General features: G+C 44.5%; 5 protein-coding genes across 9 annotated transcripts; 4 read left to right on the forward strand and 1 right to left on the reverse strand.

Moving 5' to 3' along the window:
• The first annotated feature begins 23212 nt into the window (after positions 1 to 23212).
• Positions 23213 to 34167, forward strand: LOC141051027 (protein kinase C-like). Of its 3 annotated transcripts, XM_073547825.1 has the most exons (9): positions 24844 to 24942; positions 31536 to 31741; positions 31814 to 31926; positions 31999 to 32092; positions 32178 to 32249; positions 32365 to 32448; positions 32537 to 32750; positions 32829 to 32988; positions 33103 to 34167. In XM_073547825.1, exons 2-9 carry the CDS (start codon positions 31544 to 31546, stop codon positions 33536 to 33538), a joined length of 1371 nt encoding a protein of 456 aa, XP_073403926.1. In that variant the 5' UTR covers positions 24844 to 24942; positions 31536 to 31543; the 3' UTR covers positions 33539 to 34167. The 3 variants fall into 3 exon arrangements, with proteins under 3 accessions (XP_073403935.1, XP_073403942.1, XP_073403926.1); XM_073547834.1 differs by lacking the exons at positions 31536 to 31741; positions 31814 to 31926; positions 31999 to 32092; ... (3 more) ...; positions 32829 to 32988; positions 33103 to 34167 and adding exons at positions 23213 to 23666; positions 23844 to 24094; positions 24270 to 24332; ... (1 more) ...; positions 25363 to 25491; positions 25636 to 26551 and having other exon boundaries at positions 24751 to 24942; XM_073547841.1 differs by lacking the exons at positions 31999 to 32092; positions 32178 to 32249; positions 32365 to 32448; ... (1 more) ...; positions 32829 to 32988; positions 33103 to 34167 and adding exons at positions 23213 to 23666; positions 23844 to 24094; positions 24270 to 24332; positions 24456 to 24594 and having other exon boundaries at positions 24751 to 24942; positions 31536 to 31916.
• Positions 34168 to 151672: 117505 nt separating this feature from the next.
• On the forward strand, positions 151673 to 309231 carry INSR (insulin receptor). The gene is made up of 21 exons (XM_073547866.1): positions 151673 to 152463; positions 230869 to 231420; positions 257590 to 257911; positions 259003 to 259148; positions 263232 to 263376; positions 264523 to 264737; positions 275223 to 275349; positions 283904 to 284157; positions 284262 to 284429; positions 286706 to 286907; positions 288081 to 288355; positions 288651 to 288793; positions 288878 to 289037; positions 289213 to 289312; positions 291188 to 291255; positions 292748 to 292977; positions 294305 to 294415; positions 294667 to 294826; positions 295305 to 295434; positions 295762 to 295896; positions 296491 to 309231. Exons 1-21 carry the CDS (start codon positions 152334 to 152336, stop codon positions 296816 to 296818), a joined length of 4101 nt encoding a protein of 1366 aa, XP_073403967.1. The 5' UTR covers positions 151673 to 152333; the 3' UTR covers positions 296819 to 309231.
• A 30278-nt stretch (positions 309232 to 339509) lies between these two features.
• BABAM1 (BRISC and BRCA1 A complex member 1) lies at positions 339510 to 369110 on the reverse strand. The gene is made up of 9 exons (XM_073547880.1): positions 368955 to 369110; positions 364779 to 365119; positions 363913 to 363971; positions 363621 to 363741; positions 356952 to 357030; positions 348729 to 348753; positions 348327 to 348456; positions 343283 to 343363; positions 339510 to 339885 (listed from the first exon to the last, which is right to left on the reverse strand). Exons 2-9 carry the CDS (start codon positions 365031 to 365033, stop codon positions 339682 to 339684), a joined length of 954 nt encoding a protein of 317 aa, XP_073403981.1. The 5' UTR covers positions 365034 to 365119; positions 368955 to 369110; the 3' UTR covers positions 339510 to 339681.
• Positions 369111 to 369803: 693 nt separating this feature from the next.
• On the forward strand, positions 369804 to 544109 carry USHBP1 (USH1 protein network component harmonin binding protein 1). 3 transcript variants are annotated; one of them, XM_073547902.1, is made up of 15 exons: positions 369804 to 369869; positions 403957 to 404008; positions 412973 to 413121; positions 418706 to 418875; positions 448564 to 448722; positions 466860 to 467000; positions 474244 to 474371; positions 474502 to 474642; positions 489674 to 489774; positions 490659 to 490791; positions 491301 to 491559; positions 511431 to 511613; positions 518787 to 518878; positions 521813 to 521935; positions 543754 to 544109. In XM_073547902.1, the coding sequence occupies exons 3-15, from the start codon at positions 413058 to 413060 to the stop codon at positions 543932 to 543934; spliced, it is 1875 nt and encodes a 624-aa protein (XP_073404003.1). In that variant the 5' UTR covers positions 369804 to 369869; positions 403957 to 404008; positions 412973 to 413057; the 3' UTR covers positions 543935 to 544109. The 3 variants fall into 3 exon arrangements, with proteins under 3 accessions (XP_073404003.1, XP_073403994.1, XP_073404013.1); XM_073547893.1 differs by lacking the exon at positions 369804 to 369869 and adding an exon at positions 373688 to 373816; XM_073547912.1 differs by lacking the exon at positions 369804 to 369869 and adding an exon at positions 373688 to 373816 and having other exon boundaries at positions 448612 to 448722.
• Positions 544110 to 555917: 11808 nt separating this feature from the next.
• CACNA1S (calcium voltage-gated channel subunit alpha1 S) lies at positions 555918 to 942935 on the forward strand. Its single transcript, XM_073547926.1, has 42 exons — positions 555918 to 556084; positions 601109 to 601317; positions 611933 to 612038; positions 625999 to 626138; positions 643892 to 644031; positions 647984 to 648136; positions 650611 to 650810; positions 673344 to 673447; positions 673542 to 673690; positions 673770 to 673851; positions 673939 to 674099; positions 698446 to 698671; positions 702025 to 702232; positions 709967 to 710087; positions 712885 to 712999; positions 715534 to 715627; positions 723859 to 723928; positions 745851 to 745983; positions 746170 to 746299; positions 750022 to 750081; positions 750208 to 750314; positions 779118 to 779205; positions 779319 to 779426; positions 805223 to 805275; positions 805397 to 805543; positions 806833 to 807034; positions 807134 to 807292; positions 822363 to 822473; positions 823653 to 823736; positions 833443 to 833595; positions 849741 to 849806; positions 871399 to 871490; positions 875173 to 875332; positions 875409 to 875536; positions 879413 to 879509; positions 885128 to 885230; positions 895313 to 895414; positions 926152 to 926276; positions 926351 to 926482; positions 933193 to 933392; positions 941584 to 941674; positions 942747 to 942935. The coding sequence occupies exons 2-42, from the start codon at positions 601166 to 601168 to the stop codon at positions 942774 to 942776; spliced, it is 5082 nt and encodes a 1693-aa protein (XP_073404027.1). The 5' UTR covers positions 555918 to 556084; positions 601109 to 601165; the 3' UTR covers positions 942777 to 942935.
• Positions 942936 to 995182: the final 52247 nt, after the last annotated feature.

A 995182-nucleotide genomic window follows, 5' to 3' on the forward strand; every position in this document is an offset into this window, starting at 1 on the left:
CTTCTGCGCAAGTATTCTGTAATCACTGAACAGAGCCCTCAGCCCCGGGACACCCCGAGTCCAGGCGAGAAAACTGACCAAAATGAGGACTGAACCCATAATTGATCAAAAAAGGAGTCATACCCGTGGATTGACTCACCCGACTATTGAAGGCAAATTCAGCCAATGGCAGTGCATCGCACCAGTCATTCTGTCTAGCAGAGGTTAGACACCTGAAGATCTGTTCCAGGGACTGGTTAGTGCGCTCCATCTGACCATTGCTCTCAGGATGGTATGCAGACGAAAAAGAAAGAGACATCCCTAATTTTTTGCAGAAAGCACACCAAGACTTAGCCACAAACTGCACACCACGATCAGACACCACATTCAGGGGTACCCCATGCAACCGGATCACATGCTGCACAAACAACCTGGACAACATCTCAGCTGACGGTAGTGCGGACAGGGGTACAAAATGAGCCTGCTTAGAAAACCTGTCCACCACTACACATACCACTGTATTACCCTTAGATGGAGGGAGATTGGTAACAAAATCCAAGGATAAGTGAGTCCATGGTCTTTCGGGCACTGCCAAGGGCATCAGCTCCCCTGCCGGCCGGCTATAAGAGCTTTTAGAACGAGCGCAGACCCCACAACCAGCAATGAATTTTTTTATGTCCGAACCAAGGGTAGGCCACCAAAAGATCCTAGCCACCGCCAGACGTGTGGCTGAAATTCCAGGGTGAGCACTCAGCTTGGATTCATGGAACTCCTGCAAGAGTTTCAGGCGAAGTTGCTCTGGGACAAACAACTTCCCCTCCAGCTTGGCCGCTGGGGCCCGCGACTGGGCCCCCTGAATCTCCCGTTCCAATTCAGATGAGACCTCTGCTATCACAACCCCAGGATGAAGAATGGAGGACGGTGGCTCTGGGGGCGACACCGGCTGAAAACTGTGCGATAAGGCGTCAGCCTTGACATTCTTAGACACTGGACGAAATGTAATCGTAAACTGAAAACGAGAAAAAAAAAGTGACCAACGGGCCTGTCTGGGTGTTAGTCTTTTAGCAGACTTAATGTATGACAAATTTTTGTGATTCGTGATCACCGTAACCGGGTGACTGGCCCCCTCCAAAAAGTACCTCCATTCTTCAAACGCCAATTTGACCGCAAGAAGCTCTCTATTGCCTACGTCGTAATTTCTTTCCGCAGCAGAGAACTTCTTGGAAAAGAAAGCACATGGCCTGAGGTTGGTTAGAGTGGCAGGCCCTTGGGACAACACCGCCCCCACCCCCACCTCAGAGGCGTCCACTTCCACGACAAATGGTTTGGACGGATCTGGCTGTACTAACACAGGAGCAGACATAAAGCTTCTTTTCAGGGTTGCAAAGGCCTCTTTTGCGAGCGAGGACCAGTTTCTCACATCCGCACCTTTACATGTAAGATCTGTGAGTGGTTTGACCACCTGTGAAAACCCCCGAATAAATTTGCGGTAATAATTGGCGAACCCCAAGAAGCGCTGAAGACCCTTAAGGTCTTGGGGTTGCACCCAATCCGCAATGGCCTGCACCTTCTTGGGGTCCATGCAAAAACCCTCACAGGACACAATCCCAAAAAAGACAATTCTTGAACAAAAAACACACATTTCTCCAATTTGGCATGCAGATGATTTTCCCTCAGTCTTTGGAGAACGGTTCGTACATGATTCAGATGAGATTGACTGTCGTGTGAGTATATCAGAATATCGTCTAAGTAAATGACAAAACGACCAATGAGATCCGAGAATACCATGTTGATGAAATTCTGAAATATGGCTGGGGCATTGGTAAGACCAAACGGCATGACTAAATTTTCAAACAGTCCCTCGGTCGTGAGGAACGCGGTTTTCCATTCATCCCCCTCCCGGACCCTTATCAAATTATATGCCCCCCGAAGATCCAGTTTGGAGAACCATTTTGCCCCTGAAAGTTGGTTACACAAGTCGGGAATCAACGGAAGGGGGTACGTATTTCCTACAGTAATCTTGTTCAGCTCACGAAAATCGAGGCAGGGACGTAAACCACCATCTTTTTTCTTAAAAAAAAACCTTGCCGCCACAGGTGAGACTGAGGGACGTATGTGTCCTTTGCAAAGACTCTCAGCAATGTAATCTTTCATGGCCAAGCGCTCAGGGCCAGATAAATTAAACAGAAGGGCTTTAGGCAATTTAGCCCCTGGGACTGACTCAATAGCGCAGTCAAAGGGTCTATGTGGTGGCAACGTCTCGGCCTCGCTTTCAGAGAACACATCTTCGAATTCTTCCAGGTACTCCGGAATACCTTCCAGCGCGACAGATGACACAGATACAGATTTAACAGGTTCAACCAATAGTGCAGACTTATCACAACATCGAATCATTAAACCCCCACTGAACAATCTCCCCCGTTTTCCAGTTAATGACTGGGTTATGGCGTTGTAACCAGGGCATGCCCAACACCAATCCTGCTGGTAGATTGTCCAGAACCAAACAACTTAATTTTTCCACATGGGTAGCGCCCACTTTGAGTGAAAACAAGTCAGACATAAAGAGAATTCCCTCTTTAGTGATGGGGGAGGAGTCAATGGCCACCACTTTGATCGGAACCTTAAGTCTAACTATCCCTATCTTACAGCGTGTGACCAACTGGGAATCAATGAGATTGATGGATGATCCGCAGTCCACGAAAGCTGTAGAGGGAAAACAACAATCGTCCACTAACAGTTCCACATGAAGCAACACCTTAGAAAACGAGGAAAAGGGTACCTGAGGGTCTGAGTAGTCTCCCCGCTGACTACCCAGACCTAGTCGTTTCCCGTCGACCGGGTTGAGGATGGACGATCAGGACACTCCCTTTTCCAATGTCCCGTTTTACCACAGTAGAAGCATAGCTGCTTTTCTCTCCGGCGTTGTCTCTCCTTTTCCTTCAGGGAGAGAGCCCCGACGTCCATGGGTACAGAAACAGTCTCTTTTCCACTAGGGAACAATGGAGTCTCCGCCTGCATCACCCCACCGGCCCGCAGCCTGCGGTCCATCCGGACGGCCTGGGTCATGGTGTCCTCGAGAGAGTTAGGTGGGGGATGTAATGTCAAGGCATCCTGTAACCGCTCGGACAAGCCTCTGCGAAAGAGTCCTCGGAGTGCGGCGGCGTCCCAAGAGACCTCTGCGGCCCAGCGGCGGAATTCTGTGCAAAACCACTCAGCCGAGTGTTTCCCCTGACAGACACTCATCACCATGTCCTCTGCCAATCGCACTCGGTCCGGCTCATCATATATGTGCCCGAGGGCCTCAAAAAAGCATTCACAGACACTCTCTCAGGGGCAGTGGGAGGAAGGGAAAAAGCCCAAGCTTGTGGGGACCCTCTTAACAGAGACATAATGACCCCTACCTTCTGACTTTCATCCCCAGAGGAACGTGGCCTCAAACTAAAGAAGAGTTTGCACCCCTCCATGAAGACCCTGAACTCCTTTTTGTTCCCAGAAAAAAAATCAGGCAGTTTAACAGGTGGTTCTAGGGACACCAAAACAACATCACTCGCCCCAGCCCCCAGAGACCCAGCAGCTAAAGCCCCCCGCACTGTCTCAGAAACCTGCTGCTGAGAACGAGCCACAGCTTGCTGCTCCAGAGATAAACCCTGAAACATCTGACTCAGATTTTTAATTTGCTCAGCAAGAGATTATATGGGATCCATATTTCTCAGCAGAGAAAAAAATAAAAAAATAAAAAAAAAACTTAATGGTCAGTTATAATGTCAGGAACACCGCACTGTACTTGCTCACTGAGCCAGTGCGCGTGTCCTGAGTGTCAGGATCCTGTCAGCGCCGGCGTGCAGCCTCCGCTGAGCAGGGATTCACCCGCACTTTAGGGGTACCGGGGTCAGGTACAGCCAGAAAGTACCGATGCACAGGACCTGTGGATGCTGAAGTTTAGCAAGCAGACACGGGACCTACGGTCATGTGACTGCAAGGGGGCGGGGCTTAGCATCCTGCTGAGGGAGATGGAAAGACACTATACAGAATTACTCAGAGTCAGGCAAAACGGGGTTCATACACAGAGATAGCCGTAACGTACCAAGGATGAGACAGAGCGGATCGTCAAGGCCAAGCAGCAGTCAAAACCAAACAGACATAGAAGGTACCAAGCAGAATCCAAAGCAATATCCAGAGAACAGACCGAGTCATACACAGATTATCAAGCAACCAGAACACAGCAAAAACACACTCAGGGGTCACCACACTATGCCAAGGGCAAGAGTATAACTGACAGGAATGGGAGCGTCCTGAGGCTAGCCTCTCCCAGAACCAGGGAGAGGCCACAATCATAGCCCCAGGTGTGCAGGTAAGCCTGCATTGGGATCACAACCTTTAACCCCAGAAATGCCAGTCATCAGCACTGGTTCCAGACATTAACCCCACGTGTGGGAGTCAAACACGCACTGAGATCATGACATTAGGAATTTAAAAGGGTTAGTTGACCAGCGATTTCTAATTTTTCCAACAAAATTTACAAAATCATTTTTTTTTAGGGACCACAGCTCATTTGAAGTGACTTTGAGGGGTCAATATGACAAAAAATACCCAAAAGTGACACCATTCTAAAAACTGCACCCCTCAAAGTCCTCAAAACCTCATTCAAGAAGTTTAACCCTTCACGTGCTTCACAGGAATTAATGCAAATTGAAAGGAAGAAATTAACATTTTATTTTCTTACGCAAAAATTTGACTTTAGCCCCAATTTTTTTATTTTTACAAAGGTAAGAGATGAAAATGGACCCCAAAATTTGTTGTGCAATCGGACACATGGCAGAGCTCAGAATGGAAGAAGCCTTTTTAAACGCAAAATAGGCTGGAATCATTAGTAGATGTCATGTTGGATTTGGAAATCCCATGATGTACCCAAGAGGAAAAACAATGGAAACCCCCACAAATAACCGTATTTTGGAAACTAAACAGTAAAAATACAAACAAAATCACTTTTTTTCCACAAAAATGTGCTTTTAACCCTATTTTTTTATTTTCAGAAGGGTAACAGGAGAAAATGGACTTCAGTAATTGTTGTTCAATTTCTCCTGAGTACACCAATACCCCATATGTAGTGGAAAACTACTGTTTGGGTGTACGGCATGGCTTGGAAAGGAAGGAGAGACGTTTTGGAGCGCAGACTTTCATAAACTGGTCGGCGCTTGCCATGTCGCGTTTGGAGAGCCCCTGATATGCCTAAACAGTGGAAATCCCCCACAATTGACCCTATTTTGGAAATGACACCCCTCAAGGCAAAGTTATAGTAATGATTACAGTATAATGCTTTTGGTTTTACTGGTGTATTAATTTATAATGTGGTGGTATGTGTAAGTTGTGCGGAGTACATCAGATTATAAAAGTGTGTTGTGTCAACAGGGTAAAATGAAATTTTATTACAGTATATACTCGTGTATAAGCTGACCTGAGTATAAGCTGAGGCATCTAATTTTGCAACGAAAGACTGGGAAAACTTATTGACTTGAGTACAATCTAGTTATGCATTGTCCCCTCATCCCTATCCAGGTATGCATGACTCCTTATCACCATCCTTGCCTGCATGGCTCCTTATCCCCATCCATGTCTGCATGGCTCCTCATCCTTATCCTTGTATGCATGTTTCTTCATTCCTAAGCTTGTATGCATGGTTCCCCATCCTTGTATGCATGGCCCCCATGAGAATAGCATTTTTTTTAAAAATCCTACTTACCTTCCCTGTGCACCCTCGCTGCATCTTGTTCTGGTGCCACAGCTTCAGTGGCCAGGTTAGCACATGTCCCTGCTCATTAAGGTAATGAATATTCATGCCACTACATGCCTATGGAAGTGGAGAGAGGTGAATATTCATAACTCTAAAGTAGCACGCACCCGTGATAGTCTGGCAGCTGTTGGAAGCCGGCGGCTGACACTGTGTGCTCTATAAGAGAAATGAATATTCACTGCCAATACAGTGAATATTCATTTCTCTTTAGCAGCGGACACAGGACTTAGCCGCAGCTGCCGGCTCCTGCCCCTGTGACCCGCTGCTCTGCTGCTCCCCCCTTCCCTTCGGTCTTCTGGGACTTCAGTATATGCTGTGGGGGGCATTTTCAGCAAAAAAAGGGCTGAAAAACTCGGCTTATACTCAAGTATATATGGTAATTTATGGATGTGTGGTCAGGGCTGCCACTGGGAATTTCTGCAAATTTTTTTAGGCCCCCTTGAGATTCTGAACAGGCACCACTCTAGCCCAGGCCCAGATTGGTAACTTACCCAACTGGGCAATTTCCCGCTGGCTGCTATTTATCATCCAATTGTGGGCCGCGCCGCCGCTGGCTGGTGGCACCCGCTCCTCTGGCCGCTTGCCAGATAATGCGGCGGCCACCGGCCTCTTTTTTCCTGCCGCCGGCCCTTTAAATTTGCTGGCACGGCGGCAGCGGTTCCAAAGGTTTTGGGGGTGGCACCCTAGAGGTTAAGAACGTGCCGCGAGGTGACGCTGCATGTCGTCAGACGTTCTTTGAGGGCGGAGAGCCGGAAAGAGCGCGCCTCTGCTCTGCTCTTCCGTCACTGGCAGCCAGCAAGCAGCATTGCTGCCAGGCACAGACACTGGCCTATCATCGGCGTCGCCGCGTTCACCGACCCAAACCAGGAAGCAGGAATCTATCCAGAGGAGGCAGGGCAGTGGGAGCTGCTGTGTAACTCGACTCCTACCCCCACGCGCCGGGCTCAGGGCAGGCTGAAGTTCATTCAAAGCAGTGTGGGCCTGAGTGAGTTAAAAGTGGCTGGGGGGGGCTATCTGCCTGCAGTCAGTGCACTGATGTGGATGTATATACAGGGCAGGGCTGGGGGGGCTGCTATCTGCCTGCACTGATGTGGATGTATATACAGGGCAGGACTGGGGGGGCTGCCATCTGCCTGCACTGATGTGGATGTATATACAGGGCCAGGGGGGTCGCCATCTGCCTGCACTGATGTGGATGTATATACAGGGCAGGACTGGGAGGGCCGCCATCTGCCTGCGCTGATGTGGATGTATATATAGGGACTGGGGGGGCCGCCATCTGCCTGCGCTGATGTGGATGTATATACAGGGCAGGACTGGGGGGCCGCCGTCTGCCTGCACTGATGTGGATGTATATACAGGGACTAGGGGGCCGCCATCTGCCTGCACTGATGTGGATGTATATACAGGGACTGGGGGGGTCGCCATCTGCCTGCACTGATGTGGATGTATATACAGGGACTGGGGGGCCGCCATCTACCTGCACTGATGTGGATGTATATACAGGGACTGGGGGGCCACCATCTGCCTGCACTGATGTGGATGTATATACAGGGACTGGGGGGGCCGCCATCTGCCTGCACTGATGTGGATGTATACACAGGGACTGGAGGGGCGCCATCTGCCTGCACTGATGTGGATGTATATACAGGGACTGGGGGGCCGCTATCTGCCTGCACTGATGTGCATGTATATACAGGGCAGGACTGGGGGGCCCCCATCTGCCTGCACTGATGTGGATGTATATACAGGGCAGGACTGGGGGGGCCACCATCTGCCTGCGCTGATGTGGATGTATATACAGGGACTGGGGGGCTGCTGCCATCTGCCTGCACTGATGTGGATGTATATACAGGGACTGGGGGGCCACCATCTGCCTGCGCTGATGTTGATCATGATGTATATACAGGGCAGGGCTGGGGGGGAAGGGGCATGTAAATATGAGTCGGGGGGAGGAGGAGGTACATAGTGGGGGGCGTTGAGTATGCAGTCACTGGTAATGAATTGGGGGAAAGAGTACAGATGCTAATTAATTTATATATTTATTAGGTGGGAAAAGTGGCTATGTATAGCTAGAAGGGGCTCAGTGGCAGATTCTAATTTATATTTGGAATGGTGGGTTGCATAATAACCAATTATGTATTACTGGTGGGTGCATATCTTTATTCAGATGTGTAGTGTAGATGAAAGAAAAAAGTGGGAAATGTGCTCTGGAAGCCATGCTATAGGTAACTATGTGTTATTTTATGCAGGATGAGTCCTGGCTGGAACAAGTGATGGTGGTCTGCGCTGCATGAAAAAGAAAAGCAAAGATGAAGGATTTCAGCTAGAGACGTCACTGGTGAGTCAGTGCGTTACCTGTACACTAACGCTATACACTGTATACTCTGTACAGAGCTCCTATGTATAATGTCACCAGTGATCACTATATTATCTGTACACTGACACTGTATGCAGAGCTCCTGTGCATAATGTTACTGGTGATCACTGTATTACCTGTACAATATATACAGAGCTCCTGTGTATAATGTCACCAGTGATCACTGTATTACCTGTACACTGACACCGTATACTATGTACAGAGTTTCTGTGTATAATGTCACTGGTGATCACCATATTACCTGTACACTGATAGTAAATACAGAATTCCTGTGTATAATTTCACTTAGTATTGTGTTTTTGTTTTATTAATGATCAGTATTGTAGTATTCAGTCACTATGTGGTGATACTATGTGGTCTGGTCATAGTGTGGTAATATTTGTTCCTTGTATGTGGTATTATTTGGTCTTTATGTGGTCTGGTCCTGGTGTGATGGCATTTGTCCCTTGTATGTGGTATTATAGGTCACTATGTGGTGGTATTATGTGGTCTGGTCATGGTGTGACGGTATTTGTTCTTTGTATGTTGTATTAATGGTCATTTTAAAAAAATGTATGTGACTCATTCCCTTTAACAAAAATACATAAAAAAAAATTTATATTTAATAAGTTAGAATAGAGTAGGGTCCGGCCAAAAGAGTCTACCGTGTCGTGGTGGCGGCCTAAAAAATCTTTTGGCCAGAACAAAATCTGCTGGCTATGTACGTGATCTGGTGTTTGATGACAACTGTTAATATCTGATTGATAAGGACATGGTGGAGAAGTTGAGTTTTTCCAAGAGTGAGGGGTGGGACTGTGGAAGGTTCGAAGGGTGGAGGCGGAGCTGGGGTAGAGCCTGGGTGGAGTCTCAAGGAGGCCCCAAAATTTTGCCAGTATAGGGCCCCAAAATTCCTAGTGGCAGCTCTGCTGCTCAGTACCACTTTTCCTGTCCTGTATATATACACTGCACAGTACCACTCCTTTCCTGTTGTTGGAGAGGTGACATTGGTCTTTGGGAGGGTTAGGACAGATTGATTACCCAGGAGCAGATTGAGATCTCGGCAACGATATCTCAGAGCCGAGATCTCAATCTGCACATGCGCCGCCTCCAGTGGCCATTTTCCTGGAGGCCACAGCATCGAGGCAATAGAAGAGCAGGGGCTTCGGGCTTCCACAAAATGTCACCGGAAGCCCCCCGCACTACCGAGCACCGCCGAAACTGCCGCAGCAGGCTGGGATGAGAGCGAGATCACTGTAGACTTATAGCACAAGAGAGAAGACCATCAGAGAAGTGTCACCTTGTCGCGGTTCATGGGCTCACATGAATTGGCCAATTTATGCACTAAGAATCTTCACTTTTGTAAGTAATATTTTAAAAAAAATTTAATTTTTATTAGTTTACTCAGCAATTATGATAGATTTTGTGTTTGCAGTTATATTGGTCTCTGCAGAATGCTGCTGAGTTCCTTCTTCTTGCAAGTTATGTATTCATTACAGTAGGCATCTATTTAAACTATATGGAGGTGCTGGTCAGGATTTTTGTTCCATGCACTTAGCCATGTTACAGGATTATGGAGCAGGATGGAGACAGATAGGGCAGGATGGAGACACATGGTCCATGTGTCTCCATCCTACCATCGAAACATACTGCGGCTTGCCACTTTCAATAAAAAAAACACTTTCTCCTTACACCATGCAGCATGGGTCTCCATCCTGCCCCATCTGTCCGGAGCGCCTGCTGGGGCCCGCAGGGTACTCTGTACCGGGCCGTTCACTCCTTAAAGGGGATGTCGCGGAGGCAGTGACCCGGTCCGTGGTCACGGGTGTCCATGCAAGAATGGTGTAAATGAAATTAAAGGAAAAGGGGATTTTTAAAGGGCAAATGTTTGTGACGCTACCTGTGGTTTCTGGTCAGAGGTGACCAGCGCTGCAGAGCAGATCCTCTGGGACTGGTGATAATGCAGTAGAGTTGGTACAGCTCTCCACAGGCAGAGCTTAGTCCCAGGGCAGATGTAATATATTGAAGATGGTAATGATGTTGTATTTGGCAAGGGATGTAGCAGTGCTGAGTGGGTGTTGCTTGAAGAACTTGAAAGGATACAGTCAGGTGCAGTTTCCAAAGCTTTACTCATAGTTCTGCAGGTAAAGTGTCCAGGGCACTGACTACAGATGGTGCTGGAGATATGATTGCCTGGAAACAATTTGGGCTCCACCTTGCCAAGAGGATTCTGAGGCCTTCCTGCTGTGCTCTCTGTTCCTGGCCTCTGCTGCTTATAACTATGCTGTGGCCCTCTTCTCTGTGTTGTTTTTCCAACCTGTATAGCAGGCAGAGTGAGCCTATCAAGGGCTCCGTGCCTTCTCACTGGCAACCCAGGCTCTTGTGTTACTGCTGTGCTGGCAGGTGTCAGTGTGAACAGAGAAATTGCAATTCTCTGTTCTCCAGATGCGACTGTCGGGCTTCGAGTCCCCAACTGGTCCAGGACTCTGGCATCCTCTTTAATCAAAGCTCTGCTCTGGTTGAGCTGTAGCATACAGCTCCTCTCCCACGAGCTTCTCTACACACGTCCTCTCTCGTCCCTGTCTACAGACAGACTCCTCTAACTCCTCCCCAAGCCAGAATGTTCCAAGGAAGCTCCCCTAAAATCAGGTGTTAGAGCTCCCCTTTCTGGTCTGGATGCCAGGCGTGGCATCACCCCCTGTGGAGGAAGCAACGCCACTGTGGCAACCAGACCCCTGGGGTGCCACATGTCTCCATCCTGCCACATGATACTTGCACTATGTGTCTCCATCCTGCCTCATGATCCTGCCCCATCTGTCTCCATCCCGCCCCATCTTTTAACTATTGCCGTGCGGGCCCTCAAATCAGCAGCTTCTCCCATCACGCCACTCCTCAGCAGCTTCTCCCACCACTGCTCTCCTCAGCAGCTTCTCCCACCACCCATCTCCTCAGCATCTTCTCCCATCACTCCTCCCTCTCATCAGCAGCTTCTCCCATCACCCCTCCCTCTCCTCATACCTGGCCCAGCTGACCTCTTCCCTTTCTTTCTAGTTTCCATGGACTCTGAAGCTGCTGTGCACACACAGGAAAACCTCTCCTGTCACTGGCGCAGAAAAGGAGGTCCAGGAAGCAGTGAGGAGAAGCTTCACAGCCAATCACAGACACACACCATGCAGGGCTATGTTTAATCATCCTGCACATGTGTGTGGCTGTTAGCAAATAATGATGACTGACAGGCGCTGACTCTGGGACCCGGTGAGGAGAAGCAAAATAAGAGGGGCCCCGACTCGGACACAAACTCTACCAGCGTGTCTCAGGCGCGACGAGTCCTTCCTCTTTTGCTTCTGCTTAGCGGGCCCCATACACCAGTAAGGCAGGGGCGGACCTACCGCCCGTGCAGCCCATGCATTGCACGGGGGCCCCGGGGGAGAGGGGGCCCCTCCAGCCTCCAGCACCGCATGGCTAATTATTCAAATTAGCCATGTGGAGCGCCAGGCGCAAGGAGGAGAGGAGCCAGCCCTGAGGTGGCAGTAAGGGTAGTAACGCCCTGATGTTGGCCCTGCATATGGTATGCTTTAGAGAAATCCTTAATGCAAAGACCAGGTTTCTCAGGGCAGGTTTCACAATGATAAATTGTGTCTTTTCGTATTCCCTTCTTGGAGTATACCCTACACGTTGTAAGCTCGCTGGATAAGGTGAAATCCCGGAGTGGACCCTCTGGACCGTGGCACCGAGGGACCCTGGACGAGCAACCAGGTGGACCCGACCCCTATACAGGGACCGTTAGGAGCAGGTCCAGGGGTTCCAATGCCACGGCAGCCGGAACCAAGAGGGGCGGCTTGGAATTGGTACAAGAGCTTAACACAGGAAGGCGGGACTGGAGTCAGGAAGCAGGTACGGGCACAGGAGGACGGGATCGGAGTCAGACAGCTGGTACGGACACAGGCAGTCAGGGCTGGAGTCAGGTAGCAGATACGGACACAGGCAGGCAGGACTGGCTGGCGTTGGGTAGCGGGCACGGACACAGGCAGGCAGGACTGGAGTCAGGTAGTGGGTACAGACACAGGCAGGCAGGACTGGATTCAGGTAGCGGGTACGGACACAGGCAGGACTGGAGTCAGGTAGCGGGTACGGACACAGGCAGGCAGGACTGGAGTCAGGTAGCGGTACGGACACAGGCAGGCAGGTGCTGGAGACAGAGGAAGAGGCTGCAAGGAAACACAGAACCGTCAGGGGGAAGCAGGCTCAGTGCAGGACAGGATAGGAACCTAGAGCTGCTGTGTAACAACAACGATCAGGCGCCTCCATTATGGGAGGGCGGCCTGATATACATGTAGCTGTGCCCCCATTGGTCCGGCGGTGCTACCGGGTCAGGGCACCGCCGGCGATGACATCAAAGATGGAGGCTCGGGCGCGACCTACTGCGCAGGTGCAGAGCCTGTAATGACGTCACCGGCCGGGGACCAGAGAGGAGGACGCCGGCGCCGGAGCAGAGGGAGGAGAGGCTGCAGCGTGGTGTCAGCGTGAGCACGCGTGGAGGAGGAAGGCCCGGGAAGGTGAGCGTCTGGAGGCACGGGGACCATGACAGTACCCTCCCCCTTAAGCCGCCCCCTGCTGCGATTGGCAAAAAAATCTCCTGAGGATGTGAGGAGCGTTGATGTTACCCCGGGGCTCCCAGGACCTCTCCTCATGACCAAACCCTTTCCAGTCAATAAGGAAAAAGGTCCTGCCTCTAACTCTCCTCATGGCGAGGATATCTCTTACCTCGAAGGTGTCGTCAGACCCCACTGGCCGAGGAGCAGAACTAGGCGAGGAATGGAACTGATTCAGTACCACGGGTTTCAGGAGAGAGACGTGGAAGGTGTTCGGGATGCAGAGCGAAGCAGGCAACCTCAACTTGTAGGCGACTTCATTGACATGTTCCAGGACCTCAAAAGGGCCAATGTACCGGGGGCCCAGCTTGTAGGAGGGTAATTTTAGTCGGATGTACTTGGACGAGAGCCAGACCTTATCCCCAATGTGAAACGGTGGAGGATCTAACCTCCTCTTGTCTGCGTAATTCTTCATCCGCTCGCTGGCCCTCTTGAGAGCCGAGTTAGTTTTGGACCAGATTTCAGAGAACTCTTGGGACAGGGAGTTGGCTGCTGGTACCTCGGAGGTCGGGGTTTTAGGAAGAGGTATATTGGGATGTTTGCCGAAGACCACAAAAAAGGGCGATTTGGCCGAAGATTCGCTGGAATGATTATTATAGGCGAACTCCGCCCAAGGAAGTAGATCCACCCAGTCATTCTGATGAGCGTTGGAGAAATGCTGAAGGTATGCCGTCAACGTTTGGTTGGTTCGCTCCACTTGCCCATTGGTCTGCGGATGATAGGCAGATGAAAAATCCAGAGATATATCCAGAAGTTTGCAAAGCGCCCTCCAAAACGTAGAGGTGAACTGGACTCCACGATCAGAGACAATCCGTCGAGGTAGTCCGTGGAGCCTGAAAATCTGATGGACGAAAATCTTGGTAATCCAGGTGCGGCAGGAAGGCCGCCCAAAGGAATAAAATGTGCCATTTTGGAAAAGCGGTCCTCAACCACAAGAATCACCGTACAGCCAGCAGAGCGAGGCAGATCCGTGATAAAGTCCATGGCAATATTCTCCCAAGGAGAAGTAGGCACCAGCAACGGAAGCAGCAACCCAGACGGGGACCGACGAGGAGTCTTATTCCTAGCGCAGGAGGAACAGGAGGCAACGAAGTCTACCACGTCTTGGCGGAGAGAGGGCCACCAATAATACCGAGATATGAGAGCAAGGGTCTTCCTAACTCCGGCATGACCAGCCAACTTGGAAGAATGACCAAATAACAGCACTCTCCTCTTGGCATCTCCCGGGACGAGTGTCTTGCCTGGAGGTGGAGAAAGCAGCGTCACTGGTGCCACAGTGATAATCCTGGTAGGCTCAATGATGTGGGAAGGTTCCTCCCCAACCTCAGTCGGTTGAAAGACTCTGGAAAGAGCGTCGGCCTTGGTGTTTCTGTCCCCTGGACGAAAGTGAAGCTCAAAATCAAAGCGAGCAAAGAATAAGGACCATCTGGCCTGTCGAGGATTAAGTCTCTGGGCGGACTGGAGGTAGGCTAAGTTCTTGTGGTCCGAGTAAATCAGAAACAGATGGACAGCTCCCTCCAAAAGATGACGCCACTCCTCCAATGCCAACTTGATGGCCAAAAGCTCGCGGTCGCCAATCGAGTAATTGCACTCGGAAGGAGAGAAGGCTTTGGAGAAGAATCCACAAGGGCGCAGGCGACCCGTAGAGGTCTTCTGGGATAAGACAGCCCCAGCTCCGGTCGAGGAGGCGTCTACCTCGAGCACGAAGGGTTTACTGCTCTCAGGACGGGACAAAACCGGAGCCGTGGAGAAAGCCCGTTTTAGCGACAAGAAGGCCTCCTCAGCCTCTGGCGTCCAGGAGTTTGAAGCAGTCCCTTTACGAGTAAGGACGGAGATTGGCTTGGAGAGTGAGGAAAAATGCGGAATACTGCCTGTAGTAGTTAGCGAATCTGAGGAAACGCTGGATGGCCTTTAGGCCGACGGGGCAGGGCCATTTGAGAATGGCGGACAGTTTCTCGGGATCCATCTGCAGTCCGGTGTCAGAGACTATGTAGCCCAGAAATGGTAGTGAGGTTTGCTCGAAGATGCATTTCTCCATCTTGGCATACAAACGATTCTCCCGAAGACGTTGAAGAACCAGGCGGACAGTTCTTCTATGAGATGGGAGATCTGAGGAGAAGACAAGAATGTCATCCAAGTACACTACCACACAGGAGTACAGGAGGTCCCGGAAGATCTCATTGATGAACTCCTGGAACACAGCTGGAGCATTGCACAGGCCGAAAGGCATCACCAGGTACTCATAGTGACCGTCACGGGTGTTGAAGGCGGTCTTCCATTCATCGCCAGCACGGATGCGGATGAGGTTGTACGCCCCTCTGAGGTCCAATTTGGAGAAGATCCCTGCCCCTTTAAGACTGTCGAACAACTCCGGAATGAGTGGGAGAGGGTACCGGTTTTTGACAGTGATGTTGTTTAACCCTCTATAGTCGATGCAGGGGCGCAGCGAACTGTCCTTCTTTTTGACAAAGAAAAAACGGCTCCTGTGGGGGAGGAAGACTTCCGAATAAATCCCTTGGCGAGGTTCTCCTTGACGTACTCAGACATGGCTGTGGTTTCAGCGGAAGACAGAGGGTAGATCCTACCCCTAGGAGGCATGGAACCAGGAATTAACTCGATGGGACAATCAAAGGACTGGTGTGGTGGAAGGACCTCCGCCTCCTTTTTATCAAAGACGTCTGCATAGGACCAATAGGCTGAAGGAAGCCCCGGGAGCTCCCGAGGTGGGCGTGCTGGAACGGCCAGATGAATAGGATTCAGACACCGACCTTGATATGAGTCTCCCCAGTGCAAAACCTCCCCAGATGACCAATTGAGCATCGGCTGATGAGTCCGTAGCCACGGAAGGCCAAGTAGAATGGCGTGAGACTGATCGGGCAGGACGTAGAAGGCCACTCTCTCTCTGTGGAGAGCGCCAATTTGCAGAACCACCTCCTCCGTGACCGCGGTGATGGGTTCCTGTAGGGGTCTGCCGTCAACGGAAGCAATCACTCGGGGGTGCTTCAGGGTAGCCACAGGAATCCTATACTTGTCCACCACTTCACGCGGGATGAAATTGCCTGCTGAGCCCGAATCCACGTAGGCCACCTCGGACCCACATCTCTCTCCTGAAAGTAAAAGAACAGATAACGTGAGTGCTAGAGAGGAGTCATTAACACCTAGGGAGGCCTCTCTTACCTGACCTAGGTGGAAGAGTTTCCCGGTCTCTCAGGGCAAGAGCGGATGAAGTGAGATGCTCCTCCGCAATAAAGACAGAGACCCTGCTCCCGTCTTTCTCTCTGACGTCTCTCCGTTATCCGGACCCAATCTACCTGCATGGGCTCAGGGGACGGAGTGTGAACAGAACTGGCTGGTCGAGTACTAAAGGACCGATTAACAGTCGGGACTGGCCTAATGGGCCTCCTGTCTCTAGCTGACTCCCGGGCGCGTTCCTGGAACCGAAGGTCTATTCGAGTGGCCAGGGAGATGAGGTCCTCAAGGGTAGTGGGAGTATCCCGACCCGCCAATTCATCTTTTATCCTGCTCGACAACCCACGCCAAAAGGCTCCGACCAATGCCGCATTATCCCCACCCAATTCGGAAGACATGGTACGGAACCGAATGGCATATTGACCAACTGTCAGGGCGCCCTGGTGAAGATTAAAAAGTGACTCCGTCAGGGAAGCTACTCGTCCTGGCTCATCAAACACATTACGAAAGGTGTCCAAGAAAACCAAAATGTTGGAGACCATGGGATCATCCCTCTCCCAGAGAGGATTTAGCCAGGATAAGGCCTCCCCCTCCAGGTGGGACATGATAAAGGCCACCTTGGCTCTATCGGAGGGGTACTGGTGAGGCTGAAGCTCGAAATGCAAACTACACTGGTTTAGGAACCCTCTACACTGTTTGGGGTCACCAGTGTACCGGGGTGGTTTGGCAAGGCGAGGAGAGGGAAATGAGGCAGAACCTGGAATGGCGGCGGCGGACTGGAGGTCCCCCAAATGGCTGTCTACCGATGCCATATACGACAGAATATGGGACTGGGCGTCACGCTGCTGACCCAGTTCCTGCTGGAGACTGGCCAGTTGGGCAGCATTCCCAGGGTCGGCAGCCTGAAGAGCGGACAGACGAGACTCCGTGAACTTCATCACTGACATGATGCGCCCCTGATTCTCCTGCAAAAAGAGCAACTCTTTCTGACACGGAGCGGAAATGCCGGCGGGATCCATGGCCTGATCGTACTGTAAGCTCGCTGGATAAGGTGAAATCCCGGAGTGGACCCTCTGGACCGTGGCACCGAGGGACCCCGGACGAGCAACCAGGTGGACCCGACCCCTATACAGGGACCGTTAGGAGCAGGTCCAGGGGTTCCAATGCCACGGCAGCCGGAACCAAGATGGGCGGCTTGGAATGGGTACAAGAGCTTAACACAGGAAGGCGGGACTGGAGTCAGGAAGCAGGTACGGGCACAGGAGGACGGGATCGGAGTCAGACAGCTGGTACGGACACAGGCAGGCAGGGCTGGAGTCAGGTAGCGGGTACGGACACAGGCAGGCAGGACTGGAGTCAGGTAGCGGGTACGGACACAGGCAGGCAGGTGCTGGAGACAGAGGAAGAGGCTGCAAGGAAACACAGAACCGTCAAGGGGGAAGCAGGCTCAGTACAGGACAGGATAGGAACCTAGAGCTGCTGTGTAACAACAACATTATGTGAGGGCGGCCTGATATACATGTAGCTGTGCCCCCATTGGTCCGGCGGTGCTACCGGGTCAGGGCACAGCCGGCGATGACGTCAGAGATGGAGGCTCGGGCGCGACCTACTGCGCAGGCGCAGAGCCTGTAATGACGTCACCGGCCGGGGACCAGACAGAGGAGGACGCCGGAGCAGAGGGAGGAGAGGCTGCAGCGTGGTGTCAGCGTGAGCGCGCGTGGAGGAGGAAGGCCCGGGAAGGTGAGCGTCGGGAGGCACGGGGACCGTGACACACGTTTTTTGTGATCTTCCCTTCTTCGCTGTTTGGGGAACCTCTCCAGAAAAGTGTTTACTTGGCACAATATAGGCATCATCAATTTCAGAAGTACTGCGTCCCTCATCTTCCTGAGTGCCAAACATTAGGAACTTGATGATTGCCTCCTGAAACTGAAGGAAGGTCCCCGTATTGCCTGCATATCAAAACAGCACAAAAGCATTATACAATGCCATCTTTTTGCATGGCATTGTATAGTTTAAGGACCTGATCTAAGAGATATACACCCCCCATGAACTTATTATAATCCAGGATACAATCTGGCTTTGTGATTACCATTGTGGTATCTCGGACAGTGACATGGGAGCTGTTGTCACAGAGTATGGTGGGCATCCCTTTTGTCCTTATAATTGACTACCAGCATGTTGTCACTGCATTGAACTCTGCTGTCGCCCTTTCACAGTTGCAGCAGGGTGCCGCATGCAACTGTACTCCTGACAGAGAGGGTCTTGAAGAGTGGGATGCTGGTGCAAAAGTTATCTATATAGAGGGAATAACCTTTATCCAGCAGTTGGTGCAGCAACTTCTAAAACATTTTCCCACTCACCCCCAGGACAGGGCGGCATTCTAGGGGGTCAATCTGGGTGCCCTAAATCTGTGGGTATACTCTGAGGTACATATATGTATGTACCCCCCTGGTATATAACACAGCCGCATAGTATATAGCCCAGCACCACATGGTATATACCCCAGCACCACATGGTATACACCCCAGCCCACCATGGTATACAGCACAGCATGGTATATAGCCCACCATGGTATAATACGGCCCACCATGGTATAATACAGCCCAGCATCGTATAATACAGCCCAGCATCGTATAATACAGCCCTGCATTGCATATAGCCCCCCAGAATTGTATAATACAGCCCAGCATGGTCTAATACAGCCCAGCAGGGTATATAGCCCCCAGAATGGAATATTACAGTCCAGTATAGTATAATACAGCCCAGCATGGTATATAGCCCCCCCAGCATGGCATAATACAGCCCAGCATGGTATATAGCCCCCCATAATGGTATAATACAGCCCAGCATGGTATATAGCCCACCAGAATGGTATAATACAGCCCAGCATGGTATAATACAGCTCAGCATAGTATATAGCCCCCCCAGAATGGTATCATGCAGCCCAGCATAGTATGATACAGCCCAACATGGTATATAGCCCCCCAGAATGATATAATACAGCCCAGCATGGTATATAGCCCCCCAGAATGGTATAATACAGTCCAGCATGGTATAATAAATCCCAGCATGGTATATAGCCCCCCAGATGGTATAGTAAAGCCCAGCACGGTATGATACAGCCCAGCATGGTATATAGCCCCCAATAATGGTATAATACAGCCCAGCATGGTTTAATACAGCCCAGCATGGTATATAGCCCCCCAAAATGGTATAATACAGCCCAGCACGGTATAATACAGCCCAGCATGGTATATAGCCCCCTCAGAATGGTATAATACAACCTAGCATGGTGTAATACAGCCCAGCATGGTATATAGCCCCCCAGAATGGTAATATGCAGCCCAGCATTGTATAATACAGCCCAGTATGGTATATAGCCCCCCCCCAGAATGGTATAATACAGCCAAGAATGGTATAATACAGCCCAGCATGGTGTAATACAGCCCAGCATGGTATATAGCCCCCCAAAATGGTATAATGCAGCCCAGAATTGTATAATACAGCCCAGCATGGTGTATAGCACCCCAGAATGATATAATACAGCCAAGCACGGTATAATACAGCCCAGCATGGTATATAGCCCCCCAGAATGGTATAATACAGCCCAGCATGGTATAATACAGCCCAGCATGGTATATAGCCCCCCCCAGAATGGTATAATACAGCCCAGCATGGTATATAGCCCCCCCTGAATGGTATAATACAGCCCAGCATGGTGTAATACAGCCAAGCACGGTATAATACAGCCCAGCATGGTATAATACAGCCCAGCATGGTGTTATACAGCCCAGCATGGTATAATACAGCCCAGCATGGTATATAGCCCCCCCGAGAATGGTATAATACAGCCCAGCACGGTATAATACAGCCCAGCATGGTATATAGCCCCACCCCGAAAGGTGTAATATAGCCCAGCATTGTATATAGCCCCCCCAGCATGGTACAATACAGCCCAGCATGGTAGATAGCCCCCCCAGAATGGTATAATACAACCCAGCGATGGTATATAGCCCCCCCAGAATGGTATAATACAACCCAGCGATGGTATATAGCCCCCCCAGCATGGTATATAGTCCCCCCAGAATGACATAATACAGCCCAGCATGGTATATAGCCCCCCGAGCATGGTATAATACAGCCCAGCATGGTATATAGTCCCCCAAAGTGGCCCCACAGTCCAGTACTCACACTGATTAAAAAAAAAAAACACTCCTCACCTTCTCCTCGTGCCTGCACTGCTGGCTACTTCTGTCTCCTCCTGCTCTGTCTGGCACACAGTGAGAGCGCGATGATGTCATCGCGACGCCGCTGTGTCAGAGGCAGAGCGGGGAAAGATGGGAGAGGGAGCATCAGCTGACGCTCTCTCCTCCATCACTGCCTCCTTCAATGCAGCGGCGGGAGTCGGTGCTGGAGGCAGGCAGGCCCCCCTGGCTCACAGGGGCCCCATAGCGGCTGTGTGATGTGCCGCTGGCTGGGGGCCCCTGGAGGAGTGGGAGCCCTAGGCAGCTGCCTGGTCTGCCTGCCCCTAACACCGGTCCTGTGAGTCCATGATCCCCATACCCAGGAGCAGACCTGGTGCAACTTGTACAGCCACACAGGGGTCCAAGAGGTTGGGGGCCACTATCACCTCCAAAACAGGCCCAGACCTGAATCCAATTGGGAACCTCTAAAACATTATGTATCAATGCATCTAATACCAGGGTCTGGGAGGCTGTGGTTGGTGTTGCTCAAAAAGCTGATTGCAATAGACTCCATGGATGAGCGGTTTATGTCTATTTATGAAAAGAAGGGCGGCTATATTGGGCACTGATATATATTTTTTAAAAGTCAGAAATTTATTTTTTAACTTTTGAGTTCCTTGATTATTATTCTCACTGTAAGAGGAAAATAAACAAATGAGATGAGAAAATGTTTTTCATTTAGTTGCATAATAATTCTGCACAATAATAGTTACTCAATACTTCTGCGCACAGAGATATTCTCCTAAGAAAGAAAAAACTTTATTTTTAATTTCCTAAATATTCAGGTTTCAGATTTATTAACATTTTGAATCAATCAGCAGCACAGTAGTTGTTCAATAATAAAATAAATCAAAAATACAAATTGTGCACACAGTTTATATATGTAGTGTACATGCATACATCTGCAAAAATTTGGTTCATCATCCTTTAAATTTCATTTCAATCTATTATCTATCTATCTGTCTATCTATCTCTATCATCACTCTTATGGTGACATCACAATAAAACCAATGTCACAAGTGATGTGATGACATCATCACATTCTATATTCCATTGCTGCAGCCTAAGGGAAATCACTGCCTTACAGACTCCCAAGGGTGAGGCAACCCTGTTTTTCGTGACAAACGAAGCAAAAATGCATTTTAAAATGGATAAAGAGAGAAGAGCCCAAAGAGATTGGGTTCTGAGAGAGAAGAGAGGAATAAATGAAGAGCAGGTACCATTGTTCGCTTTAGGGCGAAAAGACTCTATATTACTGGACATGGACACTGAAGCCTCAGAAATGGCTTTCAAACGACAAAATCTGGAGAAAATGAGAAAGACCAAAAGACATGAGATCCTTACAGAGAAAAGGAAAATGGAGACCCTCATGGATTCTCACTCTGCAGCCTCCGCTGAGCTTCAGAGGGCCTTTCTTATCTCATTGAAAAAAATCGGAGATCTGGTCCCTGAAATACGGAGGAGGAACAAAGAAGACATCCTCAATAAGCGTAGAAACATCAGCGCAGAGTTAGAGCTGGAAGAGGTTCTCCAAGAAACACCGAGACATGTCACATTCTCCAGATCTGAAAGTCTGGTGACACCAAACCTACAAAGAGCGGCAGCCCAGAAGAGGATCAGGAACAGCAGAGACTGGGTTTTCCAATGTAGAAGACGTCTCATCTATGCTAAAGCCATTATAAATGGGAATGGTGCATCACGGAGGTCCAGGACATCAGCTGTGAACATCTCCATCCCAGATAACAAACAGCTGAGTGATTCTCCACCAAACACCTCACTGGATAAAGAGGGACCAGGTAAGATGGACACTGCTCAGTATAATAAGACTGGGGTGAGTGGGATTATGCTCCTAATATTATGTACTGGCCACAATTATCGAAAGTGCAGAAAAACTGTCCTTGTTGTCCATAGCAACCAATCACAATGCGCTTTCATTGTTCTATAGAATGTTAAGAAATAGAATCTGTGCTGTGATTCGTTGCTATCGGCAACAGGAACTTTTTGCTAATGGACAGTTTTGATGAATGGGAGCCCAAATATTAGACATTTCCTGCTCATTTACATAATGCTGTATAAAATTGTAATATTTCTTCTGGAGCTATATTTGTTAACCCCTTCTTGAGCTGGTAACTGTCCGTTTTTTTTTCTTACTCCTTATAAAACCAATAACTATTTTTAATTTGTCTGCCAAAGTAGCCATATGTGGACTTGTTTTTTTAGTGGACCGAGCTGTAGTTTTGAACATTATTTATTTTACCATTCAATGTTCTGGAAAATAGGGAAAAAGATTTAAAGTGTGGGTAAAAAAAAGTGGTAAAAATGACCTCACAAAATATTTCTCCACGTCAGTGACAACTGTGATAATGCTGAATATACATAGGGGTTTTCATTTTACTTGATGTTGAAAGAAAACTGTGAATTTAAAAAAAAAAATTGGTTTGTGTCCCCATATTTTGAGACATTGTATCTTTTTAATTTTGATAGCTTGATGGAGCTGTGTGAGGACTTTTCTTTCCGTGTCGAGTTGTAGCTTTTATTGATACCTTTCTTGGGTAGAGCGGACATTGTGATATCTCTTCATTACAATTGTTTAAGTGGATACGGCACTCTCAAAAAATCAATTTTCATTTTTTTTCTCATTTCAGTGTTTACGGTTTGCGTTAATAATAATAAATATTGCATTTTTGTGTATCGGACCAATATAGATACGGTGATAATACAGATGCATATTATTATTATAATTATTATTGCTATTATTATTAAAGTTTTTACATTTTCTGTTTTCTTCTGTAGCAATTTTTTCAGTTACTTCTTTTCTTTAGTCTCCTTAGGGGACTTGAACCTGTGATTTTCTGATTGCTTGTACTGTGATAGAACTGTATATAGCTAAATTAATGTTCTCATATGAAATTAAGCCAGGCTGGTCTTCACAGGAGAAGGGAAGTGAGAGTCAGGGGCTTTCAGCAGGCCCAGGTAGTCATTTTAAACAACCAACCCCCAGCAATTATGTCCTGCAATTGCGTAGGCAGAAATTGGAAGTCACTTAGTTTAAATACAATTGTCAGCATTGAAATGGATAAACTACAGTAATCGGAGAACGCTCTGGTCGCTGACGTTATAGGCAGGTGGCAGCTATGTAATACAGCAGGCATTGGTACGATGCATGCTCAGCTCCTGAGCCCGCTCCATACATTTACTACACAACCTGACAAACATTTCCACCATGTGTTCGCTAAGGGGCTAATCTTGTATCATCTCTTGCAGATGGAATGGATAAGATGTCCATCGATGGAGTGGAAATGATGTCCATCGACACACCATACATGCCGGCACGACGCCTTGGTGATGCCAGTGTTCAGATTTCTCCACACAGAGGACTGGTCCACACAGACCAACCTATGGACCTTTACAGTCTTGAGTTCCTGAAAGATCTTGGAAAAGGAGGCTATGGAAAAGTAAGTGTCAATTTATATTTGTCCGTGACCCTCAATGTATCCTGCACAGATACACAGGAGGGATGGACTTATTTATTACAGGATGTTCATATGTAATGATACTTGGAATAAACCAGTGACATGTTATACAGAGTAATAGATGGGAGTTTGGTCTGATCTGTTGTGATTTTTCTCCAGGTCAGCTTGGCATCAGATCCGGTCAGTGAAGGACTGCTGGCCATTAAGATCATGGACAAGAAATCTTGTGAGCACATAATCTCTACAGAGGTAGAAGTCCTGAGACTGGCTGCCGGGTGCCCCTACCTAATGTCTATGAGGGCGTTTATGGAGACACCTACGGAATATGCAATAGCCATGGACTATATGGCCGGAGGAGACCTGTTTCACCACATGAAAGATTCAATGATGTTTAACACAAAGACAACAAGGTAAATGTCTTATAGCGAATCTTAATTATCCGCTGCCCGCACAATGTAGTCCTGGAGCAATGGAGAATGACAGCAAGAGCAAATAATGAGGTGAAAAGGACACGTGCGTGATCTCATGTTCTCCGTATGATTGTGTATATAACCACTGATCCATCTTTTACTTTCATCTCCACAGACTCTTTGCGGCAGAGATGGTGTGCGGACTACAATACCTGCATGAACACGGCGTCATACATAGGTAATCATTTCACTTCCATAAATCTGTCACCTGTGACTCTCTGTTGTCTCCTTACATATCTATTGTAGAAAGTTATTTTCATGAATAATCCTCACAATCAGTGTCTGCTCCTTCTCCCTGCAGTGACCTGAAGCCAGATAACATCCTCCTTCAAGACACCGGACATATCAAAATCTCCGACTTTGGCTTATCAGTCATGAATGTGTCTGAGGGTGCCATAGTGAGGTGGAATGCTGGCACTAAGGGTTACGTAGCGCCTGAGGTAAGGAACATCAGTGTGTGATTGGTGCCGATAGCAGGAGGGATAATCTGATCCCAATGTATCCTGCTCACATCTAATCACAGACCGGTACTCATATTCTCTGTGTGTCATTTTTCCCGTTATATTCAGCTTCTCTCCAATCTCTTGTTCCCACAGATAATGAATGAGGAAGGATACAACCATCTGGCAGACTCCTTTTCCTTCGGAGTCATCCTATATATGATGAGTGTAGGTGACTGGCCATTTTACAGCAAAGGCTCACTGGACGAATACCACCAGTCTCTGCGTGAGCACATCCCTTATTTTCCACCAGGGATATGCACTAATACCATTGACATCATAAAAGGGGTGAGTAGTATCAGATAATAATAAATCTTTATTTTTATATAGCGCTAACATATTCCACAGCGCTTTACAGTTTTGCACACATTATCATCACTGTCCCTGATGGGGCTCACAATCTAAATTCCCTATCAGTATGCTTTTGGAATGTGGGAGGAAACCGGAGTACCCGGAGGAAACCCACACAAACACAGGGAGAACATACAAATTCCTTGCAGATGTTGTCCTTGGTGGGATTTGAACCCCGGACTCCAGCGCTGCAAGGCTGCGGCGCTAATCACTTAGCCACCGTGCTGCCCAGATGGATAAAGATGACGGTGGACTACAAGGATAGAAGATAAGATGTGGACAGTCCATAGACATTGTGTAATAACTTATCAGTAATAATACATAATCTAATGACTAATGGTCTCATTCATTTTCTAGCTTCTCTGCAAAACTCCATCTGCCCGATTTGCCATAACAACATCCATCAGGTCCCACCCGTTCTTCCACTCCATAGACTGGAGCGATGTGGAGTGCGGCAGATCCGACCCACCATTCCCATATTACTATGTAAGTATAACACATACGGACATCCATAATGTTACCCAGTAACGCACTTACCCACTATACCCCTTATTGTTATATCCCCCAGTAAACTGTATAGACTGAATGTGAGGAGCTGATTCTCAGACGTGTATATTTCTCTTCTTACAGCAAGACTATTAAGCTGATAACAATCAGCCCCATTCCAGTAACATCCAGGATTGAAGATTTACATTAATCCGATGAGACGACAAAACTGGACTTTCGCATTAACCGGACTGTGACAAACCTACCGAGCTTCCACCACATAACACCCACGTAGATTTGAGCACCAAACATCCAGGGATTTATTCCGATCGCCATATTTGGGATCAGGAAGGAATTTTTTTCCCTTGATATGAGGACAATCCATCAACGAGTCCTCAGGGTTATTTTTCGCCTTCCTCTGGAGCAACATAGCAAGTAATTAAAGGTTGAAATTGAAGGACTTCTTTCAGCAATACTTGCTATGTCACCATCTGGACGACTCATCAACAATGTGGTGGTAAGGAGAAGACTTCCGAATATGGACAGACAGAAGGCAGCGGCTGCTCCTTCACCTACCGGATATTTACAGAAAGAAGGCAGTGGCTGCTCCTTCACTTACCGGATATTACAGAAAGAAGGAAGCGGCTGCTCCTTCACCTACCGGATATTACAGAAAGAAGGAAGCGGCTGCTCCTTCACCTACCGGATATTTACAGAAAGAAGGCAGCGGCTGCTCCTTCACCTACCGGATATTACAGAAAGAAGGAAGCGGCTGCTCCTTCACCTACTTGGTCATGTACAGACAGAAGGAAGCGGCTGCTCCTTCTTCTACTTGGCCATGTACATACAGAAGGAAGTGGCTGCTCCTTCACCTAAAAGGCCATGGACAGATGGAAGGAAGCGGCTGCTCCTTCACCTTACTGCCCATGGTCAGACAGAAGGCCATATGGTTGATCACAATGCTGTAGGAATCCAGGAAAACTTCAACTACACAGATCTCGTCTCTGTCATGTGTGATCCAGACCTGGATGTCCAAAATCAGCATAAGTGCAAACCAAGGCCCAAGAAGTGGAATCATCATCATCTGCTCCTTTATACAGAAAGTCACTGTATCTACACACTTTCTTTTTCATATTTGCATAATACTTTTATGCACAAATATATATATATATAAAACATCTATGTTGCTTTTGGTTAGATTCTTTTCATATACAGACCTGCTTTTTGGTATCTTTAGCAATATGATCAGGGTCAGGACAAGGTATTTTGAAGCCTTAGGCAGATGAAGCCAATGGCATCCTTCCAAGCAAAGTAATGGGTCAGAAACTATACTAACAGGACCCCTAACGCAGCACCACCACCCTCCAAACAGTCAGGAAATACGCTTTGATGACCACTTCCACTAAAATTGTTTCCTTTTTCACCAAAAATACCAGCAAAAGTGAAAAAAGTGGCGTACTTTTAGTTGTGAGGCTTAACGGAGCACATTTTCAAAGTTTTATGTAGAACCAATCATTGTAGATCATTTACGCAATACAAAGGTCAAATAATAATATTCATCCCTGACATCTCATATTTTAGATGTCAAACCCAATAATGGTCATGGGAACTATCATAGCTTAACTATAATGGGGGCTGTTTGGTTTCAATTAATGTCATGCTGTAATAGTGTGGACTGTATTGCATGTATTGTGTCATGCATTATATTTATAATGTAAACGGAGATGTGTCCTTGTGACTGAAGACTTGACAGCTGCGCAGTGTTGGGTCGGGAGCAGTGCATGCGCATACTGCACTGCAGCACCATTTTATTGAAGAGTGCCTTCGATGAAATGATGCCGTAGTGCGGACGCCGCCGACGCCAGTCCCTAATTCAGCTGAACGTGGGTAATTGGATGCACATCCAGCTGAAGTGTATGGCAGCTCAGGAACGTGCCGGTCCGTGCTCCGCAATATAAGTTGCCGGACAATCAGAGGTCAGCAGTTGATGTCGGTGTGCACGTGACTGGGAGCTTGGCAGCGATGTCATGCGTCTCCTTGACTTGGACGCTGAAGCCAGGAACTGGCTTCAGAAGACAACGCTTTGCAAGAGAAAAATTAGTAGGAGTGCAGGCAGTGTGAAGGAACATATGTAGAAATCACAGGTACGCGGTGTGGGGAATATACAGTATATATAAATCTCAGCTGGGAATTTCAGGAACACCGCACTGAACTTGCTCACTGAGCCAGTGCGTGTGTCCTGAGTAAAGCGAACTGTGCTCAAAGATACCTGTGAAGCGGGCAGCAGTCGAGTAGATGCGTACTTCAGAGCCGCAGGACCTGAAGCACGTGACTGCTGGGGCGTGGCCGAAACTCCAGAGAGCAAGGAGCTGCAAGAGAACTCCTAGCAGGGTAACTGCGAGACAAAGTTACCAAGGGGCATAGACAGGGAGAATAGTCAGACGTAGCCAATAAGTCAACACACAGAGATAGCTGTAAGGTACAAGAGGGGCGAGCAGAGAGTAGTCAGGTCACAGGCAATGAGTCATACACAGAGATAATACGCAGAACAAAATCAGCAGGCAAACTCACAATGGGAAACAGAATCGGGTCAGAACCATATAAACAAGCTATAACAACAAACAGGCACACAGGGGTCAGCACACTAGGCCAAAGGCAAAAGTATAACTGGCAGGGATTGAAGCTTCCCAGGGGTTTAAGAAGCTCTCGCAGAACCAGAAAGAGGCCACAATCATTAACCCCAGGTGTGCAGGTCAAAACCTGCACCGGGATCATGACAGGGATCTTTGCTTTGGCACAAGGGGGTGGCTATGGAGTCACATCAGCAGTCTAGCGAGTTCCACACGGATAAGGGCATGGCGTATTTTATTGTGCATTGGTCATTTAATGTTACACATGCCAAACATGAAATAAAATATCTATGGCCGTCTGGCCTCTAACTAACAATAGAAGGCTAACTACAAAATAAACCTATACAATAACAAAGAAGTCCATGTAGTCTTACTGTGTCAGCTCACAGCCCAGCAGACGAGAGAGAGAGCCCAGCTCCTCCTGATTATATCAGCTGGACATGTCAGGAATCAAAACCAGGATTGAACGTGTGGACGGGGAACCACCAGTCTTTTCCATGCTGATCACTAAAGAAACCAGGACCAGATTACAGTGAAATAAATTGGCTTCACTATCAGTACAGGGAGACATATGAAATGAAACGGGGGGAAATATATCAGTTTTCTAGTACCTCTCCCCTTGGCACCTCACACACCCCCTCCTCTGTTCGAGCCTGTGGGGTCGGACACGAGTCACCAAGCAGTGCGTTCTAGACAACGCAACTGCATTTCTGTGCGCTGTGCCCAACGGAAAATTTAAACCCTTGTAATGCTAAGAACCAGCGTGTCACCCGCGCATTGCCCTCTTTTGCCTGGGACATTCACGTTAGGGGCGAATGGTCTGTCACTAGCCTAAATTGGCAACCTAGTAAATAATAGCGCAAGGTGTACAGGGCCCATTTCACAGCCAGGGCTTCCCGCTCAACCTCATTGTAGTTATTTTCTGCCCTCGTAAGGCCTCTTTCACACTTCAGTTTTTTGCCATCAGTCAAAATCTGCCAAAATTTGAAAATGGCGGATCCGCTTTTTCTTGTTGCGGATCCGCCTTTTCCCTCATTGGGATACATTAGTGGCGGATTTTGATGGATGGTCGTCCGTTGCGTCCGGTATTCGACGGATCCGCAAAATTCCTTGCGGATTCTGTCTGAGGGGGACGGAGCTTGCAATGTTTTTTTTCGCCGTCAAAATGGCGGGTGGCGGCGGATCCGCCGTCATCCACCATGCGGTAGAATGGGCGCCTATGGGAGGCGGATCCGCCAGGACCCGCGATTTTGCGGAATCCGCCGGCAGGATCCGCAAAATCGCACTGCGCATGCCCAGAAAAAAAGATACTTTTCCAGACAGTCCCAAAACTATATAAGGTGGGCAAATTGGGCCCAGACATGCAGTAGCAGTCAGCCAGCAAGCCAGCCAGGAACCAAGCCTGCCAGACAGCCACCAAGCCTGCAGACACCCACCAAGCTGCCACACATATCAGCTATCAAGAGGCCTGCCAGTACCAGCTCGCCTACAAGTGTGAGTATACCTATTTATGACATTTCTGTGTGTGTGTGTGTGTGTGTATGGCCTGCTAGTGTGTAGCCTGCCTGTGTGTGTGTGTGTGTGTGGTCTGCGAGTGTTGCATGTCTGGTTTTTTTCATACTTTTTTTTCTGTTGCTTGTGTACTGCATTTTATTTTCATACAACTGTAATTATATTGTATTTTTTATGCTGTGATTGCTGTGATTATGTGGTGTAATTGGGCCCAGACAATCCGGCACCAGCAACACTGAAGACACCAAGCAAGACATCCGACTGCAGCCTGACTGATAGAAGATTGAACTAGAGTTATAAAACCTGCCTGCCCAGCTGCAAGTCTCCCACCTGCAAGACCCCTGGAGTGTGTGTGTGTGTGTGTGTGTGTGTGTGGTCTGTGTGTGTGTGTGTGTGTGTGTGTGTGTGTGTGTGTGCGGTCTGTGTGTGTGTAATGCATTTTTTTTTCCATCCTTTTTTTTTTTCTGTTGCATGTGTACTGCATTTTATTTTCATACAACTGTAATATTGTATTTCTTATGCTGTGATTGTGTGGTGTAAGGCCGGTTTCATATTTGCACTTTATAGAGCAGCGATAACCTGCACACGGCCGCCGCTAATCCCCGCCCCATCCGGTCATCGCCGCCTACTAGCGCACATGAACGCTTGCGATTGTGCGCTGGCAGGATTTTACTGTGTGCTGCGCACTTTTGAAGGTGTGCCCTTGTGCGCCAAACGCAGCATGTTGCATTTTGGCGTGCACGGCACACCTTCAAAAGTGCGCAGCACACGGTAAAATCCTGCCAGCGCACGATCTGCGCACCCCATACTAAAGATAGGGTGCGCAGATCGCAAGCGTCTATGTGTGTTAGTAGGCGGTGATGACCGGATGGGGCGGTGATTAGCGGCGGCAGTGTGCAGGTCATCGCTGCGCTATAAAGTGCAAATGTGAAACCGACCTAACTGGTATTGTATGTGGTGTAATTGGGCCGAGACATCTGGCAACAGCCACACTGAAGACACCGAGCCAGACATCAAACACCAGCCTGACTGATAGAAGACGTCTACTCAGCTGCAAATCTTCCTCCTGCAAGACCCCTGGAGTGTGTGTGTGTGTGGCCTGGCTGTGCTATGCGTGTTTGTGTGGGTTTTTTTTTAAATATTTTAATTGTTTTTCTTTTGCATGTTTATTGGATTTTATTTTCATATTTGTAATTGTGGTGTGATTAATTTGTTGTAAATCTGTGTTTTTTTTATTTTTCATTTATTGTGGTATTTAAAATAAAGAGCAGAGTAGCTCCTATTTGTTGGGAAAAAAAATTAGACAAAAAAAAAAACTGTTTTTAAAAAATCTCCTTAGTATCATTTAAAAAAAAGGTAAAATTAAGTTACCATAAAGGTACATTAGATTTTTTGGTATACAAGTGTGGTTAAAAGTGAGAGATTGCAACATACCATGAAAAAAATCTGGGTATACACAGCAATTACACACCTTCAATCACAGGTTAAACTCTCGGTGAGAGTTTTTCAGGGAATTGAAAAACATGCAAACACAGTGTGGGTATACACAGAAATTAAAAACCTTCAATCACTGGTTACACTCTCGGTGAGACCTTCAATCACTGGTTACACTCTCGTTGAGAGTTTTTGAGGGATGCAAACACTGGTATACACAGTAATTACACACCTTCAATCACTGGTACACTTTTTCAGGGAATTCAAACACATGCAAAGATAAAGTGTGGGTTTACACAAAATATTACACACTTTCAATCACTGTGGTTACACTCGGTGAGAGATAAGGGAATTTAGACATGCAAACACTTAAAATTGTGTATACTTAGTTTCAGGGAATTACACAAATTATATACAAATGAAGATTTTTTTTTTAAAATTTTCATATCATTTTCTTTATACTTGCAGATCACTTCATGAAGCGCCACCAGAAAGGCAGCAGCAGACACGGCCAGCCAGGCCGCAGCACGGATGGTGAACGAGACCGCAGCAGAGACAAACAGCGAGAACGCAGCAAAGATGACCGACCAGGCCGCAGCAGAGACTGTCAGCCTGACCGCAGCAGAGACGGCCAGCCAGGCCGCAGCAGAGTACAGGCAACCATTTGTTTCCCTGTAAGTATAAAGGCCTGAAAGCTTATTATGATCCTTTGTATAGTAGCTTAACAATTGTCTTTATACTTGCAGATCACTTCAGCAAGCACCACCAGCCAGGCCGCAGCGGAGAAGGTCAGCCAGGCCGCAGCAGAGACTGTCAGCCAGGCCGCAGCAGAGACAGCCAGCCAACCATTAGCTTCCCTGTAAGTATAAAGGCCTGAAAGCTTATTATGATCCTTTGTATAGTAGCTTAACAAGTGTCTTTATACTTGCAGATCACTGCAGGAAGCAACGCAGCTGCCAACGCAGCTGCCCCAAACCGTAATGTCTTCTCCTGAAAGCTCCCCCTCACATCATCAGCGAGCTGAGGTAAAAAAAAATTTTTTTTTTTTTTTATTTAAACTAATTTTTTTTTTTTGGTTAAAAACACTATCCATGTATTATGTTTTGGCAGGAAGCTGATTCAGAGGAGCTTCCAGGAGGAGACGTGCAAGGTGGAGAGACACAAGGAGGGGGTGCACAGAGTGTAAGTTTAGCACATACACACATACATAATGCTACACCCAACACAAACATTCATCACAGTGCACACACAATAACTACGCATCCATCAAAACAAATTTTTTTTTTTTTTCCCACAGTCTTCAGAATCCGGTGCCCGCACTAGAGTGACTCCCAGGACATCCCAGGGTCGTCAAGGTGATGCATCTGTTGGTCGGCAAACGGTAAGTAACCCTATTTGGATAATTGTTTAAATGAACATCATGTGTTTGAATAGAACGTAATTTTTTGTTTTGTTTTTTATCTTCACAGGTTTCACAGCGTGCTCCCCGGAGACATCTGGAGGAGGGTGTCATGATTGATACAGATGAACTCATCCGTGAGGTGGAAAACCGGGAGCCGCTGTGGAACATGGCAAACCGTCTACACGCCGACCAACCAACCACCCGACGGCTCTGGGATGAGGTCTGTTCTTCAGTTATTGAGAACTGGGAGGAACTCAATGCGAGGGCCAGGGATTTTGTGCGTAAGTATTACAACTTCAGTAACTTATATTCCAGCATGTGAAGTGTTGAATACTAAACCCCTTTTTTTTGCTTCACAGGTGACAGGGTTATCACACGGCGGCGGTCGCTCCGGGATCGCTTCAAGAGGGACTACAACAAGGAGATGCAGACCCCGAGTGGATCGGGAGGACGCCGGGGACCCCAGTACAAGAACTACCGAGCCCTGGCGTTCCTGCGATCAACAATGGTGTGCAGAAGGTAAATATTCCCCAAACCATTTCTGTAGTAGAAATGTTTAACCAAATTTTTTTTCAGCAGACTTAAATTAAATATCAGTATTTTTAATATACATTTTTTCTCCTTTTTTTTTAGCACCTTCTGCAGCACTCGGGAGTCTGCATCAGAGTTGCGTCCCTCTGGAGTGATCCCTAGTGAGACCGCCCCCGGTGACCACATCGAGGTATCCGACCCCTATGTACCTACCCTCTTGTCTCATCCCTCTATCCCCTCCACCAGCACTGGAGCAGCAGGGCAGACTTCATCACATGAAGCTGCTGGTGACGACTTGTTCCCTGTTCCCCACCCCTCAGACACTGCCGCAACATCTCGACCAACTTTTGGTTCTGGCCGGCAGCGTCTGAGGAGTCAGGAAAGGATGACCTTGTCTGACTGTTTGAGTCTAAACTCATCTGTCCAGCATGGTTTCCACACTTATGGAGAACGGTTATCTTCTGGGTTGACCATGATCAATCAAAGTATCATGGAACTCAGAAGATACATGGAACAGATGAATTTAGAATCAAACTAGACACCGAGACATACCTTTTTTCAATCTGTTGTCCGGCAAATGGAAGGTTTAAGTACTCACCAGCAGATGCTTGTGATGCAAGCCTGTCAGAATGCTCTAGTGGAAGTACTTGCTGAAGCATCCCATCCTCCCCCTGTCCATCCTCCCCCTGTCCATCCTCCCCCTGTCCATCCTTCCCCTGTCCATCCTTCCCCTGTCTATCCTTCCACAGTCCATCCTTCCCCCGTCCATCCTTCCACCACCATCCATCATACAGCCGTCCCTCCTCCTACCACTCCCTCTCCTTTCTCTAGTTCCCCATTCCATTCTTCCCAGTACCTTCCTTCCCCATTGCATTATACCCCAATGCCCTCACCATACCCACCCCCACATACACCTTCAATGTACCCACAAACCTCGTCTGTCCATCCACTCCCATCCCAACCACATGTGTTAAACCCCCCTTCCACTTCTGGTCCTCACCAACTCCCTCCCCAGTCCTCTACCCCCCCCTCGATGTGGTCAACCCTGTTAACCCCTCCAATACTATCTCCACCCAACATTATCACACTTTATAATGTTTTTTCTGTTTTCAAAAAAAAGGAAATAAATACCAAAAAAAAAAATAATTTACAAAAAAGGTAATATATACAAAAAAAAAGTTACAAAAAAGGTTTAAGATACCAAAGAAAAAAAAAAAAAAAAAAAATCAACAAAAATTTTTAAAAAAATACAGTTATTAGGCCGGTTTCACATTAGCGCATTTTATGCGCACGCACGGCCGGGGGTAGCTCCGCCCCCGAGCCGGCTCTCTGCCCGGCGTGCCCGCCCCTTCCTTGTAGCGCCGCCTCATAGCGCACAGCGGCGCCTGCGATCGGCGCACCCTATCTTTAGCATAGGGTGCGCCGATCGTGCGCAGGTCGTGCGCTAGTTGCGCTTTGACCTGCGCTGCGCACTTTTGACGGTGCGCCGTGCGCGCCAAAATCGAACTTTTCGGATTTTGGCGCGCACGGCGCACCGTCATAAGTGCGCAGCGCAGGTCAAAGCGCAACTAGCGCACGACCTGCGCACGATCGGCGCACCCTATGCTAAAGATAGGGTGTGCCGATCGCAGGCGCCGCTGTCCGCTAGGAGGCGGCGCTACAAGGAAGGGGCGGGCACGCCGGGCAGAGAGCCGGATCGGGGGCGGAGCTACCCCCGGCCGTGCGCGCGCTGAAAATGCGCTAATGTGAAACCAGCCTTACAAATTCAGAAATAAACTATGTTTTTTTTCAAAAAACTTTGTGTTTCTTTTTTGTTTCTTTCTTTGGAAATATTCAAATTACACCAGTGGTGTAAAAGGTAAACACAACACTTGGTAACACAACACTGGGTAATATTTCACAGTACACCGGTGGTGTGCAAGGTACAAAAAACCAACACTTGGTAACACAACACTGGGTAATATTTCACAGTACACCGGTGGTGTACAAGGTACAAAAAACCAACACTTGGTAGCACAACATTTGGTACCCAACACTTGTTAACATTTCAAAGTGTAAAACGCTTGGTACACAACACTTGGTAAAACTTTACGCTTGGTACCCAACAATTGGTAACACTGCAAAGTGTAAAACTTAAAAAAATTGGTAAACCAAATCACATGGTAACACAATGCTTGGGAAAACCAAACACTTGGTAAAATTTCAGTTAAAAAAAACAAAAAAAAAAAAATGTTACTCACAATTGGTATGAAGAAAATTATATCATGTCATCTTGCCAGTCCACTTGTCCCTCTGGTGTCACAAAATAGTCTGCAAAGGTGTCCCTTATTCTTGCCACTGAGCCAGTACTCCGAAAAGTTTGCTGCTCATAATCCCACAAGGTGGTTTCAGACAGATTTTCATCGATGGAAACTGGTTCCTTTGAAAGGACAAAATTGTGCAGGATTACACAGGCCTTAACCACCTCATCCACAGTCTCTGTTTTCATTTTCATGGCCGTTAACAGGACTCTCCATTTGGCAGTTAAAATTCCAAACGCACACTCCACCACTCTGCGCGCTCTGGTTAACCGATAGTTATAGATTCTTTTCCGGTGTGTTAATCCACGACTACCATATGGTTTGAGTAGGTGTTTAGAAAGCTGAAAAGCATCGGCGCCAACGCACACAAAAGGCATTGGTGGGCCTGTTGTTCCAGGGAGTGGTCTTGGAGGTGGGAAGTCAAAATTGTCTCCATACAAGCGACGGCCCATGGTGGACATCTTGAATACCTGAGAGTCATTAGAATGACCGTATGCACCAATGTCCACGGCAATGAATTTGCAGTTTGCATCCGAAATGGCCATAAGCACAATAGAAAAGTATTTCTTATAGTTGTAAAACTGTGAACCAGATCCCATGGGTTTCACAATCCTGATATGCTTGCCATCCACGGCACTGATGCAGTTTGGAAACTGGCAGATTTCTTGAAACTTGTCGGCAATCTCCAGCCACCTCTCCTGTGTTGGCTCTGGGATGTATTCCTCCTGTAGAGAATCCCACAATACCCGGCAGGTCTGTTGTACAATTCCAGCAATAGTTGAAATCCCAATCCGGAACTGGAAATGGAGGGAGGTGAAGGATTCTCCAGTTGCCAGGAATCTGTTAAAAAGTGGAAAAAAGAGTAAAATTAATACAAACTACAAGCCATAACATAACAATAAAAGCCTGCAGAATCTGAAACATTTTAAAAAGTAGATAACTTACCGAAGGGTCACCATCAAACGCTCCGCCGGTGATATAGAAAACCGCATTTGTGTGTCCCTTCTCAGGATTTGTTCTCCAACACGATCCACCAATATCTCAAAGAATTCCAGCCTCATGCGCACGTAGTTGAAGAACTTGTCCGGATTATCCCTCAATTCCAGGTACAGTGTGGAAAAAACGCCACGGGTGAACCTCTGCGCATTAATGGGATGAATCTACTGGCGCCGTCTCCTCATACGCAGGATTCGCAATCTTCTTTTCTCCCTCTCGAGAGCAATAATTGCCAACCGATTCAAGTGAAGATCCAATTCCACACAGAAGCTGTCAATACTCGCAATAACTCCTTCCAGACTCGCACTAACTCCTTCCATCGCTGCCACTAGCTCTAAAACCTTTCAAAGAAATTGTATCTCAACACCCTAGATATATTTCTCCCTAGTTTCCAGTATCCAATCACATTTGAGAGCATTCTCCAAGAGCGAATCATATTTGGGAACATCCCATTTTGGAGGTGTGGAAAAACGGATCCGCAAGAAAACGGATCCAACGGATGTGAAAAACGGATGCCAACGGATGGTACTGATCTGTTTTGTTGAGGATCCGCACTTAAATCGGTATAGCGGATCCTTAAAAAAACGGATCCGTTCCATCAGCTGGCATCCCTTTTTATACATATTTTTGCGGATCCGCTATTTTCAAATTTTGGCAGATTTTGACTGATGGCAAAAAACTGAAGTGTGAAAGAGGCCTAAGCTTTCTGCTAAGGCCTCTTTCACACTTCAGTTTTTTGTGTCAGTTACAATCCGCCAAAAAGGTGGAGAAGCGGATCCGTTCTTAACTGATGTGAACGGATGCCACAGGATCCGTTTTTTGACGGATCCGCAAAATGAGTAAATTTACAGGAACCGCTGGCCGGGGAAGGGAGAGAGAGTTTTTTTTGGTCCGGCACCCAGACAGAATTTGGGGTTAAATCAGTGTCTGGAGGATCCGCCGGCCAAAAAAACGTTGCAAGCTCCGTTTGGAAATCTTTGAGGATGTTAACGGACAGCAACATTATGGCGGATCCTCACAAAAACGGATGCAACGGACGGCAATCCGTCAAAATCCGCCGATAATGGAAGTCAATGGGGAAAAAAAACGGATCCGCAAAAAAAATTTGCGGATCCGTTTTTTTCAAAACCTGGCGGATTTTGACTGATTGTAAAAAACGGAAGTGTGAAAGAGGCCTTAGATAGGCCACAGGGTGTTCCTTGCCATTCACTTCTTGAGACAAAACTGCGCCGAGGCCCACACCAGAGGCGTCCGTTTGGACAATAAACTCCCTTTTAAAGTCTGGCGCAACCAACACTGGTTGGTCACAGAGGACCATTTTCAATCGTTGAAAGGCCTCCTCTGCTTCTGCGTTCCACTTTATTGTGACAGATTTCGACCCCTTAGTAAGATCTGTGAGAGGGGCTGCGATGGTCGCAAAATGTTTGATGAACCGCCTGTAATAACCAACGATCCCTAAAACAGCTCCAACCTGTTTTTTGTTACCGGTTGTGGCCAATTCTGAATAGCATCCACTTTTTTGGCCTGAGGCTTTACAACCCTTCTCCCTATGCTATATCCCAGATAGCGAGCCTCTTCCAATCCCAACGTACATTTTTGGGGATTGGCAGTCAACCCAGATGTTTTTAGAGAGTCCAAGACGGCTTGTACTTTTGAAAAATGCGTGTCTCAGTCATCACTAAAGATAATAATATCGTCCAAGTATGCGGACGCATACTGGACCTGGGGTTTTAGAACAATATCCATTAGACATTGAAAGGTGGCTGTGGCACCGTGCAACCCAAAGGGCATATCTAGGTACTGGAACAATCCCTGGGGAGTAACAAAGGCAGTTTTCTCTTTGGCTGATTCTGTGAGGGGAATTTGCCAATAACCTTTTGTTACGTCAATAGTGGATATGTACCTAGCCGAACCCAGTCTCTCTATCAGTTCATTGACTCTTGGCATCGGGTAGGCATCGAATTTCGATACTTCATTTAATATCCGAAAATCATTACAAAACCGGATAGTCCCATCGGCTTTGGGTACCAGTACGATAGGGCTAGCCCAATCACTCCGGGACTCCTCAATGACTCCAAGCTCTAATACTTTTTTAGCTTCCTGGGCAATGACTTGTCTCCGAGCCTCCGGAATTTGATATGGTTTCAGCTGTACCCGCGCCTTTGGATCAGTAACAATGTCATGTTTAATTAGGTGAGTACGGCCAGGAAGTTCTGAGAAAACATCTGCGCTCCTCTGTATGAACTCCCTGGTCTCTTGTTTTTGGCTTTCTGATAGCGTGTCTGCAATACCCACTTCTGGCGGAGCTAGCTGGGGGTCATTTACCTTAGATGGTGGTGGCCCTCAGGGCCCATCCTCAAGGGCAGCTCCTGCCACCAGACTCTCCCTGTCCCGCCAGGCCTTAAGTAAGTTTATGCAGTATATTTGTTCGGGTTTTCTCTTGTCTGGTTGGTGTATCTTATAATTTACTTCACCTATTCTGTCCAGTACTTCGTATGGGCCCTGCCATTTCGCAAGAAATTTATTTTCTACGGTAGGTACCAACACTAACACCCTGTCTTCGGGTTGAAAGACTCATGTTTTAGCTGCTCGGTTGTATACCGTGTTTTGGGCATGTTGTGCGCGCTCTAAACATTCTTTAACTATTGGCATAACTGCCTCAATTCTGTCCTGCATAAGTGTTATGTGTTCAATTACACTGCGATAAAGAGTCACCTCTTGTTCCCAAGTCTTCTCGGCAATATCTAACAGGCCTCTGGGACACCGCCCATAAACCAACTCAAATGGCAAAAAGCCTGTGGAGGAATGGGGTACTTCACATATAGCGAACAGGAGATATGGTAGGAGGTGTCATGATCTCAGTGCGGGTTTTACTCGCACATGTGGGGTTAATGTCTGGAACCAGTGCTGATGACAGGCATTTCTGGGTTTAAAGGTTGTGATCCCAGTACAGGCTTACCTGCACACCTGGGGCTTATGATTGTGGCCTCTCCCTGGTTCTGGGAAAGCTTCTTATAGCCTCAGGATGCACCCATCCCCGTCAGTTATACTTTCGCCCTTGGCATTGTGTGGTGACCCCTGAGTGTGTTGGTGCTGTGTTTTTGTTTATCTGATACTCTGTGTACGACTCGGTCTGTTCTCTGGACACTGCTTGTTGGATTCTGCTTGGTACCTTCTATGTCTCTTTGGCTTTGACCACTGCCTGTCCCCGACTATCCGTTCTGTCTCATCCCTGGTACTTTATTGTTATCTCTGTGTTTGACCCGGTTTGTCTGACTTTGAATATTCCTATATAGTATTTTGCCTATCTCTGACAGCAGGGCGCTAAGCCCCGCCCCCTTGCGGTCACATGACCGTAGGTCCTTCACTGCTCACTGACTTAAGCTTCTCCAGGTCCTGTTTGCTTGAACTATCCAGCCGTGTCTTACCCCGGGCCCCTCTGCAGTGTGGGTGAGCCCATGCTCCGCGGTGACTGCACGCTGGCGCTGACAGGACCGTGACATTATAACTGACCGTTAAGTTTTTGTTTTTTTTTTCTCTGCTGAGAAATAAGGATCCCATACAATCTCTGGTAGAGCAAATGAGAAATCTGAGTCAGATGTTTCAGGGTTTATCTCTGGAGCAGCAAGCTCTGGCTCATTCTCAGCAGCAGGTTTCTGAGACAGTGCGGGGGGCTTTAGCTGCTGGGTCTCTGGGGGCTGGGGCGAGTCATGTTGTTTTGGTGTCCCCAGAACTACCTGTTAAACTGCCTGATTTCTTTTCTGGGAACAAAAAGGAGTTCAGGGTCTTCATGGAGGGGTGCAAACTTCTTTAGTTTGAGGCCACGTTCCTCTGGGGACGAAAGTCAGAAGGTTGGCGTCATTATGTCTCTATTAAGAGGGTCCCCACAAGCTTGGACTTTCTCCCTTCCTCCCACTGCCCCAGAGTGTCTGTGAATGCGTTTTTTGAGGCCCTCGGGCACATATATGATGAGCCGGACCGAGTGCGATTGGCAGAGGACATGGTGATGAGTGTCTGTCAGGGGAAACATTCGGCTGAGTGGTTTTGTACAGAACTCCGCCGCTGGGCCGCAGAGGTCTCTTGGGACGACGACGCACTCCGAGGTCTCTTTCGCAGAGGCTTGTCCGAGCGGTTACAGGATGCCTTGGCATTATATCCCCCACCTAACTCACTCGAGGACACTATGACCCATGCCGTCCGAATGGACCGCAGGCTGCGGGCCAGGGGGTGATGCAGGCGGAGACTCCATTGTTCCATAGTGGAAAAGAGACTGTTTCTGTGCCCATGGACGTAGGGGCTCTCTCCCTGAAGGAAAAGGCTAGACAACGCCGGAGAAAAAGCAGTTATGCTTCTACTGTGGTAAAACGGGACATTGGAAAAGGGAGTGTCCTGATTGTCCATCCTCAACCCGGTCGACAGGAAACGACTAGGTCTGGGTAGTCAGTGGGGAGACTACTCAGACCCTCAGGTACCCTTTTCCTCATTTTCTAAGGTGTTGCTTCATGTGGAACTGTTAGTGGATGGTTGTTGTTTTCCCTCTACAGCTTTCGTGGACTGCGGATCATCCATCAATCTTATTGATTCCCAATTGGTCACACGCTGTAAGATAGGGAAAGTTAGGCCATGTGCACACGATGCAGATTTCCAGCGGATCCACAGCGGATTTTACCACGCAGAAACGCTGCATATCCGCATTGTGATGTACAGTAGCATGTAAATCAATTAAAAAAAAAACGCTGTGCACACGCTGCGGTTTTTTCCACGCGGTTTTCTTGAGGTCCAAAATATGCAGCATGTCACTTCTTTTGTGCGGTTTTCCACCTGCTCCATTCTCCAAATCCACAGGGGGAAAACCGCAGGGGAAAACCGCACAAAAGCCGCAAGAAAACCGCAATAAAAAAGGAAGAAATCAGCAGGAAAAATGCAGGTCATTTGACCTGCGGATTTCTTCAATTCTGCGCGGAAAAATCCGCAGGGCTAAAAAGTATGTGTGCACTTAGCCTAAGACTTAAGGTTCCAATCAAAGTGGTGGCCATTGACTCCTCCCCCCTCACTAAAGAGGAAATTCTCTTTATGTCTGACTTGTTTTCGCTCAAAGTGGGCGATACCCATGTGGAAAACTTAAGTTGTTTGGTTCTGGACAATCTACCACCAGGATTGGTGTTGGGCATGCCCTGGTACAACGCCATAACCCAGTCATTAACTGGAAAACGGGGGAGATTGTTCAGTGGGGGTTTAATGATTCGATGTTATGTGATAAGTCTGCACTATTGGTTGATCCTGTTAAATCTGTATCTGTGTCATCTGTCAAGCTGGAAGGTATTCCGGAGTACCTGGAAGAATTCGAAGATGTCTTCTCTGAAAGCAAGGCCGAGACGTTGCCGCCACATAGACCCTTTGACTGCGCTATCGAGTTAGTCCCGGGGGCTAAATTGCCTAAAGCCCGTCTGTTTAATTTATCTGGCCCTGAGCGCTTGGCCATGAAAGATTACATTGCTGAGAGTCTTCGCAAAGGACACATATGTCCCTCAGTCTCACCTGTGGCGGCAGGGTTTTTTTTTGTAAAGAAAAAAGATGGCGGTTTACGTCCCTGCCTCGATTTTCGTGAGCTCAACAAGATTACTGTACGAAATACGTACCCCCTTCCGTTGATTCCCGATTTGTGTAACCAACTTTCAGGGGCAAAATGGTTCTCCAAACTGGATCTTCGGGGGGCATATAATTTGATAAGGGTCCGGGAGGGGGATAATAATAATAATAAATTTTATTTCTATAGCGCCGACATATTCCTCAGCACTTTACATTTCAGAGGGGGTTTGTACAGACAATAGACATTACAGCATAACAATAATCACATAGATTATAACAAATACCAAGAGGAATGAGGGCCCTGCTCGCAAGCTTACAGTCTATGAGGAAAGAGGTAGACACGAAAGGTGGGTGGTAACAGTTGCCCTGATTGTATGGACCAGCCATAATGTTAAGTGTGTAACAGTACAGACACAGAGGGCTAATGGATGCATAAAGCATGTGGGAACATGATGCGGGGAAACCTGGTTATGGTAAAACTTTTGGCTGTGCCACACCGGGATAGATTAGGTTAATGTGTTGAGGCGATAGGCCAGTCTGAATAAATGCATTTTCAGGGCACGCTTAAAATTGTGGAGATTGGGGACTAATCGTATTGACCTGGGAAGTGCATTCCAAAGAATTGGCACAGCATGTGTAAAGTCTTGGAGACGGGAGTGGGAGGTTCTGATTATTGAGGATGTTAACCTCACGTCATCAGCAGAGCGAAGGGCACGGGTAGGGTGGTATACTGAAACAAGGGAGGAGATGTAGGGTGGTGCTGAGCCATGGAGGGCTTTGTGGGTGAGGGTAATAAGTTTATACTGAATTCTGGGGTGGATGGGTAGCCAGTGTAATGACTGGCACAAGGTAGAGGCATCGGTGTAACGATTGGTGAGGAATATGATCCTGGCTGCAGCATTCAAGACAGATTGGAGAGGGGAGAGTTTGGTAAGAGGGAGACCGATTAGGAGAGAGTTACAATAGTCGAGACAAGAATGAATAAGAGAAACAGTAAGAGTTTTTGCAGAGTCAAAAGTAAGAAAAGGTCGAATTCTAGAGATGTTTTTGAGGTGCAGATGACAAGAGCGAGCCAGTGATCGAATGTGGGGGGCAAAGGAAAGCTCAGAGTCAAGTATGACCCCAAGACAGCGGGCATGTTGCTGGGGAGTAATAGTGGAACCACACACAGTAATGACAACGTCAGGTATAGGTACATTTGTAGAGGGAGGAAACACGAGGAGTTCAGTCTTTGACAGGTTCAGTTTCAGATATAGTGAGGACATGATGTTGGACACACAGTTTAGACAATTGCTGGTGTTTTCTAGAAAGGCTGGCGTGATGTCAGGGGAAGAAGCGTATAATTGGGTGTCTGTTATGAGCTCATTTTCTCCTTCACCTTTGAGGTCCGATGAACTCCCTCTGCTGGTGAAAGGAGGTAGTGAAACTGATTTGGATGGGAAAAACCTGTCATCTGAACAGGTGGAGTGTGATTGGACATCTGGAATCTCTGAGTGGATATAAGGCCGCCGACGCCCTGTAGGGTTGCTGGTGATCCTTTCTGCTCTGAGATCTGGCCTCCAGTTTAGTTCCTGTCTACTAAAGCTAAGTTTTTGCTTTGCTGTTATTCCATGAGATTTTGTCTGGTTTACTTAGTGTTTGTGCTCAGCCAGCCCTGGCTGGGACTGGCTGAATTCCATTTTTGTCTCTGATCAGTTGATCTCTTTGCTCTGTTTTCAGAATATACCTGAGTGCTGATACAGTGATTTTGAAGTCTAGCAACTTCAGGGCCTTTTTCTATCAGACGTGTTGGACATTATTTTTGGCAGGGTTTTTGCGTGATTTTTTAATCCCAAAAAAAAATTGTCTTTTTTGGGATTAATTGTGTCCTGTGAGGGTTTTCGCATGGACCCCAAGAAGGTGCAGGCCATTGCGGACTGGGTGCAACCCTGAGACCTTAAGGGTCGTCAGCGCTTGTTGGGGCTCGCTAATTCTTACCGCAAATTTATTCGGGGGGGTTTTCACAGGTGGTCAAACCACTCACAGATCTTACATGTAAAGGTGCAGATGTGAGAAACTGGTCCTCGCTCGCAAAAGAGGCCTTTGCGACCCTGAAAAGAAGCTTTATGTATGCTCCCGTGTTAGTACAGCCAGATCCGTCCAAACCATTCGTCGTGGAAGTGGACGCCTCTGAGGTGGGGGTGGGGCGGTGTTGTCCCAAGGGCCTGCCTCTCTAACCAACCTCAGGCCATGTGCTTTCTTTTCCAAGAAGTTCTCTGCTGCAGAAAGAAATTACGACGTAGGCAATAGAGAGCTTCTTGCGGTCAAATTAGCGTTTGAAGAATGGAGGCACTTTTTGGAGGGGGCCAGTCACCCTGTTACGGTGATCACAGATCACAAAAATTTGTCATACATTGAGTCTGTTAAAAGACTAACGCCCAGACAGGCCCGTTGGTCACTTTTTTTTCCCATCTTCAGTTTACGATTACATTTCGTCCAGGGTCTAAGAATGTCAAGGCTGACGCCTTGTCACGCAGTTTTCAGCCGGTGTCTCCCCCCGAGCCACCGTCCTCCATTCTTCACCCTGGAGTTGTGTTAGCAGAGGTCTCGTCTAAATTGGAACGGGAGATTCAGGGGGACCAGTCGCGGGCTCTGGCGGCCAAGCCGGGGGGTAAGTTGTTTGTTCTAGAGCCACTTCGCCTGAAACTCTTGCAGGAGTTCCACGAATCCAAGCTGAGTGCTCACCCTGGTATTTCAGCCACGCGTCTGGCGGTGGCTAGGATCTTTTGGTGGCCTACCCTTGGTTCGGACATAAAAAAATTAATTGCTGGTTGTGGGGTCTGCCCTCGTTCCAAAAGCTCTCATAGCCGGCCGGCAGTGGAGCTGATGCCCTTGGCAGTGCCCGAAAGACCATGGACTCACTTATCCATGGATTTTGTTACCAATCTCCCTCCATCTAAGGGTAATACGGTGGTATGGGTAGTGGTGGACAGGTTTTCTAAGCAGGCTCATTTTGTACCCCTGTCGGCACTACCATCAGCTGAGACGTTGTCCAGGTTGTTTGTGCAGCATGTGATCCGGTTGCATGGGGTACCCCTGAATGTGGTGTCTGATCGTGGTGTGCAGTTTGTGGCTAAGTTTTGGCGTGCTTTCTGCAAAAAATTAGGGATGTCGCTGTCCTTTTCGTCTGCATACCATCCTGAGAGCAATGGTCAGATGGAACGCACTAACCAGTCCCTGGAACAGATCCTCAGGTGTCTAACCTCTGCTAGTCAGAATGACTGGTGCGATGCACTGCCGATGGCTGAAATTGCCTTCAATACTCGGGTGAGTCAATCCTCGGGTATGACTCCTTTTTTGATCAATTATGGGTTCAGTCCTCATTTTGGTGAGCTTTCTCGTCTGGGCTCGGGGTGTCCCGGGGCTGAGGGCTCTGTTCAGCGATTACAGAATATGTGGGCAGAAGTCCAGCGGAGTATATCTAGGTCTCAGGGCAGGTATAAGTTTTTTGCGGACAGGAAACGAACACCAGGGCCCACGTTTCAGGTTGGAGACAAGGTTTGGCTCTCCACGTGAAACATTAAGTTGAAGGTTCCTTCAGCCAAGTTGGGACCCTTGCTTGTTGGATTCTGCTTGGTACCTTCTATGTCTGTTTGGCTTTGACCACTGCCTGTCCCCGACTATCCGTTCGGTCTCATTCCTGGTACTTTATTGTTATCTCTGTGTATGACCCCGTTTTTCTGACTTTGAGTATTCCTGTATAGTATTTTGCCTATCTCTGACAGCACGGTGCTAAGCCCCGCCCCCTTGCGGTCACATGACCGTAGGTCCTTCACTGTTCACTGACTTTAGCTTCTCCAGGTCCTGTTTGCTTGAACTATCCGGCCGTGTCTGACCCCGGGCCCCTCTGCAGTGTGGGTGAGTCCATGCTCCGCGGTGACTGCACGCCGGCGCTGACAGGACCGTGACAGGAGGGCATCCCAATCTCTCCCGTCCTTATCCACCACCCTTTTCAACATTCCCTTTAGGATTTTATTAAAGCGCTCCACCAATCCGTCAGTCTGAGGGTGATATACTGAGGTACGCAAGTGGGAGATTTTTAGTAGTTTACATAAGTCCTTAAGTATACGAGACATAAAAGGGGTCCCTTGATCCGTAAGTATCTCTTTCGGAATGCCGGTGCGAGAAAACATATTAACCAGCTCCTTTGAAATCGATTTCGCATTGGCATTCCGCAAGGGTACTGCTTCGGGATAGCGAGTGGCATAATCTAGTACTACTAAAATGTACTGATGACCCCTGGCAGATTTAACTAATGGACCGACTATATCCATTGCTATCCTCTCGAAGGGCACCTCTATTATTGGAAAGGGCACTAAGGGGTTTCTAAAATGTGATGTAGGTGCGGTCAACTGACATGTAGGACAGGACTGACAGTACTGGGTCACGTCTCCCACTAGACCTGGCCAAAAGAAATGTTGCAGAATACGGTGTTTTGTTTTTTCTCCAGCCAGGTGTCCTCCCAAGGGATGTTTATGTGCCAAGTGCAAAACTACTTGGTGAAAGGACTTAGGTACCACTAGCTGTCCTACCACCACTCCTCGCACCTTGTCTATGTGATACAGCATACCCTGTTGCACTGCCACGTGTGGGAACTCGTTTTGAACCCCCGGGTACAATGGTCTTCCCTCAGAGACCTTTACATTTTCCCATGCCCTTGCTAGAGTAGGATCTTGGTGCTGAGCGGTCCCGAACTTACCACAGGCCCCCTCAAGACCTGGCATTTCTAAAACATCCTCTAGGTCATCTGCCTCGCCTGCATACACAGCCAGAGGAGAGTCTACAGATTCTGGTGGTTCCTCTAAGATGGGTTCCCAGTCATCTTGCCGCAATGGCCCAGGGGCTAGCCCCAGAGCACCGTCCTCCACTAGAGTGTTCATGCCATTTTTAAAGCTCCACAAGTCCCAAAATAAGGGAAAGTCTCTCCCCAGGATTACATTATGTCCCATAGACTTCACGACTGCCGCCTGATGTCTTTTGGTCCCTACTGGCATGGCAAGGGTAACCCAAGCAGTGGGGTAGTTCTTAGTATCACCATGGATGCAACTAATGCCCTTGGTTAAGTTCGTTAGGGCCCTAGGGTCCACGAAACTGGCATGTACCAAAGTTACTTGACTTCCTGAATCCAAGACGGCATTCACACTATAGCTGTTGACCTCCACGCCACACACGTGTTGTTCCTTTCCCGTGAGGGTCTCCACCACACAGACTGACAGTACATATAACGAAAGACACCTCATAGCGTTACAGTCCATTGGCTCTGTAGTCATTGGGCAGTTAGCTGCTACATGGCCAAGCCAACACTGATGTAGTGGAAATATGTATTTGTAGGCGATGTATGGCCAGCAGTTATCTAGCATCTGTCCTTAGGCTGCAGGTCTCACAAAGGTGATAACATATGTTATCCTGAGAAAAGGCAGTTTTCCTTGTCTCCGACCCCAGGGTGCTTTCCTAGGAACACACAGAATTGGAAGAGTTAAGTTTTTTTTCCTTTCTAATGATGTAATATATCCTTCACATTTTATCCTTCTGAGCTTACCATATGTGAGCTGTTTTACTAATGCACTTTTACTCACATATTCAGAATGTGGAGTTCAAATTCTCTCCAGCTCTTCTCAATCTTTTGAGGCACATTTTTGTTTTTCCCCACAGATTATCTTTTCTACGCCTTTATTCTATGGAATGACCGTAACAAAGATGACGACCTGTAGGTTTGAGCTTGCAATGTGGCATCTATACCAATTTTCCTCCAATTTTTATTATTAACGTCCTTCAGCTCCAGCTTGAGCCTTGGCAAATTTATGGATGAACGCTTGGTAGGAAGATCAATCCTGTGCAAACCTAGATAGGTCCACCAATGTCTTCTCCACCGTTATCTTGATAGTATCAATCCATCGGGTTGCTGGTCTTTCTCTACACCTTGTTCCTTCTTTTCTTCTGACCATGAAGTCTTTCTCCAGTGATTGCTCTCTTTGTATGTGTCCAATGTAGGCAAGTTGTAGCTTGGTGATCCTTATTTCGAGTGACATTTCTGGCTTGATTAGTTCCAAAACTGATTTGTTTTCTTTCTTGCCATCCATGGTATTGATAACATCCTTCTCTAACACCACATTTCAAAGGTGTTGATTCTTCTGCCTTGTGTCTTTATCGTCCAGGTTTTGCATCCATATGTTACTACAGAAAAGACCAGACTATGTACGAGCTATGTCCTCATCGCCAGTGAAATGTTCCTCGATTTGAAGACCTTGTCCAATGACTTCATTGTTGATTTGCCTATAGCTATTCTCCTATTGACTTCCACTGTTCGCATGTTGAGTTGTCATTGATCCGAGTAGGTTGAAATCCTTTACAACTTCTAGTTTGCTGCTGTCCATCTCAAATGTGTACCTGTCGTAACTGGCAGTGGTCTATATCTTTGTGTTCCTTGTATTGAGTAAGAGACCCATGCTCAAGCTTTCCATCTTGACACTCTGTAATAAGTCCTTCATTCCATCTACGCTTGTTGCTATAAATAATATGAATTAACAATATTCTGTATAATTTGAGATTCACAGGTAAATATTCTATGCTGTCAGTACATTTTTAGATTTGACACAGAAACAAGGAATGGATTCTCGCAAGTTCACTATATGCTTCAAAAAGTAAAAAAATTTTTGCTTTCTAGGGTCACATCTGAAAAAGAGATTCTGCGTTTGTCCTGGTTTTTAAACAGTTTCAGTGATGCTAGGAGAATCTTTTATAAATGTTTGTTTCTTTTTTTGTATGAGAATTCATGTAATAGTTTACAAAAATGAGCCATTAAGCAGATTAAATTACTGGTAAATATATTTTATTCCAAGATGTTTATTAGTTCGTCTGGTTTTCAGAACAAGGCTTTATTTCATAGGTAGGGGCATGAGATGTCAAGATGTAACATGCACAATTTGCGTTTATCAGGAATATTTTCCACTTTTGCAGCAAATTGGTATGCAAAATTACTATAAATTATTCATTCATTTTGATCAACATGTTGTTTATTTTTTTTAAGGCAATGTGGAATATACCCTGACTTACTGTATGGGGATTTACAGTGAGAAAAGAAAAGACAAAGAAAATCTCCAATTCATCAGTGTCTGACAATATTTCATTGCTCATAATTGGGGTAACATAAATTAGATTTTTTTTAGAATTGAAAAAACCTAAACTACAAAAGATTGATGATTGGCCACACTAAGTCCTTAAAGAGGACTGTCATCAGATCAAAAAAGGCCAGTTTTTGCACTTGTTTTATTCCAGCTGTTCCCGTGTATTCTGTTTTGCTTGTTTTTTTGTTTTCTTTTTATATAGTCCTAATTATATGGTCTTCACCAAAGGGGACGTGGCTCACTGAATCCTCTAGGGTGTGTATTTAGGCTGCTCTGCATCACTACACTGTTAGCTACACCCTCTTGGTAAAGACCACAGAAATTATCATCGGTTTACCCTGATAGCTGAATACAATAGTAGCAAGATGCTAAAAGTATTTGTCTTGTGTGGCACCCCAGGAGTCCGGTTGCCACAGTGACATTGCCTCCCTCCCAGGGAGTGATGACATGCTTGGAAGCAGAGAAGAGTTCCCTGGTCAGGTAACTACAACACACAACACTTTCTCTACTTCAGACCAGAAGGGGGAGCTCTAAACCCTATTTGTGGGAGCTTCCCTGAAGGTTGTGGGCTGGAGGAGGGGGAGAGAGTCTGAGTCTGGGAGTGAGAGAAGCAGGAAGCAGGAGTAGCTGCTCCCCAGACTAGAGCAGAGAACAAGAGAGAGGGAGAGAAGTTGAGGAAAGCCTGGGGCAGTGGAGCTGTAAGGAAGCTCACCCCAGTTCTGAGTGCTTGATACTGGACACTGGAGTCTGTGGCTGTCTGGGAATGACAGGCCCAATAGCCGAATCCAGAGGGCAGGTGACTGCACGGCCTCCTGGTCCCACTAAAACCCCGAAGGCACAGTAGCATATGAGAGCCTGGAGCCACCGCAGAGAAGTAACATCTGTAAAAGGCTCAAGCTACTACTAAAGGCTTTAGAGAACAGAGAACTGAGCATAGCTTCATGCTGCAGAGACCTCAGAAACTAGCGCAGAAAGGAGGCCTCCAACACCACTTGACTCAGGGGACTCTGATCTGCTTTCAGGTTGCCGGACCTCCAATTCCATCTGTAAAAGTGCTCCGGTCTGCACCTCAAGCCTTGAGTAAAGGTAAAGGAAACAGCAATCGGTGTCTCTGCAGTTTTTAACCCTATACACAGTCCTGCACCTCCATTATCCCCTTGATCTAACAACTGCCCTGGGGACTAGCTCCACCTGTGGGGAGTTGAACCAACTCTGCTGCATTGCCTTTATCACCAGCGGTCTGAACTGCAGCGTCGGCCTACACCTAAATTGCCAAACACCACAGGTGGCGTCATGAACTTATGCCCACATACAGTAAACTTTATTCCTCATAAAACCTTATTTCACTGGACACTAGGGCCACGGACTAGGTCCCTGCTACTGTGACACTTCCCCTTTAAGCACCGACCCGGTACCGAGTATCCCACGGCCCTAAGAGTGCTCCAGTTTGGCATCACGAAGTTGATGTTCGTAAGGGGAGAGTACCAATACGCATCTTGAATTGTGGGGAAAGAGAGGTCTATTTACCTCGGTATGCCACCCTTGCTAAGCTGTTCACTGTTGGTAACAACACAATAGAGGCAGCAGAGCCCTTGCATCCTTTTGATCAAGTGGAGGGCAATGGCTCTGAGGGGCAGCTGGAGGATTTGTGTCAGCAGCTACACGTAGGCACTGATTCCACTCCTTCACACCAAAAACATGAGGCTTACCGAGTGGCTCGAGAGTACAAGTGGGTATTCAGCAAACATCCTCTAGACTTTGGGCAGGCAAAAGGGGTGCACACTATATCCCCACAGAAGATCATCCACCCATTAAAGAGAGATATGGGCCTATACCCCCAGCACACTATCAATGTGCCAATACTATGTTGCGGAAGATGAAGGAGGCTGGGGTGATCAGAGATAGTTGTAGCCCCTGGGCAGCTCCAATAGTCTTTGTTAAAAAGAAAGATGGTACTGTTATGAATGGGTCACCGAGGAGGATAGCAGGCCCAGGCTAAGCCACAGAAAACCAGAGAGGTTGGTAACTAAGCGGATTTCAGACCCCTAATCCTGTCCACGCAACTAGCAGTAGCCGTGGAGCATACCTACGATGATCCTAGATGCCTCGGCACAGCCGGAGAGCTAACTAAGCCTAAAGCAAGAAAGGGGAAATCTAAGCTGCCCCGGAGCAGACACCAAAGTAATAAATAGCCCCCAAACATATATTGTCGGTGAGACAGGATGAAAACACAAGCGCAGGCAGAAAAATAGACTGAGCAAATGATGGGCCCACACTGACTAGACAGGAAAGGAAAGACACTGTCTGCAATCACGCAAAAAACCCTGCAAAAAGTCCAACACGTCTGATGCACAAAAACACCGAAGTCGCATGACTTTGCCCCCTCTATATCAGCACTCTGGTATATTCTGAAAGCAAATCAAAAAGAGACCAACATGACAGGGGACAAAACAAACTGGCACATGCAGTAACATATGGGCGGTGATTCAGCACAGCCCCAGCTGGAGCTGTCTGACCCGCACAAAGCAGAGATAGACAAAACCAGATCAAATGCAAACAGAATAGCAAATGAACCACTTAGCTGAACATGCAGGGAAAGAGCAGGAGACATCAGACCTCAGGAGGCACAGGAAGAAAATAAATCACCAGCAGGGATAGAGGGAGTCAGCTGTCTTAAATCCCAATCAGAAACCCCAGATCTCCAATCGTCTTCCTCATTATCGGGTGGCAAGCCTCTGTCAATCAGATCAGCTCCACTACCCCCAGTAACCACCAGAGGGAGCCCAGAAAGAGAACTCTCAATCTGACCAGCTCCACTATCTTCAGTAATCACCAGAGGGAAGCCAGAGAGAGAATTCACAACATGGTACCATGAGGATGTGTGTTGATTACAGGCGGATTAACAGTATTACACATAAGGACGCCTACCCATTACCTAGAATTGAAGAATCATTAGCTGCACTGAGAACTGCTAACTATTTTTCTACCCTGGATCTCACCAGTGGGTATTGGCAGGTTCCCGTGACAGAGGCAGACAAAGAGAAGAGAGTGTTTACAACACCAATGGGCCTCTGCGAGGTTAACTACATGCCGTTCGGGCTCAGTACTGCCCCAGGGACATTTCAATGGCTAACGGAATGCTGCCTAGGACATAAAAATTTCGAAACTGTCCTGCTGCACCTGGATGACATCATTGTCTTCCCTAAAACCTATGAAGACCACTTGGAGCACCTGGGTGAGGTGTTCGAGGCCCTGTCTAACTTTGGCTTGAAAGTAAAGCCGTCCAAATGCCACCATTTGAAATCCAAGGTGCAGTACCTAGGCCATGTGGTGAGTGTGGAAGGCGTGGCACCAGACCCTGACAAAGTCACCTTTATCCAGGATTGGACGAAACCCAGCAATATTCATAAAGTACGACAGTTTCTTGGGCTGATAGGCTACTACCGGAGATTCATCAAGGGCTTCACCAAAATAGCAGCCCCTCTGCAAGACTTGCTAGTGGGACAATCCAAAAAAGCCAAGAGCAAGAATCTTCAGTTTGAATGGAATAACAAACTGGAAGACTCCTTCACGCGGTTGAAGGTGGCTCTCACGGGAGATGAAGTACTGGCCTATCCTGGCTATGACCAACCATTTGTACTCTACACAGACGTCAGCAAAGTGGGATTGGGAGCAGTGCTCTCACACGTGCAGAACGGCAGAGAAAGAGTGATTGCCTAAACCAGCAGGAAGCTTCATCCCACACTGAAAGGAACCCTGACAACTATAGTTCCTTTAAGCTGGAATTCCTCGCCATTGTCTGGGCAGTGACAGATCGCTTCAAGCACTACCTAGCTTCCGCAAAGTTTACTATCTACACGGACAATAATCCGCTAACCCACCTGGAAACGGCAAAATTGGGTGCACTGGAGCAGCGATGGATGGCCCAGCTGTCCAACTATGAGTTCACCATCAAGTATCGAGCGGGGCAGAAGAATGCCAATGCGCATGCGTTGTCCAGGATGCCCAATCCATCCGAGGGGGAAGAAGACCTAGAAGAGCTCGAAGAAGTTCAGTTACCAACCTTCCACCGTCCAGCTGCAGCCCAACGCTCCCAAGGAGTCAGAACTAAGCGCTACGTCATGCAACAGGCCACATTTAGTCCATTGCCCCATCATGACTGGGCAGAGAAGCAGGATGGCCTGGTAAAGGAGTTCCTGATGCAGGCTGATTCACACCCTGGCCCAGACGCTCCACAGGACGCACGACAGTTATGGAAAGAAAAAGGCAAGCTGTTCATCTATGAGGGTAAGCTGTGTTGGAGGAGCATCAACTCACGAACCCATGAGCTATTTTGGCAAGTTGTGGTTCCGAGGAGGGATGCACCTATGGTTCTGGAAGCATATCATAATGGAGCCGGTCATTTCAGTTGGAAAAAGTTGGAGGTCCTGCTCCGGGAAAGATTTTACTGGATCGGCATGCGAGGAGCCATCGAGAGGTGGTGTTGAGAGTGTGGTCCGCGCAATTTGCGAAGAAAGGACCGCAAAAACCTGCGAGCCCTATTGCAACCAGTCATTAAAAAGCAGCCATTGGAGCTAGTGGCATTAGGCCACGTGAAATTGACACCCAGCAGGTTGGGCTACACATACGCTTTAACCATTGTCGATCACTACTCCAGGTTTCTGGTCATTGTGCCTGTTAAGGATCAAACAGCGAGAACAGCAGCCAAAGCATTTCAGAAGTACTTTTGTCGACCGTACGGCTACCCCAAACGAGTGCTCACTGATCAGGGCCCCGCTTTTGAAGCAGAAGTGTTCCAGGAGTTTTGTAACCTGTACGGCTGCAAGAAGATCAGGACGACGCCCTACAATCCACAGACAAATGGCATATGTGAGAAGATGAACCAGGTGGTAATTGACCTATTGAAGACTTTGCCCCTGGAAGAGCGGAATCTATGGCTGGAAAAGGTGCCGGATCTGGTGGATCTATACAACCATGTCCCAGTAAACACCAATTGCAGCCCAGCCTCTCTGATGAGACCAAGACCTGGCAAGTTACCCATTGATTTGGATATGGGAGTTCTGACACCTGAGACAACATCTCCACACGCAGACTGGGATACAGAGTGGCAGCAGCAATACCGCAAAGTGCAAGATTCTGTAGAACGAAGCTTGTCTCAAGCAAGACAGAAGCAAAAAAGAAACTATAATCAGCACGCCCCTGCAGTTCCCTTGTCACCGGGAGAAAAGGTCCTCAAGATAAAGTAAGATGCACAAATTAAATGACCAATGGGAGGCTGGACCCTACACCGTCCTGCCTTCAAGTTTCGATAATACCAAAGTCTGCCTCATATGTAAAGATGGGGGAGAAACCTCAGTGGTAGTGTCAAGGGATCATCTAAAGCCATGCCATGACCAACTAAAAGAAGGAATAGAAGATCAAGACATTCTTCAGCCCATGGAAGAAGAGGAGAAGAAGATCAGCACAGTACTCGGAGAGTTCCCTTCAAATTGGACACGAGTGAATCAGGCAATAGTTGTGCCTGTCTTGCTCTTTCCACAGCCAGTAGTGCCAGAAGGAGAAACCACTCAGGACCAGCCTGAAGACTAGCAAGCTCTGGCAGCGGACACCACCCCAGCAGAGGAGAAACAGAATTTGACCCTCGCTAGCGGCGAATCTGTCATGCACATGGTGAGCATGAGTAATAGTAGAAAGTCGGGTATACCTGTCCTACATAGAGTCACCAGTAGCGTAGCTGAAAAAGAACGTACTATACCAGTGGTAGCAAGCACAGTGAATCAGAGTAGGTCACCAGCAATACCAGTGCTACTCAGGTCTACATGTAGTACCCAAGGTCAAACTCCTATCAGGTTTTGTATGTAAGCAGATCATGCAAATAAAATACGTGAATGTGTAATGTAAATATGTAATCTAAATAAGTAACCGTTAAGCATATGTGACTACAGAGACTCTGTAAGAACTTTTGAGCTATTCTATTTGACTTGCTTTAATGGACGATGGGTCACTGGACTTGTTGTGACCAAAACACTGCTTGTAAATAGTCAACAATATGCCTCACGAATAACCAAGGGACAACGAAGCATGGACTAATCATCAGCAAGACTATTTTTGAGCTTAGTTTTTGTAGTTTTTGTGTTTGAGACGCTGTAAATGGTTATTATGGTTCACATGTTGTAATGATAACACTTAGTTAAAATTAGCACACGGGACTATGGAAACAAAGGGGAATATGGCACTCCAGAAATCCGGTTGCCACAGTGACCTTGACTCCCTCCCAGGGGGTGATGACTTGCCTGGAAGCAGAGAAGAGTTCCCTGGTCAGGTAACTACAACACACACTTTCCCTACTCCAGACCAGAAGAGGGAGCTCTAAACCCTGTTATGGGGGCGCTTCCATGAAGTTTCTGGGCTGGAGGAGGGTGAGAGAGTCTGAGTCTGAGAGTGAGAGAAGCCTATACACAGTCCTGCACCTCCATTATCCCCATCTTTTATCTTTGGACACACTGCTCAAAAAGATAAAGGGAACACTTAAACAACAGAATATAACTCCAAGTAAAATCAAACTGTCCACTTAGGAAGCAACACTGATTGACAATCAATTTCACATGCTATTTTGCAAATGGAATAGACAACAGATGGAAATTATTGGCAATTATCAAGACACCCTCAATAAAGGAGTGTGTTATGAATGAGTCACCGTAGGAGGCAAAAGCAGAAATACAAGCTAAGTCCAGAAAACCAGAGAAGTTGGCAACTATCAGATTGCAGACCCCTGAACCTATCAACACAACTAGCAGTAGCCGTGGGGGGTTCCTACGAAGCCCTAGACCCCTCAATCACAGCCGGAGAATTACATAGGCCTAAAGAAAGAAAGGGGAAATCTAAACTGCCCCAGAGCAGACCCCAAAGCAATAGGCAGCCCCCAACATATAATGACGGTGAAGCAAGATGAAAATACTAACACAGACAGAAAGATAGACTGAGCAAAGAGGGGGCCCGCAACTATCTAGATAGGAAAGGACAGGAAGGCTGCTGTCTGCAATCTGCCAAAACCCTATCAAAGACATAAGCCAACAAGCTGATATGAAAAAGGCCCTGAAGCAGCTAGGCTTCAAAAACTAAATCAGCACTCAGGTATTTTCAGAAGACAGAGCTAAATGAATTCAGCACACCCCAGCAGGGAATGGCAGAAATCCAGAAAAACAAAGCAACACAAAGTCAAAGCACAAAAGCAAAAGGCCGAGCAGCAAACTTAACTTTAGAGGAGCAGGAATTCAGACTGGTCTCCAAGGATCCCACAGAGAAATCACCCGCAGGGCAGAAGGGCGTCGGCAGCCTTATATCCAGTCCGCAACTCCACTCAGCCAGTCATCATCATCAGCCTCAGGTGTTTGATAATCAGACTCACTACCTTTCTTTACCAGAAGAAGGAGTTCCTCGGGCCTCAGTAATGAAGGGGAAAATGAACTCACAACAGGAGTGGTTCTAAAGGTGGGGACCACAGACCACATCTCAGTACCAATGCTTTCTGGCTGATGTTTTGGTCACTTTTGAATGTTGGTTGTGTTTTCACACTCGTGGTAGCATGAGACGGACTCTACAACCCACACAAGTGGCTCAGGTAGTGCAGCTCATCCAGGATGGCACATCAGTGTGAGCTGTGGCAAGAAGGTTTGCTGTGTCTGTCAGCGTAGTGTCCAGAGGCTGGAGGCGCTACCAGGAGACAGGCCAGTACACCAGGAGATGTGGAGGGGGTCGTAGGAGGGCAACAACCCAGCAGCAGGACCGCTACCTCAGCCTTTGTGCAAGGAGGAACAGGAAGAGCACTGCCAGAGCCCTGCAAAATGAGCTCCATCAGGCCACAAATGTGCATGTGTCTGCACAAACGGTTAGAAACAGACTCCATGAGGATGGTCTGAGTGCCCAACGTCCACAGATGTGGACATCCTCTCCTTTATCTTTAAATTGTGCCCTCTGGAATGACAGATCAGGGTGCAACAAACTCCCCTACGTCCATGACTTTTCCTTTCCAATTCCCTTAACCTTCTGGCTCTCACTGAGATCTGGATCCAGCAGTTTGACACCACCACCGCTGCTGCTCTTTCATTTGGTGAACTACAATTTTCTAATACCCCTACAGGGTGGAGGTGATAGGCTGCTCCTTTCATCGTAATGTGCTTTCCAGGTTATACCCCTGGTACCCTCGCTTCTGTTTCCTTCCTTTGAAGTCCACACTGCTAGACTCCTCAAAACCTTCTCCCTGTGAGTGGCGATTGTCTATCGCTCTCTAGGCAAAACTCACCAATTCCTCAATAACTTTGCCACCTGGCTTCTCCACTTTCTCTCTTGAGACATTCCCACTGTCATAATAGGGGACTTTAAGATCTCCATTGATGATCTGCTCTCCACATCTGCCATTCATCTTTCTCTACCCGCCTCCTTCAGACTTTCACAGTTTACTAACTCTCCTACACATGAAGATGGGAATACTATAAAGATGGGTATATTATGGACTTCTCCTGGCTCTGCTCAGTGTATGACCTTACTATCTCCCCTCTCTGACCACAACCTTCTTTCCTTCTCTGTTAACCACTTTCGCCATGCCCAGGATACCCACCCCCACTTATCACACTTATGAACAATCTGCAGTCATCTTTATCCCCGATCTCCTCCCTCTCCTGTGAAGACTCAGCATTGTCACATTATAATAAAACATTGCAGAATGCCCAGCACCAGCCTAGGCACATGCTGCAAACATGTTTTTTTCCAGCATTGCTCAAGGTGTGCTAAGTGTCATTGGAGAAAATCACGATCTGCAGAAGACTTCATTCACTATAAGTTTAAGCTCAAAAACTCTGCTCTCTATCTGGCCAAACAAGTCTACTTTATCATCTTCATCACGTTACTACACTTGTGGACAAAAGTATTGACATCCCTGCAATTCTGTCAGATAATACGCAGTTTCTTCCTGAAAATGATTGCAAACACAAATTCTTTGGTATTATCTTCATTTAATTTGTCTTAAATGAAAAAACACAAAAGAGAATGAAGCAAAAAGCAAAACCTTGATCATTTCACACAAAACTCCAAAAATGGGTCAGACAAAAGTATTTGCACCCTCAGCCTAATACTTGGTTGCACAACCTTTAGCCAAAATAACTGCGACCAACTGCTTCTGGTAACCATCAATGAGGTTCTTACAATGCTCTGCTGGAATTTCAGACCATTCTTCTTTGGCAAACTGCTTCAGGTCCCTGATATTTGAAGGGTGCCTTCTCCAAACTGCCATTTTTAGATCTCTCCACAGGTGTTCTATGGGATTCAGGTCTGGACTCATTGCTGGCCACCTTAGAAGTCTCCAGTGCTTTCTCTCAAACCATTTTCTAGTGCTTTTTGAAGTGTGTTTTGGGTCATTGTCCTGCTGGAAGACCCATGACCTCTGAGGGAGACCCAGCTTTCTCACACTGGGCCCTACATTATGCTGCAAAATTTTTTGGTAGTCTTCAGACTTCATAATGCCATGCACACAGTCAAGCAGTCCAGTGCCAGAGGCAGCAAAGCAACCCCAAAACATCAGGGAACCTCCGCCATGTTTGACTGTAGGGACTGTGTTTTTTCTTTGAATGCCTCTTTTTTTCTCCTGTAAACTCTATGTTGATGCCTTTGCCCTAAAAGCTCTATTTTGTCTCATCTGACCAGAGAACATTCTTCCAAAACGTTTTAGGCTTTTTCAGGTAAGTTTTGGCAAACTCCAGCCTGGCTTTTTTATGTCTCGGGGTAAGAAGTGTGGTCTTCCTGGGTCTCATACCATACAGTCCCTTTTCATTCAGACGCCGACGGATAGTACGGGTTGACACTGTTGTACCCTTGGACTGCAGGGCAGCTTGAACTTGTTTGGATGTTAGTCGAGGTTCTTTATCCAACATCCGCACAATCTTGCGTTGAAATCTCTTGTCAATTTTTCTTTTCCGTCCACATCTAGGGAGGTTAGCCACAGTGCCATGGTCTTTAAACTTCTTGCACTGGTAGACACAGGAACATTCAGGTCTTTGGAGATGGACTTGTAGCCTTGAGATTGCTCATGCTTCCTCACAATTTGGTTTCTCAAGTCCTCAGACAGTTCTTTGGTCTTCTTTCTTTTCTCCATGCTCAATGTGGTACACACAAGGACACAGGACAGAGGTTGAGTCAACTTTAATCCATGTCAACTGGCTGCAAGTGTGATTTAGTTATTGCCAACACCTTTTAGGTGCCACAGGTAAGTTACAGGTGCTGTTAATTACACAAATTAGAGAAGCATCACATGATTTTTCGAACAGTGCCAAAACTTTTGTCCACCCTCTTTTTTATGTTTGGAGTGGAATTATATCCAATTTGGCTTTAGGACAATTCTTTTTGTGCTTTTTTCATTTAAGACAAATTAAATGAAGATAATAATACCAAAGAATTTGTGTTTGCAATCATTTTCAGGAAGAAACTGAGTATTATCTGACAGAATTGCAGGGGTGTCAATACTTTTGGCCACAACTGTATCTGACAGTCCAAAACAACTCTTTGAAACTTTCCAACCCCTCCTGAACCCTAAAGTACAGATCCCAGTCACGAACCTCAGCGGTGACAATCTATGTTCCATTGTGATGTCTTTATTCTTTGCACACGTATCAGTCCTTGTGGGATGCACTGATATAGGATATAATAGTATGTGCATCAACAATAGGTTGTAAGCCAGACACTGTGCCTCACATGCATCTGTGCGACTGGTGTCCTATGCAAGCTCCATCAGGGTTCATGTTTAATACTACACAGCCACCCTTTCTATGAATTGATAGGTTTGTGAGTGGCTGTTTGCATCACTATTTTGCACTTGTGCTGCCACCGCATTTATCATGGGAGTCTGCTGCATCCTGCTAGTGCATTGGTAATCTGACCTGGTGTTGGTAAGGCTGTATATTTTTCTGTGATTTTTTTTAAATTTTGTTCTGTTAGCCATTTTTAAATTTATTGTTAGGACTTGTAAGTATGAGGACCCTTGACGTGGGTTGCGAGCTTACCTATTTTGGCTGAAAAATCAACCAATACATCAGGCCTATTCTCCACTGTTCCCTCTTTCTAAATTTTACTCAGAATCTGGTCCCTTCAATTCATCTGTGTCCACTTCTTCCTTTAACCCAATAGCACTTGGTAACTGCTTTTAGGTATGTACTGGCTGGTGACTGGATCAAGCAGCTTATTTGAAATGCCGTGTTTAATATAATGATGGCTGGACCATACATGACGAGCACTTTTACCTATTGTATCTCCCCTATTTCCTCATAGATTGTAAGCTTGCGTGTAGGGCCATCACTCCTCCTGTAACTGTTGAACTGCGTTACTTTGTGTTGTCTTTATTCTTTGTACATGGCCCTTCTTACTAGTAAAGTACTGCAGAATATGATGGTGATATATAAAATTATTAATTATTATTATTATTATTATTATTATTAAGAGTACATACAACAAAAAAGCTTTTATGTTGGTTACCCACTTTTTATAACCTCCTATTCATAAAGAAGACTGTGGGAAAATCTTTCTGCCAGGAACCCTTCAATCCATATGAATGAAGAGTCTGAGGTATAATGTTTATGCAAGTTTTCCTGGTAGTGCTACCGCAGGAAACATAATAATAAAAAGAATATTTTGTATCTAAACAATGCAAGCATATAATTGATGTGTTTTTGCCGGATAATATTCTCTTAAACATCAACCAATAGGCATTAAAATTTAAAGGGGGTATCTATGAAGACAACACGTTTATTCTTAATCATGTATGACTTTTACACAGCGCTCAGACTGTTGGCACCAGCAGGGATCATGGACCCATTGTGCCACAGACCAAACTTACCCTGAACGGGCATAACTAAGCAGCTACCTTGGTGTTCGCTGGAGCCTCTACTGGTGAGGTCAGGCTTGTGTGGCAGGTAACTGCCAGGTACCACTCCAGGGCGGAGTACGGCAGTAGCAGTTGACCCCCAAAGGGAAACAACAGAGGCTGGCAGGAATAGCAGGGATACTGGGGGGCATGGCAAGTGCAGGCGGGTGCAACAGGTATACTGACTAGCAGGGCTGATTCAAAGACAGACATTTGCCGCCAGGCATGGGTGACAGGCAGGCGCTGGTGGGCATAGCTGACACACAAGCGGGCATGGCTGACACACAGGCACAACTAGGATCCAGTTTATACTGGATGAACAGGAACAGTTTCAGGAAAAACTGGGTCACTGGCAGGTACGGCTGGAATACAGGAACAGGTAGGACCCAGTTCAGATAAGGAACCGCAAATGCAACCATGAAGGGAATTGCAAGTGTGGACAGGAAGGCACCCGCAGGTGAATACAAGAAGGGAACCGCAGGTGCGGACAAGCAGTGAACTGCAGATGTGTGCAGGTACGGAGACGCAAGTTCCCACAGGAGAGATAGGACTCAGTTCACATGGAACAGACAGGGTTAGGTTAGCACAGAACAATTACAAGGATAAATACACACAGGACAGACAAGTACAGATACACACAGGATCACACAAGGTACTTACAATGAATTAGCAAATGTATACACAAATCACTAATGTTGCACATCGACAACAGATTAGAGATAGAAAAGGTACAGGTTCTAACAGCAGGTTAAAGGAAGGGTACAGAGACAGACACAGAAGATTTAGGGAGAGATGCAGACTAGATACAAACAGGTTCAGGGATAGATGCTAATACAGACAAAAATGGACGCAGGTAGAGGTTCGGGGTACAGGCCGGGACCCACAGACCAAGAGACACAGGAACAGGCAAGATCAGATACTGACACAGGTTTCAGGGAACAGGCCTGGCCATACAGATCCAGGCAAACAGGTTCAGGCAAGATAAGAAGCAGGACAGGACCTGGCAACTCAGTTGTTGCACACACACTGAAAGAGAATATTGCTCAAGCACCTCCCAACAGGTGTAGGTGCCTTAAGTACCAAGTGCCTCCCAGCAATAGACTGGGGACATTTAGGAATGTGTGCACTTTTTATTTAAGAATCAGGAAGTGCACACGTGGCTGCCTTAAGCATGCAGCCAGGAAATATGCACAGCAAGCAGAGGATCAGGAGCTCAATGCACACAGCAAGCAGAGGACAATGAGCTCACTGCACAGTCTGGAGTGGCGAGTACGTCGGTGTCTCTGGATGGTGGAGGATGGGAAGCCATGCAGGAACACAGACAGTGGTGTTATATAGACGTATTATTCAGTAGGCCTGGGACATGAGCTATTGTTCATATGAACCGGAATATTTACTCTTGTTGTAGGTTCAATTACATATTTTGTCTCAGCCCCTACAGTTTAATGTTCTGCTATCCTTGAGGGAAAAAGACAGATTAATTGAGAAATTGATGTTTGTTAATATCTTGATTACTCATTGTATCAGTCCATGCAGCTTGTTGTTGTGCAAACATTAAAGCACAAAATATGCAGGTTAATTAAACACTCAAAAAATGCAAGATGACCTTCCCCCAATTCTGTTGAAAAATGCATGAATAAGAGCTGTGAACTACAAAAGCGGTATCTGCCTCTGTTTCCAGAGAGACTCTACAGAACAGAAGCACGGGAACCATGGCACCAACTGGAAGAATATAGATCTGCTCCATTGACCATCACTGAACCATCAAAGACATTTGGAGAACCGAGGTTGAGACAATCAAGTGACCTGGCTACATACATCAATGTACTCTGTCAGCTTCCTAAGTTTGCGGCTTCCTCCTCTTTGTGGGTGCATACCAAAAGCGGGGTGCCACTGGTTGGGGTAGTTGGCTCTGGAAGACCCGAAGTCACAAATGTTCTAATTCCTCGCAAGCCAGCAGAAGGGTGAGACTGTCAGTTGCATCTCTGATAGTGGCATTTAACATGCATGAGCCGAGAGTATGTCGCAGACCCCACCAATAGGTGACCAAGTCACATGCATGAGGGTCGCCACCCCTGTGGTTGTCACAGCCAGATTGCTATGAGCGCCACACAGCAGGGGGCGCTCATAGCAAATGAGCATTTCAGCTATATAGCGCACGGCTGAAGTTCTTCTGTGTAACACAGGCAATCTGATGATCGCAGCTTCCAGTCACTCATGGAGACTATTGAAGCAAGTAAAAAAAAAAAAATAATAAAAAAAAATTAACCCGTTCATGACCAGAGTTATTTTTAGTTTTTGATCCCTTCTTCCCAGAACCATCACTTTTTTATTTTTTGGTCAATATGGCCAAGTGAGGGTTTGTTTTTTTCAGGATTAGATGTACTTTTGGACGAAAAAAAATCCAAGTACAATGAAATTGCAAAAAAAGTGCAATCCCACAATTATTTTTTGTTTAGCTTTTTTACTATGTTCACTAAATGCTAAAACTGGCCTGCCAATATGATTCTCCAGGTCATTACAAGTTCTTAGACACCAAACATGTCTAGGTCCTTTTTAACTAACTGGTAAAAAAAAATTCCAAAGTTTGTTAAAAATAAAAAAAATAGCTCCATTTTCAGATACCCGTAGCGTCTCCATTTTTCATGATCTCAGGTTGGGTGAGGACTTATTTTTTGTCTGCCAAGTTGATGTTTTTAAATATACCATTTTGGTACAGATATGATCTTTTGATTGCCCGTTATTGCAATGTTGCGGTGACCAAAAAAACGTAATTCTGGAATTTTGACTGTTTTCTTGTTACACTGTTTTGAGATTTTTTTTTTTATATTGATAGATGGGGCGATTCTGAACGTGGTGATACCAGATATGTGTATGTCTGATTTTTCTATGGTTTTATTTTGAATGGGGCAAAAGTATCTGCACCAAAATGGTATCAATAAAAATGTCAAGTCAGCATGCAAAAAATAAGCCCTCACCCAATTACAGATCACGAAAAATGGAGACGCTATGGGTCTCGGAAAGATTTTTTTTTTAACTAGTTACCATAAATAAAAAAAGAACCTATACATGTTTGTATCCACAAACTCGTAATGGCCTGGAGAATGATTTGTGTCATTCAAAAGTACAAATTGTGCCACAAAAAAAACAAGCCCTCACTTGGCCATATTGATGGAAAAATAAAAAAGTTATGGCTCTGGGAAGAAGGGGAACGAAAAATGGAAACTCAAAAATGGAAGGGGTTAAGGTCCTGAAGGGGTTAATAAAAGTGATGCATAATCCTTCAATTTGAATAAGAACACCTTGAGGTCAGTACTTATAAAAGGTTAGTCACATGTACAGTATAAGGCAGCACTCAACATACAGGAAATGCGAAGGAGGCGAACATATCATTGGTGCAACCTGCACAGGTACCCAGAAGGTAAGGGGTCAAGTTCTGCCCCCAAAGCAGGTGTAATTGTGCTTTAGGCTATGTGCACACGTTGTGGAATTCCCACGATAACTTCCGCGGGAATTCCGGAATTCCATTCCACGGGAAAATCACATTTTAAATTCCTGCGATTTTCCCGCAGAAAAACTAGCGATTTGCAAGCGTAATTAGCTTGCAGAATGCTAGCGTTTTCCAAGCGATCTATAGCATCGCTTGGAGAACTGATTGACAGGTTGGTCACACTCGTCAAACACAGTGTTTGACTAGTGTGACCAACTTTTTACTATTGAGGCTGCCTATGCAGCATCAGTAGTAAAAAGATCTAATGTTAAAAATAATTTTAAAAAAATAAAAAAATCGGGTTATATTCACCTTCCGGCGTCCCGCGCAGCCTTCCCGGGCCTCAGCGATGCTTCCGTTCCCAGTAATGCCTTGCGAGACCTTTGATGACGTTTCGGTCTCGCGATACTGTAGCGATCTCGCGAGGATTAGGGACCGCTACAGTAATCGCGAGACCGCGACGTCATCAAAGGTCTTGCAAGGCATTACTGGGAACGGGAGCATCACTGAGGCCCGGGAAGACTGCGTGGGACGTCGGAAAGTGAATATAACCCTATTTTTTTATTTTTTCTTCTTTCTTTTAAAGGGATATGGTACCCAGAGTCCGGAGGACAGTCTCCTCTCCTCCGGACCGTGGGTACTATCCGCAAATGTTCTGCTTACTTTTCGCATGGTGGACACAGCCACATGCGGAAAGTAAGCAGAACAATGCATTCCTATGTGGGCAGAATCCCTGCAATTCTGCAAATTTAATGAGCATGCTGCGTATTTTTCCGTGATGCGATTCTGCCGCGGGAAAATGAGCATCATTAGCACAGCATTGCAGAATCCCATAGGAATGCGTGGAATGCTGTTTTCTTGCGTTTTCGCGGCGAAAACGCGAAAAAACCACGACGTGTGAACGCAGCCTTACAATAAGCCATTGGACTGCAAAGGGTCCATATATTGTTCAATAAATGAAAAAAGTTCATTTTTTTTCAAATATAAACTCTTGGTTATAAAATGTGAAATATTACCGTATTTAGAAAGGTTTGGTATTTACACTTTTAAACACTAGGGGGAGCAGCTGCTGAAATTTAACATGACAACTTAGTGTACTGATTGCTCACATTACGGCTGCAGTAAAAGTGGGGGGATCTGCTAACGTGTGTGACTGTGGTGTCTCTCCTCTCCTCCCCCTTCTGGCCATTTGCAAAAGGATATGGAAGAATGAAGTCTAGAATCACAGTGCAGAGCAATTTTGTTAGTGACTGCAAAGTGATACAGGAAAGATATATATCTTTGTACCGTGTGTCCTCAGTGGTTGATACCTTTTAATGGCTAACTGAAAACATGGTAACACATTGCAAGCTTTCGAGACTACTCAGGTCTCTTCATCAGGCTGGACTAATGCAGCATCTGAAGAATCACATTTATACACAAAAACGTATAAATATGTGACTCTTCAGATTTTGTATTAGTCTAGCCTGATGAAGAGCCCTGAGTAGTCTCGAAAGCTTGCAATGTGTTACCATGTTTTCAGTTAGCCATTAAAAGTTATCAACCACTGAGGACTCTCAATTCTGAATATTTTGCGAAGTGATAGTGGACAGCATTACTGAGGACGGACGGCAGCACCGATTCTGTTAGTTGGTGCTAATCACTGTATCATGCGCTGGGATTTGATTTGTGGACTTTATTATCCACTAGGATTAGATATGTGGAGAGTATCCCATGATGGGATTCAGATGCAGAGCTCAGTGGAGTGTATCACACAGGATGGGATTAAATAAGCAGACTGTATAGAACGCTGAGATTAGGCACATGGAGTATACCACATAGCATGGGTTTAGATACACAGAGCGTATCCCACAGGATGGGGTTAGATAGACGGAGCGTATCACACAGGATGGGGTCAGATACTCACAGCGTACCACACAGGATGGGTCAAGGACACAGAGTGTACCACACACGATGGGGTTAGATACACAGTGTGCCACATAGGATGGGATTAGATACATAGTATACCACACGTGATGGTCCGCTGGGCCGTGCATCTCTTGCCATAATGTGTGACATGGTCTGCTGTCATGAGATGCACGGCCCAGTGGACTGTGTCACTCATGATGAGAGGAGATGCACGACCCAGCGGACAGTGTCACCAGGGCTGCCACCAGTAATTTCAGGGTGCCATACTGGCAAAATATTCGGGCTCCCTTGAGACTCCACCCAGGCTCCACCCCCAGCTCTGCCTCCACCCCTCAAACCTTTCACAGTCCCGCCTCCCATACTTAGAAAAACTCCTCTTCTGCACCACGTCCTCACCAATCACATATTATCAATTCCCATCTAGCACCAGTTCACATACATAGCCAGCAGCTTTTGTTTTGGCCAAAAGATTTTTTTAAGCCACCACCATGACAAGATAAACTATTTTGTCTGAGTACTTCTCTACACTAACCTATTAAATATTTGTTAAAATATCCAATACTCATTTTAGGTATATTTTTAAAATGACCAATAATATCACATACAAGGGACAAATACCGTCACACCATGACCAGACCACATATTACCACCACATAGTGACCAAATAATACCACATTCAAGGAACAAATACCGCCACACCATAACCAGATCACATATTTCCACCACATTGTGTCCGAAAACTACAACACTGATCATTAATAAAAGAAAACAAAACAAAACAAGTAACACATGATAAGATGGAATGCAAGGCCCAGTGGACTCTGTCCTTCATGGTGGGATTATATACATGGCTGTGTTCATTCAGTGTAACGCCTCATTTAGATGTCCTGTTGGCAGCGAATTATTCAGGATACTCTCCAAGCATGTGACAACAGAGCTTCTCTATTCAGGAACAATATGCTTAATAGGTCAGGAATAAATAATTTTTGTGTTTCTGTGCAGTATCTACAGCAGGCTGCTTCTCTCAGACACAGACAGGAAACAAAACAGGAAATACAGTCACATGTTCTCTCTATGTGTGCTTCTGGGAGTTTGTTTTTTAAGCTTTACACACAGCATACAAATCTAGCAACTAAACACTTAGACAGGAATGGAGTTGTTGCACCAAACATATTCCAACACCCCCACTCAACAGCTACTTATCCTGTTAGTCCCATTGCGGTTCTAAAGTCCACAAATTTGGCTCTTGATAATAGCTTTGTCATACCATCAGCTATCATCTTGTCGCAATAAACAAACTTGAGTTCACCACGTTCCACCAAGTCATGTAAGTGGTGATGTTTTACATCAATGTGCTTAGTCCTTGCACTGATCTTCTCACTGCTGGCAACTTTAATGCATCCTTAGTTGTCCTCATAGATAACTGTTGGTTGAGCTAATGGCTTGCCGAAATCTTCCAAAAGTTGTTTCAACCAAATTACTTCTTGACTTGCATAAGCAGCAGACATACAGTATATTCTGCTTCTGTAGAAGATAATGCAACTGACACTTGTTTTCTGCTGGACCAATAAATTTAATTTTCTACTAACTTGAACAAGTATCCACTTGTTGATTTCTGATCACTTGAATCTCCAGCCCAATCTGCATCCACATAACCTCTGAGAGTGAGATCTCCTGATGCAGATATCTTAAGATTTAGCCTTTGACTTTAAGATATTGAAGAATTCTCTTAATTGCATTCCAGTCTCTTTGTCGTGGCTTGCTTACACGTCGGCAGAGAATTCCAACTCTGGCTGTGATATCCGGACGAGATGTGGTTGCTATGTACAAAAGCATCCCCACTGCTTGTCTGTCACTCTCATTGCTGGGTAGCAGATCTTCTCCTTCCAACTTTAAGTAGGCTGGATCCATTGGTGTTGATGCACCTTTGGCTTCTGACATTCCAAACTGGTTTAGAATGGCGGAAATTTTTGAACTTTGGTTGAGAAGAAAACTCCCATCTCCCCCTCTCTGAATTTGGATTCCCAAATAATATGTCACATTTCCAAGGTCCTTAGTCTCAAAGCACTGGTTGAGAATTTCACCTAGCTTTGCAATTTCCTTTTCATCTTGAGACATGATTACATCGTCTACATATAGGAGAACATACATCCACTCCTTCTCTACATTTTTCATATACAAACATGGATCAGCGTAAGATCTGTTAAATCCTTCATCCATTAAAACTTTGTTCATGTTCAAGTTCCAAGCTCTTGCCAACTGCTTAAGTCCATAGAGAGATTTTTGCATTTTACAAACATGGTGCTCTTCACCCTTTTTAATATATCCCTCAGGTTGACTCATGTGCAACTCTTCTAAAACGTCACCATGTAGGAAGGCTTTTTTGATATCAAAATGTCTCACTCATCTGTTGAACTGCAGCTATGGACATTAAAGTTCGGAATGTGGTTTACTTCGCAACTGGATAAAATGTTGCATCATCATTTTCACCATACTTGTGCGAGTACCTTTTGCGACCAATCTTGCCTTAAACCAGTGAACTTTACCTTCTTAGTCGTATTTGTTTTTGAAGACCCACTTACATCCGATAGCTCTTTTTCCTTGTGGTAGCTCAGTAAGCTCCCATGTTTGGAGTTGATGAAGGGATTCCATCTCTTCATTAGCAGCATTTATCCACTTGTGTTTCTCATGAACAGGCAGTTTTTGCATCTCTTGCCATGACTGTGGCTCTGGTTCAGGAAGTGTTCTGGCCATATAAGAAAGGTGTCTAGCTGGGATACCTTTGTTTGGCCTTTCTTATCTCCTGACTGGAGGTTGACTCTTCTGTGTCTTCCTTGGTGGCTTCAGAGCTTATTCACACTTCAGTGTTTTCTTTTTCGGCATCTGGGTTTGGAGATTGAGATTCTTGTTCTTGCTTCTTAGGTTGAATAACTGGTGAAACTTCATGGAATTTGAGCGATACAGAGTTTTCATCAATCACTACATCTCTGCTGATTGTTACTCTGTTGGTCTCTGGGTGCAGGATTCTGTATCCCTTTTGAATTTTGCTATAGCCCACCAGGGCCCTTTGGTTTGCATGTGATTCCCACTTGGAATGTTTTTCTTTGGGAACATACACAAACGTTTTGCTTCCAAATATCCTGAGCTGCTTCAAGTTAGGCTTCTCGCTGTTCCACAGCTCATATGGAGTTTTATTTGAGGCTTTACCTGGCACTCTGTTTTCAAAATAGCAAGCTGTCATGATGGATTCTCCCAAATATGTTGTATGTAGATTCGCATCAAACAACGTACTTCCACTTTCACAAAGAGTACGGTTCTTTCTCTCTGCTATGCCATTTTGTTCCGGGTTGTATGGAATGGTAGCCTGGAACACGATTCCTTCCTTTTTCAAAATGGTTTGCACCTTACCACTTGTATATTTGGTTCCATTATCTGCATGCAGGACTTTTGGCATTCTTCCAAATTTGCTAAACACTGCAGTAAGATATTCTTCAAGTTTCTGTGGAACGTCATCCATACTGTGAAGCAGGTAGGTGACTGTATATCTGGAGTAGTAATCAATAAATGTGAGAAAATATATGTGAGAAAATATCTCTTCTTGCTAGGAGTTTGAACACTCATTGGACCGCATACATCTGTATGTATCAGATCCAGAGGCTGTGCAGATCTAGTGGTGCTTATTTTAGGAAAGGATTTTCTGGACATTTTCCCTTTAAGACAGCTATAGCACTTCATTATTTGACTATACTGGTTGATTTCAATACCATTTGCAAGTTGAGCTAGCTTCCTTACTGTTGTGGGTCTCTGTGCCCATGATGTATGTGCCATACATGGATACAGTTCTTATGTAGATCTTGTCTAGCACTGTACACGCTTTATTTGCATGTTAGCTAATAAAGTTCATCTTGGATTTTTCCTTCTGAAAGTGTGTGACCCTTCTTTGAGATGATGCAGCTGTTATCTCTAAAAGTAACTACATTTCCCTTTTGCATGAGCTTCTTTACTGACAGAAGATTGCTTTCAAGGCAACATCCTTTATTGGGATCTTTCTTCTTTGTGCTGAGGAAACTGGACAGTGGAGGTAGCCGTCTCCTATTCCTTCTGACGTCATATAGTGACCGTTAGCTAATATGACCTTTTCTGACTTGCTTTAATTAAGGTCAGTGAAGAAATCCTTGTTATTTGTCATATGACTGCTTGCACCAGAATCTATACACCATATATGCTTTGCAGATGGGCCTGTACTGGCATTAAATACAGTTTGAACACATGCAGAATCTTCCTTTACAGCTGTTTTAACCCTTTGATGACTGTTCTGCTTTTTAAGCTGACTCATTCCTGCTTTCCAAATTCTGTAGTCTGCTTTAAGGTGGTTGGACTTTTTTCAGACAAAACATTCATGAGTTTCTCTTAGATTCCTCTTATATTTAGGGAAATACTGTGTTTTAACACTGTTTCTGCTCTGTATTCATTACTGCTGCTTACATGCTGCATTTTTCTCTTGAATTCATCTACAAGTTTGCCTTTAACATACTATAATGTCAGCTCATCATCTGGCCGTGCATTTAGTGCAGTCACAAGTGTGTCATAACTCTCTGGAAGACCACGTAATATAAGTGCAGCAACATGAAAATCTTTAATTTCTTCTACAATACCCCTGATACGCTCCACAATCTCTAGGGTGTTTCTTACATATTCCTGCATATTCTGTCCATCACTTAGCTTAGACTAATAGAGCTTTCTCATGAGAAAGCTCTTATTGCTGAGATTTGATCTTTCATGCACTTTCTGTAACTCATTCCACATCTCCTTTGCAGTTGCTGACTTGCATATATGCACAATCTGATTATCATCTACACTGAGGGAGGTCGTGCTTTGTGCTTTCTGATCCTTCTCTAGCCAATCATCTGATAATGGATGAGGCACTTGTTCCTGAGTATATTTCCACGTACCTTCTCTTATGAGCAGCATTTTCACTGAATTTCCAGGACTGGTAGTTCTGGTTAGTGAGGCTTGGCACTGAGAACTTGATAGGATTGCTGCTAGTGGACATCTTCTCTGTTGCTCTGTGCTGCTTTTGCTCTGGGCTTCTGTTGTGTTACTCTGGGGTTCTGTGTAACTCTGGGCCCATAACCTGTTGGCAGGGGATTATTCAGGATACTCTCCAAGCGTGTGACAACATAGCTTCAGGAACAAACAGGAACAATATGCTTAATAGATCAGGAATATATCATTTGTGTGTCTCTATCTGTGCAGTATCCACAGCAGGTTGCTTCTCTCATACACAGACACAGGAAAAATAGGAAATACAGTCACATGCTCTCACTGTGTGAGCCTAGCCTCTGGGAGTTTTTTTTTTACTTTATAATCAACATACAAATCTAGCAACTAATCATTCATAGTCAGGAATGGAGTTGTTGCACCAAACATATTCCAACATGTCCAGATGTCTGTAATGCACGGATGTCTGAATGAGGCTTTTCTGACATCACTGCACACACGGATGTCTGAATATGGCATTACACTGACAGAGCAGAGCTGAGTCAGTGTTCACAGCAGAGCAGTGCAATGATTACAGGGTTGTGCTCTGAACATTACAATCACAGCAGCAGTGAGCATAGGTCGGCAACATTGCTCTCATCATTCAGAGCAGGGTTGCGGTGGTTATTTTTTGAAAAATAAGGAGAAAGAGGGAGTATTGCTGTTTAAAATAGTATAATTTTATTAGAAATACATTCAGTAGATACATACATCTCCTTGAGAATGCACCTTATGAAAAATTCAAAGCGTGCGTTGGGGTATATAGGATCCCTTCCGGTGGCTTCAACTCCCTATTTACTGCGGTAAACGCTGCTCCAAGCAACCTTTACATGTTATGATTTACTATCAGCTGATATTTTGATTGAACAAAGCTGCGTCTTGCTTCTTCACACTATAGGATTTAGGTTGTTGAATGGCATCGGTGGTCCTTTTTGCTGTCATTGTGCACTTTACTACCATCTTTTGCATTTTGTAATTTTTTTTGGATCACTTGTTTCTAATAAAATTATACTAATTTAAACCGCAATACTCCCTCTTTCTCCTTGTTTTTCAGCCTACTTGGAGTTGGTTATTCCCCTTTTTCTGGGTTTTTCTTGCACAATTTGAGTGCAATTTATTTGCAGTTAAAATGCAATCTGGTATTGTTCCCATGGTGGTAATTTTTTGCAGCAGTGAGAACAATCTGTTATTAGCAGTACAATATTACGTGACTGACCTGTACTTACTGCCACATCCCTGATGCTTTTGACACTACCTCAATTTTTCCTGTACAAGCCGAAACTATCCCTTCACCTCTCACCGCTCGCCACAGAATACTGTGAGCAATGACAGGGGGAAATAGTACAGCACAGCTCCGGACTACAACTAAAGGCCCCATCACACACAGCAATCTCGCCAGCGAGATCGCTGATTTTGTGACGCCACAGCGATCTCGCCAGCGATATTGCTGTGTGTGACATGGATCAGCGACCGGCCCCCCTGCCGGGTATCGCTGATCGTGCAGGATCGTCCTGGGCCATTTTTTGATCGTTGGTCTCCCGCTGGCCAGCACGCATCGCTGCGTGTGGCAGTGGGAGAGCAGCGATCAGCGACGCTGCTCGTTGGTTTCCAATGTAAACAGCGGGTATCTAGGAGCCGCGCAGCTCTTAGATACCCGCTGTTTATATTGGAAACCAGCTTGCTCGCTAGTCCTGATCGCTGGAGGGGCTGTCTATGTGACAGCTCACCAGCGATCAGCCTAACGATGTCCCAGCGATCCCATCCATGTCGGATCGTTGGTGGGATCGCTGGGACATCGTTATGTGTAATGGGGCCTATAATGGAGCCCAAATCCTCCCACAGCTGTGGACTAGACAGCCCAGTTGACAGCTGAGGCAGCCACAATTGAGATGCGGTCTCCTATGCCAATGGTTTGCCATATTTTAATAAATAAAAACAACTTTAAAACACATTTCATTTTGTATTAAAAATAATTGCTTATGATGTAATCAATAATAATACAAAATGAAAATCGAGACACATTTCCTCTAAATAGCACCTTTCACCGCTCTTCATCTTAAAATGGGTACCTTGTGAAAAAAGGGCTGAATGGCTGAATTAAGCATAATTTTTTATTTATTTCTCGTCACCATTGAATAGATATTGGCGTCTAGAGCTTAAGGCTAATTTCCTCTTCAGCCAAAGGGATGTAAGCAGAGATTCTTCCCTGGGGGCATTTACTTTTCCCCCTTATTACGTTGCTCAATCATAAGAAGGCAACATCATACGGGGGAAAAAAGCAAACAGCCATAGAGAAGGTCAGGGCAGACTTTATCAATCTGATCTGGGGACAATAGTGTGTGTAACCTTATCACACTTAGATCTCCTTACTCCCAGGGCTTAGTTTCTTTATGATGCTAAATTCTTATGATTTTTTATGGGCAACGTCATATAGGAGAAAAAGTGACCACTGCCAGAGAAGAATCTCTGTTAACCTTCCCTTGGTTGAAGGGGAAATTAGCATATTTTGTGCCCTAAACATCAAGACAGCGATATTTTTGCCAGTCTTGATAAGTGGGCAGGGTTGAGTGCGGGGCTCCCGATTCATCAAGAGGTCCACGTCTTAAAGAATAAGGCAAGACACGAAGTGGTGTGTGCCTCACCAAAAAAATCTTACTCTAGTCCCTACTGGAGTAAGATTTGTGGTGTAACCAGTGCTGCTGCTCATCATGACGCCCTCGTTCTGCTCTATCTACACTCATTTTGTCAGAACTGAGCCAAAAATAGCATGAGAATGCCGAACATTTTAACATTTTAACATAGCTTTAGTGAGTTGGACTAAAATTTAGAAACTTTTCAAAGGAATTCATAAATCTGCAGCCACACACATAGTACCTGCAGACTTATCGATATGGAGTGGACAACCTTTTTAAGTATTTGACATCATTATGTAAGCCAAAACCAGGAGTGGAGGGTTAAAATAATGCCTTTTATTTATATATGGTAATTAAAACTTCATAATTCAAGTCAAAACGATCGCTGGAAAAAAAAAAAACAAGTAGTTTCGGCTGCAACCAAGCACCCTAATCGTGGCATAAAAGTGAGTAAAGACAGGGTGGGTTATATATATGGGTTACCATCTATAAAGACGAAAAAAACAGGTGTGAACTTAACCCTTTCAATACTCTAATTAGAAATATTTAAAAAAAAAACTAAAATATCAGAAATGTGAAGATATATCTATATTCTCACTATTACACTATAGTCTCTATAAATGTTTAATGGTATTATGTGTTGGAGCCAGATGAATTTAAAAAGTAATTGATCCAGTATCTCATCATTTGAAGACGAGATACTGGATAAATTACTGTCGGGGGATATTTAGCAGCTAAAAAAGCACAATCGTTAAGAAATATGCTCTCACTTAGTCATTTGCTCAAATCCCAAAAGATATAATAAAACTTGGTTAAAAAAAAATAAAAGTTTTTATAAATGTGGTGCCATTCACTGCAATACTTGCTCCTATGGAACATTTTTGATTCATCAGGGACCAATACATGTTCCATTAAACAGTTTATTGCGGTAATTGTAATAGTGAGAATGTAGTATACGTAATTACATGCATACCAGGGCATAAATAGATTGTTGGTTGCACAAGTAGAAAATGAAAAGTGCACATTATAGAATGACACATATAATATGAATTCAAATAGACACGTTTCATCAGCAGCAGATCGTTTTATTTCAACAGCCGTAGATTGTCTCATCCGAGAGAATCGGTCCAATTATGCGCATGGGCCCGTAGACTAACATCGGTCCGAGTGCAATCTGATGTTTTGTCGGATCACACTCGTACAGCAAATACGCTCATCCGCACCTGCCCTAACAGAAGTACGTCAGCTTTTTTGGTGTTGAGAAAACGAACAATTCACCTAGTAGTGGGAATAAAAAAGAAAGCTTCTGGATAGAGAGGCACTCTGGATGTTCACAATTGATCCAAAAGGTATGAATTCACAAAGAAAACTGATGTTCCATTATAAAGTATCAGTGATGTCTTACTACTAATAGTGGGGCTTTATTTCTGATATCTTTGTGTCTGATGAAAAATCTTGTTTTTAAAAATCAGCATTGATAGGTTTAAACGCACACCAGATAGAAAATATATATATATATATATATATATATATATATAAAACCCTGTCTTTACTTACTTTTATGCCAAAATTAAGTATACTTGCTTGCATCTGTATTTTTTTCCACTAGTTTTTCACTTGGATTAAGACGTTTTAATTAGTTCAATAAAAAGCATCATTTTAACCCTTTGGAACTGGAACAATCTTTGTGGATTGAAATGGAGCCTACTTTTGCTTATATTGGACCTTATAACTATGTGTTATGAGTGACAGTTTGTAATGTTTGTAGCATTTGCAGCAGGAGTGGAGCTCGTTAAAGAAAACCCAATCACCGGGTCAAAAGTGGCCAGTTTTCGCTCATTTTATTTCTGCTGCTCCCCTTGGTATTCTGTTTTTTTATTTTGTTTGTTTGAAATTGGAATTATGGTTTCAGCGATACAGGCTTTTTATTTAGTGCTATTTTTTTTCCTGTGGTTACAAAGGGGCGCTGCTCACAGGATTCTCTAGGGGGTCTGTCTTTATGATCTTTACCAAGGAGGCAGAGCTCAAAAGGTAGAAATGCAGAGCAGCATAAAGATTAACACTAAATAAAAAAAAGCCAGTATCTCTTAAACACATTAGATTTAAAAAAAAAAAAAATACTAAAAAAAACAAAAAACAACTTTATAATTGGGGAAGCAGTAGAATAAAAGAAAGGAGTAAAAATTAAATACTTTTAAAATGGTGGAAGGTCATCTTTAAGTCTTGTAACGTATAGAATAAACCTTGCTGGATGTCATAATATAAACATACTTCTCTAAAGCCCCTTTCATCATGCCCTGTACAATTAATTAAAAATAAAGAGCATAAAAAATAAACCCAGGTAGGGCAAAGTCACTGTGACCAGCAATGCCTCAGGATATACAAACAATCGGATTCTGTGTTCGTTTGTTTGCTAAACATCAGGAAAATGATTTCACTTTGCAGTAATTGCTTCCTAAGTACAGCGAAAACATCATAAAATTCACTTGGAACTAGCGTGCAAAAAGTCCGGCAAGCGGTCCTGTGCGCGGATTACACTACTCACCGATACACCTTCATTCTATACTGATACAACGCAGATGGATGGTAGACACATAGCTTAGAGTGGATAGATTAAAATAAATGCATTAACAAGTATCAACATTTTTGTGCCCCATGTTACTCAAATAGTAAAATGTTACTTTTAGCACTGTATCTACGCTCGAAGATCAAAAGCTATAAGGTGAGTAAAAAATGTTACAAAAAAAATATATATATATATTCCCCCCTCCAATATTAGTTCTTTTTCTCGTTACTGAAAATAGCTGTAGTGTAGAAGATTTTATCCACATGCATGTTCACTAGAACATTCATCCCTAGTTTTATAATTTTTTTGGGTCCCATGGTTAGAATTTAGCAAGTTTCCTAAGAAATATTAATACATAATATTAGAAAGCAGTTTGCTATTAACTACATGCTGAGCTGAAACATATGGAAAAGTGTAGGGACGCATATACCCCTTAGTGCAAAATGACATCCCAGTGCTGAGTTCCACCAGTGTAGAGTGGGTTCGGTAAAAATGTTATGACTCTTAGCAGAAGGGGACGAAAATAAAGTAAAACGAATGGAAATTAAAAATCGCTCGGTCTTTAAAGGGGTTAAACATTATCATTGGAGAGAAAAAAATGCAGCAAACATTATGCTTTATGGCATGTGATGTTACTGTGCTTGCTGCAGGTTTGCCGCAAGGTAGCAGTTTTAGGAAATGTATCTATAACTGCTCTTATGCCAAAATGCCACTTGCCCTAGAATTTTGCTGTAAAATGGCGCATCTCTGTTAGAGGTGGGTTATGTAGTAATAACGCATGAAAGCCTTTTTGAAAAAAGGCAAAAAAAAAACACAAAACAGATAAACAATTGATACATTAATTTGAGACAGAATTCTGGGACATTTTGAATAGAAAAATTTCCTTCCGTATCCGCTGACTCACCCAACTGGTATCTAGACCTGCTATTTATCATACAGTGCATGTCATTGTCCGCTAAATTGCATGCCAGCTTGTCAACCGTTGTATTCACTAGTGTATGGCTCTCATTACCATAATCAAAACGTATCCCTTATCATCAATAGGTGTCCAATCATTGAGAGTCCAGCCACCGGGACCCCACTGTTCAAGAGCACAGGAGTCCCCGAGTCCCCTGTGTATATGCAACAGTAGGGTAAATGCATGAGACTGTCGAAGACAGCCGATTACAGAGCTAGGTTATCTTGGTCAGTCTCGTGGAATAGTGGCCATGATTGCACACTATAGCTCCATTTACATAATGGACTTTGAGACCCTTAGGGCTCCGTCACACATAGCGACTCACCAGCGATCCCGACAATGATATCAACGTGTCAGGATCGCTGGTGAGTCGCTACATGATCACTGGTGAGCTGTCAGACAGCTTCACCAGCGATCAGCACCAGCGTGTAATGTTTTCGGACTTTTATGCTAGATCCGTTATCTTCGCATTTAGTGTGTCGGCCATCTTGTTTCCTGGACTGTGCATTGACTTTTGCCCTCAACCAATATGGAGTACTCAGCTTGTCGTTGGCCATCTTGTTTCCTGGCATGTGCAGTGACTTTGCCCTCAAATAACATGGAGTACTCAGCTATGATGTCCCTGCCCTGTTTCCTGCCAATTGTCCTTTTAATCAGCTCCAGCTGATTCACCTGTGCTCCTGAATCAGCTCTATTCCCAGTTTGTGACTTGGTCTGTGAAGCCTGGATCTCCTCTGCTTGGAACCATTTGTGGACACAGAACCCTTCTGCTTGCCAGCTACTTCTGACAGGAAAGTAATAGACTCTGAATATCATTGGTTGTTTGCCTAACTCTGCAACTATCCTGCTACTGCACTACTTGTATGAAGTAATACAAGAAATGCTTAAGAAGCTTATGTCTCATGTGTCTTATTATACCCATGCGTTAGACTCTAGATAGACTGTATACCATATGACAGATTCAGGAGCCATGATAGAGTCTGCTGGGTCTGAGACACCGCTGCAACCTGTATAGAGATTTTTTATTATTATTATTATTTTTTTTTTTTTTTTTTGGATCTTTGCCGTTGGGGAGCCGCTGCAGGCTGTGGATCCAAGATATCGATATATGTGATAGTGGTTGTGGCTTCTCACAACCTTTCCAGGTGAGCACATTCCCTTCTTTTAAGTCAGGAGTGTTACCACAGGTAAACACTATTGTGCTCCTTTTCTTTCTTTCCAGCCTCTCTGCCATACATCTTCGGGGAATATGGAGGACTCTATTAAACATCTGTGCGAAGTAACCAATTCAATCCTTGCCGATCTACAGGCAGTAAAGGACAGCTTTGCAAGTCTGCGGGATCGGAGTGATCATAATCTACAGGTGTTCGGACAAACCACTCAGGACTTACGAACCCGGATTGAGGTTCTGGAGCGACAAGTCCAAACCCAAACTTCCACCCCGGCAATGGGAATCCCCAAGCTACCACCATTCCGCTTTGGCGGTGAACGGGAAAGATTCAGAGGATTCATTAATCAATGCGAACTGTTCTTTGCGGCTCATGCGCCTCAGTTCCTTACTGAGCGATCTAAAGTATTAACAATAATTATGCTGCTCTCCAACAAAGCTCTCGCATGGGCAAACCCTCTAATTGAGACTGACGACGACTGTCTAAATAACCTTGATGCTTTCATTTCAGCTATGGGGAAGGCATTCGATGATCCGAACCGCGGTGCTACAGCGGAATCAGCTATGTTGACTTTAAGCCAAGGTAAGCGCTCAGTAGCAGAATATGCTCTGGATTTCCGGAGATGGGCCCTCGACACCACTTGGGATAGCTCCGCTAAAAGATCGGTTTTTCGGAGAGGATTATCCTCTGTAATTAAGGACGAACTTGCTCGTGTCGACCCACCTACAGCATTAGGAGATTTTATCAACTACTGTATTCGGATCGATGCTCGGCTTACTGAACGCAGACAGGAGAGGTGGTCGGAGCTAAGGCACTCTAATCATTTATTCTCTCCCTCTCCAGCCAAGGAGTCCTTGAGCAGGATTATACGAGAACCAAGACCCGAGCCTATGCAGGTGGACTCTTTACAGAGACGGGTCAGTGATGCACGTAAGGAACAGCGACTAAAGGAAAATCTGTGTTTCTATTGCGGTAAGTCAGGACATTTCATCATCAACTGCCCCAGTCGTTCTCGTAAGACAACTGCAGCCATCATACACTGCGAGTGCTGTGAGAGGGGTTCTGTCAGGTCCGCACTACAGACCCCAGAGGGAGTAGAAGATACAGACATTGATTACTCGGACTTGAACTCCGTTATCTCTGAGCCCGATGCAGGTGTTACTGCAGCAGTTTTTCCGGTCCTCTCAGCGGTTTCCCAGCTGAGCTGCAAAAACAACAATTCTCATTGCTTCATTCCCCTCAAACTCAGGGTTCACTCCGTTTTGGTATCTACCTCCGCTATGATTGATTCAGGGGCAAGCGGCAATTTTATGGACATCTCCTTTGCCCAGAGACATAACGTACATTCAGTAAAGAAGGCTACTCCTGTACAGATGGAGACCGTGGATGGCTCACTGTTAAACTCGGGACCAGTGGACCAGGAGACGGAACCCCTGAAGGTCCTCATGGGTAATGACCATCAAGAGAGTCTGTCCTTTATGCTCATCTCTTCTCCTCATTTCCCTATTATTCTAGGACTGCCTTGGCTGCAGGCTCAGAATCCTACGATTAATTGGGAGACTAAAGAACTGCACTTTCCGAAGACACAGATAAGTCCAGAAGCTTCAGTCTGCTCCATCCCTAAGGGACCACCATCAGTCTCAGAGCTACCAGCAATATACCGTGAGTATGCTGATGTGTGCGACAAAAAGAACGCAGACCTACTACCCCCTCACCGTCCATATGACTGTCCAATAGACCTATTACCAGGTGAAGTGATACCATTTGGCAAGATTTACCCTTTGGCAGGGCCAGAGCTAAAGGCGCTAAAGGACTATATAGATGAACAGCTAGCCAAGGGCTTCATACGCCATTCTTCATCTCCCGCTGGTGCACCAATCTTCTTTGTGAAGAAGAAAGACGGATCTCTTAGGCCCTGCATAGATTATCGGGAGCTCAATAAGATCACGATCAGAAACCGTTACCCACTACCTTTGATTCCGGAATTATTGGAGAGAGTACGGCATGCAAAGCTCTTTACTAAGTTGGATCTCCGTGGGGCCTATAACTTGGTCCGCATTAGACCTGGGGATGAATGGAAGACTGCTTTCAGGTCACGCTACGGACACTTTGAATACCTGGTAATGCCATTCGGTTTATGTAATGCCCCAGCAACTTTCCAACATTTGGTGAATGACATTTTTAGAGATCTCCTGGATACATTCATTGTAATTTATTTGGATGATATCTTGATTTTTTCTAACTCCACAGAGGAACATCACAGACATGTGAAGATGGTCTTAGAACGCCTTCGACAAAACCATCTGTATATCAAACTAGAAAAGTGCGAATTCCATCGGACGGAGATCCAATTTCTGGGGTATGTAATGACGTCACGAGGAATTAGTATGGATGAGAGTAAGATCCAAGCCATTAAAGACTGGCCGGTCCCCAAGAATGTAAAGGAGGTCCAGCGCTTTATAGGGTTTGCTAATTTTTATAGGCGTTTTATCAGGAACTTTTCTGAGGTAGTGTCTCCCATCACACGGCTTACCCGCAAGAACTCTGCTTTTACCTGGACCCCCCAGGCTCAAGAAGCATTTTCCCGCCTGAAACAGAAATTCACCACGGCACCTATTCTGGTGCATCCTAACCCTGAACGTGCCTTCATAATAGAGGTGGATGCCTCAGACAGTGCCATTGGAGCTATCCTCTCCCAGAGGACAGGCGAGAAAGAAGTCTTACATCCCTGTGCTTTCTTTTCTCGGCGGTTGTCTCCTGCAGAACGAAACTATGACGTGGGTAATAGAGAATTGTTGGCCATCATCGCAGCCTTCAAAGAATGGAGACACCACCTTCAGGGAGCTGCACAGCAGATAATCGTCTTGACTGACCACCGCAATCTCGAGTTTATCAGATCGGCTAAGTGTTTGACTCCTCGCCAGGCTCGTTGGAGTCTTTTCTTAAACCAATTAAATTTTGTTATCTCTTATAGACCAGGATCGCGTAATGGAAAGGCCGATGCGTTGTCTAGACTCTACTCAGATGAAACTATCCCACTCACGTTTCATAAGACTGTTATCTCTGATTCCAGGTTCCTGGGGGTGATCCATAATCAAGACTTGCTTAACGATATCAAGGAAGCATACCATACGGATCCTTGGTTGGCACAACCATCTTGTGAAGTAAGTCTTGTATATAAGAATGGTGTATGGATTCAGGGGCAACGCCTGTATATTCCTGAAGCGGCCAGAGGGGAAGTACTGCAACTCGTCCACGATTCTAAAATAGAGGGGCATAGAGGAGTTCTGAAGACTCAAGAATTCCTGTCTCGCTTCTTTTGGTGGCCCACGTACAGAAGAGACGTTCTGGATTATGTCACTTCTTGTGAAGTCTGTGCTAGATGCAAGACTCCACGTTCGTCGCCTACAGGTCTTTTACAACCCCTACCCATTCCCACCCGTCCATGGGGATCCATATCAATGGACTTCATTGTGGAGCTGCCAACCTCTCAAGGGAAGAACACAGTTCTAGTGGTGGTGGATCGGTTAACAAAGGCAGCCCATTTTATTCCGTGTGTGGGTTTACCCACTGCGAAACACACATCGGACTTGATCATCCAAAATGTGTTTCGTCTGCATGGCGTACCGGATGAGGTTGTATCTGATCGAGGGGTGCAATTCACTTCAAAGTTTTGGCAGCACTTCTGTGCTGCGTTAAACATCAAAGTTAATCTAGCTTCTGCCTTTCATCCGCAGACAAATGGACAGACTGAGCGGACTAACCAGACCCTAGAACAGTATCTCCGCTGTTTTATCTGCCACCTACAAGATGACTGAGTGGATTTGCTCCCACTGGCTGAATTCTCTTACAACAATTCGCAGAGCGCTTCCACTAAGCTGTCACCCTTTTATGCCAATTTGGGTTATCATCCTAACATCCTTCCTCGATTTCCCATAGACACACTTCTCCCAGCTGTAGCCGACAGAATCACATCTCTACAACAGAACCTTGATCTACTTAAGAGGAACCTGGAATCCGCTCAGGACAGGTATAAAAAATCGGCAGATAGGTTTCGTAAACCTGCACCAACCTTCAAGGTAGGAGATTTGGTTTGGCTGTCAACTAAGAACCTTAAGATGAGAGTACCATCATCCAAATTGGGTCATAAGTACATCGGGCCTTATAAGATTACTAAGCTTGTCAGTAACGTTGCCTGTCGCCTTCAACTGCCGAGATCTATGAGGATTCACCCTGTGTTTCATGTTTCTCTACTGAAGGCTGCAACTCCCAATTCTTTCCCTGGTCGTTCTTCTTCCCCTCCTGCTCCGGTCCTCATCGATGGCCAGGAGGAGTTTGTCGTGGAAAGGATCCTGGACTCCAGGTTGCGTAGAAACGGGGTGCAATACCTGGTACAGTGGCAAGGCTATTCTTCTGAGGACAACTCGTGGGAACCAGCCTCCAATCTCCATGCGCCTCGTTTACTCCGCCAGTTCCATCAGAGGTACCCGGGAAAGCCTGGACTGGGGCCATCCGGAGGCTGTCCTTAAGGGGGGAGTAATGTAATGTTTTCGGACTTTTATGCTAGATCCGTTATCTTCGCATTTAGTGTGTCGGCCATCTTGTTTCCTGGACTGTGCATTGACTTTTGCCCTCAACCAATATGGAGTCCTCAGCTTGTCGTTGGCCATCTTGTTTCCTGGCATGTGCAGTGACTTTGCCCTCAAATAACATGGAGTACTCAGCTATGATGTCCCTGCCCTGTTTCCTGCCAATTGTCCTTTTAATCAGCTCCAGCTGATTCACCTGTGCTCCTGAATCAGCTCTATTCCCAGTTTGTGACTTGGTCTGTGAAGCCTGGATCTCCTCTGCTTGGAACCATTTGTGGACACAGAACCCTTCTGCTTGCCAGCTACTTCTGACAGGAAAGTAATAGACTCTGAATATCGTTGGTTGTTTGCCTAACTCTGCAACTATCCTGCTACTGCACTACTTGTATGAAGTAATACAAGAAATGCTTAAGAAGCTTATGTCTCATGTGTCTTATTATACCCATGCGTTAGACTCTAGATAGACTGTATACCATATGACACAGCGACGCCGAGCGCGCGGCATCGCTGTGTACTTAGTTACCAGTGCGCTGATGCAGGGAGCTGGTAACTAAGGTACACATCGGGTTTCTAAGGGACGTGCATCACTTAGAAACCCGATGTGTACCTTGGTTACCAGCTCCCTGCATCAGCGCGCTGGTAACTAAGGTACACATCGGGTTTCTAAGCACAGCGCCGTGCTTAGAAACCCTGCGTTTACCTTAGTTACCAGCTGATCGCTGGTATCCCGCTTGTCACAGAGAGACCAGCGACCAAAAAAATGTCCAGGGCTTTCCAACAGTGATCAGCGATACCGGCAGGGGGGCCGGTCGCTGATCCCCGTCACACACAGCGATCTCACTGGTGAGATTGCTGTTGCATCACAAAACTTGTGACTCAGCAGCGATCTCGCTAGTGAGATCGCTATGTGTGACAGGGCCCTTATTCTCATGATCTCCATCCTCCTAGATCAGGCATTAATAATATTACCTAATAGATAGGTGATAAGTTTTCATTTTGGGAAAACACATTTATTGAGTGTGTGTGTTTGTGTGTTTGTTTGTGTGTGTATATATATATATATACACATATACACGCTGTATATATACAGTATATATATCTATATATACATACACACACGTGCAATTTTAGTGAATTTCCACAGAAGAAACGCACCAAAAGCGCATGTAATCTGCACATGACTGTATCAGTAACGTTTTTTCAAAGCTAAATATTAGAAGGTAAAAACCAAAACAAAGCAGCTTAATTTAAAACATTTGAAAGAGACAAAAATCACAAAAAAAAGTTATTTGTGTCTGCTTAATAAAGTGGATGACATATTTGGGGTGATATTTAAAAAAATATCCATTTGTATTGTGGTGCAGTTAATAACTGCAGCATTTCTGAAAAATAGTCCCATCAGGTCATCTCTTGTCTATATTCGCTTCTTAGAGGTGTGTGATCTGTTTCATGGTAAAACATAGCCTTTTTTGCCAACAGCAGCTAATTGGTGGACAGCTGCAATCTGTAATGAACAACCTCCCTGAGGGCTCATTCATATGTCCGGTATCCTCATGCGAGTGCTATCTGTGGCTTTCATCGATAGCACTTGTATCTGTGATAGTCTATGTGGCCATTGATGGGTGGATAAAAATCAGCAATGCAAGGCTATGGGTCAATGAAAAAAAATAGGACAGTCCTCAGAACATTTTTCATGGAAGGAGAAAGTGGAGGAACCTTTCCTTTTGCTTCCCTGTACGAGAAAAACTGATGACGCTGATTAAGCTTTCTGATCAAATTCTCTGATCCAAAAAATTGGTCCGTTTCTCCTGTAAAATACTGACATCTGAATGAGCCCTAGTAATGAGTCATCTGAATGATCTGTCGGGAACTCAGTCTGACAGATCTTTTTGGACTATTTTTGACAGTATTTACTTCTTTATAAGTTGAAAAATTATCTAATGTTAAATTGACACCATGCTTGTGGTGTACTGCCAGCATGAATCATGAGAGCATTTTCCAAAGTATAAGCCAACATGCTTATAGATTTCAGTGGGCAAAACTAGATGCCTAAAAGATATCTTGAGAGAAGGTAGCCTAAAGTTTATTGAAGAGTGCTTTGGACCACACTTTAATACAACTGAGTATATACAGTATACAAGCAGTACATTATTTTGTTTTAATGAAAATATTGAACTGTATAACTGCAGATATCTGTACAAAAAATGATGCATGTTAACCATTTCAAGTAAATTGGTTTATAGAGGCTCAAGTATTGGTTGTCTGTTAGAGAGTTTGCAGATATTATTTCAAAAACATTGTTTTCATGTCATACTTAGTAGAACTATTTTCATTGCCCCCACATTGCCCCACACGTACGTTACTTGTACAGTCCAAGCATATTTCCAATGCTTGGAATTACAAACTGTAACAATTATTGTTGACAAACATAAGACACGTCTTCTTATTATCCCATTTTTTCACATTTGAGGATTTTAATCCCTATCTTCCAAGAGTCACTATTTAATGGTTGACAAAGCTGTTTTTTTTGTGGACAAGTTGTATTTTCAACCAACTAACTTAACATACAGTGGGAAATAAGTATTTGATACACTTCCAATTTAGCAAGTTTTCCCACCTACAGAGAATGGAGAGGTCTGTAATTTATATCGTAGGTACACTTCATCAGTAAGAGACAGAATCTAAAAATAAAATCCAGAAAATCACATTGTATGATTTTTACATAATTAACTTGCATTTTATTGCATGAAATAAGTATTTGATACAATAGAAAAGCAGAACTTTATATTTGGTACAGAAACCTTTGTTTGCAATTACAGAGGTCCGCCATGTCCTGTAGTTGTTGACCAAGTTTGCACACACTGCAGCAGGAATTTTCGCCCACTCCTCCATGCAAATCTTCAGATCTTTCAAGTTTCTGGGCTGTCACTGGGTAACATTGAGTTTCAGCTCCCTCCAAAGATTTTGTATTGGTTTCAGGTCTGGAGACTGGCTAGTCCACTCCAGGACATTGAAATGTTTCTTACAGAGCCACTCCTTAGTTGCCCTGACTGTGTGTTTTGGGTCATTGTCATGCTGGAAGACCCAGCGACGACCCAGCGACGACCCATCTTCAATGCTCTTACTGAGAGAAGGAGGTTGTTAGCCAAAATCTTTCGATACATGACCCCATCCATCCTTCCTTCAATATGGTGTAGTCGTCCTATCCCCCTTCAGAAAAGCACCAACAAAGTATGATGCTTCCCCCACCATGCTTCATGATTGGGACAGTGTTTTGAGGGTTGTACACATCCTTCTTCCTCCAAACATGGCGTGTGTAGTTGATACCAAAATGTTCTATTTTGATGTCATCTGACCACATGACCTTATCCCATGCGTCCTCTGGATCATCCAGATATTCACTGGTGAACTTTAAACGGGCTTGGACATGTTCTGGCGTGAGCAGGGGGTCCTTGCATGCCCTCCAGAATTTAAACCCATTCATGACCGGAGGTATTTTCGTTTTTTGCTCCCCTTCTTCCCAGAGCCATAACTTTTTTATTTTCCAGTCAAAATAGCCATGTGAGGGCTTGTTTTTTGCAGGACAAGTTTTCTTTTGAGCGATACCATTGGTTTTAACATATCGTGTACTAGAAAACAGTAAAAAAATTCCAAGTGCGGTGAAATTGCAAAAAAAAAGTGCAATTCCGCAGGTTTTTTTTTTTTTTTTTTTTTTTACCTTTTTCACTAAATGCTAAATCTGACCTGTCACTATGATTCTCCAGGTCATTATGAGTTTGTAGATACCAAACATGTCTAGGTTCTTTTTTATTTAAGTGGTAAAAAAAAAATCCAAACTTTGTTTAAAAAAAATAAAAAATTGCGCCATTTTCCGAGACCTGTGGTGTCTCTATTTTCAGTGATTTGAATCTGGGTGAGGGTTTTTTTTTTTGCACCAAGTTGATGTTTGTATTGATACCATTTTGGTGCAGATTTGATCTTTTGATCGCCTATTATTGCATTTTATTGCATTGTAGCAGCAACCAAAAAAACGTAATTCTGGTGTTTTGAATTTTTTTCTCGTTACGCCGTTTACGATAGGATTGCATCTTTTTTATATTGATAGATCGGGCGATTCTGAACATGGTGATACCAAATATGTGTATGGTTGATTTTTTTTTATTGTTTTATTTTGAATAGAGCTTTATAAAGGGGGGTGATTTGAACTTTTATATTTTTTTTAATATTTTTAAAAACATTTTTTTTACTTTTGGTATGCTTCAATAGTATACATGGGAGACTAGAAGCTGCAATTGTCTGATCAGCTCTGCTACATACAGGCGATCAGATCGCGACGGGTCACCGATGGGCAGGATTTCCAGCGCAGTCACCGGAAGCGCAAATTAAATTCTGCTGTCAGAGATTGACAGAGGCATTTAACAGATTAACAGCTGTGGGTGGATCGTGATTACGCCCACAGCTGTTAGAGGAACATGTCAGCTGTTCAAAAAGCTGACATGTGCCAGGAATGTTGCTCAGCACCGGAGCCCAAATCAAAGGGATGGATTCCGACGTGGGCGTACTATTATGTCCAACATCGGAAAGGGGTTAATACATCAAAGCATAATGTGTTACTAACGGTAATGTTTGAGACTGCCATCCCAGCCCTCATCAGGTCATTTACCAGGTTCTCCCATGTAGTTCTGGTCCGATTCCTGACCTTTCTCAGAATTATCCTTACCCCACGAGGCGAGACCTTGCATGGAGCCCCAGACTGAGGAAGATTGACAGTCATCTTGTGTTTCTTCCATTTTCTAATAATTGTGCCAACAGTTGTTGCCTTCTCACCAAGCTGCTTGCCTATTGTCCTGTAACCTATATCAGCCTTTTGCAAGTCTACAATTTTGTCCTTGGTGTCCTCAGACAGCTACGGTATTTGGTCATGGTGGAGAGGATGCAGCGTGATTGATTCAGTGTGTAGACACGTGTCTTTTATATTGGTAACAAGTTCAAACTGGTGCAATTAATACAGGTAATGAGTGCAGAGGTGGAGGACTTCTTAAAGAAAAAAATAGGTCTGTGAGAGCCGGAATTCTTGCTATTTGGTAGCTGATCAAATACTTATTTCATGCAATAAAATGCAATTTAATTTAAAAATCATACAATGTATTTTTTGTTGTTTTAGTTTTAGATCCTGTCTCTGACAGTTGAAGCATACCTACGATGGAAATTACAGATGTCTCCATTCTTTGTATGTGGGAAAACTTGCAAATCATTAGTGTATCAAATACTTTTGTTCACCATAACCATTTTATTAATACACAAAAACCATATTTGTGGATGGAACAGACATTAGGTTACCAATCCCACATCACTGTTAAACAGAATAAGTAACTAGTGTTTTTAAAGGGATTACTAACTTTGGGGCAGTGACACATCAGAGACACACACATAGGGATGTCCTGCATTAAAGTAGGCAAATGAACAATTTTCACAGATTTAAATAAATAACTGGTGTTTTAAAAGTTTGGGCTATTAATATAATTCTGCAAAAATATAGATTCCCTTGTCAAAAACAGCTCAATCCTTGCTGGCCTAAATGAGTTTGTCATTAATCAAAAAGGACAGCCGCCATTGTGTAGTGATCTGAATATATTTGAATATATATTTTTAAAGGATTTTAAAACTATCTTAAATATTAAGGTTTTCCCTATCTATAGAATAGGGGCCAACTTAATTGTCCCCTGGAGTCGAACCATCGTGAACCCCACTTGATACCAAGATTTGGTCTTTGGAAACTGAAAACTGTTATCTGCAGTACAGTGTTCAATGGAGTAGAGGTGCGCATGCTTGATCCCAACTCCATTTGTTATCTATGGGACTGCCAAAGAAAGTCAAGCACAACGAACAGTATTTATTGAGTCTAAGGCTATGTTCACATATTGCGTTTTTGCAGTGTTTTTTGCTGCATTTTAATGCAAATTAAAAGATGCTTTTTACAATATTCTATGTTTGCATTTTTTCATGCAACAACTGATAAAACATCAGTTCACAACAATAGTCACTATTTTTGCTAACATGAAAAAAAAAGTTTTAAATCAATCCTTTTGTTTCTACCCACTCTAAGGATAGTTTAATTGCATTTGTGATAAAAAAAAACTGAGCCACTTTGTACCTTAACCTCTTCACGACCGCCCACAGTAGATAAACGTTGGCACTTGCTGGGCTTTGTGCAGTGCCGACGTTTATCTACTGTCGGCGGTTTTGTGCCCCCCGGGACCCCCACATACCTTACAACGCGGGGATCCCGGTGCGCAATGCATGCTGGGACCCCCGACGTCATCGAGACCTGATTGGTTCAGGTCCCGATGACGTCAGCGTCACAGCAGCCAATGGGAGCGATCGCTGGGAAAGCTGCTTATTTCCCGGCGATCTCCCTCATTGTAACGCGGCTTCTCCCTCTGATCTCACACTGACAGCTGATCAGAGGTGAAGCAGCGTTATTGTGTGACTAGATCGCTGCCTGGCACAGCTGATCGCTGCCTGGCACAGCTGTGCCAGGCAGCGATCTTGTCACACAGTAACGCTGCTTCACCTCTGATCATCTGTCATTGTGAGATCAGAGGAGAAGTCGCGTTATGTGCCAGGCAGCGATCTTGTCACATAGTAATGCTGCTTCTCCTCTGATCTCACACTGACAGATGATCAGAGGTGAAGTGGCGTTACTATGAGTCAGATCGCAGGGCAGCGATCTTGTGACAAAAATAAAAAAAAGTAAAAAAAAAAATGCAGGGGTTAGGGTTAGGGCTAGGGCTGGGATTAAGGTTATGGGTGTGTTGGTGTTAGGTTTATGGTTAGGGTTATGGTTAGGGCTGAGATTAGGGTTAGGGGTGTGTTGGGGTTAGGGTTGGAATTAGAATTGGGGGTTTCCACTGTTTAGGTACATCAGGGGCTCTGTAAATGCAATATGACGCCCGCAGACCATTCCATCAAAGTCTGCATTTCAGAACGTCACTACTTCCCTTCCGAGCCCCACCGTGTGCCCAAACAGTAGTTTTCTCCCACATATGGGGTACCAGCGTACTCAGGACAAATTGGACAACAACTCTTAGGGTCCAATTTCTCCCGTTACCCTTGTGAAAATAAAAATTGGGGGCTAAAAGATCATTTTTGTGGAAAAAAAATGATTTTTTTATTTTCACGCCTCTACATTATAAACTTTACTGAAACACTTGGAGGTTCAAAGTGCTCACCACACATCTATATAAGTTCCTTGGGGGGTCTAGTTTCCAAAATAGGGTCACTTGTGGGGGGTTTCCACTGGTTAGGTACATCAGGGGCTCTGCAAACGCGACATGACACCCACAGACCATTCCATCAAAGTCTGCATTTCAGAACGTCACTACTTCCCTTCCGAGCCCCACCGTGTGCCCAAACAGTAGTTTTCTCCAACATATGGCGTACCAGCGTACTCAGGACAAATTGGACAACAACTCTTAGTGTCCAATTTCTCCTGTTACCCTTGTGAAAATAAAAATTGGGGGCTAAAAGATCATTTTTGTGGAAAAAAAAATGATTTTTTTATTTTCACGCCTCTACATTATAAACTTTACTGAAACACTTGGGGGTTCAAAGTGCTCACCACACATCTAGATAAGTTCCTTGGGGGGTCTAGTTTCCAAAATGGGGTCACTTGTGGGGGGTTTCCACTGTTTAGGTACATCAGGGGCTCTGCAAACGCGACATGACACCCACAGACCATTCCATCAAAGTCTGCATTTCAGAACGTCACTACTTCCCTTCCGAGCCCCACCGTGTGCCCAAACAGTAGTTTTCTCCAACATATGGCGTACCAGCATACTCAGGACAAATTGGACAACAACTCTTCGGGTCCAATTTCTCCTGTTACCCTTGTGAAAATAAAAATTGGGGGCTAAAAGATCATTTTTGTGGAAAAAAAATGATTTTTTTTATTTTCACGCCTCTACATTATAAACTTTACTGAAACACTTGGGGGTTCAAAGTGCTCACCACACATCTTTATAAGTTCCTTGGGGGGTCTAGTTTCCAAAATGGGGTCACTTGTGGGGGGTTGCCACTGTTTAGGTACATCAGGGGCTCTGCAAACGCGACATGACACCCACAGACCATTCCATCAAAGTCTGCATTTCAGAACGTCACTACTTCCCTTCCGAGCCCCACCGTGTGCCCAAACAGTAGTTTTCTCCAACATATGGCGTACCAGCATACTCAGGACAAATTGGACAACAACTCTTAGGGTCCAATTTCTCCTGTTACCTTTGTGAAAATAAAAATTGGGGGCTAAAAGATCATTTTTGTGGAAAAAAAATGATTTTTTTATTTTCACGCCTCTACATTATAAACTTTACTGAAACACTTGGGGGTTCAAAGTGCTCACCACACATCTATATAAGTTCCTTGGGGGGTCTAGTTTCCAAAATGGGGTCACTTGTGGGGGGTTGCCACTGTTTAGGTACATCAGGGGCTCTGCAAACGCGACATGACACCCGCAGACCATTCCACCAAAGTCTGCATTTCAGAACGTCACTACTTCCCTTCCGAGCCCCACCGTGTGCCCAAACAGTAGTTTTCTCCAACATATGGCGTACCAGCGTACTCAGGACAAATTGGACAACAACTCTTAGGGTCCAATTTCTCCTGTTACCCTTGTGAAAATAAAAATTGGGGGCTAAAAGATCATTTTTGTGGAAAAAAAATGATTTTTTTTATTTTCACGGCTCTACATTATAAACTTTAGTGAAACACTTGGGGGTTCAAAGTGCTCACCACACATCTAGATAAGTCCCTTGGGGGGGGTCTAATTTCCAAAATGGGGTCACTTGTGGGGGGTTTCCACTGTTTAGGTACATCAGGGGCTCTCCAAATGCGACATGGCATCCGATCTCAATTCCAGCCAATTCTGCATTGAAAAAGTCAAACGGCACTCCTTCCGTTCTGAGCTCTGCCGTGTGCTCAAACAGTGGTTTAGCCCCACATACAGGGTATTGGCGTATTCGGGAGAAATTGCACAAAAAATTTAGTGGTTCATTTTCTCTTTTTACACTTGTGAAAATAAAAAAAAAATGGTTTTGAAGTAAAATGTTTGTGAAAAAAAGTTAAATGTTTATTTTTTCCTTCCATATTCCATTCATTCATGTGAAGCACCTGAAGGGTTAATAAACTTCTTGAATGTGGTTTTGAGTACATTGAGAGGTGCAGTTTTTAGAATGGTGTCAATTTTGGGTATTTTCTGTCATATTGACCCCCCAAACTCACTTCAAATGTGAGGTGGTCCCTAAAAAAAATGGTGTTGCAAATTTTGTTGTAAAAATGAGAAATCGCTTGTCAACTTTTAACCCTTATAACTTCCTAAAAAAAAAAAATTATGTTTCCAAAATTGTGCAGATGTAAAGTAGACATGTGGGAAATGTTATTTATTAACTATTTTGTGTGATATCACTCTCTGATTTAAGGGCATAAAAATTAAAAGTTTGAAAATTGCAAAATTTTCTAAATTTTTGCCAAATTTTGATTTTTTTAACAAATAAGTGCAGATCATATCTAAAAAATTTTACCACCATCATGAAGTACAATATGTCATGAGAAAACAATGTCAGAATCAGTAGGATCCGTTGAAGCGTTCTAGAGTTATGACCTCATAAAGTGACACTGGTCAGAATTGAAAAAATTGGCCCGGTCACGAAGGCAAAAACAGGCTCGGGTGCGAAGGGGTTAAAGAAGTTGCCCACTACTTGGACAACTCCCTGTCACACCCCGTGCTTGGCCCCGATAAAATACAAAAGTTAGCACTCACCTCCTGTGCTGGCACTGTTCTCGCAGTGTCGGCACACGCTTTCCCTGGGGCTCCCTTGCTGTTGTGACACGTGAGCCCAGCACCCAATCAGCAATGCTGGCGTCACTGTCCCCGCGTCCTGTCGAATTGAACATTAAGAGAAAGGGAGAGAGTAGCCCAGTTCAGACTTCCTCTTCATGTTCAATTTGTACGAAGGCGAGGACAGTGACTCCAGCCCTAATTGGGCGCCGGAATCACGTGTCATAACAGTGTACGAGAGACCCGGGGACTGCAAATACTGATACCGCTAGAACGGTGCCAGCACGGGAGGCGAGTATAAGGTTCTTTAATGACCAAGCCTCATTTTTCTCATTTTTTGGGAATTTTTTTCCTTATGTGCGCTTTTAAGGGGGTATACAGAAAAGAAGGGGGATATAAAATGTAAACTTACAAAACTATAACAAAATAAACATGATTTATGCGACAAGCCTTAGAGACAAAACAGCAACATATTCATGTAGACTAGAGAATGGGTGCACATTGTGCAAACTGTGGCATTGTAATAAAGGCCGTGGCTATATACTGTATGTGGTAATTAGGAGAAAAAGAAACTGAAAAAGGATACAGGAACGTCAAGATGTGATCTGAGGAGAGGTTCCAGCTGATGCCTCTGGGTAGTGACAAGTCCATACAGGAGACATTTGGGTACAGAAATATGGATGATTCAAGCTATGATGTGCAGACATCCAGACTAAGAAGTGCGATAGGAATGAGCCATTGGTGATACCTGAGGAGATTAAGAGTCAGTTAGCAATATATAGAGGGAACTTCGTAAGAGACAAGATCAGAGAGGGATGTGGTAAAAGAGCCCTCTTGTATTTCATTGTGGAGTCAGACATACAAAATTTATATAAGTAATTAGTAAGCACCTCTCCAAAGCGACGGATGTCGCATACAACAGCGCGACTGTATGTAAGTTCCCTTAATATCCTCCAGCAATCAGGTAACATTACTTACATCATAGCTTGAATCAGTACTTCCATATTTCTGCAAAACAAGCCCCAAATGTCTCCTGTATCTTCTTGTCACTACCCAGAGGCTTCCACTGGAACCTCTCCTCAGGCCCCCACCTTGACGTTCCTGTATCCTTTCTCAGTTTCTTTTTCTCCTAATTACCACATATATAGCCACGGCCTTTATTACAATGCAACAATTTGCATGGTTTACACCCATTCTCTACATGAATATGCTGCTGTTTTGTGCCGTTTTTTTACAGTGCTATTTACGAGCTGGATACCCTACTTGTGCAGCGATTTCTCCGATCAGAAGTGAGTGCCATATATTTCCCTTCATCACTGCTATTCCTTTACACGAACATCCACTATCTATTATGCCCCATAAGGTTTGTTCGTATAACGCCTCAGACGCAGCAGAGATTATCTCCAAAGTCATGGCTTCTAGCGATTTTCTCCAAGTTCCAACACAGGAATTAAGGTCCAGGGATCTAGAGAGGGAGACCAGAAGATCACTGAACTTAGAACTTCACTCTGTCACCATCTCCAAATATCTACGCGTCCAAAGGATACCAAGGAGGTTGCGTGTACCACTCCACCCGACCTTCATCAAGGAAGATGAAGACTACCGCACCAGGTTTGAATAAATCTTAAAAAAATGTTCCATTGACCTAATGACTCTTACCTTCTCCTTCTTACAAAAAAATACAGAGATGGTCAATACCCAGATAACATCAGTAGAATCCCTACTTTCAAATACTATGGCTTCAGAGGAATTTCAGGAAATTAAAAGCAAAAACCAAGACTCTCTACAATCATATTGCCAGGAGTTGGAAAAGAAAAAGAGATCAAAGTTACTCAGAGATGCAGAGGACTACCTCCACCACCAATTCTGTACATGAAGATGCGGCTGTTTTAAGTACCTCAAAAATACGCTTATAGAGGATACGGATTCAAATGTTATAACAGTTTGTCTCTAAGGCATGTCGCATAAATCATGTTTATTTCGCCACAGTTTTGTAAGTTTACTTTTTAAAAACCACCCCCGTTTTTTCCTGTATAACCCCCTCCCCCACAGTTCTGATGAAGGTCTGAGTACAAGACCGATAAGATTCAATAACAAAAGGAACTTTATTTTACCAATCATCCATTTGAGTGCCAAGTTGTTGGGTTTTTTTTGTTTTTTTTTTTTACAGTGCTATATATGGGCTGGATGTCTCTACTTGGGCACCTATATCTCCACTCAGAAGTGCCGTATATTTCCATTCAACATTGTATTTTATGTTCGCAGTAAATATAGGTTGATAGTTTTTATTTTTTTTGTGTGAAAATATCTGAAATTTGATGAAACGTCAGAAAAATTATGGATTTTCAAACTTTCAATGCTTACATCATTAAACCAGATAGTCATACCATGCAAAACAGTTAATAAATAACATTTCTTATATGTCTACTTTATGTCAGCATCATTTTTCAAACGTCCTTTTATTTTTTACGATGTTAAAACGGTTAAAAATTTAGCAGCAATTTCATTTTTTTTGCAAGGAAATTTACAAATCCAATTTTTTAGAGACCTATTCAGTTTTGAAGGGGCTTTAAGGGACCCATTTAATGAAAAAAAAAAAAAAAATAACAACAGAAGTTATACCATCTGTACCCCTAGTATAGTTATTCTAAACTTCTGTTTATTTGTTAACCCAAGTTATATACAGAAATAAAAGAAAAGTTAAATAAAAAAAAATACGTTTTTTCCACAGATATATTACTTACGCTGCACGTTTCATTTTCACAAGGGGTAATAGGAGAAAATGGACCCTAAACTGTATTATATCATTTCTCCCAAACGTGGCAATATACCATATTTGGGACATGACTGGTCTCAGAAGACAAAAGGCGCTATTTGGTATTTGGAGTGTAAATTTGACTGAAATAGATTACACCATGTTGACCGCTACGTCATCAGAGGTCATTCGCGCAATGCATCCCTGGGAACGGAAGTTGCCGGCAGCGCTGATGAGGACTGGGAGGACTCCAAGGGCCAACAGAGGGTAAGTATATCTCTATTTTTTATTATTATTTTTAACATTCTATCTTTTACTATTGATTCAGCCTCAATAGTAAAAAGTTAGTCACACTTGTCAAGCACTATGCTTGACAAGTGTGACCAACCTGTCAATCACTTTTCCAAGCGATGCTTCAAATCGCGTCGAAAAGCGCAAGCATTCTGCAAGCTAAAAACGCTTGCAAAACGCTTGAGTTTTGCGGGAAAACGCATGCGAATTCCACATGCGTTTTACCCGCGACGGGGAGTTGTGGAAATGCTGCAGACAATTCCGCAGCATTTCTGCAACGAGGGCACATAGCAATATAGTTCCGGTGACAGATGGCTCAGTCGGGGTTTTTACGTAATCACATTTTCTGTGAATTTACACAGAAACGCCACTATAAGTTTACAGCGCAGATCACTGGATAAATGTGAACCAAGCCTAATTCTGTTTCTTGGGAGGCCGAATGAACAAATTAATGGCAGTTCAACAAGAGTTATTATATTTTTGCGATTCACCATATGGTATAAGCGATTATTCTTTGGGTCGGTAAGATTACAGCGATACCAGATTTATATAATTTTTTTTTCTGTACTGCTACCATCACAAAGTAAAAATGATTTTTTAATAAAAAAAAAAAAATTTTCATCGCCATATTCTGGGAGCTGTAACAGTTTTTGGGTTTTTTTTGGCCAACATAGCTGTATCAGGGTTTGTTTTTTGTGAGAAGATTTGAAGACTTTTTTTTAGTACCATTATGAGATACATAAAGTTTTTTTTTTCAGATTATTCAGATGTGCAATAAACAAAAACCAGCAATACACTAATTGTTATAATTTATTTTTTTTTGTTCCGTAAAAGTGGCAAGACTGATTTCTTCTTCGGGTCAATATGATTATAGCAATACCACATGTATATATCTTTTTTTATGCTTTGCTGTTTTTATACACTGAAAGTAATATTTTACAAAAATAAATTTGTTTTTGCATTGCTGTGACATTTTCTTATTTTTTCCCCCCGAATGAGCCATTTTAAAGCTTGATTTTGGGGGCCGATTTCACATGTTCATTGATACCATTTTTTTCACTTTTTTTTTTTTATCCTTTTTTCAATTTTTTAGTGAATAAGATGATATGGTGATATGAATACAATCAATAAGCGGCATTTTTTTTTTAACTTTTTTTTTATTTCTCCGTACAGAATAAATAATGTGACACTTTTATAATTCGGGTCATTCCGAATGTGATGATACCAGTTATGTGTTAGTCTTTTGTTTAATTTTGTTTTTAGAAAAAGCTGTGTTTTTAGTGGCGAAAGAGTATTTAATGATTTTGTTCGCTTATTTTTGGTTTTTTTTATACAATTTGTTTTTTACATATTTTAGATAACTTTTTTTTTCACAATTTTTTTTAATAAGCCCCACTATAGGACATGTACAGTATATTTTTTACTTTTCTCTCTGGTCTCATACACTGCAGAGTTCTTCACTAACTAAGCCTGTTCTATCAGGATCTAACAGACCACCTTATCCTGAGATCATCAGATGACTTTGAGATGTGATAGCAACTATCAGCACCTGTGATTATAATCGCAGGGAAAAATAGTATTAAAGAGTCCTCACCATCTTTTAAGCATTTAGATGCTGCTGGACCCTTTGATGCCAGCACTGATACCCAGAACCCAGTTCGGTCAGGCTGGAGTGACCTGAATTTGATGCAGGGGATCCCTATATTTGTAAGGGTGGTGTGATATCAGTGCCCCAAAGTCATTTAACCCCTATTGAGAAACCAGTTACTTATTCAAATTTGTGAAAATTGGTCATCTGCCCACTTTGATGCCAGTTCTGATGCCCAGAACCCGTTTGGGCCAGGTTGGAGTGACCTGTGTTTGATAACAAGGCATGCCTACCTGTATACCAGTGATATGAGATCAGTGGCCCAAAGTCATTTAACCCTGTAAGAACAACAGTTGCTTTTTCAAATCTGTGAAAATTGGTCATCTGCCCACTTTGATGCCAGTTCTGATGCCCTGAACCCATTTTGGCCAGGCTGGAGTGACATGCGTTTGATGAAGTTTGTCTGTTTTATTAGTTGATTTTTTTGCACTTATGTATTGTTAGCAACAATTGTTTGCCATTCTAGGAGTAGTCCTGGATGCAGGGCATTGCCTTTTAAGCATTTGTCTGTGACATACAAATAGAGCAGAGATCTCTCTGTATGGTTTATATTGGTGAATAGTTTACTAATACGTGGTGCGCAGATGCTTATAGTCAGGGCTGCCACTAAGAATTTCAGGGCCCCATACTGGCAAATTTTTAGGGCCCCCTTGAGACTAGTGTGAGCAGCAGCCACACTTCAGGAGTTCCCTTGCCTGTTTCACCCCAGACTTGAGGCATCTGCCAATGTAGTAAGCTGCCACATTTTAGAGCGTGTAAGTTCTGCTGTACTTCTGGCCCCCTGGCTCTGGACGGCTGAGCTCCCCACTTCCCAACGTTAAGGAGTCATCCGCCTTGTCCGGGCTCTGTACCTGTCATGATCCAGGTTGGATCTGACAGTTTAAATGCACAAGTGAACTTTTTTCCCTTTGGCTGTGTGCCAAAGTGGTGTGACTGCCCCCGGTGGCCATTAGAATTATTACACATGGTGTCGTTTATTCTAAGTTGCCTTGGTGGTTGGGAGTGGTATCGCACTTTAGTTCTTTGGTTTAATGTGCACGCAATTACAAATCAGGTGTGAGGCTCTATAAAAGAGTGTCAGGTGTATCAATCACTGTTGGTGATAGGTCTTCAGTTAGTCATTCACAAGTAAGCCTGGGTGTAAGATGGAGCTGAACAAAAGTCCTGAGCAGCCCAGCCAGAGGGGACGAGTGGCAGCTATGGAGTCTGCAAGGAGTGCTGGCATGGATTGGTGGAGTCCAACGATGTGGTCTGCAAGAAGGGCTGGCATGGTGTGGTGGAGTCGCAGTTTATGGTGTCAGCAGGAAGTGCTTGCATGGCTTGGTGGAATGGCGACTATGGTGAGAGTTGCACTCAGCATGCTGGACTTGGTTGCTGAAAGCTGGACTTTTTGGCAGAAAAGTTGGACTCAAGCATGCTGGATTTTTTGGCAGAAGCTGGATTCATCTTTGGGACTCTGTTTACTGGGCAGCTGCAACTGGTGGTGGACTCTGCTCCAAGGCTGCACTATGGTGATGGATCCTGTTGGAGGAGAAGATGTACACAGGTGGTGGGCTCTGTTGCTGGGAGCGTAAGCAACAGAGCAAAGCTAAGTGGTGTTCCCCCTGTATTGTCATTTTCCCTTATGTGTGTTTAGTGCAGTGGTGGGATTAGTTTCCGCACCGACCTATTCCATAGTGGGGGTTTAGGTGCAGGGCGAGTCAGGGTTTTAAGTGTCGTTCGCGAATGATCCGACACAAAGAGCCGGCTCCCTGCTGTGAACGATGTACAGATAACACACTGACCCACCAGTGATCTCTTTAGTTGAAGTCCTTCATCTTTCTTTTCTTCTTTATCCAGAGCAGGCGCCATCACTTTTTCCAGCCAGGACTCGTCTCTGCATATAATAATACATAGTTATCTAGAGCCCTGCTTCAAGAGCACATTCCCCACTTTTTCCCTTTCTTCTACACTACACAATTGAACACAGACGTGAGCCCATAATTAATATATAATTAGCTATTATGCAACCCACCATTCCAAATATAAAATTTAATCCACCACTGTGCCCCCACCAACTATAAATAGCCACTTTCCCCACCTAATAAACATATAAATTAATTAGCCTCTACACTTTTTCTTCCAATTCAATAGCAGTCACTGCATCCTCAACGGCCCTCACTATGCACCTCTTGCTCCCCTGATTCATTATATTTACATGCCCCTTCTGCCCCAATTCATTATGTCATGTCTTCTCTCTCCCACTCCCACTCTCTAATTCATTATCAACTGCTCTCCTCTACATTCAATACATAATCTACTCTCCTCCACCCTCAATTTATCATTATTTGCTGCCCCACCCCAATTCTTCATCATTTGTTGTCCCCCCGCTCTAAATTCATAATTTAGTGTCCCCCATCCACCAGTCTCAATACATCATCATTTACTCCCCCACACTCAAAATTCATCATTATTTGCTTTCTCCCATCTCATTTGCTCTCCCCACCCCCCACCTTCAATTCATCACTTGTTCTCCCCACCTCTGATTTATTATTTGCATTCCCCCCCGTACCTTTTTTTATAATAATCTTTATTTTTATATAGCGCTAACATATTCCACAGCACTTTACAGTTTGCACACATCATCATCACTGTCCCCGATGGGGCTCACAATCTAAATTCCCTATTAGTACCTCACCCTTAATTCATCATTTGCAGTCCCCCATACCTCACTGTCAATTCGTTATTTGCTGTCCCCCATCTCCCACCCTCAATTCATGAATTGCACATACTCTCGGTCAAGCGGGTATTTCCTGTGTACAGGGGTGTCAAAAAGATTTTCTTTGTCTAGATGCCTTATGCAGTAAGAGACACTAATATCCATGTCCTTTATTCATTAGTAGTGTGAATGTTTGTGTACAAATCACGCTACATTGGCCCCTCCATTGCGGTGAGGGATTGTCCTGTTTACCCCCTCACTTCATCATTTGCAGTCCCCCTTCACTTCATCATGTGCAGTCCCCCTCTCATTTCATCATTTGCAGTCTCCTTCCCCCTCACTTCATCATGTGCAGTCCCCCTCCACTCACTTAATCATTTGCAGTCCACCTCCCCCCTCACTTCATAATGTGCAGTCCCCTTCACCCACTTCATCATTTGCAGTCCCCCTCCATCCACTTACTTCATCATGTGCAGTCCCCTCCCCCCACTTCATCATTTGCAGTCCCCGTCCCCTCCCTCACTTCATCATTTGCAGTCCCCCTCCCCCACTCACGTATTCATTAGAAGGTGTCGATGTTCATGTACAAATCATGCTCCATTGGTCCCTCCATTGCGGTGATGTTTGCCCTGTTTCCCCACTCACGTCATCATTTGCAGTCCCCTTCCCCCACATTTCATTTGCAGTCCCCCCATTCACTTGATCATGTGCAGTCACCTTCTCCACTCACTTCATCATTTGCAGTCCCCCACCCTCACTTCATTATTTGCAGTCCCCCTCCCTCTCACGTCATCATTTGCAGTAGCCCTCCCCTCACTCACTTCATCATTTGCAGTCCCCCCTCACTTCATCATTTGCAGTCCACCTCACTCTCACTTCATTTGCAGTACCCCTGCCTCCCTCACTTTATCATGTGTGGTCCCACTCCCCCACGTCATCATTTGCAATCCCCCCACTTCCCCCCCATTTGCAGTTCCCCGTCCCCTCCCTCATTTCATCATTTGCATCATCACTCCATCACGTATAGTCTCCCACCACCTCCCTCCCTCACCCATTTAAATTCATTTTATAAAGAAAAGAAGAGAAAAAAACAAAACGCTTACCTCACTGGCTGCGCAGCTGTGCTTCAGGTGTCTTACACAGGATGGTGCATACGTGATGACATAATCGCTTACGCACTGTCACTTGACCGGAAATCCAGAGACCGGAGGGAACGACAGCGGCACACCTGTCCACGTTAGACGGCTGTGGAGCACTGAGAAAAACTACTGGGCCCCCTCTGTACTGCTGCTCCCCGGGCAAAATACTGGCAGTAATGTCCTGATGGCGACCCTGTGTATAATATTTAGAACAGCTAGAGGTGCAATTAGTATGATAGATTTAGGAGTAATGGTGTAATTACTATTCAAATATACAATTTCATCAAGGTCATTTTTTTCTGATCCTTATTAAATATGTAAAAGAAAATATTGCAAAAAAGGGAGTGCAGAATAAGGGAACAACTCCTGCCAGGCTCTTTGTACTGTGCGAGGACAGGAGCAACTCCAGCCAGGCCCTATGCACTGTGCGAGGACAGGAACAACTCCAGCCAGGCCCTATGCACTGTGCGAGGACAGGAGCAACTCCAGCATGGCCCTATGCACTGTGCGAGGACAGGAGCAACTCCAGCATGGCCCTATGCACTGTGCGAGGACAGGAGCAACTCCAGCATGGCCCTATGTACTGTGCGAGGACGGGAGCAACTCCAGCATGGCCGTATGTATTGTGTCCGAGGACAGGAGCAACTCCAGCATGGCCCTATGTACTGAGCGAGGACAGGAGCAACTCCAGCACGGCCCTATGTATTGTGTCCGAGGACAGGAGCAACTCCAGCATGGCCGTATGTATTGTGTCCGAGGACAGGAGCAACTCCAGCATGGCCCTATGTACTGAGCGAGGACAGGAGCAACTCCAGCACGGTCCTATGTATTGTGTCCGAGGACAGGAGCAACTCCAGCATGGCCGTATGTATTGTGTCCGAGGACAGGAGCAACTCCAGCATGGCCCTATGTACTGAGCGAGGACAGGAGCAACTCCAGCACGGCCCTATGTATTGTGTCCGAGGACAGGAGCAACTCCAGCATGGCCTTATGTATTGTGTCCGAGGACAGGAGCAACTCCAGCATGGCCCTATGTACTGTGCGAGGACAGGAGCAACTCCAGCATGGCCCCATGTACTGTGAGAGGGCAAGAGCAACTCCAGCATGGCCGTATGTACGGTGCGAGGACAGGAGCAACTGCCAGCATGGCCCTATGTACTGTGCGAGGACAAGAGCAACTGCAGCATGGCCCTATGTACTGTGCGAGGACAGGAGCAACTGCCAGCATGGCCCTATGTACTGTGCGAGGACAGGAGCAACTCCAGCATGGCTCTAGGTACTGTGTGAGGACAGGAGCAACTCCAGCATGGCCCTATGTACTGTGCGAGGACAGGAGCAACTGCCAGCATGGCCCTATGTACTGTGCGAGGGCAGGAGCAACTCCAGCATGGCTCTATGTACTGTGTGAGGAAAGGAGCAACTCCACCATGGCCCTATGTACTGTGAGGGGACAGCAACCATTCCACCATGGCCCTATGTACTGTGAGAGGACAGCAGCCATTCCACCATGGCCCTATGTACTGTGAGAGGACAGCAGCCATTCCACCATGGCACTATGTACAGTGTGAGGACAGCAGCCATTCCACCATGGCCCTATGTACAGTGAGAAGACAGCAACCATTCCACCATGGCCCTAAGTACAGTGAGAGGACAGCAGCCATTCCACCACGGCCCTATGTACAGTGAGAAGACAGCAGCCATTCGAGCACGGCCCTATGTACAGTGAGAGGACAGCAGCCATTCCACCATGTCCCTATGTACAGTGAGAGGACAGCAACCTGTTGTGAGTTCATTTTCTGGTCTACCAGTTGTGAGTTCTCCTTCCAGGCTCCCTCTGGTGGTAACAGGAGGTAGTGAGGCTGATTTAATCAGTAGAGATCTGCCACCTGATAATGAGGATGACGATTGGACCTCAGGAATCTCAGATTGGATTTAAGACAGCCAACGCCCTACTCTGGTGCTGGTGATTCCTTCTGCTTGTCAGGTCTAGGTTCTCAGCTCTGTTCCAGTCAGCTCAAGCTAAGTTTTTCTGCTAATGTTCACACTTGATTTTGTTGTTCTATTCAGCTTTTTGTGTGGTCAGACAGCCCCGGCTGGGGCTGTGCTGAATTTCCACTCTTATTTATCTGTATTTGCCAGTTTGCTTTTTGTCCTTTATTAGATTGGCCTCTTTTTGCTTAGTGCTGATATAGTGGGAGAAATCTAGTGACTTCAGGGTTAATTTTATCAGAAGTGTTGGACATTATTTTGTAGGGTTTTGGGCAGATTACAGACAGTGTCTTTCCTTTCCTCTCCTTTCTAGTTAGTTTGGGCCCCATCGTTTGCTCAGCCCATTTTCCTGCCTGTGTTTGTTTTCATCTTGTTTCACTGTCAATACATGTGTGGGGGCTGTCTATTCCTTTGGGGTCTGCTCTGGGGCAGTTAGTTTTCCCCTTTTCTTGCTTTAGGCTTATTTAGTCCTCCGGCCGTGACGAGGCATCTAGGCTCATCGTAGGTACGCTCCACGGCTGCTGCTAGTTGTGTGGTTAGGATCAGGGATCTGCAATCTGCATAGTTACCAACCTCTCTGGTTTTTCTGGGGCTTAGCTTGTTTTAGGTTTTTTCCTCCTTGGTGACCCATTCATAACAGAATCACCAGCCATACCGCAGATTCTAGGGTACTCAAAAGCAGGAAAAAGTTGTTAAAAAAAAAAAAAAAGTGTCAGAATTTTTTTTTATGTATTTTTTCCTCTTTTTCTCTGGGGCCGTAGGAGGATTTTATTTTTCATAATGGAGATTAAGCAATTGTCTGATCGTGTGGAGCAACTTGCTGCTGAAGTGCAGGGAATTTCCACCTACCTCATTCAGTCACATGCTGCTGAACCTAAGATCCCTACTCCTGATGTGTTTTCTGGGGATCAGTCTAAATTTCTGAATTTTAAGAATAATTGTAAATTATTTCTTGCCTTGAAGCCTATCTCATCGGGGAGCTCTGCTCAGCAGGTTAAAATTGTCATCTCCTTGCTGCGCGGCGATCCCCAGGATTGGGCTTTTTCTCTGACACTTGAAAATCCCATTCTGACTAATGTGGATGCATTTTTTTCAAGCCTTGGGGTTGTTGTATGATGAACCTAATGCTGTTGATCAAGCTGAGAGAACCCTGTTGGCATTAAACCAGGGTCAGGATTCTGCAGTTATACTGTCAAAAATTCCGAAAGTGGGCGGTCCTTACTACATGGAATGATAGTGCTTTGGCAGCTCTCTTTCGGAAGGGTTTATCAGAGACCGTAAAAGATGTTATGGTGGGATTTCCTGTTCCCCCTGGTCTGGATGATTCTATGTCATTGGCCATTCAAGTTGATCGGCGTTTACGTGAACATAAAACTACACGGGAGGCGCTGCCACCTTTTGAACAAATGTCTGAACCTATGCAATGTGATGGGGTTTTGTCTAGGGCGCAACGTCAGGAGTTTAGAAGGCGTAATAAGCTGTGTTTTTTCTGTGGAGACGCCTCTCATACCATTTCTGTCTGCCCTAAACGAGAGAAACATTTTGCACACACATTTGCTGTGGGTGGCGTACAACCTAAGTTCCTTTTGGCAGTTACTCTGATCTGCTCCTTATCCACGTTTTCCACTAAGGCTTTTGTGGATTCAGGAGCAGCATTGAATCTGATGGATTTGGACTTTGCTAAACGTTGTGGTTTTTCCATGACGCCTCTGCGGACGCCTATTCCTTTGAGGGGTATTGATGCTACTCCTTTGGCGGAGAATAAACCTCAGTTTTGGACCCAGGAGATAATGCGAGTTGCCACAGACCACCAAGAAAATTGTAAATTTTTGGTGCTGCATAATTTGCATGATACTATTGTTCTGGGTTGCATACTCATAATTCAGTTTTGGATTGGAAATCTGGGACTGTGGTGAGTTGGGGTTGTCAGTGTGTTCTTAGGGACGCTCCTGTTTTCTCCACCTCTCCTCAGTCTCATGATATTCTGGATTATCTGGCCGATTTTTCTGATGTATTTAGTGAGAGTAAGTCTGCATCTTTTCCTCCTCATAGGAGTTATGACTGTGCAATTGAGTTGATGCCTGGGTGTAAATTTCCCAAGGGTCGGCTTTTCAACTTATCAGTACCCGAACATGATGCTATGAGATCCTATATTAAGGAGTCGTTGGAGAAAGGTCATATTAGACCATCCTCGTCACCTTTAGGTGCTGGGTTTTTTTTTGTGGCCAAGAAAGATGGTTCATTAAGACCATGTATTGATTATCGTTCCCTTAACAAGATGACGGTTAAATATCAGTACCCGTTACCTCTGATGTCTGATTTATTCTCCAGAGTTAAGCGTGCCTGCTGGTTTACTAAGCTTGACCTCAGGGGGGCGTATAATCTTATTCGCATCAAGCACGGGGATGAATGGAAGACGGCGTTTAATACTCCGGAGGGACATTTTGAGTACCTGGTGATGCCTTTTGGGCTCACTAATGCCCCTTCTGTCTTCCAGTCCTTTATGAATATTTTCCGTGACTTTGTGGATAAGTTTTTGATCATCTATCTGGATGATATTTTGATCTTTTCTAGTGATTGGGATTCTCAGGTGGAACACGTCCGGACTGTGTTCCGGATTTTGAGGGAGAATTCTGTTTGATAAGGGATCGAAATGCCTCTTTGGTGTACAGAGGATTTCATTTTTGGGGTTTTTCTTGTCTCCATCGACTATTGAAATGGACCCGGCCAGGGTACAGGCCATTTATGATTGGGTTCAGCCTACTTCTTTGAAGGCCCTCCAGAAGTTTTTGGGTTTTGCTAATTTCTATCGTAAATTTATAGGTAATTTTTCTGGTATTGTCAAACCACTGACTGATCTGACCAAGAAGGGCGCTGATGTGCTGAATTTGTCTCCTGAGGCTGTCTCAGCATTTCAGGAGCTTAAGCGGAGATTTACTTCAGCTCCGGTTTTACGGCAACCTGATGTCTCACTTCCATTTCAGGTGGAGGTAGATGCTTCTGAGATTGGTGCAGGAGCTGTTTTGTCCCAAAAAGACCCTGTAACTTCTAAGATGAATCCCTGTGCCTTCTTTTCTCGAAAGTTCTCCCCATCTGAATGCAACTATGACGTGGGGAATCGGGAATTGTTGGCCATGAAATGGGCATTTGAGGAGTGGAGACATTGGTTGGAGGGAGCTAGACATCAAGTTGTGGTCCTCACCGATCACAAGAATTTGATTTATCTGGAGTCAGCCAAACGCTTGAATCCTAGACAGACTAGATGGGCCTTGTTTTTCACGTGTTTTAATTTTGTGGTCTCTTTTCTTCCGGGCACTAAGAATGTTAAGGCAGACGCCCTTTCTAGGAGTTTCTTTGCCGATTCTCTTAATATGACCGAGCCTACTACCATCCTAGGTGAGGGGGTAGTTCTTTCTGTCATTTCGCCCGATTTGAGACGCGCCCTGGAGGAATTTCAGGAGGATAAACCGGAGCGTTGCCCTATGGGAAAATTGTATGCTCCTGACCAGTGGAGAAAGAGAGTGATGTCTGAAATTCATTGCTCCGCATTGGCTGGTCATCCAGGTATTTTTGGTACCAGAGATTTGGTCAGTCGGTCCTTTTGGTGGCCTGCCTTATCTCGTGATGTCAGGAACTTTATACAGTCCTGTGGGACTTGTTCTCGTTCTAGTGGGTTGCTGATGCCCCTGCCGGTGCCCAAGAGGCCATGGACCCATATCTCAATGGATTTTATTTCTGATCTTACTGTCTCTCAGAGAATGACTGTTATCTGGGTGATTTGTGATAGATTTTCGAAGATGGTCCATCTGGTACCACTCCCAAAGTTGCCATCTTCCGCTGAGTTGGTGCCCTTGTTTTTACAACAGGTGGTTCGGTTACATGGGATTCCTGAGAACATTGTGTCCGACAGAGGAGTTAAGTTTGTTTCCAGATTCTGGAAAGCCTTTTGTTCCAGTCTGGGAATTCAGTTATCCTTCTCCACCGCCTTTCATCCCCAGTCCAATGGACAGACTGAGAGAACAAACCAGACCTTGGAGTCTTATTTAAGATGTTTTATATCTGCTGATCAGGATGATTGGGTCTCATTTTTGCCCTTGGCCGAATTCGCGCTGAACAATAGAGCTAGTTCTGCCACTTTGATGTCACCCTTTTTCTGTAATTTTGGGTTTCATCCTCGATTCTCTTCAGGGCAAGTGGAATCTTCGTCCTGCCCAGGTGTGGACACTGTGGTTGAGAGAATGCAGCCGATATGGGACCAAGTGGTGGATAAGTTGTCACTCTCTCAGGAAAAGGCCCAGCGATTTTCCAACCGGCATAGGACCATTGGTCCCCGGTTTAAAGTGGGTGATATGGTTTGGTTGACGTCTAAGAATATTCCTATGAAGGTTGCATCTCCAAAATTTAAGCCAAGATTTATTGGACCTTATAAGATTTTGGAGATTTGTAATCCTGTTTCTTTTCGATTGGCTCTTCCAGTTACGTTCAAGATCCATAACGTATTTCACAAATCTCTGTTGAAGAGGTTTGTTGAGCCAGTGGTTCCTATGGCAGCACCTCCTGACCCTGTGTTGGTTGAAGGCAATGTGGAATATGAGTTAGAGAAAATATTGGATTCTCGTTTGGTTAGACTGAGACTCCAGTATTTGGTCAAATGGAAGGGTTAGGGCCAGGAGGATAATTCTTGGGTCTCTGCCTCTCATATTCATGCCAATAGATTGGTTCATGCTTTTCACCGGGCCCATCTTGATCTGCCTGGTGGCGTGGATGAGGGTTCAGTGACCCCTCCTCAAGGGGGGGTACTACTGTTGTGAGTTCATTTTCTTGTCTACCAGTTGTGAGTTCTCCTTCTAGGCTCCCTCTGGTGGTAACAGGAGGTAGTGAGGCTGATTTAATCAGTAGAGATCTGCCACCTGATAATGAGGATGACGATTGGACCTCAGGAATCTCAGATTGGATTTAAGACAGCCGACGCCCTACTCTGGTGCTGGTGAATTCTTCTGCTTTTCAGGTCTTGGTTCTCAGCTCTGTTCCAGTCAGCTCAAGCTAAGTTTTTCTGCTAATGTTCACACTTGATTTTGTTGTTTTATTCAGTTTTTTGTGTGGTCAGCCAGCCCCGGCTGGGGCTGTGCTGAATTTCCACTCTTATTTATCTGTATTTGCCAGTTTGCTTTTTGTCCCTTATTAGATTGGCCTCTTTTTGCTCTGTCTCAGAATATTTCAGAGTGCTGATATAGTGGGAGAAATCTAGTGACTTCAGGGTTAATTTTGTTATCAGAAGTGTTGGACATTATTTTGTAGGGTTTTGGGCAGATTGCAGACAGTGTCTTTCCTTTCCTCTCCTTTCTAGATAGTTTGGGCCCCATCGTTTGCTCAGCCTATGTTTGTGTTTTCATCTTGTTTCACCGTCAATACATGTGTGGGGGCTGTCTATTCCTTTGGGGTCTGCTCTGGGGCAGTTAGTTTTCCCCCTTTCTTGCTTTGGGCTTATTTAGTCGTAGGTACGCTCCACGGCTGCTGCTAGTTGTGTGGTTAGGATCAGGGATAATAATAATAATACATTTTATTTCTATAGCGCTGACATATTCCGCAGCACTTTACATTTCAGAGGGGACTTGTACAGACAATATACATTATAGCATAACAATAATCACATAGATCATAACAGATACCAAGAGGAATGAGGGCCCTGCTCGCAAGCTTACAATCTATGAGGAAAAAAGGGGAGACACGAAAGGTGGGTGGTAACAGTTGCCCTGATTGTATGGACCAGCCATAATGTTAAGTGTGTAACAGTACGGATGCAGAGGGCTAATGGATGCATAAAGCATGTGGGAACATGATGCAGGGAACCTGGTTATGGTAAAAAACTTTTGGCTGTGCCACACAGGGATAGATTAGGTTATGTTGAGGTGATAGGCCAGTCTGAAAAAATGCGTTTTCAGGGCACGCTTAAAATTGTGGGGATTGGGGACTAATCATATTGACTTGGGAAGTGCATTCCAAAGAATTGGCGCAGCACGTGTATAGTCTTGAAGACGGGAGTGGGAGGTTCTGATTATTGAGGATGCTAACCTCAGGTCATCAGCAGAACGGAGGGCGCGGGTAGGATGGTATACTGAAAAAAGGGAGGAGATGTAGGGTGGTGCTGAGCCATGGAGGGCTTTGTGGGTGAGGGTAATAAATTTGGACTGGATTCTGGAGTGGATGGGTAGCCAGTGTAATGACTGGCACAAGGTAGAGGCATCGGTGTAACGATTGGCGAGGAATATGATCCTGGCAGCTGCATTCAAGACAGATTGGAGGGGGGAGAGTTTGGTAAGAGGGAGACCGATTAGGAGAGAGTTACAATAGTCGAGACGAGAATGAATAAGAGATACAGTAAGAGTTTTTGCAGAGTCAAAAGTAAGAATAGGTCGAATTCTAGAAATGTTTTTGAGGTGAAGAGCGAGCCAGTGATCGGAAGTGGGGGACAAAGAAAAGCTCATGTCAGGAACACCGCACTGCACTTGCTCACTGTGCCAGTGCGGGTGTCCTGAGTACAAAGACAGTACTCACAGATACCTGTGGAGCAGGGCAGCAGCGGTGACGATGCGTGCTTCAGAGTATCAGGACCTGAAGCACATGACTGCTGGGGGCGTGGCCTAAGCTCCACAGATCTAGGAGCTGCAGGGAAACTCCTAGAAAGGTAACTACGGGGCAATGTTACCAAGGGGCATAGACAGATACAGAAACCAGACGAAGCCAGGGTCAAAGCACCAGATAGCAATACAGTACCACGGGGTTTAGACAGAAAGGATAGTCAGGACGTAGCAATAGGTCAGAAAACCAGAACGGGCAATAGACGGTACAATAGGGACAAACTGTAACGGAGTAACGATAGCCAAGCCAGGAGGTCAGAACCGGAGAAGACAGTAGTACCAAAGCGAGAGACGGAGTACAGAGTAAGGGAACAGGCCGGGTCATACACGGGAATCAAACAAGCAACGCAGAATACACGCACACCAGGGGTCAGACACACCAGAACAACAGTATAGCTGACAGAGAACCCTCGTAAAGAGTGAGTATAAATACCCCTCCCAGATCCAGAAAGAGGCCACGAACACTTAACCCTGTGAGTGCAGGGCAAGAACCCTGTTCAAACCATGACAGTACCCCCCTCTTAATGGGGGGCCACTGGACCCCCAGGCTTGTCTGGGTATCTGGCGTGGAAAGCCCGCACCAGACGATCGGCATGCACCGAACTGGCTGGAACCCATGACCGATCCTCCAGAGAGTACCCCTTCCAGTGTATCAGATACTGGAGTCTCCGGCGCACCCACCGGGAGTCAACAATGCGCCCTACTTCATACTCCAGCTGCCCCTCTACCAGCACTGGCGGAGCATTTGATGAGGGATCCTCTCTCACCGTCCCCACAGGCTTTAACAGGGACCTGTGGAAGACATTAGAAATTTTAAAGGAGGTGGGCAGCTGCAGTCGGTAGGCTACTGGGTTAACAACCTCCACAACTTTGTATGGGCCAATAAACTTGGGGCCCAGCTTTATAGAAGGTATCTTAAGCTTGATATTGCGGGTGGATAGCCACACCTTCTCCCCTACTGCAAATGCTGGACCTGGCCCCCTCCTCCTGTCAGCAAACCGCTTATAGTTTTCCTGGGCCTTGGAAATATTCCTCTGAACCTCCCTCCAAAGAATTCTAAGACGTTGTGTCACATCCTCAGCACCAGGACAACCTGAATCCATACGGGAAAACTCTCCAAAATGTGGGTTAAAGCCATAGTTGACCTGAAAAGGAGACTTCCCAGTAGACTGACTCACACGACCGTTGAATGCAAACTCTGCCATGGGCAATACCTCACACCAGTCCTCCTGCCTGGAAGAGGCCAAGCATCTCAGAATCTGCTCCAACGATTGGTTCGTGTGCTCCGTCTGTCCATTAGACTCTGGGTGGTAGGCAGAGGAGAAGGACAACGAAATCCCCAGCTTTTTGCAAAAAGCCCTCCAGAACCTGGCTACAAACTGTACCCCTCTGTCTGACACCACATTCATAGGCACTCCATGTAACCTAATTATATGCTGCATAAATAAGCGGGCCAGGGTTTCAGCAGATGGTAACGCGGGGAGAGGTACAAAGTGAGCTTGTTTTGAAAACCTATCCACCACCACCCATATCACCGAGTTGCCCCTGGAAGGGGGAAGATTTGTGATAAAATCCATGGACAAATGTGTCCATGGTCTATCCGGAATTGGCAAAGGCACCAATTCCCCGACCGGCCGGACCTGAGAACTTTTAGAACGAGCGCACACCCCACATGCAGTCAAACTTTTTAATATATGTTACCATAGAGGGCCACCAGAAATCCCTCGCAATTGCCCCCCGGGTAGCTGCAATCCCAGGATGAGCACTCAACACAGAATCATGAAATTCCTGCATAAGTCCGAGAGGGAAACGTTCCGGTACAAACAATTTACCCGGGGGTTTACCACCAGGAGCCCGAGCCTGGGCCTCCAAAATCCCTCTGTGTAACTCAGATGAGATTTCGGCCACCACTACTCCTGGCTGAAGAATGGAGGAGGGAGGTTCTGGAGGGGACACCGAATCAAAGCTTCCGGATAAGGCATCAGCCTTGATGTTTTTAGATCCCGGGCGGAATGTGATGGTAAACTGAAAACGAGAAAAAAAAAGTGCCCACCGAGCCTGTCTGGGGGTCAATCTCTTGGCAGACTCGATATAGGCCAAATTTTTGTGATCAGTGATGACTGTAATGGGATGAACAGACCCCTCCAGGAAGTGCCTCCATTCTTCAAAAGCCAACTTTACCGCCAACAACTCTCTATTGCCGACATCGTAATTTCTCTCAGCAGAGGAAATTTTTTTAGAGAAGAAGGCGCAAGGCCTCAGGTTAGTAAGGGTAGGAGGGCCCTGAGACAAAACTGCCCCCACCCCCACTTCCGAGGCGTCAACCTCCATGACAAAAGGTCTTGACGGGTCGGGTTGTACCAATACAGGGGCTGAAGGAAAGCACTTTTTTAATGTCATGAAAGAGTTTTTTGCAGCTACAGACCAATTTTTTACATCAGCTCCCTTGAGAGTGAGGTCCGTTAGAGGCTTTACCACCTGCGAAAAGCCCTTAATAAATTTCCTATAAAAGTTGGCAAAGCCCAAAAATCGTTGCAACCCTTTCAAGTCATGAGGTTGCACCCACTCCGTAACAGCCTGGACTTTCTTAGGATCCATGCGGAACCCCTCTCCTGACACAATCAACCCCAGAAAGGATACTTCTTGCATGAAAAATGAGCATTTTTCCAGCTTAGCATACAAATGATTCTCCCTCAGTCTCATGAGAACCATCCGCAAATGGTGCAAGTGAGATTGACTATTCACCGAGTACACCAGAATGTCATCCAAATAGATAACCACAAAACGACCGATTAAATCAGAGAAAATTACATTAATAAAATTCTGAAAAACAGCAGGAGCGTTGGTGAGACCAAAGGGCATAACCAAGTTTTCGAACAGCCCTTCAGTCGTCAGGAATGCTGTTTTCCATTCGTCCCCTTCACGGACTCTTATAAGGTTATATGCCCCACGTAAATCCAGTTTAGAGAACCACTTGGCCCCGGTGAGTTGGCTACATAAATCAGGAATTAGGGGGAGAGGGTATGTATTTTTCACAGTAATTTTGTTTAATTCCCAAAAGTCGAGGCACGGCCGCAAACCACCATCTTTTTTCTTAACAAAAAAGAAGCCCGCTGCCACAGGTGAAACAGAAGGCCTAATATGCCCTTTGCGGAGACTCTCAGTAATGTACTCCTTCATGGCTAGACGTTCGGGCCCGGACAAATTGAACAGGCGAGCCTTTGGTAACTTGGCTCCAGGGACTAGATTAATGGCACAATCAAAGGGTCTATGTGGTGGTAGTGCCTCAGCCTCACTTTCAGAAAATACGTCTTGAAAATCTTTCAGGCACTCCGGAATACCTTCCAGATCGACAGACGACACTGACACAGATTTTACTGGGGTGACAAGGGTTGTCAAGTTACAACATAGACCATTAGCCATACAACCCCACTGAATGATCTCCCCTGTGACCCAGTCAATAGTAGGATTGTGACGTTGAAGCCAAGGCATACCCAGTATCAGTCCAGCCGGCAGATTATTTATGACAAAACATCTTAATTTTTCCACGTGAGTGGAACCCACTTTCAGAGAAAAGGTATCAGTCATGAAACAAATTCCCTCCTGGGTGATAGGAGAAGAATCAATTGCCACGATTTTAACAGGATCTTTTAACCTGACTGTCCCTGTCTTATGAAAAGTCACAACTTTGGCATCGATCAGATTAATAGAAGAACCACAGTCAACAAAGGCGGTAGTTCCAACCGGGCCGCCTGTAAGTTCCAGTTCCACCGGAAGCAGAATTTTAGTAAGCGAGTAAAAGGGTACCTGGGAGTCTGGGCAACCTCCTCGATTGTTACCCAGACTCAGTCGTTTTCCTGACGGCTTCACTGAAGAAGGGCAAGAAGGACAGTTCCTTCTCCAATGTCCAGCGGATCCACAGTAAAAGCACAATTGGTTGTTTCTTCGGTGTCTCCTCTCTTTTTCCTCCAATGACGTGGCACCAACCTCCATGGGCTCAGGACTAGATGCAGAGTCTCTCAGATTGGAGAATAAAGGGGTCTCCTGCAGCATGACCCCTCTTGCCCGCAGCCTACGGTCCATGCGGACAGCCTGGATCATAGCGTCCTCCAAAGAATCCGGTGGAGGATGAAGGGCTAGGGCAGCTTTCAAACGTTCGGACAGGCCTCTACAGAACAAACCCCGGAGGGCAGCGTCATCCCAGGAGACCTCCGCTGCCCAGCGTCTGAACTCAGAGCAGAACCATTCAGCAGAGTTCCTTCCCTGTGTCACACTCATCACCATATCCTCTGCCAGACGCACTCTATCAGGCTCATCATAAATGTGCCCCAGAGCCTCAAAGAACAAATTCACAGACATGCATTCAGGAGCAGAGGAAGAGAGAGAGAAAGCCCATGCCTGTGGAGCCCCCCGAAGTAGGGAAATGACGACCCCCACCCTCTGGAACTCATCCCCGCAAGAGCGGGGCCTCAGAGAAAAAAAAAGCTTGCATCCTTCTCTGAAAGACCTGAAGTCCTTTTTATCCCCTGAGAAAAGGTCTGGCAATTTGACCGGAGATTCTGGGAATGCCAATGACACATCTCTATCCCCAGCACAAGAATCCCCTGTAGAGGCAGCCCCCTGTACCGTATCCACCAACTGTTGCTGGGTCTGGGCCATCATGCGCTGTTCCACATTAAGTTTGTGGAACATTTGGGTCAGGTGCTTGACCTGATCAGCCAAGGCTTGTATGGGATCCATGAGGATAACACACTTTTTTTTTTTTTTCTCAGAGGGGAAAAAAAAACCCCTGAAATGGTCAGCTATAATGTCAGGAACACCGCACTGCACTTGCTCACTGTGCCAGTGCGGGTGTCCTGAGTACAAAGACAGTACTCACAGATACCTGTGGAGCAGGGCAGCAGCGGTGACGATGCGTGCTTCAGAGTATCAGGACCTGAAGCACATGACTGCTGGGGGCGTGGCCTAAGCTCCACAGATCTAGGAGCTGCAGGGAAACTCCTAGAAAGGTAACTACGGGGCAATGTTACCAAGGGGCATAGACAGAGACAGAAACCAGACGAAGCCAGGGTCAAAGCACCAGATAGCAATACAGTACCACAGGGTTTAGACAGTCAGGACGTAGCAATAGGTCAGAAAACCAGAATGGGCAATAGACGGTACAATAGGGACAAACTGTAACGGAGTAACGATAGCCAAGCCAGGAGGTCAGAACTGGAGAAGACAGTAGTACCAAAGCGAGAGACGGAGTACAGAGTGAGGGAACAGGCCGGGTCATACACGGGAATCAAACAAGCAACGCAGAATACACGCACACCAGGGGTCAGACACACCAGAACAACAGTATAGCTGACAGAGAACCCTGGTAAAGAGTGAGTATAAATACGCCTCCCAGATCCAGAAAGAGGCCACGAACACTTAACCCTGTGAGTGCAGGGCAAGAACCCTGTTCAAACCATGACAGCTCAGAGTCAAGTATGACCCCAAGACAGCGGGCATGTTGCTGGGGAGTAATAGTAGAACCACACACGGAAATGGAAATGTCGGGTATAGGTACATTAGTAGCGGGAGGAAACACAAGGAGTTCAGTCTATGAGAGGTTCAGTTTCAGATATAGTGAGGACATGATGTTAGACACAGCGTTTAGACAATTGCCGGTGTTTTCTATAAAGGCTGACGTGATGTCAGGAGAAGACGCGTATAATTGGGTGTCGTCAGCATAGAGATGGTACTGGAAACCAAATCTACTGATTGTTTGACCAATAGGGGCAGTATACAAAGAGAAGAGGAGGGGCCTAGAACCGATCCTTGAGGAACCCCAACAGTAAGGGGAAGATGAGAGGAGGAGGAGCCAGCAAAAGATACAGTAAAGGAGCGGTCAGAGAGATAGGAGGAGAACCAGGAGAGAACGGTGTCCTTGAGGCCAATGGAACGGAGCATAGTGAGGAGGAGCTGATGATCCACAGTGTCGAATGCTGCAGAGAGATCCAAGAGAATTAGCATTGAGTAATTACCATTTGATTTAGCTGTTAGTAGATCAATAGAGACTTTAGTGAGGGCAGTTTCAGTAAAATGTAAAGAGCGGAAACTGGATTGGAGAGGGTCGAGAAGAGAGTTTTCTGAGAGATAGCGGATAAGACGGGAGTGGACCAGGCGTTCCAGGAGTTTAGAGATGAAGGGAAGATTAGAAATAGGTCTATAGTTAGCGGCACAGTTTTGGTCGAGGGATGTTTTTTTAAGTAGTGTATGTATGATGGCATGCTTAAATGAGGAGGGAAAGATACCAGAAGAGAGAGAGAGGTTAAATATTTTAGTTAGGTGAGGGGTGACAGCAGGGGAAAGGGTCTGGAGTAGATGTGACGGAAATGGGTCACTGGTGCAAGTGGTTGGGCGAGAAGATGCAAGGAGCCTGCTTACTTCTTCTGTGACTGGTTCAAAGTCAGAGAGTGAGCTAGATGCAGTGTGGGAGGGAGGACAGGGCATGGTATGAGGTGATTGGGAGATAATTTCCTGTCGGATCTGGTCAATTTTTTCTTTGAAGTAATTGGCCAGATCGTCAGCTCGGAGCTCCGTGGTTGGGGCCTGTACTCTTGGGTTGAGTAGAGAATGAAAAGTGTCAAAGAGACGTTTAGGGTTATTGGACAGTGAGGTGATGAGGGTGTTGAAATAGGTTTGTTTTGAGAGGTGAAGGGCAGTGTTGTATGTTCTAAGCATATACTTATAATGGATGAAATCTTCGTGTAGATTGGATTTTCTCCACAGACGTTCGGCGCACCTGGAGCACCGCTGCAGGAAACGTGTTTGCAGGGTGTGCCAGGGATCTGCAATCTGCATAGTTACCAACCTCTCTGGTTTTTCTGGGGCTTAGCTTGTTTTAGGTTTTTTTCCTCCTCGGTGGCCCATTCATAACAGCAACCATTCCACCATGGCCCTATGTACAGTGAGAGGACAGCAGCCATTCCAGCATGGCCCTATGTCCAGTGAGAGGACAGCAGCCATTCCAGCACGGACCTATGCACAGTGAGAGGACAGCAGCCATTCCAGCACGGCCCTATGTACAGTGAGAGGACAGGAGTCATTCCAGCACTGCCCTATGTACAGTGTGAGGACAGCAGCCATTCCAGCACGGCCCTATGTACAGTGTGAGGACAGCAGCCATTCCACCACGGCCCTATGTACAGTGTGAGGACAGCAGCCATTCCACCACGGCCCTATGTACAGTGAGAGGACAGCAGCCATTCCAGCAGGGCCCTATACACAGTGAGAGGACAGCAGCCATTCCACCATGGCCCTATGTACAGTGAGAGGACAGCAGCCATTCCAGCAGGGCCCTATGTACAGTGTGAGGACAGCAGCCATTCCACCACGGCCCTATGTACAGTGAGAGGACAGCAGCCATTCCAGCAGGGCCCTATGCACAGTGAGAGGACAGCAGCCATTCCAGCACTGCCCTATGTACAGTGAGAGGACAGAAGCCATTCCAGCACGGCCCTATGTACAATGAGAAGACAGCAGCCATTCCAGCATGGCCCTATGCACAGTGAGAGGACAGCAGCCATTCCAGCATGGCCCTATGTACAGTAAGAGGACAGCAGCCATTCCAGCATGGCCCTATGTACTGTGAGAGGAAAGGAGCCAATCCAGCCTGGTCATGCGTATAGTGAGATGACAGGAGTCATTCCAGCATGGCCATATGTACTGTGTTAGGACAGCAGCTATTCTAGTCTGGTCATGCGTATAGTGAGAGGACAGTAGCCATTCCTCCATGGCCCTATGTACAGTGAGAGTACAGCAGCCATTCCAGCACGGCCCTATGTACTGTGAGAGGACAGCAACCATTCCACCATGACCCTATGTATTGTGAAAGGACAGCAGCCATTCCAGCACGGCCCTATGTACAGTGAGAGGACAGCAGCCATTCCAGCATGGCCCTATGTACAGTGAGAGGACAGCAGCCATTCCTCCATGGCCCTATGTACAGTGAGAGGACAGCAGCCATTCCAGCATGGCCCTATGTACTGTGAGAGGACAGCAGCCATTCCACCATGGCCCTATGTACAGTGAGAGGACAGCAGCCATTCCAGCATGGCCCTATGTACAGTGAGAGGACAGCAACCATTCCACCATGGCCCTATGTACTGTGAGAGGACAGCAGCCATTCCACCATGGCCCTATGTACAGTGAGAGGACAGCAGCCATTGCACCATGACCTTATGTATTGTGAGAGGACAGCAGCCATTCCACCATGACCCTATGTATTGTGAGAGGACAGCAGCCATTCCAGCAGGGCCATATGTACAGTGAGAGGACAGCAGCCATTCCACCATGGCCCTATGTACAGTGAGAGGACAGCAGCCATTCCACCATGGCCCTAAGTACAGTGAGAGGACAGCAGCCATTCCACCACGGCCCTATGTACAGTGAGAGGACAGCAGCCATTCCAGCAGGGCCCTATGTACAGTGAGAGGACAGCGGCCATTCCACCATGGCCCTATGCACAGTGAGAGGACAGCAGCCATTCCAGCAGGGCCCTATGCACAGTGAGAGGACAGCAGCCATTCCAGCAGGGCCCTATGCACAGTGAGAGGACAGCAGCCATTCCAGCAGGGCCCTATGCACAGTGAGAGGACAGCAAACATTCCACCATGGCCCTATGTACAGTGAGAGGACAGCAGCCATTCCACCATGGCCCTAAGTACAGTGAGAGGACAGCAGCCATTCCACCATGGCCTTAAGTACAGTGAGAAGACAGCAGCCATTCCAGCAGGGCCCTATGTACAGTGAGAGGACAGCGGCCATTCCAGCAGGGCCCTATGTACAGTGAGAGGACAGCGGCCATTCCAGCAGGGCCCTATGTACAGTGTGAGGACAGCAGCCATACCAGCAGGGCCCTATGTATAGTGAGAGGACAGCAGCCATTCCAGCACGGCCCTATGCACAGTGAGAGGACAGCAGCCATTCCAGCAGGGCCCTATGCACAGTGAGAGGACAGCAGCCATTCCAGCAGGGCCCTATGTACAGTGAGAGGACAGCAGCCATTCCAGCAGGGCCCTATGTACAGTGAGAGGACAGCAGCCATTCCAGCAGGGCCCTATGTACACTGAGAGGACAGCAGCCATTCCAGCACGGCCCTATGCACAGTGAGAGGACAGCAGCCATTCCAGCAGGGCCCTATGTACAGTGAGAGGACAGCAGCCATTCCAGCAGGGCCCTATGTACAGTGAGAGGACAGCAGCCATTCCAGCAGGGCCCTATGCACAGTGAGAGGACAGCAGCCATTCCAGCACGGCCCTATGCACAGTGAGAGGACAGCAGCCATTCCAGCAGGGCCCTATGTACAGTGAGAGGACAGCAGCCATTCCAGCACGGCCCTATGCACAGTGAGAGGACAGCAGCCATTCCAGCAGGGCCCTATGCACAGTGAGAGGACAGCAGCCATTCCAGCAGGGCCCTATGTACAGTGAGAGGACAGCAGCCATTCCAGCAGGGCCCTATGTACAGTGAGAGGACAGCAGCCATTCCAGCAGGGCCCTATGTACAGTGAGAGGACAGCAGCCATTCCAGCAGGGCCCTATGTACACTGAGAGGACAGCAGCCATTCCAGCACGGCTCTATGTACAGTGTGAGGACAGCAGCCATTCCACCACGGCCCTATGTACAGTGTGAGGACAGCAGCCATTCCACCACGGCCCTATGTACAGTGAGAGGACAGCAGCCATTCCAGCAGGGCCCTATGCACAGTGAGAGGACAGCAGCCATTCCAGCACTGCTCTATGTACAGTGAGAGGACAGCAGCCATTCCAGCACGGCCCTATGTACAGTGAGAGGACAGCAGCCATTCCAGCACGGCCCTATGTACAGTGTGAGGACAGCAGCCATTCCACCATGGCCCTATGTACAGTGAGAGGACAGCAGCCATTCCAGCAGGGCCCTATGTACAGTGTGAGGACAGCAGCCATTCCAGCACGGCCCTATGTACAGTGAGAGGACAGCAGCCATTCCACCATGGCCCTATGTACAGTGTGAGGACAGCAGCCATTCCAGCAGGGCCCTATGTACTGTGAGAGGACAGCAACCATTCCACCATGACCCTATGTATTGTGAGAGGACAGCAGCCATTCCAGCACGGCCCTATGTACAGTGAGAGGACAGCAGCCATTCCAGCATGGCCCTATGTACAGTGAGAGGACAGCAGCCATTCCTCCATGGCCCGATGTACAGTGAGAGGACAGCAGCCATTCCAGCATGGCCCTATGTACTGTGAGAGGACAGCAGCCATTCCAGCATGGCCCTATGTACTGTGAGAGGACAGCAGCCATTCCAGCATGGCCCTATGTACAGTGAGAGTACAGCAGCCATTCCACCATGGCCCTATGTACAGTGAGTGGACAGCAGCCATTCCACCATGACCCTATGTATTGTGAGAGGACAGCAGCCATTCCACCATGACCCTATGTATTGTGAGAGGACAGCAGCCATTCCAGCAGGGCCCTATGTACAGTGAGAGGACAGCAGCCATTCCAGCATGGCCCTATGTACAGTAAGAGGACAGCAGCCATTCCAGCATGGCCCTATGTACTGTGAGAGGAAAGGAGCCAATCCAGCCTGGTCATGCGTATAGTGAGATGACAGGAGTCATTCCAGCATGGCCATATGTACTGTGTTAGGACAGCAGCTATTCTAGTCTGGTCATGCGTATAGTGAGAGGACAGTAGCCATTCCTCCATGGCCCTATGTACAGTGAGAGTACAGCAGCCATTCCAGCACGGCCCTATGTACTGTGAGAGGACAGCAACCATTCCACCATGACCCTATGTATTGTGAGAGGACAGCAGCCATTCCAGCACGGCCCTATGTACAGTGAGAGGACAGCAGCCATTCCAGCATGGCCCTATGTACAGTGAGAGGACAGCAGCCATTCCACCATGGCCCTAAGTACAGTGAGAGGACAGCAGCCTTTCCACCACGGCCCTATGTACAGTGAGAGGACAGCAGCCATTCCAGCATGGCCCTATGTACAGTGAGAGGACAGCAGCCATTCCTCCATGGCCCTATGTACAGTGAGAGGACAGCAGCCATTCCAGCATGGCCCTATGTACTGTGAGAGGACAGCAGCCATTCCACCATGGCCCTATGTACAGTGAGAGGACAGCAACCATTCCACCATGACCCTATGTATTGTGAGAGGACAGCAGCCATTCCAGCACGGCCCTATGTACTGTGAGAGGACAGCAACCATTCCACCATGACCCTATGTATTGTGAGAGGACAGCAGCCATTCCAGCACGGCCCTATGTACAGTGAGAGGACAGCAGCCATTCCAGCATGGCCCTATGTACAGTGAGAGGACAGCAGCCATTCCTCCATGGCCCGATGTACAGTGAGAGGACAGCAGCCATTCCAGCATGGCCCTATGTACTGTGAGAGGACAGCAGCCATTCCAGCATGGCCCTATGTACTGTGAGAGGACAGCAGCCATTCCAGCATGGCCCTATGTACAGTGAGAGTACAGCAGCCATTCCACCATGGCCCTATGTACAGTGAGTGGACAGCAGCCATTCCACCATGACCCTATGTATTGTGAGAGGACAGCAGCCATTCCACCATGACCCTATGTATTGTGAGAGGACAGCAGCCATTCCAGCAGGGCCCTATGTACAGTGAGAGGACAGCAGCCATTCCAGCATGGCCCTATGTACAGTAAGAGGACAGCAGCCATTCCAGCATGGCCCTATGTACTGTGAGAGGAAAGGAGCCAATCCAGCCTGGTCATGCGTATAGTGAGATGACAGGAGTCATTCCAGCATGGCCATATGTACTGTGTTAGGACAGCAGCTATTCTAGTCTGGTCATGCGTATAGTGAGAGGACAGTAGCCATTCCAGCAGGGCCCTATGTACAGTGAGAGGACAGCAGCCATTCCAGCAGGGCCCTATGTACAGTGAGAGGACAGCAGCCATTCCAGCAGGGCCCTATGTACACTGAGAGGACAGCAGCCATTCCAGCAGGGCCCTATGTACACTGAGAGGACAGCAGCCATTCCAGCACGGCCCTATGCACAGTGAGAGGACAGCAGCCATTCCAGCAGGGCCCTATGTACAGTGAGAGGACAGCAGCCATTCCAGCACGGCCCTATGCACAGTGAGAGGACAGCAGCCATTCCAGCAGGGCCCTATGCACAGTGAGAGGACAGCAGCCATTCCAGCAGGGCCCTATGCACAGTGAGAGGACAGCAGCCATTCCAGCAGGGCCCTATGTACAGTGAGAGGACAGCAGCCATTCCAGCAGGGCCCTATGTACAGTGAGAGGACAGCAACCATTCCACCATGACCCTATGTATTGTGAGAGGACAGCAGCCATTCCAGCACGGCCCTATGTACAGTGAGAGGACAGCAGCCATTCCAGCATGGCCCTATGTACAGTGAGAGGACAGCAGCCATTCCTCCATGGCCCTATGTACAGTGAGAGGACAGCAGCCATTCCAGCATGGCCCTATGTACTGTGAGAGGACAGCAGCCATTCCACCATGGCCCTATGTACAGTGAGAGGACAGCAGCCATTCCAGCATGGCCCTATGTACAGTGAGAGGACAGCAACCATTCCACCATGGCCCTATGTACTGTGAGAGGACAGCAGCCATTCCACCATGGCCCTATGTACAGTGAGAGGACATCAGCCATTGCACCATGACCTTATGTATTGTGAGAGGACAGCAGCCATTCCACCATGACCCTATGTATTGTGAGAGGACAGCAGCCATTCCAGCAGGGCCATATGTACAGTGAGAGGACAGCAGCCATTCCACCATGGCCCTATGTACAGTGAGAGGACAGCAGCCATTCCACCATGGCCCTAAGTACAGTGAGAGGACAGCAGCCATTCCACCACGGCCCTATGTACAGTGAGAGGACAGCAGCCATTCCAGCAGGGCCCTATGTACAGTGAGAGGACAGCGGCCATTCCACCATGGCCCTATGCACAGTGAGAGGACAGCAGCCATTCCAGCAGGGCCCTATGCACAGTGAGAGGACAGCAGCCATTCCAGCAGGGCCCTATGCACAGTGAGAGGACAGCAAACATTCCACCATGGCCCTATGTACAGTGAGAGGACAGCAGCCATTCCACCATGGCCCTAAGTACAGTGAGAGGACAGCAGCCATTCCACCATGGCCTTAAGTACAGTGAGAAGACAGCAGCCATTCCAGCAGGGCCCTATGTACAGTGAGAGGACAGCGGCCATTCCAGCAGGGCCCTATGTACAGTGAGAGGACAGCGGCCATTCCAGCAGGGCCCTATGTACAGTGTGAGGACAGCAGCCATACCAGCAGGGCCCTATGTATAGTGAGAGGACAGCAGCCATTCCAGCACGGCCCTATGCACAGTGAGAGGACAGCAGCCATTCCAGCAGGGCCCTATGTACAGTGAGAGGACAGCAGCCATTCCAGCAGGGCCCTATGTACAGTGAGAGGACAGCAGCCATTCCAGCAGGGCCCTATGTACAGTGAGAGGACAGCAGCCATTCCAGCAGGGCCCTATGTACACTGAGAGGACAGCAGCCATTCCAGCAGGGCCCTATGTACACTGAGAGGACAGCAGCCATTCCAGCACGGCCCTATGCACAGTGAGAGGACAGCAGCCATTCCAGCAGGGCCCTATGTACAGTGAGAGGACAGCAGCCATTCCAGCACGGCCCTATGCACAGTGAGAGGACAGCAGCCATTCCAGCAGGGCCCTATGCACAGTGAGAGGACAGCAGCCATTCCAGCAGGGCCCTATGCACAGTGAGAGGACAGCAGCCATTCCAGCAGGGCCCTATGTACAGTGAGAGGACAGCAGCCATTCCAGCAGGGCCCTATGTACAGTGAGAGGACAGCAGCCATTCCAGCAGGGCCCTATGTACACTGAGAGGACAGCAGCCATTCCAGCACGGCCCTATGCACAGTGAGAGGACAGCAGCCATTCCAGCAGGGCCCTATGTACAGTGAGAGGACAGCAGCCATTCCAGCACGGCTCTATGTACAGTGTGAGGACAGCAGCCATTCCACCACGGCCCTATGTACAGTGTGAGGACAGCAGCCATTCCACCACGGCCCTATGTACAGTGAGAGGACAGCAGCCATTCCAGCAGGGCCCTATGCACAGTGAGAGGACAGCAGCCATTCCAGCACGGCTCTATGTACAGTGAGAGGACAGCAGCCATTCCAGCACGGCCCTATGTACAGTGAGAGGACAGCAGCCATTCCAGCACGGCCCTATGTACAGTGTGAGGACAGCAGCCATTCCACCATGGCCCTATGTACAGTGAGAGGACAGCAGCCATTCCAGCACGGCCCTATGTACAGTGTGAGGACAGCAGCCATTCCAGCACGGCCCTATGTACAGTGAGAGGACAGCAGCCATTCCACCATGGCCCTATGTACAGTGTGAGGACAGCAGCCATTCCAGCAGGGCCCTATGTACTGTGAGAGGACAGCAACCATTCCACCATGACCCTATGTATTGTGAGAGGACAGCAGCCATTCCAGCACGGCCCTATGTACAGTGAGAGGACAGCAGCCATTCCAGCATGGCCCTATGTACAGTGAGAGGACAGCAGCCATTCCTCCATGGCCCTATGTACAGTGAGAGGACAGCAGCCATTCCAGCATGGCCCTATGTACTGTGAGAGGACAGCAGCCATTCCACCATGGCCCTATGTACAGTGAGAGGACAGCAGCCATTCCAGCATGGCCCTATGTACAGTGAGAGTACAGCAGCCATTCCACCATGGCCCTATGTACAGTGAGTGGACAGCAGCCATTCCACCATGACCCTATGTATTGTGAGAGGACAGCAGCCATTCCACCATGACCCTATGTATTGTGAGAGGACAGCAGCCATTCCAGCAGGGCCCTATGTACAGTGAGAGGACAGCAGCCATTCCACCATGGCCCTATGTACAGTGAGAGGACAGCAGCCATTCCACCATGGCCCTAAGTACAGTGAGAGGACAGCAGCCATTCCACCACGCCCTATGTACAGTGAGAGGACAGCAGCCATTCCAGCAGGGCCCTATTTACAGTGAGAGGACAGCGGCCATTCCACCATGGCCCTATGCACAGTGAGAGGACAGCAGCCATTCCAGCAGGGCCCTATGCACAGTGAGAGGACAGCAGCCATTCCAGCAGGGCCCTATGCACAATGAGAGGACAGCAAACATTCCACCATGGCCCTATGTACAGTGAGAGGACAGCAGCCATTCCAGCATGGCCCTATGTACAGTGAGAGGACAGCAACCATTCCACCATGGCCCTATGTACTGTGAGAGGACAGCAGCCATTCCTCCATGGCCCTATGTACAGTGAGAGTACAGCAGCCATTCCACCATGGCCCTATGAACAGTGAGAGGACAGCAGCCATTCCACCATGACCCTATGTATTGTGAGAGGACAGCAGCCATTCCACCATGACCCTATGTATTGTGAGAGGACAGCAGCCATTCCAGCAGGGCCCTATGTACAGTGAGAGGACAGCAGCCATTCCACCAAGGCCCTATGTACAGTGAGAGGACAGCAGCCATTCCACCATGGCCCTAAGTACAGTGAGAGGACAGCAGCCATTCCACCACGGCCCTATGTACAGTGAGAGGACAGCAGCCATTCCAGCAGGGCCCTATGTACAGTGAGAGGACAGCGGCCATTCCACCATGGCCCTATGCACAGTGAGAGGACAGCAGCCATTCCAGCAGGGCCCTATGCACAGTGAGAGGACAGCAGCCATTCCAGCAGGGCCCTATGTACAGTGAGAGGACAGCAGCCATTCCAGCAGGGCCCTATGTACAGTGAGAGGACAGCAGCCATTCCAGCAGGGCCCTATGTACAGTGAGAGGACAGCAGCCATTCCAGCACGCGGCCCTATGCACAGTGAGAGGACAGCAGCCATTCCAGAACGGCCCTATGCACAGTGAGAGGACAGCAGCCATTCCAGCAGGGCCCTATGTACAGTGAGAGGACAGCAGCCATTCCAGCACGGCTCTATGTACAGTGTGAGGACAGCAGCCATTCCACCACGGCCTTATGTACAGTGTGAGGACAGCAGCCATTCCACCACGGCCCTATGTACAGTGACAGGACAGCAGCCATTCCAGCAGGGCCCTATGCACAGTGAGAGGACAGCAGCCATTCCAGCACGGCCCTATGTACAGTGAGAGGACAGCAGCCATTCCAGCACGGCCCTATGTACAGTGTGAGGACAGCAGCCATTCCACCACGCCCTATGTACAGTGAGAGGACAGCAGCCATTCCACCATGGCCCTATGTACAGTGTGAGGACAGCAGTCATTCCAGCACGGCCCTATATACAGTGTGAGGACAGCAGCCATTCCACCACGGCCCTATGTACAGTGTGAGGACAGCAGCCATTCCAGCACGGCCCTATGTACAGTGAGAGGACAGCAGCCATTCCAGCACGGCCCTATGTACAGTGAGAGGACAGCAGCCATTCCAGCACGGCCCTATGTACAGTGAGAGGACAGCAGCCATTCCAGCACGGCCCTATGTACAGTGTGAGGACAGCAGCCATTCCACCATGGCCCTATGTACAGTGAGAGGACAGCAGCCATTCCACCACGGCCTTATGTACAGTGTGAGGACACCAGCCATTCCAGCACGGCCCTATGTACAGTGAGAGGACAGCAGCCATTCCACCATGGCCCTATGTACAGTGTGAGGACAGCAGCCATTCCAGCAGGGCCCTATGTACTGTGAGAGGACAGCAACCATTCCACCATGACCCTATGTATTGTGAGAGGACAGCAGCCATTCCAGCACGGCCCTATGTACAGTGAGAGGACAGCAGCCATTCCAGCATGGCCCTATGTACAGTGAGAGGACAGCAGCCATTCCTCCATGGCCCTATGTACAGTGAGAGGACAGCAGCCATTCCAGCATGGCCCTATGTACTGTGAGAGGACAGCAGCCATTCCACCATGGCCCTATGTACAGTGAGAGGACAGCAGCCATTCCACCATGGCCCTATGTACAGTGAGAGTACAGCAGCCATTCCACCATGGCCCTATGTACAGTGAGAGGACAGCAGCCATTCCACCATGACCCTATGTATTGTGAGAGGACAGCAGCCATTCCAACATGACCCTACGTATTGTGAGAGGACAGCAGCCATTCCAGCAGGGCCCTATGTACAGTGAGAGGACAGCAGCCATTCCACCATGGCCCTATGTACAGTGAGAGGACAGCAGCCATTCCACCATGGACCTAAGTACAGTGAGAGGACAGCAGCCATTCCACCACGCCCTATGTACAGTGAGAGGACAGCAGCCATTCCAGCAGGGCCCTATGCACAGTGAGAGGACAGCGGCCATTCCACCATGGCCCTATGCACAGTGAGAGGACAGCAGCCATTCCAGCAGGGCCCTATGCACAGTGAGAGGACAGCAGCCATTCCAGCAGGGCCCTATGCACAGTGAGAGGACAGCAAACATTCCACCATGGCCCTATGTACAGTGAGAGGACAGCAGCCATTCCAGCATGGCCCTATGTACAGTGAGAGGACAGCAACCATTCCACCATGGCCCTATGTACTGTGAGAGGACAGCAGCCATTCCTCCATGGCCCTATGTACAGTGAGAGTACAGCAGCCATTCCACCATGGCCCTATGTACAGTGAGAGGACAGCAGCCATTCCACCATGACCCTATGTATTGTGAGAGGACAGCAGCCATTCCAGCAGGGCCCTATGTACAGTGAGAGGACAGCAGCCATTCCACCATGGCCCTATGTACAGTGAGAGGACAGCAGCTATTCCACCATGTCCCTAAGTACAGTGAGAGGACAGCAGCCATTCCAGCAGGGCCCTATGTACAGTGAGAGGACAGCGGCCATTCCACCATGGCCCTATGCACAGTGAGAGGACAGCAGCCATTCCAGCAGGGCCCTATGCACAGTGAGAGGACATCAGCCATTCCAGCAGGGCCCTATGTACAGTGAGAGGACAGCAGCCATTCCAGCAGGGCCCTATGTACAGTGAGAGGACAGCAGCCATTCCACCATGGCCCTAAGTACAGTGAGAGGACAGCAGCCATTCCACCATGGCCCTAAGTACAGTGAGAGGACAGCAGCCATTCCACCATGGCCCTAAGTACAGTGAGAAGACAGCAGCCATTCCACCATGGCCCTAAGTACAGTGAGAAGACAGCAGCCATTCCAGCACGGCCCTATGTACAGTGAGAGGACAGCGGCCATTCCAGCAGGGCCCTATGTACAGTGAGAGGACAGCGGCCATTCCAGCAGGGCCCTATGTACAGTGTGAGGACAGCAGCCATTCCAGCAGGGCCCTATGAATAGTGAGAGGACAGCAGCCATTCCAGCACGGCCCTATGCACAGTGAGAGGACAGCAGCCATTCCACCATGGCCCTATGTACAGTGAGAGGACAGCAGCCATTCCAGCATGGCCCTATGTACAGTGAGAGTACAGCAGCCATTCCACCATGGCCCTATGTACAGTGAGAGGACAGCAGCCATTCCACCATGACCCTATGTATTGTGAGAGGACAGCAGCCATTCCACCATGACCCTACGTATTGTGAGAGGACAGCAGCCATTCCAGCAGGGCCCTATGTACAGTGAGAGGACAGCAGCCATTCCACCATGGCCCTATGTACAGTGAGAGGACAGCAGCCATTCCACCATGGACCTAAGTACAGTGAGAGGACAGCAGCCATTCCACCACGCCCTATGTACAGTGAGAGGACAGCAGCCATTCCAGCAGGGCCCTATGTACAGTGAGAGGACAGCGGCCATTCCACCATGTCCCTATGCACAGTGAGAGGACAGCAGCCATTCCAGCAGGGCCCTATGCACAGTGAGAGGACAGCAGCCATTCCAGCAGGGCCCTATGCACAGTGAGAGGACAGCAAACATTCCACCATGGCCCTATGTACAGTGAGAGGACAGCAGCCATTCCAGCATGGCCCTATGTACAGTGAGAGGACAGCAACCATTCCACCATGGCCCTATGTACTGTGAGAGGACAGCAGCCATTCCTCCATGGCCCTATGTACAGTGAGAGTACAGCAGCCATTCCACCATGGCCCTATGTACAGTGAGAGGACAGCAGCCATTCCACCATGACCCTATGTATTGTGAGAGGACAGCAGCCATTCCAGCAGGGCCCTATGTACAGTGAGAGGACAGCAGCCATTCCACCATGGCCCTATGTACAGTGAGAGGACAGCAGCTATTCCACCATGGCCCTAAGTACAGTGAGAGGACAGCAGCCATTCCACCATGGCCCTATGTACAGTGAGAGGACAGCAGCCATTCCACCATGGCCCTATGTACAGTGAGAGGACAGCGGCCATTCCACCATGGCCCTATGCACAGTGAGAGGACAGCAGCCATTCCAGCAGGGCCCTATGCACAGTGAGAGGACATCAGCCATTCCAGCAGGGCCCTATGCACAGTGAGAGGACAGCAAACATTCCACCATGGCCCTATGTACAGTGAGAGGACAGCAGCCATTCCACCATGGCCCTAAGTACAGTGAGAGGACAGCAGCCATTCCACCATGGCCCTAAGTACAGTGAGAAGACAGCAGCCATTCCAGCACGGCCCTATGTACAGTGAGAGGACAGCGGCCATTCCAGCAGGGCCCTATGTACAGTGTGAGGACAGCGGCCATTCCAGCAGGGCCCTATGTACAGTGAGAGGACAGCGGCCATTCCAGCAGGGCCCTATGTACAGTGTGAGGACAGCAGCCATTCCAGCAGGGCCCTATGAATAGTGAGAGGACAGCAGCCATTCCAGCACGGCCCTATGCACAGTGAGAGGACAGCAGCAATTCCAGCAGGGCCCTATGCACAGTGAGAGGACAGCAGCCATTCCAGCAGGGCCCTATGTACAGTGAGAGGACAGCAGCCATTCCAGCACGGCCCTATGCACAGTGAGAGGACAGCAGCCATTCCAGCACGGCCCTATGCACAGTGAGAGGACAGCAGCCATTCCAGCAGGGCCCTATGTACAGTGAGAGGACAGCAGCCATTCCAGCACGGCCCTATGCACAGTGAGAGGACAGCAGCCATTCCAGCAGGGCCCTATTCACAGTGAGAGGACAGCAGCCATTCCAGCAGGGCCCTATGTACAGTGAGAGGACAGCAGCCATTCCAGCAGGGCCCTATGTACAGTGAGAGGACAGCAGCCATTCCAGCAGGGCCCTATGTACAGTGAGAGGACAGCAGCCATTCCAGCAGGGCCCTATGTACAGTGAGAGGACAGCAGACATTCCAGCACGGCCCTATGCACAGTGAGAGGACAGCAGCCATTCCAGCACGGCCCTATGCACAGTGAGAGGACAGCAGCCATTCCAGCAGGGCCCTATGTACAGTGAGAGGACAGCAGCCATTCCAGCACGGCCCTATGTACAGTGTGAGGACAGCAACCATTCCACCATGGCCCTATGTACTGTGAGAGGACAGCAGCCATTCCTCCATGGCCCTATGTACAGTGAGAGTACAGCAGCCATTCCACCATGGCCCTATGTACAGTGAGAGGACAGCAGCCATTCCACCATGGCCCTATGTACAGTGAGAGGACAGCAGCTATTCCACCATGTCCCTAAGTACAGTGAGAGGACAGCAGCCATTCCAGCAGGGCCCTATGTACAGTGAGAGGACAGCGGCCATTCCACCATGGCCCTATGCACAGTGAGAGGACAGCAGCCATTCCAGCAGGGCCCTATGCACAGTGAGAGGACAGCAGCCATTCCAGCAGGGCCCTATGTACAGTGAGAGGACAGCAGCCATTCCAGCAGGGCCCTATGTACAGTGAGAGGACAGCAGCCATTCCACCATGGCCCTAAGTACAGTGAGAGGACAGCAGCCATTCCACCATGGCCCTAAGTACAGTGAGAGGACAGCAGCCATTCCACCATGGCCCTAAGTACAGTGAGAAGACAGCAGCCATTCCAGCACGGCCCTATGTACAGTGAGAGGACAGCGGCCATTCCAGCAGGGCCCTATGTACAGTGAGAGGACAGCGGCCATTCCAGCAGGGCCCTATGTACAGTGTGAGGACAGCAGCCATTCCAGCAGGGCCCTATGAATAGTGAGAGGACAGCAGCCATTCCAGCACGGCCCTATGCACAGTGAGAGGACAGCAGCCATTCCACCATGGCCCTATGTACAGTGAGAGGACAGCAGCCATTCCAGCATGGCCCTATGTACAGTGAGAGTACAGCAGCCATTCCACCATGGCCCTATGTACAGTGAGAGGACAGCAGCCATTCCACCATGACCCTATGTATTGTGAGAGGACAGCAGCCATTCCACCATGACCCTACGTATTGTGAGAGGACAGCAGCCATTCCAGCAGGGCCCTATGTACAGTGAGAGGACAGCAGCCATTCCACCATGGCCCTATGTACAGTGAGAGGACAGCAGCCATTCCACCATGGACCTAAGTACAGTGAGAGGACAGCAGCCATTCCACCACGCCCTATGTACAGTGAGAGGACAGCAGCCATTCCAGCAGGGCCCTATGTACAGTGAGAGGACAGCGGCCATTCCACCATGTCCCTATGCACAGTGAGAGGACAGCAGCCATTCCAGCAGGGCCCTATGCACAGTGAGAGGACAGCAGCCATTCCAGAAGGGCCCTATGCACAGTGAGAGGACAGCAAACATTCCACCATGGCCCTATGTACAGTGAGAGGACAGCAACCATTCCACCATGGCCCTATGTACTGTGAGAGGACAGCAGCCATTCCTCCATGGCCCTATGTACAGTGAGAGTACAGCAGCCATTCCACCATGGCCCTATGTACAGTGAGAGGACAGCAGCCATTCCACCATGACCCTATGTATTGTGAGAGGACAGCAGCCATTCCAGCAGGGCCCTATGTACAGTGAGAGGACAGCAGCCATTCCACCATGGCCCTATGTACAGTGAGAGGACAGCAGCTATTCCACCATGGCCCTAAGTACAGTGAGAGGACAGCAGCCATTCCACCACGTCCCTATGTACAGTGAGAGGACAGCAGCCATTCCAGCAGGGCCCTATGTACAGTGAGAGGACAGCGGCCATTCCACCATGGCCCTATGCACAGTGAGAGGACAGCAGCCATTCCAGCAGGGCCCTATGCACAGTGAGAGGACATCAGCCATTCCAGCAGGGCCCTATGCACAGTGAGAGGACAGCAAACATTCCACCATGGCCCTATGTACAGTGAGAGGACAGCAGCCATTCCACCATGGCCCTAAGTACAGTGAGAGGACAGCAGCCATTCCACCATGGCCCTAAGTACAGTGAGAAGACAGCAGCCATTCCAGCACGGCCCTATGTACAGTGAGAGGACAGCGGCCATTCCAGCAGGGCCCTATGTACAGTGTGAGGACAGCGGCCATTCCAGCAGGGCCCTATGTACAGTGAGAGGACAGCGGCCATTCCAGCAGGGCCCTATGTACAGTGTGAGGACAGCAGCCATTCCAGCAGGGCCCTATGAATAGTGAGAGGACAGCAGCCATTCCAGCACGGCCCTATGCACAGTGAGAGGACAGCAGCCATTCCAGCAGGGCCCTATGCACAGTGAGAGGACAGCAGCCATTCCAGCAGGGCCCTATGTACAGTGAGAGGACAGCAGCCATTCCAGCACGGCCCTATGCACAGTGAGAGGACAGCAGCCATTCCAGCACGGCCCTATGCACAGTGAGAGGACAGCAGCCATTCCAGCAGGGCCCTATGTACAGTGAGAGGACAGCAGCCATTCCAGCACGGCCCTATGCACAGTGAGAGGACAGCAGCCATTCCAGCAGGGCCCTATTCACAGTGAGAGGACAGCAGCCATTCCAGCAGGGCCCTATGTACAGTGAGAGGACAGCAGCCATTCCAGCAGGGCCCTATGTACAGTGAGAGGACAGCAGCCATTCCAGCAGGGCCCTATGTACAGTGAGAGGACAGCAGCCATTCCAGCAGGGCCCTATGTACAGTGAGAGGACAGCAGCCATTCCAGCACGGCCCTATGCACAGTGAGAGGACAGCAGCCATTCCAGCACGGCCCTATGCACAGTGAGAGGACAGCAGCCATTCCAGCACGGCCCTATGCACAGTGAGAGGACAGCAGCCATTCCAGCAGGGCCCTATGTACAGTGAGAGGACAGCAGCCATTCCAGCACGGCCCTATGTACAGTGTGAGGACAGCAGACATTCCACCACGGCCCTATGTACAGTGTGAGGACAGCAGCCATTCCACCACGGCCCTATGTACAGTGAGAGGACAGCAGCCATTCCAGCAGGGCCCTATGCACAGTGAGAGGACAGCAGCCATTCCAGCACGGCCCTATGCACAGTGAGAGGACAGCAGCCATTCCAGCAGGGCCCTATGCACAGTGAGAGGACAGCAGCCATTCCAGCACGGCCCTATGTACAGTGAGAGGACAGCAGCCATTCCACCACGGCCCTATGTACAGTGAGAGGACAGCAGCCATTCCACCACGGCCCTATGTACAGTGTGAGGACAGCAGCCATTCCAGCACGGCCCTATGTACAGTGTGAGGACAGCAGCCATTCCACCACGGCCCTATGTACAGTGTGAGGACAGCAGCCATTCCAGCACGGCCCTATGTACAGTGAGAGGACAGCAGCCATTCCATCACGGCCCTATGTACAGTGTGAGGACAGCAGCCATTCCAGCACGGCCCTATGTACAGTGAGAGGACAGCAGCCATTCCAGCACGGCCCTATGTACAGTGTGAGGACAGCAGCCATTCCACCATGGCCCTATGTACAGTGAGAGGACAGCAGCCATTCCAGCAGGTCCCTATGTACAGTGTGAGGACAGCAGCCATTCCAGTACGGCCCTATGTACAGTGAGAGGACAGCAGCCATTCCACCATGGCCCTATGTACAGTGTGAGGACAGCAGCCATTCCAGCAGGGCCCTATGTACTGTGAGAGGACAGCAACCATTCCACCATGACCCTATGTATTGTGAGAGGACAGCAGCCATTCCAGCAGGGCCCTATGCACAGTGAGAGGACAGCAGCCATTCCAGCATGGCCCTATGTACAGTGAGAGGACCGCAGCCATTCCAGCATGGCCCTATGTACAGTGAGAGGACAGCAACCATTCCACCATGGCCCTATGTACTGTGAGAGGACAGCAGCCATTCCAGCATGGCCCTATGTACAGTGAGAGGACAGCAGCCATTCCACCATGACCCTATGTATTGTGAGAGGACAGCAGCCATTCCACCATGACCCTATGTATTGTGAGAGGACAGCAGCCATTCCAGCAGGGCCCTATGTACAGTGAGAGGACAGCAGCCATTCCACCATGGCCCTATGTACAGTGAGAGGACAGCAGCCATTCCACCATGGCCCTAAGTACAGTGAGAGGACAGCAGCCATTCCACCACGCCCTATGTACAGTGAGAGGACAGCAGCCATTCCAGCAGGGCCCTATGTACAGTGAGAGGACAGCGGCCATTCTACCATGGCCCTATGCACAGTGAGAGGACAGCAGCCATTCCAGCAGGGCCCTATGCACAGTGAGAGGACAGCAGTCATTCCAGCAGGGCCCTATGCACAGTGAGAGGACAGCAAACATTCCACCATGGCCCTATGTACAGTGAGAGGACAGCAGCCATTCCAGCATGGCCCTATGTACAGTGAGAGGACAGCAACCATTCCACCATGGCCCTATGTACTGTGAGAGGACAGCAGCCATTCCTCCATGGCCCTATGTACAGTGAGAGTACAGCAGCCATTCCACCATGGCCCTATGTACAGTGAGAGGACAGCAGCCATTCCACCATGACCCTATGTATTGTGAGAGGACAGCAGCCATTCCACCATGACCCTATGTACAGTGAGAGGACAGCAGCCATTCCAGCATGGCCCTATGTACAGTGAGAGGACAGCAACCATTCCACCATGGCCCTATGTACTGTGAGAGGACAGCAGCCATTCCTCCATGGCCCTATGTACAGTGAGAGTACAGCAGCCATTCCACCATGGCCCTATGTACAGTGAGAGGACAGCAGCCATTCCACCATGACCCTATGTACAGTGAGAGGACAGCAGCCATTCCAGCATGGCCCTATGTACAGTGAGAGGACAGCAACCATTCCAGCAGGGCCCTATGTACAGTGAGAGGACAGCAGCAATTCCACCATGGCCCTATGTACAGTGAGAGGACAGCAGCCATTCCACCATGGCCCTAAGTACAGTGAGAGGACAGCAGCCATTCCACCACGGCCCTATGTACAGTGAGAGGACAGCAGCCATTCCAGCAGGGCCCTATGTACAGTGAGAGGACAGCGGCCATTCCACCATGGCCCTATGCACAGTGAGAGGACAGCAGCCATTCCAGCAGGGCCCTATGCACAGTGAGAGGACAGCAGCCATTCCACCATGGCCCTAAGTACAGTGAGAAGACAGCAGCCATTCCAGCACGGCCCTATGTACAGTGAGAGGACAGCGGCCATTCCAGCAGGGCCCTATGTACAGTGAGAGGACAGCGGCCATTCCAGCAGGGCCCTATGTACAGTGTGAGGACAGCAGCCATTCCACCACGGCCCTATGTACAGTGTGAGGACAGCAGCCATTCCAGCACGGCCCTATGTACAGTGTGAGGACAGCAGCCATTCCACCACGGCCCTATGTACAGTGTGAGGACAGCAGCCATTCCACCACGGCCCTATGTACAGTGAGAGGACAGCAGCCATTCCACCACGGCCCTATGTACAGTGAGAGGACAGCAGCCATTCCAGCACGGCCCTATGTACAGTGTGAGGACAGCAGCCATTCCAGCACGGCCCTATGTACAGTGTGAGGACAGCAGCCATTCCACCATGGCCCTATGTACAGTGAGAGGACAGCAGCCATTCCAGCAGGGCCCTATGTACAGTGTGAGGACAGCAGCCATTCCAGCACGGCCCTATGTACAGTTAGAGGACAGCAGCCATTCCACCATGGCCCTATGTACAGTGAGAGGACAGCAGCCATTCCACCATGGCCCTATGTACAGTGTGAGGACAGCAGCCATTCCAGAAGGGCCCTATGTACAGTGAGAGGACAGCAGCCATTCCAGCACGGCCCTATGTACAGTGAGAGGACAGCAGCCATTCCACCATGGCCCTATGTACAGTGAGAGGACAGCAGCCATTCCAGCAGGGCCCTATGTACAGTGTGAGGACAGCAGCCATTCCAGCACGGCCCTATGTACAGTGAGAGGACAGCAGCCATTCCAGCACGGCCCTATGTACAGTGTGAGGACAGCAGCCATTCCACCATGGCCCTATGTACAGTGAGAGGACAGCAGCCATTCCAGCAGGGCCCTATGTACAGTGTGAGGACAGCAGCCATTCCAGCACGGCCCTATGTACAGTGAGAGGACAGCAGCCATTCCACCATGGCCCTATGTACAGTGTGAGGACAGCAGCCATTCCAGCAGGGCCCTATGTACTGTGAGAGGACAGCAACCATTCCACCATGACCCTATGTATTGTGAGAGGACAGCAGCCATTCCAGCACGGCCCTATGTACAGTGAGAGGACAGCAGCCATTCCAGCATGGCCCTATGTACAGTGAGAGGACCGCAGCCATTCCTCCATGGCCCTATGTACAGTGAGAGGACAGCAGCCATTCCAGCATGGCCCTATGTACTGTGAGAGGACAGCAGCCATTCCACCATGGCCCTATGTACAGTGAGAGGACAGCAGCCATTCCAGCATGGCCCTATGTACAGTGAGAGGACAGCAACCATTCCACCATGGCCCTATGTACTGTGAGAGGACAGCAGCCATTCCAGCATGGCCCTATGTACAGTGAGAGTACAGCAGCCATTCCACCATGGCCCTATGTACAGTGAGAGGACAGCAGCCATTCCACCATGACCCTATGTATTGTGAGAGGACAGCAGCCATTCCAGCAGGGCCCTATGTACAGTGAGAGGACAGCAGCCATTCCACCATGGCCCTATGTACAGTGATAGGACAGCAGCCATTCCACCATGGCCCTAAGTACAGTGAGAGGACAGCAGCCATTCCACCACGGCCCTATGTACAGTGAGAGGACAGCAGCCATTCCAGCAGGGCCCTATGTACAGTGAGAGGACAGCGGCCATTCCACCATGGCCCTATGCACAGTGAGAGGACAGCAGCCATTCCAGCAGGGCCCTATGCACAGTGAGAGGACAGCAGTCATTCCAGCAGGGCCCTATGCACAGTGAGAGGACAGCAAACATTCCACCATGGCCCTATGTACAGTGAGAGGACAGCAGCCATTCCAGCATGGCCCTATGTACAGAGAGAGGACAGCAACCATTCCACCATGGCCCTATGTACTGTGAGAGGACAGCAGCCATTCCTCCATGGCCCTATGTACAGTGAGAGTACAGCAGCCATTCCACCATGGCCCTATGTACAGTGAGAGGACAGCAGCCATTCCACCATGACCCTATGTATTGTGAGAGGACAGCAGCCATTCCAACATGACCCTATGTATTGTGAGAGGACAGCAGCCATTCCAGCAGGGCCCTATGTACAGTGAGAGGACAGCAGCCATTCCACCATGGCCCTATGTACAGTGAGAGGACAGCAGCCATTCCACCACGGCCCTATGCACAGTGTGAGGACAGCAGCCATTCCAGCACGGCCCTATGTACAGTGTGAGGACAGCGGCCATTCCAGCAGGGCCCTATGTACAGTGAGAGGACAGCAGCCATTCCAGCACGGCCCTATGCACAGTGTGAGGACAGCAGCCATTCCAGCACGGCCCTATGTACAGTGTGAGGACAGCAGCCATTCCACCACGGCCCTATGTACAGTGTGAGGACAGCAGCCATTCCAGCATGGCCCTATGTACAGTGAGAGGACAGCAGCCATTTCACCACGGCCCTATGTACAGTGTGAGGACAGCAGCCATTCCACCACGGCCCTATGTACAGTGAGAGGACAGCAGCCATTCCACCACGGCCCTATGTACAGTGAGAAGACAGCAGCCATTCCACCACGGCCCTATGCACAGTGAGAGGACAGCAGCCATTCCAGCAGGGCCCTATGTACAGTGAGAGGACAGCAGCCATTCCAGCAGGGCCCTATGCACAGTGAGAGGACAGCAGCCATTCCAGCAGGGCCCTATGCACAGTGAGAGGACAGCAGCCATTCCAGCAGGGCCCTATGTACAGTGAGAGGACAGCAGCCATTCCAGCAGGGCCCTATGTACAGTGAGAGGACAGCAGCCATTCCAGCAGGGCCCTATGTACAGTGAGAGGACAGCAGCCATTCCAGCAGGGCCCTATGTACAGTGAGAGGACAGCAGCCATTCCAGCAGGGCCCTATGTACAGTGAGAGGACAGCAGCCATTCCAGCAGGGCCCTATGTACAGTGAGAGGACAGCAGCCATTCCAGCAGGGCCCTATGTACAGTGAGAGGACAGCAGCCATTCCAGCAGGGCCCTATGTACAGTGAGAGGACAGCAGCCATTCCAGCAGGGCCCTATGTACAGTGAGAGGACAGCAGCCATTCCAGCATGGCCCTATGTACAGTGAGAGGACAGCAGCCATTCCACCACGGCCCTATGTACAGTGAGAGGACAGCAGCCATTCCACCACGGCCCTATGTACAGTGAGAGGACAGCAGCCATTCCAGCACGGCCCTATGTACAGTGAGAGGACAGCAGACATTCCACCATGGCCCTATGTACAGTGAGAGGACAGCAGCCATTCCACCATGGCCCTATGCACAGTGAGAGGACAGCAGCCATTCCAGCACGGCCCTATGCACAGTGAGAGGACAGCAGCCATTCCAGCACGGCCCTATGTACAGTGAGAGGACAGCAGCCATTCCAGCAGGGCCCTATGTACAGTGAGAGGACAGCAGCCATTCCAGCAGGGCCTTATGTACAGTGAGAGGACAGCAGCCATTCCAGCAGGGCCCTATGTACAGTGAGAGGACAGCAGCCATTCCAGCAGGGCCCTATGTACAGTGAGAGGACAGCAGCCATTCCAGCAGGGCCCTATGCACAGTGAGAGGACAGCAGCCATTCCAGCAGGGCCCTATGTACAGTGAGAGGACAGCAGCCATTCCAGCAGGGCCCTATGTATAGTGAGAGGACAGCAGCCATTCCAGCAGGGCCCTATGTACAGTGAGAGGACAGCAGCCATTCCAGCAGGCCCCTATGTACAGTGAGAGGACAGCAGCCATTCCAGCATGGCCCTATGTACAGTGAGAGGACAGCAACCATTCCACCATGGCCCTATGTACTGTGAGAGGACAGCAGCCATTCCAGCATGGCCCTATGTACAGTGAGAGTACAGCAGCCATTCCACCATGGCCCTATGTACAGTGAGAGGACAGCAGCCATTCCACCATGACCCTATGTATTGTGAGAGGACAGCAGCCATTCCACCATGACCCTATGTATTGTGAGAGGACAGCAGCCATTCCAGCAGGGCCCTATGTACAGTGAGAGGACAGCAGCCATTCCACCATGGCCCTATGTACAGTGAGAGGACAGCAGCCATTCCACCATGGCCCTAAGTACAGTGAGAGGACAGCAGCCATTCCACCACGGCCCTATGTACAGTGAGAGGACAGCAGCCATTCCACCACGGCCCTATGTACAGTGAGAGGACAGCAGCCATTCCAGCAGGGCCCTATGTACAGTGAGAGGACAGCGGCCATTCCACCATGGCCCTATGCACAGTGAGAGGACAGCAGCCATTCCAGCAGGGCCCTATGCACAGTGAGAGGACAGCAGTCATTCCAGCAGGGCCCTATGCACAGTGAGAGGACAGCAGCCATTCCAGCAGGGCCCTATGCACAGTGAGAGGACAGCAGCCATTCCAGCAGGGCCCTATGTATAGTGAGAGGACAGCAGCCATTCCAGCACGGCCCTATGCACAGTGAGAGGACAGCAGCCATTCCAGCAGGGCCCTATGTACAGTGAGAGGACAGCAGCCATTCCAGCACGGCCCTATGCACAGTGTGAGGACAGCAGCCATTCCAGCACGGCCCTATGTACAGTGTGAGGACAGCAGCCATTCCACCACGGCCCTATGTACAGTGTGAGGACAGCAGCCATTCCAGCATGGCCCTATGTACAGTGAGAGGACAGCAGCCATTCCACCACGGCCCTATGTACAGTGTGAGGACAGCAGCCATTCCACCACGGCCCTATGTACAGTGAGAGGACAGCAGCCATTCCACCACGGCCCTATGTACAGTGAGAAGACAGCAGCCATTCCACCACGGCCCTATGCACAGTGAGAGGACAGCAGCCATTCCAGCAGGGCCCTATGTACAGTGAGAGGACAGCAGCCATTCCAGCAGGGCCCTATGCACAGTGAGAGGACAGCAGCCATTCCAGCAGGGCCCTATGCACAGTGAGAGGACAGCAGCCATTCCAGCAGGGCCCTATGTACAGTGAGAGGACAGCAGCCATTCCAGCAGGGCCCTATGTACAGTGAGAGGACAGCAGCCATTCCAGCAGGGCCCTATGTACAGTGAGAGGACAGCAGCCATTCCAGCAGGGCCCTATGTACAGTGAGAGGACAGCAGCCATTCCAGCAGGGCCCTATGTACAGTGAGAGGACAGCAGCCATTGCAGCAGGGCCCTATGTACAGTGAGAGGACAGCAGCCATTCCAGCAGGGCCCTATGTACAGTGAGAGGACAGCAGCCATTCCAGCAGGGCCCTATGTACAGTGAGAGGACAGCAGCCATTCCAGCATGGCCCTATGTACAGTGAGAGGACAGCAGCCATTCCACCACGGCCCTATGTACAGTGAGAGGACAGCAGCCATTCCACCACGGCCCTATGTACAGTGAGAGGACAGCAGCCATTCCAGCACGTCCCTATGTACAGTGAGAGGACAGCAGACATTCCACCATGGCCCTATGTACAGTGAGAGGACAGCAGCCATTCCACCATGGCCCTATGCACAGTGAGAGGACAGCAGCCATTCCAGCACGGCCCTATGCACAGTGAGAGGACAGCAGCCATTCCAGCAGGGCCCTATGTACAGTGAGAGGACAGCAGCCATTCCAGCAGGGCCCTATGTACAGTGAGAGGACAGCAGCCATTCCAGCAGGGCCTTATGTACAGTGAGAGGACAGCAGCCATTCCAGCAGGGCCCTATGTACAGTGAGAGGACAGCAGCCATTCCAGCAGGGCCCTATGTACAGTGAGAGGACAGCAGCCATTCCAGCAGGGCCCTATGCACAGTGAGAGGACAGCAGCCATTCCAGCAGGGCCCTATGCACAGTGAGAGGACAGCAGCCATTCCAGCAGGGCCCTATGTACAGTGAGAGGACAGCAGCCATTCCAGCAGGGCCCTATGTATAGTGAGAGGACAGCAGCCATTCCAGCAGGGCCCTATGTACAGTGAGAGGACAGCAGCCATTCCAGCAGGGCCCTATGTACAGTGAGAGGACAGCAGCCATTCCAGCATGGCCCTATGTACAGTGAGAGGACAGCAACCATTCCACCATGGCCCTATGTACTGTGAGAGGACAGCAGCCATTCCAGCATGGCCCTATGTACAGTGAGAGTACAGCAGCCATTCCACCATGGCCCTATGTACAGTGAGAGGACAGCAGCCATTCCACCATGACCCTATGTATTGTGAGAGGACAGCAGCCATTCCACCATGACCCTATGTATTGTGAGAGGACAGCAGCCATTCCAGCAGGGCCCTATGTACAGTGAGAGGACAGCAGCCATTCCACCATGGCCCTATGTACAGTGAGAGGACAGCAGCCATTCCACCATGGCCCTAAGTACAGTGAGAGGACAGCAGCCATTCCACCACGGCCCTATGTACAGTGAGAGGACAGCAGCCATTCCACCACGGCCCTATGTACAGTGAGAGGACAGCAGCCATTCCAGCAGGGCCCTATGTACAGTGAGAGGACAGCGGCCATTCCACCATGGCCCTATGCACAGTGAGAGGACAGCAGCCATTCCAGCAGGGCCCTATGCACAGTGAGAGGACAGCAGTCATTCCAGCAGGGCCCTATGCACAGTGAGAGGACAGCAGCCATTCCAGCAGGGCCCTATGCACAGTGAGAGGACAGCAGCCATTCCAGCAGGGCCCTATGTACAGTGAGAGGACAGCAGCCATTCCAGCAGGGCCCTATGTACAGTGAGAGGACAGCAGCCATTCCAGCAGGGCCCTATGTACAGTGAGAGGACAGCAGCCATTCCAGCAGGGCCCTATGTACAGTGAGAGGACAGCAGCCATTCCAGCAGGGCCCTATGTACAGTGAGAGGACAGCAGCCATTCCAGCAGGGCCCTATGTACAGTGAGAGGACAGCAGCCATTCCAGCACGGCCCTATGTACAGTGAAAGGACAGCAGCCATTCCAGCACGGCCCTATGTACAGTGAGAGGACAGCAGCCATTCCAGCACGGCCCTATGTACAGTGAGAGGACAGCAGCCATTCCAGCAGGGCCCTATGTACAGTGTGAGGACAGCAGCCATTCCAGCAGGGCCCTATGTACAGTGAGAGGACAGCAGCCATTCCAGCAGGGCCCTATGCACAGTGAGAGGACAGCAGCCATTCCAGCAGGGCCCTATGCACAGTGAGAGGACAGCAGCCATTCCAGCAGGGCCCTATGCACAGTGAGAGGACAGCAGCCATTCCAGCAGGGCCCTATGTACAGTGAGAGGACAGCAGCCATTCCAGCAGGGCCCTATGTACAGTGAGAGGACAGCAGCCATTCCAGCAGGGCCCTATGTACAGTGAGAGGACAGCAGCCATTCCAGCAGGGCCCTATGTACAGTGAGAGGACAGCAGCCATTCCAGCAGGGCCCTATGTACAGTGAGAGGACAGCAGCCATTCCAGCAGGGCCCTATGTACAGTGAGAGGACAGCAGCCATTCCAGCAGGGCCCTATGTACAGTGAGAGGACAGCAGCCATTCCAGCAGGGCCCTATGTACAGTGAGAGGACAGCAGCCATTCCAGCATGGCCCTATGTACAGTGAGAGGACAGCAGCCATTCCACCACGGCCCTATGTACAGTGAGAGGACAGCAGCCATTCCACCACGGCCCTATGTACAGTGAGAGGACAGCAGCCATTCCAGCACGGCCCTATGTACAGTGAGAGGACAGCAGCCATTCCAGCAGGGCCCTATGTACAGTGAGAGGACAGCAGCCATTCCAGCAGGGCCCTATGTACAGTGAGAGGACAGCAGCCATTCCACCATGGCCCTATGTACAGTGAGAGGACAGCAGCCATTCCACCATGGCCCTATGCACAGTGAGAGGACAGCAGCCATTCCAGCACGGCCCTATGCACAGTGAGAGGACAGCAGCCATTCCAGCAGGGCCCTATGTACAGTGAGAGGACAGCAGCCATTCCAGCAGGGCCCTATGTACAGTGAGAGGACAGCAGCCATTCCAGCAGGGCCTTATGTACAGTGAGAGGACAGCAGCCATTCCAGCAGGGCCCTATGTACAGTGAGAGGACAGCAGCCATTCCAGCAGGGCCCTATGTACAGTGAGAGGACAGCAGCCATTCCAGCAGGGCCCTATGCACAGTGAGAGGACAGCAGCCATTCCAGCAGGGCCCTATGCACAGTGAGAGGACAGCAGCCATTCCAGCAGGGCCCTATGTACAGTGAGAGGACAGCAGCCATTCCAGCAGGGCCCTATGTACAGTGAGAGGACAGCAGCCATTCCAGCAGGGCCCTATGTACAGTGAGAGGACAGCAGCCATTCCAGCAGGGCCCTATGTACAGTGAGAGGACAGCAGCCATTCCAGCAGGGCCCTATGTACAGTGAGAGGACAGCAGCCATTCCAGCAGGGCCCTATGTACAGTGAGAGGACAGCAGCCATTCCAGCAGGGCCCTATGTACAGTGAGAGGACAGCAGCCATTCCAGCAGGGCCCTATGTACAGTGAGAGGACAGCAGCCATTCCAGCATGGCCCTATGTACAGTGAGAGGACAGCAGCCATTCCACCACGGCCCTATGTACAGTGAGAGGACAGCAGCCATTCCACCACGGCCCTATGTACAGTGAGAGGACAGCAGCCATTCCAGCACGGCCCTATGTACAGTGAGAGGACAGCAGCCATTCCAGCAGGGCCCTATGTACAGTGAGAGGACAGCAGCCATTCCAGCAGGGCCCTATGTACAGTGAGAGGACAGCAGCCATTCCACCATGGCCCTATGCACAGTGAGAGGACAGCAGCCATTCCACCATGGCCCTATGCACAGTGAGAGGACAGCAGCCATTCCAGCACGGCCCTATGTACAGTGAGAGGACAGCAGCCATTCCACCATGGCCCTATGTACAGTGAGAGGACAGCAGCCATTCCACCATGGCCCTATGCACAGTGAGAGGACAGCAGCCATTCCAGCACGGCCCTATGCACAGTGAGAGGACAGCAGCCATTCCAGCAGGGCCCTATGTACAGTGAGAGGACAGCAGCCATTCCAGCAGGGCCCTATGTACAGTGAGAGGACAGCAGCCATTCCAGCAGGGCCTTATGTACAGTGAGAGGACAGCAGCCATTCCAGCAGGGCCCTATGTACAGTGAGAGGACAGCAGCCATTCCAGCAGGGCCCTATGTACAGTGAGAGGACAGCAGCCATTCCAGCAGGGCCCTATGTACAGTGAGAGGACAGCAGCCATTCCAGCAGGGCCCTATGCACAGTGAGAGGACAGCAGCCATTCCAGCAGGGCCCTATGTACAGTGAGAGGACAGCAGCCATTCCAGCAGGGCCCTATGTATAGTGAGAGGACAGCAGCCATTCCAGCAGGGCCCTATGTACAGTGAGAGGACAGCAGCCATTCCAGCATGGCCCTATGTACAGTGAGAGGACAGCAACCATTCCACCATGGCCCTATGTACTGTGAGAGGACAGCAGCCATTCCAGCATGGCCCTATGTACAGTGAGAGTAGAGCAGCCATTCCACCATGGCCCTATGTACAGTGAGAGGACAGCAGCCATTCCACCATGACCCTATGTATTGTGAGAGGACAGCAGCCATTCCACCATGACCCTATGTATTGTGAGAGGACAGCAGCCATTCCAGCAGGGCCCTATGTACATTGAGAGGACAGCAGCCATTCCACCATGGCCCTATGTACAGTGAGAGGACAGCAGCCATTCCACCATGGCCCTAAGTACAGTGAGAGGACAGCAGCCATTCCACCATGGCCCTATGTACAGTGAGAGGACAGCAGCCATTCCAGCAGGGCCCTATGTACAGTGAGAGGACAGCGGCCATTCCACCATGGCCCTATGCACAGTGAGAGGACAGCAGCCATTCCAGCAGGGCCCTATGCACAGTGAGAGGACAGCAGTCATTCCAGCAGGGCCCCATGCACAGTGAGAGGACAGCAAACATTCCACCATGGCCCTATGTACAGTGAGAGGACAGCAGCCATTCCAGCATGGCCCTATGTACAGTGAGAGGACAGCAACCATTCCACCATGGCCCTATATACTGTGAGAGGACAGCAGCCATTCCTCCATGGCCCTATGTACAGTGAGAGTACAGCAGCCATTCCACCATGGCCCTATGTACAGTGAGAGGACAGCAGCCATTCCACCATGACCCTATGTATTGTGAGAGGACAGCAGCCATTCCACCATGACCCTATGTATTGTGAGAGGACAGCAGCCATTCCAGCAGGGCCCTATGTACAGTGAGAGGACAGCAGCCATTCCACCATGGCCCTATGTACAGTGAGAGGACAGCAGCCATTCCACCATGGCCCTAAGTACAGTGAGAGGACAGCAGCCATTCCACCACGGCCCTATGTACAGTGAGAGGACAGCAGCCATTCCAGCAGGGCCCTATGTACAGTGAGAGGACAGCGGCCATTCCACCATGGCCCTATGCACAGTGAGAGGACAGCAGCCATTCCAGCAGGGCCCTATGCACAGTGAGAGGACAGCAGCCATTCCAGCAGGGCCCTATGCACAGTGAGAGGACAGCAAACATTCCACCATGGCCCTATGTACAGTGAGAGGACAGCAGCCATTCCACTATGGCCCTAAGTACAGTGAGAGGACAGCAGCCATTCCACCATGGCCCTAAGTACAGTGAGAAGACAGCAGCCATTCCAGCACGGCCCTATGTACAGTGAGAGGACAGCGGCCATTCCAGCAGGGCCCTATGTACAGTGAGAGGACAGCGGCCATTCCAGCAGGGCCCTATGTACAGTGTGAGGACAGCCAGCAGCCATTCCAGCAGGGCCCTATGTATAGTGAGAGGACAGCAGCCATTCCAGCACGGCCCTATGCACATTGAGAGGACAGCAGCCATTCCAGCAGGGCCCTATGTACAGTGAGAGGACAGCAGCCATTCCAGCACGGCCCTATGCACAGTGTGAGGACAGCAGCCATTCCAGCAGAGCCCTATGTACAGTGTGAGGACAGCAGCCATTCCACCACGGCCCTATGTACAGTGTGAGGACAGCAGCCATTCCAGCACGGCCCTATGTACAGTGAGAGGACAGCAGCCATTCCACCACGGCCCTATGTACAGTGTGAGGACAGCAGCCATTCCACCACGGCCCTATGTACAGTGAGAGGACAGCAGCCATTCCACCACGGCCCTATGTACAGTGAGAGGACAGCAGCCATTCCAGCACGGCCCTATGTACAGTGTGAGGACAGCAGCCATTCCAGCACGGCCCTATGTACAGTGTGAGGACAGCAGCCATTCCACCATGGCCCTATGTACAGTGAGAGGACAGCAGCCATTCCAGCAGGGCCCTATGTACAGTGTGAGGACAGCAGCCATTCCAGCACGGCCCTATGTACAGTGAGAGGACAGCAGCCATTCCACCATGGCCCTATGTACAGTGTGAGGACAGCAGCCATTCCAGCAGGGCCCTATGTACAGTGAGAGGACAGCAGCCATTCCAGCACGGCCCTATGTACAGTGTGAGGACAGCAGCCATTCCAGCACTACCCTATGTACAGTGAGAGGACAGCAGCCATTCCACAATGGCCCTATGTACAGTGAGAGGACAGCAGCCATTCCACCATGGCCCTATGTACAGTGAGAGGACAGCAGGCATTCCAGCAGGGCCCTATGTACAGTGTGAGGACAGCAGCCATTCCAGCAGGGCCCTATGTACAGTGAGAGGACAGCAGCCATTCCAGCATGGCCCTATGTACAGTGAGAGGACAGCAGCCATTCCAGCATGGCCCTATGTACAGTGAGAGGACAGCAGCCATTCCACCACGGCCCTATGTACAGTGAGAGGACAGCAGCCATTCCACCACGGCCCTATGTACAGTGAGAGGACAGCAGCCATTCCAGCACGGCCCTATGTACAGTGAGAGGACAGCAGCCATTCCAGCAGGGCCCTATGTACAGTGAGAGGACAGCAGCCATTCCACCATGGCCCTATGTACAGTGAGAGGACAGCAGCCATTCCACCATGGCCCTATGTACAGTGAGAGGACAGCAGCCATTCCAGCACGGCCCTATGTACAGTGAGAGGACAGCAGCCATTCCAGCAGGGCCCAATGTACAGTGAGAGGACAGCAGCCATTCCACCATGGCCCTATGCACAGTGAGAGGACAGCAGCCATTCCAGCACGGCCCTATGTACAGTGAGAGGACAGCAGCCATTCCAGCAGGGCCCTATGTACAGTGAGAGGACAGCAGCCATTCCAGCAGGGCCCTATGTACAGTGAGAGGACAGCAGCCATTCCAGCAGGGCCCTATGTACAGTGAGAGGACAGCAGCCATTCCAGCAGGGCCCTATGTACAGTGAGAGGACAGCAGCCATTCCAGCAGGGCCCTATGTACAGTGAGAGGACAGCAGCCATTCCAGCAGGGCCCTATGCACAGTGAGAGGACAGCAGCCATTCCAGCAGGGCCCTATGTACAGTGAGAGGACAGCAGCCATTCCAGCAGGGCCCTATGTACAGTGAGAGGACAGCAGCCATTCCAGCAGGGCCATATGTACAGTGAGAGGACAGCAGCCATTCCAGCACGGCCCTATGTACAGTGAGAGGACAGCAGCCATTCCAGCAGGGCCCTATGTACAGTGTGAGGACAGCAGCCATTCCAGCAGGGCCCTATGTACAGTGAGAGGACAGGAGCCATTCCAGCAGGGCCCTATGCACAGTGAGAGGACAGCAGCCATTCCAGCAGGGCCCTATGTACAGTGAGAGGACAGCAGCCATTCCAGCAGGGCCCTATGTACAGTGAGAGGACAGCAGCCATTCCAGCAGGGCCCTATGTACAGTGAGAGGACAGCAGCCATTCCAGCAGGGCCCTATGTACAGTGAGAGGACAGCAGCCATTCCAGCAGGGCCCTATGTACAGTGAGAGGACAGCAGCCATTCCAGCAGGGCCCTATGTACAGTGAGAGGACAGCAGCCATTCCAGCAGGGCCCTATGTACAGTGAGAGGACAGCAGCCATTCCAGCAAGGCCCTATGTACAGTGAGAGGACAGCAGCCATTCCAGCAGGGCCCTATGTACAGTGAGAGGACAGCAGCCATTCCAGCAGGGCCCTATGCACAGTGAGAGGACAGCAGCCATTCCAGCAGGGCCCTATGCACAGTGAGAGGACAGCAGCCATTCCAGCAGGGCCCTATGCACAGTGAGAGGACAGCAGCCATTCCAGCAGGGCCCTATGCACAGTGAGAGGACAGCAGCCATTCCAGCAGGGCCCTATGTACAGTGAGAGGACAGCAGCCATTCCAGCACGGCCCTATGTACAGTGAGAGGACAGCAGCCATTCCAGCAGGGCCCTATGTACAGTGAGAGGACAGCAGCCATTCCAGCAGGGCCCTATGTACAGTGAGAGGACAGGAGCCATTCCAGCAGGGACCTATGCACAGTGAGAGGACAGCAGCCATTCCAGCACGGCCCTATGTACAGTGAGAGGACAGCAGCCATTCCAGAAGGGCCCTATGTACAGTGAGAGGACAGCAGCCATTCCAGCAGGGCCCTATGCACAGTGAGAGGACAGGAGCCATTCCAGCAGGGCCCTATGCACAGTGAGAGGACAGCAGCCATTCCAGCAGGGCCCTATGTACAGTGAGAGGACAGCAGCCATTCCAGCAGGGCCCTATGTACAGTGAGAGGACAGCAGCCATTCCAGCAGGGCCCTATGTACAGTGAGAGGACAGCAGCCATTCCAGCAGGGCCCTATGTACAGTGTGAGGACAGCAGCCATTCCAGCAGGGCCCTATGTACAGTGTGAGGACAGCAGCCATTCCAGCAGGGCCCTATGTACAGTGAGAGGACAGCAGCCATTCCAGCAGGGCCCTATGTACAGTGTGAGGACAGCAGCCATTCCAGCAGGGCCCTATGTACAGTGAGAGGACAGCAGCCATTCCAGCAGGGCCCTATGTACAGTGAGAGGACAGGAGCCATTCCAGCAGGGCCCTATGCACAGTGAGAGGACAGCAGCCATTCCAGCACGGCCCTATGCACAGTGAGAGGACAGCAGCCATTCCAGCAGGGCCCTATGCACAGTGTGAGGACAGCAGCCATTCCAGCAGGGCCCTATGCACAGTGAGAGGACAGGAGCCATTCCAGCAGGGCCCTATGCACAGTGAGAGGACAGCAGCCATTCCAGCAGGGCCCTATGCACAGTGAGAGGACAGCAGCCATTCCAGCAGGGCCCTATGCACAGTGAGAGGACAGCAGCCATTCCAGCAGGGCCCTATGTACAGTGAGAGGACAGCAGCCATTCCAGCAGGGCCCTATGTACAGTGAGAGGACAGCAGCCATTCCAGCAGGGCCCTATGTACAGTGAGAGGACAGCAGCCATTCCAGCAGGGCCCTATGTACAGTGAGAGGACAGCAGCCATTCCAGCAGGGCCCTATGTACAGTGAGAGGACAGCAGCCATTCCAGCAGGGCCCTATGTACAGTGAGAGGACAGCAGCCATTCCAGCAGGGCCCTATGTACAGTGAGAGGACAGCAGCCATTCCAGCAAGGCCCTATGTACAGTGAGAGGACAGCAGCCATTCCAGCAGGGCCCTATGTACAGTGAGAGGACAGCAGCCATTCCAGCAGGGCCCTATGTACAGTGAGAGGACAGCAGCCATTCCAGCAGGGCCCTATGCACAGTGAGAGGACAGCAGCCATTCCAGCAGGGCCCTATGCACAGTGAGAGGACAGCAGCCATTCCAGCAGGGCCCTATGTACAGTGAGAGGACAGCAGCCATTCCAGCACGGCCCTATGTACAGTGAGAGGACAGCAGCCATTCCAGCAGGGCCCTATGTACAGTGAGAGGACAGCAGCCATTCCAGCAGGGCCCTATGTACAGTGAGAGGACAGGAGCCATTCCAGCAGGGACCTATGCACAGTGAGAGGACAGCAGCCATTCCAGCACGGCCCTATGTACAGTGAGAGGACAGCAGCCATTCCAGCACGGCCCTATGTACAGTGAGAGGACAGCAGCCATTCCAGCAGGGCCCTATGTACAGTGTGAGGACAGCAGCCATTCCAGCAGGGCCCTATGTACAGTGAGAGGACAGCAGCCATTCCAGCAGGGCCCTATGCACAGTGAGAGGACAGCAGCCATTCCAGCAGGGCCCTATGCACAGTGAGAGGACAGCAGCCATTCCAGCAGGGCCCTATGTACAGTGAGAGGACAGCAGCCATTCCAGCAGGGCCCTATGTACAGTGAGAGGACAGGAGCCATTCCAGCAGGGACCTATGCACAGTGAGAGGACAGCAGCCATTCCAGCACGGCCCTATGCACAGTGAGAGGACAGCAGCCATTCCAGCAGGGCCCTATGTACAGTGAGAGGACAGCAGCCATTCCAGCAGGGCCCTATGCACAGTGAGAGGACAGCAGCCATTTCAGCAGGGCCCTATGTACAGTGAGAGGACAGCAGCCATTCCAGCAGGGCCCTATGTACAGTGAGAGGACAGCAGCCATTCCAGCAGGGCCCTATGTACAGTGAGAGGACAGCAGCCATTCCAGCAGGGCCCTATGCACAGTGAGAGGACAGCAGCCATTCCAGCAGGGCCCTATGCACAGTGAGAGGACAGCAGCCATTCCAGCACGGCCCTATGTACAGTGAGAGGACAGCAGCCATTCCAGCAGGGCCCTATGCACAGTGAGAGGACAGCAGCCATTCCAGCAGGGCCCTATGCACAGTGAGAGGACAGCAGCCATTCCAGCAGGGCCCTATGCACAGTGAGAGGACAGCAGCCATTCCAGCAGGGCCCTATGCACAGTGAGAGGACAGCAGCCATTCCAGCAGGGCCCTATGCACAGTGAGAGGACAGCAGCCATTCCAGCAGGGCCCTATGCACAGTGAGAGGACAGCAGCCATTCCAGCAGGGCCCTATGCACAGTGAGAGGACAGCAGCCATTCCACCATGGCCCTATGTACAGTGAGAGGACAGCAGCCATTCCAGCAGGGCCCTATGTACAGTGAGAGGACAGCAGCCATTCCAGCAGGGGCGGCTCCACGCCACATGTTCCACCAGCTCCCTCCTCTCCCAGCTGACTAACAGGTCTTGTTTACTGGTTGGATACTGGCTGGAAGGAGGGGGGCGAGAGACTTTGTAAGAACTAGTAATGCATGTCTAGCTTGGGAGCCAATTTCCTCGGTTAGGACGCCTTTTGCTGGTGTTTTGCCTGCTGTGGAGCGAGAGGAGGGCACGCAGGGTGGCAGCGGGCACGTCCTGCCTGGCTGGGGACACTTCGGGAGACCGTGCCTTCAGGACCCTGCACCAGGCCCCGCATTGTTGATGTGACCGTCTTCCCTCACACCCTCTGCTAATTTCGGCCTCGGAGACGAATACTAATAAATCGCAGCATTTCGCTTTCCTGCTCCAGGAAGTAATTTTTCTGCCATATTTTTTGGATTGTTAGAAAGCTGTATTTTCAGGAAGGAAAGAAAACAACGTGACTGCTCATCAGAGGGGAAGGCGATATAAGGGGAGGCCGCAGGACCTGATCATGCGAAGCATCACCTCCTAGAGTAGAAGCCCCTCTCCGAGCCATCTATCAGGGGCGCACAGTGACCGCTGGAGCCAGGACCACCCGCTGGGAGCACCGTGCTGCACAGGGAGCAGGATCGGCATGGGACAGGATGTCATGGGGGGTGTGGGGCACCCCAATAATAACCCCGCACGTAGAAAACCAAGCTACTCCATCCTCTTGGCAGTCTTCACCGTCATTCTGATTCTGTGCGGTCAAAGCGGTGGAAAAAGTGAGTAGGATGTGAGCTGTCATGTGCCTGTGCTGTGGGCAGTTGTTATGGGAGCGTATGGTATGGCGGGGTTTAGCATCCTCGTGTAGAGTAATGGCCGAGCCTTGATACAATACACATCTGCTGTTGCTCGTATATCCCTGCTGCCTGGCTTATACTCCGCACACCGCTGCCTGGCATACGACTATGAGGCGGCCAACATGGAGGCTGCGTGTGAGGCGCTCGGCACCAGGCCGCACTGCTACCAGTTTCGGTCGAGATGGTAAACAGCGGGGGAGGGGTCGGGGCCTCTGCTGCCGGGGAGGGACGCTACCGACAGTCACTGCGGACGGCCGCAGCTTGTTTACTCCCCTGGCCTCGTTAATGATTACATTGCGCTATGTGCATGACCGAGAACGGTTCCCAGTCGGAAATGGAGGGCAGTAGCGCTGTCACTGCCCAGTCAGTAATGGCGCGCTGTCACTGCCAGCCTGTAGTCATCTGTGTCACTGCCCAGTCAGTAATGGCGCGCTGTCACTGCCAGCCTGTAGTCATCTGTGTCACTGCCCAGTCAGTAATGGCGCGCTGTCACTGCCAGCCTGTAGTCATGTGTGTCACTGCCCAGTTAGTAATGGCGCGCTGTCACTGCCAGCCTGTGGTCATGTGTCACTGCCCAGTCAGTAATGGCGCGCTGTCACTGCCAGCCTGTGGTCATGTGTGTCACTGCCCAGTCAGTAATGGCGCGCTGTCACTGCCAGCCTGTGGTCATGTGTGTCACTGCCCAGTCAGTAATGGCGCGCTGTCACTGCCAGCCTGTGGTCATGTGTGTCACTGCCAGCCTGTGCTTATGTGTGTCACTGCCCAGTCAGTAATGGAGCACTGTCTGTGGTCATGCGTGTCGCTGCCCAGTCAGTAATGGAGCACTGTCTGTGGTCATGCGTGTCGCTGCCCAGTCAGTAATGGAGCACTGTCTGTGGTCATGCGTGTCGCTGCCCAGTCAGTAATGGAGCACTGTCTGTGGTCATGCGTGTCGCTGCCCAGTCAGTAATGGAGCACTGTCTGTGGTCATGCGTGTCGCTGCCCAGTCAGTAATGGAGCACTGTCTGTGGTCATGCGTGTCGCTGCCCAGTCAGTAATGGAGCACTGTCTGTGGTCATGCGTGTCGCTGCCCAGTCAGTAATGGAGCACTGTCTGTGGTCATGCGTGTCACTGCCCAGTCAGTAATGGAGCACTTTCTGTGGTCATGCGTGTCACTGCCCAGTCAGTAATGGAGCACTTTCTGTGGTCATGTGTGTCACTGCCCAGTCAGTAATGGAGCACTGTCTGTGGTCATGCGTGTCACTGCCCAGTCAGTAATGGAGCACTGTCTGTGGTCATGCGTGTCACTGCCCAGTCAGTAATGGAGCACTGTCTGTGGTCATGCGTGTCACTGCCCAGTCAGTAATGGAGCACTGTCTGTGGTCATGCGTGTCACTGCCCAGTCAGTAATGAATCGCTGTCACTGCAAGCCTGTGCTTATGTGTGTCGCTGCCCAGTCAGTAATGGAGCACTGTCTGTGGTCATGCGTGTCGCTGCCCAGTCAGTAATGGAGCACTTTCTGTGGTCATGCGTGTCACTGCCCAGTCAGTAATGGAGCACTTTCTGTGGTCATGCGTGTCACTGCCCAGTCAGTAATGGAGCACTGTCTGTGGTCATGCGTGTCACTGCCCAGTCAGTAATGGAGCACTGTCTGTGGTCATGCGTGTCACTGCCCAGTCAGTAATGGAGCACTGTCTGTGGTCATGCGTGTCACTGCCCAGTCAGTAATGAATCGCTGTCACTGCAAGCCTGTGCTTATGTGTGTCGCTGCCCAGTCAGTAATGGAGCACTGTCTGTGGTCATGCGTGTCACTGCCCAGTCAGTAATGGAGCACTGTCTGTGGTCATGCGTGTCACTGCCCAGTCAGTAATGGAGCACTGTCTGTGGTCATGCGTGTCACTGCCCAGTCAGTAATGGAGCACTGTCTGTGGTCATGCGTGTCGCTGCCCAGTCAGTAATGGAGCACTTTCTGTGGTCATGCGTGTCACTGCCCAGTCAGTAATGGAGCACTTTCTGTGGTCATGCGTGTCACTGCCCAGTCAGTAATGGAGCACTGTCTGTGGTCATGCGTGTCACTGCCCAGTCAGTAATGGAGCACTGTCTGTGGTCATGCGTGTCACTGCCCAGTCAGTAATGGAGCACTGTCTGTGGTCATGCGTGTCACTGCCCAGTCAGTAATGGAGCACTGTCTGTGGTCATGCGTGTCACTGCCCAGTCAGTAATGGAGCACTGTCTGTGGTCATGCGTGTCACTGCCCAGTCAGTAATGAATCGCTGTCACTGCAAGCCTGTGCTTATGTGTGTCGCTGCCCAGTCAGTAATGGAGCACTGTCTGTGGTCATGCGTGTCGCTGCCCAGTCAGTAATGGAGCACTTTCTGTGGTCATGCGTGTCACTGCCCAGTCAGTAATGGAGCACTTTCTGTGGTCATGCGTGTCACTGCCCAGTCAGTAATGGAGCACTGTCTGTGGTCATGCGTGTCACTGCCCAGTCAGTAATGGAGCACTGTCTGTGGTCATGCGTGTCACTGCCCAGTCAGTAATGGAGCACTGTCTGTGGTCATGCGTGTCACTGCCCAGTCAGTAATGAATCGCTGTCACTGCAAGCCTGTGCTTATGTGTGTCGCTGCCCAGTCAGTAATGGAGCACTGTCTGTGGTCATGCGTGTCACTGCCCAGTCAGTAATGGAGCACTGTCTGTGGTCATGTGTGTCGCTGCCCAGTCAGTAATGGAGCACTGTCTGTGGTCATGCGTGTCACTGCCCAGTCAGTAATGGAGCACTGTCTGTGGTCATGCGTGTCGCTGCCCAGTCAGTAATGGAGCACTGTCTGTGGTCATGTGTGTCACTGCCCAGTCAGTAATGGAGCACTGTCTGTGGTCATGCGTGTCACTGCCCAGTCAGTAATGGAGCACTGTCTGTGGTCATGCGTGTCGCTGCCCAGTCAGTAATGGAGCACTGTCTGTGGTCATGTGTGTCACTGCCCAGTCAGTAATGGAGCACTGTCTGTGGTCATGTGTGTCGCTGCCCAGTCAGTAATGGAGCACTGTCTGTGGTCATGTGTGTCGCTGCCCAGTCAGTAATGGAGCACTTTCTGTGGTCATGCGTGTCGCTGCCCAGTCAGTAATGGAGCACTGTCTGTGGTCATGCGTGTCGCTGCCCAGTCAGTAATGGAGCACTGTCTGTGGTCATGCGTGTCGCTGCCCAGTCAGTAATGGAGCACTGTCTGTGGTCATGTGTGTCGCTGCCCAGTCAGTAATGGAGCACTGTCTGTGGTCATGTGTGTCACTGCCCAGTCAGTAATGGAGCACTGTCTGTGGTCACGCGTGTCACTGTCCAATCTGTAAGGAAACACTGTGGTCATGCGTGTCGCTGCCCAGTTGGTAAGGGAGCACTGTGAGCTTGTGGTCATGCATGTCACTGCCCAGTCAGTAATGGAGCGCTGTCTGTGGTCATGCGTGTCACTGCCCAGTCTTTGATGGGCCACTGTCACTTCCAGCCTGTGCTCATGCTTGTCGCTGCCCAGTCGGTGATGGAGCGCTGTCACTGCCAGCCTGTGGTCATGCATAGTACTGTCAGGTGTGTCCTTGAAAATGTGACTTAGGCCTCTTTCACACCTCAGTTTTTTGCATCAGTCAAAATCCGCCAAAAGGACGGATGGCGGATCCGTTTTAGTACTGATGACAACGGATGACACCCGTCCGTTTTTTTGACGGATCCGAATGAGTGTCTGGAGCATCCGCCAGAAAAAAAAATGTTACAAGCTCCGTTTTGAAATCTTTGAGGATGGTGACGGACAGCAACTTTTGGCGAATCCTCAAAAAAAACGGATGCAACGGACAGCAATCCGTCACAATCCGCCATTAATGAAAGTCAATGGTGAAAAAAAACGGATCCTCAAAAGAAAATTGAGGATCCGTTTTTTTCAAAACCTGGCGGATTGTGACTGATTGTAAAAAACTGAAGTGTGAAAGAGGCCTTAGGGTAAAGTAGGTGGACAGTATGTGTAATAGGGTAATGAAGGGGGAGATTTATCAAACATGGTGTAAAGTGAAAGTGACTCAGTTGCCCTTAGCAACCAATCAGATTCCACGTTTCATTCTTCACAGACTCTTTGGAAAATGAAAGGTGGAAACTGGTTGCTAAGGGCAACTGAGTCAATTTCACAGATCCAGTTTTAAAGAGAAGGCTGGTAGTGCAATAAGAGACTGGGCTGCTGTGGTACAATTCAAGATATCTTTTTCACCAATGAGACTTTTAATAAAGGCATCATTTTATACAGAAGATACATTGATGACCTGTTCTTAATCTGGGACAATGACGTTTTAGATATGGGTGTTCTTATTTGTTCCTTCCAGAATAATCCATGGGGCTTGACTTTAAGGCAATAAAGATATCTTGATTTCTACCACAGCAGCGCAGTCTCTTATTGCACTACGAGCCTTCTCTTTGTACCAAGTCTTTGGACCTCGTGCAGACTGCTGCAGCTGTTTTATGCGATTATAGGTGTTGTGACTCTCACAACCCTATCAGGTGAGCCTAACATTTGCTGTGCACTCATCTACTTTCCATACAGACCTACGCATTGGAAGCGCCCTGTCTCCCCCTTTTTCTTTCCACAGATCCAGTTTTCACAGATAAATCTCCCCCAAATCTGTTTTTCTTTTCAGATAATTCAGATAACCTATAATGTCAAATAATTTAAATACAGATCAACAAAATGGATTTTAAAAAAGTATTGGAAATCTCAAAATACTGAAACAGGTAGAGCAAATTGGGTTGAAACATTTGGTACTCAAGTCCCAAAGAGACAACTCATTTACCACATTCGTGACAAATTCGATGCCACTGGCTCAATCCTTAGGCTATGTGAACACGTACTTTTGAGAGCTGTGGATTTGTCCCCGTGGATTTGTAAAAAACCGCAGGTAAATCCACAAGTCAAAAGTCCTGCGGTTTAGCCTGCGGTTTAACACCTCATAATGGATAAGGTGTGAAACCGCAGCGGATTCCGCACAAAGAATTGACATGCTTTGGATTGTAACCCGCAGCAAATCCGCGTGGAAAAATCCGCAGCATGTGCACAGCGTTTTTGGTTTCACCGTTGAAAACAATGGTACTGTACAACGCAGCAGAAACTGCTGCGGATCCGCAACGTGTGCACATAGCCTTAATCAGGGCTGTGGAGTCGGTAAGCCAAACCTGCGACTCCGACTCCTCAATTTCCCTTACACCGACTCCGACTCCACGACTCCGACTCCCACACATATTGCTTATATTTAAGTGAAAAATTTATTGTAGTACAATGTGAACCTCAGACATTTAATCATTTTTATGATCCAATAATCAAGATATTTAGATAGAACAGAATATATATTGGTGTACTACCCGGTTTTCATTCTTTTTGGTACAGATACGATATGGATAAATGGATAGATAGAGCAGATTTCTAATCTGCTTTTGCTATTGAAAACATTATCTATGAGCTCAAAAACCTTTCAGGTGATGCAGTTTTTTAAAAAGATGATCAGCTTTTGCAGCTGAAAAACGTATCCTCAAAAAACACAGGAAAAACGCTGTGTGTGAATGTAGCCTTAGATCAGGAATATAACAGCCATTTATAGGACATTTCATAACTTTCCCAAACTCCTATGAAAAAATATTCAGCATATTCTGCATTGAATTACTGTACCCAATTTATTATATATTTTAGGAGTCGGTCCATTTTATACCGACTCCAACTCCGACTCCACCAAAATGAGCACCGACTCCGACTCCACGACTCCGACTCCACAGCCCTGGCCTTAATGCTCCAAAAACTAGTCGACCCAAAACAGCCTGTACAGAACATAATAAACAACTTGTTGCTGAAACATTTGTTCAGCGTCCAAAAAAGTATACCAGAAGAGTCTCTTTAGAATTGGGAATTTCATGAGCTTCCATCATGCGAATCCTGAAATCTATTGGGTGGAAAGTTCATTGTCTAATTCATGGCTTTATTGGAGGATGGTCCAGACAGGCGGCTGCAATTTAGTGAGATTATGCTTAACGAAATTGAAGAAAATCCAATAATTTTAGATAACATTATGTGGAGTGATGAAGCTTCTTTCTGGCCATATTAGAGCAAAAACTAAATGATCCTTGTGGCAATGTTTGGGGTGGTATTTCAAGTTTTGGTGTTTTTGGACCATTTTTTTTTTTGATAGAACAGTCACAGGAGATAAGTATCTCGAAATTCTAATGAATAAAGTTGTTCCCCAGTTACAGCAACAGCCTAAAGGTCCTGTCACACTAGGCGATATCGCTAGCAATATCGCTATAACGTCACTGGTTTTTGTGACGTTATAGCGATATTGCTAGCGAAATCGCTGTGTCTGATACTTACCACCGATGGCTCCCCGCTGGTTATCGCTGATCGCGCGAGAACGTCCTGGGCCATTTCTCATCGTCAGCTTCCTGCTGTGGAGACGAGCGACGCATGGACGCGGGCGGGAGGATGTCAGGATCGCCTCGTCTGACGGTAAGTAGCGACCCCCGACCGCTGCTATGTCACTGGTGAGATCTGCCTCTGTGGCAGCTCACTAGCGACCACTTAGCGATGCACCAGCGATCCTGACTGCGTCATATCGCTGGTTGGGATCGCTGGTGCATCGCTAAGTGTGACAGCACCATAATTCAAATGACCTTTATTTCCAACACGATGGGGCCCCTCCACATTATTCAAGAGTAGTCCACGAGTATCTTGATGAAACATTTCCTAATAAATGGATTGGCCGAAGAGGCCCACTTGATTGGCCGGCACGTTCACCAGACTTGACCCCAATGGATTTTTTCTTTTGGGGAGTACTCAAGGACAAAGTTTATAGTCGAAAACCAAAAAGTCTCAGTGATTTGAAAAATTACATAAGAGATGCATTTCAAGAAGTTAATACCCAAAGAGACTTGTGCAAAAATGTTTGTTGAAGCTAAGAGGCAGACTTCAAAGCTGGGCAAATTATGATAATAATAATAATAATCTTTATTTTTATATAATAATCTTTATTTTTATATAGCGCTAACATATTCCGCAGCGCTTTACAGTTTGCACACATTATCATCACTGTCCCCGATGGGGCTCACAATCTAAATTCCTTGTCTTTGGAATGTGGGAGGAAACCCACGCAAACACGGGGAGAACATACAAACTCCTTGCAGATGTTGTCCTTGGTGGGATTCAAACCTAACCACTGAGCCACCGTGCTGCCCATATTGTGATGGAAGTTTGAGCACCTGCGTTGATACAAAAGCCCTTAAATTTTATCATTGTTCAGAATAAAATTTAATTGTCAATGTTATGCTTGTGTTAGTAAATATAATTTTATATACAAGTCAAAATAAGTTATTTTCTGTCCACCTACTTTTGGACCACCCTGAATATATACACACACTGATCAAAAAAATAAAGGGAACACTAAGATCCCTCATCGTAGATATCACTGAATATAATATCACAGCGGCAAATCTTTATTCATTACATAGTGGTATGCGGTGAGAACAAGAAAACATAAAAATGATCAATGTAAGTCAAAATTAATATTCCATGGAGGCCTGGATTTGGAAGGATACTCAAAATCAAAGTGGAAAATCAAATTACAGGCTGATCCAACTTCAGTGGAAATGCCTCAAGACAAGGAAATGATGCTCAGTAGTGTGTGTGGCCTCCACATGCCTGTTTGACGTCCCTAAGACACCTGGGCATGCTCCTGATGAGTCGGCGGATGTTGTCATGAGGGATCTCCTCCCAGACCTAGACTAAAGCATCCGCCAACTCCTGGACACATGCACATTTGTGGCTTGCTTGAGGTCATTTGCAGGGCTCTGGCAGTGCTCCTCCTGTTCCTCCTTGCACAAAGGCTGAGGTAGTGGTCCTGCTGCTGGGTTGTTACGGCCCCCTTCACGTCTCCTGGTGTACTGGCCTGACTCCAGGTAGTGCCTCCAGCCTCTGGACACTACACTGACAGACACATCAAACCTTCTTGCCACAGCTCTCATTGATGTGCCATACTGGATGAGCTGCACTACCTGAGCCACTTGTGTAGGTTGTAGAGTCGGTCTCATGCTACCACGAGTGTGAAAGCACAACCAACATTCAAAAGTAACCAAATTTTTTATTTATTTAGCACCATTAATTCCATGGTGATGTACATGAGACAGGGTTACATCACAATACAAATATCACTTACAGTAAACAAAACTAACAATGACAGACTGTTACAGAGGGAAGAGGACCCTGCCCTTGTGGTCTTAAGGCCCCGTCTCGCGTAGCGAGATCGCTAATGCGTCACCGATCTTGTGACACAACAGTGATCTCGCCTGTGATCTCGCTACATGTGACACACAGCAGCGACCGGCCCCCCTGCTGAATATCACTGATCGTGCAGGAATGTCCTGGGCCATTTTTCGTCATCGGTGTCCCGTTGGCCAGCGCGCATCGCTGTGTTTGATCGCTGGATCGTTGCTGCGTCGCTGAAGAGATCTGCCTGTTTGGCAGCTTACTAGCGATCATTTAGCGACGCACCAGCCATCCCTACCAGGTCGTATCGTTCTCGGGATCGCTGTTGCGTCGCTAAATGAAACTGGACCCTTACATTCTACAGCAGGGGTGGGGAACCTCCGGCCCCAGGGCCATAATGGCCCTCGATGACCTTTAATCGGGCCCCCGAGCAGATTCTCAGGGACTGCATTCTTGGGCAGGGAGCTGTATTTTGATTGCAGCCAGCTCATTAATTTCTTCTTGGTCTGTTAGCACACACACGCAGTGTTTATTACTGAACAGTGAAGATCATACAATGAAAGATTACGTCCTGACACCAGTGCCTGAGTCAGTATGTACTTTGTGGGCGGAGTTTGTACGCCCCCGAAGGATGGTATAAATCTCCAAATGGCCCTTGGCAGAAAAACTATTCCCCACCCCTGTGCTACAAGATTACAGGGAAGGAGACCGTAGGTCGGGGGTTGCAGTAGCTCCGATCATGTTAAGGTGGCCGTGTGGTCATTACAGGTTGTAAAGCTTTTTTGAAGAGATGGGTTCAGGTTCCGTTTGAAAGATCCAAATGTGGTGGATAAGGCCTGTTTCACACTTCAATCTTTTAGAATCAGTCACAATCCGTCAAACTGTTGAAAAAACGGATCCTGTGCAGATTGTAAAAAACTGATGCACCGGATCCGTTTTTGTGTCGGATCCGTCAAAGCAGCATTTGGTGGAATTTGAAGGGACAGGATGAGAGAGAGATTTTTTTCAGTGCCAGAACGGCTTTTGGGATTAAATGAAGAGAAATTGTTCTGGGCATGCTCACTGTCAGGCTTTTCGACGGACACCTATTTTCCGACGCATCCGTCGCACGACCGACGAAACGGATGGCCATCCGTCGCTAATACAAGCCTATGGGGAAAAAGACGGATCCACCAGGCAAATCTGTTGGAATCGTTTTTTTCTGCTAACGACTGATTTTAACTGATGCGAGAAAACTGAAGCGTGAAACAGGCCTTACTGGACGTGTTGGGGCACAGAATTCCAGAGGATGGGGGATATTCGGGAGTAGTCTTGGAGACGACCGGGTGAGGAGTGAATAAGCGTGGAGGAGAGAATGAGGTCTTGGGAGGACTGGAGATTACATGAGGGAAGATATTGAGAGATTAGTTCGGAAATATACGAAGGAGAAAGCGTATGGATGGCTTTGTAGGTCAGTGTTAGTAATTTAAACTGGATACGCTGGGAAATTGGGAGCCAGTGAAGGGATTTGCAAGGGGGGGGCAGGAGTGTAGCAAGGAGAGAGATTAATTAGTTGGACAGACGAGTTAAGGATGGACTGGAGGGGTGCGAGAGTGTTAGAAGGTAGGCCACAGAAAAGGATGTTTCTTTAGTCGAGGCGAGAGATGATTAGGGCATGCACAAGCATTTTGGTAGAGTGAGGGTTGAAGAAAGGACGGATTCTGCAGATATTTTTGAGGTGGTGGCTAGAGCTTGGATGTGCGGTTTTAAGGACAGGGCAGAGTCAAGGGTTACTCCAAGGCAGCGTATTACCGGCACAGGGGAAAGTGTGAGTTCATTTATTGTGATGGATCAGGTAGGGAAAGTATGCGAGATGGAGGAAAAGATAATTAGTTCAGATTTGTCCACATTGAGTTTGAGGAAGCGAGAGGAGAAGGAGCATATGGCTGATGGACACTCTGGTATTCTGGAGAGCAGAGAGGTGACATATGGGCCAGAGAGGTAGATCTGAGTGTCATCAGCATATAGATGGTACTGGAAGCCATAAGACTTCTTGAGTTGTCCCAGGCCAAGGGTATAGATTGAGAAGAGAAGGGGTCCTAGGACAGAGCCTTGAGGGACACCAACAGAGAGGGCGAGGTGAAGAGGTGGTATTGGAGTAGGAAACGCTAAATGTGCGGTTGGTAAGGTATGAAGAGATCCTGGATAGGGTAAGGTCTTTGACACCATAGGAAGAGCAGATCTGTAGTAGGAGGCAGTGGTAAACTGTCTCGAAGGCAGAGGACAGGTCTAGAAGGAGGAGTGTAGAGAATTGTCTTAGTTTTGGCTGTAAGTAAGTCGTTAGTAAGTTTGGTCAGGGCAGACTCAGTGGAATGGTGGGGATGGAAGCCAGATTGTCGGTTGTCGAAGAGCGAGTTAGATGCAAATTTGAGCGGAAAGTTCAGCTTGGACGTGCTGCTCATGGAGTTTGGAAGCAAATGGGAGCAAAGATATGGGGCGATAGCTGGACATAGCGCTCGGGTCAAGCGATGGCTTTTTAAGGATAGGTGTGAGGATGTTGGTGGCTCATACTGTATATAGAGGATATGTGGCTGCTCATATTGTGTTTATATGGGGGACCATACGGTATATAGAGGGGTTTTGTGGGGGATTATACGGCGTATATAGGGGGATGTCAACATGCTTAAAGAAGTTGTCCACTTCTTGGACAACTTCTCGGCCTACCCTGCACTTGGCCCAATAAAATAAAAAAGCTTAGGATCGCCACCCGTGCTGGCGCAGTTCCGTGGTGTTGCCACTCACTATTTAGGGGGTGGCTGTGCTGTTGTTGTGACATGTGACCCCGGGACCCAATCAGCGCTGATGTCACTGTCCCCACCTCCTGTCAAGTTGAACATTAAGAGAAAGGGAGAGAGTAGCTGCAGCCCTGGCTTCCTCTTCATATTTGACTTGTCAGAAGCCTGGGACAGTGATGTCAGCGCTGATTGGGCACCAGGGTCACGTGTCACAACAACCGCACGAAAGGTGAGAATAAAAAAAAGCTTATTGGCCTCAAACATTAAGATCAAGAAGGGGTTTCCCTAGTAGTGGACAACCCCTTTAATTTAGCTCAATATTAAGTGATACAATATTAATACAAAATAATTATAATTAACATTGGGCACAGATATCTTCAGCCTATTGGTTCGGCCCTCCACAACAGTCAGTGTCTCTCTTGTGGCCCCTCAGGAAAATTAACCACACACACTCACTCCATGGACAGTCTCAGAGAATTCCATCATAGTGATTGGTGTTCATGGGCTCCAAACCCTGCCAAGAGCCGTGTACAAACAACAAATATAGCAGATATCTGCAGAGATGATTTCCCAACTTGTTGATAAATTATTTCAACACATTGTCATTTGAGACCAATGTTATTGAGGCAATCATTTCTCCATTGCCTTAAATTTGCTGTAGCTTGTGTAAGGCTGGAATTACACATGCACTTTTTCTAGCAGCTTTTTGAGCCAAAGCTACAAGTAGATACATCAAGAAGATTTTTGTATATTTTTTTTTTTTTTCCCTGTTTTTTTTTTTCCACCCCAGGCTTTGTCTCCATAATTTTCCCCTAAAATTACATGGGTGATGCCAGCCTAAGTTTGTAGTGCGTGATCTGTTCGTAGTAGCTCCTAATCAAAGATCTTTAACCAAATTTCTGTCTGGACTCATTAATTGCTCATTTTGATATCCAAGAGGTAAACATTCAGAAATGATTATACAGAGCCTTTCTGACAGTTACGCGCAAAGTAAGTACACCAGTGTCTTTAAGTTCAGGGATCTATTTAATAATGTATGAGGTTTATATTGCCTGGTGACAGGTCTGCTTTGTAGGGAAACTGTCATCTCCAGAAACATTTACCTGTGGATGTGAGGTTCAGCTGCATGTAAATGGCGTTTAAATCCTGTGTAGCCAGCTTACCAGCGCTGATGATTTTGTGTTCACGTATTGTTTTGTTGTAAACTTGCATCAATAAGGCTAGTTTCACATTTGCGCCTTTTTGCGCAGCGTTTCGTGCGCAATGGAAATGCATGCAAAGCAATCATCATGCATTTGCGTTTTTAGGCGCATGCGTTTTAACCAGTTTCTAGCCATATTAACTCTTAAAACGCATGCGTTTTGTAACGCAGGCGTGCGCATGTCTATGCGCACGCCTGCTTTCCCATAGACTGTAATGCGTTATTTTGTCGCATTCCGTGCGCTAGTAAGCGCATGCGGTTTTTTTAACGCCGTTGGACGGACTTAAAAATGCAACAGGTTGCGTCTGGTGCGCCTAGGCGCACACCTTTTAAAAAAAAACAAAAAAAAAAAAACACACGAAAACGCATACAAGACCATGAGCCCCCCATGTTAAACATAGGTGCGCACGATGCGCTGCGCTAAAAAACGCTAATGTGAAACCAGCCTAAAGAATATTAAATTTTATAAAAAATGTTTTTGGAGGGGTTTCCTTGTAGTGAGTGGAGACTGTACTGTCCCCCTACATTGCTCTGATATTGGAAGGCGAGCAGTTGCATGGAGAAAAAAAAAATGTTGGTACAGTAAGCCCGCCTTGTATGATTAAAATTCAATTTACCAACAAATTACTAATATTTCTCAAGGTTAGTGGTGTGTTTTTGGTGGTCGGCACTCATAGCAAGTGAGCAATTCTGCTATATATAGGTGATCTGATCATCGCCTGTAATTTTTTTTTTTTAAATATAAAAAAAAAATAAAATAATTAATTAATTTACGCCCAAGGGTGGTTTGCATGTTAATGACCGGGCCAGTTTTTACAATTCTGTTCCTTTATGCTGGAACGCTTCCATGGATCCCGGTGATTCTGACATTGTTTTCTCGTGACATATTGTACTTAAAATTTCTTTGATATGACTTGTGTTTGTGAAAAAAGCTGAAATTTGGCGGAAATTTAAATTTCGCAATTCTCTAACTTGCCCTTAAATCAGATAGATGTGTTACATAAAATACTTTAGAAATAACTTTTCCTACATGTCTACTTTACATGAGCACAATATTGGAACTAAAAATTTTTTTTTTGCTAGGAAGTTATAAGGGTTAAAAGTTGACTAGCGATTTCTCATTTTTACAACACCGTTTTTTTTTTTTTTTTTTTTTTTTTTTCTTAGGGACCACATCACATTTGAAGACACATTGAGGGGTCTATATGATACAAAATACCCCAAAGTGACACCATTCTAAAAACTGCACCCCTCAAGGTGCTCAAAACCATATTTAAGAAGTTTATTAACCCTTCAGGTGCTTCAGGAATTTTTGGAATGTTGGGGAAAAAAAAAAAAAAAAAAAAAACTTTTTTCGCAAAAACTGTACTTCAGATCCAATTTTTTTAATTTTACCAAGGGTAACAGGAGAAATTGGACCCCGAAAGTTGCGTGCTGGGCAGCGTGAGACCAGCGATGTAAAAACGGCCCAGTCCACTCGAGCACGATCAGCGATTACCGGCAGGGGGGGGGCGGTCGCTGATTCCTGTCCCACACAGCGATCTTGCTGATGTGTCACACAATCAGCGATCTCGCTAGCGAGATCGCTGTGTGTGACGGGACCTTAAGAGACACTTTGAAAACTGCTCCGAATAGGCGATTACTAAAGTACTGAGACATCACTATCGTTTTATTGACCTATGTATAGAAAGGGTTAATTACATTTTATTTTGCTCACATATAACTGTTCATACCTGCGTATACTCTTAGTCTGTGTTAGTGACAGTATCTGGTATCGTTGTATTTATTTATTTATACACTGTTTACCTCCCATCCATTCTTTTGTTTTATATTAAACTGGTTAGTAAATATTCATAATTTTTGTGCGTGTCTGCTGATTGCTGCTGTACCCCTTTTCCTGTGATCGTCCCTCGACCACGTTTCATTGTTGCTATTCCACAGATGTCGGCATTGGCTCTCCCGGCCGCTAATCATCACTGGCTTCGCTCTTGCTCTTTTAGATAAATCTGACATTCAGTGGAAGTGAAAGAGAAGTTACAGCTCTTTCTTCCTCTGGATGTCAATTCAGTCCGAAGTAGGGCACAGTGACATAACTGCTGATTGTTTCACATGATGATCTCACGTGATCCCTGGGAGAATCAGGGTTGACACCGCTGGAACAGCATCGGCGGTAAGTGTTGTTTTACAAGGTGGAAGGAAAAAAAAAATAAAAATAAAAAATAATCTTTAACCCTTTCACAACCTTGAATGTATCCATACGTCCAGGTTGGTAGGTACTTATCGCCCTAGGACGTATCCATACTCGACTGTCTGGTTTGTATCTGAATTTTTTGGAGGATTTTTTCCTCTTTTTGAGGTTTTCATGTTAGAGTAGGACTGGCAAGTGTAAGGAACTTCTTTAATGCAGTTTGCCAGCTTCTGTATTAAGGCCTTAATATCAACCAATACCTTACATATATTGATATGTTTTTTTGTGCATTTTTTATATTTCTTTCAGGGTGCAGTTGGGCCCAAATTGTTCTGCAAACTTATGGCCTCTGTTCACATGGGATGCATTCTAGTTGGCACTGGGCAGCCCCCCTATCTGGTGTTACTAAGAGGTTGTGAACCAGAAGCCCTGCATTACCTGTGTGAACACTGCCACATGCGGATTATTTCTTCTGCACTGGTGTACCACACTGCCAATCCCTGATTGTAGGCTGGCTGTTTCATTTGGTATTTATGCACCTGTGCAGCTGAAATTTTACTTGGGTCCGCTGCACCCTGTATTAGTGCAGATGCATTTAGGCCTGTCTGGTTTGTATCTGAATTTTTTGGAGGATTTTTTCTTCTTTTAGAATGGACATCGGGACTACTCTATGCCTTTCCATCGGTATGCCTTATACTGTTGGTCTTAAGGAAGATCCGAGAAGACAGAGCCATGGTTGTCCTAATAGCTCCGTTTTGGCCGAAGAGGCCTTGGTTTTACTGGGTGAAGGCGATGTCATTATCATCCGTGGGTACTTCCGAAAGACCGGGATCTCCTATCCCAGGGGCCTTTCTCCATCCTCGGATGTTCGGGCTGCATTTAACATCCTGGAATTTGAGAGGTCCGTTTTAGAGAAGAAAGGATTCTCGGCTAGGTTAATTTCCAGAAAATAGGGGGGGGAAGCCAGCACTGCTTAAGGTTAGAACGCATAAATTGAAGTGCATATGCACATAATATCCAGCTGTATTCAAAAATGAGATATTTGGCAAAAAAATTGATCAATTCAATTGAGCCACCCCGCCGCGCCAAGGCAGTCTCATGTGACCACCACTTTTGCCGTGCGCGCTGGGTTATGTTCGCCATTTTTTCTGTGTTCACTGTGATGGATCTAGGCTGCTGTGCACACACACACAGCAGCCCCACCCTGCCCCAAGCTTTATTTAATTGTGCACCTGTGTTTGAACCTGCATCGCCCTTCATCTATGTTTCCTGGTTGGGCAATGTGTGGAGGCTAAACCTGACATGTCTACATTCAGACCTGGTTGGCCTTCATCTGCACTTGCTTTATCTGGCTTCATGGGAGCGATCAAGATATGCTCAGGTACGGATTGCACTTAATGTGGTCTTGCTTTTAATGTATTTAGGAGGCCGTATGGCACAGTATTTATTAAAAACGTAGAGTAGGACCCCCCACATGAGATTGCCTTGGCGCGGCGGGGTGGCGTGGCTCAATTAAATTGATCAATTTTTTTGCCAAATATCTCATTTTGAATACAGTTAGATATTATGTGCATATGCACTTCATGCTATGCGTTCTAGCCTTAAGCGGCGCTGGCCTCTCTCTCTTTTTTTTTTTTTTTTGGTAGGTTAATTTCCACCCTGCTCCGTAGCAGGAAACCAGTGACCACCAAAATGTATGGGAGGACCTGGAGAAAATCCCTATCCTTTTCAGGGGCAGTGCGGGAAGGGGAAGTGCTGTTACCATCTATACTGGAGTTCCTTCAGAAGGGAATGGAGCTTGGCCTTGCTCTTGACACTCTTAAGGTACAGGTTTCAGCCTTGGGGGGGCCCTAAACAATTGTGACCTGACAAGTAATAGGTGGTTGACAAGATTCATTAGGACCTGTGGTAAATCCAGCTCAGTTACGTCCCTTAGCCCCCCTCTGTGGTATCTAAATTTGGTATTGTCCGCATTAACAGAAAGCCCCTTCGAACCATTATTCTCTGTCTCGGAAAAAGTAATCTCGTTAACAGCCCTACTGGTAGCACTTACTTCAGCCCATAGGATAGGCGACATGCAGGCTTTGTCAGCAGACCCTCCTTACACGCAGATCATGGAGGATAGGATAGTCTTGAGGTTAGATCCAGTTTACCTCCCTAAGGTGGTTACAAAACTTCATAGAGCTCAGGAAATAGTGTTACCATCTTTCTGTCCTAACCCCAGCAACCAGAAGGAGGAAGAAAGTCTACATACCCTAGATGTTAGGAGGTGCCTTCTGCGGTATTTAGAGGTGACAGAGCCCTGGAGAAAGCAGAGGGCCCTGTTTGTGTCCTTTCAAGGGACTAGGAGGGGCCTTAGTGTCTAAACAAACTATAGCAAGGTGGGTTAGAGAGGCCATCAAGCTAGCTTATGTAAGTGCAGGTAGGACCATTCCTGAAGATCTGAAGGGCCATTCCACAAGAGCCATAGCGACATCCTGGGCAGAAAGAGCAGATGCCTCCTTCGACCAGATTTGTAAGGCGGCAACATGGTCCTCTCCCTTCACCTTCTTCAAACACTATAGGCTAGATTTGTCTGCCTCCTCTGACCTCACATTCTTGAAAAGGGTTCTACAAGCAGTGTTCCCTCCCTAAGAATATAAGTGTCTGAAATTCTCTCGTGGTGCCATCATGGGTGACTGAAAAAAAAACGGGTATTACTTTTACTTACCGGTAATGTTTTTGTTTTTTTTTCGTAACCCATGATGGCTCTCTTATATTCCCTCCCTATTTGATCACTGCTATTTGTTCGGTAAATCTTCATTTTGTTAAACACTCCTTTGGGTGTTGGTGGTCAGAATTAATATTAATATATAAATATGGATGTATTTTTTGTATGTACACTAATCTGGGAGTTCCTCTCATACTCTGTAAAACAACTGATGTGGAGAGAGGAGCCGCGCCGCCCCTTTTATCTTGAAGGTTTCCGGTCTTTGAAGGACGGATGCCCTCTCTTGTGGTGTCGTCATGGGTTACGAAAAAGCACATTACCGGTAAGTAATCATGTTTTTCTCTTCTAAATAAAAAAAAGTTTACACCAAAAACAAACATCTTAAAAAATTTGGTACACACAAATGCTGCATATGTGAAAAAATGTACCGCTCTTGCCAATCACTGTATTCAGCGGAGGAGGCATATGCTTTCTTTGTCTCCAACACTGATGGTGATGAAGGGGATGCCACCTTTTATTGCCACCTTTTATTTTTCAACCTCCTCTTCAAGTGATACTGAACAGCCACGCAGATACCCCAGGACAGAAAATATACCAGCGCCCACTGTTACTGACCCCGTATGGACCTCCCCTCCCGAAGATTGAGCCACTGATTCCTGATTTTGTGGCGCAATCAGGAATCCAATTTGCCACTACTTGCCTCACAGAAATAGACAGTTTCAAAGTCTTTTTCTCTAAGGATTTTGTAAATCTCATGGTGGCCCACACAAATTTGAACGCCCAGCAATTTTTGGCATAAAAGTGCCCTTCATCATTTTCTAACTGGACCCCTGTGGACACAATAAAAATTGACGATTTGGGGCACTGCCTTTCACATGGGGTTAGTGAAGAAGCCAGAGCTTTGGCAATATTGGAGTTTTGACATTTTGTATAACGCTGCAATTCCACATAGCTGTGACTGGTAAATGATTTGAGGCAACCCACAAATTTTTGTATTACAGTGATAATCCACAATGTCCTCCCGAGATGACATAAACTTTGACTTTTCAAGGTTCAACCAGTCATTGATCACTTAAGCAAGAAGTTTGAGGTGTACGTTCCCCAAAGGGACATCTGCGTGGATGAATCTCCAATACGTTTCAGAAAGAGGCTCAAATTCCAGCAAAACCTGCCCAGTAAGAGGGCTAGGTACAGAATTAAGCTCTACAAACAGTGAAAGTACCTCGGGGTACACTCATAAGTTTAGAGTTTATGAAGGGAAGGACACACTGATTAAACCCCATGTCCTGCCAGTCAGTTGGAATATAGTGGGGGATTTGGTGCACCCACTGCTCTATCAAGGTTGACCTCTATGTAGATAACTTTTATACCAGGGTCCCACTCATCAGGTCTCTCTGCTTGAGCTCCCGCAGCATGCGGTGCTGTCTGCAAAATCAGAGAGGCCTCCCTAAGAAGCTAATTGGGCAGCTGCTCAGAAAGGGTGAGAGCAGAGCACAATGTAGTGGCAACATGCTTGTGGGCAAGTACAAGGACAAAAGGGATGTCCATTTCTTTACCATAATAAATGGTGATGGCAGCACCTGCACCGCTGTACAAGGTTCCTCTACATGGGTCACCAAACCAGACTGTACTGGGGTATAAAAACAACATTAGGGGGGGTTGAGTTCTCCAGTCGCACAGTTTATGCCATGAGAAAAGCCAAGGTATAGTACAAGAAGCTGGCCGTGCACATCATGCAGATGGCAGTGTACAACGCTTTCGTGTTCTCATGATGTGCAGGCCAGACGGGTACATACCTTTTAGTTCCAGGAGGTAATCAAGGCCCTAATCCAGTACTTCCGGAATGGAGGGTGCTTGTATCGTACCAGACCAACATTTCCCTGGTGAGGTTCCTCAAACCACAAAGGAAGGTCGCAAAACAGGTGCCAATTGTGTTACAAAGGTGGGATACACAAGGACCCCACTTATCAATGAGACACCTGCCCCGACAAACCTGGCTTGTGTATAAAAGAATGCATCAAACTGTACCACACATCCATGGACTACTAAATTCATTCCCGACTCGCGTATGCCAACCTGACGTACACTACTTGGCTCGCGTACGCCATCCTGATGCACTCTACACTACTCGCGTATTCCATTACATTAGAAAATAAACATACCAGGAAACACTAGATCAATTCCAACATGGGGTCACGTGTGGGAGGTTTCTATTGTTTATGCACATCAGGGGCTCTTCAAACGCAATAGTACGCTCGCATATTATTCCATCAAAGTCTGCATTCCAAAATGTCACTCCTTCCCTTCCAAGCACTGCCATGCTCCAGAACAGTAGATTTCCCCCTGTGTATGCAGAAGAAATTGCACAACAATTTTTGGGGTCCATTTTGTCCTGTTACCCTTGTGAAAATAAAAAAAAATTGGGGCTAAAAACATTTTTGTGGAGAAAAATGAATTTTTTTTTTTTTACATTTTCCACTGTTTAGGCACATCAGGGGCTCATCAAACCCATCATGGCATCTGCTTTCGATTCCAGCCAATTTTGAGTTTTAAAAAAGTCAAACTGTGCTCTTTCCCTTCCGAGTGTAACAATTATGTGGGTACTACGGAATCTGATAGCGTGGGATAAAACGAATCTGAGACCAAAGCTGAGGCAAATAAGTCAGTAAGAAGTGGAAACAAAACTAACAGATCTTCCTGCAATTATAACAAAGTGCACAGCACAATATAGAAATGGTCAAGAAACTGAATAGCGGGGCGTGACCGCTAATACTTACAAGTCCAGCAGTAATATGACGGAGTGCACATGGCACTTAAACATAAAAGTTCAGCAATAATATGATTGTGATTGCACCCAGTACTTAAACATGGAAGTCCAGCAATAATATGAGTGAGAATGCACACAGCACTTAAATGTGGGAGTCCAGCAATACACAGGTGGAGCCTTAGCAGGAGAAGGCCTATAAATGTTCCTTTTGGGCTGAAAAGTCCCACCCAAGTCCACCACCACATCCCAACAGACACAGTCCAGGAAGAAATAATGGTCTCAGAATTTCTTACTGACCACAGCAGTTCCAGAGGCGAGTAGCTCCACACAAGAAGTCCAGACAATAGGTAATCAGGAGCAAGGAGCAGCACAGAGGACTGAAGGCAGCAGAACGTGGAGAGGTAGTGCACCGAGTAATGAGCAGCAGCAAGGAGTCAAGAAGAAACGGGCAGAAACTCAGGAGCCAACAGCAACAAAATACTCAGGCCTAAAATGGCAGGACAGACAAGGGCGAAACGGGCTCCAAGGAACATCCGGAACCCTTACACTGAGACCTACCGTGCGCCCAAACAGTAGACTTCCCACATATGGGGTAGCTGAGTGCTCAGGAGAAATCGCACAACAAATTTTGTGGTACATTTTTTTTTTTTTTCTTGTTACCCTTGTGAAAATGAAAAAATTTGGGTCTAACTTTAAATGTTCATTTTTTTCATTGCACATGGCTTCAGTTCCTGTGAAGCAACTGAAGTGTTAATAAACTTCTTGAATGTGGTTTTGAGCACCCTGAGGGGTGTAGTTTTTTTGGAATTTGTCACTTTTGGGTATGTTCTGTCATGTAGACCCCCCCCCTCAAAGTCACTTCAAATGTGACATGCGCCCTAAAAAAATCAAAAAAGATGGTTTTATAAATTTTATTGGAAAAAAGAGAAATCGTTGGTTAACTTTTAACCCTTCTAACTTCCGGACATTTTTTTTTTTTCAAAAATTCTGCTGATTTAAAGTAGACATGTGGGAAATTTTTATTTAGTAAATATTGTGTGTTGCTTAACTCTGATTTAAGCATAAGGCCATGTGCACACGATGCAGATTTGCAGCGTTTCCGCAGCAGATTTTACCGCGCAGAAACGTTGCATATCCGCATTGTGATGTACAGTACCTTTAAAATGAATGAAAAAAAACGCTGTGCAGACGCTGCGGATTTTTTCGCGCGGTTTTCCTGCGGTACAAAATCCGCAGCATGTTACTTCTTTTGTGCGGTTTTCTATCTCCCCTGTTACCAAATCCGCAGGGGGAAGACCGCAATGGAAAACCGCACAAAAACCGCATGAAAACCGCGTGAAAAATGGAAGAAATCCGCAGGAAAAATGCAGGTCATTTGACCTGCGGTTTTCTTCCATTCTGCACGGAAAAATCCGCAGGGCTCAAAACTCCGTCTGCACTCAGCCTAAGAATAAATTTTTGGAAATTGCTACATTTTCACAGTTTTGCTAAATTTAAAAAAAAAAATATTTTTTTTCCCCCACAATTTAAACACAAGTCACATCTAACAAATTTTACCACTATGATGATGTATCATATGTCTCAAGAAAACAATCTCAGAATCAGTGGGTTACATTGAAGTGTTACAGAGTTATTACCTTATAAATAGAAAAACAGGCTTGGGGGTGAAAGGGTTGAAGGCAAATTCTTATTCCGCAAAAATAAACTGGTGCAAAGTAGTTGCTGTTTTCTTTTTTTCTTCGTAGAAATACATTGATGTGTGTTAAAGCAGCCGTAATATTTCTCTCAGTCAGACATACCAGGAGCACATTCAGTTGCTAGTGGCTCAGTTCCTAATATAAGGGTAGGGCTGCTACATGTGACATTTGAAACATCGCTGTCACCTGACATATTGTCACTGCCAACTGATGTTGTGACCTATCACTGGGCTATATGGCAGACTGCTACAACAACCGGACAAAATTTTGAATAGGAATGCAGGCAGTTGCCATCACATAGAAAACTTCAGAACTGACATATAAGGGTAAGTTCACAATAGGTGTGGTTTTTTTTTTTTGCTACATTTTTCCTGAGCTAAAAAACACCGTTTTACAGTACCAGCAAAGTGAATGAGCTTTCTGAAATATGCACATGCTTATTTTTAAATGCAGATTTGAAGCGTCACAGTGTTGTTTCAAATCAGCAGCATGTCAATTTTTTCAGCATTTTTCATGAAATTGTATAGACATGTGAGTTACAGAGATTGTCCGTTACATTTGCATTGATAACCTATCCTTAGTATAGGTCATCAATGTCTGGCTGGGGTCAGACACCCGCCACCCCCACCGATTAGCTGTTACCGGTGTCGGCAACAGCCAGCAGGAAGTGCTCACTTGCCGAGCTGCTCCGTCTTCTGGTAGTGGCAGGGAACGTTTTTTGCAGATGCCGGACAGGCATTTTTTGCCGTATCCGGCAAAACCCGGACACGCCGCATGGCCATCAGGCGCAATGCGGCGATAATGCTAGTCTATGGGGAAAAAAGCCGGATCCGGTGGCAACCGGTGCTGGATCCAGCTTTTACATTTTTCGCCGCATCGCGCCTGATGCTTAAAAACTGATGTGTGAAAGTAGTCTAACAGAGGTAGCGGTGCCTATGCAGCAGCAGAGGAGGTGCGCAGGGGAACTAAAGCTGTGATCCACCTAACTTCAGAGCTTTCTCTTATGAGCTGTACAGCAAAAAGCCTGCAGAGGCCAGTATGTATATGTGTATATATATACCGTATTTTTCGGACCATAAGACGCACTTTTTCCCCAAAAATTTTTTTGGGAAAGTGGGGGGTGCGTCTTATGGTCGCAATATACTTACATCCGTCCATGGCTGGTGCGGGTGCCGCGGGGCTCTGTGGTGTGGTGGCAGCGGTCTGTGCTCTAGTGCAGGGGTAGCGGCTCTCTGTGCTCCATGGGGGGCTCTCCCGGCATTTCCTCGAAGCCCGGAGGCCCCCGCACATCCGTTGCTGGCTGCTGCTATGTTGCGGTGGCCTCCGGGAACATGGCCGCCGGTCCGGGGAAGGCGCATGCGCAGGTTCAGATCTCGTCCTGAGATTTGAATCTCGTCTCCCGAGATCTCATGTTCCTGGAGGCCGCAGCAGCCAGCAACGGATGTGCGGGGGCCTCTGGGCTTCGAGGAAATGCCGGCGGAGCCGCCGCCCCTGCACCGGAGCACAGTCGGCCGCCACCCTCGCCCCATAGAGCCCAGCTGCCCCAGCCCAGCCCACCTGCCCCAGCACAGCTAGCCCAGCCAGCCCAACCCAGCACAGCCCACCTGCCCCAGCATAGCCCAGCTGCCCCAGCACAGCCCACCTGCCCCAGCACAAAGCCGCCGCCATCCCACCAGCCTGGACCACTGAATAACCCCTGTGACACCACTCCTCCACCTGTGCCGGATCCCTTCCCAGGTAAGCTGAATTCGGACTGTAAGACGGACCCCCATTTGACACATTATTTTTTTTCCCCTATTTTCCCTCTAAAAATTGGGGTGCGTCTTATAGTCCGAAAAATACGGGGGTGTGTGTGTGTGTGTGTGTGTGTGTGTAAAGTAAAAAAAAAAAAAAAAGAGATTATATATATATATATATATATATATATATATATATATATATATAATCTCTGTGTTCCAAATTATTATGTAAAAAGAGTTTAAGAGTGATAAGGTTAGAATTTTTTTGTTTGTCATTTAAACTCATTGATGGTGATGTGTGTCAGGGCTCTTTATATCACTGAAAGCAATTGCAGATACCTGTGCAAATTAGTTTGGCAGGTGTGCGTGCTGATAAGGAAAATTGAGGACTCTTTCCAACAGGCAATTGCGTCAGGTTAAAAGAGTAGCTACAAAAATGCCTTGTCATAGCAGCAGACAAGTTTTTGAAGCTGCTGGTGCCTCCAACGTCCCCCGAACAACAAGATGCAGGGTCCTTCAGAGGTTTGCAGCTGTGCGCAAGCCAACCTGTCAACCACCTCTATCCACTGCACACAAGCAGAAACGGCTCCAGTGGGCCAAACAATACGTGAAGACTGACTTCCAAACTGTTTTGTTCACCGATGAGTGCCGTGCAACGCTCGATGGTCCAGATGGAGTGGAGTGGAGGATGGCTGGTTGTTGGACACCCCATGAAAACACGGCTAAGGCGCCAACAAGGAGGAGGTGGAGTAATGTTTTGGGCTGGAATCATGGGGAGAGAGATTGTCGGCCCCTTTAGGATCCCTGAAGGGGTAAAGATGAACTCCATAATCTATGTGGAGTTTCTAAAACAGCACTTCCTGCCATGGTTCAAGAGGAAGAACCGTGCTTTCCGCAGCAAGATCATTTTCATGCATGATAATGCACCGTCTCATGCTGCAAATAACACATCTGCATCTCTGGCTGCTATGGGCATAAAAGAGGACAAACTTATGGTGTGGCCACCATCTTCCCCTGACCTCAACCCCATTGAGAACCTCTGGAGCATCATCAAAAGGAGTGTCTATGATGGCGGGAGGCAGTTCACGTCTAAGCAACAGCTCTGGGAGGGTATTCTGTCCACATGCAAAACAATTGAAGCACAAACCATCCAAAAACTGACAAATTCAATGGACGAGAGAGTTCAGAAGCTTCTTTCCAACAAGGGGTCCTATGTGCAAATGTAACATCACCTAGAATAAAGTTTTGACTTGAAAACTGTTTGATTTCATTTTGTAATAAGCTGATAATGCTTATAATTTCACAATTGACCATTTTTTTGTTCAAAATAAAAAGGTTAAACTCTGCTGTGCATAATAATTTGGAACATGCATTTTGAGTGTTTCTTATTTTTAAAAATATACTGTTTTCATAGGCAGTTTGTTGAAAAACATTGCAATTATGCTAGAATATTAGATGACTGGAAAATAACAATGACTGCAATTCATATAGGTAATTTAGAGAAAATACGAGGAAATATTTTTTGCATAATAATTTGGAACACTGTGTGTGTTTGTGTGTATAATGTATAATATATATATATATATATATATATATATAATAAAGTTAAAAAGCAGCACAAAGGAAAAAAGTGGGTGCACGCTTCCAGGCATATACCAAACCTCAGAAATATCCATCAGAAATGAAAGCAGCACGCTTTGGAGGATTCAATTTGATGTTTATTAGCCCATCCGGCTATGTGCCCATTCAGTGCGACGTTTCGGATATATATATATAATCTCTCTATCTGTGTATCAAGCCCCGCCCACTCCACATAGCCACATTCCACATTCAAAGCCCTGCATAATAAATGTCTAATAAATAAGAGACCACTTCCAAATGTTGAGTTTGTCTGATTTTTCTCTTTTATAAGTATATTTTTGAATAAAATGTAAATTGTTCTTTTAGTCTACAAACTTCTGACATGTCTCCGAATTTCCAAGCAATGAATTTTTTTTTTTTTTTCTGAAAAGGAGAAATGGTCTAGACTAAAAAAAAATCACACACACAAAAACCCATTGCTTTCAGACCTCAAATAATGCAAAGAAAACAAGTTCATAATCATTTAGAAACAATGTTTTAACTCTGGAAGAGTTCAGAAATCAATATTTTGTGGAATAACCATGATTTTTAAAAACAGCTTTAATGCATCTTGGCATGCTTGCCACCAGTCTTTTACACTGCTTCTGCTGCAAAAATTTAAGCAGTTCTTTGTTTGATGGCTTGTGACTCTTCATCAACCTCTTAAGTCCGGATGTTTTCAACTAGGTTCAGGTCTGGAGAATGGGCTGCCCATGACAGGGTTTTGATGTGGTGGTCTCATAAGTTTTACCAGAGCTGTGTGTGTGTGTGTGTGTGTGTGTGTGTGTGTGTGTGTGTGTATATGTAATTATATATAATCTAATCGAATATATATTTCATAGGCACATCTTCTTGACCACAGCAGGTTACACTGCCTGTGTTGCCCGTAGCAACCTATTACTAAGCTTCTTTCATTTCACCAGAGCTGTTTAAAAGATGAACGCTGAGCTGTGATTGGTTGCTATGAGACAGTTGTAACTGAGGCCTATTATTCTTATAATTTCTGTGGTGTCATCGTCCTGGAAATAAATTGTGTTATTACTGTGCTGACACAGACCACCGTGTGACCCAGACTGCAGGGGGAGCCCAGAATCAGAAACTTCTTTGTCTGGCATGAAGCATCTCATTAACTTAAAACTTCAAACACAGGTTAAAAAAAACCTGACGGATTTCTCCAACCCAGGTATCATTTTAATCGGTGTAACAGCGCCAACCTGACAATGCCTGGTTTGCTTTATTAAACTTATTTATACAGCTACAACTAATGCCACTCTAAATTAGTACTTCTTCACAATTTCTAACTAAATGGTATTACACTCAAAGGGCAGAGTCGCCGCACTGAAATGCCCTGTGCTGGGGGACACTGCGCCGCCACCATCTACAGACGTGAGGGAACATGGAGATGACATGCAGGTATATATTATATACAGAGGGAGATGACATACAGGTATATACTATATACAGGGGAGATGACGTACAGGTATGTGCTACATACTGGAGGAGATGACATACAGGTATATACTATATACAGGGGAGATGACATACAGGTGCCGTATTTTACACATTATAAGATGCAATTCTTTCCTCCCAAATTTGGGGGGAAAATGGAGGTGTGCCTTATAATGCGGATATACCTTATCGGCGCACTGTGTCCCTGGTACTGCGGGGGGCGCTATGCCGACATTTTGTGGAAGGCCAGTGCCGTGGCAGTTCTTCCATGGTTTCCTGTGCGGTGGGCTCTGGGGAAAATGGCCGCCAGGAGGCGGCACATTTGCAGATGGAGATCTTGGCTCCATGATCTCGGGAGATGAAATTACAGCGCTGAGATCTTGATGCTGAGATCGCCATCTGCGCGTGTGCCGCCTCCCGGCGGCAATTTTCCCAGAGTTCTGATCGGCGCAGCGCTCAATGTGCGGATGGTACCCAGGGTCCAAAGGAGAGGAGACTCTCCTCCAGACCCTGGGTACCAAAAACCTGTAAAAAGTAGAATTAAAATAAAAAATAGTGATATTCTCACCTTCCAACGGCCCCCGGACTCTTTCCCTCCTCTCACTATGCGCCCGGCATCTTCCGGTCCCAGTAATGCTTTGCGTGAAAGACCGCTGATGACGTCACGCTCTCTCGAGAGTGATGTCATCTCTGGTCCTTTGCGCTATGCATTACTGGGACCGGAAGATGCCGGGGGCGTGGAGAGGAGATCGGGGGCTGTCGGAAGGTGAGTATATCTCTCTGCTTGTAACGGAAATCCCGCGTGCAGAGCACTGTGCCCTCCCGATGCGATAGCATCGGGCCTCCATCTAGTGATATATTCAATCATCACTAATATATATATAATTTTTTTTTTTTTATTTTTTTTCCTAAATATTCTTTGCCTGTAGGTTTTCATGTTTTATCTTCTGATCCAGCTAATAGATTTAAAGAATGACATGTTGCTCGTCTTTTCAGCTATTTAATTTAACAAGGGGAAAGTGCCCAAAAAAAAACAAGTAGAGTTCATTGCTGCTTGAAGTCCAAAGTTCTTCTGTTCCCTGCTGTCAACAAACAGTAGGAAAATGCATACTCACTGTGCTGGTGAGAGGGAGGGGAAAAGCTTGGTAAAATATTAAAAAAAAAAAAGTATCTGCAGATTGGGGTCATGCTGTTTTAGCATTAACAGATTAGGGGGAGAAGTATCAATTAACACCTTTTGATTTATGACCTCTTGTGGTTTAATGTTTTTGTTGGAGTTGTGTGAAAGTTGGACTCCTACAAAGGTCAATGAGTTTGTGTGTGTTCACTCCCTGGAACTGGACTGTGGGGTGTATGGAGTACAGAGTAAGAAGAGCCACTGAGGTCAACGACAAACTGGTTCCTTAATTCTTGTCATGAGAAGCTTGCAGCTATTATCAGCTCACCAGCTCCAGCTTCAACTCTCTTTATGATGCCCTCTTTTTATTTTTATTTTTTTTTTTTCTGGAGCAGGGAAATTATCATAGCTCCTGTAGTTTTAATTAAAACTAGGGTATATAAAAGCATGGTCGCAGACTGAATCAATTTTTATTTATTTTTAAACATTTACAAGATTTTCTCAGCACAGGTTCCAAGCTGTGGAACTTATTATAATGTTGTTCATGGGAAAACCTTTTAACGTGTCAGATTTATTAGTAATGCAAAGTAGCATTTCAATGTTGTAAGGGTAAGCAGTCTTGAGCTGGCATACGGAGGAAAAGTGTTTTCTAAAGGTTTTTTTTTTTTTTTTTTTAATTTTTTAGTGTAAACCAGCCCTGCAATCAAATGATAAGATTAGAAACTACTTGTTTGTCCTTGTCTGCATTTTTTTTTTTATACAGCCATAAAAAAGTTGCTGGCAGCACATCCTTTTGTGTCGTGTAAACCAGAGGTGTGCTGCCAACAATAATGTAAGGCGTTTCATGTGAACCCTCCTAATAACGGCAACATGTTACTATACTGACGTCCTTGCTGCGTCATCAGTCATTGCTTATTTGGGGTAATTTCACTACTACTGTACAAGATACAGCAAATCTGTTGCACCACTTTGATATATTTTGACGCGTTGATTTTTTTTTTTTTTTTTACTTTCTGGTTTATTTTTACGCTTCCTAAATAGTAGATAGCATTAGTAGATCTGTCCCAGTGTGCGGTTCTTTTTCTTTTCTTTGTTGAAGTTGCAGCTGTGATTACCTTTTTTTACAGTGCTGCATGCTCTGGCGATAGACTTTTTCATGAAAAATACATGTGGGTTTGTACTATCCAGATACCCATAAACTTTATTGGGAAATATCTAGGTGTGCCAGCTACCTGGGATTTATCCAGCCTTGGATCGAGATTTCACTAATTACTATATTGGAACTTGACATTGCATTACAAATTCCCTGTTACAGAGTATCCTTCCATTGTAATATATGCATTCAGGATAAATTGTCTGCGCTAATCTCAAAAAGATGACCAGTGCTGGGAGAAAGACCAGTCGAAGTCCATAGTGACTCAGTTAGGCTGGGATCACACTACTGTGTGTGATGCGATTAACTCGCACGAGTCTCTCACATCAACACCCGGCACTCAGGACCGGAGCTGCGGCTTCATGTATTTCTATTCAGCCACAGCTCCGGTCCTGAGTGCCGGCGGCAGCGCCGGGTGTTGATGCGAGAGACTCGTTCGAGTTTCTCGCATCACACGCGGTAGTGTGATCCTGGCCTTAGCGTCAAAATGGCCAATGGCTCTGTCTGGGTTCTGTTGGGGGTTTCCATCAGAATCCTGTTATTTGGGGTGGGAAAACATAACACGGTGCGCAGCCTAGAGCAAGACATAATAATCTTTATTTTTATATAGCGCTAACATATTCCGCAGCGCTTTACAGTTTGCAAGACATGTGTGTGAACCTAAGCTGGCCATGTGTAGACCACTGACTTGGGCTTGATGAGTAGACCTGAATGTCAAATCACTTCCCAACGAGCCTAGATTTTAGGCTTAGGTGCTGCATTCATGACCTGCCGACCTCGTATGTGATTAATATAGTCTTTACATTATTTTTTCAATCCGTTTGATAAAAGGAATAAAAATGTAAAAACTGTGAAATTATACTGCATAAATATTTGCTGTGTAAGGATCTCCCTCATTGTAAAAATATCTAGTGTTTTCTACTTATTGTCTTTTCTTTGGGAGCTGCCGTTTCATTATTCCTCATGGTCTCCTGGTCCTCTCTAGCTGTGGTTTTATCAGCTAGCAGATGCCTGGCCTATGGTATAAGGAGTGTGTATGTGTCCTGATTTAATTCATCTACTACCCTGGTATATGTTTAGAAGACTTTGGAGTGTGATGGTGTTGCTTATCCCAGAGGTCCAACCTGTCCCATCCTTCTCTGACGGCAAACCTCCAGGAGTGTAAAGCCCAGATACCCCGCATGTTCTGCACGACTAAGCTGTCTGTAGTAAAGCACAAGTCTTAGGGCTTTGATTTTAATAAGGCCTCTTTGACTTCAGTTTTTTTGCATCAGTTCAAATCCGCCAAAAAGTCATACAAGCGGATCCGTTGTTAACTGATGTGAATGGATGGCACAGGATCCGTTTTTAGACGGATCCTGAAAATTTAAAGGAAATGCTGGCGAGAGAGAGAGAGAGAGAGAGATTTTTGTTTTGTCCTCCACCCAGAAATAATTTCGGGTTAAATTAGTGTCTGGAGGATCCGCCAGAGAAAAAAACGTTACAAGGTCCGTTTTGAAATCTTTGAGGATGGTGACGGACAGCAACTTTTGGCGGATCCTCAAAAAAAACCGGATGCAACGGACAGCAATCCGCCATTAATGCAAGTCAATGGGGAAAAAACGGATCCTCAAAAAAAATTTGAGGATCCGTTTTTTTCAAAACCTGGCGGATTGTGACTGATTGTAAAAAAACGGAAGTGTGAAAGAGGCCTAAGGCTCTGCACTGAAATTTGTGATGTTTTGAGACCATGGGGGTAATATTCATGCTGAAAAGCAGTGGTATGTATGAAGGACAGGAATGCACCTTAACCTGTTTGTAATGGGTATATAACAAAAGGTCGCTTGTGTAACATCTGAAAAAACCCAAGTATGCTACAAAAAGTCCACACACCAGGTGGATGTATCAAAATATAGATAATCCTTATTAAAGTCACACACCATTCATACGAGATTAAAGGGGGTATTAGCGCAGAAGCATTTAGTTGCTTTTAATCTTCTGTATGCCTTTTAATAAATCTTTTCTGCTGGTGCACTAGCATTTTATGGAGAATAAGTGGATTAGGTTCCGTTCACACTAGATGTAAAAACGAAAGCCATGATGGATCTTGTAATGTTATGTCAATGGGTAACATTTTGTGACTGCAGAGAAATAAACAACTGGGCTGCGACTCGGCAGGCCTCCTAAGTTCATTACTGGCATGGGTTATGGTAGCCTTTCTGTTGCAAACAGTGTGTTAATAGGAAATGAAGAAATGGTCACCAGCATGTTACCACAATGGATGTTATTCCCGGATTAGGCTCTGGAACCCGTAATAGGTCTCGTTTGTCAATCCTGATTCTGTATGGCCCTACAATATTCACATTCAGCATGGAAAGCTAACCTGCTGTGGGATCTAGGCAATCTACGCATGCTGTAAATGTTCTGATCTGCTGTGGAGCTTTGCCCTGCATTCCAGCCATAGCATTGAAGTGGGTGGAATCCATACTGAAATTCACATGTGCTACTCAGCCTGCAGCCTCACGTATACAGTAGTCATGTGCGGGAGGTTATGGGGGCGCGCAGAGTGGAACTACAGACCTGCAGGGTCTCCCATACCCTGCTCCTATGGGAGATATTCCCTTCTGAAAGTGTTGTAGAATGGCACAAAACTAATATATAAAATGTTCTATTGATCATACACTTTACTTTTCCTCTAGAGGCAATCTTGGTCTCTATTAAATTGGAATCGGATAGCTGAACTTCCCTTGTGCTTCCCCCACTCGGGCATGGGGGCCTGTAAGACGATCCATCTGTGGTTACGTGTGTGCATCTCATGTTTGATGCTTGTGTGACTTCTGCGATGAGGTCATGACTTACTGCAACGTGGAATCCAATATGCAGTGGTGAGATTAATATGGGGACCATTCCTGAGAGCATTTTTAGGTTACCGTGTATGTATATGTAAAGGGTGGAAAATTACCAAGTGACTACTTGGTGTGCTTACTGAGTTCTGGTATCAGAAATGATCAGAATCTTCTAATGTCATGCCTCCATGAGAGCAATATACCGTAGGTTGACAATTTGCCTTTTTAATACCCAGCAACAAGAACCCCCAATAAATCAAATTATTATTTCTACAGTGGCTACCTGGCTGCTGGGGTTTGTTCAGCCTTCAATAGGATCATTAGATTATTGCAGATTATTGATGAGTGGTTCAGCAAGCACAAGGTGGCTGTACACATTGGATCCACATCGGTTGATTTTTCACAGTACCAGCCAGTCTAACTGGACATACAAGCTAAGTTTCATAAGTCAAAGAGTGATCAGTCTTTCACTGAAAGATCATTTGTGGTCTGGCAACTAGAATTAAGTGAAAAAATTCACCGGACTCTGGTACAGCAGCCACTTTGCTAGCTTGTGGATGCCCAACAGGAGCTCTGCCGGTGTCCTCCTACTTGTTGGCTCCTGCCACCTCTTCTGATTAGTAGATCCAGCATGATGTCATCATTGCATGGGCCTGCTTATCAGAAGAGGCACTGGTAGCAAGTAGGAGGTTTGGTTTTGTTGCCACAGACTACTGATGTGGCTGCTGGACCATGTTCCTGCTGATGTTTTTGCCCAACTCTAAAATTTTTAGCAAATATTTCTAGTAACCGTGGCTCACTGCTTTATAGATGACGACAGTCTGTTGCTGGTTGATTCACTTTTCATTTTTTAAAGGGGTTATGTGCTTTTGTGGGAATGTTGAGCAACTGATGATTTACTATTTGGACCAGTAGCATGGCTGCTCCACTGATACAAGCTGTGCGCTCTCCGCTATTGCAAGCAGAGGCCATTTTGCTTTTCATTGAATCTGGCCGGTCCAGTGATCCAACCATCTTCAAAGCAAAACTTACAAGCTGTATAATAGAGCTTGCAAGTACTGCTTTCCTTACCAAGGAAACACCTGATAGACTGCAGAGGTAGCCTATAATTTATGCAGTCAGCTGTAAATTATAAAATTACAAATTCCTCTGTTCTTAGGGAGATGGAGTGTGTAGGGGGTGACAATGATAGGCACAGTTTTTCAAACTTTGTGAGATCTCTATGAAGATGTGCGCACATCTTCATAGTTGAATAGAAGTCTTGGAACTGACTATAGTCAAAATTAACCTTCGGGGAAGCAGCTCTTCCCTGTAGCAAGTCATTGAAGAGGAGCAGTGAAGTATTGGAGATGACATGAGAAAAGAGTGTCGGATGAGATTTGTTTGAACCGAGAAATCTATTTGCAGATGGGCCTGGTGGGAATGGAATAGTTTTTTTAAAGTTACCTTTAATAATAGACACTTAAGTCATGAAATACAAAATGTACAAAAAAAAAGTCAATTGAAGTAACAAACGTGATATATACAGTGGGGCAAAAAAGTATTTAGTCAGTCAGCAATAGTGCAAGTTCCACCACTTAAAAAGATGAGAGGCGTCTGTAATTTACATCATAGGTAGACCTCAACTATGGGAGACAAACTGAGAAAAAAAAATCCAGAAAATCACATTGTCTGTTTTTTTTTTTCATTTTATTTGCATATTATGGTGGAAAATAAGTATTTGGTCAGAAACAAAATTTCATCTCAATACTTTGTGATATATCCTTTGTTGGCAATGACATAGGTCAAACGTTTTCTGTAAGTCTTCACAAGGTTGCCACACACTGTTGTTGGTATGTTGGCCCATTCCTCCATGCAGATCTCCTCTAGAGCAGTGATGTTTTTGGCTTTTCGCTTGGCAACACGGACTTTCAACTCCCTCCAAAGGTTTTCTATAGGGTTGAGATTTGGAGACTGGCTAGGCCACTCCAGGACCTTGAAATGCTTCTTACGAAGCCACTCCTTCGTTGCCCTGGCGGTGTGCTTTGGATCATTGTCATGTTGAAAGACCCAGCCACGTTTCATCTTCAATGCCCTTGCTGATGGAAGGAGGTTTGCACTCAAAATCTCACGATACATGGCCCCATTCATTCTTTCATGTACCCGGATCAGTCGTCCTGGCCCCTTTGCAGAGAAACAGCCCCAAAGCATGATGTTTCCACCACCATGCTTTACAGTAGGTATGGTGTTTGATGGATGCAACTCAGTATTCTTTTTACTCCAAACACGACAAGTTGTGTTTCTACCAAACAGTTCCAGTTTGGTTTCATCAGACCATAGGACATTCTCCCAAAACTCCTCTGGATCATCCAAATGCTCTCTAGCAAACTTCAGACAGGCCCGGACATGTACAGGCTTAAGCAGTGGGACACGTCTGGCACTGCAGGATCTGAGTCCATGGTGGCGTAGTGTGTTACTTATGGTAGGCCTTGTTACATTGGTCCCAGCTCTCTGCAGTTCATTCACTAGGTCCCCCCGCGTGGTTCTGGGATTTTTGCTCACCGTTCTTGTGATCATTCTGACCCCACGGGGTGGGATTTTGCGTGGAGCACCAGATCGAGGGAGATTATCAGTGGTCTTGTATGTCTTCCATTTTCTAATTATTGCTCCCACAGTTGATTTCTTCACTCCAAGCTGGTTGGCTATTGCAGATTCAGTCTTCACAGCCTGGTGCAGGGCTACAATTTTGTTTCTGGTGTCCTTTGACAGCTCTTTTGTCTTCACCATAGTGGAGTTTGGAGTCAGACTGTTTGAGGGTGTGCACAGGTGTCTTTTTATACTGATAACAAGTTTAAACAGGTGCCATTACTACAGGTAATGAGTGGAGGAAAGAGGAGACTCTTAAAGAAGAAGTTACAGGTCTGTGAGAGCCAGAAATCTTGATTGCTTGTTTCTGACCAAATACTTATTTTCCACCATAATATGCAAATAAAATGAAAAAAAAACAGACAATGTGATTTTCTGGATTTTTTTTTCTCAGTTTGTCTCCCATAGTTGAGGTCTACCTATGATGTAAATTACAGACGCCTCTCATCTTTTTAAGTGGTGGAACTTGCACTATTGCTGACTGACTAAATACTTTTTTGCCCCACTGTATATAATTTTTTTATTTCTTTTTTTTAGGGGGTTCCCCATTTTAATAGCCAGTAAAGGCTAAGTATACATCTGTGAGCAGATATTAATAGACAGTGAAGCTCCATGGGTATTACCACCTTCCCAGGCTGTAAACATCTGCCCCCCAGCTGTCTGCTTTACCTATGCTGGTTAAGAAAATTTTTCAGAAAGTAATTTCTGTAGAAAAGTACATATACAGTAAGCTGCACACACACTGTACTAATTATATATGTGACTGATATCTTTATGTATCTATTCTGTCTATTCTAACTCGTCATGCTGTGATTTTTTTTATTTTTTTTTTTATCACCCCCATTGACTTGTATTGGCAAGTTTCATCCGAGATATGAGGACACTCGCAGCGTGCAGAGATTTTTTTTCTCAGTCCGATTTCAGCTGAGATTCAGACTAACATTGGTCAGCGTGCAATCCGATTTTTTTTTTTTTTTTTTTTTTTTTTTTTCTCTCGTCCATTTTCCTCGCAGATAAGTATGAGCCCTTACAGACCTGCATGCTGTAGTCGCAGGTCACTTGCTTTATGGCAGGAGCAAAGGCTTTGAAAGTTGAATATTTACTTCTCCTTTGATAAACTGACTCTTTTGTAGGCTCCAGGCCACCAGTCCTAATAAAATGCTACATATAATTCCACAAGTCTATTTAGAAGTTCGGGTATAGTGCAGTATGGCACCAAACTCAAGTCTGTGGAAGATGTATATTCATACAACATCATGTGTCTGCAGTTTTGTGTTGATATACACCCCTGCCGATTATGACATGCGTTAGTGATGCGCTCGTCAATAGCAGTCTATGGGCGCATTAACGCATCCGTTATATAGTGTTAATGCCGCTATGTAACGGATGCGTTAAAGGCAGCCCCCTAACGCAATGTGAACCCAGCCTAAAAATTAGCATTCTTGGCTACCTATGTGTGAAATATTTATTGTACCCATTTATTTTGAAACCACTTGTAACACGTACAGTATATTATCTCATTGTATAGACCCAGAACTATCAGAATGAATTTTTATTAGTCTAAGGCTTGTGCTTATAAAAACTTTGTGCACGCTCAGCATACAGTCAGACACCGCCTGACAATGGTAAATGCCATTGTATAATTGTGTTTATTGAAGATCAGTGCTAGATTTTCCAGTAGGTATGTCTAGATCATGGCAGTGCTGTATATATAAATAGCAAGAAAAGTCAACTTATAACCACCAATTACTGCTCAAATGTCCTAATAGGTCAGATTTTGTGAAAATGTAGGTCCGAGGTCTATGGTGGTATAGTGAATCAGAAGTATGGAGGGGAAATCCTGTCTATGGAAAAAGGGCATATAAAGATACGGTAATCCGGTGAGCTTGTCTCCTAATACTTGAAGGCCAGTGTAAAGTTAAGTAATCCTGTGAGCATAGACCCCCTGACCTACATCTTCCTAAAACCTGACTTATTAGGACATTAGGCAGTAATTGATTGGGGTTTGCTATGCTGACTTCTTTTGTTTATATGTACAGTACTACTATGCTCTAGATGTACTTACCCGAAAATCTTCAATTGCCACGAGTTGCCTGGCTCCTCAGAATCTATGTGCTATTATCGCACCCCTTGTAATGGGATGTATGCTTTAGAAACATTGTCTGTTACATTATACAGTGGCCTTTACCATTGACAAGAGGTGGTCACTTTTTTGTTTTTCAGGCTTTGGGACCAAAACGTTATTGTTTTCTGAATTTCCTAAGATAACATTCTGCATGTGCCTACTCATCGTGTCAAGTACCTAGATTTATTATAATGGCGTGAAACACCTTGTATTTTTTTATGCTTGCAATGTGGAAGCAAAGCCGAACTTTGGGATCCTGAAAACAGCAGCAAACCCTGTGCTTTGGCTGCACCTCTTTTATTACCAAGAGATCAGGTTTTGGCTGCAGCCAAAATGCAATGTGTGAACATGGAAGGTATTCTAACACACAGGGCTTCTCTGTGATCGGATGTGTATGTTTGGAATACTCCTTTTCCCTCAGACTTACTTGCCATCAGATGGGGGAACCTAGACTGGATCTTTTCTCACTGGTACTGAAGTGTTACTATTGCAAAATATGTCACACTCAGGAGCCAGACAGATTTTTAAATATTCGACTGCACCATATATTTACTGAACTATTCTGGAACACGCCTGGGATCTTATTGGCAATTTATTTTTTCAATGACTTTTGATATCTAACACATTAAACCTCAAAATAAGCTTTCTCTCACTTCCCCAAGCAGAGATCTTAGGGACCATATAATATGGGAGCCTAAAGAAAATATTTTATCTGAAAATCAGTCATTTTAAAAGGGTTGCCTTGGATTGCAAAAACATGGCTGCTTACTTCTAAAACATGTCCATTGGTTGTGGTTTACACTCTTTGACACTGAAATTGAAGGAAAAGTCATGGAGTTATGGCAAAGCTCCCGCCCGGGACGCTATTTTTCCCACATTGCACTGAGCTGCCACGCCCCCCCATGCACCGACCCCATCCTCGCTGTCCCAGAGAGCCTCTGCAGCCTGCCATGATGTCCTCGGTTGTTCTGTGGCTGTGCGGATAGGACCTGTGATGAGGTCACAGGAGGGGAGGAGTCAGGGGTCACATGATCAGGGGCCTCCGTGTTTGCACTCTGCAGGACTCTGCTGTGCTGGTTGTCATGGTGCTGGATGAGGTAAAGTTTGTGTGGGGTCAGGAGGGGTTTACAGTGTGGATGTAGCAGAGCTGTGTGTGTATGAGGTGTACGGAGCAGAGCCGTGTGTGTACGGAGCGGAGCAGTGTGTGTGCGAGGTGTACAGAGAGGAGCCGCGTGTGTATGAGGTGTACGGAGGTGTGTGCAGCCACGTGTGTATGAAGTGTACGGAACGGAGCCGTGTGTATATTAGGTGTATGACGTGTACGGAGCCGTGTGTATACGAGGTGTACGATACAGAGCGGAGCCGTGTGTGTACGAGGTGTACGGAGCGGAGCCGTGTGTGTACGAGGTGTACAGAGCAGAGCCACGTGTGTACGAGGTGTGCAGAGCCACGTATGTACGAGGTGTGTGCAGCCACGTATGTATGAGGTATGGAGCGGAGCCACCTGTGTACTTGGTGTACGGAGCGGAGCCGCATGTGTATGAGGGGAGTGGAGCCATGTGTGCACAGTATGTGCAGAGCCAAGTGTGTACGAGGCATACAAAGCGGGCTTTTCCGCGGACACAGGAGTATGCGGCGGAGCACATTAAAACTCACACATGACATTCTACCTGAAGTTATGTGCTGGAAGCTGACCGGAAATGAGGTAATTTCATGAGGAGTTTGTGATGGAACCATGGAGGCACTTCAGGGAATGCTTCAGATCCATCACCATGTCCTCCTCCGACAGTGCGGACAGCGGGATCGCCTTGGAATCGGGGATGTCGGCCATGTGAGCAGATCATGATATGTCCTGCATCGGGAGGCTCGCTCAAGTGGGCATTACAATGGGAGCCGGGCTGCTATAGTATCTTTATAGAATCTTTCTTTATTTCTTTCTCTCTCTGTTTCTTTGTCTGTTCTTTCCTTCTCTTTCTTTCTCTGTTTCTTTCTTTCCCTCTCTGTTCTCTCTCCTTTCTTTCTCTCTGTTCTTTCTCTTTCTTTCCTTCTTTCTCTCTCTGCTCGCTCTTTCCCCTCTTTCTTTCTGTTTTCTTTTTTCCCCCCTCTTTCTTTCTCTGTTCTTTTTTCACATTCTTTCTCTCTCTATTCTTTCTTTCCCCATCCCTCTGTTCTTTTTTCTGTCCCCTCTTTCTTTCTGTTCTTTCTTTACCCTCATTCTTTGTTTTCTCTTTCTTTTCCTCAGTACCTGTCAGTGTGCCCACAGTACCAGCCACTGTGCCCTCATTACCAGTCAGTGTGATCAGCGGTGCTAAATGGGTGCGGTTGGCCGTGGACATGAGTGTGACTAGTTGTGAAATGGGTGTGGTTGGGGGCGTGGCCTAAGATGTGTCCCTCTTTCCCTTCAAAAGTTGGGAGGTATGGTTATAGAAATCATAGGGTGGGTAGACATGGCAATGATATGCAAATTATGTAGAAAATGGAATAAAAATTTCCAAAGGATCTTTATTCAGTATCGAGTATGACCCTGCTGTGTAGAAATACATGCACTTTCACGTCTTGGTATAATATTATCTGTAGGTTTATTAACCTCTTCATGACCTATGACGTGTGTATATACATCATAGGTCGTGTCACTGCATTCTATGCGGGCTTTGGCACTGAGCCCAGGTTTTCCGGAACATGTCAGCTGACATGTGCCCCTAACAGCCATGGGTGGAATCACAATCCATTCATGGCTGTTAACATGTTAAATTTCACTGTCAGTCTCCGACAGCGGTATTTTAACATGGCTGTGCTGGAAGCAGGGCTGTGGAGTCGGTAAGCCAAACCTGCGACTCCGACTCCTCAATTTCCCTTACACCGACTCCACGACTCCGACTCCGACTCCCACACATATTGCTTATGTTTAAATGAAAAATTTATTGTAGTACAATGTGAACCTCAGACATTTAATCATTTTTATGATCCAATAATCAAGATATTTAGATAGAACAGAATATATATTGGTGTACTACCCGGTTTTCATTCTTTTTGGTACAGATACGATATGGATAGACAGATATGGATAAATGGATAGAGCAGATTTCTAATCTGCTTTTGCTATTGAAAACATTATCTATGAGCTCAAAAACCTTTCAGGTGATGCAGTTTTTTAAAAAGATGATCAGCTTTTGCAGCTGAAAAACGTATCCTCAAAAAACACAGGAAAAACGCTGTGTGTGAATGTAGCCTTAGATCAGGAATAGAACAGCCATTTATAGGACATTTCATAACTTTCCCAAACTCCTATGAAAAAATATTCAGCACATCCTGCATTGAATTACTGTACCCAATTTATTATATATTTTAGGAGTCGGAGTCGGTCCATTTTATACCGACTCCAACTCCGACTCCGACTCCACCAAAATGAGCTCCGACTCCGACTCCACGACTCCGACTCCACAGCCCTGGCTGGAAGCATGTCATTAATCCCATTCATCGGCGCCCGTGTCACATGACTGTGGGGCGTCGATTGGTTGGCATGCAGGAGACCCCTGTGGTTGACATTGCTGATCTACTATGAGCGCCGCCCTGTAGCTGAAGCCCTGCTATGTGTAGCACAGGCGATCGGATATATATGCGCACACATTTGGTATCGCCTCGTTCAGAAACCTCCAATCTATCAAATTATAAAAATTAATCCGATTGATAAAACAGCATAACGATAAAACAAATAAAAATGCCAGAATTACGTTTATTTTGGTTGCCATGACAATGCAATAACGGGCAATTAAAACATCTCATCTACCCCAAAATGGTATAAATAAAAACTTCAGCTTGACACGCAAAAAATAAGCCTACACCCAGCCTCAGATCCCGAGAAATGGAATGGGTCTTGGAAAATGGCGACTTGTTTTGGGGCATTTTTTTTTCCACAGCTTAAATAAAAAAAATAAAAAAAAAACCTAGACATGTTTGGTTTCTGTGATTGGCAGCCCCCTGTGTATATTGTGAATTGTCAGCAAGCTGCCAATTGGTGGTGGGGAAGGAGTTACACAGATTAGTCTGATTGTTCTGCACCTAGACCTAGTCCTCTAGTGATAATCTCCTGCTGATAAAACATTGATTGTATTGAAACTACAACACACAACCTAATAACTGACTCATCCCTGCAATCAGGCTCTCAGCTCCTATATTATGCTGCGCTCAGATTAAATAGCAAAAACTCGGTGACACATTTCCTGCTAATTGATTTAAAATAAATGAGGCGTTAAGGTATTAAATTTGATATTCCATTAAAGGCAACAATAAGAGGATCTACTCTACAACCTGACTCCACTCCCTCCCCACACCCCTCAAAAAAATATAAGAATTAGCTTGGCACTGTAATATGTCAACCACAAATCAGAAGAAAGATCCGGACACTGGCAGACAGGGCTGGGGTTCTTTTGTTTCAGTGGCCATCTTTTTAAATGGGTTGTCAATTATGTTGATATTGATGATAGGATATCAATGTCAGATTGATGGTGGTCCAACTCTGGCATCCCCCTCAACCAGCTGTTTTTTGCATCCAACCACTGCCAGAGTTAAGTGTTGGGAACCAAGCACTGTTTAGTGACACTCTTGGGTAATGCGGTTCATCCCGTATTGAGGTTGCTGTACCCATGAGCCGTGTACAGCGCTGTGCTGGTCTGGCTCCGTATACTGTTTACAACTGACCGGTGGACGTGTCAAGCTCCCACTTATTTGATATTGATGACTTTTCTCAAGGAAAAAAAAAGTTTAGTGCAGCATGCTTCTAGTAAAAATGCTGGAATTTGTGATGGCGGCTCTGAACAGTGTGAACCTAGCCTTAGATGGTTTTGGCATCCAGTGACTGTATATCAAAGACCTTGTCATCTTGCCATAAGCAGAAATAATGTAGAGAAGTTGTTTTATAACCTTCCATGTGCGTTTTGTCTTACCTTGGCCCCTGACTTTCATGACTCTAGGTAAATTTTTGCAGTTTTTTTTTTTACTCACATGCACATAACGAGTTCTTCTGTGCCTAAGCAGTGAAAATCCCCCACAAGTGACCCCATTTTGGAAACTATACCCCTCAGGGAACTGATCTAGATGTGTGGTGAGCACCATGAACCCCCAGGTGCTTCACAGACATTTATAACGTTGAGCCGTGAAAATAAAATACAATTTTTCTGGGGAAAATGTGATTTTTATTTTAGCTCTAACTTTTTTTATTTTCTCAAGGATAACAGGAGAAATTGCAGCATACAATTTGTTGTGCAATTTCTCATGAGTACGCCGATACCCCATATGTAGGGGAATACTATTTTTGAGGCACAGTGCAAAGCTCAGAAGGGAAGAGGCGCCATATTGGAGTTCAGATTTTGCTGGCAAAGGTTTGAGGGTGCCATGTCACATTGAAAGAGCCCCTGAGGTGCCTGAACAATAGAAACCTCCTATATGTGAACTCATTTTACAAACTACACTCCCTAATGAATTCATCTAAGGGTGCAGTGATCATGTTGACCACATGTGCCTCACAGAATTTTATACCACTGAGCGGTGAAGAATAAATTACACTTTTACCACTAATATGTTTTTAGCCCCAAGATTTTAATTTTTCTAAGGGCTAATAGGAATTTTTTTTTTACAACAAACTGAGGTCCGTTTTTTCCTGAGTGCCCCAATACCCTACATGTAATCAGGAAATATTTTCCAGGCACAGTGCAAAGCTGAGAAGGGAAAGAGCGCCAGATTTTACTGTTATGGTCTGTGGGTGGCATGGCCCACTGGGAGAGCCCACGAGTTGCCAGAACAGCAGAACCATAATAGTTGACCAGAATGCTGTCACGACAACGTGTTACCATGGCATAAATATTAGGGGTGCTTTTATCGCTGTACATGCTGTTTCTTCTTTGAAATTGCAACATATAAGTTGATAAACAATGTTTTATTGTTTCGCCCCCGGAAGCAGCTCAGGGAAAAACGTGTGTTGGGGTGAGGGGGGGATGCCTTACCTACCCTTATTCCTTGGTCCAGTGACTGATTTGTGCTAAGGTACAGCGCTGTATATTCTCAGTATCATTGCATGGAGACATTTAACTACCTTATCTACTATATAATCGTCTAATTCTGTCTCTGTTTGTAACGGAAATCACAACCAATCAGCGACAGGCGCAGTCCAGCCGCAAGTTGGCATGGAATTCGAACGACGCACGCCACCCCTACTGTCGGGAGTTCTGCGGCGCTAGCCGCTGATCTCCCGACTGTTGCCGCGGGTCATCTTCTGCCGCACGGAGGTCAGCAGCAACGCAGCCGGGAGATGACCGGCGCTAGCCTGATTGGTCGCAGCCGGCTGCGACCAATCAGCAACAGGTGCAGTCCACCTGCGAATTGCCGCGGTATTTGAACCACGCTTTTCTGATTGGTCGCGCCTGGCGACCAATCAGCGATATTGGCGCGGAATCTAACACTCACTCATGGCGCAACGTAGTTCTCATCTTTACTGAACAAGTTCTGTCTTAAATCTTCATAAATAAACTACATACTTATACTAGAATACCCGATGCGTTAGAATCGGGCCACCATCTAGTCTATATATAACACACTGCTGTGTATAATTTGTGCATTCCCTGTGGTGATGTGGGATGATTTAAGCACCCATCTAATTAGATCTACATGAAGCTACTGTTTCTGTACATTTGTATTGTTAATCTGCATAATACTCCTGCACATCACCCTGACCACTTTAAGTATACTTCAGCATTTGGGCAACATGGGTATTAAACCCATGTATCTTATTGTATTACCCCTATTTAATGCCATTGTTGTATATAATAATTTTGGGGAGAAATTTCTGATAACAGTGACAGCAGGTGCCGCTGATGGTAGGTGTAGACTCAACTGCCGGCACCTGTGCTCACAGTTAAAAATTACATACATATAAAAATAAAAAAATTTGTACTTGCCTAACCAAATCCCGCCACTGTTGTCTGCTAGAGAAATGTAAAATAATAAACAACGTATACTCATCTATCTGCCGTAGTCCAGGTAATCCAGAGTGTCCTACGGCAATCTCACGTGTAGAACAGTCACATCAGGAGATGTGACTGCTCTACCCAGCCGCTGGCGATACACTACGGGAGCGATTACCTCCTGTCAGTGTATCACTGAGCTGCTGTCAGAGTTCACCATAGTTCATCAGCTCCTGTGCTCTCTCTTATGGCACCGCTGCATGAGAACTTTCCCACGCAGCAGTGGTGCCGTAAGGGAGATTACCGGAGCTGATCAGCTGACAAACTCTGGTGAACTCTCTCATGGCAGCTCAGTGCTATACACTGCGGGAGCAATTACCTCCTATCAGTGTATCGCAGGCTGTCTTTGAGCGCAGTGACATCACTGATGTGACTGCGCTCAAAGTCATCAGGATCGTCATGGGGCATTATGGATTATCTTTTTGGGTGAGGAATATTATTATTTATTTACATAGCGCCATTAATTCCATGGTGCTGTACATGAAGTTAAGGGCCTGTCACACTAAGCGATATCGCTGTAACGTCACTGGTTTTTGTGACGTAGCAGCGATATTGCTAGCGATATCGCTATGTCTGATACTTACCTCCGACCGGCTCCCCCGCTGATTATCGCTGATCACGCGAGAACGTCCTGGACCGTTTCTCGTCGTCAGCTTCCTGCTGGTCTTCCTGTGGCACCGACGAGCGCCGCGTGGACGCGGGCGGGAGGACGTCAGGATCGCCTCGTCTGACAGGTAAGTAGCCACCCCCGACCCCTGCTATGTCACTGGTGAGATCTGCCTGTGTGGCAGCTCACTAGCGACCACTTGGCGATGCACCAGCGATCCTGACCGCGTCATATCGCTGGTCGGGATCGCTGGTGCATCGCTAAGTGTGACAGTACCTTTACATACAAAGTTATAGATATCGTTAACATTAAGCAAATTTACAATGACAGACTGGTACAGAGGGGAGAGGACCCTCTCCTTGCAGACTTACATTCTATGGGATTGTGGGGAAGAGACAAAAGGTCGGGGGTGCAGCAACTCTGGTGGTGGTGAGGTGGCAGAATGGTCATTGCAGGCTGTAAGCTTTCCTGAAAAGATGGGTTTTCAGGTTCCATTTGAAGGATCCGTGGGTGGTGGATAATCGGACGTGTTGAGACATGGAATTCCAGAGAAATCTTGGAGGCGGTTGTATGAGGAACGAATAAGTGGAGGAGAGTAGGAGGTCTTGGGAGGATCGAAGATTACGTGAGGGACGATATTGGAGATAAGTTCAGAGATATAGGGAGGGGAAAGGTTGTGGATGGCTTTGTAGGTCAGTGTTAGTAGTTTGAACTGGATTCGTTGGGGAATTGGGAGCCAATGGAGCAGCAAGGAGAGAGGAGGATTAGTTGGGCAGCAGAATTGAGGACAGACTGGAGTGGTGCAAGAGAGTTAGCAGGGAGGCCACAGAGGAGAGTGTTGCAGTAGTCAAGGCGGGAGATGATGAGGGCATGTACAAGAGTTTTAGTAGATTGAGAACTGAGGAAGGGACGGATTCTGGAAATATTTTTGAGTTGGAGGTGGCAAGAGATTGGATGTGTGGTTTGAAGGACAGGGCAGAGTCGAGAGTTACTCTGAGGCAGCGGATTTCGCGTGCTGGAGAGAGCATGATGCAGTTTACCATAATAGATAGATCGGGGAGGAAAGATAATGAGTTGTTTTGTCTACGTTGAGTTTTAGGAAGCGAGAGGTGAAAAAGGAGGATATGGCTGATACACTCCAGGATTCTGGACAGCAGAGAGGTGACATCTGGGCCAGAGAAGTAGATCTGAGTGTCATCTGTATACAGGTGGTACTGGAAGCCATGGGACTTTGAGTTGTTCTAGAGTATAGATGAAAAAAAGTAGGGGCCCCAGGACAGAGCCTTGGGGGACTCCAACAGAGAGGGGGCAGGATGAGAAAGTAGTGTGGGAAATGCTGAATGTGCGGTCAGAAAGGTATGAGGAAATCCAGGACAGGGCAAGGTCTTTGATGCTAAGGGAAGAAAGAATCTGTAGCAGTAGGCAGTGGTCAACTGTGTCAAAGGCAGAGGACAGGTCAAGAAGGAGGAGGATGGAGTACTGTCTGTTAGCTTTGGTTATGAGTAAGTCATTAGTAATTTTGATCAGGGCAGTTTCAGTGGAGTGGTGGGGGCGGAAGCCAGATTGCAGGATGTCAAGGAGGGAGTTAGATGAGAGGTGGGAGGAAAGTTGAGCATGGACATGCTGTTCATGGAGTTTGGAAGCAAACGGGAGCAGTGATATGGGGCGATAGCTGGGCATAGCAGTTGGGTCAAGGTTTGATTTTTTTGAGGATGGGTGTTATGGTGGCATGTTTGAAGGAAGAGGGGAGGTACCAGAAGTTAGGGATAGGTTGATGGGTTAGGGCTGGAATGATCATGTTAGTGAGGTTGGGGAGCAGGTGGTAAGGGATGGGGTCAAGTGCACAGGTGGTGAGGCATGATTTGGAAAGGAGATTAGTAAGCTCTCCTTCAGTGATGTTGGAGAGGGAGATTGTTAGGGAAGGGCAGAGGTTTGGTATGTGGAGCGGTTGGGGTGGTGGAACTGTAAAGGATTTGCCTTGTTTGCCACCTACTTCAAAAACAAGATTGACCAAAGTCCTCAGCAGAGATGAGGGGAGGTGGCGCAGTGGTGGGTGGACGAGAGAGTTGAATGTGCTGAACAGATGTTGTGGGATAATGAAGATACAAGGTTTGTGAAATAGGTCTGTTCAGCAGAGGTGAGGGCTGATTTTAAAGGCAAGTGTAGCTTGTTTGAAAGCAGTGAAGTCGTCTGGCAGGCGTGTTTTCTTCCAACGCCGCTCTGTGACCCTGGATGCTTGTCGAAGTTTTTTGGTGAGTTTGTTGTGCCAGGGTTGCCTATTGGTTTGTCGCACTTTGCCATGCATGAGAGGGGCGACTGAGTCTATGGCTGATGTGAGGGTGGCATTGTAGAAAGAGGTGGCACTGTCCGTGTTGTGGAGTGAAGATATGGAGGACAGAGTTGGAAGAGAGTCTGAGAGTCTGTGGATGTCTAGGTGTGCGAGGTTTCTGCGAGTTTGTGCTAGTGGCTGGACATGGGCAGGTGAGAAGGACAAGGATGAGAAGGTGAGTAGATGGTGGTCAGATGGGGGAAAGGGAGAGGTTGTGAGATTAGATAGGGAACAGAGGCGGGTGAAAATGAAGTCTACTGTATGTCCATCTGTGGGTGGCTGTGGAGGGCCACTGAGTATGTCCAAAGGATGAGGTAAGTGACAGGAGTTTGGAGGCTGCTGGCTGGTGGGTGTTATTGGGGATGTTGAAGTCCCTCATGATGAAAATGGAGGAGCCAGGTGGAGAATTGGTCGATGAAGGCAGTGGCTGAGCCCGGTGTTCGGTATATGACAGCCATTTGGAGATTAGAGGGAGAGTAAATACGGACAGAGTGAACCTCGAAAGAAGGGAGGATAAGGGAGGGTGGGGGTTGGATAGGGTTGTAGGAGCAGATTTTAGAAAGGAGGAAACCCACTCCACCTTGTCTGTTGCCAGGGCGAGGAGTGTGGGTAAAGTGGAGGCTGCCATAACTCAGTGCAGCTGGGGAGGCCGTGTCATGGGGTGTCAGCCAGGTGTCAGTGAGGGCCAGGAAGGAAAGGTTGTGCGAGGTAGAGGTCGTGGATCACGTGGAGCTTGTTGCAGATGGAGCGAGCATTCCAAAGTGCTCCAGAAAGAGGGTGCGGGAGGGAGGGGGTCAGCGCCACAGGTTTTAAGTGTGAGGGATTGCGGGAGTTTCTCTGAGTGTGAGAAAGATAGGGGTGAGGATTAGTGGGATGTATGAGGCGGGGGGGGGGCAGGATTGGGGGATATGTCACCAGCAGTGAGAAGCAGAGAAAGGGAAAGCAGGTGGGTGAAGGAGGGTGATCGTCTTGTATTGTATGTTAGTAGGAGTGGTCTGAGGTTAAGGAGTATGTCTGCAGATAAAGCGAGGTGGGGGCATAATAGAGAGGGGGAGATAGTTATTTGGTTCGTGGATAGCGAAGGAGAGTGAAGATTATTGGAGCAAAAACAGTGATGAGAGCATGGTTAAAGAGCAGAGAAAAAAAAACAAATAAAGTAAGAAAGCAGTGGTTAGTCTTACCGTCTGACCTATTTCTGGTATATTTCTTATGTATCACTTTAAATATGTCATATCTGACCTTCTCTGTTCAACTTATACCATTCAAATGTCCATGAAATGAAGCCAGGTGAGTGAGGGAGGGAGGAGGCGGGAGGTTGGAGGACTGTTCACAGCAGGGGGCAATTAACAGAATGCAGTTAATGGGACATTTGACTAGCATCAAAGTTGAAGAAAAAGGTCGGATAAGATGGAAGGTGTGAGGAGCATGGGTATATCAATATGCATACAGTCAATTTGCAGTATGATACATGGAATTAAAGTCAGGGGAAAAACAGTACAGACATACCAATTATAAAACAGAGGGTGAACAATGCATGAGGGTTCAGTGAGTATTCTGAAAGCGGGTTCAGCAGACATAATATTGTGGTTTATTTTATTTTTGTTGCAGGAGACGCTGGCGTTGATGGATTAGGCGTTCGGCAAGTATGATTTAATTTAGATTATTAAAGGAGTCTGTGTCATTATTTTAAATAAAGTCTTCATTCTGGGTGTCTTTGTTTTCATACAATATCACTGTGGGGTTAGTAATGGATAGGTGTCTTATAGCCGCCTCTCCATTACTAACCTGTGGGCTTGATGTTACCTGATAATACAAAGATGACATCAACCCCACAAATATGAACACCACCAGCCATTGCTACAGGGCAAGTGGGAGGAGCGAGGCTAAGCACCAGATTTGGCACATCTTATAGTTGTGCCTTTTCTGCGACGACTGAGAGCTGATGTTTTTAGTCTAGGAGGGGCCAATATACATGGCCCTTTCCTAGGCTATTAATAACAGCATGCAGTTGTCTGCCTAGCCTTTGCTGTTTAGATTTTATAGGGGGACCCTATGTAAGGTTTTTTTTTTCTGGGGTCCCCTTGTAAACTAGCCAGTAAAGTCTAAGCAAACAGCTGTGAACTGATATTAATAGCCTGGGAACCTTTGTCTATTGGCTCCTTCCCAGAATATTAACAACAGCTCTCAGCCGTTGACTATCCCTCTGCAGGTTATTAAATTTTTCCGGGAGCCCACACAATTTTTTTTTTTCTTTAAAATTAACAGTTTCTGTCAAGTTACAGCCTATGTAAGTTCATACTGTTAATGCTCCTACATAGGCAGGTGACAATGTGTGTTTGTGTTTACTTATCAGTTTAGTAATGAGGGTGTCTGGTTGATACCTCTTCATTACTAAGCCTAGAGCTAGGTGTCCATGACAGCTGCTGACACCAAGCCCTAATCCCATTACCCTGATGCCACTGCACCAACATGAAAAAGGTGGTTTGAATCAAGAAATTGCATCACACTTTTTTTCATAAGTTTTTTTTTTTTTTTTTAGCTAAATAAAAATATTTAGATTACTGTACCAAAATGCATACAAAAACACACATTTTTTTCTGCAGCGTTTTTCCTGCCAAGAGATGCAGAAATTTCTGCAAGCAAATACTCAGTGTGCGCACATAGCCCACTGCTAGGGATCAAAGTGGGAACATGCTAAGCGTGGAAAGATTTCCTCCTGGATATGGAGCATAAGAAAGAAAAACATTCTTTTTTTTTTTTACTTCCCCCTAAATGAACTACAGCCTAGCTGTGTCAAAGGTTGGTCAGCAGGAAAGAATTTCACCCTCCTCTTCCAGAAGGAAATGGGGTTACATTTTGCTTTATCATTCTGTGTAGCAAACATGTTGTTCTTGGGCTTCTCCACTCCCCTCCTCCAATACTCCTGCCATCCACCCACACATTCATTCCCTCCCTACTTACATAAAGTCCATTCTCTACCCTTTCCTTTCATCTAGTCACATCTTTCTCCTAAATCACTGGACGCACACATGTGTCTTGTGTACATTTTATTGTGTGTGTATATATAGGGTTATTTGGCTTAATCTTATTTAATAAATAAAAACACACATATATATATATATATATATATATATATATATATATATATATATATATATGTGTGTGTGTTTTTATTTACTAAATAAGGTTAAGCCAAATAACTATATATATATATATATATATATATATATATACAGTGCCTACAAGTAGTATTCAACCCCCTGCAGATTTAGCAGGTTTGATAAGATGCAAATAAGTTAGAGCCTTCAAACTTCAAACAAGAGCAGGATTTATTAACAGATGCATAAATCTTAAAAAACTAAAAATTATGTGGCTCAGTTAAATTTTAATAAATTTTAAACATAAAAGTGTGGGTCAATTATTATTCAACCCCTAGGTTTAATATTTTGTGGAATAACCCTTGTTTGCAATTAAAGCTAATAATCGTCTTTTATATGACCTGATTAGGCCGGCACAGGTCTCTGGAGTTATCTTGGCCCACTCCTCCATGCAGATCTTCTCCAAGTTATCTAGGTTCTTTAGGTGTCTCATGTGGACTTTAATCTTGAGCTCCTTCCACAAGTTTTCAATTGGGTTAAGGTCAGGAGACTGACTAGGCCACTGCAACACCTTGATTTTTTCCCTCTGGAACCAGGCCTTGGTTTTCTTGGCTGTGTGCTTTGGGTCGTTGTCTTGTTGGAAGATGAAATGACGACCCATCTTAAGATTCTTGATGGAGGAGCGGAGGTTCTTGGCCAAAATCTCCAGGTAGCCCGTGCTATCCATCTTCCCATGGATGCGGACCAGATGGCTAGGCCCCTTGGCTGAGAAACAGCCCCACAGCATGATGCTGCCACCACCATGCTTGACTGTAGGGATGGTATTCTTGGGGTTGTATGCAGTGCCATCCAGTCTCCAAACGTCACGTGTGTGGTTGGCACCAAAGATCTCGATCTTGGTCTCATCTGACCAGAGAACCTTGAACCAGTCTGTCTCAGAGTCCTCCAAGTGATCATGAGCAAACTGTAGACGAGCCTTGACATGATGCTTTGAAAGTAAAGGTACCTTACGGGCTCGTCTGGAACGGAGATCATTGCGGTGGAGTACGTTACTTATGGTATTGACTGAAACCAATGTCCCCACTGCCATGAGATCTTCCCGGAGCTCCTTCCTTGTTGTCCTTGGGTTAGCCTTGACTCTTCGGACAAGCCTGGCCTCGGCACGGGAGGAAACTTTCAAAGGCTGTCCAGGCCGTGGAAGGCTAACAGTAGTTCCATAAGCCTTCCACTTCCGGATGATGCTCGCAACAGTGGAGACAGGTAGGCCCAACTTCTTGGAAAGGGTTTTGTACCCCTTGCCAGCCCTGTGACCCTCCACGATCTTGTCTCTGATGGCCTTGGAATGCTCCTTTGTCTATCCCATGTTGACCATGTATGAGTGCTGTTCACAAGTTTGGGGAGGGTCTTAAATAGTCAGCAAAGGCTGGAAAAAGAGATAATTAATCCAAACATGTGAAGCTCATTGTTCTTTGTGCCTGAAATACTTCCTAATACTTTAGGGGAACCAAACAGAATTCTGGTGGTTTGAGGGGTTGAATAATATATGACCCTCTGAATAAACTTTTCACAATTTAAAAAAAAATTAAACAAAGAAATAACATTCTTTTTTGCTGCAGTGCATTTCACACTTCCAGGCTGATCTACAGTCCAAATGTCACAATGCCAAGTTAATTCCGAATGTGTAAACCTGCTAAATCTGCAGGGGGTTGAATACTACTTGTAGGTACTGTGTGTATATATTATTTATTATACGCCAAATAACCCCCAGTTCTGAACCAGGATCTGAAGTTGTGCTTAATATTGGCACCAGATACAGCCATCCTCAAGGCAACACTGAATTACACAATCTTCTACTGTATGGCAACTTCTGAGGCCGGGATGACACATGCGAGCAACATAGCCGAGTCTCGCATTTTAATACCTGGCACTGCCGCCGGCACTCGGGAGCGGAGCCTGTGGCTGCATGTATTTCTATGTGGCGGCGCGCTCCGATCCGAGTGACTGCGGCAGTGTCGGGTATTAACATGTGAGACTCTGCTGTGTTGCTTGCATGTGTCATCCTGGCCTTTTGCTGAGACACACAGATCTGATGCAGATTTTTACCCATTCTTCTGCAGATTAAACCGCTGGCCTGGAATTTTGTTCTTTTTTTCAATGGAAAAAGGACATGAGAACTCATGAATAAGGGCAGAAATGCTGTAGATTTCAGTTTAGAGACCAGTGGGCCATATAAACACTGGAATTGCATGCAGAATATCCTTTGTGAGATTTCCTCCAATCGAATCCACATGCAGTGGAGAAAATTTGCAAAGTGTATTGACCAGTGCTTCAGTTTCAAAATGCAAATGCTGCTTCACTTTTGCAATGAAAACTGGAATTTGCATTGGAAAGATCCTGAAGCATCCTCTAAGGACGCAGTCAGACGGCCATATAAATTGGCTGAGATTGGAAAGCAGTGCAGGGATTGGCTGGCAGCTCTCCCGACCTGAGCGTTAGAGCTGCATAGAAAAATATGAAGCTAGCTCACTTGGTTTGGGAGAGACGCAGGCTAGTCCATACGCTGTCTTTTGCTCATGGTCCGATTTATATGGCTGGCCGACTGCTCCCCTGAGGACCCTCCTGCTCCCTCATCCCAAGGCTGGGATGGCAGTAATGACTATTTGCTGATATGACCTTTGCACAGGCGTTTTTCCCCCCCCCCCCGATTTGAAGGCTTTGTTCACATGCAGCATTTTTGATGTGTTTTTTTTTTTTTTTTTTTTTTTTTTTACCTGTAGCCAAAACCCGCTCTGTTGGCAGTAAGAATAGCTGCCTTCAAAACACTATTATTTTTTTTTCTTTTTTATTTTTTGGGTGCGTCAACAGTACATGTTTAATATAGTTAGGTTTTTTCACCCAAAAATTAATATAGTTAGTTTTTTTTTCACCAAAAATGCCACAAAAACGTTTGTTGCATTCTTTCACTTTCATTTCTTACTGTGGATGAAAAACACTGAAAGAACTGACATGCTGCAGAGTCCATAGTTAACCATGCCATTCAATGTACATGTTCACTTAGAATTTCATGACATTTTGCTAAATTGAATGGGATTCTTTCTAGGGTTTGGTCAATGCAAAATATGGCTAGGGCTACACGGCAAGTGGTATGTGAGGTCACATTACGACCTGCAGCTTCCACCAACAGAATTAATCAGAAATCCAAACCTTCTGGACTTTAGCAGATTTTAGATTCACTATCAGATGCATTTTTATAGCAGCACAAAATTGCTGCAAATTGCTGTGTTCCCAGTATAAATTTAGAGGCTCAGATCTTTGATGTATTTTTTCTTCTTTGAATTGAAGTACTATTTCTGTGCATCAGCCGCATTGAGTTGGAGACTGTCTGCAGGGAAGTGCTGTGGCAGATTTCTAGCTTGGCAGCCAGACTCTTCTGGATGCTGGGAGACCTATCACACAATGCTACTGATAGGCTGGTCAGATGCCTGCACACATAAATGCAGCCGCCCGCCCCTTCCGGGAGAAATTAACATGCCAAAGTAATCTAATTAATATTGAAATGCCTGGATTTGTATTTTGTCCCGAACAGTGGATCCTAGACAACCTATTGCTACGTGGAAATGCTGCAGTCTGGTGATTTGTAAATACAATCCTTGTCTGAGTTAAAGGGAACCTGTCATGTGAAAAAAAAAAAAAAAGCTATTGACCTGCAGATATGGGGTTAATCTGCAGGTTAATAGTGTTCTGAGCCTGCTTGGTGCCTAATAGAAGTTTATTCCTCCTGGTAGTGTTTAGGTTTCAGTCATGGAGGCGGCAACGCTGCGGGTTCAGTCACCACTCTGAGAATAGAGAGCAGCGGCTGTAACCGCGCCTCCGGCACTGACTGACAGCAGCTCAGCATTAGAGTCGGCTGTCAGTGCCGGGGGCGTGGTTACAGCCGACACTCTATATACACAGAGCGGCGACTGAAACCCAAACAATGTCGGGAGGAATAAAGTTATTTTCCTCCTAGCAGTGGGGTCTAAGTGCGGGCGCCGGGCAGGTTGAGAACACTATTAACTTGCAGATTAACCCCATATCTGTAGGTTAATGGCGTTTTTTTTCACGTGACAGGTTATCTTTAAGCTGTAATGAAAGCTGTACATTTCTACAGTGTGATGATGAGGTCAGGGAGTGGTGTTATTAGTGACTCATCATTAAAGGGAATCTGTCAGTAGTGTCGACTCTTTTAAAGAGGTAGTCTAGGACAATCCCTTTTTAAAATAAATGTTCGGCCCCGATAAAATAATAAAGCCTATACTCCCCTCCCGTGCCGGTGCCATTCCCGTGGAGTCTGCACTCCCTCTCCCCGGGCCTGTGTTATGACATGTGACGACGGCACCCAGTCAGAGCTGGCGCACTGTCTCCGCCTTCGGGCAAACTGAATATGAAGAGGAAGCCAGGGCTGCAGCTCATCCCGGACTGCTTCATGTTCAGTTTGCCCGAAGCCGCTGATTATTGGGCGCTGGGCATCATGTGTCATCCAACTGCATTAGAGTACGATCAGCGAAACCTGGCGGGGCGGGTCGCTGATACCTGTCACACACAGCGAGATCGCTGGTGCGTTACAAAACTTGTGACTCAGCAGCGATCTCGCTGTGTGTGACGGGGGCTTGAGAGACCTTGTGTGTATATGGAGTTACAGGGTGCTTCTAACAACCTGGCAGTCTTACACAAAGGTGAAAAATGCCATAAATCAGATTCAGCGTACACTGGAAGATAGTTGATTGCGTAAGGGCCGTTTGACACTGCGCTTTCTCGCGTTCGGTGGCCTAGTGGGGATAACATCTGAACCCCCAACAAAACAGGATTTGGACGTATGCGCTGACGGGGCCATAGACTTTAATGGTGCCAGCAGAGTGGACGTGCGCTCTGTCGTGCATAACTTATTCACGCGCGTGGTTATGCGGACCATGTCCGCCCACCTATAGGCAGTGTCTGCATTTATCTTCTGCGCAGGTGCGGTGGAGTCACTGTGCAGCAGCAGAGACTTGCCTGCGTGTGCATAGCGCATGTGCGGGATTACAGCAACGAACAAGGCAATGTGACGCTGATAACCATTATAATTAAGTCCGGAGCCTGAAAGAAATCATTACCATAAAACATTATAACTGAATAACTAACCCATTCTATTACCTGTATGCCCATAGTAATAGATCAAAATTGTCCAGGGAGTGACAGATTCCCTTTAAAAAGAAAATAAAAACTGATATACAGTTGGAGAAACCTGGGTGTTTCTTCAGATGAGACGAATCAAGTACGAATATATATCTTGTACCGCTATACCTGTAATTTAGAGAAATATTCGAAGACGACACATTGTTTATTTGCTTGTATAGTAATTGTGGGGCTGGCTGAGTTGGAATTTTAACTAAAAGAACAAGGGGTCCCAGTTTCTGTCCAGAGAGGCGAGTGCCTGTGTGCAGCACTCAGTTCAGAAATGAACGGGAGCAGCGGAAAAAGCCGGATGCTCTAATGTCCATATTGATAGGATAAAGGACTGTGTATAATTGTTGCTTTTATTTAACCATTGTGAAAAAAATCTTCCTGCGTGTACCATTGTGCTTTTGTGCCCCGGTTTCTTTGTGTTTGGAGGAACGCTGTGTACTTGTGCACTTTCCTTGTTAGAACAAATAAACCAGTAGAAATGTACACAGTAACGCGGAGTGCCAGGCACATCTGAAGGGCGGCCTTATGTTCCTAAACATTTCACTTCTATGTTGACTGCTGGTTTTATATTTTGGGCTTAAGTATTAGGGTATGTGCACACGATCAGAAACGGCTCCGTATTTGCTCAGGATTTTATGCAGGTGAAATCTGCATCTGAGGTCACTGGCAGGTCACTTTGTTTTCGATGCATTTTTTAAATGAGTTTTTGATGCGTTGTTACCGCATGCAATTTGATGCATTTTATCATTGCATGCTTTTTTTTTTGTCACTTGAAATAAAGCTAATTGAAAGTTGGCTTCTGGGAAGGGGAAAAAAAGTAATTTCCGGTTTGCAGATGTATTGGGGTATGTTCACACGGTCAGTAAACGCTGCGGGTTAGACGCTGTGTACATCTGCAGCGTCCAGATGTTACAGCATAGTGGATGGGATTTCAAGAAATCCCATCTCCACTATGCGTTCAGTGACACCTCCGGCTTCCCTGTGTAAACGGACATGCGGCGCGTCATTCCAGACCGCAGCATGTCTATTTATGTAGCTGCGTAAATTGCCCATACACTTTCATTAGATGGGTAAAATCTTCCTAGTGACATGCATATTAAGTGCGGGAATGCAGCTTACTACACGTGTACTAATTTACATAATGTTTAAATGCAAAAACCTCAGTGACATTATACCTATGTCAAAGAATAGGGTCTAAGGCTATAGATAGCCACCCTAAATCAGGAGAAACACCTGAAACACCCACTCCAATGAGTATGCATGCAAAGAGAAAGATTGAGTAACTAGGTGAATATGATAAAAATACGTCTTTATTAATTAACATATATATTATTCAATACAAAAATACAGAAATTAAAATGACACCACAAGATGAAAGAACAGAATAGCCCGGGAAAAACATCCTGTCACAGAATATCAGGTAATATAGCAGTATATATAGAGAATAACCACATCTATATAGATAGCCAATGTCTGCTAATTCCCCATACCCCCAAAATGGGGGTCACTGCGCCACATTATCAAATTATAACCACCTAGTGTGCACAGATAAATTTAGCGTGGCCAGTTAAGAAGATACATCTTACCAGATATACGTGAAGGCTAGGTGAGCCCAGGACCAGGTAGGGAAAACACCCGACGCGCGTTTCGCGTGACTACAAGCACGCTTTCTCAAGGGCAGTGTACCAGAAAGTGCGCACAGGACCTTCTTAAGCCCATGTGACGAGTCACATGGTTTCCAATTGGCCAATCAAGACAGTTTGGCACGGCACATGCGCACTGTCCACCCGAATAAGTGCGCACAGGACCTTCATGCGCCCATGTGACGAGTCACATGGTATACAGTCGGCCAATCGAAGCGGTTTGGCGCGGCGCATGCGCACTGTCCACCCGCCGGGCAGACAATGCAGCGAGAGCGTCATGCGTTGCCCCGGGCAACAGGGGAAAAAATCCCCGGGAGCCCGGAGAAAGGCAGAGAGACACTCCTCCACATATCCGCCACAAACAGGGACAGCGGGCATGCGCACAACCACTGACGCCAATGGATGTAAATAAGCATCATATAAACAAGGAGCACTGGGTATAGGTCATAAGTAAAAATAAAGATAAACAAAGATGTAAAAAAGCAACTGTAAATAGAAGATGCTCGACAATAAGATATAACATCACAATACATGTTGCTCTCTTCAAGTTAAGACGTCCCAGAGTCATCCATGGACACCGATGTCTACAGTTGATGAGCATCCGATATAGATATTGAAATTAGGGCCAGTGGAATCGCCACACATAGTGGAACAAATAAGTCCAATTGATGAATAAAGAAGAAGTCTCACATGGACTAAGAGGGAAAATAAGTAAAACATATATCAAAGACACACATATACAATACAAATTAAAAAAAATTTTTTAAAAATTAAAACACTTCCCACTACCCGGAAGATGAAGAAATAAGTAGGAAAAAGGGGCAAAAAAGCATATATAGATATCTAAAAAGACCAAAAAAGGTCCAATATATATTTTTCAGAATTTCCTACAAAAAAGAAGCAAAGGATAATGATTCATTAAGTCCTTTAGGGGCCATTGTATCAAGTGTAATAATCCATTTGGTCTCAATTTGGGCCAGCCTCCGTTTATAGTTCCCCCCTCTTAGCCCCAGATGTACTTGATCAATCCCTCTAATTTTAAGGGAAGTTGATTCCCCATTGTGATGTTGTCGAAAATGGCGGGGCAGGGTTTTCAGGAGGGAAATGTCGGCCACTGTCTTGGATGCGCAGATGTCCCGCACATGTTCACGCACCCTCATCCTAAGCTCCCTCGATGTAAGTCCAATATAGATTTTTGGACAGTCGCATGTAGCATAATAAATCACATTCGTACTGCCACAAGAAATTCGGTGGCGTATATTGAACTGTTTCTTTCCATCTGATGTCCTAAAGGTGGTGCAGCGCAGGACATTTGTGCATGCAAGACAGTGGCCGCAAGGTATAGAACCAGGTGTAGGGCCCCTAGAGCCAAATGGATTAACTTGTGCATGTCGATAATGACTCTGCACAAGGAGGTCTTTAAGATTTTTAGATCTCCTTGGAGTCATTGACGGACATGGACCCAAAGTTGCTCCCAGGGAGGGTTCAGTACCCAAAACAGGCCAGTGTTTCATAAGGATCTGTCTCATATCTTCCCATTGATGGTTAAAAGTAGATATAAATCTAATAGGTGCCTCCTTATTTAAATAAGGGGACCTCTTCGAGGATCCCAAAAGACTGCCGCGTGGTGTTGCCCTTGCTCTTAAATAACCTTTTTTAATGCTTCTATTTGAGTATCCACGGTTCTGGAATCGCTTCTTTAAATCAGCCGATTGGATCTCAAATCTAGCATCCGAAGAACAGATCCGCCTCGCCCGTAGGAACTGTCCGACCGGGACAGCCCCTATGGTGGAAGGGTTGTGGGCAGAGGACGCATGAACCAAAGAATTGACGGATGTCGGTTTACGGTAGACATCCGTCTGGATATAACCAGAGTGATCAACACTCATGGCAATATCCAGGAAACTGATCTCAGTGGCATCATAAGAGTAAGTCAGATGGATGTTAAATTCATTATGGTTCAGCGTCCTCATAAACTCCCCGAGCTGCTGCACCGATCCATCCCACAAAAAGAAAATATCATCTATATATCTATGCCAACACAACACATGGGAAGCGGCCTGCACGCCTGCATCGCCAGGCTATTTTCCCGGGCTATTCTGTTCTTTCATCTTGTGGTGTCATTTTAATTTCTGTATTTTTGTATTGAATAATATATATGTTAATTAATAAAGACGTATTTTTATCATATTCACCTAGTTACTCAATCTTTCTCTTTGCATGCATAATTTACATAATGGTAGAGAAAAACAAGAGAATGCTTGAGTCCAAGTCTATCTAAAGCAATGCAAAATGTTATTAGCAAAAAACAGGCATATGTGGAGAAACAAGACAGTCATGGCATTTCAGTAGGCAATTGATTTTTGCCTGGAGCCCTATGAAAACGACGAATCAGCAGCCAATGCATAGAATTTAGAGTAAAAAGCACTCAGGCATAAGAGCAGAAAAAATATATATACAAGTGCAGATAGTAAATAACGGCACTGGAAGGTTTATGCTAAGGGTGGTCAATCCCATTATTTATTGTACTTAGCCCTAATAAAGTGACTCCATGGCACTGCAGTGGTGAATAGTAACCCCCATAGTAACCCCCATAGTAACCCCTATCAATGTGAGGTTCAATATAGTATACAGTTATCTACTAATCTAATTTGTAATGAACAGGGCAATAAATCACACCGCAGAGCCATTATTCACACAGTGACTGATGCATTGTAAAATATAACAGCAGCCCTCCAGCGCTACATATATTGTATTATTGCACGTTAGCCCATAGGAAAGATGGGAAGGAAAAGGTAACATCATGTTGGCATACCCATCATGTCCTGGTGCAGGGGAGGCGCTGATCCGTGTACCCCAACGCGCGTTTCGCGGTGAAAATACCACTTTCTCGGGGGCGTGGCTAAAGATGTAAATAGACCCTGATTAAATATCCGGCCAGAGGTGGTCACCTCATCCAGGGGACCAATCTCAGAGCGTATGTCGGGCATGCGCCCTGCCAGGGAGTGAGAGCGCTCATGTGAATTAATTGCAAGCTGTGCTGACGTCACCCGGGAGGCGGCCGGCACCAAGACGACACCCAGGCAACAGACTAAACAGGGGAGGGGAATGCAAGGAACCAATGCCACGTGTGAGTGGCCGGCGCTAGACCACCCCCCAGGCAGCACCAGATCCCGCCCAACCTCAGTATTCACTATGTATAGCCGCTCACAAATAATAACACATCACCCAGCAGGGCACAAAACTATGGCTAAACTCAACAGGACCAAAGGAGGTCCAAAAGGGGACCAATGCAGGGGATGAATGAACATGAATAGGATGGAATAATCATTCCTCTAAACTATAAATATATGCGGAAATGTGTCTCAGACATAGTTATAAATTCCACAAATGAGAGACGTGAAACACTGTCAAATGGCCAACATATTAACAACAATATTCAGCCTATTGCAAAAAGTATGACAAAAATACCATACATATGAAAGGTCCATAATCAGATGACAGTATAATTATTCAACATCAGTCTTGATTAGTTCATCTCCATGGTTCTTCATTTATCCTCATGGTCCTGGTGGGCGAAGCCACTGGAGAACCGAAATCGCAGCTCAAACGATGTACGCCAGTATGTCTAAGGCCAGATAAAATAAAATGCCGTGAGAACAAATATACAACAAAAAACATGATAAAAATGATTTTAAAAATAAAAGAATAAAAAGGGAGAAGGGGAGACCTTTTTTGGAGAACAGAACTAGTTGTTTTATAAAAATGGTGAAAAGCTCAGTGATTCGTTTAAACCATGTGGAGTCATGGTCCCTAGGACCATGATCCACCTGCATTCCTTCTGAGCGAGGAGGCGTTTGATATCTCCTCCCCGTATGCCGCTTTTGACATGTTGGACCTAGGGTCACAACTGTGCACCATCTTATAGTGCCTGGGTATTGTCTTTAACTGTGTCAGGTTGGAAACTGCTTTTGCTGCAGTGATGTTGCGCACGTGTTCTCGAACACGTATTTTAAATTGGCGGCTTGTTAAACCGACATAAACTTTAGAGCAACCACAGGTTGCATAGTAAATCACCTGACTGGTGTTGCATGTTATGTGTTGACGTATACTAAAAGTTTTTGTGCCGTCAGCTGATTGAAAAGATGATGACCGCACAACATTTCTGCATGCCACGTAGTTTCCGCAGGGGAAACATCCTAAAGGGGGGCCACGAGAGTCAAATAGATTCCTAATGGATGGAACATAATGGGAGTGTACCAACATATCCCTCAAATTAGGGCTCCTCCGATATGTCATGAGGGGACGCTCTGAAACCACATTGGCCAATGTTGGTTCTGTTCTAAGAATGCTCCAGTGTCTGTTGAGGATATCCCTCATCGTGTCCCATTCTCCATTGAAAGTCGAAATGAACCTAACATTACTCAATTGCTGTTGTTTTTTCGAATTTGGGCGTAAGAGGGATTGCCGATTAGTCCTCCTGGCTCTATCTAGACCCCTCTTCACACAACGACGGCTGTATCCCTGATTTACAAAACGGTCCCCAAGCTTACTCGCCTGGTGTTGAAATTTCATTTCTGATGAGCAGATGCGCAGAAATTGCCCAACCGGGATGGCCCTAATAGTTGTCTGTGGGAGGCAGGATTGAGCGTGAAGGAGAGCATTCACCGAGGTGGGCTTTCTGTACACATCAGTCTGCAGGTATGATTGTTAATCAACCTGAATCTTGATATCCAGAAAGTCCACCTCGGTGTTGCTGGAAGTATAAGTTAATTTGATGTTGAATCTATTACAATTTAAACTCTCCATGAACTCATGTAGTTGTTGTTGTGATCCCTGCCACACCACGATCAGATCATCTATATAACGCAGCCAGCAATGCACACGGTCCACGGCCTGCCCCCCCTCCCCCGCAAAGACCTCCCGCTCCCAGTAGCCCAGGAAGAGGCCGCGCCCATGGCAGTGCCGCACTGCTGCAAATAAAACACATGCCTAAACACAAAAAAGTTATGTGTTAGTATGTATTCAAGAAGTTCCAATACCAGATCACATATAGGGCCATCCCAGTTGCTGCTCCTAAGAAAAAACCTACATGTATCAATACCATCTTGATGGCGAATGCATGTATATAGTGACTCAATGTCTGCAGTGACAAGGAGCATATCTGGTTCCAAGGACATACCATCAATCATCGCCAGGATGTCTGTCGTGTCACGGGCATATGAGGGAAGTGCCTCACCAAAAGGTTTGAGGTAGTGGTCAATGAATTGACAGATGGGTTCACACAATCCCCCAATGCCCGACACGATGGGACGTCCGGGCGGATCAAGGGGGTCCTTTTGTATTTTTGGTACAAAATATATAGTAGGGATCCTGGGAAATTTAGTCATAAGACCATCAAAGATTTGTTTAGGGATAATACCCTGCTCTAGGGCTCTAAATAGAATCTCCTCCAAGGTGTCAGAAAATATCCTCAATGGGTTATGATCCAGCCTCTGATATGTCACCCTATCTCGTAGCTGTCGATTGGCCTCCCTTTCATACATCTCCTGGGGCCATATCACTATGTTTCCCCTCTTGTCCGCAGGTTTTATCACGATGTCTGAATATGATTTTAATTCATCAATTGCTTTACGTTGTTGGGCTGTTAAGTTGTCAAAATTCCGTCTGGTGGAAACTGCCCGAAAATCCTCCATAACCAACTTTGTGAAAATTTCCACCGCGGGACATGGGGACAAGGGATGAAACCCAGTAGATTTTGGACGTATGGACAAGGGAAACATACGTGAAGGGCTAGGATCCTGTTCACTCAATAGTTCCTCTAGTGCATGTAGGGCCTCCTCCTCCAGCTGAGTGTTGCCAGGTTGTTCTTGTTTATTGCCATTGTGAAGTTTTTTGAGGACCAGTTTACGAGAAAATAAATGTAAGTCTTTTATGGCTGTAAATAAATCGAAAGCATGAGTAGGAGAAAAAGTTAATCCTTTAGATAATACATCAGTCTGAACTGCAGACTGATGTGTACAGAAAGCCCAACTCGGTGAATGCTCTCCTTCACGCTCAATCCTGCCACCCACGGACAACTAGTAGAGCCATCCCGGTTGGGCAATTTCTGCGCATCTGCTCATCAGAAATGAAATTTCAACACAAGGCGAGTGAGCTTGGGGACCGTTTTGTAAATCGGGGATACAGCCGTCATTGTGTGAAGAGTGGTCTAGATAGAGCCAGGAGGACTAATCGGCAATCCCTCTTACGCCCAAATTCGAAATAACAACAGCAATTGAGTAATGTTAAATTCATTTAGACTTTCAATGGAGAATGGGACACGATGAGGGATATCTTCAACAGACATTGGAGCATTCTTAGAACAGAACCAACATTGGCCAATGTGGTTTCAGAGCGTCCCTCATGACATATCGGAGGAGCCCTAATTTGAGGGATATGTTGGTACACTCCCATTATGTTCCATCCATTAGGAATCTATTTGACTCTCGTGGCCCCCCTTTAGGATGTTTCCCCTGCGGAAACTGCGTGGCATGCAGAAATGTTGTGCGGTCATCATCTTTTCAATCAGCTGACGGCACAAAAACTTTTAGTATACGTCAACACATAACATGCAACACCAGTCAGGTGATTTACTATGCAACCTGTGGTTGCTCTAAAATTTATGTCGGTTTAAGAAGCCGCTAATTTAAAATACGTGTTCGAGAACACGTTCGCGACATCTCTGCAGCAAAAGCAGTTTCCGACCTGACACAGTTAAAGACAATACCCAGGCACTATAAGATGGTGCACAATTGTGACCCTAGGTCGTTTTTTGTAAGGGGCATCCAACATGTCAAAAGCAGCATACGGGGAGGAGATATCAAACGCCTCCTCGCTCAGAAGGAATGCAGGTGGATCATGGTCCTAGGGACCATGACTCCACATGGTTTAAGCGAATCACTGAGTTTTTCACCATTTTTATAAAACAACTAATTCTGTTCTCCAAAAAAGGTCTCCCCTTCTCCCTTTTTATTCTTATTTTTAAAATCATTTTTATCATGTTTTTTGTTGTATATTTGTTCTAACGGCATTTTATTTTATCTGGCCTTAGACATACTGGCGTACATCGTTTGAGCTGCGATTTCGGTTCTCCAGTGGCTTCGCCCACCAGGACCATGAGGATAAATGAAGAACCATGGAGATGAACTAATCAAGACTGATGTTGAATAATTATACTGTCATCTGATTATGGACCTTTTATATGTATGGTATTTTTGTCATACTTTTTGCAATAGGCTGAATATTGTTGTTAATATGTTGGCCATTTGACTGTGTTTCACGTCTCTCATTTGTGGAATTTATAACTATGTCTGAGACACATTTCCGCATATATTTATAGTTTAGAGGAATGATTATTCCATCCTATTCATGTTCATTCATCCCGTGCATTGGTCCCCTTTTGGACCTCCTTTGGTCCTGTTGAGTTTAGCCATAGTTTTGTGCCCTGCTGGGTGATGTGTTATTATTTGTGAGTGGCTATACATGGTGAATACTGAGGTTGGGTGGGATCTGGTGCTGCCTGGGGGGTGGTCAAGCGCCGGCCACTCACACGCGGCATTGGTTCCTTGCATTCCCCTCCCCCCCCCCCCCCTGTGTTTAGTCTGTTGCATGGGTGACGTCTTGGTGACGGCCGCTTCCCGGGTGACGTCGGCTTCACAAGAGCGCTCTCACTCCCTGGCGGGGCGCAAGCCCAACATACGCTCTGTGATTGGTCCCCTGGATGAGGTGACCACCTCTGGCCGGATATTTAATCAGGGTCTATTTCCATCTTTAGCCACGCCCCTCGAGGAATTGGTATTTTCATTGCGAAACGCGCGTTGGGGTACACGGATCAGCGCCTCCCCTGCACCAGGACATGATGGGTATGCCAACATGTTACCTTTTTTCTTCCCATCTTTCCTATGGGCTAATGTGCAATAATACAATATATGTAGCGCTGGAGGGCTGCTGTTATATTTTACAATGCATCAGTCACTGTGTGAATAATGGCCCTGCGGTGTGATTTATTGCCCCGTTCATTACAAATTAGATTGATAGATAACTGTATACTATATTGAACCTTGTTTCTCCACATATGCCTGTTTTTTGCTAATAAAATTTTGCATTGATTTTGATAGACTTGGACTCAAGCATTCTCTTGTTTTTCTCTAGTTCTATGAGAGTTGTCTCTATCGAACGAGACTGTACGAGGCACAACTGTTACATTTACAGTAATGAATCAATGCTTATTTGGAGGTTCTTTTTTTATAATTTACATAATGGTGTATCTTATGACACAGCTGGAAGTACTTGACACAGGAAGTGGAGGAAAGCACAGAGAGATCCCCTCCTTTTTAATAAATTAAAAAATGGCGTGTGGTCCCCCTATATTTGTTAACCAGCCAGAGTAAAGCAGACTACTGGAACTCGTGTTTCAGGCTGGTAAGGATCCAATATCCATGAACTTTACCAGCCTGAAAATACCAGGCCGCAACAGTCTGCTTACCTTGGATGGCTAGCAAAAATAGTGGGATCCCCTCCAAAAAAAAATGGCGTGGGGTCCCCTTATTTTTGTTTACCAGCCAAGGAAAAAGCAGACCGCTGCGGCCTAGTATTCTCAGGCTGGCGAGGCCCATGGATTTTGGCCCTCATCATACTAAAAATAGCAGCCCCCCACAATTGGCGCATACAAAGATGCGCTAATTGTGGCACTTTACCCAGCTCTTCCCACTTGCCCTGTAGTGGTGGCAAGTGGGGTTGATGTCACCTTTTGTATTGTCAGGTGACATCAAGCCCACAGCTTAGTAATGGAGAGGTAACTAATCCTATAGTTATATGTTAAATAAAGACACAGTCAGAATAAAGTCTTTTAATTGAAATAATGACAGATTCCTTTAATAGATTTTAATTAAACCATACTTACTGCATCACCTAATTCCAACGAAGGCCTCAATCTCCTGGAAGAAAAATAAGCTCTGCTACTTCTGAATGCCTTTGGCTAAACGGTGGCATTATGCCACCACTCAGCCTTACATCCAGACGCAGCTGAGCTTGAAGCTGATCACTGGAGATGTCTCCGCCGGTCACCTGCACTGCAGTTCTCGTGGACAGCTGATCGTGAGAACTTGGCAAGTGCCCGGAGATGACCCTTTACCCGGCAGTCACGTGCACGCCTGTCAGCTCAGCTCATCGTGAGAACTGCAGTGGACGCGAACTTCCGGCTGTGGCACAAGGTACACCTTTATTTAAGTTAGTTCACATGCGTAGTAAGCTGCATTCCCGCACTTAATACGCATGTGACTATAAAGATAATGCGGTTTTACCGCATCTAATTAAATCCTATGGGTAATTTACGCTACAGAGACTGAGCGTCTCCGCAACATAAATGGAAATACTGCGGTCTGGAAAGACGCGCCCCCATGTCCATTTACGCAGGGATGCCGTGGGCGTCTCTGAACGCATAGTGGGCATGGGATATCTTGAAATCCCATCCACTATGCTGTAACATCTGTCCGCTGTGGGTTTGACGCTGCAGATGTATGCAGCTTCAAACCCGCAGTGTTTACTGACCCTTAGGCAGGTTTCACACTTGCGTTTTTTAGCGCTGCGTTTTTGCGCATAAATGCACTTAGTTTTTTTCCTATACTCAACATGGGTGCGCATTGTCGTGCCTTTGTACGCGTTTGTATGCGCATGCTTTTTTTGTAGTGTGCGCCCGGGCGCACAAAATGCATCCTCTTGCATTTTTTGTGCATCCGACCGGTCTAAAAAAAAAACCGCATGCGCACAAAATGAGCACGAAATTCACCAAAAAACACATTAAGTCTATGGGAACGCTGACATGCGCATGGTCATGCGCACGTCAGCGTTTAAAAACGCATGCTTTTTTTGCAAAAACCATGCGCACAAAAAACGCATAAAAACGCATTATGCGCGTTTGCACTGCGCACGCAGCACAGCGCACAAAAATGCAAGTGTGAAAGTAGCTTTAGACGTGCAGGCATTCCATGTGCTAGTGCCTCCATTTAGCATCGGAAGCCATGTATCTAGTGGAGAAAGTCTCAGTAATATGGTATGCAGTGGTGTATGCCATGATTTATTTTCTTAGTGAAAAACTCAAGGCAAAAAGTGCATTTGTGCCCATTTGGAGATGCACCAATCTACAGTGTGAGCCCATAGCTGTTATACATACAGTATGAGTGCCTATGGCTATGATTTATAAAGATTACAAAGATATCTACTTCATATTCTATTAACTGATTCTTGAGAGACACATACATGCATGTGCATGTTTTTATTTGATTATTGTTTGGGGGTATGGCCAGACATGGCTGTATTGCCACAAATTTGTCATGTGGCTTTTGCATACCTTAAGCCCCAAGCAGTTTACAGTAGAAAACACAATGGAATTTTCAAAAGCCGGTTTGAATGTGAGAGACTTAGATAATTCCGTGTGTTTGACAACATATGTGTGACTGTGCGTTTATGGGAACTCTTATTTGTTATGGCCCATTTAGACGGGCCAATTGTGAAACAAGTGCACATAGTCGGGAACAATCATTCCTATCGGCCCTTAACAGGCCAGTAATCAACCTATGTAGGAGCAAAACTCACATTTTGCTGGATGCAATAATTTCTAAACTGGCTTAAAAATCACTGTTTGAAGCACATTCTCCTGTGTAAAGGTGCTGTCAATATATCATTACATTTTGCGGGGGCAGAATAATCGTATTTGCAATGTTTGGCCTGTGTAAGCAGTGCATTAAAAGACTACCAGTAGGCTTAAATGTAGAAAATTGGCATTTGTGTAATGGCCTGGTCTGTGCCATGTAAAAGGCATTGCTGTTCTGTAAAATTGATACAATGAGACTCCGCTACTGGAAGATGGTGCCCTTGAATGTGTTTTTTTTTTTTTTTTTGTTTGTTTGTTTTTAAACCTATTTTAATTTATGTTCCCCAACAAGGTTAGCATAATTCGTGGTGGGGAATAGATGCTGGCTGCACCGCCACATTATACAATAAGCTGTTAAGAGGCTTATAAAAGCATCACATATAAAGGAGACTAGTAAAATTGGCTCATTCCAACATACTAACCCTACATAGATAATTTTTTATGTTTTGCTTTTTTTTTTTTTCATTTTTGCAAACTATGCAAATTCCAATAAATGTTTCACTCCACTAATGGCTTTTCTCACATTAAAGGGATTGTTCACTACTCAGACAACCCCAGCTTAATCCCTAGGTTCCCCCCCCCAGTAAAATAACACTTGGGCCGGAGTCACATAGCGTGGAATATGGACATGTGCTATGCAAGTCATTCACTAGGTCCCCCTTGTGTGGTTCTGGGATTTTGGCTCACCATTCTTGTGATCATTTTGACCCCATGGGGTGAGATCTTGCGTGGAGCCCCAGATTGAGGGAGATTATCAGTGGTCTTGTAGGTCTTCCATTTTCTTATTATTGCCCCCACAGTTGATTTCATCACACCAAGCTGCTTGCCTATTGCAGATTCAGTCTTCCCAGCCTGGTGCAGGGCTACAATTTTGTTTCTGGTGTCCTTCGACAGCTCTTTGGTCTTCACCATAGTGGAGTTTGGAGTGTTGACTGTTTGAGGCTGTGGACAGGTGTCTTTTATACTGATAACAAGGTCAAACAGGTGCCATTACTACAGGTAATGAGTGGAGGATAGAGGAGCCTCTTAACCCCTTCACCCCCAAGGGTGGTTTGCACGTTCATGACCGGGCCAATTTTTACAATTCTGACCACTGTACATTTATGAGGTCATAACTCTGGAACGCTTCCATGGATCCCGGTGATTCTGACATTGTTTTCTCGTGACATATTGTACTTCATGTTAGTGGTAAAATTTCATTCAAATAACTTGCGTTTATTTGTGAGAAAAACGGAAATTTGGCGAAAATTGCTCAATTTTCCAACTTTGAATTTTTATGCCCTTAAATCACAGAGATACGGCACACAAAAAACTTGATAACTAACATTTCCCACATGTTTACTTTACATCAGCACAATTTTGGAACCAAAATTTTTTTTTTGTTAGGAAGTTATAAGGGTTAAAAGTTGACCAGCGATTTCTCATTTTTACAACACCATTTTATTTTTAGGACCACATCACATTTGAAGCCACTTTGAGGGGTCTATATGATAGAAAATACCCAAAAGTGACACCATTCTAAAAACTGCACCCCTTAAAGTGCTCAAAACCACATTCAAGAAGTTTATTAACCCTTTAGGTGCGTCACAGGAATTTTTTTGAATATTTAAAAAAAAATGAACATCTAACTTTTTTTCATAAAAAAAATACTTCAGGTTCAATTTTTTTTATTTTACCAAGGGTAACAGGAGAAATTGGACTGCAAAAGTTATTGTGCAATTTGTCCTGAGTACGCAGATACCTGATATGTGGGGGGGAACCACTGTTTTGGTGCATGGCAGAGCTCAGAATGGAAGGAGCGCCGTTTGACTTTTTCAATGCAAAATTGGCTGGAATAAAGATTGGACGCCATGTCACGTTTGGAGAGTCCCTGATGTACCTAAACAGTGGAAACCCCCTACAAGTGACCCCATTTTGGAAACTAGACCCCCCAAGGAACTTATCTAGATATGTGGTGAGAACTTTGAACCCCCATGGGCTTCACAGAAGTTTATAACATAAAGCCATACAATTAAAAAATCATATTTTTTCCACAAAAATGATCTTTTCACCCTCAATTCTTATTTTTCCAAGGGTAACAGGACCGTAAAAGTTATTGTGCAATTTGTCCTGAGTACGCTGATACCCCACATGTGGGGGTAAACCACTATTTGGGCGCATGGCAGAGCTCGGAAGGGAAGCAGCGCCATTTGACGTTTTTGGCTGGAATTGAGATTGGACACCATGTCGCGTTTGGAAAACTCCTGATGTACCAAAACAGTGGAAACCCCCCCACAAATGACACCATTTTGGAAACTAGACCCCCTACGGAACTTATCTAGATGTGTGGTGAGCACTTTGACCCCCCCAGTGCTTCACAGAAGTTTATAATGCCCGGGCGTGAAAATAAAAAATTCGTATTTTTTCCACAAACATGATCTTTTAGTCACCATTTTTTTATTTTTCCAAGGGTACCAGGAGAAATTGGACCCCAAAAGTTGTTGTCCAATTTGTCCTGAGTATGCTGATACCCCATATGTGGGAGAAAACTACTGTATGGGCACACGTCGGGGCTCGGAAGGGAAGTAGTGACGTTTTGGAATGCAGACTTTGATGGAATGGTCTGCGGGTGTCATGTTGCCTTTGGAGAGCCCCTAATGTACCTAAACAGTGGAAACCCCCCACAAATGACACCATTTTGTAAACTAGACCCCCCAAGGAACTTATCTAGATGTGTGGTGAGCACTTTGAACCCCCCAGTGCTTCACAGAAGTTTATAACGCCCGGGCGTGAAAATAAAAAATTCGTATTTTTTCCACAAACATGATCTTTTAGTCACCATTTTTTTATTTTCCCAAGGGTACCAGGAGAAATTGGACCCCAAAAGTTGTTGTCCAATTTGTCCTGAGTATGCTGATACCCCATATGTGGGAGAGAACTACTGTATGGGCACACATCGGGGCTCGGAAGGGAAGTAGTGACGTTTTGGAATGCAGACTTTGATGGAATGGTCTGCGGGTGTCATGTTGCCTTTGGAGAGCCCCTAATGTACCTAAACAGTGGAAACCCCCCACAAATGACCCCATTTTGAAAACTAGACCCACTAAGGAACTTATCTAGATGTGAGGTGAGCACTTTGAACCCCCAAGAGCTTCACAGAAGTTTATAATGCCAGGGCATGAAAATAAAAAAATCGTATTTTTTCCAGAAACATGATCAATTAGTCCCCAATTTTTTCATTTTCCCAAGGGTAACAGGAGAAATTGGACCCCCAAAAGTTGTCCAATTTGGCCTGAGTACGCTGACACCCCATATGTGGGAGAAAACTACTGTATGGACACACGTCGGGGCTCGGAAGGGAAGCAGTGACGTTTTGGAATGCAGACTTTGATGGAATGGTCTGCGGGTGTCATGTGCGTTTGGAGAGCCCCTGATGTACCTAAACTATTGAAACTCCCCACAAGTGACCCCATTTTGGACACTAGACCCCCCACAGAACTTATCTAGATGTGTGGTGAGCACTTTGAACCCCCAAGTGCTTCACAGAAGTTTATAACACTCGGACGTGAAAATAAAAAAATCATTTTTTTCCACAAAAATGATATTTTTGCCCCCAATTTTTTATTTTCCTAAGGGTAACAGGAGAAATTGGACCCCAAAAATTGTTTTGCAATTTGTCCTGAGTAGGTTGATACCCTACATGTGGGGTAAAACACTGTTTGGGCGCATGGCAGAGCTTGGAAGGGAAGGAGCAACATTTGACTTTTTCAACTCAGAATTGGCTGGAATTGAGATCAGACGCCATGTTACATTTGGAGAGCCCCTGATGTGCCCAAACAGTGGAAACCCCCCAATTATAACTCCATCCCTAACCCCAACACACCCCTAACCCTAGCCCTAACCCTAGCCCTAACCCTAGCCTTAACCCTAGCCCTAACCCGAAAATGGAGATAAATACTTTTTTTTTTATTTTATTAGTTTTCCCTAACTTAGGGGTTGATGACGGGGGGTTTGATTTACTATTTATGGCGGTTTTTATATTTGGCAGCTGTCGCACGCTAAAAGACGCTTTTTATTGTAAAAATAGTTTTTGCATCACCACATATTGAGCGCTATAATTTTTCCGTATTTTGACCCACCGAGTCATGTGAGGTCTTATTTTTTGCTGGACGAGTTGACGTTTTTATTGGTACCATTTTCGGGCACGTGACATTTTTTGATCGCTTTTTATTCCTATTTTTGGGACACAGAATGAACAAAAACCAGCGTTTCATGAATTTCTTTTGGGGGGGTGCGTTTACACCATTCCGCGTGCGGTAAAATTGATAAAGCGGTTTTATTCTTCGGGTCAGTACGGTTACAGCGATACCTCATTTAGGTCTTTTTTTATGTTTTTGTCGGTTTTATGCAATGAAAACTATTTTATATAAAAAATAATTATTTTTGCATCGCTTTATTCTGTGAGCTATAACTTTTTTATTTTTTCGCTGATGATGCTGTGTGGCGGCTCGTTTTTTGCGGGACAAGATGACGTTTTCAGCGGTACCATGGATATTTATATGCGTCTTTTTGATCGCGCGTTATTACTCCTTTTGTTTGGCGGTATGATAATAAATCATTATTTTTTGCTTCGTTTTTTATTTTTATTTTTTAAGGGGTTCGCTAAAGGGGTTAACTAATGGGACAGTTTTATAGGGCGGGTCGTTACGGACGCGGCGATACCTAATGTGTACTTTTATTGTTTTGTTTTTTTATTTCCAAAAAATGGATTTATTGGGGGAATATTTTTTTTTTTTTTCTAATTTATTTGGCGATTTTTTAAAATTATTTTAACACTTTTTTTTATTTTTTTTTTTTACTTTATTAAATAGTCCCAGGTGGGACATCACTGTCCTGTGACAGATCGCTGATCTGTCACATCACAGATCACTGTGACAGATCAGCGATCTGACACAGGCACTGCAGAAGGCTTCCTCATGCCTGCGCTTTGCAGGCACTGAGGAAGCCAGCTTCCTCAGGCCCCCGAAGGCCCCCGTCGCCATCTTGGATCCGGGGGCCTGGAGGAAAGGAGTCCCCCGCAGTAGCGCTGCACATTGCGCTGCCGTGGGGGGCTCAGGGAAGCACGGAGGGAGCCCCCTCCCTGCCGATGCTTCCCTTTAACCCCCGGTACACCGCGATCATGTTTGATCGCGGTGTGCAAGGGGTTAACGTGTCGGGGGCGGTCCGTGACCGCCCCTGACACATTGTGCTTGGTGTCAGCTGTGATAATCAGCTGACACCCGGCCGCGATCAGCGGCGCTCACCACGTGGGCGCCGCTGATCGCGCTAGACGTACTATCCCGTCCATGGGCATAGGGGCCCGGGTTCCATGGACAGGATAGTACGTCTCATGTCAGGAAGGGGTTAAAGAAGAAGTTACAGGTCTGTGAGAGCCAGAAATCTTGCATGTTTTTAGGTGAACAATTACTTATTTTCCACCATAATTTGCAAAATAAATCTTTCCAAATCAGACAAGGTGATTTTCTGGTTTTGTTTTCTCATTTTGACTCTCATAGTTGTGGTCTACCTATGATGTCAATTACAGGCCTCTCTCGTCTTTTTAAGTGGGAGAACTTGCACAATTGGTGGCTGACTAAATACTGTATATACTTGAGTAGAAGCCGAGATTTTCAGCCCATATTTTTAGGCTGGCAGTGCCCCTCTCGGCTTATACCCGAGTCATTGTCCCAAGGGTCGGCGGGGGAGCGCGGCTGTCAGATCATACTCACCCCCTCCTGGCGTGTTCTCTGCAGTCAGTGCTTCTCAGATCGTCTCCAGCACTGCAGCTCTTCCTGTGTTCAGCGGTCACGTGGTACTGCTCATTAAACTAATGAATATTTTTATTAGTGCCATTTTGGGACAGATGTGAACTTTTGATCGCTAATTTACAGTGTTTACTGATCTGGTTAAAAGTGTATTTTTCAATATCTTTATTTTCACTGGAGGGAAAGGGAGGTAATTTGAACTTGTATTTATTTTTTGTAACTTTGCTGATGTTAGGGCTGATGCGATCACTTGTACTATATGCATAGGAGACATAGTTTGTCTCCTTTTGCAGCCCATAAGGAGTTCCGTAATGACAGGAATGGGGTCATCATCTGACCCCCGGCTGTCATGATTGCGATCACGTTATGGGTGCTCCAATGGGCGCGAGTTAAATGCCGCTGTCAGAGATTGACAGCGGCAGTTACCAGATGCTGGCTGTAAGGCTATGTGCACACGTTGCGGATTCTGCTGCGTTTCCGCAGCGGTTTTGGCCCTGCGGAAACGCAGCAGTTCCGCAGACATGGTACAGTACCATGTTATCCTATGGCATTTCAAAACAGCTGTGCTCACGCTGCGTTTTTTTCCGCGCAGTTTTGCTGAGGTTTACAAACCGCAGCATGTCAATTGTTTGGGCGGATTCCGCAGCGGTTTCACACCTTTAACATAGTAGAGGTGTGAAACCGCAGGGCAAAGCCGCAGGAAAACCGCAGGTCACTTTACCTGCGGTTTTACCTGCGGATCCGCGCGGAAAAACCCGCAGTTGAATCCGCAGTGTGTGCACATAGGCTAATACACAGCCACCCCCTGTCGGGCATGGGGCGGGCTCCGACTTGCGCTGTGTATATATACGGTGCATGTCGTGAAAGGGTTAAGGAGGGCCTGTCATCAGTTCAAAAGTGCAGGTCTGTGATGTTTATCAGATAGCACTTTGGCCCAATGTTATACTATGTGGCAGTACAGATCTGTGATGTATCAGATAGCACTCGGCCCAATATTGTACAATGGGGCAGTGCAGATATGCGATTATTTTCTCATGCCGATTCGGCATGAGAAAACAATTACAGCATGCTGTGAGTGCATCCAATTGGATCAGAGGTACCCAAGTAAGTTTATGAACATCATACTGCACTTGGATGTGATCGGAATGTAGTCTAATTACCGCAAATACAGAGAATGGAGAAATTAAGTTATCTGTCTTCTCCGCACCTCTCATGTGAAAGAATCGGATCACACTACGGTGAAACTTGGCCCAAACTTTGACATAGTTTGATCTGAATGTTATTCGCATACGTCCCGATTCTCTCACATGAGAGAATATACGCCAGTGTGACCCTGGCTTTAGGCTGAAGAGAAAGGTGTCAAGCAAGGAGAGAAGACTACGTAAAGAGAAAAAGGGTTGAGTGAATCAGTTTCTTGTATTCAAGAAATAAGCTGGTTTTATATGACTTGCCTGGCCATATTGGGATGCTACTAAAGGCTTTGGCTGCTGGGATAAAATCCCACCACAAGTGTAAACAATGCTGGATAAAGTGGACAACGCTGATGGGGGTCGTGATTAGTAATATAAGGTGTGCTGCTGTGGTACCATACAGCCAAATGAATGAATGAAAGAGTCTGTCCCCAGCAGGAAACACCAGTAGGGGAAGGTATTTTAAAGCTGCACCTGAAAGGTGATAGGACAGAGAAACAGTAAGACCTGACAGAAACAAATATAACCGAACTAAAACTCCCAAAGAAAAGATGTATCTGTGTGGGAAGAGACACTGAGCACAGGATCAAGACACATGACAATAGGAACCTTATCTCCTATGGAAGCCAGTTTTTTTTTTTTCATATTGAACTCCTATATGTCTGTCTCTGTCAGGGAAATGGTGAGGGGCTCCCATACACTTTAGCTTGTTAGGTTAGACTAAAGTTGCTACACTCTATATCATTGCCACTGATTGTGTGTTACCTGCCTCCAGCTTTATAATAGAATGGATGTAAATGGGAACCAGGTAGCAGTTTGATACTGCCTAATCTATAGGCAGCTTAAAAACCTAGACCGGCTCCCTCATTACACAGCGTATGGCATTTCAGACAAAACAGATTGAAAAGCAAGCTGGGCGTAGAGAGAATATTCTGCTGGGTGGCTCCCACCAAATTCTCCTGCCCCATTCAGTTGATTGACCGCTATCGCCCACATTGTTTCAGAGTAATGTGTGTCCTGGCTCGTGCATGACATTAGATGTCAGGGGAAATAATGGATTTCAAGAAAAATGTGACATTGCATAGTAGTAAACTACCGCACATGGCTCCATGAGGCAGATGGGGTGTACCGGGCAGGCATGCACCAAAACTAAATGACGTTAATCTTTATGATCATTTGGTTGCAAGTGCACTTGCTGTTTTCCCATAAAACATTAAGGGGTTGTTAGTGTACTACACAGCCAGAATTTAACATGGAGAAATCTGCAGGCAGACTCCAACTAAGGACTTAAGAAAAGAACATTACAAAAGTGACACGTGCCTGATTTTAAGACAGATGCACTATATGGCGGTTGGTGTGGTAATGTGTAACACATACCGTAGGTTTGTGGACAAGGTGTTAACAAAGCCAAAAAGGCTGAGCGTACGTGGCAAGTGTCTGAATAACAGACACGCTTCCACCCGGCCCCCTTTGTTTGTGGGAAGGAAACCCAAGACTTTTCTGTTCTGTTTTTTCCTTTATTCTTGGAATAACATTCTTGCTCCTGAACCATATGGGTTAACCCAAACGCTTCCAGGTTTTGTATGTTTAACAGCAATTGCATACATTATTGGAGAAATGTTACATGAGTAGTATGAATGAGACTACGCGTTGTAATTGATGTTTTGTGCTAGTATGACTAGCTATGACTAATGGATCGGCTTTGATCTATTAGTAGGTCATACAGGGTCACATTATGTGTTATCGTATGTGACAGTCTGCACCATCCTGTACATAAGAACCTGCAGACTCCTTAGTAAAGGCCTAAATCTGGGAGCCGATGACCTGTGAAGATATGTAATGTCAGCTGGCCATCATCTGGATGATTTGTACCTTGTCTGGCCATTTTTAGCACAATTAAAAGGTTCTTTTGTATTTACCGTAAGTACATAAAATAATGCATGCATATTTCCCACTAATTGCCATAATTTTAAGATGCGGTTTTTGGCATTGTGGTTTTACCAGGTGAAACATATTTTTGAAATATGTTTGACTTGAGAAAACAGGATGGTAAAACCAATGCAATATGTGGTTAAAAAAAAAAAGTGCATGCGTTTACATTCTTATATTTGTGCATTTTAAATCATCTGTCATTTCAATAAACTTTATATAACTCAAAGTAAGATATCTTCGAGAAATGCTTTGCTCCTCCCCTTACAAGAATTAGCTGGATTTACAGCAACACTGCTCTGTAGTGCTGCGGCCTCTCAAAATGTGGCCAGACGTGACCGCTTATTCTGAAGAGAGCTGACCCGAAAAGTCTAAAATAAACTCTGCATGTGCTAAAGATGAGATGACCAGCGAGAACTTCTCTGCAGAATATTAAATCTTAGCCTAATGTGAGCCCCTGAGTCAATGACATGAAAACACCTAGATTTTAGAATTTTGATTAAAGTATACCTAGTGAGATGGAATTAAAAATCATCACCAAAAATGTTTGCATTTAAACAATGTATGATAAATGTAACTGTAAGCCTTTTTCTGATGACACGTTCCCTTGAAATTTACAACATGGTAAATGTGATATTACACAGTGTGTTGGCCAATCAGTAGTCTGCTGTCAATTGTATCCTAGACATATGTTATCGGGTTGGGGGGTACAGGAGAAATGATTGACCACTGATTAGCCTCTGCATGTTAGTTTTGTGTTGTAATCCTAGTGGCATATTTGCAGCCATGTATCCAGCAGACACCTGCAGTTTAATAGCGTTTTTTTCACATGACAGGTTCCCTTTAAGATGTACAGTACAGTTCCTTGTTTGTTTTTGTATACCCATTTAATACTTGGTATATATAGTCCTAAACTTAGTTTGGACCGTTGGACATAAGAGAACAAACTCTGCCCCTATGGTGAAGTCTTATTGATGTGACCTGTTAGGCATGGCTATGATGGTTGCAGGAGTTGCTTTTGCACCCAGGCACCGGAGCCTGTGGGGGCCACAAAGGACCCTTCTGACCACTGATAAGACCAATCCTATTAAAGAATCACAATAGTTGGGACCCTGTTGGAGATTTTGTATTTGGGGTCCGCATGCTTTAAGTTACGCAAAAGGTGATTGAAGTTCAACATTATGCGTATAAGGGTATGTGCACACGCTGCGGATTACTCTGCGGATGTTTCCATGCAGATTTGGCTAAATCCGCAGGTCAAATGAGATTTTGTGCAGTTTTCCCCTGCGTTTTTCTATAGTGGAGCAGGTGTAAAAACATTGCAGAGCCGCAAAAAGAATTGACATGCTTCGTATTTGAACCCGCAGCTAATCCGCGTGGAAAAATCTGCAGCAAGTGCACAGCGTTTTTGAAAATAGGTTGACATGAATGGAACTGTAAACGCAGGAGACTCTGCTGCATGGCCAAATACACTGCGGATCCGCAGCAGAATCCGCAACGTGTGCACATACCCTAATGGTTCTAAAAGGATTCGAGCTTTTAGTATTAAGGTGACCTATTTATATTATACCATATAAAAGAAAATGTAACTAGGGGAGGTCCGACCCCCAGTACTCCCACCGATCAGCCTATTTTTGGCTCTGGCGGCTGAATAAAAAAGTGAAGTGAGCCAAAACAACCACTTTTAGCCCCAAGAGCATTCAATACCACCTACCTAATTCCCCTGAACACCCATTTGAAAGGTGAACGGATGCACGCAGCGAACAGAAAACATTTATATGAAGACTTTACAAAGCTATTACCATTTCTTATATAGCAGCCGATGAGCTTGACTCGTGTTTTACTAATTACCGTAGTCAAGAAGGACCACAACAGTTATAGAAGCAGTCATGCCATTTTTTTCCTTCCCTGAACCCCCCCCACCCAATAGTCTATTACACTCTGAACTTGTTATACAGGGTGTACTTACCTGTATTCAGGCGCTTTTTTTTTCTTCAGCTTCCATCTTGATTCCCAGATTTCAAACTTCATTTTATTCTGCTATGCTCTGCTCTATACCGTATCTCATGATGCATCAGTACAGCATCACTTGCCCAGCTAGAGTTAAGAGGTGTTATCACTGCAAGATCATTTTGAACAAAGTGTTCGTTTTCCGACTATCTTGCAGTGTAAAACAGGCTGCTAAATCACCATATAAATGAGCAAACGCTTGTTCATCAGGTAAAATAATCTTTTGCAAAGTGTAAGAGATGATCTTTCTCGGCAATGCATCATCGTGTGTAAGCAGGACTCGCTCTTTCGACAACTATGGCAGCTTATGTGTATCGAGCGATCTAGTATATTCCAGGAGCTGTCAAGTAATCAGTAGTATCTGTGATAAGAGTTTCTGTCCCCTTTTCTCCACTCCACTACCACCATATTTGATTTCACCAGGGCTGTGGAGTCGGTATAAAATGGACAGACACGTTCTGTGTGGCATTTTATTTATTACAACATACAGCAGTTTATGTAGTAAGGTAAACTGAAAAAGGTTGAAATTGTATAATGTATTGAAATTGCGTGTACATTTTTAGTTATTTATCTTTTTTTATTCCTTAGTTTGTCCAGGTATGGATTTCCGAAATAACTTGACAAGATTTGATGCGCTAGAAGACTGCACTGTTATCGAAGGTTCTCTACAAATTTTGCTTATGTTCAACACCCAACGCGAAAACTTTAAAGGATTGAGTTTTCCCAAACTTACAATGATAACGGACTATCTCCTTCTCTTTCGCGTTTCCGGTCTGGAAAGCCTAAAAGACCTTTTTCCAAACCTCACTGTCATCCGAGGTAGGCGACTCTTTTTCAACTATGCCCTTGTTATTTTTGAGATGATTCATTTGAAGGAGATTGGGCTACACAGCCTGATGCATATAAACAGGGGCTCTGTAAGAATTGAAAAGAACAATGAACTTTGTTACCTCTCTACTATTGACTGGTCGAAAATTCTCGACTCGGTGGAGGACAACTACATCCAGCTCAATAAAGATGACAAAGAAGAATGTGGGGATGCATGCCCAGGTGCTTTAAAAGGAAAGAACAGCTGTCCGTCTACTGTAATAAATTCTGTTTTTGGTGCACGGTGCTGGACACAGGATCACTGTCAGAAAAGTAAGATTTTTCTCTGTTTTAATAATTGAAAGTTTTATTGACCTTTTGATGTTTTTCTTTCAGACCATGGTTTAAACTGTAGGTAGAACATTCGTACACGTTCTGGATCAACCTTTTAATTTTGTTAAGAATGTCCATTTGTTTTTGCTTTTTTTTCTTTTACATCGGATCCATTGGGGGACTTTACATTTGACACATGGAAAAATTTATGTATGACTGTCATTAGAAATCCCTTAACCCCTGGGCCATTTTACATTTTCATTTTTTGCACCCCTTTTTCCCAGAGCCATAACCTTTTTATTTTTCGGTAAATATTGCCATGCGAGGGCTCTTTTTTTTATTTTTTATTGCGTGACCAGTTGTACTTTTGAACGGCATCATTGGTTTTAATATATTGTGTCCTGGAAAACTGAGGAAAAAAATTCCAAGTGCAGTGAAATTGCAATTCTAAATTTTTTTTTTTCACCATGTTCACTAAATACTAAGGCTGTGTGCACACGTTGCAAATTTTTACCGTTTTTGCCGCGTTTTTCGCCACGAAAACGCTGCGTAAACGCAAAAAATCCGCAACCCATTGTAGTCAATAGCATTCCGCACATGCTGTGCTAATGCTGCATATTTTTCCGCGGCGGAATCGCATCGCGGAAAAATACGCAGCATGCGCATTCTTTTTGAGAAATTGCGGGGATTCCGCACACATAGGAATGCATTGTTCCACTTACTTTCCGCATGTGGCTCTGCCCAACATGTGCAAAGTAAGCAGAAAAGGTGCGGATGGTACCCAGGGTCTGGAAGAGAGGAGATTCTCCTCCAGGCCCTGGGTACCATATCCCTGTTAAAAAAAAAAAAAAAAAAAAAAGAATTAAAATAAAAAATCGTGATATTTTCACCTTCTGTTCCCCCGCAGCCTTCCCGCCTGTCAGCCTCGCTCCCGGCATCTTCTGATCCCAGTGATGCCTTGCGACAATGACCTGTAATGACGTAGCAGTCTCGCGAGATGCTACGTCATCTGGGGTCATTGTTGCAAGGCATCGCTGGGAACGGGACTTGCCGGGAGCATCGCTGAGGCCTGGGAAAGCTTCGGGTGATGCTGGAAGGTGAGAATATCACGATTTTTTTTTTCTTATTATTTTTAACATTATATCTTTTTACTACTGACGCCGCATAGGCAGCCTCAATAGTAAAAAGTTGCTCACACTTGTCAAACACTATGTTTGACAAGTGTGACCAACCTGTCAGTCAGTTTTCCAAGCGATGCTACAGATCGCTTGGAAAACGCTAGCATTCTGCAAGCTAATTACGCTTGCAAAATGCTAGTTTTTCGCAGGAATTCCGCATGCGGAAATTTCCGCAGCAATTCTACACGTGTGCACATAGCCTAAAACTGACCTACCCCTATGATTCTCATGAGGTCATTACGAGTTCACAGACGCCAGACATGTCATAGGTTTTTTTTTTCTATTTAAGTGGTGAAAAAAAAATCCAAAATTTGTTTAAAAAAATAAATAAAAAATAGTGCTATAGTCTAAAACCTGTAGCGTCTCCATTTTTCGTGATCTCTGGTTGGGTGAGGACTTATTTTTTTGCGCGTCAAGCTGACGTTTTTATTGATACAATTTTGGTGTGGATACAATGTTTTGATCACCCATTATTGCATTTTTTTTTAAACCAACTTTTTATTGATTTTCTTACATAAAATATACAAATTATAGAATAAAAAGGATAAGTATTAGCATACAAAAATATATCAAACGTCGTAATAGTTATCAAGGAATCTCAATACATTCACATAATCCTTCCAATTTGCCTTCTTCACCTCCTCCTTATATATTCTTCATTCCGGTTTTCCTCCTCCCATCCTTCAACAGTTTCTTATGTCTTAAATCCAAACTTACTTAACAACCCCATCCCTTCCCCCCCTTCCCTCCCACTCCCCATGCGACTCAGCCTCGGAACCTCCCCCTATAATTTCAGCTTACCTAGGGATCCTAACAGATCTTCCTTCATATACCATTCAGTAGATACAAATGTTAACATTATTTGCCTTATTTCTTATCCTGAGCATGTACCACTTATGAACTTTCTCCATTTACTGAAAAAAATTGCTGTCGATCTTTCCTTGCGCCTCTCCACCACCACTTTCTCCAGCATGAGCGTTTTTTTCAGCTGGCTTTTCACCTCTTCTCTCGAGGGAATTTCTCTCACCAACCATTTCTGGATAATTGCCCTTTTACTTATCATGACTATATCGTGGAAGAGAGATGGTATTGTACCCCCTTCTTTATCCCCTCCCTCCTGATGATGATAATGGAATCGCCAAGCCATTGGTTCCAGCTCCAAGTTTCTATTCCAGATTGGTCGAACCAACCCCTGAACTTGCTTCCAAAATCCCTCAATTTTTCCGCACTGCCAAATCCCATGGTATAAGTCCGTTCTTTCCGTATCACATTTCACCAGTTTGTCTTGTTGTCTAATATTCAAAAAAATTGAAACCATATATGGCCCTATGTATAAGTCTGTATTGAGTGTCTCTCCAGATTTCGTTTACTATCTTCTTCCTCATCTCCATCCACCCTTTCAAGATTTTTTTCTTCCCCTTCTTGGTCTCCCAACTGCTTTGCCCATCCCTCTAAAATTTTCCCTGGTATGTTGGGAACTAATGCTTCTCGCAAGTCCCTATAGAGACCCGAAATGGTAATCTCATGAATGTCCTTCTAATAAAATCGTGTCCAAGTGGTTTACCTCATATTCATTGTTTACGTTGAGTAATTTCCTCATTATCCCTTGCTTTATCTGTTCATACTGGAGAGTCTGGAATGGGTGCAAGTCATATTTCTCTCCTATTTCCCCACACTTCATCCATCTCCGCTCTGTATCATGCATCAAGTCCTTATCCCCTTCTCCCTCCATTCTCTAAACAAGTCATTTTTCCTCCCCTGTGGGAAACCTGGGCTAGCCCAGATGTCAATGAATTTTGAAATATTCCATGCTAGCCCAAACTTTTTTCTAACCGCTTTCCAGGTCATTACTGTGTCCCTACATATCAATGAGTGTTTAATATTGGGTGGTAAATTTGGTATGGATGTATGTAATATTGAACTCCGGTCCCATGGCCTACAGAATTGGGCTTCTAAAGTCCAGTCAGAGTGTCTACTTGTTTGTCTAATCCAGTCAACTGCATGTCTCAAAATGCAAGCCAGGTTATAGCCTCTAATATTTGGTAGTTTGACCCCCCCCCCCCCCTCCGTTGGTAGCATTAACTTATTAGCGCTAATCCTTGGTCTCCTTCCCTTCCACAAAAAGTGAGAGAATGCCTTTGTCAATCTTTTTATGTCTGTATGTTTGAGAAGTAATGGGATTGTCTGCATGAGGTAAAGGAGCCTAGAGAAGCTCATCATTTTTATCAGATGATTTCTTCCCAAAAGGGTCAGCAGAAGATTAGCGCATCCCTGCAGTTCTTTCTCTATACGTTCGATTAGTGGGGAATAATTTAAGGAAAATAAGGATTTTGGATCCATTATTGCATTTGCGGCGACCAAAAAAAGCGCAATTCTGGCGTTTTGAAATTTTTTCTTGTTACGCCATTTAGTGATTGGATTAATTTTTTTTTTTTAATATTAATCGGGCGATTCTCAACACGGCGATGCTAAATATGTGAATATTTGATTTTTTTATTGTTTAGTTTTGAATGGAGTGAAAGGGGATGATTTGAACTTTTTATATATTTTTTTTTTTTTATATTATTTTTTTTTTATTTTTTTATTTTTTACTGTTTGCATGCTCCAATAGTCTCCATGGGAGACTAGAAGCTGCAGTACTTTGATCGCTTCTGCTACACACAGGCGATGATCAGATCGCCTGTGTGTAGCAGAAATGCTCACCTGCTATGAGCACCGACCACAGGGTGACCACAGCCCTGTGGTCTGCGCTCATAGCAATCTGGCAATGATAACCACAGAGGTCTGCTGCAAACCACTGGTTGTCATGCCGGCGCATCGGTGACCTGTGATCATGTGACTGAGTCACCGATGGGCGGAGCCAGTGATGCGCTTCCTGTCAGCCCGAGTTAAATGCTGCTGTCAGAGATTGACTGCGGCTTTTAACTAGTTAACAGCCACGGGTGGATCACACTTCCATCCGCGGCTGTTGCTGGCATATCAGCTGTATAGATCAGCTGTTATATGCCCTGAATGGTGCGGGTGCTGCGCCGGAGCCCGCACCAAACAGGGAGAGTCCGACGTGTGTACTATTACGGCACATGTTGGAAAGGGGTTAGCAGACGTTTTATTTTTACAATTTTTTTTAAAGGTTGTCTAGGCAGTAAAAGTAAAGATGGTTATCTTCCATTTCTCAGGATTAAAACCTGGCTGCATTGTGCTGGGCTTCTCAGCCTGCAATATAATAATACAATTATTTTTTTATTTTTTTAACTATAATCTGCAAGGTAAGATTAGCAAGGTAAAAATCTTGGTGAAAGTGTGTTTGTCTTCTAGTCCAAAGGCAGCTTTTTGCGTTCAAGGAGAATGTTGACTTCTTGTCCTTCCTGATCACTGAGAGAGCTCTTCTCTCTCCTCCTGCCAAACAATGAGCTATCTGATTGCTGCAGGGAAGGAGAGAAAGTGACTGGGAGCTGCACATCCTAAGCAGTTAAGAGTAAGGTGCTTCCTATATTAAAAAAGGTAATTTAATTTCTTATAATTTAATTCACTATAGGAATTAAATTTATGGGAACTATAGGATGCAGCCAGCATTAGAAGACAGAAAATGGGGAAAAATGTTTTTGTATTAACTAAATATTTTCTAACTAGATTATGGCCCGATGCTATTGCATCGGGAGGATGCGATAGCATCACACCTCTTGCCATGTTAACCCTCAACACACACACTCCTCAACACACACTCCTCTCACCTTTCACCATCTCCACTCACTCTTTCACTCCACATACGACCCCTTCTCTCACTCCGTCTCTCATACTCACGCCGTCATCGCCGCTGCTCCACGATCCCCGACATCATCTTCCGCCGGCGCCATCCTGGATCCAGACGTTGTCCACGCCGACGACATGTTCTTGCGGCGACGCCATCTTGAGTATCGTGAAATCCTGCGATAGTCAAGATGGCGTCGCCGGAAGAACATGTCGCCGGCGTGGATGGCGTCGGCGAAATCTCGCGAGTTTTCGCCGACGCCATTTTGGATCCCGACGTCGTCCTCGCCGGCGACATGTTCTTGCGGCGACGCCATCTTGACTATCGCGGCATTTCGCCGATCCAAAATGGCGTCGCCGCAAGAACATGTCGCCGACGTGGAGGACGTCTGGATCCAGGATGGCGCCGGCGGAAGATGATGTCGGGGATCGTGGATCAGCGGCGATGACGGCGTGAGTATGAGAGACGGCGTGAGAGAAAGGGTCGTATGTGGAGTGAAAGAGTGAGTGGACGTAAGTGGAGATGGTGAAAGGTGAGTGGAGTGTGTGTGTTGAGGGTTAACATGGAAAGAGGTGTGCGGTGACGTCACCGGTTACAACTGGACGGAAGTTGTTACAACCGGAAGTTGCTTAGGGCATTTATTATTATAGAAGATCAGCAAAGCGTTCTGTCCATGGTGTAGAGTTAGAATAGAAGCTTACTTATAGATTCCTAGAGTACTAGCTGTTCTGTATATGTCAGGGGAATACAGAACTGGGAAGCCATGAATCCCTTTACAGTTCTGTCCATGAGTGTAAACTGTTCATCTAGTCTTAAGCCCCCGTCACACATAGCGATCTCGCTAGCGAGATCGCTGCTGAGTCACAGGTTTTGTGACGCAACAGTGATCGACTCCCCTGCCGGTATCGCTGTGGAAACCTCTGGGCATTTTTGGGGTCGCTGGTCTCCCGCTGGCCAGCACGCATCGCTGTGTGTGACAGGCGGGAGACCAGCGAGCAGGAGCTGGTAACTAGGGTGAACGCAGGGCTTCTAAGGGGCGCGCAGCGCCTAGAAACCCGATGTGTACCTTAGTTACCAGCGCGCCGATGCAGGGAACTGGTAACCAAGGTACACATCGGGTTTCTAAGTGACGCACGCCCCTTAGAAACCCGATGTGTACCTTAGTTGCCAGCTCCCTGCATCAGTGCGCTGGTAACTAAAGTACACAGCGACGCCGCACGCTCGGCGTCGCTGGTGCTGATCGCTGGTGAAGCTGTCTGTTGGAAAGCTCACCAGCGATCATGTAGCGACTCGCCAGCGATCCTGACTCGTTGATATCGTTGTCGGGATCGCTGGTGAGTCGCTATGTGTGACGGGGCCCTTACAGCTGTGCCATGATCAGATCAGTAGCGGGTGGGCGAGGGAGAACTGTGCAGCTGTGAACAACTGCATGCTTCTCTCAATAATTGGGCAGAAGTTTTGATAAACGCCGTCCCCAATCGGTGAAGCACTCATCCAATTTACAATGAAAATTGCACAATACGGTAAATGCCTAATGAATAGCTAAAAATCCTATATTATTCATATAGGGGGTATATAGTTCACTAAGAAAGCGGTGGCCACCAAGGGACAAACTCCAATATGTGGTTTTCAAAACTGATAATCAACCCTGTTATCCAGAAAATTCCTGCTGATTTACCGTAAAAACAAATGAGATCACAGACTTTCGCTACTACCAAAGACGTCAGCAATCTATTCCGACCAAATTTCAAATACAAAGTAACGCTCCTATTCTGAGCCCTGCCGCGTACCCAAACAGAATTTTCTGAACATATATGGAGTTTTGCATCTTTCGAGAGAAATGGCGTAGCAAATTATTATTTTTCTCCTATTAACCTTTGTGAAAATTAGAGGGTTCAGGCTAAAGCAAAATTATAGGGGTAAAAATGTAATTTTTAGTTTTTACGGCCAACTGTTAAGATTCCACGAATCTTCTTTGGTTTAAAAATGCTCATCGTGCCACTAGATGAATTCCTAGAGGGGTTTAGTTTTCCAAAATGGTGCCATTTTTGGGGGTCTCTGTTGTTTTAGCATCTTTGGAGCTCTGCAGATGCAACATGGCATTCATAATCTCTTCCAACCAAAAGTCAAATAGTGCTCTTTCCTTTCCAAGCCCTGCCTCGTGTCCAAACAGTAGTTTCTGAACATGTATGGGGTTAGGCGTATTCAGGAGAAATCACACAACAGGTTGCGCAGTCCATTTTTCTCCTGGTACTCTTGAGAAAATTTGGGTCGAAATTGACATTTTAGATACATTTGAAAAATTGTGTTTTTTTTCCTTTCTACTTTGCATTGATTTCTGTAAAGCGGCTGAAGGGTTACATTTTTGAATGCTTTGAGGGGTACAGTGTTTAAAATGGGGGGCCTTGCTTGAGAAGCCTATACGTAAGAAAACCCGCAGTGTCACTTCAAAAGTGAGAAAGGCCCATAAAAAAACAACAAAAAAAGTTTCTGCAAATTTGATGAAAAAAATACAGCTAAAATTTTAACCTTTCTGACATTCAAATACAAATAAAAGTTTCAAAAATTATGCTGATGTAAAGTAGACGCACAGTAAATGTTATTTATCTATTTTATGTGGTATGACTATCCGCACACTGCCCTTTTCAGCCTCCAAATTTTTCCCAGGTGAATCCGCTACAGGAAAATGCCAGGAGTCGTTTTCCTAAAGTGCTGTTGTCCTTACGGCGCTCCACTGCCGTCATCTTTTACTCCTATACCGTGGAGTATACATTGGACGGCTTCTGAACCACCCAAACAATGAGCAAGTCTCTTCTACTAACCTCTTCAGAGTCTGTGAACTTGTAAGCAGGTAAAAGTCGTGACCTAAGATGGAACATGTGCACAGCAATGTCGTTTTGACATTGCTGTGCATTATGTTCATTTTATGGGGGGCTTTTGCAGGTCTTTCTCAGGCTGAATCCACATTGGATTTGAAAAATTTTTGTGACAGCTGGCATCTGTGGTGGAACCCCAGTTCATACAGTATGGTGGAAGATATAGCCAAAGCGAAGTCTGAGGGGAGGTGCATACGGTCAGTAATTGGCAGCGCTTTGGACTCAGAACTGAACCGTGTGGAATCACTGCTTCCAATACATTGTATGGGTGAGATTTATCTTGCAGTGACTCGCGTTTCCACTAGATAAATTGACATGCTGCGGTCTGGAGAGACGCGCTCCCCATGTCCGTCTCCACGGGTGAGCCGCAGGCATCTCATTACGCATAGTTAGTGGGCATGGGGTTTCTTGACATCCCATCCACTATGCTGTAACATCGGGACGTTGCGGATGTACGCAGCCGCCAACCCGCAGCGTTTACTGCCGTGTGCTACCTACCCTGAACAACCCAAATGTTTTCCCAATCCAATAAATTGGGATTTAATTCCCAGCTTATTGTTCACGCAAAAAAGTGGAAACCTTGAGACAATCATGATGTCTGAATGCCCCTAAATTAGTTGTTTTTCTCAAAATGAATAACCCTGTACCATATAGTGCTCCCTGAGGACCTCTGCAATGTGAACATTTGAACTTCCTCTAGTTGACTATTGTGATCACATCGCGCTATCTACACTGGTCTCCAGGAGACTGTAGCCTTTAAATATAGCCTCATTCAATGGAGCTGCGTAGTATGTACAGGGCCAGTTTCCTGTTTGGGTTTTGTGATATCCTATTAATGACTTCCTATATGAGCATTACGCCTTTGGGAACAAAACATCTTTCACTAAGCAGCGGTTATGCTTCAATTTTCAAAAACTGTTAAAATTGCAGCAAGTTTTATTTTGTGCTTTTTTTTTTTTTTTTTTTTGTGGGGGGGGGGGGGGATATTGCACAAAGCAGAAGACCCTAGACAGGAATGGTGCATTGACATTCCACTACAAAGTACAATATAATGCAAGTGAGCAGAGTTTCAGTATCTAATTCAAGGTCACGCTGTGGGTTTTAAAGTCTCTGCATGCCCTCAAATCCACACAACAATTTTTATTTTCTGTGTTTCTAAACTCCATTTCCTTGCATTATTGAGTGCACTATATGTGGATTTAACTTTACATGTCTAGTAATCTTTAGTCTACAAAATAGTACACGCTAAGGTAAGTAAGGCTAGTTTCACACTAGCGTATCGCCAAGGTGCGGAGGGCTGCAGACTTCCTCTGTGAAGCTCCGCCCACGGCCGCACCTTCTCCCGTCAGCTCAGCCTACCTCGGCATGCAGCGTGCGTACCTTATCTTTAGCATTGGGTACGCAGGCCATGCCGATGTATGCGGATGCCTCCGCATGCGCCGTTTTGACGGTGCGGCGACCGCACCAAAATGCAACACGTAGCATTCGGCGCAGGTCGCCGCATCGTCAAAACGGCGCATGCAGAGGCATCTTCATACATCAGCACGGCCTGCGTACCCAATGCTAAAGATTGGGTACGCTCGACGCATGCTGACGTAGGTGGAGCTAATGGGAGGAGGTGCGGCTGTGAGCGGAGCTTCACAGAGGAAGTCTGCAGCCCTCCGCACCTCGGCCATACGCTAGTGTGAAACTAACCTAATGAAAATCCACCACCTCCTCCAGTCCCTTTTAATACACTGGTCAAAAAAATGAAGGGAACACTAAAATGCCACATCCTAGATGTCACTGAATGAAATATTTCAGTTATAAATCTTTATTCATTACACAGTGGAATGCATTGAGAGTGCTAAAGCATAAACATGATCAATGAAAATCAAAATTAATATTCCATAGAGGTCTGGATTTGGAATGATACTCAGTCAAAGTGGAAAATCAAATTACAGGCTGATGTGTGGCCTCCACGTGCCTGTACGACCTCCTTTCAATGCCTGGGCATGCTCCTGATGAGGCAGCGGATGTTCTCCTGAGGGATCTCCTCCCAGACCTGGATTAAAGCAACAGACAACTCCTGGACAGTCTGTGGTGCACAGTGGCGTCTGGCGGACGGAACGAGTCATTATGTCCCTGATGTGCTTGATTGGATTCAGGTCTGGGGAAAAGGCAGGCCAGTCCATAGCATCAATGCCTTCATCATGCAGGAACTGCTGACACACTTCAGCCACATGAGGTTTAGCATTGTCATGCATCAGAAGGAACCCAGAGCCCAGTGCACCTGCATGTGGTTTCAAAATAGGTCTGAGGATCTCATCCTGGTACCTAAAGCAGCCTTCTTTGCTTCGCCTCCCGAAGAAGCAAAGAAGCGAAACGCGCGTTGGGGTCTTCCTGCCCACATTTCAGCAAGGTTGGTCTTTGGCACTATATGCATTCATCACTTTACTTACCTCCATATACCTCCTCTATGTATTCTTATGGCCGGTATTACTGAACGCTACTTTCGCTGTCAGGCTATATTTTCTCTTATGCACTATTATTTGTAGGTCCGTATTTTGGACCACTTATATTGCACTTTATACTTAATAATTGAGAGATATTTGCTTATTTAACTACTTCTTATCTGGCAGCAATTGTTTGTTTACTTATATTGCTGTTCTCTTATGGCCAATTGTATATATTTTTTTGAGTATATGTTGTATATGGACTTTACCTACTAACTTGCCTTTCATATACCAAACCTAGTCTGAATGGGGAATCTAGGTGTCGCTGATTCCCTTTTTCATATTGTTATATACCGTATATTACTTATTTTATTCAATTTTTGTAAACCATGAAATTTACTATTTTATTTATTGCTCTTTGGTCCTATTTTCTCTTTTTGGATTTTTCCTCTGCATTGGAGCATGGTTTAAGCCACCTGAGCCCTCTTTTTCAATGGGAGATGGGTAGTGGCAGTTGTGCACGTCTGCTGCTTTTATATCTGTACATTTACACGTGCCACCAGCTGACATGTACATGTTTCTCTATAGGGCAATTGAGTCATCTCACAGTTCTCTTAATAGAAGGCTTGGGCTCCGAAAACTTCTAATATCATTAGCAATTATGTACTGAAATACATAGCTGTAAATAAAGTAGTGATATTTTTCTCTAATATCATTAGCAATTATGTACTGAAATACATAGCTGTAGATAAAGTAGTGATATTTTTCATCACTTGCTATCTGTATTGTGACTAAGATGGCTGATAACCGGGAACAGAGGATGCATTTAAAGGGCTTGTTTACAACTCTGAAAAAACTCTTCTTAAATGCTGTACCCCACAGTGTAAAATATACATAACAGATACTTGCCACTCTCACGGGTGCTAGGATCCTTGATGCTCACCTGACACTGGCTGCAGTGCTCCCGTGGCATAATATTGTCATGCGAATGCCACTAGACCCAGCACCGATCAAGCTAGAACGGCGCTGATGTAGGAGGTGAGTAGTTTACACCGGGGAATGTAGCATTTAAGAAGGACTTGTCAGAGTGGTAGACAACCCCATTAACAGCAAAAGGAATAACAGCTCTGATCTCATTGCAGAACTATTAAAAGTTCAGCACAACAGACATAAGTGTGACTACTGATACATCTCCGGGCAGGCAATGTGGGGGAAGGAGCCTTATAGCAGAGCTGAAAATGCTAATAGAGGAGAAGAGCTGATAGAACTTGGAGGAGTGTTTGAAATGTGGCAGAGCTAAATTCAGTCGCACTGCTTCTCTGCACACTGAGACATTATCTGAAAGGTCATCTGTGCTTTCTAATCATGCAGGAAGTTAGACCAGGAAATCTGGCTGACTGCCATACATCTCATACACTGAGAAACCTGCTCTAAGCTGTGGTGGAGGGGATGTTATTTTTTTTCCTTTTGAGGGTTGTTCCCTTTTATGATTGGTCAGGAACATACAGGGAAAGGACGTACATGAAAACTCTGATAACACCCACTTGAGCTTAAAAAAAAAACCTCATTAGGTGCCAAACACTTTGTTTACCAATATTTCTGCAACAGAGGGGTGAAATAAAAAAAAAGCAGATTTGGGGCTCATGCTAATGTCCATTGTTCTCAGTCTAATCCCCGCAGTGGACGGTCTGGCCGCAGGTCTCCCGACCTGAGCAGGATGGGTTCATATATTTCTACGAGGCTGTCATGCTTTGGTTGGGAGACCTGCGGACAGTCCGTGCAATGCAGTCCGTGATTGGATCCACATTTGTCTGCATCAGCCCTTATTCTGCTCTGTAGCCACTATTACATAGTGTCCAGTGCAATATGAAAAGTTTGGTGAAAGGGCCTTTTTGAGCTTCACTAAAAAAAGTAATGTTTTTGCCGCAAATCTGCATCTGCTCAGGTATGGATTTAATTTTGTGATTCCAGGACAGTTTAAAACATCACCTTTTTACTTTGGTGCAGTTTACTCCAATTATCTTTTTTTTTTCTTTTAAATGAATCTGCCCCACAATTTCGTGGTAATCCCTTTGTACAGTTTACCCTTTGTGCCAGTGCTCGAGGAGTTAAGTGAACAGGAATGCAGAGGTGACTCACAATTCACAACATACTTCTAAGGTATACTCCACCTTTTTCAACTTTTTCCCACAGCTTACCTGGCACTTGCTTAAAAGGATGTATTTAAATGTTGTCGTGTGTGTCCTTTTATTCATTTTCAATTACTAGAACCCTAATGTACAGCAATCTGCCTCAAAGGGGGATATACCGTAAATTCAGATAATCCCCAGTCCAAAGCATTGGTGATGATTTGCGCATCACTGGGATCCAATCCCGAGAATAGAGCTCTGATTGGCCTGTCTCTCCTCTTGAGGGTTCTATTCTTCTATGGGCATTGGCTTTCCGTAGCTTCTGCATGAGTCATTGGCACTTCCAGTCCCCAGTGATCTCCTGAACAGGTGCACTTCCGACTTCCTTCCTCCCTCCCTGGACTATAAGAATGTCATTTCCAATGCCAATAGAAGGGCGGGGCACTGAAGAGGAGCGACGGCAGCCGTAACGCGCAGGCAAGTGATTTCCGGACCCGCACCTGAAGTCACAGGGACAGAGTGACATTGTGGGAGAAAAAAGATAGGATAATGAATCAAGCAGCTCATTTACATAAAGCAATAAAAGCTGATTTTTCCACAAGACATCTGATATGAGACCCACAGGTGGGACTATTTCAGCAGTCTATAGCCTGAAGTCTATAGCCTGGGATGATTTAGCGAATCCTGCTTTGAGCAGGGGGTTGGACCAGATGGCCCAGGAGGTCCCTTCCAACTCTACGATTCTATTATTCTGTATGCCATATTAATAAGTTAGATAGCTCAAATAGATTCCCTTTACAGGGAACCTGTCAGGTCCCCCATGCCCTCCAACCTTGCAGCACTCACCTATGTATGACTAAATTCCCTGCCTAACCAGCCCTGTATAAGGTTATTGAGTGAAATCAAGGTATACAAATAGCATGTATAATGTCCCCTTTTCCTAAGCTAATGAGGGAGTTAGTTGCCCCAGACTAGTTAGACCCCTTTCCATGTTATCATGAGCCAGCATCATCCCCAGCTCCTGCAAATCTTGCGCACGTGTGCAGCTCATTTCGGCAGCGTCGCTGCTCCTCTGTAGCCAAGTGTACACGTTCCAACTTCAGAAGGGGACCTGAGCATGACCGGAAGTTAACTTCACTTGCTGGATTCCTTCTGTTCGGCACCTCACTGTACGTGAGCCATATTCTGAGGTTCCAGTTCGACTACCCCCATCAACTAGTCAAAGCACTAATTGGCTAAAGAAAAGCGGACCTTATAAATGCTTCTTTTAAACATTGATTTAACTCAATAACATTATACAGGGTTGGTTTGCCAAAGAATTTGGTCATACATATGTGAATGTTGCTGGGTTGAAGGGCATGGCGGACCTAACTGATTCCCTTTAACTGCTGATGCATAGACAGGCTTCAAGAGGTGGTCCAGTATCTTAAATGTCCTTTTTAAATATATATCTTTACAACCGCTTTTATAATCGGCTCTATTTTAAAATGCCCTCCCTGTCTCCCCTTTCTATATAATCCCTAAATGTGTTTTTTTTTTTTTTATTTTTAATTTCACTTCTCAAAAAGAAGAGTCTCAAATGGGAAGTCACAGGAGGCTGGGGCTGCACGCGCTTATCTGTAGCATCTATCGCCCCCCTTGGAACATGACGCCATCGGGGGAGGGGGGGGGCTACAGTTTCTTGCATTGCAGCTCTTTGAAGATGGCCTGGATCCATGGAGATAGAAGCCAGTGCAGGACTCGGCACTCCAACAGATTCTATCTTCACCAACCCTGCTTCTAACTGTAAAACAAGATGTTGTGGAGAAGGGGGATGGGAGCACAGATAGAAGCAATGAGTGACAACAGCGCCGCCCCACAGCTCTTAGCGCCATACTAAAACGAATTATAGTGTTGTAATGGCACTTGTGTCACTCACCACTTCTATCTCTGCCCTAAGACATCTTGTTTCTCAGAAGCAGTGGAGACGGAAACCAAGTGCAAGCGCTGCACTCACGTCTCCAGTAGCTTCTGTCACAATAGATCTAGGACATCTTCAGCGGGCAGAGACTACTTAGGGAAAGTATAGAGAAACAATGACAGTGGAACATACTGGACTATAATAATAATAATAAATTTTATTTTTATAGCGCCGACATATTCCGCAGCACTTTACATTTCAGAGGGGATTTGTACAGACAATAGACATTACAGCATAACAATAATCACATACAGTAGATTATAACACATACCAAGAGGAAAGAGGGCCCTGCTCGCAAGCTTACAGTCTATGAGGAAAGAGGGAGACACGAAAGGTAGGTGGTAACAGTTGCCCTGATTGTATGGACCAGCCATAATGTTAAGTGTGTAACAGTACAGACACAGAGGGCTAATGGAGGCATAAAGCATGTGGGAACATGATGCGGGGAACCTGGTTATGGTAAAACTTTTGGCTCTGCCACACAGGGATAGATTAGGTTAATGTGTTGGGATGGTAGGCCAGTCTGAATAAATGCGTTTTCAGGACTAGATGTTAAACAGTATTTTGAGATCTTTCTCTTTCCACGGGTTGTCAGGGAACATTAGAAAGCAGGGTATATGGTATATGTTATGCTTGACATATACTGTACTTAACAATTTGTACAAAAGTTAGGCAGGTAGAGGTAGTTACTATTTGACTTAGATACTCAGTTTTGATCTCTTTAACCTTTTTAATCAGTCATGGCTGTACTGATGGTTTCAATACTTGCTACAGTAATATACTATCTTGCTCATTATTGAGATGTCAACTGTTGGTGTATTTTAGTGTTATATACAATAAAGTTGACATTTTATATGCTTAAGCCTAACATCGATACTTGGGAGGATCAGTTCTGTGATTGATATTGAAATAATAAGTCAGCCAGCCCCCTCCGTACACTGCTCCATTCACATGCCGCCATAGAAAACACTGTCCCACAGAATGAAAAACAGATCGGCCGTGACCCGGGTTGGCGAGGTTAGGAGAGGATCTGGGCACCTGAATTAATTGGTATGGATTATTAGGAAGTTCTATAATTGAGTGGCGGCTCTTCATGCCATCAGAAAAGCTCATTCTTAAGGCATTGATTATACAAAACCTTTCACTGTTTTCGGTGGTGTCTTGCAGTAAAATACTAGGCTTTAGGAGTTGGGCCACAATGTCATTGTCAATTCTTCATTTGCTGTCCTACCTTGTACTACGATTTAATAGTACAATACAATGCACACCGAGAACTCGCCACAAGACCCATTTTGCACCTTGGGCCATCTCCTGTCCAGTTAAGAGGTGAATGGGCTCTTTGGCCTGCCTTGGACACCACCACATTAGCTTTTCCATTAGTCTGTGCTACAGTAGCTTTTCTGTGTGATCAAACCTGGCAGGATCATTGAGCCTTGGGTGCCCACAACCCTGACACCTTTTTAACAGTTGTCTTTTCTTGGACCACTTTTGGCAAGTACTAACCAACTTCTGCTGGAAACTCCCCAAGATGTGGTATTTTGGAGCTGCTCTGACTTGGTCTTGTAGCCATCACAGTTTGGCATTCTGGTCCTCACACTTTTCTGTTTCCAACACCTCACCTTCGAGAGCTGACTGTTCAATTACTACCAGATACATTGCACCCAGTTTCCAGTGCCTTAATCGCTTCTATTAGGCTGGACTTGCACATTTTCCAGCAGCTTTGGATTGTGGTATTTGGCAGAATATTTTTTTTACAGCTGAAACGTAACAAAGAAGGAAAATTTTCCACCCTGGGGCCAATAACCAGGGTCTGGGTTGACAACCGTCCAAAATTCCAAGACAGTCCGTAAAAATAGGCCTCTTTTTTGCCATGTCTGCAAAAAAAAAATTTATGAACAAGCCATAACCCTAAGAACAGGCTAATTAAGGTCAGAAACCTTGATGAAAGTTATCGGAGCACACACATCTCCAAAGGTGTCCAAACTTTTGCCTAAAATGCAAAGGAAATGGGTCATCTTAAACTTTAGGCCTTTTAGAGATCATTTCATCTTCAGCTTGCTTAACTGTTCGCAATACCAGTATTTTGGCAGTTTACAGTGAATGCTGCAGATGTCTTCATAGCGGAATTTAGGATTGCAGACATGGATCACTGATAATCATAATGATTTATGATGGTTTTCCAATGTGTCCATAAACAATATTGTCGGTGATTTTTTTTTTTCAATAAGCTGTCTAGAATAAATATAAAGTCAAGTTGCCAACCCTGACTAGGTTTCACAACTGTTTGGCTGTACGGCACACTGTTACAATGTGTTTTGCCAATCTGACTAATCTTTGGAATAAGCCAGGATTCTTACTCTATCACTACATAGGTCATCAATAGCAGGGATGTCAAGCTCAAATACACAGGGGGCCAAAATTAAAAGCTTGGACAAAGTCCTAGCCCAACCTTGATATTTATTCGAAAAATGTATACAATTGAGGAAGTGTTTCCTTATCAAATATAACGATGAACATTTTCATATGGAAACAAACTTGATGGGGTTGTCCCATGAACAAAGTACATTTTAATTACGGTAATAATATTCTAAAATCTATGTTATGTAGGAGCAGTAAAAGGCATGTGAATAATAATAATAATCTTTATTTTTATATAGCGCTAACAAATTCCGCAGCGCTTTACAGTTTTGAACAATGGAACCATTGGCCTAATTTAGATATATAATAACAAAGGATAAAAAAAACTTGAATAATACAGATGATAAAGTATGATGCCAACAAAAGTGCTCCTAACCACATTATGATACCCCCAGAGCAAACTCTTCCAGAGTACCCTGCACGCAAACGGTATGATTAACCTACTGTACCCCCCCCCCTCGATCACCCCTGCAAAGTATGGTGATCCCATCACAGAATGATTTTCCAACTGTAATCCCCACACAACTCTCCATAAAGTATAATAGACCTGTTATAGTGCTCCATAAAATATAATAGGCCGCATAGTGCTCCATACTGTATAATAGCCCCACATAGTGCTCCATACTGTGTAGTGAGCCCCACATAGTGCTCCATACAATATAATAGCCCCACATAGTATTCAATACTGTATAATGGGCTACACATAGTGCTCCATACTGTGCTCTATACTGTATAATGGCCCCACATAGTGCTCCATACAATATAATGGCCCCACATAGTATTCAATACTGTATAATGGGCTACACATAGTGCTCCATACTGTATAATGGCCCCACATAGTGCTCCATACAATATAATGGCCCCACATAGTATTCAATACTGTATAATGGGCTGTAGTGCTCCATACTGTATAATGGCCCCACATAGTGCTCCATACAATATAATAGCCCCACATAGTATTCAATACTGTATAATGGGCCCCACATAGTGCTTTATACAATATAATAGCCCCACATAGTATTCAATACTGTATAATGGGCCCCACATAGTGCTTCATACAATATAATAGCCCCACATAGTATTCAATACTGTATAATGGGCCCCACATAGTTTTCCATACTGTATAATGGCCCCACATAGTGCTCCATACAATATAATAGCCCCACATAGTATTCAATACTGTATAATGGGCTCCACATAGTGCTCCATACCGTATAATGGACTTTACATAGTGCTCCATACCGTATAATGGACTCTACATAGTGCTTACTGTATAATGGGCCCCACATAGTGCATCATACAGTATAATAGACTCCATAGTGCTCCATACTGTATAATGACCTCACATAGTACTCGATACTGTATAATTGGCTCCACATAGTGCTCCATACTGTATAATAAGCTCCACATAGTGCTCCATACTGTAATGTTCCCACATAGTACTCAATACTGTTTAATGGGCTCCACATAGTGCTCCATACTGTATAATGGGCCCCACATAGTACTCAATACTGTGGAGCCCATTATACATAGTGCTTCATACTGTATAATGGGCTCCACATAATGCTTCATACTGTATAATGGACCCCACATAGTGCTCCATACTGTATAATGGGCCCCACATAGTACTCAATACTGTGGAGCCCATTATACATAGTGCTTCATACTGTATAATGGGCTCCACATAATGCTTCATACTGTATAATGGACCCCACATAGTGCTCCATACTGTATAATGGGCCCCACATAGTACTCAATACTGTGGAGCCCATTATACATAGTGCTTCATACTGTATAATGGGCTCCAGATAATGCTTCATACTGTGTAATGGACCCCACATAGTGTTCCATACTGTATAAAGGACCCCACATAGTGCTCCATACTGTATAAAGGACCCCACATAGTGCTCCATACTGTATAAGGACCCCACATAGTGCTCCATACTTTATAATGGACCCCACATAGTGCTCCATACTTTATAATGGACCCCACATAGTGCTCCATACTTTATAATGGACCCCACATAGTGCTCCATACTTTATAATGGACCCCACATAGTGCTTCATACTGTATAATGGACACCACATAGTGCTTCATACTGTATAATGGACCCCACATAGTGCTTCATACTGTATAATGGACACCACATAGTGCTTCATACTGTATAATGGACACCACATAGTGCTTCATAATGTATAATGGACCCCACATAGTGCTCCATACTGTATAATGGACCCCACATAGTGCTCCATACTGTATAATGGACCCCACATAGTGCTCCATACTGTATAATGGACCCCACATAGTGCTCCATACTGTATAATGGACCCCACATAGTGCTCCATACTGTATAATGACCCCACATAGTGCTCCATACTGTATAATGGACCCCACATAGTACTCAATACTGTATAAGGGGCTCCACATAGTGCTTTATACTGTATAATAGGCGCCACATAGTGCTCCATGCAGTATGATGGGGCCCCACATAGTCTTCCCACAGTTTAATGGGTCCCACAAAGTCCTCCATAGAGTATAACTTTCCCTATAGTAAATAAATAAATCCTCGCCCCTGCTCGTTTCCAGTCTTGGCAGGGAGTGCTCTAAAGCTCTTCACTGCTCGGTACAGCTGGCGCATTGTAATGACGTAATCGCGCCCACTGCGCTGAGACCTCAGATGCAGAGGAATAATGATACCTCCAGGATGCCGATACAGTGGAAAGTGCGATGGGGGTTGGAGGGCATGCTCCGGGATGAGGCCAGATATATTCACCCTGTGATGGCCCAGAGGCCAGAGTTTGACATATGTGATCTATAGCAAGTAATTTGTCAGACTTTTCTCTGACTAGAAAAAAGCAATGTCCCTGTTTTCTACAGTGCGTCTCTGCCTCTTGTGAAGTGGCTGATAACAGGGAGCAATAGTGTGCATTTGCCTGTACAGTAAATGGAGCTCAGCCTTCACTGTAAAACATGCAATCATTTCTCCTGACACTGAAAGGGTTACTGACCTTTCCTGAAGCAACAATTCTAAGCATGGAATGTTTGCAGCTGTGATAAGTTCTTTCCTCCTCCCTCCATTTCTGGTGTCTCTCCATTACTGAACCTCTGTGCTCTCCTTCACCTTTTCCCTGACCTCTGGCTCTTACTGATGTGCTGTGATGGAAGGAAGCCTGGACAGGCGGACATAAGTGCCTATTCTCCGTCCTAAAGACACCAGATTATGGCAGGTCCCTGGTAGCTTCCCATAGTTACCCACATGTGTACATTTCTAGGGAGAACGCTCCTGAGAGCTGTCAGAGAAACAAGTTACCGCATGCCTGTAACGCTATTGCTTCTTCCTTTCTCAGCTGGTATATTCACACACTGCGTTTTTTTGCTAAATTGCAGGTTGTGTAACACTGACAGAATTTCGTTATTGTTCTGTCTCCATTTCTGAACTGACTCTGTCAACAGGTTTTTGCTACCCCATCTGAGAGCAGTGTTGTGTAGGGACAGAGACCCTGATTCCCACAAAGTGTCACTGACTGGTCTGATAAAATCAGTGCAGATTTCTCTGAATGCTGAGACCTGTGTAACCCCGCCCACACCACTGATTGGCAGCTTTTGTGTATACTGTGCTTAGGCAGGTAGTAGGTTGTGGATAGAAAGAGTTTATGAATATGCAGTAATACAGGGCAGCTGTTTAATTAGTCCTCAAGAAGTACTGTAATTTTCTGCTGATTTAGAACAGTGATTTTATAAAAACCACAGCAAGCAAGAGACCTATTGCTGGAATCATGGTCTAAGCCCCTACACCATGCTGCTCTCCGATAAGGTGGCAAAAACCTGGTGACAGATTCTCTTTAAGTACGTAAATACCTGTATTTGAAATGCTATAACAATTCCAAATAATATTTTGTTAACATTCTTCCTCTTGGAAAAGCACAAGAATTAGGAGTCGGCGTGCCTCTTGTCAAAATGCTGTGTCGCCATGTGGGCCGATATTGATTGGATGGCGTCTGTGTAATCTCCCACCCCCAACTAGGATCCATCATATGTCCGTTTATCATCTCCAGGAGGAATAACTGAGGAACAGCACAAGTCCGATGTAAAGCCAGGTTCACAACGCCGTCTGCCATGTATGGTGGCAGCAAACAGGCCGCCTTTCAGGAGCTGCAGTGTTAGGCTTCCTTTCCCTAATTGCGCTGACATTTCTGTAGAAATACAAGCCAGGTGACCATAACCTGCACGTGTAAAATAGCTTCATTCCTTCTCGCTTTGCAGCGAGGGCTCCATCTTGTAATTGACAGTCAGGCACCCATGCCTTTGGTATGCAGTATGGCTGGAATTACCGGCCTTGTCAGAGGCCCCCCGATCAGATTACTGGAAAAAGAGGGTTTCTTCTTCTTTTGACCAGCTTATAGCTATAGGACTTTAGCATAAAGGCTCTTGGGTGCTGCTGCATCGCCTCTTCTATTGTGCCACACATTTGCTGCAATTTTGATAAACCTGTAGCAATAAAAAGAAAAAAAAATCCTCATGGTTCTGGATCTTTTTTTTTTACATTTGACAAAAAGTTGTAGTTAACTTCAGCTCCAGTAAAGACTCCCATTTTATGGCTCTGTTCAGACTCCTCTTGGCGTCTGTCGGGGTGGCATAGTTTTTTTCTCTTCTCACCTTCATGGCTAGTGGGCAATCTATGGTTTATGGCCTTGTTGGAGCTCTATAGCCAAGTTTTCTGTTCTACAGCCAGAACGTATTTTCTGCTGCAGCCAGGTGTTGGTCTACGCTGGTGCACTTATGTTCCTGGAGAGAGGCGCGACTTACGGTGTCGTGTGCTGGCAGCAGACAGTGAGTGGCCACTCCGACTGCAGCTCATGAGTAGGCTCAGAGTGGACTTCTAAACAATGCATGTAGTTTGCTTACAAGCCAAAAAAACCCCACAAAATTGATGTGTAAAGGAGACATTTTTTTTCTGCAGGCAAAACCTGCTCTTTTGGCAGTAAAGAAATCTGCTTACAAAGTGTTCTGTTTTTGGCGCTTACTATATGTATCACTTGTCTACAGTATATGTTTAATAAACTTTGTTTTATTCCCCCAATAAAGCAGCAATGTGCAGGGTTTTTTGTTCTTACTCTTTGCTTTCTATGGTGCAAAAAAATGCTGAAAAAGTGATATGCTGCAGATTTCCCATTCACTCTGGGGAAAAAAACAATGTGTGCATGAACGTTGTGACATTTCATAGCTTTTACTAGTGTGAGGCAGTGACCCCTGTTACAGCTAGGGGGCGCTCTGTGTTCTCCCCAGGATACGCATGGAGGCATATTGAGGCTATGGTAATGCATTGTGGTCACAAGCGTAGCTGGGATTGCAATGGTGAAGCAGTGACCGATGTCACAGGTAGGGGTCGCTGTGTAGTCTCCCCAGGATATGCACGGAGGTGTATGAAGGCCATAGATGTGCATGGCAGTCACGCGCGTAGCTGTGACTGCAATGCAAACTGATAATAAAAGTGTTAGTCTTGGACATGTTAATGTCCAAGGCAGAGGTAGGGAAAACCTGCTCTGGATGTTGTTTGAAACAGATTACCGTATGATAGTGTTGCAGTCTGTTCAATTCCAGACCCAGGTTTTCCATGTGGCTGAGAACCACAGGTAAAAGCCCTGCAGGAGAGATCTGAGTAATTCAGAGTGAGTTGGTGCTTAGTGAGTCTCGGGTGTGTCAGGGCCAGAGTGAGGCCTGGCAACCTGCACTGTATACAGAGATGCCAGTTATCCACAGTGACTGGTCTTGGATGTGGACAGTCCTGTGCCCGAAAGAAGGCTAGCGTGTGTAATGATTGCAAAACAGGTGGATATGGTGCCCGGCTGCGATGCGAAGGATATCCTGGACTGTGTACGGCTGTGTGAGCAAAGAGACTGTGATGCAGCGGTGCCAGACACCCACAGGAACTAGTCAAAGGAGGACTAGCGTGTGTAGTGCCTGCAACATGTAATGCTGTGTAAATAGAGTCTTGGATATAGCGCATAGACACCCACAAGAACTAGTCAGAGGAAGACTGGCGTGTGTAGTGCCTGCAACATGTAATGCTGTGTGAATAGTGTCTTGGATATGGTACATAGACACCCACGGGAACTAGTCAGAGGAAGACTGGCGAGTGTAGTGCTTGCAACATGTAATGCTGTGTGAATAGAGTCTTGGATATGGTACATAGACACCCACGGGAACTAGTCAGAGGAAGACTGGCGTGTGTAGTGCCTGCAACATGTAATGCTGTGTGAATAGAGTCTTGGATATGGTACATAGACACCCACGGGAACTAGTCAGAGGAAGACTGGCGTGTGTAGTGCCTGCAACATGTAATGCTGTGTGAATAGAGTCTTGGATATGGTACATAGACACCCACGGGAACTAGTCAGAGGAAGACTGGCGTGTGTAGTACCTGCAACATGTAATGCTGTGTGAATAGAGTCTTGGATATAGCGCATAGACACCCACAAGAACTAGTCAGAGGAAGACTGGCGTGTGTAGTGCCTGCAACATGTAATGCTGTGTGAATAGAGTCTTGGATATAGCGCATAGACACCCACGGGAACTAGTCAGAGGAAGACTGGCGTGTTTAGTGTCTGTAAAATGAAGGCTGCCTTTTAATATACTGTATATTCTGTAAATGGTGAAATGGATACTAAATATATGCACTGAAGTTATATACCCTTGTGTGGATTAGACTTTTATGTGTGAAGATAACAGATTAAAGTCTTTTGTGTTTGAATTTTGTGGGTCACTGCCTCTTCACTGCGTACGGTGCTACCGCTGCCTTACACTAGGTTTTAATTTTCATAAAAAATACACTCAGCAACATAGCATAAGCGACTGTGGCTTCTGCTGTGCGTCTCTGGACTTGTAGTGTGGCAGACTTATTCTAGCCGTAGTGTACAGTATTGTGTGCTCATATTTATGCTCCCCTTGATCTCTCGGTGTGCATCTTGTACATTTTGCTCCTTTTCTAGTAAAGCCATGACCATGCCTATTAGGACACTATTGATAATCCTCTCCATTGTGTTGTGTGTTTGTAGAAATGTGTCCGATGACGTGTGCCGGGCTGCAGATCTGCCATATTCTTGCTGGCTGCATCTGATGGATTTGTTGTGCTGTGTAGAAATCCCTGTATTTATTGGGCCTCTATTCCTAATCTAGTATATGTCCTTCCTTTTCCCCAGCACAGATCATGCTCTGTGCCACCGCCGCACCGTCCTGTATGGCATCGCTGTACAGCTATGGTCCTCACTGTCCCCATTGGTCCTCTATTCCTAATCTAGTATATCTCCTTCCTTTTCCCCAGCGCATATCACACTCTGTGCCTCTGCCGCTCCTTCCTGTATGGCATTTCTGTACAGCTATCGCCCTCACTGTCCCCATTGGTCCTCTATTCCTAATCTAGTATATGTCCTTCCTTTTCCCCAGCGCATATCACACTCTGTGCCTCTGTCGCTCCTTCCTGTATGGCATTGCTGTACGGTCATCGCCCTCACTGTCCCCATTGGTCCTCTATTCCTAATCTAGTATATCTCCTTCCTTTTCCCCAGCACATATCACACTCTGTGCCTCTGCCGCTCCTTCCTGTATGGCATCGCTGTACAGTCATCGCCCTCACTGTCCCCATTGGTCCTCTATTCCTAATCTAGTATATGGCCTTCCTTTTCCCCAGCGCATATCACACTCTGTGCCTCTGCCGCTCCTTCCTGTATGGCATTTCTGTACAGCTATCGTCCTCACTGTCCCCATTGGGCCTCTATTCCTAATCTAGTATATCTCCTTCCTTTTCCCAAGCGCATATCACACTCTGTGCCTCTGCCGCTCCTTCCTGTATGGCATTGCAGTACAGCCATGGTCCTCCCTGTCCCTATTGGGCCTCTATTCCTAATCTAGTATATCTCCTTCCTTTTCCCCAGCGCATATCACACTCTGTGCCTCTGCCGCTCCTTCCTGTATGGCATTGCTTGCTCCTTATTACCCTGCAGCAATGTACACAATCATTTGTGCTGTGCACTTCCCCATTCACTTGTTAGCCACACCTAGCATTGAAAGGGTTATTCAAGTTCTGTCGTTCCTTTTTACACAAGCATATCAAGGCTTTAGGGTAGAGGGAAGCTTTGGAAGAGAAAGGGGTGTTACGGAAAAAAGAAGGGCAGATCCCAGGCTGGGCTGTTTCCAGCAGCCTGGTGATTGGTCCTGTCCAAGGGCGGCACTTTGGTGGATGTGGAGTCCTGGAGTGGAGTGTCAGGAGCTGGAGCAGATGCAGCCCAGTGCTGTCCTCTGCTGTGCTCAGTGACCTGATCTGCTTGTGTCCTCATTCACATGTGCACTGCCAGCAGTACCCTGTGTGGAGGCTTTGGCTGTAAGCACCTCTGCTTTTTTGCTTCATAATAAGGATGTAGATGTGCTCCGTGCCTTCAGCAGGAATCTGAGTCTATGGACTTTTTTTTTTTTTTTTTTTTAATAAATCTTTTGCATTCCTTATAAAATCCCACAGTAGCCACCCACCTGGAAGTACATACACTTGTATATGAAATGTCTTACAAATCACACGCAAACACTTCATATATTCTTAGGCTTTGTGATCCATTAGAACAGATCCAGTAAGCAGGAAAAACTGGTCTGTTAGAAATGAAAAGGAATTCATATGGCTGACGAACGGATCCGGTTTTTCATAGGCTTCAGTGTTAAAGAACGGATCCGGCAGGGGTCAGACCAAAAAGTTGTCTGGCCAAGTATTTTGGCAACAGATTGCTGCCGGATCCTTCCTAATGGCTCACTAGTGGACATGTGAGCATACAATACAATTAAATACGGTAGGTAAGGCTAGCCGAAAGCTGCGAGTACAATAAAGCAAGCTTAAAGCCCAGCGTTTGGGGCACATCTGAAGGGGGTCTACACTGAACGGTCCTCGGAGAATTGCTGGGACTTGTGATCGGATTAGTGGCAGCAGGCCTCCGCTCACTAGTGGACCACACGGTTTACGATGGATGTGTCCGCGAGTGTGATACATGCTCAGGGTCATTAGTGCCATCCGTTGCTTCCAGTGAGGGCTCATACTCACATACGAGAAACTCGGACGAGTCTCGCACGTCAGTACCCGACACTAACGCCGGCACTCTGATCGGAGCGTTGAGCTGCATAGAAATTCCGATCCGAGTGCCGGGTATTGACGTGCGAGACTCGTCCGAGTTTCTCGCATGTGAGTATGAGCCCTTATCCTGATACTTTTATATCCATAGTTCTGAAGCTGAAGGACGGATCAGATGGCTGCTCTGCAATCCAGAACCGCGGCATCAGCCATCGGTCTCCCTGACGTAGGGTAATTTGAAGAAAAGGGAAGACCAAAGTGATTTTCAGGAACCTTTTTCCTTCCTTAAGATGAATTTTTTTTTTTTTCTTTCGACAGTTTGCCCAGCTGCATGCAAGTACCACGGCTGTACATCCGATGACCGATGTTGTCACAGCGAGTGCCTGGGGCGCTGCCTGGAGCCGAACGATCCCACTAAGTGTGTGGCATGTCGTAACTTCCTTCACGAGGGGACATGTGTCGAGTCTTGCCCACCAGGCTCCTACAGTTTGCTAGGATGGCGTTGCATCAGTTTCAATGAATGTCGGATACTTCACAATAGATGTCAGAACTCCACGGATAGCTCCTGCCCCCGGTATGTCATTCACAAGGGCGAGTGCATAGCGGAGTGCCCGTCCGGGTACACCTCCAACTCTACCACGTGAGTACCTCATTATCTCCATTATTTTGGATTTCTAGATGATTGCTACAGTATCTACGGCGAAGATGTGTATAGAGCACAGTGGCTAAACGTGTACACCATAATATGGGGCAGCACATGAGACAGGAGTTTTAATTGATTGGCATCTATAGGGTAAATTAGCACCTTCACCCCTGGACGAATTTATTATTTTTTTTTTAAGCTTTCATCTCCATTTTTCTAAGACCTGTAACGTTTTCATTTTTCAGGATCTGGGTCTGGGTGATGGTGTTTTTTTTTTTTTTTTTTTTACACCCTGCACTGACGTTTTTGATGAAAACATCATATCTACCCCAAAAATGGTTTCATCGCCTCTTATTGCATTTTACTGCAATGTTGAGGAGACCAAAAAAAAACCTATTTCTGGTGTTTTGATTTTTTTTTTTTCTCATTATAACGATTACCTGTTGGATTAATTTATCTTAGATTTTGATCTGACATGTCTGAACACAGCGATACCAAATAGGTGTATTTTTTTTAAAAAGGGGTGATGTGAACTTTAGTTTTTTTTTCCTAATATTTTTTAAAACTTTTTTCCTTCCTTACCATAATAGTCCCCTTAGGAGACTTGAAGTTGCAATCGTCCAATCGCCTGTACTACACGCATAGCTATGCAGAAGCTCTGCTAGGTATACCAGAAATCATGATTTCTTATGAACACTGGCCACAGCAGACCCCCAGCTGTTATGACAACCCATCGGGTGGGGTCAATAATTCATTTCCTGTCGGTAAAAGCCATCAATTTCATGGAAGGATGCAGGCTCAGCGTGTGAGCCCGCATCAAAGTTAGGACACGGCCGATGATGTTCATGTCCGTCAATGGTTGTGAAGGGGATAAATGACTGCATATGAATCCAGTTAACTGCCCCTCAAACAGAAGTGTTGGGCGGGGTCACATTATTTATGTTCATTTGTGGTATACTTATTGAGATTTGATCAGAAAATATTAATATATCGCGGTATTATATATTCATCCATATGGTGAACTTTTATAAAGCTTTTCTTACCTCAGACAGATTTCTATGCGTAAATCTTATTTCTTGTTCCTACAGTCTGACTTGTGAACCATGTGAAGGTCCTTGTCCGAAGGTTTGCATAGTGAAAGAGGAGAAAGTTATCGACTCTGTGACTTCTGCTCAAGATCTCAGAGGATGCACAGTTATCAGTGGGAGTTTAGCCATCAATATCCGGGGTGGCAGTAAGTATATATTCCTGGGATTTCTCGTAGCAAATGTTATATTATGGACTTGCTGTGGATACACAGTGCTGTGTATCTAATCCCCATCATTAATGATACAACCCTCAGAGCCTCCCATCTAATGCTCATTATGTGTGATACAGTTCGCAGTGCTGTGTATCTAATCCCCATCATGTATGATACAACCCACAGAACCTCATATCTAATGCTTATCATGTGTGATACAGCTCGCAGTGCCGTGTATCTAATGCTCATAATGTGTGATACAGCTCGCAGTGCTGAGTATCTAATACCATCATGTGTGATACAGCTCGCAGTGCTGAGTATCTAAACCCAACCTGTGATACGCTCTGTGTATCTAATCCCATTCAGTATGATAGCCTCTGCATATCTAATCCCATCCTGTGATATGCTCTGCGTATCTACTCCCATTCTCGTGATACGTTCTGTGTATCCAATCACGTTCTATGATCCTGTGTGATACGCTCTGCGTATCTAATCCCATCCTGTGTGATACGCCCTGCGTATCTAATCCCACCCTATGTTAAGACTTTGCGTATCTAATCCCATCCTGTGTGATGTGCTCTGTGTATCTAGTCCCATTCTGTGATATGCTCTGCATATCTAATCCCATCCTGTGATACGCTCTGTGTATCTAATCCCATTCTGTGTGATACATTCTGTGTATCTAATCCCATCCTGTGTGATGCACTCTGGGTATCTAATCCCATCCTGTGTAATGCGCTCTGCGTATCCAATCCCGTCCTGTGTGATGCGCTCTGTGTATCTAATCCCATCCTGTGTGATACGCTCTGCGTATTGAATCCCATCCTGTGTGATACGCTCTGTGTATCTAATCCCATCCTGTGTGATGCGCTCTGCGTATCTAATCCCATCCTGTGGGATATGCTCTGTGTATCTAATCCCATTCTGTGTGATATGTTCTGTGTATCTAATCCCATCCTGTGTGATGCGCTCTGCGTATCTAATCCCATCCTCTGTAATGCGCTCTGCGTATCCAATCCTATCCTGTGATACGCTCTGCGTATCTAATCCCATCCTGTGTGATGCGCTCTGCGTATCTAATCCCATCCTCTGTAATGCGCTCTGCGTATCCAATCCCATCCTGTGATACGCTCTGCGTATCTAATCCCATCCTGTGATACGCTCTGCGTATCTAATCCCATCCTGTGATACGCTCTGCGTATCTAATCCCATCCTGTGATACGCTCTGCGTATCTAATCCCATCCTGTGATACGCTCTGCGTATCTAATCCCATCCTGTGATACGCTCTGCGTATCTAATCCCATCCTGTGATACGCTCTGCGTATCTAATCCCATCCTGTGATACGCTCTGCGTATCTAATCCCATCCTGTGATACGCTCTGCGTATCTAATCCCATCCTGTGATACGCTCTGCGTATCTAATCCCATCCTGTGATACGCTCTGCGTATCTAATCCCATCCTGTGATACGCTCTGCGTATCTAATCCCATCCTGTGATGCGCTCTGCGTATCTAATCCCATCCTGTGATGCGCTCTGCGTATCTAATCCCATCCTGTGATGCGCTCTGCGTATCTAATCCCATCCTGTGATGCGCTCTGCGTATCTAATCCCATCCTGTGATGCGCTCTGCGTATCTAATCCCATCCTGTGATGCGCTCTGCGTATCTAATCCCATCCTGTGATACGCTCTGCGTATCTAATCCCATCCTGTGATACGCTCTGCGTATCTAATCCCATCCTGTGATACGCTCTGCGTATCTAATCCCATCCTGTGTGATGCGCTCTGCGTATCTAATCCCATCCTGTGTGATGCGCTCTGCGTATCTAATCCCATCCTGTGTGATGCGCTCTGCGTATCTAATCCCATCCTGTGTGATGCGCTCTGCGTATCTAATCCCATCCTGTGTGATGCGCTCTGCGTATCTAATCCCATCCTGTGTGATGCGCTCTGCGTATCTAATCCCATCCTGTGTGATGCGCTCTGCGTATCTAATCCCATCCTGTGTGATGCGCTCTGCGTATCTAATCCCATCCTGTGTGATGCGCTCTGCGTATCTAATCCCATCCTGTATGGTACACACTGCGTATTGAATTCTAGGTTTTGAGGGTAAATATCATCAGCTCCCCCTATAGTTTAAAAGTGAAAAATGTCAAATTTAAAAAATAAATCATATTTTATACCATTTAAAAAAATCTATCAATACTTTACATTTTTTACATTGCTGAAAAAATAGTTTTTCTTTCATGGCAGATTCCCTTTACAGAACTCTTGCACAGTCGCGAGGTAGATCATAGTTACCTTTTCTGTTGTGTTTTCCACAAATGTCGAGATTCCATAAAGCTGAGAAGTATTAGATTAGAAGGCCTCATACGCAATAGATTAAAGTTGGTGAAAATTAACAATTTAAACCAAAAGATTATTTGTTAAGTTAAAACATAAGAAGGAAAGATCGATTTGGCCGAATGATTGCAGGCCTGAAGTTTCCGGTGTTTTGATTATTTATTTTTTTTCTTCTGCCAGCCGTCAATGATCATTTACCAATGTCCAATTTTCTTTTGGAGGAATATTTCCAGAAAGATTGTTCTTGGCCCATTGTCACTGAGCATGTATGGCCTGGTTGAACAACTTGCACATTAAGTGTATATGGCTGTGCCGACATTAGGTCTGTTGGTTAAAGGGGACCTGTCAGCAGGATTAACCTACACTCAGTGTCAGGTCGGCGCCGTTACATATTCATTATGTAAACTAGGGGGCAATCACTGAGGGATCAGAGATCAGTGACCAGTCAGAAGCCATAATGGTGAATATCTAAGCAGAGCACCACATGAAGACCACCCCCCAGAGCACGAGCATATCATTAACTCGCAACTGAACATAAAGATTACACAGGAACCACAAGACGGATTTCATCACCAGGTATCATTGTGATCAGTATAACGGCGCCGACCTGACACTGTCTGTAGTCACTGAGCAGACTCCTGCTGACAGGTTCCCTTTAAACAATTGAATGTGTATGGGGGCCTTAAACTTGGCCAATACTATGCCTTTACCCATCATGCATATTAGGTGGGTGTATGGCGCGAGGTCAGGAACTGCCAGCACCTGCTTCTAAGGTGCTATTAAAAACGCATCCGATTTTCAGCCAGAAAAAGAACAACTTTTTAACTGTGCTGTCATCCATTTGACATCTGTAATGATATTTTGTATTTATACATCAATAGTGAATTTAAAAAAAACTGGCCTGTGTTAATAATGGCAATATGTCCATAAAAAACTGATGTCATACAGTTGGGATTCTTGGATTCCAATTTTTTTCTTTTTTTTGTTGCGCCCAATAAACTTTTGAATAGGCGAGTATAATCCAAAATACAGAAGAGACTTAAGTTGTGTGAATGCAGTCTAACCATAGCGACCGGCGCTGTCTGATTGCTGCCATTTATCCATGTAAATGCCAGTGTCGGCCACCAGCTGCATGCTGTTGTCAGTGATTAAGGGGCTGCATGCCTGTTCAAGGTACCCGTGTCATCAACCTCCAAAATCCCTCCTCTGGGAGGTGTGATACAGTGGCATCTGGGGGCTTTCTGAACACCCCCATTCTCACCACCTCACAAATTTTGCCACAGCCTGAGCTTCCTATGAGATTGTTATTTTGACTATTTGAAGTATTGCAGTATATATTTTAGGCAGTCGATTGCAGATTCACGTCCCCTAGTCAAATGTAATGTAAAATCTGATCTTGCCTTTCTTTTCCCCATCCTACAATAAATCAATAAATTACATCGGATATCGCCATGTCCGTACTAGTCAAATCTATACGAATACAAAATGATGCCACAAAGTAAATGGCTTAAAGAAAACAAAAATAGAAACGTCATAATTGCTATTTTGTATTTGGCCATAAAAGCCATCAAAACATCATATGGATCACAGATAAAGACGCCAGCTTGTCACAGGGACTGTAATCCTCTACACATGACATCACCAACGGAAAGTGAAGTCAGCATTTTATCAGTGGGTATGGCTGTTTTTCTGGTTGTGTAATCCACGGGCTGTTTTTTTTCTTTTCTTCTTCAGATAATATTGCCGCTGAGCTGGAGGCAAACCTTGGTCTCATAGAAGAGATTACCGGATACCTCAAGATAAGGCGATCTTATGCTTTGGTATCTCTGTCATTTTTCCGGAAGCTGCGTTTAATTCGTGGAGATGTCCTTGAAGCAAAGTAAGTGCGCGCTGGAGATTAGTGGTGTCATTACACGCTCTCTTACTGAAAAACATATAGACTTCTAGGCTAATCGGGATATGCTACGCATCTACAGTGCTATCCTGACCGCGGTGCTCAGGGACCAGTGGTAGTTTTATAGGGGTACTCTCAAGTTTGGAAGTTATCTCCCATCTATCAGAGAGGAGATAATTTCCCAACTTCTGAGACCTCCACTGCTTCCAAGAAGCGGGACTCTGAAGAGACCTATGACAGAAGATCGTGTGAATTGCTGCTCCATTCATTCTTATGGGCGTGCCGAAGACCAGCCAAGCACAGCGCTCTATCTGCCGGTGAATGGAATGGCAGTGCGCATGATCTATCACCACTCCATTCTGAAGAGCCCTGGATCAGTGGTGGTCCCAACAGTCAGACCCCCAGCAATCGGGGAGTTATACTCTAAACTTGAGAATAGCCCTTTACTTTTCCTTGCCAAGTGCAGTAGATAATCATTAGTTACCTGTGGTAGTGGACAACGATGCCCACAATCCCCGGTCACAGCTTTGTACCCCAAATAGAAAATGACAAATGAAAATGTGGAGAATACAACGGTGACCTCCCTACAGTTTGGTGCCCTACATTCTTCTACATTTCAATAAAATGAGCATATGTAAAGCGGAAAAAAAACCCTGAGTACTGGTACACTTCATGCCACAGGCTTAAAGTACCACTCCTGTGTTTTTTTTATTCACCACTGGATAGCTAGCAGTATTGTATGTCTTCTGCTGCTCCAGTCCTCTTCTGCACCCCATGACCACAGTTCTGACCTGCCAGTGTTACTGTGAGGTCCGGAAGTCACTTCTCAATGTAATTCTATGAGCCTATCTCTCATAGACATACATTAAGAGGGATGGTAACTGTTAGCAGGGGCTTCCAGCCAGTCAGAGCTGCGGTCACAAGATGGCAGAGAAGGACCAGAGTGGCGCTGAAAATGGTGATAGATGGCGACCGGCAAGTATTTCCCTACAGACAAGGAACACACCTTACTGATACCTATAGTGGTGAAGAAAAAACAATAAAACATTTTTTGGAAGTCAGTGCTGTAGCCTTGTTAAAAATGCAATATTTTGTTTTTTTGGAGAATAATTATTAACTTTTTAATTGCAGTGAATACTCCTTTTATGCTCTGGATAATGCCAATCTGCGTCAGCTATGGGACTGGCATAAGCACAATTTAACAATTCCGAAAGGGAGGCTCTTTTTTCACTACAACCCACGGCTTTGCTTGAAAGAAATTCGTGAAATGGTGAAGATAGTGGGAGCAGAAAGTCGCCAGGACAAAAGTGATGTTGCAACCAAGACTAATGGGGACCAGGCATCCTGTAAGTATTTGAAGAAAAATGATCAAATTTAACATGTACAAGAAATACATATATATTTATTTTTATTTATATTAGGTATAATTATGTATAATAGGTGTACTATCTATTTTACTACTTCACTGCACCTTAAAAAAAAAGCACTCCCATCAAAATTGTTATCCATTTATTGTAATCATCCTATTATATAGCACTATGTACTTAGAGTTGCTCATTTCACCCTTCTACCCAGATAATTCTTCTCTTTTTTTCCATTAAACCCTTTCGGAATGTGCTGTAATAATACGCACATGTTACATTCCCCCTGTTTGGTACGGGCTCCGGCACTGAGCTCGCAACAGCCGCGGGTGGAAGCGTGATCCCCCCGTGGCTGTTAACTAGTTAAATGCCGAAGTCAATCTCTGACAGCAGCATTTAACTCTTGCATTCAAGAAGCCCATCAGTGACCCCGTCACATGATCGTGGGTCACCGATGGGTTGGCAAGACAACCAAAGGTTTGCAGCAGACCTCTCTAGTTGTAATTGCCAGATTTGCTATGAGCGCCCCGTAGTCAGTGCTCATAGCAGGTGAGCATTTCTGCTACACACAGGCGATCTGATAATCGCCTGTCTGTAGCAGAGGTGATCAAAGTATTGTAGCTTCTAGTCTCCCTTGGAGACTATTGAAGCGTGCTGCAAAAAGTAAAAAAAACAAAAACAAAAACGTTTTAAAAACTAGAAACACAAAAGTTCAAGTCACCCCCCCCGCCCTTTTGCCCCATTCCAAATAAAATAGTAAAAAAAATCAAAGGTACACATATATGACCTGATCGCTGAACGGCGTAACGAGAAAAAAAATTCAAAACGCCAGAATTACATATTTTTTGTTACCTCCATATTGCAATAAACGGGCGATTCAAAAGATCTTATCTGCACCAAAATTGTGTCAATCAAAGAGTCAGCTCGGCATGCAAAAAATAAGCCCTCACCCAAGCCGATATCATGCAAAATGGAGACACTACAGGTCTCGGAAAATGGTGTTGTTTTTTTTAATTTTGGATTTTTTTTCACCTCTTAAAAAACAGAACCTAGACATGTTTGGTGTCTGTCAACTCATAATGACCTGGAGAATCATAATGGCAGGTCAGTTTTAGCATTTGGTGAACATGGTAAAAAAAACAAACTGCGGAATTGCACTTTTTTTGCAATTTCACTGCATTTTGAATTTTTTTCCTGTTTTCCAGTACACGATATGTTAAAACATATGGTGTCGTTCAAAAGGACAACTCGTTCCGCAAAAAAACAAACTCTCACATGGCCATATTGACCAAAAAATAAAAAAGTTATGTCTCTGGGAAGAAGGGGAGCAAAAAACAAAAATGAAAAATGGCCTGGGGGGGAGGAGGGAGCAGCTGGGTCAGGAGTTGAAGAGGGAATCCTTTTTGCTGGGACAAGAGACATCTTATTTCTACATGGAGCAGAGAAAAGAGAAGAATTACTGGGTAGAAAGGCAGAATGAGCAATTGTAAGTACACAATGCTATCTAATATCATGACTACAATATATTGGGCTAAAAAAATTTGATGTGACCCCTTCTTTAAGGGGTTTTTCCTTAGTGTCCTAGTAAGTTATAAAAACAGCAAAAGTTAGTCTGAAGCACACTTCTGTCTTATGAAAGAGTTCGGCTGCAGCTTGGTCTTTCACTCAAACATACATTCACCTTTATATACACACCTACTGTAAAATCTATTTAGAAGAGCATACATGAAATAGGAAATGTTGTAATCTATATTATTAGAGAAATTCTTTTTCTCCTCCTCGTCTGGTCAATTATTTTAGTTCTCATTTCACAGGTAAAATCTGTCTTCAGTAAATACAGATTTTGCCATTACTGAGAGAGGACAGTTGGTGCTCATAAAGTTATATGGAGGGGGTGTGGCCTGAAGCCGGAGGAGCTGGACGTGCTTGAGAGAACTCTGAGCTCAACAGACTAGATCTCCTCAATACACCCAGTTTCCCACGTCCTGAGTGGTGGTTGCCCCCTTCACACCACCGGAGAGACCAAGGGGAATGGCTGGGAGTCAGAACTCTGTCCCCACAGTGTTTTCCTGCCCTAGACAGGCATCTTGCAGGCACCCCAGTGTGATAGTAGCTGAGGATGTCTTCACCTGCTAGAGACAGACACAGACCTATTTCTCTTTTTATAAAGCTAGAGGCTCAGCACAGCCTCCTCTTGCAATTTTTACTCTTCAGTACAGGGACTGCAATAGTGGGCCACTATCCATTTTTACAAATATATAGTTTTCACATCCATCTATCTTATTCATAACCTTCTACTGACATCTGGTGACGATTTCCTGTAATACACGAGACTCGCCATAAAACAAGCATTTTATGTGCTCTATTGCCGTCTAATGGTCACAACGGAATAGAACAGGCTCTAGAATCCTACCACCAGTTAAACATTATTCAATAAGAAGGTTTTGTGGAATTCAGATGCAACTGATACCTAAAGGTGATAGCCACAACAGCTTTGTGCCTATGTGTACGAGTTATCAGTCTCAGCCCAACCGTATGCAACTTGGAAATAATTGGGTTGATGCAAACTAAGCATGATGAAATGAGAACATAATTCACCTATGCCCTAAGGTTCCAGACACCTGATGAGGACTAATTCTTTTATTTACACTTCCGAGGATGCCCGAAAAACGCAAAGACATAAAATCTCCTATATTAATCACACTCTATTAAGAAGCACAGAACCATGCCATTGGGCGTTTTTTTCACACTTGCCAGCCCATCTTTGTCTAAAATGGCACCAATGCCCAACCCATCAGTCAACTCACAGAGAACCACCAAGCATCGCAGGGACACTCACCGCAAGGCCTCGAACGATATTCACATGGTCACCCTCCGTCTCTCCATCTCTGGATGACTCTGCGCACCCCTATGACACCGAGGGCCTAGAGACATCACAGTCTGTACAAATGAGTTAGCAATACCATACAACTCAACATGCACACACATCTCCATCTGGACCTTCAAGCATTACAGGAACTATTACAGGCCCTTCCAACAATACAAGATATAGATTCCTTGGCACAGAGGATTGAAACTTCACACCAACAGGCCATTGACTCTTTACGAGAGGGAATCAGCCTTCTGGCCTCCAGAGCAACAGTTATGGAGGGTGTCTCAAGGAACCTTTCAGATCTGATCCAAACCTTGCAAAGTAAACACTAAACCTTCAAGTCCCAGGTACAAAACAAGACCCTTCTTGGTAACCAAGAAAATAGTGGAAGAAGAAACCATATTCGTATTAAGGTATTGCTGGTGGGTAGAGGACAGGAAGACCTCAAATCTTTGGTAACCACCATATTCAGCAAGGTGTCACTAGAATGATACTAACAATCCAAGCGATATCTTATGCAGACTCCACTTAGTTTAAGGAAAAGGAGCACCTAGCTCACTAACCCTATAGCCATAGATCATAGCTGTGATCAAGCTCTTCTCAGGTGTATTAGATCATACTGTCTATCATCCGTGAATACCCACTGAAATGAACTTTGGGTATTCTACATAGGTTTACAACTTCAATTTTAAGAGTAGTAACAAAAGACATAAAACACCAGGGGGAAAATGGGAAGATGGAAAAACTGGGGGAAAATATTAGGAAGATGGAGATAAAGGCTTAGACAACTTGATGAGGTCAATAATAATCCCACGGGGTCCACATTACTTCAAACAAGTCTAACTTTGCATTTCGAGTAGCAGTTAAATATTCCATTCCACACACATCACACCACCCGGCTGCAGAGCTCTTGTGATGGAGGAGAAGTCTTCCTCCAGCAACACGCAATCATAAATCTAGCTGCCGTTAACAAAAGGGAACTATGCTCCCACAGGTGTAGAAAATGTGTGGTAAGGTTCCTATTGAGGAGACGCAACGCCAGCAAAGATTTGAAAACATGAGAATCTTGTATTGGTTTTCTTTGTCCATAGAACAAATTGAGGTCTTCGCCGCTTTAGCCCAAATTATCTGCCAAGTTTGGTGAGTGAGGTTCTTTCCCACTTTGCCATTATATGAGTGTTGTAAAAGGGTAACCCCCAGTGTCGGACTGGGGTGCCAAGGGCCCACCAGTAACAATGACTTTGGAGGTCCCACTTTTCACCTGCATACAAATACTACACTACCCTCATTCACAAATTTACCTATAATCTCTATATAATAATAAACTAGGCAGTTTGGTTAATGAATGATGAGATGTTGCTTTTTTCTGTACAGAGTAAAACGTGTATTATGCCAAGTAGTGCCATTACAGTGGGGTTGGGGCCCTTATCTACACAGGTACCCACCGGGGGATTCCCCTGGTCCCCTATGGGCCAGTCCGAGCCTGGTAACCCCCCTGGGAAAATTCCTTATTTTATAGATAGCTGAGATCCCCTTAAGTAGTGTAGCCCTTTTTACATAGGATTTCAAAATCAGTAGGACTCAAGACTCTGTAGGAACCTTCAGATTTTACCAGATGCTTAATCTGTAAATATTGGAGAAATTCACGATCAGATATCCGATAATTTGACTTTAAGAATTCAAACCAAAAAATGTCAATGTATTCCTGTCAATTATGTCGGCAAACATAAATAACCCAGCAGATGTCCATGGAAGAACCATTGAAGCCTCTAGCTTACTTTCCAACAGGTGCTGGTTTATGAATTAAATCATAGGAGAATGCTGAGAAGCGCAAATCTGCAGGAGAGCCAGACAACTCTGGTAAACTGCATTGGGCCCAATAGTTAAGTTTGAATCTTAGTCGAGGTCTCCGACCACAGCAGAGAATTCGGGTGGATCGGAACCAGCCACAATTTCTCGATTTCTGTCCACTGATTGTAGGCCCATAAATAGGCCCAAGACTGAATCCTCCTCAGGTGTGTAACCTAGACGTATTTTGTGACATGGGGCACAGATATCCCTTCATTCTGCCAGAGACTAGTATTTGTTTAGATATTCTGTCTCATATTGTTCCATATAAATCTCATTATGAATGCTTGGAGAGCCCTAAGTTCCCCTAATGGAACCATAACAGGAAGCGTCTCAAAATAATATAGCAATTTAGGATCATTTAACTAAAAACCTTTTCTGATGCTTTAAAGGGCAGGGAAGCTGTGGGAGAAAAGGGTTCTGTAACAGAAGGTCATGTTAACCCCTAAATATGTTATAACATCTGTCTTCCATCAAAATGTATAGTTCAACTTGAGGTGATATGATTCCTTATAGGGAAAGTTCAAGAGCAACGTTTCCATTTTTGGTGAATTAATCTTATACCCTGAAACTCCTTAAGGACAGATTTGAGATTGGGTAGAGTAATCTGCAGATTAGTTGAGAGTAAGGAAAACATCATCCACAAATAATGAGATTTTGAAAGCTCTGTCTCTTGCCTCTATTTCCGATATTTCCATATAATGCTGAATGGCTGCAGCAAGAGACTCTATACATAGCGCAGTCAAAAGTGGAGACAAAGGGCAGTCCTACCTGGTTCGACTGGAAAGATCTTTTAGTGTATCCCTCATGGCCAACAGTTTCCTTAAAGGGAATCTGTCACCCCTTTTTTCGAATATGAGCTGCTGGCACCGCCATCAGAGGGTTATCTACAGAATTCTGTAATGCTGTAGATAAGCCCCCGATGTAACCTGAAAGATAAGAAAAACAAGTTACTTCTCCCGGAGCCTGCGCACTGCAGGACTCTGCTCTGCGCCTGCGCAGGAGCCACGACAGGAAGGAAAAAAGAGGACAGCATTGTATGAAGATGGGAGGCGCCGGACCGAACGCCAGGGTGAGTATAATCTAACTCTTTTCTTATCTTTAAGGTTACATCGGGAGCTTATCTACAGCATTACAGAATGCTGTAGATAAGCCCCTGATGTCGGTGCCGGCAGCTCATATTCTAAAAAAGGGGTGACAGATTCCCTTTAATATTCCAGTAGACGGGGAAGATGCCAATCTATGCTCCAGATGCTTGAGCTGTGAGGAGATGACTTGAGTTTTTCTTTAGTCTAGCCTCCTCTGCAATGCAACAGCCCCTCATCACTGACCTAATGAGAATCCCACAACATGGCTGGGGAAGATCCAGATCCAGAATTAATTTGAAAATATTGACTCAAATGTTCAAAGAACTCCTAATGCTACGGTCCTTAACTAGAAATTTGTTTAGACGCCAGTGGCAAGATCTAGTAGAGGGATGTTTTGACTTTAGCTTTAGGATCACAGGGGCATGATCTTTCCATCATTCTAAGAATACTAATGTTGGCAAAGGCCTAGTCAATTCTCATATGTGTATGACGGTAGGGTGGTCAATTCTCCAAAGTTCATATAAGGAGTGAGCTTTCTTTCTAAACTCTAAAGACAGACGTTTCAGACTAGGAGATGGAGTCCCCTTTTCCGATAGACTTTCTGAAATTGTTGAAATGGAATATTAAAGTCCTTGCCCATTAAAAGAGCTGTTGGTAACAATTTTTGGAGGACAGCGAAGACTCTACTGATAAAGGGACTTTGGCCCAAGTTTGGGGAATATACGTTACAGAGAATGATTGGTTTTCCCCAGAGAAGGCCCTCTAGTATTAGGAATCTACCCCCAGGATCAATGTGAGTTTTAACAATTTGGAGTGGAAATAGAGATGAGATCAAAAAGCCACCCTTCCTTTTTATTTTTACTTTAAGCAGAAAAGGCAGACGTGTAATGGTGCTCTGCAGCATGTTCCTGTTTTGGTCATAATGCGTTTCCTGCAGGAAAGCAATATCCGCCCTCTGGGCTCTCAACGCTTGTAAAGCGAGTCTTTTTCCCGGAGTTGAGTCCCTTGACATTAAGAAATATTAATTAGTTAGATCATTGTGAATTGTAATGAACTATCACTTTTGTTTATACTACTAATATATGAAATCTCTCATGTCTCCTATACTAAATCAATGACAGAAAGCATCTTTCTTGATCCATTATAGAGGGCATGAACTCCTGAGAGCGAGAAAAAAGAAAAGAGGGAGAGGGGAAGAAACAGTAGGGGTAAGGATAGACAAAAGCTCGTCCAAAAAAAACTGAACAAAAGCACAATTAGAAACCAATATAGCTGCATTCCCAAGAAAAAGTGGATTGGGATCAATCATGTGGCACAAAGTGAGCCCACTATATTGATAAAAGTATTGTCAGCTAATTAAGAGGATGACCATAGTAATCCCATTGCTTAGCGACCCCAGTAAAACTATACCGGGGAGAATCCAAAAAACAACCCACTTAAACCGAGATAAAACAATACCCTAGTATGCAGATCCACCGAGCTTAGAAAACTTAAGAATTACATTGTATTTTCTCTAAACGAGAGTAACGGCAAATTCAAATTACCCTTAAAATATAAAATTCTGGCCATCACTATTCAAAAAGGAAGGTACACCATAAAAGGAGAATAAAAAACATCATATTATTCCCAGAGTCATCCTGGAATTTATTTATTTTTCTCACTTATATAGCGCCATTAATTCCACAGCGCTTTACAGACATCATCACTGTCCCCATTGGAGCTCACAATCTAGATTCCCTTTCTGTATGTCTTTGGGGTGTGGGAGAAAACTGAAGAACATGGATGAACCATACGCGCACACAGGGAGAACATACAAACTTCCTTGCAGATGTTGTCCTTGGTGGGATTTGAACCCAGGACTACAACGCTGCAAGACTAGATTGTGAGCTCCAATGGGGACAGTGCCGATTAATATCTGTAGAGCACTGTGGAATTAATTGCATTGTATAAGTGAGTAAAATAAAAAAAAATTAATTCCAGGATGATACTGGGAATAATGGTGCGCAAGAGAAATAAATAAATAGTCTGTCACCCGTAATGGAATTGAAGATCTCCTGGAACGTTGCCTTTAGATCCTCTCGATCGTTTGGCTCAGAGAGGCCTCTTAGCCTAATATTACATCTTCTGCCTCTATTGTCTAGGTCTTCAATATGAAAGGGCAGATCCTGTAATGTGTTTGTTTTTTTTATGAGTGACAATTTGCTGTAGATTAGTCACTTGGCATCTTGTAGTGTCATGATCCCCCTCCAAAGTATCAATACGTCCTGATAACTGATGAAGGTCCTTTCTTACACATGCTATTTTAGACCTACAGGTTTGTTTTACTTTTGCTATTAGATTCTAAGAGGACAAGTACCCCAAATATTTCTTCCAGGATGGGGTATAAGATGGAGAGCCCTGTTTACCCCATTCATCTTCTGTGCAGAAGAGGACCATCCGTCCATCTCTGAGTGGCTAATTGGGAGATGGATAGCCTCTGCCCCAGTTCCCCCATATCAAGGAATACCGATGCTTAACAAATTTTTTTTTCTTTTTTTTTTTTTTTTTTTTTTGTCCTTGGCGGGAGCTGTGAGTGTGCTTCAGGGTTCAGAGACTTATGGAAAGATGCTTGTTTGCCTGACATGGTGCGAGATGCAGGAGGTTCTGACAGGCTCCTGGATTGTGATGTGGACCTCACTGCCTGGGAGGCACCTGTGCTGCCTTTTGTTTGATTCCACCAGCAGAAGGACCCACCTGTTAGTCCCGATCACTGCTATTTAGTACCAGGGGATATACCAGCTGATCTTCCCTGCCATGGACTAGAGAAGGCTGCGAAGACGCCATCGGCAGTGTTTTTAAGATGGCGCTGAGACCCCATGAGGAGCAAAGTCTTTCTGTGGGAACGTGTCCAGGGCCATTGTCGTTTCTGGTCCTGAGCCTGTCGCAGGGATCTTGGGCTTACGTGGACCCAGTTGGCTGGTATTTGCCTATTTAATGCAGTGAAATAACTGTGCTCGGCGGGAGCACCTGACCGTCACATCCTCTTGCATCCAGTTGCTGGACACGCCACTAGAAGCGCAATCTTTAAGATGGATATTCTCCCTCGTATCCTATATGTCATTAAAGCTCTTCCAATTTGCATTTCCTTGTCCTTCTTTCTTTAGGAGTCTCGCTGAGGTCCAAACTAAGTTTATATGGTCTAGCAAACCTCCGCATATTGGAAGAACCACGTTATACCAGCCAAAGTCCTTGGGGTATAGTGCTACCTGTTTTCAGATCATATTACATTGTCGCTCACCTCTCTGGAATTCTAAATTAGTGTAGGGAATGGTTCTGGAAAAGCCTAGGTTGGGATTGAACAAAGCTTTTCAAACATCCCTCTAATAACCACTCCCTGGTTAGACCTGTCTACTGTTTCTACGCTCAAAACTCATCCCTTGATTGGGGCAACTTTTGCATGTTATAATAATCTCACTGTTCCTTCATCAATCATACCACAATCGTCCTCTATGTACCCTATCCAGTTTTCCCCCCAGGAATAGAGAATGAAATTTTTTGCTCCTGATTAAACAGTGGCTATTTTAAAGTAACACATTTTGGACAGGCAAACTGGACAGGCATTCAAACTTACACCTTCAGGGTCTCTTGATGCCTTCACCCTTAGGACCCTGGACTACTTTCTTATTTTCTTCAATCATCTATCATTTTATAAAAATGATAAAACAATTTTTGAAGTGGACTGTTCGAACACTGGCCCCTTAAGGCATACTTTGTCATTCTCATATTCCCTTCTGATCAATCCCCCTGGACCAGTCTAAAGCCCACTTTCAGACCCTATGGGAAAGGGATCTGAGAAAGAGCAATAGAGTCTTGACTTCTTGACTCTGACTCCTAAATCATCCACTACGATTTTTAGGAGGCCGGCTATAAACCACTGTCTCTGTGCTATCGGGTCCCAACCCACCTACACTTTGTATATTACCAAATGCCAATACCATGTGTTGGAAATGCGGGGAAGAAGAATGTGACTTATTACATATTTTATGGTCTTGCAAACTTCTCTCTTCTTTCTGGAGAAAAGTACAACTAGTGATACTTTGTGTGTGGCTCTGTTTATGGTTTTAGCTTCCTCTCCTGCGTTTTCTTTCTTATACCCCCTTGCTCATGTTTAAGTCCCTATGCAGGTAATACTATATAGCAAGTTGAACCAATGTACAACCAATACTGTTCATTGTTATTTCCATGTGGTCTAGTTTGACCTGCTATTTCAGACACAATTTATATTTTTCTTTGGAAACTTAATAAAGATAAACTTATTAAAAAAAAAAAAAGTTATATGGAGAATTAGAACTGTCATTTTAATAAAAGGACGCGCCGCAGAATGTCTGTGTCCTCTAACTCTCCACTCCCTCCTCACATTTCCATGCCATCTCAGTAATGTGAAATCTGTCTTCACTGAATACAGATTTTACCCCGGAATCAATCTAAGAGGAGAAAGAAGCATATTTCTCTGATATATTACAAAGTTGCTTATTTTAATATGTACTATTGATTTATGAAATTGAAATGTAAACTGCTATTACTCTAAGTTCTCACTACCATGTGAGCGTTATTTAGCGACCCCCTCATTTCATCCTCTACAGTAGTTCATCAGTTCTTATGAATTTATCAATCCTTTTACAGGTGAAACCGATATGCTGCGCTTCAACTTTATAAAGTCAAGCTACGATAAGGTGCTGGTCAAATGGGACCCATATTGGCCGCCGGACTTTCGAGATTTGCTGGGATTCATGTTTCATTACAAGGAAGCGTAAGTCATGTTTTGTCCTCCTGAAGACCATTGTTATTTTTCTGAAATCCAAAGTATGTCATTTGCTTACGATTGCAGGCGGTTTCCAGCAGCTTTCTGTTAGTTTTTAGGAGGGAACGTAACACTTCTTTGCTTCACTGAAGCGGGAACATTGTTATGTACACATGAATATGACAGTGCAGTGGGTGACTGGGTAACAAAAAAGGTCTTGTGGAAAACTACACCTAATCTAGATGAATTCCAGATAGAATTTAGAATGAGAACTTTGCAAGAAACTTTTAATATGCGTTTGCTTCCATTCAGTTGGTTGGCTTTAAGACCGACCGAGATGGCGAGTACAGCGCTCGGCAGTTTTCATCAGTCCCATAACCAATAAATAATGTGAACGTAGACCTATGTAACCATCACTGAATGCAACCGGAAACAGAGGACCACAGTCCCTTTATCTTTGATTCCCGTGATGGATTCCAAAGATTGCTGCTGATAGCTGCTAAGCTGTAATTTGGGGACAAATGCCTTGTAGAGATGGTGGCTATGAGCGAACATTGCACGCACTAGTTTTGCTTCTTACTGCCATCTGAGGGAAAATCAGTGGTTATTGGATAAGGTAGTGGATAGTTCCTGAACTATGCAAATAGTTCTCATATTCTCAACTTGAGGGGTTGGGGGGTTCAAATTTTAAAGGGGTTATCCAGGACTAGTTTATTTATTTTTTACTATGTGCGCAAGAACTAACCTGAAGGTAGTTGGCAACTACCTGCTTGTACTGTGTGGCACCACCTCAGAGTGATCACACACCTCTCTTTTTGGCAATTTAGCTGCTCCATGTCTACAGAACAATTCTTCTTCCAGGCTGTTTTGTTGATGGGGCATGTTTGGCGACGTCTTGCCGTTTGATATCCGTCTCCCCTCTGCATAACTGTAGGAAGCCGGCTGTCAATCGACATGGCATCGGCAGTCATACCCGTCAGCAAAGCAGAGCGGAATAGAGGCTGCTTCTCTACTCACAGAGGCTCACTGGTCTGAGCCAGCAGACCTCGGCAGCTGTCAGAACAAGCAGGGAGTTGGAAACAACCTTCCTGCTAGTTTTTAGCCCCTTAGTTAAAAGTAAATTTTTTCAGGATATCCTCTTTAAAGGCCCCCCAGACACAGTAGACTAATGTTGGCTGAAAACCACCTTAATGTATGGGTTCACCTGACAATGTAATGTGTATGGGGGCACCAGCTGACTGATGGTTGGGAGAGATGTTGATTGTGCATGTTAAATTTCAGAAACCAAATGAGTGTTCCTTTATAAGATGATCGTAGAGATGGCTGCCTGCCGGACGATCGGCCAAAACATTGTTCTGCTAGAAACCATCTAATATGTGTAGACAGATTTAAACGGTTTTCCGGTCCTCTGCTAAAAGTCTGCAGTCACCCTATGTGACTGCAGACTTTGGAATCCTTACATCAAATGTTGTCTGGATTCTCTGGTGTTGCTGCTGAAATCAGGTGAGCATGTGACCGCAAGTACGCAGTTTGGCATGCAGTCAAGCACATCTAGTAGGAATGTGGCCGGAAGTATGCAAATCACATACTTGCAGTGGTGACTGCTCATTCTTGGCAGCAACACTGGAGAATCCAGACAGCGCGCAGTGCGCACGCTGTAAGAATTCAGAAGTCTGCAGTCATTTAAAATGATTCAAGCTTTTAGCAGAAGACCAGACAACCCCTTTAACCCCTTCCTGACATGAGACGTACTATCCCGTCCATGGGACCCGGACCCCTATGCCCATGGACGGGATAGTACGTCTAGCGCGATCAGCGGCGCCCACGTGGTGAGCGCCGCTGATCGCGGCCGGGTGTCAGCTGATTATCACAGCTGACACCCGGCACAATGTGTCAGGGGCAGTCACGGACCGCCCCCGACACGTTAACCCCTTGCACACCGCGATCAAACATGATCGCGGTGTACCGGGGGTTAAAGGGAAGCATCGGCAGGGAGGGGGCTCCCTCCGTGCTTCCCTGAGCCCCCCACGGCAGCGCAATGTGCAGCGCTGCTGCGGGGGGCTCCTTTCCTCCAGGCCCCCGAATCCAAGATGGCGACGGGGGCCTGAGGAAGCTGGCTTCCTCAGTGCCTGCAAAGCGCAGGCATGAGGAAGCCTTCTGCAGTGCCTGTGTCAGATCGCTGATCTGTCACAGTGATCTGTGATGTGACAGATCAGCGATCTGTCACAGGACAGTGATGTCCCACCTGGGACTATTTTAATAAAGTAAAAAAAAAAAATAAAAAAAAGTGTTAAAATAATTAAAAAAAAATCGCCAAATAAATTAGGAAAAAAAAAAAAAATATTCCCCCAATAAATCCATTTTTTGGAAATAATAAAAAAAAACCAATAAAAGTACACATATTAGGTATCGCCGCGTCCGTAATGACCCGCCCTATAAAACTGTCCCATTAGTTAACCCCTTTAGCGAACCCCTTAAAAAATAAAAATAAAAAACGAAGCAAAAAATAATGATTTATTATCATACCGCCAAACAAAAAGTGTAATAACGCCCGATCAAAAAGACGCATATAAATATCCATGGTACCGCTGAAAACGTCACCTTGTCCCGCAAAAAACGAGCCGCCACACAGCATCATCAGCGAAAAAATAAAAAAGTTATAGCTCGCAGAATAAAGCGATGCAAAAATAATTATTTTTTATATAAAATAGTTTTCATTGCATAAAACCGACAAAAACATAAAAAAATGACATAAATGAGGTATCGCTGTAACCGTACTGACCCGAAGAATAAAACCGCTTTATCAATTTTACCGCACGCGGAACGGTGTAAACGCACCCCCCCAAAAGAAATTCATGAAACGCTGGTTTTTGTTCATTCTGTGTCCCAAAAATAGGAATAAAAAGCGATCAAAAAATGTCACATGCCCGAAAATGGTACCAATAAAAACGTCAACTCGTCCCGCAAAAAATAAGACCTCACATGACTCGGTGGGTCAAAATACGGAAAAATTATAGCTCTCAATATGTGGTGATGCAAAAACTATTTTTACAATAAAAAGCGTCTTTTAGCGTGCGACAGCTGCCAAATATAAAAACCGCCATAAATAGTAAATCAAACCCCCCGTTATCACCCCCTTAGTTAGGGAAAAATAATAAAATAATAAAAAAAGTATTTATCTCCATTTTCCCGTTAGGGTTAGGGCTAGGGTTAGGGTTAGGGCTCAGATTAGGGTTAGGGGTGTGTTGGGGTTAGGGTTGGAGTTATAATTGGGGGGTTTCCACTGTTTGGGCACATCAGGGGCTCTCCAAATGCAACATGGCGTCTGATCTCAATTCCAGCCAATTCTGAGTTAAAAAAGTCAAATGGTGCTCCTTCCCTTCCAAGCTCTGCCATGCGCCCAAACAGTGTTTTACCCCACATGTAGGGTATCAACCTACTCAGGACAAATTGCAAAACAATTTTTGGGGTCCAATTTCTCCTGTTACCCTTAGGAAAATAAAAAATTGGGGGCAAAAATATCATTTTTGTGGAAAAAAATGATTTTTTTATTTTCACGTCCGAGTGTTATAAACTTCTGTGAAGCACTTGGGGGTTCAAAGTGCTCACCACACATCTAGATAAGTTCCGTGGGGGGTCTAGTGTCCAAAATGGGGTCACTTGTGGGGAGTTTCAATAGTTTAGGTACATCAGGGGCTCTCCAAACGCACATGACACCCGCAGACCATTCCATCAAAGTCTGCATTCCAAAACGTCACTGCTTCCCTTCCGAGCCCCGACGTGTGTCCATACAGTAGTTTTCTCCCACATATGGGGTGTCAGCGTACTCAGGCCAAATTGGACAACAACTTTTGGGGGTCCAATTTCTCCTGTAAGGCTAGTTTCACACTTGCTTTTTTTTGCAGCGCGTTTTTCCCGCAAAAAAACGCATTGAAAAAACGCATACATAAGCATACAACTGCTGCGTTTTTTTCAAGCATTTTTATGAGCATGCATGAAAAAAACGCAGCGTTTTTATGCGTTTGTATGCGTTTTTAGCGCGTTTTTACCGCGTTTGCGTTTTTTTCCAACATTTTTAGGTGGCCCCTCACACTACCCAAACCATGACTTTACTAACCCTGACCCTAACCCTGACCCTAACCCTAACCCTGACCCTAACCCTTAACCAAATCATACTTAACCCTAACCCAAACCCTAAACCCTAACTAACCCTGACCCTAACCCTGACCCTAACCCTGACCCTAACCCTGACCCTAACCCTTAACAAAACCATACTTAACCCTAACCCTGACCCTAACCCTAACCCTGACCCTAACCCTTAACCAAACCATACTTAACCCTAATCCTGACCCTAACCCTGACCCTAACCCTAACCCTGACCCTAACCCTTAACAAAACCATACTTAACCCTAATCCTGACCCTAACCCTGACCCTAATCCTTAACAAAACCATACTTAACCCTAATCCTGACCCTAACCCTGACCCTAACCCTAACCCTGACCCTAACCCTTAACAAAACCATACTTAACCCTAATCCTGACCCTAACCCTGACCCTAATCCTTAACAAAACCATACTTAACCCTAATCCTGACCCTAACCCTGACCCTAACCCTAACCCTAACCCTAACCCTGACCCTAACCCTTAACAAAACCATACTTAACCCTAATCCTGACCCTAACCATGACCCTAATCCTTAACAAAACCATACTTAACCCTAATCCTGACCCTAACCCTGACCCTAACCCTGACCCTAACCCTAACCCTGACCCTAACCCTTAACAAAACCATACTTAACCCTAATCCTGACCCTAACCATGACCCTAATCCTTAACAAAACCATACTTAACCCTGACCCTGACCATAACCCTAACCCTAAACCCCCTTAACTAACCCTAACTCTAACCCAAACCCCTAAATTCCATGGTTTAAAAAAAAAAACGCATATGCAAAAAAACGCATACATGAGCATGCCAGTGCGCACATATGCGCATCCATAGGCTATAATGGCCATTTTTAGCGCAAAACGTGCGCATATGTGCGCATGCGCTTTTTTGCAGGGCCAAAAAATGCAACATGCTGCGTCTGGAAAATCCCAACGCACACCCCAAAAAAACGCAGCGCATGAAAATCGCATACATGCGCTGACCAGTGCGCAGGTATGCGCACCCATGTTAAATATAGGGGAAAAAACGCATGCGCAGGTGTGCGTTTTTTTCCAGCGCTAAAAAACGCAAATGTGAAACCAGCCTTACCCTTGGGAAAATGAAAAAATTGGGGACTAATTGATCATGTTTCTGGAAAAAATACGATTTTTTTATTTTCATGCCCTGGCATTATAAACTTCTGTGAAGCTCTTGGGGGTTCAAAGTGCTCACCTCACATCTAGATAAGTTCCTTAGGGCAGCACGGTGGCTCAGTGGTTAGCGCTGCAGCCTTGCAGCGCTGGGGTCCTGGGTTCGAATCCCACCAAGGACAACATCTGCAAGGAGTTTGTATGTTCTCCCCGTGTTTGCGTGGGTTTCCTCTGGGTACTCGGTTTCCTCCCACACTCCAAAGACATACTGAAAGGGAATTTAGATTGTGAGCCCCATCGGGGACAGTGATGATAATGTGTGCAAACTGTAAAGCGCTGCGGAATATGTTAGCGCTATATAAAAATAAAGATTATTATTATTATTATTATTATTATTATTAGTGGGTCTAGTTTTCAAAATGGGGTCACTTGTGGGGGGTTTCCACTGTTTAGGTACATTAGGGGCTCTCCAAAGGCAACATGACACCCGCAGACCATTCCATCAAAGTCTGCATTCCAAAACGTCACTACTTCCCTTCCGAGCCCCGACGTGTGCCCATACAGTAGTTTTCTCCCACATATGGGGTATCAGCATACTCAGGATAAATTGGACAACAACTTTTGGGGTCCAATTTCTCCTGGTACCCTTGGGAAAATAAAAAAATGGTGACTAAAAGATCATGTTTGTGGAAAAAATACGAATTTTTTATTTTCACGCCCGGGCGTTATAAACTTCTGTGAAGCACTGGGGGGTTCAAAGTGCTCACCACACATCTAGATAAGTTCCTTGGGGGGTCTAGTTTACAAAATGGTGTCATTTGTGGGGGGTTTCCACTGTTTTGGTACATCAGGGGTTTTCCAAACGCGACATGGTGTCCGATCTCAATTCCAGCCAAAAACGTCAAATGGCGCTGCTTCCCTTCCGAGCTTTGCCATGCGCCCAAATAGTGGTTTACCCCCACATGTGGGGTATCAGCGTACTCAGGACAAATTGCACAATAACTTTTAGGGTCCTGTTACCCTTGGGAAAATAAAAATTGGGGTGAAAAGATCATTTTTGTGGAAAAAATATGATTTTTTAATTGTACCGCTGTACGTTATAAACTTCTGTAAAGCCCTTGTGGGTTCAAAGTTCTCACCACATATCTAGATAAGTTCCTTGGGGGGTCTAGTTTCCAAAATGGGGTCACTTGTAGGGGGTTTCCACTGTTTAGGTACATCAGGGACTCTCCAAACGTGACATGGCGTCCAATCTGAATTCCAGCCAATTTTGCATTGAAAAAGTCAAACGGCGCTCCTTCCATTCTGAGCTCTGCCATGCACCGAAACAGTGGTTCCCCCCCACATATCAGGTATCTGCGTACTCAGGACAAATTGCACAATAACTTTTGCAGTCCAATTTCTCCTGTTACCCTTGGTAAAATAAAAAAAATTGAACCTGAAGTATTTTTTTTATGAAAAAAAGTTAGATGTTCATTTTTTTTTAAATATTCAAAAAAATTCCTGTGACGCACCTAAAGGGTTAATAAACTTCTTGAATGTGGTTTTGAGCACTTTAAGGGGTGCAGTTTTTAGAATGGTGTCACTTTTGGGTATTTTCTATCATATAGTCCCCCTCAAAGTGGCTTCAAATGTGATGTGGTCCTAAAAATAAAATGGTGTTGTAAAAATGTGAAATCGCTGGTCAACTTTTAACCCTTATAACTTCCTAACAAAAAAAAAAATTTTGGTTCCAAAATTGTGCTGATGTAAAGTAAACATGTGGGAAATGTTAGTTATCAAGTTTTTTGTGTGCCGTATCTCTGTGATTTAAGGGCATAAAAATTCAAAGTTAGAAAATTGCGAAATTTTCGCCAAATTTCCGTTTTTCTCACAAATAAACGCAAGTTATTTGAATGAAATTTTACCACTAACATGAAGTACAATATGTCACGAGAAAACAATGTCAGAATCACCAGGATCCATGGAAGCGTTCCAGAGTTATGACCTCATAAAGGTACAGTGGTCAGAATTGTAAAAATTGGCCCGGTCATGAACGTGCAAACCACCCTTGGGGGTGAAGGGGTTAAGAATCCAGGCTGTGATGTCGAACCCTGTATTCCATAACCTGTAGAGTATATCTGGGTTGTCACGGTGTAGCTATATAAAGCTTTTTAAAGGAAGTGTCATGGTAATTTTAGCTATATATTAAAGGGATTTTCTATACAAAAACATTTTGAGTGTGAAGAATGGTTAAAAATAATAAGTGTCAGTGATCCCGCACAGGCCTCATTCCAGGGCTTTCCTGATATACGCTGCTGTATGCTTCCTGGTCTCCCCTCTGACATGCCAAGTGTCAGCTAGTGATTGGCGGATTGAACGTTTTCAGCCATTTCTTAATTGTTGAGGACAGGACCAGGAAGCTCACACCAAAGGGACTGAGTAATTACCGTATTGGGGCATGCAGTGGATCGCTGGGGAAAGTAGAATTTATGTTGTTTTAACTTATCTGAGCCTTTTATGAATGCGTCTTTGGCAACAACTGTTAGATTTGAATTCTCCGTAAAAGATCCTGAAATTTGCTATAACAGAGAGGGTTGTAGTTAAAGGGAACATGTCACCAGGAACAATGCTGTTAACCTGCAGATATGCATTTAATCTGCAGGCTAGGAGCATTGTTATTCTAATGCAGCGAGAGAAAATGAACTTTACTCTCCACGCCAGCATCCGGTATTCAGTCATGAGGCGAGGGCACCGCCGATTCAGTCATTGCTCTGCTGTTGTGACCGTGCCCTCGGCCCAGACTGACAGACGGCCACTATGTAGAGTTAGTATCAGTCAGGGCCGGGGGGTGCAGTTACAGCAGCTTCTCTGTATGCTCAGAGCGGTGATTGAACCAGCGGCCGCGACTGAATACCGAATGTTGGGGGGGTAAAGTTCATTTTCTCCCTACTGCATTCAGCCATGTTCAGGCGCCAGGCAGAATAATAACATTATTAACCTGCAGATTAACCCCATATCTGCAGGTTAACAGTGTTATTCATGGTGACGGGTTTCCTTTAACTGGTAAAGATATGATTGCCAATAGCCACAAACAGACATATACTAAAACAAGCAAATTGCCAATTGTCACGTTTTCACTATACATTTTGTATGAAAGTGTAAATGTTATCTACCAATCATTATTTCTCAGTTACTAGATCAGTCCGCACCTCTGTACTGTAGTAGATTAAAACCATCAACATCTGAATTGTTTACATATGAATCTCTGCTTCCTCCATTGTCAAGACCCTACCAAAATGTCACAGAGTTTGATGGTCAAGATGCATGTGGATCCAATAGCTGGACAGTGGTGGATGTGGATCCTCCGCAACGTACTACAGATGGCAAGACCCCGAGCCCTCCAGGACATCTCTTGCGTAATCTGAAGCCTTGGACACAGTACGCTGTATTTGTGAAGACTTTAGTGTCTTCTTCAGATGAAAGAGCACGAACGTATGGGGCAAAGAGTGAGATCATCTATATAAGAACAAATGAAACCAGTAAGTTCTGGCCTATAGGATATTGATTCCTTTAAACTCTTTAACTTGTAGCAATGCTCTGTTTAGCTATGGGTAGAAGCCTCTAATGCTTTCTTTAATTTCAGCACCTTCTGTTCCACTCGACCCATTTTCTATATCCAATGCATCATCTCAGATTATACTGAAATGGAAGGCACCATCAGAACCCAATGGGAATGTCACTCATTACTTGGTGTACTGGCAGGAACAACCTGAGGACAGTGAACTATTTGAACTAGATTATTGTATGAAGGGTAAGTGTTGTAAGATTTGGGACAAACCAAAATTTTGGCCGCCCTTTCTACATGCTGATTTATCTATAGAACTTAAAGGGTTGTCCGATCGTAAACTACAACCCTGTAGTCACTCTGTGACTAAGAAGAATCCTCTGCACTCTCAAGAAGCAACACTGCAAGTGTTTTATGATAAAAACACGCAAAAAATTTACGTGAGAAAAAGGATGTAAAATTGACCGAATTTTTGATGTTCCGTCTTGTCCCAAAGCTGTATCGCAGACTTCCTAAAAAGATAAAGGAGAATAATGAGGGGTGTTGTGTACAATATAATATGTGAAAAATACATGCATTATGTATATATTATTTGTATAAATTATGTACATGAAAACTCCATATAGTATTAAGGGAATACATAGTCAACAGAAATGCATTAGATTCAAGAGTGACACGTGGTGCTAATCATCTGGATTCGTAGAAAAGGACCATATATGACATTAGGAGAGTTACAGTGTGTTGAAAAATATATTGAAAAACAGTCGCAGGTAACTTATATGGTATGACACAGAAAGTAAACACATAAATCATCAAGAAAATACCTAATGAGACATCATCTGTATGTAATTAACAGATGTAGGTGCACCGGTTAGAACTAAGGACGGTGTTCAGCAGGTGTCAGAATTCGGTAACATGGAATGATGTTGAGAGGGTGAATGAGTAGAAAAGGATAGGTATAGACAAGTATAAGTCAATAGAGGCAAATGACATGAATGAACAAAATGAGAAAGATGTGAGAAATAGGATGAAATAAGGTAATACAAGAGAACCTATAATATACAGTTGCTTCTCACAAAAGTAGAATATCATCAAAAAGATAATTTATTTCAGTCCTTCAGTACAAAAAGTGAAACTCTTATAAAGTCATTACAAACAGAGTGATCTCTTTCAAGTGTTTATTTCTGTTAATGTTGATGATTATGGCTTACAGCCAATGAAAACCCAAAAGTCATTATCTCAGTAAATTAGAATAATTAACAAAAAACACCTGCAAAGGCTTCCTAAGTGTTTAAAAAGGTCCCTTAGTCTGTTTCAGTAGGCTCCACAGTCATGGGGAAGACTGCTGACTTGACAGATGTTCAGAAGGCAGTCATTGACACAATGCACAAGGAAAGTAAATTTTGCATTTCATTTGGAAATCAAGGTCCCAGAGTCTGGAGGAAGAGTAGAAAGGCACAAAATCCAAGCTGCTTGAGGTCTAGTGTGAAGTTTCCACAATCAGTGATGGTTTGGGGAGCCATGTCATCTGCTGGTGTAGGTCCACTGTGTTTTATCAAGACCAAAGTCAGCGCAGCCGTCTACCAGGAAATTTTAGAGCACTTCATGCTTCCCTCTGCCAAGAAGCTTTTTGGAAATGGAAATTTCATTCTCCAGCAGGACTTGGCACCTGTCCACACTGCCAAAAGTACCAATACCTAGTTTAAAAACAACAGTATCACTGAGCTTGATTGGCCAGCAAACTCATCTCACCTTAACCCCATAGAAAATCTATGGGATATTGTCAAGAGGAAGATGAGAGACACCAGATCCAACAATGCAGACGAGCTGAAGGCTGCTATCAAAGCAACCTGGGTTATCGTAACACCTCAGCAGTGCCACAGGCTGATCACCTCCATGCCACACCGCATTGATGCAGTAATTGATGCAAAAGGAGCCCTGACCAAGTATTGAGTGCATTTACTGAACATATATTTCAGTAGGCCAACATTTCGGATTTTAAAATCATTTTTCAAGCTGGTGTTATAAAGTATTCTAATTTACTGAGATAATGACTTTTGGGTTTTCATTGGCTGTAAGCCATAATCATCAACATTAGCAGAAATAAACACATTAAATAGATAACTCTGTAATGACTCTATAATATGAGATTCACTTTTTGTATTGAAGAACTGAAATAAATCACACTAACTTTTTGATGATATTCTAGTTTTGTGCGAAGCACCTGTAGGTGTTCTTATCTGCACTAGCAGCTGGAGATGGCCTTGGTACTCCCACTTTAATATGTCTCTGAGATTTAGGTGTCAAGGGATGCATTACAATGCAGAGCTAAGGATAGAAAGTGCATTCAGACACAATAATTACACCATTCGAAACCGTTCAGACCAATTTTTTCATGGTAACAGATTTTCTTAAATAGAAATCTAATTTGTGCAAAAAAAAAGTAAACAAAAAATTAGTATCTTTGTTGGGACTGTGACATAATTTTCTGAATGCTTTTCAACTAACCCATGCCTTCACAGGAATAAAGTTGCCCACCAGGACATGGTCACCTCCACAAGAAGCAGATGATGCTGTGAAACCCAATGGAACAGACACTGAAGATTCTAATGAAGCTTGCTGTTCCTGCCCAAAAAGTGAAGCTCAGATTATGAATGAGCACACTGAGCTGGCATTCCGGAAAACATTTGAGAATTATCTGCACAATGTGGTCTTCATACCAAGGTAAGAACTGATTGGAATCAGCTTGGTGTTTGGGTGTATTTACCCGGCTGGGAAAACTGTGAGACAATAGGGCATGTGGTTTGTTATGTGGATTTCAGCATTGTGACTCATATGGGTGAAGCACATTGTTGGAATGTGTTTTACCTGGACAAGCCAGATTCAGCTAAGTTGTATTTTGTTTTGCCACATTATTTCTGGCTCTGTGGCACACTACCTGCCCGTGTGAGTATGCATCCCAAAAATTCATAAATCTCACAGCAGGTGGTGCAAACGGCAAGCTCCTCACCTTGGTTGCTTAGTGAGGAGGGGCTGAGGACTCTCCTCTACTAATCAGTGGATGGTCCAACATACCTTGTGAATAGAGTTTGAATGCATATTTGTGTTTAAACCCCTTGATAAGGCCTTGTCTGAAAGTTGTAAAGGCCCCTATAAACATTAGACTAATGTTAGACAAACTCATTAATATCAACAGGTTTAGCCAATGGTCTAATGTAGAGGGGGAGCTGGCTGACTGATGATCAGGTGAGATGTTAAGGGCCTGTCACACTAAGCGATATCGCTAGCAATATCGCTGTGACGTTATAGCGATATTGCTAGCGATATCGCTATGTATGATACTTGCCTCCGACGGCTCCCCCACTGATTATCGCTGATCGCGCGAGAACGTCCTGGGCCGTTTCTCGTAGTCCGCTTCCTGCTGTGGAGACGAGCGACGGGTGGATGCGGGCGGGAGGACGTCAGGATCACCTCGTCTGACAGGTAAGTAGCGACCCCCGACCCCTGCTATGTCGCTGGTGAGATCTGCCTGTGTGGCAGCTGACTAGCGACTACTCAGCAATGCACCAGCGATCCTGACCGCGTCATATCGCTGGTCGGGATTGCTGGTGCATCGCTAAGTGTGACCGTACCTTTACTCAAGCATGTTGAGCTGGCTGCCAATAACATTGTTTTCTTGGAGATAAGCAGCCAGACAATGTCAACCAGCAGTTTCCTTGTAGAGAAACAGGAGTGCATGGCCGAGCGAGTTCTTCTGTGTATGGGAGGGTCAGCTGAGATGGTTGTCAGGCAAACGATCGTCTGACAGTCATCTGTGTTTATGGCAAGCTTAGGTTTAGGGAACAAAATAAACTTTACAGAATTTCTGTTTTACTTTTTTTTTTTTTTTTTTTATAGACCTTCTAGAAAACGCAGAGATACATTTGGTGTTGCAAATGGTACAGTGTCAAATCAAGTAACACCCAATCCTTTATCCAATGCGACTTCAACTGGAGCACCTGATGGCCTCGAGCCAAAGAAGTTTTCTCAGAAGGTTTGGTTCAAGGAGTCATTTGTCATTTCCGGACTGAAGCATTTCACTGCATATCGAATTGAAATCCATGCCTGCAACCATGAAGTTTCACTTGGCTGTAGTGTAGCCGCATATGTCAGTGCCAGAACCATGCCAGAAGGTGAGCCCACCCATATGGGTACAGTTGTTTGTCAGAGTGTACAAATCCAAAAAAGTGATGCTATTATTACATAACAAATTACAGCTGCATTGAAATTATTGCATATTTACTAGATAGATGTTAGAAAACCACCATATAAAGATGGCTGCACATTACTACCTTTTCTGTGTGGCCCCCTTCTTAATATTAAGTGGCCTCTTTTTCTCTACCATAGCATGTTTATTAACATAAAGAAAATCACTTTTCAATATTGTAAACCTAGTTGCTGAATTTTTAAATAATTGACTATTCACAGCTAAAGCCGATAACATTGAGGGACCAGTGACGTATGAGTATGAGCCACCTTACATCATCCACCTTATGTGGAATGAGCCAAGTGAGCCCAATGGCTTCACTTTACTGTACGAGGTCCAGTACTCCCGGCTTGGAGACACACAGGTAATTGTTCTGTACATTTTTAGTTCTTTTCCTGATGACATATTACATCTTGTAGCAAGTGATCATATTGTTATCACTTTCCAGGAGGACAATATCTGTGTTTCCCAGAAACAGTATCTCCAGGATAAAGGAGCAAAGCTGCGATCTCTTCCCCCAGGAAACTACAGTGTGCGAGTTCGGGCCACTTCTTTGGCTGGAAATGGTTCTTGGACTCCGACTACTTATTTTTATGTACGAGATGTAGGTGAGTGTTCACTTATTTGTAGGCAAAAATAAACTTTGCAGTAGTTTGTCAACATCCTGGTAACTTCAAGGTAAAAAAATAAACATTTAATCATTTTACCTTTACACCATTTTGCTTATTTTATATGTGCAAAGATCTCTGTTCCTATATAATTTTTTTTTATCTGCTTTTTCAGATATCTCTCCAAGAAACATCTTGAACATTGTCATAGGTCCAGTCATACTATTGGTTGCTTTCCTTGTCATTTTGATAGTATGCATGATCCAGAAAAAGAAGTGAGTGGCTCTGAAGATTCTAAGTACAGCCATTTTTAAAGGGTTATTATCATTCTTGATCCTCAGGAGCTCACAGTTTTGCTTGCAGTGGTGGGGTTTTGGGGGACTGCCCTAGTGAAGATTGACAGTTTGGGCTGTTGGCATGGCTAAAGCTGAGTGCTTTCCCATGCTGCAAACAAAGTTCTGCCTCTGCAGTATTGGAAGAGCACAGGGACACTAAAGCTAGCCAGATCAAGCAATACGAACAGCTTCAGAGCAGCGCTCACAAGCTCTATAGCATAGCACATGCAAACCTTGCCTACGTGACTTGTCATTTCAAGGTAATTTGCAACAGTATGTCTGTTTGCCTCCTCCCCCTTCCTTTTTGTTTAAATCTATGTGCAAGACATTGATGTCCCTGGGTCTCTGCCTCTAGAGCTTATTTTTGTTGAAAGAGGGTGTTACTTGTGTGAGAAATGTAGATGAGGGCAGGCTGTCAGTCATTACATGTCTCAAACTGGTAACTCCCCCTTGCATTCAAAATAATCTCTGGAGGCAGATTATCAGGGAGATCTATGTCTGGCCCATAGATTTGAACATCTCATTTAGATAATAAGAAAAACATGGATTTCTCTGGAATAAGATGTATTCTGGTGTCCGACTGTTCAGAGAGTGCATTTTTATGGAGCCTTTGCCACTTCTCTCAGTATAAACAAAAATATATAAAATTACAGCAGTGTTTCCTAAAATATTTGCTTACTAAATTATACACCATTCATTTTTTCCAGTATATTTACTAAATTATTAGCACATCATAACTTGTACCTTTACAAGGCGCATTTCTTAAAGGAGAGGCTATTGAGTAATTAAAGCCCATACAATAACAATGTTTGTATGGAGACGTTTGAAAATGTTGGACCTCTTAAAACTTTACTGCTGCTATCCACACCCTTAAAGGGAACCATATTATAGGAGAGGGGGGCGAGCATATTGATTATATAATTTTGTGAGAAAAGATTTAGTATAACCTTTGTTTTTATCATTTTACCATGAGCAAAGGATTGACCAGCTTCGCAAAATTAAAAATATTAGATAACTAAATGGGACTCTTGTGCCACATACCAGAAATAGCAAATAAGAACAAAAAAAGCAAATATACCTGGCACCAACAAGCTCAAAAAGAGTAATAATCGTCATATACAGGCATTTATGAGAGGCAAATAGTGTGAAACTGAAACTTTGTTGTTTGTAAAGTGCTAAAATAACCCCATTAAGAGCTCTTAACAAAGTGGAAAAGTAGGGGAAAACTAGACCACCTGTACAGAGTCCATATTATGATACGAAACTGGACAAAACAATCTCCCACAAAATCCAGCAATGTGGAACAATATATAAGAATTATAAGATGTATATAGAATACTATGAATACAATAGATGGTAACTAGAGAAACACATGTATCTCTGCCAGGGCTCACATGTAAGTAAATATAACATTAATGTCAAAGGGTAATCCTGTCCTACAAAGATTAAGCCAGTGGTCCAAGGAAATGAAAAGGAAGATCCCTAAAATACGGGTCAGATCAAGGAACTGATCTATGACCATTGGTCACAGCTCAGTAGAGACATAAAAAAAATACCATCTGCCTTCTTTTTTTTTATTTGGAATTTCAGGTCCAGTGGGCAGTCCTAATAGTGATTGACAGTTTTTTTTTGTATAAGTGTGCATACAGAGCTATCACTCACTGGACCGAAAATCTCAGAAAAAGCAGGGGTACAATAAACCTTTAATGTTCTTCGCCTGTCATATGAAGATACTCTTGACCTCATTCAATATGTTATAAAATTACAATAGATCACTTCCTAAAACACTATAATCTGTAAACTATTTTTCCACAGGGAAGCAGAAGGCCCAACAGGACCATTGTATGCATCCTCTAATCCTGAATATTTAAGTGCTAGCGAAGGTGAGTTGCTCTGAGAACAATGGCACCCGGTTAGGGTGCATTTACTCTGCATTCCAAGGAACGCTCGTTTCAAGATAAACATGCAGTGTAACCAGGCGGCAGATTACCCAACAAATTAGCTAAATGCTCGTTTGTTGGGTGGAAGGATCTTTTGGTTTGCACAAAAGATCAACGTTTTCAGCTGCACATCGTCCAACATAAACAGGACCTACGCTGCAAAGAGGAATGGTAGCCTATGTGCTTGAATGATTTTCTCCAGAGCTGAAGAGTGTAAGCCTATTAAACCACCGCTGATTGGTAATTATCTACTGGTCGGCAGCCATTGAAATGGAATCTGTCAGCAGGATTTCTCACCCCAAACAATTTGTATGAGCATGTAGCGCATTCAAAGTCAGGTTCAGAAGTACCTTTACATGGCTGGTCTGTTCCTCCATTATTGAGAAATCAGTGTTAGAATTGCTGTGCAAACGAGGCTGAAGGACTATACCACTGAAGCCTCTTTCATTGCAGCTCTATTTCCCGCCCAGTGTCGCCTCCTCCTGCTTGACTGACCACACATGTTCCTGACATTGCATGTTATTGAGGCTATCAGTCATGCAGGAGGGAGTCGGTGCTGGGTGGGGAATAGAGCTGGAGTGACAGAGGCTTCCGATCTACAGCCTCATTTGCACCTCATTTCAAACGGTGATTTCTCAGTAATGGAGGAACAGACTGGCCATGTAGAGGTTTCGTTGGGCTTGCCTTTGAAAGAGCTACATGCACACACAAATGGTTTCTGGAGTGAAATCTTGCTGGCAGATTACCTGTAACGCCGTAAAGTCGGCTAATGTAAGCACACCATAAGGAGCCTTATTTGAATGGTAAAAAGTTGCAGGCTTTTCCAGAGATCGGTTTAAAGGGGGGATTGCTCACTAAAAACATGAATTCCCTACTGCACAGATTAGGCATTACATTTATCACCTTGTCTTTGGATAGGCAATTGATGTAGGAAAATTATCATTCCTTTATGAACCATAATGTAACATTTATGTCAAAATGTTTAAAATGTTTGCGCCAAATTAAGAAATGATCTCCTATCCATAGGATGAGGGGTAGGAAAACTTATCACTTGGGGTCTGACAACTGTGACCTCCACCGATCCCAAGAACGAGGCTGTCTAGAGTAAGGGGCACTTCCATTCCATTTTCCCCTCTGGGACTTCGGGAGATAGCAGAGCTCTCTGCTCGGCTGTGTCTTGAAGTTTTGCAGACAGTGAATGATATGGAGTTGGGCACGCTTAGCCTCCGCTCTCTTCATTCAGTATCATCGTGCATCCCACAGTGTTATAATTTTTTTCTTATTTATTTATGCATTGGGGCAAAAAAAACCCGAATGCTGCAAACAAGTACCTTTTCTGTTATGACAATTGGAGTATGATAAACATATGGTCTCTCTTATGTATTTGTGACCTCTAAATCACTAATGTCCTTTTTTTTTTTTCTTTTTGTTCTAGTGTACATTCCGGATGAGTGGGAAGTACCAAGAGATAAGATCAACTTGATCCGAGAACTAGGGCAGGGTTCCTTTGGAATGGTTTATGAAGGAATTGCCAAGGACATCATAAAAGGAGAGCCAGAAGTTCGTGTGGCTGTGAAAACTGTTAACGAGTCAGCTAGTCTGCGAGAGAGGATAGAGTTCCTGAACGAGGCTTCCGTCATGAAGGGCTTTAGCTGCCACCATGTGGTAGGAATTTATATTAATACGCAAAATGTTTGTTACCGCTTCATATTAATATTCAATAATATTGGTGCCTCATTTTCAATAACTGTAGCCAGAATTTAAAGGGAATCTGTCACCCCATTTTAGCCCTATCAGCTGCCGTCACCGCCATCAGGGGCTTATCTACAGCATTCTGTAATGCTGTAGATAAGCTCCCGATGTAACCTAAAAGATAAGAAAAACGAGTTAGATTATACTCATCTGGGGGTCCGGTCCGATGAATGTCGCGGTCCGGTCCGGCGCTTCCCATCTTCATACGATGATGTCCTCCTCCTTGCTTCTCCTTCAGCTCCTGCACAGGCGTACTTTATTTGCCCTGTCGAGGGCAGAGTAAAGTACTGCAGTGCGCAGGCTTGAGACCTCTCTGACCTTTACCAGCGCCTGCGCACTGCAGTACTTTATCTGCTCTGTTGAGGGCAGAGTAAAGTATGCCTGCGCAGGAGCCAAGGGAGAAGTAAGAAGTAGGACGGCACGGCATTGTATGAAGATGGGAGGCGCCGGACCGGACCGCGACACCCACGGCACCATACCGCGCCCCCCGGTGAGTATAATCTAACTTGTTTTTCTTATCTTTCAGGTTTCATCGGGGGCTTATCTACAGCATTACAGAATGCTGTAAATAAGCCCCTGATGGCGGTGGCCGCAGCTGATAGGCCGAAAATGGGGTGACAGATTCCCTTTAAAGGGATCTACCTGGATCTTGTTTTGTTCCAGAATTAGGCTGAAAATGTATGTCACATCACATAGTCAAATGCCATTTATCGACCTGGGTTTTCACCCCCACCATCCTTCCTACCCCCCCAAGAGGGAACCTTGATAAGTTCCTTCTTATTTTACTGTAAAGGCATTATTCTTCTCAACATTTTGCAGATCAGTACAAGCTCAGTAGTAAGGGCTCATGCAGATGTCTGTGGATCTCAGACCGCAGTGCGCCGACTGGCCACCGGTCTCTTGACTCGAGCGTGACCGCTTCATAAATTTGTATGAATCCGTGCTCGGACCAATTTGCCTGGTCATTTGCTGGAGCTGGGTCCATGAGCAGGTGCTGAGTGCTGCTGCTGGCTTAACTGCTTGCGCACTGCTTTTAATGGGATTAACATGCACAGGTAAAATCATAGGTACACTTTAGGGCGTCAGCTCTTGAGATACCAACATCTTATTCAATATATCCAATTTCTGAAAATGTTAATCTATGGCATTCCCTGGTAAGCATTTCTCAGCAGTTATTGAAGCAAAGGTATTGTTTCTGTTCTCTGATTGTGGTCAGATCAGATATTATTGACTTTTTCAGGTGCGGTTGATAGGTGTTGTCTCTAAAGGGCAACCTACACTGGTGATTATGGAGCTAATGGGACATGGTGACCTGAAGAGCTACTTGCGCTCACTGCGACCCGATGCAGAGGTGGGTTTGTCTTTGCTTTACTTGTGAAATTACTGTAATAAATAAGGCAAGCTTTGCACAATCTTATCCAGAAAAAATATATCTCAAAGGCTTTCCACTGTTAGAACAAGGTAGAGTTTGAACTAATTTTTCCTCTCCATGTATTTTTTTTTACTTTATTCTCAAGCTTTATTATTATTATTATTATTATTATCATCTGAATTAATACTATGTGATGGAATATTGTCTGATTGCACCTTTCTTCCTTCCAGAATAATCCTGGTCGGCCAGCCCCAACAATTCAGGAAATGATTCAGATGGCGGCAGAGATTTCTGATGGGATGGCTTACCTCAATGCTAAGAAGTTTGTACACCGTGATTTAGCTGCCCGCAATTGCATGGTTGCTGAGGATTTCACAGTCAAAATTGGAGGTATATTATCTATCATATGTTATATTTCATTTAATCTTCACTTTGTGAATGGAGTTAAAAGGATTACAAGTCTTATTGCTCCATATCTCAAGGTGAGCTGCCTAAAGTTGTCAGATCATGTTGTCAGCTGACGTTTTGCAACAGCAGGAGCTACTGGATGGAGACCGCTGTGGTAGAAAGTCCATTAGAAATTCTAAATCAACTTTGCCTTTCATCTTCGCATTAAACGTTTCCCTGTGTTTGTGCGGCTTTCCTCCCACACTCAAGAGTTACTGAAAAGGAATTTAGATATTGATCCCCAGTAGTGACAGTAAAGCGCTGTAGAATACAACAGCACTATATAAGCACATCAACTAAATTAAAGATATTTTAAAATTTCTTGACTTAGTTTTTTTTCCTGCTCCTTTTTTCATAATGCATTTTTGGTTGGTAATTGTCTAGCTTGCTAATTATTGTCATTTTTTTTCTTTCTTGTTAGATTTTGGGATGACCCGTGATATCTATGAAACTGATTATTACCGTAAAGGAGGAAAGGGTCTGCTACCGGTGAGGTGGATGTCCCCCGAGTCTCTCAAAGACGGTGTATTCACCACATTTTCAGATGTCTGGTATGAGTCTCACAGTCAGCACTTTGTTTCTTCTATTGTTTTTTTCTCTTGCTAAGGTTTTGGGATATTCCATATGTCACTATTTTTTTTATAGTGCTGTATAATCATATATTTATTAAATATTTTAATATTTTACTTATTATTTTTTTTTTAGTTTTTCTTGTATGTTTTTACAGTGTGATGTGGCCCATGTTCATTAAAAGTTGACATTGCTAGTAATGCCCTAGTTCCTAGTAAGAATTTATTATTTTGCATTTTTCTCTATAGCCATGGCACATAAAAAATAACATATTTATAACTAATCCCAACCATTTTCCTTTCTTTCAGGTCGTTTGGTGTAGTACTGTGGGAAATCACAAGTTTGGCTGAGCAGCCATATCAGGGGTTATCCAATGAGCAAGTGCTCAAATTTGTTATGGATGGAGGCTCCCTTGAACAGCCAGAAAACTGTCACCCTAGACTGTAAGTTTTAAAGACAGGCTGTTAAAGAAACCTATGTACTTGTGTGACACATTCACACTTACCATTTGTCAACTGGCAGAATTTTCAGCTTGTTCCTAATACTGTTAAAATCTTGAAGAACATATAGGTTCTGTAGCTGACCTGTTCCATTTTTGCCTGGTGAACGACTAAGGAGGTGGAACTCTGTCAAGGGGATGGGGCTGCTGACAGCAGAGAGATGTTTCTGCTGCAGTCAGTTGTCGTACGGCTAGACCTAGAATATTCACGAGAAGGAGGGAGGATACAGCTGTAGGAATGAATGGAGATTGTTGCCCATGTAAAAAATGCTGGCTGCACGGGTCGGAGATAGAAATTAAAGTATGGTTTCTTCCCCCTTTCTTTAAAACTTACATAGATAAAGGTAAACCCTTCAAGTAAGTCTCTGTAATAAAGCTGAAGTTATAGATCACCAATTAGTGAAATTATGTCAGTCATGTAAAATATTAGCAGTAAGTAGCATGGGTAACCTGTAGAGAGTAGACTCTGGTCTTCTACATGTGACCTGAACAGAACTCGTGCATGTTTTTCATTATAAGTCTGGCTTCTGTTTTTCAGTCACAGTCTGATGCAGATGTGCTGGCAATATAACCCCAAGATGCGCCCCACTTTCTTGGAGATCATTCAAATGCTAAAAGACGACCTCCATGCTAGTTTCCAAGAGGTGTCCTTTTACCACAGTGAGGAGAACAAGCCACCGGAGACTGATGACCTTGAGATTGATTTTGAAAATATGGAAAGCACCCCTCTGGACCCATCTTCATGTTCACTACGGGATGAGGGACAGCGAGGAAACCTCTATGAGGAACACATACCCTACACCCACATGAACGGGAGTAGGAAAAATGGACGCATTCTTTCCCTCCCACGTTCCAGCCCATCCTAACACACAGAGCTCTGCCCTCTGAAAGTTAACTACCCTCCGTCAAATCTCAGGACAGAACTGTACCCATGGCTAGAACATCAAAACACCAACGCCCTTTTCAGGTTTTGAATGTTTCATCATCCCATTGGGTTATTGACTGTATGTTCCCGTGTGCTTTTTTCCCCATTTTTTTCTTTAAATCACTTGACAGGCTGATTATTGGGCGAAACCGAAACTGTGAACATACATATCAGAAGGAAACTCCATTCTTTTCACCTACAATTCATTGCCTATTTATTTCCAGTGGCTTCTTATACAAGCATGGTAAATGTGTGCAATGCTAACAAGTGGGAGAGAAGTAAATGCTTTTGGATGACTAAAGCACACACACCTACCATAATATAACGGATTCTAAAGAAGAAGTCAACGTTTAAGCTATATCTTTACCTGTTCTGGATTAAGGGTGGCAAAACCTCAGTGGAGGTCTTTAAACTCAGGTCTCCACATTGAGAGTCTCTAATTCAGGTTTCCCATACAAATCAATGGGAAATAACTTGCAGAAAGGAGTGAAGATATTCTGGATATAGACCAGCCAGATTTACCTCACATGAAACATCCAATATGGTGAAGTTCATGTACCTTACATGTTACCCCATCTCCACATTTTCCTGACCTGCTGAATTGTCACTACAGTAAACATATCACTTGTACATGAGCTGCATAAACTCTGCCCCTGCGCCCATGTTCCTTCTGCTAAGAACGAGTCTACCTTCTTGTCGTTCACCTTGTGGTCAAGAATCTGGAAGGTGCTGATGGGGTGATTTTTGCTTGTATAGCTGAAACAAACCCTTTGGGATGGTTGCGATTTGTACGTCAGATATGTTGTTAATCAGACCAAAAAGGGAGCAGTATCTAACCATCCCTTTTCCTCTGCATCACGGCCTTAATTGTTAGTGTGCCGCACAACAAAGATTGGGTAGTCATTGCGTTAGCCCGAAAATAAGAAGCCAACGTTTTCGTACTCCCCATTTTGCAGCCGACCGATCTTCATAATTTAATGTAAGGGTTTTATTTATACCAGTAAGCAAGGTAACTGGTCACAGCGTCTGTGGTTTGTGTAAAAGCTTCATAAGTCAGCTCTTGCCTGATGTGAACTTCAAGTAATATATAGCAGTTGCTTATTTTCATGTATACGCGATACATATATGTATTTCTTTTTTTATATGTAACCTCTGATGGTGAAAAAAATCCCTATTACGTGCTCTAATTATTGGTTAAATTGATTTCAAATTTATGATCAGAGCACAAAGTTTATATTAATTTTTTTCTGTCTTATTTTCAAAGACAAGAATTCGGATCAGAAACTTTTACAGAATGCATTTTACACGTTTGAGCTGTTCCTGGAGATTTTTTATTTTATTTTAGGCACTCTGGAATTTATTGGGAATGTTTTTAACTGAACACACAATATTGTGTTTATCGATAAGAGCTGCACCGTGTATTAATGTGAGACAAAAGGGCAGTCGTAATATTCACTCTTTAAGCTCATTCATTGTCATAGCTCCTCGGGTTTACTAACGTCATTACTATGCTGTGTGAAAAATTTGCCTGTACACATTAGAGCAAAGTTGTCCGAACACAGCAATTTTGGCAAAACCGTCTGGCTCTCCTAATATAGGGAAGCCATTGACTCCCCTCTACCTGATTGTGTCAGGGGAAATAAGGATCAGGCATGTTAAATTTTAATGGCGATCCTTTGTTTTCACGGGAGAGAAGCTGCCGATGGAGGTGTCTGACCGTGGTTCACTTCCCTCTACCAGCTTGAATACACATGCACCCTGCCTAACTGAGCTTGCATGTGTTTTTGGATGAGGTGGGAAGAAAAGCTTTTGAGGCTGTATGAGCACCTTTAAGTCACATTTTTATAAAAAAAGACAGTTTAAACTAATGAGATTGTAAGCATGCCGGTGCTATTAGTGTAGCACGGTGTATTAGAAAGCCACTTCTCATAGCTTCTTCAGTAGTACTAGAGCAGACTCTTTGTATTTGTCCATTCTCACATCACTGTGTATAGTCTTTAGTAGTAGTCATGACGTGCACGCACCTGAATTTGGTGATGTCCTCTTAATCGTTCATGTATGGCTTTTTGCGCATTCCGACCTTTGTTTTTGTACCGTAAAGTCCTCTAGAGCTCTACTTCATCATTAGATCTCTCTTTAAACTTGTATGTAATCTAGTCTCTGTATGTTTCCTTGCTCCTACTACTAATGCTGTCATGTTGTACTCTAGATCTGTGCTGCTTGAAACATTTGCTGGATAACGTATGTCCGTAAGTCCCCCATACAGTTTTAGCATACTGGGTAGTGCAAGATTGTGTTTTGCTGTTCTACCTGAATTCCCTAGAAAAGTAATTTAGACAAACCTCCATTGGGGTCATAAACTACAGTGACGTGAACAGAGCTCAACTTTGTTAAGACAGGCACAGAAACCTATAATAATCTTTATTTTTATATAGCGCTAACATATTCCGCACCACTTTACAGTTTTCACACATTATCATCGCTGTCCCCGATGGAGCTCACAATCTAGATTCCCTATCAGTATGTCTTTGGAATGTGGGAGGAAACTCACCCAAACACGGGGAGAACATACAAATTCCTTGGTGCGATTAGAACCCAGGATCCAGCGCTTCAAGGCTGCAGTGCTAACCACTGAGCCACTGAGAACACTTTTTCTTCGCCAGTCTCAGCAATCGGACACTTTTTTAGAAATTGACCTCCATTCAAGCTATCGCAGTTTCTGTTTTTGGATGGAATTGAGTTCAGGTGGAAGCCCCGCAGAAAACACTGCGTGAGCAGGGCCTAACCTTACCTTATCCTTTATTTCCTATAGCTGACTTATAAATGCTGGTATTTCAGTCTATACAAAGTCCAATTGTGGAAATGACGTGAGAAATTTCTAATGTACATAGAACAGAACTTCACCATCCGGTTGAACTTGGCACCACCAATTGTTTGGAGTGTTAAAAATTGAGGTGTGCCGTTTGTCATACTCTCCTTAACTACTTTTATTGTAGAACTGGTTTATACTCCTTCCAACAATGGAAGACAAATCTATCTGTAAGTAGGTGGCTGAGGTATGCTGCTTTCTGTTCAAAGTTGTATAATGTGTTTTACATCATTGTCTTGTCTTTTGTAGGGACTTTTGTGAGGAATAACGGTCTTCTTTCCACTAATGTAGTTTGTACTACAAAAATAAGAAATCCCTCAACTGTTCTTTAACACTACCACACTTCACGTTGCAGCCGATATATACTTAACAAGTCGCCTACTAGACAATCTTACAGTTAATACTCAAGAAATCAGATTCAACTTTCCTAGAGCTGATCTGTTGTCCTCCTTAAATTGTCTTTCGTGAAATCAGTTTTTCTACTTCCGTCTTTCATTCTTTTATTCTAAAAGTCCCAATATTTCATTGTAACATTCAGCCTATTTTACAGTGCCTATCAATTCTATATTAAGCCCTAATTTATGGAAGAATCCATCCCCCTTGCCCTATCAAAAATGAAACACAAAAAAAATCCTTGTAGTAAAAAAGTAAAATGAAGAAAAAAAAAAATTAAAAGGTAAAATAAAAATCACAAAAAAATACACTACACTTTTAGTGGAAATGGCAGAAATCTTAGTATATATTGTCAAGTTCCTTTTTGTAATTCTACAGATTTTTCTTATGAGAAAATTGTATTTATTTTAATATAATGAAGATCACTGTACAGAAATTAATTAGCTTTGATAGTAAAAAAATAAAAAATATCTTGTTTTCTCTCTATACATATATATGTGATAAGCGCATGTACATTTTTTTTTATTAATGGATGTGAGAGGCTGGAGGAGTGTAATTTTATTTTTAATCTGTGTTTGTGTTAGCACACTATCTACCTCAATATATTGTACATCGATAAAGTTAACCCCTGTTGAGCTGGAAGACAAGGGTATTTATTAAAGCACCTCAAGGTTTTTTTTTGTTTTGTTTTGTTTTTTTGGTGTGTTCTTTTTTTTTTTTTTTTTTTTTTTTTTTTACATTAACAACCCTGTAGTCTGAGAGACTAAAATGGTTGAAAAAATCAGTCTAGGCTGTGAGCACTCCAGCATGCAACACCTTCTAGGATTTGGCAATCTTGAAGATGTCTCTTTTATGGATGAGTAACTTAAACATTTCAATGATAAGTTTGTAAATTGATTTTGAAAATCTAATATATTGATTTGGTTTGATAAAAAGAAAATGTCAAGATGTTATCTCTGTACACGACAAATCCCCCCAGACAGAAGTTCTGTATAGCTTTTTAGCTTGTTTGTTATTTTTTTGAGGAGCCGGTGGAGATCGCCATGCTTCTATTCGCCAGTGTGAACCAGTATGTGTGCGTAAATTTTTGCAAATGCATTCTACTTTTTTTTTTTTTTTTCTTTTTGCTGTTGTGTAGTTTTCTATGACTGATCACATTATCCAATTTGCCTTATATTCTTGGAATAAAAATGAGACATGTGGCAAACTGTATCGGTCCTGCATTGGCTGCTTGCCAATAATTTAGGGTTATTACCGTACTGTGACCCCCAATGTAAAACAGGTGCTGGGCAAAATCTGTTTTTTGTATAATGTTCTTGTGTTTTTGAAAATTTTAAGAAGCCTAGTACTTCTACTGCTAATCATAAGTTTAGCTATGAAGTCTTCACATGACTTTAGATTCTGGGGAGACCAATTCATCTTTTGTGGGGTTTTTAAAAAATTTTTTTACTTGTGGCATTTGTTGATCTTCTTTGCACCAAAGTTTTCAAAACGGCACGCGTGGTTCATGAATTTTGTGCAAAATAAAAATGCTCTTCATTTTGCCTCTTTGGAACAAAATGTTACCTGTTCAACTAAAATGATGCAAAACCTTGAAAATCAGTCAACACATTTGGAAGCCCCAAGCTATGTCCATAATAAACGTAAAGAAAAAGTAGGTGAACACAAAGGCACAAAGTAAAAGAAGAATAAGGCGCAAAAGAAGAAAACGGGCGAAAACCATTTAAAAAAAAAAAGCTAGATAAAAAAATTTGCAAATGCATTAATGAATCGAGCCCATAGTGTTTTAACTGAGGTTTTCACCTTGCAGTTTTTGTTTTTTCTTTTATCTTGAATTGGCTTAAAAAAAGGGTATGCACCAGTGCTGTTTTTTTCTTCTTTGTGTTTATCTTTTTAGATTGTTTAAATCGAAAAGCCACCCATAGATGCAAGTCACAATTTCGCATTGTGAACTGACATTTCCCAGAGATTTTATTTTGAAGGGGTTGTGTACTACTTGTGCAATCCCTTCTTAAATCCTGAATTGCCCTGTTTTAAAATAAAGAAAAAAAACAGGCACTCTCCTTCCCCACCAGTACCATTCCCGAAATGTTGGCTCCATGGTCATCCATGCTCGCTTGACAATGGTTATGACTGGTGATGAGCAAATATGTTTGGAAAACGATCACCGAATCCAAATTTGCCATATTTGTGCCGAATTTGTTTGACGATCGTTTCCGAACATATTTTGCTCATCTGTACTCCCATTGACTCCAATGGAGTTCGGCGAATATTGCAAATGCGGCGATCGTAATCCAAACCGAATGTTGAAATATTTGCTCATCTCTAGTTATGACATGTGAGTGCTGTAGCCAATCAGCGGCCACTAATGGATTACAGTGCACATATTTTGATGAAACTTGGAGGTCAAGGGCGATGTAGTTGCTGAAGCTGTAGTTGATGCAGCCCATTTCCAGACCCTGATTTGGCTGCAGCGCTCACATGTAATAGCAATGTCACATGAGCCTCAGGAGACCCTGAAGACAACATTTCTGGAATAGTGCTGGTGGGGGAAAACCAGTGCCATAAACTCTAAAACCGTGTCGGAGGGGGAGTTGAGTACCTGTTGTAGTTTGTTTTGGGTTTTTTTGTTTTTTTTTTTTAAATGAGGGCTATAGCATTTATGAAGGGGTTGTCCAAGAAGTGGGCAAACCCTTTTAATTGTGTAACTGCAATTCTGTGAGCAACTTATTTATTCTGGAACTTGGTGCTGATCTGGGCCTACAGATTCCACTTATGCGATTTTGTCCCCCTTACCCATCCGCTGACCTGTCCTCAGAGCATAACATAAGGCATTAGACATTTTTCACGGTCCTTCATGCTAATATCCAGAACCCACCCACAGCTAAAGTGTGATTCCTACTCGATTTTTCAAGGTTACTGTCGAATGATGTAATAAATTAGCCATTGTTTTACACTTAAGTTAGATCCATAATAAAGACAAATCTTTCTTTTATAGGGTAAAAAAAAACTTGTTGGGTTGCAAATATATTGTGTATTGTCCTAGAACAACTCACCCCCCCGCCCCTCTTTAGTAATAAAGTACAATAATGTGTAAAAGTTTTGGCACCCCTGGTAAAAATTACTGATGTGAACAGTTAAGCAAGTTGAAGATGAAAGGATCTCTAAAAGGCCTAAATATAAAAATTACACATCTCTTTTGTATTTTAGGCAAAAAAAAAAATTGCCGGATTAACATTTTAGGAATAGCACAAAGGAAAATGTGCCAGTGCATATATTTGGGCACTCTTGGAGATTTGTGTACTCGGATAACTTTGACCAAGGTGTCAGACCTTCATTAGCCTGTTAGGGTTATGGCTTATTCACTATCATCGCTAGGAAAGGCATGGTGATGCAAAATTCCCAGCTGTATAAAAACCCAGCCTCCTCTAACCTTGTGCCATAAAACAGCAGCCATGGGTTTTTCTAAGCAGCTGCCTAGCACTCTGAAAATGGTGAAGGCTAGAAGAAGATGGCAACGCATTTTCAAGTTGCCCTTTTATCAGTTCAAAATGTAACTAACACAGGGCAATTAACAGGAACAGTGGAGGTCAAGATGAGGTCTGGAAGACCAAGGAAATTTCAGTGAGAGCTGCTCGTAGGCTTGCTAGAGAGGCAAATCAGAACCCCCACTTGACTGCAACAGACATTCAGAAAGATTTAGTAGTCTCTGGAGTTGTGGTACATTGTTTTACTCTTCAGCAACATACACAATATGGCCTTCATGGAAGAGTCTTCAGAACAAAACCTCTCCTGAATCTTCACCATAAAATTCAGTGTCAGAATTATACAAAAGAACATCTGAACAAGCCTGATGCATTTTGGAAACAAGTTATGTGACTCAATGAGGTTTAAATAGATCTCTCTAGCCACAATGCTCAAAGTATGTTTGGAGAAAAAAGGGCACAGAATTTCAGGAAAAAATTTCTCGCTGACCATTTAAGCATGTTGGAGGATCAATCATGCTTTGGGTTGTGTTGCAGCCAATGGCATGGGGAACATTTTATGGGTAGAGGGAAGAATGGATTCAATGAAATTTCAACAAATTGTTGATGCATACAAAAAACATGTAAAAAAGCGAAAGTTGAACAGAGGATGGCTCCTACGATCCTAAACACACGTCAAAATCCACAATCGAAGGTTTTACAATAGCCCTCACAGTCCCCTGAGCTGAAGATCATTCAAAATCTGTGACTACACCTCAAAATAGCAGTGCATGCAAGACGACACAGGAATCTCACAGAAATGGAAGAATTTTCCCAGGAAGAATGGATGAAAATCCCTCAAAAAAAAATTGCAAGACTCTTGGCTGGCTACAAAAAGCGTTTATAAGCTGTGATGCTTCCAAAAAGGGGTGCTACCAGGAGAGAGTGAGAGAGAGATATAGAGATATATTCCTCAAGTTCAAAGCAAATGTGTAAACTTTAACTTTAGGCCTTTTAGAGATCATTTCATCTTTAACTTGCTTAACTGTTCACAGTAACAGTAATTTTGGCCAGGGGTGCACCAACTTTTAGATGCCACTGCATATCTTACATTAAACCTCCCACCCCTGTCCCCTTCCAATAAGTCTCACTTTCCCCAGAGTCTATTCCACTTCTTTCCTTATTACATGGAAATAAACAGGGAGTACTGCAATTAAATCAGCATGGTCACTTTAATTTACAGATGATCTTTTTGATCACGAATGGATTGGAGTCTGTTAGAATTCTGCATGCCTAGCTACAGAATCTTTTCCAAAAAAGCAGCCCACATAATTGCCAATGGTCAGATTTTTGACATATAATTGATATTCATATATATTTTAATATTTTTTGCACAAGTATTAGCATATATGTATACCAAGCCTGACTCTTCCAGAATGGTCTATTGTCGTTGTGAGATAACGAACTAGTATGGTAATGAGAACGTATGAAGAATACAGTGCTGATAAACGGTTTATGAGACACATACACTGCAGGCCAATGAATCGGCACTGTGGCAGTATAGCAATACATGCACCGTTAGGGTGATGGGGCTATATCAAATAGTTCACGTGAGTTTCCCATAACAGATGTGAAAAGATATTTTTTTTTTTATACAACAAAGGAAAAACAACTAGCAGTCCCTTTTTATAATTATTACTCTTTAGTTGCTACTGGAGGTCCCGTTGCAGCATAACATAAAACTTTAAAGTGAAAGTCAAGTTTTGTTTGTTTTTTTTTTCCCTACACTTTCTGACTGTCGTTTTATGTTCATGAGCTGCTTACTCAAACTGAAATGTTCTTGCTGAGGGAAATCTGTAATCCTTTTTGATCACATAGGTGGCCATATTGTATAAAAATGGCAGATACCATCTATAATGTTTTTTGAAATTGCTACATTATGGGAGGGCGATTAAAATAAGATGCATGTTACATTCCCTCTAAATGTTTCACAGTTGCTGTGATCAGAAATTGGTTCCTCATTTTTACTATTGTGTTCTTACAACCATGGTATGCGATGATTTTTTTTTTTTTTTTTTCCCTAATTTTTCTTCTCAGTTTTTTTTTTATTAGTATTATGTATTACATGCTGTGTACCTTTTTTAAGCTCTTCGCCATAAATCCGTAAGTACACCATTTTTAGGGTAAGAACAGGAAATAAGTTGGGTGTTTCTGGAGGCCAAAATTGTGGGTTTTAATTAGAAGAAATATTCTTTGCCAAGAAGCTGTACTGTCACATTATTTTATCATAGTGAAGATAACAGCCGCTATTTAGTTTTTACTTAAAAAAAAAAAATAACGCCAGTGATGACCTAAAACACCTATTGGAATTGGCTATACCAACTTTTATGCATTTTTCTGTTTCTTTGCAAGCCAACCAGGATTAAAAGTTGAGCTAACCAATGAGCACAGTCTGAATTGTTTAAAGCATTTGCTTTTTATTTTTTTGTAATGTTGTATGTCACAATCCACAATGTTGTGGTATTGGGTGTGAAGAGTTTTTCCTTCGCAGTACTGCAGCTTTTTAACTGATTGCATGTGGTACCCGGGAGCATCTTTCTTGCAAAGTTGTGTTAAGTGCTTGTATTGTTGCAGTATAATTAATGTGAATGTAATTAGATTTTTAATGTTTTGTTTTTTTCCACCAATTGATATTAGCTTATTAGAAAACAGAAAAAAAAAAATACAGATTACCTCTTGGATCTTTAATTGAACTTTAATAAGTTGCTAGTTGTGCTTTTTTTCCTAGTGTAGCCGAAGTCACCTCTTCTTCCCATATGCTCTTGTGAAAGTGAGGCACGTGGCTGATTTAATCTGTTCACGCTCACATTATATACCCTATCGGAGTATGTTAATATTTTACTTTTGTGTTGCCTCCTGAAGTAGGCCTTAACTGTCCTTTCCTAAGACTTGTATGGAAAGTTTGGCTTTAGGCTGGGTTTCTTCCCCCCCAAAAGGAGAGCTTTGAATATCTGTCTGTGTGATGAATACCTTGTTTCTATGTATATCTATTATATCTGTGTTCAAGGAAAACTCTGAGCAAACTGATCCAATGTGTTACCAGTGCAGGGCCCGAGGGGTTGGTGCATGACTCAGGAATTTTCTTTTTGGTGTCCTCTGAATCCTTATAATGCTCTGCCCGTCTGGTCTTGCACTGGTCATAAGTAGAGATGAGCGAATTTGTTTGGATTCGCTTCCGAATACGATCAGGATCAAATATTGTTTTTGCAATATTCGTCGAACACTGCCGAACGTCAATGGGAGTAGAAATTACCGAATATGTTCGGAACCGATCATAAGACAAGCATTTGGCACGAATAGTGTTCGAATATGTCACAATCAGATTCTGGGACAAAATCTGAACAAATTCGCTCATCTCCATTAGTGTATCGGTTTCCTTTAAACATAATAATAAAGTCTAATGCAACATTTTGTGTTAACTGTATTCCCCTTTTTGCCATAATTCTATTTATTTAATGTTGCGCCTTATGAGAAATGTTCCGCTTTCTCGCTTACACCAATCTTCCACCAGGGACATAAAATGAACTTTTTTTTCACGTCTGTTACTGGAAAGGAGTTACATCATTTAAGGAGGTTCTGCTAAAGCCCGGTGTAAATTGTTTGAAAAATGGGAACATGACGGGCCCCCACTTCCATGCTACCGGCTAATTGATCGTGAAGAATAGACTGCATTTGCCAAGATTTTGAGGATAGCTAAATTATATTAGACTTAGATTCCTTAAAATCGGTAAAACTAGTGGTCTCAATGGGGAAAAACAATGGTCAATATGGAATAATGTAAAACTCTGTAGGGCGTAATGTGCCGATTGTACCCTATAAAGTTGAACTGTAGCCAAAATACACTTGCCTTCATAGCCTATCTTTCTGTCACATGGACAACTGATGTTTGTTCGTTAACATGTATTTTTTAACGAAATTTGTTGACGATTTTTTGAATACAACTAAGGAGATATATACTACCTATTAAATAATCCCTTCTATTTCATACAAACCAGATCATAATTACATAATGGTCTCTACAGACATGTTTTTAATTATGTACCTTTTGGTTTCCTTTTTTTTCTGTCATTGTTCCTGAGTACATCTTCCAAGTGACCAAATATGTGCCATTTTTGGATATTTTGTGTAACGCCACAGATTATGCTCCCCCACGCGACAAAATGTTTCTATTATGAGGAGCCTCCAGCACTTTGAATGAGAACTGCTAAGGTCAAAGCTGTGTATTATTTGGCTATATCTCATCTAATGCCTGTAGGTACCGTCGGGTTCATAATCATATTACATTGTTCATGCATGGATGTCTCAGTTCCCTGGTTTCTATATAAAAATACAGTTTTTTCTTTATTTTTAGCGTCATAAAAAAATCAACCGGATATTATTACTTTTACTTCCTTATAAGAACTTTGTGATATTAAAGTGTAGGAAAAGCTCCATTGAATTACTTTATTTTTATTGCATTTTCTTTATAATCAATAAAACTTTAAAATGAGGGGAACAAAGGTATAAGGCGGAATGACTTGGTGTGGATGTAGCTCTGATCTCCCAACAGTTTCTTTTGGCTCATTTCTCATTGTGCTTCACTGAATCATCACTACTATTTATCTGTGTGCTGCTATCAGTCCAAGTACCTATAAACCGTGGACACTTTGATATTATTTATAATCATCCTTGGATGTAAACTAGAAATCTTGTCTTGTGAATTAATGGCTTTTGGCCTCATCTCACTCACTGCCTTTCTTAATTCTGCATCTTTAATGCCTATTAATGTGATCTGTGTAAATTAGGCATTGGGGATATTATTTTTTATTTAATATTTCATGTCAAAGGCCTGTAGCATTTGACTTGGAATTCGATGTTCTAAGACATTTTGCATGGCTGTAATGCTGCTGCATTTTGGCATTCATATTAAAGTTGCATCCCTATGGGTCTAATGAAATTTAATTACCTTGAAATATTGTTTTTTGTAAACCCGATGAATGGATTTGATGTATTACAGATGCCAAATACAACTGTATTACAAAAGTGTGAAACCAGCTTGACTCTGCAATGTTCCTGCCAATCACATTTAATGTATTGTCACTTTCTGTTTAGCCTGGTCACTACTTTTCTAGTATTTTTTGTTTGTTTGCTGCTTGTTTGTGCTTCAACCCTGAGAAAATGTTTGTTTTTTACCTTCTTTTCCTCTCTACCCACCCTCATCAAATACCTCATTTTAACTCTTCCTAAGCTACAAGAGGAGACTTGTCAGGTCTAACCTTTCTCTCTCTGGCAGGGGAGTAGTTAAAATTAAATGTAAGGATCAAAAAAAAAAAGTATGTCTATGTGCCATGGTTTATGAAAAGGAAATTGAAAAAAAATTCTAGACATAATGCATAATATAAAAAAATGTAAAAAAAAATGAAAAGGAAAATAAAAAAGCGGTTTATTTTTTCAATGTTTTCATATTAGAGCTAAAACCGTCATGTACAGAAAATATCTTTGACTATTAAAAGGAAATGTGCGGAGTGTAAATTATTCAACAATTAACTGTTTATATAAAAATTATGAAATAAATTTATCCAAGAGTAACTTTGCCTGATGTGACTTATTGCTTTGGATATTTACTGAGTACAAATGCTTCTAATACTGCCAATTCAGACAATATTTGTAGGGGCGAAGTAAGATTGCTGGACTGGCCAGTGGCTCTCCCTACCCGACCATGATAGCTGCATAAAAATTACTCACAAAAATAAAGGGAACACTAAAAGACCACATCCTAGGTGTGTCACTGAATGAAGTATTCCAGTTGCAAATCTTTATTCATTACATATTGGAATGTGTTGAGAACAATAAAACATAAATATGATCAATGTAAATCAAAATTAATCTCCCATGGAGGTCTGGATTTGGAATGATACTGAAAATAAAGGTGAAAAATCAAATAGACTGGTCTAATTTGAGTGGAAATTCCTCAAGACAAGGATCTGATGCTCAGTAGTGCGTGTGGCCTCCACGTGCCTGTATGACCTGCCTACAACCCCTGCCCATGGTCTTTATGAGGTGGCTGATGTTCTCCTTAAAGCATGCGTAAACTCCTGGACAATCTGTGGTGCGACGTGGCATTCGTGGACAGAACGAGATATGTCCTAGATGTTCTCAATTGGATTCGGGTCTGAGGAACAGGCAGGCCAGTCCATAGCATCAATGCCTTCATCATGCAAGAATTGCTGACACACTTCAGCCACATGAGACCATTGTCATGCATCAGAAGGAACCCATGGCCCAGTGCACCTGCATGTGGTCTCCCAATGGGTCTGGGGATCTCATCCCGGTACCTATTGGCAATCACGGTACCTCTGGCTAGCACAGGGAGAGCTCTGCAGCCCTCCATAGAAATGCCTTCACACACCATTACTGACCCACTGCCAAATCGGTCATGCTGGAGGATGTTGCAGGCTGTTGATCTGGTATTTTGCACCTGTGTTGCTAACATCTTGCTTTATGGGCTGGCTGCACCCTGTAGTGTATTTGTTTCAAGATCTTTGGCAGGTAAGTGTTGCTGCCTTTTTGTCTGCTGTTTAAATTGAATTTTTGGAGACTTTGAGTCTTCTTTTAGTGGCTTTGATAATTAGTTTAGTGTAGGATATTGCGGGCAGTAGAACGTTCTCCACGGGGTCTCCAGACTCTCGTCTGTCACATGTGCTCATTGTGAACCTGCTCTTATCCGTGAAGAGCACAGGGCGCTAATGTCCAGTCTGCCAATCTTGGTGCTCTCTGGCAAATGCCAATCGCCCTGCACTGTGTTGACCTCTAAGCACAACAACATATAATGAAAGGGGAGAGAGGTAAGCTCACCAACTTGAATCCTCCAGGTGCAGGGAACTCCATGTAACAAAGAGGAAAAAAAAACGTTCCAGCTCCAGGAGGAGTTAAAAGGATTTCCTTGTTTGTTTAGTACAGAAAAAAAAGCAACGCATTGCAACTGCAGTCTTTTCCTCAGTTCAGATAAAAATTGCAGTTGCAATTTAAACACATCGCTTTTTTCTCTTACTATGCCTACAGCCATGCTATTTTAGCACTTAATAAACAAGTCCTTTTCACTCATCCTGGAGCTAGAACGTTTTTTCTCTCTAAGCACAACACCCACTTGTGGACGTTGGGCCCTCATACCAGCCTCGTGTATTCTGTTTCTGACAGTTTGAGCAGACACATGGATGTTATTTGCCTGCTGGAGGTCATTTTTCAGAGCTCTGGCACTTCTCCTGTTCCTCCTTGCATAAACGAGGAGGTAGCGGTTCTGCTGCTGGGTTGTTGCCCTACTACAGCCCCTCCACGTCTCCTGGTGTACTGGCCTGTCTCCTGGTATCTGCTCTGTGGTCTGGATACTGTACTGACATACACAGCTACCCTTCTTGCCGCAGCTTGCATTGATGTGCCATCCTGGATGAGCTGCACTACCCGACCAACTTTTGTGGGATGCTACTATACCTCCAGGGGTGAGTGCAATGACAAAATGCAAAATTGACCAAAACAGTCAAAAAGGATGAGAACGGGGGGCGTGGTGATGTAGTGGAGCAGAGAGGACGTGTCTAGGAAGAGCTCATAATCCTGATCTAAAACTTGCTATTATATCACCCAAGAGGACCTACCCGGATGTTGCTGTGATCCCCTGGGCATATTACACAGGGAGAAATGGAGTACGAGTCCAATATCATAAAAAATGACAAAATTTATTGAACATATAGTACTGACAAATTACTTACATATATGACAAAACTGAAGGATCAGATAATGTCCGCTGCTTATTAGTCCTACAGATTACAATATAAAGTGCATAGTGCTTATAATGGATATGGGCAATACTTAAGGGATAAAAACGTAAGGAGAGATCCTAACAGGTGCGCATCCTGAAAAAAATCCCACTATCCCATGCAATAGTGCTTACCCATATTAAACACCAGGACAACAAGCAGCGCCGCCACCGACGCGCGTTTCGCCTCTTTCGCAAGGTGCCGTGATGTGTTGTGTAAGGGACCGGGTTATATATCCTGTTAACAGGTGCTCAATCATGCGGCGCGTGTGTCCGGTGTCCTGCCCCGGAAGCTGCATCACCACTGGCGACAGCGTGGCGTCGCGCATCAGACGACGTCACTGTGACGTCACTGACCCGCAAGCGTCACTGGTGCGTATCAGCAATGCTCCACGGGCACGCACCGCAGACATGCGCACTAGAGCTACAGTCTAGGCAATACATCTAAGGAGGAGGAAATGGATCCTAAGAATGGTGGCTGTGCAAAATGAATACGTGTGTGAACGAATGCTAAAAAATTACATGAATGCAATCTAATGACATCTATATCATTATTAGTAAATGTGAACATTAGTGATAGAATATTAATCCATTATAATAGACATTTATGTGCTTACACTATCCGCTGTCATCTTTTTATATATATAAAAAAAAAAGTGCATGTGAAGTACTTCAAAGAAGTACACACATGATAAAACAAGAAATATGTGACATATATATAAGAATAATATGATACACCAACGTGATTATGAATATTATTTATCTTTTCTTTTTTTCTTCTTTTTTCTTTGTTATTGACTTATAGTCCCATTCACCCAACTTGATATGATGTTCTTGAGCCAAGGATATAACACTGGGGGTCCCTCCAGATCTTCCCCACTCAAACGTCCTAGAAATTGCGGTGTCCAATTAGAGACAACTGAATAGGGAAACAAAGTCTTCTAGGGCTGATCTCTTGGGAAACAGGTGGAAAAAATCCAAGCCTAAAACGGATGGAGAAGTAAGATATATATCAACGTACAATCATAAATGGGACCTGATGAGATCCATTTTGAATCGACATTGGGCGGTTCTGAGGACTGATCCAATTCTACGTGAGTGCCTTTCTGAACGCCCCCTTATGACTGCGCGGAGGTGTAACACCCTTAAGATTATGTTAGTTAGAAGTCATTATACCACTAAAAGCACAGATTTCTTTCAGGCTGGCACACCCAGAAATGGATTTTTTCCATGTGGTGGGTGCCTAGCATGCAGGAATCTTCGGAGATCATTATCGTTCACGTCATCGGATGGCTGTCGAGAATTTAAAATCAGAGGTTATATCACGTGTAATACCACATATGTGGTTTATTATGCAGTTTGCCCGTGTGGGCTAATATATGTTGGATTAACTACACGTGAACTACGTGTCCGCATAAGAGAACATGTGAGAGATATAATGGCCGCCCGTGAAGTGGAGGATGTTAATGTTCTCAAACCCATTCCGAGACATTTTCGGTTGAAACACAAATGTGATCCGAGTGGACTACAAGCGTGGGGTATTGACAGGATCCGTGCGGGAATAAGAGGGGGTGACACGAAACGTGTTTTAGCTCAAAGGGAATGCCGGTGGATTACGGTTCTTGATACCATCACACCGGCTGGACTCAATGAGCAGTTGAGTTTCAGCTCATTTTTGTAAATTTTGTGTTGTGATATTCGTTTTTTTGTGTTTTTTATTCATATATGTATGTATGTTTATTGTATTGTTTTGTTTCCCTATTCAGTTATCTCTAATTGGACACCGCAATTTCTAGGACGTTTGAGTGGGGAAGATCTGGAGGGACCCCCAGTGTTATATCCTTGGCTCAAGAACATCATATCAAGTTGGGTGAATGGGACTATAAGTCAATAAAAAAGTAAAAAGAAGAAAAAAAGACAAAAAAAGAAAAGATAAATAATATTCATGTTGGTGTATCATATTATTCTTATATATATGTCACATATTTCTTGTTTTATCATGTGTGTACTTCTTTGAAGTACTTCACATGCACTTTTTTTTTTTTTTATATATATAAAAAGATGACATAGTGGATAGTGTAATCACATAAATGTCTATTATAATGGATTAATATTTTATCTATCACTAATGTTCACATTTACTAATAATGATATAGATGTCATTAGATTGCATTCATGTAATTTTTTAGCATTCATTCACACACGTATTCATTTTGCACAGCCACCATTCTTAGGATCCATTTCCCCCTCCTTAGATGTATTGCCTAGACTGTGGCTCTAGTGCGCATGTCTGCAGTGCGTGCCCGTGGAGCATTGCTGAGGCGCACCAGTGACGCTTGCGGGTCAGTGACGTCACAGTGACGTCGTCTGATGCGCGACGCCACGCTGTCGCCGGTGGTGATGCAGCTTCCGGGGCAGGACTCTGGACACACGCGCCGCATGATTGAGCACCTGTTAACAGGATATATAACCCGATCCCTTACACAACACATCACGGCACCTTGAGAAAGAGGCGAAACGCACGTCGGTGGCGGCGCTGCTTGTTGTCCTGGTGGAGTTTAATATGGGTAAGCACTATTGCATGGGATAGTGGGATTTTTTTCAGGATGCGCACCTGTTAGGATCTCTCCTTACCTTTTTATCCCTTAAGTATGGCCCATATCCATTATAAGCACTAAGCACTTTATATTGTAATCTGTAGGACTAATAAGCAGCGGACATTATCTGATCCTTCAGTTTTGTCATATATGTATGTAATTTGTCAGTACTATTTGTTCAATAAATTTTGTCATTTTTTATGATATTGGACTCGTACTCCATTTCTCCCTGTGTAATATGTTATGCTGGAGTGTCCATTCCTCATTCCCATTGAGTCGGCACCAAAAAGTGGGCGACTCTATTGGGATATATATTTGGTTCCGTATGGTGTTGTTTTATATGTGATCCCCTGGGCGCCTGGAGACGTCCAGCTCTTGAGGAGGTGGAGAGTGGCTCCGGTCAGATTGGATTTGGGAAAGCCCAAGTGGAGGACAGTCAGCAAGAGACGGCGGCCATTTTCGTTGCTGCGTGCTTCGTTGGTGGAGAGCACGGTGTGAGGACATCCGTCTCAGGAGGAACTGGCTGGACAGTGCGTGGAACTCCCGGAGGTACGCGAGGGAGTTTGTGCAGTGTGAGCCCTGAGAAACTGGCCCCGTGCTCTCTCCCTCAATGACATACTGTAGAACGCCAGCCGGCCCCAGCATCTGCACTAATACTAGTGCTTTTCCCTCTGCTCCCACTACCCAGTTGAGGCTGCAGAAGCTGCAGCAATTAGCTGGTAGTCTGATCTATTGGTTAACACGCTGAGGTCTGCTGTAAGACTTTTATTATAATTATCTATTACTCAGAAGGAGAGACTGCAGTCATGGTAACAAGTTACAAGTAGGGAGGTGTGCATAACAGATTGCCTGCTGAGCTCTCTCTACTCTCACTTTCACTTCCCTGGCCCTCCCCCCTCTGAGGCCACAGCTGCAAGTGTCCTAGCAAAATACTGGCACTGCAATACATTCTGTACAGCTACTCAGCACAGAACAGTTTTTATTGCTTGAACCAGGCAAATGACGCCTGCACCTTACTAAAGTGCTGTTGTGGCTGAAAACAAAGGGATAAGAAATCTACTTAATCAGTCTATCATAATTTATAAAACATCAACCATGTACCGCTCAAGAAAATAGGGTGCGGCTGAAAAGATAAAGTATGTAAGATCTGACCCCCCTGATAACCCACGGCCACAGAGAGATAACCCATCAGGGGTTAAAGTCACAGCCCCACGAAAAAAATCATGATTCTGATAGTGGGGATCAAGACGATCTAACTTTGAAACAGGTATCCGAACAGTTAATGCAAGCTCTAACTAGGACATCCCTGACTGGGAAAATAGAAGAGATGCATTCTGAGGTGGTGCGTCTCTGACATGATATGCAGTCCATCATAGGTTGAATCAAGGGTGTCCCATCTAGAAGATAAAATTGTACCTATGGAGACTAAACTGACAAAAGTGGCTGGTTCCATAAATGCTTGGAGGCAGAAGGCGGATGACTTGAAGAATAGACTACGCCGGAACAATATCCGCATTATTGGGCTACCAGAGCGTTCAGAGGGTCAGCGGCCAGAGCAGTTCCTGGAGAGCTGGCTCAAAGATACACTAGGGCAGGGTTCCCCAACTCCAGTCCTCAAGGCCCACCAACAGGTCATGTTTTCAGGATTTCCTTAGTATTGCACAGGTGAAGCAATTATCACCTGAGCAATACTAAGGAAATCCTGAAAACATGATCTGTTGGCGGGCCTTGAGCACTGGAGTTGGGGAACCCTGCTCTAGGGGATATATTCTCTGGGCGCCCCACCGAGACCTTTCCTGGCATGCTTCTTAAATTGTAGAGACAGAGATACTATACTCCGCATGGCAAGGCAAAAAGTAGAAAAAGTTCTGCTCACCGTTACACGCATCTTGATGATCGGAGCACAGATCCGTTGTGTTAGATGTGCAGTAATACGAAAAGGAAAATATCCAGCTCTGCGATATAGTGAAACCAATATTTTATTCACCATGCAAACTGACAAGTTGAGGATAAAAGCATCAGCATAATTCAAGATGGAAATGCGATATCAACGCGTTTCTGATGGACTAGCGTCATGATTAAGGGTGCTAGTCCACCAGAAACGCGTTGATATCGCATTTCCATCTTGAATTATGCTGATGTTTTTATTCTCTACTTGTCACTTTGCATGGTGAATAAAATATTGGTTTCACTATATCGTTGAGCTGGATATCTTCCTTTTTGTAAGGCAAAAAAGCCCCATCAAATTCAATAATGCTACTATTTCAATATTCCTGGATGTTTCTATGGAGCTTCAGAAGCAGCGGGCTCAATTCATGGAGATAAAGAAACAACTCAGAGAAAGGAATATTTTATACTCCATGATCTATCCTGCTCGACTTTGAATTGTTTACGAGGGCTCTTCCTTTTTTTTTTACGGTCCCAGCGAATGCGGTCCCACGTGGGAAAAAATCCTGATCTGTTTGCTGCCGTCTATATATGGGTGTATAGGAAATGGAACGCTTTCATTGTTTTTTATGATAAGAGCTCTTTCCGCCAACATCCAAGATAACAACCATACCGGACTCTGTTCAGTGATGGTACCGTCTTTTTTGGACTGCGACAGGAGCATGAAAATAAGCTCCCTTTTGAAGCATATTTTGTTTTTTCATGTTTTAGTTTTGTTGTCTATATAGAAACTACTGCCATGATATTATTCATTATACATGGAAAATGTGATCTGTGTGACAATGTATATCATATTTGGATGAGGGGGCATGGAATCCGATATTATATATATGACCTGGAATATGAGAGGTCTTAGAACGTCCCGAAAGAGAGTTAAGGTCTTTTCCCAAATACGACATTATCATCCTCACATTGTAGCCCTGGTTGAAACGCACTTGACCAGAGATTCATAGAATCATAGAGTTGGAAGGGACTTCCTGGGTCATCTGGTCCAACCCCCTGCTCAAAAGCAGGATTCGCTAAATCATCCCAGACAAAAGTCTGTCCAGCCTCTGTTTGAAGACTTCTATTGAAGGACAACTCACCACCTCTCGTGGCAGCCTGTTCCAATCATTGATCACTCTGTCAAAAAAAAATTCTAATATCTAATCTGTCTCCTCCCATTCAGTTTCATCCCATTGCTTTTAGTCATTCTTTCTGCAAATGAGAATAAAGATGATCCTTCTACAATGTGACAGCCCTTGAGATATTTGTAGACAGCTATTAAGTCTCCTCTCAGTCTTCTATTCTGCAAGATAAACATTCCCAAATCCTGCAACCTTTTCTCATAAGACAGGGTTTGCAGACCGGTCACCATTCTGGTCGCTCTTTTCTGAACTTGCTTCAGTTTGTTGATGTCTTTTTTAAAATGTGGTGCCCAAAACTGGACACAGTATTCCAGATGAGGTCTGACCAAAGAGGAGTAGAGGGCAATAATGACTTCACGTGATCTAGACTGTATGCTTCTGTTAATACATCCTAGAATTGCATTTGCCTTTTTTGCTGCTGCATCACACTGTTGGCTCATATTCAGTCTGTGATCTATTAGTATACCCAAGTCTTTTTCACATGTGCTGTTGCTTAGCCCTATTCCTCCCATTCTGTATATGCTTTTTTTCATTTTTATTGCCCAGATGTACTACTTTGCATTTTTCCATGTTAAAAACAATTATGTTAGTTGCTGCTCACTGCTCCAGTTTATTTATATATTTTTGAATCCTCTCTCTTCTCTAGTATTAGCTATCCCTCCTAGCTTTGTGTCATCAGCAAATTTAATCAATTTATCTTCAATTCCTTCATCTAAATCGTTGCTAAAGATGTTGAACCATACAGGGCCCAGGACAGAGCCCTGTGGTACTCCACTTGAGACATTATTCCAACTGGATGTGCAGCCATTTACGACCACTCTTTGGGTCCGATCACTAAGCCAGTCATGAATCCACCTAACAGTTGCCTTGTCCATTCCATACTTAGCCATTTTTTCAATAAGGATTGTATGAGATAGTTTGTCAAATGCTTTGCTGAAGTCAAGATATACTAGATTCGGTCCATTGTGTGCAGAAGCCATGGGTGCAATGGTCCGTACATTAATTCCACACTAGCTACTCTAGAGGGGTGTCTCTATTAATACACAAAGATGTTAGTTGGGAGGTTAGAGAGGTTCGGAGAGATCCTGAGGGGCGCTTTGTCTTTGTACATGCATCGGTGAACTTGAAAGACTACGTTATAATGTGTATATACAATACCCCGCAGGTAATATGTCAATTATAAAAAAGGCTGTAAGTTTCGCTTTAAATTATCCAGATGCGCATGTTATGTGCATGGGGGATTTCAATCTAGTTATAGATAATAGCCTTGATAGGCTCAGATTGGATGGCGGGGTTTGGGGGTGAGCCCCTCTCCGTCTCAATTATCAATATTCATGGAAGGTAGTGGTTGGTTAGATCTGTGGAGGATGCACCATCCTGACACGAGAGAATAAACCTGTCATTCATCCGTTAGACGTACTCAGTCCCGATTGGACTATAAATTTGGATCTAGTAACCTAGCGATATGGGTGGGGGAGGTGACACATGGGAGCAGGGGTATTTCAGATCATAGCCTGGTAATACTTAAACTTAGATTCGGCCAAGCAAAACAAAACAGTTTGGAAACTCAACCCATTCTGGCTGAATCTGATAGGCCCCAATGACAGGACCATAGACCAATTGGAGTACTTTGTCTCATCCCATCCTGAGCCACAAAATATTAATATGTTTTGGGATGCCCTCAAAGCATACTTGAGAGGGTGTCTATTCTCCACAATATCTTACATTAAACGAGTGACCTCACAAGAGGATGATGACATGGAAAAGCGTTTGAGGGACTCAGAAGCAGCTTACATAGCTAATCAAACAAATGAGAACAGAGCTGAGTGGTTGAACTCTTATAGATTATATAATCAACTAGCCGAAGAGCCCGGGGCTGCCTGGGCATAGTAACTAACTGTGGTTAGTTATAGCAAATTATAATTATCCTCCATTCCATAGTCCCGTGCCCATATACCCATCATACATATCCACGGTCCCATAGTCCCATGCCCATATACCCATCATACATCCTCCATCCCATAGTCCCATGCCCATATACCCATCACACATCCTCCATCCCATAGTCCCATACCCATCATACATATTCGCCATCCCATAGTCGAGTGCCCATATACCCATCACACATCCTTCATCTCATAGTACCATGCCCATATACCCATCATACATATCCTCCATCCCATAGTCCCGTGCCCATATACCCGTCATACATATCCTTCATCCCATAGTCCCGTGCCCATATACCCGTCATACATATCCTCCATCCCATAGTCCTGTGCCCATATACCCATCACACATCCTCCATCCCATAGCCAACCATTATGACATCATAATGAGTGGCGGGGCTTGCAACCTATGATGACATCAGCGTCGCCATGGCAACCTATGATGACATCATAATGAGGGGCGGGACTTGATACGCACACACTTTTTCCCCATTATGTAGATAGGGGCAAAATTGGTGAATTGGAACACGCAGGGTTAAAATTTCACCTCACAACATAGCTTAGGACACTCTCGGGGTGCAGACGTGTGACTGTGCCAAATTTTGTGGCTGTAGCTGCGACGGTGCAGATGCCTATCCCGTACATACATACATACACACACTTGAGCTTTATATATTAGATATGCAGTCACTAAATCTAAGCGTAAACTGTTCTTTATTCGAGCCTACTGAAACAGACTGTGACCTTTTTAAATGCTTAGGAAGCCTTTGCAGGTGTGTTTTGCTAATTATAATTTACTGAGATAATGACTTTTGAGTTTTCATTGACTGTAAGCCATAATCATTAACATTAAGAGAAATAAACACGAAGTAGATCTCTCTGTTTGTAATGACTCTATATAATATATGGGTTTCACTTTTTGTACTGAACATAGTAACATAGTTATTAAGGTTGAAGGGAGACTTTGAGTCCATCTAGTTCAACCCATATCCTATCCTAACTTGCCCTAACATGTTGATCCAGAGGAAGGCAAAAAAACCCCATGTGGCAACAGTAAGCTTCACATTGGGGAAAAAAATTCCTTCCCGACTCCACATACGGCAATCAGACTAGCTCCCTGGATCAACGCAATATTAAGGAGACTAGTGTATATACCCTGTAATATTATACTTTTCAAGAAAGGCATCCAGTCCCTTCTTAAATTTTTGTAGTGAATCACTCATTACAACATCATATGGCAGAGAGTTCCATAGCCTCACTGCTCTTACAGTAAAGAATCCGCGTCTGTGAGTATGCTTAAACCTTCTTTCCTCCAGACGTAGAGGATGCCCCCTTGTCCCCGTCACAGGTCTAAGAGTAAAAAGATCATTAGAAAGGTCTTTGTATTGTCCCCACATATATTTATACATTGTAATAAGATCACCCCTAAGCCTTCGATTCTCCAAACTAAATAACCCCAAGTGTAATAACCTGTCTTGGTATTGCAGACCCCCTAGTTCCCTAATAACCTTGGTCGCTCTTCTCTGCACCCGCTCCAGTTCAGCTATGTCTTTCTTATACACCGGAGACCAGAACTGTACACAGTATTCCAAGTGTGGTCGCACTAGTGACTTATATAGAGGTAAAATTATGTTCTCCTCATGAGCATCTATGCCTCTTTTAATGCATCCCATTATTTTATTTGCCTTTGCAGCAGCTACTTGACTCTGGCCACTAAATGTGAGTTTGTCGTCCACCCATACACCCAGGTCTTTTTCAGTGACTGTTTTGCCCAGTGTTTTACAATTAAGCACATAATTATACAACTTGTTCGTTCTACCCAAGTGCATGACCTTACATTTATCCCCATTAAAGCTCATTTGCCATTTATCAGCCCAAGCTTCTAGTTTACATAAATCCTCCTGTAATATAAAATTGTCCTCCTCTGTATTAATTACCCTGCAGAGTTTAGTGTCATCTGCAAATATTGAAATTCTACTCTCTATGCCCCCTACAAGGTCATTAATAAATATGTTAAAAAGAAGCGGGCCCAAAACTGACCCCTGTGGTACCCCACTGCTAACCGTGACCCAGTCCGAGTGTGCTCCATTAATAACCACCCTTTGTTTCCTATCCCTGAGCCAGCTCTTAACCCACCTACACATATTTTCCCCTATCCCCATTGTTCTCATTTTATGTATCAACCTTTTGTGTGGCACCGTATCAAAAGCTTTTGAAAAGTCCATGTACACCACGTCCACTGCATTCCCTTGGTCCAGTCCGGAACTTACCTCTTCATAAAAGCTTATCAGATTAGTCTGACAGGAACGGTCTCTTGTAAACCCATGTTGATATTGGGTCATAAGGTTATTCTTCTCCAGATACTCCAGTATAGTATCTCTTAGAAAACCCTCCAGGATTTTACCCACAGTTGAGGTTAAACTTACTGGCCTATAATTTCCAAGTTCAGTTTTTGTCCCCTTTTTGAATATTGGCACCACATTTGCTATACGCCAGTCCTGTGGTACAGACCCTGTTATTATGGAATCTTTAAAGATTAAAAATAGTGGTCTATCTATGACTGTGCTTAATTCCTGCAGTACTCGTGGGTGTATCCCATCCGGGCCCGGGGATTTGTCAATTTTAGTGATTTGTAGACGCCGCCGTACTTCCTGCTGGGTTAAGCAGGTGACATTTAATGGAGAATTTTTATCCCTGATCATGTTATCTGTCATGGGATTTTCTTGTGTAAATACTGTTGAAAAAAAGTCATTTAGCATATTGGCTTTTTCCTCATCCTCATCCACCATTTCACCCAGACTATTTTTAAGGGGACCAACACTATCATTTTTTAGTTTCTTACTATTTATGTAGTTAAAGAATATTTTGGGATTATTTTTACTTTCTCTGGCAATGAGTCTCTCTGTCTCAATCTTTGCTGTCTTGATTTGCTTTTTACAGAATTTATTTAATCTTCTGTATTTATTTAATGCCTCATCACTACCTACTTGCTTTAATTCTCTAAATGCTTTATTTTTATCTCTTATTGCGCCCCTTACAGCTCTATTTAGCCATAGTGGTTTCCTCCTATTTCTCGCATGTTTATTCCCATACGGTATATATTGTGCACAGGTCCTATTCAGGATGCTAATAAACGTCTCCCATTTTCTTTGTGTATTTTTATGTCTCAGGATATCGTCCCAGTTAATTACACCAAGATCATCTCTTATCCGTTGGAAATTTGCCTTCCTGAAGTTTAGTGTCCTTGTAACCCCTCTACTACACATCTTATTAAAGGATACATGAAAACTTATTAATTTGTGATCACTATTACCCAAGTGTCCCTCAACCCTTACATTTGATATGCGGTCTGGCCTGCTGGTTAATATTAGGTCTAGCAGCGCCCCCCCCTCTTGTTGGGTCCTGAACCAGTTGTGAAAGGTAATTGTCTCTCATCGTTGTCAGAAACCTGTCACCTTTGCTGGAACTGCAGGTTTCGGTTCCCCAATGTATTTCAGGGTAGTTGAAGTCCCCCATAATAATGACTTCTCCTTAAGTCGCTGCTTCATCTATTTGCTTAATGAGGATATTCTCTGTAGCTTCCATTATTTTTGGAGATTTATAACAAACCCCTATCAGTAATTTATTATTTTTCCCCCCTCCCCTTATCTCTACCCACAGGGACTCTACATTTTCATTAGATTCATATATATTATCACGAAGGATGGGTGTTAAGGATGATTTTACATATAAACACACGCCTCCCCCTCGCTTATTTGTACGGTCATTTCTGAACAGACTATAGCCCTGTAAATTAACAGCCCAGTCATGGCTCTCATCCAGCCATGTCTCAGATATCCCCACCATGTCATAATTATGCTCCAACAACATTAACTCCAATTCCTCCATTTTGTTGGCGAGACTTCTGGCATTAGTATACATGCACTTTATGTATCTCTCTGTACCTCTATTCTTTCTTAAATTATTAACTGTTCTAACCCCACCCCCCATGCCACCCCCACCCCCAATGTCATTATTTGTGCCCAGGTCTCTATCTGCACTGTCTTCCCCTCCTATAAAAGGAATACCCTCCCCCCCCCGTCCCTAGTTTAAACACTCCTCCAACCTTCTAGCCATTTTCTCCCCCAGCACAGCTGCACCCTCCCCATTGAGGTGCAGCCCGTCCCTAGCGTAGAACCTGTAGCCAACTGAGAAGTTGGCCCAGTTCTGCAGGAACCCAAACCCCTCCTTCCTACACCAATTCCTGAGCCACTTATTAACCTCCCTAATCTCCCGTTGCCTCTCTGGCGTGGCACGTGGTACAGGAAGTATTTCTGAAAATACCACCTTGGAGGTCCTTGCTTTAAGCTTACAGCCTAATTCCCTGAAATCATCTTTAAGGACCTTCCACCTACCTCTAACTTTGTCATTTGTGCCAATATGCACCATGACCGCTGGATCCTCTCCAGCCCCTCCCAGTAATCTGTCAACCCGATCAGCGATGTGTCGGACTCGAGCGCCAGGTAGGCAGCACACCGTTCGACGATCCCTGTGTTTGTGACAGATTGCCCTATCTGTTCCCCTAATAATTGAGTCTCCCACTACCAGAACCTGTCTGGCCTGCCCTGCTCTCCTATTTCCCCCCTTACTGGAGCAGACACTCCTCCGGCTTTCAGAGGACATGCCTTGCTGCAGCAGTGCTACTCCTGCACTAACACTCCCCTCATCTGCCAACTTAGCAAACTTATTGGGGTGTGCCAGATCAGGACTAGCCTCCCTGGTGCTCTTCCCTCTACCCCGCCTTCTAACTGTCACCCAGCTAGCTGCTCCATTGTCCTGCAGCTCCAACCTAGCATCCCCCCCCTCATCTATCCCATTGAGCGTCTGCTCAGTGAGCAGAAGACTCCTTTCCATATTGTCTATGGATCTCAGTGTTGCCAGCTGCACATTTAGATCCAGTATCTGGGCTTCCAAATGCACAACGTGCTCACATCTTGCACAGCAGTACGCACCCTCGACCGACTGTTCAAGGATTTCATACATGCGGCAAGACGTGCACTGGATGGCATTGGCAATAGTGGAGCACATCCTAATGGGGATTGCACCAGACAATAAGATAAGCAAAAATAAATTAAAAAAAAAAAAAAAAAAGTATTAATATAACAGCAATTCAGTAAGACCTCCCTTGGAAACGCCCTGAATCTAAAGTCACTGAATTTCAAGTCACACACTTACCACAGTTCGCACTTACGCTCAGGTCACACTCAGCAGCTTGTTCACACTCGCTCAGGAAGAAGATTTAAAAGAGTTTTTTTTTTTTTTCCCATTTTACCAGCACACCACCTTGCTGCTCAATGCACTTCCAAAAGGAGTTAAGCCCCAACCAGCTGCCCCTTATAAACCCTTAATTACTGTATGAACTCCCACCCTTAATTAACCCCTTGTGAATATAGTTACACCTCAAGATTTAAATGCAATATAGTTTACCCTTAAAAACACAGATAGTAAAATAAGAGATTAACCCTGAAGAGAGAAAATATAGGTTAAACAAGCCCCCAAAGCCCCACAAAAATTGAACAGGTAGAAAGCACTCAGCAACTTACAATTCAGCAACTCACACAGGTATTTGTTATAGGTTTTCCAAATACCTCTTCACTGAATTTCAAGTCACACACTTACGCTCAGTTCACACTCGCTCAGGAAGAAGATTTAAAATTTTTTTTTTGTTTTTTTTTCCCCTTTTACCAGCACACCACCTTGCTGCTCAATGCACTTCCAAAAGGGAAACTGAAATAAATAATAAATAAATAAATTTTTTGATAATATTCTAATTTTGTGAGAAGCATAGAATCATAGAATCGTAGAGTTGGAAGGGACCTCCTGGGCCATCTGGTCCAACCCCCTGCTCAAAGCAGGATTCGCTAAATCATCCCAGTCAGATGTCTGTCCAGCCTCTGTTTGAAGACTTCCATTGAAGGAGAACTCACCACTTCTCGTGGCAGCCTGTTCCACTCATTGATCACTCTAACTGTCAAAAAGTTTTTTCTAATATCTAATCTGTGTCTCCTCCCATTCAGTTTCATCCCATTGCTTCTAGTCTTTCCTTGTGCAAATGAGAATAAAGTTGATCCTTCTACAATGTGACAGCCCTTTAGATATTTGTAGACAGCAATTAAGTCTCCTCTCAGTCTTCTCTTTTGCAAACTAAACATTCCCAAATCCTGCAACCTTTCCTCATAAGACAGGGTTTGCAGATCGGTCACCATTCTGGTCGCTCTTTTCTGAACTTGCTCCAGTTTGTTGATGTCTTTTTTAAAATGTGGTGCCCAAAACTGGACACAATATTCCAGATGAGGTCTGACCAAAGAGGAGTAGAGGGAAATAATGACTTCACGTGATCTAGACTGTATGCTTCTGTTAATACATCCTAGAACTGCATTTGCCTTTTTTGCTGCTGCATCACACTGTTGACTCATATTCAGTCTGTGATCTATTAGTATACCCAAGTCTTTTTCACATGTGCTGTCACTTAGCCCTATTCCTCCCATTCTATATATGCTTTTTTCATTTTTATTGCCCAGATGTAGTACTTTGCATTTCTCCCTGTTAAAAACCATTCTGTTAGTTACTGCCCACTTCTCCAGTTTATTTAAATCTTTTTGAATCCTCTCTCTCTCTTCTCTAGTATTAGCTATCCCTCCTAGCTTTGTGTCATCAGCAAATTTAATCAGTTTACCCTCAATTCCTTCATCTAAATCGTTGATAAAGATGTTGAACAATACAGGGCCCAGGACAGAGCCCTGTGGTACCCCACTTGAGACATTCTTCCAACTGGATGTGCAGCCATTTACGACCACTCTTTGGGTCCGATCACTAAGCCAGCTATGAATCCACCTAACAGTTGCCTTGTCCATTCCATACTTAGTCATTTTTTCAATAAGGATTGTATGAGAGACTTTGTCAAATGCTTTGCTGAAGTCAAGATATACTATATCTACAGCATTTCCTTGATCCACCCAATCAGTGATACCGTCATAGAAGGAAATTAAGTTAGTCTGACATGACTTATTAGTTACAAACCCATGCTGACTCTGTTTGATCACTTCATTCTTATCCAGGTATTGACTTACATGTTGTTTAATAATTTGTTCAAAGATCTTTCCTGGTATAGAAGTCAGACTCACCGGCCTATAGTTGCCTGGGTCCACCTTCTTCCCCTTTTTGAAGATAGGAACAACATTTGCTCTTCTCCAGTCTTCTGGCACTTCTCCTGTTCTCCAAGAATTTTCAAAGATTATGGAGAGTGGTTCAGAAATTTCTTCTGCTATCTCCTTCAGTACTCTGGGGTGTAATTCATCTGGACCTGGAGACTTGAATTCATTTAGGTTAGCTAAGTGTTTCCTCACTATCTTTCTGTTTATAGATATCCTGGATTCTTCTATTCCCTTAATAGGACAGTGAATAACAGTTGGTGTTACATTTCCTTTCTGAGAGAAAACAGATGCAAAATAGGAATTTAAAAGTTCAGCCTTCTCAACATCCTGTCTTACCATTTCATCATTTTCATCCTGTAAAAATCCTATAGCATCTTTGACTTTTCTTTTACTTTTGACATATCCCCAAAATCCTTTATTATTGCTTTTGACATCTCTTGCAAGCCTCAATTCATTTTCAGCTTTAGCTAATCTGATTTGTGCCCTGCAGATTCTGCAGACAGCATTATATTCTTCTTTAGATATGCCTCCCTCTTTCCATTTTATAAACATTTTTTTCTTCCTTTTTAGCATGTGCTTAAGTTCTGTGTTCACCCATCCTGGTTTCCTTAAATGCTTCCTATTCTTCCCTCTTTTCGGAATTGTTAACAACTGTGCTTTGAGAATTTCATTTTTCAAGATTTCCCATCCTTCCTGGACATTTTTGTCTTTAAGGATATCCAGCCATTGGATCCCTCCAATTATCTTTCTGAATCCCTTAAAATCTGCCTTTCTGAAATCTAACCTTGACGTCTGAGTCTTCACAGGTCTTCCGCCTCTAGTTATCCAAAATTCTAAAATAGCATGGTCTCTACCTCCTAGGGTTCCAGCCACTTTTACCTCCTCAACCATTTCCTCCCTGTTTATAAGGATTAGATCCAAGGTAGCAGTTCCCCTTGTTTTCTCCCCTACCTTTTGGAAGATAAAGTTGTCAGCAAGAGAGGATAAGAATTTCCTTGACCTGTTAGTTTTGCCTGAGATTCCCAACAAATGTCTGGATAGTTGAAATCTCCCATGACAACTATGTCATATTTTTTGGAGAACTTGGCCATTTGATGCATAAAGAGTTCATCCATATCTTCAGCTTGCACAGGCGGCCTGTAGTAAATGCCTACAATGGTGTCCTTTCCATTGTTCTGTCCTTGTATTCTTACCCAAACAGTTTCCACAGAACTCCCAGTCTCTGAAGCTTCAATCTCTGTGCAGATATACGCGTTTCTAACATACAATGCAACACCTCCTCCTCGTTTATCAAGTCTGTTTCTTGCAAATAAGTTGTATCCTTCTAGTCTTGTATTCCAATCATGTGTATCATCCCACCAAGTTTCAGTGATTCCAATGACATCATATTTCTTTTCCTGTGTTAGTAGTTCCAATTCTCCTTGTTTGTTGCCCATGCTTTGTGCATTAGTATAGAAACATTTTAGTTTGTGATTGGTTTCTCTTTCTCCAATATTTTTATTAATTAGATTCTTTCGTCTTTGTTCTTCCTTTCCACTTCTATTAGCAGAGTTCTCAATAGCATCTGTCAGGTGTATGGCTTTTTCTGGTCTTTTGCTTCCCTTCCCATGTTGTTCTAGTCCATGCAACAAAACTAGAGCATCCATGGATGTGATTCTATTATCAAAGAAAACTGTAAGGATTCTGGACTTTCCTTTGTGCCTGTTCGCCCTTATCCAAGATGGAGTCTTGTATCTCGCCTTGGCGTGAAACTTCCTGTCTGTTCTGATTATTTAAGTCCGGGCCATGTGTTCCTCTTTGCCTGAGTATTTTGTTGCTGTTGGCTCCCGAGCGCCTGCCTGCCTACTGGTGGACTCCATGCTGTTGCTGCTCGTTATGTTGCCTACAGTCCTCTGTGTGTCTCCCTGATGCTATCTGTGCTTAACTACTGTCTGGACTTCTAGTGTAAAACTTTTCGCCTCTGGATCTGCTGTTGCCTGTAAAGAATCCTGACATCACCATCTCCTGTAGGCCTGGGTTTTTAGGGCTGCGGTGCTGGACTTGTGCGGGACTTTCAGCCCAAAAAGGTACATATAGTGACCTCCTGTTAATGCCACTCCCGTATAATGCTAGTCTTCTACGTTTAAGTGCCGTGTGCATTTCCACCCATATGATTGCTGGACTTCTACACTTTAGTGCTGTGTGCGTGCTCATTCATAATATAGCTGGACTTCCTTATTAAATGTGGTGTGCTTACTCTCATACTTGCTGCTGGACTCCCACGTTTAGTGCCTTGTGCACACCTGCGTCATATTACTGTTGGACTGGTTCATATTAGCGGTCGCGCCCTGCTCTTCAGTTACACTGGACATTTCCATATTATGCTGTGTTTTCGTTACTTTTAAAGGAAGTGCTCTGTTAGTTTTCTTTCACTTGTTAATGTACTCATTTGCATCAACTTTGGTCTCAGTTTCATATTATCCCATGCAATCAGATTCCGTAGTACCCATATAATTGTTGCAGAAACAGAAAAAAACATTATTACCCTTAATAAAACTAAACAAACTAAGGTACACTGTTTTTAGTTGCATCCTGCATCAAGTTTTAAACAAAACCAACTTCAAGGTCTAAGCACACAGTATTGCACAACACTCCATCGTGTATGTCCGTTATCTGTCCATGATTCTCTGCCTGTCTTAGCTCACGTAACAACACCAGCCAATCCAAAATGCACAGAAAACTAAAAAAAAAACATTTTAAAACAAACAAACAATTACCTGCCTGAACTTCAAGCCCTAGGTGCACCCACACATCTCTACCTTAGTCCATGTAACAAAACCAGCGCATCCATGGATGTGTTTCTTTTATACTGCGATCTGTGCTACTGTTATCCGTATGAATTCTATGAAAAAACTGGAGCTAAGAATAAAGTACCAGCAAATAAACCTCATTTACTTCCCAAGGGGTCTGATAGAAAAACGAAAACTACCAGCATACTTAGAAATCCTGTTATAACTGCATTCACATTGAACCTCAAATAAAACTTTTCTGCCACCTGTCTGAATCTCACAGGTCTAACAATATATTTAAATTGTAAAGCGCAAACCTAGTAAAATAAACTAAAATAAAATAAACTAATAAGACAAAACAACCATACACATAACGAAACACTAGAGGCCTGTTAGAAATTCTGATAAACTGAGTTTAAATCAAGGCCTCACTAGCCTTCCTGGTTGTAATCGGCCATTTTGAGGAGTCTGCACATGGTGGGGCACATGAGACTGAGAGAAAATGCTATTCTGTTCAGTGTAAATGCCTGTTCTCCATGACAATTTTGCTAGACCCATCACAATTACTTGTGCAATAACAATCCCTTGCACTATGTCCAAAGTGGCCACATTTATAACATTTAATAGAGCAATATTTCCTCTCTTTTTGCACCTGACAATTTGCAGTATCTGGCAATATGACCTGAGCCAGCACAAGCATATCATCCAACAGATGCCATGCTTGATTTAGACCCCCTAACAGAACATACTTCCTTCGGTCTGGATGTCACGGGTGTGCCAAGTGTGACAGTCATCCTGAATCCGGCTGTAGAAGGTGTTTGCGATTAGCTCAAGCACCTTCTTGATTTTTGCATCTCTGTTATGGAGTGATATCCTTCTCGCTCTAGGACTCAACAGTTACCTCCACCCTCTGCCGCCAATTACACACCTTTGCTGAATATTTAAATACATTAATTTTCTGCAGCATGGTGCTGATGCTAGCTCAAATTTTCCTCTGTCTTGTTGTACGTACTAGCAGTCGATTAGCGTATTCTCAGAGGTCTCTTGGAGAATTGCTGGCGTGATATCTCGGTGGTCTTCTCAAGCTAAGTGTATCACCCCGTTCATCCACCCTCTCTCTCTTTTGTTGTAGTCAGGGTTGACTAGTGCTTACCCTGTCCCCTCCCTATCCAGGGCCTATTGCTAGGGTCAGGCAGGGATTAGGTTCCTGCTCGGCGATAAGTGTAGAACCTAAATAGGGACTTTTAGGGCAGACAGGGTGATTTTAGATCTTCCTAGGGGTCTCCACTCCCCCCTTCCCTAGTGTTTGGGCTTCCCCCTCTCTGTCCCCATTGTTGTGCAGTTAATTCTCCCTCATCCAGCGTGACATTAACACCAGCTGTACACTTTTATAAAAGAAAAAAAAGTTTTTTCAAGGCTTTAGCCCTTATATATGATTATCCTGATCATATTTCCTTGGCTGAAGCCAGGCTGCATCGCCTTCAGCAAGGGAATCGTTGAGTCGAGACTTATTGCTCTGAATTCAGCAGGTGGGCAACTGATACCAAATGGAATGACCCAGCTCTTAGAAGCCAATTTTGTCAAGGTCTTACTGAAAGGTTAAAGATGCTTTGGAAAGTGTATTAAAACCCAGAATCATTGGAGGCTGCCATGTTATTGGCTATACGGGTGAGTAGACGCCTGCGGGATAGATGGGTAAGACCACCCTCTCCTGTGTCCCCTTTCTGGGAAAATTCCCCTGTGCCAGGGGGACGGCCCGGGGGGGTGATCCTATACTTGTGGAGTTAGAGAAACCCATGTAGTTAGGAGGTGCATCCTTGTCCTATGTCGCCCCTTATATTCGCAAGAAAATGGCGTGTTTTTTTTTTTATGGGAGGAAGGGACATTTTATTGGGGCCTGTCCATTGATTCCTAAACAAAAAGAGACTCCATTAACCCTTGGGAGTCTGGAGTTTGATAATCAAGGGGTATGTTCGTCTTCAACCTGTAATTCTCGGTTTGACCTGACAGCAGAGGACTGAGAGAATTTTTGTGATTGTAGTCAGTGGAGCTGGAGTCAGCATGGTTGATACTGAGTTTGCTATAACTCATGGGATTGCTTGCTCTATCTTAGCTAAGCCCATTCCTATCTACGCCATCAACTCAGCACCACCTGCACAGAGAGCTTTGATGCAGATTGCACATAACTTAAGACTGAGGGTGGGTCTTTTCATTATGAGGTAATTCCTTGTTATGTCCTGTAGGGTCTCCCCACTCCAATTGTTCTTGGTTTTCCCTGGTTGGGGAAACACATAATCCGATTGTGGATTAGAAATACCGAGAAATTGTGGCGTGAGGAGATTACTGTCATGATAACTGGTGTCAGGATTTGCCCCCCTCATCATGCATAAGACTGTATTATTAACCTGTCTCTCGGAGCTAAAAATAACCAAGTCCAGACTGTACAATGTGTCCGGCCTTGAGAAACAAGCCATGAAATATTTTATTGCTGAGAGTCTTGAGAAGGGACATATCAGACCTTCATCTTTGTCCAAGGTGGCAGGGTTCTTTTTCGTGAAAAAGAAAGTTGGCGGTTTCCTTCCCTGTTTAGATTTTTTTGGGAATTGAATCTAAGTACTATCCGAGATCCATATACTCTTCCTCTGATTCCTGATTTATTAAACCAGGTGGTGGGAGCTAAGGTTTTCTCCAAGTTGGATTTAAGGGGGGCCTATAGCCTGGTTAAAATCAGGGAAGGGGATGAAAGGAAAACAGCGTTCAATACCCCTGAGGGACATTTCGAGAGCCTTGTTATGACTTTCGGTTATGACCAATACACCAGCGATGATCCAGCATTTCATAAATTATATTTTCCATCATTTGGTGGGCAGATTTGTGGTGGTCTATCTGGATGATATTTTGGTTTATTGAACTGATTTGGAGACACATCGGGGCATGTGAGACAGGTCCTTCAGATATTAAGGGATAAGTTTTATTCCAAACTAGAGAAATGTGTTATCGCCTTCCAGGAGGTGCAGTTTTGCGGTATCTGTTGTCATCTTCGGGTTTTTGGATGCATCCGGAGAAGGTACGTTCTGTACTCGATTGGGAGTGTCCTGAGAATCTGAAGGCATTATACCGTTTTCTGGGCGTTACTAATTTTTACCCGAAGTTTATTCAAAAGTATTCGGTAATGGTGAAACCCCTTACAAACATGACAAGGGTCTGATTTTTTAAAATGGTCGGATGCTGCTCACAAGCCGTTTTCCTCAAAGAGTTGGTTTGACACTGCACCTATACTCAGTCAACCAGATGTTTCTCAATCTATTATTGTAGAAGTGGATGCATCGGAGGTGGGGGTTGGGGCTGTGTTCTCTCAGGGTCCGTCCCCAGCTAAATGGCATTCATGTGCCTTCTTTTCCAAAAAAATTATTCTCAGCTGAGAGAAGTCGTGACGTGGGTAATAGCTAGTGTCAAAATAACTCTCTAACCTCTGTCCGACCGACATCGGGCGAAATAGTACGCAGACGTCGGACACCCTCCTTTTGATGTGGGCTCCGGTGCTGAGCCCACATTTTTTTCCAGCTTATGTCAGCTGTATTGAACAGCTAACATGTGCCTCTAACAGCCGCGGGTGGAATCGCAATCCATCCGCAGCTGTTAACTAGTTAAATGCCACTGTCAAACCGACAGTGGCATTTAACATGCGCTTCCGGGAAGCGGAGGAAATCCTGTCCATCAGCGCCCGTGTCACATGACCGCAGGTCGCCGATGGGTTGGCATGCTAACCAGAGGTCTCCAGCAGACCTCTATGGTTGTCACTGCTGGATTGCTATGAGCGGTGGTCGGTGCTCATAGCAAGTCAGCAATTCTTCTACATACAGGCGATCTGATCATAGCCTGTATGTAGCAGAGGTGATCGGGTGATGGCAGCTTTTAGTCTCCAGTGGAGACTATTGAAGCATGCCAAAAGTTAAAAAAAATAAAATAAAAAAAAAAAAGTTCAAATCACCATCCTTTCGCCCCATTCAAAATAAAAAAAAAAAAATCAAACATACACATATTTGGTATCGCTGCATTCAGAATCGCCCGATCTGTCAATATAATAAAAAAAATTAACCCGATCGCTAAACTGTGTAATGACGAAAAAAAAAGTAAAAACGCCAGAATTATGTTTTTTTGATCGCCGCAATATTGCATTAAAATGCAATAACGGACGATAAAAAGTTAGTATCTGCAGCAAAATGGTATCTTTAAAAGCGTCAATTCGGCGCGCGGCCCTCACCCAATCCAAGATAACGAAAAATGGAGACGCTACAGGTATTGGAAAATGGCGCAATTTTTTTTTTTTAACAAAGTTTTGAATTTTTTTTCACCACTTAGAAAAAAAGAGAACCTAGAGATGTTTGGTGTTTATGAACTCATAATGACCTTTGTTTTAGCATTTCGTGAATGTGGTAAAAAAAACCAAACTGTGGGATTGCACCTTTTTTGCAATTTCACCGCACTTGACTTTTTTTTTTCCCTTTTTCCAGTACATGACTTGTTAAAAACAATGGTGTCGTTCAAAAGTACAACTTGTCCTGCAAAACACAAGCTCTCACATGGCCATATTGACCAAAAAATAAAAAGAAGTTATGGCTCTGGGAAGAAGGGGACCAAAAAACAAAAATGAAAATACCTCCGGGGGTTAAGGAGGAAAAAGCCTGCTGAGCAGCATCCAGCCATTTAGAAAAATCAGACCCCGTCCTTGTCATGTCAGTAAGGGTACCGTTACACTAAGCGATGCACCAGCGATCCCGACAACGATATGGATCGCTGGTCCATCGCTAAGTGGTTGCTAGTGAGCTGCCACACAGGCAGATCTCACCAGCGACATAGCAGCGGTCGGGGGTCGCTACTTACCTGTCAGACACGGCGATCCTGACGTCCTCCACCCACGTCCACGCGTCGGCGCCACAGGAAGCCCAGTAGGAAGCGCCCGACGAGAAATGGTCCAGGACGCTCTTGCGCGATCAGCGGCAGACAACGGGGGAGCTTGTCGGAGGTATCACATGTAGCGATATCGCTAGCAATATCACTGCTGCGTCACAAAACCAGTGACGTTACAGCGATATTGCTAGTGATATCGCTGTGTGTAACGGGCCTTAAGGGATTTCACCATTGCCGAATAATTTTGAATAAACTTCCAGTAAAAATTAATAAAGGCCAGAAAATGCTGTAATGCCTTAAGGTTCAAGGGGCGGTCCCAATCGAGTACAGCACGAAGCTTTTCCAGATCCATCCGAAAACCCAAAGATGACAACAGGTAACCCCAAAAACTACACCTCCTGGATGGCAAAAACAAATTTCTCTAGTCTGACATAAAGCTTGCTATCCCTTACTATCTGAAGCACCTGAAAACCTGTTCGGGAGGGCAATTTTGGGTTCAAGCTGGACCGGCCTACCTGCAGTCCACCACAGTAGGAGTCTGCAGCTGCTGCTGAACCTCATAACGAAGGTTAGTCAAAACAAGTGTCAGGTTTTTTTTTCTTTTACAAAAGTGTACGGCTGGTATTCATGAGAAAATGGTTGCACTCAATTGCATTAAGGCATGCCAATGTGAAATACATGAAGTGTGAATAGAATAATGGCTTTTGAAATTTAGGAAAAACACGAACAAACAATATTTGGCCAAAAAATTTGGCTGGTATTAATGTCACGCTGGGTGAAGGATAAGTAAGTGCAAAACAACGGGTAGAGGGACTAGGAGCCCAAACACTAGGGAAGTGGGGAGTGGAGACCCCTAGGCAGATCTAAAATCACCCTGTCTGCCCTAAATGTCCCTATATAGGTTCTGCACCTATCGCCGAGCTGCAACCTAATCCCTGCCTGACCCTAACAATAGGCCCTGGACAGGGAGGGGACGGGATAAGCACTAGTCAGCCCCCCACTACAACTAAAGAATACAACCGAGATGTCACGCCAGCAATCCTTCAAGAGTCCTCTGAGAATACGCTAACCGACTGCTAGTATTTCCAACAAGACAGAGGAAAATATGAGCCAACACATCACCATTCTACAGAAGCTGAATGTATTTAAACCTTCAGCAAAGGTATGTAATTAGCGGCAGAAGGTGGAGGTAACTGTTGGGTTATCGCGCAGTAACAGATATCGCTCAGTAACAGAGCTGCAAAAGTCAAGAAGGTGCTAGAACTAATTGCAAAGACTTTCTACAGCCGGATTCAGGATGAGTGTCAGTCACCCCTGAAACAACCATGACAGTTGGTTCAGGGGTTTCAAGTTTATTATTCGGTGTGGCCTACTTCTTTTTTTATAAAAAAAAAAAAAAAGAAGTAGTGTCCCCTGTTTTTCTCTATCTCCGGAACTAGGGAGATTACCATGAAGATAGTTTTTTTTTTTTGGGGAACGGAACATAAGGCATTTTTGTGACGAGTAGGGTTGTTCTCACTCTCTGCGGGGGATAGGAGGCAAACTCTATTTTTACCAATTCTTGGATGAATTTTAGGATCCACGTGATTGTACACAATTTGTGCCATTGGGGAAGGAATCCTAAAATGCGACCCCCCCCACTTTCCTCTCGTCATTGTTTGTTCTGACATTGGACCTGGGAGAAAAATAAATTTCTGTCCCTGCCGCTTTTTGGGTAGTTCCACCTCTCCAACTTCCTTTCCTCTAAACTGAGGAGGCTGTTCCTTAGGGATCCAAAAGGACCTATTCCTAGAGCCTCTCGGCTCAGGCAGGGATTTCTTTTTGTTCAAAGCCTTCTCTAGTAAGTCATCTAGACCTGGTCTAAACATGTACCTTTTCCTTAAAGGGAATCTGTCACCCCATTTTAGCCCTATAAGCTGCCGGCACCGCCATCAGGGGCTTATCTACAGCAATCTGTAATGCTGTAGATAAGCCCCCGATGAAACCTGAAAGATAAGAAAAACACGTTAGATCATACTCACTGGGGGGAGGAGTCGGGTACGGTGGGTGTCGCGGTCCGGCGCCTCCCATCTTCATACGATGATGTCCTCCTCCTTGCTTCTCCCTCGGCTCCTGTGCAGGCGTACTTTATCTGCCCTGTTGAGGGCAGAGTAAAGTACTGCAGTGCGCAGGCACCGGGAAAGGTCAGGTCTGCGCACTGCAGTACTCTGCTCTGCCCTCAACAGGGCAGAGTAAGTATGCCTGCGCAGGAGCCGAGGGAGAAGCGAGGAAGACATCATCGTATGAAGATGGGAGGCGCCGGATGGGACGGCGACACCCATGGGACTGGACCGAACGCTGGGGTGAGTATAACTCTTTTTTCTTATCTTTCAGGTTACATCAGGGGCTTATCTACAGCATTACAGAATGCTGTAGATAAGCCCCTGATGGCGGTGCCGGCAGCTGATAGGGCTAAAATGGGGTGACAGACTCCCTTTAAAGGGAACAGAACACGGATTCATTTTTGAAATTACATCACCACCCCATGACTTTAACCAGAGTGCACGTCTCACTGATTTTGATAAGGCTGACGATCTTGCTGCCACCCTTATCGATTCCACCGATGCGTCTGCTAGAAATTCTGTAGATTTTTGGAGAAGAGGCAAAGATGATAGAATGTCTTCTCTGGGAGTACCCATAGAAAGATGTTCCTCTAGCTGAACAAGCCAACGAGACATTAATCTAGCTACGCACACATGGAGACAGCATTAGTGTTCTTAACTACATGTGCAACCTGAAGATCTATCTTTGGTACCTCAGACCAGCATCCTGGAGTTTCCTCATCCACTGGAAAGCTGTCTCTTAGTTCAGCAGGAGTGCTCTTTTCCGGAGAATCCCATTCTTCCAAGACTAAGCCCCAGATATTCTTATGTATAGGGAACACTAGTTTCCTACTTGACCAGAGACCGCCGAACATCTCCTCTTGTACTGTACGGGTAAGTATTTTCCTCTTCTACCACCATGGTTCTCCTTACTGGCATAAGGAACTCTTCCATATTTTCAGAGGAGAAATAGTATTTTCTATCCTGGAGGGCTTCAGGGCCTGGCTTGTGCTCTTCTAGATGTTAATCTGGTATGGACATTTCCTCTTAAGAGTCCGAGTTCTCTTCCTGATAAACCTTCTTTTTAGGTGCTGGAGGGATATTGGGGGCAGGTGCTGACTGGCAGAAAGAGGCCAGGGATGACTGAATTTCCTGGCGGATGATCCCTTTAATCTCCTCCATTAGGGAGGGTTGCTCCTCTCTGACAATTTTCACAGTGCACTCTTGACATAAAGCCTTTCTATTGGAAGATATAATTTTTTTGCATATGTTGCACACTTGCAGCTTGAGATCTTAGATTTGCTATTCTTTTATTTACATAAATAAATGCATTTATTGGTAAAATATTTATTTTATTTCTTTATTTGGGGATTTAAAATTTTTTTATTTATTTTTTTTTTTTTTACACATTATATATAATTTTTAACTTTATTACATTGTCCCAATACATTGTCGCTGGATCTGACACTCTGCACAGAAGAGTATCAAATCAGTATCTGACAGGCAGGGAAAGAGGCATGCCAAGTGCAGGACCCGGAAAGACCCCACGGCCATCTTGGAGCCAGAGGTCTCCATGGAGACCATCAGAACAACGATATCACATCGCACTGTTCTGATGGAAGTGCGCAGGGAGACCCCTCCCTGCATGATGCGTCGTGGGTTAAATGCCCACGATTGGTGCTAGCACCGATCGTGAGCGTTGCTGCGGGGTGTCAGCTGTCACCCGCACATGATCGCGGCGGCGCTTAGCGTGAGGTCGCGCGATCGCGGCGCTGTACTAGTACTGCTCTGCGCAAATGCACCTTCCGCAGAGCAGTACTAGTATGGTGCATGTCGCAAAGGGGTTAAGCTCAAAATCAGCTCGGTTACTAAGGGGTTAAAGATCCAACTGGGGACCATAGCAGAGACAATACTAGTCTAGTGCTCCATGTGGCCAACTCTTAGCACTACTGCAGGTCTCTCACTCACCTCTAGCACCGCTTGGCATGCATAGCTCCAGCCAGCAGTGTAACCATCCTCATGGTTTTAAATGTCAGACATCAAGAGAACACCACCCACAGGCAAGCAGGGAGGCTGGGATGCAATGCACTACTGAACAAAGATCTTCAGACAGACCTAGTGTCCCTCTCAAAGAATATGACAGTTGGGAACCATAGCTTTGTCACTCATTGATATTAGGCATTTTGAATTTACTCTTTTGTTGTTACTTATAGTAACAACACACCATTTCTTCGTAATTATGCCAGACAAATTGAGAAGGCCCAGAATCATAAACTGTTGTCTGAAGTATTGACTCTTATTGTAGGACGAATATTTAAAATACCTCTAATATTATCTCCTACAGTTTATTTTCTATTATCTTTGCAAAACAGTAATGCGGATGGCCACTGAACAATGATGTTTGCTGATATGCCAATTATGCACTGTGTTATGGAGCCAGTTTGTTGACTTCGAAAGAAGAGAGGGAAAACTAAGCAAATAGATTAAATAATCAAGTAATGCTACTTGATCTCTTTACTATTATTCCCCTTATCTGTGATGCTGAACTGAAGGACACTTTTTAGATCTAAAAATAGGTTACATTCTTCTGTATAAAGAGACGTAGAGACAGAGAGACTGGGAGGGACAGCCAGAGGTTCTCCCAAGACATCCATACATCCAAAGGACAAGAGACAGGACAGCAGCCAATTCATCATGGCATCATCACAAGAGACATGGATCTATCATTCTACAGGAAACAACCTAGGTGATTTCGGCTCTGGTTGGAAGAATACAGATCTGGTCCATTGACCATCGCTGAACCATGGATACTTTGCAGAAAGCCAGAATTGGGACCCGCTGGAAGTCTGGCTGCATGGAAATGTTCAGAGAAGCCAGGTTGTGACTCTCCGGTCAAATGGCCTTGTACCTGAATGGACTGTCATCTCCCTACACTTGTCATTACCTCCTGTCTGTGTGCGTTCCACAGGTGGGGTAGCCGACCCTGGGAGATCTGAAGTAACAGCTGCCATTATCCTGGTGAGTCAGCGGAAGGGTGAGACTATTGTGCACCATCGTGGGGTATTTTGCTGGGACTGTTGTACATGTTATCTGCCTATTTTGTGGTTCAATAAAGCATTACCACACAGTTTTACCCTCACCCTGTGTTGTCTGAGTAGCATTATGCCCATGTTAAAAGGAGAGCGGGCGTTCGGTGGGACGAGCCGTGGTCCATGAGGTTTCGGCTAGTGGACTAGGGCTCCTGACGACCCCCCGGGTCTCCACACTTATTCAATGAAATTTACTTTCTTAGACCGCCAGATATGTTTTAGGTAGTATGAATTTTTTTTTATATTTCCTATAGTCTAAATCTAAAGGAAGGTCTATGGTCAGGTATGTCTTTTAGCCTAATATTTTAAATACCCCACTATTAGTCCACACACACATACTTAGTGAAGCCACATTAATAAAAAGCAAGCTATAAAATTATTATTTAACCCATAGTAAAAGCAGTTTAAAAAAAAAGTTGTATTTTCTTTGTTTAGAAAACAAGCAAACAATAATAAAATGAATCAAGTCAGCAACAATTATACCTAGTGCAAGACTGATGCATCACTATGTAACTTATATATAATGTGATAATTTAATATTACCACTAAAATGATTTAAATCAATTTGTTTTAGACTGTCAGATCACTCTCTGCAGACTCCTCTTCTTCATCTAGAAGGCTGTAGGAAGCATGACTCTGAAACGGGCGCTGAAGAGGGTGGGCTAGAAGCCTGGCCATACAGTTGTGAAGTTCCAGAGCAGGGCCTGTTATTGACACCTCATATTTATAACTTGTGCCTTTAGTATCCAAACTACTAAAGAAGTCAAAAGCATCCTGTTCAATAGAGAAAAGAAAAGAAGACATTGATATTTGCAAGGTAAAAATAAAAAAGGGCTAACAAGTTATAAGACATATTAGGTGTAAACATTGTAATTTGCTAAATTCAAAAGCAGTCAGAATAAGAATATGTAGTTTTATATTGTACATGTATAGCTGCAGGAAACTACAGGGTAGCAATACATCAACACCATTAAAAGCTTTCACCATATGGACAGATACAATAATCAACTGTAACAATAAAACCACTTCCGTAAGAGTGCGTGGGTTCCCCTGGTGCTTCTAAAACAGCACTGATTCTTTGAGGCATGGGCACCAAACGACATTTAAAGACTTCCCAGGAATATTTTTGTTAAAAATCTGTGTTTATGTGTATGTAATCTAGTGTGTATATTCATTTAACATTGACTTTTCCAGGATCCAGTGGCATCACCAATCTGCAGACTTTCTAGGTCACGCTGAGCTCCGCATGATCCAGGAAGAGGCTTTTAGCCTATGGTTCCACAGACTAACATTTTAAAAGAGACTTCCAACTTTTTTCTGTAATGTCTATTGTCTGTACAAGTACCTTCTAAAATGTAAAGTGCTGCAGAGTAAGCTGGTGCTATAGAAATGAAAATTATTAATAACCCTGACTCTTGCACGAGCTGCAGAGTCTGAAGATCGGTGAGGTTACCGAGCAGTGGAGCATAACAGTGTTGGATCCAGGAGACGGCGGCAGTAGGCGACTATTGTAAACTCACGCTACAATACATGTACATATACACAGATTTATATACTGTATGTATAAAAAAAAATATTTGTGAGAGGGTATGTTCACACTGATTCACAGAGATTTTGAAGCCGTAACTCTCCAACTCGACAATCAAAACTAGTGGATTTTGAATGGCTCATGGATCTGGAGTTTGGAGGCGAAGTCAACAATTTGAATACTTTTCCGTTCTCCTGATCTATTTATGCAGAGTGACAAGACCTTATTGTACAGAAAAAGTATACTGCCCTTAAAAAAATGTGTCTGCCATGAAGGCAAGGCATACTTAATGTACAACAATGTTTAGGTAGGTGGTACATGTCAAAGCAATATTCCCAGGACCCAACCGAATATAGACACCACAAAATGCTAAAATACTGTAGGACAGACAGTCTTAAGGTACTGTCACACTTAGCGATGTACCAGCGATCCCGACCAGTGATATGACGCGGTCAGGATCGCTGGTACATCGCTAAGTGGTCGCTAGTGAGCTGCCACACAGGCAGATCTCACTAGCGACATCGCTGGGGACGGGGGTCGCTACTTACCTGTCACACTAGGCGAACCTGCGTTCTCCCGCCCGGCTCCACGCTCGTCGTCACAGCAGGAGGCGCCGCAGGAAGCTGACGACGAGAAACAGTCCAGGACGTTCTCGCGCGATCAGCGATAAGCAGCGGGGGAGCGGGTCGTAGGTAAGTATCAGACACAGCGATATCGCTAGCAATATCGCTAAAACGTCACAAGTTATAGCGATATTGCTAGCGATATCGCTTAGTGTGACAGTACCTTTAGAATGAGGGCGAGCTGGTGGACAAAGGCTTCTCCTGCAGACATGACTTTACCATGAGCATACAGTACATACATATGAATCTGGCTACATTTTTGTACACGGGCTGACATCCTTCCAGAGGTCAGTCTTCTCTTGGCTTATATGGTTATTGATTGTATTTTACTTAATGCACCGATCAAGGTGCTATTATGAATTAGGCTATGTGCACACGATGCGTTTTTTTACGCGCATAAATGGTCCAAAAATGCAATGGAATTCTTATGTAAGGTAATTAAATGACAATTATGAAGTGTTGTGCATATGATCAGTAAATTTCCATCCGTATTTGCAGCGTTTTATTTTCTGCAGCATGTCAATTCTTTTTGCGTTTCTGCAGCGTTTTTGACTCATTGACTTCAATTGAGTCAGTCAAATCTTCAGCAAAAACGCAGATGTAAAAAGGTTTGCGTCTTTGTTGCGTATTTACTGCAGATTTGCTGCCAAAAATGCTGGGAATTGTCAAAGGAAATTATGTCAGAAGGAGGAAGAGTGTGTGGGCGGAGAATGTGTGTGTGGGCGGAGAATATGTGTGTCTGTGTGTACCCATGTGACAAACAGCACATAGTGACTGTACTTAGGCTCCCGAAGTGTATCACTGCGCGTCTGTGAGAGATCACTGGAGTTCATCAGCTCCGGTGCTCTCACTTATGGCACCGCTGCGTGAGAACCGAAGCTGATCAACTGATGAACTGCGGTGAACTCTCACAGCTGTGCAGTGATACACTGCAGGAGTGATTACCTCCTGTCAGTGTATCACCGGAGGCAAGGTAGAGCAGTCACATATTCCGATGTGACTGTTTTACACGCGAGGTCACTATGGGACACTCGGTAATAAATGGACTACGTCGGACAGGATAGTATTATATGCTTTTTTTATTATTTTTTGTTTTGTTACAGCATATGTAGGTTAATTATGTTAATGGTTAATGCTCCTACATAAGTTGGTGAGAGTGTGAGTGAAAAAGAAGAGGCTGAACGAGGAGATGACATCACAATTTTTTTTTTATATATTTAGCTCTATGAATTTACAAAAACGCATGGAAAGACGCATCAAAAACGTCTAAAAAAAAGTGCATATTTTCCACTTCGATTTTCTGCCAAGAAAAGCAGAAACCTTGCCGAATTTTCTGCAAGCAAATGCACAACGTGCATACATAGCCTCAGGGTTATGACAGGAACAATGCTTCCAGGAAAAAATAATTGGCATGAAAACATTCCATATTTTATTTTTCATTGGATTTACACAGAAATCAGCAGGGAAAGAAACTAGAAGTATAAGGCTAAGTGCACACATTGCAGAAAATTTCTGCACAAAAACCTGAATCCCTTCCCAGAAACCGCACCTATTTTTCCGTGGCGGTTTTTGCGCGGTTTTGATGCGTTTTTGATGTGTTTTTTACCGCAGCGGTTTCTAAACGCATGGGAGAAGCCAAAACCGCGGAAAAATCCGCAAAATTAATGAGCATGCTGCGTTTTTTACCGCGATGCGTTTTTTTCGCGGTAAAAAACGCATCAATGTGCACAAAAAGTGCAAAATGCATAGAAATGACTGTGCAGCTTATTTTTAGCGGTTTTATAGTGAAAACCGCGGTAAAAACCGCTAAAAAAACGCTGTGTGTGAACACAGCCTAAGGGTGCCTTATTACAGCACTTGGGCGTGTAAACAAAGTCAAAACATGGCCAAGTGCATAAGGCCTTACAAATACTTAAGCGTAGACTTTACAAATTAGTGACAGATTAAATACATTAAAGAGGGAAATGTAGTTCATTGCAAACAAAATATGAAATTAGTAATATGCTGATTACACACTTACTTTCCAGGTTATATCTTCCTCATCAGACCCATTATGGATGTAAACAACATCAAAGAAAAAATAAGGGCACTGCAGCATTTTCTGTAGATAAAATGCAAGATTGCAATTATATTTAATGGCTTTTAACTGAGAACATAAGCAACAACAACAAAAATAAAATAGTTTTCATCTAGTGGAAAACAGAAAAAAAAAAAAGGGCGCTGCTGGAATATATGTAGAGAGGGGTGCTACAAAAATCCTGTAAAAATAACTGTCAATTGAGACGAAAAAGACAGGGAAGAAAATGTGTGCACACCCAATAAAAAAGAAAATATTTGATTTTATTAGGGACAATATATAGCAAAAACAACAGACAAAAAAAACAACAACAAAAAGAGGATTTTCGGTTACTCACCAATCTGTTTCTCAGAGGCTTCATTGGGGGCCACAGGAAGTCATAGGGTGTATGCTGCTGACACTATGCACAAAAAATTAGCTCCTCCCCAGCAGTATATACCCCACTGACTAGCACTAAGATAATCAGTTAGTGAGAAAGCAGTATGAGAAGTAAAAGAAGAATACACAAATTCACACTGTAACAATATAAAAAACAGTAACAAAGTTGTCAAACATGAGAGGGTGTTGTGTCCCCCAATGAAGGCTCCAAAAAACAGATTTTACAGTGAGTAACCAAAAATCCTGTTTTCTCTCTATCACTTCTTTGGGAGACACAGGAAACCATGGGATGTCCCAAGGAAGTCCCTAGGGAGGGAAATAGCACAGACTCCATTCATGCCAAGAAACTAACCACCGCCACCTGGAAAGTTCTCCTGCCTAGGTTGGTATCAGCAAAAGCATAGGTATGGACCTTGTAAAATTTGGCGAACACGTGAATAGGAGACCAGGTTGCCGCTTTGCAAAGTTGTAGAGGTGATGCCCTATGATGAACAGCCCAGGAACTCCCACTGCTCAGTTAGAGTGGGCCTTAATCCCAGGGGGAGGCGCTTTGTTCTTAATCTGGTATGCCTCCAAGACTGCCGAATGGATCCAGCGAGCAATCATAGCATTAGAAGCTGGAAGGCTTCTACGTGCACCCTCAGGGACAATTGAGAGAATCTGTCCTCCAGAAGGGGGCAGTTCTAGCAAGGTAAAAGCGAATCATGCTTACTAAGTCCAACCTGTTCAGTGAACGCTCCAGAGGATGCACTGGAGATGGACAGAAAGAGGGGAGGAAAATGTCCTCAGTGAGATGAAAGGAGGAGACTACCTTGGGTAGGAAAGGAGGCACCGGTTGCAAAACCAACTTTTCTTGGTGGAGAACAAGGAAAGGTGAGCGACAAGAAACAGCCACCAGATGCGAAACATGCCTGATGGAAGTAATGACCACTATAAATTACCTTCCACTAAAAAAAGGTAGAGAGACTTCTCGTAGCAGTTCAAAGGGGAGCACCTGAGGGTCTCCAGAACCATTCCATGAAGAAAATTTGTGACCTGTGAATGAGTAGCCAAGTTATTTTAGAAAAGGATCGATAGCACAGAAACTTTGCCCTTCAGGGAGCTGAGGACTAGACCTGTGTCAAGTCCTGCTTGAAGAAAAGCCAGAATAGTAGGTAGAAATTCATAGATGCGGTGTGATTAGTCATATAACAATAGAAAAAAGCTTTCCAACTATGATAATAGACTCAAGACGATGCCAACTTCCGGGCCCGAATCATTGTCTGAATCACTGGCCCTGAGAACCCAGACACTCTTAGAACCGCGGTCTCAACAGCCACGCCATCAAATTAAGAAACAAAGATTTCCTGTGGAAGATGGGACCTTGGGAAAGCAGGTCTGGTCGCTCCCAAGGGGCGTCTGTGAGCAGATTGACGATCTTTGCATACCGGGACCTCCTGTACCAATCAGGTGTTATTAGGATGACCGGTACACCTTCTACTTTGATCTTCTGGAGAGCTTCTTTTCCCCTTGGGGAGGAAGACCCTCGCTAAGTGGGTGTTGAAAAGCATGCCCAGGAATATCAGACACTGGGAAGGGACTAGACAGGATTTCGACCTGTTGACTATCCCAGGTGAGTAGAGACAAGTTTTCGAGTGATAGACTTTCCTGGGCTAGGGAAAAAGATGGAGCTTTGACAAGGATTTCGTTAAGGTACGATCACTGATCCGTAGGATGGCCTTCACCGCTGCCATTATCTTTGTGAAGATCCTGGGAGCGGTTGCGAGACCGAAAGGTCGGGCGACAAACTGTCTTGCAGTACCGCAGAATGCAAGAATCTCTGATGACCGGAAAAAGCCAGGACATGGAGATAGGAGTCATGGATATCCACTGAGCACAGGGACTCCTGTGATTCCATGGAAGCTATTACTAAGCGCAGCGATTCCATCCTGAAAAGGCGATGAACCCATTCGTTCAGTAACTTGAGAACCAGAATGGGCCGAACTGACCCATCCTTCTTTGGAACCACAATGAGGTTTGAACAGAAATCTGCAGAACATTCCAGAGGTGGAAAGGGGACTATGACACCTGAATTGATGAGAGAGGGGATTGCTGCGAAAAAATATGGAACCAGAGAGAGGTCCCTCAAAGGACGGGATTTGAAGAACCAATTTCGGGGCCATGAGATGAATTCTATTTTGTATCCTGAAGATACTACCTCTCTGACCCAGGCGTCTTCGACAAAGGCGAGTCAAGCATCCCTGAAAGATAGAGGATGAAGTCCACCCAGGGAGAATCCCTGGGTGGTGGAAAAACGTCATGCGGAGGAGAACCAGGAGGAGGTTGTCTGTTTAAAAGAGGCCCTTCTAACCTGTCGTGCCTGTGGCCTCTCGTGGCATGAGAAGTCTTTCACAGACGTGAAGAGCCGAAAAGGCCGAAATTTATACTTCAGGTGAGGGCATCGAGGTTTCGCCTGAGGAAGGAGAAAACTCGTCCCACCGGTGGCCTCTAACTATCATACTTGTACATTTGTCATATTGATTATATAGATGTCTCTATTAATGTGTTTATACAATGCTCAAAAAAATAAAGGGAACACTTAAACAATAGAATATAACTCCAAGTAAATCAAACTTCTGTGAAATCAAACTGTCCACTTACTTAGGAAGCAACACTGATTGGCAATCAATTTCACATGCTGTTGTGCAAATGGAACAGATGGAAAATATTGGCAATTATCAAGATACTCAATAAAGGAGTGGTTCTGCAGGTGGAGACCACAGACCACATCTCAGTACCAATGCTTTCTGGCTGATGATTTGGTCACTTTTGAATGTCGGTTCTGTTTTGACACTTGAGGTAGAATGAGACGGACTCTACAACCCACACAGTGGCTCAGGTAGTGCAGCTCATCCAGGATGGCACATCAATGCGAGCTGTGGCAAGGAGGTTTGCTGTGTCTGTCAGCGTAGTGTCCAGAGGCGCTACCAGGAGACAGGTCAGGACACCAGGAGAAGTGGAGGGGGCTGTAGGAGGGCAACAACCCAGCAGCAGGACCGCTACCTCAGCCTTTGTGCAAGGAGGAACAGGAAGAGCACTGCCAGAGCCCTGCAAAATGATCTCCAGCAGACCACAAATGTGCATGTGTCTGCACAAACGGTTAGAAACCGACTCCATGAGGATGGTCTGAGTGCCCAACATCCACAGTGAGGGTTGTGCTCACAGCCCAACACTGTGCAGAATGCTTGGCATTTGCCGCAGAACACCAGGATTGGCAAATTCGCCACTAGCGTCCTGTGCTCTTCACAGATGAAAGCAGGTTCACACTAAGCACGCAACAGAGTCTGGAGACGCAGTGGAGAGCGATCTGCTGTGGGGTGGCATTTCTTTGGAGGGCCGCACAGCCCTCCATGCGCTTGCCAGAGGTAGCCTGACTGCCATTAGGTACCGAGATGAGATCCTCAGACCCCTTGTGAGACCCCATGCTGGTGCGGTTGGTCATGGGTTCCTCCTAATGCAGGACAATGCCAGACCTCATGTGGTTGGAGTGTGTCAGCAGTTCCTGCAAGATGAAGGCATTGAAGCTATGGACTGGCCCGCCCGTTCCCCAGACCTGAATCCGATTGAACACATCTGGGACATCATGTCTCGCTCCATCCACCAACGTCACGTTGCACCACAGACTGTTCGGAGTTGGTGGATGCTTTAGTCCAGGTCTGGGAGGAGATCCCTCATGACAACATCCACCAATTCATCAGGAGCATGCCCAGGTGTAGTAGGGAGGTCAAACAGGCACGTAGAGGCCACACACACTACTGAGCATCATTTCCTTGTCTTGAGGCATTTCTACTGAAGTTGGATCAGCCTGTAATTTGATTTTCCACTTTGATTTTGAGTATCCTTCCATATCCAGACCTCCATGGGATATTAGTTTTGATTTACATTGATCATTTTTATGTTTTCTTGTTCTCAACGCATGCCACTATGTAATGAATAAAGATGTGCAGCTGCGATATTACATTCAGTAATATCTACGATGTGGTATCTGAGTGTTCCCTTTATTTTTTTGAGCAGTGTATATTGGTTCCATGACAATTGTGTACAAGATAATTGTGTACGGACAATTGTGTACAGAAAATTGTGTACAGGCCAATTGTGTCCAAGGACAATTGTGTACAAGGACAATTGTGTACAGGGCAATCGCCTTGTACACAATTGCCTTGTACACAATTGTCATTGTACACAATTGGCCTGTACACAATTGTCTGTACACAATTATCTTGTACACAATTGTCCTGCAGCGGTGTATATTACCTATATGAATTGACATGATTTTTTTTTTATATACACATTTTTTGACAATCATGTCCAACATATCTTCTTTTGAACCAGGATTGCGATACCACTTTATTTACAGTGTTACTTGTCCGAGTGAGTATTTTTGGACTATTTTATCCAAAGTTTGTCTAGCCTTGTTATGCATGTACATGTTTAACCATGTTTTTATTGGGCTTTTTTTCTATATATTGTCCCTCATAAAATCAAATATTTTCTATTTATTGAGTGTTCACACATTTTCTTCCCTTTTTCTTCTCAATTGACAGTTTTCATATAGTGCACATATCGTTACCTTCATGGTCTCTGTCAGAGTAAGTGATGGCTGGGAAGCTGGCCGGCTGTAGATCAAGATTGTCCTTACAACATAAGGAGGAGGAATAGTCTGCACATTATCTGTAACTGGGAATTCCGTTCTCTGTTGTCTGCATTAAAAAATAGACAAGGATACAGTCATAAAAATGTAATCCAAACACATCTCAAGCACCTTCAGATCACAGTAATACAGGCTAAACTAAGCTATAAGAAAAAAAAAAACAACATAAATAATTCATTTGTCTATTGCTTAAGATGACCTTGCACATTACATGTATATTGGAAGAACTAGTCAAGCCTCAGTCCAGTTTTTTGAACATTTGTTAGTGTTAATTCATCCCGGTAGTCATTTTAATAACTTTACATCAATTTAATAACTTACATCAAGTTAAAGAGGCCTTCAAGGTCTGTACAATTGCATTAAGGAAAAGTATATATTGGAATTAAGCTCTGCTCACATTCATGCTGTGGCTACTTGTTCCAATGGAAGCTACAATGCCACAGACTTCACACAATGGACACCACCCAACAGATGCATCTGTTTTCATAGGAAAATAAGACCAGCTTGAAAAAAAATGGGGGAGCCTGCAACGGAGACTGTTATGCAGATGTGAACAAAGATGCAATTTCGAAATGTAATTTTTAGAACAATTCTTTACCCAAAAGTGTAGAATGTCTAATAATTAAAAACAAAATATTCCACTGACATTTCTTCATACTATGAGGGGACATCATATTGTGTTGAGAGCTGTTAATCAAGGTACAAGGGCTGAATCACATGAGCAGCATGATTTACTGCTTTATATAAGCTTCATAAAAAGCAGTATACTATATGGTTTTGATTAGCCACTACAGGTAAGACTACATGTTACAGTCAGCCCTATTGTAACATGTATTAACAGCAGCAGGTTACAGTTACCGACCAATTGATTGGGTGAACCATTGTTCAGCTGACAGTCATATAAAGTGTATCTAGGGTGAGGAGGGGCCCTTAGTGCTATTGCAGGTAAACACCATTTCAAAACACATGCACCAATCGGATTGGATGTTTGTGAAAAACTGGTATCAGACCTACCAGTAATTATGTTACCAGGAGTCTATCCTGACAGCACCATGGAGGTCGTCCTTCTCATCCTTACAGGGACAGAGAACACACAGAGAGGTTAAAAGACCCCTCCCACCCACCTAGCTCTGTGCTTTTCCAAGTACCACACCAGGATTGATGCAACTAAATTTTATTAACTTCTCATACAATGTTAAGAAACAATAGCAATAGGAACTTTATCAGGGAGGGAACTAACCGTGCTGTCAGGATGGACTCCTGGAAACATAATTACCGGTAGGTCTAATACCAGTTTCCCAAGATGTCCCTCCTGTCAGCACCATGGAGAATACCAAACTTGCCTTCCAAAAGCAGTCTGATTATTTGACAACACATCCAACTTATAATGCTTACAAAACGTGTTCACTCTGGCCTAGGTGGCGGTCCTACAGATCTGCTCAACTGGTGCCCCAGCCCTCTCAGCCAAGGAGGTGGAGACTGCTCTAGTAGAGTGAGCCTTCGACTTTTCTGGAGGGGAAATCCCTTTTGAACTGTATGCAAGGAATATTGCTGAAATCATCCACCTTGCTATAGTGTGATTGGAAGCTTTCTTTGGCTACTTTCAGACATCAGTTTTTTAGCATCAGGCGCGATGCGGCGAAAAATGTGAAAGCCGGATCCAGCGCCAGTTGCCACCGGATCTGGCATTTATCCCATAGACTAGCATTATCGTCGCATTGCGCATGATGGCCATGCGGCGTGTCCGGCTTTTGCCGGATACGGCAAAAAATGCCTGTCCGGCGTCTGCAAAAAACGTTCCCTGCAACATTTTTTTGCAGCGCCGGAACGGCTTTTTACACAGCGCATGCCCGGACACTGTGAGTGTTAACCCCACAAGTGCCCGGCAAGAGAGAGATCTCTCTCTCTCACCCAGACACTTGTAAGAGATCTCTCTCGCCGGGCACTTGTGGGTTAACACTCAGTGTCCGGACGAGAGAGAGAGAGAGAGATCTCTCTCGCCCGGACACTGAGTGTTAACCCCACGTGTCTCTCTCTCTAACCGCCACCCCCTCCCCTCATACCCTTCGGCGGCTGTCTCTCTCGTCCCCGATGTATCTTCCTCCTGCGGCTCCTTTAAATCCTGTCCGAGCCGTATCAGACGCCGCATACACATCCGGTGTCACCACTGCAGGCCGGATCCGGCGGCTCGGCTTTTCTCCGCATGCCACCAGACCCCACACACCGGATGTCAGAAAGTAGCCTTCCCCCTATTTTTGCCGCTGTACTGAACAAACAGATTAGAATCCTGCCTCCAACTGCGAGCGGTCTCTAAGTATAGGATGACTGCCTGCCTAACATCCATAGCAGGGAAGTGGTATTCCTTCTTATTTGCCGGATGTACACAAAAATAGGGTAGCACTATCTCCCAGTTTAGGTTCTGGACAGACACCATCTTTGGCAGAAAAGTCGGGTCTAATTTAAAGTGCACCTGTCAGCAGTTTTGGCCGATATAAGATGCGGCCATCACCTTTCAGGGCTTAGCTACAGCATTCTATAATGCTGTATATAAAGCCCCCAACCTGACCTGTGTTACGGCTGGGCGAGGCAAGCCTCCAGGAATGGACCCTCTGGATCGTGGCACCGAGGGGCCCCCGGGCGAGCAACCAGGTGGAGCCGACCCCTATACAGGGATCGTTAGGAGCAGGCCCCGGGGTTCGGGTACCACGATAGCCGGTACCAACAGGGGCGACTCTTAGGGGCGACTCTTAAGGGAAGCAGAGAAGGCACTAGACAGACAGAATACTGGGCACCAGGACGGAGCTGTAGAGGAAGGAACTGGAGTAGGGCTGCAGAGGGACCACGGAAAAGCAGGACAGAGCAGGGACACGGGGACAGGACAGGAATGCAGGTGTAAGGCACGGGTAGCAGGACGGAGCCAGGACACAGGAGACGGGTCAGTAGCAGGGCTGCAGGAACACAAGCCAGAAAGTGTGTCAGGGCAGGAGACCATGGAGAGAGGGCCTAACATGAAATGAAACACAAGGATCAGGCGCATCCATTACAGGAGGGCGGCCTGATATACCCGGGTATCGCCTCCCATTGGTCCGGCGGTGCTTCCGGGTCAGGGCACTGCCGGAGCTCAAGGAGGGAGAAGACGTGGCCGCGGCCTACGGCACATGCGCACAGCATGCAGTGACGCTGTCAGCCGCGGACACGTCAGGACAGGAGCAGGATGCCGCGGCCGTCTACCGGAGAGACGCCGCGGCACTGGAGCGGGGAGGTGAGTATGTGGAGGCAGGACGGCGGCCGTGATAACCTGGAATAACTGAAAAATAAATTTTATTATACTCACCTGCCGGGCGGTCCGATCCAATGGGTGTCGCTGGTCTTGGCCCGGCACCTCCCATCTTATGATCGCCACCCTACTGCTTGCTTCTTGTGGATGATGTGACCCTGCATCATCCACACAGGCTCCCCGGCATTACGCTCCTGTGCAGGTGTACTTCTCTGTCCTGTTGAGGGCAGAGCAAAGTACTACAGTGCGCAGGTGCCAGAAAAAGGTCAAAGGCAAGCAGGAGGTCGGGGATCATAACAAGATGGGAAGTGCTGGACCAAGACCAGAAACACCCATCTAACTGGACCGCCCCACAGGCGAAAGGTGATGGCCGCATCTTATATTGGCCAAAACTGCTGACAGGTGCACTTTAAGGACACCCGTTGTCCAGAATCTGGAGATAAGGATCATGGATAGACAGGGCCTGGATCTCCCCAACTCTTTTAGCGGAGGTAATTGCCACTTAAAATGCTGTTTTGAAGGGGAGTCTCATAAGACTTGTGTTCTACGGGCACGTAATGGGTCTTACAAAGGGCATTAAGGACAAAGTTTAAATCCCAAGGGGACACAGATAGCCTTATAGTAGGTCTTAACCTCTGCATCACTTTAATAAATCTAGTTCTTCCAGGGCCATGGTCTTTAGCAGTGGGAACTAACTTCTTGGCCAGAATGGAGCGATTAAAAGTAATTTCGCCAGATCCCCCTTAATCTTCCTTAGCACTCTTGGAACAAGCGCTACTGGAGGAAAGACGTATGACAGCTTCCAGTTCCACCTCCAGCAGGACCCACAAGAAAATCTTCCTGGTTCTCGGCACCAAGTCTGATTTCTTCAGATTCAGGATCCAACCCAGATGCTCCAAAGTTGCTATCGTCCTCTCTTTGTGCGCCTGAAGTTGTTCCCCCGAGTTGGCTCCCAGCAGGAAGTCGTCCAGGTATGGGATTATAATTATCTGTCTTAAAAAGGCTACGATTTCTGCAACCAGCTTCGTGAAGACCCGGGGAGCCAAGGCCAGACCAAAAAGGAAGGCACTGGAATTGGAAGTGAACCGAAGGAATTTCTGAGAAGAGGGATGTTCTGGCACCTGATAATTTTCAAATCTAGTGTGTACATGACTGCCTCTTTGTTTATTAGGGGAATTGTTGATCTTATAGATTCCATTCTGAACCTCTTGTATTTTACCCAGAAATTCAACGGTTTTAAGTTTACTATGGTGCGAGCTTTGCCTGAGAGTTTCCTGATAGTGAACAAGCTTGAGTAGTGACCTTGGTCTTCCTCTGACCGAGGAACTGGTATTATTACTGCTCTATCCACTAGTTCTCCTATGTCTGAGCACACAAGGGAACTGGCAGCCAGGGAACGAGTAGCTGTGACGTTTTCAGGAGGGGCCCTCGAAAACCCCATTATATTATGCATCCTTCTGCAGTAGTTCTCAGTGTCCATTGGTCCTGGGTAATGTGTCGCCAATTCTCCGCGAACTGCTTGAGTCTTGGTCCTGATCCTAAAAGGAAGCCTCGACCCCTCCCCCTTTGGGGTAACTCCACTTACTCAACTTCCCTTTGGTTCTATAGTCCTGCATCTCGGATGGCCTATGTCTCTGAATGGACTCAAACTTTCTAGTTCTGTCCTCAGGGAACCCCATCTATTTATCCGACGCTTTCTCCAGAATTTCACCTAGGGCTGGCCCGAATACTCTCAGCTCGGAGAAGGGAATAAAGCATATTTTTAGGGGAGTTATCCCCTGACCAAGTCTTCATCTAAATGGCCCTGCGGGCCGCGTTGTGTGAGCAGCTGTTCCTGGTTGCGAACCTGACCAACTTGGTGGAGGCATTTGCCATAAACCCCGTGGCGGACTTCATTGAGAAGGGATGCTAAAACGTCTTCCCTAGGCATTTTGGTATTTAGATGTTCCTGTAGTTGCTTAATCAACAAACACATGGATCTAGCAAAAGAGGTGGGAGCTATATTGGCCTTCATTATTGCTGCAACACTTCCCAGGCGCTCTTAAGAAGCTTTTCCACCTTCCTTTACATTGGCTCTCTCAAGCTGTTAGTCCTCAAAAGGGTACGGAAGTCTCTTTAGCCTACTTAGCCACAGGAACTTCAATCTTGGGGACTTCTTCCCACAGCTTGTCATCCTCAGGTTCAAAGGGCAGCCACATGCTGAAGTCCCAGGGTATTACCACAAGTTTCTCTGCGTCATCCCAGTCCTCGAGGATCATAGCCTGGACTGTTCACTGAAAACACTTGTTTTTGGGATCTGAGACCCCCCAAACATCTCGTCCTGGATTTTTTCTACTTGCATTGTACTTCTTACTGCCTGGATAAGCTAGTCAGTATCCTCCGAGGTAAAAAAAATATCTCTTGCCCCCATCCGGACTGTCTGCAACAACCTCTCCTTCCTCATCCTGATACGATCCCAAGAACTAGAGATCTTCCTCCGAGCTCGGCTCCATTCCCCAACGTGGTCTCTTAGCTCGAGGGCCTGGGTTGGTAGTCTGGAGTGGAGTGAGGTTAGAGATGGAGGCCTGGTCCTCTTCTTGTATCATGGACCATATTTCTGAAAGAAAGGACAGCTGTTCGTCTCTAAATCTTCGTGGTGCAGCTTTCACAAAGCAGTTTCCATAAGCCTCCGGTAATTTCATATTACAGACAAGGCACCTCTTGGATTTCATAGTGGCCTTGCCCGACATATTAGGGGTAGGGAGTGCCGTTGAAGGGGGTTCCCTTATCCTGATTCAGTATAGAAGGGGAAGCATAATCAGGATCCTGCATTGACAGTGAGACTGTGCAGACAACACTCACATTGCAGTCCTGCTCTCCGCCATCTTCGTCAATCGCTATTTAGCCGTATAGAGTGCGAGTCCCATAGACAAAGGTAATCCTTATATTAGCTTGTGTTCAATCTTCCGCATTCCACCGTGGAACACACACTGAATCTGGAAGTCAGATGCTGGTGTCATCGGATGTGTGCTTGTCCCTCATTCCTCGCGTCTGCCTGGAAGAAGCTGTACATTGCCGGCTGGCGTCTGAGTCGAGAGCCCCCCATCAGAGTGAAGCGGCTCTACCCAGGAGCTTGTCCGTTCGACTGGTCTCTGTGGCAGAGGGACCTCCCTTCGGGGAGTGTCGACCGTGGGCTTCTTGTTATGAGTTCATTTTCTCCTTCACCTCTGATGTCTGATGAACTCCCTCTGCTGGTGAAAGGAGGTAGTGAAATTGATCTGGATGGGAAGAACCTGTCATCTGAACAGGTGGAGTGTGATTGGACATCCGGAATTTCTGAGTGGATATAAGGCAGCCGACGCCCTGCAGGGTTGCTGGTGATCCTTTCTGCTCTGAGCTCTGGCATCCAGTTTAGTTCCTGTCTACTAAAAGCTAAGTTTTTGCTCAGCTATTTTTCCATGAGATTTTGTCTGTTTACTTAGTGTTTGTGTTCAGCCTGCCCTGGTTGGGACGGGCTGAATTCCATTTTTGTCTCTGATCAGTTGATCTCTTTGCTCTGTCTTCAGAATATACCTGAGTGCTGATATAGTGATTTTGAAGTCTAGTGACTTCAGGGCCTTTTCTATCAGACGTGTTGGACATTATTTTTGGCAGGGTTTTTTGCGGATTGCAGCCAGCATCTTTTCTGTCCTTTCCTATCTAGCTAGTTGGGCCCCATCGCTTGCTCAGCCTGTCTGTGTTTGTGTTTTCATCTGTTTTTCACCGACAATACATGTTGGGGGCTGTCTATTGCTTTGGGGTCTGCTCTGGGGCAGTTTAGATTTCCCCTTTCTTTCTTTAGGCTTATTTAGCTCTCCGGCTGTGACAAGGGGTCTTGGGCACCGTAGGAACCCCCCACGGCTACTGTTAGTTGTGGTGAATAGGATCAGGGGTCTGCAATCCGCTAGCTACCAACCTCTCCGGTTTTCTGGACTTAGCTTGTGTTTTTGTTTTTTCCTCCTCCGGTGACTCATTCATAACAGCTTCTTGACAGGGGAAGGAGAAGCAGAGCCGCACGATTTCCCTGAGACCTGATCCGGTAAGCTCTGCTCTCTCTTCTGCTTCCCTCTATGCAGGGACAGGAAAAAATGTTGAGGGGAGGTGGGTGGGAGGAGCCTTTTAACCCATCCGTGTGTTTCCTGTCCCTGTAAAATAAGAAGAATGACCTCCATGGTGCTGTCAGGAGGGACGTCCTGGGAAAATTATGCTATATCCTTCCCTTAGCAGCTCGGCTGGTATCATCTGGGTTGAGCCAGTAACAATGAGCAATTATTGCTCTTTACACATGGCTGTAAACATGCCAACTAAGGGTCCCCTCACACCAAACGATGCACCAGCGATCCCGACAACGATACGACCTGGTCAGGATTGCTGGTGCATCGCTACATGATCGCTGGTGAGCTGTCAAACAGGCAGCTCTCACCAGCGATCAGGACCAGCGAGGACGCCGGTATCCAAGGTAAATATCGGGTAACTAAGCGTGCGCGCATCGCTTAGTTACCCGCTGTGTACCTTGGATACCAGCGTGCTTGCGCTGGGAGCTGGTATCCAAGGTAAATATCGAGTAACTAAGCGTGCACAGCACTTAGTTACCCGCTGTTTACCTTGGATACCAGCTCCCAGCGCGAGCAAGCTGGTATCCAAGGTACACAGCGGGTAACTAAGCGCCGCGTGCACTTAGTTACCCGATATTTACCTTGGATACCAGCTCCCAGGGTCTGCTTACAGCGCTGGGAGCTGGCTGATCGTTGGTCTCCCGCTGCCACACGCAATGCGTGCTGGCCAGCGGGAGACCAGCAATCAAAATATGGCCCAGGACGTTCCTGCACGATCAGTGATACCCGGCGGGGGGGGCCAGTCGCTGATGTGTGCCACACACAGCAAGATCGCTAGCAAGATCGCTGATGCGTCACAAAATCAGCCATTTCGCTAGCGATCTCGCTGTGTGTGACGGGGCCTTAATCCTTAATTAACATCCTGCTTTGAAGCATGTGTGCATAGCAGGGTGTCAGTCAATGATCAGTGGGTGTAGATGCATTGCTGGCCCTGAGTGCAGAGCGCTGACTGTTCAAAGTCCCACCACCGCCCAGTTGGCTGGAAGCAAGCGGTTGTAGAGAGACTATAACTGCAAAGTAGCACTGTAACGGCAGGAAAATGCAATATTTTCTGATGATCACTTCCCTTTAAGGTGTTTTTTTTTAGAGCATCTGCATTAACCACCAAGTCATTCACGAAAATGGAAAGGATACTGAATGATTCACAGATGTTGGTCTCCAGATCATAAAGGCAGCTACAGACTTCCCGGGGATCTGATGTAAATCCTGACAGCTTAAAGATATTAAAGTTTAGAAACTGTTTAGTAGTAGAATATAATAAAACCGAATGCTAAATCTGAGAACACAGACATATTTTACCAACCATGAGGGTCAGTGAAACAAAATGTATTTTTTTGTTAATTTATTTCAGGCTTACATAGATGTTAAAAATACAACTACGAGTACAAGATTTATTTTAAAGTAAAAAAAAATAAATTGGGGGATGAGTAATAGATCACTATGACAACTGAAAAATGACTTTTTTAAATCTCTTGACAATAGTGAATAGTTAACAAAAGAAGAAAGGAGGATCCAATGAAAAATTATATACTTACATTTCACAAAAAATTATTTTTGGCACAAGGTAAAGTAACTCTAGTTATTTTTTGTTGTACAAAAGCATTTCCAAATAGCGCTTACGACGTAACGTCAGATCACAAGCGCTGGAGCTTTCAAAAGCTTTTCACGCCATGTCCTTTTTAACAGATGCCATTACGATATTTACGGTCATAGAAATGGCACACAGGCCGCTCAACAAGAAGCCTGGCATTCTCATGATCAAAAATGACTCCTAGGAAACATTGGAGAAATGGCAGTACTGCAAGTGACGTTGGACATCACGTAGCAAGCCTAAGGCGTCAAATATTCAGAAGGCATTTGTTTGCCATTGGGCTGCAAACCAGATGTCCAGCTACAATTGGTCCATTGACCTCAAGACTATCATGGTGCAATTAAAAACAGCAATGAAGGCTGGAATGGACGTCTATTCTTTTGCGAAGAGTCCCGCTTTTGTCTTGAAAGCTGGAGATCACATGGGTAATGCAATGAATTGGTCTTTATAAGCAGGGCTGTGGAGTCGGTAAGCCAAACCTGCGACTCCGACTCCTCAATTTCCCTTACACCGACTCCAACTCCACGACTCCGACTCCCACATATATTGCTTATATTTAAGTGAAAAATTTATTGTAGTACAATGCGAACATCAGACATTTAATCATTTCTATGATCCAATAATCAAGATATTTAGATAGAACATAATATCTATTTATTGGAATACAACTTTAGAACACAAAAAAACTGTAATAAATTGTAAATATATAATACCGATTACATACATATGGTACAGACCAAAGTTTGGACACACCTTCTCATTCAAAGAGATTTCTTTATTTTCATGACTATGAAAATTGTAAATTCACTCTGAAGGCATCAAAACAATGAATTAACACATGTGGAATTATATAATTAACAAAAAATATGTCTTATATTCTAGGTTCTTCAAAGTAGCCACCTTTTGCTTTAATTACTGCTTTGCACACTCTTGGCATTCTCTTGATGAGCTTCCAGAGGTAGTCACTGGAAATGGTCTTCCAACAGTCTTGAAGGAGTTCCCAGAGATGCTTAGCACTTGTTGGCCCTTTTGCCTTCACTCTGCGGTCCAGCTCACCCCAAACCATCTCGATTGGGTTCAGGTCTGGTGTCTGTGGAGGCCAGGTCATCTGGCGTAGCACCCCATCACTCTCCCTTCTTGGACCCTTACACAGCCTGGAGGTGTGTTTGAGGTCATTGTCCTGTTGAAAAATAAATGATGATCCAACTAAACACAAACCAGATGGAATAGCATGCCGCTGCAAGATGCTGTGGTAGCCATGCTGGTTCAGTATGTTGTAGAGATGTGTCTGCTGCTAGAACTCTGTGTAGCATTGACCTGGTCTCTAATCTGAGCTGCTGTTAACCTGCGATTTCTGAGGCTGGTGACTCGGATGAACTTATCCTCCACAGCAGAGGTGACTCTTGGTCTTCCTTTCCTGGGCTGGTCCTCATGTGAGCCAGTTTCTTTGTAGCGCTTGATGTTTTTTGCCACTGCACTTGGGGACACTTTCAAAGTTTTCCCAATTTTTCGGACTGACTGACCTTCATTTCTTTAAAGTAATGATGGCCACTCGTTTTTCTTTACTTAGAATTTGTATTATGGCAAGAAAAAAGCAGTTAACAGTCTATTCAGTAGGACTATCAGCTGTGTATCCACCAGACTTCTGCACAACACAACTGATGGTCCCAACCTCATTTATAAGGCAAGAAATCCCACTTTTTAAACCTGACAGGGCATACCTGTGAAGTGAAAACCATTTCCGGTGACTACCTCTTGAAGCTCATCAAGAGAATGCCAAGAGTGTGCAAAGCAGAAATCAAAGCAAAAGGTGGCTACTTTGAAGAACCTAGAATATAAGACATACAGTATTTTCAGTTGTTTCACACTTTTTTGTTAATTATATAATTCCACATTCATAGTTTTGATGCCTTCAGAGTGAATCTACAATTTTCATAGTCATGAAAATAAAGAAAACGCTATATATATATATATATATATATACATATATATATATATATATATATATATACATACATATACATATATATATACATACATATACACACACACACACATACACTATGACTTATCTCGGCTAAGATAAAGCCTAGAATCTCAGGCTACATTCACACTATGGGCATAGCCAGGATCAAACCTGGGGGGGGGGGGGGGCAGAACCTCATACTGTTCTGCAGAATTTCATACTGCAGACCTCAGCTGCTGCAGAACCTCATACTGCACACCCCTACACTTGAAAATAAAGCCTGCACCTTAAGAAGATGTGGTGGTGAATGCAGTCTATTTATCCCAACTATCAATTGATGTTGATGTGTTACTGAAGACGAGCAATGCCTGTCCTGGGCGTCCTTTTGGGCAGCTATGAGGTGTACCTGACTGGTTCTAAATAAAAGGAGTGTTAGTCTGTGTGCTACCCGGCTTTCATTCTTTTTGGTACAGATATGATATGGATAGACAGATATGGATATATGGATAGACAGAGCAGATTTCTAATCTGCTTTTGCTATTGAAAACATTATCTATGAGCGTAAAAACCTTTCAGGTGATGCAGTTTTTTTAAAAAGCTGATCTGCTTTTGCAATTGAAAAACATATACTCAAAAAACGCAGGAAAAACGCTGTGTGTGAGTGTAGCCTTAGATCAAGAATAGAACAGTCATTTATAGGACATTTCATAATTTTCCCAAATTCCTATGAAAAAATATTCAGCACATTCTACATTGAACTACTGTACCCAATTTATTACATATTTTAGGAGTCGGAGTCGGTCCTACCGACTCCAACTCCACCAAAATGAGCACCGACTCCGACTCCACGACTCCGCAGCCCTGTTTATAAGGAAACCTCAAACGTTCTTAGTCCCAGGATTACGGCATGGAGTTGAATAATGTACCCTGGACCCTACTAGTCTTCATTTCAGTTACACTAACAGCTAGGGGTTACATTAATCAGGTAACAAGTAGTATGACCATTTCTTCAAACTGACCCAGGAGCTATTTTTCAACACGATTTCACCAGGCCTCATGTCGCTTGTACTACTGTGAGCAGCTTGAGTGGCCTAAACCTTTTTCCAGGGCCTGCAGTGCCTCCAGGTTTGCACCTCATCGAGCACATCTAGGACATTGGCTGGCAATTGCCAAGGGAGCTGAAAGCAGCGCATCTTGAGGATCTGAGTAGCAAGAACATTTAGCATGGTAGAAAAATCTTCAGACAACCATTAATAATCTAAATGATTGCAGTCAAGGCGTGTAGTGTGTGTGCTTCTCTGCATTTGGTGCTTATATGCTATTAGATTTTTGTTTCCATTTTTTCCTCAATTTGCATACCATTAACATGTCTATCCATCCATCCTTGAATTTCCATAATTCCACGTCATTTGTTTTTGTAACAGTATGACCTGACCAAGAGCATAATCAAAGCTTTGGACCATTACTTTTATTTTACCTATTAATCCCTTCACGACATGCGCCGTATATGTACTGCTCTGCGAGAGCTGCGTTCCCGCAAACAGCAGTACAGGTACGGCGCACAGCTCATGCGACCTCACGTTGAGCTCCTCTGCAACCGGGTGCGGGTGTCAGCTGTGTGAGAGCTGACACCCTGCAGCAACACCCATGATCGGTGCTAGCAGTAGTGACAGTGACATAGCGGCCTCACGCTGAGCGCCTCGGCAACCGGGTGTGGGTGTCAGCTGTGTGAAAGCTGACACCCTGCAGCAACGCCCATGATCGGTGCTAGCAGTAGTGACAGAGGAGAATCGAGCAGGGAGCCCCCTGCAATTGCGTTGTCCTGATGGTTTACATGGAGACAATCGGCCGCGAGATGGCCGCAGGGACCTTCAGGGAAGGTGACTTTGCAGTGCCTGCAGAGAACAGGACCTGAGATACATCCTTCCCTGCCTGTCAGTCGCTGCTCCAATGTCTTTAAAGCAACTACCCGGTCCGGGACATGTGAAATACAGGCTTTCCACATTCATCAACCTACTCTAGGATATCTCTTGAACAATACCTTCCAGACTTAACATATCGCACCTCTAGGGAAGAGAAATGCCTGTCTAGAAGAGAAAACCTACCGAGTGCAACTGTCTTGAAAAAGGCCTATCTGGCTGAAACGCATTGACATTCAAAGGTTGCTCATGTTTTGAACTTTAATAAAGGAAATCTTGTTTGCATTCAAAATGAGTGTGCAATTGACATTTTATTCTATATGATCTCACCAATCCCCTCAATTGACACCATCTTTAGGGACACTCAGAGTGCACGCCAATATCTATTTTTCATGAAAACATCATCTTGTCCCCCAAAAAACAAGCCGTCATACAGCTCCATCAGCAGAAAAATAAAAAAAAAATTTCATTCTGCCTCCCAAAGATCGCAGTAAGGCTTGGCGCACATTTATCCTGAGCTCAGCGCTGAGCGCTTACACCAGGGTTTCCGTGTAAATCTGAAATACGTGATTCAGATGGAACCCCTGGTGGAAAATTCCCTCCTATAATGAGACAGATAGAGGTACTGTGAACACCATAGGACCTGTGATCCGGCGGTGTCCATCTTTTTAGGATTGCAATAGAAGTGCCGTCAGCCAGTTTTGTGCACTTCTGAAAAGAAGAAAAGCACTGAAGAGAGGCCAGACAGAGTCCAGAGTAAATCTGCTGCCTCATTATAGTGAATGGATCCATAGGGGGTTTCATCTAAAACACGTCACTCAGAGATTTAGATGGAAACCCCAAAGTAAGTGGTCAGCGTAGAGCACCGTATAAATGTGATCATAAATGTTATGTAAAATGTTCCCAATAAAAGCTTTAATTCAATCCACAAAAACGTCCCCACTCAAGTGTGTCATCTGTTAACGGAAATACAGGGGCTTCCACGTTACTGGTAGCACAAAAACTCTGGAAAAGCGAAATGGCTCCTTGCTCCCCCAAAAGAAATTCAGCAAATCATCCTCTCTCAAATCCAAATGCCTCTCCCCGCCTTCTGAGCCCCAGTGTTCCTAAATCACATTTAGCGCCCACATGTTTGACATTTCTGTAGCGATGAGAGCCCGCCTAACTTACAGGTGCGTGTCTCCAGAAGCATAGGCTGGGCATAATGTACTGGTCACTACAACGGTAGTTTGCAATTTTCTCTCAACAACATCCACTGCTGCTTGTTTCTGGAAAACACCCATGGAGTCAAAATCGTCACTACATCTGTAGATAAATTCCCAAAGGGTTATAATTTCCAAAATGTGGTCACTTGAGGGGGGATTCTGCTTTTCTAGCACTTAGGGCTCTTTATATGGAATCTGCAAACTATTCTAGGGAAATCTGCATTCCAGGAGGCAAATCCCTCCCGAGTCTCTCTGTATGGCTAAGCAGTACTGCACAGCCACATATGGGGTATTGACACGTTCAGTAGAAATAGTGGGACCAGTTTTGGTGCCATTTTTACCCATTTCCCAGTATGGAAATGTAAAACTTGGTGCTAATACACAATCTTGGTGGTAAAAATGTAAATTATTTTATCTTCACTGCTCACTGGTATAAAAGTTTGTGATAAACCTGTGTTGTCAATATTGGGAAATGTTATTAACCATTTTGTGCGATATGACTCTGATTTAAGGGTATAAAAATGAAAAAGTTTGAAAATTTTCGCCAAATTTCTGTTTTTCTACAAATCATGTCAAAGAAATTTTACCACTAGTATGAAGTCCAATATGTCACAAGAAAACGATCTAAGAATCACCGGGATCCGTTGAAGCGTTCCTGAGTTATGACTTCATAAAGTGACAGTGGTCAGAATTGTAAAAATTGGCCTGGTCAGGAAGGTGAAAACAGGTTTCGAGGCAAAGGGGTAAAATAAAACTTTTGCCCGATTCCTGAAGAGGTTTTTGCCAGAATAGGTATAAAAAAATGTTGCAAATTTGAGAATTTTGGAGTTTTCACACCCCAGTTTTGGCTAACGCAGCCAAAAAGGTGAGAGCTACGGGCCTTGCAAAGCCCACCCATTAAATTCATCAAAAGTTGTAGTGTAACTTACACCAGAAATGTTACTCCAGTCCTGAAGTGGAGTTGCATTCCTAGTGAGGCGCACATCAGTGATGTGTCTAGTCCACTACATGGCCTTTTAGTGAATTAGGAGCATCTTACTTCTGGAATTCCATCATTATGTACACTAGTCTTAACGGCAGTGATAATGAATCAAACCCTTAGTCTTCGTTGCTCTGACTTACCCACATAGCTTCATTATTTGCAACCACAAGTGCAAACTCATGTCTCTTGTCAATCTTGTGCTTGGTGCGTACAAACATTTCTATCATTTTCTGTGACGAATTTAGGGCATTGGTTTTGGACCTAGGAAACAGAAATATAGTAGGATTTTATTTACAGCTACTAGAAATTTAAAAGTCTTTAATAAACAGAAACACAAAAGCACAAACAAAGAAAAAGAAAACAATAAGAAATTCCAACATTCTGAGACCACATGTACAGTATATGGTGTGGGCTTTTCCACAGAATACCTACCCATTGAACGATTCTAGTTTCTGAGAGGACATTTCTTCTGACAAATCCAGGCAAATTATCTGAAGGAGATAAAAATAGTGATAGTTTCCTGTAGGGTGACATATCATCCTGAAATGGACAAAGTGAGAAAGTGAAGCATATCAGCAAATTCTCCTCCACACTGCCCAATCCACATTTCCCTGAACACATGAACCCTGCTGATAATAGACATGAAGCTCCCTGGTCTTACCAAACTGTACAATGCACAACACAACTGCCAATAACATTTCTTGAGAAGAGTAAGGGAAGCCCCATGAAAGCAACACACATGTTCCCCCTTTATTTTTACAAAATAGTCTGCAGCAGTTGAGGAGGACATATTGGCAACCTATAGAGTAGAAAATACAACCCCCATATGTACATGATCAGTAACTTCTTTTGCTATGTAATCTGAGAGCAGACACTGATTCCAACACTTACTTGTCCTCTTGGTGCAGTTTTGATAAAATCATGGTTTTCTCTGCTGAAGGTCACACAATTCTCTGAATGCTATATATGTATAATGTGCATTGGTCAAAAGCTGACAGTCAGTGGTGGGACTACATGGCATGACACAAACAGTCCTCTAGTAATAATCTACTGCTGATAAAACAGTTTTAATGAAACAAGAATACATATCACAGTGACATCCCTAGAGATCAGGTTCTCTGATCATGCTGCTGTCTGATTACAGTGAAGAAACCTGTTGACAGATTCTCATTAAAACAATGCAAAAGAGCCTCACAACAATCTATTCTTGTCTTTATTGTTTTCTAATATGCTCCACTGGAATTTCACATCCTAATAAATATAGGACCTTTTCTTTTTTTTCTTTATATAATACGCACCACTTTTTCTGGGCAATTTACCCTTGGTGTTTTAACTTGGAATTCCACAGGGGACGGAAACACACAACTGGGGGGAGCAGTGATTGGTTGGGAAGGCTCCTCTGCCTGTGCTGCTTCACCCTCTCCTTCACTTCGGCTGCCCACTATAGGCTGTGGCGGCACTCCCCTGTCTTCAGCACCCTCCGGGTTGGAACGTGTATGAGGCCTCTGTTCCAGCGTTCTTTCGCCATCTTCCACAGGCTCCGAGGTATCCATATTGCATGTCTCCTCTGTAGGGCTATCCAGCTTTGTGGTGGGGTGTCCAACCAATAAAGGATAGAGGAACAGCTGGGATATTGATCCTGTAACGTAATGATGACTGCATTAACTCATTGTGTAATCCACAAAATATAAATCACATGTAACTACAGATTACCATAACTCGACAACACCTTTCTATACCTTACTATAGTTGTACATCAGCAACGGGAGGAAATAAGCAAAAATCCACATTCTTTGTATTTCTATTTCACTACACTTGTGCAAAGCAAGAGCCGGACCTTTTAACCCCTTCATGACCAGAGCTTTTTCCAGTTTTGCGCTTTTGTTTTTTGCTCCCCTTCTTTCCAGAGCCATAACTTTTTTACTTTTCCGTCAATATGGCCATGTGTGGGCTTATTTTTTGCGGGATGAGTTGTACTTTTGGACGACATCATTGGTTTTAGCATGAAATGTTTTTGCTTGGCTTTTTTTTTAGTTAGGTTCACTAAATGCTACAACTGACCTGCCAATATCATTCTCCAGGTAATTACGAGTTCATAGACACCAAACATGTCTAGGTTCTCTTTTATCTAAGTGGTGACAAAAAATTCCAAACTTTACCTAAAAACCAAAAAATTAAAAATTGAGCAATTTTCTGTGACCCGTAGCGTCTCCATTTTTCGTGATCTCGGGTTGGTTAAGGGCTTATTTCTTGCGCGCCGAGCTGACGTTTTTAATGACACCACGTTTGTGCAAAAATACGTTCTTTTGATCGCCCGTTATTGCATTTTAATGCAATGTCGCGGCGACCAAAATAACGTAATTCTGGTGCTTTGATTTTTTTTTATCGCTATGCTGTTTAGCGATCAGGTTAATCCATTTTTTATTGATAGATCGGGTGATTCTGAATTTGGCAATACCAGATATGTGTAGGTTTGATTTTTTTTTTTTTTTCAATTGTTTTATTTTGAATGGGGTGAAAGGGGGTGATTTAAACTTTTATTTTTTCTTTATATTTTTAAAACTGTTTTTCTTCAACTTTTGGCATGCTTCAATAGTCTCCATGGGAGGCTAGAAGCTGCCACAACTTGATCGGCTATGCTACATAGAGACAATGCTCAGATCGGCTCTATGTAGCAGAATTACTGCATTGCTATGAGCGCCGACCACAGGGTGGCACTCATAGCAATCTGGCATCAACAACCATAGAGGTTTCAAGGAGACCACTGGTCGTTATGCCGACGAACTGATGACCCCCCAATCACGTGACGGGGGTCAGCAGTGCGCGTATTTCCAGCCCGATGGCCGGAAGCGCGTGTTAAATGCCGCTGTCAGCGTTTGATAGGTTAGTTAATAGGTGCGGGTGGATCGCGATTCCACCCGCGCCTATTGCAGGCACATGTCAGCTGTTGAAAACAACTGCCAAGTCCCGGTTTTGATGCGGGCTCACCGCCGGAGCCCACATCAAAGCGGTGGTACTGCCATTGAACATTTGATGGTGCGGTGACCTGCGCCAAACACGTGTTGCATTTTGGTGCGTTCGCCGCACCGTCAAAACGACGCATGCGGTGGCAAAAGCATACCTGCGCACGACCTGCATACCCAATGCTAATGATAGGGTACGCAGGCTGCTGCATGCCGATGGAGGAGGAGCTTCACGGAGGAGTTTTGGCTTTGGGCGGAGCTTCACGGAGGACGTACGCTTCCCTCCGCAGCTCCAAAGAACGCAAGTGTGAAACTAGCCTTAGATGCGCCAATTCTGGTGCTTTGCCTGGCTCTTCCAACTTGCCCTGTAGCGGTGGCAAGTGGGGTTCATATTTATAGGGTTGATATCACGTTTGTATTGTCAGGTGAAAATTTCTCATTGTGATCTGCGGTGACTTCATGACTGACTTTTTCCCACGGTGCTGAGGTCACCGCAGTTCAGACCTGCTGAGAATGCTGCCTCACTGACTGGCAGGAGCCACGATGACGTCATCGCTAGTCACTGATGCTGTGCTTGCAGCAGCTCATTCACCAACACCATCCAGGTTGAAAACTATATATACCCCAGACATGGATTAGATCAGGGATATTGCTTTTTTTGTTTTAATTACAGGAGACGAGGGATTCAGTGGAATTAGGTGTTCGGTAAGTATAACGGTGTTTGATATTTTTAAATTAAAATGGAAAACTGTTTTGTTTTATTTCACGTAAAAGACTTTATTCTGGTTGTGTTTTTATTGACCATATAGGTATAGGATTAGTAATGGATAGGTGTCTTATAGACACCTCTCCATTACTGAAATGGGCTTGATGTCACCTGACAATAAAAAGGTGACATCAACCCCACAAATATGAACCCCACTTTCCACCGCTACAGAGCAAGTGGGAAGAGCCGGTCAAAGTGCCAGAATTGATGCATCTAATAAATGTGCCTTTTCTGTGCAGCTGGGGGCTGCTATTTTTAAGCTGGGGGGCTATATCACTGGCCCCTTACCAGCCTGAGAATACCATCCCCCACCTATCAGCTTTAGCAAGGCTGGTTGTCAAAAATGGGGGGGGGACCCCACGCAGTTTTCTTTTAAATTATTTCAATAACTAAAAAAAAACACTGTGGGGACCCCTCTATTCTTGATAACCAACCTTGCTGAAGCTGACAGCTGAGGGTTGCGGTCCCCAGCTGTGAGTTTTGCCTGGCTGGTTATAGAAAATAGAGGAAAACCAAGCCGGGTTTTTCATTTATTTATAGCGCAGGCGGCGGCTGATAAATACTCCCATCAGCCGCTCCTGCTGTCACTGTTATTAGCAGCAGCAGATGTAGGCTGATGGGAGTAATAGTCCCATCAGCCACCGACTGCTATCACTGGTCTCGCCTGAATGCAACTCATCATTTTCCCGTGCTCTGCTGGAGATCAGCATGAGCAGGGGAGAATGATAAGAGCCGTGTTCAACACCTGGTGGCGGGAAAGAACTCTTACTGTAGCGCTGCTTCTCAGGCATCTGGACGTGTCACAGTGTGCGGGACGTTTTGAGGCGTGTGCTGCTGGTAAACATGGACACAAGGTCCGTGGAAACACAGTGACATGTGCACAGCAACATAGTTTTCAATGTCAGTGTGAAACCGGTCACGACACGTAATGGAGACACGGATGTGTGAAAGAGCCGTAAGACATCTGAAGAGAAGTCTACTACGTGCGAGTGTCCACCTCCGGTAGGTGTACACTCCCGGAACCGATTCACGACAGAGCGCACGTTTACTCCCTCAGCAACATTAGTCTATGGCCTCGACGATGCATACGCCCGAATCCCGTTCTCTGAGGGGGTCTGGACGTAAGCCCTGAAGGGGCCACTGAACGCAATGTGAAAGCACCCCACGAGAACTCCATGGCGGTTTGCAGAAGACTAAGTACTGTACTCACTCACAGCGTGCTTGACAAGCTGTGGAGTGCCTACATCTCCCGATACGGCCGCGGTGTGGTGGGAATATCTAACCGTACGCTAGTGCTCAGTTACTATGTGGTGGGAATATGTGGACATGGGGTGGCAGCATTATTTGGTAAGGTTAGTTCTGCACAGAGGGGCTTGATTGCCTCATCTTTCAATACCCTAATGAAGCGCTGACCACCAGAGAGCGGCACTGTGCACACCGCCTTCTGAACACTATAGGCATGGTCCAACATTACAGACTTTGGACTCTACTTTCAATTTTTCCTAGGGACCACCCATGAAGCCAGTGCCTAAGACAGTTCCATATTTTCATAGCCTCTACAGCCACACGTGTATTGAAAGGTTGCGGTTTGTTTTGCATCACGTATCTATGGCCTCCTACATAATCACTGTTTTTACACTGACTACTACAAAGGCAGGCTGACCAGTGCTAGGACTTGTAGTCCCTCAGCGGCCGCAGTTCCCGTAGTAACATGCACCTCCGCGGCACTACTTTCTCGGGCTCACCTTACTGCGGCAGCGGCTGAGGTTCTTCTGTCTCTCTTCAGTATTTTTTGATACACCAGGTAGACATGTCTGACCAGGAAGTACTTGCCGGAGCGGTGCATTCTGGGAAGTGTAGTTTAGCGCTCCTTGACAACATGTGACGTGTGGAAGAGACATGTAGTAGTCACGGCTCACGAGCAATGTTATCTAGAATTGTCGGCATATAATGCATAGCTATGGGGAAGCCTATTAGCCGAATGGGCAGAGCTGAGTAGATTTGTGAGGTGATTTCAGCTGCTCGTCATGGAGACTAGGAGCTGCCCTGGATATTCTGGGAGAGTGCAAGTGTGGCGCGATTTCCATGTTGATGTACTGTAATGTGGTTTTCCATGGAAGCAGTTAGTGTAGTATAGCACAAGCCTGCAACACCTAGTAAGAAAAGTACAGCCAGCCTGCGGGTCACTGTAACTTGACGTATACATGCGCTGCGGGCCCTTACAAACAGCGGAGGGGTGGATCGCCCCTATAAGCAGAGGCTGGGTACCCCATTGTATGGTATTGTAAGAGTTGGATATGGCGATACGTATGAGGTATAAACCTTTATGGTCTCATTAAAAATGATATTTCCAGTACTGGAAGGGCCAGCATTAGCAGCAGGCAGACTAGGCAACTGCTTCCCCAGGGCCCCCAGCCAGTGGTGTGCTGCTAATAGCAGCACAGAACACAGCGATGAGTAAGGAGAGCCCACCCGGCGCCAGTCACTGCCCCCCACATGTGCAGCATTCAACTGTATCAGCATAATCGTCATGTGACACCCACTCTCACATCATTCCCCTTTGCCTCTGACACAGCAGGTGTGCGATTACATCACTTCATCGTGTGCCTGCCGGGCAGTGCAGCTGCTGAGACCCGAGCAGCGCATGGAACAAGAAGGATGTGAGGAGTGTGTTTTTTTTTTTTTCACTTTATCAGTGAGTGAGTACTGGACTGTATTACATTCTGTTAGGTGTCAGGTTCCTGTCGCTGCACAGCGGGAATCCCGAGCCTTGCTTCCAGCAGTCTTCCATTCCTCTCTGGCCGCAGAGGAGGTTGCTCAGCAAACTCGTTAGTCCCGGCGCTCTGCCCAGACGAGCTCTGTGGGTTTGTTTGCTGCTGCCACCTCTGGCAGAGCTATGGCAGTACATGCTGCTCAGCAGCGAGATTCTCCAGGGACTAAGTCCCCATGTTGGGCCAGTGAGCATGCCCGTGGAGTGATCTCCCATTGGAGATCGAAGGTCACGTGCTCAGGTCCTGCTCCTGTTCGGATTGGCCCATCCTAGAAGCCAGGAAGGTCCCGGACGCTCACGGCTATAAAAGGTTTGCATGGCCGCTCGGCCATGCGCTAGGATAGACTGTATTTTCAGACTATATGGAGTGAGTGATGTATGCACGTATGAATGTCTCTGGTGACTGACTCATTATGAAACCCCTACTCTTGGTACGCATGTGTTGTGCAGCCTAGCCTGCTAGCGCCCAGGCTTAGGCGTAGGTAGGCCAGAGTTTGAGTCAGGCTTTAGTCTTCATCAGTGACTCGGCACGCCTCAGTGCAAGTGCTCCACACTCCATAGCCAGCGTCTATAGCGGCGTTCGTGGTAGCGACGCCGCGCGCTCAGTGGGCCTAGAGGGACTCTAACCCCGTGTCCTTGGGGTAGAGTTCTGTGGCCGTTTGCTGTGCGCTCTTTGGCTGGGCTCTGTGAGCTAAACAGGCTCCGGCATCCACGTTCAGTGGTTGTGCGGCTCTGTGAATTAACAGAGTCCGCTCCTGCTCACACTGGGTGACGTAACCCACGTGTGACTGTTTTCACGCCGCTCTATTCTTCCGCCATTGTCTAGCAGCAGTGTACCACCTCTGCACGGTGGACCCCGGGCTGCGAACGCACCTACCACTATATAATTTGCTGCATTCCGCCAGCCCTAGCACATTCTATGAGTGGGGCTGCATCATACTCTATGAGGGGGTTGCATCATACTTTATGAGGGAGCTACATTATACTATATGGGGGCTACATTGTATTTTATGGGAGGCTGCATTATACTATATGAGGGGAGCTGCATTATATTCTATAGGGGGTCTGCATTATTCTATATGAGGGGTGCTGCATTACATTCTAAGGGGGAGCTGCATTATACCTTATGAGGGTGCTACATTATTGTGGGGCTACATTATATTCTATGTGGAGCTACATTATATTGTATGGGGGAACTGCATTATACTCTAAGAGGGGGCTACATTATATTCAATGGGGTGGTCTGCATTATGCTCTATGAGGGGGCTACATTATATTCTGTGGGGTGGCTGCATTATAGACTTTGAGGGGGCCACATATTCTGTATGAGGACTACATTATATTGTATGGGGGACTGCATTATACTCTATGAGGGGGCTACATTATATTCTACGGGGGGTCTGCATTATACTCTATGAGGGGGCTACATTATATTTTGTGGGGTGGCTACATTATACTCTATTGGACTATGGGCAGTGCATTATACTATATGTACTATATGGGATCTGCATTATACCTTATCGAGGACTATGGGGAATACATTATACTATGGGGTGCATTATGCTATACAACTGAACTGTACTACATGAAGGACTATGGAGGTTGTGAGGCAGTAACCCCTTACAGATAGGGGGCGCTGTATGTTCTCCCCGGTATGTGCATGGAGGCGTACGAAGTCCATAGGTGTGCATGGCAGTTACGGGCATACCTCCCAACTTTTGAAGAAGGGAAATAGACAAAGGCTGCTGCAAATTGTAGACCATGCCCCGACCACACCCATTTCACAACTTGTCACACCCATGTACATGCCCCAACCACACCCATTTAGCACTGCTGATCACACTGACTCGTACTGAGGGCACAGTGGCTGGCATTATGGGCACACTGGTACTGAGAAAAAGAACAGAGAGAGAGAAAGAACAGAGAGAGAACAGAGAGAAAGAAAGCGAACAGAGAAAGAAAGAGGGGAAAGAAAGAACAGCGAAAGAACAGAGAGAAAAAGAAAACAAAGAAAAGAGAGAGAATGGAAGAACAGAAAGAACAGAGAAAGAAAGAACAGAGAAAGAAAGAGCAGAAAAAGAACAGAGAGAAAGAAAGAACGAACAAAAAGAGAAAGAAAGAACAGAGAGAAAGCAAGGAAGAACAGAGAGAGAAAGAAAGATGGGAAGGAAGAACAGAGAGAGAGAAAGAGGGGAAAAAAAGAAAAAACAGAGAGGGAAAGAAAGAACAGAGAGAGAAAGAAAAAAAGAACAGGGAGAGAGAAAGAAAGAGGGGGAAGAAAGAGAACAGAAAGAAAGAACAGAGAGAAAAGAAAGAAAGATTCTATAAAGATACTATAGCAGCCCGGCTCCCATTGTAATGCCCACCTGAGCCATCCCCAATTCCAAGGCGATCCCGCTGTCCGCACTGTCGGAGGAGGACACGGTGGTGGATCTGAAGCATTCCCTTAAGTGCCTCCAAGGTTCCGTCACGATCTCCCAAAATTACCTCATTTCCAGTCAGCTTCCAGCACATCACTTCCAGTGGAACGTCACATGCAAGTTTTAAAGTGCTCCTCGGGGCTCCACCGTGTACTCCTGTGTCTGCGCGAAAAGTAAGCTCCCGTCCGGGACAACGGGGCAGACTGTCAAAATCGGGACTGTCCGCTGGATCCGGGATGGTTGGGAGGTATGAATGCTCCCCATCATACACCTTGTACACGCACGGCTCCGCGCACCTCATACACACGGCTCCGCTTTGTATGACTTGTACATACAAGGCTCCGCTTCATATACCTCGCACATACACGGCTCCTCTCAGTACACACATGGCTCAACTCCGTAAACCCCATACACATGTGGCTCTGTGTTCTGCTCCGTACACACACGGCTCTGTTTTGTACACCTCGTACACGTGCGACTAAATTCCATACACGCGGCTCCGCTCTGCGCACCTCGTACACACGTGGCTCCGCTCCACGCACCTCGTACACACGCAGCTCTGCTCCGCACACCTCGTACGCACACGGCTCCGCTCCGTAGACCTTGTACACACACAGCTCCACTCTGCACACCCCATACACATGGCTCCATTCCATACATCTCGTACACACACGGCTCTGCTACATTCACCCTGTATACCCCTCCTGACCCCACTCATAAACTTCCCCTCATCCAGCACCATGACAACCAGCACAGCAGAGTCCTGCATACACTGAGGTCCCTGATCATGTGACCCCTGATTCCTCTCTCCTGTGACCTCATCACTGGTCCTTTGTGCACAGAGCAGCCGAGCAACGTCATTGCTTTGATTTTTCAGTGAGGGGCTGCGGTGGGTCTCTGGGAGGGCGAGGAATGGATGGGTCGGTGCATTGGGGGCGTTGCGGCTCAGTGCAGTGCTGGAAAATAAGCTCCCACCCGGGACAGTGGGGCAGGCAGTCAAAATCGGGACTGTGCCGCTAGATTGAGGACGGTTGGGAGGCTTGGTCATGGGTGTAGCAGTGACTGCAATGCAGACAAGAAATGATAGAAATAATTGTAAACTTGGACATGCTATTGTCCAATACATATTTAGGGAAAACCTGCTCTCGATGTGGTGTGTGAAACAGATTTCAGTATGATGGTGTTGCAGTCTGTTCCATTCCGGACCCAGGTTTTCCATGTGGCTGAAAGCCACAGGTTTCTGTGATAAAAGTCCTGCAGGAAAGAGTGAGATCTGAGTAGGTCTGAGGGAGTCTCAGGTGTGTCAGGGCCAGAGTGAGTTGGTGCTTGTTGCTGTGCAGAGCAGTGCCAATAGGCCTGACACCTACAGCGTGTTTAACGGCTGCAACCCGGAGGATATCAAGGACTGTGTACGGCTGTGAGTAGAGACTGTGATACCGTGGTGCAGGACACCCATGGGAACTAGTCAGTGGAGGACTAGTGTGTGTAGTGACTGCAATTTAAAGGATGCCTTGTACTATGTAGTGCTTTGATCTGGTGTGAATTGAACACTGATAATATGCACTGAAGTAATATGCACTGAAGTTTTATGCATTTGCGTGGATTGCAACCTTTTCTGTGTGAAGATAACACATTAAACAGACTTTTATGTTTGAACTTTGTGGGTCACTGCCTCATCACTGTGTACAGTGCTACCGCTGCCTTACAAGGTGCATTTTACTATGGGAAGTAAACTGTACTACATGAAGAACTATTTAGTGCATTATACTATGGGAAGTGAACTGTACTACATGAAGGACTAAGGGGGTTGCATTATGCTATATGGTGAACTATGTTGAGAGTATTATACTATATGGAGGACTGAGGAGTGTTTTATACTATATGGAGGACTGAGGAACATATTTTAATATATGGAGGACTATGAGGAGTGTATTTTAATATATGGAAGACTTTGAGGAGTGTATTATACTATATGGAGAACTATGGGGAGATTATTATACTATATGGAGGACTATGGGGCACATTATATTATATGGAGGACTACGGCGTGTGCATTATACTCTATGGAGGACTGTGGGTTGCACTATACTAAACAAGCAAAATGCTGCTTACTCATCAAGTAAGTGGCTTCTCTATGCCAGAACAAAAATCATTGTTCTCGGCAGCACATTGCCTGGTGAAAACTGCAGATATGCTGCTGATAACATGATGATACTGTATGGGGACAGATTGATCTACTAGTGATTGTTCTGTCCCATCATAATTAGCTGGTGGAAAGAGGCCAGGAAACAAGCGTCGAACGACTTCAATATTGTCGATCACGCTCGTTTAGCGGCCTGAACTCGGCGCATGTAAATACAACCGAAATGCTTTTGTGTGATGTGCAATATATGAGCATTTCGGGCCCCATTTTAAACTTTTGCCCCGGGCCCCACTCTGCCTAAAACTGGCCCTGTGTATAATACATGTGGCAACTGTATGCCGCATCAGTACCACACGTACCAGCGCCTGTGAAGCAGCAGTAATGTTCACTCTGTTCCCCAGTGCCAGGTGCTGAAGACAGCTCACATCATTGGCCCCTGCTCACGCAATGAACAGGGAAAAATGTTGAAAGATGTATTCAATTGATAACAGCAAGAGCAAATGGCGGCTGATGGAACTACTTTCATCGCCTACACCTGCTGCCGCTAATAACAACGAGAATATACATCAGTCAGTGCCTGCATTATAAATAAATAATATAAAAAAAGATGTGGGATTCCTCTGTATTTTTGATAACCTGCCATGCAAAACTGTCATCAAACTGCAACCCTCAGCTGTCAGCTTTAGCAAGGCAGGTTATAAAGAACAGAGGGGCCCCCACGCTGTTTTTTTTAAATTCTTTAAATAAATAGTTTAAAAAACAACATGTGGTTCCCCCCTATTTTTTGACAACCAGCCAAGCTAAAGCAGACAGCTAGGAGCTGGTATTCTCAGGCTGGTAAGGGGCAATGGATATTGCCCCCCACAGCCTAAAAATATCAGCCCACATCCAGAAAAGGCACATCTATTAGATTCGCCAATTCTGGTGCTTTGCCCAGCTCTTCCCACTTGCCCTGGTGCGATGGCAAGTGGGGTTCATATTTGTTGGGTTGATTTCACCTTTGTATTCTCCAGTGACATCAAGCCCACGACTTGGAGAGGCATCTATAAGACACCTATCCATTACTAATCCTATAGTGGTATGGTAAATAAACACACAGCCATAATAAAGTCCTTTATTTGAAATAAAAGCAAAGCATATTGTTACTTTTGTATTTAAAAATAACAAACACAGTTATACTCACCTAATCCATCATCTCCTGTAAAAAAAAAAAAAAATCAAAAACAACCATATCCCTCACCTGTTCGAAGTTCTGTCCCACGCTGCAATCCATGTCTGGGGATAAACAGTTTTCAACCTGGACGGTGCAGAGATGCTGTTTTCTCGGATCGCACTTGGACCAAAAATATGGCTTTCTGCTCGAGCCCTAATGCTGAGACAGCTGTCAGTCAGGGCGTTTTTTATAGTCACCACTCACTATGTACTGAGCAGAGACAAGCCACGGCGGCCAAACCCCTATTACTGAAAGCCCACGGTTGGTGGGATGAATAAAGTTAATTTTCTCCCTGCAGTGGGGCTCTCAGTGCGGGTGCCAAGCATCTTCAGAATGAGGGTGGTTTGCATGTTAATGACTGGGCCAATTTTTACAATTCTGACCACTGTCCCTTTATGAGGTAATAACTCTGGAACGCTTCAACAGATCTTGGCGATTCTGAGTTTGTGTTTTTGTGACATATTGTACTTCATGTTAGTGGTAAAATTTCTTCGATATAACTTGTGTTTATTTGTGAAAAAAATGGCAATTTGATGAAAATTTGGAAAATTTTGCAATTTTCAAACATTACATTTTTATGTCCTTAAAACAGAGAAATATGTCACACAAAATAGTTAATAAATTCCATTTTCCCACATGTCTACTTTACATCAGCACAATTTTTGAAACAATTTTTTTGTCAGGAAGTTATAAGGGTTAAAAGTTGATCAGCGATTTCTCCTTTTTACTACAAAATTTACAATACCATTATTTTTAGGGACCACCTCACATTTGAAATCGCTTTGAGGGGTCTATATGGCAGAAAATACCCAAAAATGACACCATGCTAAAAACTGCACCCCTCAAGCTGATCAAAACCATACTCAAGAAGTTTATTAACCCTTCAGGTGTTTCACAGGAGCAGAAGCAACGTGGAAGGAAAAAAATGAACTTTAACTTTATAGTCACAAAAATTATCTTTTAGCAACTTTTTTAATTTTCACAAGGGTAGAAGGAGAAAATGAACAGATAAAGTTGTTGTGCAATTTCTCCTGAGTACGCCGATACCCCATATGTGGGGAAAACCACTGTTTAGGTGCACGGCAGGGCTCGGAAGGGAAGGAGCGCCGTTTTACTTTTTCAAACCAAAATTGGCTGGAATTGAGATCAGATGCCATGTCACATTTGGAGAGCCCCTGATGTGCCTAAACAGTGGAAACCCCCCACAAGTGACCCTATTTTGGAAACTAGACCCCCTAAGAAACTTATCTACATGTGTGTTGAGCACTTTGAACCCCCAAGTGTTTCACTAAAGTTTATAACGCCCGGGTGTGAAACTAACAAATCATATTTTTTCTACAAACATGATTGTTTAGTCCCCAATTTTTTATCTTTCCAAGGGTAACAGGAGAAATTGCACCCTAAAAGTTGTCCAATTTGTCCTGAGTATGCTGATATCCCATTTGTGGGGGGGAAACCCCATTTTGGAAACTAGACCCAATAAGGAACTTATCTAGATGTGTGGTGAGCACTTTGAATCCCCAAGTGTTTCACTAAAGTTTATAATGCCCGGGCGTGAAAAAAAATAAAATGTCCACAAAAATGATTTTTTAGTCCCCAATTTTTTTATTTTCCCAAGGGTAACGGGAGAAATTGGACCTCAAAAGTCATTTTCCAATTTGTCCTAGTACGCTGGTACCCCATATGTGGGAGAAAACTACTGTTTGGGCACACGTCGGAACTCGGAAGGGAAGTAGTGACGTTTTGGAATGCAGGCTTTAATGGAATGGTCTACGGTCGTCATGTTCTTTTTGCAGAGCCCCTGATGTGCCTAAACAGTAGAAACCCCCCACAAGTGACCCTATTTTGGAAACTAAGCCCCCTAAGGAACTTATCTAGATGTGTGGTGAGAATTTTGAACCCCAAGTGTTTCACTAAAGTTTATAATGCCTGGGCGTGAAAATAAAAATTTCTATTTTATTTCCCACAAAAATGATCTTTTAGTCCCCAATTTTTAATTTTCCCAAGGGTAACAGGGGAAATTGGACCCCAAAAGTTGTTGTCCAATTTGTCCTGAGTATGATGGCACCCCATATGTGGTAGAAAACTACTGTTTGGGCACACATCGGGGCTCGGGAGGGAAGTAGTGACGTTTTGGAATGCAGACTTTGATTGAATGGTCTGGGGGGGTGTCATGTTTCATTTGCAGAGCCCCTGATGTGCCTAAACGGTAAAAAAAAAAAACACAAGTGACATCATTTTGGAAACTAGACCCCCCAAGGAACTTATCTACATGTGCCCTCTTTTTGGAACTAATCTACTGTTTCCTGTAAATCTTAGTAAATTAGTGGTGCATGGAGGTGTGGCACAATTTGAAGCAATCTTTCATACACAGGCCAGGTTTTTCGAGGCAGGTGTCACATTGATAAATGGTAATTAGAAAGAGAAAGGTGTGCTTACTGCAATATGATAGGTGCTTTGGAGAAAAATAAATCATACAATATATATACTCCGTCACTCTAAAAAATCCAGTTTATTGTGGATAAAGATTGTTGTATACAGTAGACCTCCCCCCCAAAAAAAAGGTAATATAGGCAAGAATAAATCTCAACGTTTTGGCAGAAGTTGCCTTTTACAAGAGAGTCTGTTTCTGCTCAGGTGAGGGTCTTCGGTAAGGCTCCGTGGTTGGCATGCATGTCCTTGCATATTCCCCTTTTGCAACACACTCAGCTCCTTTTTTGCCACTTACCTACAGTTGTGGCCAAAAGTATTAACACCCCTGCAATTTTGTCATATAATACTCAGTTTCTTCCTGAAAATGATTGCAAACACAAATTCTTTGGTATTATTATCTTCATTTAATTTGTCTTAAATGAAAAAACACAAAAGAGAATGAAGCAAAAAGCAAAACATTGATCATTTCACACAAAACTCCAAAAATGGGCCAGACAAAAGTATTGGCCCCCTCAGCCTAATACTTGGTTGCACAACCTTTAGCCAAAATAACTGCGACCAACCGCTTCTATCTATCAATGAGTTTCTTACAATTCTCTGCTGAAATTTTAGACCATTCTTCTTTGGCAAACTGCTCCAGGTCCCTGATATTTGAAGGGTGCCTTCTCCAAACTGCCATTTTTAGATCTCTCCACAGGTGTTCTATGGGATTCAGGTCTGGACTCATTGCTGGCCACCTTAGAAGTCTCCAGTGCTTTCTCTCAAACCATTTTCTAGTGCTTTTTGAAGTGTGTTTTGGGTCATTGTCCTGCTGGAAGACCCATGACCTCTGAGGGAGACCCAGCTTTCTCACACTGGGCCCTACATTATGCTGCAAAATTTGTTGGTAGTCTTCAGACTTCATAATGCCATGCACACGGTCAAGCAGTCCAGTGCCAGAGGCAGCAAAGCAACCCCAAAACATCAGGGAACCTCCGCCATGTTTGACTGTAGGTACCGTGTTTTTTTCTTTGAATGCCTCTTTTTTCTCCTGTAAACTCTACAGTATGTTGATGCCTTTGCCCAAAATGCTCTACTTTTGTCTCATCTGACCAGAGAACATTCTTCCAAAACGTTTTAGGCTTTTTCAGGTAAGTTTTGGCAAACTCCAGCCTATAAGAGCACGGATCCTAGGCCAGGGCCTGGGAAAGGCCTAGCATGGCCTGCAGCTGATGATTGGTGCAATCAATGTAATTGTCAATCGCTCCAATCACAGGGCACAGCCATGGTGTGACCGCGTGGTGTCCTGCTGGTGCCCTGCCTAGGATCGGATCTTTGAGCTCCGACCCTAGGCCGGTGTCTAGCAACACCGGCATCAACAGGGTCAGCTCTGATTGGAGGGATCACAGGTTTAGAGCTTACGAAGGCAAGAACACCAGGATTGAACCCCTTGAATATCCTCCTTGTCCTGGGAGCGAATGGGAAAATTGTATGGGATTTGGTGTACCCACTGCTGGATAAAGGTTATCACTAGAGTTGAGCGACTTTTGGTTTTTTATGGTCGAGTTTCGTTTCGTGAAACCCGACTTTTCCAAAAGTCGGGTCGAGCAAGATCGGCCGATTATAGGGTAAAGTCGGGGTCGTCCCGAAACACGAAACCCAATGTAAGTCAATGGGGAATAAAAGTCGGCAGTGAGAGGAGGACAGGAAACACACCTACAGTGCTCATTTGAATGCCAAAAGCATCAATTCTTCTTACTTAAGCTGGTCAACCTTAATTAACTTCATAATACAAGTTACGCACTGAAAAATGGGGGTTATTTGGCTAAAGTTGTGGGGGGGTAGGGCTGGCTCCAGGTTTTCATGTGCCCTGGGCGAAAGAGCGCCCCTTTAACACATAATACCACAACTCATCATGCTCCGATACGGCAGAGAAATAGCGGTATAGTACAATGAAAAATACTTCACTTTTTACATCTCATGACGAGGCCCATCTATTTCTCCATACAGAATCATTGGTCCCATATAATGTTTGAAACAGTATATGATGAGCTCCACATAATGCTACAGTATATGTTGGTCCCCATGGATGAAGCTCCACTGTCTTATGGGCCCAAATAATGCTCCAAACATAATGGGCCCCATTTTCAATGCTCTAGTGTATAATGGGCCCTGTAAATGCTGCTCCAGTGTCTGATGTCCACCTTTGGAATGTTCCAGTGTATGGTGGGCCCCATCTATCATTCTCCAGAGTATAGTGCTCCCCAAAAATTGCTGTCCCAACATTGAAAACAATCAAATAAGTCTCCTCGCTAGGGAATCCCTGTACTAGTCTGGACTCCTCGTCGTCCCCATCTTCCATCTCACTGCACAGTATTTCAACCTTGCAAGTGCTGTGATCCTGAGCAAGCAGGGGGGGCCCACTCGTTGGCGACGGCACTGGCACAGGGCCCCTGATAGTACGGTGGTGTGTCTGATGGCGGGTGGGCCGAACCTGCACTTTCATCTGCAGCTTCCTCTTTGTCACCGTGTAAGATGGAACTGTATATGGGAAGGGTAACCTGAGTTTCATCAAGGTCAGATTCAGGCCATGTAGCGTGCGAGGGGAATGTAGTGGTCTGGGTCATTGTACCAGCAGATTCATCGAGCAGTGGCTGGGCATCAGTGCACTTGTGTCGCCCCCAGGAGTACGGTCGCCACAGTGGCATTACCTTCCTCCTAGGGAGTGTGATGTCATGCTTGGGAGCAACGAAGGATCTCTCTAGCAGGTTAACTGATTGGGCGGCGTTATTCCCACGAGTCATGACCCTCCAAACAGCGTTCATGAAGGCAAAGTGTTTGTTTTACGTGGGCAGTATGGTTGCAAAGCTGAACCTTAAAGGAATGTCCAGAAGGGCACCACCAGGAGTGGAGCCTACGGCGTAATTTGACTCAACACGGGCAACCTCAACCATGCCAGCTACAGAACAGATGCACACATATTTGCAAGCTTAATTCCGTTAATGAACGAGACTCCGTCATGCCCCGCGGTCCGAGTCTGGCTTACTAGAGGGACACGTGAGGCTCTGGCACATGAGATTGGCCAATAACTGGTGTGTCATGCCCTTACATGTCCGTGTGCTGCATGTGCGCTACACTGAAAAGGCCAGCGTTTGTCGCTTACAGGTGCAGATAACCCGCTGAACAACGTTAGTGATGGGGATCACTGATTACAATTATTACTCGCGAACGATGATTTCCCAGTAAGTGCAGGTCAACCGCAGTTCCGGAATTAGGCCTAACCGTCATTCCTGAAAAAAATGAAAAACTTACGTGTGCAAACCACAGGTGCTGTAGCTTGCTTAACAGCTCGCCAGCCGTTCTCACGCCCAGAATGGGTTACACGTGATTGCACAAAGGTGAGAAAGGGTACCGTATCCCCGGATAACATGTATGGATAGCGTACACTTTCAAAATATATGTCTATACATCAGGAGGCAGGCTCAGACGGTGTTAGGCCCAGTATGGCTTGCACGTGATTGCACAAAGGTGAGAAAGGGTACCGTATCCCCGGATAACATGTATGGATAGCGTACACATTCAAAATATATGTCTATACATCAGGAGGCAGGCTCAGACGGTGTTAGGCCCAGTATGGCTTGCAAGTGATTGCACAAAGGTGAGAAAGGGTACCGTATCCCCGGATAACATGTATGGATAGCGTACACATTCAAAAGATATGTCTATACATCAGGAGGCAGGCTCAGACGGTGTAAGGCACAGTATGGCTTGCAAGTGATTGCACAAAGGTGAGAAAGGGTACCGTATCCCCGGATAACATGTATGGATAGCGTACACATTCAAAATATATGTCTATACATCAGGAGGCAGGCTCAGACGGTGTTAGGCCCAGTATGGATTGCACATGATTGCACAAAGGTGAGAAAGGGTACCGTATCCCCGGATAACATGTATGGATAGCGTACACATTCAAAAGATATGTCTATACATCAGGAGGCAGGCTCAGACGGTGTCAGGCACAGTATGGCTTGCAAGTGATTGCACAAAGGTGAGAAAGGGTACCGTATCCCCAGATAACATGTATGGATAGCGTACACATTCAAAAGATATGTCTATACATCAGGAGGCAGGCTCAGACGGTGTAAGGCCCAGTATGGCTTGCAAGTGATTGCACAAAGGTGAGAAAGGGTACCGTATCCCCGGATAACATGTATGGATAGCGTACACATTCAAAAGATATGTCTATACATCAGGAGGCAGGCTCAGACGGTGTTAGGCCCAGTATGGATTGCACGTGATTGCACAAAGGTGAGAAAGGGTACCGTATCCCCGGATAACATGCATGGATAGCGTACACATTCAAAATATATGTCAATACACCAGGAGGCAGGCTCAGACGGTGTCAGGCACAGTATGGATTTGACGGCCCAGACTACACAGCGGAGGAGCAGGGAGAGGTAAAGATTGCAAATGCTGGCGCCCTGCCCAAGCAAGGGGGGCCCACTCGTGGGCGTCGGTACTGGCACTGGGCCCCTCATAGTACGGCGGTGTGTCTGACGGCGGGTGTGCACCACCACCGTCAGAGACACTTGATTGCACTATGAGGGACCCTGTGCCAGTGCCCGCGCCCAAGAGTCGGCCTACCCACCTGTCCAGGGCAACGGCACTCACACGGTGTCATGCGCTAGGTGGTGACCCCGGCCATGGGGGGGGGGAGGCAGCACAGTTAGGGAGTTTTAGAAAGTGGCATATGTTGATGTTGGACATTCAGCTGATGCAAAAGGCGAAATAGGTCAAGTCCCAGGAAGAGGTGGACCAAAGCAAGCCATTTTTCTGTCACCCTATGTGTCATCAGGGGAAGGTGGGACAAAATCCTTGGAAACCCATGCATGGTTCATTTTAATTATTGTTAGATCATCCACATTTTGGGTTGACAGACGGGTCCTTTTTTCTGTCAGGATTGATCCAGCTGCACTGAAGACTCTTTCCGATAGCACACTTGCAGCTGGGCAAGCGAGCTCCTGTAAGGCATATTGTGCCAATTCAGGCCAGGTGTCCAGTTTAGCAGCCCAATAGTCAAAGGGGAATGACCTGTGTGGGAGAACATCGATATGGGAGGAAAAGTAGTTTGTAACCATAGTTGACAACTGCTGTCTCCTGTCACTTTCCATCGATGCTGTATTACCAGTTGTGTGAGCGGTACTTGAAAAATTAGTCCACAACATTGTCATGAAACCCCTGTCTCCAACGCCACTTCTGCTGTGTGCACCATGAACACCTCTGCCAAGCTGCCCCCGGCCCGTACGGCTCGTGTGAGAACCATCACCGCTGCTGTGTGCTGGGAATGCCTCAAGCAACCGATTTACCAGAGTTGCTTGTTTATTAGCCAATATTAGGTCAAGGTTCTCCTGTGGCATGATGTTTTGTAATTTGCCTTTATAGCGTGGATCCAGGATGCTCGCCAACCAGTAGTCGTCATCGTTCATCATTTTGGCAATGCGGGGGTCCCTTTTTAGGATCCGCAAGACATAATCTGACGTGGGCCAATGTTCCCGGTGTCAATGATGCACTGCGAGTGCTGGTTGGAGGAGCACTTTCTGGCAAATCCACATCCCTCCAGTCACGCACAAACCCTGTACCAGACCTTGCCACGCCAACATTTTCACTTGCCCCACGAGATGCATCCTCCTCCCCTAAGTAATCATCCCCATCATCATCCTCCTCTTCTTCCTCCAACTCGTCCAGGAGAGGTCCCTGAGCAGACAATGGCTGAATGTCATCAAGGATTCCCTCCACCTCTTCCTCCTCGTCAACATTGGCTGCAGACGCCTGCTCCTTAAGGTGCGTCAAAGTTTGCATGAGCAGACGCATAAGTGGGATGCTCATGCTTAGGATGGCGTCGTCTGCGCTTACCAGCCGTGTGCATTCCTCAAAACACTGAAGGACTTTACAGAGGTCTTTCAGCTTCGACCACTGCACACCTGTCAACTCCATGTCTGCTCTCAAAGTGCCTGGCCGTGTATCCTCCCACAAATGCATTAGGGCCTGCCTCTGCTCGCACAGCCGCTCCACCATGTGCAGGGTAGAGTTCCACCTTGTTGCAATGTCGATAATGAGGCGGTGGTTGGGAAGGTGGAGCAATCGCTGCAGCTTCTGCATACGAACGGAGTGTACAGGCGACCGGCGGATGTGCGCGCACAGTCTTCGCACCTTATGGAGCAGGGCTGTTAACTCCGGATAATTGTTGAGGAAGCACTGCACCACCAGGTTCAAGGTGTGAGCCAAGCAAGGTATGTGGCTGAGTTTTGAAAGGGCTATGGCTGCCACAAAATTACGGCCGTTATCACTAACTACCTTGCCTGCCTCAAGATGTACACTGCCCAGCCATGACTCAGTTTGTCGCTTCAAGTACTCGGCCAGCACCTCGGCGGTGTGTCTGTCGCCCAAACACATCATCTGCAACACAGCCTGCTGACGCTTTCCACTAGCTGCTCGATAGGGGGACACCTCGTGTGCAACAGTGGCAGCTGCAGATGGAGTGCTCGTACGACTGCGCTCTGTGGACGAGCTTTCGCTTCTGGAGGAGGAGGAGGAGGAGGGTGGAACGCCTACAGCCAACTGTTTCCTATACCGTGGGCTAGGCAGCACTGTCCCACCACCACTGTCCCCTGTGGACCCTGCATCCACCACATTAACCCAGTGCGCAGTGATGGACACGTAACGGCCCTGGCCATGCCGACTGGACCATGCATCAGTTGTGAGGTGCACCTTTCCACTCACTGACTGCTTGAGTGCATGGACAATGCGGTCTTTCACATGATGGTGGAGGGCTGGGATGGCTTTGCGAGAGAAGAAGTGGCGACTGGGTAGGTCATAGCGTGGTACTGCATAGGCCATGAGTTCGCGGAAAGCTGCGCTTTCCACCAACCGATAGGGCATCATCTCAAACGAGATTAGTTTGGCAATGTGGGCGTTCAAACCCAGTGTACGCGGATGAGAGACTGAGTACTTTCTTGACCTACTCATAGTGTCTGGGAGGGTGAGCTGGACTTGAGAGCTGCATATGGTAGAAGTAGCGGTGGACAGGGCGGACTGAGAGAGGGTTGATGATGGTGATGGAGTTGGTGTTCTTTCTGATGGCCTAGATTCAGTATTTCGTTGATATAACAGTGGGATTCCCTGACTGCTGTGGCCTTGCAACGACACCTCAACATTTGCTGCTGTGCTAACCGGTGGGCTTACAGTGGGGGAAACAATGTAGCGTTGCTGACTACCTTCTTTGTGATCAGTTGCACATGTGGCACTTGAGGTTTGGTGTTGTGTCCACGCTTGCAAGTGCATGCTGGTTAAATGTCTAAGCATGCAACTGGTATTCAAATTTTTCAGATTTTTCCCTCGGCTAAAGGTCTTTGCGCACTTCTTACAGATAACCTTGGCCTGATCATGAGGATTTTGTTCAAAAAAGTGCCACACTGCACTCTTCCTACTTTGGCAGACATTTTGCGGCCTAGCACGCTGTGATCTTTTGACCCTCTGGACAAGCTGTCCAGCAACTCTTTTGATTTTTGGAACTTGTCTTTGGAGTGCTCCGGGCCTGCCAGATAACAGCTGTTGCGATGTTGATGTCTGCTGTGGATGCTCCTCATCTGAGCTATTGGAAGCAGCACCCTCTTCCCCCAATGGATGCCAATCTGGGTCAACAACTGGGTCATCCATCACCTCCTCTTCAATGTCATGTGCACCTTCCTCTGTGTCACCGTGTATGGTGGTATAGTGTGCGGGAAGGGGCACCTGAGTCTCATCAGGGTCAGAATCTGGCTCTGTACACTGCGAGGACAATGTAGTGCTCTGAGTGAATGTACCAGCAGAATCATCTATCAGCGGCTGTGCATCATTGCACTCCATGTCAGATTCATCTTGGCCTGGGTAATTCACCATTTCACTTGATAATCCAGGCATGGTATGTGAAAACAGCTCCATGGAGTAATCAGTAGTATGGCCTGCGTCATCCTTCAATCTTGGTTGTGGTGAAGGACACAAGGAAAGGTGTGGTTCATGAACATGAGCCTCCAATGACGACTCAGTGCTTTTACTTTTTACAACTTCAGAAGAGGAGGCGATAGAGCTGGAGGCTGAGTCAGCAATGTAAGACAAAACTTTTTCCTGATGCTCTGGCGTTAAAAGCGGTTTGCCAACTCCTAGAAAACTAAGCCTTCGAAGCCTTATGGAGCCAGACGATGACGCAGGCTCAACACCTCCTGCATTCGGTCCTATTTTGCTTTTGCCACTACCATCAGATCCACCACCACCACCATCATTACCAGCTGCCAACCCCCCGCCCAATTCCACGGCCTCTTCCACCAGCCTTCCTCATTTTTGGTAGAAATGTAGACAAAATCCAACAAACTATATAGTAATGTAAAACAAGGTACAAGGTGTCTATAGGACAGGGGAGATTTAGATTTTCTGCACACACTAGTGGACACTGGACACTTTTGGATTGTGTGAGGCCCACTGAATATCAGAGCGCTATGTCACAGGCTCGATGGCACAGGTGTGAAAAAAGTGACTACAGGATAAGGGAGATTTTGAATTTCTGTGAGATTTTGAATTTCTGCAGACACTTGTGGACACTGGACACTTGGATTGTGTGAGGCCCACTGAATATCACAGTGCTATGTCACAGGCTCGATGGCACAGGTGTGAAAAAAGTGACTACAGGATAAGGGAGATTTTGAATTTCTGGGAGATTTTGAATTTCTGCAGACACTTGTGGACACTGGACACTTGGATTGTGTGAGGCCCACTGAATATCACAGCGCTATGTCACAGGCTCGATGGCACAGGTGTGAAAAAAGTGACTACAGGATAAGGGAGATTTAGATTTTCTGCAGACACTTGTGGACACTGGACACTTGGATTGTGTGAGGCCCACTGAATATCACAGCGCTATGTCACAGGCTCGATGCAGCAGGTGTGAAAAAAGTGAATACAGGATAAGGGAGATTTTGAATTTCTGCAGACACTTGTGAACACTGGACACTTGGATTGTGTGAGGCCCACTGAATATCACAGCGCTATGTCACAGGCTCGATGCAGCAGGTGTGAAAAAAGTGACTACAGGATAAGGGAGATTTTGAATTTCTGCAGACACTTGTGGACACTGGACACTTGGATTGTGTGAGGCCCACTGAATATCACAGTGCTATGTCACAGGCTCGATGGCACAGGTGTGAAAAAAGTGACTACAGGATAAGGGAGATTTTGAATTTCTGCAGACACTTGTGGACACTGGACACTTGGATTGTGTGAGGCCCACTGAATATCAGAGCGCTATGTCACAGGCTCGATGGCACAGGTGTGAAAAAAGTGACTACAGGATAAGGGAGATTTTGAATTTCTGTGAGATTTTGAATTTCTGCAGACACTTGTGGACACTGGACACTTGGATTGTGTGAGGCCCACTGAATATCACAGCGCTATGTCACAGGCTCGATGGCACAGGTGTGAAAAAAGTGACTACAGGATAAGGGAGATTTTGAATTTCTGCACACACTTGTGGACACTGGACACTTTTGGATTGTGTGAGGCCCAATGAATATCAGAGCGCTATGTCACTGGCTCGATGGCACAGGTGTGAAAAAAGTGACTACAGGATAAGGGAGATTTTGAATTTCTGCAGACACTGGACACTTTTGGATTGTGTGAGGCCCAATGAATATCAGAGCGCTATGTCACAGGCTCGATGCAGCAGGTGTGAAAAAAGTGACTACAGGATAAGGGAGATTTTGAATTTCTGCAGACACTTGTGGACACTGGACACTTTTGGATTGTGTGAGTCCCACTGAATATCAGAGCGCTATGTCACAGGCTCGATGGCACAGGTGTGAAAAAAGTGAATTGTAGAATTGGGCAGAATAGGAATCTCCCTAGAGTGTAGGTCTGTAAGAACGGAACAAGTCCTCCACAGTGACACACAGATAGCTTCACTGTGGCTGTGATAACAGCCGTTACACGGTACTGTGTGAGGAGCGTACACCGCTGTATGGTGTGAATAAATGCACGCTCAGTACCTTAGCAGGACAAAAAAAAAATTGGGATTGCTTTTAAAAAAGCAGTTTGCAGAGCAGTGGGGAAACAGCAATGCAGCTGTCAGGAAGCCTTAGAAGGCAGCCTAACAACCAACACCGCTGATCCACCACAATATAGCCTCCCCTTGCACTGCACACACAGTGACTGGTGTGTTGCACAGGCAAAATCGCTAGCAGCAGAAGCAGTTTTTTTTTCTTCCCTGCCTAACGCTCTCCCTACAGAATCAGCAACCTCTCCCTATGCTAAGATCAGCAGAAGTAAGATGGTGGTCGGCGTGCACGCCCTTTTATAACCCCTGTGACGCCCACCAAAGCAAGCCAATCATTGCATGCCCTTCTGAAAGGTGGTGACGACCCCTGCCTATGTCATCACGTTGCCCACAGTGTCCGTGGATCCTGATTGGCTGAAAAAGAGCGCTAAACAAACTTTTGAAACGCAACTTTGGTGCGTAAGTCGCCGACCTCGTGGCCGACCTCATCCTAGGGTCGGGTTTCGTTTCATGAAACCCGACTTTGCCAAAAGTCGGCGACTTTTGAAATTGTTCGACCCGTTTCGCTCAACTCTAGTTATCACCTCTACACCGATAACTTTTTTACCAGCATCCCACTCTTCAAATCCATCTCTGCGCGAGGTACCGCAGCCTGTGGTACTGTCTGCAAAATTCAGAGAGGCCTCCCAAAAACACTACTTGGGCAAATACTCAGAAGGGGTGAAAGCAGAGCCCAATGTAGTGACCACCTGCTGGTGGTCAAGTACAAGAGGATTGTCCTTCTCTTGACCACCATATATGGTGATGATAGCACCCTCAGCACTGTACGAGGTACCTCTACACAGGTCTGCAAACCGGACTGTGTACTGGGGTACAACAAAAACATGGGGGGTGTTGATCTCTCTCATCAACTCCTCCAACCGTACATTGCTTTGAGAAAGGCCAGGGTGTGGTGCAAAAAGCAGGCCGTGCACATCCTACAAATGGCAATAATAATAATCTTTATATAGCGCTAACATATTCCGCAGCGCTTTACAGTTTGCACACATTATCATCACTGTCCCCGATGGGGCTCACAATAGAAATTCCCTATCAGTATGCCTTTGGAATGTGGGAGGAAACCGGAGTACCCGGAGGAAACCCACGCAAACATGGGGAGAACATACAAACTCCTTGCAGTTGTTGTCTTGAGTGGGATTCAAACCCAGGACTCAAGCGCTGCAAGGCTACAGTGCTATCCACTGAGCCACCGTGCTGCCTTCTCAATGCTTTCCTGCTGTCACGATGTGCACGCCACACCGATACGTCGTACCTTCAGTTTCAGGAGGTAGTTGTCACGGTGTGACTGGCCCTGCGTGACGACCCGCCGATTGGTCAGTCTAAAGACCAACCAACAAGGGAACACCGGGGACACAATTACAACTGTGGGCCCTATGATAGGGAACAGGGAAGTGGACACCTCCTGCACTCTCCTAAGGAAGAGCCCTGACTCTCCTCACGTTCCCTATACAGGTTCTTTCAACCTGTTGCCGACCAAGATACCTCAGTCTCTCACTTACCCTGCACCTATCCCTTACTAGGGAACTGGCAAGTGCGGACTCTGGTCCTCACCGCTGTACTAATAAACACCAGGGAAAGCAACAGACAGGGAAAAATAAACAACTTAGCTTTCTCTGCTGCCAATGCTCCTGAGGCAGCAGAGTACAGTGCCTGAACTCAGCTTTCAGCAGGATAACCACTGCTACAGATCAGCTGCAAACAGCACTGCTCAAGATAGCTTCTCTCTTCAGCATGGTAGGCTCCCAAATGACCAATATTACCAACAAGGAGCTAAGCACCTGACCTCCTTTTATAGGAAGGAGGGGGTTGGTTGCCACCTGCTGGCTAATTTACATGTAGTAACACCAGGGGCCACCGGGGGCAAAATCAGCACCAAAGCAACTACAGTTGTAGTAACCCCAGCGGCCACCAGGGGCAAAAGGAAAAAGGTTTCTATACGAATCCAGACTCTGCCATGGATCCAAAAATAGATTGTGACAGTAGAAGTAAAGGCCCTCATATTTGGCACTCAGGAAGGAGAGGGCCCCAGTACTTCCGGAACTGAAGGTGCTCGTATTGTACCAGGTCAGCATTTCCCGAGGGAGTTCCCGCAAACTGGAAAAATACAGTTGTGGCCAAAAGTATTGACACCCCTGCAATTTTGTCAGATAATACTCAGTTTCTTCCTGAAAATGATTGCAAACACAAATTCTTTGGTATTATTATCTTCATTTAATTTGTCTTAAATGAAAAAACACAAAAGAGAATGAAGCAAAAAGCAAAACATTGATCATTTCACACAAAACTCCAAAAATGGGCCAGCCAAAAGTATTGGCACCCTCAGCCTCATACTTGGTTGCCCAACCTTTAGCCAAAATAACTGCAACCAACCGCTTCCGGTAACTATCAATGAGTTTCTTACAATGCTCTGCTGGAATTTTAGACCATTCTTCTTTGGCAAACTGCTCCAGGTCCCTGATATTTGAAGGGTGCCTTCTCCAAACTGCCATTTTTAGATCTCTCCACAGGTGTTCTATGGGATTCAGGTCTGGACTCATTGCTGGCCACCTTAGAAGTCTCCAGTGCTTTCTCTCAAACCATTTTCTAGTGCTTTTTGAAGTGTGTTTTGGGTCATTGTCCTGCTGGAAGACCCATGACCTCTGAGGGAGACCCAGCTTTCTCACACTGGGCCCTACATTATGCTGCAAAATTTGTTGGTAGTCTTCAGACTTCATAATGCCATGCACACGGTCAAGCAGTCCAGTGCCAGAGGCAGCAAAGCAACCCCAAAACATCAGGGAACCTCCGCCATGTTTGACTGTAGGTACCGTGTTTTTTTCTTTGAATGCCTCTTTTTTCTCCTGTAAACTCTACAGTATGTTGATGCCTTTGCCCAAAATGCTCTACTTTTGTCTCATCTGACCAGAGAACATTCTTCCAAAACGTTTTAGGCTTTTTCAGGTAAGTTTTGGCAAACTCCAGCCTATAAGAGCACGGATCCTAGGCCAGGGCCTGGGAAAGGCCTAGCATGGCCTGCAGCTGATGATTGGTGCAATCAATGTAATTGTCAATCGCTCCAATCACAGGGCACAGCCATGGTGTGACCGCGTGGTGTCCTGCTGGTGCCCTGCCTAGGATCGGATCTTTGAGCTTCGACCCTAGGCCGGTGTCTAGCAACACCGGCATCAACAGGGTCAGCTCTGATTGGAGGGATCACAGGTTTAGAGTTTACGAAGGCAAGAACACCAGGATTGAACCCCTTGAATATCCTCCTTGTCCTGGGAGCGAATGGGAATATTGTATGGGATTTGGTGTACCCACTGCTGGATAAAGGTTATCACCTCTACACCGATAACTTTTATACCAGTATCCCACTCTTCAAATCCATCTCTGCGCGAGGTACCGCAGCCTGCGGTACTGTCTGCAAAATTCAGAGAGGCCTCCCAAAAACACTACTTGGGCAAATACTCAGAAGGGGTGAAAGCAGAGCCCAATGTAGTGACCACCTGCTGGTGGTCAAGTACAAGAGGATTGTCCTTCTCTTGACCACCATATATGGTGATGAAAGCGCCCTCAGCACTGTACGAGGTACCTCTACACAAATCTGCAAACCGGACTGTGTACTGGGGTACAACAAAAATATGGGGGGTGTTGATCTCTCTCATCAACTCCTCCAACCGTACAGTGCTTTGAGAAAGGCCAGGGTGTGGTGCAAAAAGCAGGCCATGCACATCCTACAAATGGCAATAATAATAATCTTTATATAGCGCTAACATATTCCGCAGCGCTTTACAGTTTGCACACATTATCATCACTGTCCCCGATGGGGCTCACAATAGAAATTCCCTATCAGTATGCCTTTGGAATGTGGGAGGAAACCAGAGTACCCGGAGGAAACCCACGCAAACACGGGGAGAACATACAAACTCCTTGCAGTTGTTGTCTTGAGTGGGATTCAAACCCAGGACTCAAGCGCTGCAAGGCTACAGTGCTATCCACTGAGCCACCGTGCTGCCTTCTCAATGCTTTCCTGCTGTCACGATGTGCACGCCACACCGATACGTCGTACCTTCAGTTTCAGGAGGTAGTTGTCACGGTGTGACTGGCCCTGCGTGACGACCCGCCGATTGGTCAGTCTAAAGACCAACCAACAAGGGAACACCGGGGACACAATTACAACTGTGGGCCCTATGATAGGGAACAGGGAAGTGGACACCTCCTGCACTCTCCTAAGGAAGAGCACTGACTCTCCTCACGTTCCCTATACAGGTTCTTTCAACCTGTTGCCGACCAGGATACCTCAGTCTCTCACTTACCCTGCACCTATCCCTTACTAGGGAACTGGCAAGTGCGGACTCTGGTCCTCACCGCTGTACTAATAAACACCAGGGAAAGCAACAGACAGGGAAAAATAAACAACTTAGCTTTCTCTGCTGCCAATGCTCTTGAGGCAGCAGAGTACAGTGCCTGAACTCAGCTTTCAGCAGGATAACCACTGCTACAGATTAGCTGCAAACAGCACTGCTCAAGATAGCTTCTCTCTTCAGCATGGTAGGCTCCCAAATGACCAATATTACCAACAAGGAACTAAGCACCTGACCTCCTTTTATAGGAAGGAGGGGGTTGGTTGCCACCTGCTGACTAATTTACATGTAGTAACACCAGCGGCCACCGGGGGCAAAATCAGCACCAAAGCAACTACAGTTGTAGTAACCCCAGCGGCCACCAGGGGCAAAAGGAAAAAGGTTTCTATACGAATCCAGACTCTGCCATGGATCCAAAAATAGATTGTGACAGTAGAAGTAAAGGCCCTCATATTTGGCACTCAGGAAGGAGAGGGCCCCAGTACTTCCGGAACTGAAGGTGCTCGTATTGTACCAGGTCAGCATTTCCCGAGGGAGTTCCTGCAAACTGGAAAAATACAGTTGTGGCCAAAAGTATTGACACCCCTGCAATTTTGTCAGATAATACTCAGTTTCTTCCTGAAAATGATTGCAAACACAAATTCTTTGGTATTATTATCTTCATTTAATTTGTCTTAAATGAAAAAACACAAAAGAGAATGAAGCAAAAAGCAAAACATTGATCATTTCACACAAAACTCCAAAAATGGGCCAGACAAAAGTATTGGCCCCCTCAGCCTAATACTTGGTTGCACAACCTTTAGCCAAAATAACTGCGACCAACCGCTTCTAGTAACTATCAATGAGTTTCTTACAATGCTCTGCTGGAATTTTAGACCATTCTTCTTTGGCAAACTGCTCCAGGTCCCTGATATTTGAAGGGTGCCTTTTCCAAACTGCCATTTTTAGATCTCTCCACAGGTGTTCTATGAGATTCAGGTCTGGACTCATTGCTGGTCACCTTAGAAGTCTCCAGTGCTTTCTCTCAAACCATTTTCTAGTGCTTTTTGAAGTGTGTTTTGGGTCATTGTCCTGCTGGAAGACCCATGACCTCTGAGGGAGACCCAGCTTTCTCACACTGGGCCCTACATTGTGCTGCAAAATTTGTTGGCAGTCTTCAGACTTCATAATGCCATGCACACGGTCAAGCAGTCCAGTGTCAGAGGCAGCAAAGCAACCCCAAAACATCAGGGAACCTCCGCCATGTTTGACTGTAGGTACTGTGTTTTTTTCTTTGAATGCCTCTTTTTTCTCCTGTAAACTCCACAGTATGTTGATGCCTTTGCCCAAAACGCTCTACTTTTGTCTCATCTGACCAGAGAACATTCTTCCAAAACATTTTAGGCTTTTTCAGGTAAGTTTTGGCAAACTTCAGCCTGGCTTTTTAATGTCTTGGGGTAAGAAGTGGGGTCTTCCTGGGTCTCCTACCATACAGTCCCTTTTCATTCAGACGCCGACGGATAGTACGGGTTGACACTGTTGTACCCTCCGGACTGCAGGGCAGCTTGAACTTGTTTGGATGTTAGTCGAGGTTCTTTATCCAACATCCGCACAATCTTGCGTTGAAATCTCTTGTCAATTTTTCTTTTCCGTCCACATCTAGGGAGGTTAGCCACAGTGCCACGGGCTTTAAACTTCTTGATGACACTGCGCACGGTAGACACAGGAACATTCAGGTCTTTGGAGATGGACTTGTAACCTTGAGATTGCTCATGCTTCCTCACAATTTGGTTTCTCAAGTCCTCAGACAGTTCTTTGGTCTTCTTTCTTTTCTCCATTCTCAATGTGGTACACACAAGGACACAGGACAGAGGTTGAGTCAACTTTAATCCATGTCAACTGGCTGCAAGTGTGATTTAGTTATTGCCAACACCTGTTAGGTGCCACAGGTAAGTTACAGGTGCTGTTAATTACACAAATTAGAGAAGCATCACATGATTTTTCGAACAGTGCCAATACTTTTGTCCACCCTCTTTTTTATGTTTGGTGTGGAATTATATCCAATTTGGCTTTAGGACAATTCTTTTTGTGTTTTTTTCATTTAAGACAAATTAAATGAAGATAATAATACCAAAGAATTTGTGTTTGCAATCATTTTCAGGAAGAAACTGAGTATTATCTGACAAAATTGCAGGGGTGTCAATACTTTTGGCCACAACTGTACATATCGGAGCCCTGTGTGTACAAAGTGTACGGAGCTGAGCCGTGTGTGTACAGGGTGTACGGAGCAGAGTCGCGTGTGTATGGAGCAGAGCCACGTGTGTACGAGGTGTATGGAGCGGAGCCGCGTGTGTACGAGGTGTACAGAGCAGAGACATGTCTGTATGAGACATACAAAGCTGAGTCGTTAGTGTATGAGGCGTACGGAGTGGAGGCGTGTGTGTATGAGGCGTACGGAGCAGAGCCACGTGTGTATGAGGTGTATGTAGTGGAGCCACATGAATACGAGGTGTTCGGAGCGGAGCCACGTGTGTACGAGGTGTACGGAGCGTGGCTGCATGTGTACAAGATGCGTGGAGCAGAGCCGCATGTGTATGAGGTTTACGGAGTGGAGCCATGTGTGCACTGATTGGAGCCATGTGTGTGCGAGGTGTACAGAGCAGAGCTGTGTGTGTACGAGGCATACAAAGCGGAACTGTGTGTGTATGAGGTGTGCGGAGCCGTGCGTGTACGAAGTGCATGGGGGGAGCATTCATACCTCTCAACCATCCCGGATCCAGCGGGACAGTTCCGATTTTGAGAGTCTGCCCCGCTGTCCTGGCCGGGAGCTTACTTTTCCTGCCGACACAGGAGTACATGGTGGAGTCCCGAGGAGCACTTTAAAACTTGCACGTGACGTTCCACCGGAAGTGACGTGCTGAGAGCTGACCGGAAATTAGGTAATTTCGGGAGGAGATTGTGACGGAACCATGGAGGCACTTCAGGGAATGCTTCAGATCCATCACTGTGTCCTCCTCTGACAGCACGGACAGCGGGATTGCCTTGGAATCTCTCTCTGTTCTTTCTTTCTTTTCCTCAGTACCAGCCACTGTGCCCATAATGCTAGCTATTGTGCCCTCAGTACCAGTCAGTGTGATCAGCAGTGCTAAATGGATGCGGTTGGGGCATGGATATGGGTATGACTATTTGTGAAATGGGTGTAGTCAGGGGCATGGCCTAAAATTTGCCCCTCTGTCCCTTCAAAAGTTGGGAAGTATGGTTAAAGCTGCGAGCCAATCGGAGGCTGGCAGCTGACGTCAGTGCGCACGTCACCGGCGGATGACGTCATTATTTGCCGGCGAGTGAGCGCTTGAAAAGCATGGAGGCCGGGAGCATCGCCGCAGGAGCGCGGCCAGGTAAGGAGGTAAGGAGAAAGTTTTTTTTAAATTGAAAGCGACAAACCGCAATGTTTTTCACCGGCAGGATGGAGACACATGGACCATGTGTCTCCATCCTGCCCAGAGCAGAATGGAGACACGGGGGCAGGATTGGCGATGCGTGGGTCAGGACTGAAGACAAATGGGGCATGATTGGAGACAGATGGGGCATGTTTGGAGACGCAAGGGTCAGGATTGGAGATGCAGGGGGCAGGATTGGAGACGCAGGGGACAGGATCATGGGGCAGGATGGAGACAGATGGGGCAGGATCATGGGGCAATATAGAGACAGATGGGGCAGGATCATGGGGTAGGATGGGGCAGGATCTTAGGGCAGGATAGAGACAGATGGGGCAGGATCATGAAACAGGATTGGAGACAGATGGGGCAGGATGGAGACAGATGGGGCAGGATGGAGACAGATGGGGCAGGACGGATATGATGGAGACAGATAGGGCAGGAAAATGGGACAGGATGGAGTAGAATGGGACACATCATGGGCGAAGAATGAATATTCATGATGGCAGGATGGGAGAACATATGGCTGGAGCCAGGAATTTGACACACAGGGGCCAGGATGGGGGATATTATTACCATAGGGGCTAATTAAGGGATTAACTGTGTAGAAAGGTGGATATTAAAACTTAACCTTTATTAGGTAAAATTGTAAAAAGCCAAATTAGTCAAACAACAAAAACAAAGGGGTACCACAGTGAAGGAAGTGCTCTATAACCGATGAACAGAAAAGGTGGAGTTGTTAAAAAGGTACTACTGGCCTCTCAGATCCTCAATATTAATCTGACCTGATGGCAAAATGACTATAATTGACCATAGAATGAATAGTATATACATAATCTCGTTTATATGGTACAAATAAGTGGTGCTTATAAGAAAAGGATGTTATACCCATACATGTTATTGTGACTTACTTGGGCAAGTGGATGACATATCCTATGGGCAACTATAGTCATTTTGCTATCACGTCAGACTAATATTGAAGATCTGAGAGGCCAGTTGTACCTTTTTAACAACCCCCCTTTTTCTGTTCGTTGGTTATAGGGCACTTCCTTCACTGTGGTAACCCTTTGTTTAATTGTTGTTTGACTAATTTGGCTTTTCACAATTTTGCCTAATAAGGGTTAAGTTTTAATATCCACCTTGCTACACAGATCTATTCTGTGGCTTGTTCTATTCCTGGTTTATATGGTAATTGAGGGATATTATTACTGCAGTGATGTATTTATTTTATTTTTTGAGGATACTGTTTTAAATGGGGGAGGCGGTCCTGTTGCTGTGCAGAACGTCACTGTCACTTTTTTCTTCATCTGGTGTAGTTTAGAATATGGGATAAAATGAAGTAATGTGTTCTGCAAGCGGTACTCTAGAGAACTGTGTTATTTCCTGCAAAGATGATCCCTGGCTGGAAGAAGTGATGGCGGTCTGTGCTGGATGAAAGATGAAAATCAAAGATGAAGGACTTCACCTAGAGACGACACTGGTGAGTCAGTGTGTTACCTGTACACTGACACTATACACTGCATACTATATACAGCGGTCCAGTGTATAATGTGACCGGTGATCACTGTATTACCTGTACACTGACAGTATATACAGAGCTCCTGTGTATAATGTCACCAGTGATCACGGTATTTTCTGTACACTGACACTATATACAGAGCTCCTATTTATAATGTCACCGGTGATCACCGTATTACCTGTACACTTACTCTATATACAGAGCTCCTGTGTATGTCACTGGTGATCACTGTATTACCTATACACTATATACAGAGCTCCTGTGTATAATGTCACCAGTGATCACTGTATTACCTGTACACAGACACTGCATATTAAGTACAGATCTCCTGTGTATAATGGCACTTATGGTGATATTAGTATTGTGTTTTTTTGTTAATGATCAATATTGTAGTATTCAGTCATTATGTGGTGGTAATATGTTGTCCTGCCATGGTGTGGCGATATTTTTCCTTATATGTGGTGTTACTGGTCATCATGTGGTGGTAATATGTGGTCTGGCCATGGTGTGGTGGTATTTGTTCCTTGTATGTGGTATTATTCGGTCACTGTGGTGGTAATATGATGTCTGGACATGGTATGGTGTTATTTGTTCCTTGTATGTCGTATTATAGGTCACTATGTGGTGGTAATATGGTGTCTGAGCATGGTGTGGTGTTATTTTTCCTTGTATGTGGTATTATATGTCACTATGTGGTGGTAATATGGTGTCTGGACATGGTGCGGTGGTATTTGTCCCTTGTATGTGATATTATTGATCATTTAAAAAATTTAAAAATAAATACAAATATACAGAAATTGTATTGGATATTTTAACAAATGTTTAATAGGTTACAGTAGAGTCTGGCCCTGCCAAAAGAGTCTACCTTGTTGTAGTGGCGGCTTAAAAAATCTTTTGGCTAAAACAAAAGCTGCTGGCCAGTAAGGTAGCTATTGGGGGGGGGCAGAGGGGGCGGTGGCCCCGCGCTCTGAGGGGGCCCACCCGGAGCTACGCTACTGTAACTGTATCGGCGTTCGCAGGTGCTTCCTTAGATTACTGTCTGCCTATAGGTGGGGGGTTGTGCTGCCTTACAATACTGTCTGCCTATAGGTGGGGGGTGTGTGCTGCCTTACATTACTTTCTGTCTATAGGTGTGTGTGTGCTGCCTTACATTACTGTCTGTCTATAGGTGTGTGTGTGTGTGGGGTGCTGCCTTACATTGCTGTCTGCCTATAGGTATGTGTGTGTGGGGTGTGCTGCCTTACATTACAGTCTGCCTATAGGTGGGGGGTGCTGCCTTACATTGCAGTCTGCCTATAGGGGGGTGCTGCCTTACATTACACTTTGCCCATGGGGGGGCTGCCTCATATTAGAGTCTGCCTGGGGCTGCATTATATTACAGTCTGTCTATGGGGGGCTTCATTATATTACAGTCTGCTTATGGGGCTGCCTTATATTATAGTCTGCCGCTGGGTGCATTATATTTGTCTGTATATGGCCTTATTATATTACAGTCTGCCTATGGGGGATGCCTTTTATTACAGTCTGTCTATGGGGGGCTTTAGTATATTACAGTCTGCCTATGGGGGGCTGCCTTACATTAGTCTGCTTATGGGGGCTGCCTTATATTATAGAGTCTCCTTATGGGGACTGCCTTACATTACAATCTGCTTATGGGAGGCTGCATCATACTATAGAGTCTGCTTATGGGGAGTTGCATTATACTTTATAGAGTCTGCCTATGGGGGCTGCATTATACTATATTGAGGACTATCTAGTGTATTATACTATATGGAGGCTACCTAAGGGGCCATCATACAGTGTGGAGATTACAATTAGGGGGCCATCATACAGTGTTGGAGCCATCAAACAGTTTGGGGGATACTAAGAGGTCAGTATGCATACATTGAGGGGGCATCATACTGTATATAGGGGAGCTGTACAGGGGGGAGACTCAGGACATTATTAAATGTAAAGTGGATACTTATTGTTATAGGGGAACTCAGCTTACTGTGACTGTCAAAGGGGCACACAGGGCACTATTACTTTCTAGGGGCAAAATATGGACACTGTTTTCTAGGGGGTTGCTTTAGAATTTAATTTTGAAATGTTTTTTATTGAAATTTTCATAATTCAAATGAACATTACACTGTAAATCATATTCCCTCGCAGGGGAATTTTAACTTGTCATGACATACATATAATCTAAGGGGGAAAGACAATACAATTACAACAGTAGGGAAATACAATAGGCAAAAGAAGCATTGAATCCACGGTGTGGATGAAAACATCATTGGTTTGCTTTTGATAGCCCAGTGTCAATGATTATTCCAGTCCCATCTCTTCTATATTATTGTCCCAGACCCAACAAGAAAACAGATTTGCAAAAATACTCTGCAGTAAAATATATGACAGTAATCAGCAAGTGCTGGATAACAAATACAGGGTATTTAGTCGATACGTTTTTTTGCAAAAAAAAGTATACCAAGCTGCTTCACCGCGTCAAGGTAACCCGTATTGAAGCAGTCCCTATCTAATGTATTTAAAACCTGAACAGTGTCTAAAATGAACAGGATTCGGACAGGCGCTTCTTAGTATGGGCTTGTGGTGCAAGACAGCTCTTTTGTGCATGCCACACAGGAGAGGGGTGGGGTCTCTCAAACCATGCTAGGCAAGGAAAAAACGGATTAAAAACACATGTGACATGCACAAGTGTGAACAAGTTGGTAAGACAACATTCACACCACCCACTAACTGAGACACAACAAGAAAACAGATTTGCAAAAATACTCTGCAGTAAAATATATGACAGTAATCAGCAAGTGCTGGATAACAAATACAGGGTATTTAGTCGATATGTTTTTTTGCAAAAAAATGTATACCAAGCTGCTTCACCGCTTCAAGGTAACCCGTATTGAAGCAGTCCCTATCTAATGTATTTAAAACCTGAACATCTGAACAGTGTCTAAAATGAACAGGATTCGGACAGGCGCTTCTTAGTATGGGCTTGTGGTGCAAGACAGCTCTTTTGTGCATGCCACACAGGAGAGGGGTGGGGTCTCTCAAACCATGCTAGGCAAGGAAAAAACAGATTAAAAACACATGTGACATGCACAAGTGTGAACAAGTCGGTAAGACAACGTTCACACCACCCACTAACTGAGACACAACAAGAAAACAGATTTGCAAAAATACTCTGCAGTAAAATATATGACAGTAATCAGCAAGTGCTGGATAACAAATACAGGGTATTTAGTCGATACTTTATTTGCAAAAAAAGTATACCAAGCTGCTTCACCGCGTCAAGGTAACCCGTATTGAAGCAGTCCCTATCTAATGTATTTAAAACCTGAACATCTGAACAGTGTCTAAAATTAACAGGATTCGGACAGGCGCTACTTAGTATGGGCTTGTGGTGCAAGACAGCTCTTTTGTGCATGCCACACAAGAGAGGGGAGGGGTCTCTCAAACCATGCTTGTTGTGTCTCAGGTAGTGGGTGGTGTGAACGTTGTCTTACCGACTTGTTCACACTTGTGCATGTCACGTGTTTTTCATTATTGTTCCAGAGCAAATACACAGCGGTTATGTACTGCATTTCCAGGTCCTAATCTCAACTCCCCATCCCCATAGTTCGGAGGTATTATGGTGATATGCGCAGGATCTGGTCTAATTGCATATTTGATTCCACCTCCATCCATGGCTCCCAAATCTTAAAGAACTGATCCCACTTGTCGTTTCTGGTTGCTTCAATGGGTTCATATAGCATAATATTATTCATCCTTTCCTTAACAAGCAATAGTGACAATGTTGGGGATTTCCATTTTGCTGCTATATGGATTTTGGTAGCCATGAAAAGATAATTTACCTATCTGTAGTGGCCTCTAGGCAGGGATGGGTGTTTCACCCCAAGGAGGAAAACCGAGGGATTTTCCTGCCTGTTAAGTGATCCACAATGAGTCCCACTCTGCGCCAAAGACCCCCGAACATGTCCACCAGATGTGTTTCATGTCCCCCAGTTGTCCACAACCTCTATAACACATAGCTGATATATTTGGGTATATACTATGAAGTTTGGTTAGGACCAGGTAGGTTCTGTGGAGAACTTTCAATGAAGTCTCCACCAGGAATGACTGGTGGCTTCCCCTGGACAACGTGTCGCAGCAGAACCTCCAATCCTTGTTGCTTTAGAATTTAAAGGGCACACAGAACCACACTGCAGGTGCAGTAGTAGGGACACATATGGCAGCAGCGCCTCAGTATTGAGGTATCAGCAGGATAAGAAGTTTGTGCAGGTTGGGGATACATGGTGATGGGGCTGGAATATGAGAAGTGCAACGAGTCTTTGTTGTATTCTCTGTAGCCAAGTCCTGGCTGGAGGAATTGTCATGTCGGTCTGGGCCAGATGGAAAAGATGGGAAAAATTATGATTCCATCAGAAAGAACGTCAGCGGTAACTCACCAACTATAACTGTGCAGTAATCACTTATATGTTTTGCAGGACTGGTATTTACCACTGACCATATGGCGGTAATATCCATGTTGGTCTTTATATAGAGATTATTTTCAGTAACAGCGCAGTCACCTCCTACGCCCACTATTAGGGTGCGTCACTGAGTTGTAATCAAAGTTACCTGGTTAGAGGCCCACTTAGAAGTTTCGCCCCCCTCTGAACCAAAACCCTACCCTACGCTACGCCTCTGCTGCTGGCTATATGTGTGATGTGGTGATGGGAACTGTTAATGTATGATTGGTGAGAAGTGGAGTTTTTCCAAGAGAGCGGTGGGACTGTGGACAGTTCGAGGGGTGGAGGCAGGGCTAGGGTGGAGCCTGGGCGGAGTCTCAAGGGGGCCCCCAAAATTTTGCCAGTATGGGGCCCCGAAATTCCTAGTGGCAGCGCTACCTGTGTGCACACGGGCAATGTTTGCTCCCAGGAAGGTACTGAGCCGGGACAAAGTAGGAGGAAACTCCATTGTTGTTACAGCATTTGTTACACTAATAGTAAGCACTAATTTATAAGATTCATCACCAGTTTTATTCACAAATAATTTGTGTCAGCAAAATGGCCCCAAATCCTATACCCTGGGTGCTGCTGATATATCCAGGTTGTCTGCCCCCTGTTCCATGGTCCTAAATGCAGAAACACTGCGTTTCTCCACATTTCGCCTTTAATATATCTATATATTTTGTTTATTTTGACCCAATTTGCTCCCATTATTGGGTCTTTGCTGTATTTTTTAGGTTCCCCAGTGTATGTATTTAGGTGTAGATTTATTGCTGGGCTTCTGCACTCTAAGCACCACTTTGTGTTTTTTTTTTTTGGGGGGGGTTGCCCTGGAGTGGTGCTTCTAACTAAAGGTCCCTGCCCTGCTCCTATACTTCCTGCTGCCATCTTCAACTTTTATTGACACCATTTTGTGACTGCAACTTCTGTCTGCGGGAAGTCAGAAGTAACAGAAACACGCTATCAGACCACGTTCACACGTTCAGTATTTTACCTCAGTATTTGTAAGGCAAAATCAGGAGAGGAACAATCAGAGGAAAAGTATAATAGAAACACGTCACCACTTCTGGATTTCTCACCCACTCCTGATTTGGCTTACAAATACTGATGTAAAATACTGATCAAATACTGAACGTGTGAATGTGGCTTTAGGCTGGTTTCACACATCCTGATATTTCCGCTACCGGAAAAACCGGTACTGGAGATATCCGTGTCCATGTGTGTAATGCATGAGGCAACTATGTGCCACCTGTGTGCCGCATCAGTACAACATTTACATCTGCCGGGGAAGAAACACTACAGTAAGCACTGTTCCCCTGCCAGGGGCGCACCTATAATGAAGCAAGTTGATCACTTTGGCGGCATTGAGTCCCTTAAGAAGTGTAGAGATCGATGTTTCAAATATATTCCTATTTAAAAGTGTATGTATTTTACATGTGCGTCAGGTTAGGCTAGTAAAGAGTAAACCAGATTTATTTGTACTGATTTTACTACTCGGGGGGCGCCATTTTGCAGTTCGCCTCAGGCAGCAGAGAGGCTAGGTTCACCCCTGGTGACCAGTCTTCTTTAAAGACCCACTCTCATGTTCATTGGAAGTCCACGCAAACAGCAAGTTATCACCTATTTAATGGACATCCATTAAGGACTTCAGAGAGGATAATACAAAAATGGTCACAATTCCTAAAAAAATAAAAGATGCTAGAAGTTGTTATGACGTTTAGCTTTTTAATTTAATTTTATATTTGCATGTTGCTAAAAACACATGTGAGAATATTTCAAATTAAAAAAAATACTAACTCCCTGCAACAGTTTACCTTGTCTTTTCCCTCAGGAAGCCCCTGGCTATGAAATGAATGTCCCTGACTCTATATCACGTCCTGTTTCCTCTTTAGTTTCCAGTGTGTTACATGTTCCTGGCTACGTTGGATGCTCTGGGTAGTAGTGGTAAGTGCATGCGTTCATATGTCTTGTTGAAACACACTCAATAGATCGACAGTTATCAACCTGCAACACTTATCTACTGTTTTTTTTTTTTACTATGATAGGTATAGTAGCGGTAGAACTTTGGAATGGCAGTACTTTTACAGCTCTATGCCTGTTTATAGGTCTTCATATAAAAATACACTATTTTGTTTCTTTAATATATGCTTCCTATTGGTGCATAAATAATAGTAAAACACAGCAGTTGATATATTTTATGTTTCATTTCTGCCTATTATAGTAGAACAGTGTGGTTATATGAAGTTGATTGTCTGACTCACTGTTAATTCTGTTGTAACAAAGCAGGATATTTGATTTTCCTGTTTCTTGTGTTCTTTAACCACTCCCTACAAACCTCATCTTGACCTCACAAATGTCTGCTCTGTCTGTCGTTTTATGTAGAGAACAAGCTTGAATGTAGAAAATAATAAATACTAATGATGTGTAAATACGGGTGCTTCTCACAAAATTAGAATATCATCAAAATAATTTATTATAGTTCTTCAATACAAAAAGTGAACTCATTTTGTGAGGTAAAATATTGTTTTAAAACATTCAGTGAAATATTTTACCTCACAAAATGAATCCTCTGTGATCCCCTGCTGTAATGTCAGTATTGTCTTTTGCTTCCTCCCCTGCCCAGGAGATGCGGTATGCTCCATACTCGGTCAGACACAGACAATTTTTAAAATGAACTTTCGTTCGTGGGAAAGACCTTAGTTAGCCTGTTAGGGTTATGGCTTGTTCACTATCATTGTTAGGAAAGATGATGCAAATTTCCCAGCTTTAAAAAACCCCAGCCTCCTCTAACCTTGTGCCAAAAAACAGCAGCCATAGATACTTCTAAGCAGCTGCCTAGCACTCTGAAAATGAAAATGATGGAGGCCCACAAAGCAGGAGAAGGCTATAAGAAGATAGCAAAGCATTTTCAAGTTGCCCTTTCCTCAGTTCGAAATGGAATTAAGAAATGGCAGTTAACAGGAACAGTAGAGGTCATGATAAGGTCTGGAGACCAAGCAGTGTTATCTGCTTGTAGGATTGCTAGAGAGGCAAATCAGAACCGCTGCTTGACTGCCAAAGACCTTCACAAAGATTTTGCAGATTCTGAAGTTGTGGTACAATGTTCTTCTGATCAGAGACATCTGAACATATATGACCTTCATGGAAGAGTCATCAGAAGAAAACCCTCTCCTGAGTCCTCTTCATAAAATTCAGTGTCTGAAGTATACAAGAACATCTAAACAAGCCTGATGCATTTTTGAAACAAGTCCTGTGGACAGATGAGGTTATAATATAACTCTTTGGCCAAAATGATCAAAGGTATGTGTGGAGAAAAAAAGTGAAAATAATTTCAGGAGAAGAACAGCGGAGAAGGAGTGGATCAGTAATGCTTTGTGGTTGTGATTTCAGCCAATGGCATGGAAACATTTCACGGGTAGAAAGAACACTGAATTCAATGAAATTTCAACAGATTCTTGATGCAAACTTAACACCATTTGTAAAAAAAAGCTGACGTTGATAAGAGGATGTCTTCTACAAATGGATAATGATCCTAGACACACGTCAAAATCCATAATAGACTACCTCACAATGTGAAAGCTGAAGGTTTTACAATGGCCCTCACAGTCCCCAGATGTGAACTTCATTGAAAAACATAGACCTCAAAATAGTGCATGCAAGACAACCCAGGAATTTCACAGAACTGTAAGAATTTTCCAAGGAAGAATGGATGAAAATCCCTCAAACAAGAATTGAAAAAGTGTTTATAAGCTGTGATACTTGCAAAAAGGGATGCTACTAGGTACTGACCATGCAGGGTGCCCAAACTTTAGCATTGGCCCATTTTCCTTTTTGTAATTTTTAAAATGTAAAAGATGAAAATATATATTTTTTTGGCCTAAAGTACAAAGGAAATGTGTCTTCTTTAACTTTAGCCCTTTTAGAGATCATTTAATCTTCATCTTGCTTAACTGTTCACAATAACAGTAATATAGTATATATATATATATATATATATATACATATATATATACTACTAGCTGAAGAGCCCGGCGTTGCCCGGGCATAGTAACCAACTGTGGTTAGTTATAATAAATAATGGCGGCAGTTAAGGGGCTTTATTCTTCCTGCACCTCAAGCTCCTTTTTTGTACACAGCCTCCTCCTGCACCTCACGCTCCTCCTTTATACATAGCATTTTTCTGCAGCACAGCTTTTATATACAGACAGTGGCAAACAGTGTCACCGGGCAGACATCGCTGCCCCGTCCCCTCTATGCCAACACTGCCCCGTACCCTACATGGCAGCACTGGCGAGTCCCCTCTATGCCAGCAGCACTGGCCCATCCCCTCCATGCCAGCACTGGCCCGTCCCCTCCATGCCAGCACTGCCCTGTCCCCTCCATGCAATCAGTGGCCGTCCGCCTCTCTCAGGTCGTTCCCGTTAACCCCTATTGGGCTTGCGGGGACGAGTGTGACTTATGCCTTCTACACGGGTTAGCGCCTCTTCATGTTGGCGTACATGATGTTGGGATTTATGTCACTGCTCTTCTCCAACGCAGACTGACAGCGGGTGATCTGCCTGTGTGTGGTGGGTTTATTCTTTCCTCCATCCTGCCAGGACAGCAGCTGGTGCACAGATCCCATCCCAGGTCAGGAGAGTTTCTGGGCTTTATGTCCCAATCAGCACCTTGGTGGCGGCGTGCAGCGCAGACAGTGAAACTCCGGAGAGGGGCCGTCATTGCTGCCGGAGAGGATGGCACCGCCCTGCGCCGCCTGCTGCTGGTTTTTTTCCTCTCGTCCCTGCCTAAACTCTTGGTAGATGCGAGATTCTGGGCAGCTAAAGGACCTGTGATGATGTCACGACCATGTGACTAGTCACGTGCTTGTGAGGAGGATTCAGACACAGGGCTATGCTGGTGCTGGAGTAGAAGTGTCAGCTCCTGTTGCAGAGCAGGGTGTTATATCACATCACTGGAGGAAATATAGTAACCCCGTATACTGTACATGGGATCAGAGCATAGGCGCACCCAGGATCAAAACTAGGGGGGGGCAAGCCATGGTTGTTCAGATTGTAAAATTTTGAACGAAAAAGGTGAATGAAACTGCTCCATACAGTATGAGCCCCATACCTGTATATACATCATCACCAGCCCACTAAGCCCAGCACCTGTATATATCATCACCATCCCCAGCCCACTGAGCCCAGCACCACCTGTATATATCTTCACAGGCCCAGCCTACTGAGCATAGCACCACCTGTGTCATGATCCAGGACGGGGTTTCGCTTTGGCCCGTCCTGATCAGACTGGGGGTTAATTGTTCCGCCTCTCTCTGGCAGAGGGCAGCTATTTAATGCTCACTGGACCTAGGTCCGGTGTCAGTTATACTCCTGCCCTCGGCTGAGTTAGTTGATCTTGTGCGTACGTGTGCCTTGTGCCTGATATCTTGCTTGCTTGTTTGGTTTTGATCCGGTTCTGTCCCTGTTACGAGTTCTGCCTGTCCCTCTTGTACTGCGCTACCTCTCGTGTATGACTCTCTGCTTGTGACCTGACTTCTCTCTGCTCGTCCCCTTGGTACCACGTCGCCCTCTTGTGTATGACCTTTGGCTTTGTCTGACCACCCGTCTGTTTGTCCCTCCTGTGCCTCGTTTGCCCATACTGTGTGTGACCTCCGTTTTGCCTGACTCTGAGTTGTTATATGGTGTCCTGTCATCTCTGAAAGCAGGACGCTAAGCCCCTCTCCCTTGCAGTCACATGACCAGGTCCTGTGCCAGCTTGCTAACTTCAGCGTCCACAGGTCCTGTGCATCTTTACTTTCCGGCGCTGACAGGATCCTGACACTGATAGTCTGAAGCACGCATTGTCACCTCTGCTGCCCTGCTCCACAGGTATCTTTTAGCACTGTTTCTGTACTCAGGACACGTGCACTGGCTCAGTGAGCGAGTGTAGTGCGGTGTTCCTGACATTATAACTGACCATTACCATTTTTTTTTCTCTGCTCCCCTTCTCCTGTGTATGTGATGGATCCTATGCACGCTCTTTCTGAGAAGGTAAAGCAGCTGACTCAGATGTCTCAGAAACTCCTTGGAGAACAACGAGTCCTGGCTCAGTCTCCGCAGCTGATCGCTGACACTGTGCAGGGGGTATTCTCATCGGGGGCTCGGGATGTTACATTAGTTTCCCCTGAGTCTCCGGTTAAGTTACCGGATACCTTTTCTGGAGATAAAAAGAAGTTCAGAGTTTTCAAGGAGGGCTATAAGCTTTTTTTCATTGAGACCACACTCTTCTGGGGATGAAGGTCAGAGAGTGGGGGTCATTATGTCTCTGTTAAGGGGAACCCCCCAAGCTTGGGCTTTCTCCCTTTCGACCACGGCCCCTGAGCTTATGAATGTGGATGCATTTTTTGAGGCCCTGGGGCATATTTATGATGAGCCTGATCAGATGCGTATGGCTGAGGACATGGTGATGAGTGTGTGCCAGGGGAAGCACTCAGCTGAGTGGTTTTGTTCAAAATTCAGGCGCTGGACTGCTGAGGTCTGCTGGAATGATGCCGCCCTCCAGGGTTTGTTCCGTAGAGGCCTGTCTGAACATCTGAAAGACGCCTTGGCTCTCCACCCTCCGCCTGATTCCTTGGAGGAGGCTATGAAACAGCCCGTCCGAATGGATCGCAGGCTACGGACGAGGGGAGTGATGCAATTTGAGACACCGTTATTCTCCCAAAGAATGGGAGTCTGTCCTATATTGGAAACCATGGAGATGGGAACCATCGACCTCAAAGGGAATGAAAGGAGACAATGGCGCGTGGGAAAATGTTGTTTTCACTGTGGCGATGCTGGACATTGGAAAAAGGATTGCCTCTCCCGTCCACTGACCAACAAGCAACTGAGCCCGGGTGATTGTCGTGGAGGTCACCCAGGCTCTCAGGTACCCTTTTCTGCCTTTTCAAAAATGTTGTTGCAAGTGGAACTTTGTTGTGGGAGTGTCTCTACATCCACTTCTGCCTTCGTGGATTGCGGATCATCATTGAACTTTATTGACTCTGACTTGGTGGCCAGGTGTAAGTTAGGGACAGTTAGGTTGGAGACTCCTATTCACATTGTTGCCATTGACAAAACAACACTGGCTAAGAATAACGTTATGTTTTGTACTGAAGAGTTTCTCCTTAAAGTGAGTTCCTTACACCAGGAACACATTTCATGTTTTGTGATGGACAACCTGCCTGCGGGACTGGTGTTGGGGTTCCCCTGGTTACAATTGCATAATCCAGTGATTAATTGGGAATCTCGGGACATTGTTAAATGGGGTCCCTATTGTTCTGAAAAATGTCTTGTTACGGTGTCTGTGTCATCCGTGGGTCTGGAAGGTATTCCGGAGTGCCTGAAAGACTATACGGACGTTTTCTCCGAAAAAGAGGCTGAGGTTTTACCACCACACCGCCCATTTGATTGTGCCGTTGACCTGGTTCCAGGTGCTAAATTGCCCAAAGCCCGCTTGTATAACCTTTCGGGTCCAGAACGGGCCGCGATGAAAGAATTTATTTCCGAGAGTCTCCGTAAGGGACACATTCGTCCTTCTGTTTCTCCCGTGGCGGCGGGGTTCTTTTTTGTAAAGAAAAAAGATGGTGGTTTACGCCCATGCCTCGATTTTCGTGAGTTGAAAAAGATACCTGTGGAGCAGGGCAGCAGAGGTGACAATGCGTGCTTCAGACTATCAGTGTCAAGATCTTGTCAGCGCCGGAAAGTAAAGATGCACAGGACCTGTGGACACTGAAGTTAGCAAGCTGGCACAGGACCTATGGTCATGTGACTGCAAGGGAGAGGGGCTTAGCGTCCTGCTTTCAGAGATGACAGGACACCATATAACAACTCAGAGTCAGGCAAAACGGAGGTCACACACAGTATGGGCAAACGAGGCACAGGAGGGACAAACAGACGGGTGGTCAGACAAAGCCAAAGGTCATACACAAGAGGGCGACGTGGTACCAAGGGGACGAGCAGAGAGAAGTCAGGTCACAAGCAGAGAGTCATACACGAGAGGTAGCGCAGTACAAGAGGGACAGGCAGAACTCGTAACAGGGACAGAACCGGATCAAAACCAAACAAGCAAGCAAGATATCAGGCACAAGGCACACGTACGCACAAGGTCAACTAACTCAGCTGAGGGCAGGAGTGTAACTGACACCGGACCTAGGTCCAGTGAGCATTAAATAGCCGCCCTCTGCTAGAAAGAGGTGGAACAATTAGCCCCCAGTCTGATCAGGACGGGCCAAAGCGAAACCCCGTCCTGGATCATGACAACCTGTATATACATCAACAGGTCCAGCCCCAGCCCACTGAGCCTGGCACCTCCTGTATATACATCATCACCAGGTCCAGCCAACTGAGCCCAGCACTACCTGTATATATCATCACCAGCCCCAGCCCACTGAGCCCAGCACCACCTGTATATACATCATCACCAGGTCCAGCCGCAGCCCACTGAGTCTGGCATCACCTGTAAATACATCATCACCAAGTCCGGCCCCAGCCCACTGAGCCTAGCACCACCTATATATACATCATCAAGCAGGCCCAGCCCCAGGCCACTGAGCCCAGCACCACCTGTATATACATCATCACCAGGTCTAGCCCCAGTCCACTGAGCCTAGCACCACCTGTATAAACATCATCACCAGGTCCAACCCCAGCCCACTGAGCCCAGTACAACCTGTATATTCATCATCACCAGGTCCAGCCCAAGCCCACTGAGCCCAGCACCACCTGTATATACATCAGTCCAATCCCTGTATATACATCAGCCCAGCCAGCCTCCAGCCTCTGTATATACATCAGCCCAGCCAGCCCCTGTATATACATCAGCCAGCCAGCCCCAGCCCCTGTATATACATCAGTCACAGCCAGCCCTCAGCCCCTGTATGTACATCAGCCCAGAAACAGCCAGCCCCTGTATATACATCAGCCCAGCCACAGCCAGCCCCCAGCCCCTGTATATACATCAGCCACTGACAGCCCCTAGCCCCTGTATATACATCTGCCCAGCCACAGCCAGCCCCTGTATATACATCAGCCACAGCCAGCCCCTGTATATGCATCAGCCCAGCCACAGCCAGTCCCCAGTCCCTACATATACATCAGCCCAGCCATAGCCAGCCCTAAGCACCTGTATATACATCAGTCCAGCCAGCACTCACTCACTCAGACCCGGCGTGACATCACTGACTGAATGGAATAACAGCGATTGCCTCAGGAGCGCGCAGGTACTAGGAGCTCCTTTGGATGCCTGACCTGATACGTTCAGCGGCGCGCCTCAGCCAGGGGCAGGAAACGGGGAGAACAGAGCGCTCTCTCTCCTCCCACAAAGAACTTCCTGATGTTCAACATCAGGCATTCTTAACCCCTATGTGCAGGGCACCCGGCCACTGACTCACTGATGCTTGCGCGAGCGCTCGCACCTGTAAAGCTGCTGTGCCCGAAGATTTAAAGGGCTGGCGGCAGGAAAAACAGGTGGCATCATCATGATAGGTGCACGTCCCTGCTTCTAGGGGGGGCAGCTGCCCCCCTCCTGCCCCATGGTGGGTACGCCCATGGATCAGAGGGTCCCTGCTGTTAGAATCTGTTCAGTTTGTGACTATCCGCCATTTTCCTGTAGTGTTCTGGCTGCTGGTCTTTTTCCCCTGGTGCTGGGTTTGTCTTGGGTCAGGTGATTGTATCACCCTTTATTATCCTGCACCTGTCTCCCATTCCTTGCTGGACAGCAGTGTTAATCTGCTTGTATGCTTGTATCCTGGCTTGGAGCTTTGCTTTACCTTCTGTGTGTTTAATTAGTGCAGTGCTGGGATCTCTGGTTCTGCTAGTCTTAGTTTCTGTTTTCAGTTTGTTTCTGCAGCCTTCTCTTTGTTTTCTATTAGGAGGTGACCTGTTTTTGTACCCAGTCCTTAGATCTCTCAGGGACCCCCTTCACCCTATCTATTGGTCTTCACTGGAGATTATCCTAGGATCGTCGGTGGGTCTATTTACAAGGAATGGGTCGCCCACTCCATCGTAAGGTATCAGCCTAGTCGTAGTGCAGGGTCAGTTTTCTCCCTCTTACCCTAGTCCTGTGCTGCAGAATCGTAACACCTGCAGCAGAGCTGTGTGTGCAATGTATGTGAGGGCAAGCTATGTGACACAACTATTGTCAGGTGTCCCTGGACCAGGGGATCTTTTCCTGTGTATATGCGGAGTGGGCATGGCTTGATACATACACACACACATACATACACTCAGCTTTATATATAGATTCTAAGGATAATAATTTAAAAAAAAGTTTTATCTGGTAATACTCCTTTAATCGGACAGGTTTAAAGCGAACTGGGGTGCAGGGACAACCATTGAAACTGTGGAACTTAGTATTAACACCTTGTGGGAACATGATCTATCAAGCTACATAACAAGGAAAAATTATACTGAGACGTTGATGCAATGGTGTTATGACTTCTAAGTGTATAAAAATGATTTCTAAGTATCTGCATGTGATGTCACTTGCAGATAATCATAAAGTGCATGTAAAACTATTAAGTCCGCCATACACATTAGACTAAAGTAGGAGAAACATGCTGATATAGGTGGTATCGGCTGATAGTGTATTGTGTATGGCAGTCTCTCGAATATCTCTTGAAGAGAAATATCCAGCCTGTTGGATTTCCAAAATCTGCTTCTTTTGTTCTGCTGATGATAACACTTCCCCAGACGAGTCTGGCAGCAGTTCTCTTGTAGAGGACACAGGAACGCTAATTATAATAGTAGTTTATAATAGGGTTTTTGTTCAGGGTTCTTAGACAATTCTACAAAGATAGCAAATTTGTGAAAACTAGTGGCTCATCATTGTCCCCATAAAATAATTATTTGCGCTATGTTGATTAAATACATGATAATATGGCTTCTTTTACAGAAAGTAGAAGAACTATAGTATTTGCATTACTTTTGCCAGCAAGTAGACGTGATGGAATGAGAAGTGACCAATATAGTATAAAGATATGGAGGAATCTTCCAAATCAGAAAACGAAAGCCAGCCACCAGTGTTAAATGCTGGTGATAAAGGTACCACTATGAAATTCAAATCATATTTATTTTTTTCTGTTATGTAATGGAAGTAGTGATTTCTGGTCGCATATTTAGTGACTGTAAATCTTCTAGCCAGTATATCTTAACAATGAAAAAAATGTATATCAGAATCAAATTATCACTACTTAAAACAAAAACATGTATCTGTTATCTGGGAACTTAACCCCTTCTTTAAGAAATAGATTAAATGGATATTTCCTTGTAAATTCATTGTTTATTTAACCCCTTTACCTCCAACAGTGGTTTGCACGTTAATGACCTGACCAATTTTTGCAATTCTGACAACCATCACTTTTAGGTTATAACTCTAGAACGCTTCAACAGATCTGAGAATGTTTATTCGTGACATATTATATTTCATGATAGTGGTAACATTTCTTCAATATGACTTGTGTTTATTCGTGGAAAAATTGGAAATTTGGTGAAAATTTCGCAATTTTTCAAACTTTGAATTTTCATGCCCTTAAATCAGGGAGATATGCCATTCATGTTGCGTTTTGGTGAGCCGTAAAAATAAAAAAAAATCTAATTTTCCCCACAAATAAGTTTCAGCACAAAATATTACATTTTCATGAGGGTAAGAGGAAAAATTGCACCATACAATTTGTTGTGCAATTTCTCCTGAGTACGCCGATACACCATATGAGGGAGAAAACTACTGTTTGCAGAGCTCGGAAGGGAAGGAGCGCCAATTGACTTTTTTTAATGCAAAATTTACTGGAACAGTTTGTGAACGTCAAGTTGCGTTTGGAGAGCCTCTGATGTGCCTAAACAGTGAAAATCCCCCACAACTGACACCATTTTGGAAAATAGACCCCCTCAGGGAATGTTTTCAGCGCAAAGTATTGCATTTTCATAAGGGTAACAGGAGAAATTGCACCATACAATTTGTTGTGCAATTTCTCCTGAGTGCGCTGGTACCTAATATGAGAGCAAAAACTACTGTTTGGGTGCATGGCAGGGCTCGGAAGGAAAGGAACGCCATTTTACTTTTTGAATGCAAAATTTGCTGGAACAATTGGAGGACGCAATGTCACGTTTGGAGAGCCCCTAATGTGCCTAAACAGTGAAAATCCCCCACAAGTGACACCATTTTGGAAAATAGACCCCTCTGACAACTGATATAGATGTGTGGTGAGCACATTGAACCCTCAGGTGGTTCACAGAAGTTTACAACGTTGAGCCATAAAAATAAAAAAAAATCAAATTTTACCCACAAATATGTTTTCAGCACAAAATATTGCATTTTCATAAGGGTAACAGGTGAAATTGCACCTTACAATTTGTTGTGCAATTTGTCCTGAGTATGCTGATACCCAATATGAGAGAGAAAACTACTGTTTGGGCACACGGCGGGGCTCAGAAGCGAAGGAGCATCATTTGAGGACTGAAGATAAAATAACTAAATTTTTGCCATCAAAAATTTTTTTTGCTTCAGATTTTACATTTTCACACAAGAAGTGGGTAAAAATGGCACCAAAATTTGTCCCACAATTTCTACTGAAAGTGTAAATACCCCATATATGACTGTACAGTGCTGCTTAGCCATACGGAGAGACTCGGGAGGAACGGAGCACTATTTGCCTCCTGGAGCTCACATTTTCCTAGAAGAGTTTGCGGACTCCATATACAGAGCCCCTAATTGCTATAAGAGTTTTCACCCTCAATTGACCCCATTTTGGAAATTATACCCCCTTAGGAATTTATCTACAGTGTAGTGCTGATTTTGACTCCATGGGTATTGTCCAGAAACAATCATCAATGGATGTTGTCAAGTAAAAATTGCAAACTGCCGCAATAGTGACCAGTATGCTGTAGTGACCAGTATGTGCAGTCACTAGTACGTTATGCCCAACCCGTGCTTCTGAAGGCATTCACCCGTAAGTTAGGCGGACTCTCATCGCTTCAGAAATGCCAAACGTGGACGCTATAAGTGATTTAGGTACACTGTGGGGCTTATAAGGGAGGGGGCATTTGGATTTGAGAGTACAGAATTTGCTGAACTTTTTTTGGAGGGTTATGGAGCCATTTTGCTTTTCCAGAGCCTTTGTACTACCAGTAATGTGGAAACCACCTATATTTCCGTTAACAGATGACAGACCCGAGTGAGGACTTGCTTTTTTTGTGGATTGAGTTGAAGCTTTTATTGGGAACATTTTACATAACGTTTGGGATCACATTTATCCGGCACTCTACACTGAGCAATTACTTTGGGGTTTCTATCTAAATCTCTGAGTGACGTGATTCAGATGAAACTCCGTTTGGACTCTTTTTAGTGTTGTCCTTCTTTTCAGAAGTGCACAAAACTGTGGCCGAATGAACTATTATGTAATCCTATAAAGATCGACACCGTCGGATCACAGGTCAGACGGCATCCACAGTGCTTCCATTTGCCTCTTTATGGGGAATCTTCCGCCAGAGGTTCCGTGTGAATCATGTATTTCAGAGATTTACATGGAAACTCCGGTGTAAGCCCTAAGCGCAGAATGCAGGATAAATGTGCACCGCGCCTACTGCGATCTTTGGGAGGCAGATTGAAAAAAATGAACAGTAGGTGAAGAATTGGTTTTATTTATTTTTTTATGCAGTTCCTCATGCGGTATAAGTGATTAGGCGACTTTATTCTTCGAGTCGGTGCGATTACAGCGATATCAGATTTATATCTGGTTTTATATTGTCACACACTAAAAGACACTTTTTATTGCAAAAAATAGTTTTTGCATCACTACATTTTGAGAGCTTTAATTTTTCCATATTTCGGCCGACAGAGTTATGTTTTGGCTTGTTTTTTTGCGGGACGAGTTGATGTTTTTATTGCTACCATTTTCGGGCACATGACATTATTTAATCACTTTCTATTCCGATTTTTGGGAGGCAGAATGAACAAAAAAGAGCTATTCAGGAATTTCTTTTTTCAAGAGGGGTTTATGCCGTTCCTTTTGTGGTAAAATTGATAAGGCAGTTTTATTCTTTGGGTCAGTACTATTAAAGCGATACGTCATTTATATTGTTTTCATATGTTTTGGCACTTTTACACAATAAAAACTATTTTTTATAGAAAAAATGATTATTTTTGCATCCCTTTCTTATGAGAGTTATACGTTTTCAGCGGTACCATGATTATTTATATCCGTCTTCTTGATCGCGTTTTATTCCACTTTTTGTTTAGCAGTATGAGGCTAAAGCATTGTTTTTTGCCTTATTTTTTAATTTTTATGGTGTTCACTAAAGGGGTTAACTAGTTGGGCAGTTTTATAGGTTGGGTCGTTGCGGAAGTGGCAATTTCAAATATGTGTACTTTTATTGTTTATATATTTTTTTTTTCATTCAAATATGTATTTACAGATACAATATCTTTAGATTTTTTTTCATTATTATTTTTTATTTTTACAATTATTTAAACAATTTTTTTTACTTCTTTTAACTTTTTTTTTACTTTGTACCACTATTGGACAATCATTTTTTGCAGGCTGATCGCCTCTACAGCATGGGGATGCTGCACTGTCAGCTCTGCACTGACAGAGAGACTTGCTGATCATGCACTGTGCATGATCAGCATGTTTCCTCGCTCTGGTGACCCGGATGTCATCTTGAGGACATCGGTCACCATGGCAATGATTGGGACCGTGCGTCACGCTGTGGGGTCTCCGATTCAAAGGAAGAGAGGCTGTCAGCCCTTTGCTGGCACCCGGAATGCTGCTATCATGCTTGATTGCAGCATTTTGGTGGGTTAAAGTGCCGAGAGCAGTGTGTGACCGCTCCTGGCACTTAGTGCTAGGTGTCAGCTATTAGAATCAGCTGACACCTGGCAGCAATCGCCTGCACACGATCCGTGTGCGCGGCCAATCACACAGATGTAATAATCTATCCATGGTCAAATAGGCCCAGATCACATGGACAAATTATTATGTCAGCTGTCATAAAGGGGTTAATAGGGTTAATCTGGTGAGGTGAATTCACTAAAGGACCTGTTACACATAACGATGTCCCAGCGATCCCACAACAATCCGACATGGATGGGATCACTGGGACATCGTTAGGCTGATCGCTGGTGAGCTGTCACATAGACAGCCCCTCCAGCCATCAGGACCAGCGAGCACGCTGGTTTCCAAGGTAAACAGCAGGTATCTAAGAGCCGCACGGCTCTTAGATACCCGCTGTTTACCCTGGAAACCAGCGTGCATGCTGGTTTCCAAGGTAAACAGTGGGTAACTAGGAGCCGCGCGGCTCCTAGATACCCGCTGTTTACCTTGGAAACCAGCGTGCAGCATCGCTGATCGTTGCTCTCACGCTGCCACACGCAGCAATGCATGCTGGCCAGCAGGAGACCAACGATCAAAAAATGGCCCAGGACGATCCTGCACAATCAGCGATACCCGGCAGGGGGCCCAGTCGCTGATCCATGTCACACACAGCGATATCGCTGGCGAGATCACTGTGGCTTCACAAAATCAGCGATCTCGCTGGCGATATCGCTGTGTGTGACGGGGCCTTTACCCTCAGATCAGGGTGAACACATGCTTTAAGTGTGAACAAGTTCAGATAGCAGTTCTTTATGCATGCAGCTGACAAACGGTTAATTAGCAGGTTTGAGCCAGGAAGTATATGTAGGTTGTAGAAACCACATGAGTTTGCAGAGATGATTGCAGCTGAGAGTACTAGATGGTGGCAAACTTTAAAGCACATGGTAACTGGACACGAAGCGTACCTATTCAATTACTCAGATCCACTTGAGTATCTAAGTTGACCTTAAAAGGCCCTGGATTATGATGTCGTTGAGGTTTTCCAAGCTACTTGTGAAACCTGACATGGAGCACAGCATTGAGTAGTGGCCATAGATAGGGGAAGGAAGTATGGCCTGGTCGTATAGCCAAAATACTTTTGAAACATTTGTGAGACTGAATAAAAAGGACAGCAGCAAAATTTAGACACAAAATCATTTAAAAAAATATTCCAGTCATGTGTCGGGAAAGTCAAGGAGTCCGAGGTCAATAGCTAGGAGAGCAGAGACGAAGGCGTAGTCAGGTAATGGTCCGAGGTCAGAATACCAGAAAGCAGATCAGAGCAAAAGGGGTAATACAAAATAGTATTCAATAGGAAAATTGAGGGTCTGTCAACAAAGTATCAGAAAATCAGAATGCTGAGAACAAAGCACAGAAGAACAAGCCACACAAAGCCGAAAGCTGTGACCAGCAGCTATCTGGCCAGACAGCTCAGTTAAGTGGCTAAGTAATCACTGGAACAGGGATCACAGAAGGAAGCTCAGCATGTTCCAGTCTTCGATTGGACGGCCAAGGTGTCAACAAAAACACAGACAGCTCAGCATGCCCCTACACCAGACTGGATAAAGGAGCTGTCAATCCCTGTACAGACATCTCAGCACTCCACTGCACCAGACAGGATGACTGAGATGTCAATCACTGCTTCCTAAGACACTGAAGGGTGGAATCATTACACTAACAATAGAGCAACCGCTTTAAGTGAAAAGATTTTGTAGCATTTTTTGTTGTTATATACTGATCCATTGATATTAGTTTATTTTTTTAATCTTTTTCTTCAGCATATCAGAATGACTTGTTCTTACAGCTGCAGGAAGTGATCTCCTCCCTGGAAACATGTGCCTTCTCCTGGAGGAATCCACCTGTAAACAGGTCAAGGGAAGAAAGCATGACATTCCCCCTTGATCTCTGCTCTCATGAAAATACAGAAATCATGCATGGATGTAATCAGGTATGAAATTATTATATATCTAAAATGTATTCTATAATTTTATCCATAAAGCCAACTTGTTGTGAAATGAAAAATAAGTGACTATGTTACATAAACCTGATTCATGTTGACAATCATTTCCCAGTTTTCTGAATGCTGCCAGCTCTCATGATGTAAGGAAGAGGACCTAAAACTGTCCCTGGAACTGGGACCCTAAATATCACTGTCCCAGGGATACTTTTGATGGTAGAGATATACCACAATTCCCATATACCGCTATATAGGACAATGAAGAGATCCCAAAACACAATAAAAATATTGTTATCAATATTAAGATTAAAATACATACACTAAAAAAGCAAAAATGCCGTATAGGGGATGCTAGAGCACTCAATAATACAAGAATACAAAAAGATCCATACAGCTATATCAGTACAAGGTGCAACATCTTATGGAGCATGTACAATGATAATTATGATATGCAGGTATAGAGGCACATTTACAAAATATATATATTCAATATTAAGATGCTCAAATGAGCTATCATATACAAGTAAAAAATGTCAATACACTTATATGTCATATGAGTCATTATACACTGGTATAAAGGCACATTATTCAATATTAAATATTAATAAATGCTCCAATGAGCTATAATGGTATGAAAGAAGGGAAAAAACCTAGGTATATAGTATCATAACCGGGTCTCCATCGGGAAGGGAATTCCCAACTCCGTAGGTAATCTATCTACTGATATAGCTGTATGGATCTTTTTGTATTCTTGTATTATTGAGTGCTCTAGTGTCCCCTATACGGCATTTTTACTTTTTTATTGCATGTATTTTAATCTTAATATTAATAAAAATATTTTTATTGTGGGAATTGTGGTATATCATTATGTGAAGTACCCTGTGTATTTTTTGGACACTTGTTGACTTCTTGATGGTAGAGGCCTGGATCTCCAACCTTACTATGCTCCTGTTAAACCCTAATCTGTCCCCTTCCCCACCCCATGAGGCATGGGACAGAAATGTAAGGGAAATACAGCACAAAGACAAACAGGGGTAACTGAAAGCCACTATCATACAAAACACTCACCAAAAATAGGGAGGAGGATATGAAAAGGGAGGAATAAACAAACTAAATAGCAATAAGGATTAGGAGATATACACTCATGAAACCACTCAAAAACACTCAAGCAACTATTCCAACTCCAACACTACATAGCCCAACGCTGCCAGGAAGATTATTTCACCAGCAAAGAAGAAACACACAGAGCTAGTATTTGTAAGGAGAGGAAGCTATATCTGCAGCTGAGAGCAATAAGACTGTATGCTCTCAGCTAGTATGGAATGAGTCCTTAACCCTTTCAGCACTGATGGAAAGGAAATCCATTCAAAATAGAACATGAATCATACCGTCTCTAAAGAGGACCTGCGATTCATTAGCTGTTACGACTTTCTAAAGGCCCCATCACACATAGCGATCTCACTAGCGAGATCGCTGATCTTGTGACGCCACAGCGATCTGGCGTTCAGGAACAGCCGTGCAAAGAAAAAAAAAATCTCTCTCTCTCGCTCTCTCTCCTTTCCAGGCTGCTGTTCCTTTAAATTTCCCCTCCAGCGGATCCGTACACAATACGGATCCTGTAGCATCCGTTTAACCCATGATGGAGGCGGATCTGTTTTTAACCGCTCTGGCGGATTTGCCTCCTGTCAAAATAACGGAAATGTGAAACAGGCCTTAGGGTTATGGCTTGTTCACTATCATCGTTAGGAGAGGCCAGGTGATGCAAATTTCCCAGCTTTAAAAAACCCCTGCCTCCTTTAACCTTATGCCAAAAAACAGCAGAAATGGATTCTTCTATGCAGCTGCTTAGCACTCTGAAAATGAAAATGGTGGAGGCCCACAAAGCAGGAGAAGGCTATAAGAAGATAGCAAAGCATTTTCAAGTTGCCCTTTCCTCAGTTTGAAATAGAATTAAGAAATGGCAGTTAACAGGAACAGTGGAGGTCAAGATAAAATCTGGAAGACCAAGATAAATTTCAGTAAGATCTGCTTGTAGGATTGCTAGAGAGGCAAATCAGAACCCCCACTTGACTGCAAAAGACCTTCACAAAGATTTTACAGATTCTGAAGTTGTGGTACAATGTTCTTCTGATCAGAGACACCTGCACAAATATGGCCTTCTCAGACAGGTGTCTGTTCAGCCTCTGTTTGAAGACTCCCTTTGTTAGGCTGGAGTCAAACACAACCATTAAAAAATCGGTCCGATTTTTACGGTACGAAATCGCCCAAAGATTTCTTTTCCGGGGATCCGTCTATCATCCCATTTTCCGGCGATGAACCGATTTTATTTGCATCTAAGCATCAAATTGACATCCAATGCCAATGCCTGATGCTCTTTCCTGTTGACCAGGAGAAGTCTTGCGATTTAATCGCAAGTCACACGTGTGGTGCGTTTTCAATGCGATTTTTAATCGCATCCATAGACTTGCATTGGCGAATCCGATCCGAAAATCGGTGACAATCGCAGCATGCTGCGATTGTCTCGGTCCGAGGAACGGATCCGATAAAAAAGCGCATGATGGGAGCAGCACCATAGAATAACATTGGGACAAATGCAATGCGATTTTTTTATCGCATTGCATTCGTCCGATTTAATCGCTAGTGTGACTCCGGCCTTATGCGTCAGGTTTCTTCGTCTGCTCTGCAGGAATCCAGAACCTCACATTCTGCGGTCTCCTGCTGTCTATCTACAGCAGGGAAGATTACTTTGCAGCAGACCGCTCCAGATACTAAGTTCCTCTGTGCTCCTACTGGGCATGCTCACGAGATGATCTCCCATTGGAGATCGGGAGTCATGTGCCCAGGTCCTGCTCCAGATCTCATTGGTCCATCTTGGAGATCTGTAAGGTCCCGCACGGCTAAAAAAAAGCACGCATGACCGTTCGGCCATGCGCTAGTATAGACTTTTCAAGCTAAATTTGTGAATGGTGACGGATGTATGACTCTAGTGACAGACTCATTTGAAACCCCTTCCCTCTGATATTACGCATGTGGAAAGGGAATTAGTGCAGCAGTCAGCGCAAGTCAGGGGCAAGCCTTAGGCCACTGTGCACACCGCACCTCTTCTCTAGCGTCCGACATTGCGTCTGCTTCCTAGCTTTGTCGACTAGCGGCAGTGTCCTACGTCACACTGCAGTTGCAGTCCTCCTTGGTGTCCGCAGTAGCGACGCTGCACACACGGTAGGTCTAGACGGACGCAGCTCCTCTGCCTTGGGTCCTGCTCCTGTGACCTGATACCGTGTGTGCATTTCCCTGTGGTCTGTGACACTAACAGGCTCAGCGTTTTTGTGTGTTTTTGTTGCGGCGCCTCTGTGTGTGAACAGAGCCTGCTTTGCGCACTTCGGGTGAAGTTGAACCCGTGTGCATTATAGCGCCATTTTGCTCATCTGTCATTACCTAACAGCGGTGTAACACCTACTGCACGGTGGACCCCAAGCGGCGAACGCACTTTATTATTTATTTTTATTTAGTGCGTTCCGCTGTTCCTAACATTATACTAGCGCCAGGGTCTGGCTAGTAATGGCAGATCAGCAGCAACTCCTTCAGTGCCAGCTAGAGGGCCGGTTGGCTACTCTTGAGAGTGTTATCTCAGTGGCGAAGTCTTCGGAGGCTGCTGTACAGGTGATCGCAGAAGCGGTTTCACGTATGTCCACGTCCTCCCCTGCGCTGACAGTTTCCTGCCTCCCGTTGCCCGATAAATTTTCTGGCGATTGTGCCTCCTGTAGGGGTTTCGTGAGCCAGTGCTCTATCCAGCTGGAGTTACTGGCTGCGCGATTCCCTACGGAATGGGCTAAGGTTGGGGTTTATTATTTCTCGTCTGTGGGGAAGGGCGTTGGAGTGGGCCACGCCACTGTGGGAGCGTGGTGACCCTGAGGTTCAGACCGCTGCTCAGTTCTTAACATCTATCAAGCAGGTTTTCCTGGGACCACGGGTCACGCACGATACCTCTCTTCAGCTCCTTGCATTAACTCAGGGATCCATCTCGGTCAGCCAGTATGCCATTCGTTTTCGGACACTGGCTTCCGAGCTGGAGTGGTCTGATAGAGCCCTCATCCCTGTGTTTTGGAGAGGTTTAGCTGAGCATGTTAAGGATACTCTATCTACCAGTGAGTTTCCTGCAAGTCTGGAGGAGCTGATTGCCACTGCCACCTGCATTGATGTCTGTTTCTCGGAGCACGGGCTGGAGCGTGCTCAATCCAGACGGAGGGTTACTCCGGCTCCCAACCTCTTTGAACCTCTGGAATGTTCACTCCCAGAGCCCATGGAGGTGTCTCGCGCCAGTCTCGAGGCGCGTCCGGCACTAAGCTCTACTTGCGGCTACCACTGTCAGCACTCTGTTCCCCAGGATAACGGTGCCCCGCAATGGCCAAACTCTGTGCCGCCGGGCAAGACCTTTGTCCCCCCTCGCCTTCAGCCAAAGGTTCTCGCGTGGGCACACGCGTCCAGGGCGGGTGGTCACTGTGGCTACATGCAGACCACAAAACTCCTGGCAGGGTTGTATTGGTGGCCGCACAGGGCTCGGGACATTAAAAAATATATTCGGGCATGCGCCTCATGTGCTCGGGATTGCCTCCTTAAACAGAGAGTGGAAACGTCCTCCGACACACCGCGGCATTCCACTTCAACCTATGCTCCGGGCGGTTTTGCCGCTCCCGTTGTCTCCCACGTGTCCCTTCTTAAACCTGGCGATCTTGCCGCTTCTGATACCTTCCGCGTGTCCTGGTTTTCCGTGTCATCTACGGGGACATCAGACTTGCCTTCGGACGAGTCTGAGGCCTATGCCTCTGATGGGCACAAGGTGGTGGATTGGAAGGCTCAGAGGGGAGGGGGCCCTAGGAGGGGGGTAATGTTAGGCGTCAGGTTTCTGCGTCTGCTCTGCAGGAATCCAGAGCCTCACATTGTGCGGTCTCCTGCTGTCTATCTACTGCAGAGAAGATTACTTTGCAGCAGACCGCTCCAGAGACTAAGTTCCTCTGTGCTCCTACTGGGCATGCTCACGAGACGATCTCCCATTGGAGATCGGGAGTCATGTGCCCAGGTCCTGCTCCAGATCTCATTGGTCCATCTTGGAGATCTGGAAGGTCCCGCACGGCTATAAAAAGCGCGCATGACCGTTCGGCCATGCACTAGTATAGACTTTTCAAGCTAAATGTGTGAATGGTGACGGCTGTATGACTCTGGTGACTGACTCATTTGAAACCCCTTTCCTCTGATATTACGCATGTGGAAAGGGAATTAGTGCAGCAGTCAGCGCCAGTCAGTGGCAAGCCTTAGGCCACTGTGCACACCACACCTCTTCTCTAGCGTCTGACATTGCACCTGCTTCCTAGCTTTGTCAACTAACGGCATTGTCCTACGCCGCGCTGCAGTTGCAGTCCTCCTTGGCGTCCGCAGTAGCGACGCCGCACACATGGTGGGTCTAGACGGACGCAGCTCCTCTGCCTTGGGTCCTGCTCCTGTGACCTGATACCGTGTGTGCATTTCCCTGTGGTCTGTGACACTAACAGGCTCAGCGATTTTTTGTGTGTTTTTGTTGCGGCGCCTTTGTTTGTGAACAGAGCCCGCTTTGCGCACTTCGGGTGAAGTCGAACCCGTGCGCATTATACCGCCATATTGCTCGTCTGTCATTACCTAACAGCGGTGTAACACCTACTGCACAGTGGACCCCGAGCGGCGAACGCACTTTATTATTTATTTTTATTTAGTGCGTTCCGCCGTTCCTAACACCCTTTGAAGGAGAACACTTCACCTCTCGTAGCAGCCTGTTCCACTCATTGATCACCCTCACTGTCAGAAAGTGTTACAAGTACAATGATTATTCAGGAGTGTGTAAAATTACATTTATCTTCAATTATACCGCTCTGGTGGGCTGACACACATCTCACAGGATGATACACATGTTTGGAATACAAAGCTTGAAGGTTACAATATATTTATTAGAAACAGGATTAACAAGAGGGGATTAGATGTTGCATTGTATGTTAGGTAAGCATATATCTCCACTCTCCACAGAGATCCAAACTTCAGAGAATGGTAGCTCTGTAGAAACTGTTTGGGTAAGAATATAAGGAGAGAAGAAAAAAAAGGAGACTGTTGTAGGTGTTTACTATAGACCAACTGGACAGACTGAATATATTGATGAACTCTTTTTACATCAGATGTGTCTGTTCTGCAAAAAAGTATGACATAGTGATCATGGAAGATTTTAATTATCCAGATATTTGTTGGGAATCTCTCTCAGGCAAAAACAATAGATCTTGAAAATTCTTATCTTCCCTTGATGGCAATTTTATGTTTCAAAGGTAGAAGAGAGAACAAGAGGATCTGAAATCTTGGAACAAATGCTTACCAGCAGAAAGGAAATGGTTGGGGAAGTAAAGGTGGCGGGAATTTAGGAGGCAATTATCATGCTAGCCTCGAATTTTGGATTACAAGAGGAGGAAGACCAGCGAGGACTCAGACTTTAAGGTTGGACTTCAAAGAGGCAGAATTTAATGGACCCAGAAAGAGGGTAGGCATGGTCCAACGGCTGGATGTTCTAAAGGACAGAAATGTCCAAGAAGGATGGGAGATTTTGCTAAGTTAAATACTCACTGCATAATCTGTAAGAATCAAGAAAAGAAAGAACATTTGGAAGCATTTAAAGAGACCAGGATGGATGAACACAGAACTTAATCACTTGATAAAAAGTAAAAAAAAGAAATGTATATTAAGTGGAAAGAGACGGGCATATCTAACCAAGAATATAATATTTGCAGGGAATGCAGGGCAAGCGTTAGAAGAGCTAAGGGCATGAAGTGAGGCTTGCAAAGGAGACCAAAAACATTTAAAAAAGATTTTGGGGGTATGTCAACAGCAATAGAAAAGTCAAAGATGCTATAGTGTTTTTACAGAATGAAAAGTGTGAAGTGGTCAAAAATGATGTTGAGAAGGCCAAACTTTTAAATTTCTATTTTGCATCTGTGTTCTCTAAGAAAGCAATTGTAACATCAACTGATATTCACAGTGCCATAGAAGGAATAATATAATCCACGCTACCTCTAAACATAGAGATGTGAGGGAACACTTTGCTAATTTAAATGAATTTAAATCTCTTAGTCCAGATGAATTACATCCCAGGGTACTGAAACAGTTGGCAGGGGAAATTTCAGAACCACTAGCCAGAATCTTTGAAAACTCCTGGAGAACAGGAGAAGTCAAAGAAGATTGGAGAAGGGCAAATGTTGTCCCTATCTTCAAAAAAGCTAAGAAGATATAACCATGAAATTACAGGCCAGTGAGCCTTACTTCTATACCAAGAACAAATTATTAAACAGCATATATGTAAGTACTTGGATAAAAACACAGTAATTAACCAGAGGCCGCATGGGTTTGTAGCAAAGAAGTCATGTCAAAATAATCTCATTTCCTTCTATGATGGAATCACTGACTGGGTGGATCAGGGAAATGCAGTAGATATTGTATATCTCGACTTCAGCAAAGCATTTGATACAGTATCTCATACTATCCTTATTGAAAAAATGACCAAGTATGGGATTGATAAGGCTACGGTTAGGTGGATCCATAACTGGCTCAGTGATTATACTGTTCTTCACAAGTACCCAGGTTGCAAAAGAACTGAATAAGATCAAAGTTTTGAAGGCTGCAGGTCCTGACGGCATCAGTGCAAGGCTAATCAAAACCTGCGGGCACCAGCTGAGTGAGATCATAACATATCTGTTCAATATGAGCCTGAGAATGGGTATAATACCACAACTGTGGAAATTATCGTGTGTGGTACCAGTTCCGAAGAAACCTTATCCGAAAGACCTTAATGACTATAGACCTGTAGCATTGACATCACACCTGATGAAGGTATTAGAGAGATTGGTTCTCACACGTCTCCGTCCTCTAGTGAGCTCGGATATGGACCTTCTCCAGTTTGCCTACAGGTCGGGCATTGGTGTGGATGATGCCATTATCCACCTTCTAGATAGGACTCTCTCTCACCTGGAGAAACCTGGGAACACTGTGAGAATAATGTTCTTCGATTTCTCTAGTGCTTTTAACACCATACAGCCAGGTCTACTGAGAGACAAGCTGGGCCTTGTTGGTGTGGACCTCCAACTCTCCACCTGGATCCTTAACTACCTCACGAACCGACCTCAGTTTGTAAAGGTTCGGGACAGTGTGTCAGACACAGTGATCTGCAATACAGGGGCACCTCAAGGTACAGTTCTTGCCCCTTTTCTCTTCACACTGTACACTGCGGATTTTAGGTGCAACTCATCTAGCTGCTACTTGCAGAAGTATTCTGATGACTCTGCAATAGTAGGCATCATCACAGGAGGAGAAGAAAGAGAGTACAGAGATACTAACCAAGCTTTTGTGGAGTGGTGTCAGAGGAACCACCTTAGGATTAATTCTGGGAAGACCAAGGAATTGGTGGTGGACTTTCGCAAGGGCAAAAATCCACCAGTAGTGGTGAACATTCAGGGAAATGACATTGAGATAGTCGACACCTATAAGTACCTTGGTGTGATCCTCAATAATAAGCTTGACTGGACCCATCACTTGGATGCAGTGTACAGGAAGGGCCAAAGCAGGCTTTATCTGCTCAGAAGGCTGAGAGCCTTCGGAGTTAGAGGGGCACTCCTTGCATCCTTCTTCAACTCTGTTGTGGCATCAGTCATCTTCTTTGGTGTGGCGTGCTGGGGTAGTGGCAGGAACCAGGGACAGGAATAGGCTGGACAAACTGATTAGAAGGGCCAGCTCTGTCCTGGGATGCCCCCTTTACCCAGTTCAGGAAGTAGGTGACAGGAGGATACTGGCCAAGGTGAGCTACATGGTGCAGAATGATTCCCATCCCATGCATGAGACCGTGACAAAGATGTGCAGTACTGTCAGTGACCGGCTACTTCATCCTAAATGTGAGAGGGAGCGCTATCGAAAGTCCTTCCTTCCTGCTGTAGTTAGGCTGTATAACCAGCACTGTCCAAAATGGAGAACGACCCAAACAGAGAACTGATAGATCCAAAGTTGTGACAGTCCGGTTACATTTTTTTTTTTTTTCGTATATGTACCTACCTACTGTCAATGTAACGCGTTTATGCATCTGTATCTGTACTTGTTCCTGCCTTGCTGCTGTAATGCTCTGAATTTCCCCATGGTGGGACGATTAAAGGATTATCTTATCTTATCTTATGAAAGAGTGGTAATAAATGGTTGCACATCCAATTGGATGAGTGTTTCAAATGGGGTACCACAAGGATCTTTCCTGGCCCCATTGTTGTTCACTGTTGACACTGTTGACACTGTTGACCATCCTCTCCTACTCTCTAGGCTCCAGTCACTAGGCATTAAGGACACTGCTCTTTCCTGGTTCTCCTCCTATCTTTCCGACCGCTCCTTCAGTGTTCAGTTTTCTGGCTCCACTTCATCTCCTCTTCCTCTCACTGTTGGGGTACCTCAGGGCTCAGTCCTTGGCCCCCTTCTCTTCTCTCTCTATACGGCCCCAATTGGACAGACCATCAGCAGATTTGGCTTTCAGTACCATCTTTATGCTGATGACACACAACTGTACACATCATCCCCTGACCTTACCTCCGCTGTACTACAGAACGCCACTGACTGTCTGTCTGCAGTCTCCAACATCATGTCTGCTCTCTATCTGAAACTCAACCTCTCCAAAACTGAACTTCTTCTGCTCCCACCATCTACTAACCTCCCTAAATCTGACATTTCCCTCTCTGTGGGTGGCACCATAATAACACCCCGACAGCAGGCACGCTGTCTGGGTGTTATGTTCGACTCCGATCTCTCCTTCACCTCCCATATACAATCTCTTGCCCGCTCATGCCGCTTACACCTAAAGAACATCTCTAGAATCCGCCCTTTTCTCACCATGGAAACAACAAAAACTCTCACTGTCGCCCTGATCCACTCCCTCCTGGACTACTGTAATGCTCTATTAATTGGCCTCCCTCTCACTCGACTCTCCCCTCTCCAGTCTATCCTTAATGCAGCAGCCAGGGTTGTCCATCTGGCTAATCGTTACTCAGACGCGTCCGCTCTTCGCCAGTCGTTACACTGGCTGCCAATTCATTACAGGGTACAATTCAAAGTACTTGTGCTCACCCACAAAGCTCTCCACAGTGCGGCACCCCCTTACATCTCCTCCCTCATTTCTGTCTATCGGCCTAACCGACCGCTGCACTCTGCAAATGACTTTCGACTAACCTCTGCCCTAATCCGTACCTCCCACTCCCGACTCCAAGACTTCTCCCGTGCTGCGCCAATCCTCTGGAATGCTCTACCCCAAGATATTAGGATCATCCACAATTTGCATAGTTTTAGGCGCTCGCTCAAAACACATTTGTTCAGAGCGGCCTATCACATTCAGTAATCAAAGTCATGTTATGTTTGTGTGTGTGTAGCCCATTCACTATCTCCATCTAACCCCCACCCCCTGAAGATGGCTGGACCGTCATTGTAAATACATCATTGTAAATACAAACCTATGCTTTGTATCTCCCCCACCTCATTGTAGATTGCAAGCTCCACAAGCAGGGTCGTCTTATTTCGCTTTAATTATTGTATTGTTAACGTTGTTACTTATGACTGTTGTGTTTGAAACTGTTCAACTGTAAAGCGCTGCGGAATATGTTGGCGCTATATAAATAAAGATTATTATTATTATTATTATTATTGTTCAACATTTTTATAAATGATCTAGATAAAGGAACTGAAGGTAAACTGATCAACTTTGCAGACAATACAAAGCTAAGAGTCATAACTAAAGCCCCCGTTACACACTGCGATATCGCTAGCAATATCGCTGTAAAGTCACCGATGTTGTGACGTTACAGCGATATTACTAGCGATATCGCTGCTTGTGATACTTACCTCCGACCGGCTCCCCCGCTGGTTATCGCTGATCGCGCGAGAAGCTGCTGGACCATTCCTCGTCGTCCACTTCCTGCGGCGCTTCCTGTGGCGCCGACGAGCGACGCGTGGAGCCGGGCGGGAGGACGCAGGATCGCCGCGTCTGACAGGTAAGTAGTGATCCCCGTCCCCAGCGATGTCGCTGGTGAGATCTGCCTGAGTGGCAGCTCACTAGCGACCACCTAGCGATTCACCAGCGATCCTGACAGCGTCATATCGCTGGTCGGGATCGCTGGTGAGTCGCTAGGTGTAACGGTACCCTTACACTAGAAAAGATAGAGAAAGGATTAAGAAGGATCTAAATAAGCTTAAACAATGGGCAGCGACTAATCAAATGGTATTTAACAGGGAGAAATGCAAGGTTCTACATCTGGGCAATGTGATAAAACACTCCGGGATCGCCTTTGCTGGGGTCAAAGGTCACGTGCATTCAGCATGAAACTCAGGCGCAGAGCGGGGTTTCGTGTATAACTGACCCTGGGTCAGGTTTATTAATGGTGAAAGCAATGCAAAAGGAAATAAAACATAAAACAAATCCTTGCCTGTCCGGCACTAACTAAACAATGGACAACCTAACTACCAACTGGCGGGCTTCTCCCGTCCAGCCAAACCACAGTTGCAGTGGGCACTGCTTCCACTCACGTGTGTGTCTCTCACACAGACAAGCTCTCTGTGTTCCCAGGCTGAGACACTCACACAACCACCTGGCATCCTTATATATCCACCTCCCATTATCCATTAGTAAGCAGGTGCGATACTGACCAGACTAGGCCACATAGGAGAGGAATCTGGGCGAGATATACCTGCCCTCACCCACTATTCCCACATGATTCTCACATATCCCCCCCTTCTGCTCAGACCACTCTGGTCGAGCAATGACACCTGCTAAACAGTGCACTCGGGACAGGGCATCTGCATTCCCCATCTGTACCCCTGGGCGGTGCTCCACCGTAAAAGTGTAGGCCTGCAGGGCAAGGAACCACCGGGTCACCCGGCTATTCCGTTCCTTGTTCAAGTGCATCCACTTGAGAGGGGCATGGTCAGTGATCAGCCTGAACTTTCGGCCCACCAGGTAATATTTGAGGGCCTCTAGAGCCCACTTAATGGCTAGGCACTCTTTTTCCACGACTGCATACCTTTGCTCGTGTTTATTCAGCTTCCTGCTGAGATAGAGGACTGGGTGTTCCACTCCGTCCCTCACTTGTGAGAGTACGGCCCCGATACCGGTATCAGAGGCATCCGTTTGTACCACAAACTCGCTGCGGAAGTCTGGAGTCACCAGTACGGGCTGAGAGCAAAGTTCCCGTTTTAGGCTATGGAAGGCTTCTTCAGCCGCTAAACTCCATTTAATCATGACGGAGTCTTTCCCTTTTGTAAGATCCGTCAGGGGGGTAGCGATGGCTGCAAAATTGGGTATGAACCAGCGATAATAACCGGCGATCCCCAGGAAGGCTTGCACCTGCTTCTTGTTGACAGGTTGTGGCCAGTCCTGAACCGCCTGAATCTTATCAACCTGGGGTTTAACAACACCCCTCCCAATTACATACCCCAAATACCGGGCTTCTTCTAGCCCGATGTGACATTTCTTGGGGTTCGCGGTTAGACCTGCCTCCCACAGGTCGTCAATCACAGCTTGTACTTTCTGGAGATGAGTCTCCCAGTCCAAGCTGTAAATGACAATGTCGTCCAAATAGGCCGAAGCGTACCGCCTAGGTGGCCTCAGGACTCAATCCATCAGTCTCTGGAAGGTCGCTGGTGCTCCGTGCAGTCCAAACGGCATATACACATACTGAAATAGACCTTCTGGGGTAGCAAATGCTGTCTTTTCTCTTGCAGCCTCCACCAGAGGGATCTGCCAATACCCCTTTGTTAGGTCTAGGGTCATAATATACCGGGCTTTTCCTAACCGATCTATTAACTCATCGACCCGGGGCATAGGGTAGGCATCAAATTTTGAGACTGCATTCAGTTTCCTGAAGTCATTGCAGAACCGGATGGTGCCGTCCGGTTTAGGAATTAGCACAATCGGGCTGGACCACGCACTGTGCGATTCCTCAATGACTCCTAACTCTAACATTGCCTTCACTTCTCGGGAAACGGCTTCATGGCGCGCTTCCGGGATTCGGTAGGGCTTTACGTGAACTGTGACACCAGGTTCCGTTACGATGTCATGTTTCATTAGCATAGTCTGCCCGGGTTTTTCTGAGAAAAACTTTTGGTTGTGAAGTAGAAACTGCCTGACTTCCGTCTTTTGCCGCTCCGAGAGAGTCTCTGCAACCCGTACCTCCGGTACGGTATGCGAGCAGACAGGACGGGCCAGCTCCGCTGACAAGGCAGACCAATCCTTCCAGGGCTTTATCAGATTTACATGATAAATCTGCTCAGGTTTCCGTTTACCTGCCTGGTATACTTTGTAGTTTACTTCACCAACTCTTTCCTTGATCTCAAAGGGGCCCTGCCACTTTGCCAGGAACTTACTGTCCACCGTGGGGACCAGGATCAACACCCTATCTCCGGGTGCAAACGTACGGATCTTGGCGCCCCTATCATAGATTCTTTTTTGGGCTCCTTGAGCCTGTATCATGTGTTCTTTGACGATAGGCATACAGCCGCAATACGGTCCTGCATTTGTGTGACGTGATCTATCACTGTTTTAAATGGAGTGACCTGACCCTCCCAGGTTTCTTTTGCAACGTCTAACAGTCCGCGAGGACGTCGGGCGTACAATAACTCGAAAGGCGAGAATCCCGTGGAAGACTGGGGTACTTCCCTGATGGCAAAAAGCAAATACGGAAGTAAATAGTCCCAGTTCTTCCCATCCTTGTCTATCACCTTTCTCAGCATCTGCTTCAGAGTTTTATTGAACCGTTCGACCAACCCGTCTGTTTGAGGGTGATACACGGATGTGCGTAACGGTTCGATTTGTAACAATCGGCAGAGCTCCTTCATTATCCTGGACATAAAGGGGGTCCCCTGGTCGGTGAGTATCTGTTTTGGTATACCGACCCGACTAAACACATGCACCAGCTCCTTGGCAATCGTCTTGGTGGCCGTGTTACGCAAAGGGATGGCCTCCGGGTAACGAGTGGCATAATCCAAGATGACCAGGATATGTTGGTGTCCACGTGCAGACCGTGGAAGGGGCCCAACTAAATCCATCCCAATCCTCTCAAACGGGACTTCAATAATAGGTAGGGGTACCAAAGGGCTACAGAACCGGGGCTTAGGTGCAGAGCCTTGGCAGTCAGGACAAGACTCGCAATATACACGAATATCGTGATGCATGCCTGGCCAAACAAAACAGTGTAATATCCTTTCGGTGGTTTTCTGGACTCCCAGGTGACCTCCCATCACATGTCCGTGGGCCAGGTCCAGGACCTGCCGCCGGTAGGGTTTTGGCACGACTAATAGTTGCACCGTATCTTCCCCCTTTTTCTCTATCTGATAGAGTAATTCATTCTCCAGAACCATGTAAGGATATGCCAGCCTAGAGCCAGGTTCTACGGGCACCCCATTTATCACTTTCACATTTGTCCTAGCCTGAGAAAGGGTAGGATCCTTTATTTGCTCGCTTTGGAAGTCATCTTTCTGAACTTCTAAATCCGGCAAACGGGGAGGTGGACGGCTGTTAGCCTCCTCCTCTTCCCCGGTCTCCTCATTATCACCCGCCATGACTGAAAACGGGAACTGCAGGTCATTTCCCGCAGACTCTTCCCCCGAGTCTTCCAGGGAGACCTCTTCCAGGGGTTCGGGACCCACACGCTCCCTGGGAGAAGAATCATGTACACTATTACCCGAGGGCATCAACTGATTCTCCCACAATTGCCAGAAGTGGGGAAAATCCCGGCCCAGGATAACATCATGCAATAACGCCGGGACGAGTCCCACTTTATGTTGCACAGACCCATAGGAAGTTGTAATGCATATGACTGTGGTGAGGTACGAACAGGTGTCTCCATGCACACACGTTACAGAGAATTTGTCTGATGGCCCAGTCGGGGCTGGCACCAGACTGGCCTTCACCAGAGTCACCACACTTCCCGAGTCTAACAATGCCACCACATTTTTGCCATCAACAGTTAAATCACACAAGTGTTTTTCCACATCCTTTTGACCGGCATTCACACTCACTACCCGTGCAACCATAGACATGCGGTTTTTAGAGTCTGTGACGTCGCACTGCATGGGTTCAGTAGTGACCGGACAGTTCGCAGCAATATGTCCCATCTCTTGGCAGCGGAAACACCTAATGGGCCCCTTGCTTAGACCATAGTTCGTTACTCTCGGCCTCGCAGTGCGGGCAGTCCCGTTTTCCTCCCCCACTGTCTTAGGGATTTTTCCATCTCCCCTACTCCCTGGAACAGTCTTACCGGTTCCACGTGGAGACGATGAAGAATGAGGTGGGGTAGCGTCGTCTCGGAGTCCTTCCGCCACGGAGTAACGTTCAACCAGATCCACCAGTTGATCTGCCGTCGTAGGATTTCCATGGCTTACCCACTTCCTCAGGGCTGGCGGTAGAGCTCTCAGGTACTTGTCCAGGACGACTCTCTGGATTATCTCTGGCGCTGTCAACACCTCGGGTTGTAGCCACTTCTTCGTCACGTGGATCAGGTCGAACATCTGGGACCGCGGTGGTTTATCCGGCTGATAAGTCCATTGATGCACTCTCTGTGCCCGGACAGCGGTCGTCACTCCCAGCCAGGCCAAGATCTCGGCTTTCAATTTGTCAAAGTCCTGCGCAGCTTCAGGTTCCAGGTCATAATACGCCTTTTGGGCCTCACCGGAAAGAAACGGGGCAATCAGGCCGGCCCATCGTGCCTTCGGCCATTTTACTCGCACCGCCGTCCGTTCAAACGTGGTCAGGTATGCCTCGACGTCATCATCAGGCGTCATTTTCTGCCAGTACCGACTCACGTGAATCACTCTCGACTCGGCTTCCAGGTTAAGCTCAGGTAAGCTTGCCAAGCGCTGCGCCACCTGCTGGAGAAGCGAACGATCGGTAGCTGTCATGTCCACCAACTCCTTCAGCTGGGCCATCATCACCCGATTTGCTTCTTGCTGGACGGCGGTGGACTGTACCAGCGCTTTCACCACGTCCTCCATGCTCATGCTTGCAACGTGATGCCCGCGTTCTCCACCACAATGTGATAAAACACTCCGGGATCGCCTTTGCTGGGGTCAAAGGTCACGTGCATTCAGCATGAAACTCAGGCGCAGAGCGGGGATTCGTGTATAACTGACCCTGGGTCAGGTTTATTAACGGTGAAAGCAATGCAAAAGGAAATAAAACATAAAACAAATCCTTGCCTGTCCGGCACTAACTAAACAATGGACAACCTAACTACCAACTGGCGGGCTTCTCCCGTCCAGCCAAACCACAGTTGCAGTGGGCACTGCTTCCACTCACGTGTGTGTCTCTCACACAGACAGGCTCTCTGTGTTCCCAGGCTGAGACACTCACACAACCACCTGGCATCCTTATATATCCACCTCCCATTATCCATTAGTAAGCAGGTGCGATACTGACCAGACTAGGCCACATAGGAGAGGAATCTGGGCGAGATATACCTGCCCTCATCCACTATTCCCACATGATTCTCACAGCAAGAAAAAAGAAAATTACATCTACGGAATGGGGGAATAGAACTAAGCAACACGTGTGAAAAAGACTTGGGTATACTAATAGATCACAGACTACACATGAGTCAACAGTGTGATGCAGCAGCAAACAGACAAACAGAGTTCTAGGAAATATTAAGAAAAGCATATAGTCTAGATCACATTAAGTAGTTATCCCCCTCTACTCCTTCTTGGTCAGACCATATATGGAATACTGTGTCCAGTTCTGGACACCACATTTTAAAAAAGACATTGAAAAACTGGAGCAGATTCAGAGAAGAGCTACCAGGATGGTGAGTGGACTGCAAAGTATGTCCTACGAGGAACAGTTATAGGATCTGGGAATATTTTGCTTGCAAAAAGAAGACTACGAGGAGACTTAATAGCTGTGTACAAATAGCGACGTCACAGTGTAGACGGATAATCCTTATTCTCATTTGCACATGGAAATTGGAATAGCAATGGAAATTAAACTGAAAGGCAGAAGATACAGGTTAGATATTAGAAAACATAGAACTCTTTGGCCACAATTCCTGGTTTGACATTTTCCTCCAAGCAGCTCGATCCAGTTACACCCAAAGATCCTCAGACTCGCTGCGACTATTCACTCTTCCCAGACTGCACCAAGAATATGCAAAATTTTTCCCTCGAGCTTCAATTCCTGGTTCATATGGCAGTTAACAGGTACAGTGGAGGTCAAGATAAAGGCCTGGAAGACCAAGAAAAATTTAAATGAGAACCTCTTGCAAGATTCCTAGTGAGACAAATCAGAAATCCCGTGTGACTGCAACAGACCTTCAGAAGGATTTAGCAGACTCTGGAGTTGTGGTACAATGTTCTACTACTGGTCACAGACACCTGCACAAATATGACCTTCATGGAATAGTCATCAGAAGAAAGCCTCTCCTGCATCCTTACTATAAAATTCAGCGTCAGAAGTATACAAAAGAACATCTAAACAAGCCTGATGCATTTTGGAAACAAGTCCTGTGGACCTATGAAGTTATAATACAGTTTTTGGCCACAATAATCAAGGTTATGTGTGGAGAAAAAAGGGCACAGAATTTCAGGATAAGATCATCTCACCAATCATTAAGCACACAGGTGGATCAATCATGCTTTGGGGTTGTGTTGCAGCAACATTTCACTGGTAAAGGAAAGAATAGATTTAATGAAGTTTTAACAAATTCTTGATGCAAATTTAACACAATCTGTAAAAAAGCTGAAAGTGAAAAGAGGATGGTTTCAACAAATCGATAATGATCCTAAACACATGTCAAAATCCACAATAGACAACCTCAAAAAGCGCAAGCTGAAGGTCTTACAATTGCCCTCCCAGTCCCATGATCTCAACATAATTGAAAATCCATGGCTAGAACTCAAAATAGCAGTGCATGCAAGACGACTCAGGAATCTCACAGAACTGGAAGAATTTTCCAAGGAAAATGGATGAAAATCCCTCAAACAAGAAATGAAATACTCTTGCCTGCCTCCAAAGACTGTTTACAAGCTGTGATACTGTCAAAAGGGGGTGCCCTTTCGAAAGTATGAGAGTGTCATGAACAAAGAGAGTCATGCCAGCTCAGATGTCACCCAAGTTAACAAGATGAAATGCTACTATAACAGCAGCTCAAATAAGAGAGGATATATGAAGCGTATGAGGAAACTCTGGATGGATATAAGACCTGCATGTCCACTGACTGAGTAACAACTAGTCATCCAAGGTTTCAATGTCATAAAGAGAAAGCTATTATCACAACTTGAGATGGATCAACTGCACTGCAGATCCACCGCACATGAAGACCTGGAAGAACAACATGTGCAACCCCCTGAAAATCCAATCCTGCAAATAGAGAGCACTGCAGCTGATCTAAAACAGAAGATCTTAGATAAACTAAATACCTTCAATACCAGAGCTTGAGTGCCAAGACTCAACAAGGAAACACCACCAGGCAGTATTCTAGAAGATGCCCTTGCATGATTACCTACCACCACCATAACGCTAACTAATAAACTGATCTATGCTACCGCCTCAGGAATCATGAAAATGCTTGGTTATACAACCAGCAAGAACAACAGAAGAACGTGCCCTCCTTGGAAAAGAAGACTGGAGACAAAGATCTAGGTGACACGAAGGGAAGTCAGCCAACTAACATAAATACAGAAGGGTGTAAATATCAAGAATAAGACCAAGCTGGACAAGTACAAAGGCCTGACTCCAACTGAAGCCCCAGAGAATGCTAAACAAAGGTTCACAGGACTCGCTGCAAGACTAGAGAGATACACTAGAGAAGCTGAGGCCAAGAAGATAAATCCACTGTTTTCCAAAGAACGATCCAAGGTGTTCTTCCAACTACAGAGTAACAGCAAAAAGGCAGAAACTCCACCACTAGCAGAGGCTGAATATTACTGGCGGAAGATATTGGAGAAGGAAAAAACACACAACACCATGGCAATGTGGATGCAAGATCTGAGAATGAAACACATCAACCAGCTAGAGCAAGAACCAGTCATTACAGAAGCAGACATCCAACAGCGGGTCAAGAACATGAAGAGCTGGACAGCACCTGGGTCACACATGATTCACACCTACTGGCTAAAGAAACTAACAGTGGTACATTAACGCATGGCAAAGCAGATGAACCAACTGCTAGAAGTAGGCCACCACCCAGCTTAGCCAACACAAGGAAAAACAGTGCTTATCATGAAGGATCCTCCCAAGGAACAGTTCCATCCAACTACCGCCCAATAACCTGTCTTACAGAAAAATGGAAACTCCTGTCAGGCATCATAGCCACCATGCTACAGAACCAAATGAACCAGTACATGAATCCAGCTCAGAAAGGCATTGGGACCAACACCAGAGGCTATAAGCACCAGCTCCTAGTACGGTAGATAGAGCAGTCGCTCAAGACTCAAGATCCAGACAGACCAATATCAGCATAGCCTGGATTGACTACAGGAAAGCCAAATAATAATAATAATAATTTTTATTTATATAGCGCCAACATATTCCGCAGCACTTTACAATTAAGCGGGGACATGTACAGACAATAAATTCAATACAAGTTAAGACAATTCAAACAGTGACATTAGGAGTGAGGTCCCTGCTCGCAAGCTTACAATCTACAAGGAAATGGGGGGACACAGTAGGTGAGAAGTGCTTGTTAATTCAGGTCTGGCAATTATAATAAATATGGATTTTCATATAAAGCTGCATGATCCGGTCATCAGCCCGTGTGTTTAAGTGCAATAGACAAGTATCAAGTGCAGTTATCGTGTGCATGGAGGGTGTGGAGACAGATGAATAGTAGGGTGGAGATTCAGAATAATATTTGGAAGGAGGGAACAGGGCAAAGTTAGTTTGCTGAGTAGTTGATGTGGTAGGCTTGTTTGAAGAGATGGGTTTTCAAAGTGCGCTTGAATAGGTCAGGGCTAGGTATCAGTCTGATCGTCTGGGGAAGTGCATTCCAGAGAGCTGGAGCAGCACGAGAGAAGTCTTGGAGACGGAGGTGCGAGGTTCGGATTACGGGGGGATGTTAGTCTTAGGTCATTTGTAGAACGGAGGGCACGTGTAGGGCGATAGACCGAGATGAGAGAGGAGATATAAGGCGGTGCAGAACAGTGGAGAGCTTTGTGGGTGAGAGAGATGAGTTTATACTGGACCCTGTAGCGAATAGGTAGCCAGTGTAGTGACTGGCACAAGATGGAGGCATCGGTGAAGCGGCTGGACAGAAATATGACCCTGGCTGCCGCGTTCAAGATGGATTGGAGAGGAGAAAGTTTGGTAAGAGGGAGACCGATCAGAAGAGAGTTGCAGTAGTCCAGACGAGAATGAATAAGAGCGACAGTAAGAGTCTTAGCAGTTTCAAAGGTGAGAAAAGGTCGGATTCTGGAGATGTTTTTAAGATGCAGGTGACAAGAGCGACTGAGTGATCGGATGTAGGGAGTAAAGGAAAGTTCAGTGTTGAATATGACCCCAAGACAGCGGGCATGCTGCTTGGGAGTTATGGTTGAACCCTCCAGGGTTATTTCGATGTTAGGTAGAGTGAGGTTAGTAGAGGGGAGAAACACAAGAAGTTCAGTTTTGGAGAGATTTAGTTTCAGATAGAGGGAGGACATGATGCTAGAGACAGCAGACAGACAATCCTTGGTATTTTGAATTAGGGTAGGGGTGATGTCAGGGGAAGAAGTGTATAATTGGGTGTCATCAGCATAGAGATGATACTGGAACCCAAATCTGCTGATTGTTTGTCCAATAGGGGCAGTGTATAAAGAGAAGAGGAGGGGGCCTAGGACTGAGCCCTGCGGGACCCCGATAGTAAGGGGACGAGGAGAGGAAGAGGAGCCGGAAAAAGATACAGTGAAGGAGCGGTCAGAGAGGTAGGAGGAGAACCAGGAGAGGGCTGTGTCCTTGAGGCCTATAGAGCGGAGCATAGTGAGGAGGAGCTGGTGATCCACAGTGTCAAATGCGGCAGAGAGATCCAGGAGAATCAGCAGGGAGCAATGACCTTTCAATTTAGCTGTTATTAGATCATTAGAGACTTTAGTGAGGGCAGTTTCAGTAGAGTGTAAAGAGCGGAAACCAGATTGTAAGGGGTCGAGAAGAGAGTTATCCGAGAGATAGCGGATTAGACAGGAGTGGACCAAGCGTTCCAGGAGTTTAGAGATGAAGGAAAGGTTAGAGACAGGTCTGTAGTTAGCAGTGCAGTTCTGGTCCAGGGATGGCTTTTTAAGTAAAGGGGTTATGATGGCATGTTTAAATGAGGAGGGAAATATACCTGAAGAAAGAGAGAGGTTAAATATTTTAGTCAGGTGAGTGGTGACCACTGGTGAGAGAGACTGCAGGAGCTGTGAAGGAATGGGGTCACTGTTGCAGGTTGTAGGCCAAGCAGAAGCGAGGAGCTTGGAAACTTCTTCTTCTGAAACAGGCTCAAAGATGTCTAGTGAGCTTGAGGTGCGGCAGGGAAGGGGATCCAGGCACTGAGGAGATTGGGCTGAGATATCCTGATGGATGTGGTTGATTTTTTCTAGGAAATAAGTGGCCAGATCCTCACCACTGAGGTTGGTGATGGGGGCCTGTACTTTAGGTTTCAGGAGGGAGTTTAAGGTTTCAAAAAGTCGTCTTGGGTTGTTGGATTGTGAGGTGATGAGGGCGGTGAAGTAGGATTGTTTGGCCAGATGAAGGGCAGAGTTATAGGTTTTGAGCATGAACCTATAGTGGGTGAAGTCTTCTGCTATGAGAGATTTTCTCCACAGGGCTGCCGTTGTCTGTGTCGGGTCTTTCTGCGTATAGAAGGTGCTGCTTCATCTAGGGCATTCTTCAGTGTATTATTGAAGTGTGACAATGCTATGTCTGGACAGCAGAGGGAGGAGATGGGGGCTAAAGATGTGTGGAGATTGTCCATAAGCTGTTGGGTATTAATGGTACGTGTATTCCGATAAGTGTGGTAAGTGGGGGTGTCCCGGGTGAGGAGACAATTCTTGACTGAGAAGGAAAGAAGGTTGTGGTCCGAGAGCGGGAGAGGTGAGTTAGTAAAGTCGTGCAGTGAGCCGGGACGGGAGAAAACCAGGTCCAGAGTATTCCCGTCCTCATGTGTAGGAGAATTAGTAAACTGTGAGAGGCCGAATGAAGAAGATAGAGAAAGAAGATGAGAGGCAGACTGGGAGAGCGGATCATTGATGGGGATGTTAAAGTCTCCCATGATGAGGGTGGGGATGTCACAGGATAGAAAGTGAGTAAGCCAGGTGGAGAAGTGGTCTAGAAACTGGCGGGAGGAGCCTGGAGGGCGATAAACAACCGCCACTCGTAAGGAGAAGGGCTTAAAGAGTCTGACGGCGTGGACTTCAAAGGAAGGAAATGTAAGTGAGGGAACCGGGGGGATGACCTGGAAAGCACATTGTGATGAAAGGAGCAAACCAACACCTCCACCCTGTCTGTTCTCAGGTCTGGTGGTATGTGAAAATTTCAGCCCACCAAATGAGAGAGCGGCAGCAGCGGTGGTGTCTGAATGCTGGATCCAGGTTTCTGTAATAGCCAGAAGGTGAAGGGAATTAGAGAGAAAAAGATCGTGAATGTAAGTCATTTTGTTACATACAGACCGTGCATTCCAGAGAGCACATTGGAAAGTGATAGGAGAAGGCATGCACTGAATGTTAATAAGATTAGCAGGGTTTCTATATGCAGCTGGAGGAGAGTAACGTATGCTGGTGGAGGGAGGCCCAGGGTTGGGGGAGATGTCACCTGCAACTAGTAAAAAGAGAAAAAACAGAAAAAGCAGGTGGTGGGATGATTTGTATGAATGTTTTGAGTGCTGCTTGGAGGTTTTGGATGGTTTGGTGTGGGTAAGAAATGTCAATAGAGCCTCAGAGTTATACATGGGAGAGGGGAAAAGGGAGGGGTGGATATGCAGAGAGTGCACAGAATGTGTAAAATGGCAGGCGAGTTGTTAAAAAGCAGAAGTGAAGACAAATAAGCAGCAGGTTGATATGATCAATGCATATGTAGTACGACTGACCAAGAAGCAAGCATGCATGAAAAACTTATGCACCTTACCTGTCTCCTGCCCTGTCCAACTGCATTGTCTAACTGCAAAACACTTGATCCTGTTGCACTTAATATCTGTTGCACGCGTGAGCCCGCACGCGTGCTATCCCAGCCAGAGCTAAATATATATGAAATGAAATGTCTGCTAGCTTCAGCCACCTATGACTCAATGCCACACACATGGATCTGTGAATGCTTGGCTCTCTACAATGTCAACAGGAAATTAAGAAACTTCCTCAGAAACTTAATGGGGCTATGGAGAACAACATTGGAAGTCAACTCAAGACAGCTAGCACAAGTGACCCTCAAATGTGGCATATACCAAGGTGATGCACTGTCCCCATTGCTGTTCTGCATAGGCTTGAACCCCCTCAGCTAGATAATGACAAAGTCTGGCTATGGCTACAAGTTCCAGAGTAGACGCACCATCAGCCACCTCCTTTACATGGATGACATCAAGCTGTATGCAAAAAACGAACAAGACAGCAATTCATTGATCCACCTGACAAGGATCTACAGCAAAGAAATTGGGATGTCCTTTGGACTGGAGAAGTGCAGCCGGTTGGTAATAAGGAGAGGCAAGGTAGTCAAGACTGATGGAGTGGATTTACCAGTAGGGCACATAGCGGATATACAGACTTGCTACAAGTTACCTCAGCATCCCACAGTGATACGGTAACCATAATGAGGAGGCAATGAAACCAGCAACATTCAAATATCATCAAAGGGTAAGACAAGTCTTGAAGCGCTAGCTCAATGGGAAGAATAATATCCGGGCCATCAATATATATGCCCTACTAGTTATCAGATATCCTGCTGGCATAGTGTGTTGGCCAAAAGAAGAGGTGCAAGCTGCAGATGTGAAGACACGAAAGCTCCTCACAATGCATGGAGGTCTCCACCCTAAGTCTATCACCCAAAAGTGTATACCAATAGAAAGGAGGGTGGTTGAGGCTTGATAAGCACCCAAGCCACCATCACGGATGAAACAAGGAGTATCCAGAAATACATCAGAAAAATGACACCAAAAGATGAGATGCTGAGAAAAAGCCTAAGGCAGCAACAACAATAGATCTGGAAGGAAGAACGGGAATATGAAGCGCCATGGCAAGACAAGTCGCTACATGGGATGTAACATCAACAGATAATGGAGGTGGCTGACATGGAGAAATCTTACCAATGGCTGGAGAAAGTTGGACTCCGAGACCCCCCCAAGACGAAGCTAACGCGAAATGTGTGTCGGGGAACCTGTCTTCACAAGGTTGTATGCTTTCCTTCTGTTTTACTCTGCAATTTCTATGGTAGCAGCGGTGACCTGACCAGCATGGGTCTTTTTTGTGACTGCTTTGCGGTACGTGACATGATAGTTACAGAGCCATTTTGGTCATATCCCTATTTGCTATTTTTGACCTTTGCAATATGTATTAGCCCTATGTATGAACTGATTTGTATGTATTTTTTGTGTCTATCACATGCTACATATATTTATAATGGGCACTGGCTCACTTTATAATTATTGAGGTTATGCACACTATCTTGCAAATTTCTCTTCTCAGATTTTTTCATCAATACTTACTATTTGTATTTTTACATTTAGGGCTTATTTTGCAGAGTACATATTAGGCACATCTGTGTTTCTTCATAATAGACACTTGTCTGGATATTGTGCTTATATGCCTCTTTAATACATGGGCAATTTTATATGCTTTTTGATATATGTTTAGGCGTTTAATATACATATGAATATTTATATTTGCATACGTACCTTGTGTAAGCATATTGGACATATATCTCCTTTTATGTATTTTAAAGGGAATCTGTCACCTTCCCTATGGCGGGCGATGAAAATGAGGTCGGTCCGGTCCGATGGGCGGTGTTCCCGATTTGTGCCGCCTCCCCATCCTTGCCCGCCATCGACAGGTTATTGCTGAATTGGAGTAGGTGTACGCCCTTTTTTGCGTGTGCGCTAACCATTCATAGCTAGCGCATGCGCAGTATGCTTTGCCCAACTGCGGGCAAAGCCGAAAAGTTGGACTGCGCATGCGCCAGTTAATTAAGCCCCTGAACACAGCAAAATACTTCCGGGGCTTAGCTAACTGGTGCATGCGCAGTCCGGCTTTTCGGCTTTGCCCGCAGTTGGGCAAAGCATACTGCTCGTGCGCTAGCTATGAATGCTTAGCGCAAGCGCAAAAAATGGCGTACACCTACTCCAATTCAGCAATAACCTGCGGATGACGGGCAAGGATGGGGAGGCGGCACACATCGGGAGCACCGCCCATCGGACCGGACCGACCTCGTTTTCATCGCCCGCCAAAGGGTAGGTGACAGATTCCCTTTAAATGTTTTGTCACTATACTTTAATAAAAGCTATCTATTTTATGGCTATATACTTCCTGAGTCTTGTTTGATGTCATAGTTGATTGGAAGTGTCATTTATTTAGGTCCAATAGTTTGGATATATATCAAAATTGTATACCAATAGAAAGGAGGGTGGTTGAGGCTTGATAAGCACCCAAGTCACCATCACGGATGAAACAAGGAGTATCCAGAAATACATCAGAAAAATGGCACCAAAAGATGAGATGCTGAGAGAAAGCCTAAGGCAGCAACAACAATAGATCTGGAAGGAAGAACGGGAACATGAAGCGCCATGGCAAGACAAGCCGCTACGTGGGATGTAACATCGACAGATAATGGAGGTGGCTGACATGGAGAAATCTTACCAATGGCTGGAGAAAGCTGGACTCCGAGACAGCACAGAGGCACTAATGATAGCGGTACAAGAGCAAGCACTGAGTACCAGATTCAAAGAAGCATGAATCTACCACACAACACAAGACCCACGGTGCAGACAATGCAAAAGAAACCTCAGAAACAGTCCAACACATAGTGGCAGGATGCAAAATGCAAGCAGGAACAGAGTATACCGAACGCCACAACCAAGTAGTGGAAATTGTATTCAGGAACATCTCCACAGCATATGGGCTAAGTCCCCCTAAGTCCGGAGACCCCAGAGAAAATCTTGTGGGACTTCAAGATCCAGATGGCTAAGCAGGTGTTGGCTAACCAACCAGACATTCTGATAGTAGACAAGGATCAGAAGACAGCAATGATAATAGCTGTGGCAGTGCCAAGTGACAGCAACATCATAAAGAAGTAATATGAGAAGCTGGTGAAATACCACGGCCTCAAAGGAGAACTGGAGAAGATGAGGAAGGTGAAGGCAACAGTGATTCCAGTGGTGATAGGAGCACTTGGAGCAATGATCCCTAAGTTGGGAAAAAGGCTACAACAGATCCCAGGAGCAATATCTGAAGTCTCTGTCCAGAAAAGCGCAATGCTGGGAACAACTAAGATCCTGCGCAGAACCCTCAAACTCCCAGGCCTCTGGTAGAGGACTCGAGAATGAGAAAGGACAAAAAACACCATCCCCCAGTGGGGGCGAAAAGGAATTTTTTATTTATTTCTTGCCTAAAAGAGCAAAGGAAATGTGTAATCTTCATGTCTTTCAGAGGTGATTTCACCTTCAAGTTTCTTAACTGTTCACAATACCAGTGATTTTGACAAAACTTTTACATGCCACTGTATGGTTATTAAATCTATGAGGTTTTGAGTATAATTTATAATTTTTTATTCTGGTAAACTGAAATGGCCAGCAGATTTTTACATATGGAAGCGGTGGTATGGCTGTGTGGGCTCTTGTTCTCCAATAAAAATTATACCTGTTTTTGTAGAGTATGAATGTTTAAGTCATGACTCATGAGTACTGTAGTTTAGAAGGATATGGAAATCAGGCTGGGAGAATGCACTGGGGGTGTGTCATGTGGAAGAAGCGTATCAGTAGATTTACACCCCCCCAGTGCACTTTCAGTCTGATTTACATATTGCTTCCATGCTATATTCCTCATGACTGAGACATCTGCGATAAAAGAGTACCATTTTTATTGGAGGACAAGCACCTATAATACAGCCATACCACTACTTCCAAACGTAAAAATATGCTGACTGGTTCTCTTTAAGTATTCTTTTTTATTCAGCTGCTAAATTCATGTAAAAGTCTTTAGTGTGCAATCCATGTTCTACATAATTTTTTATTAAAAATTATTTGTGGCAATACAATATCGAGAGGTATGGCCACCACTGTGAAGCAGGAGCGGTAGGTTATCTTGCTTGCACAGTATCTCACATCTAATTTCCACTGAGGATGGCTGAGATCACTGGAGCACATGTAAGGGAAGAACAGGGCGGTAGTCATGGTTGAAAGCATTTGCGTTAGCGCGCGCTGCCCTCCTAACACATAATGTCCATAGCTCTGCATACCTGTAGCTCCTTCACCGGCACTATCAGGGTCCTCATTACGTTTCTGAAGGCTTCCTAGGTCCGGTTTAGTACAAAATGAGCCACAGTCCAATTCAACTTTCAAACAGGTAACTTTACGGATTCTGGTACACAGCATATTCGTATTCTTCCCAGCATCAACATCAGGTCTCACAATGTTCAACTCCTCCTCTGTCCCTGTCCTTCTCTCCCTGTCACTAAGCTCGCTTCCAGGACAGACCGTACCTTTTGATCCCTCAACATCCTCTCTGTTCAGCATTATTCTGTTCGGGGACTTGTTAGCAAGAGATGCTGGACTTTACAACCCCTTACACACACATTCTGTCTCATGCATGTTAGGCCCTTGCCAAGTCACTGGTCATCAGCTCTATTGAGTTCTATAGGACAGCTCTTGAACACACAGTAGCTTAGGAACTGCACTCAGTCAAGAAATTCTGCAGCACTCCCTGATTAAGGAAGTAGCCTGCAATGGAGCTGGAGGTGAGGTGACACAGCAAGGAGAGACAACCCATTTAAGTACCTGTTTTAGTAACTGCAAATTGAAAGAAAATACTTATCATTTTAAGCCAAGTCTAGGAGTAAATCCCATTTAATCCTAGTATGGTCAACATACTGTCGCAATATTGACTTAACAATCTTTAGACAACTTTCAGATGGCTATAATTTGAATTTTATTTTGTGCTCATATTCCAGATACAATAGCCACAACTGTGGTTCATGAGTTGGCTAGATACACATTACATTTGTGGCCATTGTCAGGTGCATATGCTCAGTTGATATGCGCCCAACAGTGGCTACAGTTAGGATGGATGCCAAGGCATCCTTCCACCATAAGGACCCATTGGAAAAAAAGTATACTTCTGTATAGGAAAGGGCAGTATTAAACAGTTAAAGAAATGGTGTGCAAGTGTATATGGTAGGCTAAGGCTGGTTTCACATTTGCGTTTTTTAGCGCTGGAAAAAAACGCTAACCTGCGCATGCGTTTTTTCCCCTATATTTAACATGGGTGCGCATACCTGCGCGCTGCCATGCGCATGTATGCGATTTTCATGCGCTGCGTTTTTTTGGGGTATGCGTTGGTATTTTCCAGACGCAGCATGTTGCATTTTTTGGCCCTGCAAAAAAGCGCATGCGCACATATGCGCACGTTTTGCGCTAAAAATGGCCATTATAGCCTATGGGTGCGCATATGTGCGCATTGGCATGCTTATGTATGCGTTTTTTTGCACAAGCGTTTTTTAACCATGGAATTTAGGGGTTTGGGTTAGAGTTAGGGTTAGTTAAAGGGGTTTAGGGTTAGGGTTAGGGTCAGGGTCAGGGTTAGGGTTGGGGTTAGGGTCAGGGTTAGGGTTAAGTATGGTTTGGTTAAGGGTTAGGGTCAGGGTTAGGGTTAGGGTTAGGGTTAGGGTTAGGGTCAGGGTTAGGGTTAAGTATGGTTTGGTTAAGGGTTAGGGTCAGGGTTAGGGTTAGGGTTAGGGTCAGGGTTATGGTTAAGTATGGTTTGGTTAAGGGTTAGGGTCAGGGTTAGGGTCAGGGTTAGGGTTAGGGTTAGGGTTAGTTAGGGTTAGGGTTAGGGTTAGGGTCAGGGTTAGGGTTAGGGTTAGTTAGGGTTAGGGTTAGGGTTAGGGTCAGGGTTAGGGTTAGGGTTAGTTAGGGTTAGGGTTAGGGTTAGTTAGGGTTAGGGTTAGGGTTAGGGTCAGGGTCAGGGTTAGGGTTAGTAAAGTCTTGGTTTGGGTTAGTGTGAGGGGCCACCTAATGTTGGAAAAAAACGCAAACGCGGTAAAAACGCACTAAAAACGCTTACAAACGCATAAAAACGCTGCGTTTTTTTCATGCATGCTCATAAAAATGCTTGAAAAAAACGCAGCAGTTGTATGCTTTTGTATGCGTTTTTTTAATGCGTTTTTTTGCGGGAAAAACGCGCTGCAAAAAAAAGCAAGTGTGAAACTAGCCTAAGTTCACAAAAGCCATATCTACCTAACTTTAGTGCATTAAAGGCTTCTAGGAGATTCGGTTGTTGTGTTCATAATAAAGGTGATAGAAAGCACACACATTATAACTGCCTAAAAGCGGCCTTAGCTTTTGTTCAACTTGGAATCTTAGTGTGCAAGTCTGAATGAGGCCTTGTGCTTGAATTTAAGCAGTAGTTCAATAAGCAGTGAAATCAGTATATAAAGGCTATTGGCACTAATAACACACTCTTTTCATATAGAGTTCTGTTGATGATAAGGTTTTACAGTCTGAAATTACACAATTCCAGGAGAATAATGCAACATTAAGGGTCAAACTGGGGCTTGCAGACAAGGAGCTCAGTAGGTCAAGAGCCACACTCAGTGTCTTCAAGGAGGAAAAGGACAAACTACAAATCAAGGTGATTACTTTTGTTAATATAATTATAAGGATGCATCCCATGGTATGCTGTGATCGAAGAACAAACACAATGAGGCTGTCTCAGTGCTAGTGGTGAATCTCTGTGCCCCTATAGTATTTTTAGAAATTTGTTGCTTCATTCTTCTATTTTTCTTTGTTTATATTCAATGTTGAAACTATCACTCTTAAGTAAATAGTTTCTGTTGCTTTATGCAAACGACCTATTAAAGTGAATCTGCCACCAGGTTTATGCTACCCCATCTGAGAACAGCATTGTGTAGAGACAGAGACCCAGATTCCAAGGCCATTTCACTTACTGAGCTGTTTACTGTAGTTTTATAAGACCACTGTTTTATCTGCTGCAGATCAATCAGTTCACTGAAAGCTGAGCTCTGTATCACCCAGCCTACACACCTGATTGACAGCTTTTTGTGAATAACTTGCTTAAGCAAAAGCAGCCAATCAGTGGTGGAGCAAAGTTATGCAGAGCACATAAATATGGGAGACTACATGGTTGCAATAGGAGATTACCACTAGTCCTCCGTGCAGCATGTTGGAAGAAACAAGAAATAACTGGTACCACACCTCCCATGTGGTTGCCAACATCCAATGGCCGAACAGCAAGCTGGTAACTGACTATGTATCATCTGCTTATGCTTTTGAACTACCTCCTATATTTGCATATCTGACCAATGTTTATGTATAACTATTGTGTATGCAGTGCGTTATCTTGTGTGCCCTTTAGGCGATGAAATATATAATTTAACTTTGGGCTGCTCTTTTATCTCTGTCCACAAATCCACATGTGCATGTTCTCGGTTTTTAACTTCATATGCTACCGAGGAAGGTTTCTTGCTCCATATAATCCCGTTAATGGACCGGGCTTATGTCTAATAAGGAACCGGTGGTAGTCCTACCAGGCTGGCAGCGCTCTGTTTCACTGTTGCTAGTGAAAGGGACCTCTCAGCCTGTCAGAGTTGTGAGCGAGTGTGGTGCCACATCAGCGGCTGCATGGGCCACTTTCTTTCATACACTGGGCCTCTGTAGACAAGGGGTGTCTGTGTAAAACTGTGCCAAGCTGACCTTACTTGTCCCCAGGGGGTGCGGAACGTCACGTTGGTGCATGTGCGGATACCGTACTGCATGATCTCTCAGACGTAATAGTGACGTCAGGCGGGGTGGCGAGGTGCGGGTTCATCACAAAGGTAATTAAAGGGAACCTGTCACCAGAAAAAATGCTATTAATCTGCAGATCTGGGGTTAATCTGCAGGTTAATAGTGCTATAATGCTGGTCGGCACCTGCACTGATTCAGCCGCCCCGTGACTGAAACCACGCCCCTGGCTCTGCATTGGGGCTCAGCTGTCAGGTGTTGTCCTGATGGTCTCCATGGAGACCCCCAGCCTCAAGATATATATATATATATATATATATATATATATATATATATTTTTTTTTTTTTTTTTTTTTTTAAAGTGTAAAAATATTTTTTTTTAAAATCCCAAAATAAAAAAAAAATATATATTTTTCCAATAAATACATTTATTTATGTAAATAAAAAATTAAAAAATACAATAAAAGTACACATATGTGGTATTGCTGCATTGGTAACGACCCGCTCTATAAAACTGTCCCACTAGTTAACACCGTAATAAAAAAAATTAACCAGACAAAAAGCAATGCTTTATCATCATACGGCCGAACATAAAGTGCAATAAAACGCGGTCAAAAAGACAAATGTAAATAAATATTATACCGCTGAAAACATCATCTTGCCCCGAAAAAAAAACAAGCCATCGTACAGGTCCATCAGCAGAAAAATAAAAAAGTTATAGCTCTCAGAATAAAGTGATGCAAAAATAATTATTTTTTTCTATAAAATAGTTTTTATTGTGTAAAAGCGCCAAAACATAAAAAAGATATAAATTGGGTATCACTGTAATCATACTGTCAAGCTGTCTTAACAATTTTACCACACGCGGACCGATATTAAAAAAAACAAAACAAAAAACAATTACTGAATTGCTGGTTTTTGTTAATTCTGTTTCCCAAAAATAGAAATAAAAAGCGATCAAAAAATGTTATGTGCGCCATAATGGTAACAATAAAAATGTCAGCTCGTCTCGCAAAAAACAAGCCATCACATGATTCTGTTGGCCGAAATATGGAAAAGTTATACCTCTCAAAATGTGTTGATGCAAAAACTAGTTTTCACAATAGAAACCGTCTTTTAGTATGTGATAGAAGCCAAACATAAAAACCCGACATAACTCTTGTATCGCTGCAATCACACTGACCCAAAGTATAAAGTTATCTAATCACTTATGCCGCACGAGGAACGGCGTGAAAAATAAATAAAACCAATTCTTCACCTGCTGTTGATTTTTTCATTCTGCCTCCCAAAGATGGCAATAAGGCTTGGTGCACATTTATCCTGCGCTCTGCGCTGAGTGCTTACATTGGGGGTTCCGTGTAAATCTCTGAAATACGTGATTCAGACGGAACCTCTGGAGGAAGATTCCCTATAATGAGGCAGATGGAGGCACTGTGAACGCCATAGGATCTGTGATACGGCAGTGTTCTTCGGTTTAGGATTGCATAAAAGTGCTGTCGGCCACAGTTTTGTGCACTTCTGAAAAGAAGGACACTGCTGAATAGAGGCTAGACGGAGTCCAGAGTAACTCTGCTGCCTCGTTATACTGAATGGATCCATAGGGGGTTTCATCTGTCATGTCACTCAGAGATTTAGATGTAAAACCCAATGTAAGTGCTCAGCATAGAGCGCCGGATAAATGTGATCATAAATATTATGTAAAATGTTCCCAATAAAAGCTGCAACTCAATCCACAAAAAGCAAGCCCTCGCTCAAGTCAGTCATCTGTTAATGGAAATATAGGGGCTTCCATGTTACTGGTAGTACAAAGGCTCTGGAAAAGCGAATTGGCTCCTCACCCTCCAAAAGAAACTCAGCAAATTCTCCATTCCCAAATCCAAATGCCCACCCTCCCTTCTGAGCCCCAGTGTGTCTAAACCACATTTAGCACCCATATGTTTGGCATTTCTGTAGTGGTGAGTATAGATGAGCGAATTTGTTCAGCTCCTTCCTTATTCGGCAAGCTATAGCGCTTACCGAATAAGCTGCAGAGGGATCCTGGATACCTGGTCTGCTACTGCTGATCAGCTGTCCGTCACTGCAGCTGCATGTGTTGCATCTATTTCACTGTCACAACACATGCATGAAGAGCCCAACAAACAGGCTCTCCATGCATGTGTTGTGACAGTGAAAGAGCCGTTACACATGCAGCTGCGGCGCATGTTTTATACGATATATACAGCTGACTTGTGCCCACAACAGCAGCGGGTAAAATTGCGATCCACCGGCGACTGTTCACTATTTAAATGCAGCTGTCAATTTCTGACAGCGGTATTGAAAGGGAATCTCTCACCCCATTTTTCGAGTATCAGCTGCCGGCACCGCCATCAGGGGATTATCTACAGCATTCTGTAGTGCTGTAGATAAGCCCCCGATGTAACCTGAAAGATTATTATTATTATTATACATTTATATAGCGCCATTTATTCCATGGCGCTTTACAGGGAAAAGGGGAAATATAGACAAGTACAATAAAAATGTGCAAGACAAGGGAAACACAAGTACAGAAGGAGAGAGGACCCTGCCCGCGAGGGCTCAGTCTACAGGGATGGGTGAGGATACACTAGGAGGGGGTAGAGCTAGTTGTGCGGTGGTTCAGTAGACCGAGGATCATTGCAGGCTGTAGGCTTGTCGGAACAGGTGGGTCTTCAGGTTCTTCTTGAAGGTAAAGATAAGAAAAATGAATTATATTATACTCACCAGGGGGCGGTCTGGCGCCTCCCATCTTCTAATGATGACGTCCTCTTCTTTGCTGACTGTCGTGGCTCCAGCGCAGGTGCACTGCTCTGCCCTGTTGAGGGCAGAGCAGAAAACTGCAGTATGCAGGCGTCGGACCTCTCCAGGCGCCTGCACACTGCAGGACTCTGCTCTGCCCTCAACAGGGCAGAGCATTGTGCCTGTGCAGGAGGCACGACAGGCAGCAAAGAAGAGGACGTCACCGTTAGAAGATGGGAGGCACCGGACCGGACCGCGACACCCATCAGACCAAAACCGGACCTGGACCGACCGTGGGTGAGTATAACTCATTTTTCTTATCTTTCAGGTTACATCAATGGCTTATCTACAGCATTACAGAATGCTGTAGATAAGCCCCTGATGGCGGTGCCGGCGGCTGATACTCGAAAAATGGGGTGACAGATTCCCTTTAACTTGTGCTTCTGGTGAGCACGCCGGAAATCCTGCCCATCGGTGACCCAGTCACGTGATCGCTTGTCATCAATGGGTTGGCATGACAACTAGAGTTCTCCAGCAGACATCTATGGTTGTTACTGCCGGAGATAGCAAGTAACATAGATAAGAAAGCATAGCAAGTGAGCATTTCTGCTACATACAGGTGATCTGATCATCGTCTGTATGTAGCAGAGCCAATCGGATTATGGCAGCTTCTAGTTTCCCATGGAGATTATTGAAGCATGCCAAAAGTAAAAAAAAAATGTTTTTAAAAATATAAAAAAAATAAAAAAAATATAAAAGATCAAATCACCCCCCTTTCGCCCCATTCAAAATAAAGCAATAAAAAAATTCAACCATACACATATTTAATATTGCCACATTCAGAATCGCCCAGTCTAACAATATAAAAAAAGAATTAACCCGATCGCTAAATGGCGTAATGTGAAAAAAAGTCAAAACGCCAGAATTAAGTTTGTTTGGTCACTGCAACATTGCATTAAAATGCAATAACATGCGATCAAAAGATCATATCTGCACCAAAATGGTATCATTAAAAACATCAGCTTGGCACGCAAAAAATCAGCAATCACTCAACCCAAGATCACGAAAAATGGAGACACCACGGGTAACGGAAAATGTCACAATTTTTTTTTTTTAACAGACAAGAGGATTATATAATAAATAATATAGCAGGTGAATAGAGTAAAATCAAACATAAATTTTATTAAATATCACATTAAGGAAAAAAGGTTTACAAAATACAGTATCAAGGCGGAAGGGTGACCCTGTACCCGATGGCAGGACCCCGATGCAACTTTTGCGTGTTCAAGACACCGCTTTATCAGGGCAAAACGTGCGTCGGGGTCCTGCCATCCGTTACAGGGCCATCCTTCCAACCTCCGCTAAGCTCTGCCCCTTTTTATTACTTATTATTGTGTTACTTGTTGCTGTATGCTCTCTCAAACCTTGGGATTGATCTCACCTGAGTGTGTCATCTGGCTTATAGTTACTCCTTATACTCTACTAATAAGAACATATATACAGTGCCTTGTAAAAGTATTCGGCCCCCTGGAACTTTTCAACCTTTTCCCACATATCATGATTCAAACATAAAGATGCCAAATGTAAATGTTTGGTGAACAATCAACAACAAGTGGGACACAATTGTGAAGTTGAATGAAATTTATTGGTTATTTTAAATTTTTGTGGAAATTCAAAAACTGAAAAGTGGGGCGTGCAATATTATTCGGCCGCTTTAACTTAATATTTTGTTGCGATTACAGCTGCAAGTCGCTTACGGGCTGGCGGAATGCACCAAATAATATAATGATATTAGGTGTGTTCCCAGCCCGGGGTCCACCGTGCAGAGGTGGTAAACTGCTGCTTAGTATAGCGGATGTATATAGTGGTATACAAAGGTCATATGCGGGTTAACGTCCCCCGGTGTGAACAGGAGCGGTCTCTGTTACATCACAGAGCCGCAGTACCATGAAACTTAAATGACGGAGTCTGTTAGCACTCACAGAGCTCGGCAAGGGGGCGCTCAGAATGTGGTCACGGAACTCTGCCCCAAGGACACGGGGTCAGACTCCCTCTAGACCTTCTGAGCACGTGGCGTCGCACCTGCGGACACCACTATAGACGCTGACCTTGGAGAAGTGTCGAGCACGTGCACCGTGGCGTGTAGAGCCAGCACTGATACTAGTCTCTGACTCAGCCTCTACCTACACCTAGACCTGGGTGCTTGACAGGCTAGGCTGCACAACACATGCGTACCAAGGATAGGGGTTTCCAATGAGTCATTCACCAGAGACATTCATACATGCATACACCACTCACTCCACATGGTCTAATCTTTGTCTATACTAGCGCATGGCCATGCGACTCTTTTATAGCAGCGTCCTCCGGGACCTTCCTGACCTTCCTGATGGTTCAATCCGACCTGGAGAAGGACCTGAGCATGTGACCTCTGATTTCCAATGAGAGATCGTCCCACGGGCATGCTCAGTAGACCGAAAGGAGGACTTAGTCCCTGGAGTAGCTCGCTGCTGACCAGTCTGCGTTGCTATAGCTGAACCAGAGGTGGCAGCAGCAACTAAACCTACAGAGCTGGTCTGAGCAGAGCGCCTGGATTGACGAGTCTGCTGAGCAGCCTCCTGTGCGGCCGGAGAGGAATGGGAGACTGCTGAATGCAAGGCTCGAGATTCCTGCTGTGCAGCGACCTGAACCCGACGCCTAACAATGTCTCTGTCAGTTTTAGGAATAATCGAAGTGGATCCAGCTCACTCACAGGGCTTATTTAAAAATTAGAAAATTTTTATTGGATGATCCTTAAAAAATTCAAAATGACAAAACAGACATCTCAGATGGCACAGCAATGACAGGGGGTGGTGTGTAATGAGACTATACGCATTTCGAGCAACACAGCTCTTGAACACTGGTTACCGTGTTGCTCAAAATGCGTATGGTCTCATTACACACCATCCCGTCATTGCTGTGCCATCTGAGATGTCTGTTTTGTCATTTTGAATTTTTTAAGGATCCAATAAAAATGTTCTAATTTTTAAATAAGCCCTGTGAGTGAGCTGGATCCACTTCTATTTTTCCTATTGCCTTGGACGCTGTGCAGCAGTGAGGAAGCCGTGCTCCTTCTTGTGCTTGGAATTACATCTCAGGGGTGAGCTGAATGTTCTCTTTTGTTTTTGCCTCTATCAGTTTTGTACATCGAGAGACTGAAATTCTTGCCCTTTCTTCCTTGGCAATCAGCTCGAGCTCAGTGAGGTTTGATGGAGATCGTTTGTGAACATCAGTTTTCAGCTCTTTCCACAGATTCTCAATTGGATTCAGGTCTGGACTTTGACTTGGCCATTCTAACACCTGGATACGTTTATTTGTGAACCATTTCATTGTAGATTTTGCTTTATGTTTGGGATCATTGTCATTGTCATTGTCTTGTTGGAAGAGAAATCTCCATCCCAGCTCATGTCTTTTGCAGACTCCAGCAGGTTTTCTTCAAGAATGGTCCTGTATTTGACCCCATCCATCTTCCCATCAATTTTAACCATCTTCCCTGTCCTTGCTGAAGAAAAGCAGGTGCAAACCATGATGCTGCCACCACCATGTTTGACAGTGGGGATGGTGTGTTCAGGGTGATGAGCTGTGTTGCCAAAAAGTTCGATTTTGGTTTCATCTGACCAGAGCATCTTCTTCCACATGTTTGGTGTGTCTCCCAGGTGGCTTGTTGCAAACTTTAACCCCTTCACCCCTAAGGGTGGTTTGCACGTTCATGACCGGGCCAATTTTTACAATTCTGACCACTGTCCCTTTATGAGGTTATAACTCTGGAACGCTTCAACGGATCTAGGCGATTCTGAGATTGTTTTCTCGTGACATATTGTACTTCACTTTAGTGGTAAAAAATTTTCGCTATAACGTTCGTTTTTATTTATGAAAAAAACAGAAATATGGCAAAAATTTTGAAAATTTTGCAATTTTCAACTTTGAATTTGTATGCCCTTAAAACAGAGAAATATGTGACACAAAATAGTTACTAAATAACATTTCCCACATGTCTACTTTACATCAGCACAATTTGGGAAACAACATTTTTTTTTGTTAGGAAGTTATAAGGGTTAAAATTTGACAAGCGATTTCTAATTTTTACAACAAAACTTACAAAACCATTTTTTTTAGGGACCACCTCACATTTGAAGTCACTTTGAGGGGTCTATATGGCAGAAAATATCCAAAAGTGACACCATTCTAAAAACTGCACCCCTGAAGCTACTCAAAACTACATTCAAGAAGATTATTAACCCTTCAGGTGCTTCACAGGAGCAGAAGCAACGTGGAAGGAAAAAATGAACATTTAACTTTTTAGTCACAAAAATAATATTTTAGCAACAATTTTTTTATTTTCCCAAGGGTAACAGGAGAAATTGGACCCCAAAAGTTGTTGTCAAATGTGTCCTGAGTACGCTGATACCCAATATATGGGGGGGAACCACTGTTTGGGCACAAGGCAGGGCTCAGAAGGGAAGGAGCTCCGTTTGACTTTTTCAACCTAAAATTGGCTGGAATTGAGATCGGACGCCATGTCGCGTTTGACGAGTGTCTGATGTGCCTAAACAGTGGAAACCCCCCACAAGTTACCCCATTTTGGAAACTAGACCCCCTAAGGAACTTATCTAGATGTGTGGTGACCACTTTGAACCCCCAAGGGCTTCACAGAAGTTTATAACACCCGGGCGTGAAAATAAAAAATCATATTTTTTCCACAAACATGATCATTTAGTCCCCAATATTTTGTTTTCCCAAGGGTAACAGGAGAAATTGGACCCCAAATGTTGTTGTCAAATTTGTCCTGAGTACGCTGATACCCAATATGTGGGGGGGAACCACTGTTTAGGCACATGGCAGGGCTCAGAAGGGAAGGAGCCCCGTTTGCCTTTTTCAACCTAAAATTGGCTGGAATTGAGATCGGACGCCATGTCACGTTTGACGAGTGTCTGATGTGCCTAAACAGTGGAAACCCCCCACAAGTGACCCCATTTTGGAAACTAGACCCCCTAAGGAACTTATCTAGATGTGTGGTGAGCACTTTGAACCCCCAAGGGCTTCACAGAAGTTTATAACACCCGGGCGTGAAAATAAAAAATCATATTTTTTCCACAAACATGATCATTTAGTCCCCAATATTTTGTTTTCCCAAGGGTAACAGGAGAAATTGGACTCCAAAGGTTGTTGTCAAATTTGTCCTGAGTACGCTGATACCCAATATGTGGGGGGGAACCACTGTTTAGGCACATGGCAGGGCTCAGAAGGGAAGGAGGCCCGTTTGACTTTTTCAACCTAAAATTGGCTGGAATTGAGATCGGACGCCATGTCACGTTTGACGAGCGTCTGATGTGCCTAAACAGTGGAAACTCCCCACAAGTGACCCCATTTTGGAAACTAGACCCCCTAAGGAACTTATCTAGATGTGTGGTGACCACTTTGAACCCCCAAGGGCTTCACAGAAGTTTATAACACCCGGGCGTGAAAACAAAAAATCATATTTTTTCCACAAACATGATCATTTAGTCCCCAATATTTTGTTTTCCCAAGGGTAACAGGAGAAATTGGACCCCAAAGGTTGTTGTCAAATTTGTCCTGAGTATGCTGATACCCAATATGTGGGGGGGAACCACTGTTTAGGCACATGGCAGGGCTCACAAGGGAAGGAGCCCCGTTTGACTTTTTCAACCTAAAATTGGCTGGAATTGAGATCGTACGCCATGTCACGTTTGACGAGCATCTGATGTGCCTAAACAGTGGAAACCCCCCACAAGTGACCCCATTTTGGAAACTAGACCCCCTAATGAACTTATCTAGATGTGTGGTGACCACTTTGAACCCCCAAGGGCTTCACAGAAGTTTATAACACCCGGGCGTGAAAATAAAAAATCATATTTTTTCCACAAACATGATCATTTTGTCCCCAATATTTTGTTTTCCCAAGGGTAACAGGAGAAATTGGACCCCAAAGGTTGTTGTCAAATTTGTCCTGAGTACGCTGATACCCAATATGTGGGGGGGAACCACTGTTTAGGCACATGGCAGGGCTCAGAAGGGAAGGAGCCCCGTTTGACTTTTTCAACCTAAAATTGGCTGGAATTGAGATCGGACGCCATGTCACGTTTGACGAGCGTCTGATGTGCCTAAACAGTGGAAACCCCCCACAAGTGACCCCATTTTGGAAACTAGACCCCCTAAGGAACTTATCTAGATGTGTGGTGAGCACTTTGAACCCCCAAGGGCTTCACAGAAGTTTATAACACCCGGGCGTGAAAATATAAAATCCTGTTTTGTTCCCACATAAATGATCATTTAGTCCCCAATTTTTAATTTTCCCAAGAGTAACAGGAGAAATTGGACCCCAAAAGTTGTTGTTCAATTTGTCCTGAGTACCCTGATACCCCACATGTGGGAGAAAACTACTGTTTGGGCACACGTCAGGGCTCGAAAGGGAAGTAATGACGTTTTGGAAAGCAGACTTTGATGGAATGGTCTGCGGGCGTCATGTTCCATTTGCAGAGCCCTTGATGTTCCTAAACAGTAGAAACCCCCAATAAGTGACCCCATTTTGGAAACTAGACCCCCTAAGGAACTTATCTAGATGTGTGGTGAGCACTTTGAACCCCCAAGTGTTTCACTAAAGATTATAATGCCCAGGCGTGAAAATATAAAATCCTGTTTTGTTCCCACATAAATGATCATTTAGTCCCCAATTTTTAATTTTCCCAAGAGTAACAGGAGAAATTGGACCCCAAAAGTTGTTGTCCAATTTGTCCTGAGTACTCTGATACCCCACATGTGGGAGAAAACTACTGTTTGGGCACACGTCAGGGCTCGAAAGGGAAGTAATGACGTTTTGGAAAGCAGACTTTGATGGAATGGTCTGCGGGCGTCATGTTCCATTTGCAGAGCCCTTGATGTTCCTAAACAGTAGAAACCCCCAATAAGTGACCCCATTTTGGAAACTAGACCCCCTAAGGAACTTATCTAGATGTGTGGTGAGCACTTTGAACCCCCAAGTGTTTCACTAAAGATTATAATGCCCAGGCGTGAAAATATAAAATCCTGTTTTGTTCCCACATAAATGATCATTTAGTCCCCAATTTTTAATTTTCCCAAGAGTAACAGGAGAAATTGGACCCCAAAAGTTGTTGTCCAATTTGTCCTGAGTACCCTGATACCCCACATGTGGGAGAAAACTACTGTTTGGGCACACGTCAGGGCTCGAAAGGGAAGTAATGACGTTTTGGAAAGCAGACTTTGATGGAATGGTCTGCGGGCGTCATGTTCCATTTGCAGAGCCCTTGATGTTCCTAAACAGTAGAAACCCCCAATAAGTGACCCCATTTTGGAAACTAGACCCCCTAAGGAACTTATCTAGATGTGTGGTGAGCACTTTGAACCCCCAAGTGTTTCACTAAAGATTATAATGCCCAGGCGTGAAAATATAAAATCCTGTTTTGTTCCCACATAAATGATCATTTAGTCCCCAATTTTTAATTTTCCCAAGAGTAACAGGAGAAATTGGACCCCAAAAGTTGTTGTCCAATTTGTCCTGAGTACCCTGATACCCCACATGTGGGAGAAAACTACTGTTTGGGCACACGTCAGGGCTCGAAAGGGAAGTAATGACGTTTTGGAAAGCAGACTTTGATGGAATGGTCTGCGGGCGTCATGTTCCATTTGCAGAGCCCTTGATGTTCCTAAACAGTAGAAACCCCCAATAAGTGACCCCATTTTGGAAACTAGACCCCCTAAGGAACTTATCTAGATGTGTGGTGAGCACTTTGAACCCCCAAGTGTTTCACTAAAGATTATAATGCCCAGGCGTGAAAATATAAAATCCTGTTTTGTTCCCACATAAATGATCATTTAGTCCCCAATTTTTAATTTTCCCAAGAGTAACAGGAGAAATTGGACCCCAAAAGTCGTTGTCCAATTTGTCCTGGGTACTCTGGTACCCCACATGTGGGAAAAAACTGTTTAGGCACACATTGGGGCTCGAAAGGGAAGTAGTGTTGTTTTGGAATGCAGACTTTGATGGTCTGCTGGCGTCATGTTCCATTTGCAGAGTCCCTGATGTGCCTAAACAGGAAAAAACCCCACATATGACATCATTTTGGATACTAGACCCCCAATGAACAAATCTAGATGTGCCCCCAACTAATCTAATGTAAATTAGTAGTGCATGGAGGTGTGGTACAATTTGAAGCAATCCTTCATGCACAGGCCAGGTTTTTCGGGGCAGGTGTCGCACTGGTAAGTGGTGTCCCTGCGTATTCCTTTTTTGTAACACACTCGACACCTTTTTTGCGGCTTACCTTTTCTTGGGGTTGGCGGGACCACCCCCGGAAAATGCTGACCTGGGACAATACGAGCACCTTCAGTTCCTGAAGTACTGGGGCCCGCTCCTTCCTGAGCGCCAAACATCATGGCCTTAACCACTACCGTGTTTCCCCGAAAGTAAGACCCTGTCTTACATTAATTTTACCCCAAAAAGTCCCACCCTGTCTTACTTTCGGGGGAGGTCTTACATTAGCCGAAAAAAAATGACAATTTCTTTTTAACCAATAAATTAACATTTATTAACATGCTGTTATACCCCATAACAGTGCCGTATCCCACTGCACACAGCCCCACACCCCATAACAGTGCCGTATCCCACTGCACACAGCCCCACACCCCATAACAGTGCCGTATCCCACTGCACACAGCCCCACACCCCATAACAGTGCCGTATCCCACTGCACACAGCCCCATACCCTATACAGTACATGTTTCCCTACTTGGTTTTTAAATGCTGGACGTTTTCCTCTGCGGTGCGGCTGTGGGTGTGGAAGGCCTGTGCTGCAGGGAACGCTGTGCCAATCAGCAGGGAAACAGCGGTGACGTGGGGCTGGGGCGGCCAATTACAGCCCGAGCTGCTGGACCAATCAGTGCTCGAGCCGGGGGCCGGCGGTGACGTGGGGAATGGGCGGCCAATGAGCTGTTGAGCTGGGCAGATTGCGGGGTTAACACGGCGAGTTAACCCCATGAGCGCTGGACCCGCCCAGCTGCACCTGAGGACACCTCTGGAGCCTGGGGACCCAATGGGGGACAGCGGCGGCCCAAAGGTAAGGGCCTTACATTTCACAGCGGCCCCCAACCCTGCCTTACATTCGGGGGAGGCCTTACATTGAAGGACCCCCCCGTAACCCCCACCCTGTCTTACTTTCGGGGGGGTCCTACTTTCGGGGAAACACGGTACCTCCTGGAAATGAAGGTACGCCGTATCGCTGGGGCATGCACATTGTGACAGCAGGAATGCGTTGAGCATTGCCATTTGGACGATGTGCACGGCCAGCTTTTTGTACCACACCTTGGCCTTCCTCAGTGCATTGTACGGTTGGAGGAGTTGATCGGAGAGATCAACTCCCCCCATTTTTTTGTTGTACCCCACTACACATGTCGGTTTGAGGACCTGTGTAGAGGTACCCTGTACAGTGCAGAGGGTACTGCCATCACCGTGTATGGTGGTCAAGAGATGGACATCTCTCTTGTCCTTGTACTTGACCACCAGCAGGTGGTCGCTACATTGGGCTCTGCTCTCACCTTTTCGGAGCATCTGCCCAAGTAGCGTCTTCGGGAGGCCTCTCTGATTTTTGCGGACAGTACCGCAGGCTGCGGTACGTCGCTCAGAGAGGGATTTGTAGAGTGGGATGCTGGTATAAAAGTTATCAGTGTAGAGGTGATAACCTTTATCCAGCAGTGGGTGCACCAAATCCCACACAATTTTCCCACTCACTCCCAGGAAAGGAGGACACTCAGGGGGTTCAATCCGGGTGTCCTTCCCTTCGTAAACTCTAAACTTGTGGGTGTACCCTGAGGTACTCTCACACAACTTATAGAGTTTGATTCCGTACCTGGCCCTCTTACTGGGCAGGTATTGACGGAATCGCAGCCTTCCCTTGAAGTGAACCAAGGACTCATCCATCCACGCAGATGTCCCTTTGGGGCACGTACACTTCAGCAAACTTTTTGTTGAAGTGTTCGATGACCGGCCGAACTTTGAACAGACGGTCAAAGTTGGGGTCATCTTGTGCGGGACACGCTGCATTATCAGTATAATGCAGAAACTTGTGAATGGCCTCAAAACGCGTCCGGGCCATGACCATTCGGAACACTGGAGTGTTGTATAAAATATCAACACTCCAATATTGCCGAATTTCCGGCTTCTTCAGTATCCCCATATGGAGGACCAGGCCCCAAAACTGCATCATTTCAACTGCGTCTACAGGAGACCAGTTTGAAAATGTTGAACGCGGGTTTTGCTCCAAAAATTTACGAGTGTACAAATTAGTTTGCTCCACCATGAGGTTAACAAAATCCTCAGAGAAAAAGACTTTGAAAAAGTCAATTTCTGTGAGGCCGGTGGTGTCAAACTTGATTCCTGATTCTGCCACAAAATCAGGAATCAGTGGCTCGTAATTTTCGGGGGGCGAGGTCCATACGGGGAGCACTGGGTCAGCTGCGGGCATGGTGGGTGCTGCCTCATCTTCTGTCCTGGAGCGTCTGCGTGGCGGTTCCGCAGGACCCGAGGAGGAAGATGAGGAGGGGGAAGAGGAAGAAGAAGAGGATGAAGAATCCGAAAAATAAAGAAAAGTCGGATCGTCATCCAAATCGCTATCAGTTTTGGAGGCAAGTAAAGCATATGCCTCCTCCACTGAATAGCGCTGTTGGGATGAATTTGATGACATTTTTGTGTAAATATGGTGCTTGGGTGTACACTTTATTGAAAACTGTATGTGTACGTGAGGGGGGGGAGTGATTGGTGTAAACTTTCTGTAAAGAAAAAGCTGTGGAAAAAAGTCTAAAACAGCAGGCCCTAGCTGATAAGTGTCACTTATCAAAACTAGGCTGCTGGATGTGCGCACGGGGTGGCGCAAGGGGGTGGTGGAAAAAAAAAAAAAGGAAACGGCAAACTCTGATAAGTGAACTGTGTCACTTATCCAAGTTTCGCAGCTGCGGGATGTGTGTACGGAGGGGCTAAGGAAAAAAAAGCGAGCTCAAGTGTTGATCGGTGAACTGCGTCACCAATCAACGCTCGGCGGCCGCGCACGGAGGTGGCGCAAAAGTGGGGTGGAGGGGGGTAAAAATAGGGGGAAGGGGGATGGGGGGATTGGGGTGGATGAAGAGAGATTGGGCAGGGATCAACAGTTAGGGTTGTAGTTAGGTGGCACAAAGGGGGGTGAAAAAAATGAAAAGCGGCAGGCACAAGCTTGGATAAGTGACGTGTGTCACTTATCCAACTTTTGCGGCTGCGGGATGTGTGTACGGAAGTGGCGCAAAGGGGGCTAAGGAAAAAAAACGAGCTCAAGTGTTGATCGGTGAACTGCGTCACCAATCAACGCTCGGCAGCTGCGCACGGAGGTGGCGCAAAAGTGGGGTGGAGGGGGGTAAAAATAGGGGGAAGGGGGATGGGGGGATTGGGGTGGATGAAGATAGATTGGGCAGGGATCAACAGTTAGGGTTGTAGTTAGGTGGCACAAAGGGGGGTGAAAAAAATGAAAAACGGCAGGCACAAGCTTGGATAAGAGACGTGTGTCACTTATCCAACTTTTGCGGCTGCGGAATGTGTGAACGGAAGTGGCGCAAAGGGGGCTAAGGAAAAAAAAGCGAGCGCGAGTGTTGATCGGTGAACTGCGTCACCGATCAACGCTCGCCGGCTGCGCACGGAGGTGGCGCAAAAGTGGAGTGGAGGGGGGTAAAAGGGGGGTGAAGGGGGGTAAGAGGGGGGATGAAGATAGATTGGGGGGGTGAAGATAGATTGGGCAGGGGATCAGGGATCAATTAACACTTACAATTGTAGTTTTCTTTCTTCTTCTTCTTCTTTCTTCTGCAGGGATTGTGATGCTACAAGCTGTGGCACCACAATACCCAGCACAGGAGCTCTAGCTGCGTCCGACCTCTCTGCAGGAATCCTCAGCTAGATTGAGGACCCCTGCAGACAGGTCAGACAGGTCAGAGGCAGGTCAGGGGGCAGGTCACAGAGCGGTCACATCGCTGCTGTGACCTGTCATTGGTGGGATCGAATGATTACATCGATCCCACCAATCCCTGATCTGCCTGGTGACCATGGCAACTGCCTAGAATCGGAGCTCACAGCTCCGATTACTAGGCAGGTCATGCCCAGGTCACCAGCAGGGCACAGAGCGGTCACATGGTGACCGCAGCTGTGCCCTGTGGTTGGCGCGATCGCCGATCTAATCGATCGCGCCAGCCAACTCCTGCAGGCCCTGCTGGGCCTGCATCAGGCTCCAGCACGATCGGTGCTAATATAGCACCGATCCTGGCCGGTACTGGCAGGGCACAGTGGCGATATAGCGCCGCTGTGCACTGCGATTGGCGCGATCGATCAGATCGGCGATCGCGCCAATCCGGGTGCTTTTTGCCGGTGCCTGGCGTTGCCAGGCACCGGCTCTAGGATCGAGTACATCGGTACTCGATCCCCGCCTAGGACATCATTGTTTCAGCCAAGCTGATTGGCTGAAACAATGAGAAATGCTGCGATTGGCTGTTCAGAATTGAACAGCCAATCACAGCACTCTGGATGCCGGGGGGGCGGGATCGCAGCCCGGGATGCCGACGCCATCTTTTCTAAGGTGAGATGGCGTCGGAATTTTAATGCGATCACCGCGACTTTAGTCGCGGTATCGCATTAAAGGGCCCGACGTACTATCCCGTCCACGGTCATACGGGCCCGGGTACCGTGGACGGGATAGTACGTCGGATGTCAGGAAGGGGTTAAATGGCACTTTTTATGGATATCTTTGAGAAATGGCTTTCTTCTTGCCATTCTTCTATAAAGGCCAGATTTGTGCAGTGTACAACTGATTGTTGTTCTATGGACAGACTGTCCCACCTCAGTTGTAGATCTCTGTAGTTCATCCAGAGTGATCATCGGCCTCTTGGTTGTATCTCTGATCAGTCTTCTTCTTGTTTGAGATGAAAGTTTAGAGGGATGGCTGGGTATTGGTAGATTTGCAGTGGTATGATACTCCTTACATTTCAATATGATCGCTTGCACAGTGCTCCTTGGGATGTTTAAAGTTTTGGAAATCATTTTGTATCCAAATCAGGCTTTAAACTTCTCCACAACAGTATCCCGCACCTGCCTGTTGTGCTCCTTGGTCTTCATGATGCTCTCTGTGCATCAAACAGAACCCTGAGACTATCACAGAGCAGGTGCATTTATACGGAGACTTGATTACACACAGTTGGATTATATTTATCATCATTATTCATTTAGGACAACATTGGATCATTCAGAGATCCACAATGAACTTCTGGAGTGAGTTTGCTGCACTGAAAGTAAAGGGGCCGAATAATATTGCCACTTTTCAGTTTTTGACTTTCCACAAAAATTTAAAATAACCAATAAATTTCGTTCAACTTCACAATTGTGTCCCACTTGTTGTTGATTCTTCACCAAAAATTTACATTTGGTATCTTTATGTTTGAAGCATGATATGTGGGAAAAGGTTGAAAAGTTCCAGGGGGCCGAATACTTTTGCAAGGCACTGTAATACCTGACTATATTCTCACCTATGATGGGTGACCCTGCTGTATTTGTGTTGTCTTGGTATCTTGTTACTGTATTTTGTAAACCTTCTTTTTTAATGTGATATTTAATAAAATTTATATTTGATTTTGCTCTATTCACGTGCTACTGCTTATTCTCCTCTTTGTTTTGATGCCTCTTGGAGTTTGTTTTCTATAGGGTGGGCCACTACTAGTGTCACCACCCTGACATCCAATATGCAGCTGGGATTTTTGCTACTACATGTTTAGTGTCTGTGAACTCGTAATGACCTGGAGACTCATAAGGGCAGGTCAGTTTTAGCATTTAGTGAACATGGTAAAAAAATCAAAACAAAAAACAACTGTGGGATTGCACTTTTTTGCATTTTCAGTGCACTTGGATTTTTTTTTCCGTTTTCCAGTACAGGATATGTTAAAACCAATGGTGTTGTTCAAAAGTAGAACTTGTCCCACAAAAAAAAACCCCACACATGGCTATTTTGACCAAAAATTAAAAAAGTTATGACTTTGGGAAGAAGGTGATTAAAAAACCAAAACTTAAAAACAGAAAATGGCCCGGGGTTAAGGGGTTAATAATATTGAAGGTGAAGAGTTACTTTACTTTTTAGAACATTTTACAACAGGAAAATAATATAGCTTTCATGGATTTTTTTATTTTATTTTTTATTTTTCTAGATAAATCATTTACAAGACATTTTGCAAGATAAAGGTCTTTCTCCTGCAACTGTGTCGTCCCCTGGTAGTCCTGAATTAGAAGACCTAAATAGTTTTACATCTGAGCATCATCACATACTGAGTGAGTTTAAGCTCCATCAGGTAAGAGAACTGTAACCAAGAAGTCCAAAAGTCCAAGATATAAGTAAAGAAAAAACGAAAAATGTGAAAATTACATTTAATAATTAAAATAATTGTTTTGCATAAATCAATAGCATATGTGAATATATGAACATTTGTGATATATCTTATTAGATAACATAAAGTTGCATCTTCCTTACGTTCTAGCAGCCAGTAATTCCCCTCTCTATTGGCATTCAGTGGCATAACTAGAGTCCGATGTGCCCCGGTGCTAAATTTGGACCTGGCCCCCAACTCTGTATGTTGGTCAGATATATCGGCTCTTGTAGCGTTCTAAATCCTACAAGGACATATGTATTGCCCCCCTCCCCCTTTACATAGCAATGTCCTCCATCTTGGGCCCCTTCCAGGTATATATGTCCCCCTTCCTGAGCTTATCATGGTGTATTTGTCCCCCATCCTGGATCCCTTCCTGGTATATACAGTCATGGCCAAAAGTATTGACACCCCTGCAATTATGTCAGATAATACTCAGTTTCTTCCTGAAAATGATTGCAAACACAAATTCTTTGGTATTATTATCTTCATTTAATTTGTCTTAAATGAAAAAACACAAAAAGAATTGTCCTAAAGCCAAATTGGATATAATTCCACACCAAACATAACAAAGAGGGTGGACAAAAGTATTGGCACTGTTCGAAAAATCATGTGATGCTTCTCTAATTTCTGTAATTAACAGCACCTATAACTTACCTGTGGCACCTAACAGGTGTTGGCAATAACTAAATCACACTTGCAGCCAGTTGACATGGATTAAAGTTGACTCAACCTCTGTCCTGTGTCCTTGTGTGTACCACATTGAGCACGGAGAAAAGAAAGAAGACCAAAGAACTGTCTGAGGACTTGAGAAACCAAATTGTGAGGAAGCATGAGCAATCTCAAGGCTACAAGTCCATCTCCAAAGACCTGAATGTTCCTGTGTCTACCGTGCGCAGTGTCATCAAGAAGTTTAAAGCCCATGGCACTGTGGCTAACCTCCCTAGATGTGGCCGGAAAAGAAAAATTGACAAGAGATTTCAACGCAAGATTGTGCGGATGTTGGATAAAGAACCTCCACTAACATCCAAACAAGTTCAAGCTGCCCTGCAGTCCGAGGGTACAACGGTGTCAACCCGTACTATCCGTCGGCATCTGAATGAAAAGGGACTGTATGGTAGGAGACCCAGGAAGACTCCACTTCTTACCCCGAGACATAAAAAAGCCAGGCTGGAGTTTGCCAAAACTTACCTGAAAAAGCCTAAAACATTTTGGAAGAATGTTCTCTGGTCAGATGAGACAAAAGTAGAGCTTTTAGGGCAAAAGCATCAACATAGAGTTTACAGAAGAAAAAAGAGGCATTCAAAGAAAAGTACACGGTCCCTACAGTCAAACATGGCGGAGGTTACCTGATGTTTTGGGGTTGCTTTGCTGCCTCTGGCACTGGACTGCTTGACCGTGTGCATGGCATTATGAAGTCAGAAGACTACCAACAAATTTTGCAGCATAATTTAGGGCCCAGTGTGAGAAAGCTGGGTCTACCTCAGAGGTCATGGGTCTTCCAGCAGGATAATAACCCAAAACACACTTCAAAAAGCACTAGAAAATGGTTTGAGAGAAAGCACTGTAGACTTCTAAGGTGGCCAGCAATGAGTCCAGACCTGAATCCCATAGAACACCTGTGGAGAGATCTAAAAATGGCAGTTTGGAGAAGGCACCCTTCAAATATCAGGGACCTGGAGTAGTTTGCCAAAGAAGAATGGTCTAAAATTCCAGCAGAGCATTGTAAGAAACTCATTGATGGTTACCGGAAGCGGTTGGTCGCAGTTATTTTGGCTAAAGGTTGTGCAACCAAGTATTAGGCTGAGGGTGCCAATACTTTTGTCCGGCCCATTTTTGGAGTTTTGTGTGAAATGATCAATGTTTTGCTTTTTGCTTCATTCTCTTTTGTGTTTTTTCATTTAAGACAAATTAAATGAAGATAATAATACCAAAGAATTTGTGTTTGCAATCATTTTCAGGAAGAAACTGAATATTATCTGACAGAATTGCAGGAGTGTCAATACTTTTGGCCATGACTGTATGTCCTCCAACCTGGTACATCTTGGGGTCCTTCTTTACTTCTCTTACCAAGGCTCTTCTCCCACGATTGCTCAGTTTGGCTGGACGGCCAGGTCTAGGAAGACTTCTGGTGGTCCCAAACTACTTCCATTTAGGGATTATGGAGGTCACTGTGCTCTTATGAACCTTGAGTACTTCAGAAATTCTTTTGTAGCATTGATAAAACCAGGGGAAGAGGAAGAGTCTTGAGGAGATCATTTGCATATTCCCAGTGCCTTCTGGGATAAGTGAAGAGTCTCCGCGAGCTCAACGATCACTGGGTTTTGGCCGTTGCAGCTGAAAAGAGGAAATCGGAAAACCAGGGGAAGAGTCTTGAGGAGATCATTTGCATATTCCCAGTGCCTTCTGGGATAAGTGAAGAGTCTCCGCGAGCTCAACGATCACTGGGTTTTGGCCATTGCAGCTGAAAAGAGGAAATCGGAAAACCAGGGGAAGAGTCTTGAAGAGATCATTTGCATATTCCCAGTGCCTTCTGGGATAAGTGAAGAGTCTCCGTGAGCTCAACGATCACTGGGTTTTGGCCGTTGCAGCTGAAAAGAGGAAATCGGAAAACCAGGGGAAGAGTCTTGAGGAGATAATTTGCATATTCCCAGTGCCTTCTGGGATAAGTGAAGAGTCTCCGCGAGCTCAACGATCACTGGGTTTTGGCCATTGCAGCTGAAAAGAGGAAATCGGAAAACCGTGCGCCGATAGGCGCGCAAATTTTGGCTCATCTTTCATCGTTTTTAAGAAATCTCAATATGGAAGAGGCCAGGAGCCATTTGGTGAGCTGCATTTCTTGCTACATGTTCACAGACTTACCAGTGGAAAAGCCAAACTTCAAATGCCACAAATGCAAGCTTGTGTCCCTGTTAGAGGAAAAGTTGCAAAATCTCGAAGAGAGGTTAGCTACGTTGAAGATCATTAAGGAAGGTGAAGAGTTCTTGGACAGAGCAGAATTATCTCTTCATGTTACAGAAAGAGAAGAAATTCGAAGTGCACCTGAAGAAACAGGAATGGAGACATGTGACCCAGAGAAGCAGGAGGATCAGGAGGCAGTCAGCACCCATACTGCTCAGGAACCAGTACCAGGCTCTCACGCAGGAAAACGATGAAGAAATACATCAGGATAAGACTTTGCCAACAAACAGCAACCTTGTACGCCTTCAGAGTCCTCCTGGATGGAGAAAGAAAAATGTTGTGAAGAAGAAAGAGAGTGGTGGTCATGGGTGATTCCCTGTTGAGAGGAACAGAGGCCGCTATCTGCAGACCGGATATAACTTCAAGAGAAATGTGCTGTCTTCCAGGTGCAAAAATTAAAGATGTGTCTGATAGGATATCAGGACTCTTCAGACCTACAGATGACTACCCATTCCTGCTACTACATGTGGGGACAAATGACACTGCAAGAAATGACCTGGAAACCATCTGCAGAGACTTTGAAGACTTAGGCAAGAAAGTGAAAGAACTGGGAGCGCAGGTGGTCTTCTCTTCCATCCTCCCAGTGGATGGCCATGGAACAAGGAGGTGGAATAAGATTCTGCAGGTGAACAACTGGCTACGTCGATGGTGCCGTCAGCAAAGATTTGGATTTCTGGATCACGATGTGAATTACTTATACGATGGACTACTTGCTAGAGATGGGGTGCACCTTACGAAGACTGGAAAACATGTATTTGGAAGTCGCCTTGCTACATTTGTAAGGAGAGCTTTAAACTAGATCAACATGGGAAGGGAAGCAAAAGACCAGAAAAAGCCATACACCTGACAAATGCTATTGAGAACTCTGCTATTAGAAGTGGAAAGGAAGAACAAAGACAAAAGAATCTAATTAATAAAAATATTGGAGAAAGAGAAACCAATCACAAACTAAAATGATTCTATACTAATGCACAAAGCATGGGCAACAAACAAGGAGAATTGGAACTACTAACACAGGAAAAGAAATATGATGTCATTGGAATCACTGAAACTTGGTGGGACAATACACATGATTGGAATACAAGACTAGAAGGATACAACTTATTTGCAGGAAACAGACTTGATAAGCGAGGAGGAGGTGTTGCATTGTATATTAGAAACGCGTATATCTGCACAGAGATTGAAGCTTCAGAGACTGGGAGTTCTGTGGAAACTGTTTGGGTAAGAATACAAGGACAGAACAATGGAAAGGACACCATTGTAGGCAGTTACTACAGGCCGCCTGTGCAAGCTGAAGATATGGATGAGCTCTTTATGCATCAAATGGCCAAGTTCTCCAAAAAATATGACATAGTTGTCATGGGAGATTTCAACTATCCAGACATTTGTTGGGAATCTCTCTCAGGCAAAACTAACAGGTCAAGGAAATTCTTATCCTCTCTTGCTGACAACTTTATCTTCCAAAAGGTAGGGGAGAAAACAAGGGGAACTGCTACCTTGGATCTAATCCTTATAAACAGGGAGGAAATGGTTGAGGAGGTAAAAGTGGCTGGGACCCTAGGAGGTAGCGACCATGCTATTTTAGAATTTTGGATAACTAGAGGAGGAAGACCTGTGAAGACTCAGTCATCAAGGTTAGATTTCAGAAAGGCAGATTTTAAGGGATTCAGAAAGAGAATTGGAGGGATCCAATAGCTGGATATCCTTAAAGACAAAAATGTCCAGGAAGGATGGGAAATCTTGAAAAATGAAATTCTCAAAGCACAATTGTTAACAATTCCGAAAAGAGGGAAGAATAGGAAGCATTTAAGGAAACCAGGATGGATGAACACAGAACTTAAGCACATGCTAAAAAGGAAGAAAAAAATGTTTATAAAATGGAAAGAGGTAGGCATATCTAAAGAAGAATATAATGCTGTCTGCAGAACCTGCAGGGCACAAATCAGATTATCTAAAGCTGAAAATGAATTGAGGCTTGCAAGAGATGTCAAAAGCAATAATAAAGGATTTTGGGGATATGTCAAAAGTAAAAGAAAAGTCAAAGATGCTATAGGATTTTTACAGGATGAAAATGATGAAATGGTAAGACAGGATGTTGAGAAGGCCGAACTTTTAAATTACTATTTTGCATCTGTTTTCTCTCAGAAAGGAAATGTAACATCAACTGTTCTTCACTGTCCTATTAAGGGAATAGAAGAATCCAGGATATCTATAAACAGAAAGATAGTGAGGAAATACTTAGCTAACCTAAATGAATTCAAGTCTCCAGGTCCAGATGAATTACACCCCAGAGTACTGAAGGAGATAGGAGAAGATATTTTTGAACCCCTCTCCATAATCCTTGAAAATTCTTGGAGAACAGGAGAAGTGCCAGAAGACTGGAGAAGAGCAAATGTTGTTCCTATCTTCCAAAAGGGGAAGAAGGTGGACCCAGGCAACTATAGGCCGGTGAGTCTGACTTCTATACCAGGAAAGATCTTTGAACAAATTATTAAACAACATGTATGTCAGTACCTGGATAAGAATGAAGTGATTAAACAGAGTCAGCATGGGTTTGTAACTAATAAGTCATGTCAGACTAACTTAATTTCCTTCTATGACGGAATCACTGATTGGGTGGATCAAGGAAATGCTGTAGATATAGTATATCTTGACTTCAGCAAAGCATTTGACAAAGTATCTCATACAATCCTTATTGAAAAAATGACTAAGTATGGAATGGACAAGGCAACTGTTAGGTGGATTCATAACTGGCTTAGTGATTGGACCCAAAGAGTGGTCGTAAATGGCTGCACATCCAGTTGGAAGAATGTCTCAAGTGGGGTACCACAGGGCTGTGTCCTGGCCCTGTATTGTTCAACATCTTTATCAACGATTTAGATGAAGGAATTGAGGGTAAACTGATTAAATTTGCTGATGTATTAACAGAAGCATACAGTCTAGATCACGTGAAGTCATTATTTCCCTCTACTCCTCTTTGGCCAGACCTCATCTGGAATATTGTGTCCAGTTTTGGGCACCACATTTTAAAAAAGACATCAACAAACTGGAGCAAGTTCAGAAAAGAGCGACCAGAATGGTGACCGGTCTGCAAACCCTGTCTTATGAGGAAAGGTTGCAGGATTTGGGAATGTTTAGTTTGCAAAAGAGAAGACTGAGAGGAGACTTAATAGCTGTAAACAAATATCTAAAGGGCTGTCACATTGTAGAAGGATCAACTTTATTCTCATTTGCACAAGGAAAGACTAGAATCAATGGGATGAAACTGAATGGGAGGAGACACAGATTAGATATTAGAAAAAACTTTTTGACAGTTAGAGTGATCAATGAGTGGAACAAGCTGCCATGAGAAGTGGTGAGTTCTCCTTCAATGGAAGTCTTCAAACAGAGGCTGGACAGACATCTGACTGGGATGATTTCGCGAATCCTGCTTTGAGCAGGGAGTTGGACCAGATGGCCCAGGAGGTCCCTTCCAACTCTACGATTCTATGATTCTATGATTCTATCATAAGATCTGTGCCCTGCCACAATTCTGTCTCTGAGCTCCTTGGCCAGTTCCTTTGACCTCATGATTCTCATTTCGTCTGACATGCACTGTGAGCTGTGAGGTTTTATATACAAAGGTGTGTGCCTTTACAAATTTACAAATCAAGTCCTATCAGTTTAATTTAACACAGCTGGACTCCAATGAAGGAGTAGAACCATCTCAAGGAGGATCACAAGGAAATGGACAACATGTGACTTAAATATGAGTGTCTGAGCAAAGTGTCTGAATACTTATGACCATGTGATATTTCATTTTTTCTTTTTTAATAAATTTGCAAAAATTTCTACATTTGTTTTTTTTTTTTCAGTCAAGATGGGGTGCAGAGTGTACATTAATGAGAAAAACAATGAACTTTTTTGAATTTACCATATGGCTGCATTGAAACAAAGAGTGAAATATTTAAAGGGGTCTGAATGCTTTCCGTACCCACTGTAGATTCATAAATATAGTCTATGTGGCAGTAATGCAAGTCCAACTTGTTAGACTCATTGTTTGTATATAACTTGGCGCTCTCAGAAGGCAGTAGCATAAGTTTGTTCATGTAAGTAAATCTGATAGGTAGCGCAGGTGGCAAAGGGTTTTCTTTTACTATTATGCATTCAAACACACTTTTACATTTTTGTATGATTGGGATGTGTAATTTTTTTTCCTTGCTAATAGACTCCTATTCCAACAATACAAAGTATCATAAAATACATTCAGAGTCTCCCTGGATGCCAGACTTCAGTATCATGTCTTCCTGAAATACATCCAAGCAACATGGAGTCTGAGATAAAGTGGTTAAAAGTGTAAGTAGAAAAATGCGCATCAGAAAATCAATCTTGTGCATGATTGCATAGTTATGCTTGACAGAGCAAGAAATATTACATTACCTTTCTGATTTCTAAGATCCAATGCTTTGTTCCATATGTATTTCAGGCAACTTGATCGTGTAAAACAGTTGAACGAACAGCTCAGTGTAACCCTAGAAGAGTGTAAGACTGATTCTGAAAAACTCAGTATGCACCTTGGAAAACTGGAATCTACCTGCACAGCAGTGCGTCTCGCCCTGCAATCCAGGTAACAGTCTATTTGCAATAAAAAATATAAAAAGCCACATTTCACTCCAAATTAATATTGAGATTAATTCAATAACCCCTTCCAGATTTAGGATGTAATAGTTGATCCTATGTCGGGCCCCCATTTATGGAACAGGCTCAGGAGCTGAACCTGCATCTTACCCAACAGATGAAGTCTGTCTTAGGAAAAAAGAAATGTGTCAAGGGAAAATTAATGTACAGATTAAAAAATGGTGAAAAATAGCAGTAAAATGGGGGAAGGCATAAAAAGAATTAACAGATCCTAATTCACAACACTCAGTATAAGAATTTTTTATCTGGCCAAAGATATTTTTGTTAAGCAAGTAAACCAAGAAATATGATGTCCTCAAAACAAGAACATAACTCTTATCACCTAATTAAAACAGAGTTGGCATTACTCTTGATGAAGAATGAATTAGGAGAGAATTTGAACCTAGATTGGAGGTTTACTGCTCTGCTCATAAGATTACTGTTTTAGAGATAGAAGCCTTTGTCTGAGTAATCCCAGGATTATCTGACGCACTGAGCTCTGTTTGAAGCCCCTATTACAAAAAAGGATCTTAGAAATACAGTTAAATCTGGAAACTTCGCTCCTGAAGCAGATGGAATTCCATTTCCAGTTTATAGAAGATAAAGGAAGGTCCTTCTGCCCCTACATTTGGAAGTATTTAATAAATCATTTGAGTCAAATCATCTTCTGCTTTAAAAAGGGAAACAACCCTGTGGGTAAAGAGGTTTATAGACCTATTACATTATTGAATACAGATGTAAAAGTATTAACCAAGGTACTGGTTGATATATTAACTAAGGGACTGGTTGTGATATTAAAGAAATTAGTGGATACAATCAAACCTCATGATCAAAATGGGTTTATGCTAAATTGGATGAACAAGACTGAACCTTAGTATTGTAAGCATTCCTGTGGGTGATGGGGGTCACCTCTTCATTATGTCGAGTGACGCAGCTGGGTCGCCCTCCCAGGGCCGTGGGGTACTTGGTACCGGGTCGGTGTCAGGGGGATGTGTCACAGCAGCGGTGACCTGATCCATGGCCCTGGGCGCCCAAGTAATCAGAGGTGTTGAATTGTGGTTTGTAGTTAATGGAATAGTTCGTGACGCCACTTGTGGTGTTCGGCAAGTGGGATATTGGGCCACGGGATATTGCACGACGCTGCGTGCAGATCCTCTGGGGCTTGTGGTGTGTTGCAGCCAAGATGGTGAATCTCCCCACAGGTGGAGCTGTAGCCCCAGGGCAGTGTAGATGTCGGGGCAGAGGAGAGGTGCAGGCGGTGTAGAAGCTGATACCCAGATGTAGTGGTACCGGGTGTGTTGGCCCAGGAATAATTGGAGGACGACACCAGGGCGTGCAGTTCCAAAGCTGTACTCACAGTCTGTAGCATACACAGATGCCTGCCTCCGTGCTGTGTCCTCCGGGTCAGGGACTCAGTCAACCTCCAGATCAGATGGAATGCTCCCTTCCAACACTCCGCCAAAATGTGCCTTTCTGAACGTCTCCTCTTATAGCGCCTTTAAGTGTGAAGTACTCCTAGTACTGAGTTACACTGGAGTGCCTCCCGACAGATGTTCTCAAGAACTCTACTTGTACGGCAGACAGCTGTAGCCTGCTACGGGGACTCCTCTCTCCTGAGTCCCGGCTCACTATTCACGTTGCTGTTGTGTGCCCCAAGTCTTAGATGGGAGTAGTGCATTTACAGCCCACTACTCCACCGGTGTCTGCTGCAGGACCTTCAGTATCCATACAACCTCGGGGACCGGGCCCCGGCCTTGCGCTTAGAACTTCTAGGCAGGGTTCTCCTCTAACCCACGTCCTCTCTGTTCCCTTTTACTCCTTCGTTCCGTACTAATCCTTCTCTCTCATAGAAGATCAGGTTTCAGTCCAATGTCTTTCTCCTTCTTTCCCTTCCTGTGCCAGCTGGCTCAGATCACTGAGGCAGCTGCAGCACTCCCTCCTCCATCCCTCTTCCAGGGATCCTCACTCCTCTCTGAGTGACTCTCTCTGACTCACTGACTGACTGACTGACTACCTAAACTTTCCCGCTCTTTATGTATTCTAAACTCCACCCGCCTCCCAGCACGTTTCGTGTTCCAAGCAGGGAGCCACCAAAGGTGCTCTGCTACACTCCAAGCAGGGAGCCGCAATGTGGCTTTGCTGAATTACTATGTTGTGTGGGATGCGAGTGTTGGAGCGTGGTTAGGAGCCTCCAACTCACCTGGATGGTGGGGTACCACACCTCAGGGGGAGGTGCAGTACCTCTGTGGCAACTGAATCCTCAGGGGTGCCACCCAACTAAGGTGTTTGACATGGTGGACTTGATATTAATCTGGAAGGTTATGGAAATATATGGTTTTGTGTGTTATTTCTTTCACTTGGTGTAACTGAATGACTCTCCCAGGGTCAGGGTGGAACTTTATGAAATACTATCTGATGTTATAAATCTCACAAGAGGCACATTGCAAGGATTACCCCTCTCCCCACTGCTACGTGCCATGATTATAAAACCTCTTGCCATTCGTGTAAAACATGATGACAGTATTATGGTCTTTGGCTGTTCAGAAGTTGGGAATAAAATATTACTGTAACAAATCCACTTCTCAGTGCTGAGCTGTCTGTGCAGTGATTGACAACTTAGTTGTCCAGTCTGGTACAGGAGCGTCCTGAGCTGTCTGTGTAGTGATTGACAGCTCAGTTATCCATCCTGGTGCAGGGGCATGCTGAGCTGTCTGTGTTTTGATTGACAGCTCTGCCATCCAATTTGACACTGATACTGATAGTGATAATTTGATACTGAGCGCTTGTCAGGGGCTATCAGTTTTCATAATTGCTCAGCTATTTATCTGAGCTGGCAGTCCCAGATAGCTGTCAGCCGTAGCTTCGACTAAGTGTGTTGGTTTACGCTATGCCTCATATTTTTCTCATTGATCTGTCGATGCCTGACCTTGCACCTCGTTTTGCCCTGACGACTGTTTAACCCCTATACTCTGATCCGCTATTCTCCTGGTATTTTGACCTTGGACAGTTACCTGACTACGCCTTTATCTCTTCCTTCTGTTTATGACACACCCTCCTGGCTATTGACCTCGGACTACTCTGCTATCCTGACCTATGGCTTGTTCGTGAGAAGTGACTTAGCATCACAATTACTATTTGGAGACAAATTATTTTCTGATGAGGGTGGTGGCTTGTTTTTGCTCCCACTTTGGCCTAGAGATTTTCATCCCATCACAGAGTCTAGTTTCCATAACCTGTAATATTATGTCTTTCAAGAAAGTCATCTATGCCCTCCTCGTACTTTTGTAGTGAATAAACCATTACAATATATTGTGGCATAGAGCTCCATAGTCTCATTGCTCTTACAGTAAAGAACCGCATCCTGTGATTATGATTTAACCTTCTTTCCTGTTGATCAGGGCTGGGGAATTCTTTATTTTGCAACAAATTTATAACATCTTTCAGGGGCTTTACAAATTGCTCTCTAACGTTGTCCACAAAGTACGACCTGATGCTGGCACTGCTTTAAGGATGTAATCTTTCATTCAGTTCAGTAGTGAAAGCTGTGTGAGCGTGCTCACAGAGCAAGAAGAAATTAATGGGCCAGCAGCTGTCAAAATACAGCTGCTGGCCCAAGCACTGTGATCCCCGAGAATCTGCCCGGGGGCAGGATAAAAGGTCATCAAGGCCCATAAATTGAGGCTCCTGCTGTAGATGTAGAGGATGCATCATTGACATTGCAGGCCTAGGTGTAAAAACATCATTAGAAAGATGTCACGGGTGTGTCAGAGGGAATGTGAGATAGCAGGTACGCGGGATGCAGTGATGGACAGGAGGCAGACCAAGGATTAACAGGTTTAATAACAGGGGAATACTCCACGCAAGGAGGCAAAGGGTCAAACAGGAGATTAAACAGTTCAAAAGGTAAAGGATATGGTGAGTGGGAGGACAGCGATTCAGATAACGGCAGTTCTGATGAAAGTCAGTGGTTCCAAAGTCCACGAAGTGAATAGCGCCAACAACGGCTGGCGCGGTGTCTTTTCCAACGCGGTCCTGTAGGCAACAATATCCTGTCTTCTGGCAGCAGTGGTCGGTCTCCGGTACCTTCCACTGGGCCTAGTCCATATACTGTAGTAGATGATAAGGGTATGGCCACAGTACTGTACGAGCCCAACGTGGCTCTGCAAATAGACACTAATGAAGTCAGGGCACAGGTGTCTGGGCAAATATTCTCTGGCAGCGTCAGGGTGTAAGTGTTAGTCTCGTATGTCGTCACTCTTATGTGGCACGTGTACTGTACTCACGGACATGGAGCATACGGCACCTTGTTCTCTGGTTGCTACTGGGCACGCTGCACTTTCCTCCTTATGCTGCGAGCTGTCTGTTCGTGCCAAGACTCAAGCGTCGACAACCACTCTGGTCTGGTCTCTGGTCCCCGCTGCTGGCGGCGGGAGATGGTGGACGCTGGCCTACACAATGCTGGCGTTCCCCGGCTGCTGCTGCTGGACACACAGCTCCCCTCAGCGCAGCGGTCCCTGTCCTTCTCATCTGCTCGTGTTCACGGCTCTGTCCTGTGTGCACAGCTCTGCTCTATGTGCGCGGCTATGCTCTGCTGTATGTACATGGCCCTGCTCTGTTCCATGTGGCCTGTCACAGCGCTGATAATCTGGGGTGAGGGAAGGGAAATCAGAGCGCGCCTCTCACCGCTCTGCACACTGCACTCCGCTGGCGCCAAACTGCCACACTGTGCACGCTTTCTCTTCTTTCTCCGCCCCCTCAGTCAGCAGGAAAGTCCGCCTCCTCAGGGCTTCCCCCAGGCAACAGGGGCAGGTCCGCCCCACTAAAGCTTCCCCACAGGAACAGGAGAAGCAGCCTCTCTAGTTCCAGACCCGGCACACAGGTACCCGCGGTCTTATCGTCCCCCTTACAGCAACAGTCGCTCTGCATCTGGCTGCAGAAGGTCTATGCGTTTGGCATGTAAGATGCAATCTTCATCCTTCTGACTTTTGGATCCAGTTGCAACCTCCCTCAGTCTGCTTCAGGGAGCCGCCTTTGATATTCACATTTTACCTTGTGAAGGCATGGAGCTATTGCAGGTGGCTTACTTCCTCTCTGGTGCTTTTGGAGGTCATTTGGTGTTACCTCTCTGGAGTCTGCTCAAGCTAAGTTTCTTCCCCCTTGTTTCTAGTGTACAGTGGGGACTGACCAGTGCTCATACACCCCTTCCCTCTTCAGGGCCTAGCTCTAGGGATATACAGAGCTTAGGTTTCCTGCTCGACAATTGGTGTAGATCCAATATAGGGATGGTAGGGTAGGCCTGGTGCTATTAGATCTGCCTAAGGGTCTCGACTTCCCCTTTCCTTGGGCTTCCTTCCCCTCATCCCCTCATTTTGCACTTAGTCTTCCCATACTGTGTGTGACAAAAGATCTTTGTACTGTTCCCTCATACGTTATATTTGTACATTGTAATAACATGACCCCTAAGCTTTTTGGGCGTACGGCAGGGATTGGAACGGAAGGAGCTCCGTTTGACTTTTCCAACGCAGAATTGGCTGGATTTGATATCTGACACCATGTTGCGTTTAGAGAGCCTTTGATGTGCCTAAACAGTGGAAACCCCCCCAAATTGACACCATTTTGGAAACTAGACCCCCTAAGGAACTTATCTAGTTCTGCATTGACCACTTGCAACCCCCAAGTGCTTCACAGAAGTTTATAACGTACAGCCGTAAAAATAAAAAATCATTTTTTTTTCACAAAAATGATCTTTTTGCCCCCAATTTTATATTTTATCAAGGGTAGCAAGAGGAATTGGACCCCAAAAGTTGTTATGCAGTTTGTCCTGAGTATGCTGATACCCCATATGTCAGGGTAAACCACTTTTTGGGCGCACGGCAGGGATTGGAACGGAAGGAGCGCCGTTTGACTTTTCCAACCCTGAATTGGCTGGATTTGAGATCTGACGCCATGTTGCGTTTAGAGAGCCTCTGATGTGCCTAAACAGTGGAAACCCCCCACAAGTGACACCATTTTGGAACTAGACCCCCTAAGGAACTTATCTAGATGTACGGTGACCACTTGCAACCCCCAAGTGCTTCACAGAAGTTTATAACGTACAGCCGTAAAAATAAAAAATCATTTTTTTTTCTTCACAAAAATGATCTTCTTGCTCCCAATTTTTTATTTTACCAAGGGTAGTAAGAGGAATTGGACCCCAAAAGTTGTGGTGCAGTTTTTCCTGAGTATGCTGATACCCCATATGTCAGGGTAAACCACTTTTTGGGCGCACGGCAGGGATTGGAACAGAAGGAGCGCCGTTTGACTTTTCCAACGCAGAATTGGCTGGATTTGAGATCTGATGCCATGTTGCGTTTAGAGAGCCTCTGATGTGCCTAAACAGTGGAAACCCCCCACAAGTGACACAATTTTGGAAACTAGACCCCCTAAGGAACTTATCTAGATGTGCGGTGACCACTTGCAACCCCCCAAGTGCTTCACAGAAGTTTATAACGTACAGCCATAAAAATAAAAAATCATTTTTTTTTCACAAAAATGATCTTTTTGCCCCCAATTTTTAATTTTACCAAGGGTAGCAAGAGGAATTGGACCCCAATGGTTGTTGTGAAATTTGTCCTGAGAATGCCGATACCCCATATGTGGGGGTAAACCTCAGTTTCGGTGCACGGTAGAGCCAGGAAGGGAAGGAGCACCGTTTGAATTGTAATCTCAAAATTGTGAGACCGGATGCCATGTCGGGTTTGAACATGTGCCTAAACAGCAGAAACCCCCCAAAACTGACCCCATTTTGGAAACTACACCCCTCAAAGATTTTATCCAGGGGTATATTGAGCAATTTGAACCCACAGGTGCGACACAGAATTTGATAACATTAGGTCGTCATATTGAAAAAGTTCATTTTTTCCACAAAAATCTTGGTTTAGACCTGAATTTCTCACTTTTGTCAGAGATTACACCAGAAAGTGGACCCCACAATTTGTTATCCACTTTCTTATGAGCGTGGCGATATCCCATATGTAGTCAAAAAGGACTGTTTGGACAAACTGCAGGGCTTGGACAGGAAGGGGCACAATGTGACTTTATTTCAAAATCCTTTCAGGAATTATTACTCACAGAGGGAGGCATGCTCCTAAAAATACATTGGCTGATTATAAAACTTGGTCTTGCTAACAAAACAGTTGTCCCACATTTGCGTTTATTGTAGCAGGAAGAATAAACTGTATGGAATGAAGGGCAAAATGTGGAGGAAAATGCAGCCAACTCTGTGGCAAAGCTGAGTTTGTTCCAAAGATGAAAGAACACCAGCTGGACTAGAATTGCACAGACTTTCAGGGACCGGTCATACAGCGTCCTTTTAGCTCCATCAATCCCTATATGAGAGACGAATGTGCCAATAGACGTGGTGCACCATAGCAAGCTCCCACCCGCCAAGGTCAGAACCGCTATATGCACAAAACAACTAATCCTCTACAGAATCTGTATTGTCTGGTACCAGAGGTTCGGCAAGAACCTTACGGTAAAGTCCATAGTGTATAAGTACGGAACTTCCTCATTTTTAGAAATCCTCCAATAAAATGATTATACCCGTATCACCAACATAAATATAAGTAATATAAATGGAAGCCAAAGTTTTGTGTAGCAAGACAGTCGTAAAACAGTCAAAGTTAGGTAAATGGTAAAAAATGTTTGTGAGTAATCAGGTTCTAGAATTTTCAAATGACTTGACTTTTCAGGAACATTTGTGGGGTCCATACTCGAGCGTACAGACGTGGGTACGTGGACGAGTATTTGTTGGAATAGCAGTTTGGTATGGGATTGGTCAAGCCCTAGAATTTTCAGATGACCTGACTTTTCAAGAACATTTGTGGGGTCCACACTCTGGGTTGTACAGACGTGGGTACGTGGATGAGAATTTGTTGGAATAGTAGTTTGGTATGGGATTGATCAAGCCCTAGAATTTTCAGATGACCTGACTTTTCAAGAACATTTGTGGGGTCCACACTCTGGGTTGTACAGACGTGGGTACGTGGACGAGAATTTGTTGGAATAGTAGTTTGGTATGGGATTGATCAAGCCCTAGAATTTTCAGATGACCTGACTTTTCAAGAACATTTGTGGGGTCCACACTCTGGGTTGTACAGACGTGGGTACGTGGATGAGAATTTGTTGGAATAGTAGTTTGGTATGGGATTGATCAAGTGTTGGAATTGTGGAATGGGGTAAAATGGGAACTACTAATGAAAATTTCTCTATTTCTTGTTACAAATTACTCTACTGGGGCCAATAGGCAGAAAATAAAACTTATATAAAAAAAACTAATAATTGTAAGTGGTGTGGTAGGTCTCAAAGCATGGGGAGATACAAAGGCCTGGTTGGGATGGGCATGTGGGGCAATAGTACCGGGAATCACTCCGTTTGCCATGCTTCCTGCAAACCCGGCATAGTTTTTGAGGATACCTTTGGGTGGGAGTGACAGGGACAGAGTGAGGAAAATGGCGCTCTATAAGTCTCTGGGAATCCTCAGACTCAAAGGCTTCCCCCCGGTGCCATTGACTGAAACAGGAGGCCCTCAACAATTTTTTCCTGAAACTGGAGGAATGTAAGGGGTCCTTGGGCTTTTTTATATAGTACGAAACTGTTGTACGTGGCAATTTGAATAAGGTAGATGGCCACCTTTTTGTACCAGGCCCTGGTCTTCTGCTTGACCAGGTATGGTTGCAGAACCTGGTCTGATAAGTCAACGCCACCCATAAATTTATTATATTCTGTGACGCAGACCGGTTTTTCCTTGTCCCTGGTGGCACCCCTCTCTCTGACTGTCACAGTGGTGTCCAAATGCAGTGTGGTAAGCATGTAAACATCCTTCATGTCCTTCCACTTCACTGCAAGGAGTTAGTCATTTGCAAGTGAGAAAGACGCCCCCTGCTCCAAACGTCTGGACACCAACTGTGACGGAAACCCCACTCTATTTTTCCTGATTGTCCCACAGGCCCCTGTATTTGCAGCGTGGAGGGATTTATATAGGGGGACACTTGTATTGTATAATAATTGTCCATATACACATGGTACTCTTGATGAAGAAAGGGTGTCATTAGCTCCCAGAAAATTTTGCCTGGGATGCCAATTGTCTGAGGGCAGTTTGGAGGGTTTATTTGGCGGTCCCTACCTTCATAAATTAGGAAGGTGGAAGTGTACCCTGATGAGCTCTCACAAGTTTTGTATAATTTTATGCCATATTTGGCACGCTTGGAGGGGATAAATTGGCGGAATGACAGACGGCCTTTGTAGCTCATCAAGGACTCGTCGACTGCCACATTTTTCTCTGGGGTATAGGAATTTAGAAATGAATTTTGAAGGAGGGAAATTAGGCGTCCCAATTTATTTAGCTGATCATAATTGAGGTCAGTTCTTGGGGGGGGCTTGGGAATTGTCACTGAAGTGGAGGAATCTCATCAGGGCTTCATAACGGACTCGGGACATGACGGCTGCAAATACAGGGGTGCTGTGGACAGCTTTTGTTGCCCAGTAAGAGCGGAGTGAGGTTTTTTTTTACTAAACCCATATTCAGGGTAAGGCCTAAAATTTTTTTATTTCAGGGACATTGGTGGGCATCCAGGAACGGGAATGAAAGGCAGTGGGTTTTTGGGAAATATAGTATATTGTCGGGCATATAGGTTTGACTGGTGGACGATCAATTCTAAGACTTCGGGGCTAATGAAAATTTGGAAATAATCAATGGGGGTAAAATTAGTGACATCTACTCTTATTCCAGGGACAGCAGAAAAAGGAGGAATTTGAGGGGAAAATGAGGTGTCATTATACAACAGCGATGAGGGGACTGTGGTACTTGGCCCTGCCTCTGAAGCTTCAGCAGTGCCGACCGACTCCGCTACCATCGGGCTGAGGGATCCTGTGGAGGAAGAGTCACCGTCACGGTCTGAAAACTGCTCAGCTTCAGAGGCAGATTCTGTTTCACTGCCGGAGCTGCCGGAGCAAAGCAGGCTGTAAGCTAGCTTCGTGCTGTACGTTTTCCGCACCATTTCTTTTCCCTGCCTAATGAATACTAACCCTAATCTAACCCTTTTTTTCCTCCTAACCCTAATATGTGTAACCCTAACCCTAGTAGCACGTATACCCTAACCCTAGTAGCACGTATACCCTAACCCTAGTAGCACGTATACCCTAACCCTAGCACGCATAACCCTACCCCTAGTAGCACGTATACCCTAACCCTAGAGGCACGTATACCCTAACCCTAGTAGCACGTATACCCTAACCCTAGTAGCACGTATACCCTAACCCTAGCACGTATAACCCTACCCCTAGTAGCACGTATACCCTAACCCTAGAGGCACGTATACCCTAACCCTAGTAGCATGTATACCCCAACCCTAGTAGCACGTATAACCCTTACCCTGGTGGCACATATAACCCTAACCCTGGTAGCACGTATAACTCTAGCACGTATAACCCAGCACTAACCCTAACCCTAGCACGTATAACCCTAAAAATTATTTTTTTTTTTCTTTAATAAAAAAAAAATTGTAAAAAAAAATAAATTTTTTTTTATTATCCCCTGACAATGGGGATGGGGATGCGGGGGATTTGGAGAGGTAACCTGATTTTTATGACGCTGCGGACGCAGCAAAATCAGATTTCACTTCGCTGACAGGGCAGCACTTGAGCTGTAGTTTCTCTCTTCTCTCCCAGAACAACTACAAGGAGAGAAGATAATCAAATATATAAAAGAAAAAAGGCGAAAAAAAGTCCAATACAAGAAATGTATACAAAAATACAAAAATAACTTTATTAGCATAAATCCAAGGTACAAGAAGCAGTGAGATAAGAGTCAATATGACCATAAAAAGCACATGGGCAAAAAATGGGGCACATACAGGTATATGACCACAGGGATAATAGTGAATACAGCAATAAGCAATACAAAATTAGAAGATCCTACATCATCCCTTAGTAATACAAACAGCCAGTCATAATGTATATTGAGGCCCATAGGCATCATTACCCCCTGTGGTGGAACCTACCACCACACATACTATGCACTGAACATGTCAACATCCAGAGAAAAAATTTAAACTACATAATATTACCTCAGACTGGTCGATAGTAAAGGTCCTACCTGGTTGTACCCCCCCCAACGCACGTTTCGGCCGGATAGCCTTTGACACCGGAGAAAATCCGACTGTGGGGGGAGCTGTTTCCTTTCTCCACAGCGCCTTTAATTAAAGGCGCTGTGGTTTAAGTACCCTTAGTGACTGCCGTTAAAAGGCGTATCGGCGGTCGCTAAGTGGTTAATAACCTTGGTTGCTGTTGCTCTAATTCATCTATGTCTTTCTTATACTGTACACAGGAGACCAAAATTGTACACAGCATTCTAAGTGTGGCTGCACTAATGACTTGTATAGAAACTATGTTTTTGTCATTAGCATCTATGCCTCTTTTAATTCATCACATGATTTTATTGTAAACAGTGTTTTACCATTTACTAAAATCCCTGTGGCCGGCTTCAAACAAGACCCCAAATTATACTACATGCAACAATACTATGGTATTGCAGTATATACAGTTAGGTCCATATATATTTGGACAGAGACATTTTTCTAATTTTGGTTCTAGACATTACAACAATGAATTTTAAACAAAACAATTCAGATGCAGTTGAAGTTCAGACTTTCAGCTTCCATTTGAGGGAATCCACATTAAAATTGGAAGAAGGGTTTAGGAGTTTCAGCTCCTTAACATGTGCCACCCTGTTTTTAAAGAGACCAAAAGTAATTGGACAATTGACTCCAAGGCTATTTCATGGACAGGTGTGGGCAATCCCTTCGTTATGTCATTCTCAATTAAGCAGATAAAAGGCCTGGCGTTGATTTGAGGTGTGGTGCTTGCATTTGGAAGGTTTTGCTGTGAAGGAAACATGCGGTTAAAGGAGCTCTCCATGCAGGTGAAACAAGCCATCCTTAAGCTGCAAAAGCAGAAAAAACCCATCCGAGAAATTGCTACAACATTAGGAGTGGCAAAATCTAAAGTTTGGTACATCCTGAGAAAGAAAGAAAGCACTGGTGAACTCATCAATGCAAAAAGACCTGGGCCCACGGAAGACAACAGTGGTGGATGATCGCAGAATAGTCTCCATGGTGAAGAGAAACCCCTTCACAACAGCCAACCAAGTGAACAACACTCTCCAGGAGGTTGGCGTATCAATATCCAAATCTACCATAAAGAGAAGACTGCATGAAAGTAAATACAGAGGGTTCACTGCATGGTGCAAGCCACTCATAAGCATCAAGAATCAAAAGGCTAGACTGGACTTTGCTAAAAAAACATCTAAAAAAGCCATCACAGTTCTGGAAGAACATTCTTTGGACAGATGAAACCAAGATCAACCTCTACCAGAATGATGAAAAGAGAAAAGTATGGCGAAGGCGTGGTACAGCTCATGATCCAAAGCATACCACATCATCTGTAAAACACGGCGGAGGCAGTGTGATGGCTTGGGCATGCATGGCTGCCAGTGGCACTGGGTCACTAGTGTTTATTGATGATGTGACACAGGACAGAAGCAGCCGAATTAATTCTGAGGTATTCAGAGCCATACTGTGTGCTCAAATCCAGCCAAATGCAGCCAAACTGATTGGTCGTCATTTCATACTACAGATGGACAATGACCCAATACATAAAGCCAAAGCAACCCAGGAGTTTATTAAAGCAAAGAAGTGGAATATTCTTGAATGACCAAGTCAGTCACCTGATCTCAACCCAATTGAGCATGCATTTCACTTGTTAAAGACTAAACTTCAGACAGAAAGGTCCACAAACAAACAGCAGCTGAAAACCACCGCAGTGAAGGCCTGGCAGAGCATCAAAAAGGAGGAAAGACAGCGTCTGGTGATGTCCATGAGTTCAAGACTTCAGGCAGTCATTGCCAGCAAAGGGTTTTCAACCAAGTACTAGAAATGAACATTTTATTTACAATTATTTAATCTTTCCAATTACTTTTGGTCCCTTTAAAAACAGGGTGGCACATGTTAAGGAGCTGAAACTCCTAAACCATTCTTCCAATTTTAATGTGGATACCCTCAAAAGAAACCTGAAAGTCTGAACGTCAACTGCATCTGAATTGTTTTGTTTAAAATTCAATGTGGTAATGTCTAGAACCAAAATTAGAAAAATGTTGTCTCTGTCCAAATATATATGGACCTAACTGTAGTACAAGCGATGAGATGTTTGCAGGTTCCAGTTACAAATACAGTGAAAAGATAAAAAACAGTTTTTAAAAATCTGAAAAAAATAAAACATAAAATGTTTAATTAACTCCCTTTTCCTCCATTAAAAATAAAGATAATAAAACATTTTTAAAAGTATACATATGTGGCATCGCCGTGTCAAGAACAGTCCAATCTATCAAAATATGAAAATAATTAACTATATCGGTTAAAAAATTAACCCAAACTTACAAAAACGCCTAAATTGCTTTTTTTTTTTTTGGTCGCAAGAACACAAAAATGTCATTTCTATCCTAAAATGGTATCAATAATAACATTGGCTCACCCCACAAAACGATAGCGCAAATGACAGAAAATAAAAGTGGTATGGGTGTTGGAAAATGACGACACTATCAAACATTTTTTTTTTTTTTACAAATTTTGGATTTCTTTTTCACCACTTAAATAAATAAAAATCTGGATAAATTTGATATTACTGTAAAGGTACAGTTGAGACGAATCATATTACCATGTTATTTTTACCACATAATGTATGCTGTAAAAACAATTCCTAAAAAAACAACGTCAGGTTGCATGTTGTGATGGGCGAATAGCATTGTTGCTGGGGTCTCCTCGAGCATGCTCGGGTGGTCTCCGAGTATTTTGCCGTGCTCGGAGATTTAGTTTTCGGCGCCTCAGCTGCATGATTTGCGGCTGCTAGACAGGCTGAATACATGTGGAGATTTCCTAACAAACAGGCATTCCACACATGTACTCAGCCTGTCCAGCAGCCACATATCATGCAGCTGAGGCGACGAAAACTAAATTTCCAAGCACGTCAAAATACTCGTAGACCACCTGAGCAACGAGTATACTCGCTCATCACTAGTTGCATCTTTTTCATCGGATTTCGACTTGAAATTTTTTTCCTGTTTTTAAGTACACTATTTAGTTAAATGAATGTTGTCATTCAAAAGTACAACTCATCCATCAAAAACCAAGCCCTCATATGTCCATTTACTATATTGAAGAAATATAAAAAGTAATGGCTCTTAGAAGAAGAGTTGGAATAAAACAAAAAACTGAAATTGGCCATGTCAGGAAGTATTTAAAATATACACCAATTAGTACACATTATAGCATTTTGTTATACATGCATTTCTTTGATGGACATTACCTTCATGAAGCTGGTATGGGCAGGATGGGTTATTGGTAATGTTATAATTATTGTAATTTTATAATTGTGTTGAAAGAGTTAAAAATAAAACAGGGCATCAACACCAGATCGATAGGGGCCTGACAGCTGATACTCACACTGATTATATGCTATTTGCTCAGACCCCCAACGGAAAAAGAGAAAAGGAGTACCCAATTTATACCGGTGACGGAGGCTGGAGCAAATAAGAGCTGATCTGGAAGGGTGCCGGGTGTTGGACCCCACTGATCTGATATTGATGAACTATGCAGTGGATAGGTTAGTATATTGTGCCCAGACAAGCCCTTTAATTTTATTCCACATACATTATTTAAAAACAAAAAATCCAAACATATTTAGTGACTACTCTTCCCATAGGTTATTTAGTGTATAATGTGATTGGCACAAGAAAAAAAATCAGTGTCAACATCGTTTTATATTTGCTTTGAAATAAATGTATAGAAGTTACGTAAATGATTTTTATGTAGCCCTAAATGGTGCTGAAAACAGTTAAGTGGTTAAAGACTGACTTGTATGTTGTGATTCCTCCTTCTTGTCATTTATAGTGAGAAATGTCTGAAGACATACAGTGTGTTGTTGGCTCTTGCAGAAGCAAAGCAGGAAATCATGCTTGGTCAGGTGTCATCAGGGGACATTTTGAACTCAGGTACTAATTCAGTAATGCTTTTTGCAATAAGTTAGTTCTATCCTCATAAGATAAGAGTAGGTTCACACAACCTTACTTTCCGTCCAGGGAAAAATGGACAGCACTCGGACCAATTTATTCAAAGGGGCAGTGCAATTTTTTTTTCACAGACCGAATGAATCTGCATGTTGAAAAAAAAAATCACGGCATGCATTGTTTCTGCAAATTGGATGAGACTCACCTATTCTAATGAGTGCGCAAAAAAAAAATCACACAGTTTAGCATTTTATTTATTTGTATACATTGCAAACTGTAAATGGTCTGGTAAATTATTGATAGCTGCTGCTTTATAAATATGGATTCCATACGGATGACAAACATGAAAAAAATTGTACTATTTTTCGGGATGAAGCTCAGATGATTTTGTAGATGATTGTGGGACCTGGCCTAAAAAGAAATGAAAATTCAACTTGATTAGCAATGTCAATAAAAAATGACCGGATGGTGGAACTTGTGATTTGTTGCAGGTATGAGGCTGTTACATAGATATCATATACAGTAGCATACGCAAGCAGTGTGTGCCTATAGACTTTAATAGGAAGCATGCCATATGACAATACTGTCTTTTACGGTTTACATACCATATAGAAAACATGGTGGTGGAACAATAGCCAACAAATATAATGGCAACAAGCAGTCTTGCAGCTGAGGATTCTGATGTTATCTTTAATAGCATGGCTTTTAGCCCAGCTGTCTATTCACTGCACCTGCGTTATTACATTCTGTACATCTTTTATGCGACAACACAACTTAACACTTGCAGTAATATTTTTTATGTACTGAATGTATATGCTTGAAACTTTTACTTGACTATAACTATATTGTTTCATATGTTATAAAATAAGGCTGGAGGCTGCTGCCAAAAGACTTGGAGATTAAAACCAAACTATTCTTGATGGAGGTAAAAAAGATATTTAGGAGAGAAGAAAAAATATCAGACTTAGAATCAAAGAAAATGCCTGGGCAAACAATAAACAGGTAAGAAAATAATATCAGTTTCCCTACTATACTTCATGTTAACGGTCTATTTTCTTTGGTAGAAGGATCTCAGACTAAGGGTATGTGCACATGTTGCGGATTGGCCTGCTGAATTTTCTGCACAGAATCTGCATCTCTTGGCAGAAAACGCAGTCCAAAATGCTTGCGTAATTGATGCGGATTTCTTGCAGATTGTCATGCGTTTTTGACGTGCAGATTTGCCTCACTCAATGTATAGTCAATGGGTGCAGAAATGCTGCGGATCCGCACAAAGAATTGACATGCTGCGGGAAAAAAAGCTGCAAATCCGCGCTGATTTTTATGCAGCATGTGCACACCAATTCTCACATTCCCTTTGACTATCGTTGGTACTGTCCTACACTGCGGATTTGAGGCAATTCTACACGTCCAAAAACACTGCGGAAACGCCTCAAAATCCGCAACGTGTGCACACAGCCTAGACTTATAAACTTAGCTAAAAAAATTCTCATTTCATGTGATTTTAACAGCCCCTATGCCCCATGGCTCAGTGATGAAGAAGAGCAGATGCTAAAAGATTACATTCAGTCTCTAAAGTGGGACTTATCTTCCATTACAATGTCAGACCACTTCATACCTGGTACATCACATGCAGAGGAAGTAACTGAGTGTGCTGAAGAGATCAAAGCTAAAGTGGATGGTGCCATTAAAAATTCAACAGACGCTTCATCTTGTCTCTCAGAGAAACCTGCTAGAGCTCAAATCATGCAGGATCTGATGCATAGTAAGGTAATGTAAACTTTCCTTGTGAGAGGAGATTTATCAGTTATCAAATTTGTGCAAACAATGTATGATAATGTCATTTTTTTCTGTATGATAATTACTGCATGATAAATGTAGTACAAGTAATTAGATTAGCCATATAGGCAGTGCACATGTGGAGCCAAAGGAATCTCATCTATACCGATCTAAATAGCATTTCACGCTATGTGCTGAGTTGCCTTTACTTAAAGGGGTTGTCCGGGCATAGATATTTGATGACCTATTTTACCTACAGAATAGGTCCTCACTAAATAGCAGATCGGTTGGGGTCTACCCCCGTCTGCACCATCAATCAGCTGTTTTTTGTTTCTGCGGCAGGTGGATGTACCAACTTTGCATGGATCTGCTAAGTGCAGCCATTACTGGCTACTGAAGAAAAGTTCCTACTTTTTCTAAATTGAAGCTGTACTGTAGTAGTCGACATCGGCTGCTAAGCTGTGAGTGGAGCTGCAAACACTAAAAAAACCAGCTGATCGGTAGAGGCGCTGGATGTCGGAATCCCATTGTTCTGCTAGAAAAATATTCAGAATTGAGAGTCCTCAGTGGTTGATACCTTTTAATGGCTAACTGAAAAGATGGTAATACATTGCAAGCTTTCGAGACTACTCAGGTCTCTTCTTCAGGCTAGACTAATACAAAATCTGAAGAGTCACATATTTATGCACAATACAACGCAGAAAAAATGCAATGGATAAGACAAGTGACGTGAAGCAGAACTATCAATATGGGAGAGGGAGAAACATAAATATTGGACCAGTACATAGATAAGGAATCTGGATGTTTTATAGTCCTCTGATTGGGGTCTCCTATTGTGTTGTGATGCCCCCACCAGGTTTTGAAAGCAAATTCCTTAATTGATGTAAAAAGACATAAATCCATGCGACACATTCATTCCAGGACTGAGAGTGTCAAAGGTCGTCATAAATTTATACTCCCAAACACGTCTCTCTCTGCTATTGATGATCTATCATGCAGCTAGTTCATCAAATACCTGTGACTCTACAACTCCTTGAACCCCTTAATGACTGCAAATACGCATTAAAACAGCGGCCATTAATGGGCTTTGTTCACTCATCGAATCTGGAATAAGTGAATAACGCATCCCCCACAGGCGAAATTCCCACCGGTGAGAGCTATACAAGACAGGTGACACCCTGCAGCATTGGCCTCGGATGGTGTTGGAACCGGGGCCAATTAACCCCTTAAATACTGCTGTCAATCGTGACAGCTGCGTCAAAGTGGTTAAAAGACTCATTTGACAAGATCGACCACCCTCGATCGTAATCGCAGGTGCCAATGGTTGCCATGGTACTGTGAGGTCGTCTGATGACCCCAGCGTATGGTAGCCTATTAGATCCTGCTATTAGCAGAGTCTAACAAGCTCTGTCAGTGAAAAACTGACAAGTCTCATGTACTGCAGTACATGATCAAAGTACTGCAGATCAAAGTAAAAAATATACATGTCCCACTGGGACTAAGTGAAAAAGTAACTAAAAGTTAAATGAAATATATTAAAAAAGTAAAAAAACACAAAAAAAACACAGAGTCATTTCACCTCTAAAAATGTAGCCTTTTTGTAAGAAAAGAAAAATAAACAAATAAAGTACACATAATTGGTATCGCCACATCCGGAACGGCCCAATCTATAAAAATGTAATGTTATTTATTATGTAAATTGTACACTATAAAAAAATAATAAAATCCAGGCCAAAAATAATGCTTTTTCACCATTATGACACAAAAGGAATAAAAAGACAAAAAGTCATATGTAAAAAAAAATTGGACAAAATAAAACGCAAAACCGTCATACAAAAAACAAGCCCTAATATGGCTCATGTCGCAAAAATAAATGAGTTACAACTCAGAATATAATGATGCAAAAACAAATTAATTTTTGTGAAATATAGTTTTTAATGTGTAAAAGTAGCAAAACATAAAAGAAACTATATAAATATGTTACTGCTGTAATTGCACTTAACCGAAGAATAAATCGGTTTTATCGTTTTTACTGCACGGTGAACCGCAAAAAAGTAAATAAATGAAAACAATGGCTGAATTTCTATTTTTTTAATTCTGTGTCTGAAAAATATGAGTAAAAAGAAATAAAAAATGTTTCCCAAAATAGTTCCAAAGAAAATCTCTGTCTCATCGCGCAAAACATACTGTAAGCCTTTTTACAGTCTCTTCATTCTGCCTCCCAATAATCGGAGTAAGGGCTCAAACTCACTGGCGATAAAATCGTATTGCACTCTGACCCATGTTAGTCAATGGGTGACATCTCACTTGCGATTTTTTCCCATCCAAAATTGGACTGAGAAAAAAATCGCAGCACGCTGCGATTTGCTGCGACTTTCGCCAATGCAAGTCAATGGGTGCGATTAAAAAAATGGACCAAAAACGGACCATCCATTTTCCATCCGTTTTAAACGGATACATCACCATTATGTGTCATAGAACACTGTAAATGGTCCTGTAAATGACTGTAGAAAAATAGTTGCTGCGAAAAAAAAACGGATTGCAAACGGATGTAAAACGGATGCAAAACGGATAGAGAACGGATGGAAAGATTAAAAATTGCATAGAAATCGCATGACACTTGCATAGCACTCCACCCTTTTCTACAGTCCAGAATTCGGACCGTTTTTTAAATCGCCAGTGAGTATGAGGCCTAAGGCTTTATCCTGCAGTCTCTGCTGAGTACTTACGACGGGGTTTTTCCATGTAAATCTTAAAACTGCGATTCAGACAAAACCCCTGATGGACCCAGTCATTTATGTATTCCGGTAGCTTCACATTTTTTTAGGTATCTTTTTAGAGCACAAGTGTGGACAACCACAATTCTGTGCACACCCTAAAAGATGGACACCGCCAGAACAGATGCCAAGTGGACTCCAAAATGTCTCCATCTTCCTCATTATAGTGAGGGGTTCTTTTGGGGTTTTTGTCTAAATAACATTTTTGTGGGCTTTACATGAAAACCTTGTCATAAGTGGTAAGGGTAGAACTCAAGAATGTGATCCCAGCCTCATTCTGAATTTTATAAAAAAAAATATTATGTATACCAAATTGTTATTAATAAAACCCCTACTTTATCCTGCAGAAAACCAGTCCCCACCGTCCATCATCTGTCACTGGAATTAAAGGGGTTCCCATGCTACTTGTAGGACAGAGACTGTGGAAAAGCAACACGGCTCCCAACCCCCCCAGATAAAATCCAATGAAATCTCCGTTCCCAAATCTAAATGCCCCCTCCTTTTGAGCTCCCCGTGCCTAAACACCAGTAACCGGTCACTTTTGGTATTATTGTAGTGGGAAGGGCTCAGTTAATAATTTATGGGGTTTGTGTCACCGGAAGCACAAGCTCTGCATAGTGTACTGGGGCACCACAATATATGGGGGGCACTACACTATATGGGGGAACAATTTATGGGCAATGAACTGGCAGATTTGCAATTCCCCAGAATAAAGCCTGGTATGGTTATAACAAGGTAGCGCGGGGTGGTAGTCCCAACAGAGTCAATTAAGCCACAGTCAGTGTACAGACTTGCACAGAAATAGGTAGGACAGACGCAATCCAGACACAGCTGCAGTCCAACAGGGAGAACAACTTTAATAACCGAGATGAATAACGCACAAACACTGGCTACCTTTTCTCTCCCTAACTTCGGCCACGGCCGTACCCATAACAGCCATGGCGGCCGAGAAAGGCAGTAGTCATTATGCCGGAATATTTACGCTTGAAGACCCTTTCGTAGGGGCCCTGACGGAATCCTGGGGCCCGTGTTGATGCCCTTAAGTCCAGGGCAACAGATTCTATCCCCCCAGGGTCTGGCAAGGCCCGTGTTAATGTCCTTCAGTCTGGGGCAGCAGATTCTATCCCCTCCTGGGGTCTGGCAATGTCCCGGCTGTTGCTGCACACCTGCCCAGAGCAAACATGCCTGGGCTACTGAGCTCCCCACAGGAACTCCTGTCCTCATGGGGCTGTTAGCCCAGCCCACTCTTTAACTCCTTGCTGTCCCTGCCTCTAGAAGGTGCAAGCACATGATAATGCAATACAATAAGAATATATAACATACATTACAAGGGTTGTCATACACAATAAGAGCGCACATATTACAGTAATTGCACATGAGACATGGCAAAAAAAAGGGCTGTATAGGTCCCGTGTGGGGGAGGGGCAAACAAGGGTCTCCGCCACCTCCTTAAATGGTTGTTACAGAATAGTCACTGCAGCCATAGATGAATTCATGGAGAGGTGCAATTTCTACAATAGGGTCACTTTTGGGCTCTAGTAATCTTCTACTGTGGCACTTTATTTAGTCAGGTAAAAACTTTCCATTCACTTTTTCATGATCTCAAAAAAGGCTAAAATCGCTATGACCCTAAAACTTTTTCATTCTTATAACTAACTTATCAAACTTTATGGCTGATTATTGAATACATAGTGGGTCTGTTTCAATGATTGATGTTTTCCTGATATTTTGTGCTCACTATGAGAGATAGAATTAGGGTACCGTTACACCTAGCGATGCACCAGCGATCCCGACTAGCGATATGACGCGGTCAGGATCGCTGGTGCATCGCTAGGTGGTCGCTAGTGAGCTGCCACTCAGGCAGATCTCACTAGCGACATCGCTGGGGACGGGGATCGCTACTTACCTGTCAGACGAGGCGATCCTGCGTCCTCCCGCCCAGCTCCACGTGTCGCTCGTCGTCACAGCAGGAAGAGCCGCAGGAAGTGACCGACGAGAAATGATCCAGCAGCTTCTCGTGCGATCAGCGATAACCAGCGGGGGAGCCGGTCGGAGGTAAGTATCACATGCAGCGATATCGCTAGTAATATCGCTGCAACGTCACAAAATCGGTGACTTTGCAGCGATATTGCTAGCGATATCGCAGTGTGTAACGGGGGCTTTATTGTATTTTCTGTTATGAAATTTTTCTTATAGCTGAGTCTTTATGATGGCAACGCTATCTAGTGGTACATATTAAATAGTGCACAGGCTTTAATATAGACTAGCTAAAATAGTCACATGTATTAAATTCTAATTTATTTTGCACTAAGCACTTTGTTTTGTACTTGTTTACAGCTCTAGAACTTTTTCTAATGATTGTAAAGAATTTAGCTTGAGTCAGATTTTTTTCGGGAAAAAAAATATATTTCATCACTATTTATGTGGATTCTTATTTTTGCCTCCATTTTTTTGTGCCTAATATTTCTGTAAAATTCTGATTAAATATATTTTTATGGTGATCAATAAAATTCAATATTCTAAATCTTTAAATATTTTGTTTAATCACTTCATTTATTTTTGTTCCCAAATATGTATTGGGGTAAACAAAAATAATTGTGTCAAAACCATATGGGGCATCACTGCTTTCAGGAGAAGTTGTGTATTAAATTGTGGAGTCCAGTTTCACTTATTAACTAGTGATGAGTGAGCATGCTTGGTAATGCTCGTTACTTGCCCAAGTATCTCTTTAATTTCTGGGTTTGCTCAGCGGGAGCTCGGGTCCCCGCCCTGCATGTTTGGCGCTCTTTAGAGAGCCAATCAACATGCAGGGATTGTCTGCCATGCACTGAAATGCCTTAGCGATCTTGGTTGGTGTATTACAGTGGTTGGCTGGCCACACAGCATCCTCAGGTCTATAAGAGACCTGCCGCCGCCCTGCTCATCGCATTCAACTCCAAATTCAGACAGTGTAGGAAGAGTTGCTGCCGAAATAGGGTCAGATTTGAGGGTTTATAAGTTAGTGTGGGTATACCATCATAGAATCCCCAGATCCAGCTAAACCAACAGTCCTTCTAAGGACTAATTACGGGCTATATAGATTTGAGTGCTAGGTAGGCAGGGGAGTGTATGTGGCTATATACATATCAGTGCAAGACATGCAGGCATTGTACATGCTGCTGCCTATTACATATATTGACTGTATATACCTAGCCCCAGGTTTCAGTGGCTAGGAATAATTTTTTTTGCATATTAATCCTGAATTTTTTCATTCCAAAGCAATCCAGAGCCCCCTTTTTTTTCCATTTGCTTGTTGACACTGCAGACTACAGCCAGATCCTTTTCATAGTACATCGTGAAAATCCAACAATTTTAAACGGGTTTACCCGTCCCAGCCATCACATCTGAGTGCGCAGAAAATTCTGCTATTTTTTGTGGTACTGTAGAATTTTTTTGGAGTGTCTTATACAATTTTTTGACACCAATTTGCTGCCCAAAAAAATACTTAGCTGCCAAAAAAATATTTAGCTACAGGGCAGGTATTTTATACTGGGTTTTGTCCGCCACACGAATTGCATATCATTATGCTCAAAATTGTGCCATTTCAGGTCTCCATAGCATGTTTTTTACTGTGTCATAGCCTACTTATTGACACAATTTTGCTCACCAAAACAAAAAAGCACAGGCCACATATTTAACAATGTGGTATCTCCATCAGACGCCTCTTCTATCTGTGGGCTAAAAATTTTAGCATTTGATGGCTCCATTCAACTGTTTTTGCTCTTTTACTCTATTTCTATACACTATTTTGCTGTAAACAAAAAACAAAAATTCAGGTCACATATTTAACAGTGTGGTATCTCTGTCAGAAGCCTCATCTGTCTGTGGGCTACAAATTTGGGCATTTCAGGCCTACATTCACCTTTTTTTTGCTGTGTCTTACTCTAGTTCTATACACTATTTTGTGGTAAAAACAAAAAAAAAATACAGGCCACATATTGAACAGTGTGGTATCTTCGTCAGACGTCTCTTCTATCTGTGGGCAAAAAATTGTGGCATTTGAGGGCTCCATTCAACTGCTTTTGCTGTGTCCTTCCCTATTTGTATACACTATTTTGCTGTAAACAAAGCAAAAATACAGGCCATATTTAACAGTGTGGTATCTCCGTCAAACTTCTTATCAACAAATTTGGGCATTTCAGACATACATTCAACATTTTTGGCTGTGTCTTACCCTATTTGTATACAATATTTTGTGGTAAAAAAAAAAAAAAAATACAGGCCACATATTGAACAGTATGGTATCTCGGTAAAAATACTTCTGTTTCAAATTATTATGGCTACTTCATGACTGGGTCTCAAATGCACCAACTGCTACTACCACCACCATCATCATCTTCTGCCGAGAGGCAGTTACTGCGCACATAGAAAGTCTAAGGAACAGAGGGTGAACGCTTGGGCAGTGTTGTACTCTGTCAGCGGATTACAATGGCGAAAGCTTCGTGACTAAATCATGACTGGAAGAGACAGAGCAAGAGCACGTGGGCCAGGACTCACAGCTACCCAAGCCTGGTGTTCCTGGGCTGGATTCTGACAATCCATCACCTTCTAATACTGAACTTGATGGGCGAGGACGTCAAAAAGGAGCCCTGCAGTTTCTAGAACAGAAGCTAGAGATTTTGACATTTCAGCTGGATTTCAAGATGTGTCAATTAGAGAGCGTGGTGGTCGTAGACGTGACTTCCATGATATGGGTGTTTTCCAACATGTCATTGAATCAAAATCTGTTTTTCTCACAATTCTATTCAGATGTGCACAAACTATATTAAATTGATAGGTAGACCCCAGTGGGTGTTGTCACAGTACCATGTTGACTACAGTCCACAGATGTTATCTAGATCCCTAATGTCACCTCTGCTTTACCAGAATGATGAATTAATAGGAAAAGCACGTGGTTTTGATGGAGCTGTTCTTTTCTTGCCAAAGAAACTAAATAAGATCAATGAGGTGGTTAGCCACACACGCAATGGAGAAATAGTAAAGATTACAATTACTTTCACAAATGACTTACCAACAACTTCACCAACTTGCTTTCACTTTTACAATATTATATTCCAAAGGCTTCTGAAGATGATGAATATGAAGCTAATAAGTATGAATTATCAACCAAATGATGTTACAGAAGTCCGAAAACACAGGACAGATCCTCTATATACTACACCGCACAGGACAGATCCTCTAAATACTGTGTAAGCAGGTGCTGAGATGCAGTACGCAGGGATTGCAGAGCAGTATGGTATAACAAAATAATTTAATATAACAGTCAAATTAAGGGATGATCCGGCAGGGAGTTAATAAACAATGAATCAGAGTTAAAGGAACAGGCAGAATTAAAGCAACAGTCCTATATTCAAATAACACTTATCATGGCTCCCGCTGATGCTCTTTAAGCCATAGTCCGATGGGGGTAGTAGTGCCGGCAATGGCTGGTGTAGAGTCCTCTGATGGGGTCCGAGAATAGCAATCTATCTTCTAGAGGCAGTGGGCGGTCTCCAGTTTTACCCACTAAGCCCCAGTACATGAGCTTGATCAGTGAGGGCCAAAGAAATAGCAGAAGTCTCAGTAGCGCACCTGAGCTGATGTCCGCTGGGGTAGACACACCCCAGAGTCTTGCAGCTGACACACTCCTCCCTATGAACACCGCCCAACGCTTATCCAGACGCACGGCGCTCTCCTTAGGCCCAGTCCCGCTATAACGTGCGGGTAAGTCTTGACGCTGCCCGGCTTGGCACTGCGGAGCTGGGTGCATAACACGCTACTCACTCTACTGCACTATCCGGCGGCCGGCAACTAACTGTCCCTTTGCACACTTTCTGATCTGAGTTTCCTGTGTACACACCCCCTCTCCCCACATCATGGGGTTTGTCCAGCCCCCTATTCCTTCACCCAGGAAACATAGGACGCAGCCCCTACAGTTGCGGCCCCAGCTAAGTGCAAGTACCTGCAGCCCGGTCTTCCTCCTTACATTTTCCCCTCCTTTAACTCGCCATTCCACGGGCGAGAGTTCCTTCATCAGGCATTCACACTCTTCCATTTCTCAAACAATACGCTGCCAAATAAACTGGTCTTGATCATATCGAATGGGAGGTACTCCAGCTGTTGTCCGTTCAGTAAAGCGTAGTTGAGGTTGAGTGGTGGAGTCAGGCTGCGTGGTAGAAGACGGAAGCACGTCTGGGTTCACTGGATCAGTCGATTCTGGAGTTTCAGGCCTACACACTTCCCTTGGACTGGCTGGTGACGAACTTTCTAATTCTGGGAGTAAGCCAAGTGGTTATTCCTCATCACAATCTAGGAACGTGGGGGTGAACGATTCGGTAGCGTCCGGCACTCTCTCCTCTTCTGGATCCCGTGACAGGCAAGGACTATCCGAGTAGTTGTCCCTTCTTCCCCTTTGGGTTGTACTTCATATACTGGACCACCGGATCTAACTCGGTGTTTACCCTGATACGGCTCTTTTCCCACCGATGTTCTAACTAGCCCCGAGGCCGCTTGTCTGACCAACACCTCCGGCCTTGGGAGCTGTCCGTCGAAGAGGCATCACTTTATGGTGTCGGAGTTCCTGGAACTTGGTCTGCACCAGCCGATGAAGAATCTGCAGCTGATTACGATGCTCTAGGACCCAGGAACACCCCCCCGTCCGTGGATAGTCTTCTCCAGGATCCAACTCCAGCTGTGTGATTTCTTGTCCTTTTCGCCCGAACAGCAGAGTATATGGAGTGTATCCTGTTGAACTGTGCACTCGATTGTTATATACCCAAAATAATTCTGCCACGTATTCAGGCCACTGTATTTTCCGATCTTCCTTCAATGTTTGGAGCATCTGAATCAGAATCTGATTGAAGTGTTCACAAGCTCCATTCCCCTGAGGATGATAGGTGTTGTCCTTGACTTGTCGATCTTGTACAGGCGATGTAACTATTCCATGACTCGGTCTTAGAAGCAAGCGCCCTGGTCAGAGTGGATCATCTTTGAGGAACCGTACACCCGTATGAAGTCTCGGCAGATAACCTGTGCCGCTGACTCGGCAGTCTGATCCCGAGTTGGAGTCACCACAGCGAACTTAGTGAAGTGATCAGTCATCACCAGACAATGTTCATATCCGAGATGAGCCGGACCCACAGTCAAGTAGTCGATCATCAACAGCTCTAGGGGGACGGAAGTCATGATGGTTTGCGTTGGGGTCTCTTGCTCTAGAGGTTTGGCTAGTTCACAGCTCTGACATCGCTGGCATGCCTCCTCTACTGCAGCCCTCAACCGGGGATGAAATACCAGCTTCTGTAGCCACTGGAACGTCTTCTCCGGGCCAAAGTGAGCCCCTCTCTCATGGTCCTCCGTAGCCACGACTCGGATCAACTTCTCCGGAAGTACCACTTGCCAGGTGACCCCCAGCTCCCGTACCAACTGTACTCTTCGATATAGCAAGCCATCTTCCAGCTGGAGTCTTTCCCACTGCCTTAGAATCTGCAGAGTTCCCGGGGACAGAACGTATTTTGCACCGGCTGGGGAGTTGCTTCAGGGCCACCCACTGTCTTAGCTGCGCTAGCTCCTTATCCTCCTGCTGGTTTCGCACCCAGTCATCCCTGGGTTGCCCCAGAACCTGGTCTCCAGACGCCTCTCCGATCTGTCCCTGCGTCGCCGTAAACAACCCGACAAAGTTCCAGAAACCAGGAATCTCTTCTGCTTCCAAATCTTCATCCTTGTTGCGTTCAGGTCACTCACGAGTCACTCTCGACAGATCATCAGCATGTGTGTTCTCAGCTCCGGCCCGGTATGCGATTTTGTACCGGTATTTTGCCTTCCCGGCCACCCACCGTTGCTCTAAGGCCCCCAGTTTGCCATTTTCCAGGTGGGCTAATGGATTGTTGTCGGTACGCACTAGGACTTCGGATCCGGACAGGTATTCGGCGAACTTCTCGGTCAGCGCCCACACTAATGCCGGCAGTTCCAGCTGGAATGAGCTTGAATTGTCTGGGTTTCATTCCGAGTCATGGAGGGACCGACTCGCATAGGCGATTACTCATTCTTTCCCGTTTTGCATCTGTGACAGCACGGACCCCAGTCCATGCAGACTCCCATCTGTGTGAAGGATGAAGGGCTGGGATAAGTTGGCGTAAGGCCATCTTCAGGGTTCGAAAGACTTCTTCTTGACGGCTTCCCCACTGGATAACCCGATTCTTCGAACCCGACGGCACTCCATTTAGTAGTTCCAGCAGTGGATTAGCTTTGTGGGTGAAATTCTTCATGAACTTCCGGTAGTACCCAGTCAGTCCCAGAAAGGCCCGAATGTCCTTCCCTGTCTTCAAGGTAGGCCAGTCCTGTACCACCGCTATCTTTTCACATTCCGGTCTCACTCCTTCAGCTGACACAACGTGTCTCAGGTACTCAATCTGCTTACGGAAGAGATGACATTTTTGGGGTTTCATCTTCAGGCCATGCTTCTGTAAACGACTCAATACTTGTTCCATCCGCCGGAGGTGTCCTTCAAAGGTGGCTGAATAGTCGATGATGTCGTCCAGGTAGATCAGGGTGACTTCAAAGTTCGGGTCCCCTAGACACCTTTCCATCAATTGCTGGAATGTCCCAGGAGCGTTAGTCAGGCCGAAGGGCATCCGCTTGAATTCAAACAATCCCATGGGCAATATGAATGCTGTCTTTGGCTGGTCATGTTTAACCATGGCCACCTGCCAGTATCCGCTGGCCAGATCCAGAGACAAGAAATACTTCACCTTTCCCAGGGCAGAAAACGACTCTTCAATTCGGGGTAAAGTATAAGAGTCCCGCACCATACAAGCATTCATTCGCCTATAGTCCGCACAAAAACGCAGAGTCCCATCTGTTGTGAGCTCTCTTGATCCAACTTTTGAGGCAAGGCTCCCTCTGGTGGATACTGCTGGTAGTGGTGCTGGTCAACATGATGTTAACCCAACAGCTGCAGAAGATAATTGGAGGAGTGGTGGTAGTGACTGGGATTACATAAGCGAGCAGACTTCTCTCAGTGACTGCCGGTGATACTCCTTTCTTTGCTTACTGAGGATTTCTGTCTGCTGCCTGATCCTGCATTTTTTCAGCTAAGTGTCATTTGCTAAACCCTTTGCATCTCTTTTTGCCTTGCTGTCAGGGGTCAGCTTGCTCCTGCCCTGTATTTTTGTATCTTGTGTTTGTTTGCTCAGTCCCCTGCTGTATTAGCCTGTTGCTAGCCGCCAGTTCACACCTGAGTGCTGATATGGTGGGGGCGAGGTTGTTCAAACCTCAGTATTTTTGTACATCAGTTGTGTTGGAATTATTAGGGTTTTTGCGTGATTGCAGACAGTGCCTTTTCTGTCCTGTCCTATCTAGTCAGTGTGGGCCCCATCATTTGCTCAGTCTATTTTTTGTCTGTGTTTGTGCTTCATCTTGTCTCACCGACAGTATATGTTTGGGGGCTGTCTATTCCTTTGGGGATCTGCTCCGGGGCAGTTTAGATTTCACCTTTCTGTCTTTAGGCTTAGTTAGTCCTCCGGCTGTGATGAGGCATCTAGGGCAACGTAGGAATGCTCCACGGCTACTGCTAGTTGTGTTGTTAAGATCAGGGGTCTGCAATCCGCTGAGCGACCAGCCTCTCTGGTGTTCTGGTGGCATAGCCTATTGCGCTCTCCTCCTCGGTGACCCATTCATAACACACCCATCTTTCTTCCGGACGAGGACAATGGGAGCTGCCCACGGGCTCTGGCTCTCCGATATGACCCCACTATGCAGCATGTGTGCCAACATTTCTTTTCCCTCTTTCTGCATTTGAGGCGGTATCTGCCATTACCGCTCCCGGATTGGTGCGGCATTCCCCATGGCTATCTCATGAGTTATAGCTGTTGTGCAACCAAAGTCATCCTCATGACGGGCGAACACATCCTGATAGCGTTCCAGTACAGCCTCCACCTGTTGCACCTGCTGCGGTGAGAGTCCTTTTAATTCAACCCTGCATTCGCTCCAGGATTCCGCTCCCCTGCTTGATGCTTTCAGGTGGGTGCTCTGGCGTCAGGGTGATGGCTACAGTCCATGGGTCCCCTTGCTTCACTGCCAGCTGTATGGCCTCCGGTGGTATCAATTCCGCCGGCATGCCCAGCACCTGTGCCACTTCATTCTTAGGCGGGACCGTAAGATTTTCCTCTCCTAGGTTCATGCACCGCACCACAAGTTACCATCGCGGACGACGGCTAGTGTCCAGGCAATAAGGAGCCCCGAGGGTATTTGGTCCATTATGGCTGGTTCAATCTGGACTTCCACCCCTTCAAGGCGCGTACAGGCTCGTACGAGCAAGGTGAGCACAGTCTGGCCAGGCGGGAGGACGACTTAAGCATCTGCAGGGACCAGCACTTTTCCTAGCATTTCCTTGGCCTGAGCGGCCCGTATGAGCTGTTGAAACGCCTTCCTCTGGGGGTTCATGGGCCCCACCTGTTCAGAAACACATCCAGGGACTTGCTGATCCGGAGGGTTCCGAGTTCTTTTTGCACGTTCACTGGAGGGCTATTACTGTTTTCTCTGGTGGTCAGCATGACTCCTTTTCGGCCCACATCTTTGCCGCACTGTTATGATTGAGTCACCGTAGGAGGCAAAAACAGAAATGCTAGCTAAGTCCAGAAAACCAGAGAAGTTGGCAGCTATCGGATTGCAGACCCCTGAACCTATCAACACAACTAGCAGTAGCCGTGGGGGGTTCCTACGATGCCCTAGACCCCTCGATCACAGCCGGAGAATTAAATAGGCCTAAAGAAAGAAAGGGGAAATCTAAACTGCCCCAGAGCAGACCCCAAAGCATATAATGATGGTGAAGCAAGATGAAAATACTAACACAGACAGAAAGATAGACTGAGCAAAGACGGGGCCCAAGCTAACTTAGATAGAAAAGGACAGGAAGGCTGCTGTCTGCAATCCGTGAAAAACCCTATGAAAATGAGAGCCAACAGACTGACAGTGAAAAAAGGCCCTGAAGACGCTAGGCTTCAAAAAAGCTATGTCAGTACTCAGGAATATTCTGAAGACAGAGCTACAGGCAAAAGGAGATTCAGCTCACCCCAGAAGGGAATGGCAGAATACAGAAAAGCAAGGAAAACAAAAAACAAAACAAAAAAGCTAACAGGCAAAACAGAAAACTTAGCTGTAGAGGAGCAGGAATCAGACTGGTGTCCTAGAAGTCCACAGAGAAATCACCCGCAGGGCAGAAGGTCGTCGGCAGCCTTATATCCAGTCCGTGACTCCACTCAGCCAGTCATCCTCATTAGACTCAGGTGCCTGATAATAAGGCTCATTACCTTCCTTTACCAGAATAGGGAGTTCACCAGACCTCAGTGACGAAGGGGAAAATGAACTCACAACAGTTCCTCCCCCTTGAGGAGGGGTCACCGAACCCTCAACCACGCCACCAGGGCGATCAGGGTGAGCCCGATGAAATGCACGCACCAATCTTTTGGCATGAATATCAGAGGCAGAGACCCAGGAATTATCCTCCTGACCATAACCCTTCAACTTAACCAAATACTGGAGTCTCCGTCTAGCCAGACGGGAATCCAGTATTTTCTCTACCTCATATTCCATGTTACCTTCAACCAATACAGGGTCAGGAGGTGCCACTCCAGGAACAACTGGTTCAACAAACCTCTTCAACAAGGACTTATGGAACACATTATGGATTTTAAATGTGACAGGAAGAGCCAAACGAAAAGAGACCGGATTAATAATCTCCAAAATCTTGTAAGGTCCAATAAATCTAGGCTTAAACTTATGAGAAGCCACCTTCATAGCAATATTTTTTGATGATAACCACACCATATCACCAATCTTAAACTGGGGACCAATGGTCCTATGTCGATTGGAAAACCGCTGGGTCTTTTCCTGGGAGAGAGATAACTTATCCACCACTTGGTCCCAGATCTGGTGCATTCTCTCCACCACAGTGTCAACACCTGGGCAGGCAGAAGGCTCCACCTGCCCTGAAGAAAATCGAGGATGAAACCCAAAGTTACAAAAAAAAGGTGACATCAAAGTGGCAGAACTAGCTCTATTATTTAAAGCAAATTCGGCCAAGGGCAAAAATGAAACCCAATCATCCTGATCAGCGGAAATAAAACATCTCAAATACGACTCCAAGGTCTGGTTTGTTCTCTCTGTCTGTCCATTGGTCTGAGGGTGAAAAGCAGAGGAGAAGGACAGCTGAATTCCCAGCTTGGATCAGAAGGTCCTCCAAAATCTAGACACAAACTGAACTCCTCTGTCAGATACAATGTTCTCAGGAATCCCGTGTAAGCGAACCACCTATTGCAAAAACAGGGGCACCAACTCAGAGGAAGATGGCAACTTAGGGAGTACTACAAGATGAACCATCTTAGAGAACCTATCACAAATCACCCAAATAACAGTCATTCTTTGAGAGACCGGCATATCAGAGATGAAATCCATTGAAATATGGGTCCATGGCCTCCTGGGGACCAGCAAAGGCATCACCAACCCACTAGAGCGAGAACAAGATTTAGACCGGGAGCAAGTCCCACAGGACTGCACAAAATTCCTGACATCATGAGACAAGGCGGGCCACCAAAAAGACCGACTCACCAGATCTCTAGTACCAAAAATACCTGGATGACCAGCCAATGCAGAGCAATGAACTTCAGACATCACTCTCTTCTTCCACTGGTCAGGAACATACAACTTTCCACTGGGACAACGCTCAGGTTTGTCCTCCTGGAACTCTTGCAGAGCAAGTCTCAAATCGGGCAAGATGGCAGAAAGAACTACCCCTTCACCTAAGATGGTAGCAGGCTTGGTCACCACAGGAGAATCAGCAAAGAAACTCCTAGAGAGGGCGTCTGCCTTGACATTCTTAGTTCCAGGAAGAAAAGAGACCACAAAATCAAAACGTGTAAAAAACAAGGCCCACCTAGCCTGTCTAGGGTTCAAACGTTTAGCCGACTCTAGGTAAATCAAATTCTTGTGGTCAGTGAGGACCACAACTTGATGTTTGGCTCCCTCCAACCAATGTCTCCACTCCTCAAATGCCCATTTCATGGCCAACAGTTCCCGATTCCCCACATCATAGTTACGTTCAGATGGAGAGAACTTTCGGGAAAAGAAAGCACAGGGATTCATTTTAGATGTTACAGGATCCTTTTGGGACAAAACAGCTCCTGCACCAATCTCAGAAGCATCCACCTCTACCTGGAACGGGAGTGAGACATCAGGTTGCCGCAAAACCGGGGCGGAGGTAAATCTTCGCTTCAGCTCCTGAAAGGAAGCAACAGCCTCAGGAGACCAATTCAACACATCAGCACCCTTCTTAGTCAGGTCAGTCAATGGCTTGGCAATACTAGAAAATTTTGCTATAAATTTCCGATAAAAATTAGCAAAACCCAAAAACTTCTGGAGGGCCTCCAAAGAAATGGGCTGAACCCAATCATAAATGGCCTGTACCTTGGCCGGGTCCATTTCAATAGTTGACGGAGACAAAATAAATCCCAAAAATGAAATCCTCTGTACTCCAAAAAGGCATTTCGATCCTTTGACATACAGGGAATTCTCCCTCAAGATCCGGAACACAGTCCGAATATGTTCCACATGAGAATCCCAGTCCTTGGAGAAGATCAAAATATCATCCAGATAGATAATCAAAAATTTATCGACAAAGTCTCGGAAAATATCGTTCATGAAGCACTGGAAGACAGAAGGGGCATTAGTGAGCCCAAAAGGCATCACCAGGTACTCAAAATGTCCCTCCGGAGTATTAAACGCCGTCTTCCATTCATCCCCCTGCTTAATGCGGATAAGATTATACGCCTCCCTGAGGTCAAGCTTGGTAAACCAGCAAGCACCTCTAACTCTAGAGAATAGATCCGAAATCAGGGGTAACGGATACTGATATTTAATAGTAATTTTATTGAGGGCACGATAATCAATACAAGGCCTTAAAGAACCATCCTTTTTGGCCACAAAAAAAAAAACGGCACCTAAGGGTGAAGAGGATGGTCTAATATGACCCTTCTCCAACGCCTCCTTAATATATTACCGCATAGCCTCGTGCTCGGGTACAGATAAATTGAAGAGCCGACCCTTGGGAAATTTACACCCCGGGCTTAGTTCAATTGCACAGTCATAACTCCTATGAGGAGGCAAGGACGCAGACTCATTCTCACTAAATACATCATAAAAGTCCGCCAAATAGTCAGGAACATCATGCGACTGAGGAGAGGTGGAAAAAACCGGAGCCTCACTAAAGGCACACCGACAACCCCAACTCACCACAGACACAGATTTCCAATCCAAAACTGGATTATGAATTTGCAACCAGGGAAACCCCAGAACAACGGCATCATGCAGACCATGCAATACCAAAAATCTGCAATTTTCTTGATGGTCTGGGGCGACCCGCATGACCACCTGGGTCCTAAACTGAGGTTTATTTTTAGCCAAAGGAGTAGCATCAATCCCCCTCAAAGGGATAGGTGTCTGCAGAGGTGTCATCGGAAATCCACAACGTTTAGCAAAATCCAAGTCCATTAGGTTTAGCGCTGCTCCCGAATCCACAAAAGCCTTGGCGGAAAATGTGGACAGGGAGCAGATCAGAGTAATTGCCAGAAGAAACTTAGGTTGAACACCACCAACTGAAAACGTGTGTGCAAAGCGTTTCTCTCGTTTAGGACAAACAGAAATAATATGCGAGGCATCTCCACAGAAAAAACACAGCTTATTACGCCTTCTGAACTCCTGACATTGCGCCTTAGACAAAACTCTATCACATTGCATAGGTTCAGACGTCTGTTCAACCGGTGGCAACACCTCTCGTGCAATCCTGCGTTCACGTAAACGCCGATCAACCTGAATGGCTAATGACATAGAATCGTCCAGACCAGAGGGAACAGGAAATCCCACCATAGTATCTTTTACGGCTTCTGACAAACCCTTCCGAAAGAGAGCAGCCAAGGCATTATCATTCCAGGTAGTAAGGACCGCCCACTTTCAGAACTTTTGACAGTACAACTCTGCAGAATCTCGACCCTGGTTCAATGCCAACAGGGTCTTTTCAGCCTGATCAATAGCATTAGGTTCGTCATACAACAACCCCAAAGCTTGAAAGAATGCGTTCACATTAGTCAGAATAGGATCATCTGGTTTCAAAGAAAACGCCCAATCCTGGGGATCGCCATGCAGCAAAGAGATGACAATTTTAACCTGCTGCGCGGAGCTCCCTGACGAGTTAGGCTTCAAGGCAAAAAATAATTTACAATTATTTTTGAAACTCAAAAATTTAGATCGATCCCCAAAAAATACATCAGGTGTAGGGATCTTTGGTTCAACAGCATGCGAACGAGCAAGGTAGGCGGAAATACCCCGCACTTCCGCAGCGAGCTGCTCCACACGATCAGACAATTGCTTTATCTCCATTGAGAGAGAAAAAAAAAATTCCCCCTACGGCCTCAGAGATATAGAGGAAAGAATATACACACACACCTTTTTTTTTTTTTTTTAAACACAATTCTTTCCTGCTATTGAGTACCCTAGGAGCTGCGGTATGGCGGGTGATTCTGTTATGATTGAGTCACCGTAGGAGGCAAAAACAGAAATGCTAGCTAAGTCCAGAAAACCAGAGAAGTTGGCAGCTATCGGATTGCAGACCCCTGAACCTATCAACACAACTAGCAGTAGCCGTGGGGGGTTCCTACGATGCCCTAGACCCCTCGATCACAGCCGGAGAATTAAATAGGCCTAAAGAAAGAAAGGGGAAATCTAAACTGCCCCAGAGCAGACCCCAAAGCAATAGGCAGCCCCCAACATATAATGACGGTGAAGCAAGATGAAAATACTAACACAGACAGAAAGATAGACTGAGCAAAGACGGGGCCCAAGCTAACTTAGATAGAAAAGGACAGGAAGGCTGCTGTCTGCAATCCGTGAAAAACCCTATGAAAATAAGAGCCAACAGACTGACAGTGAAAAAAGGCCCTGAAGACGCTAGGCTTCAAAAAAGCTATGTCAGTACTCAGGAATATTCTGAAGACAGAGCTACAGGCAAAAGGAGATTCAGCTCACCCCAGAAGGGAATGGCAGAATACAGAAAAGCAAGGAAAACAAAAAACAAAACAAAAAAGCTAACAGGCAAAACAGAAAACTTAGCTGTAGAGGAGCAGGAATCAGACTGGTGTCCTAGAAGTCCACAGAGAAATCACCCGCAGGGCAGAAGGGCGTCGGCAGCCTTATATCCAGTCCGTGACTCCACTCAGCCAGTCATCCTCATTAGACTCAGGTGCCTGATAATAAGGCTCATTACCTTCCTTTACCAGAATAGGGAGTTCACCAGACCTCAGTGACGAAGGGGAAAATGAACTTACAACACCGCACACTGTAAGTGCAATTTTCCTTTAGTGCGCTCCTAGTCAATCGCTTCTGTTTCCTATACATATCCCCCTTCCAGTTTTTCACAATTCAAAAGAGTAACATACAACTCTCACAGCTACGTACTCTCCTGTATATAGCTTCAAACCAACTACATAGAGAAAAAGTCTCATCGTGTATAGGATGGCTTGAGCTACAACAGGATTACTGGAGTAACGTCCCAGTGACCTGTTTCCAGTCTCATTAGTAAGGAAAGGCGTTCTTCCTGCCCATCCCTGGATACCATTCTGCTTTTGGCAGCAATTTTATAGCTTGAGTTGCTGTGAGACAGGGACCACTTGTTCTGGGTTTGTGAAGTTATGAATTTCTGACCAGCAGCAACTGACGTCAGAGAAAGTTATAATATTGTATCGGCAAGTATTAGTTTTTTGTATCTGGGTTTAAGTAAACCAAGTCTTGAATTGTACCAACGCTGTGGTTCTACTTTCAAGGCTAGGAATGCTGGGTCTGGACTAGTCCTGTCTGCTCCTCATCTTGGATACGGAGGTAGGACAAAGATCTCTCAGCACCTATTCAGTCAGCTATACCTTCATTCGCCTTATGTAGAGACAGAACACACGCTCATTGACTGACTTTTATCAGTAAAAACAGTTAATTCACGGAAAGAACTTTACATTTATTTTTCTTCTTTAGAAAAAGCTATTTGAACTGAAAGCCAATCTGCAACTACTTCAGACCGAGAAACGTGCCTTAGAGTTGCAATGTTTAACTCAGCAAGAGCAAGAGAAAGCCTACATGCTTATAAGAGACCACCTGCAGATGGAGCAGAACGAATGGACAATGGAAGGATCTGAAAAACATAAGGCAGACAAAAAGGTAATACACACCTCTATCTAGTTAATGGGGTTCCGTCAAACATGACACTTGTGACATATCAAAAAAAAAATAGTTTGGGTACTACATCTGCAAACATCACAATTCTCAAGAATGAAGCGGTTCTTGTCTGTGTTTTTACCCAAAGATTTTAATAACTCATAATGATTTCTAATGTAAAACCACCTCTGCAGTGAAAATCTAGACTGTGTCCTCACCGTTGTAGAGTTCAATGAAGTCCAACAGCTTTGGGCCTCTTATTAATTTGACACTTAAAACATATCTGATTAAAATATCAAATCAAAATTGGAACATTTCCCTATTACAATGCGTTCGTTATCCTTCTTATTCTGAGAAACACATCCAGTTGTCTGGCCACTTTGCTTTAACCCCTTACCTACAATTGACGTAATATTCCGTCCATGTGACCATGGACCTAATTACCATGGACGGAATATTACGTCATCGCGATCAGCGGCGCCCACGTGGTGAGCGCCGCTGATCGCGGCCGAGTGTCAGCTAATTATCATAGCTGACACCCGGCACAATGTGTCAGGGGCGGTCACGGACCGCCCCCGACACGTTAACCCCTTGCACACCGCGATCAAACGCGATCGCGGTGTACCGGGGGTTAAAGGGAAGCATCGGCAGGGAGGGGGCTCCCTCCGTGCTTCCCTGAGCCCCCCACGGCAGCGCAATGTGCAGCGCTGCTGCGGGGGACTCCCTTCCTCCAGGCCCCCGAATCCAAGATGGCGACGGGGGCCTTCGGGGGCCTGAGGAAGCTGGCTTCCTCAGTGCCTGCAAAGCGCAGGCATGAGGAAGTCTGCAGCAGTGCCTGTGACAGATCGCTGATCTGTCACAGTGATCTGTGATGTGACAGATCAGCGATCTGTCACAGGACAGTGATGTCCCACCTGGGACAAGGTAATAAAGTAAAAAAAAAAAAAAAAAAGTGTTAAAAATAATTTTAAAAAAATCGCTAAATAAATTAGTTAAAAAAAAAAAAAATATTCCCCAATAAATCCATTTTTTGAAAATAAAAAAAAAACAAAACAATAAAAGTACACATATTTGGTATCGCCGCGTCCGTAATGACCTGCCCTATAAAACTGTCCCATTAGTTAACCCCTTTAGCGAACCCCTTAAAAAATAAAAATAAAAAACGAAGCAAAAAATAATGATTTATTATCATACCACCGAACAAAAAGTGCAATAACGCGCGATCAAAAAGACGCATATAAATATCCATGGTACCGCTGAAAACGTCATCTTGTCCCGCAAAAAACGAGCCACCATACAGCATCATCCGCAAAAAAATAAAAAAGTTATAGCTCGCAGAATAAAGCGATACAAAAATAATTATTTTTTATATAAAATTGTTTTCATTGCAAAAAACCGACAAAACATAAAAAAACGACCTAAATGAGGTATCGCTGTAACCGTACTGACCCGAAGAATAAAAACGCGTTATCAATTTTACCGCACGCGGAACGGTGTAAACGCACCCCCCAAAAGAAATTCATGAAAAGCTGGTTTTTGTTCATTCTGCATCCCAAAAATCGGAATAAAAAGCGATCAAAAAATGTCACGTGCCCGAAAATGGTACCAATAAAAACGACAACTCGTCCCGCAAAAAATAAGACCTCACATGACTCGGTGGGTCAAAATATGGAAAAATTATAGCTCACAATATGTGGTGATGCAAAAACTATTTTTACAATAAAAAGCGTCTTTTAGCGTGCGACAGCTGCCAAACATAAAAACCGCCATAAATCGTAAATCAAACCCCCCGTTATCACCCCCTTAGTTAGAGAAAAATAATAAAACTAAAAGAAAATGTATTTATTTCCATTTTCCCGCTAGGGTTAGGGTAGGGTTAGGGCTAGGGTTAGGGTTAGGGCTAGGGTTAGGGCTAGGGTTAAGGCTAGGGTTAGGGTTAGGGCTAGGGTTAGGGCTAGGGTTAGGGTTAGGGATAGGGTTAGGGATAGGGCTCAGAATAGGGTGTGTTGAGGTTAGGGTTGGAGTTATAATTGGGGGTTTCCACTGTTTGTGCACATCAGGTGCTCTCCAAAGGCAACATGGCGTCTGATCTCAATTCCAGCCAATTCTGCGTTGAAAAAGTCAAATGGTGCTCCTTCCCTTCCAAGCTCTGCCATGTGCCCAAACAGTGTTTTACCCCCACATGTAGGGTATCAGCCTACTCAGGACAAATTACAAAACAACTTTTGGGGTCCAATTTCTCCTGTTACCCTTAGGAAAATAAAAAATTGGGGGCAAAAATATAATTTTGCGGAAAAAAATGTTTTTTTTATTTTCACGCCCAGGCGTTATAAACTTCTGTGAAGCACTTGGGGGTTCAAAGTGCTCTCCACACATCTAGATAAGCTCCGTGGGGGGTCTAGTTTCCAAAATGGGGTCACTTGTGGGGAGTTTCAATAGTTTAGGTACATCAGGGGCTCTCCAAACGCACATGACACCCGCATACCAATCCATCAAAGTCTGCATTCCAAAACGTCACTACTTCCCTTCCGAGCCCCGACGTGTGCCCATACAGTAGTTTTCTCCCACATATGAGATATCAGCGTACTCAGGACAAATTGGACAACAACTTTTGGGGTCCAATTTCTCCTGTTACCCTTGGGAAAATAAAAAAAATGGGGACTAAAAGATGATGTTTGTTGAAAAAATACGATATTTTTATTTTCACGCCCGGTCGTTATAAACTTCTGTGAAGCACTGGGGGGTTCAAAGTGCTCACCACACATCTAGATAAGTTCATTAGGGGGTCTAGTTTCCAAAATGGGGTCACTTGTGGGGGGTTTCCACTGTTTAGGTACATCAGGGGCTCTCCAAACGCAACATGACACCCGCAGACCATTCCATCAAAGTCTGCATTCCAAAACGTCACTACTTCCCTTCCGAGCCCCGACGTGTGCCCATACAGTAGTTTTCTCCCACATATGAGGTATCAGCGTACTCAGGACAAATTGGACAACAACTTTTGGGGTCCAATTTCTCCTGTTACCCTTGGGAAAATAAAAAAATGGGGACTAAAAGATCATGTTTGTGGAAAAAATACGATTTTTTTATTTTCACGCCCGGTCGTTATAAACTTCTGTGAAGCACTGGGGGGTTCAAAGTGCTCACCACACATCTAGATAAGTTCATTAGGGGGTCTAGTTTCCAAAATGGGGTCACTTGTGGGGGGTTTCCACTGTTTAGGTACATCAGGGGCTCTCCAAACGCAACATGACACCCGCAGACCATTCCATCAAAGTCTGCATTCCAAAACGTCACTACTTCCCTTCCGAGCCCCGACGTGTGCCCATACAGTAGTTTTCTCCCACATATGAGGTATCAGCGTACTCAGGACAAATTGGACAACAACTTTTGGGGTCCAATTTCTCCTGTTACCCTTGGGAAAATAAAAAAATGGGGACTAAAAGATCATGTTTGTGGAAAAAATACGATTTTTTTATTTTCACGCCCGGACGTTATAAACTTCAGTGAAGCACTGGGGGGTTCAAAGTGCTCACCACACATCTAGATAAGTTCCTTGGGGGGTCTAGTTTCCAAAATGGTGTCATTTGTGGGGGGTTTCTACTGTTTTGGTACATCAGGGGCTTTCCTAATGCGACATGGTGTCCGATCTCAATTCCAGCCAAAAACGTCAAATGGCGCTGCTTCCCTTCCGAGCTCTGCCATACGCCCAAATAGTGGTTTACACCCACATGTGGGGTATCAGCGTACTCAGGATAAATTGCACAATATCTTTTAGGGTCCTGTTACTTTTGGAAAAATAAGAATTGAGGGTGAAAAGATCATTTTTGTGGAAAAAATATGATTTTTTAATTGTACTGCTGTACGTTATAAACTTCTGTGAAGCCCTTGGGGGTTCAAAGTTCTCACCACACATCTAGATAAGTTCCTTGGGGGGTCTAGATTCCAAAATGGTGTCATTTGTGGGGGGTTTCCACTGTTTTGGTACATCAGGGGTTTTCCAATCGCGACATGGTGTCCGATCTCAATTCTAGCCAAAAACGTCAAATGGCGCTGCTTCCCTTCCGAGCTCTGCTATGCGCCCAAATAGTCATTTACACCCACATATGGGGTATCAGCGTACTCAGGACAAATTGCACAATAACTTTTAGGGTCCTGTTACCCTTGGAAAAATAAAAATTGTGGGTGAAAAGATCATTTTTGTGGAAAAAATATGATTTTTTAATTGTACCGCTGTACGTTATAAACTTCTGTGAAGCCCTTGTGGGTTCAAAGTTCTCACCACATATCTAGATAAGTTCCTTGGGGGGTCTAGTTTCCAAAATGGGGTCACTTGGGGGGGTTTCCACTGTTTAGGTACATCAGGGGCTCGCCAAACGTGACATGGCGTCCGATCTGAATTCCAGCCAATTTTGCATTGAAAAAGTCAAACGGCGCTCCTTCCATTCTGAGCTCTGCCATGCGCCGAAACAGTGGTTCCCCCCCACATATCAGGTATCAGCGTAGTCAGGACAAATTGCACAATAACTTTTGCAGTCCAATTTCTCCTGTTACCCTTGGTAAAATAAAGAAAATTGAACCTGAAGTATTTTTTTTGTGAAAAAAAGTTAAATGTTCATTTTTTTTTTAATATTCAAAAAATTCCTGTGACGCACCTAAAGGGTTAATAAACTTCTTGAATGTGGTTTTAAGCACCTTGAGGGGTGCAGTTTTTAGAATGGTGTCACTTTTGGGTATTTTCTATCATATAGACCCCTCAAAGTGGCTTCAAATGTGAAGTGGTCCCTAAAAATAAAATGGTGTTGCAAAAATGAGAAATCGCTGGTCAATTTTTAACCCTTATAACTTCCTAGCAAAAAAAAATTTTGGTTGCAAAATTGTGCTGATGTAAAGTAAACATGTGGGAAATGTTATGTATTAAGTTTTTTGTGTGCCGTATCGCTGTGATTTAAGGGCATAAAAATTCAAAGTTGGAAAATTGCGAAATTTTCAAAATTTTCGCCAAATTTCCGTTTTTTTCACAAATAAACGCAAGTTATTTGAATGCAATTTTACCACTAACATGAAGTACAATATGTCACGAAAAAACAATGTCAGAATCACCAGGATCCATGAAAGCGTTCCAGAGTTATGACCTCATAAAGGTACAGTGGTCAGAATTGTAAAAATTGGCCCGGTAGTTAACGTGCAAACCACCCTTGGTAGTGAAGGGGTTAAATATTACCAGTCTCTATTAGAGGAGAGAATTAGGATTTACACACAGCCGAAACACCAAGCAACTGTCACAGATTAACACTCCAAATGCCTCTACCAACAACCGATTCCTCCATTCCACACCAGGCAGTACAAGACTAACACTGGCAATCCAGATTGCCAAAGGCGAGTATATATAGCAGAGAGGAGTGGCCAGTACTGAACAGCTCATCCAAGCAGGAAGGCTTCAGACTCTAAGGGTGTGTGCACATGCTGCGGATTCTGCTGCGGTTCCGCAGCGGATTTGGCCGCTGCGGGTCCACAGCAGTTTTTGCTGCGGTGTACAGTACCATTATTCCCTATGGGAATAAAAAACCGCAGTGCAGACGGTGTGGATTCTTCCACGCGATTTTCCTGCGGTTTTGAAACCGCAGAAAGAATTGACATGTCATTTCTTTCTGCGGATTCCACTGTGGTTTGCCATCTCCTCCATTGTGGAGATGAAAAACTGCAGGGCAAAACCGCAGAGCAATCCGCAGGTAAAACTGCAGGTCTTTTGCCCTGCAGATTTACCTGCAGATTTTACAAAATCCGTGCGGCCAAATCTGCACCCCAATCCGCAGCGTGTAAGTTGAACAGTTTAACCCCTGCACTGCTAACAGAAACCTGCACCGTTTAATATGAAGATGTGCTTCTAATCATTGTAGGAGTACATAAAATCAGACGCTGCGATCTTCTGCCCCCTCTCTGTTGTGGTAAACCCGTGACAGATATACTGAATAATTTCAAAGCCAAGACAATTTGTCTCCAAAGAGCTGGAAAACAATCTCTTGCTGGATTCACCTGCAGGCGTACCACAGGCCATGTTAACATTTTGTAAGGTTCGGCCAGAACCGTAGTCATGGCCGAGGACACCTGGGCTTTTGTGTCCTGGCCTCCCCTCACAGAAAAACAATGTTCACTAGTCAGCATACCTGTGTCTTCAGGTCCAGCTCCTTCAGGATCTTCCCTATGCTGCAGGGGACCCTCTCCAGGTGGATTTGCATTAACTGAGACACAGTCCATTTCAACTTTAACAAGAACATCTTTACTGGACTCTCTACACAGCACATCCATAGTCTTCACAGCATTAACAACAGGTTTCACACTGCATTGTTCATTCTCTTTCCCTGCACTTCTCTCACGGTTACACAGCACATACCCGGGTCGGACCATCCCAGATGAGTCCTCAGCATCCTCCCTGTTCAGCTCTGCTACGGCTAGACATTCACCTGTCTGTTTCGCCCCAGACATAAGATCATCAGCTCCCGAATTCAGTTGCCTCATGGCGAGCGACCTGCCCATCCTTGCTGCTATGTCCACAATTAGAGCACTGGCTTCTCCTTGCACTGACACTACTTTCACTGCTGTCACTGCTGCAGTCTTCTTCGCACTGGCCCTGGATGGCTGGGCTTCAGCTTCAAACATTACGGGGCCACTGCGTTGTCCCTAGGGTATTAGCCCCCTGGACGGTGAGGGGCTCTGTGACCCCAACTGAGCTCCTTCTGCTCCCTAGCCCGACTACTGGAAAACAGGAAATCTTCCTCCCTTACCTCACAGCAAGCCCCTCCTAAATTAAATATTTCCTATACTATATTGCTAAATCTCTATCTTATACTACACATCTAACTGGGAACTACATATCCTATAATGCCCCCATCTAGTGGCCAATAATAGTAACTACACTTACCCTATTATATGAAAATAACAGCACACCAATGTACATTATATACAGTTAGTAATATGGTAATACACTTGACTGTGTAGCAGTACCAATAAAGCAACTAATGGTAATACACCTAATGGTGTAGCAATACCAATACATATTTTACATACGTATTTTCCATCCTCTTACAATTTGACATTTTAATTTCCTTTTTTTTCCTGCAGTTTTCCTAGTCAGTATTAAATACTATATATTTTCTTTTTATCCATTTTACAAAGAAATCACCAGATGGAGAAAGAGAACCTCTTAGCCAAAGTAAGAAATCAACTTCATCTCCTACCATGCAGAGACTGCTAGATTCCTTGAAAACGTAGGTGTTCTTTCTTTATCTGCATAGTTTATAAGCATCAGGTAATGTCTGTCTATATATATTTTTATATTCCAAAGGCCTATGACTATAATAATAGCTAATTCTACAATAAAGCCATTGATTAACCTTTTAGACCACAGTCCTGGATTGTTGAGATCTTTTAAGTGAAATAACAGATGCATGAATAATGGTAATACATATATTTTGATCAGTCATTCCTTAGGAAATGGCTCTTCTATTAACGAAAATCTGTCAGCTTGTTTTTGCTACCTCATCTGACAGCAGCATGATGTAGGCGAAGAGAAGCTGAATCCAATGATGTATCACTTAGTTTACTGGGTGCAGCCGTTCTGATGCAATCAGAGCTTTTAGATTTAGAATGAACAAGAGCTGAGAAAGCTAACCCCACCCCCACCCCCACCAGGCTTTCCATGTACAGAATGCTTAGTTGATGGACTAGACCAGCGGTGTTAATTTCTTATTGATAAATCCTTCACAGTTAGTAAACAACAGCATACACTTTAACAAGTGACACATCCCTGAATTCTGTGTTTCAGCCTCTATCTCCTGCTATCTTCAGATCATATAGCAAAAACCTGCTGACAAATTCCCTTTAACCCCTTAATGACCAGCTTTTTTTTGGCTTTGCATTTTCATTTTATGCTGCCCTCCTTCCCAGAGCCATAACTTCTTTATCTTTTGGTCAAAATGGCCATGTACTCGAAAACGGGAAAAAAATTCCAAGTGCGGTGAAATTGAAAAAAAAGTGCAACCCCACACTGGTGTTTTGTTTTCCTTTTTTACTAGGCTCACTAAATGCTAAAACTGAGCTGCCACTATGATTCTCCAGGTCATTACGAGTTCATAGACACCAAATATGTCTAGGTTCTTTTTTATCTGAGGCTGGTTTCACATTAGCGCTTTTTAAGCGCACGCACGGCCGGGGGTAGCTCCGCCCCCGAGCTGGCTCTCTGCCCGGCGTGCCCGCCCCTTGCTTGTAGCTCCGCTTCCTAGCGCACAGCGGCCCCTGCGATCGGCGCACCCTATCTTTAGCATAGGGTGCGCAGATCGTGCGCAGGCCGTGCGCTAGTTGCGCTTTGACCTGCGCTGCGCACTTTTGACGGTGCGCCATGTGGGCCAAAATCAAACTTTTCGGATTTTGGCGCGCACGGCGCACCGTCAAAAGTGCGCAGCGCAGGTCAAAGCGCAACTAGCGCACGGCCTGCGCACGATCTGCGCACCCTATGCTAAAGATAGGGTGCGCCGATCGCAGGGGCCGCTGTGCGATAGGAGGCGGCGCTACAAGCAAGGGGCGGGCACGCCGGGCAGAGAGCCGGCTCGGGGGCGGAGCTACCCCCGGCCGTGCGTGTGCTTAAAAAGCGCTAATGTGAAACCAGCCTAAGTTGTGAAAAAAATTCCAAACTTGGTTAATAAAAAATTTAAATTTTCCGAGAATCGTAGCGTCTCCATTTTTCGTGATCTCGGTTGAGTAAGGGATTATTTTTTGCGCGCTAAGATGACGTTTTTAATTATATCATTTTGGTGCAATTACATATGTAGTTTCCCAGCACATGTCAGCTGATCAAATGCTTCATTATAGAAGCATTTTTTCTAGGAAAATCTGCACGCCAGGAGGCAAATAACTCTCTATTCCTCTCGAGTCTCTCCGTATGGCTAAATAGTACTGTACAGCCAGCCACATATGGGGTATTTCCACGTGCAGTAGAAATTGTGGGACAAATTTTGGTGCCATTTTTACCCACTTCTTCTGTGAAAATATAAAATCTTTGGCTAAAACTAAATTTTGGTGGTAAAAATGTAGTTATTTCGTCTTTACTGACCAATGGTATAAAGTTCTGTGACACAACCGTGGTGTCGATATGATCACTGCACCCCTAGATGAATTCATTGAGAGGTGTAGTTCGTAAAGTAGGGTCACTTAAGGGGAGTTCTGCTGTTCTGGCACCTCATGGACTCTCCCAGTGGGTCATGGCACCTGCAAACCATAACAGTAAAATCTGGGCTCCGTGCCTTCTGTTTATGACCTGCTGACTTGTCTGTAGCCTCTAGCTCATTTGTGCATATGGATGGTACAGTACGTCTGTCGGGTCTGCATGTGTGTAGGGAACTCATAAGTTGAGCCCGCTCTACATGCAGCCTATGCTATTTGTGTAATACACTTACACTGCTCTGACTTGTGACAGCGCCATTTACATGTGATGGGGTCCTGATGTGTTAGCATAAAAGACGGGGGCCTGCTCAAGGACCCGATGGCTACCGTCTTGGTTATGAAGCCATCATTTACACTATATGCTGCAATACTGTATAGAATACAATACGCCTCCTGAAGAAGTTGCCACACAACATGTGTTGGGGCGGCAGGGATCAACTCTACAGTCTTATCTTACTTCTAAGTTTTCCTATTTATAAATCTATTGTATGTGCTTTTCATTGGCTTACTTTAGGATGTTTACCTATGGTACTTTGTCATTACTTAGAGAGCACATCTTCTAACAGAAATCTAGCATTGTGTATTTTTATTGTTTTCATTTGATCCCTGCAGCATTGCTTGACAGACTCTGTTTTTGCATGCAGTTTTTACCATGTCTGTTTTTATTTGTGAATTAAAATAAAATTGTTATTTAAGGCTTATATACTCCTTGAATTTATTTACCCCTTTTTGTTGGTCTAATATGCCTAATATGTTTGTTTGAGTTTTTGCCCAATTTATAATTATTTTCTACTAATGGGTGTCTATTGTAAATACTGGAGTATTGCAGTTTATAAATAAGTGATCAAAGGTTCAAGTCCTACAGCACTTTATTCAAGAATGTTTTGTAGGTAGTAAATGATTGTGTATTTAAATAGGGTTTTCATTAGATAAATAAATGCCATCTTTTGCAAAGTAATATTCTTTATTTCTTTTAATTTTAGGAGCAGTGAAATGAAAGTAAGAATTGAAGGTCTCATTTCAGAAGTGGACCAATTATCTTCTAAAGTCTGTGGAGAGAATGTGATATCTGCACAGATGATCAAAGATTTCTTCAAGGCTCATAGGTATACAGATCATAGAGATTTTAGCATACACACATTGCTTTGAAAAAGTATTCATGCTTTTGAATTTTTCTGCATTTTTTTCGTATTACACTTCACTGTTCAATCCATCATCCAAAAAAAGAAGGAGTATGGCACAGGTGCAAACCTACCAGGAATGGTCATCCAACTAAATGGACTTCCCATGCAAAGAGAGCACTAATTAGAGAAGCATATGGTGGTAAAAGCATCATTCTGTGGGAATGCTTTCCTTTAGTAGGGACAGGAAAGCTAGTCAGAGTTGATAAGAAGATGGAGCTAAATACAGGGCAACAACGTTAGAGGCTGTGGAAGACTTGAGACTGGGGTGTAGGTTCACCTTCCAGTAGGACAATAAACATACTGCCAGAGCTACAAAGGAATGGTTTAGATCAGGGGTCTCACACTCAGCTGAATATATGGGCCACGTATAGAAAAAATTTGAATTTGGGGGCCTGCATTCCTTGAAGGAAAAAGTGACATTTTTATGCCGGCAACACTTTTAGTAAAAAGTGTATCCTTGGACATATATTTAATTGAAATGTATTGGCCCGCAGAGACACTCTGCATAGTAATACCAATGCAAGGTGCCGGCCAATCAGTTGCAGCTGACTTCTGCATGCTGGCGCATGACAGCTGAGGTGTATCTAGGTTTTCTGGCACCCGGGGCAAGAACCCCCCCAAGCACATATGCGATTTGCACACTTAGTCACGTGCCAATGAACTGCTCTTCCTAATTCAATGTTCACTGAAAAACAGAGAAGCAGGAAGAGAAGCTCGTTGTCTCCTGAACGTAAGTATGATATTCGCATGAGTGACGCGGCCATGTGATGACTGTTGGAACCTGCAGATATGAATCCTGACATTGAGTTTGTTACACGCTGTTAGGATTGGCATGCTACAAGGCTACATTTTATTATTAAAGGGCTCATGCAGGTTGCAGATGAACGTCTTCAAGAGGGCACTGCAGTTCATGCTCAGTGTATTCACAGCAGATCACCGTGAAAATTTTCTCACAGTGATCTGCTGTGAATACACCGAGCATGAACTGCGGTCATCTCATCCCTGGAATTTTCCCACGGTCCATAGGTTACCACAGTTAAGGCTGTGAAGGAGCGTAGACTTGGTGACGTCACCGCTAGTCACTGAAGCTCCACTCCCAGCATCTCCTCATTCACTAGTGGTTTTCAGCCGGGGTGGTCGTATCTTGGCACCGGCCAGGTTGAAAACTATATGTCCCTGTTATGATTGAGTCACCATAGGAGGCAAAAACAGAAATGCTAGCTAAGTCCTGAAAACCAGAGAAGTTGGCAACTATCAGATTGCAGACCCCTGAACCTATCATCACAACTAGCAGTAGCCGTGGGGGGTTCCTACGATGACCTAGACCCCTCGATCACAGCCGGAGAGATACATAGGCCTAAAGAAGGAAAGGGGAAATCTAACTGCCCCAGAGCAGACCCCAAAGCAATAGGCAGCCCCCCACATATAATGACGGTGAAGCAAGATGAAAACACTTACACAGACAGAAAGACAGGCTGAGCAAAGACGGGGCCCAAAAACTACCTAGATAGGAACGGATAGGAAGGCTGCTGTCTGCAATCTGCCAAAACCCTATCAGAGACAAAAGCCAACAAGCTGATATAAAAATGGCCCTGAAGCAACTAAGCTTCAAAAACTAAATCAGCACTCAGGTACATTCAGAAGACAGAGCTCAAGAAACACTGCACACTCCAGCAGGGAGTGGCAGAATCCAAAAAGCAAGAAAAACAAAAACAAATCTTAGATGCAAAAAGGCAAAACAGAAAACTTAGCTTTAGGAGAGCAGGAATCAGACTGGTGTCCAAGAGTTCACAGAGAAATCACCCGCAGGGCAGAAAGGGCGTAGGCTGCCTTAAATCCAGTCCGTGACTCCACTCAGCCAATCGTCTTCATTAGTCCCAGGTGCCTGATAATCAGGCTCACTACCTTCCTTCACTAGAATAGGGAGTTCACCAGGCCTCAGTGACGGAGGGGAAAATGAACTCACAACAGTACCCCCCCTTGAGGAGGGGTCACCGAACCCTCAACAACGCTACCAGGGCGATCAGGGTGAGCCCGATGAAAGGCACGCACCAATCTTTTGGCATGAATATCAGAGGCAGAGACCCAGGAATTATCCTCCTGACCATAACCCTTCCACTTAACCAAATACTGGAGTCTCCGTCTAGCCAGACGGGAATCCAGAATTTTCTCTACCTCATATTCCAAGTTACCTTCAACCAATACAGGGTCCGGAGGTGCCACCTCAGGCACAACTGGCTCAACAAACCTCTTCAACAAGGACTTATGGAACACATTATGGATCTTAAATGTGACAGGAAGAGCCAAACGAAAAGAGACCGGATTAATAATCTCCAAAATCTTGTAAGGTCCAATAAATCTAGGCTTAAACTTAGGAGAAGCCACCTTCATAGCAATATTTTTTGATGATAACCACACCATATCACCAATCTTAAACTGGGGACCAATGGTCCTATGTCGATTGGAAAACCGCCGGGCCTTTTCCTGGGAGAGAGATAACTTATCCACCACTTGGTCCCAGATCTGGTGCATTCTCTCCACCACAGTGTCAACACCTGGGCAGGCAGAAGGCTCCACCTGCCCTGAAGAAAATCGAGGGTGAAAACCAAAGTTACAAAAAAAAGGTGACATCAAAGTGGCAGAACTAGCTCTATTATTTAAAGCAAATTCGGCCAAGGGCAAAAATGAAACCCAATCATCCTGATCAGCGGAAATAAAACATCTCAAATACGACTCCAAGGTCTGGTTTGTTCTCTCTGTCTGCCCATTGGTCTGAGGGTGAAAAGCAGAGGAGAAGGACAACTGAATTCCCAACTTGGAACAGAACGTCCTCCAAAATTTAGACACAAATTGAACTCCTCTGTCAGATACAATGTTCTCAGGAATCCCGTGCAAGCGAACCACCTGTTGCAAAAACAGAGGCACCAACTCAGAGGAAGATGGCAACTTAGGGAGTGGTACAAGATGAACCATCTTAGAGAACCTATCACAAATCACCCAAATAACAGTCATTCTTTGAGAGATCGGCATATCAGAGATGAAATCCATTGAAATATGGGTCCATGGCCTCCTGGGGACCAGCAAAGGCATCAACAACCCACTAGAGCGAGAACAAGATTTAGACCTGGAGCAAGTCCCACAGGACTGCACAAAATTCCTGACATCATGAGACAAGGCGGGCCACCAAAAAGACCGACTCACCAGATCTCTAGAACCAAAAATACCTGGATGACCAACCAATGCAGAGCAATGAACTTCAGACATCACTCTCTTCTTCCACTGGTCAGGAACATACAACTTTCCACTGGGGCAACGCTCAGGTTTGTTCTCCTGGAACTCTTGCAGAGCAAGTCTCAAATCGGGCGAGATGGCAGAAAGAACTACCCCTTCGCCTAAGATGGTGGCAGGCTTGGTCACCACAGGAGAATCAGCAAAGAAACTCCTAGAGAGGGCGTCTGCCTTGACATTCTTAGTTCCAGGAAGGAAAGAGACCACAAAATCAAAACGTGTAAAAAACAAGGCCCACCTAGCCTGTCTAGGGTTCAAGCGTATAGCCGACTCTAGGTAAATCAAATTTTTGTGGTCAGTGAGGACCACAACTTGATGTTTGGCTCCCTCCAACCAATGTCTCCACTCTTCAAATGCCCATTTCATGGCCAACAGTTCCCGATTCCCCACATCATAGTTACGTTCAGATGAAGAGAACTTACGGGAAAAGAAAGCACAGGGATTCATTTTAGATGTTACCGGATCCTTTTGGGACAACACCGCTCCTGCACCAATCTCAGAAGCATCCACCTCTACCTGGAATGGGAGTGAGACATCAGGTTGCCGCAGAACCGGGGCGGAGGTAAATCTACGCTTCAGCTCCTGAAAGGAAGCAACCGCCTCCGGAGACCAATTCAACACATCCGCACCCTTCCTGGTCAGGTCAGTCAATGGTTTGGCAATACTAGAAAATTTTGCTATAAATTTCCGATAAAAATTAGCAAAACCCAAAAACTTCTGGAGGGCCTTCAAAGAAGTGGGCTGAACCCAATCATAAATGGCCTGTACCTTGGCCGGGTCCATTTCAATAGTTGACGGAGACAAAATAAATCCCAAAAAAGAAATTCTCTGTACTCCAAAAAGGCATTTTGATCCTTTGACATACAGAGAATTCTCTCTCAAGATCCGGAACACAGTCCGAATATGTTCCACATGAGAATCCCAATCCTTGGAGAAGATCAAAATATCATCCATATAGATAATCAAAAATTTATCGACAAAGTCTCGGAAAATATCGTTCATGAAGCACTGGAAGACAGAAGGGGCATTAGTGAGCCCAAAAGGCATCACCAGGTACTCAAAATGTCTCTCCGGAGTATTAAACGCCGTCTTCCATTCATCCCCCTGCTTAATGCGGATAATATTATACGCCTCCCTGAGGTCAAGCTTGGTAAACCAGCAAGCACCTCTGACTCTAGAGAATAGATCCGAAATCAGGGGTAACGGATACTGATATTTAATAGTAATTTTATTGAGGGCACGATAATCAATACAAGGCCTTAAAGAACCATCCTTCTTGGCCACAAAAAAAAACCGGCACCTAAGGGTGAAGAGGATGGTCTAATATGACCCTTCTCCAACGCCTCCTTAATATAGGACCGCATAGCCTCGTGCTCGGGTACAGATAAATTGAAGAGCCGACCCTTAGGAAATTTACACCCTGGGTTTAGTTCAATTGCACAGTCATAACTCCTATGAGGAGGCAAGGACGCAGACTCATTCTCACTAAATACATCATAGTAGTCCGCCAAATAGTCAGGAACCTCATGCGACTGAGGAGAGGTGGAAAAAACCGGAGCCTCACTAAAGGTACACCGGCAACCCCAACTCACCACAGACACAGACTTCCAATCCAAAACTGGATCATGAATCTGCAACCAGGGAAACCCCAGAACAACGGCATCATGCAGACCATGCAACACCAAAAATCTGCAATTTTCTTGGTGGTCTGGGGCGACCCGCATGACCAACTGGGTCCAAAACTGAGGTTTATTTTTAGCCAGAGGGGTAGCATCAATCCCCCTCAAAGGGATAGGCGTCTGCAGAGGTGTCAACGGAAATCCACAATGTTTAGCAAAATCCAAGTCCATTAGGTTTAGCGCTGCTCCCGAATCCACAAAAGCCTTGGCGGAAAATGTGGACAGGGAACAGATCAGAGTAATCGCCAAAAGAAACTTAGGCTGAACCCCACCAACAGAAAACGTGTGTGCAAAGCGTTTCTCACGTTTAGGACAAACAGAAATGACATGTGAGGCATCTCCACAGAAAAAACACAGCCTATTACGCCTTCTGAATTCCTGACGTTGCGCCTTAGACAAAACTCTATCACATTGCATAGGTTCAGACGTCTGTTCAACCGGTGGCAACACCTCTCGTGTAATCCTGCGTTCACGTAAACGCCGATCAACCTGAATGGCTGAAGACATAGAGTCGTCCAGACCAGAGGGAACAGGAAATCCCACCATAGTATCTTTTACGGCTTCTGACAAACCCTTCCGAAAGAGAGCAGCCAAGGCATTATCATTCCAGGTAGTAAGGACCGCCCACTTTCGGAAGTTTTGACAGTACAACTCTGCAGATTCTCGACCCTGGTTCAATGCTAACAGGGTCTTTTCAGCCTGATCAATAGCATTAGGTTCGTCGTACAGAAACCCCAAGGCTTGAAAAAATGCGTTCACATTAGTCAGAATAGGGTCATCTGGATTCAAAGAAAACTCCCAATCCTGGGGATCGCCGCGCAGCAAAGAGATGACAATTTTAACCTGCTGCGCGGGGCTCCCTGATGAGTTAGGCTTCAAAGCAAAAAATAATTTACAATTATTTTTGAAACTCAAAAATTTAGATCGATCCCCAAAAAATACATCAGGTGTGGGGATCTTTGGTTCAACAGCATGTGAACGAGCAAGGTAGGCGGAAATTCCCCGCACTTCAGCAGCGAGCTGTTCCACACGATCATACACTTGCTTTATCTCCATTGAGAGAAAAAAAAAAAACTCCCCCTACGGCCTCAGAGATATAGAGGAAAGAATATACACACGCTTTTTTTTTTTTTTTTTAAACACAATTCCTTCCTGCTATTGAGTACCCCAGGATCTGCGGTTGTGCGGGTGATTCTGTTATGATTGAGTCACCGTAGGAGGCAAAAACAGAAATGCTAGCTAAGTCCTGAAAACCAGAGAAGTTGGCAACTATCAGATTGCAGACCCCTGAACCTATCAACACAACTAGCAGTAGCCGTGGGGGGTTCCTATGATGACCTAGACCCCTCGATCACAGCCGGAGAGATACATAGGCCTAAAGAAGGAAAGGGGAAATCTAACTGCCCCAGAGCAGACCCCAAAGCAATAGGCAGCCCCCCACATATAATGACGGTGAAGCAAGATGAAAACACTTACACAGACAGAAAGACAGGCTGAGCAAAGACGGGGCCCAAAAACTACCTAGATAGGAACGGATAGGAAGGCTGCTGTCTGCAATCTGCCAAAACCCTATCAGAGACAAAAGCCAACAAGCTGATATAAAAATGGCCCTGAAGCAACTAAGCTTCAAAAACTAAATCAGCACTCAGGTACATTCAGAAGACAGAGCTCAAGGAACACTGCACACTCCAGCAGGGAGTGGCAGAATCCAAAAAGCAAGAAAAACAAAAACAAATCTTAGATGCAAAAAGGCAAAACAGAAAACTTAGCTTTAGGAGAGCAGGAATCAGACTGGTGTCCAAGAGTCCACAGAGAATTCACCCGCAGGGCAGAAAGGGCGTAGGCTGCCTTAAATCCAGTCCATGACTCCACTCAGCCAATCGTCTTCATTAGTCCCAGGTGCCTGATAATCAGGCTCACTACCTTCCTTCACTAGAATAGGGAGTTCACCAGGCCTCAGTGACGGAGGGGAAAATGAACTCACAACATGTCCCCCAGATATGGATTACTGCGTGGGACACAACGAGGGACAGGTATGATATATTGTTGGTTTATTATTTTACTTTAATTACAGGAGATCTAGGGCTTCGCAGGAATTAGGTGAGGTTGTGAGTATGGTTTAATTAAGAATATTAAAGGAGTCTTCTGTGTCTTTATTTCAATTAAAGGATTTTTTACTGGGTGTCTGTGTTTTCTTTACAATTTGACTATGGGGTTAGTAATAGGGGCGTCTTATTGACACCTCTCCATTACTAACCTCGGGGCTTGATGTCACAAAGGTGACATCACCCCCCCAACTATTTCAACACTTGCCACCGCTACAGTGCAAGTGGGAAGAGCAAGGCTAAGTGCCAGAATTGTAGCATTTTAGAGATGCGTCTTTTCTGGGGCGGCTGAGAGCTGATGTTTTTAGCCAGAGGGGCCAGTATCCATAGCCCATTCCTAAGCTATTTATATCAGCCTGCAGCTGTCTGCATAGCCTTTGCTGGCTATTAATTATAGGGGGACCCCACGCCATTTTGTTTGCAAAAATAATCTTTTATTAATTAAATGCATGTCCAGTAATTTGCATACACACTGTACTAATTGTATTTGTCACTTACATCTATATATATATACCTATTCCATTTGTCTTTACTGTATGTAAATCATCTCTTCTATCCTGTCGGCTCTTGCAGTGATTTTACAGAACCCGGCAGATGATTTACCGGCTTTTCTTCTATCTCTCTATTATGCAATATAAATACATATATATACACATAGTCAAAATTGTTGGTACCCCTCGTTTAATGACATAAAACCCCACAATGGTCACAGAAATAACGAATCTGACAAAAGTAATAATACATAAAAAAATCTATGAAAATGAACAAATGAAAATCAGACATTGCTTTTCAACCATGCTTCCACAGAATAAAAAAAAATCATGAAATAGGCCTGGACAGAAATGATGGTACCCTTGAAAATAATTTTTACAAAGGGGGCATGTTAAATCAAGGTGTGTCCACTAAATAGCATCACAGGTGTCTACAATCTTGGAATCAGTGCTGTCTATAGGGCTACAGATACACACCATGTCATCAAACAGCACAGTGAGTATCACACTCAACATGGACCAGAGGAAGCGAAGGAAAGATTTGTCTCAGCAGATTAGAAAGAAAATTATTGACAAACATGTTAAAGGTAAAAGTTACAAGACCATGTCGAAGCAACTTGATGTTCCTGTGACTACAGTTGCACATATTATTCAGAAATTTAAGCTTCATGGGACTGTAGCCAACCTCCCTGGACGTGGCTGCAGCAGGAAAATTAATGACAAATCAAAGAGACGAATAATACGAATGGTAACAAAAGAGCCCAGAAAAACTTCTAAACAGATTAAGGCTGGAGTCACCCACAACGTATAAAAATACGGTCCGTTTTACATGGACGAGAATCGCAGAAATGTTCCCTGAACAGTGATCTGTATGTCATCCGTGTGCAATGCGAGGATACGATTTTCTCGCATCTAAGCATCCGTGTGACATCCGTACGGCGAGATTTTCTTGCTGGCTTGAAAAATGGACTTATAATGGATCCATGGCCTCAAATATTCGTGAAAACATATACAGTCTATAAATATATATATATATATATATATATATATATATATATATCAGTGAGACACACATACAGTGCCTTGCGAAAGTATTCGGCCTCCCTGGAACTTTTCAACCTTTTCTCACATATCATGCTTCAAACATAAAGATACCAAATGTAAATTTTTGGTGAAGAATCAACAACAAGTGGGACACAATTGTGAAGTTGAACAAAATTTATTGGTTATTTTAAATTTTTTTGGTAATACAAAAACTGAATAGTGGGGCGTGCAATATTATTCGGCCCATTTAACTTAATACTTTGTTGTGCCACCTTTTGCTGCGATTACAGCTGCAAGTCACTTGGGGTATGTCTCTATCAGTTTTGTACATCAAGAGACTGAAATTCTTGCCAATTCTTCCTTGGCAAACAGGTCGAGCTCATCGAGGTTTGATGGAGATTGTTTGTGAACAGCAGTTTTCAGCTCTTTCCACAGATTCTCAATTGGATTCAGGTCTGGACTTTGACTTGGCCATTCTAACACCTGGATACTTTTATTTGTGAACCATTCCATTGTAGATTTTGCTTTATGTTTGGGATCATTGTCTTGTTGGAAGACAAATCTCCGTCCCAGTCTCAGGTCTTTTGCAGACTACAACAGGTTTTCTTCAAGAATGGTCCTGTATTTGACTCCATGCATCTTCCATCAATTTTAACCATCTTCCCTGTCCCTGCTGAAGAAAAGCAGGCACAAACCATGATGCTGCCACCACCATGTTTGACAGTGGGGATGGTGTGTTCAGGGTGATGAGCTGTGTTGCCTTTGCGCCAAACATATCGTTTGGCATTGCTGCCAAAAAGTTTGATTTTAGTTTCATCTGACCAGAGCACCTTCTTCCAAATGTTTGGTGTGTCTCCCAGGTGGCTTGTTGCAAACTTTAAACAACACTTTTTATGGATATCTTTGAGAAATGGCTTTCTTCTTGCCACTCTTCCATAAAGGCCATATTTGTGCAGTGTACGACTGATTGTTGTCCTATGGACAGACTGTCCCACCTCAGCTGTAGATCCCTGCAGTTCATGCAGAGTGATCATGGTCCTCTTGGCTGCATCTCTGATCAGTCTTCTCCTTGTTTGAGATGAAAGTTTAGAGGGACGGCCGGGTCTTGGTAGATTTGCAGTGGTATGATACACCTTCCATTTCAATATGATCGCTTGCACAGTGCACCTTGGGATGTTTAAAGTTTTGGAAATAATTTTGTATCCAAATCCGGCTTTAAACTTCTCCACAACAGTATCACGGACCTGCCTGTTGTGTTCCTTGGTCTTCATGATGCTCTCTGTGCTTCAAACAGAACCCTGAGACTATCACAGAGCAGGTGCATTTATATGAAGACTTGATTAGACAGGTGGATTATATTTATCATCATTATTCATTTAGGACAACATTGGATCATTCAGAGATCCACACTGAACTTCTGGAGTGAGTTTGCTGCACTGAAACTAAAGGGACCAAATAATATTGCACTTTTCAGTTTTTGAATTTCCACAAAAATTTAAAATAGCCAATAAATTTCGTTCAACTTCACAATTGTGTCCCACGTGTTGTTGATTCTTCATCAAAAACTTACATTTGGTATCTTTATGTTTGAAGCATGATATGTTGGAAAAGGTTGAAAAGTTCCAGGGGGCCGAATACTTTCATAAAGCACTGTATATATATATATATTTATATTTCATACAGAGCTAGATAGCAGAATGGCCGATAATTCAATTGTCGGCTTCTGTAAAATCATTACAGAACCTGACAGGATATGAGACATGGTTTACATACAGAAACCATTGCACATCCGTTAGATTTATATATGTCCCTCACTAATAATGTTAGTAGTGTGTGTGTGTAAAATTTTGGAGCTGTAGGTGTTAAATTAAAGGATTAATTCACGGAAAAACCTTGTGTGGGTTCCAGCGCAATTTTCTCCACCAGAGAGGGAAAACCAGTGACTGAGAGCAGATATTACTAGCCTGTAGTGGGACCATGGTTATTGCCCCCCCGGCTAAAAACATCTACCCCCAGCCACCCCAGAAAAGGCGCATCTGTAAGATGCGCCTATTTCAGCACTTACCCTCTCTCTTCCCATTGCCCTGTAGCGAGTGGCATATGGGGTAGTAAGGGGTTAATATCACCTTGATTATTGTAAGGTGACATTAAGCCTGGTTAATAATGGAGAGGTGTCAATAAGACACCTATCCATTATTAATCCAATAGTCTGAAAGGGATAAAAAAACACACATTAAGAATAAAGACTTTTAATGAAATAATTAAACACACATTTTTGCCATCTTTATTAAACTCCCAATCCAATCGAAGCCCTTGTCCTCCTGTAAAAAATCCAAAATAAAAAAGCAACAATATCCCATACCTATCCGCCGTACAGTCATGACCACGCTGCAATCCATCTTAAGGGGTTAAATAGTTTACAACCGTGAGCGGTGCTAATGCGACCGGTCTGACTGTAAACCACAGAGGAATGAATGAAAAGCTGCCTGCGCAGTTCACCGCGGGTCAGGTGGGGAGTCTGCGCAGCCTCAGTGACTACCGCTGCCGTCACGCAGCCTCAGTGACTACCGCTGCCGTCATGTGTGTATGTGTTTGTGTCACCGACATATATATATATATGTATTCTGTATGTATACACCTATTCTATCTATTCTATCCTGTCAGTGTGATTTTACTGTACGCGCACACGAATTGATGACTTTTCTTCTATTATATAAATATATATATATATATATATATATATATATATATATACATACAGCTCTGGCAAAAATTAAGAGACCACCACATCAAATCCCTGTCATGGGCATCTCATTCTCCAGAGCTTAACCCCATTAAAAGCCTCTGGAATGTAATCAAGAGGATGATGGATAGTCACAAGCCATCAAACAAAGAAGAACTGCTTAATTTTTTGAGCCAGAAGCAGTGTGAAAGACTGGTGGCAAGCATGCCAAGACGCATGAAAGCTATTTTTAAAAATCATGGTTATTCTATAAAATATAGATTTCAGAACTCTTCCTGAGTTAAAACATTAGTATTGTTGTTTCTAAGTGTTTATGAACTTGTTTTCGTTGCATTATTTGAGGTCTGAAAGCACTGTTTTTTTTGTTTGTTTTTTAAATTTTGACCATTTTCCTTTGTCAGAAAAAAAATACAAAATTTATTGTATATATATATACAGTCATATGTAAAAGTTTGGGCACCCCTATTAATGTTAACCTTTTTTCTTTATAACAATTTTGGTTTTTGCAACAGGTATTTCAGTTTCATATATCTAATAACTGATGGACTCAGTTATATTTCTGGATTCAAATGAGGTTTATTGTACTAACAGAAAATGTGCAATCTGCATTTAAACAAAATTTGACTGGTGCAAAAGTATGGGCACCCTTATCATTTTCTTGATTTGAACACTCCTAACTACTTTTTACTGACTTCCTGAAGCACTAAATTGGTTTTGTAACCTCATTGAGCTTTGAACTTCATAGCCAGGTGTATCAAATCATGAGAAAAGGTATTTAAGGTGGCCACTTGCAAGTAGTTCTCCTATTTGATTCTCCTATGAAGAGTGGCATCATGGGCTCCTCAAAACAACTCTCAAATGATCTGAAAACAAAGATTATTCAACATAGCTTTTCAGGGGAAGGATACAAAAAGTTGTCTCAGAGATTTAACCAGTCAGTTTCCACTGTGAGGAACATAGTAAGGAAATGGAAGAACACAGGTACAGTTTTTGTTAAGCCCAGAAGTGGCAGGCCAAGAAAAATATCAGAAAGGCAGAGAAGAAGAATGGTGAGAACAGTCAAGGACAATCCACAGACCACCTCCAAAGACCTGCAGCATCATCTTGCTGCAGATGGTGTCACTGTGCATCGGTCAACAATACAGCACACTTTGCACAAGGAGAAGCTGTATGGGAGAGTGATGCGAAAGAAGCCGTTTCTGCAAGCACGCCACAAACAGAGTCGCCTGAGGTATGCAAAAGCACATTTGGACAAGCCAGTTACATTTTGGAAGAAGGTCCTGTGAACTGATGAAACAAAGATTGAGTTGTTTGGTCATACAAAAAGGCGTTATGCATGCGCTGTATTGTTGACCGATGCACAGTGACACCATCTGCAGCAAGATGATGCTGCAGGTCTTTGGAGGTGGCCTGTGGATTGTCCTTGACTGTTCTCACCATTCTTCTTCTCTGCCTTTCTGATATTTTTCTTGGCCTGCCACTTCTGGGCTTAACAAGAACTGTACCTGTGTTCTTCCATTTCCTTACTATGTTCCTCACAGTGGAAACTGACTGGTTAAATCTCTGAGACAACTTTTTGTATCCTTCCCCTGAAAAGCTATGTTGAATAATCTTTGTTTTCAGATCATTTGAGAGTTGTTTTGAGGAGCCCATGATGCCACTCTTCATAGGAGAATCAAATAGGAGAACTACTTGCAAGTGGCCACTTTAAATACCTTTTCTCATGATTTGATACACCTGGCTATGAAGTTCAAAGCTCAATGAGGTTACAAAACCAATTTAGTGCTTCAGGAAGTCAGTAAAAAGTAGTTAGGAGTGTTCAAATCAAGAAAATGATAAGGGTGCCCATACTTTTGCACCGGTCAAATTTTGTTTAAATGCAGATTGCGCATTTTCTGTTAGTACAATAAACCTCATTTGAATCCAGAAATATAACTGAGTCCATCAGTTATTAGATATATGAAACTGAAATACCTGTTGCAAAAACCAAAATTGTTATAAAGAAAAAAGGTTAACATTAATAGGAGTGCCCAAACTTTTACATATGACTTGTATATATATATTTATATATATATATATATATATACCGTATATATTCGTGTATAAGTCGAGATTTGCAGCCCATTTTTTGGGGCTGAAAGTCCCCCTCTCGGCTTATACACGAGTCATATACCGGGGGGATCGGCAGGGGAGGGGGAGTGGGGGTGTCAGATCATACTCACCCTTCTCTGCAGCTCCCCTGCTTGTTCCATGTTGTCGGCGCTGCTCTCTTCCTGCTTCAGCTGTCAAATGGTACCCGCTCATTAAATATGCGCATATTTAATGAGCGGGTACCACGTGACCGCTGAACCAGGAAGAGAGCAGCGCCGACAACATGGAACAACAAGCAGGGGAGCTGCAGAGACAAGCACCAGGACCTGGTGAGTATGAATGCGGGGGTTGGGAGGCACAGTCACCTGTCCCTGCGCTCTGCTGTCTTGTGTCTTCTGCAGTGACATTCAGGTCAGAGGGCGCTATCGCGCTCTCTGCCTGCACAGTCACTGCAGAACGCAACGCTGATGAGCAGGGGGCAGCGATTAAGGTGAGCATACAGGTTTTTGTTTTTTTTTGTAAGGGAGGCAGCGGCAGCAGCAACATGATGGGGCCACTCACTGTGCAGAAAAGCTGGGGCCACTCATTGTGCAGAAAAGCTGGGGCCACTCACTGTGCAGAAAAGCTGGGGCCACTCACTGTGCAGAAAAGCTGGGGCCACTCACTGTGCAGAAAAGCTGGGGCCACTCACAGTGCAGAAAAGCTGGGGCCACTCACTGTGCAGAAAAGCTGGTGCCACTCACTGTGCAGATAACTGGGGCCACTCACTGTGCATCATAACTGGGGCCGCACACTGCAGATAACTGAGGCCACTCACTGTACACCCTCGGCTTATACACGAGTCAATAAGTTTTCCCAGTTTTTTGTGGCAAAAATAGGGGGGGTCGGCTTATACTCGGATCGGCTTATACTCGAGTATATACGGTATATATATTTATATATATGTGTGTGTGTATTAAGAGACCACTGCAACATTTTCAGTTTGTCTGATTTTTCTCTTTTTAGGAATATTTTTGAGTAAAATGTAAATTGCTCTTTTATTCTATAGTAGATGCATGCCCGATGCTATCGCATCGGGAGGGCAGTGTCATGATCCATAATGGATCATGACAGATAGAAAGCGCTGGCGACCTCTTTTTTTTCCTTAAGCTGTGTGCTTAATGATAGTTTTGCCCCCGGTGGCCGTTAGGGTCATTGCACTTGATGCTTTCTTTGCTTGCTTTTTGCCCCCAGTGGTCAGTGGGGTTATAGCATCTTTTTACCCCTGATCATTTGACCATCCCCTTTTCCTATATAGGGTCACATGGTCTATGAGCAGGTGTTGGTGATAGTGGCCATTTCCAACCATCTTTGGTGGAGAAAGGAGCTAGAGAGAGTTCCTTGCAGCACAGTCAGAGCCCTGTTGTGGAAGGAGTCAGAGGGGATTTCCTTGCAGCTCTGACAGAGCTTGGTGACAGCTATTGAGGAGGAAAGCTGCATTCTGGTGATGGACTCTGTTGCTGGGATCAAAGCAACAGAGCAAAGCTAAGTTGTGTTTCCCTGTTTGTATTTTTCCCTGGTGTGTATTAGTACAGCGGTGGGGCCAGTGTCTGCACCACCCAGCTCCCTAGCAAGGGATAGGTGTAGGGTGTGCTAGGGTGACAGGTATCCTGATCGGCGCCCGGTGCGGATCCGGCCCAGGGAACGTTTGGAATGTGAGGGACACTGACTCAGGGGAGTGCAGGAGGTCTCCACGTCCCCGTTCCCTATCGCAGGGCCCACCATTGTAACTGTTTTCCCCTTCCCCTGTGTCTTGTTGTTTTAGTTACCGGCCTGCGGGTCGTGTCACACAGGACCGTTACACGTGCCGTGTCTTGTCTGAGTTACCGGCCTGCGGGTTGTGTCACACAGGACGGGTCACCGTGACATTATCACCAACCATAATATTTTTTTCTGCTGAGCCATGGACCCAATGCAGCCCTTTGCCCAAATGCTGCAGATCCTTACTGATGATATTAGGGGGGCTGTGCGGTGAGTTTGTGCAGCAGCTGCAGCTGTTAGTGGGCTTTGGGGGTCTGGTTCAGGCACAGGCTCAGCCAGAAACCAAGATATCCCTCCCTGACAGGTTTTCTGGAGGGAGAGATCAATTCTTGGTATTTCAGCAAGCCTGTAAACTATCCTTCAGGCTGCGCCCTCGTTCATCAGGGAGTGAAGAGCAACGGGTGGGAATCATTATGTCCCTTCTTAAGGGAGATCCTCAATCCTGGGCCTTCTCCCTGCCAGATGATTCACCATCATTAGAGTCCGTGGACGAGTTTTTTGCGGCTTTGGCGCTAGTGTATGGGGATCCTGATGGCGTCACCCGGGCGGAATCCCGACTCAGTAGGTGTAAACAGCGAGCCCGGGTTGCTACGGAGTACTGCTCAGAGTTTAGGAGGTGGGCCACTAACACTCAGTGGAATGACCCTGCACTTAGGAGTCAATTTGTGCAGGGTCTGTCTCCAAAGTTGCAGAATACTCTGGTGCAGTACGCTGCCACCAGGTCGCTGGAAGCCGCCATGTCCCTTGCCATCCAGGTGGATAGACACCCTATGGAGAGACATACACAAAATGTGCCCCCTGATGTCCTCACTAGGGAGGAGGACCCACCAGTGCGGACGGAGGAACCCAGACAGCCCGGTGTTGTTGGTACAAAAAGGGGGTGTTTGCGGCTCGTCGTGGTGGGGGGTATACTTTTCCTGTGGGAAGCCAGGCCATTTTATGAGAGCCTGCCCAGTTCGTGCCAAGTCTCCAGATGAACCTATGCAAGTAGGAGGAGCTAGTGTGTGTTCAGGCCTGCCTACGGTTCAGGGAGTGGTGTTGGCATGTTGTTACTGTGGGCAGAATGGTCATGTCCTTAAGGCTTGCCCAATGCGCCAAATTATCCGTGTCATCTCAGAAGCCGCCTTCCTCTGGTCGTTTGGAGGGAGATGACCAGGGAGTGTATATTTCCTCCATTTTGCCCTCCCAAGGTACTATGTCAGCAGAGGTGATACCGGTGCTTGTGGACAGCGGAGCAGGAGTCAGTCTGGTGGATGCTCGCTTTGTCCAGACTCATGGCCTGAGGTGTAGGTTGCTAGCCCAACCTATAAGCGTCCAGGCCATAAACTCTGGTCCACTGAGCCAGTGGAGCTTGACCCAAGTTGTAGAAAATATCCATCTATGTATAGGACATCATGAGGAGTCCTTGTCTTGCTACGTCTTGGAGGGAATGCCAGTACCTATCATTTTAGGCCTCCCTTGGCTGAAAAAACACAACCCGGTAATAGATTGGCGGGCGAGGGAAGTGGTCAGCTGGGGGCAGTCGTGTGAGGGCTGCTGCCTAGAGACTACTGTCTCTGCCATCTCTCTTCAACCCACCCCTTTCTCTTCCGTGAGAGCAGCAGATGTTCTGCAGGAGAGTAGGGGCAAGGCTCAACCCTCGCCATTAGCCAACCCTGGGAGGCGCAGACCTCGTGGTGGAAGGGGTTGGAGGGTGGTGTACCCCGTGGTGAATTGTGGGGTGTGAGTGTGGTGACACAGGGGGACGCCTCTGTTGTCAATCCCAGAAAGAGTTCACCGAATTGTGACATACGAATGTGTGGCAATAAACGTTCAGGTCCGGACCTGTGTGTGAACGAGCACGTATGGGTGGCCACCAAAAAACATCCAGTGGAAGTGTGTTGCGGAGTCTTACCAGCTCACGTTAACCTCAAACATACACAACTCGTTCCCCAGGTCGGCGCTTCGGAGATGTGTGGTTCCTCCAGAACATACATTGCCAATACCAGCGGTGCTCGTTTGTCATCAACCTGACGTGCAGGTAGTTGCAGGGGTGAACTCTGAATCTGGGCGTCACCTCTGTAGGTGGTTCCCTGATGAGGAGCGGTCTTGAGGGTCCTGAGGCCCCTCATTAAGGGGATGGTACTGTCATGATCCATGCTGGATCATGACAGATAGAAAGCGCTGGTAACCTCTTTTTTTTCCTTAAGCTGTGTGCTTAATGATAGTTTTGCCCCCGATGGCCGTTAGGGTCATTGCACTTGATGTTTTCTTTGCTTGCCTTTTGCCCCCCGGTGGTCAGTGGGGTTACAGCAGCTTTTTGCCCCTGAACATTTGACCATCCCCTTTTCCTATATAGGGTCACATGGTCTATGAGCAGGTGTTGGTGATAGTGGTCATTTCCAACCATCTTTGGTGGAGAAAGGAGCTAGAGAGAGTTCCTTGCAACACAGTCAAAGTTCTGTTGTGGAAGGAGTCAGAGGGGATTTCCTTGCAGCTCTGACAGAGCTTGGTGACAGCTATTGAGGAGGAAAGCTGCATTCTGGTGGTGGACTCTGTTGCTGGGATCAAGAGCAACAGAGCAAAGCTAAGTTGTGTTTCCCTGTTTGTATTTTTCCCTGGTGTGTATTAGTACAGCGGTGGGGCCAGTGCCTGCACCACCCAGCTCCCTAGCAAGGGATAGTTGGTCACCCTCCCAGGGCTGTGGGGTACTCGGTACCAGGCCGGTGTCAGGGGGATGTGTCACAGCAGCGGTGACCCGGTCCGTGGCCCTGGGCGCCCAAGCAATGGGGAGATGTAGTTAATGGTAGAATAGTTTGTGACACCACCCGTGGTGTTTGGCAAATATGGTGTTAGGCCAACGCTGCATACAGATCCGCTGGGACTGATGGTATGTGCAGCTTAGATGGTAAAGCTCCCCACAGGTGGAGCTGTAGTCCCAGGGCAGTGTAGATGTAACCAGCACGGGGATTAGCAGTGCCGAAAGCGTAAGGAACAGACAAGACACAGCGGTTGTAGTTTCTGTACCTTTACTGAGTATATGCAGTCCAGAGTCCTGATTACAGATGGTATTGGAGCAGGTTAGCCTGGAAGCAGATCAGGATTCTCTCTCAGCAGAAGGGCTGTGCAGTCTCCTTCCAAGCGCTTTTAAGTGTGAAGCACTCCAGTGCTTAGTTACTCTGAAATGCCTCTCTTCAGATGTTCCTAGAACTTTACTTGTATGACAGACAGGTGTAGCCTCTCTCGGGGACTCCTCTCCTGAGTCCTGGCTCTCTATTCAATTGCTGTTGTGTCCCATGTCTTTGGTGAGAGCAGGGCATTTACAGCCTCCTACTCCTCTGGTATCTGTGGCAGGACCGTTAGTATCCATACCACCGTGGAGACCAGGCTCCAGTCTTTGCGCTCTAGCGGTGAGGGAGCTCTCCTCCCGGAGCTCAACCTCCACCCCGCTCCAAACGTCTGCACACGTGGACCTCCTCACACTATCTGATCCTTCTTCCTCCTGGCCCTCAGAGGACACTCCTCTCCAGAATCCTAGTTCAGAGTTCCCCCTGCTGGCCCGGAGTGGAACTGTGTTGCATGCATTAGGTTAACTGCTGGAGACACCCATCACTGCTTTCAAGCCTGGCATTACCCTCCCCTGGAGGAAGGCAAAGCCAGTGTGGCGACCATACTCCTGGGGGCGCCATAATAGGTGTAGGGTGTGCTAGGGTGACAGGTATCCTGATCGGCGCCCGGTGCGGAACCTGCCTAGGGAACGTTAGGAGTGTGAGGGACACTGACTCAGGGGAGTGCAGGAGGTCTCCACGTCCCCATTCCCTATCGCAGGGCTCACCATTGTAACTGTTTTCCCCTTCCCCCGTGTCTTGTTGTTTTAGTTACCGGCATGTGGGTCGTGTCACACAGGACAGTTACACGTGCCGTGTATTGTTGTCTGAGTTACCGGCCTGCGGATCGTGTCAAACAGGACGGGTCACCGTGACAGGCAGTAACATCACGATGGGGGCAGCTTTATGGCGCTGGAGGTGGCGGCCCACCCACTTCTGTGCAGTCACAACCAGCAGGAAAAACGGTGTTTTGCGGCCTGTGCTGGAGACGGTGTGCGGCGCCACCGGAGGGTGGCTGCACCCAATCTCCAGCACAGGCCTCAAGCCACGGTCTTTCCTGCCGGCTGTTATTGCATGGAGGTAGGTGGGCAGGCAGCGGCGGGATCCGGCGTGTGTAGTCAGGCGGTGGGTCCTGGCGGGCGTCCAGCTTGCGGCATCCCTCTCATTACTCCCCCCTCATTACACCCTCTCATTACACCCCCTCATTACACCCTCTCATTATACCCCCTTCATTACACCCCTCTCGTTATACCCCCTAGTTACACCCCTTTCATAGCCTCGTGATTGCAGCGGCGGCCTGTATCCGAGCGGCCTCACTTGGGTGTTCCAAAATGGCGGTCGGCGTACTTCCAGTGCGGCGCGGTGGATTGTGGGATTCGGGGACATCCAGATGGAAGTGGATGATGGACAATTTAAGGCAATTATATATATAGAAACTACTTACAACATGTCTTCAAATTTCCAAGCACTAAATTTTGTACTTTTTGTATTTATTAATGAGAAATGGTCAAAATAACAAAAAAATGTAGTGCTTGCAGACCTCAAATAATGCTAAGAAATCAAGTCCGTAATCATTTAGAAACAACAATACTAATGTTTTACAATTCTGACCACTATCACTTATGAGGTAAGAACTCCAGAATGCTTCAACATGTCCCACTGATCCTAAGGGTATATGCGCACGTTGCAGATTTGCTGTTGTAAAAATCTGCATGGATTTTTCCTCTCTTGGAAAATATAGTTGAAAATATGATTGATGCGTTTTTTATGCAGATTTGATGCGAATTTTCATGCGGGTTTGTATGCGTTTTTGTAAGCTAAATAAAGTATATTATCTAACAAACAAAAAATGTTTTAACTCTGGAAGAGTTCAGAAATCAATATTTTGTGGAATAACCATGATTTTTAATCACAGCTTTCATGCGTCTTGGTATGCTTTCCACCAGTCTTTCACACTGCTTTTGGGTGACCTTATGCCACTCCTGGTACAAAAATTTTAGCAGTTCTTCTTTGTTTGATGGCTTGTCCATCTTTCTCTTGATTACATTCCAGAAGTTTTCTATGGGGTTCAGGTCTTGAGATTGGGCTGGCCATGACAAAGATTTGATGTGGGGGTTCTTCATCCACACATTGATTGATCTAACTGTGTGGCATGGCGCATTGTCCTGCTGGAAAAACCAGTCCTCAGAGTTGAGGAACATTGCCTGAGCAGAAGGAATACCTTGTATGCGGCTTGATTCATATGTCCTTCGCAAAGATTAACCTGCTCAATTCCAGCCTTGCTGAAGCATCCCCAGATCATCACTGATCCTCCACCAAATTTCACAGTCGGTGCAAGACACTGTGGCTTCTACGCCTCTCCAGGTCTCCATCTAACTATTAGATGACCAGGTGTTGGGCAAAGCTGAAAATTAGACTCATCAGAGAAGATTACCTTACTCCAGTCCTCTATGGTCCAATCCTTATGGTCTTTGACAAACTTCAGCCTGGCTCTCCTTTGCTTTTCAGTGATGAAAGGCTTTTTTCTAGCTTTACTTGTCTTGAGCCCTGCTTCTAGGAGCCTGTTACGAACTGTTCTTGCCATGCACTTCACCCCAGCTGCCATTTGCTGAGTGACAGTCTAATAAGATGACGGTCATCCTGATCAGCGGAGTGTCGTTTTCGCCCTCTGCCTGTCTGTAGCTTTGTTGTCCCCAATGTCTGCTACTTGACCTTGTTGTAATGGACTGCAATCTTAAAAATTTTAAGGATGTAGGCAACATGATGCTCACTGTAGCCTTTCTTTTCCTAACTCAAGACTTTTCTTTTCAATTCCTTTGGCATGGTTAAAAGATACTTTTTCATTCCTATTACTTTTGAGATATTACTAGCACTTGTTTTGCCATCCAGCTTGTCCTATTGCAAGAGGATTGTGAACACCACAGCAGGGTTTTTTATACTTTCCTTTGTTAAATAAGATTTAGTCCAGGTGATCACCTAATCAAAAGCACATTAAGTAGAATGAGGTGTACTCTGGTTGGAATTCAACTGACACTGGAATGGAATGGTTGTCAGACATGTAGAGAAGCTGATTTTTATAAAACTGTGCAGTGGTCTCTTAATTTTTGCCAGAGTTGTATATGTGTGTGTGTATGTTGACGAATATTTCATTTGAAAACGATGTATAAATGACATAGAGAACTGCTGTATGTAAAAACTCATGTTAAAATCGCATTGCACTCGGATAGCAATTGCAATGCACTCGGATGTTAAAAGGATGCTAGGTGTGAAAATCGCATTGTACTCGCATGTCACTCGCATGACACTCGTCCGGTTTTTTTGGTCCAGTTTACGGACCATTTTGTTTCTCACATATGGGTATGAGCCCTTACTATGTCTATACTTAGCTGTCTTCCACTTCCACTTCATTGCAGGAATCTTTTTCTGACATATCAGAATGCTTGCAGGAAGTACCAAGAGCAACAGCATAAACTGGAGTCTCAGGCTGATCTAATGTCGCAACAGCAACAACGACAACTACAAAAACTTGGGCAAAGTATCCAAAGTCTGCAAAAGAAAAAGATTGACAAGGACAAGGGGGAAACATCCCTGTAAATGAAAAAAAGACATTTTGTGCTTCGTGTAAAGGGAATTATTGGATGATATTATAAAGTATACACAATAACACTTACATAGTAATGAAGATTGACTTACCTTTGTTGTGCAGTGTTTTCCTTATAGTCGTTAATTTGCCTCTTTAATAAAGTAACACAACTCTTTACGTCAACTATTTTATGTATTTTTTTTCTTTTAAAACATGTTATAGAACACATACTGCTTTCTAATAAATATTTCTAATTTGCGTGGTGTACTTTCCTAAGAAGCTAGCATATCAGCTGTGTTAGGGGCCTATCTTTGCCTAAGGTTAACTGTGTATTTACTGGCCGAACAAAACAATGACATTTGACATGTAACCATTTCCCATTGTGGCCACTTTTCATTTTGTTTCTCCCTTTCTTCCAAGAACCACAGCTCTTTTATTTTTCTATCAACAAAGTCATATGACACCATGTTTTTTGCTGGAAGAGTTGTTTTGAATGACAATGCAGCAGTGTGCGCGCTTGTTTTTTGTGTGGCAAGTTGATGTTTTTATTAATGCCATATGAAAAATCCCAATTCTGATGTTAGTTTTTTTTCTTTACAGAGTTTACCATACTATTTATTCATTGTACATTTTGGTATATCAAAGTTTTAGGCATCATGCGATACCAAATATACTATTTTTGCAATTTCTTTCAAATCATTATTTTTATATTTTTTAAACATATTTTTTTTTACTTCATTGTTTAGCCTCTGTTCTATATAATGCAATACTGAAGTATTGGATTATACAGGGAATGGTTGGTGATATCAACTGCCTGTTTATGGCACATTAGTATATGGGGGGGAAACTTTTCAAGATGGGTGGTGACCATGGCAGCCATTTTGAAGTCGGCCATTTTGGACCCAACTTTATTTTTTCCAATGGGAAGAGGGTCATGTGACACATCAAACTTATTGAGAATTTCACAAGAAAAACAATGGTGTGCTTGGTTTTAATGTAACTTTATTTTCTCATGAGTTATTTACAAGTTTATAGTTTATAACCACTTTTAAAATGTGTTCAAAGTGCTGACCATTGTGTTGGATTGTCAATTCAACCCTCTTCTCCCACTTCTGACACACTGATAGCAACACCTCAGGAAATGCAGGAAAGCCTCCAGAGTCCCATGAGTCTCAAAGTGTAGGAACCTCTAGAGGCTTGCAGTTGTACATGAACCTTCTATTCAGCCACCACTAAACAGTGATCACAAGAAGAGACGGTTGCAGTGGGCCCAGACATATATAAAGACTGATTTTAATACAGTCTTGTTTACTGATGAGTGCAGTGCAATCCTGGATGGTTCAAATGGTTGGTTGGTGGATGGCTACCATGTCACACCAAGGCTGCAACGTTAGTAAGGTGGTGGTGGAGTCATATTTTAGTCTGGAATCATGGGGATAGAGCTGATAGGCTCTTTTAGGGTCTAGAAAGGTGTGAAAATTACCTCAGCAAAGTGTTTGGAGTTTCTGAAGACCACGTTCTTCCATGATACAAAAATAAGGAAGCTCTCCACGGTTCTGCATTACCCTATATCTCCTCCCTCATCTCTATCTATATCCTGTACTCTGTTCTGCAACTGATCTAAGAATACATTCCTCCATAATCTGAACCTTGCACCTTGGTTTTCAAGACTTCTCTTTTGTGGCGCCAGTTTTTTGCAATGCCTCCATGTTTTTAAAGGTACCCTTTGAAAACATCTCTATAGACAAGCCTATCACCGCATTTCACTGACCTAACTTTCCTATTTCCTTCTTTCTATAATTTACTCAGAATCTGGTCCCTCCTATTCATCTGTGTCGACATCCCCCTAGCAATTTACAAGAGTCCCATCCTCTCACCCTCTTTTTCAGGAAATTGAGAAATGTATTATTGAAATGTATATACAAGTGCTTCTCACTAAATTAGAATATCAAAAAGTTAATTTATTTCATTTCTTCAATGCAAAAAGTGAATATATAGTCATTATAGTGATCTATTTCAAGTGTTTATTACTGTTAATGTTGATGATTATGGCTTACAGCCAATGAGAAGTCATTATCTCAGTAAATTAGAATAATTAACAAAAAACACCTACAAAGGCTTCCTAAGCAATTAAAAAGGTCCCTTTATTCTGTTTCAGTAGGCTCCACAATCATAAGGAGGACTACTGACTTAACAGATGTCCAGAAAGCAGTCATTGACACACTCCACAAGGAGGGTAAGCCACAAAAGGTCATTGCTAAAGAAGCTGGCTGTTCACAGAGTGCTGTATCCAAGCATATTAATGGAAAGTTGAGTGGATGGAAAAAGTGTGGTAGAAAAAGGTGTGCACAAGCAATCGGGATAATAGCTGCCTTGAAAGGATTGTTAAGAAAAGACCATTCAAAAATTTGAGGGTGTGAAGTTGGTGGAGTCGCCCGATAGAACGATCGATCAGTTGCATTGCTTCATCTCATCCCACCCTGAACCCCAGAATATTAATTTATTTTGGGATGCCCTTAAGGCATATTTGAGGGGTTGCTTATTCTCTACAATCTCTTATATCAAACAGGTGACATCAAGGGAGGAGATGGAGCAACGATTGAAAGATGCGGAGGCTGCATACGTATCTGATCAAACTAGTGGCAATAGGGTGGAGTGCTTGGCTGCTGAAAGGTTATATACCCAACACATAGACACTAAGTTCAAGCGTAAATTATTTTTTGCCCGTCAATCCTATTTTGAGTTGGGGAACCAGGCAAGTAAATTCTTGGCCTATTTGGTGCGTCAACAAAATACTTCTAATACAATATTACAGATTCGCAGCTTGGATGGTACTTTGGTGTCCTCAACTGACCTGCTTTCATGATTACTACAGATCATTGTACAACTCTAAAAGTGGCGTTGATGGTTTGGGGTGTCTGGAATACCTGTCAGATATAACATTTCCCACATTAAGCCCTTCCCAGCGGGCCTTTATGGATGCTGAGTTCACTTTGGAGGAGATAGAGAACGCCATGACGGACATGGCCTCTGGGAAGGCCCCTGGACCAGATGGGTTTCCCATCGAATTATACAGGAAATATCGGGATATATTGGCGCCACTTTTGTTGATGGTGTTTCGGGGGATTTGGGAGGGGGGATCCATGCCGAAGTCCTACGAGGCTAATATAATAGTGCTTAAAAAGGAGGGGAAGGACCCTTTAGACTGTGGATCTATATCGTTAGTGAATGTGGACTATAAGATTTTTATGAAGATCCTGGCCACCAGATTGAACTCAATTATACTGGAACTTATACACCCTGACCAGACTGGTTTTATGCCTGCTAAGAGCACTTCCATTAATATTAGACGAGTCCAGTCGGTGGTCCAATATAGCTCTCTGGTACCAGACAACAAATGGGCATTGGCATCGCTGGATGCGGCCAAGGCCTTCGACTCCCTTGAGTGGCCTTTCCTCTATGCATGTTTACAGAAATATGGATTTGATGATAAGTTTCTAAAATGGGTTAATATATTATATATGAAACCCAAAGCCCGTGTCATTGTAAATAGTTCCATATCTGAGTCCTTTTCATTACATGGGGGAACCCATCAGGGGTGTCCCCTCTCCCCAGCCCTTTTTGCTTTTGCGATCGAGGCATTGGCAATTCGCATAAGATTTTCCCCTAATATTGAGGGTATAGAAATAGCAGGTCGGGTAGACACCATAGGCTTATATGCTGATGATATTGTGATATTTATGGATAGAGCGGAGGAAACATTGACACGGGTGATTGCCACTATAAATAAATTCAGTAAATATTCCAGCTTGTATATATATTGGGAGAAATCTGCCCTGTTACCCCTCTCCCATGCCCCGATGCCACGACTTGAGACTCTCTCCTCATTGCCTATTGTAGCTTTAAATATCTGGGTGTCCACATATCTCAAAGCAGTACGCTTGATTTGCGGCTTAACATACACCCATTGCTGGAAATGGTTAAAGTTAAATTTGCAACTTGGAGTAAACTCCCACTATCTGTAGCTGGACGCATTAACTTAATCAAAATGATATTACTCCCTAAGCTCAGCTATTCTCTTCAACACAGTGCTGTGATGGTACCTGTCACGGTCACGTGTGTCTGGACGCAGCGAGTACCGCAAGGCGAACCCATATGACACACGTGACCCTGGATACATCGCCTCCTGTTGGGCAAATTTAAATAATACGACATGCAGCTTGGATACACCGCCTCCAACTGGCGAATTTAGCTGTTACACGTATACATACAGTAGTCTGGAAACCCCGCCTCCAGTAAGGCAAATTTAAATAATAAAGGGGGAACCTGGGTAACATTAACAAAGGTGGGCCCTGCAAAAGGGAATAGGGAAGTGGAGACCTCCTGTACTCCCCTGAGCCAGTGTCCCTGCACTACTAACGTTCCCTATGCCAGTTCCGCACCGGACGAAGCACAGGAACCTGTTGCGTACGCTCCTAGCAACAGAGCCCATCAACTGTGTGCATCTTCTCCTCCCGGATCCATCACCATAACTGGATCCTTCACCATAGTGCAGCCTTGGAGCAGAGACCACCACCAGTTGCAGAAGTCCAGTAACAGAGTCCCAAAGATGAGTTCAGCTCCTGCCCAAAAAGTCAAGCATGCTTGAGTCCAGCTCTCAGCAACCAAGTCCCGCATGCTGAGTGCAACTCTCTCCATAGTCGCCACTCCACCAAGCCATGCAAGAGCTTCCTGCCGACACCATAAACTGTGACTCCACCACGCCATGCCAGCCCTTCTTGCAGACAACATAGCTGCCACTCGTCCCCTCTGGCTGGGCTGCGCAGGACTCATGTTCAGCTCCTTCCTCACCCAGGCTTCCTTCCCAAATGACGAACACAATATCACCAACAGTCATCAAACCCACCTGAACTCTTTTAAAGAGCCTCACACCTGATTTATAATTACGTGCACTAAACCAAAGAAACTAAAGTGCACTACCACTCATCACCACCGGGGCAACTTAGAATGAACGACACCACGTGTAATAATTCTAATGGCCACCGGGGGCAATCACATCACTTTGGCACCTAGCCAAAGGAAAAAAAGTTCACTTATCCATTTAAACTGTCAGATCCACGCTGAATCATGACAGTACCCAAGTCCTTCTTTGCGAATTTGAACTCCCAAATTACATCTTATTTGGGGGAAAACTAGACCCAAACTCAGGCTGTCCACCCTGCAGAGACCTAAAAAGGGGGGTAGGGCAGCGTTACCAGACTTTTTTCTATATTATCTGGCTGGGCAGGCCAGAGCTATAAGTAAGTGGATGCCCGGTAATTATCTCCCTAACTCTGAAAGTCACCTGCTCCATGCTGCACAAGCTAATTGCCTACTGGGCTTTCTGGATTTAGAAAAAATTAGTGTCCCCCATTTGTTGCCCCTGCTTTGTCTGGCGCGATCAGTGTGGAGACAGATTAAGAGGGTGATTGGATTTGGGGGCATTGTAGCTGAAATGCCCTTGTGGAATAATAGTTGTCTCTGGTTCAACTTGACCACCCGTCCGATGAATTTTGGACTCAACATAATGTCTCCTCGATAGGTGATTTGCATGATCATCGAACCCTGATGTCTTTAGAACAATTGCAGGTTAAATACGATGTTCCGAGATCCCAATTCTTCCGCTATTTGCAGTTGATGTCGGCCTTTCAGTCACACATGAGATATGTGGGTGTAAACAATGCTATTTCATCTCTACCTTTGATAGAAATCCTTAAATCGCAGGGTCCCCAGGGTCTCATCTCCTCTTTGTATACATACATGCTGTCGGTAGGTGTGGAATCCGCCATAAACTTGGTTAAAGGGAAATGGGAAAGGCTCATCCCCGATATACAGGGAGAGGAGTGGGAAGAAATTCTGGAGTCTCCGATCGGGGTGTCTCCGTCTATTAATAACAGAATGATACGGTTATATATCATAAACCAATCATATCTGACTCTGACACGACTCTTTAAGATGGGCCGATTCCAATCATCGGAATGTTTAAGATGTCACTCATTAGATGCAGACTTTATCCACATGATCTGGCAGTGTCCTATTATCACACAATATGGAAGGAGGTGACGTCATTATTAACTTCCCTGGTACAAGCTCCTGTTCCCCTTGAGCCACTGGTTTGTTTGTTTGGGGTATGGGATGAGGAGATATGGGGTCATTATGCTGGGATTTTTCTGCGGGAGACGCTATTTACAGTACAAAAGGTACTGGCGCTGCGGTGGATAGGAGGCTCATGTCCCTCCCTTACAATCGGGGTTGATTTGGTGAACTCGATTATCCCATATGAACGTACACTGTATCGAAACAGGGGATGTCCGGGTAAATTTGAAAAGATCTGGGAGAGGTGGAATTCCTCTCATCTTACTCTGTACAGTGGAGGCATCGCATAACAAATAATTTATTGTATGATATCAGGCTGCAAAATAGTAGTTCTTGTAGTTGTAGTTTAGGAAGTTAAATAGGCTTTATTACTTGTGCAATAATATAAAGGCTTGTACAATTTAACTGACATGAACATTTTATGAAAAGTGGCCTATTGCCCTTCGTATATATTTAATAGGCTGAGTACGTTTTATCCCGTATGTAAACCGAATGCACATTTTGCTTTGCATTTAACAATATGTAGAAATGTATATATTTTATACAGTGCTTATTACCATATGCAAGTATGTATGCTGTATATTTTGTTTGAGGTTCAATAAACGAATTAAAAAAAAAATTTGAGGGAGATTCACTAGGAGTGGACTGCTGCTGGAGTCATTGTTTCAAGAGCCACCACACACAGACATATCCAGGACATGGGCTACAAGTGTTGCATTCCTTGTATCAAACCACTAATGACCAATACATTAGACAATGCCAGAAGCGTCTTACCTGGGCCAAGGAGAAAAATAACTGGATGGTTGCTCAGTGGTCCAAGATGTTATTTTCAGATGAAAGTAAATTTTGCGTTTCATTTGGAAATCAAGGTCCCAGAGTCTGGGGGAAGAGTGGAGAGGCACACAATCCAAGCTGCTAGGTCTAGTTTGAAGTTTCCACAATCAGTGATGGTTTAGGGAGCCATGTTATCTGCTGGTGTAGATCTGTAGGGGTGCAGCAGGTTCAAGGATGCAGTGGCGAGACACGAGACTGAGTGTGGTTTGTAAAATTAACTTTTATAAATTGTAGCCGCTGGCTATATTGAGCAAACAAAAGGGGTTAACAACAACTGGTCCACGCAGGGACCCAACAATATTAACAACACTTTTCCTATTATAAATGCAACTAACCTGGTTTGCCCGGATGATATAGGCCACGTATGGCCAAACTATGGTTCCTTATTTCCTATAGTAAACTTTTCCTTCCAGGGGTCTTTCAGGAACAGAATCGTGGCCGCGTAGAGGTCGTTGATGCGGCTGCCCTGGCACCTCGATATCCAGGGATGATTGGGCTTGACAGGCCCTGAAGGATCATTGCCACTGGGGCACAACAGGCCCAGAGGGATCTGTGCCGTCGGGGCTTAACAGGCCCTGAAGAATCTATGCCGTTGGGGCGCAACAGGCCCGGAAGAATCTGTGCTGTTGGGGCACAACGGGCCCTGAAGAATCTGTGCTGTTGGGGCGCAACAGGCCTTGAAGGATCTGTGCTGTTGGGGTGCAACAGGCCCTGAAGAATCTGTGCTGTTGGGGCGCAACAGGCCCTGAAGGATCTGTACTGTTGGGGCGCAACAGGCCCTGAAGAATCTCAGTCGGCTTCCGCCCTCAGTGTGCAGGAATGTCGCAGTCTCTCAGGTGACTGTTGACCAACCTTTGCTCAGGGTCCCCTTTGTGGACGGGGCGTGGGCCCCTGCTGTTGCCGACTGTGAGAAGGTGTCCACTGAGGCCGATGATGGAAGGGCCACAGCCATGGGCGGAGACAGGGAGGTAGTGTCCAGGCCGCCGACGCCTGTCGGTGCGCAGTTACAGCAGCGGCTGGGGGTCGCGGTCCAGCCATGACGTGGCGAGGGATAGAGGGTCCGGATGTTTCTGGACGTGAATCACGGGCGGCTCCCGGTGAGGGTCGGGCACACGTAACTTGGCGGTCAGTCAGTCGCCTACCCTTCACAGGCCCCTGCTGGTCTCTCCACACCACTTCGCCCATTACACCATTTTCCTCTGTCAAGCATGGAGTCTTGTCCCTTGTCAGCCTCTCTGCCAACTGCCTCCTGAGCGCGCCCCCTGCTCCTTTTATCCTTGCCCCGCCCTCAGTCGCCCGGCAACCTTCAGTCGTCTCTCTTCCATTGTTGCCCCCCCAATGTCGTTTCTTCAGGAACCCTGATGGCGGTCCCCTTAGTTCCGGCCCAGTCACCCTATGGAAGTCCTCCTCCCCACAGATCCATTGTGTTTTATCAAGACCAAAGTCAGCGCAACCGTCTGTCAGGAAATTTTAGAGCACTTCATGCTTCCCTCTGCCGACAAGTTTTTTGGAAATGGAAATGTAATTCTCCAGCAGGACATGGCACACACTGTCCACGCTGCCAAAAGTACCAAGACCAGGTTTAAAAAGAACAGTATCACTGTGCTTGATTGGCCAGCAAAGTCGCCTGTCCTTAACCCCATAGAGAATCTATGGATTATTGTCAAGACGAAGATGAGAGCGACACCAGACTTAACAATGCGGACGAACATGAAGGCTGCTAAGCAACCTGGGCTTCCATAACACCTCAGCAGTGTCAAAGGCTGATCGCCTCCATGCCATGCTGCATTGATGCAGTAATTGATGCAAAAGGAGCCCCGACCAAGTATTGAGTGCAGTTACTGAACGTACATTTCAGCAGGCTAACATTTTGGATTTTAAAATTATTTTTCAAGCTGGTGTTATAAAGTATTCTAATTTATTGAGATAATGACTTTTGGGTTTTCATTGGCTGTAAGCCATAATCATCAACATTAACAGAAATAAACACTCTGTATGTAATTACGCTATATAATATGAGTTTCACCTTTTGTATTGAAGAACTGAAATAAATTAACTTTTTTATGATATTCTAATTTAGTGAGAAGCAGTTGTATTTTGTAATATTGTTGGGTGATTTGGACTTACCTGTATATACTCGAGTATAAGCCGACCCAACTATTAGCTGAGACACCTAATTTTGCCACGGAAAATTGGGTAAGCTTATTGACTAGAGTATTTATTATTATTATTATTATTATTATTATTATTTATTTATAAAGCACCATTGGTTCCATGGTGCTATACATGAGAAGGGGTTACATACAGATTACAGATATCACTTACAGCAAACAAACTAACAATCACAGACTGATATAGAGGGGAGAGAGGACCCTGCCCTTTCGGGCTTACATGCTACAGGATGGTGGGGAAGGAGACAGTAGGTTGGGGGGTTGCAGCAGCTCCAGTGATGGTGAGGCGGTAGCTCCAGTAGTGGTGAGGAGGCAGCGGGGATCATTACAGGCTGTAGGCTTTCCTGAAGAGGTGGGTTTTCAGGTTCCGTCTGAAGGATCCGAGTGTGGTTGATAGCTGGACGTGTTGGGGCAGGGAATTCCAGAGGATGGGGGCTATTCGGGAGAAGTCTTGGAGGCGGTTGGGTGAGGCGCGAATAAGTGTGGAGGAGAAAAGGAGGTCTTGGGAAGACCGGAGATTACGTGAGGGAAGGTATCGGGAGATTAGTTCAGAGATGTATGGAGGAGACAGGTTGTAGATGGCTTTGTAGGTCAGTATTAGTGATTTAAACTGAATACTCTGAGGGAATGGGAGCCAGTGAAGAGATTTGCAGAGGGGAGAAGTGGATGAGTAGCGAGGAGAGAGATGAATTAGTTGGGCGGCAGAGTTGAGGATGGACTGGAGAGGTGCAAGGGTGTTAGCAGGGAGGCCACAGAAAAGAATGTTGCAATAGTCGAGGCGGGAGATGATGAGGGCATGTACAAGCATTTTAGTAGATTGAGGGTTGAGGAAGGGACGGATTCTGGAAATATTTTTGAGCTGGAGGCGACAGGAGGTGGAGAGAGCTTGGATGTGCGGTTTGAAGGACAGGGCAGAATCAAGGGTTACCCTAAGGCAGCGGATCTCCGGTACGGGGGAAAGCGTGATGTTGTCAATTGTTATAGAAAGGTCGGGTAAGAAAGATCTGTGAGATGGGGGAAAGATGATCAGTTCAGATTTGTCCACATTGAGTTTGAGGAAGCGAGAGGAGAAGAAGGAGGATATGGCTGATAGACACTCTGGGATTCTGGGGAGCAGAGAGATGATGTCTGGGCCAGAGAGGTAGATCTGAGTATCATCGGCATAAAGGTGGTACTGGAATCCGTGGGACTTTATGAGTTGCCCCAGACCAAGTGTGTAGATTAAGAAGAGTAGGGGTCCTAGAACAGAGCCTTGGGGGACTCCAACAGAGAGAGGGTGGGATGAGGAGGTAGTGTGGGAGTGGGAGACGCTGAATGTGCAGTTGGAAAGGTATGAGGAGATCCAGGATAGGGCAAGGTCTTTGATGCCAAAGGAGGAGAGGATCTGTAGTAGGAGGCAGTGGTCAACTGTGTCAAAAGCTGTGGACAGGTCTAGAAGCAGGATTATAGAGTATTGTCTGTTAGCTTTGGCTGTATGTAGGTCTCTCTCCTGTGCTCCTAAGACCGTTTTCCATTTTCTCTTTGTTGCAATCTCTGCAGACGAGTCCTGGCTGGAGAAATTTTCATGTTCTGCAGGATTTGTATCTACCACTGACCTTATGGCAGTAATATTAATGGTGTTTTTTCTATATTTATATGTAGCAGCTCAGTCATCTGCTGAGATTCTTGTAGATTAACTATTGTGTTTTTTTCGAGTTTTTCCCGCGGATTTACCAAAAAATCCGCTCAAAAAACGCTTAAAAGAAGCTTCCCATTCATTTTAATGCATTTTGCACTTTTTGTGCATATTGAGGCGTTTTTTTTACCGCGAAAAAACGCTTCGCGGTAAAAAACGCAGCATGCTCATTAATTTAGCGGTAAATTCCGCATTTCTGCATTTCCGGGGACGCGTGGAAAAAATCACGGCAAAAACGTGCAAAAATCGTGGGAAAAACACGCGTTTTCTGGGAAGGAGTCCTGTTTTTATGCATACATGTGCACATAGCCTTAGGGTATGTGCCCACGATCAGGAACTGCTGCAGGTTGAACACTGCGTACTTATGCAGTATCAAAACGCAGCAGCCAGAGTTTACAGAATAGTGGATGGAATTTCTAGAAATCCCCTGTCTGCTATGCGTGCATAGTCGCCTGCGTTTCATGCGCGGACACTAGCTACGCCTCTGCAGGCAGTGAAATGTTTTGCCTCATAAAAAGAATCAGCTGTGATACCCTACTGTAATGTCTGTATATTTTCTTCTCCCCCCCGGCCCAGGAGCTGTGGTATGATGAGACATGTTACTGTAAGGTCAGACAGCCATTAGGCAGTACACACTAGGGGCACATTTATAAGACTCTCAGCACAAAAACATTTTATTTAACGCATCTATATATGAAACTTGTTTTTATTCCAAGATCTATTAATTAAAATATACTTTGTTCTTGGGAACATTTTTACCAAGTACAGCAATATTGGAGGTATATTTATTAAACGCACTGTGCTGTCACCTAGTGTATGTACAGTATAATGGCCACATAGCGTATTTGTTCACCTGTACATTAATTTAATACTAAATGGTGTGGGTCTCTATTTTTTGCTCTTTTATGAGTGATAAGAGACACTTGAGAAACTTCCATCAGTTTCGTTTTTTTCACCCAAGAAAAACTGATACAGGGGGTGCTGTCTGTCTACATATTGTCTTATAAATCTTTGTGGAAAGGTGGACACTAAGCACACTTTACGAAAGTTTCCCACGTCTCCTCTCCTCCCCCATGCCGGTTGAATTTGAGCTTTGCAGCTGTCGCAAGATGTTTTCGGGTCTAAATTTAATCGTGGTTTGTGTGTGAGGAATGTCACTCCAGAGCCACAGGCGCTCAGGCAAGGCCACCTGTTGCCACTTCTAAACCTCTCATTCTCAGTTTTTAGAACATGTCTCTATCAATACAATGTACTGAACTTTGATGGGATTTTATTTACCTTTAAGAAAGCTTTCTGCAAAGAAGACGGACAGAGAGGAGCAGTGGAGCACCTTATAAGAGAACAAGGTAACTGTTCGCCTGTTGTGTGCGTTACCATGTCGGTAGAAAAATATTCAAAATTGAGAGTCCTCAGCGGTTGATACCCTTTAATGGCTAACTGAAAAGATGGTAACACATTGCAAGCTTTTGAGACTACTCACGTCTCTTCATCAGGCTACACTAATACAAAATCTGAAGAGTCACATATTTATACACAAAACAGCACAGAAAAAACGCAATAGATAAGACCATTGATGTGAAGCAGAATTGTCATTATGGGAGAGGGATAAACATAAATATTGGAACAAATCATAGATAAGAGTGTGAAAGTTTTATTGCCCTCTTATTGGGGTCTGGTTCTGTGTTGTGTGATGCCCCCAGAAGGTCTTAAGAGCAAACTCCTACCATGTCGGTAGGAATTAATACATTTTTCTTTTTTCTTTGGCATCTTTAGGCACAAAATACTTACAATACAAATGCTATTTGAATTCATGGTACGTAGCTTACAAATCCCTTGTGATTATTAGATATGTACTAAGCAGGTTATATTTAACATTCTAGAAATAATCCTTGCTGCCGAATGTACATGTGATTGGCCAGTATCCACTGGTAATGGTACAATAACTTTGTTACCTAAGAAGAGGTACCCAGGATGTTCACCGTGAACTGGATTGTTCAATTTGTGGTTATCAGCTTGTATCATGGGGAGCACAGGGCCATTCCGCTTAGTACTGGAGCTGTTCAACTATCTTCTTCGTCAGTTACTCACTTCTGAAATAAATTATATTCTAGTTGCCCCCCGAAGCTTTTATCCATCTCGAGCAGGTCTATAAAGAATAAATGGAGTGCGCCATGCAGACGTGTTCTTCAGTGGATTGAAACTGTTATTTAAATGGTCTCTGTTGTTACTGAACAAATTCAGTACTATGACTGCGTTAAAAGATGATTTGACCCTTAAGGGTCTCTAACGCATCCTATCAGCAAGATTTACACCTGTCTACAACATTGCCTACTGTTGGCCCAAATTGTATCTACTGATATTGTACCTACTGGGAAGATCTGGTTGCTGTAAAATATTCACAAATACATTTGTGGCAGAATTTCTGTGCTAATCCCATTTGCCAGCACACGTACACTGAAACTCAGACTTGTCATGGTGTCCTCAGGCTGGGTTTTTACAGGGAGTTTTAATTGAGATATTAATCTATTTTTTTGTCAAGTACATGAAAACAAGTGTTTTAAGCTGAAATTTGCAATGTGGTTTTCATGGTTCAATAAGTTTTTATTAATCACTTTGTGACTGGGACTTTTTTTTGTAATGTGAAAAAAATAGTATTTACTGTATTTGTTATTTATCAAAAAAAGATCCAAAAAAGCATGATTCTTTAGGCAGCACAATTGTGGGAAGACTAAACTTAAGGTTTCTTTATAAGTGGTGGGAAATTCAGAAATTTGAAGTAAAAAAAAACCCTCAACACAAACTTGTTAATTTGTTTTGTGTCACTGTTTTCTGAGACCCAGACTCTTTTTTTTCCATTGCTTGAGCTGTATAAGGGCTTTTTTTTGCAGAGTGAGCTGACTTTTTTATTGGTAACAATTTGGGATACAAAGTACATCTTGATCACTTTGCATTTTTGGTGGAGTTGCAGCAACCAAACCCCCCCCCCCACAATTGTAGGTTATAAATTTTGTTTCTCTTTACGATTTTCACCGTAACAGTGAGTTCATTTTACATATTTTTAAAAAAGTGGCATACAAACAATGGCGCCTTGGCAGGTTGGAGAGAGCGAGGGGGTTGTGGCCCCACTGTGCCACAAACCAGACTACACTGGAAGGGGCATGACTATGACAGCTACCTCGGTCTTTGCTGGAGCCTTTGATAGTGAGGTCAGGCTTGTGCAGCAGGTAGGTGCCAGGTGCCACTCCAGGGTGGTGTTTGGCTGTGGCTGCTGAGCCCACTGGGGAACACTGGGGCGCTAGGACAGGTGCAACTGACAGACAGGCAGGTGAGCACGGCAGGCACAACTGGTACTCTGGCAGGCAGGCATGGCTGAGACAATGACAGGCGGGTATGGCTGAGACACTGGCAGGCAGGCACGGCTGAGACACTGGCAGGTGGGCACGGCTGAGACACTGGCAGGTGGGCATGGCTGAGACACTGGCAGGTGGGCACGCCTGACTGGGAAGGCACAGGGACACGGACAGGAAGGAGTGGTGTATGGAATAGGTAGAGGCATGTTCACACAGGAGGTGCTGGTACTGGTACGGGAGGGATGGAAATATATACGGGTATAAAGGAACAGGTTTGGACCTGTTCACACTGGAGAAGAACCACAAGGCTGCGGTGAGGAGCTGCAGTTAGCAGCAAGAGATTCTGCAGAAGCAGAAGCAGAACTAAGCAGAACTACAGGAGTGCGGAGCACAAGCAGAGCCACAAATGTGCGGAGCATAGGCAGAGCCGCAAGGCCTGGAGCAGTGAGTAAGTTGGTGTGTGGGGGATGGGAGGCGATGCAGTGATGCCGGCAGGGTTGTTACAGTGGCATAGGAAAAACAGTTAAGAGAGCCTTGATGCAAATCATTATTATTTATTATTATAGTGCCATTTAGTCCATGGCGCTTTACATGTGAAAAGGGATATACATAATAAAAAAGTATAATAATCTTAAACAATACAACACAGTGACTGGAACAGGTGGAGAGAGGAACCTGCCCACGTGGTCTCACAGTCTACAAGGGATGGGGGAGGATAGAGTATGTGGGGGTAGAGATGGTCATGTAGCAATATAATGAAGCGATAGTTAAATCGGGGGCCTTCATTAAGGGATGACCATGAAAACCAAATTTTAGAGTATAGGTCCCACCTGTCATGGTCATGTGCCATAAGCAATTCCATACATTCTATATGATTAAGCTCGTTTATCCATTTTCTAGTAGTGGAGATTATGGAAGATTTCAAATGTCTAGGGATGATGGAGCAAGCAGCAGTGAGAAATAACCGCAGTATGTCTTTCTTGATTGAGGAAATGGATCCAGGAAATAGGGAGAGAAGCGCAATATGAAACATTTCCTGCCAAAATAGCTGTAGGAGGGGATATGACCACCAGATATGGGTCATAGTGCCAACTTTGATCCCACATCTCCAGCACAACTTGGAGGATTTTGGGAAGATTTTATGCAGAAGCTCTGGACATCTTTACCAGCTTAAAGTTTTTTTTTCTTGAGCCAGACAGGAAGTTAACATCCTTTGAGTTCCCTCTCTGACAGAGTAATCTAAAGTTCCTTTTGCTAATTGTCAAGGTACCAATACACATCATCTGAAAGAGCATCAGTGAGGATGCAATACAAGAGAGAAATGAGATGTGAAGAAGGAGCAGGTAATAGAAGAAGAGATTCAAAGAAGGACGGGATAGGGGAGGATAGGCCACGTGGGAAAGTGGTTCAAAGGAAGGCATTAAGCAACAATACTGAAACCAGGAAAGAGACATTCCTGACTGGCCCCCTGGAAGGCAGCAAAAGAGGGAATCTTGGACAAATGAGCTTACATTCGTCCCAATCCAACCCGGTCAGAAGAATGCTAGCTCAAAAAGGAATCGTTCCCTGTGGCTGGGGGGAATGTAGGGTTTTCAAAAACGGGACTCATTAGACCTGGTCTGTGGGAGAGTTTCAGTCTATCTTGTGATTTGTCCCAAAATGTCAGTAGAGCTTGAGTCAAAGGTGAGAATTCATAGATTGGTGGTCTCAGGGAAGGAGGGACCTATGGCAGGGGGTTTAAGGAAATGGGAGAGGTAAGTCTTTCAATTATTACTTATTATTACCATTGTTTATTGATTTCATTATATATCCACTCTATGATTCAAGAGAAAAGGACTCCTTGATAATAACATTCAATGTTAAGCATTCCTGCTCCTCTTTTCAGTTTAGGCCTTGTTAGAGTATTAAAGTTAATCTGTGGTTTGAATGATCCCAAAACTTCTTTAATGATTTTGTAGTAATACTTAGGGTACTATGTGTATTGGTACTCTTTGGAAAAGGTAGAAAAAATGTGGTAACATATCAATTTTCACTGCATTTATTCTGATCTTTGAGATTCTGTTGGAGCTGTGCTGCATAGTTAGAAGAAAAAGGGTCTGCAGGATTAGCCGATACTTGAATTCTTGAATATTTAATTGTTTTGTGTTGCCATTTGAAATGAGAATTGAAGACTATTAAGAAGGGTGTGTAATTCACTTTAAAATTTGAGACCGCACCGAAACATTCGACCTCTTTGATTAGACCGTAAAAGAATTGCTAGAATTGGTCAGGTACAATAGTAGGTCACTCGAGTATAGAGCTAGTTTAAAGTGTTTCCAGTCAATCTGAGGACCTGTGATATCAGGAGATTTACAAAGTGCAACTCCTAAGTGCTCCATGACCAAGATGTATAGTAGTGGAGACAAGGGACAACCTTGTCTTGTCCCATTGTGATTTGGAAGGGTGAGGAATAGTGATGAGCGAGTATACTCGTTACTTGAGATTTTCCAAGCATGCTAGAGTGATCTCCGAGTATTTGGATGTGCTCGGAGATTTAGTTTCTGTCTCTGTAGCTGCATGATTTGCGGCTGGTAGCCAGCCTGAATACATGTAGGGATTGCATGTTTGTTAGGAAATCCCCACATGTATTCAGGCTATCTAGCAGCCGCAAATCATGCAGCTACAGTGATAGAAACTAAATCTCTGAGCACAACCAAATACCCGGAGATCACCCGAGCATGCTCGGGAAATCTCGAGTAACGAGTATACTTGCTCATCACTAGTGAAGAAAGGACACCATTTGTGTATGCGGGCTGTGGTTTTGTGGTAGAGTGAAAAAATTCTCCCCTTCATACAATCTTTTAAGCCTGGTTGTTCCAAGGTTGTGAGTAGAGATGGGCAAATATTTCAATGTTCGGTTTACGTTCGCCGAGTTTGCAATTTTCGCTGGATAATTCGTCGAACATTCGCCGAACATAACCGAACGCCATTCACCTGGGAGGCAAAAACAAACGCATGCACAACACTTATAACAGCCCCAAACACATCAAATGAGGGACAGACACCAGGAAAGTGGCCTCAATTCACCGACAGTACAGATTTTAGCATGGCACTGCAGCAATCAGCCAGGCACAAGGTATCGGGGTCTAGGACAGCATTTACAGCTTTCAATTGAATGTCACAGTAAGATGAGGTGGGTGAGTAATCAGTGTAGGGCCCATTTTCTGGGAGCCCTGATACCACATGCAACACCTCTACATGCTTTCATGCTGAGCCACACTCAGGTGGCACAAATATCAGTTTTGTAGACTACCATTGTCAAAAAAATGTAAAGATACTAACACAGGTAGTTGAGTCTAAGGAAGTGGAGGCCTGACGGTCTCGGAGACCTACTACTGACAGCACATGTGAAAAAGACTTGGGTATACTAATAGATCACAGACTGAATATGAGTCAACAGTGTGATGCAGCAGCAAAAAAGGCAAATGCAATTCTAGGATGTATTAACAGAAGCATACAGTCTAGATCACGTGAAGTCATTATTTCCCTCTACTCCTCTTTGGTCAGACCTCATCTGGAATATTGTGTCCAGTTTTGGGCACCACATTTTAAAAAAGACATCAACAAACTGGAGCAAGTTCAGAAAAGAGCGACCAGAATGGTGACCGGTCTGCAAACCCTGTCTTATGAGGAAAGGTTGCAGGATTTGGGAATGTTTAGTTTGCAAAAGAGAAGACTGAGAGGAGACTTAATAGCTGTCTACAAATATCTAAAGGGCTGTCACATTGTAGAAGGATCAACTTTATTCTCATTTGCACAAGGAAAGACTAGAAGCAATGGGATGAAACTGAATGGGAAGAGACACAGATTAGATATTAGAAAAAACTTTTTGACAGTTAGAGTGATCAATGAGTGGAACAGGCTGCCACGAGAAGTGGTGAGTTCTCCTTCAATGGAAGTCTTCAAACAGAGGCTGGACAGACATCTGACTGGGATGATTTAGCGAATCCTGCTTTGAGCAGGGGGTTGGACCAGATGGCCCAGGAGGTCCCTTCCAACTCTACGATTCTATGATTCTATGATTCTACTACAGGCAACAGGTATGAAGGAGACCCAACCAGGAGTCTACACATTTACAAAAATTTGTGGCAAGCACCAACACAGTGTCATTAATTGCAATAAAGTAGGATTAGCATAGCGGGGACCGACACTTCTTCCACTACAGGCAACCCAGCAGAAAGAGATTGTAACGGGCAAGATGGTGGAATCAGTGTTCCGTATCCCTCTGAAATTCTGGGAGGGGTGTAACTAGGTGGCCTACCAATCCCTATTTGGACAAGTGGCAGCAGGCGAAAACTGTTACCCGATGAGGCACAAAGAGGTGACACCAGGTGCTACTCCATGGCTGACCTACATATTGTGGCAGCTGACGGCCTATAGCGAGTAAGCTGAAAAGGCCCAAAGGAGGGATGAAAAATGCAGGCAGGCACTGTAGGGACTCTGGAACCAAAGGTGCAGATGGGACCAGCTGAGGAACAGAAAAGCACTGGCTGGTGCGGGCTGGACCGGGTGTTAGACAGATGGGTGCTGGCAGGTGCGATCTGGACCGACTGATGGACAGAAGGGTACAGACTGGTAAGAGCAGATGGGTACAGGGTAAACAAGCAGGCAGGCGGACCTGAGGAATCTGACAACTAGCAAGCATGCAAGGCAAACTAACAATGTAGCTCAGGCACCTCCATATTGGAGAAGAAGCCTTAAATAGAAGGTGTCACCCAGCTATAGGTTGGGAATACCTTAGGTTGATGCGGGTGGTCCCTTTAAGAGGGAGGGAGCTCACAAGTGCACCCTCTAAGCATAATTCCCAGTCCGACAACTGAACCTTGGTGGACACCAGCACATAGGGGGCAAGATGAGGAGGTGGTGTGTGAGTGGGAGACACTGAATCTCCTGTCTGTTAGGTACAAGGAGGTCTAACAAAGGGCCAAGCCTGAAATGTCAACAGATCAGAAAGTCTGTGGTAAGAGGGAGTGGTCCACTGTGTCAAAGACAGATGCCAGGTCCAGGAAAAGGAGGAGGACAATCTCGCGTCGCTTTCATTTGGCGGTTAGTAGGTCGTTGGTGACTTTAGTCAGGGCAGTTTCAGTGGAATGGTGCGGTCTGAAGTCAGATTGTATGCAGTCAAAGAGGGAGCAAGAGAAGAGGTAGGAGGACTGTTCAAAATGGACATGTTGTTCTAGTAGTTTGTTGGCATAGGGGAGAAATGATATGGGGTGATAGGTAGATACAGATGATGGGTCAAGGGTGGGCTTTTTGAGGATCTGTGTGACCAAGGTATGTTTCAATCAGGATGGAAGACACCAGTTGTTAGTGACAGGCTGAAGAGGTGTGGTAAAGTTATAATGAGGTGGGATGCTATTGTGTCAAATTCACAGGTGGTGAGGCAAAGTATTCAGCTGAGATGAGAGGAGAGGGAGGGAGAACTGGTGGACGCAGGAAAGAATTGAAAGTACTGAATAAATGTTTAGGGTTGTGAGACAGGTATGATATGAGGGATGAGAAGTCGGTTTGTTTTGCTACAGTCAGAATTTGCACAGCATTTTTACAACTTCTGTTACTGGAGGGGCAACTCTGCTCCCTTTCTTTGGCAGCCATACAACGGTTTGCTTTGTAGATGAGGGCCAGAAAGAACATGTGCTCCAGTAGATGGCAAGCGCTGCTTCAAGTGGCCTCTGCTCTTATTCCTCCACTTTAACATTACACACTGTACAGTGCTCAGTGGTGGCACCCCAATTAACCTTTATTCCCCCCACATCTAAACTCTCCAAGCACCCAATTGTCTGTTGGGAACCACGGATACTGTATCTGCAGATCTCTTCACACATTGTATGCCATGGTCATAAGAGGTGTACTCTAAAGATTCACAGAGTCAAGAGGAGGATGTTGTGAGCTCATTTTCGAGTTTGCCTCTGGCTTCTGATGAGGGTTATGGAGCTGGCTGTGCTGACAGAGGAGTAGTGAGTTCTCTATCTGGACTCCCTCTGTTGGTGAAGGGAGGTAATGGAGCTAATCTAAATGGCAGAGACCGGCCACCTGAGGAAGAGGACTGTGATTGGACATCAGGAATTTCTGATTGGATTTAAGGCAGCCGACTCCCTAGTTTCTTGCTGGTGATTTCTCCTGACTGTGGTTTCTGGTTTCCAGTTTGGTTCCTGCCTTCTTAAAGCTAAGTTTTCTCTGCTATTGTTCATATGAGTTTTCGTCTGGTTTACTTAGTTTTTGTGTTCAGCCAGCCCTGGCTGGGACTGGGCTGAATCTCCATTTTGTCTCTGATCAGTTGATCTCTTTTGCTCTGTCTTCAGAATATACCTGAGTGCTGATATAGGGAATTTTTTCTATCAGACGTGTTGGACATTTTTTGGCAGGGTATTTTGCGAGATTGCAGACAGCAGCTTTTCTTTCCTGTCCTTTCTAGTTAGTGAGGGCCCCATCGTTTACTCAGCCTATCTTTCTATCTGTGTTTGTGTTTTCATCTTGCTTCACCAACAATACATGTTGGGGGCTGTCTATTGCTTTGGGGTCTGCTCTGGGGCAGTTTAGATTTTCCTTTTCTTTCTTAAGGCTTATTTAGTTCTCCGGCCGTGACGAGGCGTCTAGGACCACCGTAGGCACGTAGTTGTGTGTATAGGATCAGGGGTCTGCAATCCGCTAGTTACCAACCTCTCCGGTTTCCTGGGCTTAGCTTGCTTTTTGTTTTTTCCTCCTCGGTGACTCATTCATAACAGGAGGAAATCATCTGCACCGATGGCCAAATTTTTTCTCACTTTGATCCAGGGCCGGACGAAATTTTGTCTGAGCATAAACCAAACCCTCATCAATAGACTTTAACTCCATTGGGTGAATGTGATCCATTTGTGATGAGACTCAGATATTTGAGGTGCCCACGGACAGTACTGTGGTGTCAAGGCAGGAAGAGGAGGAGGGTGACTCTCAGGGCGAGGAATGGGAGAACAGAGAGGATGACGATGAGGTAGTAGATCACACTTGATGTAAACCCAGAGGCATGCAGCTGAGTAGCTTAGCAGAGGAAGAGGAGGAGGAAGACTAGTAGGTTACGTAATTATAATGTTTTTCATCTGCCTTAGGTCTGCACACAGTTTCATATCACCACAGCACTAAATGACAAGGTGGGAAACAGCAGGACATTTTGCAACAGAAAAAATTAGAATTTTTTTTAATGCGCGTTAGGTCTGTAGACAGGTTCATATCACTGCCACAACATGAGAAAGTGGGATATGGCGGGCTGTATGACATTCAGCAACAGAAAAAATTATACTTTTTTTAATGTTCCTTAGGTCTGCAGACAATTTCATATCACCACAGCACTAAATGACAAGGTGGGATTTTTTTCACATATATCTATTGAAAAAATATTATTTAGCATGCTATATTTGTACATGTAGCACAATGAATAAGTGCACAACACAGTTGTAGGTCATGCACCGGGATTCTTCCACTGCACTGGATGGATCCCAAGCTGTGTCACCCTCTGCGGTCTCCCATTCAGCTTCAGTCCCAGCATTTTGCTCAGACTCGTGCTGTTTGCTTGGTTATTTTTGGCTCTCCAGCCAAAGCTATAGTAAATAGCAATATGCTGTGGCGAACAGACGTTCCTGGGGCTAAGTCCAGAAATCACTCTATTGAGCATGCTCGTGAGGCGACCTCTCATTGGTGGTTGGTCGTCAGCTGCTCAAGTGACGTGGCAGTTCCGGATTGGTCCACGAGCAAAGTCCTGTCTGACTGGACTTGAACAGGAACATATAAAAGGTCCTCTGGAGCACGAGTCGGTGTGCTAAGATCATATGTGTTATGTGTGTTGGTGGACTCTTACAACCGTGCGTGCACGTGTGCCGCTAATAGCAATACAAGTGTTGGTCTAGACAGGCAGTGTAGGGTGGGAACTCCCGCTTGAACTTAGCATCTGCACCAGGCGTCCTCAGGTGTACATGCTAAAGCACACCGTGTGTCAGAGCAGGGTCAACTACCAGCTTAGTCTTCTCTGGGGGGTTAAGTTATAGGGACCCCACTAGCGTCAATACTTGCTGTACACCTGTGACGCCTAACAGAGTATAGCTCCGAGTGCTCTGTCGTTGTACCGCTCTGTGGAGCAACCGAGCAGGTACTTTGCACTCTTTCTACATGGAATGACATTTAACTCTGTGTGTGTCTATGGTGCTTGCACGCAGAATTGCGCCGCCATTATTTACGAGCTGCGGTTCCTCCATCACCGCACGGTGGACCCCAGGTGGAGAACGCACCTTATTATTATATTTTATTTGGTGCGTTCTGCCAACCCTAACATGTGCCCTGCTGGCTTTGTCTGTGAACCTGACTGATATACAACTGCCTAACTAGCTAGCTAAAATCTTGCTGTTAACAGTGGCAGTATCAGGAGCAGTCCTCTCTGCACTATATCAGTGGCAAAATGGCACTAAAACCACATGTCAGATATTTATATGGAGAGGGACATGTGATTCCAGCAGCCAATGACACAAGCATTTGTGGGTGTTTCCTGCGCCCTGATTGGGTAGCTGCAATGTGTGACACATAAAGTTAGGGGAAAAAAAATGACTGCTGTGCTGTGCTTACAAGAGCGCCGTGCCTCTGAGCTCTGAAAACCCCCTGCCATCACCAAACTCATGCCAAACGCTCATGATACATCACCATTATTGTTGCTAAAGTGCTGAAAATATTTTTGTGGCAACGCAAATATTTTCCCGCACGTTTACCGAATGTTACCGATTTTATAAAATTTTACTTGGGTTTCCGATCACGAATCCGAATGTGCCATATTCTTGCTGAATCTATGTTTGCCGATTGTTTTCCGAACAAATTCGCTCATCACTAATGCTTAAACAAAACTAATATTGTAAATGTGTAGTCAGAAAGACCACTACCATTAAAGTGGCATGTAAAAGTTTGGGCATACCTGGTCAAAATTACTATTAGGGCTCATATTCACTTGCAAGAGACTCGCACGATTCTGGTGCAAGTCTCTCGCATGAAAACCTGGCACTGCTGCCGGCACTGGGACCAGAGCGTGCGGCTGCATAGAGTATGAGCCCCTATTGTGAACAGTTAAGCAAGATGAAGATTAAAAGATCTCTAAAAAGGGGTTAAAATTAAAGATGACACATTTCCTTTGTATTTTAGGCAAAAAAAGCCATATTTTTACGTTTCAAGAATTGCAAATGGAAATCTGAAGATACAACAGTTTGGGCACTCTTGGGGATTTGCCTTCTCAGATAACTTTGACCAAGGTTTCAGACCTTAATTAGCCCGTTAGGGTTATGGCTTGTTCACTATCGTCATTAGGAAAGGGCCGGTGATGCAAATTTCCCAATGTATATAATAAAATGCATAAACCCCCAAGCCTAACAATATAAAGTAAAATATAAACATATAAAAACCGTTTAAGGATAGTAGAATAGAATAATACATTTACATACTTACTTCATGTGCAAGCTGCGTCCGCTGCACCTTTGCGTGGCACTACCTCAAAGGAGCAATATTGCATACATCAAGTCCCGTATATTAAAAGGATATTCCCATCTCCAAGATCCTTTTCCAATATTTGGTAGGTGTAATAATAATAAAAGCAAATACCTCCAATTAGGCCAGGGTCACATTTGTGTGTGTAATGCGAGGACCGGAGCGACCAGATGCATAGAAAGACATGCAAGTGCCGGGGGCAGTGCCGGGTATTGATGCGAGAGACTCGCTTGAGTTTCTCGCATTACACACACGCAAGTGTCACCCCGGCCTTAGAAATGTAGTATAGTTTTTCTGATTCACTTTGTCTCTTCCTCATGTGCAGGCATTGCGTGTCATTAGGTATCCATGGTTATGACCACTAGCAACTAGCTAACTGTCACTTTATCAGTGGTTGTAACCATGGACACTAAGGACAATGCCTGCAAAAGGGGAAAGAGACATAGTGAATCAGAAAAACTATACTACATTTCTAATTGGAAGTATTTACTAATATTATTATTAATTCGCTATGAACCCATTCTACGCCCGGGTGGCGAGCATTTTTATTGGTATATGGTCTCCCATCCTGGTCTGTGCTGCCCCCCTCCTATCCTGGTGTGCATGGCACCCCTTATTCCTATCCTGGGATGCATGGTACCCTCACCCCCCCAATCCTGGTAAGCATGGCACCCTATTCCTCATCCTGCTTTGCATGGTCCCCTCACCCCCCAATCCTGGTATGCATGGTACCCCCTAATCCCTATCCTGGTATGTATAGTCCCCTCACCCCATATCCTGGTATGCATGGCCCCCTCACCCCTCAATCCTGGCATGCATGGTCCTCTCATCCCCCAATCCTGGTATGCATGGTCCCCTCACCCCCCCTATCCTGGTATGCATGGTGCGCTCACACCCGTATCCTGGTATGCATGTCCTCTTACCCCCTTATCCTGGTATGCATGGTCCTCTCACCCCCTATCCTGGTATGCATGGTCCTCTCACCCCCTTATCCTGGTAAGCATGGTCCTCTAACTCCCCCTATCCTGGTATGCATGGTCCTCTCACCCCCCTTTTCCTGGTATGCATGGTCCTCTCACCCCCCCCAATCTTGGTATGCATGGTCCTCTCACCCCCCCTATCCTGGTATGCATGGTCCTCTCACCCCCCAATCCTGGTATCATGGTCCCCTCACCCCCGAAATCCTGGTATGCATGCTACCCCTCACCCCCCAATCCTGGTATACATGGTCCCCTCACCCCCCCAATCCTGGTATACATGGTCCCCTCACTCCCCTTTTCATGGTATGCATGGTCCTCTCACCCCCCTTTCGTGGTATGCATGGTCCCCTCACCCCCTTTCGTGGTATGCATGGTCCCCTCACCACCCTTTCATGGTATGCATGGTCCCCTCACCCCCCTTTCATGGTATGCATGGTCCCCTCACCCCCCTTTCGTGGTATGCATGGTCCCCTCACCCTCCTTTCATGGTATGCATGGTCCCCTTACCCCCCTTTCCTGGTATGCATGGTCCCCTCAACCCCCTTTCGTGGTATGCATGGTCCCCACTCCCCTTTCGTGGTATGTATGCTACCCCTCACCTTCCTTTCGTAGTATGCATGGTCCCCTCACCCCCCTTTCCTGGTATGCATGGTCCCCTCACCCCCCTTATCCTGATATGTATGGTCCCTCTTACCCCTATTAAACTACACACACAAAAAAAAACATTTATACTCACTCCAGTGCTGTCACGTTCTACTGGAGGCCGGGGGAGGAGTGTGGCACTGGAGTACGCGCACGCCCATAGCTCTGTCCAGCGCCATATTGCTGAAGACACACTGCAAATGTGTCTTCAGTAAAATGGTGCCGGATCGCGCTATGCGCATGCGCGATTCCGGCCGAACTCCTTCCCCGGTCTCCGGCCGAAGAGAAGTGCCGCGGCAACTCTCCTCCCGGTCAGGTAAGTATGTAAGTATGGCGCCAAAAATAGCGGTATGCAGTGTGTACGCGCACCGCCATTTCCCGTGGCAAACACACTCCTCATCGCTGGATGCCTCATTCTGTCTGGAGCCAGACTGCGCAGGTGCGTCGTGCTTGCGCAGTCTATAAAGGCTTCGGACAGAGTGACGCTTAGCGCGTTATATTATAGATACACCTAATACATATTGGGATAGGATCTTAGAGATGGGAATACCCTTTAACTTGCCTTGCACCAATAAGGAACATATATCAACAGGTAAAGCCATTAGTACCCCTGTACCAACCTTTAATATCCCACATGTAAATGGGCACATAACTCACTGCTGAAATGCTAGTAGCCAGAGCCCCGAGATTGCACCAAGGAGGGAATTGAGGTGGGAGGCGGGTGTCATCGTGCACTTCATTGTCCAATGCATTGTTGTTAGATATAGCTGAATAATGTCATTTTCACATTGTCCACTGAAGCTCAGACTGCAGAAGAGTGTTCTCTACAGTAGTTCTGCTTAATTCTAAGCTAATGTAGATTAAATTGCACTGGTAGCTCACACTATACATCAGAACCATAATATTATAGGATATTGAATGTGTAATGTTGTACAAATTTTCAACTGAAGAATTTGGAAAATAGGAAGCACGTCCAATATTTGCACAGACCAACATGTGCCACAGGAGTGGCAATCCCTACTTGGACTTTTTGAGTTGCAGCATTTTGAAGGGACAAATTCTGATTGACGACTTTTGTCAATGTTGATAAATAAGTTAGATTTGAGGGAAGATATCCACGTAAGCTAATGTCAAGATGGAGAATATCGCAGTATTCGCTCAAAGCTATTCCCATTTCCTGTCATCTAAAGTAAAAAAAATAAATATATTTCCTCACCTTATATTTCATAAGTCTTCCTTCCTTCAGGAATGCAACAGATCTATGCATTTTTGCATTTTAGCCTATTCTGATGGCCTTTGGGTTGCACCCCCTCTTTAAAAAGCATGTTTGCAAATCTGTGACATGCATACAAGAGAATCAGGATGATTATGCTAATGACACTTGGCTCAAACTCAGTCAGAGTTTGACCCAAGTGTCATCTGAGTGTAATCCGATTCTCTGCATGAGAGAATCGCATTACAGGTGCGGAAATGATGGAGAATGTACAATAATCTTAATACAAGTCACGACTGGTACAGGAGGAGAAAGGACCTTGCCCGCGAGGGCTCACAATCTACAAGGGATGGGTGAGGATACAGTAGGTGATGGTAGAGCTGGTCGTTTGGTGGTTACTGCAGGTTTTAGGCTTGTTGGAAGAGGTAGGTCTTTAGTTTCCTTTTGAAGGTTTCCATGGTAGGCAATAGTCTGATATATTGTGGTACAGAGTTCCAGAATAGGTGGGATACTCGGGAGAAATCTTATATGTGATTGTGGGAATAGGAGATAAGAGAAGTAGAGAAGGAGATCTTGTGAGGATCGGAGGTTGCGTACAGGTAAGTACCAGGAGACTAGGTCACAGATGTATGGAGGAGACAGGTTGTGAATGGCTTTGTATGTCATGGTTGGGGTTTTGAACTGGAGTCTCAGGATAATGAAGAACGAGTGCAGGGCCTGACAGAGGGGAGAGGCTGGGGAATAGGGGGGACAGATGGATTAGTCGGGCAACAAAGTTTAGAATAATTTGGAGGGGTGCGAGAGTGTTAGAGGGGAGGCCACTGAGCAGGAGGTTGCAGTAGTCAAGGTGGGAGATGATGAGTACATGGACTAGGATTTTTGCAGATTCTTGGTTGAGCAATGTACAGATCGGGGAAATATTTTTGAGTTGAAGTCAGCAGGAGGTGGAATGGACTTGGATATGTGGTTTGAAGGAGAGATCAGAGTCTAGGATTACCCCAAGGGAGCGAGCTTGTGGGAATGAGGAGAGAGACCAGCCATTTAATTTAATGGATAGGTCCTTTGGCTGGGTCGAGTGACATGGGGAAAATATGATGAATTCTGTTTTGTCCATATTAAGTTTTAGAAATGTAGAGGAGAAGAACAATGAAATAGCAGACAGACTGTTATGATCCCAGTGCAGGTTTTGACCTGCACATCAGGGGTTAATGTCTTGGGCTCAGTGCAGGCTTGACCTGCATGCCAGGGGTTAATTATTGTAGTCTCTCTTTGGCTCAAGGAGGGCTTCTTATAGCCCTGGGAGACTCCAATCCCTGTCAGTTATACTTTTGCCCTTGGCCGAGTGTGGTGACCCCTGTGTGCCTGTGCCTTCTGATTGTCTTCTAGCTTGCTTACATGGTTCTAACCCGGTTCTGTCCCCTGTTGTGAGTTTGTTTCTTGATTCTGTACTGTTTATCTGATTCTCTGGTTTCTGACTCATTGCCTATGTCCTGACTAGTCTCTGATTGCCCCTCTTGTACCCCTGTTTGTCTGATTTGAGGATCCCTGTAGCAGAATCCTGCACTTATCTCCAGCAGCAGGACGCTAAGCCCCGCCTCCTGCAGTCACATGATCGTAGGTCCTTCACTGCTTTCTACCTTCTGTGACACAGGTCCTGTGAGCCTGGAGCACGCATTGTCACCACTGCTGCCCCGCTCCACAGGTATCTTTGGGCACAGGTTTGTACTCAGGACATGCGCACTGGCTCAGTGAGCAAGTGCAGTGCGGTGTTCCTGACATTATAACTGACCGTGAACTTTTTTTTCTCTCATTTCTGCAGCATGGACACAATGTATGCTTTATCTGAGCAGGTGAAGTGCTTGACTCTGTCACTGCGGAAACTAAGTTTAGAACACCAAACTCTGACCCAGTCCCAATGGCAGGTTGCGGACTTTGTTCAGGGGATGCTTTCCGATGAGTTTCAGCAGGTGGGGACTAGAGATGTCATTTTAATCTCACCCGAACCTCCGGTTAAGTTACCAGATTCGTTTGCTGGTAACAAAAATGAATTTAGAGCGTTTAAGGAGGGCTGTAAGCTCTTTTTCTCCTTGACATCCCGCACCTCTGAGGATGAGAAACAGAGGGTGGGGGTGATTATTTCCCTGCTTAGAGGGGCCCCTGGAGACAGGATTGTATGCTGTGGAACAGATCTGAGGAAGAGGTGAGATGGATGGGGAGGTTTGATGGGAGAGATGACCAGTTCCTTGAAAGGTGTTGGAATTAGGGAGGTTAGTAGAAAGTGAAGGATTATAGGGGTGAGAGTGAAAACAAACAGAAACATTGTTTACATTGATTATGTATCTAGTTACCTTCAGTGCCCTTCAGGTTCAATTCTGGATTAATTCATAGCTCCACACTTCTATGTTGCATTTGTATGGTCGACTTTGCAGACTGACATCTTTGAAGATGTATTGTTTGCATATATCGAACTGCACACAGATGACATCCAAGTGCATTCTGATGTTTCACATGCACCATTAGACTTATATGGGTGCACATGATCTGATCATTGGAGGAATATGATTTTTTTCGAATTTTGTTGAATATAAAACCCTATTGTGACAGGGTAACTGACGCTGTATGTTAGGGGAAATATGTGTCTCAAAGATTGCTTTCTTTTGTGACATGAAACCCATATGTTTCTATCCAGAATGCTATGTGCTGAAGGGGTTAACCAGCCAGTACAAGGATTTGGGTTTTTGGCAGGTAGATGAGAGATGGGTGGGACACCTACTCGCCATATCTCCACCTCAAGGTATGGTTGGGGAAGTTAAATGTGCAGCCACTGTTTTTTTCTCTGTTGTGTATTAGGAGAGGAAGGTCTCCAGGAGGAGCTGAAGACATATGGTGGTCTGAGCGGGCAAATCTCGCAAAGATAAGGGCTTTGCTATACTTTATCTTATGTTTTATCCTTATTCCAGAAAGGCCATGTTTATTTTGTTAAACCCTGCCAGGGTTTATGCTGTGCTATAATAAACCAGCAGGTGATTTACCTAAGAAGTGTTCCTGTGTCTCTGACTGAAAGTCACTGAGTGAGTCAATCCCTCACACTATATAAAACCCGATGATGCTGCATAGAAATATATGCTGTGATATTCGGGTTAGGAGAGCTGCCAGCCAGTCTGAGCATTGCGATGTGATCGTCGTCCATTGTATATGGTCTTCTGACTGTGCCTTTTGACCGAACATATGATATTGAGGTGGCCCCACCTGTTGTATAGTGCAATACAGAATAAAGTAGTGTATCTGTAATCTATCTAATAATAGAAGTGATGACATTGTGCGTAACCACATGCTAAAGGGATCTAACTTGGTAATTGACAAGCTGCAATTTCTTAATTTAGAAGACTATTTTTAAATGAGCCATTTCTACAGGTTTGTGATTAATGGTCAGATAAATAAGACAAAATTATACCGAAAATCCAGCACCATACAGCCAGGAAGATTTACAAAATCGAATCAATGGGAGGTGGTTTATGTAAGCATGCCATAAGGAAATTTTGAATGTAAAAAACAAGAAAATATATCTAGTCTCAAGAAACCTGACACCAATGCATCAGGATGATAAGGAAATATGCATCAGGATGGTTCAGTAACAATGTTTACTAAAAGAATTAATGCGTACCAAAAAGAAGAACAACCGCACACACCAAATCCTATCATTAAGTCCTTTAACCCCTTTAACCCCCGAGGCTGTTTGCATCTTCATGACCAAGCCAAATTTTACAATTCTGACCACTGTCAATTTATGTGGTAGTAACTGTGAAATTCTTAAACGTATCCCACTGATTCTGAGACTGTTTTTTGTGACATATTGTACTTCATAATAGTGATAAAGTTTCTTCGATAAGACTTGTGAGAAAAAAAACAGAAACTTGGTGATAATTTAGCAATTTTCAAAATTTTAATTGTTATTGATATGTCACACAAAATAGTTCATTAATAACATTTTCCACATGTCTACTTTACATCAGCACAAATTTTTAAACATAACTTCCTAAAAAAATTATAAGGGTTAAAAGTGTGGAAAAAAAGATGCCCAAGCAACTGGGATAACCGCAGCCTTGAAAGGATTGTTAAGAAAAGGCCATTCAAAAATTTTGGGGGAGATTCACAAGGAGTGGACCGCTGCTGGAGCCACAAAACACATATCCAGGACAAGTGTTGCATTCCTTGTGTCAAGCCACACATGACCAATACATAACGCCAGAAGTGTCTTACCATGGAGAAAAAGAACTGGACTGTTGCTCAGTGGTCCAAGGTGTTGTTTTCAGATGAAAGTAAATTTTGCATTTCATTTGGAAATCAAGGTCCCAGAGTCTGGAGGAAGAGTGGAGAGGCCACAATCCAAGCTGCTTGAGGTCTAGTATGAAGTTTCCACAATCAGTAATGGTTTGGGGAGCCATGTCATCTGCTGGTGTAGGTCCACTGTGTTTTATAAAGACCAAAAAGTCAGCGCAGCCGTCTACCAGGAAATTTTAGAGCATTTCATGCTTCCCTCTGCCGACAAACTTTTTGGAGATAGAAAATTCATACTCCAGCAGGACTTGACACCTGTCCACACTGCCAAAAGTACCAATACCTGGTTTAAAACAATATCACTGTGCTGGAGGATATGTGATGGGTGTATGGGCACAGGAGGGGGTGATTCATTTCTGTCATGTGCTCTCTGTTCCTTTCTGGCGAGCAGACAATGGCTGGGAGCTTATGTTCCCGGGGATGCTAGATTTCTCCCACCCGGTCAGTGTCTGCTGAGGTGTTTTCTGGAGTGGGAAAACTGTTGCTCATAGCAACCAATCTCAGCTCAGCTTCTTTAAAACAGCTCTGGTGAAATGAAAGATGCTTAGTGATTGGGTGGTGATACACACACACATTCAATTTTATATATAGAGATAATAATATTAACTGACTGGCCCTTTTTAGATTGAAATGATCAAAGACCTGAGCTTCAGAAACACGTCTGTCTATCATCTCTCCAAGCCTGGGCTGTGACTACAATGCTGTTGTCTTATTTATAACCCCATTCTGACATCAGACGTACTATCCCGTCCACGGTACCCGGGCCTGTCTGACCGGGAACGGGATCGTACGTCTAAGTGATCAGCAGCGCCCCCGGAGATTATCACAGCTGACACCTGGCACTATGTGTCAGGGGCGGTCATGGACCGACCCCGGCACTTTAACCCCTAGCACACTGCGATCAAAAGGCAGTTCCCTTGTGTGAACGGCACCATATGCGGGCCTTTATTGTGCAATTGTATACTGGGCAGTCACCCCCTCCAGGAATGGGTAGGTGGAGAGTGGCTGTTAATCTGGTATTTTGCACCTGTGTTGCTAACATCTTGCTTTATGGGCTAGCTGCACCCTGCAGTGCATTTGTTCCTAGATCTGGGCAGGTAAGTGTTGCTGCCTTTTTGTCTGCTGTTTAAAAATGAATTTTTGGAGACCTTGAGTCTTCTTTAGTGGCTTTGCTATTTGGGACACTGCAATCAAACATGAAGCAAAAACTATTTTTACAAAAAAAAGCATCTTTTAGCGTATGACAGCTGTCAAACATAAAAACCCACCATAAATAGTAAATCAAACCCCCCTTTATCACCCCCTTAGTTAGGGAAAAATAATAAAATTCTGCGTTGAAAAAGTAAAACGGTGCTCCTTCCCTTCCAAGCTCTACCATGCGCCCAAATACTGGTTTACCCCCACATATGCGGTATCAGCCTACTCAGGACAAATTGCACAACAACGTTTGGGGTCCAATTTCTCCTGTTACCCTAGGGAAAATAAGAAATTGGGGGCAAAAATATAATTTTTGTGAAAAAAAATATGATTTTTTTATTTTTATGGCTCTATGTTATAAACTTCTGTGAAGAACTTGGGGGTTCAAAGTGCTCACCACACATCTAGATAAGTTCCTTGGGGGGTCTAGTTTCCAAAATGGGGTCACTTGTGGGGGTTTCCACAGTTTAGGCACATCAGGGGCTCGCCAAAGACAACATGACACCTGCAGACCATTCCATCAAAGTCTGCATTCCAAAACGTCACTACTTCCCTTTCGAGCCAGGACGTGAGCCCATACAGTAGCTTTCTCCCACATATGGGATATCAGCGTTCTCAGGACAAATTGGACAACAACTTTTGGGGTCCAATTTCTCCTGTTACCCTTGGGAAAATAAAAAAATTGGGGACTAAAAGATCATGTTTGTGGAAAAAATATGATTTTTTTATTTTCACGCCCGGGCGTGAAGTCCTTGGGGGTTCAAAGTTCTCACCACACATCTAGATAAGTTCCTTGGGGGGGACTAGTTTCCAAAATGTTGTAATTTGTTGGGGGTTTCCACTGTTTTGGCACATCAGGGGCTTTCCAAACGCGACATGGCGTCCAATCTCAATTCCAGCCAAAAAAAGTCAAATGGCGCTGCTTCCCTTCTGAGCTCTGCCATGAGCCCAAATAGTCGTTTAACCCCACATATGGGGTATCAGCATGCTCAGGACAAATTGCACAATAACTTTTGGGGTCCTGTTACCCTTGGGAAATTACAAATTGGGGGTGAAAAGATTATTTTTGTGGAAAAAAATAAGATTTTTTAATTGTACGGCTGTACATTATAAACTTCTGTGAAGCCCTTGGGGGTTCAACGTTCTCACCACATATCTAGATAAGTTCCTTGGGCGGTCTAGTTTCCAAAAAGGGGTCACTTGTGGGGGGTTTCCACTGTTTAGGCCCATCAGGGGCTCTCCAAACGAGACATGGCATCCAATCTGAATTCCAGCCAATTTTACGTTGAAAAAGTCAAACGGCGCTCCTTCCCTTTTGAGCTCTGTCATGCGCCGAAACAGTGGTTCCCCCCACATATCAGGTATCAGCGTACTCAGGACAAATTGCACAATAACTTTTTCCGTCCAATTTCTCCTGTTACCATTGGTAAAATAAAAAAAATTGGACCTGAGGTAATTTTTTTGTGAAAAAAAGCTAAATGTTAATTTTTTTTTTAAACATTCAAAATTTTTTTTTGAAGCACCTGAAGGGTTAATAAACTTCTTGAATGTGGTTTTGAGCACCTTGGGGGTGCAGTTTTTAGAATGGTGTCACTTTTGGGTATTTTCTATCGTATAGACCCCTCAAACTGACTTAAAATGTGATGTGGTCCCTAAAAATGAAATGGTGTTGTAAAATGAGAAATCGCTGGTCAACTTTTAACCCTTATAACTTCCTAAAAAAAAGTTTCGGTTCCCAAATTGTGCTGATGTAAAGTAAACTTGTGGAAAATGTTATTTATTAAGTTTTTTGCCTGCTATATCTCTGTGATTTAAGGGCATAAAAATTCAAAGTTGGAAAATTGCGAAATGTTCAAAATTTTTGCCAAATTTCCGCTTTTTTTCACAAATAAACGCAGATTATATGAATGAAATTTTGCCACTAAAATGAAGTACAATATGTCACGAGAAAACAATGTCAGAATCACCGGGATCCATGGAAGCGTTCTAAAGTTATTACCTCATAAAGGGACAGTGGTCAGAATTGTAAAAATTGGCCAGGTCATGAACGTGCAAACCATCCTTGGGGGCAAAGGGGTTAACATACTCACCTGGGGGACAGTCCAGTCTGATGGGTGTTGTGGGTCCAGGTCTGGCGCCTCCCATCTTCTTGCGATGCCACCCTCCTGCTTGTGGAGCGCCCCACCCAGGGCTAGCGGGGTACTCGGTACCAGGCACGTTGATCTCAATGGGAGCGGTCACGTAAGCTGTGACCTGGTCCGTGGCCCTGGGGCTCCATGGCATAAAGGGGTGAATAGAGTTTATGAATAGTTTGTGACTCCACCTGTGGTGTTCGGCAAGTCAGATGTTAGGCCAACGCTGCATGCAGATTCTCTGGGACTGGTGGTGTCTTGCAGCCAAGATGGTGAAGCTCCCCACAGGTGGAGCTGTAGACCCAGGGCAGTGTAGATGTAGGGGTAGCTGAGAGGCGCAGGCAGTGTAGAAGCTGGTACCCAGATGTAGCGGTATCAGGGGTGTTGGCTCAGGAATGAATGGAGGACACCAGGGCTTGTAGTTCCGAAGCTCTACTCACAGTCTGTAGTACACACAGGTGCCTGCCTCCGTGCTGTGTCCTCTGGGTCAGGGGCTCAGTCGACCTCCAGGCAAGATAGGACGCTCCCTTCCAACACTCCGCCAACATGTGCCTTTCTGAACGTCTCCTCTATAGCGCCCTTAAGTGTGAAGATCTCCTAGTACTAAGTTACACTGGAGTTCCTCCTGACAGATGTTCCCAAGAACTCTACTTGTACAGCAGACAGCTGTAGCCTGCTTCGGGGACTCCTTACTCCTGAGTCCTGGCTCACTATCAATGTTGCTGTTGTGCCCCCAAGTCTTAGATAGGAGTAGTGCATTTATAGCCCACTACTCCACCGGTGTCTGCTGCAGAACCATTCGTGTCCATACAACCTCGGGGACTGGGCCCCGGCCTTGCGCTTAGAACTTCTAGGCAGGGTTCTTCCTCTAACCCACGTCCTCTGTTCCCTTTTACTCCTACGTTCCGTACTATTCTTTCCTTCTTATGGAAGATCAGGTTTCAGTTCAATGTCTTTCTCTTTCTTTCCTTTCCCATGCCAGCAGACCCAGGTCACTGAGATCTGCTGCAGCACTCCTTCCTCCATCCCTCTTCCAGGGATCCTCTTTCCTCACTCCTCTCCGAGTGACTCTCTCCGACTCACTCCTTGACTGACCCGAAATCCTACACCTTCCCGCTCTTTTATGTATTCTAAACTCCACCCACCTGTCAGCACGTTTAGTGTTCCAAGCAGGGAGCCACCAAAGGTGCTCTGCTACACTCCAAGCAGGGAGCCGCAATGTGGCTTTGCTGAACTACTATGTTGTGTGGGATGCGAGTGTTGGAGCATGGTCAGGAGTTCCCACCTTACCTGGATGGTGGGGCACTACACCTCAGGAGGCGGTGCAGTACCTCTGTGGCAACTGAACCCTCAGGGGCGCCACACTCCCCCCGTTAAACAAAGCACGTCCGCGGGCTGCAAGTTAAACAGAGTTAACAATACAGGAACATACAAAATTTTGTAATGCTGAATAAACATGTCTTATACTAAACTTCCTTATATAGGAGGCACGGTTTCTTGAACGTTGCAAACAGTTTTAACTCGCTATCTAAATCTTAAATTATGCTACCTAATTTAAAGTGCTGTATAAGCAAACTCAATATCAATCCACATTTGCTAGCAACACATTTTCTTTCCGCTATCTTCCTCTTTCTACTGTCTCTTCTAGAGGTAGGACGACAACCGTGGATACCTGGTTCGTCACCTGTACTTTCAATTCTATATTCACATCCTCAACATCTCTATTCAAAGTTCTGTAAACATTCACTATGTCTTTTTCTCAAGATACTTCCATAAAATCTGTCAATAATACTTTCATTATATCAATTTTCTCATTTCTATTCAAAGAATGACATTAAGCATTATCAATAAGTGCAATTGTAGACACTGGTCCTGCCATCGTGTCTGGAAGTGTCCCTATAACGAGGTAGGTCTTCTTTCACGAAGAGAGGGTCCTATGTAAATCCAAGAGAGAGCACCTAAAGAGGTGCAATCTATGTACAAATTACAGTTCTGGACCATTCAGTGCTCATGATCTCCACAGTTCAGGTGTGAAGGCTGCCAACAAAACAGGGCAACACTGGAAAACTAAAACATAATAGAAAGCAAAGCACAACTGTGCAAATACCCTCCTGGGTAACGAGAGTTATTTCCAGAAGCATCTTGACTAATGGTTATCCCCTCCTGGAGTTTCTGGACTGGAACTGCTTCCAGGGGTGAAACTTTGGGTGTCGTCTTGTTGCCGGTTGCTTGCCAAAGGGCATTGGAGCTGTGGTAAAGGGAACCCATGGTGCATATCAATGCCCATCAACTGTCCCTCATCGACGGGTGGTTCCGCTGCTCTGGTACAAGGCCTGACATCTGGGGAAGCCATTGCCTGTTGGCGCTGGTAAGCGGCTACGCGGGGGCTTTGCAGCCAAGGGATCCCGAGGTCACTATTCCAAAGCGACCTAGATTCCTCCAATCCCCAAAGATGCCGAATCGTGCGCGCCTGTTCCTGCCGTACCCTTCTCAGTAAGGACCTCTTCCACCTCCCCATTTCCGACAGTCTAGTGCCTCCAGCTCACTCTTCCAACTGCCCCATTTCGAGTTCCCGCAAGCCAGCCTCTGACAACGTGAACTCGGGGGGCAACCCATTAGGAGGGCCGGGGTGTATACCTGGTGCCTCCCAGCGGTGCGGTCTCTGCTCCGGTACAGGCATAGTGATGGTGGACACTGTTCGGTGGGACACCGGGGACGGCGGTGGAGCTAATGGCAGCTACGGGTCCGCAGGGGTCTCTGGTGGGACCTCTGCGGCCTTGTCAGGTCCGGGCGGGAGCTCCTCTTCCTCTGCTTCGGCTCCCGGGGCCTCATACAATTCCTCCTGTGGCGGCAGTGAAGGGGTTCCGGATGCTGCCGGTGGTGTGATGGCGGCTGCAGGCTCCGTGGAGTCTGGCTGGGGACGCTCCGGTGCAGCAGCGGTGGTTACCGCAGGTGTAGGCCCCTCCCGGGCGTGCTGCCAGTTCAGCCTCCACAAGGCCTTCTGCCTCAGACGCAAGCATTGGGTCAGCCAGGCAATCTCCTCCTCCAGCTGCCGTCGAATCGGCCTAGAAGTAGGGTCTGAGCCTTCAGCCATGGCGCTGGGGAGATCCAGCTCAACCTCCCCGCGCTCCGCAGGCCTCCTTCCCTCTTCTTCCATCATGGTGTTCTGGCGTTCTTCTTCCTGTCTCAGCTTCCTTCCCACCACTAGCTTCCGCTCCTCCTTCTTGGGGCGGCGTCTTCTTCTAACTCCTCCATACCAAGCCAGTACACGAACCCCTCGGGGGGTGGGCCATGTTGCTGTCGCATAGAAGTTTAGACAGGGGAGGCCCAGGACAGTCCGCGCTCTTTTCTTAGGACCACCCATATGATCACGCCCTTCTTCTACAGGCTGTCGGCCATTTTTAGTAATCATTTCACAGTCTATCAAATTGGGTCTTCTGCACATTCTCAAAAGTTTTAAGTCCAACAAATCTTAGGCACACAGAACCCGATGGCATCGGGTCTTGTCATCCTGTTCGTGATGCCAGAATGGAGCGCCCGACCAGGGCCAGCGGGGTACTCGGTACCGGGCCCGTTGATCTCAATGGGAGTTGTCACGGAAGCTGTGACCTGGTCCTTGGCCCTGGGGCTCCATGGCAAAAAGAGGTGAATAGAGTTTATGAATAGTTCGTGACGCCACCTGTGGTGTTCGGCAAGTGAGATGTTAGGCCGACGCTGCATGCAGATCCTCTGGGACTAGTGGTGTGTTGCAGCCAAGATGGTGAAGCTCCCCACAGGTGGAGCTGTAGTCCTAGGGCAGTGTACATGTAGGGGTAGCTGAGAGGCGCAGGCAGTGTAGAAGCTGGTACCCAGATGTAGCGGTACCAGGGGTGTTGGCTCAGGAATGAATGGAGGACACCAGGGCTTGTAGTTCCAAAGCTGTACTCACAGTCTGTAGTAGACACAGGTGCCTGCCTCCGTGCTGGGTCCTCTGGGTCAGGGGCTCAGTCGACCTCCAGGCAAGATAGGACGCTCCCTTCCAACTCTCCGCCAACATGTGCCTTTCTGAACGTCTCCTCTATAGCGCCCTTAAGTGTGAAGATCTCCTAGTACTGAGTTACACTGGAGTTCCTCCTGACAGATGTTCCCAAGAACTCTACTTGTACGGCAGACAGCTTTAGCCTGCTTCGGGGACTCCTTACTCCTGAGTCCTGGCTCACTATCAATGTTGCTGTTGTGCCCCCAAGTCTTAGATGGGAGTAGTGCATTTATAGCCCACTACTCCACCGGTGTCTGCTGCAAAACCATTAGTGTCCATGCAACCTCGGGGACCGGGCCCCGGCATTGCGCTTAGAACTTCTAGGCAGGGTTCTTCCTCTAACCCACGTCCTCTGTTCCCTTTTACTCCTACGTTCCGTACTATTCTTTCCTTCCTATGGAAGATCAGGTTTCAGTTCAATGTCTTTCTCCTTCTTTCCTTTCCTGTGCCAGCAGACCCAGGTCACTGAGGTCTGCTGCAGCACTCCTTCCTCCATCCTTCTTCCAGGGATCCTCTTTCCTCACTCCTCTTCGAGTGACTCTCTCCGACTCACTCCATGACTGACCTGAAATCCTACACCTTCCCGCTCTTTTATGTATTCTAAACTCCACCCACCTGTCAGCACGTTTAGTGTTCCAAGCAGGGAGCCACCAAAGGTGCTCTGCTACACTCCAAGCAGGGAGCCGCAATGTGGCTTTGCTGAACTACTGTGTTGTGTGGGATGCGAGTGTTGGAGCGTGGTCAGGAGTTCCCACCTTACCTGCTATGAACTCATTTTCGGCTCCACCAGTTGAGAGTTCCCCTCCCGTTCTCCCTCTGGTGGTGACAGGAGGTACTGAGGTTGGTTTAAGTGTTAGTGATCGGCCACCTGATGAGGAAGATAACGATTGGATCTCTGGAGTATCAGACTGGATATAAGACAGCCGACGCCCTATCCTAGTGCTGGTGATTCAGTCTGCTTCTCAGGTCCTGGACTTCAGCTCTCTTCCAGTCTTCTCAAGTTAAGTTTGTTTGTTGCTATTGTTCACACTTGCGCTTGTTGGTCAGTTCAGTTTCTTGTGTGGTCAGCCTGCCCCTGCTGGGGCTATGCTGAATTTCCACTCCTATGTATCAGTATTTGCAAGCTGCTTTTTGTCCCTTATTGGATTGGCCTCTTTTTGCTCTGTCTCAGAATAATTCAGAGTGCTGATATAGGTGTAGAAGTCTAGTGACTTCAGGGTTAATTTTGTTATCAGAAGTGTTGGACAATATTTTTGTAGGGTTTTTTTGGCAGATTGCAGACCGTGTCTTTCCTTTCCTGTTTAGTTAGCCGGGCCCCATCGTTTGCTCAGCCTATTTTCCTGCCTTTGTTTGTAATTTCATCTTGTTTCACCGTCAATACATGTGGGGGGCTGTCTTTCCTTTGGGGTCTGCTCTGGGGCAGTTAGTTTTCCTCTTTTCCTGCTTTAGGCTTATGTAGCTCTCCGGTTGTGAAGAGGTGTCTAGGACCATCGTAGAAACGCTCCACGACTGCTGCTAGTTGTGCGGTTAGGTTCAGGGATCTGCAATCTGCATAGTTACCAACTTCTCTGGTTTTCTGAGACTAAGGCCGGTTTCACATTTGCGCTTTATAGCGCACGGCCACCGCTAAGCCCCACCCCCTCCCGGCTCCCTGCCCTCCCCATCCGGTCATCGCCGCCTACTAGCGCTCATGGACGCTTGCGATCTGCGCACCCTATCTTTAGCATAGGGTGCGCAGATCGTGCGCTGGCCGTGCGCTAGCAGGATTTTGCCGTGTGCTGCACACTTTTGAAGGTGCGCCCGTGTGCGCCGAACGCAGCATGTTGCATTTCGGCGCGCACGGTGCACCTTCAAAAGTGCGCAGCGCACGGCAAAATCCTGCTAGCGCACGGCCAGCGCACGATCTGCGCACCCTATGCTAAAGATAGGGTGCACAGATCGCAAGCGTCCATGTGCGCTAGTAGGCGGCGATGACCGGATGGGGCGGGCAGGGAGCCAGGAGGGGGCGGGGCTTAGCGGCGGCCATGTGCAGGCCGTCGCTGCGCTATAAACCGCAAATGTGAAACTGGCCTTAGCTTGTTGTTTATTTTTTCCTCCTCGGTGACTCATTCATAACATTACCTGGGTGGTGGGGCACAACACCTCAGGAGGAGGTGCAGTACCTCTGTGTCAACTGAACCCTCAGGGGCCCCACATTTGTTTCATGACTACCCGGCATCGCGCTCCTGTGCAGGTGTACTTCTCTGCCCTGTTGAGAGCAGAGCAAAGTACTGGAGTGCGCAGGCATCGGGAAAGGTCAGAGAGGCCCAGCGCCTGCGCACTGCAGGTATTTGCTCTGCCCTCAACAGGGCAGAGAAGTACACCTGCGCAGGAGCGCGATGTCGGGGAACCAAGTTAATATTTTATTAACTTAAAGGCAACAGAGTCTCTAATGGCTGTAAAGACCCCAGCTTTTTCAACAGCAGAAGATGCTCTAAATGTAGTTGGAAAATTCCTGTGATTGAAATTTGGGGGATTATTATCTGCAAATTTAGCTTTGTGAAATGATATGCCTTAGATTTTTTAGTTTCCCTCCACGCGAAGAACCTTTTAATAGGACTGTTGAGTCCTTTGACATTCAATTAAAGAACTTTTAACCCCTTCCCGACACGTGCCGTACTAGTACTGTTCTGCAGGAGGTGCATTTCTGCAAACAGCAATACTAGTACAGCGCACTGAGTGCCGCGGCGATCGGGTGCGGCTCTCAGCTGTATGTGACAGATGACCCCTCGTAGCAATGCCCATGATCGGTGCAAGCATCAATCACGGGCATTTAATCCCTCTGATGCAGTAGACAGTAGTGACAGCGACATAGAAGGGCATCACGCAGGGAGGGAGCTCCCTGCGTGCTTCCAACAGCTCAACGCAATACAATCGTGTTGTTCTGATGGTTTCCATGGAGACCCCCAGCACCAAGATGGCCAGGTCCTGCAGGGAAGGTGGTTTGTGAGTGCCTGCTGAGAGCAGGCGCTCGCATGCCTCCTTCCCTGCCTGTCAGATCCTGATCTGATATTCCGCAGTGCAGCGTCTCAGATCAGCAATGTGTAAAATAGTAATGTCCCATCCTGGGACAATGTAAAAAAGTGAAAAGAAAAAATAATAGCATGTGTAAAAATATTTTTTTTAAAAATCCCTAAAGAAAAAATAAATAAATATTTTTCCGATAAATACATTTTTTTATGTAAATAAAAAAACAAGCAATAAAAGTACACATATTTGGTATCACCGCATCCGTAACAACCCGTTCTATAAAACTATCCCACTAGTTAACCCCTTCAGTGAACACCATAAAAAAATTAAAAAAGATTAAAAAAACAATGCTTTATCTTCATACTGCCGAACAAAAAGTGTAATAAAACGCAATCAAAAAGACCAATGTAAATAAAAATGCTACCACTGAAAACATAGTCTTGTCCCGCAAAAAAACAAGCCACCATACAGATCCATCAAAAGAAAAATAAAAAAGTTATAGCTCTCAGAATAAAGTGATGAAAAAAATTATTATTTTTCTATAAAAAAGTTTTTATTGTGTAAAAGCGACAAAACATAAAAAAATGTATAACTGTGGTATCGCTGTAATCGCACTGACCCGAAGAATAAAGCTGTCTTACCAATTTTACCACACACGGAACGGTATAAAACACAAAATAGAATAGAAATCGACCCAAAAATGTCATATGCCTGAAAATGGTACCAATAGAAACATCAGCTCCTCCCGCAAAAAACAAGCCCTCTCATGACTGTCGGCTGAAATATGGAAAAATTATAGCTCTCAAAATATGGTGACGCAAAAACTAGTTTTCACAATAAAAAGCGTCTTTTAGTGTGTGACTGCAGCCAAACATTAAAACCCGTTATAAATCTGGTATCGCTGTAATTACACCGATCTGAAGAATAAAGTCGCCCAATCACTTATACCACATGAGGAACGGCGTAAAAAATAAATAAAACCAATTCTTCACATGCTGTTGATTTTTGACTCCCAAGGATTGCAGTAAGGCTTGGTGCACATGTGCTCTGCTGAGCGCTTACACCAGGGTTTCCATGTAAATCTCTGAAATACATGATTCAGACTGAACCTCTGGTGGAAGATTCCCTATAATGAGGCAGACGGAGGCACTATGGATGCCATAGGACCTGTGATCTGGTGGTATCCGTCTTTTTAGGATTGCATAAAATTGCCGTCGGCCACAGTTTTGTGCACTTATGAAAAGGACACCACTGAACCAAGGCCAGACGGAGTCCAGAGTAAATCTGCTGCCTCATTATAGTGAATGATTTCATCTGTAACAACACTGGGAGATTTAGATGGAAACCCCAAACTAAGTGCTCAGTGTAGAGGGCCGGATAAATGTGATCTCAAATGTTATGTAAAATGTTCCCAATAAAAGCTTTCAGCTCAATCCACAGAAAAAGCAAGTCCCCACTCAGGTCTGTCATCTCTTAACAGAAATATAGGAGCCTTCCACTTTACTGGTAGCATAAGGCTCTGGAAAAGCGAAATGGCTTCTCGCTCCCAAAAAGATATTCAGCAAATTCTCCGTTCCCAAATCCGAATGCCACCCTCCCCTCTGAGCCCCAGTGTGCCTAAACAACATTTAGAGCCCATATGCTTGGCATTTCTGTAGTGATGAAAGCTCACCTAATTTACGGGTGCATGTCTCCAGAAGTATGAGCTGGGCATAACGTACTGGTCACTACAATGGCAATTTGCAATTTTCACTCAGCAACATCCACTGCTGCCTGTTTCTGGAAAACACCCATGGAGTCAAAATCATCACTACATCTGTAGATAAATTCCCAAAGGCTTATAATTTCTAAAATGTGGTCACTTGAGGGGTATTCTGCTTTTCTAGCACTTAGGGGCTCTATATATGGAATCCGCAAACTATTCTAGGAAAATCTGCGCTCCAGGAGGCAAATAGCTCTCTGTCCCTCACGAGTCTCTCCATATGGCAAAGTAGTACTGTACAGCCACATATGGGGTATTTTTACATTCAGTAGAAATTTTGGGACAAATTCTGGTGCCATTTTTACCTATTTCCCAGTGTAAAAATGTAAAACTTGAGGCTAACACACTATCTTGGTGGTAAAAATGTAAATTATTTTTTCTTCACTGCCCAATGGTATAAAAGTTTGTGACACACCTGTGTTGTCAATGTAATCACTAAACCCCTAGATGAAATCATTGAGAGATTTAATTGGTAAAATGGGGTCACTCATGGGGGGTTCTGCTGTTCTGGCACCTCAGGGGCTCTGACAATGTAACATGGCACATTCAAACAAGTTCAGCAAAATCTGCACTCTATTATGGTGCTGGGCTATCTGAGAAATTGCACAACAAACTTTGGGGTCCATTTTTTTCTTTTGCCCTTGTGAAAATACAAAATTTGTAGCTAAAAAAGATTTTTGTGGGAAAAATGTGGTTTTATTTTCACGGCTTAATGTTATAAAGTTCTCTGAAGCACTTAGGGGTTCAAGGTGCACAATATACATCTAGATAAGGTCCCAAAGTGGTCTAGTTTTCAAAATAGTATCACATGTGGGGGTTTCCACTGTTTAGGCACATCAGGGGCGACATGGCAACCGCTAATTATTACAGCATATTTTACATTCAAAAAGTCAAATGGCACTCCTTTCCTTCCAAGCCCTGCCGTGCACCCAAACAGTTGTATTCCTACACATGGGGTATCTGCGCACACAGGAGAAATTGGAAAACAAATTTTATGGAGCAATTTCTCTTGTCACCTTTATGAAAATGCAAAATTTGGAGCTAAAAAATATTTATCTGGGAAAAATGTGATTTTTTTTATTTTCACGGCTTAACGATATAAACCTCTGTGATGTACCTGGGGGTTCAAGGTGCTTAATACACATCTAGATAAGTTACCTAAGGGGTCTAGTTTCCAAAATGATGTCACTTGTTGGGGGTTTCTACTGTTTAGGTACATCAGGGGCTCTCCATACCCGACATGGCGACTGCTAATTACGCCAGCATATTTTACATTCAAAAAGCGAAATAGCGCTCCTTCCCTTCAGAGCCCTGCTGTATGCCCAAACAATAGATTTCCCCACATGGGGTATCAGCATGCTCAGGAGAAATTGCAAAACAAAATGTATGGTCCATTTTCTCCTGTTATCCTTGCAAAAGTAAAAAAAAAAATTAGGTCTAAAGGAAAATTTTTGTGAAAGAATAGTAAATGCTTATCTTTTTCTTCCACATTCCAAAAAATCCTGTGAAGCACCTGAAGAGTTAATAAACTTCTTGATTGTGGTTTTGAGTACTTTGAGGGGTGCAGTTTTTAAATGGTGTCACTTTTGGATATTTTCTGTCACATATAGGCCCCTCAAAGTCACTTCAAATGTGAGGTGGTCCCTAAAAAATGGTTTTTCAAATTTTGTTGCAAAAATGAGAAATCGCTGGTCAACTTTTAACCCTTATAAGTTCCTAACAAAAAAATATGTTTCCAAAATTGTGCTGATGTAAAGTAGACATGTGAGAAATGTTATTTATTTACTATTTTGTGTGATATGACTCTCTGATTTAAGGGCATAAAAATTAAAAGTTTGAAAATTGTGACATTTTCAAAATTTTCGCCAATTTTTGTTTTTTCTTTAACAAATAAACACAAGTTATATCAAAGAAATTTTTCCACTAGCATAAAGTATAATATGTCGTGAGAAAACATTCTCAGAATCACTGGGATCCATTGAAGCGTTCCAGAGTTATTACCTCATAAAGTGACAGTGGTCAGAATGGTAAAAATTGGCCTGGTCAGGAAGGTGAAAACAGGCTTCGAGGTGAAAGGGTTAAAGCCATAAATAATAATCAAGAGTCAAGTATAGCGTGGCACAACCACAGGGTGCACAAGTAGGTTACCCAGACCAACGTGAAATAATACAGTAACTTGGCACTCAACTGAATGATCCTTTCAAAGATGAAATTTTATTTTGATGCAGTCACAGAGACGTTTCGGCCTACAATTGGCCTTCGTCAGTACATTTTCAATGACGTGTCTAAACGTGCAATACAATACAACAGATAATTGCGTGGATAAATCTTTATATACATAATAGTAGTATATCCGGAGAACCAGGTGAAAAAGGAGAGGGAAAAATGAGAAAATAACCTACCCGACTGCTAGTAAATTATAATGACCAGATAGAGAATAAAGCGTCGTGTGAACTCCTATAATAGATGAAATAAGGTAATTCAGGAACACTATAGGAATTGGTAGCTGAGAGATAAAAAAGGTTTTCTTACAGTTATACCTGTTTTCAGAATATAGTGCGGATATATGTTGCATTGTCCAGCTGTCCCCAGGACGTACTGTGCTATATCAGGAAAAATGTAGAGCCAGATAAGCATATAGTGTATAGTAATTGTTTGTGGAAACGTGACCAAGCAAAAACCTATACCTGGTAAGTCAGAAGATATTATGGACACTGAGTGTGGAGTCCGTACCCCTGTGATAATAAAGCTATGTGCCTGTAAATGATATTGGTATAAGAATCAATTTGAAAAGCCACACAGTGTAAAATGAAAGAAGGGTTAATACCTGTTAGTGCCAGGTATGTGTGGCGCTGAGATTTAGGCCCTTGCAAGGCTGTAAAAAAGGAAATTACTGAACGGTAATGACTGTAAGGGTATAAATGTAAGTAAGGAGAAAAAAAATCGGGGAAAACCCCTGTGCATATGCTTACCATGTGTGCGCATACCCTTACGGTCATTACCGTGGCTTTTCAAATTGATTCTTATACCAATATCATTTACAGGCATATAGTGTTCCTGAATTACCTTATTTCATCTATTATAGGAGTTCACACAGCGCTTTATTCTCTATCTGGTCATTATAATTTACTAGCAGTCGGGTAGGTTATTTTCTCATTTTTCCCTCTCCTTTTTCACCTGGTTCTCCGGATATACTACTATTATGTATATAAAGATTTATCCATGCAATTATCTGTTGTATTGTATTGCACGTTTAGACACGTCATTGAAAATGTACACTGGATATTATTGTATCAATTATGAGGATTTATTATATTTTTTGCTTTCTGTGTTTGCATTTAATTTATTGTAGCAGACTGACGAAGGCCAATTGTAGGCCGAAACGTCTCTGTGACTGCATCAAAATAAAATTTCATCTTTGAAAGGATCATTCAGTTGAGTGCCAAGTTACTGTATTATTATACATAATAATGAAAACATAAAAGGTCTTTAGCGAGAATAACCAAATATAAACACATTTTTTTAAATATTCCTAGTAAAAAACGTAAAAGAATGAAACATGGTATAAACATTTGTTAAATTGAGCAGAGATATGCATAAAAAAGTAAAAGAAAAGAAAAATAAAGACTCAGACATTGATAATTTCTCAGAAGAACTGAGTGGAAAGGATGGGAAAAACTTATTCCCCCAAAAAAACATTCCCAATGTCTGGGGGGGAAAAAAGGAATTTGGCAATAGCTCTACAAGCGAGTCCTGGAAATAAAATCAATGTAGTTCTACAAGCATCTATCAGAAGAAAATCAGAGAAAATAATGCAATGTCAGTTATAATGACACTAAAGTACAGATGATAAAAATGGCCTTCCTTGTGGTGAGTCAGAGCTTTTCAAGTGGGTTCACATTGGATCTTTTTTGTCTCCAAGATTATTCCTCTTCAGGAAGTCCCAGCATTCCCGTAAATCCATAATAATAACAACAAATTTTCCGTTAAAGGAAGCTATTAGTTTGACTGTGAATCCCCATTTATAAACCATATTATTATGCGTTTGTATTGTCAGAAAAAGATTTCCTGGCCCTTAGGCCTTTCACACATCAGTTTTTTGCCATCAGTCACAATCCGTCTTTTTATCAAAAAAAGGGATCCAGTGAATGATGCCACTGGATCCGTTTTTTTCTCATAGACTTAAATTGGCGACGGATTGTGACGGATGGCCGTCTGTTTCATCCATTTGACGGATCCGTCGTAAATTCTTTGCCCGTCGGCCAGAGACAACAGACAAAGGAACGTTTTTTGTGTACGTCGAAAAGTCGGACAGCGACGGATCCAGCGCCATCCACCGTTAGCTATAATGGAAGCCTATGGGCACAGGATCTGTCGCTGTCCGTCAAAAGACGGAATGCAGCGACAGATTCCTTTTTTTTTAAACTGAACTTGCCCGGAGTAATTTCTCTTCCTTTAATTTAACCCCAGCAGCTGCTTTTTCCATTCTGGCACATAAAAATCTCTCTCTCAGTTATTTACAATCTGCACAGGATCTGTCTTTTCAACACTTTGACGGATTGTGACTGATTCTAAAAAACTGATGTGTGAACGAGGCCTTATCTGGGAAGATCCTTATAGATTCATAGGGGGCAGGAAGATTCTTATGGTTTCTTAAATAACCTAAGCTGCGTTCCTTTGTTTCATAGAAGTGAAATCTGGTGATTGGCTCCCTAGGAACTTCTCTAGGGAGAGATTTAGGTTTCTGTAACCTACAGTATGTGTTCTGTCCAACATTGATTCCAAATTGGAAATAGTAGGGAAAACTTTTTGAAGGATATTTTTTTATGTATGAAGACTGATCTGCAGGGGGGATGTTTTCAGGGATTTCCCAAAATTTTAAATTATTTCTTCTATTCCTGTCTTCTTGATCTGTGATTTTTAGTTCAAGCAACTTTATTTAGTTTTTTAATAGGGAATTTGACTCTTCTAAATTTGTTTGTCTGGAAGAGATATTTTCTACCTTTTTGTCCATATTAATGATTTTTTGATTAATTTCAGTTATGGAATTTTGAAGAGCATCAAATCTTTTATTTAAGTTATTATCCAATTGTGTGATGGTAGATCTGAAATAGTCACATAAGTATTTTTCAGATAGTAACAGATTTATTGGCTGTCCCTCTGAGTATATTGGTTGAAACTCCATATTAATATATTGTATAGATTGGTCAGGGTTCACTTCAACAGGTGGACTGTATGAATCCAAACTAGGGCGTTGTTTAAATGGGGTCATGTTTGGGGACAAATCATCTGATACCTCTTCTGTGTCAGATGTATATGTAAGGGGGTGACATAGGATTACTGCCTTGCTCTGCTTCCCTAATGGTTCTTAATGTGTGACTGTTTACATATGTTAGTTACTGTAATGTCCTTAATACTCGGTGGTACTGCTACATGTAAAATATGTATTACCCCGCATAGTCAATGGTACTGCCACACTCTTTTCAGTGTTACCATTTTATCTACAATGTTGTATATGCGTTATGTTCCTGTAATATAATACTGTGTAAGATAGGGAAAGTAAAGTGCACCCTTCGGACATTAGAGGGGGGCACCTTAGTGTTATATTTCTCATAGATAAAGGTAAGTGTAGTTTCTTTGTGGGCCACTAGATGGGGACATACTAGTGTGCACAGTTAGAATAGGTCATAGCCAGTTTGTAGGGGGTTAAAATAGGAGGGGCTGCCAGGTGGTAAGACAGGAGCTCTAGGAAGTTAAGTCAGACGGGGCCAGGGTGCCCGAAGTGTCCACTTGAGCTATAGGGCCCGGATGGATCGGCAGCCACGCAACATTAGGTAGCTGCAGCCCACGTTATCCACGGTCACTGGGCATCATCGCAGTGGGCCAGTACAGGAGAAGGAAGATGTGGCAACTCATAGTCTGGGCAGACGCCTTTTGGGGCGGGAGTTGGTTCGAGTGAGGAGCTGAAGGAAGTTGGAGCTTCAAAGGGAACGGTACAGACAGGCCGGATGCTTTTTCCAGAGGCAACCAAACCGGGTGGCTGATGATTTTGAGTCTGGAGCGAAACAGGCAGAAGGAATTGTCATCATGATGAGGTTAGGCCAGGAAGGATCTCTAGAGCAGTCTAAGATGGGCCGGTCCGGATGTGTTCCACACAGAAGCATTAGCGAAGTAGGGAAAGATGAGGAAACAAGTGAATTTCATGATGTGCCAACTGTGGATGTAACGTGTGAAGTTCTAAGAGAATTTTCAAGTTATCCTGGATTGTGTCTCCATTACTGGGGACGCCTGGAGGAGGGGCCATCGCCGCCTAGGAACTACCCAGGGGGACCTGAAACTGGAGACACAGGTACGCAGAGAAGTGGAATACAGTTTTCTGTGAGGGAAGGCTGGGACACAGATGCTTCAGTGTCTCTGGCCATGACTACAGTCCTGGCCTCCTCTTACATATATAGGGAGCATATTTGTTAGTAAAAAATGTAATTCCAATCTTTTCTTTTGTTCATTCGTGTTGTTTCCTCTATTAAGACAGACTTATCTATATCTGTGGGATGGCTATTTTTATTATTTCCCCCTTTTTATTAATATCTTTGAAAGGCACTTCCTTCTGTGCCTGTGGTTTTTTAAGAGTTGCTGAATCTGACCCTTGTGAGTGATTTGTCTGTGGGGGACTAGGATTTTTGCCTCTGGGAGGATTTCTTATTCTTGGCGAAGCTTTGGGACTAAAAGGAGAAGTTCTCTTATGAATGGTGCCCATAGAAGGGGCAAAATCTGTGTGTCTGCAAGGAAGGAATAGCCGTCATAGCTGAGTCCACACTGTTGTGCGATAGCGACGCGCTGACAGCTTTCCCTTTAGGAATTATCCCTGTATGAAGAGTCCCCCCAGGGCCAGGAGGAATGTACCACACCTGTGGGGAGGTCACCTCTCTCCTCTTCGGTACATGGATGCAGTATGCTGCTCTGTGGAAGCAGAGAGCACTCACTGTGATCTCTTTATTTACTATGGCCAGGATAGGAAACTTGCTTTGAGGCGGGACCCTCCCCCTGACCACAGCTGAGAGTCCCGGGGACAGGATGATGGGTCCACTCTTCGATGTCCAGGGGGTTCATGGACCTTGGTCTTGACATTGCAGGTGCCAGAGGGGAGATGGTATTCACATTGCTATGGATACCCACCATCTGTGTCTGAGGCGGCTGCAGCTGCTTCAGCTGAGGAATGGCAGTTTCTTCGGTCCAGGTTTGGGCATTTTGAAATCCTAGAGTTTCCCAGTGAGTTTAAAAGGATCCAAGGATGATGAGGGTGGTCTTCTGGTACTTTTAAGTCCATCAAGGTCTTATTTATATGTGATAAATCAAGATTCCAGGCTCATATGCAGGAGAGCTCAGGAAAGCACAGCCATCTCGGTGCACGTCTTTGTCGATCTCCGAGAGCTGCTACTGCTCAGGTGTGGGTGGCACCATCTTGGAGGCACCATTTTCAAATTGATTTTATTTTTTTACTTCTCAATAACATCAAGAATAGTTATTTCTAGGCCACTAAACATGTGATTATGCTGCAGCGCAGGTGCTACGGCTGGCACCTTCCTGCAAAAGCATTTTTTTTTCTTCAGTATGTACAGGTATTCATTATGCAAACTAGGGGGCAGGTCAGTGAGGGATCAGTGACTTGTCTGCAGTCTGCTTCATGAATAGCTAAGTAGAGCACCACATGCAGACCCCCCCCCACAGGTCGCCACAAGGCGGACTTCATCAACCAAGGTATCATTTTAATCAGTATAATGGTGCCAACCTGACACTGTCTGTAGGTTACTGTGCACAATCCTGCTGACAGGTTCCCTTTAATGAATTTTGGACCAAATCCCATCTCCCCCAGCACCGCCCGCATATACTCCGACTTCACACTATCAAACGCCTTAGCAGCATCAAGGGAGACAATAGATCAATAGATTTAGTGGATGGGTTTTCTTGTGTCACTTGCAGGTTTAAAAATACCCTTCGCAGGTTAATGGCTGTTGATTTTGAAGGCATGAACCTGGTGTGATCAGAGTGGATAACTGAGGAGTTGGCCAAGTTCAATAGGGTGACCAGGATTTTTGCTAGAATCTTGAGATCGGATGTCAGCATTTATATAGGCCTATTTGAATCCAGGATATCTTTCTCCTTCCCCTCTTTTGGAATTCCTACGATTATTGCTTCCCGTTAACAGTTTGGCAGGCTGCCTGACTGGAATGCATTGTTAATCATATCTAGATATTTTTGCCCCAGCACTTCTTCAAACCGCTTACAGTTCTATTGGCAGGCCATCTGACCATGGGGCCTTGTCATTACATATTAACAGTTATTAAGGTTGAAGGAAGACTTTAAGTCCATCTAGTTCAACCCAAATCCTAACCTACATGGCCTAACATGTTGATCCAGAGGAAGACAAAAAAAACCCATGTGGCAAACAGTAAGCTTCACATTGGAGAAAAAAATTCCTTCCCGACTCCACATACGGCAATCAGACTAGTTCCCGGGATAAACGCAATATCAAGGAAACTAGTGTATATAACCTGTAATATTATGCTTTTCAAGAAAGGCATCCAGGCCCTTCTTAAAATTTAGTAGGGAATCACTCATTACAACATCATACGGCAGAGAGTTCCATAGTCTCACTGCTCTTACAGTAAAGAATCTGCATCTGTGATTATGCTTAAACTTTCTTTCCTCCAGACGTAGAGGATGCCCCCTTGTCCATGTCTCAGGTCTATGAGTAAAAAGGTCATTAGAAAGGTCTTCGTACTGTTCCCTCATATATTTATACATTAAAATAAGATCACCCCTTAGCCTTCGTTTTTCCAAACTAAATAACCCCAAGTGTAATAACCTGTCTTGGTAATGCAGACTCCCCAGTTCCCTAATAACCTTGGACGCTCTTCTCTGCACCCTCTCTAGTTCAGCTATGTCTTTCTTATACACCGGAGACCAGAGCTGTACACAGTATTCTAAGGCCGGGGTCAGATTGCGTTATGGCAGTCCGTTAGACGGACTGCGCTACACCGCGGCATAACGCGGTGTAACGCAGTCCATTAACGCTGCCATTGACCCCCATTATTGGGCGCATCGCGACTCATGCCGTAAAGCGGCATGTGCTTGCGATGTGCCGTCATTCAGTGACAGAGCCTCAGACGCGGGCTGCAACGTCTGAGGCTCCGTCATTGCTAGCACAGATGAATCATATAAGATGCGCCTTTTCTGGCACTTAGCCTCTCTATTCCCATTGCCTTTAGAGGTGGCTCATGGGTTAATAAGGGGTTAATGTCACCTTGCTATTTAAAGGTGACATTAAGCCGGCTTAATAATGAAGAGGTGTCAATAAGACACCTATCCATTATTAATCCTATAGTAGTAATGGGTACAAAAAATACACACAGACATTAATTAAAAATTATATTAGTGAAATAATTACACAAAGTTTTTGACCAAATTTATTATTCTACTAATCCAACTGAATCCCTTGTTCTCCTGTAAAAAAAAAATAAAATAAAAAACCAACAATATCCATACCTCTCCGCCGTTCAGTCAGGTCCCCCGCTGCAATCCATCACAAGGGGTTAACTAGTTTACAAAAGGGAGCAGTGCTAATGCTACCGGTCCTGCTGAAAACCACTGCAGAATGAATGAAATCATGTCTGCGCAGATGCCCCGGCTGACCAGAGATGAACTGATTAGAGTGGGAAAGTTTCTGAAGTCACCATCTTGGAGCCAAAATGGAGGGCTATGACTGGATGGATTTTCCCTGACTTCCATACCAATGATCCCTTTAAGAGATCCTGGGGTCAGAACCACAGTGCTGAGTGGAACGGTCCTAACTTCCATACCTAGGATCCCTTTAAGAGAGGTCTGGGGTCAAAACCAAAGCACTGGATGAATTTGCACTGACTTCCATACCAATGATTCCTTTAATAGAAGCCTGGGGTCAGAATCAGAGCGCTGAGGGATTTGCCCTAACTTCCATACCGGAGATCCCTATAAGAGGAAAAATGTGCCTATGGGACTATGGGATGTAGGATGTGTGATGGGTATATGGGCACTTGACTGTGGGAAGGAAAATAATCATTATAATTTGTTCTAACAAAACACACTTAGTAAATAGAAAACACAAAGCACATGAAATTAACAATCATAATTTTTTTATTAAAGAAAAATATAGATTAACATTTTTTTGAGAAAAAAAATACATTTTGATAATGATCTTGGGTTCTTCTTTTGGGTCGGTCAATCCATCCTTCTCTGCTGTTCAGGCTGCACAACACCAACACAGTAGTTTTGTCAGTGCACGGCACGGCACATTCAAAACTCATAAAACAGTCAGTAAAGGTTTCTCCTACACGCACACCAGAGTTGGTTGACCTTCCCAGACCCACATTGCGCACTGTATTAAATTCTGGCTGCTGGTACTCCACATCTACCTCTGAGCTGTACTCACAAGCATAGTTATGGAGTACACAGCATGCCTTAATAACAGCGTCAACGGTGTCTGTATCCAACTGGATGGGTGTGTGAAAGATCCTCCACTGACTAGTCATGATTCCGAAGGTGCATTCCACATATTTGCGTGCACGATTCAGCCAGGCATCCAGTTACCTTCGTAGGTATGGGCGCAGCAGTGTGGTCATTAAGGGAAATGCCTCATCCAATACCATTACAAAGGGCACTGGATGTGTGGAACCTGGCAAAGGTCGTGGGGCTGGAAGTGTTCTGCAATCTCGAAGAATTTGCAAACCAATCTGTGATGTTCGCAACACCCGAGACTCCCCAGTACGGCCATAGGCACCAACATCAATGGCAACAAATTTGTAAAGTGCATCAGCCACCGCCATCAGGACCACAGAAAAATATTTCCTTCAATTAAAGAAACATGATCCTGACCGTGGTGGTTGCTGAACCCTTACATGTTTACCATCAATTTATGCAGTTTGGGAAATTGGCCACAGACTGAAAGCCTGCTGCAACCTGTAGCCAAGTTTCCTCGGTTGGGCTGCAACTTCTGACAGATCACGTTACATGTGCACCTCACAATTTTAGAGATGGTAGACTTACGAACTCAAAATTGGAGGTGTAGTGATGTATAGCTCTCTCCTGTGGCCAGAAATCTGCAAAGAAAAAGAAAAGATTATTAGAAATATCACACAAAAATGTAAGGGAACCTGTCAGCAGTTATGGCCGGTATAAGATGCGGCCATCGCCTTTCAGGTCTTATCTGAAGCATTCTATAATGCTGTCGATAACCCCCTGGTCCAACACGAAAGCTAAAAATAAAAAATAATACAAAAAATTATATACAACTGTGTGGGGCGGTCATGTCAGATGGGAGTTGCAGGTCCGTGTCCGGCCACTCCAATCTTTTCGTGCCGCCGCCCTCCTGCTTGCTTCAACGTTCTACTGCTCAGCCGTACTTATCTGGCCTGTTGAGGGCAGAACAAATTCATGCAGTGAGCAAGCGCCAGGAAAGGCCTGAGAGGCCCAGCACATGCACACCTCCGGACTTTGGTCTATCCTCATTAGGACACAAAAGTACGCCTGCGCAGTAGAGCGATGAAGCAAGAAGGAGAGTGGTATCGCAAGAAGAAGGGAGGAGCCAGACCTGCGACACCTATCGTTTCAGATCACACCATAGTGCCCCACGGGCAATTATAATCCAAATTTTTTTCCAATTTTTCTTGTCCTTCACCTCTGACCCGGGAGGGTTAATTATAGAATGCTGAAAGGCAATGGTCACATCTTATAGCAGCAAAAATTACTGACGGGTTCCAGGCTGGTTTTTCCGGTACCGTAAAACACTGTAACAAAGATATCCATGTCCATGAGTCTGTGTGTGTGCGGCACACATGTGGCAGCCGTATGCCACCCATGTGCTGCATCATTCCCACACAGATGGCTAGCAGGGAAAAAGATCTACAGTAAGCGCCTTTACATGGTGGCAGGTGCTGAAGACAAATCCCATTCTTCCCTGATTGCGCTGAAATCCGGCAGAGCAGGGCAGAATGATGCCAGCATCTTAATCACCTGCTGCCAGGGAACAGCGCTTCCTGTAGCGCTTCTTCACCAGTGCAATGCATGTCACACAGAGGACATCAATGTGTGTTCTCCGTGTGCACGTGTGTGTGACACTTTGTGGACTGTGCAACTGGTAAAAATCAAACATGTCAGCGTGTTTTGCCCACAGACACACGGTCCTTGAAAACACACTGACAAGTGCATAGACCCATTAATTTGCGTGGGTCTAAGTGTGTTAGTGTCTCTGGGACATGTGAAAACTTTCACCACACGTACCGGACACACTGACATGTGAAAGAGGCCTAATGACATACAAACAAAAAATTAGTTACTTACCGCAAAGTGATGAGCAGCCTTTCCTCAGCAGAGATTGCCTTCCTCATGACCGTATCGGACAATGTTAGATGGGGTGACAATATTCCCAGCAGTCGGTCAAATGCCGGGATCGTTAGACGGCAGAACGATACGAATTTGTCTGGAAATCTGTAAGAAAATTTGACATGACAAAAAATGGTTAGTTAATATATGATTATAGTTTTTTGGACACATTTTAATTAGGATATTATCTTTAGATATTTGGTAACTTACCTTCTCACATAAAAGTGCCCCTGCACCCACATTTTTCGTGCTCGCCTTCTCCTTTTGTGCTGCTGCGTCTAAAATAAATATATTGCTTAATACACAACACAGTGAAAAACACAAAGACATGTCAATATTTTTACATCTACTTTAGCTTACCTGCTCTCTGTGAAGATTGATGATTTGCAGCAGTAACCCCAACATCATTATTCTATATGGCCTGCTGAGCCGTAAACGCTGTGCGCTCTGATGTTGGGTCCGCTGGGCGCTCTGCTCTTCGAGCAACTGTCCACTCATATTGGTTTGTTTTTGCAAAATGGAGAATGGAAGAAGAGGGTTGGACAAGGAAATGACATCACAATTATTTTTTCCTTAGTCAAGTTTGTGAAAGTTCAGATATCTTTATTTCTGTCAAAAATGCAGACAAATCCGCAGTCAAAACCGCAATGAAAAACCACATAAAAAACGCACCTGCATTTTCTGCCAAGCGATGCGGATTCTGTGCTGAAAAATCCACAGACAAATCTGCAACGTGTGCACATACCCTTAGGATCAGTGGTATACTTTGAAGCATTCCAGAGATATTACCACACAAAGTGACACAGGTCAGAATTGTAAAATTTGGCCTAGTCACCTGGTCAGGAAGGTGAAAACAGGCTTGGGGGTAAAAGGGTTAAAATACTACTCAGACAACCCCTTTTCAATTGGTATATTTCCCCATGTAACATAAAAACAGTCTATACTGTCTCCGATGCCGGCACCGTTCCAGTTATCTGTACGTAACCAATCTGAGGCCCGTTTCCTCTAACTTCTGGCTTTGTCTGAAGGAAGTGAGAGATACAGTAAGTGGCTGTTAATTGGCTACAGAGCTCACGTGACAGCAATCATATGATCAGGGCACACATCATAGTGGATAACCTCTTTTAAGAATTTTGATTAAATACGTCTTAAACAATCTCACAGTGGCACAAACATGGTAACGTGAGAATGAATTTTTTGTAAGCACGTGCAATTACAATGATAATGCCAGGACTACTGGATAGGCAGTCCAGATGCAAATAAGATGGCATTCTGGCAGAATATAGTGGTCCTACATTACTGCTTTTTGGACTCTTTTGGATTCTTTAAAAAAATGTTAAAAGCTTCAAAAGTGTCACAATGAAAAGTATAGCAACAAAATCCACAAGGTGCATATATGCCAAACTATATGTAGTACAGCTGTGCTCCCTCCCAATGCGAGCTCTCTTTTTTTATTGTAATCGCATAGGAAAACTTGTCCTTATTTTTTAGCTTCCAGCATCTCTAGTCTTGCCAACTTATTAGACTGACTCACAAATATCTGACAGGATAATAGTATAACACAAATTATGCTGATAAAATTGTTGTAGGGCACCTTTATACACCAACATATAACATATCTAATAAAGCGATAGGAAAAAAAGCTTGAAAAATATAAAAAAATACCTCCAATAAATCAGGTGATGTTGATGTAAATAAAATTATTTTGATTGCTTGTTGATATTGATATAAATGTTGCTGCAGAACTTTAAATAATAGAATTTGATTTTTATGTGTTCTAGAATCCGGCTGTGTAAGGGATAAAACCAGCTAGAGAGCCTAAAGGTACTGCCGAAAATATGGATCTTAAGGGAGGAGCTGCCGAAGAGGGACCACAGAAGAAAAAGAAGAAACCTTTGGTACCACCATCTCCACGTCCTCTTCGCTCATTGTTTTGTTTGGGCCTTCAGAATCCATTCAGAAAAAGCTGCATAAACATTGTAGAATGGAAGTATCCTTTAAGAAGTGAAATATTGAGTGATTATTAACAATGCAGACCTATTTTTGTTAAAGCAAATATTTTGTTGGCTTTCCTTTTTCATTAGGGTATTTTAATGCCAGAGATAATTGTTCAACGAAGATGCAAGTGTGCAATAAACTAAGCAATAAACTAAACAAGCTAGTTTACAAACTATTCAGAAAAAAACGTTTTTAGCTGAAAATATATTACTATTACCTTCACTGACAACATTAAAAGAAGGAATCTAAGAAGTGCAGAAATGTTAGCATAGTGGTTAGTCATAAAACCAGTTAAAGCACTATTGAGGCAAGCAAAAAATAAATGCTTTAATAAATGATGAACAGATTAATGCAAGTTCTAGTGCACTGCCATATACAAAGTAGTACAGTAGAATAAGGAAGCCATGAGGTGAGAGTTTTTCAATGATATCTAAGGTATATGGCCAAGAGGTTTGGCTGTGAACACACGTCAGGGGTGCTTTGCCTTTCTTTTTCACTTATCTCAAGGGAAGCTGGAAAAAAGTGGGCATGACTACCGCCAGCACATTGAAATGGGGCATAATCCTAGTTTGTACACTTTGAGAATTCCAATGTTAAACTTGGGCTGGAAAACCCTTTAAATATTGTGAGCGTTCAACTTCTGGATTTTAGTCATATCTGGAAAATAAGGGTCCCCTGCTCCCCATTGGCTCTTCATAAAAAATTAAGGTAGCCAGGCTTAAGCACAACTATCTTCATTGTAGGCTAAGACACTACCAGGAGGACGCCGGGATGGACACACTGTTGGCTTGTCCCACTTTAAAAAGGTAAGACCACCAGGAGAACATTGTACTATAGCTCCAGCGGTCCTTCCAGGCAAAAAGTAGGTTGAGTCACAGGAGCCAGAACAACAGCAGTAGCAGCGGCAGAAGCAACACAAGTAGCAGCGAAATGTGCCGCAGCATGAAGATTCTCAGATGACTTCAAGGCGTTGTTAGCGTGGCAGCGGCAACAGTGGATGTTCGGATGAAAGAAGCAGCAGGTCCACTCAGCAGAGCAGAGGCTCCAGCAAGGTGGTCGAATCTCTGGCCTCCAAAGGAGATCTATCAACTGATATGATCCCGCCTCCAAATCCGGGAAGAAAGTGCATAGTGAAGGTCAAGCACAGGGATTGTGCTCTCTGTGGGAAAGAGTAGCACGTTACCTAGGAGATAAAGCTCTATCAGTCATGTATTGAACAGATGATATGGGAACAGACCCCTATCTTCGCCTCCAAATTAAGATCTATTATTAGAACAGAGGTTAGGCTATGGGCACACGTTGTGGAGTAACCCGCGGATTTTTCTGCAAAAAAAACGGAGTTCTTGGCAGAAGACGCATGTGCGGTTTTGCCGCGGATTTGATGCAGTTTTTCAGTGTGGTTTTTCCTGCGGATTTGTATGCGGTTTTGTAAGCTAAATAAAGATATATTATTTAACAAAAAAAAAAAGATTTGTGATGTCATTTCTGTCCAACCTCCTCATTTACATTGGTTCAACCCACACTGCATTACACACATAGATAGATAGATAGATAGATAGACAGAAGGATAGATAGATGGAAGGATAGAAGGATAGATAGATGGAAGGATAGAGGGATAGATAGATGGAAGGATAGATGGATAGATAGAAGGATTGATAGATGGATCGATAGATGGAAGGACGATAGATGGAAGGATAGATGGATGGAAGGATAGATGGATGGAAGGATAGATGGATAGATAGATAGATAGATAGATAGATAGATAGGGTTAGGTCTAGGGCTAGGGTTAGGGCTAGGGTTAGGGCTAGGGCTAAGGTTAGGGTTAGGGTTAGGGTTACAGGACCTCTTTCCCGGCGGAGGGATATACATCGCGGAGGATTACCTCCGCCTGTCATTTCAGTGCTGGAGCCCCTGGAGAGCGGTCGCATCAGCTGACGCGGCTGTTCTCCATGGGAGATAGTCGTGGGACCCTCGATAATAATTGGACTACGACGGAGAGGTAAGTATAGGTTGGTTTATTATTTTATATTTATTACAGGAGATCGATGGCTTCGGGGACCTAGGTGTGTGCGGTGAGTATGTACTCTATGTTATGTGTTGTATGTTATATGTTCTGTATGTTACATGTATATTCTGTATGTTGTATGTATGTTCTGTATGTTATATGTTGTATGTTCTTTATGTTATATGCATGTTCCGTATGTTATATGTTCTGTATGTTGTATGTTCTGTATCTTATATGTTGTATGTTCTGTATGTTATATGTATGTTCTGTATCTTATATGTACTGTGCCTTATATGTTGTATGTTATATGTTCTGTATGTTATATGTATGTTCTGTGTGTTATATGTTGTACAGTCATGGCCAAAAGTATTGACACCCCTGCAATTCTGTCAGATAATATTCAGTTTCTTCCTGAAAATGATTGCAAACACAAATTCTTTGGTATTATTATCTTCATTTAATTTGTCTTAAATGAAAAAACACAAAAGAGAATGAAGCAAAAAGCAAAACATTGATCATTTCACACAAAACTCCAAAAATGGGCCGGACAAAAGTATTGGCACCCACAGCCTAATACTTGGTTGCACAACCTTTAGCCAAAATAACTGCGACCAACTGCTTCCAGTAACCATCAATGAGTTTCTTACAATGCTCTGCTGGAATTTTAGACCATTCTTCTTTGGCAAACCACTCCAGGTCCCTGATATTTGAAGGGTGCCTTCTCCAAACTGCCATTTTTAGATCTCTCCACAGGTGTTCTATGGGATTCAGGTCTGGACTCATTGCTGGCCACCTTAGAAGTCTCCAGTGCTTTCTCTCAAACTATTTTCTAGTGCTTTTTGAAGTGTGTTTTGGGTTATTGTCCTGCTGGAAGACCCATGACCTCTGAGGTAGACCCAGCTTTCTCACACTGGGCCCTATATTATGCTGCAAAATTTGTTGGTAGTCTTCTGACTTCATAATGCCAAGCACACGGTCAAGCAGTCCAGTGCCAGAGGCAGCAAAGCAACCCCAAAACATCAGGGAACCTCCGCCATGTTTGACTGTAGGGACCGTGTACTCTTCTTTGAATGCCTCTTTTTTCTCCTGTAAACTCTATGTTGATGCTTTTGCCCTAAAAGCTCTACTTTTGTCTCATCTGACCAGAGAACATTCTTCCAAAATGTTTTAGGCTTTTTCAGGTAAGTTTTGGCAAACTCCAGCCTGGCTTTTTTATGTCTCGGGGTAAGAAGTGGAGTCTTCCTGGGTCTCCTACCATACAGTCCCTTTTCATTCAGATGCCGACGGATAGTACAGGTTGACACCGTTGTACCCTCGGACTGCAGGGCAGCTTGAACTTGTTTGGATGTTAGTGGAGGTTCTTTATCCAACATCCGCACAATCTTGCATTGAAATCTCTTGTCAATTTTTCTTTTCCGGCCACATCTAGAGAGGTTAGCCACAGTGCCATGGGCTTTAAACTTCTTGATGACACTGCGCACGGTAGACACAGGAACATTCAGGTCTTTGGAGATGGACTTGTAGCCTTGATATTGCTCATGCTTCCTCACAATTTGGTTTCTCAAGTCCTCAGACAGTTCTTTGGTCTTCTTTCTTTTCTCCATGCTCAATGTGGTACACACAAGGACACAGGACAGAGGTTGAGTCAACTTTAATCCATGTCAACTGGCTGCAAGTGTGATTTAGTTATTGCCAACACCTGTTAGGTGCCACAGGTAAGTTATAGGTGCTGTTAATTACAGAAATTAGAGAAGCATCACATGATTTTTCGAACAGTGCCAATACTTTTGTCCACCCTCTTTGTTATGTTTGGTGTGGAATTATATCCAATTTGGCTTTAGGACAATTCTTTTTGTGTTTTTTCATTTAAGACAAATTAAATGAAGATAATAATACCAAAGAATTTGTGTTTGCAATCATTTTCAGGAAGAAACTGAGTATTATCTGACAGAATTGCAGGGGTGTCAATACTTTTGGCCATGACTGTATGTTCTGTATGTTATATGTATGTTTTGTATGTTATATGTTGTATGTTCTGTATGTTGTATGTTCTGTATCTTATATGTTGTATGTTCTGTATGTTATATGTATGTTCTGTATGTTGTATGTTCTGTATCTTATATGTGTGTTCTGTATGTTATATGTATGTTCTGTGTGTTATATATTGTATGTTCTGTATGTTATATGTATGTTTTGTATGTTATATGTTCTGTATCTTATATGTTGTATGTTCTGTATGTTATATGTATGTTCTGTATCTTATATGTATGTTCTGTGTGTTATATGTTGTATGTTCTGTATGCTATATGTATGTTCTATATGTTGTATGTTCTGTATGTTGTATGTTCTGTATCTTATATGTTGTATGTTCTGTATGTTATATGTATGTTCTGTGTGTTCTATGTTGTATGTTCTGTATGTTATATTTATGTTCTGTATGTTATATGTTGTATGTTGTTTGTTTGTTTGTTTGTTTTTTTACATTCAACGCATTAGCCGGATGATGGGACCACTACTGTCCCATCATTGGCTGATGTGTCAATCACTGTCAGGGTAGCAGGCATTGCCGGATGGGACTTGTAGTCCCATCGGACGATGCCTGCATACACATACACACACATACATGCATGCATACATACACAGCCCCGCACCCCCACCAGACAGACCGATGCCCCGCAGCCCCCTTACAGCCCCGCACAGTCCTCTGACAGCCCCGCATGGACCTCCGACAGCCCTGCACAGACCTCTGACAGCCCCACACAGACCTCCGACAGCCCCGCACAGACCTCCGACAGCCCGATGACCATCGCACAGGCCCCACCAGACCCCCCGCCAGTGGATTACTGCACCCATGTGACTATGGCAATCAGGTATTTCATAAGGCAGTGTCACTGTGTAAGCCACGCCCCCTGAGGAAGCGGTTCCACCGCGAAATGCGCATTGGGGTCTCCCTGGACAGCAGCACCTTCTCTGGCTGACATGATGGGTATGTTATAATTCCTGTTACTTTTATATCAGGCAATTGTGCAATATTTCATTAGATGGTTTCTGCTCTCCTAACATTACTATTTAGGAGTATCACATTCCCTGTGAATTAATGTCATTGAATTTTAGAGAGACTCTTTTTTCTTTTTGCCTCTTGCCAGTATCACAAATGAGACAACCATCTGTGTTTATTCACCCTCTGGAGCTATTGATTGTGCCGCACAGGGTTTTCATTTTGTATCCGGCTATTCATGACACTGGTTTTTGTACTCTGTTTTAACTTCCGTCACTCATGATTCTGCTCCCTCTTTTTGCCTTTTCAACACAATAAAGATGTTTATTTGCATGTAGTTTGGACTCAGCTTTCTCCTTTTTTCAAGAGACAGATAAGCTTGTTAAGGGCATTAGATCCACAATAGTGGTGTTAGATCCAAAAACGGAAAGGTCTGTACAAGATGTAATGTTAGTGGTCAAGAGCAAAGAAAGCATCAATCTTTTCCCTGAATGAGAAAATTCAGTTACTAATTATCAGACAATTGGAAAAAAACAGAAAAAATCCCTCTCTCTCATCTTTCGAAAGGAAGTATCCTTGTGATGGTTCATCCCCGTCTTCCTGGGAGAAAGCCTCGAAGTTAGATGTGCAATAGCTAAGGTTTTAAAAAGTTTGCCCTACCATTTGAGGACATAGGGGTGCTTAGAGATCCCCTGGATAAAAAGGCAGATACCTTCCTTATGGGTTCCGGGAAGCTTCAGGTGGGGGTTTGAAGCCAAGTGTAGCGGCAACATGCTTGACAAGATCATTAATGATTTGGTTAGATCATTTGGAAAAACAGCTGAGACAAAGTACTAAAGGACAATGTTTTTGTCAAGATTTCTCTAATGTAGGTGGCAGCAGCATTCCTAGTGGATGCCTTGGCTGATATAGTTAGGCTGGCAGCCAGGTCGGCAGCATTTTCTAGTGCAGCTTGTAGGGCCCTCTGGTTGAAATGTTGGCCAGAAGACCTTCAGACAAAATCTAAACTCTGCTCAGTTCCCTGTGATATTTGTTTGGGCCTGCCTTGGATGATTTTCTAGAGAAGAAGGAGCAGTCTTGTCTTGTGGCCCTGCACAGCTGCTGGGGAAGCATATGTCCCTCTGCCCAGCAGAGCCTACCCCTGCTTTAGGAATGAATGATTCTACACTAGAATGCACTAGAGTCACGGACTGAAAAGAACCAATTTCACACAGTCCACTTTCTGTAACTATTTTACTTAAAGATTAAATTATTCCTACTCGGTTTTGATAAAGACACATTTGATAGCGAACACATCAAACAAATATTTCGCCAGAAGGCTATATCCTCTGTGCTGAACAGCTCGGCACCCAAGAGAACTGTTTCTGTTATATTCTCTATGTAAATTTACCTGTTGGCGTGCTCATCTGAATTGACCGCCATTACCTTATTACCCCCTAAGAGAAGCTGGTTTAATAAAATGAGTGCAATGCATGGGCTTGCCTGTGGTTTAGCACAGTGATTCATAATCCTAATAATATATACTTCTATTCCTATTCCCCAATCAAATATTCCCCTCCTGTTCCAGTGTAATTTCAAGAAAACTAGAGGAAAGTCATTCCTCGACTATATTAAGAATATTCCCAAATTATCCATACTTATATACATATCAGCAAAGGTGCCGTGGACAAAGTCTGTTGGAGCTCAACCACTGCTCCATTTTATATTGTTCCACAGAGACTCCTCTTCCAGCAGACAAATAGGAAACACCTGTCTTGTCTGGGGTTCGCTGCGTGCTGTGTCAGCACCAAAGAATGGAATAGAATATTCAGTCACTGAACCACAAAAGAACGTGGTCTGTAAAGTCAATATACTTAACTAACTATAGGCCTTGTATCTCTTGGCACCAAAAATATATTGTGATGTGTGCACGTTTACTTACTGTGGCATTGCAGTGGGCTCTAGTGTCCTTTCGCCAGGTCTGCTCCAAACAAAATAGTCAGCACACGCAGGCTCCTCCAGCCGGTGTGCAATACCCAGGATGCTTGTGGTGTGACTCATTCACGGGACATAGCACCTCTCTCTCCAGGTCCCAGATCCTTCTATTCCTTAACAGCTTGTAAGAGTGGATTTCCCTTCCATCAGGACAGGTTTGGATCCTGGACCTGCTCAGCTCCAATCTGCCGCTGCTTCTAACTCAGAGGGGTGCTGTCATGAGAGGATATAATCGGATCCCTCTCCAGCACAGTCTCACTCATCCCTCATTCCTGTAGACACTGCACAAGATGGCCACATTTCCTTTTCCTGTGTTTCATTTTATAAAACTCTCCTAAAACATCTTATAGACATAACACACCGTCTTAACAATGTTTGAAAACAGCGACAACTTTGTGGCCAGTTAACAAAATTAACTATAAAGAAACAAATATATTTACAGCAAGTACAGGGATTATTCAGGCATGCATACAATTATCTTCAATTATACCGCAATGGTGGGCCAACACACATCTTACAGCTGCTGCACTGTGTACTGGTGTCTTGTTAATCTGATGTGCTCATCAGCGCTGTCATTATCTCTGCTGCTGCCTATGTCACCTTAGGAGATTACAGTTGGTCCTGGCAACTCTGAGCTCTGTTTGGCGCCACTCAAGGCCTCAAAGTCCTCAAAATGCACACTAGCTAGATGGATTAGGGAGGCCATCAATTTAGCCTATTCGATGAGTGGCAATGTTGTTCCAGAAGGCCCGCCCCAAAGCATAAACATGTTCCTCATCATAGAGGCAGACTGTTTGTGCTTTGGGGTGGCCTGTGGGCAGGTCTTTCCTTGGTTTCTCTGGCTTAGAGCAAGAAGATAAGACTCTGTCTACAGTCCTGCCCCAGAGCATGAGCATTTCATTAGCTGAAAACTTCTAGCACTGATTACACAAGAACCACAAGATGGATTTCTTCATCCCAGGTATCATTTTAATCAGTTTAACACTGCCAAATTGACAGTGCAGTTTATTTAGCAAAATCCTGCTGACAGGTTTGCTTTAACACTGCCCAATCCTGCACTACCTTTGTTGGCCTAGGACAAATGTTACAACCCCTGCTAATTCACTTCAGGGCCCCATTTGGAATAAAAACAGTGGGTACGTCCCGGAGCAGCTTCATTACAGCGATGCCATCATCACTGTTACCAGGAGCTACATGGCATTGTTGTGTCAAACAATCTGTGGGCTCTGGTCATCTGTAGCTCATCATAGAGCGAATGTCTGCTCTGATAAAATAATAATACCTGCATCTAAGCTGCAGACGCTGATTGACTACAGTAGACCAGTGAAATTACAATGTCATGTGACCCCTGGGGATAGCATCTCCGACATAGTTAGTGCCTATGTGAGAGGTGGGTCGGACTGGCCCACCGGAGAACCAGAGGATTCTCCGGTGGGCCCAGGCACTGACACCTGCTGGCATACTGGCCAGCAGCTGCCTAGGGCCCCCACTGCTCCAGGGGCCCCCAGTCAGTAGCATGTCGCTAATCGTGGCACACCCAGCTGCTATGGGCCCCTGAGTCAGTGGGGCCTTCCCGATGCCAGCGGAGCAGCACCTGGAGCCTGTCCCCACTGCTAAAGATAAATGAATATTCACATTTCCCCACACCCCCATGGGCATGGAGGAGTGAATACCATTTCACTTTAATAGCGGGCAGTGTTAGACGCAGGCTGAGGCTAACATTACCCATATGTAAAGCCAGTACAGCCTCATCGGAGCCCCGAAGGTGGGCCCCCTGCAGGATGGCTAACCCTGAGGGCAATTGGCGAGCAAGGAGCAATCCCTGCAGCATGACAGCGGAGCAGAGCTGCAGGGATCCGATGCCATCCTGCTTCCTGCCAGGCACTTCCTGGTCTGACGCAGTGCAGCTGGATGACGTCATCATTCAGCGTGGCTGTTTCAAACAGACAGCTGCTGGCGACGAAGATGCTGCCGGGAAGTGCTGCGGCGAACCTGTAGAGAGGTGAGTGGTGCTGTGTGTGTCTGTCTGCCTGCGTGCGTGCGTGTGTGTATGTGGTGTGGTGTGGTGTGGTGCTGTGAGAGAGAGTTTTGTGGTGCTTTGTGTGTGGTGCTGTGTGTGTGAGTGGTCCTGAGTGTGTATTAGAGATTGGCAATGATGTGGGTGATGGAGAGTGCAGTGATGGGGTGGTGGGGGAGAAGGCAATGATGGTTGTGGTGGCAACTTCAATGATGGTGGTGGTAGGGGGGAGGCAATGATGGAGGTGTTGGAATGGGCAGTGATGGGGTTGGTGGAAAGGGCATTGATAGGCGTGGCTGGTGAGAAGACAATGATGGAGGTGGAGGTGAAGGGGGCTGCATTATACCCTATGAGGGGGGCTGCATTATACCCTATGAGGGGGGCTGGATTATACCCTATGAGGGGGGACTGCATTATACCCTATGAGGGGGGCTACATTATATTCTGTGTTGGGGGCTGCATTATTCTCTATGGGGCTACATTATGTTCTGGGGGGCTACATCATACTATATGAGGGGGGCTGCATTAAGCCCTATGGGGGGCTACAGTATATTCTATGGGGGGTTTCATTATATTTTGTGGAGGGGCTGCATTATACTATATGAGGGGGGCTTCATTATACCCTATGAGGGAATTGCATTATATTTTGTGGGGTGCTGCATTATACCCTATGAGGGGGGCTGCATTATATTCCATGAGGGGGGCTACTTTATATTCTATTAGGGGCTACCCCAACCCCTGCTACATAATTAAGATGTGTACTACCTTATATTATACCCTAATATTAGCGTGTTTTACCACACAATTGGTGGTCTTGTATTTATTTCTATGTAGCTACATAGTGGGCCCCAAGAATGATTTTCTCTGGTGGGCTCAACGTGCTCCAGTCTGATGCTGGGTGAGTACCTATTGTTTTAACTTTAAATGGGGCCCTGAAGTGATTACTCTGGTGATCTCCAGTAGTTCTCAACCTCCTTAAAATAATACTCAACTCCTTCCAAATCCAAGAATGTTCACCTGTCATTGTTCTAGCAGAGATAGATTCCAAAAAGGATTACTCTTCAGACATGAAAATGCACCATCAATGGATGCAGGGTCACATGCTCATGATGTTTTTGACAAGGTTACTATAAAACTACAGCTTATTGTAGATTAGTATAAGGTTCATGAAAAGACTGTATATATTAGGGAAAATGCTACAATTCTAACAATGGGTCAGTGAAATAAAAAAATCTTTACTTATCAGGCCAACAGAATGAACAAACATTGATGAAATTTTTAAAAAAAGCTGATTTTACTTTTCTGCCCCTACAGAAGATTTTCAGAAACCAAAGTAAACATTATGAACATGAATTTTGAATAGCACACTAGATAATAGTTTTTTTTCATTCACATAGATCCATTATGCTACGTATATATATATATATATTTATATGTAATTAAATGTACACACTGTAAACAAATGATAGTATTCTTTGCTTCCTATGCTATAGCAACCAATATTATTCTGTACTTTATATAACATAGGGAATTGTCTTTGTTGTTTTTTTATAGGCTGTAAATTTCTATTTACATATCTAATAACTTATTTCCTTTGACTTCATTGACTCTAGACCATTTGAAGTTATTATTCTTCTTACAATTTTTGCAAATTGTGTGGCACTAGCAGTCTTTTTACCAATGCCAGAGGATGATACTAATGCGACCAATGTGGTGTTGGTAATTATGTTTTTCTGTTTTATTGTATTGCGTAATGTACTTTTGTTTGTTTTTTTTTGTACAAGGGATATATTGATTTCCATGGATCTACACAGAAAACTTGAATAATGATATTATTTTTTAATGTACCATTAATTTCAAGGTGCTGAAAATGTGAAAAGGGTTACATATATACAGGTGCTTCTGACAAAATTAGAATATCATCAAAAAGATAATTTATTTCAGTTCTTCAATACAAAAAGTGAAACTCGTTATATTGAGATATTACAGACAGAGTGATCTATTTCACGTGTTTATTTCTGTTTATGTTGATGATTATGGTTTACAGCCAATGAAAACCCAAAAGTAATTATCTCAGTAAATTAGAATACTTTATAACACCAATTTGAAAAATGATTTTAAAATCCGAAATGTTTGCCTCCTTTTGCATCAATTACTGCATTAATGCAGCGTGGCATGGAGGTGATCAGCCTGTCTGCATTATTCACTCTGGTGTATCTCATCTTCCTCTCTACAAAACACATAGATTCTCTATGGGGTTAAGTTTAGGCGAGTTTGCTGGCCAATCAAGCATAGTGATATTGTTGTTTTTAAACAAGGTATTGGCACCTTTGGTAATGTGGACAGGTTCCAAGTCCTGCTAGAGAATTAAATTTCCATCTCCAAAAAGCTTCTTGGCAGAGGGAAGCATGAAGTGCGCTAAAATTTACTGGTAGATGGCTGCGCTAACTTTGGTCTTGATAAAACACAGTGGACCTACACCAGCAGATGACATGGCTCCACCAACCATCACTGATTGTCTACACTCTTTCTTCAGACTCTCAGACCTTGATTTCCAAATGAAATGCAAAATTTACTTTAATCTGAAAACAACTCCTTGGACCACTGAGCAACAGTCCAGTTCTTTTTCTTATTGGCCCAGGAAAGATGCTTCTGGCATTGCCTATTGGTCAGAGTGACTTGACACAAGGAATGCGACACTTGTAGCCCATGTCCTGGATATGTCTGTGTGTGGTGGCTCTTGAAGCAATGACTCCAGCAGCAGTCCACTCCTTGTGAATATCCCCCAAATTTTTGAATGGTCTTTTCTTAACAATCCTTTCAAGGCTGCAGTTATCCAGTTGCTTGTGCATCTTTTTCTACCACACTTTTAACCTGTCAGGCTGCTGCAATGCAGGTATGTGCAGACTCCACTAGATGGCAATAGAGTGGAGGAAGGACTGCACACTCCCAGGGTAGGCCTGCGAAGCAGCAGCGACGGCTACCACCAGGTGGATGCCCATGGTGGGCGTCACCGCTCCCAATTTTTGCGCCATTGACTGCCATCTTCATGTCAGTGTTAGGCGCCATCTTTAAGTCTCTAACGGCCTCCATCTTTGCTGTTTCCAAGGCTACTCCACTCTCCGCATTTAAGGCATTGCAATCCTGCCGACTACACCAATTCTATAAGGTGGCCAGGGTGGTAGTGTGGCAATAAGCTGTAGCGTTCCCTCGTCCTGGCACCTCACAGATGAAATACAATGTCCCTCCTGATGTGTGTGTAGTGTGCGCAGCAGGACACTCACTTCAGTTGCTGGAATCCTCTCATCATCTTTCACTCCAGCCTCGGATCTCACAAATCACTCCAAACTCCATATCCATGCTCAACAACTCAACTTTACTTGATGACAGGGTTTCCATTACAAAAGCAGCACAGTTCCTTTGCAATGGCTGTCCTGACGCTTACCCTGGCGGTCTCCGTTTCTTCCAGCTATCTATGCCTCTCTGGACAATTTCTCTCTCGTCTGGATATTCCGGCCCCTCTAAACAGTCCCTATCCCATCTGCACCGCCTGTGCCTTTGGGTCCACCATCTCCTTCCCACTCCCTTTGTCCTCAGCTGCTGTGAAGGCGCACAGGGAAGGTAAGTAGGAGGGTTTTTTTTACAGCTGCTGGAATCCGGCAACTGTAACTGTGCACACTATAAGAGAAATGAATATTTATTGACCGTGCAGTGAATATTAAATTATCTTTAGTAGCGGGCACAGTTGCAGCCACAGCCACAGGCTCCAGCCTCCGGTGACCCACTGCTCCACCGCTCCCCCTCCCGCACCAGCTTCTGGGACAATGACAAGTGTATAAGCTGAGGGGGGTGTTTTCAGCACAAAAAAAGTGCTGAAAAACTCAGCTTATACATGAGTATATACGGTAATTTCCATCTTCAAATGCTTGTCGGCAGAAGGAAGCATGAAGTGTGCTAAAATTTCCTTTTAGATGACTGTGCTGACTTTGGTCTTGAGAAAACACAGTGGACCTACACCAGCAGATGACATGGCTCCCCAAACCATCACTTATTATGGAAACTTCACACTAGACTTCAAGCAGCTTGGATTGTGTGCCTCTCCCCTCTTCCTCCAGACTCTGGGACCTTGATTTCCAAATGAAATGCAAAATTTACTTTCATCTGATAACAGCACCTTGGACCACTGAGCAACAGTCCAGTTCTTTTCTCCTTGGCCCAGGTAAGACGCTTCTGATGCTGTCTATTGGTCATGAGTGGCTTGACACAAGAAATGCGACACTTGTAGGCCATGCGACACTTGTAGGCCATGTCCTGGAAACGTCTGTGTGTGGTGGCTCTTGAAGTAATGACTCCAGCAGCAGTCCACTCCTCGTGAATATTCCCAAAATTTTGAATAGCCTTTTCTTTACAAACCTTTCAAGGCTGCGGTTATCTGGGTTGCTTGTGCACCTTTTTCCACCACACTTTTTCCTTCCATTCAATTTTGCATTAATATGCTTGGATACTGCACTCTGTTAACTGTCAGCTTCTTTAGCAATGACCTTTTGTGGCTTACTCTCCTTGTGGAGTGTGTCAATGACTGCCTTCTGGAGCCTACTGAAACAGAATAAGGGGCATTTTTAAATGCTAAGGAAGCCTTTGCAGGTGTTTTTTGTTTATTATTCTAATTTACTGAGATAATGACTTTTGGGTTTTCATTGGCTGTAAGCCATAATCATTAACATAAATAAACACATGAAATAGATCACTCTGTTTGTAATGACTGTATATAATATATGAGTTTCTCTTTTTGTATTGAAGAACTGAAATAAATTAACATTTTGATGATACTCTAATTTTGTGAGAAGCACTTGTATAAAGTGTACTCATACTTATGTGAGTCAGGGTCTGTTCTACTTGCAATTTACAGCTCATGCTACATTTGCAACCTTTTCCACATATTTTGCCTTACCATTTATAGTGTTTTAAAGTTTGGTATTTTTTTTAACCTTTTATACTTTGTATTGACTTTGCAATAGGTGGTCATATGCTATGCACTATGCCTTGCACTTTTATAGGCTGATTATGTGGTCCAAATCTTCCATGTTGCTGTATGCTCCATGAGTGGTGTTACACTCATAGTCACTCTCATTTTTGTTCATGTTTTTTATTGCAATTGTTGTCCTACAAATAAAATTATACCCTTTTATACATTTATATAGACTGCTCTGCTTCCATTTTCTATTGGCCTTCCTGTATTTTTGGAAGTGCAGACATTATTGGACTGACTGTTTACACAAGTGAAATTTAAATCCGTTTTTGTGGGGGGGTAATGTGCACCATGGTCTGGGGGTGAAATTTGTAAGTTGTTTCTGTGGGGATACTCTTCCCCATGCTATGTGGATGAAATTTTTATCATCAATATCATCATCAAAAAGCTGAACTGGCAGTGGGAAGCCTCAGTCTGGTGTGGTGGCACTGTTAAAATGCTTATGTAATTCATTTACTTCCTATTTTACCATGATTGCTATGATGAAATAACCCCTTTAAGTCATTTTCCTACCCATATTTGTTTGCAGGGCAATTGTCCTGCTGTTACCCCCATTTTTCTTACTTTTGCAGTTCCCCAACCCTCACTCTGACCATTATATAGCACTGAAGTTCGGGTCACCATCAACTTATATGGGGTTCGGTGTCTGGGGTCAAGTTCGGCTACCGAACTGGACTTTTTAAAAAGTCAGGCCTACCCTGGCGAATCCAAATATCCATGGGTTCGTTCATCACTACTTCTCACTCATGTTTGCTTTCAAATCTGTTCCAAGCCAACATGAAAACTGTAGTATTTAAAAAATTAGTGTATGTATTAATTTTCGTCCAGATTTTTATGGAATCCTGAGGTACTGGGAAACCAGTTAGCAGCACCCAGAATACTGCTTAAGGCTTAAGCAGTAACCAAGTCAGTTTTAAGCAGGGATGCCATCTTGAAATTTTACTCAGTTTGGAGTCTAGTCGTTTAAAAAATATCTTAGGCTTTCTTACAACAAGGTAAAACTTGACTGTATTTCACTACTGAAACACAGCTGATTTCCTGTCCGAGTTGAACTAGATTGTGTCCAAGTAAATCCTGATTACCGAATAAGCTGCAGAGAGAACTCGGTTATTCGGTAAGCGCTATAGCTTGCCGAATAAGCAGGGACTTGATCAAATTCGCTCATCTCTATTTTTAATGACCCATTGATTTGGAATAGGATAACCTGGACCTAGCGTTAGAAGAAAGTAGTACATGCTGAACTTTTCTCTGCACAACCCCAATGCACACTCTCAGGAATGGATGCACTCAGAGCCCATTGTGAGAAAAGTGCAATACAAATGTTGGAGAGAACACAGCCTTCTCTGTATTCCTGAGAATAGGTGCAAGGGTCTCATTTTCATGATTGATTAAGGCAATAACTGTGGAGCCTAAAGGCCCTTTTACATTTAGCGATGCACCAGCGATCCGACCAGCGATCCCACCCGGTCAGGATCGCTGGTGCATCGCTAAATGATCGCTAGTGAGCTTTCATACAGAAAGACCTCACAGCGATTCAGCAGCGACGCAGCGCACGATACTTACCATTCACACGCAGCGATCCTGGCGTCCTCCCGCCCGCCTCCAGCGTCGCTCGTCGTCACAGCAGGAAGTCTCAGCAGGAAGCGCCCGACGAGAAATGGAGCAGGACATTCTCGCGCGATCAGCGATGGACAGCGGGGGAGCCGGTCGCTGGTAAGTATCACACATAGCGATATCACTAGCAATATCGCTATAACGTCACAAAACCAGTGACGTTTTAGCGATATTGCTAGCGATATCGCTTAGTGTAAAACCCCCTTAAGTTTAGAAGACATTATCATACATTACAAACCCATTAATAGGTCATTGTTCAACTAGAGTACTGTCTACTAGTGTTGGGCGAGCACTAAAATGCTCAGGTCGAGCAAATTGGAATGCTCGGGTGGTCGTTGATCGGGTCGAGCAAATTGGAATGCTCGGGTGCTCGACCCGAGCAACGAGCCCAATGTAAGCCTATGGGAAACTTGAGCATTTTTTCCGGCACCCCCCTCCCCGGCAGTCTGCAGAGGGACTAGAAATTGCGGAAATCGATGGGAACAGTGCTCAAATCACATGGGAACAGCATGGGGACGACCCCTGGAAGCATTTCTGTCTCCCAGGTCACTGCTGTGAACAATGTTGTCACAGTATTACGCCACTTTACAGACTCACAATAAAACATACAAAAAGGAAACCAAAATGGATTTTCCTGGGAAATATGTTAAGGAACATGCTTTCCAAGGTTATGACTTGTATATAAGGCAAAATAAATAACCAAAATCAAAAATGGTCCTCCACATCTTGGGCTATGTTCACATGTAGCTTTTTTGATGCGTTTTTGAACCTTAGCATTGCTTTCAACCAAGACAAATGCATTCACTTGGAACCGTCATTTTAACATTTTAAAACCTTATCTGGCCATGTGGTGTGTGACACATCAGACACATCCTGTTTCATTTATGAAGGAGGGACTCTGAAAGTCACAAAGCTTATTTTTATAGGGCCATCAGGAGGCCTTTACTATTCTTAAAGGGCCAGCAGTCGGCCCTCCCTATTCTTAGATAGCCATGAGCTAGTTTTGCTTTGTTATTCCCATTATTAAACAGTGGGTCTCCTATACTGTTATTGCGTATGTAGTGAGTGGCAGGGCTGCCCAAAATTTGGACGCACCCCAATACCCCTTTGAAGACAAGTAAAGAAGGGCCTACTGAAAAAAATGTTCCCATTATTAGGAAGTGGGTCTCCCATAGTGTTTCCCTATGCAGTGAATGCAAGTGTAAGGGAGGGACAGGACTGCAGTCATGACCTGAGATACTGTAACATCGATGTCCCCTACAGAAAACTGTATTCTTCTCTTCAGCATGCCTGCATCTCCACATCCAGACTCCCCTGGGCACTTCCCAGGCGAAGGCGGTCCCTCCTTCAGGCGACCCCCAGTAACTGAGACACAGTCCAGATTAACTTGAACACTCTCTTTACTTAATACTTCACATGTTACATTCACAGTTGGCATATAATGATATTCACTTAGTCCCTAATCTGTCCCCTTCTGGCTGTCACTTTTGTGCAGTACAAGCCTGGACTGAACCGTCCTAGACTGCTCCCCAGTTCCTTCCTGGCCGGACCTCGCCATGATGACAATTCCTTCTAGCTGTTTCGCCCCAGACTCGAAATCATCAGTCACTGAGTTTGGCTGCCTCTGGTAAAGCATCCGGCCTGTCTGTACCAATCTCGTCAAAACTCCAAATTCCTTAATTTCCTCAGTCCAACCGACTCCTACCCTAAAAGCATCTGCCCAGGTGATAAGTCGCCACATCTTTCCTTTCCTGCACTGGCCCACTGCTATGACACACAGTGGCCGTGGTAACGTGGGCTGCAGCTCTTTAACGTTGCGTGGCTGCTAAGCTGTCCGGGCCTATAGCCCATGTGAACACTAGGGCACCCTGGCCCCATCTGACTTAACTTTCTAGAAACTTCTGTCTTACTACCTGGCAGCCCCTCCTACAATTAACCCTCTATAAACATCCTATCAGCTATACCTATAAGGCCCACTAGTATGCCCCCATCTAGTGGCCCACAACTACACTTACCCTATGTATAAGAACTATCTACGAAAGTGTCCTCCTCTAATGTCCCCAAAAGGATGCACTGACTTACCCTAAACTGTACATAAATATCAATATACATCACAGTACATTATATACCGTATAGCACCAAGAAATGCAGTCTCCAAAGCATGGTAACACAAATATAAATGTTGCAGTACCAAAAAGGTGAGCGGTAATACATCTTCCTATGTAGCAGTACCGCAAGCATTCAACATATACATTATCACATTAGCAATATGTAAACATTAACAGATCAAAGGCAATTAGAGGAAGGGAAGCAAAGAGGTAATTCTATCTCACCCCCTTACACAAGGGCTGCCAAAAATTTGAACGCACCCCAATATCCCTTTGAAGAGACGTACAGGAGGGCCTCCTGAAAACAATGTTCCCATTATTAGAAAGCGGGTCTCCCTTAGTGTTTGCCTATGCAGTGAATGCAAGGTCTGCAAAAAATTTGGAGGCACTCCAATGCCCCTTTGAAGAGACACAGAGGAGGGCCTCATGAAAATTTTTTCCCATTATTAGGAAGTGGGTCTCCCATAGTGTTTGCCTATGCAGTGAATGCAAGGGCTGCCAAAAATTTGAACGCACTCCAATGCCCCTTTGAAGAGGCATAGAGGAGGGCTTCATGAAGATATGTTCCCATTATTAGGAAGGGAGTCCCCCATAGTGTTTTCCTATGCAGTGAATGCAAGGGGTGCCAAAAATTTGGAGGCACTCCAATTCCCCTTTGAAAAGACGTAGAGGAGGGTCTCATGAAAAAATGTCCCCATTATTAGGAAGTGGGTCTCCCATAGTCTTAGCCTATGCAGTGAATGTAAGGGATGCCAAAAATTTGGAGGCACTCCAATGCCCCTTTGAAAAGACGTAGAGGAGGGTCTCATGAAAAAATGTCCCCATTATTAGGAAGTGGTTCTCCCATAGTCTTAGCATATGCAGTGAATGCAAGGGCTGCCAAAAATTTGGAGGTACTCCAATGCCCCTTGGAAGAGATGTGGAAGAGGGCCTCATAACATTTTTTTCCCTTTAGAAAGGAGTGGGTCTCCTATACTTGTAATGCTCATGCACTAAGTGTATGGACTGACAAATATTTACCCCTGGGGGCATACATGAACACACTGTCTAACAAATTGTTTTTACAGGCATCATAAACACCCTTTAAAAAAATTATGGGGGTGTTGCATCACGGACCACAGTCACTCTGGTGATATGGTAGTGGAGGATGAGGAGAAGGAGGAGGACAACAGCAAATAGCCAAAATCAGGAAGCATATACCCATGTGTGGGTGTGAAGAGGTGCATGGGATTAGACCTCCCAAAAAAAGACACTGGATTTGAGTTTATGCTACGCTGCTATCATTCGGTGGTGTTGAGAAGTCTGGCCCAATCCAGATCTTGCTCATTTTTATAAGAGTCAGCCTGTCAGCATTTTCAGTTGACAGTTGGATGCGCTTATCAGTTATAATTCCTCTAGCGGCACTAAAAACCCGCTCTGATAAAACACTAGCGTCAGGGCAGGCCAGAACCTCCAAGGCGCAGAGAGCCAGTTCATGCTATGTGTCCAGTTTGGATACACAATATTTATAAAGGCACAAAGGAATCACGGAGGACATTGGTACAGTCAGCAAGGTACTCCCTCAGCATCTTCCAATACTTTGTACTCCTTGTGAGAGTACCCTGCGCCTCAGGGCCTGTGCGATGGAAGGGTCTGAGAAAACTCTCCCAGAACTTTACCAGTGTTCCCCTGCCTCTGCTGGATTGGAGCTGTGTCTCTCTCGCCTGCACTCCTTGGTTGTCCAACGAACTGTGACCTCTGCTCCAGCGTTTTCAGATGGGAATTTTTTTTAAGAATTGCGCTACAAGGGCCTTCTGGTACTACCACATTTTAGTAGACCTGTCCGCCTTGGGAATAAGAGATAGAAAGTTCTCCTTGTAGCGTGCGTCTAGAAGTGTCCCCAACCAGTAATGTCTGCCACCCAAAATTTTGAGAACGTGAGGCTCACAAGAAAGGCATCTTAACTTACACTCAGCCATGCGTGCCAGACTGCTAACAGGCAAGACTTTTGTGTCCTCACCAAGAGGATGACTGACCATGGCCTCCTACTCCTCCTCCCTGACCTCAGGCCATCCACGCTGAACAGACGGTATGACAGTTGTGCAGGCAGTACCGTCTATAGTGCATGAAACTGACTCCTGTTCTTCCTCTTCCTCATTGTCACCCAATCCATGTTGGTATGAGATGGGTATGGGCTGTGTGTAATCACCCTGTATGGTTCCTTGCTCCATCTCATCGTGCTCCGCCTGCAATGCATCCTCTTTGATTGTGAGCAGAGAGCGTTTCAGAACACAGAGAAGTGGGATGGTGATGCTAATTATGGCATCATCGCCACTCACCATTTTGGTGGACTCAAAGTTTTAGAGGATGGTACATATGTCTGACATCCATATCCACTCCTGAGGTCATATGTGTGGAGTCTGAACTGAATACCGACGACCTTGTTGATGCTGGTAGTCAACAACTGCCCTCTTCTGCTCACAAATCCTTTCCAACATCTGCAGTGTAGAGTTCCAACACGTGGGGACATCACACACCAGTCGGTGAGCAGGAGGCTGCAAACGCTGTTGAAACACGGCAAGGGCGGTGGAAGCTGTAGCTGACTTTCTAAAATGGGCACAAAGGTGGCATACTTTGACAAGCAGATCTGGCAGCTCCGAGTAGGTTTTGAGTAACCACTGAACCACGAGGTTAAGCACATGGGCCAGGCATGATATGAGTGTGAGCTCGCCTCACCTCAGAACCGCCACCAGGTTCCGCCACCAGGTTCCAGCCATTGCCTGGCTGTAGGTTCAGTGGTGTCAGCCACAGATCTGCCTGCTCTTTCAGAGCTGTATACAACTCTTCAGAATTGTGCGGTTTGTCACCTAAGCACATTAGTTTCAGCACAGCCCATTGCCGCTTGACTGAGGCAGTTCTGCAGTGCTTCCAGCTTGTGACTGAAGTGGTCATTTCAGAGATGGAGGCTGAAGAGATGAAGAAGGAGGATGAGGTGCAGGAGCGGTCGACTGTGGGGGCAACCCTGATTGACCTAGGGCCCGCAATCATCGGCGTCGGGAGGATGTGTTCCATCCCAAGATCTGACTGGGTCCCAGTTTTCACTATGTTAACCCAGTGTCCAATCAGTGAGATGTACCGTCCCTGCCCACAAGCACTTGTCCACATGTCCGTGATTAGGTGGACTTTCCCAGTAACTGCATTGTTGAGGGCATGGCTAATGTTGTGGGACACATGCTTGCGTAATGCAGGGACTGCACACAGGGAGAAATAGTGGTGGCTGGGGACCGAGTACCGGGGGACGGCCACCGTCATCAGGTTGTGGAAAGCTTTCATCTCCACGAGCCTAAAAGGCAATATTTTGCGTGCAAGCAGTCGCGAAATGTGTGAATTTAGTAGTGTGACCTGTGGTGCATTGGCTGCGTATTTGCGCTTGTGCTCCAAGGACTGGGGTATGGACAACTGAGCGCTGCGCTGGGAAAAGGACATGAATGTGTTTGCTGATGGTGCTAGTTGAGTGTGTGCAACGACAGATTCAGGGCAGGGGGCATCTTCGCGTGCACCATGGACAGGGGATTGGCTTGCAAGCATGACAGCAGAAGAAGCAGTGGTGTCAACTGCAGAAAAAAAGAAAAAATTCCAGCTACTATAAGATCCATTTATTGAGTGAAAAGTAAGACAGAGTTCACATGATAGTCTCTATTACACGTTTCGAACACCCACACTGTGTTCTTTATCAAAAAGCTGTTCCTGGACCCATGGGTTTGGCCCACAAAGTCGGGTGCTTTGCTGCCATGTGCCTGATCATGCTGGTGGTGGTCAGGCTGGTAGTTTTTCTACCCCTGCTGATGCTGGCCTGGCAGGTGGTGTAATTGGCCTTTTTGGGGTTATCGGCAGATTTTTTAAAAAACAACCAGACTAGAGAAGACCTAACATTTGGACTGGCAACTTCCATCGTGTTGGTGTTATGGGGAACTGTAGCCCGCCTTCTGTCTGCGACCACCACACTGCTTCTTTCTGACTATTGGGGTGCTACGCCACCCTCCCCCTGTGTGCAGCTCTCCTCACTCTGCATGTCCTCCTGCCAGCTTGGGTCAGTCACTATATCATTCACCACCTCGTCTTTCACTTCCTCACCCTGGTCCTCCTCCTGATTTTCTGGCAATTGTGTCTCATCGTCCACCTCTTGTGACACGTTCCCACCGTCACCTTCATATGACTGTGGCTGCTCAATTATTTGGACATCGCTACATTATATCTCCGCTTGCCTCGCTTCAAGTGGATTGGACGAGAGGCCCGAATCTATAAATGGAAAGGTGAACAGCTCTTCACAGTGTCCAATTTTGGGGTCAGTTTTCTCCGGGCACTCAGCATGGTGGGAGGAAGGAGGGTCAGGGTAAGGAATATGCGGTCCAGACTCATGGCTACTGAGACTTGATCGTGTGGAAGACAGGGTGGTGGTGGAGGCAAAGTGACTGGAAGCATTATCCGCGATCCAATCAACAACCTTTTGACACTGCTCTGAGACTTATAGTGGTGTGTTGCGGTCCCCTAGTAATTTGGACATGAAGGTCGAGCGAGAAGATGTGGGTGTTTGTTGTGGCACAATTTCAGCTTGCCCATGGCCACAGCTTCGGCCTTGGCCTCTGCATGCACTATCGCCATCACGTCCAGTTCCCTGTCCCTTGCCACGCACGTTGCCAATTTAAATGGAGGACAATATTTTCCATGTTCACTACAAATGGCTAAATTTGGCGTGAACTCATATGTGATCCGTGTGACAAACAAATCACAGTTTGAAATATCTGGCCTGTAGGTAACTATTTTTACCAGCAAACTGGTGTCAATAACTTCGCTAACACACTGCAACAAAATTTAAAGGGAGGCCCAAAATGGCAAAATTTTGAGTGCACTTTTTTATCTCTGATCTGTGTGATGGATAAACCACAGTTTGAAATAGCTGGCCTGTAGGTAACTATTTTTTACCAGCAAACTGGTGTTAATAACTTCACTAACACACTGCAAAAAAATTTAAAGGGAGGCCAGAAATGGCAGAATTTTGAGTGCACTTTTTTATCTCTGATCTGTGTGATGGACAAACCACAGTTTGAAATAGCTGGCCTGTAGGTAACTATTTTTTACCAGCAAACTGGTGTTAATAACTTCACTAACACACTGCAACAAAATTTAAAGGGAGGCCCGAAATGGCAAAATTTTGAGTGCACTTTTTTATCTCTGATCTGTGTGATGGACAAACCACAGTTTGAAATAGCTGGCCTGTAGGTAACTATTTTTTACCAGCAAACTGGTGTTAATAACTTCACTAACACACTGCAACAAAATTTAAAGGGAGGCCAGAAATGTCAGAATTTTGAGCGCACTTTTTATCTCTGATCCGTGTGACGGACAAACCACAGTTTGAAATAGATAGATTTTTAGCACTGTAATATGGAAAGGATCTGCCTGTATTCTGCAGTGCCAACAAGCAAATGGAGCAGAAAAACAGTGCTCTCTGGACTGCTTTTTAAGCAAATAATCTGGATTAAGATCCAAAAAAAATTGTACCTGGCCCCTGATACCTGGGGCTATGTCTAGACATATCTGTAATAGCAACAGCAGCATACAGAACTTTAATGGACCCTTTTGCTATATGCACTGAAGTCTGCCACATACACTGCCTACCTGCCTAGCACTAATATCTAAGCAGCTTTATTAGTCCTCTGAAGGACTGTTAGTTGAGATGAATATGTGTATAATATATGGTATACCCACGCTAAGTAAGAACCAAGCAAATCTGTCCCTAGCTCAGCAGCCTGACTCCGTAGTACACTGCCTGACTCCGTAGTAGACTGTGACGAGCATGGTGGTGCCAGGTCTGATATAGATATGACGCTGTGCGGCCAGCCAATCACTGTAATGGCACAACCAGCATGGCTGTGGCATTACAGTGTGTGGCAGACAATCCCTGCATGCTCACTTCCTCTCTAAAGAGCGCCAAACATGCAAGGAGGGGAAACAAGCTCCCGACGAGCAATCCCGGAAACACTTGGCGAGCTCTGAGCATCTCGAGCAGTGAGCTGCTCGGGCGAGTACCGAGTAGTGGCGTGCATGCTCGCTCATCACTACTGTGTACTCTAGCATTTGTGTCACGATTCCTCTGCTCAGCGTGTCTGGGATTCTGTGATTGACAGCACTGTCATACTATCCTGTGCTAGGGTGTGCTGAACTGTTGGTGCTTTGATTGACAGCTCGGTTTACCTATCTGACTGGAAGGTGCAGGGATTTCCACAGGTGCTCCATGTTCTTGGTAATTGCCCTGTTATTTATGTGAGTTGTCTAGCCCAGATCATTGCCAGTCAAGCTTGCTCTAAGCATGTGCTCTCTGGTGTGTTCGCCTGTACCCTGTGCTGTAAGTTCTGATCTTCTTCTGCTGACCTTTGGAACGTATTCAGACTACCAATTTCCATTGCCCTTTTGCATCTGATATTCTGCTACTAACCTTTGGACCATGTTCAGACTAGCGTTTGTTATTGCCCCTTTGCTTATCCGCTATTTCTCTGGTATTGTGAACCTGGCATATGACCTGACTTACAACTTCGTATTTTCCCTTTGTTTACTATGTGGCCTTTTGGTATTAACCCCGGAACATCTGACTGCGCTGATTCACGGCCTGGCTGTGGGTTGTGACATGCGTCACAATTCGCTTGCGAATAATATTCACTTGAATAGGCTCTCAGTAAAACCTTACACCAGACTTTTTGGAAAAAGTGATGGGAGTTAAACCATTTTTAAGATATTTACCCATGGTGATAATGTTCGGAATCAATAAAATTGTACTGACATGGAAAAATGCATCCATTGTTATGTAAAGTAAAACCTTAGTTTAAACAATAGGTATTTTTCTCATAATACCTTTTAAGTCTTAAATATGTACTTTGCACTTATTTTACAGGAAAAGGTTGAATATATATTTTTGTTTATTTTCACAATTGAAGCATTTTTGAAGATTGTAGCATATGGATTCATATTACATACAGATGCTTATCTGCGCAATGGCTGGAATATCCTTGACTTCACAATTGTGTCTGTAGGGTAAGTGAAAAACCATATTTTGGATTTCATAATTTTAATTTTCCTGTTGCATAAATACAGTGGTAATGTCATGCGGTCACTGTTCATGGTCACCTGGCAGCTCCAAAATGGCTACATAAACATTTTTTTAATCTTGTGCTAGCTACTCTGTTTTCCAGAACCCAGGGTTTGCCCTTGCCTTCATCCTTTAACCTCTGTACAGGGATCTGGACTTACACAGGGGTCCCTGGGCTAGGGCCACAGAGTCAGCTGCTGTTTCGTGGTGCAAGTGAAATCACAGTCTCAAAAAAATATGTAACAAAAGACTAATTCATAAGAGGCTCACAGTTTCTCTTGTAACTTTGCTAAAAATTCAAACTTTATTTAAAAAACACTTAATAACCAAAAATATCATTGCATCATACCAAACAGAAATGAACACTTCCCCTGCACTAGCTAGTTTCTCCCTACCTATCAACGGAGGTTGGAGCCCTAGGACCTGCGCAATTGGCCCCCCTCACTCAACGATGGCTCACCCTGCTACCCCTATAGGGCCCTATAGTGGCAAGGATGTGATAAAGAGATGAAATAGGTAGGTGAGAAAGAAAGAGGTATAAATTCTGATTCTTCTTGGCTTGAATTGTAGATGGTCAATGCTCTTCTTTCTTCTTCAGATGGCCTATGTTTTAGCTAGATAGCCTTTTTCTTCAAAGAGATATATAATAGACTCTAATCGCTAACTGATCTAATTTACTCCTGCAGAACTAGTGTATATAAAAATTCCCTTTTGTTATACAGAGCTTAATAGATAATAAAGAGCATATGTATAATATACCGAGTTGTCAAGGAATCAATTTTCAATATATCCATACCCAGAATTATTTCTGCCTTTATTCCAGTCACCTCAACGTACTGATGGTGCAATTTTCTTGATGGTCTGGGGCGACCCACATTACCACCTGGGTCCAAAACTGAGGTTTATTCTTCGCCAAAGGAGTAGCATCAATACCCCTCAAAGGGATAGGCGTCCGCAGAGGTGTCATAGGAAACCCATAACGTTTAGCAAAATCCAAGTCCATCAGGTTCAGAGCCGCTCCCGAATCCACAAAAGCCTTAGCGGAAAATGTGGACAAGGAGCAGATCAGAGTAATTGCCAGAAGAAACTTAGGTTTAACACCACCCACAGCAAATGTGTGTGCAAAACGTTTCTCTCATTTAGGGCAGACAGAAATCATATGAGAGGCATCTCCACAGAAAAAACACAGCTTATTACGCCTTCTGAACTCCTGACATTGCGTCCTAGACAAAACTCTATCACATTGCATAGGTTCAGACATTTGTTCAACAGGTGGCAACATTTCTCGTGTACTTTTACGTTCACGTAAACGCCGATCAACCTGAATGGCTAATGACATAGAATCGTCAAGACCAGAGGGAACAGGAAATCCCACCATAGTATCTTTTACGGTTTCTGACAAACCCTTCCGAAAGAGAGCTGCCAAGGCACCATCATTCCAGGTAGTAAGGACCGCCCACTTTCGGAATTTTTGACAGTATAACTCTGTAGAATCCTGACCCTGGCTCAATGCCAACAGGGCTTTCTCAGCTTGATCAATAGCATTAGGTTCATCATACAACAACCCCAAGGCTTGAAAAAATGCGTCCACATTAGTTAGAATAGGATCATCAGGTGTCAATGAAAACGCCCAATCCTGGGGATCGCTGCGCAGCTAAGAGATGACAATTTTAACCTGCTGCGCAGAGCTCCCCGATTTTGGAGACAGAAGCATGACCTGCTTTTATATTTCACAGCTTGTATTCAGGTGTTTTTCCACAGATTTGGAGGAAGGTGGAAGAAGCTCATCTCTCATTGTTTGAGAATTCATAGTTCATCCTTTAATGTTTGCAGGTCAACAAACTGCATGGCCTGGTACAATGGCTAATCGACATACTAGCAAACATCAATTGTTTAAATAGACAGCGTCTCTGTGTTCCAAGGATAGCACACAATAAGTTGCAGCCAACATCAATTCAACTTACAAGAAGAGTCATCATTCAGTCTCATATAAAAAATAGCTCATATCCCTGGGCTTACTGAAACAATATAAGAATAAACGTGGTGTAGTCACAATTATAGTTCATGACTCCAATCAAAAGAAAGTGGCAAGTGCATCAAAAGTATTCTTCCAGTGTATTGCAGCAGAAATATTAGGTCAATACCTGAATAGAAAGTTCAAACACTTGACATATAATGAAACATAGAAAAGCACAGTAAAACAAACGTTTAAAAATACTCTGTTGTAAAGAAGTAACAGTAAATAGCAAGTGCTATTAAAAAGATGATAAAAAATTGGGTATTTGGTTGGTACGTTTTTTGTAAAAAATGTATACTAAGCTGCTCTACCAAATGTCAAGGTAACTCATATCAGAGCAGTCCCTAACTGATGTATTTAAAAACCTGGTCATGTAGTACCTATATGAGCAGGATTCAGACAGGTAATGTCCGATGTTGACACGCTGCAGAGGACGGCCTTTATGTGCATGGCCCACAAGGGAGGGGTGGAAAACCTCCCTAATCTAGCAAAAACAAGAAAACAATTAAATACAAACACATGGGCCATGCAGACAGTGAACAAGTCTGTGGAACAGTGTTCACATGAAACATAGAAAAGCACAGTAAAACAAACGTATAAAAATAAGATAAGATAAGATAATCCTTTAATCGTCCCACCATGGGGAAATTCAGAGCATTACAGCAGCAAGGCAGGAACAAGTACAGATACAGATGCATAAAGGCATTACATTGACAGGAGGTAGGTACATATACGGGAAAGAAAAAAAAAAAAGTCAAAGCGGAATGTATTTCTTGGTATGGTCCCCACAGAGGACTTCATAAGTGCCATGCTCATACAACAAAGAGTGACACATATCAAGGTATATTTTGTGGTCAAGGATGACCAAATTACCACCTTTATTGGAAGATTTTATAATAATCTCATTATTTTTTTCAAGTGCCACAAGGGATTCCCTTTCACCCCTAGTAAGATTAAAAGTATCTTTAATCTGATCATTTTTGATTTTACACAAATCAGATTCCACCATCCTCATAAAGATATCAACACTGGTGGTACTCGTCATAGGTGGCATACGGGTACTCCTATTCTTTAAATCAGTGAAAGGGCCCTTGCCACGCACTTGATTATTTTCTTCAAGAAGAGATGTCAAAATCTGTACACTATCAAAATCCTCCTCAGATATACCCAACTTTTTACATTCATCTCTGTTATGTTGCTGAAAGAAAAGTTTCCATTTCAAATTACGTCCGAACAAATTTGTACTGACCTCTGGCAACGAGGAAATGTGAGGGATTTAAGAAACTCTCCTGGTATGTCATCTGTATCTTCCTCATCAGTACCACAGTCTTTTTTAGACAGAGGCCCAATAATGGGTTACGATCTGAGGAGAAGACAAGTATAAACCAAGGGCAGATTATCAATCTATCATCTTGTGAGTTTTCTGGTAATGATTATTGTTTGTTGCAAAAGGGTTTAAATTTTGTGCCCATCTTTTCTTTTGATTGCTTTAGGTGGGTTAAGGATTTAAATTTGTTCGGACGTAATTTGAAATGGAAACTTTTCTTTCAGCAACATAACAGAGATGAATGTAAAAAGTTGGGTATATCTGAGGAGGACTTTGATAGTGTACAGATTTTGACATCTCTTCTTGAAGAAAATAATCAAGTGCGTGGCAAGGGCCCTTTCACTGATTTAAAGAATAGGAGAACCCGTATGCCACCTATGACGAGTACCACCAGTGTTGATATCTTTATGAGGATGGTGGAATCTGATTTGTGTAAAATCAAGAATGATCAGATTAAAGATACTTTTAATCTTACTAGGGGTGAAAGGGAATCCCTTGTGGCACTTGAAAAAAATAATGAGATTATAATAAAATCTTCCGATAAAGGTGGTAATTTGGTCATCCTTGACCACAAAATATACCTTGATATGTGTCACTCTTTGTTGTATAAGCATGGCACTTATGAAGTCCTCTGTGGGGACCCTACCAAGAAATATCATTCCGCTTTGACTGCAATTTTAACAAATGCAAAGGGGAAGGGACTTATTTCTTTTAATGAATTTAAGTTCATGTTACCTATCCAGCCAGTAATACCAACATTCTATGCTCTGCTAAAAATTCTTAAGGGTCTTGCACCATTAAAAGGTAGACCAATTGTGGCAGGCATAGAATCGTTAACACAGAATGTTGGTATTTATCTGGATAAGGTTTTAAGACCATTTGCAACATCTCTCCCATCTTATGTTTGGGACACATCACATTTGTTGAATCTTTTGGAAGGAATTTCTATTGATGAGAATACAATCTTAGCCTCTATCGATGTGGAGGCGCTCTACAGCAGCATTCCACATGAATGTGGAATGAGAGCTGTGAATCATTTCCTCCAATCTAGAGCGGTCGAATGTGGGGATCATAATTTATTGGTAGAGGAGCTTCTTTCATTTACCCTTACACACAATTATTTTCTTTTTGATGGTAAGTACTTCCACCAGCTCAGGGGTACAGCAATGGGGAGCCCTTGTGCCCCCACTTATGCTAATGTATTCCTGGGCTGGTGGGAGGAAACACTCATCTTTAGTGGTGAGGATATGTGGTGGAATTCCCATATTACATTATGGGCCAGATATATAGATGATATTTTGGCATTTTGGTCTGGCCCTGAAAGTGAGTTTCATCGATTTATGGAAAATATTAATATCAATAACATAGGGCTACGTTTTACGTCCGAGTGTCACAACAATAATATTAATTTTTTGGATTTGACTATTATTAAAAAACGGAATGGCAGTATTGAGACTCTTATATATCGAAAACCGACATCTACAAACAATCTCCTCAATTGGACAAGCCATCATCCAATCCCCCTAAAAAGAGGTATACCAAAGGGACAGTTCCTTCGCATTAGGAGGAACTGCTCTGATTTGGCTACCTTTAGAAACCAGGCTGATGATTTGCACCACAGGTTTCAAATGAGAGGCTATCCAGAACATATTTTGAGAAAATCATATCAGGAAGCATTATCTACTGATAGATCCACATTGTTGGGGGTTAAAGAAAGGAGGAATGATGAAAAAATGGTTAGGATGATAGGCACATTTGATGGCCAAGCTGAAAGGGTATACAACATCTTTAGAAAGCATTGGGGTATTCTTCTGGCAGACCCAGACCTGAGGGGTATTATTACACCCAAGCCGAGTATTACCTACAGGAAGGGTAGGTCCCTTGGGGACCGTTTGGTACATAGTTTTTATCAGAGACCAAAAAAGGAAGGAACTTGGCTTGCTCGTAAACCACAAGGTTTTTTCAAATGTGGAAACTGCTCGAGATGTGGTGTCATGTCACAATCTAAAACATTTTGTAGCTCAGTGGATGGAAAGACATATAATATTAGGGATTTTGGGAATTATAGATCCTCTGGTATGGTATACAAAGCAACATGCACCTGCCCTCTGGATTATGTTGGTAAGACTATTAGGGAGCTCAGGATAAGAGTAGGTGAGCATTTGAATGACATTAAAAATAGTAGGGATACATCTATTGCGCGACATATGAATGAGGTGCATGCTGGATCTCTGAAGGATATTACTTTTTTATGATTGAATTAGTCAGACCCAAACCTCGGGGAGGAGACCTTGACAAAATTATACAAAGAAGAGAAGCAGAATGGATATATAGACTCCAATCCCTGTCCATAAAAGGTCTAAATGAATGCCTGTCATTCACATGTTTCCTTTAAGAGTCTTGAGTGTATTTAGCCACTTATGGCTTTCTTTGGCCCCTAAAAACTTGATTTTTCCTTAGACAATGTGTAGCTAATCTATTTGTAAGTAGTGCGTAATAATTTCGCACTAACTCTATTATGAGTTTTATTATTAATAAAGCATCTGGTATAATATTTAATATCTTTTGAGCATATCATTATAAATTCACTTTCTCCAGTGTTACTATACCGAGAGATTGTATATTCCCACTGTTTATATTTAGTTATATACTTAGTTCCTCAATTATGGGCATACTATTATTATTATATATAACTTGAGTTTGACATATGCGCTAAGTATTGGGCTAATATGTGCCCGTGTTTTTTATGTGGTAAAACCTGGGCTGAGTATTTACATATGGTGACGCTGGATGGCATAATTGTTTATCAACTTGGCGGTAATGCGCCTGCGTGCGAATAGGTCACGGTTTAATTACGTGCTTGTCTGCTGCTTCTTTCTGGTTGCGAGGTAACAGGCGTTGATAAGTTCCGGGTACATCACTTCCGGTCATGCGCACTTGGCGTGACACGCACGCTGGTCCGATGGTGGAACGCAATGGGAATAGGTAATGAGTAACACTCAGCGATTGGCTGGGCAAAGTGGATGACTTGTATCCTCTGTGACCGTGCACCCAATGGGCTTAGCTGATACATGAGAGCGGGGCCTATTTAAATTCATTTTTTGTGACCGCCGCCATGCCTTGTTTACATCTTATCTTTGGGCATCAGGTGGCATATCGAGTATCAGTGGTATTAAAGTCTGTGGCCTCCTGATGAACCGTTACACCGGGGAAACGCGTCGGGGCGACTTTGATGATAAGTAACCACTGGGTGGTGTTCTATTTTTTCATCTATTTGTTTATTATGGAACAATGTAATATCATGATTATTTTTATACACCATCAGTGGTCACTATATTTGCATTAATAGAGGCGATTAATCATTGCCATATATTGCTAATATATTGCTGGGACGCCATGTCCTTGTTTGCATGTTTTTCTTATCAATCATGCTGGTAGCAATTTATGGTTATTTTTGGCTCATTGTGTATCAATAGGCAAATTTTATTGTTGTTCTGTGAGGGTAAGGCTGAGTTCACACGTGGCGTTTTTTTCGCGTTTCCGCGGCGGTTTTAACCGCGCGATTTTGCCGCGAAAACGTGAAAAATAAGCATCCCATGCATTCCTATGGGATTCCGCAATGCTGTACTAATGCTGCGGTTTTTACCGCTGCGGAATCGCTTTGCGGTAAAAAACGCAGCATGCTCATTATTTTGCGGAATCGCGGCGATCCCGCACCCATAGGAATGCATTGTTCCGCTTCCTTCCCGCATGTGGCTGTGCACACCATGCGAAAAGTAAGCAGAACAATTGCGGATGGTACCCACGGTCCGGAGGAGAGGAGACTGTCCTCCGGGCTTTGGGTACCATATCCCTGTAAAAAATAGAATTATAAAATAAAAAATATTGTTATTCTCACCCTTCGACGTCCCGCGCAGCCTTCCAGCTTCTCTTCACGCTCCCGTTCCCAGTAGTCCTTTGCGAAAATGCCCGCGATGGCGTCCGATCTCGCGGGATCGCGAAGTCTCGCGGTCATTCGCGCGACGTCATCGCGAATGACCGCGAGACGTCGCGATCCCGCGAGAACTGACGTCATCGCGGGCATTTTCGCAAAGGATTACTGGGAACGGCTGCGCGGGACGTCGGAAGGTAAGAATAACACCATTTTTTATTTTTTTTTTTACATTCTATCTTTTACTACTGATGCCGCATAGGCGGCCTCAGTAGTAAAAAAGTTGGTCACACTTGTCAAACACTGTTTGACGAGTGTGACCAACCTGTCAATCAGTTCTCCAAGCGATGCTACAGATCGCTTGGAGAACGCTAGCATTTTGCAAGCTAAATACGCTTGCAAAATGCTAGTTTTTCCGCGGGAAAATCGCGGGAATTTAAAATGCGATTTTCCCGCGGACTGGAATTCCGGAATTCTCGCGGTAATTTCCGCGAGAGTTCCGGTACGTGTGCACTTAGCCTTAGCAGTAATAGCCCTAATTTTGGGATACCTTTACTATAATTATATTTGTGGGCCTATTGCCCGGGTTACTCTTGCATTGCATTCTGTGTTTATTAAGGTTTTTTCCCTTCCTTCATATCTTTTCTATCTGGCATTGTTTTCCCACCGGTGAGGTAGGGGAGACAGGGTCAGACGACGTTGAGTGGGGCGCCAAATAACCATATCTATTAGGGTGCCAACCTCCATGGCAAGGAAGGGTACAGATAGTTTATTGTAGCCTTTAACAGGGCTTTTAAAAACATTTTTTGTCTTTTTTTGATTATTCATTCACGGGCACAGGTGTTCTTTTACTCCAATTGAAGAAAATTAAATTTTATGGGAATACATGTTCACTCTAATATTATGGTATATTCCTTTTTTATTATGATAGAAAGGATAACATGGTCTCTAAGTTCAAGACTGTCGTCACACAGGCGCGTGCCAAGGGAGGTGATGGGCGAGCAACTGTCAGATGAAGAGGATAATGCTCCCCACTCTGTTGTTCGTGGTTGGCGGGAGGGGATGGAGGAAATGAGCCTCATTGTTACCCAGCCACCAACACAGCATGGACTTGGACCTCATGGTAGAGCCTGACATATGAGTACCTTCTTGCTGCACTTTCTGCAACATGATCCCCATATAGTTATGATTAGGAATAATACTGACTACTGGCTTGCCATTTTGTTAAATCCAAGTTCTAAAACCATTTTTTGCCAGATGATTCCTGCATTAGAAAGGGACCCACTAATGCTGGAGTATCAAAATACGCTTTTACACAACCTTAAGACAACAGTGACGCACACAGTTCTCATTGCAGCTCTAGACTTCCAACCTCCGGCACATCAATTCGTCAACGCCAAAACATTAGCAGCAGCAGCAGCAGTGGTGTAAGTGGAAGAAGCAATTTCTGTGAGTCCTTTGACACTTTTTTTAGACCAACTCGTGCACCAGCACAACAGCGTCCAAGTCTTACACATGGCATGGTGAACAAATGGAGAGGATGGTGAAAGAGTATCTAGAACTGAATATCAATACCATCAGGGAGGGTTTGGACCCTTTCACATTTTGGTCTTCCAAAATGGGTGAGTAGCCTGAGCTCACCTCACACGCCATGGAGGCTTTATCGTGCCCAGCAGCCAGCATTCTCTCAGAACGTGTCTTCAGCGCTGCTGGTGGTGTCCTGATGGATAAATGCAACCGGCTGTCCCCTGAAAGTGTAGATCGCCTAACTTTCTTCAAGATGAACAAGTCATGGATCTCCAAGGACTTTTGCATCCCAATCGCAGACTGAACAGACTAGGTGATATTGCATTTTTTTACTGTGATGCATTAATGTCACATAACTGCACTCTGCGATATCTATAGTGTGGCTTCTGTGCCTGCTGTGGCTGCTGCTGATGTTAACATAAATTTGTGGAAATGTGAACAGTCATAGTTGGTCTACATCTGCTGGGTTAGCTGTAGTGATTTGCACTATAGAAACAGAAAAGCGCAAATAGGGTCTTATCCAATGATAAGATAATAGAAATATATAAATTCTACTCACCCATTGTCGGAGAGAAAAAGCACATAGGATTGATGATAAGCTGCTGCAGGTCCAAGGGTCAGACCACCGAAGTATAAAACCCAGTGGAGCTTTTTTTGGACTTCGTGCGCTGCTTTAGTAATATACAAGATTACAGTTGAGATGAAAGATCAATGTTTTTATTCCCAACGCGTTTCGAAGTATGAGCTACTTCTTCCTCAGGGGATGACAGACATCAAAAAATAGCGCTGCTTCCAAACTAAATACACTCCACATTTGAAATTTGGCACCAATAGTCAAATGTTTTTACAAGAAGTCAAAGTTCATATTATGATGTATAAATCTATCACATGGTAAAACACGATCTGTTATGATCTGTTACGAATAACAGAATATTATAGGTAGATGGTTGACCCAGCTTAGGGGAAGGAATTTTTTTCCCTATGGAGAAAATTGGCTTCTACTCTGTGGGTTTTTTGCCTTCCCCAGGATCAACAATGCAGAACAGCTGCACTAAAAATAGGCTGAACTAGATGGACATAAGGTCTTCCTTCAGCCTTCAAAAATATGTTACTATGTTACTATGATCTTGAAAATCCTTATAAAATAGCATATTAATTTATTTATTCACAGATAAAATCAAAATTTAAAAAAAAAGAAAGAAGAATTTAAGAAAAAATATTTAAACAAACAGAAAAAAAAGATGTTGTATCAGAAAAAGTTACGAACCAGTCAAAAAAATCAGAAAAGAGAAAAACCAGCAGAGCACTCTATCCACTACACCAGAAAGGGAACAGATTTCTGAAAATCCACATTCCTCCAAGAAGAAAACATTTTTTTAAAAATATATAAATTATGCATGCAAATCTAATATATAAAGCTCAAAGTGTGTATGTGTGTGTGTGTGTTTGTTTGTATGTCCGGGATAGGCATCCGCACCGTCGCAGCTACAGCCACAAAATTTGGCACAGTCACACGTCTGGACCCCGAGAGCGTCCTAAGCTATGTTGTGAGGCGAAATTTTAACCCCACGCGTTCCAATTCACCAAACAATTTTGCCCCTATCTACATACTGGGGGAAAAAGTGTGCACGCCTCAAGCCCCGCCCCTCATTGTGATGTCACAATGCCCCTATTTGCATACTGGGGAAGCAGTGTGTGCGTGTCAAGCCCCGCCCCTCATTATGATGTCACAATGGTTGCCATGGCGACGCTGATGTCATCAAAGGTTGCAAGCCCCGCTGCCGCTCATTATGATGTCATAATGGTTGACTATGAGATGGAGGATGTGTGATGAGTATATGGGCACCGGACTATGGAATGGAGGATATGTATGATGGGTATATGGGAACGGCACTATGGGATGGAAGATATGTATATGGGCACGGGACTATGGGATGGAGGATATGTATGATGGGTATATGGGAACGGGACTATGGGATGGAGGATGTGTGATGGGTATATGGGCACTGGACTATGGGATGGAGGATATGTATGATGGGTATATGGGCACGGGACTATGAGATGGCAGATATGTATATGGGTACGGGACTATGGGATGGAAGATGTGTAATGGGTATATGGGCACTGGACTATGGAATAGAGGATATGTTTGACGGGTAAATGGGCATGGGACTATGGGATGGTGGATATGTATATGGGCACGGGATTATGGGATGGAGGATGTGTGATGGGTATACGGGCACTGGACTATAGGATTGAGGATATGTATGACGGGTATATGGGCACGGGACTATGAGATGGCGGATATGTATGATGGGTATATGGGTACTCGACTATGGGATGGAGGATATGTATGATGGGTATATGGGCACGGCACTATGAGATGAAGGATGTGTGATGGGTATATGGGCACTCGACTATGGGATGGCGAATATGTATGATGGGTATATGGGCATGGGACTATGGGATGGAGAATATGTATGATGGGTATATGGGCATGGGACTATGGGATGGAGAATATGTATGATGGGTATATGGGCATGGGACTATGGGATGGAGGATGTGTGATGGGTATATGGGCACTCGACTTTGGGATGGAGGATATGTATGATGGGTATATGGGCACGGGCCTATGGGATCATGGATATGTATGATGGGTATATGGGCACGGGACTATGGGATGGAGGATAATTATAATTTTCTATAACTAACCACAGTTAGTTACTATGCCCGGGCAGCGCCGGGCTCTTCAGCTAGTATATTTATAAATTGCAAATGAATATATTAAATTAAAAAATCATATGATCCTCCTAAAAATATGAGAACCAAGAATGAAAAATAATAAAATTAATAAATATTTATATATTGTTTGTTTATTAATTAATAAAATCCATTTATTAACCCCATTCATTCCAGAGCCATGAGAAGTAATCTCCAGCGAGAAAACATGCCTTTATTGTTTGAAGCCGATCGTGTGATTAGTACATGTGTGGGGAGCGATCCTGTTGTTTCAGTGTTGCTTTTTTCACTGCAGGTCTGTTTTCCTTTGATGGACGCCACAGACAGCCTTGACATTTTCATAAGGTGATTAGGACTGGAGTCATCATTTCAACGCTTTCTACAAAATGGATTTATTGGTATTTTTTCTTTTTTCTCCCTTAAAGTGCGATCAAGCACGTCTTTTTGTAGAACAATTCGGCATGTTTTCTCGCTGGAGATCACTTCTCATGGATCTGGTATGAATGGGGTTAATAAATGGATTTTATTAATTAATTAATACACAAACAATATATAAATATTTATTAATTTTATTATTTTTCATTCTTGGTTCTCATATTTTTAGGAGGATCATATGATTTTTTAATAGAATATATACATTTGCAATATATAAATATATTTGCATACATAATTTATATCTTTTTTTAAAAAAATGTTTTCTTCTTGGAGGAGTGTGGATTTTCAGAGATCTGTTCCCTTTCTGGTGTAGTGGATAGAGTGCTCTGCTGGTTTTTCTCTTCTCCGATTTTTTTCGACTGGTTCGTAACTTTTTCTGATACAACTCCTTTTTTTTTTCCGTTTGTTTAAATATTTTTTCTGAAATTCTTCTTTCTTAAATTTTGATTTTATCTGTGAATAAATAAATGAATATGTTATTTTATAAGGATTTTCAAGATCGTGTTTTACCATGTGATAGATTTATATGTCATATAATATGAACTTTAACTTCTTGTAAAAACATGTGACTATTGGCGCCAAATTTCAAATATGGAGTGTATTTAGTTTGGAAGCAACGCTATTTTTTCATGTCTGTCATCCCCTGAGGAAGAAGTAGCTCATACTTCGAAACGCGTTGGGAATAAAAACATTGATCTTTCATCTCAACTGTAATCTTGTATATTATTAAAGCAGCGCACGAAGTCCAAAAAAAGCTCCTTTGGGTTAGCTATAATGGAAGACGTCTCAGTACCAATTATACTATTTCTATTCTCGTTACAGTTTTTCCACTTCTGTGGTGTCAGGCCTCCTTTTTTAAAAAAGTTAACACTCCTGTTTGGGTGTCCATCTGCTGGATTATGCGTAGTGAAAGACCTGTCTGTCCCTATTATACTATTTCTACTGTGGTGAAATTGATGCCACTTTGGTGGTGAATATTATTTGGAAATGTGAACACTCCTGGTTGGGTGTCCATCTGCTGGATTGGGTGTAATGGAGGACCTCTCGGTCCCTATTATACTATTTCTACTCTCGTGAAATTAATGCCACTTCTGTGGTGTAAGGACCTCATTTGTTTAAATGTGAACACCTCTGGTTGGGTGTCCATCTGCTGGATTGGGTGTAGTGAAAGACCTGTCGGTCCCTATTATACTATTTCTACTGTGGTGAAATTGATGCCACGTTGGTGGTGTCTGCCAATAATATTTGGAAATGTGAACACTCCTGGTTGGGTGTCCATCTGCTGGATTGGGTGTAGTGGAAGACCTGTCGGTCCCTATTAAACTATTTCTACTCTTGTGAAATTAATGCCACTTCTGTGGTGTAAGGCCCTCATTTGTTTAAATGTGAACACTCCTGGCTGGGTATTCATCTGATGGATTGGGTGTAGTGGAAGATGTGTTGGTCCGTATTATACTATTTCCACTGTTGTAAAATTAATGCCACTTTGGTGGTGTCTGCCAATAATTTTTTTGAAATATGAACACTCCTGGTTGGGTCTCCTTCATGCATGTTGCCTGTAGCAGTAGGCCTCCAAGACCGTCAGGCCTCCACTTCCTTGGATTCAACTACCCGTGTTACTCAGTCTGTGGCCCCTTCCTGCTATAGCAGCTTTATCCCCACAGCTGGCAGACTATGACTGTTCACTTCTGCATCCTAAATCCACTGAGCCCTAACCAGGAAGCCGCTCTCTATATCCCCTGCTCTATGCTGCACTGCTCTGTAGCCCTTCCCTTCTGGAAAACCCCTATGCTAACTAAACCTAAGCTAATAATCCTATTCCATATCTCTAATGTGCCCCACTAATCTAGCCCCACTATTGTCCTATGCTAACCTCTATTCTATTTCTACTTCTAAACACAACACATATCACATACATCTACATTACAGTAATATTAACAATACAGCTGCATTACACTAATATTAGTGAATGACAAGGTGCCGCATGTAATCATGTGAACAGTGTCCAACTAAGGGGAGGCATGTGACGACCCTGGTCACCCCCTTACACTCCTCCCTTCTAAAATATTGTCATTCCTGACCATGGCGGCACCTGTAAGCTTCAAAATGGTTAACATTTTAAAACATTTTACATTTTCACAGTTATATAGACTATGACTATATCCAATACTGCCGGTGGGTCACTGGTGGCCACGGTCCCACTCGGCTGGAACCCTGGAATATAGAGTTCAAGTTCTTTTAACTCGGGTCCCACTGACCCCGGTCCCTTTGCTCCTGGGACCCATACATATAAGATACTTACTAACATCAGTCCAGTCCCAAGGGCAAGTCCTTTTCCTGCTCCAGGTATCCAAACACAGGAAATCCATAACAAACACGCTGGCTCAGTGGCCAACTCAGCAACAGTCGGTATAGTCCTGACCCGGCTCACTCCTCAAGTCCTCCTGCACAGATTTTTTTCCCCTCCCTCCTTTAGTAGAGTACGGTCCCTTTAAAACAAATGTGCTGCTTGTACGTGTGCAAGGGCAGTTCAGGGTTAAAATAACAATAGTTCAAGGGTAAAACAGCACAGTACTGAAAGCAGTCTCACACACAGTCCATTCCTATTTGCCAAGGGTGATTAACCCCTTCAGGGTTTTAGTCCCGTAATTCAGCAAGGGATGCGCAACCATGCGCAAAGAAAACTTGGAGGAGGGGAAAACAAACAAAAGTCCTTCAACTGTGACCATACTGGCCACCACTGGTACCCAGTCCTGGTGCTGTCCAGGGCTCCTTGGTGGTCTTATATTTATTTCTAGGTAGCTACATAGTGGGCCCCAATAATGATTTTCTCTGGTGGGCCCAAGGTGCATCAGTCCGACGCTATGACCTAAAGAACACCGTCCCCACTGTCAAGCATGGAGGTGGAAGCATTATGTTTTGAGGGTGTTTCTCTGCTTATGGCACAGGACTACTTCACTGCATCAATGAGAGAATGGATGGCGCCATGTACTGTAAAATCCAGAGTAACAACCTCCTTCCCTCCACCAGGACATTAAAAATGGGTCCTGGCTGAGTCATCCAGCAAGACAATGACCCAAAACGTACAGCCAAGGCTACAAAGGAATGTCTCAAAAAGAAGCACATTAAGGTCATGGAGTGGCAAAGCCAGTCTCCAGACCTTAATCCCATGGAAAACTTGTGGAGGGAGCTGAAGCTCCAAGTTGCCAAGCGACAGCCTCAAAATCTTAATGATTTAGAGATGATATGCAAAGAGGAGTGGACCAAAATTCCTCCTGACATGTGCGCAAACCTCATCATCAACTACATAAAACGTCTGACTGCTGTGCTTGCCAACAAGGGTTTTGCCACCAAATATTAAATTTTGTTTTCCAGAGGGATTAAATACTTATTTCTCACTGCAAAATGCAAATAAATTTATATAATTTATACAATGTGACTTTCTGGATCGGATCGAGGGATCAAATATTCATCTCCACATATATATATATATATATATATATATTGTAAGGTAGCGCTCACTGAGTGCGTTGGGGAACACTCACTTGGCAGCGCTATAACATACAGGAAGACTTAATTTCCTTAAAAGTTCTCCTGGGTTTATTGCTCCATATCCCCAGCAGCACAAACGCAGAGTAGTCACCCTTTAGGTCCGGCAACATAAAATAATAATGTTCAAAACCATGGCTTTGCTCCCTCAGACCCTGTTCACACACAGGTCAGGGCAATGTCCGTTAAACACTCAGTTCCATAGGACAGTACAGTATCTTACTGACCGAGGTCAGTGCCACTCACGGTTGTCCGACCGTCCACTCTGGAGGTATCTCACAGACCTCGTTCCGCTGGTTCAGGAAAGCCAGCACTGCTTCCCCAGGCTGTGCGATATCCAACAAGCAGGGTTGGCCAGGAGCTACACACACAGGAGGCCTTCTAACTCCTAGGTCACAAACAACTCTGTAGTGTCCCACCTGGACACATGGAAGTCTGTGCACAATCCAGACTCCCACTCTCCCATGTGCTAAACACACCTTCATTATGTATGCTGTAATCCCACCCCCAGGTGAGGTATGGATCACATGGCCGGTCACCTGGTCATGACCTCACGGCAGGTCCTGAAGGAACACAGGGGTACAGCCAGCACCCTCACCCAAAGGTGAGGTAATATGGGTAGCCTGACCCTCCCATCTAATAATAATAATCTTTATATAGCGCTATGATATTCCACAGCGCTTTACAGTTTGCACACATTGTCATTACTGTCCCCATTAGGGCTCACAATCTAAATTTCCTATCAGTATGTCTTTGGAATGTGGGAGGAAACCCACGCAAACACAGGGAGAACATACAAACTCCTTGCAGATGTTGTCCTTGGTGGGATTTGAACCCAGGACTCCAGCGCTGCAAGGCTATCCATTGAGCCAACGTGCTGTCATAGCTACCTGCAACCCGGACCCAGGTGCACTAACCATTATATTAGTGCTCACGTGCATTAATAATAAAACACTCCGGATTACATCTCAGGGAGCATCCATCCCTGTGACATATATCGGCCATTCACAACCCTGCCAGTCACTGTTTCTGCATCACCACAGATGGAACGCCTGTATGCATGACCTGGGGAGCCCACATAGCGCCCCCTAGCTGTCCTGTCACAGGGGTCACTGCATTACTATATATATATATATATATATATACAGTATATATATATATTATGTGCGTCAATGACAACTATATATTTATGTGTTCTATGTGTATACTGAATATCTATTCTATCTTTTCTATTCTAAAGGTACTGTCACACTTAGCGATGCACCAGCGATCCCGACCAGCGATATGACGCAGTCAGGATCGCTGGTGCATCGCTAAGTGGTCGCTAGTGAGCTGCCACACAGGCAGATCTCACCAGAGACATAGCAGGGGTCGGGGGTCGCTACTTTCCTGTGAGACGAGGTGATCCTGACGTCCTCCCGCCTGCGTCCACGCATCGCTTGTCGGCGCCACAGGAAGTCCAGCAGGAAGCTGACGACAAGAAACGGTCCAGGCTGTTCTCGCACGATCAGCGAGCCGGTCGGAGGTAAGTATCAGACATAGCGATATCGCTAGCAATATCACAAAAACCAGTGACGCTACGCGATATTGCTAGCGATATCGCTTAGTGTGACAGGCCCTTAACCTGTCGGTGTGATTTTGGCATATGAATTGCCAGCTTTTCAAAGGACACCGGTGCGTAAAAATAAGACAGCACTCGCATGGTCCAAGTGCTGTGCAATTTTTTTTTCTTGCACCCTTAGACTTGCATTGGTGAGTCTCAGCCGAGTCTCGGTGACAATTGCAGTATGCTGTGATTTTACATGCACGCCGAATACGACTGAGAAAATAAACGGTGATGGGAGCTGCCCCATAGATTAACACTGGGCTGAGTGCTATGTGATGTTTTTTTTCGCATAGCACTCGCCCGTATTCTACGGTAGTGTGACGCCGGCCTTACTCTGAATGAAGCAAGTGCTTGCTGGCTACTCATTGCTTCTATGTTGGCTGTACAGCGAAGATTCCCTAGGAGCTGATCCTGCTGTTTGAGATCATATTGCAGTGTGTGGGGGGACATGAAGGGGGACTCAAAATATTGCATACATATAGAAACCTGGTAGAGCATGTTTTTTTTTTTTTTAAGAAAAACAGATTTGCTTATTTTTTTCAATTAATTGCAGTTCTCAAATTACAGGGTATTCTCAGTAGTCTTAGAGCAAATTAATAAGCTGCAAGGTATACCAGCCCCTGGAGGAAAAGGATCTGGCTTTAATGTCAAGGCTTTAAGAGCATTTCGTGTGTTGCGGCCACTCCGTCTTGTATCTGGAGTTCCAAGTAAGTAATTATAACATTCAAATCTATTCAAATACCCAATGTGTAACATTTGTTAAAGAGTTTTTTCAAAGATTAAAGAGGTTGCCCACTACTAGGGCTACCCCTTCTTAAACTAAATCTTCGACCCAATAAAATAATAAAGCCTATACTCACCTCCCATGCCAGTGCCATTCCCGCGGTGTCGGCACTCGCTGTCCCTGGGCTTGTGATGCAGTGTTGTGACATATGACGCCAGCATTCAATCAGCGCTGGTGTCACTGTCTCCGCCTTCGTACGAACTGAACATGAAGAAGAAGCGAGAGATCAACTGCAGCCCGCAGCCCAGACTTCCTCTTCATGTTCAATTTGTCCAAAGGTGGAGACAGTGACGCCAGCGCTGATTGGGCACTGGGCATCACGAGTCATTCCACCACATATTAGCCCCGGGACTGCGAGCGCTGACACTGCGGTAAAGGTATCAGCACGGGAGGTGTGTATAAGCTTTATTATGTTTATTATCGCGGCATAACATTTAGTTTAAAAAGGGGTTGTCCTAGTAGTGGACAATTCCTTTAAATGGCCAATGTCATTTCAAACAACTTGTTCTCTTTGAAAAAGTATTGGTAATGTGATGAAAATTGTAAATTATTATTTTTTTTAAAGTAATCTGTTTCACTCCTGAAAATTCCTTATAAATTGGACCAACATCGGACCCGCTATGCTCGAACTGGTCCTATCTCTTCTGACCTGAGCGTGCCAACTGCATAGATGTACATGAAGCTGTCACGCTTGGGTCGGAAGACCCACAGGTCAGTCTGTGCATTGCGGTTCTTTATATATGGCAGTCTGTGTCTTAAGGCATTCACAATTTGGATCTCAGGTGATTGATTGCTGCAGTGCATCCTGGAAAAGTGCTGGAAAAGGCTGTCTTTTTGTTTGCTCATGCAGAGTGGTTTATGAAGTCTTAAGTCCCTGTTACACTAAACGATGTCCCAGCGATCCCACCAACAATCCGACATGATGGGATCGCTGGGACATCGTTAGGCTGATCGCTGGTGAGCTGTCACATAGACAGCCTCAGCGATCAGGACCAGCGACGCTGGATGCTGGTTTCTAATGTAAACATCGGGTATCCAGGAGCCGTGCGACTCCTGGATACCCGCTGTTTACCTTGGAAACCGGCGTACACGCTCCTGGATACCCGACATTTACATTAGCAACCAGCGTCCAGCGTCGCTGATCGCTGGTCTCTCGCTGCCACACGCAGCGATGTGCGCTGGGCAGCGGGAGACCAGCGATCGAAAAACGGCCCTGGCCGCTCGAGCACGATCAGCGATAACTGGCAGGGGGGCCGGTCGCTGATTCCCATCACACACAGCGATCTCGCTGGCGAGATCGCTGATGTGTCACAAAATCAGCGATCTCGCTAGCGAGATCGCTTAGTGTGACGGGGTCTTTAAATAAATCAGCCTGGAGATTTTAATTAAACCGCTTCCTGTGCCTACCTCAACAGCAGCTGAGTGAGTAAAAAACCCTACAATATATATTGTCATTTTCTACATTTTAAAAATTTCAAAAAAGAAAATGGGCCAATGCAAAAGATTGGGCGCCCTGCATGGTTAGTATCTAGAAGCACCCCTTTTTGCATATATCACAGCTTGTAAATGCTTTTTCTATACAGTCAAGAGTCTTTCAATTCTTTGAATTAAGGGATTTTCTTCATCCATTATTCCTTTGGAAAATTCTTCCAGTTCTGCCAGATTCCAGGGTCGTCTTGCATGCACTGCTACTTTGAGGTCTAGCCACAGATTATGAGAGCCATTGTAAAATCTTGAGCTTGTGCCTTTTGAGGTAGTCTATTATGGATTTTGACGTGTGTTTAGGATCATTATCTATTTGTAGGAGCCATCCTCTTTTCCATTTCAGCTTTTTTACAGATGGTGTTATGGTTGCATCAAGAATTTGTTGAAATTTAATTGAATTAATTCTTCCCTTTACCTGTGAAGTGTTCCCCTTGCCATTGACTGCAGCACAACCCCAAAGCGTGATTAATCCACCCCCATGCTTAATGGTTGGTGAGATGTGCTTTTCCTGAAATTCTGTGCTCTTCTTTTTTCCACACATTACCCTTTGATCAATGTGGCCAAAGATCTTTATTTTAACAACATTAGTCCATAGGACTTGTTTCCAAAATGCATCAGAAGAAGTTTTCATCTGATTAGTCTTCCATGAAGGCCATATTTGTGCAGGCATCTCTGAAAAGTAGAACAGTGTACCACATTTCTAGAGTCTGCTAAATATTTCTGAAGGTCTTTTGTAGTCAAACAGGGGTTTTGATTTGCCTATCAGACAATACTAGAAGCAGCTCTCACTTAAGGTCTTTCAGACCTTATCTTGACCTCCACTGCTATTTCTTAAATACTTTTCAAACTGAGGAAACAGCAACTTGGAAATGCTTTGCTATCTTCTTATAGCCTTTGTGAGTCTCCACCATTTTCATTTTCAGAGTGCTAGGCAGCTGCTTAGGAGAACTCATGGCTGCAGTTTTTTGGTACAAGGTATAGTGTGGCTAATGGTTATGTAGTCGATGGGAGGTATGTGTCCCAGAGATGGCTTGTCTCTGTGATGTATCCTGGAGTATTTTTTCTAGTGCATGAAAGCACTAAGAGGTTTGCTTGTTTCACCTGGGACCAGGTTACAGGTAGCTGTGAGAGATGGCCGTATCTAGCTACCCACATACCTCACATCTGGGTGTGGTAAACAGCCTATATCCACTACCCACAAACCTCACATCTGGGTGTGGTTAACAGCCTATATAATGGAGGCTGTTGTTTAGCACATGGTCTGTATGTTGGGAGGGAGAAGGCTTCCCATGGGAGTGGAGAGAAGTGAATATTCATTTCTCTTAAGTAGCGAGCACAAGTGACCGCCCGGTGGCTGCAGCTGACACTGCGTGCTAATAGAAATGAATACTCATTGCCCTCAACGCACATAGTCCCGGCGTGGGGGCAATGAGCATTCTGGCAGCTGTTGCTTACAAGCATAAATCAGTTACTGGCACCGGAACAAGATCCTGCGCTGGAGCACAGGAAGGTAAATAGGATGGTTTATTTTTTTATGTTTTTTGCTGGGGGCCATGAAAAACAAGGATAGGGATAAGGAGCCATGCATACAAGGATAGGAATGAGGAGCCATGCATACAAGGATAGGGATGGAGAGCCATGCAGAGCAGGATAGGGATGAGGAGCCATGCAAACCAAGACAGGGATGAGGAGCCATGCAGACAAGGATGGGGATGAAGGGGCCAGGCATACCAGGATGGGGATGAGGAGCCATGCACACCAGGATAGGGATGAGGACCATGCATACCAGGATGGGGTTGAGGGGCCATGCATACCAGGATAGGATAACTTATTTAACTGTTCATAACAATGTGAATTTTGACCAGGGATGCCCAAAAATTTACATGCCAGTGTAAGTCATTTTCCTATCCACATTTGTTTGCTCTTACCCACATGTTGCTTCCTTTTGCAGCCCCATTGCCCTTTATAGCCATTTTAAAGCACAGACGTGCAGGACAACATTTACTTCTATTGGGTTTGGGATCAAGGTCAAGTTCGGGGTCAAATTCGGACACCAAACCAGACTTTGGATGACATTTCAGACAAACTTGAAGAACCTGGACATCCACGGGTCCACCAATCTCTAATGGCCACGACGAGTTCTGGGCCAGTGCTTCATGTTTGCCCCTCACCACCAAGCTAAATTTTGCCATTCAGCCCCTGATATTATTGCAGTAGACAGTTTATTAAGACTGGTGAGCAAAACACATTTGATGAATTAATGATGATACGATGAATTAAGCACTCTAAGTTTTTCTAGTCAATTTTTACAGCCATTGCAGTACCTAGAACTCCTACAACAATAATTATTTACTAATATTTAACCTTTTTTTTTTTTTTTATTTCCTAAGGTCTTCAAGTGGTGCTAAACTCCATAATTAAAGCAATGGTTCCCCTTCTGCATATAGCATTGCTGGTTCTTTTTATGATAATTATATATGCTATTGTCGGACTGGAGCTGTTTTCTGGAAAGATGCATAAGACTTGTTATTATAAAAGAACAGGTAATAATGGTAATAATCAAAATTAATATATTATTAGTATAAAGTATGTCTGGTGTTTAGTTTTACATGTTTACTTTATAAACAGCAGTAGAGTTCTAGAACTATAATAAAATTGCTAGCTTGTTTTTAGAAATAGATTTTGATACATTTGCATAAAATTGTCCATACACCAATTGTCATCTACTGTGTATGGAAGTCTTAAAAGATGTCTGGAGGACACAAAAGAGGAGATGAAGAAAGCACTTGATGAGAGAAGGTAGTAAAGAGAGCTTTATGTGACCCAAAAAACACAAGCACTGGAGTGGGGGGGTAATCCATAAAGTGAATATTACTTTTGAGATACTTTTATTTAATTTTATGCCATTCTGAGCATTTTAAGTGGCTAGATAACTTATATAAGCTACTATACACTGCTTAAAAAAAAATAAAGCGAGCACTAAAATACTACATCCTAGATATCACTGAATGAAATATTCCAGTTACAAATCTTTATTCATTACATACTGTAGTTGTGAATATTTTTCTGCCAAATGGTGACAAAAGTATTCTAGGAGTGATACCTTTATTGGCTAACCAGAAAATAGTATGTTTGCAAGCTTTCAGAGCACAGAGGCTCCTTCTTCAGGCAGATTACAAATACAGTAGATTAATAAGAAATAGGCACAACATTTAAAGCCCCCTTCTCACATAGCGAGATCGCTAGCGTGGTCGCTGAAGCGTCACCGATTTTGTGACGCAACAGCAATCTCGCCAGCGATCTCGCTACATGTGACACGCGGAGGCGACCGGCCCCCCCGCTGGATATCGCTGATCGTGCTTCAATGTCCTGGACCATTTTTTCATCGTCGGTGTCCCGCTGGCCAGCACGCATCGCTGTGTTTGACCCCAACGAGCGACCTCGTTGGCGACGCAGAACTCAGGGATGCAGGCGGGAATCTTCAGAAAAGCTGCTGTGTGACAAGGTACCAACGACCGCCGAGGTCGTTATATGGATCACCGGATCGTTGCTGCATCGCTGAAGAGATCTACCTGTTTGGCAGCTTACTAGCAACCCACCAGCGATCCTTACCAGGTCGCATCGTTGTCGGGATCGCTGCTGCGTCACTAAGTGAAATGGGACCCTAAGGGATACTACAGTAGCACATTTGTTCAGGAGGTGGGAGTAGAGTTGAGCGACTGAAACTCGTCCGACTAGGGCAAAAAAAAGTCGGAATTTCGTCCGAAACCCGACCCCAATGCAATTCAACGGGGAATAAAAGTCGGCACTGAGTGGATGAATGTCATCCACTCAATGACGACTTTTATTCCCCATTGACTTGCATTGGGGTCGGGTTTCGGACGAAATTCCGACTTTTTTTTGCCCTAGTCGGACGAGTTTCATCTGAAACAAATTTTGTTTCATGAAACCCGATCCGACCAAAGTCGCTCAACTCTAGTTATAACTACTCTGTTATTCATGTGCTGTGTTTGTATGTCCTATCTTGTCTTAACGTTTTACAATTGTGCATTGTAAAATACCATATGCAGATGTTAGATTAGGGCTAGCAAGAGGTTAGCTAAGGAGGCTGGATCAGCAGCCTCAAAGGGACAGGAAGTTCCTGTCTCCCAGTGAGTGCCCGGGCAGACTTGCCCGTGGCAGGACGCTCCTATAGCCAGGAGCAGAAGGTGTCCCGGACGACGGGACAAAGTTCCCTCAGACCGCTGCCTTAGTCTACCGGGCAGTATAGACGGACCCTGGGAAACTGGGACCGTCATCAGAAGGACTGATACTGACTGGCCTTAAGTAGCTGCAGGGAAAGAGCAGGAAGCATTGTTTCATGTACAGAAAAGTTTTCCCTGTTGGATCAGAACTGTGCCTGTCGTGTTTTCCTGGACCCTCATCCCAAGTGGCTACAGTGAGCGGGAAAAGAAGGTAACTGACTATGCTGTAGGATTAGGACCACACCTGTCTTTTTCATGTGCAAGGGGCTGGGGTACTTATGGACAGTTGTTGCTAGACTCGGTCATGACTACCACCCCATGCCACCTTGTTACACTTGCATAAGTGCTTCACTAGTGCAGGGTAGCCTCCCCAACAAGACACACAGACAATTCAGATGAACATATTCATTACCACTAGCTCAGTATCAGCGGACCACGTGCAGAGACCTCACCCCACAAATATTACTGACTTGTCACCACCACAGGGAAACACACTGACATGTGCACAGAAGTGAATGAGTCTACGTGTGTAAACTGTCACCTCACATACACATTGATGTGTGAAAGAGCCCTAAGCTGAAGGGGGAAAAAGATTATGTCTCTTGGAAGAAGGTGAAAAAAATTTAACTGCAAAGACAAAAATGAACACAATCAGGAATCGGTTAAAACAACTCGTGTACTTGTGGGTAGTTAAATTAAAGGCACATAGTTTACATGGTAATGAATTGCCTGATTATGCATTTTTAAATTGATTCTCATAATTCTGTTTGCAGATGTTTTAGCCACTATTGAGAAACCTGCTCCCTGTAGCACTACAGGTCAAGGTCGTCAGTGCTCAATCAATGGATCAGAGTGCAGAGGGTGGTGGCCAGGTCCCAACAATGGCATTACTCATTTCGACAATTTTGGTTTTGCTATGCTAACAGTATACCAATGTATAACTATGGAGGGGTGGACAGAAGTACTTTACTGGGTAAGTTGCACTATTGTTTTTGGATTTAGTTTCCTGAACAATATAAACAATATATAGATACACATTTTTTATTTTATTATAGAATAATTTTTTTGTATTTGGTATAATCTTTTCTGGCCATCTTAAACTCTGACAGGGTCAGGCAAAACAAAAAAGTTCTTTGTCAATGGTGACGAGTAGAGATGATCGAATATTTCAATGTTCAGTTCGGATTATGATCACTGAATTTGCAATATTCGCCAATTTATTCATCAAATATTCACTGAACATAGCCGAATACAATTCAAATTAATGGGAGGCAAAAACAAACGCATACACAACACCTTCAAACGGGCCCAAAGCTGCCAAAACACATCAAATGAGGGACTGACACTAGGAAAGTGACCTCAATTCACCTACAGTACAAATTGCAGCATGGCACGGGCCATGTCTGGGCCAGCATTTACAGCTTTGAATTGAATGTCAAAGTAAGACAAGATAAGAGATAATCCTTTAATCGTCCCACCATGGGGAAATTCAGAGCATTACAGCAGCAAGGCAGGAACAAGTACAGATACAGATGCATAAAGGCATTACATTGACAGTAGGTAGGTACTTATACGAAGAAAAAAAAAAAAAATGTAACCGAACTGTCACAACTTTGGATCTATCAGTTCTCTGTTTGGGTCGTTCTCCGTTTTGGACAGTGCTGGTTATACAGCCTAACTGCAGCAGGAAGGAAGGACTTTCGATAATGCTCCCTCTCACATTTAGGATGAAGTAGCCGGTCACTGACAGTACTGCACATCTTTGTCACGGTCTCATGCATGGAATGGGAATCATTCTGCACCATGTAGCTCACCTTGGCCAGTATCCTCCTGTCGCCTACTTCCTGAACTGGGTCAAGGGGGCATCCCAGGACAGAGCTGGCCCTTCTAATCAGTTTGTCCAGCCTATTCCTGTCCCTGGTTGATATGCCACTACCCCAGCACGCCACACCAAAGAAGATGACTGATGCCACAACAGAGTTGAAGAAGGATGCAAGGAGTGCCCCTCTAACTCCGAAGGCTCTCAGCCTTCTGAGCAGATAAAGCCTGCTTTGGCCCTTCCTGTGCACTGCATCCAAGTGATGGGTCCAGTCAAGCTTATTATTGAGGATCACACCAAGGTACTTATAGGTGTCGACTATCTCAATGTCATTTCCCTGAATGTTCACCACTACTGGTGGATTTTTGCGAAAGTCCACCACCAATTCCTTGGTCTTCCCGGAATTAATCCTAAGGTGGTTCCTCTGACACCACTCCACAAAAGCTTGGTTAGTATCTCTGTACTCACTTTCATCTCCTCCTGTGATGAGGCCTACTATTGCAGAGTCATCAGAATACTTCTGCAAGTAGCAGCTAGATGAGTTGCACCTAAAATCCGCAGTGTACAGTGTGAAGAGAAAAGGGGCAAGAACTGTACCTTGAGGTGCCCCTGTATTGCAGATCACTGTGTCTGACACACTGTCCCGAACCTTTACAAACTGAGGTCGGTTCGTGAGGTAGTTAAGGATCCAGGTGGAGAGTTGGAGGTCCACGCCAACAAGGCCCAGCTTGTCTCTCAGTAGACCTGGCTGTATGGTGTTAAAAGCACTAGAGAAATCGAAGAACATTATTCTCACAGTGTTCCCAGGTTTCTCCAGGTGAGAGAGAGTCCTATCTAGAAGGTGGATAATGGCATCATCCACACCAATGCCCGGTCTGTAGGCAAACTGGAGAGGGTCCATATCCGAGCTCACTAGAGGACGGAGACCTCTCTAGTACCTTCATCAGGTGTGATGTCAATGCTACAGGTCTTTAGTCATTAAGGTCTTTCGTATAAGGTTTCTTCGGAACTGGTACCACACACGATAATTTCCACAGTTGTGGTACTATACCCATTCTCCGGCTCATATTGAACAGATATGTAATGATCTCACTCAGCTGGTGCCCGCAGGTTTTGATTAGCCTTGCACGGATGCCGTCAGGACCTGAAGCCTTCAAAACTTTGATCTTATTCAGTTCTTTTGCAACCTGGGTACTTGTTAAGAACAGACTCTGGCTCAGTTGACAAGTTGCAGTAGGGGGTGAGGTTATTGTAGCAGAGAGGTGTGAATGGTATGCAGGGGCAGGAGCAGCCAGTGTGTGATTAAATCTGTTAAAGAATAGATTAAGTTCATTAAGCCCCTCTTTATCTACAACCATCCTGGAGACAGTCTGTCTATGCCCAGATATAGACTTTAGACCCTCCCAGACTTCATGGATCCTTTTCTGTGACAATTTCAGTTCAATCTTTCTCTTATAATTAGCCTTTCCCTGCCTGATTAGATACTTCAGATCCTTCTGAACCTCTCTCAGCCTGCCCTTGTCACCTGATCTGAAGGCCAACTTCTTCTCTTTGAGAGGAGCCTTTATTCCAGGGCTGATCCATGGTTTGTTGTTAGAGAAGCACCTCACTACTTTTGTGGGTACCGTGTTGTCTACACAGAAATTAATGTAGTCCGTTATACAGTGTGTGAGACCTTCCATGTCATCACCATAGGAATCTTGCAGCACATCCCAAGTGGTTGTTTCAAAGCAGTCTCTCAGAGCATCATCACTCTCCTCAGTCCATATCCTCACTGTGCGAGTGACAGCAGGTTCTCTCTGTACAAGTGGCTTGTACACGGGTTGGAGGTGCACTAGGTTGTGATCCGATCATCCAAGGGGCGGTAGGGCTGACGAGGCATATGCCCCTCTCACATTGGCAAAGAACAAGTCCAATGTTTTGTTGTCTCTAGTGAGGCAGGTAACATACTGTGTGCAACTGGGTAGTATGGATGCTGGAGACACATGATTGAAGTCTCCCGAAACCAGAAGGAGTGCTTTGGGGGTGAAGGGACTGCATCATGCTCACTGTGGATTGTAGGACCTTAGTGGCGGCATCAGCTTTCGCAGAAGGGGGGACATATGCAGCTATCATGATTACATGCGATAGTTACCTTGGTAAATAAAAAGGTCTCATGCCCACAGCTAATAGCTCAATGTCCTTACAGCATGTTTGCTCTTTGACCACAATGTGCCTAGAGTCACACCATCTATCATTCACAAATATCGTCAGCCCTCCGCCTTTCCTCTTACCGCTCTCCCTTGTCCTGTCCACGCGAATGAGTTTAAAGCCATCCAACAAGACAACAGTGTCCGGAGTACCTTCGGTGAGCCAGGTCTCTGTAAACAGCAACATGCTGCTCTCCCTTAATTCCCGATGATGTCTGGTCAGCGCCGACAGTTCGTCCATCTTATTCCCGAGTGATCTCACATTGCCCATAATGACGGAGGGAAGAGCAGGTCTATAGCGCCTTCTTCTAGCTTTCCTGAGGGCTCCAGCTCTGCAACCTCTTCTCTTAGTCCTCCTTATTTCTGGTGGAATGTCCTCTGGTCTATTAGCAGCATGCTGCCTTGCTGTATCCCTAAGCAGCAGTATAGCTTCTCTGGAGTAGACAATAGGGTCTTGTTCAGTTCCTGGATTTCCCAACACAATAGATCCAAGTAAAAACAAGGTAAAAAGTCCATCAAAGGTCCAGGTCCTCTTATGGTTTTCCATAGTGCAATGTCCCTTTGGAGTAACAGTAAAAAAAAAAAATAAAAAAAAAGAGAAAGGAAAAATAGAAAATAGAAAAAAGTAGAGCAAAGAAGGAGCTACTGTAACAGGCTGCCACTCCAGCGGCGCCAGGAAGTGAATGAAAGTGAGATGGGTGAGGGATCGGTGTAGGCCTGCTGTGCTGGGATACCACATACAACAGCTCAACCTGCTTTGATGCTCAGCCACACAGGTGACTTAAATATCAGTTTAGCAGACTACTATTGTAAGAAAAATCCAAGGATAGTAACGTGGGTAGTTGACACAAAGGAAGTGGAGGCCTGCCGGTCTCAGAGGCCTACTGCTACACGCATGAAGGAGACCCAACCAGGAGTCTACATATTTACAAAAATTAGTGACAGACACCAGCAAAGTGGCATCAATTTCACAAGAGTAGAAATAGTATACCAGGGATCGACATCTCTTCCACTACAACCAACCCAGCAGATGGGGAGACCTAATCAGGAGTGTTCACATTTCCAACAATTAGTGGCAGACACCACCAAAGTGGCATCAATTTCACCAGAGTAGAAATAGTATAATGGAGAACGATATCTCTTTCACAGCAGCTCAACCAGGAGTGTTGACATTTCCAAAAATTAGGGTCTGACACCACTGAAGTGGCATCAATTTCACTAGAGTAGAAATAGTATAATGGAGAACAATACCTCTTTTGCTTTAGCCAACCCAGCACATGGAGAGACCAAATCAGGACTCTCCACAGTTCCAAAAATTATTGGCAGACACCAAAAAAGTTGCATCAATTTCAGAAGAGTAGAAATAGTATAATATGGAACGACACATCTTCTACTACAGCCAACCCATCACATGAACACCCAACCAGGAGTGTTGACATTTCCAAAAATTAGGACCTGACAACACTGAAGTTGCATCAATTTCACCAGAGTAGAAATAGTATAATATGGACCAACACATCTTCCACTATAGCCAACCCAGCAGATGGAGACCAACCATGACTGTTCACATTTCCACAAATTGGTGTTAACTTCTGCAGCAGCAGCAACAGCAGGCACAGAAGCCACAACAGCTGCCAGGTGCCACTCCAGGTTGGTGTCTGGCTGTGGCTGCTGATCCCACTTGGTGAGTCGTTGCCACGGCTGAGACACTGGCAGGTGGGCACGGCAGAGACACGGGCAGACAGGTACGGCTTGAGACACTGGCAGACTTGCAAGGCTTGAGACACTGGCAAGCAGGCACTGCTTTGAGACACTGGGCAGGCTGGCACGGGAGAGACACAGGGCAGGCAGGCATGGGAGAGACACAGGGCAGGCAGGCACGGAAGAGACACAGGGCAGGCAGGCACGGGAGAGACACAGGGCAGGCAGGCATGGGAGAGACACAGGGCAGGCTGGCTCGGGAGAGACACAGGGCAGGCTGGCACAGGAGACACATGGCAGGAAGGAGTGGAGTGTGACAGAACAGGTTTGGACCTGTTCACACAGGAGGAACAAGTACGGATAGAGGCAGGAAGGAGTGGAGTGTGACGGAACGGGTTTGGACCTGTTCACACAGGAGGAGCAAGTACGGGTACAGGCAGGAAAGAGTGGAGTGTGACGCAACAGGTTTGGACCTGTTCACACAGGAGGGGAACCGCAAGGCTGCGGAGAAGAGCAGGAGAGCAGCAAGAGGATCTGCAGCAGCAGAAGCAAGCAGAACCGCAAGAGCACAGAGAACAGGCAGAGCCTACAGAGCAGGCACAATCGCAAGAGAGCGGAGCACAAACCGAGCCGCAAGATTGTGGAACATAAGCAAACAGGGAGGGCAAGAAGCCAAAGACTAGGAGACAGACGGATGTAGGACAGAGTTCAGACAGGGTAACAGTACGAGACAAGGCACAAGACCAAGGACACAGGGAACAGAGTACACACAGATACAAAGCAAGGCTAGGAGCTACAGCACAGGGACCAGGAAATACAGCCTCCTGGAGGGCGGCAAGACAGGTACACGACAAAGCTAGGACAAAGACACAGAGACGAGGATATTCTGCCTCCTGGAGGGCAGACAGACAGTACCAAGCAAAGCTAGAAGAAAACCCTCCAGAGAAGACAAGACATAGGACAGGGCCTGACTTACTCAGCAGCAAGAAACTAACTGAGTGAACACATTGCACAGGCAAGGTTCAGTGGATGGAGCTGCCCTATATACTTAGAGGGCTCTTGGTAATTGGTCAGGGAGACATTAGACAGGTGTACCCTGACTCCATAAGAACCAGAGAGTTCAGGCGCCGCCCCCCTGTACACACAGCCAGAAAACATGCAGAGCAGACATGAGACAGAGCATGGAGCTGGCAGCAGACAGAAATCACAGCATGGCCTAGAGCAGTAAGAAAGCTGGTGAGTGGGGAAAGGGAGGCCATGCAGCGATGCCAGCAGGGTTGTTACAGCCACATATCAGACTTGGACTCTGTTATGGTGGTGCTTGGGCTGGTCTAAAAAAAAGTGTCAAAGGACTCACAGAAATTGCTTCTGCCACTTGCACTACTGCTGCTACTGCTAATGTTTTGGTGTTGACAAATTGACGTGCCAGAGGTCAGAAGTGTAGTACTGCGATGCACACTGTGTGCCTCACTGCTGTCTTGGGGAAAACCTCTCGTAAGGTTGTCTAAAAGCGTGTTTCGATACTCCAGCAGTCGTGGGTCCCTTTCTAGGGCGAGAAGCATCTGGCAAAATTTGGTCTTATAATGTGGATCTAGCAGAGCGGCAACCCAGAAGTCAGCACTATTTCATATCATAACTCTACGGGGATCATGTTGCAGATAGTGCAGCAAGAAGGCACTCATATGTCGGGGTCTTCCATGAGATCCAAGTCCATGCTGTATTGGCGGCTGGGTAACACCAATGCTTATTTCTTTCGTTCCCTCCCGCCAACCACGAACAAGAGAACGGATGATTATCCTCTTCATCTCCTGACAGTTGCTCACCCATCACCTCTTCCTCCTCCATTTGTTCCTCGGATGTTGCACCTTCACTAACAGTTTGTCTGTTATCACCAGCCCCCCTCCATTGCAGTAATCCACCCTCTCTTGGCACCCGCCTGTGTGACAACAGTCTGGAACTTTGAGACAATGTTATCCCTTCCGCATCCTCCTCTGATTCCTCCTCTTCCCCTGGGACCACCACCTCCGTAACCATTTTGAAACTGTGCAGAAGGGTGTAGAGGTCCTTAATCTGTGCCCACTCCATAAATGTGATATGACATACTGCGTGAGGGCTCGTTGCTGCTGCCACAGTCGCTGCAACATATGCAGAGTGGAATTCCACCGGGTCGGCACATCGCATATCAACCTGTTAACTGGCATGGACAAAGACCTCTGTATTGATGCAAGTCGATGACCTGAGAGGTGCAAATGGTGGAAGTGAGCACACAGCTTCTGTGCTTTCGGCAGCAGCTCACCCAGGCCAGGATAGTGGTGGAGAAAAGGCTTTATCACCAGGTTGAGGACATGAGCCATGCAAGGCATGTGTGTGAGTTTGCCTCGGTGTAGGGTCACCAACAGGTTCGCACCGTTATCAACACGGCCTTCACTGGATGCAGGTTCAACGGAGACAGCCATTGCTCAAACTCAGCCTGGAGAGCTGATTGCAGTGACCCCTGGCTGCGCAGTATGGAGACGGTGGGTATTCACTCTGTGGATGTTCCTATGCCCTGATTGGCTAGCTGCAATGTGCACACATAAAGTTAGAAGAAAAAAAATACAGTTTACAAGCACGCCGTGCCTTGGAGCTTGCCTCACCCCCCCATTTTGTTTGAATGTATATGAGTTGGTGATTCTAGGTTAAGCACCTGTTCACACTATGTTTGTGCTTGGATGTGACGGTCAGTTTTTGAAATTTGTATTCATTAACCTTCTGACTGAGCACTCCACTTGTTAGCCGCAGGCGTTTTTAATCAAAGCAGGGCCACTACCTTTCCACAGATATAGACTTCAGTCTAAGGAGAGGATTTACATAGGTTCCCATTCAGATGAAAACGCAGCCACACCTTGACAACGGATGACATACGGATCACTGTTCAGGGAACATTTCTGCGTATTACGACCATAACATACGGACCGTATTTTTATACGTTGTGTCTGACTCCAGCCTTAAGGCCCTTTTACATTTAGCGATGCACCAGCGATCCGACCAGCGATCCCACCCGGTCAGGATCGCTGGTGCATCGCTAAATGATCGCTAGTGAGCTTTCATACAGAAAGATCTCACAGCGATTCAGCAGCGACGCAGCGCACGATACTTACCATTCACACACAGCGATCCAGGCGTCCTCCCGCCCGCCTCCACGCGTCGCTGGACGTCACAGCAGGAAGTCTCAGCAGGAAGCGCCCGACGAGAAATGGAGCCGGACATTCTCGCGCGATCAGCGATGGACAGCGGGGGAGCCGGTCGCTGGTAAGTATCACACATAGCGATATCGCTAGCAATATCGCTATAACGTCACAAAACCAGTGACGTTTTAGCGATATTGCTAGCGATATCGCTTAGTGTAAAACCCCCTTTAGACTTTAATGGTTGTGTCTGAGCTGCAAAATAGATAAGAATAATACATGCTCTGAGTCTCGCAGACTGGAGACATGCATCCATTTTTAAAACTGATGTGTGTACAGCTCAATGAAACTACAGTGGGTACAGAAAGTATTTATACCCCTTTAAATTTTTCACTCTTTCTTTCATTGCAGACGTTTGGTAAATTCAAAAAAGTTTTTTTTCTCATTAATGCACACTCTGCACCCCATATTGGCTGAAAAAAAACAGTAACGTAGAAATTTTTTGCAAATTTATTAAAGAAAAACTGAAATATCACATGGTCATAAGTATTCAGACCCCTTGCTCAGACACTCATATTTAAGTCACATGCTGTCCATTTCCTTGCAGGTACGCCGAACAGTGGATTGCAATTTTCTTAGAGGGAAGGCCGGGACACTGATGCTTTTGTGTCTCTGGCCACAACTGTAGTCCTGGCCGACCATCACATGAAGGGGCCCTCCGGGAGACACAGCCGCTTATGTCATGAGGCCGTGTCTGAAGTGCAGGGAGAAAGCAGCACAACGCCGTCTCCCCTGTCTGAAAGACTGCACAGTGGCAGATTGCAGAGCCAGTCAGTCCCTGCAGTGTGCTGCTATCTCTCCCGAGAACCTCCTTCCTGGCCGCAGCAGCTGCAGTTAGGGTGTGTGCACACGCTGCGGATTCTGCTGCGGATCCGCAGCGGATTTGGTCCTGCGGATCTGCAGCAGTTTCTGCTGTGGTATACAGTACCATTATAATCAATGGAAAATGAAATCCGCAGTGCACACGGTGCGGTATTTTCCGCACGGATTTGCTGCGGTTTCAAATCCGAAGCATGTCAATTCTTTGTGTGGATTCCGCTGCGGTTTGGTACCTGCTCCTTGTCAGGTGACAAACCGCAGGGAAAACCCACAGGCTAAACCGCAGAAAATCTGCAGATAAACCGCAGGTCTTTTGACCTGCGGTTTTACCTGCGGATTTACACAAATCCGTGCGGAAAATTCTGCAGCACAATCCGCAGCGTGTGCACACACCCTTACTTTCTCTCTGTGCAGACTCTGATTGGCTCAGGCACGCTGGTCCTAGTGCCCTCCGCATTATACTGGACACTTCCTGGTCCTGCCTCACTGTGCCAGCAAAACTTCATCAGTAAGTGGGAATGGAATTAATTAGATTCATTTAGTTTGGGCGTGTCATGGTCACTGTGGGAGGAATGTGAGAGGATGGGGGGTATTGTGGGGGCTAGGGCACTGGGGGGTGAATGTAAGAGGATGGGGGTATTGTGGGGGCTGAAGTGGGGGACAGAGCACTGGGGGGTTAATGTGAGAGGATAGGGGTGTTGTGGGGGCTAGGGCAGTGGGGGGTTAATCTGTGAGGATGGACATATTGTGGGGGCTAGGGCACTGGGGGGTTAATGTAAGAGGATTGGGGTATTGTGGGGTCTAAGGCACTGGGGGATTAATGTTATGAATGGGAAACCGAGGCGGAAAAAAAAGACAACAAGCTAAGTCTCAGAAAACCAGAGAAGTTGGTAACTATGCAGATTGCAGATCCCTGATCTTAACCGTAACACTAGCAGCAGTCGTGGAGCGTTCCTACGTTGGTCCTGAACGCCTCGTCACAACCGGAGAACTACATAAGCCTAAAGCAAGAAAAGAGGAAAACTAACTGCCCCAGAGCAGACCCCAAAGGAAAGACAGCCCCCCATATGTATTGACGGTGAAACAAGATGAAAATACAAACAAAGGCAGGAAAATAGGCTGAGCAAACGATGGGGCCCGGCTAACTAAAAAGGAAAGAAAAGGAAAGACACTGTCTGCAATCTGCCAAAAAAACCTACAAAAATATTGTCCAACACTTCTGATAGCAAAATTAACCCTGAAGTCACTAGACTTCTAAACCTATATCAGCACTCTGAAATATTCTGAGACAGAGCAAAAAAGAGACCAATCTAATAAGGGACAAAAAGCAGATTGGCAACTAGTGATTAATAGGAGTGGAATTTCAGCATAGCCCCAGGAGGGGCAGGCTGATTACACGAAAAACTTAATTGACCAACAAGCGCAAGTGTGAACAATAGCAAAAAAACAAACTTAACTTGAGAAGACTGGAAGAGAGCTGAAGTCCAGGACCTGAGAAGCAGACTGAATCACCAGCACCCGGATAGGGCGTCGGCTGTCTTATATCCAGTCTGATACTCCAGAGATCCAATCGTTATCTTTCTCATCAGGTGACAGATCACTACCACTTAAACCAACCGCACTACCTCCTGTCACCACCAGAGGGAGAACGGAAGGGGAACTCTCAACTGGTGGAGCAGAAAATGAGTTCATGACAGATTAATGTGAGAGGATGGGGGTATTATGGGGGAGAGGAGACGGCACTGGGGGTGAATGTAAGAGGATGAGGGTATTACGGGGGAGAGGAGACAGGGCACTGGGGGTGAATGTGAGAGGATGGGGGAATTGTGGGGGCTGAAGAGGGGGACAGGGCACTTGGGGGTTAATGTGAGAGGATGGAGGTATTGTGGGGGCTGAAGAGGGGGACAGGGCACTGGGGGTGAATGTGAGAGGATGGTGGTATTATGGGGGCTGAAGAGGGTGACAGGGCACAGGGGGGGTTAATGTGAGAGGATGGCAGTATTGTGGGGGCTAGGGCACTGGGGTGAATGTAAGAGGATGGGATATTATGAGGGAGAGGAGATAGGGCACTGGGAGGTAAATGTAAGAGGATGGGAGTATTGTGGGGGCTAGGGCACAGGGATTTAATGTAAGAGGATAGGGGTATTGTGGGGGCTAGGGCACTGGGGAGTGAATGTGAGAGGATGGGGGTATTATGGGGAGAGGAGACAGAGTGCTGGAGGGTGAATGTGAGAGGATGTTAGTATTGTGAGTGTTGGGGTGGTGGAGAGGGGATAGGGCACTGGGGGGGTGAATGTGAGAGGATGAGGGTGTTGTGGGGGAGGGGGACAGGGCACTAGGGGGATGATTATTATACTGTTTTGATATGAAATTATATTCACTCCCATCACATGTAACAGTTGCTGTCTTGGGGGGCTGGAGATAGGGAGGTAGGGGGCTTTTTATACTTTCGAGCTGGGTCTTTCATAAGTATTAGTATGACAAGCATAACCATATAAGTTAATAGAATTAATACATTAATAATGGGTTAATATCTAAGTATAACCGGGATAAGTATAAGGCTGGTGTCACACTTGCGAGGTTGATGCGAGAAACTCGTGCATCAATGCCCGACATTGCTGCCGGCAGTCAGACTGGCGTGTGTGCGGCTGCATAGAAATACATGCAACCGCACACTCCGCTTCTGAGTGCTGGCAGCAGTCCCGGATGTTGAGGTTCGAGACTAGTGTGAGTTTCTCGCAAGTGTGGCCCCGGCCTTAGCATGAGGGCGCAGGCAGACAGCCGGATAACTCATGCGATGATTGCGCCGCAATCCTCGGACTGGCCGCTGCCGCTCCTGACATGAGAGTGACAGTGTGATGGATTACTATGCACCTGTCACACTCAGGTCAGGAGAGACGATGGTCAGTCCAAGGATTGCAATACGATCCTCGCACGAGAAATTTGTCCGTCTGTCGGCCCCTTAACAAGTATAACCATACAGTAACTACGAGCTGCATTCTATTTATTAATTCATAATTAATTTATTATTATAAAGTTATTAAAGGCTCGGGATAATTGTGTGCAGTCACTCTGAGACTACAGACGGCCAAATCATGATATGGTGCACCTGTTGTCATGAGACCCCAATACCACTGGGGCGATCAGAGGCGGTCATGTGACCACATTTGCTATTTGCACATGTCGACAAGATAAGTTTGACATCTCTCAACAGAAGATAATTGGGAGAAGCCGAATCGGTCATTACACCACCCCCTGCTCACATCAGCGATGCTGGGGCCATTATTACTGTACATAGGTGGACTCAGTTAAATATTAAGTGGGCACTTAAGAAGCATTATTATTTATAGGGGCAACAGTAGGGAAGTTACTGGATGGCAGATAGTGCTGAGGCGGCTATCAGTCAGTGCCGTGGTGCTGTTACAGCTGCCACTGTCTATACACAGAGTGGTGCCTGAAACCGTGCCAGCGCAACCCCTATGACTGGAAGAGCAAGGCTGCCGGGAGGAATAAAGTTAATTTCCTCCCTGCAGAGGAACTCCCAGTGCAGGCGCCGCACAGTGTCAGAACACTATTAACAATTATACTGTGTATTGGAGGAGCAGTGGGGACATTATTCTATATATAGGGGAATTCTGGTGGATACCATACTGTATATACGTGAGCTTCTGGCCCATCATTCTGTGTATAAGGGAGCTGTGTGCCTACCATACTGTGTATAGGGGAGCTGTGGGATCATCATACAGTGTATAGGGGAGCTATGGGAGCATCATACTGTGTATAGGGGAGCTGTGGGATCATCATACGGTATATAGGGGAGCTGTGGGATCATCCTACTGTGTATAGGGGAGCTGTGGGATCATCATATTGTGTATGAGGGAGCTGTGTGATCATCATATGGTGTAGAGGGGAGCAGTGGGCCCACTATACTGTATATAGGGGAGTTGTACATGTGGAATGTAAGGGACATAATTAAATGTTAAGTGGGCACTTAAACATTATTGTTATAGGGGCACTCAGTATTGTGACCATCAAAGTTGCACATGGAGTATTATTACTTTCTAGGGACAAAATGTGGAGGGCACATGAACAGGAAATTAATATTTTCTTGGAGGCAATTTTAACATCTAGAGATCACAAAAGAGGCATTATTACGATGTAAGGGGCACAGTGGTGGCATTACTATGTGGGGCACTAGAAGGAGTTCTGTTTTTGTACCACACAGCAGGTGCAGTAATAGGGAATCATATGGCAGCAGCGGCTCAGTAATGGGGTATCATCTATCATCAGGATGAGGTTGGGAATACATTTACACATGGAAACACAAGAAGCAATGGGATGAAACTGAAAGGGAGAAGATACAGATTAGATAATAGAAAAAACTTTTTGACAGTGAGGGTGATCAATGAGTGGAACAGGCTGCCACAAGAGGTGGTGAGTTATCCTTCAATGGAGGTCTTCAAACAGAGGCTGGACAGACATCTGTCTGGGATGATTTAGTGAATCCTGCATTGAGCAGGGGGTTGGACACGAGGATTATGATTCTACATGTGAACGGTGCTGGAAAAGTGAGAAGTCAGATGTGTCTTTGTTGTAATCTCTGCAGATGAGTCCTGGCTGGAGAAGTCGACATGTCAGTCTGGGCCAGATGGAAAAGACGGGAAAAGTAAATGACTCCACCTGAAAGAACGTCTCCTCTGTAAGTCACCATCTATAACTGTACTGTAATCTCTTATATGTTCTGCAGGACTGGTATCTACCACTATATGTCACCATAAGGCGGTAATATCAGTGCTGGTCTTTGTATGGAGATTTACTTTCAATAACAGGGCGGTCATCTCCTGAGGTTCCCCTATACCACCATAGTTATAATCATGATTACCTAATTAGGGGCCACAGGCGGACACAGATAGAAAGGGCCCCTGTGCAAGAGCAATATATGGGCCCTTTGCAGCCCAAGATCTCCTAAAAATGCAAAATTGCACCTTCTTTGGAGGTAGATATGGGCCCTCTTACCTCTTGCGCCCATGTGCGGTTGCGTAGGTTGCTCCAATGATATGTCCTACTGTTAGGGGCCCACTCAGATGTTTCGCCCCCCCCCCCCAAGCTGTACCCCTAGCTACGCCTCTGTGGCCGATCCTTACACAAGTACAGCAAAGCTCGGGCGAGTACCGAGCATTACCGAGTATGCTCGCTCATCACTACTTGCAGGAAAATCTACAGGGGAAAATATCTGCTATGTCTGGACTTAACCCCTTAACCCCCAAGGGTGGTTTGCACGTTCATGACCGGGCCAATTTTTACAATTCTGACCACTGTCCCTTTATGAGGTAATAACTCTGAAACGCTTCCATGCATCCCGTTGATTCTGACATTGTTTTCTCGTGACATATTGTACTTCATGTTAGTGGTAAAATTTTATTCAAATAACTTGCGTTTATTTGTGAAAAAAAGGAAATTTGGCGAAAATTTTGAAAATTTCGCAATTTTCCAACTTTGAATTTTTATGCCCTTAAATCACAGAGATATGGCACACAAAAAACTTAACAAATAACATTTCACATATGCTTACTTTACAGCGGCACAATTTTGAAGCCAATTTTTTTTTTGTTAGGAAGTTATACGTTGACCAGCGATTTCTCATTTTTGCAACGCCATTTTATTTTTACTGACCACATCACATTTGAAGTCACTTTGAGGAGTTTATATGATAGAAAATACCCTAAAGTGACACCATTCTAAAAACTGCACCCCTCAAGGTGCTCAAAACCATATTCAAGAAGTTTATTAACCCTTCAGGTGCTTCACATGAATTTTTTGAATGTTTAAAAAAAAATGAACATTTAACTTTTTTTCACAAAAAAATTACTTCAGGTCCAATTTTTTTTATTTTACCAAGGGAAACAGGAGCAATTGGACCACAAAAGTTATTGTGCAATTTCTCCTGAGTACGCTGATACCTGATATGTGGGGGGCAACCACTGTTTCGGCGCATGGCAGAGCTCAGAAGGGAAGGAGCGCCGTTTGACTTTTTCAATGCAAAATTGGCTGGAATTCAGATCGGACGCCATGTCACGTTTGGAGAGCCCCTGATGTACCTAAACAGTGGAAACCCCACAAGTAACCCCATTTTGGAAACTAGACCCCTAAGGAACTTATCTAGATGTGTCGTGAGCACTTTGAACCCCCCAGTGCTTCACAGAAGTTTATAACGCCCGAGCGTGAAAATAAAAAAATCATATTTTTTCCACAAACATGATCTTTTAGTCCCCAATTTTTTTATTTTCCCAAGGGTAACAGGAGAAATTGGACCGCAAAAGTTGTTGTCCAATTTGTCCTGAGTGCGTTGATACCCCATATGTGGGAGAAAACTTCTGTATGGGCACACGTCAGGGCTCGGAAGGGAAGCAGTGACGTTTTGGAATGCAGACTTTGATGGAATGGTCTGCGGGTGTCATGTCGTGTTTGGAGAGCCTCTGAAGTGCCTAAACTGTTGAAACTCCCCACAACTGACCCCATTTTGGAAACTAGACCCCCCACGGAACTTATCTAGATGTGTGTTGAGCACTTTGAACCCCTAAGTGCTTCACAGAAGTTTATAACGCCGGGGCGTGAAAATAAAAAAATCATATTTTTTTCAACAAAAATGATATTTTTGCCCCCAATTTTTTATTTTCCTAAGGGTAACAGGAAAAATTGGACTCCAAAAGTTGTTTTGCAATTTGTCCTGAGTAGGCTGATACACCATATGTGGGGGTAAAACACTGTTTGGGCACATGGCAGAGCTTGGAAGGGAAGGAGCACCATTTGACTTTTTCAACGCAGAATTGGCTGGAATTGAGATCAGACGCCATGTTGCGTTTGGAGAGCACCTGATGTGTCCAAAAAGTGGAAACTCCCCAATTCTAACTCCAACCTTAACCCTAATCTCAGCCCTAACCCTAGCCCTAACTCTAATGGGAAAATGGAAATAAATACATTTTTTTAATTTTATTATTTTTCCCTAAGGGGGTGATAAAGGGGGGTTTGATTTACTATTTATGGCGGGTTTTTATTTTTGGCAGCTGTCATACGCTAAAAGACGCTTTTTATTGTAAAAATAGTTTTTGCACCTCCACATTTTGAGAGCTATAATTTTTCCGTATTTTGACCCACCGAGTCATGTGAGGTATTATTTTTTGCGGGACGAGATGACGTTTTTATTGGTACCATTTTCGGGCACGTGACATTTTTTGATTGCTTTTTATTCCGATTTTTTGGACGCAGAATGAACAAAAAACAGCATTTCAAGAATTTCTTTTGGGGGGTTCGTTTACACCGTTCCGCATGCGATAAAATTGATAAGGCAGTTTTATTCTTCGGTCAGTACGATTACAGCGATACCTCATTTATGTCGTTTTTTATGTTTTGGCGCTTTTATGCAATGAAAACAATTTTATATAAAAAAATAATTATTTTTTCGCTGATGACGCTGTGTGGCAGCTCAATTTTTGCAGGACAAGATGACGTTTTCAGCGGTACCATGGTTATTTATATCCGTCTTTTTGATCGCGCGTTATTGCACTTTTTGTTCGGCGGTATGATAATAAAGCATTTTTTTTTGCTTTGTTTTTTATTTTTATTTTTTAATGGGTTTGCTAAGGGGGTTAACTAATGGGACAGTTTTATAGGGCGGGTCGTTACGGACGCGGCGATACCAAATATGTGTAGTTTTATTGTTTTGGGTTTTTTTATTTCCAAAAAATGAATTTATTAGGGAATATATTTTTTTTTTTATTTAGCGATTTTTTAAAAATTATTTTTACACTTTTTTTTTTAACTTTATTACAATGTCCCAGGGGGGACATAACTATCATGTGACAGATCGCTAATCTGTCACATCACAGATCGCTGTGACAGATCAGCGATCTATCACAGGCAGTGCTGCAGGCTTCCTGCAGGCCCCCTAAGGTCCCCACCGCCATTTTGGATCCGGGGACCTGCAGGGAAGGAGACTCCCGCAGCAGCGCTGCACATCGCGCTGCTGCGGGGGGTCGCAGGGAAGCACGGAGGGAGCCCCCTCCCTGCCGAAACTTCCCTAAAGCCCCGGTACACTGCGATCGTGTTTGATCGCAGTGTGCCAGGGGTTAACGTGTCGGGGGAGGTTCATGTGATAATCAGCTGACATCCGTCCGCGATCAGCAGCGCTCACCACATGAGCCCAGGGCACATGGACGGGATAGTACGTCATATGGCAGAAAGGGGTTAAGCCTCAGTCAGCCATAACGTGGGCACATATCAGCTTCCAGATTACAACCACATGTCTTTAATGGCAATCTATTGTGTTGTCAAGTCTGTTCATAAAAGATTTGATTGGGCAGCGACTTGCAACCATGCTACAGATGCTAAATACATCTGTGTTATGGCAGAGCCGTAGCTGGGGTTTTGGTTTGGGGGGCAAAGCTTCTGAGTGGGTGTAATAACCTGCAGGAAACGCGGGATGCAGTCACTCACGTGGAGGCAGAGCAAGGGTTAAACAGGTTTATTTACAGGGGGATGTGCTCCAAGCAGGGAGTGAGGGATTGTAGGGTGATGGCGAGGAATGGGGCAGAACTGGAAGGTTGGCAGGGTAGGTGAGGGACGAACGAGAGTTCAGTAATAAAGAGGTTAAACTTATCGGACTGTAGTCTTCTGTTGTGAGGGAGTACAGGGTTCCAACGGTGGCACCGGCAACAGCGGCGCGGGTCATCTCGTCGCAGTCTCTGACAGGCCAGAATCCAATGGTGGCACCGACAACAGTGGCGCATGTAGTATCTCAAGTCTCTGTCCACGATAAAGAAACAGCCTCCAGGGAAAACAATAGGATGCTGGGCGGTGAGAGGGGGTCCTGCTCTCACCACTCTTAGGGCCCCATCACACATAGCGATCTCGCTAGCGAGATCGCTGCTGAGTCACAAATTTTGTGACACAACAGCGATCTCACCAGCGAGATCGCTGTGTGTGACAGCGATCAGCAACCGGCCCCCCTGCCGGTATCGCTGATCATTGTAGGAAAGGCCAGGACTTTTCTTTGGTCGCTGGTCTCCCGCTGGCCAGCACGCATCGCTGCGTGTGACAGGCAGGAGACCAGCGATCAGCTGGTAACTAACGTACACATCGGGTATCCAAGGGACGTGTGTCATTTAGAAACCCAATGTGTATGTTAGTTACTAGCGCGCTGATGCAGGGAGCTGGTAACTAACGTACACATCGGGTATCTAAGGGACGCACGTCCCTTGGATGCCCGATGTGTATGTTAGTTACCAGCTCCCTGCATCAGTGCGCTGGTAACTAACGAACACAGCGACCCCGCGCGCTCGGCGACGCTGTGCTGATCGCTGGTGAAGCTGTCTGACAGCTCACCAGCGATCACATAGCGACTTACCAGCGATCCTGACACGTTGATATCATTGTCGGGATCGCTGGTGAGTCGTTATGTGTGACGGGGCCCTTAGTCACAAGTCCACACTCAGATCGTGTCACTGCAGGGACAGTGACGCACTCCTCGGTCAGTCCAGCTACTACTCTCAGGGGTTCAGATCTGTCACTGCGCACGCCAGGCCTGCATGCACTAGCGACTGTCTCAGGCTTGTCAAGGGAGTCTCCTCCGGTCACGGAGGCTGTCGGGTCCACGTTTACACATAGGGCACTCACCGCATACTGTCGGTCTGTCTCAGTCCTCAGCAGGAGGGCTGTTTTGAGTACAGTCATGGCCAAAAGTTTTGAGAATGACACAAATATTAATTTTTACAAATTCTACTGCTTCATTTTTTCTAATGGCAATTTGCATATACTCCAGAATGTTATAAAGAGTGATCAGCTTAACAGCAATTACTTGCAAAGTCAATATTTGCCTAGAAAATGAACTTTATCCCCCAAAACACATTTCAACATCATTGCAGCCCTGCCTTAAAAGGACCAGCTAACATCATTTCAGTGATTGCTCCATTAACACAGGTATGGGTGTTGATGAGGACAGGGCTGGAGATCAATCTTTCATGATTAAGTAAGAATGACACCACTGGACACTTTAAAAGGAGGCTGGTGCTTGGCATCATTGTTTCTCTTCTGTTAACCATGGTTATCTCTAAAGAAACACGTGCAGTCATCACTGCACTGCACAAAAATGGCCTAACAGGGAAGAGTATCGCAGCAATCTGCACCTCAGTCAACAATCTATCGCATCATCAAGAACTTCAAGGAGAGAGGTTCCCTTGTTGCCAAAAAGGCTCCAGGGCGCCCAAGAAAGACCAGCAAGCGCCAGGACCGTAACTTAAAAGTGTTTCAGCTGCGGGATCGGGCTACCAGCAGTGCAGAGCTTGCTCAGGAATGGCAGCAGGCAGGTGTGAGTGCATCTGCACGCGCTGTGAGGCGGAGAGTCTTGGAGCAAGGCCTGGTCTCAAGGAGGGCAGCAAAGAAGCCACTTCTCTCCAGGAAAAACATCATGGACAGACTGATATTCTGCAAGAGGTACAGGGAGTGGACTGCTGAGGACTGGGGTAAAGTCATTTTCTCTGATGAATCCCCTTTTCGATTGTTTGGGACATCTGGAAAACGGCTTATTCGGAGAAGACCAGGTGAGCGCTACCACCAGTCTTGTCTCATGCCAACTGTCAAGCATCCTGAAACCATTCATGTGTGGGGTTGCTTCTCAGCCAAGGGAATGGGCTCTCTCTCAGTCTTGCCTAAAAACACAGCCATGAATAAAGAATGGTACCAGAATGTCCTCCAAGAGCAACTTCTCCCATCCGTCCAAGAGCAGTTTGGCGATCAACAATGCCTTTTTCAACATGATGGAGCACCTTGCCATAAAGCAAAGGTGATAACTAAATGGCTCAGGGAACAAAACATAGAGATTTTGGGACCATGGCCTGGAAACTCCCCAGATCTTAATCCCATTGAGAACTTGTGGTCAATCATCAAGAGACGGGTGGGCAAACAAAAACCTTCAAATTCAGACAAAATAAAAGCATTGATTTTGCAAGAATGGACTGCTATCAGTCAGGATTTGATCCAGAAGTTGATTGAGAGCATGCCAGGGAGAATTGCTGAGGTCCTGAAGAAGAAGGGTCAACACTGCAAATATTGACTTGCTGCATTAACTCATTCTAACTGTCAATATAACCTTTAATTACTCATAATATGATTGCAATTATATTTCTGTATGTGATAAAAACATCTGACAAACACACATAAAAACCAGAGGCCAGCAGATCATGTGAAAATATAATATTTGTGTCATTCTCAAAACTTTTGGCCATGACTGTATATGGTCACTCTTGGGCAGAGCGGGTGCCGTACTCACTGTCTCCTAGTGTACGGCACCTGGCTTAGCTCCGCACACTCCGCTCTGCTGGCACAGCTCCACACACTCTGCTCTGCTGGCACGGCTCCGCACACTCTGCTCTGCTGGAACAGCTCCGCACACTCCGCTCTGCTGACACGGCTAACTCCCCCAGTACCACAGCTCCTATTCCGGACAGCAGCAGCACGGCCTGTCACAGGGCCAGCACTCTCTGGAGGGGGGAGCAGAGCGCGCTCTTCTCTGCTCAGCACTGCACTTACTTGGCGCCAACTCCTGCTGCAGCGCGTGCTTTTCCTTCTTATACCCCTGTGTCAGCGTGCTCTCTCTAGGCTCTCCCCAACCCCTCCTGTCAGCAGGAAACTCCGCATCTCTTCTCCTTCCCTCCTGCAGCAGGGGAAGGTCCCCCTCCCTCAGGCTTCCCCCCAGAAACAGAGGATGCAGCCCTTTCACTTCTGGACCAGGCATGCAGGTACCCATGGTCCGGTCCACCTCCTTATATGGGCCCCTAACCAGGTAACCTTGATTACAACTGAGTGACACACCCTAATAGTGGAGAACCTCAGCAGATAACTGCGCTGTTACTGAAAATATTCTCTATATAATGACCAACACTGATATTACCGCCATATGGTCAGTGGTAAATACCAGTCCTACAGAACATATAAGTGTTACAGCACAGTTACAGATGGTGACCTACCGCTGATGTTCTTTCTGATGGAGTTGTTCACTTTTCCAGTCTTTTCCATCTGGCCCAGACCAACACAACTTCTTCCACCCAGGACTTGGCTTCAGAGATTACAACAAAGACACATTTCACGTCTCATATTTTCAGCACATCACCATCTATTCCCAGTCTGCACAAACTCCTCATCCTGCTGGTACCCCAATGCTGAGCCGCTGCTGCCATCTGTGTTCCTATTACTGCACCTACTGTGTGGTTCTATTTGTTTTCTAAATTCTAAAGCAACTCTAATAATGCCTTGTGAAAGTGCCCTAGAAAACAGTGCCCACATTTTCCCCTAGAAAGTAATAGTGCCCTCTGTGCCCATTTGATTGTCACAGTAACCTGAGTTCCCCTATAACAATAATTGCCCACTTAACATTGAATAATGTCCCAAATCTCCCCCCCTGTACAGCTTCCCTATACACAGTATGATTCTCTTTTATACATAACATGATGCCTCCTCACTGTAGTGTACCCCCACACAGTATACTGACCCCTTAGTGGCCCCCAAACTGCTTGATGGCCCCTTAACTGTAATCCCCACACTGTATAATGGCCCCCTAGATAGCCTCCATATAGTATAATGTACCAGATAGTCCTCAATATAGTATAATGCACTCCCCATAGGCCTCTATAGCATAATGCACTCCCCATAGGCCTGTACAATATAATGCACTCCCCATAAGCCTGTATAGTACAATGCTTTCTTCATAGGTCTGTATAGTATAATGCACCCCCATAGACAGCCTTTATAGTATAATGCACCCCCCATAGGCAGCCTGTATAGTATAATGCACCCCCATAGGCCTGTATAGCATCATGCACTCCCCATAGGCAGCCAGTACAGTATAATTCACCCCCATAGGCAGCCAGTACAGTATAATGCACCCCCATAGGCAGGCAGTACCGTATAATGCACCCACATAGGCAGCCAGTACAGTATTTCACCCCCATAGGCAGCCAGTACAGTATAATGCACCCCCCATAGGCAGCCTGTATAGTATAATGCACCCCCATAGGCAGCCAGTACAGTATAATTCACCCCCATAGGCAGCCAGTACAGTATAATGCATCCCCATAGGCAGCCTGTATAGTATTTTGTACCCAGATTAAAAAAAAATCCAATACTCACCTCTCTTCCTCCTTGTTGTTCCTGTGGTGCTCTGAGTGCCCGCTCATCTCTAGACAGTGGACACCGAGTACTGACATCATCGCGACTCCCTGTCAGTGTCAGCGTCTGTGACATCAGATGCTGAGAGCGGGATGATGAGAGAGGGAGTGTAACGCTCCTGCTTTCATTAATGCAGTCAGCTGTATCGGCATGTAGCCCATACAGTTGATCCTGCGATGATGAGCGGGGGGCCCAATGCTGGTACAGGGCCCCCCACCATCTCCTCAGGGGCCCCATAGCGGCCGGGTGGCAGAGCAGGGAGATCAATTCTCCCTGCTCTGCTGCAGAATGTAACTGTATCGGCGCTATGTGCTCACTGATACAGTTACATAGCGTTACTCCGGGTGGGCCCTATCAGAGCGCGGGGCCTGGGGCCACCGCCCTCTCTGCCCCCCCGGTAGCTACGCTACTGTGTTACAGCCATCTGAATGAGACCCAACATTTGGTTTTCTGAGTTTCTTGACTTTTTACAGATTTGGTGCTTTTAAACAAGAATTATGAATATTAAATGGAGAATACTTTTTTCTTTTTAGGTAAATGATGCAATTGGAAATGAATGGCCCTGGATTTACTTTGTAAGCCTTATTCTACTGGGGTCCTTCTTTGTGCTAAACTTGGTGCTTGGCGTCTTGAGTGGGTATGACTTTCAACCTTTTACCTCAGTATGATAATTTATCTTTAGTCAGATGTTTGTTATGCTTATATCAGGATTTTCCTCTTTCTCTGTGCAGTGAATTTACAAAAGAACGAGAAAAAGCCAAATCTCGTGGCGCTTTCCAAAAACTACGAGAACAGCAGGCTATGGACGAAGATTTACGAGGTTATTTAGACTGGATCACTCATGCAGAAGTAATGGATCCAGATATGGAACCAAGAGATGGTAGGGATAGAATGACTCTTAGGCACTGAGTTGTTTTGTGTGTCTGCACTGTTAATGTTTCTTTTTATCTGTATCTTAGGGCTTTTACAGTTAGAAGAGGATGGCTCTGAAACCGAAAGTCTGTATGAAATGGAGGGAATCAATAAAGTTATCTCTTTTTTGTAAGCGAACTCTAGTATTAGACAAACTAAGCAATTCAAAACTATAATTATACTACATGTACATAATGTGTTAACACTTGTATTTAGTCGGCAGTGGCGCCAGTGGCATCGCCTACTTCGACGAAAAAGTCGTGCTCTTGTGAAATCTAGATTCTTCTACTGGCTTGTTATCATAGTTATTCTCGTAAACACTGTCACCATTGCAACTGAACATCACGATCAACCAGACTCACTAACAAGAGCACAAGGTAAGTAGCAATTAATGTGATTTTACTTTATGCATTGGTAGAACTAGCCGGTTGCGGAAAATGTGATAATTAAAATCATATTTGTATAGCACTATTATTTATGTGTGCCTTTTATAGGATATGGTAGAACATAAATAGAAACATGCTTATTATCCAAAAGTGGTCACGTTTAACCCCCCTGCCTCCTAAAAATCTGAATAAACCTCATTTTACAAATTTGACTTTCATGGTGTGAGTTGGCATTGCAATGTTTGGATTGACCGCAGGTGTCCTTACCCAAGCTCAACAGCTTCATATATGAACATGAGGCTGTTGAATTTCAAGTCAGAAGACCCTTAGCCCGGCCAGACATAGGATGGACCGTGTAAAAATATGACTGTGGCTGAAAAAGAAAAAAAAGTTATTTCTTCTGGATTGCACCAATAGAAAAGTATAAAAAATGGCCTGTGATGCCAAGGGGTTAATATCAGGAAAGTTAAGACCTCCGTGTAAATAATGTGCATGAAGAATATGGAGGGCAACCTTAAATTTTGTTGTCTTTCCAAATAAAAGAAAAAGAAAATATCTAATGGCCTTAGCCAGATTGAATTGTTTGTAGGATACATAAAAATGTTGGTATGTCAATCATTTTTAACCTCTTCATATCACAGCTAGAGATGAGCGAACTTGTTCAGAAAATGTTCGCCAATCTCAAAGTTGGCATGAGTGTAGCATATTCGGATTCCTGTTCAGATTCCTGAGCATTTTCCGCAAAATTCAGTAAATAATCTCATTTCCACTAAGGCTGTGATCTTACCGGCGGTTCTGATCGCGGCAAGATCATTACCATCGGTCAGAGCACTGCGAGGACATGCTGTCAGATGTCAGCTTGACCCCGCAGCTGTGACTGTGACTGGTGGTACTCTCAGTCAGAGAGCTGCGGTTACCACCCTCGCTGTCAAATGACAGCGTGAGCACGCAGCTGTGATCGGCGGTAAAAAGTTTACCTCCAGTCATTGGCGTCAGCTGATGGGACTACTACTATCATTAGCTGCCGCCTGCTGCCACTAATAAAAGCGAGAGCAAGCAGCGGCTGATGGAAGTATTCATCAGCCACCGTTTGCGCTCTAAAGGAATAATTTAAAAAACGACAACAACATGGGTTCCCCTGTATTTTAGATAACCAGCCAGGTGAATCTGACAGCTGGGGGCTGCAACCCTCATCTTTCAGCTTTAGCAAGGTTGGGTATCTAGAATAGAGGGGTCCCCACAATGTTTTTTTTTTATTAATTAATTACCCCCATTTTTGGCAACCAGCGAGTCTAAAGCAGACACCTGGGGGCTGGTATTCTCCATCTGGTAAGGGGTCATGGATGTTGGTCCCCCCAGCTCAAAAATAGCAGCTGGCAGCCACCCAGAAGAGGCACATCTATTAGATGCACCAATTCTGGCGCTTTGCCCGGGTCTTCCCACTTGCCCTGTGATTGTAGCAAGTGGGGTTCATATTTGTGGGGTCGATGTTACCTTTGTATTGTTCGGCGACCTCAAGCCCATGGCTTAGTAATAGAAAGGCGTCTATAAGTCTAGCCATTACTAATCCTATAGTTGTATTGTAAATAAACACACAACAAGTTTAAAGTCTTTTATTTGAAATAAAAACAAAGCACATTTTTCCATTTTTAATTTAAAATAACACAGTTATACTCCTCTAATCCCAATTCCATTGAAGCCCTTGTCTCCTGTAATAAATAGAAAATACAAAATAACCCTCACCTGTCCAACGTTCTGTCCCACGCCGTAATCCATGTTTGGGGCTAAACAATTTTCAACTTGGATGGTGCCAAGATGCAATCATCCAGGCTGAGAACCACTGGGGAATGAGTTGCTGCGAGTGCAGCTGTTATGGACTGAGCTGGTTTGGAGCAGTGGTATTGCAACCAATAGGGGCAGCAGCGGCAGGTAGCACTTTCAGGATAGCCAGAAGTCAGTACACAGGAACAGCAATGAGTTTGAAGAATAAGCAGGAATCGTAGTCAGGGATAGCCAGGTATTGGTATACAGGAACAGCAATGTAGTATCTTGATGATAAGTAGCAAGTGAAAAGGAAGCTTGCCTAGAGGTCCAAAGAGCTAAATAGCTCAGCGGTAAGAGATGCCATCTGGTGCACAGGAGCTGCTGTGACCAGCTTCAGTGACCAGCAGTGGATGATGTCATCAAAGTTACCGCCAGTCACTGAGGCTACATTCCCAGCCGAGCCCCTGAACTTCGGGGACCTTAGTGAGATCACTGCAAGCACAGTGAGAAAAAGTCTTATGGTGCAGTGGTGAGTTCACCGCAGTTCACTGGGAGAAATTGAACTGCGGTGAACTCACCACTGCACCGTGAGACTTTTTGTCACTGTGCTAGCGGTGATCTCACCAAGGTCCCCGCATTTCAGGCATCTTGGCACCATCCAGGTTGAGAACTGTTTATCCCCAGATAAAGATATTCCACATGGATTATGGCGTGGGACAGAACATTGGACAGGTGAGGGATATGGTTGTTTTTTATTGTCTATTTATTACAGGAGATGAGAGTTTCAATGGAATGGGCGTTATGTGAGTATAACTGTGTTTCTTATTTTGAAACAAAAATGGGAAAGTGTGTTTTGTTTTTATTTCAAATAAAGGTCTTTATACTTGCTGTGTGTTTATTACAATACAACTATAGGATTATTAATTGATAGGCGTCTTATAGACACCTCTCCATTACTAAGCCATGAGCTTGATGTCACTGGACAATACAAAAGTGTCCTGTGACATCAATTATTTATTTAGGTAACTAAAAAAAATGGCGTGGGGACCCATCTATTCTCGATAACCAACCTTGCTAAAGCTGACAGGTGAGGGTTGCAGCCCCTTGCTGTCAGTTTTGCCTGGCTGGTTATCAAAAACATTGGGGAACCCAAGCTGTTTTTTTAAACTACTAATTTAGAGTACAGGCGGCGGCTGATGAAATCCCATCAGTCGTCACCTGCTCTCGCTCTGATCAAAGCTGCGGGCTCACGCTGTCTTTTGACAGCGTGGGAACCGCAGTTCTCTGAATGGCAGTAATGATCTTACCGACGATCAGAGGCAGCGTTTACCGTGCTGTCATTCACATGACAGTGTGGCAAACACTGGATGTTATGGCCACTCATTCAAGTGAATGGGGTCCGTGTTCAGGCTCGAGTACTATTTTGGTACCCGAACCAAAACTTTTTTTTAACTGTTCGCCGAATCCAAAAATCCAGGGGTTCACTCATCTCTAGTCACAGCTTGTTTCACCTTCCTGACCAAGCTAAATGTTTCAATTCTGACTAGGGTCACTTTATGTGGTAATAACTCTGGAATGCTTTTATATATCTCAGTGATATTCAGATTGTTTTTTACATGACACATTGTATTTCATTGTAGCAAATTTAGATCAATATGAACTGAGATTTTTTATGAAAATTTGAAAAAAATTTGAAAAATTCACAAGTTTTGAACTTTCTGCCCTCAAAACAAATAGTCATACTTCACAAAGTAATTAATAAGCCACATGTTTTCATTATGTTATCATCATTTTTGAGACATATTTTTTGTTAGGACGCTAGAAGGATTTTAAAATTAGCAGTAATTTTTAATTATTCCAACTAAATTTACAAATTCTATTTTTTAAGGACCACTTAATTTTTGACTCTTCAGTTGATTTACAGGAATAATAGCAAAGTGGAGCAAAATAATGAGAAAATTGCCCACAAAATTTTTGTGCATTTTCTCCTCAGTACACTAATGTCCCATATGTGGTGGAAAACTACAGTTTGTGCACACGGTAGGCCTAGGAAGATAAGGAGCTCTATTTGACTTTTCAAGTGCAGATTTGTCCGGAATAGCCTAAGAACGCCATGTCAAACTTGAAGAGCCGCTATGGTGGCAAAACAGCAGAAACCCCCCCCAAAAAAGTGACCCCATTTTGGAAACTGCACTACTCAAGGAATTTATCTAGGTGTGTGTTGACCATCTTGAATCCACTGGAGCTTCCCAGAATTTTTAAACATTGGCCTGAAAAAAATAATTTTTTACAGAAAAATATTGCATTAACCTCAAATATTTCATTTTAAAAATGATAAAAGGAGAAAATGGACTGCACAATTTGTCCAATTTTTCTTTAGTACAACTATACACATTATGTGGCGGCAAGCTACAGTTTGGGCCCAGAAGGGAAGGAACGCTATTTGACTTTTCGAGCGCAGATTTGGCCGGAACTGACTGCATACTCCACGCTAAATCAGCAGAAATGTCCTACAAGTAACCTTATTTTGGAAACTAAACCCTTCATGGAATTTATCTATGAGTTTGGTGAACAGTTTGAATCCTCAGGTGCTTCACAGAATTGAGACATAAAAATGAAGCTTTTTTACATAAATATGCTGCTTTAGCCCCAAATTTTTTATGCTCACAAAGGTAACAGGATAAAATGGACCTCCCAATTTGTTGTGCAGTTCCTCCTGAGTATTCCGATGCCCATATGTGGGAAAAAACACATGGCAGGGCTTGTAAGGGAAGGATTGCTGTTTGACTTTCCGAGCAAAAGTTTGCCAGGAATAAATTGCAGGCTCCATGTCACTGTAACATTTTAAGAGCCGATATGGTGCCAAAACTGGGGAAACCCCCACATGTGACCCTGTTTGGATACTGAAACTACTCCTCTTGAGGAATTCATCTCGGGATGTAGAGAGCATTTTAAACCCACAGATGACTCACAGACTTTTGTAACATTGGGCTGTGGATGTGAAAAATTTAATTTTGTCTAGTAAAATGTTGTTTTAGCCCCAGGTTTTTAATTCCAAAAGGACTTTTAGGTGAAAATGAACCACATAATGTGCTACAGAATTTCTCCTGCGTACACCAAAATCCTATTGTTAGGAGTCAGATTTCTTCCTCTGCTATGATGAAATCTAGACCCTTACATTCTGCAGTCTCCTGTGCTTCTTCTGCTGCAGAGGAGATTGCAGAGGAGAGTGCCTTGCGGCAACTCTCTCCAGAGGCTAAGTTCTCTGTTCCCTCTACTGAGCATGCTCATGGGACGAACTCCCATTGGAGTTCGGGAGTCAGGTGCTCAGGTCCTGTGTCAAATCCTATTGGCTCCTCCTGGAGCCTTGGAGATTTCCGGAAGGTCCCGTTTGGTATAAAAAGCGCGCATGGCTGTTCCGCCATGCGCTAGTATTTTTCATACTTGCTGCTGTATGTATGGTGATGGATGCTTGGACTGGTGACTGACTTATTAAGAAACCCCTTCCATCTGATAATACGTCTGTGTGAGTGTTTGGGCAGCGCTAGCTCCAGCGTGCGTAACTCCATCTTGCTCAGCAGCTTAGCTTCTGTATTGCGCCAGCGTTATTGCAACGCCTTGCCAGCGGCTCTGTCCTTGCTGCGCTGCAGTTGCAGCTTAACTTTGCATTCGCAGTTGCGACGCATTGCACCTTACTTTACGGTAGGTCTAGAAGGTGTAGTACTGCTGTTTAAGGCTACTCCTGTGACCCCTAATAACGTGTTTGCTTCGCTGATAGTCTGTTACCCAGAACAGACTCAGCGTTTTTCTGTATAATTTATGCCTGCAGCTCTGTGAATATAACAGAGCTTGCTCCAGTGCACAGTTGGTGCAGTTTAATCCTGTGCACATTACCGCCATAGTGCTCTGCTTCTTCTAGCAGCGGTTTTTCCATCCACCGCACGGTGGACCCCGAGTGGCGAAGGCACTTTATTTATATTTTTTATTTAGTGTCTTCCGCCACGCCTAACACCTATATGTGGTTGGAAACTTCGTTTCAAGCATAGTTCAAAGCTCAGAAGTGAAGGAGCGTCATATTGAAGTTGAGATTTTGCTGGATTGATTTTCGGGTGCTATGTTACATTGGTAGAGCCACTGAAGTGCCAGAACAGAATAACCCTCTCTAAGTGACCCAGTTTTACAAACTGCATGCCTCAATGAATGCATCTAGTGATGCAGTGAGGATATTGACACCACAGGTGTATCACCAAATTTTATACCATTGGGTGGTGACGAAATAATAACTACATTTTTACTACTAAAATGTTGTTTTAGAGACAGATTTTTCATTTTCCCAAGGGAAAATAGGTAAAAAGAATTCCACATAATTTGTTGCACAATTTCTCCTTAATGTGGCAATACAGTACTACAATTTTTTTGGAGCTACATAATATTCCTGTGTAGCAGCCTGAAAATTTTTTTTTACAGCTAAACAATATTCCTCACTGCCAGCATAGAGTAACATCCAATTTAAAAGCTGATTGCTAAATAATATTCCTCGTCTCTTGCTTAAATAGCTAATATTTATCTAGCAGTTGTGCAACTGGTGCAAAATCTAAAATAGAAAATTGGGTTTCAGCCCTAGCCAGCTCACCAAACCGCCATAGGTGCATGGAACTCCGTCCGGACTCGACGCAGCAGTTGCAGACAAAGTGAAGAGTAGCGGTCCAGCTCCTTAAAATGATTCTTTAATGGAAATAGATTAAAAATCCGTAAAGCAGAACAATCCTCATACTAATGTAGAAATGCACAAATGGCGCTGGCAGTACAACGACGCGTTTCGATCTGAAAAGATCTTTATCACTGCTATCCCTGATTCAAAATAGATAGGTTTTCCAAGTTGTGCCGACAAATCAGGTATTGACCACGTCAGGTAATCTGACACGTTCAGGTCCTACAGGTAAAATGCGTAATTGCTGACATAATGTGCCAATTTGTAATAGAAAAAATACAAACAGAAACAATAATAAAACTAAAAAAAATGAAAAATACATGCAATTAAACACAACACATAAGAAATAAAAATCGAGAAAAAAAGTCTGATATCAACATTAGTGATACATGATCTCATTTTTCTTATTTAACCCATTTGGACACCTTGTCCCCAGATTATAAATCCAAAACGCTTCATGTGTTAACAAGCGCCTTTGGATATCGCCTCCTCTCCTGAATTTTTTTATATGCTCAATACCTGTAATTGATAATGATGTAATATTTCCATTATGCTGTAAAATAAAATGCTTTGCTGCCATGGATATATACTGAGTAGTGATATTATTATTTATATACCTCAGATGCTCAGCTATTCGTGTTTTTAGTTTTCTCGTGGTACATCCAATATATTTTAAATGACATGCAGTGCGTTGTATTTCATATACCACGTTTGTTGAATTACAGTTGATGAACTGTTTAATATTATAAGTTTGTGTGTCATTATAATTTTTAAATGCTTTTGTGACCTCAGCATGTTTGCATGTTTTACAATTATTCATTCCACATTTATAAAATCCTTTCAATTTCAACCAGTTTTTCGTAGGTAATTTGGTCAAGAATAACCCAGGGGAAATTGCATTCCCTATAGTGGGTGCTCCTCTAGATAAACATTTATTCCTGACGCTAAGATTTTAGCCAAGGTGTCATCTTCATATAATATGGGTAAACATCTGTAAATAATTTTCTTAATATCATTAAATTGAGGACTATAATGCAAACAGACAAAACGCAAATGTGAAGCCAGCCTAATCCAGCAGATGGAGACTGTAACGGGCAAGGTGGTGGAATCACTGTTCCGTATCCCTTTGTAAGCCTGGAAGGGGCATAACTAGGTGACGTACCAAATCCCTACTCGGACAAGTGGCAGCAGGCGATAACTGCGACCCAAGGACATACAAAGAGATGGAAGCAGGTGCTACTCCATGGCTGACGTATTCTAATTCTCAAACGCATGAAGACGGAAACGCCCTCAACTTGGTCTTCTCTCGGCTTTGTGCAGTGGATGATTTTGCAAGCTCCGCTCTCTGACCACAACCTTCTTTCATTCTCTATCAAGAACAGCCAGGCCGCTCAGGTCACCCCCACTGTCCAGACTTATAGAAACATACAGGCCATTAACACAAACAAACTCATGAAGAACTTGCAGTCTTCATTGGCCCCTATCTCCTCCCTCTCATGTCCTGATTCGGCATTGAAGCATTACAATGAAACACTTCAAAGTGCCCTGGATGAATTTGCACCTCCTATACATAGAACACCACAACACAGAGGGCGACAACCTTGGCAAACCCTGCAAACACGTTTCCTGCAGCGGTGCCCATGGTGCGCCGAACGTCTGTGGAGAAAATCCAATCTACACGAAGATTTCATCCATTAAGAGTTTATGCTTAGAACATACAACACTGCCCTTCACCTCTCAAAACAAACCTTTTTCATCACCCTCATCATCTCAATGTCCAATAACCCTAAATGTCTCTTTGACACTTTTCATTCTCTACTCAACCCAAGAGTACAGGCCCCAACCACGGAGCTTCAAGCTGACCATCTGGCCAATTACTTCAAAGAAAAAATTGACCAGATCTGACAGGAAATTATCTCCCAATCACCTCATACCATGCACTGTCCTCCCTCCCCCACTGCATCTAGCTCACTCTCTGATTTTGAACCAGTCACAGAAGAAGAAGTTATCAGGCTCCTTGCATCTTCTTGCCCAACCACTTGCACCAGTGACCCATTTTCGTCACATCTCCTCCAGTCCCTTTCCCCTGCTGTCACCACTCACCTAACTAAAATATTTAACCTCTCTCTCTCTCTCTTCTGGTATCTTTCCCTCCTCATTTAAGCATGCTATTATACATCCCCTACTTAAAAAACCATCCTTTGACCAAAACTGTGCCACTAAGGATAGACCTGTCTCTAATCTTCCCTTCATCTCTAAACTCCTAGAATGCCTGGTCCACTCCCGTCTTATCCGCTATCTTTTTGATAACTCTCTTCTCAACCCTCTCCAATCCGGTTTCCCGCTCTTTACACTCTACTGAAACTGCCCTCACTAAAGTCTCTAATGATTTACTAACAGCTAAATCAAATGGTCATTACTCCATGCTAATTCTCTTGGATCTCTCTGCAGCATTCGACACTGTGGATCATCAGCTCCTCCTCACTATGCTCCGTTCCATTGGCTTCAAGGACACTGTTCTCTCCTGGTTCTCCTCCTATCTCTCTGACCGCTCCTTTACTGTATCTTTTGCTGGTTCCTCCTCCTCTCATCTTCCCCTTACTGTTGGAGTTCCTCAAAGATCAGTCCTAGGCCCCCTCCTCTTCTCTTTGCACACTGCCCCTATTGGTCAAACAATCAGTAGATTTGGTTTCCAGTACCATCTCTATGCTAACGACATCCAATTATACGCTTCTTCTCCTGACATCACGCCTGCCTTTCTAGAAAACACCAGCGATTGTCTAAATGCTGTGTCTAACATCATGTCCTCACTATATCTGAAACTGAACCTGTCAAAGACTGAACTCCTTGTGTTTCCTCCCGCTACTAATGTACCTATACCCGACATTGCCATTTCTGTGTGTGGTTACACTGATACTCCCCAGCAACATGCCAGCTGTCTTGGGATCATACTTGACTCCGAGCTTTCCTTTGCCCCCCACTTCCGAACACTGGCTCGTTCTTGTTATTTGCACCTCAAAAACATTTCTAGAATTCGACCTTTTCTTACTTTTGACTCCGCAAAAACTCTTAGTGTTTCTCTTATTTATTCTCATCTCAACTATTGTAACTCTCTTCTAATCGGTCTCCCTCTTACCAAACCCTCCCCCCTCCAATCTGACTTGAATGCTGCAGCCAGGATCATATTCCTCACCAATCATTACACCGATGCCTCTACCTTGTGCCAGTCATTGCACTGGCTACCCATCCACTCCAGAATCCAGTACAAACTTATTACCCTCACCCACAAAGCTCTCCATGGCTTAGCACCACCCTACATCTCCTCCCTTGTTTCAGTATACCACCCTACCCACGCCCTTTGTTCTGCTGATGACCTGAGGTTAGCATCCTCAATAATCAGAACCTCCCACTCCCGTCTCCAAGACTATGTTATGATCTATGTGATTTGTTATGCGGTAGTGTCTATCGTCTTTACAAGTCCCCTCTGAAATGTAAAGTGCTGTGGAATATGTTGGCGCTATAGAAATAAAATTTATTATTATTATTAGAGTAGTAGAGAATAAGCTATATATATTGTGGCAGGGCTAAGGGTTGTGTAATCGATGGGAGATATGTGTCTCATAGATGGCTTGTCTCCATAATGTAAGGCATAACAAATATTGCTGTATTAGTATTGTTTTGAAGGACCTGTGGTGAGGTCACAGTCATGTGACCAGTCAGCTAAAGGGTTCGTGGGTGTGGCTATACCCTTATAATGTGGCCTGCTCTTGAACCAGGCAGCTGTATGTGAGGGGTATACACCTCCTGTGTGCGCTGAGGCTCGTGGACTGAGCCTGAAGGAAAGGACATGTGATGTTACTTTGTCTCCTGAACTGAAGGCTGTTTATTTTGGTGACGTGATGTTTGGTTTATGACGTAATAAACCACATGAACTTTAAGGGAACCTGCCTCCTGACTGTCTCCCGTCGCACCTAAGTGAGTAGAATCCCTACAATTGGTGCTAGACGTGCGGGCAGAGTTCCAAGCAGAGACTTGAGACCTTTGCTGCATGTCCTGGGTAAAGTTTTCAGCGAGGCAGCAAGCTCTACCCGGAATAATGGAGGACCTGCTGAAACACCTGGTCCAGGCCCAGACACAGCAACAGGAGGCCAACAGGCTGTTCTTACAGCAGCTCCAGCAGAGCCAGCAGGAGCAACGGCAGAAGACAGCAGAAGCAATGGCAGCTGATGCAGCTTCTGGCAACCGCCATCCTGGAGGGCAGGACGAATGCCCCAACCCCAGGTCCGGCTGATGCCACCCACGTCACGAAGGCGGTAAGACGCGCATTGCAAAAAATGACCCCTGAGGATGATGTGGAGGCCTTCCTGACAGTGTTTGAGAGGGTGGCTGAGAGGGAAAAACTTCAGCCAGAGCGGTGGGCAGAGGTACTGGCCCCATGCCTAACGGGGGGAGCCCCAGAAGGCGTACTTTGACCTGACTGTACAAGACACCAGAGAGTATCCCAAATTAAAAGCGGAAATTCTCGCACGCTTGGGGGTGACAATGACTACCAGGGCACAGCGACTTCATCGCTGGGCCTATCACCGGGACAACCCCCCGCACTCCCAAATGTTCGACCTGTTGCACCTGGTCCAGAAATGGCTGCAGCAAGAGTCGGCTTCCCCTGCACAAATGGTAGAGCGAGTCGTGATGGATCGGTTTGTGCATTCTCTGCCAAGACCTCTACAGACTTGGGATGCCCAGGGTGATCCCCAGAATGCCGATGAACTGGTAGGACTGGTCGAGAGATACCAGGGGATGGAAGGCTCCTTGGGGAAGCAGTCCATTCTGTATTGGGGGTCCCAACAGGGGGCGGAGTCCCAAAAATGGGTGGGTCGTCCAAGGTCAAAAGGGGCGGGGGAGGCAGTGCCCAAGGTCCCCACGGGTGATATTATTTGCTGGATGTGCCACGGGCCTGGACATATAGCTGCCCGTTGTTCCCAGACCACCGAGCAGATGGACTGCAGCATGGGACGCCGTAGTTCATACTACGCATATCCAGCTTGCAGTGTGAACTCGCCACCTAACGAGGGGCAACAAGCGTGTCCCGTGAAGGTGAACGGGCGAGCAGCAATGGCGCTTCTGGACTCCGGGAGCTTGGTGACCCTTGTGAGGGCCAGTTTTTCTCTCAACATACTCCCGGGTGAAAAGATTGGCGTTCGGTGCATACATGGCAATGAAAAGGACTACCCTATGGCCAGGGTGAACATTGAAACGGCGCATGGCACCGAATCGCATGAAGTTGGCGTTGTTCGAGACTTGTTGCCTCCTATAATTATTAGCCGGGATTTCTGTCTGTTTTGGGATCTGTGGTGGAAGGGTTCTGAGTATGCTAGCAAGAGCAGGGAACCAATCCACCCCAGCGAGGTATCGCCACCACCAGAGGCAGACGGGTTTCCTTTATGTGTCCTTGTTGGGGATGAAGAGGAAGGGTCCCCTGTACCTGACATCACGGAGTTAAGGCCTCTTTACATTTAGCGATGCACCAGCGATCCCGACAACGATACGACCCGGTCAGGATCGCTGGTGCATCGCTAATGGTCGCTAGTGAGCTGCCACACAGGCAGAACTCACAGCTATGTAGCGACGCAGCAGTGGTCGTTACTTACCTTTCAGATGCGGCGATCCTGATGTCCTCCCGCCCGCGTCCACGGCTCGTCGGCGCCAGCAGGAAGCCCAGCAGGAAGCGCCCAACGAGAAATGGAGCTGCACGATCTCGCGCAATCAGCGACAGACAGCGGGGGAGCCGGTCGGAGGTAAGTATCACACATAGCGATATCGCTAGCGATATCGCTGCTGCGTCACAAAATCGGTGACGCTTTAGCAATATCGCTAGCGATATCACTATGTGTAAAGGCCCCTTTAGGGGTGGCCAGGGAGAATTTTGGGACTGCCCAACATAGGGACCCCACGGTGATGGAAGCCTTTAACAATGTCACCGTCATTAATGGGGTTGCACAAGAGCCGGGAGCAGACACAAGGTTTCCCTATTTTATGTTGAGTGGGGAATTGTTCTACCGGGTCACAAAAATAAGGGAGGAGGTGGTAGAGCAGTTAATAGTACCAGACCCCTATAGACGGAAAGTGTTGGACATGGCCCATTCACACATCTTGGGGGGACACCTGGGGGTGGAAAAAACGCAGGAACGGATTGTACAGAGGTTCTATTGGCCTGGGTGTTACCGGGAAATAACAAACTATTGCAGGTCCTGCCCGACATGTCAGTTAACTGCCCCCACATCTCATTTTCGGAACCCTCTTGTGCCACTACCCATTATTGAGGTGCCAGTCATGTGACCAGTCAGCTGCTGGGTTCGTGGGTGTGGCTACACCCTTATAAAGTGGCCTGCTCTTGAACCAGGCAGCTGTATGTGAGGGGGTATACACCTCCTGTGTGCACTGACGCTCGTGGACTGAGCCTGAAGGAAAGGACATGTGATGTTATTTTGTCTCCTGAACTGAAGGCTGTTTATTTTGGTGACATGCTGTTTGGGTTATGACGCAATAAACAGCATGAACTTTAAGTGAACTATCGTAGCACGTCATTCCCTAGATATCACATTTGCCCTCCTTTGTACTCACTCTAGTTCCATTATATCCTTCCTGATCACCGGTGCCCAAAACTGTACATAGTACTCCATGTGCGGTCTAACCAGGGACTTGTACAGAGGTAGTATAACGCTCTCATCATGTGTATCCAGACCTCTTTTAATGCACCCCATGATCCTGTTTGCCTTGGCAGCCGCTGCCTGGAATTCGCTGCTCCAGGTAAGTTTATCATTAACTAGGATCCCCAAGTCCCTCTCCATGTCAGATTTACTTACTGGTTTCCCGTTCAGTGGATAATGGTGATATTGATTCCTTCTTCCCATGTGTATAACTTTATAGTTATCATTGTTAAACTGCATCTGCCACCTTTAGGCTCAACTTTCCAACTTATCCAGATCCCTCTGTAGCAGAACACTACACTGCTCAAAAAAATAAAGGGAACACTAAAATACCACATCCTAGATATCACTGAATGAAATATTCCAGTTGCAAATCTTTATTCATTACATAGTGGCATGCATTGAGAACAATAAAACATAGAAATGATCAATGTAAATCAAAATTAATGAATATCCCATGGAGGTCTGGATTTGAAAGGATACTGAAAATCAAAGTGGAAAATCAAATTACAGGCTGATCCAATTTCAGTAGAAATGCTTGAAGACAAGGAAATGATGCTCAGTAGTGTGTGTGGCCTCCACGTGCCTGTATGACCTCCCTACAACGCCTGGGCATGCTCCTGATGAGGCGGCAGATGTTCTCCTGAGGGATCTCCTCCCAGACCTCGACTAAAGCATCCAACAACTCCCGGACAGTCTGTGGTGCAACGTGACGTTGGTGGATGGAGCAAGACATGATGTCCCAGATGTGCTCAATCGGATTCAGGTCTAGGGAACGGGTGGGCCAGTCCATAGCTTCAATGCCTTCATCTTGCAGGAACTGCTGACACACTCCAGCCACATGAGGTCTGGCAATATCCTGCATTAGGAGGAACCCAGGGCCAACCGCACCAGCATATGGTCTCACAAGGGGTGTGAGGATCTCATCTCGGTACCTAATGGCAGTCAGGCTACCTCTGGTGAGCAGATGGAGGGCTGTGCGGCCCTTCAAAGAAATGCCACCCAACACCCTTACTGACCCATTGCAAGCCGGTCATGCTGAAGAATGTTGCAGGCAGCAGATCGCTCTCCACGGCGTATCCAGACTCTGTCACGTCTGTCACATGTGCTCAGTGTGAACTGTGAAGAGCACAGGGCGTCAGTGGCGAATTTGCCAATCCTGGTGTTCTGTGGCAAATGCCAAGCGTCCTGCATGGTGTTGGGCTGTGAGCATAACCCCCATCTGTGGACGTCGGGCACTCAGAACATTCTCATGGAGTCAGTTTCTAACCGTTTGTGCAGACACATGCACATTTGTGGCCTGCTGGAGGTCATTTTGCAGGGCTCTGGCAGTGCTCCTCCTTTTCCTCCTTGCAAAAAGGCTGAAGTAGCGGTCCTGCTGCTGGGTTGTTGCCCTCCTACGGCCCCCTCCACATCTCCTGGTGTACTGGCCTGTCTCCTGGTAGCACCTCCAGCCTCTGGACACTACGCTGACAGGCATAGCAAACCTTCTTGCCACAACTCGCATTGATGTGCCATCCTGGATGAGCTGCACTACCTGAGCCACTTGTGTGGGTTGTAGAGTCCGCCTCATGCTACCATGAGTGTTAAGCACAACCAATATTCAAAAGTGACCAAAACATCAGCCAGAAAGCATTGGTACTGAGATGTGGTCTGTGGTCCCCACCTGCAGAATCTTTCCTTTATTGAGTGTGTCTTGATAATTGGCAAAAATTTCCATCTGTTGTCTATTCTATTTGCACAACAGCATTTGAAATTGATTGTCAATCAGTGTTGCTTCCTAAGTGGACAGTTTGATTTCACAGAAGTTTGATTTACTTGGAGTTATATTCTGTTGTTTGTGTTCCCTTTATTTTTTTGAGCAGTGTATATTCTCTTTTATTAACTGCTTTACATAGTTTTGTATCATCTGCAAATATCGATATTTTACTGTGTTCACCTTCTACCAGATCGTTAATAAATATGTTGAAGAGTATAGGTCCCAACACCGAGCCCTGCGGTACCCCACTGGTCACAGCAACTCAGAGAATATACCATTTATAACCACCCTCTGCTTTCTATCACTAAGCCAGTTACTTACCCATTTACGCACATTTTCCCCCAGACCCAGCATTCTCATTTTGTGTACCAACTTCTTGTGTGGCACGGTATTATACTCTTTGGAAATATCAAGATATACCACGTTCAGTGACTCACCTTGGTCCAGTCTATAGCTTTCCTCTGCATAAAAACTTATTAGATTAGTTTGACAGGAGCGATTCCTCATAAACCCATGCTGATATAGAGTTAAACAGTTATTCTCATTGAGATAATCCAGAATAACATTACTCAGAAACCCTTCAAATATTTTACCAACAATAGAGGATAGACTTATTGGCCTATAATTTCCAGGTTCACTTTTAGAGCCCTTTTTGAATATTGGTACCACATTTGCTATGCGCCAGTCCTGTGGTCCCTGTTGCTATAGAGTCCCTAAATATAAGAAATAATGGTTTGTCTATTACATTACTTAGTTCTCTAATTACTCGTTGGGTGTATGCCATCTGGACCCATACATTTATCTATTTTAATCTTACTTAGCTGGTTTTGCACCTCTTCTTGGGTTAGATTGGTGACCCTTAATATAGAGTTTTCTTTGTCTCTTGGCATTTCACCTAGCATTTCATTTTCCACTGTGAATACCATGGAGAAGGTATTTATTATATTAGCTTTTTCCTTGGCATCTACAACCATTCTTTCCTCACAATTTTTAAGAGGCCTACACTTACACTTGATAGGCCTCCCTAAACATCTGTGTTTTTAGGGAGCACCTAAAAATGTCTGAGTTGTGGTTATACTTCTAGTTTTATGGGGGACAAAGGGTAAGAGGTGAGTCATCTAGGTAGGGGATTGAACTTAACCGGGAAAAGTCCAGATCAGGGTTGTTACTGTCTTTGTGTGTCTCAGAGTTTGAAAGTTGTGAGAGGCCACGAGAATTGGCTAGAGATAGAAGCTGGGATGCAGGTGGAGGGTGGAGCTGTTGAAGTGTGGACACAATGCATACGTTATAAGAGGTCAAGGAAGTGGATGGGTGAGCCTGGTGGCCAGTATATGACTGCTACTCTGAGAGAGGGGATAAAACACCTTGATGGTGTGAACCTTCAAAGAAGAATGGCATCCAATCGGCCTGCATTTATTTATTGGGTTAAAAACAGGATTGTTGTTGGCAGCAAGCAGTGTAGGGTTACCGTGGAGTTAGCAGTGATTGTACAGTGGGATATATGCTCACTATTACTTTTCTGAGAACTAATTAATCTAATTAATGTGAACAGCCTGCGGCCTTCTCAGATTATTCCTGGCCCAATCATGTCATTGTCTGGATCATAGGGGCCAGCTGAAAGCTATTCGCTACTAAGATCACAGCTCTTGTTTCTGTATGACTCATGGCCTGTGATCTCTGTGATTATTGCAAGTCCACCTCAATCTGTTGGCCACGGAAATGCAGACTTTCCTCCCTATGGATACAGAATGTTTACGAAAGCTGATGGCCATTGCAGTCCCCCCAATGCCATTTGCCCAGTCACTATTACTTCTATAAGAAAGATGTGTCTGCGCTACAGCAACAAGTTGCAGACAACATCACCCGTTCCCTGAAAAGTTCTATATTTGCTAGGGTGCATTTCAACAATGACACCTGGATGAGCAAGCATCGATAGGGGAAATACAGCTAGATGACTTGGGCACTGGGTGACTCTGGTGACTGTAGGGGCAGTCGTGGAAGGGTCTGCTCCACAAGTTTTGAAATCCCCAAGACTTGCAGGGTGCTTGGGGATGGAAAACTATACCACTACACACCATAAGATGGATAACTAAACTAATAGACAACAGGGGTTGGATAACTTAACTACTAAACAGCTATGATTGCAGAACTAAACAAATACAGACAAGAACATGGAGAACTAAACTACTAGACAGCAGGGGTTGAAGAACTAAACTACTAAACAGCTGGAGTTGGAGATCTAAACTACTACACCACATGGGATGGAGACTTAAAGCTCTAGACAGCAAGATGTCACTAGACACCAAGTCTTGGAATCCTCATGGCTTGCGGAACAAACCTCTGTATCTAATACTTCCTCCAGTGCTTCTGCCTCCTCCACCTCCTTTAGGGCCTTCACCTGTGCCCTCAACTTCTGTCTTAATGAAACAGACGTTACAACACTGCAGAGGGAATCCCCCACCTCTGTACAGCGCAGCCACGGCTCACCGCAATCAGGCAGCTTTTAAATTAATATGCCTTGGAGATTGCAGTCATACAGATCAACAGTTGTGGACATCTATCCATGCCAAGATTGAGCAATGGCTGTCTACACTCAGCCTATAGCCAGGGAAGGTCATGTGCGATAACGATGCAAACCTGGTGGCAGCCCTATGCCGGGCCAACCTTACACACATGCCTTGCATGGTTCGCATTATCAACCTGATGCTACAGCAATTCCTACACCACTGTCCCAGCATGGATGTGCTGCTACAGAAAAGACTGTCATTGTGTGTTCACGTTCACCATTCCACTTAAGTTGGTATAGAGATCTTTCGGACCACTGGTTAACCAATTTATATGCGAAGTGACCACACAGTGGAATTCAACTCTGCACATGTTGCAGCGACTGTGGCACTACCGCCGAGACCTGGTGCAGTATGACATTTTGCATAGCCTGGATCATCGCAATACGGACCACATGTTTTCGAAATGGCTGCTAAGATGGTTAGCGGTGACGATGCCATTATCAGCATCACTATTACTGTCATCTAAATGCTGGACCACACTTTAAATAGTCTGGGTGAGGAGGTGGTGGTGGTCCCTGGGGAAGACGAGGAAGCAGAGGAGGATGGCTTTAGGGTTAACAATATCTCTAAGTTCAGGTCTGTCATCTCACAGGTAGTTGCCACGGGAGGAACAAATGGAGGAGAAACAAATGGAGAAGGATCATGAAGAGGATATTGATTGTCCGATACTCGTAGCATCTCCATTTTTCGTGATCTCGGGTTGGTGTGGGCTTATCTTTTGCGTGTCGGGCTGACGTTTTTAATGATACCATTTTGGTGCAGATACAGTCTTTTGATTGCCCTTTATTGCATTTTAATACAATGTGCGGCGACCAAAAAACGTAATTCTGGCGTTTTGACTTTTTTCTCATTATGCCGTTCAGCGATCAGGTTAATCCTTTTTTTATTGATAGATTGGGTGATTCTGAATGCGGTGATACCGAATATGTATATGTTTGATTTTATTTTTATTGTTTTATTTTGAATGGTGCGAAAGGGGGGTGATTTGAACTTCTATATTTTTTTTATTTTTTTATATTTTTAAACACTTTTTTTTACTTTTCGCATGCTTCAATAGTCTCCAAAGGAGAATAGAAGCTGCCATAGCCTGATTAGCACTGCTACATAGAGGCGATGGTCAGATCGCCTCTATGTAGTAGAATTGATGACTTGCTATGAGCACCGACCACTGGGTGGCGCTCACAGCAATCCGGCACTGACAACCATAGAGGTCTCCAGGAGACCTCGTGTTGCCATGCCGATACACAGGTGACCCACAATCACGTGACACGGGTCACCGGTGTGTGTATTTCCGGCACGATTGCCGGAAGCGCTATTTAATTACCGCTGTCAGCATTTGACAGCGACATTTACCTAGTTAATAGCCACAGGTGGATCACGATTCCACCCGCGACTATTGCGGGCACGTGTCAGCTGTTCGAAACAGCTGACGTGTCCCGGGAAAGATGTGGGCTCACCGCGGGAGCCCACATCAAAGGGAGGGGGACCGACATCGGCATACTGTTACGCCCGATGTCGGAAAGGGGTTAAAGAAATAACCAACAAATCACATTGTCCGGCTTAGGAGGCCTGTATGAGTGACATTAATTTCAGGCACAGTTCGATGATATTTGACAGCCTATAATATGGCTCCATTTAGGGGATGTACTGATCACGTGAGCAATCATGATGATCATGTGATCTGACTGATGACGAGTCTGGCCTTAAGAACGTCGCATGCATCTGGTGGGATTCAGAAGACTGGGCCAATCCCGGCCCTGTTCGAATTGATAAAAGTCAGCTTGTCAGCATTTTCAGTTGGCAGGCAGATGTGCCTGTCAGCTATTATGCCCCACTTTTTTAGGTGGCACTGAAAACCTGCTCTGACAAAATGCAGGCCAGCACCTCAAAGGCATAGAGGGACAGTTCATGCCAAGTATCCAGCTTGAATGCCTAATAGTTGCATGGCACAGCGATATCTCAGAGGACACTGGTATGGCTGGCTAGGTACTCCTTCACCATCTTCCAAAACTTTTCCCTCCTTGTCAGACTAACTGGTCCTTAGGTCCTGGGTGCTGGGAGTGTCTAATGAAACTATCCCAGACCTTTGATAGTGTTCCCCTGCCTCTGATGGACCTGGTGTGTGTCTTCTCGTCTCCCCTCCTTGGTTGCATAAGGATCTATGACCTCTGCCACCAGCGTTGTCATATGGGAATTTTTGTACTAATTGTTCTACTAGGACCTTATGGTATTGCATCATTTTACTAGTCCTCTCTGCTGCAGGAAGGAGAGATGGAAAGTTCTCCTTGTAGTGTGGGTCAAGAAGGGCAAACAACGAGTAATCAATGTTGGCCAAAATGCGTATAACGTGAGGGTCACAGGAAAGATACCATGACATAAAGTCATCCATGTGTGTCACACTCCCAACAGGAGGCCAACTCTCTATCTCTTCCTTCTCCTCCTCCTCTTCCCTCTCCTTTTCCTTTTTCTCTTCAGCCCAACCATGCTGTACAAACGGGATAAAGCCAGTGTGGGTATTACCCTATGTAGCGCAGGCGACAATCTTCTGTTCCTCCTCCTCAGACTCCTTCTGCTCATTATCACTGAATCAGTGCAGAGAAGATAAGGTAAGGCTAGGCTGGGTAGTATCAATCTGTGTACTTTCTGCCTCCATCTCCACCTGGTCCAAATACAAAGCTTCCTATTTAATTGTGATCAGTGAGCGTTCGTGCTTCACAAGTAGCTCAGGCAAATCTGGGTAGGTTTTCAAAAACCGCTGAACCGCTAAATTGAGCACGTGGGCCAGGCATGGTACGTGTGCGAGATTGTCAAGCTTCAGAGCTGCTACCAGGTGATGGCCATTATCACACATGACCATGCTTAATTGTAGGTTCAGCAGTGAGAGCCACAGATCTGTCTGGTCTGATATACCTTTCCATAACTGTATGTATTAATGCTGTTCGTAATGTTTTGTTTGTAATGCTGTTGTAACGCTGCTGTGATACCATAATTTCCCTCGGGATCAATAAAGTGTATCATATCATATCGTAACTGTGTGACGGTGTGCTGTTTGTCACTTAAAGAAATTAGTTTCAGCAGAGCCTGTTGCCGCTTCACTGAGGCAGTGCTGCAGTGCTTTCCGCTTGTGACTGATATAGACGACGTGCTCCGAGATGACAATTCAGAGATGGAGGATTAGGAGGTGGTGCAGGAACTGGTGTAGGAGGTGGAGGAAACCCTGATAGCACTAAGGCCCACAATGCTCTGCATGGGTCTTGCGTGTACCTTCCCAGGGTCCAGGTTCACGGCCTCCATATGGCTCACCCAGTGTGTCGTCAGGGAAATGTAGTGTCCCTGGCCACAAACACTTGTTCACATGTCGGTCATTAAGTGGACCTTCCACGTATCTGCATTGGTCAGGACACGGTTGATGTTATGGGACATGTGCTGGTGTAAGGAGGGAATGGCACACCGGGAAAAAAAGTGACGGCTGGGGACCGAGTACTGAGGGACGGCCGCCGCCATGAGGTTGCGGAAAGCCTCAGTGTCCATAAGCCTAAATGGCAAAACTTACAGGAAAAGCAGTCTGAATGTGGTTGCTAATGGTGCTTGCGAATGTGCAATGACAGGTGCAGAGTGGGAGGCAATCACTCCTGCATCCTAAAAAGGAGATTGGCAAGTACATGGCACAGTGTAGGAGGCAGCGGTGTTCTCTGCACACACTGATTCTTGACCAAGGCGTTTTACCTACCTAGTCGGGTGCTTTGATGACCTTTGCCTGAGGATGCTGTTGGTGGGCTGGCTGGTAGTCTGCTAGTGGTCAGGCTCCTTCTGATCTTGGTATGACACAGGTTGCAAATGAAAGTTAAATTAATAAAACAATTCCACCTTTGAAGCTGTTTAGTTGTCACTCCCTCACCAGAAACTAAACAAAAGAAAAAACAGATCCTAAGGATGCCCCATTATTAACACATGGAAGGGGAATATCATGTGGCACAGAACTTGTAAGCAGTCTCTCTAGAAAGCAAGCAATCAGGAGGCACATAAATTGTGTGGTCTTTTGACTGCCACAGGCCTTAGGCCACGTTCACACATTCAGTATTTACATCAGTATTTGTAAGCCAAAACCAAGATTGGGTAATAAAAACGGCGCCCGCACAGGAGGTATGTGTAAGCTTTATTATTTTATTGGGGACAAGTGTTTATATCAAAAAGAGGTTTCACAGAATTTTATAACTTTGGAACATGGAAATATGATATTTTAGTTGTAAAAATGTAATTTTTTTATCTGCAATTTTTTCAGTTATACAACAAGGGTTAAACTGTCCCTCACAGTTTATTGCGCAGTTTCTGCTGAACTTAGTGATGTCCTATACTGTATGTTGTGAGAAACTACTGTTAGGCCTCACGTCAGGCCTGAGAAGGAAGGAGCGCTATTTGGCTTTTGGAGGACAGATTTTGCTAGAATAGTTTGAGGACAATATTTTTGGAGCTCCTACGGTACCAGAACAGCAAAAAAAATTACTCTATTGTAGAAATTGCCTCTCAATTAATTTATCTACTGAGAATTGCAAATATGCCAGTTTAGTGGCCATACTTTGTGCCCCCATAGAGCGTAGAGCCCCCATATACTGTGGCACCTCAATATATTGCACCCAGCTTGTTCTTCTGGTGATACGCACCCGTAAATTAAGTGCCTTATCTACATTCCAATAGTGCCAAACATGTGGCCGCTTACTGGGGTTTAGGCACAGTGGGACTCAGAAGAAGGGGGGCATTTGGATTTGGGAGCACAGAATTCACTGGATTTCATGTGAAGAGGTGTTGGAGACGTGTCGCTTTTCCAGAGTCTTTGTTGTACCAGTAACATGGAAACCCCTATATTTGTAATGACAGATGATTGACCTGAATAGGTGTTTTTATTGGTAACATTTTGGGATACATAACATTTTTTGATCGCTTTCAGTATGAAGCTGCATCACATTCTTGTGTTCTGCGCTGAGCACTTATGTTGGTGTTTCCGTGTAAATACCACAAAAATGTGTTTCGGACGAAACTTCCAACTAAACCACTCATTATAATGAGGCAGATGGAGTCACTTTGGACTCTGGCGTCTGTTCTGCTGGTATTCATCTTTTAGCCGTCCACAGAACTGTGGTCAAGCATACTTGGGCTCTAACAAGATGTAATGATGGGATATCACTAAAAACTATATTTTATTTTTAAAAAAATTTGTTTTTCATTGCCATATTCTGGGAGTTGTAACTTTCTTTTTATTATGCCGAATGAGCCACATTACGACTTGTTTTTTCTTTTTTTCTTTTTAAATATGACTTTTTGATTTCTTTTGTTCAAATTTTTTGTCTGTCAGTATGATGGAAAAGTAATATATTTGCCGTGATTTTTATTTATTTTTTTCTATGGTGTTTTGTTATATGTATAATTCAGGGCATTCCAGATGCCAATTATAATTATATGTACTTTTTTTTAAATTTTGTTTTAACACAAAGGTTACTATTTTAGTGGTGAAACAGCTTTTCGTGATATGTGTGTGCTTACTGGTATTACATTTTTTACTTTTTTACATTCTTTTTTATTTTTTCCACTAGTCCCACTGTGAGACATGTATATTTTTATTTTGATTGCTGGTTTCATGCATTGAAGTACTCGTGTACTGCAGTGCATGAGACCTATCATTGACTCACTGACTGGTCTATTAGACTCTGCTGATAGCTGGATCAAACAGACCACCGTACACAGAGGTTATCTGATGACCTCAGTGTACCATGTAATGAAAAACTAGGCACTCAACTTAGAGAGAATCTATTGGTGATTTTTAATGCAGACAAAAATAAAACGTTTCGGCCACATCCGGCCTTTGTCAAATACAGACTGATTAAGAGTGCTGTGGATTCATGGGAACCCTAATTATTAAGGCAGGACACGTCTCGGTACATGTGACCTTGTAAACATGGGGGTACTCTTGCATAAACCCCAGGGGTTAGAAGTCCGAGGGCTTCAGTGTGTCAGCATGTCTGTTTCAGACGCGGAATTCCACCGCTTGTCTATCAACACTGAAGCCCTCGGACTTCTAACCCCTGGGGTTTATGCAGTCTGTAATTGATAAAGGCCGGATGTGGCTGAAATGTTTTTTCTTGGGCTGCATTAAAAATCACCAAAAGTTTCTCTATAAGTTGAGTGCCTAGTTTTTCATTATAAGTTACATGGTGTGGGATCCTACTACGGCACCTTCTCGGTTAGTGCACACGGTTTCTTCTTTATACTCAGTGTACCATGGACACGACAGCACCTGGGGATCGGGGGCGGTTGATCTTGTCAAAAGGGGTCTTTTAACCCCATTTTAACCACTTAGATTCCACTGTCACAATTGAAAGCGATATTTAAGAGGTTAATCTGCCACGATCAGTTCCAAAACTGGCCAGGGCCGATGTCGCTGGGTGTCAGTTGTCTCCCACAGGAATATTGCCCCCAAAGGGGGGTTGTGGCACTATCCACTTAATCCCGATCGCCATTTTAAAACTGGGATGGAGTAAGACCCCTTAACAGACCACATTTTAATGTATATTGGCAGTCACTAAGTGGCTACAAATTTGCACTATGGCTTAGGATCCCTTATTGATTACCCTTGAAAAATGTATATTGGTGATCATAAATACTGTAGGTTATTGTTATGTTTCCTTAAACAAGTTTTTCTACCAAAGTAATAATACCCTGCATACATATAGAGTTAAATCATTAATTAAAATGCAACTCCAGCACTAGGAGTAACCTAGGTTATATAGTTTTATTGTGGAGTTTCAGGAATATATTAATTCTATTTACTTTTCAGATATTGCAAACCAGGTATTGCTTGCTTTGTTCACAATGGAGATGATCTTGAAGATCTATGCACTTGGTTTCCAGTCATATTTTATGTCTCTCTTCAACCGGTTTGACTGCTTTGTGGTATGCACAGGAATTCTTGAAATCCTGTTAGTTGCCAGCAACATCATGTCTCCACTTGGAATATCTGTTTTGCGGTGTATACGACTTCTTCGAATATTTAAGATTACACGGTAAGCATGTATGTGTATAACTGAATTAATATCAGTATTATTAATTGAAAAGTTAATTGAAATTCAATATAATGGCTTTCGAAGGAAATTAGTACTTGGAATTAAATACAGTTTCCATGTTTTTGTTTTTCCATCCACTTTTTGCCGATTGACCACAGTTTCAAAATGGGATTGAGATCTGTATTTTTCCCAGCCATGGACCCAAAATTTCATCCATCCATTTGTTCTATCATACTTGAAAAAGCAAGTACCAAATTGATCCTGGATAATTTGGAGAAGTTGCTCTATGGGGATACTTAGATACTGTGCTTTATTCATTGCAGTGTTTTTAGGCAAAATTGTGAGTGAGCACCTTCCTTTGGATGAAAAAAAATCCATCTGGACTGCAAAGAACTGTGGTAAAGTTGTTTTCTCTTTTGAAGCCCTTCAGACTGTTTGGGCACCTGGAGTAATGACTGGAAGAAAATTAAAAGGTGTGCACTGACATGAGTCCTGTATCACACCAACAGTAGATTATCCTGAGACCATTCATGTGTGGGGTTGCTTCTCATCCAAGAGAGTTGGCTTACTCACAATTTTGCCTAAGGGCTAATACTCATCTGCGAAAAAAACGGATGAGTGCACTCTGATAAAAAATGAAATTGCACTCTGACCAATGTTATTCTATGAGTTACAGATAATCGGCAATTTTTTTCTCAGCCGAAATTGGACTGAGAAAAAAAATCGCAGAATGCTGCAATCTGCCATGTATATCGGACGAGACTCGCCAATGCAAGCCAATGGGTGTGATAAAAAAATTGCACGGCACTTGGACCATGTTAGTGCCGTCCGATTTTTACACACCCATGCCCTTTGAAAAGCTGGCAATTCAGCAGACGCATAAATAACAAAGCAAAATAACAGCATGACCTGACAAAATTGAATAGCTAAATATACACACAGAATAGATGTCAGTCACATATATACGGTAATTAGTACAGTGTGTGTGCAGCTTACTGTACATGTATTTTTTTATTTACTGAAAAAAGTGGCATGGGATCCCCCAACATTTTATTAACCAGCAGGCAGCTGGCAGCTGGGGTCAGATGTTTATTGCCTGGAATGGGGGTAATGCCCATGGAGCTCCCTAGGTTATTAATATCAGCTCAGAGCTGTATACTTAGCCTTTACTGGCTATTAAAATGGGGGACCCCAAAAAATGATGTAGGGTCCCCTTATAATTAATAACAAGCAAAGGCTAGGCAGGCAGCTACGGGCCAATATTAATAGCTTAGGAAGGGGCCATGGATATTGCCCCCCAGCTAAAAACAACAGTACTCATCCACCCCAGAAAAAGTGCATCCATAAGATGTGCTAATTCTGGCACTTAGCCTTGCTGTTCCCACTTGCCCTGGAGCGGTGGCAAGTGGGGTGACATATGGGGGGGTTGATGTCACCTTTGTATTGTCAGGTGACGTTACACCCAGATGTTAGTATTGGAGAGGCGTCTATAAGACACATCCCATTATAATCCCATAGTCATATTGTATAAAAACACGCACACACAGAATAAAGTCCTTTAATTGAAAGAGTGACACAGACTCCTTTAATCAATCTTAATTAAACCATACTCACGTCATCACCCATTCCAGTGACATCATTGTCCCCTGCAAGAGAATTAAAATAACAAGCAACAATATTCCTCACCTATCCGCTGAGAAAATAATAATACATTTGTCCCACGATGGGTCTAGCTCTGCTACATCTAGATGGCAGGCTGAATTGTTGCATGATGCCACTATATAGCCTGCCATCTGACAGAGACACTGAGCAGCGTGTGCTACCGCTGCTCAGGGTCTCGTAGTGAGCTCCTATGACTTGACTGACATCACCGTGACCATGAGAAAGTTCACACGCTCAGAAAAGTCCTGGGAGTTTACAGCCAATGAACTCAGTTCACCAACTGACATCAGTGAGAGTGCAGTTAGACATTTTCTGTATGTAATCTGTTTATTCTATTCTATTCTATTCTGTTGGGTCACACTGTGATTTTACTGTATGCTGCTGCTGAATTGCTGGAAGAATATTTCATTTGAAAACTATGTGTAAATGACAGAGAATTGTTCTATGTCAAAGCTCATGTTAAAATTGCATTTCAATTGGATGTAAATTGGATGCTAGGTGTGAAAATCGGATTGTACTCGCATGAAAATCGCATGACACTAGTCCTACTTTTCTGGACAGAAATAGGAACTTTTTTTTCACGGTGATGTTTACGAGCCCTTAACAACAGTGCCAGGAATACTGAATGGCATCTAAACATCCTCCCAAATATCCATGAACAATTTGATGGTTACTAATTTGTTTTCTAGTGTGTTGAAGCACCATTTCACAAGGCAAATGTGGTAACTAAGTGGCTCGGTGAACAAAACATTTACATTTTTGGTCCATGATCATAAATCTCCCCAGATCTCAGTCTCATTGAGACCCTGCAGTCAAAAAATGGGTTAATCAACCAGGATTTGGCTCAAGTCTTTAAAAATGAGGTTCAAGGCTGTAAATGTTGAGTCTTTACACAATCATAATGTGTAAAAAAAAATAAGAAATTTTTGTAGTTGTACTTCAGTAACCATAGAAAGGGCAAAAAGCAAAATTTGTCAGTCTGAAAACTTTTGGCCATGACTGTAAATTTGGTTAAAATGAAAGCAATCCTGTAGAACATTTATGTATAAAAAGTTTAAAATTAGAAGGAATCTCGAAGTTCCATTAAAATCTTTGCTTTAGGGTATGTGCACACGCTGCGGATTCTGCTGCAGATCCGCAGCGTTTCTGGCCCTGCGGGTCCGCAGCACTTTCTGCTGCGTTGTACAGCACCATTGTTTTCAATGGTGAAACCAAAAACGCTGTGCACATGCTGCGGATTTTTACACGCGGATTTAAATCCACAGCATGTCAATTCTTTGCGCGGAATCCGCTGCGGTCTCACACCTTATTCATTATGAGGTGTGAAACTGCAGGGCTAAACTGCAGGACTTTTGACCTGTGGATTTACCTGCGGCTTTTTACAAATCCACGGGGACAAATCCGCAGCTCTCAAAAGTACGTGTGCACATAGCCTTAGAAATATTTTATTATATTTGTGTTTATTATCACATTTCAGCACTCATACAATTGCAGGACAAAGACCAAGCAACATTTGGCCCAAATAATTACTAATCATAACATGTTAAATGCAAAGTGGTTTGAAAGCTTTTTACATTTTTAAGATAATATACCACAATGTATGTTGTAATATTTAAAATTTAGATTTAATCTTGACCATTAGCTGAATTTTCTCTTTCCCATGTTTATAATCTGCTTTCTTTATACTTCAGATATTGGACATCATTAAACAACCTTGTGGCTTCACTGCTCAACTCTGTCCGCTCCATTGCATCACTTCTACTTTTGCTTTTTCTCTTCATGATCATCTTTGCCCTTCTTGGCATGCAGATGTTCGGTGGAAAGTTTGATTTTGAAGACACCGAAATAAGGAGAAGCACTTTTGATACCTTCCCACAAGCATTGATCACAGTTTTCCAGGTACGTTTCAGATATAGATGAAGCAAAAGATAATGGGGCTAAATAACTATGTTAAAATATGTCTTCTATTTACAATATTGCAGTAGTGACAAAAAGACATTGTCACCTACTTCCTTCATTGCATGCGACATAAAATATAGAGAGACTGTATCGATGCAAAATATTATACATTGGCAATGGTTTTATATTGCGCTAGTTGCCTTTAAACATCAGTGTTGTATATCTGTGGATACTTGATAACTATAGACAAAAATTAAACTAGTCCCAGCGATTGATGTATCGTGGACCTACTCTGTTCATTAAAATAGGCTACTTGCCTGATGCCTACCTATTCAACAGCTGTTCCGGCAGGTACAGTGGGGAAAATAAGTATTTGCTACAGTTTCCCACCTATAAAGAATGGAGAGGTCTGTAATTTTTATCGTATGTACATTTCAACTGTGAGAGATAGAATCTAACAAAAAAACAAAATAACATTTTATGATTTTTAAAATAATTAATTTGCATTTCATGGCATGAAATAAGTATTTGATACAATAGAAAAACAGAACTTAATATTTGATACAGAAACCTTTGTATGCAATTACAGAGGTCAGACATTTCCTGTAGTTCTTGACCAAGTTTGCACAAACTGCAGCAGGGATTTTGGCCCACTCCTCCATACAGATTTTCTACAGATCTTTCAGATTTCGGGGCTGTCGCTGGGCAACATTGAGTTTCAGCTCCCTCCAAAGCCTTTATATTTGGTTCAGGTCTGGAGACTGGCTAGGCCACTTCAGGACCTTGAAATGCTTCTTACAGAGCCACTCCTTAGTTGCCCTGGCTGTGTGTATTGGCGTCATTGTCATGTTGGAAGACTCAGCAATAACCCATCTTCAATGCTCTTACTAAGGGAAGGAGGTTGTTGGCCAAAATCTCGTTATACATGACCCGATACATAATAGCCATCCTGTCCCCTTTGCAGAAAAGTACCTAGAAAAGAGAGGGAAATATGGGGTACAGGAATACAGGAATAGTCAGCTCACCAAACTTAGATTAGCAGTCTTCATCTGTTAAGCAGCGCACCGAGCCGTCCCAGTTTCAAACGTGGAGATAAATAGCAGAAAAAAGAGAATATCCTCCAGCGGTAGCCAAAAATATAAAAATTATAGATTATTAATCACATTAAAAACTGTAGTAGCAGGTCAAAAAAAGAGAGCCATAGACATAGGAGGAGACCAGCTAGTTTCAGCTTAACACCTAAATAATAATTAAGGCGTTAAGCTGAAACTAGTTGGTCTGCTTCTCCTTTGTCTATGGATCTCTTTTGGTGAACTGCTACTACAGTTTTTAATGTGATTAATATACTATATTTTTTATATTTTTGGCTACTCCTGGAGGATATTCTCTTTTCTTCTGCTTTGCAGAAAAGCACACCCAAAGTATGATGTTTCCCCCACCATGCTTCACAGTTGGGATGGTGTTTTTGGGTTTGTACTCATCCTTTTTCTTTCTCCAAACACAGTGAGTGGAGTTGATACCAAAAAGTTCTATTTTGGTCTCTTCTGACCACATGACCTTCTCCCATGCCTCCTCTGGATCATCCGGATGGTCATTGGCAAACTTCAAATGGGCCTGCACATGTTCTGGCGTGTAGAAAAAGGCTGCACGGCACTCCGAAAGAATGGGGTGCACCAATAGGATATCACTCCAAAATATTTAAAAAAGAAATTGGCACTCCCAAATATGTGATGCAAAAATCATAGGTTATGATTTTGTTTATTTAATTAATTATCCACTGTAGACAAAAACGTTCATGTTTCGGCCAATTCTTAGGCCTTCATCAGAACTATTGACTTCAGTGTTTGTAGGCCGCAAGATCAATTTAGAGCATATGACGTCGCGTACTGGTGCGCTAGGGAGAATGGCACAAAAGTGATCGCCGGAGTAGCTACACCCTCTAGCACTTTCGTGCCATTCTCCCTAGCGCACCAGTACGCGACGAGATATACTCTAAATTGATTTTGCTGTCTACAAACACTGAAGACAATAGTTCTGATGAAGGCCTAAGAATTGGCCGAAACGTCAACGTGGATAATTAATTAATAAAACCATAACCCATGTTCTGGCATGAGCAGAGGGAGTTTGCATGCTGGGCAGGATTTAAATTCATGACGGTAAAGTGTACTAACATAAATGTTTGAGACTGCTGTCCCAGCTCTCTTCAGGTTATTGACCAGGTCCTCCCGTGTAGTTCTGGGCTGATTCCTGACCTTTCTCAGAATCATTCTTACCCCACGAGGCAAGATCTTGCATGGAGCCAGAGACCAAGGAAGATTGATAGTCATCTTGTGTTTTTTCAAATTTCTAACAATTGTGCCAACAGTTCTTGCCTTTTCACCAAGCTGCTTGCCTATTGTCCTGTAGCCCATCCCAGGTCTACAATTTTGTCTCTGGTGTCCTTAGACATCTCTTTGGTCTTGGCCATGGTGGAGAGGTTGGAGTGTGATTGATTGATTGACTGTGTGGACAAATGTCTTTTATACAGGTAATGAGTTCAAACACTTGCAATTAATACAGGTAATGATAGTAGAGTAGGAGGGCTTAAAGAAAAACTAACAGGTCTGTGAGAGCCAGAATTCTTGGTGGTGGGTGGTGACCAAATACTTATTTCATGAGATAAAATGCATTTTAATTATTATAAAATCATACAATGTGATGCTGTTTTTTTTAAGATTCTGCCTCTCACAGTTGAAGTGTACCTGCGGGAAAAATTACAGACCTCTCCATTCTTTGAAGATGGGAAAACTTGCAAAATCAGCAGTGTATTACATACTTATTTTCCCCACTATATATATTTCCTATAGGTTGTGGCAATGCTATTCACTTGGATGCGTGGTAAAGTTACACAGGAACCGTTTCCATTTAAATGTCCAAGCTGCTTTATTGATGCTTCATAAAGCATACCACAAGCAAAAGAAAATAAACGGCCTTTCAGTTCAGGCAAAACAAAGTAAAAAGTTCCAACAAAGTCACTTTAGAGAAAGTCCAGGACACACAGGCTGGATAGCATCCAATGTACTGGCTCAATCTGAAGACATCACACATGAGGTCTTCAAAGCCCATGTGTCAACCAGGCTCCATTTTAACATGTGAAGCACACCCACAGGTGGGGTTTGCAGACAGATCCTCCCTGTGTATCTCCTGAGAAAGGTTTAGGACCGGTCCTAATCTGACTTCTGAGACTTGTGTCTAGAGTACAAAGACCTTCATTAAGTCAGGGGTTACTTTACGCAGGGCTACTTTCAGTTCTTGAAAATCCATCTTCGTCTTCGCAGTCCATTTAGCTATTGCTGATTTCGTCTCCTTAAAGAGGTCAGGGCAAAGTTTGGGAGGAGCCTACTGTAGTACCCCACGATTTTCGGAAAGGCTCAAACTTACTTCTTTGTCTCGGCCAGTTTTGGATTGCGTCCACTTTACTGATCTGGGGTTTGATCTCGCCTCTACCTACTACATATCCTAAGTATTTGGCCTCTTCTTTCCCCATCACACTTTTTTTTATTTATAGAACCCCCCCCTTACTGAGAACATCAAACACCGCCTGGACTTTACCCAGATGACTTCCCCAAGATGGGCTGAAGATTGCAATATCATCTTGGTATGCCACGGAGTAATTCTTATGGGGTGCGAGGATCTGGGGCTCCCTGTAGTCCAAACGGCATATGGACATATTGGAAGAATCCATCGGGCATAGTGAAAGCCATTTTGTCCTATGCCAATATCCCTTTCATAAATCCAAGGTGGTTATGTACCTTGTCGGCCGAAGTCTCTCTATCAGCTTATAGAAGTATGGTATCAGATATACGTCGAACTTGGAGACTTCATTGAGCTTCCCATAATCTTTACAGAACCTCCATTTGGCATCGGATTTTGGAACCAGGACAATCAGTCTAGACCACCCGCTCTTGGACTTCTCAATGACTCCGAGATTTAGCATCCACTTTTCTTCCTTGGCGATCAGCTCTCACTGGGTCTCGGGAATTCGATAGGGCTTCAAACTCACCCACATATGGGATTCCATCAGAACCTCGTATTCTGTGACTTTTGTACACCCCGGCAAATCTGAGGACAGGTTCCTGTTCTGCTGCAGCAATTCCCAACACTGCTGTTTTTGGGCCTTTAACAGCATCTCCACTATTGCGACTCCTTCAACATCTGCTTCAGGCTTGACCAGCAAACATGGGAGTTTCAATGGGCTCCCGATCTTGCCATGGCTTGATAAGTGTCACGCTGGGTGAGGATGGAGTGAGTGCACAACGGCAGGGAGAAGGGAGGGGGTAGCCCAAACACTAGAGAAGTGGGGAGTGGAGACCCCTAGGCAGAGTGAAAATCGCCCTGTCTGCCCTAAATGTCCCTATATGGGTTCTGCACCTATCGCTGAGCAGGAACCTAATCCCTGACTGACCCCAGCGATAGGCCCTGGTTAGGGAGAGGACAGGGTCTGCACTAGTCAGTCCCTACAGCAACTTAAGTCAGAGAGGGTAGACGAACAAGGAGACCACTTGGCTAGAGAAGACCACCGAGATATCACACCAGAAATCCTCCAAGAGTCTTCTGAGAAGGCATGAACCAACTGTTAGTACTTCCAACTAGACAAAGACAAGTAAAAGCTAACACCAGCAACATGCTGCAGACACTGAATGAATTTATACCTTCAGCAAGGTGTCTAATTAACAGCAGAAGGTGGAGGTAACTGTTGGGTCCAAAAGGGAGAGGGATATCACTCCACAGCTTAGATACAAAAATCAAGAAGGTGTTTGAGCTAATCGTAATGACCTTCTGCAGGCAGATCCAGGATGACTGTCAGTCACCCCTGACGCACCCTTGACAATTAGGCCGGGATCACACATGCAAGAAACATGGCCGAGTCTTGCATGTTAATACCCGGCACTGCCGCCAGCACTCAGGAGCGGAGCTGAGTGCCGGCAGCAGTGCCGGGTATTGACATGTGAGACTCGACCGTGTTTCTCGCTGTTACAGTGTAGGATGCTAAGGGGAACCTGGAAGTGGACCCTCTGGGTCACGGATCCAGAGCCCCCGAGGGCGAGCGGACCAGGTGGAACCACCCTGTATACAGGAAGAGTTAGAGGCAGGCCCAAGGGAGATGGAACTGCAACGGCTGGAGCCAAAGGGGCGACTTAGGGCTAAGCACTGGAGAGACAGTGGAGAGGAATCCGTGCCGCTAAAGAACAGACAACTTCAGGGACTGTGGAGCAAGGGAGGCAAACGGGACCGGGAGCACATGGAACTGGCAGAGGCTGGAGGCTGCAAGAGAGAGGCAGAAGGTAATACTAATACAGAGGACACAAAAGACTCAGGATGGCAGGACAGGTGCCAACGCAGACATGGGACAGCAGGAGTCACCTGACTGACAGCCGGAGGAGACAGGACAAGAGGGTGAGATGCAGGGGAAATGGCAGGGACACAGAGCAAGGCAGGAAGGACAGGGACACAAGAGTTAAACAGTACTAGCTCAGACAGAGACCACAAGGTAGAAGCATTGGGGCCTGAGGACAGGACGAGCGCTAGCAAAGGACGCCAGTGCCACCGAGTGTGAAAATCAGGTGTCTTACCTGGCCTGCGCAGAAATACCCGGTGGGTGCTGCCATGTTAGGGGCGGGGTCCCCGGGTCACAGCTCCCAGGAGTCCGTGCGCCGGAGGAGATGCTAGTGCACATGCGCGCAGGACCTATACGCCGGGAACCCCGGATGTCAGGAGCGGGGACGCGCCGGGGAACAGGAGCGTGCCAGCGGGGACCGTGACACTCGTATGTGTGATCCCGGCCTTAGATTGATGTGGTACGCTTGGTACAGTTTTCGTCTTCCTGGTGGATGAATCTTGCAGTTTATTTCACCAAGCTTCTCGACCACCTTATAGGGACCTTGCCAATTGGCCAAGACCTTACTCCACTGTGGGAATAAGTATGAGGACTTGGTCACTGGGGCTGAACTGCCTTACCCTGACTGGTTGCAGACAATAGCTTGAGCCTCTTGTGCCTGGAGTAGAAGTCCTCTAACTTCGCAATCCTCTCCTGCATCTGGGTGATGTACTCGATGACGCTGCGGTGGGGTGTGACCTCGGCTTCCCAGGTATATTTTGCTATATCGACGAGACCCCGTGGATGTTGGACATACAGAAGTTCAAATGGAGAGAATCCAGTAGAGGCTTGTGGGACCTCCCGGATAAAAAATCAAGAGATGCGGTAGGAGACAGTCCCAGTCTCAACCATCCTTTTCTATGACCTCCTTAACCATACTCTTCAATATTTTATTTAATCTTTCCACAAGGCCGTCCGTCTGGGGATAGTATACTGATGTCTACAATAGTGTAGATAGGTAATGGTACGAGGGGACTTTGAAAGTGCGAGATAGGGGCGGTTAGCTGGCAGGTGGGACAGGACCTACAATCTTTAAGCTTCCACCCACTTCTCTTAGGAGAAGCCTCTACATCGTCACTCCGGGTCATTTTCTGCAAGGCTCTCTTCACTGCCTTCCGGATTCAGAAATCATCAGCTGACAATGGAGTTGGAGCTGCAGGGCCATGAATATGGTGAATATGTCAATCTGCTGCTGCTGTTAGTGCTGCTATTGCTGTTGCTGAATCTGTTACTGGTACTGCTGGTGCTGGAGCTGTTGCATAAACAGCTTATTTGTCTTGTGCCCGGTGTTGTTGTTGCTGCTGCTGCAGCAGAAGGTGTTTAATCAGTTCCTCCATGCTGTGTGATGTTGCTCCCTAGCTTATAGCCGACTTCACCCAAGACATGCAGTAATTCTGTAGCAGTCACGCGTGTTCCCTGGGAAAGCTGCCCACACTACTAACACTAATTGTGGGAATGCTACTCACTTGGGTGGGTAGTGAGGTAACACAGATACCGTTTCCATTTAAATGACCAGACTGCTTTATTGTGCTTCAGAAACCTTGACAAAAGCAAAGGAAATAAATGTCCTTTCAGTGCAAGCAAAACAAAGCAAACAGTTCCCACAAAGTCATTTTAGAGACAGTCCAGGACAAAGGCTGGATAGCATCCAGCATACTGCCTCAGTCTGGAGACATCACACAGGAGGTCTTCTTACCTCTACACCCAAACCATGTGTCAAACAGTCTCCATTAAGACATGTGAACCACAGCAACAGGTGAGGTAAGTGGGCAGCTAGACCCACGCATTTCTCAGGCTGCCCGTAAACCTGACTCAAATACACAAAAAACAAGCCTCTTAGTACCATGTACACTAAAGCATTACTCCAGGTTTACATCACAGATGACAACCACCTCAGTGATGCATACCTCCCATCAACTATGTGTCCTGTAGTCACCTTACAAGGTCTATCTATGAGTTAGTTATTTAATTAATTAATGGCTCATACATGTAGAGGCTATTATCATTTTTTAAGTTAATACCAAACTCTATAGACCTTTTTCTAATATCAATACATATTCCCATATTCCAGTGGTTTCACAAAGGAGCATTCTGTTTTCTATTTGTACAACAAAGTACTTACTACAAGATAATAAAATAATTAGAACTTTTAATAGACTAAAATATGTTAATAAGATGTATGAGAAAAAGATTTCTAAGATCATTGTACTTTTCAAAAACACATTTTTCATTATGCATGTCTAAAGGATCCTATTTGCAGTTCTTTTTATTGGAAGGTACAATAAATGTAATTCTCCTGGTTATTTTGGCTGTTACAGATTTTAACCGGAGAGGACTGGAATTCTGTCATGTATAATGGAATTATGGCATATGGTGGCCCATCTTTCCCAGGAATGTTTGTCTGCATTTACTTTATCATCTTATTTGTTTGTGGAAATTGTATCCTTTTAAAAAGCCAAAGTATGTTTTGGTATTGCATGTGAAGCCAGGTATTAATTTTTGTTATTTATTGTTTAGCAGCATATACTGTATGTATAATTCTGCTTTTGAAATGTTTAAAATGCAACTGTTATGCCTCCCACCTGATCTTTAAATTCTCCATATCAATGTACCGTACTTTTGATTTCTTACCAACTTTATTCTTCAAGCTCCTGTTGTGCACTTATGTACATTTCTGTGTGATGATACAGGCAGGGGTGTACTCTGGATTTTGTGCAAGTGCATTTTATTTCCATGAATTCAAATACTTTATTCTTCCAATTTCAGCTGCTCTTCGGGCAAGCTGAGGGAGTTGACAGTTATTGTCACTCTACTATATTCATATGCAGATACGGACTGGGACTGAAATTCAGTCCTGGCATTTGAAATCCCACAGGTGTCCCCGTCCCTGAGCACCAGACGGGATATATTACTAATATTACCCAAGACCAATATTTCTAATGATACCCGTGGCCTGCTGGAATAAATGACAGACTTTGTGCTCTGTCACCACTCTTAACAGTATAGGTGTCTTGAGAACACCGATTCAGTTAACAACATAGCAGACAAGGCAGCCCACAACCAGACAGGCCCTTCTGGCATTTGCCAGAATTGCCAGATGGCCAGTCCGATCCTGTTCATATGGACATTAATTTTTTTTGCTATTGATGAGCGAGTGTTCTCGCCATTGCTCGATACTCGATTGAGCATGGGGTACTCGGGTGCGCTCGTTTCTCGATTGAGTATCGTGGGTGCTCGAGTGCCATGCTCAAGTCCCCGCCCTACATGTTTTGCGACTGTTAGAGAGCCAATATACATGAAGAGATTGCCCGCCATACACTGTAATGCAGTAGCCATGTTGGATACTGCCATCACTCTGTTTGGCCGGCCGTATCGCATCACTTGGTTTTATACAAGACCCGGTGATGCGGAGGTTGGCGCACTGTCCTTAGGAAACAGTTCAGGGACAAATGTTATAGGAGAGAGAGCTTATTTTAGAGCAGGCATTTAGGCTATTAAGATTGCTATTGCAGTACTTGTATACCTATGCTGCACCATCAAAGAATGGTCTTTTTCAGTGCTACATATTTTCTTTTCTCTAGTAAAACTGTTGTTACCTACATTCAGTGGAGGAAGAGTTTTGGATTACAGGCATATCGACGGTTTTTAACCCTTTCATGACCTTGGGCGCATCCATAAGTCCAGGTCCTCTGGTACTTACCGACTTTGGACGTATGGATACGTCATGACGATTGCCAATGCACAGGGGCTGTGCGCGTTCGATCACAGCAGGGTGTCAGTCGATTCTGACAGCTGACACCTAGCTCTCAGTTCCAGGAGCAGTGCTGGCACCACTCACGGCATTTTATCCCCCTAAATGCTGCAATCACTGCAATCACTACACTTAGCGAGCAGGCAAATGGAAGAAAATCTCTCTGCCCTTGGATCGAAGCCCCTGCAACGTCATTGTGGGGACCCGTTCATTGCCATGGTGACCCGATGTTGTCACCAGGCACTAGCTAGTTAGTTACAGTAGATCATGCGCATTGCATGGTCTAACTAACTTGTGTCTGCAGCACTGACAGGTTAAAAATCACAAAATGATAATAATAATAATGGCACGAACAAAGAGAGTCATGCTGGCTCGGACGTTGCCCAGACTAACAAAGTCCGTGTCAGATGTTGAGGAACCAGGACAATCTGTTGATAAATGGGCTACTGGAACAAACCATACATGGACAAGGCAAGAGAATCTGGATCTGTTGAAATACTACTATATCAGCAGACCAGAGGATATATGAAGCGTATGAGTAAACTCTGGATGGATACAAGACCTGCATGTCTACTGACTGAGAAACAACTAGTCACCCAACGTTTCAATATCATAAAGAGAAAGCTATTATTGCAACTTGAGATGGATCAACTGCACTGCAGATCCACCCCACATGAAGACCTGGAAGAACAACACGTGCAACCACCCTGAAACTCCTGATCCAATCCTGCAATTAGAAAGCATCTTAGATAAACTATATACCACCAATACCAGAGATTGACTGCCAAGGCCCAGCAAAGAACCACCACCAGACAGTATGCTACAAGATGCCAATAGAGCACTTGCATCAATACCTATCACCACAACAACTCAAACTAATGAACTGATCTATGCTACTGCCTCCACAATCATGGAAATGCTTGGATATACAACCAGCAAGAACAACAGAAGTATGTACCCCCCCTTGGAAAAGAAGCCTGGAGACAAAGATCAAGGTGACACGAAGGGAAAACATAAAAAAGATATATATTGGGTATTGCTGGATGTATTGGATATATATTGGATATATATATATATATATATATATATATATATATATATTATATTGGATATCGCTGTAATCTTACTGAATCAAAGCCTAAAGCTGCTTTATCAATTTTACCCTACACGGAACAGCATTTAAAAAAAAAATTCTGAAATGGTTTTTGTTTATTCTGCCTCCCAAAAATTGATATAGAAAGCAATAAAAAAATGAAATGAAAATACTGGAAAATACTGACCAAATACTCGTCATGTGAATGTGGCCTAAATCCTCTCTGAGAAATTGTAGCAACCAGATGTTCAATTCTGATTTATTTTTAATTCAGGCTACAGTACGATTATTATCAGTACTGTATTATCATGAAGTTCTTTGCTGGATGTAAATGACAAATTTTGTTTTTACAATTTTTTTTATCTATGCAATACTTCTTTGACATAATACAGATATTTTATTAAATGTTTTCCTTGCTATTGCTGTTGATAACCTCGCTGAGGCGGAAAACCTTACATCAGCACAGAAGGCCAAGGCAGAGGAACGGAAAAGAAAAAAAATGGCAAGGTAAGTTATTCATATACAAGCTTTTTGTTACTTTCCCACTATTTTTTACTTTTTAAGATTTTTTTTGAGAGTCTGCGTTACCTATTAGCTAACTATACTCAATCCTACAAGCCAGTTAGTTTAAAACCATCGGTGGTAAGGCCTCCATACACATTATAAGACATAAAAGAAGAGATAGGAGCTTATATCCCTCAAATGAATGATACACATGTGTGAGAAAAACTCAGTGGACAAAAAATGAAAAGCACCTTCTTAATGCAAAAATATCACAAATTTTTATTCAAGAAGATACTAACAATATACGATAATAGTACATCACACATGTAATAGAAAATAGGTAATAAAAGACCAGTGGATAATAATGACACCATGGTGCAACAATGCAGGCACACAAAGGGTTAGATGCTGAAGGCAATGATGTCTACAATATTGCTAAATGTCCCAAAAATTCATAAGAGAGAGAAGAGGGCAGGGTAATGGGAAGAAAAAGTCTCTCATAAATAAAAATTACTTCCCAGATCGGCCAGTTCAGTAATACATATATGGTCAAAGCATACCACCATTTAATGCTGATCAAAAACCCAACCCAGATCACCACAGCTATGGGGTAAACAGCTGACCCCCGTTAGTCAGTCAGTTGAGACATGATGAATATAATGAAACAGGACATCTTACCCATGTATGCAAATGGTGCCCGCAAGATGCGACGAGGCTCCATACACATTAGACTACACCAATATCGGCTGACAGTCTAATGTGTATGGGAGCCTCCTTATAACCCTGACTGATCATATAGGGGGGAGAGAACCTCCAGCATGTTACAATTCCAATGACCTATATCTGGGATTCTGGTAGCGACACTAAAGCCACGTGCACACATTGGAGAATTTGGTGACTTTGTTTTTAGTTGTAAGCCAAAACCAGGAGTGGGTGATAAATACAGAAGTGGTGACGGGTTTCTATTATACTTTCCCTCTGATTGTTCCACTGCTGCTTTTGGCATACAAATACAAGAGCACTCTTATGTATGGAAAAGCATGGAGAAATAGTGTTGCGACTTATTCCTAACCCAGAAAAGCCAACTCATGCCATTAACCTTCCTCTAGAAAATAAAGTGGTAGATTGTGATCAAGTAATCACAATCTATCACTTGATTGTTTTGATTGGTTCTCCACTTGATGATCCAATAGATTGCACAGGTAGCCCACCCTTAACAATGTGCCCCGAACGATATTGTAATAGATTGTAAAGTGTGCATTGTTTGCCATTGTCCTTGGAAAATAAATACCTTTTCCAAAAGAACGACATTCAGAAAGTATCAAACCCAGGTTTGTTTAAAAATGCACTCAATCTTTATTTGAAGCATAAAAAAGCAGACATAAACTGTAATGTGATTTTTTTTGCGCTTTCCGTGCGCAAGCGTGCGCATGCATTTTTTTGAGACAGGTCGGACGGACCAAAAATGTAACAGGTTGCGTTCGGCGTGCCTAGGCGCACACTACAAAAAAACGCATGCACACGAAAACTCATACGAACGCGTGCATACGCTAGACCATGCGCCCCCGTGTTAAAGATAGGGGAGCAGGACGCATGCGCATGGACACGCACAAAGCGCAGCGCTAAAAAACGCTAGTGTGAAACCAGCCTAAGATTTATAAAGATACAAGGACTAATTTGAAAAATAAATAATGTGAGACCATTATTAAGGTGAATAATTGGGAACAAATATGCAATATACTGTACAATGGTGGAATAAAAAATGTATAGAATGTGTTATGTATGTGCAGAAGTTCATATTAATATAAATGATAGAGTATATATAATATCTTATTATAATCAGCAAGTGCTTTAGAATGAAACCATTATTAAGGTGTAAAAAAATAAGAACAAATGGTCCATACGTAATAGTAGAATAAACACATATAAATCATGACCAAAAGTGCGCAATAGTGTAAGCCAGCAAACAACTAATGTATGTACAGTATATGTAGTGTGCTACCGTGAAAGACACAAGCAAAATGAATCGCAAAGCTGTCTTCACCCTCTGGGATGGGGCCTTTCTCAACACACGTTTCGTTTGAAAACGTTGTCCGTTTACTTGATAGGTTGCAGCGCTTACATGACATAGGAGTGTCTGGCGAGCGCCAAGAGACAGTCCGGACATCACTGGAATGTCACCTGGACTAAAGGCAAGTATATGCCTTTAGTTTATATTGGGCACTATTGCAAATAACAAGGAGTTGTCTAAATAGTGGATAACCTTTCTAAAACATTACATAAAAAAAAACACCAAAACCACGGAAAAACATTGCAAAACTGTTCAAAATGCATGATGTTTTTTTTTTAGTTTTTTAAAGAAGCCTTTCAATTAAAATGCTGAAGGAAAAGGTGATAATGAAGAAGCCCAACAGCTGTTGCTACTTATCTACCGTATGCTACAGCACTCTCTTTTTTTATGTTGAATTTTATGCACATTTTTATGCCATTTTATCTACAATTTCTTGGTGACATTAATCAGCTGTAGTTCTTTACAGAACACAACCAGATAAGTCAGAAGAAGAAAAGTTGTTATTAGCAAAGAAATTAGAACAAAAAGCCAAACTGGAAGGAATACCAACCACAGCTAAGGTAAGAAAATGTTATCAAGTGTACAGTATCTCCAGATTTAAAAAAAAAAGATCAGAAGTTCCATGAACTTACACTTACTGTACATGTAATATGCAGGACAATATCTAATATGAGACTTGAGTATCTTTCCTCAGGCAGCAGTCTCCACTTTTCTGGTGTTGGCTGCAATATGCCTTGGGCATTTAGCACTCTGACTATATGTCTATAGCTGTGTTCACACTACTATTTATTAACCCAAACTCCATGGCAAAGTGCCAATTCTATCTTCTAGTAGTCACCAAAGGTGCTAAAAGGACCTCAATGGCTTATAACGGGGTCCTTCTGAGTTTGGTCATTATGATCATTAACTTAGACAAGATAAAAAGTGCTTCCATAATTCTATTCTTCCATTCAATCTAACAGTTGGCAATTAAGCCTTTGATGTTAATTTGAGCGTGCTTAACCAATTGACTATTGTACCCTGCCTGTAATTCTTTCCTCTTGTCCCACGCCACACTTTCTATACGGGCTCATACTCACTTGTGAGAGACTCGCGCGATTCTCGTACGAGTCTCTCACATGAAAACCCGGCACTGCCGCCGGCACTCGGACCGGAGAGTTCAGCTGCATAGAAATACATGTAGCCGCACGCTCTGGTCCGAGTGCTGGCGGAAGTGCCAGGTTTTCATGCGAGAGACTCGTACAAGAATCGTGCGAGTCTCTCACAAGTGAGTATGAGCTCCACAGCTCAGGTCCATGGTTCTGTGCATCCGTAGCTTCTGTAGGACATGTGTGTGGCGCTTGGTGCATCTAGTACTCTCTGGGGAAAAAGGTGCTTTGTTTGTTTTGCTTTTTTTGCAGTTTCACTACTGGAAAAGCTGTGAATGTACTAATTTGCTAGTTGCAAACATCGACATGACCGATAATTCATGTTGCCATTTACAAATTCTAGTGCGCACTAGCAACCATTTTGGTTGCCGTTTGATGCCCTATGTTGTTGGGATGTCAACGACATCATGTTGTATTGTTATTCCTATAACTGCTGTACTCTATTATGGAATTACCGTACTTTAGCTGCTAGAGAGCATTTCAGCAATATAATTGTGTTATATTCCCTAACTACAAACAAGCACACTAAGGAGTGTGTTTCAAAACAGACTCACTGAAATCTGTCCTTTTATATTTTTTTCATAGTACAATAGCACACCTGAAAATAAGAACCTGGAATATATCTTACCAGAAAAATGTGCTTCTTTCTCCACCAGGACGGATCGTTCACTCTCAATTCCTAGGTTCTCCGGTAATAAGTGACATTCTGCTCCTCTTTTGAACCACATGACAGCAATTCAGACTCCCTGAAGAACAGCTTCAGTGACTAGTGGTGATGTCACTGGAACTGTTCTCGCAGCCAGGCTGAACTGCTGTGACCTCTGGACCGTGAGAGAATGCCAGTGATGAGGTCACAGCAGTTCAAGCTCAGTGTCTTCATAGCAGATCACCGTGAGAAATTCTTACGGTGATCAGCTGAGAATACACTGATGCTGGCATGAACTGCAATGCCCTCTTCACTTGCATTTTCCCACAGTACAGAGGTCATCACAGTTCAGGCTGTGAGGGGGCGCAGACTCAGTGACGTCACCGCTAGTCACTGAGACTGCGCTGGCAGCATCTCCTCATTCACCAGTGTTTTTCATCCGTGATGATCCATCTTAGCACTGTCCAGGTTGAAAAATGTATATCCCCCCCAGATATGGATTACGCTTGGGACAGAACGACGGACAGGTATGGTATATTAATTCAACACAGTCTTAAATTAGCAATTGATAGGGCAGAAAACGTCCATTCATAAAGTCTAGATACACAACCTCTAGTGGTGAGAACTAGAGGTACAACGATGAATTGCCAAATTTGAGAAGATTAGTGATGAGCGAGTATACTCGTTACTCGGGTGGTCTCCGAGTATTTTGGTGTGCTCGGAGATTTAGATTTCGTCGTCTCAGCTGCATAATTTGCGACTTGTAGACAGCCTGAATACATGTGTGGAATGCCTGTTTGTTAGGGAATTCCCACATGTATTCAGCCCATCTACAAATCATGCAGCTGAGACGATGAAATCTAAATCTCTGAGCACGCCAAAATACTCGGAGATCACCCGAGCATCCTCGGGAAAACCCAAGCAACGAGTATACTCGCTCATCACTAGAGAAGATTAAAAATAATCTTTATTAATATGGGATAATTAAAATAAAATACAAACAAGTAATAAAATATTATATAAATCAAGCTAACGGAACAAGAAGGAGCACAACAGCGGGAACTAAAAGGTAAGTACCAGCAATCAAAGCACCAAATGATATTCAAAAAGCAAAAAACTTCAGGAAAAGCAAGAATCTTAAAAAAATGACAATGAGGGCAAAATGCTGCTTATTCACATATAGAAACATAAAGTGCATAGTGCAATGGATACGTATACCTTATGAAACAAGCAGCATTCCCAAATCATGAATAGATCCTTAATAACAGAGGTATTTATATGAGATAACATGGATAAACCCTGATCAGAGAAAAGGGCTCATGTAAATCAATACAGTGAATACATATTGCCAAGAGCCATTAGAAAAAGTGGAAAAGACCACAGTGTAAAGATATGACTACAAAGTGCTTCAGTGCGAAATCATATCGTTTAAATTCAAATATTATGATCAATACATATTTGCCATGGGTCATGAAAAAGTTAAAGAACACACAATATGATAGTATAGCCATAAAGAGTTTAGTGCAAAAAGATACAGTGCCTTGCGAAAGTATTCGCCCCCTGGAACTTTTCAAAAAACTGCTTTTTTACAAACGATCTCCATCAAACCTCACTGAGGTCGAGCTGTTTGCCAAGGAAGAATGGGCAAGAATTTCAGTCTCTCTATGTACAAAACTGATAGAGACATACCCCAAGTGACTTTCAGCTGTAATCGCAGCAAAAAGTGGCACAACAAAGTATTAAGTTAAAGGGGCCGAATAATATTGCACGCCCCACTTTTCAGTTTTTTTGAATTTCCACAAAAATTTTAAATAACCAATAAATTTTGTTCAACTTCACAATTGTGTCCCACTTGTTGTTGATTCTTCATCAAAAATTTACATTTGGTATCTTTATGTTTGAAGCATGATATGTGGGAAATGGTTGAAAAGTTCCAGGGGGCCGAATACTTTTGCATGGCACTGTATATTATAGGCCATAATGTAGAAAGAGAGATAACAATGGAGAGTTAATTATAAAAGTGCTTCAGGGGAGAGGCTCCAGCTGTGCGTGCTCCCACCCCTTTTTACAGCGCCGTTTCGCAACAAATGCTTCTTCTATGGGGGCATGAATAACATGGCCAAGGGAGTGCTTTAAATATCCAGACTAAATGATTGTATTTGTATTTTATTTTAATTATACCATATTAATAAAGATTATTTTTAATCTTCTCAAATTTGGCAATTCATCATTGTACCTCTTGTTCTCACCACTAGAGGTTGTGTACAGTTGTGGCCAAAAGTATTGACACCCCTGCAATTCTGTCAGATAATACTCAGTTTCTTCCTGAAAATGATTGCAAACACAAATTCTTTGGTATCATTATCTTCATTTAATTTGTCTTAAATGAAAAAACACAAAAATAATTGTCCTAAAGCCAAACTGAATATAATTCCACACCAAACATAAAAAAGAGGGTGGACAAAAGTATTGGCACTGTTCGAAAAATCATGTGATGCTTCTCTAATTTGTGTAATTAACAGCACCTGTAACTTACCTGTGGCACCTAACAGGTGTTGGCAATAACTAAATCACACTTGCAGCCAGTTGACATGGATTAAAGTTGACTCAACCTCTGTCCTGTGTCCTTGTGTGTACCACATTGAGCATGGAGAAAAGAAAGAAGACTAAAGAACTGTCTGAGGACTTGAGAAACCAAATTGTGAGGAAGCATGAGCAATCTCAAGTCTACAAGTCCATCTCCAAAGACCTGAATGCTCCTGTGTCTACCGTGCGCAGTGTCATCAAGAAGTTTAAAGCCGATGGCACTGTGGCTAACCTCCCTAGATGTGGACGGAAAAGAAAAATTGACAAGAGATTTCAACGCAAGATTGTGCGGATGTTGGATAAAAACCTCGACTAACATCCAAACAAGTTCAAGCTGCCCTGCTGTCCGAGGGTACAACAGTGTCAACCCGTACTATTCGTCGGTGTCTGAATGAAAAGGGACTATATGGTAGGAGACCCAGGAAGACCCCACTTCTTACCCCGAGACATAAAAAAGGCAGGGTGGAGTTTGCCAAAACTTACCTGAAAAAGCCTAAAAGGTTTTGGAAGAATGTTCTCTGGTCAGATGAGACAAAAGTAGAGCTTTTTGGGCAAAGGCATCAGCATAGAGTTTACAGGAGAAAAAAGAGGCATTCAAAGAAAAGAACACGGTCCCTACAGTCAAACATGGCAGAGGTTCCCTGATGTTTTGGGGTTGCTTTGCTGCCTCTGGCACTGGACTGCTTGACCGTGTGCATGGCATTATGAAGTCTGAAGACTACCAACAAATTTTGCAGCATAATGTAGGGCCCAGTGTGAGAAAGCTGGGTCTCCCTCAGAGGTCATGGGTCTTCCAGCAGGACAATGACCCAAAACACACTTCAAAAAGCACTAGAAAATGGTTTGAGAGAAAGCACTGGAGACTTCTAAGGTGGCCAGCAATGAGTCCAGACCTGAATCCCATAGAACACCTGTGGAGAGATCTAAAAATGGCAGTTTGGAGAAGGCACCCTTCAAATATCAGTGACCTGGATCAGTTTGCCAAAGAAGAATGGTCTAAAATTCCAGAAGAGCATTGTAAGAAACTCATTGATGGTTACCGGAAGCGGTTGGTCGCAGTTATTTTGGCTAAAGGTTGTGCAACCAAGTATTAGGCTGAGGGTGCCAATACTTTTGTCTGGCCCATTTTTGGAGTTTTGTGTGAAATGATCAATGTTTTGCTTTTTGCTTCATTCTCTTTTGTGTTTTTTCATTTAAGACAAATTAAATGAAGTTAATAATACCAAAGAATTTTCAGGAAGAAACTGAGTATTATCTGACAGAACTGCAGGGGTGTCAATACATTTGGCCTCAACTGTATATAGACTAGAGGTATGGGATATTGTTGCTTTTTTATTTTATATTTATTACAGGAGATTGAGGGCCTCACATGGATTAGTTGTGGTTGCAAGTATGGTTTAATTAAGAATAATAAATAAGTCTGTGTCTTTATTTCAATTAAAGGGTTTTTTACTGGGTGTCTGTGTTTTCTTTACAATTTGATTATGGGGTTAGTAATATTGATGTCTCTCCATTACTAACTTAGGGGAATGTCACCTGAAAGGTGACATCAACCCCCCAACTATTACCCCATATACCACCGCTACAGGGCAGTGGTAAGAGCAAGGCTATGTGCCAGAATTGGCGCATCTTAGAGATGCGACTTTTCTGGGGTGGCTGAGAGCTGATGTTTTTAGCCAGAAGGCCAGGATCCATGGCCCCTTCTTAGGCTATTAACATCAGCCCCCAGCTGTTTGCATAGCCATTGCTGGCTATTAATTTTAGGGGGACCCCACATCATATTTTTCCATAAAATCATAAAATAATCTTTTATTAATTAAATACATGTCCAGTATTTTGCACACACTATACTAATTGTATTTGTCACTGACATGTATATATCTACCTATTCTATATGGATTTACTGTATGTAATCCATCTCTCCTATCCTGTCGGCTTCTGCAGTGATTTTACAGAAGCTGGCAAATGAATTACCAGATTTTCTTCTATCTCTCTCTGCAATATAAATATATACAGTATATGTGCATGTGTGTGTTTCACTGACAACTATCTATCTAGCTATATATGTGTATATATCTATTCTATTCTAACCTTTTCTTCTATGTATCTATCTATCTAATATAGATTCATATATGTATGTATGTATATATTGTGTGTATATATATATATGTATATATATATGTGTGTTTGTCACTGACATGAATATATATATATACTAGCTGAAGAGCCCGTCGCTGCCCGGGCATAGTAACTAACTGTGGTTAGTTATAGAAAATTATAATTATCCTCCATCCCATAGTCCCGTGCCCATATACCCATCATACATATCCACGATCCCATAGGCCCGTGCCCATATACCCATCATACATATCCTCCATCCCAAAGTCGAGTGCCCATATACCCATCACACATCCTCCATCCCATAGTCCCATGCCCATATACCCATCATACATATTCTCCGTCCCATAGTCCCATGCCCATATACCCATCATACATATTCGCCATCCCATAGTTGAGTGCCCATATACCCATCACACATCCTTCATCTCATAGTCCCGTGCCCATATACCCATCATACATATCCTCCATCCCATAGTCGAGTGCCCATATACCCATCATACATATCCGCCATCTCATAGTCCCGTGCCCATATACCCGTCATACATATCCTCCATCCTATAGTCCAGTGCCCGTATACCCATCACACATCCTCCAACCCATAATCCTGTGCCCATATACATATCCACCATCTCATAGTCCTGTGCCCATATACCCGTCAAACATATCCTCTATTCCATAGTCCAGTGCCCATATACCCATCACACATCTTCCATCCCATAGTCCCGTACCCATATACATATCCGCCATCCCATAGTCCCGTGCCCATATACCCGTCATACATATCCTCCATCCCATAGTCCAGTGCCCATATACCCATCACACATCCTCCATCCCATAGTCCCGTTCCCATATACCCATCATACATATCCTCCATCCCATAGTCTCGTGCCCATATACATATCCTCCATCCCATAGTGCCGTTCCCATATATCCATCATACATATCCTCCATCCCATAGTCCGGTGCCCATATACTCATCACACATCCTCCATCTCATAGTCAACCATTATGACATCATAATGAGCGGCAGCGGGGCTTGAAACCTTTGATGACATCAGCGTCGCCATGGCAACCATTGTGACATCATAATGAGGGGCGGGGCTTGGCGCGCACACACTGCTTCCCCAGTATGCAAATAGGGGCATTGTGACATCACAATGAGGGGCGGGGCTTGACGCGCACACACTTTTTCCCCCAGTATGTAGACAGGGGCAAAATTGTTTGGTGAATTGGAACGCGCGGGGTTAAAATTTCGCCTCACAACATAGCTTAGGACGCTCTCGGGGTCCAGACGTGTGACTGTGCCAAATTTTGTGGCTGTAGCTGCGACGGTGCGGATGCCTATCCCGGACATACAAACAAACAAACACACACACACACACATATACACACACATACATACACACTTTGAGCTTTATATATTAGAAGATGTAGTCTCTGTGTGTATATATATATATATATATATATATATATTCTATTTATTCTTTTCTAAGCTGTCAGTTTGATTTTACTGTAGTCACACATGAATTGCCGGCTTTTCAAAGGACACCAGTGCATAATAATCGGACAGCACTCGCATGGTGCGAGTGCTGTCTGATTTTTTTCTCACACCCATGGACTTGCATTGGCGAGTGTCATCCGAGATATGCAGCAATACGCAGCATGCTGAGATTTTGTTCTCAGTCCGAATTCAGCTGAGAAAAAAAAAAAATTGCAGATGAGATGTAACCCATTGAAGGACATTGGTCATTGTGCATTCCGATTTTTCTATCGTCTTGCACTCATCCATAATTCTCGCAAATGGGTATGAGCCCTAAAAGCCATTTCCAGGTCAGAAAGAGCTCAGTGTGATCTGGAGAGTCTTAATCACAGTCATAAGACTCTAACGAGGAGAGGAACGACTCTGAAAACCAAAGAGCTGGCAATCGGTGAATATGTTAACTCATTGACACTACGCTAACATTTCTTCTGGCATTATGGAGTAAAACAAATGAACCAAAGTGCTTTTATAAAGCTTCCACTTTTGGGTAGAAATTAGACACAAACTCCTGAGCTCTCAGCTGGACTCATAAAATGGTCATTTTCAGAATTATACATTCATATTATTCATTTTGACATAGATTTTCTAAACAATTACACTTGCCCCATCAGGTCTAACCAATCTGTTTAATAATGTTAGCAGTTAATATTTTAAAATCTAGTGACAGGTCCACTCTCGTTTGAATTATATGCTTGCTATTGTAGGTCTAAAGTTATCTTTCATTCTTATATATTCCATTCTTATTTGCAGCTAAAGATAGATGAATTTGAATCTAATGTAAATGAAGTTAAGGATCCTTATCCTTCAGCAGACTTCCCGGGTAAGATACTTTTTCTTGAAAGTGTTAAAACATCTCTAGTGGGCAGCCTTGACATTTTCAAGGGATGAATAAAACTAGGGCTTGATGGTGATATTGAGAGAATAAATAGATGAAAACTCAGCACTCAGGATATGATAAACAGAAGAAATTTATGATATTGCAAGGTCATTCAAATCAGAAAAAGTTGATCTATGAAACACTCAGGTACAGCCGCTATGGGTTGAAAATCTTTTTACTTAGCTCTAGGTACAATGACAGATACAGTACTAGGCAAAAGTTTAACACAAGTGTTGAAAAAATGTTGAAAGTAGGAATGCTTTCAAAAATAGAAGCCTTAATTGTTGATATTTATCAATTAACAACATTAAAAGTGAATGAACAAAAGAGCAACCTAAGTGAAATCAATATTTGGTGCCACCAGCCTCTATTATCAAACCAGCATCCATCCTTGTAAGCACATTTGCAGGCAGCTTTTAAAAGAACTCAGAAGGGAGGTTGTTCTAAACATCTTGGAGAACTAACTACAGATCCAGGGTTGATGTAGGCTTGTGGAAATCCTTCATGTGATCAAAGACAGACACGATGATGCTGAGATTAGGCCTCTTTGAAGGCCATATCCTCACATCCAGTGTTTCTCTTTACACTTGACATAGTTAATGAGATTGGCTGTATGCTTCTAGTGGTTGTCCTGCTGCAGAATAGAGGTATCTGATTAAAGCCAATCAGACGCCTCACTGATCGTATTGCATGTTAGATATTAATTCCATTTATTAGTAGAGATGAGAGAACCAATTTGATGGCAATCTAATTTGTGTTCAATTTTTAGGAATTTGCTAAATCCAAATCATTTGAAAAATGTGCGATTTGTCATCACGAATTGCCTCCACCACTTTACACACTGCAGTCCATTGAAACAGCCTGAACATGATCACATAACCTTGGGCTTGGCTGAGCAGGCTTCCCAAGGTCCAATGAGAATGACAACTCTACTCTAACAATATAAAGCTCATGACGAGTAATGGGGGAGAGAATACAAGAGAAAAGAAAAATAATAGAAAGAAGCAAGAGTGGGTTTACTGGAGAATAAGAAAGGGATGGGGCCAGTGGTAAACCAAGGCCTAAGCTGTAAATTGTGGATGAGAATTATGTGACTTATGGCAACCAGATCATGGTCAATTTGCTGAAGGTGTCTCTAAGAATACTGAGCAAATTCCATTCAGAGAGAAAGAGGACTTTGGTAGTAGCAATCCTACAAGTCACAATCAACCCTTTAACAAGTCTTGCAATATGACTTAGGATGAAAGCCAAATCAGAATCTCAATTTGCAGACACGGTGTTTCGGGCTATTGGCCCTCATCAGTGCAAAGTATGAGAACTGATTTGGCTAGGTGAGAGGCTCTGGACTGAGGTCTAAGGGGTAAGGTTTCTCCTTGTGGAGAGTGACATGCCAGCTCTGGCTTATTCGCCGTGCAATGCTCCTCTGGGAAAGTTAATATGCAAATTGCCTCTTCAGAGAGAAAGAGGACTTGAACTCTATAGCGCCACCTGTTGATAGTAGCGATTCTACAAGTCACAATTGACCCGTTAATGAGTCTTGCAATATGACTTAGGATAATACTGGTGGTTATTCTTTCATTGAAAAAAAAACACCCAGTCTGAATTTCATGTGGAAATGGATGAGAAGATTCTTCTATGATATAGCAATCGATTGTTTAGTAGCCAAAAATACATAGGAAAGACGTGCGACTTGGAAAGTTGAAACTCACGTTGTTTACAAATATAAAAAGGTTTCCCTGGGATTTTTAGATAGGTCAATATTCAACCTTAATTCCAAAAAAGTTGGGATGCTATGAAAAATGTAAAGAATCACAAATGCCATGATGTAGAAATATTTTATAGCCATATTTTATTTACTACAGAACATAGAAGACTATAGTATATATACTTTTGCATTTAGTTCATTTACTAGGAAGGTTATGTTGAGCAATTCTATAAATCTCTCCCTTTTACACCTGCACTACACTATTTTTTTCTGCTGCTCACAGCTTTCTTTTACTGGCATGCAGAATACTCAGATGCAGGCCAAGTGCCTGTTATTTGTCAGTGCAGAGTCCTTGCTGTTTGCTGCAGCGACAGACATCTGTCTTCATTTCACCTCCCCTCTCTGTATATATAGTTACTCTGTGCACTGCGTTATTAAAGGCGTAGTCCGGGGAGATACAAAAAAAATTGTACTGTTGCTGCCCTTATACACTATAAAGTTGAGATTCCCAGTGCAGTTATATGATCTTTATAACCCTTGTAATTCTGTGTGACAGGATCTGCTCCTCACTGCTCCCTCCTCCCGTCTGGGTCATTACATCATACACCAAGTGCTGCTTCCCCCTGTGAGGAACAGCCAGCTGAGAAGAGGGGGCATGGTCACTCCCCTGTTCACTGCAGAGAAACAGCTATTATCAGGAGACTGGCTGAGAGTTAGGGTACCATTACACTTAGCGATGCACCAGCGATCCAGACAACGATATGACGCGGTCAGGATCGCTGGTGCATCGCTAAGTGGTCGCTAGTGAGCTGCCACACAGGCAGATCTCACCAGCGACATCGCAGCAGTCGGGGGTCGCTACTTACCTGTCAGACGAGGCGATCCTGACGTCCTCCCGCCCGCGTCCACATGTCGCTCGTCGGCGCCACAGGAAGCCCAGCAGGAAGCGCCCGACGAGAAATGGTCCAGGACGTTCTCGCGCGACCAGCGATGAGCAGCGGGGGAGCCGGTCGGAGGTAAGTATCAGACATAGCGATATCGCTAGCAATATCGCTGCTACGTCACAAAATCGGTGAAGTTACAGCGATATTGCTAGCGATATCGCTATGTGTAATGGGCCCCTAACTGCGGGGAGCATCACACTGCTGTAATGTCCCACACAGGGGGGGTGAACAGTGCAGTGTGGAGCAGCTGTCACACCAGCCCCCTTATAATGTCTCAGTGTCTACAGTCCGATGTGAGGGGGCATAGCCTGCTGACAGCTTCTAGTAGCAGCCCCCTGATAAGGTCTCATTCACAGGGTTACTAGAAGCTGGGAGCAGACCAAGCCCCCCTCACACACTATCACTTCGGACTGCAGACAGGAAGACATTATCAAGGGACTGGTGTAACAGAAACTTACCGCTCATGTCTGGGACATTACAGCAATGTGCAGATCCCCAGTGTTACCAGCCTGTCCCCTGATAATAACTTTATCTCTACCGAGAACAGTGGGAGTGGCAACACTTCTCGGGCTGGCTGTTCTTTTTAGGGGGAGCAGTACTTGGTGTACGAAGTAATGACCCAGAAAGGCGCGGGGAGCAGTGAATAGCAAATAATGTCACATGGAATTACAAGGTTATTAAGATCACATAACTGCACTGGATATCTCATCTTTATAGTTTGAGTGCAGGGACAGTACAAACAATGTTTATCTATCCTGAATATCCATTTAAATTTGATGCTGTAAATTATATATTTAGAAAATTTTCCAAGTGGAATCTCTCACAGCCTACTTTATAAGTGTACATTCTCACTGTAGAGTAGGCTTTTCATTATAGGTATCACACAAGAGCAACCCATAACAGCTGTATAGTGATTACAAGTTCAGCTCTCATCTTTGGACAGGCAGTGGGGTTCAGTGAAACAGAGCTTGCAGCACTGATGGAGAAGGAAATATGATAGTAGGGTTTGTAAAGTGACACAACTAAACTCGGCTGTGCCACCCCTCCCCCCACATCAACCTTAACTGAAAGATGTGAGTCATCTATGTTCTATACCCAGCACTGTCTAATCATGCAAAAGGTTTGGACCAGGTTAGATAAGAGCTAGACCTGTTAGACCACAGCTAGACTTGTCAGAGCCAAACCAGTTAGATCAGAACTGTATCATTAAATCTCAAAAAGAGAAACCTGCTCCAACCTATTGTGTAATGTGTTCTTTTACTGCTGTGTTGCTGGCTGCTTATGATTGGGCACCTCATACAGGGAGAAGTACATGTTCCCAGTGAAAAGTAGCTGATAATACGTACTTGGACTTAACTTTTTCTTTTAACTTGTTAGGTGCCAATACTTTGACTGCTAATATCCCCGTAAAAGAGAGGTGAAACTTAAAAGAAAAAAAAGTTTTATTTATCTCTGCAGTTATTATTATATCATATGTTCAGTACAACATGAAAAATTTGCTGAAAGGTCCTTTTTAAATTGTTACGGGCTGGCTAAAATGATCTATATGCTATCTTTTACTTGAACTGGTGCTCCCCATTTCCCACTTATGCTTTTTCTTCACCTTCCAAGAGCTATGACAGTGGGATTAGTTGTAGTTTTGAATGACACCATTCATTCATTTTACCATATAAGGCAGGGGTGGGGAACCTCAGGCCCCAGGGCCATTTACGGCCCTCGATGACCTTTTATCCAGCCCCCGGGCAGAATCTCAGGGACTGCAGTGCTTTGGCAGGGAGTTGTATTTTGATTGCCACAAGCTCATTAATTTCTTCTTGCTCTGTGAGCACACACGCAGTATTCACTACTGAACATTGAAGGGCATGCAATGAAAGATTACGTCCTGACACCAGAGCCAGAGTCAGGATGTACTTTGTGGGCGGAGTTTGTATGGCCCCCGAAGGATGGTATAAATATCCAAATGGCCCTTGGCAGAAAAAAGATTCCCCACCCCTGATATAAGGTAATTGAAAATGGGAACAAATTCCAAGTGGAGTGACATAATGAAAATGCAAACCAGCCACTATATTTTGGGTTTTGTTTTTACAACTTTCATTCCATGATAAAAAGTACATTATAGGCATGTTTCTCTAAGTCAGTATATTTATACTATGCAAAAACAGAAGCCGCGGAAATATGTAAAACATGCAAAAACAGAAGCCGCGGAGACACCATCACATGTTTCTCAACGCAAGCAATGACTAGCCAGGTCTTTTTTGCATGTTTTACATATTTCCCATAAGGGATGGGGGCAGTGCTCTAGAATCACTGCGTTGAGAAACACGTGATGGTGTCTCCGCAGTGTCGGATGTTGATCTCCATGAGGTCAATCATCCCCCTTTTTCTTAGTATATTTATACTAAACTTGAATAGATTTTATTTTTTAAGTGATGAAAAAAACTTCAGAGAGTTGTGAAAAAAGTGGGTTTATTTTGAGGTTCCTTTGACAACTACCAAGGCTATATTTGCATTAGAAATGTTAAAATATACTGGATATAGGTCCTAAGATATCATTCCATGTCTTTTTAGGGTTATGGGAGGCTATATAGTACTTTTGGTTCTACAAGATTCACTCATCTCTATATATTATTAAAAAAAGTGTAGTGAAATAATTATTGCTTCTGATTTTCTGCCATATCAACTAATCTAAATTACAGTATGTTGTTATGTAGTATATACACATATACATACACTATGTACTTGAGGAACTTGATGTACTTAACACAGGCTCTGACATTTGATGTGCAGTACAGGTCACATAGACCATGAGTATCATACAGTGGTGGTACAAAAAATACAGACAAAAAAAAAGTCCAAGAGAAAAGATTTGAAAAAATTGTATTTATGCAACAAAAAATTGCATCCAATTGGAAGAACACATAGGTGGGCTGCGCTGCTGGAGTAAATAAATGCTACGGAAATTATGATGAGGACAAGCTTTTTTTATTCACGATGCGTACCGGCCTATTTATCAAGTGAGTAAAACAAATAGTGACCACTGTATCCTGAATTGAGTGGAGGGATAGTTTTGGATTAGAGGCATCTGGGCAGGATTTGATACGTGTATACCACTGCTGCACCGTTAAAACATCAGTCCTTGTCAGAGTGAAATATTTTCTTTTCCCTATTAATACTGGAAAGTATGCAGGCATAAAAATACGGGTCGGGTGAGTGGACATGGTGATGATGGTGCACGTAGAAGCCGTGGCCATGGGACAGTTGAAACTGTGCCTGCCGCAGGAGCACAACAAATACACTGATCCTGGCTTCTTGTCCCACTTTGCAGTGGAGCTCAGGACACCACTCTGGAAGCCAGAATAGTGCAAACAGGTTGATTGGATTGTAGGTAATGCTTCCAGCCTTCCATAATCCTCACAGTGATCCTTTTTTCTCCCACTATGGCGAATCCCATTAGACAACTGATCCCACACTAGGACATTTCCATTTTGATTCTGGCCTCTCGCCCTGCACGTTTCAAGAGGGACATGAGGAGATGGTGTGTAATGATGCCCAAATATTTGAGCAGCCATGGTCAAGAAAAGATGACTGTGAGGAATGGCAATTAGTGTCTTAGAGGTAGATGATGATGAGACACAGTTGCCAACAAGTTATGTTGTTAACAAGTCAGGAGGGCCAGAGTGCCAAAGTGAAGGATGAGGTACTGGACGATTAAGTCACTGACCCATGCAGGGAAGGTGTCATGAAAAGCGAGTACAGCAGCAGCACAGAGGAGAAGGAATCCGCAGCAACACAACAGGCAGCCTACTATGCCACGCACAGTAGAGGTGGAGGTGCGCACAGGAAGAGACCATAACCAAGGAGAAACCTCTCTACTTTAACTCTCCAGGGACTAACAGCACCTGTGGACAAGCTCAGCACATCAAAAGTGACTTTGTCAACAAGACCCGGGACCGGGTCGAAACGTTTGGTCACATTCAGAACTTGCCTTGTATGCCTAATCTGAGGTTATATTTACCTGGACTTTACTTTTTAAATAAAAAGGATTTGCATTTGACACGAGTGTGTGGTGAATTTACCTTACTACTTGCCAATCTTCGGTCCAGGACACTGGCGCGGATGCCTCCTGCCCTGCACCAGTCATTGCACATTTGCAAGCACCATCAGCAACCACGTCCAATTCTTTGTCCCAGTGCAGCATTCAGCTGTCCCTACCCCAGGCCTTGGAATGGAAAGGAAAAAAAGAAAGCCATTTTTTTCTTGTCCACCTACCCCATGATCGCAGCATTCTGGGAGCAGGCAGAGGGCTGACAGCACCTCTGCCTTTGGATCGAAGACCCTGCAGCGTGAAGTGGGGTTCTGATCGCTGCCACTGTTACCATAGCTAAGAAACTTCCTGTCATGCACAGTGCATGTCAGGAAGTCTCTCAGGTCAGTATGCACTGAGTGCAGCAGTGACAGCTTCTGCTTCATCTGCATGCTAGAGAAGCGATCAGCCTGCAAAAAATGATTGTCCCATAGTGGGACAAAGTGTAAAAGTTAGAACGAAGTAAAAAAAAAAAAAAGTAAAATAATTGTAAAAATATTTTTTTAAAAAATTATAAATAATAATAAAAAATAATATTTATTCTATCACTAAATAAATATTTTAATGAAAAAAAATCTGAACAATAAAAGTACACATATTTGGTATCGGCGCGTCTGTAATGACCCAACCTCTAAAACTGTCCTACTAGTTAACCCCTTTAGTGAACACCATAAAAAAGCAAGGCAAAAACCACTCTTTATCATCATACCGCCGAACAAAAAGTGGAATAACACGCGATCAAAAAGGGGGAGACAGAAGCGCACAATAGGGTCTTATCCAATGATATAAACATTTCAACAGATATGGATCCACTCACCTGGTTCAGTTGTGTGGAACACAACAACCATAAGCACAAATGGGTAGGATCCGATGAACTGCAGCAATCAGCCGGTCACTAGAATTGCATATATAGGAAGGAGAGAAGTCCGGCTTTCAGGATCGCGCTGTTCCAGTCCAAAGTTCACAAGGAGTTAATCCAAGGACCAAGCAGTGATTATAACTTTGCTCCTGAGGAAGTGTACAGTGTGTACACGAAACGCGTAGAGTTTTTGGAATAAAAAGAAAGTTATAATCACTGCTTGGTCCTTGGATTAACTCCTTGTGAACTTTGGACTGGAACAGCGCGATCCTGAAAGCCGGACTTCTCTCCTTCCTATATACGCGATCAAAAAGACAGATATAAATAAACATGGTACCGCTGAAAACATCATCTTGTCCCACAAAAAAGGAGACACTATACAGTGTAATCAGCGAAAAAATAAAAAAGATATAGCTGTCAGAATAAAGTGATGCAAAAACAATTATTTTTCTATAGGGGAGGGGGAGCAGGGGTGTCAGAGATCATACTTACCTTCCGCGGTCTCTGCAGCCTCGCTTCTCCACTGTCTCCCTTCCTGTCTTCAGTGGTCACGTGGTACCGCTCATTACACTCATGAATATACGTATATTCATGAGTGTAATGAGCGGTACCACGTGACCGCTGAAGACAGGAAGGGAGACAGTGGAGAAGCGAGGCTGCAGAGACCGCGGCAGGATGGGTGAGTATAGCGATATTCACCTGTCCCCCGGTCCATCGCTGCTCACTGCTGTCTCTGCTGCATCCTGTGTCAGTGGCGTTTAGGCAGCAGGGGGCACGATGATGTGGTTAATGCGTGCCACCCCTCTGCTGGCAGAACAGTCACTGACACAAGAAGCGTCAGACAGCGGCGATTGACCCAGGAGAGGTGAGTATGGCATTTTTTTCCAGCATATGGGGGCATATTCTATGGAGCAGCATATGGGGCATAGTCTATGGAGCAGCATATAGGGCATATTCTATGGAGCAGCATATGGGGGCATAGTCTATGGAGCAGCATATGGGGCACAGTCTATGGAGCAGCATATGGGGGCATAGTCTATGGAGCGGCATATGGGGGCATAGTCTATGGAGCGGCATATGGGGGCATAGTCTATGGAGCAGCATATGGGGGCATAGTCTATGGAGCAGTATATGGGGGCATAGTCTATGGAGCAGCATATGGGGCATAGTCAATGGAGCAGCATATGGGGGCATAGTCTATGGAGCAGCATATGGGGGCATAGTCTATGGAGCAGCATATGGGGGCATAGTCTATGGAGCAGCATATGGGGGCATAGTCTATGGGGCAGCATATGGGGGGCATAAACTATGGAGAAGCATATGGGGGCATAATCTATGGAGCAGCATATGGGGGCATATTCTATGGAGCAGCATATGGGGCAAATTCTATGGGGCAGCATATGTGGGCATATTCTATGGTGCAGCATATGGGGGCATAGTCTATGGAGCAGCATATGGGGGCATAGTCTATGGGGCAGCATATGGGGGGCATAAACTATGGAGAAGCATATGGGGGCATAATCTATGGAGCAGCATATGGGGGCATATTCTATGGAGCAGCATATGGGGGCATAAACTATGGAGCAGCATATGGGGCATAAACTATGGATTCCACCCTCGGCTTAAAGATGAGTCAATAAGTTTTCCCAGTTTTTTGTGGCAGAATTAGGAGTGTCGGCTTGTACACGAGTCGGCTTATACACAAGTAACATAGTAACATAGTTATTAAGGTTGAAGGGAGACTTTAAGTCCATCTAGTTCAACCCATATCCTATCCTAACTTGCCCTAACATGTTGATCTAGAGGAAGGCAAAAAAAAACCCATGTGGCAAACAGTAAGTTTCACATTGGGGAAAAAAATTCCTTCCCGACTCCACATACGGCAATCAGACTAGTTCCCTGGATCAACGCAATATTAAGGAAACTAGTGTATATACCCTGTAATATTATACTTTTCAAGAAAGGCATCCAGTCCCTTCTTAAATTTTAGTAGGGAATCACTCATTACAACATCATATGGCAGAGAGTTCCATAGTCTCACTGCTCTTACAGTAAAGAATCCGCATCTGTGAGTATGCTTAAACCTTCTTTCCTCCAGACGTAGAGGATGCCCCCTTGTCCCCGTCACAGGTCTAAGAGTAAAAAGATCATTAGAAAGGTCTTGGTATTGTCCCCGCATATATTTATACATTGTAATAAGATCACCCCTAAGCCTTCGATTCTCCAAACTAAATAACCCCAAGTGTAATAACCTGTCTTGGTATTGCAGACCCCCTAGTTCCCTCTTCTCTGCACCCGCTCCAGTTCAGCTATGTCTTTCTTATACACCGGAGACAAGAACTGCACACAGTATTCTAAGTGTGGTCGCACTAGTGACTTATATAGAGGTAAAATTATGTTCTCCTCATGAGCATCTATGCCTCTTTTAATGCATCCCATTATTTTATTTGCCTTTGCAGCAGCTGCCTGACACTGGCCGCTAAATGTGAGTTTGTCGTCCACCCATATACCCAGGTCTTTTTCAGTGACAGTTTTGCCCAGTGTTTTACAATTAAGCACATAATTATACATCTTGTTCGTTCTACCAAAGTGCATGACTTTACATTTATCCCCATTAAAGCTCATTTGCCATTTATCAGCCCAAGTTTCTAGTTTACATAAATCCTCCTGTAATATAAAATTGTCCTCCTCTGTATTGATTACCCTGCAGAGTTTAGTGTCATCTGCAAATATTGAAATTCTACTCTCTATGCCCCCTACAAGGTCATTAATAAATATGTTAAAAAGAAGCGGGCCCAACATTGACCCCTGTGGTACCCCACTACTAACCGTGATCCAGTCCGAGTGTGCTCCATTAATAACCACCCTTTGTTTCCTATCCCTGAGCCAGTTCTTAACCCACCTACACATATTTTCCCCTATCCCCATTGTACTCATTTTATGCATCAACCTTTTGCGTGGCACCGTATCAAAAGTGTCACGCTCGCGCCTTGGCTGAATGGCGCGAGCCGGGGGGTTGTGGCCCCACTGTGCCACAAACCAGACTACCCTGGAAGGGGCGTAACTACGGCAGCTTCCTTGGTCTTCACTGGAGCCTCTGATGGTGAGGTCAGGCTTGTGCGGCAGGTAGCTGCCGGGTGCCACTCCAGGGTGGTGTCTGGCTGTGGCTGCTGATCCCACTCGGGAACAGGACACCTTGACAGAGGCTTTAGACAGGCAGGCAGGTGGACACGACAGGCAACAGATTGGTGTGGTATGAAAAGGAGCAGGTAGGGACCTGTTCACACAGCAGGTGTAGGCAGGAGGGAGTGGTGTACTCTGGAACAAGATCTGGACCTGTTCACACAGGAGGTGTAGGCAGGAGGGAGTGGTGTATGCTGGAACAGGATCTGAACCTGTTCACACAGGAGGTACAGGTATGGATCTAGGCAGGAAGGAATGGAATATGAAGGAACAGATTTGGGCCTGTTCACACAGGCGGTGTAGGCAGGAGGGAGTGGTGTATGCTGGAACAGGATCTGGACCTGTTCACACAGGAGGTACAGGTATGGATATAGGCAGGAAGGAATGGAGTATGAAGGAACAGGTTTGGGCCTGTTCACACAGGAGGTGCAGGTAGACAGAGCCGCAGGAGTGCGGAGCAGGCAGAGCCGCAGGAGTGCGGAGCAGGCAGAGCCTCAGGAGTGCGGAGCAGGCAGAGCCGCAGGAGTGCGGAGCAGGCAGAGCCGCAGGAGTGCGGAGCAGGCAGAGCCGCAGGAGTGCGGGGCAGGCAGAGTCCCAGGAGTGCGGGGCAGGTAGAGCCGCAGGAGTGCGGGGCAGGCAGAGCCGCAGGAGTGCGGGGCAGGCAGAGCTGCAGGAGTGCGGGGCAGGCAGAGCCGCAGGAGTGCGGGGCAGGCAGAGCCGCAGGAGTGCGGGGCAGGCAGAGCAGCTAGGGAGCCGTGCAGACAGATAAAGCTGCGAACGTGCAGATGTACAGATAAAGAGGACACAAGGAAAGACACGGCAGGGAAGGAACCACAAACAAGGAGACTGACAGACAGAGGTAAGACTGAGTTCAGACAGAGGCACAGGGACAAAGACACAAGGAACAGGATATTCTGCCTCCTTGCAGGCAGACAGAGTATGGACAAGGTACAGGGAACAAGACTCAAGGGCCAGGATATTCTGCCTCCTGGCAGGCGGACAGAGTACAGACAAGGTAGAGGGAACAAGACTCAAGGGCCAGGATATTCAGCCTCCTGGCAGGCAGACAGGGTACAAAGCAAGACTAGGAGTAAACCTCCAGAGAAGGAGACACACAGAACAGGGCCTGGCTTCCTCAGCAGCAAGATACTAACTGAGTATAGACATTGCTCAGGCAATGTTTCAGTGGGAGTGGCGAAACTAAATAGTCAAGGGCTCCAGGTGGTTGGTCAGGGAAAGATTACCCAGGTGCACCCAGACTGCATAAGAACCAGAGAGTTCAGGCGCCGCCCCCCTATACACACAGTCAGGAAACATGGAGAGCAAGCAGGAAAACAAGAGGAATAGCACATGGAGCTCAGGGCTGGCAACAGACAGATTTCACAGCATGGCTTGAAGGAGAAAGTAAGTTGGTGCGCGGGGGATGGGAGACCATGCAGTGATGCCAGCAGGATTGTTACAAAAAGCTTTTGAAAAGTCCATGTACACCACGTCCACTGCATTCCCTTGGTCCAGTCTGGAACTTACCTCTTCATAAAAGCTTATCAGATTAGTCTGACAGGAACGGTCCCTTGTAAACCTATGTTGATATTGGGTCATAAGGTTATTCTTCTCCAGATACTCCAGTATAGTATCTCTTAGAAAACCCTCCAGGATTTTACCCACAGTTGAGGTTAAACTTACTATATACGGTAGTTTTTATTATATAAAAGCGCCAAAACATAAACTATATAAATGAGGTATCGCTGTAATCGTTCTGACCCGAAGAATAAAACTGCCTTATCAATTTTACTACAATTCTCATACTGTCTCCCAAAAATTGGAATAGAAAGTGATCAAAAAAGTCATGTGCCAGAAAATGGTACCAATAAAAATGTCAGCTCGTCCCGCAAAAAGCAAGACCTCACATGACTCTGTGGGCAAAAATATGGAAAAATTATAGCTCTCAAAATGTGATGCAAAAACTATTTTTTGCAATAAAAAGCGTCTTTTAGGGTGTGACAGCCGACAAGCAAAAACCCCTTTATAAGGCCTCTTTTACACATCCTGATATTTTCGGTACCAGATATGTCAATGACCGTGTGTGTAATACTTGTGGCACATGTGTGCCCCATCAGTACCACATGGACGGGCTCCAGGGAAGAAGTGTTGCAGTAATCGCTGTTCCCCGATGCCAGGTGCTGAACATGGCTCTCATCATTCTCTCCTGCTCTTCTGGCGATCGGCGTGAGCAGGGGAGGATGATAAGAGTTACATTTAACCCCTTAATGCCACCGACATGCCTTTTAACGATGACAGTTAAGGTTACTTAAACCACGGTGCCACTTTTTAACGACACTGAGGTTTAAGGTTATAGCGCCCCCCAGCGTAGGAATTTCTCCGGGGTCTTGGCTGCCGGGGGTAGCTGAGACCTCACAGAACATGATTTGGGTCAGTTTTTACCCACCCCAGTGTTGTGATTGCAGTTATTAATGGTATAACTGCGACTGCAAAAAAAGTCAGATTTTCTATTTAATTTCTCTCTCCTCTGATGTGATCACACATCAGAGGAGAGAGAAATAGGGTCCCCCAATCATCCCCCGGTACCTCTGTTGTCCCTGCAGGCCGCCCTGACGTCTCTCGGGCTGCCGGCTTCTTACGAGAAAAAATGGCAGGCACATGCGCAATGTACCCGCCAAGATCTGCCGGCCGGCACTCGGCAACAATAGGAGCTTTTCTCCTATTGGTTCATTTTGATCACTGTGAAATACCCTATTACAGTGATCAAAATAAAAAAATAGTAAATAAAACCCCCTTTATCACCCCCTTAGTTAGGGAAAAATAATAAAATAAAAAATGTATTTATTTCCATTTTCCAATTAGGGTTAGAGTTGGGCTAAAGTGAGTTGGGGTATAGTTAGGATTAGGGTTGGGGCTAAAGTTAGGGTTAGGGCTAAAGTTAGGGTTGGGGCTAGAGTTGGGGTTAGGGTTTGGAATACAGTTACGGCTGGGATTAGGGTTAGGGGTGTGTTAGGGTTAGGACTGGAGTTAGAATTGGGGGTTTCCACTGTTTAGGCACATCAGGGGCTCTCCAAACGCGACGTGGGGTCTCAATTCCAGCCAATTCTGCGTTGAAAAAGTCAAGCGGTGCTCCTTCCCTTCCGAGCGCTGCTGTGCGCCCAAACAGTGATTTATCCCCACATATGGGATATCAACGTACTCAGAACAAATTGGACAACAATTTTGGGGTCAAATTTCTTCTGCTACCCTTGTGAAAATAAAAATTTTGTGGTGAAAAGATATTTTTTGTGATAAAAACATGATTTTTTTTTATTTTTATGGCTTTACATTATAAACTTCTGTGAAGCACTTGGGGGTTCAAAGTGCTCACCACACATCTAGATAAGTTCCTTCTAGTTTCCAAAATGGTGTCATGGGGGGTCTTAAGTTCCTTTTGGGGTCTAGTTTCCAAAATGGTGTCACTTGTGGGGGGTTTCCACTTTTTAGGCACATCAGGGGCTCTCCAAATGCGACATGGCATCCGATCTTAATTCCAGCCAGTTTTGCATTCCCTTCCGAGCTCTGCCATGCGCCCAAACAGTGGTTTACCTGCATATATGAGGTATCAGCGTACTCAGGACAAAATGTACAACAACTTTTGGGGTTCAATTTCTCCTGTTACCCTTGGTAAAATAAAAAATTGTATATGAAGTGTATTTTTTATGAAAAAAGTTAAATGTTCATTCGTTTGAAAACATTCCAAAAAATCCTGTGAAGCACCTGAAAAGTTAATAAACATCTTCAATGTGGTTTTGAGCACCTTCAGTTGTGCAGTTTTTAAAATGGTGTCACTTTTGGGTATTTTCTATCCTATAGACCCCTCAAAGTGACATCAAATGTGATGTGGTCCCTAAAAATAATGGTATTGTACAAATGAGAAATCGCTGTTTAACTTTTAACCTTTATAACTTCCTAACAAAAAAAAATTGGTTCCAAAAGTGTGCTAATGTAAATTAGACATGTGAGAAATGTTACTTATTAAGTATTTATGTGATATCTCTGTGATTTAAGGACATGAAAATTCAAAGTTGGAAAATTGCAAAATTTTCAAAATTTTCACCAAATTTAAATTTTTTTCCCGTAAATAAACACAAGTCATATTAAAGAAATTTTACCACTATCATGAAGTACATGTCACGAGAAAACAAGGTCAGAATCACCAGGATCCATGGAAGCGTTCCAGAGATATTACCTCATAAAGAGACAGTGGTCAGAATTGTAAAAATGGGCCTGGTCATTAACATGCAAACCACCCTTGGGGTAAAGGGGTTATAATTATATTTATTGGTGGGTGTAGTTTTATTTCCCTATCTAATATGTCAGTTACTGTAGTCATAGGCGATGGTGAGAGATGACCCTGCTGTTAAGAGGTGGAGGTGGATTTTTTTTCTCTTTTTACCGTAATTTTGCCTTACATACAAGTCATTATATAGGAAAGAATGTTTCCTAACAGCCTGAGGTAAAACGTTTACTAGATGGGCGAACCCGAACAGTAAAGTTCGGCATCCGTACCTAACACCTACTGTTCGTGCACACACACCGAACATGGACTTCACCATGAAATCCGTGTTACTGTTCAGGTTCGGCCCCCCCGAACACCGGGTGTTTGTGGAGCTCTGTAACGCAGTCATATTCTACCGGTGAACTCAACTCTGCATTGTGAGATTTTTTCTCACTATGCAAGAAGTGATCTCACCGACGTCACTGCAGCTTACTTGCCCAGCTGGGAACACAGCCTCAGTAACCGGCAGTAACCTCGATGACATCACCGCTGGTCACTGATGCTGTGCTCACAGCAGGCCATTCATCAGTGGTTCTCAACCTGGATGGTCGCATCTTGGCACTGTCCAGGTTGAAAACTGTTTATCCCTCAGACATCGATTATGGTGAGATACAGAACAACAGACAGGTGAGGGATATTGTTTTTTTATTTTTGTTTTATTACAGAAGATAAGGGATTCAGTGGAATTAGGCGTTAGGTGAGTATAACTGTGTTTGCTTACTATATACAGTATAAAGCTGAGTGTATGTGTGTGTGTATGTATCAAGCCATGCCCACTCTACATAGCCGCGCCCACTCTACATAGCCACACTCTCCACACGCAAAGCTCTGTATAATAAATATCTCATATATATATAAATATATATATTATCTAATCTAATATACAGTGGGTACAGAAAGTATTCAGACTTCTTTAAATTTTTCACTCTTTGTTTCATTAAGCCATTTGGTAAATTCAAAAAAGTTCATTTTTTGCAAATGTATTAAAAAGAAATATAACATGGTCATAAATATTCAGACCCTTTGCTCAGTATTGAGTAGAAACACCCTTTTGAGCTAGTTTTAAATAAAAAAGGAAAAGTGTGCTTTGCTTTTTTCAAAGAAAAAGACTTTATTCTGGCTGTGTCTTTATTTACAATACAACTATAGGACTAGTAATGGGTAGGTGTCTTATAGACGCCTCTCTATTACTAAGCTGTGGGCTTGGTGTCACCAGACAATACAAAGGTGATATCAAACCGACAAATATGAACCCCACTTGCCACTGCTACAGGGCAAGTCGGGAGAGCCAAGCAAAGTACAAGAATTGGCGCATCTAATAGAGATATCTTTTCTGGGAAGACTGCAAGCTGTCTACTTTAGCAAGGCTGGTTGTCAAAAATGGGGGTGAAACAATGCCTTTTTTAATTATTTTAGTTATATCTATTCTTGATAAACCAGCATTTCTAAAGCTGACTGTTATGATGAGTCACCGAAGGAGGAAAAAACAAAATACCAGCTAAATCCAGAAAAACCAGAGAGGTTGGCAGCTATCGGATTGCAGACCTCTGAACCTATCCACAACAACTAGCAGTAACCGTGGGAGGTTCCTACGGTGCCCTAGACCCCTCGATCACAGCCGGAGAACTATATAGCCTAAAGACAGAAAGGGGAAAAACTAAACTGCCCCAGAGCAGACCCCAAAGCAATAGGCAGCCCCCAACATATAATGACGGTGAAGCAAGATGAAAACACTAACACAGATAGAAAGATAGGTTGAGCAAATGATGGGGCCCAAGCTAACTACATAGGACAGGATAGGAAAGCTGCTGTCTGCCATCCGCAAAAACCCTATCAAAATGAGCCAACCGACTGATAGGAAAAACAGGCCCTGAAGTCGCTAGGCTTCAAAAGACTATATCAGCACTCAGGTATATTCTGAAGACAGAGCAAAATATCAACAGATCAGAGACAAAAATGGAGTTCAGCTCACCCCCGGCCGGGGATGGCAGAACTCCCAAAAATCAAGGCAAAAAAAAAACAAAACTGAAGAGTACAAAGAAGAGCAGAAAAACTTAGCTTTGAGATGCAGGAATGAGACTGGTCTCCAAGAATGCAGCAGGAAAATCACCAGCCAGGAAGAAGGGCGTCGGCAGCCTTATATCCAGTCCTCAATTCCAGCCACCCAGTCATCATCTAGCTGCCCAGGTGTTTGGTAATCAGCCTCACTACCTTCCTTCACCAGAGGAGGGAGTTCATCAGACCTCAATGGTGAAGGGAAAAATGAACTCACAACAGCTGACAGCTGAAGTTTGCAGCCCCCAGCTCTGAGTTTTGTCTGGCTGGTTATGAAAAATACAGGGGAACCCACGCCGTTTTTTTCAAATATTTATTTACAGTGCAGGCTCCCATATGCCCACCAGCTGCTGATGGAAGCAGTAGGCGCCAACTTGCTAGAGTAGAAAAAAAATTACCTCCTCGAAGACGATGCTGCCGGCGAATGTGCAGTTGCATCAAATATTGCCTCCTCAATGATGGCGCCGACTGCGCAGTAGCATCCATCGGCTTTTTTTGTCACAAATAAATGCAAGTCATATCAAACTAATTTTACCACCATCATGAAGGGCAATATGTCATGAGAAAACAGTCTTAGGCTATGTGCACATGTTGTGGATTTTTTGGGGGATCCGCACCAAATTCACAATGTAGTGCTCAAGCAATGTTAATCAATGGGAATCCAGAATTGGTGTGCACAAGCTTTGGAAAATTCCTCACGGATTCACAGCATTTAATTTTCAGCAGCATGTCAATTCTTTTTGGGGATCTGCAGAGTTTCTGCACCCATTGATTTCCATTGAGTCAGTCAAATCCGCAGCCAAACCGCAGTTGTAAAAAGGTTTGTGGATTTGCTGCGGAATTGCGTGCCAAAAATGCTGCAGAAAGGAAGGAGGAAGAGTGTGTGGGTGGAGAATGAGTGTGTGGGCAGAGAATATATGTGACCGGAGAACATGTGCATGTCTATCTTCGGGTGTCTGTGTGTATCTGAGTGTGTGTTGGTATCTGTGTGTGTCTGTGTTTGCAGGTGTCTGTGTGTGTGGGTGTCTGTCTGCGGGTGTCTGTGTGTGCAGCCAGGCATCGTCTGATGCGACTACGACCCCATCCGGCTATGTTTGCTGTCACATATAACAGTGACAGCATGGGCCGATGATGTTACAGGAGTCCCATCATCCAGCGACTGTGTTCAATTGTAAAACAAGAAAAAAATTTACTTATTCACATACAATAAACATACTCACCAAAACCTAGTCCCCGACGCCCTCGTTTCCTGCAACAAAAATAAAATAATAAACCAACATATACTTACCTTTCCACCATAGTCCATTTAATAACGAGTGTCCCATGACGATCTCATGTATAGAACAGTCATATCGGGAGATGTGACCATTCTACAGGGCCTCCGGTGGTACACTGACAGGAGGTAATCCTCCCGCTGTGTATCACTCCACCGCCATGAGTTCACCTGAGTTCATACTGTCACTTGTGGCACCGCTGAATGAGAAAATTCTCACGCAGCGGTGCTTTCAAGTGAGAGCACGAACTCAGGTGATCTCTCAGTGATGCACTGCATCAGAATTATCTCCTGTTAGTGTATGACCAGAAGCACTGTAGAACTGTCATGTCTCCTGATGTGACTGATCTACACGTGAGATCATCGTGGGACACTTTTTATTAAATGGATAACATCGGACAGGGATTATTTGTGTTGGTTTATTATTTTATTTTTGTTGCAGGAGATCAAGGGAGTCGGGGATTAGGCGATGCAATAAGTATGGTTAATTAAGATTAATAAATGACTTTATTCTGACTGTGTCTTTATTTGCAATATAACTATAGGATTAGTAATGGATAGGTGTCTTATAGACGCTTCTACATTACTAAGCCATGGGCTTGATATCACCTGACAATACAAAGGTGACATCAGCCCCACAAAGAGTGAGGCTAAGTGCCAGAATAGGTGCATCTATAAGATGCGCCATTTCTGGGGCAGCTGAAAGCTGATGTTTTTAGCCTGGGGGGGGCCAATATCCAAGGCCCCTTGCCGTGCTATTAATATCGTCCCACAGCAGTCTGCCTAGCCTTTGCTGGTTCGATTTTATATGGGGATCCCATGTCAATTTTTTTCTGGGGTTCCCCTGTAAACTAGCCAGTAAAGGCTAAGCAAATATCTGTGAGCTGATAGTAATAGTCTGGGAACCTTTATGGCTATTGGCTCCTTCTCAAAATAAACATCAGCCCTAAGCCATCGGCTTTCCGTCTGCTGATTATGAAAATTTTGCGGGAGCCCACGCAATTTTTTTAAATAAATTTTTTGAAAATTAAACAGATATTGCATTTCACGCAGATTTAGTGTGTGTGTGTCTTTTAACTCTTTATTTGCCACTTTATTAATGAGGGTATCTGGCTGACACCTGTTCATTACTAAACCTCGGGCTTGGTATTACATATACAGTTCTTGCAAAAATTAAGAGACCACTGCACAGTTTTATAAAAATCAGCTTCTCTACATGTCTGACAGCCATTCCATTCCAGTGTCAGTTGAATTCCAACCAGAGTACACCTCTTTCTACTTAATATACTTTTGATTAGGTGATCACCTGAACCAAATCTTATTTAACGAAGGAAAGTGCAAAAAACCCTGCTGTGGTGTTCACAATCCTCTTGCATTAGGACAAGCTGGATGGCAAAACAAGTCATAGTAATATCCCAAAAGTAATACGAATTAAAAAATAACTTTTAACCATGCCAAAGGAGTTGAAAAGAAATGTCTTGAGTGAGGAAAAGATGGGCTACAGTGAGCGTCATGTTGCTCCATCCTTAAAATTTCTAAGAAGGCAGTCCATTACAACAAGGTCAAGCAGCAGATATTGGGGACAACAAAGCTACCGACGGGCAGAGAGCGAAAACGACTCTCCACTGACCATGATGACCATCATCTTATTCGAATGTCACTCAGCAACCGCAGGATAACATCAAGTGACCTACAAAAGGAATGGCAAATGGCAGCTGGGGTGAAGTGCATGGCAAGAACAGTTCGTAACAGGCTCCTAGAGGCAGGGCTCAAGTCATGTAAAGCTAGAAAAAAGTCTTTCATCAATGAGAAGCAAAGGAGAGCCAGGCTGAAGTTTGTCAAAGACCATAAGGATTGGACCATAGAGGATTGGAGTAAGTTAATCTTCTCTGATGAGTCTAATTTTCAGCTTTGCCCAACACCTGATCATCTAATGGTTAGATGGAGACCTGGAGAGGTGTAGAAGACACAGTGTCTTGCACCGTCTGTGAAATTTAGTGGAGGATCGGTGATGATCTGGGGATGCTTCAGCAAGGCTGGAATTGGACAGGTTAATCTTTGCGAAGTATGTATGAATCAAGCCGCATAAAAGGTTATCCTGGAAAAACAGTTGATTCCGTCTGCTCAGGCAATGTTCCCCAACTCTGAGGACTGTTTTTTTCCTGCAGGACAATGTGCCATGCCACACAGCTATGTCAATCAATGTGTGGATGAAGGACCACCACGTCAAATCTCTGTCATGGCCAGCCCAATCTCCAGACCTGAACTCCACTGAAAACCTCTGGAATGTAATCAAGAGGAAGATGGATAGTCACAAGCCATCAAACAAAGAACTGCTAAAATATTTCTACCAAGAGTGGCATAAGGTCACCCAAAAGCAGTATGAAAGATTAGTGGAAAACATGCCAAGACACATGAAAGCTGTGATTAAAAATCATGGTTATTCCATAAAATATTCATTTCTGAACTCTTCCAGAGTTAAAACATTTTTTGTTTGTTAGATAATATACTTTATTCAGCTTACAAAAACGCATAGAAACCCGCATGAAAATTTGCATCATATCTGCATAAAAAACACATCAATCATATTTTCAACTATATTTTCCAAGAGAGGAAAAATCCACGCAGATTTTTACAACTGCAAATCTGCAACGTGCGCATATACCCTTAGGATCAGTGGGACATGTTGACGCATTCTGGAGTTCTTACCTCATAAGTGATAGTGGTCAGAATTGTAAAATTTGGCCCGGTCACAAAGGTGAAAGGGGTTAGTTTTACATAGCATACAAGTTGTTTAAATGGAGTTTAACCACCATACCCTGGCCAGGTTACATTGCAGGAGATTCCAGTCAGCTCTATCCAGTCCATTGATTTTTTTATATAGCAATTAGCTATTCATGTTTTACCCCCTCCCTCCCAGCTCCTGATGCTCTTTTCATTCCTGTAGAATGACAAAGCCCTGCCCCTCTCCTCCACACACATTGAGGGTTTTCAAAGCAGTCCTAATCATCGGTTTTACTTTATTGAGCTTTGTATTTGTTTTAAAAAATTAAAAAACAAATACAGACCTCTTTCCCCAATGTAGGTGGTGTTCAGATGGCCATATTAGCACTCGGGCGTAGCTCTGAATGTTCATCCACATAGAGTAGGAGTTGCTTGCTACTTACATGCACTAGTCCCTTCTGTAAATCAGCCCAAAATAGTGCATGCTGTGATTTCTCATATCCATGCAGACCATTGGTCTGTTTAGAAAATCGGCAATGTGCAGTGGCTCAGTGACTATAATGGGACCATGTGATCTCTGTGCAGTCTGTAGTGCTTATAGACAGCACATGTGCAATCATGTAAGTGTGACCTAATTGAGTATTTTGGACCACACCATGTTTTCCTTGTTTGTTTATTAGTTTTGGTATTTTACATACACATTTGTTTCTGTTTTAGGTGATGATGAAGAAGAAGAGCCTGATATCCCTCTGAGTCCTCGTCCTCGACCTTTAGCAGAGCTGCAGTTAAAGGAGAAAGCTGTGCCCATGCCAGAGGCCAGCTCTTTCTTTATTTTTAGTCCTACAAACAAGTATGTTCTTTCCTTGCAAATAAACTAGTTAGTTATTGTATATTTGACAACTGGTACATCAAATGTTTTGCTTGATTGGGAAATGTACATAATTTTATTGAGTTGATTTTGTTTAACTGTTTGTGTTTAACCTTTGCATTTTATACTAAGATGTTTTCTGGTACTTTTTCTTTTTGTTATCTACAGAATTCGAGTACTATGTCATCGCATAATCAATGCTACAACATTCACCAATTTCATCCTGCTCTTCATTTTATTAAGTAGTATTTCTTTGGCTGCTGAAGATCCTATTAGAACAGATTCTTTCCGTAACCAGGTGATAAAAATACCAAAGCAATACCATTGATTGTGCATTTATATACATATTTTAAAATAATTAATTTCCCTAAAGAAGCACTACAATTTTTCCTTGTATTGAGGCCTATCCACCTGATTTTCTATCACATGCTGCACTTCTTTTATATGGTGTACTTCCATGTAGTTAATGGGGTGGTACGGCACCTAAAATGTCCTTTCTACGTATTTATCTTTACATCCTGCCCACTTTTGTGATTAGCTTTGTGATGAAATGCTTTATACACTTCCTATGTATCTCTGCTACCACATTTTCTAGCTGTAAAATAAGGCATCTTCAGGGGATGGCGATAGCCGCAGTGAGGCTGGTTTCACACTTGCGTTTTTTTGCGCTGCATTTTTGCGCAAACATGCTCATGCGTTTTTTCCTATTTTTAACATGGGTGCGCATTGTCATGCGTTTGTACGCGCATGCGTTTTTTTTGTAGTGTGCGCCCAGGCCCACAAAATGCAACTTGTTGCATTTTTTGTGCATCCGAAAAAACGCATGCGCACACAAGGTGCACGGAATTCACCCAAAAACACATTAAAGTCTATGGGAGTGCTGACGTGCGCATGGTCACGCGCATGTCAGCGTTTAAAAACGCATGCGTTTTTAGGTAAAAACCATGCGCAAAAAAACCAAGAAAACGCATTAAAACGCATGATGCGTTTTTTATGCGTGTTTGCACTGCGCACGCAACGCAAAAAAACGCAAATGTGAAAGTAGCCTGAGTGACACCAGCACCCGCTGCACCAGTTTCTATCACCACCCTCAAACAAAACATCATCGGGGGGCAGTAATGGAAGTTGTGGATGACACCAGTGCTGCCCCACAGCAACAAGCACCACCCTCAACCAAGTTGTCATCAGGGGGTAGCGCTGAGGACAGTCCTAGAAGCTGTGAGGCAATGCTGTTGTTACTCACTGCTTCTGTCTCCGCACCATGACGATGTCCTGTTTCAAAGTTAGAAGATATGGCAGAGTTAGGGTGTAAAAATAAATATTTAGAAACATTTTAGGTTCTGGACAACCCCTTTAAGCTTCCTTCTTGGTTTCTAGCTTTCATCTTTCATATTGTTCCACTCTAGTCTGCTATGAATCCCCTATTGCATGAGTACAGAATCACATGAACAACGAGAGATAATATCATTTCTATCTGCTGGAAGGATACAGTGATTTATTTCTTTTCTTTATACGTGACGTACGGGGAGGAAGTTCTGCTCTGGCATTTGAAAGCACACAGGTCCATGCTGTCCCCACCACCTTCCCTAAATTGAGATTTCTATTAGAGATGAGCGAATATTTGAATGTTTGGTTCGGATTACCATCGCTGAATTTGCAATATTCGCCAATTTATTCATTGAATATTCGCCGAACATAGCCGAACCCCATTCAAGTCAATGGGAGGCAAAAACAAACGCAAGCGCAACACCTTATTACGGCTCTAAAAGCTGCCAAAACGCATCAAATGAGGGACAGACATCAGTAAAGTGGTCTCAAGTATCCCACAGTACAAATGTTGCATGGCACTGCGGTAATTAGCCAGGCATGAGGTGCCTGGGACAGCATTTACAGCTTTGAATTGAACGTCAAGGTAAGACAAGGTGGGTGAGGATCGATGTAGGCCTGCTGTGCTGGGAGTATTGGTACCACATGCAACAGCTCAACCTGCTTTCATGCTCAGCCACACTCAGGTGGCACAAATATCAGTTTTGTAGACTACTTTTGTCAGAAAACTCTAAGGATAATAACATGGGTAGCTGACCTGTTTGCATTCTTCTGGCTTCAAGAGTGTTGTCCCACGGCCTCTTGCAAAGTAAGACAGGAAGCTATGTCTCAAGGATTAGTGTGTTTGTTGTGCTCCCACAGCCCACACAGTTTCACCTGCTCCACGGCCTCAACCTCTGCGTGCAGCATCAGCAGCACGTCCACTTCCCTGTCCCTTACCGTACACCTTGCGCATTTTAAATTCCGAATATATTTATATGCCTGTAAACTTTCCAGTATTAATAATAAGAAGAAAATATTTATCTCTGAAAATGACTGTTTTTTTATTACTGTTATTTTGTACTGCCTCAATGCCTCTTATCCAAAACTATCACTCCACTCCAAAAAGGAAAATATTTAGCTCTGACAAGTGCTGTTGCTTTAATGGTGCAGCAGTGGTATACAAATACTTCAACAGCAATAATAAACCCCTGATTATATCCCTACTCTAAAATACACTATCCTTCCTATAAGAACTCTACCTGAACTTTTTCCTAAAGAGAGTACAGTATGCTGAGCATTGCTTCACTAGGTCTTATATAAGACCCCATGATGCGATGCAGCTGACCAATCACAGTAATGCCAGTATCCAAAATGGCTACGTCATTACTGTGTATGGTGAGCAATTCCCGCATGTTCATTGACTGTCTAACAGATGCCAAACATGTGGGACTGGGACTCGAGAATGGCACTCGAGTATCCGCGATACTCAATCAAGAAACAAGTGTGCCTGAGCATCCCGATGCTCTATTGAGTATCGAGTATCAAGTATCGGGCATGCTCGCTCATCACTAATAGATGGTTATACCTCGTAAAAGCTGAATTATATATAGTGGAGGACAAGTGACAGGATCAATAAAAAAAAACTGGGCTTCTACTTTCCATTACAATTTGCAAGTAACCTTAAGGAACATAAAGTATGCAGTGAAGAAGCAGTAAATATGTTAATACTGTTTATGTGTTATGATGAGGCTTTAGTTTGTTGCTTAGAAATGGGGTAACTCGAGCTAGAATCACAAATGCAGTTTTTGTGGTCATTATTTGAATGCCGTTTTATTTCTGTCAAACTTCGAGTACATTTACATAGGCCAGCCGTGTTCTGCACAGTAAAAAATGCTTGTGTTTTACTGCTTACTACAATCTCTACAGGTAAAAGACCACATTTTTTTTACAAATGCTCCTTGCCCATGTAAATACACCATTAAAGCAAACCTGTCAGCAGCATTGTGCTCAGTAAACTGGAGGCGATTGGTGCCATTATACCGATTGAAATGATACCTGCCTCCTAGTTTACATACCGCATTTTATAGTGTGGGGTTTGAAAAAAGAATTTACATCCACGAAAATGGTGGCGGCAATAGTATCTCTCTTTTACCGATAGATGCTACTGGCAAGCGCCACCACTACTGCCATTTTGGTACAGCCAAATTTTTTTTCTTCCAGCAAAATGGCACCGACGTCGGCTCATGATGAGCAGTAGCATCTATCTCTTGCCAATAAATGCTACTGCGCAATTGCTGCCGCCATTTTGTTGGAGGAAAAAAATGTGCCTACTGCGCAGGAGTCGCTGCCAGTGCTGTTTAGCTGGACGTAAATTATTTTTATAAGCCCACACTATAATATACAGTATGTAAGATTGGGGGCAGGTCACTGAGGGATCAGTTAGCTGTCATAAGCCCATAAGGATGAATGTCTAAGCAGAGCACCACAAAAAGCCCTCCCCACAGCCCCAAAGCACGAGAATCTCAAAAAAGGCAAATACAGATTGAGCAACAACCACAAGACCGATTTCATGAACTAAGGTATCATTTTAATCAGTCTCACAGTGCCAACCTGACAGTGTCTGTAGTTTACTAAGCAAAATCCTGATGAGTTCGTTTTAAGGGACAATTATATTATTTTGAGTTTCATTTATCTTTTGTGTATTCATTTCAGATTCTCTCATATTTCGATATCGTTTTTACTGTCATTTTTACAACGGAAATTGTTCTTAAGGTAAATATATATTTATAAATATTCTTCTGTTCTTATCCTTAATTTATTTATGTTCATTTTTTATGAACCTACAATTTTGTTTGGTGTTTTCAGCATTCTTTAATCATGTTTACTTTCTCATTATAGATGACGGTATATGGGGCTTTCCTGCATAAAGGTTCATTCTGCAGAAACTATTTTAACATCCTTGATCTTCTGGTTGTTGGAGTCTCTCTGATCTCAAGTGGAATACAGTGAGCAATTATTATTAGTGACTTGTTTTATCTGATATACCATATGTGCAATTTTAGCCTTACTCACGTCTGTGTATGTGAAAACATGGCAGTACAATTCAGTCTTATTCATTACATTACAATCCCTATTACTTTTATTTGTAGAATATTCAAATGTCTCTTCTAGTGATAAGCGAATACATTCGGCACTATTCGTTACTAGAGATGAGCGACTTTGCCTTTTTTCAGGTCGAGTCGGGTTTCATGAAACCCGACTTTCGCAAAAGTCGGGTCGAACGAAATCGTCCGACTATAGGGAGAAGTCGGAGGCCGACTGAAACACGAAACCCAATGCAAGTCAATGGGGAAGCAAAGTCAGCAGGGAGTGGAAGACAGTAAACACACCTACAGTGCCCATTTCAATGCCAAAAGCATCAATCCTTATAACTGAAGCTTGTCAACCTTAATTTACTTCCTAATAATAGTTGCGCATTGAAAACTGGGGGTTATTTGGCTAAAGTTGTGGGGGGGTTGGGCTGGCTCCAGGTTTTCGTCTGCCCTGGGCCAAAGAGTGTCAGTGCGCCCCTTTAACATATACCACAACTCATGATGCTCCGATACGCCACAGAAATATAGGTATAGTACAATGACACATACTTCACTGCTTACATGACATGACTGATCTATTTTAAATTGTACAATAGCTCAAAAACAGGACAGTATATTACTACATACAGTGTTATGACCACCACATTGTGCAACATACAGAATAATGAGCCCCATATATTTCTCCATACCAAATAATTAGTCACATATAATGTTCCATACAGTATCCGATGAGCTCCACATAATGCTCCATATATAATGGGCCCCATTTGTAATGCTCCAGTGTATAATGTGCCCCTTAGATGCTGCTCCAGTGTCTGATCTGCCCCATTTACAATGCTCCAGTACAGTCATGGCCAAAAGTTTTGAGAATGACACAAACATTATATTTTCACATGATCTGCTGCCCTCTGTTTTTTTTTATGTGTGTTTGTCAGATGTTTTTATCACATACAGAAATATAATTGCAATCATATTATGAGTAGCAAAATGTTATATTGACAGTTAGAATAAGTTAATGCAGCAAGTCAATATTTGCAGTGTTGACCCTTCTTCTTCAGGACCTCAGCAATTCTCCCTGGCTTGCTCTCAATCAACTTCTGGATCAAATCCTGACTGATAGCAGTCCATTCTTGCAAAATCAATGCTTTTATTTTAATCTGAATTTGAAGGTTTTTGTTTGTCCACCCGTCTCTTGATGATTGACCACAAGTTCTCAATGGGATTAAGATCTGGGGAGTTTCCAGGCCATGGTCCCAAAATCTCTATGTTTTGTTCCCTGAGCCATTTAGTTTTCACCTTTGCTTTATGGCAAGGTGCTCCATCATGTTGAAAAAGGCATTGTTGATCGCCAAACTGCTCTTGGATGGTTGGGAGAAGTTGCTCTTGGAGGACATTCTGGTACCATTCTTTATTCATGGCTGTGTTTTTAGGCAAGACTGAGAGAGAGCCCATTCCCTTGGCTGAGAAGCAACACCACACATGAATGGTTTCAGGATGCTTGACAGTTGGCATGAGACAAGACTGGTGGTAGTGCTCACCTGGTCTTCTCCGAATAAGCCGTTTTCCAGATGTCCCAAACAATCGAAAAGGGGATTCATCAGAGAAAATGACTTTACCCCAGTCCTCAGCAGTCCACTCCCTGTACCTCTTGCAGAATATCAGTCTGTCCATGATGTTTTTCCTGGAGAGAAGTGGCTTCTTTGCTGCCCTCCTTGAGACCAGGCCTTGCTCCAAGAGTCTCCGCCTCACAGTGCGTGCAGATGCACTCACACCTGCCTGCTGCCATTCCTGAGCAAGCTCTGCACTGCTGGTAGCCCGATCCCGCAGCTGAAACACTTTTAAGAGACGGTCCTGGCGCTTGCTGGTCTTTCTTGGGTGCCCTGGAGCCTTTTTGGCAACAAGGGAACTTCTCTCCTTGAACTTCTTGATGATGCGATAGATTGTTGACTGAGGTGCAATCTCTCTAGCTGCGATACTCTTCCCTGTTAGGCCATTTTTGTGCAGTGCAATGATGACTGCACGTGTTTCTTTAGAGATAACCATGGTTAACAGAAGAGAAACAATGATGCCAAGCACCAACCTCCTTTTAAAGTGTCCAGTGGTGTCATTCTTACTTAATCATGACAGATTGATCTCCAGCCCTGTCCTCATCAACACCCACACCTGTGTTAATGGAGCAATCACTGAAACGATGTTAGCTGGTCCTTTTAAGGCAGGGCTGCAATGATGTTGAAATGTGTTTTGGGGGATAAAGTTCATTTTCTAGGAAAATATTGACTTTGCAAGTAATTGCTGTTAAGCTGATCACTCTTTATAACATTCTGGAGTATATGCAAATTGCCATTAGAAAAAATGAAGCAGTAGACTTTGTAAAAATTAATATTTGTGTCATTCTCAAAACTTTTGGCCATGACTGTACATGATGGGCCTCATGGATGATGCTCCAGTGTATCATGGGCCCTAATAATGCTCCATATATAATGGGCCCCATTTGTAATGCTCCAGTGTATAATGTGTCCCTTAGATGCTGCTCCATTGTCTGATCTGCCCCATTTACATTGCTCCAGTACATGATGGGCCTCATGGATGATGCTCCAGTGTATGATTTGCTCCAATAATGCTCCATATATATTGGGCCCCATTTGTAATGCTCCAGTGTATAATGTGCCCCTTAGATGCTGCTTCAGTGTCTGATCTGCCCCATTTACAATGCTCCAGTACATGATGGGCCTCATGGATGATGCTCCAGTCTATCATGGGCCCTAACAATGCTCCATATATAATGGGCCCCCATTTGTAATGCTCCAGTGTATAATGGGCCCCTTAGATGCTGCTCCAGTGTCTGATCTGCCCCATTTCCATTGCTGCAGTACATGATGGGCCCTATTTTTAATTAACCCAGGCATGGTATGTGAAAAGAGCTCCATGGAGTAATCTGAGGTGTGTGCTTCCACATCCTCCACTTTGGTGTGGGTGAAGGACACACAGAAGAGGAGGCGATAGAGCTGGAGGCTGTTTCAGCAATGTAAGCCACAAACAGTTCCTGATACTCCAGCTTTAAAAGCAGTCTGCCTACTCCCAGAAAAGGGAGCCTTACATGCCTTCCAGAGCTACACCATGACGCTGGCTCAACACCTCCTGCCTTAGCCGCTATTGTGTTTTTGGCACTACCAGCAGATGCATCACCACCACCATCAGTACCAGATGGCCCTCCACGCCCACATCCACGTCCTCTTCCACCATACTTCCTCATGTTTTGGAAAATGGACCCAAAATACCAGCAGATATATGGTACTGTATCAGAAATGTACAGCTTTATACAGTCTATGGATAACAGTAAATCTCCGTATATATTTCATGAGGCATACACAGACGCTCACAGGCTCAGTATGGATTACCCAATAAAATTACAAGTTGAAAAAGGGTACAGTATCACCAGATACAAGGTATATATAGTATAGTGTAAACATTCTGATTCTCCGTATACATTTCAGGAGGCAGACACAAACGCTCTCAGGTTCAGTATGGATTACACAAGAATATGAAAAGCTGTAAATGGGTTATGTAACACAAGTGTACAGCTGTATACAGTGTTGGGGTAATCTTAAAGTTCCAAATATATTGCCGGAGTAACAGACAGACATTTTCAGGCTCATTATGGATTACACCAGAATCTAAATAGCTAAAAAGGTTACTGTATCAGTAGCGTTCTGGTGTATACAGTGTTGGCCAAATTGAAAATATAGGTATATATTTCCGTAGTCCCCCTCAGACGCTCACTCAGTTTGGTTTTTGTGTTCCAATATTTTTTATTAATTTTAACATTTTTATGAGGGAGGGGGAATAGGGTACAGAACAAAAACAAGGGGATTAGGGTAGGAGAACAAATCCCTGTAAAGACAGGGATATCCCCACAAAGTGGGGAAATAGACAGGCAAACATGCAAACTGTACATACAATGCAGTAGTTCCAAAGCAAAATATTATTTAATATCAATAATACACAAATCAATTGTTGCTTAAATACAAACCTGTAGGAAGAAAAAGGTTAAAAGACAATGACAAATGCAAAGATCATTATATTTATATAATAGCCGTAGGAAAAATCAGTACACATATTGTGCTATAAAATTTGCACAATTATGATAGCTTAAAAAACAAAACAAAAGATCAATGCACTTATTATGCTAATACTTAAAAAAAAAAAAAAAAAAAATGAAGTACCCAAGTAAGTTATAAAAAATATGAATGCCTGTCCTGTCCGGAACATACTGTGATGTCCCTAAGACTGAGTGAAGGCCAAAAAAATTGGTTCAATCAAAAACTGTAAAGTGGAAATATTTCTTCAGACTGTTTTATATATAATCTAGATTACTCAACGACAAATTAATCAGAATTGAAATTCGGTTCCTTACGAAAAAAAAAAAAAAAAAAAACTAAAAGGATGGAAAAAATTTCTTTTCAGCCGCTTGATATAAAAAAAGAGTAACTAAAAAAAACAGTTAAATAGCTCCTTCAGCCGAGACGAAGATCCAATTTCGAAGTGGAAGAAGTTCCGGGAGAATCCTTGGAGGACATTATTCCAATGCATTCAAGAAAGTCATTCCCCTCATCCGGGGTAGAGATAGGAACCAATCTCGATGCGTATTTCACCTGAAGAGTGGAGGAATGAGTCCAGGTGTAAGGAATCTCTGCGCGTCGGAGTTCACCAGTAGTATGGGAAAATGCTTTCCTTTTCTGTAAAGTGTCCTTTGAAAGATCCTTGAGGAAAATCAGATGACTATATTTGGAAGACAAGAATCTTGGATCTTTGGAGATACCCAGCAACGTGTTTCTTAGCCAATTTGGGTAAAAAGATACTATTGTGTCTCTTGCTAAATCATGAGGGAGAGTGGATGGCCTGCGAATCCTAAAAACCCTTTCAATCAGACACTTCTCATTGATGTCAGGGAACAAATGAGAGACCATTGACAATATGTAGCCCTTCAGTTGGGGAGCCTGAATTGACTCAGGAATCCCTCTGATCTTCACATTATTTTTTCTTCTAAAGTCTTCAAAGTTGGCCATATTAATTTTGAGAGAAGTAATGTCTTTTTATAATTTATCCAGGGAATCTGAAAATGAAGGAAGGATCTGCGGCTAACTTGAGTCTAAAATCTTGTGATTTCTAAGAGTTTCGGGTATTTTTTGTTCTTTTGTGGCGTTACCGTAATCCTTCGTAGAAGTCGTGTAGGAGTCATCAATTAAACGCATCAGGGTATCTTTGAAGAGGTCTTTTACAAAAACTTCAGATGCTTTAGATTTATTTTGCATCTTAAACGGATTTCCCTGAAGTTAGGAGTCCCCATAGAGGCGTTCAACGAGTCCAAAAAAACTTTGCACAAACTGACCATAAAACCTTCAGTAGCGTAGTCATCCGAGGCGGGTATGGCATCTAGTAATAACGTATTTATCTCACATTTAGTTCCCCCCTCTGAAGAAGAGCCCGATGATAGAGGTTCATCCAATGCCTGATCACTGAGACAATCGCTCCCAAGTTCATCATATAAATCACCATCCGCAATAAATCCCTCCGAACAAAAACTGTCAAAATCGTATGATAAGCCATTTTTATCTGAGTGTCCCACTCGATCTCCTTTGTTAACATTATAGGATGACCCAAAAGACTCCAGACCACCATCGTTATACAGATGCTTAGCACCTTTCATCTGTGAGCCCTCTACGTTGTTCTGGTGCACTTCCACTTTACATTTAGGGATAAGAGTGGAGGGACTGGGAAACAAGCATCCATTAGTAACCCCTGTATGAGTATTATGTTCATATAACTCTTTACCCCCATTATTCAGCCTGAGTCCAGTAGCATGTTCCCCAGCATCAAGAGGGGATTGTAGATCTGTGAGTGCAGGGATATGACCCTGCAAAACTGCAGATATAGGGATAACTTCCTGCTCATCGCTCCCTTTAAGCTTCAGTTGCCGCTTCTGAACCCGGTCTCCTCCACTACAGACTGACCTGGGTATAAACTCTGGTGCCTCAGAATGCAGAACCTTTCCTGCAGCTCTCCTCAGCTGTGCTGCCCGCTCTGCATTGCTGTGGTTTCTCCTCCCGGCTTGGTCTGACTCTGCAGGTGCCACCGTGCTGCTCCCCCGCTCCATCTTCACAGTCTTCTCTGTGTGCAGCCGCAGGGCTGTCACAGAGAAACCGTGGCTTCTCTTCCCAACATTGTCAGCATGTGAGGAGGTCGTGGCCTCCTCTTTCTGCTCACCACGCTCGCTCCATCTGTTTCTGGGAGCTGCAACAGGCCTCCCCGCCGTGCTCCTCCGCTGTACTGCTAGCTCTGCTTCCCTGCTGCTTCTCCTCCCGACATGAACATTCAGTGGAGGTGGCTTCATGCTGCTCCTTGGTCCTGGCATCATGCTCCTAGAAGTCGGGAATGCCGTGACAGACTTCCTCGTTGATGTCTCTCCATTCCTCTTCTCTGTCCCAGGCCTTGCTGTATTCACCTTCTTCCTTCCTGCAGGCATTGTGGATGAGTCAGCAACTTTTGCAGACCCCTTTCTCTGCTCCATGAAAGGCTTTTTTTCTTGAGTAATCCGCAGCAATCTTCTAATTTTCCATTCCAGGCATATTCTTTTAGCTTTTAGTCCAAAAAAAGTCCACTTCAGTATGCTTTTAGCTGCTTATTTAGGGGAAGTTGCAGGAGCTCCTGAGAAGCATGTCTGCTCCCTTCCCCTGCAAACCACGCCTCCCACTCAGTTTGGTTTTGACCATAATAAGAAATGTTGTAAAAAAGGTCCTGGATAACAAGATAGCAAGTATATATTTTTTAGGGTACAATTGAAGTCTCCGTATAAATAGTCCCATAGTCACTCTCAGACGCTTACACAGTATGGATTTGACCGCAATGCTAAATATCGAACAAAGGTACTGTATAACAAGATACAAGCTGTATCGAGCATGGTGTAAAAATTTGTTTCTCCGATTCACCGTATATATAGAAGGCGTAACCCACACACGCTCACTCACTATGGATGATGTAGGGAAGGTGGACTGACAGACAAACCAGCCTGTAGTGAGAAGCAGAGGTGTAGCGCAGTGTAGGTGTGAAACCGCTACGATAAAGAGAAAGGGTGCAGTGTTTTAGCTTTCCCATTGGAGGGCAGTAGAGAGTGTAGGAGTGGGACTGAATAACTGCCATTGGTCAGAGAAACTGTTAGGTGATGGTGGGCGGAGTTACCAGAACTGGAAGTATAAAAGGCTGAGGGAAGGTTCTGGAAGAGTCAGTCAGCGAAGGGAGCACAGTAAGAGGAAGTTCTGCTGAGGAAATAGAGACAGTGGAAAGGCTCCAGAGAGGACTGACAGTTGAGGCGGTCACGGGGGGTGACCCAGAGGACGGTAGCCGCAGACGAAGACGGCCTGGGGCTATCATACGGACGGTGTGCTCAGACTGGTGCAGTGCTGTGGTGGTTGGGCCTAGGCCAGCCACAGTGGAAGAGCCACAGAGGACGCCATGATTATAGTTACAAAGGAAGTGAAGGTACCGGGGCCTGTGTACAGAGAAATGTGAAACGGCTGTGGTGAATTGCTGTTGTCGACAGAAGGATGGGCACTAAAAATGGACCTGTTCAATACAAACTCTCTCAGTCTCATGTTTGTCTGCAGCAAGAAGAGGGTCCCCCCCCACAGTTGGTTATCCTACAGATGATACCTTAATACAAATTTTTGAAACAAGGTACTGTATCAGCACATACCAGGTGTGTCCAGTCTAGGGTTATACTTCCGGAGTCAGACACAGACACAGGCTCACTATGTATTACACGAGAATTAAAAAAGTAGAAAAAGGGAAAGGTATTCATAGCGTACACCAGTATACAGTGTTGTGGTACTTTTAAATCTTTGTATATATTTCAATCTCAGTAAGCCAATCCAGAATCTCCGCTACTGGAAACTACATGGATACAAGTATAGATGCAAAGTCGAGTGTTAGCAGAAATTTTGGAATTACTCATCGCGGGAAAACCTCCCGGTAGATGTTGCAGAGGCGATGCAGACCCTCAATTACTGTGTCTGTGGAGAAAGCGAAAAAGGTTCTTTGTGAAGAAAGGATTGCTTTATCGCAGTAGCGTGGATCACATCACCGTTACTCGTCTCCATCAGATTGTGATCACAGGGAGAGATGTACCCATGGTCCTCACTGCCTATCATGATGTGTCTGGTCATTTTGGAGTGCAAAAGACAGAAGCCACAGGCCGTAGACGATTCTATTGGATTGGCATGAGAGGAGACATTGAAAAATGGTGGCAGGAATGTCACACGTCTGTGACTATCACAACTGTGAAAGGTGATCATAAACCACCACTGCATCCGCTTGTAAGTTGACGTCCATTTCAAATGGTAGCCATTGATCATCTGAAGGTAGAGGCCAGCAGGACAGGCCATAGCTACATCTTAACCATCATTGATCAATACACCAAATTTCTAGTAGCCGTCCCTGTGAAGGATTTAACTGTCCAGACTGCACAGCGGTGGAGCAGGGAGAGGTAAGTATAGCAACTTGCAAATGCTGTGGCCATGACCAAGCAGGGGGGCACAATCGTGGTCGACGGTACTGGCACAGGGCCCCTCATAGTACGTTGGTGTGTCTGATGGCGAGTGGGCCCTCCCACCGTCTGAGACACTGTATTGTACTATGAGGGGTCCTGTGCCATTACCGTCGGCCATCAGTGGGCCCATCCACCTGTTCAGAGCAACAGCACTTGCCCGGGTGCACCAGGTCTTGACCCCAGCCGTTGGGGGAGGGCTAGGCAGCCCAGTTAGGGAGGTTTAAAAATTGGCATAAGTTGATGTGTTGGCTGGACATTCAGCTGCTGCAAAGGGCGTAATTGGGCAAGTCCGAGGAAGAGGAGGAAAAAACCAAGGCACTTTTCTGGTAACCTATGTGTCATCAGGGGAAGGTGGGACAATCCTTTGAAACCCATGCATGGTTCATTTTAATGAAGGTTAGATCATCAACATTTTGGGTAGACGGACGGGTCCTTTTTCCTGTCAGGATTGATCCAGCAGCACTGAAGACTCTTTCAGATAACACACTAGCAGCAGGGCAAGCGAGCTCCTGTAAGGCATTTTGTGCCAATTCAGGTCAGGCGTCCGGTTTAGAGGCCCAATAGTCAAAGGGGAATGACCTGTGAGGGAAAACATCGATATGGGAGGAAAATTAGTTTGTAACCATAGTTGACAACTGCTGCCTCCTGTCACTTTTAATCAATGCAGTATTAGCAGTCGTGTGAGCGGTACTTGAGAGATCATTCCACAACATGGTCATTAAACCCCTGTCTCCAACGCCACTTCTGCTGAGTGCACCACGAACACCTCTTCCATTGTGCCCACTACAACTCTTGGGAGAATCAGCACCGCTGCTGTGTGCTGGGAAAGCCTCAAAACAAACGGTTTACCAGAGTTGCTTGTTTGTTTGCCAGTATTATCTCTAGGTTCTCCTGTGGCATAATGTTGTGTAATTTGCCTTTGTAGCATGGATCGAGGATGCTGGCCAGCCAGTAGTCGTCATTCCTCATCATTTTGGCATCCTTTTTAGGATCCGCAAGGCATAATCGCACATGTGAGCCAATGTTCCAGGTGTCAATGATGCACTGCCTGTGGTGGGTGGAGGAGCAGTTTCTGGCAAATCCACATCCCTCCAGTCACGCACAAACACTGTACCTGACCTTGGAATGCCAACATTTTCTCTTGCCCCCTGAGAACCATCCTCCTGCCCAAAATAATCATTCCCCTCATCCTCATCCTCCTCCTCTTCCTCTTCTTCCTCCACCTCGTCCAGGACAGTTCCCTGACCAGACAATGGCTGACTGTCATGAAGGCTTCCCTCCTCCTCCTCCACTGCAGACGCCTGATCCTTAATGTGCATCAAACTTTTCATGAGCAGACGCATAAGTGGGATGCTCATGCTTATGATGGCGTCGTCTGCGCTTACCAGCCATGTGCATTCCTCAAAACACTGAAGGACTTTACAGAGGTCTTTCAGCTTTGACCACTGCACACCCAACAATTCCATGTCTTCCCTCAAACTGCCTGCCCGTGTTTCCTCCCACAAATGCATTACAGCCTGCCTCTGTTCACACAGCCTCTCAACCATGTGCAGGGTGGAGTTCCACCTTGTTGCAACGTCTATGATTAGGCGGTGCTTGGGGAATTGGAGCAATCGCTGCAGCTTCTGCATATGACTGGAGTGTACTGCCGAGCGACGGATGTGCGAGCACAGTCTTCGCACCTTATGGAGCAGGGATGTTAACTCTGAATAATTATTAAGGAAACAGTGCACCACCAGGTTCAAAGTGTGAGCCAGGCAAGGTATGTGTGTGAGTTTTGGACGGGCTGTGGCTGCCACAAAATTACGGCCGTTATCACTGACTACCTTGCCTGCCTCAAGATGTAGACTGCCCAGCCATGACTCTGTTTGTCGCTGCAAGTAATCGGCCAGTACCTCCGCGGTGTGTCTGTTGTCGCCCAAAGACATCATCTTTAACACAGCCTGCTGACACTTACCACTAGCTGTTCAATAGTGGTACACCTCCTGTGCAACACTGCCAGCTGCGGATGTAGTGCTCGTGTGACTGCGCTCTGTGGACGAGCTTTCGCTGATAGACGAGGAGGAGAAGCGAAAGCCTACAACCAACTGTTTCCTATACTGTGGGCTAGGCAGCACTGTTCCACCGCCATTGTCAACAGTGGAGCCTGCATCCACCACATTAACCCAGTGCGCAGTGATGGACACGTAACGGCCCTGGCCATGCCTACTGGTCCATGCATCTGTTGTGAGGTGCACCTTTCCATTCACTGACTGTTTTAGTGCATGGACAATGCGGTCTTTCACATGCTGGTGGAGGGCAGGGATGGCTTTTCGAGAAAAAAAGTGCCGACTGGATAGGTCATAGCGTGGGACAGCATAGGCCATGTGGTCACGGAAATTTTCGCTTTCAACCAAACAGTAGGGCATCATCTCTAATGAGATTAGTTTGGCAATGTAGGTGGATGAGAGTATGAGTACTTTCTTGTCCTACTCAGAGTGTCTGGTAGGGTGAGCTGGACTGGAGAGCTGCATGTGGGGGAAGTAGCGGTGAACCGGATGTAGTGAAAGGGGGTTGGTGATGGTATTGGTGGTGATGGCCTAGATTCAGTGTTGTGTTGCAAAACCATTGTGATTCCCTGAGTGCTTTAGCCTTGCGACGACACCTCCACATTTAGTGCTGGTGGTGTGCTTAATGGTGGCGGTGGTCTTACAGTGGGGGGGTAGCGATGGAGCGTTGTTGACTACCTTCAGTCGGAGCAGGTGTACATGTGCTACCTGAGGTTTTGTAGTCAGTCCACGCTTGCAAGTGCATGTTGATTAAATGTCTAAGCATGCAACTGGCATTCAAATTTCTGAGTTGTTTACCTTGGCTAAAGGTCCTTCCGCACTTCTTACAGGTAACCTTTGCCTCATCAGTAGGATTTTGGACAAAGAAGTGCCACACTGCACTCTTCCTACTATGGTAAACATTTTCTGGCCTTGCACGCTGTGCTAAGTTGACCGTCTGGTCAAGCTGTCCTGCAACTCTTTTAGTTTTTTTTCCACGTTTTAGGACAGCTACGGGCCTGCTAGATAACCGCTCCTGTGATGTCAATGCCTGCTGCGGATCCTTCTCTGAACTATTGCCAGCGCCACCCTCCTCCAATGGATGCCAATCCGGGTCCAGAACTGGGTCATCCATCACCTCCTCTTCAAAGTCATCTGCACCTTCCTCTTTACCTTCTTCTGTGTCACCATGTAAGGTGGTATAGTATGCGGGAAGGGGCACCTGGGTTTCATCAGGGTCAGATTCTGGCTCAATAGACTGCGAGGGCAATGTAGTGCTGTGGGTCAATGTACCAGCAGAATCATCTAGCAGTGGCTGTGCATCAGTGTACTCCATGTAAGATTCATCTTGGACTGGGGAATTCAGGATTTGACTGGATAACCCCGGCATGGTATGTGAAAAGAGCTCCATAGAATAATCTGAAGTGTGGGCTGCTGCATCCTTAACTTTTGGTGGGGGTGAAGGACTCAAGGAAAGGGTTTTTTTATGACTAGAACCCTGCACTGACGACTCCGTGCTTGCAGGTTTCGACCGTTCAGAAGAGGAGGCAATAGAGCTGGTGGCTGTTTCGGCAATGTACGCCAAAACCTGTTCCTGATGCTCCAGCTTTAAAATCGGTTTTCCTACTCCAAGAAAAGGCAACCTTACAGGCCTTCTTGGGCCAGAGGATGACGCAGGCTCAACACCTCCTGCCTTAGCTGCTATTGTGCTTTTGCCAGAACCAGCTGATGCACCAACACCATCAGTACCAGCTGCGCCCCCCTGCACACGTCCGTGGCCTCTTCCACCATACTTCCTCATGTTTGGGAAAATGTACCAAAAATACCAGCAGAGTGATGGTACTGTATGAGGAGCGTCCAGCTGTGTAAGGTGTAGTAAACAAATTAAATAAATGTATATATTATGTTAGTCACAGACGCTCTCTCAGTATGTATTGGACCGTAATCCAACAAGCAGATATACGGAACTGTATCAGAAGTGTACAGCTGTATACGATTTTTGTGCAACCAACTGTTAGGAACGGCATAACGCACTAAATAAAAATAAATAATAAAGTGCGTTCGCCGCTCGGGGTCCATCGTGCAGTAGGTGTTACACCGCTGCTAGGTAATGACAGACGAGCAATATGGCGGTATAATGCGCACGGGTTCAACTTCACCTGAAGTGCGCAAAGCGGGCTCTGTTCACACACAGAGGCACCGCTACATAAACATACAAAAACGCTGAGCCTGTTAGTGTCACAGACCACAGGGAAATGCACACACGGTATCTGGTCACAGGAGCAGGACCAAAGGAAGAGAATCTGCGTCCATCTAGACCTACCGTGTGTGCGGCGTCGCTGCTGCGGACGCCAAGGAGGGCTGCAACTGCAGCGCAGCGTCGGACACAGCCGCTAGTCGACAAAGCTAGGAAGCAGGCGTAATGTCGGACGCTAGAGTAGAGGTACGGTGTGCACAGTGGCCTAAAGCTTGCCACTGACTGGCGCTGACTGCTGCACTAATTCCCTATCCATATGCGTGATATCAGAGGGAAGGGGTTTCAAATGAGTCAGTCACCAGAGTCATGCATCCATCACCATTCACACATTTAGCTTGAAAAGTCTCTACTAGCGCATGGCCGAGCGGTCATGCGTGCTTTTTATAGCCATGCGGGACCTTCCAGATCTCCGAGATGAACCAATGAGATCTGGAGCAGGACCTGGGCACATGACTCCCGATCTCCAATGGGAGATCATCTCGTGAGCATGCCCAGTAGGAGCACAGAGGAACTTAGTCTCTGCAGTGGTCTGCTGCAAAGTAATCTTTTCTGCAGTAGATAGACAGCAGGAGACCGCGGAATGTGAGGCTCTGAATTCCTGCAGAGCAGACGCAGAAACCTGACGCCTAATGCTAACAATCTCCGTATATGTATTTACGGAGTGTCACACAAACGCTGACTAGGTATAAAAGTGACTGTAATGCCAACGGCAGATATACAATACTGTTGGAGAATTGGACAGCTCTATACAATGTGTATATGTAAAATTGTCGAGCTCCGTGTATTTGTATACGGACTGACACACACTGTCTCTGTCTAGTTTTGACCGTCATCAAACAGCAGATATATGAAACTGTTTGAAAAACGGACAGGACTCTAAGGTGTAGGTCTGGAAAAACGGAAAAACTCCTTGTTTTTTTTTCCAGAGTCACACACAGGTAGCTTCTATTTGTCCGTGCTAGAAGGTGGTACACGGTATTGTGTGAGGAGCGTACACCGCTGTACGGTGTGTGTATGGAAAATTGTCAAGCTCCGTGTATTTGAAACAATGATGGAGGTGAAGGGCAATGATGGCAGTGGGGGAGACAATGATGGAGGTGATGGGCAATGATATTGGTGGGGGAAGTAATGATGGAGGTGATGGGCAATGATGGCAGTGGGGGAGACAATGATGGAGGTGATGGGCAATGATATTGGTGGGGGAAGCAATTATGGAGGTGATGGGCAATGATATTGGTGGGGGGAGGCAATGATGGCAGTGGGGGAGACAATGATGGAGGTGATGGGCAATGATATTGGTGGGGGGAGGCAATAATGGAGGTGAGGGACAATGATGGTGGTGGGGAGGCAATAATGGAGGTGATGGAAAATGATGGTGGTGGGGGAGGCAATGATGGAGGTGATGGGCAATGATGGAGGTGATGGGTAATGATGGAGGTGATGGGTAATGATGGAGGTGATGGACAATGATGAAGGTGATGGGCAATAATGGCGGTGGGGAGGCAATGATGGAGGTGATGGGCAATGATGGTGGGGGGAGGCAATGATGGAGGTGATGGGCAATGATTGGTGGGGAGGCAATGATGGAGGTGATGGGCAATGATAGAGGTGGGGGAGGCAATGATTGAGGTGGGGGAGGCAATAATGGAGGTGATGGAAAATAATGGTGGTGGGGAGAGGCAATAATGAAGGTGATGGGCAATGATGGCGGTGGGGGAGGCAATCAAGGAGGTGATGGGCAATGATGGTGGTGGGGGGAGGCAATCATGGAGTTGATGAAATGGACAATGATCGTGGGGAGGAGGCAATGATTGAGGTGATGGAATAGGCAGTGATGGGGGAGAATGATAGGGGTGGTGGGGGAGAAGGCAATGATGGAGGTGGTGATGAGGACAATGATGGGGTGGAGAGGGGCTGCATTATACTTTATGAGGGGGCTACATTATATTCAGATGGGGACTGCATTATTCTCAGGGGACTACATTATATTCTGGGGGAGCTACATCATACTATATGAGGGGGCTACAGTATACTCTATGTGGGGGTGCATTATATTCTGTGGTGGGGCTTCATTATTTTCTCAGGGGACTACATTATATTCTGGGGGGGCTACATCATACTACATGAGGGGGCAGCATTATGCCCTACTAGGGGGCTACAGTATACTCGATGATGAGGCTGCATTATATTCTGTGTTGGTGCTGCATTATACTATATGAGTGGGGCTGCATTATGCCCTATGAGGGTGCTACATTATATTCTATGATGGGGACTGTGTCATACCTTATGAGGGGGTTGCATTATACCCTATGAGGTGGGCTGCATTATATTTTATGAGGGAGTCTACATTATAATCTATTAGAAAGGCTACATTATATTCTATGAGGGGGCTACCCCTCTATGATTCTACTGCAACCCCTGCTACATAATTAAGACATATACTACCTTATATTATACCCTGATATTAGTGTGCTTTACCACACAATTGGTTGTCTTGTATTTATTTCTATGTAGCTACATAGTGGGCCCCAAGAATGATTTTCTCTGGTGGGCCCAAGGTGCTCCAGTCCAACGCTGTCAGAGGCTGTGACATCACACATCTTACCCACACCAAGAATAGAGGGCCCATCTTCCAGAACAGGGACAATACATTTCCCTGACGGCACACTGGGTCAACCTGGTGGAGTTTGTGACAGTCAGAGGCTGGGACATCACACATCTTACCCAGAATAGTGGGCCCATCTTCCATCAGGGCTTCAGTGTCCTCGTAATCCTCTTCCTGTGTTTCTTCCTCCTCCACCTCATTCTCAGCAGAACTAGCATAACCATCACTACCCAGCTGGGAAATCTGCAGCACTTCCTTGGCGAAGTGTCAGCACACTCTGTTGAAGCTCATCTGTTTAGGTGATAAAGCTCACAAAGCAGTCTGTTGAAAGGGATAAAAGAACAGACCGATCAGTGGCTCTCCCCGCTGAACCTTTAACCAGGTCTAGTTGTGTGCGATAATGGTTGGTTGTACAGCAGTTTTTAAAACAAACCTTGACTTGCCTGACCTACTTGTCAAGCTACGCCGTGTCAGTGCACATTTCCAAAAGTCATTTCAGGCTTTCGCTGGTCTAGCTTCACTGCAGCAGCACTTTGATTTGCCTCGTCACCGACTGATTTGTGACCTGCCCACATGTTGGAATTCGACCATCCATATGTTGGCAAGGCTTAGTGAACAGCAGAGGGCAGTCTCTGAATACCAGCTTCTCAATGCCCATCAGAGTAACGCTCAGCCCCCACATAACTGCCAAGTGGGTGTGAATCACTGACCTATGTGAGGTTCTTCAAAACACTGCACCAAGATGCTGAGCACTGATGATGCTATTGTGAGTGTAACCATCCCGCAGCTCTGTCTATTCAAACATTCGCTGCAGAATGTGCCGGGTCCGAAACTGATAAGGCTGCATCCCCTGTTCCCTGGGGGAAGCAATAGCGAGCCGTACCAACTCCTGACCGTGGGAATGTAGGATCAGTGGGCCGGACTGGGGGGTGGTCCCTCTGGGTACCGCGCAGCAACGTAAAGACACAAGATGAGGCAGGTTTCGGGTTCAACAGGTCCAAGTTTATTCTCTCACCGTCCGACTGACGGCCCTCACAGTACACCACAATATTTCCTTCACGGCCATCCATTTCCATGGCCACTTCACGCACACCGTACTTTACACCGGGGACGTACATGTACGTACCGTCCCCTGTCAGATTCATCACTGTGGCCGCCTTAGGCCCGTAAACCAACAGTACTTTTGCTGATCAGTCATCTCTCTCAATACGGTATGCTTTTCCTCCTTGCCTCGTCTCTGCTGCGGTACTTTCGTGTCAGGACCACCCCCCTGACTTTCTCTCTCCTCAGTCCCCCTGGTTTGGTTCTCTCACAGTGCGCAAACTGTCGTAGTCCTACTGTCACTTGAGCTCCCCCTGGGGACGGGAACTTTCTGGAACCCTCCTGTCAAATTTATAACTTTCCCGCTTCCCTCTGTCTCCGCCCCCCATGACCAACGGTTTCTTTAGCCCTAAGCTGATGTCAAGTCCTATGCTCACACTCCTCCCTGCCCTCTAATGGTCAACCCAAGGTACTGCACGTCCACTACACTTTCCTAGCTGTTTCCCCACTGTAATAACTGACACCTGTCTAAACTGTGCAAACCTTCCTTTCTCTATTCTGACAAGTCCGTCCGTCAGGTCACCCTCCCTACAGGAAGATAAAAGAGAAAGCGCGCGCAGCAGAGGGAGTTTGTTGCAAACGGAGGGCAATGCCAGGCGAGCGGCGTTCTCCGCTTTCCCTCCCCATACAGAGCAACGGCGCCGCGACAGGTCACACTGACCGGGTCCCCCGACATCTGCAGAGGTACGGCTGTGCTGAGGGGAGCCATGCGTCCAGCAGCAGCCAGGCAGCGTGCAGGCCAGTGTACGCCATCTCCCGCCATCGACAGCAGGGACCAGAGAGAGAGAGGAATGTGCAGTGTGTGCCCGGTGACTACAGAGAGAGGTGCAGTGTGCTGGTGACTACAGAGAGCAAGGTGCCAAAGGCTTTGGGCCCGTGAATATAGAGCATGTGCCACATTAGAGGGACTGAGTACGGGACTGACACTTGTGCCCTTTTTTATCAGTTTTATCAGTTTATATTTGCTGAGCCACGTTGGGCTCGTACAGGACTGTGGCCCGCATCCTTGTCACCACTGCAGCATATGGACTAGGCTCAGTGGAAGGTACCGGAGTCCGACCGCTGCCGCCAGAAGACAGGTCATTGATGCCCACAGGACCCCATTGGAAAAAACACCGCGCCAACCATTGCCAGCGCCATTGACTTCCCAGCAGGAGTCACAGTCTGAGGAACTTCTGACACAAGTGTTTCACCAGAACTACCATTACCTGCTTCATTGTTCCTGAACTCTGCATATCCTTTTGCAATTAGACTGTTTATTCCCCTGTTTAACCCATTACCTCCCTGCGGGGAGTATTCCCTGTCATTAAAAATTGTTATCCCTTGCTCTGCCTCCTGTCCGTCACTGCATCACGCAGCCTACTCACACTGCCATGCCCTAACTCTTGTATAATTGAACAAGGGCTGGATTTCCTCCAACTTTGTAAGCCCTATGGATGAAAGCAATGTTATTTTTCTTAGAAGTTGTCTTAAGGTCCATTCCTTACCATCCAAAACCATTTTGTTCGGGAAATCATCTACTCCTCCTCCTCGTGCTTCTGCAACAAGTACTTAGTACTTCATCTATGTATACCCCATGTAGGTAATGTTTTGTACTTTTTGAAACTTTTGATCTTTGTGCAATGGTGAAACTTGTACTCTCTTTATCTACCTCTTGTAATAACTGCAAAGTGTATTGTGATGTCCCCATCACGGCAACTTTCAACTGGTCTGAGAGAGCCCCCTGGGATAATTTTTTTTTAAACCTTTGCACATTGTGCAATGGTGAAACTTGTACTCTCTCTATTTACCTCTTGTAATAACAGCTAAATGTATTGTGAGGTCCACATCACGACCTCTTTTAGCGTGTATGATACAGACCCCTTGGGGTAATTTTTCGAAACCTTTGTAAAATGTGCGATGGTCACATTTCTACTCCCTATCTCTACCTCTTGTAATAACTACAATAACATTCCAGAAAAAAAGGGGTTAAAAATTATAATAACCACAAATAAAAGGTATACTCCAAATAAAATTGTATACAAAAGAACCAAAGGAGTACAAGACACCTTATAAACACTGACTAAAAAGGTCCAGAAAAGAGTGTCTTACCCCAATAAATCCCTGCACACACAGCAGCCCCAACGAGTGTTTTTATAGCAATAATGTTTGTAATATATTGTTTTAATTGATCTTATTAGCCCCGGTCCTTATCATTATATTGTGAGTGTGTCGCATTCATTGTCCTATGTCCTTCATTTTTGTTACATTATTCACATATTTCTTTTAAAATTATATGTAAAATTGATATTTAATAAATTTATATGGTTTATACGGTGCCTTGTACTCCTTTTGGTTCTTTTGTATACAACTATTGTAATAACTGCAAAGTGTATTGTGATGTCCCCATCACGACATCTTTCAGCTGGTCTGAGAGAGACCAGTTGGATAATTTTTTTAAAATTGTGCAATGGTGAAACTTGTACTCTCTATTTCTACTTCTTGTAATAAATACTGCTAAATGTATTATGAGGTCCCCTCAGGGCCTCTTTCAGTGTGTATGATACAGACCGCTTGGGGTGATTTTTGGAAATTTTTGCACACTGTGCAATGGTCAACTTTCTACTCCCTATCGCTACCTCTTGTAATAACTGCAAAGTGTATTGCCAAGGACGTGGGGCAGGTGAGACTACGCCTTTGCTGGAGCACAAGAGACACACCCATCCATGACACATACGCTCCTGTCCCACTTTGCAGGGTGGCACGATACACCACTTCTGAAGCCAGATCAGTGCGAACAGGTGTTTGATTGCATAGCAGATAATGCTTCCAGCATGCTTGGCAGCGCCACCCAGTCTTCCACACGGTCCAGTCTCACCAGCCTTCAGACTGGATCACTTAATCCTCACCCTGATCCTCCTTTCTCCCACCATGTTGAGTCCCAGGAGGCTATTGATCCCACAATAGTTCACTCCAAGGAGCTCTTTACAACATCATTTTTTGTTTGTAGCCTCTCAAACTGCATGCTGTTCCAATGTTGAAAAAATTTCCGAACGAAGAGAGAAAGTTTCAAGCCACCCACCCACAGGCCCAAAAGCTAAACAGGCACATTTATTGAAAAAATTCCAGTAGAACATCATAGCTTATACAATATTATTGCCTATGAACACAAATGTAGCAACTCTATCAGATATGAAAATACAGAAAACTCTCAGTCCATGGTACTTAGTAAAAATATAATTTAATTAAACTATTGGTTAAAAAGAAATATAAGGCTATTAATAAAAGTACAGGTGAAGAACAAGAATCCCAGTGTTATGGCTAGCAGTACTCTTCAAACACTCTTTTTCGCTCTATTTGCCTCTTCAGGGGGACACATTTCCAGGCAGCATGCCACAGAATTGTTGCCATTTAGGCTTGTTGACACGGAAGTTTTCCGCCAACTAATGGCGGCAGCCATCCCTCGGTACTCTGTCTTTATCTTTTCTCCCAGTGTGGTGTCCCTGCCTTATTCCAGCATGTGTCCAGGAACATCAACCATGCCCTTACCAGCGCATTTACCGGGATTGTCCACCGACCAACACGTGGACAAACGCTTGTGGCCAGGGACGCTACATTTCCCTGACTGTACACTGTGTGAAGGCTCGGGCTGAGTCACACCCTGGCACACACATATGCTCCCGACGCCGAGGATTGCTAGCCCTACTTCTATCAGGGTTTCTGCCATCTCCTACATCAGTTCCTGAACTCCCTCCTGTTCTTCGTCATCCTCCATCTCTGATGTGCTATCTCAGAGTTTGTCATCCACATCAGCCGGAAGCTCTGCAGCACTGCCTCAGCGAAGGTGCAACAGGCTCTGCTGAATCAAATTTGTCTAGGAGACAAACCGGACACTGCGTCAGAGTTACCTAAAGGAATAACAAGAAAGACAGATCTGTGTTTTTTGGCACTGAACATCCAACCAGGCATGGTCATGTGTGATAATGGGCATAACCTGGTGGCAGCTGTGAAGCTTGGGTAGCTCACGTGCATACCATGCTTGGCACATGTACTCAACTTGGTTGCTCAGCATTTTTTTAAGACATACGTAGATTTGCCAGAGCTTCTGGTCAAGGTACGCCATGTCAGAGCCCATTTCCAGATATAGCTGCTGTCGCTCTAAAAGTGCTGCAACAGCGCATGCAAGTGCCATCTCACCCACTGGTGTGCGACGTGTCCACATGCTGGAACTTCATACTGCACATGCTGCAGAGGCCAATTGTTGAGTGCCAGTTCCAACCACCCCATCTGTATTCTAGTCATCCTCCACACAATAGTGATCCCTCTTCTGTGCCTACTTAAAGAGTCACTGATCACAAATAAACATGAAGCTATGAGAGCAAACCAGGTGGAGATAGAGGAAAACATGGGACAGAGAGACACTACCCAGCCCAGCCTCATCTCATATGATCAGCGTGGATTGGGTAACAATGAGGAGGTGGACGCCGAGAAGGAGAAACAGGAGCTTGTGGCTAGCGCAACAGAAGCTAGTACCCACACAATCTTCGTGCATCTCTCCTACGTGGATAGGCTGAGGAGGAAGAGAGGGAGGAGGAGGAGAAGATGGAGAGTCATCATCATGGTGGAGACAGAGAAATGTTGGCTGTAGGGAGCTTGACACATATGGCCGACTTTATATACGGCTGCCTTTCCCATGACCCCTGCATTATATTCATCTTGGCCAAAAAAGAGTACTGGTTGTTCACTTTGCTAGACCCACGCTACAATGAGAACTTTGTATCTCTTCTTCCTGAGGTGGAGAGGTCTTTTAAAATGGTGTTATACCAGAAGACCTTTGTGGAATTTATGTTGAAAAAATTTCCTTCAGACAATGCTAGTGACAGGAGGCAAGCTTCTTTGCCCAATCAATGAGGAGAGGCAAGGGAAACACACATCAGAGGCAGGGATACACGGTCCAATTTCATCACAGCCTCCCAGCATCCCTTCACTGATGATCGGGTATTTTTAACAAGAAGGGAAAAGTTTTTAAAGATAGCAATACCTGGTCTACAAAACCTGTGTACTCCCTAATTCCTCTGCGACCTTCAGCTATTGGGACTCAAAGCTGGACACCTGGCATGAGCTGTCCCTCTATGCCTTGGAGGTGTTGTGCTGCCCTGCTGCTAGCATCTTGTCTGACCGTGTTTTAGTGCCACTGGGGGAGGGGTCATAACAGACAGGCGATTTCTCCTGTCAACAGAAAGTTCTGACAAGCTCACTTTAATAATAATGAGCAAAATGTGGATTAGACATGACTTTTCCACACCACCAGATAACAGCAGCACATAAAGTGTTTTTAATCTCCAATATTTGAATGAGGCCCAATAGTTGTTACCTTATGGGGTCTATGTATGACCCTACCTATACTTTTTTCCTGTCTTTGCATTTTGTGCAAAGCTTTTATGAGTGTTGAAGTGCCACAAGTACAATTTCTTATTGTTTTTATGAGGCACTACAGTTGGTGCCTTCAAGGGTGCATGGATGACCCTGCTTGTAATTATTGGCATGCGTTGCACTGTATGCAGAGCTTTTATGAGTGTAGGCATACCAAACTACACTTTGTTCACAATATTTGATTGAGGCACTACAGTTGGTGCCTTCAAGGGTGTATGGATGACCCTGCTTGTAATTTTGGGCAGGGTTTGCACTTATAAGTCTAGGAATACCACTACATGATAATTTGAACAGAGTGTGTATGAAGCTCTCTTATATCTCTAATACAGGTTGTATCTGAGTCCATAATTTTTGGCACTTCTTGCTTCCTTTTTTTTTTTGCAAAAAAATTTCATTTGGGTTTACTTAAATTATAATGTTTTTGAAAATCCTTTCTAAATTTAGCCTTATATACGTCATTATACAGGAAAAATTGTTCTCAGCAGCGATCTGGGAGTCAGAGATGCTTCCAGAGGTCTTCCCCACACTGTTCTCTTTCCATTCAGCACTTTTTTCATCCATTTCAGCATTTTCACTGCTCCCCAGACCTCCTTGTAGGGTGTACCTGAAAATTGTTCGGATTTGCTATTGATTCCCATTTTACTTGTTACTCGAAACCAGCACCCGAGCGTAAGAAACTGCTTGGTTCGAGCAACAAGTATCTGAGCATTTTAGTGCTCGCTTATCTCTAGAAACAAACTTTGTTTATTCCAACAGCATATGGCTTTCAGTCAGAGTCATGCCGGTGCGGCTTCCATCACTTATTATAGTATAGAGTGAGCAGTGCCTGTAAGTACACCCTGGCACATTGACTAAGCCGGCTATGCCTCGTATCAGTGTAGAGCAAGCTCTTAGGCAGTACCAAGTTGTTCTTACAACCATCGTTTACTAAGTGCTAAGTGGTGAATGAAAGGGTCGATATTGACTTTTAGGATTGCTACTTCCAATAGGTGGCGCTAGAGTTCAAGTCCGTTTTGTCTATGAAGAGGCAATTTGCAAATTTAATTTCCCAGAGGAGCATGAATGACGTAGAAGTTTCCTCACTCTGATATTCCAGGCCTGGAATGTCCCTCTCCACAAGGAGAAAAGTTACCCTTAGATCACTGAAGCTGTATAAGCACACCTCTATGACTAAGAGCTAGAATAGGCTGCCAGGATGAATTAAGTTCAGTTCCTCCTGGCAGCAGTGGTTTCGGTGCTGTGGCCAAAAAGCTTTAGAATGCTATTGGGCTGCAAACGAACACTATATCTGCAGGTCAATAGTGTCTGGGGACATGACAAATTTCCTTTAAATTCTGTACTTCAGTGCAATTATATAGGATCTGAATCAGATTATTGATGCTAACGTCCATGTAACAAACAAGAAGTAGGAGATTAACAATAGGACAATTTGCAAGTGCGAAGAGAAGATTGTTTTATTTGTCTTTTTACTGTTGATAGTGATATAAAACATTTGTAAAAATAAAAGTGCATTTAACATAAAAACATGATTTAAACAATAGCTATTTTTTTTTATGACAGCTTTCCGTTAAAGCCTGTTTCACACTTCAGTTTTTGTCGTCAAAATCCGCCAGAGTGTGAAAAAACGGATCCGTTTCCGTTTGGCTACAAACGGATTTCATAGGATCCGTTTTTTGACAGATCCATTGTTGGTGCCAAGGTGATGAAATGTAAAGTGAAATGACTCGAGATATATATATATTCCGGGCATGCTCAGTGTAAAAAAGCGGATCCGTTCCCGGATTCCGTCAATTAACGTTTGGCAACGGATCCGCCGCCCATAGGCGGCTATTATAACGAATGGCGGATAGCGGCGGATCCGCTATTTTGAAGCAGACAAAAAACGTTTCATTGTCCGTCCACTCAAGTCAGCAGACGCCAAAATTTTGGCGGATCCGTCAAAAAACAGATCCAACGGATGACCATCCGTCAAAATCTGCCACTAATGCAAGTCAATGGGAAAAAAATGGCGGATCCGTTTTTTTTGCAAAACGGCGGATTTTGACTGATGGCAACAAACGGAAATGTGAAACAGGCCTAAGGCACTAAGTTACAGTTGAAACTAGAAGTTTACATACAGGTGCTTCTCACAAAATTAGAATATCATCAAAAAGTTAATTTATTTCAGTTCTTCAGTATAAAAAGTGAAAGTCATATATTATATAAAGTCATTACAAACAGAGTGATCCATTTCACATGTTTATTTCTGTTAATGTTGATGATTATGGCTTACAGCAAATGAAAACCCAAAAGTCATTATCTCAGCAAATTAGAATACTTTATAACACCAACTTGAAAAATTATTTTAAAATTTGAAATGTTGGCCTACTGAAATGTATGTTCAGTAAATGCTCTCAATATTTGGTCAGGGCTCCTTTTGCATCAATTACTGCATCAATGTGGGGTGGCATGGAGGCGATCAGCCTGTGGCACTGCTGAGGTGTTATAGAAGCCCAGGTTGCTTTGATAGCAGCCTTCAGCTTGTCTGTATTGTTGGGTCTGGTGTCTCTCATCTTCCTCTCCTCATCTCCATAGATTCTCTATGGGGTTAAGGTCAGGCGGGTTTGCTGGTCAGTCAAGCACAGTGATATTGTTATTTTTAAACCATGTATTGGTAATTTTGGCAGTGTGGACAGGTGCCAAGTCCTGCTGGAGAATGAAATTTCCATCTCTAAAAAGTTGTCGGCAGAGGGAAGCATGAAATTACCTAAAATTTCCTGGTAGACGGCTGCGCTGACTTTGGTCTTGAAAAAGCACAGTGGACCTATACCAGCAGATGATATGCCTCCCCAAACCATCACCACTTGCAAAACATCACACTAGACCTCAAGCATCTTGGATTGTGTGCCTCTCCACTCTTCCTCCACACTCTGAGACCTTTATTTCCAAATTAAATGCAAAATCTACTTTCATCTGAAAACAACAACATTGGCCACTAAGCAACAGTCCAGTTCTTTTTCTCCCTGGCCGAGGTAAGATACCTCTGCCATTGTCTATTGGTCATGAGTGGCTTGACACAAGGAATGCAACACTTGTCGTCCATGTCTTGCATATGTCTGTGTGTGGTGGCTCTTGAAGCAATGACTCCAGCAGCAATCTACTTCTTTGCGAATTTCCCAAAATATTTGAATGGTCTTTCCTTAACAATTGCTTTAAGGCTGCAGTTATCCCGGTTGCTTGTCCACCTTTTTCTAGCACACTTTCCTTCCACTCACCTTTCCATTAATATGCTTGGATACAGCACTCTATGAACAGTCAGCTTCTTTAGCAATGACCTTTTGCTGCTTACCCTCCTTGTGGAGTGTGTCAATGACTGCCTTCTGGACATGTTAAGTCAACAGTCTTCCCCATGATTGTGGAACCTACTGAAACTGACTAAGGGATCTTTTTAAACGCTTAGGAAGCCTTTGCAGATGCTTTTTTGTTAATTATTCTAATTTATTGAGATAACTACTTTTGGTTTTCATTAGCTGTAAGCCATAATCATCAACATTAACAGAAATACTTGGCATAGATCACTCTATTTGTATTGCCGTTATATAATATAAAAGTTTCACTTTTTGTATTGAAAAACTGAAATAAATTAACTTTTTGATGATATTCTAATTTTGTGAGAAGCACCCGTACACTATATAAAAAGACACATGCATGTTTTTCTCAATATTGATGTGAAATCAGAATAAACCTTTCCATTTTAGGTCAAATAGGATTATCATAATTATTAATATTTGTCAAATGCCACAATAATGAGAAAGTAAGAATGTTTTAAGGCAGTTTTATTACTTACTGCAAAGTCTAAAGTTTACATACGCTAAGATTACTATACCTTTAAACAATTCTGGACTGCCCATATGATGATGTCATGTGTTTGAAAGCTTCTGGGGTTTTTTGGCAACATCTATTTTAATGCACATCTGAAACACACTGCTCATCCTTGTGTACAATTTCAAGATACCTGAAGGTGCCTCGTTCATCTGTACAAACAATTATATGCAAGTACAAAGAAGATTGGAATGTCCAGCCATTATACCACTCAGGAAGGAGACGGGTTATGTTTCACAGAGATGAACGTGCTTTGGTCCGACATGTGCATATCAACCCAAGGACAAAAGCAAAAGACCTTGTGAAGATGATGGCGGAAGCTGGACATACCACAGTGAAACGAGTACTGTATCTACTTGGTCTGAAAGGCCAGAAAGAAGCCATTACTCCAAAAGAAACACAAAAAAGCAAGATTAATGTTTGCAAATGCACACAGGAACAAAGACCTTAATTTTTGGAGACATGTTCTGTGATCTAATGAAAGTAAAATGTAACTTTTTGGGCATAATGACCATCCCAACTGTGAAACACGAGGGTGACAGCATCATGTTGTGGGGTTGTTTTGCTGCAGGAGGGACTGATACACTTCACAAAAGAGATGACATAATGAGAAAAGAAGATTATGTTGAAATACTAAAGCAACATCTCAATACATCAGCCAGGAAGTTAAAGCTCGGGCGGAAATGGGTTTTCCAATTGGACAATGACCCAAAGCATACTGCCAAAATGGTAACAAAATGGCTTCAGGATAACAAAGTCATTGTTTTGAAGTGGCCATCACAAATCCCTGATCTTAGTCCGATTTAAAATTTATGGGTAAACCTGAAAAGGCAGGTGCGAGCAAGGCGACCTACAAACCTGGATCAGTTACACTAGTTTTGTCAGGAGGAATGGGCCCAAATTCCAACCAACTATTGTGAGAAGCTTGTGGAAGGATATCCCAAATGTTTTGTCATGATCCAGGGTGGATTATGACAGATTTTGCACAAGTAACCTTTTTTTTCCTTTAAGCTGTTTGCTTAAAGTTAGTTTTGCCCCCGGTGACCATTAGGGTCATTACGCTGTGGTTGCTTTAGTTCTAGTTTTGCTCCCGGTGGCCGTTAGGGTCATTGCACTCTGGTTACTTTAGTTTAGTTGCCCCCGGTGGCCGCTAGTGTTATTGCACGTGATAATGAAGCAGGTGTGATTCCCTGGCTGCTATCTATAAAGGAGATGCAAGTGGTCTCACTCACTGTTGGTGAAATTGCTTTTTTCCAACCAAGTCTGGTGAAGGAAGGAACTACAGAGAGGAGTTCCTGGCAGCTCAGAGGAGCTCTGGTGTAATAGCTTCAGGTGGAAGCTGAATTCAGGTGTCGAGCTTCAGGGGTGAAGCAGAACTTTGGTGTCGTACTCTGTTGCTGGGAGCAATAGTAACAGAGCTAAGCTAAGTGGTGTTTTTCCCTGTTTGTTACTTTCCTTGTGTGTGTATTAGTGCAGTGGTGGGATTAGTTTCTGCACCGTCCAGTTCACTAGAAAGGGATAGGTGCAGGGCGAGCTAGGGATTTGAGGTATCCAGCTCGTCGCCAGGTGCGGAACCTGCCTAGGGATCTTCAGGAGTGTAGGGACACTGACTCAGGGGAGTGCAGGAGGTCTCCACGTCCCCGTTCCCTATTGCAGGGCCCTCCATTGTAATGGTTTCCCAGGTGTTTCCCTTAACTCTGTTTAAATTCGCCCTGCTGGAGGCGGTGTATCCAGGTTCACGGGTGTTATAGAAATTCGCCCTGCTGGAGGCGGTGTATCCAGTCACACGTGACATTACACGTTTGACCCAAGTCATTCAGTTTAAAGGCAGTGGTACCAAATACTAATGAAATGTATGTAAACTTTTGACTTTCCAGTAAGTAATAAAAATTAAAACATTTTCATTATTCTGGCATTTGGCAAATATTAATAAATATGGTAATCCTAACTGACCTAAAATGAGAAAGGTTTATTCTGATTTCATGTCAGATATTGAGAAAAACATGCAGATGTGTCTTTTTATATAGTGTATGTAAACTTCTAGTTTCAACTGTATATACACTCCTCAACATTGAAATTGCAATACCAAGAAAGAAAAGTAATTGAATTACAAATACAGGATCAAATACCAAAAACCAATTTATTCAGGATCGAATATGAGCACCATGTTCAGTAATTCATGAACTTGCATGCCTTGGCATGCTATCAGTGAGGTTATTAATGGTTGTCTGAGGAATTTTCTGCCACACTGAATGCACTACAGCACGCAAATCATTAAGATCCTCTGATGGCAGCTCCCTTTTCAATTGCCAACCAATGACGTAACAGATGTGCTTGATGGGAGATAAGTCCAGAGATGCTGCAGGCCATGGTAGCATGTTTACGTCATGCAGGCTGCTCACAGTACCACAGGTAAAACTTGTTGTCTGGCATTGTCGTGTTAAAGAACTGACCTGGGTTACTGTGGAGAATTTTCTGCATATACTCTGGCATCAGCAACGGCTCGTGCGTCATGCTGCAATGACGTGGCGTCAGGCTGGCTAATCAAAAGAAGAGCTGAGGATTTCGGCAGGTAGCAGGTGGTACACCCACTCCCATGCAGGGCCTTAATCGTCGCCAATGGAATGGTACATGCAAATCTATTCAAAGCAACTCTAATACATATACACTTATTTATTTTTTTGTTTTATGAAATTCTGTATTTAAAATGAATGTTATCAAAGTGATTATATCAGTCATTTAAATATACAGCTTATAATCCTACATTTTTACAAGATTTGCTGTCAACATATTTAAGAGCATATTTTGAATGTTTAATATTTCTGTTAACTTGCCTTTTTTTTACTCCAAGGTCCAGTGCTATCTCTGTAGTAAAGATTCTTAGGGTACTTAGAGTTTTACGTCCTCTTCGAGCCATAAATCGTGCGAAAGGTTTAAAGGTAGGAAAAATACAGTAGTCATTTTTCATGTTTAAGTTGCCATCACATATTTGTTTTTTTGTAGTTGCATTCACACTTACATCTCTCTTTTCTATTTTTTTTACCTTCAACAGCATGTAGTCCAGTGTTTATTTGTAGCAATTAAAACCATTGGTAATATTGTCCTGGTAACAACGCTTCTACAGTTCATGTTTTCCTGCATTGGTGTACAATTGTTCAAGGTATGCAATTTAAAAATACATGTTCCGTTTTTAATTACTTATAGTTTCCATGATAAATTGATAACGTTTATTTTCATTTAGGTTTTTACTTGTCATTTGAAGTCCATAAAACGTGCTCTAAATGGGTGAGGACCAAGGTCCTAGTATCACTAGTAGTTATAAGCGAGCACTAAAATGGTAGGGTACTCAAATCGGGTAACGAGTATAATGGAAGGCAATATGAAAGTCAAGCATTTTTCCAGCAGATACTCCCAGGTTGTTTCAGGGGCAATAAAATCTCTGAAATGGATGGAGAAAGTGCTCAAATGGAATAGAAACAGCATTGGGAAAATGCGTGGATGCATCTCTGACTCCGAGGTTGCTGCTGGGAACAATGTTGTCAGAGTATTATACCAGTTTTACGGACTGGCGATAAAATATACCAAACCGAAGATAAAACTGATTTTACAGGAAAGAATGTTAGGAAACATTCTTTCCTGTACAATTACTTGTATATAAGGCAAAATTTAAAAAAGAGAGAAAAACAGCCTTAGGCTATGTTCACACATTGAGTTTTTGCACTTTCTAATTGTCTTCATTGGTGAAGAAATGCTGCAAAAATGCTGAAAGAATTGACAGGCTCCTGCTATCATAAATTCAGCAGTTTTCCATTTCAGTAAGGGATAAAAAAGGAATCGTGTGCATGAGATTTCTGAATTTTTTTCACATACAGTGGGGCAAAAAAGTATTTAGTCAGTCAGCAATAGTGCAAGTTCCACCACTTAAAAAGATGAGAGGCGTCTGTAATTTACATCATAGGTAGACCTCAACTATGGGAGACAAACTGAGAAAAAAAAATCCAGAAAATCACATTGTCTGTTTTTTTTTCCTTTTATTTGCATATTATGGTGGAAAATAAGTATTTGGTCAGAAACAAAATTTCATCTCAATACTTTGTGATATATCCTTTGTTGGCAATGACAGAGGTCAAACGTTTTCTGTAAGTCTTCACAAGGTTGCCACACACTGTTGTTGGTATGTTGGCCCATTCCTCCATGCAGATCTCCTCTAGAGCAGTGATGTTTTTGGCTTTTCGCTTGGCAACACGGACTTTCAACTCCCTCCAAAGGTTTTCTATAGGGTTGAGATCTGGAGACTGGCTAGGCCACTCGAGGACCTTGAAATGCTTCTTACGAAGCCACTCCTTCGTTGCCCTGGCGGTGTGCTTTGGATCATTGTCATGTTGAAAGACCCAGCCACGTTTCATCATCAATGCCCTTGCTGATGGAAGGAGGTTTGCACTCAAAATCTCACGATACATGGCCCCATTCATTCTTTCATGTACCCGGATCAGTCGTCCTGGCCCCTTTGCAGAGAAACAGCCCCAAAGCATGATGTTTCCACCACCATGCTTTACAGTAGGTATGGTGTTTGATGGATGCAACTCAGTATTCTTTTTCCTCCAAACACGACAAGTTGTGTTTCTACCAAACAGTTCCAGTTTGGTTTCAGCAGACCATAGGACATTCTCCCAAAACTCCTCTGGATCATCCAAATGCTCTCTAGCAAACTTCAGACGGGCCCGGACATGTACAGGCTTAAGCAGTGGGACACGTCTGGCACTGCAGGATCTGAGTCCATGGTGGCGTAGTGTGTTACTTATGGTAGGCCTTGTTACATTGGTCCCAGCTCTCTGCAGTTCATTCACTAGGTCCCCCCGCGTGGTTCTGGGATTTTTGCTCACCGTTCTTGTGATCATTCTGACCCCACGGGGTGGGATTTTGCGTGGAGCACCAGATCAAGGGAGATTATCAGTGGTCTTGTATGTCTTCCATTTTCTAATTATTGCTCCCACAGTTGATTTCTTCACTCCAAGCTGGTTGGCTATTGCAGATTCAGTCTTCCCAGCCTGGTGCAGGGCTACAATTTTGTTTCTGGTGTCCTTTGACAGCTCTTTGGTCTTCACCATAGTGGAGTTTGGAGTCAGACTGTTTGAGGGTGTGCACAGGTGTCTTTTTATACTGATAACAAGTTTAAACAGGTGCCATTACTACAGGTAATGAGTGGAGGAAAGAGGAGACTCTTAAAGAAGAAGTTACAGGTCTGTGAGAGCCAGAAATCTTGATTGCTTGTTTCTGACCAAATACTTATTTTCCACCATAATATGCAAATAAAAGGAAAAAAAAACAGACAATGTGATTTTCTGGATTTTTTTTTCTCAGTTTGTCTCCCATAGTTGAGGTCTACCTATGATGTAAATTACAGACGCCTCTCATCTTTTTAAGTGGTGGAACTTGCACTATTGCTGACTGACTAAATACTTTTTTGCCCCACTGTATGTAAGGAGTGGGACTCCTAGACTGGTGAAGCCTATGCACTAAGTGAAAGCCTATCAAAAATTGAAAGTAGGCACCATAGAAAACACATAGAAAACATTTTTCCCCATTTGGAAGGAGTGGAACTACTAGACTGCTAAAGCGTATGCACTATGTGGAAGGACTCCCAAAAGTTATAAGGAGACACTCCAAAACATCCTGGAACATGTAGAGAAGAGCCTCAAAAAATATTTATATTTAGAAGGAGTGGGACGTCTGTAGCCAACAACAAGGAGTCCCGGATTCGAGGCTTGGGGTATAACTGGCACAACAAGGACCATCCGAGTCCAATGTTGCTCCAGCTAAGGTTGGCGGCAATTCCTCCTGTGCTGGCTCTGGCTTCCACGAGGATTCAAAACATTTTTTTTCATCTCCTTGGAGACATTTGCCAATGAAAATTCATGAACCAATGTGAAGCAACAAGAAGAAAACCTTTTTCTTAAGTCGTTTAATCCATCATATTACTGGCAGAGGTAGGACAGAGGAGGACTGATGTTTTGTGTCTCCACAACGCTTGTATGGGGCTATACTTTGGAATGACGTTTTACCACTTCATTTATAGGCGGTCACTTCATGTATGTAAGTACAGTATGCATATAAAAAAAAACACAATTCTACAAAACGTGAACAAACATGACATATCTATATTTAAAGTGATGAAACACTTTTGGAAGTGCATTGAGCAGCAGGATGGTGTGCTGGTAAAAGGGAAAAAAAAACTAATTTAAGTCTTCTGCCTGAGCGAGTGTGAACGAGCTGAATGTGACCTGAGCGTAAGTGCGAATTGTGGTAAGTGTGTGACTTGTGATTCAGTGAACAGGTATTTGGAAAACTCTTAACAAATACCTGTGTGAGTTGCTGAATTGTGGGTTGCTGAGTGCTTTCTACCTGTTCAATTTTTGGGGGGCTTGGGGGCTTGTTTAACCTATTTTTTCTCTCTACAGGGTTAATCTCTTATTTTACTATCTGTGTTTTTAAGGGTTAACTATATTGCATTTAAATCTTGAGGTGTAACTATATTCACAAGGGGTTAATTAAGGGTGGGAGTTCATAATTAAGGGCTTATAAGAGGCAGCTGGTTGGGGCTCAACTCCTTTTGGAAGTGCATTGAGCAGCATGGTGGTGCGCTGGTAAAAGGGAAGAAAAACTCTTTTAAATCTTCTGCCTGAGCGAGTGTGAACGAGTTGAGTGTGACCTGAGCGGAAGTGCGAACTGTGGTAAGTGTGTGACTTGTGATTCAGTGACTTTGGATTCAAGGAGTTTCCAAGGGAGGTATTACTGAATTACTGTTATATTTTATTAATACTTTTTATTTTATTTTTGCTTATGTTTTCTGTCTGGTGAAATCCCCATTAGGATGTGCTCCACTATTGCCAATGCCATCCAGTGCACGTCTTGCCGCATGTATGAAATCCTTGAACAGCCGGTCGAGGGTGCATACTGCTGTGCGAGATGTGAGCACATTGTGCATTTGGAAGCCCAGATACTGGATCTAAATGTGCAGCTGGCAACACTGAGAACTATAGACAATATGGAAAGGAGTCGTCTGCTCACTGAGCAGATGCACAATGGGATAGATGAGGGGGTGATGCTAGGTTGGAGCTGCAGGACAATGAAGCAGCTAGCTGGGTGACAGTTAGAAGGCGGGGTAGAGGGAAGAGCACCAGGGAGGCTAGTCCTGATCTGGCACACCCCAATAAGTTTGCTAAGTTGGCAGATGAGGGGAGTGTTAGTGCAGGAGTAGCACTGCTGCAGCAAGGCATGTCCTCTGAAAGCCGGAGGAGTGTCTGCTCCAGTAAGGTAGGAAATAGGAAAGCAGGGCAGGCAGGTTCTGGTAGTGGGAGACTCAATTATTAGGGGAACAGATAGGGCAATCTGTCACAAAGACAGGGATCGTCGAACGGTGTGCTGCCTACCTGGCGCTCGAGTTCGACACATCGCTGATCGGGTTGACAGATTACTGGGAGGGGCTGGTGAGGAGCCAGCAGTCATGGTGCACATTGGCACAAATGACCAAGTTAGAGGTAGGAGGAAGGTCCTTAAAATGATTTCAGGGAATTAGGCTGCAAGCTTAAAGCAAGGACCTCCAAGGTGGTATTTTCGGAAATACTTCCTGTACCACGTGCCACGCCAGAGAGGCAACGGGAGATTAGGGAGGTTAATAAGTGGCTCAGAAATTGGTGTAGGAAGGAGGGGTTTGGGTTCCTGGAGAACTGGGCCGACTTCTCAGTTGGCTACAGGTTCTACGCTAGGGACGGGTTGCACCTCAATGGGGAGGGTACAGCTGTGCTGGGGGAGAAAATGGCTAGAAGGTTGGAGGAGTGTTTAAACTAGGGACGGGGGGAGGGTATTCCTTTTATAGGAGGGGAAGACAGTGCAGATAGAGACCTGGGCACAAATAATGAAATTGGGGGTGTGCGTGGCATGGGGGGTGGGGTTAGAACAGTTAATAATTTAAGAAAGAATAGAGGTACAGAGATATACATAAAGTGCATGTATACTAATGCCAGACGCCTCGCCAACAAAATGGAGGAAATGGAGTTAATGTTGTTGGAACATAATTATGACATGGTGGGGATATCTGAGACATGGCTGGATGAGAGCCATGACTGGGCGGATAATTTACAGAGCTATAGTCTGTTCAGAAATGACCGTACAAATAAGCGAGGGGGAGGCGTGTGTTTATATGTAAAATCATCCTTAAAACCCATCCTGCGTGATAATATATATGAATCTAATTAAAACGTAGAGTCCCTGTGGGTAGAAATAAGGGGAGGGGGGAAAAATAATAAATTACTGATAGGGGTTTGTTATGTCTCCAAAAATAATGGAAGCCACAGAGAATATCCTCATAAAGCAAATAGATGAAGCGGCGACTCAAGGAGAAGTCATTATTATGGGGGACTTCAACTACCCTGAAATACATTGGGGAACAGAAACCTGCAGTTCCAGCAAAGGTAATAGGTTTTTGACAACTATGAGAGACAATTACCTTTCACAACTGGTTCAGGACCCAACAAGAGGGGGGGCACTGCTAGACCTAATATTAACCAACAGGCCACACCGCATATCAAATATAAGGGTTGGGGGTCACTTGGGTAATAGTGATCACAAAATAATAAGTTTTCATGTATCCTTTAATAAGATGTGTAATAGAGGGGTTACAAGGACACTAAACTTCAGGAAAGCAAATTTCCAACGGATGAGAGATGATCTTGGTGCAATTAACTGGGACGATATCCTGAGACATAAAAATACACAAAGAAAATGGGAGACATTTATTAGCATCCTGAATAGGACCTGTGTCCAACATATACTGTATGGGAATAAACATGCTAGAAATAGGAGGAGACCACTATGGTTAAATAGAGCTGTAAGGGGTGCAATAAGTGACAAAAATAAAGCATTTAGAGAATTAAAGCAAGTAGGTAGTAGTGAGGCATTAAATAAATACAGAAAATTAAATAAATTCTGTAAAAAGCAAATCAAAATGGCAAAGATTGAGACAGAGAGACTCATTGCCAGAGAAAGTAAAAATAATCCCAAAATATTCTTTACATAAATAGTAAGAAGCTAAAAAATGATAGTGTTGGTCCCCTTAAAAATAGTCTGGATGAGGATGAGGAAAAAGCCAATATGCTAAATGACTTTTTTTCAACAGTATTTACACAAGAAAATCCCATGCCTGATAACATGATCAGGGATAAAAATTCTCCATTAAATGTCACCTGCTTAACACAGCAGGTAGTACGGTGGTGTCTGAAAATCAATAAAATTGACAAATTCCTGGGCCCGCATGGGATACACCCCCGAGTACTGCAGGAATTGAGCACAGTCATAAATAGACCATTACTTTTAATCTTCAAAGATTCTATAATAACAGGGTCTGTACCACAGGACTGGCGTATAGTAAATGTGCCAATATTCAAAAAGGGGACAAAAACTGAACTTGGAAATTATAGGCCAGTAAGTTTAACCTCAACTGTGGGTAAAATCCTGGAGGGTTTTCTAAAAGATGCTATACTGGAGTATCTGGAGAAGAATAATCTCATGACCCAATATCAACATGGGTTTACAAGGGACTGTTCCTGTCAGACTAATCTGATAAGCTTTTATGAAGAGGTAAGTTCCAGACTGGACCAAGGGAATGCAGTGGACGTGGTGTACATGGACTTTTCAAAAGCTTTTGATACGGTGCCACACAAAAGGTTGATACATAAAATGAGAACAATGGGGATAGGGGAAAATATGTGTAAGTGGGTTAAGAGCTGGCTCAGGGTTAGGAAACAAAGGGTGGTTATTAATGGAGCACACTCGGACTGGGTCACGGTTAGCAGTGGAGTACCACAGGGGTCAGTATTGGGCCCGATTCTTTTTAACATATTTATTAATGACCTTGTAGGTGGCATAGAGAGTAGAATTTCAATATTTGCAGATGACACGAAACCCTGCAGGGTACTCGATACAGAGGAGGACAATTTTATATTACAGGAGGATTTATGTAAACTAGAAGCTTGGGCTGATAAATGGCAAATGAGCTTTAATGGGGATAAATATAGGGTCATGCACTTGGGTAGAATGAACAAGATGTATAATTATGTGCTTAATTGTAAAACACTGGGCAAAACTGTCACTGAAAAAGACCTGGGTGTATGGGTGGACGACAAACTCACATTTAGGGGCCAGTGTCAGGCAGCTGCTGCAAAGGCAAATAAAATAATGGGATGCATTAAAAGAGGCATAGATGCTCATGAGGAGAACATAATTTTACCTCTATATAAGTCACTAGTGCGACCACACTTAGAATACTGTGTACAGTTCTGGTCTCCGGTGTATAAGACAGACATAGCTGAACTGGAGCAGGTGCAGAGAAGAGCAAGCAAGGTTATTAGGGAACTGGGGGGTCTGCAATACGAAGACAGATTATTACACTTGGGGCTATTTAGTTTGGAAAATCGGAGGCTTAGGGGTGATCTTATTACAATGTATAAATATATACGGGGACAATACAAAGACCTTTCTAATGATCTTTTTACTCTTAGACCTGTGACGGGGACAAGGGGGCAGCCTCTATCAGGGCCGCAGCTATAATGAGGCAAGTTGAGCCAGGTGCTGAAGTGGCAGGCAGCAGGGGGTGGCATTATGCACTCCTCTACCCGCAGCACCTACAATTTAGCCTCTGCACGCTGGTGCTGCAGTCATGCAAAAGGCTGTAATTGATGAGATCACAGGAGGGAAGGAGTCAGGGCCCCCTGATCATGTGACCCCTGACTCCTCCCCTCCTGTGACCTCATCACAGGTCCTGTAGTTGCTCCTCTCCTCATCTTTAGCGTCTTCAATCCGGATATCATGTGACCCTGGCTCCTCCCCTCCTATGACCTAACCACAGGTCCTATGCACATCAGCCCTTGTTTTATGCAGCACTCTGCTGTCTGTGCTGGCTGTCATCGTCCTGGATGAGGGAAGTTTATTTGTGGGGTCAGGGGGGTTTACAGGGTGTATGTAGCAGAGCCGCGAGTGTGTGAGGTGTACGGAGCAGAGCTGCAAATGTGCGAGGTGTACGGAGCAGAGATGTGTACGGAGTGGAGCTGTGTATGTACAGGGAGTGGAGCCGTGTGTGTGTAAGAGGTGTACGGAGCAGAGCCGCGAGTGTGTGAGGTACGGAGCGGAGCTGTGTGTGTACGAGTTGTAAGGAGCAGAGCCGTGTGTGTACGAGGTATAAGGAGCAGAGCCGCGTGTGTGCGAGGTGTAAGCAGCAAAGCTGCGTGTGTGCGAGGTGTAAGCAGCAAAGCTGCGTGTGTACGAGGTGTAAGGAGCAGAGCCGCGTGTGTATGAGTTGTAAGGAGCAGAGCCGCGTGTGTACGAGGTGTAAGGAGCAGAGCCGTGTGTGTAAGAGGACCGAGGTGCATGGAGCAGAGCCGCACGTGTACGAGGTGTACGGAGTGGAGCCGTGTGTGTGTACGGAGCAGAGTCTCGAGTGTGTGAGGTGTACGGAGCAGAGCCGCATGTGTACGAGGTGTAAGGAGCGGAGCCGCATGTGTACGAGTTGTAAGGAGCAGAGCTGCGTGTGTGCGAGGTGTACGGAGCGGAGCCGTGTGTGTGTGTGTACAAGGTGTACGGAGCGGAGCCACGCGTGTGGGAGGTGCATGGAGCAGAGCTGCACGTGTACGTTGTAGAGATGTGTACAGAGTGGAGCTGTGTGTGTACACGGAGTGGAGCCGTATGTGTGTACGAGGTATACGGAGCGGAGCCATGTGTGTGTATAAGGTATACGGAGCAGAGCCGCGAGTGTGTGAGGTGTACGAAGCGGAGCTGTGTGTGTACGAGGTGTAAGGAGCAGAGCCGCGTGTGTACGAGGTATAAGGAGCAGAGCCGCGTGTGTGCGAGGTGTAAGGAGCAGAGCTGCGTGTGTGCGAGGTGTAAGGAGCAGAGCCGTGTGTGTGCGAGGTGTAAGGAGCAGAGCCGCGAGTGTACGAGGTGTAAGGAGCAGAGCCGTGTGTGTAAGAGGACCGAGGTGCATGGAGCAGAGCCGCACATGTACGAGGTGTACGGAGTGGAGCCGTGTGTGTGTACGGAGCAGAGTCTAGAGTGTGTGAGGTGTACGGAGCGGAGCCACGTGTGTACGAGGTGTAAGGAGCGGAGCCGCATGTGTACGAGGTGTAAGGAGCAGAGCTGTGTGTGTGCGAGGTGTACGGAGCGGAGCCGTGTGTGTGTACAAGGTGTACGGAGCGGAGCCACGCGTGTGGGAGGTGCACGGAGCAGAGCTGCACGTGTACGTTGTAGAGATGTGTACGGAGTGGAGCTGTGTGTGTACACGGAGTGGAGCCGTGTGTGTGTACGAGGTACACGGAGCGGAGCCATGTGTGTGTATAAGGTATACGGAGCAGAGCCGCGAGTGTGTGAGGTGTATGAAGCGGAGCTGTGTGTGTACGAAGTGTAAGGAGCAGAGCCGCGTGTGTACGAGGTATAAGGAGCAGAGCCGCGTGTGTGCAAGGTGTAAGGAGCAGAGCCGCGAGTGTGTGAGGTGTACGAAGCGGAGCTGTGTGTGCGAGGTGTAATTAGCAGAGCCGTGTGTGTACGAGGACCGAGGTGCACGGAGCAGAGCTGCACATGTACGAGGTGTACGGAGCAGAGCCGCACATGTACGAGGTGTACGGAGTGGAGCCGTGTGTGTGTACGGAGCAGAGCCTCGAGTGTGTGAGGGGTACGGAGCAGAGCCGCGTGTGTACGAGGTGTACGGATCGGAGCCGCGTGTGTAAGAGGTGTAAGGAGCGGAGCCACATACGTAAGAGGCGTAAGGAGCGGAGCCGCGTGTGTACGAGGTGTAAGGAGCGGAGCCGCGTGTGTACGAGGTGTAAGGAGCGGAGCCGCATGTGTATGAGGTGTAAGGAGCAGAGCCGCATGTGTACGAGGTGTACGGAGCGGAGCCGTGTGTGTGTACAAGGTGTGCGGAGTGGAGCCACGCGTGTGGGAGGTGCATGGAGCAGAGCTGCCCGTGTACATTGTAGAGATGTGTATGGAGTGGAGCTGTGTGTGTACACGGAGCGGAGCCGCGTGTGTGTACGAGGTGTACGGAGCAAAGCTGCGAGTGAGTGGGGTGTGTGGAGCTGTGTGTGTTTGTGAGGTGTACGGAGCGGAGCCACGTGTGTGCGAGGTGTAAGGAGCAGAGCCGCATGTGTACGGAGCAGAGATGTGTACGGAACAGAGCCGTGTGTGTGTACAGAACGGAGCCGTGTGTGTATGAGGCATAAAAAGCGGAACCGTGTGTGTATGATGTATGCGGAGCCATACTTGTACAAGGTGTATGGTGCATTCATACCTCCCAGTGGGACAGTCCCAATTTTGAGAGAGATTCTGCCCCACTGCCCCAGCTGGGAGCTTACTTTTCCCGTGGACACAGGAGTACACGGCGGAGCCCCGAGGAGCACTTCTCACGTGACGTTCCACCGGAAGTGACGTGCTAGAAGCTGACTGGAAATGAGGTAATTTCGGGAGGAGATTGTGACGGAACCATGGAGGCACTTCAGGGAATGCTTCAGATCCATCACCGTGTCCTCCCCCAACAGCACGAACAGCAGGATCGCCATGGACTTGGGATGCCGGCCATGTGAGCGGATCATGATATGTCCTGCATCGGGAGGCTCAGGTGGGCACTACAGTGGGAGCCGGGCTTGTTATGAGCTCATTTTCTCCTTCACCTTTGATGTCCGATGAACTCCCTCTGCTGGTGAAAGGAGGTAGTGAAATTGATTTGGATGGGAAAAACCTATCATCTGAACAGGTGGAGTGTGATTGGACATCCGGAATCTCTGAGTGGATATAAGGCCGCCGACGCCCTGCTGGGTTGCTGGTGATCCTCTCTGCTCTGAGCTCTGGCCTCCAGTTTAGTCCTGTCTACTAAAGCTAAGTTTTTGCTCTGCTATTGTTCCATGAGATTTTGTCTGGTTTACTTAGTTTTTGTGTTCAGCCAGCCCTGGTTGGGACTGGCTGAACTCCATTTTTGTCTCTGATCAGTTGATCTCTTTGCTCTGTTTTCAGAATATACCTGAGTGCTGATATAGTGATTTTGAAGTCTAGTGACTTCAGGGCTTTTTCTATCAGACGTGTTGGACATTATTTTTGGCAGGGTTTTTGCGTGATTGCAGACAGTTGCTTTTCTTTCCTGTCCTATCTAGTTAGTGAGGGCCCCATCGTTTGCTCAGCCTGTCTTTCTGTCTGTGTTTGTGTTTTAATCTTTTTTCACCGTCAATACATGTTGGGGGCTGTCTATTGCTTTGGGGTCTGCTCTGGGGCAGTTTAGATTTCCCCTTTCTTTCTTTAGGTTTATTTAGTTCTCCGGCTGTGAACGAGGTGTCTAGGACCACCGTAGGAACACCCCACGGCTACTGTTAGTTGTTGTGAATAGGATCAGGGGTCTGCAATCCGCTAGCTACCAACCTCTCCGGTTTTCTGGACTTAGCTTGTATTTTTGTTTTTTCCTCCTCCGGTGACTCCTTCATAACACGGGCTGCTGTAGTATCTTTATAGAATCTTTCTTTCTCTCTCTGTTTCTTTCCTTCTCCTTTCTTTCTCTGTTATTTCTTTCTTTCCCCTCTTTCTTTCTCTCTCTCTTCTTTCTTTCCCCTCTTTCTTTCTCTCTCTGTTCTTTCTTTCTTTTTCTCTCTGTTCTTTCTTTCTTTTCCTCAGTACCAGTCAGTGTGCCCACAGTACCAGTTGAATAAGAGGGGTAGGAAACTAGGTGGCACTGGTCACATTGAGCCTCTCATACTTTTTACTGGTGTATAATCATGTGCCCTGAGCACCCCCATAAAGTGGGCCAGCACCAGACAACAGGGTACAAACAAATCACTATTACTATCAGTCCAAGTGGACAATTATATAGGTAAAGTTAATGATGTCCCTGTGCCAAGCACTGCAGAGGATCAGAATACACTGAGGAGACCAGAACAGCGGGGTTTGGGTAGAAGAATTATATGGGGCCCATTACACTGTATGAAGTAATATATGGTGCCCATTATGCTGTATGAAGTAATATATGGTGCCCATTATACTGTATGAAGTAATATATGGTGCCCATTATTCTGTATGCAGTAATATTTCGTGCCTATTATGCTGTACGAAGTAATATATGGGGCCCATTATGCTGTATGAAGTAATATATGGTGCCCATTATACTGTATTAAGTAATATATGGGGCCCATTATGCTGTATGAAATAATATTAGGGGCCCATTATACAGTATGAAATAACATATGGGGCCCATTATGCTGTATGAAGTCATATATGGGGCCCATTATGCTGTATGTAGTAATATATGGGGCCCATTATACTGTATGAAGTAATATATGGTGCCTATTATGCTGTATGAAGTAATATATGGGGCCCATTATACTGGATGAAGTAATATATTGTGCCCATTATACTGTATGAAGTCATATATGGGGCCCATTATACTGTATGAAGAAGTATATTGGGCCCATTATACTGTATGAAGTAATATATGGGCTCCATTATACTGTATGAAATAATATTTGGGGCCCAATATACTGTATGCAGTAATATATGGGGCCCATAATACTGTATGGAGCATTATGTGGGGATAGGGGATGACTTTCTGTTTGTTTTGGATCAGACCGCTGGGACCCCCATGATCCTGGGAAACGTAGCTTTGAAGAGCACCATGTAAATGGAGCTGTGGTCAGTCATACGCACTGTGGTGCCATTCACATGTGGCTCTTCAAATAACTCTTTTAAGAGAGTGATGATGGGACGACAAAGTATAGCAAAAATTCACTGATCGGGGTGATGAGTGCTATAGTTTGTGGGATTTGTGTGGCAGGGCTGCATTTTTGTCCCAGTCCGGCCCTGTGCCAGGCCTACCATTGCCACTATTGACCCTTGTTCTGGATACTTACGTGTTGTTCTTGTATGTGCGTGTGATGGCGCTGACATCCTTGTGTTTGGACACCTTTTTTTTCTATTTATCTAAATCAAAATGTCCACTATTGTACTCAGTTTTACAGCATAGATATGAAAATTTACTTTGTGTGTGGGGGCGGGGGGGGGGCGTCATTTTGCTGTTCGCCTCAGGCAGCAGATAGAGGCCAGAGGTGAACCTAGCCTATGTCTGGAGGAAAGAAGGTTTAAGCATACTCACAGACGTGGATTCTTTACTGTAAGAGCAGTGAGACTATGGAACTCTCTGCCATATGATGTTGTAATGAGTGATTCCCTACTAAAATTTAAGAAGGGCCTGGATGCCTTTCTTGAAAATTATAATATTACAGGGTATATACACTAGTTTCCTTAATATTGCGTTGATCCAGGGAGCTAGTCTGATTGCCGTATGTGGAGTCGGGAAGGAATTTTTTTCCCCAATGTGAAGCTTACTGTTTGCCACATGGGTTTTTTTTGCCTTCCTCTGGATCAACATGTTAGGGCAAGTTAGGATAGGATATGGGTTGAACTAGATGGACTTAAAGTCTTCCTTCAACCTTAATAACTATGTTACTATGTAGAGTGGGAAGAGGCTGGAGAATATGCCTGCATGCATTTCTGACTCACATATGGTTTCTGGAAATAAGTTTGTTGCAATATTATGCCACTTTTACAGATACACAAGAACAACTACCAAACCTAGATTTCTATTGAATATGATGTATCCCCTATCTCAGTCACAATGTGGGACAACCTGTCACAAGGGCCTCCAATAACAAATATTAGTTTGGAAGGACCACTCTAAATTCAAGATTTGTCCACTGCACAGTGTGCATAGGGTTTGTCAAAATTAGCCCTATGGGCTGAGTCATGTTGATGCAGCAAGCCACCATCCCAAGGGCCTCCAATCACAAATAGTAGTTAGGCTGGAGTAGGAATACGGTCCTAGTTTGTCCACTGCACAATGTGCATAAGGTTTGTCAAAATTAGCCATATGGGCTTAGTCATATTGTCGCAGCAAGCCACCATCCCAAGGGCCTCCAATCACAAATAGTACTTAGGCTGGACTAAGAATACTGTCCTGATTCTTCCACTGCACAATGTGCATAGGGTTTGTCAAAATTAGCTCTATGGACTGAGTCATGGTTGACGCAGGAAGCCACCATCCCTAGGGCCTCCAATCACAAATCATAGTTAGGCTGGAGTAGGAATATTGTCCTGGTTTGTCCAATGCGCAATGTGCGTAGGGTTTGTAAAAATTAGCCCTATGGTCTGAGTCATGGTTGACGAAGGAAGGAAACGGGTTTTTATGGGAAGGGGTTGACGTTGACAGCAGTAGCATGAATCAGCATTTTTGGTGAATTTAGGCTGACTTGCCGTCATCTGGAGGGATTGCAAACTGTGGAGATATCTAGTTCTTGTTGAATTTAATCAGAGTAAGTCTGTCTGCATTTTCCGTGGAGAGGCATGTGCGCCTATCAGTGATGATTGACCTAGAGGAACTGAAAACACGGCCTGACATCACACTAGCAGCCAGGCAGGCCAGCACCTCCAAGGCGTATAAGGATAGGTCAGACCAAGTGTTCAGCTTGGACACCCAATAATTAAAGGGAACTGAAGCGTCAGAGAGGACGCATGTATGGTCACTTAAATACCCCATGACCATGTTCTGCAACTTCTCCCTCCTTGGCATTGCTACAGGCACAGACAGCCCTTGCTGTTGTGCTGGTTTATTGAAAATTGCCCAATTTGTGCACATTTTCCCACCACCTCTGTTGGACCTGGTGTTTGTATCTCTCCCCATTATGCCTTGGTGTTGAAAACAGCCGCTACCTCTGCCACCAGCATTGTCTGAGGGTGATGTTTTCAGCAACTGATCAACAATGGCCCTCTTGAACGATTCCATTGTAAAACTCTTTGGTGACTCCAAAAGTAGAGAATAAAATTTCTCCTTGTACCATGGATCAAGAAAGGTGGCCAACCAGTATTGGCTGTTGGATAAAATGTGTATCACACGAGGGTCTTGCCACAGACACTTGTACATAAACTGTGCCATGTGAACCAAGCTGCAAAAAGGCAAATGTTCTGTGTTCCCAACAGTAGGAACAGTACCCATCCTCTCCTAATGCTGACTTGCCTTCTCCTCCTCCACCTCCTCCTCTCCAGCCCATCCAGGCTGCACAGACATGAAACTTGGGTTGGGTGTCCCCTCTGTTGGATTAGGAGTCCCCTTGGTAGCACAGAAAAACAAGGCCTCTCCCTCCTCATCCTCCTCATCACCTAATGTTGCCTAAGAATATTGGCTGGGCTGGGTAGTATCACCTATTGTGATATCTGGCTCCATACGAACATGCTGGGCACTCAAAGCTTCCTCTTTCAGATTATGCAGTGATTGTTTGAAGAGACACAGCAGCGGGAAGATTACGCTGATAATAGCCTGATCACCGCTTACAAGGTTGGTGCAGTACTCAAAGTTCTCAAGAACCTCACAAATGTAAGCGATCCACACCCATTCGACAGTTGTTATGTGTGGTGACTGACTCTCAGTCTGACAGGCATGTTGAAGCTGGTATTCAGCTACTGCCCTCTGCTGCTCACTAATCCTCGCCAGCATATGATAGGTTGAGTTCCACCTCATGTGCAGGTCACAAATGAGTTGGTGACTTGGCAAATTCAGGCACTTTTGCAGCGCTTTAAGACCAGGTTGGAGGTGCAGCGGGGAGAGCCACTGATCGATCTGTTATTTTAAAGCTTGCCACAGGTCTGATAATGTTTGAACTACTGCTTTGTTTAGGTCACTAACCGCATTTTTCAGTGGACTAATGTGGACAGCAGTAGACAGGCTGTGACCACAAAAACAGCGGGGAAAATGGTCTGGTGCGTGCTTATTTGCAAGCAGTAGGAAATGTTTGGACTACTGCTTTGTGTAGGGCACTAAACGCCTTTTTCAGTGGACTAAAGTGAACAGCAGAAGGCAGGCTGTGACCACAAAAACAGAGGGGAAAATGGCATGGTGTGTGCTTGGTAGCAGCAGTAGGAAATGTTTGGACTACTGCTTTGCGTAGAGCACTAAACACCTTTTTCAGTGGACTAATGTGGACAGCAAAAGGCAGGCTGTAACCAGAAAAACAGCGGGGAAAATGACCTGGTGCATGCTTGGTAGCATGCAGTAGGAAATGTTTGGATGACTGCTTTGCGTAAGGCACTAACCCAAAAACAGCAGGGAAAACAGACCAGTGCTTTAAAAAAAAGGCAGCACAAAATGTGTGCTGGAAATATACTGCTTTGCCTCTATCAAGAGCTGTTTTAATATGGACACTGTAAGAACACTTTAACCTCTCCCTACCTAATACACAATCTCTCCCTCCCTGTACTCTGACTTTGTTGTGTGTCTTCTGCTCTGAAAAGTGCTATTTTTTGGTGGTATTATGGAGCTAGTGATCGGCTCCTTTAAACTGTCCCTGCTCAAGTATCTATCTCTCCCTACTCTACACTGACCTAGTATACACTGCAGTAGCCCTGAAAAGGGCTTTTGTGTTATCAAGAGGCCTAAAGACTCTCCCTAGCAGCTGAGCGATCTCTCCCTAAGCTTGTAGATGCAATGTGCGCAAAATGGCGTCAGGGCTTAAATAGACCCTTATGACGCTATGCGGCCAGCCAATCACAGTAATGCCACAACAAAGATGTCTGTGGCATTACTGTGATTGGTTAAGAAGCCCAGCATGTTTAGTGGCTGCAAAGGAGGTGCCAAAAATGCAGTGCGGGACATGCGAATATAGCGAGGTAAGTACACAATTACGCTGCATGGAGGACTATGTGGGGCCCATTACGCTGCATGGAGGACTATGTGGGGCCCATTACGCTGCATGGAGGACTATGTGGAGCCCATTACACTGCATGGAGGACTATGTGGGGCCCATTATACTGCATGCAGGACTATATGGAGCCCATTACACTGGATGGAGGACTATGTGGGGCCCATTATACTGCATGGAGGACTATGTGGGGCCCATTACGCTGAATGGAAGACTATGTGGGGCCCATTACACTGCATGGATGACTATGTGGGGTCCTTTACAATGCATGGAGGACCACGTGGGGCCCATTACACTGCATGGAGGACTTTGTGGGGTCCATTATGCTGCATAGAGGACTATGTGGGGCCCATTACACTGCATGGAGGACTATGTGGGGTCCATTACACTGTATGGAGGACTTTTTGTGTCCATTATACTGTATGGAGGACTGTGTGGTGATTACAGTTGGAGAATCGTATGGTCTTATGGTGATAGGGTCACCATTCTTTGTTGGGAGGATTGAGGTAGTGGTGTAGAGTAGTGTCATCATACTGTGCGTGTGGAGGAATTCACTGTGGGGGTATCATACTGTGTTTAGGGGCATTTTTGTTTGCATCATACTTTATGTTTTATTCAATGTTTTTTATCATTTGTTATTATATAATTAAATTACACCATATTCTGTTTACTGCTCTTACATAACATATATTATTCCAATATAATTCCAAAAGTTAATAGTTTTATTTGTTAAGGAAAAACTTCAATTGTAGACCTTTTTTTTAACAAATATTAAGGTTGGCCCGCGACTTTGTCCAAGCTTTTAATTTTGGCCCTCTGTGTATTTGAAACTGACATTCCTCGCTTAAATGGTTATTCTGATCATGATTATGGGTTACAATTGGAAAGAGGTTGTAAAAACAACTTTGAAATTTTACTTTTGATTAAAAATCCTCTCCATTCTCAAGAACATATCTCCACTGTAATCGGTGGCTAGTATCGTAGGATTGAAGTGCATTGTTTACAAGTGCTTTGCCATTATAGACTCTACAGCGCGCTATGGTATGACTTGTTTTTTCTAAACTAAAACCTCAGGTTAAATTGCCATGTTGGTACTTTGTGATAAATAAGTGGGTTTTGGATTGCAGTTTGGGCACTCAGTCTCTAAAAGGTTCGCCATCACTGACATAGTCTGTCTCTTTCCTGGTTGCTTTTATTAGATCTACGTATACTAAAGATGATACATAGTTACGGTTGAAAAAAGACCTAGGTCCATCAAGTTCAACCTTTCTCCGCCAATTATACATTTTGTCACTAAATTATCTATAATCAATGTTATGTCTAGTGAGGAAATCATCGAGCACTTTCTTAAAAGCTGTCATAGTGTCTGCCATTACTACCTCTTGAGGTAGGGCATTCCACATTCTGACTGCTCTAACTGTAAAGAACCCTTTCCTATTTTGCTGTTGGAATCGCCTTTCTTCCATCCATGATGAGTGCCCCCTGGTCCTAAGTATCGTCCTAGCAAGGAAAAACTCATGTGCAAGTACACATACATGATACATTTGTTACTTCTTAGCCACAGTGGTCATTCTTTTAGAACACAACTTGATCCACTATATCAATATGAGATGTTTATACCGTATTTTCTATTGAGAATGAGTTCTCTCAGATTATATACATAAAATCTGTGGGATTATTAATTTTGTATATATTGTAAATATGTATATATTGTAATTTCGTACTCTTTATATATCTACATCTCTGGCACTCGTGCCATTTCTTTCCCTATTTTCCAGCCATTATTGTGACAAAAACACAGAAAGGGTCAAAACTTCTTAAAGGGAATCTGTCACATATTTTTAGCCCTATCAGCTGCCGGCACCGCCATCTGGGGCTTATCGACAGCATTTTTTAATGCTGTCGATAAGCCCCCGATGTAACCGGAAAGATAAGAAAAACGAGTTAGATTATACTTACCGGGGGGGCGTGGTCTGGTGCGGTGGGTGTCGCGGTCCCGTCCGGTGCCTCCCATCTTCTAGTGATGCCGCCCTCCTTCTTACTTCTGCCGCGGCTCCGGCACAGGCGCACTTTATCTGCCCTGTTGAGGGCAGAGTAAAGTACTGCAGTGCATAGGCGCCGGGAAAGGTCAGAAAGTTCCGGCGCCTGCGCACTACAGTACTTTACTCTGCCCTCAACAGGGCACATAAAGTAAGCCTGCACAGGAGCCGCATCAGAAGTAAGAATGAGGATGCATCGCTAAAAGATGGGAGGCGCCGGACCGGACCGCGACACCGATCGGACCGGACCCCCGGGTGAGTATAATCTAACTTGTTTTTCTTATCTTTCAGGTTACATCGGGGACTTATCTACAGCATTACAGAATGCTGTAGATAAGCCCCTGATTGCGGTGTCGGCAGCTGATAGGGCAAAAATGGGGTGTCAGATTCCCTTTAAGTTTATTGCTCACTTGCCAGCACCACTGACAGTTTTCTGCATGTTTGCCTTAAACACCAAATAAAGTATTTTGCTCTCTTAAACTCAAAGAGTGTGCGATGAGTTACTCAACCTATGCTTCTGGGGTGCACACCCTGTTTCACCAGAACCTCAATGCTTCGGCTGAGTGCATGCGAATCTTGCATCGTTCAACGCCTCCACCTTGTCTGTTCTTTGATCTGGGAGTACGTGAAAAGTGTAGCCCATCATGTGATAGCAGCAACAAAGGTGATGTCTCTTTGTTGAACCCAGGTTTCAGTGAGAGCTAGTAGGTTAAGAGTATGTGAAAGGAAGAAGCTGTGAATATAAGGAAGTATGTTATTCACTAACTGGGAGTTCGTGAGCACAGAGGCAAGAGAAGACATGCAATGAATTTTAATAAGATTATTAGGGTTCCTTTATGCAGCAGGCAACATTCCATCAAAATCTGTGCTTGATAAGCAAAATTGCAGTGTAAAGAAATGTATTCTCTGGGCAACATGAACCATGTGACAGGTCTCAGTTAAAGGTTAACATACTTGTTGAATGTGTATTTGTTTTTTTATTATATATGCAATTCTACTACTGGCATCCTAAACAGACAACCCTGTGTCCATGCTCACACTGGCCCACAGGGGAACAGGTGAATCTGTGGTGTCCCTGAGGCTTCAGTCGCCGCAGAGGTACTGCACCTTCTCCTAAGGTGTGGCATCCCACCATCCACGTAGGGTGGGAACTCTCTTCCACATTCCAACACCTGCACCCCACACACAGGATAGTTCAGCAGGGACCCATCCATGCTTTATGCTGGAAAGGTCATAGGGTGCCTTTAGTGGTCCCTGGCTTCGTAACACGAGAGGTGCTGGGGAGGCGGGTGGGGTTAGATATAAAAGAGAGGGAAGGTGTAGGATTTCAGGTCAGTCCGCAGAAGAAGGCAGACGGAGTAGGAGAGGACAGCCACTCGGTGAGGAGTGGGGATCCCTGGAAGAAGGGATGGGGGAAGGAGTGCTGCAGCTGCCCCAGTGAACTGGGCCAGCTGGTACGGGAAGGAAGAGAAGGAGAAAGAGACATAGACTGGAGACTACAGATTCCATAAGAGAGATAGAACAGATTGGAATGAAGGAGAATAGAAGGATGGTGGGAAGCAGGTTGAGAAAGAGAGAGAACCCTTCCAGTCCAGAGCGCAAAGGCCGGGGCCCGGTCCCCGAGGTTGATTGGATCTTTATGTCCGGCAACAGTCACCGGAGGAGTAGTGAGCCATTAACGCCTTACTCCCATCGTAGACTTGGGACACAACAGCAACTGGATAGTGAGCTGGGACGCAGAGAGGAGTCCCCGAAGCAGGCTACAGCTGTCTGTCATACAAGTAGAGACTAGGAACAACTAGAGAGAGGCATTCCAGGGTAACTAAGTACTGGAGTGCTTCGCACCTAAAGACGCATTGGAGGAGTCGTTCAGTAAGGTACATATTGGCGGAGTGTGGAGAGGAGAATCCTATCCTGCCTGGAGGTTGGCTGGGGCCCTGACCTGAAGAACACAGTGCGGAGGCAGGCAGTTGTGTGAACTGCAAACAGTGAGTAAAGCTTTGGAACCGCATACTCTGGTGTCCTCCAGCTATTCCAACACCGCTACACCTTGGTACCTGCACCTACACCAACTGCGCCTCCCCGCCATTACTTCATCTACACTGCCTTGGGACTACAGCTCCGCCTGTGGGGAGCTTTACCATCTAAGCTGCGCATACCATTAGTCCCAGAGGATCTGCCCGCAGCATCGGCCTAACATCACACTTGCCGAGCACCACAGGTGGCGTCACAAACTATTCTACCATTAACTACATCACCGGCATTGATATTGGGCGCCCAGGGCCACAGACCGGGTCTCCGCTGCTGTGACACATCCCCCTGACACCGGCCCGGTACCAAGTACCCCACAGCCCAGGGAGGGCGACCCAAATCCCCCTTTGGACCCCTGCGCAGAAGTCTGCCTCCAATCCCTAGGAACAGTAATTGGCCCAATACACTTGATTCACTATATACAGACAAAGGGAGCATCTGATCACTCAATTTACAAGCTACCATTTCTTTATTAAGTAGAAACATAGGTTAATTTGTGAATGATAGTAACATAATATGTTCATGTGTAAAGTGTCAAAGCGAGGTAGTCGTGGGAGACCTGCTGCTCCCACTCGCTCCGGCACTCTACAGACAACACGTGCAGGGCCGGCGTTAGGGGCAGGCAGACCAGGCAGCTGCCTAGGGCCCCTGCTCCCCCAGGGGCGCACAGCTAGCGGCACATCATGCAGCCGCTATGGGGCCCCTGTGAGGCAGGGGGGCCAGCCTGCCCCCAGCGCCGACTCCCCCCGCCACCACATTGTACTATACCGGCGACTGCTGGTATAGTTCAAAGCAATAATGGAGGAGAGAGCGTCAGCTGACGCTCCATCTGCCATCATTCCCCGGCCGCTCTGCCTCTCTGACACAGAGGGTGCGCGATGACGTCATCGCGCACTCGCTGTGTGCCGGCACAGCAGGAGACAGGAGCAGCCAGCAGCGCGGGCACGAGGAGAAGGTGAGAATAGTGGGGTTTTTTTAATATGTCATTGTGAGTACTGGACTGTGGGGCCATTCGGGGGAGGCGGCTATATGCTATGCTGGACTGTATACTGTGCTGGGCTATATACTATGGTGGGCTGTATACTATGGTGGGCTATATACTGTGCTGGGCTATATACTATGGTGGCCTGTATACTATGCTGGGCTATATACATGCTGGGCTATATACTGTGATGGGCTATATACTATGGTGGCATTGGTGGGCTATATACCATGCTGGGCTGTATACTGTGCTGGGCTATATACTATGGTGGGCTGTATACTATGCTGGGCTATATACTATGCTGGGCTGTATACTATGCTGGGCTTCACACTATGGTGGGCTGTATACTATGCTGGGCTATATACTGTGCTGGGCTATATACTATGGTGGGCTGTATACTATGCTGGGCTGTATACTATGCTGGGCTGTGTACTATGCTGGGCTATATACTATGGTGAGCTGTATACTATGCTGGGCTGTATACTGTGCTGGGCTATATACTATGGTGGGCTGTATACTATGGTGGCATTGGTGGGCTATATACCATGCTGGGCTGTATACTGTGCTGGGCTATATACTATGGTGGGCTGTATACTATGCTGGGCTATATACTGTGCTGGGCTGTATGCTGTGCTGGGCTGTATACTGTGCTGGGCTATATACTACGGTATGCCGGGCTGTACACTGTGCTCGGCTGTATACTATGCTGGGCTATATACTATGCTGGACTGTACACTAAGCTGGGCTATATACCCTGCTGGGCTATATACTATGCTGGGCTGTATACTGTACTGGGCTATATACAATGCTGGGCTATATACTATGCTGGGCTGTATACTGTGCGGGGCTATATACTATGCTGGGCTGTATACTGTGCTCGGCTATATACTATGCTGGGCTGTATACTAAGCTGGGCTATATACCATTGCTGGGCTGTATACTGTGCTGGGAAATATACTATGCTGTATACTGTGCTGGGCTATATACTATGCTGGGCTGTATACTGTGCTGGGCTATATACTGTGATTGGCTATATACTATGCTGGGCTCTATACTATGCTGGGCTATATACTGTGCTGGGCTATATACTATGCTGGGCTGTATACTATGCTGGGCTAAATACCATGTCGTGCTGCGCTATATACCATGCTGGGCTATATACCATGTGGTGCTGGGCTATATACCATGCTGGGCTATTTACCTTGTGGAGCTGGGCTATATACCATACTGGGCTATATACCATGGGGGTGCTGTACTATATACCGTGTGGTGCTGTGCTATATACCATGTGGGGTTGGGCTATATACCATGTGGTGCTGGGCTATATACTATGCGGCTGTGTTATATACCAAGAGGGTACATTTTAAATTAGAATCTATGGGGGAGGCTGTGTTATATAATATGGGGGGTTACATTATATTCTATGGGGAGGGGGGCTGTATTTTATTCTATTTGGGGCTACATTATATTTTATGGGGGGGCTGTATTATATTTATTATATTCTATGGGGGGTGATTTCATCATACTCTGTGGGGGCTACATTATACTATATGAGGAGGCTACATTGTATTCTATGGGGGGACTGCATTATAATCTGTGGGGGGCTAGATTATTTTGTATGGGGGCTTTATTATATTCTATGGGGGCTGCATTATACTATATGAGAAGGGATACATTGTATTCTATGGAGGGGCTACATTATACTCTATGAGGGGGTTGCCATATATTCTATGGAGGGGCTGCATTATATTCTATGGGGGGTTACATTATATTCTGTGGAGTGGCTGCATTATACTCTGAGGGGCAGCTGCATTGTGCTCAAAGAGGTGGCTGTATTATACTATAAGAGGGGGGCTGCATTATATTCTATGGGGTTACATTATATTGTATGGCCGGACTGCATTATACTCTGTGGGGTGGCTGCATTATGCTATATGTGGGCTGCATTATACTGTATCAAGGACTATGGGGAATACATTATATGAAGAACTATGGTGTGCATTATACAATAGGAAGTGAATTGTAGTACATGGATGACTATGGTGGTGCATTATTCTATATGGAGCACTATGAGGAGTGTATTATACTATATGGAGGACTGAGCAGTGTATTTTAATATATGGAGGACTATGGGGAGTGTATAATACTATATGGAGAACTGAGTGTATTTTAATGGAGGGCTATGAGGAGTGTATTATACTATATTGAGGACTATGGGGAGTGTGTTATACTATATGGAGGACTGAGGAGTGCATAATACTATATGGAGAACTGAGTGTATTTTAATGGAGCGCTATGAGGAGTGTATTATACTATATTGAGGACTATGGGGAGTGTAATATACTATATGGAGGACTGAGGAGTGTATTATACTATATGGAGGACTGTGGGGTACATTATATTATATGGAGGACTATAGGGAGTGTATTATACAATATGGAGGACTATAGGGAGTGTATTATACAATATGGAGGACTATGGGGAGTGTATTATACAATATGGAGGGCTGAGGAGTGTATTATACTATATGGAGGACTATGGGGCACATTATATGGAGGACCATGGGGTGTAAACTGTAGATGTGCTGCTGATAACATGATACTGTATGATGATCTGTTAGTGATCCATTAGTGATGGTTCTGTTCCCATCATTCTTTCTTAGACGGTGGAAAGAGGCCAGGAAACAAGAGTTGAACGACTTCAATATTGTCGATCACACTCATTTAGCGGCCTGAACTCAGTGCATGTAAATACAACTGAAATGCTTCTGTGTGATGTGCAATATGTTAGCTTTTGGGGCCCAATTTTATTCTTTGCCTAGGGCCCCACTTTGCCTAAAACCGTCCCTAACCGGCCCTGAACACGTGTCCCCGTCCTGGTGTGCTGCTGTGTGTTGGGTGCATCACACTTAATTCTGGCCCGCAGGACTCATTTGACTCTAGCTTTCCCTCTTCTGAAACCTTGGCTGCAATCAATAAACAGTAGCAATCAAGACACAACTTCAGTCCTGGTTCTTGGTGTGGGTAGAGTATCCCTCCTGCTAACTTCTCTAGCACTAGGAATTCTTCTCCACCGTGAGCAGTGCACCTGGACTGCATCACCTCCAACCTCTTAAGGCCCTTTTACATTTAGCGATGTACCAGCGATCCCGACCACGATACGACCCGGTCAGGATTGCTTGTGCATCGCTAAATGGTCGCTAGTGAGCTGCCACACAGGCAGATCTCACAGCGATGCAGCAGCGATACAGCGGACAATACTTACCTTTCAGACGCAGCGATCCTGACGTCCTCCCGTCCGCGTCCACACGTCGCTCGTCGGCGCCACAGGAAGCGCCCGACGAGAGATGGAGCCGGCCGATCTCACGCGATCAGCGATGGACAGCGGGGAGCCGGTCGGAGGTAAGTATCACACATAGTGATATCGCTAGCAATATCGCTATAACGTCACAAAATCGGTGACGTTATAGCGATATTGCTAGCAATATCGCTATGTGTAAAACCCCCTTTAGAGTTTGAGTCCATCTTTCCCTTTAGCTTCACATGCTGTGTGCACCCAAGGGCCCCTATGTTAATCTTGAGGTTCCCAGGCTGACAAATGGATTCACATGGAAGGATTCTTTGCCAATCAATTGCTCCGAGTATTAGCCAATGTTGTCCCTAGCAGCCTTTTGCCTGCGACTGCTGCTGTCACTTCTCACTACTTATCCCAGCTGACCTGGACACTTCCTGAACTTAGCACTAACTCTAACTCCCCCTTCCTAATCTGGGCTGGGTCTTACAGTTAACCCTATCTAGGCTAGAATGCAGCTCCAGAGGGTTTTACTCTAAGATAACATACATCAATGTAAAATACATTTAACCACATTTAACCATTTGGGGTGTCAAGGAGTGGAACATCACCTCCACCTCTCCTGCATGTGTAGTTTAACAGAGGGCCTCCAGAGTCAATGCTATTGGTGGGGTCTTGGCAGCCCAGTTTGACATTACTTCCATGGATCCTAGGTGGTCGACATTTGGAGATAAATAATATTGTTTAATAGCATTAAAGTGAGCTCCCTGGAAGTTTCTTTTTCTGTCTGTAAAGATGAATGTATAACAGTAAAGTGTATGACTATGTTGTACTTATTTATCTTTAGGGAAAATTCTACAGCTGTACTGATAAAACAAAGATAACACAGCAAGAGTGCAGGTATGCTCCTTGTACTGTTGATTTCTAAGTGTCTGAGTTTTTTTTTCTTTTAATAGTAAGAAATTCTTCCTATACATTTAACTCTGCTAGTATATTTTAACATTGGCTTTTTTATCCTTAGGGGTTATTATATTGATGCTGAAGATGGCGACCCAACTCAGTTGCAATTAAAATCCAGAATTTGGATGCATAGTGATTTTCATTTTGATAATGTACTCTCAGGAATGATGTCTCTTTTTACCATCTCTACCTTTGAGGGCTGGCCACAGTAAGTAATTAAAATTTGTATATGCCTTATATTGATGTTACAGTCATAATATAACACAAGGTGCACATCTTTTCTTACTGCTGTGGTACAGCAAATGGTGTAGTGCTGGATGGGAAATACATTCCTCCCAGCAGGATAAAGTTTGGCCGGGATTTTCCCTAAAGTCAAGGACCTACGATGATGTCACGGTCACGTGATCGGCCCATGTGATGTGTACCTCACCTGTGGGTGGGGTTATGGGCTATGTAATGGAGATGTTGTTTGGCACATAGAGAGTGTATGTGTGGAAGATATTAGGAACTTGGCTGGAGTTAGCCTGAATTTGTTTTGCTGGACTAACGGTGCTGCAAAGTTTTAGTAGCAAGACTGAAAACAACCTGGGGAATGACACCTGGCGGACGCCGCTGACCAGGCAGCCACTTAGTTAAGCCCGTCCCATGCAAAGGTGAGCCTGGTACTAGTGGTTCTCCAAGCTGGAGTATATTTGTGTTTTTCTTTGCTTTCTGTTAACCTGCTGTTTAAAGTGACATTAAACCACTGAAGTTGGACTCTAAGCCTGTGTGTTGCCTCATTACTGCGGCCCTGCCATTACCTACCAGAGCAAATCCCTACACTGCACATAAATATATAGATATATTCAAAATGCAGCATTATTCTTTACAGAAGTGGGGACGGGTTTCTATTGTACTTTTCCTCTGATTGTCCCACTCCTGATTTTGGCTTCCAGATACAGAGATAAAATGCTGACCAAATGCTGAACTTGTTACTATCGTGGCCTTAATGTGACATTCCACGCTCGGAATTAAAAGTGACTACACATTTTCAAATATAGTCACTCTACCTGGTGCTCTCCATTTGCCTCCTTTGTTCAAATCAACTTAAAAAAAGTATTTCCCTGCTTGCAAGATAGCTGCCTGAGTGGTAAGATGAGTGCAGCGGTAAGCTTAAGCTACATCTCCACTGCCTTTCATATCTTACAACACAGGAAAGGTAGGAAATGTGTCTTTAGGCTTAACGCTGCACTTCTGATTGCCGATGAGGTGACCATCTTGGATGCAGGAGCAGAACTCTGATCTGACTGAAAGAGGCAAATGGAGGACACCAGGGTGGGTGATTATATAAAAAAATGGAAAGTCACTCCTTGTTAGCATCTATAAATCTGAAGTTTTGGTGTACAAATGCTACACATTTTGCATATTTTAACTCTTTTGTTTAATGCATTTGTTTCTCTTATGTGTTGTCACATTTAAATCGTTAAAATTGATATTCCTATATTTCTATCCACACAGGTTACTGTACAGAGCTATAGACTCACACAAAGAGGATATGGGACCTATTTACAATTACCGCATTGAAATTGCTGTCTATTTCATTATCTACATAATTCTCATTGCTTTCTTCATGATGAATATTTTTGTGGGATTTGTCATTGTAACTTTTCAAGAACAGGGAGAGCAGGAGTATAAAAATTGTGAATTAAACAAAAATCAAGTAAGAAAGAGAAATATGTTTTCAGTATTTTATTTACAATATATATTCTATATACAGTGATCACCGATGTGACATTCTTGGATCTTTTTTGTCCAACAGAGACAGTGTGTACAATATGCCCTGAAGGCCCGTCCTTTACGACGGTACATCCCAAAAAACCCTTACCAATATAAAGTCTGGTATTTGGTTACATCTTCTTATTTTGAATACTTGATGTTTTTTCTCATCATGCTGAATACCATCAGCCTTGGAATGCAGGTAATACATAATCTATTAGCAAATTTTTATTTGAATATACTATTTATTTTTAAACACAATGGTACATATTTATCTAGTTTCTAATTCTTAAACGGCGCAAACTTAGACTGTACTGTCTTAACTTCTTAGTCATGGCACAATCATTATATGAACCTGGCTCAGGAGCTAATCATAACAGATTAATCTCTTTGAGCCTGCTGTCAAGCATGACAGCATCATTAAAAAAAGACTTCAAAAATTGAAGCCTTCACTTCTGGCAGCCCTCTGCACGCTTATCAGTTGCCATGGCAACCAAGCGCCTCCTGAAGGCCCCCGTATCTGCCATGATAGAAATCGTTTGAAGCCTAACCCACTGTTGGGATTCATATCAGATCAGCAATTTCACATTATATTATTGAATAGGTGATCAAGCTTAATGTTTTTTTACATTAAAAATTGCAAAGAAATGAAAAAAAAAAAATTAGTTTAAATTGTCGCCCCTTTTTCTCAAGATATAAATAGCAAAATGTAAAAACAATATATATTGGTATTTTGGTATTGACGACTGTATAGTTTCCTGAAGTTATAACATTTCTAAGTATTTATTACATAGGTTGTATGCCAAAATAAAAAAAAATGGAAATACCAGAATTGATGATTTTTGTTTTACACTCTATATAATGCAATAAAAATGTATTGAAATGTCACAGATACCCCAAAGAGGTATCAATGGCGCAACAGTTGTCCCAGTACTTTTGCAGGATTTCTCAGGGCAAGGGGCTCCTTCCCTATCCCTCATGCTTGGCGGCCCCCTTGTCTATCCCTGTCGCCTGGATAATGCAGTCACGTGCCTGGCTATGTTTCTGACTTACCCTTATCTGTTCCCTTCCCCATCTAGGAAGGTGTGAGGCCAAAGTGTATAGGAATACACTAACCAGATAGACAAGGGAAGACAGACAGGGATAAATGAAAACTGCAATCTTACAAAATATACTCACTAAACAACAGAGTGAAACACATGGGAGGTATCAGAAGGTAAAACAATAGGAGAGGATGAGGATAAACATTCAAACCAACTCCATACAGAAATCTCTGGAACAACTCTCCAACCACCAACTCCAAACACCAAACCACTCTTCCAACTCCAAACCAGGGAGAATGAACTATCTCTGGCAATTCCCAAATGCCAGTGGAAAGCATATATATACACCAGTGGGGAGTGTCCATCACAGAATAGCTGAGGCAATCCATGATGGAGAGCTCTAGGACAGTAATCCCCCCATGTATAGTATGATGGCCCAACAAAGTACTGATTGAGATATATATATATATATATATATATACTGTATATATTCGAGTATAAGCCAACCAGAGTATAAGCCGAGGCACCTAATTTTGCCATGGAAAACTGGGTAAGCTTATTGACTAGAGTATAAGCCGGGTATGCATTGTCCCCTCATTCCTATCCCGGGATGTGTGGTTCCCCTGTCCTGTCCAGCTCTGTGTGGCTCCCACCCTTGTATGCATGGCTCTGCTCCCACTCTCCCATCCTGTACACATGGCTCTGCTCCCACTCTCCCATCCTGTACACATGGCTCTGCTCCCACTCTCCCATCCTGTACACATGGCTCTGCTCCCACTCTCCCATCCTGTACACATGGCTCTGCTCCCACTCTCCGATCCTGTACTCATGGCTCTTCTCCCACTCTCCCATCCTGTACACATGGCTCTGCTCCCACTCTCCCATCCTGTACACATGGCTCTGCTCCCACTCTCCCATCCTGTACACATGGCTCTGCTCCCACTCTCCCATCCAGTATACATGGCTCTGCTCCCACTCTCCTATCCTGTATACATGGCTCCGCTGTCCCATCCTGTATGCATGGCTCCCCTGCCATCCTTGTATGCATGGCTCCGCTGGGCTCCCCCTTCCTCCCCCATCATACTTACCCTGACACCATCGCTGCACGTTCCTGCATCTCTATCCTGGCGTGTCAGCTTCTTCCTGTGCGGTGCGGTCACGTGGTACCACTCATTAAGATCATGAATATGGACGCCACGCCTATGGGAGAGGAGTGGCGTCCATATTCATGACCTTAATGAGCAGTACTACGAGACAGCTCAGCACAGGATGAAGCGGCCATGCCGGTACAGGGATGCAGGGATGTAAGGTGAGTATCGATGACTTCTGGAAGCCGGCGGCTGCAGCTGTCACTACAGTGCTGCAGCCGCCTGCTCCCCATATGTCCAGCATTTGAGCCTGGCTCCGCGGACCGGCAACAGAAGTGCAACGGCCCAGTTCTGGGCCGCAGACCAGTGGTTGGGGACCCCTGCTCTAGGAGATCAACTAAACCGATTAACCCTAGCAATGACAGGGAAAAGAAAACCTGCAGTGTTTAGTATGATGGTTAAGCAGTTCTAACCAGTGCAGGAGTTCGAGTAATCTGACACCATGATCTTCTGGCCCCTCTGTCGTGGTATCCCCGTGACAAATGAATCTAAAAGTTATGGGTCGCAGAATATAATTATGCCAACCAATTGTTTTTTACAATGTTCTGAATTATTTTATCCACAACAATAAAACATAAATAAATACAGTTGTGTGAAAAAGTGTTTGCCCTTTCTTGATTTCCTATTCTTTTGTATGTGTGTCACACTTAAATGTTTCAGATCACCAAACAAATTTAAATATTAGACAGATATAACACAAGTAAACACAAAATGCAGTTTGAAGGTCTTTATTATTAAAGGAAAAAGAAATCCAACCTATAGGGCCCTGTGTGAAAAAGTGATTGCCCACTAAATCTAATAACTGTTTGAGCCATCCTTAGCAGCAACAACTGAAATAAGCGTTTGCAATAACTGGCAACACTCTGGAGGAATTTTGGCCCACTCATCTTTGCAGAATTGTTGTAATTCAGCCATATTTGAGAGTTTCCGAGCATAAACCGCCTTTTTAAGGTCATGTCACAGCATCTCAATCACATTAAGGACAGGACTTTAACTAGGCCACTACAAAGTCTTAATTTTGTTTTTCTTAAGCCATTCAGAGATGGACTTGCTGATGTGTTTTGGATAATTATCCTGCTGCATAACCCATGTGCGCTTCAGCTTGAGGTCATGAACTAATGGCTAGACATTCTGCTTCGTTTTTTTGGTAGACAGCAAAATTCATGGTTCCATTTACCACAGCAAGTCTTCCAGGTCCTGAAGCAGCAAAACAGCCACAGATCATCACACTACCACCACCATATTTTACTATTGGTATGATGTTCCTTTTCTGAAATGATGTGTTACATCTAAGCTAGATGTAATGGGACATACTGCTTCCAAAAAGTTCAACTTTTTTCTCGTCAATCCACAGAGTATTCTCCCAAAAGTCTTGGGGGTCATCAAGATGTTTTCTGGCAAAACTGAGACAAGCCTTTTTGTTCTTATTGCTCAGCAGTGGTTTTCATCTTTAAACTCTGCCATGCTGCCATGCAGGCAAGTTAGGCCTGAAGTTCTTTGGATGTTGTTGTGGGGTCTTTTGTGATCTCTTTCATGAGTCGTCTCTGCACTCTAGGGGTAATTTTGTTCAGCAGGCGACTCCTGGGAAGGTTCACCACTCTTCCATGTTTTCGCCATTTGTGGATAATGGCCCTTACTCTGGTTCACAGGATTCCAAAAGCTTGAAAATGGCTTTATAACCTTTTCCAAATTGATAGATCTCAATTACTCTGTTTCTCATTTGTTCCAGAATTTCTTTGGATCGCAACATGATGTCTAGCTTTTGAAGATCTTGTGGTCTACTTCACTTTGTCATGCAGGTCCTATTTAAGTGATTTATTGTTTGAAAACAGGTGTGACAGTAATCAGGCCTGTGTATGGCTAGTGAATTTGAATTCAGCTTCCCAAAGATGTTATAAATCACAGTTAATTTATGTTTTAGGGAGGGGGGCAATCACTTTTTCACACAGGGCACTGTAAGTATGGATTTCTTTTTCTCCTAATAATAAAGATCTTTATTTTAAAACTGCATTTTGTGTTTACTTGTGTTATTTTTGTCTAATATTTACATTTGTTTGGTCATCTGAAACATTTTAGTGTGACAAACATGTAAAAGAATAGGAAATCAGGAATGGGGCAAACAGTTTATCACACAACTGTTTTTTATAGCTGTAATCATACTGACCTGAAAAATTATATTGCCAATTGCCAGGTCATTTTCACTCTACAATGAATGAAGTAAAGATAAAATCACAAATAACGACAGAATTTCATTATTTTTTTACCATTTCACCTAAATTTTTCCAATTTTTCAATACATTAAATGGTAAAATGAATGGTCTATTTCAAAACTACCACTTTTCTTGGCTATAACAAGGGAAAAATAAAATGTTATAGTTCTTCAAAGAAAACGAGATAAACAAATGAGCAAAAACAAAAAATAGTTTAGTCCTTAAAGCAAAGGTCCCCAACCTTTCTGACATTGAAAGCCACATTCAATTATGAAAAAGGGGCGCGAGCCAAATCCAGCTTTTGCCCCACACGGTAGTAATATTCAAAGCCCCCTATTACTGGTATAATGATAGCCACAGCTTTTCCACTGAAAAAACACCAAGGCAGTATGCCAAGCTCCAGGGTTTCCTATTTTGCGCCATTTTATATCTGCTCTTCTGTGAGGGCTACACATAAAAGTCACCATCTAGTGACCTCCTTTGAAAGCAAACCTGTAAGTAACCTACAGACACTGTCAGGTTGGCGCTGTTATGCTGATTAAAATGATACCTGGGGTGAAGAAATTCATTTTATGGTTCTTTTATAATCAATGTTAGAAGTTTGAAACACAAACAAAGCACAGAATGAAAAATGTGCAAAAATACCTTGCAGTAAGACATATAGTAGTCAGCAAGTGCTGATAAAAAGATGACAACAAATACAGGGTATTTAGTCGATACTTTTTTTGCAAAAAAATGTATGCCAAGCTGCTCCATCACATCAAGGTAACCCCTATTGAAGCTGTCCCTATCTAATATATTTAAAACCTGAACATGTGAACAGTGTCTAAATGAGCAGGATTAAGACAGGCGCTTACCTGTATGGGTTCATGGCGTGAGACAGCTCCTTTTGTGCATATCACACAAGAGAGGGGTGGGGTCTCTCAAATCATGCATAAGCACGAAAAAAACTGGATTAAAAACACATGTGAAATGCACAAATGTGAACAAGTCTGTAGGACAATGTTCACACCAGCCACTGATTGAAACACAAACAAAGCACAGAATGAAAAATGTGCAAAAATACCTTGCAGTAAGACATATAGTAGTCAGCAAATGCTGATAAAAAGATGACAACAAATACAGGGTATTTAGTCAATACTTTTTTTTGCAAAAAAATGTATGCCAAGCTGCTCCAACACATCAAGGTAACCCCCATTGAAGCAGTCCCTATCTAATAGATTTAAAACCTGAACATGTGAACAGTGTCTAAATGAGCAGGATTAAGACAGGCGCTTACCTGTATGGGCTCGTGGCGTGAGACAGCTTCTTTTGTGCATGTCACACAAGAGAGGGGTGGGGTCTCTCAAATCATGCATAAGCATGAAAAAAACTGGATTAAAAACACATGTGAAATGCACAAATGTGAACAAGTCTGTAGGACAATGTTCACACCAGCCACTGATTGAAACACAAACAAAGCACAGAATGAAAAATGTGCAAAAATACCTTGCAGTAAGACATATAGTAGTCAGCAAGTGCTGATAAAGAGATGACAACAAATACAGGGTATTTAGTCGATATGTTTTTTTGCAAAAAAATGTATGCCAAGCTGCTCCACCACATCAAGATAACCCCTATTGAAGCAGTCCCTATCTAATATATTTAAAACCTGTACATGTGAACAGTGTCTAAATGAGCAGGATTAAGACAGGCGCTTACCTGTATGGGCTCGTGGCGTGAGACAGCTTCTTTTGTGCATGTCACACAAGAGAGGGGTGGGGTCTCTCAAATCATGCATAAGCACGAAAAAAACTGGATTAAAAACACATGTGAAATGCACAAATGTGAACAAGTCTGTAGGACAATGTTCACACCACCCACTGATTGAAACACAAACAAAGCACAGAATGAAAAATGTGCAAAAAAATACCTGCAGTAAGACATATAGTAGTCAGCAAGTGCTGATAAAAAGATTACAACAAATACAGGGTATTTAGTCGATACTTTTTTTGCAAAAAAATGTATGCCAAGCTGCTCCACCACGTCAAGGTAACCCCTATTGAAGCAGTCCCTATCTAATATATTTAAAACCTGAACATGTGAACAGTGTCTAAATGAGCAGGATTAAGACAGGCGCTTACCTGTATGGTCTCGTGGCGTGAGACAGCTCCTTTTGTGCATGTCACACAAGAGAGGGGTGGGGTCTCTCAAATCATGCATAAGCACGAAAAAAACTGGATTAAAAACACATATGAAATGCACAAATGTGAACAAGTCTGTAGGACAATGTTCACACCACCCACTGATTGAAACACAAAGCACAGAATGAAAAATTTGCAAAAATACCTTGCAGTAAGACATATAGTAGTCAGCAAGTGCTGATAAAAAGATGACAACAAATACAGGGTATTTAGTCGACTAAATACCTCTCTTGTGTGACATGCACAAAAGGAGCTGTCTCACGCCACGACCCCATACAGGTATGCGCCTGTCTTAATCCTGCTCATTTAGACACTGTTCACATGTTCAGGTTTTAAATATATTAGATAGGGATTGCTTCAATAGGGGTTACCTTGACGTGGTGGAGCAGCTCGGCATACATTTTTTTGCAAAAAAATGTATCGACTAAATACCCTGTATTTGTTATCTTTTTATCAGCACTTGCTGACTACTATATGTCTTACTGCAAGGTATTTTTGCACATTTTTCATTCAGTGCTTTGTTTGTGTTTCAATCAGTGGGTGGTGTGAACATTGTTCTACAGACTTGTTCACATTTGTGTTTTAAATGTTAGAAGTTTGCAACTAACGATATGCTCGTGCTCTGGGACAGGACTGTAGGCACAGTATTATTTTTCTGCTCTATCCTGCTCTAATCCAAGGAAACCTGGCCACATGCCAGCCCCAAAGCACAAACAGTCTGTCTCTATAACGAGGAACGTGTTTGTGCTTCGGACAGCCTTTGGGCAGGTCTTTCCTTAGTTTTTCTGGCTTAGAGCAGGAAAATAAGACTCTGCCTACAGTCCTGCCCAGAGCATGAGCATCTCATTAGATGCAAACTTCTAACATTGAGTTTATCACTGCCAACCTGACATTGCCTGTAGGTTACTTATCAAAACCTGCTGACAGGTTCACTTTAATAGCTGCTTGCTACACCTGGTGCTAATGCACCAAGCGGCAGACAGCCACAAACCACACATTACAGTCCTGCAAGCCACATGTGGCTCTCGATCTACAGGTTGGGGAGCCTGCCTTAAAGGATTACAATATGCCAGATTTATTCAAATAAGTTCATGCTGTTTGATAAGTCTGATGCATCTGTAGGGAAGTGGACTGACCCATGGACCTGTCTGAAGAAAAAAAGTGAATGTAAAGATGTACAGTAAATATACTTGACGTGAATTTGTATATACGTGTGGGGAAACAGCTGGAATCAGGAAGAGATGGTGTAGGACTGAGGTTTGGCCACTAGAGGGAGACAAAAGAATAACAGGGAAAGGACGTAACAGCAGCTAATGCTTTAGAAACCGCAAAGTCATGGTGGGGGGAGTTACAGGGACTCGGGAGGGGAATTCCCAGGCTGGGGAATAAAAAGAGAGGGAGAGAACCCCCAGGGAATCCAGTCCAGGAGGAGAACAGCTCAGCTCAGGAGGAGACTGAAGGAGCACGAGCTCCGGAAGGGACTGGAAGGAGAGGCAGTCAGGGGATGGCCCTGACAGGATAGCCGCTGGACAGAGGACGCCAGGGACACCAGACAGATGGACTCGGCCAGGGGAAGCACTGTGGTGGTGGGCCTAAGGCAGCCACAGTGAAAGAACCACAAGAGACGTTACTTTAGGGGAGAGCAGGAAGTGAAAGGTACCCAGGCTGGTGCGTAGAAGCTGTCGTGGTGCTGAGGTCGCCGAGAGAACGGCCAATAAAGAGGACCTGTTTGAACGCACGTTGGTTTCTGTCTCCAGTCTGTTCGCTGAAGCCTCTGCCTGCTCTCGGCTTCAGCTGCGGCCTACCCGCCAGGCTCCACGGCCTATACCAGGCCCTCTGTCTGGACTGCTGATGTCATCTCGCAGAAGAAGGCCAAAGAGCTGGAGGTCTGGGCACTGCTGCATGAGAAGGGGGAGGCAGCCATGTCTGTCCCTCGGTGTACCGGGCAGCTCGTGTATACGAATGTCGAGGGGGGCTACGGCTTCATCAGAGAACCTGAACACGGTCTCCATTAAGCATGGGAGGGCCCTGCGGATGGGAGACCGGGTATCCTTTTACAAGGAATACTGTCCCCGCAGCTACTATGCCGTGGCAGTTATTGTGTACCCTGAGGAATGCCATACCTCATGACAGGGAGGTGGACTCCTGGGTCTCGGGCTAACGACACTCTGGGCCCAGGAAAAGTCAAGACATCCCAAGGGCTCCATGGCTGTGGAGTTCCTTGCTGTTGGCGGAACATCGGCCATCAGGATACGGCCCAGAGCACCGCCGAATACGGACTACCGGGACTGCTATGCGCTGTTGTGCAGCATGGGGACTGTTCCGTATCCCCTCGGGGTGAAATACCCCAACTCTTGACATGGCAGTGATGTGTGGGGGTGCTTCCCACAAAGGAAGGGGACGCACCACTGGTTAAAATGCTGGCAAATGTTTGAAACGTTGCATCATGAAGAGTTTGATAATGATGTACAATTTAACAAAGTTGTAGAAATGGTGCCCGTGATTTTAAAAAGCGGGGATAGTGACTAGTTTAAATGTTGTTTATATTAAAATGAAAAATGTTCAACCGGTCCTAGGTGCTAAATTGGAGGAAAATGCTTGCCTTAACTGATTATAACAGAAGGTACAGGATGGTTCGTGAATTGGGACAGACAGTGGTCCATAGGTCATGTCCTAGCTAGCAAAGATACCCAAAGTGAAGGAGGGGGGCACACTGTGACCTGGAAGGCAGGAGCCTCGGTTGTGTTACCCTAGAGAGTTGAAAGTAATTCTGAAGGTGAGAAAAGTGAGGGAGAGCACTTTGAGGAGTCCGGGTGGTCCTGCCCCAATGAAAGAGGAATTGTCATAGAGGCGCATGCGCCTGCAAGTAGCCATAAGCTACTTGGAGCATGATTGCTCCCGACTCTGTTCAGCATCCTGAGTAGAGCTAGAAGGCTCAGGGCTCTGCTCGACAACCGGTCACGCAGACAAAAGAAGGTGGGGAAGTTCAAAAATGGAAAACGAAGGGTATGAAATTGTTGGGGATGACAATGGTAAAAGGAAGGGGGTATGTAGACCCATGGACCTGTCTGAAGAAGAAAAGTGAATGTAAAGATGTGCAGTAAATATACTTGACGTGAATTTGTATATACGTGTGGGGAAACGGCTGGAATCAGGAAGAGATGGTGTAGGACTGGGTTTTGGTCACTAAGGGGAGACAAAGAATAGCAGGAAAAGGAGATGGTGCAGTACTGAGGTTTGGCCACTAGAGGGAGACAAAAGAATAGCAGGGAAAGGACGTAACAACAGCTAATGCTTTAGAAACTGCAAAGTCATGGTGGGCGGAGTTACGGGGACTCGAGAGGGGAAATCCCAGGCAGGGGAATAAAAAGAGAGGGAGAGAGCCCCTGGGAATCCAGTCCAGGAGGAGAACAGCGCAGTTCAGCTCAGGAGGAGACAAAAGAAGGACGAGCTCCGGAAGGGACTGGAAGGAGAGACAGTCAGGGGGTGGGCCTGACAGGATAGCCGCTGGACAGAGGACGCCCGGGATACCAGACAGACGGACTCGGCCAGGGGAAGTGCTGTGGTGGTGGTCCTAAGGCAGCCACAGTGAAAGAACCGTGAGGGACGTCGCTTTAGGGAGTGCAAAAAGTGAAAGGTACCCGAGCCGGTGCGTAGAAGCTGTCGTGGTGCTGAGGTCGTCGAGAGAACGGCCAATAAAGAGGACCTGTTTGAACGCACGTTGGTTTCTGTCTCCAGTCTGTTCGCGCCCGAAAGGGACCACCCCCCAGTCGGCACACGTACCTACACATCTTTATACTGTATAGTCTAAGTTTACATCATCTATAAGTTGGCTTACTTTTTGGTGAATTTTTGATGCATGGTATTGAAAATTAGTGTTCTGTCTCCACATGGAATGGAGATGTAGCTGACTGATAAGGTGCTGTAAGATTTTCCTACCTCTGTATCCAAGATGAGGAGCAGACAGCACCAGTGCAGACTCAGCATCTGCAGGCTCAGTCATAGCAGTCTCCATCAAGGCAGGCCTGTATGACTCTTCAGAGCTCCGCTGTGTCCTCGGTGCTGGTGTGGGACTGCAGTGCAGTCCTGGCAGTGTCACGTTCTCACAGAAAATATCCCGGACAAACCCTGAGAGTATGCTTTTTCCTCAAATATACTATTCAGCTGTTCTTTCTGCATATCATAGAAAATAAGTTCTGCACTTGTTTGTTACCTGCTAAATGTTTTATCTTGACAAGAAGTATTATTTCTGTATCCGGGTTTAAATAAACCAAATCTTGAAATGTGGTTGTACGTTTGAGTTTGCGGATGTTGTCAGCTCATTTTGGATACGGGAGTAGGAAAACCTCACAGTTCCTTTATCAGTCAGCTAATAGCTATACCTCCATTTGCCTTTTGTGGAGATAAAAGAGTCAGAAATTGTCTTAAGGGCATGTCACACTAAGCGATATCTCTAGCAATATCGCTATAACTTGTGACGTTATAGCGATATTGCTAGCGATATCGCTGTGTGTGATACTTACCTACGACCCGCTCCCCCGCTGGTTATCGCTGATCGCGCGAGAATAGGCTGGACCGTTTCTCGTCGTCAGCTTCCTGCGGCGCTTCCTGTGGAGAGACGAGCGACGCGTGGAGCCGGGCGGGAGAAGGCAGGATCGCTGCGTCTGACAGGTAAGTAGTGACCCCCGACCCCTGCGATGACGCTGGTGAGATCTGCCTGTGTGTCAGCTCACTAGCGACCACTTAGCGATGCACCAGCGATCCTGACCACGTCATATCGCTGGTCGGGATCGCTGGTGCATCGCTAAGTGTGATAGTACCTTAAGAGTCCAGTGATCATGTCTGATTTATACCTGCACACCAGTGCGCAGCTGCATCTCTTTAGCAACAGGCAAGTCACAGAGAGGAGCAGCGCATCTGCAATAATCTACACTTTCCTAGAAGTCTTCTTCAATTTTCACCAAGCTGTTTGCCCATTTAAATGAACTTTTTGCTTACACAGTTAAAGAACAGTTTATAATTGCTTCTCACTAAATTAGAATATTATAAAAAAGTTAATTTATTTCAGTTCTTCAATACAAAAAGTGAAACCCATATATTCTATAGAGTCATTACAAAGAGAGTGGACTATTTCAAGTGTTTATTAATGTTAATGTTGATGATTATGGCTTACAGCCAATGAAAACTCTAAAGTCATTATCTCAGTAAATTAGAATAACTATCAAAAAATCTGCAAAGGCTTCCTAAGAGTTTAAAATGGTCCCTTAAGGTACTATCATACTTAGCGATGTACCAGCGATCCCGACCAGTGATATGACGCGGTCAGGATCGCTGGTACATCGCTAAGTGGTCGCTAGTGAGCTGCCACACAGGGAGATCTCACCAGCGTCATCGCAGGGGTCGGGGGTCGCTACTTTTACCTGTCAGACGAGACGATCCTGACGTCCTCCCGCCCGCGTCCACGCGTCGCTCGTCTCCACAGCTGGAAGCCCCAGCAGGAAGCTGACGACGAGAAATGGTCCAGGACGTTCTCGCGCGATCAGCGATAACCAGCGGGGGAGCGGTCGGAGGTAAGTATCAGACATAGCGATATCGCTAACAATATCGCTATAACGTCACAAAAACCAGTGACGTTATAGCGATATTGCTAGCGATATCGCTTAGTGTGACAGGCCCTTTAGTCTGTCTGAGTAGGGTTCACAATCAGGGGGAAGACTGCTGACCTGACACATGTCCAGTAGGCAGTCATTGACACACTCCACAAGTAGGGAAAGCCACAAAAGGTCATTTATAAAGAAGCTGGCTGTTCACAGAGTGCTGTATCCAAGCACATTAATGGAAAGTGGAGTGTAAGGTGTCATGCTCGCCATGTCTGTTATGTCCGCCATGTCCGTTTTGCCTCAAGAACCCCTGGAGCGGTGTGCATGCGCATATCATGTCTGCTATCATGTGTGATCCCTGGAGCAGTGTGCACGCTTACCTTGTGACTGTTGGGCTGCAAGATGCCTGCGTTTCTGCTCTGCCTCCTGTGATTTTCTCTGCATGTCTGAAAACTCTTGATCATGTGACCTTTCCTAGGATCCAGCACTGTCCGGTTCTGCAATCATCTCTGCATGTCTGAAAATCCTGATCATGTGACTGCTTTCTGTTATCCTGAGGACTGAACCGGAAGTTCTCCCCTGGTCCTGACCCAGAAGTGGAGGTGCTATGCCCTATATCAGACCGCCCCTCCCTATGTTCAGGGCCTGAGTATTGTGTTGCTTCCCTGCATGGCTGCTTGGTCTGCTGGGTCGCTCCCTCTATTCTGTGCCCTTGCACTCTGCTCTGTCGTGCGTCTCTGCACACACTCTGTGCTCATACTCTGTCTCTTGTCTCATGCCATGTCTAGTGTTTGTCCTTTGTGCCATGTTTTGTCTCTGCTCTGCTTTGCCATGTAGTCCTTCCTTGCTCTGATTCCGTTTAGTGCTCCCGTTCCTTGTTCCATACTCTGCCTTGCTCTTGCCTTGTTTCTCGCTTCGCCTTGCTTTATTCCTTCGTGTGCTCTTCGCATGCACCTGGCCTTCCTAGCCTCCTGTTTGTGCCTCAGCCGTCCCTGTACCTGTCCCTGGCGTGTCTCTCTACACGCGCAGGCCACCGTCACTGTACCTCTCCCTGGCATGTCTCTCTACACGCGCAGGCCATCGTCCCTGTACCTCTCCCTGGCGTGTCTCTCTACACACACAGGCCTCCGTCCTGGAACCTGTCTTGCCTGCCGGATTCCATAACCTGCCGACTGCTGCCAGAGGTCTGGACCCAGATGTCTGCATCCTGATGTCCCAAGCTGACTTCCGCAGTCTCATTCCTGGATCCTGTCGGTCGATGCCAGCAGTCCAGATTCTGATGCCACTGCACCCTATCTTGGACCCTGGCGTGTTCCTTGACACGCATCTTGTCTCTAACTTTGTTTTGTCTCCTTGCATGGAACCCTGGTTTGTTTACCGGATGCCCAGATCCTGCTGATCGCCATCAGAGCTACAGAACCTGATGTACCGGTTGATCGTTGCTTGCCATTCGGAGTCTGATGTCATCGTGCTTCTGCCTACCATCCTGCACGTACCATGCTTTGGACCTTGGCATGCCCTTGCACGCACTTTGCTATGTGTTCCCTGTGTATTTACTTTTGGCACCTGTTATTACCCTGAAGTGTTCCTTAATGAAGTTACTTTGAATTAACGTCTTGTCTCACCTTGTTTCCCTGAGCCGGCCGTCTGGTCCAGCTGCTGTGGTGGCTCGCCCCCTTGGTCTTGCCCCTGACACTCCCTGTATAGGGGGTGGGTTCTCACTAGGTCAACTTGCCCTAGGTGGGTGGGTGCCATGGCCCAGAGGGTCCATTCATTCAAGAAAAACGACGCTCATCACAGAAGGAAAAAGTGTGGTAGAAAAAGGTGCACAAGCAATCGGGACAACTGCAGCTTTGAAAGGATTGTTAAGAAAAGGCCATTCAAAAATTTGGGGGAGATACACAAGGAGTGGACTGCTGCTGGAGTCATTGCTTCAAGAGCCACCACACACAGATATCAGGACGTGGGCTACAAGTGTTACATTCCTTGTGACAAGCCACTCATGACCAATAAACAATGCCAGAAGTGTCTTACCTGGACCAATGAGAAAAAGAACTGGACTGTTGCTCAGTGGTCCAAGTTGCTGTTTTCAGATGAAAGTAAATTTTGCATTTAATTTGGAAATAAAGGTCCCAGAGTCTGAGGAAGAGTGGAGAGGCACATAAGTCAAGCTGCTTGAGGTCTAGTGTGACGTTTCCACAGTCAGTGATGGTTTCGGGAGCCATGTCATCTGCTGATATAGGTTCACTGTGTTTTATCAGGACCAAAGTCAGTGCAGCCATCTACCAGGAAATTTTAGAGCACTTCATGCTTCCCTCTGCCGACATGCTTTTTGGAGATGGAAATGTAATTCTTCAGCAGGACTTGGAACCTATCCACGCTGCCAAAAGTACCATACCTGGTTTAAAAACAACAGTATCACTGTGTTTGATTGGCCAGCAAACTCGCCTGACCTTAACCCCATAAAGAATCCAGACCCAATAATGCAGATGAGCTGAAGGCTGCTATCAAAGCAACCTGGGCTTTCATAGCACCTCAGCAATGCCTCCTTGCTACGCTGCATTGATGCAGTAATTGATGCAAAAGGAGCCTCAACCAAGTATTGAGTGCATTTACTGAACATATACAGTATTTCAGTAGGCCAACATTTCGGATTTTAAATGCATTTTCCAAGCTGGAGTTATAAAGTATTCTATTTTACTGAGATAATGACTTTTGGAATTTCATTGGCTGTAAGCCATAATCATCAATAACAGAAAAACACTTGAAATAGGTCACTGTTTGCAATGCCTCTATATAATATGAGTTTCACTTTTTTGTGCTGAAGAACTGAAATAAATTAACTTTTTGATGATATTCTAATTTACTGGGAAGTACTTGTATTTATGTGCAGTTTCACCTCAAATCACATCTTTTAACGAGACATTGCATAGAAAAATCTGTGTCAGTTTTTAAAGTACAGTTCGCAAATTCTTTTAAAAAATTGAAAGAAACTGGTGAGCAGTAAATTGCATCCATGCAGACATGAAATATTTAACCATATTCTATATGCAAACTGGATTTCATCTGTCTTATTTATTTTTTTTAGCATTATGGTCAGACTGCTGAATTTAGTCATTTATCAGATATCCTCAATGTAGCTTTTACTGGAATTTTTACTGTGGAAATGCTATTAAAATTAGCAGCCTTTAAAGCCAAGGTGAGTGTGTACAGAGTTTTCCAGTACTTTTATATTGCTGACCTATCTCCCAGAAATTCTTTGACAGTACATAAAAATAGGGCATCCCTCGTCCATAAAAATAATTGACTTTTTGGAAGCTGGAGAAACTTGTACATAGTAATATGACTGTAAGGGCTCATGCAGACATCCGTGGATCTCTGTTCAATTCCAGACTGACAAGGGGTTCTTTTGATCTGAGCTTGATAATCTATTAGAAATAAATGAAGCTGTCATGCTCTGGTCTGAAGTCCACCCGGCAAGTTCATGCACTGCGGTCTATGATCAGACTGAGATCCAAGGATGTCTGCCTGAGCCCTAATAATAATCATTTTGCAGTGAATGCAGCTAATGTCTTGATATCACCATTACCAACTGCTATAGACATATATCACTTAGAATCTTAAAGAAGCATTCCCGGCAAAAAATGTATTTGCCCATTCTTTCTAAAGTTGCTCCGGTCCCCTTCTGTGCCATGTGACTTCAAACCAGACAAGCCAGATCACACAGGGTTATGTGTGAACCAGAAGTCACTTTCACAACTCTTTAACTCTTTGGAGATTTGTTCTGAGGCTCACTAGACTTACGGTTCCATTAGTGGAAATAGCACTGCCCCACACAGCAGTCCCTATGTGAGCTGGCCATAATGAGGAGAGGTTACATGATCCAGAAGAGGACCAGAAAAAGACAAGGATCCATAAGTATTTTAATGCAACCACATTACATCACATACATGTTTAGTAAGAATAAGGGAATAAATATTTTGCTTCTTTAATTACTTATTATGGCTTTCCAATATGTCTGTTAAAATGTTGGCTTTCTGTTTTGTTTTGTTTTTTTACGTTGTCCAGAAAAAATTAAAAAGTTTGCAACCTTCCTCTGAATTCGCCCAAGGAATTCTAATTAAATGTATAATTTATGTTAACAATGCTTATATTCTTGAAAATAGTTGTGGAAGTGAAGGTTTTTAGTTGTACATAATGTAATCACATTGTGATTATGGAGTCTGATAGACTGATAGGAACACGATGCAATTATATCAGAGTATAGCTAGTTCTAGAAAACACAAGCTTTATTACATTTATATGAAATTGAACACACTGTATTAAGTCACAAATGTTGGTATCATTCAAGCATTGTTTTCTTTCTTTTTGTTTTCAGGGATACTTCGGGGACCCTTGGAATGTCTTTGACTTCCTAATTGTTATAGGCAGTGTAATAGATGTAATCCTGAGTGAGATTGATGTAAGTAACCTCTTCAGCACTTGATCTAGTTTGGTCTATCATATGGGCCAATTACTCCCACCCAGCTTTAAAGTTCATTATAGGTAATATTGATAAAGTAGTTAAAGCTGTAGTAACTAATCACTGACCCTACAATAAAAGCAGCTGCATGGTTGAATACTAAGGGTATGTTTCCACGGGCTCTTTCCGGCAGCACTTTGGACGTGGCACGTGACCGCTTCGTCCAGACATATGGTATGGAAACTTACCCTAATACAGTCAGCTAGCTCGTCATTGATTGCTGACAACTTTTGTCCTTGGTATCTTTTCAGTATACTGTAAATCATAATTATTTGCAAAACAATTTATAGAATGGTGTCACCTTTGGGTATTTTTTGTCATATAGAGCCCTCAAAGTCACCTCAAATGTGATGTGGTCCCTAAAAAAATGGTTTGGTAAATTTTGTTGTAAAAATGAGACATCTATGGTCAACTTTTAACCCTTATAACTACCTAACAAAAAAATTATGTTTCAAAAATTGTGCTGTTATAAAGTAGGAAAATGTGGGAAATGTTATTTATTAACTATATTGTGTGGCATAACTCTCTAATTTAAGGGCATAACAATTAAAAGTTTGAAAATTGAAAAATTTAAAATTTTTTGCCAAACTTCCGTTTTTTTTCACAAATGCAAGTCATATTGAAGAAATTTTATCACTGTCATAAAGTACAATATGTCACGAAAAAACAGCCTCAGAATTGGTGGGATTCGTTGAAGCGTTCCAGAGTTAAGTCATAAAATGACTGGCCAAAACTATAAAATTTGGCCTGGTTGTGAAGGTGAAAACAGGCACGGGGTGAAAAGGTTAAGGCAGCTTTATAAGTACATCCAATTCTCTAAAGGGCCTGTCACACTAAGCGATATCGCTAGCAATATCGCTATAACGTCACTGATTTTGTGACTTTATAGCGATATTGCTAGCGATATCGCTGTGTCTGATACTTACCTCCGACTGGCTCCCCCGCTGATTATCGCTGGTCGCGCGAGAACGTCCTGGACTGTTTCTCATCATCAACTTCCTGCTGGGCTTCCTGTGGCGCCGACGAGCGACCCGTGGACGCAGGCGGGAGGACGTCAGGATCGCCTCGTCTGACGGTAAGTAGCGACCCCCGACCCCTGCTATGTCGCTGGTGAGATCTGCCTGTGTGGCAGCTCACTAGCGACCACTTAGCGATGCACCAGCAAGCCTGACCGCGTCATATCGCTGGTCGGGATCGCTGGTGCATCACTAAGTGTGACAGTACCTTTAGACACGGAGGTGCCTGTTGTCTCAATTTACAAGTTATTAGACTTTGTTCCATTGTTATTATGTTTATATTTATTTATTTTACTCACTTATAAAGCACTATTAATTCCACAGCGCTTTACAGACGTTATCATCACTGTCCCCATTGGCGCTCATAATCTAGATTCCCTATCAATATGTTTTTGGATTGTGGGAATTATAAATTATAGTAATTAGGTTTTATGTTCATTTTGAAATAGGGCTACATTATGGACATAACATTTAGCACTACGAGGTATAGAAACCACAACTCTGTGCAGAACAGATTTCAATTTGGACCAAGAGCTCTGAATTTGGGTGAATGCTTAAAACTTATGTTGTAAAGTTTCATCTGCAGTTCTAGATCTCCAACATCAATTTGGTATACTTGGATTTAATACATATAGTCCCTCATCCTGTAATAAATTCCACCATCTAGGCCCCCATCCTGTAATAATGTAAGCCATCCTGGCACCAATCTTTTACAAAGATCCCTCTTCCTGGACCCTATCCTTTACTAATGTTCCTTTTCTTTAATAATGTCCTCAGTTCTAGCAGTATTCTCTAACACATTTAAAAAAAAACAATAATTTTTCTTGCTTAACCCCATTCCCACAACAAGCAGCATTCTCTTCCTGCTCCATAGCCGGCAAAGGGGGGGGGCGGGGTGACACATGACAGTGACATCATGCGCCACCCAGGACAGCCATGTTGATGTCAGCTGCCAGTTCCTTATTGGCCAGCAACCTATAGAGCCACTGCAGTGCAGGGAACTAGCGGCTTTCTGCACCAAGGGCGCACATTCAGCTGAAAAAGGCTGTGGCGTCGGCAGGCCCCCTTCCTCCATGGGCCCAGTCTTGATAGCTTCCTCAGGGACCACATTTTTTACATGTCTAGCTGTGTCATATTCCATGTAATTGTTAGTATAATAAATTAATGAGTGCTTAATCATAAGTGTGAAGGAGATACAAAAATGAGGGCTAGTCTTTTTGTGAAAGGGCATTACAGATTTTTTTGTTATATAAAAGTTTGGGTTTTTTTCATGCTAGGAGATTGAGTTAAGAAAATAGGGAGAAAAAATTAGATTTTTTTTCCTTTCTGTAAAATTACTAAAAAATAATGAAAAAGACTGAAGGTATTGTCATGTTTAATGCACTTTTTTTAAAAAAAAAAATGATCATAACAAATCAGCAAATAACATGCTTCGTGTTCCTGTAATCTTAACACCCCATACAACGCAGCGATTAGATTATTTACGGAAATCGGTAAATGGCATAAAAATGGGGGTGATTGATATTTTTTTTCTATTAAGCCCATAACACATGTATTAAAAATGTAATGCTGAGGCAGTGTTCACTCGTAGCGTAAATGCTGCGGTTTTTCTACTGCTTTTTTTTTTCCCTGCAGGTGTCTGCACCCCACGACGCTATAACACGCAATAGCAATTTTCTCTGATTATTGTATGTTTGCTGGTTTCTTTTTGCGTGTTCTCCCCATATTTGATGCGATTCTGGTGCAGATGTGAATCTGCATGTTATGGACCAACTTGGGTTGGAGTAGTGATATTGCAACCACTAGGGACAGCACTGGCAGGTAGTGTAGTCAGGAATAGCCAGACGGCGGAACATGGGAGCAGCAGTATAAAGTAGTTGAAGGATCAGCCGGTTGCATAGTCAGAAATAGTAAGAGGTCGGTACACGTTAGCAGCAGTATAGTTGAACGATGTTAGCTGATACACAGAAAAAATCAATACAGCTACACACGTAAATATATCAAATCTCACAGCTGTTATAAATAAGGTTCCAGTTAAAGATAATAAGGAAGAAACTCCATAGATTACAATATATAGGTGTGCTGACTTCATGAGATATTACATTAAATATACTTTATTCATACAAATTACATAGAATAGATAACACAAATCAATACATAAGTATAAGGCAGGATTCCAAAAATCTCAACTGGGGATACATTTAATAGGGGTGCTAAATACTGGTGGGAGATGAAATCGTGTTGCATTTTGGTGCGGCCGGCGCACCATCAAAAGGACGCATGGCCTGCATACCCAATGCTAAAGTTAGAGTACGCAGGTCGCATGCAGCGTCATGTGCCCATAGGCGGAGCTGACCGGAGGAGGCGCGGCAGGGGGCGGAGCTTCATACCGAGCGTGAAACACTAGTGTGAAACTAGCCTTAGTCAGGAATAGCCAGAGGTTGCTACACGGGAGCAGCAGTATAGTTGAAGGATCAGCTAGTTACATAGTCAGGAATAGCCAGGGGTCGGTACACAGTAGCAGCAGTATAGTTCTGGATGAAGAAGCAGGTGAAAGGAGAGCTTTACTAGATGCTGGGAAATCAATAATCTCATGAGGAATGAAGTGCAAAGACAGGTTTAAATAGGGTGTTCAGTCAGGAGATTTATAAGGTGGAGCCAATCAGGAACTTACAGGGTCGAGTCAAGACGGAATTACACAGGTAAAAAACTGTCCAACAAGATGAAATAGCTCAAAGGGAAGAGCTGCTGCACCAAAGCTGCCGGGTTCAAGTCCTGACACTGGGTTAACACTTTTTTAATAGTACAGAAAAGCTTTGATTCTGCACTTTAAAATGAAACAGCATTTCTTTCTTCAAGCATTTTTTTTCAGAAAACGTCTATAAATAAAATGAAATCAAATCTACTTTGCTTGGACATTTAGACTGTGTTCACATGTACAGGGCTGGTTTTGGCAAAGTGGGGCCCTAGGCAAAGTTTAAAATGGGGCCCCAAATGCTAACATATTGCACATCACACAGAAGCATTTCGGTTGTATTTACATGCGCTGAGTTCAGGACACTAAATGAGTGTGATCGACAATATTGAAGTTGTTCAACTCTTTTTTTCCCGGCCTTGTTCCACCATCTGAGAAAGAATGATGGGAACAGAACAATCACTAATGGATCACTAACAGATCACCATACAGTATCATGTTATCAACAGCACATCTACAGTTTACACCCCATAGTCCTCCATATAGAATAATACACTTCTCAGTCCTCCATATAGCCATATAGTATAATACACTCCTCAGTGCTCCATATAGTATAATGCACCACCATAGTCATCCATTTAGTACAATTCACTTACCATAGTATAATGCACCCCATAGTTCTTTATATAATGTATTCCCCAAAGTCCTCGATACAGTATAATGCAGCCCACATATAGTATAATGCAGCCACCCCATAGAGCATAATGCAGCCACCCCCCAGAGTATAATGCAGCCTTGCCATACAGTATAATGTAACCCCCCATAGAATATAATGCAGCCCCCCTCATATAGTATAATGCAGCCCCTCCATAGAATATATGGCAGCCCCCTCAGAGTATATTGCAGCCCCCCATAGAATATAATGCAGCCCCTTATATAGTATAATATAGCCCCTCCATAGAATACAATGTAGCCCTCCTCATATAGTATAATGCAGCCCCATAAAATATAATGTAGCCCCATCATAAAGTATAATGTAGCCCCCTCAGAGTATGATGCAATCACCCCCCACAGAATATAATAAATATAATACAGCCCCTCATAGAATATAATGTAGCCCCAAATGAAATATAATACAGCCCACCTCCCCATAGAATATAATGCAGCCAACCATATTATATAACAGCCTCCCCCATAGAGTATAATGTAAAATGTACCCCCCATGGTATTTAACACAGTCGCATAGTATATAGCCCAGCACCACATGGTATGTAGACCAGCCCCACCATGGTATACAGCCCAGCCCCACATGGTATACAGCCCAGCCCCACATGGTATACAGCCCAGCCACACATGGTATACAGCCCAGCACCATAGTATATAGCACCCAGCCCCACATGGTACAGTGGGGCAAAAAAGTATTTAGTCAGTCAGCAATAGTGCAAGTTCCACCACTTAAAAAGATGAGAGGCGTCTGTAATTTACATCATAGGTAGACCTCAACTATGGGAGACAAACTGAGAAAAAAAAATCCAGAAAATCACATTGTCTGTTTTTTTTCATTTTATTTGCATATTATGGTGGAAAATAAGTATTTGGTCAGAAACAAAATTTCATCTCAATACTTTGTGATATATCCTTTGTTGGCAATGACAGAGGTCAAACGTTTTCTGTAAGTCTTCACAAGGTTGCCACACACTGTTGTTGGTATGTTGGCCCATTCCTCCATGCAGATCTCCTCTAGAGCAGTGATGTTTTTGGCTTTTCGCTTGGCAACACGGACTTTCAACTCCCTCCAAAGGTTTTCTATAGGGTTGAGATCTGGAGACTGGCTAGGCCACTCCAGGACCTTGAAATGCTTCTTACGAAGCCACTCCTTCGTTGCCCTGGCGGTGTGCTTTGGATCATTGTCATGTTGAAAGACCCAGCCACGTTTCATCTTCAATGCCCTTGCTGATGGAAGGAGGTTTGCACTCACAATCTCACGATACATGGCCCCATTCATTCTTTCATGTACCCGGATCAGTCGTCCTGGCCCCTTTGCAGAGAAACAGCCCCAAAGCATGATGTTTCCACCACCATGCTTTACAGTAGGTATGGTGTTTGATGGATGCAACTCAGTATTCTTTTTCCTCCAAACACGACAAGTTGTGTTTCTACCAAACAGTTCCAGTTTGGTTTCATCAGACCATAGGATATTCTCCCAAAACTCCTCTGGATCATCCAAATGCTCTCTAGCAAACTTCAGACGGGCCCGGACATGTACAGGCTTAAGCAGTGGGACACGTCTGGCACTGCAGGATCTGAGTCCATGGTGGCGTAGTGTGTTACTTATGGTAGGCCTTGTTACATTGGTCCCAGCTCTCTGCAGTTCATTCACTAGGTCCCCCCGCGTGGTTCTGGGATTTTTGCACACCGTTCTTGTGATCATTCTGACCCCACGGGGTGGGATTTTGCGTGGAGCACCAGATCGAGGGAGATTATCAGTGGTCTTGTATGTCTTCCATTTTCTAATTATTGCGCCCACAGTTGATTTCTTCACTCCAAGCTGGTTGGCTATTGCAGATTCAGTCTTCCCAGCCTGGTGCAGGGCTACAATTTTGTTTCTGGTGTCCTTTGACGGCTCTTTGGTCTTCACCATAGTGGAGTTTGGAGTCAGACTGTTTGAGGGTGTGCACAGGTGTCTTTTTATACTGATAACAAGTTTAAACAGGTGCCATTACTACAGGTAATGAGTGGAGGAAAGAGGAGACTCTTAAAGAAGAAGTTACAGGTCTGTGAGAGCCAGAAATCTTGATTGCTTGTTTCTGACCAAATACTTATTTTCCACCATAATATGCAAATAAAATGAAAAAAAAACAGACAATGTGATTTTCTGGATTTTTTTTTCTCAGTTTGTCTCCCATAGTTGAGGTCTACCTATGATGTAAATTACAGACGCCTCTCATCTTTTTAAGTGGTGGAACTTGCACTATTGCTGACTGACTAAATACTTTTTTGCCCCACTGTATATATAGCCCAGCCCCGCATGGTATATACAGCCAAGCCTCGCATGGTATATACAGCCCTGCACCACATGGTATATACAGCCCTGCACCACATGGTATATACAGCCCAGCCCCGCATGGTATATATAGCCCAGCCACACATGATATACAGCCCAGCACCATAGTATATAGCGCCCAGCCACACATGGTATATATAGCCCAGCCCCGCATGGTATATACAGCCCAGCCCCGCACGGTATATACAGCCCAACCCCGCACGGTATATACAGCCCAACCCCGCACGGTATATACAGCCCAGCCCCGCACAGTTTATACAACCCAGCCCCACACGGTATATACAGCCCAGCCCCACACGGTATATACACCCCCCCCTCCCGAGAGTGGCCCCACAGTCCAGCACACACAGCAATATATTTTTTAAAAAAAGAAAAAAAACACTCTCCTCACCTCTCCTCATGCCCGCACTGCTCCCTGCTGTCTCCTGCTCTGCCTTGCACACAGTGAGCGCGTGATGACGTCATCACACCCCCGCTGTGTCAGAGGCAGAGCGGGGAATTATGGGAGAGGGAGCGTCAACTGACGCTCTCTCCTCCATCATTGGTGTGAACTCTACCGGCGTCTATGACACCGGAATAGTAAATAATAAAAGAACTTGGCACTCAAAATAGTGAAGAAGATGATTCTTTGTTTATTGGCATCCAGATAAATATTTACTTTGGAAACAATCTCCGCGGTCTTCGAAGCGTTATAAGAAAAAGTCTCGCTTGACATTATTGGGAGGTGCTCTTGAGATGTAAAAAATTCAAGTAGTAGAAACAACAAGGCACTCAAATATCAATAAGTCCGTGGAAAGTGCACAAGTAGGGTCTCCAGCCCGTATAGTAAATAATAAAAGAACTTGGCACTCAAAATAGTGAAAAAGATGATTCTTTGTTTATTGGCATCCAGATAAATATTTACTAAACGTTTTCAGTCCAACACTGGACCTTCATCAGAGATTCTCTAAGGTTTGCTGTAAAGAACATATATAAAAAGGAGAATAGAAATGAATCTCAATATCATAGAAATTTAATTCAATATCGAAGCGAATTCAATATCATATGATGCATAAGTAAAGTGCATAGATAAATTACATAAATAAAATAAACATAATCTGTTGAAAGCATATTTCGTGGCTTGGACTCTTGAGATTGATCCAAAGGCGTTCGTGATCTAAAGTTAATCAGTGAGAAGAAATGCATATACATATATAGAGATTGGTGTTAAGGAAAAATTAGCCAGTAGTTTATCCTTAGTGCACCTTCCACAGACTTATTGATATTTGAGTGCCTTGTTGTTTCTACTACTTTATATGACGCCGGTATAGTTCACTGCGGCGGTGGGGGAGTCGGCGCTGGGACAGGCGGGCCCCCCTGCTTCACAGTGGCCCCATAGCGGCGGCATGATGTGCCGCTTGCTGGGGGCCCCTGGGGGAGCGGGGGCCCTAGGCAGCTGCCTGGTCTGCCTGCCCCTAACGCCGGCCCTGCACATGTAGCGTAAATGCTACATTTTTTCTGCTGTTTTATTGCATAGAGATCCTGCTGTGTTTAACTGTCCAAGCATAGTAAATGTGATTTCATGAAAACTGTGCCTCTTGTGGTCTGAAAACGCAGTCTAACTGAGCGGTTTTGGTTCTTTTTTTCTTGTTTCTTCTATGTGGAGCCAAAAAGAACATACCGTATGTAATAAACTGCAGTTACTTTATTACCGTATAAGTGCACATTGAAAGCGTTTCTGTACTATAAAAATAACACATTAAAAACACAATTTCACATCTGCATTAAAAATGTATCAAATAAGGGGGAAAAGTGTTTAAAAAAAAAATGCAGCAATAATTAAAGAAGATTGTTATTGTGTAGTTTGGTGCCGAACCTTCAGAAAACGAAAAAAAAGGATTTATGCAACATGTGAACACACCTTACAGACACCAAAAGCCAGATGTCATATAGTGAAATCACATAAAGGTGAGGAGCTTCTGGCTGCTATGACTGTAAATGAAGGAGCATAAAATAATCCACAGGTCCTAACTAGAGTTGAGCAGGACGCACAGATGAAGTCTGGTTAATTAAAAGCCATGCCAGGGATGCCGGAATGTTAGGGATGCGTGACCTCCTGTCCTGTCGCCAGGTACCCCTGACCTGGATGCTGGACCAGAGTCTCGTGAATTGGTCAAGCTCTCTCTAGTCCCATCTGTCCCTGATCGAGCGGACAGTCCTGGATTTGGGTCTATGCCCTGCAGTCTCGAGCATCTGCTGAATTTTCCTCACTACCACCGTCCCTCTGACATCTCCTCCGGCCGGGGTAGAAAGAAATCAAAAATGGGTGTGGATTGGAGTGTTGCCAGGGACATTACCAACATTTTCCACAGGTTCCTCTTTCTATTCTTCAGAAATTGGGAGGTAGGATTCTGATGGCATATGGATCTATTGGGCATCTACTGTGACTCTTTTTTAGTCCTTCTGACGCACCCTCTGCTAAAACAAAAAAACTTTGTTTGAACTTGTTTTTTTTATCCTCCTGACTAATTTCTTAACAATAGAATGGGGATAGGTGAGGTTTTGTTACTGCTTCAAAAGTAGAGGGCAGTAGGTTAGTCTCTACTTCCTGCTGCTGCTCCCGAGCTCCTTCCTTCCTAAGGTTCTTGTTAATGTAAAATCAAATGAGGAAAGGGTCATTTTGTGGTATACTGTTTTCTTTTTATCATAAATGGATTTCTTGTGTTACTTTGGCTAGCAAACCGTATTGCTGTATTTGCAAATATACATATATTTTATTTATATATTTTTAACTACTGCAGTATGTGAATGTTAATTTTTCTGTGGAAGAAGCAATGTTGCGTTTACATCTTGCGATGGAATCCTAATTATTTCACCTTATTTTTATGACAGACACCAGGCATCCCTGCTACACCAGGAGCTGAAGATTCCTCCAGGGTCTCTATTACATTTTTCCGATTGTTTCGGGTCTTGCGCTTAGTAAAACTACTGAGTCGTGGTGAGGGAATAAGAAATCTGCTATGGACCTTTATCAAATCCTTTCAGGTAAATATACTTTTATAATAATTACTATGACACAGTAAATTGAAAGCCAGCCAAGTTTAAATAATAAATAGTGATGAGCGAGTGTGCTCGTTACTCGAGATTTCCGAGCATGCTCGGGTGTTCTCCGAGTAACTTGCTCTTGCTCGTAAACTATGTCTGAGTCCCTGTAGCTGCATGATTTGCGGCTGCTAGACAGCCTGAATACATGTGGGGATTGCCTAACAAACAGGGAATCCCTGCATGTATTCAGGCTGTCCAGCAGCCGCAAATCATGCAGCTTCAGGGACTCATACATACAGGGCCGGACTGGGACTAAAATTCAGCCCTGGCATTTGAAGTTACACAGGCCCACTAGTCACATGGTGACTATATAATATCTTTGTACACTTGTAGGTTACAAGAAGTGAGAGGAGATTAACACGACTATATAACATGTAGTCACAGCTGTGCCCAGTATTTCAGCTCAGTCCTATTTATTGCTTTTAGGTACAGTACTCCTCCCAAAGCTCTGTCCCCTTTTGTATGCATGATTACAGAATTCCTGGCAGAACTGCTCTCTATTGGGCAACCAGACCCCCTGGTCATAGCCGCCCCTATCATACCTCCCAACTTTTGAAGAAGGGAAAGACGGACAAAGACTGCGGCGCGCTGTGCGCGCCGCTGCAAATTTTGGCCACGCCCAGCCACACCCATTTCACAACTAGTCACACCCATGTCCACACCTAATCGCACCCATTTAGCACTGCTGATCACACTGACTGGTACTGAGGGCACAGTGGCTGGCATTATGGGCACACTGACTGGCACTAAAGAAGAGAGAAAACAGAGAGAGAGAGAAAAAAGAAAACAGAGAGAGCGAGAAAGAAAGGGGAAAGAAAGAAAGAACAGAGAGAGACAGAAAAAGAACAGAGAGAGAAAGAAAGAAGTAAAGAAAGAAAGAACAGAGAGAAAGAGAGGAAAGAAAAAGAAAGAAAGAGGGGAAGAAAGAACAGAGAGAGAAAAAAGAAAGAACAGAGAGAGAAAGAAAGAACAGAGAGAAAGAAAATGAGGGAAAGACAGAACAGAGAATGAAAGAACAGAGAAAGAAAGAAAAAGAGAGAAAGAAATAAAGAAAGATTCTACAAAGATACTATAGCAGCCCGGCTCCCATTGTAGTGCCCACCTGAGCCTCCCGGTACAGGACCTATCATGATCCGCTCACATGGCCGGCATCCCCGATTCCAAGGCGATCCTGCTGTCTGCGCTGTCGGAGGAGGACATGGTGATGGATCTGAAGCATTCCTGGTTCCGTCACAATCTCCTCAAGAAATTATCTCATTTCCTGTCAGCTTCCAGCACATCACTTCAGGTGGAACGTCATGTGTGAGTTTTAAAATGTTCCTCGGGGCTCCGCCGTGTACTCCTGTGTCCGTGGGAAAAGCCCGCTTTGTACACACTTGGCATCCCGTACACATATGGCTCCACTCCATACACACACGGCTCCACTCCGTCCACCTCGTACACGCGCGGCTCCTCTCCGTACACCTCGTACATGCGCGGCTCCTCTCCGTACACCTCGTACACGCGCGGCTCCTCTCCGTACACCTCGTACACGCGCGGCTCCGCTCCGTACACCTCGTACACGCGCGGCTCCGCTCCGTACACCTCGTACACGCGCGGCTCCTCTCCGTACACCTCGTACACGCGCGGCTCCTCTCCGTACACCTCGTACACGCGCGGCTCCGCTCCGTACACCTCGTACACGCGCGGCTCCGCTCCGTACACCTCGTACACGCGCGGCTCCGCTCCGTACACCTCGTACACACGCGCGGCTCCGCTCCGTACACCTCGTACACACGGCTCCTCTCCGTACACCTTATACACTCACGGCTCCTCTCCGTACACCTCATGCACACACGGCTCCTCTCCGTATACCTTATACACACGCGGCTCCTCTCCGTACACCTCGTACACGTGCGGCTCCACCTCGTACACACACGGCTCCGCTCCGTACACCTCGTACACACACGGCTCCTCTCCGTACACCTCGTACACGCGCGGCTCCACCTCGTACACACACACGGCTCCGCTCCGTACACCTCGTACACACACGGTTCCGCTCCGTACACCTCGTACACACGGCTCCGCTCCGTACACCTCGTACACACGTGGCTCCGCTCCGTACACCTCGTACACACGTGGCTCCGCTCCGTACACCTCGTACACACGGCTCCGCTCCGTACACCTCGTACACCCACGGCTCCGCTCCGTACACCTCGTACACACACGGCTCCGCTCCGTACACCTCGCACACACACGGCTCCGCTCCGTACACCTCGTACACCCACGGCTCCGCTCCGTACACCTCGTACACCCACGGCTCCGCTCTGTACACCTCGCACACCCACGGCTCCGCTCTGTACACCTCGCACACACACGGCTCCGCTCTGTACACCTCGCACACACACGGCTCCGCTCTGTACACCTCGCACACACACGGCTCCGCTCTGTACACCTCGCACACACACGGCTCCGCTCTGTACACCTCGCACACACACGGCTCCGCTCCGTACACCTCGCACACACACGGCTCCGCTCCGTACACCTCATACACACACGGCTCTGTTCAGTACAACTCGTACACACACGGCTCCGCTCCGTACACCTCATACACACACGGCTCTGTTCCGTACACCTCGTACACACACGGCTCCACTCCGTACACCTCGTACACACGGCTCCGCTCCGTACACCTCATACACACACAGCTCTGCTACATCCACACTGTAAATCCTGACCCCACACATACTTACCTCAACCAGCACCATGACAACAGCAAAGCAGAGTCTTGCAGACGCAAGGCTGAGCGCACAGGACCTGTGATGAGGTCACAGGAGGGGCGGAGTCAGGGGTGACATGATCGGGGGTCTGGACAAAGGCTCCTGATCATGTGACCCCCTGACTCCTCCCCTCCTGTGACCTCACACAGGTCCTGCGAACAGAGCGAGCAGGCAAGCGAATGCGACGCAGTGAGTGGCTGCGGGGGGGAGGGGGTCTCATGCTAAGGCGAGGATGGGGTGCGTGGGGGGCGTGGCGGCTTATCTCCCTGCAGTGCGGGAGGAACTTGGAAACTATCACCGCCGTGCCCGCAGAGGGCCGGCGGCAGGAGCAATAGTGGCCGCAGCAGCTGGCAAGCGGCCAGATGATCGGCGCTGCCGCCCGCGGCCCACGTGACAGCGGCCCAGCGGGAAAATGCCCGGTTGGTTATATTGCCAATCCGGGCCTGCATACATAGTTTACGAGCAAGAGCAAGATACACGGAGAACACCCGAGCATGCTCGGAAATCTCGAGTAATGAGCACAATCACTATTACTAAACATCAAAAACATGAAAGGTTTCGACTCTGCCTGAGCCTTTCTCAATCCTGCACAGTACTCAGTTGTTGCTAAATGGGTCACTCACCGCACATTACACTTTTGATTATTTTGTGTTCATTTCAATTGCAATTTTGCTTCTTTCTCACATAAAAATAATTGTTAATAAGATGTAACTATGGAAATATGATGTCACAATTGAATGTCAAATGGACTGTTTAAATGAATGTTGTATATTGAATGAAGCGCACATTCGAGAGACTTGTGTAGAGTCAATTCACAACTCTTAGTAGATTTTTTGGTTTTGGAATTTTGCTAGTCACTTTTCACTGTCACTTCAATAGGCTTATCTCCATTTGTGCAACTAGATAGAGAATACAGAGAAGTCACAGAATGAGGGAATGGAACTTTACACCCCATTCTGTCTCTATTCTCAGCTAGCAGAAGCAAAAGGCCTACTAGTAGCACTGATTCACATTACATTTGTACAAAACAATGCCCATTCAAATTCATCTTTCACATATCATCAGGGATGGAACAATCAAAGTTATGGAGGGTGCGACCATGCCCATGGAGTCAGGGAGCTCACCTACACCATTTTCAGTTCAAGACCATGTTCGCACTTTCAGTATTTAGTCAGTATTTTACAACAGCATTTGTAAGCCAAAACCAAGAGTGAGTAATAAATACAGAAGTGGTGACGTGTTTCTATTATACTTTTTCTCTGATTGTTCCTCTCCTGGTTTTGGCTTACAAATACATGGCCAAATTTGTCTCCTTCTCAAGTTTCCTTCGTCTACTAAGCTACTTATACCCGATATTGCAATTGCCTTGGATGGTTCGCCCATAATTCTTAATCAGCACACCCGCTGTCTTGGGGTTATATTTAACACATAGCTTTCGTTTATTCCGTATATCTGATTTCTCACTCGCTCATGTTACCTGCATCTTAAAAACATCTTCAGAATCCAAACTTTTCTCACCTTTGAAACGGCAAAAACACTTTCTGGCGCTCTTACTCATTCTCATCCAGACTGCTGCAACTTTCTACTAATAGGTCTCCGTCTTACTAAACTCTCTCTTCTCCAATCCATTCTGAATGCAGCAACCAGGAACGTATTTCTGTCCAGCCACTTCACCGATGCCTCCATCTTGTGCTAGTGATTGCACTGGTTGCGCATTCGCTTCAGAATACAATACAAACTTATCTCTCACCCACAAAGCCCTTCACAGTTCTGCACCACCCTATATTTCCTCCCTCCTCTCTGTCTATCACCCTACCCATGCCCTACTTTCCGCAACTGATCTAAGACTAACATCCACCATAATCCGAATTTTGCACCCATGTCTCCAGGACTTCTCTCGAGTTGCGCCAGTGTTCTGGAATGCACTACCCTAAACAATCTAATAACTAGCCCCCTTGTTTTTAAGAGTGCTTTAAAAACACATCTCTTTAGTCAGATCTTATCACCTCACTTCATTAACCTAACTCTCCTTTTCCCTCCTTCTAAATATTAATGATAATCTGCTCCCTCCTATTCATCTGTCTCCACATCCTCCATGCACATGGTAACTGCACTTAGATACGGCTGATGACCGGATCATGCAGCTTTATAAGCAGCTTTATATGAAAACCCTTATTTATTATAATGATAGCTGGACTGTACATAACAAGGACATTCTACCTATTGTATCACCCCTATTTCGTTATAGACAGTAAGCTTGTGAACAGGACCCTCACTCCTGTAAACTGAACCATTTATTATTTTGTATTATTTTCATTGTTTGTGCATACATGTCTTTTTCATTTTTGTTAGCAGCGGATTAATCAGCGTAACATCCAGAGTCAGCAACACAGAATGTAGATTTATTCATATCCAGGTTCAACAGCTTACAGCATGAAATGTGATCAGTCTGGTATCTGCTGTGGCTTGCAGCATGGGAGCATTACAATAACAAGAAGGGAAGAGAAGGAGGGGGCATCCTGTCTGTTTTTTTTTTTGTCACTGAACTTTGTTAACAATCTCGCAATTTGCACAATATATAAAACAGTACAGTAGTAGTTGTTGCAATACATACAGATCAATATGCATTAGTCCAACAATTTTAAAGTGCTGCGGATATGTTGCTGCTATACAAATACAATTATTTAATCTGCTGAAATGTATTGTGACACAGAGATCCACCGGCTCCCTGCACCACAATAGCTATACAAGCCACCAGCCCTTTAGAGGCCGGTGTCTGACTTCGGCATGCCCTTTGAGATCTGGCATGTGCTGGCATGTGATGTTACTGCCATGTCCCAGTCCCTGCAATAGCTATGGAGAAGGGAGAAGACTCTACTCACTGTAGGAGAGAGGAGAGGTAAAAAGAAACTGCTTTTTTTTTTAAAGATAAATTGGAGAAGATCGCCAGCACGGGGCATATTATTACAGTGTGGGTCCTAGGACGGTGGACACAATTACAGGATGTGCAACATTATTGCAGCATGTGACAGGGATGGGGGACATTATTTCAGAATAGGAGTTTAGGACTGGTGACATCGTTGCAGAATGGGGTCTCAAGACAGCATTACAAGAACTGGCCAGGAAAAGGGACATTATTATAAAAAGAAGACGCCCAGGACAGGAAATATTACTATATTATTACAGGAAGAGGCTGAGGATGGATAACTTTTTTTTGTTTAGGATTGTAGGTTTTATTGGAAACTTTCAGTTTTCACTAAATACAATTTTTGAAGAGAAATACAAAGGGAAAAAATAAGAAAGCACATGTATGAACATATAACAAGGTTTCAATAAAAAAAAAAACAACAAAAATAACAACATAATAAACCTGATACTTAACAGATATGCATTGGATTATGGAATTATTAAAAAATTGTACATTTTTAAAGTTCTGAAAGAGGGGGAAAGACATACAGGACTTTCAATGGACAAGAGAATGGAAGGGGTGAATATGAAATTTAGGATAGAAAAATGGGGAGAGGAATGGGTGAGTCAATGGTCAAATATTCAGGGGTAAACAGAAAATATCCAAAGTGAACCAAATGAGATTACATTTTTCAACTCTATTTTCATTCATAGCAGTGCGATATTCATAATTTTTAATATCTTTAATCCTAATATATACTGTATTTTTCGAACTATAAGACTCACTTTTTCCTCCAAAATTTTGGAGAAAAGTGGGGGGTCGTCTTATAGTCTGGATGTACCTTATGGCTCTTATATGTATGTCCCCTGTGGCTGTGGATGGCAAGGGTGGAGTGGCGAAGGAGCGGCTCACAGGATGCAGGTTGCTGCGGCTAACACTTGTGCCTGCTGTTAAAGGAAATGAATATTTACTGCTCCTCATGCCCATAGTCACTCCCACCTCTATGCATTGAAGCTCGCAACTAGAGGTGATAGTGACAATGGGAGTGTGGAGCAGTGAATATTCATTTTCTTTTACACTGTTATCCGTAACCACCGGCTTCAGCAGATGCTGGGTGATCATGTGTTCCCGCTATTAAAGAAAATAAAAAGTTCACTGCTTCCCACGCCCATGGAAGTGGAGACCAGTGAATATTCATTCTTTTTAATAGTGGGCACACATAATCGCCCAACCGCTGCAGGAGCCGGCGACTGCGGCTAACAGGGTGCCTGCTATTAAAGAGAATGAATATTCACTGCTCTTCACTCCCATAGTCTCGGGCGTGGGGAGTAGTGAATAATCTAGCAACTGACCTCAGCTTGTGGGAGCACATGACAGTGATGTCATGCGCTGCTTACATGCTGAGATCAGCTACTGCGATCAGAACAGGACGCCACGAGGGAGCAAAGGGAACGCAAGTAGAATTGTTTATTTTTTTAATGTGTGCAGCGTGATGGGGGCCATGTATTCCAGGATGGGGATGTGGGGATCATGCATACCAGAATGGGGATGAGGGGACCATGTATACCAGGATGGGGATAGGGACATGTATATCAGAATGGGGTGCCATGTATACCAGGATGGGGATGCGGGACCATGTATACCAGGATGGGGCGACATATATAACAGGATGGGGATGGGGGCCATGTATACCAGGTTGGGGGCCATGTATACCTGGATGGGGGGCCATCTATGCCAGTATGGGGTGCCATGTATACTGGATTGGGGGCCATATACTTTATACCTGGATTGGGGGCAATATATACCAAGATGAGGATCAGATCATATATATCAGGGTGGGTAGTGCAGATATACCATATATTCACCAGGATGGGTGATATTACCGTTTGTAGGAGAAGGGATTTCTGTGTCTCCTCAGCTATATTATATCTTACTGGTTACCCATGTAATGAGGCATAATCAGAGAGACAGACTGCTCGTTGTCTTTCCACATAAAATGTAAAGTTTATTCACAGCGTGATCTTTTATAGAACAAGATCACAGGAAATAAGTTTACACAATAATTGGCAAAAAGTTAGCTAATATAGCAACTTGTCAGCCATATCCTGGGACACAAGATAAAATTAATAAAGAATGGCAGGAATACGGGGGTGTGCAAGGCATGTCAATGTGTTCTAAATTAACAGTTCGCGGAACTATATCCTTTAGTGTATTTGGATAAAAAGATGCTTGGCCTTGACATTTTCGGAGAATTTTGAAGAACTGACCACTAGCCAAAAGTATTTAACCACGTAGACAGATGATAACGATTATAATGGAGTCATGGGTTATGGACTTGTTTTTCTTGTATTTTTCTTAACTTTAGGGAACAGAAATTATCCATTTCTTTAACACCTTATAAGTGTCAGCAGCAGATCCCCCACCATAATAGTACGTCATGACCACATTTTTTGCTTCTTTTTTTTCTGTTTTCCTCCTCTAAAATCTAGGTGCAAATGGTCTGAAAAATATGGTAGGTCTAGAAAAGACAGGGGTGAGGTTTGTGTCCAGTGGGGTGCTACCAGACATCTTGCAGCTGTCAATACATGCAAGAGAAGTCTTGGAGTTTTCTTGGATTTATTCTGAGGGAAGGTATTGAGTAAGAAGATCTGATGGTAAGGTCATATCAAAAATTTGTTTAATTAAGGCTTGCATGTAAGTCCAGATGGTGTTTATAAGGGAACAGTCCCAAAAAAGTGAAAAATAGATCCCCCTCATCAATGCACATCTCCAAAACAAGGGAGAAATATAGTGAGTACAGAAAGTATTCAGACCCCTTTAAATTTTTCACTCTTTGTTTCATTGCAGCCATTTGGGGAATTCGAAAAAGTTCATTTTTTCTCATTAATGTACACTCTGCACCCCATCTTGACTGAAAAAAACAGAAATGTAGAAATTTTTGCAAATTTAAAAAAAAAACCCAGAAATATCACATGGTCGTAAGTATTCAGACCCTTTTCCTCAGTATTGAGTAGAAGCACCCTTTTGAGCTAGTACAGCCATGAGTCTTCTTGGGAATGATGCAACATGTTTTTCACATCTGGATTTGGGGATCCTCTACCATTCTTCCTTGCAGATCCTCTTCTGTTCCGTCAGGTTGGATGGTGAACGTTGGTGGACAACCATTTTACTGGTCATAGATAAAATGTTACCAATGGCTGTGTGCACTCAATGTCTGTTAAACTCAGGTGAACCTGATGATTTTTTTTTCAGGCAGGAGATGCTTCTGGAAACTGGAGATTTTTTTCTGAATCATCTTTTGTGTCATTATTTCAGTCATTCTTTGAGCATTTTTTGAACGGTTTTGGGTGTCGGCGGGTTTTGGGAGGGTTTTTTCTTTTTTTAGGGCTCCCTTACACAAGCTTAAAACATGGCCATGTGATATTCGGACTGCACTTGGCCCAGTGTTATTCTATATGACAGCTCAGATCTGTGATTATTTTTTCTTGTCGAGAATCAGATTGCACTCACCCATACAAATCTATGGGTGTGAGTGAAACATTGGACTGCACTCGGATGTCATCTTGGTGCAGTCCGATTACCGCCAGCAATAGAGAAGAAGGAGAAATTACTTTCTCCATCTCACCTGCATCTGTGCTTCATTCTCTCATGTGAGAGGATCGGAGCACAGTGCCCTCACACTCAGCTCAAACTCTGACAGAGTTTGAACTGAGTGTAATTTGCATAATTGGCCCAATTATCTCGCATGCCCAATTCTCTTGAGACAACATATGCCTGTGTGGCCCCGGCCTTAAGGCCCCTTTACATTTAGTGATGCACCAGCGATCCCGACCACGATACGACCCGGTCAGGATCACTGGTGCATCGCTAAATGGTCGCTAGTGAGCTGCCAAACAGCAGCGGTCGTTACTTACCTGTCACACGCAGCGATGCAGACGTCCTCCGCCTGCGTCCATGTATCGCTCGTCGGTGCCAGCAGGAAGCCCAGCAGAAAGCAGCCGCCGAGAAATGGACCTGCACGATCTAGCGCGATCACCGATAACCAGCGGGGGAGCCAGTCGGAGGTAAGTATCACATGTAGCGATATCGCTAGCAATATTGCTGCTGCGTCACAAAATCGGTGACGCTTTAGCGATATTGCTAGTGATATCGCTATGTGTAAAGCCCCTTTACTGTCACGCTCAAGTCAATTTTTTCACTCTATTGAACAACAAAGAAACCACTATCATTTTTTTTTTAAGCAAAATCTACAACAAAACGCTCCAAAAATGTTCTAATTGTCTTCCGGGTATCTAATAAAAAAGTTGGGTTTGATTGAATAAGTCCTTACTGTTGAGAAAGGGTGTTGGCATATGCAACAGATCAGGACTTATTATAAGTGAAGGGAGGACTTTACACTAGCCTGACAGCAGATGGCGATACTGTGAAGCTATATGTTTGCTGTATTGTGGGGAGGGAAGCTCTCTTGTTGATGTTAGATTTACTTTCGCTTTTGACTGTATTATGCCAGCAGCACGGCTGTAGGCTTCTGAATTCTTATCTTATGTTTACCCATAAGAAGTAAATGCTGTTTCCTCAAGATAACTTGCTCAGTGAAGTTCTCCTGTGTATCGGTGGATTCTCAAAAGACACACTCTGCTACAGGTTATGGGCCCAGAACAGAGACACCCAGGAGACAACGTCAGACATCGGAGAAGCAGATAAGCTCTGTTAACAGAAGGAGATAAAACACAGTGAACAGAGGCTGAAAAAAAAATCCAGATACAGAGGGACAAAGGAATTTATGACCCAGGAACTGGATGGCCGCACACTGGAGATAATTACAGAGAATCACCACACACAGGATATACAGGAACTCTCCAGAAGAAAAAAGAATATCTTCATAAAACAAGTAAGATTATATAAAAATGATGTGCAGCACTGAGCTGAAACTCACAGTAGTTAAGCTGAACAGTGAAAATTATCAGTTATGGAAATTCAAAGTAGAGATGTTGTTATCTAAGGATGATTTATGGGAAGTAATCATTACAGATAGGCCTGATGAAGATAATCAGACATGGGATAGAAAGAATAGAGAAGCTAGAGCCACCATTAGCTTATTAGTGGATGATGCTCAATTAATACACATAAGGAATGAAGAAACAGCGAAAGGAATGTGGGACGCATTGAGAAAATTACATGAAAGACCCAGTTTAAATTACAAGTTATTTCTATTAAGAAAGCTTTACAGTATGAGATTGAGTGCAAATGACGATATGCAGAAGCACATATTCTCAATGATGGAAGTAATATCACAGGTAAGGTCTATTGTTGAAGACATTAAGCAAAGTCATGTAACAGCAATATTATTGTGCAGTTTACAGATTCGTATACAGCCTTGATAAATGCCCTAGAGACAAGATCAGAAAAAGACATCACATTAGATTTTGTGAAAACCAGACTAATAGATGAATATCAGAGAAGAAAAGAACAAACAAATGATTCTTCTACTGAAAAGGACAGTGGAAACGCTCTTAAAGCTACAGAATTTAAAAAAAACCCTATAATAAAGAGACAACAGAATGTTTCAGATGTAAGAAAAAGGTCATTTAAATTAAGACTGTACCATATGGAAAGCAGAACAACAAAAATTACAACATAGAGAGCATACACAGAAAGTGAAAAACACAATTTCTGATTCATGTGAGACTAATTGGAATGGCACATTTAAAGTAACAGACAAGTAACCATCCCTTGGTTGGTTTATTGATTCAGGAGCAACGAGTCATATGATAAGTGACAAGAATTTATTCACTGATCTTGATTTAGATAAGAAAGAAGCCATTTATCTTGCAGATGGAATCAAAATAACCACAGAAGGTATAGGACAAGGTGTGCTAAACTGTGCTAAACTGTTCAAACAAGTTCGGATAAAATTCAAAGATACTTGTACAAAATGTGTTGTATGTTCCAAAATTGGAAGGCGGATTGTTATCTGTGAAGCGTTTAACAGCCAATGGACTCACTGTAAAATTCAAAGACAATGAGTGTGCAATTCTAGCAGGAAACAAGGTGATAACCAATGTCAAGGCAGATGAACAATTATATCATCTTGACACACCAAAGGAACAGATGAAGGTATGTACACATGATCACAAGAACTGTATTCACTTGTGGCATAGACATCTAGGACACAGACACCCTGCCAGTATAAGGGAACTACAAAGAAAAGAATTGACAAAAGATCTAAAGATATCAGATTGCTCAATTACCGTAAGATCTGAATGTTGTATAAAATCTAAAGCCACAAGAATATCTATTCCAAAAGAAAGTGAGATGAAAAGCAAAAGACCACTTGATTTGGTGCATACTGACGTATGTGGACCCATGAAAGTAACTACAGCAGGAGGAAATATATATATGGTGACTTTCATAGATGACTACTCAAGATATACAGTCACATACTTAATTAAGAACAAAAGTGAAGTCTTTGATAAACTTGTAGACTATGTAACAAGGTCGAGTAACAAATTTCAAAGGAAGCCAATTGTCATCAGAAGTGATAATGGAGGTGTATTTACAGGTCACAAAATAGAAAACTACTTAAGACAAAATGGTATAGAACACCAGAAAAGTGTTCCGTACACACCTGAACAAAATGGAGTAGCAGAAAGGAAAAACAGAACTCTGAATGAAATAAGATGTATGCTGACAGATTCCAAACTACCAAAGAAATATTGGGGTGAGGCAGCAATGACAGCTACATATCTACAAAACAGACTTTTTCCAGAAAACTGAAGAAAACTTCATATGAACTGTGGCAAGGTATGAAACTAAGTGTCAATCATTTAAAAGTTTTTGAGTTTTTGGATGTAAAGTTTTTGTATTCATTCCAACAGAGAAACGTTCCAAACTTCAAAACAGATCCATGGAGGGAATATTTGTTGGATATAATGAAAATTGCAAGGGATACAGAATCCTAGATCCCAAAACAGACAGTCACGGTGAGTAACAGTGTGACATTCATTGAGGATCTAAATGAAGACACTATGATTTCAATTGACACAAAAAATGAGAAAAACAGCAGTGACATAGCTGAAGAAGTATCTGATGAGAAAGTAGTTGAAATTGATGAAAAACAGAATACTGAAAATGGAGAAATACAACTACAGACACAGAACCAAGATGTTCAATGAGAGAAAACAAAGGAAAACCACCAAAACGTCTCTCATACAAGACAAGCACAAGTAAAATTTATGAACCTACCTGTTGGGAAGACATATCTAAACTCCCTAAAGAAGAAGCTAATAAATGGATAGAAGCAACAGAAACAGAAATTAAATCCATGCATGACTCAAACACATGGACACTGATAGATTTACCAGAAGGAAGAAAAGCCATAAGATGTAAATGGATTTTTAAAGTAAAATACCAAACAGATGGCACAACTGAAAAATACCGAGCAAGACTCGTAGCTAAAGGGTATTCTCAAAAATATGGAGAAGACTATGATAAGACATTTGCTCCAGTTGTCAAACATACTACAATAAGAACTTTACTTACAGTTGCAGCAATGAAACAGATGGAACTGATACATCTGGATGTAAAGACAGCATTTTTGAATGGAGATTTAACAGAAGACATTTACATGGAACAACTTCCAGGATTCAAAGAGGAAAGAAACCCAAAGTTTGCAAATTACAGAAAAGCATATATGGTTTAAAGCAAGCAGCTAAAGCGTGGAATGACAAAATCATGGAAGTGCTTACAAATGAAAATTTTCAAAGAAGCAAAGCTGATCCATGCTTGTACACAAAAAGACTGATGAATAGATGGATTTATGTACTCATATGTGTAGACGACATTTTGATTTGTTCTGAACAAGAAAGGGATAAAGAAAACATTCTAAAAATCCTGAAGCGACATGTTGGAATCAAAGACTTGAGAAATGTGAAGTATAATTTATTGAAGGATTATCCTACTGAAGAAATGACAGCAGACATCTTCACGAAGGCGTTGAATGCTGATAAACACCAGAGACTAATAAAAAAGTTGGGTTTGATTGAATAAGTCCTTACTGTTGAGAAAGGGTGTTGGCATGTGCAACAGATCAGGACTTATTATAAGTGAAGGGAGGACTTTACACTAGCCTGACAGCAGATGGCAATACTGTGAAGTTATGTTTGCTGTATTGTGGGGAGGGAAGCTCTCTTGTTGATGTTAGTTTTACTTTCGCTTTTGACTGTATTATGCCAGCAGCACGGCTGTGTGCTTCTGAATTCTTATCTCATGTTTACCCATAAGAAGTAAATGCTGTTTACTCAAGATAACTTGCTCAGTGAAGTTCTCCTGTGTATTGGTGGATTATTAAAAGATACACTCTGCTATAGTTAGGTAGCTTTAACACATGTGGGGATTGCAGCAGCGGGGGGGTTCTTAGTGGTGGTGGGGGGCTCAAACATGATATATGAACACACCCAGATAACACCCAAGCAGGCTCAGATAAGACATTATCTGAGCACATTCGCTCATCACTAATTTTTTAATTTTTTAAAAGCTTTTTAGCTTTTTTATTTTGGTGTCAAAGTATTACAATTTAGCATTGTGACCTTTGAATGAAAGGTTATGCACCTTGAATTTGGTTTTATTCTAAAAAGTTCCTAGCATTTTTCTGTACTTTTACTATTAGGATTAACCCCTTTCTGCCATGAGACGTACTATACCGTCCATGTGCCCTGGGCCTATTTGACCATGGACCGGATAGTATGTCTCAGTTATTGGCCGCGCGCACGGATGGTATGCGGCCGATCGCGGCCGGGTGTCAGCTGAACCTCACAGCTGAAACCTAGCACCAAGTGCCAGGAGCGGTCACTGACTGCTCCCGGCACTTTAACCCCTGGAATACTGCGATTGCACAACAACTTTTAGGGTCCAATTTCTCCTGTTACCCTTGGGAAAATAAAAAATTGGAGGCGAAAAAATGAATTTTTTATTTTTATGGCTCTACGTTATAAACTTCTGTGAAGCACTTGGGAGGTCAAAGTGCTCACCACTTTTCTAGATAAGTTCATTAGGGGGTCTCTTTTCCAAAATGGTGTCACTTGTGGTGGGTTTCTACTGTTTAGGCATATCAGGGGCTCTCCAAACGCGACATGGTGTCTGATCTTAATTCCAGCCAATTTTGCGTTGAAAAAGTAAAACGGCACTCCTTCCCTTCGGAGCTCTGCCATGCGCCCAAACAATGGTTTACTCCCACATATGGGGTATCAGCATAATCAGGACAAATTGTACAACAACTTTTGGGGTCGAATTTTTCCTGTTACCCTTAGGAAAATAGAAAATTGGGAGCAAAAAATCATTTTTGTGAAAAAAATATGATTTTTTATTTTTACGGCTCTACAATATAAACTTCTGTGCAGTACTTGGGGGTTCAAAGTGCACACCACACATCTAGATAAGTTCCTTAGGGAGTCTACTTTCCAAATTGGTGTCAATTGTGGGGGGTTTCCACTGTTTAGGCACATCAGAGGTTCTCCAAACACAACATGGCATCCGATCTCAATTCAAGTCAATTTTGCATTGAAAAGTCAAACGGCGCTCCTCCCACCCAAACAGTGGTTTACCTGCATATAAGGGGTATCAGTGTACTCAGGACAAATTGTACAACAACTTTTGGGGTCCAATTTCTCCTGTTACCCTTGGGAAAATAAAAAAATTGGATCTGAAGTAAATTTTTTGTGAAAAAAATGTTAAATTTAAAAAAAAAAAAATTCAAAACATTCCTGTGAAGCACCTGAAGGGTTAATAAACTTCTTGAATGTGGTTTTGAGCACCTTCAGGGGTGCAGTTTTTAGAATGGTGTAACTTTTGGGTATTTTCTATCATATAGGCCCCTCAAACTGACTTCAAAATGTGGTCCCTAAAAAAAAATGGTGTTGTAAAAATGAGAAATTGCTGTGTAAGTTTTAACCCTTATAACTTACTAACAAAAAAATTTTTGGGTTCCAAGATTGTGCTGATGTAAAGTAAACATGTGGGAAATGTTATTTATTAAGTATTTTATGTGACATATGTTTGTGATTTAAGGGCATGAAAATTCAAATTTGGAAAACTGCAAAATTTGTAAAATTTTCACAAATAAACACAAGTGATATCTAATAAATTTTACCACTATCATGAAGTACAATATGTCACGAGAAACAATGTCAGAATCACCGGGATCCATGGAAGCGTTCCAGAGTTATTACCTCATAAAGGGACAGTGGTCAGAATTGTAAAAATTGGCTGGGTCATTAACATGCAAACCACTCTTGGGGGTAAAGGGGTTAATTATTAAAATCGGTGCCAAATTTTTACCATATAATTTGTAGAGCATGCAGTATTTTGTTGCTTAGAAATGTAAAAGTTTTGTTCACTTTTATTTTTGCTGTCTTTCACAGGCTCTACCATATGTGGCTCTGCTTATTGTAATGCTGTTTTTTATCTATGCGGTCATTGGAATGCAGGTATGTATGAAGGTTTACAACACATTTTTGTCATTAAGGCGGACCTATCACCAGGTCAAAAGTAGCTGTTATTACTGTTATTTTATTCCCCATGCTCCCCTGAATATTCTGGGGGGGGGTTTGTGTGTTTTGGATTATTTTGCTAAATCTGCCATACAGTTTATAAGCCTTTTTATTTAGTTGTAATATTTATGGTCTTAACCATGGCTCATTTTTAGTGTAATGCAAACTGCAGCAATTCTGTAACATCTGTGCTGGTTCATGTCCCCTCTGTTTCTGCAGTGGATGTGCCTTTGTTGTGGGTGACTTGTGACAGGGACAGTTCTGTTTTATTCCTGGGACATTTGGTGCCTCTATATCAGTGAGCAATGAGTTTGTTTTGTTTGGACTAATCCTTTCTAAGAGCCCTGGGTGGGGCTGCCTGTTATTTCAGCCTATGGTCTATTGATAATCCTAGGAACCCCAGACTATCAGCTATTGTGACATCATTGGCCCTCTTGGGTAAACTGCTTGATGCTGAATGATGCTGAAACATTATTTTGAGCTAGGGAGGCACATCTTTTGCAACACAAACCCATAATTCAAGATTTGGAATAGTGTAGTGAGTCAAGTATCCTTGCATAATAAATACAGTGTCAATCAGGTAGACCCACGCCCCTAACAATTTATGGGTGAACGAGAATATTCCTCCGAATCTTTGCACTGCTTGTTGACAAAAGAAATTGCTTAAAGTAGAACTGGATTTTGCTCCAGCAGGAGTAGGTACAGTTAGGTCCATATATATTTGGACAGAGACAACATTTTTCTAATTTTGGTTCTAGACATTACCACAATAAATTTTAAACAAAACAATTCAGATGCAGTTGAAGTTCAGACTTTCAGCTTTCATTTGAGGGTATCCTCATTAAAATTGGATGAAGGGTTTAGGAGTTTCAGCACCTTAACATGTGCCACCCTGTTTTTAAAGGGACCAAAAGTAATTGGACAATTGACTCCAAGGCTATTTCATGGACAGGTGTGGGCAATCCCTTCGTTATGTCATTCTCAATTAAGCAGATAAAAGGCCTGGAGTTGATTTGAGGTGTGGTGCTTGCATTTGGAAGATTTTGCTGTGAAGGAAACATGCGATCAAAGGAGCTCTCCATTCAGGTGAAACAAGCCATCTTTAAGCTGCAAAAACAGAAAAAACCCATCCGAGAAGTTGCTACAACATTAGGAGTGACAAAATCTACAGTTTGGTACATCCTTAGAAAGAAAGAAAGCACTGGTGAACTCATTAGTGCAAAAAGACCTGGGCGCTCACGGAAGACAACAGTGGTGGATGATCGCAGAATAATCTCCATGGTGAAGAGAAACCCCTTCACAACAGCCAACCAAGTGAACAACACTCTCCAGGAGGTAGGCATATCAATATCCAAATCTACCATAAAGAGAAGACTGCATGAAAGTAAATACAGAGTGTTCACTGCACGGTGCAAGCCACTCATAAGCATCAAGAATAAAAAGGCTAGACTGGACTTTGCTAAAAAACATCTAAAAAAGCCAGCACAGTTCTGGAAGAACATTCTTTGGACAGATGAAACCAAGATCAACCTCTACCAGAATGATGGAAAGAGAAAAGTATGGCGAAGGCGTGGTACAGCTCATGATCCAAAGCATACCACATCATCTGTAAAACACGGCGGAGGCAGTGTGATGGCTTTTGCATGCATGGCTGCCAGTGGCACTGGGTCACTAGTGTTTATTGATGATGTGACACAGGACAGAAGCAGCCGAATGAATTCTGAGGTATTCAGAGCCATACTGTGTGCTCAGATCCAGCCAAATGCAGCCAAACTGATTGGTTGTCGTTCCATACTACATATGGACAATGACCCAAAACATAAAGCCAAAGCAACCCAGGAGGTTATTAAAGCAAAGAAGTGGAATATTCTTGAATGGCCGAGTCAGTCACCTGATCTCAACCCAATTGAGCATGCATTTCACTTGTTAAAGACTAAACTTCAGACAGAAAGGCCCACAAACAAACAGCAACTGAAAACCACCACAGTGAAGGCCTGGCAGAGCATCAAAAAGGAGGAAACACAGCGTCTGGTGATGTCCATGAGTTCAAGACTTCAGGCAGTCATTGCCAACAAAGGGTTTTCAACCAAGTACTAGAAATGAACATTTTATGTACAATGATTTAATCTGACCAATTACTTTTGGTCCCGTTAAAAACAAGGTGGCACATGTTAAGGAGCTGAAACTCCTAAACCCTTCATCCAATTTTAATGTGGATACCCTCAAATGAAAGCTGAAAGTCTGAACTTCAACTGCATCTGAATTGTTTTGTTTAAAATTCATTGTGGTAATGTCTAGAACCAAAATTAGAAAAATGTTGTCTCTGTCCAAATATATATGGACCTAACTGTATATAAATTGTAATGGTTTGTAGTCAGAGGCATAGCTAGGGGTTCAGCTCGGGGGGGGGTGCGAAACATCTAAGTGGGCCCCTAACAGGAAAACATATCATTGGTGCAACCTGCGCTGCCACACATGGGCACAAGAGGTAAGAGTGGTCCATTTCTACCTCCAAAGAAGGCGCAATTTTGCATTTTTAGGAGCTCTTGGGCTGCAAAGGGCCCATATATTGTTCTTTCACAGGGGCCCTTTCTGTCTGTGTCCGCCTGTGGCCCCTTACCAGGTAATCATTATAACTATGGTGGTATAGGGGAACCTCAGGAGATGACCACACTGTTATTGAAAATAAAAGTCTATACAAAGACCAGCACAGATATTACCGCCTTATGGTGACATATAGTGGTAGATACCAGTCCTGCAGGACATATAGAGATTACAGTACAGTAATAGATGGTGACTTACAGCTGACGTTCTTGCTGGTAGAGTCAATCACTTTTCCTGTCTTTTCCATCTGGCCCAGACCGACATGTCAACTTCTCCAGCCAGGACTCATCTGCAGAGATTACAACAAAGACACATCTGACTTCTCACATTTCCAGCACCGTTCACATGTAGAATCACAGGATCCTAGAATGTTTGAGTTGGAAGGGACCTCCAGGGTCATCATGTCCAACCCCTGCTCAATGCAGGATTCACTAAATCATCTTAGACAGATGTCTATCCAGCCTCTGTGTGAACAATTCCATTGAAGGAGAAATCACCTCCTTTCATGGCAGGCTGTTCCACTCATTGCTCACCCTCACTGTCAAAAAGTGTTTTCTAATATCTAATGTATATATTCTCCCTTTCAGTTTCATCCCATTGCTTCTTGTGTTTCCACAATCTATTCCCAACCTGCCCAAACTCCTCGTCCTGATGATACCTCAATGCTGAGCTGTCGCTGCCGTATGTGTCCCTATTGCTGCACGTTGTGTGGTACAAAAACAGAGCTCCTCCTAGTGCCCCACATAGTAATGCCACCACTGTGCCCTTTACATCGTAATAATGCCTCCTTTGTGCTCTCTAGAATCTAGATGATAAAATTGCCCCCTAGAAAATATTATTCCTGTTCATGTGCCCTCCAAATCTTGTTCCTACAAAGTAATAATAGTCCATGTGCAACTTTGATGGTCACAATACTGAGAGCCCCTATAACAATAATGATTAAGTGCCCACTTAACATTTAATAATGTCCCCTGAGTTCCCCATGAATAATTCCTCTATATACAGTATGCTGTGCCGACAGCTCCCCTATACACAGTATGATGATCCCACAGCTCCCCTATACACAGTATGGTAGGCCCACAGCTCCCTTATATAAGGTATGATGGGCCCGCATCTCCTGTACATACAGAGTTCCCCTATACATATAATGATGTCCCCACTGCTCCTCCAATGCACAATATAAGGCTGGGGTCACACTTGCGTATGGCATCTGATGCAAGAGCATTGGATGCAATATGCTAATGACCCTTGGCTCCTCTGCTGCAAGCAGATGATATCCGAGTGATGTGCCTTGTCTCACTTGTACCCATAGGCTTATATGGGTGCAAGTGAGCCGAAACTTGGCCAAGTATCGGTGACAATTGCAGCATGCGTCCTAGGAAAAAAACGCTTATGTGAGCTGCCCCATAGATGAATACTGGTCCAAGTGCTATGCGATGTTTTATCGTATAGCACTCGTCCATATTCATCGCTAGTGTGACCCCTGCCTAATAGCTAATTGCGTTCTGACACCGTGTGGCGTCTGCACTGAGATCCCCTCTACAGGGAGAAAAGTAACTCTATTCCTCTGGGCAGCCTTGCTCTTCCAATCTTAAGAGTTGTGCTGGCACGGTTTCAGTCACCGCTCTGTATATAGAGAGTGGCGGCTGTAACCGCATCCCGGCACTGACTGAAAGCAGCCTCAGCACCGTCTGCCACCCGTTAGTTACCCTACTGGTGCCCCTATAAGTAATAATGCTTCTTAAATGCCTACTAAATATTTTACTTAGTCCACCTATCTACATTAGTAATGGCCCCAGCATCGCTGATGTGAGGGGGGGTAGTTTGATGACTATTTCGGCTCCTCCCAATTATTTTCTATTGAGTGAAGTCAAGCTAATCTAGTCGAAAAGTGCAAATAGCAAATGTGGTCGCATGACCACCTGATCGCACTAGTGATCTTGGGGTCTCATGATGGCAGGCGCACCCCATCATGATTTTGCACTCTGTAGTCTCAGTGTGACTGCACACAATTATCCCAACCCTCTAATAACTTTATAATAATAAATTGCTTATTATTAAATTACTAGCTGAAGAGCCCGGCTTTGCCCGGGCATAGTAACTAACTACTGGACTACTACCCCTAATATCCCACATCATCCTGTCAGAGCCACCAGACTACTATCACTAATATCCCACATCTTCATGTCAGAACCACCGGACAGCTACCCCTAATATCCCACATCATCCCGTCAGCCAGAGCCACCGGACAACTACCACTAATATCCCACATCATCCTGTCAGCCAGAGCCACTGGACTACTACCACTAATAACGCACATCATCCCGTCAGTCAGAACCACCGGACTACTACCACTAAGATCCCACATCATCCTGTCAGCCTGGGGTCAGAACCAGAGCGCTGAGTGGAACTGTCCTAACTTCCATACTGGGGATCCCTTTAAGAGAGGTCTGGGGTCAGAACCAGAGCACTGAGTGGAATGGTCCTAACTTCAATATGGGGATTCCTTTAAGAGAGGCCTGGGGTCAGAACCAGAGTGCTGAGTAGATTTGCCCTGACTTCCATACCAGTGATCTTTTTAATAGAAGCCTGGGGTCAGAGTCAGAGCGCTGAGGGATTTGCCTTAACTTCTATACTGGGGATCCCTTTAAGAGAGGCCTGGGGTCAGTATCAAAGCGCAGAGAGGATTTGCCCTCACTTCCATACTGGGGATCCCTTTAAGAGGGGCCTGGGGTCAGAACCAGAGGGCAGAGTGTATTTGCCCTCACTTCCATACCGGGGATCCCTTTAAGAGGGGCCTGGGTCAGAACCAGAGCGCAGCATAGATTTGCCTTCACTTCCAGCAACAATTTGGATTTATGGATCACGGAGTGAATTACCTTTACGATGGACTACTTGCTAGAGATGGGGTGCACCTTACGAAGACTGGAAAACATGTATTTGGAAGTCGCCTTGCTACACTTGTAAGGAGAGCTTTAAACTAGAACAACATGGGAAGGGAAGCAAAAGACCAGAAAAAGCCATTCCCCTGACAAATGCTATTGAGAACTCTGCTATTAGAAGTGGAAAGGAAGAACAAAGACAAAAGAATCTAAATAATAAAAATATTGGAGAAAGAGAAACCAATCACAAACTAAAATGTTTCTATACTAATGAACAAAGCATGGGCAACAAACAAGGAGAATTGGAACTACTAACACAGGAAAAGAAATATGATGTCATTGGACTCACTGAAACTTGGTGGGACAATACACGATTGGAATACAAGACTAGAAGGATGCAACTTATTTGCAAGAAGCAGACTTGATAAACGAGGAGGAGGTGTCGCATTGTATGTTAGAAACGCGTATATCTGCACAGAGATTGAAACTTCAGAGACTGGGAGTTCTGTGGAAACTGTTTGGGTAAGAATACAAGGACAGAACAATGGAAAGGACACCATTTTAGGCATTTACTACAGGCCGCCTGTGCAAGCTGAAGATATGGATGAACTCTTTATTCATCAAATGGCCAAGTTCTCCAAAAAATATGACATAGTTGTCATGGGAGATTTCAACTATCCAGACATTTGTTGGGAATCTCTCTCAGGCAAAACTAACAGGTCAAGGAAATTCTTATCCTCTCTTGCTGACAACTTTATCTTCCAAAAGGTAGGGGAGAAAACAAGGGGAACTGCTACCTTGGATCTAATCCTTACAAACAGGTGGTAGCGACCATGCTATTTTAGAATTTTGGATAACTAGAGGAGGAAGACCTGTGAAGACTCAGACGTCAAGGTTAGATTTCAGAAAGGCAGATTTTAAGGGATTCAGAAAGAGAATTGGAGGGATCCAATGGCTGGATATCCTTAAAGACAAAAATGTCCAGGAAGGATGGGAAATCTTGAAAAATGAAATTCTCAAAGCACAATTGTTAACAATTCCGAAAAGAGGGAAGAATAGGAAGCATTTAAGGATGCCAGGATGGATGAACACAGAACTTAAGCACATGCTAAAAAGGAAGAAAAAAATGTTTATAAAATGGAAAGAGGGAGGCATATCTAAAGAAGAATATAATGCTGTCTGCAGAACCTGAAGGGCACAAATCAGATTAGCTAAAGCTGACAATGAATTGAGGCTTGCAAGAGATGTCAAAAGCAATAATAAAGGATTTTGGGGATATGTCAAAAGTAAAAGAAAAGTCAAAGATGCTATAGGATTTTTACAGGATGAAAATGATGAAATGGTAAGACAGGATGTTGAGAAGGCCGAACTTTTAAATTCCTATTTTGCATCTGTTTTCTCTCAGAAAGGAAATGTAACATCAACTGTTCTTCACTGTCCTATTAAGGGAATAGAAGAATCCAGGATATCTCTAAACAGAAAGATAGTGAGGAAACACTTAGCTAACCTAAATGAATTCAAGTCTCCAGGTCCAGATGAATTACACCCCAGAGTACTGAAGGAGATAGCAGAAGAAATTTTTGAACCCCTTTCCATAATCTTTGAAAATTCTTGGAGAACAGGAGAAGTCCCAGAAGACTGGAGAAGAGCAAATGTTGTTCCTATCTTCAAAAAGGAGAAGAAGGTGAACCCAGGCAACTATAGGCCGGTGAGTCTGACTTCTATACCAGGAAAGATCTTTGAACAAATTATTAAACAACATGTATGTCAATACCTGCATAAGAATGAAGTGATTAAACAGAGTCAGCATGGGTTTGTAACTAATAAATCATGTCAGACTAACTTAATTTCCTTCTATGACGGAATCACTGATTGGGTGGATCAAGGAAATGCTGTAGATATAGTATATCTTGACTTCAGCAAAGCATTTGACAAAGTATCTCATACAATCCTTATTGAAAAAAGGGGATCCCTTTAAGAGAGGCCTGAGGTCAGTACCAAAGCGCAGAGAGGATTTGCCCTTATTTCCTTACCGGGGATCACTTTAAGAGGGGCCTGGGGTCAGAACCAGAGTGCAGAGTGGATTTTCCCTCACTTCCATACCAGGGATCCCTTTAAGAGGGGTCCGGGGACAGAACCAGAGCACTGAGTGGAATTGCCCTAACTTCCATACCAATGATCCTTTAAGAGAGCCTGGGGACAAAACCAGAGCGTTGAATGGATTTGCCCTCACTTCCATACCGGAGATCACTTTAAGAGAGGTCTGGGGTCAGAACCGGAGCGCTGAATGGTTTTGCCCTGACTTCCATACCAATGATCCCTTTAATAGAAGCCTGGGGTCAGAATCAGAGCCCTGAGGGATTGCCCTGACTTCAGAGATGGAGATCCCTTTAAGAGGGAAGATGTGCCTATGGGACTATGGGATGGAGGATGTGTGATGGGTATATGGGCACGGGAGGTGGGATTCATTTCTGTCATGTGCTCTCTGCTCCTTTCTGGGGGGCAGACAATGGCTGGGAGCTTATGTTCCTGGAGATGCTAGATTTCTCCGACTCGGTCATTTTCTGATGAGGTGTTGTGGATTGGGAAAACTGTTGCTCATAGCAACCAATCACAGCTCAGCTTCTTTAAAACCGCTCTGGTGAAATGAAAGATGCTTAGTGATTGTGTGGGGCTATGTGGAGTGGGCATGGCTGATACACATGAGAAAACTGTTGCTCATAGCAACCAATCACAAGTCAGCTTCTTTTAAACAGCTCTTGTTAAAATAAAGATGCTTAGTGATTGGGTGGGGCTATGTGGAGTGGGTGTGGCCAATACACACATACAGTAATTTTTATATATATATAGATGGATTAAATAGAATGCAGCTCATGGTTGCTGTATGGTTATACTTGTTAGAGGGCAGACAGACAGACGTATTTCTCGTGCGAGGATAGCATCGCAATCTTCGGACTGACTGTCATTTCTCCACACCTGAGTGTGACAGCTACATAGTAATCCATCATGCTCATGCCAGGAGCAGTGCCGGCCAGTCTGAAGATTGCGGTGCGTTCCTCGCATGAGTTATACGGCGGTCTGTCTGTGCTCTTGTTATACTACTACTGAAATATTAATATATTATTAAAGTATTAACAAGCTCACAAGTAAAAAAACATTCACCCTCGCCTCACAATACCCCCATCTACTCACATTCACCCCCTATGCCCTGCCCCCTAGAATACACTCATTCTCTCACATTCACCCCCATGCCCTGTCCCCCCTGCCTCACAATACCCCCATCCTCTCACATCCCCCCAGTGCTCTGTCCCCCTCTCCCACAATACCCCCATCCTCTCACAATCACCCCCATGCTCTGTCCTCCACCTCACAATTGCCCCATCCTCTCACATTGACCTCAAGTGTCCTGTCCCACCCTCCCTACAATACCCCCATCCTCTCACATTCCCCCCAGTGCTCTGTCGCCACCTCACAATTCCCCCATCCTCTCACATTCACCACAAATGCACTGTCCCACCCTCCCCATAATACCCCAATCCTCTCACATTCACCCCCAGTGCCCTGTCTCCTTCTCACACCGCAATACCCACAATACCCCATCTTCTCACATTCACCCCCAGTGCCCTGTTGCCCCTCCCCCACTTCAGCCCCCATAATACTCCATCCTCTCATATTAACCCCCCCAGTTCCTTAGCCCCCACAATATCCTCATCCTAAAACATTCACTCCCAGTGCCCTGTACCCCCTCCCCACAACACCTCCATGCTCTCACATTCACCCCAAGTGCTCTGTCCCCTCGCCACACAATACCCCCATCCTCTCACATTCACCCTATAATGACCATGACATGCCTGTGGGTGATGGTTGACTCAATATGGAAACTGCTGCTGGTACCAAACTATTGCGCGGTACCACTATCGGAACACCGTCACACCACACACACACTCTATACGCCATACACACCACACACACTCAGACCCACATTTAGGGCTCATACTCACTTGCGAGAGACTTGCATGATTCTCGCGCGAGTCTCTCGCATGAAAACCTGGCATTGCCACCGGCACTCGGACCGAAGCGTGCGGCTGCATAGAAATACATGTATCCTCTGTGATCTCCTGCTGTAATGTCAGTATTGTCTTTTGCTTCCTGCCCTGCCCAGGAGCTGTGGTTTGTTCTGTTCACGGTCAGACACAGGAGTGAGAGAGACAGAGCACAGTGGGGAGACAGCTCAAACGGGACAGCACATGAGGGGAGAACACGGCACAGGAAGGCAGCGTCGGACTGGAGCACCTTGAGCCCACCAGAGAAAATCATTCTTGGGGCCCACTATGTAGCTACATAGAAATAAATACAAGACCACCAATTGTGTGGTAAAACGTGCTAATATCAGGGTATAATATAAGGTAGTACACGTCTTAATTATGTAGCAGGGGTTGGGGTAGAATCATAGAGGTGTAGCCCCCTCATAGAATATAATGTAGCCTCTCTCATAGATTATAATGTAGCATCCCTCATAAAATATAATGCAGCCCACCTCATAGGGTATAATGCAGCACCCCACAAAATATAATGCAACCCCCTCATAAGGTATAACACAGTCCCCACCATAGAATATAATGTAGCACCCTCATAGGGCATAATGCAGCCCCACTCATATAGTATAATGCAGCACCAACACAGAATATAATGCAGCCTCCCCATAGACTATACTGTAGCCCCCTAATAGGGTATAATGCTGCCCCCTCATATAGTATGATGTACCCCCCAGAATATAATGTAGTCCCCTGAGAGAATAATGCAGCCCCACCACAGAATATAATGCAGCCCCCATAGCGTATACTATAGCCCCTCATATAGTATGATGTCGCCCCCCAGAATATAATGTAGTCCCCTGAGAATAATGCAGTCCCCATCAGAATATAATGTAGCCCCCTCAAAGTATAATGCAGCCCCTCTCCACCCCATCATTGTCCTCATCACCATCTCCATCATTGCCTTCTACCCCACCACCTCTATCATTCTCCCCCACCACCCCATCACTGCCCATTCCATCACCTCAATCATTGCCTCCTCCCCACCATCATTGTCCATTTCATTACCTCAATCATTGCCTCCCCCCAACATCATTGCTCATCACCTCCATGATTGCCTCCCCCCACTGCCATCATTCTCCATCACCTTCATTTTTGCCTCTCCCCACCACCATCATTGCCCATCACCTCCATTATTGCCTCCCCCCACCTCCATCATTGCCCATCACCTCCATCATTGCCTCCCCCACTGCCATCATTGCCCATAACCTCCATCATTGTCCATCACCTCCATCATTTCCCATCACCTCCATCATTGCCTCCCCCACCGCCATCATTGTCCATCACCTCCATTATTGCCACCCCCACCACCATCATTGTCTATCACCTCCATTATTGCCTCCCCCACCAATATCATTGCCCATCACTTCCATCATTGTCTCCCCCACTGCAATCGTTGCCTCCCCCCACCAATATCATTGCCCATCACCTCCATCATTGTCTCCCCCACTGCCATCATTGCCCATTACCTCCATCATTGTCCATCACCTCCATCATTACCCATCACCTCCATCATTACCCTTCACCTCCATCATTGGCCATCACCTCCATCATTGCCTCCCCACCGCCATCATTGCTTCCCCACCAATATCATTGCCCATCACCTCCATCATTGTCTCCCCACTGCTATCATTGTCCATTACCTCCGTTATTGCCTCCCCCCACCAACACCATTGCCCATCACCTCCATTATTGCCTCCCCCCACCAATATCATTGCACATCACCTCCATCATTGTCTCCCCCACTGCCATCATTGCCTCCCCCAGCAATATCATTGCCCATCACTTCCATCATTGCTTCCCCCACCAATATCATTACCCATCACCTCCATCATTGTCTCCCCCACTGCCATCATTGCCCATCACCTCCATCATTGTCTCCCCCATTGCCATCATTGCCCATCACATCCATCATTGCTTCCCCCACCAATATCATTGCCCATCACCACCATCATTGCCTCCCACCACCCCTCACACACACACACAGCACCGGTCCGCATCACTCACTCACATAGCAACTCATCACACACACAGCACTGTATCACTCACACGCACACACAGCACCATATCACTCTGACACACACACACACAGCACCACATGACACTCAGACACACAGCACAACTCACCTCCCCACAGCACATCCCGGAAGCCTCTTTCTCTCCGGCAGCTTTCCCTCTGATACAGCATGCTGGATGATGACATCATCCAGCTGGGCTGTCACAGACAGGAAACGCCCAGAAAGCAGGAAGCCAGGATGTGCTGCGGCTGCGGGGAGTTGAGATGTGCTGTGTGTCTGTGTGTGTATGTGGTGCTGTGTGTGTGAGTGATGTGGTGGTGTGTGTGGTGTGGTGCTAGGGATGGGCTTCCCGCTATCAAAGAGGAATGGTATTCACGCCTCTCAACACCCAAAGGGGCATGGAGAAGCGTGAATATTCATTTTGCTTTAGCAGCGGGGACAGGAACTTGTCTCCCGCTGCTGCTATCTGGCACAGGGCGGGCCCCCTTGACTCAGGGGCACCATACCTACTGACTTGGGGCCCCTAAAGCAGTGGGGGCCCTTGGAGCAGTGGGGGCCCTAGGCACTTGCTGGCCAGTATGCCAGCATGTGTCAGTGCCTGGGCACACCAGAGAATCCTCCGGTTCTCCGGTGGGCCAGTCCGAGCCAGCAGGAAGGAGAGAGACATAGAGACATCAGACAAGGGGGATAGCACATGGGGTAGACAGGTCAAAGAAGAGAGCACAGACGGGAGAAGACAGCACATGGGGAAAGAGAGAGTGGATAGGTGGGTGAGCACATGGGGGGGAGAGATTCTCAATGCTGAAAAGCCTGCCCTCATCGTGACATTACCACCACGCGTTACTCCATCTAGTAACAAGATAATTGCAGAGAATAAAAAAGGCAGAGATATTAAACAGGCACTTTTCATCCGTGTTCACCAATGAATTGTCTGTTACAGGGATCATTCAACAAGGCAAAATCAAAATTCACAACCTGATATAAATAGTTTAACTCAAAAAGAAGTACATCTACGTCTGAGCAATTTAAACATTGACAAATCATATTCTTAGACTCTTGTAACAGGGGTAGTGCCACAGGATTGGAGGATAGCTCACGTGGTACCAATATTCAAGAAAGGAAAGAAGATAGATCCAGACAACTACTGTCCGATAAGTAGTGTGCAAAATTTTTGAGAGCATTATAAGAAAAGTATTCACCTTGACATTTTTCCTTTTTTTTTAATTCACCACCTGGAGTATTTGCCTCAGTTCAGCTCATTTAACCCCTTAACGACCGCCGATACTTCTTTTAACGGCGGTAGTTAAGGGTACTTAAACCACAGAGCCATTAATTAACAGCGCTGTGGAAAAAGTGTATACAGTGGGGAAAAAAAGTATTTAGTCAGTCAGCAATAGTGCAAGTTCCACCACTTAAAAAGATGAGAGGCGTCTGTAATTTACATCATAGGTAGACCTCAACTATGGGAGACAAACTGAGAAAAAAAAATCCAGAAAGTCACATTCTGTTTTTTTTTTCATTTTATTTGCATATTATGGTGGAAAATAAGTATTTGGTCAGAAACAAAATTTCATCTCAATACTTTGTGATATATCCTTTGTTGGCAATGACAGAGGTCAAACGTTTTCTGTAAGTCTTCACAAGGTTGCCACACACTGTTGTTGGTATGTTGGCCCATTCCTCCATGCAGATCTCCTCTAGAGCAGTGATGTTTTTGGCTTTTCGCTTGGCAACACGGACTTTCAACTCCCTCCAAAGGTTTTCTATAGGGTTGAGATCTGGAGACTGGCTAGGCCACTCCAGGACCTTGAAATGCTTCTTACGAAGCCACTCCTTCGTTGCCCTGGCGGTGTGCTTTGGATCATTGTCATGTTAAAAGACCCAGCCACGTTTCATCTTCAATGCCCTTGCTGATGGAAGGAGGTTTGCACTCAAAATCTCACGATATATGGCCCCATTCATTCTTTCATGTACCCGGATCAGTCGTCCTGGCCCCTTTGCAGAGAAACAGCCCCAAAGCATGATGTTTCCACCACCATGCTTTACAGTAGGTATGGTGTTTGATGGATGCAACTCAGTATTCTTTTTCCTCCAAACATGACAAGTTGTGTTTCTACCAAACAGTTCCAGTTTGGTTTCATCAGACCATAGGACATTCTCCCAAAACTCCTCTGGATCATCCAAATGCTCTCTAGCAAACTTCAGACAGGCCCGGACATGTACAGGCTTAAGCAGTGGGACACGTCTGGCACTGCAGGATCTGAGTCCTTGGTGGCGTAGTGTGTTACTTATGGTAGGCCTTGTTACATTGGTCCCAGCTCTCTGCAGTTCATTCACTAGGTCCCCCGCATGGTTCTGGGATTTTTGCTCACCGTTCTTGTGATCATTCTGACCCCACGGGGTGGGATTTTGCGTGGAGCACCAGATCGAGGGAGATTATCAGTGGTCTTGTATGTCTTCCATTTTCTAATTATTGCTCCCACAGTTGATTTCTTCACTCCAAGCTGGTTGGCTATTGCAGATACAGTCTTCCCAGCCTGGTGCAGGGCTACAATTTTGTTTCTGGTGTCCTTTGACAGCTCTTTGGTCTTCACCATAGTGGAGTTTGGAGTCAGACTGTTTGAGGGTGTGCACAGGTGTCTTTTTATACTGATAACAAGTTTAAACAGGTGCCATTACTACAGGTAATGAGTGGAGGAAAGAGGAGACTCTTAAAGAAGAAGTTACAGGTCTGTGAGAGCCAGAAATCTTGATTGCTTGTTTCTGACCAAATACTTATTTTCCACCATAATATGCAAATAAAATGAAAAAAAAACAGACAATGTGATTTTCTGGATTTTTTTTTCTCAGTTTGCCTCCCATAGTTGAGGTCTACCTATGATGTAAATTACAGACGCCTCTCATCTTTTTAAGTGGTGGAACTTGCACTATTGCTGACTGACTAAATACTTTTTTTCCCCACTGTAGCACCCGCCAGAGTCGTATTTTCTCCGGGGTCTCGGCTGCCAGGGCATATGGGGCATCAGCGTACTCAGGACAAATTGCACACCAACTTTGAGGGTCTAATATCTCCTGTTACCCTTGGGAAAATTAAAGAAAACTGGGGGCTAAAAAATCATTTTTGTGGGAAAAAAATGATTTTTTTATTTTCATGGCTCTGCATTATAAAGTTCTATGAAGCACTTAGGGGTTCAAAGTGCTCACCACACATCTAGATATGCTCTTTGGGGATTCTACTTTCCAAAATGGGGTCACTTGTGGGGGGTTTCTACTGTTTAGGCACATCAGGGGCTCTGCAAACACAACATGACGCCCGCAGAACATTCCTTCAAAGTCTGTTTTCCAAAATGGCGCTCCTTCCCTTCCGAGCTCTCCCATGCGCCCAAACAGTAGTTCCCTCCCACATATAGGGTATCAGCGTACTCAGGACAAATTACAAAACAACTTTTGTGGTCCAGTTTCTCCTGTTACCCTTGTGAAAATAAAAAATAGAGGGCTAAAAATTCATTTTTGATTAAAAAAAATTATTTTTTATTTTCACAGCTCTGCGTTATAAACTACTGTGAAGCACTTGGGAGTTCAAAGTGCTCACCACACATCTAGAGAAGTTCCTTAAGGGGTCTAGTTTCCAAAATGGTGTCACTTGTTGGGAGTTTCCACTGTTTAGGCACATCAGGGGCTCTCCAAAGGCAACATGGTGTCCGATCTCAGTTCCTGCCAATTCTGCATTGAAAAAGTCAAATGGTGCTCCTTCCGTTCCAAGCCCTGCTGTGCGCCCAAACAGTGGTTTACTCCCACATATGGGGTATTGATGTATTCAGGAAAAATTGCGCAACAAATTTTGGAGTTAATTTTCTCTTTCTACACTTGTGAAAATAAAAAATTGGTTCTGAAGTAAAATGTTTGTAAAAAAAAGTTAAATGTTTATTTTTCCTTCCACATTGCTTCAGTTCCTGTGAAGCACATAAAGGGTTAATAAACTTCTTGAATGTTGTTTTAAGCACCTTGTGGGGTGCAGTTTTTAGAAAGGTGTCACTTTTGGGTATTTTCTGTCATATTGACCTCTCAAAATGGTTTTCTAAATTTTGTTGTAAAAATGAGAAATCGCTGGTCAACTTTTAACCCTTATAACTTCCTAATAAAAAAAATGTTGGTTCCAAAATTGTGCTTATGTAAAGCTGACATGTGGGAAATGTTATTTATAAAGTATTTTTGTGACATATCGCTCTGATTTAAGGGCATAACAATTAAAAGTTTGAAAATTTCAAAATTTTAAACATTTTCGCCATATTTCCGTTTTTTTTCATAAATAAACGCAAGTCATATTGAAGAAATTTTACCACTAACATGAAGTAAAATATGTCACGAAAAAAAATCTCAGAATCAGCGGGATCCGTTAAAGCGTTCCAGAGCTATAACCTCATAAAGTGACAGTGGTCAGAATTGTAAAAATTGGCCCTCAAATTGGCTCCATCACTAAGGGGTTAAAGAACATGTCTAGAACTGTGAAAATTTGGTTTTCTTTTTATTGTGAAGCAAACAACAAATAAGACAAAATAACTGAAAACTTCAGTGTGCATAATTATTCACCCCACTAAATTCATTACTTTGAAGAGCCTTATTTACAGCAATTACAGCTGCAAGTCACTTTTGATAAGTCTCTATGTGCTTATACATCTTGCCGATGGGATTTTTGCCCATTCCTCAAGTCAAAACTGCTCTAGCTCCTTCAAGTTAGATGGTTTCCTCTGGTGAACAGCAATCTTCAAGCATGACAACAGATTATCAATTGAATTAAGGTCTAGGCATTTACATGTTTCCCATTAAATCACTCTAGTGTTCCTTTAGTAGTGTTGGAAGGTGAGCCTCCATCCCAGTCTCAAATCACTGACAAACTGAAACAGGTTTTGTTCAATATCTCTGTATTTCACACCATCCATTTTCTCCTTGACTCGGACCATTTTCCTTATCCCTGCTGCCGAAAAACATCCCCACAGCATGATTCTGTCACCACCATGTTTTCCTGTGGGGTTGGTGTTCTTTGGGTGATGAGCTGTGTTGGTTTGGCGCTAGACATAGCATTTACCTTGATGGTCAAAAGTTCAATTTTGGCCTTATCTGACCACAGCGCCTTCCTCCCACATGTATTTTTGTAAACTTTTGAAGAGCCTTACAATTTTTGTGTGTAAGCAAAGGCTGTTTTTTTGTGCCCACTCTTCCATAAAGGCCTCCTCTATGGAGTTTACAAATTATTGTGGTCATATGGTCAGATACTCTAGCCTCTGATTTGCAACTCTACAGCTCCTTCAGGGTTACTTTAGATCTTTGTGCTGCGGGCCTTTGGTCTTTGTGCTGCTGTTTTGGGGGGCAGCCCTCTCTTTGCAGGTTTTTTTGTGGTACCATGTTCTTTCCATTTGATGATAATGGATTTGATGGTGCTCTGGGGGATCATCAGAGTTTGGGATATTATTTATAATGAGTTACCTTTAGTCCCGAATAAAGATCTACTTTACTGGCCCCTCATCCATGGCGTATACATACAGTATATAGTATGTGCAGGAGGAGAGACTCAGCACATTGTTTGGTATATCATCTTCTCATAGCGTTAGGCCAGGTTCACATTGCGTTAATGGCCCTGCGTTCAACGGGATCCATTACATAGCAGCACTAACGCACCCTTTGGCCGCAATGCTACTAACGCATCCAAACGCATGATGCGTTACTTCATGACGCACCCCCAAATGCTGCAGACCGCATTCGAGGGTACATCATGAAGTAACGCATCATGCCGATTTTGGATGCGTTAGTATCATTGCGGCCAAAGGGTGCGTTAGTGCTGCTATGTAACGGATCCCGTTGATCGCAGGGCCAGGAGGATTCAGGACAACACTACAGGGAGGAGGATAGACGACATCAGTTGTTGCTGCTAAGGGCTCATGCTCACTAGCGAGAGACTCTCATGATTCTCGTGCGAGTCTCTCACATGGAAACCTGGCACTGCCACGAGCACTCGGGACCGGAGCGTGCGGCTACATGTACTTCTATGCTTCCGCACGCTCCAGTCTGAGTGCCGGCGGCAGTGCCAGGTTTCCATGCGAGAGACTCGCACGAGAATCACGCGAGTCTCTCGCAAGTGACTATGAGCCCTAAGGGTAGGGTAAGAAATATAAAGTGATTTTAGGTAAAACCTGTGGAGAGATCAGGTCCAGCTCCAATCATTATATAGGGTTAAACTGGTCTCACACTTGCATATTTTGGATGCACACGGATTCGTTTTCGTCTCCATTGACTTTCAGTGGTGACGGATGGGACTTGCGTGTACATCCAGATGTCACCATTTTCCCATGGATCGCTGTGTCTGCATATTTTATCAGATGCACAAAAACGCAACTTGATGCAGTTTTGTGTCATCTGAAAAACACACAGGCACAGGGAGACGCAGGGATCCGCGGCTACACGTCTGGAATTAACATGGAGCTCTATGGAGCACGGATCCAGGACAACATGGATCCGTGTGCTTCCGTGTGCAGGAATCTGTTTTGCGGCACTGAGCATGCTCGGAAGCGAGGGATGTGCTGTATGCAGACATAATATAGACTATGTCCGCATGCTGCTCTGTCATACAGTGAACTTTCCCACCTCACTAGAAGGGCTTGTGCCTTATGTTACAGTGTGGTAATGATAATAAAATGTATTGGGAGCATGTATATAACATGGGGGCACCTGGTTAGGGGCTGCACGAGTGGGGCTGCGTTCACACTAGCGTTGTGGTACGGTGCGTTGTGATGCGTAGCAATCCTGATGCATCCTGTTCCAGAATACATCACTATACTTAACATAGGGACGCACAGACCTGCGTTTGTGGGTCGCCCTCCCAGGGCCGTGGGGTACTCTGTACCGGGCCAATGTCAGTGGGATGTGTCACAGCGGCGGTGACCCAGTCCGTGGCCCTGGGCACCCAAATAACGGGGGAATGTAATATAGATTAAGTGGAATGGAATAGTTCGTGACGCCACCTGTGGTGCTCGGCAAGGGAGGTATTAAGCCGACGCTGCAGACAGATCCTCTGGGACAGATGGTATGGTGCAGCTGTGATGGTATAGCCCTCCACAGGCAGGGCTGATGTCCCAGGGCAGTGTAGTTGTAATGGTTGTGGAAAGGCGCAGGCAGTGTAAAAGATGGTACCCAGATGTAGCGGTGCTGAGCGGGTTGGCGCAAGAATGAATGGAGGACACTGAGGCTTGCAGTTCCAAAGCTTTACTCACAGTCTGCGATACACAAGGGTGCCTGCCTCCGGGCCGTGTCCTCCGGGTCAGAGACTCAGCCAACCTCCAGGCAAGATGGAAAGCTCCCCTCCAACACTCCGCCAACATGTACCTTTCCTGAACGACTCCTCTATTGCGCCTTAAAGTGTGAAGATCTCCAGAACCGTGGTACTCTGGAGTTCCTCCTGTCAGATGTTCCCAAGAACTCTACTCATACGGCAGACAGCTGTAGCCTGCTTCGGGGACTCCCTTCTCCTGAGCCCCGGCTCTCTAATCAGTTGCTGTTGTGCCCCAAGTCTTAGATGGGAGTAGTGCATTTACAGCCAACTACTCCACCGGTGTCTGCTGCAGAACCATAAGTGTCCATACAACCTTGGGGACCGGGCCCCAGCCTTGCGCTGAGAACCTATAGGCAGGGTTCCTCTTCCAACCCACATCCTCTCTGTTCTCCTTACTCCTTTGTTCCGTACTGATCCTTCTCTCTCTTATGGAAGCTTAGGTTGCAGTTCTACGTCTTTCTCCTTCTTTCCCTTTCCCGTGCCAGCTGGCTCAGATCACTGAGGCAGCTGCAGCACTCCTTCCTCCATCCCTTCTTCCAGGGATCCTCACTCCTGTCTGAGTGACTTCTTACCGCCTGACCTTCTGCCAGACTGAACCTGTAATCCTACACTTTCCCACTCTTTTATATATCTCAACTCCACCCACCTCCCAGCACATCCAGTGTTCCAAGCAGGGAACCACCAGAGGTGCTCTGCTACTCTCTAAGCACTGAGACGCAATGTGGTTGTGCAGAACTATCCTGTTGTGTGGGGTGCGGGTGTTGGAACGTGGAAAGGAGTTCCCACCTTACCTGGATGGTGGGACACTACACCTTAGGAGAAGGTGCAGTACCTCTGTGGCGACTGAGCCTCAGGGGCGCCACATTTGGATCAGGATGCATCATGTGCACCAACACATATCACAGCACTTACTTCACAAAGCACATGAACAAAAAATGCCACAATACATGGTAAGGCTACAACTGAGGAGCCGGGGCCTGATCACAAGAGCTTACAATCTGAGGAAACAGCAATGCTGAATAACAGTCTACACTGCATCACTAGATCCTTATACAGGTGTATAATGAGGCCTCACTGTACAGGAGAGACTGGAGCGAGGAGCAGGAGCCTGATCACAAGAGCTGACAATCTGAGGAAACAGGAATGCTGAATAACAGTCTACACTGTGTCACTAGATCCTTATACAGGGCTATAATGAGGCCTCACTGTACAGGAGAGAACGGAGCGAGGAGCCGGGGCCTGATCACAAGAGCTGACAATCTGAGGACACAGCAATGCTGAATAACAGTCTACACTGCGTCACTAGATCCTTATACAGGGGTAAAATGAGGCCTCACTGTACAGGAGAGACCGGAGCGAGGAGCAGGAGCCTGATCACAAGAGCTGACAATCTGAGGAAACAGCAATGCTGAATAACAGTCTACACTGCGTCACTAGATCCTTATACAGGGCCCAGGGGTATAATGAGGCCTCACTGTGAAGGAGAGACCGGAGCGAGGAGCAGGGGTCTGATCACAAGAGCTTACTATCTGAGGAGACAGCAATGCTGAATAACAGTCTACACTGCATCACTAGATCCTTATACAGGTGTATAATGAGGCCTCACTGTACATATCGGAATCTGACTGGAAGCCGAAGCTTGCTGCTCCCTTTTTGCTGCTGGTCCAGCCCACCAACTAACCCTGCACTGTAGTCATTACACAATACAATGACGGAGCATATGAACAGAGCATACACAGCACATACATTACAATGATGCAGCATAAGCACAGTACATGAACACAACAAGAAATTAAGACATTAATAAACAGGTACACCATCCGGGTACCGCATAAGGCGCACAGGATAAGCACCTAGGAGAGAGGGGAAGCAGTGAGTATCTCCGCCTCCTCCCTACACCTGCGTGATCCAATGGATGCACAATTCTTCAACATGACTTCTCCTATGCAGTGTGTGCCGTATTTGCCTTGTGTGTGTTGGGAAGCGACACATTACACAAAATCAAACAAGAAAAATTATAGCCAGCTCACCCAGTTAGACGTCCTTAGTGGTTCTGCTCACTGCCAGGAAGCCGCACGGAGTTGTAATGGGAGAGGCACACCCATGTTGCAAAAGAAACAAAAACCAGCAAATAATTCCAGCGGATGCTTCCTACTTGGCCATAAAATCCATTTTATTTTTATCTTTTAAAATAGTTCCATGTGGCAGAAACCCAAATATATACAGGGGGTCAGAAGATAAAGCAGCAGTGTGCCCTTTTTTTCTTCTGACCCCCTGTATATATTTGGGTTTCTGCCACATGGAACTATTTTAAAAGATAAAAATAAAATGGATTTTATGGCCAAGTAGGAAGCATCCGCTGGAATTATTTGCTGGTTTTTGTTTACATTACACAAAATGGTAGCCTCAATTGCTGCTTAAAAATGAAATTGAAAAAAAAAAAGCAATTGCAATATTTGATGTTTAAAATTTTTACATATCATGTTTTGATAATTACTTTTAACTTAAAAAGTAAATGACACTTTACCTTTGCATTAAGAAATGATAGTTCTCAGCCTGTCTTGATGCTGATTATAAATTGTAACATGATAATGTTCTATTTTTCAGGTCTTTGGTAAAATTGCCATGGTTGATGGAACACAAATAAATCGAAACAATAACTTCCAGACCTTTCCACAGGCAGTATTGCTACTTTTCAGGTGATTTTCATTTTGTCATCTATCAGTAAATTATATGGCATATTGCATTAGATTCCTGTACATCTCCCAAGGTTTTGTGTAAATGCTAAAGTGCTTCTGTAACATGATGTCCTTTATAGGAATTTTCCACATTTAGAAAAAGTGGACTCCATAAGCTACCTGTCATGTAAAATAACAAAAATAGATAGTTCTCACCCTCCATGCTACTCCAGTCTCAGTGTTTTGTCTGCAGCATTGCCATAATGGTGACAGCTCACATCACTATAGCAAGTCACTAAGCTCTGTGATTGGCTGCAGCGGTGATGTGACCTGTGTTGATATGATGTCACTACTTGAGGTCACGTTTTCTAAAAGTGGAAACCCTGTTCAAAGTTAATACAAGTAGACCATAGGAACTTTAGCAGTTTCTATAACAAATCTAGACAATGTACCCTGAACAACCATTGTATTAGATACACCCATCCAGTAGAGCATTGAGTCTCCTTTGGCTTTCAGAACTGAATGTATGATGAAGGAACTGATATGCTTTGAGCAGCCACTTCTACATCATTCTACAAATTCTCTATAGTAATATATCTGGGGTCTGTGACAGCTAGGGAAGCAAGGAAAACTTGCTGTCATGTTCTTGGAGCCAATCCATAGCAATTTGACCCTTGTGCCATCAATCATTGTCCTGCTCAAAGTGTTTTTATTACGTTGATTAAACAGCTGCCATGAAGGCATGAACTTCAAGACATCTATCACAGGATTCAGAGGACCCAAGATATGCAAAGAAAACATACCCCACATCATTATTCCACATTCAGCAAACTGAGATGTTGACACCTGAGTAATAGAGTTCAGTAACTGATACTGCTTGCGACAAATTTTGACTATGACATGGGGATCCATTTGGATTTTTGAGAGCAAAACAGTTGTGCATTCAGACGTTAGTTAGTTCTATTCAGCTGTATTTGCTTGACATGTATCTCCAATCTCTCATTCGCTAAATGTTTTTCTTTGATCACACTGTTCTTGTTATATTTATAAAATTATTGCAATCCCACAAAGTGTTACAAAATACTGGTCCCACCTTGTGTGACATAGCTGTCCATGTCTCTTTTGAAGCAGAGCAGATCGCCCCTTTCTAAGGCTAGGTTCACATTTGCGGATGGCCGAGCTGCGGAAGGATGCAGACTTCCTCTGTGAAGCTCTGCCCACTGCCGCACCTCCTCCAGTCAGCTCCGCCTATGTCTGCATGCGGCCTGCGTACCTATCTTTAACATTGGGTATGCAGGCCGTGCGGATGTATGCAGATGCCTTTGCATGTGTCGTTTTGACGATACGGCGACCCGCGTCAAATGCAACATGTTGCAATTTGATGCGGTCTCTGCATCGTCAAAACGACACATGCGGATGCATGCGCATACATCCACATGGCCTGCATACCCAATGTTAAAGATAGGTACGCAGGCCGCATGCAGACGTAGGTGGAGCTGACCGGAGGAGGTGTGGCAGTGGGCAGAGCTTCACAGAGGAAGTCCGCATCCCTCCGCAGCTCGGCCATCCGCAAATGTGAACCTAGCCTAACTGGGATTTGCAGATGAAAAAACCATGGAAGACTTGCTTACTCACTTCATACTGCATTCACAGGCAATGACAGAACTAGAATCTGATAGGCCCCGATGCAAAATTTGGACCTGGTTTCCCAACTGCATTTTGGCCAGATCTATGGGACCTTGTGGCATTCTAGATCCTATAAGGAAATACGGGTACACCCATATGTAATAATGTTCCCATCCTAGCCCATTCTTCTAATAAAATACTCCCATCTTGGTCCCTTTATCTAATAATATCCCCCATCCCCAGCCTGTTTATTGGGCTCTCCATGCATGTATTGTGACTGTCTCACAGCCGCGACACATGCAGCTGCGGCGCCGAACAGCTGATTATTGGGAGCGCTCCAAGTATCCGGATTCCCGATGCAGCTATTCAGTAAGCGCTATAGCTTTTTGGATAAGGACTTATGCAAAGCTATTTGCTCATCTCTAGTACTTAGTAAACACCTTTTTTGATCAAAAAAGCATAAAAGCCATCCCACCAACGTCAAGGTGTACCCAAGTTTAGCATTGTCCTAACCGCTAAAAATTAAAACCTTACCTTGCATCATAGTGACGTCCTGTGTGAATGAGGGCTGAGTAGGACCAGGTCCCAAACATGGACACACAGCTAGACAGGAGCATTTTAAATGTTATTTCCAGGTCAAAAGAAAGGAGGAGATACCCTTACCTGCACTAAATGCACATACCTAAAGATAAACCGAAAGAAATGAACTCATTGATGAATTCATTGAGACATGTAGATGAATTCAATGAGAGGTGTAGTCTGTAAAATGGGGTCTCTTATGGGGGTTCTGCTGTTCTGGCACCTCAGGGGCTCTGCTAATGTGACATTGCACCCTCAAACCAGCCAAGCAAAATCTGAACTCCAATATGGCTCTTCTTTCCTCCTGAGTTTGCACTGTGCCTCTAAAGTAGTTTTTGACTACATATAGGGTATTGGCGTTCTCAGGAAAAATTGCACAACACATTTTGAGGCCCATTTTCTCCTGCTATTTTTGTGAAAATGAAAAAAAATTTGAGCTAAAACAACATTTTTGTGGGAAAAATGTATTTTTTTCATTTTCACAGATCAACGTTGTAAAATACTGTGAAGCACCTGTGGATTCAAGGTGCTCATCACAATCCAGATAAATTCCTTGAAGGGTCTAGTTTCCAAAATGGTGTCACTTGTGGGGTTTATCCACTGTTTAGGCACATGAGGGGCTCTCCAAATGCGACATGATACCCTCGGACCATTCCATCAAAATCTGAGTTCTAAAACATCACTCCTTCCCTTCCAAGCCATTCCGTGCACCAAAACAGTACTTTCCCCCCCACATAATGGGTATCGACATACTCAGGAGCAATCGCACAACACATTTTAGGGTACATTTTCTCCTGTTACCTTAAAAAATTTGGGGTTGAAGTACATTTTTGTTGGAAAAATGTGATTATTTTTTTTTTTTAGAAGTTATAAACTTCTGTGAAGCACCTGGGGGTCCAAGGAGCTCACCACACATCTAGATACATTCCTTGAGGGCTCTAGTTTTCAAAATGGGTCAATTGTGGGGGGTTGCCACTGTTTAGGCACATTAGGAGCTCTTCAAATGCGACATGGCGTCCGCTGTCAAATTCTAGCCAATTTTACGTTCCAAAAGTCAAATGGTGTTCCTTACCTTCTGAGCCCTGCCATGCTCCCAAATAGACTTTTACCCCACATATGGGGTCTTGGCGTACTCAAGAGAAATTGCACAACAAATTTTGGTGTTCATTTTCTCCTGTTACCCTTGTGAAAATAAAACATTTGGGGCTAACGTAAAATTTTTGTAAAAAAAAGAAAAAGTTAAATGTTATTTTTTTTCTTTCACAATGCTTCGGTTCCTGTGAAACACCTGAAGGGTTAGTAAACTTCTACATTGTAGTTTGATGGGTGCAGTTTTTAGAATGGTGTCACTGTACGATTTTACTGTTCGGGTTCGCCCATCTCTAGTCTGGATAGGTCAGTGAAAGGGGAGATATGAGCTAAAAGTCATTTAGCTACATCTATAAATATTGCCAAAAATATACTGGACTACTGTTTTACATTGCAACTTGTGTTTCAGGTGTGCTACTGGAGAGGCCTGGCATGAGATCCTTTTGGCCTGTTCTTATGGAAAAATGTGTGACCCAGAGTCAGATTTTTTGCCGGGTGAGGAATATACATGTGGAACAGGCTTTGCATACTTCTATTTTATAAGTTTCTACATGTTATGCGCATTTTTGGTAAGTAAAAAATATTTCTTTTTCCATTTTACCACTATATGTGTGGTGAAGAAAATTATAAAATTCTGTTTTGCAGATTATCAATCTCTTTGTTGCTGTGATCATGGATAATTTTGACTACCTTACCCGTGATTGGTCAATTCTTGGTCCACATCACTTGGATGAATTTAAAAGGATATGGGCTGAGTATGATCCAGAGGCAAAGTACGTACTTATATGTGTATACATACTTCTAACCTGTGTACAGTAGTGTGAAAAACTATTTCATATCCACTTATAAAGGCTAATGACACCGTTCTTTCTTCTTATTTTTCTCATGTTTTCTAAAGTGATCAAAAAACGTTTTGTGAGCGAAAATGATACTAATAAAAGCTTCAACTCATCCCGGAAAAAACAAGCCCTCGCATGACTGTCAGCAGATATATAGGAAAATTATAGCTCTCAAAATATGGCATCAAGTTTTTGCAATAAAAAGCGTCTTTTAATGTGACCACAGCGAAACATAAAAACTCAATATACAGTGCCTTGCGAAAGTATTCTGCCCCCTTGAACTTTTCAACCTTTTCCCACATATCATGCTTCAAACATAAAGATACCAAATCTAAATTTTTGGTGAAGAATCAACAACAAGTGGGACACAATTGTGAAGTTGAATGAAATTTATTGGTTATTTTAAATTTTTGTGGAAATTCAAAAACTTTAAAGTGGGGCGTGCAATATTATTCAGCCCCTTTAACTTAATATTTTGTTGCGCCACCTTTTGCTATTACAGCTGCAAGTCGCTTGGGGTATGTCTCTATCAGTTTTGTACATCGAGAGACTGAAATTCTTGCCCATTCTGCCTTGGCAAACAGCTCGAGCTCAGTGAGGTTTGATGGAGATCGTTTGTGAACAGCAGTTTTCAGCTCTTTTCACAGATTCTCGATTGGATTCAGGTTTGGACTTTGACTTGGCCATTCTGACACCTGGATACGTTTATTTGTGAACCATTACATTGTAGATTTTGCTTTATGTTTGGGATCATTGTCCTGTTGGAAGACAAATCTCCATCCCAGTATCAGGTCTTTTGCAGACTCCAACAGGTTTTCTTCAAGAATGGTCCTGTATTTGGCTCCATCCATCTTCCCATCAATTTTAACCATCTTCCCTGTCCCTGCAGAAGAAAAGCAGGCCCAAACCATGATGCTGCCACCACCATGTTTGACAGTGGGGAGGATGGTGTGTTCAGGGTGATGAGCTGTGTTGCCTTTACGCCAAACATATCGTTTGGCATTGTTGCCAAAAAGTTCGATTTTGGTTTCATCTGACCAGAGCACCTTCTTCCACATGTTTGGTGTGTCTCCCAGGTGGCTTGTTGCAAACTTTAAACAACACTTTTTATGGATATCTTTGAGAAATGGCTTTCTTCTTGCCACTCTTCCATAAAGGCCAGATTTGTGCAGTGTACGACTGATTGTTGTCCTATGGACAGACTGTCCCACCTCAGCTGTACATCTCTGCAGTTCATCCAGAGTGATCATGGGCCTCTTGGCTTCATCTCTGATCAATCTTCTCCTTGTTTGAGATGAAAGTTTAGAGGGACGGCCGGGTCTTGGTAGATTTGCAGTGGTATGATACTCCTTCCATTTCAATATGATCGCTTGCACAGTGCTCCTTGGGATGTTTAAAGTTTTGGAAATCATTTTGTATGCAAATCCAGCTTTAAACTTCTCCACAACAGTATCACAGACCTGCCTGTTGTGTTCCTTGGTCTTCATGATGCTCTCTGTGCTTCAAACAGAACCCTGAGACTATCACAGAGCAGGTGCATTTATACGGAGACTTGATTACACACATGTGGATTGTATTTATCATCATTAGTCATTTAGGACAACATTAGATCATTCAGAGATCAACAATGAACTTCTGGAGTGAGTTTGCTGAACTGAAAGTAAAGGGGCCGAATAATATTGCACGTCCCACTTTTCAGTTTTTGAATTTCCACAAAAATTTAAAATAACCAATATATTTCGGTCAACTTCACAATTGTGTTCCACTTGTTGTTGATTCTTCAACAAAAATTTACATTTGGTATCTTTATGTTTGAAGCATGATATGTGGGAAAAGGTTGAAAAGTTCCAGGGGGCTGAATACTTTCGCAAGGCACTGTAAGTCTCTTATTGCTTTAATTGCACCAACCCAAAAAATAAAGTCGACTAATCACATACCGCAAGAGGAATGGCATAAAAGATAAATAAAGCCATTTCTTTACCAGCTTTTGATTTGTTCCTTCTGCCTCCCAAAAGATCGCAGTAAGGCCCTGCACGCATTCATCCTGCGCTCTAAGCTGAGTGCTTACACAAGGGTTTCCATATAAATCTCTGAAATATGTAATTGAGATGGAACACCAAGCTGAAGATTCACTATAATGAGGCAGATGGAGGCGCTGAAGATGCCATCTGGCCTGTGATCTGACGGTGTCCGTCTTTTTAGGTGTGCATAAAAGTGCAGTCCATCACAGTTTTGTGCACTTCTTAAAAGAACAATACTGAACAGAGGACAGATGGACTCCAGAGTAACTCTGCAGCCTCGTTATAGTAAGTGGAACCCTCCGGAGTTTCATCTGAATCACGTCACTCGGAGATTTAGATGGAAACCTCAAAGTAAGTGCTCAGCGTACAGTAGAGCGCCAGATAAATGTGATCCTAAATATTATGTAAAATGTCCCAAAAACGCTTCAAATCAATCCACAAAAAAGCAAGTCCCCACTCAAGTCCATCATCTGTTAACGGAAATATATGGGGCTTCTACATTACTGGTAGTACAAAGGCTCTGGAAAAGCTAAATGGCTCATCACCCTTCAAAAGAAATTCAGCAAATTCTCTGCTCCCAAATCCCCCCTTCATTCTGAGCCCCAGTCTGTCTAAACCATATTTAGCATCCACATGTATGGCATTTCCATAGCGATGACAGCCTGCCTAATTTACAGGCTTTCTGTTACGATTTTTGGGTGGGAGAATGAATAAAAACCAGCAATTCAGAAATATTTTTTTTTTTTTTTTTTTATATATACTGTATACTGTTCTGCGTGCGTTAAAATTGATAAGGTAGCTTTATTTCTCAGGTTAGTACAATTACAGCGATAACTCATTTATATCTTGTTTTATGTTTTGGAGCTTTTACACAATAAAAACTTGACTTGTTTTTTTGCGGGACAAGATGGTGTTTTCAGCTATACCATTTTTATTTAAATTTGTCTTTTTGATCGCGTTTTATTCCACTTTTTGTTTGGAGATATGATGAAAAAGCATTTTTTGACCCATTTTTTATTTGCCATACCATTGCTGCTGTAAGGGACGTGAGGGAAAAATGTTTTTAAGACAAAATTCTAATTACCCTCTCTCTTTTTTTCTTTTAAAAGCAAAGAAATAATATATATTTTGTATCACTATGGCCAAAAAAGTCCTATTTTATCAAAATCTAAAATTATTTTACAGATACGGTAAACATGAACGGTAAAATATGGAAAGGCCACAATTATCATTTGTATTGCTGCGTATAACCTGTACCCCAAAATACAAACAAAAATGGTTACTACAAAAATCTTTAGTGCACCAAGCCCCATCCATGGAAAAATAACAGTTACAAGTCTCAGAAAATAGCTTCACAAACCAAAATGTTATATTTTTTTTTTTAACAAATTAAAAAAATTGTAAAAAAAAAAACACCGAAGTAAAAAAAAACAAAAAAAACTCTAAAATATTGATAACTCTGTAATAATTCTAACTTGGATACTCTTTTTAATCAACTATGTTCCCCTCACAATCAATGCTGTAAAGAAAAATAAAGGAAAAACAATGCTTGAATTGTGGGGAAGGGTTCAGAGTTTCATCGTTTTCCTGTATATTGTATGATAAAATGGAAGGTGTCATTCAAAAATTCAACTTGTCCCACAAAAAGGAAACCCTTATATGGTTATATTGATGGAAAATAAGATATAGCTTTTGAAAGAAGCAAAAGTAAAAATTGGCTTTGGTGGGAATGGGTTTAAACCAGTGAGTTAAAATAAGTGATGATTTTCATTTTTAACCCTTCCCTAAGGGGACGAATCAAACATTTAGATGTTGTCACTCTTCTAAGAAGAATTCAGCCACCTCTAGGCTTTGGAAAATTCTGTCCTCATCGTGTGGCTTGCAAAGTAAGTTAGACACTTTGTTTTGTTAAAGGGATTATCAGACTGTGAAATTAAAAAAAAAATATGCGTGGATTGTTTTAAAAGTAATAAACTCACCTTCCAGCACCCTCCACGGTTCCAGCACAGGCCGTTCCGGAGGTCTTTGGCTTCTCTGGAAGCGAAGGCTACCTTGTTTGAAAAGGGACTGGATTGCTGAAGCCTGTTATTGATGGCAGAGCGCATCTCCCCATTTCCCTCCATCTAAAATACATCATTTTACGGAGAAAACACACTATACAAATAAAATCAAAAACATATTTCCAATAATACCGGCACAGCATGACCACAAACATTTCTACAACATCGTGAATAAAACATGATTATGATAAATAATTTTTTATGAATATAACAATTTGGACAGATAAAAATTTGTACAGTGAATAAAGTGGTAATTAGTCATATGTATAAACTATTAACTAGAACATTACAAGCCTGATACAATATCAGTTCCATGACAGGACACAGTAGCAAGCTCATATTAATTTGAAGTACAAGCAATTAGTGCACCACACTTAATATATGGAAAAACTGCTCCACCTAGTGGGCATAAAACGCAAGGCATCAAAAGGAAACGGTTGCATCTAATGTGCTTATTATAGCAGTCAGCCTTATTCTAAGCCCTTAATATGTAGTGAGTGTATAATGGAGGGTACAAGATAATACTGAAACCCTGAAAAAGCCAATAGGCGAAACGTATGAAAGAGGGACCAGTGCTAAATATTTTTCCTTAGTCTGTGTATAGTCTTCATTACTTTGTTTCCTTGTGTTCCATTAAGATAGTTTGCAATTAATGTGAGCACTTGTTTGATTTATTTCCTTATATACTAATATTGTATGATAATTTTATAATAATTCTATTTACTTCTAAGTGTCACTTCTACACATGTGATGCACTGCCAATTGCACCTTGTCTACGTATTTGTATTATGAATACCTTATCCATGCACGTTAACACTTTATACTACCATTTATATATTATTATATACCTCTACCTTGAAAAGCATAGGGTTCCAGTATTATTGTGTACCCTCCACTATACACTTACTACATACTAAGGGCTTTTAGAATAAGGCTGACTGCTATAGCCACATTAGATGCAACTGTTTCCTTTTGATGCCCTGTATGTTTTTGCCTACTATTCAATCACTGTACAAATATACCCCTTTTTTTCTAGTTTTTATCTGTATGTGCCAAAATTGTTATATTCAATAAAAATTATTTTTTATTATCATCAGTTTTGGGTAGTTCAATCTCTGTTGGTGTTTTCAGTCATATCTAAAATCCCATCGATCAGTTATTTCCTTTGTTTAACATCGTGAATTATTACTATTATACATTTATATAGCGCCAATTATTCCATGGCGTTTTACAGAGAAAAGGGGAAAATATAGACAAGTACAATAAACATGTACAAGACAAGGGACACACAGGTACAGAAGGAGAGAGGACCCTGCCCGCGAGGGCTCACAGTCTACAGGGATGGGTGAGGATACAGTAGACGAGGGAAGAGCTGGTTGTGCGGTGGTTCAGTAGACCGAGGATCATTGCAGGCTGTAGGCTTGTCGGAACAGGTGGGTCTTCAGGTTCTTCTTGAAGGTTTCCGTGAATAAATAGTATTACTATGCTTACAGTTGTGGCCAGAAGTATTGACACCCCTGCAATTTTGTCAGATAATGCTCAGTTTCTTCCTGAAAATGATTGCAAACACATTCTTTGGTATTATTATCTTCATTTAATTTGTCATAAATGAAAAACACAAAAGAGAATGAAGCAAAAAGAAAAACATTGATCATTTAACACAAAACTCCAAAAATGGGCCAGACAAAAGTATTGGCACCCTCAGCCTAATACTTGGTTGTACAACCTTTAGCCAAAATAACGGTGACCAACCGCTTCCGGTAACCATCAATGAGTTTCTTACTATGCTCTGCTGGAATTTTAGACCATTCTTCTTTGGCAAACTGCTCCAGGTCCCTGATATTAGAAGGGTGCCTTCTCCAAACTGCCATTTTTAGATCTTTCCACAGGTGTTCTATGGGATTCAGGTCTGGACTCATTGCTGGCCACCTTAGAAGTCTCCAGTGTTTTCTCTCAAACCATTTTCTAGTGCTTTTTGAAGTGTGTTTCGGGTCATTGTCCTGCTGGAAGACCCATGACCTCTGAGGGAGACCCAGCTTTCTCACACTGGGCCCTACATTATGCTGCAAAATTTGTTGGTAGTCTTCAGACTTCATAATGCCATGCACACGGTCAAACAGTCCAGTGCCAGAGGCAGCAAAGCAACCACAAAACATCAGGGAACCTCCACCATGTTTGACTATAGGGACCGTGTTTTTTTCTTTGAATGCCTCTATTTTTCTCCTGTAAACTCTATGTTGATGCCTTTGCCCAAAAAGCTCTACTTTTGTCTCATCTGACCAGAGAACATTCTTCCAAAACGTTTTAGGCTTTTTCAGGTAAGTTTTGGCAAACTCCAGCCTGGCTTTTTTTATGTCTCGGGGTAAGAAGTGGGGTCTTCCTGGGTCTCCTACCATACAGTCCCTTTTCATTCAGACGCCGACGGATAGTACGGGTTGACACTGTTGTACCCTCGGACTGCAGGGCAGCTTGAACTTGTTTGGATGTTAGTCGAAGTTCTTTATCAAACATCCGCACAATCTTGCGTTGAAATCTCTTGTCAATTTTTCTTTTCCATCCACATCTAGGGAGGTTAGCCACAGTGCCATGGGCTTTAAACTTCTTGATGACACTGCGCACGGTAGACACAGGAACATTCAGGTCTTTGGAGATGGACTTGTAGCCTTGAGATTGCTCATGCTTCCTCACAATTTGGTTTCTCAAGTCCTCAGACAGTTCTTTGGTCTTCTTTCTTTTCTCCATGCTCAATGTGGTACACACAAGGACTCAGGCCAGAGGTTGAGTCAACTTTAATCCATGTCAACTGGCTGCAAGTGTGATTTAATTATTGCCAACACCTGTTAGGTGCCACAGGTAAGTTACAGGTGCTGTTACTTACACAAATTAGAGAAGCATCACATGATTTTTCGAACAGTGCCAATACTTTTGTCCACCATCTTTTTTATGTTTGGTGTGGAATTATATCCAATTTGGCTTTAGGACAATTCTTTTTGTGTTTTTTCATTTAAGACAAAATAAATGAAGATAATAAAACCAAATAATTTGTGTTTGCAATCATTCTCAGGAAGAAACTGTGTATTATCTGACAGAATTGCAGGGGTGTCAATACTTTTGGCCACAACTGTATACCCAATAAAACCCACTATAAACAGATCTATAATACCAATAGTATCACTTTCCTCCTACCTTTCTACAATGACTGAATTGCACCATGAAAGTGTTGCTAAATGAAGAAATAAAACACTATAAAAATAACCAATATTACCACTAAAAAGTGGTAGGTCCCAATTCCGCAGACCATAAGTGACTACAGTAACAGATAAATTCAGTGTCTTATAGATGATGATCTTTCTAACTTGGAGTTGTTCACTTGTCCCTTTTTTTTCCATCTGGCTCAGACTGACTTGATGACTTCTTTCAAACACGACTTGTATCTGCAACAGATACGCATTTGACTTTTCGCATTTCGAGGACTTCACAACCTTTACAAATCTATCCTCTTCCTAATTCTGTCAAAAAAAGTGCTGTATATGCAGTGCCCTCAAATACAAGTGCCAAAAAGATGGTAATAATGCACCATACAATAATATTGCCAGCTAATGTGCTCCACACACAGTGTAGCCTCTAGTTAGTAATTACGACTGTGACATGCCATATAGTCCTCCCACTGTGTCCTCCCGCTGTGTTAACTAGAAAATTTACAGGTCTCGAGTGCATTCTAGAAAGTAAGAGTGACCTTTTTTTGTCAAAACATAAGAAATCCAGCTCAACAAACTAGTGAAAAAACTTCTTTATTCACCAAAAAGTGCTCTGCAAAGGGTAAAACAACATCAGTGTTGACAGTTACACAATATGTGACATCGACGCTTATTGATGATTAAGGGTGTGTAGCCATCTGAAACACGTCAATGTGTCACATATCATGTAACTGTCAACGCTGATGCTGTTTTATCCTCTGCTGAGCACTTTTTGGTGAATAAAGAAGAAGTTTTTTCACTAGTTCGCTGAGCTGGATTTCTCATGTTTTGATTGCTCCACGCCTTGACACAGAGTTCCCCGCGCTCCGAACACGCAAGGATGTCTACTACAGTGAGCTGGACTTTTTTCTATGACCTTTTTTGTCCCTTGACTATAATGCCCCCTGAGCACCTTTGAAGATTATAATTCTACAAATACCCCCTTAAGGTTACCATGCTCCCTAAGGCTGGTTTCACACTTGCGTAGGGCATAGCTGTGGAGGACTGCGTAGTTCATCCGTTAAGCCCCGTCCACTGCCGCACCTCTTCCATTCAGCTCCGCCTAGGTCGGCATGTGTCCTGCATACCTTATCTTTAACATTGGATATGCAGGCCATGCGAATGTATGCGGATGCCTCCGCATACGTCGTTTTGACACTGCGCCGAACTGCGTCGAACCAAATATGTTGCATTTTGTTGCGGTCGGCGCAGCATCGAGGAGGCATCCGCATACATTCGCATGGCCTGCATGTTAAAGATAGGGTACGCAGGACGCATGCCGACATAGGCGGAGCTGAATGGAAGAGGTGTGGCAGTGGGCGGGGCTTAACGGAGGAATTACGCAGCCCTCCGCAGCTATGCCCCACGCAAGTGTGAAACCAGCCTTAGTTAAAGTTATATCTCTACAATGCAAATTGAAAAACTAAGTCAACATTTTCTTACCAAAATAGTAAGCACCATGCTCTTTACTGACAAGATACCAAAACCACAAAATGGGTGTAGACAGACGAGATTTGCTTTTTGTAAGGCTACATTCACAAAATGAGTTTCATGAGTTTTTGATTTTCTGCAGCATTTCTGCACCTATTAGATAAATTTGGTTACTTGTGCTTTGGGGTTTTTTGACGCGTTTGAATCTCATTTTTGACACCTCAATTTTGTCTCCTGTTCGTATGACATATTTTAAATACAGCTGCTTTATGTTTGCTACTTCCTGGAATTTGGCTTTTACAAATCTTTATTGATACATTCACGAGTGGTTTATATGTGATTTTAGTGCGCTTCCATCCACAATGGAAACAATGTTTTACCTGTGGTTTTCCGTATCTAAGGAAATTGTATGTGGAAATTCCACTGATAAAGCTCAGCGTGCCAACAAGAGAAACTGACGTTTTGCAGATCTCAAACACACATCGCAGGCCAGCTTATGCGTAGTTAGAAAAAAAGAAGCACAGTGGGCATGAGATCTCTATAAATCCCATCCACTTTGCTGGAACTGTAAGGCACAGCCTTTTTATGCTCAGTAAATGTCATGTTTGAAGGCTCTTCTATGGGTTGGAAATCATGAAATCATTTCCCAAGTAGATACCTTCAACAGATGGTACATTCAATAGGCAGATTTTCCTTCTTATTAGGACTGTAACAGATGTTACTGCAACATTTTAGCTTGTGATGCTTTAGTATCTTTAATTTTCTTTTTTTTTGTAGCGGTTAGTCAGTATGAACATGCCTTTAAATAGTGATGGGACTGTTACATTCAATGCTACGTTATTTTCACTTGTGAGGACAGCTTTGAAGATAAAAACTGAAGGTAAGATACTTGTTCAACGTCTCTTATGATATACCTTTGTTACCTAAAAGTAAGGCCGGAATCACACATGCGAGAAACACAGCCGAGTCTCGCATGTTAATACCTGGCACTGCCGCCGGCACTCGGGAGCGGAGAGCGGCTCCATGTATTGCTATGTAGCCGCCCGCTCCGCTCCTGAGTGCGGAGTATTAACATGCGAGACTCGGCCGTGTTTCTTGCATGTATGAACCCGGCCTAATGGATATTACGTTATAAAAAAATAACACATGTAGTTTAAAAGTAATAGCACAAGTGTAAATAATAAGCTTTGTAATATTTTATTTTGTCCCCTCCCAATTTTTTTTTAATTCTTCTGCCTCCTGGACTGATCATTTTTTCTCAATTCAATGTCTAAAATCTGGCAGATTTGATGCAATTACTATCGGATCAGATTACGTTTGCTGCATGTAAAAGTATATGGAGAGGGGAAGTGGAGGAGGACATGCAGCTGTTGCAAGTTCAACTGAAATTGTATTTACACTTTAAAGGGATTTTCTGCCTAACGCATTCTTATATAGTTTAAAACATACTGCACTAAACAGTATAACTGCAAGTTTTTTGTCTTCATATTTTCACAGTACCTTTTGCACATGCTCTATTTTGTTTTATATTTCCATTGCCGCAGTCAACACTCTTCAGCTGATGGTGTAGACAAAGCTCCAGTAGGCATCAAGGTTTGCCTTGTGATAGATCATTAGCACTATACCAATCACTAGAGAATCTCAAAATATTACAAGGCGAGGTAAAGCCGGGTTGCCAACCTGTGTTTTTTTTTCTTTGTTTTTGACAATGATAAAAATATCACATTTCTAAGACTTTTATGGACACAATGGGAGTGAATAATTAATCTCAAATATATGAACACGGAACTTTAAAATACAGATAATTACAATCACAAGCTCTTCCTAGAAAAAAAATAAAAAAAACATGGGTGCATCTCTATTTTCCAAAGGGGGTTTTAGATTTGAAGCTTTTTTTTATTTCTTTGGAGTTGATTTATGGATTTTAATGTTTTCTATGGAACCTCCCCCTTTTTTGAGGTTGCATGGGAGACCGATTTGCAGATAGTCTGCCAAGCCTACCTCCTCTGGATACCCTTCCTGGATCCAGCAGTACCCTCTCCTTCTGGGATTCAGAGATGGACTTCTCCGAGAGGTCACTCAGTGCCACCAGACAGGTCTGAGATTCCCAACTAAAGATAGCCAGAAGTGACCCTAAGGCCCCATCCTCACAGGAACCCTCTCGGCCACTAACTTGTCCTGCTATCTCGCTGACTGATGAGGGTCCAGAAGGCAGTGCATTACATGCATTCTGGGCACTCTGGCATTGAGGGACAGCGGCTATGTAGGCTGTCTCCCCAGGTGAACAAAGTTTTCCCATTTGTCTGACAAGCTGCGGACCCAAATTTCACACCACCCTGACGGACTGGGTAGCCTACTTTCCAGCCCCTCGATAGGCTGTGGATACCACTTTTCCACTCTTCTGACAGGCTGTGGACTATACTTTCCCATCATCCTGACCAATTGTAAGACACAGTTTCCTCCCATTCCACAGGGTAAATATGAAAAAATTGTTTCTTTACCATCAGGTCCTTCAGGTCATCATAGGTGGTGACTGTCCTTGGACCCACTGCTCAAAGTTGGTTTTGATCCCTTCCAGGACATCACTGTAGCTGTCGTGCGGTCCACACAGGAGGGCCCGAAACTTTTTGCGGTAAATCTCAGGAGTCAGTTGATACTATATCAGGGCCCGTTTGGTGGCCTCATAATCTCTGTCTTGGTCTCAAGGGAGAGAGGCGAACCACTCTAGAGGTTTGCATTGGAGCCCTGGGGTTAAATATCATGCCCACTGGTCTCAGGCAGGTGATACTGTCTGCAGGCCTTTTCAAACCCCTGCAGAAATATATCCAAGTCCCTGTCCATAACAGGAAAATGCTCAGTATGAGGTTTAAAGCTGTTGGCATTGCTGGACTCACTTCTCAGTGGGGTGGATGGCTCCTTCTGGTTTCTGGTTAAATTCAGATGGTACTCTTGTGAAGCAATGGCCGGGGAACAACCACAGTGCAGGGAGACTACCGTACACAAGATGAGGCGCAAACAACAATGGGTAAATTTATTGGAAGGCAAGGAATGAAGTGGATGAGCAAGGTGCAAACAGGAGTATGCAATGGCAAAAGATAATTTACAAGAGTTGTATTCTTTAGTTGGGCCGTCAAATAGCACGGTGCTCCAACTATTACAGAATCAATATATGTCACACAAGCAAATGCAAACAATAAACAAAGAATGATGCTACTCTACGTATAACCTCCCTGGCCTCTACTAAGCAGGCCACACGGCTGCCGTATTCTGTCTATTGAAGCCTACACTAGGCCCTGACATGTGCACAAAACAGGAACAAACTCACTGTGATGTTGGGGACTCAGATCTAGTCCTGGGGGGCCCCCAACAGTCTAGTACGGTGGTGCGCACGGCTCTCTGCCAGCTCCATGAAACGTGGTCTTCTCCTTGCTTCTGGGTCCTGGAAACTGTAAATCCCTTTCTCGGTATCTTCGTGGATTCTCAAACTAGCACAGGACAGCCACCCTTGCCACACCCGAAGAGTCTGTCCAATTTCACGAGTTCACTCTGTCCCAAGCTGTGGGACCTCTTTCACAGCAACATGCACAACGTCCTCTGCAGCAGCTCCAGCTCACACGCTCATCAGATTCAACCCCTCCCCTCAGCACAGGGCAGTTCAATAACACAGTCTACTGCAGGGGGGGAGCAGAACATTCCATTACACCAGACAAGGGGGTGCTGTCTCTTAAAGTGGCAGCGTGTTCCTTACTGTCCATAACGACACCACCCCCCCACACACACACACTTGTTCGGCTTGTCGCTCTCACTCAGCTCTCTCAGCATTGCTGAACAAGGTTCAGACGTCCCTCATGATCAACTGCGCCAATTTGCTGTAAGGCCATCTGCAGGTGAGGGTGCACACTACCCTTGTTGCTTATGTGGCTGGCATTCCCAGGTGGGACCACTGTAGCAGCGCCACCTACGCCTTGGCTGCCGTCACCTTCATCAGGGCTCGGGACTTGCTCTGTGTCACATTGCAACAGTTCAGCAATCATTTGTTGCCCAGTTTTGCCAGTGGAGTCAATCTGTTTCATCATGCAGACGGCAATAAGAACACCATTGGCCTTCTGGTTGTACCATGGCTCTCTAACTCAAGTCATAATTGCCAAACAAAGGATAGGACAGAAAAACAAGACAAGGGGAAGAATGTAATTGCTACATGTACAGTATTGTCCCAGATTAAGAAAAAATAATAAAAACATTGATTGCTCAATACTCTGCACAGAATTCTCGCAAGAACCGTGTACGTTTTCAGTGACAGGAATGATTGCATAATCCAGCTACTGATACTCTGTAATATCCCACCGCTTGACACTAATTGTTAAAGATCACAGCCGATAGGGTAGGGCTGAATCACCCTGTCTGTTACCTTTTTGTCAGCCCTCTTCTGCCCCCTATCGTCCGGACATTTACACAATTGACTGACGATTAACGGAGGAGGTCGCAGGCTGTTTCGACTAATAGGCTGGTTATTGGAGAACTAACAGTGAACACATGGCATATATACCTCTGACTCCAAATCATGGAAAGTAGACACATGGTCAAAATTGTTGATGCCCCTCGTTTAATGACAGAAAAACCCACAATGGTGCCAGAAATAACTTGAATCTGACAAAAGTAATAATAAATAAAAAAGCTATGAAACTGAACAAATGAAAGTCAGACATTGCATTTCAACCATGCTTCCACAGAATTTTTTAAAAAAGTAAAACTCATGAAATAGGCCTGGACAGAAATGATGATACCCTTAACTTAATATTTTGTTGCACAACCTTTTAAGGCAATCACTACAATCAAACGATTCCTGTAAATGTCAATGAGACTTCTGCACCTCTCAGATATTTTGGCCCACTCCTCAATATAACAAAAAATACCCAAAAGTGACACCATTCTAAAAACTGCACCCCTTAAGGTGCGCAAAACCACATACAAGTAGTTTATTAACCCTTCAGGTTCTTCATGAGAACTAAAGCAATGTGGAAGTAAAAAATGAACAGTTTACTTATTTCACAAAAAGTTTACTTTGAAACCAAATTTTTATATTTTCACAATTGTATCAGGAGAAAATAGACCACAAAATTTGTTGTGCAATTTCTCCTGAGTACGCCAATACTCAGTATTGTGAGTATAAGTGACTTTCCCGTATGTGCGGGAAAGTCACTGTTTGGGCACATGGCAGGACTCAGAAGGGAGGGAGCACCATTTGACTTTTTGAACGCAAAATTGGCTGGAATTAATGGTGGCACCATGTCGCATTTGGAGACCCCCGATGTACCTAAACAGTGGAACCCCCCTAATTCTAACCAATCCCAACCCTAACCATAACCCTAACCACAACCATAAGCTCAACACACTCCTAACCCTAATCCTAACCATAACCCTATCCACAAACCTAACTCTAACACACCAATAACCCTAATCCCAATCCCAACCCTAACTGTAATCCCAATCATAACCACAACCCTAACTCTAGCCCCAACCCTAACCCTAATTGAAAAATGGAAATAATTTCTTCCCGGAAGTAGACGCTGGCGGACGTGCAAAAAACTCGCACAAGTCTCGCATGTCAATACCCAGCTGAACACTCCGGTCCCGAGAGCCGGCGGCAGAGCCCGGTATTGACGTGCGAGACTCGTGCTAGTCTGACCCCAGCCTACCCCTGTTATACTGACAACTCACAGTTTTGAAGTCTACTGCAAAAGTCCCTTGTATCTTGAGCTTAAGTACTATGGTGCACCTACCTTTTGCCAACTCTGCTGTACTGCAGCCACATCATCAGTGTAATGAAGTCTCATCACGCCACTGCACTTTGGTGAAGGGAGGTGACTAGTGCTCTAATGCCCCTGCAGTTGTTGCTTTAATTGCACTTACATTTTAAAGATGCGACTACAATCAAATATAGGGAACTAGACCACTGAGTTCTAGATATGAGCTGGACCTCCAGTGCCTAATGGAAATATGGCCCTGTGTAGTTGCTGCTCTCAAGTGCTGCAGCTCAGCTCATATTCAAGCAAAAACAGCAACTGAACAGTGAATCGAGCTTTGCAGGACTACTGCATCCATCAGATTATGTTATGATTGAGTCACCGTAGGAGGCAAAAACAGAAATGCTAGCTAAGTCCTGAAAACCAGAGAAGTTGGCAACTATCAGATTGCAGACCCCTGAACCTATCAACACAACTAGCAGTAGCCGTGGGGGGTACCTAAGATGACCTAGACCCCTCGATCACAGCCGGAGAGATACATAGGCCTAAAGAAGGAAAGGGGAAATCTAACTGCCCCAGAGCAGACCCCAAAGCAATAGGCAGCCCCCCACATATAATGACGGTGAAGCAAGATGAAAACACTCTTCCACTGGTCAGGAACATACAACTTTCCACTGGGGCAACGCTCAGGTTTGTCCTCCTGGAACTCTTGCAGAGCAAGTCTCAAATCGGGCGAGATGGCAGAAAGAACTACCCCTTCGCCTAAGATGGTGGCAGGCTTGGTCACCACAGGAGAATCAGCAAAGAAACTCCTAGAGAGGGCGTCTGCCTTGACATTCTTAGTTCCAGGAAGGAAAGAGACCACAAAATCAAAACGTGTAAAAAACAAGGCCCACCTAGCCTGTCTAGGGTTCAAGCGTTTAGCCAACTCTAGGTAAATCAAATTTTTGTGGTCAGTGAGGACCACAACTTGATGTTTGGCTCCCTCCAACCAATGTCTCCACTCTTCAAATGCCCATTTCATGGCCAACAGTTCCCGATTCCCCACATCATAGTTACGTTCAGATAAAGAGAACTTACGGGAAAAGAAAGCACAGGGATTCATTTTAGATGTTACCGGATCCTTTTGGGACAACACCGCTCCTGCACCAATCTCAGAAGCATCCACCTCTACCTGGAACGGGAGTGAGACATCAGGTTGCCGCAGAACCGGGGCGGAGGTAAATCTACGCTTCAGCTCCTGAAAGGAAGCAACCGCCTCCGGAGACCAATTCAACACATCCGCACCCTTCCTGGTCAGGTCAGTCAATGGTTTGGCAATACTAGAAAATTTTGCTATAAATTTCCGAGAAAAATTAGAAAAACCCCAAAACTTCTGGAGGGCCTTCAAAGAAGTGGGCTGAACCCAATCATAAATGGCCTGTACCTTGGCCGGGTCCATTTCAATAGTTGACGGAGACAAAATAAATCCCCAAAAAGAAATTCTCTGTACTCCAAAAAGGCATTTTGATCCTTTGACATACAGAGAATTCTCTCTCAAGATCCGGAACACAGTCCGAATATGTTCCACATGAGAATCCCAATCCTTGGAGAAGATCAAAATATCATCCAGATAGATAATCAAAAATTTATCGACAAAGTCTCGGAAAATATCGTTCATGAAGCACTGGAAGCACTGGAAGACAGAAGGGGCATTAGTGAGCCCAAAAGGCATCACCAGGTACTCAAAATGTCCCTCCGGAGTATTAAACGCCGTCTTCCATTCATCCCCCTGCTTAATGCGGATAAGATTATACGCCCCCTGAGGTCAAGCTTGGTAAACCAGCAAGCACCTCTGACTCTAGAGAATAGATCCAAAATCAGGGGTAACGGATACTGATATTTAATAGTAATTTTATTGAGGGCACGGTAATCAATACAAGGCCTTAAAGAACCATCCTTCTTGGCCACAAAAAAAACCCCGGCACCTAAGGGTGAAGAGGATAGTCTAATATGACCCTTCTCCAACGCCTCCTTAATATAGGACCGCATAGCCTCGTGCTCGGGTACAGATAAATTGAAGAACCGACCCTTAGGAAATTTACACCCCGGCTTTAGTTCAATTGCACAGTCATAACTCCTATGAGGAGGCAAGGACGCAGACTCATTCTCACTAAATACATCATAGTAGTCCGCCAAATAGTCAGGAACCTCATGCGACTGAGGAGAGGTGGAAAAAACCGGAGCCTCACTAAAGGTACACCGGCAACCCCAACTCACCACAGACACAGACTTCCAATCCAAAACTGGATTATGAATCTGCAACCAGGGAAACCCCAGAACAACGGCATCATGCAGACCATGCAACACCAAGAATCTGCAATTTTCTTGGTGGTCTGGGGCGACCCGCATGACCAACTGGGTCCAAAACTGAGGTTTATTTTTAGCCAGAGGGGTAGCATCAATCCCCCTCAAAGGGATAGGCGTCTTCAGAGGTGTCAACGGAAATCCACAAAGTTTAGCAAAATCCAAGTCCATTAGGTTTAGCGCTGCTCCCGAATCCACAAAAGCCTTGGCGGAAAATGTGGACAGGGAACAGATCAGAGTAATCGCCAAAAGAAACTTAGGCTGAACCCCACCAACAGAAAACGTGTGTGCAAAGCGTTTCTCACGTTTAGGACAAACAGAAATAACATGTGAGGCATCTCCACAGAAAAAACACAGCTTATTACGCCTTCTGAATTCCTGACGTTGCGCCTTAGACAAAACTCTATCACATTGCATAGGTTCAGACGTCTGTTCAACCGGTGGCAACACCTCTCGTGTAATCCTGCGTTCACGTAAACGCCGATCAACCTGAATGGCTAAAGACATAGAATCGTCCAGACCAGAGGGAACAGGAAATCCCACCATAGTATCTTTTACGGCTTCTGACAAACCCTTCCGAAAGAGAGCAGCCAAGGCACTATCATTCCAGGTAGTAAGGACCGCCCACTTTCGGAACTTTTGACAGTACAACTCTGCAGATTCTCGACCCTGGTTCAATGCTAACAGGGTCTTTTCAGCCTGATCAATAGCATTAGGTTCGTCGGACAGCAACCCCAAGGCTTGAAAAAATGCGTTCACATTAGTCAGAATAGGGTCATCTGGTTTCAAAGAAAACGCCCAATCCTGGGGATCGCCGCGCAGCAAAGAGATGACAATTTTAACCTGCTGCGCAGGGCTCCCTGACGAGTTAGGCTTCAAAGCAAAAAATAATTTACAATTATTTTTGAAACTCAAAAATTTAGATCGATCCCCAAAAAATACATCAGGTGTGGGGATCTTTGGTTCAACAGCATGTGAACGAGCAAGATAGGCGGAAATTCCTCGCACTTCAGCAGCGAGCTGCTCCACACGATCAGACACTTGCTTTATCTCCATTGAGAGAAAAAAAAAATTCCCCCTACGGCCTCAGAGATATAGAGGAAAGAATATACACACACTTTTTTTTTTTTTTTTTTAAACACAATTCTTTCCTGCTATTGAGTACCCCAGGATCTGCGGTTTGGCGGGTGATTCTGTTATGATTGAGTCACCGTAGGAGGCAAAAACAGAAATGCTAGCTAAGTCCTGAAAACCAGAGAAGTTGGCAACTATCAGATTGCAGACCCCTGAACCTATCAACACAACTAGCAGTAGCCGTGGGGGGTTCCTAAGATGACCTAGACCCCTCGATCACAGCCGGAGAGATACATAGGCCTAAAGAAGGAAAGGGGAAATCTAACTGCCCCAGAGCAGACCCCAAAGCAATAGGCAGCCCCCCACATATAATGATGGTGAAGCAAGATGAAAACACTTACACAGACAGAAAGACAGGCTGAGCAAAGACGGGGCCCAAAAACTACCTAGATAGGAACGGATAGGAAAGCTGCTGTCTGCAATCTGCCAAAACCCTATCAGAGACAAAAGCCAACAAGCTGATATAAAAATGGCCCTGAAGCAACTAAGCTTCAAAAACTAAATCAGCACTCAGGTACTTTCAGAAGACAGAGCTCACGGAACACTGCACACTCCAGCAGGGAGTGGCAGAATCCAAAAAGCAAGAAAAACAAAAACAAATCTTAGATGCAAAAAGGCAAAACAGAAAACTTAGCTTTAGGAGAGCAGGAATCAGACTGGTGTCCAAGAGTCCACAGAGAAACCACAGAGAAATCACCCGCAGGGCAGAAAGGGCGTAGGCTGCCTAAAATCCAGTCAGTGACTCCACTCAGCCAATCGTCTTCATTAGTCCCAGGTGCCTGATAATAAGGCTCACTACCTTCCTTCACTAGAATAGGGAGTTCACCAGGCCTCAGTGACGGAGGGGAAAATGAACTCACAACAAGATTACAAGTTACTGGGTAAAATAGGATATCAGAGTTTTGTGGCTACCAAAACATTAAACATCTACATTTCAACTGATATTATTTGAATCAGAAAATTCATGATAATATTAGTTCAGGATGTCAATAGAAATATATCTTCAACTTTTCCGTTTAAAAGTATGACACAGTGAAGAGTGAATTTGGCAGTTCATTTGACTCAAATGAAAATTAGTCAAAAAATGTGACTAAAAAGCTTCCTTTGGCACCACGCATACAAAGTCCTCTGTGCCTCTTACAATATCTTCACTCAGCCCCAGGGTTTCAAGCGCTGAGAAGACTTGTTTGGTCATAATGTTATGACATGTGTTTCCTGTGATCTAGTCAATACCTTGAAGAGCTTGTGTTGTGATGAAAATGGTTTAGTTGGCTCCAGAAGCTACAGTGCAAAATGAAGATGCCCAAAGAGTTGTAAGGAAAATGTGTGGTAAACAGCCGCACTCTCGAGGATCATTCCATGAAATATATTTTATTCTTCTGCACAAAATTCACCACAGTGGTAAGTAACAATGCAGTGAAGAAAAGAAAAAAAGAAGAACATTTTTTTCAAGCGATTCTTTTGAAACGTTTCAAGCCGAGCCGGGTCTCTCAAATTTGCTAGAAGTAAAAACAAAAAAAGCCAGTGTAACATAAACACATAGGTGAGAGTAAAATAGCATGAAATATTTTTACTACAACAAACTGCACATACAAATAAATAAACATCCCCTGCAATTAAAACAGGTATAAAAAAATAATGACTGAGTAAAACAAGTTTGAAGTAAGCCTTAATATTTAAACTAGTACATGAAAATAAAACCAGATACTCATTTTATTTGGCCTTACATTCATTTTAGGTAACTTTGAACAGAGCAATGAAGAACTGCGAATGATTATAAAGAAGATTTGGAAAAGAACAAGCATGAAACTCCTGGATCAGGTTATCCCACCGATTGGAGGCAAGTATGCTTATATCGTTATGTAGTTTATTTTATCTCATGTAAAATTTAACTTCACTTTATTTTAAGTATCAATATTAGATCTAATTCAAATTATTTATAAAGATTAGGCAACCTCCAAACTCCTGTTGATTGCCTCATCCTTAGGTCTTAGGGTCCCGTTTCACTTAGCGACGCACCAGCGATCCCGACAACGATACTACCTGGTAAGGATTGCTGATGCGTCACTACATGGTCACTAATAAGCTGCCAAACAGGCAGATCTCTTCAGTGACAGCAATGATCAGGTGATCCGTATAACAACTTCTGCAGTCGTTGGTACCTTGTCACACAGCAGCTTTTCTGACGATTCCCACCTGCGTCCCTGAGTTCTGCGTCGCCAACGAGGTCGCTCGTCGTCGTCAAACACAACGATGCGCGATGGCCAGTGGGACACAGACAATGAAAAAATGGCCTAGGACATTCGAGCACGATCAGCGATATCCAGCGGGGGGGGGCCGGTGTCACATGTAGCGAGATCGCTGGAGAGGTCGCTGTTGCGTCACCAGTAGAGTTGAGCGACTTTTGGTTTTTTAGGGTCGCGTTTCGTTTCGTGAAACCCGACTTTTCCAAAAGTCGGGTCGAGCAAGATCGTCCGATTATAGGGAAAAGTCGGGGTCATCCCGAAACACGAAACCCAATGTAAGTCAATGGGGAATAAAAGTCGGCAGTGAGAGGAGGACAGGAAACACACCTACAGTGCCCATTTGAATGCCAAAAGCATCAATTCTTCTTACTTAAGCTTGTTAACCTTAATTAACTTCATAATACAAGTTACGCACTGAAAAATGGGGGTTATTTGGCTAAAGTTGTGGGGGGGAGGGCTGGCTGCAGGTTTTCATGTGCCCTGGGCGAAAGAGCGCCCCTTTAACACATACCACAACTCATCATGCTCCGATACGGCAGAGAAATAGCGGTATAGTACAATGAAAAATACCTCACTTTTTACATCTCATGACGAGGCCCATCTATTTCTCCATACAGAATCATTGGTCCCATATAATGTTTGAAACAGTATATGATGAGCTCCACATAATGCTACAGTATATGTTGGTCCCCCTGGATGAAGCTCCACTGTCTTATGGGCCCAAATAATGCTCCAAACATAATGGGCCCCATTTCTAATGCTCTAGTGTATAATGGGCCCTGTAAATGCTGCTCCAGTGTCTGATGTCCACCTTTGGAATGTTCCAGTGTATGGTGGGCCCCATCTATCATTCTCCAGAGTATAGTGCTCCCCAAAAATTGCTGTCCCAACATTGAAAACAATCAAATAAGTCTCCTCGCTAGGGAATCCCTGTACTTGTCTGGATTCCTCGTCGTCCCCATCTTCCATCTCACTGCACAGTATTTCAACTTTGCAAGTGCTGTGATCCTGAGCAAGCAGGGGGGGCCCACTCGTTGGCGACGGCACTGGCACAGGGCCCCTGATAGTACGGTGGTGTGTCTGATGGCGGGTGGGCCGAACCTGCACTTTCATCTGCAGCTTCCTCTTTGTCACCGTGTAAGATGGAACTGTATATGGGAAGGGTAACCTGAGTTTCATCAGGGTCAGATTCAGGTCGTGTAGCGTGCGAGGGGAATGTAGTGGTCTGGGTCAATGTACCAGCAGATTCATCGAGCAGTGGCTGGGCATCAGTGCACTTGTGTCGCCCCCAGGAGTACGGTCGCCACAGTGGCATTACCTTCTTCCTAGGGAGTGTGATGTCATGCTTGGGAGCAACGGACGATCTCTCTAGCAGGTTAACTGATTGGGCGGCGTTATTCCCACGAGTCATGACCCTCCAAACAGCGTTCATGAAGGCAAAGTGTTTGTTTTACGTGGGCAGTATGGTTGCAAAGCTGAACCTTAAAGGAATGTCCAGAAGGGCACCACCAGGAGTGGAGCCTACGGTTAAATTCGACTCCACCTGGGAAACCTCAACCATGCCAGCTACAGAACAGATGCACACATTGCAAGCTTAATTCCGTTAACGAACGAGACTCCGTCATGCCCCGCGGTCCGAGTCCGGCTTACTAGAGGGACACGTGAGGCTCTGGCACATGAGATTGGCCAATAACTGGTGTGTCATGCCCTTACATGTCTGTGGCTGCATGTGCGCTACACTGAAAAGGCCAGCGTTTGTCGCTTACAGGTGCAGATAACCCACTGAACAACGTTAGTGATGGGGATCACTGATTACAATTATTACCCGCGAACAATGATTTCCCAGTAAGTGCAGGTCAACCGCAGTTCCGGAATTAGGCCTAACCGTCATTCCTGAAAAAATGAAAAACTTACGTGTGCAAACCACAGGTGCTGTAGCTTGCTTAACAGCTCGCCAGCCGTTCTCACGCCCAGTATGGATTACACGTGATTGCACAAAGGTGAGAAAGGGTACCGTATCCCCAGATAACATGTATGGATAGCGTACACATTCAAAATATATGTCTATACATCAGGAGGCAGGCTCAGACGGTGTTAGGCCCAGTATGGATTGCACGTGATTGCACAAAGGTTAGAAAGGGTACCGTTTCCCCGGATAACATGTATGGATAGCGTACACATTCAAAATATATGTCTATACATCAGGAGGCAGGCTCAGACGTGTTAGGCCCAGTATGGATTGCACGTGATTGCACAAAGGTTAGAAAGGGTATCGTATCCCCAGATAACATGTATGGATAGCGTACACATTCAAAATATATGTCTATACATCAGGAGGCAGGCTCAGACGGTGTTAGGCCCAGTATGGATTGCACGTGATTGCACAAAGGTTAGAAAGGGTACCGTATCCCCAGATAACATGTATGGATAGCGTTCACATTCAAAATATATGTCTATACATCAGGAGGCAGGCTCAGACGGTGTTAGGCCCAGTATGGATTGCACGTGATTGCACAAAGGTTAGAAAGGGTACCGTATCCCCGGATAACATGTATGGATAGCGTACACATTCAAAATATATGTCTATACATCAGGAGGCAGGCTCAGACGGTGTTAGGCCCAGTATGGATTGCACGTGATTGCACAAAGGTTAGAAAGGGTACCGTTTCCCCGGATAACATGTATGGATAGCGTACACATTCAAAATATATGTCTATACATCAGGAGGCAGGCTCAGACGGTGTTAGGCCCAGTATGGATTGCACGTGATTGCACAAAGGTTAGAAAGGGTACCGTATCCCCAGATAACATGTATGGATAGCATACACATTCAAAATATATGTCTATACATCAGGAGGCAGGCTCAGACGGTGTTAGGCCCAGTATGGATTGCACGTGATTGCACAAAGGTTAGAAAGGGTACCGTATCCCCAGATAACATGTATGGATAGCGTACACATTCAAAATATATGTCTATACATCAGGAGGCAGGCTCAGACGGTGTTAGGCCCAGTATGGATTGCACGTGATTGCACAAAGGTTAGAAAGGGTACCGTATCCCCAGATAACATGTATGGATAGCGTACACATTCAAAATATATGTCTATACATCAGGAGGCAGGCTCAGACGGTGTTAGGCCCAGTATGGATTGCACGTGATTGCACAAAGGTTAGAAAGGGTACCGTATCCCCAGATAACATGTATGGATAGCGTACACATTCAAAATATATGTCTATACATCAGGAGGCAGGCTCAGACGGTGTTAGGCCCAGTATGGATTGCACGTGATTGCACAAAGGTTAGAAAGGGTACCGTATCCCCGGATAACATGTATGGATAGCGTACACATTCAAAATATATGTCTATACATCAGGAGGCAGGCTCAGACGGTGTTAGGCCCAGTATGGATTGCACGTGATTGCACAAAGGTTAGAAAGGGTACCGTATCCCCAGATAACATGTATGGATAGTGTACACATTCAAAATATATGTCTATACATCAGGAGGCAGGCTCAGACGGTGTTAGGCCCAGTATGGATTGCACGTGATTGCACAAAGGTTAGAAAGGGTACCGTTTCCCCGGATAACATGTATGGATAGCGTACACATTCAAAATATATGTCTATACATCAGGAGGCAGGCTCAGATGGTGTTAGACCCAGTATGGATTGCACGTGATTGCACAAAGGTTAGAAAGGGTACCGTATCCCCAGATAACATGTATGGATAGCATACACATTCAAAATATATGTCTATACATCAGGAGGCAGGCTCAGACGGTGTCAGGCACAGTATGGATTTGACGGCCCAGACTACACAGTGGAGGAGCAGGGAGAGGTAAAGATTGCAAATGCTGGGGCCCTGCCCAAGCAAGGGGGGCCCACTCGTGGGCGTCGGTACTGGCACTGGGCCCCTCATAGTACGGCGGTGTGTCTGACGGCGGGTGTGCACCACCACCGTCAGAGACACTTGATTGCACTATGAAGGACCCTGTACCAGTGCCCGCGCCCAAGAGTCGGCCTTCCCACCTGTCCAGGGCAACGGCACTCGCACGGTGTCGTGCGCTAGGTGGTGACCCCGGCCATGGGGGGGGAGGCAGCACAGTTAGGGAGTTTTAGAAAGTGGCATATGTTGATGTTGGACATTCAGCTGATGCAAAAGGTGAAATAGGTCAAGTCCCAGGAAGAGGTGGACCAAAGCAAGCCATTTTTCTGTCACCCTATGTGTCATCAGGGGAAGGTGGGACAAAATCCTTGGAAACCCATGCGTGGTTCATTTTAATGAAGGTTAGATCATCCACATTTTGGGTTGACAGACGGGTCCTTTTTTCTGTCAGGATTGATCCAGCTGCACTGAAGACTCTTTCCGATAGCACACTTGCAGCTGGGCAAGCGAGCTCCTGTAAGGCATATTGTGCCAATTCAGGCCAGGTGTCCAGTTTAGCGGCCCAATAGTCAAAGGGGAATGACCTGTGTGGGAGAACATCGATATGGGAGGAAAAGTAGTTTGTAACCATAGTTGACAACTGCTGTCTCCTGTCACTTTCCATCGATGCAGTATTACCAGTTGTGTGAGCGGTACTTGAAAAATCAGTCCACAACATTGTCATGAAACCCCTGTCTCCAACGCCACTTCTGCTGTGTGCACCACGAACACCTCTGCCAAGCTGCCCCCGGCCCGTACGGCTCGTGTGAGAACCATCACCGCTGCTGTGTGCTGGGAATGCCTCAAGCAACCGATTTACCAGAGTTGCTTGTTTATTAGCCAATATTAGGTCAAGATTCTCCTGTGGCATGATGTTTTGTAATTTGCCTTTATAGCGTGGATCCAGGATGCTGGCCAACCAGTAGTCGTCATCGTTAATCATTTTGGCAATGCGTGGGTCCCTTTTTAGGATCTGCAAAGCATAATCTGACATGTGGGCCAATGTTCCCGGTGTCAATGATGCACTGCGAGTGCTGGTTGGAGGAGCACTTTCTGGCAAATCCACATCCCTCCAGTCACGCACAAACCCTGTACCAGACCTTGCCACGCCAACATTTTCACTTGCCCCACGAGATGCATCCTCCTCCCCTAAGTAATCATCCCCATCATCCTCCTCCTCCTCCTCTTCTTCCTCCACCTCGTCCAGGAGAGGTCCCTGAGCAGACAATGGCTGAATGTCATCAAGGATTCCCTCCTCCTCTTCCTCCTCATCAACATTGGCTGCAGACGCCTGCTCCTTAAGGTGCGTCAAAGTTTGCATGAGCAGACGCATAAGTGGGATGCTCATGCTTAGGATGGCGTCGTCTGCGCTTACCAGCCGTGTGCATTCCTCAAAACACTGAAGGACTTTACAGAGGTCTTTCAGCTTCGACCACTGCACACCTGTCAACTCCATGTCTGCTCTCAAAGTGCCTGGCCGTGTATCCTCCCACAAATGCATTATGGCCTGCCTCTGCTCGCACAGCCGCTCCACCATGTGCAGGGTGGAGTTCCACCTTGTTGCAATGTCGATAATGAGGCGGTGGTTGGGAAGGTGGAGCAATCGCTGCAGCTTCTGCATACGAACGGAGTGTACAGGCGACCGGCGGATGTGCGCGCACAGTCTTCGCACCTTCTGGAGCAGGGCTGTTAACTCCGGATAATTTTTGAGGAAGCACTGGACCACCAGGTTCAAGGTGTGAGCCAAGCAAGGTATATGGCTGAGTTTTGAAAGGGCTATGGCTGCCACAAAATTACGGCCGTTATCACTAACTACCTTGCCTGCCTCAAGATGTACACTGCCCAGCCATGACTCAGTTTGTCGCTTCAAGTACTCGGCCAGCACCTCGGCGGTGTGTCTGTTGCCCAAACACATCATCTGCAACACAGCCTGCTGACGCTTTCCACTAGCTGCTCGATAGGGGGACACATCGTGTGCAACAGTGGCAGCTGCAGATGGAGTGCTCGTACGACTGCGCTCTGTGGACGAGCTTTCGCTTCTGGAGGAGGAGGAGGAGGAGGGTCAAACGCCTACAGCCAACTGTTTCCTATACCGTGGGCTAGGCAGCACTGTCCCACCACCGCTGTCCCCTGTGGACCCTGCATCCACCACATTAACCCAGTGCGCAGTGATGGCCACGTAACGGCCCTGGCCATGCCGACTGGACCATGCATCAGTTGTGAGGTGCACCTTTCCGCTCACTGACTGCTTGAGTGCATGGACAATGCGGTCTTTCACATGATGGTGGAGGGCTGGGATGGCTTTGCGAGAGAAGAAGTGGCGACTGGGTAGGTCATAGCGTGGTACTGCATAGGCCATGAGTTCGCGGAATGCTGTGCTTTCCACCAACCGAAAGGGCATCATCTCAAACGAGATTAGTTGGCAATGTGGGCGTTCAAACCCAGTGTACGCGGATGAGAGACTGAGTACTTTCTTGACCTACTCATAGTGTCTAGGAGGGTGAGCTGGACTTGAGAGCTGCATATGGTGGAAGTAGCGGTGGACAGGGCGGATTGAGAGAGGGTTGATGATGGTGATGGAGTTGGTGTTCTTTCTGATGGCCTAGAATCAGTCTTTCGTTGATATAACAGTGGGTTTCCCTGACTGCTGTGGCCTTGCAACGACACCTCAACATTTGCTGCTGTGCTAACCGGTGGGCTTACAGTGGGGGAAACAATGTAGCGTTGCTGACTACCTTCGTTGTGATCAGTTGCACATGTGGCACTTGAGGTTTGGTGTTGTGTCCACGCTTGCAAGTGCATGCTGGTTAAATGTCTAAGCATGCAACTGGTATTCAAATTTTTCTGATTTTTCCCTCGGTTAAAGGTCTTTGCGCACTTCTTACAGATAACCTTGGCCTGATCATGAGGATTTTGGTCAAAAAAGTGCCACACTGCACTCTTCCTACTTTGGCAGACATTTTGCGGCCTAGCACGCTGTGATCTTTTGACCCTCTGGACAAGCTGTCCAGCAACTCTTTTGATGTTTGGAACCTGTCTTTGGAGTGCTCCGGGCCTGCCAGATAACAGCTGTTGCGATGTCGATGTCTGCTGTGGATGCTCCTCATCTGAGCTATTGGAAGCAGCACCCTCTTCCCCCAATGGATGCCAATCTGGGTCAACAACTGGGTCATCCATCACCTCCTCTTCTATGTCATGTGCACCTTCCTCTGTGTCACCGTGTATGGTGGTATAGTGTGCGGGAAGGGGAACCTGAGTCTCATCAGGGTCAGAATCTGGCTCTGTACACTGCAAGGACAATGTAGTGCTCTGAGTGAATGTACCAGCAGAATCATCCATCAGCGGCTGTGCATCAGTGCACTCCATGTCAGATTCATCTTGGCCTGGGTAATTCACCATTTCACTTGATAATCCAGGCATGGTATGTGAAAACAGCTCCATGGAGTAATCAGTAGTATGGCCTGCGTCATCCTTCAATCTTGGTTGGGGTGAAGGACACAAGGAAAGGTGTGGTTCATGAACATGAGCCTCCAATGACGACTCAGTGCTTTTACTTTTTACAACTGAAGAAGAGGAGGCGATAGAGCTGGAGGCTGAGTCAGCAATGTAAGACAAAACTTTTTCCTGATACTCTGGCTTTAAAAGCGGTTTGCCAACTCCTAGAAAACTAAGCGTTCGAGGCCTTATGTAGCCAGACGATGACGCAGGCTCAACACCTCCTGCATTCGGTCCTATTTTGCTCTTGCCACTACCATCAGATCCACCACCAACACCATCATTACCAGCTGCCAACCCCCGCCCAATTCCATGGCCTCTTCCACCAGCCTTCCTCATTTTTGGTAGAAATGTAGACAAAATCCAACAAACTATATAGTAATGTAAAACAAGGTACAAGGTGTCTATAGGACAGGGGAGATTTTGAATTTCTGCAGACACTTGTGGACACTGGACACTTTTGGATTGTGTGAGGCCCACTGATATCTGAGCGCTATGTCACAGGCTCGATGGCACAGCTGTGACAAAAGTGACGAGAGGATAAGGGAGATTTTGAATTTCTGCACACACTTGTGGACACTGGACACTTTTGGATTGTGTGAGACCCAATGAATATCTGAGCGCTATGTGACAGGCTCGATGGCACAGCTGTGACCAAAGTGACTAGAGGATAAGGGAGATTTTGAATTTCTGCACACACTTGTGGACACTGGACACTTTTGGATTGTGTGAGGCCCAATGAATATCTGAGCGCTATGTGACAGGCTCGATGGCACAGCTGTGACCAAAGTGACTAGAGGATAAGGGAGATTTTGAATTTCTGCACACACTTGTGGACACTGGACACTTTTGGATTGTGTGAGGCCCAATGAATATCTGAGCGCTATGTGACAGGCTCGATGGCACAGCTGTGACCAAAGTGACTAGAGGATAAGGGAGATTTTGAATTTCTGCAGACACTTGTGGACACTGGACACTTTTGGATTGTGTGAGGCCCACTGATATCTGAGCGCTATGTCACAGGCTCGATGGCACAGCTGTGACAAAAGTGACGAGAGGATAAGGGAGATTTTGAATTTCTGCACACACTTGTGGACACTGGACACTTTTGGATTGTGTGAGACCCAATGAATATCTGAGCGCTATGTGACAGGCTCGATGGCACAGCTGTGACCAAAGTGACTAGAGGATAAGGGAGATTTTGAATTTCTGCACACACTTGTGGACACTGGACACTTTTGGATTGTGTGAGACCCAATGAATATCTGAGCGCTATGTGACAGGCTCGATGGCACAGCTGTGACCAAAGTGACTAGAGGATAAGGGAGATTTTGAATTTCTGCACACACTTGTGGACACTGGACACTTTTGGATTGTGTGAGGCCCAATGAATATCTGAGCGCTATGTGACAGGCTCGATGGCACAGCTGTGACCAAAGTGACTAGAGGATAAGGGAGATTTTGAATTTCTGCACACACTTGTGGACACTGGACACTTTTGGATTGTGTGAGGCCCAATGAATATCTGAGCGCTATGTGACAGGCTCGATGGCACAGCTGTGACCAAAGTGACTAGAGGATAAGGGAGATTTTGAATTTCTGCAGACACTTGTGGACACTGGACACTTTGGATTGTGTGAGGCCCACTGATATCTGAGCACTATGTCACAGGCTCGATGGCACAGCTGTGACAAAAGTGACGAGAGGATAAGGGAGATTTTGAATTTCTGCACACACTTGTGGACACTGGACACTTTTGGATTGTGTGAGACCCAATGAATATCTGAGCGCTATGTGACAGGCTCGATGGCACAGCTGTGACCAAAGTGACTAGAGGATAAGGGAGATTTTGAATTTCTGCACACACTTGTGGACACTGGACACTTTTGGATTGTGTGAGGCCCAATGAATATCTGAGCGCTATGTGACAGGCTCGATGGCACAGCTGTGACCAAAGTGACTAGAGGATAAGGGAGATTATGAATTTCTGCAGACACTTGTGGACACTGGACACTTTTGGATTGTGTGAGGCCCACTGATATCTGAGCGCTATGTCACAGGCTCGATGGCACAGCTGTGACAAAAGTGACGAGAGGATAAGGGAGATTTTGAATTTCTGCACACACTTGTGGACACTGGACACTTTTGGATTGTGTGAGACCCAATGAATATCTGAGCGCTATGTGACAGGCTCGATGGCACAGCTGTGACCAAAGTGACTAGAGGATAAGGGAGATTTTGAATTTCTGCACACACTTGTGGACACTGGACACTTTTGGATTGTGTGAGGCCCAATGAATATCTGAGCGCTATGTGACAGGCTCGATGGCACAGCTGTGACAAAAGTGACGAGAGGATAAGGGAGATTTTGAATTTCTGCACACACTTGTGGACACTGGACACTTTTGGATTGTGTGAGACCCAATGAATATCTGAGCGCTATGTGACTGGCTCGATGGCACAGCTGTGACCAAAGTGACTAGAGGATAAGGGAGATTTTGAATTTCTGCACACACTTGTGGACACTGGACACTTTTGGATTGTGTGAGGCCCAATGAATATCTGAGCGCTATGTGACAGGCTCGATGGCACAGCTGTGACCAAAGTGACTAGAAGATAAGGGAGATTTTGAATTTCTGCAGACACTTGTGGACACTGGACACTTTTGGATTGTGTGAGGCCCACTGATATCTGAGCGCTATGTCACAGGCTCGATGGCACAGCTGTGACAAAAGTGACGAGAGGATAAGGGAGATTTTGAATTTCTGCACACACTTGTGGACACTGGACACTTTTGGATTGTGTGAGACCCAATGAATATCTGAGCGCTATGTGACAGGCTCGATGGCACAGCTGTGACCAAAGTGACTAGAGGATAAGGGAGATTTTGAATTTCTGCACACACTTGTGGACACTGGACACTTTTGGATTGTGTGAGACCCAATGAATATCTGAGCGCTATGTGACAGACTCGATGGCACAGCTGTGACCAAAGTGACTAGAGGATAAGGGAGATTATGAATTTCTGCACACACTTTTGGACACTGGACACTTTGGATTGTGTGAGGCCCACTGATATCTGAGCGCTATGTCACAGGCTCGATGGCACAGCTGTGACAAAAGTGACGAGAGGATAAGGGAGATTTTGAATTTCTGCACACACTTGTGGACACTGGACACTTTTGGATTGTGTGAGACCCAATGAATATCTGAGCGCTATGTGACAGGCTCGATGGCACAGCTGTGACCAAAGTGACTAGAGGATAAGGGAGATTTTGAATTTCTGCACACACTTGTGGACACTGGACACTTTTGGATTGTGTGAGGCCCAATGAATATCTGAGCGCTATGTGACAGGCTCGATGGCACAGCTGTGACCAAAGTGACTAGAGGATAAGGGAGATTATGAATTTCTGCAGACACTTGTGGACACTGGACACTTTTGGATTGTGTGAGGCCCACTGATATCTGAGCGCTATGTCACAGGCTCGATGGCACAGCTGTGACAAAAGTGACGAGAGGATAAGGGAGATTTTGAATTTCTGCACACACTTGTGGACACTGGACACTTTTGGATTGTGTGAGGCCCAATGAATATCTGAGCGCTATGTGACAGGCTCGATGGCACAGCTGTGACCAAAGTGACTAGAGGATAAGGGAGATTTTGAATTTCTGCACACACTTGTGGACACTGGACACTTTTGGATTGTGTGAGGCCCAATGAATATCTGAGCGCTATGTGACAGGCTCGATGGCACAGCTGTGACCAAAGTGACTAGAGGATAAGGGAGATTTTGAATTTCTGCAGACACTTGTGGACACTGGACACTTTTGGATTGTGTGAGGGCCACTGATATCTGAGCGCTATGTCACAGGCTCGATGGCACAGCTGTGACAAAAGTGACGAGAGGATAAGGGAGATTTTGAATTTCTGCAGACACTTGTGGACACTGGACACTTTTGGATTGTGTGAGGCCCACTGATATCTGAGCGCTATGTCACAGGCTCGATGGCACAGCTGTGACAAAAGTGACTAGAGGATAAGGGAGATTGGATTGCTTTTAAAAAAGCAGTTTGCAGAGCAGTGGGTAAACAGCAATGCCAGCCTGTCAGGAAGCCTTAAAAGGCAGCCCAAGAACCAACACCACTGATACACCACAATATAGCCTCCCCTTGCACTGCACACACAGTGACTGGTGTGTTGTGCAGGCCAAATCGCTAGCAGCAGAAGCAGTTTTTTTTTCTTCTCAGCAGGACAAAAAAAAAAAATTGGGATTGCTTTTAAAAAAGCAGTTTGCGGAGCAGTGGGTAAACAGCAATGCAGGAATGTCAGGAAGCCTTAGAAGGCAGCCCAACAACCAACACCACTGATACACCACTATATAGCCTCCCCTTGCACTGCACACACAGTGACTGGTGTGTTGTACAGGCCAAATCGCTAGCAGCAGAAGCAGTTTTTTTGTCTTCTTCCCTGCCTAACGCTCTCCCTACAGAATCAGCAGCAACCTCTCCCTATACTGAGATCGGCAGAAGTAAGATGGCGGTCGGCGTGCACGCCCTTTTATACCCCCTGTGACGCCCACCAAAGCAAGCCAATCACTTGCATGCCCTTCTGAAAGATGGTGGTGACCCCTGCCTATGTCATCACGTTGCCCACAGTGTCCGTGGATCCTGATTGGCTGAAAAAGAGCGCAAAACAAACTTTTGAAACGCGACTTTGGCGCGTAAGTCGCCGACCTCGTGGCCGACCTCATCCTAGGGTCGGGTTTCGTTTCATGAAACCCAACTTTGCCAAAAGTCGGCGACTTTTGAAATTTTTCGACCCGTTTCGCTCAACTCTAGTCACCAGTGATCTCGCTAACGATCTCGCTATGTGAGACGGGGGCTTTAAGCAGTGGTCCTCCACAGCCACCAGACATACATTAGACCTTATCTTCACCTGCCTCTGCTCACCATTTAATCTCACAATCTCACCTCTCCCCCTGTCTGACCACCTTCTACTCACTTTCTCAACCTTGTCCTACTCACCTGCCCTCTATTTCCAGCAACTAGCACACGTAGACCTTAACACACTCTGACTCTATTCTACCCCTGGAACTTCACTCCACTAAACAGAGTGCCACCATTTTCTACAACACCATATTCACATTAGCTATTGACTCAGTCTCCCCTCTTGTGCATGACAAAGTGTGATGAATAAATAGACAACCCTAGCACACCAACCTCACTAAAAAGCTTAGTCAAGTGTCCAGGGTTCATTCACCTGAAGATTTCACCACATTCAAACAAGCAACTTTCACATTCAAGTAGGCCCTCATCTCTGCTAACAAGGAATTCTTCTCAACCCTCATACCTTCTTCATCCCACAACCCAAAGCCGTTAATCAACACTTTTAAATCCCTTCTCCACCCACCACTGCCCCCTCTGACCTCCCTAATCTCTGCAGAAGTCTTTGCCATACATTTTAAAAACAAGATCAACTTGACCAGGCAAATCTCTCCTGCTCAACCACCACAAACCCTGTGTATAATAGACCACTGCCCCATCCCCCATAACATTCCTTCCCACCATCAGTGAAAGAAAGCTACTAATTTTCCCTTCAAATCACACCTCACCACATGTGCATGTGACCCCATCTCACCTCCTCCCCATCTTCACCCCCTCGCTTATCCCGGTCATAAACAGCTCTTCAATCTATCATTAACTAATGGTACCTTCCCTTCTGCCTTCAAACATACTGCAGTCACACCTATCTTAAAGAAACCATCCCTTGACCCGACCTCTGTGTCCGGCTATTGTCCCATATCGTTGTTCCTCTGTGCTTGCAAACTCCTCAATGAACTCCATGCTGAACTTTCCTCCCACCTCTTATCTATCTCACTCTCTGACAACCTATAATCCATTTTCCCTCCCCACATCTCCACCAAAAGTGCCTTAACCAAAACCACTAGCCAGTCACTTACCGCCAAAGTTAACAGACAATTCTCTATACTCCTCCTCCTAGACCTGTCCTCTGCGATCGACACAGTCATCCACTCCCTCCTACTACAGAGCCTATCTTCCTTTGGCGTCAAAATCCTTGCCCTCTCTTTGATCTCCTCATACTTTTCTAACCTCACATTTAGCTTCTCCCGTGCCATACTACCTTTTATAACAAGAGATAGTGAATAAAATGAACTTTTGTTTGTGGGAAAACCCATTTAAATGCCACACTGACAGATTGACGGTAGCATCTAAGTGGTTAAAGGGAACCTGTCAGCAGGATTGTGCATAGAAACCTACACACAGTGTCAGGTCGGCGCCGTTATATTGAATAAAATGATACCTTGGTTGATGAAATACTTCTTATGGTTGTTGTTTAATCTTTAAATTCAGTTTTGTGTTAATGAGATTCTCGTGCCCCAAGGCGGAGTTGGTGTATGTGGTGCTCTGATTAGATATTCATAATGCAGACTGCTGACAGGTCACTGATCCCTCATTGACCTGCCCCCTAGTTTGCATAATGAATATCTGTACATACGTAAAAAAAAAAAACTTCAGCAAATTGTATGTTTAATGTGCCAATAATACGTTTCATTCAAGTTATTTATTCAAGTTATTTAGCTAGAGGAAAGTAAAAAAAAACCCCTCAATTAATTTGAAAATAGCACCCCTGGCTGCGCAGTAGCTGCTATCGGTGTCTAGTTGTGATCCGATAGCTGCTACTGCGCATGCGCCGGTGGCGCCATCTTACTAGCAAAGAAAAAAATTCCTCCTCCAAGATGGTGCCGCCGGCACAGCCCAGTAGCAGATCTCAGAGATAGCATGTAATAAATATAGCATGTAATATTACATTATTTAATCTATTATTTAGCGTAAACACTGTAAAGAAATTGAAGTGCCAAAATTGCTGTATTTGGCTCACAACATCTCCCCAAATAGTGCAATAGAAAACATCCAGAATGATACTAATAAAAATTTTTTGTGGACTCTAAAAAAAAAAAACCCACCCTTCCCCCCTTTAAAAATAAAGACATTTAAAAATGAATAAAAATTATATTCAGTATGGCCTCATCTTGAAAAAGTCTGATCTATCCAAATATGAAATATAAAATTGTATAACCTTTGTGCACCTTGCCATACATGTCGGTCTTGGTGAAGGGTTATTTACCGCAACATGCCATATATGTACAGCATGAGGATAAAGTGGGCACGAGAATGGTACTGTTACAGAACCCCCCAGCAAACCGAATAGGAGATGTATGCCCTTAATGCAGCAACTGACCGGCTGCGACCCCCTGGGCAGAGGTAAACAAGATATCCCACTTCTGACCTCCCCCATCTTTGTAAATCCCACAGCTATTGTAATGTACCTCTGGCGTCTTAATTGGAGCCTGTTATCTACTGGCACAACACACATTGATTGTCCTGCCTCTGTATGTATATATATTCTGAGACCGATGAGTAAAATGTTGTCACACTGGAAATACATGGAGTAGCAGTGATCTTTTATATGTTCCCATGTTACATAGCCTTTCGAACCAACGTCCTTCATTCAGAAGTGAGGAAAAGCAGAGTGAACCACCTAAGAAACGGGGTGGTAATGTAAGCGGTATTACAGCACAGAAGACCCGTTACACTGGTAGCAGCGGTGGGATATGATACACCGTCTATAGGAGTAAAGGACTGAACGGAAAATAACTACCAGAAGTTAAAGAGGAATACATTAAAAGACCTGGTGGAAGCTCGAGGATTAATTGTCAGCAACAAAACAAAAGCGGATTTGATAGCAGCCATCATGGAACACGACAGTGCAGCGCCCCCCAATGTGAATGTGGAAGAGACTGAATTCCAGAGGGAGGTAAAGAGCAGACTGGTGTTCTATGGCCCAAACCCTGCTGTAGAGATCGTACGAGAGGTGATGGCTGATGTGCGTTCTGATCTGAAGGAAAAGATGGCAGAGCGGACCAGGATAGAGCTAGCCAAGATGGAGATGGCAGAGCGGAGAGAGGAGAGTCAGCAAGCAGGGGGAGCTCTGGCCTCTGCCCAGGTACCGTCAGCAGTAAGCCACAAAAAAATCCAGTATAATGCCTTCCGACATTTGGGGGAGGCAGAGGAAGACATTGATGGCTTTCTGCAGGACTTTGAGCGGCAGTGTGCCCTTCATCAAGTGAAGCCAGAGGATTGGGTTCAGGTTCTGGCCAGCAAGCTGACAGGCCGGGCAGCGGATGCCTAACGCAAGGTACCTGATGAGAACTGTATGGACTATGAGCAGGTCAAAGAAGTGATCTTGGCCCAGTATGCGCTGACACCAGAGGCATACCGCCAAAAGTTCCGCGGACTTATAAAACAGATAACAGATACCCACGCTGAATGGGCCTGTAAACTACGGCAGTCACTGCTACAGTGGGTACAAGGGAGCCAAGCAACCACTAAGGACGACGTCCTCCAGCTCTTCTTGCTAGAGCGATTCTTTACTGGACTAAACTCCGAGACAAAAGAATGGCTTCGGGACAGATGGCCAATGACTCTTGAGGAGGCCGCTCGTCTGGCTGATGAACATCATGATGCCAGGAGGTCTCAGTTGTCAGGATCAAACACTGTCACTAGGGGCCCTCCCATGAGTCTGGAGGCCCCTAAACCACAGAAGATTGTCAGGGGACCAGCTAAAACCCCAGCTTACCAGAGTCCCCCTGGGGTGCGATGCCACACCTGCCATCAGCTGGGCCACCTGCAAAGACAATGTCTCAACTGGACTCAGCGTACCCAGTGGCCAAAGGTGGGAATGGCTACCGTCAACCGGGCTGCTGTACACTACTACCAGGGCAAAGCTGACCCGGCATTGGGGGCTATGACTAATCCGGGGATGAAAGAGATGGAGGAAGTGCTGCATGAAGTAGACCCCATGCAGGCAGCCTGGGCAGATAGTCGATAACAGCATCGACAGGTGGTGTGGGTTAATGGGAAATGTATGCAGGGACTAAGAGATTCCGGAGCAACTTTGACCCTTGTGAAGCCTCATCTCGTCCGGGACCAAGAGAAGACGGACCGGACAGTGGCCGTACTTGTAGCAGGGGGAGCCATAAATCAACTGCCCACTGCCAGGATTCACCTGAACTGGGGAGTCGGGGATGGCCTTGTTGAGGTCGGCCTGATGGATGATTTGCCTGCAGACGTCTTGCTGGGAAATGACTTGGGGCCCATGTTGTCTGCATTCTCGGTCGACCCTCTGGCTGAGACCTATCCTGTGACCACCCGGAGACAAGCTCGAGCTGCGGAGGCCGGATCAGACTCAGAGAAGGCCCAGGTAAGACACCCCAGCCCTACACGTATCCCCATAGCCAGACAATTTCTTGGGCCACCCCAGCTGAGTTTAAAAGGAAGGTACTTGAGGATCCCTCATTACAGGGGTATCGTGGGAAGGCACAGGAGGGGAGAGGAGTACTGGAAGGGGAACAGTTTGTATGGCATCAGCGACTCCTCTACCAGGTTACAGAGCAGCGCCACACAGGGACGAGCCCCACTATAAAACGACAGCTGGTAGTTCTCAAGAAGTATAGGCAGGAGCTACTGCGAATCTCTCATGACATACCCTTGGCCGGGCACCTCAGCGTCAGTCGCACCAGGCATCGTCTGACACAAAACTTCTTTTGGCCTGGGGTAACCTATGATGTTCGTCAGTACTGCCAGGCCTGTGACAGTTGCCAGCGCATTGGCAAGAGGGGAGATCACTGCAAGGCCAAACTACACCGCCTCCCCATTGTGGAGGAGCCATTTAGCCGAGTAGCGGTCGATCTGATAGGGCCGTTAGCCAAACCCAGTCCGTCAGGGAAAAAGTAAATATTGACAGTGGTAGATTATGCCACACGGCATCTAGAGGCGGTTGCATTACCTAACATACTGGCAGAGACAGTGGCAGCTGCCCTGCTCCAGGTTTTCTCACAGGTTGGATTTCCCCGGGAGGTTATCTCAGACCAGGGTACCCAGTTTACAGTAGAGGTGACCAATCAACTGTGGATGCTGTGCAGCGTAAAGTCCATTAGAAGCGCCCCGTACCACCCGCAAACCAATGGGTTGTGTGAACGTTTTAACAGAACATTAAAACAACTCATTGCGACTTTTACCAGGACCTACAGGGACTGGGAGAAATTCTTGCCACACCACCTGTTTGCCTATCGGGAGGTGCCCCAAGAATCCACGGGGTTCTCCCTGTTCGAACTTTTATACGGGAGTCGGGTAAGGGGACCCCTAGACTTAGTGCGAGAACACTGGGAAGGGGAGGGAACCATAGAACGGATACCTATTGTGCCCTATGTGCTGGAATTCCGGGACCGCCTACAGGAGCTGACTCAGGCTGTACGTGGGAACATGCAGGCGGTCCAACGGCGCCAGAGCATATGGTACAATTGGAGGGCCAGAGAATGCACCTTTGAGATAGGACAGAAGGTCCTGGTGTTAGAACCAACTAGGCAGAACAAGTTCAAAGCTGCATGGCAGGGGCCCTACCAGGTAGTGGGAAAAATAGCCGACACCACCTACAATGTCGCCGATTGTGATGACCCCAGGGTTATCCGCATTGTCACGCTCGCGCCTTGGCTGAATGGCGCGAGCCGGGGGTTTGTGGCCCCACTACGCCACAAACCAGACTACCCTGGAAGGGGCGTGACTACGACAGTTACCTCGGTCTTCGCTGGAGCCTCTGATGGTGAGGTCAGGCTTGTGCGGCAGGTAGCTGTCAGGTGCCAATCCAGGGTGGTGTCTGGCTGTGGCTGCTGATCCCACTCGGGGACAAGTCACTTGGACAGGTGCTATAGACAGGCAGGCAAGTAGACATGACAGGCACGGCTGAGAAACTGGGCAAGCAGGCGTGGCTTGGAGACACTGGGCAAGCGGGCGTGGCTTGAGACACTGGGCAAGCGGGCACAGCTTGAGACACTGGGCAAGCGGGCACGGCTTGAGACACTGGGCAAGCGGGCACGGCTTGGAGACACTGGGCAAGCGGGCACGGCTTGGAGACACTGGGCAAGCGGGCACGGCTTGGAGACACTGGGCAAGCGGGCACGGCTTGGAGACACTGGGCAAGCGGGCACGGCTTGGAGACACTGGGCAAGCGGGCACGGCTTGGAGACACAGGACAGACTGGCGTGGTATGAGAAGGGGCAGGTAGGGACCTGTTCACACAGCAGGTGCAGGCAGGAGGGAGTGGTGTATGCTGGAACAGGATTTGGACCTGTTCACACAGGAGGTGCAGGTATGGATATAGGCAGGACTGTGGAGTAGGCTGAGCCGCAGGAGTGCGGCATAGGCAGAGCCGCAGGAGTGCGGCGTAGGCTGGGCGGCTAGAGAGCCGTGCAGGCAGAGCGGCTAGAGAGCCGAGCAGGCAGAGCGGCTAGAAAGCCGAGCAGGCAGAGCGGCTAGAGAGCCGAGCAGGCAGAGCGGCTAGAGAGCCGAGCAGGCAGAGCGGCTAGAGAGCCGAGCAGGCAGAGCGGCTAAGGAGCCGAGCAGGCAGAGCGGCTAAGGAGCCGAGCAGGCAGAGCCGCTAAGGAGCCGAGCAGGCAGAGCAGCTAAGGAGCCGAGCAGGGAGAGCAGCTAAGGAGCCGAGCAGGCAGAGCAGCTAGGGAGCCGAGCAGGCAGAGCGGCTAGGGAGCCATGCAGACAGAGCGGATAGGGAGCCGTGCAGACAGAGCGGCTAGGGAGCCGTGCAGACACACAGATAGGGAGGACACAAGGAAAGACACGGCAGAGAAGGAACTACAGACAAGGAGACTGACAGACAGAGGTAAAACTAAGTTCAGACAGAGACTCAGGGACAAAGACACAAGGACCAGGATATTTTGCCTCCTGGCAGGCGGACAGAGTACAGACAACGTACTGGGAACAAGACTCAAGGGCCAGGATATTCTGCCTCTTGGCAGGCGGACAAGGTACAAAGTGAGACAGGTGGAAGGAATAAAGTTTATGTATGGATAAGTTTGTGACGCCACCTGTGGTATCTGGTCAGAAGGGGACCAGCGCTGCAGTGCAGATCCTCTGGGACAGATGGTGGGATGCAGCAGAGATGTAATAGCTCTCCACAGGCAGAGCTGTTGTCCCAGGGCAGTTGTAGAGGATGTTGTGAATAGATGTTGAGGTAGATGGTGTAGTGTTCAGGCACAGAGATGTAGCAGTGCTGAGAAGGGTGACGCAGGAAGAAGGCAATGACACAGCTGAATGCAGTTCCAATGCTTTACTCACGTTTCTGGCATAGACAGGTGCCCGCTTCAGTACCATGTCCTCCAGGTCAGGGGCTCAGCCAACTCCCAGGCAGATGGAATACACCCTTCCACCACTCCCTTCCAAATGTGCCTTTTCTGAACGTCTCCTTACTAGCGCTAATCTGAAGTACTTGTAGTTATGAATTACACTCAAGTTCTTCTTTCTTGCTGTTACTCAGAACTACACTCGCATGACAGGCAGCTGTAGCCTACTTCGGGGACTCCATACTATCACGTCCCGGCTCACACACATTGCTGCTGTGTCATCGAGTCTTAGGAGGGAATAAAGCGGTCACAACTTCTATTCCTTCGGTTTCTGCTGTAAGATCATTAGTATCACACACAGCCTCGGATACCGGCGCCTGGCCTTTGGCGCATTAAACTTAGGGTAGGGCTCTGCTCTAGCCCTAGTCCCCAGCTCTCTCCTCACATTCCGTCCTTTTCTATCTTTCTTCTTAAGAACTGATCTCTCTCTTTCCTTGCCAGCAGCTCCAGCTCACAGGAGGCTGCTGCATATACGGCCTCTCTCTGCTTCCCCCTCAGGAGAATTGGCTTGACTTCCTGTCAGCTTTCCCCTCTTAGTGCAATCTAAGCTCCACCTGCCTCCCAGCACCCTTCATGAACCAAAGCAGCTGCCATAAAGGGGGCTCTGCTGTTCTAAGGTGTCCATGCTGGGTGCAGGTGCTGGAGTCTGGTCAGGTGTTCCCATCTTACCTGGCAGTGAGGCACCACACCTCAGGAGGAGGTGCAGTACCTCTGTGGTGACTGAGCCCTCAGGGGCTCCACAACCCCCCCCCCCCCCCGTTAACCACAGCTCTTCCACAGGCTGTAAACAAATGAGAAAACAAAGGTATTAATGGAACATACAAATTTTTGATGCATTATAACTGATAAACAATAAGAAATACAACTTCCCAATAGGGGAGGCACTCATACTTGAACGTTGCATAACATAATTTATTTTAAACTAATATTAACTATACATTCTTATATTATTAAGTGCTGTAGGTAGCAACCGTTGCTAAGTTTCACTACCAGTTCAAAGTGCTATTCTCCTTCATATTTTATTTATTTTCACAGTATCATAACTGTTTAGTCACAACCGCCAATCTAAGGTTCGCCACTTACTATAAACATCCTTGGTTCCTAATTAACCATTTCTATTTATATCTATCAAAAAGTGCTTTACTGTAATGTTGCATTGACATGTTGCTCTAGTCCTCTGTTCTCTCCTCTTCACGTTCCGTCCTTTTCTATCTTTCTTCTGAAGAACTGATCTCTCTTTCTCAGCTCCAGCTCACAGGAGGCTGCTGCATATATGCCCTCTCTCTGCTTCCCCCTCAAGGGAACTGACTTGACTTCCCGTCAGCTTTCCCCTCTTAGTGCAATCTAAGCTCCACGTGCCTCCCAGCACCCTTCATGAACCAAAGCAGCTGCCATAAAGGGTGCTCTGCTGTTCTAAGGTGTCCGTGCTGGGTGCAGGTGCTGGAGTCTGGTCAGGTGTTCCCATCTTACTTGGCAGTGAGGCACCACATCTCAGGAGGAGGTGCAGTACCTCTGTGGCGACTGAACCCTAAGGGTCGCCACACAAACATCAACAAGTTAGATTATGTTGTACAATTTATGTTGTACGGTGTACTATTTTCAATGTAATTTAAAGGATTGCATGTAAAAGTCTTCTGGTGGGACTAGTGAGTATTAGAAGTAAAAAAAAAAAAAAAAATGATTAATAGGACAGGTCACTAAGTCAAAAGTGGCCAGTTCTTGCTCTCATCTTAATTTAATGCTAATTTTATGGTCTTTACTTAGTGGCATTGCTCACAGGATTCTCTGGGTGCATGTCTTTATGGTTGCTTTGCATAATCGGTGATCTCCAACCCCTGAGTAAACACCATAAAAATTTGCACTAAATGAAAAAAAAAAGAACCCACATATCTGGAATCGCATGGTAGATTTAAAAATAAATACAAATCAAAACAAAACTCAGGGAACAGCAGGATTAAATTCTAACAAAATCATACACTAATTATGTTTGACCTGCTGGCAGGTTGTCTTTAACCCCTTCACCCCGAAGCCTGTTTTCACCTTCCTGACCAGGCCAATTTTTTTAATTCTGACCAGTGTCACTTTATGAGTTTATAGCTCTGTAACGCTTAAAAGGATTCCACTGATTTTGAGATTCTTTTTTGTGACATATTGTACTTCATGATAGTGATAAAATTTCTTCGATATGACTTGCGTTTATTTGTGAAAAAAAAATCAGAAATTTAGCGAAAATTTTGAACATTTTGCAATTTTAAAACTTTTAATTTTTATGCCCTTAAATCAAAGAGTCATGGTCACACAAAATTGTTAATAAATAATATTTCCCACATGTCTACTTTACATCATCACAATTTTTGAAACATATTTTTTTTTTATTAGGAATTTAGAACGGTTAATTTTTGAACAGCGATTTCTCATTTTTCGAACAAAATTTACAAAACCATTTTTTAGGTGACCAGATCACTTTTGAAGTGACTTTGGGGGGCCTGTATGACAGAAAATATCCAAAAGTGACACCATTCTAAGAACTGCACCCCTTAATGTACTCAAAACCACATTCAAGAAGTTTATTAACCCTTCAGGTGCTTCACAGGAATTTAAGGAATGTGGAAAGAAAAAATAAACATATAACTTTTTTTTCCCAAAACTTTCCTTTAGACCCAATTTTTTTTATTTTCATAAGGGTAACTGGAGAAATTGCTCCATACAATTTGTTGTGCAATTTCTCCTGAGCATGCCGATACCCCGTATGTGGGAGAAAACCACTGTTTGGGCACACGACAGGGCTCGGAAGGGAAGAAGCGCCATTTGACTTTTTTAATATAAATTTTCTGTATTAATTATTAGCGGACACCATGTCATATTTATAAAGAGACCCTGATGTGCCTAAAACAGTGGAAACTTCCACAAGTAACATCATTTTGGAAACTAGACCCCTCAGAGAACTTTAGAACAACAAATAGCCAAACTGTAGTAAACAACTGGGCTAAAACTAAGAGATCCATATATAAAACTTAAATATTTATTGAAATATTACATAAAATTAAAAACGCATTGATTCACAATACACAAAATAATCAGTAGGGGGAACTCCAGCACATATCCAACCAATGAAGTAAAAGATGGAAGAGAGACTCACAGAGAAGGCATCAGATAAAGTGGAGGTATAGTAAGCACGGTGCAGCATGAGGTTGACAAATTACACCTATTCCAAAAGCATCAAAAATGCTGAAAAATAGCTGTGCAATTTGTACTACAATCACATCAAAGGGTAAAGTTGCCTAGATTTTGGGCGCTTCCAAATGTAAATATGAATCAAAAGAAGAATAGAAAGCTATATGCCATAAAATTACAAAATTTTATTGAAACAATTAATTAAAAGAATAGTTAAAAAAGTAATAGTACAGGAACAACAAATGCAAAATAAGCCACTATAAGAGGGTAATATGCCGAGTGGGTATGCTATAAATGGAATGAATGGAAATTCCTGACCAAAATTGAACTGCAAATGGGCCAGAGTGAAGGAAATGTATCTGTATATGTAAGGAGTTAAAAATAACTTACAGTGAAAAATATATATAGGCCAAACAGTTCAGCTTTGTGAGGGGTGAGGGGAGAGTAGGAAGATTCAAATAGCACTTTCAAAAAAATATGACAAATCACTGAAATTGTCGTCATGTCTATATTAAAGATGGTAACATATACTGGGACTAAATATGTCCATATTAAAGGCGGTAACATATATTGGGACTGAATGAGTCAGCGAGCATGTGGTACAAAACACACGTGTAAATAGGTGAAAGAGTCAAAAGGAGATGGATAAGAAAGGGTAAATGAAACGAGTATGTTGGCACATTACCGTTAAGTGGCTGCGACACCTCGCCGTGCGTTTCGCTTTTTCTTAGGGGAGAGTGTGTGGCATCAGATTAAGTAGAGGTATTCACGGTGCAGCAGTGAGGTAGGCAAATTACACGTATTCCAATAGCATCAAAAATGCTGAAAAATAGCTGTGCAATCTGTACTATAATCAGATATCATATACAGCATAGAAAGATAACCAAGGGGATAGAGTACAGAGGTTAGATAACGTCATTGAGTGCTGATAGCATCCCTAAATAAACTGTGCCCTGTATAACCGCACACCCCGCTGACATCAAGAATATAATGCCGTAGTGAAATAAAAACAAGAAAAGATTATAATACCTGAAGTCTGCAGAGGCAGTGCAACAAAGATAATGGTGGGTAGATTGGCCATTCCCCCTCACCCTAATGCGCGTTTCGCCCTGAGCTTCTTCTGGGGGCAGGTCCCTTTAAACCAAACAGGGACCAATGAATATCCAAAAGAGAGACATACCTCCGTGGAGAACCAGAACACCTTCCGGACACAGCGGTGTATGTCACCTTCCTCACTCTCCCAGGTGAAGGAGCACTTCCATGATCGTGCTCGCTGGACCACGCACAATCCTATATCTGAGAGCAAGAATAAGGAAAAGTGACAAGTGCATAGACTCATAAAGGGTTATATATATTAATAGAATGGTAAAGTGATTGCTTTATTCATTATGTTGTAAAGGAGTGGCGCTAAAAGAAGCACATTAAGGTCATGGAGTGGCCTATCCAGTCTCCAGACCTTAATCCTACAGAAAACTTATGGAGTGAGTTGAAGCTCCTAGTTGCCAAGTGACAGACTCAAAATCGAAATAATTTAGAGATGATCTGCAAAGAGGAGTGGACCAAAATTCCTCTTGACATGTGCGCAAACCTCATCATCAACTACAAAATATGTCTGACTGCTTTTGCTTGCCAACAAGTATTAAGTCTTGTTTGCCAGAAGGATCAAATACTTATTTCTAACTGCAAAATGCAAATAAATTTATATAATTTATACACTGTGATTTTCTGGATTTTATTTTTTGATACTCTATCTCTCAATGTTAAAATTATAGACTGGTCATGTTTTTTGTCAGTTGGCAAACTTATAAAAACAGCAAGGGATCAAATACTTATTTACTTATTTCCCCCACTGTATGTGGGGGAAGACCACTATTTGGGTGCAAGACAGGGCTCGGAAAGAAAGGAGCACCATTTGACATTGACATTTTGAATGTAAAATTTGCTGGAATAATTAGCGGACGCCATGTCACATTTGGAGAGCCCTTGATGTGCCAAAACAGTGAAAACCCTCCACAACACCATTTTGGGAAGCAGACTCCTCAGGGAACTTATCTAGATGTGTGGTGAGCACCTTGAACCCCCAGGTGCTTCACAGAAGTTTATAACGTTGAGCTGCGAAAATGAAAAAAAATCCCATTTTCCCAAAAAATGTTTTTTCACCCAAAATTTTGTATTTTCGCAAGGGAAACAGAAAAAGTTGAGCCCAAAATTTGTTGTGCAATTTCTCCTGAGTTCACTGATACCCCATATGTGGTCAAAAACTACTTTCGAGGCACAGTGCAAAGCTCAGAAGGGAAGTAGCGCCATATTACAGTTCAGATTTTGCTAGACTGGTTTGAGGGTGCCATGTCATATTGGCAGAGCCCCTGAGGTGCCAAAACAGCAAAACTCCCCATAAGTGGCCCCATTTTACAAACTAAACCCCTCAATGAATTCATCTAGGGGTGCAGTGATCATCTTGACACCACAGGTGTGTCACATAATTTTATACCATTGGGCAGTGAATAAAAAATAATTTACATTTTTATCTCCAAAATTGTGTGTAAGGCTGGTTTCACATTAGCGCATTTTCAGCGCGCGCACGGCCGGGATTAGCTCCGCCCCCGATCCGGCTCTCTGCCCGGCGTGCCCGCCCCTTCCTTGTAGCGCCGCCTCCTAGCGGACAGCGGCGCCTGCGATCGGCGCACCCTATCTTTAGCATAGGGTGCGCCGATCGTGCGCAGGCCGTGCGCTAGTTGCGCTTTGACCTGCGCTGCGCACTTTTGACGGTGCGCCGTGCGCGCCAAAATCAAACTTTTCGGATTTTGGCGCGCACGGCGCACCGTCAAAAGTGCGCAGCGCAGGTCAAAGCGCAACTAGCGCACGGCCTGCGCACGATCGGCGCACCCTATGCTAAAGATAGGGTGCGCCGATCGCAGGCGCCGCTGTCCGCTAGGAGGCGGCGCTACAAGGAAGGGGCGGGCACGCCGGGCAGAGAGCCGGATCGGGGGCGGAGCTACCCCCGGCCGTGCGCGCGCTGAAAATGCGCTAATGTGAAACCAGCCTTAGCCCCAAATTTTACATTTTCATACTGGGAAAACAGTAAAAGTGGCACCAAAAATTTGTCCTAACATTTCTGCTGAATGTAGAAATACCCTATGTGTTACTATACAGTACTGCCTAGCCATAAGGAGAGACTCAGGAGGAACGTAGCACTATTTGCCTCCTGGAGTGCAGATTTTCCTAGAATTGTTTGTGGACTCCATATACAGAGCCCCTAAGTGCTAGAAAAGCAGAATCCCCCCTCAAGTGATCCCATTTAGGAAATTACACCCCTTTGGGAATTTATCTGCAGGTGTAGTGACAATTTTGACTCCATGGGTGTTTTCCAGAAACAAGCAGCAGTGGATGTTGCTGAGTAAAAATTGCAAACTGCCATTGTAGTGACCAGTAAGCTGTAGTAACCAGTACATTATGCCCAGCTCATGCTTCTGGAGACATGCACCCATAAATTAGGTGAACTCTCATCACTATAGAAATGCCAAACTTGTGGGCGCTATGTGTGGTTTACACACACTGGGGCTCAGAAGGGAATTTGGATTTGAGAGTGCAGAATCTGCTGAATTTCTTTTTAGGGGCAAGGAGCTATTTCACTTTTCCAGAGCCTTTGTGCTACCAATAACGTGGAAGCCCCCTATATTTCCATTAACAAATGATAGACCTGAGTATGGACTTGTCTTTTTTCTGGATTCTGTTGACACTTTTATTGGGAACATTTTAAATAACGTTTGGGATCATATTTACCCGACGATCTACACTGAGCACTTACTTTGTGGTTTCCATCTAAATCTCCGAGTGGCATGATTCAGATGAAACCCCGAGGGATTCATTCACTATAGTGAGGCAGCAGAGTTACTCTGGACTCTGTCTGGCCTCTGTTCAGCGTTGTCCTCCTTTTCAGAAGTGCACAAAACTGTGGCTGACGGCAATTTTATGCACACCTAAAAAGACAGACACCGCCGGATCACAGGTGCTATGGCATCCACAGTGCCTCAATTCTGCCTCTTTATAGGGAATCTTCCACCATAGGTTCTCTCTGAATCACGCATTTTAGAGATTTACACGGAAACCCCAGTGTAAGCGTTTAGTGCAGAGCACAGGATAAATGTGCGCCGAGCCTTAAGGGCCTGTCACACTAAGAGATATCGCTAGCAATATCGCTATAACTAGTGACGTTATAGCGATATTGCTAGCGATATCTGTGTGTGTGATACTTACCTACGACCGGCTCCCCCGCTGGTTATCGCTGATCGCGCGAGAACGCTCAGGACTGTTTCTCGTCGTCAGCTTCCCGCAGCGCTTCCTGCTGTGACGACGAGCGACGCGTGGAGCCGGGCGGGAGGACGCAGGATCGCCTAGAGTGACAGGTAAGTAGCGATCCCCGTCCCCTGCTATGTCGCTGGTGAGATCTGCCTGTGTGGCAGCTCACTAGCGACCACTTAGCGATGTACCAGCGATCCTGACAGCGTCATATCGCTGGTCGGGATGGCTGGTACATCGCTAAGTGTGACAGTACCTTTACTGTGATCTTTGGGAGGCAGAATGAAAAAATCAACAGCAGGAGAAAAATTGGTTTTATTTATTTTTTACGCCATACCTTGTGAGGTATGAGTGATTAGGCAACTTTATTCTTTGAGTCGGTGCGATCACAACGATGCCAGATTTATATCAGGTTTTTATGTTTGGCTGCTTTTACACACTAAAACTAGTTTTTGCATCTCCATATTTTGAGAGCTATAATTTTCCATATTTCAGCCAACAGAGTCATGTTATGGCTTGTTTTTTGAAGATGAGTTTACAATTTTATTGGCACATGACATTTTTTGATTGCTTTCTATTCTGATTTTTGGCAGGCAGAATGAACAAAAAAACAGCAATTCAGAATTTTCTTTTCTTTTTATACCATTCTGTGTGTGTGTGGTAAAATTGATGAGGCAGCTTTATTCTTTGGGTCAGTACGATTACAGCGATACCCCATTTATATCTTTTTTTATGTTTTGGTGCTTTTACACAATAAAAACTATTTTATAGTAAAAATAATTATTTTTGCATAACTTTATTCTGAGAGCTAAAGCTTTGTGATTTTTCTGCAGATAGAGCTGTATGGTGGCTTGTTTTTTGTTAGACAAGATGATGTTTTTGGCAGTACCATTTTTATTTATATTTGTCTTTTTGATCACGTTTTATTGCACTTTTTGTTCAGTGTTGTGATGATAAAGCATTGTTTTTTGCATAATTGTTTTACAGTGTTCACTGAAGGGGTTCACTGATACTAAATATGTGTACTTTCTCTGTATTTTTTTTATACATAAATGTATTTATTGGAAAAATATTTGTTTCTTTTTTTGTTCTTTATTTGGGGATTTTTTAAAAGTATTTTTACACTTTTTAATTGCTTCTGTACTGCAGATCACCAGATCAGCATCTGACATGCAGGGAAGGAAGCATGTCAGCTCCTGCTCTGAGCAGGCGCTTACAAGCCACCTTGTGTGCGATCTCCTTGATGTCACAGTCACTATTGACAGAGGCATCAGATGGGTTAAATGCCCGCGATCGTGAGGCCACGCGATTAATCCGCCGTACATGTACTTCTCTTTGTGGTAAAGTAGTTCCCGCAGAACATTATATGTATGACGCATGTTGAGAAGGGGTTAGGCTAGTTTCACACTAGCGTATGGCAGAACTGGGGAGGGATGCGGACTTCCTCTGTGAAGCTCCGCCCACTGCCGCGCCTCCTCCATTCAGCTCCGCCTACGTCTGCATGCGGCCTGCGTACCCTATCATTAGCATTGGGTACGCAGGCCATGCTGATGTATGCGGATGTCTCCGCATGTGTCGTTTTGACGGTGCGGTGACCTGCGCCGAACGCAACGTGTTGGATTTTGTTGCGGTTGCTGCCGCCGGATTGTCAAAGGAAATTATGTCAGAAGGAGGAAGAGTGTGTGGGCAGAGAATATGTGTGTGAGAGGAAAATATGTGCGTATGTCTGTGTGTGTCTGCCTGTGTCTGTCTACCTGTGTCTGTCTGCCTGTGTCTGTGTGTGTGTACTCATGTGACGAATAGCCCTTAGTGATGGTACTTAGTCGTAGTCTGATGGGACTACTTCTCCCATCTGGCTACGTCTTTTGTCACATATAACAGAGACCACATGAGCCGATGATGGGAGAACAGTCTCATCATCCGGTGCCTGTGTTCAATTGTAAAAGAAAATCAAAACATTTGAACATTTGCATACATATTCACATACAAAATACTCACTGAATGCCTAATCTCCAAAATAATCAAAAATAATAAACCATCAAATATTCACCTGTCCGCTGTAGTCCATTTAATACCAAGTGTCCCACGGCGATCTCACATGTAGAACAGTCACATCACCGCTCTAAGCAGCCTCCAGCAATACACTGGCAGGAGGTAATCTCTCCCACAGTGTATCCTTAAGCTGCTGTGAGAGTTCACCGGAGTACATTTCATGCAGCGGTGCTGTAAGTACGAGCACCGGAGCTGATGAACTCCAGTGAACTCTCTCACGGCAGCTCAGTAATACACTATGGGAGCGATTACCTCTTGTCAGTGTATCGCCGGAGGCCGGGTAGAGCAGTCTGACTGTTCTACACGTGAGATCGCCGTGGGACACTCGATATTAAATTGACTAAGTCGGACAGGATAGTATTATATGTTGGTTTATTATTTTTTGATTGTTTGCAGGAGACGAGGGCATCGGGGATTAGGCGTTCAATAAGTATGGTAAATTTAGATTCAATAAAGAAGTCTGTGATTATTTAAAATAAAGGACTTTATTCTGGGTGTCTGTGTTTTTTTACAATATCACTATGGAGTGTAATGGATAGGTGTCTTATAGACTCCTCTCCATTACTAACCTGTGGGCTTGATGTCACCTGACAATACAACGGTGACATCAACCCCGCAAATATGAACCCCACTTGCCACCTGCTAAAGAGCAAGTGGGAAGAGTGAGGCTAAGTGGGGTTCATAATTTTTTTTAATTTTTTATAATATCTCTTTATTTAGCTCTATGAATTTACAAAAACGCATCAAGAACGCAAGAAATCGCGCATATTTTCCACTGTGTTTTTCTGCCAAGAGATGCAGAAACCTTGTAGAAATTTGTGCAAGCAAATATGCAATGTGTGCACATAGCCTTAAAGTCATATACTTTTATCCAGTTTTTGCAGTAGGGTAGCAGAGTGACTTAACAGTGAAATCTGTCAGATCATCTGTCTACCGGGTCTGTAAACCCAAGTCTAGACTTCCCTGAATGATCTTCTCAGCTGATTTATGGCCGAATCATAATTTAACTTTGATTTGGTCATGAATCAGTTTAGATGCATGTCAATGTTTTGTTTTTGATCTTTTTCCGTATGTTTAACTCTGTTTCTTTGTTCTTTTTCTCTAAAAGATGATGAAGTGACAGTTGGAAAGTTTTATGCCATCTTCCTTATACAAGAACATTTCAGAAAGTTTAAGAAACGTCAGGAGGAATATTATGGATATCGTCCTAAAAGAAATGATGTAGAGATTCAGGTAATGGGATCAATTATACAATATGACAAATAGTCAAGTGGCAATACCTGTGTAACGTGAGTGATTTGCTACAGGCTGGTTTGCGCAATGCGAATGAAGATGGCGCAGAAGGTGAACTAAAACGTGCAATATCTGGTGATTTGACACCTGAGGAGGAATTGGAGAGAGCCATGGTTGAAGCAGCCATTGAGGAAGGAATATATCGGGTGAGAATGACCTGAATCAATTTTTTTTACAATTATAAAAAACTGTGAAAGGTACCGTAATCTTTGTTTACATTATAAGAAATCTACTGGAAGTTAAAAAAAAATTGTAAGAAAAAATAGAAAATCTGCATCTGTATATTCATTAGTTTTATAAGTGGTTCAGTTTTTTTGTTAATACAGATCTAGGAGCTGCTGCTTTGGAAATTTTGAAAGCATGCAGTTTTAATGTGGTAGATTTCTAAACTAAGGGTATCTGCACACGGAATTTTTAAGACGCCGGTTGATCTGACAAAGTTTTCCAAGACAAAGCCAATTCACAAAAAAGTAGACAGTCTTTTTTCCTGAAGTGGCTTTAGTGGCGATTTTGCCAAAGTTTTTTCTGCTGCTGGCATCTTTTTTCCTGTAACTTAAACTGTTGCTAGTGAATAGTGAATATTGAAGAATGAAAATTATTTCTTGTAACCATTTCACGGTTTACACATACTCTAGGGTGAATTTGGAAACTTCAATGAAAATCAAATACAAAAACTACATTGTATACTTTGGGTTTTCGGGCTGGAATGTGTATAAATGGGGGAATTGACACATGTAGTCTATGAGCTTCTTAAAAGGAACCTGCCTCTTAATCTGAGCGCAGTATAAAATAGGAAAAAAGGCAATGATTGCAGCAGTGTGCCAGTTACAGGTATGCCTGTAATTTTGATAATAAAACTGCAGTTCTGCTAGTCGTTTTAATGATGAGTGGAGTCTGATCTCTACCATTTATTGACTTTTTATTTCCGACACGGAGTATAGAATGAAATCTGACAATGAATAGCATGGCGGGAGAATAGAGCAGAAAAAAGTAAGAGACTGTGACGCTGTCTAGCTTTGGTTAAACCACTTTATTACTAGATAACTTAAAAGCAGTTTAATAATATGTGGTAAAAATAGATTTTGCTGGAAAAAGTGTGATTTTTTATTTTCAAGGCTTAACGTTATAAACTTCTGTGAAGCACCTGGGGGTTCAACGTGTTCAATACACATCTAGATAAGTTCCCAAAGAGGTCTAGTTTCCATAAAGGTGTCACTTGTGGGGGGTTTCCACTGTTTAGGCACATCAGGGGCTCTCCAAATGCAACATGGCATACGCTAATTATTCCAGCAAATTTTGCATTCAAAAAGACAAATGGCACTAATTTCCTTCCAAGCCCTGCCATGCACTCAAACAGTTGTTTTCCTCCATATATTGAGAATCTGCACATTCAGGAGAAATTGAACAACAAATTGCATGGAGCGATTTCTCCTGTTACCCTTATGAAATGGCAAAATTTTGAGCTAAAAAAGATTTATCTGAGAAAAATGTGACTTTCTTATTTTCCCGCCTTAATGTTATAAACTTCTGTGAAGCACCTGTGGGTTCAAGGTGCTCAATACACATCTAGATAAGTTCCCAAAGGGGTCTAGTTTCCAAGATGGTGTCACTTATAGTGGGTTTCCACTGTTTAGGTACATCAGGGGCTCTCCAAACATGACTTGGCGTCTGCTAATTATGCCAGCAAATTTTACATTCAAAAAGTGAAATAGTGCTCCTTCCATTCTGAGCCCTGCTTTGTGCCTAAACAGTAGATTTTCCACACATATGGGGTACTAGCATGCTCAGGAGAAATTGCACAACAAATTTTATGGTCCATTTTCTCCTGTTATCCTTGCGAAAGTAAAAAAAAAATTAGGTCTAAAGGAAAATTTTTGTGAAAGAAAAGTAATTTTTTTATTTTTTCCTTCCACATTCCAATCCTGTGAAGCACCTGAAGGGTTAATAAACTTTATGAATGTGGTTTTGAGTACCTTGAGTGGTGCAGTTTTTAGAATGTTGTCACTTGTGGGTATTTTCTGTCATATAGGGCCCTCAAAGTCACTTCAAATGTGAGGTGGTCCCTAAAAAAATTATTTTGCAAATTTTGTTGGAAAAATGAAAAATCGCAGGTCAACTTTTAACCCTTATAACTTCCTAACTAAAAAAATATGTTTCAAAAATTGTGCTGATGTAAAGTAGACATGTGGGAAATGTTATTTATTAACTATTTTGTGCGATATGACTCTGATTTAAAGGCACAAAAATTAAGTTTGAAAATTGCAAAATTTCTATATTTTTGGCAAATTTCCATTTTTTTCACAAATAAGCGCAAGTCATATCAAATCAATTTTACCACTATTATGAAGTACAATATGTCACGAGAAAATATTCTCAGAATTAGTGAGATCCATTGAAGCATTCCAGAGTTATAGCCTCGTAAATTGACAGTGGTCAGAATTGTAAAAATTGGCCTGGTCAGGAAGGTGAAAACAGGCTTTGGTGCAAATTGGTTAAAACTAGTTTACTAAACTAATACAGCAATCTTATATAAAGATATTTATATCAATGTATAGTGAAAATCACTATATGAATGGCTTTCACAGGAGAAGCATCATGACAAGCACTGAGGTCTTCAGCAGACCCCCCAGATGTCATATCAACTCAGGTATTTTCTATAGGAAAATTCTTGGAATGTATTGAGGAAAATTCAGTCTCTTAAACCCTTAAAGGGAATCTGTCACCCTTTTTTGCCCTATGAGCTGCCGGCACTGACATCAGGGTCTTATCTACAGCATTCTGTAATGCTGTAGATAAGCCCCCGATGTAACCTGAAAGATAAGAAAAACACGTTAGATTATACTTACCAGAGGGGCCGTCTGGTCCGATGGGTAGCGCGGTCCGGTCCGACGCCTCCCATCTTCATATGATGCCGTCCTCTTCTTCCCTTCCTGTAGTAGTTCCGGCGCAGGCACACTTCTCTGCCCTGTTGAGGGCAGAGTAGAATACTGCAGTGCACAGGTGCCAGACCTCTCCCGACGCCTGCGCACTGCAGGACTCTACTCAGCCCTCAACAGGGCAGAGCAGTGCGCCTGCGCCGGAGCCACTACAGGAAGGGAAGAGGAGGACAGCATCGTATGAAGATGGGAGGCGTCAGACCGGACAGGACCGCCCCCTCCGGTGAGTATAATCTAAAGTGTTTTTCTTATCTTTCAGGTTACATCAGGGGCTTATCTACAGCATTACAGAATGCTGTAGATAAGCCCCTGATGTCAATGCTAGCAGCTCATAGGGCAAAGAAAGGGTGACAGATTCCCTTTAACAACGGCCGATACACCATTTAACGGCAGCAGTTAACAGTTAAGGGTACTTATTCCTCTGCTCCGAGAAATAAGGTGCTGAGAAATAACGTTATAGCACCCCCCAGTGTCAGAAAATCTCTGGGGTCTCGGCTACAGGGAGTAGCTTAAACCCCGGAGAATATGATTTGGGTCAGTATTTACCGACCCTAGTATAGCGATCACAGTTATTCACGTAATAACGATGACCGCAAAAAAAAGTCAGATTTCCGATTTATTTCTCTCTCCTATGATATGATCTAGCACATCAGAGGAGAGAGAAATTGGGTCCCCTGGTCCCTCCGGCTATGTCCTCCCGGTACACGGCGTCTTCTTCCGGGAAGAAAATGTAGGGCATATGCGCAGTGCGCCCACCGAGATCTGCCGGCCGGCACCCTGTAACAATAGGAGATTTTTCCTATTGATTCATTTTGTTCACTGTGATAGATGCTATTACAGTGATCAAAATAAAAAAAATAGTAAATCAAACCCCCCTTTATCACCCCCTTAAAAATGTATTTTTTTCCATTTTTCCATTACGATTAGCTTAAGGGTTAGGGTTATGGTTGGGGTTATAGTTAGGGTTATAGCTAGGGTTAGGGTTGGGGTTAGGGGTTGGGCTAGGGTTAGGGTTAGAGATAGGGCCAGGGTTGGGCTAGGGTTAGGGTTAGGGTTGTGCTTAGGATTAGGGTGAGGGGTGTGTTGGGGTTAGGGCTATGATAGGGTTGGAGTTAGAATTGGGAATTTCCACTGTTTAGGTACATCAGGGGGTCTCCAAACGTGACATGGCACCCGCTATTGATTCCAGACAATTTTGCATTCAAAAAGTCAAATTGCGCTCCCTCCCCTTCTGTTCCCTGCCGTGCGCCCAAATAGTTTCTTTCTCCCACATACGGGGTATCGGCATACTCAGGAGAAATTGCACAACAAATTTTGTGGTCCATTTTCTCCTGATACCCTTGTGAAAATAAAAAAGTTTGGGTCTAAAGTAAATTTTTTGTGAAAAAAGTAAAATGTTCATTTTTTCTTCCACATTGCTTTAGTTCTTATAAAGCATCTGAAGGGTTAATAAACTTCTTGAATGTGGTTTTGCGCACCTTGAGGGGATGCAGTTTTTAGAATGGTGTCACTTTTGATTATTTTCTGTTATATTGACCCCCCAAACTCACTTCAAATGTGAGGTGGTCCCTAAAAAAAAATGGTTTGGTAAATTTTGTTGGAAAAATGAGAAATCGCTGGTCACCTTTTAACCCTTATAACTTAAAAAATTATGTTTCCAAAATTGTGCTGATGTAACGTAGACATGTGGGAAATGTTATTTATTAACTATTTTGTGAGATATGATTCTCTGAATTAAGGGCACAAAAATTAAAAGTTTGAAAATTGCTAAATGTATAATGTTGGTAGTGTACAGTATAGGATAGCATAGGGTAAGACATAGGTAGTATAAGGGGGATAATGATGTAAGAGTTAGTTAGGAGTACATGTTTAGGACTAACCCATAGTGGGAGGGTATTAGTGTTACGGTAAGTAACTGCTTCTTGACAGTTAGATAGGGACAAGTTCATGGTCAAGTAGGAAATGTCTGTAAGCAGTGTTGCCAATGCGACTGAATTACTAAGAAAAAGGAGATTAAGGGACAAGGGAGTAGCACAACTTTAACCTGGCTGAAGAAGCAGAGTAGCCTTCTACCTTAAAGGGAACCTTGGATAGGATGACATGTCAAAAGAAACCCTGAGCTTGCTAAACTCCAAAGGTAACCTAAACAGGACTGTGTTCATGGGACTAGCGGGGGTCCCAAGCAGTAGAACCAGGGTGCCAATATTCGAAGAAACAGGACTGAGCAGGTAGAGACTTGCTCATCATGACTGTGGCGACAAGCTAGGCTGTGAGATTGACAGCGAGATTTAACTGGTTAACAGCCATGTATGGAGCATCGCTACACCCACAGCTGTTAAAGGTACATGACGGCTGATTAAATCAGCTGTCATGTGCAGGTCAGCGACACAACATTTGATGCACATGTACGTCATATGTCATGAACGGTTTAAAAAATATTTTTTTTCATTTTTTTATCATATTCAGAGGTCCAGAACTTTTTTTATTTTGTTTACTGTGTTTATTGTATATTAAGTTGTAGTTTTTATTGGTACCATTTTGGAATATATAAAACTTTTTGATCATTCATTATTTCATTTTGTGTGTATTGGTATGAACAATTTTGACAATTCTGTCATTGTTTTTCATTTTTTGCAGCGTTTTCCATGTGGAATAAATATATTGTTTTATAACATGGGTCGTTGCAGCGATACTAGATATGTGTCATTTTGGGGGCTTTTTCTGTTAAACTCCTTTTTGTTTGAAAATATTTTTCTGCATTTTTTTTTTATACAGTTAAAAACATTTTTAATTTTTTAAAACAATTGTCAGTCGCACGAGAAGACTTGAATATGGAATCCTTTGATTGCATAGTTAATACTCTGCATTGCTTATCCAGCCTGTCAGTGTTAGTTTAGGGCTCATGCAGACAAGAGTATAAATGGGACGTGTACTGTCCAGTTTTTAATAGTACAAAATTTGCTGAAAATCATCTGAGTTTTCTGGCTGAAACTCAGACCATTTTTTATATGCTCTTCTTCAGCTGGGCTTATACTGACAGGCAGTCTAAAAGATTGTGCCTCTGACTTGATTCATTAGGCATTGATATATGGCTCCAATACTGCAGAGGAAAATTCCTGCACCGCTGCAACACCTGAGCCCAAATATCCACTACGTGTGATCACCTCGTCAAATACACCACCCTTACATATTCACCAGTGTGAACCCATATAAACAATTGCATAAATCTATATACTGAAGAGAAAAAAGGATGGCACTCACCATATGGGTCCTGTTCAGAAGCGCAAGGGAGCATGAAACGGCCATCGTCCGACTGTTTCTTCCCATCCTACCCCCCTTGCTAAAGATGTTTTAATTTGTCATAATAAAGATTGGATTTTAGAAACAGTGAGTGCCATCCTTTTTTCTTTTCAGTATATGGATTGATATATGGCTGACCCAGAAGTTTTGGTGGGGCCTCCAGTTGCCATAGCAATCATCAGCTCCCCACGATTGCGTTGCTGGGAGTCAATGTAGTGTCAAAGGCAGCAATCTCCGACACTACTCTCTCCATGCTGCTGCTTCCGCTAACATTAGGGAGCAAGCATGGTCAAAAATCAGGTGGAGCAAGGGCCCTGGGATCGTGATACTGGGTGAAGATGCACTATCTTTTCATGGCTTTGTGGAAATCCACAGAACATGGAGAGGCAATACTGTGACAGGATAGAGTTAAGGATACAAATTAATGGCTATGCCTTATAAAAATAGAAAAAACATTTCCTTTATTTATTTCTGCATCAAATTAATTAAAATGTGCATTAGTATGCCGGATCACATTCTGATGTTATATAATATAATTATATATATATATATACAGTATATATATATATATATATATATATATTTTACTTTTAATTCCTTTGTTAAATTTTGTATTCCAGAGGACAGGTGGACTATTTGGGCAAGAAGATAGTTTTCACACTGAGCTTGTCAGTCCTATGCACACAACTATCACCAGCCAGCGACCTCTACGTTTTTCTGAAGCTAGTGATGACCTAGAGTCTCCGGTTTTTCTACCAGATCCTGTATTTTTCCCACCACCAAGGAAAAACCGCAACACAAATAATAGCAAAACATTAAGGCAAGTACTAGTGGTTCATAGTTTGGTGTAAATAACACCTATCCTTTGTCATTCAATGGTGCAAGAATAAGTTAAAATTATGTGCTTTAAGTGGGTTTCCGGGCTGCAGGTACCCCACTAGATAGATTAAAACACTGCTCGGTGAGTCCACACACCGCTCTCCATGAAGTTTGTTTTATTTTGAACAATCAATGAGGATTTCAAGACCTGGTCTTCACCCATTATATAGCATACCCTTTGATACTGTATGTATTGTGGTAGAGCGGCTCACTCGGCTGGACACAGAGGTATAACCGGAACACTGTGTCTTTAATGGGAATCCGTGAAAAATGAGAATGAATGAACTCATGGAGATCAACATCCAACACTGCGGAGACACCATCACATGTTTCTCAACGCAGTGATGCTAGAGCATTGCCCCCATCCCTTATGGGAAATATGCAAAAACATGTAAATCAAGAGCTGCGGAGACACCATCACATGTTTCTCAACGCAAGCAATGACTAGCCAGGTCTTTCACCGGGAAGGAACAACCACTGGAAGGGCAGTCTCCAATGAAGGAAATCACCTATGCCAAAACATGGTATCCATCCACAGACAGCTGTTTCGGGGTATTGCCCCTCATCAGTGTGGAGTAGGAAACTGGCTAGTAGGAGCAATGCCTAGTAAAAGACTGTGAAAAATGAGGATGAATGAACTCATGGAGATCAACATCCAACACTGCGGAGACACCATCACATGTTTCTCAACGCAGTGATGCTAGAGCATTGCCCCCCATCCCTTATGGGAAATATTCCCGGTGAAAGACCTGGCTAGTCATTGCTTGCGCTGAGAAACATGTGATGGTGTCTCCGCGGCTCTTGATTTAAAGGGAATCCGTCACCCTTTTTTTCGACTATGAGCTGCCACCACTGACATCAGGGGCTTATCTACAGTATTCTGTAATGCTGTAGATAGGCCCCCGATGTAACCTGAAAGATAAGAAAAAGGAGTTAGATTATACTCACCCAGGGGCGGTCCGGTCTTGGTCCGATGGGTGTTGCGGTCCAGCACCTCCCATCTTCTAATGGTAACGTCCTCTTCTTTCCTTCCTGTCGTGGCTCCGGCGCAGGGGCACTGCTCTGTCCTGTTGAGGGCAGAGCAGAATACTGCAGTGCGCAGGTGCCAGACCTCAGTAGTCTTTACTGAGTATTTCACACGTTACATTCATAGTTGGTACATGGTGACATTTGCTTGTTTCCACATCTTTACCTGGCTGGCTGTTACTTATGTGCAGTACACACCCGGACCGAACTGTCCTAGACTGCTCCCCAGTTCCTTCCTGACCTAACCTTGCCATGATGACAATTCCTTCTGCCTGTTTCGCCCCAGACTCAAAATCATCAGTCACCAGGTTTGGTTGCCTCTGGTAAAGCATCCGGCCCATCTGTACCGAACTCGTCAAAGTCCCAGCTTCCTTCACTTCATCTGTCCAGCCGACTCCTGCCCTAAAAGCATTGGCCCAGGTGACAAGTCACCACATCTTCCCGATTCTGTACTGACCCACTACTGTGACACACACAGTGGCCTTGGATAACGTGGGCTGCAGCGCTTGAACGTTGCGTGGCTGCCAAGCTGTCCGGGCCTAGACGCCATGTGGACACTGGGGCGCCCTGGCCCCATCTGACCTAAATTACTACGAAGTTCCCGCTTACTACCCGGCAGCCTCTTAACCTTCTATGAACGTCCTATCAGCTATACCTATAGAGCCCACTAGTATGCCCCTACCTAGTGGCCCGCTACAGAACTACACTTACTCATAACTCTGTAAACTATGTACTAAAGTGCCCTCCTCTAATGTCCCCAAGAAGATGCACTAACTTACCCTAACTGTACATGCTCAACAGACACATAACATTATGCAATAATGTAATACACAAGATCATATGTTACAACTTTCTACACAATGGTAACACATACATGTGGCAATACATTAAAGACTAGCGATAATACATCATTAAATGTAGCAGTATCGCAGGCATTAATCATAAGCATTATAACTTAGCACTATATACACAATAACATAGGAGGGACCAATCTGAGGAAGGGAAGCAAGAAAAAAATCACCTCTCACTTCCTTACATCTGCATGTGGTGATACTGTGGACCTCCTCCCACCCGCTCTATGAAGGTGCACTAAAACCAGCCTATAACATAACTTTCATTTAATCCTCCCAACACATAGTGTGCAGGAGGAAACTACTATGGTTTTACATCACTGACACCATCATGTGCAGTGACACATATCTCCCCTCCATCACTTTCGCAGTGACTCTGTCACATATCCCCTCTCTGCCCAAAGTGGGGGAATTTGGCACCTTCACTGATTAAGCAGGGGATTATAGTAAACCCCGCTATCCTTAGTGCACCGAGTACCGCCTGGACCACTTCCCCAATCAGGGCTGAAAATCACAATGTCGTCCAAATAAGTGGCGGCGTACTTCTTGTGAGGGACTAGTATCCGGTCCATAGCCCTCTGGATGGTGGCTGGGGCTCCCTTTAGTCCAAACGGCATCCGGGTATATTGAAAGCACCCGTCAGGTGTAAAGAAGGCCGTCTTCTCCTTGGCACTTGGAGACAGGAGAATTTACCAGCTCATCTTCGTTAGGTCCAGGGTGGTGACGTACCTGGCTGACACTAGCTTCTCAATAAGCTCACCAACCCAGGGCATTGGATACTTGGGGAACTTGGACAACTCATTGAGCTTTCAGTAATTGTTACGGAAGTGCCACTCTCTATTCGGCTTCAGCATCTGGACAATAGGGCTGGACCAGCCACTCAATGATTCCTCGATAACACCCAGGCTCAACATTGTCTTCACCCCCTTTCCCCATCTCCTTCAGCAGGCCTGTCTGGGAAAAAATATTGACTAGCTCTCGTGCTATACCCCAGGTGGAGGACTTACTCCGTGGTACCGCTTATGGGAACCATGCAGCGTAGTCCATTACCACGAGGATGTATTGATGACCCCTGGCGGACTTAATTAAGGGCCCGACCAGGTTCATGGTAATCCAGTCAAACGGGACCTCGATTATGGGTATCGGAACTAGGGGACTGCAGAAGTGGGATACGGAGACAGTTAGCTGACAGGTAGGGCAGGATCGGCTGAAATTAACAATGTCTCTGTGACACCCAGGCCAGGGAAATTTCTGAAGGACCCGTTCTTGGGTCTTATCTATACCTAGGTGCCCCCCCCAAGACATGAGCATGGGCCAGATCTATGTACCCTACAGCTGCTCTAATACTTCCCCTCTCTGTTTATTGTCCCGATATAGCAACTCTCCATTGACCGCAAAGTACGGGAACCTGGTGTTGGTCCTTGGTTCTTGGACAACCCCATTTATCACAGTCACATTTTCCTGTACATTTTTCAAAGTCAAGGATTGCATTTGGGCAGTCCCAACATTCCCTCTCAGAGACCCCCAGTACAGGAATTTCAGTCTCACTGGTCACCATCTCATCCTCATCACCAGCCAAGACACACAAGGGAAACTCATCCATCTCCCACTGTGATGGGGTTTCAACAGGGTTGAGCTGGCTACTGTGCGTCCTTTGAGATCTTCGCCTTTCCCCACAAGTCCCAGAAAAGGCTGAATTCCCTCCCGATTATCAAGGGTTGCAGCAAACCTTCAACCACCCCTACCTTATGGGACTCCGTACCCTGGCTTGTTTTAACCAACACCCTGGCAACGGGATAGTCTTTGGCGCCCCAGTTGAAACAGCGTACCCCCATGTGTTTCCCCAGGATCAACTGATGGGGAAATTTAGCCCTTATCTGGGTCACCATACTCCCTGAGTCTAAGAATCCTGTCACCAGCACCCCATTTATTGACGCGGGGCATGCCTGCGGCCCCTCACCGGGCTGATAGTCCACACTGCAGGCAGGGTAGGCATAGTAGGAGCAGCACCTCCCTAGTCTACAGTCCATCTCTTCGGTGGACAAGGGACAACTGGTGGCTACATGTCCAGGACCGCGACATCTCTAGCAAAGCAAATCTTTACCCGTGGCCTTTGATAAACCTTCAGTGACGCCTTAGGATCTAGGACTCCACCTCCAGGAGTGGCTTTACTACCCCTCTTTTGGGGCTCAGGTTCTCACTGGGTATCCCAGTATGAGGATGCATTACCCCCTGGCTTTCTTAGGGACCTGTCGAACACCTGAAACTATTCCACTAGGCCCACCAGTTTGTCTGCATTTCGGGGTTCTCCCTGGGTAACCTAGGTCTGCACCGGCCCAGGAAGGGAGTGCGCAAACCTTCCTTGACAACGCGCTCGACCATTTGGGCTGCAATGGAGGATTCCGGCTGCAGCCATTTTTGCACCAGATGCAGTATGTCAAACATTTGGGATCGAGGCGGTTTGTCCCCACAATAGGCCCAGTGGTGAACCCTTTGTTCTCTGACTGACATAGTCACTCCTTCTTATGCCAAAATTTCAGTTTTTAGTTTGGCATACTTCTGCACATCCTGTAATGCCAAATCATAATAGGCCTTTTGGGGCTCACCAGTCAAATATGGGGCCAGCACCTCTGCCCACTGTTCTGGCAGTAGCTTCTGACGATCCGCTGCCCTCATTCTCCACCACCTGTGGTAGAGCGGCCCACTCAGCTGGCCACAGAGATATAACAGGAACACTGTCTCTTTAAGAAAAGGCTTGGTTTATTGTAGACAGCATAGCTTGGGAAAATAGAGACGGCCCTCTGGGCAGAACAAAGAAACAAAGAAACAGTCCATTTCCTAGTGGGGATCAGCCCGCTCACAGACAGCAATGTCCACGGTTCAGAATTACCACACACTTTCCTGGAGTGCTCCTTTTCCAAGTACACACTTAACACTGAAAGCTTTGACCTTCAGCCATTTAAGCCCAAACCTTCTAACTCCTCCATCATGTGACTGATCAAATGATCTGGACATCACACAGGTTCTGTCAGGACTCTGCATTTGGAGATATGTGGACCTCCTCCCACCCGCTCTATGAAGGTCCATTAAAACAAGCCCATAACATAACTTTCATTTAATCCTCCCAACACATAGTGTGCTGGAGGAAACTTCTCTGGTTTTACATCACTGACACCATCATGTGTAGTGACACGTATCTCCCCTCTATCACTTCCACAGTGACTCTGTCACATATCCCCCCTCTGCCCAAAGTGGGGGAATTTGGCACCTTCACTGATTAAGCAGGGGATTATAGTAAACCCCGCTATCCTTGGTGCATCGAGTACCGCCTGGACCTTCTGCAGGTGTCTTCCCCAATCAGGGCTGAAAACCACAATGTCATCCAAATAAGTGGCGGCGTACTTCTTGTGAGGGACTAGTATCCGGTCCATAGCCCTCTGGATGGTGGCTGGGGCTCCCTTTAGTCCAAACGGCATCCGGGTATATTGAAAGCACCCGTCAGGTGAAAAGAAGGCAGTCTTCTCCTTGGCACTTGGAGACAGGAGAATATACCAGTACCTCTTCGTTAGGTCCAGGGTGGTGATGTACCTGGCTGACACTAGCTTCTCAATAAGCTCACCAACCCAGGGCATTGGATACGTGTCGAACTTTTGTTTTACATCACTGATGCCATCATGCGCAGTGACACGTATCTCCACGCCATCGCTTCCCCAGTGACTCTGTCAGAGTGTGTATATACATAAACATGCATACATACACACACACATATATAATGTACAGTGCCTTGCAAAAGTATTCCGCCCCCTGGAACTTTTCAACCTTGTCCCACATATCATGCTTCAAACATAAAGATACCAAATGTAATTTTTTGGTGAAGAATCAACAAGTGGAACACAATTGTGAAGTTGAACGAAAATTATTGGTTATTTTAAATTTTTGTGGAAAGTCAAAAACTGAAAAGTGGGGCGTGCAATATTATTTGGCCCCTTTAACTTAATACTTTGTTGCGCCACCGTTTGCTGCGATTACAGCTGCATGTCGCTTGGGGTATGTCTCTATCAGTTTTGTACATCGAGAGACTGAAATTCTTGCCCATTCTTCCTTGGCAAACAGCTCGAGCTAAGTGAGGTTTCATGGAGATCGTTTATGAACAGCAGTTTTCAGCTCTTTCCACAGATTCTCGATTGGATTCAGGTCTGGACTTTGACTTTGCCATTCTAACACCTGGATACATTTATTTGTGAACCATTCTATTTTAGATTTTGCTTTATGTTTGGGATCATTGCCTTGTTGGAAGACAAATCTCCGTCCCAGTCTCAGGTCTTTTGCAGTCTCCAACAGATTTTCTTCAAGAATGGTCCTGTATTTGGCTCCATCCATCTTCCCTGTCCCTGCTGAAGAAAAGCAGCCCCAAACCATGATGCTGCCACCACCATGTTTGACAGTGGGGATGATGTGTTCAGGGTGATGAGCTGTGTTGCCTTTACGCCAAACATATCGTTTGGCATTGTTGCCAAAAAGTTCGATTTTGGTTTCATCTGACCAGAGCACCTTCTTCCACATGTTTGGTGTGTCTCTAAGGTGGCTTGTTGCAAATTTTAAATGACACTTTTTATGGATATTTTTGAGAAATGTCTTTCTTCTTGCCACTCTTCCATAAAGGCCGGATTTGTGTAGTGCACGGCTGATTGTTGTCTTATGGACAGACTGTCCCACCTCAGATATAGATCTCTGCAGTTCATCCAGAGTAATCATGGGCCTCTTGGCTGCATCTCTGATGTGTCTTCTCCTTGTTTGAGATGAAAGTTTAGAGGGACGGTCGGGTCTTGGTGGATTTGCACTAGTATGATACTCCTTCCATTTCAATGTGATCGCTTGCACAGTGCTTCTTGATGTTTAAAGTTTTGGAAATCATTTTGCATCCAAATCTGGCTTTAATCTTCTCCACAACAGTATCACGGACCTGCCTGTTGTTTTCCTTGGTCTTCATGATGCTCTCTGTGCTTCAAACAGATCCCTGAGACTATCACAGATCAGGTGCATTTATACGGAGACTTGATTACACACACGTGGATTATATTTATCATCATTAGTCATTTAGGACAACATTGGATCTTTCAGAGATCCACAATGAACTTCTGGAGTGAGTTTTCTGCACTGAAAGTAAAGGGGCCGAATAATACTGCACGTCCCACTTTTACATTTTTGACTTTCCACAAAAAATTAAAATAAGCAATAAATTAGGTTCAACTTCATAATTGTGTTCCACTTGTTGTTGATTCTTCACCAAAAATTTACATTTGGTATCTTTATGTTTGAAGCATGATATGTGGGAAAAGGTTGAAAAGTTCCAGGGGGCCGAATACCTTCGCAAGGCACTGTATATACACACATGCATACATACAGTGAATTCACTTGTAATATAGCCTGGTGAAGGGACCTTTTGAGCTCTGACAGCTTGCAAATGTAATTTCTCTGGTTAACCAATAAAGGTATTACTCCTTGAATACTTTTCTCAATTTTTTGGGACATAAGTATTTACAGCAATTTTTCTGGCTAACATGGTACCACATTATTATTTTGTATTGTACATCGTGTAATAAAGATAAATGTCACAGCAAAAATGTATTAAACATGCTTACTGAAATTTCTATAATACTTTGTATAAAATCCTTTGTTGGTGATGACAGCTTCAAGATGCCTCCCTTATGTGGAAACTAGTCGCATGCATTGCTCGGGTTTGATTACATCCCATTATTCCACACAAACATTCTTGAAATCCTGAAGGTTCGGTTGACTCATTTTATGAACTTTGAGCTTTAGTTCCTTCCATAAGTTTTCTAATGGATTCAGATGTTATGTTTCCATCAAGAATTTGTTGAAATTTCTTTGAATCCATTCTTCCCTCTACCCGTGAAGTGTTCCCCGTGTCACTGGCTGCAACACAATCACAAAGCATGATTGATCCACCCTCATGCTTAATGGTTGACAAGATGTTCTTTTCCTGAAATTCCGTACCCTTTTTTTCTCCCTACATACCTTTGATTATTGTTGTCAAACAATTCTATTTTAACCTTATCAGTCTGCAGGACTTATTTCCAAAATGCATCAGACTTGTTTAGATGTTCTTTTGTATACTTCTGATGCTGAAAATACTGTACATATATATATATGTATATATATATGTTTCTGTACGTATATGTAAGTATATATTATAAATAACATTGTATAATAACATTGATTCTCCTTTTCTAGTGGAATTGAACTTAACTTTACCACTTTAAATGCTGCAAAAGCACAACAAAAAGAAGAGCAGTGGAACTCTGTCAGTACCAGCAGTCAAGAGGTAAAAAAGTAATGCATATAAACATTTTGTTGAAGCTATTAATAAATTTAGCAGTCTTGAAAGCTCTACCAACACAGTGTGCTGTCAACAGTGTTCAATTTTTGCTAAGCTTAAAAATGTATACCCATGTTATTAAATTGCTTCAGTTAGCATGAAAATAAGCAAGTTTACAATTGACTTGCTTTTTCTATTTGCTGTGGTTCTCCTGCAATTAGAGCTTTTATCATACAGCGTGACAGTGGTAAACAACCAGAGGCTGTCCAGTATGCACAGTAGCTGAATCCAAGCTGAGGAGTTAACTCATGAGAAACCAGCCACATCTCTCTCTCTCATTGATTTGTAGACAGCAGTTAGCTGCTCACCTCCCTTCCCCTGGCTATCAGTTCCTGATTTATTCAGTCCTGCAGAAACACAATTCCCTACCCCTTTTCCACCTTCAACCCCACCACTGGCAGTTTCTGGAGCCGTTATCTTAATCACGGGAAGAAGCGCTACAGTAAGTGCTGTTCCCGGCGGCTGGTGCTGACCGCGGCTGTAATTCTTCTCTCCTGCTCTGCCGGCAGGAGAGAATGAATGAAAACCCGACGTGGGATCCCTGTGATGCGATTGTCTAATGCGAGAAAATCGTATAACACTCAGATGAGACTCTGACAGAGTTTGAGCCAAGTGTCATTAGAATAATTGACCCAATTCTCTCTCATGGGAGAATCAACGCCAGTGTGAGCAAACACACACAGCTCTTCAGTGAGATCAGCAGAGCAGCCATTACTTATCAAACTGTCAACTCCTTCCTTTTTATATAATATAAGCTCTAGAGATGCAGATTCTCATGCAGATGGGTGTCCGGCCCATAAAGTACTGAACAGCTCATTTAAATTGGGTCTGAGTGACCCTTTACAGTAGTTCTCATTAAGCTAAGTTAAATGGCTAAAATATGGCAGGGATATTGGAAAAAAAAAACTACATAATGACAATTATGTGTATGGCAATATTCCCTTTCTATAATTAATGTGGATATGGAAATTGATAAAAGTAATTATTGAACACCAATACAAATCATCTTTCCCATTAGGAGCTGAATCATCATTCCTTGAAAATGTGAAAATACAGCAAGCTAACTACATCAAGATAAAGGGAGCCAGGAGATTTGCAAAAGGACATTTTACAGTTTCACAATACTGGATTTAATATCACGCAGTGAACTGTTTACATGCCGTTTCGATCCAGCAGTCAATAAGTAAAATAAAGCAATTTCATTTTATATGTAGTGTTTTAATCTTGCTACTGTTAAAATTGCTTTTGTCTGTAGATAAAGAACTATCGATATAGAGATGGGATTTAATCTATGATACATGCAATACGTGATGTATGATTGTCAACGGGAGGCTATTATACAGTATGTAAATAAAACTGCATTAGCATTGAAGGAAAGGGTTGCAATAATGACAGATGATGGTTTGGTTGTTGTACTGAAAGCTGTATGTACACTATGCCCAGAGTATGACTATCAACTAGTGTTGAGCATTCCGATACTGCAAATATCGGGTATCGGCCGATATTCGCTGTATCGGAGTTCCGATACCGTGTTCCGATATTTTTACAATATCGAATACCGGAATCGGAAGTTCCCATAATGCAATGAGCCAGTTGTTAGCCATGTTAACTAATGGCATGGCTGTGATTGGCTGCTGAAATGATGTTATTATGATGCGCGGTCTGTGCGGGCCTGCCGGGGGGTCTGTGCGGGCCTGCCGGGGGGGTCTGTGCGGGCCTGCCGGGGGGGTCTGTGCGGGCCTGCCGGGGGGGTCTGTGCGGGCCTGCCGGGGGGGTCTGTGCGGGCCTGCCGGGGGGGTCTGTGCGAGCCTGCCGGGGGGGTCTGTGCGGGCCTGCCGGGGGGGTCTGTGCGGGCCTGCCGGGGGGGTCTGTGCGGGCCTGCCGGGGGGGTCTGTGCGAGCCTGCCGGGGGGTCTGTGCGGGCCTGCCGGGGGTTGAGTGTGTGTGCAGGCATCGTCCGATGGGACTACAAGTCCCATCGGGCTATGCCTGCTACAATGACAGTGATTGACACATTAGCCAATGATGGGACAGTAGTAGTCCCATCATCCGGCTAATGTGTTGAATGTGAAAAAAAAAACAAACCATACATACTACATACATACTACATATATACAACATTCATACAACATACATACATACTACATACATACTTCATATATACTACATTCATACAACATACATACTACATATATACTACATTCATACAGCATACATATGTACTACATACATACTACATATATACTACATTCATACAACATACATACATACTACATAATACATACATACTACATTCATACAACATATATACATACATACTACATACATACTACATTCATACAACATACATACTACATACAATACATTCATACAATACATACATATAGACATACAGTAATACAGTACATATAACAGAGTACATGCTCACCATCACTTGTCACGTTGATCCCCGAAGCCAGTGTCATCTCACTGTAAAAAATATTAAAATAACAAACAACCAACATACTCCCTGATCCGCAGAAATCCACGAGTGTCCCAGGACGATCTCCTGCAGTGCATCACTGAGAGGTTACTATAGTTCACTGGTCTCACTTTATAGCAAAAGCTGCGTGGGAACTTTCTCACACAACAATGCCAAAAGTGAGACTAGAAAAATATTCAGGATTGAGAGTCCTCAGTAGTTGATACCTTTTAATGGCTAACTGAAAAGATGGTAATACATTGCAAGCTTTCAAGACTACTCCGGTCTCTTCATCAGGCTAGACTAATACAAAATCTGAAGTCACATATTTATGCACAATACAGCCTAGAAAAAATGCAATAGATAAGACAAGTGACGTGAAGCAGAACTATCAATATGGGAGAGGGAGAAACATAAATATTGGACCAGTACATAGATAAGGAGTCCGGATGTTTTATGGTCCTCTGATTGGGGTCTAGTTTTAAAAGGAAATTCCTTAATTGATGTAAAAAGACATAAATCCATGCGACACATTCATTCCAGCACTGAGAGTGTCAAAGTTCGTCATAAATTTGTACTCCCAAACTCGTCTCTCTCTCTGAGAATTGAAGTTACCTTTCAATACCAGTAATTTCATATCCACGCTGCTGTGATCAGGGATACAAAAATGTTTTGCCACAGGTAGATCCATTCTTTTTTCTCTTATTGTGTGACGATGAGCATTCATCCTTGTTCTAAGCTTTTGCCCAGTCTCCCCCACATACAGACCCCCAGTTGGACATTTAGTACAAATAATTAAGTACACCACATTAGATGTAATGCAGGTGAAAGTACCTGCGATCTTGTAGTCCTGATGTGAGTTGGGGATCTTTATCTTGTCCGTGGTCATTATAAATGGACAGGTTTTACATTTTTTCTGGTTGCAAGGAAAGGTTCCTGCAGCTGTTGGAGAGGACAGGGAGCTTCTGACAATGATGCTTCTTATATTTGGGGGCTGCCTAAAACACAGCAGTGGGGGGTCTGGAAAAATGGATTTTAATTGGGCATCTTTTTGTAGTAAAGGTTGTAATTTCCGTGCAGCTCCCCTTAGCACCTCCAGATTTGGATTGTAGGTGACTACTAGAGGCACTCGGTTATTTTCTTCTTTAGCTTTGTAATTTAGCAGATGATTCCTTGACATTCTGGTGGTTCTTGTAATTTGGTTTTCAATTGTTCTTGGATGGTAACCCTGATTCAAAAAGGTCTTTTTGAGGCGACCAAGGTGTTTGTCTCTATCCATGGGGTTGGAACATATACGATTGTATCTGATGGCTTGGCTATAGATAATAGAGTTCTTTATGTGTTTTGGATGGAAACTGTCCCATTTAAGGTATGTTGGACGGTCGATTGGCTTCTGATACAGGGATGTCTCTATTTCATTGTTTTTTAGCTTAATGATGGTGTCCAAAAAATTAATCTCAGTGCTGGAGTAGTTGAGTGTTAAATTGATGGTGGGATGAAATTGATTAAACTGTTCGTGGAACGTCTTTAGCTGTTGCTCAGACTCTGTCCAGATGATTAAAATATCATATTTTTATGATATTTATGTTTCTCCCTCTCCCATATTGATAGTTCTGCTTCACGTCACTTGTCTTATCTATTGCATTTTTTCTAGGCTGTATTGTGCATAAATATGTGACTTCAGATTTTGTATTAGTCTAGCCTGATGAAGAGACCTGAGTAGTCTCGAAAGCTTGCAATGTATTACCATCTTTTCAGTTAGCCATTAAAAGGTATCAACTACTGAGGACTCTCAATCCTGAATATTTTTCTATCCACTGGCTAACACGGTACAAAGATATACATCTTTCCTGTATCAAAAGTGAGACTAGGGACTATTTTTTTACAGTGGCAGAGGAATATTGTGCGGAAGGATACCTACCTCCCGTCATTGTATTCCTGGTGTATGCATGTAGTATGTATGTATGTTGTATGAATGTAGTATATGTAGTATGTATGTATGTATGTATGTATGTATGTAGTATTATTATTATTATTTATTGTTATAGCGCCATTTATTCCATGGCGCTTTACATGTGAGGAGGGGTATACATAAAAACAAGTACAATAATCTTAAACAATACAAGTCATAACTGGTACAGGAGGAGAGAGGACCCTGCCCGCGAGGGCTCACAATCTTCAAGGGATGGGTGGTAATACAGTAGGCGAGGGTAGAGCTGGTCGTGCAGCGGTTTGGTCGATCGGTGGTTACTGCAGGTTATAGGCTTGTCGGAAGAGGTGGGTCTTCAGGCTCTTTTTGAAGGTTTCGATGGTAGGTGAGAGTCTGATATGATGTGGTAGAGAGTTCCAGAGTAGGGGTGATGCGCGAGAGAAATCTTGTATGCGATTGTGGGAAGAGGAGATAAGAGGGGAGTAGAGAAGGAGATCTTGTGAGGATCGGAGGTTGCGTGCAGGAAAGTACAGGGAGACGAGGTCACAGATGTATGGAGGAGACAAGTTGTGGATGGCTTTGTATGTCATGGTTAGGGTTTTGTAATGGAGTCTCTGGGCAATTGGGAGCCAGTGAAGGGATTGACAGAGGGGAGAAGCTGGGGAATAGCGGGGGACAGGTGGATTAGTCGGGCAGCAGAGTTTACAATAGATTGGAGGGGTGCGAGAGTGTTTGAGGGGAGGCCACAGAGCATGAGGTTGCAGTAGTCAAGGCGAGAGATGATGAGGGCATGGACTAGGGTTTTTGCAGATTCTTGGGTGAGGAATGAACGGATGCGTGAAATATTTTTGAGTTGAAGTCGGCATGAAGTGGAAAGGGTTTGGATATGTGGTTTGAAGGAGAGATCAGCGTCAAGGATTACTCCGAGGCAGCGAGCTTGTGGGACTGGGGAGAGTGGGCAGTCATTTACTGTAATTGATAGGTTCGTAGGGGGGGTCGCGTGAGATGGGGGAAAGATGATGAATTCTGTTTTGTCCATGTTGAGTTTCAGATATCTAGTGGAGAAGAAGGATGAAATAGTGGACAGACATTGAGGGATTCTGGTTAGTAGGGAGGTGATATCTGGTCCAGAGATGTAGATCTGTGTGTCATCAGCATAAAGATGATACTGAAAGCCATGAGATTCTATGAGCTGTCCCAGGCCAAAGGTGTAAATGGAGAACAGCAGGGGCCCAAGGACTGAACCTTGTGGGACTCCGACAGATAGGGGGCGAGGTGAGGAGGTGGTGTGTGAGTGGGAGACGCTGAATGTCCGGTCTGTTAGGTATGATGAGATCCAGGAGAGGGCCAAGTCTGTGATGCCGAGGGATGAGAGGGTCTGTAATAATAGGGAATGGTCCACTGTGTCAAAGGCAGCCGACAGGTCCAGGAGGAGGAGGACAGAGTAGTGTCGCTTGCTCTTGGCAGTTAAGAGGTCATTGGTGACCTTAGTAAGGGCTGTTTCAGTGGAGTGGTGTGACCGGAAGCCAGATTGTAAGCGGTCGAAGAGGGAGCAAGAAGAGAGATGGGAGGACAGTTCAAGGTAGACGTGTTGTTCCAGTAGCTTGGAGGCGTATGGGAGAAGTGATATAGGGCGATAGCTAGATACAGAGGATGGGTCAAGAGAGGGCTTTTTGAGGATAGGTGTGATGGAGGCATGTTTAAAGCTTGAGGGGAAAACACCAGTTGTTAGTGATAGGTTGAAGAGATGGGTTAGGGTTGGGATGAAGACTGTGGTGAGGTTTGGGATGAAGTGGGATGGGATCGGGTCGAGTGCACAGGTGGTGAGATGTGATCTTGAGAGTAGAGTGGAGAGTCGATCTTCTGTAATGGTGGAGAAGTTGGTTTTGAAGGTGGAGGGCTGGGAAGTCGGGAGGAAGGGCTCTGGGGGTTGTTGACCAAAACTGTCCCTGATGTTATCAATTTTCTGCTTGAAAAATGAGGCAAAGTCTTCAGCTGAGATGAGTGGGGAGGGAGGAGGTGCTGGGGGGCAGAGGAGAGAATTGAAGGTGTTGAATAACTGTTTAGGGTTGCGAGACAGGGAGGATATGAGAGATGAGAAGTAGGTTTGTTTAGCTGTGGCGAGTGTGGTCTTGAAAGTAGTGAGGGACTGTTTGAATGCGATGAAGTGCTCGTTGGAGTGGGATCTTTTCCATCTGCGCTCAGCAGCCCTGGAAGCTCGCCTCAGCTCTTTGGTCAGGCTGGTGTGCCAGGGCTGTCTGTTGATTTTGCGAGTTTTGGTATGTGTAAGTGGGGCAGCGGATTCCAAAGCTACAGCTATTGTGGTGTTATATAGAGCGGCAGCGTCATCCGCATTGTGTAAGGAACTTATATCTGTAAGAGGGAGGAGGGATTCAGAGAATGAGTGTAGGTCAAGGTGTTTAAGATTCCTGCGAGGGTGTGAAAGTTTGTGGGGTGAGGATTGTAGACATGGAGTGAAGAGGGAAGAGAATGTGAGCAGGTTGTGGTCAGAGAGAGGAAGAGGTGAGTTAGAGAGGTTAGATAGGGAGCAGAGGCGGGTGAAGATGAGGTCCAGTGTGTGGCCATCTTTGTGGGTGGCTGTAGAAGACCATTGAGTGAGGCCGAAGGAGGAAGTGAGAGATAGAAGTTTAGTGGCAGCTGAGAGGGAAGTGTCAATGGGGATGTTGAAGTCGCCCATGATGATGGTAGGGATGTCAGCGGAAAGGAAATGAAGTAACCAGGTGGTGAAGTGGTCAAAGAAGGTGGTGGCTGGCCCTGGGGGGCGGTAGATGACAGCCAGTTGGAGGTTGGAGGGGGAGTAGATGCGCACAGAGTGCACCTCAAAGGAAGGGAGGGTAACAGAGGGTGGCAGTGGGATTGGGGTGAAGGAGCAGGTATCTGACAGGAGAAAACCAACTCCTCCACCATGTTTGCTGCTGGGGCGGGGGGTGTGAGAAAGGTGGAAGCCACCATACGAAAGTGCAGCAGGAGAGGCTGTGTCAGAAGGGGTGAGCCAGGTTTCGGTGATGGCGAGGAAGGAGAGTTTGGTAGTAACAAAAAGATCATGGATGTAGGAAAGCTTGTTGCAGACAGAGCGAGCGTTCCACAGAGCTCCTGTTAGTGGGACTGGGGAAGCGGGGGCTGGGTGAATGGGTATAAGGTTGGAGAGGTTACGGAAGGTTGTGATAGAGCGTGGATGGGAGGTAGAAATGACTGTGGGAATGTGGTGAGGAGGACCAGGATTTGGAGAGATATCACCAGCAGTGAGAAGGAGCAGAGAAAGTGTTAGCAGGTGGGAGCAGGAGAGGGCATGAGGGGGCTGTCTGTGTTTGGAGACAGAGGATTGTATGTTAAGGAACAGTTTTGAGGCGGAGGTGAGGTGGATGGGGAGGATTGAAGAAGAGATGAACAGTTCCTTACTAGGAGTAGGGATTAGGGGAATTAGCAGAAAGTGAAGGATTATTGGGGTGAAAGTGATAACAAACAGAAACATTGTTTACAGTGACTGTCCAGTTACCTTCAGTTCCCTTCTGGTTCAATTCTGGTTTTAATTCTTAAATTAATCTTCACACTTCTAGCACACACTTATAGCAATCACAATGCAGACTGAAGTCTATGCAGACTTGTGCTCTGCAATATATGTACAACTAAGTGCAGTCAGGTGTGAAGCAGAGAGGAGTGGTCTCTGCTCATCTTGGCCAGACAATTAAGAGTGGACCATATGTATATGATCAAGCCAGAGTAAACAAGGTCATAAATAACACTGGGGTAAGCTGGGGTTAGCTGAAAGGCATACCATGTGAATGCTAGGTGCAGAGGCAAGTCTATGTGCAAAGCTGGGTGATGCACTGTGTGTCCTTCATAGACAGACAGCAGGAGAGCAGGAGAGCTGGGTGGATGGACATACCTGTCGGAAGAATAGAGATGCTTGTTAGAGTGCGATGGTGGCAGGTAGCAGGGCACAGTCTGTATACATCCTTCTGGTTTTAATTCTTAAATTAATCTTCACACTTCTAGCACACACTTATAGCAATCACAATGCAGACTGAAGTCTATGCAGACTTGTGCTCTGCAATATATGTACAACTAAGTGCAGTCAGGTGTGAAGCAGAGAGGAGTGGTCTCTGCTCATCTTGGCCAGACAATTAAGAGTGGACCATATGTATATGATCAAGCCAGAGTAAACAAGGTCATAAATAACACTGGGGTAAGCTGGGGTTAGCTGAAAGGCATACCATGTGAATGCTAGGTGCAGAGGCAAGTCTATGTGCAAAGCTGGGTGATGCACTGTGTGTCCTTCATAGACAGACAGCAGGAGAGCAGGAGAGCTGGGTGGATGGACATACCTGTCGGAAGAATAGAGATGCTTGTTAGAGTGCGATGGTGGCAGGTAGCAGGGCACAGTCTGTATACATCCTTCTGGTTTTAATTCTTAAATTAATCTTCACACTTCTAGCACACACTTATAGCAATCACAATGCAGACTGAAGTCTATGCAGACTTGTGCTCTGCAATATATGTACAACTAAGTGCAGTCAGGTGTGAAGCAGAGAGGAGTGGTCTCTGCTCATCTTGGCCAGACAATTAAGAGTGGACCATATGTATATGATCAAGCCAGAGTAAACAAGGTCATAAATAACACTGGGGTAAGCTGGGGTTAGCTGAAAGGCATACCATGTGAATGCTAGGTGCAGAGGCAAGTCTATGTGCAAAGCTGGGTGATGCACTGTGTGTCCTTCATAGACAGACAGCAGGAGAGCAGGAGAGCTGGGTGGATGGACATACCTGTCGGAAGAATAGAGATGCTTGTTAGAGTGCGATGGTGGCAGGTAGCAGGGCACAGTCTGTATACATCCTTCTGGTTTTAATTCTTAAATTAATCTTCACACTTCTAGCACACACTTATAGCAATCACAATGCAGACTGAAGTCTATGCAGACTTGTGCTCTGCAATATATGTACAACTAAGTGCAGTCAGGTGTGAAGCAGAGAGGAGTGGTCTCTGCTCATCTTGGCCAGACAATTAAGAGTGGACCATATGTATATGATCAAGCCAGAGTAAACAAGGTCATAAATAACACTGGGGTAAGCTGGGGTTAGCTGAAAGGCATACCATGTGAATGCTAGGTGCAGAGGCAAGTCTATGTGCAAAGCTGGGTGATGCACTGTGTGTCCTTCATAGACAGACAGCAGGAGAGCAGGAGAGCTGGGTGGATGGACATACCTGTCGGAAGAATAGAGATGCTTGTTAGAGTGCGATGGTGGCAGGTAGCAGGGCACAGTCTGTATACATCCTTCTGGTTTTAATTCTTAAATTAATCTTCACACTTCTAGCACACACTTATAGCAATCACAATGCAGACTGAAGTCTATGCAGACTTGTGCTCTGCAATATATGTACAACTAAGTGCAGTCAGGTGTGAAGCAGAGAGGAGTGGTCTCTGCTCATCTTGGCCAGACAATTAAGAGTGGACCATATGTATATGATCAAGCCAGAGTAAACAAGGTCATAAATAACACTGGGGTAAGCTGGGGTTAGCTGAAAGGCATACCATGTGAATGCTAGGTGCAGAGGCAAGTCTATGTGCAAAGCTGGGTGATGCACTGTGTGTCCTTCATAGACAGACAGCAGGAGAGCAGGAGAGCTGGGTGGATGGACATACCTGTCGGAAGAATAGAGATGCTTGTTAGAGTGCGATGGTGGCAGGTAGCAGGGCACAGTCTGTATACATCCTTCTGGTTTTAATTCTTAAATTAATCTTCACACTTCTAGCACACACTTATAGCAATCACAATGCAGACTGAAGTCTATGCAGACTTGTGCTCTGCAATATATGTACAACTAAGTGCAGTCAGGTGTGAAGCAGAGAGGAGTGGTCTCTGCTCATCTTGGCCAGACAATTAAGAGTGGACCATATGTATATGATCAAGCCAGAGTAAACAAGGTCATAAATAACACTGGGGTAAGCTGGGGTTAGCTGAAAGGCATACCATGTGAATGCTAGGTGCAGAGGCAAGTCTATGTGCAAAGCTGGGTGATGCACTGTGTGTCCTTCATAGACAGACAGCAGGAGAGCAGGAGAGCTGGGTGGATGGACATACCTGTCGGAAGAATAGAGATGCTTGTTAGAGTGCGATGGTGGCAGGTAGCAGGGCACAGTCTGTATACATCCTTCTGGTTTTAATTCTTAAATTAATCTTCACACTTCTAGCACACACTTATAGCAATCACAATGCAGACTGAAGTCTATGCAGACTTGTGCTCTGCAATATATGTACAACTAAGTGCAGTCAGGTGTGAAGCAGAGAGGAGTGGTCTCTGCTCATCTTGGCCAGACAATTAAGAGTGGACCATATGTATATGATCAAGCCAGAGTAAACAAGGTCATAAATAACACTGGGGTAAGCTGGGGTTAGCTGAAAGGCATACCATGTGAATGCTAGGTGCAGAGGCAAGTCTATGTGCAAAGCTGGGTGATGCACTGTGTGTCCTTCATAGACAGACAGCAGGAGAGCAGGAGAGCTGGGTGGATGGACATACCTGTCGGAAGAATAGAGATGCTTGTTAAGTGCGATGGTGGCAGGTAGCAGGGCACAGTCTGTATACATCCTTCTGGTTTTAATTCTTAAATTAATCTTCACACTTCTAGCACACACTTATAGCAATCACAATGCAGACTGAAGTCTATGCAGACTTGTGCTCTGCAATATATGTACAACTAAGTGCAGTCAGGTGTGAAGCAGAGAGGAGTGGTCTCTGCTCATCTTGGCCAGACAATTAAGAGTGGACCATATGTATATGATCAAGCCAGAGTAAACAAGGTCATAAATAACACTGGGGTAAGCTGGGGTTAGCTGAAAGGCATACCATGTGAATGCTAGGTGCAGAGGCAAGTCTATGTGCAAAGCTGGGTGATGCACTGTGTGTCCTTCATAGACAGACAGCAGGAGAGCAGGAGAGCTGGGTGGATGGACATACCTGTCGGAAGAATAGAGATGCTTGTTAGAGTGCGATGGTGGCAGGTAGCAGGGCACAGTCTGTATACATCCTTCTGGTTTTAATTCTTAAATTAATCTTCACACTTCTAGCACACACTTATAGCAATCACAATGCAGACTGAAGTCTATGCAGACTTGTGCTCTGCAATATATGTACAACTAAGTGCAGTCAGGTGTGAAGCAGAGAGGAGTGGTCTCTGCTCATCTTGGCCAGACAATTAAGAGTGGACCATATGTATATGATCAAGCCAGAGTAAACAAGGTCATAAATAACACTGGGGTAAGCTGGGGTTAGCTGAAAGGCATACCATGTGAATGCTAGGTGCAGAGGCAAGTCTATGTGCAAAGCTGGGTGATGCACTGTGTGTCCTTCATAGACAGACAGCAGGAGAGCAGGAGAGCTGGGTGGATGGACATACCTGTCGGAAGAATAGAGATGCTTGTTAGAGTGCGATGGTGGCAGGTAGCAGGGCACAGTCTGTATACATCCTTCTGGTTTTAATTCTTAAATTAATCTTCACACTTCTAGCACACACTTATAGCAATCACAATGCAGACTGAAGTCTATGCAGACTTGTGCTCTGCAATATATGTACAACTAAGTGCAGTCAGGTGTGAAGCAGAGAGGAGTGGTCTCTGCTCATCTTGGCCAGACAATTAAGAGTGGACCATATGTATATGATCAAGCCAGAGTAAACAAGGTCATAAATAACACTGGGGTAAGCTGGGGTTAGCTGAAAGGCATACCATGTGAATGCTAGGTGCAGAGGCAAGTCTATGTGCAAAGCTGGGTGATGCACTGTGTGTCCTTCATAGACAGACAGCAGGAGAGCAGGAGAGCTGGGTGGATGGACATACCTGTCGGAAGAATAGAGATGCTTGTTAGAGTGCGATGGTGGCAGGTAGCAGGGCACAGTCTGTATACATCCTTCTGGTTTTAATTCTTAAATTAATCTTCACACTTCTAGCACACACTTATAGCAATCACAATGCAGACTGAAGTCTATGCAGACTTGTGCTCTGCAATATATGTACAACTAAGTGCAGTCAGGTGTGAAGCAGAGAGGAGTGGTCTCTGCTCATCTTGGCCAGACAATTAAGAGTGGACCATATGTATATGATCAAGCCAGAGTAAACAAGGTCATAAATAACACTGGGGTAAGCTGGGGTTAGCTGAAAGGCATACCATGTGAATGCTAGGTGCAGAGGCAAGTCTATGTGCAAAGCTGGGTGATGCACTGTGTGTCCTTCATAGACAGACAGCAGGAGAGCAGGAGAGCTGGGTGGATGGACATACCTGTCGGAAGAATAGAGATGCTTGTTAGAGTGCGATGGTGGCAGGTAGCAGGGCACAGTCTGTATACATCCTTCTGGTTTTAATTCTTAAATTAATCTTCACACTTCTAGCACACACTTATAGCAATCACAATGCAGACTGAAGTCTATGCAGACTTGTGCTCTGCAATATATGTACAACTAAGTGCAGTCAGGTGTGAAGCAGAGAGGAGTGGTCTCTGCTCATCTTGGCCAGACAATTAAGAGTGGACCATATGTATATGATCAAGCCAGAGTAAACAAGGTCATAAATAACACTGGGGTAAGCTGGGGTTAGCTGAAAGGCATACCATGTGAATGCTAGGTGCAGAGGCAAGTCTATGTGCAAAGCTGGGTGATGCACTGTGTGTCCTTCATAGACAGACAGCAGGAGAGCAGGAGAGCTGGGTGGATGGACATACCTGTCGGAAGAATAGAGATGCTTGTTAGAGTGCGATGGTGGCAGGTAGCAGGGCACAGTCTGTATACATCCTTCTGGTTTTAATTCTTAAATTAATCTTCACACTTCTAGCACACACTTATAGCAATCACAATGCAGACTGAAGTCTATGCAGACTTGTGCTCTGCAATATATGTACAACTAAGTGCAGTCAGGTGTGAAGCAGAGAGGAGTGGTCTCTGCTCATCTTGGCCAGACAATTAAGAGTGGACCATATGTATATGATCAAGCCAGAGTAAACAAGGTCATAAATAACACTGGGGTAAGCTGGGGTTAGCTGAAAGGCATACCATGTGAATGCTAGGTGCAGAGGCAAGTCTATGTGCAAAGCTGGGTGATGCACTGTGTGTCCTTCATAGACAGACAGCAGGAGAGCAGGAGAGCTGGGTGGATGGACATACCTGTCGGAAGAATAGAGATGCTTGTTAGAGTGCGATGGTGGCAGGTAGCAGGGCACAGTCTGTATACATCCTTCTGGTTTTAATTCTTAAATTAATCTTCACACTTCTAGCACACACTTATAGCAATCACAATGCAGACTGAAGTCTATGCAGACTTGTGCTCTGCAATATATGTACAACTAAGTGCAGTCAGGTGTGAAGCAGAGAGGAGTGGTCTCTGCTCATCTTGGCCAGACAATTAAGAGTGGACCATATGTATATGATCAAGCCAGAGTAAACAAGGTCATAAATAACACTGGGGTAAGCTGGGGTTAGCTGAAAGGCATACCATGTGAATGCTAGGTGCAGAGGCAAGTCTATGTGCAAAGCTGGGTGATGCACTGTGTGTCCTTCATAGACAGACAGCAGGAGAGCTGGGTGGATGGACATACCTGTCGGAAGAATAGAGATGCTTGTTAGAGTGCGATGGTGGCAGGTAGCAGGGCACAGTCTGTATACATCCTTCTGGTTTTAATTCTTAAATTAATCTTCACACTTCTAGCACACACTTATAGCAATCACAATGCAGACTGAAGTCTATGCAGACTTGTGCTCTGCAATATATGTACAACTAAGTGCAGTCAGGTGTGAAGCAGAGAGGAGTGGTCTCTGCTCATCTTGGCCAGACAATTAAGAGTGGACCATATGTATATGATCAAGCCAGAGTAAACAAGGTCATAAATAACACTGGGGTAAGCTGGGGTTAGCTGAAAGGCATACCATGTGAATGCTAGGTGCAGAGGCAAGTCTATGTGCAAAGCTGGGTGATGCACTGTGTGTCCTTCATAGACAGACAGCAGGAGAGCAGGAGAGCTGGGTGGATGGACATACCTGTCGGAAGAATAGAGATGCTTGTTAGAGTGCGATGGTGGCAGGTAGCAGGGCACAGTCTGTATACATCCTTCTGGTTTTAATTCTTAAATTAATCTTCACACTTCTAGCACACACTTATAGCAATCACAATGCAGACTGAAGTCTATGCAGACTTGTGCTCTGCAATATATGTACAACTAAGTGCAGTCAGGTGTGAAGCAGAGAGGAGTGGTCTCTGCTCATCTTGGCCAGACAATTAAGAGTGGACCATATGTATATGATCAAGCCAGAGTAAACAAGGTCATAAATAACATTGGGGTAAGCTGGGGTTAGCTGAAAGGCATACCATGTGAATGCTAGGTGCAGAGGCAAGTCTATGTGCAAAGCTGGGTGATGCACTGTGTGTCCTTCATAGACAGACAGCAGGAGAGCAGGAGAGCTGGGTGGATGGACATACCTGTCGGAAGAATAGAGATGCTTGTTAGAGTGCGATGGTGGCAGGTAGCAGGGCACAGTCTGTATACATCCTTCTGGTTTTAATTCTTAAATTAATCTTCACACTTCTAGCACACACTTATAGCAATCACAATGCAGACTGAAGTCTATGCAGACTTGTGCTCTGCAATATATGTACAACTAAGTGCAGTCAGGTGTGAAGCAGAGAGGAGTGGTCTCTGCTCATCTTGGCCAGACAATTAAGAGTGGACCATATGTATATGATCAAGCCAGAGTAAACAAGGTCATAAATAACACTGGGGTAAGCTGGGGTTAGCTGAAAGGCATACCATGTGAATGCTAGGTGCAGAGGCAAGTCTATGTGCAAAGCTGGGTGATGCACTGTGTGTCCTTCATAGACAGACAGCAGGAGAGCAGGAGAGCTGGGTGGATGGACATACCTGTCGGAAGAATAGAGATGCTTGTTAGAGTGCGATGGTGGCAGGTAGCAGGGCACAGTCTGTATACATCCTTCTGGTTTTAATTCTTAAATTAATCTTCACACTTCTAGCACACACTTATAGCAATCACAATGCAGACTGAAGTCTATGCAGACTTGTGCTCTGCAATATATGTACAACTAAGTGCAGTCAGGTGTGAAGCAGAGAGGAGTGGTCTCTGCTCATCTTGGCCAGACAATTAAGAGTGGACCATATGTATATGATCAAGCCAGAGTAAACAAGGTCATAAATAACACTGGGGTAAGCTGGGGTTAGCTGAAAGGCATACCATGTGAATGCTAGGTGCAGAGGCAAGTCTATGTGCAAAGCTGGGTGATGCACTGTGTGTCCTTCATAGACAGACAGCAGGAGAGCAGGAGAGCTGGGTGGATGGACATACCTGTCGGAAGAATAGAGATGCTTGTTAGAGTGCGATGGTGGCAGGTAGCAGGGCACAGTCTGTATACATCCTTCTGGTTTTAATTCTTAAATTAATCTTCACACTTCTAGCACACACTTATAGCAATCACAATGCAGACTGAAGTCTATGCAGACTTGTGCTCTGCAATATATGTACAACTAAGTGCAGTCAGGTGTGAAGCAGAGAGGAGTGGTCTCTGCTCATCTTGGCCAGACAATTAAGAGTGGACCATATGTATGTTGTATGAATGTAGTATATATGTAGTATGTATGTATGTTGTATGAATGTCGTATATATGTAGTATGTATGTATGTTGTATGAATGTAGTTTATATGAAGTATGTATGTAGTATGTATGTATGTTGTATGAATGTTGCATATATGTAGTATGTATGTAGGTTTTTTTTTTTTACATTCAACACATTAGCCGGATGATGGGACTACTACTGTCCCATCATTGGCTAATGTGTCAATCACTGTCATTGTAGCATGCATAGACCGATGGGACTTGTAGTCCCATCGAACGATGCCTGCACACACACACAACCCCCGGCAGGCTCGCACAGACCCCCAGCAGGCTCGCACAGACCCCGGCAGGCCCGCACAGACCCCCGAGAGGCCCGTACAGACTCCGCCCGCACACACAGTCTCTGCCAACGCACCGCCCACACTCTTCCCCCCTCCCGAACTGGATGTGCAAGTAAAGAAAGGGTTTATTTTCATTCCGATATTTGTGCCCCATTGACTTGCATGGGTTTCCGGTATCGGAATCGGCGATACCCGATATTTTTGGGGTATCGGTGTGATCTAATCCGATCCGATATTTCCCGATATCGGAAGGTATCGCTCAACACTACTATCAACGTTTTATGTTTCTTGACCATGGTGTCAATTACCTGTATGATGGACTCTTTGCTGGAGACAGATTGTATCTTACGAAAACAGGAAAATCCATATGCTTAATTTGGACGTGTCCGTGTGTCTGTGCACAATGAGTCATCTACAGCTCAACAGGTATCCGTAGTTACTGATGCAGCCTGACAGAAGGCGGCCAGAGCAAGAGAAACGAATGAAAGAACTGAATCACCCAGAACATCTAATGCTGCACGACAACAAGCAACACGTAATGCACAAAGTGATACATAAATTTCACAAAGACGAGAACAAGATAGAAGACGTGTCAAAAATGCAAGAACCACTTGACGATGGCAAGTTAAATTTGCCGCTAGAGGGCTTCTTAATTAAATTGATGAGACACGTATTGAAGAGCACTAAGCTGGCGAACTGACATTTCGATGTCAGTTCTGCCAATCTAAAAATTTCAAAGACGAAATGGCTCAGGACAAAATATTCCCTTCCTGCTGCAAGAGAGGGTGCATCCAATTACGTCCCATTCATATGGATGATCAATTAGTCAAGTTGATGAAAGGCGAGCATCAGCACTCCAATAACTTTATGGCTAATATAAGGCAATACAATAGCTCTCTTGCTTTGGCATCAATGGGAGCACAAGTAGCGCCACCTCCTGGGCATAGTCCATACTGTTTTCGAATTCATGGACAAATTTACCACAGAACTGCCCCAATACATCCCGCTCTGGGTAGTACTCCCAAGTTTGCCCAGATTTATATCTTGGACAGTGAAGACGCATTAAGTACAAGAAGTCAAGCAAATAAAAAGTGTCTCCCAGCACTGCTGTCATCTCTTGGAGAGAAAATGAAAGCAATTAACCCACTCACAAGAGCCTTCACAATGATGAGGGAATTTGAAAGAGAGGAAGAGAGGATTGCTGAATTAGAAAATCTCGATCCATTCGAAATAACAATGTCAATAATAAATGACTACAATGATGACCAGAGGCGCTACAATGCACCAAGGTGCAATGAAGTAGCTATAATTTATCAAAATGCATTGGGTGAACCCCCATTTAATAGGGACATCAGAGTTCACCTGAAAAGTGAAAACCAAACAGTTCAAATCAGCTTTTTTCACAGAAAGTGTGATGCAATGACATATCCACTTCCATTCCCATATGGAGACAGTCAGCGTCGGACTGGCCCACCGGAGAACCGGAGGATTCTCCGGTGGGCCCTGGCATCTGGTGGGCCCTGGCACCTGCTGGCATACAGGGCCAGCAGTTGCCTAGGGCCCCCGCTGCTCCAGGGGCCCCCAGCCAGTGGTGTGTCGCACACCATGCAGCTGCTATGGGGGCCCCTGCCAGCGGAGCAGCAGCGGGTGTCAGGAGGCAGGAGCCCCTGTCCCCGCTGCTAAAGAGAAATGAATATTCACTGCGAAGCAGTGAATATCATTTCAGGTCTCCACCCCCAGAGGCCCCGCCCCCAGCCCAGTAAGCCGCTCTGCATCTGTAAATCAGGGCCGGCGCCGCCCTCAGTCCTCTCTGCTCCTGGCTCACAGCCGGTGCGCGATGACGTCACTACATCGCGCACCCGCTGTGTGTCTGGCAGAGGGGTAGCTCCTGACACTGAAGCCGGGATCAGCGTGGGAGCGAGGAGGAGAGGTGAGTATTGTGTTTTGTTTTGTTTTTATATCTCTCTCGCTCTCTCTATCTGTCTCTCTCTATCTATCTATCTCTATATCTCTCTCTCTATCTCTCTTATATCTATCTATCTTTCTATCTCTATCTATTATCTATATCTATCTCTATATCTATCTCTATCTATTTTCTATATCTATCTCTATCTATCGCTCTATCTTTATATCTATCTTTCTATCTCTACATCTATCTCTATATCTATCTATCTCTATATCTTTCTATATATATCTCTATATCTATCTATTATGTCTATCTATCTATCTCTATATCTATCTATCTTACTCTATCTATCTCTATATCTATTATCTCTATATTTATTATCTATCTAGCTACCATCTATATATATCTATCTTTATCTATATATATCTCTATCTAATATCTATATCTATCTATCTCTATACCTATCTATCTATTTATCTATCTCTATATCTATCTCTATATCTTTTCTCTGTATCTATCTATCTCTATATCTATATCTCTCGCTATCTATCGCTCTATCTCTATATCTATATCTATCTCTATATCTATCTTTATATCTATCTCTAGCTATCTCTATATCTATCTCTATATCTATATCTATTTCTCTCTATATCTATCTCTATATCTCTTTCTATAGCTATCTATCTATATATCTCTATCTATCTCTATATCTATCTCTCTGTATATCTATCGCTCTATCTCTATCTATCTTTCTCTATTTATCTCTATATCTTTTCTCTGTATCTATCTCTCTCTATATCTATATCTATCTATCTCTATATCTATTATCTCTATATCTATTTCTCTCTATCTCTCTCTATATCTATCTATTTATCTCTATCTCTATATCTATCTCTCTGTATATCTATCTATCTTTCTATCTCTATATCTATCTCTATATCTATCTATCTTTCTCTATCTATCTATCTCTATCTATTATCTATATCTATCTCTATCTATCTATCGCTCTATCTCTATATCTATCTTTCTATCTCTACATCTATCTCTATATCTATCTTTCTATCTATCTATCTCTATATCTATCTATATCTATATCTATCTATTATGTCTATTTATCTAGCTATCTCTATTATCTATATCTACCTATCTCTATATCTTTCTATCTTACTCTATCTCTATATCTATCTGTTATCTCTATATTTATCTATCTATCTCTATCTATTATCTATATCTATCTCTATCTATTTATCGATCTCTGTATCTATCTCTCTCTATATCTATCTCTCTCTATCTACTGCTCTCTCTATCTCTATCTATCTTTATATCTATATCTATCTATCTCTATATCTATCTATTATCTCTATATCTATCTACCTATCTATCTCTATATCTATCTCTATATCTATATCTGTTTCTCTCTATATCTATCTCTATATCTCTCTCTCTATAGTTATCTATATATTATCTCTATATGTATCTATTATCTCTATATCTATCTATCTATATATCTATCTATATATCTATCTATCTCTATATCCATATCTATCTCTATATCTATCTATCTCTATATCTATCTTTCTATCTAACACTATATCTCTATATCTATCTCTATATCTCATTATCTATCTATTATCTATATCTATCTATCCATCTATCTATCTAGCTATCTCTATCTATCTCTATATCTCTCTCTATATCTATCTATCTTTCTAACTCTATATCTATCTCTATACATATCTCTATATCTAGCTATTATCTCTATATCTATCTCTATATCTATCTTTCTATATCTATCTGTCTCTATATCTATCTCTATATCTATCTATCTATCTATCTCTATATCTATTATCTCCTATATCTATCTATCTCTATATATATCTCTATATCTATTTTTATTTATAGCCATCTATCTATATATATTTATCTCTATATCTATCTATATATGTCTATATTATTATTATTATTATATCTGTATATCTCTATTATCTATCTCTATCTATTATCTATCTCTATCTCTATATCTATCTATCTCTATATCTTTCTATCTATAGCTATCTATCTCTATATCTATCCATTATCTATTTTCTATCTATCTCTATATCTACAGTATCTATCTATATTTCTTTCTATATCTATCTTTATATCTATCTCTATCTATCTCTATGAATCTTTCTATCTATACCTATCCATTATCTACTTTCTATCCATTATCTACTATCTATCTCTATATCTATCTATTTCTACATCTATCTTTCTATCTATATCTATCTAACTCTATATCTATATAGCATTATACCCTATGAGGGGGCAGCATTATACCCTATGAGGGGGTGCATTATTCCCTATGAGGGGGGCAGTATTATACCCTATGAGGGGGCAGCATTATACCCTATGAGGAGGCAGCATTATACCCTATGAGGAGGGCAGCATTATTCCCTATGAGGGGGGCAGTATTATACCCTATGAGGGGGGCAGTATTATACCCTATGAGGGGGGCAGTATTATACCCTATGAGGGGGCAGCATTATACCCTATGAGGGGGTGCATTATTCCCTATGAGGGGGTGCATTATTCCCTATGAGGGGGTGCATTATTCCCTATGAGGGGGGCAGTATTATACCCTATGAGGGGGGCAGTATTATACCCTATGAGGGGGGCAGTATTATACCCTATGAGGGGGGCAGTATTATACCCTATGAGGGGGTGCATTATTCCCTATGAGGGGGGCAGCATTATACCCTATGAGGGGGGCAGTATTATACCCTATGAGGGGGGCAGTATTATACCCTAAGAGGGGGTGCATTATACCCTATGAGGGGGTGCATTATACCCTATGAGGGGGTGCATTATTCCCTATGAGGGGGTGCATTATTCCCTATGAGGGGGGCAGTATTATACCCTATGAGGGGGGCAGTATTATATTCTATGAGATGGCTGCATTATATTCTATGAGATGGCTGCATTATACTATGTGAGGGGGCTTCTTTATATTCTATGAGGGGGCTACCCCAACTCCTGCTACATAATTAAGACATGTACAACTTTATATTATACCCGGATATTAGCGTGTTTTACCGCATAGTTGGTGGTCTGGTATTTAACTCTATGCAGCTACATAGTGGACCCCAAGAATGATTTTCTCTGGTGGGCCCAAGGTGTTCCAGTCCGACGCTGGAGACAGTGGATGGACAACAAATTTGACAACTCCAATAGCCCTAAGTGTGCAACATCAAGGAATTGGTGACATTCATCTACCATCCGTACCAGTGGATCAAGATCGACAAGAAAAAATCACCCTGTTGCAGTACTATGCATACAGGCTTGCCATTCGTGACGAATTCAATCTCCTTTTAAAAGCTGGGAAGTTGACGCGACAATTTATCGTTGACAGTTATGTCAAAATGGAATCCGACAGGATCGAATATATAAAGCAAAATCAAAAGGAATTACGTGTCGACAGTTATGCCGGCGTTATGGATCACATCCATAATGCTGCGTTACACCAAGGGCTAAAAGCTGGGACACCAGTAATTTTACCATCCAGTTTCATTGGAAGCCCAAGAGCTATGCAGCAAAATTACTAAGACGCCATGACAATTGTCCGAAAATTGGGAAAGCCAGATCTTTTTGTTACGATGACCTGTAACCCAAAGATGAAAGAAATTACAGAAAACTTAGAACCAAGGCAAAGGCCAGAGTTCAGACGAGATTTGGTTACACATGTATTTAAAATCAAACTCCAAGCCGTGCTTTACGAGATTTTGAAAAAGCACATTTTTGGACATGTAGTTGCCTATGTGCATGTATTAGAATTTCAAAAGCGTGGACTACCACACGCTCACATGCTCTTAATGGGAATCTGTGACCCTTTTTTTGCCCTATTAGCTGCCGGCATAGACATCAGGGGCTTATCTACAGAATTCTGTAATGCTGTAGATAAGCCCCCGATATAACCTGAAAGAGAAGAAAAACACGTTATATTATACTCACCGAGGTTGGCTGTCCAGTCCGATGGGTGTTGCGGTCTGGCACCTCCCATCTTCATGCGATGACGTCCTCTTCTCCCATCCTGTAATGTCTTCGGCGCAGGCGCATTGCTCTGCCCTGTTGAGGGCAGAGTAGAATTCTGCAGTGCGCAGGCACCAGACCTCTCCCGACGCCTGTGCACTGCAGGACTCTGCTCTGCCCTCAACAGTGCAGAGCAATGCACTTGCACCGGGGCCATTACATGACGGGAGAAGAGGACGTAATCGCATGAAGATGGGAGGCACCGGACCACAACACCCATCGGACCGGACCACCCACCTCGGTGAGTATTATATAACATGTTTTTCTTCTCTTTCAGGTTACATCGGGGGCTTATCTACAGCATTACAGAATGCTGTAGATAAGCCCCCAATGTCTATGCCGGCAGCTGAAAGGCCAAAAAAAAGAGTGACAGATTCCCTTTAATCCTTGGAGAGGAAGCTAAACCGAGAGACAAAGAAATAATTGACGAATTGGTCTCTGCTGAAATCCCAAATGAGACAGCAAATCCAAAACTACTATACATGAGGCAGTGATGAAGCACATGTTTCATGGCCCATGTGGCGAGGATCAATCTGGTGCTATTTGCCCGTCTAAGTGTTTTCACGTTGTAGGGATGTGACTCGCTCAAGTGCAGCGGGAGACAATCATGAGACAGGTTCTTCCCAAAGTTCATGAGGTTTATTTGCTCCATAAACCATATATCTGCATATCACCAAAATAGCCTCTAGCTTAGGCAAAAAAAGAACATAAACGTCCAGGGCGTCAGATTCGGACCGAGAGTCTCAGCACATGCTGGGAGGTGTAGTCCTCCCCATATACACTCTCTGTAGTGTCCCACCTGGACACATGGAAGTCTGTCCACACTCAGACAGACTCCCTCCACTCTCTCTCACAGGTGCCAAACACGTCAATTACATAGCCCTGTAACCACACCCACAGGTGATCACATGGCTATGACATCACTAAAGGTTGTATAGAGACACACACAGGCTTCCCTGACACAGTGTAACAGAAAGATCAGCAGTACCTCTGCTGATCAATACACCCTGGAGCCTGCATCACAAGGCCACCCACCTTGAGACCCATAATGGTCATTTAGGACCCTGCTCCTGTTACCACACTGAATGTGCCTGTATACCCGTCCTGGGACACCCACACAGCGCCCCCTAGCTGACATAGTGGTAACTACACCACAACGTGGACAGTTATATGTGACTTTCTCCATGGGAAAGAAAATCCAACAAATAAAGGTCAAAATATTTGAGATCCAGAAGCAAGGTAAACTTATTCCTAACGTTGCCAAATGGTTTACTGTCAACTGTGTGTACAAAGAAGACTTTTATTAAGATTTTTAACAATTGTTAAAGCCCAAAAATTTTGTACACAAAAGCGGAACTAACTCCTAGCCGCAGTCTACAGACCAAACATTGGGCATGGGCAGGGCCTTGGGGGCAGATTGCAAGTGCGCTCAACCATGTGAAATAGCATACTCTCTGGAACATTGAGGGATAGCGCTATCGGATGGCTCTACCCGTTCATTTCCTTTAGGAATAGAGCTATGGGATAGCTCTACCCGTGCACTTTCTTCATGGATAGCGCTATCGAATAGCTCTACCCGAACAGTATTAACGACAGGGCTTTTTCATACACAAGGTAGGAGTGGCAGGAGAGGTATACCAGGTATTTATGTTTGCTGTTAGTCTGCACATATGCCAGTCTGGTGCGTGGCTATACCCCACTGTGTGGTCTGTCTGATGCGTGGTTTCACCTCATTGCGTGGTTCGTAATCCCAGCGCCCAAAGGGCGCGCAATCACTCGTAGAAACTGAATTACCGGTAAGTCTAATTCTAAGAACCCTCCAGGACAGCACCACAGGAGGTTGTCTCCCCATCCTAATTAGGGACAGGAAAAACAAACAGCGTTAACCCCTTAACGTCCTGTTTGGTGCAGGCTCCGGCCATGAGCATATGAACATTGCTTAGTAATGGTAGACCTTTTTACAAAATTTGCTGCCGTGACCCCTACCAGAGATCAAACTGCGGAAACAGCTGCATACGCCATCTGTAAAAATTTTATTCAAATTTACAGCTGTCCAAAACGGTTTCATTCGGATCAGGTAGCCTGCTTCCTGGGAATGGTGATGGAGGATTTACATTGCATGTACCGAATTGACAAATCTCGGACTTCACTGTATCATCCTCAGGGTAATGGCGCCTGTGAACATTTCAACCATTCATTGATCCAAATGCTGAGAACTTTAGAGGAAGATCAGAAGGCCTGGTGGCCTGAATTTGTTTCAGAATTGGTCTGGGTGTAAAACAATCGAGTGCACAGTACCACGGGTTTCACTCTCTTCTCGCTCCTGTTCGATCGAGATGGAAAAGGCATCACCGAGGAGTTAGAGTTAGATCCAGAGGAGGACTGCTCATGGGTAGGGGTGTCCTCACGGGTCTGCAGACCCTGCATCGGTTAGTACAGACCAGACTCCGGGAGTTGGAGCTTGCTGAGCGAACTTCTCCGCGGGCAACAGATCATCAAGTTGGAAACCGCGTCTTAGTGCGAAAAAAACATCCTCGGCACAAACTGGAAAATCACCCATATCAGGTAAAAAGATGAATACGCTCCAAAGGTCCTGTGTATGAAATTCAATCTGAAGGAGACAAAAACTCTACTACTTGAGTAGTTCATCGAAACATGCTTCGACCTTGCTTGTCTATAGATCAAGTACAAGTGGAAGAGATACCAGTGACTTTCAAGCCCCGAGGAATATGTTCCAGAGACTACAGACACATACAGGCTTCCGACGATGTCACCAGATTCTACCACTCCAGAGAACTCCACTACTCCTTCTAACTTATGACGCTCCGAATGTACAACAGCTGGCAAACCGCCCAATCATTATGAACAAGACCAATTTATTTGGCAACAGAAAATACAGAAGAGAAACACCCACGCGGTTCCCCAGAATACTCGAACGTGGAATGGTGAGCAAAAGGAATGGGGGAATGTAGGAAGATGGTCCAGACTAGGGCGGCTTCTTGTGTGCCTGGGCTGGAACTATCGGGGCTGTCACCATTGATGCCAAGTGAAGGACTTTCTGACCGGAGGAGACCTTTGCACCTGACTGTAGGGGGTGGAATGGACATAAAAGGGGCTGAGCGCGCAAAAACAGGGCTTCTAGCGGGAAGACAGTGTACACGCAAGGAGCAGGTTGACTCCGTCTCCGCTGTTCCACGCCAACCAGCATGCCTACTCTGCGGCCTGTACTCCCCTGTGCGTGCAACCTGTGCACAGACAGAGCTGAGCATCTTGCAGACTCCCGAACCCGAGAGCCCTGACCGGTCAGCACCACTCACAATAACAGTAGAGACCTCGTGGTACACTCTGATTCGGAAGGCTCTGCTATGACCTCCACCCTGGGACTTTGTGTCGCACTTGCTGTGCCACCTTTAACCTCTTGTACAACACCGTGTTCCAGGACAGGGAGACCACATCTGGAAAGGCCAGAATACGCCGCTTCGGTACAGAGACAGTACTTCAATTTTATCGGGGACTGCTTCAGAGATATCTCGCGCCACTTGTGCCGCCATCGTGGGATCTTTCAACCTCTTCCGTCCGGGAGCCACAGACTGATAAGTTGATTTGTTTTTACTGTCTATTGCTAACGTTGCACCTCCACCGCTTACCCCTCCTGCATTTGTATATTTTCATATCTTTGCACTCCCTGCGTGGAGTATTTACTGATAAGATCTATCTGCATAAAGAACCCGTTAACTCTTGCTCTGCCTCCTGCACATCACTGCATCCCGTGTTCCTGCTAGTTCCTTACACATTCATGAGAATTCAGAAGCCTGCAATGTCAGGATTCAGCTCTGCAGGGTCCAGCAGTCATCACTTGGACACTTCACTCATATGCAATTTTCATACTTATGGTTCTGTGACAACGAGCTTCTCCACGTACTTCTCTCAGAGCAGCTCGTCGGTACATGACTAAGTGTGCAGTTCACATGTGTGCTTGGGGGGGCGCCGAACCGAATCAAGCCAAGAGGTTCCTGAGTGTTACGCTATAATTGTTACAGGATACACAAGCCATGTAAGCAATCTGCTGAGACAATGGCTACTCAACCTAAGATTGAACAGTTGTTTGCTATGATGAGATCTCTGCAAAAAGAAATGGGCAATCTGCAGAGTAAGGTTGGAGGCTTGGAACATAATCAGCAGGTGTTTGGACAGACTCTGCTAGATTTGGGTACTCGAATGGACGCTCAGGAAAATAAATTTAAAAGCATGGAGTCTCAGTATGGACAGCCTTTCAGGACTTAAGTGCTCAGATGGCCACACAAGTGGTCTTACCCCCTTGACAACTGCAGGCAGCCAATCCTCTTAAGTTGCCACCATTCCGATTCAATGGCGATCGTGACAAATTTTGTGGTTTTGTTAATCCGTTGCTATGAGTATGTTATATTTTGATGTACACACCGACCGCTTTCACACTGATCTGAGGTGCTATGCATCATCATGTTATTGACATCACGTGCCCTCGCCTGGGCGAATCCGATGATCGAGTCACATGATCCACTTCTAAATGTATTGGATGATTTTTTGGCTGCAATGGCATTAATGTTTGATGACCCTAATCGCCGCGCCTCTGCTGAGACCGCCTTACTGTCCTTACGCCAGGGTAAACATTCAGTCATTAAATATGCCACTGATTTTAGAAGGCTAGATGTGGATACTAATTTGGATTGTTATGCACAATTGCCTACTTTCAGGAGAGGTCTGTCTAGCATTACAAAGGATGAGCGAGCCCGTTCTGAGTCACCATAAGAACTAGAAACGTTTATTCAACATTGTGTACACATAGACATTCGCCTTACTGAGTGTAAACAGGAGAAATTGGCGGTATTTAATCGTATGTCTAACTATTCCCTTTCTCCCAAGGAACCTGCAGGTAAAACCAATCGGGAGACAGAGATAGTGCCTATGCAGATTGACCTATTGCAGAGGCGTGAGAGTAATGAATGCCGGGAGTAGCGCCTCTGGGAAAGTTTGTTTCTATTGCGGCCAATCTGACCACTTCTTAATCAAATGTCCCAAGCGGCCTTACAAGGTGTTAGCAGCAGTAGGGGAATATGATAATGATGATGAATGTCTCTGAATGTAGCCTACCATTGAAAGCTGTATTCCATTCCCTCTTCACTCCCTATCAAGATCTTATCTGATCGATTCTGGCGCAGGGGAATATTTTATGGATATTGCATTTGCCAAGAAACACGGTATAGAGATTAAGCATAGAGCCTCTCCAATTGCCATGGAGACAGTGGATGGCTCACCTTTAATCTCCGGGCCTGTTGATCAGGCGACTGTACCTCTTGCCATTTTTTTGGAACCAGACCATCAGGAGCAGCTTTCATTTTTATTAATCTCCTATCCTCATTTTCCTATGATTCTAGGCATTCCCTGTGTTCACAGAATCCAATGATCAACTGGGAGACCAAGGAGATTACATTTCCAACAAGGAGAGATTCAGCATTAACGGAAACTGTTTTGAAGTCTCTTGATTCAGAATTTCCGGAACCGGTATTCACTTTACCTTCTGTGTATAAGGAATTCTCCGACATCTGTGATAAAAAGAAGGCAGATCAGCTTCCCCCACATAGGCCTTATGATTGTCCTATTGAATTGCTTCCAGGGGCAGCTATTCATTTTAGCAATGTTTATCCGTTGGCGGCTCCTGAGATCCAAGCTTTGAAGGCGTATATTGATGAAAATTTGGCCAAAGGCTTTATACGTCCTACTTCCTCAACAGCAGCGCCACCTATCTTTTTTGTAAAGTAGAAGGATGGGACTCTAAGACCCTGTATTGACTATCGGGAACTCAAGAAGGTGACCAGAACTATTGGAAAGAATCCGTCATGCCAAGGTATTCTCTAAATTAGATCTTCGCAGGGCGTATACTCTGGTACGTATCCGTCCTAATGATGAATGGAAGATGGCATTCAGATGTCGGTATGGACATTTTGAATACTTGGTGATGCCTTTTCGGCTGTGCAATGCCTCTGCAACCTTTCAACATCTTGCTATTGATATTTTGAGAGATTTACTGGTCCAGTTTGATGTAATCTATCTGGACGACATTCTAATTTTTTCTGACTCTACAGGAACATCAAGAACACGTCAAATTGGTTTAGAAACATTTGCAGAAGAACCATCTTTATATCAAGCCCGAGAAGTGTGAGTTTCATCATTCTGAAATACAATTTATAGGTTATGTCATCTCTCCCCAGGGGATAAACATGGAATCCGGTTAGATTCAAGAAATTCTTGATTGACCGGTGTCAAAAATGTTAAGGAAGTTCAACTCTATCGGCTTTGCAAACTTTTATAGATGTTTCATTTGAAATTTTTCAGAGATTGTCTGTCCCATCACTTCTCGCTTTTGATCGGCTTAAGTCATGTTTTACTTCAGACCCGCTTTTAATTCATCTGGATCCAGCACTTCCTTTCATCGTGGAGGTGGACGCTTCTGATTGGGCATTGGGAGCCATTCTCTCTCAAAGAACTGGAGAGAAGACTGTGGTACATCCTTGTGCTTTCTTTTCCCATAGGCTTACCCCTGGAACTACGACGTGGGAGATAAGGAACTTCTAGCGTTTATTGCAGCCTTTAAGGAATGGAGGCACCATCTGCAAGGGGCCGCACAACAGATCATAGTGTTGACCGATCATTGCAATTTAGAATTCCTCAGATCTGCTAAATGTCTGTCTCCACGTTGAGCTCGGTGGAATTTATTTTTAAACCAATTTAAATTTTGTAATTACGTACTGTCAAGGTTCACATAATGGGAAAGCTGATGATTTGTCCCGAATCCATTCTGCGGATTCCATACCTGGGTCCCCGCTCAAGACCATTTTATCAGATGCCAACTTTATCGTAGTAATCCATGATCTGGACCTGTGGACGGAGATCAAGGAGGCCTATAATGGTGATGTATTTCTTGCTAACCCGCCTGTGGATATCAATCTTGTCCTTAAGGGAGGCTTGTGGTTCCATGACCGACGTATCTACATTCCTGAGGCTGTACGTCTGCCGATCTTCAAGTTGGTACATGATTCCAAGTTGGCTGGCCATAGGGGGGTACAGAAGACACAAGAATTCCTGAGCCGTTTTTTTTCTGGTGGCCAACTAGCCTGAAGGATACTAAGGACTATGTTCTCTCTTGCGAGGTATGTGCTAGTTTTAAGACTCCTCGTGCTTCTCATATAGGTCAACAGCAACCACTACTGGTTCCATCTTCTCCGTGGGGCTCAATCTCTATGGACTTCATTGTGGCTCTGCCTACTTCTGGTGGCATGAATACGATCCTTTGATGCTTTGAGGAAGAATCTTGAAGTCCTTAAAGAAACATTAATTTCAGCTCAGGAACGTTACAAGAGATCGGCTGATAGATTCCGGAAGCCGGCACCCATGTTCAAGGTAGGAGACTCGGTGTGGTTATCCACTAAGAATCTAAGACTGAACGTTTCTTCACAGAAACTGGGACAGAAGTTCATCGGTCCTTTCAAGATCAGCGGTATTGTGAGATCTGTGGCCTCCCCTCTTAAGCTGCCGAGGAATATGAAGGTACATCCAGTATTTCATGTTTCTCTCTTGAAGCCTGTCTCTCCTAATAGCATTCAGGGAAGCATTGTGCCCACTCCACGGCCCGTACGGTTAGATGGGCAGGACCAATTCATGGTGGAGGAAATCATTGATTCCAAGATCCACAGACTTCAGTATCTTATAAGATGGCAGGGATATCCACCTGAGAAGGACTCTTGGGAACCCGTTGCTAACATCTGTGCCCCGCAGAAGATCAGTTCCATCAAACATACCCTGAGAAACCAGGTCCGGGATCATCCTGAGGCTGTTGTTAAGGAGGGAGTAATGTCAGGACTCTAGATTCCCTGTTTAATCTGTGGTGCTTTATTGCCCTTTTTCAAGATGGCGTCTGCTGCCTCGCTTCTGCTCAAGTGAGCAGCCTACCCTGTCTTTATAACCCTGGTTTGCCTTCCAGTCCTCGCTTGTGTATTCTGCTTGAGTCCCTGGCTCTGTGGTGCTAGAGACTGCTCCTCTCCAAAGGATCAGGTTCTGCTCTTCCAGTAAACCTCTCCAGCTCTCAGCAAGCTGTGTGTGTGGTTCCTCTGCATCTGCCTCCACCTGCCTGATTAGGACACGTAGGCTCGGCCTACTTCAGCTAACCTAGTTGGTGTGCAGTGTCATTATTTTGTGACTGTTCTGGACTTCCTAAGAGACTCACTACCCTGCACTGTTTTCTGGACTCTTATTCTGAAACTGCCAGCCCTGTTGTGAACTGTTTCTTTTGAACGGTTTTCCCCAGTGCGTGCCTCACCAAAGAGACTGCCTGCAGCAGCGCTGCATATGAACTATTTCACTATCTCCCTGTTTGCGGTGTTTTGAACTGTTGCTCACTTGTTGCACCTGCGTTTATTTGTGTAAATACAGACTTGTTACTGTATTTCTGTTCAGTTTACTCATTGCCTAAAGCCAAGAGGTTCCTGAGGGTTACGCTATAATTGTTACAACCTTTTTTGACCCACTGTACAAGGAGAAATTTCCTTCTCTCGTGTCGGAGTCAGACATGCAATTTTCAGTGCATGCATGTCAGAGGGCCGTTGTTTAAGAGTTGCTGAAAAGATTACCCTCAGACAATGCTGCTGGCAGAGGTACCAGCTCCTTTCACCCAAAAAAGATTACAGGGGAGGGACACGCACATCAGGTGCAACTGAGGGGGGGGGGGGAAATGTCCATCAACTGGGCCATTTTCATGAAACTGTCACATCAGCAAGGGCTCTCTGTGGGTGTAACTATGACAAGGAGGGCTGACTCTTCTAAAATTGAACAAGGTCTGAATATCCTTTGTATGGCCTACGGATGACAGCAACCCAATGTAAATGCAGCCCAAATATTCTTTTTTGGAAGTTGTCTTAACATCCATCCCTTACCATCCAAACCCATTATGTTCTGGAAATCACGTCCTACTCCTCCTGCAACAAGTACTTAGTGGTCATACAGTGGGAAAAAAAGTATTTAGTCAGCCACCAATTGTGCAAGTTCTCAAAATTAAAAAGATGAGAGAGGCCTGTAATTAACATCATAGGTAGACCACAACTATGAGAGGCAAAATGAGAAAACAAATCCAGAAAATCATCTCAATTTGACAAGATTTATTTTGTAAATTATGGTGGAAAATAAGTATTTGGTCATTAACAAAAGTTCATCTCAATATTTTGTTATATATCTTTTGTTGGCAATGACAGAAGTCAATCGTTTTCTTTAAGTTTTCACAAGGTTGGCACACACTGTTGGTGGTATGTTGGTCCATTCCTCCATGCAGATCCTCCTCTAGAGCAATGATGTTTTGGGCCTGTCACTGGGCAACACGGACTTTCAAATCCCTCCAAAAGTTTTCTATGGGGTTGAGATCTGGAGACTGGCTAGGCCACTCCAGGACCTTCATATGCTTCTTACAAAGCCACGCCTTTGTTTCCCTGGTGTTATGCTTGCGATCATTATCATGCTGAAAGACCCATCCACGTTTCATCTTCAATGCCCTTGCTGATGGAAGGAGGTATGCACTCAAAATCTCAAACGATACATGGCCCCATTCATTCTTTCATGTACACGGATCAGTCGTCCTGGTCCCTTTGCAGAGAAACAGCCCCAAAGCATGATGTTACCACTTCCATGCTTCACAGTAGGTATGGTGTTCTTTGGATGCAACTCAGCTTTCTGTCTCCTCCAAACACGACGAGTTTTGTTTCTACCAAACAGTTCTACTTTGGTTTCATCATGCTAGACAGCCCAGGAATTTACAGGAACTGGAGGTTTTTGCCAAGAAGAGTGGGCAGCTTTATCATCTGAGAAAATAAAGATCATCCACAACTACCACAATAGATTTCAAGCTGTCATTGATGTTAGAGGGGGCAATACACAGTATCAAGAAATGGGGTATGTGAACTTTTGAGCAGGGTTATTTGGGTGTTTTAGGATGTCATTATGATTTAAAAAGAGAAAACACAGTTTTAGTTTGACAATAAATGGCTTCACTCAACCACTAACCATGAGTGGAGAAAAAGTTTTGGTGTTATCATTCATATTCTCTGAAAAAAGGCCAAGAAAGCAAAAATTCTGCTGGGGAATGTAAACTTTTGAGTACTTTTGAGTGGGGTATTGGCCAGTTTCTGTACATTTTAAGCAGGTCGAAGAGACTGGGTTAATACATTCACAGACCTACTCAGGTCACAGTCTTATGCATGTTGAAACATAGTCATTGCCACGCTAAGGCACTTACCTGAGCTCTGTAGCACTGCTTATCACCTAAGTAATAGACTCCACAGACCTCGTCACTCTCTGGGACATATCCTGTAATTACTTTGTTGTTGCTCCAAACCATGCAAAAGATACATTCTGCCTGGTTGGGTAGTTTCCAGAAGAAGTGTGTAGGCTTGTATAGATTAGCCAATGGCACGCCTGTCTCTTTTCCTTGAGGAAGGTGCTTCCAAGTAAAATGAGGCTTGTACATATTGCTGACATGAGACTGATCACAATATAGGACGTCGCTTGCATACACTGTATTCAGAATTTAATTCAAATGGTTTTGGTATCTGGTAGAATCCGATTTACTGACATTGATCATACAGCTTCCCCAACTCTTGTATTGTATTCACCTTACAGCGCCTTCACCCGCTATGACAGTGGCTCCATTGGGAACAGGTGGCCAAAATGAACTGTGGAGCTCACAAAACTCAGGTTTCACGGCACCTGCTGGCCCGCTGAAAGTGTCAAGCGAGGGCAGCATAATGACATGGCGGTGGATGTGGTGGTGGGCAAAGCCCAAAATTCAAATGGGCATGTTAGCTGGCATTGTAAAGTGCTGGGGAATATGTATTCCACTATCTAGCTAACAATTTTTAATGAGAGAGTGACCTCCCAAATGTAGTAGTGAGAGCCTTCACAAATGTATGATATCTGAGGGCCCTTCCCAAACTCAGGTTTCACAGCACCTGCTGGCACTCTGAAAATGTCAAGCGAGGGCCATATAATGACATGGAGGTGGACGTAGCGGTGGTGGCGGGCAAAATCCAAAATGGCATCTTTGAAATGGCATTCTAATGAAATGGGGAATATGTATTCCACTATCTAGCTAATAACTTTGAATGAGGGAGGGACCTCCAAAATATAGGAGAGCCCTCCCAAATGTATGATACAAGGCCACCTGAGGGCCCTTACCAAACTCCGGTTTTATGGACGTGGTGGCGGGCGAAGCTCAAAATTGAAATGGACATGTTTTAGCTGGCATTGTAAAGTGCTGGGAAATATGTATTCCACTATCTAGCTAACAATTTTGAATGAGGGCGGTGCGACGCCCGCTAGGGCCGGGGTTACTCGGCATCGGGCAGGTCAGTTCTTCAGGGGAAGTCACGGCACCAATGACCAGGTCCGTGGCCCTGGGCGTGCAATAAAATAAAGATGATTTTGGGGAATAAAGATGGGAAAGTTTATAGGGGATTAAGTCATGACGCCACCCATGGTGTTTGGCAATAAGATGGCCGACGCTGTGATTCAAATCCACTGGGGTGGTTGGTAACGCAGCAAAGATGTTACAGCTCTCCACGGGTAGAGCTAGGCCCCAGGACAGATAAAAGGTAGATGATGGTAATGATTGTAGTGCAGGGCAGATGATCTAGGAAACAAAACTGGGGACACAGCAGGGTGCAGTTTTCACACTTTTACTCATGGTCTTTCAAGTTACAATCCCCAGCTGGGGTGCTGTGTCCTCCAGGTCGGTGATCCAGCCAACTCTCAGATAGTTTGGGGTCACTTTACCAGAATCCCCTTTTGTTCCTTCTCTGGACGTCTCACTGTGCTGGCTCCCGCCTCTCCTGCCCTGCACCTCACACAGTGTCCCAAGCCAGTAGCTTTGGATCCTGTTGAGCAACGATCTCCTGGTCCCCTTAACCCAATGTGGCTGCCTTTTCAGCGAATGTGTGTGGATTTGGCTGTCGCACATACAGATATTATATTTCAGCCTCCGGTTTGCTAGCTGAGTCCTACAATCTCTCTCCACTAGTCTGGGGCCGGTCCCCAACTGCAACCTGGTCCTTCCACCTGACTACGGTCAGCATGGATTTGGGCACCACGGGTGATTCCTCACATCCCTAGCCCCTAGGACCTTCTTCACTTCACCCTACTCTTCAGGCCTGGAACGAGCTCCTCATGCCTTCAGTCCTTTCCACCAACTGTCTTCTCCTCCAACTGGCTCCTGTTACCATGACAACTCTCCACTCTCAACTGTCAGCTTTCTGACCAGCTGTCCTACCCTTCTCTACTTCCTCCAATCCACACCCTGTACCTAGTTCCTCCCTGGCCTAAAGAGGTCTAGTGTTGGGTGCTAGAGTGTTGGTCCTGGGTACTGCCCCTTCCTTACCCGAGAGTGGGATACCACACCTCTGGCTGAGGTGCAGTACCTCTGTGGCGACTGGACCCTCAGGTGCACCACAGAGGCACCTCCCAAATATAGTAGTGAAAGCCCTCACAAATGTAAAAGGAAACGAAAGAAAAAAAGCTTTGTGTGAACATACAGTAGGGAGGTATCATTTTTTTTAAATTATTTTTTATTTTACGTTATATACAAATAATTAAAGAAAAAATATTTCTTAGCATTTTTCCCATTAAAAAAAATTGAGGTTTGGTTGGACCTCTTATAAATTCATAAAACCAGCACAATAGTCTGACAACATTTTCCCCATACTATACGTCAGAAAGGCATGCAGGCATCTTCTCAATGCTGTCCCCATTTAGTATTAGCTCTTTCCCATCAATTTCAGCTTTTTCTCCCATGCCCCCAGACCTGTTTGTTGGGTCTAGCAGAAAAATATTCGGCATTCCCATTGACTTGCATTGTATTCGTTATTAGGTAGGAATATATGGATATTAGAAATTATTTGTGGCGATTTTCCAAAATCCGAATACCGCATTTCACTATTCGATCATCACTAATTACGATGGCCATCAGCCTTCATATAGCCTCAAAATAGAAAAGCTCAACCTTGTTTTTATCAATAAAGAAAAAATTAATGTAATTATGTTATATAAATGAATTGTTATGATATTTGGACCCTATGGATAGATCTCTAAATCAAAACTTTAGATTTATCACTTTGACTTCATTATGGTGCTAGCGCCAGTCGTTGGCGTTTAACGCCTCTGATGCTGCTGTCAACAGCGACATTGATCAGCTTAGAGAGGGAGGGAGCACTATCTCTGCTCTGTTCCATGGTAACCCAGGGATGAAAATGGCCATGGACAAAAGCATTGCAGATTATCTGATCAGCAATCAGAGCAAGGAAAGTTGATGTCTAATCCTGGGACAAGGTTATATATATATATATATATATATATATATATATACACACATATACACACACATACACACACATATACAGTTGTGGCCAAAAGTATTGACACCTCTGCAATTTTGTCAGATAATACTCAGTTTCTTCCTGAAAATGATTGCAATCACAAATTCTTTGGTATTATTATCTTCATTTAATTTGTCTTAGATGAAAAAACACAAAAGAGAAGGAAGAAAAACATTGATCATTTCACCCAAAACTCCAAAAATGGGCCAGACAAAAGTATTGGCACCCTCAGCCTAATACTTGGTTGCAAAACCTTTAGCCAAAATAACTGCGACCAACCGCTTCCGGTAACCATCAATGAGTTTCTTACAATGCTCTGCTGGAATTTTAGACGATTCTTCTTTGGCAAACTGCTCCAGGTCCCTGATATTAGAAGGGTGCCTTCTCCAAACTGCCATTTTTAGATCTCTCCACAGGTGTTCTATGGGATTCAGGTCTGGACTCATTGCTGGCCACCTTAGAAATCTCCAGTGCTTTCTCTCAAACCATTTTCTAGTGCTTTTTGAAGTGTGTTTTGGGTCATTGCCCTGCTGGAAGACCCATGACCTCTGAGGGAGACCCATCTTTCTCACACTGGGCCCTACATTATGCTGCAAAATTTGTTGGTAGTCTTCAGACTTCATAATGCCATGCACACGGTCAATCAGTCCAGTGCCAGAGGCAGCAAAGCAACCCCAAAACATCAGGGAACCTCCGCCATGCTTGACTGTAGGGACAGTGTTTTTTTCTTTGAATGCCTCTTTTTTTCTCCTGTAAACTCTATGTTGATGCCTTTTTCCAAAAAGCTCTACTTTTGTCTCATCTGACCAGAGAACATTCTTCCAAAACGTTTTAGGCTTTTTCAGGTAAGTTTTGGCAAACTCCAGCCTGGCTTTTCTTTATCTCGGGGTAAGAAGTGGAGTCTTCCTGGGTCTCCTACCATACAGTCCCTTTTCATTCAAACGCCGATGGATAGTACGGGTTGACACTGTTGTACCCTCGGACTGCAGGGCAGCTTAAACTTGTTTGGATGTTAGTCGAGGTTCTTTATCCAACATCCGCACAATCTTGCATTGAAATCTCTTGTCAATTTTTCTTTTCCGTCCACATCTAGGGTGGTTAGCCACAGTGCCATGGGCTTTAACCCCTTCACTACCAAGGGTGGTTTGCACGTTAACTCCCGGGCCAATTTTTACAATTCTGACCACTGTCCCTTTATGAGGTCATAACTCTGAAACGCTTCCATGGATCCCGGTGATTCTGACATTGTTTTCTTGTGACATATTGTACTTCATGTTAGTGGTAAAATTTCATTCAAATAACTTGTGTTTATTTGTGAAAAAAATGGAAATTTGGCGAAAATTTTGAAAATTTCGCAATTTTCCAACTTTGAATTTTTATACCCTTAAATCACAGTGATACAGCACACAAAAAACTTAATAAATAACATTTCCCACGTTTACTTTACATCAGCACAATTTTGGAACCAAAATTTTTTTTTTCTTAGGAAGTTATAAGGGTTAAAAATTGACCAGCGATTTCTCATTTTTGCAACACCATTTTATTTTTAGGGACCACATCACATTTGAAGCCACTTTGAGGGGTCTATATGATAGAAAATACCCAAAAGAGACACCATTCTAAAAACTGCACCCCTTAAGGTGCTTAAAACCACATTCAAGAAGTTTATTAACCCTTTAGGGGCGTCACAGGATTTTTTTGAATATTTTAAAAAAAAAAATGAACATTTAACTTTTTTTCACAAAAAAAATACTTCAGGTTCAATTTTCTTTATTTTGCCAAGGGTAACAGGAGAAATTGGACTGCAAAAGTTAGTGCAATTTGTCCTGAGTACGCTGATACCTGATATGTGGGGGGGGAACCACTGTTTCGGCGCATGGCAGACCTCAGTAGGGAAGGAGCACCGTTTGACTTTTTCAATGCAAAATTGGCTGGAATTCAGATCGGACGCCATGTCGCGTTTGGAGAGCCCCTGATGTACCTAAACAGTGGAAACCCCCCCAAGTGACCCCATTTTGGAAACTAGACCCCCCAAGGAACTTATCTAGATATGTGGTGAGAACTTTGAACCCACAAGGGCTTCACAGAAGTTTATAACGTACAGCGGTACAATTAAAAAATCATATTTTTTCCACAAAAATGATCTTTTCACCCTCAATTCTTAATTTTCCAAGGGTAACAGGACCCTAAAAGTTATTGTGCAATTTGTCCTGAGTACGCTAATACCCCATATGTGGGTGTAAATGACTATTTGGGCGCATAGCAGAGCTCGGAAGGGAAGCAGCGCCATTTGACGTTTTTGGCTAGAATTGAGATCGGACACCATGTCGCGATTGGAAAACCCCTGATGTACCAAAACAGTGGAAACCCCCCACAAATGACACCATTTTGGAATCTAGACCCCCCAAGGAACTTATCTAGATGTGTGGTGAGAACTTTGAACCCCCAAGGGCTTCACAGAAGTTTATAACATACAGCCGTACAATTAAAAAATCATATTTTTTCCACAAAAATGATCTTTTCACCCTCAATTCTTATTTTTCTAAGAGTAACAGGACCCTAAAAGATATTGTGCAATTTATCCTGAGTGCGCTGATACCCCACATGTGGGGGTAAACCACTATTTGGGCGCATGGCAGAGCTCGGAAGGGAAGCAGCACCATTTGACATTTTTGGCTGGAATTGAGATCGGACACCATGTCGCGTTTGGAAAGCCCCTGATGTACCAAACCAGTAGAAACCCCCCACAAATGACACCATTTTGGAAACTAGACCCCCCAAGGAACTTATCTAGATGTGTGGTGAGCACTTTCAACCCCCCAGTGCTTCACAGAAGTTTATAACGCCCGGGCGTGAAAATAAAAAAATCGTATTTTTTCCACAAACATCTTTTAGTCCCCATTTTTTTTATTTTCCCAAGGGTAACAGGAGAAATTGGACCCCAAAAGTTGTTGTCCAATTTGTCCTGAGTACGCTGACACCCCATATGTGGGAGAAAACTACTGTATGGGGACACGTCGGGGCTCGGAAGGGAAGTAGAGACGTTTTGGAATGCAGACTTTGATGGCATGGTCTGCGGGTGTCATGTTGCCTTTGGAGAGCCCCTAATGTCCTAAACAGTGGAAACCCCCCACAAATGACCCCATTTTGGAAACTAGACCCCCTGAGGAACTTATCTAGATGTGTGGTGAGCACTTTGAAGCCCCAAGGGCTTCACAGAAGTTTATAACGACCGGGCGTGAAAATAAAAATATCGTATTTTTTCAACAAACATCATCTTTTAGTCCCCATTTTTTTTATTTTCCCAAGGGTAACAGGAGAAATTGGACCCCAAAAGTTGTTGTCCAATTTGTCCTGAGTACGCTGATACCTCATATGTGGGAGAAGACTACTGTATTGGCACACGTCAGGGCTCGGAAGGGAAGTAGTGACGTTTTGGAATGCAGACTTTGATGGATTGGTCTGCGGGTGTCATGTGCGTTTGGAGAGTCCCTGATGTACCTAAACTATTGAAACTCCCCACAAGTGACCCCATTTTGTAAACTAGACCCCCCACAGAACTTATCTAGATGTGTGGTGAGCACTTTGAACCCCCAAGTGCTTCACAGAAGTTTATAACGCCTGGGCGTGAAAATAAAAAAATCATTTTTTTCCGCAAAAATATTTTTGCCCCCAATTTTTTATTTTCCTAAGGGTAACAGGAGAAATTGGACCCCAAAAGTTGTTTTGTAATTTGTCCTGAGTAGGCTGATACCCCATATGTGGGGGTAAAACACTGGACGCATGGCAGAGCTTGGAAGGGAAGGAGCACCATTTGACCTTTTCAACGCAGAATTGGCTGGAATTGAGATCAGACGCCATGTTGCCTTTGGAGAGCACCTGATGTGCCCAAACAGTGGAAACCCCCCAATTATAACTCCAACCCTAACCCCAACACACTCCTAACCCTAATCTGAGCCCTAACCCTAATGGGAAAATGGAAATAAATACATTTTCTTTTAGTTTTATTATTTTTCCCTAACTAAGGGGGTGATAACGGGGGGTTTGATTTACTATTTATGGCGGGTTTTTATGTTTGGCGGCTGTCAGACGCTAAAAGACGCTTTTTATTGTAAAAATAGTTTTTGCATCACCACAGATTGTGAGCTATAATTTTTCCGTATTTTGACCCACCGAGTCATGTGAGGTCTTATTTTTTGCGGGACGAGTTGACGTTTTCATTGGTACCATTTTCGGGCACGTGACATTTTTTGATCGCTTTTTATTCCGATTTTTGGGACGCAGAATGAACAAAAACCAGCGTTTCATGAATTTCTTTTGGGTGGTGCATTTACGCCGTTCCGCCTGCGATAAAATTGATAAAGCGGTTTTATTCTTCGGGTCAGTACGGTTACAGCGATACCTCAGTTAGGTCGTTTTTTTATGTTTTGTCGGTTTTTTGCAATGAAAACAATTTTATTTAAAAAATAATTATTTTTGTATCGCATTATTCTGCGAGCTATAACTTTATTTTTTTGCGGATGATGCTGTATGGCGGCTCGTTTTTTGCGGGACAAGATGACGTTTTCAGCGGTACCATGGATATTTATATGCGTCTTTTTGATCGCGCATTATTGCACTTTTTGTTCGGTGGTATGATAATAAATCATTATTTTTTGCTTCGTTTTTTATTTTTATTTTTTAAGGGGTTCGCTAAAGGGGTTAACTAATGGGACAGTTTTATAGGGCGGGTCCCTACGGACGCGGCGATACCAAATATGTGTACTTTTATTGTTTTTTTTATTTTGAAAAAATGGATTTATTGGGGAATATTTTTTTTTTTTTTTACTAATTTATTTAGCGATTTTTTTAAAATTATTTTTAACTTTTTTTTTTTTTTTTTTACTTTATTACCTTGTCCCAGGTGGGACATCACTGTCCTGTGACAGGTCGCTGATCTGTCACATCACAGATCACTGTGACAGATCAGCAATCTGTCACAGGCAGTTCTGCAGACTTCCTCATGCCTGCGCTTTGCAGGCAGTGAGGAAGTCAGCTCCCTACAGGCCCCCGTCGCCATCTTGGATCCGGGGGCCTGTAGGGAAAGAGACCCCCCACAGCAGCGCTGCACATTGCGCTGCCGTGGGGGGCTCAGGGAAGCAAGGAGGGAGCCCCCTCCCTGCCGATGCTTCCCTTTAACCCCCGGTACACCGCGATCGCGTTTGATCGCGGTGTACAAGGGGTTAACGTGTCGGGGGCGGTCCGTGACCGCCCCTGACACATTGTGCCGGGTGTCAGCTGTGATAATCAGCTGACAACCAGCCGCGATCAGCGGCGCTTACCACGTGGGCGCCGCTGATCGCTGGGACGTAATATTCCGTCCATGGTAATTAGGTCCAGGGTCACATGGACGGAATATTACGTCCCTTGTAGGTAAGGGGTGAAGCTTCTTGATGACACTGCGCACGGTAGACATAGGAACATTCAGGTCTTTGGAGATGGACTTGTAGCCTTGAGATTGCTCATGTCTCCTCACAATTTGGCTTCTCAAGTCCTCAGACAGTTCTTTGGTCTTCTTTCTTTTCTCCATGCTCAATGTGGTACACACAAGGACACAGGACAGAGGTTGAGTCAACTTTAATCAATGTCAACTGGCTGCAAGTGTGATTTAGTTATTGCCAACACCTGTTAGGTGCCACAGGTAAGTTACAGGTGCTGTTAATTACACAAATTAGAGAAGCATCACATGATTTTTCAAACAGTGCCAATACTTTTGTCCACTGTCTTTTTTATGTTTGGTGTGGAATTATATCCAATTTGGCTTTAGGACAATTCTTTTTGTGTTTTTTCATTTAAGACAAATTAAATTAAGATAATAACAAAGAATTTGTGTTTGCAATAACTTTGAGGAAGAAACTGAGTATTATCTGACAAAATTGCAGGGGTGTCAATACTTTTGGCCACAACTGTATATACACTACTCAAAAAATAAAGGGAATACAAAAATACATCATCCTAGATATCTCTGAATGAGATATTCCCACTGTAAATTTTTATTCATTGCATAGTGGAATGTGTTCAGAATAACAACACAACAATTATCAATGTAAATCAAAATAAATATCTGATGGAGGTCTGGATTTGGAATGATACTCAAAATCAAAGTGGAAAATCAAATTAAAGGCTGATCCAACTTCAGTGGAAATGCCTCATGACAAGAAAAAGATGCTCAGTATTGTGTGTGGCCTCCACATGCCTGTATGACCTCCCTACTGTACAACGCCTGGGCATGCTCCTGATGAGGCAGCAGATGGTCTCCTGAGGGATCTCCTCCCAGTCCTGGACTAAAGCATCCACCAATTCCTGTACTGTCTGTGGTGCAACGTGACGTTGGTGGATGAAGCGAGACATGATGTCCCAGATGTGCACAATCGGATTCAGGTCTGGGGAATGGGCGGGCCAATCCATAGCTTCAATATCTTCATCTTGCAGGAACTGCTGACACACTCCAGCCAGACGAGGTCTGGCATTGTCCTGCATTAGGAGGACCAACATAGGGCCAACCGCACCAACATATAGTCTCACAAGGGGTGTGAGGATCTCATCTCGGTACCTAATGGCAGTCAGGCTACCACTGGCAAGCACATGGAGGGCTGTGCGGCCTTCAAAGAAATGCCACCCCACACCATTACTGACACCAGTCATGCTGAAGGATGTTGCAGGCAGCAGAGCGCTCTACACGGCATCTCCAGACTCTGTCACATATGCTCAGTGTGAACCTGCTTTCATCTATGAAGAGCACAGGGCGCCAGTGGCAAATTTGCCAATCCTGGTGTTCTGTGGCAAATGCCAAGCGTCCTGCATGGTGTTGGACTATGAGCACAACCCCTATCTGTAGACGTCGGGCTCTCAAACCATCCTCATGGAGTCGGTTTCTAACCGTTTGTGCAGACACATGCACATTTGTGGCCTGCTGGAGGTCATTTTGCAGGGCTTTGGCAGTGATCCTCCTGTTCCTCCTTGCACAAAGGCGGAGGTATCGGTCCTGCTACTGGGTTGTTGCCCTCCTACGGCCCCTTCCACGTCTCCTGGTGTACTGGCCTTTCTCCTGGTAGCGCCTCCAGCCTCTGGATACTATGCTGACAGACACAGAAAACCTTCTTGTCACAGCTTGCATTGATGTGCCATCCTGGATGAGCTGCACTACCTGAGCCACTTGTGTGGGTTGTAGAGTCCATCTCATGCTACCAGGAGTGGGAAAGCACAGCTAACATTCAAAAGTGACCAAAACAGCCAGAAAGCATTGTTACTGACATGTGGTCTGTGGTCCCCACCTGCAGAACCACTCCTTTATTGAGGGTGTCTTGATAATTGCCAATAATTTACATCTGTTGTCTATGCACTGTGGGAATATGCTGAAAGGAGATAGTTTTAATCACCCTCATACAGGGAAGAGATTTTTGATCAAGGACAGATACACTTGCTCATCTAGTTTTGTAACATAGTATTTAAGGTTGAAGGAAGACTTTAAGTCTTATCTAGTTCAACCCATATCCTATCCTATCCTAACCTGCCCTAACATGTTAATCCAGAGGAAGGCAACAAAAAAAAATTTATATAGCAATCAGTAAGCTTCACATTGGGGAAAACATACCTTCTTGACTCCACATACGGCAATCAGGTTAGTTCCCTGGATCATAGAATCGTAGAGTTGGAAGGGACCTCCTGGGCCATCTGGTCCAACCCCCTGCTCAAAGCAGGATTCGCTAAATCATCTCAGACAGATGTCTGTCCAGCCTCTGTTTGAAGACTTCTATTGAAGGAGAACTCGCCACCTCTCGTGGCAGCCTGTTCCACTCATTGATCACTCTATCAAAAAGTTTTTTCTAATATCTAATCTGTGTCTACTCCCATTCAGTTTAATCCCATGGCTTCTAGTCCTTCCTTGTGCAAATGAGAATAAAGATGATCCTTCTACAATGTGACAGCCCTTGAGATATTTGTACACAGCTATTAAGTCTCCTCTCAGTCTTCTCTTCTGCAAGCTAAACATTCCCAAATCCTGCAGCCTTTCCTCATAAGACAGGGTTTGCAGACCGGTCACCATTCTGGTCGCTCTCCTCTGAAATTGCTCCAGTTTGTTGATGTCTTTTTTTAAAATGTGGAGCCAAAAACCGGACACAGGATTCCCGATGAGGTCTGACCAAAGAGGAGTAGAGGGCAATAATGACTTCACGTGATCTAGACTGTATGCTTCTGTTAATACATCCAAGAATTGCATTTGCCTTTTTTGCTGCTGCATCACACTGTTGACTCATATTCAGTCTGTGATCTAATAGTATACCCAAGTCTTTTTCACATGTGCTGTTGCTTAGCCCTTTTCCTCCCATTCTGTATATGCTTTTTTCATTTTTATTGCCCAGATATAGTACTTTGCATTTTTCCCTGTTAAAAACCATTCTGTTAGTTGCTGCCCACTGCTCTAGTTTATTTATATCTTTTTGAATCCTCTCTCTCGCTTCACTAGTATTAGATATCCCTCCTAGCTTTGTGTCATCAGCAAATTTAATCAGTTTACCCTTAATTCCTTCATCTAAATCGTTGATAAAGATGTTAAACAATACAGGGCCCAGGACAGAGCCCTGTGGTACCCCACTTGAGACATTCTTCCAACTGGATGTGCAGCCATTTATCACTCTTTGGGTCCGATCACTAAGCCAGTTATGAATCCACCTCACAGTTGACTTGTCCATTCCATACTTATCCATTTTTTCAATAAGGATTGTGTGAGATACTTTGTCAAATGCTTTGCTGAAGTCAAGATATACTATATCTACAGCATTTCCCTGATCCACCCAATCAGTGATTCTGTCATAGAAGGAAATTAAGTTAGTCTGACATGACTTAGTTATAAACCCATGCTGACTCTGTTTAATCACTTCATTTTTATCCAGGTACTTACATACATGTTGTTTAATAATTTGTTCAAAGATTTGTCCTGGTATAGAAGTCAGACTCACCGACCTATAGTTGTCAGGGGCTACCTTCTTCCCCTTTTTGGAGATCGGAACAACATTTGCTCTTCTCCAGTCTTCTGGGACTTCTCCTGTTCTCCAAGAATTTTCAAAGATTATGGAGAGGGGATCAAAAATTTCTTCTGCTATCTCCTTCAGTACTCTGGGGTGTAATTCATCTGGACCTGGAGACTTGAATTCATTTAGGTTAGCTAAGTGTTTCCTCACTATCTTTCTGTTTATAGATATCCTGGATTCTTCTATTCCCTTAATAGGACAGTGAAGAACAGTTGATGTTACATTTCCTTTCTGAGAAAAAAACATGCAAAATAGGAATTTAAAAGTTCGGCCTTCAACATTTTGTCTTACCATTTCATCATTTTCATCCTGTAAAAATCCTATAGCATCTTTGACTTTTCTTTTACTTTTGATATATCCCCAAAATCATTTATTATTGCTTTTGACGTCTCTTGCAAGCCTCAATTCATTGTCAGCTTTAGATAATCTGATTTGTGCACTGCAAGTTCTGCAGACAGCATTATATTCTTCTTATGATATGCCTCCCTCTTTCCATTTTATAAACATTTCTTCCTTTTTAGCATGTGCTTAAGTTCTGTGTTCATCCATCCTGGTTTCCTAAAATGCTTCCAATTCTTCGCTCTTTTTGGAATTGTTAACAATTGTGCTTTGACAATTTAATTTTTCAAGATTTCCCATTCTTCCTGGACATTTTTGTCCTTAAGGATATCCAGCCATTGGATCCCTCCAATTCTTTCTGAATCCCTTAAAATCTGCCTTTCTGAAATCTAACCTTGACGTCTGAGTCTTCACATGTCTTCCTCCTCTAGTTATCCAAAATTCTAAAATAGCATGGTCGCTTCCTCCTAGGGTCCTAGCCACTTTTACCTCCTCAACCATTTTCTCCCTGTTTATAAGGATTAGATCTAAGGTAGCAGTTCCACTTGTTTTCTCCCCTACCTTTTGGAAGATAAAGTTGTCAGCAAGAGAGGATAAGAATTTCCTTGACCTGTTAGTTTTGCCTGAGAGAAATTCCCAACAAATGTCAGGATAGTTTAAATCTCCCATGACCACTATGTCATATTTTTTGGAGAACTTGGCCATTTGATGCATAAAGAGTTCATCCATATCTTCAGCTTGCACAGGCGGCCTGTAGTAAATGCCTACAATGGTGTCCTTTCCATTGTTCTGTCCTTGTATTCTTACCCAAACAGTTTCCACAGAACTCCCAGTCTCTGAAGCTTCAATCTCAATGCAATATCAAGGAAACTAGCGTATATAATCTGTAATAATATACTTTTCAAGAAAAGCACAGTCCCTTCTTAAATTTTAGTAGGGAATCACTCATTACATCATATGGCAGAGAGTTCCATAGTCTCACTGCTCTTACAGTAAAGAATCTGCGTCTGTGATTATGCTTAAACCTTCTTTCTTCCAGATGTAGAGGATGCCCCCTTGTCCCCGTCACAGGTCTAAGAGTAAAAAGATCATTAGAAAGGTCTTTGTACTGTCCCCTCATAAATTTATACATTATAATAAGATCACCACTAAGCCTTCGATTTTCCAAACTAAATAACCCCAAGTGTAATAACCTGTCTTGGTATTGCAAACCCCCCAGTTCCCTAACAAGCTTGGTCACTCATCTCAGCACCCGCTCCAGTTCAGCTATGTCTTTATTATACACCAGAGACCAGAACTGTACACAGTATTCTAAGTGTGGTTGCACGAGTGACTTATAGAGAGGTGAAATTATGTTCTCCTCATGAGCATCTATGCCTCTTTTAATGCATCCCATTATTTTATTTGCCTTTGCAGCAGCTACCTGACACTGGCCACTAAATGTGAGTTTGTTGTCCACCCATACACCCAGGTCTTTTTCAGTGACAGTTTTGCCCAGTGTTTTACAATTAAGCACATAATTATACATCTTGTTTGTTCTACCCAAGTGCATGACCTTATATTTATCCCAATTAAAGCTCATTTGCCATTTATTAGCCCAAGCTTATAGCTTACATAAATCCTCCTGTAATATAAAATTGTCCTTCTCTGTATTGAAAATAAACAAATATTGAAATTCTACTCTCTATGCCCCTACAAGGTCATTAATATGGTAAAAAGAAGCGGGCCCAATACTCACCCGTGGTACCCCACTGCTAACCGTGACCCAGTCCGAGTGTGCTCCATTAATAACCACCCTTTATTTCCCTGAGCCAGCTCTTAACACATTTACACATATTTTCCCCTATCCCCATTGTTCTCATTTTATGTATCAACCTTTTGTGTGGCGCTGTATCAAAAGCTTTTGAAAAGTCCATGTTCTCCACGTCCACTGCATTTCCTTGGTCCTATCCAGAACTTACCTCTTCATAAAAGCTTATCAGATTAGTCTGACAGGAACGGTCCCTCGTAAACCCATGTTGATATTGGGTCATGAGGTTATTCTTCTTCAGATAATCCAGTATAATATCTCATTGAAAACCCTCCAGGATTTTACCCACAGTTGAGGTTAATCTCACTGGCCTATAAATTCCAAGTTCAGTTTTTGGCCCCTTTTTGAATATTGGCCCCACATTTGCAATGCGCCAGTCCTGTGGTACAGACCCTGTTAATATGGAGTCTTTAAAGATTAAAAATAATGGTCTATGAGTGAACTTAATTCCTGCAGTACTCGGGGATGTATCCCATCCGGGCCCGGGGATTTGTCAATTTTAGTGATTTTTAGACGCCGCAGTACTTCCTGTTGGGTTAAGCAGGTGACATTTAATGGAGAATTTTTATCACTGATCATGTTATCCATCATGGGATTTTGTGTAAATACTGTTGAAAAAAAGTCATTTAGCATACTGGCTTTTTCCTCATCCTCCATTTCACCCAGACTATTTTTAAGGGGGCCAACACTATCATTTCTTAGTTTCTTACTATTTATGTAGTTAAAGAATATTTTGGGATTATTTTTACTTTCTCTGGCAATGAGTCTCTCTGTCTCAATCTTTGCTGCCTTGATTTCCTTTTTAAGAATTTATTTAATCTTCTGTATTTATTTAATGCCTCTACCTACTTGCTTTAATTCTCTAAATGCTTTATTTTTGTCACTTATTGCGCCCCTTACAGCTCTATTTAGCCATAGTAGTGTCCTCCTATTTCTAGCATGTTTATTCCCATAAGGTATATACTATGCACAGGTCCTATTCAGGATGCTAATAAATGTCTCCCATTTTCTTGGTGTATTTTTATGTCTCAGGATATCGTCCCAGTTAATTGCACCAAGATCATCTCTCATCCATTGGAAGTTTGCCTTCCTGAAGTTTAGTGTCCTTGTAACCTCACTACTACACATCTTATTAACGGATACATGAAAACTTATTATTTTGTGATCACTATTACCCAAGTGACCCTTAACCCTTATATTTGATATGCGGTCTGGCCTGTTGGTTAATATTAGGTCTAGTAGTGCCCCCCCTCTTGTTGGGTCCTGAACCAGTTGTGAAAGGTAATGGTCTCTCATAGTTGTTAAAAACCTATTACCTTTGCAGGAACAGCAGGTTTCTGTTCCCCAATGTATTTCAGGGTAGTTGAAGTCCCCCATAATAATGACTTCTCCTTGAGTCGCTGCTTCATCTATTTGCTTTTTGAGGATATTCTCTGTTGCTTCCATTATTTTTGGAGACTTATAACAAACCCCTATCAGTAATTTATTATTTCCCCCTCCCCTTATCTCCACCCACAGGGACTCTACATTTTCATTAGATTCACATATATTATCACGCAGGATGGGTTTTAAGGATGATTTTACATATAAACACACGCCTCCCCCTCGCTTATTTGTATAGTCATTTCAGAACAGACTATAGCCCTGTAAATTAACAGCCCAGTCATGGCTCTCGTCCAGCCATGTCTCAGATATCCCCACCATGTCATAACTATGTTCCAACAACATTAACGCCAATTCCTCCATTTTGTTGGTGAGGCTTCTGGCATTAGTATACATGCACTTTATGTATCTCTCTATACCACTATTCTTTCTGAAATTATTAACTGTTCAAACCCCACCCCCATCATTTGTGCCTAGATCTCTATCTGCACTGTCTTCCCCTCCTATAAAATGAATACCCTCCCCCCAGTCCCTAGTTTAAACACTCCTCCAACCTTCTAGCCATTTTCTCCCCAAAACTGCTGCACCCTCCCCACTGAGGTGCAGCCTGTCACTAGCGTAGAACCTGTAGCCAACTGAGAAGTTGGCCCAGTTCTCAAGGAACCCAAACCCCTCATTCCTACACCAATTCTTGAGCCACTTATTAACCTCCCTAATCACTCGTTGCCTCTCTGGTGTGGCACAGGCAGTATTTCAGAAAATACCACCTACTCTTGTCATTTGTGCCAATGTGCACCATGACAGCTGGGTCCTTACCAGCCCCTCCCAGTAATCTGTCAACCCGATCAGCGATGTGTCGGACTCGAGCGCCAGGTAGGCAACACACCGTTTCAGGATCCCTGTCTTTGTGACTGGCTGCCCTATCTGTTCCCCTAATAATTGAGTCCCCCACTACCAGCACCTGTCTGGCCTGCCCTGCTCTCCTATTTCCCCCCTTACTGGAGCAGACAATCCTATAGCTTTCAGAGGGAATGCCTGCTGCAGCAGGGCTACCACTGTACTGACACTCCCCTCATCTGCCAACTTAGCAAACTTATTGGGGTGTGACAGATCAGAACTAGCCTCCCTGGCGCATTTCCCTCTACCCCGCCTTCTGTCACCCAGCTTGCTGCTTCACTGTCCTGCAGCTCCAACCTCGCATTCCCTCTCTCTTCTATCCCATTGAGCAGAAGACTCCTTTACAGAATCTGGGCTTCCAAATGCACAATGTGCTCACATCTCGCACAGCAGTAGACACCCTCGACCGGCTTTTCAAGGATTGTATACATGTGGCAAGACGTACACTGGATAGAACTGGCAATAGTGGAGCTAATAGGGATTGCACCAGACAGAAAAGATATGTGAAAATAAATAAAAAGTATTAATAAAATATAAAAGCAAATCATTAATTCCTGCCTTGGAAACTCCCTGAATCCAAAGTCACTGAATCACAAGTCACACACTTACCACCGTTCGCACTTACTCTCCGGTCACACTCAGCTCGCTCAGGCAGAAGATTTAAAGAGATTTTTTTTTCCCTTCACCAGCAAACCACCCTGCTGCTCAATGCACTTCCAAAAGGGTGACCGTGTTTTAATGTCTTTTCAGCTCTATTATGGGTGAACGGGCATATGTTATAGCTTAGTTTTCTGCTTTTGAAGGCCTTCCCCACACCAGGGATGTTACTTTGACCTGTCAGGAGGTATTCAATAATTGCATTCTGACCATCCATATTGAAAATCTCCATTGCATATTTCACCTCCTGAAACTGGACGTCTTTTTAAAGCTATTGCCACTTTTATTATGGTAGGTTTCTCTGCAATTTAAAACTACTTGGGAGGCCTTACAGTGTTCCAACATTATCATGGGGATGTTGAGATACCGTATTTTTCAGATAAGACACTTAATTTCCCCCAAATTTGGGGGGAATTGGGCGTGCGTCTTATAATGCGGATATATCTTACCGACCGCGGTGGAGCAGGGTTGCGGCTGAAGGAGGAAAGAGTGGAGCGTTGCTGCAGGCTGGGATGAGGGGGGGGATCGGATGTGCGGCACGCCGCTGTGGGTGTCCGGTGGTGCTGCGAGGGGGCTCGGCAGAGGCCCCTCAACAGCACTAAACAATCGCAGCGGCGTGCCGCATATCCTTTCCCGTTTTAGGTCAATTAGGATTACCATAATTATTATTTGCCAAATGCCAAAATAATATGTGTGAGAGAATGTTTTAAGGCATTTTTATTACTTACTGCAAAGTCAAAAGTTTATATAATAATATGAAATAGCCAATTAACTTTAGAGCATTCCCTTGATGCCTCCACCTGTATACACTACCACTTCCAGCAAGACAATGACCCAAAACATACAGGAAAGGCAACAAAAGTGGCTCAAAAAGAAACACATTAAGGTCATGAAGTGGCCTAGCCAGTCTCCAGACCTTTATTCCAATAGAAAACTTATGGAGGGAGTTGAAGCTCCGAGTTGCCAAGTGACAGCATCAAAATCTTAATGATTTAGAGATGATCTGCAAAGAGGAGTGGACCAAAATTCCTCCTGACGTGGGCACACCTCATCATCTACTACAAAAAAAAGTCTGACTGCTGTGCTTGCCAACAAGGGTTTTGCCACCAAGTATTAAGTCTTGTTTGCTAGAGGAATCAAATACTTTTTTCTCACTGCAAAACGCAAATAAATTTACATAATAAATTTACATAATATCCAAAAATTAGTTTGACCAATGTTTCATTGTCAATTAAACAGTTGGGACAGTGTCCTTTGGGTCATAGGCAGCATCTCTTCCTCCATACTCGGCGAGTTGAGTTAATGCCAAATAGCTCAATTTTTGTCTTATCTGACCACAGCACCTTCTACCAATCACTCACAGAACCATCCAGGTGTTCATTGGCAAACTTCAGGTGGGTCTGCACATGTGACTTCTTGAGCAGGGGGACCTTGCAGGCACTACAGGATTTTTAACCTTTACGACAATGTGTTACCAATGGTTTTCTTGGTGACTGTGGTCCCAGCTGCCTTGAGATCATTAACAAGTTCCCCGTGTGTAGTTTTAGGCTGATCTCTCACCTTCTTCATGATCAAGGATACACTACGAGGTGAGATTTTGCATGGTGCCCCAGATCGATATCGATTGACATTCATTTGGTATTTCTTCCATTTTCTTACCATTGCATTTTCTCACCCAGCACCTTACATATGGTTTTGTAGCCCAGTCCAGCTTTGTGCAGATCTATGCTCTTATCCCTGACATCCTTAGAAAGCTCTTTGGTCTTGCTCATGTTGTAGAGGTTAGAGTCTGAGTCTGTGGACAGGAGTCTTTTATACAGGTGACTATGTAAGACACCTGTCTTTAATGCAGGTAAGAGTTGATTAGGATCCTTCATAATGTATTCCATTTGCTTCTGAGCTCTGCTGAATTGCAACAATATTGTAACCCTGTCTGCCTGTGAGCTGGAAGCTGAGAGGAACCAGATGTGTCAGGTATAATTACACACAGCTCTGCAGTGAGATCAGGAGAGCAGAGAGCGGCCATCACATATCACACTGGTAACCATGTCACTTCACACTGGTAAGACTGGGAACCATGTCAAATCACACTGGTAACTATTACACAACACACTGGTAACACTGTTAACCATTACACAGGTAACCACGTCACATCACACTGGCAAACCACGTCACATCACACTGGCAAACCACGTCACATCACACTGGCAAACCACGTCACATCACACTGGCAAACCACGTCACATCACACTGGCAAACCACGTCACATCACACTGGCAAACCACGTCACATCACACTGGCAAACCACGTCACATCACACTGGCAAACCACGTCACATCACACTGGCAAACCACGTCACATCACACTGGCAAACCACGTCACATCACACTGGAAACACTTAGCCATTGCACATCACACTGGTAACCATTACACATCACACTGGTAACCATTACACATCACACTAGTAACCTTGTCACATCAGACTGGTAACCATGTCACATCACAGTGGTAACTTTTAGGGATGAGCGAGCATACTCATTAGGATTCGGTACTCAGCAAATAATGCGGTACTCTTGGTACTCGAATACTAGCGAGTAAATTTCACTACTCGTCTTGCAACATTCGAATCTCCTGCCCGGCATGTGTTAGCCAATCACAGTAAAGCCGCCACCTTCTTTGTTGTGGCATTACTGTGATTGGCTGGCCGTTAATGTATCGCTGGAGCCCAGCTGATGCGGCTGCTCTCCACGGGAGATCGATGTGGGACCCTCGTTATTAAGGGGATTACGGCGGAAAGGTGAGAAGAGGTTGCTTTATTATTTTAATTTTTTTTTTTTTTTTTACAGGTGATCGATGGCTTTGGGGAATTAGGTGTGTGCGGTATGTTCTCTGTTATGTATTGTATGTTATGTGTATGTACTGTATGTTACATGTTGTATGTTCTGTATGTCTTTTTTTTTTTTCCATTCATCACATTAGCAGGATGATGGGAATACTACTTTCCCATCATCCGCTAATGCTGTCACTGTAGCGGGCATAGCCGGATGGGACAAGTAGTCGCATCGAACGATGCCAACAGAGGCCGACACAGGCCGGCACAGCCCCACACAGGTTCGGCAGAGCCCGGCACAGCCCCGCACACACACAGCCCCACACTCAGATTCTCCACACTCAGATTCTCCGCACACATAGTCTCCGCCCACACACATTCTCCGCCCATTACTCGCATTTCCCATGGACTTACATTGGACTCGCTGCTCGTTACGAGTGCCCGAGTATTAGGAGCTACTCGTAACGAGTACAGCGAGTCTGAGTATTTCACTACTCACTCATCCCTAGTAACTGCCCTTCACTAATACGCAGCTCTGGGGGCAGAGTTATCTCCGGGCACCATCTGCCCTGAAGGAGGTCAATTACATAAAGCGATAAAAGAGGATTTCCCAACAACACGTCTGGTATCAGACACACAGTGAGAACTGTTTTTAGTAGTCTTTAATCAGTCTGACCATAATAGTAGTT

The sequence above is a fragment of the Dendrobates tinctorius genome, unplaced genomic scaffold (genome assembly GCF_039654945.1).
Source record: "Dendrobates tinctorius isolate UK_male_01 unplaced genomic scaffold, ASM3965494v1 ptg000011l, whole genome shotgun sequence".
Lineage (NCBI taxonomy): Eukaryota > Metazoa > Chordata > Amphibia > Anura > Dendrobatidae > Dendrobates > Dendrobates tinctorius.

Coding starts and splice junctions, on each gene's coding strand:
- CACNA1S (XM_073547926.1), top strand. CDS start 601,166: ATGGATCTTAAGGGAGGAGCTGCCGAAGAGGGACCACAGAAGAAAAAG. Junction 746,300..750,021: donor CAGATTCTTTCCGTAACCAG/GTGATAAAAATA, acceptor TATTCATTTCAG/ATTCTCTCATATTTCGATAT. Junction 822,474..823,652: donor TAGCAGCCTTTAAAGCCAAG/GTGAGTGTGTAC, acceptor TTTTGTTTTCAG/GGATACTTCGGGGACCCTTG.
- BABAM1 (XM_073547880.1), bottom strand. CDS start 365,033: ATGGATACCTCGGAGCCTGTGGAAGATGGCGAAAGAACGCTGGAACAG. Junction 348,754..356,951: donor CAACATCTGTGAATCATTCA/GTATCCTTTCCA, acceptor GCAATTGTACAG/ACCTTGAAGGCCTCTTTAAC. Junction 348,457..348,728: donor GAAGGCCTCTTTAACTTGAT/GTAAGTTATTAA, acceptor TTTTTAATGCAG/ACAACAGAGAACGGAATTCC.
- LOC141051027 (XM_073547825.1), top strand. CDS start 31,544: ATGAAGCGCCACCAGAAAGGCAGCAGCAGACACGGCCAGCCAGGCCGC. Junction 32,449..32,536: donor CATCTGTTGGTCGGCAAACG/GTAAGTAACCCT, acceptor TTATCTTCACAG/GTTTCACAGCGTGCTCCCCG. Junction 32,989..33,102: donor TCAACAATGGTGTGCAGAAG/GTAAATATTCCC, acceptor CTTTTTTTTTAG/CACCTTCTGCAGCACTCGGG.
- INSR (XM_073547866.1), top strand. CDS start 152,334: ATGGGACAGGATGTCATGGGGGGTGTGGGGCACCCCAATAATAACCCC. Junction 259,149..263,231: donor CATCAATATCCGGGGTGGCA/GTAAGTATATAT, acceptor TTTCTTCTTCAG/ATAATATTGCCGCTGAGCTG. Junction 294,416..294,666: donor CACTGCGACCCGATGCAGAG/GTGGGTTTGTCT, acceptor TCTTCCTTCCAG/AATAATCCTGGTCGGCCAGC.
- USHBP1 (XM_073547902.1), top strand. CDS start 413,058: ATGGAGGAATCTTCCAAATCAGAAAACGAAAGCCAGCCACCAGTGTTA. Junction 474,372..474,501: donor GAGATAAAGTGGTTAAAAGT/GTAAGTAGAAAA, acceptor TATGTATTTCAG/GCAACTTGATCGTGTAAAAC. Junction 489,775..490,658: donor AGGGGACATTTTGAACTCAG/GTACTAATTCAG, acceptor TTATAAAATAAG/GCTGGAGGCTGCTGCCAAAA.